The 1,153,433-nt window shown below is 42.1% G+C and overlaps 9 protein-coding genes and 1 pseudogene across 24 annotated transcripts in view; 4 read left to right on the forward strand and 6 right to left on the reverse strand.

Annotated features, from left to right (window-relative positions):
- Positions 1-18,558: 18,558 nt before the first annotated feature.
- THSD4 (thrombospondin type 1 domain containing 4) lies at positions 18,559-603,072 on the forward strand. Its single transcript, XM_082618510.1, has 18 exons — positions 18,559-18,802; positions 46,488-46,595; positions 58,708-58,777; positions 107,303-107,664; positions 141,128-141,575; positions 155,238-155,340; positions 291,703-291,839; positions 513,709-513,913; positions 569,943-570,118; positions 572,520-572,616; positions 577,234-577,509; positions 582,222-582,351; positions 583,318-583,522; positions 584,109-584,282; positions 585,929-586,102; positions 591,497-591,676; positions 596,292-596,436; positions 596,908-603,072. The coding sequence occupies exons 2-18, from the start codon at positions 46,567-46,569 to the stop codon at positions 597,048-597,050; spliced, it is 3,054 nt and encodes a 1,017-aa protein (XP_082474636.1). The 5' UTR covers positions 18,559-18,802; positions 46,488-46,566; the 3' UTR covers positions 597,051-603,072.
- A 1,039-nt stretch (positions 603,073-604,111) lies between these two features.
- On the forward strand, positions 604,112-604,454 carry LOC309802733 (protein transport protein Sec61 subunit beta-like; annotated as a pseudogene). Its single transcript has one exon. The product of its transcript is annotated as a protein transport protein Sec61 subunit beta-like (transcript).
- Positions 604,455-621,538: 17,084 nt separating this feature from the next.
- Positions 621,539-627,895, forward strand: NR2E3 (nuclear receptor subfamily 2 group E member 3; the record flags this gene model as incomplete). The annotated part of the gene is made up of 8 exons (XM_082617044.1): positions 621,539-621,620; positions 622,176-622,302; positions 622,462-622,565; positions 622,654-622,902; positions 623,021-623,196; positions 624,090-624,336; positions 624,588-624,693; positions 627,763-627,895. 8 exons carry the CDS (start codon positions 621,539-621,541, stop codon positions 627,893-627,895), a joined length of 1,224 nt encoding a protein of 407 aa, XP_082473170.1.
- A 7,245-nt stretch (positions 627,896-635,140) lies between these two features.
- MYO9A (myosin IXA) lies at positions 635,141-922,610 on the reverse strand. Of its 7 annotated transcripts, none has more exons than XM_082618504.1 (43): positions 922,222-922,610; positions 869,733-870,643; positions 863,810-863,904; positions 861,121-861,183; positions 849,493-849,592; positions 847,917-847,973; positions 842,083-842,180; positions 839,746-839,872; positions 830,542-830,631; positions 826,652-826,768; positions 824,522-824,656; positions 814,856-814,977; positions 808,629-808,770; positions 796,826-797,021; positions 781,548-781,667; positions 760,572-760,647; positions 746,892-747,035; positions 745,349-745,388; positions 738,994-739,116; positions 731,364-731,444; positions 729,491-729,601; positions 728,502-728,624; positions 726,186-726,335; positions 725,052-725,371; positions 723,166-724,770; positions 720,142-720,241; positions 719,414-719,629; positions 700,031-700,143; positions 696,281-696,423; positions 693,184-693,407; positions 692,580-692,696; positions 690,618-690,806; positions 683,251-683,298; positions 678,660-678,771; positions 676,660-676,721; positions 669,057-669,249; positions 667,452-667,580; positions 666,544-666,649; positions 665,648-665,779; positions 664,328-664,451; positions 640,785-640,987; positions 638,608-638,750; positions 635,141-637,929 (listed from the first exon to the last, which is right to left on the reverse strand). In XM_082618504.1, exons 2-43 carry the CDS (start codon positions 870,570-870,572, stop codon positions 637,466-637,468), a joined length of 7,893 nt encoding a protein of 2,630 aa, XP_082474630.1. In that variant the 5' UTR covers positions 870,573-870,643; positions 922,222-922,610; the 3' UTR covers positions 635,141-637,465. The 7 variants fall into 7 exon arrangements, with proteins under 7 accessions (XP_082474630.1, XP_082474631.1, XP_082474629.1 ...); XM_082618505.1 differs by having other exon boundaries at positions 719,414-719,626; positions 869,733-870,646; XM_082618503.1 differs by having other exon boundaries at positions 869,733-870,646.
- A 271-nt stretch (positions 922,611-922,881) lies between these two features.
- Positions 922,882-967,469, forward strand: SENP8 (SUMO peptidase family member, NEDD8 specific). Of its 2 annotated transcripts, none has more exons than XR_014293862.1 (2): positions 922,882-923,000; positions 963,659-967,469. XR_014293862.1 is itself a non-coding variant. In XM_082618522.1 (2 exons), exon 2 carries the CDS (start codon positions 939,339-939,341, stop codon positions 939,975-939,977), a length of 639 nt encoding a protein of 212 aa, XP_082474648.1. In that variant the 5' UTR covers positions 922,902-923,000; positions 939,303-939,338; the 3' UTR covers positions 939,978-940,449. The 2 variants fall into 2 exon arrangements, 1 of the variants encoding a protein (XP_082474648.1); XM_082618522.1 differs by lacking the exon at positions 963,659-967,469 and adding an exon at positions 939,303-940,449 and having other exon boundaries at positions 922,902-923,000.
- Positions 967,470-967,934: 465 nt separating this feature from the next.
- GRAMD2A (GRAM domain containing 2A) lies at positions 967,935-1,003,881 on the reverse strand. 4 transcript variants are annotated; one of them, XM_082618519.1, is made up of 13 exons: positions 993,711-993,797; positions 988,303-988,460; positions 976,202-976,282; positions 975,346-975,403; positions 974,912-974,987; positions 974,211-974,314; positions 973,509-973,607; positions 973,305-973,376; positions 972,759-972,821; positions 971,642-971,786; positions 971,307-971,406; positions 970,355-970,459; positions 967,935-970,103 (listed from the first exon to the last, which is right to left on the reverse strand). In XM_082618519.1, the coding sequence occupies exons 3-13, from the start codon at positions 976,270-976,272 to the stop codon at positions 970,100-970,102; spliced, it is 897 nt and encodes a 298-aa protein (XP_082474645.1). In that variant the 5' UTR covers positions 976,273-976,282; positions 988,303-988,460; positions 993,711-993,797; the 3' UTR covers positions 967,935-970,099. The 4 variants fall into 4 exon arrangements, with proteins under 4 accessions (XP_082474645.1, XP_082474644.1, XP_082474643.1 ...); XM_082618518.1 differs by lacking the exons at positions 988,303-988,460; positions 993,711-993,797 and adding an exon at positions 1,003,826-1,003,881; XM_082618517.1 differs by lacking the exon at positions 988,303-988,460 and having other exon boundaries at positions 993,711-993,847.
- A 1,149-nt stretch (positions 1,003,882-1,005,030) lies between these two features.
- Positions 1,005,031-1,030,604, reverse strand: PKM (pyruvate kinase M1/2). Of its 2 annotated transcripts, none has more exons than XM_082618514.1 (11): positions 1,030,477-1,030,604; positions 1,019,666-1,019,850; positions 1,018,728-1,018,819; positions 1,015,799-1,015,930; positions 1,015,145-1,015,331; positions 1,014,128-1,014,398; positions 1,012,644-1,012,794; positions 1,012,210-1,012,362; positions 1,008,415-1,008,581; positions 1,006,491-1,006,672; positions 1,005,031-1,005,780 (listed from the first exon to the last, which is right to left on the reverse strand). In XM_082618514.1, the coding sequence occupies exons 2-11, from the start codon at positions 1,019,820-1,019,822 to the stop codon at positions 1,005,674-1,005,676; spliced, it is 1,599 nt and encodes a 532-aa protein (XP_082474640.1). In that variant the 5' UTR covers positions 1,019,823-1,019,850; positions 1,030,477-1,030,604; the 3' UTR covers positions 1,005,031-1,005,673. The 2 variants fall into 2 exon arrangements, with proteins under 2 accessions (XP_082474640.1, XP_082474641.1); XM_082618515.1 differs by lacking the exon at positions 1,008,415-1,008,581 and adding an exon at positions 1,008,964-1,009,130.
- A 7,195-nt stretch (positions 1,030,605-1,037,799) lies between these two features.
- PARP6 (poly(ADP-ribose) polymerase family member 6) lies at positions 1,037,800-1,066,030 on the reverse strand. Of its 4 annotated transcripts, XM_082618074.1 has the most exons (23): positions 1,064,420-1,065,605; positions 1,062,315-1,062,516; positions 1,061,586-1,061,663; positions 1,060,510-1,060,604; positions 1,060,002-1,060,062; positions 1,059,680-1,059,770; positions 1,059,157-1,059,223; positions 1,056,448-1,056,597; positions 1,055,121-1,055,331; positions 1,054,538-1,054,591; positions 1,052,640-1,052,735; positions 1,052,249-1,052,341; positions 1,050,668-1,050,793; positions 1,049,339-1,049,404; positions 1,048,328-1,048,395; positions 1,046,996-1,047,044; positions 1,046,653-1,046,765; positions 1,045,817-1,045,889; positions 1,045,038-1,045,107; positions 1,039,225-1,039,304; positions 1,038,769-1,038,832; positions 1,038,513-1,038,597; positions 1,037,800-1,038,169 (listed from the first exon to the last, which is right to left on the reverse strand). In XM_082618074.1, the coding sequence occupies exons 2-23, from the start codon at positions 1,062,315-1,062,317 to the stop codon at positions 1,038,067-1,038,069; spliced, it is 1,896 nt and encodes a 631-aa protein (XP_082474200.1). In that variant the 5' UTR covers positions 1,062,318-1,062,516; positions 1,064,420-1,065,605; the 3' UTR covers positions 1,037,800-1,038,066. The 4 variants fall into 4 exon arrangements, 1 of the variants encoding a protein (XP_082474200.1); XR_014293806.1 differs by lacking the exons at positions 1,037,800-1,038,169; positions 1,045,038-1,045,107 and having other exon boundaries at positions 1,038,528-1,038,597; positions 1,064,420-1,064,622; positions 1,065,506-1,066,030; XR_014293807.1 differs by lacking the exons at positions 1,037,800-1,038,169; positions 1,045,038-1,045,107 and having other exon boundaries at positions 1,038,528-1,038,597; positions 1,046,653-1,046,762; positions 1,064,420-1,064,676; positions 1,065,506-1,066,030.
- Positions 1,066,031-1,077,317: 11,287 nt separating this feature from the next.
- On the reverse strand, positions 1,077,318-1,108,004 carry CELF6 (CUGBP Elav-like family member 6). Its single transcript, XM_082618077.1, has 13 exons — positions 1,107,659-1,108,004; positions 1,103,835-1,103,917; positions 1,094,740-1,094,788; positions 1,080,882-1,081,010; positions 1,080,701-1,080,780; positions 1,080,400-1,080,543; positions 1,080,150-1,080,282; positions 1,079,916-1,080,062; positions 1,079,633-1,079,695; positions 1,079,302-1,079,382; positions 1,079,072-1,079,215; positions 1,078,294-1,078,449; positions 1,077,318-1,077,428 (listed from the first exon to the last, which is right to left on the reverse strand). Exons 1-12 carry the CDS (start codon positions 1,107,918-1,107,920, stop codon positions 1,078,322-1,078,324), a joined length of 1,443 nt encoding a protein of 480 aa, XP_082474203.1. The 5' UTR covers positions 1,107,921-1,108,004; the 3' UTR covers positions 1,077,318-1,077,428; positions 1,078,294-1,078,321.
- Positions 1,108,005-1,128,547: 20,543 nt separating this feature from the next.
- HEXA (hexosaminidase subunit alpha) overlaps positions 1,128,548-1,153,433 on the reverse strand; it is a 38,287-nt gene continuing 13,401 nt past the window's right edge. The window contains exons 2-14 of the mRNA XM_082618072.1: positions 1,140,304-1,140,396; positions 1,138,532-1,138,597; positions 1,136,646-1,136,692; positions 1,136,022-1,136,132; positions 1,135,049-1,135,150; positions 1,134,427-1,134,559; positions 1,133,326-1,133,506; positions 1,132,083-1,132,169; positions 1,131,745-1,131,817; positions 1,130,910-1,131,093; positions 1,130,652-1,130,742; positions 1,129,858-1,129,962; positions 1,128,548-1,128,772 (exon numbers count right to left, since the gene is read on the reverse strand). Coding sequence (XP_082474198.1) covers positions 1,128,709-1,128,772; positions 1,129,858-1,129,962; positions 1,130,652-1,130,742; positions 1,130,910-1,131,093; positions 1,131,745-1,131,817; positions 1,132,083-1,132,169; positions 1,133,326-1,133,506; positions 1,134,427-1,134,559; positions 1,135,049-1,135,150; positions 1,136,022-1,136,132; positions 1,136,646-1,136,692; positions 1,138,532-1,138,597; positions 1,140,304-1,140,396 — 1,337 coding nt within the window. The 3' untranslated portion in view covers positions 1,128,548-1,128,708. The remainder of the gene's footprint in view (positions 1,128,773-1,129,857; positions 1,129,963-1,130,651; positions 1,130,743-1,130,909; positions 1,131,094-1,131,744; positions 1,131,818-1,132,082; positions 1,132,170-1,133,325; positions 1,133,507-1,134,426; positions 1,134,560-1,135,048; positions 1,135,151-1,136,021; positions 1,136,133-1,136,645; positions 1,136,693-1,138,531; positions 1,138,598-1,140,303; positions 1,140,397-1,153,433) is intronic.

A 1,153,433-nucleotide genomic window follows, 5' to 3' on the forward strand; every position in this document is an offset into this window, starting at 1 on the left:
GCAGTGGGACAGGCCACAGCAGTGAGAGGCCCACGTACCGCAAAAAACAAACAAACAAACCCATAAAAAACAAACACAAAAATAAAGAAAACATTTTTAATCTTACAGTACAGTACCTTGAAAAGTACAGTAGTACAGTACAGCACCTCGCATACAGGAGCTGACATCGAGTGAACAGGCAAGAAACGTTACTGACTGGAGGAGGGAGAGGAGGTGGGAGATGGTAGAGCTGAAGGATTATCAGCAATAGGAGACGGAGGGCAAGCTGCAGTTTCACTCACGCCTGACGCTGATGCCACAGGTTCTGGTTCCTTGCTGGATTCAATTCTATCTACCCTCTTGAAAAAACGATCCAGTGATGTCTGGGTAGTAGCTCTTTTCTCGTCATCAATGAATGACACCGTAGCACTGGATTGCATTCTGAACAGCTATTGCAACCTTCATGTAACATTCTATGTTCGGGTCCTGTGCCTCAAAAACTAACAGTGCCTCCTCCATTAAAGAAAATCCACGTGCATTTCCTGCATCATGAACCTCTTCAGTTCTTCAGTTATTTCTTCTTCCTCTTGGCTCTCTTCAGCCTTTCTCTGGGCCTCCAATTCCATCAGGTCTTCATTAGTAAGCTCCTCATGTTGCACAGCAAGGAGTTCAGTGACAGCGACTTCTTGCAGATCTAGCTCCATCTTCTTGCTGAGGGTCACTAAGTTGCCGAAGACCTCTTTGGACTCCTCATCCACCTTCCCAAATCCACGAAAATCATGAACAAACTGTGGGCACAGGTTCTTCCAAAGCACACTGAGGGTGAAGCCTGTAACACCACGCCAAGCAAAGTCAATGTTTTTTGTGGTCTTGTAGATGTTATAGTCCTTCCAAAATTGTCTCAAGGTTTTTCCTGATTCATCTTTTGCCTTTACTGCCTGATGAAAAGTGTAGCGTAAATAATATTTCTTGAAAGTCGTTATGACTCCATGGTCCATAAGCTGGATGAGCAACGTAGTATTTGGTGGCAGATGCACTACTTTGATGTTGGGATGAAAGTCATCCATGAATGAGGTGTGGCCCAGAGCATTGTTGAGCAGCAAAAGAATGTTGAATGGGACATCTTTCTCCAAGTAATATTTCTCTACCTCAGGGATAAAGTGGTGGACAAACCAGTCCTGGAAAATGGCCTGTGTAACCCAAGCTTTGGGGTTACTCTTCCACACAACAGGAAGAGAGCCCTTGGCTCTGTTTTTCTTTTTTCTTTATTAACATCTTTATTGGAGTATAATTGCTTTACAATGGTGTGTTAGTTTCTGCTGTATTACAGAGTGATTCAGCTATACATATACATATATCCCCATATCTCCTCCCTCTTGCGTCTCCCTCCCTCCCACCCTCCCTATCCCACCCCTCTAGGTGGTCACAAAGCACCGAGATGACCTCCCTGCACTATGTGGCTGCATCCCACTGGCTTTCTATTTTACATTTGGTAGTGTATATATAAGTCCATGCCACTCTCTCCCGTCGTCCCAGCTTACCCTTCCCCCTCCCTGTGACCTCAAGTCCATTCTCTATGTCTGCGTCTTTATTCCTGTCCTGCCCCTAGGTTCTTCAGAACCTGTTTTTTTTACTTTAGATTCCATATATATGTTTTAGCATACAGTATTTGTCTTTCTCTTTCTGACTTACTTCACTCTGTATGACAGACTCTAGGTCCATCCACCTCACTACAAATAACTCAATTTCGTTTCTTTTTATGGCTGAATAATATTCCACTGTATATATGTGCCACATCTTCTTTATCCATTCATCTGTCGATGGACACTTAGGTTGCTTCCATGTTCTGGCTATTGTAAATAGAGCTGCAATGAACATTGTGGTACATGACTCTTTTTGAATCATGCTTTCTCAGGGTATATGCCCAGTAGTGGGATTGCTGGCTCGTATGGTAGCTCTATTTTTAGTTTTTTAAGGAACCTCCATACTGTTCTCCATAGTGGCTGTATCAATTTACATTCCCACCAACAGTGCAAGAGGGTTCCCTTTTCTCAACACCCTCTCCAGCATTTATTGTTTGTAGATTTTTTGATGATGGCCATTCTGACCGGTGTGAGGTGATACCACATTGTACTTTTGATTTGCATTTCTCTAATGATTAGCGATGTTGAGCATTCTTTCATATGTTTGTTGGAAATCTGTATATCTTCTTTGGAGAAATGTCTATTTAGGTCTTCTGCCTATTTTTGGATTGGGTTGTGTGTTTGTTTTTTTGATATCGAGCTGTTGTAAATTTTGGAGACTAATCCTTTGTCAGTTGCTTCATTTGCAAATATTTTCTCCCATCCTGAGGATTGTCTTTTCATCCTGTTTATGGTTTCCTTTGCTGTGCAAAAGCTTTTAAGTTTCATTAGGTCTCATTTGTTATTTTTGTTTTACTTCCATTTCTCTAGGAGGTGGGTCAAAAAGGATCTTGCTGTGATTTATGCCATAGAATGTTCTGCCTATGTTTTCCTCTAAGAGTTTTACAGTGTCTGGCCTTAGATTTAGGTCTTTAATCCATTTTGAGTTTATTTTTGTGTACAGTGTTAGGGAATGTTCTAATTTCATTCTTTTACATGTAGCTGTCCAGTTTTCCCAGCACCACTTATTGAAGAGGCTGTCTTTTCTCCATTGTATATTCTTGCCTCCTTTATCAAAAACAAGGTGACCATGTGTATGTGGGTTTATCTCTGGGCTTTCTATCCTGTTCCATTGATCTATCTTTCTGTTTTTGTGCCAATACCATATTGTCTTGATTACTGTAGCTTTGTAGTCTAGTCTGAAGTCAGGGACCTTGATTCCTCCAGCTCCATTTTTCTTTCTCAAGATTGCTTTGGCTATTTGGAGTCTTTTGTGTTTCCATACAAATTGTGCAATTTCTTGTTCTAGTTCTGTGAGAAATGCCACTGGTAGTTTGATAGGGATTGCATTGAAACTGTAGATTGCTTTGGGTAGTATAGTCATTTTCACAATGTTGATCCTTCCAATCCAAGAACATGGTAAATCTCTCCATCTGTTTATATAATCATTAATTTCTTTTGTCAGTTTTCTGCATACAGGTCTTTTGTCTCCTTAGGTAGGTTTATTCCTAGGTATTTTATTCTTTTTGTTGCAATGGTAAACGGGAGTGTTTCCTTAATTTCTCTTTCAGATTTTTCTATCATTAGTGTATACGAATGCAAGAGATTTCTGTGCATTACTTTTGTATCCGGCTACTTTACCAAATTCATTGATTAGCTCTAGTAGTTTTCTGGTAGCATCTTTAGGATTCTTTATGTATAGTATCATGTCACCTGCAAACAGTGACAGCTTTACTCCTTCTTTTCTGATTTTGATTCCTTTTATTTCTTTTCCATCTCTGATTGCTCTGGCTAAAACTTCCAAAACTATGTTGAATAATAGTGGTGAGAGTGGACAACCTTGTCTTGTTCCTGATCTTAGAGGAAATGGTTTCAGTTTTTCACAACAGAGAATGATGTTTGCTGTGGGTTTGTCATATATGGCCTTTATCATGTTGAGGTAAGTTCCCTCTATACCTACTTTCTGGAGGTTTTTTTTTTTTTTAATCACAAATGGGTGTTGAATTTTGTCAAAAGCTTTTTCTGCATCTATTGAGATGATCATATGGTTTTTCTCCTTCAGTTTGTTAATGTGGTTTATCACACTGATTGATTTGAGTATATTGAAGAATCCTTGCTTTTCTGGGATATACCCCACTTGATCACCGTGTATAATCCTTTTAATGTGCTGTTGGATTCTGTTTGCTAGTATTTTGTTGAGGATTTTTGCATCTATGTTCATCAGTGAAATTGGCCTGTAGTTTTCTTTCTTTGTGACATCTTTGTGTGGTTTTGGTATCAGGGTGATGGTGGCCTCGTAGAATGAGTTTGGGAGTGTTTGTCCCTCTGCTGTATTTTGGAAGAGTTTGAGAAGGATGGGTGTTAGCTCTTCTCTAAATATTTGATATAATTCGCCTGTGAAGCCATCTGGGTCTGGGCTTTTGTTTGTTGCAAGATTTTTAATCACAGTCTCAATTTCAGTGCTTGTGATTGGTCTGTTTATATTTTCTATTTCTTCCTGGTTCAGTCTCAGAAGGATGTGCTTTTCTAAGAATGTGTCCATTTCTTCCAGGCTGTCCAATTTATTGGCATATTGTTGCTTGTAATAAACTCTCATGATCCTTTGTATTTCTGCAGTGTCAGTTGTTACTTCTGCTTTTTCCTTTCTAATTCTACTGATTTGAGTCTTCTCTCTTTTTTTCTTGATGAGGCTGACTAATGGTTTATCAATTTTGTTTATCTTCTCAAAGAACCCCCTTTTAGTTTTATTGATCTTTGCTATTGTTTCCTTCATTTCTTTTTCATTTATTTCTGATCTGATATTTATGATTTCTTTCCTTCTGCTAACTTTGGGTTTTTTTTTGTTTTTCTTTCTCTAATTGCTTTCAGTGTAAGTTTAGGTTGTTTATTTGAGATGTTTCTGGTTTCTTGAGGTAGGACTGTATTGCTATAAACTTCCCTCTTAGAACTGCTTTTGCTGCATCCCATAGGTTTTAGGTCATCGTGTTTTCATTGTCATTTGTTTCTAGGTATTTTTTGATTTCCTCTTTGATTTCTTCAGTGATCTCTTGGTTATTTAGTAGTGTATTGTTTAGCCTACATGTGTTTGTATTTTTTAGATTTTTTCCTGTAATTGATATCTACTCTTATAGTGTTGTGGTTGGAAAAGATACTTAATACGATTTCAATTTTCTTAAATTTCCCAAGGCTTGGTTTGTGACCCAAGATATGATCTATCCTGGAGAATGTTGCGTGAGCACTTGAGAAGAAAGTGTATTCTGTTGTTTTTGGATGGAATGTCCTATAAATATTGATTAAGTTCATCTTGTTTAATGTATCATTTAAAGCTGGTGTTTCCTTATTTATTTTCATTTTGGATGATCTGTCCATTGGTGAAAGTGGAGTGTTAAAGTCCCCTACTATGATTGTGTTACTGTCGATTTCTCCTTTTATGGCTGTTAGTATTTGCCTTATGTATTGAGGTGCTCCTATGTTTGGTGCATAAATATTTACAATTGTTATATCTTCTTCTTGGATCGATCCCTTGATCATTATGTAGTGTCCTTCTTTGTCTCTTCTAGTAGTCTTTATTTTAAAGTCTATTTTGTCTGATATGAGAATTGCTACTCCAGCTTTCTTTTCATTTCCATTTGCATGGAATATCTTTTTCCATCCCCTCACTTTCAGTCTGTATGTGTCCCTAGGTCTGAAGTGGGTCCCTTGTATACAGCATATATACAGGTATTGTTTTTGTATCCACTTAGCCAGTCTATGTCATTTGGTTGGAGCATTTAATCCATTTACATTTAAGGTAATTATCGATATGTATGTTCCTATTAACCATTTTCTTAATTGTTTTGGGTTTGTTATTGTAGGTCTTTTCCTTCTCTTGTGTTTCCTGCCTCGAGAAGTTCCTTTAGCATTTGTTGTAAAGCTGGTTTGGTGGTGCTGAATTCTCTTAGCTTTTGCTTGCCTATAAAGTTTTTAATTTCTCCGTCGAATCTGAATGTGATCCTTGCTGGGTAGAGTAATCTTGGTCGTAGGTTTTTCCCTTTCATCACTTTAAATATGTCCTGCCACTCCCTTCTGGCCTGCAGAGTTTCTGCTGAAAGATCAGCTGTTAACCTTATGGGGATTCCCTTGTATGTTATTTGTTGTTTTCCCTTGCTGCTTTTAATATTTTTTCTTTGTATTTAATTTTTGATAGTTTGGTTAATATGTGTCTTGATGTGTTTCTCCTTGGATTTATCCTGTATTGGACTCTCTGTGCTTCCTGGAGTTGGTTGACTATTTCCTTTCCCATATTAGGGAAGTTTTCAACTATAATCTCTTCAAATATTTTCTTAGTCCCTTTCTTTTTCTCTTCTTCTTCTGGGAGCCCTATAATTCGAATGTTGGTGTGTTTAATGTTGTCCCAGAGGTCTCTGAGACTGTCCTCAATTCTTTTCATTCTTTTTTCTTTATTCTGCTCTGCATTAGTTATTTCCACTATTTTATCTTCCAGGTCACTTTCCTGTCTTCTGCCTCAGTTATTCTGCTACTGATTCCTTCTAGAGAATGTTTAATTTCATTTTTTGTGTTGTTCTTCCTTGTCTGTTTGCTCTTTAGTTCTTTAGGTCCTTGTTAAACGTTCTTTGTATTTTCTCCATTCTGTTTCCAAGATTTTGGATCATCTTTACTATCATTACTCTGAATTCTTTTTCAGGTAGACTGCCTATTTCCTCTTCATTTGTTTGGTCTGGTGGGGTTTTGCCTTGCTCCTTCATCTGCTGTGTGTTTCTCTGTCTTCTCCTTTTGCTTAACTTACTGTGTTTGGGGTCTCCTTTTCGCAGCCTGCAGGTTTGTACTTCCCATTGTTTTTGGTGTCTGCCTCCAATGGCTAAGGTTGGTTCAGTGGGTTGTGTAGGCTTCCTGGTGGAGTGGACTGGTGCCTGTGTTCTGGTGGATGAGTCTGTATATTGTCTTTCTGGTTCAGCCCAATTTTTTAATGAAACAAACATGAACCCATGCATTTCGTGAAAATGTGGCTCCTTTCTTTTCCATATAATTGATGTAATGTGTGACTGAAGTTCACACTCTCAGTATAATTGGGAAGTAAACTGGTCCATTAACGTTACTCCTTTTCTTCTTGTTGTAATACACAATTCCAGGGTACCATGTTAACTTCTGGCTAAGCAAGGCCTCTTTGGGGTAATGGCAGATTGTTAAAGGCTTCTCTCCCCTCCTGTTCTCCCAGATGGTGATGCTGCAGGCCGCATCTCGCACGCTATCTCCAGGCCTGGGTCTCTGTCCTAGGGAATGTACTGAGGATATGCTGGGCTCACCCAGCATTTGTACCCCACCGGGGTCTCCCAGGAGTAAGGGGTAACTTCTAGGTTTCTTTTAACCCGTTGTGATGGCCCCGTACTCCTAGGCTCTGGTTTTAAGGGCTCTTGGGTTCTCTGAATGATAAACTAAGTGAGGCTTCACCTTCATATCACTGGAAGTATTGCCACCAAACAACAGAGTTAGCCTGTCCTCTGCTGCTTTATAGCCTGGCATCAACTTTTCCTCCTTACTGATGTAACTTCGGTCTGGCATCCTCTTCCAGTGCAGTCCTGTCTCATCCACATTAAAAACCTGCTCTGGTAAATACGTGCCTTCATCAATAATTTCTTGAAGCATTTCAGGAAATTCCCGGGCAGTTATGGTATCTGCACTCACTGCCTTGCCACTTACTTTTACGTTGTGATTGTTGGCTCTAGCCTTGAACTGATGAAACCAGCCACGGCTGGCATTAAACGATGCACCCTCTGATTCTTCGCCGTGTTTCTTCAAGTCTTCATAAAGGCTTTTAACTTTCTTTTGAATTGGCATTAAGCTGAGCAGGACTCGACGCTGATGCTGATTCTGCATCCACACACTGAGAATTTTCTCCATCTCCTCCATCACTTTTCCATGCTTCTTTGATATTATTGTTGACATCATTGACACAGCAGACTTCACATGTTCCATGATCTTGTCCGTGTTCTTCAGAATCGTGCTGATGGTTGAACAATTCATGTTATAAGAACAAGCGATGTCTACCATCTTTTTGCCTTGCTCCACTCTCTCAATTATTTTCACTTTTGTTTCCATTGTTATCTCTTGGCACTTCTTAGCAGTACCAGCTACATCACCACTGCTTTTACACTTGCTTCTGGATACCCTGGGCTTGAACTAAAGATACTGTACTACTGTACTCTATACAGTACTGTACAGTAAAGTACACAAAAGTACAGCCACTTGTAGAGGATGTACTCATGTAACAATGTACACCAGACACATGAACTAACTTACGTGACTGGACATGCAAATACCCGTTTGTATCTTTGAAAGCTCACAACTTGAAGGTTCATATGTATGGGACTTACTGTACTAAAGTCAACACTTTAATTATTGTACTTTTCAGTTCCAAAATTTCCATTTCATTTGTTTTTATATCTTCCTTTTTTCCCGGAGACCTTCTGTTTTTCTTTTGTTTCAGGAGTGCTTACCCTTCTTTGAGCATAGTTACAATCACTGCTTTAAAAATCTTTGATTATTCTAACATCTGCATCTTCTCAGGGTTGATATCTATTGATTTTCTCTTTCCTTGTTAGTTGAGACTTTCATGATTCTTCATATGCTGAGAAATTTTGGCCTATATCCTTGATATTTTGAAATATTATGAGACTCTGAGTCTGGTTTAAATCTGGTTTAAAGAAACATTGTGTTTTTTGTTTGCTTGTTTTTTTGAAGCAGGCAATTAACCACGTTATGTTCTGGCTGTAAATTCCAACCTGCCTCTGTGAGCTATGGTTCCAATACCAGTTCTGTTTTCAAAGTGCAGCATTATTCACATCAGTTCTGTGTGTGTGCCACCCAGTGGGCAGTCTTGGGGCAGAATCTTGGTCTAACCTGTAGTTCAGTTCTCAAAACCTGTGGTATGCTTTTTAAAGTCAGATCCATACATGTTCAGCTTGGAGGTGAACCCAGGAGTTAATACATTCAGTTCATGGATTTCTTTCTTAATATCCCTACTCTCCATGATCTTGCCAACACCTTTTGGCTCCTTGGAGCCTTCTTCCTAGTCCTTTAACCAGCAGGCTTGGTCTATAGTTTTCTAGCTCTGCCACATACTTCCTGTGACTGTTGTGTCTGGAGTCGAGTGGCAGGAGGACAGAGAGAGGAAAAAAAGGAATGGAGACGTGCTCACCTTCTTCTGATCACTGCTCCTCTGGTCAAACAGAATGGTTCTCCTTCCTCCCTCAGGGCTTTAGATACCTGCCCATCACCACTGCCACCACCCCTGCTCCCATCCCCACCACCACTGCTGCCTGTGGGAGAGGCTGAAAAGAAGGAAAAAAAGAAACAAAAACCAGAGGATTTCCCCTCTCTTTCTCTCTGACTCTTAGGAGTCCCCTTTCTTAGTTCTTGGACCAGAAACAGAGGACTCTCTTGGAGCTATTTCTGTCGGCCCCTGGGGCACACTTCTGAGTTTCTGGCTGCCTTTGAGTCCAGACTGGGCAACACTAGAGGAAAAAAATGGCAAACTCACTGCTGGCTTAGTGGAACTTTGAATCCTGGTCTCCTTCCCCAATCTGCCTGCTACAATTTATGTTTCAGGGCCCTCAGATACTCCCTCCATTCTGTCCAGGATTTATAGTTGCATTTAGTGTGCCCTTCCTTATTCCATCTTTTGTGGAATCAGCATCTCATTTAAGTCATTGGTCTTTTGTTATGTGGAAAATGGTATATATATATATATATATATATATATATGTGTGTGTGTGTGTGTGTGTGTGTATATATATATATACACACACACACATATATATATATAGCCCCCCAGAAGTTGCATTTTAAAATTTCATTGACCAGCAATAGCTCTTTATTATGGCCTGAAAGAATTAGGCAGTCCATGTCCTCTTTTCTGAATCTACAATTAGAGACATTCCCCCCAAACACAAATTCTCAAAGGAACAAATTCACATTAAGACTGAACCACACCTTACCTGGCCTGTACAGTACTTTCAGTTGTTTTTCTTGTTTACGTTCTCCCCTTTCACATTAACAGGAAGAAAAAGGAGTGTCCCAAGAGGCCATAAGAATTCTGAGATTTTCAGCCTAAGCGATTGGGAAGACAGCTGCCCTTCACCCAGATATGGAGGCTGGAGTAAGGAGACAGCGGTTTTGGTGGTGGGAGGTGATGGTTCCCTCCGTCACACACTGGCTTGAAGAGTCTGCTAGAATATCCAGGAAATGGAAGCCTGGAGTTGAGAAGTTATCACGGAAGATGTGAGGAAGAAAACTACTAAGGCAAGAAAGGAGAGACAGGGACCACATACCGAGGTGACCTTAAACTTCCCACTGCCAAGGATGTCCTCTCCCCTCACCACAGTGCAGGCCTCATTCTAAATTGCTGCTCTTCGAGACCCCTCCCACTACCATGTGTACTCCTCCCTGAGCATCACTCAATTCTCCAGAGCCTGTGAAATCTCCCTAGGCATCTCCCCTTTTAGGACATCGATTGACCCTTTATCTGGAGCTTATTCAAAGGTAGACGGGATATTTTGGTCACCAAGGCAGAACTACGGGGGGAGATTTTTTAGGATTTTCCTGATTCTGGCCCCTGGTGGAATCAAATAGTCTGGATTAAGTTGCAGCTTTCTGTGGCCTGCCTGACCCGTGCCCAGAATTTACCCCTGAACTTGGGCTAATCAATACAATTACCTCTGGATAGTGAAATAACAAGGCTTCTCGAGCACATTGCCACTGCCAACTTGTATCTACAAATACCATGATATTTTATTGTAACAACCACTGTCTCGGTCATGGTATACTAGGTTTTGCTGCATTAATAAACAAACCCAAATCTCAGTGGCTTAGCACAGCAGAAGATGCTACACATCCAACAGGGGTGGTGGCTACTCTGCTCGTCGGAGACCTCTGGGACCCAGGCTAACCAAGGCGACACCTTAACCGTAGCTTCTACAATCATGGCACCAGTGGGAAGGAAATGCGATTGGTACGCTGAGACTTAAAGCATCTGTTGGCTTTCCTCCCTCCCTCCTTCCCTCCCTCCTTCCCGCCCTCCCTCCATTCTTTCCTTCCATCCTTCTATTTTTCTTTCTTTCTTTCTTTCTATTTTTAAAAAGAGAAGTCATATTCCATCAGCCAAAGAAAATCACATGGCCACATTTAACTTCAAGGGGACAGTGAAGTTAAATCCTCTCTTGCCCCTAAAGGGGAAATAGTAATGACTGCCCAAACCGTGCCCTCAAGAATTGTTATCTTCTCTTTAGAGTTGAAAAACTCAGCCTCTATTAGGGCACTTTTCCAAAGTCACACCGTTAGTAAGTGAGCAGAGCAAGGACCCAGGTGCACACTTGTTTAGCTCAGATGTCTCCTCTTCAGGAAGTCATTTAATAGAAGGTGCTTCTTATTATCTTCAAGGGAACTTCAGATGCTGACAAGTAAAAAGCTTGACCCCCAATTTCACAAAGTTAATTTTTCTTTTTTGAAAAAGAATGAAAGAATGAAAAAAACAAAAGAACAAAAGAAAGAAAAAGAAAGAAATTGAAAAGAGAAGAAAAAATAAAAAGCAACCAGGGCTCTTGTCCACCTGCATCAATATCTGATTGCATGTCAGGGTGATTTGGTTTCTTTCCCTCTGTGTGGTATTTTCCATTTGTAGGACTGGGTCAGAAGTTTGTATATTAGTCTACATGCTTGTTCTTGCTTACGTTTGTTCTCTGCTTGATCCCATACCCTTCATTCATCCTTGGAGTATTCCAGTGACAATGGAAAAACAGCAATATAGCTAGTCAGACAGAAGGGACTGACCATGGACACAGCCCACCTTCTCTCAGAATTCTAAGAGGAAAGGTAGAGGGCATGAGAGTGTGCTCTACACATTTCCCCACTTGAGAGAAGTCAGCTGTGAGTATTTAGTCTCATTCTGCAGATGAGAAAACTGAGGCTCAGAGAGGTGAAGACAATGTTCAAGGTCACATGGCTAGAACCAGATTAAAACAAGCTGCTACTATTTTTCTGAATCATAGCTTCAGACCACCCCACTCTGCAGCCTTCCATCTACTCTCATACTCATGGTACACCTGCCCTGAAATATGTGATGCCAGCTGATGCAGGGGTAGCTCTGCCTTGTCTAAAGACTTCCACCTTCACACAGCTTGCTCTTTGAAGGGCACAAGAGCAGGTGCAATCCTTTACCTTGGAGAAGTAGAGGTGAGGCAGCGACCCCACTGCTCAGGCTGCCGGCTCTGGAGGTGGTAGTCCTCCCAAAACTTTAGAAGAAATGCTCCCTGCGCCTCCGGACTCTTCCTGAACAAACTTGAGATCCATAGATGAGTTCTAGAAAGAGGCAAGGCATGGGGAGTAGTAGAAATTTGTGTCCATACTGCAGGGCCGAGCCTCCAAACAAGCCCATGAGGGAGATCCAGCAGTGTTTTTGTTTTAACCCCAAAGAAGGAAAAACACCACTTGATTAGATTAAATATGCTTTGAGTAGGGCCCGAAGTCCTCAGCTTTAATGTGTATGAGATCTGAAACTCAAGATGTTTTTAGTGGCTTTGAGAGCTGTTTCTGACAGCATGAGACCCCAGTTGTCTCCATGCATGAACTTACAAGGGGAAGGACGGCTCCCTGAAATAGCTCAAGGCCTGGCCCCCGTGCGGTAATGGAAAGGGCACCAGCCCAGCACTTATCAGGGGTTCTTGTTCTCAATCAAACACACACATACTCATAGGATGAATGTTTGCCACTCGCTTATCTGCATAAGAAGAAATGCCCTCTTCAGCCTCTAGAACTTCATGATTTGAAATAGGGAAAGGTGACCTTAGGAAGAAGCTGGCCACGGACATGGATCCTATAGCCTTTGGACTGACAGCTACTTCAAGGGGAACATTGGAGCCATTCCAGGGCTCACACACACAGCAGGCCTTCTCTCATCCCTCCCAAACAAATGAGCACCGCAGCTAAGTCAGTGGGTCTTAAAGCCTCAAGACACAGGCTGTGGGGAGTTTTCTCTTGAAGCCATAATGTGGCACTAGAGTTGTGTGGTAATTCTCTACATTGCAGGAATAAAAGAAGGCATTTCAAATGCAGCTTGAAATTTTTACAAAAGAAGTCACATGCTTCTTTGTGTATGTCATCTTTTCCCAGATGGATCCAAAATGAGCCACAGAATTTCCCTGTGGCAGAGTTTCTGAGAGAATAATAGATCTGAGAGCTGGAAGGGGCTTCAGCAGTTGGTGTGAGCCCCTTTTCTTCCAACATGTATAAATATGTTCTTTCTATTTTCTAAATGAGGGGACTGCAGTTCTGAGGTTGGTGATTTTGATATTGACACGGCCAGCGAGTGATGCTGGCGTGGAGGTTGGGGGATACCTGCCTTCTTCTACTACGCTCAACTGCTTCTCACAAGGAGAAGATGCCACCATCACACAGAGAGTAGGAAACAGGAAACAGGAAAGAAAAAAGGAATGCAGGACCCATAGAAATCTTGGCAGCAAAGTCTGGCCAGATGTCACAAGTGGCACACAGTAGGTCTCTATATATTGACAATAGAGGCAAGACAAAGATGACTGGCAAAGTAGAGCAATGAACCTAGAGACTGTTTGACTTTGTGGTCTGTAGTGCCTGGGATTATGTACAAACCATATCTGGCCCGTGTTCATTGGATATGTGGTATCTCTGAGACTTTATAAAAATCAGTTCATTCAACAAGAAAGCCAGTTTGATAAAAGAGGGAAAATTGCCAATGAGGCTAAGGTGACAGCAATTTCAGGCACCGTGTAAGCTGATTAGCCTCAAACAGAGACACTGCTCTCTGTGCTGAGACCTCTAACCCTGCGGCCAGTCTTGGAGACATGTGGTGCCGGTCACGAGGGCAGCATGGGCAATGAGTGAAGGCCAAGATCTTATTAGGAGAGTCTCCCAGGAAGCAGGGTAAGGCAAACACAGGGCATTCCTTTAGAATGATGGATTTGTTTTATTTTGCATTTATTTTTGCATTACAAAAGAATTGTGAAATTATGTTTTTACATTACCTTTTTTTTTTCTTTCATTTTTTAATTAACCAAAGGATTTTTTTTTTTTTCTCTCTCCCTTTGGATAAACACAGATCTGGTCAGGTCAGCCCCTGCTTAAAACACTTCAGAGGCTTCCTCTTGCTCATTTGAAAATAACCCAGCTCACGAAAACGACGCTAAACATCACTGACCTTTAGCAGGTTTGCACAGGACAGCTTTCCCTATCGATCATGAAATGATATGTTTTTGGATTGATTGATTAATAGCCACTACACTTGAGCTGCCCCCAGCACTTCTTCCCCTCTGGGATCCCTGGACCTTCCCGAAATCCAGCATCTAGGGCAGCAGGGGGGCCCCAGGACCCTGCCCCAGCCTGTGGCTTGTGTCTGTTCTGATGGGACATGCCTGTGCCTTTGTGGTTGTCAAAGGCTCATTAACCCTTCCTGGAAGACTCAGCACAGTCAAACGTATCCCCCTGCCCCACTTCCCCCCTTTCTCTCCCTGAGCCCTGGCCACACAGCCCTTCTTTATGTTCCCCAGGTGCATCACGCTTCCCTCGGGGCCTTTGCAAGTGTGCTTCCTTCTGTCTAGAACAATCTCTCCCGCCCTGTCCCCTTTTGACTTTGGTTAACGTTTCTCATCCTCCCTTCGATCATTCATAGTCAGCTTCAATAAATATAGGCTAGATAGATGAATGAAAGAATGACCAATCGTGTGTGAGAGGAGCAGGCGCTAGCAAACGGACTTCTTCCATTGCTCTCCATTGTCTTTGCCTAGTTAATCATCGCCAGAAGGAGAAAGGGAGCCTGTGGATCCGGAGGCTGTGATGTCCGCCTTCTACTTTGCTCCGCATTGCTGCTCCTGGAGAGAAGTGGCTTCACCCTGGGTGATGCCTCTTAGCTGTGAGTATTACCGCTTGCAAAGAGGGAAAAGAGAAACATTCATAATCTGAATATTTGGGATTCCAAAAGTTGTCTTGTACCAGGTAACTTGAGGCTTCCTATCTCCTCTTTCTGGCCATGAGACAAGAAAGGGAATGAGAGTGAAGTAAGAGAGGTAAGGGGAATTAGATAACCTGAACACAGCCTGAAGACTCCCCGACACTTCATCGGAAACCGACGTTCCATTGAGAAGTCATTTTACTTCTGTCCTCTGAGCTTGTGGTACAGCTATTCTCTTACAGGCCAAGTGGGGGCCAGCCCCAGGCAGGCCCTCGGGAGGAACCCGGTTTTTAGGTCCATACCCCAGATGTCCTGGAGGAGGAAGAGAAAGAAGTAAGTTAAGGAGGCAAGCGGGGGTGGGGTGGGGAAGGCTTCTTAACACTCACCAAAAGGTTCTCAGAAGCAGCTTAAAACTACATGTTTACCAGCTCGCGAGGGACTGTGTTGTGTTGTGGTGTTCTGTTTTATTTTGTTTGGTTTAAATCACGCTTCCCTTATGTCCTTATTATTCACTGGGCACAAGCTTGCCTTGACTTTACAGTCTACAAACGTTCACAACCAAGAAAATGAAGAGGACAATTTTGCATTGTTCCCGGTACCTGGTGTCTCGCCGGAGCCTGAAATTAGGGGTTGGACTACATGTCTGCTTCCCTTCCACCTCCAAGTGTTAACAAAGAAGGGATAATGGAGGGGTTTTCTTCCCTGCTGGGACACAACCCCCAGAAATGCCATTAGGATGAAAACATTCGTGTTTGTAAAGAGTAGAGAGCAGTATTTTTTCAAAGCGTAACTTCTGGAACTCTAGCCCCAAGAAATATTCTGCTGGTAAAAGGATTCCTGGTCAGTACTTATTAGTGAAGTGCAGAAGCTGTGTTACTCATATGTCCCCCCCAAAAGGTCCGGTTGTCCCAAGCTGCCTTCCTGCAGTCTGTTCACACTTGGCTCTTATTCCAGTCCCTCATGCTCTGACATCCCAGGAAGCTGCTCTCAGCAGTATGCCATCCGTCCCCCAACATTAGGAAGGCCTCACCAGTGCCGATGTTATGCTCCAGGCTGGGGACCACCAGGAGGAATGGTGGGATGCTGGGCGTGTGGTGCTGGGCAGGGGGCAGGCTTAGTGGGGCGGGGTGGTGGCAGTCTTGTGCAGGATGACCAGGTCGTCTATCATAGCAACCTGGACAGTGGAGTGAAGGGAGCACTAATTATTCCTAATTATACATGGCAGCAGGTGGAAACTAGGGCTGCCCTATATATGTGGAGCTGACAGAGGGGTTATGATTTTTGTTTCTCATCTTAGGAGCCACTTCTAAGGCCAATGGGCAGTGGTCACAGGAAAAAGATTTCAGTTAACAATTAGAGGGGGCTTTGTAACAGAAAGCCTCCAACAACAGTACGGGCTATTTTATGAGTAGTGAGCATCTTGACACTGCAGATATGCACGAGGGTAACTGACAACCTGCCCTCCAAGATGTTGTGTACAGAAGACGCTGACATGCCAGGGAGCTGGACGACCGCGGGGTGGCCTGTGACTGTGATCTGAGGCACCCACTCTGCTTTGTCCTCTCTGCTAGAGAGGGTTAGTTGTTTATACATGAGGACCAAATTCTGCCAATCTGATGCATGCACACACATACGCTTGGGTAAAAGTAGAAATGGAACAGGACTGAAAGATTTAAAACTTGCTGATTTTGTATAATTAATATTCTCTTGTGTCTGTACATAATGTAAATATCTCGTTTAAAATGAGACTAGATTTCACAGTCTTGACTTTAAAAAAGAGAACACTCTGTGACATGTAAGCAAAATGCGGTCACAGCTATTTGAGCAAGTTTGAAGTGGATCAGAATCAGTTCTGAAAAGCCAGCTTAGGTCACTTGGATTAAGTTTGGTCAATAAAAATTGCACTCTGGTTATGTAAGATGTTCACATCAAGGGAAGAAGGGTGGGAATATAAGGGAATTCTTTGTACTATTTTTGAAACTTGTCTGTATGTCTAAAATTAGTTTTTAAAAAACTCCATATCCTTGGCTCCTAAGTCCTGCTCATACCATGGCCTGCCTGATGAACTTCCCTCATCCTTTAAGGCTCAGCTCAGGCAGAACATCCCAGATTTCCGATCCCCTCCCACAAGCTGGGGATCTGCAGATGCCCCAATTATACCTACCTCCTACCAGTATGATTTTCTATTCTGCACCTTTCTCGCCTTACTCTGAGCTTCTTTTGGACTGGAATGTTTTCTTCATTTTATCTTTACCTCTGAGTACCAAGGCCCTACTCAGCACTCTGTACATATCTCTTCAAAAAATTAATCAATCAATCAATTTTGAACAAGTTTTATTAGTTATTTTTTCTTTTTAAAAATTGTGGTTAAATATACACTACATAATTTTAATCATTTGAAGTGTCCAATTCATTGGGACATTAAGTATATCCCAATGTTTTATAATTTTTCTATCATTTTAAATGGTTTAAACTGGTCAGAGCTGTTCGAGCCACTTCATCTGGACCCAAGGGACTCATGACACTCAGAATTCATTTAATCCCACTGTGCCTCCAATCAAAATCTGTGTGAGCAAGTATGGAATTATTTCATCCTATTTGAACTAGCTTGAATCAGGGAGAACTGGCTCTGCCCAGGCTCCAGGCCAGTAGTCGGCACTCAAAGTTGGTGATTTTCTTTGGCCTAATCTCTTGCGTAGTCACTTTCTCTTTTGTTAAATTTTTTCCCTTGGAGCTATCTGCCCTGCTGCTCTCCTTTCTCCTCCCACATACCACACCCATCCCTGGTTCGCCTGGATCTGGGGCAGGGAGCTTACATTCTACGGCCACCTTCATTGTCCCACCCGTGCACCTGCACTTTCAAAACAACTCCTGCAGGCAGGCTTTGGAGGCAGTCATAATCAAACAGGCTGACTCATTTAGGGAGTCTACCTGTATCTGAACAACCTCTTCAAATATTTAAGGTCACCCTTACCCCCTCCTGGGAGAGGAGGGACATTTTCTCACAGTCATTCTATTTCCTACCTCACTAGCTCTAAACGCCTCCATTTGAATTGAAAGAATGTAGCACTGCATTGGGAACCAAGAAACTGGGCTTTAGTAATTTTCCGGCTATTAGCTAGCTGGGTAATTTTGGTCATGCCCTCTCTGGGACAATATTTGCCAGTTAGTAAGAAGAAGGGCTTGGATATACAGATCAAAGTTTGATTTTTATTATTACTGTTTTGCAGCAGGTTTTTTTCTGTGTGTGGGGATACAGTATTACCCTAAAACAAGAAAAATGCCGAATCCCTCTGGCTGTCAGAAGCGTGTTTTCTCTCTCCCCCATGCTGTCTAACTCTAGTTAGAATGTGGAGGGCTCTTGTCCTTTGTCCCTTGCCTTTAGAAGGAGCCCAGTGGGTCTTATCTTGTGTGTAAGTGTTCGCGTGTGACTGTGTGCCCTTTACGGGAGGGCTCTTCTTTCGCTGCCCTTATAGTCACTGCCTTCTTCTCCACTCTTGTTTACAGCAAAAATTTTCTTGCTGGCTCCCTGCTTCAGCCTCATCCTCATCCTCTTGTAGCCAGAATGGTTGTCACAAAACGCAAGGATGCCCCCATCCCTCCTGTGCCTCGGTCCTTCAATTGCCCCCACAAACCTCAGGATAAGATTAGCGCGGAATTCAAGGCCTTCCACCATCTGGCCCTAGTTTAATTACCTCCTGGTCTCACCCCCTTTTTCTCTTACTTGGCCAGCCCGGACCGCTCTTCCTTCCAATCTCGCCACCCTCCTCGCTCCTTTCCTCGGTCTAGACTGTCCTCCCCTCTACGGGATGATGTCTGTCCTCTCTCACCCAGGGATCCGTGGCGTTCGTCCTTGTTAAGGGGCCCCTCCGGGGAGTGAGGGTGGGTTGGGGGCCCGTGCTTCCCGAGACGGCCGCCAGGGGGCGTCAGGAGCGGATCCAGATGACAGCAGGAGGCCGAGAGTGGGGGAGGGAGGAGGGACCGAGGGAGCGCGGATCCCGGCTCTCAGGACCGCAAACTCAAGAGCAAGAGCTCTCCGCGCGCACCCGAGCCTCTGGCCGCCCGCGCAGCCCGACGCGGAACCCGGGCGCAGCGGGAGCCCGTGCAGGACGGGCGCGGGGCGGCGGCGGCGGCCGTCCATGCGGCGCGCTCGGGGCTGCCCGGCGCCGGGGACCACGCGGGGGCGAGGCGAGGCGGCCGCCGGCCGCTCCGGGACACGGACCGCCAGGTGAGCCGAGCTGCCCGCGCCGCGCGCCCCTGCGCCCAGCCCGCGGGGTCACGACCCGGCCCGGCCGCTGCCAGCCTCTCGGCCCCCCTCTGGACCGCCGGGCGGGCTGGCGCGGGTGGCGGGACGCAGTGGGTGTGTCGGGGGCGCCGGGGGGCTGCGTCCGAACCAGGCTGGGGGAGCCAGCGCGCGCCTAGCTCGTGCCGACGGCTGCGCCTCCTTCTGTCCTCTTCTTTTCCTGGGGTATTTGCTCTGTCCCAGCGCCAGCACTCACCCCTCCACCCTCCTACTTGGAAACTCTAGGGAGAGTCAACCTTGGCCGTCCTGGAGTCGGGGCCCCGAGCTCTCTTGGTTGCGGCAGCTGGGGACTGGCGAGTGAACACCCAGCCCGCGCGACCCCACGCTAGCCTCGCCAACCTCCTGCCGGGGGCCGGAGAGCTGGTCGAGTCTCGGTCGGCGCGCGTCGAGACCCAGCCTGGGGCCTCGGCCACATCGTTTTCTAGAAAGCCTCACATCTCTGTGTGTGTGTCTCAGCTAAACCTAGCGCCTCTGGGAGCCGGAGTGGATGGGCGGTTTCCGCCAACTCCGGACACTTCCTCAAGTGTAGCCCAAGTACCTGCAGTCCCTTGGCGCGCTTGTAGAATTAGCTTTTACAGAACTAGCCCACACTGGAGCTTTAGCGATCTGGAAGTTAATATTTTTTTCTTTGAAATAACATCAGCCCTAAGTTGGGAAGAGGCTTTCACGTCGTTCTCAGGCCCACTTAGCATCGGGAATTTGTGGGGTCTGGGGTCTCCTTAATCAGTCCACAGCCAGCCCCGCGCCCCACCCCACTGCCTGTGCCTCCACTACTGCCTGGCGAGTGTGCGTGCCTGCCTCTCTTCCTGTCTCCTCTGTGACCCCCACCACGCAGCCCTTTGTCCCTTGGCAGGCAGTAAGTGAATCTGAAATCTTGGTCCTGGGTAGCCAAAGCGATCATGGGATGCCTGTTGGAATTTGTTAAAAGAGACATAGAGACCTGAGAGAGGTCTACGGAATCATTTCCTCCAACTGCCCTTTCGCAGCTGAAGGCACCCAGGTACAAAAGAGTCTAAAGATTTTTCAAAGATCACACAGCTCTTAAAACCTGTATAACCTGCGTATGTCTTCTACTTCATTGATAACAGTGATGAAGTGGTTGGGCTTAATAGGACTTTACTGGGTCTCAAAATACAAAGAAGCAAACATTTTAAAAAGGTGATTTAAATACAGTGCTACTCAATTCCTATGGATTTTCGTTGGCACCATAGTTGAATTCCTTTAGAAAACAAAATCCTAGCCCTGAAATTAATGCAAGGAAGCAGACAGGAGCCCTGGGACTTTCCTATAAACCTCTGCAGGGCTGTAACAGGGATTTCCCAGAGGTCCCGGAAACAAGTTTGGGTGATCAGAATACTGGAGGCCCTAGTGAACAAGCAACTCGGGTGGCCTCTTGTGGGGAGGGCTGGCCAGATGAGCTTGTGTGGTCTCCTCCATGCCCAGCACCCAGCAGGGTGCCAGCTTGGTCTTATCTTCATTTCAGTCTTCCCTGCCATGTAGAAGTGGTTCCAGTTGGCTGTTAGGAAAAAATAAATAAAGTACAGCCTAGAGTTTGGGCATAAGATCAGGATTGGATATTTTGACTTGGAGGGTTGTTGTTGACCTAGAAATGCTTATTGTGATTGTAATCAGTTATCCTAAAGAGTGTCTGGGTACTGATTGCCTATCCTTTTCCATCCCCCAACGCTTCTCTCCATGGTACCACCTTTCTCCCAGTTGGCTGGGAGTCTCTATGTTTGAGGGCACCAGACTCCGCATCCCAGTCCCCTCATTTATAGCTAATTTGTTACCAAGTCCCATCCACGTTCTTTTGTGGTATCCAGGAAATTATTTTCCTGTCTCCATTCCCTCTGCTCCCTTCTTAAACCATGTCCCCGTTACAGTAAGAGTCTCCCCTCTTGACTTCTGGCCACGATTCCCTTTCTTCATTTTAATCCATCGTCTTTCATGCTGACAGATTAATATTCCTAAAATTCTGATTGCACCACATCACTTCTTTCAAAAAATCACAATGGCTCCCCAGTACTCACTTCTATTTAAATCTTCTCCAGCCAATATTTTTGGGGGTCTGCTGTGTCAGGGAATGTTACTACATGTTGAGGCTTAAACCAAGAACAAGACAATATCCTTGCCCTTGATTTGTTGACAGGCTAGCAGATGATGTATAGCCACCTGGGAGAGAAAGAGATGTAAAGAAAGAACCACAAAACAAAGCAAAACATTGGGAGTTGCAAAGCATCAAGGAGACACAGATGAGGGAGAAATATTTTCCTGCGTGGGAAGAGCTAGGAAAATTTCTGCTGGGTTTTGAAACATGGGGAGGAGTTCAAGGAGATGGGAAAGGCTGGAAGGGGGGGAAGCATGGCAGGCAAAAGGAAGAGCTTGAGCAAAGACCTAGAGATGTGAACGTGTTGGTATGGACATGGTGGCGTCAAGGCCATTCTTCATCTGGATGTTTCAAACTTGCCTTAATTTGAGTCTACTTTATTGATCCAAGAGCAGCCCAACTCTTCCCTGCCTGAAATCCTTCACTCCACTTACCTGTTCTTTTTATCATGGTCTTGTATGTCCCCTACCCCCAGCTCAGAAATGCAGATTTCCCCTCTGCTGGTCTAAATTTTGCCAGGAAGTGGATCCCAGCCCTTCTTGCACATGCCCATCCCTCTCTTCCATGAACCCATATTATGTGTCCCCCTGCATTCTTCGCACGGTCTCTGTATTCAGCCTGGACATGTCGTAGTGGGCAAGCTGCATCTCCCCAGCCACCCCAAAGTTTCTCCAGAGCAGCTTCTGGGTTTCTGTTCCTAGGGCCTCTCCCAGGCCGTGGGGCATAGTTCCAGCACGTTGCCAGCACCAGCGAACTTGAAAATGTGACTGGCTTTGACCTTCCATCCTACTTTTCCCTCCTTTCTCTTCTTCTCTCCACTTGTCCCACCTTTTATCTTTCTCTGTGTGTGTGTGCAGAATTGTGATATTTATTTACGTATGTGCAGATCTAAAGGTTGCACGTGTGTTTATTGACTGGCTTCTCTTTGAAGGTAATGGTTTAGAAATGCCGTGCCAATTGCTAACGCAGGGCCCAGGCTGCCACCGGGAGGGGAGCTTCAGTGCGAGGCTCTGCCTTGAGGCTGCTTTGCAGACTCTTGCCCTCTTTCAGGATCCCCCCTCTTCACTCCCCTCTGCTTGAGCTGTGTGCTGATGCTGGGCCACCCCTCATCTTGGGCCTGATTTGCCTTCTTTTCTTTCTCCAACCCATCAAAACTGACTTCTCCGGTTTCTGGAGCCTTGCTGGCCTGATGAACTCTTTCAGGTCATGTTTAATGAGCCCTGTGTGTGCTGGGCTTGATGCTTTCATCCTTCCAGCAACCTGTGACAGAGACAGTATCATCTGCATTTCATGAGGAAGGAAACTCTGCTTACTTGCCTGAGGTCAACAGCTCAGGTTTTGAATCTAAGTCTTAGAACCCAGCTTCCTAAGTCTGGTGCTCTTTCCACTATATCACTGTTTCCTGAAAGGGTTGTTTTCAGAACACCTGAATCAGAATTAGGATCTGGTGGGGGAAAAAAAAACAGATTCCAGGGTGGAGGCAGGGCCTGGGAATGAGCATTTTAAAGACAGCCTCAGGTAATTCTGCACGGCTCAGGTTTGAGGACCACTGCCCGAGGCTGCCTTTACAGTGAGGTTCTAATGACAGGTGGTGAGTTAATGAGCCACTGGATCCCAGGTAGCAGGGTCCTTTTTAACAGAGGCCTTGACCTTGACTCTTAAGGAGTGAGCCATGGAACAGAGCCCTCTTTTGGTCAAAAGGGTCTTCAGTTCAGTCCTGAAAGCATGCTTCCCACCTCTCCCCATCAGGCTCACTGTGAATGCATTTCTGGGCCTGAGCATGTGCTGAGGGAGAGGGACCAGGGTGGATTGGTTTGGAGACCCAAGTTGCCTGAGGTGACAGTGGACTGGGACTCCCCAAAGAGGGCTAAGCGTGTGGGCTTGGTGAGTCCCACCTCCTTCCCCAGAGTGGGGTCTGGTCATTGACACATCTCCTTCATTCTACAGGCCTTTATTTTGCACCTTCCCACCTCTAGGCTTGGTTTCCCCATCTGTAACAAAGGATGGCCACATCCTGGAGGGCTGGTGTAAGGACTGGTGCACAGGCACATGGGGCATTAAGCAAAGGCCTGGCACCTAGTGGGTGCCCGGTGTCAGTTTTCATCCCATTTAACTGCTCTGTACCCAGTCAGCACTTGGCAGGCAGTTGGTGCTCAATATATGAGCTCTAGAAAAAATATATCATCTCAGGTCCAGAAGGTTTGTGTCTGAAGGGCTGAATATTGCAACCTTATATTCAAACCCAGGAGATGAACACCCCCAGCTGTGCAGTAATAATAGTGATGATGATGATGATGATGAAGAATTATCCATTCAACATCCTCTTCCCTCTCCATTTCCTTCCTCCCATTTCCCTTTAGTTTCCTCCAAGAAGGACCTAAGAAACAGGTAGGCAGCAGTTTGCTTTTATTGATGGTTACCTGTCCCGGGAGAGTGGTCCCTTTCTGCTTATCTCTTTTTCTTTTCCCCTAATCCTTTCCCTGAACGTCCTGTGCATGCTGTCTTCTCCCATGAGCCTTACTCAAGCGGATCACTGGGCAGTACCCCGGCAGCGTTCTCCCTTAACCCCTCTCCTCTCGGGCATGGTCCGGAGAGCCTGCCTACCCTGCACTTGTCCCAGAAGGATGGCATCAGGCAGCCCACAACCTGGGCTGGGCAACCCTCCCAGACAGCTGGCCGTCTGCCCTAGGGCTGGCCAGGAGCAAGGACCCAAATAATGAGTGATTAATGGGCGCCCCATCTAATCTCCTGCCAGGGGAAATGAAGGGCCAGCCGTGGGCTGGGGCTCGTCATGACCTGCTCCAGGTGGGCTTGGAATGCACCCAGCTCAGGATGGGGATTAAGGCTTGAAAGATGAGAGGAAATGAGATGTTAACCCTTTAGGTTGTGGCCCTCTGAGCCCCAGCAGGGAAATCGCAAGGGAATTATCTGTAGGCATCTGATGAAAGGGGAGCTTGGCCTTTGATTTACGGCAGGGATGCAGTCACATGACTGAGGGGAGAGCAGCAGGGTGAGACAAGTGACATCTTGGACTTAACCATTTTTCTTGGAGGCTCAGGTTAATTTCTTATGCAAATGGATACGCGGACTGCAGGGAGGCTGCTCTACCTGCTTCCTTCTTGGAAACCTTCTGATCATATCAGCACGTTACAAATTTGTAGTTGCCAAACAGACTTTTCCTTCTGTAACACGGTGCCTCTGATCCCTTGTCATTTCGAGGAGGATGGAGAAGGGAGTCTGGCACTGGCTGGACACCATCTTCGGCATTGGGTCCACCTCCTTCCCCGGTTCAGGCAGCTGAGGGTGGGAGCCCTCCCGAGCCAGCTGCCTGAGTTCAGGCCTTGACTCAGCCATGCTGGGGAGCCCTGAACAGTTCCTTAACCTCTTGTGCTGTAAGTCTTCCCATCTGTAAAATGGGCATAATAATACATACATACATACTGTGGGTGAGAGTCATGAGAATGTAAAAAGCTTCAAACAGCCTCAGGCATGTGGATGTGCCATGTGAAGGTTAGCCATCACTTTTTTCTCGCTTCTCTGCAAAGGATGTAAGCAGCTTCTCTTCCACACCTCTCACATTTGCTTAGGGTGATTGATCTCGATTGTTTGACCTCTAACCCTCACATGCCTTGAATTCTGGTCCCTCTCGCCCCTCCCTTTGCTACTGGCTCCCTGGCCTTCAGCTGCCCTTTTGATTCCACTCCTTGCCTCCCACCCCTGCCTCCGTGCTTGGAGGCCAGAGCTGGTGGACTGGGAAGTGACACCTGCCTGGTCCTGTGGTGGCATGGCCCTTCCACACCAGCGCTGCCCACAGCCAGCCTTGCTGTGACCTGACAGCCCGGAGAAAAGTGGCTGAGAGTAGGGAGGGCAGCTGCCTTGAAAGCAAAATTAGGAGCCGTGGAGACAGTCTGACCTGCGTGCCGATCACAGCTCTGCCCCTCCTTCTGGTTTCTTTGAGCTCTGGTTGCTTCATCCTTGATTGGTGCTAAGAATAGCAACACTTATCTAATGGTCGAGAGGGTCCCACCCGACAGTGGACATGAGGCTCTTTGAGACTGTCGGTGGAGGCGGAGCGTTTATTGCTGGTTATAAGGTGAGCCTTGGGAGTGGAGCTGTGTGTCTTCGAGTTTTGAAGTCTTGTTACAGGGTATGCACTGACATCCTAGCCTCTAGCTCTATTTAGTGTCTTTTCCAGAACAGACAAGTACTCAGGTCCTGCTTGACTTTAGTGATGTTTTAGTCACGGCCCAGGGTTTCATTCTTTTTTTTTTTTTTTTTTTGATTAATTTTTATTGGGGTATAGTTGATTTCCAATGTTGTGTTAGTTTCTGCTGTACAGCAATGTGAATCAGTTATACACATACATATATCCACTCTTGTTTAGATTTTTTTCCCATATAGGTCATTACAGAGTATTGAGGAGAGTTCCTGTGCTATACAGTAGGTTCTTATTAGCCCAGGGTTTCATTCTGCTTGAAGTTCAAAGGATCTTCTGGCCAGCTAAGGGAGAGGGAACTGCTGTTTATGGAGCTCTGTGTCAGGTGCTGGGATTTACCTACATGAACTTATTTAATCCTATCAACAATCCATGTAAGCTAGACAATATTCTTCTTGTTGTACAGCCTAGAAAACTGAGGCTCAGAGAGGTTAAGGAAATTACGTGGGCTCACACAGCAAGTGGATGTCAGAGTGATATTTGAATTCCAAGTCATCTGCCTCCAAAGTATGTGCTCTGGGGGAACTACTGGGCCAGTTAGTGCCTCATTATAATTATAACCCGCTGAGAAGTCTAATTGTAACCACTTAAAAGTCTAATTGTAACCCACTTGAAAATTTTAAAAATTGAGATTCACCATTTTAAAGTACACAATTCAGTGGTTTTTACTTTATTCACAAAGTTGTGCCACCATCACCGTGATCTAATTCCAGAATATTTTCAGCACCCCTAAAAGAAATTCTGTACCCATTAGAAGTCGTTCCCCACTCCTTCCTCTCCCAGCCTGTGGAAACCATGACTCTACCTTCTGTCTCTATGGATTCTGGACATTTTATATAAATGGAATCATATAATACATGGTCTTTTGTGACTGACTTTTTTCACTAAGAATAACGTTTCCAGGGTTTGTCCATGTTGAAGCGTGTATCAGTGCTTCATTCCTTTTTATTGCTGTGTAACCCACTTAAACTAAAAAGTAAGGCTGACTATTTTGCTTAGAGAAGGGGTGGAATTACAATCGCAAAACCGATGTAGCACAAAGTGGGGCTCATTTTTTACTGTGGGCAGGTGTGACACAACCATGAATATGGGGGCAGGTGGAGTGAGTACGGCTGCCTGAATGTGTGGAGGCGGAGGCGGGAGGGAGGTTGGCTGGGTTCCCACGTCTCGGAGTAGCAGGGATGCCCAGCTTCTCTCCTCCAGGCACTCGTGCTGCCCTTGGCTTGTGCCACTGGCAAAGCCTATTGAGATGTGCCCTGGGTGCCATGGACCCCTGCCTGGGAGAGGTGGGCTGGAGGGTTTTGGAGCTGTCTTTGCCACAGTCTGCCTAGTTTCGGTACAGTATAGACAGTTTAGCCCCTGCACAGTTTGCTGCATAGGTTTTAACTCCACATGGACCCCGGTGTCAGATGCTGTGTGCTGATGACAGCCCTGATGATTTGCTTTTTAAGTTTCTAGATATAACACTTTATTTTTTTCTGATTACAAAGGTGAGATATATTTATTGCAGAAAACTTAGAAAATACAGAAAACACAAAGCAGAAAAATAAAAATCACCCATAATTTCCCAACCAATGATGACCATTATTTTCAATGTGTATCTTCCTGGTGTCTCTCTCTCTCTCTCTCACCCTGCCCACACACACGTTTATAAAATTGGTATTATGTTAAACATATTGTTTTGTTCACTACTTTTTTCACTTAATAATTCATCATAAACATTTTCCTTCTGTACTAAATATTCGATATTCTTCGAAGACATGATTTTTTCTTATTTTTTTCTTATTTTTTATTTTTTTACATCTTTATAGAAGTATAATTGCTTTACAATGGTGTGGTAGTTTCTGCTTTATAACAAAGTGAATCAGTTATACATATACATATGTTCCCATATCTCTTCCCTCTTGTGTCTCCCTCCCTCCCACCCTCCCTATCCTACCCCTCTAGGTGGTCACAAAGCACCGAGCTGATCTCCCTGTGCTATGCGGCTGCTTCCCACTAGCTATCTATCGAAGACATGATATTTTAAATGGCTGCAGTGTATTTTTTAAAAATATTAATGTTTGACTTATGATAGAAACCCTCTAGAAAGTAGGCATAGAGGGAACTTACCTCAACATAATAAAGGCCATATATGACAAACCCACAGCCAACATCATTCTCAGTGGTGAAAAACTGAAACCACTTCCACTAAGATCAGGAACAAGACAAGGTTGCCCACTCTCACCACTATTATTCAACATAGTTTTGGAAGTTTTAGCCACAGCAATCAGAAGAAAAAGAAATAAAAGGAATCCAAATTGGAAAAGAAGAAATAAAGCTATCACTCTTTGCAGATGACATGATACTATACACAGAGAATCCTAAAGATGCTACCAGAAAACTACTAGAGTTAATCAATGAATTTGGTAAAGTAGCAGGATACAAAAGTAACACACAGAAGTCTTTTGCCTTCCTATACGCTAATGATGAAAAATCTGATAGAGAAATTAAGGAAACACTCCCATTTACCATTGCAACAAAAAGACTAAAATACCTAGGAATAAACCTACCTAAGGAGACAAAAGACCTGTATGCAGAAAACTATAAGACACTGATGAAAGAAATTAAAGATGATACAAACAGATGGAGAGATATACCATGTTCTTGGATTGGAAGAATCAACATTGTGAAAATGACTATACTACCCAAAGCAATCTACAGATTCAATGCAATCCCTATCAAACTACGAATGGCATTTTTCACAGAACTAGAACAAGAAATTGCACAATTTGTATGGAAACACAAAAGACTCCGAGTAGCCAAAGCAATCTTGAGAAAGAAAAATGGAGCTGGAGGAATCAAGCTCCTGGACTTCAGACTATACTACAAAGCTACAGTAATCAAGACAGTATGGTGCTGGCACAAAAACAGAAATATAGATCAATGGAACAGGATAGAAAGCCCAGAGATAAACCCACATACACATGGTCACCTTGTTTTTGATAAAGGAGGCAAGAATATACAATGGAGAAAGGACAGCCTCTTCAATAAGTGGTGCTGGGAAAACTGGACAGCTACATGTAAAAGAATGAAATTAGAACACTCCCTAACACCGTACACAAAAATAAACTCAACATGGATTAAGGACCAAAATCTAAGGCCAGACACTGTAAAACTCTTAGAGGAAAACATAGGCAGAACATTCTATGACATAAATCACAGCAAGATCCTTTTTGACCCACCTCCTAGAGAAATGGAAGTAAAACAAAAATAACAAATGACACCTAATGAAACTTAAAAGCTTTTGCACAGCAAAGGAAACCATAAGCAAGATGAAAAGACAACCCTCAGAATGGGAGAAAATATTTGCAAATGAAGCAACTGACAAAGGACTAATCTCCAAAATTTACAAGCAGCTCATGCAGCTCAATATCAAAAAAACCAAACAACCCAATCCAAAAATGGGTGCAAGACCTAAATAGACATTTCTCCAAAGAAGTTATACAGATTGCCAACAACACATGAAAGGTTGCTCAACATCGCTAATCATTAGAGAAATGCAAATCAAAACTACAATGAGATATCACCTCACACCATTCAGACTGGCCACCATAAAAAAATCTACGAACAATAAATTCTGGAGAGGATGTGTAGGGAAGGGAACCCTCTTGCGCTGTTGGTGGGAATGTAAACTGATACAGCCACTATGGAGAACAGTATGGAGGTTCCTTAAAAAACTAAAAATAAAACTACCATATGACCCAGCAATCCCACTAGTGGGCATATACCCTGAGAAAACCATAATTCAAAAAGAGTCATGTACCCCAATGTTCATTGCAGCTCTATTTACAATAGCCAGGTCATGGAAGCAACCTAAGTGTCCATCGACAGATGAATGGATAAAGAAGATGTGACACATATATACAATGGAATATTACTCAGCCATAAAATGAAATGAAATTGAGTTATTTGTAGTGAGGTGGATGGACCTAGAGTCTGTCATACAGAGTGAAGTGAATGGACCTAGAGTCTGTCATACAGAGTGAGGTAAGTCAGAAAGAGAAAAACAAATACTGTATGGTAATACATATATATGGAATCTAAAGAAAAAAAACAGGTTCTGAAGAACCTAGGGGCAGGACAGGAATAAAGACGCAGACTCAGAGAATGGACTTGAGGACACGGGGAGGGGGAAGGGTAAGCTGGGACGAAGTGAGAGAGTGGCATGGGCATATATACACTACCAAATGTAAAATAGACAGCTAGTGGGAAGCAGCCCCATAGCACAGGGAGATCAGCTCAGTGCTTTGTGACCACCTAGAGGGGTGGGATAGGGAGGGTGGGAGGGAGACGCAAGAGGGAGGAGATATGGGGATATATGTATATGTATAGCTGATTCACTTTGTTATACAGCAGAAACTAACACACCATTGTAAAGCAATTATACTCCAATAAAGATGTTAAAAAAATATTAATGTTTGCTTAAACAGTCCCCTATTTTGGACATGTTGGTTTTTTTCAGTTTTTTGATATTATTTATAAATAAAACTGCTTCTTTTGTGCATTTTTTGTACATCTATTAATGCATAGCGCTCCTTCTGGGACAAAAGATATAAATACTCTTAAGGTATTTGATACATATTATCAAATTGGCCTTCCAGAAAACTATATAATTCCACAACTGTGCTATATTTTAACTTGAGTTTTACTGTATATGTTACTTTGCCGAAGTACTCGTCCATTCCCCTCTCCCTCCCTCCTTCCCTTCCTTCTCTGTACCCCCTGGCTCACCCCACATGTCAGCACAGTACCCTAATTGCTCATATTGTTTTCTCCTTGATATTTGCCTATATTTTAATTTAAGCATGTTTTTTTCACATAGTATGATTTTTATATTAAGATTTCTCTTGACATAGTCGGGGTTCCCATTTTTAAGCTTAATGACCATTTCCATCATTTTGCCCCATCATGGGTTCCTTAGCCATTCCCCATCCTCTGTTAGAGATCTAGGTGGTTTCTAGTTTCTTCCTCATCAAAAAGTTAGTACTACCAACTTGAATGTTCAGTTTGCTCTTTTGTTTTGTGTTTTTCTGATCTCATGTTCCACTTTGGAAATTCAGTTCCTGGTCATGTAATTACTAGGTCCAAAGCAGGAGCTGTTCTAATAACATCAATGCTGCTGAGGGGCCTTCAGAGAAAAGGTACCTGGGAGGCCCAGGTGAGAGAACCCAGAAACAGAATGGATTCTTGTTTTGGCCTCCCTTTTCCCTTCCTTATTAGGTACTGTTCTTTCCTCGGGGAAACATGGGAGGAACTCAACACCTCACTCCTACAAGGGATATAAGAGGTGCTGCGAGTTGGGGCTTACCAAGTTCCATGCAGAGACGTCATGTCAGTGTTTGTACGGTGTCCACATATAAATGGCATCATACGATAGGTGGTCTTTTGTGACTAGCTTCTTTCACTAAGCACAGTGAAGGGGAAGATCTTGGCGGCTTCTGAGATTGTGCAAATATGCTTTCGTGGTTCTGCATAGGCCTTGCCTTGCGTCCATTCACCCCGCTTCCAGTACTTTCTGAGCCCTGGCCACACATGGCAGCAGGACCCTCCATCGTAAATGGTGTGAATTCCAGTCCTGACTTTGTCACTTAGTGCCTGTGAATAGCTTAACCTGTTCCAGCTTCAGTTTCCTCATTTGTGAAAAGGACTAATGATCACTGTACCTGCCTTCAGAGTGAGAGGAGACAGCGTTTGTTCATTCCTCTCTTGAAACGAAGGGCCTTCATAGGTGCTGGGACATCTGTCCGCCTTCAAGAGAAAGGAGCTGGCATTCCTGCCTTGGGGGGCACTTACAGCCTCGGAGGGGCCAGGCGGGGAGATGATGCGTGTGATAAAGGGAAGGCAGGGGCCCAGGAGAAGAGCATCAGACGGACAGTGGTGGGAAGTCACAGCGACTTCAGAAGGGCTGCACGCTGACATGGAAAAGGGAGGGAGGACGCAGAAGCCTGTTTTACGGGAGGGTTGCGTTCTCGAAGACCTCACAGAATTCAGATCTCTCATCATTCAGACTGTGGTTTTCCCCAGAGGATAAATGTACAGAGCGTGCATGGGTGCGTGGCGCATTCTCAGAATGCATAAGTTTGCTCGAAGTTGGCTTTTCATGCTGTCACTGTTAGCACCAACACCGCACAAAGGGCTCACTCATAAACGGCCCACTTGGTATCTCAGGACGGTTGTTTGGCTTCCTCGATAGCCAAGTTGCCAATGGTGGTTGTCCCTGTGATCATCACAGTGTGTTTTCAATCCAGCACCACCATTTGACAGACCATCTAGATCAGAGGTCAGCAAAACTTCTTTGTAAAGGGCCAGTGAGTTAATATTTCAGCTTTGTAGGGTCTTTGTTGCAACTAATCAGCTCTGCCTTTTGAGCACGAAAGCAACCATAGACGCTACAGAAAAGAATGGGCAGTAAAAACCTTATTTACATGCGCTGCAATTTGTATTTCATATAATTGTCATGTCGTGAAATGGTATTCTTTCGGTATTTGTTCAGCCATTTGAAAATGTGACAAGAGCAGGCCATGGGACAGGTCTGGCCCACTGGCCAGGGTTTGCTGACCCCTGGTCTAGATTACTATAATATTTGAAAATTGTTTTCAATTGAGTGAATGTTAAAAAAGAAATAAAAAGAGTGAATGTTAAAATAGCCCTGCAGTCAACAAAATCACTCACAGGAGTTCCAGTGATCATAAGAGCATAGCTAAGTTCACAAGTTCTATCAAAAGATTGTGGATATTGGGCTTCCCTGGTGGTGCAGTGGTTGAGAGTCCGCCTGCCGATGCAGGGGACACGGGTTCGTGCCCCTGTCCAGGAAGATCCCACATGCCATGGAGCGGCTGGGCCCGTGAGCCATGGCCGCTGAGCCTGCGCGTCCGGAGCCTGTGCTCCACAATGGGAGAGGCCACAACAGTGAGAGGCCCGCGTACCGCCAAAAAAAAAAAAAAAAAAAAAGATTGTGGGTATTTATCTGGGTGATACCAATGTAGGCAAATTATTCTAACGAATTTTAAAATTTAAATCATATTGTTTTGAAATGTAGGCATCAAATGACTTTATTAATAGTTATATCATTCTATTGCGTGGTTCAAATTGTATCCCATAACTTTGTTCATTGCCGTGTACCATCCTGGAATCTAACAACTCTGCCTGCCTCTAGACAGTCTGATGGCCTATGGTAAGGGGTTTGGAGCTTAATTCTGGCTGGAATTGTTGTTGTAGAAGCATGGGAAGGAGCACCAAGGCGTATGTCTGGCACATGGTGAATGTGGGATAAACTTTGTTCTCTCTTTTCCCTTTCTTTTCCTCCCCACCCAAATGTTCTGTATATTTGGTCAGCTCCAAAGCATGTGGAGCCTCTTTGAAATTGTTGCTTTGGTTCTTTCCACATGCAGTAAAGTCACTAACCTTTTTAAATGGAAACAAAAACAAAGGCTGTTAGAAAGCAGTTTCCCCTCCCGGGTCACCAGCTTTCCCTTGTTGGAGAATAAGCAGTGCTGTGCTGAGACCACGGCCAGGGCCAGAAGAGAGGCCCCAGGTCCAAAGCAGGCGCCTCCAGCTGGGTGCAGACCCAGCTCTCCAGCCAGGAGGGGGGCGTCTCGTCTGCTGGCTGCTCTGAGGTCCACAGCTCCTGGGTGTATCTTGGTTTCAGAGATTCCAACGGTAGGAAAGCCAGGATCCTCTCCAGATGGGAGACCACCAGCCCCGAAGGTGACTGTGATGCTGTGGTTCTTGGCTCTCGAGTGTGCTTTTGCTGTGTGTGTTGGATGGAAGGCCCGTCTTGAGTAGACATGTGTTTGTGTTGTTCAGGGGGCTGATGTGCATAACCACATGTGCTTTCTGGCCTGGGGTCTGGCAGGACGGGAAGAGAGGCAGCCACCATCCTTTGGGTGGTGAGATTTTGCACTGTTATGTTGGGGAGGGGGCTGGCATTCTTCCTGTGCTTTTGGAGCTCTTTGGTTTATAGACGAGTGGTCTTGGAGCCGAGGGCATGGACGTTGAGTCCTGACTTTGCCACCGCTTTGCCATTTGATCTCCAGTAACCCATCCTGCTCTGTCTCTGGGGTCACTAATTCCTCACTCCTGAATGCATGATGATAGCCATTTCTGGGGGCCCATTTCTCAGCTGAGATGTGTGGGGAGCCTGGACTTTCACTCCCACCCACAGCAGTAAGGCGTCCTTGCCCCTCCCCGCTGGGTGGTCAGAGGAGGCCTAGTGGAGAGTCAGGACTCTTACCACCACCCAGTAGTAACAAGGCCATGCATCCCCTCCCACTCTCTGCCTTCCCCCAGTGGTGCCAGTGGAGGCCTTGTGAGGCACAGTGATGTGGCCCTCCTACCCCTCCCAGCCAGGGAAGTATCAGTGGAGACTTGTTGGGGAGCTGTAACCCCCTCCCCTGTCAGCAGTAATGATGAGTCCTCCTCCCCCCCTCAGGAGGCCAAGCGGGGAACCTGGACTTCTGTCCCCACCTGGCTGTGATGAGGTAGGATTCCCCTTCCTCAGCTGGGGCAGTGTCAGAGGAAGCCAGCTAAGATGGAAGGTTTAAGTAAGTTCTAGAGCCTCATAACGTAATACCTAAAATGTCCAGGTTTTAACTGAAAACCACTCGTCACACCAAGATGCATGGAGATCTCAAGCTTAATGAGAAGAGACAACACTGAGGTGATAGGGAAGTGGCAATTATCTGACGAAGATTTTGAAGCAGTCATCATAAACATGCTTCAGTGAGCAATTACGAACACGCTTGACACAAATGGGGAAAAAAATAGAAAGTCTCAGCAAAGAAACAAAAGGCATAAAGAAGAAGCAAATGAAAATTTTAGAATGGAAAAAGACAGTAGCCGAAACAAAATCACACTGGGTGGGCTCGACAGCAGAATGGAGATGACAGAGGAAAGAATCAGTGAATTTGAAGACATAACCATAAACATTCCCCAATCTGAACGACAGAGAGAAAATAGACGAGAGGAAGAGAAAAAAAAGAGCAGATCCTCAGGGGACCTGACATTGGGGTCTTTGAAATCCCAGTAGAGGGGAAAGAGGTTAAGACTGAAAAAGTTCTCAATAGACTAATTGCTGAAAACTTCACAAGGTTAGGATGAGACACAAGCCTCCAGGTTCAAGAGCTTAGTAAATTCCGAACAGGATAAACCCGAAGAAATCCATACTGAGATATGTCATGCTCAAACTTCCAAAAATAATTTTGAAAAAGAACAAAGTAGGAGGAGTCAGTCTCCCAGGTTTCAAGACTTATAGCCACAGTAATCAAGACTGTGTGGTGTTGGCACAGGGACAGAAGAGAGAACCTAGAGGTGTGCCCATCTGATTTTTGGCAAAGTTGCTTAGGGAAATCAGAGAAACACTTACTGCAGTGATCTGGATGGTGATTTGGAAGAGGCTGGTAGTAGCTGGAGAGGAGAGGGGAGGGTTTACCTGAGAGACAGTTACAAGCAAAGAATTGACAGCTAGCAAGAGATGAGGTCTAGGACTCATGGGAGGGGGAAATCACAGAAGCCCAGGCAGGCTTTGAGCTTTGTTCATTGGAAGAATAGTGATACCACCATCAAAGTAGGAAAGCTCAGCAGGAAGAGGACTTTGTGTGGAGCTGGTGACCAGGTCCTTTTATCATTCAGCATGTGTGGGCCATCAGCAGGAGGAAACCAGAAGTACAGGAAAACAGTCTGAATGAGAGGGTAGGCCTTGAGACGTTGGTTTTTTGTTTTGTTTTGTTTTTTGTTTTGCGGTGCGCGGGCCTCTCACTGTTGTGGCCTCTCCCGTTGCGGAGCACAGGCTCCAGATGCGCAGGCTCAGTGGCCATGGCTCACGGGCCCAGCCGCTCCACAGCATATGGGATCTTCCCGGACCGGGGCACGAACCCGCGTCCTCTGCATCGGCAGGTGGACTCTCAACCACTGTGCCACCAGGGAAGCACGAGACGTTGGGTTTTTGAGACCTCTGCATGAGATAATAATCAAAGAGGTCAGAGTGTAAGAGTGCTTCCCCAGTGTACAGAGCTCGTTAGCGGGGAATGGGTTGTGGTTGATATTTTTCTAGTCCTGGTTTGGGTTACAGGGGGAGCAGACAGAGGAGACCGGCAGGGAACAGATGCAAATGGCTGCTGACGATTGGGTTTAAGAAAAAGGGTACGGTAACGGTTTTATTCTTGCTAAACCCAATTGTCTTTTACTGTCCCCCTTGACCTTTGGGTGACCTTTGACTCCAGCGACTTGCCTCTCTTGGTTTCCTTGAAAATATTTCCTAATTCACAAGATGGCTGTCTGTTTTTCATTATCATAATCTTTTAATCATGGCACCCGATTTCAGCTTTACCTAATACCAGCCCATCACAGAGTTGTGTCAAGGAAATAAGACTAATTTGCCGGGGTTTTGCTTCCCTCTGTAAGGATATATGAGCCTTTCAGCCTACACTGCACAGCAGTGATTGCTACAAATCATTGACTAGATTTCTATCGCTTAAAAAAATAATGACATAACTCAAATGTCAATGCAGAAGCCCCAAGAGCTGAGCAGGGAAAGGCAAATCCTTCTCTCTGATGTTCAGAAGCGCCAAGGGCAGAGTGTGTGGCCGGCTGATTTATGGTGGCCGAGGCACACGGAGCCGGGATGTATTCTGGACGGGGAAGTGCATGGGGGCACTGAGACGATATGCTGGACTCAAGGCCAAAGCTGCCGTGGAGTGAACAGGGCAGAGCACAACCTCATACACAGCAGCTCCCCTGGCTGGGCCCAGGCTGCAGCCTGCATTGTGCACCGGTAAATGTGGACTCAAGCAGCTCTCCAGGAAATGTGTATCTGATGCAGTGTGTCAGGGGACCTGAGAGGCAGCTTAATGGAGTGCTGACACAAGCCAGGACTCGACAGCAGGTGGGCTCGGGTTCCATCCTGCTGCTGCCCTTTACTAGGGGCATATTGCTTCTGGTGACCTCGGACACAGTGCTTCACTGCTCGCGGCCTCAGTTTCCTTCTGTGTAAAATGGATATATCAGTAGCACCTACCTCGTAAAGTAATGTTTGAAAAGTGTTCAGCGCAGTCTGTCAGGTATTATACACTCAATAAAAATTAAACATCTGTAGTCTGATGTGGACATGGTGGGAGGAAGAGGAGGGTGGGACGAATTGGGAGATTAGGATTGACATATATACACTACCATGTATAAAATAGATAGCTAGTGGGAACCTGCTGTAAAGCACAGGGAGCTCAGCTCGGTGCTCTGTGATGACCTAGATGGGTGGGATGGGAGGGTGGGGTGGGAGGGAGGTCCAAGAGGGAGGGGATATATGTATACATATAGCTGATTCACTTCGTTGTACAGCAGAAACAAACACACCATTGTAAAGCAATTATACTGCAATAAAAAAAATCTCTAGTCAGAGCTTTGCCTCTAATTAGCTGCGATACTTTGCACCAGTCAGCTTATTTCATTGAGCAATCAGTTTATTCATCTGTGAATCATACTTACAAAATAATGGATTTGGAGAGTTGGGTTGGAATCTCCCAGTTTTTGTGTGCTTTGTGATTCTGTGATGAGATGTCAATCAGAAAAGTCACAAAGGAAATAACGGATAGATTTAAAGACAAAATGAAAACTTATTTGCATAAAAGTTGCAAGCAAAATTAAAAGACAAAAATCAAACTGAAAGAACTTGACAAAATAAGGGTCAATGTCCTTAATATAGAAACAGCTTCTTAAAAATCAACTGAAAACATTATGAGCTCTACTGAAAAACTGGTAAAAGAGGTAAAAAATGCACAGAAGAGATAGTACACATGACTAATAAAAATGAAAAACGATTCCAACTTTACTGGTAATTGAAGGAATACAGTTTAAATGATTTACTTTTTTTTTTTTTTTTTTTTGGCCTATTGTGACTAACACACTGAGTGCCCACCCTGTACCAAGCAAAGTTATTACTCAAAGGTTTCCTGGGAGTAAGGACAGACCACATTTTCCACACGCTCTTGCAGTTAGGTATGGCCATATGACTAATAGAATATGAGTGGCAGTGATTTGTTAACGGCTTCTCAAAGCTGTTAGCTCAATCCCCCATGCTTTCTCTTTTCCCTTGTTTGTTCACGGGCTGGGAAGTAGAAAAAAACCAGCTGAGGATTCTGAGGCTCTAGACAATGGTGGAGCCAAGCCGCTAGATGAAAAGAAACTGGGTCCCTGGATGCCTGCATGCCTGTGTGGAGCAGTGTGCCCCTTCCAAGCCACATCAGACAATGAATTGAGCAAAACCTTTTTGTTGTGTTAAGGCTTTGAGACTCTGGGATGGTTTGTTGCAGCTCTTAGCCCACCCTAACTAATTATGGATCAAATTTAAAAAGATTATAATGCTAACATTATTGGCACGTATGTTTATTTCATCCACTACAGTGGGATTTTAGGTGGGTATGCTCTTTTCGAAAACAACCCATATGTAAGGAGGACCTTAAATAGTCATACCTTTTGGCTTAGTGATTCTGGTTTTAGGAATCTACCATAAGGATCTAAGCAGAGAAACAGATAAAGAATTTCCTATAAAGATACTCATCACAGATTCCAACAATAAGGGAACTACTTAGATATGTTATCCAGCTTCCATGGGGTGAACTATTATACAGTGATTAAATGAGATGTTTATGATTTAAAGTCAAAAATAGAATGCAAAACTGTGTAAGTGATTTTGTATATGTAGCATAGACAGATAATATAGCTAAGCATTAAGCATAGAAAAAAGACCAGAAGGAAGAACACCAAAAGCATTCAGAGTGGTTAACCTGGAATGTGAGGCTCTGAGTAATTATAGCTTTCCTCTTTATGTTTTCCTGTAGTTTTCAATTTTTCCTCAATAAACATGTGCAATTGTATAGACAGTTTTTTTCTAAAAGACTGTATCATATTAGCTATGTTCCACCGAGCCTTGAAGTCTCACCTAGACCTATCTTGTGGATGAATTTGTTGCTTGCTGTCTGTGAGTTTGTCTTTTAGTGTTAGTGCACGTGGCATACCCACTTCCCCGACGTGTGTGTTTGTACGTGTGTGTGGTGCGTACACAGATGTACACAGATGTTTGCCAGAGTGCCAAGAGGCCATTTGTAGATGCCAGGACCTTATATCAAAAGGAGGGGAAGGTGGACCAGGAGGGGAGCTCAGCCTGAGCCGAAGCTCCCATTAGTCTTATGGCCACCTGCCTTTGACCAAAGGTGGCTGCAGAATATATTGCTTTTTGAAATGAGATGCATCATCACCTTGGAGAAGGCCTGGGTAGCACATCAGAAAATCTGTGTTTCCTGTGCAGAGCTCAGGCTGTGGAAGTCTGATCTTGTTTCCTTTGATGACTACAATCCAGGGATTAAAAATCACTCTTGGCAGAGGATGCTGGGGAGAGGTTGAGTCTGAGTAGGGAAGAAGGCTGGAGTGTGTCTCTAGGTATCTTCGATTCCTAGGTAGGGTGGCCTGCATCACATCACAGCTGTTTATTCGTGTGTCCAAGTAGGGCAGAGAAGGTCACTGATGGTGTTAATTTCAGAAACAATTAGCAGTCACTACAAAACAGGAAAGTCTCTATTCAGATTGTGGGCTGGGCATCAGTAGTTAGAAATGTAGTATGGTCATGCTTGAAGAGAATGTCCTCTGAGTGAGATTGAATGTTAAGTTCTCTCTGTCATCACAGAACACCTGTTGGGCCCCCAGCTGCTGTTCTAGGCACCAGGAATATAAAAAATAAGTCTTTGAGAAAAGTCTTTACTCTTCCGTAGTGTCCTGTTATGGGGAGGAAAGGAAAGCACAGATCATGATGATACACTGTGGCAGTTGCTAGGTTGGAGTTTTGCATATGCGACTTACACAGAAGTAAAGAAATTTAACCAAGTTGATCAAGTGCTGTAAATCAAGTGACTAAGTAATATTTGGAGAAGAGAAAGCGCTCTTACTCCAAATGCATTTCTCCCTTCGATCTGCAGTATCATGTCATCCGAAATAGAAAAAGCAACTCTATACAGAAGCAGGAACAAATGGCTCATTTATTGAAAATATCTTGCCCGCCTGATATTTCTACCCTTGACTGTTTTCCTTAGTTACCTGGGAAGCATTTTTTAGGACTGAAAACAAATATACACCACATCAATGTTGATGACCATGAAAATGATGTAGTTTGCACTGAAATCCTTGACTCATCTGTGCAGATTACCTAGTTTCTCCAGGGAAGAAAGGAGAAGTAAGGTGTTTCCTTTAATGAGTTAGCAAAACCCACTGTAATGTGTTTGCTTAATAGTATCCAGGGAGGTTTAAGATCTTCTTAACATTTTTACCTAATTCAGATTCTCTGGGTTTTCAGGAAGCTCTGGGAAGGCCAGTCAGTTTGCAGAATGGAGGTTCTAATGGGAAGAAATGAGTTCTGTGGCTGGGTTTGAATGTGATGGGAAAAAAGGATGGGCTTTGCAAGGGGTAGGAGAAAAGACCAAATATTGAGAGTAGAGGGAGTGTCAGGAGAACATGCCTCTGGCCTCAGGTCAGTAGGGGGAGACTGGAAAGGTGACCGGTGGGTTGGGGCTCCAAGGTCAGCTTTCCTGAATACCCTGCTGCCTGAGGCAGGATTTCCTGAAAGGGCTGTGGCGAGTGATGATGGCCAGCAGAGGGCTTGGGAGGGTCGGACCCTCTGCGGAGGCAGCACACATCTGCGGTGGGCCGGTGCCTTCGTTCTTTCTCTAGGGCAGTCTGTAGCCATTTACTGAGCACCAGCAATAGCACCTAGAGAGAAATCAGACATGGGCCCGCTTCCTAAGAAGTAAAAGTCTATTGGAGACACGTGCTGTTCATCCTTCATTCATTCATCAAACTTTTATTGCAGGGCCACTCTGTACCAGGCAAAGATGAGTAAAGATGAAAAGATGAATAACTTACCCCTGGCCTTGAGAAGCTCCCCAACCAGTGAGGGACAAGCGTAAACAGAACATAAGAGAGCATGCCTGGTATCTGTTAAAAGAGATGATAATCCCTTCTCTTTTAAGCTTCTAGACCCTGTCCTGTACCTCCCATTGTTGTCTGGCAAATTTGCCCACTGTATTGTTAACGGTGACTCTTTTGAGAAAGGATATTTCTTTCTCAAAAGAATAAAGTAACTGCTAATAATAAAAGTCCACTGTGCTGGGCTTCCCTGGTGGCACAGTGGTTGAGAGTCCGCCTGCCAATGCAGGGGACGTGGGTTCGTGCCCCAGTCCGGGAAGATCCCACATGCCGCAGAGCGGCTGGGCCCGTGAGCCATGGCCACTGAGCCTGCGCGTCCGGAGCCTGTGCTCCACAACGGGACAGGCCACAGCAGTGAGAGGCCCACATACCGCAAAAAAAAAAAAAAAAAAAAGTCCACTGTGCTATTTACTTCCTTGGACTGTTGGCATTCCTTTTGCCTGTACCAGCCATTGGGCACTCAGTCTATCGTTGTGAAAGAAATATTCATTTATGTATTTTTGTATTTATTCGTCTGCCTCAGTAAGAGTGTAAGCTTCTCAAGGGCAGGGGTCCCCCCCTTGTCATATGTAGTATCTGGCATGAAGCTTCCTAACTCAATAGGTATTGAAAGCTCATTAGCTGGTAACCTGATTGCCCCACATACAAATGTTCAAGGACTTCAGGATCACTGGTCCCAGCCCTATAAGAGACATGGGACCACTCTGATGTGTTGCGACTTGAGGAATCCATTCAACGTATCCATTGAGACCTAGAGTGTTCCTTTATCTCTAAACTAGTACTCGAGGTGACACCTGGGAAAAGATGTGGACCAGCAGCAGACACAGACTCTGTTTTGATCCTTTAAGCCAGCCCTGTTCGTGTGTGGGTAGAAGGCAGTATCAAATGATGGTTAAGTGCATAAACTCTGGGCTCAGGCTGCCTGGGTTTGCATTGTGACTTTCCCACCTACTAGCTGGGTGACTTTGGAAAAGTTATTTAACTTCTCTGTACCTCCATTTCTCAATGGTATCTCCTTCATGGGGTTGTTGTGAGAATAAAATGAGTTAATATAAAGCACTTAGAAAACCATCTGACACATGGTAAACACTCAGTAGATGTTTGCTCGAGTCCCCAGCTACATTATTATTATTCTTATCTGAAATAATAGGTTATTAAATTGCTCATCTTGGCTCACTTTGCTGTAGGTGATGTTCATGGCACAGTCAAGTCATGTCCTGAAATGTTTCATCTCCCAGCAAAGAGGTGAGGTACACCCAGTCCCCTTGGGGTAGCATCCATCCATCCATTCATTCATTTGTTGAGTGTCTAGCTATGATTCTCTACCAGGTGGGAGGTAGTGAGTCTAATAAAGTGAAAAGAGGAGAAGCCCTGTGGTTGGTGGTCTGTATTCAAGTCCAAGCCCTACCCTCCACCCGTCGTGTGGCCTAAGTTTTGCTATGAGAATTAAATAACATGCTTACATCGCATATCAGGTGTGTAGTGTAGTAAAAGTTGATTCCTGACTTTCTTGACTTTTCTTCCACTTTCCTGTTAATGGAAGACAAAGGTAGGTTGGACGCACTGATGTTGGGAGCTGACATCCTGGTACTTTGGTCCACAGACAACTGGACCAGTCAGGTGGGGACGCTGCACACAGTGGGCTGGGGTCCTGAGAGACGATATTTCTGGGGGAGAAGCCTGTGCGTGACGGTGGGGAGGGCAGGAGGGGGATCTGGGGTCTGTGGTTGGGATGTGGCCGCGAGGTGGTCTTTCTGAACCCAGACCTGAGAGGCTGATCAGACCCTTCTCTTTAGGGTGCACTGAAATCAGGGGGCGTCTTCCAGGGGTTCTGGCCGGGCCAAGAGGAGAAGGGGCAGGAAGGATACTCAGAGGTGGCCTGTGGGAAAGGGGCAGCACAACAGCGCCAATGTCCAGGGCACGGTGGCCTCTTTTGGGGTCAGGGAAGCCAGCTCCTGCCCTGGGTTACATCTGTTGTGGCCCCTCTTTCCGTCCCCTCCATCCCAAGCCTTCGTGCCTCCTGTCACATCCTTCCTGTTCCCCAGGTGTGTGGGGACTGTGACTTTGGCCTGAACCAAATCAGGTGACTTGTCCAGCCTTCCTGCAGGGTCTTTGTGGAAAGGAGAGCCGGTGGGGCCTCCATTGGCCAGGGAACATATGTTTTGACAGAAACTAGATCGTTCGATTTTTTTGTTCACTGTCAAGAAAGGTTATAAATCAACAGGAGCAACCCCCCAAAGGTGACTCGCTCCACAGATAGCATGTTTACTCAATCCCCGGCGCTGTTGCCAAATGGATTTTCGGGAAACCTCACTTTCATCAGGCCCCTCCCTTCTCCAGAACCTACAAGGGCTCTTTCTTCCCCATCTCGTCAAAATTCTCCTGGTGCTTGCCAGGGCTTGGATAACGTGTCTTCGCCACATCTTCACAGTTTTACTCCTTCATCACGATGAGAATCCTGCACTGCCTTCTGATCCTCCAGAACCAGGGCTTTTAAACTTTTCTGACCAGTAGCCACAGTGAGACATACTTACTTAGCCTTACTGTGTGTGATAAATGCTGGCATTTTCTTTTTTTGTTCTTTTCTATTTCATTATAAAAAGTGCAGGTCATGACTCACGCAGTTGATCTCATGACAGACTAATGAGTTGTGACCCACAGTTTGAAAAGCAGAGCTGATTTAGCACATAGTAATCATGTTAGCAAGTCCAAGCTCGTACTGTTCACTGCAGGACAGGCCAATCAATCGAGAGATGAGCTGTTGGGGCAAGGAATAGCGACTTTATTCCGAAAGCCAGCAGACGAGAAGATGGTGGACTCGTGTCCCAAAGAACCATCTTACCCAGGTTTGGATGCTAGTTCCTTTTACAGAATAAAGAAGGGGAGGTGAGGAGGTAAAGTAAAAAAGGTGATAAGTTGTTAGCAATATTTCCTGGTTCCGGCCAGAGTCCAGATGGGACGTGTTAATTTCTTTCTTCCTGCAGCCATTCACAGATAGCCTGGTCAGGAAGTTTCCTGTGAGCTAAACAAAGGTATTTTAACTTAACACTCAGGCATGGGAGGCAGGGTTCCTGGAGAATGGGCCGTTATGTATACTTTAAGCTCTAGGCAACATCCCTTGGGTGATTAATTTGTAGAAAAAGCAATAGAATACAAAAGTTAAAGAAACAGATCCAACATGGAGTCAGATTTGTTCTTCCCTATTACAATCATAGAGACCCAAGTGGATATCAGGAAATGGCAGAGCTGCTACCAGCTCTTCCAGGACATGCTCATCAACCATTTCATAAGATAAAAGTGACCAGTCAAATCTGACAAGAAGTTGGTCAAAAAAATATTCAAGAGTAATGGCCTCCACAAATTTTTTTGATTGCACACCCCATCAGTAAAAAATGTTTGAGCATACAATGCTAATCTATGTTTGGTTATTTTTTTAACCTATCAATGTATGATGTGACCACATAAAACATACACTCAAAATATAAATTGTAAAAGGGTGACATAAAGATGGAAGGAACCATATTTTAAAGCAACATGCTAATTGTGATGGCTTCATTCTATCATCAATAAATATCTGAAGGCAAAATACACAGAACGAGGTTCATGTTTATCAGCAGCGGTTGTAAATCTATTTTCAAACTGTTCTGATAATTTAAGATGTTTTTCTGGTTGACATCTTGTCAGATTTGGAAACCACTGCTTTATAGCACACCCTCTTCCCTCAGCGTTGCCCTTCCTTTCCTGACAAAACTAAAAAAGCTCAGTTAGCACCTCCTTTTGCCACCTCAGTCCACCAGAAATCTGGAGGGGGTGGAGGGGGTCCCCTTTGAGACCTCTTTCCCTTGCCCCCCTCACCCATTCATTTTCCACATTCTGGGGATTTTACCTCTCAGTAGGGGGTCAGCTCTTCCTGGGGTTTCCTTTGATTGCTACGTTCCCACCACACTACTTCCTTCCTTCTTCCTCCCAGTTCCTCACGTGCCTTTACATGTGCGATTCCCCCTCCCTGGGATGCCCCCCTCCCTCTTCACCTGCCTGACTCCTGCTCACCCCTCAAGGCCCAGCATAAAGGTCTTCCTCAGAGGGACCTTCTCTGACTACTGCCCAGTATACTTTCTGAGGCACCTTGCACTTTCTTCTTGGCTTCCATGGGTCTTACCACAATTTATTTTTATACTTATTTATGTTTCAGTTTCTTTAACATGTGTAGCCCTCTAGCATCTAGATTGTAGATTGTAATTTCCTTGAAGGCAGGGACCATGCCTGGCATGTGTGTGTGTGTGTGTGTGTGTGTGTGTGTGTGTGTGTATCTAGCACCTAGGTCCTGGAGTCTCAATAAATATCTGATATGCACAACAACCCTATGAGGTAGTTATAGACAGTATCCCCATTTTACAGATGAGGAAACTGAAAGCCAAAAGGGTTAATTGCCTAAGGTCACCTGCTTAATAAATGGAGGTATTAGTCTTAGATCCAGGTCTTTCAGATTACAATATGTACACTCTTACCAAACACTTTGGATTGTTCTTTTGTAACCCACATAGGCTAAGGGCTGATTTTCAGACCCATCTTCCTTGCTGATACCTGACCAGCCCTCTCTAGTGATTCTCCTTCTCTTGAACTAGCTTGATTTATGCTCAAGGTCTCTGTATAACACTATTTACCCTGTGTTGTTCTGGATAACACCAACCTTTCCCCACACAATTCCATGTCCCTAAATCTTATCCATGTAAGCTAGGTTGTAAAGCAAGACTCTGCATTGCCTCATCTCTTGAATTCCATAGCACCTTGGAGAGGACCTGAGCACCCCACATGAGTAAATAATTACTGATTAGTTGATCATTATCAGGAGCTTGGCAAAGATCTCATCTGACTCCCAAGTTAAATCCCGTCTTTGTGCATATCCGCTTCCCAGCCAAGAGCAAGAAGGCCGTGCCTCGGATTCAGAGGAGTTTTAACTGTTCCAATTTGCACTTGTTGGCCTTCTTCCTGGTGGATCTCAGTGTAACTTTTGGCTGAGACCCAAGAATTTAAGGGTCTTCAATACCATGAGTAATTTCATGAGTTGCTGATGGCTAATTAGGGGTGATTATATTCAAGAGGCTTGATTTTCTTAATAACCCCCAGAAAGGGCTGGTGGTAACTTGAAAAATCTTATTTCCCCCTGCAAATGGAATTTTCTGATTCTCCTGACTGTCTTTTCGTAAGTCCTTGTAATTTATCCCCCATCTCCCATTTCTAGTGAGAAGGAAATTTGCAGTCCTGAGAAGAATTTGGAAACCAATGATTTTGGAAAACTCTGGGGTTCAAGCCAGGGATTGAACCCGGGCCACTGCAGTGAAAGCGCGTAGTTCTAACCACGGACCACCAGGGAATTCTGCAGAGCTACTTTTAATTGAGTGTCCTCTGTTCCAGGCACTGAGCTAAGCATATGACATGTGTCCATTCATTTAATCTTCATAATCTGCCACAGTTCTTTAGGCCATATTTTTTGAACAGTTTTATTGAGATGTAATTCACATACCATACACTTCGCCAATTTAATATGTACAATTAAACTTTCTTTAGTGTATTCACAGGGTTGTGCAATCATCATCACAATCTAATTTTAGAACATTTTTGTCACCCCAGGAGGAAACCTCAGACCCTCGAATTAGCCCCTCCCCACCCTCCAGACCTTGGTAACCACTAATGTATTTTTTTGTCTCTATGGATTTGCCTATTCTGGACATTTCCTGTAAATGGAATCATATAATAAGTGGCCTTTTGTATCTGGCTTCTTTCACTTGTGTAATGTTTTCATGGTTCGTCTGTCTTGTAGCATGTATCCAGACATCATTTCTTTTTATTGTTAGGCTGTATTTTTACCCCTACTGTACAGTTGGAGAAACCAAGACATAGAGGTGAAATGACTTTCCTGTGGTCAAGTAGCCTTTAATGGATGGTGCAAGATTTCCAACGCGCATTTGCCTAATGCCAACTCTGCTCTTAGCTTAGAATCTGAGGTAGTCATACTGATGGGAGTTTATTAAACATTTTCTATGGGTCAGTCACTGTGCTGAATGTCCTGTAAATTTGTTACCTCATGTTCATACATAATCTGCTTTCATTTGGGCAATCTGGTAACCATAATTGGGCATAACTGGGCAATGGTATTTTTGTCCTAATGTCTTCCATTTGCTCACTTCCGGTTTAATTGGTCAACTTAAGCTGCAGAATCTTAGGCTCTAGAATCTTCCTAAGCAAACCATGCTAAAAATAGCATTGTTATTCTTCTGTAGGAGTTGAGTGCCACCCCCATCTGCAGAAAATTGGCAACATCTCTGAGGAGCCCTTGCTTTTCCTGGGATACCCAGCATCATGGTTTCCGGTTTCCTGGAGTCTCTCAGGTAAGTGGAGAACCTTTTAAAAAGAGAACAGGGAAATAAGAAATTTGATATTTGAATTTTACTATATATTTCTTATAATAACTAGCCTTGAGGGCCTGCATCTCACAGATATTTTTTATATGCTGTGTACATATGTGTAGTAAGTTTTTTATTCACAAAGGCTGCTGAGGCCTGGGGAACTGTGTGCTGTGGTGACAGGTATTTGGACTGAGATTCGAGTGACTTAAGTTCGATGCTGTGCTCTGCTATTTGCTAGGAAACATCTAGGACTCAGATTTTTGTTTGTTTGTTTGTTTGTTTGTTTTTGTTTTGCGGTACGCGGGCCTCTCACTGTTGTGGCCTCTCCCGTTGCGGAGCACAGGCTCCGGACGCGCAGGCTCAGTGGCCATGGCTCACGGGCCCAGCCGCTCCGCGGCATGTGGGATCCTCCCGGACTGGGGCACGAACCCGTGTCCCCTGCATCGGCAGGCGGACTCTCAATCACTGTGCCACCAGGGAAGCCCAGATTTTTTTTTTTTTTTTAAGTAAAGATGTCACTGGATTGGTGTGTATTTATCATGGTTGCACAATAGAATCACCTGAAAAACTTTAGAAAATATTGTCCTCTGGCTGTATCCCCACAGACTGTGACTTAATTGATCCAGTGTATTTAGAAGGTGACCTCTCTTGTCCCTTCTGTTCAAAACCTCTATGACACACCTGTATGTTATATTTGATACAGATATCAACCATGCAAAGTAAGTAGAACAAGTAGTATCGTCTCTATATGCAAATCAGAAAATCAGTGCTTAACTCCTGGTGCTCATTTCCCTCAGTGCAGAGTCAGGGAAAGGGCTTGGTGCTCTAGAATCGAGGCTGTTTTCAAACTTTCCTTAAGATGATAGACCCCTTTAAAAATTCTTCAATCAAAATCCTATGTAAAAATCTCAACATATAAATAGCCAACGGCAGCATTTTATTAAGAGAAATTTATTTTAGATGTTTGAGTTTGTAATATTTACACACTATGAGATTAATGAGTCTGTTTGGATAAACATCAAAATTTGAAATCAGATTTATGGATGATGGCTTGTACATTAGTCTCAGCATCTAGTTTATTTTGCGACTGGTTTTAGCTGCATAGTATTAAGAAAATCTTGATCCATACAGGTAAGTAATGGCAATTGGTAACAGTTCTTCAATGCAGCTCATTTTGCAATCTCAGGATACTCTTTAAAGAAATTGATTCAGAATCTAGAAAGGGAAAGGAAGAACTTTTTGTTTCAAAGTTGAGTCACTAAGGATATCTTGTAGTTGTTTTTCCCCCCTTAACTATATGTTAGTCCCAAATGCCCAGAACTTACACTGAAAAGTAAAATGGTCTGTAATATGTTATTATGACGGTGCCACATGTGATGGCCCAACCAGGGCTAGAGCATTTGCCAGGCAGATGCTCTTAGACCCATGCCTAGCATTTCACTGAGTGTAGTGTGTGTGTGGGTGAGCTTAGTCTGTAACTGCCTGTATAATTTTACATGAATTGACGTGTGCAGGCCTGCAGTCCAAAGACCCATGCAGAGCTATAAGCTTCTTCATCAATGACATAAACAAGTGTGTCAAAAAGAGTCAGAGAAGGCAGGAAAAGCTCCATCCTGAGGCTTCTGCAGAATCCAGCCATGAACAGAGCAGCCCAAGTCTCTTCAGGGTTAGTCTTTGGTATCTAATCTAAATTAGCATGGGTGCATTTTTTTTAGCCATAGTTTAAAACATAGTTTAAAAGATATTTCAAGACATAAAATATGTATCCAGTTTGTGGAAGCTCCAACATACTGCTGTAAAACCACAGGGGAATGAGAAATGCAGTTGGACCACTGGGTCACTTTAGGACCACAGCGTATTTGAACACCAGGACCCAATGGGAGACACAGAAGTGGAGGTCACAATCATATATTGAACTGGATTGAAAAGAGCAGCAGATAAAACCTAAGTTTCCCCATGTGGTAAGCAAGTGTAAATCTAGCTGCCATCAGAAAGGCCCCTACGAGTACTGAAGACCCTCAAAATTGTGGCCACCCAGGCTGTACAAGAAGGGCTTCATTTGAGAGAAGTCCCTTTTGCAAAGTTTTTTTTTCTTAATGTTTGGAATTTTAATTGATGCCCCTGCAGTTAATCTCTGTAATGATCTGTGATACGGAGGCCATCTCCCTTCAAGGGAGGCTTGGCGGGCTCACCTCCAAGCTGTGCATTATTTCAGAGAAATTGCCCACATATTAGAAATTAGCAGGGTGGGAGTCGTTGAAAGCTAGATGTGGCCTTGGTACCCTCCGGGCAGAACTCTGGAAGTCTTGACAGGCCTCCAGGATTATGGTCTTGCTGAAGGGATTGTTTGAACAGAGCTACTCAGCAGGACGTTTCTCCAACAGTCCTACTGTAAGGACTGGGGAAAGAAAACGTGAGTTATGAGGATGGGAGAGTCTTTGGGAGAGCTCAGCTGAAGATTTCCATCAAGTCTCCTTCTTCATAAGCCAGGTACTCATAAACCATTTTGCATTCTGTTTCTAGGGCCACGTAAAAACTAGAGTATCTTTTGTTTAAATGCTTTTTAAAATGTTCTGGGGGAAAGAGCTATGGTTACTTTAAGAGTGAGAGGTCTTTGATAAAATCGGTAGATGAGAAGCACACAGAGAAACACAAATATTAAGGGCTTTTTAATACTTATCAAGGCAACCAAATACATAAAGATCAACAGGAAAAGCTGGAGGATTTCTCTACCTATAGAGAAAACACCAGAGAAAAATTGGGAGTTAGCTGCCAAGAAAATCCCTGAGAGGAAAAAGCATTTAAGGGGATTCACAATTCTGATATGCAGAGATTTCGTTTAAAAATCCCTCCCCAGTTCTTGCCAAGCCACAGGGAAACAGAAAGCCAGCCTCCCCGTCATTGAAAGAGATGGAGAAGCCCTGAGTATTAACATAGCAAGTGTCTCTGCCCTGCTCAGAATCTGTAGTAATCAAAAGAACCACGGTTAAACCCAGTAGCAGAAGAGACACTAAGATTTTAACTCTAGGTGGAACTGGTTAGCGAGTTGCCATTGAACCTTGGACAAGACTTGGATGCCGTGCAAAACTCAGAGCAGGTGAAATCCATTTGGACCAAAGGATTGGTCAAGGTTAGATTAAGTTTTGTCACCTGTTACAAGTTAGAGAGGAAAAGGCACTAAGTAATACAGAAGTGTATATATTTCTTAAAGACTTGCTCCAAATTATTCACCTTTTTTTTTTGTATGCACAGTTACATCTGTGTGTGTTTTTTCAGTGCTTGAGTGGAAGGAAACTCAGTTTTCTCCCTAGAAGCAGTGTAATAAGTGAAGATGGCCACCTACCATGGCCAGCCAACAAAGTCTCTTTAGAGCCAGTCTGCTTGGTCAGGGGCTCTTTCTTTACCTCATGGAGTGCTTTTGTATAGTTGATACAAGTTATCTTTGAGATGAAAACACAGAGGAAAACAAAACTATTGAAAATGCCAAACAAGTGGTTAAAGTTGATTGGGGGGGGATTCTTATTTTGAATAGTAGTTTTTGAAGAAATGCAGATGTAATTAGAGGGATTATGGGGTTAGATGGTGATTTTTATGGCTCTTACGAAGGAGAGTTCTGGATCATTTTACAGGTTGGTGGCCCTAGGTCAAGTGTCTGGTTTTAGTCTTCTGAAAAGTAAGGCTTTTCTTTTCCTTGATACACACAGTAATATTACTGTAATGCCTGTCAGCTACTTTGCTGAGAAATACAACCAGAAGGGATTGAGGAAATGAGAAAGAGAAAGGCGGCTGTTTTGGGGGAACTGAAAAAGATCCTGAATACAAACAACAAGAAGGAAGGGGGTTGAGAAAGTTTACTTGTAAGTGTGAGAAAGAGAATGCCCAAAGTAGTGATAGCTGAGGAATGAAAACTGAGACTCCCCTCAGAGTAGAGAAATATGTGATAATTGGGAAGGGTCATGGGATCAATTAGAGTCCCTATGCCAGGGATCAAGAAATGGGATGAAGGAGAAGGAGAAATGTGGCCAGGAAGAAAACAGGAAAGAGGAGGGGTAGGAGTGGGAGTGGGAGGGGCAAGAGGAGGAGGGGCAGGAGTGGGAGTGGGAGGGGCAAGAGGAGGAAGGGCAGGAGTGGGAGTGGGAGGGGCAAGAGGAGGAGGGGCAGGAGTGGGAGTGGGAGGGGCAGGAGTGGGATGGGGAGGGGCAAGAGGAGGAGAGGGAAGAGAAGAGGCCAGGCTGGGATCCTAAGTATTGAACTTCAGGTGTCAATAAGGCAGGGCTGAGTTGGTGTAGCCCACATCTAAACCACTATCCAGTTGATGCTTAATAAATATTTGTTGAATATTGAATGAATAAGTTAATAATTATCCTTCATGTGAGAGAAAAAAAGGAGGAGATTCTTCTTTCCTGATTAGGATCTTCAGTTAACTATAAAAGTAGGTTAAAGCAGAAGATCATACAAATGATACAGACACAAACCTTTAACAGTTTATTTTTAACTTAAAACACATGTACATTCACTCACCAAGTTTTTGATATGGGGGCCAAGGACTTTTCTTTGAGCGTGAACCCCTGATTGTCTTTCTTGCACAAACCACACCCGTAAGCATTATCTGAGGTTTCCATCTGGGTTTCTTTAAAGTGGAATGGGAATCTAAAGACATTTGCAAAGCAATCTGAGTATAGAATGATTCTGGATTTTTATTATTTTTGCCCCTAATCATTTACAGTTGTCTCATCCACACCTAATTTGCCAGTTTTTTTTGGGTTTTTTTGGCAACTTGCCTTTATTGAGTCTTTCCAAAGCATTCAGCTTCATTTGTGTAGAAACAACTACCAACTATTTCTTTTTGCATTCTGCTTCATGGGCCTGTGTACTATTTGAATATTTTATGTAATTACAAAGCCCTGGCATCGTCAATTTTGGGACCATGGTTAAACTCCATATAAACACAACTCATCTGGTGGATGCAGAAGAGTACAAGTGTACCAAGGAAGAACCTGCTGGAATCTTTTGTGGGAAGCCCGGTAGGAGCCATCTGAATGGTAGGCATAGAGGCTAGCAGGAAATAAAACAGTTTTTTGGAGGACTGCCCTGGCAAACCCACCCCTATAAAATGATGGCAGGCTTTCAGACAGTATTGATTTTTCTTTATGCCTGGCACAGTCCTGCACCTGGCTCTCATCCTCATCACTCAGAACTTGACTGTGGGATTTGCTAGAACCTTCTGTACCAAAAAGCATTCAGTGGAGTCAAGGTGTGATCATTGAGCTGCCAACTACCTGTTCCTTGTATACTCAAGTGAATTTATATGACTCAGGTTAACATTGACACCCCTCCCACCCCGGGATCAGAATCAATGTCTCCAACTTGTAGAAACCCACCTTTTAGGATTGTCTTTTTCCTTCCCCAAGTTCTGTTTTTCCAACAGAGAATTCTGGGATGTACTTAGAAAACACTTTCCTGATGAAAGTGTCGGTCACAGCAGCACTTTGTATTTCTTGGTGACCGGCATTTCCTCTCTCTCATTTTTCTTTCTCCCCTCACTTCATTCTCTCCTTCCATTCTTTTATTCACTTGCTATTGATTAGCCCTGAGTTTGGACCAAGACGGCGCTGGTCATTCTGCTTGCTGCAAAGATGTATCAGAACTGTTTCCTCAAGAAGCCTACCATGGAGCAGGGGAATTTATCAAAGGGTCTTGTGTCTTAAAAAGCTGTGCTGTGGGGCTTCCCTGATGGTGCAGTGGTTGAGAATCTGCCTGCCATTGTAGGGGACATGGGTTCGAGCCCTGGTCTGGGAAGATCCCACATGCTGCGGAGCAACTAAGCCCATGTGCCACAACTACTGAGCCTGTGCATCTGGAGCCTGTGCCCCGCAACAAGAGAGGCCGTGATAGTGAAAGGCCCGCGCACCACGATGAAGAGTGGCCCCCGCTTGCCGCAACTAGAGAAAGCCCTTGCACAGAAACGAAGACCCAACACAGCCAAAAATAAATTAAAAAAAAAAAAAAAAAAGCTGTGCTGTGACAGAACACCTCACTTTTCCAGAGACCCCAGTCCAGAAAATGCAAATGGCTGTGAGAATTGAGAACCTGGAAATAAGCAATAAAAACCAATATGCAATTAGAATAGGTGTCCGTAAGTCCATGCTCTAAAATGGAAACATTTACTCCACGAAAGCCAGGCAGGCCTTTTCCCTGAGCCTGTTTGATCTTGGTTTGGCTGCAGCTTGGTTGTCTAACGGTTTCTGAGGCCAAGGTGGACCCGAAGGAAGCCGAGTTAAGAGGTGCAGGCTCATCTGTAGGAAGGTAAGCGAAACCTGCCTGACGGTAGAGAGGAGACGGCCAAGGGCCAACTGGATTCAGAAAGCCCCAGGCTTCCACGGTGCTCTCAGGCTGCTTTGCTCCAAGGCCGCCACCTTACACGCACAAATTGATTAATACTCACTCTGGGGACTCTGAGCCATCTAAACAAGGTTGCTTAAGCGCAGCATACTCTGTATGAGAAAGCAGGGCAAAGAAACAGAATGTATTTTTTTTTAAGTTTGGGATTTCAATGGTAAGCTTCAAGTATTTTAAAATTTAGACTGTTGTCTAGTGAGAGTGGATGCATGAAGTTTTACTGTATCCACTTATTTTCTGATTATTTTTTGTAAGCAGTGACAGAAAGTGAAACAGACGTGTGAAGCCACAGCCTTATACAGACTGCGGAAGAAAAGTGATGTAATAAAATGGCAAATGCTTGGTTTCAAGGTGTGTTGTGTCCTAGGAGGCCCCAGAGCACAGTGGTTAAGGGTCCAGGCCAAGAATCTGACTTCTGGCATTGAAATCAGGCTTTGTCACTCATCAGGTGTGTGTGCCCTTCAATAAGACTCTTAGCCTTTCTGTGCCTTTCTGTGCCTCAAATTCCTCACCTGAAAAATGGGTATAATCAAAGTGTCTGATAGGATGGTTTTGACAATTAAATGAAATAATATTTGTAAGCGTTGAGATCAGTGGTAACGACGTAGTCTTCTGGCTAATGTCATTTGTAACCCATCTCCTTCTCTTGCTGCCTTTTAACTCTTTAACTGCGGTCAGAGGAAGGCAGAGGGTTGAGTTGAACACAGTAAAATGCACACGTAGCAAAAATTTTTGATCCTCAGAATGCAGGTGGAGATTTCACTTCGATGCTAAGATTTTGGCTGTCTTTTGTGAAGGTCAGTATAATTTTATTCATGATCAGGTTGCTCCCCAAATATCTCTCGGGTTGTATTAACTGAAAAGGAAAAAAGTAAGGTTTTTTTTCTTTTTGCTCTTTTGCTTGTTTTGTGACTTGATATGCTCAAGTGGCATTGAGTTCATTGAGATAATCCGAGGTACACAGAGGCTGTGACATGATCCACCCTCACTGGAGTCAAGGATGATTGGGGGAGGTGGGTGGGAAGGGGTTGGCCCAGGCGAATACACAAGGGCAGAGTCCCAGTTCCGTGATGTCAATCTTGTACCAAATTTCAGCGGGCGTTATTTTCTACAGGAAATGAAATGTTGGAGTGTTTAAAATCTAGAACAGGGATGGGTAAACGGCATAACTTTTGTTGTTGTTTTTGTTCTGATTGGTGTGAAATGTTGGGCTGCTTCTCGTGCAAGGTGAATCGGAAAGTCTCGCTAGAAATGTGGCTTCCGGCACCGCTTGGAGGGGAGAGTGTGATTTGTTTGCCAAAGGCCCTGGTAGCCTTCAATCTGTCAAAACGTTGCAAGCTGGGAGCAGTTTGCCAAAGCAAACTATCAAAGTGGAATAACACACGAGTCACACACACACAGACACACACATGCTCTCCCATTCCCCAAACATTAATTTCAAATTGGGTCAGGAAGAACAAGACTTTGGGCCAGATTGTCAGTGTTTTAAAGAGGTGTGGGCACAGCTATGGACTAGCAATTAGACAGGTATGTGCGAGCAGGCTGAGGTGTCCTAAAACGGAGTCTACAGAGTAGGGGTGGGAACCTTACAGCCCTTGGCCAAGTTTCATCTGGCCCCTGGGGTTATATATTGCTCTGGCTGCTGTGATCGCAGCCCAAAGAATAATTTCCCCTCTGGGGGAATTTATTCTATTCCATTCAGAGCAGAGCCCATTTACTAACTAAGGTTTTATTCCAGCAAGAATTTTATTGGGTATCCCTATGCATTTTAGCCTCACTGGGGCCCAGCTTGATGAAGAGAAGAAGCATCTGAACATCTAAACATAACTTGCATAGTATTTTTGCAGCAAAAGCACCAACCGACATTCTGCTGCCAGACCTTGTGTAAATCCTATGAGAGTGAATTTTTGGAAAGTCACGTAGAGACTCAAAAGCACACTGATTTTTATAAATCCCTCATAAAAGAGCTTTGCAAAGCTCCCAAAGTTACTTTGGACATTTTGAAATCCATTAATCCACACTATTTCTACTTATCTTGAAATTTCACAGGTCATAAGAGGATGAAGCCTCATTCATTAATTCAGTGAATTAAGCTCTTCCTATATAGCAGACACTTTCCGAGGTGCTGGGAGATAAAGTAGTAACAAAACAGACTCCCTGATCTCATGGACCTTATATCCTAGTGGGCAGAGGAAGAAATTTAAGTGAATAAAGACATACTATGTGAAATGGAAAGTGCTATGGAGAAAGAGAGATAGGCTGGGCTGGGAGAGGGAGTCCTGTTTTATGTAGGGTCAGGGAAGCCTTATGGAGAAGAGACACCTTTGGGCAGACACCTGACGTGGTGAGGGAAGGAGCTGTAACCATATCTGGGAGTAGAGTTGACCAGGCAACCCTGGAATGCAGTCCCTCCAAGACAACAGGAAACCTAGAATTTTCCCTTCTCCCATCTTTCACTCCCTCTCTCACTCCAAGTCCCCCGACTGTTATGGAAGTGTAGCCTGGGATGAGTGGTTATGCAAAATGGCTCGTGATTGCATTACAAATATGTGGCTTAGGTGTGTGCCAAGAACTTTGAGGGGCTGAGGTGTAACGCATTTCTGGAGCTGCTGTTTGTTTTCTTAACAAAACCACACCAATCTGGTTTTCTTTTTAAATGAGTAAACAGTGCCAGAATGTGTTACAAATGATTCAGATTTGTAGGCACGGCCTCATAAGGTGCTTTCTTGCACGTGAACTCATTTGAGGTAGGCAGGGCAGGTTCTATTATTCCCATGTTACAGATGAAGAAACTGAGGTGCAGAGGTGCTTTGCCCAAGGTCATGTAACCAAGAAGCATAAGGTTGTATCCAGTAAGGAAACAACTAGAAAAATAACTGTTCTTTTCCCATCACTGTGTCCACACCCACTCCTTTAGATACCCCTGCCCCGTGCCTGGAAGACAGCTTAGGCAGTTTTCTGGTCCATTGCAGGCTTAATGAGCAGTCTCTCTTTCAAGTATCAAAAGGCCCCAAAAGATGTGTGTATGTGAGGGAGGGGGTAGCTTTAATGGTTGAATGCCCATCCTTCTAGAAGTTTTAGTTTTCCTTCAGTAGCTTTAGTTTTTGTTTTCCTTGAGTACTTTTTGGGTGAATCTAAGGCATCAGCAACTTCACCATCCAGGCGTGCACCCTTAGCCCCCTGGGTGCTGAGCAGCACAGGTCCATGTGCCTGTGCATTGGACAGTACAGAGAGAGAACATTTCCATTGTTGTAGAAAGTTCTCTTGGACAGCACTGGCCTAGAGCCTCAGCAAGTTATAAATCAACTCTTTGATTCTTTTCACCACTGATTTTATATTTTTCTGAATAGATTCCTTACTTGGAAGGATTTCATGTACCGATATGCTACATTAAAAGAAAGTCTAGTCAGATATAAAATTTTCAGTCTCTCATCCAATTTAAAGCTTCTTTCTTCCCCCCATCCTGGGCCTGGTCTGGCCTCAGACCCCTGTAGTGGGAAGAGAGGGCTTGGCTGTTTCTTCACACTCCTAGTTCCCCTCTGTGCCCCCCTCCCTCTGGTCCTCATTAGTTCCTCCAGGACAGAGCAGGGGAGGGGACAGATAGCTGGGCAAAGAGGATCTCAATAGCATCGGTGCCCGCTGTCACCTGGTGTTGCTGTCTGATGTCTATGTTGTGGATTCTCCTCTCAGGGCCCTTTGGTTGGTCCTTTGGAGAACCTCCCCCTCACTGGGATCTCCTGCTGTGCATCCCCTGGTTCAGGCTGTGCAAGTACTGGCTGCCTCTTTATCCCGCCTCCCCCAGCTCCCGGGCCCCATGGGTACGCACCACACATCACCTGTCTTTTGGTGAGCAATCTGCTTTGATGAGGTCCTTGCCAGAGGACCTAAGTCCTGCTTTCCACGGGAGAACCCCAGCTTTTCTTGCCCCTGTAAGCTCCAGGTACGTAGGCTGCTCCCACCCCAGCCCTCTCGCACCGCTCCGCCCTCCTAGACACTCCAGCCAGGTTTTGGCCTTTAACTACGTTTCAGGGGAAAATCAAGCACCGCTCCTTATACCCCAAACCCAGGGGGTCCAGATCAAGCTCTCGAATGGTAGCCCTCCTTGTTTGGCTGGGAGGAGCTCCAACTTTTCCTCCCCTAAGGGGGGTGGAGGGGCTGTGCTCAGCATTCCTGCATCCCTAGCAAACTTCTCTCATTCTCCAGCCCACACCCCACTCCTTGCTCAGCCTGAAGGTTTAGGGTGAGGGGCTGCGGGGCAGGATGGGTGGGGGCAGAGGGAGGCACCTCCGTTTCTGGTCCTGAGTACACGGTGCAGCCCTTCTCTTTGGAACGTGTGTGTATGTCATCCATTGGTTCTTAGCTTTGGGACCTCAGTGCAACTCTAAGACAGCAACAAAAAGGATGCGTGGAACACCTTGGTACATATCCCTTCCCCATGCTTCTTGTCCCACCACACGGCCTCTAACCAGTCCGGCCACATCCATTCTGTGTGGTCTGCTAGACCGGTCTCATTTTCAGGCACAGTGAGGGTTAGGGTGGAATTTAGGGTTCTCAGAGATGGTGGGAGCTTTTCTAGCTCCACAGACCTTACCCCCCAGATTCAGACAGGTAGTCCTCATGCCCGCCTCTACACAGTGAGTTTTCCTTGGACAAGGGCATGTTTCACATCTCTCAGTTATGTTAGAGGCCTCAAGAAGGTTGAGAAGCACTGGGTTACCTAACTGCCCTCAGGGCTAAACCCTTAAAAAAAGAATTCAAAAGACAACTAAGTAGGACCAGTGGCCTTTTTCCTGGGATGCTTCAAACAGTGCTGTTGATGATGTGACATCAGGAAACTTCAGGCATTTCATTAATTGGCAGTACTTGTTTCTCCTCTGACTAACTAGCTGTGCCGGGCGTGTCCAGCTCTGTTATCTTCAGTGATCCTTACAGAAGATGAAAACACTGAAGCTCAGAGACATTGGCTCACCCAGGCTCACCCAGATGGGAATGGCGGAGCTGGGATTCTGGCCTCGATGTGTTTGAATCCAAAGCTTCACGCTCTCCCAGCACACCCTGCTGTCTTGGGGCCAGCTGGCTCCTATTTCTACACCTTCTCTTTCTTTGATGACAAGCCCTAATCAGGGCTGGTGACAGTGGGGCTTAACACAGCTAATCTCACCCATGGAGAACATATGGGACACTAAAAGCCCAAGGATGGGCAGAGGAATGGTTCCGAGGAAAGCCTGGAATGTGGGAGAGGAACTTCCCTGGGAGAAGCAGCCCCCCTTCTGGCCTGACCTTACCACCTCCACGAGGACCAAGCATGCACGAGCGCTTACTCTGTGCCAGGCACGGTGTGTTATCTTATACAGGCCTCCCCAGACCTCCAGCCAGCTTCTGTGGTGTCCCCATCTTACAAGGGAGGAGACTGAGGCTCAAAGAGGTTAAAGTCCTGACTTGGAAACCTTGCTGGTAAGCAGTAAAGTGGGGTTTGATCCCAGGTTTGATCCCAGGTCTGCCTCATGCCACAGCCCTGCCCGCAGCTCTCTCCTCTCCTGTGGGGCCCTTTGCATCTTCACTGGGTCACATCCAGGGCCTGGGTTGGACTGTGTGTGCTCTCCCTTCCAGTGATGAGATGGGGATGCGCCTTCTGCTGGATGCTGCTGCCTGGAACATACTCACAGCCCTGCCTGTTGCTGTTTTTCTTTCTCAGTGTCCTGGGTTCCCTCCTGCTGCTTGGATTCCAGCTTGTCTGCCCACAGCCCTCCAATGAACACAGAAAGGTAAGCCATGGCCCTTCAGAGGCTTTCCTTCTCTGCCCAAGGGCCTGGGGTTGAACCAGTCATCACCACCTTGAGCTTTGTTCTATTTGGAGGTTGAGTCACTGCTGATTCTCAGAGGAAGCACCATTTATAGGATGTTCACCAGTCTTCCTATCCTTCCGAAGTTTCTGATCTTCAAAATGAAGCTGGTGCCCAGAGTCAGTCTCTGATCCGAAAGCAGTGCTGGCTTTGTGTCCTGTGTCCATTAGAGTGGGGTGGTTAAGGAGAGATGAGTGAGCAGACTCTACCTCCCCTAGGGGTGGAGGAGCACCAGCACGGAGCCTTTACCCCTGCTAGGGGCACCTTCAGGGGGATGCGTGTGGATGGTTAGAGAGAGAGCTGCAGCTAAAGCTGAGGCTGTAGCCATGTAAGAGCACCCCTCGGAGGGAGCCATCCATGATCTTCGGTTAGAAGGACACTGCAGCCAGCGGCCAGGCAGGGAGGGAGCAGGGAAATAAGGACCCGGCCCTCTTTTTCCTCCTCCCCTCCATCTCCTGCTGGTGACTCCCTAAACCTGAATCCAACCAAAGGACAGAAGACAGAAAAATCCCTTAATGCAGTGCTCAAAGGCCAGCCTCCTGGGCAACAGGGCTGGGTGGAGAAGGGTGGACAGAGCATCTGGAGGGACAAACGGACAGTAGCAAGCATGCTTCCCTTCAGGCTCTGTGTGTTTCATAGTAAAGGAATTATTCACTGTTGCCTAAACAAGCCCAATGCTGTCCTGCAACAGAGCAGTTGTGTGATTAATATTTCCTGAGAAACAGATGCATGATATGACTTTGGGAGGGTCCCTAAAATCCCTTTCTCCTATCTAGGAACTCCTTATGTCTACAAGTAATGAAATGCAGATACTTCTGAGAGGACTGATAGGTCAGTCATTTGTATCTAACTGTGACTGAGTTGGTTGGAACCTTTCCTAGAGGGGCTTTTCATAGGTGAAGTCCAAGAGAGAAGGGGGGCAAGAAAAGAGTATGTGTACAGGTTTGCCTAGATATGCACCTTCTTGGGAGAAGTTCTTTTTTTTTTTTTTTGCGGTACGCGGGCCTCTCAGTGTCGTGGCCTCTCCCGTTGCGGAGCACAGGATCCAGACGCACAGGCTCAGCAGCCATGGCTCACAGGCCCAGCCGCTCCACGGCATGTGAGATCTTCCTGGACTGGGGCACGAACCCGTGTCCCCTGCGTCGGCAGGCGGACTCTCAACCATTGCGCCACCAGGGAAGCCCTTGGGAGAAGTTCTTGATGTTCTTGTCTGATTAGTCTAATTTATCTTAGGTCTGTGGATTATGTTCTGACTTGGTCTTTCTGGGCCAGATGTGAACCTATATTGTGTTGTGTCCCCCTTTAGGGTGTCAGCTCCATGAAGGTGGCATCTTACCTGTCTTGTTCACTCCCCAATTTCCACCTCCTGGAATACAGCATGGCCTGTTGTAGGTGCTCAATAAAATGCTTGTTGAAAGACTGACTGAATGAATGGAAAACCTGGCCAAGATGTAAACATCATTTTGTTGGAGCCACTTGGCAATTTACAACCCTTTTACTCTACTACATCATCCCCATTCATGATTTCAAGAGTCAGAGAGGACAACTATGATAGACTGAATGTTTGTGTCCTCCCTGCCCTCCAGGTTGGTGTGTTGAAACCTAAACCCCTATGTGATGGTATTTGGAGGTGGGACCTTTGGGAGGTGATTAGGTGATGGAGTGGGGTCCTCATGAATAGGATTAGTGCCCTTGTAAGCGTTATGGGAGAGCTTGCTGCCCCACCATGTGAGGATACGAGGAGAATTCTGCACCCCAGAGGTCGGCACTGTGCTGGCACTCTGACCTTGGACGTCTAGCCTTCAGAACTGTGAGAAATCAATTTCTGTTGTTTTATAAGCCACTCAGTCTATGATATTCTGTTTTAGCAGCTCAAACGGACTAAGACAAAAATCGGCACTGAGAAGTGGTGGTGCTGCTATAACAAATACCTAAAACGTGGAAGTGGCATCGGAACTGGGTAATGGGTAGAGGCTGGAGGAGTTTTGAAGTGCATGCTAGAAAAAGCCTATGTTGCCATGAATGGACTTTTAAAGGCGATTCGGGTGAGAGCTGGGAAAGAAAAGAGGGGAGCTCAATCTTCCTAGGGAATACCTAAGTAATCCCGAATAAAATATTGGTAGAAATATGGAGGTTAAAGGCCATTCTGATGGGGTCTTAGATGGAAATGAGGAACATGTTATTGGAAACGGGAGGAAAGGCTGTGCTTGTTATAAAGTGGCAAAGAACTTGGCTTGTTCCTGTTCTGGTGTTTTGTGGCAGGTAGAACTTGCAAGCGATGAAATTAGATATTTAGCCAAAGCAATTTCTAAGCAAAGTGTTGAAGGAGTGGCCTGGTTTCTCTTGACTGCTCATAGTAAAAAGTGAGAAGAGAAAAATGACTTAAAGATGGAACTGTTAACTGGAAAGGAAGCAGAACACAGAACTTAAAGATTTTGGAAAATCTTCAGTGGATCCGTATTGAAAAGAATGAGAAAGTCTGTCCAGAAAAGGATACTACGGGTGTGGTCGAGAGACCGTTTGATAAGGCGATTAGTCAGTTATCTTGACAGACGCCAGGAGCTATTGTCCAGGACAGTGGAAGAATGCAAAGGGGGCTGTGGTGCCTTCCAGATCTGGCTCATCTCCGCATCACCTCTCTTGGCGGTTTCCACTCCCCACACTCACTCTGAGCTCCTCAGCTGCGTCAGGAGCTGCTCCAGTGGCCCAGGGAAGGGTGTGGGCTGTGCCCAGCAGAGCCTTGGGGGCATGACTGGCTCCACCCAGATTTCAAAGGACAAGGCTTGAGCCCAGGTCCCAGGACCCCAACCTTGGAGAACCAGAGTGGGGGCAGGGCAGCCTGGAGCTTTGAGGCCCCAACCTGTGCAGGTAGGACCATGGGCCCAGTGGGCCTGGAAGGCAGAGCATGGAGCCAAAGAGGATTATTCTTAAGCCTTTATGGAATTTCCCCAATTTGGACTTTCTTCTTGCCTCTTTCTCCCATTTGGAATGGGAATGTCTCTCCTGTGCCTGTCTTACCATTGTAGTTTGGAAGCACATAACATGTTTGATGTTAACATATTCACAGCTGGAGGGCCTCCCTGGTGGCGCAGTGGTTGAGAGTCCGCCTGCCGATGCAGGGGATGCGGGTTCGTGCCCCGGTCTGGGGGGATCCCATATGCCGCGGAGCGGAAGGGCCCGTGAGCCATGGCCGCTGGGCCTGCGCGTCCGGAGCCTGTGCTCCGCAACGGGGGAGGCCACAACAGTGAGAGGCCCGCATACCGCCAAAAGAAAAAAAAAAAAAAAAACATATTCACAGCTGGAGAGCAGTTTGCTTCAGGATGAATCATACCTTGAGTCTCACCTATATCTGATTTAGATGACATTTAGATGAGACTCTGGGCCTAGAGTTTAATAATGATGCTGGAACCAGTTAAGACTTTCAGGGTTATTGGGATGGAATGAATGTATTTTGCTTGCAAGAAGGGTGTGAATTATGGGGGCCCAGGGATGGAATGCTATAGACCAAATGTGTCCCCGCAAATTCATTTGTTGAAACTTAATCCCCAGTGTGATGATATTTGGAGGTGGAGCCTTTGGGAGGTGATTAGGTCATGAGGGGATAAATGCCCTTATAAAAAGGGTCCCAGAGGGATCTCTAACCTCCTCTGCTATGTGAGGACACAGGGAGAACATTGCTGTCGGTGAACCAGGAAACAGGTTCTCCCCAGACACCAAATCCACAGGCCCCTTAATCTTGGACATCCCAGACTCCAAAACTGTGGAAAATAAATTTAAGTTTTCCATAAACCACACAGTGTATAGTATTTTTGTTATAGCAGCTGGATCAGACTAAGACAACTGTCTATTTTCATTATTATGTTGTATTATTTATTAGTGTTCAGAGTTAATCAGGGTTGTTAATCCTAATAGTTGAATCAATCTACCAGTGTTCTTTTTTTTTTGCTGTTATTCAAATAGACCGTCATACCTGAAAATGTTTTATAAATGGTCAACTTACTTTGCTGTTTCTCTTAATTTTTCAAGTTAGCCTGAATGATATAAATATAGCCTGAACAAAAGGTTCACAAAAAGGTATTGCCTCCATATTTCTTTCTTTTTCTTTTTTTTTTTTTTTTAATGATGTTTATTCTCTTTACCAAGCTGTACCATAATGTGCTTGGTAAACCTCCATATTTCTTAAAGAAAGTATTTGTTCTGAGAAATTTTTAAAAATGATTTATGAATTACTTTAGAATGTTGAATTTAAAAATTGAGCAAAAAGTTTCACATCTTGGTGTATGGTTCCTCCTTGTCAAAATATGAAAAACTTTGCAGTAGAAAGTTAGATTTAAAAAATTATTTTTTCACAATAACGTATAGATTCCTTTACTTGGAAAACATGCATTTTAGGACAGTTCTTCAATATAATTATATACATTTTAGCTGCCAGGATCATTGTCATTGTCATTCACCCCAGAGAAGAAAAGACTCGGTGCTTTCTTGGGTGGTGAATTTCTTCTTGACGTTTTATTGGAGCTCTGTGGAGCTGTGACTGTCATCCTGCCTGGCTATATCCCCAAAATCCTGGAGCACAAGCAGTACTGGCAGTAGTAACATCCATTTATTTCTGCAACATAAGAAATAAGGAGATACTTATTAAAACAGGGGTTGGAAATGTTTTTCTATAAATGGCCAGTTGTGACTATTTTAGGCTCTCTGGGCTACAAAGTCTCTGTCACAACTAGTCAGCTCTGCTTTTGTAGCACAAAAGCAGCAATAGATAACATGTAAATAAATGTACATGGCTGTGTTCCAATGAAACTTTATTTACAAAAAACTGGATTTGCCCCATGGCCCGCCATTTGCTAGCCACTGCTCTAAAGTCGGGTAGAGAGAGGTTAACTGTAATTACTGTATATGTGTTTTGAAGTTGGGACTTTAAGGAACACAAAGGATTTGAGAAAAAAAGAGTATATTTTTTCATTAAAACATAAGAATTATGATTGCTATCCAATTGTTTTCATTACTTAGATAAATCATAATTGAATTCCTCCTGACTGTTTTGTGGCAAGATCCACTCTCAATCTGTAGTAGAGAGCAGCAGCAAGAATTAGAAAACCATTTATGGTAAATTCTTAAGGGACAGCATTACTGATTTGTGCATACTGTAGTTTAGTATGCGTATGAAAACTACCCTCTAAAAGACATCTCTTTTTCTTTCTCATTTATTATAGTGTGTCCAAATGTAGCATATGGAAGCATTTCTACAGTGTAAGTTATTCTGAGGAAAAGACATAATTTGTGAATGCTGTCAAGTAAACTATGCATTTCTAAATGCTGCTTGGGTGACTGGATACATCTCTGTAAAAACTGTCCCATAATAGTGCAGGAAAAGGGGACTCGGGTGCAGAGTATAAGTAGCTCGTTTGAGAGATTTCTATCCAGAAGTCTTTCTCTCACTTCTGCAACATGGATGGCATCAGAAAGGATTGCTCAACCTCTGTTCTTGGTAGTTATTTAATGACACGTGGCAAATGATTTCATTTTAAAAACTCCCTGTGGCTTCATTTGCTGATAAGGTAAGACCAAGAGCAAAAAAAAACTTGACCAAGGATTTAATAAAAACCATGTGTTATTAGTACGGGAAAATATGCAGATTTCAGAAAGCTTTTAACTTAATGAAAGTGTTCTGTCTGCTCCACAGACATTCACTGAGCAAGTTGCTTTATAAGTCATAATGTGTATGGTCAACATAATCTATTTAGGAAAGAATCGTGAAACATCGTATTTTATTCCTACATATGGAAAAACATACATATACTTTAATCACAACTGCTTAACTTGTTTTTTTTTTAAAGTTTACTTTTTAATTAAAAGTATGCATGTTTATTACAGAGAATTTAGAAAACAATGAAAAACAATGAAGAAGGAAATAAAAACTCACTCCTAGGGCTACCAGCCAAAGAGAAGTGCTCTTCAATCTGTTATTTATAGAAACTTTAAAACAAGCAAACAAACTAAAAAAACCCAGACACACTACAGAATGAAGAAAGGCTGAAGTAAAATATTTGTTTTTCTAACTGATTAGCAAGCCACAGTGTGAATAGCACGGGACCTTGTAATGGGTTTAGAGCCTACTATTACTGTGTGCAGCTATTGACTTCAAGTTGCCTCTTGACAATGTCCTACAACTGGATATTGAACAGAAAGCCTATAGAAGGACAAAAAGAAGTTTTAGGTAACATAAAATTGCTCATATTATTATTATTTATTTTTTTTTTTGCGGTACGCGGGCCTCTCACTGCTGTGGCCTCTCCCATTGCGGAGCACAGGCTCCGGACACGCAGGCTCAGTGGCCATGGCTCACGGGCCCAGCCGCTCCGCAGCATGCGGGATCCTCCCGGACCGGGGCACGAACCCGCGTCCCCTGCATTGGCAGGCGGACTCTCAACCACTGCGCCACCAGGGAAGCCCATAAAATTGCTCATATTATTGCTCCTGTATTCAAGAAGGGAGAAAACAGTAATGTTTCCAGAAGAAAATATATGAAAATATCCTAATGATTTGAGGTAGGCAAGGATTTCTTAAACAACACACCAAAAGAACTAACCATAAAAGAACTGGACTTCATTGGAATTGAGGACTTTTGTTTATCGAAATACACCATAAAGAGTGAAAAGATAAGCCATAGACAGGGTGAAGATATTCACAATTATATATTTGACAAAAGATTCATACTCAGATTGTATGAAGAAACTACTAATCATTAAGAAAAAGTTAAGCAATTCAATTTTAAAATGGGCAAAAGACTTGGAAAGACACTTCATGTAAGAGGGTATTCTAATGGTCAGTAAGCATGTGAAAAGATGCTCAATCAAAATCATTAAGTAAATCATTAGTCCCTAGGGAAATACAAGTTAAAATGAGACACCACCAGAATGGCTAAAATGAACAACACTGACAGTACCAAGTGCTGATGAAGATGTGGAGCAACAGGAACTTTCATATACTGCTGGTGGGAGGTTAAATAGTAAACCCCTTTGGCAGCATATCTTAAAACTGTTTGGCAGCATATCTTAAAGCTTTTTTTTTTAACAACCTGGCTATTCTACTCCTAAGTATTAATATTAACCCAAGAGTGATGAGTGCATGCCTCACCAAAAAATACACATTAAAAATGTTCATAGAAGTTTATTTATAATAACTTAAAATTGGAAATAATCCAAAAGTCTATCAGCAAGAGAATGGATAAATAAATTATAATATGTCCATACAAGATAACATTAAACAACAATTAAAAATTAGACATCTGTTTCCAGCCAAGATGGACCAACAGCGATCAGATTTACTCTCCCATCTAGAATAAGAGCAAAATGGCCAAGATAGAGCAACAGGGACCAGATTTCCCCTAATCCTCTGACCTGAAACAGCCAAAAGAAAATAAAACCAAACAACATATATAAAACAGTGTTTTTCAAAACACTGGACATCAGGCAACAAAAGACAGTGATCCCTCAGAGATGAGAAACAAATGAGTTGAATGTGAAAATTTCCCCAGCTAACTGCTGGGGAAATGGGAATACAGGCAGAAACTTTTGACCTCCTTGAGTTAAGGAGATGGACTTGACAGTCCAGCTAGATCAAGGTGGAGAGAGTCTGCAGGGCAGAGTACCAGAGAGGAGAGAACTACACAAAGGGAAGACTGCAAGAGATCTGCAGGACTTTCTCCTCAAGGATACAGTGCTGCACTGACCAACACATGTGTGAGGAAACAGCCTGAGGCCAGAAGAGAATTGTCAGACAGGATTAAAGGGAGCAATTTCTGGTACTCAGGCAGGAACAGGAACAGTGACTCTTCCCAGCAGCCAGGCTTTATAAACTCATAATCCAGGAGGCATTGGAGAGAATACTCAGGAAGCTCTTGCCTTGGTACTGCATTGCTCTGGACATGACAAACAAGTCATAAAAGCACTACTGAAAGGGTCAAACTGTTTCTAAATAACTAGCACAAGTCTCAAGAATATAGGAATATGAAAATATCCAGCACCCAACAAGGTAAAATTCAAGATGCCTGGCATTTAGTCAAAGATTACGAGGCATGCACAGAAGCAGAAAAACATTAGCATTATTCTCCATAATGAGAATAGTCAGTCAATTGAAACCAACTCAGAATGACACAGATGTTAGAATTTGAAAACAAGGATATTAAAAGTTATTAAAACTGTATTCCATATATTCAAAAAGTTAAGTAGAGGTTTGGAAAATATAAAAAACACCCATGTCAAACTTCTCGAGATGAAAATGAAAATTACACTGGATGGGATTAATGGAAAGTTAGACAGTGCAGAAGAAAAGAGAACTTGAAGATATAGCAATAGAACCTTTCCAAAAAGAATCTAAAAAAGATGAGGAGTATCAGTGACCTCCGGAACAACTTCAGGTGAGCTTTTATATGTACAATTGGAGTACCAAAAGGAGAAGAGGTGGGGGGGGTGACAGAAAAATATTTTTTAAAATATTAGGAAATGTTCCAAATTTGACTAAAAGACTATGAACCCAAGAATATCAATGAACTCCAAGCACTAGAAACATGAAGAAAATGGCACCCTTACACCATTATCAAACTGCTTAAAATTAATGATAAAGACAAAAATTTTAAAGCCCTTAGGGGGAAAAAACATTACATCCACAGAAACAAAGATAAAGATGATAACAGATTCCTTGTCTGCTGTCACTCATGCAAATGAAGCAATATCTTTAAAGTACTGAAAGAATACAACAGTCAACCTAGAATTCTATACCCAGAAAAAACAACTTTCAAAAAATGAAAGTAAAGATGTGTTCAAACATAAATGCTGTACCACACCTGTACCACAAAAATTGTTAAAGGAAATTCTTTAGGCAGAAGGATAATGATTTCAGAAAGAAATATAGACCTATACACACAATGAGATGAACCAGAAATAATAACTGCATGGATAAATATATAAGGTTTTGAAAAATTATTTAAATCTCTTTTAAAGATTGACTCCTTAAATGAAAACAATATAATGTGTTGTGGAGTTTATAACATATGTATAAGTAAAATGTATGGCAACAATAGTGTAAATGCCAGAAGAGGATAAATGGAAGTATAGTATTGTAACGTTCTTATAATATATGTAAAACTGTGTCATATTACTTGAAGGTAGACTGTGATAAGTTAATGACGTATACTATAAACCTTGAAGTAACAATTCAAGAAACACAACAAAGAATTTTAGCTCAGAAGGAAATAAAATAGCATCATAAAAATACCCCAATAATTCAAAAAAGGGCAGAAATAGAAGGAAAAGAGATGGGACAACTAGAAAACAAATAGCAAGATGTTAGACTTAAATATAATTATATTAATAATCACAGAAGCACCTCAACTAAAAGGCAGAGTTTGACAGGTTGGATATAAAAAAACAAGACACTCAACTGTATGCTGTTTACAGGAAACACACTTCAACATAAAGACACAAATTAGGTTAAAAGTAAAAGGATGGAAAAAGATATACCATGTTAACACTAGTCAAAAGAAAGCTGGAGAGACTCTATTAATATCAGATACAGTAGATTTCAGAGCAAAGAGTATTACCAAGGATAAAAAAAGTCATTTCATAGTGGTAAAGGAGTCAATTCATCAGAGGACATAACAATCCTAAACGTTTATGTACCTCATAATAGAGCTTCAAATTACTGAAGCAAAATCTGATATAGCTGCAAGGAGAAACAGAAAAGTCCACAATTACTGTCTGAGACTGTAATACCACTTTCCTAATACTGGTAGAGCACATAGACAGAAAAATCAGTAAGAATGGAGAAGATTTGACTATGACCATCAATCAACTTGACCAAATGGACGTTTGTAGGACATTCCCCCAGACAAAATCTGATATGTATTCTTTTCAGGTGCGTGAAGAACACTTACTAAGATAAATCATATTTGGGGCCATAAAGCAAGTCTAAATAGACAGGATTCAAGTCACTGACAGTTTATTCTCTGATCACTGTGGAATTAATTTAGCAATCAGTAAAAAAGATACCTGGAGAATTCCTAAATATTTGGAAATGAAATAAAACACTTCTAAATAATCCATGGGTCAAAGAAGAGATGAAAGAGAAATTAGAAAGTACTTTGACATGAATGAAATTGAAAACACAAAATATCAGAAACTGTGGGATGCTGCTAAAACAGCACGCAGGGGGAAATTTATATAACTAAATACCCATAAAGACAAAAAAGGTCTCTAATCAGTGACCTCAGCTTCCACTGAGGAAGCAACTAGAGAAAGAATGATTAAACTCAAAGTAAGAAGAAAGGAAATAATAAAGATCAAAGCAGAAATCTATAAGGTAGAAACAGAAAAACCATAAAGGAAACCATTTATTCCAAAAGTTGGTTCTTTGAAAAGATCAATAAAATGGATAAATCTTGAACCAGAATCATCAGGGATAAAAAAATGAAGACACAAATTGTCATTATCAGGAGACAGGCTGGTAGCATCACCATAGATTCTGTAGATATTAACAGGATAATAAGGGAATATTATTAATACTTTATTCTTATAAATTCAACAACTTAAATGAAAAAGACAAATCATTTGAAAGATACAGACTATCAAAGCTCACTCAAAAAGAAATAGATAACCTGAATATTCCTATATTTATAAAAGAAATGGAATTTGTAGTTTAAAATCTTCCTGCAAAGAAAACTCCAGGTCCTGATGGCTTTAATAATGAATTCTTACAAGCATTTAAGGAAGAAATAATACTAATTTTACAGAAGCTCTTCCAGAAAATGGAAGAGAAAGAAAACTTCCCAACTCATTCTATGAGAACAGCACTACATACCAAAGCCAAATAAAGATGTTACAAGGTAAGAAAACTATAGGCGATTATTCATCATGAACAGAGATACAAAAGCTCTAAATAAAATTTTAGCAAATTAAATCCAACATTATAAGAAATGATAATACATCATGAATAAGTGGGCTTCATTCCAGTCATAAGAGTTTGGTTCAACATTTAAAAATGAATTGATATATTTCATCATATTAACAAACTAAAAAAGAAAAACCATATGGCTACTTCATTAAATGCAGAAAAGTTCTGACAAAATCTGACATCCATTGCTGATAAAAGCTCTCAGCAAACTAGGAATAAAAAGAAACTTGCTATAACCCGATAAAGGACATCTACTAAAAACCTATAGCTAACCATACTTAATGATGAAAGACTGAATGCTTTCCTTCTAAGACGGAGAAAAAGACAGCAGTGTTTTCTCTCACCGCTTCTACATTGTACTGGAAGTTCTAACCAATGCTGTCAGGCAATGAAAAGAAATAAAATGTATCCGAATTGGAAAGGAAGAAGTAAAATTGTCTTTATTTTCAGACAACAAAATTGTCTGTAGAAAATCTGATGAAATCTAAAAAAGACTATTAGAATAAGTGAGTTTAAGTTATTGGATATAAGGTCAATAAGCAAAGAGTCAATTGTGTTTCTGTCAACTGCCAATGAGTAATAGAAAATTAAGTCAAAAACGATATCATTTACAACAGCATGAAAAATATGAAATACCTAGGGGTAAATTTGACAAAAGATGTGAAAGACCTATACACTTATAACTATAAAACATTATTGAGAGAAATTAAAGAAGACGTAAATAAATGGAGAAATATACTATGTTTATGAGTAAGAAACTCAATATTATTAAGATAACCATTCTCTCTAAATTGATATATAGATTTAACACAATACCAATAAAATTCCCAGCAGACTTTTTGCAAAAATTAACAAACTCATTAAAAAACCTTTATGAAATGCAGGGGACCTAGAATAGCCAAAAAAAATTTCAAAAAAAAGAACAAAATTCCAGGAGTTATACTACCTAATATTTGCATTATTATGAAACTACAGTAATAAAGATATCATGTTATTGGCATCAAGGTAGATAAATAGTGGAACAGAATATAGACCCACAAATATATGGACAACTGAATTGTGGAAAAAGTGCGATGGTAATTCAGTGGAAAAAGGGTAATCTTTCAATAAATAATCCTGGGACAGTTGGATATCCACATGCAAAATAGTGAACTTCAATCCATACCGTGTACAATATGCAAAAATTAACTTGAAATTGATCATAAATCTAAATGTAAAACCTAAATCCTTAAACCTTCTAGAAGGAAACAAAGGGGAAAATACTTGTGACTGGACTAGACAGAGATTTTATTTTTAGATACAACATCAAACTCATGACCTATAAAAGAAAGAGTTGATTGATTAAATTTTATCAAAACTCCTAACTTCTGTTTTAGAACACTCTTAAGAGAATGAAAAGGCAAGCCACAGACTGAGAGAAAATACTTACAAGTCATATATTGATAAAGGACTTGTATCCAGAATATATAAAGAACACTCAAAACCCAATAATAAGGAAAAACTGCCTGATACAAGAGTAAGCAAAAGATTTGAAATGATGCTTCACCAAAGGTACATGGTTGGCAAATAAGCTCAGAAAAAGCTTTCAACATCATTAGTCATTAGGGATATACAAATTAAAACTACGATGAGATATGGCTACACACCTACTAGAGTAGCTTAAATTTAAAAGACTGATTGAAAAAATAAAATAAAATAAAATAAAATAAAATAAAATAAAAGACTGATTGTACCAAGTGCTGATGGTGACGTTCAGGAGACTGCCTCCCTCGCAGGCTGTTGGTGGGACTATAAAAATGGTAAACTATTCTGGAAAACATTTTGGCAGTTAAAAAAATTACACATATACCTATCATATGATCCAGCATTTACCCAAGAGAAAAGGAAATATATATCCACACACAGACCTGTACATGAATATTCATAGCAGCTTTATTTGCCATAAACTGGAAACAACCCAAATGTCCATCAACAGGTGAATGGATGAACAAATTGTTGTCTATCCACACAAAGAAATACTACTCAGCAATAAAAAGAAAGGAACTATTGATACCTGCTACAACATGGATGAATCTCAAAATAATTATGCTGAGTGGAAGAATCTATACAAAAAAGTGGACTGTATTAATCCATTTATATAAACTTCTAGGAAATGTAAACTAATCTATAATGATGGAAAGAATATCTGTGTTTGTGGGGGATGGAGAAGGGGAGGAAGGGGAGATGACCAAGGGGTACAAAGACACCTTTGGGGCGATGGATATGTGCATTATCTTGATGATGGTGCTGGTTTCATGGGCGAATATGTATGAGCAATCTTATCCAATTGTACACTTCAAATATGTATAATTTATTTTGTGTCAGTTATACCTCAATAAAGTTGTTAAAGATAAACTACTCGTATAAGCAACAACTGAATAAATTTCACATGAATTCATTCAGTGAATTCACTGAATACATTTTTCTTATTGACTCTAAGAAACTAGACACAAAATACCTACAGTATGAGTCCATTTGTATTTAGTTCAAGAACAGACAAAGCTAATATGTGGTGAAAATAAAATCAGAATAATTGATACCTATGAGGGGTGGGGGTGGGATTGACTAGTAAGAGGCATGAGGAAACCTTCCAGGATGTTGGAAATACTCTTGATCTTGACCTAGGTGCTGTTTTTTTAGGTCTTAAAAGTGTAAGGAGTCATACATTTAGAATGAGAATACTTTATGCACTTCATGTGTGTTGTACCTCAGTAAAGAAAAGGAGAAAGAAGACCACGCAGTGCATTAAATGCCATTACTGAAATGGCAATGAAAGTCTTTGGAGCAGTGTGGGATTGTCCTTTCAGAGTTACCAGGAAACAAAGATGCTCTTCAAAGAACAGCATAAGGCGCATTCTCATTAGTGAATGTCCAGCCACAGAACCCTTGCAGAATTGGAAGCTGACTCTAAAGCAGGCACTGTGTCTTTTCCAGCTGGTATTTGTCAGACCTTCTGTTTCTAATGGCATAAATATAACTGAGTGCTTCTGAAAAATTAAGAGTATTTCTACTTATGAGAAATGAAGAAATTAAAGTAAAAGGACCTTATTAAGGACTGGGAAGAATGTTAATGTTCATTAATTCATGCTGTGCCTAATCTCTTGGTTTCAAATCCAGCAGCCGAGAAGTCAAATTTACTTCTGTTACTAATGGAGCAGCAAGCTTTGGACCGTATGTTTGGGAAAGCCCTTGACAATGTAGCAGAAAGAGAACACCTTCAGCTTTTATTTGGGACATAATGGGGAATTCCTGGCCTCTTAGCCTTTTTCTGGTTTAGGGCTAGGATTCCCTACCAGATCTCTAATTTTTTTCTGAGTGTGCTATTTGCCCATGGGTAGATGGCACAAAGTGTAACACAGAATAAACCACTTTGCCTGGAGCCCAGTTTTCACATTGGCCAGTGCTTGCTGACTTCCTCAACAGCAGACTGGGTCTGCCTTCCCAGCCCCTTAGGACTTCTTTGCCTTCTCCAACCTTGGCTGACTTAACTTGCATTGGGTTTTCATCCTCCCAGCCTTGTGGTATCTACCAGGTCTCTCCTGTGGAGAAGGAGTCTTGGTCCCATTTATGTTGATGTCCACTGCCCGTGGCCGGCGCCAGGAAAACAGGAAGGAAGTCACAGCCGTTCGCTTCCCAACATGGAGGCTCTGCCTTTGTTAATCCTCTGCTCTGCTTCAGATCCCTCCTTCTCTAGATTATGAAAGGAGTTCTTATCTTGTGGGAAAGCTCTAAATCAAGAAATGAAACATGAAAGACCTAGGTAAACTTGGGTCACATATTCTATTTGTAGAAGTCTGTGAAGATGCTGAGGGACCATCAGAGGAAGCAGACACTGGGGTAATGTAAGCTGGGAAAACTGAGGGAACCAGCCCACATTTTTAATGGCAAAAATGATATCCATTGAGTTTTTTTTTTTTAAGATTTACTTATTTATTTTATTTATTTTTGGCTGTGTCAGGTCTTAGTTGCGGCCCTCAAGATCTTTGTTGTGGTACATGGGCTTCTCTCTAGTTGTGGTGTGCTGGTTTTCTCTTCTCTAGTTGTGGCGTGCAGGCTACAGGGCCCGTGGGCTCTGTAGTTGTGGCGTGCGGGTTCCAGAGTGCGTGGGCTCTGTAGTTTGCGGCATGTGGGCTACAGTTGAGGCGCGCAAGCTCAGTAGTTGTGGCGCGCGAGCTCAGTAGTTGTAGCGTGCGGGCTTAGTTGCCCCGCGGCATGTGGGATCTTAGTTCCCTGACCAGTAATCGAACCTGCGTCCCCTGCATTGTAAGGTGGACTCTTTATCACTGGACCACCAGGGAAGTCCCTCCGTTGAGTTTTGAGTGTTCCTTCCCTATGACACCCTCTGCCCTGATTTCTTTAAAAAACTATTTTTGGTATTTAATTCGTACTAAGTTCAAGGGCAAAAAAAACCCTTTATTTTTCTACATCGTGAATATTTCTTTTGTTCTAAGTGATTTTCCTGCTTCACAGAAACACACACAACCCAGTTTATAAATTCCTTCCTTTGGAAGTTTGTAGTTCCATTTGTAACAGTATTTAAAAATAAATACATTGTAAATTTGTTATTATTGTCTGAACAAACTCAGCACCCGTATCTCACATGTGATCTTACTACAAACAAGCAGAGTCCTACAGAATAGATGTTTTGTGTGTGTTTTGACCCTAACAAAGTGACTTTGAGACTATAAATAGTTATAAGGAAAAAATGACTATTTTATGTACTTTAATTTTTTTCTTGAGATTTCCATTCCCTCCCACACTTATACACACAAAACTCAAACCATAAAAAGGTGTGTTTAAAATAACTTCTAAATTCCCCACTATGTTATGTTTCCAGGCCAGATTACAGTTAAAACAAACTTTTGACAGACAGAATAACTTATCACTTAGGCCACAAATCTTGGTCTTTGGAAAAGAAAATGAATAGTACAGTCTTAAGGCCACTGTCCTTGTGTGTATGTTAGTGGCCCCCCTTCTCCTCCAAATGATGATGTTACCCGATTCTTGATGATGGAGGAATTTGGCAAGTGGAGTCTTCACATGCCAGCCGGCTTCCATCCCCTCCACAGGATGCTCACTTCTTGGGTAGTTTGGAGAAGTAGAGAAGTCAATGTCCTTTTGTTCCTAATTTTATTCTGTTTGTATTGCTTCTCATATCTTTAATGCATGTTTTTACTTATGGCCGAGTTCATCTTTTTTCCATTAACTCATCATACACCTACCAAGTGCCTACGATGTGAATTTGGACTCTGAAGCCAGACTGCTGAGTTGATACCTGGCTCTGCTGCTTACTAACTCTGGACCTTGGGCAAGGTCCTGTGCCTCAGTTTTGTCATCTGTAAAATGCGGATGATAATAGTCCTTATCATATAGGTTGTTCTGAGGATTGCGTGAGTTGTATATAAAGGGTGTAGGATGTTGTTGGACCCAGTAAGTCGTATGTAAGTGTCGCTGTCATTGTTTGCTGTTGTTGTGATGGCAGATGCCAGCTTTGAGCTACATGCTGTGTACCCAAACAGGCTGCTTCTCAAGGAGCTTCCCTTCTAATGTCACAGGCAGGATTTCTACCCAAGCCTGATGTATCTAGACCAGAGTTTCTCAGCCTCGGCACTACTGGTATTTTGGGCTGGATAATTCTTTGCTGTGGGACTGTTCTGTGCACTGTTAAAAGTTTAGCAGCATCTCTGGTCTCTACTTACTAGATGCCAGTAAGACGCTCCTTCAGTTGTGACCATGAAAAATATCTCCAGACGTTGCCAGATGTTCCCTGGGAGACAAAATTGCCTGCAGTTGAGGACCGCCTATTTAGCTGGGTGAACCCACCTGCAGAGGCAGCACTGTGGTTCCCCCTTCTTTCTAGGGAGACCCCTGGTTACCTGTGGTCATCTTCCCTCTGAGCTTGTTGTTGAAGATCCATGTTACGTTTTACAGGTGTCTCTTAACCACATGTTTGGAACCATAGGGACATTTCTGCTGTGACCACTGTGGCCTCCTTAGTAGGAGGGACTCCTTTTTAAAACAGTCTCCTCCTTCTCAATTTCTTGGGCTTCTTTAGAAAGAGGAAGGAGAGGGACTTCCCTGGTGTCCAGTGGTTAAGACTCCATGCTTTCACTGCAGGGGGCACCGGTTCGATCCCTGGTCGGGGAACTAAGATCCCACATGCCATGCAGCCAAAAAATAAAAATAAAAAGAGGAAAGGGCTTCCGTGGTGGCGCAGTGGTTGAGAGTCCGCCTGCCGATACAGGGGACACGGGTTCGTGCCCCGGTCCGGGAAGATCCCACATGCCACGGAGCGGCTGGGCCCGTGAGCCATGGCTGCTGAGCCTGCGCATCTGGAGCCTGTGCTCCGCAACGGGAGAGGCCGCAACAGTGAGAGGCCCGCATACCGCAAAAAAAAAAAAAAAAAAAAAAAAAAAAGAGGAAAGAGAGAGACATAATCTTCCTAGCATTTCAGTTCAGGACTCCCCGTGAAAGCAAGCCCCCTGGCCCTTTATAGCTTAAGGAATTTACTGCTTACCAGTATGGGGAACAAGCAGGGATCGCAGGACCGCACATGGGGAATCTCACTTTGGGAGTTTGTGTGGCCATAGTCATTGGTCCTTGCTGATGGTTAACACTGAGAGAATGCTCACCATGCACCAGGCTCTGTGCTAAGCACATGATGAGGATTGTTCACATTTATCCTCGAAGGCAGATATTTTTATTCCCGTTTTATAGGTGGGGAAACCTCAGCTTAGAGATATTAAGACCGCAGCTGCCAAGTGGCAGAAGCAGGATTCAAACCCGGGCAACTGAATGCAAAGTGCTTAACCCCAGCGATGCTTATCCTCAGCAGCATCTCCCTCTGGTCTCTAGAAAGCAGCAACTCACTTCTTGGGATGCCCCTGTCTGTGCCCTAATTAGATTTCGTTTCTTAGAACCCATCCTGGTCGTATACAGCTGTCCATCAGTAACCTCAGGCTGACCTGAGATGTGATGAGAGTGATTTTATTTTGTTTTGTTGGCGTGGTGATAATGCACAGCTGAGAGCCCCCCCTCCCCGTCCCCTGCCCCTATTTCTTGGCTCTGCCTATGCTAAAAACCAGACCATTTTCTTCCCTGTGTTTAGGTTCACCGTGCGCTTTTGCTAAATGACAAGGGTTGCTGTGGTGTAAACCAACCTTGTAAATTAGATTAGAACTTTCGGTCACAGAACTTACCCTGTTGGCACCAGGTGTCCTAACATCTAAATTTCCCTAAGACGAACCTCTTTAAAACTGTCAATACTAATTCTATAAGCAAAAAGTGATCACTTTTAATATAACTCCAGTTCTGCCCCAGACACAGAACCTCATATAAGCCCCAAATAAGAACTTAGTATTGAAAGAGAGTTATACCTAATTTCAAGGGCCTTTACTAGAATTGTATTGTATTGAATATTGTTCAAAATATGTTGCCCATTGAAGGTATGGTGTTTTTTTCCCCCTAGTTTATGCTAACAGGTTATGGTTTGGACCATAAATCCATCTATTACCTGATTTCTCTTTGGCCTACCTTGGTTTCCTTTTGCTGAGGCCACGTGGATCTGCTTTACTTTTCCACTTTGTATTAAAACCCTTGGCTTTAAGATCACTGTCCTTATAGTTTTAGTAAAAGCATCAGCATCTGTAGAAAGCAGTCAGAGAAAATGAAGGTCATAAAATGTCAGAGTACAAAAGAATTATGTAGAATCTTTGCCTTAGAATAATTCTGAGGAGCAGCAAGAACATCTTGTTCTCTTTCTTTGTTCTCCTCCCACGCCTTTTACAGGGACACTCCATGTCCATGCACAGAACCACAGGAGGAGGGCATAGAGTTCAGTCTGGAATTAATCATCGATGCAAAAAAATGCAGGAGGTTTATTGAGCACTTGCTGTGTGTCAGGCACTATACAAGGTCCTGGGGATATGATGGTGAGGTACTGGCCTCTCCTTGGAGGAGCTCAGGGCCTAATGGAGGCGACAAAAATAAACGATCACGGTGCAGTTGGGGAGATGCTATGATGGTGTCTGACCATTGAGTTTGGGATCACAGAGGAGAATGGTGATGCTGATAGTGACACCTAACATTTACTGAGCACTTTTTACATGCTTGGCACTGTACTTTCTACACATTATCTATTTTTTTAATCCTCACAACAACTGTGTGAGGTAGAAGCTACTCTTATCCCCATTTTACAGATGGGGAAATTGAGGCTCAAAGAGAAATTCCCTAAGCTGAGTCTTAAAAGCCAAGTAGGAATTATCCAGGGGGAAGAAATGAGGAGGTGGAGATTCTGGAATGCAGGAAAAGCAAGTACAAAAACACAGAGACGAATGGATGGGATGACCTCTGTGTATCAAGAGAGCATTGGGAGCTGGGTACACCATGTGGTTCTGCCCATGGTTAAGTGATTTCAACCTTTTGACTTGTTTTTTCATTGAAGAGCAACCTACTCTTCCTCAAGTAATGGGCCGCTTAATTATGTAATGCACCCACATGATGGGGGTGAACTCCTCAACCTTGAAGTGGTTGTTCAAGTGACTCTGATTTTAGGCTTGGGGGAAATAACAGCTGGGCCTCTCTGGGAAAGTCGTAGGGCTGGCAGGATCCCCGGGGGTATTGGGTTCTCAGGCTCCCAAGCTGGACTTCAAGTGGACTTAGGCAACTCAACCTCTGTGACATTTGCTTTGTCCCTCAGATGCTCAAGTCTGTATCCCCAGAACCTACTGCAGCTGTATAATCCATAAAATGGGGATACCAGTGAAGGCAAGGCATTTCAGGTGATTAATTATAGCTCAGATGAAAGCCTTTAAACCATTTGGTGAAAGGTGAGGAATAAATAATCCCACTTCACAAGATTCCTTCATTAACTAGTCACCAGTGATCTGAGTCCTTATATGTAGAGCTGGCAGATGTTAGATGTACTAGGAAAACCGTCTTGGCCTCTGCTTCGTGCAATTTTAGTTCACAGCGGGTGGGTACAAATAAGAGCAAACCAGAGGTGGAATTTTTTTCCATACAAAGAGCATGCCTAGTGGAAAAGCAGCCTTTTCAGCAGGGGGAGGCAGGTCGAGCAGGACAGCCCCTGATTGTGCCTTGTCTCATGACTTCTCCTTTGCAAGGGCTGCTCCTTGACATTGAGTTGGGGGAGGGTGATGATCGCATTGAAATATCTGCTCATAGGCAAGGCCCTGCCTTCCTCCACACCCTCTCTCCTCCTCTAAAGACTTTCTGGAAAACAGAGCAAAAACAATGAAGCAACCCCAAGGCTTGATGAGAAGTGCATTCTCCGTGCAGCCCCGATTACCCTACGCCTTTGTCCCCGTGGACTCTGTGAAGGGTATGGCTGTCAGGTGTCGCTCCTCCCTGTGTAGGGTAATCTGCACTGATTGACTTGTCCATTGTCCTTCCCCTGGAGCTAAAAACAAAACAGGAAAGGCTGCTTGGTGGGGATAGAGGGGAGATTGGTGGCCAAATGCTGTTGCTTTCCCGGCGTTGGACACAGGCTCATTCTCTCTGAGAAACTTACATCCAAAGGCAGTGACTTTGAAAGGACCGTGGCTGTGGAATTAGAGACAGATGCTTAGCTGGCCATGAGTAGATATTAAATTGTATTAAACTATGCAAACCGCATTTCTCATGCAAGGCCTGTTTCAACCTTACATCAGCCCTTGGGCTGCATTTGCATCTCTATAGAGAAGGAAATAAAAGCAGCATGTCACTTACTCATTTCTATTCATAACTGTGAGCTGTTATTATTCTAGCTCATCTCCCCTACACAGCACGGGCCAGATTAATCTCTCTAAACCTCCATCAAGAGCTAGCTGCCAGCATTTCACTTTATCAACTCCTGTTTATAAGGCCCAGGAGCTGAGAAGGATATAAGGAGACGTAAGATGGGACTAATTTTAAGGTCACCAGACATCCTGCTTCATCTGGGACAGTCCTTGTTTATGCCTGTTATTCTGATATAATTAGTATTAAGACCCCCTTCCACTCTCAGAAGTGATCCAGTTTTAACGATGAATTACATGGTCACCCTACTCATGCCTTTCAAGTGCTCATAAGCTAGAAGGGGCAGAAAGTATGAAGCGAAATAATTGCAGAACAAGGTAGACACTGGAGGAAGAGGGTCAGAGGAGGAAGGGAGCCACCCCAGGCCTGAGATTGACAGGGCTGCCTACTCAAGCCTAGGCTTCAAAGGATGAGGAAGACCCAGACAAAGGGGGAAGGAGGCCTTGATGAAGATGGGGGAGCAGCATGGGGAACGGTACGTGTTCAGGGTTCTCAAGGGGCCACATAGATGGAGGTTTCTCCCGAGGAGAGGACAGAGTGGACCGGAGAGGTGGGAGGGATGCATCTGGAGGGCTTGAAAGGTAACGGGGATCTTGTGCTTTACCTTGGAGCTGCAGGAAGCCACAGGTAAGGGCATGAAAGACTCAAGGTGAACAGGAGGATTAAACTGCTCCCGGTCTAGGACTGGTCACCCAAGTACTAGCTGCAGACACAGGATTTGAATGGTGGAGGCTGTGCTCTCCGCCGTCATGCCATTCTGCCTACCTGTCTCCCATGTCCCTCACGATTAACTAGGCAAATTAAAATTTTCCACACATGACAGCGTGAGGCAAATGGATGTTCTGGTGTCTTTGGTTTCCTCTAAGCAGAAGTCTCCAGCCAAGAGTCGACATGAGCTTGCTGTTTTAACATCATTTAAAATAATGATTTTAGCATGATTTTTGACAGGAAAATGACCCAAAGCCTGCATTTACAGGAGCAGGCTGTGCAGTTAGGACAGGTAGGACCCTTCAGGGGGCCATCAGAGAATGACTGGCCGTGGGGTGTTTCTGTGTTCCGTGGCGGTAATCATCTTCGTAATTCTGCTTGACTGTAGTCAGAGGTAAGTTTCCACATGTGCAGCGAAGCAGTTTGTTTCATCTGTGTCACTTCTATCTCATCTCTTCATTCCTTTTTTTTTCTTTCTTTCAACTAAAACCATTTACCGGGTGCCCCAAACATGGCCAGACTCTAAGCTGGATGCCCTCGCTTCACTATCACAGCAACCATCCGATCCTCTGAGATCAGAGCCTGCCCATTTTACAGCTGAAGAAAGTGAGATTCGCAGAGGTTAAAAGAGCTCCTCACAAGCCAAACCTATTTTCGTTTGCTAAGCTAGAGAGCCTGTCACTTCCCAAATCAATAATTTAAAAAGTCTCTTTGTTTGTGGAACGTGTGCCCTATGTGTTCATTAGAGGAAACCCCTTGGGGAGTAAGTGATTAACCTTGGTTGCCCAGCAGAATCACCAAGGAAGTTAAAAAAAAATACCCCACAAAAACTACTGAGGCTGGGCTCCGTCCCCCACTCCTCAGCGTGTCTGGAGGTGGTTCCTGCTCTTGGTAGCTTTGTGAGCATTACCCCCGGTGCAGGCTGGGCGGGGAGAGGGTGGCCAGAGGCATCAGCGCTGTGCAGGCGCCTACTTAACCAGATGCCATGAGGGCTTCTGACACCTCTCTGCAGATTCCCTTGCAGGGCACCCCTTCTCTCCCTGCACCTCTTCCATGTACCTCTTTATTTTTCTGCCAAACAAAATAGAAGGGAAAGCAGTCAAAGGCCTGCTGACACCCATCACCATCCTGGAGGTTCCCTGACAGGAGGCTGAAACAGGTGACAGCTGGTGACACTGTCCCAGAACAGCAGGAAGGAGGCTGTGTTTCCGGAGCAGCGCCAAAGGATCTGAACTCTGGCAACAGAGTGTCTCTGCTGACTTTTGTGAATGTTGGGATGCACAGGGTGCCCCCAAGAGGAAACACGTCTGCGCGGGGACTCCCCAGCTCTCAGCCCTCTCCACTCAGTGCCAGGTTCCTAGTGCCACCTTCACCAAGACTTACTCCATCATAGCTGCCCGCTCATGCTTCACAAAAATTGCTTTTGCTTGAAGTCACCAGGGCCTCCTAAGCGGCACTTCTCATTCTCTCTGCTCTCCCTGAATCACCCGACACAGTTGGCCACCCTCTCCTCTCCCAGCATCCTAATAGTCCTGCCTCCTTTCTGTTCCTTCTCTATTTCCTTTACTGACGTCTTTGCCTTCTCTCACCCGTCAATGGGAGCCTTTCCCCAATGCCGCTGTCTTTGTCCCTCAGCACTTCTCCCCACACTTTCTTTCTCTTGGGATTCTTTCCCCAGATCCAAGGCACTGGCCTGACATACGCTGAGCCCCAGTCTCCCCATAGCATCTATTCATGGAACTTCCTCTCGTGTTCACCAAATTGGCCCTGTCTCTGGGACCCTCTATTTTTATTTCAGGCACCACTGTCTCTTCTGATTTCCCAGGCATGGGAGCCGAGCTGCGTTAAGCTCCGTTATCCGGTCAATACCCGTGTCTGGTCCACGTTTCCTTCCTGATGCCTCTCACGACGGCTGTTCTTGCCTGTGCCCCTGCTACCTTGCGCTGGGTTGTTGTGAGAACCTTCCAGGGAGCCAGCCACTTTCCAGTCTCACTCTACCCCCATCTACACGTCGCTCTCAGCGTCCTCCTTCTAATGTGCTTTTATTCCTCTCCCAGCAAACATCTGTGGATCTCGCGCCGAGTGCCTGGCATACTGCTAAGCGTGGTACATCTGTTTTCAACCCGACGACGAGCTTATGAATCAGTAAACACTCTTATTTTTCCTCTTTTACCTGTGAGGAGGCAGATTTGGAGATGGTTGGGAACCATCCATCCATCCAAGGCTCTTAACCAAGGACAGGTGGTGGAACAGAAATTCAGACTTGCTCTGGGCCTCTGAACCAGACTCCATTGCCTCTCCCTTTGCCCGCGGCCCTCAGCAGTTGCCCAGCGCATGTAGAATAAACACCAAGCTCCTAGGACTGGCACACAGGCTTCTCCAGATCTGCCCTCGCCCGCCTTTGCAATCTTCTCTTCTTTCATCCTTCCATGTAGGAGTTATAGCTCCACGGGAACCGGTTTACTCCTGGGTCCCCGAGTCTCATCAATCTGTCCCTCTTCTAGGTTTTTGCCCAAACCCAGGGGCAATGCCATTCCTGGAGCTTGGTCTTTTTGGCCTCTTCAAACCTTCTAAATTTCAAAAGCCTTTTTTTGGGGTACTCTCTTGTGTTTTACATTCCTTTTGTTCGTTTTCATGTGAAACTGCTGTGGACTCCTTTTTTCAGGTATTTCAGTGTTATTTTCCTGGATGGGTTATAAACCCTGGCGGATAGGACTGTGTCATAAACTTAGTTCCGTGTCCTGAGCTCCCAGCGCTGCCTCCTTGGATGCAGTGGTCCCTCAAGTCCGAGTTGATTATTTTGACTTCTGCTCTTGTCCATTGCAGCGTCTTGTGCTGCACCATGTAAATGAGTCTGTGAGAGGCCGTTCCACCTCCAGGAGCTGTTCTGCTGAGGTGCCCTGGTCCGCCACTGGTCCTCTGCACAGCCGGAATCGCTTGTTAGATTAGTTTTCCATCCTTCGTGGGAATCATTTTTCTTCATACGTTTTTGTCTTCAGAGTTTGAGTAAAATGGAGACTTGGCTGGACACCAGGGAAATTTAGGAGAGAAATGAGCAGTGGGACCTCCCCAGCCAAACCTGGCTGCAAACCGCTGACTGCACAGGAATACAAATGACTTCTAGCGGAATGGGCGGGACTTCTGGGGGACATACTGCCGGTCGTGCTTTTGATCAGGGGCTGGGCTGGTGTTGGGAATCTGAGCACAGTTGTCCCTTGGTATCTTCGGTATCTGGTATCCACGGGGGGTTGGTTCCAGAACCCCCTCGGATACCAAAACCCACGGATGCTCAAGTCCCTTATATAAAATGGCATAGTGCTTGCATATAACCTATGCACATCCTCCTGGATACTTTAAATCATCTCTAGATTACTTATAAATAATACAATGTAAATGCTATATAAATAGTTGTAAATACAATGTAAATGCTACGTAAATAGTTTCTGGCAGGTGGCAAGTTCAAGTTTTGCTTTTTGGAAATTTCTTGAATTTTTTTTCGGATATATATATTTTTTTTTTTTCGGTATGTGGGCCTCTCACTGTTGTGGCCTCTCCCGTTGCGGAGCACAGGCTCCGGACGTGCAGGCTCAGCGGCCATGGCTCACGGGCCCAGCTGCTCTGCGGCATGTGGGATCCTCCTGGACCGGGGCATGAACCCGTGTCCCCTGCATTGGCAGGCGGACTCTCAACCACTGCACCACCAGGGAAGCCCTTTTTCGGATATTTTTGATTCGAGGTTGGTTGAGGCTGTAGTTGAGCTCATGATACAGAGGGCTGGCTGTATTAGTGCAGCCCTCCAATGGCCTCCCTACTCTGTACCTTCTGGGGTGAACTGGGTGTCCACAGTCAGAAAGGGTCACTACTGCTTCGAATCTGCCTCTTGCCAACGGGCACAAGTCGGTGTTTGGGTCGGCAGCTCATGACATGCCTTATACAGCATTATGCGAATAATAGTAGCATGCTGTGAAACAGAATGACATATAGCACGACAGTGAAATAAACAACTAGGTACGATTGGTACAATTCTGATGATTCATAACTTCTAGAATTTCTAGGTTCTTCCGCCGCCTGGATTATGGTTCTAGGCCAGTGTCAGAAAGTCAGGGTTACCTAAAGGAATAGCTGCTGGTGTTGGTAAGAACCCTGAAGTACTATGAAGGTATCTATGAAAGACATATGAGGTCTATGTCCTGTTTCTTTCTTCCCTTTAATGGATGATGAAAAGTGATGCCCACATCCCTTTTCCACAAGCTCAAGTTGCTTTTCTTGCCGCTGAGTAGCAGTCGCCTCCTCTGGTTTAGCCCCAGCCAGCTTCCAGCAGTAGCAGCCACCTGCCACTGAGAAGCACAGCCCACCCATGGCCTCAGCACTAAGGACCACATGGAAGGGTCTGGAAACAGTCTGCTGCTTCCACACTCTGGGCCTGGGGGATAAATTTAGGGAACATAGGGTACAGTTTCCCTATGACTCCATCCCGGGTGGCCTGTTGCCTTACTGGGCCCCATTCCTGTTTGTCACTCATTTTCTCGCTGAAACCAAGGCTTGACCCTGAAGGTAGGCCCTGTTTGGAGAGGCCCCACAAACCCAGTTCGATCCTACCAGTCCAAGGCTGCATCTACTTTTTAGTATCCTTTAAGTGTCTCAAAACGTGTGCATGCCTCTGCTTCCTGGACACCAGCCATTCCTGGTCTTCTGTGGCATCCACTTCGGGGTGCTCACATTTGCACTGTGAGATCCTAAGACCCACCGCAGTGGCTTCACTGCAGAGGCATGGAAACCGTGGCTAGTCGTCGCCTGGTGGGCTGTTACACCTGGATTCCCAATTGGAGACGCTGCTCTGGGGAGAGCTAGAGGCTTCCAGGGGCTCAGGAAGAGGAACGAAACAGCCTGGCATGCAGGAGCCCAGGAGGGGGCTGGAACCCTGTCTATCCTCCTTCACCATGTGGGATGTGTCCTCCATGCTCTCACGGGGCACTGCTTTCTTCAATCAGTAAATATTTATTGACTGGTTTTATGTGCAAGGCATTGCATTAATTCATTGTAGAAGGTGGAAAAGCAATAATGTTTGTGAATGTACCTAACAGTACTCAGTCCATGGGAGATGCCAAGAAATGTTAAGATCTTTAGGTATGCATATTCTACTGCAAACGATAAAAAGACAGCTGAGCATTATTGAGTTCAGTGAAGGGCGGCGTCTCTGCTGGGATCCAGAGGGTTTGGGAAGGCAGAATTGGGAAGAGTTCAATAGATGGAGGCAGGTAGGGAGGACGTGTCTCTTGTCAACTGGAGTGTGTGTAGGGTGGAGGGGGATGGGGAGACACTGGTGGCGGGGAAACCATCTGGTGGTAATAATAATAATAACAACCAGTTATTGAGCATCCCCTAGGTACTAGGCTCTGTACACATATGATTTCTATCTTACTCAACAACCTGACAGAGTGAGTACACTTAACTAATGAGGGAACTAAGACTTATCCATGTTGAAGAGCCCACCCAGAGTCACAGAGTTTGTAAACGGCAGAACCAGCATTTGAACTCAGGACTGCCTTTCAAAGCCCAGGCTGGAGTAGGTGAGGCGCTTTTATTATGAATTTGGGTTTCAAATTAGGGGCGTTTTAATCAAATTGAAAAGAAGGGTCAGATGAAAGACATGACTGCAAGAATTAAGAAGACTTGATAACTGACCAGGTTTGAAGGGCAAAGGAGACTCAGGGAAAAAGAATGGCTCCATTTTGTAGCCTCGGATATTGGGACAGAGGCAGTACAGCCACCCGACACCAAGGGTCATGAGGAAGAGGCGATCTTGAGCAGGGGAGGCGAGAAGGTATTGTGATGAGTTTCAGAAATGTGACAATTGATGATATCACTTATATGTGGAATCTAAAATACAACGTAAATGAATGTATACGCAAAAAAGAAACAGACTCGCAGAGACATAGAAAACAAACTAGTGATTATGAAAGGGGAGAGGGAAGGGGGAGGGGCAAATCAGGAGTAGGATATATTGTATAACTATAGCCATTATCTTGTAATAACTTTTAAAGGAGTATAATCTGTGAAAATACGGAATCATAATGCTGTACACCTGAAATGAATATTGTAAATCAATTGTACTTTAATTTAAAAAAAAGAAGGAAAGAAATGTGACAATCAAGGTAGCGGCAGACATGCCAGGTAGCAAGTCAGTCATCTTCTCTGACTCATGTTGTAGACAAACTGGGAACATGAATGAATAGGAACATGGAAAGGAGAAAGCCTCCTATGTTAGGGGTAGATTCTGGAGGAAATTAGAATGAGGAATGGCAGTGGAAGTAGCTGTCAGAGAAGCAGGAAGAGGAACAAGGATGGCATCATGGTGTGCATGGCAGAAACCAGCTACAGAGGTGGTCCCAAGTAAGTTGTCAAGGTGTCATACATGTCCGAGAAGGCAAGATGCATGCTGCTGCCTGAACTCGGGAGGGCTCAGTTCAACTCACCATGCACTCAGTAAGTGGCTTCCATAGGCCTGGCCTTGTATTTGGTGCAGAGAATAGAAAAAGGCAAGACCCTGCTCTTGACCGGCTCAGGAAACCTTGAAACGGACCTGAGTTGCAGTGTGGCTCTTCCGCTTAGCAAGACTGCTATTCTCTGAACTTCTGCTTCCTTGTCTATAGAATGAGCATACCCCGAGCAAGTATTGCTGCTCTGGGAATTGTTCTGGGATTCAGAACTAATGCAGGTACAACACTCACCCAGTACCTGGAGCTTAATGGTGTGCTTGCTTGATCGTGCTTGGAACTCATAAGGACAAATAGGAGAATGAAGGGCCGTTTCTGAGGGTCTGCCTGCCAGACTCAGGGAAGCCTGCCTTCCTTGGGAAGACGTCCTCTCTTCAGGGGTTCGTGCTGTTCAGTCAATCAGGCCTGATTTCTGCTGCCTCATGTGGCTTTTCAGGACTGAAAAGAATCTCCTATTTCTAGAACTTCCCGTCCTTTAATGTGTTTTTTGGCCCAGATGTTCCAACAGAGCTCCCTTTCATTCTTCTTCCCCAAGTTCAGACAGAGACAGAGCCCCCTTCTGTTGGCTGGTGGTGTTCTCACTGTCCACGCCCCGGGAAACATATGGAGAGCTCCGTGGCAGATGAGAGGATCCCCAAGGGCTCTGAACGTTGACAGCACAGATGAGCTGGATGTACCATGGGCCCAGTGGACTGGCCCTTTGTTCTCTGGGGGCCTGAGGGCTGCAGGTCTCTGTGTTTATCTGCTTGAGGGCCTTGCTGCCCCCAGCACAGCCTCGCTGGGGACTGGGAAGTGGGGAGGGGGTTAGGGGAATGGCTCTACGTGTGTTTGGTACTGTTGGGACACTGGGGTGTAGAGGCTGGAGGCGGGGGATTGATGCCACAAAGATAAGTGCTCCCGGAGGAATCCATGTGTGACCTAGAAGTTGGAGGATGTTGAGGGAGGGGGAGATCGAAGAGGGACAGGAAAGGCCAACAAGGTGCCCTGTGAGGCTGGCACAGGAAGGCTGCACTGCCCAAACGCTGCTTCCTTCACCAGCTCTTCTGGTAGGCAGCTCTGTCCCATTTCTTTGCTGTCCGTCACCCCGGGCCTATATCCAGGGCATGGAGATTTTTGCGTGTCAGGCTGGGAGGGCCTTCGGGGGTCACCCATCCCTTCTCCTCCCTCCTCCCCTGCAGTTGACTGTTGCCTCAGTTTCCCAGATGGTTGGAGGAATGTAAGTCACAGGTGGCTCAGGGTCACAGCTGGAGCTTTGGGCCTGGAGGGCAGAATGGGTCAGAAGGTTGCTCACATCCAGGGTAAGAAACTTGCTAACCTTGCATAGTCTCCCTCTTCTACCTGGCCAGGTATGCCCGGCACCGGAGAAGGCCAGCTGGGATGTGTGGGCTCTAGGTTGAGTTAAATCTCTCGGCAATGCAGGTAGGGGCCCACCACCATCCACCGATACGGATGACCCAGGTGCCTTTAAGTAAAAATTCACTTAGCCCGATCGTTCCAAGGGCCCTGCCTCAACCATTTAATGAGTCAGAGCAGCATTCCTTTTCATTCCAATTGACCGATTCCAGTCTGGGTGTTTTCCCTATTTAACCTCAGTAGTATCAACTTTAATCAACTGGCATAAGCAGTTCCCCTATTAGTAGATTCACTGGAAATCCCCTGATGTGTCATTTTATTTGTGACCTTGTTTAAGGTTAGCGCATACCAACATCCACTTGCCAGGCACCAAGAACCAAACTGACCTACCCAGGCTCTTTGCACGGGTGCCACGAGATATTAGAGGCAGGGCCAGGGATACATCTCGGGGTCCCTCACATGTGCACTCCCACATCCCCATTCCCTTTGGACCTTTTCTTTTTGGACCTTTGCTCCCTCTCACTTTGTATCCCACCCCCTTCCTCCTCTCAGTCACGATGCTGATGCTCTGGGGTCCAGATTCTTTTGCTCTACACAGGCCAGAGATGGAACTCTGCAGAGAGGAAGGCTGAGTCGTGTCAGGGTATCCCTGGCTTACTCCAGAGCAGGGTTTTTCATCCTCAGCACCATTGACATTTTGGGCCAGATAACTGTGAAGGTGCCTGGGGAGCAGAGGGTGGTGATGACTGTCTCATGGATTGTAGCATGCTAGCAGCATCCCTGGCCTCCACCCACTAGATACAAGTAGTGTCCCCCACACCCTCAAAGGTGACAACCAAAAATGTGTCCAGGTACTCTCTAATGTCCCCCTGGTGGGCAGAATTGCCCCTGATTGAGAACCATTGTTCTAGAGACCACAGCAGCCGTGAGTATTTCAGAGGCCTCTGGAGCTTTCCCCACGTTTCTCCTTCAGTTGGGAATTTCAGAGGCATCTCGGGCTGCGGGGAACAAAGGGCATGTCCCAGCTCCCTCCACATTCCTGGGCCCAGCGCACTCCTCCTTCATTTCCGTGGCTGTTCTTTCAACCAGAACCCCATCACTCTTCACATTGGTCTGTGGTTTGCTGAGTCCCTGTTGTCCCAGACAGGCTGGTCTGCAGAGTCTCTGACCTTGCATGGCAGGTTGACTGGGGGCAGGGGTGGTGGAGAGAGCATGAGAAATCCTGGACTGGTGTCCTGGCTGTGCCTCTCGCTGGCCGTGTGACTTAGATCACCTTGTGTGGAATGTCAGCACTGGGTCCTGGCGAGCTTGTCATGTCATCCAACGGTATTATGGCCAGAGATGCTGAAAGGCCTGACTCCTGCCTGTGGGAGTTCCATGGGAGAGAGACCCCGACAACAGAGCATGGTGGGTCCTGTCCTGATGCCTTAGTTATCTCCCTGAGGGGTTTTGTGCTAAACATCAAGTCATCAAAGCCATGCTTCGAAGGAATAAAAGGGTTAAGTGTTTGAGAGTTTCATACTTGCAAGAATAATTTTTTTTCTGTAAGAATTAATAAAGGGTTATTAGTGGTTGCAGAGCATATTTTGGTAAAATGTGTAGGCCATTGTCATCATGATCCATTGTTATAATCAATAAAGTACAAAATTGAAATAAGATGTTGGGGGTAGGGGGCACCATATCCAAACACAGTGCAGCTCCCTTCACAGCCGACTCCCTCAGAGGGAGAAGACGCCGTGTTGTTGGCAAACCTCAAGCAGAGCTGTGCCCACCTGGGGTGGCGGTGGCTTCTCCCGCGCCCCTGGCTGGCTTGCCTCGGGAATCTCACATGGCCACCATCCTTGTGATGGTGGCTGTGCTCATTTTTAATCATCCCTGTTATATCCAATTTACAGTAAGAGTTATTTTGTGAGTAAAATGCCAGAAAACACTTTACCTGGGTCAGTGCCTAATGGCTCCCAGTGCAGAGTTCTGAGAAAGCATAAGTGGATTATATAGCTTAGATTTGAGGCCTGCACAGGACCTTCTGTGTCTGTGAGCCCAAAGCAGTGACAGCACTCTCAAGAGCTTGTAAAGAAAGAGGTGGAGGACCCCATGCTGTGGAAGAAAGAGCCAGAGGATGGAGGCTTTCAAAGTGGTACCTCTGCTTGCCAATAAATGTGGTCCAGGCAGCATAAGGGATTCTAACCAATTAGATTAATGACTCTCCTATGGATAAAAGGTTGATGCTGATCTCCCAGGATTGGGGTGTGGATTAAATGAATTTATACTAATGTAGTATTCTTACCATCAAACACGTCGGGTCTCAAGCCTCAGACAGCTTGACAATCCAAAGGTGCCTCTGATTTCCCCACACTGGAACTGCCCCGAACGTGGCAGGATCTGCCTGCCCTCCCAGCGCTTCCTACGGCACCTTTGGTCTCCCACATAATCGACTGTGAGCATTGTAAATAGCTGTGGCTTTTAATACAGTGATATTTCCTCTTCAGGGACTCTAGCCCCTGGTCTGATTTCAACAACAGCTAGCATGGTCCCAAAACGTGGTTCTTGTTTCTTCCTTGTCTAATGGAGAGAGTGTTTGCATTTGCACAGGGTTTTTAATGGGCTGTACGCTGTTGGCTCTGAGAGGGATTCTTGGTTCAGAGCCAGGGAGAGTTTAAATGTTTGGGGAAGCCTACACGAGTGCTGCAGAGGAGGCCCTTACGGGGCTGTCCACATGACCCACATCCACAGGGTCAAGGAGACATCCTGGTTCCCCCAGCACACGGGAGGAGCCCACCTCCGTGGGATGGGCACTGCTGGAGGGCTCTGTTCCTCACCCGAGCAAGGACTCTGCACCAGGTGACCTTTTCTATGAATGTCTGGGGCAGAAGTTTCAGATCAAGCCAGAGACTGTTAAGAGGGGCCCTTTTTTGTTGTTTTTTTTTTTTTTTTTTTTGCGGTATGCGGTATGCGGGCCTCTCACTGTTGTGGCCTCCCCCGTTGCGGAGCACAGGCTCCGGATGCGCAGGCCCAGCGGCCATGGCTCACGGGCCCAGCCGCTCCGCGGCATATGGGATCCTCCCAGACCGGGGCACGAACCCGTATCCCCTGCATCGGCAGGCGGACTCTCAACCACTGCGCCACCAGGGAGGCCCTGTTGTTTTTTTTTTACCATTCCAGAAACAGTGGTGGAAGCTTCCAATTTGACTGCCGCTGGTGGTCTAGACCATAGCGTTCTCGGGATGGAAATAATTTCCTGAGATTTTCTCTTTCAGGCAAGACCACACCTACGCCATCCCAGAAAGACAAGTCTGTTTTATTTTGAACTGCTCTGCGAAGGAGGCTTTGCAACCACCCTTGGACTCCCTTGGAGTCTCTTTTTGTCTCTTTTGTCTGTGCTTTTACCTTGTCACCTAAACCACTTTAGCTGAGGTCTGTTGACCCTTCTGTCTCTAGCACCATCCTTCGTGACCTTGAAGATCATTGTTTAGGACAGTTATCCCTCGGTTACTTTTCTCTTTGCTAAATCATTTCAACTCCAGTACATTTGGGTGGTGGCCAGTACAGTTTGGGGCTTCTCAAATGTCTCCCTCAAAATGTCCCAGTAGAAGAGTGTGAATATTTGCACACACACACACACACGCAGGTTCACAATCATGCACAATACAGCCTTTGGAGTAGCCCGAAGTAGCCTTCTAAAGGCTTAACATTTCCTTGAAGTCCACTTTTTTCTTTAAACATTCTTGGAAATGCGACATTATGTCCCAAAATACAACTGATTGTTTTAATTTTAAAGCAATCCTTTAAATTACTTAACATCAGGAAAAAATTTACATACACATACACCTGTTTTTTTTAAACTCTGAGAAAATTGGCTGTTGGGGAAGATGCCACATCTTTTTTTTCTGGGATGTCTGGGGCACGGCTAACAGGCCCAGTTAGAGAAGGTTGGGGAGTGGGCATCTTGGCTCCTGGAGCAGGTAGATCTGAGTTTCAATTCTGACTATATCACTTTCTAGAGCCTAAACTTAAGCAGAATATATTAGCTTCTCAGTTATAACAGACGGATGATATTTCCTACCTAGAAGGGTGTATTCATTCAGCAACCATTCAGCCCCTACTATGTATGAGGCTCTGCTCTAGGGCCTGGGAATAGAGGTGAAAAAGAGACACAAGATCCTCACATATAAGGAGGCATATCTATTCCAGATGGGAGCAACAGACAATAAACAAACAAGCAAATAATAGCATTTCAGACTGTATGAGGGAAGTGAAACAGGGCAATGTGATAGTGACTCTGTGTGTGTGTGTGTATGTGTGTGTGTGTGTGTGTACATGTGTGCCCATATACACTTGCTACTTTAGATGATGTGGCCAGGGAAACCTCTTTGAGGAGATGACATTTGAATTAAGATCTGATTGGTGAGGTGGAGCCAGCTTTGAGAATTCAGTGAAGTAAATTAGTAAAGTGCCTGGCACATGGTAGGGCCTTAGTAGACATTAATTGCCTCTCTTTCTAGAAGAATCAAAGAAATGCTATTTAAACACAAAGAAACAGATTTTTAAAAAAAATAATATTCTTTTTTTTTTTTTTAAACCCCACATTTGTTTATTTATCTTTGGCTGTGTTGTGTCTTCGTTTCTGTGCGAGGGCTTTCTCTAGTTGTGGCAAGTGGGGGCCACTCACTAGCATCATCGCAGTGCGCGGGCCTCTCACTATCGCGGCCTCTCTTGTTGTGGAGCACAGGCTCCAGACACGCAGGCTCAGTAGTTGTGGCTCACGGGCCCAGCCGCTCCGCGGCATGTGGGATCCTCCCAGACCAGGGCTCAAACCCGTGTCCCCTGCATTGGCAGGCAGACTCTCAACCACTGTGCCACCAGGGAAGCCTAAGAAACAGATTTTTACAGGTCATTGGATGTGATTGGAAGGATCTCAAAAGGGTAACCAAGGAATTCCACTGGACTTTGGAAATGATATGGTCAGAAAATTTGTTTGCGTCCCATATTATTGCACCTCTTTCAGGGATGGCTGCCCATGGGTGTTCCTGAGTAAACAGGAGTTTTCTAATTGCATTTGCACATGGGCCCCTGATAATCAGCATCTTTTCCTTTGTTGAGAGGTTCCGATTTTCTGCTCACCTGCTCCCATGGAGCATGTAATAATATCTTTCCCTCTTTAATCAAATAATATCAGGTTTGAGTTGTAACCTGTTAACTATATGGAGAGAACTGATATAAATATTATCTCCTTAAAGAGGCATTGTATTGTGCAAGATAGGACATTTCCTAAAATGTGCCAGTTCCTTCTCTAAAGTATTTTCCTTTGACCTATATAAATAAAAATAACCTAAACTAACCATTGTATAGGACTTTATGGCCTATAAAGCTCTTTGGTACCCAGTATTTGGGCCTCATAGCATTCTTGAGAATTAAGCAGCAGGGGCAGAGAGAGGAGTCTGAACTTTGGAATCAGCCCAGCCTGGGGTCAAATCCTGGCTCTAAGCGTCATCGTTTTTCTTTAAAATTAAAACAGTGTTTTATAAGCCAAGGACCCATAGCTCCTTGGAATCCTGGGTATATTCTTGGTGAACTGCAACTTAAATTAGATTTTTTTAGTTGAGAATTTTCATTTTGATGAGAACCTAAAAATATGTCTATTCTGGATAATCTGAATGACAGTTTATACCTACATTTTAGTGAGAAAAGATTTTTACATTTTTGAATCCATAAAAGGGTGGGGATATTGAGATACCATCTGGGGTGCCAATCTCCAAAGACCCTGTCCTGTAGAGATTCAGAACCATGTCCACCTTCAGCTGTATACACAAGTTCTGCCTTTTGTGACCCAGATCATACTAGCTCACTCATAGTAAATACAGTGGTAAATGATAGTGAATTTTTTTTGTTAAGCAGCATTTAAATTTTTTTTCAGCCTTATAGATTGGCCCTTCTAAATGATGGATTGGTGGTGTAAACAAGTTCATTTTTCAAAAGGAAAAAATAACAACTCAAATGATGGTCCATCCTGCTCAAATTTAAAAGAATCTAGTCAATAAATGAAACTTCAAAGACTTAAATATGTCCTACATCACACCCTACAATGTCTATTTAGTTTCATTAACTATCTATCACATTAAATTAATATTGTTAATTTGATTTTGTTGGTTGTTTTCAGTTTTGTACTTATTCCATTTGTAAGTAAGCATAAGAAATTTATACTTGGTTTTGTTTCACAACTTGGGGTATGAGACACATCAAAAAAGTTATAATGGAATATAGTGAAGTGTGCGCAAAGTTCTGTGGATGCCTAAAGGACAGAGCAGCTATCCTTGCCTGGAGAGTTGGGGTTGTCTCTAAAGAGGGTGTACTTCTTTCCAATAGGGTCTTGACGAATGAGCAGGACTTGATCAGGTGAAGTAAGGGTGGGAGGTGAGGGAGGGCTTTTTTTTTTTTTTTTTTTTTGCGGTACGCGGGCCTCTCACTGTTGTGGCCTCTCCCGTTGTGGAGCACAGGCTCCGGACGCGCAGGCTCAGCGGCCATGGCTCACGGGCCCAGCCGCTCCGCGGCACACGGGATCCTCCCGGACCGGGGCACGAACCCGTGTCCTCTGCATCGGCAAGCAGAATCTCAAGCACTGCGCCACCAGGGAAGCCCGAGGGAGGGTTTTTGAGCCCAGTGGCATGTCATATAGAGGCACAGAGTGGTGTAAAGACTTGGGGTGGTTGAGTCAGAAGTTAAGAATAGGGAAGTGCTGGCAGGGGAGGCTGCAGGTCCGGGGAGAGGCCAAAGAGTGAAGGGCCTTGTGAGCCAGGCTGGGGGGACTAGATGTAGTTCGGGGGGCAGAGGGGAGCTCCGGGAGGTCTGTAAACATGGGTCTTGGATGATGTGATTTTTAGGAATGTAATTCTGGAAGTGGGGGAAGGGGAGATTGAATGGATAGAGACAAGGTAAGAGCAAATGGGAGTGAGACCATGACCCAACCACAGGCCGTGGGGATGGAGGAAATGGGACAGAGTCCAGGGATATTTTTGAAGTCAGACTAGTAGGATTTTATGTCCAGTTGAATGGACAACTGAATGGACAATGGATGAATCAGAAGATGGAGCTGGCATTCAGGTCCTGGTTAGGTGACATATTGAGTATGAGAAGCCCATGCGTCATCCTGGCAACTATGTCGAGTTGGTGATTTGGAATGTAAATCTGGTACCTGGGAGAGAGTTTGGGGCTACCCATTAATAAGGGTGATATCAACATGAAAGATCATTACTGATGCTACAGTATTTCCCTGTAAGAAGGGCTGGATGAGATTGGAAAACCAAGAATGGAGCCCTAATATTTGAAGGGCAGGTAGAAGGGGAGAAGCCAGCAGATAGAAGAAGAACTACATAACAGAAGAGGAGAAGAGAGCTACAAACTTAGGAGGAAAACCAGGGCAATATGGTGTCCTGGAATCAAGGAGAGAGAAAGTTTCAACAGGCAGGAGAGAGCCAGGAGATCAAATACTGAGTGTATTACTTTCAAGAGATAGAACCGTCATTTAGGCACATGCAGCAAGGAAAACAATAGGGGCATCTTAGATGACCACCCAAGTGGCTGAACAGCTATGGCACATGCTGCTCTAGGGAGAGGAGGTGTTTGATGTTTCACAGAGCAAGAAACCAAGCAGTTGGTACATTCGTCATTCATTCATCCATGTGCTCATTCATCCATCCATCAAATACTCTCTGAGGGCCTTGCCAGGTGACAGACTCTGTAAGAGGTGCTGTTAGAGGAGATGGAAGGCAAACATAAATAAGCATAACCCCTGCCTTGGAGGGCTCACGGTGTTATTGGGGAGATGGTTGTGTACACAGATAATTATAGTGCCAGGTGGTGAGTGCTATGCAGAGAGATGGGGGTAATGGCCCTGCAACATGGGAGAGAGACCATTTGACCTGATTGGGAGAGGTCTTTGGAGCTGAGTAGGAGTTCCCAGGCAGAGGAAGAAGGGAGAGGTATTGGAAGCTATTTGAGCTTCAGCAGGGTGAAGGCAGGAGGGGAGAAAGGGCGTGTCCTGCTTCCCCACTTCATGCACGCTGTGAGCACTGGGGGTGGGGCAGAGGGCAGCGGAGGAGTTGAAGCTGGAAAGGAAGGGTGAGGCCAGTTTATGAAAGGCTTAGAATGTCATGGCATGGAATAAGTTTGGATCTCATCTTCTGGAGAGTGAGAACTCAAGAGACATTGGTAAGCAAGAGAGTAACACAATAGGGCTAGATTTCAAGAAAATAACTGTGGTGGCACCAGGAAGCCTGAGTGGACAAGGGAAAGACTGAAGATGGGAATCCAGGTAGGGTTCCATCTCAGCCCATCTGCAGGCTCCTTCATTCAGCAGAGTGTTTCCAGAGCATCTACTGTGTGTTCTGCTCTGCGCTGGATGCCGCCAAGTTTCAGGGAGTGCTTTCCAATTGCCTTCCTTATAGGGGCCTGCGGATCCCAGCTGCTTCCTGGGGAGTGTTGGATATTGACTCAGATGCAGTTGGCCAAATCACCAGGCAGAATTCTCTGCTGGAAGGTTGCTGTTCCCCAAGTCAACCTCTGGGTCCAGGAGCCGGCACTCTTTATTGTGTGAATTACTCACTATTTTGACTGTCCTGGTTGGCTTGGGTTGAAGGTAGGGGATTGCTGTTGAGAGCATGAGGCCAAATGGACTAGCCACTGAACAAAAGAACACACCCAGGCACTGTGCACAGAGACATCTGCTTCTGTTTCCTGAGTAACTGCGCAGCAACACAGGGCGGCCTCGGTACCCAGGCACATGCTCTGCGTTATTTTCTAGTTATAACCGAGGATGATTTCCATGTGGCTGGTGATGAAAGAGTCAGGTCCATTTCAGAAGGGGGAGTGTTTCCGATTATGTAGATCACATTCAAATATTTACCTCATTCCATCCTTTTGGCTGGGCCCTGCCTTTGAATATTGTGGAAAGGCATCCAGGCCTCCTTTGCACCGCCTTTACGGAAGATCTTCTGTGCTTAAAGCCTGCTCTTTGCTGGCAGTGGGGACCCCTGGGCACAACCTGTGGGATTGCCTCTCAGTTGTGGTACTTGAAGCGAATCAATACGTGGCAAGGAATGTCAGTGCTCTTCCAGGAAAAATCCGAGCCTGTTAGCACTGGAAGGGACCCCAGCCCTCATCAATCCCAACCGGCTAACTTTACTGATATGGAAACTGAGGTCCAGAGCCACAGACTGACTTGCCCCAAATCAGAAAGTGAGTAACAGCAGACTTGGGACCAGAACACAGGGGCCAGTCCAGGGTTTCCCACGAGCCTTCCCTTCCCTCTTCTTTCATCTTTCTACAGTTCCTATTGCTGTTATACTTCTTTTCTTAGAAGTACATTTCAAATGGAGTCTTCTTAGCATGGATCCCATGTTAGGTAGGTATCGTTCTGTGAATGTTTTCCTGTCTCATATGATAAGCTCCAGGTTGGCCTCAACTTGAATGGCAGAAGTGGCAGGGGTAGGCCAAAAAGCAGGGAATTCGAGGGTGATAAAATCATGTGGCTAGAGCATTTGGGGATTAAGGAAGTAGCAGTATATAGTAAAGGTCCAAAGTCCAGAGGGTAAGCTCAGTTGAGTGCTTTCCTCTGAGTTTCACCTAGAGGTATTCGGGGGCCAGTGATTCTCAAACCAGAGGATGCATTCAAATCACTGGGGAAGCTTGTTTAAAATACATATTCCTGGGCCCCACCCCAGAGCTTTTTATTCACTAGGTTTGGTGTGGGATCCAGGAACTGCGTGTCTCAAATAGACGTGAGGTTGATTATGTGGTGGGTACCTTGTGGGTCACACATGGAGAAACAACACAGGACTAGAACTAGGAGGACGAGGGTACCGCTGTGTTCGTCTCCAGTGTTTGGGTCAGAGTATATACTCAGTACCATAGTGAGCGGATAGAATAGAGTTTGATGTATTTGAGATGATTTACTGTCAGGGTTCACCAACTTGGAGGACACAGGTATTGAGAGAGGGCCTGAGGGCCTGGCAGACAGAGCTGGAATTGGCAGGGCAACCAGACTCACACTTGCTTAGCTTTTGGGTGACTGTATGTCAGTGGATTTTCCTCTATATGGCACATGCTTTAGCTCAGGCTTGATACTTCTCTTTCCACACATCTCTCTCTCTCTACCTTAACCTCCACTCACTCCTCCCCCTGTTATGGCTTTGTGCAAATGCATCCTTTTAACTGTTCCTGAAATGCATTGGTGAACTCCCTTATATGTAAACTACGTTGTGGGAGATTCTGACACAATGGTCAAGGCTGAGCATGTTTTACTCCAGTCCAGTCTCCCATATTTGTGAGATTCTCATATTCATTTTGCAGCTGCCGGCCTTGGCATTATGCTGAGAGGAAAGATTAGATACATGGTTAAGATGTAAGGTTGAATTTGTGTCTCTGAGAAACCATCGTGGAGGTCCTTAATTTAGATCTGGTTTGAGTTTGGAGCTTCTTTATCAAGATGTACCACCTCCCCATGTTCCTGTACAGGTAAAAAATGTCCTAGCTGAGCTGCCACTTCTATGTGCTTGCTTTCATGTGCTGTTGGAGTTCCAAAACTTTGCTCTCTGGGCTCAAACTCCAAGGAGTATTTTTGTAATGTTTGCTTTAGGGTGTTGACTTGTTATGTGGCTAAAACAAAACCTCCTTTTCCCATTCTCTTCTAGAATGAGACTTCAGAATGTCAGACTTTGCATGTGACTCGCTTTCTATGAAGAACAGATGGTGGGTTTAATTTTGTAGAAAGAAAATTAGAAATCAGTGAAATCTTACATGATTTCACATTAGTACCAAAACCAAATACATTGAAAACATTTAGAGCTGTTCCTAGCTAGTTACGGATTTACTGATGGCGATGAGAAATTCCCAGAGCTTTCTGTGAGGAGGACTACCACCAACTCTTGGTCTATTCTGTGCCTCCCCCAACCCCCAGCAGTCTGTTCTGAATCTTTCTCCACTTAATCTATTTATTTTTATTTATTGAGCAAGCAATATCGTAACCATGACTGAACTTTTTTAAATTACAAGAAAACTTACCCGGGGTCCAGCTTCAGTAACAGATCGTATGTTTTCATTTTTCCACGTTCCCTTCCAGGCTTTGTTCACATGCTACAGAATCTTTACATTATTATAATCATGGTATAGTTACAAGTTTGTATTTGGCATTTTTCACTTAGTATTATATTACAGGACTCTTTCCGCATTGCTCTGTATTATTCATGATTATGCTATTTCATTGAGTCATGAAGCTCCAGTTTATTTGACCACCCTTCTATTTTAGTCACATATGTTCATCTTCCTTAAAAAGATGCTGATGGAATAAAACACAGCCACAATAGCTCAGATTGTTGCTTTTCCAACTCCTCTAAGCCCATTTGCTGTCTGTCCCTGTGATCCTCCTATTCACTTAGCCCATCATGTTTCATGGAGACCTTGGTTCTCTCATTATGCTGACTGTGGTCAACTGTTGTCTCCATATGAATCCTCCAGCCCTGGACCCTCTTAATCCCAAGGCTTCTGCCAAGTCAGGACCACCTTTGGTCATTCCAGTCATTGCTTCCTCTCCAAGTCCTGTGCCAAAGGCAGACCCAGCTTATTTCACACTGTCTTTGTTACCACACTTTATCCATATATCGATATATTTTAATATTTGCACTCATTTAGATACCGTTTAGGGTTCTTTACTGCAAGCCACAGAAACTAACATAAGCAATGGGAAATTTATTGGAACCAGCCCAGGAAGCATGTGGGCATTGAGACACTCCAGAGAGCAGCAGGAATGGTCTCAGAGCATAAGCAGTGAGGTCAGAACGAAGGACCCAAAGCCATTTGCAGTCTCTCAGCCACTTTACTGGCGATTCAAATTCCAGGGAGTGTTCAGTTGGCTCACATTGCTTACCTTGGCTTCAGCTGACAGGGTCCCTGAATACATTCCTATCACACTTCATCCAGTGTGGAGGGGTGATTTCCTAGAGGACCCAGGGAAAGGGGAATGATTGCCAGGCTGCCCTACACACACATCCTACCATCAGTATACATTTACAAAAACATCCCTGCCTAACAGTAACTTCCATACAACAGGTCCCACAGTGTTGTTAGTTACAGCATCCCTCTCCAAACCCAAAATCTTAGGGGGATTTTAATCCCCCCTCCAGTTCTACTACAACCTCTTCTTTTGCATGGCCCGAGTTAAATAGGGATGTGACTAGCGTGATTCTCCTACTTCTTTGAATACCTTCCTTTTTTTCTGTTCCCTGACTCATGCCCCACAGTGACTATTTAGAAAAGCATAATATCAAGCAGTCATTTTTCTATGAGGAAGGGGGCTGTTAGAAGGTTTGGAGGGTTTTATCCAAAGTACACATTTCCCTTGATCCTAGGCAAGACATATTATAACATCTGGGGAAAAGGCATGGCATGGTATGTGTACTTTGAAAAGTCTTCTCTTTTAATTCTGTTATCTTGCCTCTACATCCACCCTGCCTCTGTTCTTTAAAACCTCCAGTGGAATGGAGAGAACACCAATTTTATTTGAGGGCTGGATCTGCTTCTTACACATTATAAAACTTTTGATGGGTGATGTAAGTTCTTCCAGTGAAGGGACAAAATTAGAGGTCTTCTATGCTCCTTCTCGGTGACTGGTAGTGTGTTTGACGCTTTACTTCATTATTTCATTTCATTTACCCAACAACACCATCAGAGCTGCATTACAGTCAGTCCTTGGATACGTGGGGGATTGGTTCCAGGACCCCTAGGGATACCAAAACCTGCAGATGCTCAAGTCCTTTATATAAAATGGCATGGTATTTGTGTATAACCTATGTGCATCCTCCCATATACTTTAAATCATGTCTGGATTACTCATAATACCTAATACAATGTAAATGCTATATAAATAGTTCTAAACACAATGTAAATGTTATGTAAATAGTTGCCAAGTCAAGGCAAAATCAAGTTTCGCTTTTTGAAACTCTGGTATTTTTTTTTCTTAATATTTTCAGTCCAAGGTTGGTTGAATCTACAGATGTGGAACCCGCAGATATGGAGGGCCAACTGTATTTTCTTTCTTATGTGTATTTTCAAAACCCATGCTTCATCCACTAGGGCACTCTGAACCTCAGTGACCATATCTGCAAAATGGAAGTAAAAATCCTTGAAATGAATCTTGTGAATATCAGATGTAGAGCTTACGTTAAACCAGTTCAGGCAAAGAAAGGAAATTTTTGCTCATCCTAATTACACCTTCTTTCTGTAATCTTCCAGTTTGTCTCTCTCCTTCTTTCAGTGGCAGATCTTACCTCTTTCCTAGAAGGCTGAAGCCATCCAATGTGAACTTCATCACCCACTCCTTTCCTTACAGCAGAATATTGCTTTTCATGACAGAAGATCAAATATCAATAATTATTTGTTTCAACCTAGTGATATCTGTAAATAGGTCTATTCTCTAATACTGTTCTACTTCTTGGTATTTTTTTCACTAATTAATATATTATGGAGAGTAGTCCAATTTAACAGGTATAAATCTATCAATACCTCATTCTAACAGGTAAGTTGTAATCCATTGCTTGGCTGGATTAGATTTGGGAGGATTGAACCAAGCTCCTATTCATGGACATTTAGGTTGTTTCCAGATATTTTTGGTTTTGTTCTTACAAAAAGTAATGCAATAAAAGTTGTTCTATATACAGCTTTATGCACCAGTTTTGAGTGTATCTATAGGGTGAACTACTGAAAGTAGAGCTGCTGGGCTAAAGGGTATGTACATTTCAAATTTGGTAGGTATTGCAAAGTTCCCTCCAAAGAAGTGCCCCAGTTTAGACTCCCATCAGCAGGGAACATTCTTGCCATATCAGTATTGTCAAACTTTATAATCTTTGCTAATCTAATAGAGATAAAATGGAACTCTGTTGTTTTAGTTTGCATTTATTTGATTATATGTGATGTTATACAGTTTTCATATATGTATTGTATTTATTTTCCTGCTGTACTAGTCAGCCTGGGCTGCTATAACAAAATACCATTGACGGGGTGGCTTAAACCACAGGAATTATTTCTCACCATTCTGGAGGCTGGGAAAAGTCCAAGATCCAGGTGCTGGCAGATTTGATTCCACAGTGGGGACTCTTTTCTTGGATTGAAGATGGCTGGCTTTTCACTATGTCCTCACATGGTGGAGAAAGAGAGAGAGAGTTCTGGTCTTTCTTCCTCTTCTTATAAGGATACGAATCCCATCAGGGGGTCCCATCCACCCGACATCATCTAAACCTAATTAACTCCCAAATGCCCTACCTCTAAATACTATCACATTGGCGTTAGGGCTTCAAGACGTGAACCTTGAGGGGACACAGACATTCAGTCCATAACAACTGTAAACTCCCCATTCAAAGTAGGTTCCCTTTGAACCTACTTCCATTGGGTTGTTTGTCTTTTTCTTACTGATTTGTTAGAACTCTTTAAAAATGAAAGAAATCAGCAGTTTGGGGGTCATTTGAGAAGCGCTTCGTGTTTTCTGCTTCAGTCTTTACGTGTCGTGTGTGTCTTGGGGAAGGGATAACAGGCTGGCAGTTGACACGGCTTTGAGTTTCTATTATTTGTTGGTTTTTGTCTCTCAGCATGATTTATTCTTTGGTTTTGCTGTTTGTCACTGACTAACTGAGGTCCTGTGAGTTAGTCCTAATTTTAGGAATATTATGTCCAGAACACTTGGAATTTTTCCCATCCTGCCGCCCAGAAAACTCCGTGACCATCAGAAAGGAAGGAGGGAGGAGGGTCATTAGGAGGACTGAGAAGGCATGGAGGGCGGATGGGAGGTTGGTGGAACTGGGAGGCTGACACGCAAAGCTGTCCTCCCTTTATTTTTTCTTTGATATTTCTTCCTTTCTTTCTCTGCATTTCCCTCCTTCCTTCCTTTCTGTTTCTCTTTTTTTCCCCTGGCTATGTACTATAAAAATACAATTCTGGAACATGGGGTTGGATTCCCACCATGGGGACTGATATGGAATTTCAAGTCACTCACCATAATTCAACTTTATAAATTAGAGAATTCTTATGAATAGAATAGGATGGAATGTGGTTTCATGTTTTCCTTCCCTAGGGACCCTGCCCAGTGTGGCAATAGGAAACTAAATTAAGGGTGGGATTAGTTCTAGGAAGTGGATTTTTAGTCTAGCTGCAGGTCTAAGCCAAATATTATAGACAGTGCCTTAGTTATCTATGTTCATGTGCAATCAGGAAGTCGTGGGTAACTGAAGTCCCCAAATGTGCCAGAAACATACTTCTGCCTTTGTTTGTTTATTCTGATTATCCTCCTACTAGACTAACAAAGTGGATTTATTACTACTCATTTTACTCTTCTGTTTTCCATCAACAACATAGGCAGGGAGGCAACATGCTGCATGAAAAAAAAAAATGCTAGAGTGGTGTTAGGAGACCTCAATTTTAGTCCTGTCGGTGCCCCTCACTAGACTGAGACATGGGCAAGTTATACAGCTTCTCAGGGCCCCAGTTTCTTCCTGTAAAAGGGACAAAATAACCAACCTCCCAGGGTGGCTCAGGGGCCCTGTAAAGTGTGACCTGGAGCTCGTGGTGCCTATGTCATAGAGCCCGTCCCCACGCATGTGAGCTGTTTGCACAGTACCCGGCACAGAGAAGGAGCCCAACAAATGCCTGTCTGCTTCTCTTCCTTGTCCTGGAAGTACCAACAGATTGTATTAGTTTCCTAGGACTGTCGTAACAAATTACCACAAACTTGGTGGCTTAAAGCAACAGAAATTTATTCCCTCACAATTCTGGAGGCCTGAAGTTCAAAATCATGGTGTTGGGCTTCCCTGGTGGCGCAGTGGTCGAGAGTCCGCCTGCCGACGCAGGGGACACGGGCTCGTGCCCCGGTCCAGGAAGATCCCACATGCCGCGGAGCGGCTGGGCCCGTGAGCCTGCGCGTCCGGAGCCTGTGCTCCGCAACGGGAGAGGCCACAACGGTGAGAGGCCCGCGTACCGCAAAAAAAAAAAAAAAGAAAAAATCACGGTATTGCCAGGGCTATGCTCCTTCCAGTAAGCAGGGGAGAATCCTCCTTGCTTCTTTCAGCTTGTGGTGGCTCCCAGCCTGTGGCTGCAGCACCCCCGTCTCTGCCTCTCTGGTCACATGGCCTTCTCCTCTGTGTCTTGTCATTGGATTTAAGGGCCACCCAGAAAAATGTTCTCATCTCAAGACGCTTAACCTAATTACATCGACATTGACTCTTTTTCCAAATAAGGCCACATTTACAAGTTCTGGGGGTTAGGGTGTGGACATATACCTTTTGGGGAAGGCGACCATTCAGCCCACCACACACACTCTAGGGATTACTTTATATATCAAGACTATGGCCTGATTCGGCACATTTTTTTTTACAGTCACCCAGCGAATCCACCATCGGTTTGATATTAATAAATCAGGGTATGTCAGGGAGGAGAAAAAAGAACAAAAGCTTGGTTTTTGTTTGCTGTGTTTTGTTTTATATTTATAACCCTTCTCTCCTGGGTTCCCAATTTAGCAGTGATGAGTGGAGTGTATTTGCTATTTGTGCGCCCATCTTCCTGCCTGCTGCTCACATACTGGTGGTCAGGAAACTGCAGCCCTCCTGTCACAGAACCTTCTGTCCTGCCCTCGCTCCACTGCATCTCCCGCTGGCTCCACTCACATGACCCCTGACCTCTCGCCGTGGCTCTCTGAACATGGCGCCCACAGACTGGCGGGCTGACATCCAGCTCTGGGTTTAAACCTCTGATTAGATGCTTGTTTGCTTCCTGGACTCCTCAGCTCTCTCACTCATCCTTCCAGTAGTCACTCCCTGAACCTTCAGGAACCCAGCTTAAGCTATCAAGGTCATGCAGAGACCCCTCTGTGCCCTGGAATGTATTGAAGGAAGGTGGCCCCAATTAAACAAGCCCCATGGCTTCAGGGTAACTGAGTACCTGGGGGCAAGGACTCTACCCTGGAGCTGAGCCTTGCAAGGCTTTTAGTGACTATAGTCACTAAAAGTCACCATTACAGTGGTGGCTTACTCTTTCTGAGCTCTCACCTCAGGTTCTTGGGGGGGGGGTCTCCTCATCCACACCACCCTCTGAAGTAATCTTAGCTCCATGTCTCATTCCCATGTGCTGTGAAGGAGTTCAGCCTTATTGGGTTTGTTCCACACAAAGGGGAAGACAATCCCTCTACCTTCTCACCTCTCAGGGGTATCGTGGGGACAGAGGAGTGTAACTGTGAAAGGTCTTCAAGCTCTTGGACCAAACAATGCGGATGAATCCCAATATCTAAAAAAAAAAAAAAAAAAGCCAAGGTAATCTGGAGGCAATTATGCATGTCAGATGGAAGCCTGAGGTTCACTGAAAAACCCACATTTTTTTTTTTGAATTTTATTTTATTTTTATACAGCAGGTTCTTATTAGTTATCTATTTTATACATATTGGTGTATATATGTCAATCTCAATCTCCCAATTCGTCCCATCACCACCCCCCCTCCACCCCCTGCCACTTTCCCCCCTTGGTGTCCGTACGTTTGTTCTCTACATCTCTGTCTCTATTTCTGCCTTGCAAACCGGTTCATCTGTACCATTTTTCTAGATTCCACATATATGCGTTAATATACGATATTTGGAAAAAGCCACATTTTTTAAGGAAAGTCATAGTGTTACTCGGTGTCCCAAGGGTAGGAAGGACATTCCAGGGGAAGATCCAAGAGCAGCTGTCTGCTGGGGGGAGAGCAGGCAGTGCTGGGGCTGCAGGTATTGGAGGCTGGGGAGACTTGAGTCCAAACTCTGCTGCAGCCACATGACTAGGGTAGGTCACAGGTCTGTGAATCTCAGGTGGGAAACCTCATCTCTGAAAGGTGAGAATGGTTGTAACCAGGGCTGCTGTGAGGACTAGAAATTACACGCGTTATCTGGCACCAAGTGGGTGCCTGAATAATTACAGCTCTTTTACCATGATTCCTTCTCTGAGGACTTCTCAAGCCCCACCCCACGGAGACAGGCAGCCAGTCCCCCCGGGGGAGCCTCCCTAGGCTTGTCCTAGCTACATAAAGCTCTTTGCTGCTGGGCCAGGCTATTCGTGCAACCTGGGGTGCTTTTCTCCTTGTCCTCAGGACCTAGCTCAACACTGGTATATACCTGGTGCTCAGAGCCTGTCTGCATCATGAAGGAACACAGTGTACCCACGCTTAGCAACCTGCTTGGCATGGTAGATCTCTGTGAAATGACCAGTTAAGTGAATGGGGGTGTAGAGTCACCCTCGAGATAGAACTTTAAAACTTTCTGACGTTTTTAATCGCCTGATTCATCTTGGAAGCAGGAAAGGTTATCATTATGGGTTTAACAAGTATGTGTTTAGTGCCAGCTGTCTGCTTTGCACGTGGACATCCTGACTTAAATCTCCTTACAGCCCTGTGAAATAGGTAGGTACCATCCCTCTTTAGAACACAGAGCGCTTCAGAAACCTCCCAGTCACACTAATAGAAGAGGTGGCAGGGGTGTGACTTGAGGCATCTGGCTCTAGAGCAGGGACTCTAAACCCTGGAGTTGTGTGTTGCCTTTACTGCATGGAGACACTGGGACATGGCCTCCTCAGAGGCTTAAGGGAAGCCCTGTCCTTCTAGCCTGGACCCTAAGGACCAGAGGGGTAAGCCTCAGTTAGGAGGTGAGGGCACCACACCGAGCTCTCCAAGGCCATGGCCCCCAAAGCCAGGACCACATACAATTTTGCTGAGCCCTATGCACTCCGGCCTTTGTGTGTCCCTTCCTTTATTAAAATATATGTATATGTGTGTATATATATATATATACACACACACGCGCACACATATATATGTATCTATATGTATACACATACGCTATATATACTCATTCATTCTATTTTATGACTGCGTCTGCGTCTGTATGAAGACGAGTATAACCCAGGCTGGATTCTATTTTGTTTCTCAGATTTTAACACAGGCCCTGTGCCAACTTGTGCCTAATGGATAAGCCTTTCGGGTTATCCAGAGCCTCTGCTAATGAAGCAGGAGCGGATATTGCGGTCCCCTAACCGGCCTCTTGTCTCCACAGGTCCCGCAGCGGATGGCGGTGGCCGAGGGCGCTCCCGAGGACGGCGGCGGCGGCGCCCCGGGCGTGTGGGGCGCCTGGGGCCCCTGGTCCGCCTGCTCGCGCAGCTGCAGCGGCGGCGTGATGGAGCAGACGCGACCCTGCCTGCCCGGCTCGTACCGCGCACGCGGCGCACCGCCGCCCGCAGCCCCCGCGCGCGCCTTCGCAGGCCACGTGGTGTCAGCCGTGCGTACGTCGGTGCCGCTGCACCGGAGCCGCGAGGAGCCACGCGGCCCCGCCAGCCTCAACTCCAGCCGCCAGGGTCCGGCGCAGCGAGGCAGCCGGCACCCGCAGGCCCGGGGCCGCGAACCCACAGCGGAGAGAAGGTACAGGCCCTCCCGGCCCCCGCGCGGCCGCCCGCCCGCCCGCTCGCCACCATCCCTGTCCCTGACCCTGCCCGGATGTGCCGCGCGCGCTGCTCTTCATCCTAGATTGCGCGGTTAATGCCTTGCTTCTGCCAGAGGGGGAGGAATTCTCGGCTCCACAGATCTCCTTCCATCCTTTGATTTATTTTGCAGCCGTTTAAAGCGTTGAGGCCACTCCCACCCCCTCTGTGATTCTGAATTGCCTTCAAAGTGAAGCTGAGTTTCAGAATGCCCTTAGGCTCAACCTTAGGGAGGCCCCGAGGAGGGTTGAAAGAAAGAGCTACCTGGAGCCGGGAGACATCTGTCCTTGTGCTCCCCTAGTGCTGGGGGACAGGGAGATTCCTGGCCGCAGGATGTGTGGATTTTGAGCTGAGGACACAAAACAAGGGGCCTTTTAACCCAAGAGCTGACATGAGTTTGGAATCCTTGAACAAGTTAAGTGTCTGGAGTCTAACTTGCTCCTAGGCTGTAGGTTTCAGGATTCTATGAACTTTTCTACAAAGTTTCTCCAAAGTATTTTGAGTGAACACACAACTTTGAGGATGTGTCTAATTAAAGACCTGGACATTTTTTGTAGTCTTAATAAAATATGAACTCCAGAAATGGCATACTGGCGTCAGAATAGTTGTTTAGCTCTCAAAAGCCTCGGGTGGCTAGGTTAGCATAAATATGCCAAAGTAGACAGTGCCCATGGAAAGGTAGGAATATAGAGGCTGGGAAGAGCTTGTCAGTGAATTAATCAACCAACATTGACAGATTATTCAGCATCCATTCAGCAGTATTTGTTGTGCGCCCGAAGTCCATGATAGATTCCGAGAGAATATTCATATGAAAGCAGTAACAATAACAACAGACATTTACAGGAAGAACAAAAAGTGTAAGCTGTGCTCGCTGTGCTTAAGAAATACATAATTTAGGGCTTCCCTGGTGGCGCAGTGGTTGAGAGTCCGCCTGCCGATGCAGGGGACGCGGGTTCGTGCCCCGGTCCGGGAAGATCCCACATGCCGCGGAGCGGCTGGGCCCGTGAGCCATGGCTGCTGGGCCTGCGCGTCCGGAGCCTGTGCTTCGCAACGGGAGAGACCACAGCAGTGAGAGGCCCACATACCGCAAAAAAAAAAAAAAAAAAAAAAAAAAAAAGAAATACATAATTTAGTGGCTAAGCCAAGTTAATGCCCATCCCAAGCAGGGCACGAACATATCAGGTGGGCGGCCTTGCAGTTCAGACATTAGCACCGATGGCCCCCCTTCCCCACTGTGGCTAACGCTGCCTGAATCCTTCTCAGCTGCCAGCCACCTGGAGGTGGAGAGGAGGTGCAACCCATCCACCCTTGCCAGCCACACACACTCTCTTGACCTGGTCATTGGGAGTTTGGAGAGAGAGGATCATTTCACAGAGAAAGTGCTTTGGCCGAATTCTGAATGATAAATCAAATCTGATTGGGAGTTTGGGAGTTTGGAGAGAGAGGATCATTTCACAGAGAAAGTGCTTTGGCCGAATTCTGAATGATAAATCAAATCTGAGTTGATAGAAGGGAGAGTTCTGAGGACTGGCATGGCACGTCAGTGGGAGAATAAAAGAGAGACCACCTGGGAGAGGATGGTTCCTTCTTTCTTCCTGCGTATAGACCCGAGGACCCCCCAATGTCACTCTGGGACTGAGGGGCTGCTACTTCTAAAGCCAAGGGTTTGACATGTGTTTTCTCTCTTCATCCTGACCACAACCCCATAATAACATAGCTCCCCAGTCCCTTATCTGAAATGCGTATGGCCAGTGCATTTTAGAATTCAGAACTGTTCAGAGTTTAGAAAGGTATTGTTAGGGCATATTTCACATGTTAATGACATTCCTTCCGTGGCATGGGCAGCATCCCATCATCAAACACATTATTACTGCTACAGTGAAACATACGAATGTTCACATCAGCTAGGATAAAATAAAAGACCATAAAAAGCTTTGTGTCTGTTAAGGTCAGGTTTGCTGCCCAATTAGTTTTGCCACCAAACTGAGAAAAATGTAACAAGAAAAGGAAAGACAAGGGACGTCCCCGGTGGTCCAGTGGTAAAGAATCCGCCTTCTAATGCAGGGGACGCGGGTTTGATCTCTGGTCGGGGCTCTAAGATCCCACATGCTGCGGGCAACTAAGCCCACGCGCCACAACTATTGAGCTCCTGCGCCTCAACTAGAGAGCCTGTGTGTTGCAAACTACAGAGCCCACACGCCCTGGAGCCGGTGCGCCACAACTAGAGAGAGAAAGCCTGCACGCTGCAACTAGAGAGAAGCCCGAATCTGCAACGAAGAGACCGCATGCTGTAAGGAAAGATCCTGCATGCCTCAACGAGGACCCCGTGTGCCGCAACTAAGACCTGACACAGCCAAAAAGATAAGGAAAATAAATAAATTTAAAAAAATAAATATTAAGGAAAGGAAAGACAAAAACTTGGTTTTCAAAACTTTTGGTTTCAGAACTGCAGATTTATAACAGCTAAAGTTTATTGAATGCCTGTTCTGTACCAGGCACTGTTCTTGTCCCTTTGCACTGACAACCCTGTGAGATAGATGCTAATATCATCCACATTTTAGAGGTGGGGAAACAGAGGCCCAGAGAAGGGGAATAACTTGCCCAAGGCCACACAGCTAGTCTGCGAAGAGTTAGGATTGGAACCCAGGCAGTCCTGGCTCTAAGGACCTAATGAAGTATTGTTACACATGAGGCTCTAAGGCCCTAAGAGGTTAAATGACTGCTCAGATTCCTAGAGCCATGGGAAAGCTGAGATTTGAAGGTGCTGCTGATTCCCAGATCCCTGGAGTACTAGGGACTTCTCTTCCAGCCTCTGTGGTTGAGAACCAACCTAGGAGAGCTGCCTAGGGAACAGGCTCAAGTTGGCTGCAGGCCTGGGCTGCAGACATTCCAGCCCATGTGTTTTGGCAGCAGGAATTTTTTTTTTCTTTTAACTTATTGACAAGGGGCCAGTTACTGTTTACTATGAAGTTCTTACAAGTTTCTATCATGCTCTTGTAATTTGACAGTTTTAGATGAAACACTGCAAATATTAGCCTGGAAGACCTGCACTGCTGACAAATGTCGAGCTCTTCCTGGCTGATGAAAATCACATTTGCTTATATTTATTAGTCATTAGGAACGTGCATAGTTTATGTGACCCCAGAAGAAATGTCAGTGTGTTCTCTGGATGGCTGTCTGCCCCACTGTCTGTTTCAGGTTTGAGATTTGAGGCGAAGGCTATCGGGAGCTTATATGTTTAAGAAACTGTTACGTTGTTATACTAGGCAACTGAAAACCTAATTGGAGCCAGATAACAAATAAAACAAAACAATTCAACCTTCTAACAAATATTTATTAAGCATCTACTATGTTGTAAGGCCCTGGACAGACACAAAGGTATAAAAACCAGGTGAGGGATCCTCCAGGCTCTTACTGACAGGCTAGAGCAACTGTTGGCAAACTTAACTATTTTTTGAAGCATAAGAGTCCTTTCTGCAAAATCACCTTAGGTAGAGGCTCAGTCTGTCACACAGACAAAAGCTGAGCTGCTCTGGTGGAAGCCTCAGAGGCATTGCTATGGAAACCCAGGATCTAGATCCAAATGCAGCAACGGTTTTCAACCTTGGTTGACCATCAGAATCCTTTGCCCATCTTTTAGAAGTCTTGACACCCTGGTCACATCCCAAGTGAACATCTGGTTCTCTAAGGGTTGTGCTTGAAGATTTATGTAATTCCAGTCCAGCCAAGGTTGGGAGCCATTGATCTGGAAGTATCTCTTTGGAACTTCAAGGTTCTGTGGAAAGTAATTTGGGAATCAGTCTTGTCCAGCAGAATTTTCCAAGTTTGGCAAGAATGTATCAGAATTACTTGCAGTGGGGTGGGGAGGCTTGTTAAAAGTAGAGCTGCCCAGTCTCCACTATCTCCCCTGCCTGATGGGGATTCTGTTCTGTAGATTTGTACTGTGACCTCGGTAGCTTTATTTTAAATGATTCTGATATGCTCCAGAGTTTGAGAACCACTGCTTTAGGAGGTTGGAAAAGGCATGTGTGTAAATGCCTTCCAGATAAGGCAGTGGGCTGAAATAGTAATCGTAATGATAATGGCTACCATTTTGGATCATTCTCATATACAGGCACTATGTCAAATGCACTGTAACATTTACAGTTCACACAGCCCTATGAGGCCGATGCGGATATTCACATTTTACAGATGAGGAAGCAGACTCGGAGGAATGAAGTGACTCACTCAAGATCACCCACTTCAGAAGCAACAGAACCAGGGTTCGAAGTAGGTCTGTCAGAGTCCAGCACTAAAGTTCTTTTCTCTGAAATGAGTATTTTTGAAGTGGGTATTTTGAAAGTGAGGCTGCTCGCTTCCAGCAGGTGTGGTCCAGAAAAGCTGCTCGGAGGTTGGATAGCTTGAGACACGTCTTGAAAAGTGTATGGGATTTGGTAGTCAAGGTTTAAAATGAGCTGCATCTCTTCCTTGCATTGTTCAGCTCTCTTACCCAGGGAAATCTTTGCATCTAGTCCTGGGTACCAGGGCAGTTCAAAAAAAATTGGAAGCCATGGTCCTTGTCCTTGACAATGAGGTAGTGGATAAGTGGCAAACTCACAAAACACTGCAAGGGCCAGAAAACAGTAGACATGTGGCCAGAGTTCAGGAAGATGGGAAATCTTTGTGGGATGGAACAGTCAGGGAATACTGCACAGAACAGGTAGGATTTGAACCTAACCTTGATGAATAAATAGAATTTACTTGGCTGGAATAGATCTGGAAACTTCTTGAGTCCACTTGCTCCCACATCAGACTTTTGTCTCATTAAAACACGCACATTCACACTCTAAAAAACCTTAGAAATCATGTCAGTACTGATTGGAGCTCTCCCAAGGATCCTAAAGTTATTTAAGCTCTCTGAACCTCAGGGGCTTCATCTTTCAAATAGGATAATAATACTATCTATCATATAGGAGTGTTGAGTAATTAAATGAAATAATATATTGTCTGGTCCATAGTAGGTGCTCAATAAATTGTAGCTTTAATGCCATTATAAATTTAGAGGCTGAGCGGTAGTGCGTTGGAGAGTTCCCGTTAGAACTCTTATTCTGCAGGGAGGATCAGGTGGAGAACTAGGACCACAGAGGAAGACAGGGAGTCGGGAACTGAAGACTAGTCCAGGAGGGCAGGACTCTGGGCAGCACAGCCTGGGTGCAGCCAGGATCCCAGGGCCTGGGCACCCTTCCCTGTGCCCTTTCCTGATGTAGCCTGCTCGGAAAAGGCCTCCACAACGGTGGCCTTCCCTGGGATTTCGTCAGAGCAGTGGCAGCCTGGGGAGGCTCAGGCCTGGGGGACTGCAGCCTGCAGGTCTTGGCCAGCAGATTCCAGAAAGATTGCACCAAGTCCTACCTCTCTCCATGTCCAAGGCTGTGTCCCTGGGATGGCTAAAGGGAGAGGGGTGGGCGGGGGAGGCATTTAGGTGAGTCGGGCAGCAGTGCAGCAACTCACACCTGTGATATTAAAGACACTCCTCAGTAGGAGAGGCTTCCCCCTCGATTTCTGGAAAAGGGTACCCGCAGACTGGAGGGAGGCCCAAGGAGCCCCTGCTATGGTAGGACTTTCCCTTTTGTAACAGCAAAACCAAACAGATTGCCCATTCCCGAAATGTCTAGTGACAGCGGCACCCAAAGAGAGGTCCTGCTGCCCGGAGTTCAAGTACATAAGCTTACAGAACCTGTTGTAAATACCTGCTGGCCAGTTTCATTCAGCTTCCACAAAGACAGGAGATGAGAGCAGCGTCCACTACTCTTTGAGGACCACTTCAGGTACCTTTGTCAGCGCTTTCATTGCCAAAGAGCCCGCTAACAGGCAGACATTCCTCCCCGTGGGCTTTCTCGTGAGCCAGTTTTCCTGATCATGATGCGTGTGAACCAGCTGGGGAATCTGGGGAATGGGATGTTTGATGGCTTTAATTCAGAGATGTTCCAGATGGGGAACGCCCTCCCCCAGTGGGCATTGCCAAGTCGAAAACTGTCATCTACTGGAGACCATTGTAGGAGCCTGGGGCTGAGAATTCACAGCTGTGAAAATCATGGTCATTGTTTCCATTGGGTGGAGTGTGTCATATCCCTCAGGTGTGAGAAAGAGGTTGTAGAGGATGGGCTTCCCAGAGCCTCCGAGCAAGTAGAGTGAAGTTTCCTTTGGGAGGTAGTCTGGCTGGATCAGCCATTCTGTTGCCCAGGCTGTGCAGACTGCGCTCAGCAGCAGTTTGTGGTCAGTTCTCAGTTATTTTTTTTTCTTTAAAATATTGGTCTTTATTTGTTGTCGGTCTTTTAACCAGACCTTCTGATGACAGGGGGCAACGGGAGCTAACCCATCCTGAGAGGCTGCAGATTGCATGCCGGTGAAGAGCTCAGCTCTGCTGTTGACGGGTCTGGGTTCTCTGCCCAGTTCTGCCCCTTGCTTGCTGTGTGTCCTGCTGACACCGCTTAACTTTTCCCTGATGATGATAATAACACACCTGCTTTGTTGGGTTGCTGTGAATTGGATAATTCATACAAAGTGTTTAGCATAGTGCAGGGGCTACTCATAAGCCCTCAGTAAAGGTGTCAGAATGCCTTCCACATGCCAGGCACATTGGCAGGCGTTTTATATGTGGCATTTTATCATATCTTCATCCCAGTTTTGTGTGGCAGACTTATATTGTTCCATTTGTGGTAGACAAACTCGAGGGTCGAAGAGAAAATGTCAAGTTCAGGGTCACACAGAAGGAAGGCAAGAGAATCAGGGTTTAAACCCATCTGTACTTACCATGTTCATCTCAGACTTGCCCTTCTAGAGAGCCGTTTTCAAAGTTAAAGGTAACACTCACGAATTAAGCTAAGTTCGGTAAACTAATACTTCTCTGAGATGAAAAACAAAAATTTTCTCCAATATTTACCCCATATATAACATGGACATAGATATAGATGATATAGATATAGATATAGATGTAGTAACACTGAAACCATCTTCACCATGAACTCCAAAGTCTGTGTGGGATCCCAGGAGAAATACCAACTAGGCACAGTCAACAGCTGGCCATGCAAAACTTTCACATGAAGGTATTTGCTTTTAAAGGCTGCCTCTGGATCCCAGGGCTTAATTAATAGAGATGACCTGGGCATTACGTTGTTGTGTTTAGTTTTCATTTTAATTCAGTCACCGTTCCTTGTGTATTTGCTGTGACCCAGGCCCTGTGCTAAACACAGAAGGGATAGACAGGTGAAGGAGGTGTGGTTTTCAAGGACCTCCACGCATAATAAGGAAACAGCTCAGGGGTAACCACCAGAATGCAGTGTAGTGAGTATTCTACCTGTGGGGTGAGCAGAGGGCTGTGGGAACACAGAGGTGGAGCTAATTCTTGGGGAATTCAGATGACTTGGTTGGTGGAAGTCCTTCCTTGCAGGGTGAGTTCGTATTACTCAGGGGGGAAAGAGCTGGGGAGTACTTGATATGGATGGGAGATGGCAGCGGTTCGGTGACACAAGAGGAACAAGAAAGTCCCCTTGTCCTCAAGGAGTGCATGCTGGCGGGGTGGGAGAGGAAGACAAGCAAACAGACATTTACAAGACCAAGTGCTCTCCTAAGAGAGATGCTCAGGGTGTGAGGAAGGAAGGGAGGGGAAGGAGGAGGGAGCCAGAGAAGGCTTCACAGAAGCAGTGATGACTGAGCTGAGCTCTGAAGAAGAAGGATTTTAGCAGAGAGGAGGGCATTCCCCCAAAAATCAAACTGCGAGGGCTGACCCCTGGAGGCATGGTGAGCCTGTCATGTTCTGGAAGTTCTAAATGGTCTGATGGGGCTGGAGCACAGGCTGTATATGAAAGCGTGTGCAAGCGAGACCAGGAAAGTCCACAGGCTCCTTTCCAAGGAGGGATTATCAAGCAGTCCTAAGGGGATTGAAATAGAATTTCTTCGAGAGAGGCAGACCCCGTAAACATGGATAACCAACACTTTTTCATCTTAAAGCAAGATGATGTCTCCATTGTATAGTTGGTCTAAATCTCTTCTTAACGCCCTTGTGATTTTACAAGTATTTGGCTCTGCTACCCTCCTCCCCCAGCCCCGTCTCAGTAAAGCTCATGAAGCTGGGGTTTACTGCCTGGGAGCTTGGACTTGATCCTCTAGAGTTTTGCAGTAGGTGTTTTAGTTTCCTATTGATGCTGTAACAGTGACCACAAATTTGGTGGCTTAAAACAGCCCAGATTTATTCTCTTACAGTCTGGAAGTCTAAAATCACAGTGTCGGTAGGGCTGTGTTCCTTCTCGGGGCTTCAGGGGAGGATTTGTTTCCTTCCCTTTTCCAGCTTGTGGAGTCGGCCTGCCTTCCCTGGCCCGAGGGCTTTTCCTCCCATCACTCCACCCTCGTGCCTCTGTCATCTCACCTTCTCTAACTCTTATCCACCCGATCTCCTCCTTATAAGGACCCTTGTGATTACATGGCACCCACTCAGATAATCCAGGATAATCTCCTCATTTCAAAATCCTTAATCACATCTGCAAAATCCCTTTGCTACTTAAGGTAACATTCACGGGGTTCCAGGGATTAGGATGTGGGCATCTTGGGGTTGGGGAGGGGGGAGCATTATCCAGCCTACCATAATGTACTTGCGTTTGGGGGGATCTTAAGAATACCATAGTAATAGGACAGTTTCTGTGCTAGCAGGACCACCAGCCATTTCCCCACATCATGTCTGGTAATCGTCTATGGGAAATTCAGCAGTGCCATTTCCCAGTAAAAAGAAGAGGGAAAACCACGCATTCCCCATTGCGCTCTTCTGTGCTCTGCTTTGGACATGCAGTGCTAATCAAGGACAGTGATAATGAAGTTAAAGATAATAGACGCCCAAGGCAGCTGGCGTAGAATAAAGAACTCTGTATTCCATTCCACAGTCCAGGGTCCAGTCCCCAGCTGTCACGAACACTTTGATCTTGGGGAAGTCACCTCATTTCTCTGAGCCTTAGTTTACATGTTTGTAAAACAAAGGGATTTTATCCATTCATTAAGGTCTCTTGCCTGATTTTTTTTTTTTTACATCTTTATTGGAGTATAATTGCTTTACAATGGTGTGTTAGTTTCTGCTTTATAGCAAAGTGAATCAATTATACATATACATATGTTCCCATATCTCTTCCCTCTTGCGTCTCCCTCCCTCCCACCCTCCCTATCCCACCCCTCTAGGTGGTCACAAAGCACCGAGCTGATCTCCCTGTGCTACGCGGCTACTTCCCACTAGCTATCTATTTTACGTTTGGTAGTGTATATATGTCCATGCCACTCTCTCACTTTGTCACAGCTTACCCTTCCCCCTCCCCATATCCTCAAGTCCATTCTCTAGTAGGTCTGTGCCTTTATTCCTGTCTTACCCCTAGGTTCTTTATGACATTTTTTTTTCTTAAATTCATATATATGTGTGAGCATACGGTATTTGTCTTTCTCTTTCTGACTTACTTCACTCTGTATGACAGACTCTAGGTCCATCCACCTCATTACAGATAGCTCAATTTCGTTTCTTTTTATGGCTGAGTAATATTCCATTGTATATATGTGCCACATCTTCTTTATCCATTCATCCGATGATGGACACTTAGGTTGTTTCCATCTCCTGGCTATTGTAAATAGAGCTGCAATGAACATTTTGGTACATGACTCTTTTTGAGTTATGGTTTTCTCAGGGTATATGCCCAGTAGTGGGATTGCTGGGTCATATGGTAGTTCTATTTGTAGTTTTTTAAGGAACCTCCATACCATTCTCCATAGTGGCTGTACCAATTCACATTCCCACCAGCAGAGCAAGAGTGTTCCCTTTTCTCCACACCCTCTCCAGCATTTATTGTTTCTAGATTTTTTGATGATGGCCATTCTGACTGGTGTGAGATGATATCTCATTGTAGTTTTGATTTGCATTTCTCTAATGATTAGTGATGTTGAGCATCCTTTCATGTGTTTGTTGGCAATCTGTATATCTTCTTTGGAGAAATGTCTATTTAGGTCTTCTGCCCATTTTTGGACTGGGTTGTTTGTTGCCTGATATTGATGTGTTAGTGAGGTCCAATTGCTCTTTTAAATAAATGCTCCCACCACCCTTCTGCCATCCCGAGTGATGGAAAGACGGTGGCTGGGAGACACAGCTCTCAGACCTGTTTTCCAACACGCTCTGGAATGCGACAGCTTTTTTCCTCTCTAGATGCATCCACATCGTAACCCTCTGTTCAGACTTCTGCCCCATCACATGAGCTTTTCTTAAAAGTGCTGTCCATATGTCTGACCTCCTCTTCTTGGTCTCCCCCTGGGCTTTGGCCCTTTTCTGTTGGAAGCACTGGCAGTTCTTACCTTGGAAAAGCCCTGGGCTGGGAGTCATTAGACCCCACTTCCTGTCTCATGGCCATGATTTGCTAGCTGGATGACCTTTGGGAATCAATATAATCTATAGAATCTGGATAATTATTTGTCCTCTGTCTTCCATAGAGGCCTGCTGAGAGGGTCAGATGAGGTAACAGCTGTAAAAGTACTTTTAAAATATAAGACACTGTTCAAAACCAACATGGCTTGATTATTTTATTATCATTGACCAGATCACCTTTGGGTTTTAGAGCCTTGAGTCTTTTTCTGTAATTTCTAGCCTATGCGTGTACATGCGTGTGTGTGTGTATGCATGTAGTGTATGTATGTGTGTGCGTGTGTGTGTTTTTGCTTGAAAGGTCCTTTCATTTTGAAACAGGACAGACAGGATCAGGCCTAGGTCACAGGCTGTCCCATCCTTCCCCACCTCCCCAGGGAACCGTCTCTGGCTTGTGGGTAAGAATCATTTGTTTTTTTAGCTCCTCCTTTCCTGCCCACTTTCTTGGAGGCCATTTCCATTTCATCATTAATAACTCTGGAGCAATATGTTATTTCTGTCCTGAGGGGCCCTGGAGCCAAGTGGACCCCTTCATGATGTTGGATAGCAAATTTTGCTGTTAATTAAACTTCACGAGGCCACATGCCATTTTCTTGACCCTCCGTCGAAACCTAGGGAGTCTTGTTACATACAGGCAAGAAACCACAGGGCAAGAGAAGGGAAAGCTTTGGCATTGTCTGTGTTTCTCCTTGGAAAACCTCCCTGGTGATCCTGGGCAGTTAGCAGAGAAAGCAGGTACATCTGTTTGAAATGCATACTCTGTGTTTTTGTTGTTTGTTTTCTGCCTGCAAGGAAAGTTTTGTTTCTTTACCTTCTTTTGAAGCAGGATTTCTACTTAGTCCCTGAATTGTTTGACAAGAAGTTACCTGGTGATGCTAACCAGATAAATGGTGATTTAATATGCTTCGGTTTCTAAATCTGAAACCTCAGCATTTGCAGCAGAGCCGGGCTCACTGGTGTGTACACTTCTGCCTATAGGTTAGGAAAGGTTGGAGCCAGATTTTAAGCTTGAGCGACTCTGCTTGCAGACAAGGCTCCAAAGAGCCCTTGTTCCTTTCTTGTGGCATTTCATGAAGTGTCAGAAGTGTTTCATTAGTTATCAGAACAAAGATCACATTTGCCATAAGAATGCTGCATTGAACCTCCTCCAAGTCATTCATAACTCCGGGTTCCAGAAGAGAGATGATGGGCTCTGGAAAAAGCCAGACAACAATATGTTGTGTCCCCAAAAGGGGATCTCCACCTTGCATCTCGGACCCCTAGGGCTTCTCCTTGGATGCATGCCTGGTGGCAGTCAGAGATGTCTTCGTGTAAGGATGGTGGGGGGACACATCCTGTATGTATGGGGTTACTGTCATTTCCTTTACTCACCCCCTCCCTGCACACGTTGCTAATTCAGTAGTAGTGAAGACAACCTTTTTTTTTTTTTTTTTGGTACATGGGCCTCTCACTGCCATGGCCTCTCCCGTTGCGGAGCACAGGCTCTGGACGCGCAGGCCCAGCGGCCATGGCTCACGGGCCCAGCCGCTCCATGGCATGTGGGATATTCCCGGACCAGGGCACGAACCCGTGTCCCCTGCATCGGCAGGCGGACCCTCAACCACTGCGCCACCAGGGAAGCCCAAGACAACCATTTTTATAGCACCTGCTATGTGCCACATCAGTCGCATGTGTATTTGAGCCTTAAGCAGCCCATCTTGCAGTTGAGAACACTGAGCTGAGGTAGAAAAATCCCCAGCATCCTGCTCCTGTAAGGGGCGGAGTGGATCTGAGTGCAGTGTCGCCTGACCCCAGCCTCCCCACTCTTCCTACTCTGAGCCTATAATGTGGATCCAGGTAATTTACCTGTGAGAGAGTTTGGGGTACAAAAGCTGTGGCCTCACTGTTGGTTTTCATGACAAAGTACTAACAGCACCTCAAGGGCTTTTTGAGTCCTCACTTTCTCATCCATCCATAGACCCTTTCCTGGGCATATCATTCTTTTAGCTCATCTCTGTTAATAGTAACAAGGGCAGCCACAACGGATGTTTATTGAGGGTTTACTGTGTGTAACAGGCTGAGTGACAACCCCCCCACCACCCACCCAAAGGTATCAAGTCCTGTTCCCTGGAGCCTGAAAATGTTAACTTACCTAAAAAAAAAAAAAAAAAAAAAAAAAAGACTTTGCAGATGTAATGAAGGATCTTGAGATGGGGAGATTATCCTACATTATACAGGTGTAGGCCCTAAATGCAACCATGAGTGTCATTATAAGAGACAGGCAGACGGCTTCCCTGGTGGCACAGTGGTTGAGAGTCCGCCTGCCGATGCAGGGGACACGGGTTCGTGCCCCGGTCTGGGAAGATCCCACATGCTGCGGAGCGGCTGGGCCCGTGAGCCATGGCCGCTGAGCCTGCGTGTCCGGAGCCTGTGCTCCGCAACGGGAGAGGCCACAACAGTGAGAGGCCTGTGTACCGCAAAAAAAAAAAAAAGAGACAGGCAGAGAGAGATTTGACATCCAGACACACAGAGGAGAAGGGGATATGAAGACAGAAGAGAGAGAGATTTGAAGGAGCTGTTCTTGAAAATTGGAGTGACGGGGCCACAAGCCAAGGAATTCTGGCAGCCACCAGAAGCTGGAAGAGGCAAGAAAATAAGAGTCTCCCCTAGAGCCTCCTGAGGGAGCACAGCCCTGACAACAACTTCATTTCAGTCCATTGATACTGATTTTGAACTTCTGGCCTTCAGAACTATGAGAGAATAAATTTCTGCTGTTTTAAGCCACCAAGTTGGTGGTAGTCTGTACGGCAGCTACAGGAAACTAATGCACCATGTTGAAGGCTTTGAGCTAAACCTCTAAGAACTCTTCACGCGTAAAGTAATCCATATTATCCTTTTTTTTTTTTTTTAAATACGAGAAGAACTCTGCACTTAGATGAAGTGATGAGCCTTGGGGCCCAGAGCTAGTAGGTTGTAGAACAGGGATTTGAACCAGAGTTTGGCTCTAAGCCTCTGCTTTTAAATACTGTGTTGTTCTCTCTTCCTGTCCCCTAGACTTATTTCTTGGCTTAATGCCTCCTACATCAGGCCTAGGTCAAGATCAGACCTTGCCCCAGGGACTTCCTTTTCCTCTTTACAGTCTGACTTCCAGGCATGTATTATTTTCTTTTTTCCCTCATGAATCTTTTTCCTAGAGAAGCATTTAGTCCTCCGTGGGCCTTGTGGATCCAGCAGCAGTTAGCTAAGATTTCCTTTTCCTTGGTGATTAGAACACATGGGCTAGTGCTGAAAATGTTTTCTTTCTGGATTTGGAGGGAAACAGTAATTTCCCCCACCCTGTTTTCCAATAAATGCTCATTCCAAACAGTCCTTCCCTGTAATCCTTTGTGAGTGGCATTTGTTATTTATAAGCTGTGCTCCACTGCAGCTGTTTAAGCTCCTTAAGAGCTTACCATTCATTCATTCAGTAATATTTGTTAATATCTCAGTTATATCCATTCACACAGACTTTCTAGCTTGGAAAGTTGTTTAATATTTTTTAGACTCAGTTTCCTTAGGTATAAAATAGGAATAATGACCCACTTCACTGTTTGCAGGGTTAAATGGATAACATGCATAAAACGTTTGGCAGGTGTTCAATAAATTACTGTGATCTGAATACTGAATTTATTTAAGTACACAGTGCCATTTTGGGGGATGGAGTAACATCTAGGACAAATCCCTTTTTCCTTGAATTAACTGAGGGTGACAGACTTGTACCTAAAAAACTTCCTCTAACACAAAGAAGAAAGTTATGCATCATTTTTCACACCCGACCGTTATAATTGAAATATTTCCTATTTATAATAAAGAAAAAATGAAGTGATGTATGGCAAGTGGGTACACAGAAAGTGGTATGTGTAAAAGCTCAGATTGGGGAGACATTCAGAATATGAGAGAAATACCATTGCTTCCTCCATGTGCCTTTCACATAAAAGATGCTCAAGAAATGTAAGTTGCATTATCATCATTATTACTGTTCCGTTAATAAATTCATCAGAACTTACAGAAAATAGTTCTTCAGTTTGCTTCAACCTGCTGGGGGGTCAGCCTCTGGGGCAGAGAGCACTGTTTGAGAGTTCCCAGGGGAGAGGGGTTAGGAGCTCACGTTTGCTTGGCACCTGCCTGGCCAGGCACCATGCCCCACTCCAATCTCATTTGGTTTCCCCTAAGCCCCTGAGTCACGCAGGGCCGCTCAGGTTCAGATCACAACACACACCAGCAACAGGTTTGATTCCCAAGAGGGCTCCTCTCAGTTACGCTGGAGAAATGAATGCATTTACTGTTCTTTCATGCAAAGCCAGCGCTGTACCTCTCCTTCCCCATTTGGCTGTCTGCCTCTGCAGTGACCTTCGTGTGTCAAGGTTGCAGGCTGTGTGTCTCTCTCCTTGGGGACAGTGCAGCTGTCATGGTAACCACAGTTTATGGAGCATCCACAAAGGCTAGACCCTTTACCTTCATTATTTCATCAACACCCCCTCAATGGCCCTTATTCCACCCCTTGGGGCCCACACTGCACAAGGCACCTGAAGATCAGTCCTGGAAACCCAGGATCACTCAGATGCACAGTGGCACCCGTGAGCACTGTGGTGACTTGTTCTCAGGGATACTTGGCTGACTCTCAAACTCCATCCTTTAGACAAGGGGAAGGAGCCTGATGGCAAGATCTACGTCAAAGTCTAATTCATCTCCTGGGATCCTTGCCCCAGAAGAACTGGGTCCGTTCTGAAGGTTGTTTTGTATTTGGGGGTGTGTGTGGGGACAGCGCTGTGGTCCTTGCCTTCTGGGAGGCCAGCAGTTGGGTTGGGTCACTGAGGATAGGGTCTTGAGGCTTGGCTTCCTGGTGCAAAGAGGGCCTTTTAAACTCAGAGTCTCTCCTTTCTGCTTTCTTTGCTAGATTGCTTGCCTCTTGAATCATTCGTCACTTGCCCCTGTGTCCTTCCTCCCTCTCTCCCTCCTGCCTCTCCCCCCCACCATAACCATGTATAAGCCTTTGAGATCCTTCTTCCCTGAAGGTTCAGAGCAAACCTATCAGCTGATTCTTACACTGGTCTTTAGATCCAGACCTTGAATACTTTCCGGGGAGCAGATGTGGTTAAACCAGCTAATGCGTGTTACAGTGTGTACTGCCCGGTAGACAGACAATCAGGAAAGCTTTTGTTTTCCTCATCTTAATTTTTATTTCCCTAAGTGGTCAGATTTTTGCCTCTTATCTTCTGGAGACACCAGAGAATTTATTGCCTGGAACAGCTCTGGCAGGACTTTCAGTCTTTTGAACTTCTAAGAAGACATATGCACTCAACCTAAACCATTTGCTCACAGCCTCTTTGAACTTAGCACATTCTATCCTTTCTCCCTTTGGCAGGTGATCACAATGGAACAGGGCGAGTTTTAGGAACACAGGGCTCTCTTTCCAGCTTTGAGCTGCAGACTCCTTTCCCTTCAGCTTGCCTTGGATCACGAGGCCCCCTGGTGAACGCATGTTTCTGCTCTTCAGCTGCCGTTCCCTTCCATTCTTCCTCCCCTCAAATTTGAGCATTAAGGTCTCTCTAGGTGGCCACTGGCTACTGATTTTTAATTTCACCAGCCCCCTTTACTTCCCACCCAGAAGTGTGGGGCTGCCTTGACTTCTTGCTTATTGGAACTTAGAGCCTTTATATCTCTACTAATTGATCCATAGAGGTAACCTTTACTGACCCACTGGTAAGAAATGCTGAGCAATTAAGCCATGGTCTCTAACAGGTGCTATTTCAACAAACATTCCCAGAGTGCCTCTGGGTCCCGCTGCTAGTTTCACGGATTACACACACAGGAATAAGAAGCTGACAGGCCTTGCCCCCAAAGACTAGAAGACTTGTGGGGAAGCCAGACCTTTTACTTAACAACGTTACCAAGATACAGTGTTAATGCCATGGCAGAGGGGTGTGCAGACAGCAGAGAGCACTAACTGTGTGGGGACCACTTGGGGGAAGCATACAGGCGCTGATGTTTATTTTGGGCCTGGAAGGCTGTACCAGTTCAGAAGTCGGTAGGTAGAGTAGAATTCCAGGCTGGCCCTTAGAGGCACAAGAGCTCAGTGTGTTTGGCAAATGATGAGTGATCCTTTATGCCTGGGAAATGTAGGGTTGGCGGCAGGAGACGGGGGAGAGGATGAAGACTGGGGTTGAATTTGGGAAGAGAGACTGAGACCAGATGATGAAGGACTTGACGTGGCATCAAACCAAATGTGCCTTAAAACCATCTATGTTTGAACTTTATTTTCTAGGCAGAGATGAGCCATGAGTGTTTTTTGAAACAGAGGGTAATGACCAAGGGCTGTGTTTATGAAAACAAATCTGGTGGAAAGAGAAGTCAAAAGTGCCTGAGGTTCCTGACCCTGACTTGGGTACCTCATGGATGGGATGCTGTAGACAACCTGGGAATATGCACTGGGTGTTTGTCATCACTATAAATACTGGATTGGATGTCACAGAGCCAGTGCTATTCCTTACCTAGGCTATGTTGCCCAAGCACAGCCAGACTCCAAAGAAGCTGGGCACAAGGCTGGTGATGGCCTTTGTTGATGTAAAATCTTCTGGGAGTATATGACTTTTCAGTTATTGACAGTGACATTTCAGAAGAAAATTTTCTCCCCTAACTATTTCTGTCCCTTCAGTCTTTGGGGATTACAGCTTCTTTATAAGTGGGTATTTTGTGTCCAATTGAAATGTCTGCGTATTTAAGTATTAAGTTTGCTGACTTGTATTCTCTTTGTGATGTTGTGTATACAGCAGACAAAACCTTTAAGGAGAGTTCTGACTGGGGATTTCTGCGTTTGTTTCTTATGATCTTCCCCACATCCGTAAACAGCTAAATCCGTAAATTTTTTAAAAATTCAGTGGAAAACAGTTTAGTGTTATTCTTTTTGACATCACTTTCATACATAGAAAATGTGCAGAAGACAAAAAATGCATATATATTTTTTTTACGATAGTAGGAAAGGATAAGAAATGACAAAAGAATCTGCTTCAACTCCACCCTGTTGAGTCTGCTTCCCAGAGGAAATCATTGCCTAAAATTTCATTTGTATCAGTTCAGAAATGTATCCAGCATACCTATGATATATTGTATACATTTTTTTCTCTTTTCTTTTTAAACACAAATGGGGAGCATGAATGCTTAGTGTCTTCTGTGTCTTGTTCTTTTTCATTTCCCTGTACTTTGGAGACCATCCTGCATCAGTATATAGGCATCTGCCTCATTCTTTTAAATAGCTTCATTGAACTCCAGTATGTACTCTGACATTTACCTTATTTGCCTAGCTCATTATTCTCCTGTTTAAGGATGTTTAGGTTGAGTGTCAGATTTACAGTCACAACTCAGATATGCAAAATGCAATTTATTTTTCTACAACTAGGTTTGGTTCATGAGTCTGTTTCTGCTGTTGCAGGAAAACTGCCAACTCCAGGACACTCAGATGATTTGACATGTAATGTTAAACATGATCAGTTTGGGAGTTTATACTCAGTTCATTCAGGATTCTCCCCCTTCCTCAAATGCTACCGTTTTCCCTGGGGGCGACCTGGGTCCCCAGATGAGAGACTTCTCTGCAGTCTTTGTTGCTGCTCCACTTCCCTGACTGCCTCCCATCCTCTGCAGTAACTGTTGCTGAGGTCTCCACATGTGCTGTAGTCAGTGAGGGCCATGTGCTCTGGGTCCTTCCTAGGACCACAAAGACCCCTCTGGGATGACCTACCAGTGCTCAGGTGGGCCCCTCCCTCCCAAGTTCTCCCACATCAGGCGCCATGTTGGACACCGGCTTCCCCACAAAACTTGCAGGTCCCTTCTGTTCTCGGGCTCCTAAACAAATCTGGAGCTTCTATTACTCCCCACACCAGGCAGAGTATTCTGGCCTAACCTTTGGTTACTGCCTCTCAGTTGCTCCTTCCTCTGTCTGCTAGCCAAACTCTTCATTTCCTTAGGTTTGAGAAGGTAATTCCAAAGTCATAGCATCTTCTTCATATTCTGTGGTATATACTACACCTCTGCTTTCTATGCCTCAGACTTTGGTTCTTGCCAGACAAAGTTCAGCTTTTCATATTCTAAAGAAACTTCTTTTCTCCTGCTGACCTTTAGGTCTTCTCTTCTCTGGTGCTGTAATCATCAGGGTCATTCTAGAAGCACTGAGAGGAGAGAGAAGGGACTGCTGAGAGGGAGAAATGTACTGGCGAATTTCTCAAAACGTTGTCCTGTGAGGGTGGTTTCAGGTGTCCTGCCAGTTCAAGAGGGCTGCACTGAGGACTCCTGAGCTCACATCTCTTTGTATCTCTATAACCACCTGAAAAGATAATTCCTAGTTATGATTGCTGCTACCCAGTATCTTTGAAAATGTCTATTAAAACCTCTTTAAAAATGCATTTGGGGATAAATTAGGAGTTTGGGATTAACAGATATGCACTACTATATATAAAACATATAAACAACAAGGGTCTTGTATAGCACAGGGAACTATATTCTATATTTTATAATAACCTATAGTGGAAAAGAATATATGTATACATATCTATCTATATCTATATCTATATCTATATCTGACTCACTTTGCTGCACACCAGAAACTAAGACAACATTGTAAATCAACTGTCCTTCAATAAAAAAAAAATGCTGGGACTTCCCTGGTGACGCAGTGGTTAAGAATCTGCCTGCCAACGCAGGGGACATGAGTTTGAGCCCTGGTCCGGGAAGATCCCACATGCTGCGGAGCAACTGAGCCCATGCACCACAACTACTGAGCCTGTGCCCTAGAGCCCACAAGTCATAACTACTGAGCCTGCGCGCCTAGAGCAACGAAGAGAGAGCCCCACTTGCCGCAACTAGAGAAAGCCCGCGTGCAGCAATGAAGACCCAATGCAGCCAAAAATAATAAATAAATAAATAAATAAACCTTAAAAAATGCTTTTGGTCATACTAATGGATTTTGGGAAATGCATTTCACTTGATAGTAATTGCAAATCACATCTTCCTCCCCTCTCTCCAAGCTTAGAGTGCTGAGTGGAAATGCCTTGTTTTCTCAGTGAGAAGAGAAAGGGAGGAAGAATGTGCACATTTTGGAGGCTGGTGTAGAGGCAACCCTCAGATGCAGCATCCCTGCATCTGTAACTAGGAAACTGTGATTTTAGCTTCTCATTTCCTAAGACCTGTCTTCGATGCTAAGACTGGCCAGGTAAATTTGCCCCCAAACATTGGCTTGGGAAGAGTTTAGTTTTGATATGTAAAAACAGTGCAAGGTGCAAATGTGGAGTAAAGGATCCCTTTAAATCATATGGAGATTTGTTTTCTACATCTGTGACTCTATTTCTGCTTTGCAAATAAGTTCATCTGTACCATTTTTCTAGATTCCACACATAAGCAATATTATACGATATTTGTCTTTCTCTTTCTGACTTACTTCACTCTGTATGACAATCTCTAGGCCCATCCATGTCTCTGCAAATGGCATTATTTCGTTCCTTTTTATGGCTGAGTAATATTCCACTGTATATATATAGAACATCTTTATCCATTCCTCTGTCGAAGGACATTTAGGTTGCTTCCATGTCCTGGCTATTGTAAATAGTGTGGATATATGTATATGTATAACTGATTCACTTTGCCCTACAGCAGAAACTAACACAACATTGTAAAGCAACTATACTCCAATAAAAATTAATAAAAAATAAATCATATGGGGATTATTCATTAGATATAGTAAGATTCAACAGGATCTTAGATTTTCTCAACAGCATCTAGTACAGGAACTTCCACCCACCCCTGGTTCTGTGAGCCTCTCCAGTAATCAGTAATATTCCATCTCGCAAACCTCCTTCCCATCTTCCCTATGGAAGGATTGACTTCTTTTTACCTAAAATTCAACTCAGGTAGCTCTAGCTTGCTGCAAGGGATGCGCCTCTCTAAATGCTGTAAAACCTGGAACCTCCGAGATAAAGCCATACAAGGAGACTTTCCACTTGAGCAGGGGCGCCTGACCTCACTGCCCAGCCCCTGGCTGTCAGGCTTAGGCTCCTAGGGGTCCTTGCAGGCTGGTCCCAGGGGCTGCTGCTCCATTGGGTGCTGGGGCCCATGTGTGGTTCATGTTAGCACAGCTGAGAGAGGCTGGACCTCTCACGGAGACCTGACTGAGCTTGAAGGGAAGACACAAGGGAAATCAACATAAAGAGTATAAAGAAATATAATCAGCCTGGCTTCCAGAGGCAGGGTTCTCTCTCTGCCCATTATACTCCGTACTGGAAACTAAGACAAGAGATGGGAAGCCATCCTGTAGTCGCAAGCAGCTGACAGACAGCCTTTCCTGGTGGCTGTCCAGCTCTGACAGGTATGCATGGAGCACCTTGACCTCTTAATTCTTCCCGCCTTTTGAGAATAAAGCTGAGTCCCAGCCTCTGTCGGATTCTCCTTTCTATTCCAAGGGCCCATGTCTTCTCCAGGTGTTTGATATCAGGAATGGTCTCACCCAATAGATGAGACTTTTATTGCTCATAGAGGGATAATTCATGTACCGGAAATTAAACACAGATAGTAAAGGGAAGGGGAGATTTTCCTTCCTTTGGCAATCATGGTTTGAGCCATTCCTTCATTTGTTATTTCAGTTTTTCAACAGTTATTGAACACCTACTCTATGCCGGCCGTTGTACTAGGTTCTAAGGATATAAGACAAAAAAGACATACTCCCTGCTCTGAAGGAGCCTACAGTCTGGTAAACTAAGGCAGACTAAAGAAATCGGCATAATAAAAGGTTATTGTGCTGTGACAATTACATGGGGTCCAGTGGAAGGACAAAAGAGAAGGACATTGATGCTATGGAGTGAAGGGTTGGGCTGGGGTTTGGACCAGGAAAGGCTTCATGGGGGAATTAATGCTTCAGCTAAGTCCTAAAGGGCGAACAGATTGTTGTTGTAGAAAATGGTGGGGAAGGCAGCCTGGAGGAGGAAACAGCATAGCCAGAGCATATGGAGAAATAAATTGGGTTGTTCTGTTGGGAAACTCCAAGAAGTGTAGTGTGGGTGGTCCACACAGTACCCAGGGTGTGACGAGCCATGTGGTGCAGGCTGGTTGACTGAGCCAAGAAATTTGAACTTAATATACAGGGGTGAGGAGAACAGAAGAGCCAGCCGACTTCAGGGTATGGTGTGGTGCTTGGGAGTGAAACAGAGCAGTGTGGCCCACAGACCAACAGCATGCCTTGGGATCTTGTAAGAAATGCAGATTCTCAGACCCTACCCCAAATCTCCTGAATCAGACTCTTTGCAGGTGGGGTTCAATGGTCTGTTTAGATAAGACTTCCGGGTGATTCTGATGCTTGTTCAAGCTTGAGAACTACTGAGAAGGAAAGTATAGGAAGAACTAGAAAGAGAACCCTTTTGTGTCATGGGGTGAAGATGATGAATTTGGGCTTGTTGAGCTTGAGATGTCTGGGGGGATGTCTAGGTAGAGCAATTAAAGTGTAGTCCGAGGACCCACAGCATCAGTGTCATCTGGGAAATGGTTACAAATGCAGAATCAGACCCCCACCCCCTGACCTCCTGAATCAGAAGCTGTAGTTTGACAAGATCCCCAAGTGACTTGCATGCACCTCACAGATGAGAAGCAGTGCTAGTCTACAGGTTAGTTGGATCTATGGGATTGATGCTCAAAAGAGGGGTCTGGGCAGGCAGTAGACATGTGGGTGTTGTCAGTTTCAGGTGGTAGTTGTAGGTGACACACTTCAGGGTTCGTGTATAGAGCTGGGATGAGGGAGGCTAGAGGCGGTGTCTTTGCTTGAATCGTCACACTGACTGGTCAGGATTAACATCACCAAGCTGCACAACATCACACATAATGAGCCCCTGGATGGTAGCCAGCCTGTTGTAAGAAAAGTGTTTTATGTGCTTATTACCCTTTCCAAAATGCTATTTGCAGCCATTTTCTCAAGAAACAATTTCCCCAGACATCCATAGTAGGTCATTGGAAGAACTGGGACCAGAACCTGCTGTCAGAACACTTACTGCCTTGTTCTTGTCATTGTGGGGGAGGGAGGCTCTGCACTTACTAATGTCGTCAGGCTTGGGAATGTGAACGAGCAGAAAAAAATATCACACATGATATGCTCATAGATCAATAAAAGTTTGTTAAAGGTTGTTGAAACAAATAATGGAAAATGAATGATTAAAACTGCTTTCAGATTTGAAAAATGCATTCCTGTTGGTAACCTCAATTTGACCTTTACAACATCACTATAAGTAGATAAGATGGGAATTATTCATGCTCCCATTTAAAAAAAATAAAAGCTTTATTGATATAATTAATGTACCATAAAATTCACCATCTAGAGTGTATAATTCAGTGGTTTTTAGCATATTCACAAGGTTGTGCAACCATCACCACTATCTAATTACAGAACATTTCCATCACCCCAAAAAGAAACCCGTACCCTTTAGCAGTCACTGCCTATTCTCCCCTCCCCCCCAGCCCCTGGTAAGCGCTAATCTGCTTTCTGTCTCTATGAATTTGCTGTTTCTGGACATTTCATATAAATGGAATCATGCAATACGTGGCCTTTTGTGTCTGGCTCTTTTCACTTAGAATAGTGTTGAGGTTCATCAGTATTGTAATATATATCAGTACTTCATCTCTTTTACGGCTGAGTAATAATCCAGTGTATGGATATGCTCTGTTTTGTTTATCCAATCATCAGGTGATAGGCATTTGGGTGGTTTCCATCTCGCGGCTATTATGAACAAAGCTGTTATGAACGTTCATGTACAAGTCTTTGCTTGGACATATGTTTCCACTTCTCTTGGGTATACACCTAGGATTGGAATTGCTGGGTCACACGGAAATACTGCATGTAACTTTTTGAGCAACTTCCAGATAGTTTTCCAAAGTGACTGCACTATTTTACGTTCCCACCAGGGATGCATGAGGGTTCCAGTTTCTCTGCATCCTCTCCCAACACTTGTTATTATTTGTTCCTTTTATTATAGCCATCCTAGTGGGTGTAACTCAGTTAATAGGTAAGAAAATTGAGGGTGCATTTTTTTTGCCAGAGTTTGTGGAGCTAGTAAATGGCCAAGCTTGAACTTTTTTTTAAAAGAGCAAATACGTATATGAAGTGTGCTCTGTGCAAGGCATTATTTAAGTCCTTTGCTCTTAAGTCGTTTATGTTTTACAACAACCTGGAAGGAAGGCACTATTATCATCTTTATTTATAAATGCATGCAGGGCCAGGACTGGACCTGAGATGCAACATTTAAGGAGACATCGCAACCCTGAGAGTGAGTGTCTCCTTAAATGTTGCATCCTAAGTGCTTCAAAAAGCCTAGTGACTGGGGCTTCCCTGGTGGTGCAGTGGTGGAGAGTCCACCTGCTGATGCAGGGGACGCGGGTTTGTGCTCTGGTCCGGGAGGATCCCACATGCCGCGGAGCGGCTGGGCCCGTGAGCCATGACCGCTGAGCCTGCGCGTCCGGAGCCTGTGCTCCGCAACGGGAGAGGCCACAACAGTGAGAGGCCCGCGTACCGCAAAAAAAAAAAAAAAAAAAAAAAAAAAAGCCTAGTGACTGACCCAAATTTCACAATTACCAGGTGGCAGAGCTGGGATTCAAACTTAGGAAACCTGGTTTCAGAGTCCAAGTCTAACCACTATGCTTTACTAACATCCATGTCCTTGACTTCCAACTCAGGCTTTTTCCATTTCTTCCTCAAGACCTAACTTTCCAAAATTAGCTAGAACTTTGACAAATGGGATATCCCAAGTAAAATCCCAGAGATGGGTTATGGGGAGACCAAGCAGAACTAATCAACCTAACAGCCTCCAGGGCACCTACCGCGAGCACCCCTGGAAGGGTTAACTGGCTACACAGATCCTCTCGGCCACATCTGTGCTTATAATCTCAACTCCGCATAAATCTACCCAGTTCATGTGGGCTCCCTTGCAAGTGGCCAGATGGACTCTGTCCTGGTGGGGAAGAGGCCATTCTGAACCATCAGGATGATTAGCTCTGACCAGCCGGCTGTAAGGAAAACACACATTCCCCTGGCCAAGTGGGGATGAATCTGCGGCTTATCCAAGTGTTCTGAGTCAAGGATTCAGAAATCATCTCTCTCTCAAGTACACCCTAACTGGCTGCTCCTCCTCTGTAGTCCGTTTATCAGAATTAACTGGCCGTTCGTTTCTGAATCATCCTCTTTCCGATGGTGCTGCTGTTTGGGTGGGTTTTGAATGGTTCTCTGGTTTAGGCAGAGCCTCCCACAAGGCAGTGTGAGTACGAAAACACACATGTGCACATGTATCCATTACCCCCTCAGGGGTGATGGGCAGCCTTTGGAAAGATGCTTATAGAAGTCATCAGCCAACTGTAGTAGGCTCTCACTCTGCCGCCTCTACTTTTCAAGAGCAAGGTCAAGTCAGACTGGGTTCAGCACCTCTCACTGAGCTATAGCAGTGCAGCCCGGCCCAGACCAGCAGATTTTTGTATATGTCACAAACTCAGAGGTTTTTAAAACAATTTTATAGCTGTCTTTCTTCATTAAGCATAATAACTTTTCTTGTTGAATTCTCACTCTTTTGTTTGGAATGTCAATTCTGTTCTTTGACTTCGTTCCTCAGGTCATGCTGGTGATGCTGGTCCAAAGTTGTTGGTCTATGGACCAGCATCACCAGTATCACCTGGGAGCTTGTTGGAAATGCAGAATCCTAAGCCCCACCCCAGACCTTCTGAATCAGAATCTGACACTCTCAACAAGATCCCTAGGCTATTCCTGTGCACATTCAAATTTGAGAAGCATCACTCCATGTGTGTTTATTTCTGTATTACCTTCAGCTGGGATCTCCACCCAGTACTTACTGTGAAGCTAGAATTCTTGTTAGGCTTTCAAATCTTTAAAAAAAAAAAAGACAAACACACACACAGAAATTCTTTCCTTCACTTTTTCATGATGTCATTCATTCATATTACCTGGCCTGCCACAAGAAGAAAAAAGCAAATTACATCCAACATATATATATCTCTATATATCTATATCTATAGATAGATAAATATTTGTTTCTTTTAAGACTAACTTCTTTTTTTGTTGTTGATTTTTAATCTAATTTATTTCGAGATTGTTATCTTTCTGCATGAATCTTTGCTAGCATTTCTTTTTTTTTGACATCTTTATTGAACTATAATTGCTTTACAATGGTGTGTTAGTTTCTGCTTTATAACAAAGTGAATCAGTTATACATATACATATATCCCCATATCTCTTCCAACTTGCATCTCCCTCCCACCCTCCCTATCCCACCCCTCCAGGCAGTCACAAAGCACCGAGCTGATCTCCCTGTGCTATGCGGCTGCTTCCCACTATCTATCTACCTTACGTTTGGTACTGTATATATGTCCATGCCTCTCTTTCGCTTTGTCACAGCTTACCCTTCCCCCTCCCCATATCCTCAAGTCTATTCTCAAGTAGGTCTGTGTCTTTATTCCTGTTTTACTCCTAGGTTCTTCATGACATTTTTTTTTTAATTCCATATATATGTGTTAGCATACGGTATTGTCTTTCTCTTTCTGACTTACTTCACTCTGTATGACAGACTCTAGGTCTATCCACCTCATTACAAGTAGCTCAGTTTCGTTTCTTTTTATGGCTGAGTAATATTCCATTGTATATATGTGCCACATCTTCTTTATCCATTCATCCGATGATGGACACTTAGGTTGTTTCCATCTCCGGGCTATTGTGAATAGAGCTGCAATGAACATTTTGGTACATGACTCTTTTTGAATTATGGTTTTCTCAGGGTATATGCTCAGTAGTGGGATTGCTGGGTCATATGGTAGTTCTATTTGTAGTTTTTTAAGGAACCTCCATACCGTTCTCCATAGCGGCTGTACCAATTCACATTCCCACCAGCAGTGCAAGAGTGTTCCCTTTTTTCCACACCCTCTCCAGCATTTATTGTTTCTAGATTTTTTGATGATGGCCATTCTGACTGGTGTGAGATGATATCTCATTGTAGTTTTGATTTGCATTTCTCTAATGATTAATGATGTTGAGCATTCTTTCATGTGTTTGTTGGCAGTCTGTATATCTTCTTTGGAGAAATGCCTATTTAAGTCTTCTGCCCATTTTTGGATTGGGTTGTTTGTTTTTTTGCTATTGACCTGCATGAGCTGCTTATAAATTTTGGAGATTAATCCTTTGTCAGTTGCTTCATTTGCAAATATTTTCTCCCATTCTGAGGGTTGTCTTTTGGTCTTGTTTATGGTTTCCTTTGCTGTGCAAAAGCTTTGAAGTTTCATTAGGTCCCATTTGTTTATCTTTGTTTTTATTTCCATTTCTCTAGGAGGTGGGTCCAAAAGGATCTTGCTGTGATTTATGTCATAGAGTGTTCTGCCTATGTTTTCCTCTAAGAGTTTGGTAGTTTCTGGCCTTACATTTAGGTCTTTAATCCATTTTGAGCTTATTTTTGTGTATGGTGTTAGGGAATGACGTAATCTCATACTTTTACATGTCCCTGTCCAGTTTTCCCAGCACCACTTATTGAAGAGGCTGTCCTTTCTCCACTGTACATTCCTGCCTCCTTTATCAAAGATAAGTTGACCACATGTGTGTGGGTTTATCTCTGGGATTTCTATCCTGTTCCATTGATCTATCTTTCTGTTTTTGTGCCAGTACCACACTGTGTTGATTACTGTAGCTTTGTATTATAGTCTGAAGTCAGGGAGCCTGATTCCTCCAGCTCCGTTTTTCGTTCTCAAGATTGCTTTGGCTATTCGGGGTCTATTGTTTTTCCAAACAAATTTTGAAATTTTTTGTTCTAGTTCTGTGAAAAATGCCAGTGGTAGTTTGATAGGGATTGCATTGAATCTGTAGATTGCTTTGGGTAGTAGAGTCATTTTCACAATGTTGACTCTTCCAATACAGGAGCATGGTATATCTCTCCATCTATTTGTATCATCTTTAATTTCTTTCATCAGTGTCTTATAATTTTCTGCATACAGGTCTTTTGTCTCCTTAGGTAGGTTTATTCCTAGATATTTTATTCTTTTTGTTGCAGTGGTAAATGGGAGTGTTTTCTTGATTTCACTTTCAGATTTTTCATCATTAGTGTACAGGAATGCCAGAGATTTCTGTGCATTAATTTTGTATCCTGCTTCTTTACCAAATTCACTGATTAGCTCTAGTAGTTTTCTGGTAACATCTTTAGGATTCTCTATGTATAGTATCATGTCATCTGCAAACAGTGATAGCTTTACTTCTCTTCCGATTTGGATTCCTTTTATTTCTTTTTCTTCTCTGATTGCTGTGGCTAAAACTCCCAAAACTATGTTAAATAATAGTGCTGAGAGTGGACAACCTTCTCTTGTTCCTGATCTTAGTGGAAATGGTTTCAATTTTTCACCATTGAGGACGATGTTGGCTGTGGGTTTGTCATATATGGACTTTATTATGTTGAGCTAAGTCCCCTCTATGCCTACTTTCTGGAGGGTTTTTTATCATAAATGGGTGTTGAATTTTGTCGAAAGCTTTCTCTGCATCTATTGAGATGATCATATGGTTTTTCCCCTTCAATTTGTTAATATGGTGTTTCACGTTGATTGATTTGCGTATATTGAAGAATCCTTGCATTTCTGGGATAAACCCCACTTGATCATGGTGTTTGATCCTTTTAATGTGCTGTTGGATTCTGTTTGCTAGTATTTTGTTGAGGATTTTTGCATCTATGTTCATCAGTGATATTGGCCTGTAGTTTTCTTTCTTTGTGACATCTTTGTCTGGTTTTGATATCAGGGTGATTGTGACCTCGTAGAATGAGTTTGTGAGTGTTCGTCCCTCTGCTATATTTTGGAAGAGTTTGAGAAGGATAGGTGTTAGCTCTTCTCTAAATGTTTCATAGAATTTGCCTGTGAAGCCATCTGGTCCTGGGCTTTTGTTTGTTGGAGATTTTTAATCACAGTTTCAATTTCAGTGCTTGGTCTGTTCATATTTTCTGTTTCTTTCTCATTCAGTCTCAGAAGGTTGTGCATTTCTAAGAATTGGTCTATTTCTTCCTGGTTGTCCATTTTATTGGCATAGAGTTGCTTATAGTAATCTCTCATGATCCTTTGTATTTCTGCAGTGTCAGTTGTTAGTTCTCCTTTTTCATTTCTAATTCTATTGATTTGAGTCTTTTCTCTTTTTTTCTTGATGAGTCTGGCTGGTGGTTTATCAATATTTTTTATCTTCTCAAAGAACGAGCTTTTAGTTTTATTGATCTTTGTTATTGTTTCCTTCATTTCTTTTTCATTTATTTCTTATCTGATCTTTACGATTTCTTTCCTTCTGCTAGCTTTGGGGTTTTTTTGTTCTTCTTTCTCTAATTGCTTTAGGTGTACGGTTATGTTGTTTATTTGAGATGTTTCTTGTTTCTTGAGGTAGGATTGTATTGCTATAAACTTCCCTCTTAGAACTGCTTTTGCTGCATCCCATAGGTTTTGGGTCATCGTGTGTTCATTGTCATTTGTTTCTAGGTATTTTTTGATTTCCTCTTTGATTTCTTCAGTGATCTCTTGGTTATTAAGTAGTGTATTGCTTAGCCTCCATGTGTCTGTATTTTTTACAGATTTTTTCATGTAATTGATATCTAGTCTCATAGTGTTGTGGTCAGAAAAGATACTTGATATGATTTCAATTTTCTTTAATTTACCAAGGCTTGGTTTGTGACCCAAGATGTGATCTCTCCTGTAGAATATTCCATGAGCACTTGAGAAGAAAGTGTATTCTGTTGTTTTTGGATGGAATGTCCTATAAATATCAATTAAGTCCATCTTGTTTAATTTATCATTTAAAGCTTGTGTTTCCTTATTTATTTTCATTTTGGATGATCTGTCCATTGGTGAAAGTGGGTTGTTAACGTCTCCTACTATGATTGTGTTACTGTTGATTTCCCCTTTTATGGCTGTTAGCATTTACCTTACGTATTGAGGTGCTCCTATGTTGGGTGCATAAATATTTACAATTGTTATATCTTCTTGGGTTGATCCCTTGATCATTATGTAGTGTCCTTCTTTGTCTCTTGTAATAGTCTTTATTTTAAAGTCTGTTTTGTCTGATATGACAATTGCTACTCCGTCTTTCTTTTGATTTCCACTTGCATGGAATATCTTTTTCCATCCCCTCACTTTCAGTCTGTATGTATCCCTAGGTCTGAAGTGGGTCTCTTGTAGGCAGGATAATATGGGTCTTGTTTTTGTATCCATTCAGCCAATCTGTGTCTTTTGGTTGGAGCATTTAATCCATTTACATTTAAGGTAATTATCGACATGTACGTTCCTATTACCATTTTCTTAATTTTGGGGGGTTTGTTATTGTAGGTCTTTTCCTTCTCTTGTGTTTCCTGTCTAGAGAAGCTCCTTTAGCCTTTGTTATAAAGCTGGTTTTGTGGTGCTGAATTCTCTTGGCTTTTGCTTGTCTGTAAAGGTTTTTGTTTCTCCTTCAAATCTGAATGAGATCCTTGCTGGGTAGAGTAATCTTGGTTGTAGGTTCTTCCCTTTCCTCACTTTAAATATGTCCTGCCACACCATCTGGCTTGCAGAGTTTCTGCTGAAAGATCAGCTGTTAACCTTATGGGGATTCCCTTGTATGTTATTTGTTGTTTTTCCCTTTCTGCTTTTAATATTTTTTCTTTGTATTTAATTTTTGATAGCTTGATTAATATGTGTCTGGCATGTTTCTTCTTGGATTTATCCTGTATGGCACTCTCTGTGCTTCCTGGACTTGTTTAACTATTTCCTTTCCCATATTAGGGAAGTTTTCAACTATAATCTCTTCAAATATTTTCTCAGTCCCTTTCTTTTTCTCTTCTTCTTCTGGGACCTCTATAATTCGAATATTGGTGCATTTAATGTTGTCCCAGAGGTCTCTGAGACTGTCCTCAATTCTTTTCATTCTTTTTTCTTTATTCTGCTCTGCAGTAGTTATTTCCACTATTTTATCTTCCAGGTCACTTATCCGTTCTTCTGCCTCTGTTATTCTGCTATTGATCCCTTTTAGAGAATTTTTAATTTCATTTATTGTTTTGTTCATCACTGTTTGTTTGCTCTTTAGTTCTTCTAGGTCCTTGTTAAACATTTCTGCTCTTTTCTCCATTCTATTTCCAAGATTTTGGATCATCTTTACTATCATTATTCTGAATTCTTCTTCAGGTAGACTGCCTATTTCCTCTTCATTTGTTAGGTCTGGTGGGTTTTTACCTTGCTCCTTCATCTGCTGTGTGTTTCTCTGTCTTCTTATTTTGCTTAACTTACTGTGTTTGGGGTCTCCTTTTCGCAGGCTGCAGGTTCGTAGTTCCCATTGTTTTTGGTGTCTGCCCCCAGTGCTAAGGTTGGTTCAGTGGGTTGTGTAAGCTTTCTGGTGGAGGGGACTAGTGCCTGTGTTCTGGTGGATGAGGCTGGATTTTGTCTTTCTGGTGGGCAGGTTCATGTTTGATGGTGTGTTTTGGGGTGTCTGTGACCTTATTATGATTTTAGGCAGCCTCTCTGCTAATGGGTGGGTTTGTGTTCCTGTCTTGCTACTTGTTTGGCATAGGGTGTCCAGCACTGTAGCTTGCTGGTCGTTGAGTGGAGCTGGGTCTTGGCATTGAGATGGAGATCTCTGGGAGATTTTTGCCGTTTGATATTATGTGGAGCTGGGAGGTCTCTGGTGGACCAATGTCCTGAACTTGGCTCTCCCATCTCAGAGGCACAGCCCTGACTCCTGGCTAGAGCACCAAGAGCCTTTTGGGACGTCTGAGGTCTTCTGTCAATGTTCAGTAGGTGTTCTGTAGGAGTTGTTCCACATGTAGATATATTTATGATGTATTTGTGTGGAGGCAGGTGATCTCCATGTCTTACTCTTCTGCCATCTTGAAGCTCCTCCTAAGACCAACTTCTTTTTTTTTTTTTTTTTTCGCAGTACGTGAGCCTCCCACTGCTGTGGCCTCCCCTGCTGCAGAGCACAGTCTCCGGATGCGCAGGCCCAGCAGCCATGGCTCATGGGCCCAGCTGCTCCGCAGCATGTGGTATCCCCCCGGACCGGGGCATAAATCCGCGTCGCCTGCATCAGCAGGCTGACCCCCAACCACTGCGCCACCAGGGCAGCCCGACCAACTTCTTAATTGCATCTCTCAAAGCAACATTCTGGATCCTCCCATCATTCATAGAGTCCTAAGTGTTGCCAAGATTAATTGAGAAATGCCTAAAGGAAAATAAACACTAGCACAGTTTAATTCAAAACTGTATCAGCTAAGAATGAAGGTGCCATTAGTGATAAAGATGTTAATAATTAGTTGTGGTCTGTTAGATGTTACGTTCAGTGGTTATGTAGAGTGAAGCAAGAATTTCCGCGTGAGGGCAGAAATTAATGTTTCACCTTGATTGCTATTTTAATGTGCTTATTTTTTTTTTTTCTTTTTGCGGTATGCGGGCCTCTCACTGTTGTGGCCTCTCCCGTTGCGGAGCACAGGCTCCGGACGCGCAGGCCCAGCGGCTGTGGCTCACGGGCCCAGCCGCTCCGCGGCATATGGGATCCTCCCAGACCGGGGCACGAACCCGTATCCCCTGCATCGGCAGGCGGACTCTCAACCACTGCGCCACCAGGGAGGCCCAATGTGCTTATTTTAATGGGGCCATCCTGTAGAAAGTCTTGGGCACATTTCCAATTTTACATAAATGTAGTATTAAATACTCTGGGAGCATAAAATTTTAGAGTTGGAATGACCTTCGTGGTCATTTAATCCAGTTCAGTCATTTTACAAATAAGTAAGAGTTACATGTCTTACTTAACTCGTTCCACAGTGTTGGAACCTTGCTTCCCAACTCTCAGACCAGTGATGGTGAAACCTTCTCAGATCCCCACAGACAGAAGGGGGAGGAATTCTGAGGCATTCTCTTGCCTCAGAATTCCTGACGCATTGCTTGTTGTATTGCTCCCAAGGCTGTTACCCCACCTTGTGTTATGTTCTAGTTACTTTCAGTTGTACGGTTGGGATCTTGGGAATCCTCTCTGATTCACTTTTATACTTGTTCATCATTCCTAACTCTGTATTTTGCAAACAGTATTTTCACAGTACATTTGTATGCAGTGTTATGCTGGAGTTTTTTTCCCTGCTTGTTAGAGATGATTGTGTCTTCACATTGATAGCTTGAAATTGGCCATGGTGGGAGTACTTACACCGTGGAAATGGACAAATGGCACAAATCAGGGCTTTTTTCCCCCTGGAAAGCCAGTTGTTGGAAATTTACATGCACACTTCTGTTTACATGATTGTCATAAGACCTCACAAGGCAGCTGGTCTTGACAAAACCTAAAGATCCATACCAATGTGAAGATGACCATTTACTCATTGTTCCGCATGGGTTCCGCATTGTTCAGCCTCCTCTCATTTCATCAGGGATTGAGTTTGACCCAGAGCAAGTCACGTCTCAGGACTGCATTAGTCTTTGGTTGCTTAGCTAAGTTCCATTTACCTGGAAAAGCTATTTGGGCATGAATGGTCAAGGAAACAGGGTCTGAAATATCAGGTACAATTAAGTGAGGAAAAAAAAAACCCCACAAACTATTATCTGAAAAAGAGTGAACAGGACGTTACTCTGGCTGAAATTACAATTCTATCTTTATTCTTCTCAAAAAACCTTCAGTGGCTCCCTACAACCTACAAAAGCACCCAAACTCCCTGACATAAATCACCTACTGGCCACAGCTTACCGTTCTAACCTCATTTTCCACCAGTCACATCACCCACTGTTGATTCCTACCTTCATTCTACATGGCAGCCTCTGTAGAGCCTCTGTTCCAGCCTCCAGAATCTTCCCTTCTCCTGGAAAGCCCTCTTTTGCCTCCTTGTTCTACTATAGGCTCTCTCCCAGGCTTCTGTTCCTACCCAGTTCCCTCTCCCATGGATCAGAGCTTCTGGGTTAACATGAAAATCCTCTCTTGTGTGCCTCTCTTTAGGAGCAGGACCCGAGGTCCCATCGGCCCTGGCATGTATGGCTATGGTAAGGCCCCATACATCTTACCACTGCAGACGGACTCCGCACACCTGCCACAGAGGCTTCGGAGGCAGAGGCCCTCATCCCGGAATTCCAGGTCCCAGGGGGCATCTGGTTCTAGCCATGGCTACAAGCTTCCAGCCCATCGGGCCCCCCGACATGGACCTCTGTACCAGAGTAACAGTAGCCCTCGTCCTGGACTGCAAGTCTCAGAGAGCTCCATCTACCAGCTGCCTTTGACCCAGGACCAAGGCTTCCCTGAAGCCTCACATCTCTTCCACAACCCAGAAACAAGCAGCAGCCCTGGCCTGGGGGCCCACAGGGCAGCTCAGAGCTTCTCCCAGCCTGCCCGATCTACAGCAATCTCCTGCATTGGGGCCTATCGGCAGTACAAGCTGTGCAACACAAATGTGAGTATACACCGCCTGAGACTGGCCCTGGAAACAGCTGCTACTCTTATCTTTCTGCTGGTTGGCAGTAAACATGGTGGAAGACAGAGAGGGCATGGTTTTTTAGGCCACGTGAATGCACCTTTTGGCTTCCCTCCCTTTCATTTCTCTTCATGTGTTCTTCCCATATACTTTTCTTTTTTATAAGGTTATTACTTTAGTAACTTATGGATAACTTCTTGAATCACTTATTGACAATCACTATTGCTGCATATAGCAAACAACCCTCACATTCTCAGTGGCTTTATATCAACAATATTTTTTCTTTGCTCGTGGGTCTGTGAGTCAAGTGCAGTTTGGCTAATTTAGGGCAACCAGTGGTGGTGTCAAAGATGTGGGAGTTTTGGGAGGTTTGACCAGCATGCGTATCATCCAGTAAGTTTCCTGGAGGCTCCCTGCTCTTCAAGGCATAAAGACTTTGGATATTGTACTGTGAAAAAGTCTGATAGTGAAAAATTGCTGAAGATTCTACAGCTAATAATTCCATAGCAAAGCGAATTATAAATGGAAACTACATAAGATGACCAAACGTGTTTTTAAGAATAAATATCAGTTGAAAGACTTTATATAAAAGAGAAAGGAATGAGAATGTTTAAAGGTTAAACTTCCAAGTTACTATATTTTTCATTAATAATTTAATCTGCCTTAATAGTCTGTTACTGGGTAACAGGACAGCTGTTATATATTAGCTTCAATTTCCTCATTAAAAATATATTTCCTGCTGTAGAGTCCATAGAAATGACTTAATTTGTGATTTTAATAATTCCTCTGAATGCCTGGATTGCTTTTCAGCTTGTTCTTCCACTGACAGACTTCAGGAATTATTGATTTTTGTAAAGCAGAAATTTTCCTAAAGCCTAAAGTAATTTTTCTAAAGCCATCAGTCAGCTAGTAAGTCTTAATTGAGCATCATTGCTTGTCTTGTAACGGACCAGGCTCCATGGAAGATAGAAGTCATATTATCTACCTCATGGAGTTGTTACGAGGGTCAAATGAGGTGATGTTAAGAAAGTGCTTTATAAATAAAAAAAAATATTTGTGTCCATGATAAGACACAGTCCCTGTTCTGCAATATCCATTGCAATTTTTAAAAAATGAAATGAATTCATTTCTAATGTAGAATATATTCTCCCATTGACTAGTATGTGTCAGTTTTAAGGACCAAGTAATCCATAAAGAGAAGGGAAAAGAGAGAAGGCATTTGACATATATGTGGACCTGATATCTACTTAGCGTTTCTTTCATTTAACCTATGTTTTTGAAGCATGCACTTTTTTCCAGACCTATGCTGCCAACAGCAGGGCTGTCTCTTCCCATATAAAAGCTGTGGCTTCTCTGGGTGCTGGATAACTCCACTACCGGGGAGATTGAATTGCAAAGAATATTTAAAAATTCTTGTGAATTCATGTCTGCATCATTTTGGACGTAGGTAAAACAATGTCTCACACATTTTCTTAGACAAAGAAGTAAATGTTGACAGAGGATTGTACAGGTTTAACTCCCTTCTTTTCACTGTAACGTTTTGCATGCCATCACCCCAAGTCACATCCTACTTACCCTTATTGAGAGATAGCTTTCCTTAAAGGTCCCATTACTACATATCTTCTTTTTATAAGCCCATGGCTTCTTGTGACTTGGGCCATGCCCCATGGACACTTTAAAACTCCCTGTGTTAGTGGTCCCCCAAACCACTCCTAGGTTTAATGATTTGCTAGGAAGACTCACAGGACTCAACATATAGTTGTATGCACAGTTACGATTTATTACAGTGAAAGGATACAGAGAAAAATCAGCACAAAGAAAGGTGCATGGGGCCAAGTCCAGAGGAAAGCAGGCACAGTCTTCCAAGAGTCCTGTCCCTGTGGAGTTGCACAGGATGTACTTTGTTCCCTCAGCAATGAGTTGTTACACATGTGAAGTGTTGTCTACCAGGGAAGCTCATTACAGATTCCATGGCCAAAGTTTATATCGGTGGCTAGTCACATAGGCACCCTTTGCCTGCTACATACTAAAGTTCCAGGTTCCCAAAAGGAAAGCAGGTGCTTAGCATAAAATATATTGCTTGTCCATTCATCCGAGGATGGACACTTAAGTTGTTTCCATCTCCTGGCTATTGTAAATAGAGCTGCAATGAACATTTTGGTACATGACTCTTTTTGAATTATGGTTTTCTCAGGGTATATGAATTGATATAGAAGATGTGGCACATATATACAATGGAATATTACTCAGCCATAAAAAGAAACGAAATTGAGCTATATGTAATGAGGTGGATGGACCTAGAGTGTGTCATACAGAGTGAAGTAAGTCAGAAAGAGAAAGACAAATACCATATGCTAACACATATATATGGAATTTAAGGGAAAAAAATGTCAAGAAGAACCTAGGGGTAAGACAGGAATAAAGACACAGACCTACTAGAGAACGGACTTGAGGATATGGGGAGGGGGAAGGGTAAGTTGGGACAAAGTGAGAGAGTGGCATGGACATATATACACTACCAAATGTAAAATAGATAGCTAGTGGGAAGCAGCCAAATAGCACAGGGAGATCAGCTCAGTGCTTTGTGACCGCCTAGAGGGGTGGGATAGGGAGGGTGGGTGGGAGGGAGAGGCAAGAGGGAAGAGATATGGGGATATATGTATATGTGTAGCTGATTCACTTTGTTATAAGCAGAAACTAACACACCATTGTAAAGCAATTATACTCCAATAAAGATGTAAAAAAAATATGTATATATATATTGCTTGTACATATAGTTGGAGCATAGTGAGTCACTCTTATCACTTAGGGAGTGGTGGGAACCCTTTTGAAATCCAAGTTCCCAGACATCAGCCAAGGACCAAGCTTGCAATCAGGCCTTTCTAAGGAGAGTAATCTCAGTCTTCTGTGTTGTCTTATTTGCACATCCTCCACCTGGACCCATGTGCTCCAGCATCTTAGCATCAGTGACCTTATGTAGACATGTACGTATCCTCCTCAATGTCCAAGTGAGGGGATGGCGTGAGTCCCCCAGTTATGTAAGTCTTCCTACTCAAAAAGGAAAGAGGTGAAGGGTAATACTGTGAACAAGGAATGAAAGTTATCACTTATGTCCTCTTCAAAAAATTAGAAAATAATGCATACATTTCGAGTTCTCACCCAGTTATTATCTGGGAGAAGAAAAAGAAGGGAAAGTAACCCAGGGTAGGTTGGAAATATCCACTGATTTCAGAACTTCATCCCTTTAACTAAGTGCCCAGTGTACCCCACCCTAGTTCTTGATGGAATGCCCCCTTTCTAAAACTACCCCACAGTAAAGGGCTCAGTTCTGAGCTGTGAGGTCATGCTTATGACAGGTGGTCTGAATTAGGGGAAATGTTTTTGCAGCCTTCCAAATCTCATCACTGGTCACAATCCCTCCCTCAACACAACAGAGAAGGTGCTAAATGCAGCTACTTGTAGGTCATAGCACTTGGTGCTGGAGCACTTAGTGAGGGGGAAGGAGCTCTGAGAGCACAGGGCAGGAGTCCACAGGGTTGGGGAAGGGAACAATTGAGCTGGGCTTTCAAGGATGGCCAGAAAAGGGATAAGAGCATTTGGGGCCAAGGAAGCAGCTTAGTCAAGGACAAAAAGGCAGGGTTGTTTCAGGATCTTGGGTGCTGCAGTGCCTGCCAGGTGGTAGGGACCCTCCTTCCTTTCCCTCCCGCCTCTTTCTATCTACTTTAAATAATCACGGTCTTAATGGGAAACTTATGCTTTAACATCTCAGAATACAGAATTATCACGTGGTCTTGCTGGACTTTCATACATGAGATTGATGGGTGAGAAACCTTTTAAACACAGTGAAAAATCAGAAAGCAATTCTAATCAACCGGTTTAATTGGATGTTAAGCTTGCAGGACAGTGTGGGACAGTGAGTTTGGGGGTTAAGTTGAGCTGGATACAAACCCCAGCTCCAACACCGGGAGCTGAGTTTCCTTGGACAAGTTACTTAACTCTTTGAGGATCATCTGTGAAGTGGGGAGAATAATAGTACCTGCTCCATAGGGTTGATGTGAGGTTCAGATAAGGTCATGTGTAAAAGGAGCTTGGCATGTGCTGACACATTGTTAGTAAATAAACCATTTGGACCTGGATAAGTGAATGTGGCTGAAAATAAGAATGGAGTAAGATGTCTGCATATCTGAACAGCTCTCAATTCCTAAGGGCTGAGTCATGGAACTGGGGATGAAATGGTCAGACTTGCTCAGAGTCCCCTTTTGTCCTTTGGGTTAGCTGTGGTTGAGAGTCCTTCCCCTTTGCCCAAGAATAAAACAAGATTGCTGAGAGACCCAGCATTTCGCTGTGATGTGGCTTTCAATGTAATCACCCTTGGGTCATGTTTAAAGTGATAGAAGTCAGCCTATAGATAACTTCATGCCAGTGAAGCCTTTATACCCTCAAATGTGCATATTTAATATTAAGCCCTACCTTGTGATGTCATCTGGGAATTTTAAGCATGTTAGTTTGTCTTTAGGATGTTCGGTTCATATAAGATGTCCTCTATGAAATAGTACTTCAGTATCAGTAATCAGTGCAGCACTAACTATCCCTGAATATAGACTTTAAAAATAAGGAAGGTTTTCTTTTTCCTTGCCTACAATGTATATGAGGAAGTGAAGGTGATACACTCCAGTAAAAATAAAGAATCTGTGGTCTTTTAGAGCAGGCGTCATCTTAGACGTCTACTAGTACAACAGTCCAGGTCACTCACTATTGCGGGTTTTTGCTTGGAGTCCATAAGCACGGCACTGACATTGACTGAGTGGAGTCAGGGACGCTGAAAGTAGAGCAAGCTCTGAGCCTAAGCTCAAAGTCCAGCGGGAGAGAGAGACTCATAAATAGGTAATAACAAGCGCAGGGCACAGGCACCACTCTACACACTGTGTAGGCACTTGGAAATCTCCAGGTAGTGGAAATGAACCTGGCTTGGGTGGAGGCAGCAAAGGCCTCCTGCAGGCGATCCAGTGGAAGGGAGAATTTTCTAGGAAGAGGGAGTGACAGGGATCCGAGAGCCCCTTTGCGCTCCTGTAGGGGCTGAGGATCAAGAAAGGGTGCTTGGAGGACCTCTCAGTGGAATGAGATGCTTTTGCCATGAGCGGTGGCTTCACCTGCAAGTATGTCTTCAGCAGTGAAGGGGCAACACAGGGGTGTCCATGGTTTATCCACAGCCCTGCACTTCCTCAGCTATGGCTAAAAATTATAAGTATTCAAGCAATCGAGGAAATAGATAAGTTTCTTCTTCATGGACTTTCACTGAAGGTTAAGACCTGGGAGCAAAAGAACTAGAGTCTTTATAAGGGTGACACAGGGGAAGGAGAAAACCAAACCACAATCCCTCCTGGTGCCCATGGAGATGTAGTAAAAATACAGTTCTTTTCTACTAGCTGTTTCTGGGGTTTTGTATTATTTTTTACAAAATACATGAACCAACCAAGACACCTTATGTATGCCCTTTGTCCTGGAGACGTAGGTGTCTCTTTCCCGCCTTCTTTTCTTAAGCACTGTGAGTTCAGTGCTTCCTCCCTGGAGAGGGGACTGACACACAGGCTCCTTCTGGATCAGGGAGGCTGGAGGGAGTCACCAGGTGCAAGGCGGGGGCAAGCTTTCGAGTTTTTAAAGGGCTTTGCTGCCAAAGGAAGAATGATCCTGAACTTCGACTGAGTGCACTTAACGTTTCAAGGGGAAAAACCTCTGGGGCTAAAAAGCAGCTTTTAGCAAACAATGGCTGTGATGAGTTCTGGTATCAATGACTCTCCAGTAAATTTCCCTGGGGTGGGACTGACTTCTGACAATGGAGATATCCATGGGGACTTGTTTCTGGCTCAAGGTAAGTGAAAATGAAGGGAAGATGTTGGACAAATCTCAAATATAGCTAAGGTCTCTTTAGGCAGATTCTAATTCTATCCCATTCCTAGTCTCATATGAAATGAGAGGAACTGACAAACAACTTCCTGCGTGCAGTTTAAGGAGAAGCCTAGCAAATGGACCACGTCAAGAAGCCAGTGCAGTTCTGTAAGGTGTAAAACATGACAGGAACTGTGGGACCAGTTAGCGGATGGACAGGTCATCTAACTAGAGGGCTCAGCGTGGGTTTCTCCTATCGTGAGCTTGTCACCAACCTCCTTATCTGGGAAATATAAGCTAGTGTCAGTGCTTTTTGCATTATTCTGCTTTCCATCTTCCCAGACCACTGGGAATTTTCCATACAAAGTTCTCTTATTGACTTTCATATGTATATGAAAAGTGGCCTTACATATATATATATGAAATATGTATATGAATATTTTGTGAACATATACATATTAAATATATTAAACATGTAAATATTATATATAAATATTCAAATAAATTTCACATAGATATATTTCATATGTATGAAATATAGATGTATGAATCGTACACATATATATGAATTGTTCACAACTGTCACTTTTCATGATTATAAAAAGTAGTACAAACAGGAAGAACTATCCCAGTGGTAGAGAGAGGTATATCCTAGTGCCTCTCCCAAGGTGTAATCACAGTCAATCATTTAAAAGTTTTACTCTTGGGCTTCCCTGGTGGCGCAGTGGTTGAGAGTCCGCCTGCTGATGCAGGGGACACGGGTTCGTGCCCCGGTCCGGGAAGATCCCACATGCTGCGGAGCGGCTGGGCCTGTGAGCCATGGCCGCTGAGCCTGCGCGTCCGGAGCCTGTGCTCCGCGACGGGAGAGGCCACAGCAGTGAGAGGCCCGCGTACCGCAAAAAAAAAAAAAAAAAAAAAAAAAGTTTTACTCTCATTCTCTCCATAAGTCTAAATAGTGTACGAACATCTCTGCTTCTTGATATATCAACTTCAAATTTTCTCTGACTGCTTACTCTGAAAGATGAAGAAATGATTCTCTTTCCTCCCACTCTGCTGATCTCTGCTAGCCACATTTTATTTTCAGTTATATTTTTATTATATATAGTATATTAACCATTTTTATTGTCTTGATTTATCAGTATTAGGAAGGATCAGTCCCCTCCTTATTTTGCAAGGTTAGAAATGTAGTGCCCAAAGAGTTCACCAAATTCTTCTCATTGCATTATGTGTTTTGGTTTATGTTTTATTTGTTGTTGGGCTTTTTCTTTTTCTTTTTTTTTCCCTTGGCCTGTGAAATCCCTGTGAGAGACTATATGAGGGATTTTTCTCTGTAGCCTCAATGCTTGCAACCCCTGACACATAGTAGGGGCACAGTGACTATTTGCCTTTGAAGGAATTTCACATCCTGTCTCAGCAGATAGCAGAGGGGAAGAAACCAGTCTTATTAATGTGATCCCCAAAGTAGCCACTGAGAAATGTATGCTCCCTGAGGGAGTAGGAGCTTTGAATTTAAGTTTACATTTTGCCACATACTTCCTGGTTAGTTAGAAAAAAAGATATTCTCTTTCAGACCTTCTTACAGGCATAGAGATACATTCATAATCTAAAGAGAGAGAAATAAACAAGCATTCCTGGGGTAAGCCTAGGTTTGTATAGACATGTGTACAGAGTACTTATTTATTTATTTTTTTATAAATTTATTTATTTTATTTATTTATTTTTGGCTGCTTTGGGTCTTCATTGCTGCACGTGGGCTTTCTCTGGTTGTGGTGAGCGGGGGCTACTCTTTGTTGCGGTGCATGGGCTTCTTATTGCGGTGGCTTCTCTTGTTGCCGAGCACAGGCTCTAGGCACACGGGCTTCAATAGTTGTGGCACGCGGGCTCCAGAGTGCAGGCTCGGTAGTTGTGGCGCACGGGCTTAGTTGCTCCGCGGCATGTGGGATCTTCCTGGACCAAGGCTCGAACCCCTGTCCCTGCACTGGCAGGCGGGTTCTTAACCACTGCGCCACCTGGGAAGCCCTGTACAGAGTATCTAAAAAATAGGGTTCTCGCGGGTGAACGGATGGGCTTAGTTATAGTAATATCCTTTGGGTTTTTGATGTATTTATTGAATAAGAGAGAAACTCCTTTCTCTAGGAGAACAGTATGAACTTGGATAGGAAAAAAAAGTGTTTGAGATAGGAAAAAAAAAAAGTGTTTGAGAACTAAGAAAACCTCAGTTATTTGTTTTTTGTTTTTTAAATCCAAAGCCTTTACCCAGCTCTTTTGGACAAACCAATTCACTGACTGTCTAGAGGGCCCTGGAAGTGGTAGGAGGTGGCAGAAGAGTTTTTGTGAGGTTGAGTTTGTTCCAAGTGACTTGAGAAAGCAGATATTAAACATATTTGAAAACTGTGCTGGATAACTTGTAAGAAATTTTGGTCCATGGTTATATGATTCTATATCATATAACAAGATGATGGGAAACAAAGCCCATCTTCCATCTGTAGAAGAGAAAAGAAGGGAATGTTTGCTCAGAACACCTACCTGTCGGGCACTTAACAGCTTCTGGAACTGCTGGATTCATCTTTGATGTCTTCTTAGATTCCAATTCAGCTAACATTTATTGAGCATTACTATGAGCTAGAAACTTTAATATATTACTAGTTTACTCCTCACAGAATTCCCGGGTTAGGGGGTGAGGGGAGTGGCGCAGGGCTTGTTATTGAAATGCAGTCATTTAGGTTTAGAAGAGCAAACTGCTTTGCCCAAGGTCACATAGCCACTTTCTCATAGCAGTTCAGGGACATTTTCTAGATTTTTTTCTTTAGATTTTTTTTTCACTGTGGTGATGTTAAATACATCATGTGTTGCTATGGTAGCCGGTCTTTTGATTGAATCCAGAGCAATGCAAAGGGTAAAAACAAAAATGCATATTGGACCCAGGCAGACCCCAAGGTCATGTTCCTTGGTGTCATCTTCATCGGGGATGATACTCTTCAGTCTCCTGGGGAACTGAAAGTAATTAATTACTGAAAGTTAATTGTGTGATCACTGACAGCGGCCTCTCGAGCAGTGAAGTTACGTATGGGCAGTTGTCATCTCAGATTAACCAGGGTCACTAGAAACATAGTCAGAGTTTCCATAATACTCTTTATGACTCATAGCAACTCCAGGCAATTGTCTAGATGGAACTTTGGATAGGGCCTGAAGTGCTTTATCAGGATTCAGCTCATTATATTAAAGTAAATCTTTATTCTTCTTCCCATAAGAGACCAGTGGGAATATCCCTCCCTCTTTGTGGTGGAAAGGAGTCATTTGAAGGGAGGTTATCTCCCAGGGCCATTCCTTGGCTATAAAGCTCCGGTCTTAGCTGGCCCCATCCTGAATGGGCCTGATCTCTATCTACATGGCTTTTCCCTTGTTTCTGTTTTCTGGTCTGAAGGTTATAAGAATCCGTGCCCATAGAAAGGATCAGCTGTCTGCAGGAAATCTGCCCAAAGCCAACTCACAGTGTAATATAGAGACAGTTACTGATAAGGTGAGGGTGACTCAGTCTATGGCATCAGGAAACAACCCACTTAAAGTATAACAAATGTAAAATGATCTGTAACCTGGAAGTTTTAACTTCAGAGAGTCTGTTAAAATGAGAGGAGATCTTATACTGATAATAGTATAAGTACAAACAGATGTAATCTACAAGAGAGACACACGAAACAGAAATTCCCCAGCCCTCCTTGGTTTTCATCCTCAATCCACGGCTCCCTGGTCCTTGTTGCTGGAGCCACTTCAGTAGGCCTCAGAGGCTGAATCTGAACTTGTTCTCCAGGACGTCTCCTGACAGTAGGCAAGAAGAAGTTTACGGCCCTCTTGTCTGAGGACCGATTGCAAATTAACTTTGCTATCCACACATTCTTGAGGGGCACTGTGGCATAGTGGTTACTGTCGTGGGTTCTAGGTTCAAATCCTGACTCCCCCGTGGCCTTGGGCAGCTCATTTAACTTTTCTTTGCCTTGGCTTCCTCATCTGTAAAATGGATATAACAGTGGCTGTGTGGATTAAATGAGCAAATATACATAAATCATATGGTGGAGTGGCTGACGTTTAGTAAGTGTCAATAAAAGTTAGCTATTCTTGGGGCTTCCCTGGTGGTGCAGTGGTTGAGAGTCCACCTGCCGATGCAGGGGACACGGGTTCGTGCCCCGGTCCGGGAAGATCCCACGTGCCGCGGAGCGGCTGGGCCAGTGAGCCATGGCCGCTGGGCCTGCGCGTCCGGAGCCTGTGCTCCGCAACGGGAGAGGCTACAACAGTGGGAGGCCCGCGTACCGCAAAAAAAAAAAAAAAAAAGTTAGCTATTCTTAACACCATCTTCATCATTATCACCCCAGGCATCTGTGTTCCTCACCTGTACCATAATTCTGTCTCAGTAACCCACTTCCATACCTGGACTCTGTGAGGCTTGCATTTCTCTGACCAGGTCTCTCTCCTCCCCAGGAAGTAGTGTCTTGCCTTTAACTGGCAGCTCACCTGGCGTCTTGTGGGGGTCCCTGCTCAGGGTCATGCACAGGGAGACCCCCACCTTCCAGAGCACCTTGTTACCTCCTGCTGCACCTTCCCATTCTAGGTGCTCACTGGATACCATAGTCAACCTCTGGGCTCAGCTGCCTCCTGGCAACTGTAGGTGGATTTGCTGCTTCAGCACCTGATCCCTCACTGTGGATCTGATGCCACGTTAAGCCCTCTGGCCTTAGGAGGTAACTGGGCCAGACTCAAATATAAAGAACTTGTTGATGACCAGGGACAGGGTATCCTGAATGACGCATCACAGGTGGCTAGTTGATTCGGCAGATGCTTATGGATATAATAAGAGCACCAGTCATTAGCATTAAAAACACTGATAAAAATGGTATCAGTGTTGAGCCCTTCCAGCTTTGCGTGGCTGTGTGTCTGGAAGGGCTCAATACGGATATATTTTTATTACATAAATGTCATATTTATTGTAGAGAAATTAGACAGTACAAATAAACCGAAAGTTAATTGTAAAAAGAAAACTTCTATAACCCACCTTCCAGAGATAACACTTTTAGTCTCTCTCTCTCCACACACACACCCCACACACATAATCACTTTTTTTCACTTAATGGATTGTGGACTGCTTTCCATGGCATGAAATATGCATTTATATCATCAAATATCAAGCGATTCAAAGTGATTCCGAAGGTGTGTTGTTTCGTGGTCCAGCCCATTGCCACTATGTTACTGATGGGTAGAAAGAGGTTAAACAGACTTGCTAAGTTTTTGTGGTCTACAGCTTCTAATTCTGGTAATTGCCGCTAGGTTAATTAGGGTGGCTTCTGGCTGGAGCCTCATTCAGAGCAGCTTGACTTTACGTAGTTATTTGAGGAAGGAGACATTTGGCCCACTGGTTCTGGTCTCTTTCCATTACAAAAACCTGCCACCCACCCAGCAGCGGATCTCGAGTTTCTAGTGATGGCGAGGGTGGGTGGTCAGCATTCTAGGCTCTGTCTCTATGTCACCGTGGGACCTCTGGTAAGGTGCCCCCCTTCGCCACACCTCTGTTTCCTCATCTTTAAATGAAAGGGGTTGGATTTGCTTTTCTTCTGCTCTCACACTGTGATTTCGTGTTAAGTAATTTGGCGTGTGACTGAGGCTTGGGAGTGGCTCTTAATTGCGGCTGCCTAGTCTGGTGCCAGGCTGGCTGCACTAGAGGGAGCACTTCGAGTGTATATTCCTGGCCCTCTTGCCCACCCTCCATTGGGGCGAAGCCCGAGAATCTGTATTTTTAACACACCCCTTAGTGATTCTTTCTCATCGCAAGGATGGTACTTACTCCCAGGCTGCCCAGCTGATCCCATCCTAGTAGAACTTTGGATCTGGCCAAAGGTTGTAACAAGCATCTTAACTGCAAATCCTTCATGGAGGCAGCTGGTATTGCTGGAAGCCTACATGGTTCCGGCTTCAGGACCACCAGCAGCGTGGCTTCCAGAGCCCTTGGAGACAGCCTTCCCCAGCCTGTCAGCTTCTCACCCATTGTCAGAGCCCAGCCGGCCCTGCTCATCCTGCCGGCCCTTTTCCCCCACCAGTTACCATCACGTTCTACTTCACATGGTTTCTTGCTCCATATGGTTTGGCTCAGGCCGCAGCAGGGTTATGACCACCCTGAGTGTTTGTCCCAGCAGCCTCCCCAAGTGCCCTTGATCAAGCAGGGGATGTTTTTCCTTCCACCTGTTTTCATTTCTCCCTCTGTTCCCTCATCTTCCACGAGACGTCATGTTTCTGATACATACAGTAGATTTCTTTCTAAATCCTTCAGGACTTGAGCTATCATATTAGCAGTTTATTCCAGAGACTTCTATACAGAGCTTTTAATATTTAAGGGGCCAGATGCCTTTCCCATCTGATTATTAAAACACCCCTTCACCACACACACACCTTACACTTAAGCAGTGTTGCTAGTTTTAAAAAGCTAGATCCTAGCTTTAAATGAGAGATTGTGATCTTATTTCACATTTATGTCACATTTTGCTCATATTTATCATTTATAAATGGGACTTCCCTGGTGGCGCAGTGGTTAAGAATCCACCTGCCAATGAAGGGGACACGGGTTCGAGCCCTGGTCCAGGAAGATCCCACATGCCTCAGAGCAACTAAGCCCGTGAGCCACATCTACTGAAGCCTGTGTGCCACAATTACTGAAGCCCGCGCGCCTAGAGCCCATGCTGTGCAACAAGAGAAGCCACTGCAGTGAGAAGCCCGTGCACCGCAAGGAAGAGTAGCGCCTACTCGCCGCAACTAGAGAAAGCCCACGCGCAGCAACGAAGACCTAACACAGCCAAAAATAAATGAATTAATTAAAAAAAAAGAGATATTTGTTAAAAAAAAAAAGAAAGAAAGAAAGAAAGAAAGAAACCAGAGGGAGCTGGTTGTTTTCTTTGAGTAGTCTAGTGTATCAGAATCATCTGGATAGTTTGACAAAATACAGATTATGGGGCCTCATGCCAGATTTACTGAATAATAATCCTTGGAGGAGGGATCCAGGAGTTTGCATCTCCCAGGAGCTCTCTGGGTGGTTCTTTTGCATGCCGAAGGCTAGGAGCTCTTGCTTTAGATGGTGGAGAGAATTTAGACCAGAATTTAGACAAGATGGGAGGACACTGAGAGAGAGCCTGGTGGGCACCAGACCTCTTGGGGTTCAGTGCAGCCTCTGTCCTCACTGGCTGTTTGGCTGCTTCATGCCTCAGTTTGCTCACCTGTAAAAAAAATCTAAAAATACCATATCAATCACATTGGTCATCGTGAAGATTAAGTTAGTTAATATGTGAAATATGCTTAAAATAGTGCCTGCACCTGGTAAGAGCGCTGTACATGTTTGCTGTGAATATTGTCCCACGCACAGGCATGGCATGAACAAAGTCAAACAGATGGAAATGGATGGCCTCTTTGAGGGAGGCGAGCAGACCTCTTTGTCAGGAGCAGGTTTGGGTCAGTGGTTCTCAAATTACGGTATGGAAAAACTTAACACGGGGAGCGTGTTAAAACTTTAGTGTCCTTCCAAAGTTTCTGATTTAGTAAACTTGGAATGAGGCCTTGGGATCTGCATTTAAAATTTTCGATATAGGTGATCAGCACATTTGTAGAACCCCAGGTTTCGGTGGAGGAGGACTGACATTTAACATTGGAGAGGTCTCCTGGGATTTGGCTGGGGCCATGAAGAGATATGGACGCTAATTGCATGTTTAATATCTGCTTTATTAGGTGTGTCCAGAAAGCAGTAGAAGTATCTGGGAGGTACAATGTGCATCCTACAACAACAAGCCATTCATGGGCCGGTTTTATGAATGGGAACCGTTTGCAGAAGGTAAGAATAGCCCTCGCCCTGTCCACAGCAATTATTTTCTGTCTGTTCTCCAACCCTGTTGCCCTTTGGTTATTGCTGGAGGAATTAGTGTGATCCTGGCTAGAGTGACAATGAGGGAGAAAGTGTGACCCCCAGGGCAAGGGGGAGCTGGTCTTTACCAGAGGTAGTGTAGCTCAGGTGACACCTGGACCATCAGTCAGATGGATGAGGCATTGACTGAAACAAGCAGTGTCTGAGGCTGGCAGGATGAGTGAGACAGGGTTTGAGGAATGGGTTAGAGTGAGAGTTTCAAACTAAGGTTGTGAGGAGTGAGCAGGGATGGAGTTTCCCTTTCCCTTGGTTCTTGCTGCAAGCGCTGGTGTGGTGGCTTAAGAGAGCATGTAGAGTTGTAGGGTTGACACTTGCTTGGCTTTTGTGTTGGGGGAGCCTTGAATGCTTTTTCCAAAGATGAAGTGTGGTAGGTAGCCATTGCCCTTGGGACCAAGGTTCCTGCCTTTTCAAAATGATGGAAGATCTGATATTGGTAGAGCTTGTCAGTGCTGTTCTAGATCTTGGAGTCACTTTCCTATGTTGAAACGCAGATGATGACATGGCTTTTGGGCTGAGAAGTGTTAAATTCTGAGATATATCTTCCCATCACAGAGAAAGTAGGCTCCAAAGTGGTGATGGGTCAAGCAAAACTTGTGGGGTTCAATACCGACAGCCATGCTGGCCAGAGGAGAGAGTGCAGCTGCCCTCAGTGTCCAGCTGAAGGGCTCTGCCCAACGTCAGCCCAAGGCAGTGACTGGGGCAGCTGGGCTGGGCCACAACCCAGTGTGTGGAGCACTGCCGTTATGTCCGAGCTCTGGAGAAATTGTCCTGGGGAGGGCTTGATAATGAGTTGTGCGGCTTCTATTACAGAATCAATGTCCAAATGTGGAAGGTTGTGCCTAGGTGTAAGCCCTTGAGGAGGAGAAGGCAGGATTGATGTCTGCTCTGAAATTGGATGCAGAATTATTCTTGTCTGTGCGTTTTTCTCAGAGAAGAGTCTGTAGCCTTGTTTGGATTCTCAAAGTGGTCTCATGACCACTGCCCACTAGGATCACTGAAGAGCCTTCTAGAAATACTGATGCCTGGGCACCACTCCCAGGGATTGTGATTTAATTGGTTTGGGGTGCAGCCTGGGCATGAGGATTTTTTAAAGATCCCAAGTAATTCTAATGAGCAGCTGGGGTGGAGAACCTCTAATCCAAGAGGAAGGCAGGATTTCAGAAGAGCTGGTGACTCTGGCTTAAATTAAAGGCACAGAATCATGGGTGTTTCATAACCTGTGAAATATATTCTTGTGTCAGAACAACAGTACTTGTCAGTGAGCATTTAGAGCATTTTGTCTGAGCTGCACCCTTGCTTTATTGCTGGCTGTGGATAATAATAGCTGCTTTGCCGTGATTCACTGGGAAGAAAGGCAAATTCCTCCAACTGTGCACTGTGCTCCCCATTGTTTCCCCTGGAGCTGGAGCCCCATTGCCCAACCCTCTATGCTTAGTTCAGGGAGGTCATCTGCCAGCCACCTGATCCTGTCAAGCCTGGTAGACTCAGATCTAATATCAAAAGCCCTTTGCATCCCGCAAAGAAAACTTGTGCTAATATTTTCACCTATTATCAATATTCCCTGTGGATGCCTGCTATTGTCTGGTTTATGTATGATTCTACCTTTTCTGTTCTTTTGTTTGCCCTGATTTGTGCCGGACTTTAATTGTGAGTCCTGGCAGGGGGAGGGGAGGAGGCTTTTTTAACATTTGATTTAACTTTTTATTTTGGAAAATTTCAAACGTACGTAAAAATAGAGAGAATAGTATAATCATATAATAATAACCTTCTATTTACCCGTCACTTAGTTTCAACAGTTAACAACTCATGGCTAATCTTTTTTCATATATAACCCACCTGCTCTTCCCCATCCAGATATGGGGAGCTATTTGGATTCACATTATATAGCATAATTCACTGGTGCATATATTAATTAGAACTCTCGGTTGTTAGTGACCGAAATCCAACCTACCTATATAAAAATAAGAAAGATATTTTGTTGATCATGTTACTGGGAAGTCCAAGAGGTGGGCTGGGATTCAGATATGGCTGCATTCCAGGGATTCAGTAATATTAGGACCCTGCTTTTCTCTATCTTTCTCCATCTCTTGGGTCTGTTTACTTACTTCTCAGGTGGATGGGCAGGTTTACATGGCTTTGAACTTGCAATCATAGTGAGAAAGACTCTGTCTTATCTAGTGCTGTGGATTGAATTGTGTCCCCCCAAAAAAGGTATGTTTAAGTCCTATCCCTGGTACCTATGAATTTGCTTATTTGGAAATAGGGTCTTTGCATGGTAATTAAGGTGCAAGTTAAGAAGAGGTCATACTGGATTAGGGTGGGCCCTTATCCAATATGACTGGTGCCCTTATAAAAAGAGAAGAGGCACAGAGACACACATACAGGGAACACTTGGGCACAGAGACAGAGGGAAGATGGCCACGTGACGACCAAGGTGGAGATAAGAATGATGCAGCTACAAGTCAAGGAACACCAAGGATTTCGGGAAAGCACCCGAAACCAGGAGAAGGCACAGAAAGGTTCTTCCCCAGAGATTGCAGAGGGAACATGGCCCTGCCAACACCTTGATTTTGAATTTTCAGCCTCCAGGACTATGAGAGAATAAATTTATGTTGTTTTAAACCACCCAGTTTGTGGTAATTTGCTACGGCAGCCTAGGAAACTAGCATGCCTAGTGATGGTTTCAATCTCAGAAAAACCACACTGTGATCTTCTTTGGATCATATCCCCATCCCTGGACCTGAGTTCAGGGCCTGAGGGGGTCGTTGGGCTAACTCAGGTCATGTGACCAACCCTCTGGTGGGAAACACACATCCCAGCAAGCGGAGGTGGGGAAGAGGGGATTGTGACAGACAGAAAAACAGAATCTTCTCCAGAAATTATTATCTACTTTTTGGCCATAAGCCCTGAAAGTTTGAAGAAGGCAATTTGAATCCTGGTATTTTACAAAGAAAAGAAAAATGCAGACTAGCAGCAGACTAAAGAAATCAGCTATCTTCTACACTGTGTTTGTTACTTTGCCTAGAAAATTCAGCATTCTTTAAAAATATTTATTGACGTTAATATGTCTCACATGCCTAGAAGAGGATCCCATAGTCACCGAAGCTGCATTTACTTTGGCTTTCTTTAAACAATTCTTCTTGCTGCTAAGATTGTTTTCTTGATTTTGTCCTCTTTCCTCTTAAATGACTCCCAGGCTGACCAGTGGGAGGAAGACGCTGTTAATGTTTCTGCAGGGTGTTCATACTTTACGGCTGGATTTTGCATTGGGCTCTTGGTTTTGTTTGGAAGTCTACTGCTACTTGCACATGCCTACTTAGGGAAACAGCTGCACTCATTCAGTCCAATGCCACACAGAATAGTAAAAGCAGAGTACACTCTCTGATAAACACATTAATTTCTCCACATGCTTCTTCTTAGGCTTTTAAATGCATTTCCTGGATATGGTGATCTGTCCTAAGATAATGCCTCTAGGAATTTTTCTCATAGACCTAATACCGTAAAGACGATAGAAGTAGAATTCCAGTGCCTCTGCGTCCCTGTTTACTCAGGATAGTGATAGTTCATGCCTGTCACCCTAGTCCCCCTCCATTCAAAACCACTTTGGACAATAACTTATATGGTCAACTTGGCTATAATGGGAAAGTCTTCTTTAATAGAAAGACTTTTTTTAGGTGCATTGGGGAAAATTGTACCTGTTTTCACGACTAGAGTGTTGGGGCTGGGCAGCACTAGAATCTAGAGTTTTTCTGGGTCGCTGTGGGCTCTTCAGCAGCAAGCATCAGTCTTAGTCCATAAACCAGGGACAGCTTTTTTTTTTTTTTTTTTTTTTTTGCAGTACGCGGGCCTCTCACTGTTGTGGCCTCTCCCATTGAGGAGCACAGGCTCCGGACGCACAGGCTCAGCGGCCATGGCTCACGGGCCCAGCCGCTCCGCGGCATGTGGGATCTTCCCGGACCAGGGCACGAACCCGTGTCCCCTGCATCGGCAGGCGGACTCTCAACCACTGCGCCACCAGGGAGGCCCCAGGGACAGCTTTTTATTGGAGCACCATAAGTGCACTGTGTGTCCTCGATAGCTGAACTAAATAGAGTGCAAATCTACAAGCCAAAAGTGAGGCTGAGTCAGAAATTGGAGGTTGCTAAGTGGTCATGTGACCAGGGCCACTGTATCTGTCAGGCCTTAGTAGCTTATGCTGCAGGAACAAAGAGCCCCCAAATCCTGATGAACAAAGAGCCTCCAAATCCCTGATGACATGAACAAAAGTTTGTCTTACGCTCATGCTACCTGTGTAATGTAGTAAGTATTCTGCTCATTCGGGGACCCAGGCTGATAGAAGCTGCACCTCAACTTCCGCTTCCACTGAGGCAGGGAAAGGGAGCAAGTGAATCACACATGGGTTCTTTAAGCTTCTACTGGAAGCGATCCCTGTTGTTTCTGCTCACATCTCATTGGCCACAGCAAGTTGCATGTCACACTTAACTTCAAGGGCAGCAGGGAGGTACCCATCCCACTGTGTGCTTGAAGGAGGAGAAATTGAATATCCGTGACCAGCCCTAATGACTAGCACAGGCAGGAAGCTCCAACAGTGCCTTCCTTCTAAGTCCAGGAGACTTTTATTAGGCTGCTTGCAAGGAGAGTAGATTTTGCTCCAGGAAATATTAAAGGTGCCACATAGTCTCTAATAGCCACAGAGCCCTGAGCCACTGAGACCATTTCTTCTCCTTGACTAAAGCTCTGAGGGGCAGAGGTGGAATGTTGGCACCCAGGTGCCCAGGTGTGCTGCTGAGTCCCCCACCAGTCTGCCCTGGCACAGATACTCCACTGGTGCGTGGGGCAAGGGCTGCCATAAACATGGACAGTATTATCCAAACTGTATGACGTGAGGAAGGAAGGCTTAGGACCAAGTGCTGGTGAACCTGGGATTAGGATGTTCATGTTTTAATGAAGCACCTTCATTCATTCCTAGGTACCTGCAATTCTCTATCCTCCAGCCCACCCCTCCTGCACAGACAGTTCATAGTCATCAGGGACCTTTCAGAGTGGACAGGGAAGGCCTAAGGGTAACGAGAGGAGTTTTCCAGTAATACCCACCTCAAGATCCATTCTCAAGCTCTCTTATCCATGCCTAGGAATACCTGGCAAGACTAGGCCATGGTTGCTTACGTATGAGTGTATTATTGAGGACAAAGCAAAATCCTGAGGGCAACCTCTTGTGAAAACAAAACGGTGATTTGGGTTTTATATATGTTGAGTTTGAATGAATGGTAGTGAGATGCCCAGCAGGAAGTTGGGGATGTTTAAGGGAGTTACCTTAGGGTTGTAGACCTGTATTTGAAGTCATTGGTTTTGGTGTGATAATTGAAGCCACTGTGATGGATACGACCTTCAAGAGAGCGTAGAATCATGAGGACAAGGGATCCAGGAAGGAGCTTTGGATTATGCCCACTTTAAAGAAGCAGGGGAAAGAGAGTCAACCATGAAAGGAGCCTGAGAAGAGGTGGCACCAAAGCATTATAATGCCTTATATCATCTCTTACAGTAATATAGTCTATTATGGTTTATAAAGTTCTCTTATTACATACACCACAGTGAGGAACAAATGAGATAATAGAAATTGCTTGTGTTTATTGAGCACTTACTACGTACCAGGCATAGCTCTAAATGCTACTCATTTACTCCTCACAACAACCCTGTGAGGTGGGTACTATTATCAGCCTCATTTTACAGAAGAAACAAAGTATATAATAGTTAACTAACTTGCCCAGGGTTATCCAGCTAGTAAGTGATAGAGCCAGGTTCTAAACTCAGAATCTGGCTACAGGATCTGTACTCTCAATGTGTATGGAAGCCAGGAGAAAGATGTGTACAGTTGTGAGCATTTAAGACTAGTCTTTGGGTACCTGTTTTCCTCGTAAAAACTGTCTGAGTAATTAACGTTTAAATTTTCTTAAAAAAGTGAAAGAAGGGGCTGTGGGAGAGAAGCAGTCATAACAGCTTAACACAGCAAGAGGTCAAGGAGAGAATGAGAACTGAGAAAATAAGACTAGGATAGACGGTTGGGAAAACCACTGGAAAGAAATTAAAGAGGGTAGCTGGTGAATAGAGCTAGCTCTTTCTTTTAAAAATTGCTGTGAAGAAGGCATATGGAGAGTGTTTGCTAGTTTAAGGGGAAAGAGAAAGGTTTGTTTGGAATGGTAGAGAAATGAGGATTCTGTGGATTGAGAGAATGAAACTTATAAAGAAGAATAAAGGGTTAATAGAATGGTGCCTATGAACCTACTCTATCCTAGAAGAAAAGGTGGAAAATAGGCACTTTTTTTCCTCTTGGAAAAGGTATGTTATTGTTTCTCTGCATTCTGTTATAGAAAGCTTTTTCACCATTAAATAAAAATGCATTTATTCAAGAGAAATGAAAGCAATCATAGGTCCATAAAAAATATTTGTTTAAGAATGTTCACAACAGCTTTTTTCATAAAAGCTCCAAACTGGAAACAACCCAACTATCCATAAAGAGGAGACAATAAACAAACTATGGTACCTTCATACAATGGAGTATTACTCAGCAATAAAATAGACTGCTCTACTGATGCATATAGCAATCTGGATGAACCTCAGAAATATTATGTTGAGCAAAATAAGCCAGATGTAAGAGTACATACTGTCTGATTCCTTTTATATTATGTTCTAAAGTAGGAGAAATTAGGCTATGGTGATGAACGTCAGAACAGTGTTTGCCTGTTTGGGTGTGGGGAAGGATTAGCTGGAAAGCGGCATGATAGAACTTTGTGGAGCAATGGTAATGATCCAAATCATGATTTGCATGGTTGTTACACAGGTGAATATAGTTGTCAAAACCCATCAACTGAATTCTTGTGATCTAGGCATTTTCTTGTATATAAATGATCCTTTAAAAAGTCCATTAGATTCTCTTTCCTCTTCTCTGTCTTCATCTCTGTGTTTCTAAAAGTGAAATTTAGAGCCAGTATAAATTTCACCATTATAGAACTATTCTAAGGCTTGCTAGTTTGCCTCTTTCTCTCTCATTCTATTTTAAATACTCTTTACTACTGACCATGGAGAAACAAGAGGATTTTAGGGAGAATGGACTCAGATGCAGAGTATCATTTTTGGAATCATTTAGGATCCATCATAGGGCTTTGTTGGGCCTGGAAATCCTCAGGTAGGTCCGGAATCTGAGGAAGCAAGCTGCACATCTGTATAAGTTAGCATTCTTTTTTTTTTTTTTTTTTTTCCTTGTAAGCAACAGACACCAATTTTGGCTAAGTCAAACACAAAAGGATTTTATTGGAAGGATATACAGTAGCTCTGAGAATCAACAGGAAGTGTGCAGGACCAAGCTGGGTGAAGGACAGAAACTGAGGAAGCTCTGGGGATCCAGGTGGACTAACTGACAGTCTTACTTGTCTGCTGCTGCTGCAGTGGATAAATTCCAACAGGTTTCTCCATCCAAGAGTCAAAGCCCTGGAAATAAGAGCCCTATTGGCTTGCTCCAGGCCACATGCCCACTCCTCGGCCGGGGGTAAAAGGGTGGGGGGAGTCCTGACTGACTCGGCCGGGGGTAAAAGGGTGGGGGGAGTCCTGACTGACAGTCCCAGCAAGACTACACACAGAGGGGGAGAATTAATTTCCAAAAAGGAAATCCTGGTGCTGAACCAAAAGAAGGAAGAATGGGTCTTGAAGGGCCCCAAACAACCCATGTCCATGACAGAAACTCACAGGTCAGGGTGCCCATCTGGTTTGTCAACTGTCCTTTCAGCAGTAGGCTCACAGGGCCTCTTGACACCTTGGAGGGATTACTGGAATTAGGATATTACGTTTGAGTATCACTCGTTTGTCCTCCTTGTGTTTCTGTTTCTGCAGATTTCTACAGATAGGCCTCCTTATGCATGTATGGCATGTGACTGTGTGGGTCCCCTTTGCTTCCACACATTATCAGGCATAATTCAGGTTGACCAGTGTGCATTTACACAGGGGCACGGGAGAGAGGCTGGTGTTCTGTGGTAACCTTTACCATCCCACTGCATCCTGTGTTGAGGGTGATGACCTCAGGGGGAAGGGAAGGGGGGTTAGTAATGGTTCTGTTCCTTCCCCCTGATTTCCGTAATCCTGGTCACCCTCCTGCTCCCCAGTGGGACTATCTATGTGAAGTACACCTAGAACACGTCTAGTTCTTGCATCCACACTGTGTTTCTCTCTGTATCTGAAGAGTATGAAAGATGTAGGGTGGAGCACACGGTGTCACATCTCTGTGAGTCTCTTTTCCCTGGGACATTTAGGATTTAGAAAGGGAAAGATTGTTTGAGGGAGAGTATCGCCCCTGCTCTAAAGTCTTCTGGAAGGTATAAATGATTCGTGTAAAAGCGATTTCTTTCCTGGTGCTTGAACCAGCGTCATTCTAAGTAATAGTAAAGAAAAGCCTCAGGGTACATTTCAACATCTAGTAAGCAGATTAGTCTAAATGTGAGTAATTTTGAGGATTGAAAACCAAGGGTAGAGCTTAAACCCATTGCAAAATATTAAATAATGAGACCCAATCCTGTCGTTTCTTTCTTCTAAGAAGCTCAGCTTTCTTCAAAGACTGCCTCATCTTCGTGGTGTCAGGATGGGCAAGGTCAGATGTCACTACAGTGTTCCTATTCTACAGACGCAGGAACTGAGACTTCAGGTTGGATGGTTTGCTCCAAGTCGCAGGATAAAATAGAAGGATCAGAGTAAACAAGAAGTTACATAACCACAGCCTGCTGATTTCAGAGCAGTCATTTGCCTCAGGGGCTACCAAAGAATTTCTCTCTCTGTGTAACCAAGCTGTGACCAATTCGGTACCTTTAAAAACAAACAAATGTGTGTTGTTTTTTTTTAACATCTTTATTGGAGTATAATTGCTTTACAGTGGTGTGGTAGTTTCTGCTTTATAACAAAGTGAATCAGTTATACATATACATATGTTCCCATATCTCTTCCCTCTTGCGTCTCCCTCCCTCCCACCCTCCCTATCCCACCCCTCTAGGTGGTCACAAAGCACCGAGCTGATCTCCCTGTGCTATGCGGCTGCTTCCCACTAGCTATCTATTTTACGTTTGGTAGTGTATATATGTCCATGCCACTCTCTCACTTTGTACATTGACTAAGACTTTTCCAGGAAATCCTGGGTCTCTGTCTTAATCCCTTGTAGCACAGCTCTGTCACCCTCTGAGCAGAGGCCTCTGACTGTAAATTGGTAGAGTTGGGTCCCAAAGGAGTGGTCAGGACATTTGGTTGCACCTTGCATGAACATCGAGACATTAGTATGGGGCCAACATCAAGAGGTTTTTAGAGTTAGAGGCCTTAGGGCTAGAAAGTAATCAATGAAAATGCAATTTCTGTTTAAACCGTAAATCCAGCCCATCCTTTTGCATATTTACCAAAGAGAGTCTCCCTCATCTGCATAGTCACTCCCCAAAAGCTATTAAATAGCAACCATACCTGTCTGTATCTGCTTCTTAGAAATTCCATGAGTGAGAACATTCCATGAGTCAGTGGAACTTGTTTACAAAGGATTAAAGGAAAAATCTGATGTGTATCTGTGGTTGGGTGGGAAGAAGGGAGAGAGCATGTTCAGCATTCCCAGGCAGTCTGCTTCACCTTCCTCCTCACATTGCCTACACTTTGCAATAATGGCATTCTTATAATGCCACTATAATTCACTCTGGGGTGATTATTTGTTGCCTGGCTACCCTTTGGAGCCACATTTAATGAAACCTCCAGGTTCCCCCTTCAGATACTTGAAAGCAGCCGTCTTGTCACCCTAAATCTTATTTCACCAGCCTGCTGAATGTTTATTTCCTTCAGTTGATTCCTTATGGATTGGAGCATGCAACTTGTTTATCATCTTGGCTATTCTCTTTAGAATCAATACATGAGTCATAACAAGCAGCTCTGGTTGAGCGTGGCTCTGATGTGCTGGGCTCAGGAGCAAGGAGTGTCACTGGGATTGATTAGTGATGTCTCGCGCAGGTATGGGAAGGGAAATGGCAGCACATACACTGCCTCTTTTCTGCCTTTACAGTTTTTTTATATATATTTTAATCTTATTGGAGTAGAGTTGATTTACAGTGTTGTGTTAGTTTCAGGTGTTCAGCAAAGTGATTCGGTTATACATATGCATATATTCATTCCTTTTTAGATTCCTTTCTCATATAGGTTATCACAGAGTATTGAATAGAGTTCCCAGTGCTATACAGTAGGTCCTTGTTGGTTACTCGTAGCATGTGTATGTTCACCCCAAGCTCCTGGTTTATCCACCCCCACCCCACCCTACCCCACCATGTTTCCCCTTTGCTAACCTTAAGTTTGCTTTTGATATCTGTAAGTCTGTTTTTGTCTTTCACATTGTGATGATATAGGTGCCAACTAACCCTGTTAGTTGTTTGAAAATTTGGGATGAGTTCCTATGTATTGAACAGAGATGAGACTCTTAAATGATTCACAAAGTTTGCCAAGCAGTACATAGGTCTTGCTTCAAATGCAAGTATAAAGCTTCTGATTTTAGAATACAGTAATCAAGGAAATGATGCAAATAAATATAATGAACACATCATTGTACTAGCTCTGTCTAAAATGTGTTCACATTTAGAATGTAAGTAAAAACCAAATAATGTATAACTGTTTGTAATTTTCCAAGAGAGGCCTTTTAGGATGGCTGAAATAGTCAGGGGAAGGCCTGCTTTCCCAGAGTGATCCTTTAAATTAAGGGTTCTTTCAGGGGCCCAGTGTATCTAGAGGTGGAGGGACTAACTCAAGGACAATTTCTAAAAACTGGATTGTCTGATACTGAAGTGTGCAATAGGTTTCTTTCTACCTTTGGAATTGTATTTCCTGTCTGCATCTGAGGCTGTGTCTACTGCAGCAAAACAAAATGAAGTAGTGGAGGGGACTTCCCCGGTGGTTCAGTGGGTAAGACTCCGTGCTCCCGATGCAGGGGGCCTGGGTTCGATCCCTGGTCAGGGAACTAGATCCTGCGTGCATGCTGCAGCTAAGAAATCCACATGCCGCAGCTAAATATCCTGCATGCTGCAACTAAAACCCGGTGCAGCCAAAAAAAAAAAGAGAAAAAAAAGAAAAAGAAAAAAAGTACAAGGCAAAATTTTTTAAAAATGAAGTAGTGGCAATGATTTATATTTGAATTATCCTGCTTCCAAACCCAGCTATTTTCAGCCTGAACTACGGAGAGCACTTGTCATCATGTCTTGAGTTCACATACATCATTATCACACCTCTTTCCTGCAAACCTAGGTGACATGAACAGCTAACTATTTGAGGTCCTTTGAACCCAAATACTTAGCAACTGAGTATATATTGAGATGTATGGTTTTCTTTAAGATTACTAATTGTGATACATAGCCTGATATATTAGGCTTTAGTTCCCAACCATTTCTGTTCATATGGGAGAAATTTCTGGATTGTTGCATTTCTCCTCTCTTTCTTGTTCTGTGACTGTCACTGCTCCATTCTCACCCATGATGGAAACTGGTGATCTTCGGATGGCCCACCAAAGGAGACGTACATTTCTGGCCCTTTCTGTGCTGGAACTAACATGGTACAGATTCTGTAGCTCCCCCGGGGCAAAGCAGAAGTACTCTATTATATGATTCGTACTGTTCAGCTCACCCTTCTCTGGTTAGTGCTTAGTGTTATTACTGGATTTTTCCATTCTCTCTTTTTGGGTTACCACATACACACATACACATACCACCACCACCACCAAAACCCCCTGTGAGGAAATCACTGTATAACTTTGTTGACCAACACGTGTGTGGATATGTTTAAATAGTTCAGAAGTAAAACAAGGAAAAGCCCCGTATAAATTCTACTTTTGAACTAAAGACTAGATAGTGGTTTTGCAAATGTAAGTGATCGATAATTGATTAGCAGCTTTGGAGCTGGTCAACAGACTTTACAACTCAGGATTGTTATTTAGTAATTAATGACAAGAAAAGTTTAGGAAAACAAAATTCTATGTTGTACTCAGTTAATATTTTTCTTTTCAACCTTGCTACAAACGGTTTTCATCGTGGAGGCATGGAGGAGAATGGTGAGTAGACCTCGTTTGGGAAGGGATTACAATTGGGAGAGGCTGAAATAGAGCAGGTTATGGGGGTGGAGAGCCAGGCATTTCATGGGTCAGAACCGCCAGGCAGACAAACCTTGTCATGAGCTTAGTGAGGCCAGAAGTCACCAATAGATAGGGCAAGAGACTGGCAGGGCAAACCATAGATTTCACATGGTTACCCAATTAATTTTTGCTTTAAGATTTTATCAAGTGAGCCATAGTTTATTGGGCTGAGTCAAGTTTCGTTCAGGGGAGCGATTGAAGTTTGGGTTAATCCCTGGAAACAGCTTTCGTCTAAAGTCATGTTCCAGCAAACGATGTTTTTTAAAAAAATATTGAGCAGCACATTAAAAATAGGTCAGATTTAAACAGGACAGTGGAGCTTTTGGTTTGGGGAAAAACTTGCAGTCATTATTAAGAGATGTGTCTGTTGTGAGCATTAGGCCTGCCGGTCTTTAGGAAAGGGAGAAAGTGGAGGGGAGGGCTGTGACCCTCCATTCAGTTCATGTAACCTCTTGATGCCAAAAATTAGAAAGGAGAAGCGTAGCTGATACATACAGCCCAAATTCCATTTGTACTTAAGGTTACGTAACTGCTCATCATGTAATAGCTTTGGCCCTCGCCCAACGAGCATGTAGATATTGGCAGCTTTGCATGCCTAATAGATCCCCATCAATCAGTCACGATGCCTTGTCCCACACCCAGTTGCCTTGTTTGTTTAAGCTGGCTTTGGAGGTTGTATAAATAGCTTTAGCAACCTGCTGTCCCACTCCCAGTGATCAGTGGCACCTTCAAAAAAAAATCCCTTGGCATGTTCTTAGGATTCGAAGGAGTAGAACTTGACCCACTGATATTTACCATGGTTATCAGTCTTCTTCCCTGTATGTTCTCGTGCATTACAGGCAGGGAGCATGGAGGGGCCCCTGGGGTAACTGCTCCCACCCTGGCTCGCTGGACCTGCCAGGCCTCTGCCTTTCAGAATCAGCTAGTGTACTGTCCCACCTGATGGAGCCTGGCAAGGGCTGCACAGGGACTGCCAAATGAAACTGTGCCTCAGGACTGGACAGGTGAGTTCAAGTTCACACAGAATAGAAAGGTGCACTTTTTCTCCTTAAGAAGTGAAGATAAAAAAAGATTGCTACAACATGTTGGCGTTGATTCAGGCAGCCACCTTGTGGTCTGTGTGAGGGATAGCCTTGGGGTAGCAGGAAGGACAGTGGACAGAGGACACAACCCCAGAGGTACCAGCCACAGCTTCCTTGGACCACAGTAAGAAATAGCTTCCTCCCGTTGCGAAGATCCAGTGAGATGATGTGTATGTAGCATGTGTATAAAGGTTGTAAGTTCCACTATTGATGACCAGGTGCCTGCATCCTCCAGGTGGAATCTGGAATGGTGAATAGTATGGGGCATATGCAGATGTCGGGAAAGGCATTCCAGGCAGAGGGAACAGCACAAGCCAAGGTGCAAGGGTGGAAAATACAGAATGTATTAGGAGAAATCAGGGAGTGTCCTTTGGTTGGAACAAAGGGTGTTTAAAGGGAAGAAATGCAGGATAAGGTTGGGCTGGAAGTTTGGGGCCAGATTATGGAGGGCCTCAAATAGGAGGCTAAGGAAATTGGACTTCATTTTACAGGCAGTGAAGAGGTATTGGGGTTTTTTAAAGCAGGGAAGTAACATGGTCAGAGCTGAGCTTCAGGAAAATTAATCTGGCAGCAAAATGCTGCAAAACCTCTTTGGAACAAGAAGGGATATAAATAAATAAATAATTCGAAAATTTGGCAGGAGTGTTTTCAAATACGTTCTGAAATGTACATGCTATATATTTTGAAATGATAATATCTTTCTTGTTCTTTTTTTTTCCCTCACAACAGCCAAATTCCTTTTTCATTCCCTCTCTTTTCTTTCTTTTCTGCGTTCCCTCCCTCTCTCCCTCTTCCTTTGTTTCTTTCTCTTGCTCATTCACTCTGTCACTCCTTCTCTCCTGTCTGCCTTTCATGGTGGGTGTTGCTTTGGCGGGGGTGAAAACCGAGCCAGAGGTTGAGGCTTCCAGCACAGTGCTTCCAGGAGGTCCAGCCTTCTGGGGCCTCTGCGCCTGCTGTGACGGGGTCCCACTACTGAAGGAAGCTCAAACATCCAACCTTGATTGTCACCAACCCTGACCATACAAAATCTAGGTATTTTGAATGAGCAGGCAAATTCCTGTAATTCATGTGGACAGTGTTTCTATAATCCAGTTTTCTGGACTCATCACCAAAAGGTTCAGTCGACTTCTGTAACGCTTGGGTTAGCAATAACAGTGGTATTTCTATGGGTTTTATCAGTATGGCCCTTGTCCTTTGCTCAAGCAAATTGGATAAATGTGTTTAGACCCTAGGTGTTTCTGCATTTCACTTGCAAGTTTGTGACACTGTGTGAGATCCCCTGACTGAGATAGGAATCTGAAAAGTCTGCTTTGCAAGATGTGTGTCCGGAAAAGAGTCACTTAGCTTTATTTTTCTTCACTTATTTGTGCATTTGCAACAATGCTCATTAATTAGTTAGAAAACTTTTGCTTGTTTCTGTGAAAAATGGCAATCAAGTGAGATGTAAACCTATCATGAGATGTGAAAGTATGGTTAACTTGTAGTGTGTAGTGTAAGGCTATAAACAGGAAACTCTCCATGGATATTTGATTCCTGAAAAAGCTGGGAGCCTCTATAAATATTTTTCTGTTTGTGAATCTGGGAACTCAAGAAGGTTCCAGATATGTGCCTCAGGAATGTTAAGAGTCTGCTGTAAATCCAAATTCACAAAACAGATAAATTATTGGATGACTATTCAGATTGCAAAACAAATTTTCATTTTATTAAATATTTACTCTGCATATTTACCCTAGAGAAGTTCTTTAAGGAAATATAGTTAGTATTTTATTTACAGACATTCAATATATACAACTGTTTCTTTTTTTTTTCTTTTTAGCATCTTTATTGGAGTATAATTGCTTTACAATGGTGTCTTAGTTTCTGCTTTATAACAAAGTGAATCAGCTATACGTATACATATATCCCCATATCTCCTCCCTCTTGCATCTCCCTCCCACTCTCCCTATCCCACCCCTCTAGGTGGTCACAAAGCACCGAGCTGATCTCCCTGTGCTATGTGGCTGCTTCCCACTAGTTATCTGTTTTACATTTCGTAATGTATATAAGTCCATGCCACTCTCTCACTTCGTCCCAGCTTACCCTTCCCCCTCCCCCTATCCTCGGTCAATTCTCTATGTCTGCGTCTTTATTCCTGTCCTGCCCCTAGGTTCTTCAGAACCTTTCTTTTTTAGATTCCATATATATATGTATTAGAATGTGGTATTTGTTTTTCTCTTTCTGACTTACTTCACTCTGTATGACAGACTCTAGGTCCATCCACCTCACTACAAATAACTCAATTTCATTTCTTTTTAAGGCTGAGTAATATTCCATTGTATATATGTGCCACATCTTCTTTATCCATTCATCTGTCGATAGACACCTAGGTTGATTCCATGTCCTGGCTATTGTAACTAGACCTGCAGTGAACATTGTGGTACATGACCCTTTTTGAATTATGGTTTTCTCAGGGTATATGCCCAGTAGTGGGATTGCAGGGTCGTATGGTAGTTCCATTTTTAGTTTTTTAAGGAACCTCCATACTGTTCTCCATAGTGGCTGTATCAATTTACATTCCCAGCAAGAGTGCAAGAGGGTTCCCTTTTCTTCACACCCTCTCCAGCATTTATTGTTTGTATATTTTTTGATGATGGCCATTTTGACTGGTGTGAAGTGATACCTCATTGTAGTTTTGATTTGTATTTCTCTAATGATTAGTGATGTTGAGCACCGTTCATGTGTTTGTTGGCAATCTGTATATCTTCTTGGGGAGAAATGTCTATTTAGATCTTCTGCCTATTTTTGGATTGGGTTGTTTTTTTTGACATTGAGTTGCTTGTAAATTTTGGAGATTAATCCTTTGTCAGTTGCTTCATTTGCAAATATTTTCTCCCATTCTGAGGGATATCTTTTCATCTTGTTTATGGTTTCCTTTACTGTGCAAAAGCTTTTACGTTTCATTAGGTCCCATTTGTTTATTTTTGCTCTTATTTCCATTGCTCTAGGAGGTGGGTCAAAAAGGATGTTGCTGTGACTTATGTCATAGAGTGTTCTGCCTATGTTTTCCTCTGAGGGTTTTACAGTGTCTGGCCTTACATTTAGGTCTTTAATCCATGTTGAGTTTATTTTTGTGTATGGAGCTAGGGAGTGTTCTAATTTCATTCTTTTACATGTAGCTGTCCAGTTTTCCCCGCACCACTTATTGAAGAGGCTGTCTTTTCTCCATTGTATCTTCTTGCCTCCTTTATCAAAAATAAGGTGACCATATGTGCATGGGTTTATCTCAGGGCTTTCTATCCTGTTCCATTGATCTATATTTCTGTTTTTGTGCCAGTACCATACTGTCTTGATTACTGTTGATTTGCAGTATAGTCTGAAGTCAGGAAGCCTGATTCCTCCATCTCTGTTTTTCTTTCTCAAGATTGATTTGGCTATTTGGGGTTTTTTTGTTGTTGTTGTTTCCATACAAATTGTGCAATTTCTTGGTCTAGTTCTGTGAAAAACTACCAATTGGTAGTTTGATAGGGATTGCACTGAATCTGTAGATTGCTTTGGGTAGTAGAGTCATTTTCACAATGTTGATTCTTCCAATCCATGAACATGGTATATCTCTCCATCTGTTTATATCATCTTTAATTTCTTTCATCAGTGTCTTACAGTTTTCTGCATACAGGTCTTTTGTCTCCTTAGGTAGGTTTATTCCTAGGTATTTTATTCTTTTTGTTGCAATGGTAAATGGGAGTGTTTCCTTAATTTCTCTTTCAGATTTTTCATCATTAGTGTATAGGAATGCAAGAGATTTCTGTGCATTACTTTTGTATCCTGCTACTTTACCAGATTCATTGATTAGCTCTAGTTATTTTCTGGTAGCATCTTTAGGATTCTCTATATATAGTATCATGTCATCTGCAAACAGTGACAGCTTAACTTTTTCTTTTCTGATTTAGATTCCTTTTCTTTTTCTTCTCTGATTGCTGTGGCTAAAGCTTCCAAAACTATGTTGAATAATAGTGGTGAGAGTGGACAACCTTGTCTTGTTTCTGATCTTAGAGGAAATGGTGTCAGTTTTTCACCACTGAGAATGATGTTTGCTGTGGGTTTGTCATATATGGCCATTATTATGTTGAGGTAAGTTCCCTCTATGCCTACTTTCTGGAGGGTTTTTATCATAAATGGGTGTTGAATTTTGTCAAAAGCATTTTCTGCATCTATTGAGATGATCATATGGTTTTTCTCCAATTTGTTAGTATGGTTTATCACATTGATTGATTTGCATATATTGAAGAATCCTTGCATTCCTGGGATAAACCCCACTTGATCATGGTGTATGATCCTTTTAATGTGCTGTTGGATGCTGTTTGCTAGTGTTTTGTTGAGGATTTTTGCATCTATGTTCATCAGTGATATTGACCTGTAGTTTTCTTTCTTTGTGACATCTTTGTCTGGTTTTGGTATTAGGGTGATGGTGGCCTCCTAGAATGAGTTTGGTAGTGTTCGCCCCTCTGCTATATTTTGGAAGAGTTTGAGAAGGATAGGTGTTAGCACTTCTCTAAATGTTTCATAGAATTCGCCTTTGAAGCCATCTGGTCCTGAGCTTTTGTTTGTTGGAAGATTTTTAATCACAGTTTCAATTTCAGTGCTTGTGATTGGTCTGTTTATATTTTTTGTTTCTTCCTGGTTCAGTCTCGGAAAGTTGTGCATTTCTAAGGATGTGTCCATTTCTTCCAGATTGTCCATTTTATTGGCATAGAGTTGCTTGTAGTAATCTCTCATGATCCTTTGTATTTCTGCAGTGTCAGTTGTTACTTCTCCGTTTTCATTTCTAATTCTATTGATTTGAGTCTTCTCCCTCTTTTTCTTGATGCGTCTGGCTAATGGTTTATCAATTTTATCTTCTCAAAGAACCAGCTTTAAGTTTTATTGATCTTTGCTATTGTTTCCTTCATTTCTTTTCATTTATTTCTGATCTGCTCTTTATGATTTCTTTCCTCTGCTAACTTTGGGGTTTTTTTGTTCTTTCTCTAATTGCTTTAGATGTAAGGTTAGGTTGTTTATTTGCGATGTTTCTTCTTTCTTGAGGAAGGATTGTATTGCTATAAACGTCCCTCTTAGAACTGCTTTTGCTGCATCCCATAGGTTTTGGGTCATCATGTTTTCATTGTCATTTGTTTCTAGGTATTTTTTGATTCCCTCTTTGATTTCTTCAGTGATCTCTTGGTTATTTAGTAGTGTATTGTTTAGCCTCCATGTGTTTGTATTTTTTACAATTTTTTTCCTGTAATTGATATCCAGTCTCATAGCGTTGTGGTCAGAAAAGATACTTGATATGATTTCAATTTTCTTTAATTTCCCAAGGCTTGATTTGTGACCCAAGATATGATCTATCCTGCAGAATGTTCCATGAGCACTTGAGAAGAAAGTGTATTCTGTTGTTTTTGGTTGCAATGTCCTGTAATATCAATTAAGTTCATCTTGTTTAATGTATTATTTAAAGCTTGTGTTTCCTTATTTATTTTCATTTTGGATGATCTGTCCATTGGTGAAAGTGGGGTGTTAACGTCCCCTACTATGATTGGGTTACTGTCGATTTCCCCTTTTATGGCTGTTAGCATTTACCTTATGTATTGAGGTGCTCCTATGTTGGGTGCATAAATATTTACAATTGTTATAGCTTCTTCTTGGATTGATCCCTTGATCATTATGTAGTGTCCTTCTTTGTCTCTTGTAATAATCTTTATTTTAAAGTCCATTTTGTCTGATACGAGAATTGCTATTCCATCTTTCTTTTTATTTCCGTTTGCATGGAATATCTTTTTCAATCCCCTCCCTTTCAGTCCGTATGTGTCCCTAGATCTGAAGTGGGTGTCTTGTAGACAGCATATATACTGGTCTTGTTTGTATCCATTCAGCCAGTCTGTGTCTTTTGGTTGTTGGATTTAATCCATTTACATTTAAGGTAGTTATCAATATGTATGTTCCTGTTACCATTTTCTTAATTGTTTTGGGTTATTGTAGGTCTTTTCCTTCCCTTGTGTTTCCTGCCTAGAGAAGTTCCTTTAGCATTTGTTGTAAAGCTGGTTTTGTGGTGCTGAATTCTCTTGGCTTTCTTGTCTGTAAAGGTTTTAATTCCTCTGCGGAATCTGAATGAGATCCTTGCTGGGTAGAGGAATCTTGGTTGTAGGTTTTTCCCTTTCATCACTTTACCTATGTGCTGCCATTCCTTTCTGGCTTGCAGAGTTTCTGCTGAAAGATCAGCTGTTAACCTTATGGGTTTTCCCTTGTATGTTATTTGTTGTTTTTCCCTTTCTGCTTTTAATATTTTTTCTTTGTATTTAATTTTTGATAGTTTGATTAATAAGTGTCTTGGCGTGTTTCTCCTTGGATTTGTCCTGTATGGGATTCTCTGAGTTTCCTGGACTTGATTGACTATTTCCTTTCCCATATTAGGGAAGTTTTCAACTATGAGCTGTTCAAATATTTTCTCAGTCGTTTTCTTTTTCTCTTCTTCTGCTGGGACTCCTATAATTCGAATGTTGGTGTGTTTAATGTTGTCCCAGAGGTCTCTGAGACTGTCCTCAATTCTTTTCATTCCTTTTTCTTTATTCTGCTCTGCGGTAGTTATTTCCACTATGTTATCTTCCAGGTCACTTATCCGTTCTTCTGCCTCAGTTATTCTGCTGTTGATTCCTTCTAGAGAATGTTTAATTTCATTTATTGTGTTGTTCATCATTTTTTGTTTGCTCTTTAGTTCTTCTAGGTCCTTGTTAAACGTTTCTTGTATTTTCTCCATTCTATTTCCAAGATTTTGGATTATCTTTACTATCATTACTCTGAATTCTTTTTCAGGTAGACTGCCTATTTCCTCTTCATTTGTTTGGTCTGGTGGGTTTTACCTTGCTCCTTCATCTGCTGCGTAGTTCTCTGTCTTCTCATTTTGCTTAACTTACTGTGTTTGGGGCCTCCTTTTTGCAGGCTGCAGGATCATAGTTCCTGTTGTTTTTGGTATCTGCCCCCAGTGGCTGATATTGGTTCAGTGTGTTGTGTAGACTTCCTGGTGGAGGGGACTGGTGCTTGTGTTCTGGTGGATGAGGCTGGATCTTCTCTTGCTGGTGGGGTGGACCACGTCTGGTGGTGTGTTTTTGGGGTGTCTTTGACCTTATGATTTGGGGCAGCCTCTCTGCTAATGGGTGGGGTTGTGTTCCTGTCTTGTTAGTTGTTTGGCATAGTGTTTCCAGCACAGTGTCTTGCTGGTTGTTGAGTGGAGCTGGGTCTTGGCATTGAGATGGAGATCTCTGGGAGATTTTTGCCATTTGATATTACGTGGAGCCAGGAGTTCTCTCATGGACGAATGTCCTGAATTCGGCTCTCCCACCTCAGAGGCGCAGGTCTGACATCTGGCCGGAGCACCAAGACCCTGTCAGCCACACGGCTCAGAGGAAAAGGGAGAAAAAAAGAAAGAAAGAAAAAAATAATGTTATTATTATTTTTTTTTTTTTTTTTTTTTTTTTTTTTTTTTTTCTTTTTGCGGTATGCGGGCCTCTCACTGTTGTGGCCTCTCCCGTTGCGGAGCACAGGCTCCGGACGCGCAGGCCCAGCGGCCATGGCTCACGGGCCCAGCCGCTCCGCGGTATATGGGATCCTCCCAGACCGGGACACGAACCCGTATCCCCTGCATCGGCAGGCGGACTCTCAACCACTGCGCCACCAGGGAGGCCCATGTTATTAAAATTAAAAATTATTAAAAATTAAATAGTAATTATAAAAAGAAAAAAAAAGAAAGAAAGGAGAGCAACCAAACCAAAAAAGAAAGCCACCAATGATAACAAGCACTAAAAACTGTACAAAGAAAAGAAAAATGGACAGACAGGACCCTAGGACAAATGGTAAAAGCAAAGCTTTACAGTCAAAATCACACAAAGAAGCATACACCTACACACCCACAGAAAGAGAAAAAGGAAAATAAATAAATAAATAAATAAATAAATATATATATATATATATATATATAAAAGGAAGAGAACAACGAAATCAATAAACAAATCTACCAATGATAATAATCTCTAAATATTAAACTAAGATAAACATAAAACCAGGAACAAATTAGATGTAGAAAGCAAACCCCAAGTTTACAGTTGCTCCCAAAGTCCACCACCTGAATTTTAGGATGATTTGTTGTCTATTCACGTATTCCACAGATGCAGGGTACATCAAGTTGATTGTGGAGGCTTAATCCACTGCTCCTGAGGCTGCTGGAAGAAATTTCCGTTTCTCTTCTTTGTTCACCCAACTCCCGGGGTTCAGCTTTGGATTGGCCCCACCTCTGCGTGTAGGTCGCCTGAGTGCGTCTGTTTTCGCTCAGACAGGACAGGGTTAAAGGAGTAGCTGATTAAGGGGCTCTGGCTTACTCAGGCCACGGGGAGGGAGGGGTACAGAATGCAGGGCGAGCCTGCGGCTGCAAAGGCCGGCGTGACATTGCACCAGCCTGAGGCGCGCCGCGTGTTCTCCCGGGGAAGTTGTCCCTGGATCACGTGACCCTGGCAGTGGCGGGCTGCAGAGGCTCCAGGGAGGGGAGGTGTGGATAGTGACCTGTGCTTGCACACAGGCTTCTTGGTGGCTGCAGCAGCAGCCTTAGCGTCTCATGCCCGTCTCTGGGGTCGGTGCTGGTAGCCGCTGGAACTCCTTTAGGCGGCGCTCTGAATCCCCTCTCCTCGTAACCTGAAACAGTGGTCTCTTACCTCTTAGGCAGGTCCAGACTTTTACCCGGACTCCCTCCCAGCTAGCTGTGGCGCACTAGCCCCCTTCAGGCTGTGTTCACACAGCCAACCCTAGTCCTCTCCCTGGGATCTGACCTCCGAAGCCCGAGCCTCAGCTCCTAGCCCCCACCTGTCCCAGTGGGTGAGCAGATGACCCTCTCGGGCTGGTGAGTGCTGGTCGGCACCGATCCTCTGTGTGGGAATCTCTGCTTTGCCCTCTGCACCCCTGTAGCTGTGCTCTCCTCCATGACTCTGAAGCTTCCCCCCCCCCGCCACCCCCCATCTCTGCCAGTGAAGGGGCTTCCTAGTGTGTGGAAACTTTTCCTCCTTCACGGCTCCCTCCCAGAGTCACAGGTCCCCTCCCTATTCTTTTGCCTCTGTTTTTTCTTTTGTTCTGCCCAGCTACGTGGGGAGTTTCTTGCCTTTTGGGGTCTGAGGTCTTCTGCCAGTGTTCAGTGGGTGTTCTGTAGGAGTTGTTCCATATGTAGATGTATTTCTGATGTATTTGTGGGGAGGAAGGTGATCTCCATGTCTTACTCCTCTGCCATCTTGAAGGTCTCTCCTATACAACTGTTTCTGAATACATGTATTATGTTAACTGGAATCCCCTTTTCATGGCATTAGGAAATTTTAAGATAATCATTTCTCCACTTGAAAAATTAATTTACATATATGAAAGGTACTCATTCAGTAATCATCAATTTGTTTTTTAACCCCAAAGAATTTTGCATTATGAATGATTCTAATTTTCAAAGCTGCTTCATAACAAAGATTCTTATTTGTTATGCTCAGTCATCATTGTATTCAATAACCTTTGGTTTACGCCCATATAAAATAGCCTTTAAAACTCTGATGTGTACCTGACTCTGCTGACCATAGGCCTCAGATTCTATATCAGTCAAATGGGGATAATAGTAGTATCCCCTCAAAGGTATTTGAAGAACATTAAATGAAGTAATTCATACACCTTGTGCCTAGTAAGTGCTCAATAAATGTAAGCTATTATGTTATTACTATTTTTCCAGTCCCAAAAACAAGATCAGTTAACTCCCGCTAAGCAGTATTTTATTTCCAAATGAATGTTTTTTATTCAACTTTTATTCAGTATCTAAACTGTTATACATTTTACAAAATGAGAAAATGTGGGCTTCCCTGGTGGCGCAGTGGCTGGGAGTCCACCTGCCGATGCAGGACACGTGGGTTCATGCCCTGGTCCGGGAGGATCCCACATGCCGCGGAGCGGCTGGGCCTGTGAGCCATGGCCGCTGAGCCTGCGTGTCTGGAGCCTGTGCTCCCTAACGAGGGAGTCCATAGCGGTGGGAGGCCCGCGTACCACAAAAAAAAAAAAAAAAAAAAAAAAAAAGAAGTTTGGCATCTAACTTAAACTACTGGTGTTTAGCAGTATCAGGAGACCCTACCTTATCTGGTGCTTGGATTAAAGTGTTTTAACAGTTCATCAATTTATGATATCCCTACCCAACTGTACCATAGCCTAAGAGAGAAGTGAAAGGGGTAAAAAGAGGAAGAGGGAAAAGGATGGGGGAGGGAGAGGGAGAGGTGTCACTTTTATGTGCATGTTTTGTTGATCCCAGTTATTGTCATGGTCTTATTTCTAGCACTATCCCCTTGCTTGTGCAGTGGTGCCTTGCTTCCAACATGGCCAATCTAATATCTGTGCCTTGGCTTGGAGGATCCACATAGTCAAACACCCACAGTAACCCACGTTTGCTTCCCTACCATTTCAGTTCACACACTTTCCATTCTAACCAGGCACATCCCCATGAACTTGCTCATGTATTGACTCTGCCTAGGATCTCCTCCACTTCCCTTTTGTTTATCCAAATCCCAGCTAGTCTCCAGGACCCACTCAGTGCTTATCGGATCCATGAAGGCTTCCATGACTGCCTTACTCGTCACTGATTTCGTCCTCATTCAACTTGTGTATCCTTTTCAGCCTTGACCCTATCCCATATCTGCGGTTCCACATCCAGATTCAACCAACCGCAGATCCTGTAGCACTGTAGTATTTACTCTTGAAAAAAAAAAAATCTCTGTATAAGTGGACCCGCCCAGTTCAAACCCATGTTGTTCAAGGGTCAACTGTAATGGAAATCACAGTAATAATTAAAAACCCTCGTAAAATTCTCTAGCCCCCAGAACTTTTTCACTTTCATTATTTCTGTAACTTTCCTAACACCCCTATGAGATAGGCAGATGGGATATTTTTAACCCTTACTGTACATGGTTACTTGGTCAAACTCATACAGCCAGTGAGACCAATAACTTGAACTCACTAAGTCTACCAGCCCTATTTCCCAAATATGGTTTTATACCACTTATTTCTTATATCATCTCCTTAACTAGTCTGTAAAATCTTGATGTTGGGAGGAAATGTCTTTTACTCCTGAGCTTCTCAATAGCACTTGGCACTGTATCCAGCACTTACTAAAGACTTGGTGCCTAATAACAGTCATATTTAGCAATTGCTTCCTGTGTGGTAGGCATTATGCTGAGCTTCTTTACAGGAAATATCTCACTTAATCCTCAGAATGCTTCTATAATATGGGTGCCATTATTACGTTTAGTTTCAATCTAGGTTCAGAGAGGTTTAGCAATTTGCTAAGATCCGATAGATCAAAAAAGTAGTAAATAGGGCTTCCCTGGTGGCGCAGTGGTTGAGAGTCCACCTGCCGATGCAGGGGACACAGGTTCGTGCCCCAGTCCGGGAAGATCCCACATGCCGCGGAGCGGCTGGGCCCGTGAGCCATGGCCGCTGAGCCTGCGCGTCCGGAGCCTGTGCTCCGCAACGGGAGAGGCCACAACAGTGAGAGGCCTGTGTACCGCAAAAAAAAAAAAAAAAAAAAAAAAAAAAAAAAAAAAGGAGTAAATAGCTTTAACTCATTACAAAGATTGCTGTTACCATGGGAGATTTTTTGTGTTGTTCTTTCTTTTTTTATGAATTTTTTTGGAGTATAGTTGCTTTACAATGTTGTGTTAGTTTCTGCTGTACAGCAAAGTGAATCAGCTATACGTATACATATATCCCCTCTTTTTTGGATTTCCTTCCCATTTAGGTCACCACAGAGCATTGAGTAGAGTTCCCTGTGCTATACAATAGGTTCTCATTAGTTATCTATTTTAGTGTTGTTTCTTTTTAAATTGAGACTTCTAAATGGAGACTTCAGGAGAAAAAGACCTTCCTGTCCTGTTCGGATCTTTTGTCTTAGAAAAGAGCAGCCCATTGGTCACTTACCAGAATTTCACATTTTAGTTGGATTGAATTATGTCAGTACCATAATATTCTACTTAAACCAGAGGTACAGTGCTTCTGATGCCTTTTCTCTCAAGTGCATTTAATCCCAGAGCAGATAAGTGAGAACCCTGGGTATGTGGCCTCAAGTAACACAAAGAAAGGCTAGGAATGTCTGTACATTCTTACAAATGCACGAGGTTTTTCGTTGTACCTTATAACATATACATATTTGTCTTAGTAGAAAAATTAATTTATATTGCTTACCATTGAGGGAAAATGTGAGATGCTGTTGTTTGGTTATTTTAAAAAATTGGGTTGGTAAAAGAGTACTAATGCAACATAATAATACGTTCTAGGTCCAGACAGCTTCTCCCTCTTTCCTGGTGTTATAATATTTTGAAAACATAAACTCATACAAATAAGTGTTGGGGCATTGTATGTGAGAAGATGCCCAGAATGTTGCCAAAGAAGTGGTTTCATGCTGTATTTTCAGGCTCCTGAAAATTTCCCTAAGTATTTCTTCCTCTGAGAGACCAAGTTACTCCTATAATATGATGGACCCAAAGCATTTTTGATTTCAGTAATGAAAAAAACTGGTGTTCTTTGTTTTGGCCATTAATATAAATAAACTGTCTCAAAGACATATAGTTCCTGGGGTCTGTGCTCTTCATATAAGTCAAACTTTTTTATTGCAGCAGTCAGTTCTGCCTTGCAGTGGTGGGTTGAGGGATTTCAACGGTGAAAAAAAAACCTTCCCAAGGAAGTCAACTTGTGAATATCAAAATAATTCAGTGTATCCAGGTCTTTACCCTTTATTTTGAGAACAGTTTCTCCTCCATTAATAAAAACAACAATTCAATAGTCAGTTTAAGAACATTAGCTGAGATCTAGTCTTTCCTCCAGCAACAGCCAGTATTCAAGGAGGTAATAGAGCAAGCTTTTGGAGGCACTTTTTATTACAATGTGTTTAAAGAGTTTAGTAGTCAGACACTGTCCTATCCTTTTAAGGTGTGTTCTCTGTTGAAGCTACAGCAGTTTTGAGTGCACTCACTAGCCTCCATCCAGGCTGTCATTCTCAATTTTAGCCACTGTCTGTACGTTTTCAGAGATGTGAGCACCATTATGATTATGAGTGGAATGGACTGGAATAATCATACCTTACTACAAATTACTTCATCAGACATTTCACAGCTAAACATTTGGCACATTAACAAGCCTTTACAACAATATTATAAACAGAAGCAGCAAAGACCATAAGTGGACTAATAGCTAATACTTCTCAACTTTCTGGAAAGTTCCTTAGATGCTCCTTTACTTGTGTCTGTTGAATAGTTTAAAGTGTGTTGTTTGGTAGTAGTATTGATTTTTTTAGCCTATCTCTTTTTGATCCAAACCAGAAAAATTCATGTATACATATCACGGCTTCACCAGATGTTCTCTTGACTGAACTTTATCTCCTAAGGTGTTTCTGAAACTAACCCTGAACAAACCTACAAGCAACTTAGGGCTTCACTAACTGTGTTTTCCAATGGATTGTTCCAAATCCCAACTTTTCTCGTACATTGAAAAAGGTCCTAGTGGTTTTTCTTCAAAAGTTTGCATAATTTATTAATAAATATCATTGCAGGAAACTTTTTTCATGCAGCTAATCCTCAGATTTTTTTTCCACCATAATAAAAAAAGTCAGGTTTAGGTTCATTTGTATATCTACAATGGTAAACTCTTTCTTTGATGTATACATAGAATGCATTTTTAAAAACTGACATTTACATATAAATGCATCCTATGCATTTTAGACAGATTGTGACCAGTTTGCTATAAGTTGGGTTTGGGGTAATCCTATTATTATTGTTGTTGTTTTGCTATTGTTATCATTACTTGTTGTCAGTTTTATAGTGAGGAAATTTCAAAACTTGGGCTGATTTCAAATTATTTTGACTTTTGCCTATTATTGTCCACATTTTTGATTGTTTAAAGTTTATACTTCAAACTTCCACTTTTTAACAAATGGTTACCATTCCTAGCAGTATGCTGACTCCCGTTTGGGAAGGATCATACTTGAGTTAAACTCATAGTCACAAATAAATTAACACTAAAAATTGTGTCTACCTGGAAAATATACCAGAGAAAATGAAATACTTAGGAAGCAAAGGGAAAGTACAAGAGTAGCCTTTTGGGTGGTTGAATACAGCAGTGTCAGATGCTTGTATTTACAGAAGGAAATGGAAGAAAGTTCATCATCTTACAGAATACTGTGTTAATATTTAATATTTAGAAAAGTGTAATAGCATCCAAGAAAAACTGAAAATAATATGCTTATTATCCCATAGTGTTTTTATATAAGCCTACAGACCTAGATTTTTACCCATTGCACTATCTGTAATAAGCATTATGGGATAATATTAATGTCCTTACATTCTTCTTTGATATGCATGAGAATATTTTTAAATTTATATGTTTTATATCCAGAGCAGTTCCAGACATTACCCGAAAAAACAATCAAACTTCACGTGGTGAAGAGAAATAGGAATATGTTCCTGGGAAACTGATAGATGTAGACTTTAAAAACAGCTTTGAGTGAGGCAACATAATATGTTCCACAAACATATTTTGTGGAAAATAATCTTGCACGATTTTGAAACTAAGACAAGCCTCCTGCCACACAGGAGTCAAGGACCACCATGGGGTCAAATGCCAAGAGGATGAACTTGCATATTTCACATGCTTCATATTTTGCTTTTGATATTCTGAGCCGCTGGAGTCGGGTACAGTTCTTCTTGGGTTGATAAACTGTGTTAGGAGACTTCAAGTTCAAGAAGGAATTTTTAACCCTTCTTCATTTAAAAATGAATGACTTCTGTGGCTAAGGGCTAATACAGTTCCTATGATACTTGGGGGAAAATTTGAGGAAGAAAACAATTCCTTTTCACATTTGTGCAATTTTATACACTATGTGCAGCGTGCCCTGTTAGTACAGAGAGGCAACCTGCAGAGGATTCTGGGTGATACTTCCTGCAGCAAATGCCCTAGTTTATGCCCAATGAGACATATAAAATGCTTAGAAAAAAATGAATCTTACAGTCCCACATAACTGTTTGCTTGTTATTTACTGAATTCAAGCCTGCGTTTAGATGGTAAAAAGGAAGCAGTCCTCAGTGAACATTTAATGTGAAAGGAGATAAAGACAAAACAAAAACTTTCTTACCCTGTCATTTTGATCTCTTTTTGAAAGAAGGCATTCTGACCTCAGCGAGGAAATATCAGCTTGGAATGAATACCTATTTGATTTGGCCGATGTGAATAACTATTCTTTCTGAGGCTCCAAGAAGTAAAAACATGGGACAGCCACTGAAATACACCTCAGAGTCATTCCCCCATTGTACAGATGGGGAAACTGAGGTCTGGAGGTGTCTAATGACCTTCTTGGGTCAAAGGGCAGGTGAGGGTTGGAATGGAGAGTCAAAATAAATACCTGGACTCCTCTCATCATCCCATCTCCTCCTGGTCAAGTCCAGTTGGAAGTCAAAGGGCAAGGACTCCCTCCTGAGACACAGAGCAGGTCAAAGAAAGGCAGAGAATGGGTCAAGGAAGGCAGGCAGAGAATGACACATTGATCACATCCATGATGAAGAATGTCCTTATGAATGCTGATTCAGCTCATTCAGTAAATCACAGTATCTTACTCATCACAACAGCATCCACATACATTTGAAATGACGCCTATGCACATGTGTGAGACTTATTATTTACACAATCTGCTGACAATACTTGGTGCAGTTTCTGTCTTCAGGCTCCCCTCACAGTTACACCAGGGCCTTCCAGGGATCTGTGGTCTTCTGCATGGGGGATTTCTGCATAAAGAAACATAGAAAACACTTCTGGTGGGCAAACCCCCAACTGGTGGAGTTTTCTATTTATTAGTACTGCTTTTTTTTTTTTTACATCTTTATTGGAGTATAATTGCTTTACAATGGTGTGTTAGTTTCTGCTTTATAACAAAGTGAATCAGTTATACATATACATATGTTCCCATATCTCCTCCCTCTTTTGTCTCCCTCCCTCCCACCCTCCCTATCCCACCCCTCTAGGTGGTCACAAAGCACCGAGCTGATCTCCCTGTGCTATGCGGCTGCTTCCCACAAGCTATCTATTTTACGTTTGGTATTGTATATATGTTCATGCCACTTTTTGAAAATGGGAGATGGGTCCTTCCCTGCCTCACGCCCCATACGGTTCCTCCTGAATAGAATAGTAGCTCTGCTTCTATTAGACTAAGATAGATACCAAGGCCGTGCCTTTGTGGGTTCCCTCTTGAGGTCCAATTTTCAAAGGAACTAGTTAGGCAACTGTTAAGTTAGTATGGAGGACATTAAGTGGACCAATCAGTAATCTAATTATTATGCATAGAGTGTTAAACTGCCTGATATTGCCTTAGCCTGACACCTTCTCAGCTCTTGTTTGGGGCTCATCATTTATCACAGGACATGGCTTTGGCTTCCTCCTGACAGGGGAGAAATGACTGGAATTCACTTTCCTATTTTCCTAGCTGGATGATCCCTCCCTGCTGAATAATCCAGAATGAAACGATGGTGCCAGAGCATTGGGGGAGCACCCACACATACTAAACACCTCCTCACCCACCTTTTCCTAAAGCAGATATGCATCAAACACCAAAGGATTTTTACCAGTTCTTTCTTTCCCGCAATAGATGGGATAGGGAGAAGGGTGTTGGAAGTTCTGCTCTGGCAATGCCTCGATCCCTGTACCACGTCCTCTTGGTAGCATTGATAGTGCAAGCTGTCGGTCACGGTGACCATGTGGTCTGTAGCCTTAGGGGCAGGTGCTGGTTCAGCATGTCCTCTGTTCCTGGCTGAGTAGCTTCCAAGCTGGCTCTCATGGAGACTGTGAGCTGCCTAATGTCCTTTAAATATATTTTCTGTTTAATCCAGCTAGGGTGGGTTTGGTGTTTGCGATAGCACAACAGAGCACTTTTAAAATCCATGAACGATGCTGTCATTGGAAATTTTATTCTAAATCCCAGCTTTCATTTGTATGTTGTTTAGATTTTCTTCCCTTTTGTCCTATTAGTGTCTCTTTGGGACCTCCACAACTATCCACTTACTAGGTTGCTTTCAAAAATGAGCTTGTTTACAATAACATCCAACACTTGGAAAAGTTCTTTGCTTCCAGGAAGCTGAATGCATGGTAATTAGATTTATTTCAGGCTTTGATTACTAAGAAGAGCAGAGATACATCATTCACTAGTACTTAATTTAAAAAATATTTGGATTGTATAGATATCTCTTTTGGTCATATTATATAAATTAGTTACCTTTGAATCTTGTTTATAAAAGCCATGAAACACTCAACTGCATAAAAAGCTGTTGTTAAAAATAAGTAACCTTGTCATCATGTGTTACAGGTGGCAGGAAGGTTTGTCTCTACTGCCAATTCCAATTAAGTTACTTTTAACATGTATAATCACACCCTAATTGATCTATCTTGAAAATCTGGTTTCCTTTCTTTTTCCTTTTTTAAATTAACTTTTATTTATGAACATATGCATATAATTTAAAAATCAGATAGTCCTTAAAGGCTTATAATGAAAAACAGTATTCCCCCCAAATCCTATCCATTCCCCAGAGGCAACTGTCTTCAACTTCTTGAGCTGTTTCTTTTGGCATTTACCTCCATTTTTCTAGACAATGTGAGTTATCCATTTTGAATATTCCTTCTTGACTTCTTGTAAGGTAACTGGATTTAGCATTCTTAAACCAATCACTCCCAGCCCTACTACCGCCCCCTCCCTCCGCCTCCCCCCGCTCCCCCCTCCTCCAGCCTTCCCCGTGTAGTTGTAACTGAACTTTTAAATGGTCATTGTTCATATGATTATGACCATGGAAATACTGTTCACTACAGTTCTTTCATATGTTACCATTATTTCTTTCTAAATAGTTCAATACATCTGTATTTGTCAGAATTCTCCAGAGAAACAGAAGCAATAGGATGTATGTATGTGTGTATATATGTATATATTTACTTATTTATTTGTTATAAGGAATTGGTTCATATGCTTTTTGGAGGCTGGCAAGTCCCAAGATCTGCAGTTGGCAAGCTGGAGACCCAGAAGAGCCAATGGTGTAGTTCCAGTCTGAAAGGCAATAGGCTTGAGGCCCAAGAAAAGCTGATATTTCCATTTGACTCCAAAGGCAGGAAAAACCTGATGTCCCAGCTTAAGGCAGTCAGACAGGAGGAATTCTTATCACGGGAGGGTTAGCCTTTTTGTTCTATTCAGGCCTTCAACTGGTTGGATGAGGCCCACCCGCATTAGGGAGGACAATCTGCTTTACTCAGTTTATTGATTCAAATGTTAGTCTCATCCAGAAACATCCTTACAGGTACACCCAGAATAACGTTTGACCAAATGTCTGGGCACCCTGTGACCCACTGAGCTGATGCATAAAATTAACTATAACAATATCTTTCTGACATCTCTCGATTTTTCCAAGTGCTCAAATACATAAAATAACCTACCATTTATATTTTGTTTTCTCTTGGAGATCTTCCCTCCTTATCTCTCCACCCTCCTGCTCTGTCCAATCTGGACTGGTTGGTTGTGTTCTAGGCTGAGGGCGTAGCTAGCATCCTCTCTTGTGTTGGCCCTTGTCTACTGTGTTCTGTATCTTCTGCTTTTTTGGTTTATTCTTTTGCTTGGCTGAAGCATATCCTCTAACAGCTTCCTAAGGAAGGGTGCAAGGGAAATATTTTAGTTTTAGTTTTTGCATATGTAAAAAAATGTGTTTATTCCACCCCATGCTTGACTTATAATTAAACTAGCTTTAGAAATCAATATTGGAAATCCTTTGTCTCTGAGAATTCTGAAGGTTTTTCACCATTGTCTTCCAGCATTCTGCTTGAGAGAAGACTTTCATGCCATTCTGATGCTCCTTGCTTTGCAAGGGGTGTGAATTTTGCCTCTGGAAGCTTTTAGGGTCTTCTCTTAATCTCTGGTGTCTCCATACTTCACAATGAGTTGCCTTGGGGAGGACCTTTGTGTGTGTCCATTGCATCATATGCATACCTTATGATGGACCTTTCAAGCTGGAAATGCATTCCTGGGTAGTTTCTTTTAATATTTCTTTGATAAGTTTTATTGTATTTTCTCTTAATTTCTGGAACTCCTTTTTGGGTTGAGTCTCAAATGTTCTTATCTTTCCTCTCCTATTTTCCATTGTTTTGCTTTTTTGGTTCTACTTTTTGGGGAGTTTGCTTGACTGTCTTCTAGATTCTCTGTTGAACTTTAAAATTTTATGACCATGTAATTTCTAAGAGCTCTTTCTTGTTTTCTGATTACTTCTTTAACATAGCATCCTGTTCTCGTTTCATGGATGTGATATCTTAATGTATTCACTTTCTAAGAATATAATAGGATTTTTCAAAGTTCTTTTTATTTGCTCTGCATCTCCCCTCACCTCCAAGTTATTTTTCTGTTTGTTTTGACTCTGCCTTTCCTGTTAGATCTGTTGACCTTTAGTGAGTTGTTGTTTTTTTTTTTTTTTTTTTTGCGGTACACCGGTCTCTCACTGTTGTGGCCTCTCCCGTTGTGCAGCACAGGCTCCAGACGCACAGGCTCAGTGGCCATGGCTCACAGGCCTAGCCGCTCCGCAGCATGTGGGATCTTCCCAGACCGGGGCACGAACCCGTGTCCCCTGCATCGGCAGGCGGACTCTCAACCACTGTGCCACCAGGGAAGCCCTTTAGTGAGTCTTTATATTTGACAGTAAGTCACTAAGAACTATGTGAAAGTTCTGCCTACACAGGTTGGGTAGTTGGCTGATGAGCTTTCTCTGGGGAGAACAGATTTTTGAGCTGGCCTTTTTGTTGGAACCTCACACACACATGTCAGTATATGGATGTCTTTCCTCTGAGGTTATTCATTTTCTCCAGGGAAGAATTCTTTAATCTCCTGCCCGGGGAGGTGGACGTGTGACTGGTGTTCTGCAAGTCCCTCATCCCTCTCTTCTGTTCTCCACCATGTCTGCTTCCTGAGTCTGCAGCCCCTCCTCAGTTTCTCCCGAGAATAAACCTCTTGCCTGCTCAGAGCAGGAGATGGAGAATACAAAGTGGTCTGGCCTCATAAAGTCACAGTAATGCTGTTTTTTTCATTTCCCTGATGCCCATCTTTCATGGAACTTATGCCTCCAAGGCCAGAGCTGCTGGGGTTGTCAGGCTGGTTGGCTTTGATCTCAGCAGATCCTTCACGGCGGATTCTGAGTTTAAAACGTGCACTCTATTACCAACTTTGCTGAAACCTTTGATTCGCTGATGTTTTCTTTCTGTTGCCTTTATCCTTGTGGGTTACAGTACTTTTAATTGCTTTACTGACACTTTAGTAGGATTTTGGGAGGGAGAGGAAGTGAAGGCTGATAGTCACTCCTCCATGTTTAACTGGATGTGAAAATCTTGGCTTTCTCTTCAGACCTGAGAAGTGCCCACGGAGCCCAGTTCCTCCCAGTGGCTGCCTGGGGACTGCATGGGGGATTCTGGGGCCACCATGCATCCTGGGGTGGGGGCATTTGCAGCCCCTGTGCTAAGTGTTTGCCATCCCCATTTTAGATGTTTGTCATCCTACCCTTTGCTTTTCTTCCTGTTTATCCTGCCTTAGTCCTCGCCCTCTTCTAGCCTCTCCTGTGCACGTTTATGTTCTGCTGCTACTGCTGCTTACATTTTCAACAAGTCTTTCACACCTCTGTGAGCTAAATGCTCTCAGGTTAGGCTTTCTTTCTCCCGGCCTGAGCCTGCTCTGCTGTGGTAAGTGGGGAGCTGCTGTTTCTTTTGTCTTCTTGTCTGTCCTGAATGACATTTTACAAAGAATGCCTGTTAATCTCTGTCTAGTTCAGTTACCAGGAGCCAACTAGTCAGTGACACAAGCAGTTTCCTCCAAGAAGTCAGATTCCTCTTAGAGCTAATAAAGCAAAGAAAATGTGGCCTAAGCAAGCCAAGTTGAAGGGGTCCCTTCTCACCTTCGCCTCTGCCACATCAGCGTTCCTGTCTGATTGTCTGATCTCATAGGCTGAGAGCTCAGAATCCACTGAGATGGGTTCAGTTCAGGAGGTACTAGGGTTTACATTTTTCCTTCTCAGAAAGCATCTTGACCTAAATGTTCCCCATCCTGACACAGGCTTCCCGTCTCTCCCTAAGTGTCAAAGCTGCCATGACCATCTCGGTCCCTTACTATTCTTGGTCTGCGATGTCTATATTCACATCAGGGCTCTATGATTATCCATAATGTAAACGGCTGGCCCCAAAACGTATGGCCTGAGTTTATCCAAGGCCCAAACAATTACCAAACATTCCTTTTAGATAGAAGACAGATTTCTTTCCCTTGGCAAAGATTTTCTACTGAGACATATTACAGGATGTTTTACATTCTCTTGGTCTTGTAATAACACCACACCCAATCCAGTATCGATGCATTGGTGGCCACTCGGAAGGTTGTTATTTTTTAAATATATATTGTTCTCAGTCTGGGGCTGTCATATCTGTAAAGAAATACAATCCTGTTTCCCCCTTTCCAGAGTTTTATGACACCTGGTGACTTGGATTAAGTCAGGATAAGACCAAGATCAGGGTGGGTTTGTGGTGCCTGCATCAGAGAACTTGAAAGGGCCTGTGAGTGCCCTATAGGCTGGAAGGGATGCTCTAGTTGTGGCATTTAGATAAGCAGATTGGGCTGGACATCTGTGGTTTCAGTTAGGCAGGAAAGGAAATCATCTGGAGTCATCTCTTTCCTGGATTATTCAATGTCTTCCCTACTGGGGTCATGGTGATCCTGGGAGCATGATGTTATCAGCTCCGTTTACAGATGGATGAACCCCATGAGACTCAGGGAGGCGGGATGACCTGCCCAGGGTCACCATTAACTCTCAGGGCCAGGATTTGAACTCAAGCCTCCTGACTCCAAGTCTATGCCCTCCAGCTGCTTCCTGAGCCCCTTTCCTGGATCATTCAAGCAAAACAAGCCAGCTTCCTGCTCTTTGAGGGGGAAAAGGGTTTAGTGGGGACTGAATCATTAAGGTTGTATGTTCCCTTTGGTTCATTTCACCAGGTCATCCCCGGCTCTCTGTTTCCTTTTCCGTAGTCACAGATCAGAGGCATTCTGACTCTGTATAAATTCACTTTGTGACACTGGGTGAATCATTTCCCTCTCTGGGTTTCAGTTTCCATCGTAAGATAAGTATATTGGAATTCAGTGGTTCTCAAATCTGCTGGTGCTTCAAAGTCATCCAGAGAGGGGTTTTTTTTGTTTTTGTTTTTTTTTAAGAAACAACTCTATTAAGGCATATTTTATGTATCATAAAATATAAAATTTACCTATTTCAAGTGTAAAAATTCAATGATTTTTAGTAAATTTACCTGATTGTACAACCATCACCATAAATCAGTCTTGGAACATAGAATACATGCACTTTCTATCTCTGTAGATTTATCTTTTCTGAACATTTCATATGAATAGAATCATGCAACATGTGGTCTCTTGCACTTGACCTCTTTTACTTAACATGTCTTTGCGGTTCATTAATGTATTATGTATCAACAGTTTGTTCCTTTTTGTTGTTCAATATTATTCCATTGTCCAGATATACCACATTTAGTCTATCTGTTCGTCAGTTTATGGACACTTGGTCCAGGTGATGGACTTAGCAGGTAGTGAATAATGCTGCTAAGAACATTCATGTAGAAGTTTTTGTGGGAATGTATGTTTTCATTTTTCTTGGGTACATACCTAGAAGTGGAATTGCTGGGTCATATGGTAATTCTGTTTAACTTTTTAGAAAACTGCCAAATTGTTTTCTAAAGTGACTGTTCCATTTTACATTCCCATCAACAATGTATAAGGGTTCCCCTGGGGAGTTTTTAAAAAATTCTAATTTCTGGGCCTAACTCCCAAGGGATCTGGAGTGGGGCCCAGGAATTTGCATTTAACAAGCTTCCCAGGTGATCTAGATACATCTGGTGAGTGGATGTGTGTTTGGACCCACTAAGACCAGCTGGTCTCCAAAGCCTCCCTGAGGCCAGTTGTTTCTATTAGTTTGTGCCTCTAGGGCAAGATGCATATTCCTGCCAACTATTTCTTGGTGTTTGTCTTTGGATCAGAGAAGCAGTTATGTAGGGCGGGGTTGAGGGAGTTGGCCAAGTTGTATTCATAAATCTGTGCAGCACCTGTCCTTCATTATCCTCAACACAGGCCAAGGCTTTGTGTCCCTGGCTTCATAGACATAAAATTTTATCACAGCTTTTCATGTGTTATCACACTGTAAAAGTGCCATAAAATCAAGGGTCCAGTTTTCAGTGCCTCTGAAAGCATCCTCTTTCTTTAAGTTATAATCTTGGTTGCTGCCATTTTAGTAACTTATTGAGAAGCTTCATCCCAACCTTGCCATTTATTAACTGTGACTGGTTTCTTAATGGCTCTGAGCCTCTGTTTCCTTGTCTGCAGAATGGGACTAATAATATTAACATCATGGAGTCTCTTGTGAGGATTAAATGAGATAATATGAAATGTAACTAGGATGGGCCTTAGTCCTCTTTTCTCCCTCTTTTTTGCCCTGTGCCCTGTTTCATTATTATACATATTTTCATGTGCTTGTTGGCCACTTGTATATCTCCCATTATTTCTTTAAACTTTTATTTTACTGTAGTCAAAACACAACATGAGATCTACCCTCTTAACAAAATTTTATGTATACAATATACTATTGTTAATTACAGAGACAGTGTTGTATAGCAGATCTCTAGGACTTATTCATCTTGCATAATTGAGACTTTATGCCCATTGATTAGTAACTCCCCATTTCCACTCTCCCAACCCCTGGAAACCACCATTCTACTCTCTGATTCTCTGAGTTTGACTAGTTTAGGTACCTCATATAAGCACAAACACTCAGTATTTGTCCTTCTGTGACTGGTTTATCTTACTTAGCATAATGTCCTCAACGTTCATCCATGTTACCGCATATTGCAGGATTCTTTTTTCTTTTTTTTTTTTTTTTGCGGTACACGGGCCCCTCACCGCCGTGGCCTCTCCCGTCGCGGAGCGCAGGCTCCGGACGCGCAGGCTCAGCGGCCATGGCTCACAGGCCCAGCCGCTCCACGGCATGTGGCATCTTCCTGGACAGGGGCACGAACCCACGTCCCCTGAGTCGGCAGGCGGACTCTCAACCACTGTGCCACCAGGGAAGCCCTCCTTCTTTTTTTAAAAGACTGAGTACGATTCCATGATTTACCACATTTTCTTTATCTGTTCGTCCATCGGTGGACATTAAGGTTGTTTCTACATTTTGGCTATTGTGAATGGTGCTCCAAGAACATGGGATTGCTAATATCTTTTCAAGATCCTGATCTCAGTTCTTTTGAATACATTCCTAGAAGTAGGATTGCTGGATCATATGGTAGTTCTATCTTAATTTTTGTGGAATCTCCATATTGTTTTCCATAGTGGCTACACTATTTTGCATTCACTCCAACAGCATGCAAGGGTTCCAGTTTCTTTACATTCTTGCCAACATTTGTTGTCTTTTGTTTTTTTTTGAAAATACCTATTCTAATTTTGTAATAACCTATAAGGGAAAATAATCTGGAAAAAAATAGATATATATGTATGTCTAACTGAATCACTTTGCTGTATACCTGAAACTAACACAACATTGTAAATCAATTATACTTCAATAAATTTTTTAAATTAATCAATTAATTTATTTATTTTTGGCTGTCTTGGGTCTTCGTTGCTGCATCTGGGCTTTCTCTAGTTGTGGTGAGCAGGTGCTACTCTTCGTTGCAGTGCATGGGCTTCTCATTGCAGTGGCTTCTCTTGTGGAGCATGGGCTCTAGGCACGTGGGCTTCAGTAGTTGCGGCACACAGGCTCAGTAGTTGTGGCTCGTGGGCTCTAGAGTGCAGGCTCAGTAGTTGTGGCGCATGGGCTTAGTTGCTCTGCAGCATGTGGGATCTTCCTGGATCAGGGCTCGAACCCGTGTCCCCTGCATTGGCAGGCGGATTCTTTTTTTTTTTTTTTTTTTTTTTTTTTTTGCGTTACGCGGGCCTCTCACTGTTGTGGCCTCTCCCCTTGTGGAGCGCAGGCTCCGGACGCACAGGCTCAGCAGCCATGGCTCACGGGCCTAGCCACTCCGCGGCATGTGGGATCCTCCCAGACCGGGGCACGAACCCGTGTCCCCTGCATCTGCAGGCGGACTCTCAACCACTGCGCCACCAGGGAAGCCCTGGCAGGCGGATTCTTAACCACTGCACCACCAGGGAAGTCCAAATACTTCAATAAAATTAAAAAAAAAAAAAGAAAAGAAAATGACTATTCTAACAGCTGTGAAGTGATATCTCATTGTGGTTTTAATTGCATTTCCCTGATGATTAGTGGTGTTAAGCATATTTTCATGTACCTGTTGGCTATCTGTATTGTCTTCTTTGTAGAAGTGTCAATTCATGTCTTTAGCCCATTTTTAAATTGGGTTATTAGGTTTTTTGCTATTGAGTTGTAAGAATTTCTTACATATTTTGGAAAGCAGTCCCTTATGTGGTACAAGACTAGTGAATATGTTTCTCCCATCCTGTAGGTTGCCTTTTCACTCTATTGTCTCCATTGCTGTACATAAGCTTTTTCATTCGATGTAGTCCCACTCTATTTTTGCTTTCATTGTCTGTGCTTTTGATATCATATCCATGAAATCATTGCCAGGACCAATGTCATGAAGCTTTCCTCCTGTTTTCTTCTAGGAGTTTTATAGTTTCAGTTCTTCCATTTAACTTTTTAACTCACTTTGAGTTGATTTTTGTGTATGGTGTAAGATTAGGGTCCAATTTCATTTTTTGAACGTGGATATTCAGTTTTCCCAATACTGTTGAAGAGACTATCTTTTCCCTACTATGTATTTTTGGCACCCTTGTTGAAGATCAGTTGACTATATATGTGTGGTTTGATTTCCAGATTCTCTATTTTGTTCCTTTAGTCTATATTTCTATCTTTAAGTCTGTATCCTACTATTTTGATTACAGTAGCTTTGTAATATATTTTGAAATCAGGAGTGTGATGCCTCCAGTTTGTTCTTTCTCAAAACCATTTTGGCTATTGAGGTCTTTTGTGGTTTCATATGAATTTTAGTACTTTTAAAAAATTCCTGTAAAAAATGCCGTTGGGATTTTCATAGGGATTGCATTGAATCTGTAGATTTCTTAGAGTAGTGTGGACATTTTAACGATATTAAGTGTTCTAACCCATGAACACAGAATTTCTCTCCATTTGTTTTCTTTAATTTATTTCATGAATGTTTTGTAGTTTTCAGTGTATAAGTTTTTCACTTCCTTAGTTAAGTTTATTCCTAAGTATTTTATTTATTTCTTTATTTATTGTGCACTTGTAAATGAGATTGTTTTCCAATTTCCTTTTCAGGTAGTTCGTTGTTAGTGTATGGAAATACAACTGATTTTTGTATATTGATTTTGTATCTTGAAATTTTATAAAATTTATTTATTAGTTCTAACAGTATTTTGTGGGATCTTTAGGGTTTTCTATATGTAAGATTATGTCATTTGCTAACAGAGACAATTTTACTTCTTCCTTTCCAATTAAGGTGCTTTTTATTTCTTTTTCTTGCCTAATTGCTCTGGCTAGGACTTCTAGCACTATGTTGAATAGAAGTGGTGAGAGTGAGCATCCTTACCTTGTTCCTGATCATAGAGGAAAAGCTTTCAGTTTTTTTACCATTGAGTATGATATTGGCTGTGCACTTTCCAAATATGGCCTTTATTATGTTGAGGTGAGTTCCTTCTATTACTAGTTTGTTAAGAGTTTTTATCATGAAAGGGTGTTGAATTTTGTCAAATGTTTTTTCTGCATCTATTGAGATGAACATGTGATTTTTATCCTTCATTTTGTTAATGTGGTATATCACATTATTTGATTTTCATATATTGAACCATCCTTGCATCCCAAGGATAAATCTCACTTGGTCATGGTGTATGATCCTTTTAATACTGCTACTATTTGGTGAGGATTTTTGCATCTATATTCATCAGAGTTATTGGCCTATAATTTTCTATTCTTGTAGTATCTTTTTCTGGATTTCAGGGTAATCTTGGCCTCATAAAATATTTGGACATGTTCTTTTCTCTTCAGGTTGTTGGAAGAGTTTGAGAAGGATTAGTGTTAATTCTTCCTTAAATGTTTGGTAGAATTCACCAGTGAAGCCATCTGGTCCTGGGCTTTTCTTTGTTGGAAGGTTTTTGATTCTGATTCAATCTCCTTGCTAGTTATAGGTCTATTAGGACTTTCTATTTCCTCATGACTCAATCTTGATTTATGATTTTGGTGTCATATCTAGGAATCCATTGCCAAATCCAGGGACATAAAGATTTACCCCTATGTTTTCTTTTAAGCGTTTTATAATTTGCTCTTAAATTTCAGGTCTTTGATCCATTTTGAATTAATTTTTGTATATAGTATGAGGTAGAGGTCAAACTTCATTTTCTTGTGTATGGCTATTCAGTTGTCCAAGCATCATTTATTCAGTCAGTCTATTCTTTCCTCTTTGAATGATCTTGGTACTCTTGTCCAAAAATCAATTGACAGTCGATCCATAAAGGTTTATTTTTGGACTCTCAATTTTAGTCCATTGATCTATATGTCAATAATACCACACTGTCTTTGTTATCGTAGCTTTATAGCAAGTTTTAAAATTGGGAAGTTTGAGTGCTCCAATTTTGTTCTTTTTCAAGACCCTCTTCCGTTATGAACTGGCCATCCTACTGTTCTGCACTACCCACTTAAAACACATTCATTATTTTGCTACTGGACCAGGGTATCAGCTAAGTATACTGTAAAATCACCTATACATGTCTGACCTCACTGTTTTTTTTCGCTTGATGAGGCTTCATTTCTTGTCTTCTAGGCTTACCTAGATATTCCCTCCTTCAATGTGGCTAGCACTACCTCTATCTTCAATCTGGAGTTTTATGGCTAATTTCTCTTTAAGCCCCTGGTCCAATGCTGACCTTTTATTTTAATCCCCTCCATGGTTGGAGAAGCAGAATTTTTGTTGTTGGGTCCCCCGGATGCCCTTCAGACCTCAGCTCTCTTCTTGTGACCATCCAGCTCAGCTCAGGAGCCCTCTTGGTGTGTCTGAGACCCAGCTTGGCAGCTTCTACCTTCCTCACCTGCCCTGATATTGGTGCTCTTTGCCCAGAGTGGGCACCTCTGCATCAGATCTCAATGAGCCTCTTGGGTTTTATTATAATAGGGATTGTCATTTTTACTGTCATCGCTCTTGCACCCTCCCATTTCATCAGCATGCATATCGTCTCCCCCAAAGAGATTAGGTGCCTTGTCCCAATTGGGAAGAGTTAAAACCCAGGATAGAACACTTGTCTCTTGATGTCAAGTCCAGTGACGCTGCCTTCTTCCTAGGTGGCTGTGTTTTCTGTCTGTCTCTTGAGGAGAGCATGGATATTGAATTCAGACAAATGTAGATTTGATTCTAGCTCAGGCCCTTGCTATAATGATGTGAAGTTGGGCACACTTCTTAAACCCTTTGAGCCTCAGCTTATTCATCTGTGAAGTGGGGATAGCAGTTCTGACTTTACAGAATTAGTACTCAGATCAAATGAAATAAGGAATGAAAACCACCTAGCACAGTACCTGACACAGGTGCTGGATATCTTTCGAAGCCTCCAATGTCCTTTACAATGATGTTTCCCATTGTGTGCAGTTTCCAAATTCCCACAGATTATTGCATTCCTTCTCAGATGGCTTTCAACTTGGGGACCACCCGGTCTGGTGCCAGACATCTCCATTGTCCCTTCCTTCTTCACCAGCCTGGTGCACTCAGATTCTGCCCTGGCTTTTGTGAGTCTCTGGTCTGAGTTGTACTTCATCCTGCTGAGCTGGACAGCGCAATTGAGAAACACAGAGCAGAACGATAATTAAAAAGAGGAGAGCTAGAGTTGGGTGACTTTTATGGAACTGTTTGAAATGTTTTACCATATTTTGAGGTTTTTAAAACTTAGGTCATCTTGTAGTTTTTGTTTTCAAATGCTTGGCTTCTTGATAGGGGCAAGCTAAGCATTGTGGATGCTTTGATATTCTTGAAATATTTGTTCCACTATTTAGAGAAGCTGTGCAGGGTGATGGGGAGAAGGAGGACCACTGGGGCAGCAGCTCCTTTGTTGTCCTGGGCATTTCACCTCTGGCCCCAAACTTGCATGCATCACTGAGCAAAATAAAAACAATGTGCTTAACAGGAATCACCTACCTGAGAAAGCATTTTGGTAACCGCCTACTGTCACTCAAGCATACATACCCCTTACGGTTGTCATGACTACCACAGGCCCCTTCATCAGAGGACTTTCAACCATTTACAGAGCCCTCTTTGAAAGGAGTTCTGGCAAATCCTATTTTCTTTCTCTAGTTAGGTTTTCCTTGTATTTTGGCATCTTGGCAGTTTCCCTGCTGGCCTGCCCCTTAATCTGGAACTGGAAGAGACCCTGACCTCTTAGAAAGCAAGTTCTGAAAAACACTGTAGCTGAGGACCCTGGGTAGGGGTGGGGGAATTGTATAGTAAGAGAAAATTGCTGAGCATACATACTCTCTAGACCCAGAAAGCCCTAAACTAATGGTCAACTCTCACACTACTAGGGATAAGGAATGGAATTTTCATAAATGTGCCTTTTGAAGGTTATTAAAACTTGTGTGGAATATATTCTTACACTGCCTCAGTCTGGAACATCCTCATAAATTAGCATCCCTATTGTAAAATGAGGGCCAAGCTTTCATATAAAGAACAGTTTTCTATCTACAGATGTGTTCCCTCCGAATACCTAAAAACAGCTTTTTCTCAAATATTATTTTTTTTACACTGTCCTCAAGGATACACCACTCCTATATGTTTTATTTATTTATTTTTTCAAAAACTACCTGAGTTAACAGAAGGACATAAACAGTACCTTTAACTGGGAATCAGAGGAGCATCTCTCCAAGATAGGGACCTTTGTCTAGAAGTGGCTTTCAGAGCTGCACAGGGATGGCTGGAAACTTGGGATGGTTTGATTAATGCTGATTATTAGGGATTGGTTTAGTTGTTATTTCTGGACCAGGTGCTGTATTCATAGAAGTTTCTTATCACTTTTCCTACTAAATCACTGAGTCCTATCCTAGGCAGAGTTTGACTTTTTAAAGCCCTAACACTTATCAATTTGCCAAAATTATCCATGAAGATACTAGTCTATGAGTTTAAAAGTACCAGTAAATATCTAGAGAGTATAATGTGTTCTTTTTGATTGCTTTGTCTGCTTTAAACTCTTCATGTAATGTCTGGCAGTAGAACAGTATATGAGAACTTAAGTTTCAAATTAAGAAATTACAAGCTATATAATAAAATAAACAGATTGTGTTGGCAAGTTCTAAGGGAGCATCAAAGTGCCTTGATAAACATCTTCTTCCTAAAGAACCAACTCCCAGCTTCTGAAACCACAGCCAGAGGACTCTTTTGCTCTGAGATTTTACCATTGTCCAAAATATTATCTGTTTAATTGGAAAAATCCCTTTTAGGACATAAGAATTTGCTAAAGGAGAAGATAAAATCTGGACAGTGCTTGTTTTATTTAAAATAATCTGTGCCTTTCCTGCAAGAAAAGGGAAACTTCTCTACCCGAAGGGCATTTTCCTCTAATTACCTAAAACTTGCTTCATTAAAGGCTGGGAGTTTTTGTTGTTTTTGTTTGTACATTCTTAAACAGAAATAAAGACCGAAGGCAAAAGAGAAAAACATCAGCTCTGATTCCATCACTCAGAAATAACTATTAATTTGTTCTATATGTTATTTAGCTTTTTAACAAAAACTGAGATCATACTGTACATAATATTGCTTAGCCTGTCTTTTCTGCACTTAAAAATGTATTGTAAACAGCTTTTTAGGCCAATAAAGAGAGGCTTAGATCATGATTTTTAGTGGCTTCAAGTATCCTATGTAATGGATGGATCATAATATATTATATTAACCACCTATTGATTGCCATCCAAGTTGTTTGTAGGATACTACTATTTGAAACAATGCTTTAGTAAATATCTTTGAACACATACCTTTGTGTATTGGGGATAATCATTCTTTTCCAGCTTTGCTGTTCTAAAAAAAATGATATCTCTTAAGTTCTTTCTGAGTACTTTTCCAGGTCTTCTGGCCATTTATATTTCTACTTTTATGAATTGTTTCTTGATGTTTTTTGCTAATGACAGCTTCTCTTTAGATTTCTAGAAAACTTTTATTTGCCCTCATTTATAGGGGATAAAAGAAAAGCCTGGTTCTCTTTGGACTCTTTTACCTGGCTCTGAACTCTAGACCAGAGGTTCCTAAACATGATGGAACACTGGAATCAATTTCCTGGGGATCTTTAAAAACTGTTGGAGCCTGGTTCCCAGTTCCAGACATAGATTTGGTTGGGATGGGGGGGGGGACCACTGCTCTAGCCTAGATCAGTCATCAAGCTTGCTTCCATAGATATATATTTCCTTCCAATTTGTCCCATATATATATTTATTTCACTCAGAGTGTCTGTACATCTTTTATTCTGCATTTTAAAAAGTTTCATATTACATCACAAGCAGTTTTCCAGACTCCTTCTTTATTTAATAACCATCATTTTAGGCCCACACAATACTATTTTGAGTTAATTGACAATAACCTATTTTAAATGTATCCTACAAAGAACATTTCAGTTGATTTTGCTAAAGAAGCCCCTGAGTATAATGGATGCAAACACTGACTCTGGTTTTAGACCGTCTGGATTTGACTTATTAACTCTATGACTGTATGACCTTGAGCAAGTTGCTTAACTTCTCTTGACCTCAGTTTCCCCATCTATAAATGGGGATGATAAAATAGTACCTACTGCATATGGTTGTTGTGATGATTAAATGAGTGACTGTATATAAATCATTTAGACAATATTTATCTGTTAGTAAGTAATCAATAAGGGCCATAAAATATCTCTGAGAATAGCTCTTACAGCACCTTATAAGATATGATATATATATATTTTTAATTTTATATTTATATTTTATAAGATATATTTTTAAGCTGTCTATTATATCCTACTAATATGATTCCATTTTAACTCCTTTGTAATATGTGTTCATATCCAGAAGGCCTGATTCCCCTTTATTTACTCTGCTTTTTTCCAAGATTCTCTTTGCTGTTCTGGGCTGTCCTTTTTCCAGATGAACATTAGAGTGATTCTTGTGCTTTCTTTTGAGAAGTAGTTTAGTATCTTTTTTATAATGATTTTCTCTGGGGTATCTGAAGATCTTCTCCAGTAATTTGAGTTTCAATTTACAACTCCGAGTTTCTAATTTGAGTGTGTGCATCAAGGTAGTTGAACTTGTGCTCTGCTTGGATACTTGCCAGGTAACTATCCTCTCTTCTACTAGCCAGTGGAACTTGTTGGGAGGGAAGGAAAAATCACTCAGTCTTTTCAGTACATGACATTAGAAAGATGGGGTGCTTTTCGATTCCTCCTGCCAGAGGATCTCGTTGGGGTCTGACCTCAGCTGCTTGATGCCCATGCTGGTGCCACAGCCAACTACAGGACATTTTGATTTTGTGCTCAGACAAGGACTGGAGGGTCTCTCCATGGGAGCAAGGTTAGGGTTGGTTTATTTGGGGACATATTTCTGAAGACCGAGGTTTAAAGTAATAGGTTCAAACCCAGAAAATCTTTCTGCATGTAAGAGGTGAGCTGCCAAGTATTGCTGTCGGAGTCTCCTTTCCCTGGCAGGGCTTTCAGTCCTTGTTTAGTGGGATTTCATGGGCCTGGGGCTACACAGAGATTCTCTTCCCCAGGTTGGAGAGAACACCAGAAGTGGCAGAGGGTGAGGGCTGGCAGAGCAGACCTGAGACCCAAATAGAGAAGCCAAACTCTGATGACCCCAAGAGGGAAGGCCAGTAGGTCACCAGAACCACAGGGGCCGCAAACAGGCACTGCAGCCAGAACACACAACTGGGAAGGCCATAGTCAGGGAGATGGGAAGAGCAGGGCCAGCAGATCCCATCCGACAGAGAGGCTCTGGTCTGCTCCAGAGAGCGGGTCCCATCTCCGGCATGGTGCACACCACCTGCAAAAGGGCCTGCTCACATCCAAGATCCAAGTGGGATGGTTTGGGGGTGTCCATGGGGAGTAAGTAAGGCAGCAGGTAATGAAGATTTGGGGCTCCTGTCTGCAAACACACTCCTACCCACACTTAGCCCAGTGGACACATCCCTTCTTTGGGCCAGCAGCAAGTCTGCTTGGCTGCTGCAGAGGGGCATGTAATGATGTCAGTCACTTCCCCTCATCTGGGGAGATAGTACCCGTTTTCACTCCTTCCAGCACCATGGCCCCTCAAGCTCTATGCCTTCTGGCTTCTCATTCAGCCCTTCTCCCCCTACCACTCTGCAGGGTGCAGGGGCTCAGGGGGCCTGCCCGTCCCTGTGAAGCCTTTGTTTGGCCCCTAGAAATGGCAGCCTGCATCCAGAGAACACTACATGCAGCTCTAGGTCGCCCAGCTTCTGATGTAACGTCTGCACTTGCGCATTGTGTGCCTCTCAAAACCCTTCGCCACTCATTCCAAAACTCCCTCGCCCAGGAGGAGACTCTGATTTGCCATGTCTGGGAGAAACCCCGGAATCTGTGTTTATAAAAGTTCCCCACGTGATTCTGGCAGTCAGTACATCTAGCTTCGGGTACCCATACGTTCCCTGTGCCAGCTGGGATGGTGGCCAAACCTCCAGGCAAGGCCCACATAGACTCCAGTTAGGGAGCTGTAGGGCAGGAAGCGGGCAGTCAGCATGGGCTGAGTTCTTACAGATCTCTGGCAGATGCTGACGTCTGCTCTGGCTGAAGAGGCAATGGGGAGACAAATGATAAATGGGCTCTAAAGTTGTAAAGGATAATGTGATATGTGTTTGCTTATAAATGTGGACCTCACACAAGCCACTTCTGTGAGTAAAGCAGTACATTTGAGATGAGGTTTCTGTTTATTTGTTTTTGACTTTGTAGGAAGAACCAAGGTGGTGGGCCTGATAGAAATGGGTAGTGGGTCTCAAATGTGTCGCCTCTTCCAGAATCTTCCCTTTCAGGTTTTCCCATATTACTAATTATACCCCTTCTCTGGAGTCTTGCATTTAGTGCCGTTCGTCTGGGTGATACTTCCTCCTAACTGGGTGCTGTGCTGGCCTTTGGGAGTCCTTGAGGAGGACGTTTTACTGGTGTTCTAGGTTAGTCCTAGCCTGACATTGTGCCTGGTGTGGTTACTCCAGGTAACGTTTACCTAGAGAACACCACCAGGCATACGTAGGTCCTTTAACTCTCTGGGTGTTAAAGACGCCTCTAAGTCGCTCCTCATGCCAGAAACCCCAGGCTGCTCCACTTTGGTTCACAAGGACCACTTTGCCTGGACCCAGAGCAGGCCCCTTTGGTTCCCTTTCCCTGGTTGGCCCTAGTTGTGACCTTCAGGATCAGAGGGCAAAAGTGGAGAAGGATATGTCCCCAAGGAAGGGCACTAAGGGTTGAAGAGCAGAGTGGGCCCAAGCTGCCCATTGGATTTATTCCAGCTGTGGGTAGGGGGCCTTCCAAGGTGGCGGCAGCCCGTCCCAGAAACCACCCAGGATGTTGCACTTGCCCTGGGAGGAAAACTGAAAGGACTGAATCATGCAAAGGCCGGGACCTCTCACTCTTCGTGAAATGTGAGAAAGCCCGTCCCATCTGGCTGCGACCTGCAAGGCCTTTGGTGGGGACTGTCCGGGTCTCCCCTCACCAGGTGAGCTGTGAAGGGGAAGTGGGGAGCCTTGTGCTTCCTTCAGAGGTTGAATGGTACTTTGACAGTTGTTACTTCAGACCCTAAATCCTCTGGTTGGAGTTCAGGGGAGACATCACTTATTCTGAAGTTTGCCACATAGAACATAGCACTTCTATTCCAGTGTATCCCAATTAATTATATTTCCAGTATAGTTACAATGTACAGTATTATCCTGCATATTTAAAAATATGTTTGACAGTAAAATTTTCAGTCGTATCACTAAAATTTTGGCCCAAGTTCTCTTTCCTCCTTTCTGTCTCTTGCCCAATCTGAGGATTCTATCAATGTTTCCCCTCGGGATAACAGAAGAGCATTACCTAAGAACCTTGAAATTATTTTCCAAGAACTCAGGTTCACCTAATTTGGAAGATGCCTAAAGGGCTTTCCAATGTTCTCCAACCTTGTCCATGGGAAAATGTATTCCATGTAAGAGATCCCTGCTAAAAAGAAGTAACCGAAATGCATATTTGCCCCATATCAGATAATTAATCTCCCTAACAGACTTGTCGATTTATGCAAAAAGAGTGGTAGAATATAAAAGATCATTAGTCATCCTGGCATCATGGTCTCATGTTGTTATGAAATAAATATGCTTACTAAATGGATCCAGATGCTATCAAATACATGCGTCCAGTAAAGACTATTTTCTCTCCTTGGCCTGGGCAATAAACGCACGAGGCTTGTTTGAAACACTTCTCTTCCATCAGTCACCAGTGGTCCTACACATATTCTTTTAACCTCTTTCCCTAACCGCTCTGCTGCTGGTGAAAGGTAGGCAAGTGTTTTCTGATAAGAATTCTTGGGGAAAACCCTAAGGTGCTAGTAGACTTTTCCCCATGACCCAGAGCTGATAGATGAAGGAAATGAAAATCATATAGCCAGTCATCTACCAATCCGGGACAAAACATTTTTCTCTATTCATCAAAGCACAAATTCCTCCCCAAGACTGTACCAGTCCCCAGAGGACAGACTTGAGTCTTCGAGGACCCCCTGCAATCTGCCGTGTCAGGACGGAATGACAGAAAGATGGAGACAAATTCAATTACCATTAAACACCAGGTTCTTGACATGGTGAGCTGTCTTCCCAAGACCACCCCCAGGGGTTGACTGCAAGGCTGGAAAGCAGAGGGGGCCCATCATTGTGAGAGAGGATGGTGTTCATAGTTGAGGGCAGTGGTTAACAGGGTTTTGGAGCCAGACACATATAGGTTCCAATCTTGTGACCCTCAAAGGTACTCTACCTCTCTGAGTTCATTTTCTTTATTTGTTAACTCTGAGTTGCTGGGAGGATTAATGAGGCTGTTATTATAAACTGCCCAGTAGCTAGGATGAGCCTAAGATGTGGTAGCTATCACGACCTTTATAACGACATTACCACGGATGGAGACTCTGGTCATCCAGAAGTATATGAGTATCAGAAAAGCTATTGACTCTAATAGCAGTGATGCTTATATGTGCTGCTAACCACAGGGCCTGTCCTGCTAGGAAAGACTTCTCCTCACAGCTTAGGCTTGAAAACTCCATGAGAGCCGTGACTTCCTCTGTCTTGCTCACTGTGTATCTCCACTTACTAGAACAGTGCCTGGTGCATAGTGGGGCTCAATAAATACTCACTAGAACGGATGAGTAGATGTAGGTTAAAATTAGTTTTAATATATGTATAATTTCAAAATTTAAAAAAATACTGCTTTAAGGGGAAGAGAGCATTTACCTTCTGGAGAAGTGTTTCTCAGGAGAAGCAAGTCGTTTTTGACTTTTGATTTATTGTGGTTACCCCTGCCCCCATGCAGCTGAGGTCTTGGCTGTCATCTGTCTACACAAGGCTCCCTTCATTTCAGAAGATTGGTACTGACACCAGGTCGCTGTGGCTTTCATGCCATTATTAGTATCATTTTTCTACATGATCATCTCTTTAGCCAAATTTTCTCTATTAGAACTAGGACTCAGGTTGTCAGAAAAAGCACAGTCCAGGCTTCTACTAACAAAAGCAAATGAAAGCTGTCCTTTAAATGAGCTCTTATGTCTTAATACGGATGACTAGATGTATGGAGGGTTTTCCTGCGGGATTCTTCTATCAGGAGGGGCTTTGAGTACAAAGCTGCTGAAAGTCCTACAGCTTTTCCCAGTCTTTAGAGAACATTGACCCTAAGAAAGTTTCTGGATGAGTTAGAAAGGATCATTTTAGTCATACGATCATTGCTCTTTTGAAAGGTTTGGTAAGAGTCAAGTTTATCGAGAAAAAGACTGAATGTCTGCCTTTGGGTAGGGAGCAAGGAGGAATTATTTGTGTGTTTATTTTCAGAAGGTGGGTTTAGCTTTAAATGTACTTAACTGGAAATAAAGTTAGGATATTAAGGGAGAGACATTCAGCAGAAGTTAGAAAAGTGAGAATGAAGAGCAAGATCGAGGCCAGGAATGGCAATAGAGATAAATCACTGCAGTAGGAGAATCAGGTGGTGTGTGACTTTAGTTATGGCCGGGGCCCTGTCTTGGAAGCAGATTCTCATACAGGCTGAATTTTAGACTTGAGAATTTTAGCAATGTACTGGTAAGATTTACCAATGAATACTTATGTTTGTTATTTTTTGCTGTGTACCACCAAGGGTGATTTCTGCCTGGTGTGGAAAACTGTTGGTTGTCCCCAGAGAGTTTTGTCCCCATTTCCAGACTATTCCCTGCTCGAAAATGGCCCGTGAGTCTGCAGAAAGAAACATGAACTCAACACAAAAGTTACGTTTTCACTGTTTTTTTGTTTTGTTTTTTTTTTTTTTAATTTATGGCTGCGTTAGGTCTTCATTGCTGCATGAGGGCTTTTCTCTAGTTGCGGCGAGCGGGGGCTGCTCTTCGTTGCCGTGCACGGGCTTCTCATTGTGATGGCTTCTCTTGTTGCGGAGCGCGGGCTCAGTCGTTGTGGCTCACGGGTTCAGTAGTTGTGGCTCGCAGGCTCTAGAGCACAGGTTCAGTAGTTGTGGCGCACGGGCTTAGTTGCTCTGCGGCATGTGGGATCTTCCCGGACCAGGGCTTGAACCCGTGTCCCTTGCACTGGCAGGCAGATTCTTAACCACTGCGCTACTTTAATCATGAGGTCTTGGAAGAGTCCTTCATGTTTTAAAAATGTTTGACAACACTTATGAACCTGGCTGTAGTTAAAGGAATCCAACCTTTATCCAGGGCTGAAACATTGTGGGATGTGTTCAAAACAACTTTCATTTCGAAAGTTCACTTCTAAGTTTCATTCTTAAGTTGGATTCCTCTCTACTTTCCCAGCACCACATTTCTGTTCTATGGGGGAATTTAGGCCACTGCATCCTTATGAAAAACGTTTAGAGCAGGAATTGTATGATACCTGTGCATTACCTTTTGCAATTTCAATGTGGCGCCATATTTTTGGTGATCATGTTGTAGCCCTTGTTATCTCTGAATGAGTTTTCCAAGAAAGGATTTTATTGAAATACATGATTAAATATTTCCATGATTGGCCCTGATTGATTGGCTGATATTTATATACTACAAAGCTTATAGGGCATCTTGGGACACATATTTACTTTGTTTTTTGAACATCTAGTGTTTAAAGATTCTCTTTTTTTGTAATAACCCCAGAGTTTGTATTATAGCTTTTAAATAGATTTTTAAGAATAAAGGGCCATAGGAAGGAGAGAGATTTTTGAGAGCCCACTGAAAATTTCTGGGCTTAATTATCTTTTTCTTATGGTACCAGGGTAAAGAATAAGTAGAAGTGAGCTCATGAAAAAGTCTTTGTTTAACACCTTGGCTGGTAGAAATTGCCTGTGTCAGAACTGGACCTTTCTACTTTTACTCTATCAATAGCTATCCTGTGAAGTTGTTGAAGGAGAAATAAGAGGTGCCTCTTAATACTTGTGCCAAATAATTTGTGCCAGCATCTCTTTGGTTTGCTGAGTCAGGCTTCTGCCAGGCTTGCAAGTGTAATCCAGAAGTGTTTAAGGGCGTGTCACATGCTTTACTGGGCTGAATAATAGTATTGTATAATGATCAGTCATACTCCCTCCTGAGACCAGCTTCTTCTGCGTAAACCGTGTTCTTTCTCCCGTTGCCTTAATTTTGTAATAAGTATGCTGAAATTGAACAGAGAAACAATAGCAATGTCAAAATAGGAGTGGAAACGGGTAGCCATTCTGGCAGCTCCCTTAAAGATGGGATGCTTGTCTGAACCCTACATTATAGTCTGGTTCTCCCCTGCAGAATCAGACATTAGGTGTTAGGGATTTGAATTACATGAGCTTCAAATTATTAAGAGTAATAAATGCAACTACCAGGTGATGTAGAGACATGTTAGCTGGTTCTCACATTCTTCTCCCTAGAGGAATATGTATAGGGGAAGCCATTTATTATTCCAGATGAAGAGCAGTTATCATGCTGTAACGTAATGAACATGAGCTGTTAGGCTGGACAAGGGTGACTTGAACATATGTTGCTAACTCAGCCCTCTGGCTTACAGTGTGTGACTTTGTGTAATCTTACTAAGTTCGTGGAACCCTAGTTTTCTTACTTGTGAAATAGAATAATAATCATTTATTCTACTGAATTGTGAGGATCACATGATGTAACGTGTAACTGCCAAGCACTGTGGTAATTACTGATATTACAGTATTTTTATTTAAAGATCACTTGACCATTGAATTTGAGCAGAGGAAGTCTAAGAGGGCTTAAAGTCTTGGAGTCTGATGCTTCCTTTTTCATGATCAGAAAGCATGTGTCCAAAAAATAAAACACTCATCTGATTTGTCCAGGCCAAGCTGTCCCTGGGATATAGCTGGAGATATTTCATGCTCCAGGGACTTACCCTCTTGAGAATCCAGACGGACAACCCCCTCTAATAAGTGGTCCTTCTTCATATTATGAATTGCTTTTCAGAGACCACCTTAAAAAATAAAGCTAGCCAAGTCTTTCTTACCTGTTTTGACAAACTTTCTGCCTTTTAAGGTGACTAATGATTAATGTGGATCTTACTTTTTGTATTGGTTCTACCAATTTATGCTCAGGACTGTACTTATAATAATAAAAATAGTACTGTACTATACTTATAATAATAAAAATAGTAATTATAATATCTATCATTTATTGAACAATTATGTGTTTGCATTGTGCAAAATGCTTTGCATGGATTATCTCATTTAATTCTTATAAAGAAATCTATGAGATAGATACTATCTTTATTCTTAGAGTGAGGAAAAGGAGACTCTTAGAGAGTCGAAATGACAGCTATTAACTGGCAGAGCTGGTGTTATTACAAAGTGGCACTGCCCCCAAGTTTTGGGGACACACCTGTTTTTGCCTTGTACTTTGGTAGCTATATTTAGAAGGCATACCCAGTAGTAGTAATCAGGAGCTTTTTATGCTTTTATTTTATATTATTGTTATTTAAATTAGAAAATTTCAAATGTAGAGAAAGATGTAGAAAGTAATAAAACATGGTGTATTCACTACTAGTATTGAATACATGCCACCATTTTGCCATATTTGATACAAATTTTTAAAGATACAGAAATAACTAAAACACATCTCATCATTTCTTCTTATTCCTTAATCTCCTTAGCAGAAGCTAATATACCGAAGGCAATGAATATCCTTCTCTGCGTGTTTTTATGATTTGTGACTTATGTACGAACCTAAACAAAATATGTAATATTTCTTCAGTGTGTTTTTAAAATGATACCATGTTGTATCTTACCTTTTGCAAGTTTTAGCTGAAATTTATTTTTGTTGATACATGCAGATCTAATTCACTCCTGCTGTATAATATTCTAGTGAGTAAGCGCTTCACAATTTTTAAATCTATTCTCACATCGACGGACATTTAGGCTGTTTTCATTTATTAACCCCTGCAGACAATGCCTCCTTATACACATGAGTGAAATGAGCGTGCGCTAATCTTTTGTCGGCTATGTGTATTGCAATTACTTTCTTCTAAGCCAGGTATCAGCAAACTCTTTCTGCATAGGGCCAGTTAGTAAATGCTTTAGTCGTTGTGGCCCACTGAGTCTCTGTGGCAACTACTCAACTCTGTCATTCCAGTGTGAAAGCAGCTGTAGACATAAACAAATGGGCAAGGCTGTATTCCAATAAAACTTTATTCACAAAAAAACAGGCAGAGGGCCAGATGATGGCCCATGGGTCATGGTTTGCTGACCCCTGTTCTAGATTATTGCAACTTTATGAAAGCTACTGAATTTTTATTTGAATACAGTCGGTTTTTCCCAATCTTTTCCTATTTGTTTCTGTTTTGGGGTTCTTTTCAAGATACTCTTCTCTTCTCTTTGTATTAAATACTTTGTCCTATTTGTACCTCTGAAAGCTTTAAAGTTTTGCATTTTATATTTAAGTTTTCAATTGGCCTGGAATTTATTTTCGTGTGATGTGAACGATAAATCTAATTTTAGTTTTCTTTCTATGGAGGGGTTGTCCTAGCCATTTGTTGAATAGGCCATCTTTCCTTCACTGATTTGTCAAGCTGCCTCTGTCATATACCAATTTGTTTAAAAATAACCCTTGTTAAATTCTGCAGAAGCAACAGTAAGCTGCTATGTATTGATTGCTACCCCTGTGAAGAATTAAGCTCAGCTTGAGACCTTCTAGTTGGGCAAAATTTAAATATTCCTGGGAGAAATACCTTCTTAGGATTCTTGCCAGAGAAACACGATGTAATTAGTCAATCTCATGCCTGAGTCTTGGTCAGGGTAGGCTCACTGCTATAGCAAGCAACCCCCAAATCTCAGTGACTTAACATAATTAGGATGTATTTCTCGCTCACATCACACACCAGTGTGAGTGGGTGGTGGGTAGATGGGAGTGCTTGGTTCCACAAAGTTATTTAGGGACTTTAGCTCCTTCCACCTTATGGATCAATGTCCCTTGTTGGCCTTGGGGACCTTCAGTGGGTCCTCTGCCACAGGATTGTGTGTAATGGAAGAGAGAAAGCATGTGGAGTTTTATGGGAGGTAGTGTACATGGCTTCTACCCATACTCCATTGGCCAGAGCTCAGTCAAGTCACGTGGCTGCATCTGACTACGAGAGGTCCTGGGAGATGCTGCCTAGCTATGTGTTTAGGAAGAAGAAGAAATAAATTAGGTGGACGTGGATAAATATAGGAGCCCGCCTTCATTCAGATCCAGAAATGATTCATTAAGAGAGCAGGACCATGTTTATTGCACTCCCCTGTCTCCCTAGCACCTAGCACAGTGCCTGGCTTATGGAAAGGGTTCAGTGAAAACAAGAAAGAAAGAAAGAGAGAAAGGGAGGAAGGGAGAAAGGAAGAAAGGAAGAAAGAAAGAAAGGAAGGAAGGGAGAAAGGAAGGAAGGGAGAAAGAAAGGGGACTGAAAGAAGGAGGAAGGGGAGGGAAGGAAGGAAGGAAGGAGGAATGGAAAAAAGGAGAGTAGGTTGACAAGAGAGTGAATGAATGAATGGGGAAACCCAAGGCGTTACTGAGGTGATTGTCCCAGGCCTTTGTGGAATCTATAGGTCAAACACAGGTCTACCTTTATTGAGGGTGAGTGATACAGAACTGTGACTCTGCAGCGACCTGGATATCATTTGGCTCTTTAAATGCAGTAGACCCCAATCTAAGCCCATTGCTGGTAGAGATGGGGACACAGCATGCTTCTGAGCTTGGCTCCTAGAGGCCAAAGGACTGAGTAGAACCAATTCTGCAGATGAACTTCTTCAGTGCAGCTGCTGAGCAGAGCAGGGCTCCCTGGGCCTAGGGCATGCGGGGCCCCCAGGGAGCAGTAGGAGATGGCTGGAAGATTTATGTTTCCAGCATCTCAGTGCAGTTCTCAGAAGACAGTGTAATGGGTGTCAGGGCCAAAATCTGGAGACCCTCATATAAGACTATTTTTCCTGCCTGTTCTGGGAAAGCCCATGTCGGAAAAGTACGCAAAGCATTGTACTTTGTAGTTATCAGTGAGACCTAATAAACCATTGCCAATTCTGACATTTATATTTTCATGCAACACAAAATGAGCCATGGGAACTGCCATCCAAGGTCCCTCAGAAAGTGTTGGCAGAACCCGAAGTTTAAAAAGGATTGGGTGAGATGTAAATGTTTAGACAGATTAGATTGCTTAAGTGTTTGCTTTGTGTAAGAATAGTCTGAAAAAAAATATATATATATGTATAGCTGATTCACTTTGTTATAAAGCAGAAACTAACACACCATTGTAAAGCAATTATACTCCAATAAAGATGTTAAAAAGAAAAGAAAAGAAAAGAATAGTTTGAATAAACTGCCGAGGGATTATTTTCAGGGTTGGATTTCGGTGTCTAAAATAGTAGATATGAAAGTGACTAACTCTCTATTCCCTTTACCTGTGAAACAGATTTGTGATTGAGAGAATTAAAAGTGAGGAGTAGCCACAAAAGGAAAAAGGGTGTTTGTCTCCCGTGAACCCATCTCTGTATACGTCAGGTGGAGTTCTTTGGAAGATGGTAAAGTGTTCCCATTGGGGAAATTTGTTTTTCCTTAAGATTCCCAGGGTGAGGTTGCCTGTGAAGGAGGGTAGCAGAATAGTTAAGGATTAGGGATGGCCTGGTTTCAAATCCTGGATCCACCACTTAAAACTGATATCTGGGGCTTCCCTGGTGGCGCAGTGGTTGAGAGTCCGCCTGCCAATGCAGGGGACACGAGTTCGTGCCCCGGTCCGGGAAGATTCCACATGCTGCGGAGTGGCTAGGCCCGTGAGCCATGGCCGCTGAGACTGCGCGTCCGGAGCCTGTGCTCCACAATGGGAGAGGCCACAACAGTGAGAGGCCCGCGTACCGCAAAAACAAAGCAAACAAACAAAAAAACTGATATCTGACAAATTACTCAACCTCTTTGAACTTTTCCTCATCAGACAGCATGAGGGTAACCACAGTACCTATCTTCATCGGGTTCTTATGGTGTTAGACGAGACAAGCCACCTAAAGTGCTTGATTAGCAAAATGCCTGGTATTTGGTCAGTGCTCAGTAGATGTTAGTGTCTCTCACTATTGTTATTTTCAAGAGAGGAAACAGTGGAGCTTAGAACATATATACCCAGGAGTAGGGTACTTCTTGCACCCACATGCACCTGCCAGTGGCTTTTAGGGGGGTGTAGAGGGAGGAAAGTTTCAGGAAGCGTGGAGTTATGTGTTCCTAATCTGCTTGGGCCTCCCATGGGGGAAGTTGTTACAGAGGCCCTTCACAGGAGGCATGCCATGAGCCAGAGACAAGGCAGTGAATTTGGAAAGGCAAGGACTTGAAACAGCCAAGCCTCCTGGTCAACATAGAGTAGGACAGTCACCGTGAATGGCCACCAGCATGAAGGCTGAGGAGATCAGGTGTGCAGACAGACGGGGGAGTCAGGGAGTGGTGGGAGGGATGGAGGCAGGGTGGTTGGAAGCAGGGCTAGTTCAGTGTCCTCTGCACCTGGGCCTTTTGTTCCTGAGCCACAATGAGAGATGGAATCTTAATAAAGAGTTGGAATCCTGGTCCAAGATGAAGGCTCTTGGAATAATCATCCTGATGGGAAAGGCCAAAGCTCTTGGGAGGCACTCAGGGTTTGGCCACAGAGTCACTGATGGGGCCAGAGTCGTTAAGGTCATTCAGACCAACACAAACACAGAGTCAAGGGCCCGTAGCTGAGGCTGGGGCTCAGCCCATCAGTATCAGAAGGACCCCAGAGACGGCAGAACCACACAGAATCATTTCATTCTGGGGTAGAAGCCACTAAGGTCAAGATACTAGGGGCAGTGAATCTAAGACTTAAGGCAGAAGGAAGACAGACATCCAGGTTAACTGGAAAAAGGTCAGATGATGTCAGGTGTGAACCTGGGAAGCAGGAGGCAGAGGGGCCTAAGTGTAGCCCATGGAGAGAGTGCTGACCTGGGAGCTGGTACCCTACATGCCAGTGGAATTATCCTAACTTGGTGTATGGCCTCGGACAAGCTGCTTTGTTTCTCAGCCTCAGTTTCCTCATCTGCAAAACGGGCGTGGCCACGCCCAGGGTCATAATGTCAGTTAGTGGCAGAATCCGAATTAGAGTCAGACCTTTGGGGGATCACAGTTAGCACTTGTGCCTGACTTTGGTGCTTGCAAAACCCTCTCTTAAGTGATCATATTTGTTGATATTTGGTCCAAGTCTGTTTTCAGCACACCATGGTCCTAACTGGTCTCTTTAGGACACTCTTGCTATGTCTGATCAAGGAAACAAGGAACACTAAAACACTGACATGAAACAAGGATTCCAAAATCTCTAAAATATCCCAAAGTCCTTAAAATTTCTGGGAAATACTCTTTTACATTAATTCCAGAGTGAAAACACTCTTCCTTAAAGCATTCAAGAAAACAGAACACTATTTCTTCCTCAACATTTTTCTTTGTCCTGGTCCCAGAGTGCCCTGTCGGTGGCACCCTGGTAGAAATCAGTTAGGGTGGCCCTGAACATGCATTCTGCTAAGCTAGTAATGAAAGCTTATTTGGCGAACAAGTAACAGACTTGTGCTTAAACAAAGGTAAGCAAATTATTATAGGACTTCTCAAAGCTTTGACTCTACTTATGGGAATTATAAATTTTCAGAAGGAAGTTGCAGTAACCAGGCTTTACCAAAGGGTAAAGGGTCACAGCAGTTTTTTTTTAATTGGGCTTTTTTTTTAAACAGAAATTTCTCGACACTAACATTCTTAAGAAAGTGCTTTGGGAAATGCTGACTTAAGGATTCATGTTTGCTGAGCTCAGAGTTTGCTGAGTCACCCCTAGTGAACCCCAGTTCCCCCAAGCTGGCCTTTTAATGAGTCACCGTCCCAAATCAGGGTAAACTGGGTGAGGTCATTCTGTTGTCACCCATAATAACCACATCACAGTCTAATGGGATAATTCCATAATGCCTTACATTTGGTATAAGACTGAAGTTCATAAAACACTTTTGTATATTTGGAAGGTACTGAGGACCACCAGCTAACCCAGACTGAAACAACCTCAAAATTGTTTGCTGAGTGTCTCTGTATTACAGCAACTCCCCTTCTCCCATGCTCTTTCCTTTACTTCTTTTCGTGGGGATACCGCCTTCTAGAAAAAGGGACTCTCCTTTATATCACAAATTATTCCCCTTCTCAAAGGTCCCTGATATTACTAAGATTTAAAATAGGTCAACTCACATTTCTGGCCTTTTAATACAATGCGATCCATCTTAGATTAGTAAAGAGACAGACAACACGTAAAAGAGAAGATCTGAATAGCCACGGAAACCTATTCCTGGAATACCATTGAATGTTTTGCTCCACCACGTATCTTTCGTCAGCTTTTCAGAAAGTGTGAGACTCACACTGGTGGTAGCACATCCCTTGACTTTAGGTGGAACCAAGAAACCCAATTACCTAACATTGAAGCATAGAATGAGAAAGTCATCCTTTTTTAGTTCTTTTTCAACCCCACGATACATCTTTTTTTTTTTTTTCTTTAACATTGAGAAAAATGTCTCAGTTGGGTGTTAGTTATCTCCAGCAATTCTCAAACTGAGCTAGGCTTTGACAGTATTCACCCAAAATTTAATAACATCTTTTGGCTTTCTTTTGTATTTATTTTCTTGCGACCTTTCATGGATGGAAATTGATGGGGATTTTCCACTTACAGGGTAAGATGAAATTTCTTTTGAAAATTAATTTTTAAAAATTTGAAATTTTAGTCCATGAGATGGCAAAAATTGTGAAGGAACTGCTGTCATAACAGTTGCCAGGCCACCTTCCGAAGTTGACCCCACTTGATGAATTGACCCTCATCATTTTACAGATGAGTAAACTGAGACTTGGAGAGGTGAGATGACTTTGACTCAGTTATTCGCCTGGACAGCCAGAGCTGGGACCAAGATCTTCGGTGGAACTCACCTCATCAGAACTTTTGTATCAGCTCTTTGTCTTAAAACATAAGGTTAAAATAGCCTCTTAAAATAATTTTTCCTCTCCCCACAATATTTTGAAATCATATTCCAAGAATAGGCTAGAACTAAATAAGGTCTTAAAATATTAAAAGTAGTTACGAATATAAAAGCACTGAAATAAATGTAATTGCATTCTTAAAATGCTGTAACATCAGATGATAATTTTAAGTTAAACTTTTTTTTTTTTTCCTGTACGTGGGCATCTCACTGTTGTGGCTTCTCCCGTTGCGGAGCACAGGCTCCGGACACGCAGGCTCAGCGGCCATGGGTCACGGGCCTAGCCGCTCCGCAGCATGTGGGATCCTCCTGGACCGGGGCACGAACCCGCGTCCCCTGCATCGGCAGGCAGACTCTCAACCACTGCGCCACCAGGGAAGCCCTAAGTTAAACTATTTAACCAAAAACAGCTGAAACAACTTAAGACCTGTTAAAACAACAAATGGGCTAATGTGAGCAAAGTTGAAAAGAATCTTAAAATATTATAGTCAATTTAATAGGGGCCCAAAAATATTTCTTAAAACCTTGAAAAGCAGCTAAAACAAGTAAAAGCCAGAGTCAACAATTGCAAATGTTAATAACAATCAAAATCCGTGAGAACTGAAGGGCAAATTTAGAACTGAGTAAAATGATAACATAGATTTCTTTTGGGGGTTTTAATATGGGTCAAATTAAGTTGAAATCAATCTCGGAGTATATTGAAATGCACCTACTAATAGTTTTAAAAAATTATTAATAGTTTTAAAAAATCCATTGCAGACCAAACATTGTTGTGGAATTCTGCCTGGAAGGGATAGGTGACTCTTTAGGAACTTTGAAGAAATGTTCCCCTAGTCTGCCTGATTTATACCTACTGGCTCACTTGCTGGAAAAGAGCATTTTCATGAGGTAAAGAGACTGGGAGGCTGAGATTATAGGTAAGCTGACTGGACAAACTCAGCCCTTGCTAGAGGATATTTGGTTATCAGAACCATCTGGGAAAAAGGGTCAGAAAAAAGTGAGGAAATTTAATCCAAGGAGAAGATCAGAATAACTTAATGAGTTTGTTGAATCATTCTGATTTCCTCCTATTTTAAAATTTTCAACCCTGTCTATTTCACACAGTATTGGCTGGGGGGGGGGAGGTGGTAGTAGAATTCTAAAAACACAAATGTATTAGCTGCCTATTGCTGCATAACAAAGTATCCCCAAACTGAGTGGCTTAAAAACAACGATAAATATTTATTATCTTAAAAAATTTCTGTGGGTCAGGGATTCAGAAGTGGCTTGGTTGGGTGGTTGTGTTTGGTTTGCTTATGAGGTGTCTGGGGCTAAAGTCATCTAAAGGCTTGACTGGGGCAGGAGCATAAATGTCCAAAGCAGCTCACTTGCAGGGCTAGCGATTTGGCCCTGGCTGTTGGCAGGAGGCCTCGGTTCCTCTCCACCTGGGCCTTTCCACAGGGATGCTGAGAATCTTCCTGACATGGTTGCTGGCTTTCTTCACAGCAGGCAATCAAAGAGGCAAAGTGTAAAGTACCACATCCTTAATGACCTAGTAATGGAAGTCATAGACTGTTTACCTTTGTCATCCTCGGTTGATTACACAGGCTAGTCCTGATCCACGTGTGGGGAGACTACACAGAGTGGTGAATCACAGAAGGCATTGATCATTTGGGGGCCCTTTTGGAGGCTGACTACCACAGCAAAGGATTAAAGATCATGAAGAGAGTAGAGAAACCCCTGTTGTTCTGTGACCAGCATTGCAGGAGCAGGAGGCCTAAGAGATGGACAGATGGTGGCAGCTTAAAAGGAGAAAGAGTCAGCTAAACCCCAGTGAGGCCCGTTGGAAAGAAGATGAGATTGTTCAGACAGCCAGTGAGGAATTGAGGGGGACCATAGCAGGAGAGGGGTGGGGAGTGGAGCCCATTCAATTTTCTCAGATTTCCTGAATACTGGCTATAGAGCTTCTGACTGGTTTGGGTTCCAAGAAGGTCATCCTGAGCTGAAAGCTTTAGGCGCTGTAGCAGTTCCTTACAGTTAAGTTGCATGAGTGTCCCAAGGTTGCAAGAGAAAAGTTGGTTGATAGGAAGAAAGATAAAAGATGAAGCAGCTGGACTTCCCCGGTGGCACAGTGTTTAAGAATCCACCTGCTAATGCAGGGGACACGGGTTCCATCCCTGGTCCAGGGAGATCCAACATGCCACAGAGCAACTAAGCCCACAAACCACAACTACTGAGACCACTTGCTGCAACTACTGAAGCCTGCGCACCTAGAGGCCGTGCTCCACAACAAGAGAAGCCACCAAAATGAGAAGCCCATGCACAGCAACGAAGAGTAGCCCCTGCTCGCCACAACTAGAGAAAGCCCACGCGCAGCAACAAAAACCCAATGCAGCCAAAAAAAAAAAAAAAAAAGAAAAAGGATGAAGTAGCAAAAATCAAGGGCTGCCTATGTGGCTCTGCTGCTCCCTTTGGTTTAGCAGAAGCTTAATACAAGAATCTGACTCTTAGAAACACACACACAGAGCCCTTTTCCTCATAAAGAATATATTGATGATAGGAACTTTAGAAAATGCAGGTAAGCAAGAAGAAAATTAAAATAATCTGTAACCCCACTACTCCAAGAATACTACTGAAATTATGACTTTTGTTTTTTCCAGTGATAGTGAATTTCTCACTCTATCAGTGAGTATATGTTTTACCAAAGCAGTGTCACGCCACTGTTACCTGCTTTTCTCATGTAGCATCTTTAGTGTCAACCGCTGTCGTGAATGATTCTTCTACAGCAGTGTTTCTTGGCCTTCTTTTCATTACTGCTTCACTGAGGAGCCCTTTTAATACCACCATGAAAATTTAATACCACAGATATACTGTATATCTGATTATATATTATGGTTCTTGGGAGGGCTGCAAATAATTGCAATATCTGAGTTTTTTTTTTTTACCTCCCAAGAACAAACGTTTGCCCCCTGTGACACTGCATGTACTATAGCAACATTTTATATAGCTTTATGTTATTTCATTATATGAGTGTACAACAATTTATATAACCATCCGCCATGACTGAAAATGTGGGGATTATTTCCAGGTTTTACTTGTTATACACAATGTTGTAACAAACTCCTCACACATGTCCAGGAATCGTTTCTCTCATCCATAGGAGTCAGACTCTTATCTGTAATCTCCAGGACGATTGCCTCCTTTCCCTTTGATTTCACGACCATGAATGTTCTCTCCATTCCTCAGGGCAATAGTCCCTGAGTACCAGGCTGTTGCCAGCCCATCCTGAGTCTGGTACTAGAGAGAGACAGATGACTGAGAACCCATTTCTGTATGTGAAAGGAAGGAGGCAAATGTGAGGATGAAAAGGTGGCAGGGAGCTTTGATACCAAAAGAGGCCCTCAGTATGGTCTAAGGGGGATCAAATGTAGGATATGTCATAGCCCCCATCTTCCTTGGTACTCAAGTCAGAGCACAAGATCACATGATTTGTGATTGTTGCAAACCTTGGTTTCCACATCTGTACAGTGAGCTAGCAACACTGACTGCGCAGGTATTTTTTTCCCCAAACCTGTGCATTTGGGGCTCAGCTTCTGAAATGCCAAGCCCAGATCAGAGAGGAGTCCAAGGAAGTGCTAAATTAGAGCCCATTTGACTTCTGAGTATGACGTAAATTAAACAAAAGAATCTCCCCTGGATAGTTTGTCCAGGGGGCCACTGTGGGTTTTTGATGACATCAAAGTCAGAAAGAAATAAAATTTTTTACTGGGAACTTTTTTCCTCTCACCCCTGAGTAATTCTAATGACATGCATGTAAAATACATTATGGCAAATCCTCTAACAATTTCCGCCTCAGTAATAAATGTTGCATTCTAGTAGAGCAAGAACATCTGCTTAATAATTTCATGGAACTGCTCTGCAAAGCTGCCGGGGTAGAATTTAGTCAGTTGGGTATAGCATGAAGCAGATGGCGTGGGAGAAAGGAAAGATGCATTTTGAACCCAGATTCAGCCACTGATGTGACCTGGGGCAGGTGATTTAACTTCTTCAAGCCTCAGTTTCCTCATCCACAAAGTGGAGATAATAGATGATATATACCATACAGGGTTGTTGTGAGGATTCTGTGAGTGAATGTGTGTCAAGGGCTTAATGTTAATACCCGATCCAGAGCCGATATCTGGTCCAGTGTGAACACTCAATAAATGGCAGGTGATGATAATGGTGGTGATGATAATGGTGATGGTCATGATGGTGATGATGGTGGTGGTGATGGTGATGGTGGTGGTGGTGATGATGGTGGTGGTGGTGACGATAGTGGTGATGGTGATGGTGATGGTGATGGTGGTGGTGGTGATGATGTTGATGGTGGTACTTTTGGTGATAGTGATAATGACAATGGTGATGGTGGTGGTGGTGGTGGTGATGGTGGTGGTGGTGATGATGGTGGTGGTGGTGACGATAGTGGTGATGGTGATGGTGATGGTGGTGGTGGTGATGATGTTGATGGTGGTACTTTTGGTGATAGTGATAATGACAATGGTGATGGTGGTGGTGGTGGTGGTGATGGTGGTGGTGGTGATGATGGTGGTGGTGGTGACGATAGTGGTGATGGTGATGGTGATGGTGATGGTGGTGGTGGTGATGATGTTGATGGTGGTACTTTTGGTGATAGTGATAATGACAATGGTGATGGTGGTGGTGGTGGTGGTGATGGTGGTGGTGGTGATGATGGTGGTGGTGGTGACGATAGTGGTGATGGTGATGGTGGTGGTGGTGATGATGTTGATGGTGGTACTTTTGGTGATAGTGATAATGACAATGGTGATGGTGGTGGTGGTGGTGGTGATGATGGGAAAGTGAAAAAATGTATTGCTAACATGAATCAGGAGTGATTTTCTGGTTGTATTGCAGCTATAGCTGAGGTGCAGAGTCAGGAAAAGAGAATAGTAATTTGGAGGAGGGGTGGGGTGGACAGAATGAAACTATTTCAGAAGAGAGAAAGAGGAGAAAGAACAGAGGTGTGGGAGGCCAACAGACCAAGCAGCATTTTACCTCTAATCTTCTATAGGCTCTGTGACATTCAGTCTCGGTAATTCTCGATTGTCCACCTGTGAAATGGGAACAGGACCTTCCCTTCAGGTTGTAGTGATGACCAAAGGAGACAGTATGTGTGAAAGCAGCTGGTGGTGGGCAGGCCCAGTAAATGGTAGTTGTGTTCATGAAAAGGATATTCAATTAACAATTCGAACTCTCCAATGGACCACACGTTTTATTCCATTTCCTCTTTTTAATTGTTTTATGGTTGCCTTTTTTCCTCCTATGAAATGCATAAATTCCCATGCTTGTGGAGGGGCTCACACTGTCCTGCCACCCACATTTGTTTCAAACAGCTCCTGCCAGTCTAAATCTTAGCCTCCATCTACCACATTGTTGTCACCTCCCTCAGGAAGCCCTCCCTAACTGACCTGACCCGCCTAGAGCTTCCTTTCTTGGGACTTCTGGATCATGCATTTTATAAAACAGTTCACTAATGCTTTACTATGCTAAGTATGTATATTTATTTTATATATGTGTTTGTTTTGTCTCCCTAACAAATTAAAACTCTATGAAGTCAGGAACTCTGTTATATTTATTTTTTGAATATCATCTGCTTTCTTTTATCCAGATTCCCTCCCCCTAAAAATTCATTATGATTCAGAGCTGAACAGATAATGGGCATTCGATAAATAAAGCTGTATTTGGATCTCTTTTTATAAATCCTGCTTCTTCTCTTGTCCTTTTTCTTCACTTCACTCTCCGTATCGTGTGCCTTCAAATATACACAAATGCAACCTTTTATGTTTATATATTTAGTGACCCGCTTGTGAAAATAAACCTGTTACCATGTGGGGCCTGGGACACCTGATACCATCTGAGCCTCAGAATATATTAATTAATTCAGTCGTGTTGGTGAGAGAATGGTAATTTCTTTTTTTTTTTTTTGCGGTACGCGGGCCTCTCACTGTTGTGGTCTCTCCCGTTGCGGAGCACAGGCTACGGACGCGCAGGCCCAGTGGCCATGGCTCACGGGCCCAGCCGCTCCGCGGCATGTGGGATCTTCCCAGACTGGGGCACGAACCCGTGTCCCCTGCATTGGCAGGCGGACTCTCAACCACTGTGCCACCAGGGAAGCCCGAGAATGGTAATTTCTTAATTTAAGTAAGTGTACTGTAGCAAAGGCCAGTATCTTTCCCCACAAAGATACTGAAGTGAGGAATAGGATGAAAAAGAAAGCTACTGTCTTCACTGCCTTGCTGATTGGGCTGTGTGTCCCCTGTTCCCAAACCCCGAGGTGATCTGACTCTAAAAGTATTAAAAACCCTGACTCAGAGGAGAGGCCTCTGGACTAATGTTGCATCCAGCTGTGGGATCCACTGTGACCCCTCTTATTAGCAGTCTGTGTCACTGTATTTTTGTCCTTGTCTTTATTTCTCTTCTTTCTATTTCTTTCTCTACTTTTTTAAAATTGAAGTATAGTTGATTTTCAAAATTGTGTTAGTTTCAGGAGTATAACAAAGTGATTCAGTGATATATATATATATGTATATGTATATATATATATTTTTTCAGATTTTCCATTACAAGATATTACAAGATATTGCTATAGTTTCCTGTGCTATATAGTAAATCCTTGTTGCTTATCTATTTTATATATAGTAGTATGTATCTGTTAATCCCATACTCCTAATTTATCCCTCCCCCCTTCCTTTCTCCTTTGGTAACCGTAAGTTTGTTTTCTATGTCTGTGAGTCTGTTTCCGTTTTGTAAATAAATTCATTTGTATTTTCTTTTTAGATTCCACATGTACGTGATATTATATGACATTTGTCTTTCTCTGTCTGACTTACTTCAGTTAGTATGATAATCTCTAGGTCCACCCATGTTGTTGCAAATGGCAATATTTCATTCTTTTTTATTGCCGAGTAATATTCCCTTGTATATATACATATACCACATCTTCTTTATCCTTTCACCTGTCAATGGACATTTAGGTTGCTTCCATGTCTTGGCTCTTGTGAATAGTGCTGCTATGAACATTGGGGTGCCTGTATCTTTTCGATGTAGGGTTTTCATCTTTTCCGGATATTTGCCCAGGAGTGGGATTGCTGGATCATATGGTAGCTCTATTTTTAGTTTTTTAAGGAACCTCCATACTGTTTATTTCTTTTTCTTCTTAATTCAATCTTCAATCATATAATCTAGCCAGCTGTGTGGATGATAGTGACCATTTGGGTGTTTCAATCTGCCTTTTATTGAAAGACGATGCAAGAACTTTTCATCTAATCCTCCTAAAAGTTATCAGTGGCTGTATACCTTGGTGGCAGGAAGGGAAAGGGGTAATTTCATGTTATTTCACTTGTGGCTTTGCTCTCCCCTTCCTACCAAGAGTCAGTTTGGCCTGATGATTCTCTTCCTTATATTTACTCATTTGTTCATTCATTCAGCCAGTCTGCCTTTTAATAAATATTTAACCTTTGTCCACCAAGTGCCAGGTGCTATTCTGGGCTTTGGAAGTAGAACAGTGAATTACACTGATAATGCCCTGCTCTCCAGAAGCCAGCATTTTAGCAAGGGAAAGAAAACAATGTGTGGCACGGACATTTTTTGATTGGAATTTTTTAGAAACCCTGACCCTTGGAAAAAGTCCACTTTCCATGGTCTCGTTAAATATGCTGAACCAGACAGTCAGTGCTGCTGACTAGAGATCAGGGTTCAACAGACTTCAGTTCCATGACACAGAGCATTTGATTTTATGATTTATAAAATAAAAAAGTATGGCCCTTGGGGATGTCACATCTGGTTTGTTCACTGTGTTCCCTAGAGGCAATGCACTGTCACAGAAAAAAAGCAAGACCAAGCTTTGTGGCTCTAGTCACTCAGGCTCACTGGGCCTCAGGTTCCCCATCTGTTAAAGGAGAGGGAGTGTTGGATAGTATCTATGGTTCCCTTCCCATCTGCAGTCTGATGACTCTAGTCCTACAAGATCAAGATCTTTTTCCTAAAGAGCCGTTTGCCATCTTTTAGCTTCAGGCCCAGCCAGGGCATCTGAGAAATACCGAGCCTTCGTTATGATGTGTCACCATGAAAACGCTGGCTGCCCTCTGGACCAAACTCTGCTGATGCTGTGGCCCAAAGTTAAATTTAGATAAAAATCAGTTAGGAGCTTAAAATATTCCCAGCTTTCCTGACAGGTCACATCCATCATCATGGGAGGAAAAACAAGGAGCTGGCTGCCTGGCGATAGGGAGGGGGCCAGACGAGTATGAGCTCAGGCCTCAGCTGGAATCTCGCTGACTTGAAAGGCCAGAGCCGTGTCCTGGGAAGTCAGAGGCAGACCTCGGAGGCTCGGGCCGGAGGAAAGTTCAATGGGAGAGAAAAGTGGCCAGTTGTCCAGGTGACCCACCCTGCCCATAACTTCTAGAAGGTTCTTTTAGGGTCAGGATGAAACCCCGAAACTTCCTTTGCTGATTCCTTAACAACTTGCTTTAAAGGGATTCTTCAGCCAAAAAGCATATTTTAACTCAGTGGAAAGGTGATGATTGCGTTGATGTGTCTCCTGGAAGACGCCATGCCGGCAGGCAGTATTGTGGGTCTGAGTTAGAACTGCAGCTCTGCTCCCAGCACTTGTGCAGCCCTGCCTGTCTGAGCGTCGGATTGTGAAATCGAGGTCCTGCCACTTACCTGGCAGGGCTGTGGTTACAATCACATGAAGTTAATATGTGCGAAGTCCTTGGTTTGGTAGTGAGCCCATTGTTAATGCTCAGTCAGTGTTCAGGATCATTGCTAGCGTAATACTGCCCTCCTGGGCCGTGTGAATAGTGGCTGTGGCTGCCCCTGGGTGCCCCTGGGAAGGACTTAGGGTGTATGGAGCCAGTCAGACTCAGTTCCAACCTGTGCCCCACCCCACCTATGTGACTATAGCTATATGACTTTTACTAAATTCATCTTTCTGAGTCTTTGTTCTCACTTCTCAGAAGTGGGTAAGACAAGGACTTTGTAAGGTTACTGTAAGGATTCCATGAGGTCGTGTAATTAAAACACTAGGTACACAGTAGGTATTCAGAAAACACAGGGAATCGTGCATTGTTTTGCGGGGTAGAGTAAGCTCCGACGATAGACTGACGTTAAAACCCAGGCCTGACCGATTATTAGCTGGGAGGCTTTGAGCACATTGCTTCACCACTCTGAACTTCAGTTTCTTCTTCTGTAAAGTAGAAATAATGATAGTACTGACTGTCTAGAGTTACTGTGAGGATTAGACGACATAATGCACGTAAATCGGTTAGCACAGTGTGTGGCACTCAGCAAAGCCCTCAATAACCGTTAACCCTTTCCTTCCTGCCCTAAGTTCTTCTGGGACCCAATTGAAGGTAGTGCTCAGGCACTGTGTTCCTTCTGACCTAACATACTGTTTTATAAACCTGCTCACTTTTTCTCACTTTTTCTCTCTGTCTCTGCTGTGGCTGACCCTGGTCCACTGCCCTGTTGGCTGCCAAGAGTAAGAGAGAGGCTAGTTCCGTGAGTAACTTAAAACAGACATCATCAGTTGACACATCAGGGGTGTGAATGGCATGGACACTAATTAGCCTGTTTACCAGCTGTCCCTGCAAGCTGGCCTTGGCGAGAGGGGAGGAGGGCCGTGCTCATTTGCTCTCCCACCTGTGAGTCTCCCGGGGCGTAGACAGAGAATTGAGCCCCCTTCTGCACTCCCCTCAGTGGCCTTTGGCTGGCAAAGCTGTTTGTCTCGCCTTCCAGTCTTCTGCTACAGTCATCGAGACAGCGTTGATTGGTTTTCCTGTGGTGGTGTTTGGGCGCCTCCCCCAGCCACCTAGGTGTTTGACCTGCAGTGGTGACGGAGAGGTGGCTGCCCTTCCTCAGGCTCCTCCTGGCGTTGGAGAAGCAGCTTTGAAACCTCCAACTGGGGCAGGCCGAGGATATTTGGATGCGGACACATGAGCCCCTGGTCTCATCTGAAGACGGTCAGGTCTCAGGTGGCCAGATCACTGGGACGAAATGTGGCTTTGCATCTGAACTCCATGTCTGGGGAGACTTGGAGTTATCAGTCTCAGCTGGCTCCGACTCAGAGCCGATCAACTTTTATGAAATGATTGTCTCCAAACACACTTACTAAATGCAAAAACCTGCTGTGGCTCCACGGGGCGGGGTGAACGGCAGAGGCGCGTTCTCTCTGGGATGGCTCTGATGCGGTCTGACTCTGGAGCACGGCGGGGCAGGAGGCGGGATCCCAGATTCAGATGCTGAAAACCTAGGCTTTGGTCTTGGCCCACCGCTACTCAGTTGTGGGACTTGGGGTAAAGGCATCCAGCTTTGCAGAAAGCACCTTAGACCCTGTCTCTGGGGCTCTTTGTGGAGGGTTGGGTGGTGTCTGTGTCATTTGGATTCCCAAATAGCTAATATCGAATTGCAGCTCTTTTCTCATCCCTTTTGTGACACTGGGCCAGTGCTTGTTTCTTGAACTTCAGCCTCCCCATCTGTAATACAGAGATAATGAGATTCTGTTTGTCAGGATCTTACAAGAAGCAGACACCAAGACAGGATTAAATGGGCAAAGGTTTTATTAGGGGAAACGTGTGGGCTAGGAGGATGGTCAGACAGCAATGCAAGTCTGTCCTCGATTGAAGGAGACAGGGAGGGAAGGTTGTGGGGAAGGATCCTAGATTTCCAAGGAAGACCATATCGGGGAGCCCTGGAGTCAAAGTTGGCTATCAGAGGATCCATGTCTCCCAGGAACAGACTTGCCTCTGTACCCCTGCTGGGTTCAGCCATTGCCTCTAGGAAGCACAGCTCCTTGCAGAGCCAGTGCTGCTGCAATGATGAATTTCAGAGCCCAGCATCTGGGGCCCTTGGTCTGTTACACTCCCTGTAGATGAAGGTCTGCAAAGGACATCGTTCTCAGAGGCGCCACAGATACCTACACTGCAGGTGGCTGGGAGGATAAGAGATCAAAGATGTAGAGAATGGGACATCTTATTTTAAGGATGATGTATCTGTATGCATGGGTCCATGTGTGTGTGGCAATTCTTGGCTGTAGGATATGGAGGGAAGAATGTCAGGCTTGGAATCAGGAGACCAGGGGCGGTGGGGAGGCAAGGACTCTACTTTAGGTCCTTCAAATTCCTGCCTTAATTTAATCATCCCCACAAACCCAGGGAAGCTGGGTGCCTGAGGTTGCAAAGGTAGAATGCAGCACGCCTGGGATTTGAACCCCAGTTCAAGTCTTGCGAGGTTAACATTTTATGACCCAGGGGCTGTCACAAGGTTAAGGCAGGGTTCGTTATCCCCGAAGGCAGCTATGTCTGTCTGTTTTGTCCATGCTGTGTAATCAATACCTGGAATCGTGCTTGGTACACAGAAGGCTCTCAAGTAAATATTTGAGTGATGAATCCATTGGTTGCAGACTGTTAGTTTGGTGTCCAATCTAGCTCATCCAGATTCCATTTGAGCACCCCACCCCCATTAGGCCTCCCTAACTGTGGTGCTTCTATGGGAAGACTGGGATGCTAGGCTGAGAAGGACATCTTCCCTCTTTGCTGGCTGCAAGGTCATGGTGGAGAGAGCCGCTGTGCATTGTGCTTTCTGTTTTCTGCTTGAAGAAGAGGGGTATAATGCAGTCTTTAACAACTCAACCCAAGAGAGTGGGCTTCCTTCCTTTGGAATCTCCAGGCTGAAATTGTGTCAGGAGGAGTTTACGAAGGTTCAGCTTTCAGATCAGGCATGCGTTCTATGGAGTGGGTCCCAGCCCACCTAAAGCCCCCTCGTTGCTGCCCTTGTGACTGTTAATGTATCGTGGAAGTGGAGAATTGCCCATCAGGACTCCAAACAGCTGCCTATTTTATTTCCCATTTCTGATGTGTGGGCCTCTCAGATTTGAGCTTTCTCACCCTCAACATGCTCTAATTAGGTTGAGCCTTTGTTTTTTCTTGGCCAGGAGCCTTGTTGTTTTGGCATCTACAATTTTGGACAGGAAAAGTATGGATTTGAGTGGCTGGCAACTGGTACACTGAGAAGGGCAGTGATATCAGAGGACAATCCCAGGCCATCAGGTGGGCCTTTTAATTCTCTCAAGAATCCACCAGACTAGGATACTAGGGGCTGTGCTTGTCATTAGAGACACATATGAAGTCTTTACTTAATACTTGACTTAATGCTATTTCCCTCTCATTAGAGGTAACATTTTTGGCAAACATCTGATCTTTAAGGCAGTACCAAGCATGAACAAACCTCTCTCTGTTGCAGGGCTTGGTAGATGCTTGTGGACAAAGTCTGAACTTTAGTTGACAAGATAATTCTACCGAAGGTTGTGGTTTCCTTCCCTCTCCTACCCTCCAGTCCTTTATCCTCAAGTCACATTTCTAGCCTGACTCTTTTTTTTTTTTTGAGGTACGCGGGCCTCTCACTGTTGTGGCCTCTCCCGTTGCGGAGCACAGGCTCCGGATGCGCAGGCTCAGCGGCCATGGCTCACGGGGCCAGCCGTTCCGCGGCCTGTGGGATCCTCCCGGACCGGGACACAAACCCGTGTCCCCTGCATCGGCAGGCGGACTCTCAACCACTGCGCCACCAGGGAAGCCCTAGCCTGACTCTTTTATGCCAGATATGTGGAACTCAGAGATGAGTAAGACACAATCTCTGCCCTCGAGAAACTCACAACCTCCCCCCCGCCTGCTGTTTTTGGTGCTGGTTTGGTTAATGAAAGTATTTAAAGAATGACCACTTTTAAGATTTAGAATTCACATTATGGAGGACTGTGTGATGAGATACATCCAGCAAACAGGGAGCCAGAGCAGTATATCAACAACCAGAACAGTCATAAACAGAGAACTTAGCTCCTTTCCACAAAATCATCCAAAGCATGTTCACGTGGATCATTTTTCTTCAGCATATATAATATGTGAAAAACAAAGAGAATTCTCTCCTTCTTGCAAATGGGCAGACAGAGTTAAAGGCCCTCTTCAAAATCCTAGCTTTGAAACCAATCCATGGTTTCTCTAGAACCGTTTCTCCAAGAGATAAACATTAGCAGCCTTTCTACGTGGATAGGTCATAGGAGAGAGTTGGGGCATTAAACATGAGAGTGTATATGTGAAGCATTTGGTACGTTGCAAGGGTGCTTACTGAACATCCAGTAAAATTGGTAGCTCTCATTTTTTACTATTACTTTCATCATCATTCTTATCTTCTCACTCTACAGCTCTGGGAGCAGCTGGTGCAAGGCTGTCACCCAGGATCCAAGTCTGTGGCCAAATGCCATCCTATCAGGGCAAATGACTCAGCAGGCCAGGGTCTGACCCAAGCCCAAGAGAAGAAACACAACAGCTTTCCTGTCTCCAGTTCTTTGAAATGAAGCCTTTGACATCATCTGATTGCTGGATAGGTTTGTCAGCCTCACAGCTCTCAGAAATGTCATCAGATATGGTAGGTGGAGGAAGGAAAATGTATGTTCTCCATGGAAGCTGTGCTGTTCATCTGGGGCAAAGGTGGACTGTGTTAGAAAGTGTGCTGCTTTCTGAAGCTGCTTATTCAGAAATATAATGTGACTAAGTGACAGACTGGAACAGATGTGCCAGGGCTGCGCTGGATTTTAGAAAGGCGCTCCTCCTTGAGCAGAATTAATGGAGCTTAGGTCCTGGGAGGCTGAGAGCACTCTTGGCATGCAGCTGTCCTGTGTGACTTGTGCTACACTCATCTGTGAAACATGTTGGATCTGAGAAATGAGTCTTGGATCCTGGGTCATGTTAGCGTCAGAATCATCTTTTATTAATTAAATGAGACAGTACATGTGAGGTGCTCAGCACACACATGCCTGGCACACAGCTCACGTTCAGTAAATGCAAACGCATCAGCACCAGCATCTTTTAGCTGAAGGCTCTTTGCTTAAATCAGCATTGTTGGGTTTGGAGATGGTACTTCAATGAAACAGAACAAATTGAACGAAGTTTAGGAATTGAACGAAGTACCCCCTTCCTCATGAGGATTTTTGTATAATCCTCACCCTTTCGAACCTAGACTCCAGGATGGCAAATAGAATTAATCTGGTACCGTGGATTCTGGCTGTACTCCGTTTTGAGAAGAATTCTGGGGTTGATTTCAGGTTCAGAGGAAAAGGATATAGGGATTGATTAGTGATGTCTGTCATGAGTGTGGGAGAGGGGTGGAAGGGCATATGTGCCATGCTTTTACCATCTCTAACCAAACAAAGGAACCTCAAGCCCTGACCTCCTCCATCAAGATGAGTATGAGGCTCATTTCTGAAGATGTTGCCATTCTGGCAAACAGCTGAGACCTGAACAGCTGTTTGTCTTCCCGGTCATGTTTCTGGTTTCTGGCTGTTTGTCTTTTAACAAGAGGTCAGTTATTGAGGGCTCCTCCACATCTGCAGGGAGTTTCCCGCAGAATTAGGATGTGTAAAATAAACCTACAAAATCAAAGCCCCAAGCAGATGCTGGAGACTGTTTCCCACTTGAGGTCATCCTTCTTCTTGGAAGGGCACGGGGGTGGGTTGTAAAGGAATGATGTGGAAGGCCAAACTTGAGGGGCTGGACTGCAGCAAAGCACAATGAATTTTAAAAAATTCTCAAACTGGGGAGAAATCACCTCAGTGGATGGCTTTTCAATTTTAATTCATTAGGGAGGGGCACTATAGTGACGGCTGCCATACCCCTATGTGTGAGACATGCAGGCACTCTCTCTTTCTCTCTCCCACAAATGCTCACACTTCTAGAACCTATTTAAACAGTTAAATGATTTAGGGCAATAGTTTTTCAACTTTTAATATTACAGCCTTGGTCTGAGTGGTGTATCTCTCCATGATGCATGGAAAGAAGAGGCCTCTAATAAATATATGAATACCCTTTTATTAGAAGTTTGTAATATTTTGTTGAATCTGAAATTCATTTAAACATAAAACAAATTCAAATTCAAGTTACCAAAAAGTTAAAATTTCTATTAGCAATATTTGAAGCAAGGAATTCTTTATTTCGTCATTTTAACATGTAAGGAAGAAAGTAAAGTGGTCATTCGGGTGTGATTGCTTTTCTTAAAGTTGATGATCAGTACGTGGAACAGTTGGTGTTACCACTAATCATTAATTAAATTCCACATAGAACCATGTCTCCATTTGTTTTAAAGTACCATATGTGCAAAGAAACAATAGATCTCACAGAATTAGACTTTTTTAAAAGGCATAAAGTATTAAATTTCTGTAAGACATGCGTTCAAAACCCTAATCTAGCAACTCATCATTTCTCTTCCTCAAAAGATTTTTTTAAATGCATAACAGGGCTTCCCTGGTGGCGCAGTGGTTGAGAGTCCACCTGCCGATGCAGGGGACACGGGTTCGTGCCCCGGTCCAGGAAGATCCCACATGCCGCGGAGTGGCTAGGCCCGTGAGCCATTGCTGCTGAGCCTGCGCGTCTGGAGCCCGTGCTGTGCAACGGGAGAGGCCACAACAGTGAGGGGCCCGTGTACCGCAAAAAAAAAAAAAAAAATTCATAACATATTTTCTCTTATTTGGTCATTCAGGTTCAGTTTCTGAAGCAGCAAACAGATTGAACCGCAATCTAATTTTTCTGTAGGAAGTGGGTGAAATTCTAAGAATGATGCACGAACCTGTCAAACCTGTCAAAATGAGCGAGGTGTTCACACCATCAGGGAAAATGCTATTTATTAAGGTCACCTGGAGGTGACTTTGGTCCTATTTAAGCATATGCCTTAGGGAAGCAAGGGTGTTATTTACATGGGTACCATTTGCTTGAGGGCCTTTTGTTATCTGCCCAGCCCTTCCAGATCTTAGGACAGATCAGATTGTGTGTGCATACGTGTCTGTCTGGTGGGGAGGGGAAAGAGGGGAAGAAGGAGAAGGGCTGGAATGACCACCTAGTCCTGGGCTAGGCAGAGGACATCTGTGGATATGGACGTGGCTCGACTGGATACAGCACTCAGTTGCTCTCTAGTTGCACCCATAAGAACTGCTCCAAAGCTGAGTGGCCATTTCCCAGCCCAAGAGAGAACTGTAGGGGGTGGTCGTCCCTGAAGCTACCAAGCCTGAGGAATGGACGGTGGACCCAGCCTGGAGGCCCAGAGAACCTGGCGGCTGTGTTAGGGTCCAGGTGGACGAGTAGAGCCAGGCCCCATGGCCCCTGGTGGCCCTAAGAGGGAGGAGCCGGCTGAGCCCAAGGGAGCTGGGAGGAAACCTGGCCCTGGAGGGCCTGGCCCCAGTTATTCAGTGTCTGTTGCCCCAGGAACAAAACCACAAATACTTGCCGTGTGAGCAAAACCTTACAAGAATCAACTAGTTAACGGGTAAAGAGTCATCCTAAATAGGAACTGGATAAACTGGTCTGGCCTGATAAATAGCAAAAGGGTCTCCCAGCCAGGAATGGGGTGAGAGAGCCCTCGGACATTCTGCCCAGGCAGGCCATCCATGCAGCAAGTCTCTGTTCAACCCTGGAGGTCTCGGAAGCCTGGGCCCCAGGCCAGAGAGGCCCCAGCCAGGCTGGAAGATAAGGCTGTGCGTGTTGGATGCCCCACATGGACCTGATGGAGGGCTGAGGCACCTGGAGACATGCCTGGAAGGCTTGAGGGTTAGTAAAGTGACTCCCGGATGTGGTGTGATGTAGGCAGAATGCTCATTTGAAGGTCAGACTGAGTTCTAATCTGGACTCTCATTCACTGACTGACTGTGGTCCAGTCTCTGTGCCTTTCTCAACCTCAGCTCCCTCCCTGGATAAATAAATGGGGGCACTGACGACCTCCTTGAAGGATTGTGAGGATTAACAGAACTGTGGTAAACACAGTTTATCACCCAGCGGTACCCAGCAAAGGCTGCTGTCCACATTTCCCTTCCCAGTGCTGCTCTTAAACTGCCCCATCCTCTCCTCCTCAAATGCTATCGCCTTATTTCCCCAAGAACTGGGTTCAAAATATGGTTTTTAACATTGAAGCATCAGAAGTTTGGGCTTTGAATCCTAGCTTCCCTCCTTGGCTGAGCAACCTTGAGACAGTCCTGCAATCTTGGTGTGCTTTGACATGTCAGGATTCCTTGGTGGTGGCTCCGGCCCTCCTGCCCTGACCTCTCCGAGCTCTCTGCAGTAGCGCGGGAGACTCCAAAAGTCGTCTGCTCACACGCTGCACGGTCAGTGTTCTTTGGACCTGTGTCTAAGCCAGACTTGCACATCAGGGAGCTTCATGCCGCTCCAGTTCCTACTCACACGTGGAACCTAGAATCAGGCCGTGAGGTAATGCCAAGAGTGTGCGGACTGTATAAATTAATATGCTGATCTCCTCCACAGTGAGGTTCTTTCGGCTCTGATTTCTCCTTTTGTGGTGTCTCTTTAGAGAAAGGCAGGGAGGTTAGGAGGCCGTTGACTGAGGAGTTACACAGGCACGTGCCTTTGGCTCGAAAGGGCTGGAGTTCAGCTTTTTGTTTCTGAGCAAATTCTATTGTTCGGGTTTGCTTAATCGGTGATGGAAAACTGAGATTATTAGAAGGAAAAGGCACTCATAACCAGCCTCTTGCAGTAACCGACACTTCTTGGGAGGTAAGAGAAGAGATAAATGGGACAAAATAGAAAAGTACGTCCAACCTGAACCACCAGAGTGGGCCTGGCGAAGACTGCAGTCTCCAGTTTGGTATGGCCAGAGCTGAGGCCAGAGTCCAGCAACTGTCTAGAAACCAGGATCAGGGTTCTGGGGCTACCCGTCTGTCCTAGGGGTCACCCCTAGGCCTGTGTGGCCAGTGTTTATAGGATAAGCTTCTTGCAGGGCGGTCACCCTGTGTCGCTCCAGCCGCTGGCCGTCTCTGAGGCTTGCCTCCTTCCAGGCCATCTTGTCCTGATGTCACCCTGGATCCTGGATCTTTTTGTCAGCCTTGTTTTCAGCCCTTGAGATGTCATTCCCTCTGTGCACTGTGCCCTGCTCTTCGTAGCATTTTAGCATTCTTAGCATGTTTCATCTCCTTAAACTTTTTCAGTGTTCTGTGCAGTTTCTTGCTTTTTTTTTCTTTTTTTCTTTTGTCTCTGCCTATCCAAACTCTTGCTTCTGCCTCCTTTTGATTTCTTTATTTTTTAACCCAGAAAATCTTCCATTCATCCTTCAAAACCCAGATTGAGTTTCATCACTCTTAGGAAATCTTCCTTGACCTTCTCAGATATTTTATTATTTCCCCCCTGGGTTAGCACACATGTCCTGTTAAACTGATCACGGTGCATTATTTTATATTTAAGTGCCTTGTCCCTATCTAAAAATGTAACCTCATTAAAAATGAGAGCCATATATTATTTATTATCATGTAGGCATAAGGTATAGTGTGTAAGAGATGGATTACTTAGATTAAAATCCCAGCACTACCGTTTGCAAGCTTTGTGACTTGAGACGCGTTCTTAACTTCCCTGTGCCTCAACTTCCTAACTTATAAAATGGGAACAATTAACGAACCCACCTCCTAGGCATGTTGTGAGGATTAAATGGCAAAGATGTATAAAGCACATAATTGCTCAGTGTTGTGGTTTCTCTGTTTATTATTGTTGACGTTGATCTGATCTCTAGGCTCCATTACAGCTGCGGAGCTTAGCATGGTCTCAGTAGATGTGTGCTGATCTGCTTTGTGTTATGAGTCCTGACCAGCCTGGGTTTGCTGAGGAAGGGCAGCGTGACCTGCCTGCTAAGGTACATGGTGGATTTGACCCTTTGCTAGGATGGGTCTCCTATCCCTGCTTCATAGATGAGGAACCTGAGGCTCCAAGAAGTTAAGGGACTTGTGGAAGGACACTTTGAAGTCCAAGATATGGTAGAAGTCCTGGAACCCTAAGTGAGAGCTTGAACCAGAGAGTCTAAAATGTCAGCCACCCTGAAGTTGAAAGGTTCTGGCCTCTCAAACTAAATCCTCAAGGGGATGAGCTAGAGGAACCAGGACGTGTGGCCCTTTCCACACGGCATGGGAAGCTCACCGTGCTGCCCGCCCTCTGGCTGGCCTTGGCTGTGGTGGCCTCCCGTTACCCTACCACCCAGTCTTTCCTTTGCAGGAGAGGTGGCCGGTGTTTGGGCCTTAATGAGCCTGCAGAGACTCTTCCATAAGCTTTCCAAGGGGGTTCACTTGTGAAAATGGGACAGGAGGGCCTACACTGGGACCCGGGTTTCTAAGGTGTGGGTATCTAGATAATGACGTCACCATTTCTTCTGAGTGGGTCTCATTCTGTCTCCAGTTTCTTTTCATTTCTTTTCTTTTTTCTTTCTTTCCTTTCTTTTTTTATCCTCTCTCCTCTTTCCTCTCCTTCCCTCCTTTCTTTCTTTCTATTTATTTCCACTTATGGGAATTTTATTATATTTCTTTTAAAATAATGACCTGAATGCCTTAATTTTTTTTTCTAAAAGTAACGTGTCCAATGTAAAGAATTCAAACAATACAGATGAAAGCCAAGAAGAAAGTAAACAAATCACTCCAGATTACACCACTGAGAATTAATTCTTGTTAACAGTAGATGAACATAACTCCAGGCATCACTGATGCATCACACACACACACAGAAGCATGGGTGAGTGGGTTGGTTGATGGATATCCTGATAGAGAAACCAATACATCGATTGACTGAAATGCTTTTTATAAAAATGGGACAGCAGATGTTATTTAGCAACATCTGCTCAGTTCCATTTTCTTCCTAGAGTTTAAAAATAACGCAGCTGATGATTTTTTTGTTTTTTATAAATTTAGTTAGTTAGTTAGTTGTTTGTTTATTTTTGGCTGCATTGAGTCTTCACTGCTGTGCTCAGGGGCTACCCTTTGTTGTAGTGTGCGGGCTTCTCATTGCAGTGGCTTCTCTTGTAGAGCAGCACGGGCTCTAGGCGCGCTGGCTTCAGTAGTTGTGGCACGTGGGCTCAGTAGTTGTGGCTCGCGGGCTTTAGAGCACAGGCTCAGTAGCTATGGTGCACAGGCTTAGTTGCTCCGCAGCATGTGGGATCTTCCCGGACCAGGGCATGAACCCGTGTCCCCTGCATTGGCAGGCGGATTCTTAACCACTGTGCCACCAGGGAAGTCCCTGATGCCTGATGAGGTTTTAAAGTATGCTTTGGGAAGTTGGAACGGAGAGGCCGTTTGTGTTACAGAGACTGTTGTAGGAAGGGTGAACTATGCATCATGTACACGATGAATCTGATAAAGAAGTGGGGGTGTGTCCTGGGCTCATGCCTGTGGTCCTCTCGCTGCAGACACTCTGGAGGACCCTGAGTCAGGGGGCGGCCTGAGAACAGGAGAGAAGAGACAACGGAAGTGCAGTCTCAGCATCAGTGTCTCTCCTTCTCCGACCTCCCATTGAACTGACCTCCACATGGTACAACCTCTTCCGCTCTCTAGACTCCCTCACCTGGCTCCCCGTGTCCCTTCTGCCCCTGACCTGAGATGCTGGCAGGGACAGACCCTGCAGGGCTGCAGAGTGACCCCTGGGTGCAGCCCACAGTTGCAGCCTCTTTGGCTGACTCTCACGTACTTTTCTCTGCTCTCAACACATGAGCGCTGTGCCAGGTCCTTGTGTTGGAGGGAGCTCAGCCCCAGTCATAAGCAGCACCTGAAGCGGCCTTCCCCACCCAGCATCACAGATGGGGGCCCAGGACACCAACTAGATGCCCCTTTCCTCATGGTGAATTTAACTCCTGGGATCTTTGATGTCAGGCCCACCTAGACCCTCTGAGAAAGTCTGGTGCTGAGTCTCAGAAGGTGTTTGCCATCCTAGTTTGTTTGAGGCTCTCTGCTATCTCACCATCTACTTCTGCACCCAAAAGAATCTTCAGAGAAGTAACCTTTGCCACACCCTAAAATGCTCCATTTCATTCGTATGCCAGAGCCTTTGTGCCTGCTGTTCTTATTTTACCATAACTAGGAGCGAAAATGATTTCTCCTCTGGACAGAGCCCACCCCTAAATGCCCTCCCCTAAATGCCCTGCCTTGCGCACTGTATGAGTGTCCTAGGGCTGCTATAACAAACGACCACAGACTTGATGGTTTGAAACAAGAGAAATTTATTCTCTCATGATTTCAGAGGGCAGAGTCTGAAATCAAGGTGTTGACAGGGTTGGTTCCTTCTGGAGGCCCTGCGGGAGAATTGTTCCATGCCCCTCTCCTAGCTTCTGGTGGCTGCTGATAATCCGTGGCTCTCCTTACCCTGTAGATGCATCCCTCTAATCTCTGCCTCTTTCTTCATATGGCATTCTTTTTGGTGTGTCTGTGACTCTGATCTACCTCTACCTCTCTCTTACAAGGACACCTGCCTTTGGATTTAGGGTTACCCTAAATCCAGGCTGGTCTTATTTCAGGATCCTTACTTTCATCTGTAACGACCCTTTTTCCAAATAAAATCACATTGACAATTTCCCGGGTTAGGATTTGGATCTATTTTGTGTGGGGGGGGGGCAGTCACTCTCTACTATTTAACACTGTACTCCCTCCTGATTATCAAGAAGCATTGGCTGTGTCTCCAAAACACGTGTGAGCTGCCTCTCCAAGCACACCTGCGAGGTGCTAGCTAGCTGGGTGTCTGCTTAAAAAACCTCACCTCCTTTATCCTTTGTGGTGTCCTCCTTGACACCTAGCATTGTGCTGTAAGCTTATCTTTAGTTTCTTGCCAGACATGATAATTTAGGAAAAATAGTAAACAGTGTGAAAGTTTCTCTGGGCTTAGGGTACAGGCATTATTTTCACAGTCAAAAAAAAAAAAAAAGAAAAAAAAGCCATGGAAATACTGGGTTGTATCGCAAGGATTCAACAGGATTTCTCATGCTTGCCTCTGTGGATTCTGTGTTCATATGTACGAGGTCAACCCAACAAATTGATCTTGCTCACCAGAATCTGCAGGGTCATGGGAAGGATTTGAAAATGGTGTGGTATCAACGTCTATTTCTTAGTTCCAACCAGTGAGAGCTACCCAGGTGGGAGATGCCCTTTAGGTGTGGTGGCAGGAAAGAGAGCCAAGAATTCTGAGTATGGATGTAGTCATAAGGGAAAAGTGTGGAAAGAGAGGTGCAGATTGCACTAGGCGAAATATTCAAGGGGGAGAGCATGAGGCTTAAGTCCAAAAGAAGACCGTTGTCAGGTTGCTTCATCTTTATTCTTGACCTTCCTTAGTCTAGGCGGGGTCTGTGACATTGGCTATAAATATATATGTGACTTCTCATTTCTGTAAGGTACATTTTTGTTCTGTTTCAGTGGGCCGTTTTATCTGTGTGTGTGTGTGTGTGTGTGTGTGTGTGTGTGTGTAGGGTGAAGGGAGGGACTGACTTCCAGTGAGGAGGAGTTGTACCCTAGCAACCTGCCAATAGGAAGCGTATTTCATATGTTAGCAACTCCAGTCTCAGGCCAGAGGAGGTGGAGGATGGGAAGCTGAAATACAGAAGGCAATAATGCAGGGCCAAAGGTAGCTGAGCGGCCTATAGAAGAAGAGAGTCCTGAACTCTTTGATGGACTGCTTTCTTCAAACAGGAGAGCTAATGCTACCTAATGGTAGATTTTTTTTAACTTAAACAATTTTGAATTTGATAATCACACATAAGAAATCTGGAAGTAGCTAGTTTGTGGGCTTGCTAATTTAGCAGCTCAACAGCATCAGTCTCTGGGATGGTTTCTCTGAGTTTCTAGTGGCTTTTCCCTATTTGCAGGGTGACTGCCACAGCTCCAGGCATCAGCATCAACACATAAATGTCTACCTTAGGTGGAAGGGAAGAGATTTCCTGCACACTGTTCTGTCTTTTTGCTAGAGAAGAACATCTTTCTGATGAGATGTCTCCAAAGAGTTCTCATTACAGTCCATGGACTCCAAATAGATAAACATGGTTTTTTTGTTTTTTTGTTTTTTTTGCGGTATGTGGGCCTCTCACTGTTGTGGCCTCTCCCGTTGCGGAGCACAGGCTCCGGACGCTCAGGCTCAATGGCCATGGCTCACGGGCCCAGCCGCTCCGCGGCACGTGGGATCCTCCCAGACGAGGGCACGAACCCGTGTCCCCTGCATCGGCAGGCGGACTCTCAACCACTGCGCCACCAGGGAAGCCCAACATGGTTTATTTTTATTTTTTATGTTGAAACAGTCTCAAATTTACAGAAAAGATGCAAATCCTGTACCCAGAATTATTTTTTTCCTGAACTATTTGAAAGTAAGTTGCCAGCGGGATGCACCATTACCCCTGCATGCTGTATTTCCTATAAACAGAGACATTCTCAGACATAATCACAGTAAATCCATCAAAATCAGCAAAGTGATATTGATATATTACTGCCATCAAACATCATTCACATTTCATCAGTTGTCCCAAGAATATTCTCATAGCGAAAGCATCTAGTTCAGAATCACGTGTTATATTTAGTTGTTTTATCTCTTTGGTCTCCTTCAATCTGGAATAATTTCTCAGTCTTCCTTGGACTTTCAGGGCCTTGACATATTTGAAGAGTGCAGGCCATTTATTATGTAGGATGGCCCTCGGTTTGGGTTCGTCTCATGATTAGATTAGATTAGATTTCTCATGATTAGATTCAGGCTGTACATTTTTAGCAGGAAAATCACAGAAGGGATGGTGTGTTCTTATTGTATCCTAGCAAGTGGTACATGATGTCCATTTGTTCCTTTATTCAGTCATTTATTTATATCAGTATGGACACATGGATTTCTCTAAAAGAGAAATAGTTTATGATTTGTTACTATCATTCCTTATTTTTAGGCTCAAATCGTCCTAAGTTAGCCAGTGGGAGTCCTGTCAACTTGTGTCTTTTTTGACATGCCCCCGTCATTCTTTGAGCACTTCCTCACTTTCTGGCACAGTAAGATATTCAAAGCTTATGCTGTGTTTTTCCAATCTAAGCCTGGGAATCAGCCATTTTTCCAAGGAGACTGTGGGGAATGGAAGTTAGAAGCCAAGATCTGGAAAATGGGTGCTCCTATTGCTACTGGGGCATTGCTGCTCCCAGGCCCTCAAGGTGGACAAAGCTAGGCAATATGTATGTATATACATACATATTTATATCCATATCAATCTATATTAACTTCTGTGTCCATATATATATATATATATATATATATATATATATAAAATTGTGAGTTCACACTCATATCTCAAGTTTCAATCCAACATAAGGTTCATTCCAGTTTTCTCTCTTTCCATATTTGTAACTGTTTTCTCTGATGATGAGAAATCCAGCTCCCATTATGCTTTATATGTTTATTTGCTCAAGCACCTTACATGTAATTAATTTTCCGTTGCTACCATTACCCCTGTCCTATGTAGATGTCCACTCAGTGCCAGACCACCCTCCCACATGAATGCCATCTTTCTCCCACTAGGGCTCTGGCACCTTGCTCAGGCCACCACCAGATGGACATCTCCCTTGCTCAGCCCCCTAAACACACACTTTTTTTTTTTTTTTTTTTAAAGAAGATGTTGGGAGTAAGAGTTTATTAATTAATTAATTTATTTTTGCTGTGTTGGGTCTTCATTTCTGTGCGAGGGCTTTCTCTAGTTGTGGCAAGAGGGGACCACTCTTCATCGCGGTACACGGGCCTCTCACTATCGCGGCCTCTCTTGTTGCGGAGCACAGGCTCCAGACGCACAGGCTTAGCAGTTGTGGCTCATGGGCCTAGTTGCTCTGCAGCATGTGGGATCTTCCCAGACCAGGGCTCGAACCCGTGTCCCCTGCATTAGCAGGCAGATTCTCAACCACTGCGCCACCAGGGAAGCCCTAAACACACACTTTTAAAGGCAAAGAGTTTGACTTTATCAGGATCTACATTTTCTGTATGTCTAAATCTACTCATTGAATCCTTTCTCCTTCCCTGATTAGTACCTTTCGTGCCCCACTAATGACCCTTCCCTAAGTGGGGATGCTGCTGGTCCTCCTTGGGCCCGAGGCAGGCCCAGGGGCTGGTTTCCTATCCATAGTGTTTAAATATACCTGTGCTGTCCAGTATGGTGGCCAATAGTCACATGTAACTTTTAAGTTTAAGTTAATTAAAATTAAATAAAATTTAAAATTCAGGCTTCTTAGTTGTGCTAGCTATTTTCTAAGTGATCAGTAGCCACATGTGACTAGCAGTTACCATATTGGACAGTGTCGATATAGAACATTGCCATTGTCACAGAAAGTTCTATCGGACAGCTCTGTTATATACTGCATAAACCCACTCTTTTTTCCTCCTAATTTGACATTGATCCTTCCCTGACTGCTCTTCATCCCAACTCCAGCTTAATTTTTCATTTTCAGATGATCAGGTTGATCATCCGAACACTTGGCAGTCCTCCACGCTAACTAGCCTGGCTCCATACCCACATGGTAACAGTTTCACTAATCTCACCCCTAAGTACTCATTCACAGTACCCATCAGTCCATCCATTGTCCCAGACTGTCCATAATATGTGGTCTGCAAATGGAACAGAGTATTTGAAACTGAGACTGTCTTGGAAACTCTTGGGCTTATAGTTACAGTAGTTATAAAATGAGTGGAATCAAATTCCTGCTTGTCTGAGCTTTTGAAAAGCATGCTTTTTAGGTTATCTGTGTTGTGGGAACCTTGATTCCATGTTGTTTTTTCAGTTCCTCAGTACCCAACCTTTGGCATAGGGTCTCCTCCTCCAGATCAGTGCTTCTCAAACTTTAATATGCAGCAGAACCACATGGAAATGTAAACATGCAGATGCTCTGATTCAGGAGGTCTGGAATGGGCCTGAGATTCTGCCTTTTAATGAGCCCCAGTGGGTGCTGGTGTTGCTGGCCTGAGGACCACAGCAGCAGGTCCTGGATGTCTGAGATGCTTCATCCCAGAAATGTTAACTCTCTTCTCTATTTTTCCTTTGTCTTCTCTCAGAACACCTGCTCAGCAAAACTTGATATCTAGGTGTGTTGTCTTTCAACAGAGATACCTCAAGAATCTACACCCCGGTGAGACCACCATTTCAGAAAACAGCTCAGAGCTTAGCTCTTGCTTGTGTTCAGAGACAGGCAGGGCCATAGAAGATGTAGTATCTCTGTTTTATAGTCACACCAATTTATAATGGCTGTTTTTGCCTTTAATTAAAATTTACACTTTCCCATGCAACCTTTTGCTTCAGATTTGTTTCCAAAAGATGAACACCTGTAACCACCAAGCTACTTAAAGGAATGCGCCACATGTTCTATAACTCCATGTAAATAAGGAGTCATATAAGCATTTTGAGTAACAGTATCATCTTTGGAATAAGTGCCAAGTCTCCAGGGTGAGTCCCTTGAAAAGGGGGCAGTGCTCTTATTTGGAGAGGTGGGTTTTCACCTTTTAATTATGAAATTCACTTTCCCTTACAAATGCATCATGTACTGCAATCTCTATAGCTATCCATTCTGGATTTCAGACATATATTCTCTTTTTCTGGATGATCCTCCTACCTGTGGCCTCAGATCTAGCTCATCCTCTAGGACTGTGCCGCATGGAGCATGGGGGAAACTGGGATAGCAAAGTCAAGCTAACCCGGGTTCAAATCCCATGTCAGTTCTTCTTAGCAGCAAGATCACAGACAAATTATTTAACTTCTCTGAATTTCAGTGTTTTAATTTAAAATGAGGCTTCTCTGACACTTGGGGGTTGAATTATACATAGTGTATATGGAAGATAAAATGGATACAGAAGTGCCCAGCCCAGAAAAGCACCCAAAAATGTTGTTTCCCTTTTTTAGTTGTTTCTCTCTTTTGTTTTGACCCCTCTCTTGCTCAGTTCTTTCCTTCTTCATGCAGTCGTGCACATGTCTGCTATCGGGAAAGCAGTGACATGAACCTGCTCCTTTCTCTACATGCTATTCCATGTCCTGTCCTCCCTCCACCAACAGGTTCCTTGAAGACATGGCCACTGGCTGTTCTCATCACTTCCCTGTCTGCCTGGCCCCGAGAGCACGTGGCCTCGGCCTGGACAGTCCTGTATGTTCTCTGACCCACTCCCTCTAGGAGCCAGCATCTCCATCTTTTCTTCACTTGATGGTACTTTCACAGGTAAAAGTGGTCCACACCCAGCACTGGTCAAAAATCACTGCGGCAAGAGGAGGATTGCTGAGTGATTAATCAAAGGATTCGTTTTTCTTTTTGTTTTGCTTTCACGTGTTTTGGAGAAACGGGATGAGGCTGTTGTGTGCGTACATTGGTGTTTGAAATAGGATGGGATCCTTACTCTTAGAGGTTTCGGGGGCTTTGTAATTGAGTGGGAGATGGAATGTGGGCCCAGCCAGGGTAGCTGATAAGCAGCTGGTCTCAGGAGGGAGGTTAGAGCAGGAAGGAGAGACGTGGTATGTTTCTCCAGGAGCAGAGGTTTACAGCCCATTAATTTTAACGTAATGCAAATCGGTTTATGGAAGTGCTGACACACTGTTATTTAAAAAGCGTGAGTAGCATGATAATTAAATCTCCATCTATATTTTATTCTAGCACATTTATAGTGTATCCTTGCCCAGCTGGTGTGATAGATTTCCAGTCTTATAACTGTATAAACTGCAAAGTACCAAAAAAAGAAAAAATGGTGGATTGCCATGCCAAAACCACGGAGGAGGGGTGTATTAACTTGAGCTTCATTATTTTAAGCTGAACTTTGTTTTGTTCCTGAGTTTGATGACATTTACTCACTAAAAATATCCCAGAGTTATGCTTTCCAGTGTCTAACATGAGGGGATATTGGGGTCTGTTCAGTGTTTCTTTTCGGCACCTTCATTTTGAAGCGTGCATTCTTGATGGGGAGCCGAGTGCCCCAGAATTCACACAGTCATTCCTGCCGAGTGGAGGAGTGGAACAGGAGCAAGTTCTTTGCTGGGAATCAAGAGCCCTGAGCTCTACTATGGGGCTGCCACTGACTCGTGAAATGACTACCCTTCTGGGAGCCGAGGTGCTGTAACTTCTAGAGCGAACATTTTGTGACTCGAATTTTTCTTTTTCCTTCTTCCTCTCTTAAAATAAAAATCTCCCAACACTGCCGTTAACACAACTCTGAAGTCAAATTTCTTCAGTTCCAAAATATCCAAGTAGAAAGAATGGCCAAAAAGCTTGAGATGTCTATGGACAATTAGGAGGAAGGTGGGGAGGAGAGCCGGGGAGATAAGCTGAGACCTTAGGGAAAGGGCAAACGGGAAAAAGAACAGAGTTGGTGACAAGGGTGTGCCACCCCCAGGTTTGGGAGTCTCCTCTTTATAAGTTGCAGGCAAAGCATGTAGACACACCTCTAACCTCTTCATTGCATGAAGCCTGTCAGTAATTCTAAGAAACACTGCTGGGAGGATGGGTGGGGTTTGTTTTTGTTTTTGTTTTTTTTTGCGGTACGCGGGCCTCTCACTGCTGTGGCCTCTGCCGTTGCAGAGCACAGGCTCCGGACGCGCAGGCTCAGCGGCCATGGCTCACGGGCCCAGCCGCTCCACGGCATGTGGGATCTTCCCGGACCGGGGCACGAACCCGTGTCCCCTGCATCGGCAGGCGGACTCTCAACCACTGCGCCGCCAGGGAAGCCCGGATGGGTGGTTTTTATTACCTTTAAGCTGAGCTGATACGTGAGGCCACTCGGGTCCCTGTGTTCAAGGAGCATAATCCAACAAGTCTGACCACAGGCTGCGGTTGGAGCAGCTTTGCTTGTGCTCCAGCTGGGGTACCAATTACCTCTGTTTGGGAAATGCTTTCCAGGGCCAGCTATGGTCCTGGGGTATCAGGTGAGTGGTTGGGGAGCCACTGGGGAGTAGTAGAAGTCCACGTATACTCTGTAGGAAAAAGGCCCTGCATCACAATTAAATGTTGCATGGTAAATCAATCATGGGACGTGAGCACTGCGAGAGGCATTAGAGAGCATCTGGCCCAAGCCTAGAGGCCCAGACTCAGCTAGTAAGGGGCAGGGCCAATCGGCTACCTGATGCTGAGCTGAGCTTTCTGCCTTTCCCACTGTAACACACTATATGTATGTCATTATTACAAAAAAAAAAAAACTTTCCTTACGAAAGGTATGCATAAGTAATACAGACACATACAATAATAGGTCCTTAAACTATATTGCTTCTGTTGATTGATTTTACCCTCTAAATACTGTTTCTTCTCCCAACTTACAGATTTCATGAGACTTCTAAGCTCGTTCCTTCTCCCAGCTGTTTGCTCTTAAATTCCTCCCTGGACCAAACCTAAACAACCTTTTATAACTTCAAAATAATATCTAAATGTTCTCACATGTGCTCTTGCTCTCGTTATCTGGCTCGAGACTGCAGGCTCTTGGCCACAGCTATTTCTAGGTTCTCACTGGAGAGTGGAGACAGCACTTGCCTGGTCCCTCTCCTGGGCTGGTGATGGTGTTCTCTGTGGCCAGGTTGGCCTGGAAACAACATGGAAACCCGTTTCCCTTCTGCACCATGTCTCCCAGCTTGGCCCACGCCTTTGCTGCTGTCTCCTTACTCCCTTCCAGGAGCCATATTGGTTAAGAAGTCAATTACCAACTCATGGTAACTTGCTGACTCTGGTCTGCATTTAGGAAACCCATTGCTTTCTGCCATTTAGCTTTTCCACCCACAGTTTGCCAGCCTTTGGTTCTTTTTAAAACTTCTCAGTACCTGTGTGCAGCTACCTGATAAAAGCCCCCTTTGAAGAATCATGACAGCCCTGTACTTCTCACTTTGGCATCCAAAGTGGGCCTATTACTTAAACAAAAGAAAAGATTACAGTGTTCCTTTATTTTTGGCAAGTTGGTGATTTGAATTCGTTGATACCTTCCTGGTCCTTTTTCTTTCTCTTTTTCTTTTTTTTTAAGCATCCTTTTCCAACCAGGAACATGTTGAATATTCATTTGGAAAGATAGAAACTTCCAGGATGGTCACTCCTGGTGTTACTGCTTCTATTACGTTCAGTCCTCAGCCAGGTTAAGGTTTGATGATCGGTCCACAAGGTAAACTTCTGACTGAAGACACATGGCCTGAGTTTATCCGAAGCCCTGATGGTTGCCAGCCATTCTTTCTGAGAAGCAGATGTGTTTCTTTCCCTTGGTGATGGCTTCCTATGGAGAAAAATTACAGGATGTTTCACATAGTCATGGCTCCATAACAGAGTAGCAGGCATTACTGTCTGCTGTGTCGGTTATTAATGGGGTTGAAAGGTATGGGTCTTTAAAAACCAGGTAAATTGGAACATACTTGAACTTTACTAAAGCTTCTAGACACCCTGGGACTTAGAAAGAGTTTGAGAGGATTTGCTAGTGTAGTTGAGGTCATTCCAAAGAGTATTTCTTGAGAACTTCTGTGGTCTGCTAGGGATACAAATGTTAAAGACATGGGTCCTGTCCTCAGGAGTTCGAGATACCAGGAGAAAGAAGAGAATACTTGTAACCCAGTATCTTATGTGCTATGATAGAAGCTTAGCAGCTATCGTAGCACTTTATGAGCCCCGCCCCCGAAAAGAAAAGGAATTCCAACCAGAGTTTGGGTGGGGGAGGGATGACGGCAAGCTTAACTTTTAAGCTGGATCTGTTTTAAACATTGAGATAGAATTGACATATAACATTATATAAGTTTCAGGTGTACAGCGTAATGATTTGATATTTGTGAATAGTGCAAAATGAGCACCACAGTAAGTCTAGTTCACATCCATCACCAGACATAGTTACAATTTTTTTTTTCCTTGTGATGAGAACTTTTAAGCTGGATCTTGGTGGAATTCTCCATGTGGACACATCGACGGAAGGGCAGTCTAGGAGGAGGGAACAGCATGAGTGAAGGTCCAGAAGCCTGAAAACTCTGGGAAATACTGTTTTCGTCTATGTGGCTTGTCTAGATGTGGAGGAGGTAGGAGATCAGGAGATGAGGCTATAAAGGCAGCTGTGGCCAGCTCTCCAAGGACCTTGCAGGCAGTAACTCCCATTTGTTCAATACCATCTCCTGTACCAGACACTTTGCTGAACACTCTGTGTTTGGTGCTTCATTTACTTATCACAGTATATCCATCAGACCCTTCTGATATCAACAGACACATGCCACATGAAGCAGAAGCAAGGTTTCTCTGTTTCCATCCAGGGATGTGACACCTAGAAGAGCAGTGGAGGATGAGGAAAACAAAATCTTCATGGGACACAACATCTTTAATTCGTTTGGGCCTGGTGCAATTTTTGACAATAAATAATCCATGTCAATAAAGTGTCCAATTATTCATTAGAAAGCACTTAATCTGTTTGCAAAACAATCCATGATGTCATACAGTTTTCAGTTTGCTTTCCAGAGGCAATTCAGAGCAGACGAGAAAGAACACCTAAACCATGGTTTTATTTAAAATACTTCAAAGATGTTTTCTCTGTCTTTACAGGATACATTTTTAAATTTGAGGTTTCTGACCCAGACGGAGTTACTGATGAGCTTCAGGGAGATCCAGGACACCCTTTAAATTGCATACAAACGTTTTCTCTACCAATACATAGCTATGTCCCATGGAGAAAGTCCATGCTTTTATACAATTCTAAAAAGGGTCTGTTAGTCCCCCAAATAATAGGAGCCGCTAATGTATAGGTTATCTACAGAATGCAATGTTCCCAACACTTCTTCAAAGCCTGGATGATAAAATCTCAGCTTCTTTGCATTGAAGGCATAGATTTGAGCATCAGACAGGCCTGAATTCAAATCCTGTCCCAATCCTTCGCTGCTGGTGTGACTCAGCTTTCATTTCCTCCTTTGTGGACATGGAAAGTTATATGGGAACAGATAATGAGATTCACACATGTGTAATAGGGAGAGCAAATGAGATTGCCAGGTGATTGAGGAGGGAAGGGGCTGAGGATGGAACCCTGGGGAGCACCAGGATCCAAGGGGCTGTTGAGAAAGGGGAGCCGATGAAGCAGGCTGAGAAAGAGAGGCCAGGGAGCCAGGACAGAAGTCAGAGAGGAAGAGGCTCCAGCAGGGAGGCATCAGAGTGGCCTTAGACTGATCCAGTTAGGTAAGGACTGAGGAGACACCTTTGTATTTTTTTTTTAAAGCTATCTTTTTAAAAAAATTATTTCCAATTTGTTTATTTATTTACTTTTGGCTGTGTTGGGTCTTCATTGCTGCTCGCGGGTTTTCTCTAGTTGTGGCGAGCGAGGGCTACTCTTTGTTGCGGTACACGGGCTTCTCATTGCAGTGACTTTTCTTGTTTTGGACCATGGGCTCTAGGCACCCGGGCTTCAGTAGTTGTGGCACGCGGCTCAGTAGTTGTGGCACACGGGCTCTAGAGCGCAGGCTTAGTAGTTGTGGCGCATGGGCTTAGTTGCCTTGCAGCGTGTGGGATCTTCCCGGACCAGGGCTCGAACCCATTGGCACCAGATTCTTAACCACTGCGCCACCAGGGAAGTCCCGAGAAGACACCTTTGGTTCTTCATTTTAATCCCAGATTATACTTCTCAAAAGTGTGGCTCACTCCCTGGTGGCGCAGTGGTTGAGAGTCCGCCTGCCGATGCAGGGGATACGGGTTCGTGCCCCGGTCTGGGAGGATCCCACATGCCGCGGAGCGGCTGGGCCCGTGAGCCATGGCCGCTGAGCCTGCGCGTCCGGAGCCTGTGCTCCGCAACGGGAGAGGCCACAACAGTGAGAGGCCCGCATACCGCAAAAAAGAAAAAAAAAAAAAAAAAGTGTGGCTCAGAGAGTACTTGATGAACTAAAGACTCCTCTATTATTAATGTAGCGTCAATTTACTGCATGCCTATTATGTGCTAATGGTGTCACGGAGCTTGCTTCATGCGGTCTCACCTTTAGAAACTTTAGGCTGACATGATTTCCACCCCTGCAGTTGCTAATGAGCATTGGATGAGATGACCAGACAACATATTGGTCCACTGAGTGGCCATGGGCAGGCCACAGGATCTCTCCAGGCCTAAGGGATGGGGACTAGATTATCTGTCAAGTGTCTCCAATCTACAGTGAATCCTATATCACTGCCCAGTCAAGATGGGAGCAGGAGGTGGTAATCCATGAATGCCTTTCACATATAGAACTCTGGTTATACCCAGAGCACGTCATCATGTAGGATGTCCCTCTGTCAACTTCATGGCCCTCTTGTTCTTCCTTGCAACTCCTGGGCCTGTGTGGTGTCTCTGCCCATGTTTGGTGGGTGGATAAAGTATTGCAGGTGAGGAGTTTTTCCTCCCAGGGAATCCTGTTGTTTTCACACGAAACCAGTACAGATGTTTTATAAAACAAAAATAACATTGCTGAATGCCAACCATGAGCTAGGCCCTGTGCTAGATTTTTTCATGTACATGACCTTGTTTGGCGTGAGAGTCCTCTTTATGGAGATTTCAATGCACTGCAGATCAATTAGTGTCTCAAATAAAGGTTTTCCTGGAGCAAAACCGCAAGCAATAAAAGAGTGATATAACGTGCTAACTGCATAAGGTGAGTGTTAATCCTGGCCTCCTTACACCCAACTCACCAAGGACCTCTTCTTTATTTGAAATTGCCTTCCAAACCTGATGACTTTCGGAGCAAGACATGCTTTCCTCCAGCTGGTTTGAAATTTGCCTCTTGTGTGTGTGCACACACGTGTACACACACAAAATAGAGGCTCTAAATGAGTGTCTCGCAGTTGATTGCCCTAACTTCCCAGAGGTTTGTTTCTTGTTTTTGTTGCAAGTGTGGACCGGAAGCTCAAGTACCAGATTGTGTTGTTCAGTGGTGCCCTGAGAGGAGAGGGGTATCACCAGGTGAAGGGGACTGTGCTGGGCTGGTTGGCAGTTGGGGGAGGAAGGAAGTTGCTGGCCCAGCCCCTGCCCAGCTGGGAATGTGCTCTTGGGCAACCAGGTCTGGGCCTCGGGGAGCTGAGCTAGTGGACGGCAGGGCCCATGGAGGATGCTGGTGCACGACTGAGTTTCCATCACTAGGACCCAGTGGCGACTAGTAAGGCATGATGTAGTATTTTCCTCATGTGTCAAAACGGAGTGTTCGCCTTTTCCAAGTTGTCTGTCAGCTTCTTCCACTTAGCTCTAATTAGCTTTTTCCCCAGAACATTCTGTTCAGTTTCTTCTTCCAATGAGGTTGATGACTAGTCTCCACACATGGTTATTTCTGGGGCCCCAAGACCTTCCGTGAGCACCCAGAGCAAAGTGGCCATGCAGTCAGTCCCTACCTGGTCCCCCACTCTGGTTCTCCCCATCACACTTTCAATCCAAAAAGGAGTTGGGGGAGCTCTTTGTTTGCTCATTTATTTATTGTCTCTCACCCCCTGGCCCCCACAGTAGAATGTAACTTGGTGAGAGTGGAGAGCTAGCAGCCTCATTGCCTGCTGTGTCCCCAGAAGCTAGAAAAAGTACTTGGTGCGTAGTAGGTGCTTAATGAAAATGTGTTGAATGAATGAACAGAAAGCAAAGGGAAGGAAAGGAAGAGAGGGAGGGAAGGAAGGAAAAAGGGATGGAGGAAAGAAGGAAGGAAACTTCAGCGGGGATACTAACTCTTCTTGTATTAAGCAAGCTGGGGTGGAGGAGGCCACGGTCATCAAAGCTCACGAGGGGTACCCTGCTCCCGGAGTGCGGCTCACCTACCCCCTTGGAGCTCACAGTGCTCGCTGTCTTAAGCCAGAGAGGAGTCTGCCGTGGCTATTCCAGCACCAAGGGGGCCTGGAATGCCCTCACAGCCCCTTTAAGGGGAGTTCTTTTCCCAGGACATTAGCAGCACTGTGCACCCAAAGACACCAAGGGACAGGGCCCAGGGAGGCAGTCAGGTCTAGCCTGGGGGAGAGCAGAGAGGGACAGGGGCTGCCCAGCTCAGCCTCTGCTTCTCCCCATCCTACAAGTGTGAAGGATATTTTCTCTGTGCATTTGAGGTAAGAAGGGAATATCCATGTCTGTGCTTCCAGAGCTTAGTAGGTGCACAGGCCATGATGGCTGCCCCATCTGTGTCCTGCAGCATCTGGGCCAAGGATCACTCCTTCCCAGATGCTCATGCTCATTACTGTGTAGCTGGTGGAGAGAAAGCAAAGGAATGTCCCCTCCTCCTCTCTTCCCACCTCCCACCCGAGCGCTTCCTGCTCTCAGTCCCTTGATTTGGTGGCTGCCATGCTTGGGACAGGCAGTGTGTGGTGGCACATCTTTGCTGCCCTGAGGACCCTGTTGCTGTCCCTGATATTCCTCAGCTGGGAGGCTTGCGTTTCCTTGGCTACCACTCCTGGCCCGGGTGGGAGACGACATGCTCTTCAGTGTGATTTTCAGCAAGTCGACCCCGTGGGACCCTGTGCAGGATGACTTCTCCGAGAGGGCGTGAGCTGTACTGCCAAGTGCGGTGAGGGCGGCAGCCAGGTTTTGAGAAAGTATTTGAGGCATGGAGGCCGTGCAGGGCCCCATGCCCTTGCTCCCTCTCCCCTCCTGGCTCTTGGCCTGCAGTTTTAACATGGGCGGGGGCTGGATTAAGTGTCTTGGCAGAATCTAGCAACCGGAGTCCTTTCTGGCCAAGGATGGAGAATGCACTTCAGGATCACATTCCAGATGCGGGGACGGAGATTTGGGAAGGATAAAGGAAAGAGAGTGACAAAATTAAATGTGGCGAGAAATGGATTTTCCCTTTCTGCCGCCTAAAAATAATTGAGTTATGTTATTTTGCAAAATTATCTATTTGGGGTTTTTTCCTGGTCCCCGTCATACTACCGATTGCCTTACTGATTTGAAGGGGGGAGAAAAAAGCATTCATTTTGGCCCTGTGCTGTGGTTCCTACCAAATGCCTCAAACTTGGGCCACATTCTAAGATGTGGCTCTGCTGTCTGTTAATACTGTGGAAACGAGAACCCAAGGCCTGGACTTTTAGGGGAGGGGTGGCCGGATCCCCTTTGACTTCTCCCACTTATCCAGACAAGTGCCCATAGCACGGACTTCCCCCGGGCCTTCCCCTTCTCTGGGCTTTGAAGGGCTTAGTCACCTTTGGCTGGAGACCCTTAAAGGTGTCTGTCTCACCTCATGACGTCCTGGCAGAGTATTCCTCCCCTCGTTCCTAGCTGTTCCTTGAATTCTGCTCCTTGCCTCTCTTGGTGGTGGCTTAAGGGAGAGTTCCCACATCAGGGTTGCCCTGACAGTGAAAGCTCTTCATTATCAGTCCAGGGAATATTTAGTAACTGTACTTTAATTGTAGAGTGTGATCAGGTGGAACTTCAGGAATCTCTCCGGCTGAAATCCCGTTAGATAGGTATCCATTTAGAAGCAGCCACACTGGGTGACAGGAACAGGCATGGGGCTTCCAAGAGCTTCAACTCTGGAGCCAGATTTCATAAATTCATATCCTTCCTTAGCCACTCATCAATGGGATGGCCTTGGACAAAGACGTAACTTCACCGTGCCTCAGTTTCCCCAGCTGTGAAATGGATGCAAAAATAGTATTTACCTCTGGTTGCTGGGAGGATTCAATGAAATCATGAACATAAAGTGCTGAGAACAGTGCCTGCTACTGCTCAGCTCATATTACTTAGTGTCAATGCCATTGTCATCATCATCTTTACTTACTCTCTGGTGGCCTTTTGTAAGTTACTTTGATTCTCTGAGCCTTGGCTTCCTTATGTGTAAAATGGCTATAACACTAATAGGATTGTCAAGAAGATTAAGAGAGAATGTATGTAAAGACATTAGCCCAGGGCTTCCCTGGTGGCGCAGTGGTTGAGAGTCCGCCTGTCCATGCAGGGGACGCAGGTTCGTGCCCCGGTCCGGGAAGATCCCACATGCGGCGGAGCGGCTGGGCCCGTGAGCCGTGGCCACTGAGCCTGCGCGTCCGGAGACTGTGCTCCGCAACAGGAGAGGCCACAACAGTGAGAGGCCCGCGTACCACAAAAAATAAAAAATAAAAAATAAATAAAGACATTAGCCCAGGGATTGACACCTAGTGAAAACTTGGCAAAAATGAGTTCCCTTGTCCCTCTCCAGCACAGCCTGCCTCTGTGTAGCCTGCCAGCTATTTGGATGGAAGGATCCATTTTATTATAGTGTGGCTGGCTGTGTATGGCAAGTATAGTCCTTGTCACTTGTTTTAATATGGTAGAAGTTAACATCATCTTCAGTCTAAAAGTCAACTCCTTTTCCCATCCTCCAGTTCTCTCCTTTGCATCTTCTCTTCTGCTGTGCATCAGTCAGGCAATTAGTTTTGAGGGCCTTGTACATATCTAGGATAGTGGCAGGAGGCCCAGAGCTCACTGAAGGTGTGGAAGGATTTCCCCTTGGATGTCAAACTCAACATGCCTAATACTCTTTCCTGACCCCCATTGCATCATTCATATCACCATTCTCCCATTAATCTTGAGTTACCTTTGATTCTTCCTCTGTTGTTATAATACCTTCCATTCAGTAAAGGCCTACAGTCACCGTACTATGTGTCTTTACTTTGTCATCTCATTGATTTTCACAGTAACCCTAGGTGGTAGGAGCTATAATCATCCCATTTTACAGATGAACAAACTGAGGCTTAGTGAGATTAAGAATTTTGCCAAAGGCCACTCAGTAGTAAATTAAGCTGGGATTGAAACCCAGGTAGGTATGTGAGAATCCATCTTCTGCATTTCCCACTCTGTTATTTTGTATCTGCTGGTTCCTTTATGTTTTGGCTATCTATTTCTACGTAACAAACCACTGGGCGGCTTAAAGCAACAGCTTATTATTTTTTATTATTACCTCTCATTATTCTGAGTGACTGCACTCGGCTGGGTGATTCTTGCTCGTTCTCTCCTGTACTTCCACTCAAATGGTGACCAAAGCAGGGGTCATCTAAATGTTCCTTTACTCAGATATTTGACACCTGGGCTGGGAAGAGCTAGGGGCTGATCAGGCATCTCTTTCTCCCTGTGTGATCCCTCCATGTGGCTAGCTTGCACCTTCTCACAGCATGGTGGTCTTAGAGCAGTCAGATTTCCTACATGGCAGCTGACTTTCCCTAGAGCAAGCATTCTAAAAAATCCACTGGAAGCTGCAAGGCTTCTTATGACCTAGCTTTAGAAGTCCCAGACCTTCACTGCCACCACATTTTATTGGTCAAGAAAGTTATAAGGCCAGTCCAGATTCAGTGGAATGAGTTATTAGGCTTGATCTCTTGTTATGAGAAGAGACATGTGTGTGTAGTGAAGGAAGGAATTGATGGTCACCATCTTTATCTGATCAGCCACCAAGACCCATCAATGTTTTTGCTTTAAAAAAGTCCCTCTTAGCTGTTCTATTCTTTAAACAAAAATTTTTTTTATTGGAGAATAGTTGCTTTACAATATTGTGTTTCAATTCACAGCAAAGTGAATCAGCTATACATATACACATATCCCCTCTTTTTTGGATTTTCTTCCCATTTAGGTCACCGCAGAGCATTGTTCGCAGAGAAGAGTTCCCTGTGCTATACAGTAGGTTCTCATTAGTTACCTATTTTATACATAGTATCGACAGTGTATATATGTCAATCCCCATCTCCCAGTTCATCCCAGCCCTCTTCCCCCCTTGGCGTCCATACATTTGTTCTGTACGTCTTTGTCTCTATTTCTAGAAAAATGGTATAGATGATCTTATTAGCTGTTCTATTCTACTGCTATCACCTTTGTAGAGTTCTGTTTTGTTGTGCTTCATTTTTGGTTCACTACAACCATCTCCTAGCTGGGTTTTGACACTCTCCCCAGCTCCTAATTGACTGTGTACTTCAATAGCATACAAATCCTCATGAGATGCCTCTTTCAACCATCGGTTCACATATTCATGGATCTAATGAGGACCTAGAGTCATCCAGTCTCACCCTCTCATTTTACAGAGGAAGAAACCAAGACCTCAACAGAGCATATTCAAAATCATATGGTTAATTTTTTATAGAGCTTCAGGTCGGTCAGCACTTACAAACTGTCCTCCTTAGGCTAGAAGAACAAAGAGGGAGAAGACCCAGTTCCTGCCCTTGAAGAGACTATAGTTTAATAGAGGTGATGGGTACCTTAGAGATAATTTTAATGGAAGTTGGCACATGGTCCCATATGAGTACAGAGGAGAGGCATGTAACACAGTTTGGGCTTCAGGGAAGATTTCTTCCCTGAAGAATTTCCTTGAACTGAATCTCCAAGTTTATAGAAAGAGTTATCTGAGCAAAGTAATGTGGGAGGATATTGGGACAGAGGGAATGGCCTGAGAGACAAAGGTAAGAGGTGGGAACTAGGGCAGGGTAGGTGGTAGCACAAGGTATTTGGTGTTTCTAGAGCATGAAGGGCCCTGGATGTCATACTAAGAGGCCTGGACTTGATTCTATAGGTAATGGGGAGCCACTGATGGGTAAGACCTACACGTGGTCCTTTAACATGTTCCACTTATCTGGAAAAGAGTTTAAAAGCTTACTTACTGCCTTACTTCTCTGTCCCCTGACTCCATCATGGCCATACTTGGATGGATTGTAAAGGGTCACTTCCCTCCCCCTTAAAAAGACCAATAGCCCAAAAGAAAATGAACCAAAAATATTTGAACATACAGTTCTTAGAGATGCAAATACAAATGACTTAACTATATGAAAAGATGCGCAGCTTCATTCATAATAAGGAAAGTGCAATTTTAAGCTACACTGAGATACTATTTGTCATGTCTTAGAGCAGCAAAGGTCAAAAAGACTAATAGCACCTGGTTTGGTAAGGATATGGGCTTCCTCATACCTTGCTGGTAGAAGTATAATTTTGGTCCCCTCTCCATGGAAAATGACTTGGTGATATCTATCAAAATTATAAATGCCTATATTATTTGACCTAGCAATTCTACTTCTCAATGTACAGTTATTCTTAGGTTTAGAGGAAGCAACAAATGCACATGATTATTGTAGCATTGTTTGTAATTGCAGAGGATTGGAAATAACCTAAATGTCATGGAAAGAAAACTGGTCACATAAATTATAATCCATCCATATGAAGGAATGCTATGAAATATTGAAAAAAGAGAATGAGAATTTCTGTATGTGCTGATCTGGATGGCTTGTCAAAACAAAGTATTGGGTGAAGAGAAAAAAATTGTAAAAAGAAAGTGGAAAAATAAATATACATACATATTTGCTCAAATATACATGAAATATCTCTGGAAGGAAACATAAGAAACTTTCGATATTGTTTATAATAATGAGTAACTGGGGAACAGAAGTAGAAGGAAAATATTTCATTGGTTACTTTTTTGTATCTGTTGAATTTTGAACCATATGAATCTCATTTTTTTTAATGGAAAGGAGACAAAAGAAAAGCAAGAATTTCAAACAAGTAAACCATTAATACTGGGACCTTCTTCAGATCTAGAGTAGACTAAATACTCCATGGATCTCCTTCATTATACGGTCAATTAATGAGAGAGGAAACTTGGCCTAATCTTCCCAACTTAAAGACTATGAAAATAAAATCTTAAGCAAAGCAAATATGACAAAATAGTAAAGTGAGTTGCGTTGAGCACACAAGTATTTCATACTGCCTTTCCTTATGCTTAGGGTTATTTTGCAGTAACAAAGAACAATTGTGACGAGTAAATAAGTAGACAAATTAATAATTTGCATGGCATGGTTTTGGTGTTCTACTGTGAGATTACTGAAGTTCGTTAGCCATTTTCAGCCATACTCAGCACTCCCGTCTATGTTTCATTTCTCCCCTAACCACTCCCATCCATGGAGACTCACTTTATTTTATTGTCATTTTTGTATTTTCATCTATGTATACTCATTACTTCCCTTCACGAGATTCTGAACTCTGTAGAGGGTAAAGATTGTATCTAATTGAGAAGTCGGCAAACTTTTTCTGTAAAAGGCCAGATAGTAACTATTTCAGGCTTTGCGGGCCAGATAGTCTCCATCGTAACTACTCAATGCTGCTGTTAGTTATATCACAAAAGCAGCCATAGTCAACGCACAAATGAATGCATTCCAATAAGATTTTATGTACAAAAGCAGGTGGTTAAGTCAGATTTAGCCTGAGGGCCATAGTTTGCTATTACCTAATTCCTAGTTTGCTATCATCGGATTTTGCTCTCTCCCTTTCCCTTGTCCCTCTGGCAAAGGGCTGAAATTCCTGGTCTGTGTGCATGTGTGTTTGTGTACATATATGTGTGCAGTTGTGGTCCCTGGGAGGGAGGAACTGAAAAAGAAAGGAGAAAACTTACTGTATTTCTAAATTAGTGAGGAATTCAGCCCAAGTATCTCAGGCAACAGTGTTAAGGAATAGTTTTTTAGGAAAAGGTACAATCATGACACGCTTTCAAATATAAAATGAACATGTGTCGAAGATTTTATTTAACTCATTAACTAATGAGGGAACCAGCACGATGTTACAGCTGGTTCGAAGGAGAGAGCAAGCACACATAAAGGCCAACCAGCGTGCTGAAAGGAATTGGCTGTAGATGAAAAACTAGCCTCTGGGGAAGCAAGGGGGCTTATAATTTGTGTCTCCACAAATGACAAAAATCATTTGCATTACGATCAGTTTTCTACCATTTATAGAGTTGTAAAAGAGCTCAGCTAAAGACTCTGAAAGGCACTGACCTATAAAATGAGGTCATCCAGAAAAGGTTATTAAACAATGCCTAATTTTACCGGAAAACATACTCAAAAATCTTTTTTTGTTCTTTCAAAGTTTTCCCCAGTTTTGTGTGATAGAAATAACATTCAGTAAAGTCATGGTACGCTAGATTATAGAAGATCTTGCAATCTAGGCATGCGGTTTTCAAACTCAGACAGTGATGGGCAGCTGCGGCAGATGCTTGAGCCTGTGGCATAGAAGGTACAGGAGGGAGATACATTTACCAGCAGTACTCTAGGTGAAGACTGATGTTTGACCAGTGAAAGTGAATGAAGTGGACAATCCCAGGGACCATTTCAGAAGAGGCAGCATGGTGACATGGAATTGCACAGTACTGGAGTTAGAAAACCCACATTTGAGTCCAAGCACTTCACACCCCTCTGACATGGAGCAAGACTGGGCCAGTTTGCTCATAGCTGGTTAGGGGGTAATAACAACTGCCTCACAGACCATTGTATCAAACGAGAAAGCACATACTTCATACTTAGCACTTTGCCTGGCCCCAGCAGTTTGGTATACTGTTATGGTATAATGTTAATTTCCTACCTTCCATCTGAGGTGCTTGCTAGATACTTAACTTGTGTGCCCTGGGCAAGTAGCTTCAGCAACCTGAGCTTTGGTTTCTTTATCTGTTCAAAGGCAGAAAATGATACCTACCTCTCAGATTCGCTAAAATAACTGGCAGGTAGTGGTTCCAGAAAATACTAGTTTCCCTTTGGGGGTTCAGGAGGTTCTAACAGAGATGACCACTAAGTCAAGTCTTGATGGATGAGTAGATGTTTTTGCATGTCAGCATTTCCAGATTTTGTAACATTTCCCAGAACAATAGTTAGTGTTTTTGCAACTCAGTTTTATTTATTTTCATCACATCATTTTGGACCATTTGTATTTTCTTTTTGGCCATCACATGGCACCACATTTTAAAGCGTGTTATGGTAGGGGCTTGTGTTTTGGTTGTAGCAAGTACAAAACAGTATGAAATTGCTTGCAGCTTATTTGGGGATGGATTATAAATGGAACATATATTGTACATGTGAATTAATGGTTATGTAAAGCCCTGTTAAATTGCACTTTGGGGGGACAGCCCTAATCACAAATATTTTCACCCATGGCTTCCACCTAAACAATAAAATATCTTAGGAATTCTGTTATTTTGGCACCTAAACTACATATCCTAGAAAAAAAACCCAAAAAATGTCAGATCGTTGGAAATGAAGCTCACTTAACTTCATTTGTAAAATTGTGTTTGTTTCTCTCCCTACCCGTGTGTGTGTCTGTGTGTGTGTGTAGGGGTCTGTGTGTGTGTGTGTGTGTGTGTGTGTAGAGAGAGAGAGAGAGAGAGAGAGAGAGAGCAAGCCCACCAGCCATGACCCACTTGATTGGGTGGGTGCTGCTTAAGGAATTTGCATGAGGATTTCCAGGGGAAGCAGAGAACGCTCTAGCTCTGACTTTCCCGGCTTGCCTTCTGGTTGTCAATCTTCTATACCTCACATCACTGTTGCTGATGTAACAGTAACAAAGGCCGCCAAAGTGGTGGTTCGGGCAGGACTCCAGAGGAGGAGCCTTAACCCCAAGGGCATTGTCTCCACTCCATCAAGCTCTCTTTCTGCCTGCCTGGGATTCCTACGCTATCTTCCTTGAGCTGTGGTTGCCCTAACTCTCCCCTTCTAGTAAAAAGCCTCCTTCCATCCTTTTCCTATCTCTCAGAATCCCTCTATCATGTATTTCCCTTTCTCAACGATAGCCTTCAACAGCACAATCTGCTGAAACTTTAGCGATATATGGGGGAGGGGGGGGACAAGGAAGAGATTTTATAAACTGAAAGGAGGTTTTGGGCTGCCTTTGGAGCCCTTGGTATCCCAGCATCCTGAATGGAGATGGGTGGAATGGAGATATAACTTGTAAGTGTAGCCAGTAAATTGAACAGGAAATTCATGGGATGTAATTACAAGCAACTTTTCTTTTTCTCTCACTGCCCTTTTAAAAGTATTTCAGTAGAAGTTCTTCCACTGCCGTTGATTGAAAACTCAGGGAGTCTCATGACTTTTCTCATCACTCTCAGGTAATATAAATTCCTTGGACCACTGGAAGTTGACAACACAGTCTCAATTTAGATTTTAAGTGACCAGTCTATGTAATAATTTCCAACTTGTTTTAAAGTTAGATCTGCTCCCCTTTCTAAATTAGAAGCTGATGCAGGTGAGAAGAGGATGAGTTGCCTTTTTGCTCTGCTTTCACACATCCTCGCTCATAACTGTGACCAGCATTGCTGGCTCTGCTGGGTATATGGACTGGGAAGAAGGAAAGGCAGGAAAGCTCTGAGTTGACAAGTCCTGCTGTAAGGTGTCCTCACTGGATGGGCCTGGAAGGTCTATGGAGCCTACTATTTCCCTCATGGATTTTTCTGTGGGCTCTTTTGAGACGCTTACTGGGAACATTGACCTATATGTTCCCTGACACACGTGTTGCATTTTCCTCCAGTTACTTCTCCTTTCCTCAGCTTTCAGACCCATTTGGTTGGGCTTCTGTCACTTTCCCATGGAATCCTCTTAGTGGGATTTAAATAGATCCAGACTCACTGTCTCCCCAGTATACCTTCTGGTCCACAAGAAGCTCTTACAGAGCATCTGCCCTGACGCTCTCTAGGAGAACAGTGCTCAACAGACACTTCTCCTTTGCTGGTACCAATAAAGCATCTAATCTTTTTGATTTTCCAGGCAGGAATTAGACCCACTGCTCTGTGTCCCAGTAATTGTAAGGAGACCAAATCAAACCCTCCAGTGATCTCACTGAAGTTCCTTTCTCTCAACCTGAAGAAGAGCCCCACCCTTTCCCCTGGGGAGGGAGAAATGCCGGCACAACTCTCTCCAAAGATATCCTCTCTTAAGCTCCATTTTCTCAAAACTATTCTATGCTCACTGTGAGTAAGGGATTCAAGTCATGTATTTGCCCTTCAACTTTGAAATTTTGTGTTGTGTTCCCTTCAAAATGTAGCATCCACTGTCTTCCTATTTTAGCTGAAAAGGGGACAGAACAGGCCCGTTTTAACATCCAGTTACACAAGCTTGGCCTTAGAGCCGGCATCGCATTTGTTGTCTGTGCTAGACCCCTTTTCATATTATCTCTTTTAATCCTTGTCACAAACTCTTTCTTGAGAGAAGGAAATTGAGTGATTATATGATTTGTCCAAGAGTGTTCAGATAGTGTTAGGGCTAGGCTTGGAAACAATTCTTCGAAATAGTTAATAATTTTGGTTTTGATTGCCTCTTTAATCAAAAGAGTTATTTCAAGGAATGTCCGTAACTTGCAAGTGGATAGACTAAAAATAAGTCTTCTAGAATAAGTTTCTAGTTTTATGCTTTGTTTCTTTTGGGAGCAGAAATATAGCCCTGAGTTCTAACTTTTAGACTGTAGTGAGGTTTGTATGGTAGTCTAATACATCAGCAGTTTTTGTAACTGTTCCATGGATGTTTGAAGATTATGTATTTGCTTTTTCGTTGCTGGATAGAGTTCTGTGGCTTTCTCTTAACTTGGCTTCTAGTTCAGGGTCTTACACACAGGAGATCCCAGAAGCCATTTGGAGTACTGATGACCAACACAGCAAATTTTCATTGAAAACATTAGCATACCCGAGACTCAACTACATTTTTGTTATCTCATTCTCAAGAAAGCAGGAGGTCTCTTCTAGGTCCATAAGATCTGGTGGGGAGGCGTTCTCCACTTCTAAAAGAACTTTGGATGGTGAGGTAGGACATGTGAGTTTTTGGCCTGACTCTGCCACTAACTTGCCCCTGGGTGAATTGCCTCCCCATGAAACATGGCGGTCAGGGAAGATGTTCTCATGGTCAATTCTGCTTCTCAAAGTCTCAGACCCTGCACAGTGGGCCTCTGGCTTTCCATCCTCAGGGTCATAGGCAGTTCATGAAGCAGGGTGTTCCCATCACAGATGAGTGTTTCTTGGAGAAAGCATTTTGCACAGGCAAGTGCTACACACTGGTCCCTGGGAATTGCAAAATCATTATTTAAAAAGTGCTGGAACTGCTGGTCTGCAATCAGTTGTAAAATCACTGGGGTAACTCTCCTCAGTTTGTTATATGAACGCTGGACCAAGTTCCATGACAAACTAGGTCAGAGGGCAGACCTGGAATGATGTGCACAATCCTGGCTTGTGTTTTCTTTGTCTAGAACAGCTGTACATGGCCTGGGTGATGTGTGTACTCCCTGAAGGGGATGCAAACACATGTTTCCAGTGCTCACTGCTGTACTGTTTCTTCCCGGATGCCCTTGACTGTGGGGTAGGTGAAGCTCTCAAAAGGGGGAAGTGGAGGGCGTGTAACTGTCTATGCAAAACACATGGGTCGTTTTCTTCATTTCAAATGTCCCCTTGAAACTGTATCTTAATTATTTCATTCATTTTCCATCTGTTGAGCATTTAATACGTGTCAGGTTGTGCTATCTGCTGCAGAGACAGAGATGGAGTAGAGACCAGAAGAGTTTAATGGATATCTGTCACTTCTTATCCCACCTAAAGTAAGACTTGAGCTAACCACATTCTAAATAAGAATAAACGGGAGTGGTGAGATAGGGGATGTGGTAAGAAAATATCCATCTAACTTTCCAAATCAGAAAGGGACAGTTTGGGGGAGAAGGTGGCAGCGTCTCCTCATTCAATGTCAGAAAAAGCTGCCTTGACCTCATCAGAGCACTGGGGCCTCCCTCCAGCTTCCTCAGAGGCTGCTTTGGGGAATGAAGCTTGCAGGTGAGCAATGGCCCTGACCCTCAAACTTTGAATTCTAATAATGAGGTTGTTTGCAGGAATGAGCTCAGCCTTATCACTTGAAATTAAGACAGCAGAGGAAAACGCCCCATCTCTGTTTATAAACGTGGAAAACAATTTTCGAGACAGCTATTACTCAAGCAAGAGACTGTTCACAGATGGTGGCTTGGGCTGGGAGTGGACACAAAGGCTAGGACGATGGGCCATTAATCACCGTCTGCAGATATGCTGCCAGTTGTAAGCGGCATACCGGGCTGAGGCAGGGTTTAGTAGGGCTTGGTGTTGAGGCCCCTGTCCTGCAGGTAATTAGAGAAATACTCACAGCCACAGAAAGCACCAAATTGCAGGGGGGATTTCAGCCAAACCCGCATGTCCTCACAGTCCCCGCTCCTCCTCTCCCGTGCCTTCCCAAATACAGAACAACTCCAGCCTGTTGCAAAAGTATGCATTCCATCAATGAATAAAAACGTCCATGTCTGCTAGAGCCCAGCATCCTAAGGAATGCCTGGGTGGATTAAAGATCAGCTCTTCATCCAGGTTGGCTACTGTCTAGACGTGGAGATAAGGTGGAGTGTGTGTGTATGTGTGTGTGTGTGCAAAAGGTAAACAACCCCAGGCAATACATAAGTTTCTTCCTCCCCTTCCAGTCTACCTTCTCATCCTTCAGGTCCAGCTCAGGTTCACGTTCCCCTGAGCAGCCTTCTCTGATCTTCTAAGACTGGGTGAGGTGCTCTGTGTGTTTCCACCACTGCCTGTGCTTTCCCTGTCACAGGACCTCTCACACTGAATTGTACTTGACTATAAAATCCTTTGTGACTTGTGGGAACAGGGACTTAGCCTGTCTCTGTTACTCCCAGCATGATACATGTTTGTCGATAGATCGTATACACAGTGTTGATAATGTTCTCTAAAAGTGGAGATGGACGAGGTCATTTTAAGCCCAGGAGAAAGGACTCCAGCTGGCCCCAAGAGATAAGAACAAGATGAGAGATGGTATGGTCTTACCTAGTGCAGTGGTTCTCAAGCTGAGGTCCCTGGACCAGCAACATTAGCATCATCTGGGAACTTGTTAGAAATGGAAATTTCTGTCCTCACCCCACACCTACAAAACTAGAGACCCCGGAGGTGGGACCTGGCAATCTGGGTTTTCATAAACCCTCCAGGTGATTATGATGCACATCAAAGTTAGACAACCACTGACCTAGCTCCCTGCAACTCTGTCTCCGTGTTATTTACAGCTGAGCCAGTGAACTCTCACATACACATTTGGCCCTACCTGTGACTTTGGGACCAGGCATGACAAATAGAATGTATCTCATGTGCTACTTTCGATTGATTGACAGTGGCTGTTTGGAGATCTTGTATGCAGGATTCTGAAGTTATTTCTGGGCCCAGAGGGAAAACGTGCCATGATCAGTTATTGACCTCTGCCACGTGTGCAGGAGTAAGGTGTACTCAGGTCCCTTGTGTCTGCCATTGTTGATCTGGAGACAGTCCTGAGTTTATGCAGGACAAGATGAAGACCATGCTTAGGGCTGACAGTCCGGCTGCAGGTTCTGTTGTGAGCTTCATGCTCTAGTATTCTAGGATGCACCCTCCTTTCTCGTGCCCCTGCTTGGGAGTCCTGCCCCTTGGCACTAGTCTTGCTGTAATTGGGTCTTCAGTACAGGCCACTGGACCTCCCCCATACTGATCACCACTCCTCTGGGTCTTGGTTGATGGCCTGCCCTGTCACTGTTTGACCAGCCTCTCAACCCCTTGTTCTGCATTGGGACCTTTCTCTAGCTGCCCTCATGACCTCCTTCTGTGGCTGGGTCAGATCATTTTGGATCTACCCTTGAACATACATAATTTTGATGTGCCCTGAGAAAAACAAATCTTTTCCTCCTTGTTCCCATTTGCAAACACTTCTCCCAATCAAGGCCAGCTAATCTTCACACACCCCTAGTCCTGGCTGTCTCCTCAGCCCGCCCCACTTATCAACAAAACAAATATCATGTATTAACGCATGCATGTGGAATCTAGAAAAATGGTACAGGTGAACAGGTTTACAAGGCATAAATAGAGACACAGATGTAGAGAACAAATGTATGGACGCCAAGGAAGGAAAGCGGGGTCGGGGTGGGGGGCAGTGGTGGTGTGATGAATTGGGAGATTGGGATTGACATGTATACACTAATATGTATAAAATGGATGACTAATAAGAACCTGCTGTATAAAAAAATTAAATTAAAAAAAAAAGAAAAAAAAAGAAAGGGATTCCAGGTGGTAGCACCAAGTACAAATAAAGGCACAGAGGTCAGAATGTGACAAATGATTGGATCCCTTAGAAGACCAGTCTGGCTTGGCTAAGAACCCATGTCAGAATTTGGGATTGACATAAACACACTATTATTATTATTATTTTTTTTTTTTTTTTTTTTGCGGTACACGAGCTTCTCACTGTTGTGGCCTCTCCCGTTGCGGAGCACAGGCTCCGGACGCACAAGCTCAGCGGCCATGGTTCACAGGCCCAGCCGCTCTGCGGCATGTGGGATCTTCCCGGACCGGGGCACGAACCTGTGTCCCCTGCATCGGCAGACGGACTCTCAACCACTGCGCCACCAGGGAAGCCCCACACTATTATATTTAAAATAGTTAACCAACAAGGACCTACTGTATAGCACAGGGAACTCTCCTCAATATTCTGTAATAACCTAAATGGTAAAATAATTTGAAAAAGAATAAATATATGTATATGTATAACTAAATCACTTTGCTCTACACCTGAAACTAACACAACATTGTAAATCAACTATAGTCCAACATAAAATAAAAATTAAAAAGTAAAAGAACCCATTCCAAGGCACATTGGGTTGAAACACTGGCAAACAATTGGTAAGATCAGATTATGGAAGGTCTTAATCCCCCAGCTCTGGAGTTTGGACTTTGCGCTGTAGGAGGGAGCCATCAGTGGCTCTGAGTTGGAAAAGGTGGTGACACTTGAAAGGGGTTCTGTAGAGTTGTGACGTAGCAAGTGTGCTCAGGGTGATGAGCAGGGCAGGGACCAAGAGGAGACTGCCACAGTTACCCAGGCTTGATGTGGCCCTGGGTGCAGGAGTGGAAAGAAACTGACATGTGAACGAAACACTGGAGACATTCCCAAGGGGGAATGAGTTAGGCTGGATGGGTGACTTCATGCAGGAGCTAAGGGCCAGAAAAGAGTCAAAGATGACACTGTTTTTTTTTTGTTTTTTTTTGTTTTTTTGGGGGGGTGTACACGGGCCTCTCACTGTTGTGGCCTCTCCCGTTGCGGAGCACAGGCTCCAAACGCGCAGCCTCAGCGACCATGGCTCACGGGCCTAGCTGCTCCGCAGCATGAGGGATCTTCCCGGACTGGGGCACGAACCCATGTCCCTGCATTGGCAGGTGGACTCTCAACCACTGCACCACCAGGGAAGCCCGATCACACTGTTTTGTAGCTATGTGACTGGAATAACGGCAACCCTGACACGAAACAGGCAGTCCAGTGGGGAAGAACAGAAGTGGGAGGAAGTTGAGAGCTTGAGTTTAGCTATGAAGTGAGTTTGCGGTGAAGTCAAGATGTCCCAGTGGGAATGCTGTACAGGCATATGGAGAACCAGGGCCACAGGTTGTGTGCAGATTGGGATGAACAGGCATGTGGGTGCTCTCCATCCCGGGAAACAGATGAAAAGGGGATAGTGGAGAAGGAGATTCAGACTCTGAGACATGACCTTCGGAGAATGCCTATCCGGGGTGGAGGAAGAAGAACCTTTGGAGGAACAGCCCAGGAGGAGGGCAACCTGGAGACTGCAGTGCTAGGGATGCAATGGGACAGGAGAGCACTGAGGGAGGGCTGCTGGTCTGCAGTGTAAATCTGCAGAGAGGACAAGGAAAGAGAGCAGACCTGATGAGTATACCTGTGGGTTGATGGACAACACCCAGAGTGCTGTGGGCCATTCCATGTCAGGACAGCTATTTGGTACCTAAACTAACAGTGTATTGCCAGGGAAATCCTTTTGTGGACAAGTTTACAGCTCAAACCTGCTGGCCCTGAGCACTTTGTAATGGAGAGAAGTCATTCTTTAGATTCCTTGTGATCACTGCTTGCCCCCTTCCCAATTCCCTAACACACACACAAACACACACAATCCCACCTCTTTCTGTCAGTGACTCTTCTGAAGCCAACATGAAAGTAGCAGAACATAAATAGTTCTACCATTTGCCACCACCTCATAGGCTCGGTTTTTCAAGGCTAGTCCCATAGATGCCTGAAAGAAATCATCTGCCTTGCACAGTTGTTCAGGCTGTACACTGAACAGGTTACTGTATCTCTAGGGTCAGTGTTTACATTGTAGGTATCTTTTCTTTTTGAATTTTATTTTATTTATTTTTTTATACAGCAGGTTCTTGTTAGTCAGCAATTTTATACACATCAGTGTATACATGTCAATCCCAATCTCCCAATTCATCACACCACCCCCCACCGACCCCCACTTTCCCCCCTTGGTGTCCATATGTTTGTTCTCTACATCTGTGTCTCAATTTCTGCTCTACAAACCAGTTCATCTGTACCACTTTTCTAGTTTCCACATATATGCGTTAATATAAGATATTTGTTTTTCTCTTTCTGATTTACTTCACTCTGTATGACAGTCTCTAGATCCATCCACGTCTCTACAAATGACCCAATTTTTTTCCTCTTTATGGATGAGTAATATTCCATTGTATATATGTACCACATCTTCTTTATCCATTCGTCTGTCCATGGGCATTTAGGTTACTTCCATGACCTGGCTATTGTAAATAGTGATGCAATGAACATTGGGGTGCATGTGTCTTTTTGAATTATGGTCTTCTCTGGGTATATGCCCAGTAGTGGGATTGCTGGATCATATGGTAATTCTATTTTTAGTTACTTAAGGAACCTCCATACTGATCTCCATAGTGGCTGTATCAATTTACATTCCCACCAACAGTGCAAGAGGGTTCCCTTTTCTCCACACCCTCTCCAGCATTTGTTGTTTGTAGATTTTCTGATGATGCCCATTCTAACTGGTGTGAGGTGATAACCTCATTGTAGTTTTGATTTGCATTTCTCTAATAATTAGTGATGTTGAGCAGCTTTTCATGTGCTTCTTGGCCATCTGTATGTCTTCTTTGGAGAAATGTCTATTTAGGTCTTCTCATTTTTGGATTGGGTTGTTTGTTTTTTTAATATTGAGCTGCATGAGCTGTTTATGTATTTTGGATATTAGTCCTTTGTCCGTTGATTCATTTGCAAATATTTTCTCCCATTCTGAGGCTTGTCTTTTCGTCTTGTTTGTAGTTTCCTTTGCTGTGCAAAAACTTTTAAGTTTCATTAGGTCCCATTTGTTTATTTTTGTTTTTATTTCCATTACTCTAGGAGGTGGATCAAAAAAGGTCTTGCTGTGATTTATGTCAAAGAGTGTTCTTCCTATGTTTTTCTTTAAGAGTTTTATAGTGTCAGGTCTCACATTTAGGTTTCTAATCCATTATGAGTTTATTTTTGTGTATGGTGTTAGGGAGTGTTCTAATTTCATGTAATTACATTACATGTAGCTGTCCAGTTTACCCTGCACCACTTATTGAAGAGACTTTCATTTCTCCATTGTATATCCTTGCCTCCTTTGTCACAGATTAGTTGACCATAGGTTAGTGGGTGTTCCACTGATCTATATTTCTGTTTTTGTGCCAGTACCATATTGTCTTGATTACTGTAGCTTTGTAGTATAGTCTGAAGTCCAGGAGTCTGATTCCTCCTGCTCCATTTTTTCCCCTCAAGACCGCTTTGGCTATTTGAGGTCTTTTGTGTCTTCATACAAATTTTAAGAGTTTTTGTTCTAGTTCTGTAAAAAATGCCATTGGTAATTTGCTAGGGATTGCACTGAATCTGTAGATTGCTTTGGGTAGTATAGTCATTTTCACAATATTGGTTCTTCCAATCCAAGAACATGGTGTATCTCTCCATCTGTTTGTATCATCTTTAATTTCTTTCATCAGTGTCTTATAGTTTTCTGCATACAGGTCTTTTGTTTCCCTAGGTAGGTTTATTCCTAGGTATTTTATTCTTTTTTTGCAGTGGCAAATGGGAGTGTTTCCTTAATTTCACTTTCAGATTTTTCATCATTAGTGTATAGGAATGCAAGAGATTTCTGTGCATTAATTTTGTATCCTGCAACTTTACCAAATTCATTGATTAGCTCTAGTAGTTCTCTGGTGGCATCTTTAGGATTCTCTATGTATAGTATCATGTCATCTGCAAACAGTGACAGTTTTAGTTCTTCTTTTCCAATTTGTATTCCTTTTATTTCTTTTTCTTCTCTGATTGCTGTGGCTAGGACTTCCAGAACTCTGTTGAATAATAGTGGTGAGAGTAGACATCCTTGTCTTGTTCCTGATCTTAGAGGAAATGCTTTCAGTTTTTCACCATTGAGGTCTGCTGTGGGTTTGTCGTATATGCCTTTATTATGTTGATGTAGGTTCCCTCTATGCCCACTTTCTGCAGAGTTTTTGTCATAAATGGGTGTTGAATTTGGTCAAAGGCTTTTTCTACATCTATTGAGATGATCATATGGTTCTTCTTCTTCAGTTTGTTAATATGGTGTATCACACTGATTGATTTGTGTATATTGAAGAATCCTTGAATCCCTGGGATAAATCCCACGTGATCATGGTGTATGATCCTTTTAATGTGTTGTTGGATTCTGTTTCCTAGTATTTTGTTGAGGATTTTTGCATCTATATTCATCAGTGATATTGGTCTGTAATTTTCTTTTTTTGTAGTATTGTTGTCTGGTTTTGGTATCAGGGTGATGGTGGCTTCATGGAATGAATTTGGGAGTGTTCCTTCCTCTGCAATTTTTTGGAAGAGTTTGAGAAGGATGGGTGTTAGCTCTTCTCTAAATGTTTGATAGAATTCACCTGTGAAGCCATCTGGCTTTGCACTTTTGTTTGTTGGAAGATTTATTTATTTATTTATTTATTTATTTATTTAATTTTTTTTTGGCTGCATTGGGTCTTCATTGCTGCACATGGGCTTTCTCTAGCTGCGGCGAGCGGGGGCTACTCTTCATTGCGGTGTGCAGGCTTCTCCTAGCGGTGGATTCTCTTGTTGCAGAGCACGGGCTCTAGGCACGTGGGCTTCAGTAGTTGTGGCACTCAGGCTCAGTAGTTGTGGCTCATGGGCTCTAGAGTGCAGGCTCAGTGGTTGTGGGCTTAGGTGCTCCGTGGCATGTGGGATCTTCCCGGACCAGGGCTCAAACCCGTGTCCCCTGCACTGGCAGGCGGATTCTTAACCATTGCACCACCAGGGAAGTCCCTGTTGGAAGATTTTTAATCACAGCTTCAATTTCATTACTTGTGAGTGGTTTGTTCATATTTTCTGTTTCTTCCTGGGTCAGTCTTGGAAACTTATACCTTTGTAAGAATTTGTCCGTTTCTTCCAGGTTGTCCATTTTATTGGCATAGAGTTGCTTGTAGTAGTCTCTTAGGATGCTTTGTATTTCTGCAGTGTCTGTTGTAACTACTCCTTTTTCATTTCGAATTTTAATGATTTGAGTCCTCTCCCTCTTTTTCTTGATGAGTCTGGCTAATGGTTTATCAATTTTGCTTATCTTCTCAAAGAACCAGCTTTTAGTTTTATTGATCTTTGCAATTGTTTTCTTTGTTTCTATTTCATTTATTTCTGCTCTGATCTTTATGGTTTCTTTCCTTCTACTAACTTTGGGTTTTGTTTGTTTTTCTTTCTCTAGTTCCTTTAGGTGTAAGGTTAGATTGTTAATTTGAGATGTTTGTTGTTTCTTGAGGTAGGCTTGTATAGCTATAAACTTCCCTCTTAGAACTGCTTTTGCTGCATCCCATAGGTTTTGGATCGTCGTGTTTTCATTGTCATTTGTCTTTAGGTATTTTTTTATTTCCTCTTTGATTTCTTCAGTGATCTCTTGGTTATTTAGCCTCCATGTGTTTGTGTTTTTTACTTTTTTTTCCCTGTAATTGATTTCAAATCTCATAGCATTGTGGTCAGAAAAGATGCTTGATATGATTTCAATTTTCCTAACTTTACTGAGGCTTGATTTGTGACCCAAGATGTGATCTATCCTGGAGAATGTACCATGTGCACTTTAGAAAAAAGTGTAATCTGCTGTTTTGGGATGGAATGTCCTATAAATATCAATTAAATCTATCTGGTGTATTGTGTCATTTAAAGCTTCTGTTTCCTTATTTATTTTCATTTTGGATGATCTGTCCATTGGGGTAAGTGAGGTGTTAAAGTCCCCCACTATTATTGTGTTACTGTCGATTTCCTTTTTTATAGCTGTTAGCAGTTGCCTTATGTATTGAAGTGCTCCTATGTTGGGTGCATATATATTTATAATGGTTCTACCTTCTTCTTGGATTGATCCCTTGATCATTATGTAGTGTCCTTCCTTGTCTCTTGTAACATTCTTTATTTTAAAGTCTATTTTATCTGATATGAGTATTGCAACTCCAGCTTTCTTTTGATTTCCATTTGCATGCAATATCTTTTTCCATCCCCTCACTTCCAGTCTGTATGGGTCGCTAGGTCTGAAGTGGGTCTCTTGTAGACAGCATATATATGTGATATGTGTCTTGGTTTTGTATCCATTCAGCGAGCCTGTGTCCTTTGGTTGGAGCATTTAATCCTTTCATGTTTAAGGTAGTTATCGATATGTATGTTCCTATTACCATTTTCTTAATTGTTTTGGGGGTTTTTTTGTAGGTCCTTTCTTTCTCTTATGTTTCCCACTTAGAGAAGTTCCTTTAGCATTTGTTATAGAGCTTGTTTGGTGGTGCTGAATTCTCTTAGCTTTTGCTTGTCTGTAAAGCTTTTGATTTCTCCATCAAATCTGAATGAGATCCTTGCCAGGTAGAGTAATCTTGGTTGTAGCTTCTTCCCTTTCATCACTTTAAATATGTCATGACACTCCCTTCTGGCTTGTAGCATTTCTGCTGAGAAATCAGCCATTAACCTTATGGGAGTTCCCTTGTATGTTATGTGTCATTTTTCCCTTGTTGCTTTCAATAATTTTTCTTTGCCTTTAATTTTTGTCAATTTGATTACTATGTGTCTCGGCATGTTTCTCCTTCGGTTTATCCTACCTCAGACTCTCTGCGCTTCCTGGACTTGGGTGGCTATTTCCTTTCCCAGGTTAGGGAAGTTTTCAACTATAACCTCTTCAAGTATTTTCTCGGGTCCTTTTTCTCTCTTTTCTCCTTCTGGGACCCCTATAATGTGAATGTTGTTGCGTTTAATGTTGTCCCAGAGGTCTCTTAGGCTGTCTTCATTTCTTTTCATTCTTTTTTCTTTACTCTGTTTCACAGCAGTGAATTCCACCATTCTGTCTTCCAGGTCACTTATCCGTTCTTCTGCCTCAGTTATTCTGCTATTGGTTCCTTCTAGTGTAGTTTTCATTTCAGTTATTGTATTGTTCCTCTCTGTTTGTTCTTTAATTCTTCTAGGTCTTTGTTAAACATTTCTTGCATCTTCTTGATCTTTGCCTCCATTCTTTTTCTGAGGTCCTGGATCATCTTCACTGTCATTATTCTGAATTCTTTTTCTGGAAGATTGCCTACCTCCACTTCATTTAGTTGTTTTTCTGGGGTTTTATCTTGTTCCTTCATCTGGTACATAGCCCTCTGCCCTTTCATCTTGTCTATCTTTCTGTGAATGTGGTTTTTGTTCCACAGGCTGCAGGATTGTAGTTCTTCTTGCTTCTGCTGTCTGCCCTCTGGTGGATGAGGCTATCTAAGAGGCTTGTGCAAGTTTCCTCTGTAGGTATCTTTATTGTTTTGATTTTCTTCATATTTTTATTATGACTCTGTTGACTCAAAAGATGCATGATTTGCATATTTACTGTGACAACTTTCCAGCAGATGGCAAAAAGTGGCTTTTTCTAATGGTATCAATACATTATGACAATTTTCTATCAGGAGGAAGTAAAGTGTGTTGAGGTAGGGACACATATTGTAATTCTTGTAAAGGCACCATGAAGGAGACCTGGAGAGCTCACATCAGATGAACAAGGGGCCAGCACTTTGGCAAGTAGATCATCAGCCATCTGCTCTCCATATGTGGAGGGACCATTAGAATGGGCTCTGGTTGGTCCATTTCAATTTGACAAGCATTTATTGAATACCTGTTGTGTGAGAGGACCTCTGTCTAGGCTACTAGGATGAGAAGACCAGGTTCCATCGTCCTCAAGGAACTCCTAATCCAAGTGCGGGCGTGAGTAGGAAAGCAACATAGTGCAATAATCATATGTATAAAGTGCTGGGGGCCGGAACTCAGTCCTGTCACATCCACTGTTCCACTCCATTATGCTCTTGCTTTTAATGGAATAAGCTTACATATTAGTTAATTAAAGCATCAGTTTTATGGATCTTTTATTGTTGCAAGTCACTGCTCAATAAACCTAATTCTTTTTTCTAGGCAAAGGAAGATAACATGTTTTTTTTGTTTGTTTTTTTTTTTGCGGTATGCGGGCCTCTCACTGTTGTGGCCTCTCCCGTTGCGGAGCACAGGCTCCGGATACGCAGGCCCAGCGGCCATGGCTCACGGGCCCAGCCGCTCCGCGGCATATGGGATCCTCCCAGACCGGGGCACGAACCCGTATCCCCTGCATCGGCAGGCGGACTCTCAACCACTGCGCCACCAGGGAGGCCCAAGATAACATGTTTTAAACCAGTTGTTGAGATAGAAATTATTTAGGCCCTCTACCCCCTGGATTAGGCAGCTGTGGAGAGAGAGACAGAGAAAGAGAGAGAAGGCGTTTTTCTTTAGCTTTTCTCATTTTCTCCTTCTCAGGTACATTTTAGCAGATGGTCTTGGAGGACAAGGAAAGGCCTGCCTTTCTGTTCAGCTCTACAGTTCTAAGTTCTCTTTAGGTAGACGGAGGAGGGTTGGGTCCTCTTGGGCTTATCTGACTCCTGTTTTTTTTATAATCAGGTATTCTCATAGCTACCTTGTCCTTCACCAGCTCTCCTAAGAGAAGGACAAGATCAGCCTAGCTTTTATTTCCTTGCCAACCTCTGACTCTCAAGTTTGTCGTCTTTGAGAGGCTACTGAAGCAGGTGGCTTCTTTACTTGCCGGGCCTCTTTTTCCTCTGACCATCATAAATAACATGGACTTAAGGGATCAGTCCCACTTCCTTACTGTACAAATAAAGAGATGGAAGCCCAGAAAGCTGCTCAGGTTCAGGCTGGGAGTTTAATACCAGGAAGCAATAATTTATAAATAGAATTCCACGTTGTTTACTTTAAAGAAAGGAATGGCAGAATGGAGACTAAACTAAAGGCATGGAGGAATTGATTCTGAAAAATGATGCTAATGATGAAACAGAAAGGACAGAGAAGTAGTCATGTACACAGGCAACGTGCACTTGTATTTCCTGGGGCTAATCACTGAGTGGGTGCCTGGCCAAGGTGGAATCCACACAAACGTACAGAAAAGCAAGAGACTTGAAGGCACCAGAAACAAGAGAGGGGCAACCACAGCCTTGTCCTCACGGCCCAAATGTTTGTGTGTTTATTTATTTTTAAAAATCAAAGACAAAACAGACAGTTATTGAACAGTTTTGCCCAGGCAAATAAAGGAGCTCATGCTGTGAAAAGCTAAGATCATAGTTCAAAGGAATGCCAGCCCGGGGCGGGGGTTGGGGGGGAGGGTTGTACGGGAACCACTGACCTCCAGGTAAACAATATCCAGCTTCAGAGAAGGGTTTCTGGACTAACCTAAGGATGTACAGTTCTAAAGAAAGACTGATGGGGACCTGCCCAAACCGTGGGGAGGGGAGTGAGCAGGGGTTAGGAGAGGTCCTGCAAATGCCACAGGGATGAAGACCATTGGGGGCCTCGGAAATAAGGGAAAAAAGCCAGATGTTTCAAATAAAATGGCAAGGCTTATGAACGAGAAAGTGGGAATGTAAATTTGACCTAGATTTATAGGACAGTAAAACTAACATTATCTGCCTTTAATGCAGACATCTAACTTTCCAGCAGATGGAGATGTTACCATGTGAAAGAGAAGTTTGACAGGTGGGCACGGCCCCAGCCTTTCTACTTTCCAGAACGGATGGCTTGTTTCTTAGCAGAGAGACACAGAGAGTCTGAAATATGTAGACTCCAGATCACTAAGTAAATAACACTTTTTAAGAGAAAAAGTGGGCATTACCTAGGTTCCAAATTCAGAGGTCAGCTTTTAAAATGACGAAAGTCTTCCCCAGCTATTTCCTTCTCTGTTTGGAAGAACTTGGAGAAAATCAATTGTCTTCCAAGCTTTGTGTTTGGAAACCATAGGCTGAAAAGGATTCTATTTGCCTTCTAATCAACATACATTTGCATTATAGTACTTGCTACTTTAGGAGTCAAGGTTTCAGGGTTTTCTGTTTTTGTTGTCTTTTCTTTTTTTCCTGGGCCCTGGAGATTCCCTTGCAGCCCTGGGCATGGGGGTCAAGTTGTTTTCACAGCTTGCTTGCGTTTTGTTTTAGGCTTCTGAGGACTTGGGCAGGATGCTTTTATCACCCGTTTGAAGAATTGAATAGCTGTGCACTGCAAGCTAGCTGCTAGGCATAACTCATTAACATTAAAAAAAAAAAAAACTGTCTGAGTGCCTATAGAATGGGATCTTTTTGACGGACAGTGTTGTCTGGGTGATCTCAGGTGTTACAGAAGCATTTTCAGATCTGCTCAGGATGGTGTGGTTGGTGATTGTCTCCAAATCAAGGAAGTGGTACTCATGAATCAGGGCTTATATAGGGGTTAATATGGCGTTAAGTGTAATGGGGAAAATGTTTTATCTCCCCCAAAGTCTTTTTCCTAGTGAGTTTTTAAAAAAGAACTCAAAATTCATTCAATTACATTTTCAGGAAAACGGTAATATGTTCTCTTCTTTTAGATTTTAGTCTTAGAATAAATTCCAGGAGGGGGATGAATAGATCAGCGGGTATGAATTATGTCACCTGATATCTGCCTTACTTTCCCAAAAGTATTGGACCAATTATACAAAGATACCACTTTCACCCGGAACTTGCTTTATGTGCCATCATTTTTAAAAAAAGAAAACAAGACATCTTTTTTGTTAATTATAAGTATATGCGGCCAAGGCTTAGAAGTAAATATTATGGTCAGGTCAGGGAATTTCAGGCATGTAGCTCAGAATTCTGGTCTGAACAGCTTAGGAGAAGCATCTTACAGATTTTCTTCTCAGCCCAGAACCCCTTTTCCACATTCCTCTAAGTTCAAGCAAAGGTTACCCTCCCTTGGCCAGGGGACCTCTTGCTGCCTGCCAGCCGGGAAGTCTGGATCTTCTTTTGATCTTCTATTTTTTTTCTCAACCCAGAGCTATTTAATCTCTCTGGGGAGAGGCAGAGACATTTGTTATTTGGCCATCAACAGTTAACTGCTTTTGTGGTTTACACACATAAACAGAAGACAAATCAAAACCGCGCTCAGGATATCACACATTCCCAGTAAAATCTGAGACTTTAACAAGAACCTACTTTACCTTGTTTCACATAAATCATCCCTTGGATTTGTCCACAAAGAGCAATCAATTTGTGTTTTTAACACTCTCGAGGGGTTCTTACAGTTCTGTCGTATAGCTGCTTGGTTCATTCCCCTTTAACCTTTTAGTGACTCATTAATTTGCTCACCAAACCCATATGGAGTACCCAGTATGTGCCAGGCCCTTTAAGGAGGAGAATGCGGGTGAAAGCGATGGAAATGTATCCCAAGTAATGGGGAATGAAGCAGCCTTCACCCATGCTTTGCTGGTTTGGAGTCAGTAATGTCATCTTTGTTTGCAAAGGACAGCTGATGCCCACTTCACTTGACGAGAGCAGACAGCAGATCTCTGTGGGGCAGCGTGGTCTGGGGGATCATCCCAGCTATTGGAATTTGACCACCAATTTTAAGTATTGTGTCATTAGAGTGTTGATTTGAGCCTTGGAATATAATGGAAGGAGGGGCAGACTCTTGAATGTAAAGACTCTAGTTCCATTTTTTCAAATTTGTAGCAAAATACACATAACAAAATTGACCATCTAAACTGTTTTTAAGTATACAGTTCAGTAGTGTTAAGTACATTCACACTGCTGTGCATCCAATCTCCAGAACTCTTTTATTCTTGCAGAACTGAAACTCTGTACCCATTAAATAATGGCTCCTCATTTTACCCTCCCCCTAACTCTGGCCACCACCATTTTACTTTCTGTCTCTAAGAATTTGACTACTCCAGGTGCCTCAGTAAGTGGTACCATACAGTGTCTTCCTGTAAGTGGCTTATTTCATGCAGCATAATGTCTGAAGATACATCCATGTTGTAGCATGTGTCAGAATTCCCTTCCTTTTTAGTGCCAAATAGTACTCCATTGTAAGTATATACCACATTTTGTTTGTTCATTCATCTGTCGATGGATACTTGGGTTACTTCCACTTTTTTGGCTCTTGTAAACATTGCTGTTATCACTGTAGGAAAAAAATGAGGTGTGAGAGGATGGGCCCAATGGAATCTAGGCCAAAGGTTTAAAAGAGCTTATATTACATTCCCTCTCTGTTTATGTTATCTAGTTTGATTTTCATGGGACTATCTGTTTTTGGTGAAATCTTTGTATGGCTTTAACTGGACAAGGAAAACAGTGGGGGAAGAGTAGAGAGCACTTGGAAATATGGTTAGAACTATTGGAAGATTTCTGGATTGCAGAGAGAGCTATGGAAACTTTGACTTTCATAGGTCTACAGGGTTGAATCCAGCTTTGCATCTCACATCTCCCTCTGTCTACTCTGTCACATAACCTTCCCCTGACCTCCAGCACTCTGAACCCACAGAAAGACCTTGCGTGTCCTTGATCTAAACATGTGCTTGCCCGTTTGTCACAGTGCCCTGCGTTTACTATGTTGGATGATCCAGGAAGTTTTCCTGGAGCCTGATCTGCCTAGTACAGTGAAGAGGAGAGTAGAGGATAAGCTGGATTACTCAGTCAAAAAGATCACATCCGGGCTTCCCTGGTGGCGCAGTTGTTGAGAGTCCGCCTGCCGATGCAGGGGAGACGGGTTCGTGCCCCGGTCTGGGAAGATCCCACATGCCGCGGAGCGGCTGGGCCCGTGAGCCATGGCCGCTGAGCCTGTGCGTCCGGAGCCTGTGCTCCACAACGGGAGAGGCCACAACAGTGAGAGGCCCGCATACCGGGAAAAAAAAAAAAAAAAAGATCACATCCTTTTATCTCAAATCTATCGGGCATTTAAAGAGAATTCTCTTTTTCTGGCCCCCTCCCCCAATTTTTTAGGTAATTATGGCTGGCTAAATCATTCCAAAGGAATCCAGAGCGTCGGGCTATGGCTACATAGTCCAGGTGAAGTAGGGGACTGGCCCTAGGAAAAGAACCAATAACCTCACAAAGGTATACTGGCTGTGACTAGGTACTGTTGGGAGTATGGGGAGAGGTGCCTTCTTTCCAGGCATCCCGGTCTTTCATTGAGGCAGGGTATGCTTGTCGATGGGAACTTCTGCTGAAGGAAAAGAATAGCGAGTCCCTCACTAAGACCTATATTTGTCAGTGGCTGAGGGTTGAACTGCAGGAGATGCTGGCCCTTCAGAACACAGCAGACTCTCAGAAGAAGGATTAAAACCGTTTCTCTTATACAGATCCAATAACGAAATGAAACTTGCAGGTGGCTATTTGCAAGAACCATAAAGAGAAAGAAAATAGAATAATGAGATCTTAAACAGCGTTCCCAAGGTTTGGCTACTGAGCAGCTGGAGTCCTGAAGTGCAGCCAGAACACCATGGGACCGCTCTCCCTACTCGTCTTCCAGGCTTATTTTAACTTGGCCACACTGCTTCGGCAATTATCAAAGAATATGCAAAGAACAGGCAGCTCCGCAGAGCTTTGAAGACAGCCTAATGTCAATTAACTACTTACTGACAAGGGAATACTTTTAATAAAATAAAGGCTTGAAACTAGCGGGGGGACTACCACCCAGCGCATCTTTTTACCTCCAGCCTCCAAGGGTTGCCACATTTCAATAAAGTCAGATATTTCCATGTCTGCAGTTCTTAATAAAGCTTCCAAACACTGACTTCATCACTTCCCTGGGCATCTAGTTTCAGGGGAGAAGAAAGGAAGTGAACAAACATTTGCACCTGTGCTTTTACAAGCATTCTCTTATTTGATTCTCAGACAAGACCGTGAGATAAGCATTAGCATACCCATTTTAACAGTTAAGGAAAGCAAGGTTCATAGACATAATTAGTCCAATGACACAAGCTTAGTTAAGTGGCAGAACTCAGATTCAAACCTAGGAAAGGACAGAACAGAGCCACGCTCTTTCTCTTTCCCTTTTATGCCTTTCAGTGGATTCATGAATGCTAGGTGGTTTGTCTAAAGGTCTAACCAGTATCTTTTCTGCTGCATTTCTTTAGATACAATTTTTTTTTTTTTCGGTACGCGGACCTCTCACTGTCTTGGCCTCTCCCGTTGTGGAGCACAGGCTCCGGACGTGCAGGCTCGGCGGCCACAGCTCACGGGCCCAGCCTCTCCGTGGCATGTGGAATCTTCCCGGACCGGGGCACGAACCCACGTCCCCTGCATTGGCAGGCGGACTCTCAACCACTGTGCCACCAGGGAAGCCCTAGATACAACTTTTAAATTGTACTTTGAAGGTGCTAATGGACCCTGAAGACCTTGGCTAGGGAGCCACAGTGCTGGCAGCAGCTAGTTCTGCAAAACGGCTTTGGGTCTCTGAGATTGAAAGGAAGGCTGCACCTCATTTAACTCAATGGCCACCATCCAAATCGTCCCAACAGTCAAGAAGTGGGCTGCTTTTCATGCCTCTTCTGTACACATCCTTTGTTTTTCCTTTTTGTCTTTGCCCATCCTTTCCCCCAGATATCACAAAACACTGTTTCAGCCTGAGGTTTCAATTAGGTTCTGGCGTGATGAGCTCATGCCACGCTTTGTGTGGCCACGGCAAGAACATCCTTCCCGGTGCTTTCTTAGAGAGGGAGCCGCTGGGGCTGCTGAATTCCCTTTTCATGCCTCCACAAGGGAGCCTCCGTTTCTCATTTGTCCAAATCCTTGTTTGTCTTTGGGAAGTGAAATGCTTGCATTTGATTGTGATTGGGATGGATTGACGTCTTTTCAAGTCCTGTGGAGGAATGAAAGCCAAGCTTGCTCAGAGGGATTATTCCCCTGCTTTCAGTCGGGTTGAATGTTGCATTCGTTTGGTAAATAGTGGTGGAGGGTCCCACCCCTGCCTTTTTCTCTGGGTGGTTGTGCATATTTGGACAGAACGTGCTCTGCCTGCAGAGAAGGCCCGAAAAAAAAGTCTCTTAGCAAATAACTAGGACCTGAAAGGGACAAACGAGGCTGGCTAGTGAGGCCTTTCAGTGTCACAGTTCCCATCTTAAGGTAAAAATGATCCCTTTCCACACTTGTCATGTCAATTCCATGGGCCACCATGCAAGAGTAAATTCACCAAGCCAGCAAGGAGGAGAGCCTTCTTGGTTCCTGGCTCTTATAGAGCCTCTGGAAAAAGGCAGGAGTCTAGCTGGTCAAAGCAGCCGCTGGCTGGGGTTCTTTGTGTCTGTCCCGTGTTTGTGCATGTGCAAGTGGCCTCTGCTCTGTCTGTCTGGCTGTTTATTTTGTTTGGAAAGCTCCTGGCTGTCTGGGATTGTATCTATTCATCCCCCTCTGCACAGAGGCATGTAAATGAGCTTGTTAATTCAATCAAACAATTGATTAGGCTGTTGTTTTAATGTGCTCAGCGCTGTCCTAGGCACAGCAGGAGGGCATGAAAGATGCCTCAGTGGGGTCTTTATCTGTGAACTTGAGCAGCTCCGGAGCGTTTCTGAGCCTCCTGTTCTTATCTGTGGAGCTAGAAGGTCAGACTACCTGATTTCTAGGACTCTTCCTGCTCTGAGGTTCTCTGATTGAGGTCCTGAGAGATGGAAAGAACTGAAGCCAGCTAAAAAATAAGACCTGTTGTGGTAGAGAATACAAATGAGTTATGTAGAAGAATATGTCCTTTGGTTGTATCCAGCGTAAGGTTGCTAGCAAATAAAAATAAAGAACGTCCAGTTAAATTTGAATTTCAGATAAACAAATAATTTTTAATGTATTTAGCCTAAGTATGTCCCATACAACATATCTTATACATCTGAAAATTTTAACTGGGCATTCTGCACTTTATCTGGCAACCCAGATCCAGAGAGATCATGAGAACTGTGGACTTAAAGAAGGATCACCTCTCCAGGCTCACTCCTCTCCAGGCTGTCTCTCCAGCCACACTGGCCTTCTTTCCACTCCTGCTACCACAGGGCCTTTGCACAGGCTGGTACCACTGCTTGAGATGGCTTCCTCTCCATCCCCTCTCTCATAAAACTAATTCATTCTTCAGATTTCAATTCAAAAGTCACTTCCTCGGTAAAGCCTTTCCTGATACCGTAGACACAGTGCATTTCTCTGTTCTATATTCCCTGGGAGACTCTGCCTTCACGGCACTTGTCACAGTTTTTATGTTTGTGTATTTCACAATCATATGCTAGAGGTAGGGTTTGTGTTGGTAAATTGGAATGTCAAGGACATTCTGGAGAGGTGAACAAAAGAAATAGAGCCACAGAGGTGAGAATGCCCATGGTGTGTTTCCAGAACAATGAAGAGAGTAGTTGAGTCGTTAGTTAGCGAAAGACCCACTTGTAGAGAATGATGTCCTCGAACCCCATCTTAGGGACTGGACATAGATGTTCTGAGGAGAGTGACGAACTCAGGATGGCTGCTAGAGGAGTGGTAATGCAATGAAAGTCATTCTTCAGCGGGTTTTATGAAGCCCCAGAAGGGAAAGCTGAGTCCAAGGTTAGCTGGGGCTCCTTGAAGTTCTCCCCTGAATTCTGAGAATTTGTCATACTAAGCCATCAAATGGCTTTTGATGGCCTGAAGCCATCAAAACTTTCTTCCTGCTGAAACCTTCTTTTTCTAGTGTCTTACCATGTCTGCTCTTAAATGTTTACAAGAGAGAGCCTTTGTTAGAACCACTGCTTGGTATGTGGATTTGCTACATCTGCCCACACATTCATGCAATTAGTTTTACTACCTTATGGATCAGCTCATATTGTGTTCTTATCACTGTTGATTGCTTTGGCCTGGCGCCAACAGACTCTGGAAGATACATGTGTGCATGCACACTTATTTACATGAACACACTTATACACATAATGCACACATAAATAAGTACACATATACACACAAATATATGCACACAGGCATTCCTACACCCAGATATATGCAACATATATACATACTACACACATGTAAACATACCCACATATACACACATATACATGCATACCTATACATATATATATTTTTTACTATGATAATGGCAGGAGATGGGAAGTCAAGCCACCCTCCTCTGGGTATTGCCTGCAGAGATGGTGTCATTTCCTCTGCCTCTGAGTTTCTCTGGCCTCTGAGACTTTTACATGGCAGTTTGTACCAGAGTTCCCTTCCCCAGCTTCCTTCTCGGAGCTCTCAACAGCCTCAGTCCTTAACAAGAAAAACCCCAGCCACATCGTTTTGCTGGAGGCTATTATATGCCGTATTTTAATATATCCACATCCACTCAGATAGATGTATATTTTTCCATAAGAAACTGGTATGACCTCCCACTTCTGTTGAAGCTGTCAAGCTGCTTTCCTGACAGTTGGCCAAACTGGCTTTCTACTGACAGAACCCCTTTCACACTTTCATTTTTTTATTAAATGTAACATTTTAAGATGTAGCACTACATGTCACACAGCTTGAAGAGTTTTGAACAGCGCGATATTTTTCCATAATGGTGCTTGTTTTCAGTCACTTTTTCCAGCTTTGGATTTACCATGACATGAGAGAAAAAGAACACATTTCAGAAAAAAGGTTGGGTAACTTGGACAAAGTTGGCTTAACCAATTCCTGTGAAATTACGTGTCTAGGAACTTTCTCCAAGTGGGAAGCTACTGCTGTTCCACGTTCTGCTATCTGGAAAAGTGCAAGGAATGCTAGCCGTGGTGCTTCGTAGAACTCAAGACAAGTGTGTTCATTCTTTCTACGAGAATGATGGTCTTGCATGCCCTGGGCTGCCGATCTGCCTCTGCAGCCTCATCTCAGCTCATCTTCCCTCACTCTCTACTTCCACCATGGAGGATGTCTCTCACCCCTCGAATGGGCCATGTGCGGTGATGAGCTTGCCTGAGCCTCAGGGCCCTCATCCTCCAGGGGCGAGGATTAGCTGAGTCAATGTACATAAAGAGTCTGGCACATAGTAGGTGCTCAGTAAGCAGTAGACATAAAAATTGTAAAAGGCAGGAAGAGGTTAGGCAGCCAGAGGCAAATGCAGATGCTAAAGAAAGAGAAGTCCCTTTTCCCTCTCCGTTTCCTGCATAGTATATGGACCGTACCTGCCAGCTCAGAAGGGAACTTCCTCCTTGAATGGCCTCTTGATTACAGTCTGGACTGGCTGGCTTGCATGTATAAAACTGTAACCTTTGATTTAGTTAGCTGAACATCATTTTATGTGTCAGCTTTGGCAGTGCATTCCCAAAGTGTCAACTAGTGGTCTGGTTGCTGGGTGGGTCTCCTTTCCCCATCCTGGTTCAATAGCACCAATTAGAACAATGGTTCTCAAAGTGTGGTTCCTGGGCCAGCCGCATTAGCATCACCTGGGAACCTGTTAGAAAGGCAGATGCTGGGTTTGCCAAGAATCAGAAACCTAATGAATCAGAAACTCTGGGGCTAGAGTCCATCAGTCTGTGTTTTAATGAAACCTCAAAGTGATTCTGAGTACACTAAAGTTTGAGAACCACCATGAAAGTGTTACCTACTAGAAGTGTGTGTAAGTGTGAGCAGTGCTAAGAGGAACTTAACATCTATGCAACATTGAGCCAGTGATTTTTCAGGATTTAAAAAAGGCATTTTGTGTACTGTTTTTCTTCCAGATCTCCAAGTCTGTTAAGACTGTCAATTAAATAAGATTCAAAGTTTAAATTATATAGTTGCAGTGTGGGATAGAAGGTTAGGGGTATTATTGTCCATAATTGATAAGCTGTATGCTTTTGTATTTAAGCTTTTATAATGGAATGCACGCCCAAACAATTTCCTTTTCAGAACAGGAAAAGCTAAGAATTAATCTTGCCCCTCTTCTCTACTTCTTCAAACAGTTTTCTAATTCCGGAGAAGAGTCTGGGCTCTTAGAAGCATTCTCCTCATCTTATTTTCCGTAACTTTGTACTGGAAAATACAGTCTGGGGGAAAGCAGTTTATGTAGTAATCATCTGCGTCTAGTGCAGAATTTGGAGTCCAAGGGCAGGCAGATCCTTCGTCATAAACAGGAGGATTAGCACGTAGATAATGTAGTTGGCAGAGGTCAAGCCCGGCATGGCTATGGCTATGGCTCTGGCTGCCCTGGATTGTTCACCCCCTAGCAAATGCTGCAAACTCCGTGCCCATTGCTAGGACTTTGGGCAAACACCTTTTTATTTTATATAAATGTTGCATACACAGTTAAGACAGTGTATCCACATGTTTCTAATTCGTTTACACTTCACTCATCAGCATGTGTTGGGTGAGCACCCTGCCACGTCTGAGTTTTATGAGCTGCATTTACGAGGCTGCTTTTCTTGAACAGGGATATCACATATTCTACCAAAAAAATGGAACTTGAGCCTGGGAAATGAGAGCTTCAGTGTTAAACTTGGAGTGAACTTGTGAAGTTTGAATGGATCTGAAACTAAGCACAGATGTTATTATCCATTCTCCAAGAATAGCCTCATGTATTTATTCACAGAATGTCTCTCCTCTTTTCTTACCTGAAATTTTCTCTCTAATTAAGGGAAGGCGAAAGAATGTGCATTTGTGGGGAAAGCTTGAACCTCATTTCCTGCCATTTTGAGGAGTCTCCCTCTTGCTTACTAAGAGATAATGCAAGCCTTGGTAGTAGCAAAGCTGGCTGAAAACTAGAACCTTCAGCAACGTGTTGCTTTCTTGGAAAGCAACATTTTTGCTCTCCCACTTATGCTGAGTTCCTAAAAAGACAGCAAGGAGTTTTATAGTTTTGTGTTAATTTTGAATAGAGAGGGAAGGGACCCACCACTGATAGAAACTGTACAGGATTCCATTTCTCAGAACCCAAATTGTTGGAGTTATTTTTTAAATTCTTTTTTAAATTAATTTTTATTGTTTAATCTAAGTTACCCATGCATGTATCTTACAGAGTCAAATAATTCTACAAACTTTGCCCCCTCCAGTATTTCTCCTCCCCAATAATTTTAGCTGTTCTTTTGATATTTACCTTCTTATCTCTGAATAATGCTTATATCATTACTTCTGGATTTCTCAGTTTCAGGTATTTTCTGTTGAAGGTGATGATGTCGCCCTCTTTCATCATCCTCTCCCTCCACCTCACCATACTTACACACTTCCCATCCCACACACTCTCAATGTAATTATGTTGTAATTTTGGTTAGATTAATAACCATTGCTTACAGTATGACTATGTGCATGCGCTTCACAGCTGAGCCATAATTGTGTACTAGGTCAGGTCTCCAGGATGCTAATCCTGAGGCAGAGATTTGTGCCCAGTGTTTATTAGGCAGTGATTCTGGAACTATGCCTGTGAGGGGTGTGAGATGCAGGAATGAACAGCTCTGAGCCGGGAATTACCCCAAACTGAGACGGGATGGGCCATTGTACAACCACATGGACCCGTCCTTGGACAGGGGCTATCCCCGGGAAGGAGGTTGGTGAGGCAGCTCCCTTAGGCTGGGGGCAAGTTCCAGAAAGACACAGCTGTGAGCTAACAGCAGGCAAAGCTCCCCGCTGCTGGGGGAATCCTGACTTGGATTGGGATGGTAATGGTAGATAATCTGAGCACCCTAACACCCTGGTCCTGGGCACCTGGTGGGCTCCTTCAATCTGGAAACAGAAATTTTCTTGTTATTTATGTGATGATTTCTTGGGGATCTAGGAAGCTAACTGCTGCTGCTGCTTTTTTTTTTTTTTTTTTTTTTTTGTGGTACGCGGGCCTCTCACTGTTGTGGCCTCTCCCGTTGTGGAGCACAGGCTCCGGACGCGCAGGCTCAGCGGCCATGGCTCACGGGCCCAGCTGCTCCGTGGCATGCGGGATCTTCCCGGACCGGGGCACGAACCCGTGTCCCCTGCATCGGCAGGCAGACTCTCAACCACTGCGCCACCAGGGAAGCCCTGCTGCTTCTTTTAAAAAAAATAACAGCTTTATTGAGATAAAATTCACATACCATAAAAGCCACCAATTTAAATAGTACAATTTAGCAGCTTTTAGTATAGAGTCATGCAACCATCACCATTATATAATTTCAGAACATTTTCATCACCCCAGGAAGAAAGTCCATACCCATTAGTAGTCACTCCACATTCTCGCCTCCCTCCAGCCCCTGGCAACCACTAATCTACTTTCTACCTCTATATGTTTGCCTATTCTGAATATTTGATATAAATGTAATTATACAATATGTGACTTTTTGTGATTGGCTTTTTTCTCTTAGCGTAGTGTTTTCAAGGTGCATCCATGTTGTAGCATATATCAGTGCTTCATTCCTTTCTTTTGTCACGTAATATTTCCTGTATGGATATACCACATTATGTTTATCCATTCATCACTTGGACACTTGGATTGTTTCTACTTTTTAGCTATTATGAATAATGCTGCTATGAATTTTCATATACAAGTTTTTGTGAAGATGTATGTTTTCATTTCTCATTGGTATATTCCTAGAAGTGGAATTGCTGGCTCGTATGGTAACTCTACATTTAACATTCTGAGGAACTGCCAAATGTATTCCAAGGAAGCTGTTCCATTTTACAATCCTATCAGCATTGTGAGAGGGTTCGGATCTCCCTACATCCTTGCCAGTGCTTCTTATTGTCTTTTTTTTTTTTTTTTTTTTTTTTGGGCCATCCTGTGTGTGAAGTGATATCTCATTGTGGTTTCAATTTGTATTTCCCTAATGACTAATGATATTGAGCATCTTTTCATGTGCTTATTAGCCATTTGTATATCTTCCTCAGAGAAATGTCTGTTTAAGTCCTTTGTCCATTTTTAATTGGAATCTCTTTTTATCTTTTAGTTATAAAAGTTCTTCATAGATTCTGGATACAAGTCCCTTATCTGGTATATGATGTGCAAAATTTTGTCTCATTCAATGGGTTGCCATTTCATTTTCTCAATAGACTTCTGTGATAAAGTCCAATTTATCTTGTTTTTTCTTTGTCACTTGTCCCTTTGATATCATATCATCTAAGAAACCATTGTTAATCCAAAATCATGAAGATTTGTGACTATGCTTCCTTCTAGAAATTTTATAGTTTTAGCTTTTACATTTAGGTTGATGATCCATTTTGAGTTAATTGTTATATATGGTGTGAGATAGGGGTCCAGCTTCATTCTTTTGCATGTAGATATGCAAAGTTGTCCCAACACCATTTGTTGCAAAGACTATTCTTTCCTCATTGAATTATCTTGGCACCCTTGTCAAAAATCAATTGACCATAAATATAAGGGCTTATTTCTGGACTCTCAGGTCTCTTCCATTGATCTATGATCTAGCCTGTGATAATATCACACTGTCTTCATTACTGTAGTTTTGTAGTAAGTTTCAAAATCAGGAAGTATGAGTCCTCCAACTTTGTTTTTCTTTTTCAAGGTTATTTTGGCTATTCTTGGTTCCTTGTATTTTCATATAAATTTTAGGATCAGCTTGTCAATTTCTGCAAAAAAGGCAGCTGATATTTTGATTAGGATTGCACTGAATCTGTAGATCAATTTTGGGGAGTATTGCCATCTTAACAATATTGTCTTTCGATCCATGAACATGGAATTTCTTTCCATTTATTTAGATCTTCCTTAATTTCTTTCAACAGTGTTTTGTATTTTTCAATGTGTAAGTCTTACACTTCTTTTGTTAAATTTGTTCCTAAGTGTTTTCTTCTTTTTGATGCTATTGTAAATGCTATTTTTACAATAAAAAATAATGCTATTATTTTAAGGTTGTTTTATTGATAGTGTATAGAAATATAATTGATTTTTGCATATTGATCTTATATCCTGTAACTTTGATGAACTTGTTTATTGGTGCACTTAAAATTTTTTCTGTACACAAGGTCATGTCATCTGTGAATACAGATAGATCTTCTTTCTTTTCAATCTGGATGCCTTTTCTTTTTCTTGTCTATTTTGCCCTGGCTAGAAGATTGTTTTGTTTTTTGTTTGTTTTTTGTTTCTCTAAAATCAGTAGTAATGTCGCCTCTCTGTTCCTAATTTTAGTATTTTGAGTCTTCTCTTTTTTATTCTTGGTTAGTCTGTCTAAAGTTTGTCAATTTTCTCCCTTTAAAAAAAGCCAACTTCAGTTTCATTGATTTTCTCTGTTGTCTCTCCCTTCTGTGTTTAATTTATTTCCAATCTAGGTTCCTTCTTCCTGTTGGCTTTGAGTTCAGTTTGTTCTTCTTTTTTCAGTACTTAAGGTGGGAGATTAAGTTATTGATTTGAGATCTTTTTTAACATAGGTGTTTATAGCTATAAATTTCCCTCTAAGCACAACTATAACTGCATCGCATAAGTTTTGGTATGATGTGTTTTAATTTTTATTAATCTCAAAGTTTTTTCTAATTTTCCCTGAGTTTTTTTTCTTAATCAGTTATTTAGAAGTATGTTGTTTAATTTCCAGATATTTTTGAAATTCCTAAATTTCTTTCTGCTATTGATGCCTAATTTCATTCCATTGTGATCAGTAAGCATGGTTTGTATGATTTCACTCCTCTTAAATTTATTAAAGCTTGTTTTGTGATCTAACATTTGTTCCCTTCTGGAGAATGTTTCATGTGTACCTGAGAGGAATGTGTATTCTGCTCTTCTTGGGTGGAAGGTTCTATAGATATCTACTGGCTCTAGTTGTTCTATCCATTACTGAAAGTGGAGTATCAACGTTTCAAACTATTATTGTTGAATTGTCTGTTTCTCCTTTCAATTCTGTCAGTTTTTGCCTCATGTATTTTGGGGCTTCATTGTTTGTCTTCCTGATGGATTTTATCATTGTAAAATGCTCTTATTTTTCTTTGGTAAAAATGTTTGTCTGAAAGTCTGTTTGGTCTGATATTAGTATAAGCCACTCCAGCTTTTTCCAATGTTCTCATTGCTTTTATGAAGGAGCTGATTTTCAAAGGCTTTTAGCTAACCATTCTGGAAAGTAGAACCTCTGACTAATTCTTAAATATGCTTATAGATAATTTTTCTGTTTTTAGGCCTGCTTTCTCCCCTATTTCCAAAGTTGCCTTCTGGAGATGGTACAATACTCGGTAGCTTCATTGCTTCAATTCCTGCTTAAGATCCATTTGCTTGGGTCTGTCTGCTAAGTCATTTCCATGGATCCTTCTGCTTCCCACCTTCCAAAATTTTATAACTGTTAGCTCTTTTTCTATATTCTTTGCCCTTTATCACTTAAAAATGTCTTCACTCTTAGATCAATGGATTTTCCAATTAAAGAGTTCAATGAGTGATTTAAACATTTAACCTGTATTTGAGGGTAAACCCTTTAGCTGTTAGTCACTTTATTCTAAGCAACCTGAATTTTCTTGTATATTCTCCAGAATTTTAAAAAATGATCAGAGGGCTGTTTTACTATCAGGGATCCAGGCAATATCCTAAATTAAAAATAGTGCTTGTATTAACTTTTAAATTTAGGCATGGAATTTGAACATCTTTGATTCAATGTAAGAATAATCAGCTGCTTCCAGGTCTATTCACTACTTGATTTTTCATAGAGCAGTTGTTCCCAAACTTGACCATGCACTAGAATCACCCAGAGGGCCTGTCAAAATACAGGTTTCCAGGCTCCATCCCCAGGGTTTCTGCTTTAGGAGTTGGAAGTGAGGCCCAAGAATTTGCATTTTCAGCAAGTTCCCAGGTGATGCTGATGCTTCTGGTCCTGGGACCACACTGAGAGTCACTACCTCTGTGGTGCGTGGAATGTAAAGGTATTCCCTGTGGGGTTGGGGAGGACTTTTAGGAAGCAGATGAGAGCAGAGAGGGAGAGCAGTAAGAGGGAGATAAGCACGGAGGAGAAGGATGTGCCCCCTTGCTCTTATCCTGTTGTTCTATCTTGTGCTCTCCTGTTTTGTCTCCTCTCTCTGCAAGGAGGAAACCATAACAAAATCTGCTTAGAGAAGAGGCTCTTGACATCAGAATTGTAATTCTATTCAAGGGGAGAAGAAAGGAGTGAAGTGACCATCCATGAAAAAACATTAAACTGTAGCCCTGCAGATGTATTTTTATGTGGCATTTTAAAGTGGTTGAGGAGTATGAGCAGGGTCTGGAGAAGTCAGGGCTAATGTAATTTTATGAGATGCTCTACATGCAATATTGCTAAGGCAGCAGGATTCTGGGCAATTTTGTCAGGTAGTCACTTGTCCCCAGGTTTCAGTTACCTCCTAGGATCCCCCTTTTTCTTGTTGCAAGTCTGAGAAGGCAGGGACACTGCCTAAGCCACATAGGCAGAGGGGCAGACCTAGTAGCTGGTTTGGGCCACAGGTAGGAGAAACCCAGACCTAAGGCCATTCCTCTGGGTTATTTTCATGTAGCCATTTGCTGTCATTGTCTCATGTTTAGCCATCTTTTTTTTGTTCTCAGAATGTTCTTCCATAGTATGATTGCAAATATTGAGGGTTAAAGCTGCGGCTGCCAAAGAAAGTATTCCAAAGGAGAGAGGTAATTGGGAGGAAGCCCAGAGAAGTGAGAACTCAAGACACTTGCCCTCTGTGAGGCTGCCTTTCAGACACTTTCATTACAAAATGCAATGCACCTGGATAGTTCCTGCTATTACTTCCCAAAGTAAGGAGCTGGGAGAGAGGAAACGGGGTCTGGATACATAGATGACATGAGAAAGCAGGTTGTAGGAGACTAGTTTTCCCTCTAACTTGTCACTTCCTTTCTTAGGCCTGGTGTGTGTGTGTGGAGTGTGTGTGTGTGTGTGTGTGTGTGTGTGTGTGTGTGTGTGTGTGTTTAATCCATAAAATGCCAGTTTGGTTTCAGACATTCCCAAAGGTGCTTCGTCTCTGGTAACCTTTGACTTTTCCAAGATCACCTCATATCTTTTGGGCAGCCAGCGTAGGAAATCAAGTCTCCTGACTTCTCCAGTAGAGCTCAGAGTACACAGAAGATTCAATCTTCCCTCAACCATGTGGTCCCAGAGGTTGCCTGTGATTTCCTGTTAGCGGTTTTCAATGGCTTTGGAGTAGAAGGAAGTTCGTTGCTATGACAGTCAGGCAGCCACGCTGGGGAAAGTATGATGTATTGTGTTGTGTAGGAAAAAGTTAGTATTATCCAATGCAGTAATCAGATTTTCAGACAAAGGCATGACCCTGGAACATGCTGTTTATGGCTGAACATAGCATTAGTCTTGTCTCCAAAAGCAGTTAAACAAAATCAGTGTGTACTTGGCATGTCTTTCTCCCTTGGATATGGAAATATATCTCACCTGAACATTTTTCTCATTCTTATTTTGGAGGCAACTAGATTGCTCTGAAAATATTAGTTGTAGCAGTAATTAATGTAGCATTTATTGAGCACCAGACTTTGGGCTGGTGAAGTACTTTTTGTGAATTAACAAAAATATAAAGAAACACCCCGAGGTAGGGGAATCTATCTAGTGGGGAGAGAGGAGAGAAAGGCAAAAACAAAAACAAAACAAAAAAACCCCAAAGGCCAATATTCATTTATCTATCCCTCCTTTTATTCCTCAGGGATTTATTGAGCATTTGCTATGTGCCCAGCTCTCTACTGAGTGTTGGGGATATAAAAGTGAATAAGATAGACACATCTCTGTGGTCCCTCAAAGCCATGCTTCAAATGAAGTTTGTTTAACCTTATAGTAGAGGAGGCTGGGTCAGCCTGCGATGGATGGACGTATAGAGTAGATCAGGATCTGTGGAGGGCTTCCCAGAGGGGGTGACCTGGGAAGTAAAGCAAAGTAGAAACAGGTGCTAGCCAGAGGAGCAGTGAAACAATGGCTGGACAGAGGAAGTGCTTAGTTGGGGATAGAATGCAGATTTTAGGAGGAACAGGAGGAAATGAAACTATAAACGTAGGCAAGGTACAGCTCCTGAAAGATGTTTTATCCCTTGCTGAGGACTTTGGACTCCACACTAAGGTGATAGGGAAACCACTTAAATATCTGGTAATGGAGGAATTATTACAGGAAATTCAGCCATTTAAAAGAACATAAAATGATATAATTGTATAGATTTTAAATAATAAAAAGTAGAACATAAACATTGTGTGCTCACTGTGATTGCTGATTTATACGATATAATTTTGACTATGTTAAAGCATGGGAGGATGTCTAAAAGTGGAGTCTATTATTTGCATTGTGAGATTCTTTAAGAATTCCTTTACAGTATTCACTCAGCATCGAATCTCTACTATGTGCCTGTAGATCAAGATACAACCCCTTCTCTCTACCATCAAATAGAGAGAGATCTAATAACTTTCACTCATTTTAAAAGGTGTGTGACTATGAGATGTCCAGAATAGGCAAATCCATAGAGACAAAAAATAGATTTGGTGGTTGCCAAGGTCTTGAAGGGAGGAGAGAATTGGGAGTGACAGCTAACAGGTCCAGTGTTTCCTTTTTGGGGTGATAGAAATGTTCTGGAATTAGTTCACGGGGATGGTTGTACAACACTGTGAATATGCTAAAAACCACTGAAATGCACACTTTGGTTAAAATGGTTAATTTTATGTTATGTGAATTTTATCTCAATAAAAAATATAGGCAAAAAAAGATGCTTATTGATTTTTGGGTTGTGCTTTTCTTTTTCGGTAGCCAAGGGCAATCGGAAGTGTGAGCTGAACTGCCAGGCAATGGGCTACCGCTTCTATGTACGACAGGCTGAGAAGGTCATTGATGGTACCCCCTGTGACCAGAACGGCACGGCCATCTGCGTATCTGGGCAGTGCAAGGTAAGTGCCCCTGGACTGGCGTATCTGGAGTGGGTCTCGGGTGTTTGATCTGTGCCTGCCGACTGCACTGTTTGCCAGGCTGTGGCGTGCTTCCTCCCCACAACTTTTGGTCCCCTCCACTCCAAACCATAAGCTCTGGGAGAAGTGCGTAAGACAGGGCAGCTTGTTTTGCTCCGTGTTTTCGATCTTTGAGAGTTGCCAAGTCTCACTCTGGCATTTCAGTTATTAAGTGACTTATGCACATTTATATCACATGCGTCGTAAGAAACTCAGCGATCTTTCCTTGTTGGATCCAAAGCTTCTTCCTTCCCTCTGCAGTGGAGGTTATGAAAAGGGCACTGCTGGATCAGTCAAGAAGCAGTTGAAGTCATCAGGGTGGCATTTTAAGGGCATGGCGTATTTTATCTTGCCTCCCACCAGCTGGGGCCAGCTTCCAAATGAAAGTTGTCTGGTGTCTTTATAGCTGAAGTTGTACTTTCAACAGGAAGTTTTTAGCCTCCTTGTATTTCTGAAGTCTGTTCCAGGAACTCCCTGCCCTGCATTCTGCAAACATTCTGGTCTGTAGAGAATCCCTGTGGGATGCTACCCTTTGACAGAAAGCACCATGTGGTTAAAAATAGGTGCCCCAAAGGAGATGGCACCAATTCCACAGCCACATTAATTGGAGCCTGGATGTCGACCCTCCTTTCATCTATAAATGTAAGAGTGGAGGTCTGACTCTAGCAGGTAAATGACTCTTTGGAGCCCAGACTAAGATTCTATCTTAATTAACAGTTGCTGGCAGGACTGAGTTTCATCAAAGGAAGAGCTCTTTGGCTATCATGTCTGAAAGTTCCTGTTCTACTTTGAACGTAAATTGCCACTGTGTTTAGTATTAGAGCTATTTGAGTATAATTTATACGCATCCCCCCTTCCCCTTCCAGCCTTTTTCTTAATGAGGTTTTAAATAGGATACAAAATAATTTATCAAAGCAGTATGGATATTCTCGGATTGTGAATAAAGGAAGGAAAAAGTGGTCATTTGATATCTGATGCATGTGAGGTTGTCTTCGGATGAGCAAGAAACCCCCAGAGCATTGATGCAGTACAAAAGAGGTAGGGAGTATGATGGGAAGCACGCTGAAGGCTGGGACCTATCTAGCCTCCAATTTCTTCTTGTTTGGAAAAAACTGGGTTTCACGCATCCCCTCTATCCTTACTGTCCTCAGATAATACCCAAAGGAGTTCCGTTAGTGTTTTGTGGTTTCCGGCTCAACTAGTCCCTGCTTCTAAATGCTACTGAACCTGAAATAATGCACCTTATAGCAGCCTAGGTTTTTCTTTCAGATCCTGAATCAGCTGTTCTATTTCCTGAATACAGGTGCACACTGCTGGGAGGTGGTGTAGTTTAGTGGTTAAAAACATGCCCTCTGAAGTCAGACTGCTTGGGTTCAAATCCTACCTCTTCCATGATTGACTGTGTGACCTTGTACAAGTTCTGTAAGCTCTCTGTGCCTGTACATCATTTACAACAGGAGGAGGATGGTACCTACTTCCTGCGTTGTAGTGAGGAGTCACGAGCCAATACACATAAGGTCCTCATAACAGGTCTGGCACTTAGTAAAGCATGCTGGCTTTTCTTAGTATTATGTTTGCTTATGCCCACATATGTCCTGTTGTGTATGAATTTTCTATGCGAAAGTATTTGCTTTTTTTTTTTGCAGATTGTAGATTTGTGAGATTCACATTACCTTTTGAGGCAGTGTTCTTACACTGTAGTGTGAATCACAGGTGGATGGCAGATTCTACATTGGTAGGTCTAGGGAAGGGCCTGAGTAGTCTATTTTTTTAAACGTTAATACTGTATCTTATTTGACCTAGTATATCCAAATTATTATCATTTCAACATGTAATCAATATAAAAATTATTAGTGACACATTTTTACATTCTTTTTCATATTAATTCTTCAAAATCTGGTGTGTATTTTATTCACTTCTTTCAGTGCAACTCAGACTAGCCACGTTTCAAATGCTCAGTAGGCACATGGGAAAAGGTGCTACACCTCACATGTAATCAGGGAAACTCACCATATTGCCCAAAATGTAAAGGTCTGACAATGACAAGTATTGGCAAGGATATGGAGGACTCTTTTTTTTTTAACTTTTTATTTTATTTTGGAGTAGAGTTGAGTAGTCTGTTTTTCCATCAGGCTCCCTTGTGATGCTTATACTGCTGGTCCATAGATCATACTTTGAATAGCAAAATCTTAAGAGACACAGTGATTAAAATATAGTTCACAAAGAACCAGAAGTGTAAATATACAGTAGTGAGATGTGTTGGAAGGAAGAGGAAATGTGGTCTCTTTCCACTGGGGGAGCTTGTTTTCTTAGTGTTGCATTAAGTGCCTCTAAGCTGATGATATGAAAGGAAAACAAACACTTATAAGGACATGGGTATGGATTCTTACTAATTGATGAAAACCAGTGGTGTAGACAACACAGTTTGAAGATGATAATTGCTGAAAGACTGAGACAGACATTCCCCAGGATGTGAGTAGATGAATAGGAATTTGATGTTACAAGGACAACTTTGATATTACTTCGTAGTTGTTCTCTGTGCTGTTTGCCTGAAATTCACTCACTGATGTTGTTGGAACCACTGACTGTCACCTCCTCTTTAGAACTTCAGTTTAAATAATCAGAAGTACATTTGCTTCCCAGGCTGAAGTTCTGTTTAGTTTGCAACTTTCAAAGGGTAAAGTGCCCTTTTCTGAATATTTGATCGGAAGCCCAGAATGCAAGTTGCTATCTCTGCCTCGCTGACCTGTGGCTGAGAGAGCTGTCACTCTCTGACAGGAGCGTCTACATCTGAAATAGCTCCAGAAAAACTCTGCTGGACACAGAGAGTTGAAAGCAAACCCGGGCCTGCCACAAAAGTTAATGAAAAGTGACAAGCATTAAATAAGAATACGAGCTAAACCTACGCAAGAGTAGCTGAGGGAGAAGGGCGTCCTCCTGACACCAAGCCACTTCCAAGGCACCCCAGGCCCACCCAGAGCAAGCTGGAATGCTCTGTTCCAGCTCCTGGCAGAGCGCTCCCTGGACAGCCTGTGTTTACCCTGTTGCTGGAGCTCCACTGGGGTTTTAGATCCAAGAGTTGGAAGAGAGGCTGTAAGAATGCAGAAACCCTTGAGCTCGGGGCTGGAGAACATGGGAATTCCTCGCCAGTCCCTCAGAACTGGGTAACACTTCCTTTCTTTTTTTTTTTTTTTTTTTTGGTACGCGGGCCTCTCACTGTTGTGGCCTCTCCCGTCGCGGAGCACAGGCTCCGGACACGCAGGCCCAGTGGCCATGGCTCACGGGCCCAGCCGCTCCGCGGCATGTGGGATCCTCCTGGACCGGGGCATGAACCCACGTCCCCTGCATCGGCAGGCGGACTCCCAACCACTGCGCCACCAAGGAAGCCCCAACACTTCCTTTTTTGACAGGGAATGAAGGATCTTAAATGTTGGCCTCAGACTAAGGACTGCATATCGATAGCCAGGCTTTGAAGGGAAAGAACTCTAGCCCTGACTTGTCCTAAATCAAGAGGGTGTATCTGAAGCCCACAGAGATTCGGCCTTCCTCACCTTAAACTCATCCCTCTAGACGTCAGATAGGAACATCTGGCCCGTCTTCAGAGAAGTCTCTGCCCTACCCAGTCATGATTGTCATTGATGGGAATGGAATAGCATTTATGTCTAATGAACAGAGAGCACAGTAACCATTTCTATCATTAAGCATCACATTAAGTGTGCTATGAGGCTTTTTTTCCTTGATCTCAGTTTCAAGCTCTGCAAAATTCTGGATTTTCATAGTTTGATCATGTACATATTATTTTTGCTGACAACTTAATGCAAATAGATGGAACTTTGCCTTCAAAGGTATAGCAGCCATTTGAAAGAACAGGGTCCCTTGGATAAAAACAAAACAAAAAAAAAGCACAAAAAACAACCTTAGCTCCCTGGAGACCAGCCTTTCAGAAACCTCAGGCTTTCAAACTTGAATGATCCTGAAAGAGTCAGACTCACTCTAAGACCTACCCTCCCTCCCACCAGAAAAAAATCCCTGATGGTGGAGAAACAGTCCCTGAGTAAGTGCCTTGAAATAATAGGCTGATGCAAAACCTCCATGCAGGAAGGTGTTGAAGCTAATGCACACAGCAAGGAGTTGCTTCTGAGTGTTTACCCTGTGCCAGACACTGTGATGTGTGCTGTTCATACAGAAGGATGCCTTAAGCCATTTATCTTCACAATAACTCAGTCAATATGCATTATTAGTCTCCATTTTACAGAGAACTGTTATGAAGACAAAATGAGTTGGATAATATTGGCTTTTTAGGGTGAATTGTTAATATTGGCTTTTTAGGGTGAATTGTTAATCAGAACAGAAAGAGTAATTTAAATGTGATAGGCGGAAACTCTTGTGCTTTAGGTGTCTCCCCTATTCTGATTTTATTTTCCTCACTGCGTCTTTCCAAAACAAACTGTCTTTCTAAAACACACATTAGGATATGCCTCTCTTTTGCTTAAACTCCACCTGTGGCTCCCCATTGCCTGTGGAATAAAGTCCAGGCCCTTCATCGTCTGTCTCCTGCCAGGCCTCCTGGGGCCCTGGTGCTGGCTGGGCTGGGATGTGCTGCTCCCTGAGCCAGGGGGCCTGCAGGGTTGTGCCTCCACAAGAATGAACGCACTGTCTGGCAGCCTGGAGAGCCGTTCCACGTCCACTCTTGGGCCACCCAGTGGACTCGGCTCAAAAGCCACTGGCTGACCCCATTGAGCACTGTTTCTGTTCTTCTGTTCCCACTTCTTGTGATTATTTGTTCCCATCACCACTGCCTACCACCCATCCAGGCCAGGAGCAATTCCAGGCACTTTGCTTTTGAATAGGTACTTAAAATAAATGTGTAAATGAATTGAGGTACTTGGTGACTCAGTCTGTTGGATTTCAGCAAATGAAATTAGTCTTGAATCCAACACAGAGCTTTCTCTTTTGGCTGGGACGGGTAGTTGAGGGCTGATAACACAAGGACATGAAGCCCCCTTGGCTAAATCCCCAGAACCCAAGGCTTTGAAGGTCAGGGAGAATTCCTGGCACCTCCCCAGGCTCCTGTCTTGTTTTTAATTTTATTCACACTGAATTTCTTGAGTCCGGACCGAGCTAATGACAGGAAGAAGCTAAGCAAGGGTGAGAGCGCAGTCTCCCATGGTGCCTTCTGTTGAGGGAAAAGACCCCCTTCTGCCACCCACCTGCCCTCTTCATCCCTGGTCAGCCAGCACCTTCCATGCGGGGCCCACCATCCGCACCCCTCCCCGCTCGACGGGGGCTTTCATACCTCCTCTCCCAGCTGGGTCACCGCTCAGCTTCGACCAGGACACATCAGCAGACATTTTCGTATCTATTCAGTAAATTAAAGCAAGGTAATTCTTTCCACATGTTCAGAGATAAGCTCTGGACCAGCATGTTGCCGTGACTGGGAAGGGTGACCTGATGGGCGTGTGCATCTATGTGCGCCTGTGAGTTCAGGCGCCAGATTTCCTCCATCCTCTATAAACTGCTCTTGTGCTCTCCTGAACCAAACAGCCCTGTTCATTTCTCTGCCCATTTGCCCTAAGTTGCTTTTTTTTTCTCTTTTGGTTACTGGCTTTATTGTGTGGGCTTTGCTCAGAGTTCTGTTGTTACTTGAATGAAACCAAGAGAATCATTGCTTTGAGTAAAGTGTTCTTGTCTGTGCCAGACATGTGCATGAGTCAAGCCTTGAAATAGGGTGGAGAGCTTTTACTTTGCTTGAATTCTGAGCTTATGTGACACTTGGTGGGCTCCCTGTTCCATCCCCACCCCAAGCAAACCGTGTTCTAAAAGTACTTTCTGCTTGTATTAAAATGCTTATCATGTTATGTTACAGTTATTTGGACATGTGTCTGAGCTCCTAAAGCAGAGGGAGTGTTATACATATTTGGATCCTCAGTGTTTAAGCTATTAAGATTATTCAATAAATTGAATCAGTTTTAAAAATGTGTAAATGAACGAACCGAAGAACAAGTTAGAAATTGGCTTTCCTAACCCCTTTTCCTAAAAATGATCAAGAATAGGATTAACCAAGCATTAAAATTTTAGAGCCCAAGCCCTGCCTGATCGTTCTCAGGGCCTCTTGAAATCTTAAACAGAAACCTAAAGTGAACTTGATGAAATTTGCCTGATTCTATGTACTTCTTTTCCATGATCTATGCTTTTTCTCATTTTCAAGCATTGGGACCACTACCTAACAAAACTCAGTTTGGATTTCTTAATATGTACTTATGAATTATTAACTAATCATTAATCAATAACCCAAGCAATACACATAATTAACTCAACAAATAGTCTTAACTGCTCCCAGCCATACACTGGGCTAGGCATTGGAGATAAAAAAATGGGAGAGATTAACAAGGTTCCTACCCACATTGAGCTTAATTTAATGGAGAAAGTAATAAAAAGTCCGTTAACAAACAAAAGAATGACAAATTTTGATGAGCACTTTGAAGTTAATGGGGAACTGAAATAGTGAACAGTGGTTAGAGCACATGTTAGATGGGGTGTCAGGGGAAGGTCTCCGAGGTGAGCAGGGGTCGGGAGAACAAGTGGAGCTGCACTACCGGCCATGCAGGTCCAGGGACTGGAGAAAATGTGTGCCAGGTCTCCAGGCAGGACCCAGTACATAAGCGGTACTCAGGAGCTGAGAGATACCAAGGTGATCATTTTGCGTTTTCTTCTGCTCTCTGCCCTTGGGTGAGTCTGGTCTCCCCCTGATGGTGCCATTCTTCTTTCCTCCAAGATACTCACACATCTTCCTGGGTGCATGCTGGCTTTAGCAGTAGAAAGCCCTCCATTGGGTCATTCTCTAAGCCGAGAAAGATTGCCCTGGAAACTGGATGATATAATGGGTCGAGAACAGGTTTGGGGGTCAGCCAGGATCTCTAATGTCAAAACAGATGAGAGAGGGTTTGCTTAGGTAAGATTGGGGTAGGATGTCCGGAACCTCCAACCTGCCCTTCCTGGTGGTCTGTCCTATACCACAGTGTCAGAAGAGAGAGAATTTTAGGGTTCCTTTCCCCTGGTCTTCTGAAGGAAGGGGCAGCCTTCCGCCAAAGGGGACTTAAAGAGCTATTCTATCCAAATTGGCAGGAGTGCTGACAGGCACTTGTAACTGAGAAATGAGAGGAAGCTTCAGCAAAGTCCCCTGGGCCAGACAAATAGTCCACCTTTGCCCCAGACCATCTCTATTCCTGCCCTGAACCAAACACAGGCTAGAAGCACTGCCTGAGTATGACCTGTTATGATACAGACGCTACAGAGTTATACAGCGCTCATTGTATATAAGCTCATCTGCAGATACTTTTCCACAAGGCACGTAATAAAAATTTTAGGGATGCAGAAAACTGTATTGCATATGGAAACCCCAAGGCAGTGTCTGTTCAGACTAACAAAGCCAAGGAAAGCAGTCCCCCCCGCCCCTTTCCCTTTGGCCCCTGTGCACATTCTTGCTGAGTCAGCTCATGTTCTTAACTGATGATATTGACAGAGGATCAGACTTAAAAAAAAAAAAAACGGGGCTTCCCTGGTGGCGCAGTGGTTGAGAGTCCGCCTGCCGATGCAGGGGACACGGGTTCGTGCCCCGGTCCGGGAAGATCCCACATGCCGCGGAGCGGCTGGGCCCGTGAGCCATGGCCGCTAAGCCTGCGTGTCCGGAGCCTGTGCTCCGCAACGAGAGAGGCCACAACAGTGAGAGGCCCGCGTACCGCAAAAAAAACCCCAAAAAACCAAAAAACCAAGTAGGCTGCTTAGCCTGACGATGACCTTGGTAGAGTCTGAAAGCCCACCACCCTGACACCAGGTTTGGGCATCTTTTTATAAGTCAGGTCAAACCAAGTAGTGAGTAGCACCGCTACTGTGTTAGAAAAGCTTCAGAAAAGTATCCCGAGGTGCATCAGGTAGAAATAGATATTTGAGGGCAACAGTGCCAGCGGAAACACATTTCTTATTTTGTATTTGTAATAGATAATGATATATTACATGACTCCAGTATCAAAAAATGTGATTCCCTGTCTCCATCCACCCAGTTTCCCATTCCCCAACAGGAAGTAACCACTCTCTGATAGTTCCTTTTTTAAGGAAGATGCTTTCATGCACTTACCAGCCCATTCGTATTATATTATTTTCCCTTCTTCTTGGCAAATACGGTCTGGACCTTGCTTTTCTTTTTTCTTTTAAAAATTATTTATTTATTTATTTGTTTGTTACTTTATTGAAGTATGGTTGATTTACAGTGTTGTGTTAGTTTCTACTGTACAGCAGAGCGATTCGGTTATACATATATATATTCTTTTTTAAATTGGAGTGTAATTGCTTTACAGTGCTGTGTTAGTTTCTGCTGTACAACAAAGTGAACCAGCTATATGTATACATATATCCCCTCCCTCTTGGACCTCCCTCCCACCCCACGCCCCCATCCCACCCATCTAGGTCATCACAGAGCACCGAGCTGAGCTCCCTGTGCTACACCGCGGGTTCCCACTAGCTATATCCGTTATGGTTTATCACAGGATATGAATATAATTCCCTGTGCTCTACAGTAGGACTTGTTGTTTATCCTTTCTCTATATAGTAGTTTGCATCTGCTAATCCCAAACTCCCAATCCATCCCTCCCTCACCCCCCTCCCCCTCGGCTACCACATGGACCTTGCTTTTCTTACTTAACATATGTTGGAGAACTTTCCGTTTTAATATCTAAAGCACAGCCCCCTTCATTCGACAGTGGCATGGTACTGCACTATATGAACTAACCGTAATTTATTTAACCGTGATGCATGTTCAGGTCGTATCCAATCTTTCACCGTTACCAGCTGCGCTGCAATGAATACTCCCGTGAGTGATTCATTTTATGTTTGCCTGTATCTGTAGGATAAAGTCTTAGAAGTGAGTCAAGAGTCCATATGTATTTGTGATTTTAATGCCCAGTGGGTGGCAAATTGCTCCCCAGAGTGGTTGAAACAACTAACCCTTGGACCAGCAATGTCTGAGGGTAGTGTGTTGTCCAACATTTGGATTTTTGCCAATCTGAGAAGTGAAAAATTGTATCTCGGGTAGTTTTCATTTGCTTCTATTTTGAGTGAGGTTGTGCATCTTTTCATATGTTTAAGATCCCTTCAGGGCTTGGAGTAGGATGCCTGAGGTGCCTTGGATGCAGAATTTAAGGAGGCGCTGAATAAAATGAAATTCTCAGGGTCTCCTTAAATGTTGTCCCTTAGGCACCTCACCTGTCCCACTCCAGTCCCAGCCCTGCACTGCACCTTGATCTCCTGACCTGGGAACCATTTATATTCCTCTCCTGTGATCGGTTTTTCTATTGGGTTATTGATCATTCTCTTCATTTGTAGGATCTTTTCATACATGAAAGAATTTTTTATGATGTAAATTACAAGGCTTTTTTCTTCAAATAGCCTTTTGACTTATGCCTTTGCTCATGCAGTTTTATTTATTTTTTTGCCAGGCAGAAGTTTTACATTTTTTAAATGGTGAATTTAGTAACTTTCTCTTGTCTGATTCTAGATTTTGTGTCATGGAAAGTCTTTCTACACTTTGAAGTTAAAAAATTTCTTCTGTGTCTTCTTTCAGTAATTTATAACTGTATGCTTTTACATTTTTACATTTCATATTAATCCATTTGGAATTTATTCTAGTGTATCATATGAGGTATGGATTCAATTTTACTTTGTTTCAGATGGCTACACAGTTATGCCTTTATCATGATTAAATAAATCTTTCCCCCACTATTTTGGAGTTCCCTCTTTATTACCGTATGTATGTATGCATGCATGCATGTATATATGTAGATACGTATTTTGGGCTTTCTGGTATATTCCATTAGTCTGTTATGTCTATTCATAAATGAATACCAGAATGTACACTTTGAAAGAGAAATAAAATGGACTGGCATTTAAACTTATGAAAGGTAAGTTTGCTGTTTGCTTGGAGCTAATGCACTTATGGCCTTCAAATGGAAACATTTGTTTATCACTTGGAAAAGCCATCTGCATTTAGGGGCCTCAGTAAGCCTTCATATTTACAATACATTTTTACTTGATTGAAAAACGTATGTTCCGTGACTTTTAGTACTGGAATAGCAGAAGTTACAATCATGAAAAGTACTCCAGATGGCAAAACCATGGCAAAAAAAAAAAAAAAAAAAGGAATTAGATTTATTAAGATTCATTGAAAAGCATAGAATAAAAGTTCTAGCAGCTACTTGCTTTTAAAATAAACTGGATTTGACAGGGAAAAAATGCTGTCCCTAAGAGCAACTCAGCCCTTGGGGTCCCGTCTTCTGTCATTCAATAAATAGGAATATCTTCTACAAATTTTATTTAATATGTTTATGGATCCTATCAATTTCTGAAAGTTTAACAACTCATCTCCTGATGGTTAGAAATTTACTATTTTTCCTGTGTTTTATTTTCAGCATAATGCTAGTAGTTGTAGCAATTAATACCTGGTCTCCTGACCAAATCCTGAGAGGGTGCCAGGAGAAAAGATTCTTTCTTGCCCTACCGCCAAAATCACTCAAATTGGACTAAGGAAGGAAGATTAGTAGTGGCCCATGATTGTCAAGGGACTGAATATAATCATGTGAGTTAAAAGACCTTGGATTCAAATTTTGGTTTCCAGATACCAGCCTTGTTTTCTCAAAACTGTACTTGACAAAACCTCAAAGTATGTTTGTCTCCCTTATGAGAGCTATGATGAGCTTTTCCTGGGTGAAAGATTTTTGTTTGCTTTGGGTTTCAAATCACTTTCTAAAAGCCCAATCTAAAGACCTCACACATGCAATGGGAGGTTTCAATTCCTGGTCTTCCAGTGGTGCCTGATATGATTTTATTATTATTTCTCACTTGGGGAAAAATAGGCTTTTTTTTTTAAGCCCCTCAAAGTGAGCCTAGAGAACATGCAGTATTGTTAATGAAAGTCTGTCTTATTGCTGTGTTCCAGTTTTTATAGATTAAGTAGCACAATACCACGTAAATGTGACTTTAATAATTCTTGGTGATGACTTTTTCCCTGGTACTACTTTATGAAGGGTGGTTGTGTAGAACCGGTTAACAGTGACATCTAGTGTCCGGTGTTGAAATTACATGTCTTTTTGGGAAGCGTGGAATTTGTAGCAACATGGATGGATTTAGAGATTAGCATGCTAAGTGAAGTAAATCAGAAAGAGAAAGACAAATACCATGTGATATCATTCATATGTGGAATCTAAAATATGACACAAATGAACCTATTTAGGAAACAGAAACAGACTCACAGACATAGAGAACAGACTTGTGGTTGGCAAGGCGGGGTGGGTGGGAGAGAGATGGATTGGGAGCTTGGGGTTAACAGATGCAAATTATTATGTATGGAAAGGATGGGCAACAAGGTACTACTATATAGCACACTGTATAGCATTCAGTGTCCTGCGATGCACCATAATGGAAAAGAATATAAAAAAGAATATATATATATATATATATATATATATATATATATATATATATGACTGAATCACTTTGCTGTGCAGTAGAAATTAACACAACATTGTAAATCAACTATACTTCAATAAAAAAAAGAAATTTTGGTGGAATTGATGAACAGGAGAGGGAGAGGAGAGAAGCGGAACACAGGGAGAACACAAGTGTAGCAACTTGGTCACTGAATCTAGGGGAAGGGCGTGTGGATGTTAATGGAACTCTTCTTGCAACTTTTTCTTTAGGTTTGTAATCCTTCAAAATACAAAATGGAGGAGGGAAAAATGAAAGATTTGCCCTGTTTTCATTTTTGCATTCAAAGCATTTCTTTTGGGGGAGACAGGACCCATCTGCTGTGTGTTTCCCCCTTCCTCACCTGGCCTCCCTGGGCTGCTCTGGCTGCTCATAAATACTTTTTGTGTCCAAAGGGAAAAGCTGTCCTCTGCCCACAAGTCTCTACCTGACTTGGCTCTGCTCAACTGGGGTTCCACCTGTAATTAAGAGAAAAACAGGTTCCTCTCTTTCTAGATATAAACACTTAATGTTGCTTGGAAGCCACAACATATTTCGGAATTGGGGATGAGGAGGAATAACGTTAAATTTTGCAAAGAGGAAGCGTTGAAACAACCCCCTAAAAATGCTTGTTCATTTCAGAAGCAAGCAAACAACAAAACTGTACGTTTTCACTTCTGGCTCCCCCTGCTGGGCATTTGCAGAACTGCGGCATCCCAGATCACTGGTAAATTCCTTGTGCCGTACTTTTGAAAGGCGTGAAAGGTGCCACGTTCAAAGCTATATCCCATCCCATTCCCTTCTGCAGCAAACATTGCTTGAATCTTTAAGCTCTGTACTGAATTAAAGCAGAATGGGCAAATCTCATTTCAAAACGAAAACCGCATAGCAAACGCTCAAGTGCTTTTTTTTTTAATATAAATTTATTTATTTATTTTTGGCTGCATTGGGTCTGTTGTTGGGTCTTCGTTGCTGCGCGCAGGCTTTCCCCAGTTGCGGCGAGTGGGGTCTACTCTTCATTGCAGTGTGCGGGCCTCTCATTGCGGTGGCCTCTCTTGTTGCAGAGCTTGGGCTCTAAGTGCGTGGGCTCCAGTAGTTGTGGCACTCAGGCTTAGTAGTTGTGGCTCACGGGCTCTAGAGCGCAGGTTCAGTAATTGTGGCGCACGGGCTTAGTTGCTCCGCAGCATGTGGGATCTTCCCGGACTAGGGCTCAAACCCATTTCCCCTGCATTGGCAGGCAGATTCTCAACCACTGCGCCACCAGGGAAGTCCCTCTTCAAGTGCTTCTATTTTATTTTTTAGAAGAAAGGGCCTGAGGCCAATCCTAGAAGTAAAGACTGTCACACATCCCTTCTGTTACGTGGGTTGCTTGAAGAAGATCAGATGCTTTTTCTTAATTGAAAATCTGCCTCTCCTAAGGCTGAGAGTACTTTCTGAGATAACAGACCTTTAGTCAACAATTTTTTAAAATTCCTAAGAAATAGAATTTTCCAGCAATGGCGTGGCCCTTTTCATGTGGTATACTGCCTTCCACATCAAAAATGGTGTGAATGCCTGTTAAATGTTTGGTAAACGGGGCAGGGGGGTGGGCAGGCAGGCACATAGAAAGATGCACAGGCAGAGCATGGACCAACTGATGCACTGGTGCTGGAGAACGGATGTCTAAATTGAGTGCAGACTTTCCATCTAAGATATTGCAAATCCACCATTCTAAAGTTTAAATGGAGAGTTTAAAGCACTGAATCAATCTGAAGTGTCTTAGACTGATACCACCTCTTCTGTGACCACAAGTGACGTTCCTAACTTGTCTAGTCTTACCAATTTAATTGTTGGTCAGAAGACAGAAATTTACCAAGAGAATCAATGTGTCCTCTGTAGCTAGGCCTCTTTTTGGAGCTCCAGACTCATACTAATTCACTATTAATGCATTTCCACCTGGAAATGTTCAACTTGATCAAATCTGAACTCATTATGTTTCCCTCCCTCCTTGTTCATGTTCATGTTTCTGATTTTGGCAAGTGGCGCCTCCATTCTACTGGTTTCCCAAGCCAGACCAGCTGGATGCCTTCCTCATTCTTGCCTCCCCACTTGGTCACCAAGTTCTGTCCATTCTACATCCTTGAAGTCTCCTGTGTCTGCCCCTTTCTTGCCTTCTTGAAGCCATTGCTTCATTTCAGGTCTTCAATCATTTGGACCATTGCAGGGGTCTCCGAACTGGTCTTCCTGCCTCTTTCTTGTTTTCTTTCATGGAAGTTGAGCTTTCACTTTGCTGCCAGAGGGATTTTAAAATGTAAATAAGAGTAAATTTACTCTCTTTCTTCTGTGCCCATGATCCCCACCCCTATTGTCCACAGACAAAGTCCAGACTCCTAGCATGGCATTCAGTATGCACCATGATGTAGTCCCCGCCTACCTCTCCACTCAGAAAGCACTTACCCCAGCCATACGAAACCAGGTACGTCTCTCTGAATAGGCCATGCCTCTGTTTTATGCTTTGCCCCTCCTTCTTCTGCCTGGAGTGTCTCTTCTTCCGCCTGGAGTGTCTCTTCTTCCCTATACAAATGGCAAATAGCCGTAGACCAGACGAGACTCAGTTTAAGAGTCATTACCTCTATAACACTGTTACTCTTGGTCCCAGGAGAGGATGGATGCCTCTCCCAGTTGTGCTCCAAATAGACTTCTATCAAGACACCTGTAATTCACTGTTGCCTTTTTGACTTACACATCTGCCTCTCCATGGATGCCCAGAAACACCTTGAACCAGCGACCAACCTTGTCTTTCTCATCTTTAATCCTCCATTGACTAGCACAGTGAGTCAGCACATGGTACTTACTTTGTTCAACCAGCCATGAGATTTTTCAACACTGTTCATTTAGAGATACTGGATTATATGATCTATGCATTCTTCACTGGGTCTTACCTGGGTATCTCCTGACCTCACAATCACATTTACAGCAGGACCTGCAGTGTCCATGTTCCACTTGATCAGCAGGGGGTTCTCTCTTTTCTCAGATGATCCTCCCAGTCATTTCAGTGGTGCTGTCCAGTAGGCAGCTGGATATCCAAGCCTGAGGTTCAAGGATTGGTCGGGATCCTTGTTCTGGCTGACTGGAAAGAAGTGATGGTTTAGTTTTCGGACTAAAAGCCTCAGAAAGTTCTTTTCAAGGTTACAGGATTCAAATGTTACCCATGAAAGTGCATGGGCTCTTTATGATTTTGTGCTTTTCTTGTACATAACAACATGAAGCATGGGGGAAGTTTGGCTGAGTTCAGTCTTGGAAACGAGTCCCTACTTTACCCCCTTTAGCAACTACATTCAGGATGGCTCCACCTAGATGCCCAACAAGGACCTCAAACCTCAGGATAATTAAAATGGAATGTTTCTTATCTTTCCCCCCAAAGGAAATAACCTTACCATCATAGATGCTCTCTCCTGTATCTCCATGAGTAGCATCCAACTAGTTATCCAGGCCAGAAATATGAATGTCATCCTCAATTCCTTTTTCCTTCCCCCCACCACGTCCAGTGGTGATTCAGGTCCCAAGAAAACTGCCCCAGTAAGTTTCTGTATTTTGCTCCCTTTCTTCAAGTCTTCATCATCGCTGGTGTAGGTAAGTGAAGCAACCACTGTCATGATCTTCCCGTCTCTGGCATTGCCTCTCCTTATACAGAATTACCAGTGTCATCTGCTGAAAAATTTCAGTAGTTCTTTCAGGGTCTTTAGGTCTCTGCTTAATTGTGCAGTGTCATTTCATCACACTACTCTTTCACCTTAGACGTGGGTAATACTAATACTTCTAGATCTTAAAACAGGTCATCTTCTGTCATATCTCTCATTTCTTTAGTACACGCTGCTGCTTCTGTCTAGAATGCCTTCGTAGCAGGATGTTTTTGGCTGCAGGTAGCAAAAAATCCAGTCCAAAAGACTTAAACACTAAGAGGATCTATTAACTCACATAGCATAGACCTGGGTACCTGGTGGTTCTAGGCTTGATTAAGATGGCTAGTCGGTGATGCCACTGAGAACAAGGTTCCCTTCATCTTTCCACTCTGCCAAACTCTGTGTGGCCTCCTCAGGGTTACTTCCCTCATTTTCAGGACATCTGCCATGCATCTAAGCATCACGGGCAGACATGAGGTCCAGCAGAAGAAAGAAGAGTCCATCCTTTCTTCTTCTTCGAAGAGTGAATAAAGCTTTTCTAGACACCCTCACAGCAGAATTTGCCTCCTGTCTCATTAGAACCGAGAGTGTCATGCCCCTCCTAAACCAATCACCAGCAAAGGGATTTAACAAAGTCACAAACGGGAGAGAAAGGGAGGGAGGGAGGGAGAGAGGGAGAGACGGAAAGACATTGGAATGAAAGCCAAGGCATGTCAGCGTGGAGGAAGGGAAAACACCTGTTGGGTTGGCAAACAACTGTGTCTGCTGTAGCCCTCTTTCCCCTTCTTTTAGCAGGTTAATTTTACCAGGCTAATTCTGAATACTCAACTAAGGAGTCTCCTTGCGGGGACGTTTCTCTGACCACCTCCCTTCCTTCCAGTGCCTTCTGATGAGCTACACTGCCATAGAACCTATCCCACCAGACCACAAGTGCCTCGTGGTTAATTAGTACCTGGCATAGTTACTGTTACGTGGTTACAGGCATGTGCTCTAATATTTGTTGAGTAAGAAAATGAATGGCAAAACCTGAGTTGTTGTGTCAGTTAGGAATGACTTTCTGCTTATAACAGAAATCCAACAATAGTGATTTAACCAAAGAAAGGTGTGTTTTTCCCACGGAACAACAACTCCAGAGGAAGAGGCCCTAGGCCAATGAAGATGCTCTTGTCAAGGACCGAGACACCTTCTGGCGCCTTAGCATGTGACCACATGCCCTCACGAGCACCAGGTGACCATTCTGCCCCACCGAGTTCCGCCTTCCAGGCAAGAAGAAGGGCTGAGGGTGCTTGTCAGCCAAGTCTGTGTCTTTTCCTCAAACAATAGCTTTCTCAGCAGCAACATCTAGTTGACTTCTGGTTACATCCCATTAGCTAAACCTGGATCTGGTCTTCCGGGGACGTTGCCAACATTGCCAACCCATTGTCAGGGGTCTGTTAGGAAGATGGGGAGGTGGGAGAATGTGCATGTGCTTAGGTAGTGCCTGCCTTAGTCACCTCCAAAGGGTCTCAAGATAATTTATTCTTTACTTATTGTCCCACCTGCCAGCTTGAAACAAAATAGCAGCCATTCAAAGCAGTCACACGGAAGTACTGTGTTATATCCTGGAACTGGGCCTTGTAAGAATGGTTTATATCACACTATTCAACAGCCTCATTGAGAATATTGAGAAGATAATGTGGAGAGAACCGAGGCCCAGAAAGATGTCGTTTGCCCAAGTTTGATGAGAAATTAGGTGGTAGAGGTTGTTTGGGAGTAACCTATCCTTATCTCCCTTAACGTGCTGGGCATGTAGTGATTTCAGCGCATATGATCCTGTGGTAATGGAAATTAAATTTATTAACTTCTTTTTCCAGTCTTACATGACAAAGTCTTCAAAAGCAGAAAGTGTATCTGTATGATTTTCTAGGTATCATGCCCAGTATTGAGTCATGTAATGAGGATCTTCATGTAGTCCTTGCTTCCTGCTCTCTCTGCAAGGGCTCCTAGAAAGATCTATGAAAGAACAGTGCAGGACCGACTGTGGCCTGCAGTTACCTCCATTCACACCTAGGTGGCACTCAGACATTGATCGGGAAACGGATGACTGCTAATAGTAACCGCCTGGTAGGAACTGACAGACTCTTGGATCAAGGTGGTGAAAAGTTAAATGTAGGTGGCTTTCAGGCACGGCTGGGTGAATGGATTGGTTAGAGGAGAGGTGGTGAAAACTGGGGCCTGGCTGTAAACACGTTTGATGATTACATAGAACTCTCCTTGCCTTCTGTTCATTCTCCTTCAAATCCCAGGTCCCTCCTGGGCCAGCCACAGCAGGCAAGCCCAGAAACTGGCTGACCAGTCTCACCTGTGTGTGCCTACCTGACCAGGGGCAGCCTCAGCACTGCCCCAGAGGACGCAAGGGAGCCTATTCACTTCGGTCACAGACTCTAAGGTGGTCATCACAGAGGAGACTAGGTGGCCAGGCCCTGTCTTCACTATTCAAATGGAGAAGGCTTATATGTTGGGTTGAGTTAGCAACTAGGTGATTGGCTTTTAAACTACTCTTGTAGACATAAACACACATGTCCTTATTCAGTACCACTGGTGTCAAACTCTTGTTCTACTGACTTAACTAAATTATCTGGAGGTATATTGGACACTGTTTCTATGTGGTAGCACAGTAGCATGGTGAAGAACATGGGCTTTAGAGTTAGAAGGAGCTGGGTGCTAGTCTAGGTTCTATCACCTACTACTCTATGGCCTTGGGTAAGATTAGTTAGCCTCTCCTCTCAGAGAAATGGAGGTAATACTAGAATCTACTTCCCAGAGTCATGGTGAGGATTGAGTGAGATAATTCTGTGTGCACCACCTAGCACGGTACCTGCTACACTGTGAGTGCTCAAAAAAATTAGCGGCTAGTGTTGCCATAATCCAAATTCATGGAAGTCACAAAGGACAGCGATGTCTATTCTGTTTTCCCATTCTATACAGGCATTTTATAATCAGTTTAACTTGAGTTGTAAAAGTGCTGAGAGCAAAATCAATAGTATTTGCCTGTAAAATCCATTACTAGGTTCAAGTTAAACTAGCATTTTAGAAATAAGTAGATTTAATTAGGGGGAAATTGATTTGCAACATAAATTCAGACCCCAAGCTACTAGAAAACAAAAAGCAGGTATAACCTATTTTTAACCAGTTTAACCCCAACTGGTATCTGTAAGATTTGCTGGCCAAAGTTAATGCCTAGTTCTCTGGGTAGCTTTCACTACAGATGTATAGTAGGGTTTGAGACACTTAGAAAAAAAAATTTCACTTTAAACGTAGGACAAGAAACTATTCTCCATATTAAAGCAACATGGCAATGCAAAGGGATGGATCAGGGCTCTGATGTAGAATGACCATCCAGGGTGGACACGGACGGCCCTAAGGGAGGTGTAAGGTGCAAATCTGGATGGAATCAAAAGAAGGGACAGAGGAAGGAAGGTGTTGGTGTTGGACAGATGTTTCAGTCCAGCGATGTGTGTTTGAACACTTGAAGGGGATGGCAGACCTGTCTCTAAACCAGGTCAGATCGGGTCCTTGTAGCTAATGACTTGGGTAGCTGCCTGTCCCTCTGGTCTCATATGTTCCACTAACTGGTTGGTGTTTCTGCCTGGAGGAGACATGGGCTCGGGAGAAAAGTGTAGACTCACCCCGTTGGTGCCCTGTGACTGTGGGCCAGAGTGAAGGTAATGCAGGCAGCTGAGGATCTCTTGTCTTGCCTTCTTGTCACCCAGGAGAGCTGAGCCTGCAAAGAGAGGGTTGGAAGAGGGAGAACAGGGAACCAACCCAAAGCACATTGAACTTAGGCTCAGAAAATTCAAGTTCACACGCAGCTTCCCTCTCTTACAAGCTGTGTGCCCATCGACAAGTTACTCCCACTCTCTGATCTTCCGTTTTCTCATCTGCAAAATGGAAATAGCAAAGCTTACAGCACCCAAGATAATGAGACACGTATAAAGTGAACAGCCACAAAGGGGAGCTTGTGGAGGTGTGACTTTGTTCATAACTGAGTTCAACTTGTTCACAAGGCCCCGTTTCCACTAAGTAGACAGAGTTGCCGGGGCTGGGGAGGGGGTGGCATTTAATCTTGTCAGTTAAAATCAGTCATTTCTGCTTTAGAAATCTCTTCTGGACTAACTCAGTGTCTTTGGGAAAAATCCTCTATCTCTCAGAGTTCCTCCCCCTTTCTTGAGGGTTCCTTCTCTAACCCTGTTCTCCTGGGGAGGGTCAAGGTGAAAGAGGACATGTACAAATCCTGGTGCTGCTGGGGGCCGAGGCTTTGGCTCCCTGTGGGCCTTCCTGCTAGCTCCTGCTGGCTGGTTGGCTGGAGTTCATATTGTCTGGTCTTCAGGTGTCCCCTCCATCCTTGCTGTATCTGCTCCAATAGCAGTGGATGGAACTGCAGCACAGTTGAGGGCTGGTGGACTCCAGTCCTCCCTCACGCCCATTTTGGCCACTGATGCTCCCAGGCCCCCCTGCCTGCCCCTGAGTCTCCCAGTTCTGGGCCGTCCACCTCATGCCTCAACTCCTCATGCAGCCACGTGCTGGCCTGGGTGAGGAGCGGGGTGCATCTCAGCTCCTTTCTCTGCCTAGACCCAGCACACCACTGTTTCTTCTCTCCTGCAGCTTTCCTGTGTTGCTGGGGACACAGGGAGGGGGGGGTCTCCCAGTTCCCACTTTCCCATGTGGGAAGGTCGACCCACATCCCCTTGGCTTTGGGTTCCCAACTATTTCTGGAGGTTTCTATTCCCACCTCCAGTGTTTCTACCCTGGGCTGGATGGGGGGGTGCTGCATGTGGTGAAGGAACAGGTCCCACACTTGAAACTTTAGCCCCCCCCCGCCACCCTTCTCCCAGCTTTCAAGGGCATTTATGCCTGTTCTAGACTGAATTTTTGTCCCCTTTCCCTAACATGCATATGTTGAAGCCCTAACCCTAATGCGATGGTATTTGGAGGTGGGTCCTTTGGGAGGTAATTAAGTTTAGGTGAGGTCATGAGGGTGGAGCCCCCATAGTGGGATTAGTGCCTTTATAAGACGAGACCCCAGAGAGCCCTCCCCCTCTCTCTCTCTTTCTCTCTTTCACTTTCCCCTTCTTCCTCTCTCTTTACGCAAACACATGGAGGAAAGGCCATGTGAGGTCATAGCAAGAAGTTGGCATCTGCAAGCCACGCAGAGTCCTCACCAGAAATCAACTCTGTGGGACCTTGATCTGGGATTTCTACCCTCCAGAACTGTGAGAAAATACATGTCTGTTGTTTAAGCCACCTGGTGTGTGGTGTTTTGCTGTGGTAGGGGGAGCTAAGACAGCCCCTGCCCCCCGCCCATGCAAGAGCTGGCCCTGTCATTTCCAGTCACAGCCTGTGCTCAGACCCAGCTTGAGGTGATCTTGCAGGCCAAGCCCTTTCAAAATTCAAAACTAAACTCTTCCGCACCGAAGCTTCTAGCTCTTGCAAGTCAAAGGCCTCCTGTCTGACATGGGCTTCAGGAACTGACCTATGGTCTCCATTGTGCCTCAATGGATGGAGGGCCGTGGAACAACTTGGTGTTACCGACCACAAGTGAGCAATACATTGGATAATGATTGTAAATATTGGGGGATATGAGCAGATGTGAAATTGTTTAGTACTATGCCTGGTAAACAGTTGGTGCCCAGTGAATGTTTTCTAAATTTTGACATTGAGTAACAGCTGTGAACTTGAGTATCCTAAAAAATAAAGCTGAACTACATTAAAACGATGGTTGTCTGCTTGTTAGCAGCTTTTCCCCCTGGAGGCATGATATTCAGACCTGGTGGGATGTGGTTGTGTGCAGTTGTGAAGATGCTCTGATGAGCATCTAATGGGTAGTACATCAGAAAATCCAATGTGGTGGTCATTGCCTTCTTGTGTCATGACCATCATGGCCACCTACTGGCAGCCCCCAGAGGTGAGGAACCCCAGGCTCGGGAGCGTGGTTTTATTTGTTGCAGATAAACCTTGATGTCCATGATGGGTGAAATGTACATTTAAAACCACTCTTCTGGGCTTCCCTGGTGGCACAGTGGTTGAGAGTCCACCTGCCGATGCACGGTACACAGGTTTGTGCCCCAGTGTGGGAAGATCCCACATGCCGCGGAGCGGCTGGGCCCGTGAGCCATGGCCGCTGGGCCTGCACGTCCAGAGCCTGTGCTGTGCAACAGGAGAGGCCACAACAGTGAGAAGCCCGCGTACCGCAAAAAAAATAAATAAATAAAAAATAAATAAAACCACTCTTCCCTCTCTTGCTCTTCTAGGAAAGAAATGGGGTGGGGGGAGGGAGGAATAAAACTTCATGTTTAAGTCAAACAAGGCTGTTCCTGTACATTGATGTAACTGGATAGCTTTGAAAAGGAGGGTGGGATCATCCCTGGCCTGGGTCTTGGAGCCTGGCTGCCAAAGAAAGAGGCAGCCTGGCCCCTCTCCCAGCTGTGGGGCTCCGGGGCTGTGGAGCCCAAGGCCCCATGTGTGACACCTCGTTCTTAAGATACTCTAATTTATAGTTAACGCCTTTTAAGCAAACAAGAGGGAGAAAAAAAATCTGGTTCATATTATGGCAACTTGCAATGAAGAGAAGTCTGGGAGTTCAAAGAAAAATGTCCCAGGAAAAGCACAGCCCGTTAAAATTCATTCTAAGTGGTCCAGACGGTAATTGGAAAGAAGCCTTTCTCAGTGCGAGGTTGGCAGCCTGGTCCCCCTCCCTCCAATCATTTCTCCCTGACACGAGGTCATTCCAAAGAGGAACAAAATTAACAAGGATCGGTTACTAAGACAGGCTAAATTGACTGAAGAAATAAAAACTCCAGAGCTCAGTTGAAAGGATCAGGACGGGAGGAGAAAGTACAATCTCCTTCCAAAGCCAGAATCCACTTTGGTTTGACTTGAGGGTCACAGAAGCTCCCTCTCCCTTCCCACACTCACCTTTGCCATCCAGAAAAATCCCTCTCACCTGCTGATCCTCTGGGACTTGATTTTCTACCAGCAGTAAGTTCCTAACTGGATTCTCTGAGCCAAGGCATCTTTTGTGGCTCTAAGTTCTTGTTGGAGGTCTGCGGGGCAGGAGGGATGAGAGCCAGAAGAAAGCAGAACTTTGCTTCACCCGCCTCTCCCCACATCTGCCCTACGTTGAAGCCTTGGGCCTCTCCAGGCTGGAAGGTTTTCATATTTGATGTAGCGGTGGCACCAGGACGACTAAATCAGAAGGGCTTGGGGTGGCAGAATGGCTGGAAGGCAGTGTTAGGGGGGGCTCATCTATAGCTGTGCTTACTGAGAAGCCTACCGTTTGGACTCGGACTATCTGCTGAGTTGGTGGTTTGGTGGGTGGGCGGGGTTTGAAGGAGAGCATGGCGGAGGTAACATCGTTCATCCCCGCCAGCTCTCCCATTGGCCCTGATACTTCATGAAAGGGGGCGGCCCACCTCTTAATAAACAGCCATCATTCAACCCTCCCGGGCAGCCTGTCCCTTCCGGCGAGTCCATATGCCGTCAGCCCCATGCCCAGCATTGGGTATTCGTCCCTTTGACCTCAGGAATTGGCCTGTAATCAAATGCTCTTATCCCTCCCCAGCCTGACACCCCTGCCTAGTGGGAAAGTGAATTGATGGATGTAATCCGTTCCAGATGAACCCCAATTTGGTTGAGAGGTAGGGGGCAGGAATTAGGAGCACTGGGGAAGGGGGCAGAAATTTGACACAGTCGATGCTGAAAGGGAGGTGGGAGGTGTCAGAGACAAAATTGCCCTTTTCACCTCGGGGTGGCCCTGGATTGCAGCAAGAAGGAGCACCCTTCTTTGTGCTTGACCCCACAGTTCTCATGGGTCCTACTGTTTTTCTTGAGCAACAGAGGCCACTGATGCCTGCCTGTTTCATCCAGGTCAGTTTCCTCTCTTTCTGAGCCTGCCGGAGAGTCAAGGGTCAAGCTCAGCCCAGTTTGACCCGCCGACTTTTTAGACTGAGCCCCTTTTGTAAACAAAGTCAGGCTTTTCTTCCCTTAATTAGAATCCCCTAGTATGAATGGCAGTGTTATTTGGTGGTATTTGGTTTGGGTATGAGGAAAGAACTTTTCCTTTCTTTTCCTCTTGTGGTTTGCTTTTAGATTACTTAAAAAATAGAAGAAAATGTCCCCAGGTAAGCATTCAAGGAGTGCCAAGGCAGCATGCCATGTTTATTCATATATTTTCCACCCTGTGTATTCCTCTTCACCTCGGATTCTAAGGCAATCTTATGCCTTTCTTTTTCCTGCGTAATTTCTTCCATTTCCAGAAAACATTTTTGCCAGTAGCTAAAAGGAGCTGCCTTTAAGTATCAGTGAGATAGTGGAAATGCTGACATGCTCGTGCTTGCTGAAATAAAAATAGCATTGTTTCATGCATTGTGGAGATGAGGGAAGCTCTCTGCTAAGCACAGTACCTGCCCATCTCAACCAATCCCCAAGCAATGTTACTAGGTAGGTTCTGTCACAATCCTCAGTTTACCCATGGAGACCTGATGCACACAACAGTGTGACCAAGGTCTTATACCCGGTTGGTGGCTGACTCAGGAGTCACCCCTCATCTGAGGGGCTTCTGAGTCCGAGAACCCCATCCGGGGGCTGCACTGCTTCCTTCTCAACAAGGCCTTGTTAGAATTTGAAAGAGTTGGGGCAGAATGGGGAGGTGAAGCAGATGAGGAGCTTCCATGAGCATCCTTTAGACAAGGATGAAGGCCCCATGGGTATAGAATTCCATCCCAGCCTGTGAAGGAGCTGGCCTCGGAATGATGGTGGTGCTGGAGTTTCCAACCTGTACATTCAGCCTGAGGTTAAGAAGCAGAGGTTCATCACCTGAAATAAAATCCATACTCCTTGCTGTGGACTACAGGTTCTCTATACTCTGGCCCCTTCCCACGGCTCTACTTTTCTCTCTGCTACTCTCACTTAGCATCTGCCACCTCACCCTTCTTGTTCTTGGGTCTTGCCAAACTCCTCCCAGCTCAGGGGCTTGACACTTGCCGTGACATCTGCCTGGAGCACTAGACCCTGGGATCTTTGCAGGGCTCATTCCTTTGCTTCTTTCACATTCCTCTGGAAGGATCCTCCTCTAGCCAGGCTAGCTCCACCCTGTCTCTACCACCATACTCTCCTCCCTTGAATGGCTTATTTTCTCCATAGCACCATTGCCGGAGACGACAGTATTTATTTAGTTATAGGTTCATGGCCTGCCATCCCCACCGGAATGTGAGCCCCACAAATGCAGGGTCTTTGTCCACCTTGCTCACCACTGGATTCCCTGCAGCATGACAGTGCCTGGCACATATGTGTTGAATGAGCAGATGAATTCACGGAGTCTGTGGCATCTGCCATTATCAGAATCTCTATCAGCTGATTTCTGGGCTTTTCCAGTTCTAGGATAAATTATTAAAAATGACACAATCCTGTGAAAATGTAATCTGGTTATAATAGATCTCTTTTACATATGCATTAGTTTAGTTCTTTAATGGCCATAGGTAAATTGTTCTAATTGATATCAATATTTCTGTTTCATGGATGGTAAAACTGAAGCTCAGAGAAATGCATTGACTTGCCAAAAAACATATAAGCTTTGAACAAGAATTTTATCATATAAATATATGTGGAAATTTGATTTGTGTATCTATTGTTTTAGAGTAGAAAGAGCCTAGGATTTGGAGTCAAAAGTTTTATATTTTATATTTTGTATTAGTTTGCATTTTAGCATGTTTATCACAATACTATCCCAGACAACAGACTTCCCTTTCTAAGCATCAGTGTTCTTATTGTAAATGAGGATAATAAATTTTTAAAAATACGACTTCATTCACAAGACTATCTGTGATAGCATATTTAGTATTTAGTAGAGTCCAGCATATCTGTTAGGCGCACAGTAAATGTTGGTTGACTTATACACACCTATTTCCTCACCTGTAAAATACTATGCCCACCTCCCGGGGTTGTTATTAAGCTCAAATAAAGTAAGGTGTCAAAAGTACTTCATGAACTATAAAAAGCATATTGCAAATGTTAACTGATTATATTATTGTCATGTTTCAAAACACTGGACATCCTAGAACTTTCTAAAAGAGAATTAAGTGTAATGAAAATATTCTTTTCATCCTTAGACATAATTGGAAAAACCATTCAAGGCATTTATGTTACCGAGAGAGAGTCCTTCTTATCCTGTGAGGTTTCCACAACTTTACGGTTTACTCTTTTTTAAAAAAACAATTTAATTAATTAATTTATTTTTGGCTGCATTGGCTCTTCGTTGCTGCACGCGGGCTTTCTCTAGTTGCGGCGAGCGGAGGCTACTCTCTTGCGGTGCGCGGGCTTCTCATTGCGGTGGCTTCCCTTGTTGCGGAGTACGGGCTCTAGGCGCATGGGCTTCAGTAGTTGTGGTGCACGGGCTTACTTGCTCCACGGCATGTGGGATCTTCCCGGACCAGGGCTTGAACCCGTGTCCCCTGCATTGGCAGGCGATTCTCTCTTTTTTTTTTAATTAATTAATTTTAATTATTTATTTTTGACTGTGTTGGGTTTTCGTTGCTGCGCGCAGGCTTCTCATTGTGGTGGCTTCTCTTGTTGCGGAGTACGAGCTCTAGGAGCACAGGCTTCAGTAGTTGTGGCACGTAGGCTCAGTAGTTGTGGCTTGCGGGCTCTAGAGCGCAGGCTCAGCGGTTGTGGCGCATGGGCTTAGTTGCTCCGCGGCATGTGGGATCTTCCTGGACCAGAGGACCAGGGCTTAAACCTGTGTCCCCTGCATTGACAGGCGGATTTTTAACCACTGTGCCACCAGGGAAGTCCCATTTATGGTTTACTCTTATGCACAGAATTTTTAAAAGAAGCTTCAAAAAACTTGACTCTGTTATTCCTTTACAGTGGTACTAAGTGTAGATAGTGCTTTCACAAGTTTTGTTATTTGCTGGACGCATGGGAACTTCTCTGCTTGAATCCTTGCCTATGCTGCCATTAATGTTTTACATGTTATTTGAAAAGAGTTGGAACTTATCTTTGAGGGAACCGGAAGGGGTACTTAAGACAGCTTTCTCATGAATCCCTAACTGTAACTTTGTCAATTCTCTTTGAGTCTTCAGTACTAGTCAGCCTTTACATTTCTTCTTGTTTTCTGTCTGTTTAACATGCTTCTGAGCTAGTCACTCAGCAAAGCACACCAGTGCTGTCACAGGTGGGAGTTTTAGTCTACTCACCTTGCTTGGTTCAAGGTAGATGGAAACATTTCTCCTGCAAGTTTTCTTCAAAAACTGTATCTCTGGGCTTCCCTGGTGGTGCAGTGGTTGAGAGTCCGCCTGTTGATGCAGGGGACACGGGTTCGTGTCCCGGTCCGGGAAGATCCCACATGCCGCGGAGCGGCTGGGCCCGTGAGCCATGGCCACTGAGCCTGCGCGTCCGGAGCCTGTGCTCCACAACAGGAGAGGCCGCAACAGTGAGAGGCCTGCGTACCGCAAAAAAAAAAAAAAAAAAAAAAAAAATGTGTATCTCTTACTGTAAAATAGAATATACGAAGCAAGGGTTATTTAGATTCCTTTTTAATTTGAAAATTTCAAAAAGATACACATATACCTTCCAAGTAACACTCACACATAATCCTTGAACTGCAGCAAAATATAAATAAAATAAGAAGTGAATACATGTAAACTGAGTTATATCATAACTAATGTTATTTCAGAATAACATTTCAACTTTGTGAAGGATTAGCCCATTGTGAGTAACTCTGAACTAGAGAGTAGCAAATGAATTGATAAATCCTAGGGAGGTATTATTAGGCCAGTAAGCCTTACACTTTTTAATCTTCTGCATTATGTTCCCTCTTACAGCCTCGATAGTGAGTCTTCCACAGACTGGGTCTACATCTTGTCCCCTGCCACACTCAGCAATACCTTTCGTGGCCTTGGAGGGACCAACACTCTTACCTCTGGCCCCATCTCCAAGTTTCTACCCATGAGAAGTGCCATGGCCCCTTTTCATGTTTCTCTGGAGCTGTCCCCTCTGTCCCCCTGATTCAATACTGATGGTAATTTTCTTTCTCAAGCACATTCCCAGAGGATCCCCTAGGGGAATGGCTAAGAGGTTGAAACCTAGGCCAGTTGTTCAGAGCCAATGCATGCTAATAAAAGAAGTAAATCACCTACCAGCATTCAAAAATATATAGGTAGATAAGCAAGAGGAGAAGAAATACAAGCCGCCTGTTTTTTTAAAGCATGCCTTTGGTCCCAGATAACTCCAGGAGTAGATTAAATGGTATATTAAAAGGCACCTACATATCATGCCTGCTCTCGCAGAATTAATGGATTGGAGTACATTCCACACGGAGTTTATTATGCCTGCCAGCAGGGCTGGATGGCATGTGGACATATTTGCACATTGTGGAAACAGTAGCTTGGTTTATGACAACTCAAGTCCTGAGTTCACATCAGAATCTGACAGTTATACCCGTGACTCTATGGGAGCTGATTTATCCTGGACCATTTAAAGTCAGCAGATACTTTTTGCTATCTGAGTCCTGCCCTTTCTGTCCCTGGGCTGGTGGCTGTCTCCTTAGCGAAAATAGAAAAGGGCTACCTTGTGACAATGATGAATGATCCCTGTTTGAACACAGTTCAGCCACCTTTAGTGTTTAAGGCCAAGGTCATTTTTTTTTCATGATGGTGTCTAGTCATTGCCACCCAGCTAGATGGGACTGGAAGTTACCAGATCACAGTTTGCTTAACTAATCATTCATTGCCCAGGGCAGTCAGTCCTGGGAAGACCAAATAAAATCTGTGTCTTCTCTATAGTTTCCTACATCCTCATTTTATACATGTTGGCCCCCTTAGTGAGGTCCCTACTATTTAACCACTAAAAAGAAAAATGGAGATTTACTAATTGTAGCTCACTGTTAACTCTCCTGTGTTAGTTATCTCTTGCTGTGTAACAAATTACTCCAAAACTTAGTGACCTAAAAATAATAATCCACTTTTATTTTCCCACAAAGTTTCTGTGGGTCAGGAATTCAGGAGCAGCTTAACTGGATGGTTCTGATTCAGGGGCTCTCATGAGGTGACAGTCAAGATGTTAGCTGGGTCGTCCTGATGCCATCTAAAGTCTTGACTTGGGCTAGAAGATCTGCTTCCAAGATGGCTTATGCACATGACTAGTAAGTTGGTACTGGCTATTGGTAGGAGGCCTCAGTTCCTCATGGATGAGTCTCTGCAGGGCTGCTTGAGTGTCTTTACAATATGGGGGCTGGCTTCCCCAGATGATCCAAGAAAGCACAAAGTAGAAGCCCCAGTGCATTTTATGACCTAGCCTCAGAAGCCACACTTCATCATTTCTCTAATATCTTATTGCTTACACAGATTAGCCTCATTCAATATGCAAGGGAACTACAAAAAGGCATGAATACCAGTTGGCCAGGATTATTGGAGGCCATCTTAATGGGGGCTACCACACTGTCTATAGCCCTTCAGAATTTGAATCCCCTCTAGTAGAAAATTCTAATAGTGTTATTTCAAATAAAGAACCAGAGGTGCTCTTGGGATCTGCAGGTTCCTTCAGTATTAAATATGGCTACTAAACAGTGTCAATATTATATGTAGTCCTGTTAAAAGAAAGATTCAATTCCAAACATCTGACTTGATGTTTGTTAAGAAACAAAACAGTCCAGAAAAGTCAGGGTTAGAGTCCACTTTTGATCACACTTTCCAAACAGGATTTTCTTCTACCATGATGAAGCCATATGGGCACTATCAGTTTTCTTTTCTTCCCCAGTGTTTGCATTGAGGAAAGTTAAACAAACAAATCAGAACTGAACCCTTTCACAAAGTTACCATTGTCATGGATTGCCATCCTGGAGTGCAGGCCAGTTTCTTTTGTTAGCTGCTGCTTTGAAATCCATAGCCAAGATTGCCTGGCACAAAGTTTTGCGTGTTGGCAAGCCATCCCCAGTGAATTGGAAGTGCATTCAGAGCTAAAGGAACAAGATCAGAGCTAAAGGAAGCCTTGTAGAATCATATCTCTGATAGCCTCATGGTTGGACAGAATCTACAAGACCCTTCAGGCCAAACTTCCAATGTATGCAGGTATATATTCTGAAATACTAAAGATGTGTAGATGATCATCCTGCTTCTGCTTTAATATCATAAGTAAGAAAAAGCTTAAGCTACCACTCCCTTTAATTGTCAAAGAGTTCTAATTTGCTGCTTAAGCCACATTTTTATCTCTGTGTATCTTCTGACCATTGACCTTCCCCCCCACCAACCCCCGGAACAAAACCAAATGTGAAATTACTTCAGATATTTAAAAACCACTCTCGTGTGGGTCTCCTTAGTCTTTTCCAGGTTCAATATTCCATGTTTGTTTAGCCTCCAAATCCCTTGCCATCTTAGTTTCAAGGTCCATCTGAAAACGTGGTGTCCATTCATTTGTGCGACCAAGAATTTGTTGAATGCTGTCTGTTGGCAAGGCACTGTGTCAGTCCAGATGTCTGAAAAAGACAGAGTTGAGTGGAGCTGTTTCTTCCAGTTAACTTAGATGTTATGTTTCTGTTGATGTCACCAAAGATTACATTAGTTTTTTTGTAGCCATGTCAAACTATTGGATTATTTTGGGCTGTGATCAACTAAAATGATCAGTTTTTGTTGAAGGGAACTCTTCTCAGTTCTTGTCTTCTCAACCCTGTAACTGATTTTTTAATTTTTTGAATCTAAATGAAAGACTTCACGTTTATCTCTATCCAATTACATCTCATTGGTCCAGCTCATCATTCCAGTCCATCAAAGTCGTGTTTATATTTGCTGACTCTTAGATCTTGACTTCATTGTATTAGTATTTCTTGCAGCTTTGTGTATTCATCTGCAGTTTTGATCAGCATTTCTTTTCTCTTTGCATTCAAGTCACTCCTAGTAATGGGGAGTAGAATAGGACCAGTGACAGAGTCATTTGGTGGGTCATTAGACCCCTCCCTTCCCCCTTCCATCCCCTCTTTGTGAACAGATTTTCAGCTAACTATGAGTTGCCCAAATTATACTGTCATCTGGTCTGCATTTCTCCATCTTGTCCACAAGAATTTCCTGAGAGACTTTGCCAAATGCCTTGATTAATCAACACATGCTGGGTCTCTGACATTCCCAGTTGTCAGTTGTAGTGACCTGCTTCTTGCTCCAGAGGCAGAAAGGGAATGGGGCAAGCTGGGAACGGTTCTGTCTTCTACTCCAACTCCCTAACCACCAAAGTCCTGGCTCAAGCTAGGGGACTGCCAACTTCATGAAGATGTATCTATTGACTGACCCCTTGACCTGACCCTCTAGAACCAAGACATACCTTGTTGCTTAAAAGTATTATAACCTTGATTAGAACCCAAGTCTCTTGATTCCTGATCAGCTGTTCTTTCTAGCTATCTTGGGTTCACGTCACTCTCCCCTTTTGACCTCATTTGTCTGTTCTCTACCTTGCTTTGATCCTCAGGTTCATGGGTTTTCATAATTCAAATCACCAAATATTATGAGTACTTAGTGTACGTCCCTGTACAAGATATGGCCATACCATGTCAATACTTTTTAATGCACCCTACACAACTTCCCAAACAACAGTCCATAACAAGCCACCCTGGTCAGCCCTGCTCCACCTTAGGAAGTCCTGCAGACTCACACCTGTCCCCACCATCCTAGGTGTCCAGCCTTATGTGTTAGGATCTGTGATTTCTCCATTATTTTTGGCTTCATGCCCTGCCATGCCCACTGTCTTTGGGTCTTAGATTTGGTAACTAGGTTCAGACAGTCTACTCTGGCTCAGACCTTGTTTCCCACCAGCGTATGACTTCTATTGGATCAAGCACTGTAGGTAGGATGCATATTGCCCTGCCCCACCCTGGAACCTCCATCACAGAACTTGCCCTTCTCCTGTCAGAAAGATTAGAAAGACAGTGGGCAGAAAAATAGATGGAAAGACTGGGTTCCAGTTCCCAGTCCAGTACCGATAATCCAGTACAGTTTATTGCCTGTTAATTTTAGATTAAGCATACTTTTGCAGGGGAGGGGTGCTGATTTGTAGTAATGAGACCCAACCATCATTCTTGGTGATAAGAATGAAAAGGTACCCGCCATCAAGGGTCACAATTCAAGTAACTGTGTTACCCACAGTCTGTCTCTTCTAAAGTCTGTAGGACCTTTAAGTTGTGAGCAACATACTCAATAAGTTTGCCCTAATTTTTTGATGGAAAATATAGAGCTTTGGTGCTTTTTTCTGGGACACACTCATTATCTTAGTATAGAGTCATAGTCTCATCTGGACATTTTCCTCTCTAAAGCTTAAGCTTTTAACCCTCTAGATCAGAAATTCCTCTGCCATCTTTTCTCCAGTTTGGGGAGATATACATTGTTGCTTTTTATTTCTTTATTTTAGAGTTTTTGTTTTTCCTAATTTTATTGAGATATAATTGACATTTAACATATTTTTAAGATGTACAATATGATTTGATATATGTATGTATTGTGAAATGATCACAATAAGTTAACATCCATCACATCACATACTTACAAATATTTTCCTTGTGATGTATATATTTTTAAGATATAATCCCTTAGAAACTTTCAAATATACAATACAGTATTGTTCATTATATTCAACATGCTGTACATTACATCCCCAGAACTTATTAATCTTATAACTGGAAGTTTGTACTTTCTGATCACCTTCACCCATTTCCCCCATCCCCTACCCCCTGCCTCTGCCAACTACCAATCTGTTCTCTGTTTCTATGAGTTCAGTGCTTTTTAGATTCCACATATAAGTGAGATCATACAGTATTTGTCTTTCTTTGTCTGGTTAATTTCATTTATCATAATGCCCTCAAGGTCTATCCATGTTGTCTCAGTGGCAGGATTTCCTTCTTTTTATAGCTGAATAATATTCCCTTTTATACATATGCCACATTTTCTTTGTCAATTCCTCCATCGATAGACACTTAGGTTGTTTCCATGTCTTGGCTATTGTAAGTAGTGCTGCAGTGAACATGGGGGTGCAGATATCTCTTTGAGGTAGTGATTTCATTTACTTCGGGGTTATACCCAGAAGTGGAATTGCTGGATCATATGGTACTTCTATTTTTAATTTTTTGAGGAACCTCTATACTGTTTTCCTTAGTTGCTGCACCAACCTACATTCCCACCAACAGTTCATAAGAGTTCTCTTTAATTTACATTCTCACCAAGACTTGTTTTCTCTTGTCTTTTGGATGTTAGCCATTCTAATAGGTGTGAGATGATATCTCACTGTGGTTTGGATTTGCATTTTCCTGATGACGAGTGATGTTGAACATCTGTTCACGTACCTGTTGGCCACTGGTATGTCTTCTTTGAAAAAATGTCTATTCAGTTTCTCTGCTTGTTTTTTAATTGGAGTGTTTGGTTTTTTTGCTATTGAGTTGTATTATTTCTTTTTATATTTTGGATATTAACCCATTATCAGATATATGATTTGAAAATATTTTCTCCCATTCTGTAGGTTCCCTTTTCATTTTGTTGATCGTTTGCTTTGCTGTGCAGAAGCTTTTTAGTTTGGTGTAGCCCCACTTGTTTAGCAAGCCCCAACTTGCTTTTGTTGCCTTTATTTTTGGGGTCAAATCTAAAAAATCATTACGAACATGGATGTTAAGGAGCTTACTCCCTATATTTTTTCCTAGGAGTGAGATGTACACTGTTTCTGCCCAAGAAGTCATAGAATCCCTATTTGTAAACCCTGCCTAGGTAGCCAGCTACCAATTTCCCATGTATTCCATGATCTTCCAAATCTATGGCCTTCAGTAGGAGTAAGAGATGAAAACATCACCTCTTTCCTTAAATCAGAGGTCCCCAACCTTTTTGGCACCAGGGACCCATTTAATGGAAGACAGTTTTCCCACGGATTCGGGGGCTGGGGGGGTGGGATGTGTCTCGGGTGGTAATGTGAGCGATGGGACGTGGCAGGCAGATGAAGCTTCGCTCACTGGCCCGCCGCTCACCTCCTGCTGTGTGACCCTGTTTCTAACAGGCTGCGGACTGGTACAGGTCCATGGCCCGGGGGTTGGGGACCCCTGCAAATCTTTAATTCCCTACTTAGGAAAGTGAATATATGCATTTTTAACATCAATTTTTATCCCCTAAATGATAAGTGAAAATGAATGTTTAAAACTTTCGAGATTAAGTAAAATTTGTACTTGTGTGTGGCCCTTACCTGGGTTATTTATTCCCTGGTGGGTGAGTGACAATAGAACTCAAGCCCCTGGCTCTCCCACTAAACACTAGGAAATCGGAGCTTTTAGCCTCTGAAATTCTTTAATAAATGAGCCTGTTTCTACTCATTTTCAAGCGTATTAATCTACTTTAACATTTCACTGTGAAGAAAACAAGGTTTTTATTAATTGAAGTGGGATCTCCCACCGGATGTTCGGTTTCATTGGCTGCATCATGGCATAATAGTAATAAAGGAATGAGCCCCCTTTGAACTCAGCAGTTCAGGCTCCTACTGTATCTTGGCTGTTGTTCCATAGTTTGACACTTGTGCTGCAGTTAATTAGGGTGACTGTTGAGAGGTAGACAGGGGCAGAGAAAACGCAGGATTTAAAAGCTGTTCCTGCTACCTTTTGGGGAGTTTTAAGTCCTTTCTACATTATAAAGCTAAATGATAGATTTATGCTTCATTTTCTCCCTGGCCTCCCTCTTTGGCTTCAGATTTAATGAGCCCAAAGGAAAGGGGATTCATTATTTAAAATCGGGGTGACGCATTTAAATTTAAGATTTGTATTTGCCTAGATTTTTTATTCCTGCAACCCAAGTTACCTACATATAAATCAAACTTCATCAGTTACATGGTCGGTATTCATCTCCCCAGTCGGGAAAAGCTTAATCTAATAGGTTATTTCCCAAAACTTGCTTTGTTGCTTTCTTATTTGTGATGCATATAGTATCAGCTGGAGGAGGGAGGAAACTGGAAAGAATGCTTCGGTCACTTTACATGAGTTTTTAAATAGAGGCAAATAAGGGAATGCCTATTCACAGTGCTTATTGGCAATTCCTTGGGGGGTCGGTGCTAATGTTTCCTGTGACAACAGAGTGAGAAGTCTAGAAAGCAGGGCCCAGGATGAAATTGATGCTGGGAAGAGGGCCTGACCTACCCTTCCTTGAGAATTCTGAAGGATATTTCTTCTTCCTCTTCCAGCTTTTCTGCTCCTTTTCTACTTTAAACACAGGGAATAGAGGCCTGAGGAGGAGAAGCTGGACCAGGGAAACAAGGTCAGACTGGGTATGCCGTAGACCCTCACTGCCCGCCTGCTCCCCAGGCCCCCCAGTCCGAGGCCCTATCATGCTTTAAAAGGTCCTTTCCTTTATCTGCCAGACCTCCTTCTCTGGCCCCGTGGAAGAAGCCTCTAGGTAGCCTCTCCCTAAGTTCCATTCTTCATCCTCAAGTGTTTGTTCCACTATCTGGATCTCTCTCAAATGCTGTTCTCCTCCCTCCCCTGGTAGAGGCCATCATTACCTCCTGCTTAGATTGCTACAGTGACTTGGAAATTGCTCCCCTGCATCATGCTGACTCGTCCCTGACCCTCTTTCTACGTTGCAGCCAGGACTGTCTTTCCAGAAGGCAATGCCAATCTCGAGCTCCTCTGGTTAAATCTGGAGGGACTTCATCCCTGTGGCCCTGAAGATGAAATCTCCACCCCCTAACAAATCTCCGAAGCGGTTCATGACCTGACCTCTGCTATCTCCCGTTCCTCCCCTCTTGCCCTGCTAAGCTCTATTCCAGCTACACTGGACTGGACCTGAGCTCTCGTGCCTCTGGGCCTAGTGCCTCAAGGTCCTCTGGTCTCAGCTGAGACAGACTTCCTTACCCAGACCCTTAATCAAGTGTCCCCTCTCAGGTATTGCTTCACATTTATAACCAGAGCCCCAAGTTTCCCCTCCAAGAAACCCTATTAAATTCTAGGAAAGGCCTAGAAGCTCCAAAGCATTTCCCATGATTTCCAGAGACTTCCCGGGCTTGCTTTTTCATGCTTCTCTCTGCCTCTTCACTTCAATATCTTCATGTGCTACCTTGGTTTCTGTCCTCATTAGTCAAGCCCCCAAATCCATTTCCTGCAGAAATCCACATGGTATGAGTTTACTTTCATGAATTGACTATCTTTGCTGAAGATTGAGGTGATCATGAGAGGTGACTTTAACAAGTGATTGGTCATATGTCCCTTCACTGGCTCAACCCTCATTCCACTGTCTTTTTCTTATTCCCCTTTACATTAAGTTCAACTCTAATAGAAATAATAATAATAATTGCAGTGATCTAAAGGAGTTTATTTCCATCTCACATTGAAGAAGTCGGAGAGTGGCAGGGCAATTTTTTTGTCCTCAGTATGAGTCCTTCTTTCATTTTATTTCTTCATACTTGGCTTCTATTCCTGAGGTCATCTCACTATCTAAAATGACTGCTGCAGCTCCAGCCATTACTCATACATTCCAGCCAGCAAGAAGGGCATGCACTCTCCCTTTAAGAATATTTCCCAGAAGTTGCACAGACCACTTCTGCCTCCACCCTATTGGCCAGAAGTTAGTCATATGGCCACACCTCATTACAAAGTAAGTTGGGAAATGTAGTCTTTATCTGGGCAGACATGTGCCCAGTTAAAACCTAGGGGTTCTATTACTATGGAAGAAAGGGAGAATAAATATTGTGGGGGCATTCCATAAACCTATAACACCTATAACAATAAACACCCACCCACTCTTCTTGCCTTGCCTAGTTTGATGTATGGTCAGGTTTCCTCCAAGCTTCACATTTGACCCAGGAACTTGTTTGGGTGTATTTCCCAAACACCTACAGCTTACTTCCAAAGAGGGTGCTGCTGAAAAAAAATTTTTCTCCATCTTATAAACCATGCTGACTTCTCTGTGTCCTGCATTGCTCAGACCCCCTGTGGTTGTCATGGGTCTATACCAGTGGGGTTCCTTGGGTTTCACACATAGGCCTGGTCTGCACACATACGTAACAGTTTCAGTCGACTCAGGTCACAGTTTCAGATTTACCAGTTCTCAGAATGCAACAGCAAATTCACAGGTCAACAGCCATGGTGAACAGTAAAAGAACAATGTGAGAATGTCCTTGGTATGGTTCCCTCATAGCCACCAGGCCCATGGACACACACTAATGTCTGGGTTCAAGGCTGAGAAGCTACCCACCAACTTCTTCTGATAGCTCACTTCTGGTGAGACGAGGCACAGGTGATATTTATCTACTAAACAGCACCCATATGAATACATTTAGCTGGATATGTATTCAACTTATGCTCAACACATCTGCATCAAATATATCTTTGGAAGACTGCCCTTTTTGGGGAGGAAAGCAGGAAATTCATAATCTGGTTATCTCCCTCCCCATGTTCTCCACTACACTGGTCTTGCTCACTCTTGACTCCTTTTTCAGTGTTTCACGTGGAGCCTGACATAGAATAGGCTTTCAATAAGTATTTGTTTAAAGAATAGATGAAAGAACACCATATGCTAAATGATGAAGATGCAAAGATAACTGAAACATGGTCTTTATCCTCAGAGCTCAAAATCTAGTGGGGGAAGCCAAACATAAGCAATCATATTATAGAGAAAAGTATACAGTATAAATACATGCACAGTGTTGAAGTAGCACAGAGGAGATGTCTGAGCTGGATTTCATTGTATGAATACGAGTTTGCTAGGCCCATGGAGGTAGAGAAACCAACTTGTACAAGGGTCTAAAGGGACAAAACAACCTTACATGTTCAGGCAATAAGTATAAGAGGTCCCCTAACTTAAAGACCTTATAGTTTTTAAAGTAGCTTTTTGCAAAACTAAACTTTTCCTCTTTTTTTCTAGAAGTGATTCATAATTACTAGTGATTTATCAAAGTTCAGAGCTTTGATTTAGAATGATGATTCGCATCCAAATGTTATAGAACAGGATCTGGTCATTCGTTAGAGTTCTATCCACTCCCCACCTGGGAGCACCAGTAAAACTGAAAATTTTGCTTTCTTTCCTAGATGTTGAGTACTTGGAGCCATGTGAATGCTACACTTCAGTAATTTCAATATAAAGGCCTTTTAAAACCCCATCAATAACCACAACTAGAAAACAGCAACAACAATTGCTAATATTTACATGGCAGAGTGCCAGGTGCCGTTCTGAGCATTTTATATGCATTGACTCCTTTAATTTTTATAATAACCTTATAAAGTAGGTGCTAGTATTATCCCCATTTCATTGATGAGGAAACCAAGTCACCAAGATTTAGTGACTTGCTCAAGGTCACAAAGCTCAAGGTCACTCAAGCGACTGAGTTAGGATGTGAAACTCTTACACAGTTCAAAAGTTTTACAGTGTATTTAAAGTTATCAGGCTGTTTCTTTTATTATTTTACTTTTTGAGCTTTTCTTCTAGGCAAATACGTTTTTTTTTTATGAGGAAAACCAGAAAGAACTTGCTGGGTTTTAGATAACCCCTTGGGCCCTGACATCTCGGGAGCATTCCCTCACCTCCCTGTGCTGTGGGCCCCTCTCCAGCATGGCTTCCCTCTCTGGCTACTCCCTCTGTGGCTGGTCCCCACCTCTGCTCCCCATACCAGCTACCCTGAACATGAGCACCGGCCCTCTGCATGGGAAGATTCAGAACTGATCACTAGAGCAAGCAGGTGGAGGTATCCAAAAATCAGATCCATGGAGCAGTTTCTAGAATGTTCTTCCAGGAGGCCCTGCCTCCCTCTGAGACTGTGAATGTACTTAATCCTTTCTGTTTCATCCCTTGAGAGCAGGGTATACCACTCTCACCTCTTCAGTGGCCCTTCTTGCACACCCAGGCAGTTCTGAGGTAGAACACCGGGTCTGCAGTGTGCAGTGTGCCCCTCTGAGGCCGTCTGGCCCACTGCCCCCCCATTCCCCACCTCTGGCCTGGCCCATGCCCCTTTGTATCACCTCAGTCAGATGTTTGCCTTTTGCAGCATAAGGGAGAAGTATAGTCAAGTGGCCAGGAGCAAGGATGGTCTGCTCAGACACGCCTGGGTTCAAATCCTGGCTCAGGCATCATACTAAGTATGTCACCTTAGGCAAGTCCCCCAAACTTGTTATTCCTCGATTTCCTAATCTATAAAATGAGAGTGATAATACCTTCCTGGCAGTGTTGTAATGAGGATTCAAGTAAGATGATCCCTAGTGCTCAGTAGCAACGGCTCTCAGAGGCTGTCCGTACAGTGTCAGAGCCTGGGCTCTGGAGTCCCACAGTGAGTTTGAATCCCAGCTTGGCCACTGTCTAACTGTGTGACCAGTGACTTTGTGACTTCTCCTCCTCTGTAACATGGGGCTAATAGTAGTATCCACTTTATTAGATTGTTGTAAAGATTTCATGCTTATCATATGGTGAAGTGCTCAGTGGGCTGTCTGGCACATATTGGGTGTTCAGTAAATACTAACTGGGGCTTCCCTGGTGGCGCAGTGGTTGAGAGTCCGTCTGCCAATGCAGGGGACACGGGTTCGTGCCCCGGTCCAGGAGGATCCCACATGCCGCGGAGCAGCTGGGCCCGTGAGCCATGGCCGCTGAGCCTGCACGTCCGGAGCCTGTGCTCCACAATGGGAGAGGCCACAACAGTGAGAGGCCCGTGTACTGCAAAAAAAAAAACCAAAAAACTAACTACTACTGTTTGCCATTTATCATCATCATTACCACCAGTTGAAGTTAACCCATTCTGGATGAATGATCCGTAGTGGCTGCGAAAAGGCTCATCTGAGTGGGGATCCTTTCCAGCACAGCTCAGACTGTCCCTGTAAGCCTTACTCCTGCTCTCCCTCCAAGTTCCCAGTTAGAATCTCCCCAGCTGAAGGTTTCTTTGCTTTTCTTAGTGGACAGCGGCTTGCCTACCCTAATGGGCAGGGTTCCACAGCAGACAAACTAGGAATTTCTCCCTGAGGAGTCTTCATTCCAAGATGAGTGTTCCAGTACACTCATCTTTCTCTCAATGCATCTTTGGAAGTCCCGCTCACTGACCTGCTTGGAAACTGGAATCTTGATTTTAAGAGAGGTTGATTTCACAGGAGGTTGGCTGTATGTTATTCTCATAAAGCACATGTCATCTTAATTGAAACTGTGTGAGTGGTAACGTTGCATTCTAAATTTAGAAAAATGGCATTGGAGGGAATGTAACCTTTGAAACAGTGGAGGAGACAGTGTGAGTTGTTTTATGTAACTCTGGTGGGAAGAATACCTGGGTCGTGCAGCCTGACAGCTGTTATTGGTGAGGTCTTTCTGAATAGCGCGTTTTTAGGGGTTTTTTTGTGGGGGGTGTTTCTGATGTTACCCAGTTTTTTTGCAATTTTTATTGACCATATGCAGCTTTGTGAATCTTAACCTGTTTTACTTCATTCAGTACTATTTTAAGAGCCACCACCTTTTTTCTGTGCCACTGCTCCTGGTGGGTGGGGGAGTGGTGTCAAGGACCCTGCCCCCTGTTTTGGGAGGCTGTTGCACCAAATTTTTTTTTTTTTTTTTTTTTTTTTTTGCGGTACGCGGGCCTTTCACTGTTGTGGCCTCTCCCGTTGCGGAGCACAGGCTCCGGACGCGCAGGCTCAGCAGCCATGGCTCATGGGCCCAGCCGCTCCGCGGCATGTGGGATCTTCCCAGACCGGGGCATCGGCAGGCGGATTCTCAACTACTGCGCCACCAGGGAAGCCCTGGGAGGCTGTTGACAGTGAGGGACTTGGAGCCTAGAGGAGGCTGAATGGGGCCAGCAAAATCCCCATGCATGTGCATGCTGCAGGATGCACAGAGATGTGCAGGTCGCCACCAGTGGAGGGCGCTCATCAGAAAGCAACCAACCCAGTGCAGCATCACCTGGGACTTTCTTACTTAGCAGCCCAGGCTCTTCCAGACTAGTTCCGTTGGAACTTCTAGGGCCGGGACCTGTGTGGTAGTTTTCAAAGCTTCCCAGGTGGTTCAGGTGTGCATCCAGGCTGAGACCCACCCCACCGAGGTCCCTCTGGTGATGCACCTTGCTGGGCAGTCTCTTGATGCTGACTCCTTCTCATGAGGTTCTCTGGTTAGGCTCACCCGCTGCCCCTCTGACCTCCTCTGGGGTCAGGCTTTGCCCACTCAAGGAATCCTCGTGCCCCAGGGGCAGAAGTAGCCACAGTTCATAGCCTCTTGTGCCCTTACGGAGATGTTCTGCAGTATTTGTACACAAAGGGCAGCATCACAGTACACACTGTTCGACACTGGCTGCTTTATTCTTGTTCCTGACAGCAGAGTTCTCCATGGCTTCATGCAACCAGTCTGCTGTTGTGCCAGATACTTTCCTCTTGCCCCTCCAGACCCTTTGGCTGCCCTTTCCATCCCACTGTCTGCCTGCAGGAGGCTCTATATGGATTGTATCATCAGGCCTCCCTCCTCCTGGTTTCCCATTGGGTTCAGCCAGGGGGAAACTCAACATGAGACAGGAAGGCGAGAGGAGAGTGAGGTTGGGGTATTTATTCCCTTGCCTCACTTCTTACCTCTTAGGTGCTTTTTCTACATGACCGTTTCCTTTCGGGTTTCAGCAATCTCTCCCTCCTCTTGTCCCGTTGGGCCAAGGGGCCTCTCCTTCACTCTTATGTCCTAAGTTAGTACACTACGCAAGTGATCCTCAAAGTGTGACTGCTCGACCAGCAGAATCAGCATCACCTGGAAACTTAGAAATGTAGACTCCCAGGCCAGCCCCAGACCTAGTGATTCAGAAACTCTGGGGATGGGGGTCCAACAGTGTGTGTTTTAACAAGTCCTCTGGGTGATTCTGATGCACAGTTAAGTTTGAGAACCACTGCCCTAAGTCTTCTTGTTTTGCCTTACCCACAACTTTGCTAATAATCCCTTTATTAAGCCCTCCTCAAATTGTCACAATTTGAACCTGCCATCTGTTTCCCTGCCTGATGTGCCTGTTGACACACATTTAGGTTTGCCGTTCCACACAATTGTGATCTTTATTTGTAGATCTCTGCATATATATATGAGCTTATAAGTAGAATAAATTCCTTCAAATAGCATACAATGTGTATTTTAAATTTCAATAGCTATTGCCAAATTTGTTCCCCAAAAAGGTTGTCCCAGTTGGCTATTTTCTAAACTGGTCTCTAGTTATTTCACATTGTAGTACCTCTTCCAGTGGCTATTCATTGACCAGATAGTGGCAGTGTGTCAGGGTCATACTTCTCAGACTTGGGTACACACAGATCACCTGCGGATCTCGTTAAATGCAGATTCTGATTTGGGAGGTCTGGGGTGGGGCCTGAGAGTCTGCATTTTTAGCAAGTTCCCAGGTGATCCAGGTCTGTACTGGTCCTGAATAACAAGGAGTTAGAGAGTAAGCATAAAGTAATGGCTAAGAAATAGGCTTTGGGTTTAAATCCCCAATCAACCACATACTGTGACTCTGGGCAAGTTTCTTAATCTCCTCGAGCCTCAGTTTCCTCATCAATAAAATGGGGATTGGATCATAGGTTTTATGATGATCAAATAAGGTAACACCTGTAGATAAAGTACTTAGCAAAGGGCTTGACGCATCACTGACATTCCACAAATGGGAGCTCAGATTCTTCTTTGCCCCACCCCTGCCTATTCCTGATGGTTATTTGCCCCACGTTCTGTCTGTTGCTGATACTTAGCTGCCCTTAACTCCCCTCAAACAGCTTCCAGTGTCCCAGACTGGCAGCTTCTCCAGAAGGTTCTGCTTATTTTCAAGTCAGCCTCCGGATCCTAAGCGATAGCTGGAACCCAATACTATTCTGCTTTAGCATCTTTAGAGGGGAGCTTGTGGCCAAGTCACTGCCAAGCCCTCTGCTGAGCCATTGTTCCACTAGTTCAAGAAACGTTGGAGACGTTCGCTTTTAGTAAAGTGAGCCTTAGCGAGCACCAGCTGCCCCAGCAGTCTCCCAGGCAGACATCTAATCCATCTTTTTCTTTAGAATGATCTTAATCCTAATGAAAACCTTTAAGAAAGTCTCTAATCCTTCTTTTCTTTTGGCTGAGCTTAAGGGAACCCCCCAGTGGCATCCTCCCATTTGGAGCAGAAGGTAGAGCCCCTGAATTACTCCCAGCGATATCTAAACGCAGCTTTCTAGGGAACTTGGCCATATGCAATCTTGCCTACAGATACCACTCATAGCCCGTGGGGATATATATGCAAATTGTCCCCTAAAATAGCGCAGTTCACCCAGCTAAACATGTAAATCATTTGTAATACAGATCCTGGTTTACAAACATTTCAAAAACCAGAGCCATGAGTTCGTGGCATTGAGAAGAGGGCTCAGACCTGCACAGGGCCAGCCAGAGCCAGCTGCCCGAGCGTGTGTCCCTGACGGGCTTGCCTCATTCTGTGTAATGTGGAGTTGGAGTAAGAGCATGAACAGACAGCCAGGAAAACTGTGAGCATGTGTGGAAATGGCTTTGAAGTTGCCCAGAGGAGTCCAGAAGTGGAGGAAGTGGATGTGCTGCACCACAGGCCCCGGGTCTTGAATTCATTTTCCCCACACTGCCCGCAGCTCTTGTGCCAGGAGGATGAACGGACAGGCGGATAGCAAGAGACACTTGAAAGTTCCGGGAGGGGTATGGAGGCCACATTGGGAGTCTCACGCTGCAAGTGACAGAAAAAGAAATAAAAGCTGCTGCTTCCGTTACTTCTTGAGCAGCTCTCTTATCTGTGGGTTCTCGGCCCCTTCCGTTTTCGCCCCCTTAGCTGGGTCCGCTCATCCTCCACTGTCATGCTGGTGATTCTCCAGTCTTCATCACTAGCCCAGATCTCCCTCCCAATCTCCTGCCCTGCGTCTCCAGCTGAACGTTCCTCCAGAGCCCCGCCATCAGCATCCCTAAGGCCGCTCTCCAAACCTGCCCCTCTTTCTCTGTTCCCCACTCCCAAGTAAGGCTTCATGGGAAGCCAGTGTTCTGCAGCTTAAAAAATGATTACAAACAGTCACTCTGCTTGCTTCCAAATCTGTCCCTGGATCAGGGGCAGTGCAGCAGAGTTGTGTGACCAGATCAAATTGCTCTGGTCCCCAAGGAAGAGGGCTTACACTCTCAGCCTGCTTTGAGGGCTGTTGTGAAAAACGGCCCCACGAAACTGCTAGCTGGCTTTATGCAGTGTTTTCTTGAAGATGTTCATCCCATTCCACAGCAGCCTCTTAATGAGGACCCAAGGAAGAGATTTCCCTCAGGTTTAGCTGAGTAGAATTAGCTGTCTTTGTACTGAGCAATCAGCCTACTCTGGTCCTGTGAATCCTGTGTCATATTGCTGATCACAGCAGAAAGTTCAGAGCTTACCCCTAGCAAGTACATGAGAATGTATATTGTGTGTTGTGTGCTAACTCCATTCCTGGCATTGTTATGTCTTCATCTACTCATTTTAATTTAGGTGATTTTGTATTATAACATATGTTTATTTAAGATTGGATATGAAATATAAAGGATTATACCTTACATTCTCATATTTTTATAAATGAACATGCACATATGGTGTCTATAGAGAGATATTTATTAAGTAGAAAGATGCAGCTTTTTTTAGTGGAGAACGTGATTTGGTGGATTCTTTCCAAACGATGTACTGAATAGTAACAAAATCAAAGTAACAGCATTTTTAGTAACCTGTTACAAAATAGTGCAGCATTGTGAGGAGAGATTTAGATCTTGGACTTCAGTTGGAGAGAATGTCAGTTGTAGGTAGCAACCAAAATTCAAGTCCCTTTTATGTGGCTTAAAGCACACACACTCACTCTAATTATGTAACATGTAACAAAAATATTGGGGACCATTTTCTGATAATGGGAGGTCCTTGGCAACCAAATGAGTGTTTGCAAGGGATATGAACCATATGGACTTTCTTCCAGACACTGGGCAGTGTGGCAAAGTGCTCCAAGACCTGTCCTTCCCGTGCTTCCCTAATGGGCCATTAGAGAAAGGGACTATTTACTGGTTAACAGAGATGAAAGTTTCTGTCATTTTCCTGCAAGTGAACAGGTCTTTAATATTTCCCGAAACCACAGGTCTGCGTCATGTCTTGTAACTGAAACAACTATAATCCTTAACACCAGAGAGCAGTGGGCCCCCAGTAGTACAATGGCAGTCCAAGGGAGCAGAAACACCTGCAGAAAAATTAGGCAGGACATTTTTTGCAAGCCATGTCTGGGATCTGTAAATGCTAGCTGATCTCTGGCAGGTTTTTTTGTTTTTTTCTTTTGTTTTAGTCAAATGTTTGCAATGACTCTGCTGTACCTGAGTGAGGTACTTGATGGAGATATTGCACACGAATTCCCAGGAGATTTAAATACCATTCTCCACATCCATTTGTCGGTGTTATTTATCATATTCACAGCTTCTGTTTCTGATGCCAAATCTTAGTCCTTTTAATTGGGTGAGCTTTCTTTTTCCCTGACACTAATGAACTTACTTTTATTAGAGTCTGCCCTTTCCCAATCATTGCTTCAGGATTTGGGGTTTTACGGACAGATCAAGGGCAAATCATCAAGTTAGAGGTGGAAGAGAAGGTCAACCTTACCTTTGGGAGACCGTACGAAGACTAATTTACAGATAAGCTACTCAGAATCTGAAGCAAATGCTTTTTATCAGTTGAGGTAGGAGATGGACAAATTTGAGGAACAACAGGTTGGGCTGTTTTTAGTACTTTGATGGGAATTTGGTTTAATTTTTGAAGCACATTTCAAACTTTAGTTGCCAGATTTTTAAAAAACATATAAAAACATTTTTTAAAAACATATATTTTTAAAAAACATAAAAAAGAAAACTTTTTTCCTCTGGAAGGCCAATAATAGCTGACAAATTATATCCAGAATTCTATACAAGCTTTAATTGATTTTCTAAACGAAATAACTTTATTGTTTTAATTCCGACTTAAAATTGCTAGAAGCTTATTTTTGATACAAAAAATCAGATGTTCATAAAAATGAAAGTGAAAATATTTATATTCTTACCACTCAGAGAGAAACACTGCTAACATTTGGTATATTTCTTTTCAGGCTCTTTCCTATACATGTAAACACATATATGTATATATATTTTGTATAAGAAAGGATTCATGCTATACATAAAATGTTTATAACTTGCTTTTTTCTTACTATGTTTTAGATACTTTCCATGTCAATATGTACATAGGTCACTATCATTAATAATAATGACTACCGGGACTTCCCTGGTGATCCAGTGGTTAAGACTCAAGGGGGCACGGGTTTGATCCCTGGTTGGGGAACTAAGATCCTTCATGCCGTGTGGCGCAGCCAAACAATAATAATAATAATAATAATCATGATAATAATAATAATGACTGTTGAATGCTCCATTATATGTGTCGCAATTTATTAAATTCCTTAGTTTTTGATATTTAGGTTGTGTATCAGTCACCTATGGTCATAATAATGTTGTGTAACAGACAACCACAAAATCTCAATGCCCTGTAGAAATAAGCATTACTTCTTACTCATGAGTTTACAGACTGCCTGCGGTGGTACTGGTGGTACATAATGAGGTAGATGGGGAGGCTCTGATCCATGAATCTGTCATTCCCCCTCCTGGGATCTTCTCACACTGATGCCAGCTAGTGTTGTATGTTTTCTCATAGTGATGACAAACGTGCAAGGGTGAAAACCCAATTGCACAAATGCTTGTCAACCCTTGGGCTGCATCCTGGTCATGAATATTTCATTCGCCAAAGAAAATCACTGGTCCAGCCTGAATTCAGGGGGCAGGAAGTACACTGGGTCCACAGAGAGGGACATAGGAAGAGTATGTATTTCCAAACATGAATCTAATATACCATATTACCTTCATTTTTCATTATTGGAAGCACTGCTGTGAACAGTCCTATGCTTACAGTTTGCACACATGATTGATTTTTTTTAGGATAAATTCATAGAAGTGAAAATTGGTCAGGGGTCAAAGTATATATAAAGTTTTGATTTTTATACATGTGACCAGACTGCCTTCATTAGACTTGTTTAAAAACAAAACTGTTGTCTAGGAATGATTTTTTTTACTGATGTTTGTGAGATTGTTTTGGGAGAGGAGAAAGGAGGATATTCACTAAGCCAAAAAACAAGAACAAAATACCTGTACACTGAGAGAAAAAAAGCTCCAATGATGACAAATTTAAATATAACCTTTAAATATAACCTTTAGACTTTGTGAAATAAGAAGCCCCAGTTAGATCCAGGACAAGGTAATCTGATGACTTCGGAATATCATATTGTTAAACTCATATAGAAAATACTGAAAGATATCTATAACTTCTAAGTGTATTATAGAATTTGAGTTATTCCTTTATATATATATATATATATATATATATATATATATATATATACTTTTTTTTTCTTGGCGTTTCTAGCGATTCTTTGAAAATGCATCCTTTTAGCTTTTAACACCAGAAAAGTGGCCCAGAACCATGGGTGCCCTTCCCAAAGTCCAACATTAACATGGGGTTTAAAGAAAATGATCCCATAGCCAGGAGATGGAAGCAACTTAAGTGTCCATCATTGGATGAATGGATAAAGAAGATGTGGCACATATATATAATGGAATATTACTCAGCCATAAAAAGAAACGAAATTGAGTTATTTGTAGTGAGGTGGATAGACCTAGAGTCTGTCATACAGAGTGAAGTAAGTCAGAAGGAGAAAGACAAATACCGTATGCTAACACATATATATGGAATCTAAGAAAAAAAAATGTCATGAAGAACCTAGGGGTAAGACAGGAATAAAGACACAGACCTACTAGAGAATGGACTTGAGGATATGGGGAGGGGGAAGGGTAAGCTGTGACAAACTGAGAGAGTGGCATGGACATGTATTACTACCAAACGTAAAATAGATAGCTAGTGGGAAGCAGCCACATAGCACAGGGAGTTCAGCTCGGTGCTTTGTGACCACCTAGAGGGGTGGGATAGGGAGTGTGGGAGGGAGGGAGACACAAGAGGGAAGGGATGTGGGGATATATGTATATGTATCACTGATTCACTTTGTTATAAAGCAGAGACTAACACACCACTGCAAAGCAGTTATACTCCAATAAAGATGTTAAAAAAAAAATGATCCCTACTCCTTCTGACCGTACTCTGATCACAAAAGGGCCTAAGATAACAGCCATATCAATTAGTAATGTGTTTGGCTTCACGTAATAGTAACAAACAGAGTCGCTTAAACCAAGAGGGATTTGTTTTCCTCTCATAACAAAAAGTCTAAAGTTAGGCACTAACCAAAGTTGTTGTCCAGTACTTTAACAGCCATATCATCTCTACTGATTCCCTTGGCCTTTCTCCCATGGTCAGGGATGGCCAACCGTCATCTCTGAGCTCAAGGCGGAAAGAAGGATAGAAAGGGCAGTGCTGTCACTTTTCATAGGAAAGCAAAACTCTCCCATTACCGCTGCCCCCAGCTAATCTCAACTTAGACGTCATTGGCCAGAACTCTTGGCATGCCCATCCCTAGCTAGGAGGGAGACTGGGAAAGTGAATATTTCTGATGAAGACATCAAAAAAAGAAGGGGGTTGAGAATAGGTATTGGATTGCCAATAAAAAATGTCTTACACAACAAGGAATACAAAATATTAAAGAGCTCTAAAAGCGCCATCCAGGGATAGAGAGGGAGCCAAGGGAGAAGGTACACGGGCCAAGTTGGGCTGACTGAAGTCTTGGGTCCTTCAGCCTTCTTCCAAGGTATCAGATACCTCAATTCTTCTTGAATACCTTCTTCTTAAACTTCCCCAAAACTTTATATGTTTGAATAAATGTAAATATATGGTTTATATCTTATTTGATATATTGGTATCAAAATGGATAAAAAATTACTAATTACTAATGCTAATTACTGATATTTGGCTTTTGACTGGACATTTAAGTGAGAGTAATGTTCTTAAACTTGGTCAAGTAGAGTGAGAGGCAGCGCCTGTGTCCTGAGAAGAGCATTTGATTGTTGGCAATTTGCTTAGGAAAGTAACTTGAACTTTCACAGCCTCAGTTTCTTCTTCTGGGGAATGGAGACTGCAGCCTCTTTGCCTACCTCATTGTGTTGTGAGCAAAATGTAACAAATGAGAAAGTTCACGGTAAACAATTATGGGCCCTTCCAGTGTGTCCCTGTCTATTTCTCAGTGGGCCCATCAAACAGCTCTTCCCTGAGCCTGGACTTCCTCAAGATCTGAAACTGTGACGGAGACCAGACTACTCCCCAAAGGGAGCTTTTGAAGTATTTTCCTGCAAAATTCCTAAAGCTCTGACCACCAGGGAAATCCTGCGGATCTCACTGGTCCCACCGGCATAGCTGAATTGTGAAGAGCATCCCTGGAGAATGGTTCTACTTTTCTAAATTAGCTCTCAGAAAGGCCCACATGCTCTTGTTTCCATGAGTAACATCAGAATAAACTGGCCGTGGATCTCTTCCTAAATTGTTTTTCCGATGAAATAGGTACTATTATTATTCCAAATTTAAATCCAAGGAAACCAAGGCTCAGAAAGATTATGTGTTTTGACCAAGATCTGGCTTTTAAGCCAGATGTGCCTTATCCGAAGGCAGAGCTCTTAGCCTCAGCTCCTATCAGGGGTCAGAGGTAACGTCATCAACATCAAAATTCTTCCTCCTCCTTCTCGTTATCCTTTAAGCACACCGCTTATCTTGATTACCCCCATTTCTCACCTCTGAGGCTGGTTGAACTGTGAGTTTATTAGCCCCAGTTTACAGGTGAGGAAACTGAGGCTTAGAGACATGAAGTGATCCATCTATGATGCTACAGGGAATTCATGATTGAGGGAGACCTTGCGATGGAGTAAGACCTGGAGTCAAGATTCTCCTTCCCAGACAGTTGGAAGCATTCTAATTTAAGAGAGGTCGTGGCGCAGAGAACAGACTGGTGGTTGCCAAGGGGGAGGGGGTTAGGGGAGGGATGGAGTGGGAGCTTGGGGTTAGCAGATATAAGCTTTTATATATAAAATGAATAAACAACAAGATACTACGGTATAGCACAGAGAACTCTATTCAATATCCTATTATAAACCATAATGGAAAAGAATATTAAAAGAAGAATGTATGTATATGTATAACTGAATCACTCTGCTGTACATAGGAATTAACACAACACTGTAAATCAACTATACTTCAATTTAAAAAATTGAATAAATAAATAAATAAAAGAGGTCATGGGTTTCTGACAAAAGGTTTGGTCTTGGTTGATAAAATATGCAATCTGTTTGAATTCACTTAAGATTTCCCATCTTCTCTGAAACGGATGTCTGGCCAGTGGCCTCTGCTCTCCTGACTCTTGCTGACCTGCTCAATGACATTCACCAAACGTTTAAAGCAACCTGTGCTTTCACGTATGCCATTTCTCCACTGTTTTCCTGAGCTCCACTAGAAGCTAGTGTTTCCAGATTTGGAAGAAAGAGGGCAGGGCTGGGGAAGGGTGTTTTATGAGTAACCACCGCTGCCCCTCCTGCTATTCTCATTAATGTTAATGGCTTTTTCTAGGCCTCATTGGCTCAACATATATATATTTTTTTTTTTCTGCCATTATTCAGCTGACCTGATTCTCATCAGCACAGTGTGGAGCCCTAGATGAGGAACCGGAAGACACAGGTTCTAGGCCAAGGTCTCCATCTCTGGACCTCAGATCCTTTTCCCTAAGCTGACATGGTTGAACTGGAAACCCTCTAAGGGATTTCTCTGTGAATCATTTCCCTCCTTGGGCAGAGTTACAGTTCACCATCGTTGACTATTTTTGGCTCAAAATTATTGTGGTTCAGTGGTAGGAGAGGAACTTATTGCAAATTCATCTTTAAACTGTTTTGAGATCATTAACAGAAAATTGAGTTCACCGTTGCTTCTAGAGCATTTGATTTTACCAACCTTGCCAGGCAGAGGGAGTCCTGAGTAAAGTGGAATTTGGAGTCAGAAGTGCCTGGACATCCCAGACTCCTCCTCTTCCCACCTTCTATGAAGGGGAGACCACAGCCCAGGTCCAAGGTCACCCCGCTTTTAAGAACAAAACAGAGCATACAACTGTGTTTTCTATATTATTTTATGATTACTTTCATAGAATGGCAAATCTTTATTACTATATATTTTAGTGTTATTCCTGTAAAATTAGTGACCATGTGTATCAGCAATGCATACCATTTTCTTTGTGGTCGAGCTCAGTTACTACTACAGTTCAGTGACAAGTTATTTTTTCAGCCTGTGGAAATAATTACGTTGTCAAATACCACTTCATGATTAAAAACTTTTCTAACCAGGAATAGCTTCCCTTTCACAGTAATTACTTGTGGCAAGTATCCTTTTTTTTAGAAAATAAACGCTGAACAAACTGAAGTCAGATCATTTTTTCCTCTCCTGCTAAAATAATTGCATGAGTAAGAGGTGATTCCAGTTTGGGGGATGTTTGTAGTTTTATATATTGCATGGCATTCAGTCTTCAGCATCCTTAGACACCCTCCTCTGCAGCTTGAAATGTTTCTCTTTCTCAGAGTCAGGGCTGAAATGGATACATCTTCCTTTAAAATCAGCTCTCTTTAATTCTTCCTTCCTGGGTGATATTAAGCCCTCGATTTTACACATTTTTCTTTAGCAGCTGTAGCTTCTCCCCCTTTACTATTTTGAGGTTCCAAATCCAGTTCCATTTATGCGACCTTGGGGAAGTTAAACTCAGGCTCAGTTTAAAAAACTGGGAATAATGATTTTACCCCACAGGCTAGTTGTGGGAATTATATGAGAAATTTACATTTTAGGAGAGTGGCTGGTACATAATTAGCTCAGTCAGTGTTCATTCTCCCACTTACCTATTGTTTTTCTATTTTGGCTTATGGCATACAGGTGGTGCTCACATCCTACCGTGAGCATTGGAGCCAGTTGCCTACCTCCCTGATACAAACCTTCCTTTCTAGTTTTTGTTTTTATTTTTTCCTATTCTTTCCTCTATTTCTATATTTAGAAAGAGTTTTTAAAAGTCTCTTTCAGACTGGCCTCTTATCCGCTTTTCCTGGGTGTGAATTCCCTTGTTTATTTTGAGTGCTAATGCCAGCTCATGGTTGGATATTTCTCCCATGCTTTGCAATTTTGGAGTCGAGCTGGTTCAGCAGGAATTGTTTTCCCTGAACAACCCATTTGTCCTGTGTTCAAGAGCAGTACCTATGGGAAGATTTTGAATTTACCTTTCTGGGGTGCTACAGGTTTCTCCATGGGCCATGTTTTATGTTAACTTCTGTTTTTCAAGACAACACCAATTGAGTGGTTCCCCACTGGTTCATAAAACTTCCAGTTTATGCTGAGAAAACCCCTCAGGTCCAGCTTCTTTTCTGCCTAGGAGGAGGTTGGCTATAGTCTCAATTGTGGACAGTTTTAAAATTGTATTCGTATCTCATCCCTGCAGGGTTTATTAGGGTCTGGTACCACTGCAAAACTTTCAGCTTTATGCCAGCATGACATCCTGACTTTGTGTTTCCTCTTTATTTCTTTTTTCTTTTTCTTTTTTACATCTTTATTGGAGTATAATTGCTTTACAATGGTGTGTTAGTTTCTGCTTTATAACAAAGTGAATCAGTTATACATATACACATGTTCCCATATCTCTTCCCTCTTGCGTCTCCCTCCCTCCCACCGTCCCTATCCCACCCCTCTAGGTGGTCACAGAGCACTGAGCTGATCTCCCTGAGTTATGAGGCTGCTTCCCACTAGCTATCTATTTTACGTTTGGTAGTGTATATATGTCCATGCCACTCTCTCACTTTGTCACAGCTTACCCTTCCCCCTCCCCATAACCTCAAGTCCATTCTCTACTAGGTCTGTGTCTTTATGCCCTTCTCACCCCTAGGTTCTTCATGACATTTTTTTTCTTAGATTCCATATATATGTGTTAGCATACGGTATTTGTCTTTCTCTTTCTGACTTACTTCACTCTGTATGACAGACTCTAGGTCCATCCACCTCACTACAAATAGCTCAGTTTCGTTTCTTTTTATGGCTGAGTAATATTCCATTGTATATATGTGCCACATCTACTTTATCCATTCATCCAATGATGGACACTTAGGTTGCTTCCATGTCCTGGCTATTGTAAATAGAGCTGCAATGAACATTTTGGTACATGACTCTTTTTGAATTATGGTTTTCTCAGGGTATATGCCCAGTAGTGGGGTGCAATCCTCTTTATTTCTGATGCCTCAGGATTCCCCTTTCTTATTCTGAATGTGACTGTGTGGGATTTTGTGTATATATGTATTTTATCCAATTTAACAGTGTGTTTGGAGCAGGAAGATCTGCTTTTTGCATCAGTTCAGCTCCCTGTAATCAGGTGAGAAGTTCTGTGCCTCTCTTTGGGCACTGAAATGAGTGGCTTTTGGTAACAGTTGCTAACTGGTTTTCAGACTCACTATTCTACGGAAACTTCTTTCTTGAAGGTCAGCAGTAACCTCTTTGTTGCTAAATCTACTTGCCTTTTCTGAGTCTCAGTATACGTAGATTTTGGGGAGTATTTTTATAGTAATTGCAAGAAATTGTCAACCAGAATATGAGGTCACAAGTAATGTGGCAAAGAACAATTCTTGTTTGACTTACGGTTGCAATCCTCCTGAAGCACAGAATCTTGTACGTAGATATTTGTCTAGTTCCAAGGAGGTAAAACCATTGATACTTATATTAAGATCATGTTAAATGTACACAACCCAAGAACACGGCATGACTTTACATTGTTCAAGTGTTCTCTTGGAACCTTCAGAAATATTTTAAATATTTTTATAAGTAACTTTTACACTTCTTAATTTATGTGTATTTTAATCTTTTTATTGCTGTTATAAATGAAAGCTTTTTTTCCCCATTATATCTTCAGTCTGGTTATTATTTATAAATATGAAAGTTATTTAATTCTGTATAATTTTTCTACTTTATTATCTTCCTAAATTATTTTATTATTTCAGTAGTTTTAATTTTTTTTCCTTTTGGTTGTTCAAAGTATGTAGCCGTATCACCTGCAAGTAGTGGTAATTTTGCCTCCTTCTAATCAATATTTTTAGCCCTAATTTTAGCCCTAATTTCTTTTTCTTGTCTAATTATATAGGCTACTACTTCTGGTACAGTTAAATAAGAGTTAAATCTTTGTGTCTTTGTCTTGTTCTTGACTTTACTGAAGATGCTTCTTGTATTTCTTTTTTTTTTTTTTTTTTTTTTTTTTGTGGTACGCAGGCCTCTCACTATTGTGGCTTCTCCGGTTGCGGAGCACAGGCTCCAGACGTGGAGGCTCAGCGGCCATGGCTTATGGGCCCAGCTGCTCCGCGGCATGTGGGATCTTCCCAGACCAGGGCACGAACCCGTGTCCCCTGCATTGGCAGGCGGACTCTCAACCACTGCGCCACCAGGGAAGCCCGCTTCTTGTATTTCTTTCTTTAGCATGATGCAGGCTCTTGGGCAGGGGTAGATTTACTGATAAGGGAGCATTCTTATACCATTGAGTATACCACTGAGTATATTATTCTTATACCATTGAGTAAATAGATGTTGAATTATGCTTTTTCTTCTTAAACGTATTAATATGTAAATTGTATTAACATGTCTCCTAATATTAACTTGTCTCTATTCCTGGCATAAACCCCACCTGGTTAGGATACATTGTTCTTTGAATATTCTGGATTCTGTTTGTGTTGTGACTTCTTTAAATTTGTTAAGTGGAGCACAGGGTGCTGGATGGTGAGCACCATTCAACAACAGATCACAAGAGAAATTGAAATAGAGAAGTTAATTACTCACAGGTCCTGGAGGAAGTACACAGCATACCTTGAGGGGCCACATGGGAAGGTCAATGCACAGTGCAGACAGTGAGAGGCAGGACCTGGGGCACATGCCTTTATTAGGATCTGTGGGTAGAGTGCTTTGGGGTTCCCAGGCTGGGGCCTGATTTGTTGATTCAGACCAGAGGAGTGGGTTTTTGGTAAGCCCCACAAGGGTCTTATCTAAGGGGCTCAAAAGGCATACAGGCCCTGGGAGATTGTTGATCACAGGGGCTATTGGGGAAGTCATATCAGGAACTTATATTTGTGTGTGACTGCAGCTGCTGTCTAGGGCATGTGCTTGCATTAGGGGGCTAGTGTCAGTTTAAGGTCCATGAAAGCTGCTTAGCAGAACAAAATAGATGCTGAAGCAGTAATATCACAGAGTAGCTTAGCTAACCTCTCAACACTTTGTTAACATTTTATTTAGGATTTATGCATCAGTATTCATAAGAGATGGTCTGTGACTTTATTTGTGAAATCTTTGTTGCATTTAGTTGTTGCTCACAGCAGAAAATTTGGAAGTATTCATTCTATTTCTGAATCGAATAGTTTAAATTACATTGGAACTATCTATTCTTTGAAATTTGGTGGAAATCCTATATGAAACCAGCTGGATCTGGTACTTTTTAGGAGATGAGGCTCTTTGTCAACTCTCCTCATTTTTTTCCCCCATGGAAACTTGTCTGTTTAGATTATCTCTTTTTCTGCAGTCAGTTTATGTAAATTATGTTATCTTCAAAAATTGTTCATTCATCTAGGTTTTCAAATGTATTTATTTTGAGTTTAGCAAACTAGTCTTTTATGGTTCTTTTAGTTTGCTTAGATTTTTTTTTTTTTTTTTTTGCGATACGCGGGCCTCTCACTGTTGTGGCCTCTCCAGTTGCGGAGCACAGGCTCTGGACACACAGGCTCAGCGGCCATGGCTCACAGGCCCAGCCGCCCCGCGGCATGTGGGATCTTCCCGGACTGGGGCACGAACCCGTGTCCCCTGCATCGGCAGGCGGACTCTCAACCACTGCACCACCAGGGAAGCCCTGCTTAGATTTTGTAGTTATTTCCTTCTGACATTTCTTACTTATATATTTACTATTTCCTCCCTTTTCCTGATTAAGTTTTAGCTAGCAGATTAACTGTCTTTCTCCCCCAAAAAGCTTTTAGTTCTATTTATTCTGCTATTTTCTATTTTCTAACTCACTAATATCTGCTTTTATTTCTATTAATCTCTTTCTTCTGCTTCTCTTCAGTTTATTTTCCCTTTTCTCACTTATAATGCTCAAATTTGTTGTTATCTTAGATGTATAGTTAAGTGTATTCAGAGTGCCCTACCAGTTCTTTTGCTGCAGTTTCCCCAGTCATCTTTTGGTGGGCTGTAGTGCATCTTCTAGAAATTTCCACAGAAAACTCATGGGGTCAGTGTTCCCTGAGTTCTTGCATATTAAAAATTATTGTCCTATGAAGAGGTGATCAAGGACTATGCAATCAAAAGATATAGGGAAAGAAGATATTTAGAGGTGGGGCATTATAGAAGAGGGGTTTTATAGAGGTGGATCAAGCAGATAGTTGCAGTTTTTAGAAACATTATTTTTCTGGATTTTGGTGGTGTGAGTGGAATTTATCAGCTTAAAAATTTACATGTATTACCCTATCTTTGCTCATTCTAAATAAATACGTTTGTGCATAATTCTGTATTTAAAACATATTGTTTATCTTTAAAAGGGGCCCCAAAATTGTATAAGCTTCAAGCCCACAGCACTGGATCTACTTCTGACTGCTGCCCAGCTCACCCCCATCTGCAAACCCTCTCTTACAGATGACGTCTCTGCCTTAGTCCCCTGAGTGTGTCCATCACCCTCCAGAAGTGCATTATTTTTAGGGCTCTGTGAGCTCTGCTGTGCCTAAACTGTCTCTCCTGCTCTTCTTTATACTTCCTCTGGAGCTCCAGCGAAAATTTGTTTGCCTTTTGTATCCCTTTAGAAAGTTGATGTATGTTTCTTGGTTCTGCCAGAAATGGAAGATGGTATGTTTTTTCCTTTTATCCTCATTTTTGGACTATTTCCACAAGCAGGAGGGGTAGAATGCTGACTTATGCAACTATATTCACACGAGAAGTCCATTTCTGTCATTTTAAACATTTCTTTCTATTTTAAAAATAAAATACATATATGTTATAGAAAATTCAGATCCTGAGAAGTATAAAAAAGAAAATTAAAACCATCACTGTTAAAATCCTTGTGTATTTCTTTCTAATCCTTTTTCCATGCTTACATATTTTCTTTCCCTTAAAAAACTGGGCTTATTCTAAACCTGCATGATAAAAAAATCTTGTTTTTTTCTTCACATAAGCATTTTCCCAAATCACTAAAAGGAAAAAAAGGGTTGTAAAAGCTGCATAAAATAAATTATATTATCATTTCCATGTTGTAAGCATTAGCTGATTCTATATTTTTTATTATTATAAATTGTACTATACAGGTTGGAAAACTATGGTTCATGGGCCAAATCCAGCCTGTGGCTACCTGTTTTTATAAATAAAGTTTTTCTGGAACACAGCCATGTCCATTCCACTATGTATTGTTTGTGACTGGTTTCTCCCTGCAGTGGTAGAGTTGAGTAGCCACAGAGACTGACTGGCCTGTGAAGCCTAAAATATATGCTATCTGACCCTTTATAGAAAGTTCCCTACCCTGTTGTACTGCAGTGAACATCTTGCCATGTTCATTTTTTATATACATGTCTATGTATATACATGTTTATTTTCTCAACATAAATTCCTAGAAAGGAAGCTATTTTGATCAAAGGGGTATGAACATCTTTATGACACTTGACAAATTGTCCACCAGAGAAGTTTCACTTTTCTGTAAGATCCACGCTTACATAACTAGAAGATGAAAGTTTGCCCTTATCCCCACACCCTTGAACAACACTGGGCATAATCATATTTTGTAACAAATTTTGTAAGTTGATGAAAGGTGTCTTATTTTCATTTGCCTACCTTTGGTTACTAGGGAGGTGGAACATTTCTTCATAACTGTCACTACCGTTTCATTTCTGAACTGCCTGTTCACCTCCTTTGCACATTTTCCTGTTGGAGTGTTTGCTCTTTCTTCGTGACCTGTTAGACGTATTTAAACGTTACTGATATTATACATGTGATGCTTTGGATGTTGGCAGCTTTGCTTTTTCTCAAAATAATGTGCTCTCAGTATCCATAGCAAGAATGGATGGTGTACCATGAGTCTGAAGTCATATGTCAGTTCTATCCAGCTTAAGTTTTGTTTAGAAGGAAAGTACATGTGTGTGGGAAAGCTAAGGACCTGGCTTCTTCTCCCTGAACCTAAGAGAAAGAAAGCTTCCAGAAAAGAAACCTAGCAGTTTAGGAAGCAAACACCTTTTTCCTCTCTTTTCTCAGGCCCGGAGTTAACCCAGGGTCTTCTTCAAAGCAGAAAAGCGCCCCCCTGCCATTATTCCTGTATAAGCCTCTAAATCAATTCCATACTCACGGAGCCTGGTAGAAGGAATGGATGTGTGTGTGGCAGTCATTACTGCTGAAGCATGCCACATTTAAACCCTTTGCCCTCCATGAAATATTTTTTTTATGTTTTTCAGAAACCGTTTAATGAACTGTTGAAAAAGGGTTAATCGCTGTAGTGTGGAAAGTAGCCCCTTGAAAAGCCACACCAGCCATCACACTTTCCAAATAAAATTTTGTGAATTCAGGTGGGCGTCTTGGCTGGGAGAAGGCAGCAAGAAGATACTTCAGAACCACATGGTTGTCCCTCATGTCTTAAAATAAACAAACCTGCTTGGGTTACTCAGAGTAAAATGGTTTGGGAAGACCTTCTCAGGTTGGCATGAAAGCACGCACACTGAGCCAGCTTGCCCCTCATTGCCCTCTCTGTGCTCTGGGATAAGGAGGTGATAGCAGGTTTTTTGAGCCAGCTGGAGGGTCTAATGTTTAACTGTGGGACTGCCTGTGGCCTCCTCTGAAGTTTGGCTGGCAAATCAGTGCTCCATCCCTGTACCTCTCACTCTTATATTTCTTTGATTGTTTATACTATTTTATAATTTCCCCTGAGTTAGGACTGGAGTCATCTCAAACTTAATAATAATGTATATTTTTGTATAGCACCCCACAGGTTCAATGAGCTTCCTTTGTGTGATCTTTATCATCTGTGAGGAAAATGTAGCTGACCATTCTCCCCATTTTACAGCTGAGTAAACTGAGGCTCCAAAACGCTTGATGGGTTCTTGTGTGTGAGTCAATCGACTAATGTGCATCAACATTCGTGTATGAACCTGGGCTTTATTATTACTCCAGGAACTCCATACACTTCAGTGTGGACAAAAAACACAATTGGATTGCCCTGAAAGTGCCGGCGCAAACTCTCTTTGTCTTGGGGATAGCAGCTTCTTTCACCCAGAAGGGAAATATTTATCCCGCTCACACTATGTACCGTCCGTTCTGGGTGGTGTTTTACATACAGTATATTGAATCGGCCATAGGTACCCTGTGAAGGAAGGGCTATTGCCATCGTCAGAGCTGGGGAAAGGAGGCTCAGAGTGGTTACCTTGCCCAAGAGCACATCAGAGGTTGCGCCGGGTGTGAACCCCGCCCCGTGCAGCCCGGCTACTTGGTGTTGTGCTGGCCTGCATGAGGCTCAGGTTGTGAGTGGTGGCGAGGGCACAGCTGTACCTGGCAGCCTCAACCCAGCCCTTCCTAGTTCCCAGCACTGCTCTTGGGTAGCATCTGAGTGATGGAACACCCAGGTGTAATCCAACTTTAATTTGATTCAAGACTGCAAAGGTCAATTTCATAAGGAAATTACGCATACCAGTATGGGGAGGGGTTTTGTGGGGGTTTTTTTTGTTGTTTTTTTTTTTTTTGCAGTACGCGGGCCTCTCACTGTTGTGGCCTCTCCCGCCGCGGAGCACAGGCTCCAGACACGCAGGCTCAGCGGCCATGGCTCACAGGCCCAGCCGCTCCGTGGCATGTGGGATCTTCCCAGACAGGAGCATGAACCCGTGTCCCCCGCATCAGCAGGCGGACTCTCAACCACTGCGCCACCAGGGAAGCCCCTTTGGTTTTTTTAATTTATTTATTTTATTTACTTATTTTTGGCTGTGTTGGGTCTTTGTTGCTGCGCGCGGGCTTTCTCTAGTTGCAGCGAGCAGGGGCCACTCTTCGCTGCGGTGCGCGGGCCTCTCATTGTGGTGGCTTCTGTTGTTGCGGAGCACGGGCTGTAGGCACTCAGGCTTCAGTAGTTGTAGCACATAGGCTCAGTAGTTGTGGCTCGTGGGCTCCGGAGTGCAGGCTCAGTAGTTGTGGCGCATGGGCTCAGCTGCTCCGCGGCATGTGGGATCCTCCTGGACCAGGGCTCGAACCTGTGTCCTCTGCATTGGCAGGCGGATTCCCAACCACTGCGCCACAGGGAAGCCCTATGGGGAGGTTTGTAAATTACACATGAACCTTTGTAAATGAAAAAATTTAGGTAAAACTGTTTTTTCAGTTTACACCTACTGTTTTTATTTGCAAACTAAACTTGTTGGGAGGAGGATTTTTTTTTTAATTACAGTGAAATAAATGAACACCAACATAAAAAGAAAGGATTGGGTTCCTCTCTGTCCTCATTTTTTCCTTTCTAACCCCACCTTCCAAGCTGGGAAACCTTGTGCCCTAAATGCGTCAGAGGGCCCAAGTCATGATCAGCCATAGAGTCTCGAGAATTCCAAAGGCTGGCACAAAGCACAGGCAGCTTCCAGATCCAACAGGACATGGATTTTTAATTAAATATTTTCAAAAGCTTTCAAGCAGGGCTTCCCTGGTGGCGCAGTGGTTGAGAGTCCGCCTGCCGATGCAGGGGACACGGGTTCGTGCCCCGGTCCAGGAAGATCCCACATGCCGCGGAGTGGCTAGGCCTGTGAGCCATGGCTGCTAAGCCTGCATGTCCGGAGCCTGTGCTCCACAACGGGAGAGGCCACAACAGTGAGAGGCCCACGTACCGCAAAAAAAAAAAAAAAAAAAAGCTTTCAAGCAGCCTAAGTATGTATTATACAAAGTTTCCTCTTTACTCTTCCATATTCTGACCCCCTCCCCCATCACCACCACATCATGGATCCCCAAAGAAATACTGTCTGGATCCTTGCCCATTAGAAAATTCACTATTTTTCTTTTAAGTTCTGTTTCAGTTCAGGAAGAAGAGTGGCTTTATAAACCATTACCAAATCAAAGCCCCATCAGAGGAGGACAGAAGCCCCCATACATTGGGATGAATTATTTTTGGTTCTTGATTTTATGCCAGTGCTAGTGAAATTTCACAGCTGGTTATTAAAAAATCCTGGGGTCCGGGTTTTGTGCTATTTATGTCACAAGAAGCAGGAGAAATAAAATACCCTAAAGATATGAAAATATTTTGTAAATTGACATATTTGGGGCATATGTTTCTCTTTCAGGGCCTAGGAAGTGATTTATGTGCTCTGATGAAGTGCTGGTAGAAAGACCTCCACTGAATCCCCGCTTAATGGTCCACGCACCTTCCAAACTATTGATACAGCTGACCTGACTAAGGCCCGTGGCGGGTGAGAGGAGGGAGACTGAGGAAATGGGGACGATTTATTGCCTTTCAGAAAGAAATGGTGCGAGTGACCTAAGTCACAGTTTCCTCTAAAGGTGGAAACTGCTAACAATTCAAGTTGACAACTGCCAATGGCAATCCAGCTCTGCTTTTCTCCCTACAAACTTGAATCGTTGGGTTATTTGAGAGAATGCAAAAATGGAGTGCCCCCCTCGTACTGCTTGGATCACTTCCAGCCCTACCCTCAAATGCAAAGATCCGGACACCAAAGTCCCTTTTCTAGACATGAAGATGGCCCACAAGCCAGCCCCTCCCAGAGCAGATGTATGCCTCCATAGAGGACTGGGCTTCACATGTCTTATTGTGATTACCTAATGGTTCTCAATATCCAGTCCTCTGAGAATAACACTCTAAACTAAACTAAAATACGAAAAGTGTAATTTCTCTTTGTCAGTTAGAAATATGCTATAGGAGAAAAGGAATCATTTTTTTCTTTGCTCAGGAGATCTGACACCCAACAAATCAAACAGGACATGCCCAAGCTGCTGGGTCAAGAAAACTGCAGACTGCAGAGGTTGGGAAGGATTAAAATGAGAGTCAATATTATTATCATTGTAATGAAAAGGATTTGGGTTTAGAAACTTCCCATGTGGGCTGTAAAGGAGGAAGTCTAAAGCTATATTTCACAGACACATCTCACTGCCCCCACCAGGGACACTCCCAAGCACCCAGTCCATCTTATTTTTAGCTTCTCCATGAGGCTTCATGTCAGGAAAAGAGTGTGCATCTCATTTAAGCCCGTGGTAGAGTCACTAGAGGGGCTGATTACAGCTTCAGGCTTTGGAAGCATTCAGGACAGGGCCTCCTCCGTTTGCCTCAGGACAGTCAGCTGAGGCTCACACTCATTTCTTTCCTATGCAGTAAAGCACCAGCTCAGGTGCTGGCCCACCTTGGAGCAGAGGCTTCTTTCTTGGAGGGAATGGTGGATCACAGCTAAGTACCATTCTTTGGTTTCTTAAGTTACAGATCAGTTTGGAACCTCACTTGTCCCGCATGAATCTATTCCTTGATTAAGCTGAACTGAGATCATTTAACGATGTTAGTGAGATCCATCTGTAACTTATATGAACTACAGCTTTTGCATCCTAATGTTACCTCATGGTATAAAAAAGATAAGTTTTTGATATTAAAATTGACTTAGTGTACAATAGAAAGCTGTCGGTTTGAAGCATTACATTAATTAGGATTAGAATCTGCTGCACAAACAGAAGACTCAGAATAACCATAGTAGAGTCCCAAAGGGGGTTTTCTTTTTCTTTCACTTGAAAGAAGTCTGTACGCAGGCAGTGAGGATCCTAAATTCCTCTGCTGTTTTGTTCTGTGCCCTCAGTATGCAGCTTTCATCCAGGTTGCCTCAGGGTCCAAGGGGCTGCAGGAGCTCCTGTCAAGAGAAACGCATTCCAGGCAACAAGATGAAGGAAGGAGAGAGAGACAAAAAGTGTACTACTGCTTGTTCCCGTTAGGGAACTTTTCCAGAAACTCACCCTACAACTTCCAGTGACATCTCATTGTACACCCCTGGCAACAAGAGAGGGTAGAAACTATAATCATTTAGTTGGGCTCCCTGATGCATGGACTAAAACCAGGGTCTGTCCTAAGGAAAAATGAGAGAACGAGTAAGTGACTCAGCGTCTCTGCCACAAGCAGTACTAGAGAAAGGAGAAGACTGTGGCACAGCCCCTGCCCCCTTTCCTCTTGGGGTGGCAGCAGCTGAAAATGAGAGAAGCCACTCTGGGAGCATTTTCTAGAAGCTTTGTGCCCTGAGCAAAGTGATGAATTAGTTACCAAACAGAGAAGGAAATACATGAGCACTGGGCATACTCTAGACTTTTCCATCCAAGAAATTTAAATGCCAGTACTGCCGTGGCTCTCTAGCCCCCAAAGAGTATTTTGCAAAAGGAAGGATGTTTTACAGATTCTGAAGTTGTTGTACCCCAAAGTAGATCTTTCTGCAGTAAAGATGTAATTATACAAATTTGAATATTTTTCAAATGCTCTGTTAATAAGGAGAAGAGAAAGGGAGTATGTCCATGTGTATGAAGGCATATATGTGCATGAGATAATATATATGCATATAAGAAATATATAAAAAATACATTTAATTAAATTCATCTTATAGTGCTTACTACATTGTGTTCTTGTTCAAGGGGTCTTGTCTACAGACGTAAAGTTTAATCTCTTAAGACTGAAATTCCCTGGGGAAAAACATTACTTGCCAAGCAATCCTCACTGGGTTATAAGGTCCCCAGGTTACTGCAGTCTTTGCAATTGTTTTTTCTCTGTTAATCAACATACGATTGTCCATCTTTGAATACAACTACAGAACTGTAAAGATTTCTCTTTGTGGAATAGGCAGAACGGGCTTTTAATGCCATGGTCTAATAAAAAAAAAATGGTTTCAGTGCCCTGAAAAGTAGAATATTGCTTCAGGATCATCAACGCAATGCACTTGGTGGATAGAATGTCTGGTACATGCCAATGGAATTTTCAAACGGAGGAATTAAACATGTTTGGGTTAAAATTATATTTAAAGGAAACTGAATTCTTTGCAAGGGAAGAGTCGAGTGTAGGTTGATTCTTCTAATGATTTAGGCACTTGTCCTAACTGGGGGTGGCATGAAGCCAACATGAGTTGGTGATAGAAATCTAACACTTGAATTTAATGATTGAGTAACTTTTAACTAATAGAAACCCTGCTGTTGGATTATGTTACTCAAAACAATATTAAGTTTTGTAACACTGTCTAATCAGAAAGAATCCATGGAAATAATCCATATAATATCGTCATTTATCATGCTTTATGGGGGAAACTACTCATTCTTCTGGAGAAAGCTGATTATTTCTCATCTAATTAAAACACTAACATTTTAGCGGCCACTGCAAGTTGACACCCACAAAACTTTCCTGCTGTGTGCAAGTACCTTAAATGTATTTTAAAATATTTAAAATTTTTTCACCCCAGTTGTGCTTGTTATTAATATCTTACTGATACATAAGAGTTGGCAGAAAGTATTTTATTGTTTCTCGTTCTCTCTTTTATTTTTAATCCCATGGCTGCCTCTCCTAACGTCCCTCATCCTTAGGGTTTCTGTAGAATCATTCCTTCCTCTCACTGCCATGACCACCTCCTCAGTCCAGGCTTCACTGCTGGTTTTCTAGATGTGGAAGTAGCCACCATGGCTGCTCCCTCTGCCTCTGTTTCTACCTTTTCCATTGATCCTGTACAGAGCAGCTGGATTCATCTTCTGATGACATGACTTAGGTCATCTAATCACCAAGCTCAAGAACATCTATTAGTATTGAGTTGATGCCAGATGAAGTGCTGTAGCTTGGCATTGATCAAGCGCATCCTACTTGTCCCACCCTGTCTTTCATTATTTTCAGACATAAACCCTTCACCTCGGTCTAATTGGTCCCATTCCTGGTGCTCAGAGTTGCTGTTCCCTCTTTGCAGTTTTGCTTCACACTATCTTCTCCACCGAGGATGTGTCTCTTTACTGAGTCTGATCCTTCCCTCAAGGCCCAGGAGGAAGCCCATCCTTTGCTTTGACTACCCGTGGGGCAGTGGTCTCTCCAACACCAAGTTTTCAAAGCACATATTGTCCCTGATACTATGTCACGTAAGATACCATGTACTATGTTTTCCTTAGATTTATGCTCTAAGCAACTTCAAAGCCAGGCTTATATATCTTAGAGGCTTAGCACAATTCTTTATGTATAATAATAAGATTGTTGTTGATGATGAAAGGGTATGAAAATATCACCAAAGCTAGGGGTTTTTCTTTCTTTCTTTTTTCTTTTGGAGGAGGCAGGAAGAATGAAAGAAAGCAATTAACACATATTTGGCACTTTCACTCTATCAAACGCTTTCTACATATGATTATTCTTAGTACGACCTCATGAGGTAAGTGTTGGTCTCCTTATTTTGCAAAGAAAGAAACTGAGACTCACATTTAATAACTTTGGTTATTAAAGGTTCATGCAGTGAGTCCATGGCAGAGTCTGGGTTTGCCCAGAGTGGACTTGTCTGACTTCCAAACCTGTGTTTTGTTTATTCTCATTCTCATCTTCAGTCTCTTCTCCATTTCTCCCCTCGCTTTGTCTCTCTTCCTCTCCATGATGGTGTTTTCCAACTCTGCTAATGTGAGCTGTTGACTGCCTTCATACCAGGGCTAGGTAATGCCAAGGTCAGTATTAGCCATCCTTTGGCAAGTGTATTTCGTTATGGCAAGGGAATTTCATGGCTGAACTGATGGAATAATTCAGTGTGCTCTGGCTTAATTCAGTAACCTTGTGAGTCTCTTTTGATCAGCTAACAGTTGAAGGGAGATATGAATTTAAAGATGCAAATAACTCTTTCCATTCTGACAACCTTGTGAAACTCCAGGACCATTTTCGTTTTGGTGTCATTGAGTTATCTTTGTGCCTTCCCTTTCCTATCCCTGCCTCCTCTGTTTAGTACATGTTACATAATTTCTGCCACCAAAAAGAGAGCAAATCACGCAGAGAACACACCTATTTAACTATGCTTAAGATCTGCCCAGGAATGTGGAACATGTTTAAATATAAAGCTGAGAATGAGGGCTTTGACATTGATTGATTTTAGAAATAAAGTAGGACTAATCCACAATACCGATCTCATAGAGAACTATTTTCACAAAATTCCAGAACATTTGTGGGAACTGGACCTTAATTAGAGCCCCATTGTACAGGGATAAATAGCATGATGCTTAGAGTTGATATCGCTACTGAAAGGAATGGCACATAATCAGGGCAAGCTGGTACATTTAGATATTACAGATGTTTAGAACTGCTTGTATATAATATATGGTCAGTCCAGAAAGCATTGAAAAATACATCTCAACACTTTTTATGGGCTATTGAAATTAACTAGGAGTACAAAAGTTCAGCAAAATTAGGGTGGGGAAGTGAATGAAAACAATGGGATATGCTTCTTTGTGAACTTCTGTGGAAAACAATTTAGAGTTCACCATGGATCACAGATGAACAGGAACACAATATGTTATCCAAAAGCAAGCACAAAGGATGTTTGAACAATTATAGAATCTATTAAAAATCTTCCAACTTAACATTAACTGTGTACAACAATAATGTATCAAGTTTTATGCTTCACAAGTTAGAGAAATGAAACTCAAAGGAGTTCAAATATGATTAAAGCAATGGAAAGTAAAATGTAAGAAGAGTTGAAACAGTTGACTTGAAAAATAATAGATTGGATCATCGTATATTACATATTATATACTGAATAGAGGCAAGGGGTTCTACAGAAGATAATTTCAGGCTCCTGTCCATCTTTAGATAGAAAAAGGCTAGAAAACGTTGTAAGTGAGAGTTGGAGAAAGAAAACAAATCATTTAAATGAGGTCTTTGTGGCGTATGGTCAAATATTGGATCCTCACTACTGACCCTACACATGCTGTTGCTTCAGTCCTCGTGTGTGCCAGGTGCCACATCAGAGGCTGTCATGTGACTCAGGGAATTTGCAGTCAAGTGTACTTACATACTGTGGAACTTGTATAGTATATACTGTATATCCATATATATCCATATGGGTATAGATATATACTATATATATATATATAAACATATACATATACACAGTATATATACTAACATGTATAGTATATATAAGTGAACTGATATAGTGTAAGAATAGCACAAGGTACCAAATACTATAGGAAATGTAAACAAAACCCCACCCAACCTGCTAGGGGAGAGTCTTCCAATAAGGGTGCTTTTCTTTTTCTTTTTTTCTAGTTTTTATTGCAGTATAGTTGATTTACAATGTTATGTTAGTTTCAGGTGTACAGCAAAGTGAATCAGTTATACATATTCATATATCCACTCTTTTTTAGATTCTTTTCCCATACAGGCCATTACAGAGTATTGAGTAGAGTTCCCTGTGCTATACAGCAGGTCCTTATTAGTTATCTATTTTATATATAGTACTGTGTATATGTCAATCCCAATCTTCCAATTTATCCCTCCCCACCTCTTTTCCTCCCTGGTAACCATAAGTTTGTTTTCTACATTCGTGACTCTATTTCTTTTTTGTAAATAAGTTCATTTGTACCATATTTTTAGATTCCACATATAAGCGATATCATATTTGTCTTTCTTTTCAAGTGTTACTGAAAATCAGGCAAAACAGAGCTCCAGAACCAGTTCTCTTGTAGGATCCACTGTTACAGCATTGGTGTGAACACACCAGGTTTATGGAGGGCCTGGCTTCTGTCTTTTCACATGAAACCTTATCCTTGAACCTGGCCTTTCCATGGAGCTGTTCTGCCTGGGGATCCTGAACCCACCCATTAGGAGCTTGTCTGGTCCATAAGTGAAAACAAAACAAGGCAAACCCCCAGCTTGGCTGGGACCCATACACTCTAGGAGCTGCTGCAGCAAAGGGGGTCTGGGCAACACCTCTCTGCTGACCTCCCGACTCCCCACCCCCCCGCCACCAGAGTGCCACCCTCCAGGGTCGTGGCCTAATTTGTTTGCTCTTGAGCCCTGAATTGAGAGTTTTGATGGACAGTCAGTACAGTAAAGCCAAAAGAAGCACCAATTTCACTCCTGGAGCCAACCCTCCCATCTTTTTCAATAGATGAAAATCATGCACAAAACAGGAAAATGGAACCATTGTCTGTGCTGTAATTTTCTAACTCAAGTGACCATGAAAAACCAGTTCATACTGGCACTTATTATGCAGACAGCCTTCGGAACCCAGTTACTCAGTAAATTATGACTTTAGAGGGTATATAGCATGGTGGGAGGAGAGAGGTGGAAAAGAATGGTGGAAAATTAAGGCTTTTCAAATAGCAGGGCAAATCATACCTTTCAGATTCAGCAAGGCCCCTGGGACATGCCCTTGTTCTATGATGAGCAAGTAATGAAGAATTTCATCTTTCTTTATCTTGATGACTTGAGGGCTGGGACTCTAAGTCAACAGGGAATCTTGAGGGGTAGCTCAGAGCCTGGCTTATTATAAGACCTTCAATATATGTGTGTTGAATGAATGCACAAGGGAATGAATGAATATATGCATGCAAGGTTATGGAAGTTGAGACAATTAAAGGTGAGGATGGTCACCTCTGTGATTTACACAGAAGAACTGATGAAAGATGAAAGGACTTCTTAATTAAATCAGATGACTTCAGAAGAAACAATTTTAGAAGCATTAAAAACTAAAGCCACATACTCCTCTCACAAAGTAGGCAAATAACTATAGAAGGTGGAAAAAAGAAAAGATATAAAATGGAGCCAGTGGCTAAAGCCCTAGCTACAAGGAATTTGAGAATAACATATTCTTTGGATTAATTTTTTTAATAAAGTTTTTATTTTGGAATAAATCTAAATTTACCTAAAAATTGCAAAGATAGTTCAGAGAATTCCTGTGTACTGCTTTAGCCAGTTTCATTTTTGCCTAATGTTAACATGATAAATTACCAAGGTACATTTGTCAAAACTAAGAAGCCAATGCTGTTCAGACACAGTGTCAGGAGTTGGTCCCTGCCCACTGGGACATCGCTATTAACTAAACTCTAGACTCTATTCAGATCACCAGTTTTTCCATTATCGTCCTTCTGTTCCAGGGTCCAAGCCAGGATCCCACATCACGTTAGATCATCACATCTCCTTAGTCTCCTTTGGTCTGTGACAATTTCTCAGTCCTTTCTGGTTTTCACGCGCTTGATATTTTTTGACAGTTTTGAGGTGTGTGGTCAGGTATGTTGTAGAACATCCCTCAAAAATGGGTTTGTCTGAGGTTTTCTCATGGTTAGACTGGGGTTACGGATTTGGGAATACCCCAGTAGTCCACAAGCTGACTACCACAAAGGTGAAGTGCCCTTCTGGACATGTCATATCAGGGGGCACATGACATCACTAGGGATATTAATCTTGATTAATTTTTTGGACCACAGTTCTTGCCTTTACCCCAACATGGTCCCATCCTATGGCCAACCTCCCACCCTTCCAGGCTCACATTAAGTAGCATGGAGTCTCCTTTCAGACATCCTCAGAATCCTGTTCCTTTGTACTGTAACTGAGACCCTGTTCCCACATATACTCTCTTTTGCTTTAGCAGCAATGAACTCTCCCTTTATGGATGTTTGTTGAGTATCTGTTTTAACATTATCAAAGAGAGTGAATGAAACAGACATGCACATAAAGACGTTCTTAGGGCTTGAGGAAGGAGATGAAAGCACTGAAATGCAAAATGAGATATAAACAAAGAACAAGACAGGAGAAAGATGGCAGCCAAAAGTAGACAGCCAAATCAAACAAGAGCAAAATTCGTGATGAAAATAGCAAATGCAAAATGGAATAGTGGTCAAAAGCAAAGTTAAAAAAAATCAAAAGCTACCAACTTTAAAATTTTGCAGGACTTCCTTGGTGGTCCAGTGGCTAAGACTCTGCGCTCCTGATGCAGGGGGCCCTGGTTCGATCCTTGGTCAGGGAACTAGATCCCACATGTGTGCTGCAACTAAGAAGTCTGCGTGCCGCAACTAAGAAATCTGCATGCCGCAGCTAAGACCCGGTGCAGCCTAAATAAATAAATAAATAAATATTTTTAAAATTTTGCAAAAGTAGAGGAAATTTAAGTCGTTCGGGTTTCTAGGGACCAAAACATAGACAAAAAATGTTTCAAATAGGTAAGGCAAATTTTAATGAAAAGCAAAATAATATAGTTATCTGATCTTACAAAAGGAAAATACTGCAATCTGGAGAGTGCAAGAACCTTTTGGCAACACTCAAGTGATAGTAGCTATCAGCTTGAGCTTAATGAAAGGGTCTGAGGAGGACAAAGGTTTAAATTTGGGCCTGTTTTCTTTGTATAAACAGAGTCATTTTGTTTTGAGAGGCAAACAACAAGGGAATTTTAAATCCTTTTTTAAAAATTTAGCTTGGTAAATAGTTTTTGTTTGTTTGTTTATTTTTGAGGAAAAAAATGCATGAACATGTTTTCTAAATGTGGCTCATGCCCATGATGTCATATTAAATGTTTTCTTTCACTCAGGGATTTATTGTGCATAGTCTCTGTTCAGACACAGTGTCAGGAGTTGGTTCCTGCTCCCAGGGACTTGTGGTCTAGTTAGTATATGCTCATTTTATTCCTTACCTCTCATTTGCATTTTTGCTGGTTTCGAGCTTAGGAGTCAAATCTCTTTTGCAGGCAGGGTTTTGGTTTTGCTTTTTCCTTCTGTAGCCCAGGCTATGCACCATGTCATTTAGGAAAGTGTATTACACATCAGGATGAGTGACCTGTTTCAGCACCTCTCTCCTACCCCCTGCCCAGGTTAAGTACTGGATTGTTGATGCTCTCACTCTCACTTCCCCATGTGCTTGCAAGAGGATCAACCCATGAACATGGTAGAGACAGTAAATTTGTCTCCATTGGTTGGCTCTACTTTGTATATTCCCTTGCCAACCAAGCCCAGGTTTTTTGCAAGTGACCTGCCTTGTCCAGCCTTTCGTATCATCGAGCACAAGTGCCACGCACCGGGCATTCCGTCCCAAATAAGAATGTCAACACACGGTTATGAAAATCCGTGTAATCCACACAAAACTATGTAACACATTAAACCTTCAGGTTGCATATAGGAAACAAAGATCCTACTATATTCCACAGGCCCAATTATTTTTTTAGTTTTTTCAATTGCATCCCTTATGGTTGCTTGAAAAGCAAGTTGTCTTTCTCAGCCTGAACTGGCCCAAGGCCTCTGCCATGGCTGGACCTTTCCGCCAGCTTTATAGGGTTTGTGTTCTAGGCTCATCTGTCAGGTGCTGTTCTGTTCTAACTTCTGTTCATGTCACATTGCTTAGTTCACAAATGCCTGGTAAAAGGAGGAATGCTATCCATATACCATGTAAGTTAAGTTGATTCATCTGTGATTTTCTAAGGTAGAATAACAGAAGTAGAATTACAAACTTCAACAGCTTCAACAGGACAACAAAACAAAGCAAAACAAAACAATACCTCAGTAGGGTGCTGCATAGACTAGAGCCTTCACAGATGTATCTTAAGCAAATTAAAAATGAGTGCTGTCAGGGAGATCAGCTCGGTGCTTTGTGACAACCTAGAGGGGTGGGATAGGGAGGGTGGGAGGGAGATGCAAGAGGGAGGAGATATGGGGATATATGTATATCTATAGCTGATTCACTTTGTTATAAAGCAGAAAACAACACACCATTGTAAAGCAATTACACTCCAATAAAGATGTTAAAAAAAAAAAAAACGAGTGCAGGAACTTCCCTGGTGGTCCCATGGTTAAAACTCTGTGCTTCCAATGCAGGGGGTGTGGGTTCGATCCCTGGTCGGGGAACTAAGATCCCACATGCTGCATGGAGTGGCCAAAAAGTTAAAAAAAAAAAAAAATGAGTGTCTACCGAGGGCTCCAGCCTCCAAACGAAGCACACCTCCTGCCTTTTGGGGCTGTAGGGCTGCAGTTAGTTGTGCTTCCTGCTGTGCCTTTAATGGCTACCCTGTGGATCGGAGCTCTGCTTCATCATCTTGACTCAGCACCTGCAAGCCAGTGCTGCCACTCTTTTGTCTTTGTACATTTTTAATATTCCCTGAGGTCGACTCCAGAACTCTAAACTTCCTGCTTGGGGTGTTAAATTATATCCCAGGAACCAATTATTGTTTTTGCCTGGCTTCTGGTTACAAAGTTGCACAGGTTTTAAATGGTTGGCCCTTAGTTTTCCTAAAACTCTACATTTTTAGGGCACTATTTTGCAGAACACAAGATTTTTCAGGGGTCCATATTGAAAGGCCTATACTCATCCTTGTTTTTCTTTCAACCACACTCAGATCTTTTCCCTTTGATATGTTCTTAGCTGGGGACACTGCTCCCTCCATAGTCCCAAAGTTTGAAAGGTGGGGACTGAGGAGAAGAGGGGCGGAGTCACATAGTTCGTAGGAGTTGCCTCAATGTATTGCCACTGCAAACTCCATTCCCTCTAGACCCCAAACTCCATGAAGACAAAAACCAAATCTTTGGTCTCCACATCCCCTCATGCCTGCAGAAAAGCCTAGACTCAGAGTTGGAATGTTAACTCGAATTGTCTGTAACAGGTGTCAGAAAGCCAGATGCCCTCCCCAAATACACTCCCCATGGAAGCAGGGCCAGAATTATACTGCAAGACTTTTAGGGATAAACCCCATGATGCTCCAAGGGGCCCACTCTAATTCAACTAAGCAAATTGACCAATACCTCAATTAGATCTTCTAATAATTTGTATTGAGCTTTTCTTCTGAAACAGGGAAGAGCAAAGTCATTGCTACCAAAAAGTAAAATAAAAAGTACAATGGTGCAATAATGTCATTCGAAAATAATAGTGGGAGAAGAGAGAGATAAGTGTATGACTGAGAAAGACGTGTTACATGAGTTGTGAACATGGCTAAGGGAGCGGGAGGACCCCTTAATTATCTAGTGAATTGGGAACTGTCTAGACAAGTAATTCAGATAGCTCAGGCTGAAGCCAACCCTTTAGGAGTTTGTGCCAAAGCCCAACCTCAGTCCTGCCTACTGGAGTCCCAGGGTTTTGTTTTGCCCTGGATTAAGCCGCATCGCAGTTGGCTGCCAACTATTAACAATGAGTGACTTACCATAAGAAGCTCATGCCTAAGGGAATTCTTCTCCCTCCTGTCCACTGTAGTAAGGGGCCGGTGAACTAAAATGCAAAGAACTACTTACCCCAAGTTCAGAGGGTCATGGTTACCTTGGCCAGACCCTCCATACCCAGCCTTGCCCTGCTACCCCTTGCAGATCCCTAGAGGAGAAGGCATAAGACATAACACTGGAAATCAGAGGGCTTGCATTCCAGCTCTGCCGAGGACCTGCTGGGAATCTGGGGGAGGTCATTTAACCTGTCTGCTTCTTAGTTCCTCATCTGTGAAGTGAAGGGGCTGAATGAGAACATTGTATTTTTTTCTAAGTAGAGAAGTGATAAAGCACATTTTCATTGTTGTAAAACATGGAAAAATATCATGCATATGTAAAGTATTTTAAGAGATTATAAATACAATTTGGGATCCTGTTTCTTCCCCTAATGTTATATGAAGCACTTCTCCATTCATTAAAATAATTGCGTCATTATTAAAATTTCACAACCGTTGGGTTTCCAAAATGCCTTGCAGCTCAACCATTTTAGGATTCTTTGAGTGATGATACAAAAAAAAAAAGATGAAACTTTATTTAAAAGAATGCCTTGGGAGGACATTCAAGATGGTAGAGAAGTAAGACATGGAGATCACCTTCCTCCCCACAGATACATCAAAAATACATCTACATGTGGAAAAACTCCTACAAAACAGCTACTGAATGCTGGCAGAAGACCTCAGACTTCCCAAAAGCCGTGTGGCTTACAGGGTCTTGGTGCTCCAGCCAGGTGTCCGGCCTGAGCCTCCAAGGTAAGAGAGTCAAGTTCAGGACTTTGGACCATCAGAGACCTCCCAGCCCCACGTAATATCAATTGGCGAGAGCTCTCCCAGAGATCTCCATCTCAACGCTAAGACCCAGCACCACTCAACAATCAGCAAGCTCCAGTGCTGAACACCCCATGCCAAACAACTACCAAGACAGGAACACAACTCCACCCATTAGCAGAGAGGCTGCCTAAAATCATAATAAGTTCACAGACACCCCAAAACACACCAATGTATGCGGTCCTGCCCACCAGAAAGACAAAATCCAGCCTCATCCACCAGAATACGTGCACCAGTCCCCTCCACCACGGAGCATGAAGAACCCACTGAACCAACCTTAGCCACTGGCGGCAGACACAAAAAACAACGGGAACCTGCAGCCTGCAAAAAGGAGACCCCAACAGAGTAAGTTAAGCAAAATGAGAAGACAGAGAACTACACAGCAGATGAATGAGCAAGGTAAAAACCCACCAGACCAAACAAATGAAGAGGAAATAGGCAGTCTACCTGAAAAAGAATTCAGAGTAATGATAGTAAACATGATCCAAAATCTTGGAAATAGGATGGAAAAAATACAAGAAACTTTTTTTTTTTTTTTTTTTTTTTTGCGGTATGCGACGCGCAGGCTCAGCGGCCATGGCTCACGGGCCCAGCCGCTCCGCGGCATGTGGGATCTTCCAGGACTGGGGCACGAACCTGTGTCCCCTGCATCGGAAAGCGGACTCTCAACCACTGCGCCACCAAGGAAGCCTACAAGAAACTTTTAACAAGGACCTAGAGAACTAAAGAGCAAACAGACAATGATGAACAACACAAAAAATGAAATTAAAAATTCTCTAGAAGGAATCAATAGCAGAATAACTGAGGCAGAAGAACAGATAAGTGACCTGGAAGACAAAATAGTGGAAATAACTACCGCACAGCAGAATAAAGAGAAAAGAATGAAAAGAATTGAGGACACTCTCAGAGACCTCTGGAACAACATTAAATGCACCAACATTCGAATTAAAGTGGTCCCAGAAGAAGAGAAAAAGAAAGGGACTGAGAAAATATTTGAAGAGATTATAGTTGAAAACTTCCATAATATGGGAAACGAAATAGTCAATCAAGTCCAGGAAGCACAGAGAGTCCCATACAGGATAAATCCAAGGAGAAACATGCCAAGACACATATTAATCAAACTATCAAAAATTAAATACAAAGAAAAAATATTAAAAGCAGAAAGGGAAAAACAACAAATAACATACAAGGGAATCCCCATAAGGTTAACAGCTGATCTTTCAGCAGAAACTCTGCAAGCCAGAAGGGAGCGACAAGACATATTTAAAGTGAGGAAAAGGAAAAACCTACAACCAAGATTCCTCTACCCAGCAAGGATCTCATTCAGATTCCGCAGAGAAATTAAAACCTTTACAGACAAGCAAAAGTTAAGAGAATTCAGCACCACCAAACCAGCTTTACAACAAATGCTAAAGGAACTTCTCTAGGCAGGAAACACAAGAGAAGGAAAAGACCTACAATAACAAACCCAAAACAATTAAGAAAGTGGTAATAGGAACATACATATCGATAACTACCTTAAATGTAAATGGATTAAATTCTCCAATCAAAACACATAGACTAGCTGAATGGATACAAAAACAAGACCCATATATATGCTGACTACAAGAGAACCACTTCAGACCTAAGGACACATACAGACTGAAAGTGAGGGGATGGAAAAAGATATTCCATGCAAATGGAAATCAAAAGAAAGCTGGAGTAGCAATTCTCATATCAGACAAAATAGACTTTAAAATAAAGACTATTATAAAAGACAAAGAAGGACACTACGTAATGATCAAGGGATCAATCCAAGAAGAAGATATAACAATTGTATATATTTATGCACCCATTATAGGAGCACCACAATAAGGCAAATGCTAACAGCCATAAAAGGAGAAATCGACAGTAACACAATCATAGTAGGGGACAACACCCCACTTTCACCAATGGACAGATCATCCAAAATGAAAATAAATAAGGAAACACAAGCTTTAAATGACACATTAAACAAGATGGACTTAATCGATATTTATAGGACATTCCATCCAAAAGCAACAGAATACACTTTCTTATCAAGTGCTCTTGGAACATTCTCCAGGATAGATCATATCTTGGGTCACAAATCAACCCTTGGTAAATTTAAGAAAATTGAAATCGTATCAAGTATCTTTCCAGACCACAATGCTATGAGACTAGATATCAGTTACAGGAAAAAAAAAAAACTGTAAAAAATTACAAACACATAGAGGCTAAACAATACACTACTAAATAACCAAGAGATCACTGAAGAAATCAAAGAGGAAATCAGAAAATACCTAGAAACAAATGACAATGAAAACACGATGACCCCAAACCTATGGGATGCAACAAAAGCAGTTCTAAGAGGGACGTTTATAGCAATACAATCCTACTGCAAGAAATAAGAAAAATCTCAAATAAACCTAACCTTACACCTAAAGCAATTAGAGAAAGAAGAACAAAATAACCCCAAATTTAGCAGAAGGAAAGAAATCATAAAGAACAGATGAGAAATAAGTGAAAAAGAAATGAAGGAAACGATAGCAAAGATAATAAAACTGAAAGCTCGTTCTTTGAGAAGATAAACAAAATTGATAAACCGTTAGCCAGACTCATCAAGAAAAAAGGGGAGAAGACTCAAATCAACAGAATTAGAAATGAAAAAGGAGAAATAACAACTGACACTGCAGAAATACAAAGGATCATGAGAGATTACTACAAGCAACTATATGCCGATAATATGGACAACCTGGAAGAAAAAGCAGGCATAGAGGGAACTTACCTCAACATAATAAAGACCATATATGACAAACCCACAGCCAACATCGTTCTCAATGTGAAAAACTGAAACCATTTCCACTAAGATCAGGAACAAGACAAGGTTGCCCATTCTCACCACTATTATTCAACATAGTTTTGGAAGTATTAGCTACAGCAATCAGTGAAGAAAAATAAAGTAAAGGAATCCAAATTGGAAAAGAAGAAGTAAAACTGTCACTCTTTGCAGTTGACATAATACTATACATAGAGAATCCTAAAGATGGTACCAGAAAACTACTAGCACTAATCAATGAATTTGGTAAAGTAGCAGGATACAAAATTAATGCACAGAAATCTCCTGCATTCCTATAGACTAATGATGAAATATCTGAAAGAGAAATTAAGGAAACACTCCCATTTACCATTGCAACAAAAAGAATAAAATACCTAGGAATAAACCTACCTAAGGAGACAAAAGTCTTCTGTATGCAGAAAACTATAAGACACTGATGAAAGAAATTATAGATGATACAAACAGATGGAGAGATATACCATGTTCTTGGATTGGAAGACTCAACATTGTGAAAATGACTATACTACCCAAAGCAATCTACAGATTCAATGCAGTCCCTATCCAACTACCAATGGCATTGTTCACAGAACTACAACAAAAAATTTCACAATTTGTATGGAAACACAAAAGACCCTGAATAGCCAAAGCAATCTTGAGAAAGAAAAACAGAGCAGGAGGAATCAGGCTCCCTGACTTCAGACTATACTACAAAGCTACAGTAATCAAGACAGTATGGTACTGGCACAGAAACAGAAATATAGATCAAGGGAGTAGGATAAAAAGCCCAGAGATAAACCCACGCACATATGGTCACCTTATCTTGGATAAAGGAGGCAAAAATAAACAATGGAGAAAAGACAGCCTGTTGAATAAGTGGTGCTGGGAAAACTGGACAGCTACATGTAAAAGAATGAAATTAGAACACTCCCTAACAACCATACACAAAAACAAACTCAAAATGGATTAAAGACCTAAAGGTAAGGCCAGACACTATAAGACTCTTAGAGGAAAACATAGGCAGAACACTCTATGACATAAATCACAGCAAGATCCTTTTTGAGCCACCTCCTAGAGAAATGGAAATAAAAACAAAAATAAACAAGTGGAACGTAATGAAACTTAAAAGCTTTTGCACAGCAAAGGAAACCATAAACAAGATGAAAAGACAACCCTTAGAGTGGGAGAAAATATTTGCAAACGAAGCAACTAACAAAGGATTAATCTCCAAAATATACAAGCAGCTCAAGCAGCTCAATATCAAAAAAACAAACAGCCCAATCCAAAAATGGGTGGAAGTCCTAAACAGACATTTCTCCAAAGAAGATATACAGATGGCCAACAAACACATGAAAGGATGTTCAACATCACTAATCATTAGAGAAATGCAAATCAAAACTACAATGACGTATCACCTCACACCAGTCAGAGTGGCCATCATCAAAAAATCTACAAGCAATAAATGCTGGAGAGGGTGTGGAGAAAACAGAACCCTCTTGTACAGTTGGTAGGAATGTAAAATGACACAGCCACTGTGGAGAACATCATGGAGGTTCCTTAAAAAACTAAAAATAGAACTACCATATGACCCAGCAATTCCACTACTGGGTATATCCCCTGAGAAAACCATAATTCAAAAAGAGACATGTACCACAATGTTCATTGCAGCACTATTTGCAATAGCCAGGACATGGAAGCAACCTAGGTGTCCATCGGCAGATGAATGGATAAAGAAGATCCATTGTATATATATGTGGCACATATATAGAATGGAATATTACTCAACCATAAAAAGAAACGAAATTGAGTTATTTGCAGTGAGGTGGATGGACCTAGAGTCTGTCATACAGAGTGAAGTAAGTCAGAAAGAGAAAAACAAATACTGTATGCTAACACATATATATGGAATCTAAAAAAAAAAGTGGTTCTGGAAAACCTAGGGGCAGTACAGGAATAAAGATGCAGACGTAGAGAATGGACTTGAGGACACGGGGAGGGAGAAGGGTAAACTGGGACGAAGAGAGAGAGTGGCATGGACATATATACACTGCCAAATGTAAAATAGATAGCTAGTGGGAAGCAGCCACACAGCACAGGGAGATCAGCTTGGTGCTTTGTGACCACCTAGAGGGGTGGGATAGGGAGGGTGGGAGGGAGACGCAAGAGGGAGGGGATATGGGGATATATGTATACATATAGCTGATTCACTTTGTGATACAGCAGAAACTAACACACCATTGTAAAGCAATTATACTGCAATTAAGATGTTAAAAATAAATAAATAAACAAATAAAAGAGTGCTTTCTAAGAGAGATCATATCATCTTTGGCTACCATGTTGTAGGCACTGTGGAGCATAATCTAATCACGTTACTCTTGGGACACAGTCCTCTATGGGTCTCTCGTGCTCTCACATGTCTTCCTGAGTATGCCAAGAATATGAGGCCATGACTGCTTTTTACCTCAGCCATTTTTCAGAGTTGTGTTTTCGGCAAGCAACCCTGAGAAATGAGCTAAGATCTACCTCCAGAACGAAGAGGAGGCTTGCTTATTCCTGGCTGTAAAAGCAGTGCATCCCCCAAGCTCAGTGTTCCTCAGCTGCAGTGCAAACCCACTACATGTGCAACATCTATCTGGACCCCTCTGCATTGGCCTCAAGGACTTGGGGGAAAAGGTAGCTGATCTAAATACTGATGTCCATGCTGCTTGCTATGCTGTGACTAATGAAGTCTTTAGTCTCTGACCCAGGGGGTCTCATATCTTCTGCCAGCAATAGATTAACTCATTAACTTATAAGTGGGGTTAAATCAACCCTCAGAGAAAACAATAATTACATGTTAGTTAAACGATGACAGTTGAGCAGCAAGGACATTTAGACTCCAAGAAGGAAGGCATCTTGCTTAACTTTACACAGCTGATGATGGCAGAGCTAGAAATCAAACCTGAGTCTATCGGATTCCAAACCCCATATATTTTATTGGTTGCTTTCACCATATCAGACACCATACTGAATCCTCTAGTCAGTAGAAACCATTTCATATGAAATTAACTGAGAACTTCAAATGGATTCTTCATTAAGAAAAATAGCTGATCCTACTTAGATGTTAAGTCTGAAGTGACTTTCCCTGGAAAAGCTTACCAAATGTTACCTCTTTGGAGGGTTCGTCTACCAAGCTACACCACTGGTTTATTTAGATTAAATGAAAGCATTTAAATCTGGTTGTTGTGGTGTTCTATTGGTTTTTAAAAGAATTTTTTATCCAGCAGGCTCCAGTTCATAAATATTATGGATATTCCTGCAAATGAAATAAACACAGTAGGAATCATTCTAATACCCATGTTGGCAGAAGTTATAAGCGTTCCATACTGGAGTGAAAAAAAGGTAATGAGTAACCCTAGTGACGTGTGTCACTGCTATGCTGGGGCAAGAGACCTGTTTTTTGGGGTTTTGGGGTTTTTTTTGATTAATTAATTAATTAATGGCTGCATTGGGTCTTAGTTGCTGCACGCAGGCTTTTCTCTAGTTGGGGCAAGTGGGGGCTACTCTTTGTTGCAGTGCACGGGCTTCTCATTGCAGTGGCTTCTCTTGTTGTGGAGCATGGGCTCTAGGTGCACGGACTTCAGTAGTTGTGGCACGCAAGCTCAGTAGTTGTGGCGCCCGGGCTTAGTTGCTCTGCAACATGTGGGATCTTCCCGGACCAGGGCTCAAACCCATGTCCCCTGCATTGGCAGGTGGATTCTCAACCACTGTGCCACCAGGGAAGCACCAAGAGACCTGTTTTTAAGACTTTTTTTTTTTTTTTTTGCGGTACGCAGGCCTCTCACTGTTGTGGCCTCTCCCGTTGCGGAGCACAGGCTCCGGACGCGCAGGCTCAGCGGCCATGGCTCACGGGCCCAGCGGCTCCGCGGCACGTGGGATCTTCCCAGACCAGGCCACGAACCCGTGTTCCCTGCATCGGCAGGCGGACTCTCAACCACTGCGCCACCAGGGAAGCCCAAGACTTATTTTTTTAAAAAGCAGATTTAGGCTCCCAGAAACATTGAGAGGAAGGAACAGAGATTTCTCACATCCCCCTGCCCCTACACATGCATGGCCTCCCCCTTTAACAACATCCCCTACCAAAGTAGTACGTTTGTCACAACTGATGAACCTACAATGACATGCCATTATCACCCAAAGTCCATAGTTTATGTTAGGGTTTGCTGCAAGAGACTTTTTATTGGGTTTGCTGCAAGAGACTTTTTATTGATTAAAAACAGAATATCGCCTATTGACAGAAAATCCTTATGTTGCTAGAACACCCAGTGAGCTTGCTGAAAGTACTCTCTGCAGTATCTGGTATCTAGGAAACACTCAGTAATTGGTAGATATTGTGATTAGATGCTTGGTAAATGCCTTCTCAATGAATGACAGTTATTTGTTCATCCATTCATGTGTTCCATAAGTGCACTGATGATACAGCAGTGAACAAGACAGATGTTCCTGCCCTCATGGAGCTTATGTTCTAGAGCAGGGGTCCCCAACCCCCAGACCACAGACCGGTAGCAGTCCGTGGCCTGTTAGGAACTGCACCACACAGCAGAAGGTGAGTGGCAGGTGAGCGAGCGAAGCTTCATCTGTATTTACAGCCGCTCCCCATCGCTCGAATTACTGCCTGAGCTCTGCCTACTGTGAACTGTGCATGCGAGGGATCTAGGTCACGTGCTCCTTATGAGAGTCTAATGCCCGATGATCTGAGGTGGAGCTGAGGCGGTGAGGCTAGTGCTGGGGAGCGGCTGCAGATACAGATGATCATGAGCAGACAGGTTTGACTGCACAGAGACCATAATAAGTCAATTGCTTGCAGACTCATTAAAACCCTATGAGTGAGTGGCAAGTGAAAACAAGCTCAGGACTCCTACTGATTCTGCATTATGGTGAGTTGTATAATTATTTCATTACATATTACAGTGTAATAATAGTAGAAATAAAGTGCACAATAAATGTAATGTGTTTGAATCATCCCGAGACCATCCCCTCCCCACCCCCCACCCCCAGTCCATGGAAAAATTGTCTTCCACGAAACCAGTCCCTGGTGCCAAAAAGGTTGGGGACTGCTATTCTAGAGGGAAGACTGATAATGAACAGATACACAAGTCTAGAATGTCAGTGATGATAACGGCTCTGAAAAACGTTAAATGGGAAGAAGAGGCTAGAGAGACATAGTGTGGATGGGGCTCTTTTAGATTATGTGGTCAGGGGAGGTCTTTGCACGGAGATGATATTTGAGTAGAAACCTGAGTAAGATATGGGAGCAACAGCAGGAAGATGTGGGTAATGCTACCTGGATTATGAATAGACATGAGAGTCACATAAAAAGGTTCCTTCACAGCCCAGCCTCATTTCCTGTTTTGGACTATGGCCTCTCTGTGGAACTCAACTCACCGGTAGCCTGTGGATAATCCTTATGCATAGAGACAGCAAACAGAGCCTTTGGCATTGTGAATGGATGATCAGAGTGCTCATCATTTACTGCAGGTGGCCATCATAGAAGTAGAAATTTTTATTTTTATTTAAACTTAACAAAAATTGGTGTTTCTCACAGGCCAGGCTCTGATCCCAGAGGCTGAGTGTGATTGTGCTTGGTGGTGTGACTGAGCTGTGTTTTGTTATCAGGATTGTGGGCAGAGCAGTGTGAATGGGGATAAGGAGAAATAAAAAACATGGCTTCTGTTTCCAGTGGAGCCAATCAGATGGATAAGATGCCAGTCCATGGGAAGCAGGGAAACAACGAGGAAAGGGAAAGAGAGTTGTTCTGGTTATGGGCTGTTTATGGACCTGGTGTCCAGGTTGGTCTCAGTGGACATTTTTGTGGACATTTGGTATTGGTCCAAGGCAGGGGTTGGAGACACCAGCCTCTTTCTCTCAGCTTTTGGCTTAAAAGGACTTAAAGAAGAAGAATAGATTCTCTTCCCTTCTTAGCTAAAGTGGGGCGTAAAGGTGGGAGGATTAAGAGACTTTTTGAAGACGTGGGTCTTCTCATTGAGTTGAATAACATAAATTTTATTGTCATTTTTTCTTCCTCCCCGGAAAAAGAAAAAAGATTTACTTCCATTGCAAATATTTAAGCATTTGTAGGGCTCATTTTCACAAAAGAGTTAAAACGTGGGAAAACCAAACATTCCCCCCTTCACTGCTTTCATTTTGGCTTTTGCTTAATTTTGTAACATTAATTCTTTGATCCTTCCAACCATAAATCATTTAAGTGACTTTGATTAAATAACTGCTTAACTTCCAAAATTCTTTGGATAATGACTGTGTTTCTTGTCATATTCCGTACAATTATAATGAGGTTTTCCATAGCAGGTTCAGATGCCAACGCACCTGGACTCCTCCTGGCGTGCCATGATTTAAGGCAAGTTATTTCACCTCTCAAAGCTTAGCTGTAGCATTGGTAAGAAAAGTTTGGTATTTAATGTACATCCCCCCATGGAGAAGGTGTCGGAAATTTTATTCAGTTAGTGTTTATAAAGGATCTTTATCGGAGACCCCAGGGAGGGCGATGCTTTAATATGCAATAGGAAATCTGCTCTTTGGGCCATCTAACCGATGTTATATAATGGCTTGCTTTTTGGCTCCACACTTCCTACTGAGACTTTCTTCTGGCTTCTCTGGAGACTGAGTTTTGCTGTTTTCCCAGTGGCTAAGAAATCAGGGATGTGGCTGCAAGTTGAACACATGCCCAGCATGGTCTTCCTTTGGTGTGGACGCCCTGATTATGTCTGCATAGGATCAGTAGCAACTGCCAGTGTCTCTAGAGGGTATATGCAGATCTGTGAAATGCAGGACCCCTAGCTCAGCTCACAAGGTTTTATCCAAAATTCTAGCAAATTACTCTTAATTTTGGTCACCTTACAGCTTTATGAACGATACTGGTTGACTCCCACTGACATTTATGGGTTGCTGTGTTACAAAGGTTGAGCCATTTCAGTCTGTTGAGGTTTTCCTGTGACCCCTGCGTTTACCATAAGTATTAAAGACGACAGTAAAACGTATATAATGGACATGGTTCAAATATTTCCCACTGCTTCTGCAATGATTCTCTCCAAGAACAGGAGACTAGTGAAATGTGGGCTTAAGGAGAGACAGCAACAAAAACCATGGGTTTTCAAGTTTAAGCTAATATTTAACATAGGATAAAGACTACTGGTAAATATTGATTTATCTTCCCTCCTATTCCCCTAGGGGCTTAATCTCACAGCACAGAACATTAAACAATTGTTTATTATTCCAGCAGTATTATAAAAACGATATTGGAATTCTTTTCCTTCTTTCTTTCATTCCTTTTTTTTTTTTTTTTTTTTTTTTAAGAAATAAAAAGCATCCAGTATCCCCACAGGGCAGAGCAACTGCATATGAGACAAACGACACACCCATATAGGCATAGACCTCGCTAGGCTCTGTCCTTCACAGGCCTCTGCTTTTCTTCCTGGCCTGGATTCTTACCCACAACAATACTTGAAAGAGTTCTTTTAACTCTAGGCTTTAAAGAGAGCAGAAAAGATTGGTGGTAAATGATTGACCCCCCGGGAGCCAGGTGAGTCATCCAGAGCAGCGCTGTCTGATAGGAACTCTTGGAGATGATGGATATGTTCTGTATCTGTCGTCACTGTGTGGTTACCATGGACCACACGTGGCTACTGAACACTTGAAATGGGACTGGTGCAACTGAGGAACTGAATTTTCAATTTTGTTTCTTTTTCAATAATTTCAGTAGCCACACGTGGCTAGTGACTACCACATTAAACAGCACAGATTTATAGGTTCTCAAGAGGTAACTTAATAGTACATATACTCCCGCATACATACAACAAAAGTGGAACTGAAATGCAGGAGTGGTTCAGATGTTACCTTGAACCCCACTTGACCTGGAGAATGGGACAGTCTGGCCCTCCCTTTGTGGTTGAACTTTGTCCCTGCCTCTCTTCTGTATTCCACCTTGCCTGCTCTTTTTTGAATATTTAACAACTTGATTGAGATATAAGTCACGTACCATATAACTCATGTTTTGAAAGTGTACAGTTCAGTAGTTTGTCCTATATTCACGAGGCTGTGCAACCATCACCCCTATCAATTTCATAACGTTTTCATTACCCCAAATAGAAAGCATGTACCCATTAGCAATCACTCCCCATTTCTCCCCAAACTCTCACCACCCAACCCCTGGAAACCACCCATCTACTTTCTGTCTCTATAGATTTTCCTACTTTGGAAATTTCCTATAAATAGCATACAATATATGCTCTTTTGTGTATGGCTTCTTTCACCTAGCATAATGTTTCCAAAGTTCATCCATGTTGTAGCATGTGTCAGTACTTCATCCCTTTTTGTTGCTGAAAAATATTCCATTGTGTGGATGTGCCAATTTGTTTATCCATTCACCAGTTGATGGCCATTGGGTTGTTTTTGCTTTTTGGTCATTATGAACATGGATGCTATGAATATTCGGGTATAGGTTTTTGTGTGAATGTATGTTTTCATTCCTCTTAGGTATATACCCACGAATGAAATTGCTGGTTTCACATGGTAACTCTATGTTTAGCCTTTCGTGGAACTGTCGGACTGTTTTCCAAAACAAGTGCACCATTTAACATTCCCATCAGCAATGTGTGAGTGTTCCAGTTTCTCTGCATCCTTGCTAACACTTGCTATTATCTGTCTTCTTTATTATAGCCATCCTAGCAGGTGTGTGAGGGTATCTCATTGGATTTTTATCTGCATTTCCTGATAGTCGGCAACTCTTTGCCCCCATCCATTCACAATTATGTAGGTCCTTGCCACAGGTAGGTTTGCCCTGGGAATGCAGGTTTGCAAGAAAAGAGCAAGTTCCATTGGTGTTTCTTTGGAAATAACAGAAGTTACTTCTGTGACACAGTTACAGACTGAAACCAGGGGTGATCGTGTCCAACCGTTTCATGCCCAACTAGATGTTGAATATATTTATACTTTTTTTTGGTCAGGTTCCTGGGCAAGACTTCTTCCCCTCAAAACAGTCTCTGTAAGTAAAAGTGACTTGAGCCAATCCTAGGGGAATGTTTTTTTAAATTTCCTATTACAAAAGAATTTCCCCAAAAGTCCTTTCTCAAACAGGCACAGAATATTCTAAGATCACTTTCAAATTGTCATGGTTTAAATGATGCAGAGCAAGAATCAAAATGCTGACACAGACTGGAAATGTAAAGATAGAAGTCCAGGTGTGGAAGGCCTTGACAGGCAGGGTGAGTGGTCTGCCTGCAGAAGCCACACTGCCCTCTGCTGCCTTGCATTCAGGGTGTCATGCATCCATTTCTTTACCAAATATTGAGTGCTTCCATGTGCCAGGCACAGCTCTTGGGAAGAAACAGTTAGCAGAATGGGCCTGGTCTTTGTTTTCACGAAGTCAGGCTGATATTAGTCAAACAGTCCAACCAGCCAGAGTTAGGAAGGCACAGTACAGGGCACTCTGTGACTGAGACCATCTATTGCTTGCTTGTTTGATTTCTTTCCATGTACTCAAGATAGTACCTCAGTGGGAGATTTGCCATCCAGGCATGACTTACCTAGGTGTCGTTTCTTTTTTTTATGGTTAAGTAGTTGATACTTTATTTCTTTCCATTCACTTTCTCTCTCTCTTTTTAAAACATTCTTTTTAGCTAATGTAATTTCTATAACTGAGTTTTTTAGCATCTTGAGAGGTTAAAAGTTTGGAGAAATAAGTTTCTGTTGATACTCTTCCCTGTCTTTCTGTCATATTTCTACTTATCCTTCAATGCACTGCTTGAATACTACCTTTTCTGTGAAATATCACCATCACTGTCAGTCCTGATGGCCTCCAGGGATAAGTATTCCATTTCTCCCCTGAACTTCTGTAGCACCTTGTACCTGCAGTATAACGCTTGCCATGTTGTGGAAGGAAAGTTCTTTACCTGTTGGCTTTCCTCACCACTCAGTGAGCATCTCAGAGTAAGGTTTTGTGTATGAGTCTTGTTTATATTTTCAGCTACAAGCACAGCAACTTACATCTAGCAGGTGATCTGTAAATGCTGAATAATGAATGAATGAATGAATGAACGAACATATAGAAGAGTCAAAGAATCACATGAATCTGGATTCTTTCTTCTAGCTAGGAATAATCTGTCACTGAAACAGCAAAGAATTGTCAAATCTTGTGATCCCTGCTTATTATTTTCTATTGATCTTTTAAATTAATAGGGAAAAATATAAGTACATTTTCATATTGGAAAATTTATTTTTAAAACAACAAAAATGGGGCTTCCCTGGTGGCGCAGTGGTTGGGAATCTGCCTGCTAATGCAGGGGACACGGGTTCGAACCCTGGTCTGGGAGGATCCCACATGCCGCAGAGCAACTAGGCCTGTGAGCCACAGCTACTGAGCCTGCGCATCTGGAGCCTGTGCTCCGCAACAAGAGAGGCCGTGATCGTGAGAGGCCCGCACACCGCGATGAAGAGTGGTCCCCGCTTGCCACAACTAGAGAAAGCCCTCGCACAGGAACGAAGACCCAACACAGCAAAAATAAATAAATTAATTAATAAACTCCTACCCCCACCATCTTCTTAAAAAAAAAAAACCAACAAAAACTGGATGGGGAAAGATGATAAGGAGTCAGCTGTTGAAGACTTTTAATGCTAAAGCGAATGCAAATATTTTATTCTGGGAAACAGAATCCACCTCTTACCACACAGAGCATCCTGGCAATATTATTTCTCGGGTAAGGAATGAGGAACCAAGTCTAGCAGACCATGGGCACACCCAGATATGCAGGGAATAAAGTAAGCTGGACCCAGGACAGAACCGAGGGCCTGAAGCCACATAAACAAGCCAGAGTACAAGCACCTTTTGACCCTTGGAATAAAAGCAAGACCACAAGTCAGAGCCAGGAGGGCAGGCAGGAAGTTGGGCTAGGGACAGGATTCAGGAAAAGCAACAAGTCACACAAGAAAATAAAAACATAAATCTTAGTTGCAGGAAGCTCAAAACCCCGTATTTCAGGAAAAAGAAAGGCAATTTGAGATCAGAGCAAATAAATTGATCCAAAATCTAAGCAGAGTCTAGGGAATAATAATGGTGACACAAGCTGATGCGGAAGCAGTGTGAAGGAAGACAGAGAATCAAGAGGAATGGGGGTAAAGTATACATCCTTCCAACACTGCCAGAGGCTTCCCAAGGTGGTGAGTCAGAGCTAAGAGCTTCCTGCCATCTCTGTACCTGAGGATGTACCATCCTCACAACGCTTTTAGCTCCAGTTATCCTGTTCCTTACAAAGAGAAGAATTGTGACTTTCATTAAGAAAGGCTATCCTTAATTATAGCCTGTCACAGCATTGTCTAATTTGCTCTTTACCTTGAATGTCTGAGGTAGGTAGGAATGTACTTTTTTTTTTTTTTTGCGGTACGCAGGCCTCTCACTGTTGTGGCCTCTCCCGTTGCGGAGCACAGGTTCCGACGCGCAGGCTCAGCGGCCATGGCTCACGGGCCCAGCCGCTCCGCGGCATGTGGGATCTTCCCGGACCGGGGCACAAACCCGTGTCCCCTGCAGCGGCAGGCGGACTCTCAACCACTGCGCCACCAGGGAAGCCCGGAACGTACTTTTAAAACCATTTTACATGACAATGGACTTGTATCCAGAATACATAAAGAACTCAATCCTAATAAGACTAACAACCTATTAAAATGGACAAAAGGTTTAAACTGACACTTAGCAAAAGACGATACATGCATGGCCAATAATTACATCAAGATGCTCAACATTATTAGTTGTTAGGAACTTGCAAGTTAAATCTCCCGTGCACTACCACGAATACCACTTCACTGGCAATACCTCATATTGGTGAGGATGAAAGACAAATCTTCATCCGTTGCTGAGGGGCACAGCCACTTGGGAGAACTGATCCAGCAATTCCATGCCTAGGTATTTACTAAAGAGAAATCAAAATGTGTGTACACACACGCACACACACACATACACACACCTGCACACACATAGGACTTGAATAGGAGTGTTAATATCACCTCTATTCATAACAGCCAGCCCAAACTGGAAACAACCCAAACATCCATCAATAAGTGAACGGATAGGGCTTCCCTGGTGGCGCAGTGGCTGAGAGTCCACCTGCCGATGCAGGGGAAACGGGTTCGTGCCCTGGTCTGGGAAGATCCCACATGCCGCGGAGCGGCTGGGCCCGTGAGCCATGGCCGCTGGGCCTGTGCGTCCGGAGCCTGTGCTCCGCAACGGGAGAGGCCACAACAGTGAGAGGCCCACATACCGCAAAAAAAAAAAAAAAAAAAAAAGTGAACGGATAAACAAATTGAGGTATATTCATGCAATGGATATATTACAATGGATATATTCAACAATAAAAAGAAACAAACTACGGATGCTCACACCAGATGGATGTATTTCAGAAACATTACGTTGATCAAAAGAAACCAGACACAATCTGCAAGATTCCATTCTATGTGGTTCCAGGACATGTGGGACTAGGCTGTGGTAATGGAAATCGGAAAGTAGATGCTTCAGTTTAGAGACGGGACAGGAAGGAACTTTCAGGGGTAATGGAAATGTTCTATATTTTGACTAAAGTGGTGGATACATGAGTGTAAATATCTGTACTATGTGTAAATGTTTGTCAAAACTCAGTGAACTGTACATCTAAGAGACATGCATTTTGTAATGTGTAAATTGTACCTTTACAAAAGAGGAAAGTCGGGTTCAGAGAGAAGATACTTGCTTAAAGAGGGGCAGCAAATAAATGGCAGAGTCAATACTTGAACTCAGGCTAAGTGATGTCAGAGTGAGGGCCCCTTTGGCTACATCATTCTCTCAGCCAAGAAGGAAGGTGAGGAAGAGCAGAAGGGAGGCTCCCTTGTACCAGGGGAAGGAGGAACAGTAGTCACAGAGGTCACATTTCTGTCTTAGGCATAAGGCTCATAATAGTGCCTGTGATGGAAAGAGGCAATTCCATCTGGCCACCTGCAAGAGTAATTAGGAGGGCTTGAAAGACATTGGCGCAGAGATAAGCATCATCATCTGATTCATGGAACCTGCCAGTAGAGAAAGTATTAAGGTTATTCTTTTGCTGGTATCCACCTTCAGTAGTAAATAATAAATGTGTTTCATTTTTAAGACCTTTCTAAAACTCTTCATGAATTAATCAATACATTTCCATTGCAAAAAGTAGAAAAATAGAAAAAATTAAAACTTCCTAGGGCCTGTTGTCCAATGATAGTCTCAGATATTTTTTTATTGTTTGCTAATAAATAAAAAGACTTCAGCTTAACAAAAACAGGATCATACTAAATGTGCTATTTTACAATGTGCTTTTTAAACAACATATCATGAACATTTCTCTCTGTTAGAGGATATAAATAGATATCCTTTCTGTTGAATACATAACATTCCATGGATGGCTATATCCAAATTTGTTTAACCAAGCCTTGCTGTTACATATTCAAGTTGTTTCCAGTTTTTTGCTACTACCTACTAACGTCCTGCAAGAGAAAATCTTGTAAGTGATGTTTGCTCACTTTCTTAGTTATTTCTTCAGGGAAACTTCCTAGAAGTGGAAATTCTGGGTCAAAATTGAGGTTTGGACATGTTTAAGACATTTAATTCATATTGTCCCTTTTTACTTTTATTTTTTTGGCTGCGTTGGGTCTTCACTGCACGCGGGCTTTCTCTAGTTACGGCGAGTGGAGGCTACTCTTCGTTGCAGTGGGCGGGCTTCTGACTACAGTGGCTTCTCTTGTTGCGGAGCACAGGCTCGAGGCATGCAGGCTTCAGTAGTTGCAGCATATGGGTTTAGTAGTTGTGACTTGTGGGCTCTAGAGTGCAGGCTCAGTAGTTGTGGCACCTGGGCTCAGTAGCTGTGGCTCGCAGGCTCTAGAGTGCAGGCTCAGTAGTTGTGGTGCACGGGCTTAGTTGCTCCGCGGCATGTGGGATCTTCCTGGACCAGGGATCGAACCTGCGTCCCCTGCATTGGCAGGTGGATTCTTAACCACTGTGCCACCAGGGATGTCCCCATTTTTTCTTCTTAGAATTCACCAGCAATGAATGAATGAGTCACCCTGTGTCACCCTAATGCATAGACTGTAACTTTGGTCCCCACCTTAGGTACCACCTCTTCATGGGTTAGAAATTAACCTTTGATGTTGTCTAGCTCCATATCCCAAGCAATGCCTGAATCCTCTTTTGGACTCTTCTAGTTTGAAATGAAAAATATTTCTTTTAAAATATTAATTTGAGAATATGATTGGTATTTCAATGTAGTAGAAAAATTGGGAGAGTTAGAAGGAGAAGTGATCCTGGGGTCAGAGTACCTTGGTTTCAGGGTTGGCTGTATCATCATCTGTTGCTGTGTGTTACATCTGGCACGTCACTTGCTTACTCTGCCTGGGCCTCAGTGGCCCCATCTCTAAGATACAGAGTTGAGGAGGATCCCATCTTTACTTTGCCTTCAGTTATGGCATTCTGTAAATCTTTGCCTATTTAAAGCATTCCTCTCTAAGGCTGGGCTTGTAAATTGAGAGTGTCAGGCCTTTAAAATGCAGCTAGTGTGGGAAAGGAAAAAGCCCAGCAGCTAGTTTGCTGCTGGATCAGAATTCTATGTTCTTTGTGAAGTAATAAATTGTGTCTTGGCTCCCGGATTATTCCGAGTTGCCTTGGGTTTTGCGGAAGTGGCTTTTTCAGGAATTGTTCCCATTGCCGGAGAGTGGGTGTTAATTTGTGCCTTGGCTGTTTTTCAGGGCACAGTCTGGCAAAACCCTGGCAGCTTTTCAGAGGATCAGCAGATGCCATGACCTGGTTGTTGCTCTTCCGGCAGGATGACACATACTCTACATGAATAACCCAAAACAGACACATATAAGAGACCTAGGCTTTATCATGGAGCACTTATCCTGGCCTCTGAAGTGTTTTCTAGACCAAGTGGAAACATTCTGATCAACATACCACAGGAAACAGGATAGCCAAAAGCATAGTATTGGTCAGGATTCCTTAATAAAGATCTGCATCTGTGATCCATGAAATGGGGTCCAGGTGGTGTCCTGGAAGAGGAGATGAAGCTAAGGATAGTGAGGAAGGAATAACATTGAGTAACATTTGTATTTGGTTCTCTACAGTTTGCAGCCTATGCTGACCAACTGTATTTTTTTAATGAAAATTTATTTTTTAATAGACTTTAAAAAAATAGTCTTATTGAGATATAATTCATATACCATACAATCCACCCAATTAAAGTATACAATTCAATGCTTTTTAGTGTATTCGCAGATCTGTATAACCACAGTCAATTTAAAAAAAAATTTTCATCACCTAAAAAAAAACCTTCTATACCCTTAGCTGTCATCTCCTTATCCTCCCCACCTACCCATCTCCCAGCCCTAAGCAACCACAAATCTATTTTCTCTATAGATTTCCATTCCCTGGGAATGGAATCATATAATATGTGGTCTTTTTTTTTAACATCTTTATTGGTGTATAATTGCTTTACAATGTTGTATTAGTTTCTGCTGTATAACAAAGTGAATCAGCTATATGTATACATATATCCCCATATCCCCTTCCTCTTGTGCCTCTCTCCCACCCTCCCTATCCCACCTCTCTAGGTGGTCACAAAACACCAAGCTGATCTCCCTGTGCTATGCAGCTGCATCCCACTAGCTATCTATTTTACATTTGGTAGTGTATATATGTCAAGGCTACTCTCTCACTTCGTCCCACCTTATCCTTACCCCTCCCCGTGTCCTCAAGTCTATTCTCTACATCTGCATCTTTATTCCTGTCCTGCCCCTAGGTTCATCAGAACCATTTTTTTTTAGATTCCATATATATGTGTTAGCATACGGTATTTGCTTTTCTCTTTCTGACTTGACACTGATGAAAGAAATTAAAGATGATACAAACAGATGGAGAGATATACCATGTTCTTGGATTGGAAAAATCAACATTGTGAAAATGACTGTACTACGCAAAGCAATCTACAGATTCAGTGCAATCCCTATCAAACTACCCATGGCATTGTTCACAGAACTAGAACAAAAAATTTCACAATTTGTATGGAAACACAAAAGACCCTGAATAGCCAAAGCAATCATGAGAAAGAAAAACAGAGCTGGAGGAATCAGGCTCCCTGACTTCAGACTATACTACAAAGCTAAAGTAATTAAGACAGTATGGTACTGGCACAAAGACAGAAATATAGATCAATGGAACAGGATAGAAGCCCAGAGATAAACCCAGGCACATATGGTCACCTTATCTTGGATAAAGGAGGCAAGAAAAGCAGTGGAGAAAAGACAGCCTGTTCAATAAGTGGTGCTGGGAAAACTGGACAGCTACATGTAAAAGAATGAAATTAGAACACTCCCTAACACCATACACAAAAATAAACTCAAAATGTATTAAAGACCTAAAGGTAAGGCCAGACACTATAAGACTCTTAGAGGAAAGCATAGGCAGAACACCCTATGACATAAATCACAGCAAGATCCTTTTTGACCCACATCCTAAAGAAGTGGAAATAAAAACAAAAATAAACAAATGGGACCTAATGAAACTTAAAAGCTTTTGCACAGCGAAGGAAACCATAAACAAGATGAAAAGACAACCCTCAGAATGGAAGAAGATATTTGCAAACAAAGCAACTGACAAAGGATTAATCTCCAAAATATACAAGCACCTCATGCAGCTCAATATCAAAAAAACAAACAACCCAATCCAAAAATGGGTGCAAGACCTAAATAGACATTTCTCCAAAGAAGATATACAGGTGGACAGCAAACACATGAAAGGATGCTCAACATCACTAATCATTAGAGAAATGCAAATCAAAACCACAATGAGGTATCACCTCACACCGGTCAGAATAGCCGTTATCAAAAAATCTGCAAACAATAAATGCTGGAGAGGGTGTGGAGAAAAGGGAACCCTCTTGTACAGTTGGTGGGAATGTAAATTGATACAGCCACTGTGGAGAACATTATGGAGGTTCCTTAAAAAACTAAAAATAGAATTACCATACAACCCAGAAATCTTACTACTGGGCATATGCCCTGAGAAAACCGTAATTCAAAAAGAGACATGTACCACAGTGTTCCTTGCAGCACTATTTACAATAGCCAGGACATGGAAGCAACCTAAGTGTCCATCGACAGATGAATGGATAAAGAAGATCCATTATATATATATATGGCACATATATACAATGGAATATTACTCAGCCATAAAAAGGAATGAAACTGAGTTATTTGTAGTGAGGTGGATTGACCTAGAGTCTGACCTACCTTATTTACTCCACATGGCGTCTCTGGTATCTCTTCATTGCCATTTTGCCCTGATTCACCCAGCAAGCAAATGCAAGAGCTGGTGTAGTGGTGGCCAGTGGCCCAATTGCTTCTACAAGCAGAGAGCTTGGCTTGAAGTCCCCCAAGTCTCTGCTTTCTTGGCAGATTTTTGAGGTCACACTCCTTCCTCTTCTATCTTACTCTTCCATGACAATAGCTGAAAAACAACTCTTCTTTCTTGCTCTGTGAGTCCACAGGAACAAATCGAAGTTGACTGCCCATCTTATTAGTATGATGTGCTTAGAAGACACTGTCTAGTCTACTATTTCCCAGACTTTAGTCATTTAGCCTTCATTTATGCCATGTTCATGTACCTCGTGTACTATTATTTACTTAATACTCGTCTTCAAATAAATACGCTATTTCATTTTTTCTTATTCTAAGCAATACGATATCTGTGAAATCATCATTTGGACATACCGGTTATAGTTTTCTAATATACCTTAAAAATTACATAGCTATTAAATATTTTAAATAGTCATTTGTGTACTGTGTAATGTATTTCACTTTTACCCCCTTTGTTATACACACCATACTCTGAGAAATTCATTAAAATTAAATAAAATTTAAAATTCATTTCCTTGGTTGAATTAGCCACATTTTAAATGCACAGTAGCCACTGTGGCTACCATGTTGAACAAGGCAGAGAGCAGCCCTATCATCCCAGAAAGTTTTACTAAATGGCTCTGCTTAAGGTTTGCCCAGGGCATGTTGACTGCTTTCATTGGCTAGAGCTAAACCAATATATGGTAAGATTACCAAAAGAATTGTGAATAATGATTAATTTAGGAAATGCTAGCAAAAATGTCCTCTCTCCCAGTCCGTCTCTCTCCCTTCCATGTGTGTCTGAGTGTGTCCTCTGCTTTCCTGCTTCTCTTTCTCTTGCTCCACCTCTGTTTGTCCTAGCTCACTTTCTTTTTTTTTAATTGAAGTCTAGTTAGTTTACAATGTTATGTCAGTTTCAAGTGTACAGCAGAGTGATTCAGTTATACATATTTTTTTCAGATTTTTTTCCATTATATGTATTACAAGGTATTGAATATAGTTCACTGTGCTATATAGTAAGACCTTGTTGCTTACCTATTTTATATATAGTAGTGTATATATATATTAATCCCAAACTCCTAATTTCCCTCTCCCCCACCCCTCCCTGCTCTCCTCTTTGGTAACCCTAAGTTTGTCTTCTATGTCTGTGAGTCTATCTCTGTTTTGTAAATAAGTTCATTTGTATCATTGTTTTAGATTACACATATAAGTGATGTCATATGATATTTGTCTTTGACTTACTTTGCTTAATATGATCATCTCTAGGTCCATCCATATTGCTGCAAATGGCATTATTTCATTCTTTTTTATAGCTGAGTAGTATTCCATCTTCTTTATCCATCTTCTTTATCCATTCATCTGTCAATGGACATTTACGTTGCTTCCATGTCTTGACTGTTATAAATAGTGTGGCTGTGAATATTCCTAGCTCACTTTCATTCTTGCCCTTAGTCCTTTCTCTCCCTTTCTAGCTATGTTCCTTTTACCTTCTCACCCAAAAATCTCCCTAATTCAAAATGCGAAGGTATTTGGATTCTGTTTTTTAAATTATTCTTCAACTACAATAATTTCAGGCCAGAGGACATTCTCAGTTGTAACTTGTGTAAGGGATACCTTCTAGCAGAATTCCTTAGGAACGTGGTCAGTGGCACACTGGACATCTCTACTTGGAAGTCCCCCTGACATCTCAAGGTCAGGATGCCTAAGACTGAGCCGTTTCCCACTCAAACCCTTGCCTGCCCCTCGCTGATGTAACCATACCAACCTACTTGCTTTACCTACTCCTCATCCTAAGCCACCTTTAAAAGAACAAGAGATTTTTTTTTTTTTTTTTGCGGTATGCGGGCCTCTCACTGTTGTGGCCTCTCCCATTGCGGAGCACAGGCTCTGGACGCGCAGGCTCAGCGGCCATGGCTCACGGAACCAGCCACTCTGTGGCTGGGATCTTCCCGGACCAGAGCACGAACTCGTGTCCCCTGCATCGGCAGGCAGACTCTCAACCACTGCGCCACGAGGGAAGCCCCCAGAACAAGAGAATTTTTGATCATGCTTCTCTTCAGGCCCATGGAAGAGGGGCCCAAAGCTCCCTCTTTGGCACTGGTTACCTTTATTGAGCAGGCAATAAACCAGGAATTGCCTAGAAGACTTGATGCAACTTCTTTTGAAATAAAAAATGACCCTGCTAGTGCTTAGAAAGCCTCTGGAGGATCCCCAGAGGGAGGAAACTGCTGTATAGACATATGTATGCTTTGTCTGTTGGCCATGAACGTTGAGGAGTAGAACAGACCAGACCAACCACTCTCTCCTTATTTTAATTAACCAGAGACCCCAGACAGGAAAGTAGAGGAGACGTTGGATCCAGGAGCTCTCCGAAGAGCAGGATGCACTAGGGAACATATATGCATTGTTTGCATGAACTAGACCCTTCCTTAGGAGAACAAAGTTGAAAGTTTCCCATACTCCTTGCAGGAAAATGTGTTCTTTTTTTTCCATTCTAAATGCATTCAATTAGGTTATGGAAAATTTAGTTCCTCTTGCTAATTTATACAAGGAGTTATGATACCTTGGGATCTTCATCTGTCAGCTTTAAAACCTTAAATATGGCATTGATTAGTCTCAGGAAAGTGATGTGATGCTCTGCTCTCTTTCTCAGACAAAGAGAGGCAGTTGTCCAAAATGGGAAGTCCCTACCTGGGTGGGAATGATAGAACCTTCCTTCTGGCTGGGTTCTGTTCTACTCCACTCTGAAAAAGAGGAACAGATCCAAGTTTAACTAACCTTAATCTTACTAAGGTTTAGGGTCTGTGTTGTCCTCTGGATAATAATAACTATAACAAATACTTGTTGAGTGCTTGGAATTTTCCCAGCAGTGTTAGGTGCTGTAGACGCAATCTCATTAATCCTCATCACAACCGTGATGGTGGGGACCACCACTACCATCCCCCCCATATTTTAGTTTGAGGAATTTGAGTTTGGGAGAGGTAAATAATTTGTCAAAGATCATACAGCCAATACGTGGCAGAGCTCAAATACAAGCCTGGGTCTGTCCAATGCCAGAGCTCTGTTTTCTTTGGACCCTGTAGTTTTGTGTCTGTTTTTTCGTGAAGTGTTTATTGATGGTTACTATGGGCCAGGCACTATTCTGGGCTCAAAGAGAGATCTCTGATCATATGCATCTTATATCCTAGAGAGAAAAGATAGGAAAAGAATAAGTTAAAAAAGAATCTAGATCATTTCAGATGCTGGTAATGCCATAAAAACAATAGATGGAGTAAAGTGATAGTGAATGTGGATTGAAGGATTTTCTGAGATGGCCTTTGAACTCAGACCTGAATAATATGAAGGATTAGGCAGGTATTGAGGGCAATGGAAACAGCAAGTGCAAAGGCCCAGGGGTGAGAGTGAGTGCCCTGTGTTTCAGGAACAACAAAAAAGCCCATTTTGGGGGCTTCCCTGGTGGCGCAGTGGTTGAGAGTCCGCCTGCCGATGCAGGGTACACGGGTTTGTGCCCCGGTCCGGGAAGATCCCACATGCCGCAGAGCGGCTAGGCCGGTGAGCCATGGCCGCTGAGCCTGCGCGTCCGCCTGTGCTCTGCAACGGGAGAGGCCACAACAGTGAGAGGCCCACGTACCGCAAAAAAAAAAAAAAAAGCCCATTTTTCTATGTGGCCATTGTGGGTGAGTGATACAAGGTCAGACATGTAGGCAGGTTTGGGGTTTTGTTCCAGGTATAACAGGAAGCCACAGAAGGGTTCTAAGCAGAAGAGGCATATGATCTGAATTAAGGTTTTGAAAGATCCCTCTGGTTTCTGTGTGGAGAATAGTAGGTACAGGAGTAAGACAGGGAGTAGGGGAAATGGTTAAAAGAACATGAACTTCAAGGGGGCTGGAGGTTTTTGAAGAAGATGCAGCCCTGGCTTTGGAAACTGCCAAGGGGGTGAGGGCAAGAGAGTACTTACCATCATCTAGGCCCTGAGATACTCGAGATGTGAGGAGGGAGCCTCAGGGGCCAGCCAGGTCCAGTTAGTGGGCAAAAGGGAAGTTTAGAAAAGAAAATGAAGGGAATTCCCTGGCGGTCCGGTCAGTAGGACTCCACACTTCTGCTGCAGGGGACATGGGTTTGATCCTTGGTTGGGGAACTAAGATCCTACAAGCCGCACAGAGTGTTCCAAAAAATAAATAAATAATTTTTTTTAAAATGGGAAAAAAAGATGAAGCTATAGGGAGTCTGCTTCAGTGTCAGTGCTGGCAAATCATAGTAATAACAGCTAGTTTTCTTGAGCATGGACTGTGTGTCTAGGGGTATTCTGAGTGCTTTTCTTGAAATAACTTCTTTAGTCCTCTCAATAATCTTAAACCCCAGGTGCTTTTTATTTATTTATTTATTTATTTTGTCTGCGTTGGGTCTTTGTTGCTGAGCGCGGGCTTTTCTCTAGTTGCCACGAGCCGGGGCTACTCTTCGTCACAGTGCGCGGGCTTCTCATTGCGGTGGCTTCCCTTGTTGCAGAGCACAGACAGGCTTTAGGCACGCGGGCTTCAGTAGTTTTGGCACGTGGGCTCAGTAGTTGTGGCGCACGGGCTCTAGAGCGCAGGCTTAGTAGTTGTGGCGCACGGGCTTATTTGCTCCGTGGCATGTGGTATCTTCCCGGACCAGGGCTCGAACCCGTGTCCCCTGCATTGGCAGGCGGATTCTTAACCACTCTGCTGCCACCAGGGAAGCCCCCCCCCCAGATGCTATTATTAGCCCCATTTTACACAGGAAACTGAGACACAGAATAGTTAAGAAACTTGTAGCTACTACGTGATATGAGTGCTACTAAGTAGGTTGACAGATTCTTAACTTTAGAAGTCAGAGTGGTAAGGTTTGGGACTGTCAGAGAGAGTTGGAAAGTGACCTAACTAAGGGTGGGGTCTGGAGATGAGACCCAGATGACAAAGGGGATCTGGGAGGGAGTGATGAAGCTAAACAAGTTTGTCCCATGATGCCACTCATCCTGACTGACTCTAGAAGGAGGTTCCTGATCAGAGCAAACTGGAAACGTGGAGCCCTGAGTGATGCTCTTTGCTGCAGCTTCCTGTGGGTGGGGTGAGCCAGGGCCCCCTCCCTGGGAATGCTTTCTTAGGCAGCTTGTGGGAGAAGAGCAGTGTCATCTAAACAAGACAATGTCTTGACTTCTTTTATCCCACTGCTCTTGGGTGGGAGAATGCTCACATTTACCCATTTCTGAGATGTTTTACGGTGACTCTCATTTGGAGATAATAATCACTTACTATGATTAATTAGGCACTTACTATGTTTTAAAGTTCTGTGCTAAGCACTTGATGTATATTATTCCTTCAGTAAACACAAGAATCTTGTGATATAGCTACTAGCCTTGCTCTCCTTTTTCTGATGGACTAACTGAGCTCTAGATGGGTTACATAACTTGCCCAAAGTCACAGTGAGTGATGGACCTGAGATTTGAACCCTAATGATCTGGTACCAGAGGTTAATCCTTAATCACTCTGGTACAAGTGAGGAACGTATGTATGCTGGGTTGAGGGGTAGTGCTTCCTGAGAAGTCTTTGTAAACCCCCCAAAAATGAGTGAATGTAGCAAAACAAAGTTGGAAGAGAGGTCTTGGGGGTGAACAGCCAAGGTGTTCCTTGACCACATTGATTTTGAAATGTCAGTAGACCAACTATCAAGATCAGGAAGCAACCTGAAGGTGGTGGACTTGAGGGAAACATGGGTTGGAAGGGGGAAATTGATATGCATAGAGAGAAAGAAATTATTGCTTTACTTACTTGTCTTCCACCACTAAGTATAAAAGTGACACTACTCAAATAGTACTTCCCCCCCCTTTTTTTAAATAAATTTATCTACTTTAATTTTTATTTATTTTTGGCTGCGTTGGGTCTTTGTTGCTGCACGCAGGCTTTCTCTAGTTGCAGTGAGCGGGGGCTACTCTTCGTTGCAGTGAGCGGGCTTCTCATTGCGGTGGCTTCTCTTGTTGCGGAGCATGGGCTCTAGGCACGCGGGCTTCAGTAGTTGTGGCTCCCAGGCTCTAGAGTGAAGGCTCAGTAGTTGTGGTGCACGGGCGTAGTTGCTCCACAGCATGTGGGATCTTCCCAGACCAAGGCTCGAACCCGTGTCCCCTGCATTGGCAGGTGGATTCTTAACCACTGAGCCACCAGGGAAGCCCTTTTTCCCCCTTTTAATTCCACTAAATGAACACCTAAAAAGCTGTCTACTTCCCCACCCTCCCCACAAGACAAGTGGTGGGATTATGAATACAGTTTGGTAAGGTATTTTAGTTTTCCATGATATTTTAAAGAAAATAAATATGCAGGGTATTTTAAGAGGAAATTATTTAAATAAATGAAATAAGATTCTTTAGGCATCATATGTAATTGATTCCATTTCATCATTTAAAAAAATATATTTTCTTTGACTTTCATCTATTCCTATCCAAAAACATGGGTGGATAATCTGATCTCAGTTTTCTTAGGCTCCGTGATCTTGGCAAAGTCATTTTTAGTCGTATGTCTGACTTTCTCTAACTTGAAAATACCTAGACTCACAGGACGACTGAACTTCTGTGGAAGGGCCATGAACTTCTCTGCCAAAAGGCCATGAGTAAGGAGATGGCCTCTTAGATAGATCTCAGTCCTTCATCTGTATTCTAAAAGAGTTTATTAACCTGTAAATCAATTTGTTTTCTTTTGATTCACCTGGTGGACAAGCAAACCCAGAATCTTTATTTCCTTTCTGTGTGCCTCCTGGAATATATAATTTAACAACTGTGTATCTCTGAGTGGAACCAAAAGGTTTGAGTGGCAGAGTTTATGGATGCCTCTCTTCAAATGCTGTTTAGTGAGAGAGCAGGCATTATGGTGGTAAAAAAAAAAAAGATCTAGTAAGTTCCAAAGCTGGAGATTTCAGAGCCAGCAACTTAATGAGACTCCTGTCTGTAACCTGGAGCAGGGGCAGCCAAGCCTTCAAGAAGGCTCCCTTGCACGGCAACCGCACACATGGAAGCACCACCACGGGACAACCACACTTTGTTGTCTGACCACGTGATGGGAACAGAAGAGTCAACACTTTGGGGTAAATTGGCTCAGGTTGCTTCGTTTTTGGAGATGAGTATAAAGATGTCATGACTATTCATTTCCTATGACTGCTATAACAAATTACCACACACTTCTTGGCTTAAACCAACAGAAATTTGATCTCTCACAGTTCTGGAGACCAGACATCCAAAATCAAGGTGTCATCAGGGCTGCACCCCTTTTTTTTTTTTTTTTTTTTTTTTTTGCTGTACGCGGGCCTCTCACTGCTGTGGCCTCTCCCGTTGCGGAGCACAGGCTCCGCAGCCATGGCTCGTGGGCCCAGCCGCTGTGCGGCATGTGGGATCTTCCGGGATAGGGGCACGAACCCGTGTCCCCTGCATCGGCAGGCGGACTCTCAACCACTGCGCCACCAGGGAAGCCCAAGGCTGCACCCCTTTTAAAGGCTCTAGGGGAGAATTAATCCTCCCCTCTTCCAGCCCCTGGTGATTCCTTGGCTTGTGGCTGCATCACTCCAATCTCTGCCTCTGTTTTCACATGGCCTTCTCCTCTTCTCTCTGCGTCTTTCCTCTGTGTGTCTCTTATAGGACACTTGTCATTGTATTTAGGGCCCACCCAGATAATCCAAAATGATTTCATCTTGAGATCCTTAATTTAATTACATCTGCAAAAACCTTTTTTCCAAATAACGTCATATGAGGGAGGAAAAATATCTTTTCCTTCTAAGTTCTTGGCTGGGATCCCATAACAAAAGACAGATTAACAAGAGAGAATCATTCACATTTATTTAATATAAGTTTTACATGACACGCAGCCTTTAATAAAACGAAGACCCAAAGAAACAGTTAAACCTGAGTGTCTGTATGCTAGGTTTAGTGACGAATGGAGAGTTGTGGGAAAATGTAATAGGACAAAAACGGGTCTGAGCTGAGAGTAGTAAACTGTGGGAAACTTAGCAGCCCTGTTCATTTAGATTCTTCTTGGCGTCTCTCCATCTTTAAGATAAAGGTGCATCTTACCTCCAGGTATAGGGAGGGCACCTCTCACACGAGGGTCTTGTGACCTGCCTCAGGGAAGATCAGAGAGTCCTTCCTGCACTTGCCATTTCTCAGATCCCTTTAGCCTAAAATATGCCAAGGTGCTATATTTAGGGGTAGCATGTCCTGAACTCCATTATCCGCAGTCACAGTTTCTGGGGATTAGGACGTGGACATGTCTGTTGGGGGAAACACAATTCAACCCATTACACAGACTTCGATGTATTAAGAAGATAGTCTGACAAGGAGAGTAGGAAGGTGAGGGTGGGTGAAACACTAGCCTCCCTGGCTGTTCTGGCCTTAGTCCAGGACTGAGGAAATGAGGAACTGGATGGGGGCGGGGGCACGGGAATAAAGCAGAGGAGGTGGAATCAGGAGACATTTGATTAAAGAGTTAGCCAGGACTAGGTCACTGCATGTGTGGTGAATAGGGAAAGGGAAAGCTTTAATTCGGCACTAAAGCATGTTTCCCAAAAACGTGCGCTGTAGAATATACTGGATCTTGGAATGTCAGTAGGTATTATGTGCGGGAAGTGGTTCTATAGACAGGCGCCTCTGGGAAACACTGGATCAAACAGGGTTGAACCGGCTTCTCTGCAGTGCTTCTCTAAGCCTTTGGCGTGCTTATGTGCACTGTGGTTCCCTACAGGGAGCTTCTGGGGGACAGCCTTTCCCAAACTTATTGACTGTGGACCTGTTTTACCTAGATTATCTTGAAGAACAAATGATCCACACACCTCTAGAAAGTATCGCTCTTAGGCTCCCCATCCACTGAGACAGGGATGAGGGAGAAAAGAAAATGTGAAGGTTAGGAGGATGGAATGAAGAAAAATTGAGTCAGGTAGTCTGTGGAGGGCCATGTTTGTTTCCCAAGACCCCTGCCAGCGATAAGAATAGCTACAGAGACTGACAGCAGTTGGCAGAAGCCAGTTGAAAGCTTGCACAGCCCTCTTTGACTTGAATAGTCTGTGGGACTGTCCTGTGGTTTGGGTTCTTCTTTGTCTGGTACCTTCTTCTCCATAGAAGAAGCTTTCACTTTAAGAGGAGGTGTGGCACATCAGTTTCAACCATTGTGACAACACTGATCCATTGGATGGCAATGCTCATGCTGCCTGGAGTAGGATGCCTGGAAGAGTGCTGCAAATGATTAGTGATGTCTGCCATGAGCACAGGAGGAGGGTGGGGATGAGATTTGAACCCCTCTTGCTTTATACCCTGAAGAACTGACTTTCCCACCCTCCCCCACCCTCCCTCTCTATGCGTGAAAGGGGCCATCCAAGAGCTCAACTGAAGCTCCCACCTCCACAGTAATCCTGGACCCTCCTATCTTTAGCACTCCCTGCCCCATGTAGAGAAGAATGGTTGGTACCAATGACAGAAATATAGACATCAATTTTGCAATGAATAGTAAAAAAAAAAAAAAGTGAATGTTTACTGAGCTCTTCATCAGAGCTCAGTGGTGCATCAGACACCACATTAAGTGTTTTACATGCAATATCTCATTTAATTCTCATGACAGCCCTAAGGGATAGGTACCATCAATGATCAGATTTTATATATGAGAACACGAGGCACATAGAAATTGTTACTTGCCCAAGGATGCGTAGCTGGTGTGTCGTACAGCCAGAATTTGACTCCAAGCAGTCTAATGTTAAAACTAACGTTCATAACCACTAGATTTGAATTTAATTGTAGATGTTTTAGAGTTCAAATGTTGGTAAGACTTGCAGATGGAAATATGCAGAAGGCAGTGGAGGATATAGAATTGGATAAAGTCAGGCCTGGGCTCAGAGCCATCCGGGCAGATGGTGGTTGAAAATTGCCCATGGATACATTTATTCAAACTATGAGGTCAAGAGTTGGTTATAAGATTTACAATGCAGAAGGAACTCCATGCAAAGATTTTATGTATTAAAATGTTTTTAATTTTCCCAAGCAATGAGTTAGAAATAACTGGCTACTGTTATCAAATCCATGGACAGAACGTTCCAACTGTGAGGAAACAGGACCCAGACACAGAAGTCTATATCCTAAATCATGCTGAAAAGTCAGAATCAGTTGGGAGTTTTGAGAAGCAGAGAAATCTCACTGGTCCCATAAGTGCAGTAGAAAACCATGGTCCTCAGTGAAAGCCAGTGAGGAGATCTGATAGACCACGGCTCTGCCTTGACATCTCACCACAGACTCAGTACCCTCCCCATTCCCTGGAGCCCCTGGGGCACGGGACTGCATCTCACTTGTCTAGAAGCTCCTAACACCAGGCACAATGCAGACACCCAGGATATAGTCGCTGAGCCGAGGAAATGAGAACCAACCCTGTTCGGCTACATTCTGCTCCTGGACACATTATCCAATATTAAAGTGTTTTCACTGATCCGTCACTACGCCATTGCAGATGCCTGAATTTGTCCACATATACTGGGGACAAAGCCGCGATAAATTGCTACCTACTTGCACTGAGTTTCATTTTGTTCTGATTCATTGCCTACTTCAGAGACCTGCTAAAATCACAGTTTATGGACTCTACATCCTGGTGGTTCCCAGAGAGAAATGAACCTAGATTCCAGGGAATGCAGATGTCTTCAAATTTGCAGCGAGCTTCCAGGCTCCCTGCAAAGGTCTCTTAAGCCCCCAAGTATTTCCTCTCTTAAATCACACATCACTGGCACAGGCAGAATATTTGTTAAGAGACAGTCGCTTAAAGGTCTACGGAGTAGACAGAAATGCTGTCATTCTTGGCAATTTTATTGTATTGTTCTTAGGTTTAATTTAGTGATTCTTTTTTTAAAGTTGTGTTTGGTTTTTTCTGTTCCTGAAAGAAACTTCTTCTTCAGTGCTGCATTTGAAACATGATGTTGAATCTCTCTTGGCATGTTTATGGGCTGGGTGAAGGACTGTATATGTGAAAGGGAGCTTAATATTTCACTTGTGCAAATGTCGTGACTTTTATTTGACACATTTCTAATTAGGTGATGTGAATCCCTACAGCCAGTGATATGGGTTACTGCATCGCTGTGGCATCCGGGGTACTGCCAAATTTTGATCTGGATGTAATGGATTTATTTTTGCTTCAACCTAGAATAGATTCTCTTATAGCGTCTGGCAGGTGGTGTGTTGAAGTGAACAGGTTATGGGATGTGGCGCAGAGTGAGGCACAGTTTTCTGTACCACATCAAGTTAGCACATACGGAAAATGGCCATTTATTGAAATATGCAAACGCGTCTCGTGAATATAAAAAAGCCTGTAGGGCTTCCCTGGTGGCGCAGTGGTTGACAGTCCGTCTGCCAGTGCAGGGGACACGGGTTTGTGCCCCAGTCCAGGAAGATCCCATATGCCGTGGAGCAGCTGGGCCCGTGAGCCATGGCCACTGAGCCTGCGCGTCCGGAGCCTGTGCTCCGCAACGGGAGAGGCCACAGCAGTGAGAGGCCCGCGTACCGCAAAAAAAAAAAAAAAAAAAGCATGTGGTCAGGGCAGCAAACAGTTTTTCTCAAATGGGGGGGCGACGAAAGTGAATAATGTTACACAACTGTGGGAAGTTTTTGGAACTTCCTGAAGGCTTTTTTTTTTTTATAACCATTGTTCACCTTTAAAGTCCTTCAAGTGTACAGCCCAAAATTTGAGTGTCTGAAATTGTGCTATAGGCACACACAAAAACGTTACAGACCACCGATCTATTCCCAATGACATCAGTTAGGCTCTGATACACACACTCACACTCACATACACACATACACACTTCAGTTCACATTTATGATTCTTCTTTTGAATGTTATTCAAACTTTGCTGTATTTCTGCATGGACATTATGCCGATTTTGTTGATTTCCACCCATGTTTCTGTGTATACTATCATATTTTGCCTGAGATATCCTAGATCCAAGCCTAGGAAAATTGCCTTAAGTAAGAATGAAGAATACCTTGAAATCTCTTGCTCTCAGATATTTACCCAACTTTCCAAAGTGATTATTACTGGAAACCACAAAAGTTGAAAATGGAGCACAGCTAACTTGGAAAATCCCCTCATCCCTCCACCTTTGCCATTGTCAGGGTCAGTGATTAGGATTCAAGGCAAGTGCTCTCGCCCATGTGTCGTGCGTGTCGTTGTGGTAGACAGGGCTCCTTGACTCTGAGAGTCGTGGCCCTTAAGAACGTCAGGAGCTGCCACAGAGAGTGATTGTCAGGAACTTCCCATTCCGGGCACCCCCTAGAGTCACCTAAGAGTGCTTGGCTCTGTGGGAAGCAGTGATATGAAGGAAAGTATTTGGACTCAGCACCCAAACTGGGGTCCACTTCTTACTACTACTGTGACCTTGGCAGAGCTGTCTACTCTTGTGAGCCTCAGCCTTCTCATCTGGAAAGTGGAAATAAAACTCCTTTCTCTAGACAAATACTTGTATGTTACCACTTATAACTGGAATCTAAAAAATAAACCAAACAAATGAACAGAACAGAACAGAAACAGACGACAGAGAACAAACTAGTGGTTACCAGCGGGGAGAGGGAAGAAGAGAAGGGCAAGATAGGGGTAGGGGATTAAGAGGTACAAACTACTATGTACAAAGACTATACAAGGATATATTGTACAGCACAGGGAATATAGCCAGTATTTTATTATGACTTTAAAGGGAGTATTATCTATAAAAATATTGACTCACTATGTTGTACACCTGAAACTAATATAATATTGTAAATCAACTATATTTCAACAAAAAAAGTCTTCTCCACAAATATTAGTAAAAAGCTTTAGCCATGTGAGTGGGTAACCTTAACTCGTTCTGTCTGCCAGGGACACAATTTGGATCAACTGCTATTTATAAACCAGTGAGTTTTGTATTATTGTACCTGATTCATGGCTAAAGTTTTGGAACAAAAGCTATAGGGTGTCTGTGTCTGTCTGTATGTTTATGCATGTCTATGGATATGTTATGTATATGTGATTTTTTTACTTCCACAGGGTATTGCCAAAATTATATGTAAAAGAGCTCTACCTAATTGGCTTGAAGAAAAATAAGCTTTAATATCAATAGTATATTTATGTAAAACTCAAACAATTCTCTTTCATCTGCTAAAATGAGAAGATGAAACTTCACCTTGGATTATTGGTCTGTCCTACATGAGATTGTGAAAGGTTTTTCTTTACCTTCTAAGTAATCAGCCAGGAAAGATTCTGTGTTTTATCAAAATGGTTTCCTGTGCCTCATGTCTTCTTTAAGAGGTCTTCGATTAATTAAGAAAACTGAGTCTCCACTATTAAAAGAGCGAAGATTTTCACAACTAAGTAGCTTTCAAAAAATTCCTTTATCCATTGTTATTAAAAGTAAATAACATCATGTCTGTCAAGTGCCAGCACAGAGTCGGCAATTGATAAATGTTCGTTTCCTCACCTCCCTGCACCTCATAATTTAAGCCATAACTCCCTCTGCAGCTTCTGTTTCTGAAACTGAAATATCTGAGCATTAACCCGTGGGATGATGAGACATGCTTCTTCAGTGAATTCCTCAGATTTCCGGGCTGGACTGAGATGAAGCAAAGGCAGGGGGAAATCTAGATATAAAACAGACATTTAGGCCTCATAGATAGCATGAAAGAAGTCTGGGCTATCCAGGGTCACTTTACTACAAATATACATCACACGTTTTTACAACACGGGTAACAGCGATGAACCCTCCCCTTCAGAAGATCCTGACTGCTATGCCAGACCTGTGATTCTTCTCTCCTGGGCCAACAGCCAGGTCATATTTCCTAGCCTTCCTGCAGTTGGATGTGGCCAGTGGAAGGTGAGAATCCTCCACTTTCTCCCCTCCTCGTCTGCCAGGTGGATGTCGATGTCCAGGGTGACCCTGAACAGCATGTGCTGAAGCAGGCAGAGCCTCGGGCAGCCTGGATCTCTTAAGTGGCCATGTAGAGCAGAGCGCCGCCTGCCCTACCATCTGTGCCACCATCTGGACTTTATCCAAATAAGAAATAAACTCTTAATGAAGCCATGAAAACCTCAAGGTTTATCTGTTACAGCAGCTACCACTACCTTAACTAATGAACTTGGTGAAACACGAGGTGAATTTTTAAAACTTTCTCCTTGTGATGGCACTTGACACTTTTCTGAATGTGACAGCGCCATTTTATATTTTGTTACTATGGGAAAACAAATTTCATAATTGCTTAAAAACTAACTATGTGGTCTATCTATTCAAAAATACGCTGTGTGTATTGATCATAAGAAGTATGGCACAGGGTTCTCTGTCAGCAAGAAGACCATTTGATTTTTTTGCCTAACAGTTTCCACTGAAAGCCAGGGTTAGTGATTAACTACTTTTATTGTGTTTTAAATTAGATTAAACATTCCTGATGCCAGGTGCTGGGCTGACAAGGGAGAGCTCAGTAAAACAGGAGAAATAGAAGTGATTATTAGAAATGCAGAAATTAGAAAACTAAAAGCATTTCTCAGGTATTCTATATACTTGTATGTTTTCTTAAACAAACTATACTGAAAATAATTTTACCTTTCCCAGTCTTCAGCTTCATCAACCATAAAATGAGGGATACTTAATCCATAGGATTTGAGGATTAAATGCGGCTCATGTCTACCTCCCCGCCTAATGCCTGGCACAATAAATATTAAATAATGCACACAATAACTGTTGAAACCTTGACCTCTTTCTTAATGATTTGGTTTATTGGATTTTGCTTTGGAATTATGCTTAAGAACATGAGTTACACCCTCAGAGGCTTGTAAACTATCTGGCTGCTTACCTCAACATCAGTTGGTGCTAAATAGCGGTGGTTTTAGTTACTGTATCTACTTTTACAATTTATATTGGCTTTTTACTGGTAGCTACAGCCTTGAAGTTATCTTCATCAAATCCTTTTTATGGGAAGAAGAAAATAAAACACCCCAGTAGAAATTATTACTAAAAAATGAACAAGCTCTATATCCAAGCTGGGGGAAATACCCCAGGCAGAGCCAATTACCAGCCTTCAGAGGGCTGTTTCAACGGCTTGGGGGTCCATTACATTCAATGCCAAGATTGTTGCTGTTTCCAGCAAGTTGAGGTTAACAGAAGTCAGAACTCCCTGCCTAGGTATGGCCTTGCTGCACTTTCAGCTTTTATGTCGGGAGGAAGGAGAGAGGAAAGAGAGGTAAAATGTAAAATAAGATTGGGGATTGAAGGTGGAAAGCTGGTTGAGGGTAAGAAGTAACTTTGGTTGCTCTTCTGTGTACACATCAAAAGTTTGAGAAACCCAGCTCTTAAAGCACCTGTTCTGATTTACATTCTCACCAGCCTTATGTCGGACTACTCGCTTTTCTGAACTCTTGCCAATAGTGGGTATTACCATTCACAAAAACTCTTTTCCGGTGTATCAGGTGAACATGGTATGATGTTATTTGGTTTTGTAATTCTTTGGTCACCATTGATGTTAAATTGCTTTTCATCTTCCATTTTCGTATTGCGTTTGTATATCTTCATTTGTGAATTTACTATTTCATGGTCTTTCCCATTTTTATTGTTATAGTCACCATTTTTTTTCCAAATGAAGATAATTTTGTTTTTCTTACTACATTTATTCCTCTGCTGCTCATTGTAGGAAAAAAATAACTAAAATTTTAAAAACAAGAATGTGATTCATCTTTTATGTTTGCCCCAAACAGAATTAAGGATGCCATATTATGGTCTACTTTTTAAAAACAGCTTTATTAACAGTAATGCACGTACACTAGTCACTCATTTAAAGTATATAATGCCATATTTTTAGTATATTCAGAGTTGTACAACCATCACCACAATCTAGTTTTTAGAAATTTTCATCACCCCAAAAAGAAATACTACCCATTTCTTCTCACCCTCCTCAGGCCTAAGAAACTACTAATATACTTTCTGTCTCTATAAATTTGCCTATCCTGAACATTTTATATTAATGGAATCAGTTAATAAGTGGACTTTTGTGACTGCGTTCTTTTACTTAACATAATATTTTCGAGGGCCATCATGTTGTAGCATGTATTAGCACTTCATCTCTTTATTGCCAGATACTATGATATTGTTTGGGTATTTTTATTCATTCATCAGGTGATAAACATTTGAGTTGTTTCCACACTTTGGCTATTATGAATAGTGCTGCTATGAGCATCCATCCAATGAAAGCATTGTGTGGACATATGTTTTCACTTTTCTTAGGTGTATAACTAGGATTGGAATTGCTGGATCATGTGGTAATTCTACATTTAACTTTATAGTGCAGCTGCCAGATTGTTTTCCAAAGCAGCTGCACCATTTTACATTTTACCTCCAGTAGTGTATGAGGGTTTTGATTTCTCCACATCCTCACCAACATTTGTCATTACCTGTATTTCTGATTGCCGGTAGGAAGTGGTGTCTTATTGTAGTTTTGATTTACATTTCCCTGATGACTAATGATGTTGACCATCTTTTCATGTGCTTATTGGCCATTTGTATATTTTGGGGGGGAAATGTCTGTGCAAGTCCTTTGCCTACTTTATAATTGGGTTTTTTTTTTTTTGTTATTAAGTTTAAGAATTTTTTATATATTCTGGATATACGTCCCTTATCAGATATATGATTTGTAACCATTTTCACCCAACCTGTGGCTTGTGTTTATCGTTAGCAGCACAAAAGTCTTTAATTTCAATGAAGTCCCACTTACTTCTTCCTTTGTCACTTGTGTTTTTGGTGTCTTATCTAAGAAACTGTCACCTAACCCAAGGTCCTGAAGTTACTCCTATGTTTCTTCTAGGAGTTTTACAGTTTTAGCTCTTACATTTAGATCTATGTGTTAGTGTCTGTGGCTGCTGTAAACTAACACAAACTGTAGCTTAAAGTAACACAAATTGAGTTCCATACGGTTCTGGAGGCCAGAAGTCTGAAATGGGTCTCACTAGGCTAAAATCAAGGTGTCAGCAGGCTGCATTCCTTGTGGAGGTGCTAGAGAAGAATTCCTATTTTGTTGCCTTTTCCAGCTTCTAGAGACTGTCCACATTCGTTGGCTCATGGCTCCCTTTTATCTTCAAAGCCAGCAATGGCAAGTTGAGTTCTTCTCACACCAAATTACAGTCAGCCCTCAGTATCCACTGGTTCTGCATCTGTGAATTCAACCAACTGAAGATAGAAAATATTTGGGAAAAAAAATTCCAGAAAGTTCCAAAAAAGCAAAACTTGAATTTGCCACGTGCCAGTAACTATTTACATAGCATTTACATTGTATTAGGTGTTATAAGTAATCTAGAGATGATTTAAAGTATACAGGAGGATGTGCATAGGTTATATGCAAATACTATGCCATTTTATATGAGGGACTTGTGCATCCACAGATTTTGGTATCCATGGGGTTCTGGAACCAATCCTCCCAGGATACCGAGGGAAGGACAACTGTACTCTTGATTTCCTCTTCTGCCTCACTTTTCCACATTTAAGGAACTTTATGATTACACTGGGCCCACCTGGATAGTCAAGATACTATTCCTATTTTAAAGTAATCTGATTAGCCACCTTAATTCCATTTGTTATCTTAATTACCCTCTGCCATGTAATGCAACGTATTCAAAGATTCTGAGGATTAGAGCATGGACATCTTTGAGGGACTATTATTCTGCCTGTCATAGACTGTAATCCATCTTGGGTAAATTTTTGTGTGTGGTGTGAGGTAGAGGTCCAGCTTCAATCTTCTGCCTGTGGACATCCAGTTATCCCAGCACTATTTGTTGAGAAGACTCTTCTTCCATTTAAGTGGCCTACTTTTGTCTTAAAACAATATAATATCAAAATATACCCATATCAATAAATATATGACATAGTCTCTTTAAATGATTGGATGGGATTTCACTTTTTGGATACACCATACTTTATTTAGCAACTTCACTATTGGACATTGCTTTTAGCCTTTCCCTATTAAAATAGACATTATCTGATTTATGGGTTTTTAAAAATATATTATGGACACAAACCCTTTTCCTTTATAGATGTTGTAAATTACCTTTGAAATTGGTCACTTCTTTTCACCATCCTGGTTTAAGCTCTTATCCCTTTCAGCTGGACTCCAGCCAGAATCTTCTCACTGGTCTCCCAGCCTCCACTGTTGCCTCTCTTCAGCCCTTTCTCTATAAACAGAGTAGCCTTTGCAAAATGCAATTCTAGTCATGTAACTGCTGCCTCTGCTTTTAAAACAGATTCTCATTAGGAAAAGGATGGAACTCTTTATCTTGGCTCCTCCCTTTGTCTTCAGCCTAATCTGATGCTGTGCTCCCACTCTCCCACTCTCTCTGCATCCACACCTGCTTCCTCTCAGGTCCTTGTGAAACCCATTGTTGCTCCTGTCACAAGCCAATCTCCCTAATGAGGACAAGCCTCTTATATCACCACATATCTTTTCTTTGCAGACCTTTTCATGTTGCAATTTTTAATTTACTTATTGGGTTTCATTAATGTTGGCCTCCTGCACCAGACAGCAAGCTCCACAAAGATAGGAATTGAGTCTCTTTTGCTGATCCCTGTCTCTCCAAGTCCCAGCACATGATAAGTATTGATATTTTAAGTTATTTACTAGTGAAATACATTTTCTACTGTGTATTTGACTTTAAATTATGTTAATGGTATGTACATTTTTGATTTACAAAATCTTAAAAGTACATATAAATCTTTCTTCTATGATTTCTGCCTTTGTTAGAACTATGCTTAAAAGTCCTCCCCCACTCCAAGAATACGGAAATATTGACCTTTTTTTTTTTTTTTACTGCTTTCACACTTCTATTGTTTGCATTAAAATCTTCAATCTACCTGCAGTTTATTTTTAGCATATGGTATAATTTATGGAAATAACTTTATTTACTTCCCAAATAGCCATTTTCCTAACACTCTTCCATCCTTTCCTTGCAGATCTGTAGTGATTCATTGCTTGCACCCTAAATCCTTTTCCATGTTTAGTTATGTAAATAATGTCTATTCTTACACTGGTAGTATTTGCCACTGTTTTCATTATTATAGCTTTATGCTATGTTTTAGTATCTGACAGTCAAATTTTCTAAGAAAATATGTTTTTAATAAAATAATACTTTCAAGTTATACAATTTGAATTCAGGTTACTAGACAGAGAACTGTTGGGTAGAGCAACACAAATCCTTGAGCCCACCCCCAGAGTTTCTGAGTCAGTAGGTCTGGAGTGGGGCCCAAGTATTTACATCTCTAGCAAGTTTCCTGATGATAGTGATGCTGCTGGTCCAGGGACCACAATTTGAGAACCTCTGCCTTAGGGTAAATAATTGAAATAAAGAATGTGGTCAACATGAGAATGGTCCTGATGTCTGCATTCATTCCCTGGTGTCCTCTCAGACGTAGGATGAGCCTACCTACCCCCTGTACTTTGTGTAAGCATCTCCCTGACCGTGTCTCTGGCCCTGCTCCTGGCTCAAATTCAAAGGCGAGCCAAGAAGCATAGCCCTCCTTTCAGTGACCCTGCAAGGTGCTCAGCCGAATAGCACAGGTGCCCTACTGGTTACAAGAGTCAGGCTTTGGCCCCTCATAAGCAGAAACTAGAGAAAGGGAAGGACATGTGACTCCCTTTGCTGGAGCTTCTCATGATTTTCCTTATGTTTAAGGGGAATAGAGCTGAGAACTCCCCTTTGCTTTCTGCATTCCCACTTCCTTGGCTATTTAATGGCTCCATGGTCCGCACAAAGGGAGAGTTAATTACTAACACCTGCTCCCAGACCAATAGCCAACTTCTTGACAAAGATTTTTTTTCCACCTATTCCATACAATGTAAGCATATTTAAGGAAATAAAAGTAGTTTGACCTGTTTAGCCATATAGTATATATCTCTGTGGAGAAAGTGGCATCTTACTTCTTCCTTCATAAAGGGATGGACATTCTTTGCAGGAAATAAAATGGCCTTAAAGGTGCTATTTGCATTTGTTTTCCCTGTTTTTTGTTACTCATATTTCTCCCACTCACTTATATTTTCTCTATCTAGGCCACACAAAAGTTAGGTTGGAAATTGTCTGCATTTCCTGGAGGGATTCAGTTTCTGGAAATTTCTCCTTTTCATTTTTCACTTCACAGTATCTAAAATATGCCATTAGAAGACCTCTCCTCCCATCACAAGCAGACGAGAGTTTCCTATAGGACGCTTTCTTGCATTCATTCCCTAATTCAGTGCACACTGAATGAGGCAACGTGTGGAGCCATGGGAACACAGAATGATACATCTCCTGTCATCAAGGCCTCACTCTCTACTGATGAAGGCAGATACATTAGCTAACAATTACAATAAATATTGCACTGGAGGAAATCAGAGGATGCCTGGGGACAAAGGCCAGGGGCAGTGCCCTCGGCTTGGTGGAGAGCCTGTCAAGGCATAACTCCCAGGAAGGGTGACATTTAAGTGAATCATTGATGGAGGGGGTTTGTGTATGTATTTATTTCTTTCTATTATTAACTGTTATTATTACCTCATTTTTATTTACTTTTGGAATAGCAATACACTCACATGTTTGACAATTCAGTTAATATGAAAGGGATATAGAAGTGCTGCCCCATAGAAATACGTGATTTAAAATTTTTCTAATAGCTGCATTTTAAAAAGTAAAACAAAACAAGTTGTGTAATACCATACTTTATTTAAACCAACATATATAAAATTATCATTCCAACATCTAATCAGCAAAAAAGCATACTAGTGAGATATTTTACATTCTTTTTTCATACCAGGTCTTCCCACTGGACAAAGTATATTTTACATTTATAACACATCACAATTTGGAAAAGCCACATTTCAAGGGCTCAATAACCACACGTGACTAAGTGGCTACATCGTCATAAGTTTCAACCCCATTTCTGCCCTGAAGCTACTGAGTTCCCCTCCCTAGAAGCAGGCAGTTGGTATCCTCAGGTGTGTTCTTCTGCAGATAGTTATGTATACCAGCAATTATAAACACATATTCACAAATAATAGGATAATAATTACACTGTTGTGCATCCTACTTTTTTTCACTGAATAAATCTTGAAGATGTTTCATTATATGGGAAGCAAGCTCAATCTTTACTGCTGCCGAGTATCCTATTTTGTGGATGTCACAAGTTGTTCATTTAATCCTTATCGATGGGCATGTAGGTGGTTTCCAGTATTTGGTGCTTATTTGAGCTGGATTTTCAAAGAGGCAGAGGGCAACAGGTGCTAACCCACTGAGGATGAGGGAATGATATTCTAGAGAGACTAGCATGAAGGGAGGCACGGGGCACAAGGACACATGGCATTTAGGGATAATTTCTTGTGGCACAAGATGTCTGGACAGTGGAGTGTGTGTGAACAGAAAAGAGGATGAGGAGGCTGGAAGGGCAGGAAGAGACCAGATTATAAACAGCCTCGCCAGTGTCACATTAAGGAGTTTGGACTTCATCCATAATGGAGAGTAATCAAAAGGTTTTCAGAAGCAGGGAAGAATTAATAGATGATTGAATTAATAAATAAATGGGGCAGGAGGGACAAATCTTCCATATGGATGAATTCTGATTAATAGATGTAGATGGGAAACAGAAAATAGCCATTTAGAGGACTACAGTAATAACTGCTGCAGGCAAGATCTACCTATGAATATTCAAATTAGTGGATGAAACTTTGAGAAACAGAATATTTGCATAACCTCAAAGTATCTCCCCCAAAATATGTATTAATTATTGTAATGGTTTTAACATATGTCCAAATATTCTTTGATACTCCCTCTCCAGGAAGTGGAGCTTAATTCCACTGGACTTGCTCACTCACTTCTAATGAATAAGGTATGGAAAAGGAAAAATAGTAACTTTACAGTGGACAAACCTGGCAGACACCACCTCAACCAAGTGATCAAGGTCCACATCACCAGGAATGTTGATATAGGGTGCCCCTGACAAATGTGTTGAGAAGGGCACTTCACCTCTGTGGTATACTTCCTCAAAACCCATAACCAGGTCTAATTATGAGAAAACATCAGATAAACCCAAATTGAGGGACATTCTACAAAAAAGCTAATCAATATTCTTCAAAAGTGTCAAGGTCATAAAAAAATCAAAGACTGAGAAACTGTCACACACCAGAAAAGACCAAAGAGATGTGGAATCCTGGGATGGGCTCCTGGAACAGTAAAAGGACATTGGGGGAAAACTGGGGAAATATGACTGAAGTCTTTATTTTAGTTAATATCATTGTACCAATGTTAATGTCTTAGTTTTCTTAAAGGTACCATAGCTATTTAAGATGTTAACGTTAGAAGGAGCTGGGTGAAGATATACCATGATACTCTGTGCTATCTTTGCAAACGTTCTGTAAATATAAAATTATTTCAAAATAAAAGTTTAAAAAAAAAGAATCAGGGGAGTGACATGATTAGATTCACATTTTAGAAGAATTCCAGTGGTTGCAGTAGGGAAAGAAGTTTGGAAGGGGAAAGACCAGAGTAGGGAGGTTACAAGGTCTTGCTACAAAAAGTCAGGAAGGGTTAGTGGAGGCCCAAATGGGGGCAGAGGCAGCAGGAATCTGGGGCAATGGACAGATTGGAGAGAGCTCTAGAAGGAAACTCAGTCAGATCTGGTGATGGTTTGGTAAGGAAGTACGAGAACTCAAGATAACACCTAATGGTTTTCAACCATTAGATGGGCAATGATGTCATTCGTTGAGATGGAGAAAACAGCAAGAACAGGTTTCAGGGAAACGTTAGTTCAGTTTTAGACCCGTTGAGTTTGGAGTACATTTAATATATCCAAGTGTCCATCAACAGATGAATGGATAAATAACATGTGGTATATCCAGCGGTCCCCAACCTTTCGGCATCAGGGACCGGTTTCGTGGAAGACAGTTTTTGCTTGGGCGGGGGTGGATTGTTCAGGCAGTAATGCGATGGGGAGCGATGGGGAGCAGCAGATGAAGCTTCTCCCGCTAGCCCGCTGCTCATCTCCTGCTGGGCGGCCCGGGTCCTAACAGGCCACGGACCACAACTGGTCCACGGCCTGGGGGTTGGGGACCCCTGATCTATACAGTGGAATATTATTATTTTTTATTTTATTTATTTATTTTTTTGCGGTACGCGGGCCTCTCACTGTTGTGGCCTCTCCGTTGCGGAGCACAGGCTCCGGACGCGCAGGCTCAGCAGCCATGGCTCACGGGCCCAGCCGCTCCGCGGCATGTGGGATCCTCCCAGACCGTGGCACGAACCCGTGTCCCCTGCATCGGCAGGCGGACTCTCAACCACTGCACCACCAGGGAAGCCCCAGTGGAATATTATTCAACCTTAAAAAGGAATGAAGTTCTGACGTATCCTACAACACGGATGAAACTTGAAAATATCATGCTAAGTAAAATGTCAGATACGAAAGGACAAATATATGATTCCACTTAGTTGAGCAACCGAGAGCAGGCCAATTCATAAAGACAGGAAGGTGAATAAAGGTTACCTGGAGTCGGGAGGAGGGGGAATTGAGGAGTTATTATTTAATGAATACAGAGTTTCTGTTTGGGATGATGAAAAAGTTCTGGAAATGGATAGTGGTGATGGTGGTACAACATTGTGAATATACTAAAATGCCTCTGAATTATACACTTAAAAATGGTTAGGGCTTCCCTGGTGGCGCAGTGGTTGAGGGTCCGCCTGCCGATGCAGGGGACACGGGTTCGTGCCCCGGTCCGGGAAGATCCCACATGCCGTGGAGCGGCTGGGCCCGTGAGCCATGGCCGCTGAGCCTGCACGTCCAGAGCCTGTGCTCCACAACGGGAGAGGCCACAACAGTGAGAGGCCCGCGTACCACAAAAAAAAAAAAAAATGGTTAAAGTGGTAAAATTTTATGCTGTGTATATTTTACCACAATATGAAAAAAAAAAAAAAAGGCCATGGTTAATGCTGCAAAGAAGCCAAATAAGATAAGCTCTGAAAAATTATCCTTTGCAGTCTGTGCCATGGAGGCCATTGGTGATACTTCCAGAGCCCTTGCAGTGGAGAAAAGGTGTTAAAAATCAGATTGCAGTGGGTTGAAGGACGATTGGGAAGCGTGTGGACCAGGCATTGGCAAACTCTGGCCGAATCTGGCCCGCGACCTGTTTCTGTAAATTAAGTTGTACCGGAACACAGCCCACCCCTTCCTGTATGTATTGCCTTCGGTTGCTCTTGTGCTACCCCAGCAGAGCTGAGTAGCTGCCACAGAACGCATGTGATCTGCAAAACTACAAATATTTATTATCTGGCCCCTTACAGAAAGTTCCCCAACCCCCGGACTAGACAAGACCCCTGGTCTTTCAAGAAGTTTGGTTTTCTTAGACAATTCCTGCGTTTCTGGTGAGGTTATTGAGTAGATGACAGTGCCCCTTCAGTCACCTAGCATAACAGACCCCATGCTAGGCAATAATAATAATGAATAAGAAAGAGAAAGCAGAAGAGGAAGGGGAAGAGAAGAAGTTCATTCCTTCCTTTCTCTAACGAGATATTATCTTCACCATTACCTTCTGTCTCTTACAGCCCTGGAAAAAGGGATTGAAAGTCCCTTCACCCAACCACCAAGAAAACTCCCACTAGTAAATTGTCACATGACTGGTGATAATAAACGTTCTGAAGTGGCTACAAACTGCAGTTTGGTTTAAAGTTTCCTCATTAATGCAAGAAAAGGCCCACAACCTGAGGCTTTTCAAGTGTTTATTAATTTACTTTCTGGGACTGAGTGCCAATACTTGTTCAGATCAAAGAGAAAGTCGATGCCTTTAGCACTTACTGTGTATCAGGAACTATGCCAAGTTTTGTGCCTAGGTGACCTCACTGATAATCACCAAAACCCAGCAGATGGCCTTTCCCCATTTGACCGGTGGAACGGCTGGGGCTCACTGTAGGCTTTAGCAAGACCTGCTCCCCAGCCTGCTCCTGTGCTCCCTCTGTCCATAAGCCCCACTTTGATGGTCAGTGTGATTCTGCCCAGAGGTATGGCTCTAAAACCATCCTGCTTTCATGCACTATGCCAGTGTCATCTAATACCTGGGTTTCACTTGTTCCCACCTTACCATTTATTTTTACATCGCCTGCAATAACTCCTCAAGCTCTTGGTTAGACACAGACCCCGTGAGGCAGCAGGAGGAGGTTATAGTGGCTTCCTCAGTTCCCGTCCATTCCTGTCCTGGTGATCGGCACATAAACGCATAGCAGTCAAACGCATAGTGTGACTTCTCTCCTCTTCGAGGCTGCCCTTGATAGCACAGCCTTTGACTGCCTAGATTTCTGCAGCCATCAAATCAGAACTAAAAGGGAGCTCAGAGGTCATCGACCCAACCCTTGCCTGTACCACTGAGAAAACCAGTCGAGGAGCAGAGAGGGTTGGCAACTTATCCAGGCACACACAGCTTGTCAGTAGCAGATCCTGGACTAGGAAGGCCCCAGTTGTTCCAGCTCCCAGCCTAGGGCTTATCCTGCTGCAGTTCACTGCCTCCTGCCTGCCTCAGTTGATGAAGCAGGGGCCGTCTGCCTGCCTGTGGAGTGCTTACCTTGGAGCCCTTTTCATGAATGAGACCAGATGCGGAACTCCACATTGATCATTTCTGTCCCTCCCCTTTCTGCTTTCGGTTAAAGGCAGCCCCCCAGCTCCCAGCTGGCTCCTGTCCCCTCCCCCAGCTGGGAGAAGTTATTACATGAAGAGATCAGCTTACCAGTTTTCTTCCGAGCAGAGGCTGAGCTCGGAGCTCCGGGTAGTACAGTGAGGGAGAGCCGAGGGAAGCAGCGCGGTGCCTAGCGGAACTCTGGGGCTGGAATCCCGAGACACAAGTGCATCTGCTAGCTGTTAGCACTTGGCAGACGGACTTCTCCTCTAGGGTAGTTCTAACGTTGGGTAATAATGTTTGTCAGCTACCTGATATTAACATTGCTCCACGTTCAAACAGCAGTGTTAGCAAGACCTGGGGGAGAGGTAAGCCAAATAAAATATCTTGTCAGAAGTTGTATTTTCGTCAGCATTATATTTCCTCTTCTATCTACCAAGAGGGATCAAGGAAGGGGTTTTTATGGTGTGTAAAGAGTCATGCTTGATTTTGCTTTTTTAGGCTTGCCTTGCCTTTTCTTACAGGAAGACTTCTTTTCTTCTTGAAAAATCCTGTAATTTCTAAAATCTTCTTCTGGTACAGCTGCCACACCAGGGCATTGGCATGGTCTTGGTGACAGATGCCTGGAGCATGTACGTTTCTAGTTCTGTTGTTGCAAAAAAAAAAAAATGTACATGTCAGATTCCAATAGAGACTATTACCTGTTGCGAATTTTTCTCCAGTATTGCATATGCATGCTAGAGGGTGCATACTAGAGGAATTGCTTTTCTTTGCTGCCTTTGCATTACATTTTCCTCCTTTTTTGCTTTGATGTGCTTGGAAAAAATCTGTGTTTAACTTTGTATCATAGGTTTGAAGAAGGGTAGTGATACATGACAGGGCTCAGAGTGTCCCAGCTCTACTGATCTACCATAGAAGGGAGGCATGTTTAAGACCCATGAGGATGATTTATTCTTATTGGTTTAGCTCATATGTTTGCTGGATACATTTTTGAACATCATAAATGCCTGTAGGAGCCAGTTTTTGACACAGCAATTGGAAGGGATGATCATATGGGCTGGAGAGGGAAGCACATAGGTGTATCCACCCTCACCTGCAAATAAGCCTGCAACAAATTTACCTCGTCCACTGCTTTTACTCCTTAGTCTGATGAAAAGTCTTGGAGACTGATGGCTGAGTAATGAAAGGACAGCCTTTTTTCCTGAATCCATCTTCCTCTTTGAAAAGCCAAGTGAAAAGTGTATCTCCTAGAAAGGCCACTGGGCCACTTCACAGCTCTGCCTTTTGTTAGCATTGTGGGGACGGAGCAGGCTCTGAAAGCCTCCTGTAATGACTTTCCCTTTTCTAAGAGGAGTGGAAGTGAGCTGCTCCCAAATCCACGCTGCAAGGCAAGCTATGGTTGCAGCAGGCTCTTTACTCTGTTCAAAGTAGACATGGTACAGAGGCGTGCAGCAATGGGTCATTTGTTCTAGGCTTTTAGCCTATTAGTTACCCATGTCTTCTGCTCTGCAGATATTTTCTGGGCCTGTGGGGTGGGGGGAGGCGGGGTCTTGAATGGGAGCTGGAGGAACTGAATGGGTTAGTGATGCGGAGGCGGAAAGCAGACCATTACCCTCTAGTTGCAGTTGAAGTTCGCAACTTCCCTGTTGATTTTTTAGTGGAGTAAATGACAAATGGGCCAGCCTGACTCAGCCTGGAGCACTTAAGCATGTGAGAGGAGAGCTCATATGGAAAATATTTCTATCACCGCTGCATACGCATATGGTCTGGGGAGACCCCCATACAGAGCAAATCACAGCGCTCCAACAGCCCCTCAGTGGCGTGCCAATTACTCTTATTAACAGCGGGGCCAAGGGCAGGCTCCAGTTACCTGCACACAGCTGGCTCCCGGGGAAGGCCACTCTGCAATGTGTGTGCTTCAAGCCTTGTGTCACATGCGGAGAGGCCAGTGGCTCTGTTTCACTTTACAGTCAGCACAGCAGATGAAAAATTCAAGGGGATTACACGGGCTCATCCAAATCTTGACTGTTCAGGCGGCACTTAGCACTCAGGAGAGGAAGGCAGAACTTCTGTCTTTTGAATTAAAGTGTGTGTGTGTGTGTGTGTGTGTGCTTAATACTCAGAAAAGCCAATCAGAGGTGATGAATGCCTGCTGTCTCTTCCTTTGTTCTACCCTGCTATGCTAAATAAAGACCCTCCTGTGCCTTTTCCTCTTTTCTTTCTAGTTTACCTTCCTTCCGTGTGTGTGCGCGCGCGCGCACGCGCGTGTGTGTGTGTGTGTGTGTGTGCCGCTGCAAAGCCTTGGCTCCATAACTACTGTGCTCCTAGAAAACTGTACAATTAAGATTCCTTTCCCCTTGTTGGAAATGAAACGATGAGGAAGAACATGAGTATGAACTGCTCCACCCCCGCTCCTTAAAAAGAATGTCGTTTATATGGAGCTTTGGGGAATGGGGCATTTCTTTATAAGAGCCTCTTTTCTTATAACCATGTTACTTACAAAACGCACCCGTAAACATGTGGTGTCATCCCCAAGTCACCCAGATTTTCAGTTTCTCGGCCAGCCGGTTTTCTTACAGGTTTTAATTACCTTCCCTTTCGATGTTTATAAAAACACATGAGGAAAACGAAGGAAGGGGGAGAGGGTGTCATACACCTCGTGGTGTTTGGCTGGCTGTGTTCTCAGTGTGCGTGGACGCCAAGCAGCAAACCCCGACCAGGAGCTCACAGACTCAGTTTTCTAGGGTGTGCGGTCCTTCCAGATAACCAGGGGCTGGCAGGTGGTGGGAAGAGGGGGTGAGACTCAAAGCAAGTCTTATTTGGCGTCCTGTTGCTAGCACTGTTGCGTTGGTGACTGTCAACCAAGGACAGTCAACTGACTGTCAACCCAGTATGGGGTCGGTGCATGGGTTGGAGAACAAACACAGAGAAGGACTGTTCCCTCTTTCATTTTCTGGTTGCAGGAGCATTAAACTAAGAACACTGAGGCCCCTAGAATGCTTTTGCCTTTGTCACAGTAGGACAGCATTGGTGTTCACTTGTACAGACTGTGTGCATCCCTTGAAAGAATGTAAAGGACCGTGAATCAGGCTGGACCTTGCGTGCATTTTTCAGTGTGGGAAGTGTGCCAGGATCCAGTTAATTTGCAGGATGCAAGAGAATGCTGTGTGGGGATGTGTGTGTACATTTCCTGAACTTGGACTTAACCTTCTCAGATAAGACCAATGCGATACAGTTATATATGCAGAGGGGGTGGCAGAGGCAACTGGAAACCTGTATAGTTGGTACACTGTGGTGAGACAGATTCCTAGAAGTGAGCCAAAAAGACGTTTATTTTAATTTTGATGAAGCAATTTGGCAAAACATATCAAAATTAAAAATAAATATCTCAGTTGCTAACAGGTACGGGCTATCTTTTGTGGTGATGAAAATGTTTCCTAGTTAGTGGTAATGGTTGCACAATCTTGTGATTGTACTGAATCGTACCTTTTAAAAGAGCAAATTTTATGGCATGTGACTAATATCTCAACGTATTTAATTAAAAATAAATAATAAGTATCTCTTTGACGCAACTTTTCCATTTCTAATACTTTATCAAATAGATCTACTCTGAATGTGCAAAATGCCCTTTAAACCATTTTCCACTATGTAGCTGTTACAACAACCTAAATGTCCGTCAGTAGGGGACAAATGCACCCAAAGTCCAGCCCGACTCACAGTCCTTTACATTCTTCCAGGGGATGCACACAGCCTGTGCAAGCGGACACCAATGCTGTCCTATTGGGACAAGGGCAAGGGCATTCTAGGGACCTAGAGTGGACCTAGCATTAAACCTCTTAGTTTAATGCTCCTGCAGCCAGAAAATGAAAGAAGGAATAGTCCTTCTCTGTTTGTTTTCAAACCCGTGCACCGACCCCATACTGGGTTGTTCTGTTCTTGGTTGACAATCATCACCAAGGTTTTCAGAAAGAATGGGGTAGCTCTACACGCACTGATACGAAATGACCACCAGGATATGTTGTTAGGTAAGAAAAGAGCAACGTGTATAAAATGGTAGCCTTTTTGTGAAATGTGTTAACGCATTTGTCCATCCTCTCTCTGGAAGGATATATGAGAAAATGAGGGAAAAAATAGAGTGGCTGGGGAAGGAGAGCCGGTGAGACTTATGATTTACTATATACCTTTGGTACCTTTTGAATTGTGTGCAGTGAGCATGTCTTTTCAGTTAAAAAAAATAATAATATGCATGATGTAATAATAAATCACTTAGTAATAAAATATGTGATAGATAACATCCTCAACAGTTGCTCGTAGCAGGTGTCAAGGTGAAGTGTTCACGACTTAATAGGCCTAACACAAGTTCAGCTCAATGAAGTGATTCCTTAAGGGCTAAAATGATGTTCTTTAGGTGGCTCATTCATTCAATGAACACCTACTTAAAACCCCTCTGTTTTCTCATTTTACAATGAGGATAACAACAGTAGCTATTTTAAGGGTGGTTGGAAGGATTACCACCAACCAACAGACTCACAGATATGGAGGACAGACTAGTGGTTACCAGTGGGGAGAAAGAACGGAGAGGGGCAAGATAGAGGCATAGGATTAAGAGGTACAAACTACTATGCCTAAAATGAATAAGCTATAGGGATATATTGTAGAGCACAGGGAATATAGCCTATAACTATAAATGGAGTATAACCTTAAAAAATTGTGAATTACTGTGTTGTACACCTGAAATTTATATAATATTGTAAATCAACTATACCTCAATTTAAAAAAAATATTTTTAAAATGTGATAAAATGTGTAGAGCTCTTAGCTTGGTGTGTCAGGCACAGAGTAAACAGCACTTATTGGCTATTACTACAATTACTATTGCAAATGCTACCAGAGTGTGCCACCTCAGTGCTGAAAAAAGGAAGGTAAAAAAATAAGGTCTTTGTCTTTGATGAGCTTATACTTTAAAAGGGGCACAGAGTGCAAACAATTAATGATTATGCAATAAGAAGCTCTCTTTAATTGCAAAAGCAGAGGCAAAGAAGCAGTGAAATCTGCCTAAGAAAGTGAAGAAAGATTGACAGACAATGTCAATTTGAAAAACTCAGTGTTTTGCGTTGGGGCTCTTCAAGACAACCCCCAGGTTCAGTGATTCACAGTGATTCTATACATCAGCATATAGTTGCACTTAACAGCTGTAAATTATCACAGTGACAGGATACAAGAAAACCAGCAAAGAAGAAGGTGCATGGGGTGAAGCTGGGGGGGAACCAGAGGAAAGTTCCAATGAAGTGGAGTCACACAGGGCCCACTTCATTCCCCCAGCAATGTGTTGTGACAACACGTGTGAAGTATTGCCAACCAGGGAAGCTGTAGACACTCAGCACCTCAGGTCTTTGTTGGGGGCTGGCCACGCAGGCACTCTCTGCCTGCCATGTACCAACATTACAGACTCCCAAAGGGAAACAGCTGTTCAGCATAAACCAAATTGTTCATACAGTACATGCAAGTGAGCCACTCTTACAGTTCTGGGAATGGTGAGCACCCTCCCAAAATCCAAGTTCCCAGACACCAGCCAATGGCCAACATCATAAGCAGGTGTTTTTTTTTTTTTTGGCTGTGTTGGGTCTTCGTTGCTGCGCACGGGCTTTCTCTAGCTGCGGTGAGCAGGGGCTACTCTTCAATGCGGTGTGCGGGCTTCTCACTGCGGTGGTTTCTCTTGTTGCGGAGCACGGGCTCTAGGCGCGTGGGCTTCAGTAGTTGTGGCACCTGGGCTCAGTAGTTGTGGCTCGTGGGCTCTAGAGCCCAGGCTCAGTAGTTGTGGTGCACGGGCTTAGTTGCTCCGTGGCACGTGACATCTTCCTGGACCAGGGCTCGAGCCCATGTCCCTTGCATTGGCAGGCGGATTCTTAACCACTGCACCACGAGGGAAGCCCCATAAGCAGGTATTTTTAAAGAAGAGTAGTCAGGTCTGCTATGTTAACTCCTCTGCACAGATGGGTAGGCAACTTAAGGGGAAAAATAGGGAGGACATTCCAGGCAGAAGGAAAAGATATGTAGAGACCCAGAAATAAGAAAGAACATGGCGTACTCTGGAAGCAGTTCAGATTACACAGTCATATTGTAAGGGATGTGTCAGGAGAAGGTTTGTCAGTCACCTGGATCCCGAGGGTTGGAGTTTTTTTCTGTGCCTTTGGAAGTTCCAGAAATTCTATATCTACAGTCTTAAGATTATATTTTTATGACATCATTTAGATTACCTTTGTGGAACATTTTCTTGGTCATAGATTATTGAAATTATTTCCTAAGGGTTAAAGTAAGTGAAATAGTGAAGGTAGGGTTGTTTTGTAAGCGGTGACAGACTTTATAAGTAGCTAGCCATCATTATTAGTCCCTGGAGTGTCATTTGTGGCAAATAGGAATGAAGGATCAGTGTAATGCCCTGAGTGACTGATTCTTTGTGCACAATTCTCAGTGGCTCCACCTTTCTTTCGCCTTCTTATGAATACAATTTTCAAAACCAACTGTGTGGAACTACCTTGATAATATAAGACCTGAGTTTGAGCCTTGGGTCTACCATGTTTAGCCATATGACTTTTGACATTTTTAATTGTTTTTTTCTTTAATTATGAAAGCTGTTGTTATTGTAAAACAAGTTCAAGCAATAAAGAAATGCAAAGAATAAAAAATTAAAGGTTCCTTTTTACCCTCACTTCCTACACTATCCCTCTTCCCTCCCTGGATGAAACTATCAGTAACAATTTGGCATTTGTCCTTCTAGAACCATTCCTATATATTTACAAGCATAAAGGTATGTGTATGTGTGGATGTGTGTGTCTATGAGTATATGTGTGTATATATGCCTAAGACTTGCAAATAATGACAGTTTTGCTTCTTTTCTGATACCTGGTGCCTCTTGTTTCTACCTCTTATCTAATGCAATTGCTAGGATTCCCAGGATACAATGTTGAATTAGCACAATGAAAATGAACATTCTTGTCTTCTTCTAGACTTAAATGGGAAAGCTTCTAATATTTCATCACTAAGTGTGATGCCTGCCAATTGTTTTAGGTAGATAAATTTTATCTAGTTACAATTTCCCTTCTATGTTTCTGTTGAATTTTATCAAACCCTGTTTGCCTTCATGAAATGCTGATATGGAATTCTCCTTTAATCTACTTAGATAAGGAACTCTATTAATAGATTTCTTAACGTTGGGTTCTCTTTGGATTCCTGGAACTTAACTTTCTTAATCATAGTGATTTATTCATTAAATTTGCTGATGGATTTGATTTGTGAATATTTTATTTTGAAATTTGTCTTTTTTTATAAAAATGAGTACTATTGGTTCATGGCTCTCTTTTATTGGGCTAGGCTGGGGTTTTGCTAGTTTTGTAAAGTAAATTCAAAAGTTTCTCATACTTTAGCGTGCTTTGAAATAGTTTAAACAACAGAGGAATTAGCCTTTTCTTGAAGGTCTGTTGAACTCAGTCATGAAACCAGCCCTTTTGTGGAGTGGTAGTCTCTGAGTACCTTTTTTACCTTCTCTTTTATTTCTAAAAAATGTGCAATATGTAATATATATGATAATATATATAATATATAAGCAAGTTATAAAGCAAAATAATAAAACAAACACCTATGAGCCCACCACCCAACAAAAGAAATAAAACATTTTCAATACTGTATGCTGCTCCTAGTTTTGTCCCCCTCACTTCTCTCCCTCAGAGAGAAACATCCTGAATTTTATGATTATCGTTTCTTTGCTTTTTTAAAAATAATTTTATCACATATGTATGTATCTTTAAAGAATATATTGTTTGAGTTTGTTTGGTTTTGAATTACATAGACATGGTATCTTGATTTTTTTTTATTCAACTTGATCTTTTATTCAACAGGCGGATGCATATAGCTATATTTCATTTATTTGCACTGATACGAAGCATCCTTCTATGTGAATATACCATATTTTTTACTGTTGATGGATATTTAGGTTCTTTCCATGTTTCTTTTTCTTTTTATTTTTTATTATAAATGATACTGATGTGAACATTTTGGAACATATCTCTTCACATGTATGTGCAAGGATTCCTTTAGGATGTATACCTAGGAGTTGAGTTACTGGGTCATAGAGTATGTGCTTGTTTAACTCTACAGTATAATGTCAAATTCATTTCTAAAGCGTTCCATCAATTTTCACTCTCACTAGCAGTGTTTAAGGGTTCTCAATTATCTATCTCCTTGTCAGTGTTTGGCACTATCAGACAGGCTAATTTTTGCTGATACATTAGGTATAAAACATTATTAGTATATGTTCATTGACACTTCTCTTTTCACTAACTCTTGCAATATAGTATAATTTTTACATGTGTACAAGTTATTCACATTTTGTCTTCCATGAAATGCCAGTTCATGACTATTTTCTTATTTTAAATTTGGTGCTTCTTTTTTTCACCACTGACATAAGAGTTCTTTATGTATTTTGAATATGAATCCTCTGCTTATTATTCCTTGCACTATTTCCTCCAGTTTGTGCCTTGTATTTTTTTTTAATTTTTTTTTTGGCTGCACCACTCGGCATGAGGGATCCTAGTTCCCCAATCAGGGATGGAACCCACACCCTCTGCACCGGGAGTGCAGAGTCTTAACCACTAGACCACCAGGGTAGTCCCTGTGCCTTGTATTTAAATGTTTATAGTCTTTTGATAAACAGAAGCCTTCAGTTTTAGTGTATTTGAATTTACCAGTTTTCTTTCTTTGTGTTAACACTTTCTATGTCTTGTTTAAGAAATTATTGAGCCCGAGGTTATGGAGTTATTATCCTATGTTCTTTTCTAAAATTGTTGAAGTTTTGCATTTCACATTTATGTCTTTAATACACTTAGAGTTGATTTGCCTGCTTAGTGTGAAGAAGGGATCTAATTTTTTTTTCTCATATTGGTAATCAATTGTTGCAGGACCATTTATTGAAATCTCTCTACCTTATTCTTACTTTGGGGGAGTCTCAGTTATACTTAGACATTCTTTATGAAATTTGAAGTTAGCTCATCAATTTTCCTTGAAAAATCCTTTAGAAAATTTTATCAGAACTGTATTGAATCTATAGATCAATATAAGAGCACTAACATCATCCCAATATTGAGCCCTTATATCCAGGAACATACTCTAAACCTTAAACCTTACATTTATTTAAGTCGTCTTTGACCTTTTTCAATAAGGTTTTATAATTTTCTACATAAAGGTCTGGTACACTTTTTTTTTTAAAATTAGTTTCTGCTTTATAACAAAGTGAATCAGTTATACATCTGTTCCCATATCCCTTCCCTCTTGCGTCTCCCTCCCTCTCACCCTCCCTATCCCACCCCATGGTCTGGTACACTTTTAATTTTAGATTTATTCCTACCTACCTTGTTATATTTTTGTTATTGTAAATTATGTTTATTTTTTAAATTATTTTTTAAATTTTGCTAATGCCTAGAAATGCAACCAGGCAACTTTCTAAACTCTCTTATTTATTTAAATCAATTGTCTGTAGGAACCTTTGTGATTTCTTTTTTTTTTTAACATCTTTATTGGAGTATAATTGCTTTACAATGGTGTGTTAGTTTCTGCTATATAACAAAGTGAATCAGCTATACATATACATACATCCCCATATCTTCTCCCTCTTGCGTCTCCCTCCCACCCTCCCTATCCCACCTCTCTAGGTGGACACAAAGCACTGAGCTGATGTCCCCATGCTATGCGGCTGCTTCCCACTAGCTATCTATTTTACGTTTGGTGGTGTATATATGTCCATGCCACTCTCTCACTTCGTCCCAACTTACCCTTCCCCCTCCCCGTGTCCTCAAGTCCATTCTCTATGTCTGCGTCTTTAACCTTTGTGATTTCTAAGTACATAATCATGTCATCTGTGAATAATGACTTTGAATAATGACCATTTGGGTTTTTTTTTTTCCTTTTTCAATTCTTTTACCTTTTGTTTCTTCTTATTTTTATTGCACTGGCTGGACCCTCCAATAAAATGTTGAATAGAGGCAGTGCTATTTTGTTTCTGATTTAAAGGGAATGCTTCTAACATTTTGCCATTAAAAATGAAGTTTGTTGAAAGTGTTTGGTTGCATTGGGTTGATAAATTCTACTGTATTTGTTAAGAGATTTATTCTTTAATCATGAATAGGTATTGAATTTTATCTAAGGCATTGCCTCTGTCTATTGAGATGATCATGTAGTTTTCTTTAATCTGTCTAATTGCAGAAATAGACATTATAATGTTAAACCATCCTTGCGTTCCAGGGGTAAATCTGACTTGGTTATGATATATTTTGATTTTTATTAAATTAATTCTACATGTGACTATTTTGTCTAGAGGATTTTTAAAAATCTGTATTCAAGAGTATTGAATTGTATTAAATGGTTGTAGGAAAATTAAACCTTCCTATTTCTTCTTGGATAATGTTTGAAAGTTATATATGTCTAGGAATTTGTCCATTTCATTTAAGTTATCCAGTTTTTTAACGTAAACATGTTCATTATGTCCTCTAATTATCTTTTCAGATGCTACAGATGTCCTTAGTTTTTTCCTAACATTGTTCCTTTATGACTTCTATTTTATTGACCATTCTCACCAGAGGTCTATCAATTTTATTAATCTTTACGAAAAAAAGCAACTTTTGGCTTTGTTGACCCTCTGTACTGAAGCTTTGTTTTCTATTCTTTTTAGTTCTGCTCTTCTTTTTACTTCTACTTTCTTTGAATTTATTCATTTGATTTTTTTCTTTATTTCTTTATCTCCTTAAATTTATGTTTAACTCATTAATTTTCAGCCTTTAATCTGTTCTAATATAAGCATTAAAGATGGTATTTTTTTCCTTGAAATATCACTTTTGTTGCATCCTTAAGTTTTGACATATAGTATTTTTATTATTCAGTTTTAGTGGTTTTTAAAATTGTCATTATGATATTTTTGACCCATGCCTTATTTAATTATATTTTCACAAGTATGACCCATGCTCATTTATAACTTGATTGCATGGTGGTCAGAGAATGTGGTATCTGTAATACTTATTCTTTTAAATTAGCTGAAACGTGCTTTATGGCCTCATATGTGGACAGTCTTTTTAAACATTCTAAGTGTGCTTGAGGAAAATGTTCATTCTTGATAACTGGGTACAGGGACTATTTATATATGTATTCAATCAAGATTGCAGATTGACTTTTTCAAGTCTGTATCTTTGCTAATGTTTGCCTGCTTCATCTATCAATATTTGAAAGAGACATGTTGAAATCTCTCACCAGCTGCTCTGTTGGCCTGTGGAGGGGATGGGGCATGACTGACCTCACTGTTCTTCAGGGAGTCCTGTCCTTGATATTAATGACCACTCTTGCTCAATGGCCCCTCCTGCTCATTGTACCTGTGGTTTCTGTGTTTAGAATTTTTCCAACTCAGCAATAGTCTGCTTTAGTAGTTTTTTTCTGCTGTGGTTTTTTGCCAACATAAACTTTCTAATACTCAGAAATTCCTCAAAAATTGTTTATCTGCTGATTGTATCCTTACTTCTTTTGTAGTTGTTTTTACAACATGTGTATCTTTTCTGCCATCTGAATGGAATTTTGGAAAGAAAATAGAAAAACAAATACTTTTGCTCAGTCTACCATCTTGACCTTTGTAAGATACATTTTTATCCTTTCTTCTTTTCTTCCTTTTCCTTTTTCTCCCAACATGTGTTTATTGGGCAAAAAATTTTTCTAGACCTCTGTTTCCTCATCTATAAAATGGGGATAATAGTAATATTCATCTCAATGCCATATAAGGAACATTAATAAGATAATGTCCATGTAGGTGCTTTGCAAACTGTAAAGATCTATACAAATGCAAACTATGACCTTTAGCACCTTTCCTTAACTTTCCTTTCCTTTTGTATAGCTAATGTTATAAAGCAGCTCAGCTACATTAGAGAAAAGTGATTCATTGTGGTTGGCATATCATGAGAGCCTCAAACAAAATTTTATTTGCCACTTTTTGAGAAAATTACTCACCAAGAAACTATTGGGTGCCTTAATAGAAAGTCACAAGTTTGATAAATGGAAGTATTTATTCAGTCTAAAAACGAATGCCATAGTGGGTGTCCTTTTCCCCTATTTTCTTGTACTGTGTTGTTGGCATGCATATTCAAATTAGACATTTCTTCTTTAAAAATATTTTTTTTTACTTAAAATACTTATTTGCTAATTCAACATAGTATATAAATTTATTTACTTTAGCTTAGAAAGTTAATATGAACTGACAGAAAGAATGCTAAAATTTCAGCCCAGGCATATTTAAAAGACAGAATAAGTAATTGATGTAAAAGACCAAGTGGTTTGTATTAGAATGTACTGAAATCTGCCTATCTACAATTATTTTTTTCCACATTCCTATGTTGCACCACGGCAAAAGTAAACAACTCTCAATTAAATTCAACAGCTCTGTATTGAGTGCTATTTCGTGTATGAGGTTTGTGCTAAGTGCTCTGGGATTCATAAGGAAGTGAGAACCACCTCTACCTCCACTGTCCTCTAAAGGTGGGCATGAAAAATTAGGTTAGTTAAAGCTAACATGCAAACTACTCTAATAAACATATTACACCCTATTGTGAGGATCAGGACCAGCCTTATGGAAAAAGTAGTATTTGAGATGAGATTGAAGAATGCTTAAGCATTCTATAGACAGATAGTGGAGGAAGCCATTCCCAGCCTCAGGAACGATATGAATAAAGAAAGGTCTTAAATTGGGACAGGTAAGGGCATATTTAGACAATGGCAAATAATTCTTTTTTTGGGGGGGGGGTTCCCTTTGGCTAGAATGTCAAGTACACGCACGTAGTGGGAGACAATGAATGCAAGACAGCCTGGGGACATATTGTACACAATACAATTCCAGCCTTAAAGAAAGGATTGAGGCTTTCTTTGTGGTCAAATATTACAATTTTTGTAAATGTTCCATGGCAGCTTGTAAAGATATACTTTACATTTTTATTATAAATATAGATGTATATAATATGTGTGCATTCTTCCATGTAATTATATCATTCCTTCCCTCTGTGTGGGTATGTTCTTATATTTCTTAAGTTCTACTAGAAGTAACTAAAACTAAATGATTTATTAAATATGTTCCAACTTTAAAATTCTCTGAATCTAGAAGTGACCACTAAACTACAAATGCATATTGTGAACCCCTGAATAGCATTACTGTCTTTAGTAGAATGGAGAAGACCCATGGGCTTTGAGGCACGTGAGCCTGAGCTTGAATCTCCAGTCTTGCACGTTCTTAACTGGGCAGGGTCAGTGACTTCCCTAAGCATCTTTTCTCTCATCTTTAAAACGGGGAGGATTGTGTCAACGTCATAGTTTTAGTGAAGATTAAGGAGGTAATTTCCATAGAGTGTTTGGTACACAGCCGATGCTTGATGGATAGCAGTTATCCTGGTTGTAAACATATTTGATCTCTCAAGCCTAATGGAAAAGGATTCTTCAGTAAAGCTTCAAGGAGATATTTGTCAAATTAAAGCAGAATATAAAGTGAGAGGAAGGAGAGGGAGTGAACGTGGATTTGGGGGGAGCGTCCATGGGAATAAAAAGAGAAGATCCTAGAGAGGGGAGGTTTATGGTCAAGACACCACAACGTGGCTCCAAATTTCTCAACCAAATATTATGGAGGCAAAGGCTCTGACTGAGAGAGAAAGGAGAAGAAAGTTTCTAGGATGCTTTAAGATGGGAAGGTAGAGATGGCCCATTGAAAGGCGAGAAAGAGCAAAACTAGGATTCTTAAAGCTGGAACAAGTCAGCCACACCTGCCCTGTGGGTGAAGGAGGGGGCTAGGAGGTCACTGTGGTTTTCCCAGCAAAAGGGTGGATAAAAAACACTCTGTCTTCCCTAGAGCCAAAAAGTGGTGTTAAACACCAAATTCCAATCTCTTAAATCATTATTTGAGAAGGAATCTTAGAGATAATCCAGTCCAACCCATTACTTTTGCATAGGAGGAAAATAAATCTTTTAGAGGTGATGTGGCTTTCCCAAGACCATACAGTTGCTCAGCCCAGAGCTGGAGGGTGAATGGTCTAGAAGCAACATAATCACTATGGGCCTAGTTGTAGCATCTGAAACCTTTGGGCGAGTAAAAGCTTGGGGGTAACTTGAAAGACAGTGGTTGTGGCTTTAAATCTTTTTGGCTGCACCAGTTAAACCAGATGCATTAAATGTGTTCAGAGCTATTTGTAAGAGACCTCAGCTGTATACAGTTTGTTCCCCAAGTATGCTGACCCGTGGGATGGTTAGATTTGTGCATCAACCATCTGAGTCTGTTGGAAGGTGGTGGGGAGGGAGGAGAAAGGGTGGAATCCAGGTCTCCACTGCATTCAGCAACACATTATTTTTGGAGGGCCTGCTATGTGCCAGGCACTGTTCTAAGTGGTTGGCATACATCAGTGAATCAACCAGACAAAGGTGCTGACCTCACATTCTAGCTTTCTCGCTCCGGAAGTGTAGCAGAAAACCAGGGCGTGGATATGGTGCAGCTTCCATTTCTTCACACCTCCCGTTCCCTGCTCACTCCCAGTCTCACACTTCCATGACACCCCTAGCATACCACCTCTGGTCCTAGAGCGCCCTCTGCTTTGACACATAACGTAACATCAAGCCTTGTATCTGGTTTGACCTCCATTGCTCTCTTACTAGTTTCCCCCATGAGCAGCTGGTCTCAGGGTGAGCCTGCAAGCACCGGAGGCTGGAAAACCACCCCTACCTCCCGCATCATCCTGTGGTACACAGTGCTGGACCCCAGGTGCATGCAGGTGGCATACATTTATAGAGCCTTCACGTAAGACTGGAGCAGAAAAGCTGTGTCATGACTGATGAGGACACCCTTCAAAGACGAGAAGTCAGCAGAGTCTTGCTGGGGGACCCACTCGCAAGACTACTCCAGGAATCTTCCCTGTGAGGTACAGGTAGTGAAGGCCCAGTTAGTGCCCTGGGAGCAGCTTCTTTGGAACCATATCCTCTAAATGCTCTGGAAAACCCATTCAAAGGGAATTGAAATCCCAAATGCCACTGAAAACATCTAAGAACTATGAGTAAGCACTGTGGGATTGTCAGATGAAGGGGGGCCTCTAATCATGAAGCATTTTGATGATTAACAGAATTCTAAGCCAAGACTTGAAGCCAGATACATACCATAATGGTTAAGCCAAATAACATTTTGGCTGTTATTCCTGAGAAACAAAGCACACTGAAATAGAAAGGTAGTACATTTTTTTAAAGGTCCACTTATTTTTACTGGGTTCAAATAACCTAATTCTAAGGACTTACATGGCCTCTGATTTCCATGTTTCATAGCATGTCTGTCAGTAACCTCAATAGAGGTGGCTTTGTCTGGCCTCAAAGAAGGTTGTTATCCAACCAGGACTCCCTACTTCCCGGTTACTGTTTCCATCTCCCATAAATGTATCCAGCTGATGAGTAAAGTCTTAAGCCCAAGTGGCAAATGTGTATCAAGGCCCCCACCATTCACCAGCTCCCAGGGCTGTAGTTTGACATGCAGGTCTAAGGCAGCCCTGACTTGTTAGTGATGGGCCGCGCTGGAAGTGATGGGAGAGATCTATCACTCTAGTTTCTGCTCCAGGACTCTCTTGCAAGTTTAATTGTAAACAAGCATTGAATTTGAAGCGGAAGCAACAGACAGATTTTCCTGGACCCGAATGAACCTCTGAGACCACAGGACATAAATTACTGGGGTACAGTAACAAGAGGGAAGACATCCTCCTGTAATTTATTGACAAGGGAAGAAAAGCAAAGGAGTCATTAAGGTTTAGATGTTCTCAGACAGCTTCTGAGGTACTCGGGACACAAGTGTGACGATGGCAGACAGAAGTAACTCTTTATGGCCACACAAAGGACTCAGTCCTCTGCTTTCCCAGGGGCCCTAGAATGGAAACAGACCAAAGACCCAAAAAGGCTCTTCAAGTGCATTTGGCCCAGTGCCCCTCGATTTTTAGTTATGGGAAATCTGAGGTTCAGGGAGCGGAATAACTTGATAAGGTCACAGCTAGTACTTAAAGAAAAGTAATGAGTAAACCATTTCATTTGGTTTTGTTTTAGACATTTTTTTGCTGAAATTTAATAGTGAATTCAAGTACCCTTCAGGCATTGTTATTCTGTAACAGTGCACCATTTGAATGTTGTGTGTGTTTTCTCTTTATACGAATTTAATCAAATAAAAATGCAAACTAGCTTTGAAATAGCCATGAGTAAAAGTACCCACTTTCTGAGTCAAAATGCCCACTTTCTGAGGGTTGAGAAGTTTGTGGTCAGAGGTGTCCATGCATTTCTTTAATTCAAGGTCGGCCAACGTTCCCACACCAGTATTTAGGGAGCATCTACTTCGTGCTCAGGTGCTCAGGCCAGCAGAGCTCTCTGTGATAGGGATTATTATCCCATTTTTAGATGAGAAAACTGAGCTAGACAGATAAGGAACACTCTGACTGTAACTTGTTAAAGGCTGTAGGACTTCTCTTAGTTCCTCAGCCATGCTGGGTGGTACACCCCACCCTGAGTTTCTGTAGTACAGACCCTGATCTCTCGGACCGTTTTGCCACATAATTCCCCATTCCTTCCCACACTGCAACCAGATTTTGTGGGTTATAATTGCCTCACTGTGCCTCCAGAGAGCCCTGTTATTTCCTCTCTTGGTCTCTAAACTGTCCTCTTAGCTCTTGGGCCTCCGTTTCTCCCTCCTCATGCCCTTCCCACTTCCTTGGTCATCACATGGACAGATGTGATGGCTGCTCCAGACACTAGCTCTTCTCTTCTCAGGGCCACCTCCCCATCTCCAACCCTGAAGGCTTCTGCTGAACAGACTGGGATGCTCTGAAAAACACCTCAGCAGAGAGCACTGTGATTTTCTTTCTCCCTAAAAGCTTAAACTCATGTAGGTATGGCATATTTTACGTCAAGGACTCTTAGAACCGGAGGGGACCAATAGACCAGCCCTTTCTTGTTAGAGATTAGGAATCTGCAGGCCAGATAAAGTTATTGGTTCCACTTTATTGGCTCCAATGCTAAAAGTTAGTTCTATCAAGTGGACCCCTCACCCCGAGCAGTGAGCAGGTGGCCATGGCATTGATTATGTGAAACTGTCCGTGGCTGTGCTGGACGTCCTTATACGAGGCAGCAAGTGGCAATCATCACTGTGTTTACTACGTTCCACTAGATCTCACAGCATCTAGGCCTTGGTTTGGGTTCCCCCAGACACAGACTCTGAGCCAGAGATCCTAGTGCACGTGGTTCATTTGGCAGGTGGTCACAGGATACCCCAGCAGAGAGTGGGGAGGTAAGGCACAGAGGGAGGCACTCAGTACAGGTGTGTTGTCAAGCCAGTGACCATGTGGACATCTGGGCCTCCATCTGGATGGGGGTCTCTGAGAGTCATTGTAGCACATACCTCAGAATTATTCAACAGAGGAGCAAGGAAGCTGGCATATTTGCCCACTTATTTGGCCTCATCTTTTTAAGGACCTACAAGAGGAAGTACATCAGCCATCAAAGCAGGAACACCAGGACACCTGATCTGTGTGTGTGTGTGTGTGCGTGCGTGTGTGTTTGACTTACAAACACTGATTTTGATGACTCATCATGCTTGCTTCTCAGTCTTTGCAATTTGGAAGCTCAGAACCAATTTATAACCCACCTCTAGCTATTGGATAAGACCTTATGGAAATACAACCCTTGTACCAACCTTACCTTTTTATTTCCCTTCTCTCATTTCTTTTCTTTCTGCCCCAGTTTCTTTGTATATTTATTCTTACCCTATTTGTGCATGCCTTTAAAAGGCTCCTGGAATTTCTGTGTTGGTATAAGTTGGGTACAAATAAATACAAAACCAGGTTATGCAGTTGAAAGAGACAAATCTGGGACTGCCAGGCTGCTGGCTGGTCTCTAGCTTTACCTAAAGATTTTTTATCTGGGGCTTCCTGGTCTTCACACAAAGGTCTTGACTGCATGGGGAACCACAGAATTCTTACACATGCATCAAGTTTGTAGTGAGTCACCAGAGAACTGCAGATAAAGGAAAATGCATGTGTTGTTCAAAGTGGCTGCAGAAACAGTGCTATAAAATAGGAGACTCCTGCATCACATGGGTAATATGACCAGGATTCCTGAAGACCAAATCAGAGCCCACGAGTCTCAGTTTTGCTGAATCAGGATTCAGGACCCTTTTGATAACATGGAAAATAGAAAAATAAATGAAGGCAAGTACTAGCAGAAGCGCCCTCCAGAACTTTAATAGCTGTGATCTTACCTCTCTTTTTTTAGGCTAATATTTAAAACATTTCCTCCCATGCATGATTTTTTGCTTAATATTTTTTACTACTTGTCTGTACGGTATACAACAAATTTCCTTTAATGAGTATGTATTACTCCTAAATGGAGAGAAGATGAAGAGATACTTCCTCTCATAAGAATCTATTTTAATCATGACATCCCCTTAAATATCTTGGTTTTCTAAAAATACATGTTTTGCTAAAAGCATCCAAGGCAAAATGTGGCCTGCTGGTCAGATATCCAAGGTTTGGGTTGTGTTCTTTGCTGGTCAGAAGCCCTGAAGAAATGAAGATTCTGCCCTCTGATATTCATGGATATGAGTACAGACCCATGCTAATCTTTCTTTGCCATTTGGTTTCACGTTTCAGGGAAAATATTAAGCCTGATGTCACAGTTAAAAGGAGCGGGGAAGAGGGACAGAGGGGAAGGAAGGAAGGGAGGGAGGGAGGGAGGGAGGTTGCAAACCTGGACTCCACTCTTGTTTCTTTCTCTTTCTTTTGTTCAGCAGTCAAGAATGTGAATTGAGCATCTCTCAAAAGTTATTTACTTATGACTCCTTTATTCTAAAAAGTGTTGAAAACAACCATAAAAAGTTTAGTGAATGTAACATACACGGTAACAAGTAAGGGAGGAAGATGGAGCAAAGGGAAAACTTAACATAAGAAAACTAAGAGAAGGATAAAAACTAGTGTCTGAAATCCATGCCATTAAGTCCTGCTGAGTATGGGTCAGAAATTTTACTCTGCGCTTCATAGTAGCCAAAGCAAAGATGGAAACACAATCAAATATGTGACTCATAGGTCGGGGGAGAAAAACGTAATTCATTTTGGATGGGGTACTGAACTAAGTATTTTGGAGAACATATACAAAGGAGATAAGAGGTATTAGCCCTTGGACTCAAGGAGTCAGTGCCACTACTTACGAGGACAAATAATAATACTAGCTACCATCAACTGAGTGCTTCTTATATGCCAAGCACAATCCCAGCCAAGGTACTCATGGCACAAGAATACCATGCATTAAGTACAGCTGCTTATATTTGTAAAAGTAGAATTTGTGGTTTATAAAAGGCTTTCCCATTTGTATTTACTTAATTACTCAAAATAACCCTTTGAGATATTGGCCAGGAAGACATTGTTTTTCCACAAGGAAGGCAAGGTCATATAGCTAATAATTGGTGGACCTGGCATGCAAATCCAGATTTTTCTGATAGACCGTTTCCACTACCTTGTGATCTAGGAGGCAAAACTGTGGTGATGGAAATAGGATAGTTGGCTCTAGGATCTTAAGCTGAGTTTGTGTGTCTACTCCCAGGCCCGCCATGAACAGGCTGTAGGGTATTGAGAAAGTCCCTTTTCTTCTGGGAGCAGCAGTGTCTTCAACTGGAAAATTAGAAGGTTGATGACTGTCCAGGCGGATTCATTCCAGCTACAACAGCCTGTTCATCTCTGGGTTTCTATGGCTCCAGGCGGTTTCCCAGACTACACTCCAGGGTGTTCCTAGTCATTTTCGCGTTAGCAGTTGCTCTGTGGTACAGCTTGGCTGTGCCTCTGTGGGCCGTTTAACCTTCATCATTGTCCCCGCCTGCTTGGGGGCCGAGCTGGGCTTGCAAGCTGCATGTTAAAGGCTGAGAGAAGCCAGAGCTCCCTTTAAGCCTGAGGTGTCCCACGGGGTGTTTCCACGGCATCACCAGGACAGGTTTTGTTGCTGCTGATTGATGCTTCATCTTCCATGCATCTTCTGGGAAGATTCAAGGTGGAAAGTTCCTGAAGTTGAATCCAGACCTAGTAAAGAACTCACTTCCCCCCCCCCCTTTCCTGTTTAAGCCTCTTCGGAGCCCAAAGATCCCATGTACACATCTTGGATTCTTACAAGTTAGCAGTGTCTCCATGGAGGGCTTCCCTGGGGGCTAGAATGTTGTGTGTTAGTTTCCTGTGCCCAAATAAATAAACCCTGTCCTAAGCTGTAGGCTCCAGGTTTGCTTCTGGCATCCCTTTGCCTCAAAGTTTCTGTATTGAATAAAACAGAAATGTTTAGCAAATCCCAAGAAATTCCTTGTTTAATGGAAAAAAGAGATCCCTGAGTTTATATTTCAAAATGTGATTTCCATGTTCCTACCATATTAAGGCAAGTTCACCTCACCAAATCCCCAGATGTCTGGTATGCTTTTCTAAAAATGCCTGTATTTAGCCCCTAGAATGCATTTCGAGTACCTATTGTGGACAGGATTCTCCTCTGAACCCTGTAGGAAATAGAGTCCCCAAGTGAGACTCAAACCCCAACATATAATTTAGTTGTAAAGATTGCATTAGAATCTATAGGAAGTGTCAGCTCTAGCCTGCAGACCAGCTTTCTCCCTACATGTTGATCGTCTATACTATGCAATATAGCATCTTCATGTGGCCACCGTCCTCCTTCCTGATGGTGGTAAGTTTAGCTCTGGGACTGGCCACAAATAGCTTATCTCACTAGCTAAGATGCCATCTAGCAACTGCCTTGGCAATTTCTCTATGAGTTGTATTTTCTTTCTTCCAGCCTCTTTGAAGAGTGGGTTTTTTTCATCTGCTTCTTGTTTCTGCCAACCCTAAACTGCCCTCCCTCCTAAAATGTTTGTCTTTTTTCCTAAAAGTAATTTATATTTATTGTTGAAAGAGAAAGAGAGACAGAAACAGAAAGAGACACCATGCAGAGAGAAACTTAGAAAAAGATAATAAAGAAAATATAATCCCACCATAGCAGATTTACTGCTGTTAATATTTTGGATTTCCAAAAGTATGGTTGCCTGTGGTTACTTATCCTCAACCCTTGCCAATTATGTGAATTTCGAGTTGGGGGATAATAACTATATTATATAGTGAGCAGTTTTCCTCTATCATTAAATCGTCTTCAAAACCTTATTTGTTAATAGCTGCACAACATTCAGTTGTACGGGTGAAGCTGTCATTTTACCCATTTCCTTTGTGCTGGACTTGTAGATGGTTTCCACCTTTTAACTTCAAACCCACCGATAAGGTGGTAGCTGTAGCTTGGTAGCCACTTACAGAGTGTATAGCTCACGTCTGACACTGGGCTAGCTCTGGGGATAAAGGAAGAAAAGGCACTGGCTTCGCCCCCAGGGAGAGGGGTTGTGAGCACTGTTTCTGGGCGTGTATCATGTCTACTAACATGATACTTAATATTGGGGCCCTCCCTTGTAGCATAGCAGAGTCTGAAAGGGCTTGCTGAGTCATCTAATGCTATGATATTCAGTATAATCTCAGAGTTATGTATATTTCATTATTTTCTAAGTCTGAAAAGTGATTTTCGGGGTGGCGGTGGGGAGAAAGCTCCCTAAGAGAAGTTGACCCTTGAGCTACTTCTTGAAGGACAAAGTGACAAGGAGGAAGGAGGGAAGGTTTGGGGGTGAGGGTGGGAGAGGTCATTCCAGGAAAGGCAAACAAGGCCAAGAAAGGGAGCTTGGGCAGGGTTGAATGTGTGCCAGGGCTTTGTTCTGGCCTGAATTTAGGATGCATGACAGGGGCTGCCACTGGCGAGGTTTGCAGGGGACATGTGCTGAGAGGCTTTTGATGCCCCACAAGGGGAGCACTTCAACCAAAAGCTTGGTGAACCGCTAAGGGTAACAGATAGAGGTCTGAGCTCGGCGGACGTGCAAGACGTACAGAATGTCTAGGAGAGTCACTGTAGCATCCGTAGCGGGGATAGGAGACATGGGGGTTTCTGGGGAGAGGTAGCAGGTGAGGACTCTGAGCCTCCTGGGCACAGGAATTGTGACTTTTCTTTACCGCTGCCTGGCACATGATGGGTGCTCAGTATTTGTTACATCTGAAAGAGGCCGTTACAAGATTCCAGGAGGAATGCTGAAGGTGGTGGCATTGAGAAGGGTAGGGTGGGGTCCCATTAGAAAGACATTTAGGAAGGGACGTGGATGAGATTTACTGACCGTAAAGCCAAGGATCCCAACAGACCTTATTTTTCAGCCCTGACCAAAAACTAGAATGTGGCTTTTGAAAAGGTATTTGACTTCAGGAACCAATAGGCCAATGGAATGTTTCTAGACCTTTTGAAACTCTAATCTCTGCTTTGTGAATTACATAGTTTGGTTCTATTCAGTGGGTCTCTTTTCCCCAAAAAATGCCACCTGTGAAATAAGTTAAACACCACAGTGTCTTAGTATAAAAATATTTCCTCAAACCCACCGTATACATTAATTACTCTTTAGGGAATAGAATAATCTAATTTTCCTTATACAAGGTACTCCATTCACACGTTCTACACTGCTGTTGGGGTAGGTGATGAATCAACTGTTTCTGAAGGATTGTGAGCGACAATAAATGTCAGTCGGAGCTCTGATTTCCTGCAGTCTCACTAGTTGTGACTTCATTTGGTAACTTAATACTAATTGTGCCACTTTGATTACCTTTGATTTTCACTGTATTCCCAGCACGTGCTAGAGTACCTGGAACAAGCAGGGTGCCTAGTAAATGTCTTCTGAGTGGAGGAGGACTCTGAGTCCTTTAAAAATGCTCCTCTGGGGCTTCCCTGGTGGCGCAGTGGTTGAGAGTCCACCTGCCGATGCGGGGGACACAGGTTCGTGCCCCAGTCCGGGAAGATCCCACATGCCGCGGAGCGGCTGGGCCCGTGAGCCACGGCCGCTGAGCCTGCATGTCCGGAGCCTGTGCTCCGCAACAGGAGAGGCCACAGCAGTGAGAGGCCCGCGTACCGCAAAAAAAAAAAAAAAAAAAAAAAAAAGCTCCTCTGGGGAATTTTAGAGACGTCAGAGAGAACTGCAGTTCAGGGGGAACTTAAGAGGTGAAACCAGAATTTGGTCCTTGATACAGTGACACAGACTTGCTCTAACCCCTTGATCCCACTACTTTGGAGGCACTCAGTGAATATTAGCTCCCTGATCAACACTGCCGGAGCAATGTCTGGTGCTGAGCCACAGCCATCAGTTCAAGCTTGTGCCTCAGGCAATAATGCAACTTTTCTTGCATGCATTCAGCTTTTATTGAGCACCTGCAGTGTGCCAACACAATAGCAGACATTCATGGTGTTCCTTGGATTCCAAAGAGGTTTCTCCTTTTGAACCTTGTGACCACCCTGGTAGATATTATCGTCCCCTTTTGCAGATAAGCAAAATGAGGTTGGAAACACTAAAGTTACTCATCCCAGGTGGTATAATCAAAGGGGAAGCTGGCTGTTTCACCTCCCTCTTCATGGTACCAGAAACTGGTTTCTGGCTCTCCTTTTACCAGCTAAGTAAGCAGTGGGGGCTATGAAGTAGGGTGTCAGGATGTCAGAGGGTTTGAAGGCTCCTTGCCTTTCTGCTTTGTGACCCTGAGCAGTTCCTTCCTCTCTCTGGCCCTCAGTTTATAGTGCCCAGGTGAGAGGTGATGAACTGAGGGGCACCAGAACAGATGGAGAGGAGCAGCTGGACACAAGAATGTTAACGGGAAAATCACCTGGACATGATGATCGATGCAATGTAAGGCAGGAAAGAGTGGCTTAAAATAACAGCCATTTATTATTGTTCCTGAGTCTGCAGGTCAGTTGGGGTGTTTCTGCCAATGCGGGCCATGCATGGCTGACCTTGGCTGGGCTGCATCTGTGGTTGGTCAGGAGCTGGCTGATCTAAGAGAGCCTCACACACATGTCTGACAGTTGCCTGGCTATCCACCACGGTGACAAGGGTGAATGGAGCATGCATCTCTCATTCTCTACAGGCTAAGCCAAGCTTGTTCATGTGTCAGTGTTGGAATTCCAAGAGTATGAGCAGAAACATGCAAGACCTTCAAGGGGATAAGGAGATAGACTCCATCTCTTCATGGGGAGGAGCTGCAAAATCACATTGCCACGGGCTTGGCTACAGAGAAGTGTGAACAAGTGCAGCCATAGTGATTGCCTGAAGCTGATATAATCGATCCCTTTCCCTAGAGGCTCCAGAATAGCTTCAGACTAAGCCAGACTGGCAGAAGCTGCATAGCTGAACCATAGTATTATAGCCCTCAGTAGAATTTACCTGTACTAACAGGGCTTTAGTGATGCATCGGTCTGTACACAAGGGAAGTTACAGGAAACTGGACTCTTCAGCTCATTGTCATATTTACTCCCAGTTTGTTGTTGAAGACATTGTGCATTTTAGTACACGGTGGAGAGGTTCCTGACTTGTCTCCATACTAGGCACGCCTGGGTTTCTCTAGAGCTGGGCTGTTTTTTAATCTTACAAATTTGTGACTCATGAAGTGAATGGATTTCTCTCTCCAACTGTCTACTAGAAAGTTTAGAGCTGAATAGTGACCCTACTAACAAACATGGAGACCCTGTGACATATATTTTGGTACTGATTTCACTTTCAGCTCCCTTATATTGTTCCTTTTAACAGGTCTCCTTCCTACTTACTTTAAATCTTATTTTGTTTGATTGCATTGTATATTTTTGTAAGTGGTTAAGTTTTGAATAAAGTAGACGATAAAAAAATGACTGAATGAATAAGCAAGCAGAATGCCTTCATATACCCAACAATGTACTGAAAATCAGTGTGTTTTTTATTATTTTTTGTTTATTTTCAATAAGTTGTTTTTGAAGTCCCACCTTGAGGACTGAAATTTCATACTTTGAAACTTTACAGCTTCTAAATTTTATTTTGGAAAGACTGCAGTTACCCTTCTCACCACTAGGTGACACTCTGTCATTATCTAGGTGGATAATAGTTGTACGGACTCTGCTGTAAGGACTGTGGGATATTTATGCGCGACCACTCTAAGGCATAAAACCTATGTCTCTTTTATATAGGGTTGGGTGTACAAATATTTGGCAATGGAATGGAAAAGGTTGAGGGCATGGTACCCTGGGTATGTGGGCTAGCCCCTGCCTGCAAGACGCTTACAATCAAGGCCAGAGTTTTCCTAACCCTCCTAAACACAGTTTTCAGTGGCCCTGAGCAAAATGTAAATGAAAAAGTAGTGTAGAGAACCTTACATGAAGCTAAATATATTCTTTTGTTTTTAATTTATTTATTTTTGGCTGTGTTGGGTCTTCGTTGCTGCATGCGGGCTTTCTCTAGTTACAGAGAGCGGGGTCTACTCTTCGTTGCGGTGTGCAGGCTTCTTATTGCGGTGGCTTCTCTTGTTGCGGAGCATGAGCTCTAGGCACGCAGGCTTCAGTAGTTGTGGCACACGGGCTCAGTAGTTGTGGTGCACGGGCTTAGTTGCTCCGCGGCATATGGGATCTTCCTGGACCAGGGCTCGAACCTGTGTCCCCTGTGTTGGCAGGCGGATTCTTAACCACTGTGCCACCAGGGAGTTCCTAAATATAATCATTTTTTAAAGTTCTCTTTTTCTCTGAAATTTTGCTTTTCTACTTTTTTGGTATTAAAATGTCTTTTCTTTTATGAAATGATAGTAAGAATAGATGGAAGACAGTTTTTTTTTTCTTTTTGTAAAAAACTTTCTACTTGACAATAAAAGGGGAACAAATCCATAGAGACCTCAGAGTTCTTTGGGGGAATTTAAAAATTTGGGCCCACAAAATCCAAAATTCCGGAAAATGTGCAGTTATATAAGAAAGGAAACCAATACCGAAATAGTTAATATAATCCTTCTCAATACATTTGTATATATCAGGCCCTTCACAGAAAATATGATCTCATATCACTTACAGTCCAGCTCCTATTATAAACCACGTTTTTTTAAAAAGGTGGTATTCTTCCCTGGTGGCGCAGTGGTTGAGAGTCCGCCTGCCGATGCAGGGGACACGGGTTCGTGCCCCGGTCTGGGAAGATCCCACATGCCGCAGAGCGGCTGGGCCCGTGAGCCATGGCCGCTGAGCCTGCGCGTCCGGAGCCTGTGCTCTGCAAGGGGAGAGGCCACAACAGTGAGAGGCCCGCCTACCGCAAAAAAAAAAAAAAAATAAAATAAAATAAAATAAAAAAAAATAAAAAGGTGGTATTTAGGAAACAGTCTAAGGAATATTCTCCTTCCTCCCCTCCAGCTGGGAATTCTAAATCTACCCTTTAAGCATGTTAGCATACTTGGCCTCAATAATTACATTCCACTGTCATGTTCTTAGCTTTTATAGAGATCAAAAGATGAAACAACCTATTAAAACTCTGTTTCTGCCTTTGTTTTATTTTAAAGCTATTATTAAGGACCCCTTCGCTTATATTACACAGTAGACTTTAAAGTTCCATATAAGGAAGTTTTAGGGTCCTTTCTAATGTTCTGTGGATCTATCTTTTCTTCTCCTTTCGATAACAAGATAGCATGTTACCTTTTTGCCTTCGCTGAGAGTGGCCCCGGTTCAGTTTTTATGCTCAACCAGAACAACTTTGTTTACCCTTAAGAGTGATAACATTTTCTGTTTCCTGGTTTCTTCTTCTATTTTTAACAACCTTGTAATGTCTTTTATTATAAACCCTCCAAAACCTATGTTGGAGTGATATACAAATACTTCCAAAATAGAAATAGATTTCTTTATATAATAAATGGTATATTTTGGAAAGTACTGAGTTCTTCAATATAAACTGTGAATGCCTCCAGAGTATGTTCCAGGACTGTCCTAACAAAAAACCTTTAGTATTCTCTTATTCAAAATCATTTCACATATTTAAACCTTCTTTCCTGGACTAGAATAGAATCCCTGTTGTGGGAAGGAACTTTGTTTTGAATCCCTCATAGTTTCTAGATCAATGCCACGACATAAGAAGTACTCAGTGAATACTTGCTGACTGACTAATCCACTGATCTGTGTGTTCTGGGAGAATCAGAAAAGCTTTCCTAGAAGGGGTGCAAGGAAATGCACAGAAGGCATGACATTCATCTCCCTAATCCTTGGCTACTGTAATGTTAAACGTGATGGCTAAGGTCTCTTTTTTTCTTTTTCTTTTTTTTAACATCTTTATTGGAGTATAATTGCTTTACAATGGTGTGTTAGTTTCTGCTTTATAACAAAGTGAATCAGTTATACATATACATATATCCCCATATCTCTTCCCTCTTGCATCTCCCTCCCTCCCACCCTCATGGCTAAGGTTTCTAACGTTCTGGGACTTTACAGTTGTTAAGTAGGACAGGAGACTGTGGAATGTGGTGAATGACAGTTTTCAGATTCATGGGGGCAGAAGTAAATGTGGTATTGTGGAGACACTTTCAGGATGGAGGAACGTTTTGTAAACTGTAAAGTGCGGTGAAATTACGCCTCTTTGGTTTACAACCATTTGGCTTTACTACAGCTTTCACTGCGTGCCCCTGATTTAGCTCTGAGAGGGCTGTCCTGGTATTCATGAAAACCGGTTTGGACTGGTGCCCCTTGTGAGCAGCAGGGTGGCCTCCAGGTGGCCATCTGGGCCGTGGTGCAGGTCACACCAACATCTGGCTGGGCGCGCTCCTTTCAGATGACTCGTGGTTTGCTGGTTGTAGCAGGGATGCTGTTTCATTAGGATGGCAACTTGTTGGATGAGTATGGTGTCGTCTGCACTGTGTTCATTGATTCTTTTTGACTTTACTATTTTTTTAAATTAAAGGTTGAATTATTTAAACTTTCAGTATCAAATACATGTTTTGTTTTTTTAGTATAAAGTATACAGGGGGTCATAGCCTAAGGAGAACAGGTAAACGGCTATTAGATAGACTAACTAATAAAGAGAAAACACTTGGTTGGGTTTTATCACCATACCGATGTTGTCTAGTAAAGTAGTTAAGACCATTTTAGTGATATTTGGTGTTGTCTTTACATACATTGATTTAATTTGGGGTTCTGGATTGCACTAACTTTTTTCTTATGAAATTAGTGGTAATTATATTTTCAGTTTAAGGTAATTTGCCTTCATAAAGTGGGGATAAACTGAATTAGGTAAGGGGATATTCTGTTATTCCTTTTGTATTCTCCTTCAGATCTGGTTCTTTGCAGATGTCCAATACCTGTTATTGTTAAGTTGCTAGAGGCTGGCTGGAATTTCAGAGAGTATTACCTAGAGCTAGCATGTCCTTCGGAAGAGGGACCCATGCCCGTTCTCATGATAATCTGACTATTGCAAATCTATGGAGTTTCTGATGAGGAAAGGAATTAGAAATACCTCTGGGTAAACAAGTCCCCAAAAGAAGGAAAGCACACATGTGAAAAGTAATAATAATTCAACTATCAGACTTGACATGGTTCAGGAGGTTTGTTATTTTAGCAAAGTAGCTTCACCCAGAAAAGATTGCTGCTACACTCTTAAAGGATGATTCCAATCTACTCTGCAGTAATTGGTAGATACCTCTCAAATTACTTCCTTTATCTCTCCCTACCCTCAACCTTGGTTTTTATTTTCCATTCATAACATTTAAAGGATCTGAGCCACCATAATTTGCAAGGTAAAACAACAGCAACAAGCGACACCAATTTCACAGACAGAGAAATAAATAGAAAACCTAGCTAGTAACTAAATCTGCCGAATTCTATGTATAACTAGTTTTCTATTGCTTTGTAACAAAATACCACAAACTTAGTGGCTTAAAACAACACAGATGTATTATTTCATAGTTTCTATATTATATACGGGATGCATACATTATATTAATTCATATATATCATCATCGTCATTTCTGTAGGTATGAAGTCTGGGCACAGCATGGCTAGGTTTTTTGTTCAGGGTCTCCCTGGGCTGAGATCAAGGTGTTCCCAGGTGTTCCTCACCTGGATGGAGTCTGGAGTGATGTTCCAAGCTCCCTGCTTGTTGGCAGAATTCATTCCTGAGGTCCCTGTTTCCTTGCAGCTATCAGCTGAGCTCTGGGAGGCTGCCTACTTTTCCTCGCCATGTGATCTCTCCATCTTCAAGCCAGAAACAGCACGACAAATACTTGTGTTTCAAATCTGCAACCAACCAGTTTAAAAACTTTCTGCCTTTAAAAGGCTCGTGTGATTAAGCCAGGCCACGCAGATAACCTCCCTATCTTAAGGTCAACTGTGCCATTTAACATAACGTAATCATGGGTGTGAATCCCATCACACTGGCAGTCCTGGAGAGCATCCAGAGCATGAGGCTCATCTCAGAATTCTGCTTAGCCCTGAGGAAAACTGCTTATCAGAACCAACAAGTATCATGCCTGCTGTGGAGGATATAAAATGCCTATAAGTCCTTTTCTGCCCCTTCACAGTTTGCAAAGTGCTTCCACAGCTGTGATCTCATTGCCTCTTAAAAAAAAAAAAAAGGAAGAAGAAGAAGCTCTACCACCTTTTCATTTTATATGCAAGGAAACTGGAGCTCAGAGAGGTTATAAGATTAGCCCAAGGTAAAAAACCCAGTGACTTGCAGCTGGGACTTCTGAGTCACGGATGAGATACTCTGCTCTAAGATGGGAACTTTCACTGTGACATATTTCCACCCTCAAGAATTTTGTCATTTGGAAGACGATGGGAGCCAATGCAGAAAGCAGTTGCAGATTAAGGAGTAAACATCCTAGTGGTGTTTTTAACACAGCTTAAGTTGAAGGGCAGTGTGAGACTGGGGTAGCTTTTGATACTTGATGGGGAGATGGGCACAGGTATGCAGAGGGCAGGAAGAAAGGGGCAGGCAGGGGGCACAGTCTGAGTAAAGGCAGGAACAAGCAGGGGGAGGGGGGAAACCTGTCAAAGTGTTAATGACCTGTCAGAGACCCAGGAATTTGCGGTAAGGCGCGTTAGATGTTAGGGAACTGTTGTGTTTGTTTAGCTGGAGAGTGATTTAAAAGAGCAGTCTTTTAATGGGGAGTTGAAGGTTCACATAGCCTTCCGTCCACTCAGCAATTCCACACCTGGGTATATACCCTAGACCCATATATGGATCATGAAATCAGTTTGGTGGGTTTTGAACAGCATTTAAAATATAGAATAGGGTGGAATGAAATATACTAAAGGACAGAGGATGCAATAAGGGTAATAAGTATTGTTTCTTGAAGCAGTTCCATTATATGTAAGTATGTGGACATATTTTGTGCTTTGTGTAGCATACTGTGATATAAAATATATTTCTTACTGTGGGTTGCTGTCAAAACAGTTCAAAAAAGACTGCCCAGAGAAACTCTTGCAGATGTGTACATAAGTACAATAATGTTGGTAGCAGCACTGTTTATAATCGCCAATAATAGGAAACCCCCTTGATGTTCATCCTCAGGAGAATAGATAAGTTGTGGATTATGCGTATAATGAGGTACAGAGTAACACTTAAAAAGAAAGAAACTAGAGACACATCATCATAGACAAAAACCATCAAAGCTGGGCTTCCCTGGTGGCACAGTGGTTGAGAGTCCGCCTGCTGATGCAGGGGACGTGGGTTCGTGCCCCGGTCCGGGAGGATCCCACATGCCGCGGAGCGGCTGGGCCCGTGAGCCATGGCCGCTGAGCCTGCGCGTCCGGAGCCTGTGCTCCGCAATGGGAGAGGCCACAACAGTGAGAGGCCCGCGTACCGCAAAAAAAAAAAAAAAAAAAAATCAAAGCTGAAAGAGAGAAAAAAGGTCTCTGAATTATAAATGTATTATATCATTATATAGACCTTAAAAACATACAAAACAATGAAATACATTATTTATGGAGGAGTAGAAACATGCCTGAGTATGATAACAGTAAATTTGAGGGTAGCGGTTATGGCTGATGAAGGAGAGAGAGGAATGGCATCAGAGAGACGGACTTTCCCCTGCATCTGTTTGTGTTAAATTGGGTGATGGGAACTCAAGTGTCTTTGATAACATTCCCTATGTCTGTCTGCAGGCTCGAATATTCTGTAGTACATTTGCTTAGAACAGAACCGTAGGATAATTCATGAGCCAGCGCTGGGCAGAGACTGACTTGGAGACTTGCAATAGTATAGCTTTAAAGGCAATGGTCCTGGACTAGGGCCATGACAAGAATAAGCTGTTCTCATACAGTAGTATGTGTGATAGCGGTGATAATAATACCCTATATTTTTGGATGGGCTTTCAAATAGAAAAACACTTCTACAGACATCTTCTCATGTTATGGTCACCAGATAGGCAGGTGACCTCAGAAAACTGAAATTTAGAGAAATGAAATGACTTGGCTGAGACAAGACAGTAAGGAGTAGTGAAGTGTGGAATTGAATCCAGTCTGCCCATGTTTTTTTGGTCTTTCAGGACATATATACACTAATATGTATAAAATAGATAACTAATAAGAACCTGCTGTATAAAAAATGAATAAAATTAAATTTTAAAAAAAGACTAGCATATTAGGTCCACCTTTGACTAAAGTCCAAGTGTTGTTCTTTAAGTCTCTGGTTTTCACTTATACGTGTCACAAACATATGATATAAAGACTGTGATTGTGGAGACATCGTCAGCTCTCATGAAGCAAGAGCATTGCTGTAACTCACTGACGTCTTCAAGATGCAGGAGCACATCCTCACCTGGGCTTCCCTGTTGGTCATGGGGCACATTCCCTGTGTGACACATGACACTGAAAGGGAGAATTCAAGGGCAAATACCTGGTAGATTCTTGCTGGCCGAGCTTCAGAGGATGTCAGAGGGCAGCTGATAGGGGAATGAGGCCTGGTACCACCTTCTGCAGGAATGTTTGCAACCAGCCTATGTGTGGCTAGAGATGCTTAGACTGGAGCCAGACATTCTCCCTAGCAAAAAAAGAGAAAAAAAAAAAAGGCAACAAACCGAGACATCTTCCATAGACTAGGAACTAACAAACAAAAACGTGGGTGTGTAACAAAGGCAGCAGGTAACTGTGAATAACATTGTTCAGATGTGGTTTCACTCCATAAATAACAGAAGAAAGGACAAAAACAAATGTTTCTGGGTCTAAAGTGTAGGTTCCATGTCAGGTTTTGATGAACACATTATTCTCATGTAATTTTCCCAACAACCCTCTGAGGCAGGTGATAATATCCTTCAATTTAAAGACTGGGAAACAAGAGCTAAGGCATTAGCTGGTCTGCCCAGGGTCACTGGCTAGTAAGTGATGTAGCCAGGATTTGAAGTCGGGTTTTGCCCCATAGCTCACAGTGTTTGCTCTATATCATGCAGTAATAAAATTGATAGGAAAAGAAAACACGTTTATAAGCCAACATGTGGTGACCATGGAAAGAAGTAGATTTGGGGGGTGGGGCTGGAATACTGGAAGAGGAAATTTAGACCTTTGGGCTGGGAAACTAGTCTAGGTTCTTGAGCAGATGACTGTCTAGGTGAATGCTCTGTTCTGGCATGTTCCATCCAGCAGTGAAGTGCACGGTGGGCAGGAGCTACAAGCAGGAGGGGCAGAGAGCAGAGGAGGGCTGCTGGCAGTCCCCCAGTGCCCCACTGGCCCCACTGAACAGCCACATGCCCTGCTATCCCAGGAGTTGAGCAGATACCTCCCTGTAGAGGTGCAGTGAGATGTCTGTCTGGGATCACAAGTCGGAATGCAGAACACATTTTCCCACGGAAAGCACGTCCTCCTTGGTATTGGGTTCTGGCCTGCAGAACAGTGACAGAATCCATTGTGGACTAGATTGGCTTTTACGGGCAGGTCTGGGAGCCCAGTTGCCACATATCACATACATTCGGTAGGAAAATGTGTTCGTAGTTCAGCTTTCAAATGGACATTTGGAACATAGCCTGCCTTAAGCTGAGGATGGCCTGCCTTGGAAGAATGCTGAGATTTGAGGTGTTAAGCGTCTGGGTTCCAGTGTTGCCTGAGAGAGGGGACGGGGAGTGACACTTAGTGGGCACTCACAGGTACCCAGGGCTGTGCTGGGGATTCTATGTAACCTCTTGTCTCGTTCCAACTCTAGTTCTGGGAAGTCAGTAGGAGCATCTTCATTTTTGTGCAGGGGATTGGACTCTCAGAAAGGTTAATTAACTTTTCCAAGGGTTTACAGCTAGGGAGAATTGTGAGGTCTATAGTTCAAGTTCTTTCCAGAAAGAGATCAAATCACTTAATTGGAGGTTCTCTTCCTGCCCCAGCTTTGCCCCTTACCATCATTGTGATAAAAAGAACCCATACAAAAGCCTCATGGGGGCCTTGTAAAAACACACTAAGTTGCTGGAGCCTGTGTGACGTGGGCAGGATGGTAACACCCCTCATAGCTGCTCCTGCCCTTTCCCGGACCCACTGTCTCATCTCCCTTTCTCTTCTCTGTGTCTGGCTGGAAATTCTTGCTGTCAAATCAGTGGCTGTTTATAGTCACTAAGAGAGGAGGCCAATGGGAAAGGGGACAGAGGGGAGGGCGCCCAAGGACAGGAGGGAGCTGGGGAGGTGGGAGGTGTCGGGGCAGAAGGATGTGAGTTCCATGGGGGGCTAAGCAAATAGTATGGGGTGTCTTTTCCTGCCAGGTGCCTCCCTCTGCACCTTTTGCCTCACAGCCCAGGCACCCACTGGATTGCTGGCACCATTTGCTCCAGTCCATTCCCAAACCTGCATGGATCTCTTTCAAGCTAGGACTTCTGCTTCGCTGTGAGCCAGCTTCTGCCCTAGCCCAGGAGGATCCAACCGGACTCAGGTGTGACCAGGTGATTCAGACTTCCCGAATCCAGAAGTTCCCCACACTGCCTTCGGTGGAGACCTTGGGCCTCCCCCTCGGCACTGAGAGCAGACGCGTGAAGGCAATGCTCCAGGTCACTCCTACTCTTGCCTCTATTTACACAGCAAGCATTAACTCACCGCCTACAATGTGTCAGGCTTCGTGATATGCTGGGGCATAAAGGAAAATAAGATATAGTCTTGGTCTGGAGGAATTAACAGTCGAGAGAGAGAGAAGTAAACGAAGTATGGTGTATGCCTGAAGAAGGCACAAAAAGCTTGGGAGCAGAGATAAGTTAGTATCTGAGTGTCCCTGGGATTAGGGAATTGGGGACGCCTTCTCTGAGATGGTGACATCTGAGCTGGGTATTCAAGAAGGAGGAAGCATTAACCAGGTATGTAGGGGGCTGGGCAGTCCCAATGGTGCGAATTGAGTGGCAGAGCATGGAGGCCAGGGAGGAGCTGAGTTTGGAAAGTCAAGTGATGTTGTTACTAAACTAAAAGTATGAGCTTCTTCTCTCTTTATTTTATTTATTATTTTTTTTTGCGGTATGCGGGCCTCTCACTGCCATGGCCTCTCCTGCTGCGGAGCACAGGCTCCGGACGCACAGGCTCAGCGGCCATGGCTCACGGGCCCAGCCGCTCCGCGGCATGTGGGATCTTCCCAGACCGGGGCACGAACCCGTGTCCCCTGCATCGGCAGGCGGACTCTCTACCACTGCGCCACCAGGGAAGCCCCCGCTTCTTCTCTCTTTAATCAGACTGGGATTGGAAGCTGTGCGGTGGTGCTTCTATGTAGATACTGGGTGATGCTGGAAAGCCACTATGGGCAGGAAGCCTTGGAAGTCAGACACTGTGAATACTAAAAATTTGTTTTAATAAGCAATTTAGTTAGAGCTTGGGAAATTCAACAGGCCTAAAATTGCATGTATGTATATGCCAGTCCAAAGGAAGAAGCTAACATCCTTTACCAGTTATTGTATTCCCAGAGCCCTGTTAATAATTAATTAAAGAACATCCTCCCCTGAATTATTAGAGCAGAAGAATCCCCTCACCCCATCATCGCAAGGTCTGCTAGTTCAACACCATCCATTTAAAGATGGTAGGTACTGTTATACCCATTCTACAGGTAAGGAAACCAAGACCCAAAGAGGCTAAGGTCATCCTGAGTGGCAGAGAAGGGTTTCTGTCTGTGTTTGCATAACTGCATATTTTGGTTTCACTGAGAGATGGCACAGCTTTCTGGCGTGACTGTTTCAGCATCTCCTAACCTTAATGTCAGGACGTGAGTCCTTCTGTGCAACCTCATCATTACTTTTCTTTCCCAGCAAAGGTTCTGTTTTGGTTTTTTTGTTTTTCAATCACAACCAGAATGTTCTTGAGGTATTCCTTGTTTGTATTTTTGTTTCTTATGAGTATTCATTCCATCCTTTATTAAAAACATGTCTTTAGAGAAATCACTGAGTAAAAGGCGACGTTCTATTTTGTCGACTGGTTTGAAGGGACAGTGGCCTTCCACAAATGACATGGTGTGTGCCACCCCTCTGTGGGTAGAGATGTAGTCAAAATCATGACATCATTGTGGCTTTCTCCCTTTCTCTTTTTTCCAAATACAAACACAAGGTAATTATCGAAAGACTCTTTTATGAAAAAAGGAACATCTTCTACCCAGTTCCAGAAGTAGCCATCTGTTTCTCTAACCCAATAAATTCAGCAAGCATCCACTTCCCAGGAGGTTCTGTAAAAGCTTATTGCTGAGAGTTTTGTATTTTGTGAACAGTGAGTTACCACTCAGATTGTCCTTAGCAACCCAAGACTGGTTCCATGGGAACAAACTAAGATACTTAGTTTTATTTAGTTACTCCAGATCAAGACACTTGTTGGGCCTCTTTGAATTCTAAAGTTTCCTGGTGTTGAAGAGGCCCAGGTTGATCCTTGCATGGACAGTGCTCTTCAGGCTCAATTTGGCCAACCTGTTCATGATGGGACCATTGTCTGCTTGTTTCCTGTTGTGCATGGTGGGGTGAGAACCCTGGAGACTTCCTACCTGGGGAATGATGTCCTGTTTTGGGAGCGCAGAAGCAGAGCGAGGTGGAAGGGTGATGGTGGTTTGCTAGGCCTTGGGTTGACCCTGGCCCTCCTGGCTTGGAATGCCATTGTTTAAGAGCTGCAGCCAGAGATGGGGTGGGGACGAAGGAAAGCAGCCAAGAGACACTGAAGCCGTAAGCTTTAGGGAACGAAGCTGGGTGAGGCAAAGAGGAACTATTGCTAAACCAAAATATTTGACTAGATTTCACTTTTTTCCTTCAGTCCAAATTCTTTGCTTGAAAGTTTAGCTTTGAAGTTGTTTCTTTTCTTAATGTTCCAACAATATTGTTCTTTTAATCTTGTTTTTTTGGGTGGAATGTAGACTCTTTAGATTATTTCTAAATCATAGCATCAGATTTCTCAAATTCCTGGGTATGCTTTCAGTCATAGGCCTTCTTTGGTGCGACCCAGAATCTTCTTTCTCAAACAGGCAAGAATGTGTAAAAACAGCCTGGCTAAAACTGACAGTGGATCTTTAGTGTCTGGTATTTTGCAGATTTTCAGAGAGATGCTAAATAGACTATATATTCTTATAATCTATGCAGCTCTTTCTGACGTCTTGATACAGAATACTTATGCCAGTTCTTACGATAGACAAAACACACTGTAAAGAGCATCATAATACAAGTCATTAGAATGATAATAAGATTTATAGAGAAAAAGTTTTTCACCAAAAAATACGTTTACAAGAGAACACAACCTTTTTATTTTACTTGGAAAAACAAGATGAGACGTTCCCTAGTCAAATCACTGAGCTTCGATGGATTCATTTCCCTTGCATACTGTACCCACTTCTCTTCCAAGTCACTGGATAGCACTTATGGGTTTTTAACAAGCTCAACATCCCATGTGAGAAAAGCCTCTTCCATCCACGGCCTCCTGGGATTGGAAAGTAGATCCCACCACCCAACCCCCAAGCACAGCTTCTGAGCCCCCAGGGTTGTACAGTGCATCTCATTAGGGTAGCGCCTGTGTCAGCCCCAAAGGAAGTGAGTTCAGGCACCCTCTTGAATTGCTTTTCATTTCTCCCTCATACATTTAGCGAGTGCCTGCTCTGAGCCAGATCCTGTGCTGGACCCCAGGATCACCCAGATGAATTAAGCATGATTCAAGGTGCTCCCAGGGGAGAGAGAAGTGCTCATTGGTACAGGCTAAGCTGAGTAAGGAGGACAGCAACAGAGAGAGAGATAAGAAGGGTTGTATCGGAGGGTAGAGTCACCAGGGTTGGCAAAGGTTCACAGAGCCAGTCACTTTTAGCTTAGACCTTGGAAGACTGGTGAGCATTGGTCAGGTAGATGAACGAGAGGGGCCTTCCAGGCCAGGGGAACAAGAACAAAAATCAAGGGCAGAAAGTATTCAACCCATGATATGTTTGGAAAATGCCAGTGTGGCTGATGTGGCTACATCAGGAGACTTGAGAAGTCAGCCAGGATAAACCCCAAAGCCAAGAGTTTGACCTTTAATCTGAAGGCATTGATGGGAATTCAGAAGAGGAGGGCCTGCATGTATACATGGTATCAAGTATAAACACACTAGAGGACTCCTTGGAAAGACCAGGATTTGACAGAAGGTTGGGGAGAAGGCTCATTATCTTGCTGAGTCTATTTTCCCCCTGCCCTACTGCACTCCTCCTCCTCTCCCCCAGGCTTTGTGCTGGAGTCTTCTACGCACAGCCAAGGACTCAGGGCTGTTAACAGTAACTAAGATCGTCTTTTTTTTTTTTTTTGCGGTACGTGGGCCTCTCACTGCTGTGGCCTCTCCCGTTGAGGAGCACAGGCTCCAGACGCGCAGGCTCAGCGGCCATGGCTCACAGGCCCAGCCGTGCCGCAGCATGTGGGATCTTCCCGGACTGGGCCACGAACCCGCGTCCCCTGCATCGGCAGGCGGACTCTCAACCACTGCGCCACCAGGAAAGCCCCTAAGATAGTCTTTTGAGGCAGAAACCAGCAGGCCTCACAGGTTTGTGTCTGAAAGAACCCCACCGCATGCCTGAGGAGCTCATGTTTTCCCACCAAGCCTTCTCTGTAATCCATGTCATTACTAATTGAATTGTTCATATTCTTCAAGGCAGTGGATGCCCCAGGCTAATGCCAAGAACAGCATTTCCATAATTAAACTCCCAGGTGGGAGAACGAATCTCCTTCCTAGGTTCTTAATTTAGTACCACTGCACAATAGATTAGTCCTATTGAAGGCTGCTTTTCATTCTCAGTACCCCCCAGCCACATAATGCATGCATGATCCAGAAAAACCATACTATTCTGAATATGCTTCTGAAAGAACTGTTTTATTTTATAATATTTAAAATTAGAAGAGGGCTTAGGCAAGTTCCACCATACTTGTGTTAGCTGTGGGAGGTTCAAGAACAGAGCTGGGTTCGAATCCCTCCCCACCTCTGACAAACCAGATAACCTCAGATGACAATTATCTCACAAGATTGCTTAGTATTTAAAGAGATCTAATAAAGAATGCTCTTTCAGTTTCTCTGAAAAGTTGTTTTCTACAGACTGATGAAGGTATGTGTCACCTATGTTAGGAGCAACCCAGGGAAAGTTCCACCTACTTTGTGACTCCTTTTTTAACTACTCATACTTGCTCTGACCTTTTTATATTCTCTGAACCCCACTTGCACTCACAGTCAATATTTACAGTTGGGACCACTTGAAAACTTAGTAAAACCCTAAATGATGTTGGGTACAAGTATTTATTTCATGTGGCTTAGTTTTGTCTCCCAAACTAAATGGTAAACCTTTGAGATCAGGGGGCATGTATTATATTTCTTTGAATCCAGCCCTCTGACTCTAGCATGGTGCAATGCTGGTTACACGATATGTATGAGGTAAATACTTGATTGATGGATTTGCTGTGGCTTTTCCCATCCAAGTGGAAATATGGATGTTTGTCGCCTGAGGAGGATCCAAGTCCTCTGAGCTGACGTCACACACGGAACTCACTTTCCATCAATATATTCATTCACACTGTCACATTCCAACCGGACACAGACTGAGCCCCTGCTATGCCAGACCCTTTCCATACACATTATAATGTCTTCTCTTAGTGCCAAAATTTGAGGCTCAGACTTACGCAAGCTGTTCACTGTTCTGACCAGAGCTTGGTCACCTGCGAGGTCATGGAAATGCTGTGGAGTATCTCGAGGGTGGAAAGGACCTAAAACCAGGAACCCTGCCCAACACAAGGTAATTAGACTCCATCAATCCGGTGGCATGCACCACCTCTCCCCGCCTGCTCAAGGTCCCGCTCCATTTGCTTCGTAAAACCTGATGAGGAGCACTTTTTTTTTTTAAAGTAAGAGCTCTTCCATTCTGCCACTCAGCTGCTATGGTGGCTGCTGGCTGCGGCCCTGAGGAATGTGTGTGCACTCAAGGGCAAATGTCATCTCCCTGCATTGTGTGGAGAGCTCGCTTTGTGCCTAAAGACCAGGAGCTGCATAAAGCCCCAATGTGTTCCCCACAATGCACCCCAGTATGCAAAGTTCCTTTTCAGCGGCAGAGCCACAGATCTCGCTGAGATGCACTTTGACTCTCTGTCTTCCTGTAAGCTCTCACGTCTCAAATTCTGAACCATCCAGGCTTGGTTAGTGTCATCTTTCTGTTATGACTCCATCTGGTGAAAACCTATTTAATTTCCCTTCCAAAGTGACTGATATGAGCACCAAAAGCTTTTTTTCTTCTTTAAAGCTTGAAACATCAATTAAGATTTTATAACAGTGTGACCTTGGGAAAATACCACTAATTAGCTACAGTCAATTCTGTGGATTCGAGAATATTCTGTGCAAGACTGCCACTCACACAGAAAGTTCTGTCTGGATTTCCCAGCCTTGTCCTCTTCCTGGAATGCCTGTCTCCTAGTCTTCCAATGGTCAAATCACTTCACTATCATCACTTCTCTAGCTCAGGTATCACCTCCTCCAGGAAGCCTTCCCTGATTTCACTCTTCTTCTGAATTCCCATAGGGCTTTGTTTCCTCTTCTCTTGAAACTCTTTTCATTTTTTTCTTTGTCTCATCTTAATAAGAGCATATGTTACTTGTATTCTTCTCTAAGATCCTTGAGGAAAGAATCTGTGTCTTCTTAATCATTATTCTTCCCATAATACTTAATAAAGTGCCTTACACATACATGACACTTTCTAAATATTTGGTGTGTGGGCATAGAAAAGGAATTATTGGAAATTATTTGAATGAATTGTAGTTAACCATTTTTTGTTTTGTGTTTTTACAGTTTTATTCAGATAAAATTGACATATAACATTGTATTAGTTGAAGATATACAGCATAAAGATTTGTTATGTGTGTGTACTGCAAAATGATTACCAGTCAGTTTAGTTAACATCCATCACAGTTTTTTTTTTTTTTCTTGTGATGAAGAACTTTTAGGATCTACTCTCTTAGCAACTTTCAAGTATACAATACAGTATTGTTAAGTGCCTGACATCCCCAGGACTTATTTATCTTATAACTGGAAGTTTGTTCCCATACTCAACCATTTTTAATGACCTCCACAATCAATTCCTAAGAATGTTGTCTGATGAGGATGATAGTGATGATGGTGATGATAACTAAAATAGTAAGAGTGGCCATCATACATTGAACAGTTGCTGCATTCTACATGCGACAAAGTAACAGCACTTTACATGTTACTATACTCATCTTAATAATGAGGAAATGTGGTTTTAGAGAGAGCAAATAACATGCCCAAAGCCAGGATGAATAAATGATAGAAGTGAGATTTGAAACCAGCTCCATTTGACAACAGAGCAGAGCCATGAACTGTTGTGTTATCCTAAAGAATATCATTAAACGGCGATTTCTGCTGCGTGTAACAGCAGTCTCTTTCCCTTTATTCCCTCAAGGCTTGGGCTAGGGCAGTGGGGAGAATTGATGCATTTGTGAAATCAAGCTAGAATGAAAGCATTTCGCAGCTTAGAAAGAGCATTACAGGTCATCTACGCTTATCCCAGCTCCAGCGATTGCCCCCCTGGTCTCCACAGTGCTTCCAGAACAAGGGAAAACTGGGTGAGAATCCCCAGGCGGCCAGACTTTGGGAGGCATTGTCACGGACCTGCCAAGCCTCTTTTCATGTTGGCTACTTTATAAATGACTATAATTGCACCAGGCTTTGGTGGAAGACTTTGAGCCTAATAAAAATGTCAAACTCATTAAGAAGGTTTCCAAGACCAAATAAACTCTGAAGAGGCTGTAATCTTTGATGGCTGTAAATTTGCAAATCACAAGAATGTGGAAAAATATAACTGCCATGTACAGAGCTACTGAAATGTCACTGTTTATTGCTTCAACATCATCTCGTAATGGCGATTTGGTTGCAAGATCAGAAATCTCTCCTGAAAAAACTGTAGCACTCTTTTTCTTTATTGTAACAAAGCAGCTGTGTGTATGAGCTGTCCTGGGTGTGTCACAAAGCAAAATCTAGAATAAACACAAGTTTGATTAGCCTGGAGTCATGGCCCAAATCTCATTATGTGGAAATGTTTAAAGTCAGGCCGAAGGGCTTTTTTTTCTGTCTTCAGGGTAGCTTAGGAAAACCATAGGAAAAACAGAAGTTACACCAGAGAAGGTTTCACAAGTAGGGGTAGAATTTCAGCTGGATCTTCAATGTTGGGTTTGGAGAGGCAGTGATCTAGGAGACAGACATGAGCTGAGGGGCAAGAACAGAGCGTAAGGTGAGGATGGTGATAAAGATGATGGGTTGACTGGAGCTAAGGGTTTCATACTGGGGACTCTGAAGGGTTTAGCAATTTATTAAAGTCCTCTTAGATGCCAACACTGAGCTAGAGGCTTAGCAATCCTCACATTAGTCCTATAAGGTAAATGTTATATTCAGCTTAGAGTTAATTAAAACTGAGGCTAATGCAAATCCATAGAGGGCAGAAAGCAGATTGGTGGTTGTCAGGGGCTGGGAGAGGGGAAAATAGGAAGTGATTGTTAATGGATACAGGGTTTCTTTTTGGGGTGATGAGTGTTCTGGAATTGGATCATTGTGATGTTTGTACAACTTTGTGAATATACTACTAAATTATCTACTTTAAAAAGGGTGAACTATATGGTATATGAACTGTATCTCAAAAATAATAATAATGAGGGGAAAAAAACTGAGGAACAGAGATCAAGTGACATTCCCAGGGTCATGAAGCTGGTGGTCAATCGGCAAACCGGGATTGAAGCCCGTGCTTCCTGGCTCCAAAGCTTGTGATCTTCCCCCTAGACCATGCTGTCTTCTGTCCTTTTAGGACCTGTGAAGGCTTAGCCATGAAGTTGGTCACAGAGTTTGATCAATGAGTAAAATGTATTTTTACAAATGCAGTGATGCTGTCTGACAGATACAATGTAAAACCTAGTGGGTCATGTGACACATAGTAACGTTTCTAGTAGGAAGTAACACACCAGATACTGCCTTTGAAGAGAGCAAGACCAATTCTGGACTCCACCTGAGGTCTGGACGGGGGATGCTGGGGTGCTGGCTCCCAGGGTTCATTGACCAACTGAGCCTCGTGATGGAATATTTTTGTGCACACATCTTGTGGGCTGTGACAGGTAAGGTCTGCAGGAGGGGATCATATTATGAAAGACTTGAAATGCCCTCCCCTCTGGTGGGGAAATTTTAATTCGGGGCAGTGGACAGTGGTACACTAGGGATATTATTGTTTTTGGAAGGTTCTTCTGGCACTGTACAAAGGGTGGGTTAGTGTGAAGACAGAGTGGGTCAGGGAGGCCAACTGTAATCATCCAGGCATGAGTTAAGGAGAGTTTAGTTCAAGGTTTTGGTAGTAGAAATGGAGAGGAGGAACGAATCGGGGTAAGATTTAGAAAAAATAAATAATAGCCTCAGCCACAGATGGAGAAGGAACAGTTATAGAACCATCCTAAGTTTCTCTTCTTTTTAACTCTAGGTTTTGCACCTGGAAGGCTGGAAACTTGAAGGTGCTAGGGATAGAAACGACATAGAAAGGAGGCTTAGCTTGAGGAGAAGATAATGAAGTAAGTTGGCAGCCTATTGAGTTTGGGGTAATGACACTGAAACATTGGCACCAGAGTTGTGCTAACTCCCTGCCCAGGCCCTCATCCCAGACAGATGCAGCCTTTTCCTTCCTTGCACTTTAGGAAAGTAAGGTCTGATTGATGTGCCAATGAGAAGTATGAAAGAGTAATAACACTGGCAATCCAGTGCATTTTCATAATGCTTTGTAATCTACAGACTATTTTGGCATCTTTTTTTCTACTTAATGTGACACAGTTCTATCGTAATTCTTCCACAATGGAGAATTTGCCCTGCACAAAACTACAGTTGGATTTATTATGGCCTTCCATTCAGCAGTTTGAGTGACAGAGGGAGTTCAAGAGGAAGAATCAGAAAGGCCCTGAATATTTGGATGCAAGACGAGACACTCCCACCAGTGCCTGGTGAAATGTGTGTTATCTGCATCAAATGAAACAAATAGCCCATTCAAACTTAGGGGAGCTCCAGGAAAGCAAGGAGCTCCAGGAGCTCCACTGCAAACAAGTGCTGGGAAAATGTATGTGTATTAACTGGTGTCAATTATTTACCGTTTCAAGGTATATAAATGTCCGTTGTAATAGAAAAAGACAGTGGAATGGTGTCTTCAAGTGCTGAAAAAAAAAACACTGTCAACCTAGAATTCTATGTCCAGTGAAAATATTCTGTAGAAATGATGGAAAAAAGAAATGCTATGGAGAAGAATAAAACAAGAAATGTCAGTAAGAAGTGCAGGAGTGGGGTCTTAGTTTTAAGTAGAATGGTCAAGGAGGACCTTTCTGGGAATGTGACAGTTGTTCAGAGACCAGAAGGTGAGGGGGTGACCCATGTAAACAAGTGGGAGAAGAAGTTATGACAAGCAGAAAGCCCCTGAGAAGATGCATGTCTGACATGTTTAAATAATAGCAAGGAGACCAGTGTGGCTGAGGAGATCAAGGAAGAAAAGAGAAGGGGATGACTTCACAAAGCTGACAGGGACCAGACTGTGTAGAGGATTATGGGAAGGATAAATATATATCTTGTTGGCCTGGGACAATCCAAATATATACTTATTGTCCTGATATTATTTTATTAAAAACATATCCTGGTTTGGATGAGAAACTTTATGGTAACCCTAAGTATAGGTCATTTAAAAACTTTGGCCTTTATGCATATTGAGATTGGAACCTCTGGAGGTTTTGACCAGTGATCTGGCTGTAACATGAGTGTCAGACTATCATGTGGAGAATAGATGCTAAGCGGGCAAAACTGAAAAGAGGACACCAATTAGTTAACTATTGAACAATCCCAGGTGAGAGGTGAGGGTGTCTTGGGTCACAGGGCGGTAGAGGTGATGAGAAGTGTCTGGATCCTGGAAGTATTTTGAAGGGAGAGTGGCATACCTCTTGCAGGGTGTGAGAGGAAAAGGGTAGTTAGAGGGTGACATCAAAGATTTTGGCCTAAACAATGGGAAGGATGGAGTAGCCCACAGCCGAGATGGGGAACAGATTTGGGAGAGGAGATCAGGAACTAGATTTTGGATTGTGAAGTTTGTGGTGCCTTTTGGACAGCTAAGTGGAGATGTTGGAGCCATGGGTATAAAAGTCAGAGGTTCGGGGAGAGCTTCAGACTGGAATGGAAATGTGATATTTAATACCAAGAGACTAGATGACCTTGGCAAGTATAGAGGAGAGAAGATGGTCAAAGAACTGAGCCCTAGAATGCTACAATGTTTGTAGTCTGTGAAATGGGGAGGACAGCAAATAAGACCGAGAAGCAGCAACCAGGAAGTTCGGAATAAAACTAGGAGAGAGTGCAGTGCCAGAAGCCAACTGAGGACAGCGTTCTAGGGAGGAAGGGGTAAATCATTTGGGTCCAACGTTCCTGTTGGGTACGGTAAGATGAGGACTCAGAATTAGTATCAGGGCAGTCACTGGTAACCTTGACGATGGAAATGTCTGTACCTAGTGAGGGCAGAAGCCTGACTGCAGCAAGTTCAAGAGAAAATGCTGTCTCTGTTTTTGTGGGTTTTTTTTTTTCCTTTCATTTTGTTTTTTGTTGTTTTCTTTTCCACACTCTCCTTGGTTGGTCTTTGTGAAAAGCAAAAGACAAAGGAAGTTTCTCCAAGAGACCTCTTCTAATATACTTTGCACAGTGGCTGGGCAGAGAGACCACAGAAGCTATATGGTTTTCTGTTGCCATCATCCGGCTCCTTTTGGGGTTGGGGGCATTTTGCAGCAGCACGTTAGCTCATTTTATGTTCCTTGTCACTTAAGCTTCTGCGGCAAAGGGAATGCAATTTGGGAGCTGCACACTCCAGCAAGGAGACGGGATCAACAGCTCAAAGGAACAAGACCTCCCAGAAATAACATATTTCTAGGGGCAATTGTAATGTGGTTGTCCTTAAAATTGGGAGATGAAATCTGAAAACATTTCTGAGGGGAAAAAAGGCAGGGCTGGATGACAGCTTGGCTTTGGGGGATGAATTAGGGGAGAAGAAAAAATTTGTCAAACCTTTTGGGTGAGCCAAAAGCTTAGCAGTGCTGAGCAGAAATGTGTTAGTAGGAAAAGAGGGGCCAGCTGGGGGCAACGCAGTACTTTCAATTTGGGACTTTGCAGGAGATACAAATGGAGATGATCTAGCACTGGCTAGAAACTGACACCAGAGAGTCAGAATGGCTAAATGTGGATCCAGGGGTCCCTGAATGGGAAGTGGCAGAGGAAGTCCTGTTTCATAGGAGAGTTGGGATTTAGGAGACATTGCAAAGGTTGGAGAAAGGCAGGTGGACCGTCTTGGGAAGAAGTGGTAATGGGGAAGGTCACAGGCAGATGGTCCAGCGGGCAAGATGGCTCAAAGGTGAGGAAGGATGGCATTTTGGCAGTTGTAAATGACAAGGACCTTGAGAGGTGACTTGTGAGTTAAGGTGCTGGAATAAGAGTCTCTCACTTCTGTGCTTGTTGACTCACTGCTAAGACCCAGGCATCATGCCCAGCACTGACAATTCAGAGGTGAGCAAGGTACAGTGTCTGTACTTGCTGTAGTCACCCTCTCTGTTGTGGTGAAACAGCAGTGTGTGCTCAACACAGCACAAAGCATAAGAGTTGTAATCAAGGCATGAGGAGGTGGAACCTTATGCACCCCGAGTCTCAGTGCAGGTGTGCAGATAGAGTCATACTGAATAGTGTTTAACTAGGTCTGGGGAGGAGAGACCTGTAACTTTTTCCAACACGGACAAACACTAGGGTGTGTGGAAAAGCATGAAAGGTCCTGGGAGGTACAGGGAGTTCAGAAGTATGGAAGGGCCTGGAATCCAGAGGAAAGCAGGAAATGAAGTAGGAAATTGACGAGGGCAGGTCAGCAGCCACTTAGTAAACATGCTAAGGGGCTGGAGGTGGGGAGGGGACTCACACTTAAGTACCTATTGTACAGCAGGCCCTTTGTTAAGGCTTTCATATTTTTAAGTTTGGTTGTGTTCTTTCAATTTTTTTAAAAAAATATGCTCGTTGTAGAAAAATTGTAAAACACAAAAAGAAAGAAGACAATAACCCATCCTGATATACTTCTTCCTGGCATTTTTATGTAATGTCTCTTCCATCCTTTTATCACTTAGCATTTTAAAGGGGATCTCCCACATTATTAAAAATTCTTTATAAAAATCATCTTAAGCAATATCTAATATTCCGTCCTGTGAATGCACAGTAATTTATTTAATCATTCTCCTAGCACTGTGTATTTGGGTTGTTTCCAGTTTTACATAAATATAAATAAAGCTGTGATCAGCATCCTTGTATGTCAGTCTTTGACCTTGTTTTTGATTATGCCTTCACAGTTAGTTCCCATAACTGGAATGATGGGGTCAAAGGGCATGAGCATTTTCAGCCTCTTGATCCCTGTTGCCAAATGGCTTTCCAAAAACTCCTTCCAATCTGTGTTTCAACTGGCAGCATTTCACTGCATACTCTCCAAAAATGAACACTGTAATTTAAAATTTGATATCACTTAATCCTTATGATATTCTCATGACATGAGTATTATCCCCAATTTACAGATAAGAAACTGAGGTCGACAGGTTACTTCACCAGCTCCGAGTCACATAGCTAGGAAGGCACAGAGACAGACCCAACCCGGGTTTTGGCTCAGAATTCGAGAGCTGCATTGCTGTCTCCCTGGACAGCTAAAGGATCCCACTGGAGGGTTTTAAATCCAGAGAGTGACATGAAGGACAAGGTCCTCTTGGCCTGCTCTTCTTAGCCCTGGCTTGTACATTGGTGATGGGTCTAAAGAAGATTAACTACCAGCTGACACGAGAGAACCCTTTCTTGTTCTTTGGGATTTATGAGCTGAAGACTGATTATATGGAGAGGGGCGAAAAAAACAGAAAATGTAATGTAGGTTATTAATGTTAATAGGTAACATATATATGAGTTCATACAAATTAGTTAACAAATGTGACCCACTGCAGTAATTTCTAAACAGTGTTGTCTAGTTAATAATTGTGGAAGGGGTCATTTCACTAGGAATTAAGTTGAGCTGTTCTCAGCTCAGCCATGTCTCTGAAAACTCCCACAACTCTTCAGCTTTTCAGACCTGAAGGTCAGAGGCATGACATCCAGGTCCAGGGTCACCTCAGGGTTTAACTCAGGCTCTGGCCAGATTAGCCACATGGGTTAGATTTGCTCTCTTGAAAGATCCAAATTGGCCAATAATCTCTCTTGGCCACACATAGGGAGTGTAAGAAAAATAACAATCAGAACTACCATTTATTGAGTGCTTACTGTATGCCAGACATATAGAGAAAATGAACTCCCTTGGGCACATTTGGGACCCAATAAGCAAACCAAATTAAAGACAGACTCCCTGGCATGGAATCCAAGACTGTCATCAGCAATAAAGAAGTGAAAACTGTTTGCAAAAGGGATTTAGATAATCTGTTTTAGAGCACATTGAATCATGCATATTCCTTCCCTAACTTAAAGAAGAATACACTGGTATTAAATAGGAGAAAGCGGGACTTCCCTGGTGGTCCAGTGCGTAAGACTCTGCGCTCCCAATGCAAGGGGCCCAGGTCCGATCCTGGTCTGGGAACTAGATCCTACATGCCGCAACTAAAAAAAAAAAGATCCTGCATGCTGCTACGAAGACCCAGTGCAGCCAAAACAAATAAATAAGTATTAAAAAAATATATAGGAGAAAGCATCAGATTGACAGGCAATCAATAGTGGCAGCCACTCACGTGTCCCGAAGGAAATGAATGCTGCAGAGAGGAAGGAACCGTGTGGCACTCTGCCTGTTGGGATGTGTCACCCCCGCTGCAGGGCCCCTCCATCCACTTTCTGCCCTGTCCTATCTTCCAGCCCTTCGTTTTCTGTCCATTGCTCCTGTTAGTAAGAGAAACACCACATTTCATAAGCATGTGTGAACTGCGGAGATCCACTATCATCCAGAAAATGGCACCTTTAGGAAGGCACTGGGTCAGACTGAAGGGAATGCTAATTTTTTCACAACAGAACTCCTGTGAGAACAGGGCTCAAATCAGCAAGGACTGCCCTTGTAGAAACAGTCTGTCTCGACACAAGAGGGAGATTACAGTGGGGGCGGGGTTCCACTTAGTAGGGACGGATGTGTGGGACATTCCTGGTTCCAGTCATTTACTCTCTGTGCTCAAGTGTAAACTCAGGTGATTTATATACATTCATTTACATATTTAATGGAAGATGGTCATGCATTAATACACTCTCTTTCCCCAGACTGAATAAAATGCGGTCTTTATACTTCTTTGCTTATGTAAGAGAGGGTAACACTCTGACAGTCATTCCTCAAATATAAGTTGGAGGCAAACAGAGCACAGAGCAGACAGGGCAGTCATATGATGGCAGTGGGGGACTAGAGGGGTGCCCCTCGGTGAGTTGACATGTACGTATACTTACATCCACATGTGTATGTATGTGTATGTATGTATGCATTTGTGTGTATGTGTGTGTGTAGAAGGAGAAAGACAGGCTGGGATGTGGAGAGGGTTACATGAATGAACACCATGCTGACCTCTATTCTTAGCATACAACTATTTGCGGAGGCCTTGGCAGTTTTTAATGTGCATTTAGATGCCTTAATAGAAAAAGCATTGCACTTACGGCTGCTTGGGCCCAAACCTCAGTTATGCCACCTTACCAGCTGCGCAATCAGTAAATATGAGAAGTGTCAGCGGTAGCCAGTTCCAGTCAGTAGATTACACATTTCCCTTCTGTATCCCTGACCCTTTCAGTGTCCTAATATTGCTGTACTGATCTCCTGTTTCCTGTATCTGGCATTTGGAGAGTCCTGGGGTTTTCATTGGAATATTAAAGTATCGCCGTTTCCTCCTAGACATAGATTGAGGGTGGTCCCAGGCTAGCCTTTTCCATTTCGTGCTGCCTGCTTCCCACTGCCAGTGTTTCCTATGGAAGCTACCTCCCCTCAGAAGCCCTGTGCCCATGCGCAGCGGAAGCTCAGCACGCCTCCTCTTTTCTCAGTGAGCACCCTGCGGACACCTGCTCTGTGCTGGGGACCCTCAGGAGGTCACAGTCTAGACATAGAAGAGACTATCAATAACAACTAACCATTGTATAATATGACAGGTGAGCAATTAATGTTATGTGCAGAGGAGAGAGAAGGAATAACCCAGCTTGGGGAGGTCAGAGAAGGCTTCAGAGGAAATGACGTTTCAGTTGGAACTTGAGGGATAATTTTTGTTTGGCAGGCCAATGAGGACAATTAAGGCAAGCCTACAGCATGATAGGATTAAGGGACAGGGAATAGTCTGGAATACCTGGATCGGGGCGTGGGGGGTGTGCTGGTTGAGCATGTATGTTGTGGAATGGGAAATGGCTATAAATAAGGTTGGAAAATTAGGCAGGGGTCAGGTCTTGCAAGCTTGGAGCTGAGCAGAATTTGAGTGAGTGCTTTTTGCCCCAAGAACTGCTGCTGTATAGAGGCATTTAAGTCAGTGCGTGTACCATTCGTAGCTAAGGCATGTGGGGGCCCAGAGTACTGGGTCACTTGAAAGACATCCCCTGTTAGCCAGTTCTGTGGAAATGGACAACCCTCAAAGACTAGGGAAACACTAGTTGTGTGGTCAGGGAGGGGCCAGGAGGCCTGGGAGACCTTTGGAATAGGGTCATGAATGACCAGTATCTTTGTGCTTTTGTCAGTTTAATCACTAAAGGGGAATTAAAGCCTTTTGTAGAAGAGGTAATGAGGCTTTCTAAGGTTGGATGAGCTCACGGTTTCAACTAATCACCCCTCAGTGGGGCTGATGCCAGACTTCTTCTGCAAACTTCTTTGTAAGATGGCTCCTTGAATTGAAGGATTTCTGAAAACAGATAATTCATAGAGGAAATGGTTTCACAGAGGTGGAGGATCTGAAATTCAAAGGGCAGACAGCAGGAAGGCAGAATGGCATCCCAGGCTCTGTGAGGTTACTTGGATTGTTAGTGTATGAACCATACAAGGTTGTCCATAGCTGTTTTCACCCGTGAAAAGGAGTAGGTTCCATGGCTGCAGCTGTTGACAGAGACAAGAGGGATATGCAGCTGCTCAAACTTTTGACACATTGCTGTGGGACTAGAATGGGAGGCCATTCAGCTTCCTCTCATGTCTTCTTTGCCTTCTGAATTCTGCAATTGAAAGGATCACACTCAGACGGGAGGCCCCAGCTGTGAAATTAATTCCCGACAGAGTCAATGCATTGCTAAGTTTCAAATGCTCAATCCAGGGTACTCCAATGAGCTTAGAGCAAGGTGGATGATTGTCAGTGCTTTCCTGAAATTTCTGATTGTTGCTAAATGTGACTGAAGTCAGAATGCTAGTGCCATCAGTAGGAAAGAGTTAGCAAATTCACAAATTGTGCTTTTGATAATAATTCTATCTTGAAGGGTATTGTTTATTTAATAAGAGCCTTTGTCACTTGGTCGCATGAATAACCAAGGTAAAGCCTTTGCGGAGTCTGCTTCCTTAATGAAAAAGCATCGTGAAATTCACCTTGACTTAAGGAAAAGCAGTCACAGGCATAGTGTTTGCATAAGCAGAGCTGATGAAGAACAACCTTTCCCAAAGTGTGTTCCAATACCTTTAGTCCTTTGAGAGTCCTGCGCAGGAAAGGGTTTATATGCGAGTAAATCCAAGAAATGCTGTGTGTTATATGCTCCTCTTGGAGATTCACAAGGCCCACTGGCATGGTAAAGACACTGAGGAAACCTAGTTGACTTTGTACAATTTAGCATTTCCCAAACTTGTTTTCCATGGAGCCATTGTTTTGCGGTGTTTTGGGTTTTTTTTTCCTTCTATTTTTAACATCCTTTAAAATCCTGCATATTCAGAACGACTTTAGGAAATTCTGCTTTGGATAACTAAGACATAAATAGGCGTAGGATTTATTGATTTATATTGTCTTTGCTCACTTTTGACAATGTTGAGCCTGTTAATCGTTAGCCTGGAGATATTTATCGAGCCACATATATAAAATGAGTCACAGTCTCTCTCTCCAACCCCTCTTCCTTATCTGGATCCTCTCATGTTCATAACTCCCCACATCCACCCAAGCAAAACTGGCCTGACCATGTCAATTTTCCTCTACACCCTGTTTATGAAGCTATATCCATACCAACTGTTGTGCTCGGAAGGGTTCTTCTATCCACATATGGAATCATATCCCATGTAAACCACTAAATCCATGCAGAACCTCTGTACTCTAATAAACCAGTCCTGCTTAGGTGGAATGTAGTATCACATTTGGGCCAAATTCCCAGCTGACCAATATGCCTCCTTTTTTGTGGAGTGTAAGTATAACTCATTTAAGCTTGGAGTATGTGTAACCGATATCCACCTATGGTCTGAAAGGAGATTTGCTGCCTATTGACCAGACTGTAAACTCACTGAATAAATAGACCCTTTTCCCTGTCCTCCCCTCACTACAGGGTATGTTTATTAATTCAACTTTTAACCGCAGAAGCCAGCTCTAGACATGGAGGCTTTATGGTTAGAGCTGGGTCATCAGAATGGTAGCAGAGCAACGCTCGCTCCCTAAAGGGCCATATTTTCTTTAAAAAACTCAGCTACTCTGTTTCGGCTAAATATTTATCTGTCTTCCCCAAATAAATATTTGCCAGTGTTTGAGACAACTCTACCCACTTCTTGCATTTCCTTGCCACCATTTACTTTTTGCTGTTGCCCATCCCAGTCTGGATTCAGCCACCTTTACTCCTGAGGACACTGGTAACTGCCTAATTATCATGTCCACTTGGCATTGTCACAGCTTTATTTTTTCCACCTCCTCAAAGTCTTCTTGAGGACCTATTCTCCTGACTTATAGGATGCTGAATTCTCCTTGTTCTCACATGCCCTTGAAGTCAGCCCTTCGAGTCTCTGTCTTCTGCACGGAATGCTTCCATCCATTTAACTCATTTATCTCCAACCACCTAAGGTTGCTGCCCCATCTCTGATTCTTTTGGAATACTGCAGGGAATAAACAAGTAAACTGTTGCTTCCTCCAAATATTTCTGTTTCTCTAAATGAAATCATAAATTTCCCAGGTCAATTGAATTTAAAACATCAGGATTATCTTTGACTTCCCTGTCTCCCTGACCTCCTGTGACATTTGTGACCGTGTCATAAATTTGGAGGCACGAGGGCAGGTCTGTGAAAGATATTTATTTATTCTGTTTCCTGCTCAAATAAACAGAATTTATTTAATCCATTTTATTTTATGCTGGGAAGTTGTCCTGCTCTCTAACTTCCTCATACATTAGTTCAAAATGCTCCCTGGCTTCGTTCCTATATATGTTATTGTCATCTAAAAGTTGTATGTGTTTTATCAGAGCCCTCTATTTATTTACAATTCTGGTGGCTGCCTTCTGGTGAATAGTCATGGCTGTTAATGATTTTGTAAGCCTAGATCAGAGGTTTTACTCACTGCCTGGCTCAACCTTGTATGGGATTTTTGGAAATAAGGGGAAGAGTGAAATTTCATTCCTTTTTCATAAAGCATCCTCTCACTGGACAGGAAAGCCATAAATCTGAAAGGTTTAAATAACAGTTTCTGAAAATATTTAATTAAACCAGAAATGCTTAGCTGGAAGACATACTTCAAGTATAGGAAGAGAGGGAGAGGTTTAGTGTTGGTGAGAGTCAGTGTGGAACATTTCAAAAAAAGATAAGACTTTGAGTGGAGATGAAGAATATGTAATATTTGAAGAGAGCAGTAACTGGAGACAAGGAACTCAGGGACTATTTCTTCCTCCTTTTAAAATGGAGAGAGACGGGCTTCCCTGGTGGCGCAGTGCTTGAGAGTCCGCCTGCCGATGCAGGGGACACGGGTTCGTGCCCCGGCCTGGGAAGATCCCACATGCCACGGAGCGGCAGGGCCCATGAGCCATGGCCACTGAGCCTGCGCGTCCGGAGCCTGTGCTCCACAATGGGAGAAGCCACAACAGTGAGAGGCCCGCATACCGCAAAAAAATAAATAAATAAAAAAAATAAAATAAAATGGAGAGAGACAACGAGCTAGACCTGGCAGGGGAAGAAGCAGGCCACGTGCGCATAGGTGAACCCCCTACCCCAGCAGGTCACATTTACTGAGACTGACTCTAGGCTGGGTGCTTTTACAACCAGAAGATGAGGCCTGCATGTGAGGAGTCTCCACCAGCTCGGGATGGGAAGATGCCACCCTTCCTACCAAACCACTGCCCTCAATTCAAAAACAGGACCCGAGAAAGGACTGGCCTTTGGAGCAATTCTTAGATTACACTACCTTCGATGTAAATCAACTTGTACAGATTTGCTTTTGCAAGTGAAAACAGTGGGCCGGTGTTTTATAGCTCTCTACTTCTGCCCTCAGCCTTGTTCACTTTTCCCTTTTAAATGTAAATGGAAAAATGGAAACGAGGTTTCCATGATGCACAGAATCTCTATTTTCAGAAAAGATAAACAGGTTCTCCTGGTCAGAGACTCCAAAGAGAAATGTGGCTCCCAAAGGGATGGAGGACAAAATAAATGAAAATGTTGCTACATAGGTAAGTGAATTAATAAAACGAGACAACCAAACAAAACCTCTAAACTCAGTTCACGTTACCATTGAAAGAAACACCACTGAAAGAAAATGAGCACCAGGGAAAGGAGGGAAACTTCCAAAGAAACCCATGAAGCTGTCTCTAGAGATCTCACGAGCCAGGGTTTCCAAATTTTGGTCATGTGGGCGGAAGGGGATCACGCACCCAGATGAACACACACAGCAGTGAAACGTAGGAAAACAGGGTCAGGAAGGCCAAGGCTGGAATCAACCAGGGCTCTTGAAAAAAGGGCCTCTAGATCATTTGGATGTCTTGTTGGCCTGTAGGTAAGCAAGGCCTCAGAAACAGTGGTCAGGGTAATATATGCATTTAAAGTACAGGAATCCTGGGTTTGGGGCCCAGCGAGCAGCCTCATTTTCACAGGGGTCCGGCCAGTAGTTCACTGCTGAGCTACTGACAGGTGCGCTCATTTCCTAATAATGTGACACCGGGCATGTTACTGGGCCTGTTTTCCCAGCTGTAAATGAGGATAAAAATACCTCATTAGATTGCTATGAGGGTTAGAAAGGACTGAAGGAGTGTATATGAGATATATATAACATGTACTTTATACCGAGTGAATGTTCAATAAAAACGGAAGCTGTTGGGGCTTCCCTGGTGGCACAGTGGTTGAGAGTCTGCCTGCTGATGCAGGGGATGCGGGTTCGTGCCCCAGTCCGGGAAGATCCCACATGCCGCGGAGCAGCTGGGCCCGTGAGCCATGGCCGCTGAGCCTGCGCATCCGGAGCCTGTGCTCCGCAACGGGAGAGGCCACAACAGTGAGAGGCCCGCATACCGCAAAAAAAAAAAAAAAAAAAAAAAAAAAAGGAAGCTGCTCCTTCTCTTTGTCATCATCACCATCCTTTAGAACAAGTAGGAACAGAGTGCAGGGTCAGGCCTACTCCTTAGGGTCCCAAGAATAATTTATTAAATAGCAAAGAGAAACAAGGGCTGTTCCTACGTGGATTCTGTGTTTTCCTGGGTGGACATTGCTCTTTATGTAAGAAAAGAGAAACAGGCTAAAGAGGCACCTGCAGCCCAGGGTAAGTAAGGAGGTAGGGCTCTTGAGATGAATTTGGGCTTCTGGCCAATCCTAATTGTTTGTGGATTGACCCCAGAACCCCAGGGAGAGATACTCCTTCAGTGTGGATGAATGTGTGTTCCCATGGCAACTTGCTCCTGGGCTATTGTAACCTTCTCATCACTTACGTGACTCTCCCCTCTGGATAGAGGCTCCGCAAGGGCAGAGATTGTGTCTCATTCACTGCCATTCCCAGCTCCCAGTACAGCATCTGGCCCAGCAGAGACACACAATACAAATGTGCCATTTAAATGTGCCAAGACTAGAGATAGACAAATGTCTGCATTTTCAAAATGAAGAAGGGTAAAATTTGGGAACTACAAATATCTAAGCTTGATGGTAGTTCCCCCACACACAAAAAATCTGGAAATAGCTGGTTTGAAAATCTGCAGTTCATCTAGAAATGATCTGGAAATTTGAGCTGACTTTCTTTAAAAACCACTAGTGCAATGAAAAGATGTTAAAAGCGAAATCTAATTATATATTGCATTACTAGAAATATAGGGTCCTGAGTAATCATAGTCCTCTTGTGAATTGCTGGTCAGACCACGTTATGTTCTGTTCCGAGCAGCTCACTTTCAGAAGGGCTCTGATAATCTCTAGATTATCAGAGGGAGGGTGTCCAGGACCAGTCGTTAGAGTCCCTATCAAATAAGTACAGTTGAGACAGCTGGCGTGGTTTAACCTGGAGAATATTGGTGGAGGTAAGCAGGAAGAGGCAGCAATGCCATCTTCAAAGCTCTGGAAAATAGGTGTAGATCTCCTTTGTTCTGCTTACAAAGGCAGAACTGGGACCAATGGGTAGAAGTAATAAGGGGCCTGTATTTAATCCACCATAAAGAAGAATTTCCTAGAAAATAGAATTGTGCTGCCCCCAGACACAAAGAGCAAATGTTCCACAGAAGTGCCTGGATAACCTGTTCAGGGAAGGTGTACATGGGATTCCTGCATTGAGCAAGAGGTTTGAACTGGGTGGTCTTCAACACCAGGAATTCATGATGGTGAATTAATCATGAATAGGATTGGCTCTCTACAAGGAACCTTTCCAGATGAGGGCCACTGTGCAGCAAAGCCCCTTGGAGGTTCCATTCACATTATTTTCCAGGTCAGCTGCTCACAGTAACCCATATCTGTCATACGGATTCAAAAGAGTTTAGCAATTAGTTTAAAGCAACTTCCTACCTGTCACCAGGGAGCGGCCAATCTATAATTAATTCTAGCTTTTAAAAGATAATTTGTAAGTTAGAACATTGATTCACATCACATCATGTGATATCATGGCAAATGTCAGCAGAAGTTTCTAGTGATAAATCAACTAACATGAACTCCAATCTGAGAGTTCTTGAATTCCTCAAATTCCCTATCTCAAATTCCTTTCCTCCAGTTGTTTTTAGAACATTTAATAGCAATCTTCTACTTTTAAAATAAAATCACATAAAAGCCAGAAATAAATTAATGGAAGTACATAAAATTAGACTATAATCTTCTTCTTAAATTATTTTAGTTTAAATTTTTTCCACCATCATTTAGGTTTCACTTCTACTTTTATTAGTAATTTCTTATTGTCTGCCCCTTTTCTTCTTCTTCCTGCCTTTCATTTCCTTTCATCTTCTTTTCCTCTAAAAATGTATATATATTTTTTTGAATTTTATTTTATTTTATTTTATTTGTTTATACAGCAGGTTCTTATTAGTCATCCATTTTATACACATCAGTGTATACATGTCAATCCCAATCACCCAATTCATCACACCACCACCCCCCAGCCACTTTCCCCCCTTGGTGTCCATAAGTTTGTTCTCTACATCTGTGTCTCAATTTCTGCCCTGCAAACTGGTTCATCTGTACCATTTTTCTAGGTTCCACATACATGTGTTAATATATGATATTTGTTTTTCTCTTTCTGACTCACTTCACTCTCTATGACAGTCTCTAGATCCATCCACATCTCAACAAATGACCCAATTTCTTTCCTTTTATGGCTGAGTAATATTCCATTGTATATATGTACCACCTCTTCTTTATCCATTTGTCTGCCCATGGACATTTAGGTTGCTTCCATGACCTGGCTATTGTAAATAGTGCTGCAATGAACATTGGGGTGCATGTGTCTTTTTGAATTATGGTTTTCTCTGGGTATATGCCCAGTAGTGGGATTGCTGGGTCATATGGTAGTTCTATTTTTAGTTTTTTAAGGAACCTCCATACTGTTCTCCATAGTGCCTGTATCAATTTACATTCCCACCAACAGTGCAAGACGGCTCCCTTTTCTCCACACCCTCTCCAGCATTTGTTGTTTGTAGATTTTCTGATGATGCCCATTCTAACTGGTGTGAGGTGATACCTCATTGTAGTTTTGATTTACATTTCTCTAATAATTAGTGATGTTGAGCAGCTTTTCATGTGCTTCTTGGCCATCTGTATGTATTCTTTGGAGAAATGTCTATTTAAGTCTTCTGCCCATTTTTGGATTGGGTTGTTTGTTTTTTTCATATTGAGCTGCATGAGCTGTTTATATATTTTGGAGATTAATCCTTTGTCCGTTGATTCGTTTGCAAATATTTTCTCCCATTTTGAGGGTTGTCTTTTCGTCTTGTTTATGGCTTCCTTTGCTGTGCAAAAGCTTTTAGGTTTCATTAGGTCCCATTTGTTTATTTTTGTCTTTATTTCCATTACTCTAAGAGGTGGATCAAAAAGGATCTTGCTGTGATTTATGTCAAAGAGTATTCTTCCTATGTTTTCCTCTAAGAGTTTTATAGTGTCCAGTCTTACATTTAGGTCTCTAATCCTTTTTTTTTTTTTTTTTTTTTTTTTTTTTGCGGTATGCGGGCCTCTCACTGTTGTGGCCTCCCCCGTTGCGGAGCACAGGCTCCGGATGCGCAGGCCCAGCGGCCATGGCTCACGGGCCCAGCCGCTCCGCGGCATATGGGATCCTCCCAGACCGGGGCACGAACCCGTATCCCCTGCATCGGCAGGCGGACTCTCAACCACTGCGCCACCAGGGAGGCCCTCTAATCCATTTTGAGTTTATTTTTGTGTATGGTGTTAGGGAGTGTTCTAATTTCATTCTTTTACATGTAGCTGTCCAGTTTTCCCAGCACTACTTATTGAAGAGACTGTCTTTTCGCCATTGTATATCCTTGCCTCCTTTGTCATGGATTAGTTGACCATAGGTGCATGGGTTTATCTCTGGGCTTTCTATCTTTTTCCATTGATCTATATTTCTGTTTTTGTGCCAGTACCATATTGTCTTGATTACTGTAGCTTTGTAGTACAGTTTGAAGTCAGAGAGTCTGATTCCTGCAGCTCCATTTTTCTTCCCTCAAGACTGCTTTGGCTATTCACAGTTTTTGTGTCTCCATACAAATTTTAAGATTTTTGTTCTAGTTCCATAAAAAATGCTATTGGTAACTTGATAGGGATTGCATTGAATCTGTAGATTGCTTTGGGTAGTATAGTCATTTTCACAATATTGATTCTTCCAGTCTAAGAACATGGTATATCTCTCCATCTGTTCGTATCATCCTTAGTTTCTTTCATCGGTGTCTTATAGTTTTCTGCATGCAGGTCTTTTGTCTCCCTTGGTAGGTTTATTCCTAGGTATTTTATTCTTTTTGTTGCAGGGGTGTATGAGAGTGTTTCCTTATTTTCTCTTTCAGATTTTTCATCATTAGTGTATAGGAATGCAAGAGATTTCTGTGCATTAATTTGTATCCTGCAACTTTACCAAATTCGTTGATTGCCTCTAGTAGTTTTCTGGTGGCATCTTTAGGATAATCTATGTATAGTATCATGTCATGTGCAAACAGTGACAGTTTTACTTCTTCTTTTCCAATTTGTATTCATTTTATTTCTTTTTCTTCTCTGATTGCCATGGCTAGGACTTCCAAAACTATGTTGAATAACAGTGGTGAGAATGGACATCCTTGTCTCATTCCTGATCTTAGAGGAAATGCTTTCAGTTTTCCACCGTTGAGAATGATGTTTGCTGTGGGTTTGTCGTATATGGCCTTTATTATGTTGAGGTAGGTTCCCTCTATGCCCACTTTATGGAGATTTTTTATCATAAATTGGTGTTGAACTTTGTCAAAAGCTTTTTCTGCATCTATTGAGATGATCATATGGTTTTTATTCTTCAATTTGTTAATATGGTGTATCACATTGATTGATTTGCATATATTGAAGATTCCTTGCATCCCTGGGATAATCCCACTTGATCATGGTGTATGATCCTTTTAATGTGTTGTTGGATTCTTTTTGATAGTATTTTGTTGAGGAATTTTGCATCTATATTCATTAGTGATATTGGTCTGTAATTTTCTTTTTTTTTTTTGTAGTATCTTTGTCTGGTTTTGGTATCGGTGATGGTGGCCTCATAGAATGAGTTTGGGAGTGTTCCTTCCTCTGCAATTTTTTGGAACAGTTTGAGAAGGATGGATGTTAGCTCTTTTCTAGACTTTTGATAAAATTCACCTGTGAAGCCATCTGGTCCTGGACTTTTGTTTGTTGGAAGATTTTTAACCACAGTTTCAATTTCATTACTTGTGATTGGTCTGTTCATATTTTCTATTTCTTCCTGGTTCAGTCTTGGAAGGTTATACCTTTCTAAGAATTTGTCCATTTCTTCCAGGTTGTCCATTTTATTGGCATAGAGTTGCTTGTAGTAGTCTCTTAGGATGCTTTGTATTTCTGTGGTGTCTGTCATAACTTCTCCTTTTTCATTTCTAATTTTATTGATTTGAGTCCTCTCCCTCTTTTTCTTGATGAGTCTGGCTAATGGTTTATCAATTTTGCTTATCTTCTGAAAGAAACAGCTTTTAGTTTTATTGATCTTTGCTATTGTTTTCTTTGTTTCTATTTCATTTATTTCTGCTCTGATCTTTATGATTTCTTTCCTTTTGCCTACTTTGGGTTTTGTTTTTTCTTCTTTCTCTAGTTCCTTTAGGTGTAAGTTTAGATTCTTTATTTGAGATTTTTCTTGTTTCTTGAGGTAGGCTCGTATAGCTATAAACTTGCCTCTTCGAACTGCTTTTGCCGCATCCCATAGGTTTTGGATCATAGTGTTTTCATTGTCATTTGTCTCTAGGTATTTTTTGATTTCCTCTTTGGTTTCTTCAGTGATCTCTTGGTTATTTAGTAATGTATTGTTTAGCCTCCATGTTTGTGTTTCTTACATTTTTTTCCCTGTAATTGATTTCTAATCTCATAGCATTGTGGTCAGAAAAGATGCTTGATATGATATCAGTTTTCTTAAATTTACTGAGGCTTGATTTGTGACCCAAGATGTGATACATCCTAGAGAATGTTCCGTGTGCACTTGAGAAGAAAGTGTAATCTGCTGTTTTGGGATGGAATGTCCTATAAACATCAATTAAATCTATCGGGTCTATTGTGTCTTTTATAGTTTGTGTTTCCTTATTAATTTTCTGTTTGTATGATCTGTCCACTGGTGTAAGTGAGGTGTTAAAGTCCCCCACTATGATTGTGTTACTGTTGATTTCCTCTTGTATAGCTGTTATCAGTTGCCTTATGTATTGAGGTGCTCCTATGTTGGGTGCATATATGTTTATAATTGTTATATCTTCTTCTTGGATTGACCCCTTGATCATTATGTAGTGTCCTTCGTTGTCTCTTGTAACATTCTTTATTTTAAAGTGTATTTTATCTGATATGAGTATTGCTACTCCAGTTTTCTTTTGATTTCCATTTGCATGGAATATCTTTTTCCATCCCCTTACTTTCAGTCTGTATGTGTCCCTAGGTCTGAAGTGGGTGTCTTGTAGACAGCATATATATGGGTCTTGTTTTTGTATCCATTCAGCGAGCCTGTGTCTTTTGGTTGGAACATTTAATCCATTCACGTTTAAGGTAATTATTGATATGTATGTTCTTATGACCATTTTCTTAATTGTTTTGGGTTTGTTTTTGTAGGTCCTTTTCTTCTCTTGTGTTTCCCACTTAGAGAAGTTCCTTTAGCATTTGTTGTAGAGCTGGTTTGGTGGTGCTGAATTCTCTTAGCTTTTACTCGTCTGTAAAGCTTTTGATTTCTCCATCGAATCTGAATGAGATCCTTGCCAGGTAGAGTAATCTTGGTTGTAGGTTCTTCCCTTTCATCACTTTAAGTATATCATGCCACTCCCTTCTGGCTTGTAGAGTTTCTGCTGAGAAATCAGCTGTTAACCTATGGGAGTTCCCTTGTGTGTTATTTGTCGTTTTTCCCTTGCTGCTTTCAATAATTTTTCTTTGTCTTTAATTTTTGCCAATTTGATTACTATGTGTCTCAGTGTGTCTCTCCTTGGGTTTATCCTGTATGGGACTCTCTGCGCTTCCTGGACTTGGGTGGCTATTTCTTTTCCCACATTAGGGAAGTTTTCGACTATAATCTCTTCAAATATTTTCTCGTGTCCTTTCTCTCTCTCTTCTCCTTCTGGGACCCCTATAATGCAAATGTTGTTGCGTTTAATGTTGTCCCAGAGGTCTCTTAGGCTGTCTTCATTTCTTTTCATTCTTTTTTCTTTATTCTGTTCCATAGCAGTGAATTCCACCATTCTGTCTTCCAGGTCACTTATCTGTTCTTCTGCCTCAGTTATTCTGCTATTGATTCCCTCAAGTGTATTTTTCATTTCAGTTATCTCTATTTTTTGTTCTTTAATTCTTCTAGATCTTTGTTAAACATTTCTTGCATCTTCTCAGTCTTTGCCTCCATTCTTTTTCCAATTTCCTGGATCATCTTCACTATCATTCTGAATTCTTTTTGTGGAAGGTTGCCTATCTCCATTTCATTTAGTTGTTTTTCTGGGGTTTTATCTTGTTCCTTGATTGGATATGTAGCCCTCTGCTTTTCATCTTGTCTATCTTTCTATGAATGTGGTGTTTGTGGAAGTGGGTTCTTTAAATACCAGAAAATCAGAGCTGCTCTGGAGCTGCTGGGAGAGCACTGCAGGAGCCTGAAGACCCTGGGGTTTGCAAAGGATCTTGCTGTTACCTTGTTTTACTTGTTCATCACTCTTGGAGATGTTGGCTGTATTACAGTAACTTTATTTCTTGGTTTATGACACCCACTTTTAAGACTATTTCCAACTGAGGGAGAGGACTCGTTTGGTCTGGTAATATCAAGCCAACTGGTGAATACAGCTCTCAGTCTGAATCAGACGGAATTTAGCATCTTTATCTTTTCTGTTTCTCTTGAGATGATTTGGAACAGCAACAGTTTCTTAATTAAATGATAAAGATCCTCAGAAAGATCAGGAGCAAGTCCTTTGGACTTAAGAATTCTCAAGATTTTATTGCCTGTCACAAAATGTACTTGTGCAACACCATGTGAGTCCCTCAGGATCACACTGATTTGCGAGGGAGTCAGGCCCTTCTTGGCCAGTTTGTAGATCTTCTCCTTCACGTCGTCAGATGTCAGCTTCAGCCAGGTGGGGACGCTGTGGCGGTAGGGCAGAGCTGACTGGGACAGGCCCTTCCCGGGAGCATTCATGCGACCAAATTTATATTTTTTAAACTTTCCCAGGACTCAATTAATATCACTTAAGAAAATTTTTGTGGGACCAGTGAAGTCTTGGGGCTGCTGCATTTAATACTCAGCCGAACCCTGGAAATCCAATCTGTAGCCAAACATTTGGCTTTGGTTTAGAGGCAGAAGTCGAAAAGGGGAATTGATATGCAGGTGTGGTACAAAGCTGGTCTTAAAAATACAGATGTTATTACCTCTGGGCCCTAAGGACCTGGAACAAAATGCAGCGAGCCACCCCCAGAGGTGAAACAATGGTCATAAAATGGTTTCTCAATTCATGAGTTTTGCTGAGCTGTCTCTTTGCAACATTTAGTGACTATTCAATAACACTAACAGCTCTTTGAGCTAAATTGCTAACATTTGGGGAGCAAGGTTATGTAAAACAAAATTGAATTATGAAAACAATTTTCCAGTTAGCTCTGGCATTTCTGTTTATCTTTGTCCTCAAAGGAGCCATTTACCAGTTCCTACCCGGCAGGCATGAGCTGATGTCCACAGACCCCAAACAATCAGCACACACCTCTGAACAACAAGCGTTCTTATTTTCCATCTCTGGTCCTAGCCCAAAGTTTGGAAGTACATTCAGTCATGGAAAGCTCTAAAACCAAAGAAGTACCCAAAATAGTCTTTTGAAGAAAATTACAATGCCTATTTAACTTCACTTAAATTTCCTAAGATTCTCTTAGCCTAGTACTGTTGGAGGTTGTCTTACTTAGATGTAGAAACGGTGTGTATTGATACCTGAAACTTAAAAACAGAGGCACTTTCTAGTAAAACTGAAAGCACGCACACCATAAAAGCAAGCAGTTCCACTTTTAGGTATATACTTCAGGGCAACTCTTCCACATGTGCCCTCTTAGCAGCAGTTAAAATGAATAAACCAGATGCACATGTGCCCACGTGGATAGCTCTCAAGAACACAGAGTGAAGAAAGCAAATTACTAAAGATACATTACCATTATGCAAATATTTGAATTAAAAACACAAAACAGACACTAAAGAGCATGGATGTACCCCAGCTTCAGAGACTGCCTCTGGGGAGAGGATGGAAGTAGGGAGGGATACCAAAGCCTCCTCAACATTATCAGTAATGTTGTGTTTCCCTAAGAAAGAAAATATCTAAAGCAAATTTAACACAAAATTAATTTACTGAGTACTTGGTATTATTTTCTATGCCTTTCTGCATCTTTACACATTTTTTTGATTTTTTTTAATTGAATGAACAATTCTTTACATTCTGTAGTGATTTACAGTTTTCAAGGGTTTCACACATGCATTGTTATACATTTTACAAATTAAACATAAAGCCCAAACCAGGATTTAAACAAAAAGAGTGGATGCACTATGTAGCACCCAGGAGGGTTTCTCTCCAAACCCAGCAAAGCAAGGACAGTTGGCATCTGGTAAAACAAGCTGAGGCCCCGATCTTCAGGAAGACAGAAGTACCAGCAAGTTGTGTTCAAACTAATTCATTCTTTCTCTTTCAGCAGCCTGCTCTTAAGACTCCATAAAAGCTTGTTGTTTAATGACTTAACTTCCTGGTCACATTCTTCTTGCCTGGCACAAATTTTTAATCCCACCTGGTGATACTATAAACCGAAATTTCCATTGCTGCTATTCATTCTATTCCTTTGTGGTTCAAGTTCCTCTTCTCTCTGTTCATTATATTCAAATGCGTACACCCAAACAGGACCTATAGATGGATGGCACAGCTTGCTCTCTATTCCACGTAGAACTTTATTTAATAAATGGAAATAAATATCTACAGGTGGAGGGAGGTCTGATTGACAGTAACCATTCATTTTTCCAACTAATTCAGTTAACACCTGATTGGAAATCCTGACCAAGGTTTGAAGTTCTTTCAATGTTACTTAATATCACTTCTGTTCAGCCAGTATCTATGCAACATCTTCTCTGTCAAGGGTGACCAGCCTATAAGACTGGAATTACGTGCAGCTCTTTAGAAAATCATTTGCAGTCCCAGAAGGCAGTTTGAAGGAAAATATGCAATGCACTGTCCGTTGCATTGATGCTGTGATTAAAGGCCTTTGAGAGTCCTGAGAGGGAGGCATGGAGGAACCAGTGCAGTGTTTGAGGTCAGATAAGTGGAGCTCTGGATGGCAGCTCTGCCATGATACCCCTGGTGAGCCCTTGGAAAGGTTACTTAACATCTCTGATCTTCTATTTTCTCATCCAAAACATGAGGTTAGTAATACCTACCTTCTGGGATGGCTAAGAACTGAGTGAGGACTTCCCTGGTGGCGTGGTGTTTAAGAAGCCACCTGCCAATGCAGGGGACATGGGTTCGAGCCCTGGTCTGGGAGGATCCCACATGCCATGGAGCAACAAAGCCCTTGCACCACAACTACTGAGCCTGTGTTCTAGAGCCCACGAGCCACAACTATTGAGCCCACGTGCCACAACTACTGAAGCCCACATGCCTAGAGTCTGTGCTCCGCAACAAGAGAAGCCACCACAATGAGAAGCCCGTGCACCACAATGAAGGGTAGCCCCCACTCACTGCAACTAGAGAAAGCCCATGTGCAGCAATGAAGACCCAATGCAGCCCCCAAAAATTAATTAAATAAATAAATAAAAAAGAACTGAGTGAGATAAGTAATGTACAATGCTTCATACAGTGCCTGACATATTGTAGGTATTTGAAAGCATAGTTGTAGTTTCCTCTTCCTTATTCCTGACGCAAGACACAGGGAGAGACATGTAAATGCTGCACATTATCTATGGAGATATGATTTGCATGTAACACATCAACATGGGAAAAATATTGGTCCAGCTTTGGTCAGATTGCCATAGCAAGGTTTTGCCTAGGGAATTGTAACCATCCATATGCCCTTTACCAAACAGAGGTCATCTTCTCACATGATAATTTGTCATCAGGAGGGCATCAGGATTAACTCATTGTGAAGCAACCCTACTGATAATTGTGGTATCAAATGATACAATTAGGTTTTTGAATTCTGTGTGTAACCTTGCATAAGCTTGAAGTGAAACCTTGGGTGGATAAAGGTGATGTAAATGAATGTTGCACGAACTGTGTTTGTGATACTTTTTGTATTACTTTAGAAACATGACACGTTCTCAGAAGCTCTTGATATCGCTCTAATTAGGAGGGAAAATGCTGTTAATGAGAACAGTCATACATTTTTAGCATATAATTACAAGAGCAGCCTATTGATATAATCACTTAAATAACTTTGTGGTGATTTGTGCCACTGCATTTTATTTTTAAAAATTTCATTAAAGTAAATGCATTTTTCTAAAAAAAATTTAAAGTGGCTGTGTATATCCCATGTCATCCCTCCAGCCTGGACTCACTGCCCTAGTGACCACTGTTACTGGGGTGAGGGTTGAAAAGGTTAACAACCAGCAGGTCAGTTTCAGGCTGAGAGTCCAACCTATTTTCCATTCTCCCTATCAGTTACCCCCTATTATGTCATCTTGAGCAAATAACTTCCTAGCTCTGAATCTCTTGGTCTTTAAAAATGGGGATGTAGGGCTTCCCTGGTGGCGCAGTGGTTGAGAGTCTGCCTGCCGATGCAGGGGACATGGGTTCGTGCCCCGGTCTGGGAAGATCCCACATGCCGCGGAGTGGCTGGGCCCATGAGCCATGGCTGCAGAGCCTGCGCGTCCGGAGCCTGTGCTCCGCAACGGGAGAGGCCACAACAGTGAGAGGCCTGCATACTGCAAAAAAAAAAAAAAAAAAAAAATGGTGATGTAGGATGTTAGATGAAATGATTTCTGGATTCCTTTGCTTCAGAATTCTGCATGTTCATGACTTCTTGTTCTTTGCATGTATGATTGCACACTAAAATGACCATGTGTTTTCAGTTGTAAAATGCACTTTTTTTTCACATTTTAACATCCAAAAAATTACAACTGATGGTAATTTAGATTGCTGTGAAATACAGTGTTAAATACAGGAGAAATACTCGTAATAAGTACTATTTTATCAAGAGTTTCTACAGGAAGATGGAAAATTACTGTCAAAATACTGACTGAAAATGAGAATGTACAATTCTTGTAACTTAATGGAGATTTTTAACATAAAAGCAACCCAGAAGCTGTAAGGACAATTGTCCCAGGGGAGGGATTGGTTTGGGTGTCCCTGAAGGTCCCTTTCAGCCCAGAGATGCTCTGACACACTAACTTTGTTTCACTTATTTGGTTATTTTGTGCACTCATTAAGTATAGAGCATTTTGGAAAAAATAGAAGATGGTTTATGGGAATGACATAGTAATATTGTACCTATTAAATAATTACATGTAAATTTCCATTGAAGTGTTAAATTACTGATATTCTGATCAGCTGGTTTTTCCTATAGCTGTCACACATTGATTATCTTCAAGTAAATATGTTTGGACACTGAAACTGCAGTGAAAATAATTTCATATTTGTTGATGGCTTCAAAGGTTCTTTGGATTCTTGTAGAAACTCAAGAGTTAATTGCTATGAGCACAGTGCTGTATAACAAAAAATATTTTTTACTTGTGCTCTAGATAAATGGAACTTCCATGTTAATTCTTACCCTAGTAATAGAGGAAATATTACTTTATTATAACTGCTAATGATTTTGGTTGCTGTTGAGCTTATATGTATAAAAGGAAGCGATTATTACTTATGGATGACTTGTTTCTTGATTTATCAGACTGTAATAATTACAATGCATGTTGTTATAGTCAGTCTCACTGTGGCTCTTAGCATGAATTCATGAGAATTGAAGCAATTTTGAACCTGACTATAGCAGGAACAAAGCCCAGAGCTGTGGTGCAGTTGATCTTGGAGGAGCTGCTTAGAAAGTGGTTCCAACGCCAAAATCTGGGATCAGTTATCCAAAGAGCCGTATTTGAGGGCTGGGTTTGATTTCTGGGTTTCCCTAATTGACAGTAGAAATCTCAATTTATCACATGTGCCATGAATTTGTTAGTCTGAAGGAATTAATCAAAATCCTGTTTCTGTAAACATTTTTATTGATTCATCATTTCTGAAATCATACAGTTTATGAGTTGGTCCTATTTTGGGTAATAGCAATTACTTATGAAAGCTTCTAGATAGTTTCTGTCAAGCTTAATTAAAACTTTTCTGCTGGGAGACAGACTTTTTAAAGAATTTGTGAACTGCCGACTGTTGATACCATGTCCCAAATATTACTAATAAAATGGAATCTCTACCAGTAAAAATAAGTTGGAGGCATCAAACCTCCAAATCTGGAAGCCACTTGACTTCTTTTAGACAAATTCCATATGTCTCATTACCTCATCGTGGCTCAGCATTTGGTCTTGTGTTATTTGTGGGTGGGAGTCACTTTTTTTTTAAACCTTTTTTTCTTTTTTGAGATGTCCACTCTATTTTTTAGTACTATCCTTTTGTAAATTTTAATGATGTAAAAAGCACCTAAGGACTGATGGAGATGCTCAGAATAGCAACCTTTGTAGTCTGTCCTGATGACAAGCTTATCAAGGGAGATTTTTTGACTCATTTATGAAATCGGAGGAAAATGTAGAACTTTAAGGCTGCCTTTGACTATACAGTATTAGAAACGTGGGAGGATGTTAGACTCAGGACAGAGGTAGCTATTGACTTAGATAGAGAGGAATTTTAATTGATAGGGTCCACTTTGATCTGGGCAGGTTTGGATTGATTTTTTAAAAAAAGGGAAAGTAATTCAGACTGAGCAATGGTTCAAAGACAATGAAGAAGAGTTTTCTCCATTGGAAAAATGGTTGGATGACTACAGAAGAGCCAGTTTTTAAAGGTCTTGGTAATCAGGAGTCCCTGAAGAATTTTGAGTGGAGAAGTGATATAATGAAAGCAATGTTAAAAGAAAGTAATTCAGTGGCATTGGATAAAATTGGAGGGAAGGAGTAAGGTGAAGGAAAACTAAGAGGCAGGAAGACCAGTTTCTATTATAACAATCAAGGAGTAAAGTGATGATTAAAGTAATAATAACTAAGGTCACCAGAGTGGTGCCAGTGTTATGCCATTCATAACAACAAAGCTACCATTAATTGCATGCTTATTATGTGCCAGGCATAGTGCTAAGTACTTTACATAGAGTATATCATTTAATCATCATCACAGCAACATTATGAGATAAGTACTATTATTAATCCCATTTTGCAGATGAAGAAACTGAGACTTAGAAAAGTTAAATGATTTCCCCTAATTGGTAGAGTGAAGATCTCAGCCTAAGTTATTTGACAGCTGAACCCATGTTATAAAAGAGAAACGTTAGAAGTATTTGAAAGGTAGAAATGAAAAATAGCCAATATATATTTTGCTTAGCACTGTACTTGATATTATAGCATCTTAAAGTAGTTAAGACCAAATATTTTATCATAAGCGTTTAAAATCTAACCAGAAAATCAAGTTGTAACATGAACCAAACAGATGTCATAGGTTGGATTCCCCAGGAAATAGACTTTGAGATTTGTGTGCAGAAGGTTTATCAGGGAGAGTGCTTGGGAAAAATATCCCATGAAAGGTGAGGGGTGCAGGAATGGGCAGATGCCACAGAGACCTCAACTGATCTTATAGGGAGTTCTGGAGCCGGAATGGCCCTTCAGAGTTGTCCCAATAAAGGCAAGGAGGCCAGGCCTTTGTACCCCTCCATCAAGCAATCAGTGGATGCTGGCTGCCCCCAGGAAGGGAGGGTAACCTTTGAACAAAGCAGCTTCCTTCTCCTGAAGACAGGTCCTGGGGAGGGACTCAGCTGTGTCCTCAGTCCTGAAGGGAATCTGGACAACATACTACAGCATCCACTACAACAAAATATAAGAACATACTTATATTTTTAAAACTATCTACTCTTTAATATAAATACCTTAAGTCACATTTGGGGGGAATACTTTCCTTTCAAAGTACTATTTTGGTGGGGAGGAGACACATAATAAATCTATCAGTGCATTTCTTTGCTATAGAGTGGTAGCTTTAGTTCTTTATGAAAATAATCAATATGGAAGGCATTTGCTGTGTGGCTTAATTGAAACACTGTGTTTTGGACCCATTTGGTGTTAATGTGTAAATCCAATACTGTTTTCACACCTGTCCTCGTTTTATGATTCCTTTTTCAAGTGGAAGTCTCGTATGGATTTCTTGCTTCAGACTAAGGAAAGGGCATGGACTGTCATCACTGTCCGGGAATCCAAATCATATGGTGTCATGAAGTCATCCTTCACGTCCATCAAAAAGACCCTGCCAGGCTTGCCTGCAGAGAGGAGCTGTGTGAATAATGTCTTGGGCCAAAGTCACCCAGGGGACACTCCATTATACCGCACCTGATCTTGACAAATATTAGGCACAAACACACAAAATACATACATACCTGGACTTCACCTCCCAGAGAATCTAATTCCTGGTGGCTGGAGTGGGATCCAGGAATACTTATTTTGTAACAGCCTCTAAGATTCACCAGAGTTCAAGAACCCCTTTCCAGTGAGCCAGTGGAGGCCTTTGATAAACAGTCTATTCTATGGGAGTCTTTGAGGATGATGTCACCAATTGGGTACGTTGGGGCTTTCCAAAAGGCTGAATCTCAGAAAGAAAGATCTTCTTAGAGGAAGTGGGGAGTACCACCTAGAAGAAAGAAAGAAGTTGAAAAACTCTGCACTCAAAAGAGCAAGAGAACACAGGACAGAATTGGGAACTAGAAAGTAGGGATAGGGATGAAGAAAAATCTCTAAGATTCATAGATCTTTTTGAAGTTCCTCTTGTTTATTTTTATTATCTTATCCATTGCTCTTAAATGAAGATGATCCTTGTGTTTATCTTGAGAGATAGCAAATAAGCGGGAGCATATAAGCAGGGATCTATCTTTTATTTATTCACGCAATAAACCTTAGTTGAGCAGTTACTATATTCCAAGCACTGTGCAAATGTCAGCAGTGCAAAGACAGGAAGATTCAACCTCTGCCTTCAGGAGCTCACAGCCTGAGGGAGCGGGCTGAGACCGACAGATAATAGAGCACAAACACAGAGAGGCACAGGAACTGGGAGAGCACAGACAGGTGGTCCCTAAACTCTCCTCTGAGAGTCAGGGAGAGCTCCCTGGAGGAGGTCTAGAGGACTCTCCAGGATTGGAAATGCATAAGTCAAATGTGATTTTTCCATCCATAATTGTGTCACATATTTCCACCTACTTAGATCTTCTTTTTTATCCTTTAAGAGGATTTTTATACATTTTCCATAAAGATCTTTTATTTGTCTTTCAACTTAATTCCTAAATAATTCATCATCTTTGATGCTATTGTGAAGAGTATGTTATTTTATATTCTTTTTTTGGTGGTTCATTGTTGGTTATAGAGAAGTACAGTTAACCTTGACATAGTATCTTGTATCATGCAACCTCACAGTACCCTGTGACTAATTCTAAGAGTGTTTGGATTTTCTTGGGTTTTCTATGTAGATAAACATACCATCTGCAGACAAAGGCAGTCTTGTCTCATCTTTTCCAGTCTTTATATTTCTTATTTCCTTTCTCTGTGTTACTGCACTGGCCAGGACATCCATAAAGAAAGAGCAGCAGTAATTTGGGCATCTCTGTCTTCTCCCAGACCCTAAAAGGAATATGTCTTACTTTTCTCCTTTGAGAGTGATGTTTTCTGTGGGTAGGTTTTGGTAGATACCATTTTCAGGTTTAGGAAGCACCCTTCTACTTCTAAGTTTTTCTAGGAATGCTTTATCTTAAATACGAATTGGACTTTAACAAATGCTTTATTTAAATAGCATCTTTTGAGATGCCCATATGATTTTTATTCTTTAGTACCAATGATGGAATGAATTACATTGGTATATTTATCAGATTGTACCATCCTTACATTCTGAGATAAAATCACTTGAATATAATTATTACCATTTTAATACACTACTGGATTACATTAGCTAACATTTAATTCAAGATTGTGGTATGTTAAAGTAGGGAACATTGGCTTATTGTTTTCTTTTCTTTCACCGTTCTTATCCAGCTTTGGAATCAAAGCTATTCTAATGTCATTAAATAAAATGGGAAGCTTTTCTTCTTTTTCTGTACTCAGGAACAACTTGTAAAGTGGGGATTATCTGTTCCTGGAACATTTGATAGAACTTACAAAATCATCTAGGCCCAGTGCTCTGGGGGAGGAAGGTGAAGCATAAGAAGATTCTTTATTACTATATCAATGACCATGAGGGCTGGCGGATGTGAAGGAGCCACCATGGGTCCCAGAACCAACCATTGCCAGTCACAGCAGGCTGGCTATCCTGGGAACCAGACGAACCAAACTCCTGTGAGCTGGGGCTGCAATCGACATATCTCGAAGGAGGAACGTGTACAGAAAGGCTGCTTGAGCAGCTGCCTACAGGATGGATTTTATTGGGGATGGGGACAGGGGACATAAATAAAGAGAAACTTCCAGGGAGGCTGATGCAACAGTCTAGGCGTGGGATGTGGGGTGGCATGGGGCCCGGATGAGGAAAAGGCAAGTCTATGAATATCGCAAAGGAATAACTGGGAAGCTCTAAGCATCTTCTTATGGATCATATCCTCTAGAGCTGAGCTTCTCAAACTGTCCTCACACACAAGTAAGAAATGATGGTACAACGAGGGAGGTGATAAGAGTTAAGAAGAAGTGAAAACATGGACATGTGATGGGGAGTGCTGGGGACATGCGATGGGGCGGATGCTTTCACTTAGATCGGGGGGGTGACAATAGCGTGGCCTGAACGACAGGTGTCATCCCTTGAGGACTATGGAGGGAGCACAGAGGCAGAGGGACATCCGGGGAAGGCCCTCAGGTCCCTCGCACCCTCTGTCTTGAAGCAGGACCTGTAACACTTCCAGCGCGTTCAACAGTGCTTGATGTGACGTGTTCAGGTCTCCTCCCCTGTCTGGCCACTCTCCCTGGACGAGGCCCCGTTTGTCACAGTTCCTGCTGAGACAGGGCCCAGAGATCTGAAGCCAGTTGTCCAGCTGCAGGCTGACTGGGCAGAGAGAGCTGGTTTAGGACACTTCTATTTATGCAGATGGAGCCTCCATTCGTTTTTTGGCAGTTCCACCACATTGTTTATTCATATCGAGCCAACCTGGTGACAGACTGGACATAGAGGCTGACAGAGCAAGAAAAGTCAGGGTATTTCAAGGGTTTGGGGCAGGAAAACTGTAAGTTAGACATGTAACCAAACCCCATGATAACTGTTTTGGTTTAGGCTCACTCCACCGGATTATAAAAGTGACTTGTTTATCTTTCCATCTCAAGTGCCTAGAACAGTCTCCAGGTCTCTGTGGGCACCCCATAAATATTAGTTGAACCACTGGATGACTAACCCTATTTCCCTCACTGCCATCCCCATTCTTGTTTCCCAGGGAAGCCTGTCTGATGCCTCAGTAGGACAAGCAGTGGCTGTGAGTCAAAGTAGAGACATCCCAAATGTGCATGGACATCAGGGGACATCTCTTTTTCTCAATTTTCTCATCTGAGAAATACAGTCATCAAATTCATTTATAATCAAGGACATCAGGATCATCTATCCTCTCAAAACAGGCAGACCTCATTTTATTGCACTTTGCTTTATTTTGCTTCACAGATATTGCTTGTTTCTTTGTTTATTTATTTTACAGATTGAAGGTTGTGGCAGCCCTGTGTTGTCAGGTGATGATTTTCAGTTTTTAGCAATCACGTATTTTTTTAAAAAACATAATGCTATTGCACACTTAATAGACTGCAGTACAGTGTAAATGTAACTTTTATATGCTCTGGAAAACCAAAAAATTAGTGTGACTCGCTTTATTGTGATATTTACTTTATTTCCGTGGTTGTGAACTAATCCCACTATATCTCCAAGGTATACCCACAGAGACCTGGAGACTGTTCTAGGCACTTGAAATGGAAGGATAAACAAGTCACTTTTATAATCCGGTGGAGTGAGCCTAAACCAAAACAGTTATCATGGGGTTTGGTTACGTGTCTAACTTACAGTTTTCCTGCCCCAAACCCTTGAAATACCCTGACTTTTCTTGCTCTGTCAGCCTCTATGTCCAGTCTGTCACCAGGTTGGCTCGATATGAATAAACAATGTGGTGGAACTGCCAGAAAACGAATGGAGGCTCCATCTGCATAAATAGAAGTGTCCTAAACCAGCTCTCTCTGCCCAGTCAGCCTGCAGCTGGACAACTGGCTTCAGATCTCCGGGCCCTGTCTCAGCAGGAACTGTGACAAACGGGGCCTCGTCCAGGGAGAGTGGCCAGACAGGGGAGGAGACCTGAACACGTCACATCAAGCACTGTTGAACGCGCTGGAAGTGTTACAGGTCCTGCTTCAAGACAGAGGGTGCGAGGGACCTGAGGGCCTTCCCCGGATGTCCCTCTGCCTCTGTGCTCCCTCCATAGTCCTCAAGGGATGACACCTGTCGTTCAGGCCACGCTATTGTCACCCCCCCGATCTAAGTGAAAGCATCCGCCCCGTCGCATGTCCCCAGCACTCCCCATCACATGTCCATGTTTTCACTTCTTCTTAACTCTTATCACCTCCCTCGTTGTACCATCATTTCTTACTTGTGTGTGAGGACAGTTTGAGAAGCTCAGCTCTAGAGGATATGATCCATAAGAAGATGATCAGAGCTTCCCAGTTATTCCTTTGCGATATTCATAGACTTGCCTTTTCCTCATCTGGGCCCCACGCCATCCTACATCCCACGCCTAGACTGTTGCATCAGCCTCCCTGGAAGTTTCTCTTTATTTATGTCCCCTGTCCCCATCCCCAATAAAATCCATCCTGTAGGCAGCTGCTCAAGCAGCCTTTCTGTACACGTTCCTCCTTCAAGATATGTCGATTGCAGCCCCAGCTCACAGGAGTTTGGTTCGTCTGGTTCCCAGGATAGCCAGCCTGCTGTGACTGGCGATGGCTGGTTCTGGGACCCATGGTTGCTCCTTCACACCCGCCAGCCCTCATGGTCATGCCCGCTGTTTGCTCCGAGAGGGGCCCTCATCCCTCTTAGCCAGCTTTCCTTCTTCTGCCTCAAGTTGAAATCGCTCAATAAAAAGGGAAACAGTTTCCAAGCATCAAGCTTATGTCCATGTAAGCTGGCTCTCGAGCACTTTCTTTTTTTTCTTAAAAGTTGTTCCTATCTAACCACGTTCTAAAATTCCTCCAATAAAAAAGAAAACAAACAGACAAAAAAAAAACACCCTCCTTTAATCAATGCTTGCTTAAATAGTGCTTCAGACAAGCACTTTTTAGGCGAATGGATGACCACAAGGATTTTCCAGGGAGGGGCGGGGAGATGTGAAATTGGCACAGAGCTCTGTTCTGTCTCCTTTGATCTTTAATTCGAGCCATTCCAGGCAGAGCTCAGTACACTCTGAAAACACACTTTGTGATTAAAAAATGGGTGGTACATCAGCCAAAACATTTGTTTATATTTTACCTCCCATTTCAGTGTTCTTGTTTCTTGTCTTGCTTTCCTTGAGAATTTTCTTCATGTAATTAAAGAGGTGTGAGCGTTCTGAGCATGACTGTGAATAGGATACAAAGTGCAGTTTCCTCCCCTGAAGACAGAGCAGGGTTTCTCCCCACCTTCTCAGGCACAACGTCCATAAGGATATGGCAAAAACAACCTTCGCTGTAACGTTTCCAGAACGGTAATAACAGGCAGGCTGTCCAGGAAAGAAGGAGCCTCACAAAGACTGAGGCCTTCCAAATAGGGCCTCTCACAGCCCCGGGGAGCCCCTCACAGGTGCGAGGGTGTTTGAATGCACCAGTGTGTGTCTCTAGTTCCGTTATAGAGGGGTTTCTCAACAGTGGCACTATTCACATTTTGGACCAATAATTATTGGCTGTGGGGCTGTCCTGTGCATTGTAGGATGTCTAGCAGCATCCCTGGCCTCCATCCACCAGGTGTCAGTAGCACATTCCCCCTGCCTCCATCGATTGTACAATCAAAAATGTCTCCAGGGCTTCCCTGGTGGTGCAGTGGTAGAGAATCTGCCTGCGGATGCAGGGGACATGGGTTCGTGCCTCGGTCCGGGAAGATCCCACATGCCGCGGAGCGGCTGGGCCCGTGAGCCATGGCCACTGAGCCTGCGCGTCCAGAGCCTGTGCTCCGCAACGGGAGAGGCCACAACAGTGAGAGGCCCGCGTACTGCAAAAAAAAAAAAAAAAAAAAAAAAAAAAAAAAAGTCTCCAGACATTGCTAAATGTTCCCTGAGGGAAGAAAAAACCTCTCCCAAACCCCCATTTGAGAACTGCTGCTTTGGATGGACTTGGAAAGGGATCCTTGTAAGAGGCAGCGTTTATGGGACCCAGAGTAGTGAGTCACCTGAGACAGTTCAACAAATGACCATGGCCAGGCCCGTGCCAGACCAAGTCAGAGTCTTGGGGGAAAGACCCAGGCATCAATGGCTTTAAAAGACCCCCAGGTGATTCTAGTATACACTCAGTGTTGAGAAAGAGAGAACTTTGAAAAGAGGGACTGTTTCATGACCTCCATCAAAGGACTAAGAAGAACATGGACCTTAGAACATCGCCATTTCATTAATAATGGGAGTCAGAAAGGAAAGACCAAGAAGGACAAATGACCAGCTGAAGCTCTTGTGTTTGCTCTTTTTTCTTCCTTAGTGGTTAGAAGAACCTTGAAATGAAGAAGCCCTGTGCTGGGAAGGGTCAGGGAGACCCAGTTACACCTCACAGCCAGGCTGTGAGAGAGGAGGAATCTTAAAGGGGTAGAATGTGTCTTGGAGATACTAAAAAGAAAAGTCAGCTGAGCCTCTGAGGCCTCAGGGAAAAGGGAAAGAGGGAGAGACAGACCAGGAGGGGAAGCAGCCCTGAGGCAGAGAAGTCATTCCTTCTTGGCCACTTGGTTCCAATTAACCTAGGGTTAGGAAATGGCTTCAGCAGTGTTGGCTTAGGGGTCTTGTGATGTTCCTCCATTTTCCTCTGTGGTAACATAAGTCCTATACTAAAGGGATAAGAAAAACAGTGGGATGCTTTAGTGTCAGACTTCTGGGTTTCAGTTCAGGATGCTACCATCCCATCTCATATCCTAAGCTAGAAATCCTCCTGTCGTTTTGCACTCAGATTTCTACTACGGCAGAGAGATTAAGAGCATGGAGTCACTAGAGTTGTGTTCAGTTCTTGAGTCCATGTCTTACTAGTGGAGAGATCTTAGAGAAGTAGGCTGCTTGACCTACCTGGGCCTCAGTTTTCCATCTGTAAAATGAGGATAATCATCATGCCTATCTCATAAAGCTGGTAGAAGAATTGAATGAGATAATCCATGAAAAGTATTAAGTACAGTGCTCGCTAAATATTAGCTACTATCATTATTTATTCTTTGGCCACAACATCCAGTGGGTCAAGAAGTTCTGTTACCTGTTCCATGGAAATGTCTTTTGAAAATATGGCCCCCAGCTTCCCATCTTTGTTGGTATTACCTGAGTTCTGTGTCACCAGTCACACCCCCTGTAAGTCTACCTTGCTGTGTCATGAAGCTGACATCTCTCCAGGTGTTACTAGGGTCATGTGACTCCTGATTAAAATTTCCAGAGGTTCTCTGGAACCAACAGGGTGAAATCCAGAAGCCATATGGCCAGAATCTACTTCTTTGGACCCCCTGTGGTCTCCCAGTGTGTCAGAATTGTTAGTTTTGGTTCCCACCACCAGAGAGCCTGGACTGGCTTACTTTGCTTGGGTTTTAAATGTCTGTATGTTTTCAAGTCACTCTAAATGTTGGTTGAATGAACTCCCCATCCACAGTTTATATGTCTTGGACTGAAGTGTTGCACACTTTTTTCCTGTTATGTTTTAAATATAAAGTTTTGTTTTCCCAGCAAGTGCTGTCAGTGATTTGGAAATACTGCCTGGTCCTGGTTAATTTCTTTTTTGCATCTCACGTAGGGTCTTGTTTACTTACATTAATAAAAAGACTATACAAACAGCTTACATGTGAAATTTTCTCCTGGGGGCACAGAGGCCAATGATAGGGGCTAATTCATGAGTGAGGAGAAGTTGAACTCTAGGTCCTTTCAGCTCTTGTCTGACCTATTGCTGCAACAAATCTCCTAATTACTACGACAGACTTTGTCTAAGGCAGTTATTTTATTACAGGTCTCCCCAGTTTGGCACCTTAGGTAACAATTTGTCCTTTTTTTCGGGGATCAAGGTGAGACAGGAAAGAAAAGAGTTCCTAAAGGAAAAAAGCAACTAAAAGACAAACTGCTCCAAAATCAAACTCTTTGGAATTCCTAGGCATTGGTTGACGCTCAACAGGAAAATTGCTTCCAGGAATATTTTGTCACATTGCCCCCAAATTTAGTTTCTTCAGATTCTTATTCTAGGTCAGCCCCCATCTATTGGGTGTACAAATAAGCATCCCCACTTGTGAGAATGACTCCACTGTGTGAAGACAGGGGTAACTGTGGAAAGATGGTGACTTGAAATCAAGAGCAGTATTTCTCTTGAAGGGATAAATTTTGATTCCTTGAAGATGCAGCTCCCCTGGGTGTTGGTATAGATTATTAATATGTCCTCCTATTAGTTCTTTTTCCTGCTGGGTTATAATTATCAATGATGTTATAATTATCAATGATCAGTGATTGTGAACTTCTTTGTCTATTTCCCTCCACTAGACTGGGAAGCAGATGACCAGAAAGGAAAGTCAACATAGCATAAGGGATTAGGGCATGAGATCTGACAACGGAAAGCCTATTCTAGTCCAAATTCTGCTGCTTACTGGCTCCCTAGCTTGGGGAAAGTTATCTGATTGCCCTCCCACTCAAAATTCAGTTTTGTCCTCTGTCAAATGAAATAATAATAGTAGCCACTTCACTGGGTTGTTCTGAGGGATACGTGAGATCGTGTAAGTGGAGCACCTGGCAGAGTGCTTGGTATACCCAGCCCATGTCAGTTGCTGCAGTGACAAGGAGGAGGGTTTTTATAAGTTCCTTGAGAACACGGAGTGTTCTGTGTGCATCGCCAGCTTCTAGATCTGTATCTGGAAATGCAAGTGTCTGAAATGAATGAATGAATGTCATACTCACATGTTCAGGTCTCTGCTGTCTTCAATATAAGTATTTAGGGAAGCGTGAGAACATCCACAACCCAATGACACACCCGGTACTTTGGCCACAGCTGGACAAGTGACATTTTTAAATCCTTATGTAATTTGGGAGGAGTCTCCCCCAGGGTGATCAGTCACATGGCAGATGTGGACAGAGAAGAAGAATTGTAGCTTGGGGACTAACTCATTGAGGAGATGGGAGGAGCAAGTTGGAGATAGGTTGATCTGAAAGGAGAGGAAAAAACTGGCCTCAGAGGTGAAGGAAGAGTTTCTTTTTTTTTTTTTTTTTTTTTTTTTTTTGCGGTACGCGGGCCTCTCACCGCTGTGGCCTCTCCCGTTGCGGAGCACAGGCTCCGGACGCGCAGGCTCAGCGGCCATGGCTCACGGGCCTAGCCGCTCTGCGGCATGTGGGATCTTCCCAGACCGGGGCACGAACCCGTGTCCCCTCTATCAGCAGGCGGACTCTCAACCACTGTGCCACCAGGGAAGCCCGGGAAGAGTTTCTTGAAGGCAGTGATGCTCCTCTGTGCCCAGGGTGGCAGCAAGGTCAAAGGGAAGCCCAGTCCACGTAAACTGTACTAACACTCATTTGGGCACCCAGTTTTGTTACAGTTGCATGACCCCACAATTTCATTGTTTTGTTCTGATGAGCAGTGAAGAGCCTTTCCACACTGCCACAAATGGAAGCTATTCTAATGGCTCTCAGCTGGGCTGTGGTTTTGCTCACCATTGTTTGCACACAAAAGCCTGATCCCATTAAGATGGTCAGATATTTCCTGCCATTGCATGGCCTCCTGCTCACAAACATTTGATGCTATTTAAAGCCTCTTCTCTGCAAATATGCTTTGGTCACATTTGTGTAGTGCCCATTAATTAAGGCCAGATTTGAAGCTCTCACAGCTGTCACTTCTATTAACTGGCTTCAGGGAATGTAGGACTTCATTTTTCCAGGAGATAATTTGGACATCAGAGAAAAGCCAAGAGATCCTCGAATCCCTGTGGCACTTACCTTAACTTCCAGGCTTCTAATGAAAAAGCTTCTTAGACAAAAAGGGACACAAAGACCCTTTCACAGAAACCATCAACACTCCCTGCCAAGTGGGAGATTTATTGGGTGGGAACACACACACACACACACATACACACACACACGCACACACACACAGGCTTTATTTGAGGCACCCTGGAAAATGAAAAGCTATCTGGCAAAAGTAATCATGTGAGAAGATGGTCTTGAAGATAGCAGTTGGGTTTTCTGTGAAAGTAAAAATGGACCAATTGACAACGGTGAGTCTGCTGGAAGGCTGAAAGAATGGTCTGTTTTCTCCTATATCTGTCTTTCTCTAAAGGAAACACATCGTGGATTGGTTGGAACACGTGATCTTCTGGTTACCAAATGCTTTAATTAATAGGGAGTCAAAAACATATTGTACAAAGATTGCCAATTATCAAAGAAAGAAAATACTATTCTTTCCCAGCAGCATGATTTGGAACAGGAACATGTGGCAGAGGTGATACTAAAAAAAAAAAAAAACCACAATCATAATAAAAAGGGAGTTTATGTTTATTAGGTCGTTAGTCTGTGGCACTTTCAATGTATGCATTTTCATGAATTATCTCATTTGACCCTTGAAAATCTATGAGGTAGGCACTATTATGCATCCGTTTCATAGATGAGGAAATTACAGTTTCACAAGCTTAAGAAACTTACCAAGGTCATCCAGCTGGGAAATGGCAGAGTCAGAACTCAGATCTCAGTGAGGTCTGTCTGTCTGTTCTGAAGCTCTTGCTCATCACCTTCTGTTATCCTGGTTCAGTGGAAAGTACGTGGGCTTTGGAGGCAGACCAGAGTTTTGTCCAGGTCTGTCATGTGATCATCAACAAATTGATTAACTTTTCTGAAACTGTCCTTCAACTCAGGTAAAATGGGAAAAAATAATAGCTGCCTCGTAGTTAGTATAAAAATTAAATGAAATAAGGATAAATGAAGTACAGAGATAGTCAACAGATGTCAGTATCTCCTCCTCCTCCTCCATTTTATTTCATTCCAGTTATTTCTTATTTCCATCCCTGGACTGAAGCTCCCACCATCTTCTGCTACATTGTCCCTGCATTCTTAGCTTCTTGGCTCTCTATCATGGGTGGGGACCAGCACAAAGAAATCTTTCTTTGCTTAGCTCTTCCTAGCAATCCTGCAGCTGTGCCTTCAACTCCCCTGACCCCCACCGGTCCCCCAGGAATCATAGGCTCCCACCTCTCTCCTCAATTCCCATGACATCCCAGAACCACAGGAGGACCTGTGAGGTGAGAGACCTGCAAGTTTGATTACTGGCCCAGCATTCCCTTCTATTCAGGAATTTCTCACATTTAAGCAGGTTCCTAAGAGAAGAGCTTTGAATGACATCTGTTTTCACCCTCAAAACTGCTTTCTAGATTCAGATTTTATTTCTTCGAGAAACTTGGGCATTCCTGCCTTAGTATCGTTTCTGAATTTCCTGGAGGATGAGTAAAAAAAGAGAAAAGACAATAATTAGCAGAATGCTTTTCAAATATAATCCATGGACTTTAGCTGGAAAACACAGACACCTAAAGAACTAGTTAAGATTGTGGTCTTTTGTATTAGGAATTCAGGTGAGAATAAGTAGATGAATTTACTGATGGCAACAGAATAAATAGAAAACAGAGAGTGAACAATTAGCTTGAGAGAACACCCACTGTTAGGAGGTAGTAGGGAATCAGTGATCAGTGCTAGTTTCAAGTCTGATTAACTCTTTTTAAGCATTGTTTACAAATCTTTAACTTCTTATTTACTTTCAGGACACTTGTTTTTGAAGTTTTAGATGAAAGTTCCTTTACTAACAAATTCTTTACAAGATTGGCTTTCACACTATGGAGCACAGTATGGAGGTTCCTTAAAAAACTAAAAATAGAATTACCATATGATCCAGCAATTCCACTACTGGGCATATACCCAGAGAAAACCACAATTCAAAAAGACACATGCACCCCAATGTTCATTGCAACACTATTTACAATAGCCAGGTCATGGAAGCAACCTAAATGCCCATCGACAGACGAATGGATAAAGATAATGTGGTACATATATACAGTGGAATATTACTCAGCCATAAAAAGGAACGAAATTGGGTCATTTGTTGAGATGTGGATGGATCTAGAGACTGTCATACAGAGTGAAGTAAGCCAGAAAGAGAAAAACAAATATTGTATATTAACGTGTGTATGTGGAACCTAGAAAAATGGTACAGATGAACCGGTTTGCAGGGCAGAAATTGAGATACAGATGTAGAGAACAAACGTATGGACACCAAGGGGGGAAAGCCGTGGGGGGGTGGGGATGGTGGTGTGATGAATTGGGCGATTGGGATTGACATGTATACACTGATGTGTATAAAATTGATGACTAATAAGAAAAAAAAAAAGAGATTGGCTTTCAGAAGACATCCTGGGCTGTATAGATTGAGAAAGTACAGTCAAGAACTGAGCCTTTGGCCCCTCTCCCTGCCATCCCATGTTAAATATTTGCAAACACGAATCTAAAGAGTATTAAGAATCGAACTGAGACTTTGGAAGCCCACAGTTAGGAAACAAGTAGAGGAAAGGAAGAAAGGAGAGCATGGAGGGCCAAGGTGGGTGCAAAGGCAGAGAACAATTCAGGAGGTGAGGCATGAGCAGTGCTCTTGGGAATTAATGAGAAGACCCCATTTGATACAGGGTAAAATGAAGTCATTAGCATCTTCAAGGGAGAAAATCTCAGTAACTAGCGAGGGTGGGAGTCCGTGGCTAAAGGTTAAGAGACATGATTGTTTGAAAGTTGGTGCTTCTTTGAGATATTTAGTAGTGAGAGGATAATAGCCAAAAGTGGAGGCAGCACCGTACTTGGGGCAGCAGTGAAGGTCAGGATTGTCAATGTGTAATTTCTAGTTTTTTGCAGGACATGGTTATTCTTGTGTCGTATCATGTTGAGCTGATAGTATGCAGTGGGGACAAATGATTGCAGGATTCTCCAGGTTGTATTTTTAGAAGGCTGAAGGCCATTTGGTTACTTGTGGACTTCTGTTTTACTCTGGCTTTGTGTGATACATAGAAGTTGTGATGAAATGTCTTGTAGGTTCCTTACAGGGACCTGCATGGAGCTTTCCAAACTATGTCTCATAACCCAGAAACGCGAAGTTAAAGTCTGAACCCTAGGAGACTAAAAGTATACATGAAAATCATGAACTGCACGTGGAATTGTCAAGCAGCATTCTGTGTCTATTAACAGTTTGTCTTTTCTATATAATAAAGAAAGAGTCTTTTTAAGCAATTTCAACTACTCCATTTCAAAATTTATTATTCTAATAGTCATAGTAATTTTAATTTATGATATAGCAATGCAATGGCACACTCTCTATCAGGCATTAGAAAGAAAGAATTCAGAACATAGTTTGACCTACCAGATATTAGAAATTAGTATGATCTAGTCTTTGTCACCTAGCATGAAATTCTACATAATTTTTTGGCTGTAGGTTTAAAAATTTAACCAGAAGTTCTGTATCAAGAAAAATAGTCTGTGTTATGCTTGAGTGACAAATAAGGACAAAATATCAGTGACTTAAAACAAAGATTTCTTTTTCATTCCAGTCCTTCAAGGACCAACAAGACCTCTGTTTATCATAGTCCTTCAGGGTCCCAGGTTGGTGGAGGCTCCACCACCTTAGGCAGCTGCCATCTCACCCAAAGTCTGCAAGATTTGCTCTGGCAGAGGAAGAAAAGTTTGGAGAGTTGAGCACCAGCAATTAAATCTTTCAACCTGGAAGTGATTCATGCCACTCCCACATACATCCCATTGGCCAGAACTAGGCACATGGTCACAGCTAACTTCAGAGGGGTGGGAAATTATAATCCACCATTTACCTAGAAGAACCACATACAGAGGAATGTCCGTAATGTTGAACAGAAGTTCATCCTACCATTCCCTTTGCCTAAGAAGAAAAGATGAGTACTTTCATCACCTTTGTAAACTGTAATTTTGAAGTAAATCCTGGTGACTTGCATGGGGGATGGGAGAGAGTTCCAGTAAGCCAGATATAACTCAGGAGTGACATCCACTGAAGCTAAGAAAGTATCTCTTTGACATAAACACCTCATTTGCAATACAGAAGCAAAAATGCACTAAACCACAAAATTTCACTCCATGTGGACCTAGGCTCTAATTTCTTCGATGTCCAAATGAGACATTCTGTAAACTGACAAGGAAGCCCAGTTGCAGCCATAAAATTTTACTTAATTCAAGAATTATTATCACTTAGTGTGTGCTAGTTCTGAAAGGCATACAGAGCTAAATTTTGTATGTTCTTTGCTCAAGACACTTAGATGTAACTTGAACACAAGGTCGATAATAATGTTGGGATTTAAATATTTTAAAAGACTTCCAGTTAAATTAAAATGTTAATCAACAAAGAATTATGATCTTTATCTTGTGGCTTTATGTAATCCTGACCTACTGCCAATATATCCCTGGGGATTCTCATCTGCTAATTCTTATAAGATGGTCTAGGTCAATTACAAGTAACCCATTTAGCAAAAAGAGCAAGCCAGAAAGCATTAAAATATATTCAGGTATATTTTTTCTTATTCAAAATAAAGTTTACTTTAGTGTCATGAAGAATAATACATCTCACAATGTATATTACTGGCCTTTTTCAGCAGAGACAGGTCAAGAAAAAAAATGGAACTCTTTTTTAGCCGCCAAATAGTAATATTTGGGGAAGATTTGAAAAGCAGTAAAAAAAAAAAGCAACTTTCTAGTCCAGGGACCAGTCATGTGATAGGTCTTTCTGTACAATCCCCCTGTTGGTCCCTGTCCAGCCTCTTGTGACCACGAAGAGGACATCTTTCTTCCATGTGACAAAGCCTCCAATATTTAGAGCCATCTAGCATGTCTGTCTTCTTTTCTTCCTGTTAAACACTCCAGATCTTTATACTGTAATTGTTAACAACAATCGCAAACTCTTATTCCAAGTACTGTGAGAAATGCTTTCCTCTTGTGGCTTAAATTACTATAATTTTTTTTAATTTAAGCACCTTACCTAAGGTCACACAGCCAGAGTGGCCAACAGGATTGGAACCCCAGGAGAGCATGATTCCAAAGACAGAGTTTCCAGTTATTACTCAGTGTCATTGCTATTTAATAGTAATTTTATCTTTTTTCACAGTATAAAATTTCTTATGTCATCTTTTTAATAGAAGAGTGAAAAAGGCAAATACTTTGTCATAGAAAGAAGATTCATGAAAGGGGTATTTTCAAGCCCCTGTTTTCTCTGGAAAACCAAATGCTAGAAAAGGTCCAATAGTGAAAATATATTTTTGATACTGTACATCAGTAAAGTTATTCTAGATCATTCATCTTTGGAGCTGGAAATCTAGGGCTTTCCTTGCACCAGAGTCTCATCCCATAGTCCTGACAAAGAGGGGATAATGTTGAGGAAAAGGACTGTTTTAGGCAAAAACGTCAAACCAAATGGAAAATATTAGAAAGGAAGTGGGACAGCCCAGTGTCCAAAGGTCTCCAGAGATCAGAGTTTGGAGCACTGGTGGAGGGTGGAGGGTACACAGAGAGTGGTTTCCAAAGGGAGGATTTGTTACAAGTCAGAGTCTTTCAGGGATGAATGGCCTCCTCAGCAGGTGGGGAGCTCCCTGACAGTGGAAGAGGGTCAAACAAACAGATAGACAGGGTTCTTGCCAAGAAGGGAAATGTCTTACAAAGTTAGGGTCACCAGGCACCCGTGAGGTCATCAGGAGATGTAGTGAGAGTTGGAGTTAACAGTCCATGTTCTGGGACCAGACTGCCCAGGTTACATTCTAGCTCAATAGCTTGCTAATCTAGGACAATTTTCTCAACCTCCCTGTGCCTCAGTTTTCTCATCTCTAAAATGGAATTAATATAATCTACCTCTTGGGGTGTTGGGAAAATTCAATGAGTTAATTTATGTAAGGCATTTTATTTTAAAAAGTGCTATGCTTGTGCTAAATTATCTAATCTTATCGTCTTCACTTTTTAGCAGCAATGCTCTTTTTTCCAAACAAAGTGGTATGAGAGATCCTAATCATAAAATAAATTTTTAAAAACTCGATGTGTTGTGTTAGTATTAATTAATTTTAATTAAAACATTAGCATCTAACTGTTATAATAGCAATTAGTAAGCACATGGCTATTTTGTTGAGTAGAAATTTTAGCGCATAAAATATGGAAAATGATTTTAGATGCCTGACCATCCAATTTATTTCTGAATATTATTTTAGCTTACAGTTCTTGAGGCGTTCCTGATTAAGACAGACAACAAATTGCAAATTGTAGACAGGCAATCTCATTGATTAAAAATGGGAGCAGTTTGTCCTGAGGACTGCATAAGAATGAGTTAATACAGCAGTGTCCAGTGTGTTATAATTAGGCATATACAATGGTTAAAAGGATGTTTATCAAGTTCTTCATATTTTACAAACATGTTTTAAAGATTATGAAAACATTAAAATAGAACCGTAGAATAGCTTGAAAGCCTATTTAGTCTAGCACACACATTTTATCAGTTTAATTAGCCCCAGTGACCTGTCCAGGGTCTCAGCAGGGAACAGTAGTTCCTAGGCTGACACCAGTATGGATCTTGGCCCCTTACGTTACCTCCTGTGACCTTGGTTAGACCAGATGACTTCTATGGTTTCTTCTGCTCTAAGTCTGTGATTCTAGCATTCTTTATTTAGTGGGAATACTTGGTAATAAGACTGATTTTACTATGATAAGCCTCCTCCTCCTCCTATGGGTTGGACCATTTCGTTCCTCTCTATATTACAAAAATCTGTTAGGAAAAGAAATTCAAGGTTGTATTTTTTGAAAAGGACATCCTTTGATGAAAATCCATTTTATTATTGTTCCTACCCACTTTAGTGATGTTTGTATAAAATAGAGAACTGTGGTTTTCTACAGCAAGGAGAGATAGTGGGGTATTTGCTAACACTCACTGGCAACTGCAAGGTCCAAATTTACAAAGAAATTCAAATTTGCTTTTCATGGCCAGCTAGGTCAATGCCCTATGCCACCCTTGTTTGTGTTCTGTTCCCTGACATTTTAGCTTTTATTAAAAAAAGAAAAAAAAAAAACCTGGTTCAATTTGTCCATGACTTTGAACGACAGCAGAGAGGTAGACAAACATCCTCGTCTACGCTGATGATATGGTTTTCCAGCCATCCTAAGAAGCAGATAAGTCATTCTGCTCGTTACCATCTGAATGGCTTTGTGTCAACAATGTCACTATTCCCAACTTATTTGAGGCAGAGATTTTTCCGGTGTTCAAGTAGACACTTCCAATAACTCTGGAGCACTCCAGTTCACTCCTCATCTCAGGGGTAAAATCTTAGTTAACAACTCAAAATCAATGTTCTACCAAAGCACCTATTAAGTTATAGGTTTATAGCCTTCCTCCGCTCAAGATCTCTAGAAGTTTCTGTACCTTAAAAAGAGCAGGCTGTTTCCTATCATTACTTAAAATACAAGCTGAGCAAATTGAATCTACAGGGATTTCTTTGTAGCCCTCAAACATAAAGAATACAGTCTCAAAGAGGGTGACCTTAGGTCTCAAAAGGGAAGCCCCAGAATTGCTAGGATGACTCAAATACACTCAGAGAAAAGGTGGTCTTGGAGAAATCCTGGTCTATAAGCTCGTGATGCCATGATTTTAGCTTCCCTTTCCACTCACTAGTCAAAAGAGAACATTCTGGAGGCTTGAGGCAGAGTGAGTCTAATAGGAAATAGAGGCTGTCCAAAAGATTTAAAGACCCTTGGGTCTGTACTGGAGAGAAAGCCTCCGTCAGATCCTTTTGTTACAATAGGAAAAAGTGGTTGGGAAAATTTTTCGTGCCAGGGCTTCAGGCAACACATGGAGACAATGGATAAGAGAGAACCCAAAGATTCTGAGAAATTGGAGCTTTCCCATGAGTATAAAAAGGAAGCCCAACACAATATTAAGAGACTCCCTTCCGTGAGCTATATCAGGGAAGAGCAGGCAGTCAGAAGCCATTTTTCTCTCCGTCACCGTCCACCCCAGGCTGCATGTCCTCATCCAGAGGACACTTGCCTTTGTGGGCACTGCATTCACCCATTTCCAGAGCTGTTCTCACTCCCTCTCTTGTAGCTCCTGCTTTTCCCCCTTAGTGTGTGCTGTTCACCACTGTGTTCACTGTCTCAGTCACTATTCACCTCGCCTGTTTGGCTTCCACCCTATCATTCTGTTTCTAAGAGTTTGAGCTAGATAGCTGTGTGTTCATAGCCTGACTCTTAGCTATGTGACCTCTTTCCTTCTCTATTAAAATGGTAGTAAATATTGTCACCTTACTAGATCCTCAACAAGTACCAGTTTCCTTTCTTTCTGTTGCTTTTCTTGGCATCCATCAGCACCTCTAGGGACTCCTTTGAATAATGAGAACCTGCCTTTCTTATAGGGTCCAGAGAGTCCATCAATTGTCAAAACTGAATTTTTGACTCTTTTTGCTTTGGCTCTGGCTCTCTTTTAACTAGGGTTTCTTTTACTCTGCCAGAGAAATGCTTTTCTTTTTACTTCCATATTTGCTGCCATTCCACATTCCTTGAAGTATACGCAGTCCGGCTGTTCTCTAGCTAAGTAACATTCCAAGGCAGCTATTGTTTAAGCTAGCAATGAATATCATTTGTTTGTATTTCTTTGAATTTGCCCTCTATGTTATCTTTAACTTGACTTTAAATAAAACATAATATGTATTGAGTTCCTCCCCTGTGTCAGATGCCTTTTACAAACTTTGTCTCCGTTTATTATCACAAAACCAACCCAACAAATTAGAGCAGAATTAGTAATTAGCATTGCTAATTAATAGGTACTGTCACTTTAACAAAGTATTTTTGCTGTCAAAGTGTAATGATGCTGGATCATTTTCAAAATTTCTACTTTCACTCAGTTATCACACCTGGGGTAAAGCTCACTCTTGAGATCCTGTAGCCCCAGGCACTCCTTTCCACCTGGAATCAGGAACTTAAATATAGGCATAATGCCTAGGAGACAATAATTAGCTTGTTTAAGTGACAACTGACATCAGGAAGCCTTTTGAGCCAGAGGACTGACATGATGACAGCAGTATTTGGGGAAGATAAATTTCACAGCCACATGCAGGATAGATTACCTGAAATCACAGCATTAGCCTTTCTTATGCTTATACATCTGGGGGGCATGACTGAAAAGCTCATAAATATGATCTGTTTAAAGAAGGGACTGGTGAAAATTAAGAATTTCAGGGTTCCACCAAAGATGGTGAAGAATCAATGTTTATCCAACTGGTTTGCATGTCCTAAATATGTATGTACACAAGTGCATATAGGTAATGCAGTCACTTGGAGGCCATGTGTGGGTATCCTATCTGCCATTGCCCTACCTTAAAGTTGGTTTAAAGTTGCAGACGAAGGTTTAAAGTTGCAGAAGAAGGGAAATTTTCTGCAAGCGTGAGAATTATTCATCTGGCTGCCACCTGAATTATTGTTATGGAACACATTGAGTTTGACAGATAACCCTGTTCTTAGACATCCTTCAAAAGAAGCGTGAAGGAGCCTTCGTGTTTAAATATTTCAGCCAAATTTCTTCCTTCTGAGCATGCATGCAACACAATGTCTTTCTTTTTTTTTTAATTTTATTTATTTATTTTGGGCTGTGTTGGGTCTTCCTTGCTGTGTGCAGGCTTTCTCTAGTTGCAGCGAGCGGGGACTACTCTTTGTTGTGGTGTGCGGGCTTCTCATTGTGGTGGCTTCTTTTGTTGTGGAGCACGGGCTCTAGGCGTGCGGGCTTCAGCAGTTGTGGCACGCGGGCTCTAGAGCACAGGCTCAGTAGTTATGGCGCATGGGCTTTGTTGCTCCATGGCATGTGGGATCTTCCCAGACCAGGGCTCGAACCTGTGTCCCCTGCATTGGCAAGCAGATTCTTAACCACTGCGCCACCAGGGAAGCCCCTTTATTTCTTAATGAAATAAATATTCACATTGGATGCACCTATGGTTAGGAGAGAGAATAAGAAGGAATTATCTTTATTTGATTTCTTGGTCAGTCTAGCCCTAAAGAGCAAGCTCTTGGATTGGGTAATGATATCTCTCGTGGAATGATGTTTTTCCTTGAGTCATAAATATTTCCCAGCTTGGTGCACCAACAGTTTCCATTCCCAGCAAGACAAATGAGAAAGCTCTAGTTACTATTTCAATAAATAAGTTTGGACCTATGAATTTGTTATGAAAGAAAAAGGATGGTGTTGTAGATGTCCCCTCCCTTAGGGGAATGAGCACTGCGTGAGGGGAAAGAGACAGCATGGGACTTTGGGGGGAACAAGAAACAAAGAGAAGCTATAGGAAGGAGATGCAGAAACAGTTCAGTCAGCCCTTGTGGGAGTCCTCAGACCATAAGTAGCACCCCGTGAAAGGGTCTTGGGAAAAGCCAGAGAGCAGCCCTAGAGATAGAACAATAAGAGGGAATTAGCCTTATTTTATTTCTTGGACATTCTAGCCCTCGGTATATGTAGCCCTTGGTCGGCCATCTACCAGGCTCTGTTCTTAAGGTAAAGAAAGATTTCCACTGGGCTAAGGGACTATGCCAGTAGCAAAGGAGAAAGAGCCAGAAGTCCCTTCATTCAAACCCACCATCACCACCTCTGTGTTACACATTACTTATCTTCTGTGAGCTTCGATAAAGTAGGGATAGTCAAGATAATTAAACAGGATAACATGTGAGGTGCCTAGCACGTGGCCAGTACTCTACCCAGGACAGCTATCAAATATATATGTGGGGCTTCCTACTGCCTGAATCCCTGGGAGTTGCTTGAATCCCTATTTGCATCTGTTTTCCACCTACAGTCCATCTAAGACAGCGCTTCAACATGCCTGAGCTGTGAGCTCCACCCACAGCTTCCCTTGCTCTGTTTCTGAAATGAACATAACCTCTTTACAACCTCTGAGGCTTTCCATAACTGGTCTCTAAGACAAACCAGGAAAGACTAACAAAACAAGCAAACCCACACTTTTTTAAAAAAAATAGAGAGGTAAAAAAGTTATAAGAAAATCTCTGGAATTCTTGATCCCCATTGTCCCAGAATGGTATTGAAATGCAAATAGATCATAGCAGTTTGCCATTACAACCCTGGCTTGGAACACCACTTGAGAATCGTGTGTAAATAGAAATGGGGTTTCTGTGGACAGTGCAAACAGAACAACCTCCTCTGTTAGAGTAGAAATGCGTGTGCCTGGTGTGAGAGTAAGGATTCCCATGGCCATGCCCAGGGACAGGTCATTGAAGGGAGGCAGGTGCAGCCTCAAGGAGAAGGAAAGCATGCCAACATTTTTCCAGCCCCAAGTCCAAGCCAGTTCTGAACTAGGTGCCTTCATCTGCATGTTTTCAATCTTCACAACAGATTTGAGAAACTATATTTTAATATCCTTGCTTTACACGGAAGGAAACTAAGGCTCAGAAAGATGATGTCACCTGCAGGAATACACTAGGGATGCTCTTAGGTGGGCATCCCTGTGTCTAGAAGAAAAACTTATGAAGATGTGGGAACATAGAAGAGAAATTTTTATTTCCGATTATGGAAATGAAGAGGGGTTAAAGGAACCTAAACCAGGAATTTTAAAGGCAGGAAAATAGGCATAACGTAGATGTTATGTTAAGTCTTCAGTGAAGACTTGGGAAGTCTGAGAACAAAGAGAGGTTTAAATCACAGCAAGCACACTTCAGATTCAAGGTCAGTGTTAACAGTGCTCCCAGCCACTCAGGGCTTCTCATTGACCCTCCACAATCTCATAACTTCTCTCCTCCTTCTCTTTTCTGTCCCTTAGTTCTGTCTCCAGCTCTGGAAGCAAAACCAGACTCTTCTCCTATTTAGCTATATCTCAGTTTAGCCATTATCTCTTGTTGCCTTGATTTTTGCTCACCCCCAGGCCTCAGGGTCCCACCTCCCAGCCCATGCAGTTTATCCAAGTATTTTCACAGAGACAGTTTGCTTTCCAAAAGGAGTCGCTATTCTAGCTGGTAGACAAAACCTTTTCCACATGGTTACAGGGACGTAAGAAGAAGAAAGAAAGGAACATAGACCATTTAAGTGAGGAAACATTAAAACCCTGCCTCAGAAGGAGCAGGGGGACATCATAGTATCATGAAAAGGAGTCTCTAGCCTGTAGTCTCTAGAGAGAGGAAGTCCTCTCTCTGCCACCCTGGAGAAATCACTTCCCCTCCTGAGACTTTGTTCTTCATCCCTGGAGCAAGGGGCTGGGTCTCCCAGAGCCCTTCCTGCTGTCCAGTACTGGGATTCTCAAGAGACTGTGTTTAGGAATGTGTGTCTTGCCTCCATCCCATCCCTATTAAAAATATCACAGAGAAAAGCTTCCCAAAGGCATTATTTCTTTTTAATTTTTAACCTAGAGGGTGATGGTGTTGTGTTGTCTGTTTTGACCGGGTGGGAGAATTGGTTGGGCAACTTGGGAAAAGTAGAAAGAACTTGGAGCAAACAAAAAGTGATCCAGAAAGTCAGATAATCTCAGATAGCACAGGAGTCACCTGAGGACGCTACTCAAATGTAGACTGCGATTCATTAAGCCTGCAGTGGGCCCCAGGGTTTCTAACGAGCTCTCAGATGATGCCTATGCTTCTGGTCCATGGACCACACTTTGGGTAGCAGTGAGGCTAGAGAAGGTCAAATAGTGCTTATTATTCTTGATTTTTAAAAACAAAAATCAAAACAGAGGAGTGAAAAATATAGTTTGGAAGGATTCCTATCCAAAAAGCTAAAATTAAAAAAATGTTTAGTGTTGTAGAGGAAAGTTCCAGTGAAAGAGGAAGAGAATTAATATGACTAAATTTAATGAATTAGTGATAATCAAGATGTACACTCAGACCCTCGCTCTAAGATGACTCCATCAAAGGCCTACTTCCCTAGGAAAGCTTCTGCCTGAAACAGGCAACACTACTAATCTTCCAGATTCCAAAGCCACGGACCTCCAGGTCTTCCTTACTTCACGTTCAATAGACCATCCTTCATCACTCTATTGGTCATTCCTCTAGCCTAACGTTGGTGTGCCCTTGCCCTCTGTTCTAATTCCATCTCTCTGGTCCAGGCCACCATCCCTCTGTGCCCATTTTAATGTAGTTGTCTGTGCGCTTCTCAATCTCTAGTCTCTTCCATCTCTGGAACCCACTGCCTGTGTCTGCCTAGCGTCTTGCGACAACAGCATTTCAGTGTGCCCTTCTCCCACTCAAGAGTCTTGGGATTCGAGCCCTCGTGCTTTGGTAGCCAGCTTTTCTTCTCACCTCCTGCCCCTCACCCACTAACCCACCCACCCAGCCAGCCTTCTCAACCATCCCTGAAGAGATCACCCAGTGACATCGAAAAAGCCCATGTAGCCCCCAAAGTTTAACTCACACAGCTTTTTAAGCACTTTCTTGAACATTCTGGAAATAAAAGGCCTGAATATCCCACCCACGTTTTGAAATGCTCCACAAAAACATTTTGAGAAATGAACATCACACCTTAACAACATGGCAGCAACTTGCACATAAGAGCACAATAAATATAGTCACCCTGAATTTCTGAGTCTACCCTTCTTATGTTTCTCGACTATCATTCCTTTTAATGTTTAACCACTGTTTCATGTCCCTAAACTAGTTCCTTATGTGAGTACCCTTTTACAAAGGCTTATAGGTGCCATCTTGTGGAGAAAAATGCAAACAGGCAGGTCTAGAGATAGGCTGTGAGGCAAGGAAATGTCAAGGACAAGCATGAGCCTCCCTCTTTGCTGGTCCCTGGATTCACCCACAGTCCTCCAAGGGCCTTTTGATTGGACCTGTGGATCCCGGCTGTCTGCACCCAGGAGGCCGTGTAAATTGGGCCAGTGTGCAAGCAGCCTCCATCCTAGAGCACAGTTCCTCCGCCCAACTCGCTATTGCCTTTTTGCTAGTAATCTGGCTTCCAGAACTTTGCCCTGTAGAGTGTAGACAAGTATCTCTCTGCTCCTTTCTGCAAGAAACTTCCTAATCCTGACCCCTTGGCTGCCCAGACCACAGCTCCTCACAGACCCATCCCTCCTGAGGCCCTACAGAGTGAAGATACAATCTGATCAAATACTTTAAACAGAATTCTGTTTAAACAGAGAATTTACCAGTCAGCCTTACATTTTAAAAGTAAAGTGGAAGTCCAGAGGTTTCTACTATTCTGTACAGAAATATGGACACCTTACTTTTATAATAGAGCAGTTGTCATTGTTGTAATTCATTCATGCCCCCCCCCCCCCGCCATTTCAGTCCATCAGGGAGGAAGATCATGAAAGTGAAGCACTGAAATTTTAGAGTTTGGAATACCCCTACTCTCCAGGGAAAGACAACCCTAGTGGGAATAGGGCTGGTAATTCTCTCACTGCATATCAAATGTTTCCCTCTCAGGACTACTTCCCTCAGACCTGTAAACACTCATGTAGTTGATTCTCACCCAATTTTATCCTAGGAGAGCACCAACATTTTCTTCCAGTGGAGTCACTTGATAAGGTGCTATTCTCTAATGAAATAAGATGAGGTACTGAAAAGGGACAGCCATAAGCTTGATTAAAACCAGATTGCCAGTTTACAATTACCTTCTTTAAGGAAGCCAAAATACCTTTTATCTCATGGACCATTTCTTCCCTCCAAATGAATGACATTGTCAGTTTGTTTCCCATTGATTCCTGTTTCCAATTTAATTTTGTCTACATGAAGCAAATTCCTCTGACTTTAGACATGGCAGGATTCTTCACATCAGGGCTGTATCTTTTTTTTTTCCCCAGAAACAATTTAGCACCAGAAGAGACTTAGAGATGATCCAGTTCAAGAAGCAAGTTGGTTCCTATAATTTTGATCTCTTGATTCCTCAACCAGCTGCTACTTCATTCAGCACTTACTATGCACCTACCATATGCCAGGCACTGTGCTCTTCCCAGTACATAACCCTGCTCATGTTGAAGTTCAGCCAAAAGGCAAGATTCAAGAGCTCTAGAAGGCTACTAGCTAGCCTGATAACAGTGGGGAAGTGTTTTTTAAAACTGGATAATTAAGTATTCTGTGCTCATTAGCTTCTGACACTTACAGATGACTGTTTTTGCACTCCTAGGAAATTGCCATTGTTTTAAAGCTTTTTTCCAGGAGATCTGTGCTCCTAGGTGTTCCGTGAGCTGTGGAATAAACTAGAGCAGTGCTTCTCAACCAGGGGTGGTTTTTTTCCCAAAGGGACATTTGGCAATGTCTGTAGACATTTCTGTTTGTCATACTGAGGAGGAGGGTTGCTACTGGCATCCAGTGGGTAGAAGCCAGGGGTGCTGCTAACCATCCTACAATGCAGAAGACAATCCCCACAACCAAGAACTATCTAGGCCAAATTGGCACTAGAGCCGCAGTTGAGAAACCATGGCCGTGAGGAAGAAGAGCCAGCAGGAAGGTGAGACGTGGGCTTCCAAACCCTGCCAGCCCCTCTTCAACCAGAACCGTTCTGCTTTTCTCATTTTACGTATTGGAGTTCTCTCTGTTTCTTCATGAGGTTTTGTTTGAAAAGTATGTGCTTTCTGCTTAAGGAAAAGAAGAAAACGACTGAGGTAGAAGGTAACTCTTTGCCTTCCATATTATAGTTGAGACACATTGGGACGAATCAAGTGGGCAGCGGGATGAGGGCCAGTCAGGGGCAGACTGGAGCCTTCAACCTGAGCCTCGGCGTTGTCTGTGCAGGGCTCTGCATGCCTCCCTCTGAACATATACATGCCATATTGAAAGATGGCATCGTGTCTGCCTTTTTTTTTTTTTTTTACATCTTTATTGGAGTATAATTGCTTTACGATGGTGTGTTCGTTTCTGCTTTATAACAAAGTGAATCAATTATACATATACATCTGTTCCCATATCTCTTCCCTCTTGCGTCTCCCTCCCTCCCACCCTCCCTATCCCACCCCTCTAGGTGGTCACAAAGCACTGAGCTGATCTCCCTGTGCTATGCGGCTGCTAGTGTCTGCCTTTTGATTTAAACCGGGGGTTGGCTTTTTTTTTTTTTTCTGTAAATCACCAAATCATAAGTATTTTAGGCTTTGTGGGCCATACTGTCTCTGTTGCAACTACTCAACTCCGCTGTTATAACACAAAAGCAGCTCTGGACAGTAAGTAAACTGTAAGTAATGGACATGTTTGTGTTCCAATAAATCTTTATTTATAAAAACAGGTGATGGGCCAGATATGGCCTGTGGGCAGTAGTTTGCTGACCCCTGATTTAGACCATAAGTAGGAACCGTGTTGGTTTTACCTTCAGGTCTCCCCTGCCTAACACCGTACTGGCACATAGTACAGGCTCCTCAGGAAACATCTACCAAACTATATTGAGGGTCAGTCGTGCTGACACAAGTGCTAGAAGATTCTCATGAGAAAAACAACTGGAAAAAGACCCCTCCAGTGTTTCCCAGAGGATTTCTGTATATTGTTTAACTATTTCCCTATGTTGGACATTTAGGATGTTTCCATTGTTCCATTAATAATAATACTGTGGGGGCTTCCCTTTGGGTGGCGCAGTGGTTGAGAGTCTGCCTGCCAATGCAGGGGACACGGGTTCGGGCCCTGGTCTGGGAAGACCCCACATGCCGCGGAGCAAGTAGGCCCGTGAGCCACAATTACTGAGCCTGCGTGTCTGGAGCCTGTGCTCCGCAGCAGGAGAGGCCGCGATAGTGAGAGGCCCCGCGCACCGCGATGAAGAGTGGCCCTCACTTGCCGCAACTGGAGAAAGCCCTTGCACAGAAACGAAGACCCAACACAGCTATAAATAGATAAATAAATAAATATTTAAAACATTAAAAATAATAATAATAATAATAATACTGTGATGAGCTCCTTCACAGAGAAATTGTTGGCCTCATTTCTTATAATTTCCTTAGTGTAAATTCCTAGAAGGATTCCTGGGTCAGACAGTATATATAGCTAAATAGCTTTCCAGGAAGGTGGTATTGATCTACATTCCTGACCGTAATAAGAGGGAGATATTTATCATAGGCAAAAGATTTCTTTCAACGGGGTGTCATGAATAAAAGTTTTGGCATCCATATGTATTTCCACGAATTAGCTCACCGTAAATGTAAGTAAATTGGTGTTAGCGACTGATCATTTTAATAATAACGTTCTCCCACACTGTTGGGAAAGCGTGGTTATTAAGGCACGTTGTTTTACCTGTCAGTGTCATCAAGCCAACCGGTTGAGTTTACCCTATCTGATGTGTTTACTGAGCACACACAGAAACATCTGCTTCCCATTAGGGAATCAGAAGCTCCACTATCTGCATGCCTGGCACCAGCCTACCCTGCCACGATGTACAGAGGTCTCCTCCCTGTGAACTTCACCACCAAATATGTCATCCAGCTTGCTCATTTCCCACAGGAAATTTCATTTAGGTTAATTCTGGCATACAATTGGAGGCAATTCTTGAGCAATTTCTCCTGTGATGGCTTACAACATATAAAATTTTCCTACAACATGTTGCAAAAATCACTGGAAGAGTATAAGAATATATGATAGTTGTCCAATTGCCTTTGTAACAACAAGAAATATCTCTTTTGAACGGCAGTACATGGTGAGCGAAAAAAAAAAGAGAGAGAGATGAAATATAGATCGGGGGCCAGGGACCAGATGTTTGTTCTGTCCTTTTTCACTCAATGCTATTGGAGCAGTCAGGGTGCAAAGGAGCCATGTCAGCTGTCTTACCTTTATGGAGAACTTGGCCTTTTCTTAGCCTTTCACACTTTTCTGAATTTCTCCAAATGAAGAAGAGAATATCTGCAACTGAGAAGTAATAGAAAGTGCTATAGAAATAAGAGTGAGTCTGAACACTTATATAAGGGTGGGATTTACTTTAAAATGGATAGATTCCAGCTGAAACCAAGTCTATGAAGACAATGATAAACCCAGAGTTGCCTGAGAAGCCACCCTATCCAGCATCCTGCTAAATGCCTTCCGTGTTTACCTCATCTGATGCTCCCAATAGTGCTATGAGGTACCGCCCCAGCCACAGATCAACTGAGGCTCAGAATGGCTGATTGACAGGTCCAAAGATGCAGCACTCCTAAGTGGCAGAGCCAGCACGTGACCCAGGTCCAGCAGTGCCACCTTAAGGACCCACTGATGGCACTTTGGTGGTGCCTCTGAAAGAGTTTAGAGACACAGACCAGCACTATTAAGTCAACTCCATCAGAGACCAATTGACCAGACTTCTGATATGCAAACCAGAATTCAGGTCAGATTCATTTCTGAGCACTGTCCCCTGAAAGATCTGGATGGTGGTGGAAATGTTTTCAGCACCAAGCCCAGAGAGAAGCAAGCCACCCAGCATCACACATAAGTCAGGGACTGAGCCAGGACTATGCTCCAGGTTTCCTGATTCCCAGCGCAACATTCTTTCCCTCATGCCGAACTGCTTTTCCTGCTAAATGACGTCAACTCCACTTATCAACTTATACCTCCATGTTTTAGAGGAGAATACCAGCTGCATTAAAGAAAGCAACAAAGCACATGAATCTATATATGTGATAAAATTGTGTAGACCTATACACCAAGAAAAAGTGCAGGTAAAAAATGGCAAAATCCAAATAAGGTTTATCCTTGAGTTAATATGTTATACTGATGTCCGTGATATGCATGGTTTTGACAACATGCTGTGCTAATGTGAGATACTGTCATTGGAGGAGCCTGGGTGATGGGTCACTGAAATGTTCTGTACTGTTTTTGTAACTTCTTGTGAGTCTTAAACTATCTCAAAATTAAAAGTTACAACAGTAAGAAAGTTATGTGACAGTAACGTGATGGGAAGATGAGCTAAAATATTTATTCACTTACTGTGTGTATAATGGTAAAACAGTCAACGTGAGAGAGATACAAAATGTGCTTGGTGCTTCATAATGCTGGAAAAGGAGAATGCCAGAGTCACTTCTGGACCAAGCTCTCACAGACACTATAGTCACAGTGCCTTGAACTTGCTCTTCTGCACCTAGGTCACAGCCACCATCCACTCCTTCGACAAAGCTAGAACCCTCAGTGTGACCTCTGATCCTTTGGAGGGGGGCAGTTTTTGCATAATGGTTACAAGCATGGGATTTGTGTTCAAATCCAGCCCCACCTCTTATTAGCAGCATAGCCTTGAGCCAGTTACCTAACCTCTCTCTTAAGTCTTAGTTTCCTAGTTTTTCAGCAATAGCACAGATCGCTTTTAAGATTAAATGAGAAAACTACATATTCAGAGGACCTGGAATATGACAAAGACTGTAAATGTTAGGTTTGATGATGCTGAGGCAGGGGAGGAGGAAGACAATGATTTGAGTTCCCTTCTACCTCACAAAGGCCTGTCCATTTTGCTTCCTAAGCATCTTTCAAGTCCTCTTCATGCCATCATCATTCCCCTAGTTCAGACTGGGATCTTGCCACATTCTCCAGACTTATGCACCCCATTGTCAATTATCAGCTTTCTAAAAGAGAATTGATCTGGCCCAGCATGACATAGGGAATGCAGGGACTCCTCGTTGCCTAATAGCAAGTGATTTTCTGCATGTGTGTCTAATCGCCCCACTTAGATTCAAATTCCCATAATCAGGACCCATGTCAGAGTCAGCCTGGGATTTCCCAGATTTCGCCCAGTGCAGTCACTCAACAACAGTAGTGATAAAATGTGTGTTTACATGTTTGGATCTTGCCGTGGTTGATCCTTCTTGTGCTTCAGATTCTAGCCCAAAGGTCACTTCCTTAGCCATGCCCTGCCTGGACTCCAAGTCCAGATTTTCCCTCATTATATCATCTGATCTTCATAATAGCCCCATGCAAGAGAAGGGACAGTTGTCAGATATGTAATTTACCTGTGCCCTCAGTGCTAAAAATAAAGGCCTTGAAAGCACGTCATCTGCCCAGTTCGCGTTATGGGGTTGTCCCTCCTGCTTTGCGAACTGCATGTGGGACATTTAGCAACTCCATAGCAACTGAGCCTCTCGAAGACCCTGGCTAGGCACTAGAACACTAGAAGGGTGCTCTGTTAGCCTCTTGTCACCCCTCAAGGAAGGTTCACACACTCCTCGTTCTGACTTCTCTCTTAAGGAGTGAACCCTGGGTACTCAGACTCCACAGAGATGGGCTTTGAGGAGGCAGGATGTTACCTTCAGTTCTTGGCATCACTTGTGCAGCCACATGCATCATTGAAGCCAACCTCCAAGCTCTTAGACATCTACCAGGAAAAACTGCTGCAGCCCTCCCTCCCCATTGTCTAGATTCATCCTGAGTGCAGGAAATCTGGTGTGGGATCCATTGGAATGTGCAGAGCATTTTAATATAGTGTCTACTTCCAAGATAAAATGGTGTTTTGTCTGCGTGTGTGGTTGTCTGAAGCAATCCACATCTGTGTAATTCCCTTGTGATCATCCCATACTAACTGGGCTGTGGGCTGAGGATTCATGCAAAGTCAGTCCCTGTCTTTGGAGGTTCTTCTTTTTTTTTTTTTTTTTACATCTTTATTGGAGTATAATTGCTTTACAGTGGTGTGTTAGTTTCTGCTTTATAACAAAGTGAATCAGTTATACATATACATATGTTCCCATATCTCTTCCCTCTTGCGTCTCCCTCACTCCCACCCTCCCTATCCCACCCCTCCAGGTGGTCACAAAGCACCGAGCTGATCTCCCTGTGCTATGCAGCTGCTTCCCACTAGCTATCTACCTTACGTTTGGTAGTGTATATATGTCCATGCCTCTCTCTCGCTTTGTCACAGCTTACCCTTCCCCCTCCCCATATCCTCAAGTCCATTCTCTAGTAGGTCATCCCATACACCCCATTAACAAGAGAAAGACTCACTGGACTGCCTGCTCTCCCCTCTCTAAGACCCACTCCTCACTGCAGCTAAAGTTATTACCTGAAAAACAAATCTGAGGATGGCCCCCACCTTCTTCAGTGGTTGTTGATATGATAGAATAAAATTCCGATTCTTCACCCTGGCAAACAAGATCCTTAATGGATTCAGCTAAATTCTCCAGCCTTCTTTCATCCTTAGCAACAAACCTATACTTCAACCATGTCTGGCTATGAGCATGCTCTCCTACTTCCTCAGTGTTCTTTCCTACTTCTGTGCCTCGGTACACATTGTTGCCTTTACCTGGAGTGCCCCAAGGGAATGAGCTCCATCTGGGTTAAGTTGAGGCCAGGGGTAGAAAGAATGGATTATGCAGCGGGGAAGGGAAGAAGTTAAGATTTTGCTAGACAGGCCAGTGTGTCAGTGCTGCCAGCTTTTCTGTTCATCTTCCCTTTCAGTGAGAATCAGAGGCATCTCCATTCAGTTAGAATCTTTCTTTAGCAACGTGGGATCTACTTTCCCAAACTTCTGCTGAGGGTGGCCTTTTTGTTTGTTTGTTTCAAAGCAAAGGAGAACCCGGAGCAGGGGTGAGGGCTAGAAACCATGCACAGAAAGCGTTTTCCTTATTTTTCTGCTAAAACGTGCACAGGGCAAGGGCAAGGGCAAGAAATATTTGAGGGAGGAGAAATTCATAGCAAACATGGCACTTTGAAAGGCTAATTGGATGTGGAGGAACATGTTGAGATGATGTTCTGTTATTGTCAGAAATAATGTTTTACAGAGAAGCTATTTGTGAAGAGAGACCAGTTATTGTTGATGGACTCATGTGCACTCAGGAATATGGAAATAATAATGCAGATGTACAGTGCCTGCAGAAAGATGTCAGTCAAACATGAAGTGGGAGGGGAAAGAATGAACACCTTTTGATCTGACTCTGCCTGTAGGATTTGGCCTGTAGGACCCACGTGAACAGACCCAGGATTGTTTAACACAATCAAAAGTGAACTTCGAATGGTTTGCTGAACACTTTGCCCCTGAGGTGGGGTCTGACGATTGCTCTTACAATTCCAGAACCAACACAAACCTCTGATTCAGCAGACATGTGTCTCAAGTTGTAAAACTGATTTCAAGTATCATTTCCTATCCCCGTAACCCAGTGAAATAATCCTGTCATCCCGATATTTCATTGTCCGAACTATAATCAGCTCACTTCTATCTGCCAACAGAAGTGGGACAGAATCTTCTCTGTTCAGACCATATGTCCCAACTTTAAATTCAGGATACACGAATGTGAGTCCTATGGACTCAGCTGCAGACGTGGAAAAGGATTCTGTGAAGACCATTCCATTCGGTCCTGAGGTTAAATTGCCTAAGAAACACATGAATAGGGAGGGGGAAGATAAAGCAAAAAGATCTTGGGATGAATAGTGAGAACATTCATTGGGGAGGAAACGCAGGAAGGTCAGAGTTCCTTTAAACTCTGATGTATCCCGTTATTTAGATGCATATCATCCAGTTTGCTGATGTTTCTGGTCCTTGCTTCCCTGTACCCTTCTGCCCTGGGAAAAATGCTTTAGACGAGCCAAGCAAAAGTCCCAACTGCTCAGCTTTTCAGAGTCACAGTGACCAGTGGGGACCCAGATCTCAACCAATTTGATTTAATTTCCTAAGAAACAGGGCCTGAGAACACTACTGTTGGGGGTACTTGGCTAAGTGTTTGTATCATCTGTCATTTAGGACAGAAGACTTGAAGACAAACCCCAGTTTTATGTCCCAAAAAACTTCCAACAGGGGGATGAATTTTCAGGACAACTTCACTGTCCAACCTGTTTAATAAATGTCCAGTCCCCACACCCTCCTTATGTATTTTCTCTGTGTTATTTTTCTCCTGATTACCAAATGTGCTTGTTTTACTTACTTGTTTACTGATGTGGCTTCCACCTCGCCCCTAGAACGTACATTTCACACCTAACCTAGGAAAGAAGTTCCTTGCCCAGAATAGGTGCTCAGTGGAAATCTGTTGAGCGAAGGGAAGAATGAACTTGCTTATCTACAGGATCTGGATGGGGACAGGAGGAAGTTCAGGTCGAGACCCACCAACGGATCTTCAGTCGTCCCCTCTCCCCTTCCTCCCTGGGATGCTCCTGACATATGCTACAAGAGTCTCTTGTTTTCCACCTCTTTGCAGAGCATTGGCTGTGATGACTACCTAGGCTCCGACAAAGTCGTGGACAAATGCGGGGTGTGCGGAGGCGATAACACGGGCTGTCAGGTTGTGTCGGGTGTGTTTAAGCATGCCCTCACCAGCCTGGGCTACCACCGAGTTGTTGAGATTCCTCAAGGAGCCACAAAAATCAACATCACCGAGATGTACAAGAGCAACAACTATTTGGGTAAGCTTGATCTTTTTCCAGAGGAAACCAGCTGTCCCTACAAGATGATTTATTCTTTCCACAACTGTGACACGGCAGTGTCCAGAGGTCCTTGGACCTGTAGAAGGTGCCACTGGGGAACGCCAAAGCACTACCTGGCCTCCCCTTGAAATGATATGGAGAAAGTAAAAAAGTCCTTCTTGCACGGAAATGTTTAATATCTACATATTTAAACCAGTCTTTCTTCCTCCCAAGAGAAACAAGGCTATGAAATCAGGAATGGCCTAAATGTTTCTCTGAAATAGGGGAGGCTCTTTGAAATGGCAAGAGATCTGCCAGTCTTTTTTCTGTTGGAATTTAAGGGGGACAGGGGCAGTTGATGATCCTGTCCGGACTCTCACTCTGCGGAGGTCTAAAGCAAAAGCCATTTTTCTCTTCTTTCTGCTTCATCAGCCTGGGGCAACAGTATGTGTGTGTCTTTGGAACAGCTGCAGAACCCGTCAGCGATCATTTTGGGCGATATCATTAATATTGGGAGACCATTTTTAACCCATTTTCCCACAAAAGGAGATCTTTGTTGATTCTTCCTTCTCTGTTTCTGGCTGATTTTATGCAAAGCAAATCAGGTCCTGCAAGTTAACTTTTAGCAGTTCTAATTCATGTAAACATGGACAAATCAGTTAACAAATAGCATAAGGAAAGCAATTTCTTAAAAACATTTAATGAACAGCAATATACATGTTTATTTTTTTGATCATTTATTTAACAGAAATTTAAATAGCATAGACTATATACTAGGCACTGTTCTTGGTGCTTTACAGGTATTAAATCATTGAACCCTCCCAACAACCCTAGGAGATGGGAGCTATTCCCCTCACCATTTCATACATAAGGAGACAGGCACAGGGCGATTATGTAACTTGACAAGGTCACACAGCAAGGAAGAGGTGGAGCTGGGATTCAAAGCCAGGCAGTCTATCTCCAAGCATGGTAGTCTACCAAGACATAACACCCATGAGCAGTTCTGGTACACCATTGGCCATGCAGCAGTCAATGGTTGCAGCAGCTGAAGAGATCATTAATTTTATAAATTCGAGTACCAGGATCATCCCAGAAGATAACCCAAGAACTCTAAATTCTGAAGCTCTTCCATCTTTGTCTGGGCAAATGCATCCAAAATTAGCTTCACTTGGTTTTACTGGTGGGAGGAGGAAGGGATGGCAGATGGGACTCTGAAACAAACCCAATTAAAGTGGAAAGCTATTACATTTGCTCTGGAAAACCCAGGAGCCACCAAAGTGGCAATAAGGCTAGTTTCCCCCCAGTTGTTTGTGTGTTATTTTTATTTGCATAAAAAAAGGTCTTTTCGCTTCCTTCCTTTTGTACTATTAAAAGAGCAAATCTTCATAAACATCCTGTTCCTAGAATGGAAAATGTTCTTTGAGGGATTGCTTTAAGTGTGATTGTGTTCAAATGCACCAGCAAACAATGCCACTTTTTGTGAGCTTTGCATAGTTTTTAGTAATTTCCCTGGCTCGAAATAGTTCTATTCAGTAAGTGGCTTTTAAGCTGTGCCTTCCGAAGGTAAAATAGATAATCTGGGTGATTACCCACCAGATGTCTGAGTGGAAACTGCTCTCAGAGCCTCAGTGTTTTCATCTAGAATATGGGAATAAGAATCTGGACCTTATAAGTATTCATGAGAATCCATAGGATAACAGATATTCAGGACCCCACCGAGCCCCTGGCACTTATTAGCAGTTGACAAATGTTCAGTCTCTTTCTTTTGTCTCAGAGAGCTTGTCAGTATTTCAAAGCTTCATGGAATACAAATTCCCTAATTCCCTGAAATTCCCTAAAAAAGATGAAGAGGAGGCAGAGGAGAATGGAAGTACCCAGAATCAATGGAAGGGTGATTCAGAAAATCATGTTCAACTTCTTATGCCCAGTGACCAGTGGGGTGCATGAGAAATCCAGAGTCCATGGCAGTATGACATGATGCCATGTGGCCAGAGTGGGGAGGGTAGAGATAGAAGAACAGGCGAGAGTGAAAGGAGTTTCCAGAGGTGATGAACAGGGCCTCCTGTTTAGGGCACTTAAGCATCACTTGGGATGTAGCATCACCCAGAAGGCTCTTTTTTTTTTCCTTCTTTCCTTCTATTATTGAGATTTAATTCGCCTACCATAAAATTCATTCTTTTAAAGCGCACGGTGGATGGGATGGTCTTTTTCTCATCACAGGTGTTCTCTTCCCCTATTCCACTTAATCCTATGAAATTTCCTGTTCTGGGAAGTCTATATATATGTTCAAAGTTAAACTGCATGCAATTGTTTGAGATTATGTGTAAGCTATTAGAGCACAGGTCTATCAAGCTATTTTTGAACTTTCCAATGACTGTATTTCACATTATACATTTTCAAACATTGAAACATTTTTCTTTCTTTTTTTTTCTTTTCTTGAAACATTTTTCAAAGAGGTATGTGATAGGGTTCTCCACAATCTTCCAGGTCATGATAAAAGTTTTGGTTTTCTTACCTTGTGATTTCTGGCTATGTAAACTGTATTTTGTACAAAAATTTGACTTGATGCACAAAACTGATTTGGCTGTCTGTGTACATTTGTTCTGCATAATACACAATGTAGAGGAAATGAATAGTTCAAATGTGTATCATTGCTTTTAAAAAATGCACACCTTTAACAAGTTTTTTCAGTTGCCCTATTGTTTTCCTGAATGGCCTGTGGGTTATTAGTAATAAAAATCAAATTTGTTGGGGCTTCCCTGGTGGCGCAGTGGTTGAGAGTCCGCCTGCCGATGCAGGGGACACGGGTTCGTGCCCCGGTCTGGGAAGATCCCACATGCCGCGGAGCGGCTGGGCCCGTGAGCCATGGCCGCTGGGCCTGTGCGTCTGGAGCCTGTGCTCCGCAACGGGAGAGGCCACAACAGTGAGAGGCCCACAAACCGCAAAAAAAAAAAAAAAAAAAAAAATCAAATTTGCCTTGTGAAATACTTGGAATTGTTAAAATGACTGACTCTCCAAACTTGATAGAGATAGAAAGTAGATTTCTATGAAAACAGAAGGACTTATATTATTAGTGCTGGAGAAGGTGGTTTAATCACCTCATTTTTAAAGGTTTTTTTAAAACCCACAATATTTAAATGACTTATTCTAGGCTATTCGCTTAGTTAATAATAATAGTCATGCTACATGTGTAGTACTTTAGTCTCCAAGTGTTTTTACATGCATGGTCTTCTGACTTTTAAAAATGGACATTCTTTACTTTGCTTGGTTCAAAAAAGATCTGGAGTTATTTACTAAAGATGCAATTATTTTTTTTAATTTTTATTTATTTTATTTTATTTTTATAATAGTGTTTTATTTTTACTTGTTGACAGTTTGCTTTATTTATTTATTTATTTTTGGCTGTGTTGGGTCTTCGTTTCTGTGCAAGGGCTTTCTCTAGTTGTGGAGAGCGGGGGCCACTCTTCATTGCGGTGCACAGGCCTCTCACTATCGCGGCCTCTCCCGTTGCGGAGCACAGGCTCCAGACGCACAGGCTCAGCAATTTTGGCTCACGGGCCCAGTTGCTCCGCGGCATGTGGGATCCTCCCAGACCAGGGCACGAACCCGTGTCCCCTGCATCGGCAGGCAGACTCTCAACCACTGCGCCACCAGGGAAGCCCCTAAAGATGCAATTATTGAGTTAGTATGTGAAAATTGAAATTTAAAAATCAAAAACTTTGGAAAAATATCTGTTCAGGCCTTTTGCCTATTTTTAATTGGGTTGTTTGGTTTTTCTGATATTGAGTTGTATGAGCTATTTATATATTTTGGATATTAACCCCTTACTGGTCATATCATTTGCAAATATTTTCTCCCCTTCAATAGGTTGTCATTTTGTTTTGTTGGTGGTTTCCTTTCCTGTGCAAAAACTTTTAAGTTTAATTAGGTCCCATTTGTTTATTTTTGCTTTTTTTTTCCTTTGCCTTAGGAGACAGATTCAAAAATATATTGCTACAATTTGTGTCAAAGAGTGTTCTGCCTATGTTTTCTTCTAGGAAACATTTAGGTCCTACATTTAGGTCTTTAATCCATTTTGACTTTACTTTTGTATATGGTGAGAAAATGTTCTAGTTTCATTCTTTTACATAGCTGCCCAGTTTTTCCAGCACCATTTATTGAAGAGACTATCTTTTTCCCATTGTATATTCTTGTCTCCTTTGTCATAGATTAATTGACCATAAGTGTATGGGTTTATTTCTCTGCTCTCTTTTCTGTTTCATTGATCTATGTGTCTGTTCTTGTGCCAGTACCATACTGTTTTGATGACTGTAGTTTTATAGTATAATCTGAAGTCAAAGAGTGTGATGCCTCCAGCTTTTTTTTTTTTTTCTCAAGATTGGTTTGGCTATTCTTGGTCTTTTGTGGTTCTACATAAATTTTAGGAGTATTTGTTCTAGTTCTGTGAAAAATGTCATGGAGAAGACATAGAGATGGCCAAAAGACACATGAAAAGATACTCAACATTACTAATCATCAGAGAAATGCAAATCAAAACCACAATGAGTTATCACCTCACACCTGTCAAAATGGTTATCATCAAAAAGACCACAAATAACAAATTTTTGCAAGGATATGAAGAAAAGGGAACCCTCCTACACTGTTGATGGGAATGTAAATTGATGCAGCCACTGTGGAAAACAGTATGGAGGGTCCTCAAAAAACTAAAAATAGAGTTACCATATGATCCAGCAATCCCACTCCTGGGTATACATCGGAAGAAGAGGAAAACACTAATACTGAAAGTTATATGCACCCTAATGTTCACAGCAGCATTACTTACAGTAGCCAAGATATGGAAGCAACCTAAATGTCCATCAGCAGATGAATGGATAAAGAAGATGTGGTACAAAAAATTAGATATTACTCAGCCATAAAAAAAAGAATAAAATCTTGCAATTTGCAACAACATGGAATGGGAGGGTATTATGCTTAGTGAAATAAGTCAGACAGAGAAAGACAAAGACTGTATGTTATCACTTATAGGTGGAACCTAAAAAATGAAACAAATATATGTGGAATCTAGAAAAGTGTTTCAGATGAACCTATTTGCAGGTCAGGAATAGAAACGCAGACATAGAGAACGGACATGTGGGCACAGGGGTGATGGGGAGGGTGGGATGAAATGGAAGATTAGGTTTGACATAAATACACTACCATGTGTAAAATAGATAGCTAGTGGGAACCTGCTATATAGCGCAGGGAGCTCAGTTTGATGTTCTGTGATTATCTAGATGGGTGGGATGGTGGGGGAGGGAGGTCCAAGAGGCAGGGGATATATGTATACATATAGCTGATTCACTTTATTGTACAACAGAAACTAATACAACATTGTAAAGCAATTATATGCCAATTTAAAAAAATGAATGAATGTAACAAAACAGAAACAGACTTACAGATATAGAGAACAAACTAGTGGTTACCAATGGGGAGAGGGAAGGGGGAGGGGCAAGATAGGGGTATGGGATCAAGAGATACAAACTACTATGTATAAAATAAAAAAGTAACGAAGATATATTGTACAGCACAGGGAATATAGCCAATATTTTATAATAACTTTAAATGGAGTATAATCTATAAAAATATTGAATCAGTATGTTGAACATGTGAAACATATAATATTATAAATCAACTATATTTCAATTTAAAAAAATCAAAACCTTCACAGAAGAAAGAGGCATATATACCAAAAGCCTTGGCTAATATGTAAATAGCGATGGAGCATTCGACCTGACTCTTGAGTTTATGGCTTTCTTGGGTTTGGCCATCAAGAACTGGACCTGCTGGACTCAGATTCTGAAAGCCTGAGTTCTGGCCCTGGCCCTGCCATAACTCACAAGGGGTTCTGGCCCATGTGTAGCTGGGAAGACAGGCCAGCTCAGCACTTCGTGATGCTTACTATTTCTCTGAGCAAAGCTGAAGAAATCACGACATTTAATGATACACAGATTTCAGGAGATAAGATGTTTATCTGTCTCATTTTAGGTTGGAAACCAATGAAGTTCTGCAGAAATGAGCTCCACTTTTCAGTGTTTATTTGAATTTTTCACATGCTCCAAAATATAGACTAGCTGGTAGATTATAGATTCCTAGATCTTTTTTTTTTTCATGGAAAATACTTCAGAACCAGTGTATCTATTGTAAACTATGTAGTCTCCTTTTCCACTTGAATTATTCTGAACCCTGCTCTTTGGAAATAAAAAGTTAAATCTAATTTTATTAAAATGATTGACATTTTATATTACTTGCCTCTTCCTTAATAAGATGTTGTGAAATTATTTTAGCTGAAATATCAAAGTTTGGCATAGTTCAGCCAGCTCAATTTACTAATGTCATTATGTAACAGTTAAGAAATCAGACATAAAAGCATACCAAGCAAAAATTGATTCTACAGGACATGTTCTACCTGCCAACATGTTTACACTGTCATAGAGCTTTAGACTTAGAAGGGATTTTTTTTTGTTTTTGAAGATTTATAAACTTTTAAAAATAAACTGGCAGGCTTCCCTAGTGGCGCAATGGTTAAGAATCCGCCTGCCAATGCAAGGGACATGGGTTCAAGCCCTGGTCCAGGAAGATCTCACGTGCTGCGGAGCAACTGAGCCCATGAGCCACAATTACTGAGCCTGCACTCTAGAGTCCGAGAGCCACAACTACCGACCCCGCGTGCCACAACTACTAAAGCCCGCGTGCTCAGAGCCCGTGCTCCACAACAGGAGAAGGCATCACAATGAGAAGCCCGCACACCGCAACGAAGAGTAGCCCCCGCTCGCCACAACTAGAGAAAGCCCACGCACAGCAACAAAGACCCAACACAGCCAAAAATAAATAAATAAATAATTTTTTAAAAAAAATTAAAATAAACTGGCAATACCTTTACTTTTAAGCACGTTTTCTTAAAAGTTTTAAACAATGAAAGTAGTGGTCAGCATTTTAAAAATCAAGTATCATGGATCATCTGTAATTTGCAAGCCTTTAATTTGTTAGTTGAGCAGCTTTCTATGTGGGAAAGACTAGAGTATTTAAATAATATGATGCCTCACATTTGTGTGATGATTAATTCCAAAGATTTAGTCACATGCATTGTAAAAAATTTGAACAATACAGGTGATATAGAGCAAAAGAGATGAAATTCTTTTTCCATGCCAACCTCACACTTGATCCACCGGTTTCAAGTGTAAAGATGGATATAAAGGACCGCTCTTAACACATCAGTGTATACCCTCCAGTCCTTTGTGGAAATAGAAATAAATATATATTTTCTAAAATCCATGTTACTATATACACTTCCTGCAATGTGCTCCTTTATTTTAATGTTATATCATGATAACTTTTCATAGCAATGCATGTAATAAGCTAACTCATTATTTTTGAGTAAAGAATATTCCATACAACAGATGTAACCTAATTTATTTAAGCATTTTCCTACTGAGGAATATTGAGACTGGCTCCAGTTTTCTAATATTGCAAATAATACTTTCGATTTGTCGTTCAAGATGGCAGACTGCATACATGAGTTTTTCTTCCCTTCCTCCCAAGGTTCCATCAAAATGACACTAAAGGAATAAGAGAAGGTATAACCTACAACCACTAAAAAAATGGGGGGGGCATCTATTACATGATTTTAACAAATTTCTGGAACAAATTCTCAAGAGTAGGTGAAAGAAATTTCACTAATAGAGCAAAGGAAATCACAGCCTAGGTAGCAGAGGGGACTGTGATAAAGGGGGGTTGACCTGCATGCAGAGCCCCATGAGCCTGTGAGTCTGGGGGACAGCAGGTAAAATGGAAGGTGGGAGGGGAGAATAGAGCTGAAAAACAGGGAAACAGTGAACAAACGTGTATGTGAGCAGGCAGCCCACACACACACGTTCAGAATGCTGGCACTGACTTCCTCATTCAAAAGGGCGTGGGTGAGAGGATTGGTGCTCCAAGACCTCAGTATTCATTCTGGAATTGGAAGAAGGAGCTGCTGAGTGACTGGTACCCCATCTCCTAGAACTTGGCCTGTTAATAAGCTCAGCCAATGTGTACGGGGTTCTCAAGCAGCCTTCCCACCACTTTTGTCTTAAGTATCAATGGATGATTGAAAATAAAATGAATGGACAACCAAGGATCACTAGATATTTTTTAAAAGACTGAAAGAGAAAACCCAAGATAAATAACTGAAAAAGATCTTTCTAGAAGAAACAGCAAATTCTTGGAGAAGAAAATTTGAAGAATGGTTCTTTAACAAGTAGTGCTTCCATGAATATCCTAATACGTGTATCCTTTCATACTTACATAAATATTTCTATAGGATAGACTCCTAGAAATAGAAGTTATAGGTCAAATGGAATGAACACTTAAAATTCTGAAAGATAAAGCAAAATTCCTCTCCACATTTGGTTGTACCCATTTATACCCCCACCAAAAGTTCATGAAAGAACCATTTCTCCACACCTTTACCAACACTAAATATTATGAATGTACCTAATTTTTAGTATAGCTTTTTAATTTACATTTCCCTGACCACTCATTTTTGTTATTTGTACTCCTTCTATGAATTTGCTATGAATTGTGTTTGTAGTTTTCTTGCTGATTTTAAGAACTCATATATGTTATGAATAATAACCGTTCTCTTTGTGTATGTTTATTCGTCTTTATCTTGTGTTTCAACTCTGCTTATGATATCTATTGTTCTGTGGAGAAAATTTTAGTCTTTTTTTAGTCAAATCTATCAATCATCTTTTTATGGCTAGTGGATTTTGTCTTACATAGGAAGAGCTACCCACCTCCAACATTATAAAATTATTCTCTAATATTTTCTCCTATTACTTTTATAATCTCTTTTATATTTAAACATTTAATCCATCTGGAATTAATTTTTGTGTGCAGTGTGAGGTAGGGATCTGTCTTTTTCCTAATAGATAGACATTATTGTCCCAATACTGCTTATTAAATTTCCCTCACTAATTTGAAATGACACCTCTACCATATATTAAATTTAAATATCTGTAGATATACCTGTGAATTCTCAGTTCAGGTCTGTTGATCTATCTGTCTCTTCCTCCTTTAGTACCATTTTTTCATTACTGTAATTTCATATGTTTTAAGTTTTTGTAGGTCAACTCTCTGACTCCTTCCAAATGCTTTGTTTTTCCTAAATTTTCTTGGGTCTTCTTGTACATTTGTTCTACATACACTTTACAAATCAATTTGTCAAAATCTATAAAACTTCTGTTGAGATTTTAATTGAAAGTGCAATAAACTTACGGACTAATTTGAAGAAGAAAAAATTGTCTTCACAATATTGACTTATTTGATTCCAGAGCATAGTATATCTCCTTGTTTTATGTTCTTTAATAAAATGTCTTTACCTAGACTTTGCTTATGTTTTATTAGGTTTATGCTATAGTTTTTCCTAATATGGGATAAGATTTTTATTCCATTATATTTCCAATTACTCGTGCTAATGCATATTAAATCAGTTTACTTATTTATTTTGTACCTGTACACCTTGCTAGACTCTTTTAACAATTCTAATAGAATTGTTTTTCAGTTATTTAACGTGGATTTTCTAGGTGGAAAATCATGATATCTGTAGATAATATTAATGTTATCTTCCCTTGAAGTATTCTACCTCCTATTTCTTTCATATGTTGTTGCACTTAAAGACTCAGACCTCTAAAATTTTTTGGAATAATCATACTGATAGTGGACTTCTTTATCATGTTTCTGACAATGGGAATGCTTCTAATAGATGTTTGCTGAAGATTCTGATAGATACCTCTTATCAAAGTAAGGAATTTTCTTTACATAACTAACTTTTAAGAATTTTTATTGTAATTTGCCCTTGTTTTTGTTTTTGCTCCAGTGACTGATTATCCTTAGTTGTCAATTTACATTTATAAAGTTAATGAATATTTGTTTATTATAGGTATATTAAGTGGTTTCCTTCAGTTACTACAGTAGACTGAATGCTCACATCCTTCCCAGATTCATTTGTTGAAACCTCCAAGGTGGTGGTATTGGGAGGTGAGGCCTTTGGGAGATGATTAGGTCATGAGGGCAGAACCTTCATGAATGGAATTAGTGCCCTTATAAAAGAGGCCCCAGAGAGATCCCTGACCCCTTTCTGCCATGTGAGGTTACAGGGAAAAGAGTCATCTAGGAAGTAGGCTCTCATCAGTCACTGAACCTACCAACACCTTTATCTTATACTTCCCAGCCCTCAAAACTGTGAGAAATAAATTTCTATTGTTTACAAGCCACCCAGTCAGTGATATATTGCTCTAGTGACCCAAACAGACTAAGACACTTACCTTTCCTTAAAATGGAACAAACCTCAGTATGCTGTCAGTCTGCTGTCTGAGAGGTTTCCTCTGAGTGTGTATGGGCAAGTGGCAACACAGAGTAGATACAAAACCACTACCTCCTAGAGGTATGCAAGGATTCAATAGGATAATAAACATAAAGCTTCTATCATGGCAAGGGCTTAATTCATAGTTTCCCTTTCTTATCTCAAGGTTCCAATATTTATCAATGACTGCTTAACAAAACTCTACTTTTCCTTGTAATGGCTAAACAGAAAACAGCCTTCTCTTCCACCCATTGCCAGAAGCCTCTAGGATTATGCTGGCTCAAGTGTAAAAATGTGTACCTTTCGGGCTTCCCTGGTGGCGCAGTGGTTGAGAGTCCGCCTGCCGATGCAGGGGACACGGGTTTGTGCCCCGGTCCAGGAAGATCCCACATGCCGCGGAGCGGCTGGGCCCGTGAGCCATGGCCGCTGGGCCTGCGCATCCGGAGCCTGTGCTCCGCCACGGGAGAGGCCACAACAGTGAGAGGCCCGTGTACCGCAAAAAAAAAAAAAAAAAAATTTGTACCTTTCTTCTTAGACATCAAAAGCCTACCTGATTTAACTTAATTGCTCTAGTTATGTGTCCTTATGCCCCACCACCCACCAACTGTCTCTCTAGGAGTAATTCCTTCTTCCCAGCAGAACAAAGAAAGAAACACAAGTGAACACATGTGTTCAGCATCTCCCCTGTGATGACCTCATTCTAATCAGAAAATGGTTTCTTTTAAACCCACAGACATAGAAAACAAACTTACGGTTACCAAAGGGGAAAGGTGGGGGGGAGGGATAAAGTAAGAGTTTGGGATTAACAGATACACACTACTGTATCTAAAATAGATAAACAACAAGGACTTATTGTTTAGCACAGAGAACTCTACTCAATATTCTGTGATAACCTATAAGGGAAAAGAATCTGAAAATGAATAGATACATACCTGAATCACTGTGCTGTACACCTGAAACTAACACGGCATTGTAAATCAGCTATACTCCAATAAAAAGAGAAGAAAATGGCTTCTTTGTGGTACACACTTATAATCACGTATTTACTCCTTCCACCTCCACCTCAGACTGCATCCAGTGCTTCGAGTGACATTTCTCTGCTCTTGTTCCTATGTCACCTCCACTTCTTGATTTGTCTTCCATTCAGTCCAGCATTGCCCATTGAAATTGCCCTTTGCAAAACTACCATTTCTGACTGGGATGCTTTTGGACAAGTTTGTTAATGTTTCTGAGATTCCGTTTCCTCATAGGTAAAAGAGAGAAATAGTTCTAATTTCATTGAGCCTTTGACTTCAAATGAGATGTATGTAAAATACCCAGCATCTTAGAGGTACTCAGTAACTGTTAGTTCCTTAATCTCCCTGGGTTACTGGTTCTCACCCTGGCTGCACAATGGAATCACAGGAGGTATAATATTTGAGGTCTATTTGAAATATGCCCATGCCTTCTCCCGCCTGCAGTTTTAATAGATCTGGGGCATGGTTTGGGTATCAGGATTTTTTAAGCTCCTAGGTGATTCCAGTGTCCTTTCAGGGTAAAAGACCATTTCCTTATACAGTGGGTCTCAACTGGGGACTATTTTGCCCCCCACCCTGATACCCATTCATGTGGCAATATCTGGAGACATCTTTGATTGTTACAACTTGGGTAAGGTTAGGGGTTGCTACTGACATCTGGTGAGTAGAGGCCAGGGCTGGTGCTAAGCATCCTACAGTGCACAGGATAGCCCCGCAGCAAAGAATTATCCAGCCCCAAGTGTCATTAGTGCTGAGATGAGAAACCCTGGCCAATGCAATCACTAAGATCTCTTTTGGTGCTAAAGTTTCATGGGTCACTTATTTCAGAGTGGTGTCTTAATGATAATAATAAATGTCTAAGGTGCTATTGGAATGACTGTTCTATCTACCATTAAGTTTGTGTTTGTCAGCTCACTCTGAATTCTTAGTTCCCAAATCCAAGCCCTCTCCTTCATTTTACCTTCAATCTTTCACTCGGTCTCTTGGTTGTGGGCCCCTGGGTTACAGCCCCGTCAACAGAAGTTCCAGCTTAGAACACCTTAATACACCTTACAACAGCTGCCTTTCTGGAATCTGTAGTCCTTGCTTGCTTTCTTAATACATGGCAGAACAATAAAAGACAGAAGATAAAAGGAAAAGCAAAGAGAGATTTTTCCTTTGGACTCCCATAGGACTTTGATCATATCTCCAGTTTGGCACTCACCATATTTTATTTTATTGTAATTTATCTATTGTAATTTGTCTGTGTACTCCTTGAAGACAAACAGTCCAGACTTAGACATTCCTTCCCTCGAGTACCCTCCAGGTGCCAGCAACTGGGATGAGTAGTGGGGATACAGAAATCAAGGCAGGCCTTGGCTCTCCTGAAGCCATTTTGGGGGTCTATGCTCAGGCATCCTTAGCCCACCTTGATCACGAGGCCTCACTTATGGTACTGGGGTCGTGTGTTACTTGTAGACTGTAGGAATCCTGGGTCTGCCTGCTTCGTGTAATGCAGCAGTCTCACAGTGGTTGTGGGCTGGTAGGGTCCTATCAGCATCTGCATTTAGAGCTGAGGATACTGAGCTCAGCCTGCTTGAGGGACCTGCTGAGGGGAACAATTCATGAGTGGTGGAGTCAGGTCTCAGATCCAGGCTCTGTCCTTGTTCATGACCTACGTATACGCCCGTGGCCATTGGCAGGAAAAACGTAGCTGGGGCGTGGAGGAGGACCTGTGCCTTCTCTGCCCCCCTCCCTACCGCCATGAGAAGAAAAATATGTTCTAATTCCTCACAGCCTTTTGTCCCCTCCACACTGTTCCATCCCTACCCCGACTATTACTTCAAACTTGCTGACAATCATTTGGCCTACCCTCATGTTGGAAATCCTTGGGCTAGCTTGCCAGAGTTATGTCTTAGTCACTAGACTTTCACCATCTGCCTCAACAGCGTTCTTCTGAAGCTAGCCTCTTAAAGAATGTTCAGCTCTTAAAAAGTGTGGAGCATTTTGGAGAAATGAAACACCATGTGGTTTTTTTTCTCCTTTTTAAAAAATTGTGGTAAAATATCTATAAACATAAAATTTATGGTTTTAACAGTTTTAACTGTATTCTTCAGTGGCATTAAGTACATTCATATGTTGTTCAACTACCACCACTATCGGACTTTTTTTATCATCCCCAAAACTGTACCTAATAAACAATAATTCTTCATTTTCCCCTATTTCAAACCCCTGGTAACCTCTATTGTCTCATGAATTTGCCTATTCTAGGTACCTCATACAAGTGGAATCACACAGTATTTGTCCTTTTGTGTCTGGATTATTTCACTTAGCATAATGTTGTCAAGACTCATCCATGTTGTAGCATGTGTCAGAAATTAATTCCTTTTTATATATCTACCACATTTTTGTATCCACTCATATGTTGATGGACATTTGGGTCGTTTCCACCTTTTGTCTATAGTGAATAATGCTGCTGTATAGATATCTGTTTAGTCCCTGCTTTCATCTCTTTTGGGTATATACCTAGGAGTGGAATTGCTGGGTCATGTGATAATTCTGTGTTTACCTTTCTGAGGAATTGCACAACTGTTTTCCACAGTGGCTGCACCATTTTCTATCCCCACTAGCTACGCATGAGGGTTCCAGGTTCTCCACATCCAACACTTCAAGCATGTTTTTAAAAGGGTATTTAAGCAGGTGATATGACATGGCCTGCTTTCAAGCATCAGGAAAGGCTGCTGAGATGGGCTTTGTGACCCTTCTCGGTTACCTGTTACAGGTAGTGGCAGCCCCAGGACACATCTCAGAGTGATATCCTGATTCGCGGCTGGAGGTTCCTCATCAATGCTGGCACATGAGAGAGGGTGATCCTTGAGCATTTGGTTTTTTACTTGGATTCAGTTCTTGCCTTCTCTTCAGCAAGAGGCTTTTATGATTCCTGTCTAAAACCAAATATTTGCCAAAGATCCCATGCCAGAGAGACAGTGGAAAGATGCTGTTATTTATTTGAGCACTCCTAGACTTAATTTTGCATTACATACTCTCCACCTGGTGTCTGACAGCACTCTTCCCTTTGATTTAGGAAAGCTCTGATGTCCTTGCGTCTGTTTACATGGGCTTTCTTTTTACTTTTACAGTCGCTCTGCCTTGAAGAGCTTTCAGAGACGCTGGAACCAATTCTGCCCCACCTGCTTATGCTCCTTGTGTTTTCACATTTTCTACTTTTTAGTTAGCGCCTAGTTGCCTGGAAATGTAAGACTGAGTTTTGCCTCTTTGTACTTGGATTTGCCTTTTGTTTTGTGGGGAGGAGTTAAGCTGAGATTTGCCTTTGTTTTTAATTATATCATCTGTCTCAGACATATGCAAAGCACCCACACCTGCTTTTTTTGCACCTAATGGGATGCTTTCCTCAAATGCAGGAAACAGCTGTCGGGCAGGCTGGGTCTTAGATTTTTATGGAAGTGGTTTGACAGCCTTGTCCCTTCAGGGAGAATAACATTATCTCCCAGCAGCACCTGCAGACAGCATCTTCAGCACGGCTGCTAATCGCTCCCAGGTCTCCTACCGGAATTAGGGTAATAGCTCAGAACCCATTATCTGTGCGTCCAGCATCGATAAAGCTGTCCTCAATACATCCACTCCCTAACCCACTTGGAAGTGCCTCTAAGCCTTCCCTCTTTGAAGCGAAGTTTGGCTTTTTGCGGTGTGTTAGATCACTGAGCTTCCACATTAGGGAATTAATACAAGTTAAGCCTCAAGAAGAGATCTCTAAGGTTTAAACGATATTTAGTAAATATAGTTGACTTACGGAAAGAAACAACAGCCGAGAAAAGCCATAACTTCCAGACTTTCTTAACCAGCAGCTGAGGTTGCCCATGCTTTGCTGCTCCATTGTCAGTGCTGTCTTCGGAAGGCCCCCTACTTTCTCTCAAGAGTTAAAGCTTCAGAAATGGGAAACCTGCATTCTAGGATGGTCCCCCTCTTCCCTCCAGGAGAAACTGAGCACGCTTTTCCCTTCTCGCATTAAGCAGAGCTCCAGTCAGATTCTGCTCTTCCTTTAAACATTTAATTCTTGCTAATAAATCCCTGAAGGGGTGAGCTTTGAAGATAAAGTTCTTTTCTGCTGCTAGTTGTGGGCTGCTAGTTGTTACTATTATACAAACTAGTCCAGAATTATATGGTTATATATTTGCGCTTTGAGATTTTTCTGGACAAGAAATACCCTTCCACAAGCAAAGACTTTTTTTCTAACCATACCAAACCAAGAGTGATGTCAAAGTTTTATGGCACATGCTTTTATAATTGACAGTGAACTAGATCTTAAGGGCTGTTTGGATTATATCCAGCCCATGTGATGTCCCTCATGGAGCTCATTGGCTTGAGGTGTTACTAAGATGTTCATAGATGCAATCAGAAGTTGATCAATACTTATATAGGCAGAACACTCTATGACATAAATCACAGCAAGATCCTTTTTGATCCACCTCCTAGAGAAATGGAAATAAAAACAAAAATAAACAAATGGGACCTAATGAAACTTAAAAGCTTTTGCACAGCAAAGGAAACCATAAACAAGATGAAAAGACAACCCTCAGAATGGGAGACAATATTTGCTAACAAATCAACAGACAAAGGATTAATCTCCAAAATATATAAACAGCTCATGTAGCTCAATAGCAAAAAAACAAACAACCCAATCCAAAAATGGGCAGAAGACCTAAATAGACGTTTCTCCAAAGAAGACATACAGATGGCCAAGAGGCACATGATAAGCTGCTCAACATCACTAATTATTAGCGAAATGCAAATCAAAACTACAATGAGGTATCACCTCACACCAGTTAGAATGACCATCATCAAAAAATCTACAAACAATAAATGCTGGAGAGGGTGTGGAGAAAAGGGAACCCTCTTGCTCTGCTGGTGGGAATGTGAATTGGTACAGCCACTATGGAGAACGGTATGGAGGTTCCTTAAAAAACTACAAATAGAACTACCATATGACCCAGCAATCCCACTACTGGGCATATACCCTGAGAAAACCATAATTCAAAAAGAGTCATGTACCAAAATGTTCATTGCAGCTCTATTTACAATAGCCCAGAGATGGAAACAACCTAAGTGTCCATCATCCAATGAATGGATAAAGAAGATGTGGCACGTATATACAATGGAATATTACTCAGCCATAAAAAGAAATGAAATTGAGCTATTTGTAATGAGGTGGATGGACCTAGAGTCTGTCATACAGAGTGAAGTAAGTCAGAAAGAGAAAGACAAATACCGTATGCTAACACATATATATGGAATTTAAGAAAAAAATGTCATGAAGAACCTAGGGGTAAGACAGGAATAAAGACACAGACCTACTAGAGAATGGACTTGAGGATATGGGGAGGGGAAAGGGTAAGCTGTGACAAACTGAGAGAGTGGCATGGACATATATACACTACCAAACGTAAAATAGATAGCTAGTGGGAAGCAGCCGCATAGCACGGGGAGATCAGCTCCGTGCTTTGTGACCACCTAGAGGGGTGGGATAGGGAGGGTGGGAGGGAGGGAGACGCAAGAGGGAAGAGATATGAGAACATATATGTAGGTATAACTGATTCACTTTGTTATAAAGCAGAAAGTAACACACCATTGTAAAGCAATTATACTCCAATAAAGATGTAAAAAAAATTATTTATTTATTTATTTATTATTTATTTTTGGCTGCATTGGGTCTTTGTTGCTGTACATGGGCTTTCCCTAGTTGTGGCGAGCGGGGGCTGCTCTTCCTTGCGGTGTGTGGGCTTCTCATTGCAGTGGCTTCTCGACGCGGAACACGGGCTCTAGGCGCGCGGGCTTCAGTAGCTGTGGAACGTGGGCTCAGTAGTTGTGGTGCACGGGCTTAGTTCCCGGACCAGGGCTCAAACCGTGTCCCCTGCATTGGCAGGCGGATTCTTAACCACTGTGCCAGCAGGGAAGTCCCAAGGATTGGGCTTTTAGATGTTCTGCTTTTAGTATGAATACTGACTTTCTATTTTGTTATGTGTTTTTTAAAATGTTCAACCATGTCTCAGAGACCCACAGAACATTGAAATGTCTGCTGTGAGCATAGGGAACTCTCATAGAAACATAAACCCTCAGTGCTGATCAGCATGGGGAATCTCAGAGCCGCTGTGACACAGATCCCTCGTGGAGGGATGCAGATGTGTTTCAACCCAAGGTCCTTATGGACCTGATTAATTGATTACAATGAAATAAGTTTAGCTTTTCACCACAGACCTTTATTCCCTCTTCTCAAACACAAATGGAGAAGAAATGCATGTTTAAGGATGGAAAGCCTGACCTCTGGCCAGAACCATCAGCTGGCCTAATACTTATTTTTTGTTAAATAAGCTTTTTATTGAAGTATGAAGTGTAAATATATAGGAAAAGTCCTCAGTTCAGATTTGTACAGCTTTGATGAATTTTCACAAAGTGAACACACACTCGTGTAACTAGTACCCAGATCAAGAAATAGAACTTTATTGGCGTCCCAGGAGCACCCTGCCCCCAGTCACCTCCAAAGGAACCACTACCTTTACTGTTATCACCATAGATTAGTTTTGTCTGTTTTTTTTTAAAGCCTTATATAAATATGGAATAATACAGCATATATATACTCTTTTATGTCTGGCTTGGGGGCATAGGGGTCTAAACAGTTTTACACTTAACTTGGAGAATAGTATAAAATGTGATTATAGATTTTTCCCCTAATATTTAGCCAATTTTCCAACCCAACATTTTGGATAATTTATTTATTTAAAATTGGAATGTTTAGAATGTGCTACATCCTCATATTTATCCTAGGTCTATTTCATGGCTGCTTGCTCTGTTACATTTATCTTTCAAATAAACTCCATACCACATTTTGACTGTTGCAGCTTTAAAATGTGTTTTAATATTTAGCATGGCAAGTCTCCCCTCTTTTGCTTCTTTTTTAACACCATTTAAGATAATCTGGGGTGTTTGTATTCCAGGTGAATTTTGGAACCATTTTGTCACATTAAAAAAAAATACTATTGGTGTTTTCTTGTGATTGTGTTAAATCCACTTGATAAACATGTATTGAGCACTTACTGTGTGCCAGGCTCTGTTCTAGGCGCTGGGAATACTGCAGAGAAAAAGGGCACACCCCTGCCCTGATGACAGTTACTTTCTAGTAGGGGAGTTGGGAGACAAAAAAGCAAAAAGATCATTTCAGATGGAGATATGAGCTATAAAAAAAGAAAACAGGGGAAGTGGAGAATGAGTGGCTGGCTAGAGGAGCAGGGTGCTCTCTGAGTTCAGTGGTCAGAAAAGATCTCTCAAAGGAGGTGACACTTGAATTGGAACCTGCATCCTGTCTAGAATGTACCAGATCTATACATCAATTTGAGAGTAATAGACATAATTAAAACATCCAGCCTAAGAACGTAGCATTTATTTCCATTTATTCCAATAGTTTACATCTGCCAGTAAAATTTTGATATTTCTCATGTAGATTCTCTGCATTTCTTGTGAAGATTGGTCTTAGGTGTTTAACTGTATTTTGCTGTGGTATGATGATGATGATGACGATGATGGAGAATGAAATCTGTCCCTATCTTATCTTCAAATTGTTATTATCAGTATATAGGAAAGCTATGGATTTCTTACATTTACTGGCCACTTTGTGAACTTCTATTAATTCTGAGTATTTTCAATTGGTCCTCATGATTTTCTAATGATATAATCATATAAGATAGAAATAATGATGATGTTGCCTTCTTCTTTCCAACAGTCATACCTCGATTTCTTTTTCATGATATATTACCAAAAGTTTACCAAAACTTCTAAAACAACTGTTAGTGAGTGATAGCAGACAGCCTTCACCTATCTCTGACTTTCATGCGAATGCCTCTAATTTTCACTATCATGAAAGATAAATGTATGCTCAATAAATATTTTAAATTAATATATGATTACATGCTTATTGTCAGGTTGAGAAAGTCTGTTTCTAATTTTATAAATGTTTTTTTACCAGGATGAGTTTTAGATGTCATTTTTGGCAGCTATTTAAATTATTTTTTCCTAAAAATTTCCTATATTAAATCATTCTTGCATTCCTGGCATACAACCTTCTTCATCTTGCTCAGGGATTCTTTTACTCTTCTGTTGAATTCAGTTTGCTGGTACCTTACTTAGGACTTTTAAAATCTATAATTCATCAGTGAGATTGGTCTATTGCTTTCATTTTGTGCCACTTCTCTGAAGCTTAGGTTAGGTTAGCTTTCCAATTTTTATATTCTCTGGAAAGGTTTATAACATTACCTAGTCCTTTAGGTTTTGATGGAAACGCACCAATAAAAAACATCTGGCTCTGGAATCTTTCTAAAAGAAATTATTTTTGGTAACCCTTAAACATTCGTTTACGGTTACTAGTCTGTCGTGAGTTTCTTTTGTTCATCTTAAGTCAATTTGGTAATTTTTTCATATAGCTTTTTCATGGAGAGCTTCGAATGTCGTAGTATAGAATTACATATAGAATTCACTCATTATTTAAATGTCCTCTGACGTATTGTCTATTTTTAGTTGTGATACAGTTTGAGTGGCTTTATGGCTTTTTTCTTTATCAAGGTTGCTTATTTAAAAACTACAAAGTCGTGAGGAGGTAATGTACAGCATGGTGGCTGTAATGCCTGGTACATCTGAAAAGTGGCTTACTCTTTACCCGCTGACCATGTTAAAGGAAAATTCTACCAGTACACAGATGAACAGTAATCAAGACAATGAATAGTCACATACTGTGCCTATTAACAGGTACCAAAGCTGGACTCATTCCTCATTCCAAAATTTAGTTGAGAAAAGTTTCATAGTCAATTATGAGCATAGTGCTAGATGGTGGCTAGTAAGCCCTAGGGAATAAAAATTAAGCTACCAACTTCTTACTAGGTGTTCATTTTCTGTAATTGCTTGTTCTTTAGAACTATTTAGTCCACCTCTTAATGTTTGTTATGGTCTGCTATTTTAAATAAGAATTTTATTTTATATGAAAATTTATGCTGATATGCTTTAATTTTTCAAGTTGTGGGATCTTGGCTGTTTGGGCCAGGAAGCCATAAGCAGGGCATCATTGCTTCCTTCTGAAAGCACTTTCTGTTTAGGAAAAGCCCATCAGAGGACAATGAGCTAGCAAACTAACCTTAAAAACTAACAAACATCTCAGAAACTGATCTGTGTCAACCATCAATCGGTGAAAAATATTGGAGTGCTTATATACAAGTTACACTTATTCATTCACTTTTCTTTCATTTATTCACCATTCAACAGACGTTTATTGAGAGTCTGTTACAAGCCAAGTCTGTTTTAGGCTACAGTTATGACTTCAGTTACAGCTTCTTGTAAATGTTTGTTTTGTTTCACATGTGCTCATAAGTATTCTATATAATTATTTCTTCTACCTTCCCTTTTGATAATAAAAGCTACTTGAGTGAAAATCTGGATTTTCCCTTTTCTTCATAATGCTCCACAGTTCCCAACTGGATACTCCACACGGAAAAAAGTGCTTAGCTCATGACTTTGATTTACTGACTGGTGGGAAGCCTTTATAATGCAGTCTTCTGTCTTAAGGCCTATCCAGAATTCCTCCCTTAATTTTCCTATCATTCCCGAAGGTTGCAAAGAACACTTTCCTTTCTGCCTTTAAGGGTTTGTGTAGAATTACCAGGACCAAGACTTCACCCTAAAGATGAGTGTATTTGCATACTCAAATGAAGTGATCCTGAGGTAATATTCTGAATTGTGTCCTAATTTTTAAAGAGGCTCCATATTGCATTTGATTCATAAAACTGAAAAGTAAAATGTTAATGTCTAAAAGTGTTATTCCAGGTAATAAAAGCTGTTCCCAGCCTTTCATAATCACTTCCAGCCCAGTCGACAAGCTTATTAGCAGAAATAATGGAGGGGAAAGGGAAATTAAAACTTTTATAATTAAAAAGAATAACGCTTTTATTAAGTTACCTGTTTATTACCCACAGTTGTTGGGGTTTTTTTTTTTCTTTTCGTGAGCTGCCTATAATTTTTAAAAACCTACTTTTGAGGGCAAAAAGTTAACATCTTGGAATAATCATTCCCCATCCGTTATTATTTATTTATTTTTAGTCATTCACTTTGACATTTCCATTCCCAGTTGTGATGTTCCAGAACCCCGTGCATCTGACTCTTCTTGGGAGCAGGACCGTTTACCTGCTTCCTATCCATCTCCACCCACGAGATAACGCACATGAGAGTCTTTTGTCCACCGTTGGGTGTCAGGCAAGTGCCAGGGATCCTCTGCTCTGAAGCTCTGCCCATTAGGACCTGCAGGGATCTTCAGTTTACTTCTTCCTCACTGAGATTCTGATAGATAAACAGTAGGTCTAAAATGTGACCCCAAAATAACAATCTTCCTGCTGGAAGTTTCTACAAAGTGTTTTTAACCCTCAAAAAGTGTTTTATCCTCTTGGTATCCTCATGTGGGTGTGTGTAGTCAGACCAAGGATGGATTTCGGAGCTGGTGTGCCCTTCCAGCTCTGGCAGCCACCACCTGGTTCCTCAGGGTGCTCGGCACCTCTGGGCTTCTAGAAGCAGCATCCAGGAAGGGGCAGTGGAGAGAGTCCCGGGCTCGGAGTCTCAGTCAATCTTTGAATTCCGTGCCCACCACTGGGCAACTCTGTGATCTTGGGCATATACTGTGAACTCTGTGAATCTCCTTCTCCTGACATATAAAGTAGGGATGACAGAAATGAGATAGTTGTATAAAGCTGCCTACAGATACGAAGTAAGCTTCGTTTTCTCGCCTCTGCTCTCAGAATTATCATAAAGTCACTGACTTCCTGAGCCAGGAAGGAGAGCCAAGAGCATCCAGGCTTCCCAATGAGAGAGTTACGTGGCCTGCGCACCAGGAGCCTGGGCTATCCTCCAACCCCTGCCTTGGGCAAGCTCTGTTACCTGGGGTGAGTCTCTGTGACTCACCTGTTTTCTGATCCATAAGGTGGAGCTAATACTGTCATCCTCGTTGAGGTTGTGAGTGTCTATAAAAGGACTAGCATCTCATCTGGACCAGGGAAGGGATTCTCCAGCTGTTATTTCCCTCCAGGTTGGGTTCAGAGTCCAGAATCCTATCTGGAGCTCTCTGGACCACTCTCCCCAGCTTCCCTGAACACAGACAGAGGCAGAGTGACTTCCTCGCGGGGCAGGCTCTTCCACCCCAAACAGTTCTGATTGCTCAAAAGTACTTTCTATTTAACCCAAATCTGCTTCTTCAAACTTCCCACCCGTAATCCATAAAATGGAATAAATGCCCCAAGCCTTTCTCCAATTAAGGTGTTTTTTTTTAATCCCAATGGAATCAGGTTCAATTAAACATCGAAGTCAATCTTAAAAGGAAAAAATTAAAAGCCAGCCAGAGGGATCTTTGCAGGAGACCATCCTTGCCCTTCATCTTGGCCCTGGTGGTGTAAATGGTTTTGTGATGGATGGGCAGTTACTTCTGTGTGTTCTCTGAGCCTCCCATTTTCAAGACTACTTGGTGGAACTGTCCTCTTCGGATTCCCTCTCTGGAATTGCTGAGCATCAGTTCAGAATCCTTGCTGAGAAGCTGAGGTCCCAGAGGAGCTGTAGCTCCCACTCCCCCTCTCTTAGGATGGTGCTAGAGTCTATATTTCTAGATTTTCACAAAGTTGCTTAGCAGGGTGGGAGCCAGGGGTCAGCACACATGTCAGAGGGGGACATGGGGACTTGAGTGCCACCATCAGCCAGCTTCAAGTAAAATTGCGAGGAGGCAGAGTGGTGTTGATACTCCCTGTGGTAAGCAGAATAATGCTCTCCCCCAAAGAATGTTCACATCCTATTCCCTGGAACCTGTAAACATGTTAAGTTACATGGCAAAGGAGAATTATGGTTGCAGATGGAATTAAAGTTTCTAATTAAAATCTTGTGATGGGGAGATTATCCAGGTAGGTCCGATGTAATCACAAGCGTTCTTGTAAGTGGAAGGGGAAGAAAGAAAAGTTGTAGTCAGAGAGAAATTTGAAGATGCTTCACGGCTGGTTTTGATGATGGAGGTAGAGCCACGAGCCAAGGAGTGCAATGAAGACAGCTCTAGGAAATGGCAAAGGAAAATGTAATCTCCCCTAGAATTTCTATAAAGGGACATCTGCCAACACCTTGGTTTTAGTCCAGTGAAACCCATTTCAGACTTCTGACCTCCAGAACTGCAAGAGAATAAATGTGTGATGCATTAAGCCACCAAGTTTATAGTAATTTGTTACAGCAGCAGTAGGGAACTAATACATCCCCCTTCTTTCATTATCCTGCTTCCTGCTGTGGGTGTATCGTTCTTCACTGTCGCCTGCCTGGAGACCGTGACTGCTAAGGTGTTAACTCATCATTAAGAGGCAACTTGCCTGGAGAGGAAAGAGCACAGACTTTGGATCCAGGCAGGACTGGATTGAGTTCCAGTGCCATCACTTCTTGGTTGCACAGCCTCAAATTGCTTCATGGCCTTTATTATCCTCATCTATGAAATGGGCATCACGAAAGGATTAAACTGCAGAAGGTTCTTGTGGAGTACCTGGCACCTAGTGGACTCTCAGCATGTGGCCTCTTTTACTAATGACTCTGGAAAGCATTTCTCTTTATTTAGAGTGTAGGAGATCAATGTTCTTTCCTCTGTACAGCACTGGGGAGCCTGGCTCCAGGGATTCCTAGTGACACCACTGGAGGTAGTTGGACTCTCACACCTGGACACTCTCTTCTCCAAGGACAGCTAATACGTGAAGACTTGGCACAGCACATCTCTTTGGATGTCAAAACCAACCAGCCATCAAGATTCCCAAAGATCACGCCAGCCAGGTGAAAGCCTTGAGTAACCAAAAACGGCAGTGTGGTTGGGCTAGAAAGTTTAACCTCTCCACGAGGGACCACAAAATTCCATCTGGGACGTTCACCAAAAGTAACAAGAAATCACACGGGCATGTTCTCTATTTGAGTGACCAGAGCCTCTGTAGGGCCAATTTCTCATATAATTTTAAGAGCGAAAAAGTACCAGGACATTGATATATACAAATGAGGGTTCCAGAACATTCAGGCACAAACTGATAAAAGACACACGGGGATAGATGCACATGGAAGAGAACATTTGAGTCTAATTTTGATTTTTCCATTATTCTAAACTGAATCACTGTTACAGGTTTCAAGAATTATAGAGATTATGAGGTCATCTTACTGGAATTTTACTCCCAGGCCATCCTTCAAGACAGTTCAGGACTATTTTTTTCCCCTTTTTACTTTGCTGGATGCCAAGGGGATTTAGCTAGACAAAAGCTGTATTTTATGTCAGAACACATATTCTTCCACTGGAGATTTTTTTTCATTCACTGGGTTGTAAAATTTAGCTCTGCAGTATGCTGGGAGCTACCAGTGAGCTGGAGGTCAGGAGCCGGCCATGGTGAACTCAGCTCAGCTATCAGAGCCAGTCTTTCCAGCTGGCCACCCCTCAGTCTCCTGGTCTCCTCTTCTGTGCTTGGGGGATTGGACAGGAACATCCCTGAGTTCACGTGTTGCTCTGACATCTGAGGGTGTCTTAGAGAAGCAGCAGGAGAAAGTGGGAAGGGGAGGAATGGCACCGAGGTGCCTGCAGGTAAGAGTCACCGGCTCTATTACTGGCAGTAAGAAATCCTGCTCCAACACCCTGGTATCCGGTGGGACTCACGTTCCAGTGAAGACAATTTGGCAAATGCTGACCTGGGTGATATTTAATATTTAAAAGGATCTTTGAAGTCATTGAGTCAACTTTATCTACAAGTCACTATCCTGGAATTACAATTCCATAAAACTTCCGACTGGGCCAAGAATATAAACGTCAGGAAGAGAGAGCAGTGTCCTAAACGGGTAATGAGAGTGAATCCAAAACTGGTTTTGAGGGCTTCCCTGGTGGCGCAGTGGTTGAGAGTCTGCCTGCCGATGCAGGGGACACGGGTTCGTGCCCCAGTCCGGGAAGATCCCACGTGCCACGGAGCAGCTGGGCCCGTGAGCCATGGCCGCTGGGCCTGGGCATCCGGAGCCTGGGCTCCACAATGGGAGAGGCCACAACAGTGAGACGCCTGTGTACCGCAAAAAACAAAACAAACAAACAAAAAAACTGGGGTTTTGAAGAGACACAAAAATATCTCAAATTTCTGGCTGTGGTTCTAGATGTTTAGGTTTGTTTGTAGACTGAATCAACCATGATGTTAACTCACTATTACTTTCAGGATATGAGGATGGTGGAGAGAAGTCCAGCCTATGGAAAAGGAAAATCAGGAAAACCTCTTAGTTGATAGATATTTCTCATTGCTACCAAAGGATTGGAAGGCGAAAAACATCCCTCAGCAGGAAGTATTTGTGGGGTGGTCCAGACGTGTCCTCTGGTGGGGCATCAGGGCAAGGAAATCCATCTTCCAAGATCTGTCTCCTTGTGTCCACTGGCAACAAAAGATCTTGAACTGGAGGGAGAGGTGGAGGAACAAAGCTTGGGTTGAATGTGGGACTCTGAGAAGAGGGCAATGGGAAGAGCTTTCAGATGAAGCTTGATCCTTGGTGAAGAATCTGAGAAGGACTCTTGAAAAGCCATCAGCCATTGAATGGATTTTCACTTATGTTCTAGTGACCCTATCCTTCTTGTATTATCACAAGCAATTCATCTCTGAATGTTTAGATCTCTCCTCTGTCTGTTTTTTCTTTGTATTTTATTTTTCCCCACAACAGAGATTTCCATCTGGTTAGCTTTTCATCAGTTGCCTCCAGATCACTGTTTCTGATGACTTTTAATAAAAGTCTGATGTCCTTTAAGCATGACTTCGGGTCATCACATTTTCTTCTTTTTTTTTTTTTTTTTGTGATACGCGGGCCTCTCACTGTTGTGGCCTCTCCCGTTGCGGAGCACAGGCTTTGGACGCACAGGCTCAGTGGCCATGGCTCACAGGCCCAGCCGTTCCGTGGCATGTGGGATCTTCCCGGACCGGGGCACGAACCCGTGTCCCCTGCATCGGCCGGCGGACTCTCAACCACTGCACCACCAGGGAAGCCCATCACATTTTCTTTTAACATGGTTAAGCTTTTCAAGAATTATGCGTTTTCCTTCAATTTGTTCAACATGTTTCCTAGTGGCTTATTTTTCCCTTCCTCTCTATGGTTTAACTGAAATTTTTATTGAAACAATTGTGGATTCACATGCAGTTGTAAGAAATAATACAAATATTATTTCAGGTTTTAACTAAGTGAAAACTTCTGCTCCCAAACAAAGGAGCCATTAAAAACTTTTTTAAAAGTCTAATGACTGCTGCCCATATTATTGTGTCCCAAGAAAAAGTGCAGATATCCTGAACTTAGGTTTTCAGGATGTGCTACCATAACTGTGTATAACTTCGTCAGGAGAAGCCTGAAGCACAAATCTGAGGACGTCCATAGCCCCGTCCTCGTGCCAAGGACCACCCCAGTAGACCCCCCAGGACCACAGCAAACCACACAGAGCACCCACGGCATCCACCTGGGGCCCAGGTGCACCTGGCAGCCAGGAAAGCCCATAAGTGGAGCCAGTCAAGAGAGGCAGAAAGATAAAATATAAAACAAGCATGTGCATAGAAATGGCCAGGTACCCTTGTCTCTTAATTTAAACTTTTCCTTTGGTGCCTCTTGAGTTCATATCCCATTCACTATCCTCATATCTCCCTTCTTCCAAAATCCCATGGAACACATGTATATCTTTTTTTTTTTAACATCTTTGTTGGAGTATAATTGCTTTACAGTGTTGTGTTAGTTTCTGCTGTATAGCAAAGTGAATCAGCTATATGCATATGTATATCCCTGTATCTTAATGAGTTATTACAAAGTAAAGAACTGGAAATCAGCCAGTCACTAGAAGCCCCTCCACACGCCCTGTCCCAAGCTCTGCTCCCTCCCTCCCCCTCCTAACTTGTAGAGAAATCACTTCCTTGCATTTATTTATAATTTTATTGCCCAAGTGGTCATCCTTGGACCTCATGGTTCAGTCTTGCCCACTTTCAATTAGGTCCTTTTAAACCTCTCTTCACCTACAGATTCTCTCTTCTCTTCTTTTCTTTATGAGTTACCTGTTGAGGATGCAGTGTCATTGATTGTCATGTAACCCGTGCTGGTGAGTTTTGCTGATTGCAGAGTCAGTGCAGTTTAGTAGGTTCCTCTGTCCTCTCTATTTTCTGCCAATTGGCCGTTGGATCAGAGGCTAGATGAGAGTCAGGTACAGTCCCCCAAGTGAGGCATTAGTCCATATGTTGATATCTCTAGAGTAGATCAAGGTCAGTAAAGAGGTTGGAAGACTGCAGCTTCTCGCCTTCAGAGACCCCCTCCAACCCAACTCCTGAGTCTGCTGTCCACCCTTGTCATTCCAGGAGAGGGGCCCGCCTAGACATGGAATGTCCTTGCCCCAAAAGAAGGCAGACCCACAGCTCTGTGAAGGCAGGGGACAATCTCACAAAAGGAAGATCGGGCCTCTGCTATCCCTCCTGCCATCCCGGGGCCCCCTCATGAAGGGAGAGGTAGTGGCAACCACAACAGAAGCAGTGAGAAGGTGGCCTGACCCCCACCCTGCCCTAGGGTCACAGCCCCAAGTCTGGGAACAGCTTCAGCCCCTCACACTCCAGAGCCAGCACACATGCTACCTTCCTCTTCCTTCACAAGGGAGAAGAATAGCTTTGGAACCAAGTTCGAATCCCTGCTTTGCACCTTGGTACCTCTGTGACCTTGGGCAAGTTACTTGGCCTGTCTGAGCCTCTGCTTCTTCATCTGTACAGTGCAGCTAATAATGCCTCCCTGGAGGCTTTATGAAGAGTATACATGATAATATGTGCATATTGTGCAAGTTACTTAACTTCTCTATAAAATCTGAGTAATACAGGTACCTACCTGATAAGGTGGTTATGGTAATTAAATGAGTCATTACAGATAGAGCATTTATCATACAAGGTGCATAGTAAGTCTGCAATAAATGTTAGCTCGTTTTACTGTTATTATGTAAGGTATAATATATGGTCTATTGAAAAGTTCTATTATGGTAGCAATGATCATTTAAAAGAAGGACACAGGGGCTTCCAGGTAGCTGAAAATAAGGACAGCAGCTGGGTGCCCATCTCCCAATATTTCTTCTACAAACAAGCTAGAACATCAAGAAAGGGGAAAAGAAAGTGCACAAAAATCACACCCTTGGCATAACTTGAGGCCAGAGAATGCCCAAACGTTAAAGTAACTGCAATTAAAAAGAAAAAGAACACCACGTCCCAGCACACAAAGGTGCACACGTCCTCCCACCTCACCTGCATCCCCACTGCATGGCCAGGGGAAGCAGAGACATACAGAGAATCTGGAGGGGAGAGAGAAGAAGGCTTCAGATTGATCTAAAACAGCTCCTGACAGAATTAAGTCTTCTCTAAGCCTGAAAATACTAACCCAGGTGTCCAGGGAGATCAGAGCACAGACTCTGGGGGAGTCACAAGTACAAGTGCCTTGAACGGGCAGTCTGTGCAACACACAGCTTCCAAGGGAGGAGAACAGGTGAGGAAGGGAGAAGTGTGATGGGGTGGAAAAGAGGGAGGGAAATAAAGGGGGAAAATAGGGTGGCCGCTGTTAAGGGCAAACAGATACCAATTATTATGTGGAAAGGGGATGTATGAGAAGAGCTGTGTCCAGGAGAATTCCAGAAGGAATCTTAAGTTGGAGAGCTTCAAAAGGGGAAATGGGAAAATAAAGTGGAGGAGCTGTCCCAGAGTGTGGGATGGTAGAGCAGAAGGGGGGTGTGGAGGACAGTGACATGAAATGAAGAAGAGGTGCATGACATCAGGAAGCCGGGAGCCAGCCAGTGGGAGGTGGAATGTGCTGGAATGCCAGCTTCGTTAAGCAAACTTGGAATTCATTTCAGGAAAATGAGGAGAAACACCTGCTCAAGGGAAGTGGGCACAGAGACACAAAGACATAAACACACCTGTTCTGCAAGCTGCCTGGGCCAGAGGATCCCAGGGTCCACAGGCAGGGGAAATGGGGGTGCAGAGCGCCTCCGAGGGCTCTGCCATAAAGAAAGAGTATGGTTTTGGACCCAGATGAAAGGAGAGAGGGAGAAAGTGATGATTCTGGCACCATAGACCAGGAATGCTGTAGAATTCAGGTCACCGAGTCTAAAATGTACCATATAAAGTGAAAAAAGGAAGATAGAACCACCTTCATAGCACCTGATTAACACTTAGGGTTTTGCAAATCATGGTGTTCGCAAAATCTGCATTTGTGTTCTGTGTGTGTTGGGGGAGATATTATTGGATATTTGTAAAACGTCACATCTTTCCGGTTACAAAATGTGAATTCATTTTTATGGCACAAGACGTGGGGGTCTCCTCTTTGAAGTTTTAAGAAAGCTAGATAGCTAGTATTTTCTCTAGAATATGTACAGAACAGGGCCTTGGGTGGAAATGTGAGTTTTTCTTATTTTTATGGCAGTGAAACTTTTATAGATGAAATTTTGCACAGAACCCCCAATTCAGTATGTGAATAAGACACAGGGCATTTCTCTCACAGAATAGGGGGTTGAGGACCTGTAGCTTCATCAGCTCAGCCCCTCCCTCACTCTGCAGAGTCCTTCATATTCGACTCAGGACCTTAGGGCTCTGTGACACACACTTTGAAAACTATCGGATGCAGCCACTTCCTGCATACACTGTGGTAGATATGGGAGACATACAGTTAAATAAGTATCGTACCCTGCCCTTGGAGAACTCAGAGTCTAGAGGGGAGACAGAAGATTAAACAGCTCTCTGGAACACAGTGCTGAGGTAGAATCAGAGAGAGAACAATCAACTCTTCCCAGAGGGTGTGCAGAGGAGAGAAAGAAGGCTTATAGAAGGCCTTCAGAGGAGCTGCCTCTGAGCTGGATCGTGAAGAATAAATCAGATTCTCCAGGTGAGACTAGAGAAAGAGCTTTGAAGGCAAAGAGAACAAACTGTAAATCTATGAAAGTATAAATGTGCATAGAATGTTCTGGAAATGTTATTCTAGAACACAGGATGATGTAAAGGGTAATGGGAAATGAGACTGGAAAGGCTGGGTAAAGTGAATTAGGAAGGACAGGAGCAAAAAGGGAGGAAGGGGACCTTGCCAACAAGATTTGCCAAATTGACTTGAATGATCCATGAGGTGGCAGGATTACAGACTGGTCATCCTCACAGGATTCAAGATGACATTTGGAATCATAATCTCTTGTGAGACCTTCCCTAAACTCCAGGGTTATGAAATGTTTCCTTTGGGAACAGCAAAGCTAGATACATAGATAGTTTTTGTAGCTAAGAATGTATATACTGTACCTTGTCTGTCTTCTGATCTGTTATTCTTCTCCAGCTTTCAAAGCAAAGTTTCTGCCAATATTTTATTCCAGTATTTAGTAATGTTATTAGCTGTTAGTGTCTATTATCTTCTCTCTTCTTGAAAATAACATTGTCATTCCCTTTGTTTCTCTGTTTTGGACATTTCACATTTCACTTGATAGGTTCAGCCTAGGGTTTGCCAAAATCACCTTCAAACTGGGTCTATGCCCAAGTCTTACAGCTAGACATACCGCACCTTCATCGGGGCCTTCCAGGCCTGAAAGCACCAAACAGATCAGGAATTGGTTAAGAGGTGGCAGGTCCAGCATTCTGGAGGGTTTTCCATGTTAATATAACAATCTTTGTTGTTTCTAATGGAAAATCCCATTAGAAAGGCATGTTGGGGAGGGGATTGTCACTTAATTTCAAAAACCCAAATAATTCTGGGAATAAAAAAGATAGCTAATATTAGGAAATCTGTTACTATACCAATATATTAAATGAAAAAGTATTTTAATAGATGCTAAAAAGTCACTTGATGACATTTGCCACCCAGTTTGTATTTGAATTCATTCATTCATTCCCTCTTAATAAGCTAGGGATCCCTTAATTTGATAAAGAATGTCTATTGGAATCCAATAGTATTCATTGTACTTAATGGTGAAACTTGAAAAGCAATCCTATTTCAGAGAATCACTGTGAAGATTCTAACCAATGAATTAAGATGAGAAAAATAAACAAGGTATAAATATTGGGGGAAAAGAGATAAAACTCTCCTTACTTGCATATTATATTACTTTTTACAAACTAAACTATTGACAATTCATGTAAAGTTCATTAGACCTAATTGTATGTTCATTACAGGTAAATTCAAAAATCACTAGCTTTTCTATACATAAGCAATAACCATAGAGAACATGTAATTTTTTTTTTTTTTTGGCACGTGGGCTCAGTAGTTGTGGCTCTCAGGCTCTAGAGCACAGGCTCAGTAGTTGTGGCACATGGGCTTAGTTGCTCTGCAGCATGTGGGATCCTCCCAGACCAGGGCTCGAACCCATGTCCCCTGCATTGGCAGGCAGACTCCCAACCACTGGGCCACCAGGGAAGTCCCGAGAACATGTAATTTTTAAAAGACGCCATTCAATAAAGCAACAAAAATTTTACATATTTAAGAATAAATGAAGCAATAACACACAAGAGACATATGAAGAAAACTGTGAAACTTTACTAAAGGATATGTAAGTAAACTTAAATAAATTTAAGAATATACCATATTTATGTCTGACAACTCCATATGAAAGTCATCAATTTCCCCCAAATGAATCCACAAATTCAATTTTTTAAAAACCTCAACATTCCAGTAGAATTTTAATGATCATCACCTAACTGATTCACCTGGAAGAACAAATGTGCAAGAATAACCAAAAATTTTTGAATAAAGATGAAGTGAGAACATGTCCTACCAGATATCAAAATACTGTAAGCCTACAACACTTAAAACAGTGTGGAACAGACACAGGGATACCAAAGAGATTGCAATGAAATGAAATAGTCTAGAAAAAGACTGTGTATATAAAAACATAGTACATGATAAAAGATGCATTTATTTTTTTTGAATTTTATTTTATTTATATTTTTATACAGCAGGTTCTTATTAGTCATCAGTTTTATACACATCAGTGTATACATGTCAATCCCAATCGCCCAATTCATCACACCACCAGCCCCAACTCCCCATGGCTTACCCCCCTTGGTGTCCATACATTTGTTCTCTACATCTGTGTCTCAACTTCTGCCCTGCAAGCCAGTTCCTCTGTACCATTTTTCTAGGTTCCACATACATGCATTAATATACAATATTTGTTTTTCTTGTTCTGACTTACTTCACTCTGTACGACAGTCTCTAGACCATCCACATCTCAACAAATGACCCAATTTCATTCCTTTTTATGGCTGAGTAATATTCCATTGTATATATGTACCACATCTTCTTTTTTTTTTTAAAGAAGATGTTGGGGGTAGGAGTTTATTAATTAATTAATTTATTTTTGCTGTGTTAGGTCTTCGTTTCTGTGCGAGGGCTTTCTCTAGTTGTGGCAAGCGGGGGCCACTCTTCATCACAGTGCGCGGGCCTCTCACTATCGCAGTCTCTCTTGTTGCGGAGCACAGGCTCCAGATGCGGAGGCTCAGTAGTTGTAGCTCACGGGCCTAGTTGCTCCGCGGCATGTGGGATCCTCCCAGACCAGGGCTCAAACCCATGTCCCCTGCATTAGCAGGCAGATTCTCATCCACTGTGCCACCAGGGAAGCCCGTACCACATCTTCTTTATCCATTCGTCTGTCCATGGGCATTTAGGTTACTTCCATGACCTGGCTATTGTGAATAGTGCTGCAATGAACATTGGGGTGCATGTGTCTTTTTGAATTATGCTTTCTCTGGGTATATGCCCAGTAGTGGGATTGCTGGATCATCTGGTAATTCTATTTTTAGTTTTTTAAGGAACCTCCATACTGTTCTCCATAGTGGCTGTATCAATTTACATTCCCACCAACAGTGCAAGAGGGTTCCCTTTTCTCCACACCCTCTCCGGCATTTCTTGTTTGTAGATTTTCTGATGACACCCATTGTAACTGGTGTGAGGTGATACCTCATTGTAGTTTTGATTTGCATTTCTCTAATAATTAGTGATGTTGAGCAGCTTTTCATGTGCTTCTTGGCCATCTGTATGTCTTCTTTGGAGAAATGTCTATTTAGGTTTTCTGCCCATTTTTGGATTGGGTTGTTTGTTTCTTTAATATTGAGCTGCATGAGCTGTTTATATATTTTGGAGATTAATCCTTTGTCCGTTGATTCATTTCCAAATATTTTCTCCCATTCTGAGGGTTGTCTTTTCGTCTTGTTTATGGTTTCCTTTGCTGTGCAAAAGCTTTTAAGTTTCATTAGGTCCCATTTGTTTATTTTTGTTTTTATTTCCATTACCCTAGGAGGTGGATCCAAAAAAATCTTGCTGTGATTTATGTCAAAGAGTGTTCTTCCTATGTTTTCCTCTAAGAGTTTTATAGTGTCCAGTCTTACATTTAGGTCTCTAGTCCATTTTGAGTTTATTTTTGTGTATGGTGTTAGGGAGTGTTCTAATTTCATTCTTTTACATGTAGCTGTCCAGTTTTCCCAGCACCACTTATTGAAGAGACTGTCTTTTCTCCATTGTATATCCTTGCCTCCTTTGTCATAGATTAGTTGACCATAGGTGTGTGGGTTTATCTCTGGGCTTTCTATCTTGTTCCATTGATCTATGTTTCTGTTTTTGTGCCAGTACCATATTTTCTTGATTACTGTAGCTTTGTAGTATCGTCTGAAGTCAGGGAGTCTGATTCCTCCAGCTCCGTTTTTTTCCATAAAGACTGCTTTGGCTATTCGGGGTCTTTTGTGTCTCCATACAAATTTTAAGTTTTTTTGGTTCTAGTTCCATAAAAAATGCCAATGGTAATTTGCTAGGGATTGCATTGAATCTGTAGATTGCTTTGGGTAGTATAGTCATTTTCACAATATTGATTCTTCCAATCCAAGAACATGGTATATCTCTCCATCTGTCCGTTTAATCCCTCATTGTGCATATGAGGACACAGACCAGGCTGGTAGGAGCAGGTCTGGAAACTGAGCCATTACAAATGCAGCGTCTGTCCACACAGTGCCCTCCTCACCCAGCACACAGTGCGGGCCAGTGCCTGGAGCCGTGGAAGTTCTGACTGGATGGTGGAATGGGGATCACAGTTTTCTTGGAAAATAGGATTTTATAACTGATTAGACACCAGGGGTAAAGAAAGAGCTGGGGAAGAGCAGAGGTTTCCAGCCCGATGACTGGGAGGACACCTGGGCCAGTGAACAGGCGAAGCAGGGCTGGGAGAGATCGTGGGGTGTTTGCTTTGGGACATGTTGAACTTGGGGGGCATGGGGCATATTTATGAAAGGTACAGAGTAAAGTTCTGGCAGACCTTGGAAACCTGGTGCTGGAAAGGAGACAGGACCAAAGATATAAATTGCAGGTCATCTCTTCAAAGTGGAGAACTGGAGTTGTCGCAGGGGTGGGAGGAAGGCAATAGAATGGAAGGGAAATAGAAGCCAACCAAAGAGGGCTCCCCTGGTGGTGCCGTGGTTAAGAATCCGCCTGCCAATGCATGGGACATGGGTTCGATCCCTGGTCCGGGAAGATCCCACATGCTGCAGAGCAGCTAAGCCCGTGCACCACAACTACTGAGCCTGAGCTCTAGAGCCCATGAGCCACAACTACTGAGCCCATGCACCACAACTACTGAAGCCCGCACGCCTAGAGCCCGTGCTCCGCAACAAGAGAAGCCACCACAGTGAGAAGCCTGCGCACCGCAATGAAGAGTAGCCTCCACTCACCGCAACTAGAGAAAGCCCACATGCAGCAATGAAGATCCAACTCAGCCAAAAATAAATAAATAAATAAATAAAATTTATTTTAAAAAAAAAGCCAACCAAAGACTGCAGCCACAGCTCCCTTTGGACAGGAGAAGGTAGAGGAGGAGCAGGGGTGCACAGAGATAGGCAGGAGTCAGGGAATGCAGCAGCCTGGAGGTGAGGGATGAGAGAGATGCACTGGGGAGCAGTCTACGTCCCAGTAAAAAAGGGTTAACATTCCATAGCAGGAGGCCTGAGCAGAGAGGCAGCTGAATCTAGCCACTAGACCGTTGCTCCTGACCTTTGCAGGTGCAAGTCAGCCAGAGTAAATGTTATTTAGGAAGTTTGACAGTGCAGAGGAGGAGGGAGATTAAGGGGTGCCAGGGCTGAGGCAAGATGTGGTGTTTCTTTTCTTCTTGAAGGCTAGGGTAGACTTAAACATGTTTCTTGGAAAATGGAGAGGAGCTGGCAGAGACAGAGGGAGATAAGAGTTGGAGGGGAGAAGGAATGCTTGCTGGCGGGTGATCTTGAAGGAGGCAGGAGGGATTAAGGTCAAGGACATGGCCCGTTGACAGTTGGAATGGAAGTCTCTGAGCTGAGGTGGGAGGGCCGGGCTGGGGTGAGCACTGAATCTCCCGGATGGAGTGAGTCACGCAGGAAGAAGAAAACCAAAGGGCCAAGGCTTGAACATTGGGAGAAACCCAAAGGTCAAGGTCAGATAGGCACCAAGAAGAGGACAGCTGGAAAACACAGTCATGATGTCCAGAGGCCCAGACAAGTCAGTCCATGGTACCCAGCCCCTAAGATGGGGCTAAAGGAAGAGGACCAACAAGGATAACGTTTGCTTTGGAGACAGGTTAGAATGATAAAGCTCAAGTCCATTAAGCCACATAAACACATGCAAGATTTCTCTGCTTGCACTGGACTTCAACTTCCAAATATTTTAATTAAACCAATATGTGAGTATTGAAGATATCAAAAGAACAAGGGCATTATTAATGTGAGAATCAGGCAACTAACCACTTGATCCTTTTAAGTCATTTCCTCATTTAGGTCTAATCTGAGTAACAAACATTCCTATAGCTCCACGATAATGTTCCTGGATTTAAAATCACAGCTTGGTTTTTTACCCCCTCAGGGACTTATTTCTTATCTCATGGGTCTTTTTGAAATAAGCAGTTATCAGATCAACCTTTAGCTCACTGACCTTGGGTTGAATAGGTAATTTTTCCCCTGAATCATAGGCTCGTAAGAATTCAAGCCAAAATTCCAAGCTGGCTTTAAGCAATAAATACTGTAATTAACTTCTAACCAGGCAAGCTAACATTTTGCTTGGAGAAAGCATCGTTTTTGCAAACAAATGCCTCTTAAATAAAAACAATTTCATGCCCTCTTTTTCCAGCGTGATACTCTACAGGGCTTGGGAATAACCAGTGCTTCAAGTGAGAGCATGTTCTTGGAGATTTTTAAAATCCAGCTTTCTCTGGTTATCTGTCCAGCCAAGGAAGATGCACTATCTTTTAGGGGTCTATTGTCCCTAACAGAGTTCTTTTCCATCTGAACTGTTGGGCAAGTTCTATGGAAGCCCTACCGAGCCTGGTCAGATGTGACCTCCATCCTGCCCAAAAGACAGGGCAGAAATGGAGCCCAGGGCTGTAGCAGGTTGGGATGGACATTTGTGACTGAATGTTACCAAGGGGAGGGGGAAGGGGGCAGTGGGAGGAGGATTTTATCATGGTGATAATAAAAAGCATCGACTGCTAGACAGTCATTACCATTTTTAAATCCTCTACAATGTACCTCCTTATTCCCTGCACTCAGGACAGACCTCGCCCACTGCCCAGACAATGAATATCACACTGTCTTTAGTTCAGTCAGTGAAATAGGTGAAATTAAGACCCAAAGTAGTGTCAGCAATGGGAGTCTGAAATCAGCAAGTCCCGAGAGTATTCCAAATGTGCATCCAGAAAACCAAAGCCCAGGGTCAGAGCTGAGCTGGAAACTAAAAGGGTATATAATTAAGGTGTCAGTTGTTAGAAGGGATTTTTTTAAGTCCTAGGGCAAACACAAGCCAGGAACCAAAAGGAGAATAAAGCATCCCATGTATGGGAATAAAGCATCCCATATATGCAGGAAGGGATCCATCGTGAGATGAATTATGAATTTTTGCCAAACAGGTTGCCACTGTCTGACCTGGTTTTTGTGATTTGGTTCAGCCATGCACATGGCGGCCTTTCTCCAAGGAGGTTTTAAAGTAACCACATAATTTCTGTCAGCATTCAGAGTGAGGGGCGTGTAATGTGGCCTGAAACCCGGCCTTATTTTCTCAACACTGTGGCAGAGACTCCTGTCCTGTGGTTATGGTGCTGCGCGCACACAGCGCAGAGAGCTTGGGTGGCCCTGGAACACCGCCACATAGAGCAGCAGCAACAACCAGAGGTCTGTATTCCATGAGGTCCTGTCCCCGGCCTGCCATGGACATTCAGTTATGTGGGAGGTGGTGTGACATAGTGTAGGAATTTAAATATGGAAGCAGGAGCCTTACATTCCACCCCCAGCTCTGCTACTTGCTAACCTCGTGGTTTGGGGCACAATTCTTTATTTTAAAACCAGCTTCCTCACCTAAATAATGTGATTGGAATAAGAACAGCTGAGGAGGAGGAGTAATTGAAATAAGGTGTGTGAATTTACTTTGCAAACTGTAAAATGTTAAGGGATGTAAGAGTGAATTGTCTCCAGGCTCTGCTGATTGGTTTTCTGGTTGTCATTAGGCCTTAGCCAGTAATTTTTAATTCGTATCCAAATTCAAGGGGGGAAAGGAATTGATGGAAATCATCAATTCCATCCCAGCACAGTGCACTCACTCCAGGGGAGGTACCTCACTTTCAGAGAAATACAGGCCAGCCCGATGACATGCTGCTGGAGGAGACATCCAGGGAGCGCTGGGATTTTCACTGGAAGGGGAAAACTCTGCGAGGAAAGTGAAAGCTGTCTCTGGATTGTAAACATAAAGGTACTTATGTGGAAGACAGATTTGGATTGTTATACGTGTCTTCAACAGGAGTAAGAGCACTAGGTAACACTTCTTAGGTACAGATTTCAGCTCATGTAAGGCTACGGTTCCCAAACTTTGCTGCAAATTAGAATCACTCGGGAAACTGTGAAATCACCCATAGCCCCGGCTGCACCCCAAACCCATTATATCAGAATCTCTAGGGGTGGGGCCCAGGCATCAGTATTTTTTAAACCTCTCCAGGTGATTTCAATGGGGAGCCAAGTTAGAGAAGCACTGATCTACAGAAAGGCTGATGGCATCAGAACTAAGCAAAAAAGTGAACTGCTAGAGACATGGAGATTCCCTGCCATTGAAGCTGCTCAGACCCAGTCTGGGTGTCACGTAGTTGTGATGAGTGCAAGCCTTCCGTGGACGGTTAGACTGAAGTTCACCGACCTCAAGTTCCCACCCATCCTGAGAGGCTGAGTCAATGCTCTGAGGTGGAGGTTTTCAAATTTCTTTAATAGTTCCAAGGAACTATTTGTTCAAATAAAATATCTAAAACAAAAGAAGAAGGAGTTGGCTTCCTCCCCACCTCACCCCTACACACACCAAGTCCATTCTACCCCCTTCTCCATGATGACCCGTGAGGACACTGTGGAAATCTGGAAAGTTAATGAAAAGCTCTAGGACTCCAGGGAACACAGTTTTTAAAACCACTAATTTAAGGGAAGGGAAATAGGATTTCCACAGAAATGAATTTTGTATTCAGCCATCTGTAGTTGGAATCCTGATTGTTTTGATGAATAGAAGTAGCAAATCCCAAATGGAGAAGGGCCAACATAAATGGCCATGGACTGAAACTATTTGTTAGTTGGGAACATGAACAGCATCAGCCAGTCTGTGGTTCATCCAGTGCCTTAAAAATGAGACCCAGGTCTATTTCTGCTTACTATCTTGGTGCCACATGTAGGATATAAGAGCCACTTCCTCCAGGTCACCATGGTGTTTCCAAAGGGAAGAATGCTTACATATTATTTATTGACACTTCCCTGGCTTTGCAGTCACATATTGAGTGTTCTCCCTGAATGAGCTCTGTCGTTATGTCCTGCAATATGCAAAGCATGTCTTGAACCCAGGTGTTGTCATTTCCAATATTTGTTTGCAATTTCATGGCACCTTCTGTGCCACACAGACTCTAGCTTCTGTACCAAAGCCATAACTTACATATATGGCAGCCTAGTAACAGAGAAAGGAATAGGAAGTGAGAACAAATAAGTCGAGTCCTAGTTCTGCTGTTAGCCAGCTGTGTGAATACAGACAAGTCACCTAACTTACCAGTTTTCTCTCCTCAAAAATGGAAATCATAATACCTGCTACCTATTTCATAGGATTATCGTGAGGTTAAAAAAAGCCAAGGTCATCCTCTTAAGTTATATGAACTATGCGTGATTATTGAAAGCAAAAATAACACTGGGAGGATTTCAATGTATGTAGATGTAATACATATGGCAAATATATCAATAATATAAATAGGGGAGTGTAAAAGGACCTATATGTTTTCAAGACTTTATGTTTTATTTGAAGTGGTAAATATTAACATTAAACTGTGACAAATGAGGTTTGTGTATTATAATCCTTAGGTAACAACTAAAAAAAGTACAAGAGCTATGAACAAAAAGCCAATAGATAAATTATATGGAATATTAAAAATTATTCAAATCCAAAAGAAGGAAGGGAAAGAGAGAACAGAGGAACAGAAGACAGAGGAGACAAACAGAACACTAAGAAAATGGTAGACCTAAATCTAATCAACAATTATGCTAAATGTAGATATTGTCCAGTTGGTTTTTTTTTTTAAGACCCAATGATATGCTCTCTGTGAGAAACCTACTCTAAATTTAACGATAAAAGTAGATTAAAACTAATAGGATAAAAAAAAGATATGCATGGAAATACTAAACAAAAGAAAGCTATGTTATAATTACACAAAGTAAACTTCAGAACAAGGAAAAATTACCAGGGACAAAGAGAGAACTTATATAATAATAAAGAGGAAATTAGCAAGAAAACATAGCAGTCATAAATGTGTATATATCTAAACAGCAAAGTCCCAAAATACATAAAGCTAAAACCGATAGCACTGAAAGGAAAAATAGACAAATCCACAATTATACTTGGAGACTTTAGTGTTACTGTCAAGATAATTAATTGAACAAGAAGACAACTTGATCTAATCAACATTTATACAACAGTCCACCCAGCAGCAGCAGAAATATACACTCTTTCCAAGTGCACATGGAACAGTCAGCCAGATAAACTGTATTCTGAGCCATAAGGTAGACCTTAACAAATTTAATATAGTGATAATCATATAAAATAAGCTTTTTATTCGACCATGATGGGAATTTAACTAGAAATCAGTAATCAAAGGAGATCTGGAAATTTCCCAAATATTTGAAGTTTAACAAAACATGGAAATAAAATGACAAAAATTTCATGTGAACTTAGAAAATATTTTGAACTGAATAAAGTGAAAATACAACATGTTGAAACTTGTGGGATGTAGCTAAAGCAATACTTAGAGGAAATTTATAGTGTTAAATGCTTATATTGGAAAAGAAGAAAGATTCCAAATCAGTAATTTAATCTTAAAACTTGAGAAAGTAGGAAAAGAAGAGCAAATGAAAGCCAAAGCAAGCAGAAGGGAGAAAATAATCAAGATAAGAGCAGAAATCAGTGAAATTGAAAATAGGAAAACAACTGAGGAAATCAATGTGCCACCCATTTCTGGGCCCCACTTCCACGGATTCAAGTTCAGGAGGTCTGATATGGGGCCTGAGAGTTTGCATTTCTAACCAGTTCTCCGATGCTGCTGCTGTTGACTCAGGATTCACACTTTGAGAACCATGGCTCTAGCTCTGTGCTGCCCTAACTGGACCCCATCATCACTTGGTGCTCAATACCCCAAGTGCAGGAACAGTGCCCAAATGGGGTTGATTCCATTCTGAGCTCCACCTTGCATTCCTTAACCCAATTTGGAAAGGGAATTAAATCAGAGAAGTAAAAAAAGATAAATCTGCTATATTCTTGAAATGTGAATTGAGTGAATACTTCCAGGGAAAAGAACAAGTCTATCTCCCCTAAGAAGGGGTTGAAAAGCAAAAAAGGTAAGGAAGCAATTAGAGAGGTATAATGAAGAATGGCTGAATGTTGATAATTCCTGAAGCTTGATGATAGGTACATGAGAATTTATTATACTGCTTTGTTTACTCTTAATATTATATGTTTGACATTTTCCATTTTTAAAAAAGTTCTTTTTAAGTAAACTGAGATTATAAAATAGAGGAGCCTAGCAGAAGATGGATGTGTGTTAGAGGAAATTTAAATGCTATTCTCAAATTCTCAAGATGATTTAGAGATAAATCCACTTCACCGGTGCTTCTTAGACTTTCCTTTAAGCCCCTAGTACTGAGGAAAGTTAATACTTACCTGACACTAACAAGGTAGCACCCAAAGTTGTTCTACTGCAAGTCCAAATTTCTTTAAAATTTTGTGTTTTCTCTCCCAAATGTGGTTTTGCATCCTAGTTAGTATCCATTTGGTTTCATCTAAAAATGTTTTAAATTATTATCATGGGAAAATGTTTCCTACCTGTTCACCTAATAGATGGACAAGCTGCCATCATTAGCTGTATAAACCTTATAACTCCAAAGACGTAAGTGGTTCAGTCTCAGGGGAGTATCAAGTGCAAGAACCATAGCTCAACAAAGTAATTCAATAGGAATTTCTTTCCTTGTGTTTGCTTTCAGAAGACATTGAAATTGATATGCATTTATCGCTCAGTGTTCTCATACTCAGACAACAAAAGGGTTTGGGTTCATTTGTGTCTCTGCAATAAAACTCTTACATTACATTACATCTAAGTACATCCTATGCTTTTTAGATTAACTTCTGCCATTACCAATTCACTAGTAAGGATTGAATTAGTACCATCATCTTGGAACCCTCAGCAAAAAAGTAGTGTGTATGTGTTAATCCCAAACTCCTAATTTATCTCTCCCCCCCACCGGAAGAATCTGAAAAAGAATGTGTCTGTATGTGTATATATATATATATTATATACACATAACTGTATCACTTTGCTGTACACTTGAAACTAACACAACATTGTTTTTTAGTTTTTTTGGTTTGGCCACACTGCGCAGCATGCAGAACTTCCCCAACCAGGGACCTAGCCGGTGCCCCCTGCAGTGGAAGCACAGAGTCTTAACCACTGGACTGCCATGGAAGTCCAACAACAATGTAAATTAACTATATTTCAGCAAAAAGGCTTTAAAAAAGAAAAGAATAAAAGGGGTGAAAATGCTATTAGACTGGTTGTTTGGAATTTCCCACAAGATCTTGCATCTTTTCATTGGATTCAAGTTTATGCTTGAATCTTAAAAACAGGTTTGTTGGAAAAAGAGTAACATATGTATTATACACACACATAAGTATCACATTAGTGTAGGTGCTGGTTAGGACAGGCAGGGGGAGATGTCAGTGAGAATCCAGTGTGAAGGGGAAAATAAAATAAGACAAGAGAGGTAGGCCTTGTAGAGCAAAAATGTCCTGAGCTGACGAGACTGATTAATTCAACTTTCTGCTCCTGAGGTTAAAAAAAATCTTGGGAGCTTAGATGCAACATTTAAAATAGTAAAACAGTCAAGACAGCCATTGATTGAGCCTCAAAAAAAAACAGGTCATGGACCCTAAGATTAGGGTTAAGAGGTTAGAAGCAAGAGAGAGCAGCTCTTGACTAGGACCCTCGGGATGAGAAGGGGATGCTAGCTTTATTCAGCAACGTCTACTGAGTGTCCTTTTGTCACATACTAAATAAGACAGGGCTCCTGCCCTATGAAAAATCACAGTAGGATTTTTTTTAATCTCAGGTACAAATTACCGACATTTTCCATACTTGATTGAAGAAGCCAAGGGGGCTGTGCAAGATGGTTGAAGGCAGGGTCAAATCACACAAGACACTGATTGTGAATCAGGGGAGGGTGGGCTTTATCCTTTAGGCATGGGGGTATTTTACAAAGATCAATCTAGGGTAGCATGCAAGGACATCCATGATCAAACTTCTGCCGTGGTCCAGGGGTGAGGCAAACCGAACTTGAATGTGGGGAGGGGACTAGGCAGGAGGAGAAAGGAGAGAGAAAAACAGGGAAAACCCAAAGATGATTGCCAAAACTTGAATCTGAGTAGTGGGAGAATAATTCTTTTTTAAAAGGAGGAGGAGTTAGGAAGCAAGTTCATTTAGGGTGAGAAAGATATCGGGTTTATCTCTAGAGGAACTGAGCTATAATGAGACCTGTTAGAGTAACTAGGCTCCTGGAATTCCTTCTAAAGGGCAGGGAGTTCCCCCCTGCTCGTGGGGAGCAGACAGTTCAGCCTAGAGAAGAGAGGTGGCCCCAGATGGCTGCAGTGGCAGAGCTGGCGCTGCCCATGAGGCATGGTGGACGCTCAGAAACTCTGGTGATCATGAACTTTGGGGCCCCTCCTATTCAGCAGCCAGTGTTCTCTCCTAAAACCAGATCTCAGCTGTCCCTCTCCTGATCAAAAACCTTTCATGGCTCCCCAGTGCCCACCATCCAGCCCTCACAGTCCGCCCACAACATTCACTTCCCACCTCACCTCCAGGGGCTCTCACTCCACACCCCCGCCCTGCTCTACACCAGCCCCCACCACCCTATGATGCCCCTCCTCTAACTGCACCAGACTGTCCCCCACCCCTCCAAGGTCAGGACTCTTCTGGCCTCTGCCTTTGTCCATGTCCTTCTCTGTTCTCCCCTGAATTCCTCCCGCTACCCCGCCATCCTCTGCCTGGTGAACTGCTTCTCACCCTGCAAACTCCTGCTCAGACACCACCAACACCCTCTGCTGTGATCCGCTGCACCCCATGGAAATTTTACCAGTCTCTCTATTCACGTCATATTAGTATGTGTCTAAGCTCCCAAAGTTGTGGGCTGTGTCTTACCTTGACAGCCCCGCAATACCTCTTTGCTTAGCTTATTGTCTTAAACCGTAGATGGGATCTATTTCATACAACATTGTTTGGGGCTTAAAAATACACAAACTTTCTTTATAGTTAGTAAGCACTCCAAAGGAAATTTGGAGTCAAAATAAATCAAATGTTAATATTGTGAAGAATGAGAATTAGCTGTACTTAGCCATAATTTAGCAATTAAATAACAGACTTGGCAGTTCCCTTTATTCAAACCCCTCACAACCTGTAATCACACAGTGCCAAAGAGAAAGCCAACCTTCTTTCTCTGTTACTCTGATTTTCAGTCCAAATGTGTTACATCATGTTGTAGAAAATCACACATGTTTAATTCTTTCCAAACTCAAAATGCCAAAGTAATCTGAACTGAAAAATCAGTGTGATATGTGTGTATATTTGTTTAACAGAAACCATAATCTGGACATTTTAACAGACTGGACCTGGATCTACCCAAAGAGAGATGTTGCTTTTTTTTTTTGTCATTTTTTTTTCAACAGAATTTTTAGGCATCACTGCATGCATTTACCATTTTGACCAGGAGGAATGGAGGACATTTTTGAGATTGAAATTCTTAAACAGGAGCATCTAGATAAAAGCAGGACTTTAAGGAGTTTTCAAGAGCCTCTTATCTGAACTCCAAAGTTAAAATAAGATAGATCGGAACAATACAAGGACTTCCCTGGTGGTCCAGTGGTTAAGAATCCGCCTTCCAATGCAGGGGATGCGGATTTGATCTCTGGTCGGGGAACTAAGATCCCACATGCCACAGGGCAGCTAAGCTCACGCACCACAACTACAGAGCTGGTGTGCCGCAACTACAGATCCAACATGCTCTGGAGCCCACGCGCCACAACTACAGAGGAGCCCGTGTGCCCCAACGAAGAGCCCGTGTGCCACAACGAAAGTTCCCACATGCCGCAACGAAAAGACCTGACGCAGCCAAAAAAAAAAAAAAAAAAAAAAAGGAACAATACACCTCATAATTTACTCTATTCAATAAGCATTTATTAAGTGCCAAGCAAGAGCTAAGTAGTGGGGCAAACATGTACATGTCACAGTATCTGCTTTTAAAGCACCCACCTTCTATCAAGGGAAGCAGGTATATACACATATAGTTCAGGGAAATAAAGTTAATAATAGTAACCAGCCATAACATATATTTATGTATAGATGCTACTTCTTTCAAAGTTGCATCGACATTGCACTCTAAGCCTTCTTCATACTCAGATCCTAAAACGTCTTTTGCACCACTTTTGGTCTTTGGCAGTTCTGTAGAGCATCACAGTGACAGAATGTTTTGTGTGATCTGTGCATATGGTCTCCATTCAGCATGTTTTTTTAATAATTTTTATTGGAGTATCATTGATTTACAATGTTGTGTTAGTTTCAGGTGTACAGCAAAGTGAATCAGTTATACATATACATATATCCACTCTTTTTTAGATTCTTTTCCCATATAGGTCATTACAGAGTATCAAGTAGAGTTCCCTGTGCTATACAGTAGGTCCTTATTAGTTATCTATTTTATATATAGTGGTGTGTACATGTCAATCCCAATCTCCCAGTTTATCCCTTTCCCCCCAGTAACCATAAGTTTGTTTTCTACTGATACATCTGTGACTCTATTTCTGTTTACTAAATAAGTGCATTTGTACCATTTTTTGAGATTCCACAGATAAGTGATATCATATGATATGTGTCTTCCTCTGTCTGATTTACTTCACTCAGTATGACAATTTCTTAGCTATCAGTAGATGTTCAAAGCACATTAGAGAATACCGGGGCTTTGTCTGAACTTCTTGTTTGATTATACACGTTGTTTTCCCCTCATCATATTATGTATTTCTAGAAGTTATCCACTGAAAGTTAGCTCAAAGCTTTAGAAAAATAGATGGGGAGCAACACACTTGTGATTCAGGATGCAGGAAACAGTGGCACCTACTTCTGCTTTGGAAATTCTGTTATCTAATCCAGTCCTGGCTGTACATTAGTATCACCTGGGAGCTTTATTTTTTTTTTTTCCTTTTTCTCTGCGGTACGTGGGCCTCTTACTGCTGTGGCCTCTCCCGTTGCGGAGCACAGGCTCCGGACACACAGGCTCAGCAGCCATGGCTCACGGGCCCAGCTGCTCCCCGGCATGTGGGATCCTCCCGGACCGGGACACGAACCCATGTCCCCTGCATCGGCAGGCAGACTCTCAACCACTGCGCCACCAGGGAAGCCCACCCGGGAGCTTGTAAATCACTCGCTGTGCAAGCTGTACCTCAACCAGTTAAATCCAAATCAATGGGGAGATGCAACCCAGGTGTGAGTATCTGGGGGAGAACACGTCATCTTGTGTTTTTAAAAGAAGTTTTTATGTGGAAATAATTTGAATTCAAATTATTGAATAAATGTTGAAAAAGTTAAAATAGTACAGAGAACCCCTGTATTTACTTATTCAGAGTCACCTATATTTTTTCCCTCTGAACCATTTGAGGGTAAGTTACGTGTACCACAGCCCTTTATCCACAAATACACCAGTTTCAGTGAGTATTTGCTAAGAATGGGAATACTCTCTTACGTAACCACGGGATAGCCTGCAACTTCACACATCTACATTGACACAACATTTACAAGTATTTAATTTACCGTCCATACTCCAGTTTTGTCAGTTGATCTAATAATGTCCTTTATAGCACTTTTCTTCCTCCAGTTCAGGAGCAAATCTAGGCTAGGTACTACATTCATTTGACATTTCTCCCTCTCCTCATTTAATCTCTAATGTTTCCACAGACTTTGTCTTTTTTTTTTTTTTTTTTTTTTTTTGCAGTACGTGGGCCTCTCACCCTTGCGGCCTCTCCCGCTGCCGAGCAACAGGCTCCGGACACGCAGGCCCAGCGGCCATGGCTCACAGGCCCAGTCGCTCCGCGGCATGTGGGATCCTCCCGGACCGGGGCACGAACCCGTGTTCCCTGCATCAGCAGGCGGACTCTCAACCACTGCGCCACCAGGGAAGCCCCACAGACTTTGTCTTTTATCATATTGACATTTTTTAAGAATACAGTCCCCCACCCTTAAAAAAACTAAAATGTTCCTCCCTGTCTGATGTTTCTCGTGACTAGATTAAAGTTATACACTCTCAGCTGAACTAAAATGTTCCTCCCTGTCTGATGTTTCTCGTGACTAGATTAAAGTTATACACTCTCAGCTGAACTAAAATGTTCCCCCCTGTCTGATGTTTCTCGTGACTAGATTAAAGTTATACACTCTCAGCTGAACCCTGGGTTAGGGGTGGTGCGCCCTTTGCAAGGTACCATGTCAGGAGATACACAGTGTCTACCTTTTCTCACTGGTGCTGTTAATTTTGATCACCTGGTAAAGTGTTGCCCAGTTTCTTCACTGGATAATTACTCTTTCTTTTTCTCCCTCGCAACTAATAAGCAGTCTGAGGGGCTGACAAGACCACTGGAATATATTGCTCCACATCAAAATTTCCCCCCAAGGTTTAGTGTGTGTTGATGATTTCTGGCTGCCAATCTTTACCATGACGATTGCAAAATGATTTTCCAACTCCAGCACTCTCTCTATATTTACCAGTCGGCCCTTGAAATTTTTCACAAGCAAGAGCCCTCCCTTCTCCCCCATGTATTTATTTATCTACTTATTATTGGTATGAGCTCATGAATTTCCTTTTCTTTCAGTAATTTGTAATTTGTTACCATACTTATTTGGGTGCTCAAACTGTCTCAGATGTGGCCAATAGGAGCTTCTTCAAGGTGACTCCTATGTCCTTGTGACATGTCCCCATCATCTTTGTGAACACTTCCTTACTCCCAGGCTTATCTTATACCTACCCTGCCCCATCCCTGGAACTAGTCATTTCTCCAAATAAGGGTGCCTTTTCATGGGGACTGGTATTAGAGACCAAGATTAAGGTGCAGGGTATGCTTATTGCTAGTGGGGTGTCTCTGCTTCTTAGCCCTCTTAGCAGACAGAGCTAGGAAATATATGCATGTATGTATACATATGCAAACACATAACAAAAATACACATACTCACATATGTATACATATATACGGTGTACATATAAACATGCACATATACCTACATATACATGATTTCAAAATTATGAATTCACATTGATATCTTAAATTTAAATCCATACCCCACAGTGTTCCCCCATTCCATATTTGTATGGCTCCTTTTCCACAGTGAGATCTCTGGCTCCCAACAACAAGTCCAGCCACTTTGGAAAAATGTTTGGCAGTGCCTACTGCAACTAAGCATACATATGCCTTTAACACAGCAATTCTACTTCTGGGTATATTCCCAACAGAAATGAGAACTTATGTCCACCAAAAACATACAAGAATGTTTTATAGCAGCTTTACCCAAAGGAGCCAAAAACTGGAAACACCCAAAAGTCAATCAACAATAGAAAAGTAAATCGTGGCATATTTACATGATACTAAATTGCTATGAAAAAGAATGAACTACTGATAACTGCAACAAAGTGGGTGAGTCTCATGGGCATCAAGTTAAGTAAAAGATGTCCAATGCAAAAGGATATGTATGTTATTATTCCATTTATATGAAATTCAAAAACAGGGAAACTGTGGCTCTAGACAGCAGAGTAGTGGCAACATTCGAGACTTGTGAGGATGGGGTAAGGACTCTGAGGGGACCAGAAGGAGCCTTTTGGGGGGCTGGAATGTTCTGTGTTTTTTCTAGGTAGTAGTAACACAGGCGTAATACAAATATAAAAAAATCATCAAGCTATAAACTTATCATTTAAATACTTTACTATATGAGTTATATCCTATTTTTTTATTTAATACAGCTATAAATTGGGCTGCCAATGCAATTAACTCAACTGAAATGACTTAATCGGACCAAATTCACATGTGTTCAGGAAATGACAACTCTATCAGAACTTAATCATCTGCCTGACAACTACTGCTTTTCTGTTGTAATACACATCCAGTGTCAGTAATGGGAAAATGGGAAAAAAACTGTGCATGGAGGGTCTAATAACTATTGTAATTCTAAAATAGTGATGAGTTATTTAACAATATTTCATAATATCTGTTAACATCCATAATGTCTTGTGAATAGATAAGTGATTTCTATTGGTGACAACGCCACAGTACTGCTAATACTGTTTTGGTTTGTTGCCTACATTTATAATAGAAGGAATGCTAAGTTTCACTTGGAAGCTAGTGAAAATAAAGATGTCATTGACAGACCCCTCCATGGTGGTAATATGAAGTGAATAGTTGTGTTCCATTTTCAGGGTATCTAGATTAGCTAAAATATTCTGAGACTCACTTGGGATCATGCCCATATGTGGGCTTCTGTGGAAGCTCAGAGACCAGACCAAAAATGGCATGACTACAAACCTTCAGCTACATCATGGCAGTGGCCAGTGACGTCTGACCCCTTCACCCTTAAGTTTGTTGTGCCGCTTCCCTAATAGCTTCTAAGAATGGATGAAACATTAAGAAGCTTGGTATTTTGTTAATAGGAGGAACTTAAGCTTCATTTCCAAGGGAAGAAACAGACATCTAGATCACAGCGATCTGTTTACTGTAAGGAAATCACCTTCTTTATTTGATTGTGGAAGCCAGTGTTTGGGTCATCAACAGTGGGCATTAAGATGGTAGGATAAGGCTTCCCTGGTGGCGCAGTGGTTAAGAATCTGCCTGCCAGTGGAGGGGACATGGGTTCGAGCCCTAGTCCGGGAAGATCCCATATGCCACGGAGCAACTAAGCCCATGCATCACAACTACTGAAGCCTGCGCGCCTAGAGCCCGCGAGCCACAACTACTGAAGCCCACGTGCCTAGAGCCCGTGCTCCGCAATAAGAGAAGCCACCACAATGAGAAGCCCGCGCACCGCAAGGAAGAGTAACCCCCGCTCACTGCAACTACAGAAAGCCCACCACGTGCAGCAACAAAGACCCAATGCAGCCAAAAATAAATAAATAAAAATAAAATAAGATGGTGGGATAAGGTATATGAAAAGCAGGGCTTGGACATATTAGCAATTCCTATATGAACCTTGGAGAAAGGCATTATTGGTGCAGATAGTTTAGGCCAAATGTATATGCTCAGCGTTGACAACTAAAACTGGAATAAAACCCAAATGTCTAACAAGAATGGAGATTTCCTCTCATTGACATAGTTGTGAAGTTGCCTTTCAAATAGGCTTTGCCAAAGCTTGACCTTCAGTGAACACACTCATTAGCAAGAACCATGAATCACCTGCACCTTTTTGTGGACTAGTTCTGGACACCATTAATAGCTCTGGAGCTGCTTACAGGCACAGAAATTGTAGATGCAGCTGTTTTCAATATACAAGGCCAGGCCAGATGGGGGCTAGTTTTGGAGCTATTTCAGAAGCTAACCCGTGGGCATATGGAATCAGGACCATGTTTACTAAAAATCTGATGTGGCTTTTTTTTTTCAATGCTTTGCTATTATATGATTAAAGATTCATCTAAACCTTTAGAGGGAATGTACAGGTAACAGTAGTGGATGGTAAAAAGATTCAGGATCCCAATGTTTTATTTCCTGGGGGGCCTTTGATGCTCTCTCCCACACAGTACTTCAAATGTTCTTTAATGGACTTTTTGGTTTCCAGATAATAACCTCTTCTACAATACTGCCATTAAAAGCAATAAAATCTTAGCCAGAACCTACCTTAATTCTGAGCTCTTGATGCTCTGAATGGTCTTTTAAGGAGAAGCTGTAAAAAAAGGGAAAATCTTTATATCCCTTAGTAGTATTTCTGTAGTACCTTGTCCTTTATATTAATTAAAAATTTTAAGCTTTAAAGAAAGTAAGAAAGCAATATATGCATATGGTAAAAAAAATTTTTAATGGTAGTAAAAAGATATAAAATGGGAAATAAATGTCTCCCTTCTAATCTCCCATCCCAACCTAAACCACAGCTCCTGTCCCCAAATGTTAACAGTTTTAGAACCATCTTTCCCTGAAATGTTTTCTGTGTGTGTCTACATGTTTTATGTATATATGTTTTTATTTAAAAGCATATCATAGGGACTTCCCTGGCGGTCCAGTGGTTAAGACTTTTCCACTGCAGGGGGCGTGGGGGTTCGATCCCTGATCAGGGAACTAAGATCCCGCATGCCCACTGTGCGGCCAAAATGAAAAAAAAAAGTATTCAAGTAAGAAAAACAAAAAAATTTTTTAATGTATCACAGAGTTCTTTTCATACCCATGTACACAGACCTGCCTCATCATTTTTAGGGTCACGTGATATTCCACTGCGTGATTATCCAGGGTGACAATTTACTTAAGCAATCCTCTACTAATGGATATTTAGGTTGGTCTTAGTTTTTCTCAAGTTAAAACTGTCTGCAGAGAATATCCTTATTAAAAACACTTTTGTGTACTTAGAAGGACAGCCCTCAAGTAGTTTCCTAGAAGTACAATGCTCAGGTCAAGAGGGTGGGCATTGAAACATCCTCTTGACCTGAGAACAGATTGTAACCAAACTGCCCTCCAAGGTTGAATCGGTTTACATTCCCACCAACAATGTCATGGGTGCTTGCTTGTTCACACACATGTCAATTCTGGCAGTATTAAATTTTTTAAACATTTACTGATCTGGTGGGTCAAGAATATTTCATTGTGGTTTTGACTTGCATTTCTTAAATTATAAGTAAGGTAGAGCATCTTTTCATTTGCTTATGGAATTTGTATTTGGTTTTCTGTGCATTGCCTATTTATCATTCTTTGCCTGTCTTTCTTTTGAGCTGTTGCCTTTTTCTACTAGATATTTTTGCATTCAGTAAGTATTAAGTTCCTACTACATGGTGAGCAGTATGCTGGGCTCACCACTGTTGGTGAGGAAACACCACTGTCTTTGCCCTTTGGGAGCTTACAGTACTGGGACACAAACATTAACCAAGTCATGCTCTGAATGGGTGTATGTACAGACTGAGTTAAGTGCCTTGAAGGAAAGGCTCTTGCATCTCTTAGAGCATGTGAGAAGAGAGAGACCTGGACTGAGGGGAGGAGAAAATTACCTGAAGGAGCTGACATCTAAAGAACAAATAGGATTTGTGGTTAGGGAAAGCATTTCTGGAAGAAGGAACAGCATTTTGGAGGGAATGTGATGTATCAGATGAGCTAAAAGAAGGCCAGGGATCAGAGCACAGAGAGAAGAATAACAGTGACACAAGATGAGGCTGGACTACATTACCTGGGCCCTGACCCCATTGATGATTGAGGGGTTCTTCTCCTAGAGAAATAGAAAGTATTGAAGGATTTTGAGCCACAGTTGGTTATCAAATCTGCATTCTGAAAAGATCACTCTGGCTGAAACGAAGGTAAGCAGGAAGACCAGTCAGAAGGTTTTTGAGTGAGTCCATATGAAATCTGATGGTACCTTGGCCCTGGATTATGGCAATGGACATGAAGAGAAGTAGATGAGTTCAAGAAATATGGAGAAGGGCTTCCCTGGTGGCGCAGTGGTTGAGAGTCGGCCTGCCGATGCAGGGGACGCGGGTTTGTGCCCCGGTCCAGGAAGATCCCACATACTGCGGAGCAGCTGGGCCCGTGAGCCATGGCCGCTGAGCCTGCGCGTCCGGAGCCTGTGCTCTGCAATGGGAGAGGCTACAACAGTGAGAGGCCCGCATACCACACACACAAAAAAAGAAATATGGAGAAGGTCAAAATTTGATGATGGATTGGATATAAGGGATAAGGAAGGGAGGAAGTGTCCAGGATGATTCCTAGGTTCCTAATTAGATGGATGGTGGTACCATTTACTGAAATAAGAACCACCATATGATCCAGCAGTTCTACTCCTGGGTAGACATAAAAAAAAAACTAAAACACTAATTCAAAAAGATGTTTGGACATGGCAGCACTATTAACAATAGCCAAGATATGGAAGCAAACCAAGTGCCCGTCAACACAGGAATGGATAAAGAAGATGTGATATATATATAGATATATATATATAGATATATATATATATATATATATATATATATATATATATATCTTCCATTACATATATATATATACATAATATTACTCAGCCATAAAAAGAATGAAATTCTTCCATTTGCAGCAACATGAATGGAGTTAGAGAATATTATGCTTAGTGTAATACGTCAGACAGTGAAAAACACTATATGATATCAGTTATATATGGAGTCTAAAAAAATAATGTAAATGAATGTATATGCAAAACAGAAATGGACTCAGAGACATAGAAAACAAACTAGAGATTACCAAAGCGGAGAGGAAAGAGAGTATAATATGTAAAAATACTGAATCATTATGCCGTAAACCTGAAATTAATATAATATTGTAAATAAACTATACTTCAATTAAAAAAAGAAATACTGGAAGAGGTCAAGGATGAATTCAGGCTTACACAACACATCTGAGTGAAGCTGTCAGATAGCTAATTAGATATAAAAGTCTGGGACCAGGGAATTCCCTCGTGGTACAGTAGTTAGGACTCCGCACTCTCACTGCTGAGGGCCTGGGTTCAATCCCTGGTCAGGGAACTAAAATCCCATAAGCCTGGGACCAGAGGAGAAGTCTGGATTGGAGACATAAATATGGAAGTCACTGGAATATAGTAATTAAAGCCATGGGCAAAGATGCAATCACCCATGAAAGGAGTACAGCACCCAAATCAGCTCTACTCTGAAGCCTTAAGGAACACTAACATTTAATGGCCGAGTAGAGAAAGATGAGACAACAAAGAAAGAACAGGTGAGCAGCCCGAGAGCAGGAGGAAAACCAGCTGAGTGAGGGGTCCCAGAAACCAGTGAAAGAAGGTTTCAAATAGAATGGAGCAGCCAGGAGTGCCAAATGCTGCTGAGACATCTAATAAGAGGAAGGCTGGAAAATGCCCATTGGAATGGGCAACATGGAGGTCCTGGTGACGTTCATTTGAATTGTTTCAGTGAAATAATGGGGGCAGGAGTCAGACTGGAGATGACTGAGAAATGAATGGGAAGTGAAAACACATAGACACCGTATGGACCACTCTCAAGAAGTGTGGTTTTGAGAGAAAACAGCCCCAAACCTATTCATCCTCAGTCTCTACTCTTGACCCTTCCTTGCCACTCAGTAAGCTGAAGTGATTTTCTAATTTGGTATTTGATGTTCCACAGCTGTGGTCTCCCAGGAGCCATGGCAACAAGCCAGACAGGGATAGAGTCTGCAGGGGAGGCCACCTCAACCTTGGGGGCTCTTCCACCTCTCAGAGCAGCTTCTGACTCTGCAGGCCTGGGAAGGCCCATTGTAGAAAACGCTGCTGAAACTGGCTTTAAGAAACAAAGAGTCCTTATATTTTAGAGACACCCACTGAAAAATGTAAGGATAAATAGTGTCTGGGATTTACAAAGTGAAAAAAGCTAAGCCAGGAGTTGATCATTTATTGAAGCTGGGTGATGGGATGGGTACATGGAGGTTTATTATACCATTCTCACTACTTTCGTTTATGTGTAAATTTTTTTCATAATACATTGTAAAAAAATTAAGTTTAGTAACTATGTAAATTGAAAGTACACAGAGCCAGTGACTGTCACAGGCCCACTATTGACCATGCCACTTAAAATGGGATCTCCTTTAAATACAATTTGCCATTCGCTTGTGGGTTTCAAGGTACCAAATGTCTAAGGGAGTCAAGTCTGCTCTCAGATGCTGTCCTTTCTTCTCTCAATAACCCTAACACCTTGTTCCTTGCCCCTCTTCTCTGTTCTTACCTCCCTCCTGAGTCCGCTGTTATTGGACTCCAAATAGCAGTTCTGTCACTTGTTCATGAACTTGAACAACTTCCTTCTCAGACTTGAACCATGTTCTGAAAGATGAGGATGCACATCCACTTAACAATGTTGTGAAGATGAATTCTGACAGTGTATGCGGGAGTAGGTACATAGCTACATCCTCAAAAGTCCACAGAAGTCAGGTAATACAAATGAATGAAGATGACCAAGTAGGAGAAAGTCCTGTGACCCTTTTAGCCTGTCTTTAGCTTTGCCACTTTTAGTAGACATACCAGTAGGAAAAATTGTAAGAAATTTTCTATTCTATAAGGAAAATATTAATTCAGCATGATCATAAATGGAATAAATAATCTATATTCATAAATAAATGGGTAATAAACTGAGACTTAGCCTCAGTGTTGGGGAGCATTAGGGAGCGGTGGGGAGTAGGGCAGGCCAGAGCACGCAGGCCCCGTCTAACAGAGGCAGTCCTCCTCAGCTCCATGACTGCTGCCATGAGAGAATGTGGAGCCAAGGTTAACATGTCTTCTTGTTTTACAAGAGAAGCTAGAACTCTAAAATTTTTATGTGAAATCTCCCAATTCTTAAATTTGGTTTCAATTATTTACAAAAAAAGAACACTACAATGGCTAAACTAATTCCATTTGTGGGCCAAAAGCAGCTCATGAGCTGCCAGTGTGCGACCTCTCACCTAGATAATGGGATAGAACACAGTTTCCCTTCCCCGCTCCCTTATCTTCCAACTCTAACTTTCTCCTTTCTCTCATTCTCTACATTCTTCTCTCCTAACCACTCCCACCCTTCCTTTCTAGACTAAGTCCAAGTGGTAGGAGGGATTGAAGTGGGTTGAAGAAGTGATGAAGCCCAAAGGGCTGTGATCTAGATGCCTCATCCTGTTCCGGGGCCTAGGCCAGTGCCCTGCACATAGTGGATCATAATGACAAACCTGATGAATGAATAAGCCAGCAAGTAGGGAGCAGTCAGTTTCTTGTGCACACCTAGGCTTACCTGAGGACTCTCATTTTTCTCAACAGCCTTGCGAAGTCGTTCTGGCCGCTCCATCATCAACGGGAACTGGGCAATTGACCGGCCTGGAAAATATGAAGGAGGAGGGACCATGTTCACATACAAGCGACCAAATGAGATTTCGAGCACTGCTGGAGAGTCCTTTTTGGCCGAAGGTCCCACTAATGAGATCTTGGATGTCTATGTGAGTTTGAACTCCTGCCTGGATTTTGTATCTTCTTGCTTCTCAGGACCACACTTAGAACAAATAAACAACAAATATTGCCCTTGCTCAATAAGACCATTTGAGCGGCACCTTTTGGGGTACCCTTACATGCTTGGCATTCATCTTTGCCCCTCACCTCCGAATGTACCTAGCTCATAGAAACCTTAAACTCTCCCAGATGCTTATTACCCTCAGCGTTTATTGAGCCAGTAAAACCAATTTTACTTGTTGAACCAAATCAGAGGCAAAACATATCCTTTATTTCATGAGCATTGGCTCTCCTCCAGGCACTTTCCTCCTGTGCTAATTTGGCGTGTTTTCTTTTTATGGCAAAAGAAAGCAAATGCCTAAAGCAAGACAAGACCACTCACAGTTCCCAGCCCTCTTCAAATTCTATTAAAGCAAGTGAAGAAACAAGAACTCCAGAGTACTCCAGACGACACAATAAAGCTTGGAGGAACAATATAGAGATTTACTAGTCGTTCCCTGCTTCACAGAAGACAGAACTTTGATTTCTTTGACAAGAAACTAAAGTATTAAGTTGCCCCAGAGTTAAAAATGGTCCTTATTTTTTAAAAGAAACCACTAGAATCCAATCTTCTTAAAAAGATCAGGAAATAAAAGGTGACCGGAAATAAAAGCTCAAAATCACGTTTTGATAAAAAAGAATGCGCTCACCCATAGATATATATTCTCTCACCATCTCCAAAGCCATGCTGGTCTACTTGATATTTGCCAAGTTCGAATTTTATAAATATTACTTGTCCATCTATACAGTTACATGTTCATTCCCTTTGGGCCTAGTGGCTCATGGACTAGAAACTACAAAGGAAGTCTTGTTATAGCTCATTCTGAATATTTTTTTATAGACTGTCCAGCTGGTGTTGGACTCCGGGTAAGTTTCAAATGGCATCAGGGGTAAAAACTCAGGTTGTTAAAGGCCCACTGTGGGTGGTCTGGGATGTGGTGGCCAGTAATAATTTCATAAATGGGACAAGGTTTGCACTGGCAGAATGTTCACACAGAAGAGGCACAGTAGCGGGGGAAAGGATTTCCGGCCCCAGAATGACTGTTGGCTTGTGTGAAAAGAGAAGTGAGGGGATTAGGAGTAGACAGCAGGGACCTGAGGTCACACCACCATGTCCCTCGGGGGCTCTCTGCTCCCCACCATGGTTCCTGGATGTAGGGGGCCCAGGGGTTCTCATGTCCGCCTTCTGTTGGGTGATTTCTAGACAGGAGGCCACATATCACATGTAAGGAAGGGGTAAAGGCTGATGGTGTAACTGGATGGAATAGACACCCTCAGGGACCAAACAGGACCCACCCATGCAGGAGTGACTCAGAGAATGCCTGTAGCTAACAGGACCTCAGAGATCAACTGGATTCTCACCTCCTGCTTCTCCAGATGAAGAGATCGAAAACCATGAGATTGAGGGACTTGCTCTAGGTGACCCAGCGGGTAAACAGGAGAACTCCTTCGTAAAGCAGTAGAGATAGAAATATCATAGCGTGACCTGTCTCCTTGCCTGGCTCTTATTTTAACTGCAGATTTGCATTCCGAGGCTCCATTTAGCCCACCACCCTGCTTCCCTCCAGGAAAGCCATGAGCACAAAGGATTTTGTGCTCCAAAGCCAATAGGGAGGGATTTATTCTGCTGAGCCATGCTGGTTTGTTTTGTGTTCTTGTCCCAGACAATGTTTAATTGCTGACTTCCACAGCCCTATGCAGCTTTTGTCATGGGTCCCTGAGAGAATAGGACCCAAGGAAACTTATTGCCCTTATACCTGTTTTCCTCACCTCATCTCTCTGTGGCTCTGGAACTTTCCATGGATGAGAGGGGATGGGACCCAGAGAGTCAATGAGGGAGAGGGTTGGGTCAGACCCTTCCTGAGCCAGCGTCCCAGGCCAGGTAGAGGACTTGGGAGGAACCTAGGGGATCTCGGGGCGACGCTGCCAGAGGTCTGGCCCTTCCTTACATGACTCTATCTCGCCACCTAGTGTTCAAACTTAAGTGTCTATTTTGGATATTTTGAGGGCCATGAGCAAAACCTAAGCAATGGTAGAAGATGGTTGGGAGCCGACAGAAAGGTTCCCTACCATTGCTCCCATCTTCCTGTTTAAAATTTATAAAATCTTGACTTTCAACCTAGTTTTCTTCTTATTCTCTCAAAGACTACGTTCTTCATTCTTCAAAAGCAGATAGCAAAAAGCCACCTGGAAATAGCTTTCGTTTAGTGTGTCACCAGTCCGCTAATATTATTAGATATAAATCAGTCCACTCATTTATAGTTAGTGCCACTTACACCATTGAGCCCAAAGCCAGCAGGAAGGGGGTATGCATGTGTGCCAGTGCAGTGACATTGACCTTTGTGTTGTCAGATGATACACCAGCAGCCTAACCCAGGCGTTCACTACGAGTACGTAATCATGGGGAACAATGCCATCAGCCCACAGGTGCTGCCTCACAGGAGACCAGGTAAAATTTCTGGTTTTGCTGCCGGTCACTCCGGATCATTTCCTTTTAACGCCCTTTCTCTATTCTTCTTGTGTATCTGCCCTCTGTCTCTTGGTCAACACAGAGAAAACCCATGGACACATATTTCAGAGTCAATGGGCATTGATATCAGAGGATGCTTCACCATTTGCCTGAGCCTTCACTGGCAAGACTGTTTCACTTGATTCAAAAATGAAGTGAACATTCTCAGTCTGTCTTTCCAGTTCAACATTTTGAAATGTCTTTTATATTAGTTTCCTATCACTGCTATAACAAATGACCTTAAACTCAGGAGCATAAAGCAACACAAATTTACTGTCTTATAGTTCCGGAGGTCAGAAGTCCAAAATTGGTTTTGCTGGGCAGGAATCAAGGTGTTGGCAGGCTGTGCTCCCTGTGCAGGCTCTGGGAAAGAATCAGTTTCCTTGCCTTTTTCAGCAGAGGCCACCTGCGTTTCTTGGTTCATGGCCCCTTCCTCCGTCTTCAAAGTCAGCTGAATAGCACCTTCAAATCTCTCTCTGCCTCTGACCCTCTTCTTCTGTCATCTCTCCTTCTCTGACTCTCGCCTCTTTCTTACAAGGACCCTTCCGATTACATTGAGCTCAGCCAAATAATTCAGGGTAATCTCTCCGTCTCAAAATCCAGGATAACTTAATCACATCTGCAAAGTCCCTTTTGCAGTATAAAATAACACATCCCAGGTTCCAGATATTAGGACACAGACATCTTCAGAGGGCCATTATTCTGTCTACCACATGCCTTTTTTCTTGGTCCCCTTCTGCTTCGGCTAACACAGCTTTCACCTATAAGAAAAGAATAATGAATTCACACCTAACAATCCACTTCTTGCCTGTGGGCTCTGCTGACAGAGCCAGCAGCTTTGTTTGCCTCTGCTGGGTATAGCACAGCCCCTGGCTGATATTTCTTTACCAGTGATGGAGCCCACCACCCAAATGGAGACTGTCTTTTTCATCTTTCAGACAGAAGGGTCTGCAGAAATATTAATAATAATTGCTAATAATCACTCACACGCAGAGTCCTCACTATGTGCCAGACACTGCTGAGCCCTTCACATAGACTAACTCATCAAATTCTCACAACTATGCTCAGAGGGAGGTACTGTTATTAGCCCCATTTTAAGAGTAAGGAGATGGAAGCTTAGAGAGATTGAGTTACTTGCCCAGGTCCCACAGTGACCTCAGGTCAGCCTGGGTCACTAGCCCCTGTGCTTATTACACTGCCTACAGGTGACCTGGTCCAACACCTGTCCTAGAAAGTGAGGGGACAGATGCGAGACCTGGCTGTACATCCTTCTCTGGGCTGCCGATTGGATAACCAGGTTATCTGATTGTTACAGGTTGGGGAGGAGCCACCTGGCACATGGGGTACATGTGTTGTCCAAACTCCAAGTCAGCACACCCAGCCTGAAAGATTTTTTTTTTTTTGCGGTGCGCGGGCCTCTCACTGTTGTGGCCTCTCCTGTTGTGGAGCACAGGCTCCGGACGTGCAGGCCCAGCGGCCATGGCTCATGGGCCCAGCCCCTCCACAGCATGTGGAATCCTCATGGACCGGGGCACGAACCCACGTCCCCTGCATTGGCAGGCGGTCTCTCAACCACTGCACCACCAGGGAAGCCCTGAAAGAATTTTTAAGCCATTTCCAGGAGCAATATACAGTCTGAGAAACCAAGTTCAGTTGGGGAAATATTGAGATTACTGATGCTGATTTATAAGGACAATTGGACAGACTATTTGAAATCATATAGGATGGTGATGAGTGATAACAAGCCTAATGGGTCTCAGCTAATGGGTAGCCTGTGGTTCTGGGATCAGCTACCTGGGACAGGGCAGGCCAGAAGGGGTCAGCTGTAAAAAGTTGGTGAGGAGAGGCAATCTGGACCAGGCTTCATCCACCATATCAGTGGAGTCAGGAGGCCAGAGCTTGAATTCAATTCTGCCACTTTCTTGCTGTGCATCCTCAGGCAAGTCAGTAACTTCTCTGAACACATTCCCAGTCTACAAAACAGAGAGGGAAAAACATACACTCAAAGGTTTTATTTGGGAGGGGGAAGGTATTGCATAAATTAGGTGTCCATCCTAGCACAGTGCCCAGTATATATAAGGTACATAAAAGATTTTAAAATGTTTTATCTGATAACATCTTGGACAGTTTCATTTATATTCGTATGCTGGCCTTGATTCTATTAGTTTAATTTGCATATAATATTTTAAACCATGAAGTATTATAAGTAGCCAACTAAATAAGAAAGTGCTGCTGAAAGGGTAGAGAAAGCTCTAAGTTTTAACTGCATTTTATAGTAACCTTAGAATTTGCCTCCTTATTTTATATTAAACTAATGAATGCTTGAACACTATTCAATCAAAATGGAAATATGTAAAGTAAAATGCAACTGCTCCATAACTGCCAAAACTTGGAAGCATCCAAGATGTCTTTCAGTAGGTAAATTTGGATAAAGGAACTGTGGTATATCCAGGCAATGGAATATTATCCAGTGTTAAAAAGAAATGAGCTATCAAGCCATGAAAGGACACGTAGGAATCTTAACTGCATATTACTAAGTGAAAGAAGCCAATCTGAAAAGTCTCCGTATTGTATGATTCCAAGTATGTATGTATGGTATTCTGGAGAAGACAAAACTATGGAGACATTAAACAGATCAGTGGTTACCAGGGATTAGAGGGGAGGGAGAGATGAACAGGCAGAGCATAGAGGATTTTAGGGCAGTGAAACTATTCTGTGTGATACTACAATGGTCGATAGATGTCATACATTTGTCAAAACCCACAGAATGTACAACACCAAGAGTGAACCCTAATGTAAAATATGGACTTTGGATGATAAGGATGTGTCAGTGTAGGCTCATCAGTTGTAACAGATGCACCACTCTGGTGTGGGATGTTGATGGTGGAGGCTGTGCATGTGTGGGGCAGGAGAGATACGGGAACTTTCTAGACTTGCCACTTGATTTTGCTGCTAACCTAAACTGCTCTAATTAATATACGTATTTTATATTATATATATGTCTATTTTTTTTTTTAATGCAGTATTCCCAACCTCAGCCCTCTCCCATCTTCCCAGAAGGAATCTCTCTTTACAATTTGGTGGGACCCTACCCAGCCCTTTCCGTGCATACACAAACATGTATGCGGCCAGTTTGAATATTTGTCTACAATCTAAGTGTGCCAGTCTTTTCCATAAGCCAACATAAATCTAACCTCAGTTTGAAACTTCTCTAAAACTGGTAGAATACTCAATCTCAGTCAATCTGGGGGCTCCCACACACACCCCAGATAGAGGAAAGATACCTGCCTGGCAGGTCTGTGGTGCTCAGGAAACCCAAGACCTCAAACACGTGCCTCTCCTCACTTTGGAGATCTCTCTCTCTCTGTCTCTCTCTCTCTGAGAAAGCGCTCTCTCCACTTTTCCCTCCTCCTTTCCCTGGGCTGGCCCCTCTGGGACCTGAGGCTTTCCCTGTGGGAAGGAAGAGCTGTTAACTTCCTGCACCTTTCACTTTCACCCCTGCAAAAATCTCAGACAAGAAAATCTAAGAACTTGGCCACTTGGACTGGGATAGGAGGAGGAACAGAGATAAAGAACAAAACACAAATTAATCTCTCAAGGACTTCCCTGGTGGTCCAGTGGTTAAAACTCTGCTCTTCTAATGCAGGGAGCATGGGTTTGATCCCCAGTCAGGGAACTAAGATCCCACATGCTGCACAATGTGGCCAAAAAAAAAAAAAAAAAATTAGTCTCTCAAAAAGTGTCCGGCCACATCTGTGTATGTGTATACAAACTGAATTCTGCTATGCTTTTTTCTTTCACTAAACAACCTATGGGTCATATCTCCATGTCACAACATGTATTTGCTTCATTCTTTTAAAAAATAGCATAATATTTCATTCTTGGTTGTAGTATAATTTATTTGAACCACTACCACTGGTAGACATTTAAGTTCATTTTACTGTTTTGCTGTTTCAAATTAGTAACCATACTTATACATACCGCTTTATATATAAGAATGAGAATATTTGTATGACTATTGTCCTGGAAACTGAATCCCTAGGTCAAAAGGTGTGTGCATTTAAAATTTAGAGAGATATTGCCAAGTCGCCCTCCAAAACTTTGCATGTATTTGCAGGCTCACCCAGTGTGCCAAAGTGTGTTTTCCTGCACCTTCAGCGAGGGGTTTAGGGACTTAAGGGTTTCCAGAGTTTCTCATCTTTATTGTTAGGTAAATAGAATTGCTGTTGTTAGTTGCTTTCTCATGTAGTTCTTTAATTAGGAAGGAAGTTGAGCGTTGTTGTGTGACTTTTGACTGTGTGTATTTCTTCTCATGTGAAAAGAAATTGCCTCTCCCTGTCCCTTGCCCACTTTCCCTACTGTGATGTTCATCTTCTTCTTATTCATTTTTAATAATGTTTTTAATATTAGGGAAATTAACATCTGCCTATTTTAAATTTATGTGCTATGCATTAGAAATGATCTCATGCTACCTATTTTCTAATGTTGGAGCCATTGCCTCTTTACAACTCACCGTCCAAACCCATCTCCTGTGGTGTGTGCACTTGCCTCTCCTAGGGGAGCCCTTCAACGGCCAGCTGGTAGCAGAAGGGGGGAGCCAGCAGGAGGGAGAAGGGAAAGAGGTGGACGAAGAGAAGGCAGACGTGCACGGCGGGGCATCTGAAATATTCGCCTCGGAATCAGCACAGACCTTCCCGGTCAGGCATCCTGATAGATTCTCTCCCCACCGGCCGGACAATGGGGTACCACCAGCACCACAGACCCCACGGCGGAGCCGGGATCACAACTGGAAACAGCTGGGGACGACGGAGTGCTCGACAACTTGCGGGAAAGGTGAGCTCATGTGCAGGCTAGGAGGGTCTCTGCAGATCCCCGAGCAGGAGTGGGGAACATGCAGGTAGGCCCCAGGCACGTGGCAAAGCTTCCCCTCCTTGAGCCTGACTGTGTGATTGCTCGTTAGTGTGAGGCTGTGTCGGGGGGTCCCCAAGACCACCCTCAGGCTCAGTGATCCACCGGAAGGACTTAGAAAACTCAGAAAACCTGCTGTGCTCATGGTTACAATTTGTAACAGTGAAAGGCTACAGATTGGCATCAGCAAAGGGAAAAGCACATGTGACAAAGTCCAGGAGACACCAGGCGCCAGCCTCCAGGTGTCCCCTCCCAGTAGAGTGGCACAGGGATGCACTTGGTTCTCTCAACAATATTGTATATGAGTCAAGTATTGCCAACCAGAGAAGCTCACCCCAGCTTTGGTGTCCAGGGGATTTATTGGGGTTCAACCACATAGGCATGTAGCTCCCACATTAGCTACTCAGCCTTTAGCACCCCAGAGGTCAAACTAATCCAACATGGCCTAAGGCCTCAGGTATGCAAAGACAGGCATTCACAGAAATCACATTGTTGGCATAAACTAGCTTGTCAAACTGACAGAGCGCAACCCAATATCTCTGGCATAGAAAAACTCTTATCAGCAGAATATTCCAAGGGCTCTGAGGTCATCTCCAGCCCTGGTCAAGGACCGGTCCTGAATACAGCTCTCTCTTTGGAATATGCAGGGTCTGAGCAACCCAGGCCTGCTGAGTTAACCCTTTCCTGCACAGTGTGTTCATTAATAATCAGAGAATACTCTCACCGAGTTCAAGGTTTACAAGCTGACGTACAAGTCAAGGTTGTGGAACACTTACACAAATGCCATTCAAAAGTCATTCTCAGGGCTTCCCTGGTGGTGCAGTGGTTGAGGGTCCGCCTGCTGATGCAGGGGACACAGGTTCGTGCCCCAGTCCGGGAAGATCCCACATGCCGCAGAGCGGCTGGGCCCACGAGCCATGGCCGCCGAGCCTACGCGTCCAGAGCCTGTGCTCCACAACGGGAGAGGCCACAACAGTGAGAGGCCCACATACCGCAAAAAATAAAAATAAAAATAAAGAGGCAGAAAGCTAGAGATAATTATGCATTAAGGCCAAAATCAGTTTAGTGAGGATCTGTCCATGACGCCATAGAGGTAAGCAGTGTGAAATGAAATGTACTTGACATAGGAGCCCAGGATCAAAAGGTATTTTGATAGTGCTGAAATAGTCTACCATTTAGGTAGTGGTGTGATGCCTGCTAACGGAAACAGATACACTCAGAACTAGGTGAAAACTAGGTGAAAGGATAAAGATTGTTGTCGTGTGGTTTGATATCAAGGGTGGCATGTGTAGAAGAGTCTCCTCCATTTCATGTCTTTAAAGACAGCCTGGCCCAGCCTTTCCAGTAGGACAAGATTTAGGCCTGTCTGGAGACCATAACGCATTGCATTGTGGACACAGTGGGACAAGGACAAGAGCATCTGCCATTTGCCACACACCCTGCGTGCTGCTCACCCAGCCTTGTGTTCACTGGACTCGTCCAGGTGGTCATTCAATGGTCTGTATCTGTTCTGTACCAGGCATGATGGAAGGACCCCTTTGTCCCTCTAAGGTTTGCTCCCAGCCAACAATGGCCTCAGAGACGTCAGGGCAGGGAGGCAGTGTGGATGCACAAAACATTTAGCTCATCTCATGGCTGTCAGTGGTAGTGACAAGTGTGATGTGACCAAGAAATTCTGAGCCTGCCACAGCTGTCCATCTCTTTTCTGCACAAGCCAAGTCCACTTGCCTCGTGATCTCATCATTTTCCCCACACAAACCCTCTCCCAAACTCTCCTCCAGTCCCTCCTGGCAACACTCACCAGACCGCACATTTCTGTGCCTCTCACATTAAAAATTCCAGCATCATGACAGCATGATCACAGGGGAGAGCCCTGTCACTGGTATACAAGAGAGGCCCATACTCTGTCCAGTCACTGCCCAGACCTCTGTTTATCTGGTCAAACTCCTGGCTTGGCCCAGTTGATCCCTGATGTTCCAAGACTAGAGTTATTTAATTTTGTCTTTCTTCTTATTTTGTCCATCTCTCCACAATGCCTCACTGACCTCTACACGGTCCCCTGAATTCACCAACTTACCTCATGTAATGTCCACTGATTACCTGTGGTACAGTCCCCCCTCCAACATAACACGCTTCTGTTTAGATCAACACGTTGAACATACAGCCCAACCAAACTGATCCCAGATTGTTCCTGCTCCCTGAAGCCCAGCCAGCACCTGACCTCCCCACCCCATTCTTGCTGGCCAGCACTTAGAGGGCTAATTGTGTGGCATGCTTGGACAATGAAGAGGTGGCCAGGTACCATTTTGAGTGATAGCCTCCCTTTCTTCAGAAATATAAACTGACCCAGAGAAAGAAACCTTTTCGGTCATTGGGGTCAAGAACTATAGATCTAGTGTTTTCTCACCATCGGAGACAGAAAGAGTACCTCTGAGTTTATTTCCTGGGCTAAACGCTGGAACTGGACCAGGCGGAAGGCAGGCAGTGGCCAAAGTGCACACAGCCCCAAACAGGACCCATCTTTCCAAGGCACAGAGCATTCCTAGGGTAACTTGTATCCTTTCAGCTAAAGATACTCAATTTCTCCCTCATTAGTGCCAAGCAGTCGGGGTAGTTACTTTTGCCTTCCAGTCCACAAACGTGTAAGTAGAGAAGTTAAACCCACATGGTCTGATGGGAAAGGGATGGGCTAAATAATAAAATTTTTACTTAATCCCTTAATAACTGCGTCCCAATGAGTATCCTGCAAGCTGTGAACTGAATCTTATTCATCTTTGTAACTCAGCACAATGTCCTTAATGTTCGTTGAATTTCATTAAAAATCTCTTCTTAATGGAAGCAGATATGTTACCGGACAAAATTTAATTCCACAAAAGTTTTTGCTTCCTATTAATTTTATAGCCAGTACTGCTTTTTTTTTTTAACATCTTTATTGGAGTATAATTGCTTTACAATGGTGTGTCAGTTTCTGCTGTATAACAAAGTGACTCAGCTATACATATACATACATCCCCATATCTCCTCCCTCTTGCGTCTCCCTCCCTCCCACCCTCCCTATGCCACCCCTCTAGGTCATCACAAAGCACCGAGCTGATCTCCCTGTGCTATGCATAGTACTGCTTTTTACTCAGCTAATAATTATGCTTAATTGGAACATTATTTTAAAATAATGGTCTCAATTTATAGCTGCATTGTAAATGTTTACGCCCGTAGTAGTTTAAACAAACGATTGTTTCTGATTCAAATCTGTCTTACAAACTGTCATGTTTTTTACAAGAACTACCTTCTGGCTCGGTGTGTCCCACAAAATCAGCTTAAAGAAGCATTGGAACACTTCGTGGCTGCTGAAATATTTAGAGACACATTCAAAGTTATCCCTTTAGTTACAATTAAAATTATAGCAAGTTGACGTTGAGAAACTCTAAATGCCTGGCCAACTAGCAACACAACTGAGACAAAGCTGTAGGCTAAATGCCAGTGTTCTGCCTAGCAGGACTCAGCTACTGACCTAGACTGGGGCCGGGGGTGGGTGGAGTGGGTGCACAGTCATTTATGAAAAAGCATCTTACTCTCCAGACGCTCGGGTTGCGCCTTCCCCCAGTTACGGTTCTTTGTAAACACACAGTAGTAATACTTCAGTGCTGCCACCAGGGGGTAGCAGAGAGCCAGAGAGGCAGGCCGAATTGAATCAGTTTTTGTTTTGTTTTTTCCAGTTGAGAGCTAGAAATTTCACTGAACAAACTTTGACTTTTTCTCCAAAATAGATTATGCCTTATTAAGTATGAAACATGAGGCTGTGCATTTAAAACAAAAAAACTTAGGCAGTCAGTATTTTTTTTAGCAAAGTAACAAAAGCAAATGTTAGACCTCTGATAAATATTCACTCAACAAACTTTTATGGAGCACTTACTCCCCTGCTGTACTGGGGTTACAGGGTTGAGCAAGCACTAGTCCTGTCCCCTAGAAACTCACCATCTCATAGGAGGCAGACATATACTCAAATAACTAAAATTCCACTGGATCAGTACTTTACTGGGGGAATGTGTAAAATGATTTAGAAAGGCAAAGCCAGCTGCTTTTCTAACCTCTCTTGAATCTTCTTACTTCTCTGCCCCAACCTGACTGTTGCTTCAACATACCTGGCGCTTGCAAGCCAGTTTGCCATGCACTTTTGTTCCAGTTCCACGGCCTGGACAGAGCCTCCCTCCAAGACGCACGTGTGCACAGCTCCCCAAAACCAACCCTCTCTCTGCAAAACCCTCTCTCTTTCATGTCTGCGGAAAACCTTCAAGAAGTTATTATTTGTGTTCATTTTATAATCATTCCCCTGCCTATCGATCTTTCTTGTTGTCTTGAACTCTTAGGGGAATTGTTTTTATCTGCCTCTGAACATGTTCAAACCATGTCCACAAATAGATTATAAGGCCTTTGAGGGCAGGAACTATTCCTGCTCTTCTTTGCCCCGGACAGTGCCTAGGAAAGCCCTTGTGCAGGAGCTGCGTGTAAACTCAGGAATGGAGGAGTGTGTGTGTGTGAATCGTTCTGTTTCTGAGGCTTTGCTTCATCAGCACCCGGATCTCTGCACATCTGCATTCATAGCCCAGCATTAGAGTGTGTTGTTCTTCTTGTCCCTGCAGGATCGCAGTACCCTATTTTTCGCTGTGTGAACAGAAACACTCACGAAGAGGTTCCTGAGAGCTACTGTGACTCGAGCATGAAGCCAACCCCGGAGGAGGAACCCTGCAACATCTTCCCTTGCCCAGCCTTGTAAGAGGGCCTCTCTGTTTCGGTTGCCTGTTTTCAGCTCACTTCTAGGTGCTTGTGCATAGGACCCTAGTAGTAGATGTAATCTAATTTTTAAGTCAGCCTACATCTGATTTAGAAACAGGAGACTTAGTCTATGCATAAAATGCAATCTGTTTAGCAAGCACACCTGTCTTTCAGGATTAACACAGGAGCTCATAGCCTTTAACTGGTCAGCACACTCCCAGGAAGCCTTTGGTGAACTGGAGAAATTAGGTTTTAGCTGGCAAGGAAAACAAAGAGGGAAGCGAAGAGTTACAATCCAGTTCAGTCAGTGCTCAAATGAGCTGTGTACAGAGAGAGACTAATGTAAGTCACAAATACATCTGCTTGGGGAGTGTCTCAGGAGAGGTCTTGGTTTAGTTATTGAATAATAAATAGGACACTTTTAGAAGAACAAGGAGGGAAAGCCCTAAAAGGGGTCAAAACATAATTCTCAAACTAATAAGAACATAATTCTCATCTGAAGACATAGTGCCCATGTGCCGATGTCTTATTTAAGGAAATGACAAAGCAGGATAACAGAGGAGAATATGTGAAACTGATGTGTAAATAGTTCATGAAAAATAACAAAGGTTGAAAGAAGATTTCTAAGTTAGTTCCAAAGTGGGTTAATGTTCTACAGGGTAATAAAACTCATCTTTGGAGTTATTTTTCTGACTAGATAAAAATCTTTTGTACCTTCTTGGTTTTCTATAATTTTACGGAATCTGGGCCCTAATCACTGGTAAAGAGAATATGGAACAGAGCCACATTCTTTATGGAGTCAGACGGCCTTAGGCAGACTGCCAGGCACTGCTCTGGGCTGGGGATCACCCATAACAATTCTGATGCTTCTTTGTAAGTTGGCTTGGCCAACTTCTGTGTAAGATGCTCTCTTCCTGTTGACTGAAGTGACCGGTCCCTCTCGATCTCTCGTTCCTGAGCTAGCTGGGACATCGGGGAGTGGTCTGAGTGCAGCAAAACCTGTGGCCTGGGCATGCAGCACCGCCAGGTTCTGTGTCGCCAGGTGTATGCCAACCGCAGCCTGACGGTGCAGCCCTACCGCTGCCAGCACCTGGAGAAGCCCGAGACCACCAGCACCTGCCAGCTCAAGATCTGCAGCGAGTGGCAGATCCGGACGGACTGGACCTCGGTACGCAGCAGGCCAGCCTGCTCTGGAGCTCCCCCTCCTAGACCTACCGCCAGCCTCCTGCCTCCCCCCTCCAAGACCTGACGTGGGAGAACCCTGTATTCTCCAGGAGGACCCATCCTGTGGGGTTCTGGAAGGACTATTCTGCAAACCATAAGATGTGCTAATAGGGCCATCCTATCATCCTGATAGACTTAAGGGCCAACTTTCAGGGTGAGCCCATGGGAGCCGTGTGCACACCGGTGTCCTCTCTCTCCTGTGTCACGGTGGAGTGAAGGCTGGCAAAGGCTGCTAGAGCCAACTCCTCCTTCCAATCGTGCGCTCCCATTTTATAGATGGCAAAACTGAGGCCCAGAGGATCAAAGTAGGCGAGACATCCAAGCAGATCTTAGAGAGAAGGCATGTGATGTTTTCAGGCTGGGATCCTCCCCAGGTAGCATCGCTTGAGAGGGGACCCGGCAACCCAGGAGTCTCGCCCCACCCCGTCCTCTGCTCAGGTGGCGGGTAACGAGGACGAGGGCACCCTGACCAGAGGGGCCCTCAGAGCGGGGACTGCCCGGTGCGCTGACGTGCGCTTGCTGTGTTTTAGTGCTCGGTGCCCTGCGGAGTGGGGCAGAGGACCCGCGATGTGAAGTGTGTGAGCAACATCGGGGACGTGGTCGATGACGAGGAATGCAACATGAAACTCCGGCCCAACGACATTGAGAACTGCGACATGGGACCCTGCGCCAAGAGCTGGTTCCTGACGGAGTGGAGCGAGAGGGTGAGCGTGCCGGACGGCGGGCGGGTGGGACCAAGTCTGCTGGTCTGATGGGCAGGAGCCGTGCATCACGAGGTGCCCCAAACCACACAGAGACGAATCACTAGCTTGGAATCCCAAAGGTGATTTCTGACTTTGGGGAAAAACCCAGAGGTGAACTACTGTAGGCTTTCTATCCTTCTATGAAGACTGAGGGCCTCCAAGATCGAGACGTGGGTATGAAAGAATTCATTTAATTCTCCTTAGCACGTCGCACAAATATTAAGTAATGAAATTCTAAGTAAAGCGAGGGATTACATCACCCCTTTCCTACATCTTGGGCGTGCCTGGCATAGAACAGGCACTCAGCAAATAGCAGGCCCCCTTCCCTGCTTCTTACAAACTCAAAACCAATCCCACCATTCCCCTCCCCAGTAGCGCAGCCGCCTTAGGGTCCCTGGTGTCAGGTGTCAAGGATGAACTCAAAGGCGTCTATAGTTCATCATTAGCCCACCAGTTACCTGTGTACAAGGGAAGCCGTTAAGAAATTGAATTCATCTATCAAAGACAAAAATAAGAGTTATAACAGAAGAGAGAGGGATTCTGGAGTTGGATGGTGGTGATGGTCGCACAACAATGTGAATGTACTTAATGCCACTGACTCTTAAAAAATGATTCATATGGTAAATTTTATGTTACGCGTATTTTACCACAATTAAAAAAAAAATGTTAGGGAAAAATACTAAGCAAAATTCAAGGATGTACGTTGGGGTGAAGGAGCGATCGGGGAAGGAGATAAGGAGTTTTGCCTGCGTTTTCTTGTGGAAGCTGTTGATTGGCTGCCAGTAGGCATATTCTGACCAGGGCAGCTGGACTGCTCATCAGATGAACAGTTTCTGGGTTTCTAGATTCTTCAGAAGACCTTGGAGGTTTAACCGGGATGGAGACATTAGTGGCTGCATCTGTCCTTAGTCCCTCCCTCCCAGTTAGGCCAGGTCTGCACCATTTCCCTTAGCAGAATTCCTCAGGGCGCTTCGAAACTGTAATGTGCCTACAAATCCCTGGAAACCTTGTTCCAGTGCAGACTCTGAGTCATCCTGCCAGGAATGTGTCCCTGTACCAGCTGTCCAGGTGAGCATGGGTCACACAGATAGCAGGGGTATTAACACTGATGTGTCCAGTTCCCAGGCCCAGCTCTCCCTTACTATCAGGCCACCTCCCGATACTCCCATAGCTGTGGCCCTCGGGGACTGGAACCATCTGCCTTAGTATCAGGCAGCAATGTCTTGTGACGGACTTCAGCCGTCCTTTCCCAGACCAGTCCAGACTCAGCTCCTAGCAGGCAGATGGTGTGCCTGAGTTTTCGCGCTCTCACTATTCTGCTGCTGAATAGATTTTCGAAATCGAAAGCCCAAACAACAGTCTGACAAGTGTAAGTGTATTAATCACAGCCGTGGGACAGGCTATTTGGAAAGAAGACTGTCCCTGAACATCTAGGACAGGGTGCCATACTGACATTCCGTAATGGAGGAAAGCGTGCCTGAGAAGTGGTCAGAGGTTTCCAGGGGAAAGAGCTGGTAGGGAAACGCGATGTCGTTCGCATCCTTTGAGAGTGGCTCCAGAACCGTCGGGGAGGCCTCCCCTCTAAGGCGCCCCTTGCTGTCTCGCAGTGCTCGGCAGAGTGTGGGGCTGGAGTGCGGACACGCTCGGTGGTGTGCATGACCAACCACGTCAGCAGCCTGCCGCTGGAGGGCTGCGGGAACAACCGGCCAGTGGAGGCCACCCCATGTGACAACGGGCCCTGCACGGGCGAGGTGGAGTGGTTTGCGGGAAGCTGGAGTCAGGTGAGTGGCCAGAACCGGGTGTGTCTGTCCGTCCCCTGACCTGTTTCTAGGTCAGGGAATAGGGCTCGGTGTATCCCGGGGGTGCCGGGTGGGTTTGAACCCAAGCTGTGCTACCCATGACCCTGGAGAAGCTACTTATGCTTTTAGAGCCTCATTCGGTCAACAGTAGTTATTCTTGATTAATTTGTGAAGACCCTCTCTCCAAACAAGGTCAGATGCTGAGGTACGGACGTTAGGATTTAAACATATGAACTCTTGGGGGACACAGTTCAACCCATAACTAGTATATAGTTCTATCATTATCGACAAACATTACTGTCATGTAACTACCACCACGATCAAGATATAGAACAGTTCCACTGCCCACCAAAATTCTCCTGTGCCTTTGTGGTCAACTTTTTCCTTCAAACCTGGCACCTGGCATCCACTCATCTGTTTCTGTCCTCATAATTTTTCATTTTCCAAAATTTCATATTACTGTATATAACAGTATGTAGCCTTTTGAGTCAGCTTCCTTTTGCTTATGTGTAATACACATGCATTTGAGATTTATCCATATTGTTCCATATATCAATAGTTCATTCTGTTTGTGGCTGAGTAGTGTTCCATTGTATGGGTATACTACACTTGTTGATTCCCAAGTTGAGGGACACTTCAGTGTTTGGTGATTTTGAATAAAGCCATTTTAACTTTCATGTACAGTTTTTTATGGGTGCATAAGTTTTCATTTCACCTGGGTCAATGCCTAGGAGTGGAATTGCTGAGTTGTGTAGTAAATGGTTTTTTAATTTAATACAGAGCTCCAAGCTCTTCCAGAGTGGCTGTACCCTTTTGTATTCCTGTGAGTAATGTCTAAAAGTTCTAGTTCCTCTGTATCATCAGATCATGGTATTGTCTGAGTTGTTTTTGTTTTTGTTTCTTTTTTGCCATTTTAACAGGTATTAGTGATATCTCAAAAAAAAAACCCAGTAGTTATTGGGCACCTACTACGTGCTCTTCTCTCTAAGCCCTTGGGATACATCACTGAGCAAAACAAATATCCCTGCCCTCAGGAAGCTTATAGTCCAGCATGGTTTCCTTGTCTATAAAATGCCAATAATGAAGCACATTATGAGGTTATTTTTAGAAGAAATGAAGTAATGTGTACAAAGTATGTAGTGCAGTGCCTGACATACAATAAACACACAGTAAATTGTAGCTTCTAGTGCTATTATTGTTAATAAAGTCAGTTTTGTCTGTATTTGAGTGTCAAAAGCAGAAATAGATATGATCCAGCAATCCCACTTCTGGGTATATATCCAAAGGAAAGAAAATCATTATCTGGGAGAGATATCTGCACTGCCCAGCCCCCCGCCATGTTCGTAGTATTGTTCACAATAGCCAAGGTATGGAAATAATCTAAGTGTCTGTTGACAGATGAATGGATAAAGAAAATGTGCTATTTGTTTATAATGGAATATTATTCAGCCTTTAAAAAGGAAGGAAATCCTGCCATTAGCAGCAACATGGATGGACTTGGAGGGCATTATGCTAAGTGAAATAAACCAGACACAGAAAGGCAAATACTGCATGGTATCACTTATATGTCAGATCTGAAAAAAAAAGTCAAACTCAGGAAAACAGAGTTGAATGATGGTTGCCAGGGGCTGGGGGTGGGGGATATAGGAAGAGGTTGGTAAAGGGTTCAAACTTTCAGTTATAAGATGAATACGTTCTGGGGATCTAATGTATAACATGGTGACTATAGTAGATAATACTGTATTGTATACTGAAATTTACTAAGAGAGTAGAACTTAAGTGTTGTCACGTATACACACAAAAAAGGTAAATATGTGAAGTGATGGATGTGTTAATTTGACTGTAAGAATCCTTTCGCAATGCACATGTATACCATATCATCATGTGCATACTTTCAATATGTTACAATTTTATTTGTCAATTATATCTCAACAAAGCTGGGGGAACGAAGCAGAAACAGAGAAAGTTAAGTTTGTTCATTATGGAGAACCAATAATACCAAATGCCTCAATAAAGTAACTTAATTGATTAATTAATTTTTCCTTAGGGTTCCAAAATTGAACATGAACCCCCTAAAATCATTCCCTCTTTGCCCTGTTATGATTACCATCGGTATTTTGAGTTCTTGGGCCATTTTGTATTTGGCTCCCCGGGCTGGCTGGTTCTCCAAAGGCTTTTTGGCTGATGATCATGATTTACACATTATCTGGACCTCTGGCTCCATATAGAATTTTACTTCTTTTAAGTAGCTTTAAACAGACCCTGAAAACAAATGGACTGCCTTGTCCTTGTAAATCAACACAACCCCTTTGGAAAGCAATTTGGCAATAAAAGTCAAGAACCATAAAAATGTTCATTTGCCTTCACCCAGTCACCCCACTCCTGGGGATTCATTTTAAGGAAATAATTAGCAGGAGAAAAAAAAGTTTTTTCAACAGAGATGTTCATGACAGCAGGATGGTTAGGGATATTATGGTATATCGTAACTCATTAAGATACGTAACAAGAACAATGATAATTAGGAAGATGTAGAAAGTACATATAATATAAAGGCAAGTGAAAAACAGAATATGAAAGTATATGAACCCTATCTCAACCGCTTCAAAGTATAGTTTTCTATATAAACAACATGGGTAAGTGTTTCCTTCTCAAATTTCCTTAATATTTTTATAATACAAAGTGTAAAATATTTAAAAATTCAGAAAAGAAAGAATTCAAGTACTTCCAATGCTACCCAAGTTGATATCAGAGTTAGACATACTTAATAACAGATCCCAGTTCAGCGTCGCCTTAGTTCTCTGAGATGGGGCAGGTAATTTAACCTCTCTGAGCCTGTTTCCTCATCCAAATATGAGGATAATGATACCAACTTTTTAGAGTTGCTCTTGGTTTTCATGAGACACTGTATATAAAAGGGTCATTGCTTAGGACGTGGGGAGTACTTTATAAGTATTAGTTCCCTTTCTCCATGTTTATTATTTTTTCTGCCAATGTTTCTATCTCATTGTTGGCAGCAAAACACCTAGGATCTAAACCCCAAAGATAATTCAGAAGTGGACTGTGTATGGGACACTAATTACACCAAGTATTCATGGAAACTGAGGCAATGGGAAGAGTCCTGTGTGGAATCTTAATACTGGATCATAACAGCCTTCACACAGAGAAGATAAGCAGTGCAGTTCGACTCACATGTCCACAAATGTCTGAGGAAGAAGAAAGGGGAGCAGGATTCAGGTCTTTTTTTTTTTTTCTTTCTTTTATTTGCGGTACGTGGGCCTCTCACTGTTGTGGCCTCTCCCGCTGCGGAGCACAGGCTCCGGACGCGCAGGCTCAGCGGCCATGGCTCACGGGCCCAGCCGCTCCGCAGCATGTGGGATCCTCCCAGACTGGGGCACGAACCCGTGTCCCCTGCATCGGCAGGCGGACTCTCAACCACTGCGCCACCAGGGAAGCCCGATTCAGGTCTTTTTTAACCTGTGGGCATCCTATTGACTCCAGACCTACTCAGAAAACTGAGAGTCGCGTGAATCCTGGTGAAGGCAGCATTTATCTCTGCTAAGATTAGAAACATGGAATTTATTGCCTGTCATCCAAAGGGTCAGGACATGATTGATTGTGGACAAGGTTTTTGTTCTGAATTTATAAGACTATCAGAGCCTGCTGGCACCTCCCTGCCCTGGGAATTTGATATTATCCCAAAAGAAAATGAAATAGAGCATGCTTATTTGTTGAAAGTAGGTCTTAAACATTAACTGACTTCAGGATATAAAAATAAATGTTCCTTCCAGACACGTGGTTTGAATGAGAGTTGGCTTCTTGAACACCCCACTGGCCCGGTCACAGTGATTAGTCCAGGATGGACATGTGACCCAAGCCGAGCCAAATGGAGTCCTTTCCTGGGACTTTTCATGTGGGCTTAGGGGAAGAGACTCCCTGGGAAGCTGTGAGCACAGGTGCTATAGCAGTGGCCCTGTTGAGGCTGATGGAGAAGCCAGCCCAAGAGAATGAGACCTGTCAGGCTTAGGGAGTCTTTTTCTACTCCGGAGACAAAGTAGCCCAACTCTTATTCATAAGATATTCCACCAGGTCTATTATTCATGCACAGATGCTTGCTTTCTTCCCTGTCAATTCTGGGTTTACTTCACCCTTAGATTGTCTTAGTTCTTGCGGGGGATTGGGGGGATGGTTCTTTCACAGTCTTTAGCTATTAACAGCAGCCTTCTTGTCTGCCCCTGTGTCTGGATCACATTTACCCTCTAACATCTGAGCAGACAGTCCCCAAACTAAGAAGCCTTGTAGTTTTCTGGATGTCTGTGAAGATGGCAGAAAAAAAGGCACAAAGTGGAAATTGCTGATGGAGATGTTTATTATGCTCTGTGTGAATAATCCATAGTCTGTTGCCTTGGGTTTGGGGTACTTTTGCTGGGTAGTGACGTGGGCTTTTCCACACTGTTTTTATTTCACCATGTGCCTGCATACAGAAGCAAGGATAATATTGAGTTTCAGCTGTAGACATTTTTACAGGCTATTCATAAAGGCAATAGCTTCTTTAAAGTCTTTAAAAGTATATAGATCACAGCTTGTAAAATTTTCTAATCAAAAGGTATTAAGAGTACACCAAACATGAACAAAAAACATTTTACAAAGTAATAGATACTAAACAGAATAACTTATAGGGGGTTACACGCATCGTATTTCCATAACCTAACACAACGAACCAAGATGTGTAATTATCTGACTGGCTTCTTCGTGGCCGCAACCCCAGCGAGCTTCAGCTCCAAATAAGAAGCCAGGGGATTGGACTCCGCGGACAAAGGCTTCCTGCTGGCTGCCCTGTTGGGAGCGGAGGGCTGGCCAGGGGACATTGTCCCAAGTCTGTGGTCTTCTCTGCTTTGTGTGTCCCAAAGAATTTTAATGTAGCCCTTCATCCAGAGGCATGCAGACTCTGGGAAATGAATTCATTCCCAGTTCCCTCCCCTAAAAGACCAGCAGATAAACTAGAATGTTAGTTCATTGTTTTACAGTGAGAGGTGTCAAGAGTCTACCAGACAAAACCAAATTGACTGGCTGGTATGTTCTGTGGGAAAGCCTACAGGACACCATCTCACTCATATTCACCGAGGGTGCCAGGGTCTCAGAAGCCAGCATCCTCAAGTTGTGAGAACTCAGGGTACCCACTCTCCATTCCAGACACAGACGTGTTAGGAAAATTGGAATCTGTGTGCAACTTTTCCTCCAGAAGTGTTTTCCGGGCACCCTCGGGCTCTTCCTCACTGAATCAGTGATGGTAAGCTCTGGTAAACATCGCTCAATTGATGGTAGTTCTCGTCCCCTTTCCGTCATATGACACCCATCTTTCTCTGCTTCTTTCTCCAGTGTTCCATCGAGTGTGGGAGTGGGACCCAACAGAGGGAGGTGATTTGTGTTAGGAAGAATGCTGACACCTTTGAAGTGCTGGACCCCTATGAATGTTCCTTCCTGGAGAGACCCCCCAGCCAGCAATCCTGCCACCTCAAGCCCTGCGGAGCCAAATGGTTTCACACAGAATGGAGCATGGTAAGTCCCGGTGCTTTGGGTAGAGGTCGTGTTAGTACATCATTATGCTTCCCCCCTCCCCCCTCACTGTTGGGCCATCTACTGGGTACCAGGCACTGGGCTCAGCCCTTGAGTAGATTCCCTGCAGCAATCAGCCCTACTTGGTCACAGCCAGGGTGCCCTGGACTCAGCCTGCTTGGCGGGGAGTGGGGAGCCTGAGACTGGGACGATCTTGATTTCTAAACTATAGAGGCCATAAAATAGTGACTCTCAAATTTTTGTGTGCATAAGAATCAGAGGGGATCTGTTTGAAACGGCCGATTCTGGGTCCAATGTGGCCAAGGAATTTGCTCCTTAGGTGAGTTGGCTACAGGTGTAACCAACATTTTGAGAAATACTGCTGCAGAGGATTGATGGCTGAAAGGATTCAGGGATGCTGTTGAGAATACAACATCATGAAGTGATCTCGTTATAAATCCCACTGGAGGAATTTCTGTCAGGCCTCCATACCTGTGTGTGTGTGTGTGTGTGTGTGTGTTGTACACTTTTTTAAAATCCTATAGACAATATGGATTATGGGACTGATCCTGTTTTTCTCTTTGAATTGGCTACTAGGAAACTCAAAGCCAAAACTGTGGCCCATCTCTAAGAGAGAGTTTATCAGAATACACAAAGTGACTTATAGGTGCTAATGTTCTCTGGCTTCTCTTTCTCTTTCCTACTTTTATCTTCTTTTTACCCCAGTTTCCTCACCTATTTTTTATCTTGTGGCCCTCTTATGTATCTATTAAGCCACCTCAAATCCTTTTTGTACGGAAGGAGGGTAAATGAAGAAAGACAGAGCTACAGAGAGACAGAGTGAATAGAGAACTAAGTTAGTAAGGAATGAAATGGAAAAGGATGGAAACAGTGATAAAATTCTTTTTTTTTCAAGTGAAAGAGTTTATTGTTAAGAAACTTCCTAGAACAGAAAAATTCCTCAGGTCATCATTCCCAATGACCATTTCATATGACTTGTACACAAGGGGACCAGTGTTCGTTCTGCTTTTTGTTAGGGAAGATCATCAAGCAGTAGCTGTAGGTGAGTCCAGAGTAGAGGCCAGAGCCTTCCTCAAAATCATTCAAAGGTGATCAAAGGGATTTTCTTATAAAATATGTGGATAAAAGCTGAGAATTCTGTTTTCAGACAGTGTATGACAGCCATTTGGGTATGTGGTGAACCACACCTTGGATGCAAATGGGAATAAAGGAGGTGTTGAGTTTCAAAGATGTTTTGCCAACTTCTGGGAAGTACCATTTTATTATTTTGATATTGGCCAAGGCCCTTGAGAAAGCAGGAACAGATCACTATTTTCTTCTGCCATTCTGCTTAGAGAGTCTAGAAAGGACCAAACTCACCAGGCCACGTCAAAGGCCACCAACTCCAAAGACACCTGCCTTACCTGGGAACAACCCAGACGTCCCTCAGCAGGTCAGTGGATAAACAAAATGCAGTGTGTCCAAACAATGAGGTACCACTCAGCAACAAGAACGAATGAACTGATACCTCCCACGACTTGGAGGAACTTCAGATGCATTTTGCTAATGAAAGAAAGAACCCCCCCCCAAAACTATATGTTGTATGATTACATTTACATAATATTCTGTAAAAGGAAAAACTATAGGCACAGAGACCAGATCAGTGATTGCCAGAGGATGGAGCAGGGTGAATCTCACTACAAAGGGACAACACAAGAGGATTTGTTGTGTGTGATGAAAGTTCTGTCTTGTTTGCAGTGGGAGATACATGACTCTCTGAATTTGTCAAAACTCAGAACTGTGCACCACAAAAAATGAATTTTTCTGCATGTAAATTTTTTTTTTTTTTTTTTTTTTTTTTTTTTTGCGGTATGTGGGCCTCTCACTGTTGTGGCCTCTCCCCTTGCGGAGCACAGGCTCCGGACGCGCAGGCTCAGCAGCCATGGCTCACGGGCCCAGCTGCTCCGCGGCATGTGGGATCTTCCCAGACCGGGGCATGAACCCGTGTCCCCTGCATCGGCAGGCGGACTCTCAACCACTGCGCCACCAGGGAAGCCCTGCATGTAAATTTTAAAATAAATAAGTGAACTGAAACTAATATGAAATATATAGTTACCATAGTAGCAAAGATGATGGAAGCAAGACACTTTTAAATTTACCTTGTTTTATAAATTTGAGTTTGGAACTAAGTAAATATTTTATATAATTATAAAACAGGGACTTCCCTGGTGGTGCAGTGGTTAAGAATCCTCCTGCCAATGCAGGGGACACAGGTTCGAGCCCTGGTCCAGAAGGATACCACATGCCGCAGAGCAGCTAAGCCCATGCACCATAACTACTCAGCCTGTGCTCTAGAGCCCACGTGCCACAACTACTGAAGCCCACGTGCCTAGAGCCCGTGCTCCGCAGCAAGAGAAGCCACCGCAATGAGAAGTCCATGCACCGTAACGAAGAGTAGCCCCTGCTCACCACAACTAAAGAAAGCCCACGCACAGCAACGAAGACCCAACGCAGCCACAAAAAAAAAATTTTTTTTAAACAAAATTATTCTGCTTAAAAAAGAAATCCCTAAAAATGGAAAATGCAATGAAACAAATTAACCTAAATATGTATGCAGTTGGTGGCATCAGCACTCTTGCATGTGGCTGTAAACCACAGTAATTTGACTGTCCATCCCTAAGGACAAAAAGGACTGCAGAAACACGTTTGTATTGTTTGCAATAATCACATTTTTAGTGACAGCTGGTGTCCTGTGTTCTGAGATGATTGGGTGTATAATGGGTGATAAAGTAAATGAATAATCTACTTTATGGTACTGTGATAATATATGTACCAGTAAATATGATAGTATGATAGTATAGCTCTATTATCCCCAGTATCCTTGAGAAATAGGATTCTCAACTTAGGAGAAAGAAGATACAGACCAAAAGTAGAAGAGATTTAAGTGAAAATCCTGTTGTCCTGAATTGGACTTAGAAATATCAGTATGAACTCACAAATTAATTTATCTTAAAAAATTTTTTTCCCTGTTTTATCCACTGAAAGAGCCTGGAAACAATGACCAACCCAGTAGCAAACGGCATGCCTATCAGCCAGAATATGGTTTCAACATACCACTCCCCACTAAAAGGAACCAAGAATTCTTAGAGAAATGGCTGATTCCAGGTCTGTGACTGTTATAAGTATAAATTAGATTGGGATGTCTTTTCATACAAGGTAGCAAGGAGGTTCTCAAAGACGAGTTCATGTCCAGAGGGCTCAAGAACCAACGTTTGGGCTCCTGATAGCCATTGATGGGGCATCAGTGAGCATCAGTAAAAATAATAACTACCATGGATTTAATGAAATACATCACATATGTTTAAATCCATCCATCTATAATAAGTTTGTAATGATAAAAAAAAAAACTAATTAGAGGTTCCACCATTGGAGGATGTTAGGGGAACCAACTCATTATTCTGAAAACTGATAAATAAAAGAAAATAGTCAAGAATTTACCCTGTCTCTCCTAAACAAGCCATACCACTGGGTAACCAGAGAGTAAATATATGTGAGGAAGGAGTGGGGATTCTTTACATTCTCTGCTTATAAAAGAAGAAGAGGGCTTCCCTGGTGGCGCAGTGGTTGAGAGTCCGCCTGCCGATGCAGGGGACACTCATTCGTGCCCCAGTCCAGGAGGATCCCACATGCCGTGGAGCGGCTGGGCCCGTGAGCCATGGCCGCTGAGCCTGCACGTCCGGAGCCTGTGCTCCGCAACGGGAGAGGCCACAACAGTGAGAGGCCCACGTACAAGAAAAAAAAAAAAAAAGAAGAAGAAGAGGTGTTAGGATATTATCACCATTTTTCAACCCCAAATGAACTAATGGATCTGCTCATCAGTGGTTGCTGGCCCCCTACAAAGAGAGACAAACATACACATCCTATGAAGCAGTCTCACCACAAAAAATCAAATCTGCACCTGTTAAGGCCTCTTCTGGATCCAATTTCCAATTTACAGGAAATGCAGAAGACAGAGGAACATGTCAAACTGTACCATGGGGATGCAGTCAGCAAAATCCTGACTATGGGAAACTCTACAGGACAAATGACTCAGTTCCTCCAACAAATAAAGTATAAGGGAGAAGAAACACAGGGGAGGGGAACCCATGGATTAAGAGTCGTAAAAGGCATGTCAACCAGCTGCAATATACAGACCTGATGTGGATCCTGATCCCCCCCAAAAAAAAGCACTATTAAAAAAATTGAGATTCACAAGGCAAATGGAAATAGGAGCACTGAATATATCTTTGAAGATAAGGAACTATTGTTGATTTCTAGGTGTAATAATGGTATCGTGGTAATTTTTTAAGAGTCTTTGTTGTTTAGAGCTACAGACAGAAATATTATGGAAGAACTGATATGATATCTAGATTTGCTTCAAAATAATGGACCTGGGTGGGTACAGACGAGACGCGGCTAGCCATGAGTGGATGCGTGTTGAAGCTGGTTGCTGGGTGCAGGGGAGTTTAATACTCTGTCTCCTTTGGTAGATGTCTGAAATTTTCCAATATCTGTCTTCTCCCATGTGCTGAGCTAATGGGCTGTCAAGAAATCTAACTTTCTTCCTTTCCCCGGGCAGTGTTCCAAGAGCTGCCAGGGCGGCTTCCGCGTCCGGGAAGTGCGCTGTCTGTCTGATGAGATGACCCTAAGTAATCTCTGTGACCCTCAGTTGAAACCAGAAGAGAAAGAATCTTGTAACCCTCAGGACTGCGTCCCTGAAGTTGGTAAGTAGGGAGTCCTATCTTGGAGTAAAATATTCATCTTTCTTAAGGTCCGTCCTGTTCTCTGGTATGAAAATGCCAGATTCATCTAGGTCTCTCTGTGACCTTGTGCCTAGTCAGGGAGTTGAAGGGGGTCAGCATCCTTTGGGTATATATTTCATAGTTTAAGGTGCCTGTTGATAACACAGATGGCGATCCAAGCCACCCATCAACAGATAAACTTACATGGGAATTGATTAAAATGGCAATGCACTCAGAGATTTGGTTCCAGCATCCTTATGGCCAAAGTAGATAGATTTCAACTGCATGTTTAAAGAAGAAGAAAAAAATAAAAGCTCTCAGCCCACACTCACACCTCCCATCAATAATAAACAGCAGGACCGGGATGAAGAGCCACACCGGCCGCCCTTTCTCCTTCCCTAAGTCCAGGCTGCCCCTCGTGCTCAGAGTCTTTTCTGTTCTCCTCTGCTACAGATGAAAACTGCAGGGACAGGTACTACAACTGCAACGTGGTGGTCCAGGCCAGGCTCTGCGTCTACAACTACTACAAGACCGCCTGCTGCGTCTCCTGCACGCGCGTGGCCAACAGGCACTCGGGCTTCCTGGGGAGCAGATAACACCCCGCTCCGCAACCGTGGGCAGGTCAGGGAGTCTGTGAGCAGTGGGACTGGCTGACTGCTGCCCCTCCTGGGGGCTCCCTGGCCTGTGGAGCTGCCAGCCAACTTAGCACCCCACCTTCATAAAGTGTACACACGGTGCCCAGGAGCAAGGCCACAGTTGTCCTTTGAGCATCACCGTGAACTGCTGACCCCTCCTTCAGAAACCTGGCACCTGCGCTCTCTGCAGACCGAGCGGTGGGGACTGCCTGCAGCTCTCGGCCGACTCCCGTCCTGGCACTTTCTAAGTCAGCAGTCAGGCCCTGTCTGGGCACTGCCTAGCCCCAGTGCTGCTGGCCTTTCTAATACCAGCGCCCCTTGGAGAATCAGAGGAGACAGTCCCCCCACCCCAGAGCCCCCTTAAGCCTTGCTAGGATGCCTGCATCCCTCTGTTACCTCAGCCCGGCTGTGCCTATTTTTACTCTCAAAGACATTAGGCTCTTTTTCAGCCTTGTGACACAAATATCTCATGCCAGTTTAGAGCTTTATTGTTTTGCAGGTGTATTCAGAGATATTAGCTCATTAGCGGCTGTGAGCACAGCGCCCCAGAATGGGAGTCAGGGAATGAATCACTGTCCCCATTTTACTGACAAGGAAACTGAGACTAAACTTAGGTAACCTACCTGCCACGTTATCAGGTAATTGACCCATTCAGTGACAGAGCTGAGTTCTGACCCCAGTCATCTGACCACAAAGCCCTCACCCCGAGGGCTGTCCAGAAGGCTTAGGTCTGCAGGATGTGGCTTCATTTCAGACCTAGAGGCTGAGAAGTTTCCCATTCAGCAAACAAAGCCCAGACCTTTGAATTCTTTCCTCGGGCCAAAAGTCGTCTTTATCTCCTGCCCTCAGTTGTTTCAGGAGTCTGTTTCTTTTTTCCCTTCCCCCACAAAGTCACAGGTCCTGGTGACAGGACACTGCACAGTTTCTTAAACCCCATCCTTAATGGAACTATGCCATGAGGTAAGAAAGCCACTGGGGTAGAAAGGTGATTGCCTGAAATTCTGATTCCTCTCCCCAGTGGTACATGCCGCCCATGGAGTCCTATATCGTGGATCCTTTGGCCTTTTGTCTCCCAGAGCAGATTTCCAGAGCACACAGCTCTGTCCCCTGGGCTCTCACCCCTTCCTCAGCCATCTCTCCTGGGTCCTTCCCTACACATCCCCCAGTGGAAAGTCTAACCAACCTGTCCCAGCAAAAGCCCTATATTTATATTAGAAAGAGTCTCCCTGAGGTCTTTCTGGTTTGATTTGCAGATGTCTCTCTGTGACTTTGCATCCCTCCCTTCCCCCATGACTCACAACCCATATCCCCCCTCCCAGATGTGAGCACTAAGATCTATATTAATGCAGCCAGCCTGGGAAAAGGGGCTGTGAACTCCTCCACGATGGCCGCAGCGGCAGGGTCTTCCCTGATTCACTTCACATAACTCTGTAGTTCCCGAGGCCTCTGGCTGGAAGGGGAATGCAGTGCATATGAAAGATAAACTATCTGAAAAATCAGTGAGGATAAAGAAGGGGGGCCGTATATATATATATATATATATATATATATATATATGTGTGTGTGTGTGTGTGTGTATATATATATATACATATATATATATATATATATATATATATATATATATTCTTACACCCACTAAGAAAAATAATCAGGCTGAGCAAATTGGAAGCGTGTAGAAAATTTATCTTATTTAGTACTATGGTCCTGGGCGTATTTCCCTTTCAAAGCAAGCATTTGCTTTGAAATTCATAGCAACTGAGTTTCTCCCGTGAGCCCTTTAACCCAAAAATCTGCTAATTTGGTGATGATTTGCAGCTTTTGGAAGCAGTATCACCAGCTCAGTCTTGCACACTCCATTAGGTTCCCACTACCCTTGAGCTTTCAGAAATTCTGTTTGGCCTTTTTATGTGACCTTCTCTTTCTGGAGAGCCCCAGCCATCATTTCCCCCAAAGCACCCTATCTCTCCTGATCCTTACGTAACTCATGCAATAAGCAGCAGGACAGAGGCCCAGATTCCTGTGTCCACCAAGCAAAAACAGACCAGAGAAGCCAAGCATATGGCTGGTTTCCATCCAGCACCCACTCTTTCCCTCTCGCCACTTGCCTTTGCTTCTTGTCCCAAGGGAGGGTTTCCTTTATGCAACTACTGTCAGATGTTGCTGTACAAGCCAGTCATTTGAAGGATTCTTTGGAGGAAGCTTTCTTTACCTGCTGGAGGACAGAGCAAGATCAATGGGTGGAAGAGCAGAAAGGCTGATTTCAGCTCAGATTGCGGGAAAACCTTCTAGCCATCCAGGCTGCCCAGCGCAACAGGGGTATGGTGTCCTAATGAGTGAGCTCTCCAGCCTAAAAGGGATTTCTCCACCAAGTGGCAGGTGAGCATCCTGGGTCCTTCCAACTCAGGATTCTCACGACTGGGCTGGGGCAGTGACGGCTTTGTCTCTTTGACATCCAGCAGTGTCCTGTGGCTCCTAAATGTCACCTAAAAGTTCTTTAAAGGGACAGTGGTCCTCTCATGAGAACGGCCATCCTGCCTGTTGTGGAATTGGATAGGAGCAAATAAATCAACCCCATGTCTTCAGGGGAAAGAAGTACTGAAATTAGGGGTCTTTTTTCTCTTGCAACAAATAGTTGAGTTAATCCTGGAATTCATTTATGTCTGGAAAGCTTATAAGTTGCTAGATGAGGGGTTTTATCAGCTTGACTTGGAAATCCAATTTTTACTAATCTCCTTGTTTCTTATATCAACGTCTAAATGCCTTTGTTCTTAGCACAACACACATGATAATGTCCTTTAGTATTTTCAGCGACAATGTTCCTTCCTCCCTCCAGAGATGCCTCTTTCTCATTTTCTTGTCCCCTTATCTCACCCTCTCCTTCCCATGACCCACCATCTCCTTTCAGTTCTCTGCTTCGTCCCTTAACTGACCATGATGCAAAAATGAAATTTACATTTTAATACAGCTTTTTTTTTCTGTGTACCAGATTGCTTCAGTCCCTGCTCTGAATTTTGAAATTAGATAAATTAAAGCTGTTCTGTGTTTTTCTCACAAAAAAATCAACAAAACTGCAAACAGAAATAGTTTGCTTTTTTTACTACCACCTATTAGAAAAGGAAAGTGTGCCCCTTGCAGCCTAGGCAAAAGCCATTCAGTGCAGCCCATCCTCCCCATCCTCACGTGGACTCGCCTTTCTCCCCTTAGAAAAGGAACAGCATAAGAAATAGGGCATTTAAAAAAAAAAAAAAAAAAAAAAAAGCTTGTAAACTCGGCCACTAGATGGCGTCAGTTCATTTCATTAAAGGCGTGTACAGTGCCCCCTGCTTGCGAGCTGGTGGGGAAGCCAGATGAGCAGGGCCAGTCTCCGCCCTAGAGGAGCTGCACTGTGACAGAAGCGCTCAGAACTGTCCCCATCTGTCCCGTTGCCTTACTTCTCTGGCCCAAGGCTCTTGGGGTGTGTATCATTTACTCACCCTCAAAGTGTTTTTCAACACTCTTTCCTTTAAAAAGAATGACTTTCCAGAGGGATGAAAATGAGGGACACTGGCTTCATTTCTTTTTGTCAAGCTGTGTGGCAGGGAGAGAAACCCAGATGTTACTAGTAACTTTCGAAACCAGTGGCTCTCTTTTTCTTTAATATAGCCACTTTAGAATTTGAATATCTGCTTTCTAATGTCAAAGACACAAATATAAGTGGTAAAAAGAAACATGACTTCTCTTGAAACAGGCTGAATAGTCAAACCTGAGGGAACCTCTATCAGCCTGGCAGGTGGAGGCCAACATTTGATCCTGCCACATGAAACACTTTTTCCGTGGCTTAGATGGGAAATTAGACACCTTCCTGATGAAATTGGTGGATGCCAAGAAGCTGGAGAGGTAACGCTTGAATGACATGTTCTAGTACCAAAAAAGTCTGGGAGACTAGAACAAAACCTGGGATCTTCAAAATTCACCAGGAAGCAACATAAAGTCCCACCTTTGTATTAAAAAAAGAAACACTATACAAGTACAAGGTGGGGGAGATGCGAGAGTTTCAGTGGATGAAGCTCAGTGTAAGTCCAGAAAGTGGGATGGAACTACCCCCAAACACACACACACGCACACACACAACACACGACATTGAGGCTACATAAGGAGAAAATGTTGGTGAACCGTATTTGTGATTGTTGGAAACTTTAAAAAGAATATTGGTAACGTATAACATTCAGATGAGCACACCCAATCCTGATGAGGGGCACAGACTCTGAGAAGCAGTGGAAAGGACTTCATGAGAATGTTTAGCCCGGAGGAGAGCCATCCTAGGACCAGAAGGTAAAAGCTGCAGGGAGACACATTTTACTTCTTGCAGAAGAACCACCTTTCTACAAGTGAGAGCCTTCAGAAGGTAGAGTGCTCTGTGGTTGGTGGTGACTGACCCATCCCTGGAGGTCTCAGCAGAGGCTTAATGGCCATTTGTCATGGATGCTGAAGGGAGGATTCGAGCACCCAGCTGGGGCAACAGGACTTTTAAGATTTTCTCCAATCTGGGTTTTGGTGACTCTGTAAGTAGAACAGCTTCAAGTGATTCACCTGGTCTGGGATGGCAAGTACACAGCACACGTACTTCCCATTTCTACCATTTTGAACCCAGGGGCGCACCCCTCTCCAGGGCTGAATGTGACCTCATACCTCGGAGAACCACTAGCCAATTGGTCAGAGCTGCCCTGTCTGGTCCTGCTTCATAGATGAGTAACCAGTTGTCCCGATGACTAGTTCCCTGCCCAGGGTCACACACCTTGATGGGGGCAGAACCTCGACTAGACTAGCACCCTTTGAATACCATCTCACTTTCTCAACTCACTTTGCTTTCTTGTGCCTTTGCTGGAGCTACGTCATTCTCTCCCCTCTCAACCACACTCCTGCTTCTTTCTATTCAGTGGGTAACAGTGGGAGACTGCCATCTTGCTGAGGAAAAGTGACCCCCACAGGGTGGGATTCTCTAGCCAGCTTTCTTAGCAGCTTCCAGACGTTGAGCCCCTTGCCTCAGTGAGAGGAAAGCCATTCTGTTACATAATTTCCACCTGCCTTGACCCCCAGATCCCCACCATTCAGTTTGATGGAAGGATATACTTTGTTATAACTTATTATTTTGTCCTTTGTAAATACAAGATGTTTATAGGAAATGTGTATTCTGAACTCTACCAGCAGAATGAGTCACTACACCAAAATAGTTCTATTATTTAGAATATGTTAATTATAAAGGGACCTAATAGGTATTTATTTACATATTCGATCCACATTTGTGTAAAATTATTTGATCCTACTAACCCAGCTTCCCGGAAGGTTGCTGCACGTGATGTCTTATTCCAAGTCCATAGTTACAATTTAGCATACTGATTAGCCAAATTCCTGGGTTTTAAGATCAAATATAAATGACTCGGCTTTTTGACTCATTCAGGGGTTTTTACCCCTCGGATTATACCTGAAACAGGTCTCTCTGGATTGCCACCTTTCCACCTTGAATATCATATTTGCTCATGTAATCTGCCATCTCCTCATCCTCAAACATTTGAAGAAGGAATTAGGAGGGTCTTTTTCATCCCTTCTCTTTGTCTTGCCTCGTTCCTTGGAATCACCAGCAGGAAGTTGTTGGGGAGGCTGGCTTAGAGCTGTGATGGAGGCAGGGTCCCCTGGCAAGGGCAGGGAGGGGTGTAAGAGAGGTGATGCATTCACTGCTCTGACCACGCCTCCAGGGCCCCCGCTGGACACTGCTGAGTGGGAGCTCTGGGTTGTCAACTGCACAGCCAGGAGCAAGGAACCCACAGAATACCCCATCCACCCCAGGTCACCCGTACGGTGTCAATTATTGCTTAAAGAGGCGGAGGCGCATTATATGAGTAAATAATCAGTTTTCTCTTCAGCAAAAATGACAACTATTTTTGTGTATGACTAATTTATTTTTATTATTGTAAAAATACAATAAACTGGTTTTAAAATGTCAGCTTTGTTAACACGTCTGTGCTTTCTCGGGCCTTATTCCATTTCTACTCACGTCGCTTCGCACAGCCCTCTAAAAAGAAGAGCTGAGCCCTTTAGAGATCGGTTGGTCTGTGGGACTTTGGCTCTGGGGGCGCCTGGACCCCTAAGAGGACAGGGAGTGCAGGACATCAGCCTGCTGGTACCCTGGTCCTCAACCTTGGCTGAGGAGCTTAAGACAAAACATTCAGGCATGTGCACTTCTACAGGATTTCATTTTTGTTTTGTTTTGTTTTACAGGATTGCACTTTTACAGGTATTTCTTTAAACCTCCCCCAGGAGGCAGAAAGTGTTGGGACCCACTGTGCTGATTCGTGCGGCTCCATCTCTCAACTGGAATACAACTTCTTCCAACTCTCCTCGGGCTGACTTTACCTTGGGCTTGAGCTTAGCATAGTGTTTGACAAAATCTTTCAGGTTATCTTGATGCCTAATAACGTGAAATATGACTTAGGTCATAAAGCCCATTGAAAGTCACCCTGGACGAGAGAGTCTCTAGTAGAGTGCCTACAGGCTCTGTCCTTGACACTGGCTGCCCTGCAGCAGCAGCATCAGTAACTCTCAGAAAATTATTATTGTGCCTCAGATGTGCTTCCCATCCCTCCCATCCACATTTTCTGCCTGAAAAATCTTCATTTACTCTTTTTTTTTTTTTTTTTTTGCGGTACGCGGGCCTCTTACTGCTGTGGCCTCTCCCGTTGCGGAGCACAGGCTCCGGACGCGCAGGCTCAGCGGCCATGGCTCACGGGCCCAGCCGCTCCGCGGCATGTGGGACCTTCCCGGACCGGGGCACGAACCTGTGTCCCCTGCATCAGCAGGCGGACTCTCAAACACTGCGCCACCAGGGAAGCCCTACTCTTTTTTTTATTGCGGTAAAATTCACTTAACAAAATTCACTGTTCTAATCATTTTAAAGTGTGAACCTGCATCAGTCTCTCCGGCTGCCGGGCTCCACCGCTTCTCCGCTGTCCACTTCAGCTTCCTGCTGCCCTCCTGTCTTCTGCATGCCCGGTCCGTCCCCCAGTGGCACTAACGTGGTCTCCTCAGGGCGCTCTGCCAGCAGAGCAGTGGCCGCCGGGGCGGCAAGATCCATGGTCTGGCAGAGGAAAACCACCAGCTGCGGAGAGGAGCGCAGGCCACACTACCCGAGCCGTCACCGGGGGGATGTGGTGATTCTAAACAGAGGATTCACCGGGGCTCAAAGTTGGCCCGGTTCCAGTATTGGTTATGAGTCTTCTGTTCGTCGCTTCTGTATTTATGTTGCACATTTGGGGCAAGTACACTCGTTCATAGATTCAGCTACATCCATCTATCTGTCATCTGAAGAAGAAAGGAAAAAACTCCAGCATATCTTGGACCAAAAACATGGTGATTTTCTGTTCATGAGAAAGAAAGTTTTCTGTAAGCTAAATGTTTTACAGGGAACTTAATGAGAATTGATTTTAAGGAATCAATTTTTTTTCTATGGCTCATAAACTTTTTAATTCATAAAAAAGTGTGAAATTCAGTGGTATTTAGTACACTGTTGTGCAACCATTGCCAGAACATTTTATTTATTCTGGCATTTATCCAAATTCCATTTATTCTTCAACACCCAAATCAGAAGTCTACCATGTGCCAGACACTGTGCTGAGAACCCTCACACATGCTGTCTTGAATCTTCACAGCAGACCTAGGGAGTTGGAATGTTGTCCCCTTCTAGAAATGAGAACATTGAGACTCAGAGAGGTTTCGTGTCCAGCTAACACTTGGTGACACTAGGATTCTACTGTCGGCTTCCCCTAGAGGCCGGCCTGTGTCTTTCCCATGTCCATCTCCCCAGGGCCTGGCGTGTCACATGGTCTCAGCGTATATTAGTTCCAGTCTCTCCACATTGATTCCAATCAATGACATTAATTGCCCAAGGACTGGATGGGTGCTTGGCTGTTGATAAGAAAGTGCAGTGCTGTTTAGTTTACCCATGCTCAGTATGACAGTGTGAGCAGAGGCTGCATTTGAAGATGTACAGCTGCCCCTGAGAGGGAGGTCAAAAGCCCCTGTTCAGGGGTCAGACCCAAGCTGGACCCCTCGGTCTCCAGTTCTGGGACCGACACGTTGTATTTAGTCAATTGGCCACCAGGAAAGAGCCCAGAGGATCAGGATGGTGACTGGGATGGGGACCGGGATGGGGGAGGGAGGATCTGGAGGGGTAACTGTCTTCAGCCATCTCCAGGCATCTCTAGGGACAGACAACAAGATCTACCTCCAGCAGATCAGAAAGAGAAGGGCCTGCGAGTCAGACTTGGTTCAAAATAACACGTTCCTGTAATAGACTCAGCGACAGTGACCCTCAAAAAAAGAGTGATCAACGATATTGCTTATATGCAGAATGTTTAAAAAAATGATACAAATGAACTTATTTACACAACAGAAACAGAGACTTAGAGAATGAATTTATGGTCACCAGGGGGGAAGGGTGGGGGGAGGGATAGTTAGGGAGTTTGGGATTGACATGTACACACTGCTATGTTTAAAATGGATAACCAACAAGGACCTATGTTAAAATTTTTTTAATTAAATAAATGAGTAAATAAATAAGAGTGATCAGGAACATTTGGGCAGAGAGAAAATTTGAACATGGCCTGTACTTAAGATGACACAACTGAATCCACATAAAACTTCTTGGATGTGAAGGTGGTGTTTGGTCGGGCAGGAGTACACACTGTGGCAGTCCTAGGGATGAAGGTCACAAGGTCTGCAATTTACTTTCACGTGGGTCATCAGTAAAATTGTGTGTGTGTGCACGTGTATGTGGAGAGAGAGAAAGAATATGTGCAAATAAGGTAAAATGCACTTTGCTGAATATTAGTGAAGGGTATGTAGTATTCGTTATATTATTCTTCTCTGAGGTTTGAGATTTTCTAAAGTAAAAAGTTGGAGAGAATAAAGTACAAAAAGAGGACAGGGGAAGGGAAACTAATATTTTTGGCAGCAGCCAGAGCCAGTCCTGGGTGAAGCTTATCGTCACTGAGGCTGGGAAACCCTAACTTATTGAGCACCTACTATGTGCCAGGTGTCCTCTAGGTCCTTTTACATCATTTAATCTTCAAGATAACACCTTCGAAGCAAACACTTCATCTTGTGGCCATTTTATGGATAAATAAATTGAGATGCAAAGAGAATATAGCTGGGAAAACCAGGTCTCAGCCAGATGAGGAAATAGTTTGATCACACAGGTCCTAAGTGGCTGAGGAAGTCGAACACATATCTGTCTGGTCTCAAAGAGTGTGCTTGTTCCTCTGCGTGGCACTGCCTCTCCCGAAGAATTGCATAAACCCATGTGCAAGACAAAAACTCCCTTGAAAACTAACTTAACCCAGAACTTACTCCTTGAGCACGTAATACACATTACAGCAGATGTTGTTGTTGATTATTGTGGCTTCACAAAGATTCTCATGCTCGGGGTGGAGTGCCCGACAACAGTGGGCAGCACACTTCTATGATATGTACACACACACAGACACACAGACACATACAGAAACACAGACACACACACAGACACACACAGAAAGACACACAAAGACACACACACAGACACACATACAGACAGACAAACAGAGACACACAAAGACACACAGACAGACACACACACAGACACACACATGCACACACACACACACCACTGCCTCCAGAGAAAATGCTTCAAGGAGACGCCTCTACTTCTCTGTCCTGTTTTCACATGTGGATTCCAAAAATGTGTTCTTCAGAGGCCAGAGTCAACCCTGTTTGGAGGCTGGCCAGGTGGGAGGGGGAACAAGAGCAGTGGGACCCAAAGGATCAAATGTGCTTGAACTTGATACCAGTATCAGCCTCTGCCTCGCTCTACCCGTCAAAGCCAATCACAGGGAAGGGAAATACGCAGATCCCTCCGCCCGCTCCTGCCCTCGGAGCTCTGTCTCCTCAGATCCCAGGCATTCTCCCTCGGGATTCACTGTGCATCATCACCAGGCTCTGAGCCTCCCCAGTTGTGACAACCGTTCACGCACTCGCTCCTGATGCTCGGCTAGCACTGCATACGCAGTAGCGCAGCCGGAAGGCTGCCCTCGGAGCTTACATTCTAAACAAGGGTGTAGACAACTCGTGTGTGCCCGGCACGTCAGGCGGTGGTGTGTGTTGGGGCAAACAGCCGAGCTGAGAAGGTGGAGGGGCAGCGGTGGAGACAGGCAGGGGTGCGACTTTAAATAGGATGGTTGGGGCGTGGGAGAAGCCGGCCACGTGGATAGCTGGGTAAGGGTGCGGGCGAGGAAGCTGCCGGAGTCGAGCCCCCATGGCGCACACAGGGTATTCAGGAACACTGGGGGAGCGGGGCAGCACGGGAGGAGATGAGGTCAGACCCTGGGAGCCAGGGACAGGCTGTGCTTTCACCGTGAGACAGAGGAGAGGCCAGCTGGGGATCTGGGCAGAGGGGTGACAGGATCCGAGTAAGGCCAGCAGCCGGACATGAGCTGCCATTTCTGCCCTTGCAGGAGCTGTGCCCCAGACACGTATTTTCCTGGGTTAAACCATGAACCTTGGAGGCAAGCTGAGAAATACCATCTCAATGAAAATGTTGATTTATGAAACTCCACTCAGTACAATGTAACAAGAGCCATAAAGCTCTTCAGCTTTCACTTAATAATTCCATGCCTGGGAATTCATCCTGAGGAGAGAATTTAATAAAACACTGTTTTCCCAGAGTGTCTTCAATAGCAAGTTTTTTCATTTTGTGCTTTCATGTTAATAATAATCTTTTTTTAAATTGGCATGAACATGTCATTGTAAGAGCTGTGTGACTGTAATGAGATTGGACATTCACCTATGCTTAGAAATTTTGCTTTATCTTCACCTTTTAAAAATTATAAATAGCACTGTCATTAAAATAATTGTGCATTAAAAATATATAGGCATGGAGCTTCCCTGGTGGTGCAGTGGTTAAGAATCTGCCTGCGAATGCAGGGGACACGGGTTCCAGCCCTGGTCCGGGAAGATCCCACATGCCGCAGAGCCACTAAGCCCGTGCGCCACAACTACTGAGCCTGAGCTCTAGAGCCCACGAGCCATAACTACTGAACCCACGCCCCACAACTACTGAAGCCCACGTGCCTACAGCCCATGCTCTGCAACAGAAGAAGCCACTGCAACGAGAAGCCCACACACTGCAGCGAAGAGTAGCCCCCGCTCGCCACAACTAGAGAAGGCCCGCGTGCAGCAAGAAAGACCCAACACAGACCAAAAAATATATATATATATAGATAGATAGATAGATATATCTATATATATATAGGCATGAACCTATACACCACGTCTAGTTGACCACCTTACGGCCCAACAAGGCCTTTGTTTCCAGCCCTGGAACCAGGTAGTGTTACATTAATTGTCATGGGCAAGCTAATACGTGGAGAATGGAGTTGAATTTAGCAGTAAAAGGTTTATTCATGCCAAGCAAAGGCCAAATTATGTCACAGGCTTGCGGTTTGAAGCAAGGATCCACAGTAGGGTGGGTAGACAAGAGTGGTGAGTTACTTGTCATTAATGCCAAACCCAAAAGAATTTCCACCATGCATTTCCACCATGCATCCATGTTGTGAGTGTCAATTGAGTTTCAACAAAGCATTATCTATCTTAGTGATGTTGCCTTTAATTCTGTTTGTTCTGAAAGAGTGTTTTTACTTAATTGGCAATTTCATTTTGATTATGTAGTTCTGTAAGAGTTATAATCCCTCTAGTTAGATTCATTTTTGTAACACTGTAATTAAGTATTATTTAATTCAGCATCCCATGTGAGTGAAACAATTATTTTCCTTTACAAGTTGTCTGAACATCACTCAGGCATGAGCAACACTGGAATAACCAGCAGCTTGAAGCATCAGACAAATGAAAACAGCTGTTCCAATGCTGATCCACTGATCACCTACTCAGGAAGGGCTGGCTGCTCCTTGGCTACAGGAAGGGCTTGGGAGAGCTATCAAGGTATCATTACCTGCCCCAGCCTATTCATGAAGGTCCCCAGGTCACCAGGGCTTCTCTACAAGCAGGCCCTGACAGATTGGTCCAGCAAGGATTCAGGAACATTCAGTTCATTTATGCTGGTGGGACCACACTCTGGGGGAAACAACAGGCAGGTCTGGGTCCAGAAAGTTCTCCAGCTTCCAGGCTCAGGGCACCCACCCTTTATCATCACTCAGGCTCTCTCCCAGGTGATCTCAGTCACCATCTTCTAGGCAACCTCCTCCCACCACCTTTCCATCTTCCCTGCTCTCCCAGCAGCAAGAAGTTAACATCCCAGTCTCTTTTGCTCCATCCTGCCTCCATGCCAAATGTCTGCTGAGTGAGACGTCCTCTGGGACCACATGTGTTTGCCTAAACCTGTTGCTTTCATACTTTCTTTTCCTACCCGTAAAGTATAATGTGACAAAGATTCTCAAGTCATAATTCAGTAAATGTCCTTCCAGCTCAATGCCCCCCAAACCCTGGTAATCTGGGGCTTGAGGCAATCACCTCTAAAATACAGAAAAGCTGAATTCTAGCCAAAAACTAGAGACCGCTCTAACCATTTTGATAAATCATGTCAACAGCCCTTACGGGAATAGGAAATCCTCCTCATAGAAGAACATATCTTTTAATGCCAACCTGGCATTCACCGATGCAATTCAACAAATTCAACATCCATTCCATTCAGCATCCATTTCCTGGATATTTATGATATGTCAGGAGCTCCAATATCTCAGAACAAAACCTTGCAGAGACTCTTGTCATGGGGCGAGGGAGACTCCAAAGAGCGATACTCTTTGATGTTTTGGTAGAAAAACAAAGCTATGAGTTAAACACTGGGTAACTTTGCCAGGATTCATCACTAAAATAGTTTAAATCTTCTGCTTGAATTTGCAAGTACTAATGGACATTTTTTCCTTTTCTGTAATTTCTAAGGAGAAATTCCCAAATCTCTTGTGCTAGAATTTGGGGAGTGAAACAGTCCCTGGCGTAGAAAAAGCTTTGCTCATGGAGTAACATCTCTATCTTGTGGCCATTCTGGGTATTGAGAGTAGATTAAGCTCCCTCTAATTTTGTGACTTCGTACAACCATGGATCTTAGACATGGGAGAGAACCTGAGAGGTCCTCTAATTCAGTCCCCTGCCTTCACACAGGTAAGGTTTCTTGGCTCCATTATTTCTTTACTGTAACAGCCCAGAGAGGTTACGAGGCTCAGCCAAGGTCACACAGCTATTAAGTACCTTACCTGATACTCCTGCAATCCTCTTGTCACTTTTTTGGAAGAGGAAATCTTTCTTCAAACAAAATCCTCCCAATTAGAAAACAGACAAACACAGAGGTGTTTTGGTTGGAGTGGAGATGGGCTACCCTTGCCAGCCCCTTTCCTCAGCAAACCTTGAAAACCATTTTCTTATATCAGGGGCTGCTCCCCTGGTAAATCAATGTGGAAACATTACTGTAGAAACCAGGGAAAGATCCCTAGGAAACTATCACTCCATCCTGAGGTAGTTTATTACTTGAACAGTTTTCTACTCTGGCCAGATAAAACCCTTTTATTAAAGCACATTCTCTTTCTATCACGATTATCCGCAACTCTTCATTTTTACTTCTCCCCAGAGAATCTCTAGGTTGACTTGTTTTCAACTGCAAGTAAATGGTTTAAACCTCCTATGACAGAATCACTGGCAACACTGGCCGTGGGTGTGAGGGCAGCAGGAATGCATGTGGGCTCGCTCCACACCAGGCCCTGGGCCAGGCTCTGGCACATGAGCAGAGCAGTCTGAAGCAGTGAGATGATTCTATTGGAGGCAAGAGCAGAGGGCAGGGCGAGAGGAAAGAGCAGCAAACTCTGCTGGGGAATGAGGGGAAGCTTTCATTTACCCATTCACGCTCCTTCTCTGTGTCAAGCCTTTCAACGAGATGGAGATTTCCGATCTCAGCCATCTCCTGGTTGTATTTGGAGACAGGCAATAACAATGAAACAAAGAGGTGAATAAGATAGCTTCTGATCATAACTGGGATGTGGGGAGAAATGATAGCGTTCTGACCTGAGGGGAGACATTGGGGCCTAGTCTTGAGGTGTGAGGAAGAGCTGGCTAGAGGAGGAGGATCCTGGGGCAATCCTGTCGGTAAGCCAACAGTGGGTATCCCAAGTGAGAGAAATCAGAGAAAGAAAGATACTGCCGGATATCACTTATACGTGGAATCTAAAAAAGCCAAACTTGTAGAAACAGAGAGTAAAATGGTGGTTTCCAGGGGCTTGGGGGTGGAGGAAAAGGGGAGATGTTAGTCAAAGGGTACAAACTTCCAGTTATATGATGAATAAGTTCTGGAGATCTAATGTATGACCTGGTGACTATAGTTAACAACACTGTAGTATATATTTATATGTTGTGATCTTAAATGTTCTCACCACAGAAAAGAAATGATAATTATGTGACATGGTGGAGGTGTCAGCTAATCATACTGGGATGCATAAGTGTATCAAATCAATGCATTGTACACCTTAAACTTGCACGATATCATACATCGACCACCTCTCAGTGAAGCTGGAAAAAATTTTAATAACAAATAAATAAATAGATAAATAAATCCTCAAGATAACACCATAAAAAAGAGAGAGAGAGAGAAGAAAGCAAGCCAGGCACTCTTATTCAGAGAGAAAGCTGCAGGGTGCCTCAGCCCCAGCTGTCTGCCTTTCTCTCCTTCCAGGAGGGGGCGCTGATGCACATAACAGCCAGCCTAATCCAAAGCCAGCCCCTGGAATTTTCCTCTCCGCTGCACTACCCTTTTCCCCTAAGCTCCTCAAAATTTACACAGCAAGCTAAAAACTGTCATGAAGGCAGATTGAGGGAGGGCTGCAAACAAAGGGAAAAACAAGAAAGACTTGAGAGTATGTCCAAAGTCACCGACAACATTTTTCTGTTTCATTTTTCACGTTGTCTGGTTGTATGAGCATATATTTTTAAATTAACCTTTTATTTAATAAAATTCCAATCATAAACAAAATTGTAGAGATAATCGTTCAGTGAAACCATCTTACCCACCTCCCACAAAAACAACCACCAACCTTAGTTGTTCTCAGTTCATATCCATTTGTTTACTTTTTTTTTTTTTTTGCTGGAATCTTTAAAAAGCAAATCCAAGACATTGAATCACTTCTCTGGTAAATGCCTCAGAATATGACTCTAACAGTTATAAAGATTGTCTTTTATTAAACATAACTACAATACCATTGTCAGAACAAACTAAATTAAAAACAATTACTTAATGTATTATAATTGTGTGTATTTGTCTGTAAACATTTTATTTTCAAAATAATTTCGGAATTCCAGAATACTTATTTTGAATTTCAATGTCTTAAGATTGTGTCTGGGAGTAAAATAATAGCTCAACAGACTTAAAAGTTACCATTGAATGGAGATTATTAAATAAATAAGTAAGTAACCAGGTAAATAAATAAATAAATAATTGACCATTCTTTATGCTGAAGAAACAGTAAAGAAACAGAGATCAGTAAAATCATAATGCTAATTTATTTTAAAGACTATTTTTCCATTAAATATATTAAATATATTTTAATAAAAAATTATAATTTAATAATTCTATTAAATAACATTATTTACTTTTATTAAATAAAAATAATTTCTACTAAATATATTAAATTTAATTTAATATATCAACCAGAATGCCTCTGACTTAACAGAATTAGTTTTGGTTTTGTATACAAATGCCATAGTGTAACAGAATTAGTTTTGGTTTTGTATACAAATGCCATAGTGTTTGTAGTATTTTGTACCTTGCTATTTCATCAGAACATTTTTCTACATAATCCCCTTTCCATGGCAGAAAAAATAGCCATCTGGGAAATGTGTCATAATTTATTAACTGAAAAAAATATATTTAGCTATTTCCAATGCCTGGAGACTGAAAACGACATCTCATATCATGGTGTAGTGTCTGTGTAAGAAACTCCATTAAAGAACAGGTCTTCCAAACCCCTTTGAAGATAATAGAGCAGGACCAGCATATGTGAAGCCCGTGTTTTGGAGAGGAGTTTGCTGTACTCAGGGATGCAGGAGACCTTTGTGGCCAGAGCATGGAGCCGGGGCAAGATTGCAGCCCAGGCTGAAAAGATGGGCAGCTGCCAGTCCACCCTGGGACCCTTCCTGTACCATTCACCTTAGGGAGAATTGCTTTGAGCATATGCATTTTCTAAAATGTCATCCTAAAAAACATATCCTCCATCACTGTGGAGAGGCACTGGATTTTTGCTGCCTCAATTTACTGTCTTCACCAAATTAATAAATGGAGCTAGTAAGGAATGTCATTAAACACAGCTAACTTCAATATCAGAAGTCAGGAAGGAAAATATGCTAAATGTGACATGTGGACATTGCTCATCTAAACAGTTCAATTTGGGCAATTTCTTTACACCCATGCAGTTGTCAGGATGTTGTCTGGATCTTCAAGAATAAACTGCAGTAGACACAGGCAGAGCTGGAGTCTTTGTGGTGACATCGCAGTTAGCCCTCCACAGTCACGAGACAGATTCTCACCACACACACACACTCACACCTACACACATGCACACCTACAGGTAATTCCCAGTCATACCTGGTGCAACCCCAGAGCCCTACCCTTAAAAGCAAACATAGAAAACAAAGCTTTCTACGAGTAATCTTTTCACTTTTCTCTATAAGTGATATTGTAGCTTGAGTCTAAGAATCTGCATTTTGTAGAAAAACTGAGAACAGAAGTGCCGACTCAAAGTCACTTTCCACAGCCTAGAATATCTGCTTTATCCTTTTAATCTACCTGGAGACAGAATGTGTCTGGAGGAGATTACCTTTATTAAATATATGAAGGTGATATTTTAATAAGATATTCCCATTTTTTTTTCTCCCTACCCTTGGGCAGATACATTCTCCTAAAATAACCAGCTTATCTGCCTGGGTTTGAATCCCAGCTCTGTCTCCTACTAGTTGTGTGACTTTGGGGAAGTCACCAAACCTCTCTGTGAAAGGAGGATAATAATGATAATGCCTATCTGATAGTGTTGTGAGGATTAAGAGAATTCACGCATATAAACACATAGAACTGTGTCTGGCATGTAACAGTTTCTTAAGTAAATATTTCCAATTATTATTATCATTCGAGGTCGTATTTATTTCAAATTAGCTAATCTTTTTTTAAAAGACACAAAAAAGCTTTATCTTAATTACAATTATGACACATGCTCATTATTAAACATTCAAACAACACACAAAAATATAAAGAAAATAAAATAGTAAAATTCTCCTTCAGAGAAAACTGCCGACTTTGAGCATCCTCGCAGACAGTTCCTGAGTCTGTATACACACGACACCGACACCGGAGATAATGTTACATGCCTGATGGCCTGGGGCGCCTCCGGGACATCTGTCATGGGAAGTGCTTCCTGCATCTGTGAAAACAGATTGGTGACCTGTCTCCAGGAAAGCAGGAAATAACATGGCTCAGGCCAGTGGTTCTTCACCAAGGGTGAGTCTGCCCCTCAAGGGGACATTTGTCAATGTCTGGAGACATTTTTGTTGTCACCATTGGAAAAAAGGGGATGCCACTGGCATCTAGTGGGTAGAGGCCAGGGAAGCTGCTAAACATCCTGCAGTGCACAGGACAGCCTCCATGACAAAGAATTATCTGGCTCAAAATGTCAGCTGTATCTGGGAACATATGTATATGTATAACTGATTCACTTTGTTATAAAGCAGAAACTAACACACCATTGTAAAGCAATTATACTCCAATAAAGATGTTAAAAAATAAATTAAAAAAAAATGTCAGCCGTGCCCAAGTTGAAAAACCCTGCTTTTTTTTTTAAACATATTTATTGGAGTATAATTGCTTTACAATGGTGTGTTAATTTCTGCTGTATAACAAAGTGGATCAGCTATATGTGTACATATATCCTCATATCCCCTCCCTCTTGCATCTCCCTCCCACCCTCCCTATCCCACCCCTCTAGGTGGTCACAGAGCACAGAGCTGATCTCCCTGTGCTATATGGCTGCTTCCCACTCGCTATCTATTTTGCATTTGATAGTGTATATATGTCCATGCCACTCTCTCACTTCGTCCCAGCTTCCCCTTCCCCCTCCCCGTGTCCTCAAGTCCATTCTCATACAGAGTGAAGTAAGTCAGAAAGAGGAAAACCCTGCTTTTAGGTTGTTTCATTTCTAGGACATAAATATTATAACCCGGAGGGTCAGCCAACTAGAATACACTGGTATGGTTGTGCCTGTAGTTGAACTTAACATACCTCATTACTAGTTTTCAAAGAGCTCCCACCCGACCCAGCCCTCACTGCCCCAGCCCCTCCCTGATCTGCAGAGCTTCACGGGGTCCAGCACTAAAGGGTTGACACCAGGCGCAGCAAAAGGGAGGGGCGTGTCCAAGACCAGGTCTCCATCTCTGCGGCTGCAGCTGTTCTGATTAGCCAAGGCTCGGCCTGAGCCGCTGCTAGAGATTTGGGCCTTCCCCATGGGTAACGTGGGAGAGAAACCCAGAACATGAGAAGCTTTTCATTCTCACACATTGAAACACTGAACCATTTCTTCATAAATATTTCCTCTGATTATTATTATTATTGGTAATAGTTACTTCAAATTAGCTCTTTTTTAAAAACTGAAAAGACCTTTGCTTTATCCTGACTATATGGTAACACATGTTCACTATTAAATATTCAAAGGAAACAAAATTTTCTGATTCTGAGTGTGGTGAGAATTTCTGCTGGTCGTAGCTCTGCTAAAGGGTGGAGAAGCCCACCTCTCCAAGCACCGGGGAGAAGGAGAGGTTAAAACAGACGTCGTGGGCTTCCCTGGTGGCGCACTGGTTGAGAGTCCGCCTGCTGATGCAGGGGACGCGGGTTCGTGCCCCGGTCCGGGAAGATCCCACATGCCGTGGAGCGGCTGGGCCCGTGAGCCGTGGCCGCTGAGACTGCGCGTCCGGAGCCTGTGCTCCGCAACGGGAGGGGCCACAGCGGTGAGAGGCCCGCGTACCGCAGAAAACAAAACAAAAAAAAAACAGACGTCGTTCACTGTCAGTCATCAGGACACGGAGGAGGGGAGTCTCCCCACAGGTCCCCAGCATGCAGCAGCAGATCGGATGTGTCCGGCACGGCCTGCCTTTTGCCTGCTTATCCTCGGATGGGGCTGGGAGCCTCTCCTGTTCCTCTCAGACCTTTGAAACGATTCTAGGAGAGAGACTTCAGCAGCCAAGAGCTGGGAAACTGCGCAGGGAATATCTGATTATTTCTAAGTGTTATCTTGAAGAGGAGATAAAGAGGCTTTGTTGAGCAACTTTCCTGCTAGTGTCGGCCCCTCGGAGTCCTGAACCTTCCGCTCACTGCTCTAGAAAAAGAAACTATTAATTAATTCAGGTCCTGCCGAGGAGAAAAAAGAGTCCCGTGATCTGTGGCCAGAAATTCCACTGAGACACATGAAATCAAACTATGCATGCTGTTTTGCAGCTGGATTGAGGTTGAAATACTGTGGTCGTATTTCCCTGGAAATGAACTTGGGAGCAATGGATGCATAGCATTCCACTGTAGGGATGGAGCATACTTTATTTACCCAGTTGTCTGCAGATGGATGTTTTACTAAAATCGTTACAGAGAACAGCCATATAATTAAATCTTTGTGAGAGAGTTTCCTAGAAGTGGAATTGCTGGGTCCTGAGCTCCAGAGCCCATGCCCTCGCCACTAGCTATCCTTTCTCAGAGATAGCAAAGACCCTCGGATGGGGGAAAAAGAGAGAATTTTAAAGAAATCCCAAAAGACATGTTCCCACATGCTGTGAATGAGGTTTGCCCCAAACCAGAAGCCCATGGCTGCCACAATGGCACCACCCAGCCTAAGCAGGCCGACCGGCAGCTGGGTCATCCCAAGAACCACTGTCTCCCCCCTGATGGTGGAGCCCAGTGCTTCTCTGAGGCCTGTGACCTGATGACACCGGGGATGACAGGCCCCAGACAGGCTGGAGCAGGCGGCTTTACCTGCTAGGGTCTTCAAGGTCCGGAGGGAAGTCAGTTCTGCAGCCTTCATCGTGAACCCATCTCCCCACCAGCCCAGCCCCCCAGCCCCCTTCCACCCAGTCCCAGACTTCCAGGGAGTCAGAAGGAAGTTGCTGACCTGTCCCCTGGGGGAATAATTGTATTAGTGATAAGGTGGCCTCTGGCGGCTTTGTCAGCAGTTTCAAGGCTTTGGGCTGAGTAATCCTTTGGTGTCTGCCCCAGCAGCTGGTGGTCACAGATCGGGAGAGACCCCCCCTGTCCCCCGGCCCGGCTGGGCTGTCATCTTTTCCCCCAGCACGGTCACAGCTCTGGCTGGGCCTGAACTGCCAGAGAACCGAGGGCCAGGATGAGAAAGGAGCTCAGCTGGAGAGCCAACAATGACATAGAGAGCCAATATAATAAAGTCAAAACCAACAGTGTAAGAACAAGCAGGTCAAACACTCCCGGTGTCTTTTATTCTAATGGATTTATTTATTTTTTATTCTATACCCACTCTAGAATACCAGGAAAAGAAGGACAAGTTAAAAATAGACTTCCGTCCGTTAAGTGTCTTGTGATCCACATGCCCAGCTGGCCTGAAACTCTGAACCTGACCCTTGGAATCTCCCATCGACTGAGGAGAGAAAGTTGACCTGGCATGAGGTCAACATTAAGGACAATATCTGGCCCTGGAGGTGCTTCTAGAAAGAGAGCAGTCGGGGCAGACTACCTGGAGGAGGTGAGCCCTGAACAGGCCTTGAAGGATGGGGTTAATTGGGCAGGGAGATCAGGAGGGGCAGGGCAGCTCAGATGGAGAACAGCAGAGAAAAGACCCGCCAGGGGAAAGAAGTCCCCTCCTTCTCCGTTTCCTCACTCAGCTCTCCCCTCGCCACCTCCTCCCCATGCCTTGAACTCCTTCCTCGCTGTCCTTCCCATGCACTTGCTCAGAGGAACCGAGCCTTGGAGCAATCCTGGTGTCCACCTCCTCCTCCCAGCCTCTGCCACCCTGCTGGGGGCTCCAAGGAAAATCCTATACCTGCCCAGACTGTCACCGTCTTTACTCACAGCTGGGACTCAGAGCTTCCCCCAAAGTCCCTCCCTGAGTCTCTTCCCCAGCGCGGCTGCTTCAGACCTCACCTGTGCAAGGTGTTCCCCCCAACCTCTGCCTTCTGCACCGGGCTCCCTTCCACATGCCTCCTCCCTCTCACCTTGGACTGTGCTAACGCCTGCGGTGTCACCTCCTCTGATCCCACCACAACCCGCCCCGGGGCACTAGCCTACCCAGTTTAGAAAGGGTGCGACAAAGAGAGAGGCAGAATCATTTGCTCGCACAGCCAGGAAGATGTAAAGCCAGGACCCTAGAGGAGGTCCACTGACCCGGAGCCTGCCCTAAGCCCTGGGTTCTCTCATTCCTTCCCGGCGACCCCTCTCCAGGCCAAAGCTGTCCCTCTACCTGTGCCCTGTACCCCCCAGGCTTGCTTCAGGGATCCGGTATTCGATTCACACCCCGTCTCCAGCTTTACTCTCTCTCCCCCTGCCTCTTCCTCCTCTGTGTCTCCCATTATAAAAGGAACTCTGGTTCTCAAACATTTTTCTTTTAATATCTCCCTCCACAGGAAAACAAAAAAAACTTTCTTCAGTGTCACCCTTCCTGCAAACCCCTTAGCTCTGTCTCCTTCTCCTCTCAGCCCAGGGCTCTGCTTCCAGGTCCTCCCCACCAGCACCACCCACCCAGGGCCATCTGCTGTCCCTTTGTGTGGAATGACTGTGGCCAAGGGCGCCAGCTACCTCCTGCTGCTAAAGCCTAGCAGAGCGACTGCTCAGACTCTTCTTGGAGAGCACCGTGGTACAAAGCGGGAGTCTGGGGATGAGACACAAGTTTGAAACCCCCATCTCCATCCCCAACCTCCTCCACCACTCTGTAGCTGTGTGGCCTGAAGGGAATTGCTTAACCTCTCTGAGACTCAATTTCCTGATCTGTGAGTTGAGGGTAATAATGATAACTCTTTATAGGGATGCTGTGAGGCTTGGATGTATTGCCAGCATTTGTGGAAGCACTCTTCTTGCTTACTTTCTCATCCTTATTATTGGGGATACAAACGACCTCAAAGGACACTTGACCTGGTGGCTGCCTCCATCCTTGAATCCTCCCCAGCCCTTGCTCCCATGACCCACGCCATCCTGATTTTCCCTATTAGCTCCTCTGCCAGCGGATCCCCCTTCTGCCCAGGCTTCCAGGACTAGAGGCTGTCAGCTCAGCCTTGGGCACTTTCCTACCGCACAGGGTGCCCCAGGCAGTCTCTCAATCCCGGGGCTTCAGGGACCATCTCTTTGCGGACAAGTTGGGGATGGGTTGGTTGGGGGCGTGTGGAGTTGGTCCAGGGGTATCTGTGGGTAGAAGCTCGGGGCAGAGACACAGGCAAAAATCTGATGTGAAGTGGTAGTGGAAGCCGCGAAGGTGTGCGAGATTACCCAAGCGGAGAGTGGAAAGGTCTGCTGGGGCCCTGGAGGTGCTCAGGAGTTCAGAGGGGGAGGAAGATAGTTAAGACAGTTCCAGAAGAAAGGAAGAGATGAGCTTAGGGAAGGAGGGATGGGTCAATCGAGTTCAAGGAGACGCCCTTGGCTTTGGAGGTTAGGTGGAGCAAGACACCTTGGCCGTGGAGGGTCTCGAGGGCCTGCCCATCAGCAGAGCAGTGAGGGCGAGGACAGAGACAGAGAAGCCCAGGTGAGGGGCCTCAGCTCAGTGGCCTCGATCTTCTGAGGCCCCAGAAAGCGGATTACCCTGCAAAGCCCCTCGAGCTGACTTTCCAAATCCCCAGTAGTGCTTCTCTGTCACAGGGAGGGTTAACCCCACTTACAGAAGGGCGCTGCACCGCTCCCTCTGCCCCCTTAACTCCATGATTCCTTCCAGAAGTTTCACACTGTCCCTCCTCTCCCTCAGGCTCTAAGGCTGGGCCAAGCCCTGCCCCAGGCTCACCCAGAGGTGAGCCCAGTTCCGCCCAGGATGCGTGGTCCCCTCCAGACCAACATGGGGCTTTCTGCTGCGGCCTGAGCGTGGGGCGGGAATGGGGATGGGGGCCAAGGAGCCAGGAAAGGAACGGCTGTTTGCCGAGGATTCCTCTGGGATCTTCTCCACAACCCTGAGAAGCAATCAGAATAACAGCCCCCATCATTTATTACATGCCTACTAAGTGCCAGGCCCTGGAAGGCTTTGAGAATCATCTGACTTAGCTTCCCCAGCTACCCTCCAAGGCAGGTACTTCTTCTGTCACCCCTTTTTACTGGAGACTGAAGCTCAGACAGGTTAAAGCACTTGCTCAGGGACGCGTGGCTGGCTGTGAGGGAGCAGGGATTTGAACTTGGGTCTGTCTCGGCTGTCTCCACCCACCCTTGGGGTCAAAGGAAACACAAACGCCTCCTCCCCACTCCCCACCTCAGAACCATCAATGGGTTCGAGCTGGGAAGACTGGATCTGGGGACGCTGAGGGACCAGCCTGACTGGGACTGTGAGGACAAGTCAGGGAAGGGCTGGGAGGCCGCCTGAGAGCCCGTAGCCAGGCTCAGGGGCTGCGTCCTCACCCCCTCCAGTCCTGCAGGAGACCCTCCACGTGGGGCCCAGACCCCACCTGCAAGGCAGCCTCAGACCCTACATTGGACCCATTTCCACATGCGATGGGAACTGCCTCTGTGCTGGGCGTCTGGGGGCTGCTAGCCTTCCAGGAGTGCCCAGACCTTCAAATCCTGGGCCCTAAGCCGTCCCTTATGAAGGGATTAGGTGAGAAGCGCTGGGACAGAGAGCAGTACCCGCAGTGAGCACCCTGTGTGTGGAGCCATGCCCAGACACACACACACCTCGGCCACACACTTGTACCCAGACCCCTACGGTCCTGGGGCCAGTGGAGTCCACACCTCCCTTCACGATTTGATCAGCTTGAGAGCACAGGGACTCGGAGACACTGAGCATCCTGGGGCCAGTGTGGGCACAGCAGGCCCGACCGGCTCCCGGGGGCACCTTGGTAATGCTGCAGGTGTGGCTGGTTGATCCCCTGTGGAGACAGTAAAGATTAAGAGGATCATAAGCTGCATCCAGCACTGCCCTGGGAGAAATCTCCCCAAGCCAGAGCCACTGCTCTGAGGGGAAGTTGGGGCAGCTCCTGAGTTTAGACAGAAGGGCCAGGAGGCAGGAGCACAGAGAGGAGAGACAAGGAGACAGGGACAGAGGGAGAAGTAGAGATAGACAAGAGACGGGGCCACAGACAGAGAGACAGGATCAAAGAGGGAGGCAGAGGCTGGGCCCGGCTCAGCGATCCTGAGGCCTCTCTTAGGCAGGAAGGCGGAGGCTGCCCTGGGACCAGCCAGGACCAGGCCGACAGTGCCCATGAACTCCAACATGGCTGCAGCGGCTCCGGCAGCTGTGCCTGCCTCCAGGAAGGAGTCTCCAGGCAGGTGGGGCCTGGGGGAGGAGCTGACAGGTATGGCTTTCCTGGACATAGTAGGGTCTGGACCCTTGGAGAGTGGAGTGTGGGTCAGAGGTTTGCAGGGACCGTGAAAGGAGCTGGAGTGACTCAGACCGAGCCCCAAGGACTGTGGGCAAGTGTGAGGGAACCTGCTGGCAAACCCAGAATCCTAGAAACAGGGGGATCAGACAGGACAGCCGAGTGGATGGGGGAGGAAAGGAGAGAGAAGGGCCCTCAGGGGGTGGGAGCAGAGGTCCGTAGCAGTGGTGCCAAGATTGCTTTTTTGCCTGAGGGAGCCTGAAGCCACCTGCAGAGAGAGGGAACGGGAGGTGGGGCAGAGAGTGTCCTCTTGTTGAGAACTGGCCATGGAGAGAGAAGAGGGAGGAGGAGGGCTGAGGGGGTGTGATAAGTGAGACACTCTTCCAGATGGGAGAGACACAGGCGGGTCTAAAGGCGGGTGGGCAGGAACCTGAGGATGAGGAAGCAAGGAGGGCGTAGGGGCCCCTGAGGAGGTGGGAGGGGGATTGACCAGCCCTGGGCCAGTCCCCACCCAGCCGGGCTGCCCCTCAGGTGCAGGGCCCTCGCTCCAGTGCCGCGTGTGTGGGGACAGCAGCAGCGGGAAGCACTACGGCATCTACGCCTGCAACGGCTGCAGCGGCTTCTTCAAGAGGAGCGTGAGGCGGCGGCTCATCTACAGGTGAGGCAGGCAGCGCCCCGCCGCCCTCCAGCCCCTGAAGGTGCCTGGGAGGGATGGAGGGTGTTCAGGGAAGAAGGAGCTGTGGCAAACATGTCCGAAACCCACGGCCCCGGGCCTGGGCGGGACCCTGACTCCCTGGGGGTTCCCCTCCGCCCACAGGTGCCAGGTGGGGGCAGGGATGTGCCCGGTGGACAAGGCCCACCGCAACCAGTGCCAGGCCTGCCGGCTGAAGAAGTGCTTGCAGGCGGGCATGAACCAGGACGGTGAGTCGGGAGACCACCCGGAGAGGTGTGGCAGAAGAGAAGGGGATGTGTGACCCGTGGGGCGTCCTGACCCTCCCTGTCTCCCCAGCCGTGCAGAATGAGCGCCAGCCACGAAGCACCGCCCAGGTCCGAATGGACCACGTGGAGTCAGACACGGAGCCCTGGCTGGAGCCCTTGGCGGCTCCCCCGACCCCAGCAGGGCCCAGCCTGCGGGGCCCTACACCGGTGTCTGCAGCCAGAGCCCTGGGGCCCCGGGCCCTCACACCTCCAGGCCACCACCATTTCATGGCCAGTCTGATAACGGCCGAAACCTGCACTAAGCTGGAGCCAGAGGATGGTAAGTGGGAGGATGGCTGAGCTCCCGGGTCCTGCCTTCATCCCACACCTGGGCCCCTGAGAAGCCCCTGCCGCCTACCTCGGAGCAGGGGCTGATGCACAGCCTCCTCCTCCAACAGCCGATGAGAATATTGATGTCACCAGCAATGACCCCGAGTTCCCCTCGTCCCCATACTCCTCCTCCTCCCCCTGTGGCCTGGACAGCATCCATGAGACGTCAGCTCGCCTCCTCTTCATGGCTGTCAAGTGGGCCAAGAACCTGCCCGTGTTCTCCAACCTGCCCTTCCGGGATCAGGTATACCCGTCAGGGGGCTCACAAGAGTCTGCCGGGCTGGGGGCGCATAGCTCCTTGTGCAGGTGATGATTGGTGGTGCACGCGGCTCGGGGATGGTGACGGCTGGGGACACCCATGCCTCAGAGTCAGTGATGGTCAGGGACACCAGTCTCAGGGATGTGACTGCTGGGGGTGCTACATCTCTGGGCAGCGATGATGGTCAGGGTCATCACCCAGGGGAAAGTGATGGCCAGGGACACACGGGGACCAGGGATTTGAAGACAGTGTCTGTGCCCCTCTGGGTCTTCTTTCCTCCTAGACAAGCCCTCAGGCCCTACAGATGCTCTGTTTGTCACAGGATGGTCTGCACACCCTAAACAGCATCAGTGGGCAAACCTGAGCTCCCTTGGAACACAAATGCCCCTGACTTCAGGGCTTGCATTTCAGCCCTGCCTCTTCTCTGCTAGGACACCCCTCTGGGCTTCTCATGAGCAAGGGGACCTGTCATGACAAATCCAGGAGAAGAGGCACACTGAGAGTCTGAGTCCTTAGCCAGTGGTTTGAATGAAGCAGCTCAGAAGCCAGGCTGAGTCGGCTGAGGATGCCTAACTTAGGATGCTGGAGGGGAGTCCCTGAGGCTGCCCAGCTTCTCACAGCTCCAGGATTTCCTATGTGTTCCACTTGCAGCTTTGGATGGAGCCCACAGAGTATCTTGCAGCTGAGGCATCTGGGCCAGATGGTGCCAAGTCCCAGAGCTCTGGACCCCTGGTTGATGTCAGGCAGAGGTCAGAATGTTCTGGGCACCCGGGACCAGCCCTTCGTTTCCTAGGACACCCGAGAAGGTGGCAGAGGTTCCAGGCTGAGCCAGAGGAGCTGTGTATCAGTCATAACACTCGCCCTCTCTCTGGGCACAGGTGATCCTGCTGGAAGAGGCATGGAGTGAACTCTTCCTCCTCGGAGCCATCCAGTGGTCTCTGCCCCTGGACAGGTGCCCACTGCTGGCCCCGCCTGAGGCCTCTGCTGGTGGCAGCTCTCAGGGCCGGCTGGCACTGGCCAGTGCAGAGACTCGAATCCTGCAGGAAACCATTTCAAGGTTCCGGGCACTGGCGGTGGACCCCACGGAGTTCGCCTGCATGAAGGCCCTGGTCCTCTTCAAACCAGGTAGCTGAGTCTTTGCCCAAGCCTTAGAGGAGAGTGGTTGGGGATGAGGAAGGGGAATTCTGGTGACTTCCTTCTGCCTCTCACTTTGCCTCCGTGGCCCCACATAGACGCAGATGTGTGCAGACTTCTCCCCTGGGGGCAGGAGGGAATGGATGGCTGCAGGGCGGGGCTCACCCCTCCTGAGGCCCTGGCTGACTGTGAGGGGGTCGGAGGGGCTGAGAGAGAAGCTCACTGCTGCTGCTTCTCTCCAGAAACGCGGGGCCTGAAGGATCCTGAGCATGTGGAGGCCTTGCAGGACCAGTCCCAGGTGATGCTGAGCCAGCACAGCAAGGCCCACCACCCCAGCCAGCCTGTGAGGTGACCCATGCACGTGCCTACCTGCCCATCTCTCCCTTCATCTCGCCATCCCCCTGCCCACCTCTCTGACACCATCTCAGGGCTGCACTGTTTAGATGGCAAAAGGGTCTCAGTACAACCAGTCTGTGGCTGACACCTACTGAGTGCCAGGCACAGCACCAGGCCCGGAAGTAGGGACCAAAATGTGCATAAGGCAAACTTGCTGTCTCCTAGGGGTGCCCAGCACAGTGACCACATTGCAGTTGAGGGCTGGTCTTGAGGGCTGCATGTCTCTGCAGGAGACAGAGACCCACTGGGAGATGGGGTGCCAGGCAGGGCTGGACTTGGAGGAAGGATAAGATCTACAAGGAGAGAAATCATCATTCACCAAGACGGGGAGAGAGAGAGAGGCGAATATGCATATGTTCTTAGGTCAGGAGCCCAGTTTGGAAGGTATAAGAGATCGCTGCCACTGAGGAGGTGGCAGACTAAGCCAGAATGGCTCTCTGGCATCAGCCTGTTCAGGCCAGCCAAAGGCCAAATCTGATTCGCTAGGCAGAGAGGAGCCACTGCAGGCTTTTGAGTAGGAGAGTGTTGTACACAGAGCTGGGCTTCATGCAGGGTCGTGGCAGTGAGTACAGAGCATCCAACCAGGGAGGGAAGCAGACATTGCCATCATCCAGGGGAGCCGTGGAGTTTCTGCTCTTTGGGAGTGGAAAGGCAATGAGAGTTGCGGGAGCCACTGGGAGTTGGGATGGGTCAGACTTGGCACTTGAGTAGATATAAGGAACGAGGGGAAGAAGCGCTATTTGGGAGACGAGGTAGTCAAGAAATAAAAAGGAAAGTCAGGAGGAAAAGAGTTTTGAGGGAACATGAGGCCTGTTGGAGGTGCAGCGGGACATCTGACAGGGATGCATTTGCACAAGCCATGTGCATGGACAATAGCCCTGCCCTGGCTGGGTTTGGAGGACAGTGGCTGCCAGCTGAGACTGTGGCTGCAGGGATAGTGGGGCAGGAGCCAGTGCTCTGGGACTGCCCGGCTTGCCCCGACACCAGCAGATCCAATGGAGCCTCAGCAAGATTGGACCACTTGGACTCCAGGCACCTATTGGCTATTTTAGACCATATTTTCTGCATTCTCTTGGGCCCCCAGCAGGTCTCTCTGAAGAAGTAAGCTAACACGGGCACCCCCGAAATCCCCTGTAATCTGAGAAATGATCAAAAGAAGAGGTAATTTTCTTTTAGAAAGAGTCAAAGGTATAAGGACTATACCCATCACACAGAAAGATTTCTGTTATTGGTGAGCATAGGTAGAATGTGTCCCTAAGGCTCAACACAGCACCCTAGGAACAGTCATCACAGACATTCAGGCACCAGCGGCCCTCCTTCACCAGGTTTCTGTTGGGCTCAGCTCCCAGAGATGTCTGGGCATATTGGTTTTGTGTCAAATTTCAAACTTCTGATTAACATTTCCTTTGCCACTCCTACTGGAGTTGGTTCAGTATCAACTACAGGCAGAAACTGAGTGATGAGGAAGTCATTTGGGGTTCTCTAAGCCAGCGTATTTCAGTTTTTAAAAACTGCAACACCCAGGAAGAAATGCAATTTCCATCATAACCCAATAACACACAGACCCTGAAACAAAATTCCCCCAAATAATACCTGCCCTTACTTTGAATGATTGACTCTGATATTTCTGTTTAAATTATTTAAATTGTTTATTGTTTAAAAAGGCTGGTTGTGACCCACTTCCGGCAGTTTGAAAAACAATTTCTCTACTTGGCTTTATAGTTACTTCTTCCTGACACTGCTTAGATCAGAAAAGCAGAAGAAGGGAGGGGTGCACGACTGCTCAGTGCCACCAGCTTGGCTCTTACAAGAGAAAGAAAGCCCTTGGTTTGGCAAAACAAGTTCAGTAGGTCATTGGGAGGTGGGAAGACTTCCCGTAGACCTCCGTGGTAGAAGCTGAGCGTGGAGTTGCCCCACTTTGATGTGGCCTCCTTGACATTGGGCACTGACCCCAGCTGTCAGTCCTCCCACCCAAGGAGGGTCTAATGCCCCTCCCCGTCTCTTGTGGCTTCACCATCCACCTTCTCTGCACTGGGGACCCCTGCCTTGGCAAATGGTTCTTATTTAAAACTACAATGACTCCTTTTCTGGATGAGTATCTCAGCCACAAAAATTAAGTTTCAATTGCAGAACATTTTCACTAATGGCTAGCTAGTCTGTCATCCTAGGTGGCTTACAGAGGGGAATTTATATATATATATATATATATATATATATATAGATATAGATATAGATATAGATATAGATATAGATATATAGATAGATAGATAGATAGATAGATAGATAGATAATTTTTTTTTTGGCCATGCCATGCGGCTTGTGGGATCTTGGTTCCCCAACCAGGGATTGAACCCATGCCCCATGAGTGAAAGCGCCAAGTCCTAACCACTTGACCACCAGGAAATTCCCAGGAATTTATATTCTTCACATATATGTGGTATTAATCATCATGTAATTATAATCATTATATTCAATTAATAATATATTCACATGTACTATTAATATAAATAACTTCTCGGGCTTCCCTGGTGGCGCAGTGGTTGAGAGTCTGCCTGCCGATGCGGGGGACACGGGTTCGTGCCCGGTCCGGGAGGATCCCACATGCCGTGGAGCCGTTGGGCCCGTGAGCCATGGCAGCTGAGCCTGCGCGTCCGGAGCCTGTGCTCTGCAACGGGAGAGGCCACAATAGTGAGAGACCCGCGTACCGCCAAAAAAAAAAAAAAATATATATATATATATATATATATATATATATATAACTTCTCACTTTATAATCTTAACACATAATAAACAATATTTATTCACTATTTTCATCACACTCCTCAACTAAAGATTGGAGGAGGGCCACAGTGGGTCAGGGGTAGGTGAATGGGGCCTTTCCTCTAAGCTCTTCCTTACTCGCCCTGGGCAACAGTCATCTCTCCTCTCCTTCCCCTTCTGCCTCTCCTGGGATGGCACTATCCCTAGGACTCAGGCTCAGAAGCTGATAACCAAACTGATGGCATCCTCTATCCTGTTCAGGTTTGGGAAACTGCTCCTGCTCCTACCGGCTTTGAGGTTTATCACTTCTGAACGTGTTGAGCTCCTCTTTTTCCGCAAGACCATAGGGAATACTCCAATGGAGAAGCTCCTTTGTGATATGTTCAAAAACTAGTGGAGGTGGAAATAAAATGGGTGCGACCACTTTGGAAAACAATCTACTGAAGCTAAACATCTGCCTGCCCTTTGATTCAGCAACTGTACCCGTAGGTATGTGTACCTAGCAGAAATGTCCACCAAAAGATAGGATCAGAATGTTCGTAGCAGCTTTTTTCATAATAGCTCCAAACTGTACATTGACAATAGGATGGATTAATAAATTGTGGTACATTCATATAATGGAAAACAGCAATAAAAAGGAATGAACCATCAATATTATGTGGCAACATGGATAAACTTCACAGATGTAAACGTTGAACAAAAGCATCCAGGCACCAGTTCTGCTTATACAAAGTTCAAGAACAGGCAAGACTAACCAATGGTGGTAGAAGTTGGAATAGTGGTTACCTCCGCGGCAGGGGGTGGGGTTGATTGGAAAGGGGCCTGAGGGAGCCTTCTGATGTGCTAGAAATGTTCTTTATTTTGATCCGGGTGGTGGTTTCATAAATTTATCCATTCATAAAAATTAATTGAGCCATGCACTTAAGATTTGTGCAATTTACTGTATTGTTAGACCTCAAAAAAAAAGTGAAAAAACAAAAACAGGAAGACAATGTGGCCAAGGTTCTCCCTTTGAAGACGCTGAAAGAGTGAGTACAGGGTCTCGAATTCCATCTGGTTGCCCCTCTGAGTCGTAGTCCAGGTGCCATGAAGCCAAGCCCAGTGAAAAATCTCCCAGAGGATTCAACAACCCAGCTTCTCTCTAGATGGCATCCCACCACCCCATGGCTTCTCCCCATCTTTCTCTTCCTCATCCTTCCTCACCTCTCCGTAAACAAAGGTGAGCTCCACGCAACACAACATAAGGCAGCCACAGGCACTTTTTGTGAAGGGGAATCTCCATCACTTCTTCTTTTTTTTAAAAAATAAATTTATTTATTTTATTTATTTAATTTTGGCTGTGTTGGGTCTTCATTGCTGTGCGAGGGCTTTCTCTAGTTGCGGCGAGCAGGGGCTACTATTCATTGCGGTGTGCAGGCATCTCATTGCGGTGGCTTCTCTGGTTATGGAACAGGGGCTCTAGGTGTGCGGGCTTCAGCTTCAGTAGTTGTGGCACGCAGGCTCAGTAGTTGTGGCTTGTGGGCTCTAGAGCGCAGGCTCAGTAGTTGTGGCGCAAGAGCTTAGTTGCCCCACGGCATGTGGGATCTTCCTGAACCAGGGATCGAACCCCTATCCCCTGCATTGGCAGGCGGATTCTTAACCACTGCGCCACCAGGGAAGTCCCTCCATCACTTTAAAAATATATAAATTTATTTATTTTATTTTTGGCTGTGTTGGTCTTCACTGCTGCGCTCCGGCTTTCTGTAGTTGCGGTGAGTGGGGGCTACTCTTCGTTGCGGTGCACGGGCTTCTCATTGCAGTGGCTTCTCTTGTTGCAGAGCACGGGCTCTAGGCGCGCTGGCACGCGGGCCCCGTAGTTGTGGCTCGCGGGCTCTAGAGCGCAGGCTCAGCAGTTGTGGCACACGGCCTTAGTTGTTCCGCAGCATGTGGGATCTTCCCGAACCAGGGCTTGAACCTGTGTCCCCTGCATTGGCAGGCGGATCCTTAACCACTGCACCACCAGGGAAGCCCCCCCCGCCCCGCCCCGCCCCGCGTCACTTCTTAATTCCTTATGGAAAGATGAAGTTCAGACAAACCTCTTCCTTTTCAAAGACAGATCCAGAAGACCTAGAAAATAATAATTTAAAAAATATTAACATATCTCAGGCACTTGATACACCAGGCAGTGAACTGAGCACTGAATGTGTATTGTTATTTAACCCTCAGATTAATCTGACAGGGGGACCAGTCATCCCATTTATAGTTGAGAAAAGCTGAGGCTCAGAGAGGACGCAAACCTTGGTATGACTCCGCTTAACCCTGGCACTGTCTCCCCACCTTGCCCCTCTGCCCCTGCAATCAGCACAACAATTCCGTTGCATTTTCTTTTTTTTTTTTTTTGCGTTACGCGAGCCTCTCACTATTGTGGCCTCTCCCGTTGCGGAGCACAGGCTCCGGACGCGCAGGCTCAGCGGCCATGGCTCACGGGCCCAGCCACTCCGCGGCATGTGGGATCTTCCCAGACCGGGGCACGAACCCGTGTCCCCTGCACCGGCAGGCGGACTCCCAACCACTGCGCCACCAGGGAAGCCCCCGTTGCATTTTCTGCCTTCAAAGAAGAAACGCTTAAAGCCGAGAAGAAAAAGGTCATGTGAGAAATCTGTGAAATCCTAGGGGTTCCCTGCCCTTTGGCCTGTATATGAATTCTCCTAGTTATCCAGAGATGTCTGGCCTTGATGGAGGAAGGATAGTTCAGAACACTCTGCTCTGGAAATGACAATAGCTTGACTGGTGCCCAGAGAAGAAAGAGTATGGCAAATACTGCCCAGCTTAAGCCCTTCCCACCTAAGCACTCAAACTATTCAAGACCCTTGATCTTCTTTTTTTTTTTGCGGTACGCGGGCCTCTCACTGTTGTGGCCTCTCCCGTTGAGGAGCACAGGCTCCGGACGCGCAGGCTCAGCGGCCATGGCTTACGGGCCCAGCCGCTCCGCGGCATGTGAGATCTTCCCGGACCGGGGCACGAACCCGTGTCCCCTTCTTCGGCAGGCGGACTCTCAACCACTGCGCCACCAGGGAAGCCCCGACCCTTGATCTTCTAAAAGCATCAGACTTGCCTCAGTTATTTGGGTCATTTAATGTCTATAATGCCATTATACTCTCCAATTCCCTATCCAAAGTTTTATCCATAAGGTTTAAAGGCCTGAAGTCTTTAAACGTATAGAAAGCCTGAGCAAAGGCATGCTAGCAAGAAACATGGTTGAAATTTGACCAAATAGGCCCTGAACATTATCCTGAAGTCTTGCTTTGGGGAACATAAGGCTGCAAAGACAGCCTGCTGAAGTTCACAGGCTAGTCTCTGGGAGGTGTGAGCACAGCAATTCTACATTGAGAAAGAGATTGGGATCTTCAGGAAGAAGTCTTGGAAAATTAGAGGAGGTACATAAGCTGAATTATCTGCTGCCAACCTGGCATCCATAGCCCCCCCTGCCCCGCCCCTCTTAAGGTCTTGTCTTCATTGCAGAGATGCCAGGAGGTACATTTCCCAGGATCCCCTTCCCCTATGGTTTGCTAATGGAAGGGAGGCACTCACGTGAGATTTGTAAAGGAAATGAGGAGCCATTATTCTCTGGAGGCAGTTGCAGCCATGTGTGTGGGAACACGGAGATTTCACAGCAGCCTTCTTTAGAGTTGCAGGAGCTTCCCGGCAAGCTCTTGAGAACTTCAGAACTTTTGGTTCAGATCTGCTGGCTTTCTGGACCATCTGTGGGAGCTTTCTCTCATCTGTTTTCCCAGTTCTTCCAAAGTTTATGTTAAGCCCCTAATACCTATATTAAGTCCTTCACACCTGAAATATACTAAGTGGCCTCTGTTTTCCTAATACAGCTCAGTTGATCCCAAGATTTATTCAACCTTTTGCTGTAAATTGGCCCCATGAAATTCAAATGGGTTACAGCTCTGTTTCACTGCACTTAGGGCTCTTGCTAGGGGAGGGGATACTACCAAAACTCTTTTCAGCCCTTAACGCCAGAAATGTCTCTGGCTATGAAACATATAGAGGAAGACCCTGTGGTACTATCTGGGCCTTTCTTTTCAACTGCAGTTTTCAGATTTGTGAGACACTTCTCCTCTGCCCTTAAGGGAGTATTTAAAGGTAGGAAGGGCAGAGAAAGACTCAAAGGTGCCAAGAAGCACCCATTCAAATTAATAAATATAATCTGATAGGGGAACCCAGATATTGTGGATGACTAGTCTCCATCTGGTGGACACCATTGGTTTTCCCCACTAGGATGCAAGCTCCACGGGGGCAGGAGCTTTGTTCACCAACGTACCTCCGCCACCTAGGACAGTGCCCGTGGGTGTGGGTGCTCAGTCAATACTTGCTGAATGAATGGCCACACAGAACTGAGAAGTGACGTACTCCTCGGAGTCCGAGATGCCTCACAAGATTCAACAGATGTTACAAGTGTCTTATCCATATTCATGGTTATGTCCCTGGCTCTAAGATGCTGTACTGCTATCCAATCTAGGAGACAGAACAAGTTTTTAAAAAGCAAAGCTCTAGTCTGCATCTCCTTACAGATTTCTGCTCTTTATAATCAGAAAGGTTTGTTGTGGATCCAGTAATCACAGGGGCAACTTTTAAAAGTGGCATTACTAGGTTTTATTTAGCCAATTAAGGAAATCTTAGTCCACTATTTTGTTGTAATGTGAATTTAATGCAAAATGTAAATGTAAACTTGATGTAAAAAGAAATGTGAAGGATGGTCTCAGAATTTAAAAAATTGAATAAATTTGACATTAGGGGAAAATTGATCACATTAATTTTTTTTTCAATTCCACCTTACACTTGGTTTGGCATTTGAAAACCCCTGATCTCATTCAGGCCTCTCATCCAAAAGGTAAGTGTGGGCACCTTTTGTTAGGTGCTGAGGATCTAAGAGTCAGCAAGATAGGCTCTTTTCTTGCCTTGGGAAGCTAACATCAAAGTTTTTTGATGCCACAAATACTGGGAGCTGTCGAGAACACAAGACATCTAAGCCAGTTCAAGGGGGAAGAGGACATTTCCAAGTAGAACTGCTTTTTACACTGAGACCTGAGAGTCAGTAAGAGTTATCCGGAGAAGTAAACCTGGGGGAGAGACCACATTCCAGACAGAGGGCAAATGACTTTCCCAAAGTCATGCAGTGCAGGGCAGAACAAAAAGGATACACTAGGGCCTTCTATTAGCAGCTATTGCTACTTCTTCATGGCCTTTTTGGTGAGGATCCTCAATGTAGATTTATTGCCTTTCCTGCCCGCCTACCTCTAAATTGATTAAATGAAGTCTTGACAGCTTAGCATCCATTACAGAAAACTCACAGCTTGAATCTCACCTTCACTTGAACTCTACTGAGTTCCAATAATTACCACCTCTGTACTTCGAAAATTTGGGGGCTCAGTCCTTTCCTTAAAAAAAAATCACTTTAACAAAAATCATTGCTCTTCCTTGGGTTCAGGTTGGAGTGAGTTGGGGTGGGAGCCAGGATGGCCAGAAAACAAACCACACGTATTGCTGCTTCTGGAAGCTTTGTTCTTTAATGAGCCATGGAGTGATCTGTTCATCAAGCTGCTCTTGTGTAGCCATACAGTGCATATTTTGAGTGACACAAACTCTACTTTATACAAATGATGTCCCCCTCCCTCCCGCCAAAAAAAGATGAAAAAAAAAAAAAGGAAATCACAAAGTGCCTGTTGATTGCATCAGGAATGTAATCAGTTCTGTGGGTGAGACAAATCATTCTTCGTATAGAATTATTCTGTTAAACAGTAAAATGATATTATATTTCACAGGATATGTCCTTTTACAATACATAGTCTTTTATAAATTTACACTCAGCATACTTATAAATTACTTTCAATCCATTAAAATAATATAATACTAATCTGTAGTCCACACCTTTCCCTTAGTAAATACAATTACTTTTTCAAAAGGTGCAACTTTTATATGACCTAACAGGGCTGATAAATAGGCATTAAGTATGGATGGAGAGCAAGGTAATAGACCCCTTGGTGGGGCTTTTGAAAAGTTTCAACCAAGAGACCAACAAGACCTAAAAGATCCACCTCCACAATCACTGTTTTGCCCTTTACCACCAAATCAAATGCGGGAGTGGTTCCAGAGAAAAGTGGTTAACAGTATTTTAGGGGCACAGAAAGACAGAGGACTCCCACAAATACCAAGGAATTTTACTACAAGGCTAGCGTGGTTTTGGGGGACAGTGCCAACTGTCACAAAATTATGGGTAGACAAACACATCTGTCAACACAGAATGATGTTGTCCAGCTCCCCACCAAGGGGGAGAAAATAGGGAGAGAGAAGGACGAGCAAAGCCGTCTGGACTTTGTTTCTTCTTAAAACTCTCTTAGCTTTAAACATGTCCTGAGAATACTTTCTTCTCTCTGGTTCACCAAAGTGCTTGTGAAAGGTACACATTCATTATAGTTAAAAAACCATGGCCCACAGGCACTAAAGTGGGCCTGCAGAACCTTGCTGGACCTCCTCTCTTCAGCATGCTTCTGGAACCCTCTGTCTTTGACAGTGAAAACAATCCTATTGTTGTCGTGATGGAAGACAGAAGTCTCCACTAACCCCCCAGCAAGGTAAGAGCTGTAGCTGGTTTCCAAAGCATGAGAAGGTGGGGCTCTTGTATCCCATCCCCTAACCTCAGCTCCCTCTGCCTCTGCAAGGTTCATACTGAGCTGTATCTCCTTTGTCTTTCAGAAGCCGAGAGTGGCAAAATAATTAAAATGGCAGGAAGTATAAAGCGCATTACAAACTCAGCATGTCACCTTCCTAAATCCTTCCTGTATTTGCTTCACTTTGTGATACACAAGGCACACTTCTCTGCTTCCATTACATTTTCCATGATAAGGGATACGTTGGCTTTAATTGGGAGAATTAAAAAGCTGGGAACGTGTGATAAGAAGAGAATGCTCTGCATTTTAGAGTATGGGCTTCAAATGAGGGGCTGTCCCACTGCTGCCATGCAGGGATTTCCTTTGAGGCATTTGAGATCAAAGAAAATGAGCAGAGAAGCAATAGGAAACACAAATTTGACACATATTAAGGTTAAATATCTCAATCATAAGTGATTGTAATGCAGCAGCGGTCCCCACCCTTTTTGGCACCAGGGACTGGTTTCGTGGGAGACAACTTTTCCACGGACAGGGGGCGGTGGGGAGGGGAGATGGTTCAGGCGGTGATGCGAGCGATGGGGAGCAGCTGTAAATACAGATGAAGCTTCACTCGCTCACCCAGCCACTCACCTCCTGCTGTGCAGCCCAGTTCCTAACAGGCCGCAAGACCGGTACCGGTCTGCAGCCCAGGGATTGGGGACCCCTGGTAATACAGCATCGCCTTGTGGTAACATAACTTTAACCACGGGGAGGACCAGTTAACATCAGAGGGAAGGAGATACAGCACTTGGTTCTGACAGTTTTTTAGAGTTATGGCTTCATCTCTTTCCCAGGCCAACAATGCCTGTTATGTTATGAGAACAACGGCTTGCTTTCCTTCAAAGGGAGGGTCCCACATTTGCTCTCCATTCTTATAATTGCGTGGATCTCCCTACCCCCACCCTCCATTCTGGCAGCTTGTTAAATGACTAGAAATCCACAAATCTAGCAACTGAAAAACAAATATTTATTAAATTTTATCCAATTTCAGGTTTTAGGTCCCTGAGAAAAATTATAAAGTCTCTTAACATCCATCGCCTGGTTCCTATAAAGTGACCTATATGAGTAGTTTTTTAACTGCCAAAAACTTACTTTGCAAAACAACAGCAACAAAACAAAAACTCCACAAAGATTCAGAGGGGAGGCCACGTGCCAAGATGTGTTTCCCAGGCCATTTCCGTGGGCCAAAGAAAACTATTCAACAGGGCTAATCTCTTTTTTTTTTGTATGCTATTTAAACAACGTTCTGGAGCAAGTGGAGAGTAGTAGTTAGTGCCAGCTGAAAACCACCCTCCCAAGAATAATGGGACAGACTGTGCCTGGCACGGGGACTGGGGCACCCACGATGACACACCATGCTGAGGGGTTGGGTTTTACTCTAGGAGACTCTCAAATTCAGATTTTTAAAGGCTTTATCTTTGTTACTCCTCAGGACAGCATGAACAAGGTGGCAGATGTTTGCAGGATATAAAATCTAACATTTACTTACTAACCATCATCATTCTGGAGATTTAAAAAGATTCCTTTCCCGGGGTCATTTCTGAACCCAAACCAGAGAGAGGTAAGCCTCCTGCTACCTGTAGCTGCCACTCAGAATGATGTTCCATGTCTGGCCTCTGGGGCTCAACAATAACCAAGGAGGCAGTGGCATGAGGTTCAGTGTTGTGTAACAGGAGAGACTCTGCCTTAACAAAAGTCTTAATATTTCTATAACTTCACATCAAATAAGTATGAAAAGGAAGAATAACCAAAATTCAGGTTACAGATGGTAAAGGCTCTATTTTAGAACAGTGCATGTGGTAGTTAGACAAGATGCGTTTAGTAACTTTAAAAAAACATTTTCACATACTTATCTCAAGAAAGGGTATCAGGTTTCATTTTCCATATATTATAAATAGGCAAAAACAGATTTCTAATCCCACAAATGCTAAGAAGCTTAAAATGCTTTCATAACTCAGGTATATGGAGACACCCAGTGGTGAGAAAAATGGTCTGACTTTTCCCTCAACCCAGGGGTGAGTGGCTCTCACCATCACGTCCAATGGCCCCTAATCTGTGGGAAGAAATTCCATGGGGAGCAAGGTAGCATAAGGTTAAAAAGAAATATGCATACTATACATATATATATTTACAGTAAACTTCAGTAACCAGAATATTAACAAAAATAGCTTCAAGTAGTCCTTGTTTTTTTTTTCTTTTCATCTATTTAATACTGATGGTCTGAGGAAAAGAAGATAAAAGTTAGATGGGTCATATTAAAAACTTTTCTCTTTTTTTTTTGGCAGCTTTCTGTAACACTTATTCATGCAGTGCTGTGTGTGAATGTTTGGGCAGAAGTGATTAAATGGTCACATTATTTGTCTGAGCTCGTGGTGGAAATCCACCAGCAGATAAATAGGTTCATAAACGATCTTCAGTTTAATCTATACAAAGAGAAAAGCCTGGATGAAACCCTCATGTTTAGGGTTCACCATGTCTCTGGGACATTTAAAAAATATTAGAGGAACCTGATCCTAGAATCAGGGGCTATAAGAACAGTATAGCTACTGAAATTTCGGGCCATGCAATATATTTGGCAGGAACTAACCAGGAGTTAAACCAGCATTGATTATTATGACATCAAACATCATCAAAAGCAAAACATGTATTCTCCTCTTCACTGTGTAACCACAGATGTCTGAGACATGCTCTGATGGCTTAATGGAGACAACTGCTTTTTCACTTTCCCCAGAATATAACATGGAGTGTTTTTCAAAAATCTTAAAATAGAGGGCTTAGGCTTTTTGTTTATAAATCCTTGGAAAAAAATTATATTCTACCCCAGCTCCTAACTATCCCAAAATAAACCCAAAGGATTTCACTTTAATGGTTAAGAAAGATTTATATGTTTTCTTCAAATGTCAGAAATCAGTGGGTCCCTCCAGCCCACAATGTCCCCCCAGTTCCACACTCACCTCTGGGAAGGGAAAAGAGGAGGGAGGAGAGGCAACTACAAAGACCTCCACAACTGACCCAAATCCCCAGGCCCTGGTTGCTTTATTTAGTCAAATCTCTAGTCAAATACAGCAGCCAAGGCACAACTGGCACCATCCCTAGCAGGCTTCAAAGAGGCCTTTCCGCTCCGGCAGGAGGACCAGGAATTCAGCACACAAGGTCTTGGTTGTATGCTTAGGCGAGAGGCAGGACCACAATTAGGATGAATATTGTGGACCAGGTGATGAGGCCCCAAAGATGAGATGTAGCCATGAAGGGACAACACATCTGCCAGTTCAGACCATAAACTCATTATTTCCAAAGAGAGCTAGCTGTTGGGTAGAGCTGCAGTCTGGGTCCACAGCTTTCCTGCGGCCAGACACAACTGTCCCCTCTGGGGTCTCTTTGGTTTTCTGAGGTGAGTTTTTCACATTCTTTAATTTTTGTTTGCCCTTTTCAGGGTTGAAGGTTCCTCTGCTGATGAATTGAGGCTTGTCTTCTAGGGACTTGGTCTGGCCCAATGGCCCTTCCATTCCCAGGGCCTCGCCAGCTGAGGAAGCTCGGTAGAATGGAGATTTGGAATAAATTTGAAATCGTCTTCTGGTCCCATGAGAAGATGCAGTGCTAGACGAACATAAAGAAGAGACTGAAGAGTCCACTGAATCCAGTGAGCCTTGCTGCTTTTTTAGCTGCTTCCGCAACTTGCCTGAAGGTTCAGACTTGCCAGCTGCCTTCAGGGAGATAAGGGCTAAGCTTCTCTCTAAAGCAAGAAACAGACCGAGGCTGTAAATGACAGTTCCCTCTGAAACAAATCATCGTGTGATGAAGAGGTGTCACTGTTCACATGTGAAAGTGGGTGGGCTAAGATCTGGAGGGTCCAGTTTGACCTCCTTTGTGCACAGACACAACTCGAGAAGAGCTCACCACCCATTTCTACACCACCCATATCGTTTCAGAATCAACCCCAAGGAAGTCTGGAGTTGGACTATGGCATCAGAAGAGGCCTACAACCGTCCCTATCATTTAAAAAACTGCCAGGATATGTAGTCAATTCCACATCTCGCTGAAACACGCCAGGCAGTTAAAGACCTTGTTTGGTACAGTCCCATCTCACAGCAGGGCTCAGCTCCTGCTACCCACCCTTAGAAAATGGATCATGGGTCAGTAAGACACAGAAGCTGTGACTGTTGCCTTTTCTCCGTGGTAAATATAGAGAAAACATTAAATTGCAAAAGTAATGCCTTACATTGAAGGCTTGGTCTGATGAACAATTTATATAGAAGCTTCACAAAATCGGTATATTTCAACTCTTTAGGACTTTGTCACTTTTTCATGTAAACTCAAGGCTTTCTTGGAAGGGACTTTGTCTTCACTTGGGAATCTTTATTCCTTCTTTGCAAAACAAATCTGGAGTCTTTGGTCTAACATGTTCATTTACCTGATTTCTCAGCGATGGCACCTTCAGACTCAATATTCAAATTTTCAGAGCTATCAGCAGTCCCTATGGAGGCCTCAGACTCAAGGGTTTCATCATCAGAGGCACGGGGTTCCAGTACAAGCATCTCAAAAGTTAGCTCTTCCCTGTAAGATACAATCAAGAAACACATTATCATTTGATAAGAAACGGAAGGAAGACAACAGGAAAAAAGACCTCCCGTGAAAATCAGGAATTGAGGTAGCAAAAACAGTCACATTTCTTACTGTTCCCTTCCAGGGTGGTGATAAGGACCTGAAAGCACAGTCACAGTGAAGGCTAAAGACAGCAAAGGCTGGGACCTATAACAGGGCTAAGCATGAGGTAGAGAAAGATGCTGAAGCTACAAGACCTTCTGGTAAAATGAACTCTGGGCTGGTAATCAGGAGATGATTCTAAACTCACTCTAAACTCATTCATAATATATCAGGAAAGTACTTTCCTCTCTCTGGACCTCAACTTTCTCATCCACAAAACAAAGAGATTAAACTAGATAGTCTCTAGGATTCCTTCCAGTGCCTAAACTATTTTCTACAAAATTTTATTCGCTGGTTACAGACTATATCCTCTACCTTGACCACGGAGAGACCTCTAGATCTCCTAGATGAAGTAAAACACTGATTGACCTTTTCTGTCCTTTGAAGCCTTTGCCATCTCCACTTAAGAGTATTCTCTACACCTCCTCATCAATCACCCACCTACCTCTCAGTCACGCCCCCTCATTCCCTGAAGTCTTTGGTATTTGGCTCCTAATCTCGCTTTCTCACTACCTCCTGACACCACCCTGATCTATTTCAATCCACATCTTTGTGAAAGCTCACATTAATACTCTAAAACCAAAGTTCCTTTACGTCTGCAACTCCTAACAACCTCTCCTCCACTTTATATAGGCAATTTTCTCCAATGGGCAGATCCCAGAGTTTGTCAATCCAATCCTCCACTCTGTCCACAATCTCCTTATCCTTCCAACTGTAACTCCGTTTTTCAAGTCTCCTCCCTTTCAGAGCCCTTGTAGCTTCTCTTCCACTCTACCTAGCTTTAAATTATTCATCCTTTAATACCTCCAACATCTAGCTTGAGATTCATGGACAATCTTTTCAAGGACAGTCTCACCAGCAACTCATTACTGCATTTACAACTGTCATAAGCAGTGTGCATTCACAACTCTAAGACTAGGCTCATACGTTTTCCTTTCTCTGGAAAGACTTTTCACCTTCCTAGCAAATTCCTATTCACCCTTCAATACTTCCAATGCCATTTTCATCAAAGCTGAATTAGGTCCTCTTTTCAGATCATTTTTATATCAAATAGCTAGCCCCTGGTCAAAGTAGACCACTTTTGCCTTACCATGTTCAGCACACCTGAGCCCTAGCTGCCTTTTTTAGCTTGCCCAAATTCTAGATTCAATCCTGACAGGCAAAAAGTACTTTAATAGACTCATAACCTCTCATGAATCAAGCTCTCAGACCTAGGATTCTGGGATCCTGGGAACTCAGGAACAAAAATCCCCTTAAAACATAAGAGTCATCATTGTCAACCAAAACCACTACACAGTACCTTCAGGGAGAACCATGGGATGTTCACATTATCCCCAAGATGTAGGGATACCCGCTCTTGCTCCAGTGATGGTAGAGGTCACAGAGTGGCTTATTTGTCACCTAAATTGCAACCCATTTCCCTACCTAGTATCCCAGCACCCACTAGAGTTGCTGCCTTACCCTAACCAGCCAGTTGCTGGCCCCATGGCTATATTGATCTTCAGATAATAACCTTCTTTTATGGAGTTCTGAATAATCTTAGCCTGGGAATCCTTATTCCTCCTTTTTAAGACAAATCTGTTCACCAAGGCTGGTGACCTGTTAGGGATCTTAGCTAAGACTGACATACCCTGTCCCAGTCAGCATCTCCAGAATCATCACTGTAGCAGCTTCAGTTTGGTCTCCCAGCTCACAGAGCATCCTTCCTTGAGGTGACAACTTTCACACTGCTACCTGAATACAGGCAACATGTCTTTGTCATCTCCACATGCCCTATATCACCTAACCTAGTGCTTGACTCACAATAAGGAAGAATAAAAAAAGGATAGAAGGAAGGAAATGAAAACAGATAACTAGTTGCTCCCTTTCCCCCTGGAAACTCACTTTTCTTTCTGCAGGTTCTCAATCTGCTCAGTCAGGACTCTCTCCTCCTGCTGCATAGCTGCTTGCTGCTGTTCTGTGATGTCAGCCTCCAGCGCTGCCTCACTAGTCAAGGTCTCTTCTGGGACATCAGACATGGAGGGCAACCGAACTACAACAGGAGAGGACGGGCATGGATAGTTTCCTCGACGAAGACGCCCCTTCCCCTGCAAAGAAAAATATATGTTAAAAGGTAAATTGAGTGACTGATCAGTTTTACCTGGCCCAGTTAGGATAACAAGTGTACTACTTCCATCACACCTGGTGAATGGTAGGAAGAAGCAGAAACATTCTGCAAGACCTAAGATATTTAGTGAGACACCATCCATCGAACACATTTAGGTTAAGCATTTTCTTGCAAGAGCACTGGAAAATGGGTATGTTGGTGGGTGGGAGTGTAAGAATACACTGTGTACTGAGACAAGATTCTTCTTTTAATCTAAGCTGCATCCCCTCCAAACTAAATATCCACACATGGCTATTTAAATTAATTAATTAAAATAAAACGGGGGGTAAGGGGGGGAGGGATAAATTGGGAGATTAGGATTGACACTACTATATATAAAATAGATAACTAATAAGGACCTCCTGTATAGCACAGGAAACTCTACTCAATACTCCGTAATGGCCTGCATGGGAAAAGAATCTAAAAATGTGGATATATGTATGTGTATAACTGACTCACTTTGTTGTATACCTGAAACTAACACAACATTGTAAATCAACTATACTCCAATAAAATTTTTTTAAAAATTAAATAGAAGTAAAAATTTAGTTCTGCGTTAACACTAGCCAGATTTCAAAAGCTCAACAGCCACAGGTGGTTAGTGACTACCATATTGAACAGTGCAGATGTAGAACATTTCCATCATCGAAGAAAGTTCTGATGGACAACACTGCTCTATAACTTTAACCTTGGAATATATAATCTGTCTAGGAAGACTATAGAAACAGGTCCTAAAACTCAGTTTTACTTTTTTAAAAAAGTCATTTATATATTACAGGGTGTTAGTGAGAGATATTCTCTAAGAACAACTCAAGAAACTTCTTTCTTGAGATCAGAGGGAGAAAAAAATCTCATTGTTTTAATTGGTTACCTTGCACAGAACTTTCACTTCTGATAATGGCAGACTAGGTATTTAAAATTAAACCTCCTGCTGAGAACAACTGGACCAAACATAAAAAACCCAACATATTCTTGAAGGCAACAGAGAGCTAACAAGGTAGACCAAGATGAGGCTAGCCCAGCATTCAGGACTAATTTAAATTTAAGAAGAGGTGGATGAGAGTCTGAGCAGAGCTTTTGACAGACTACAGCAGGAGTCAGCAAATTATGGCCCCTGGGTCAAATCTGTCCTTGTGCCTGATTTTGTAAATAAAGCTTTACTGAAATGCCCTCATGCTCATTAATTCATGCACTGTCTATGGCTCTTCTGCAGAATAATGGTAGCACTGATGGTTGCAAGAGATTGTATGGTCCACAACGCCTCAAGTATTTACTCTCTGGTCCTTTACAGAAAATGTTTGCCAACCCCTGGGGTAAAGAATAATAGTCCAGACCCAGGCAAGGGTGTGGGTTGCGGTCTGGTTTGAGTGTGGGCTCCATCCCCATCCATGCCTGATGCTGGGACCCCTAAGGTTTGCATCCTAGATATAGGTGTAAATTGAAATTATTACGGTCCTTGCAGATACTGCAGCCTAGCTTCAAGTCATTTGAATGGTTCAGAAAACTGTAATCCCTAAAACTGGATTAAAGTAACCCCAGTTTGCTAGTGCCCTAGGACCTGGCAGAAGAAATGAAAACACTATCTGGAGGAAAGTAACATCATCTCAGGTTTCAAAATATTTTTACAAATAATTTTTAAAAATACTATGTCTCACACACAATAAAAGGCAGACAAGACAATGTAAATGAAAACCAGTAAAAACAACAGAAACCTTCAATGACACCAGATATTGTTGCTCTCAGAACAGACTTAAAATAGCCATGCTGAAAGAGATAGAAAGACACAGTTGAATTAGTGGACCAGAAGTTAGGTCAGAAGAAAATACAAAGAATCAAGCAGAGAAAACAAAACAAAACAAAAAATTTTCTAGAAAAATTCAGAAAAGTTGATAGAAGAACACAATAAAAAGATCTACCATATATAAAAAGAGTACCAGGAGAGAAGAGAGATCCTGTAGAAGAAATAATAAAAAGATATTGGCAGAACATTTTTCAAAACTAATTAAAGATATCAACCTACTGACTAAAGAAAGCCTTTGACCTCTAGGAAAGATAAATAAAAAGAAGTCCATACCTAGAGACAGCTGCTAAAAATTAAAGGCAAAAGAAAATCTTAAAAGCAGTCAAAAAAAAAAAAAGTACCTGCAACAAAGAAGCAACTATTTGATTCAAAGCTTACTTTTTAACAGAAACAATTTAAGTCAGAAAACAATAAATGGTATTTTCAAAAGAGGAAAGGAAAAAGTAACTGCCAATCTAGAATTCTATACATCACAAAAACAAACTTCAAGAATGAAGTTGAAATAAAGATATTTTCAGACATACTAAGACAGGAAATCTGTCACCAGCATATCTGCACTAAAGGAAGGGCAGACAGAAAATGACCCAAGAAGAAAAGTCAGGGAGGAAGAAATGAAGAGCAATGAAAACGGTAAATATGTAAGTCTAAAAGAATTTGCATAAAACATAAGAATAATGTGTTGAATTTAAAATACACAGGTAATTAAAAACATAACAACAACATCAACTACATCATATAATAGCTAAAGCATATTAAAGTCCTTGCACTATCTGGGAAAAAAATAAAAGTATCAATTAACAAACTTTGATAAACCACAAATTTATGTTGTAATCTTTAGGTTGACTACTAAAAGAAGAGTAAAAAAGTATAAGACTTCAAAACTAACAAAGGAAAAAAATGGAATAATAGAAAGTAGCCAAAAGAAAAAGGCAAGAATGAACCAAAAAAGGAAAGAAAGAAAAGAAACATATGTCAGGTAAGAAAAATTAAAAGCACAAAATAAAATAGTAGATTTAAATCCAAATATATCAGTGATTACATTAAATTAAGTAGATTAAATGCTCTAGTTAAAATCTGAAGATTATCAGACTGTATTAAAAAAAGAAAACCCAACTATATTAAGTTTACAAAGCACGCATATAAAACATTCAGAATTCAGAAAGGCTGAAAGTAAAAAGATTGGTGTAAAAGACTTACCATGTCAGCACAGAGAAAACAAGTGTGTACACACCAATCAGTAAAGTCATAGAACTGAACAACTTAATAAACATAAGTGATATAACAGACATACATAGAATTCACGATCTAACTACAGAATACTCATTATTTTAAAGCACATACAGCAAGACAATACATTTCTAAGGGTTCAAATAGTTTATCTGACCTTTAAATTAATTTAAAATAAGTTTTCTGATAGTGCAGTTACAAAGAGAAAACTAAAAATCCCTATGTATGCAGAATTTAAGAAAGACTTCTATGAATAAAGACGATATGGTACATATATGAAATCATGCCATTTGCAGCAACATGGATAGACCTAGAGATGATCATACTAAGTGAAGTAAGTCAGAAAGAGAAAGACAAATACCGTATTATATCACTTATATGTGGAATCTAAAATATGACACAAATGAACTTATCTACGAAACAGAAACAGACTCACAGACACAGAGAACAGACTTGTGGTTGCCAAGGTGGAGGGAGGAAACAAGGTGGAGGGAGGAAAGGGAGAGATGGATTGGGAGTTTTGGATTAGCAGATGCAAACTATCAATATTATATATAAAATGGATAAACAATAAGGTCCTACTGTATAGCACAGGGAACTACATTCAATATCCTGTGATAAACCATAATGGAAAAGAATATGAAAATAATGTATATATATGTATAAATGAGTCACTTTGCTGTACAGCAGAAATTAACACAACATTGTAAATCAAATATACTTGAATAAAATTTAAAAAAGAAATAAGACTTCTAAAACACTCATAGCCCAGCCAACAAGGAAATCACAATGAAAATTTTAAAATTCTTTAAACAGTAATATCAAAATCTATGGGATACAGTTTAACTCTGCCTATATTAAAGTTATAGCCATATATGCATATATTAGAAAAAAAGAAAAGTTAAAAATTAAAGAGGTAAGTATCTATTTCAGGAAACTAGATAAAGAACAACAAAATAAACTCAAGGAGAAAAAAGAAAATAAACAGTAAATAAACATTAGAAAAAAGAGGACCAAAGCCAAAATGTTGCTCTTTGAAAAGACTAATAAAAGATTTTAAACTCTGGCAAAATTGGTAAGAGAAAAAGAATTTACAAATAACCAAAGGCGGGAATGAAAGGGGGATATCATTAAAAATCTAGTAGACATGAAAAGGATAAGAGGCTACTATGAACAACTTTATGTCAATAAATCTGAAATTTTATACAAAGTGGAGAAATTTCTACAAAAATCCAAGTAATTAATACTGTCAAAAAATTAAAAATGTGATTAATCTTATAAACTGAATCTATAAATAAAACCTTTACAGAGAGAAACCTGGAAGCCTACATGATTTCACTAGTAAATAAGAAGAAATAACACACAAATTCTTCCACAGAATTAAAAATAAGGGCTACTCTCCAACTCATTCTTAGAGGCCAGCATAAGCTTCATACCAAAACATAAGGACATTAAAAGGAAAGTCTATTATAGGACAATTTTAGTCATAAACAGGGGTGTAAAAATTCTAAACAACATACTATAAATCAAATCAAGCAATATATAAGGAGAATATTACATCATGACTAAGTTGGATTTATTGTACTAGTATAATGATTCAGAAATTCACTCATTGTAAAGTGTCAAAACAATAAAATTAAAAAGTCTCATGCACACCTCAATACATGCAGTAAAGGCATTTCATAAAATTCAATACTAAATCACAATTACAACTCTTAGAAAACCAGGAATAGAAGGATACATATTTAATCTCATCAAGCATCTATAAAAAATTCTATAGCAAACATCATACTTAGTGGTAAAAGGCTGAACACTTTCCCTTTGAGACTGGGAACATGCCAAGAATGATCCCTATCACCACTTCCTTTCAACATAGCATTGAAGGTTCTAGCTAGCATAAGAAAAAGAAATAAAAGGCTGAAGGATTATGAAAGAACAAATGAAACTATCATTATTCATGAACAATATGACTGTAGAGGTAGGAAATCCAAAGGAATGCACAGAAAAATTGTTAGAATAAGTGGAAAAATACCAAAATCAATTGTATTTTTATTTAACAAGCAACAAACAGAATACAAAAATTTTAAAATAACATTTATAATTGTATTAAAATGATTAAAATCCTAGTAACAATTCAAATAATTCAAAAGATGTGTAAGATATCTATATACAAAACTATAAAACAATTTTGAGAGGAATTAATGATCTACATGAATGGAGAGATATATCATGTTCACGGATGGGAACAATCAATATTGTAAAAATATCAATTCTCCCTAAAGTGATCTCTAAATTCAATGCAATCTCAATAAAAATCCCAAGACAATTTTTGTGAAGCTGATTCTATAATTTATATGGCAATACTGTATACAGAGCCAAGAATAGTCAAAACACTATTGAAGAAGGAGGTAGGATGACTTGTTCTAGCAGATATTTTTAGAAAGCTATAGTAATTAAAATAGTGGTGTTGGTACAAAGTCAAAATAGAGAGCCTAGAAAGAGAGCCACACATATATAGACTCTTGATTGATCACAAAAGGGGAACTTCAGAGCAGTATGGAAAGGATGCTTTTTTAAATAAACAGTGCTGGAAAAACTGGATACCCATGTGGAAACATAAAGACCACTCCCTACACTATACCACATACAAAAATTGTTTCCAGGTTGATTATATATCTAAATATGAAAGGCAAAACAATAAAGCTTTTAGAAGATAATAAAGATTATCTTCATAACTTCAGGTAGTAAAAAACTTAAACATGACCCTAAAAGTACTAGTCTAAAGGAAAAGACTGGTAAGTTAGCCTACATTACAATTAAGAACATCCTGTTCATCAAAAGACACCTTTAAGAGTGGAAGAAGAAAGCTGCAACAGAAGTAACCAATAAAGGTTATGTATCCAAAATTCATAAAGAACTCCTACAGATCAGAGAAAGACAGACAACCTAATTAGAAAATGGGCAAGAGTTCTGAACAGGTCCTTCACAAAAGAGCATATCCAAACTGCCAACATACTTACGAAAAGGTGCTTAAGCACATCAGAGTCACAACACAGAAATTTAAAATAAGACCCCAATGATACATCCACTAAAATGGTTAAAATTAAGGAATCTGGCAATATAAGTGCTAGGGAGGAAGTGGAGCAATTGGGAACTCTCATACACTGCTAGTAAAGTACAACCATTTTGGAAAAAGAGTTTGGCATTATGTACTCAGGTTGAAGATATATATATATCCTGTGACTCAGTAATTCTACTCCTATATAACCCCCACAAAAATACATCCATGTGTCCATCCAAACTACATGTATCAGAATGTTCATAGCAACATTATTCATAATTCCCCCAAACACAAGCCAAATGTCCATCAATACTAGAATGGATAAACTGTGGTATACGTATACACTGGAATACTATACAGTAACATATGTGAGCTACAATGAAATACAATAATATGGATAAGTCTTACACACATAAGGTTGAGTGAAATAAGTCAGATATAAAATAATACCTATTATATGATTCCATTTATATAAAGCTCAAAAACAGACAAAACTATAGTGCTCAGGGATACATACTATAGTGGGAAAACAACAAAGAAAACAGAGTAAGTGATTAACATAAAACTCAAGTTACTGCTTACCTTTGGGGGAGAGAAAGGATTGCGATTGGAAAGAGAAAGAGAAGAGCTTCTGGGGGTGCTGGCAATGTTCTATTTCTTGACCTGAGGTTGGTATGTGGATGTTTACTTCATAATTCATTAAGATGCAGATGTATGTTTCTGTGCTTTTTTTTTTTTTAATGTGTTGTATTTCTCAACAAGTAAGAGCTCCTCTTCAAAGCTAACTATTTATGCAAATATACTACTATCTTTGAATAGATGGGACAATAAATTGACAGATTTCTGAGTTGATTTTGGGAAGAAGAAAGGAAGACATGCTGTCTCAGAAACAGAAACTGCTGAGCTAGCCCAAATGGTAAGGTGAAAGTAGAAGGTAGTTCTAAGGACATTCAGACTGACTCTTCCAAGCTCATGCCCCCTAAAACATGCAACAGGATGAATAGTAGGAGGGTGAAAAGACTGCTGTTCCACTTTCAGTTCTGAGAGCAAGAAGTAAAGAATATGTTAAGAAAAAGGCCCTTAAAACAAAAGGTCAGTCTGCAAATTTAATGGAGGATGACTACGGAAAAGATAGCATTGTGGAATGGACACAGAGAACAGGGTTTGGAGTTGGTATCAACACAGTGTTAAAGTCCATTATGACTGGTCAGAATTACATTATAAGTTCCAAGACAGCTTCTCATTACATATCATTGTGACTATTTTAATGAAGCCAAATGAACAACTAAAACTTAATGTGGTATAAAAGCCTCGGGGAGCTGGAAAAATCTGAGCTTACTCCTAGTATTCACTTCCCAGTATTCGATAAAAGAGCTGCCTTTGTTCGGCATTCATACCATCACCTGGCCGCCTAAAGTACTTCACTACAGGTTAGCTAAGAATTACTTAACAGAACTGAAGAAAATCAAACTCCACAGGTCTAATCTCTCTTGAGATAGAATTAAATAAAGATTAAGGAAAAGCTGGAACCCCTACAGCCCAGAGTTCTCTTACAAGGTCAGAGAAAGTAAATTTTAAAGTTAATTACATAGAGCTTTTAGAAACATGGGAAAATGCTAATACTGTGTTAAAAACTGGACATAAACTGGTATACCATAGGTTCTTTTAAAATCTGCAAATATATAAAGGTATTTCCTGAGTGGAATAATATCCTTTATTCTCCATACTTTTCCATAGTAAGCATAATTTAGTTTTTTTAAATGGGATTTCTTTTTTTATAGCAACATTCACTATATATTCTCTTTCAGTGGTTTTATCCATAATTGTTTTTCTATCATCACTGCAAAAGTCAACAGAGTGAAAAAGGCAAATATTTTCTTCACATTATGGTAAAAATATTTGACCTTGTGGACTCCCTGAGTTAGCAGTTAACACTTTGAGAAGTGGTTTGTAGTACCCTTTGTTCATTTTCCACTAGGTCTTTCTCTTATTTATTTGTAGGGGCTTCTCCTCATTAACTAGAGAAAATCAGACTTTGTGATATGAGTTGTAAATATTTTCTTACCGTACATCATTTCCCTTTTGCCTTGCTTATGGTCATTTTTGTCATGCATTAATACTTGGTAACTATGCCAATGAACCTATGAACTTTTCTTTTAATGGTTTTATATAATAGAAAAACCTCCTCTACTCCAAGATCACAGTATATTTTTCTACCATAATAGGGATTTTATTGGTTTTGATTGATCACATAGTTTATGAACAATGTGTACCCAATTGTTAATATAAGTACTGAAAATCCTATAAAGCCATATTGTAATCCTTTTCTGAACAGTTATGCCAGTGACTTTCCAGCTTAAACTCTAGAGACAAATTATTCCTAAAATCAAGATTTCAACTATAATTATTTTCAAATGTTGATGAGTGTTAGGTCTAAAGTCCCATTTATCCACGATTTAATATCATACACAATATTCAAATTTCCATCCTCTCATTAACAAAGTTACTAGGAAAAGCTGGATTACCACTACCAAAGACATCACAGATAACACAGTTACGACAGAGAGCCAAGATCAAGAAGCAATTTAAGACATTACTATGCTTTTGGAGAGTTAACTATTTTCAGTTTGTAAAGAAAAATAAACTAGCACTGATTTCACCCTTTCAAAATGGGAGAAGGTGGAATTCCCTTCTTCTTAAAAAACATATTTGTAACTGAACTCATAGAAACAGAGAGTAGATCGGTGGTTGCCAGGGGCTGGGGTGTGGGGGAAATGGGTGATAGTGGTCAAAGGGTACAAATTTCCAGTTACAAGATGAATAAATTCTGGGGATGTAATGTACAGCATACTGACTGCAGTTAACAATACTGTATTATATGCTTAAAAGCTGCTAAGAGAGTAGATCTTAAATGTTGTTACCACCACCAAAAAAAAAGAAATAAGTAACTATATGAAGTAATGGATGTGTTTAGTAACCTTACTGTGGTAATCATTTCATTTTATATATATATATATATATATATATATATATATATATATATATATATATATATGTATAATCATCACATTGTACACCTTAAATTTACACAATGTTATATGTCAACTATACCTCAATGTATATAATCTCAATATATATACTAGGAGAAAAAGAAAAACCAAAACACATGACACATGTTTTTAGAGCTCTAAAAAAGTCACATTTAAAAAACTGATTGAAAAAGTTCTACTGTGTTGTACAAGAAGTACAATACAGGGCTCACCAACTTGATAAATTATATTAATTTAATCACACTTGGCTTCAGTTTCTCTGTTATCTTAAGGTGTTTTTAGTTTCTTTGTTAGCTACTTCAGTCTGTTTTCCTTTTGCTCCCCTTTCCCCTTTTGTTCCTATTTTTTTCCCTAAAGATTTATCCTTTTCTGCCTCCTGTTATGTATTGGTTTCAACTTTTGTAGGGAAGATGTATCTGGTAACCTTCTTCATCTCCTCTTGGGCTCTTCCATAACTGCCCTTTCAGCTGAATTGAACTTCTTCTTGGATGTTTTGGCAATGTGAAGGTGAAGAGGTGGAATGCTTTTGTGCCTGCAGGATACAGGGCAGTAAACAGCTCTGCAAAGCTAGGTTGCCTGAGCTGTAGGACATCCCTCTGTATCTGCAGGTTCTGCATTCTTGGATTCAACCAACTGCAGAATGAAAATATTTGAAAAAAATTTCCCTAAAATTCCAAAAAACAAAACTTGAATTTGCCACCATGCACTAACAACTATTTACATAGCATTACATAACAACTATTTACATTTACATTGAATTAGATACGGTAAGTAACCTAGGGATGATTTAAAGTATGCAGGACACCTATCCTTCTCAAACTATTCCCAAAAACTGAAGAGGAAGAAATGCTTCTGAACTCTTTCTATGAGGTCAGCATCACCCTGATGTCAAAACCAAAGACACCACAAAAAAAGACAATTACAGGCCAATGTCACTGATGAACACAGACATAAAAGTCCTTAACAAAACACTAGCAAACCAAATTCAACAATACATTATAAGGATCATACCATGATCAAGTAGGATTTATCCCAGGGATGCAAGGATGGTTCAATACCCACAAATCAATCAATGTGATACACCACATTAACAAACTGAAGAATAAAAATTATGATCATCTCAACAGATGCAGAAAAAGCTTTGACAAAATTCAACATCCATTTATGATAAAAACTGTCAACAAAGTGGGTATAGAGAGAACAAACCTCAACATAATAAAGGCCATATATGACAAACCTAACATCACATTCAATGGTGAAAAGCTGAAAGCATTTCCTCTAAGATCAGAAACAAGACAAAGATGCCCACTCTCATCACTTTTATTTAACACAGTATTGGAAGTCCTAGCCACAGTAATCAGACAAGAAAAATAAAAGGAATACAAATTGCAAAGGAGGAAGTAAAACTGTCACTGTTTGCAGATGACACGATACCATACATATTAAAAAATCCTAAAGATACCACTGAAAAAATATGAGAATAAATTAATTGACTAAAGTTTCAGGATACAAAATTAATATACAGAAATCTGATGCGTTTCTATACACTAACAATGAACTATCAGAAAGAGGAATTAAGAAAACAATTCCATTTACAACTGCATCAAAAAGAAGAAAATACCTAGGAATAAATCTAACCAAGGAGATAAAAGACCTGTACTTGGAAAACTAAAAGACACCAATGAAAGAAACTGAAGATGACACAAACAAATGGAAAGATATACCATGTTCATGGATTGGAAGAATTAATACTGTTAAAATCACAAATACTACACAAGGTAATCTACAGATTAAATGTAATCCCTGCCAAAACCACAGAACTAGAACAAATAATTCCAAAATGTGTATGGAAACACAGAAGACTCCAAATAGCCAAACCAATCTTGAAAAAGAACAACAAAACTAGAGGTATCACACTCCCTGATTTCAAAATATATTGCAAAGCTACAGTAATCAAAACAGTATGGTACTGGAACAAAAACAGACACATAGATCACTGGAACAGAAACCAGAGTGTCCAGAAATAAACCCATGCTTATATGGTTAATTAATCTACAACAAAGGAGGCAAGAATATACAAGGGGAAAAGACAGCTTCTTCAACAAATGGTGTTGGGACAACTGAACAGCTACATGCAAAAGAATCAAACTGGGTTACTTTCTCATACCATATATAAAATAAACACAAAATGCATTAAAGACTTAAATGTAAGACCTGAAACCATAAAACTCTTAGAAGAAAACACAGGCAGTATGCTCTTTGACATTGGTGTTAGCAATATTTTTTTTGGATATGTCTCCTTAGTCAAGTGAAAAAAAAGCAAAAATAAGCAAATGGGACTACATCAAACTAAAAAGCTTCTGCCCAGTGAAGGAAGTTATCAACAAAATGAAAAGGCAGCCTACTGAATAGGAAAAGATATTTGCAAATGATATATCTAACAAGAGGTTAATATCCAAAAATATCCAAAGAACTCATACAACTCAACTTCAAAATGACAAACAACCTAATTAAAAAATGAGCAGAGCACCTCAATAGACATTTTTCCAAAGACAACATACAGATGGCCAACAGACACATGAAAAGATGTTCAACATCACTATCATCAAGGAAATGCAAATCAAAACTACAATGAGATATCAACTCACACCTGTCAGAATGGCTATTATCAAAAAGATAGCATGTAGGGCTTCCCTGGTGGTGCAGTGGTTGAGTCCGCCTGCCGATGCAGGGGACACGGGTTCGTGCCCCGGTCCGGGAAGATCCCACATGCTGCGGAGCGGCTGGGCCTGTGAGCCATGGCCACTGAGCCTGCGCATCTGGAGCTTGTGCTCCGCAATGGGAGAGGCCACAACAGTGAGAGGCCCACGTACCGCAAAAAAAAAAAAAAAGATAGCAGGTAAGTGTTGGTGAGGATGTGCACTGTTGGTGGGAATGTAAATTGGTACATGGAAGATTGTATGAAGGATCCTCAGAAAATTAAAAATAGAACTATCATATGATCTAACAATTCCACTCCTGGATATTTATCGAGATAGAACAAAAACACTAATTCGAAAAGAGATATACACCCCATATGTTCACTGCAGCATTATTTACAATAGCCCACATATGAAAGCAACCTAAATATCCAATGACAGATGAATGGATAAAGAAGATGAAGTATATATATATATGCATGTGTGTGTATACACACATACATACACACACAATGGAATATTACTCAATCATAAAAAAAGAATGAAATCCTGTCATTAGCAACAACACAGATGGACCTAATTATGCTACGTGAAATAAGTCAAACACAGAAAGACAAGTAATGCATGATTTCACTTATATGTGGAATCTAAAAAAACAGACATAACAAGACAGAAACAGATTAATAGATACAAAGAACTTGTGGTGGCCAAAGAGGAGGGGGGTAGGGGGATGAGTTAAATAGGTGAGGGAGATTAAAAGGTACAAACTTCCAGTTATAAAGTAAATAAGTCATGTGGATGTAATGTACAGCATAGGGAATATAGTCAATAATATTGTAATAACTTTCTATGGTGACAGATGGTAACTAGACTTATCATGGTGATCATTTTGTAATGTATAAAAATATCAAATCAGTATACTGTACACTTGAATATTGTAAATCAATTATACTTCAAATAAAAAAGTATAATGGGAGAATGTGTGTAGGTTATATGCAAATACTATGCCATTTTTTTTAAAGCAGGAACTTTATTTTGTTTTTTTATTTTTGGCTGCGTTGGGTCTTCATTGCTGCGTGGGCTTTCTCTAGTTGCAACAATTGGGGCTACTCTTCGTTGTGGTGCTCAGGCTTCTCATTGCAGTGGCTTCTCTTGCTGTGGAGAACAGGCTCTAGGCATGCGGGCTTCAGTAGTTGTGGCATATGGGCTCAGTAGCGGTGGCTCATGGGCTCTAGAGCTCAGGCTCAGTAGTTGTGGCGCATGGGTTTAGTTGCTCCGCGGCATGTGGGATCTTCCCGGACCAGGGCTCGAATGTGTGTCCCCTGCACTAGCAAGCCGATTCTTAACCACTGCGCCACCAGGGAAGCCCTTTGCCATTTTACACAATGAACTTGAGCATCCTAGAAATTTGGTATCTGTGGGGGCGGGGGTTCTGAAGCCCCTATCGCAGTATTCCCTGTGGATACTGAGAGATGACTATACTCCTAGCACTTTTATTTTAAAATTTTTAGTCTTTGATTTAGATCAACATTTTAATTTTTCTTGTTTTTTCTCCACGACTATCCTTTTTTCCTTCACCATTTATTGACTAGTATTACCTCTGAAATGCCACTCACTTTAATGTTTATGATTCTTTCTTTCTCTTTTTTAAGGATTTTCTTAGTTTTCCTGCTTCCTTATTTTCTTATTATGAATTTTAGTAGCATCTTGTCAAGGTCCCCCCAAATATTCTTTTGTTGTTTTTATTGACATCACATCTGTAGGTAAAATGTTACAAAACTCTTTCCTTGTCTATGAGAATTTGATCTTTGGTCCATGTTCTAGCTCAGGACCCTGGAAACCTGATAAAGGTAGCATGTAAATGATGTTACTAGACAACACTGCCTCTGGCAAAAATTACCCTGATTGGCATCTGAAGAAGGAATGATAAATTATAAATATCTGGTTGGAACCTATATATTTAGACTCTTTGAGTGTGGAGGCTGCTGGAATTAGACATATCCCTTGCAGGGACCCTGGAAACTATGTCTGGAATTTTATGAGAGATACTGACTCCTGTGGAGGCATGAAACTTCTAAGGTAGAACAGATCTGCAACTACTAAATGTGGACCTCTTTTTCCTTGCACTTGAGCTGTGACTTGAGAGACTAAGGATATAGCTAACACCCTGATGGTGGTGTGGCAGCACAGCTTGCTACGACGACTCTGGCATAAAAGGAAGACCTTATGTTGTCTGCTGGCATGCTATGCTTCCTGTCCCATATTCTTCTAAGTGATTCTGATGCCAAGTGTAGCTCACGGTAGTCTTATGAGTCTGAAAGTTTAGGTGAGTCTCAACAGATCCTCTCTCCATCCTATTGGGTGTTAGAACAATAAATGAATAGATGAATTTAGGAAGAACTGACATCTTTATATATTCAGTCTTCCTTTCCAAATGCATTTATTTGTTCAAATCTTCTTTTGTAGTTCTTGGGGTTTAAGACTCTCTCTGTATAAATCTTCCACATTTCTTAAGTATATTCTTTGGTATTTTATGTTGCTGTTTTGAGTGCATGTGTGTGCTAATAAAAATGGGCATTTTTCTTCCATTATATCATCCAATGGGTAGTACATATCAAAGTTATCAATTGTACTCATACCCTATAATTTTAATTATTTTTTAGTTGATTTTCTTGAGTTTTGCATATATACAATCATAATGAAAATAGTGATAATTCTACCTCTTCTTCTAAATTTTATACCTCTGATTCCTTTTTATTACCTAATTGCATTAGATAGTACCTCCAGATCAAGGGCAAATAACAGTGAGGATAATGGACATTCTTGCCTTTTCCCAGTTTTAATTAGAAAGCTTCCAATGTTTCTCCATTAAGCAAGATACTGGTTTGGGGAATATAATAGATATATTTTATCATGCTAAGGAATTATAGATATATCCCTATTTTAATAAGAATTAAAAAAATAATACCTATATAATTATATCAAATGCCTCTTAAATATCTATGAGGATAATATGATTTTTTTCCTACAGATCAATTAACATGGTGAATTATGCTAATTGAATCATTCTTGCATTCCTGGGTTAAATCACACGTAGTCAAAGTTTATGTTTATGGGCCACTGACTATGCTTGCTAATATTTTAACTTGGGATTTTGGGATTAATATTCACAGATGAGGCAGTTCTGAATTTATATATCAAGTGTTTTATTGATATACACATATGTGTATATATATGTGTGTAAATATATATATATCTCAGTGTATCAAGTCCTGTTCTATGGCTTTACAATTATAAACTCATTTAATCCTGTGAGTCTGGTACTATTAACTCCAGTTTACACATGAGAAAACTGAGGCATGGAGATTAAATGACTTGCCCATGTCACAATAGCTAGTAATCTGGTGCTGGGATTTAAACACAAACGTTTAGTCCAGAGCCCATCCTGTACTCTGCTGCCTTTAATACTTTTGTGTAAAATTTTTGTTAGTTTTTCTTTTTTGGGCAGGGTGTTAAAAAGTACCAATGTTACACTCTTTTCATAAAAAAAGACCTTTTCCCTCTTAGCTCTGGAACAGATTAAATTGTATTGTTATGTTTTTAAAGGGTTGGTAAAATTCCTCTGTGAAACTTTATGTCCAGTGTTTTTAAAAGAGGAAACTCTTAAGACAACCTTTGATGGCCTCTGAAGCCCTGAAAAGATCAAATCCAAACTACTAATCCTGGAATTTAAGAACCCAAAAACTTATTTGCTAATTCATTATATCTTATCACTCTTCCCTTCCTTCATTCTTACCAAGAAATCTTACATTCTAGCTATTGAAGTTTATTCAGTGTTCTCAGGTATTAAGTCACCTAGCTCTCTATGCTTCCCTACAGCTTTCTGAACAGACAAGATGAGATTTAGTAAACTTAACTACAATTATTTATATCTTTGCTTACTAGACTGTTAATTTATCTAAAGAAGAGATCTTGTCATTTCTATACCTCCAGCACCTAGCACAAGTGCCTAAAACACAACAGAACTGTAATATTTTTGTTGAAAAAATGAGTGAGAATAAATGAAAATGAATCAATGAGTGGGGCTAGGAAGACAGGTCTCATCTGCAGAAGAGAACGGGAAGGAAAAAAAGATGTGTCTAAAGTGTAGTCTAAAATGAGAAGTACCTCTGAAGAAACATAGATGGAAGGTAGTCTCATTTTTATTTAGTAAAACTGTAAGTTTAAAAATATTAAATGGATTTACAATACTGAATTGAATTCATGTTTTAGCTCTACAAAAATCTTCCTAAAATAATAAAAGAAACATAAAACTATGAATACCATAGGACTGTCATAACTTCACTACATATACATAAGGAAAAAGTTCAAGGGAAATATAAGTATTCTAAAATATTAATAGAAAATTGTGATTTTCTTCCTGCTTTTTGCACTTTACCCTACTGTTCAAATTTTTCCACAATGAGCATGAAACAAGTATGTAAATGTGTCTTTTATGTAGAAACACAAGATCTTAGATTTATCAAATGCCTAATTTTATAAGATATTATATACTATAAGAGGAAGAAATAATTCCAGTCATTTGAAAATATAAAATAGTTTATCTTTCAAGTTCTGTGAGAAAACAGCCTCTTTAAAAGCACTGAGTACATCATTATACAAAAAGAGCTAGTATTAAGTTTCAAATCTGAATTTTTTTAAAAAGGAGATATAAGAGTAAAATGAAAATATTTAACAATCGATTTTTAGGGTACAACTGGTAGACCTAGCAGCAAAAATTGCATAGGGAGCCACCATCATTTATTCTTGTCTAGTATTCTGTACTTTTTACTCTCTAAATACTCAACCCACCTGGCTCACTCACTCTGCTGTTTGTAAATCTTCACCTTCTCTTCTCTCACATATAATCCTATCATCCCAAGATCACAGAATCCTTATATTTCCTTACTTCCTAACTTCTGCCTTTTATTCCCCCCAACCTAATTTTCAGGCCTCTTGAAAAGCGTCACGTTCCCTTGCCAGATATTACTATATAGTTCTTCCACTCCTATGGAATTCTATCTAGAAGAATTCCCTACATAACTTTTCTTCCCGTTTGTCCACATCTGAGAGAGATGATTTCAAGGCTTCAAAAGAGATGCTTCTTTCACAATTCACAAAAAAGAGCACAAATACTGTTCTCCTTTTGCCTACTCTCCCAAAGAGGTCCTGTGCCTAATCCTCCTCACCACTGGCACTGCATGTTTCCTGCATGTGGATCTTCAAGTAATGCCTCTTGCTTACCATCATGATCTCTGAAAGAGGGTTCCGGAGGAATAGAAAAAGCAAGGGTCTTCTGGTTGTGGTGTTATCAAAGACAACACTACACGTTCTTATTACAAGAAAAAATTATTAACTGTATGTGGTGATGAATGTTAGCTAAGCTTATTATGATAATCACTTCACAATATATATATGTATCAAATCATTGTGCTATACCTAAAACTAAGAATGTTATATGTCAATTATATCTTTAAAAAAAAGATTAATACTACAAAAATACCTTCTGGTCAGTACCAGAAACAGTAAGAACACTTCTATATTCTCAGAAAATCTTCATTCTCTGGGTCTGATTCTTATTATGTCAAGTCACCTGAATGTGAACAGTAGACTTAGACAGCATGCATTAACATAAGGAAATGACAGGACCCTTTGCTAGAATCAAGTCCACACTTAGAATATCTTTTTCCTTTGGAGCTCTTCAAAGCTGTCACACTTCAATTGATTCTTAACTTTCCAATTATTAATACTTAACTTCTGGAAGGGCATTTCTTGCTTCTTTTGGTGTTGTCAGTTTCATAGCTTACCCCCACAGATCCACAATGATACAGAATTGCAGGTATGCAAATTTCTAACAGAGACATGCAGGTAAGTTCTTCAATAAGCCTAGATGACGCAAAATTTATAAGTACTGCCAATCACTATGAGCGCCGCAAGAAAATCCTGAAAAAACTTAGAGCAATTTTAAAACTCCAAACTAAGTGAATAAAATAGCAACTGATACTATTTTTAAAAATTAGAATGTTGTTTTTAAAATGCTTTTTTTAGAACCCCTGTTCAACTAGACTCATTATGAAGAAAGCACTCCACAGTTAAAGTTTTGGAAGTACTGCACATTATATCCTAAACTTTGTTTGGCTATGAAAACCTTTGTGTGTAACATTTTTCAAGAGGATAATTTGTGAGCGTTTTATAGATTAGTAAACTTTATTTCAAATTATATTCTTCATATTATATTATCTTAAATAATATTAAATCAATACTTATGCTTAGAACTATAACAAAAATAAGTTACAAAAAAACCCATTTATTATAGAAGAGGCATAACTGGATGGACTGTGAGCATATCATATTCCAAAATCCTACTCTGGGAATAGCCTAGTCAAAGATTATGCTCCATAAATCTAATTCTGTGGAAAGTACATGGTAGCAGAAACATATTTTCAAAATGACATGATCAGGATTCAACCTATTATAGTGATGGCAAATATGATTACTTACAAGTCAAGAGTCTCCTAACTGACATATGGCTGCCAGTCTTGCCCATCTCTAATCCATTCTTCTTTAGAATGCTACCAGCTATTTTTCTAAAAGAAATGATGGTGACATTCCCATACTTCAAAACCTTTCCATAGCTCCCAAGTGCTTCAAAAAGGGAAAATTCAAAATTCTTTTTTTTTTTTTTTTTTGCAGTACGCAGGCCTCTCACTGCTGTGGCCTCTCCCGTTGTGGAGCACAGGCTCCGGACGCGCAAGCTCAGCGGCCATGGCTCACGGGCCTAGACGCTCTGCGGCATGTGGGATCTTCCCGGACCGGGGCACGAACCCATGTCCCTTGCATTGGCAGGCGGACTCTCAACCACTGCGCCACCAGGGAAGCCCCAAAATTCTTAATGCTGCACATCTGGTTCCAGTTTACCTTTCCAAACTCTTCTGCCACTTCCACACCACCTGCCCAGCTCCAGCTACACAAGGCAGTCATTATTCACAGATATCTGTTTCGTGCTTCTTTGCCTCTGCAATTGTCGTTCCCCTGTCTTTTCACCATTTGTTAAATTACTACTCATCTTTCAACACCCAACCCAAATGACTTTTCGCATTGGCAATAATATAACATACTTTTCGAAAATTCATTTCACTCTTCATTTCAGCAAAGTCACCATTGTATTTAATTACAGAATAGCAATTTTTTTCATCTATAAAGACCTGAATACTATTGACTTTGATTAGTTTATTTGTAGTGAATATCCTAAAACTAACTGCTCTCTCCTAGATTCAATTCTTAGATTCAATCCCTTAGATGCTGAATGAATACCAAATACGTCCTAGACACGGTCTTGTTCTTAAGACTGGGACTAACACCTTTTCTACAGCTAGATGCATATGCAATAGGATATTAAGTGGGATTTTTCCTCTTGTTCCAAAATTGTGGCTAAGATCTAAAGCTGAGGGTAATTAAGTAGCCCTTCTTCTAGCTTTAAGGAGCCAAGAGTAGTTGGTACCAGCTTCTCCTCTCAGGGCTTACTGAGAGTTTCATTTTTTTGAACCAATACTGTAATCAATATTCTAACACCTTTCCCTCAATGTAAATCTAAAAAGGCTAAAAAGAAAGGTGGGGTATTGGAATTTCAGGGAAACATAGAGTTTATGAAAAGAGGATATTCCCTCCCCTCTTACAGGAAAACGGCAGTGTCATCACTGAATCCAGAAGGTAAGAATCAAGGTTTGAGTTCATCTAAAAGAAAGGGAGACTGGTATTTCATTCCGTTTGGTTGTCTGTATAGGCAAAAGACTTACTGATTTGCAACTCTGTTATATGCACAGGGGAAAAGAGAAGTGGGGAAAGAGTGTGGTGGGAAGAGTCAGATAGAGAGGTAGGCAAGACTTATCCACCTTGAGTTCTTGGGAACCAAGAGGAATAAAAAATGTAACCTTCCGCCCAGTGTGCTTGTAGGCCCTAGAACTGGCCATGGGAGGTAGATCTGATTGGGTAAAGTGTTGAGGCAAAAAAAAGACATACATATCAGAGTCACACGGTATGAATGCCATCCGTCAGGTTTAGCCAGAAGGTGTAACCAAAGCAAGGGACTGCCAATGCCTATAGCCTTCTGCTCACTGTCAGCAGGGTCAATTAGAGATACCACTTATCTTCATTAAGCCTATTGACAATGAGCTTGAATAGTAGTGCTGAACAACCAAGAAGACTGTCACCTCAATACTGGCATATCACATAGAATTCTGCCTCTCCTATATCACTCCTCTCAGTTTCAACACCAGAGGAAGAAACAGCACAAGAAGGAGAGTGGGCAGGGACTTCCTTGGTGGTGCAGTGGTTAAGAATCTGCCTGCCAAGGCAGGGGACACAGGTTCGAGCCCTGGTCCTGGAAGATCCCACATGCCATGGAGCAACTAAGCCTGTGCGCCACAACTACTGAGCCTGCGCTCTAGAGCCCGCGAGCCACAACTACTGAACCTGCGCTCTGGAGCCTGCGAGCCACAACTACTGAGCCCATGTGCCACAACTACTGAAGCCTGCATGCCTAGAGCCCGTACTCTGCAACAAAGACAAGCCACCACAATGAGAAGCCCGTGCACCGCAACAAAGAGTAGTCCCCACTCGCCACAGCTTGAGAAAGCCCAAGCACAGCAACGAAGACCCAACGTAGCCAAAATATAAATAAATAAATAAATAATTTTAAAAGAACAAAAACAAAAAAACCAACTCTTGGAGCCAGGTAGGTTCTGGAATTTAGAAATTGAAAAAAAAAAAAAAAAAAAAAAAAGGAAAGAAAGAGGGAGGGCAGAAGTGTGTGACAAAAAGAACCTACTCACTCACCCCCAAAGTTTTCAGCCCCAGATTAAGGTCTAGTCTATCCTGGAAGAAAGTGATGAGTACTGATTAAGCCTGTGGCTGATGTTATAATACGAAGATATAATATGAAGAGAACTAAGTCTTAAATACTGGACTAAGACTAGAGCATTTAAAAATTATGGAATAGTCACAAGATGCTGTTAAGGTAGTTGATATCCAGTAGGAAAGGGGATTTTGACAAGGTAGAGTTGGAAGGCAATTACTAGATAAAAAGCAAAACTGACTGACACTTACATCCTAGCAAATTGACATCCTTAATGAACTGGTTACACACAGATGGATAGTCTTTGCAATTAGTTTCCATATATATTGGTGTTCCATCTCTCCATTCTTTTTTTTGTATGAAATCCTGGTATGAGATCTATTATACTATTATTATTTAAGTCTAGAACCAGTCCATCAATTTGCTCACTACTACTTGCAGCACTGTCTAAAAAATGCTGAGTAGATAACAGTCATACTTCTACGTCTAGGAAGACACCATCAAAGTCACAGATAGGAATGGGCAAATAAGCATTTCTAATGATGGAGGATGCTAAAAACAGTAATAGGTTTTTATGTAATAAAGGAAGAGACTGATGAGAACAAAGCTCACTGAGCAGAAATTTACTTGATACCCCAATGCTTTCAATGTTCACCTTTCAATGATCCAACCAAAGAAGAAATCCACAAAGAGGCTTATTTGACAAAGAGGAAAAACCAGTATATTATAAATGGACATTGTTCAACTGCATGACACAGAGGAAAGAAAATAAAGGTTCTAAAGAAAGAGAGCAAGAGAAAAGCAAGTGAAGGTTGATCAGGAAGTGGGACCTGAATTGGGGCTGCACATGGAGGGTAGACAGGCATGGATGATAGACAGAGCAGAACAACTCCTGGATGGATGAGAGACAATAATGTAAAGTGGCTGTGACACATTGCAATATTAATACATACCGAGACTGAATTGCGGGTAATGCTCATAAATCTAACTGCAATTAGTACAGGTTTCTGGATTAGGAAGGACATGAAAAGGAAAGCAGAAGGTTAGAATGTACATGTCATTGCCCCATTAAAGAGGTTTAATCTTTCAATGGAATGAATATATCTGTCTTCTGCAGCATCAGCAAAAAAGCGCAGCTTGTCTACCTGCTTTGAAAAGTAGCTTTAGAGTAAAAGGTCTCTTCCTATCTTCCCTGGATGGGCACTGCTAACTTGGGCCTCTCAGAACTGAGTTCATAAAAATTCATACTACAGAAAGGGTTTCTTTTTTTTTTTTTTTTTTTTTTCGATACGCGGGCCTCTCACTGTTGTGGCCTCTCCCGTTGCAGAGCACAGGCTCTGGACGCGCAGGCCCAGCGGCCATGGCTCACGGGCCCAGCCACTCTGCGGCATGTGGGATCTTCCCAGACCGGGGCACGAACCCGTGTCCCCTGCATTGGCAGGCGGACTCTCAAGCACTGCGCCACCAGGGAAGCCCAGGGTTTCACTTTTAAATGGGGTTTCTGTTTTCATTTCCTGGAGAAAAGATTCAGAATGTGTTCTGTGATGAGCTTTACTTAATACCTTTACCAACTGGAGAAATTCTGTGTTTATGTTTGTTTTTAGAGAACACCCTTCATTAACTTAATCTACAGACATTTGTTGTGCACTTGTCCTGTGCCAGGCAGTTTAACAGTAAAAGAAGAAACGGAGTTACTTTAATGCTAACCTGAGTATAAACTACCAAGCATAGAGGAAGTATTGCTGGGCCTCTGCAAAAACATGGGCACAATGATGGGGAAGCCTGCTTCTCTTTAGAGATTTCCTGGGGATCTGATTGGGTGTTCACTAATACAATTTTGTTTTACAATTCAGGGGAAGGGTAGTAAATGGGCAATAATTAAACTTTAATGCAGCAATAGGTTTCCAGTTATCTAGACCCTATTGATTATTGGTCAGTGTGAAATGGAGTTGTTTATATATAGGTCACCAATTACAAAGGAAGATATTAAACAGACAAATGGGTAAATGGAAGAAATAAATTATCATTTTTGTAAGGCTTTTTTCAAAACCTAGCAATAAGCCCTCAAAGAAATATTTATTTGATAATAGTAGACTCATAGTGGAGTTCTATATCCTATGACTCACATTCTTACAAGTGATTAAGTTCTCTACATCCCAGAACTATTGGTGGGACCACCAAAAGTGACATGGTTGAGGTTGGGAACAGACGGTGGAAGAAAGTAGACTCAGAAGTTAGGGTGGGTTACATTTTCAGAGAAAGGACAGGAAAAGAAAACAGGGCAAATTATTAAACCACCAACATTTTACCCAAATACTTGATTTTAAAAATTCTTCATAGTTAACTGTATCCTGTGTATATAACTAAAGACAGCTCAAAGAACAAACATGAGGCATACATAGTACCCTGAGATAAGGTGACTTTTTTTTTTTTCACTTGTTCCATGTGAAAAAGATTCAGAGAATAATCTCTCTCTACACATCATAATGTGTACTTAAAATCTGAGGAAGGCTCCCATTTCCCCCTGTGATTCCATGTCCTGCATCTTACCATTGATCTACGAATCAGTGACAGCCTGGTCTTTGCCTTATTCTCAGCAAATTCCAGGCTACTGATGTCTTTGAGACGAGCCTTGTATTTATTCATTTGTTCCACAACAATCAGCTCCACACAGCTGAAACAGGAAAAGAGAAAACTGTTAAGTGCTGAAGTCAATCAAATAAATTGTAGCACCCACAGACTATTTTTCAGCTAAGTGTGGTAGATAGTTGGAGGATAAAAGAAAAATCAACATCCCTTATTTTATGAGCTCAGAGACAGGGTTTATAATGGTGGTTCACAACTTTGGCTGCACTTTAGTATCCATCTGAGAAGCAGTTATAAGTCCCAATGCCTAGGCCACACCCCCGACCAATTAAATCACTCTCTGGGAATGGGACACAAACACTAGGCTTTTTTTGAGGAAAACTCCTTTTGCAGAAAAGGTTAAAAATCACCACTCTAGAAGGAAATCAGAGGTCCATGAAAAAAGGGCAAGGTGAAATACAAGAATATTGAAATATTAAGACCAAAGGGATTCAGAGCCATAAGACTACAGTTAGACTAGATTACAGGAAAACACAAAGTATATGTAATTTGGTAAAACGGTATTTTAAAATACATTTGGAAACTATAATCATTCCTAAAGAAAAGCCAAATTTAAAAAATAAGGCCCTTCAAAACAAATGATGATTAGTTGAACAGAACCTAAAGGAATTTTTCATCTTCAGCATAAAAAAGCCCAGTGGCACCTAGCAATCTTATTAAAAACATATGAACTTAGGACTTCCCGGTGGCGCAGTGGTTGAGAATCTGCCTGCCAATGCAGAGGACATGGGTTCGAGCCCTGGTCTGGGAAGATCCCACATGCCGCGGAGCAACTGGGCCCGTGAGCCACAATTACTGAGCCTGCGCGTCTGGAGCCTGTGCTCCGCAACAAGAGGGGCCAAAATAGTGAGAGGCCCGTGCACCGCAATGAAGAGTGGCCCCCGCTTGCCACAACTAGAGAAAGCCCTCGCACAGAAACAAAGACCCAACACAGCAATAAATAAATAAATTTATATTAAAAAAAAACAAAAAAAAAACATATGAACTTAAAAAAAAAAAATCATTTGCTAGGGGAATTCCCTGGCGGTCCAGTGGTTAGGACTCTGCACTTCCACTGCAGGGGGCCCGGATTCGATCCCTGGTCAGGGAATTAAGATCCCTGCAAGACACGCAGCATGGTCAAAAAAAAGAGAAATCATTCACTATGTTTGATATCTGTATAAAGTGACTACACTGACTCAGAAATCCCTGGGGTCTTGCAGAGGTGATGGTGACTGGCCTTACGTGGTAGTCTTACTGATGTCCTGCACACTTTGTAGTGGGTCGATGGTGTCAGGGCAGCGGAGAATGCAGGGTGCAAATACAATGGCCAAAGCATTAGCAGACATTCGATTAGTGTCTTCCTGTAGAGCAATCCTAAGAAACAAAAAAACCAAGTGAAACTAGGATGAAAAAGGAAAATTGCAGGGAGGTAGGCAGAAGAGATGAGAGAAAGAAGATCAATGACATCAACTGCATAGTACTGGAAAGATATTCCTATCAGTTGAAGGAAGATACTGCAGACTTTTCCCAAAGCTGTTCCTTTGCCTCTGGAAAGTGTACTTTTACTCTGTTCCTTGAAGCAATTCAGGCAAGCAGATAGCTGATCAAGGAAAAATTTGTGACTCACTGCCCCAGGTCACCGTTACTAGATGAACATGTCTACAGAATGTAGACACTTGAAGGCATTTTCAAACAGTCATATAAGATACTTATCCAAAGAGAAAGATGGCTTTCTTCCCAACTATTGCTAATATTTACACTCAGAAGAAGAGAAACTACCCCTGAATTCTCTTTGGTCAGTCAATTCCTGAGCTCCGTCTGAACCCTCCTCCTATGAATTAGGTTATGTCAACAGACACACAGCCTTTCTAGCTCAGGAGTTAGGTAACAGGCTAGGCTACACAGTGCCACCATGAGACTGAGGTGTTACATGGCTCAAATAGGGCAGAGAAGCACCTGCCATGCAATCTAACTCAGCTGAGGATTTCTGCTCCAAGGAACCATAACCACCTGTTTGAGGCATTGACTTTATCAACAGGAAAAAAAAGATCTGTCAGTTTTTCATACGAAGAAGCTCTTCATTTATTTAAAAGAATCCAAGAGAAACTGTTAAGTGTTCCTTTGTTTCTTGAAGTTACCTGACTAGATGAAAGATGAGGCGTTCCAGTGTATTGAGATGAGTTCGGGAGAGCTGGTCAATCACAGAGTATACACCACGGATTGTCTCTTTCCTCTCCTGAAGGCCTGAAAGCAGTAAGAGCAGCAAATAAGAATGAATATCCTCTCTTATACATTACATATTCCTTCTGGACAGACACTAGGTAGCAAGGGAGACTGGCTCTAGGGTTGATTTTTAGGAGTTTTAGCTATACCTGTATAGCAGAAGAAACACTCACAGTTACCACTAATCTCCCTTTGCTTGAGTTCTATACTCTCTAAGCAGTCTCATGAGTTTTAATCTATAGCCCAGTAATTCTTGATTACAGCAAGGGGCAAGAGATGCCCTAGCTTTTCAGGCATTTTGTGGCAAACCAATTCCCCATTAAAATTAATCAATTGTTATATAAGTTATAAATCAGTCTTATGGGAATTGACGAGTCAGGCCTCAGGGCCTAAACACTTCTAGGTAGGCCTTAATCAATATCCTACACATCTGTAGCACTGAAAAACTAAACCAACATGTTAGGCATGGCTTAAAATAGATAGCCAACTTTACACTGAGTTCTCGCCTAGACTCACAATTTAAATGAACATAAATCTCCTATTTAATTTTTAAATTTGTTTATAACCTTAGTCTTTCAATCTCTTTGTAAGAAGCAACTAGGTGACCTGCTCAGAAAGTTTTTAGGACACTGACCTTTTAATGAGTTTCTAAAAAAGTTAACATTTGAATAGGTGAGAGTTCACTGGCAGTTTTGTACTGACTGTATTACTTTTGTATCTATATGAACTAAACCAACTGAGAGGATGGCTAAATAATCTAATATGAAGATGGCATTCTTTCCCAAGTGCAGGCCTTCCCTGAACCCAGGAAGCCTGTGCTTACCCATAGCTCGAAGAAATTCCTCATAGAGTTCAAAGGTCATGAGTGGATTGGGCAAATCACGAAGCCATTGTTTGAATACACTTGCAATGACATGTATGTTATAGTCATCTAGGTTTACATTCTCAGCATCTATTCAGAGACAAGAGTTAGATAAGAAAGCCAAAACATGCAGAGAGTCAAATAATTCACTTTAGAAACTACCATGACCGAAAAATGCCTTCATGTTCTTAATCAAACTATCTTCTACAATCTAATTCCATGCTTTGGAACAGTGCTCCTACTGTGGTTAAAGGAACAGTTGTTGTTTGTTGGTTGTTTTTCAAATGTCATGGACTGATAGATGTGTAAAATAAAAGATCACAAGTTTTCATGTCAAGGCACTGTTAAATTGCTATAAGCGTTTCTAAATGCTTTTTCTCAATTTCTGTACTTCTCTCGTGGATTGGTCTGTGAACGATACTTCTAGTAGTGATGCTTCAGATGACAAACATAAAAAAGGCCCAAAGGACAGTTTCTAAAAGTCAGACTGATTTTAAGTCATTCTCAGAGATGAAATGACAGTGATAATTGAGCTTAGGAAATGTGAAGAAAATCTTTACTCTGCTTCACTTATAAACTCCCTAGGGTTATACATGAGATGATTGGGATGATATAGGATGAATGATGCTTGTGGGTAGATTCTTGGTGACACAGAGACAAACTTTGCACCTATATGTGATTCAAAAAGATCTATTCCTGGGAATTCCCTGGTGGTCCAGTGGTTAGAACTCCGTGCTTTCACTGCCGAGGGCCCAGGCTCAATCCCTGGACGGGGAACTAAGATCCCACAAGCCGTGCAGTGTGACAAAAAAAAAAAAAAAAAAAAAAAAATCTATTCCTTTCCAATAGTGGTGAAGAGCAGAAGTCGAACATAATGCCAAAGCCAAACCTCTGCATACATTCCAGGACTGAGGCTAGAGCTCTACACAGATACATGTTCAGTTCACTACTTATCCATTTAAATAACTATGTCATCAATGTAGGAAGGCAAGAATATGCATCAGAAAGAGCACCACTTGGAGTCAGAATAACAGAGACTAACAGGCAATAGTTTAGATTATGGGTTAAATGCCAGCTTTGCCACTTATTGGTGGTGAGTCTTTGGGCAAGATCCTCTGTAAGCCTCAGTTTCTTCATCTGTAAACAGGGATAATAATCACTGTTTGGGAAGATTAGTACAAAGATCTGTTGTGAAAATTAATACAAAAACATCAGCACAGTGCCCTGCATCTCATCAACAGCTCATTATTCAATTTCCCTGAACCTAAATTTTCTTCTTTGTAAATTAAAGACATGATCTTACCAGACTGTTAAAAAAAGATTAAATGAGATCTGTCTGAAGTACCTAATAATGCCTGTACAAATGATATGCAATGTATGTTTGCTGAATTGACCACATAAAAACAAAGACTCTTTTGAAAGCTACAAATGATAAAACAAGCACCACAGAAAAGACCACACTTTTCTGGCTGCAAGAAAATGATCAACATGTAATGAAAACTAAGAGCATAAGATGACCTATTTAAATAAAATTATTTGGTCTTGATTTAGAGGGCACTATCTTACCTGTATCTAGACCTTGTCGAAGCTCCTTGATTTTATTAGTTGAACCAGACTTTCGGTAAATACCTTCTGTGTATAATCCATGCATTTCAATGTAGTTTATGAGTTTTTCCACCACCAAAGGAACAGTTCGGTCTTCACTGGTCAAACGGGATAATTCAACCCCAAACTGTCGAGATGATAGCTCTGGATCATACTAAATGGAAAATAATTTTTGTTTCCAAATACATTCAAACATTGTTAAATATGTTTATCCAATTCTTTAAGAGTAACTACTTTTTATTTTCCTCCAGTTTCACAAGCATAATTATGAGAGCTGGGAGGAAAGGGAATTATGATAAATGCTGAGAGTATAAATATATGAGCTGTTAGTTTTAATCCTCTTCCACTAGGAATCCTCCCGACCCCTGCCAAATAATGGGGCAGAATGGAGGCAGTGGGAACAGATTACTGTTTTCCTTTCTGTTAAAAAAATCCCCTCATGTAAAGACGGGATGTGGGCAAAGGAGAAAGGGGATAGACTTTGTATGTTAAACATTCCCCAAGTACCATTTGAAAATCTGTTGATTTAAAATGAATTAGTTGTCACTAATTTCTGAAGCATAAGAATGCTTCGGTGTTTATGTAAACTTTAGGGAAGTTTAACTGACTATTGATGTCATAGCTAAAGGCAGAGGCATATATTGTCACTATATGAATTAGGTTATTTCATATTTGCAACTAGATTATAGCTGGGAATAGGAATATCACCTTTCTATCTCAGAGGGTTATTGTAAAAATTAAGTTACAGGTGAACATACAAAGCACAGTATCTGGTATATGGCAAATGCTTAATATATTGTTAAAAGAAATAAAATAATGTTTGCTGCAATAATTAAAACAAAATAAACTTTAGCCAATCTTCTTCCTATTACTATGACACACACATGCACACGTATAACCTATTTATTTAAATGTTATGGCTACCCCTAGGGCATTGGGAATGTTAATAGTAAGACTTGTGAAAGCAAAAAAATAAAATACTTGAAGGTATTAAACAAAAATTTCAAAATAGTTTTATTTGAAACCAACTAATCTAAAGCAAACATGCTAAAAATTTCTATTTCTTGAAATTAAGGGAAAAATTAATTTTACTATTCTCAACTGAGAAAAAGTGAACTCTGAGTTCTTATTGTAAAATCAATATATGTTTTTAGTTATTTTCTTTTTTTCTTCTGCGGGAAGGGGTGGCAGGATGTCTTTAGTTATTTTCTGTCCGAAGTAATTTCCTTGTATATTTTAAATAAAGTTTTATTGAAGTATGACACATATATAGAAAAGTATATAAATTGTTCAGTGTACAGCTTGACAGACTTAGACAAAGTGAATGCACACTTCTTACCAGAACCCAAATCAAGAAATAGAATATAACCAGCAGTTATCTCCCTCTCAAGAGCCTCCCAACTACTATGCATTTCACCTTTCACAAATAACCAGTATCTGTATTTCTATCACTATAAATTAGTCTTAACTGCTTTTGAACATCATATCAATGGTAACATACAATATGCATTCCATGAGGTGAGTTTCATTTATTTTTGAACTTTATTTATTTTTGAATAATACAGTATGTATTCTTGTTTCTGGCTTCTTTCACTCAACATTATGTTTGTGAGTACCAACAGTTTAATCTCACTGCCATACGGTATTCCATTATACAACTATACCACAATTTATTTATTCATTCTACTGCTGATGGACATTCAGGTTTCTATCAGTTTGGGGATATTTCAAATGGTGCTGATATAAATGTCCTTTTGTCTTTTGGCACAGATACCTGTATATATCTGTTGGGTACATATCTTGGAGTGGCACTGCTAAGTCATGAGAAATGCTTATGTTCAGGTTTGATAGGTACTGCCAAATAATTTCAAGAGTTGTTAGGTTAACTCAAACTCCTACCAGTAATGTATGAAAGTTCCAATTGCTTTATATCCTTGTTAAGATGTTTTTCATTTTAGCTATTCTAGTGGGTATATACCTCACTATGATTGCAATTTGCATTTCCCTGATGAAGTGAAGCCGGTCACCTTTTCATGTTTATTGGTCATTTGGAAATCCTCTCTTGTGAGGTGCTTGCTTAAATTATGTGCTCATTTTTCCACAGAGTTGACCATCTCTTTCTTACTGACTTGTAGATGCTTTTTAGATATTGTACATCCAAGCTGCAAATATCTTCTTCCACTCTGTGGTTGATTTTTTTTTCTTTGAACAGTGAGTGGTTTTTGAAATTTATCTAAAACTTTTTTTGTATTTATTGAGATGACCATATTTTTTCTTTATTAGTTCAATGTGGTGAATTACATCAACTGATTTTTGAATGATTTTTTTTAAAAAACGGATTTTTTTCCATAAACCAACTTTGCATTTATGGATTAAAAACCAACTTTATCATGAAGTCTTTTTTTTTCATCTGTCATTAGCACAGATTCAATGTACTAACATTTTGGTTAAGGCTTTTACATCTAAGCTTATGATACAGCCTGAACTGAAATTTTCCTTTATCCTTTTCATGACTGACTTCAAGGTTTCACTATCTTCATTCGTCAATTTGGGAAAAAAAGTACTGAAGTATTTACTCTTTACCATTCTCTGGCAGAGTCTGTAAAAGACTGGTGTTGTTTCTTCCTTAAACACTGGGAAATATTCAATGGCAAAACCATCTGGGCCTGAAGATGTCTTTGTGAGAAGCTTTTTCAATTACAGATTCTATTTTAATAGATATAACTCTTTAGATTTTCTAGTTTTCCTTGACTTAGTTTAACTTAGTTGTGTTTTTGTGGGAATTTGCCCAATTAATCTAAAATGTCAAATTTATTAGCATCAAGGTGTTCATAATGGCCTTTTATTTTCCTTTTAATGTTTGTAGTATCTGCGGTGTATGTTTTTCTTCATGTGAATGATTTGGTTTTTTTAAAATTCTCTTTATTGATCACTCTTGCTAAGAGTTTATGCATTGTCTTTTCAAAGAACTAAAATTTAGCTTTGTAGCTTTTTATCTTTTGTATACATGTTTTTCATTTCATTTATTTCTCTTTATTATCTTCTTTCTATTGCCTTTGGGTTTAATTTGCTGGGTTTTCTCTTCCTAGCTTCGAGAGATGGAAGTTTACATAATTTCTATTCTTTTATCCTTTCTAATGTGTATTATAATGTATTGTACATTAATATATTATTAATGTATATTAATATATACTTAAAGCTATAAATATTCCTCTAATAACAAATTTAGCTATACCCACACTTTTGTTGTGTCATACTTTCCTCATCATTTCTTTCAAAATATTTTTCCATTTTCATTTGAGGATTATCTAGTTATCTTTATTTTGATTTATAGCTTAATTTTATTCTGGTCAAAGAATATACTCTCAAAATATTCAATCCTCTGAAATTTGTAGGGACTTACTTAATGGCCCAACATATGATCAATTTTGTCAAATGTTCCATGTGCAGTTGAAAAGACTGTGTATTCAGGCAGTTGTAAGATGCAGGGTTCAATACACATCAAGTAGATAAGATTTTTAAGCGTGTTTTTTAAATCAGTTGCATCCTTACTGAATTTCTGTCTTCCAGGTATTGAAGCTATAATAATAGACTCTTCTAAAGTTAGAATTTTTATAGCTCCCTAATGGCTTGACCATTTCATCATTATGAAACACCTTTACCTGAAGTAATGTTTGTTGTCCTAAAGTACATTTTAGTATTATTACAGCTACACCACTTTTCTATTGGTTAGTCTCTGCATGCTATATCTATCTATCCTTTTGCTTTCAACCTTCTGTATTTTTTAAAACATATTTAAGTATGTTTCTTGTAAATAGCATATCATTGAGATTTTTCAGTTGGTTTTATCCTAGTCTTTTTTTAAATTTATTTATTTATTCTGGCTGCACCAGGTCTTAGTTGCAGCACATGGGATCTTCGTTGTGGAATGTGGGATCTTTAGTTGCGCCATGTGGACTTCTTAGTTGTGGCATATGGACTCTTAGTTGTGACATGAGGACTTCTTAGTTGCGGCATGAGGACTCTTAGTTGCAGCATGCGGGCTTCTTAGTTGTGGCATGCGGACTTCTTAGTTGCAGCATGCATGTGGGATCTAGTTCCCTGACCAGGGATCGAACCCAGTCCCCCTGCATTGGGAGCATAGAGTGTTACCCACTGGACATCCAGGGAAGTCCCTATCCTAGTCTTTTTTTGTTTTTAATATATATATATTTTGGCTGCATCGGGTCATTGAGGCATGGGGGATCTTTCGTTGCAGCATGCGGTCTCTTCGTTGTGGAGCTTGGGCTACTCTCTAGTTGTGGTGTGTGGATTTTCTCTCTCTAGTTGTGATGTGTGGGCTTAGCTGCCCCGCAGCATGTGGGAACTTAGTTCCCTGACCAGGGATCGAACCCGTGTCCCCTGCATTGGAAGGCGGATTCTTTAACACTGGACCACCAGGGAAGTCCCTATCCTAGTCTTTTAATTGGAAGTATTTGGTCTATTAACATTTAATGTAATCACCAATATATTTGGACTTATATCTATCAATCCACTATTTATTTTCTTTGACTGATTTATGATTCTGTTTCTCTCATTTCTCGTCTTCTCTTAGATTAGTCAAGTATTTTTTGTTTTTCCATTTTCCCACCTTTATTAGCTTTTTAGCTATATATTCATTTGCTATTCTTTTAGTGGCTACTTTAAAGACTACAACAAATACTTATAACATATTTAAGTCAAATATATTTATTTTTGGCTGCGTTGGGTCTTCGTTGCTGTGCGCGGGCTTTCTCTAGTTGCAACAAGCAGGGGCTACTCTTTCCTTGCAGTGCGCAGGCTTCTCATTGCAGTGGCTTCTCTTGTTGAGGAGCATGGGCTCTAGGCACACAGGCTTCAGTAGTTGTGGCATGTGGGCTCAGTAGTTGTGGCTCGTGGGCTCTAGAGCACAGGCTCAGTAGTTGTGGCACACAGGCTTAGTTGCTCCGCAGCATGTGGGGTCTTCCTGGACCAGGGCTTGAACCTGTGTCCCCTGCATTGGCAGGTGGATTCTTAACCACTGCGCCACCACATCTCAGATAATCCAGGGACCTTGGAATAGTTTAACTTCATTTTCCCAACCACCTTGGTGGTGTTGTTGTCACATAATTTAATTCTCTTTATATTTTAAGCCACAAGACATTATTATTGTCTTTAGTCAACATTCATTTATATTTACACATATTATTTACTCTTTCCATAGCTCTTCACTCCTTCCTGTACTTCTGTTTCTATCTGAGATCAATTTCCTTCTGCCTGGAGAATCTTTAGTATTTCTTGTATTGCAGGTCTGCTGATGACAAATTCTGAGTTTTTGTCTGGAGTGTTTTCATGTCATTTTCACTTTGGAAGGCTACTGTCACCAAGTACAGAATTCTGAGTTAGCTTTATTTTCTTATAACACTTAAAATATGCCAAGCCACTGTCTTTTTGGCTTCCATCATTTCTATTGATAAGTCAGTTGTCAGTCTTTTCACTGCTCCTTTAGCAGCGGTTATTTTTTTCCCTCCTCTGAATGCTTTTAAGAAATTTTCCTTTTCTTCCATTTGGAGGACTGTTCATCTGGTACGATTTTCTTTGTATTTATCCCACTTTAGGTTGAAAGTGGTTGACGTGTTTGTTGACCATTAGCTCTTAAAATGCTGCTTCTCCCTTGTTCTCTTTTCTTCCTGGACTCCAACTGCACACATTTAAGAAACTTCCATCCTTTCCCATATGTCTCTATGTTTATTTCTGTATTTCCCCATTCTTTTTACGCTCCATGCTTGGATGTCTCTACTTATCTATTTTTCAGCTCATCAATCTTCTCTTCTCCTATGGCCAATACACTGTTAAACCTATCTTTTGAGTTTACAATTTCAATTGCATTTTTTATTTTTATAATTTCCATTTGGCTCTTTTTTATATATATATTTCAATTTTGTGATAAAAAGACATTTTAAATCTTTTTATCCAGCATCTAAACATATTAATTAAAAAATTTTTAAGTACATGTCTGAATTCAGTAATGGGTCATCTATGAGTCTACAGATATTGTCTGTTTATTTCTTAGTCTCATTTCTTAATGTCTAATTTCATATATGAACAAATTGTAAAGGCTCTCAACAATGTTATCTCTCTTTAGAGAGAATTCATGCTATTCTCTGTAGGTGGGTAGCTAGAAAAAGGAAGAGATCATCTTAATCCAATCAAGGACTGCCTTGCAGTTTTTATAAAACTCAGTTAATCAATGCTATCAATGCTTCATCCTCCTTCCTGGGGTATAGCTCTTCACAGGTCTCACTGAAGAGTCTAGAGTATTGACTAGGGTCCTTTTTCAAAGGTGGGTCATTCAAGTCCGATTTTTCTCTCTTTGACACTGTGAGACTGCAAAATACTCTAATCTGCTTTCCTGTTTAGCTTCTTAGCCTCTTGCCCTGTGCAGCTTAAGAATTCAGAAAACGCCTTGAGGGAAAAACCTCTGAGTTTCAGGCTCACTTCTCTATATGTTTGGATCATGGTCCCTCAAGTTCTGGCAATCTCAAACTCCAACTTTTGTCTCTATAACTCTATCAGATTTCTAAGAGCATTGCTGGCTTCTCTGACTCTTAAGTGTGGCCCTCTGCCCAGAATCCTGGTTTCCTGCCCTACAACAAAAATTGACAAACTCCCAGTAGGAGAGAAACATCTCATAGATATAGATTCACCAATCTGTAATTCTCTTCTCTGTAGGATCTAGGCCCCTAAATTCAATCTGCCTGGGCAGCTTTCTAATGCTAGGCAATAGACTTTTTTCAGCTGTTCTCAGCATGAATATTAGTCTGCCAGAAGCTACTTCGTCTTAGCTGGAAGAGGATGCCCCACCTTCATTGTATTTTAAGCCCTGAGTCAAATTTCTCTTTGTACTTTGCCATGTTTGTCTACTAATTTGGAACAGATGCAAACTATATACATGGGCTGTAAACATGCACACACATTTTATTATAGTTCAGATTTGCATAGTATTGTTAAAATTATATGTGACTAATAAATAAGAAAATGTGATTATACACCAATAAAAGCCTGAAATATTTCCAAAATTGTTGCTTCATTGAAGCATAAAGGTAGCAGAGTACATGTTCAGTATCTTTTAGATCTGTCTGTGTATCCAAGTAGAAATATGTAAAAACACCAACTATGCTGGTGAATTTTACCATTCATGTTAAAATCTTTAATTGTAGCCTACCGCTTTCAAGACAATTTCTAGAAACACTTATGAGTGTTTAAAGAAGTAGGAAACCTTTAAAAGAAGTGTTTTAATAAGTTGTCAGCTGTGAAATCAGTTTAGTAGTTCCCATGTAGTAAAGGTAAATATAGTTCCAGGAAAATCAATTCAGTTATATATACACATCCCTCTATATGTGTATGCTGGATTATGATATAAAACGTATTTCTTACTGTGATTTGTGGCCAAAAAGTTTGAAAACTGCTACTCTATAAAATCATCAAAGAGGCCTTGATTTCTTTCTACAAGGCACGAAAAACCAACAGACCTGTTATTTATTACTCATAGATGATAGCTTCTTACCTTTTTAGAGCACTTGGCTGTGGTTTTCAGACAGCACCTCTTATGACAAGCATACTTGCATACTGAAAAATAGGTTAAGAATGTAGCATTTTCAGAAGTCTGTTCATGAGTGACAAGAACTTAATAAGTTTACTGCTTTATTTTGAGCATAAATTTTTTCCTTTAAATCTGAGACTGCTATAGTATCACATACATATACTTTGTATGGTATTAGAATGAAAAATTGTCTTAATTCATTCAATTCAGAAAAATGAAGTTGAAAAACATAACCTAAAATTTCTAACCACTGTCTATGAAAAAGCTTTTTATTCTTTCAAGATTGCCCACCCCTCCTCCCCTGTCCCCACCATATTCCAGCAGAATATATATCTCTGTGGTCTGATTCACAAACTAGTGCTCATGTTCCCCTCTTAAATTTGTTCTACGATCTGCTAAAATGAAAGAAGTACCTATTAAGAATTATTCCAATGGGTTAGAAAAGCATTACTGTTAAAGACCTTTAATAAAATAAAAACAAATTTGGTACCATACTAAGATATAAGAAAGGCCTTATTTACTATCCTAGAAGGTCCAGAATAGAGCTCTGAGGAACCAGAACATAAAGAATATCAGTAGTGATTGGGAAAATGAGATAAAGTTCAGAGCAGAAATAATTTCTCGGAGCAGGAGATGACAGGATGGCTAGGCAGCAGTAGGTGCGAAGGGCACACTGAGAGGAGGATACTGAGAAAATACTTGGCCTACGTCATTTTGGTACACCAGCTCTGGCTCCTGCACATCAACACCTGAATATCCTTCTTGAGCTTCTAAAACATGACTTGAGGGGTTTTCAAAGCCAAGATCAAGGAGGGGAGACCATACCGTTGTACTGGTGAAACCACCAGTATAAGCACAAAAAAAGTTAGTTAATGCTGTTAAGAAATCAAACCAAACCCACCCAAGTCATAAAAAAAAAAAAGCAGATTCTTTATATTTTCAGTTTCAGATCACAGAGAAAATCATACCAAACCTACAGGAATCAGACTAACATTAAACAGTCAAGTACATGGCAAACTACTCCCAATTTCACTTTCACTGCAATTTTTTTAGACTACTGATAATAAAGCAAAAAGAAAACCACTTTTGAACCATAGAACAAGTGAACATATCCAGCAATATCCAAATGCTGATTTCACTATGGTGAACATGATTTCCATCCTTGTTGTCATACTGGACCCAACTCTTCCTAATATTTCTTTCATTCAGTTCTGGCCCACTAGTAAACAAAGCCTCACAAAATTATTAAAAGCACCAGAATAGACGTATGGAATGAAAGGAGTAGAAGCTAAAGACCCTCTGTAAGCCAGAACCAAGCTGACCCACAAAAAATCTCCACTCACATTCTAGGGTTTAAAGGTTCTGATAAAGGATTATAGTAGAAAAAAGTACCTTTCTGGTTATAATCTAAGAATTTGTTCATTAATTCATCCAACCATCTATAGGTCCATCTACCCAATAAATATTTATTAAAACTTATAATGTGCCAGAACTGTTCTGTATACTTCTAGGTATAAAGAAGAGACAGATAAGTTTCCTGACCTTACAGAGAACACATTCTAGTGGGACAGACAAACAAGAAAACAAATGAAGACTTAACATCATCTTGGGTGGTGATAAGTACTATAAAGACTAGAAAAGCTGAGTAAAGGGATAGAGAATTGGGGGACAGGGTGGCATTTTAGATAGGAGGGTGGAGACATGAATCAACTGAAGTAGTAAGTCATACTAACATCTGAGAGAAGAGCATTTCAGATGGAGTGAGCTGCAAGTACAGTGACCAAAGAACACCAAAATATCTTATTTGCCAACAAAGAGCAGGTAAAGGGAACTATAATGAGAGATGAAGTTAAAGAATTAGGGAGTGTGAATTATTCCTTAATGTTAAAGAAGATATAAGAAAACTCATGGAAACAGAAATAACAAGTGGTTAAAAAAATTCCTCAAAGAACTCTCATACTTACATTTGCAAACAGAGGCTCGGTCCATTATCCATATCAAAGAAGAACAGTACTCACAGTATGTAGGGATGCTATACTGGGTGGCTTTAAAGATGTGACCATTGTGCTCTTCTACCTGAAGGAAAAAATATAGCTATCTATGTTAAAGCCAACACAGTAAATCCTGCCCTAACATGTTGGGCAATGGGAAATCCTTCAATTCCCTGTTGTCTTCATTGGGTACTTATTTCCAGGAGGACAATTATGATCTGAGAAATAAAATAAAGGTAAAATATATGATCCTTGCTTTCAAAAAGTGAACAATCTAGTAGAGACAAAACTAACTTATATGAAAATCAGAAAACAATGCTATAAAGATATAAGAGCTGTCTTATGCAACTCTGAATCAGCATGTTAAATTAAAAGCAGCGGTTCTCAAATTTTTATTTTTAACCTCAAGAATCTTTCACACTTCTGAAAATTACTGATGATCTCAAGATACTTCTGTTCATATGAGTTAGAAATTAAAACTAAAAAAATGTAACTATCCAATTCACTTAAAGTTATGTTAACATGGAATATGTTTAATGATAAGTAACATTTTAATGAAAAACAACTGTATCTTTAAAACACACAGGGCTTCCCTGGTGGTGCAGTGGTTGAGAGTCTGCCTGCCGATGCAGGGGACGCAGGTTCATGCCCCGGTCTGGGAGGATCCCATATGCCACAGAGCGGCTGGGCCCGTGAGCCATGGCTGCTGAGCCTGCGCGTCCGGAGCCTGTGCTCCGCAACAGGAGAGGCCACACAGTGAGAGGCCCGCGTACCGCAAAAAATAAATAAATAAATAAATAAAACACACAAAAAAAGTACTGACAAGAGAGGTACTGTTTTACATTTTTGTAAACCTCTTTGATGTCTGGCTTAATAAAAGACAACTGGATTCTCATATCCACTTCTGTATGCAATCTGGTGGCAGTATGCAATTAAGTTTGAAAAATATGAAGAAAATTCAGCTTCATACAGATATGAAATTCGAAAATGGAAAAATAATTTGTCCTTTCAGAAAATGACACAATATTAAAACTCTGCAAATGGTAACGTAAAGGTTAATTGAAATATGGAATCTAAAACCACACCAATCAACTCTTCATATTCTGTAACGTTAAAATCCATTGTTCTGGGCTTCACTAAAATTTACAACTTTTACTTCAAAGTACCATTAAGAAAATAAAAAGATAAACCACAGACTCAGAGAAAATATTTGAAAATCGTATATCTGATAAAGGACTACTACCTAGAATACAGGAAGAACTGTATTAATAAGAAGACAACTCAATTTTTTAAATGGGCAAAATATTGAATAGACAGCTCATCAAAGAAGTATAAATGGCCAAGAGGCACATGAAAAGATGCTCAAATCATTAGTTATCAGAGAAATGCAAATCAGAACCATGATGGGAAACTACTTCATATCCTCTAGAATAGCTATAACTATCAGACAAAACTAACTATTGGTGAGGATGTGGAGAGACTGGAACCTCAGATATTTCAGGTGGGATTGTAAAATGGTACTGTTACCATTTTGGTAACTATATGGTATAGTTCAAATACTGAATCATTATGCTGTATACCTAAAAGTAGTATAATGTTATATGTCAATTATATCTCAATTTTTTTAAATAAATAAATACATATATACACACATTTACACATACATACATACATGTAGGGGAGTATTAGTAGTCATTTTTGTCTTAATTAATCAAATAACCAACTAACTAAATGAAAAAGATCTAACTCACAGTTCATCCACCCCACAGCTTTATAATATGACCTTGGCTCTGTGATGTCTCAAATATTTCCAGATATTGACATTTTATCACACAGATATCCTTCTATTTAATGAAACTGTAAATCACACACGTGCACATTGTTTTCCTCTACTGCAACTCTTAATATTAAGTTAGTTTCATTAAAAAATTACTTTATTCTAAATGGATCAAAAGGTACAAAATAGAATACAATGAAAACCTTTCTTTCACCTCTGAATTCCAACTGTTTAGTTCCTCTTATAGAAATAATCACTGATACCAGTTTCCTGTGTATACTTTCAGGTATTTTGTGTGTGTGTGTGTACAGTTATAAATGTATTTTGGTTTTTTAAAAATATACGAATAGTAGCTTTCTATATAGTGTTTGGCTCTTTGCTCTTTTTAATTAATAAAACACCTTGGAGAATGGTTTCTCTTACTTTAGTGCCAATCAGTATTATATTATATAGATGTATCTAATTTATTTAACCATTTCCTTACTGATTTAGGTTGTTTTCAAAACGTTTATTTATTACAAATTCCTCTTCAATAAAAAGCCTGTACATGTCAGTGTGAACAAATTGATATATCCACTGGATAAATTCCTGTATGTGGAATTGCTGCATCAAAGGTTTTTTGGTTTTGTTTTTAATATTTTTAAGGCTTTTAATACACCATTATTAAAGTACCTTCTCCAAGAAGGTTATGCAAATAACCCCATTTGCAGTATTGAAAAAAATCTATATATTTATTTATCTTTCCAAACTAGGTAACTAATTTAGCTTTGCTCATAGATGGACAAAGTAGAAAATCACTGTTGTTTCATTTTAATTTGAATACTCTTAAGTATAAACATTTATTCATATATTTCTTAACATTTCTTTGTATGACCTGCACTTATCACAGGCCCTGAAATATAACAGCAGTTGAATTAATGAATTTTCTTTTTTTTTTAATGTCATATGCTTTACTCATTTTTATCTTGAGGTATTGTTCTTTCCCTCATCAATATGAAAAAGACTATTCTTATAAGGCTTAAAATGTATAAAAGGCCTAAACACTACCTGTTAAATAACAGGTGCCTTCCCGTTACTCCTCCACCTTCCCTACACTTTACTTCATACACAATCTCAAAAATCCTCAGTGGTGGGTGACACTACACCTGTTTTATGTAATCCTATTTTACTCTTATTTTATATAATATATATTCCTATTATATACATGAGGACATTGAGACTCAAAGATTAAGCTGTCTACAGTTTCTCCATTGGTGAACAAAAGTAAGCCAGGCTAAGGGCTTAAATATCCTACTTTCAGGATTCCGTTTCTTTCCATGAAAAGGAAGAAACTCTTTAACAGGTAAGATCATGCTAAAATAGAGTCAGATCATGCTTCTAACACACACAGTGGAAAAGTGACAAGCAATGATCTAAAAAACCTTAGAATTTGGTTTACAAGTGATAGGGGATGATTTATAATCCTGATTTATTAATAAGGTTAACAATAAATATCCTAGGATTAGAATTTACCATTGGCAGGGGTGAATCCAGGTTCTGTAGGCCCTAAAGCTTAACATTTTCAGGGGAAAGGGAGGAAGACAGGATGGGCAGGGGAAAGAACTTGGGAAGAAAGAGGAGAAGGTGGTGGCAGCAAATGCAACTGAAGCAGAGGGAACAGGGGGAGAGTGGGAAGAAATGAAGCTTAGAGATGTCAAGGTCAAGATCATGTCGAGTCTTGTAGGCATGGTAAGAACTCTGAATTTTACTCTGAGTAACACTGGAAGTCACTAGAGAGTTCTGAGTAGAGGAGGAACATGACCTGATTTTTGTTTTTAAATGTTCATTATGGCTATTATGTAGAAAACTGTAAGGGGAGAAGAATATAAGAAGGCAGATCAATTATGAGACAACACATAGTATTACTGGACCACTGTAACAGCAGTGGAGGTGGTGTGAAATGGTCAGATATTAGATGCATTTTGGAGGTAGAGTGCTGGCCAGAGTTCTACCTACTTCTCCAGCCACCCCCACATAAACATGCAATACTTGAGCCTATTAAAGCTACTGGCTCAACATGCCAGGTTTTTCACTCATGTGTCTCTGGACATACTCTTTCCCTCTGGCTAGATACTGCCTCTCTAAACTACTACTCACTTGATAAGAAGTAGCAAAAACATCTTTTCTTCTGTAAAGTATTCCTTCATTCTCTCTTTCTGTATTTCCATAGCACTTTGTACTAGTTCTACTATAATACTTATCACATCTAAAAGTAGTAATTTTTTAAATGCCTGCCTTCACTAGCAGATTATGAGCTCCTCTAGGGCTTAACTCATCCTTGTAATTACAGAGATTATGGTAAAGTATGCAATAGAGACATACAATACAAAAGATAAAAACATGAACAATGGTAAAATATGCTCAAATGCCTTTGGGAATGTCTCTTGAATTAGGACTTACATTTGTAAAATCCTAAATAGTCCTCATATTCTTCAGAAGGGAGGGACAGCGCCTTAAAAATCTCCTTCCCTACCCCTACTTCTGAAAAGGGATCATATTTGTACTTTTCATGAGTAAACATTTCAGTTTTCTACCATTTTACGAAGCCATCATTAATAACAAGTCAAGCCAAAGAATTCAAGACACATTTGTCATTCTAAATTTTTGTAAAGACGTAAATGATTACCCCCTAGGCATCTGATAAACTTATTCTTTAAATATTTCCGCAGAAATACTGTATGATACAGCTCAGACTGGTGGTCTAAAAAATTACTTTTTAGTAACATAAAAATATAGATTACAACTTACTAAATCAGTTTCTTTTTTCCTTCTTTTCTTTCTCTCTGTTTTTGGCACCTGGTTGGGGAGAAATACAGAAAATGTGATATAACAAAGACTAACATAATTTCTTACTTCTTTGCAAATGCTGAGATTTTTGCTCAACAGGTAATAAAATAAGCAGCTCTTTATTCTTCAAGAGGAAACGTGCAGTGCTAGTAAGCATATGTGAGAAAAAAAATTTATGTTTAGTAAAACACAGTGCTCATAAAAGCAACAGAATGGAAGGATACTTTAGAAATTATCTTTTTAAACCTCAGTTATGCTCAGAAGCCACACCATTATTAATTTAAATGATTATTTTATTTTAAACATTAATTACCTGATTATTAATTTTAAAGATTGTACTTTGTATATTTTGGCTCTAGAAAACTCTCCATCCTAGAGCTAAATATAAAAAGGTATTGGAGATTGGTTCAAGATGGCAGAGTAGGACACGCACTCACTCCTCTTGTGAGAGCACCAGAATAACAACTAACTGCTGAACAATCATCGACAGCAAGACACTGGAACTCACCAAAAAAGATACCCCACATCCAAAGACAAAGGAGAAGCCACAATGAGACGGTAGGAGGGGCGCAAACACAGTAAAATCAAATCCCATAGCTGCTGGGTGGATGACTCACAAACTGGAGAACACTTATACCACAGAAGTCCACCCACTGGAGTGAAGGTTCTGAGCCCCACGTCAGGCTTCCCAACCTGGAGGTCCAGCAACGGGAGGAGGAATTCCTAGAGAATCAGACTTTGAAGCCTAGTGGGAACTGACTGCAGGACTTTGACAGGACTGGGGAAAACAGAGACTCCACTCTCAGAGGGCACACACAAAGTAGTGTGCGAGTCGGGACCCAGGGGAAGGAGCAGTGACCCCAGGGGATGCTGAACCAGACCTACCTGCTAGTGTTGGAGCCCCACCCATCAACAATCAAGTAGATTAAAGTTTTGCTGAGCTCTGCCCACCAGAGCAACAGTCAGCTCTACCCACCACCAGTCCCTCCCATCAAGCCTCTTAGATAGCCTCATCCACCAGAGGGCAGACAGCAGAAGCAAGAAGAACTAGAACCCTGCAGTCTGTGGCACAAAAACCACATTCACAGAAAGACAGACAAATGAAAAGGCAGAGGGCTATGTACCAGAGGAAGGGACAAGATAAAACCCCAGAAAAACAACTAAATGAAGTGGAGATAAGCAACCTTCCAGAAAAAGAATTCAGAATAATGATAGTGAAGATGATCCAGGACCTCGGAAAAATAATGGACGCAAAGATCGAGAAGATGCAAGAAATGTTTAACAAAGACCTAGAAGAATTAAAGAACAAACAAACAGGGATGAACAATACAATAACTGAAATGAAAACTACACTAGAAGGAATCAATAGCAGAATAACTGAGGCAGAAGAACAGATAAGTGACCTGGAAGGCAGAATGGTGGAATTCACTGCTGCGGAACAGAATAAAGAAATAAGAAATGAAGACAGCCTAAGAGACCTCTGGGACATTAAACAACAACATTCGCATTATAGGGGTCCCAGAAGGAGAAGAGAGAGAGAAAGGAACAGAGAAAATATTTGAAGAGATTATAGTCGAAAACTTCCCTAACATGGGAAAGGAAATAGCCACCCAAGTCTAGGAAGCGCAGAGAGTCCCATACAGGATAAACCCAAGAAGGAACACTCGGAGACACATAGCAATCAATTTTACAAAAATAAAGACAAAGAAAAATTACTGAAAGCAACAAGGGAAAAACGAAAAATAACATACAAGGGAACTCCCATAACGTTAACAGCTCATTTCTCAGCAGAAGCTCTACAAGCCAGAAGGGAGTGGCATGATATACTTAAAGTGATGAAAGGGAAGAACCTACAACCAAGATTATTCTACCCAGCAAGGATCTCATAGAGATTCGATGGAGAAATCAAAAGCTTTACAGACAAGCGTAAGCTAAGAGAATTCAGCACCACCAAACCAGCTCTACAACAAGTGATAAACAACTTCTCTAAGTGGGAAACATAAGAGAAGAAAAGAACCTACAAAAACAAACCCATAACAATTAAGAAAATGGTCACAGGAACATACATATAGATAATTACCTTAAACGTGAATGGATTAAATGCTCTAACCAAAAGACACAGGCCTGCTGAATGGATACAAAAACAGGACCCATATATATGCTGTCTACAAGAGACCCACTTCAGACCTAGGGACACATACAGACTGAAAGTGAGGGGATGGAAAAGATGTTACATGCAAATGGAACTCAAAAGAAAGCTGGAGTAGCAATAGTCATATCAGATAAAATACACTTTAAAATAAAGAATGTTACAAGAGACAGGGAAGGACACTATATAATGATCAAGAGACCAATCCAAGAAGAAGATATAAAAATTATAAATATATATGCACCCAACATAGGAGCACCTCAATACCTAAGGCAACTGCTAACAGCTATAAAAGAGGAAATCGACAGTAACACAATAATAGTGGGGGACTTTTAACACCTCACTTATACCAATGGACACATCATCCAAACAGAAAATTAATATGGAAACATAAGCTTTACATGACACAAAAGACCAGATAGATTTAATTGATATTTATAGGACATTTTATCCAAAAACAGCAGATTACATTTTCTTCTCAAGTGCACATGGAACATGCTCCAGGATACATCACATCTTGGGTCACAAATCAAGCCTCAGTAAATTTAAGAAAACTGAAATCATATCAAGTATCTTTTCTGACCACAACACTATGAGATTAGAAATCAATTACAGGGAAAAAAACGTAAAAAACACAAACACATGGAGGCTAAACAACACGTTACTAAATAACCAAGAGATCTCTGAAGAAATCAAAGAGGAAATCAAAAAATACCTAGAAACAAATTACAATGAAAACACGACGATTCAAAAGCTAGGGATGCAGCAAAAGCAGTTCTAAGAGGGAAGTTTATAGCAATACAATTCTAGCTCAAGAAACAAGAAAAATCTCAAATAAACAATCTAACCTTACACCTAAAGGAACCGAGAAAGAAGAACAAACAAAACCCAAAGTTAGCAGAAGGAAAGAAATCATAAATATCAGAGCATAAATAAATGAAATAGAAACAAAGAAAACAATAGCAAAGATCAATAAAACTAAAAGCTGGTTCTTTGAGAAGATAAACAAAATTGATAAACCATTAGGCAGACACATCAAGAAAAAGAGGGGGAGGACTCAAATCAATAAAATTAGAAATGAAAAAGGGGAAATGACAACAGACACCGCAGAAATACAAAGCATCCTAAGAGAATACTACAAGCAACTCTATGCCAATAAAATGGACAACCTGGAAGAAATGGACAAATTCTTAGAAAGGTATAACCTTCCAAGACTGAACCAGGAAGACATAGAAAATATGAACAGACCAATCACAAGTAATGAAATTGAAACTGTGATTAAAAATCTCCCAACAAACAAAAGTCCAGGACCAGATGGCTTTACAGGTGAATTCTATCAAACATTTAGAGAAGAGCTAACACCCATCCTTCTCAAACTCTTCCAAAAAATTACAGAGGAAGGAACACTCCCAAGGTCATTCTATGAGGCCACCATCACCCTGATACCAAAACCAGACAAAGATACAACAAAAAAAGAAAATTATAGACCAATATCACTGATGAATATAGATGCAAAAATCCTCAACAAAATACTAGCAAACAGAATCCAACAGCACATTAAAAGGATCATACACCAAGATCAACTGGGATTTATCCCAGGGATGCAAGGATTCTTCAATATATGCAAATCAAGCAATGTGATACACCATATTAACAAATTGAAGAATAAAAACCATATGATCATCTCAATAAATGCAGAAAAAGCTTTTGACAAAATTCAACACCCATTTATGATAAAAACTCTCCAGAAAGTGGGCATAGAGGGAACCTACCTCAACATAATAAAGGCTATATATGACAAACCCACAGCAAACACCATTCTCAATGGTGGAAAACTGAAAGCATTTCCTCTAAGATCAGGAACAAGACAAGGATGCCCACTCTCACCACTATTATTCAACATAGTTTTGAAAGTCCTAGCCATGGCAATCAGAGAAGAAAAAGAAATAAAAGGAATACAAATTAGAAGAAAAGAAGTAAAACTGTCACTGTTTGCAGATGACATGATACTATACATAGAGAATCCTAAAGATGCCACCAGTAAACTACTAGAGCTAATCAATGAATTTGGTAAAGTTGCAGGATACAAAATTAATGCACAGAAATCTCTTGCATTCCTATATACTAATGATGAAAAATCTGAAAGAGAAATTAAGGAAACACTCCCATTTACCACTGCAACAAAAAGAATAAAATACCTAGGAATAAACCTACCTAGGGAGACAAAAGACCTGTATGCAGAAAACTATAAGACACTGATGAAAGAAATTAAAGATGATACCAACAGATGGAAAGATATACCATGTTCTTGGATTGGAAGAATCAATATTGTGAAAATGACTACACTACCCAAAGCAATCTACAGATTCAATGCAATCCCTATCAAATTACCAATGGCATTTTTTACAGAACTAGAACAAAAATCTTAAAATTTGTATGGAGACATAAAAGACCCCGAATAGCCAAAGCAGTCTTGAGGGAAAAAAACAGAGCTGGAGGAATAAGACTCCCTGACTTCAGACGATACTACAAAGCTACAGTCATCAAGACAATATGGTACTGGCACAAAAACAGAAATATAGATCAATGGAACAAGATAGAAAGCCCAGAGATAAACCCATGCACCTATGGTCAACTAATCTATGACAAAAGAGACAAGGATATACAATGGAGAAAAGACAGCCTCTTCAATAAGTGGTGCTGGGAAAACTGGACAGCTACATGTAAAAGAATGAAATTAGAACACTCCCTAACACCATACACAAAAATAAACTCAAAATGGATTAGAGACCTAAATGTAAGACCAGATACTATAAAACTCTTAGAGGAAAACATAGGGAGAACACTCTTTGACATAAATCACAGCAAGATCATTTCTGATCCACCTCCTAGAGTAATGGAAATAAAAACAAAAATAAACAAATGGGGCCTAATGAAACTTCAAAGCTTTTGCACAGCAAAGGAAACCATAAACAAGATGAAAAGACAACCCTCAGAATGGGAGACAATATTTGCTAACAAATCAACAGACAAAGGATTAATCTCCAAAATATATAAACAGCTCATGTAGCTCAATAGCAAAAAAACAAACAACCCAATCCAAAAATGGGCAGAAGACCTAAATAGACATTTCTCCAAAGAAGACATACAGATGGCCAAGAAGCACATGAAAAGCTGTTCAACATCATTAATTATTAGAGAAATGCAAATCAAAACTACAATGAGGTATCACCTCTCACCAGTTAGAATGGGCATCATCAGAAAATCTACAAACAACAAATGCTGGAGAGGGTGTGGAGAAAAGGGAACCCTCTTGCACTGCTGGTGGGAATGTAAATTGATACAGCCACTAATGAGAACAGTATGGAGGTTCCTTAAAAAGCTAGAAATAGAATTACCAGATGATCCAGCAATCCCACTACTGGGCATATACCCAGAGAAAACCATAATTCAAAAAGACACCCCAATGTTCACTGCAGCACTATTTACAATAGCCAGGTCATGGAAGCAACCTAAATGCCCATCGATAGACGAATGGATAAAGAAGATGTGGTACATATATACTATGGAATATTACTCAGCCATAAAATGGAACGAAATTGGGTCATTTGTAGAAACGTGGATGGATCTAGAGACTGTCATACAGAGTGAAGTAAGTCAGAAAGAGAAAAACAAGTAGTGTATATTAACGCATATATGTGGAACCTAGAAAAATGGTACAGATGAACCATTTGCAGGGCAGAAATTGAGACACAGATGTAGAGAACAAACGTATGGACACCAAGGGGGGAAAGTGGCGGCGGGGCTGGTAGCGGGATGAATTGGGAGATTGGGATTGACATATATACACTAATATGTATAAAATGGGTAACTAATAAGAACCTGCTGTATAAAAATAAAATTAAATTAAATTAAAAAACAAAAGGCATCATCTGGAGGACTTTCCTGGTGGCGCCGTGGTTAAGAATCCACCTGCCAACACAGAGGACATGGGTTCGAGCCCTGCTCTGGGAAGATACCCATATGCCGCGGAGCAACTAAGCTTGTGCGCCACAACTCCTGAGCCTGTGCTCTAGAGCCTGCAAGCCACAACTACTGAAGCCTGCGCGCCTAGGGCCTGTGCTCTGCAAGAAGAGAAGCCAGTGCAATGAGAAGCCCATGCACCACAACAAAGAGTAGCCCCAGCTCGCCGCAACTAGAGAAAAGCCCGCACGCAGCAACGAAGACCCAGTGCAGCCAAAAATAAATAAATAAATAAATAAATAAATAAATATTTTTTAAAAAGGTATCATCTGGGACATGGAAAAGTTCTTTTACATATGACGTTTCCTGTTAGCCATAGTAGAGAACAATCTCAATCTAATCTTTTAAAATTACAAAAGAAAGCAGTATAAGCCTAGTAAGAATCTTCTTCTGCATAACATAAGACCCCAATTTAGATGTAGAATAGAAGAATTTTCAAGGATTTATTTATATCTGATTACTTCAAAATGATTTCAAATGTTTTATAAATCTAAATATACATAAATCAGAATAACTGAAAATAAAATGGGAGACAATAAGAAGGATTAATAGTATTCCTGCTACCTAATAATCAGATACCTAATTATTTCAGCTGGGGTACTAAAAGGAAACACACTGACAACCTTCTCTAAGCCTACTATCTCTTCTGTAATAAGAATTTCATAATAATTATTTAATAGGGCTGAAGCAAGAAGTAAATAAAATATCAAACACCTAGTATAATTCCTGGTACTCAATAAATAAAGTTTATTATTACTATTATATAGATTTTCAGAAACATACATTTTCCTAAAACCTAATTCAAGGAGAAATATAATTCGTGGGTCCTTACATAAAGGCCACTAGATGATACAACGAATCACGTCTTTAACCTCTGTTTTTCAAAAGGAAATTTATGTACTGACCTCTATCAAAGCTGAGGGTATAATCTTAATGGCACAACATTATATTTTAACTCAGTGAAGAATATATTAATGGCAGAAGGCTTTGATAATACAGTCTGATGAACTTTTAGGACAGAATGGAGTTTGCTGGATCTAAAGTAGTGCTAAAGTAGCTGACATGTTCACTGTAATGTTTTTCTCAAATACCAGATGTCCCAGACTCTTAAGAAGAATTCATAACTGAATCCTTTTAGAAATCAAAATATATTTACCTTTGTGGGTATATATTCCAGAGTCTTGAATTCATTCATATATTCATCTAAAAACACTTTAAAAGTGTTGACCCAAACTCTGACTGGAGATTCACTCCAATCACGCTGCTCAAGCCTCATGGTCTTTTCCAAAATCTGTTCAAATAGTGCGTAGAGGTCTTTATACCGTATACTTTTCCCATCATCTATCTAATAAGCAATAAGAGAAGAAATGTAAGGTTTTATGAAGAAATGCTTTATATATAGAAGACTGATTCAATTTTTATTGGGTAGTTATTTTGAATAAAAATTAGGATCCTGATACACTTTCTAATGGACATGTCCATGAGGTCATGTGGTATTTGTAAATTTCCACTCTACTATGGAATGTCTGCAGAATAAAACCTGCTAAATTTTAGTAAAATACCTAACAGTTTAAACAATGTAATAATTGGAGAAGGCCCTGGGAATTTTTAACTATATTTAGCTATAAAGATTATTTGTATCCCTCTTAATTACCTATCCCCAGAAATGAACCTTGTTTAGATAGTTCCACTCTAAAACTGAAAAAGTGAATACCTGAATTCTTGCCTAGTGAAACATCAGGCAACCTTTACTTTGATTCATTTTTCCAAAGAAGAATGACATGCTTAGAATAACACCATATTTCTTGCAAAGGAATCTACATGGAATTCCTTTTAACTTATTTAAATGAGGTGTGGAGTCTTCATGAGAAAGAAAAAAAACAGCATTTAAATGACCAAAATGTATTATATACATTTAAAATGTATTTCTCTTTCACCTCCTCAGAATTAGAAGTTGAACCTCTTTGATCCAGGGTTAGAAAACCACTATTAAGCTCTATTTCATAACGTTGGCTCTTCCTATGTGATACAAAGTATATTGGTCCCTAACCTAGAAAATAAAGGTATGAAGCATGACAAGCAGTTAGCAGGATTAGAAAAATATGGCCAACATTGTCTCTACCCAAACCTAGTCATTTGCCGTAGCCTGATTACTACTTTATTATGGTCTTGAAATTATTGCTCTCTAAGACTGCATGGTTCCTATTTTTAAAAGGCAAAAAAATCTTATACTGAGTAGAATATACATAGGAAAGTTCTCCTGATTTCTCTTTACACATTAAATTACAGGTTGAACAAAGAAAAACCAATTAAATACAAATTATTTTTATAGAATAAATATGACAATTCAGATACCAATAAAGATTCTATAGATCAAAAGTATTAATTATTATATACTTTAGCACCAATAATAAATTTTCTAAACCATGACCAACATCATATGAAAGTATAGGTAAATCTGAAAGTGATACAAACTCATATATAGAAATCGGTGAACATAAACTGCTCTAATTCTACTGAATAAAAAAGCATAATAATTCCAACACAAATGAGAATTAGAAGCTGGAGCCAGAGCTAAAAGGATCATGAGAAGTCAAAATAGTCAAGAGCCGGGCTTCCCTGGTGGCGCAGTGGTTGGGAGTCCGCCTGCCGATGCAGGGGACACGGGTTCGTGCCCCGATCCCGGAAGATCCCACATGCCGCGGAGCGGCTGGGCCCGCGAGCCATGGCCGCGGAGCCTGTGTGTCCGGAGCCTGTGCTCCGCAACGGGAGAGGCCACAGCAGTGAGAGGCCCGCGTACAGCAAAAAAAAAAAAAAAAAAAAAAAAAAAAATAGTCAAGAGCCACTGGATGAAAAAGAATCATACCTAGAATATCTGAATTCAATACCTTAAGATGAAAATATACCTATAACGGGGGAAAAAAAAACTGCTCAAGGAAATTTGAGAATGCTATTAATCTGAGATCAGTCAGTATGCTTTTCCCTATCTATCCCTAAAACAAAAAGAAGACACTGGAGAAATCTCTAGTTGAACACGGCCCCTGTATTATTTTTTATGGCATTGTCAAATTTTTCATATGTTAAACTTCTGAATATCTCCTGACACAGTTTAACTTACCGCCAATGCAGATGAATAAAAGCTGAAGATATTCTGCCGAAATTCTTTCAGAGCTTTTTTAAATACAACATCCACTAGTGTGTCTTTCTTGCTGTCTTCATTATCTAGGTCATTCATCTGGGGACCACAGAAAGAGATTTCGTACACAATCAACTAAACTGAAAAGAAGTGAATGCCACTCTGGACACATACTGTTTCTTCAACAATGACCGTCCTGAAAGGGCAAACTATCATGGAACCCAGATAAAAGCATGACCAGATAGCCAAAGTTTTATTACTACTAGATGATTTCTAAAGTCCCTTCTAACATTGTATGATTCCACAGTTCTGCTACCAAAAAGACAACTGAAAGTGTGCAATGACAAGCCTCACCTTCCCATACAGAATGCAACATGACAGTTATGGTAAAACTGAAGTCAACAGTAAAGCCTAAAACTTTAAATCCTGTCTACGCAGTCTAACTCATACAAATCCTATTATTTGCACCTTTCTGGTAAAGTAACAGACGCTCTAACTTACTGAAGCATATATCCTTTAGGGGGCATATCCTGATATACAAGCATTCCACAGTCAAAGCTGCTCAGGGGCCTGAGGCAAAGGGTACCTTTTTCAGAAGAAATTCATCCATGCTTTTTAAATCACTGGCACTTGCTATGATCTGGACAGAGTCATTTTGCCAATGCATAGACTCCAAAGCCACGCTGCTGATCTTCACATTTCGCTTGCGCCTTGCCTTTGGAGAAGGCTCTTTGTTCTCTTTGAACTCCTTCCGGCAACTCCCAGGCAATTCTGGACTCAAAGGAGGTGTTGGCTGATTCTGAGATAATTCTATAAATCAAGATAGAGTGTCCAAAAAAAATTTCTTTTAGTAAAAATACTGAAACCTCTACATCCTCCTTTTTAAGTTCCTTTAGTAAGTCACTGAAGGAAACATGTAAATATCTGAAAAGTAAAGTAACATTAATGTTTAAGTTCAGGCAGTTAGGCAGTAAATCCAGATTGTACATTTGTACAGAAAATGTATTTAAGAATTATCACTTTTCAATGGGAAATTCTATCGCGTCTCCCAAAGAGATGAGGTCTGATACTGAAAAACTGGATGGAAGTGTCTTGTAGAACTGAAGCCTGGATCCCAAAGACCTCAGTCCCAAAGAAAAGAAAGAAGAGTACCCAATCGCACTAGCATGTTAAATGCTGACTATTAACCCAGTCATTGCTTTACTATATCTGTTTGAAAGAACATCCAGCTATATACAAATCCAATAAACCAGTGAAGTTTGATAATTATTACTATTTGTTTACTAGGGTCTAAAGCCATAAATGCTCCCGCGACAATAACTGGTGTTAGGCTGGCAACCTCTATTTAGGGAACCAGGTAACTCAATTGGTTCACTTCTGCCTGTGTCTCTTTGCTATTTAGGATTTTCACACATATTTCTCAAATAACTCTATGAATTTCTCAGATAATTCCTGGAATTAACTAGCTCTGTATATAATATTGGAAAACACAAGAAATTTTCTCTGCAATTGTTTACACCAGAGAAATTGGGTTCCATGTACTCCATTATAATCTAGAACTACACTGGATTTGCCAACACCTACCTGGGGCTTGATGAGAAAGCTGGCCCCATTTCACATATGTTTTCCCCACATATATTTACCTTACCTTCTGTCCAATGGTATATCCTCATTCCATCTAAAAGCTAATTCTGACAATAAAGGAAAAAAAATAGCCTCCTACTTGCTAAATGCCACCTTAGGCAGGAAGTGAAACAAACTTGAGATATGACACCAGAATAAAAATTATAAAGATATAGGATATAAGTATATTCAAATTGGTGTCAACTAATATTAATTCCATTATATAACCTAGATATACAAGTATCTAATTATTTCATTTAGCAAAGTCAATATCGTTCTTTATACTAAAAGAAATAATACTTACTAAATAAACTGTCCATAATCCAATTTCAGCATTAAAAACAAGGGCTACCTTAATAAATTTCTACCCAAAGATAAATAAAAAGGCTACAATCAATTTTTATACATGTATCCTTATGAAGCAAACACACAATGAAGTCTGCTAATAATATATACTTCAACCAAAGAGCTTCCTAATTCCTTCTTGGAAATCAGCAGTGGAGAATATAACTGTGAAATATGAAAAATTTAGAATGACTACTATAAACCAGATAAGATAAAACGAATTGATCCTCTTAGGAATTCCAAATTTTCCAAACTGAACCTGTAGTATTCACTTCATTTACTACTGGTTTTATCCATATCAGTTTGCAAAGTGATAGGAGCAAAGCCACAAGACAGAAAAACAGGGTTCTAATTAAATTTCTACCAGTTTTTCCTTTTTTTTTTTTTTTTTTTCTTTTTTGCTGTACGCGGGCCTCTCACTGTTGTGGCCTCTCCCTTTGCGGAGCACAGGCTCTGGACGCGCAGGCTCAGCGGCCATGGCTCACGGGCCCAGCCGCTCCACAGCATGTGGGATCTTCCCGGACCGGGGCACGAGCCCATGTCCCCTGCATCAGCAGGCAGACTCTCAACCACTGCGCCACCAGGGAAGCCCCCAGTTTTTCCTTTGACACACAGATGCCTCCGCTCTGGCTGATCCATTCCCATGTGAAACTTGATCTTTCCTCCCTTTATCTTATCCTTTGTCCCTTTATTTTTATCTCATTCTAGATGTGAGAAGTTTTGTTTACTTATTTTAACTGGGCCTGTTCTATCTCTTCTTAGAGATAATAACTTTCTTCCTAGGGCCTCTTTCTATTTTATTCAATACTGATATTTCGTCCACCCACCGGTATTTTACCCACTCATTACTACACATCCACCTCTGATGTATATCCCTGTTTAAGATAGCTGGCATCCTTACATGGTAATTAAAAACGTTCATACATACTTGAGCAAAGGGCTTGGGAAGAATGGGCTAATCTTCTAATACTGGGACTATTGGAATCCTTGGAGAGTTAATAATTCTAGCATTTAGAAAGGCCATATCTCAACAGATGAACTAACTGTTGGGTATTTTCTAATGTGCTATGATTGATGCCCCAAAAGTTAAAATAACAGCTACCACTATAAAGTCCCAGGAACATATAATAGGTACTTTAGCACAATGGTTATGAATACGGACTCTGGAGCTGGACTGCCTGAATTCAAATCTCAGCTCTGCCAATTGCTATACGTGTATAAGCAAATAACTCTCTGTGCCTCAGCTTTCTTATCTATAAACTGGGAATAATAATCATACCAACCTCAAAAAATTGTTGTGAGGATCAATGGAGTTAATACATACAATATGCTTAGTACAGTGCCTTGAATGTAGTAAGCACTCAAAAATTAGCTGCTGTCGTTAATTTTTACTAGGAATATACATTTGTTAAGTGAATGAATGATGGTTAGATTTTTACACTTTAGAAAACTGAGGCTAATCGAAGATTCACAATCATTCTTGAAGTTGTTGTTACTTCACTGTTTTGTGCCACATTTCCCTGAAACTTCTTTTATAGGTAAAATTTAATTTTATAATTATCTGTTTGTTAAGGAGGGACTTAACAATCTTGGTCCTGTCTCATTAGAATATCTCACCAACAGGATTACCATTACAAATACTAGAGGGATAGTAAACTTTCAGAAAGAGTAAACAGAAATTATGAAGACAATCTCCACCCTTTGTCCATTTTTACCATCTGGAAACTGATGAGCTGGAATCATATCTGAGCCAGCAAAGAGTGCCGAAACCTCCGAATGGGTGGCAGGTTTCACTCTGGTAGTCTTCTTCTCCCCTTGTTTCCCTTTGGCCCAGAATCTCATCTTAGCTCTCTGAGGTCTGTTTACAAAAAAAAAAAAAAAAAAGTAACAATGGAAATTAGCATGTCCTATTGACAATATCTGTACGTCACTTTAAGTTATATAAACACCTTTCGTGTGAATTAATTCATTTAACCTTCACAGTTAAGTTTAGTCATATTTAATCTTCAATTGTACATTTAAACTTCATCTGGAGGGTAAATGATAGTTTCCTCATCTTGAATACAGAAATAATGAGACTCAGGGATGTTAACAAAAACCACCATTTGAGTTGTTATCATGCTCCAGGTACAAGTGCTTATATAGAATTACCTTAATTAACTATAACAACAAGTTTACATTCAAACCATAACCGTTTTTCAGGTGAAAAACTGGTAGCTTAAACATTAGGTAACTTTCCCAAGGTTATACAGCCAGTGAGTAACAAAGTTGAGAATCACACCTACTATGCTCTATATTGCCTCATTCTTAGTGCTTATATACTCTCTCCCATCATATAAATCAAGGAAACATCCTGAGATAATAACAGTTCACATTTACTGACCATATAGTATGTATCCTAACCTTGTATTAGGAGGCTTACTTGTACATTAATTTGTTGGTTCCTTTTTTTTTGAGCATCGACTAGGAGCCAGGCACTATGCCTTACTTATGATGGCTTCTTTTCACAACTACCATGATAAATAGGTATTTTTATCCTAACTTTACACATGAGCAACCTGAGGCTCAGAGGGCTGATGGAGATGGAAGTTAAAATCAGGTCTGGGGCTTCCCTGGTGGCGCAGTGGTTGAGAGTCCACCTGCCGATGCAGGGGACACGGGTTCGTGCCCCGGTCCAGGAGGATCCCACATGCCGCGGAGCGGCTGGGCCCATGAGCCATGGCCGCTGAGCCTGCGTGTCCGGAGCCTGTTCTCCGCAACGGGAGAGGCCACAACAGTGAGAAGCCCGCGTATCACAAAAAAAAAAAAAAAAAAAAAAATCAGGTCTGTCTGCTTTTGAAGCCCATGTTCTTTTATCCATGCTTCCTTCTTTTTCTAATAGCTTATTACTAATCCTATACATCCATATAGTATAAAGGGAAATTATTCTACAAGACTTATTACAAATGATAGCATTCTCCTGCCATTCTCATTCCTTTTCTGCTCCCTAGAGCAACCCTTTTGAATTTATTTAACTGATTCTTTTAATATTTACCATACTTATAATGCTATCATATTTGTGACCACAAATAATAATTAAGCATATTCCAACACTCCAGTTCTATACTCTCCACAAATACAGACATCCCCGCAACAGAATATCATAATTTTAGTTAGATCAATATACAGTATTTTCTTTCAGTAGTATTCACTATTTTTTTTACTCTGTAAATAATATTCACAACTGGGACACACAGTACCCTCCATAACCAATATTTTTCTAGAGTTAGTGTTTTGTTTTACATTTGCTCACTTTCCTACATCCAATTCACCTCCAAGTGTCTCCCCATTTGTAAGTATCTCCTCTCAACATGTTGAAACATAGTAGGTACAACATCAGTTCCATGTTCTTGAAGAAATCTTTCCCAGAGCCATCTAACCTGCTCTAATCTGGCATGGTTCCCTCAGTGATTGCTGTACAACCATCACTTGAAAAGCTACTTTCACCATCATTCATTATGTTGGGCCCTCAGGGGGTCCTTTCAATCTGTAGAAACTCAAGTCCTTCAGTTCCATGAAATTTATTTGAATTACTTTATTTTTACTTTGTCCTATCTTTCCAGAGCTCCTATCAGTGGGTCACTGGATGTCCTGAACTGATCCTCTAATTTTCCTATTTTTTCTTGTCTCTTCTATCCCTTTGTCTTTTGGCTCAACTTTCTGACAGATGTCCTCAACTTTCTTTCTAACTCTTCTGACTTCTTCATGCTAAAAAATACTTTTTATTATGAATGTTTCCCTTTAAAGTATTCTGTTTGGTTTCATGAATGTAGTTATATTTATTTATGCAGAAGGTCTATTGATAGTTGTATTTGTCTGTCTTGAAGTTTTCTTTCCCCTGTATAGTTTATTGCTTCCAAGTTGTATTTTATCCATTAGTTTTAGATTCTTTCACTTCCGATGTCTCCTCAAATGTGTGGTGATCAAAAGTAGGGTATAGGGGCCTCCCTGGTGGCGCAGTGGTTGAGAGTCCACCTGCCGATGCAGGGGATACGGGTTCGTGCCCCGGCCTGGGAGGATCCCATATGCCGTGGAGCGGCTGGGCCCGTGAGCCATGGCCGCTGAGCCTGCGCATCCGGAGCCTGTGCTCCGCAACGGGAGAGGCCACAATGGTGAGAGGCCCGCGTACCGCAAAAAAAAAAAAAAAAAAAAAAAAAAGTAGGGTATAAACAAGCTTCTTGGAAGGTCTAGTGTGCATTGGTGGGGCTTCCAAACTGTGGTCGTCCTTGTAGGGTTATCTGGCTGGTCCAATTTGTAGGGAGAGCCCCTGATAGCAATATCTTTAGGTCTTTCCATGAGGGTTGGATGGAAGTCCCAAAGACTCTTTGAATCATCTGCTTAGAGGGTATGTGAAATGTGGAAGCTGAATACAGAAAAAAATCTGGGGGATCTTAACATTCAGTATGTAAACATTCATTAAATCTCCCTGTTCCAAATATGTACCCCAATCCTCAACTGTATCTGGTTACCTCCAAGTGCAGAAATCTTCTGTCTTATCCTTTCCAGAAAATAGATCTCCTGTTTTCTGCTAGGATTGGGGAAGACCAGTCAGCCAGATGCTTCTTTCTCAGTTTTACCCAGTTGGTTTAGGATTCAACTTTCTCCTATCTATAAAGACATTTAAAATTTGTCTATCTACTTTTTGGATTCCACGTTTGTATTATTGCTGTCTCCTGTTTTATTATTGCTGTCTCCTGTTGTTTTTGGCCTGTATAGGTTTTGTTATTTTAGGAGGATGTAGAAATTAAATTTATATAGTTAATCTGCTATCTCCACCTTGATGTTTTCTCTATGTTACATTTTGTTTCCCAAAATTTGATCTCCAGCATAATCTGCTCTAGATTTGGGTTACCTTGGATTATGCCTCTACAGTCATTGAGAAAGTGATCTTTAATAGGGTTATGAACCAGATAGATTTCAATGAGATATTGAAGTGTTCATTGAGGGCCCAATTGCCTTATATAACACAGTAAGGGACAAAGACATATTCTTGATAAATAAAAACTTCATATACTCTCCTAAAGAGAACAGAGTTCTTTCCTGAAAGTCTTTTCCAGTTCCATTTGTAAAACACTTAACTCAGAACAGAGTCCAAGTCCAAAACTGGAAAATATTTTCAATCTAACCTGGTCTAATCTCTTTTCTTTTACAACCAGAAATCCTAAGTCATATAATGATGTAAAGACTTTGCCCAAATCACAGTGTTAAACATATAAAATGACAAAGCTCATTATATATATCTGAATTATTTCTGCTACTGTCACACAGTAGGCACTTAGTATTTGTTGAAAAATAAATTTCAAAACTTTCAAAATTGATAGCTATTCTATCAATTATGGTTTTAAAAAGATGCTCAGTATTTAACTATGGTCTATTAGTAAATAAAATTATATTACCCCTATTAACAGTCAGTGTATGCTTTATACCTTATATCTGAATCTGAAGCCTTTTGTCTCACTGCCAACTTCGTAATCTCTCCTTGAGACATGGTCTTATGAAGCTTCGCTTCTTCAACAACTGAGGAAAAACGCTGTGATGTCTGTAATAATTACATATGTAAAGAAGACCTTAAAACCAAGTAATTATATCATAGCACTGTAATTAAAACTCAGGTTATAGAATTATTTGAGAATTACCCCTATTAAAAACATTCAAAAATACATTCATATTACTCAGAGATGCATTCAAATAAAAAAACCCACTAAAAACTCCATTAACTTCATACAGTAATCTGAAGTAAAGAGAACTTGGGTCAATGAAAACGCTAAACAGGAACTACCAGCTCATGTTTCCCAACAATTTAACAAAGAATATCAAGTAGGGTGAAAGAAAAAAAAGAACATCAAGTGGAAAAGTAAGAAAAAAATCAAAACCATCTAAAGATAGAGACAAAAGATCCAGGACCTGATAAATCTAGAATACTAAGCATAGTTTTTCATACCTTCTTTTATTTGTCCCTAAAAAGATGATAATTATTTTTATGGCTAACTTGCTATTATAGATTTTTATATCCAGTTAAGGGTTTAAAAGAGCTAGAACACAGGAAGATACGAAAAACCAAAAGACCAAAGAATAAAATATCATTATACTCACTAATGGTTTAAATTATGAACAACTTACATAGCTATAAAAAGGACCTGAATTTCAATTGATAACTCTTGCTCCATTTGTTTACAATGTGCCCCTTTAAAGACAATACCAGTTGGAGGACAGAATTTCTTGTTACCTATTCAAGTCATTTTTCTAATATTTCATTTTTCTACAGTTATAATCTTTTCTTTAACCTTTTGGTCTGCATGACTATGGCCTTATCAACAGCAATAGCAAATATCCTGAACTGTTAAATTTAAAGAACAGATCTGCTTCTGGCCAAGATGGAGTAACAAGAACCTGTTCTATACTCTTGCCTGAAACAACCAAAGACAAAAACAAAATAAAAGGAAAACTTAGACAAAATAATATGAAACAGGGACTTCACTGGTGGTGCAGTGGTTAAGAATCCACCTGCCAACAATCGGCTGCTGAGGGTCCTGTCTTCATCGGTGGGGTGACTCCAACAAAAGGCTAGAGGTGTGAACCTCAACACCAGCAGAAGTGGAGACCAGCCATGTGGCTGACAGGGTCTTCCTGCTCTGGCCGGGTGTCAGGCCTGTGCCTCTGAGGTGGGAAAGCCAAGTTCAGGACATTGATCAACCAGAGACCTCCCCAGCTCCACGTAATATCAAACGGTGAAAGCTCTCCCAGAGACCTCCATCACAATGCTAAGACCCAGCTCCACGCAACAACCAGCAAGCTACAGTGCTGGACACCCTATGCCAAACAACGACCAAGACAGGAACAAAACTCCACCCATTAGCAGAGAGGCTGCCTAAAATCATACTAAGGTCGCAGCCACCCCAGAACACACCACCAGACATGGTCCTGCCCTCCAGAAAGACAAGATCCAGCCTCATCCAGAAGAACACAGGCACCAGTCCCCTCCACCAGGAAGCCTACACAACCCACTGAACCAACCTTAGCCACTGGGGGCAGACACCAAAAACAACAGGAACTACTAACCTGCAGCCAGCGAAAACGAGACCCCAAACACAGTAAGTTAAGCAAAATGAGAAGACAGAGACACAAACAGCAGATGAAGGAGCAAGGTAAAAGCCCACGAGACCAAATACATGAAGAGGAAATAGGCAGTCTACCTGCAAAAGAATTCAGAGTAATGATAGTAAAGATGATCCAAAATCTTGGAAATAGAATGGAAAAAATACAAGAAACATTTAACAAGAAACTAAAAGGACTAAAGAGCAAACAAACAATGATGAACAACACAATAAATGAAATTAACAATTCTAGAGATGGACTCAATAGCAGAATAACTGAGGCAGAAGAACGTATAAGTGACCTGGAAGATAAAAATAGAGGAAATCACGACTGCAGAGCAGAATAAAGAAAAAAGAATGAAAAGAATTGAGCACAGTCTTAGAGATCTCTGGGACAACATTAAACGCACCAACATTCGAATTATAGGGGTCCCAGAAGAAGAAGAGTAAAAGAAATGGACTAAGAAAGTACTTGAAGACATTATAGTTGAAAACTTCCCTAATATGGGAAAGGAAATAGTCAATCAACTTCAGGAAGCACAGACACTCCCATACAGGATAAATCCAAGGAGAAACACACCAAGACACGTATTAATAAAACTATCAAAAATTAAACACAAAGAAAAAATATTAAAAGCAGCAATGGAAAAACAACAAATAACATACAAGGGAAACACCATAAGGTTAACAGCTGATCTTTCAACAGAAACTCTGCAAGTCAGAAGGGAGCGACAGGACATATTTAAAGTGAGGAAAGGGAAAAACCTACAGCCAAGATTACTCTACCCAGCAAGGATCTCATTCAGATTCGACAGAGAAATTAAAACCTTTATAGACAAGCAAAAGTTAAGAGAATTCAGCGCCACCAAACCAGCTTTACAACAAATGCTAAAGGAACTTCTAGGCAGGAAACACAAAAGAAGGAACAGATTTACAATAACAAACCCAAAACAATTAAGAAAATGGTAATAGGAACATACATATCGATAATTACCTTAAATGTAAATGGATTAAATGCTCCCGCCAAAAGACACAGACTGGCTGAATGGATACAAAAACAAGACCCACATATATGCTGTCTACAAGAGACCCACTTCAGACCTAGGGACACATACAGACTGAAAGTGACGGGATGGAAAAAGATATTCCATGCAAATGAAAATCAAAAGAAAGCTGGAGTAGCAATACTCATATTAGACAAAATAGACTTTAAAATAAAGACTATTAGAGAGACAAAGAAGGACACTACATAATGACCAAGGGATCGATCCAAGAAGAAGATATAACAACTGTAAATATTTTTGCACCCAACATAGCAGCACCTCAATACATAAGGCAAATGCTAACATCCATAAAAGGGGAAATCAACAGTAACACAAACATAGTAGGGGACTTTAACACCCCATTTTCACCAAAGGACATATCATCCAAAATGAAAATAAGTAAGGAAACACAAGCTTTAGATGACACATTTAACAAGATGGACTTAATTGATATTTATAGGACATTCCATTCAAAACTAACAGAATACACTTGCTTCTCAAGTGCTCATGGAACATTCTCCAGGATAGATCATATCTTGGGTCATAAATCAAGCCTTGGTAAACTTGAGAAAATTGAAATCATATCAAGTACCTTTTGCAACCACAACGCTATGAAACTAGATATCGATTACAGGAAAAATATCTGTGAAAAATACAAACACAAGGAGGCTAAACAATGCACTACTAAATAACCAAGAGATCACTGAAGAAATCAAAGAGGAAATCAAAGAATACCTAGAAACAAACGACAATGAAAACACAATGACCCAAAACCTATGGGATGAGGAGAGGAACCAAGATGGCAGAGTAGAAGGACGTGCTCTCAATCCCTCTTCCGAGAACACCAGAATCACAACTAGCTGCTGGACAATCATTGACAGGAAGACACTGGAACTCACCAAAGAAGATACCCCACATCCAAAGACAAAAGAGAAGCCACAATGAGACGGTAGGAGGGGCGCAATCACAGTAAAATCAAACCCTGTAACTGCTAGGTGGATGACTCACAAACTGGAGAACACTTATACCACAGAAGTCCACCCACTGGAGTGAAGGTTCTGAGCCCCACGTCAGGCTTCCCAACCTGGAGGTCCAGCAACGGGAGGAAGAATTCCTAGAGAATCAGACTTTGAAGCCTAGTGGGAACTGACTGCAGGACTTTGACAGGACTGGGGGAAACAGAGACTCCACTCTCAGAGGGCACACACAAAGTAGTGTGCGAGTCGGGACCCAGGGGAAGGAGCAGTGACCCCAGGGGATGCTGAACCAGACCTACCTGCTAGTGTTGGAGCCCCACCCATCAACAATCAAGTAGATTAAAGTTTTGCTGAGCTCTGCCCACCAGAGCAACAGTCAGCTCTACCCACCACCAGTCCCTCCCATCAAGCCTCTTAGATAGCCTCATCCACCAGAGGGCAGACAGCAGAAGCAAGAAGAACTAGAACCCTGCAGTCTGTGGCACAAAAACCACATTCACAGAAAGACAGACAAATGAAAAGGCAGAGGGCTATGTACCAGAGGAAGGGACAAGATAAAACCCCAGAAAAACAACTAAATGAAGTGGAGATAAGCAACCTTCCAGAAAAAGAATTCAGAATAATGATAGTGAAGATGATCCAGGACCTCGGAAAAATAATGGACACAAAGATCGAGAAGATGCAAGAAATGTTTAACAAAGACCTAGAAGAATTAAAGAACAAACAAACAGGGATGAACAATACAATAACTGAAATGAAAACTACACTAGAAGGAATCAATAGCAGAATAACTGAGGCAGAAGAACAGATAAGTGACCTGGAAGGCAGAATGGTGGAATTCACTGTTGTGGAACAGAATAAAGAAATAAGAAATGAAGATAGCCTAAGAGACCCCTGGGACATTAAACACAACAACATTCGCATTATAGGGGTCCCAGAAGGAGAAGAGAGAGAGAAAGGAACAGAGAAAATATTTGAAGAGATTATAGTCGAAAACTTCCCTAACATGGGAAAGGAAATAGCCACCCAAGTCCAGTAAGCGTTGAGTCCCATAAAGGATAAACACAAGGAGATACACGCCGAGACACATAGTAATCAAATTGGCAAAAATTAAAGACAAAGAAAAATTATTGAAAGCAGAAAGGGAAAAACGAAAAATAACATACAAGGGAACTCCTATAAGGTTAACAGCTGATTTCTCAGCAGAAACTCTACAAGCCAGAAGGGAGTGGTATGATATACTTAAAGTGATGGAAGGGAAGAATCTACAACCAAGATTACACTACCTGGCAAGGATCTCATAGAGATTCAATGGAGAAATCAAAAGCTTTACAGACAAGAAAAAGCTAAGAGAATTCAGCACCACCAAACCAGCTCTACAACAAATGCTAAAGGATATTCTTTAAGTGGGAAACACAAGAGAAGAAAAGGATCTACAAAAACAAACCCAAAACAATTAAGAAAATGATCATAGGAACATACATATAGATAATTACCTTAAACGTGAATGGATTAAATGTTCCAACCAAAAGACACAGGCTTGCTGAATAGATACAAAAACAAGACCCATCTATATGCTGTCTGCAAGAGACCCACTTCAGACCTAGGGACACATACAGACTGAAAGTGAGGGGATGGAAAAAGATACTCCATGCAAATGGAAATCAAAAGAAAGCTGGAGTAGCTACACTCATATCAGATAAAATAGACATTAAAATAAAGATTGTTACAAGAGCAAGGAAGGCCACTACATAATGATCAAGGGATCAATCCAAGAAGGTGACAGAACAATTATAAATATACATGCACCCAACATAGGAGCACCTCAATACATAAGGCAACGGCTAACAGCTATAAAAGAGGAAATCGACAGTAACACAATAATAGTGGGGGCCTTTAACGCCTCACTTACACCAATGGACAGGTCATCCAAAATGAAAATAAATAAGGAAACAGAAGCTTTAAATGATACATTAAACAAGATGGACTTAATTGGTATTTATAGGACATTCCATCCAAAAACAACAGAATACACATTCTTCTCAAGTGCTCATGGAACATTCTCCAGGATAGATCATATCTTGGGTCACAAATCAAGCCTTCGTAAATTTAAGAAAATTGAAATCGTATCAAGCATCTTCTCTGACCACAACGCTATGAGACTAGATATCAATTACAGAAAAAGATCTGTAAAAATTACAAACACATGAAGGCTAAACAATACACTACTTAATAACCAAGTGATCACTGAAGAAGTCAAAGAGGAAATCAAAAAATACCTAGAAACAAATGACAATGGAGACACGACGACTCAAAACCTATGGGAGGCACCAAAAGCAGTTCTAAGAGGGAAGTTTATAGCAATACAATCCTACCTCGAGAAACAAGAAACATCTCAAATAAACAACCTAACTTTGCACCTAAAGCAATTAGAGAAAGAAGAACAAAAAAACCCCAAAGTTAGCAGAGTAAAGAAATCATAAAGATCAGATCAGAAATATATGAAAAAGAAATGAAGGAAATGATAGCAAAGATCAATAAAAATAAAAGCTGGTTCTTTGAGAAGATAAACAAAATTGATAAACCATTAGCCAGACTCATCAAGAAAAAAAGGGAGAAGACTCAAATCAATAGAATTAGAAATGAAAAAGGAGAAGTAACAACTGACACTGCAGAAATTCAAAGGATCATGCGAGATTACTAGAAGCAACTCTATGCCAATAAAATGGACAACCTGGAAGAAATGGACAAATTCTTAGAAATGCACAACGTGCCAAGAGTGAACCAGGAAGAAATATAAAATACGAACAGACCAATCACAAGAACTGAAATTGAAACTATGATAAAAAATCTTCCAACAGGGGCTTCCCTGGTGGCGCAGTGGTTGAGAGTCCGCTTGCCAGTGCAGGGCACGTGGGTTCGTGCCCCGGTCCGGGAAGATCCCACATGCCGTGGAGCGGCTGGGCCCGTGAGCCATGGCCGCTGAGCCTGCGCATCCAGAGCCTGTGCTCCGCAGCAGGAGAGGCCACAACAGTGAGAGGCCCGCGTACAGCAAAAAAAAAAAAAAGAAAAAAATCTTCCAACAGACAAAAGCCCAGGCCCAGATGGCTTCACAGGAGAATTCTATCAAACATGTAGAGAAGAGCTAACACCCATCCTTCTCAAACTCTTCCAAAATACAGCAGAGGGACAAACACTCCCAAACTCATTCTAGGAGGCCACCATCACCTTGATACCAAAACCAGATAAAGATGTCACAAAGAAAGAAAACTACAGGCCAATATCACTGATTAACATAGATGCAAAAATCCTCAACAAAATACTAGCAAATAAAATCCAACAGCACATTAAAAGGATCATACACCATGATCAAGTGGGGTTTATCCCAGGAACGCAAGGATTCTTCAATATATGCAAATCAATCAATGTGATAAACCATATTAACAAACTGAAGGAGGAAAACCATATGATCATCTCAGCAGATGCAGAAAAAGCTTTCGACAAAATTCAACACCCATTTATGATAAAAAAACCCTCTAGAAATCAGGCAAAGAGGGAAGCTACCTCAACATAATAAAGGCATATATGACAAACCTACAGCCAACATCATTCTCAATGGTGAAAAACTGAAACCACTTCCACTAAGATAGGAACAAGACAAGGTTGCCCACTCTCACCACTATTATTCAACATAGTTTTGGAAGTTTTAGCCCCGGCAATCAGAGAAGGAAAAGAAAGAAAAGGAATCCAAATCGGAAAACAAGTAAAACTGTCACTGTTTGCAGCTGACCGGATGCTATACATACATAATCCTAAAGATGCTACCAGAAAACTACTAGAGCTAATCAATGAATTAGGTAAAGTAGCGGGATACAAAATTAATGCACAGAAACCTTTGCACTCCTATACACTAATGATGAAAATTCTGAAGGAGAAATTAAGGAAACACTCCCATTTACCACTGCAACAAAAAGAATAAAATACCTAGGAATAAACCTACCTAAGGAGACACAACACCTGTATGGAGAAAACTACAAGACACTGATGAAAGAAACTGAAGATGATACAAACAGATGGAGAGATATACCATGTTCTTGGATTGGAAGAATTAACATTGTGAAAATGACTCTACTACCCAAAGCAATCTACAGATTCAATGCAATCCCTATCAAACCACCACTGGCGTTTTTCACAGAACTAGAACAAAAAATGTCACAATTTGTAGGGAAACACAAAAGACCCCGAATAGCCAAAGCGATCTTGAGAAAGAAAAACAGAGCTGGAGGAATCAGGCTCCCTACTTTAGACTATACTACAAAGCTAAAGTAATCAAGACAGTATGGTACTGGCACAAAAACAGAAATATAGATCAATGGAACAAGATAGAAAGTCCAGAGGTAAACCCATGCACATGTGGTGACCTTATTTTTGGTAACAGAGGAAAGGATATACAATGGAGAAAAGACAGCCTCTTCTCTAAGTGGTGCTGGGAAAACTGGGCAGCTACATGTGAAAGAATGAAATTAGAACACTTCCTAACACCATACACAAAAATAAACTCAAAATGGATTAAAGACCTAAATGTAAGGCCAGACACTATAAAACTGTCAGAGGAAAACATAAGCAGAAAACTCTATGACATAAATCACAGCAAGATCTTTTTTGATCCACCTCCTAGTGTAATGGAAGTAAAAACAAAAATAAACAAATGGGACCTAATGGAACTTAAAAGCTTTTGCACAGCAAAGGAAACCATAAACAAGACGAAAAGACAACCCTCAGAATGGGAGAAAACATTTACAAATGAAGCAATTGACAAAGGATTAATCTCCAAAATTTACAAGCAGCTCATGCAGTTTAATATCAAGAAAACAAACAACCCAATCTAAAAATGGGCAGAAGACCTAAACAGACATTTCTCCAAAGAAGATACACAGTTTTCCAACAAACACATGAAAGGATGCTCAACATCACTAATCATTAGAGAAATGCAAATCAAAACTACAATGAGGTATCACCCCACACCAGTCAGAATGGCCATCATCAAAAAACCTACGAACAATAAATGCTGGAGAGGGTGTGGAGAAAAGGGAAGCCTCTTGCAGTATTGGTGGGAATGTAAATTGATACAGCCACTATGGAGAACAGTATGGAGGTTCCTTAAAAAACTAAAAATAGAACTACCATATGACCCAGATATCACATTACTGGGCTTATACCCTGAGAAAACCATAATTCAAAAAGAGTCATGTACCACAGTGTTCACTGCAGCTCTATTTACAATAGCTAGGACATGGAAGCAACCTAAGTGTCCATCGACAGATGAATGGATAAAGAAGGTGTGGCACATATATACAATGGAATATTGGAATAACTCATGGAATAATAATGAGTATTATGAGTATTATTGGAATAATGAGTATTATTGGAATAATAATTCCAATAATTATTGGAATAATGAGTATTATTCCATGAGAATAACTCACGGAATAATAATAATAATAATGGAATAATTCAGCCATAAAATGAAACGAAATTGAGTTATTTGTAGTGAGGTGGATGGACCTAGAGTCTGTCATACAGAGTGAAGTAAGTCAGAAAGAGAAAAACAAATAGCGTATGCTAACACATATATACGGAATCTAAAAAAAAAAGAGAAAAGGTCATGAAGAACCTAGGGGCAAGACGGGAATAAAGATGCAGACCTACTAGAGAAAGGACTTGGAGTCATGGGGAGGGGGAAAGGTAAGCTGGGATAAAGTGAGAGAGTGGTAGTGTATATATGGACATATATACACTACCAAATGTAAAATAGATAGCTAGTGGGAAGCAGTCGCATAGCACAGGGAGATCAGCTCGGTGTTTTGTGACCAGCTAGAAGGGTGGGATAGGGAGGATGGGAGGGAGGGAGATGCAAGAGGGAAGAGATATGGGGATATATGTATATGTATAACTGATTCATTTTGTTATAAAGCAGAAACTAACACACCACTGCCAAGCAATTATACTCCAATAAAAATGGTAAAAAAAAAGATGTGACACGTATATACAATGGAATATTACTCAGCCATAAAAAGAAACGAAATTCAGTTATTTGTAGTGAGGTGGATGGACCTAGAGACTGTCATACAGAGCGAAGTAAGTCAGAAAGAGAAAAATAAATACCATATGCTAACACATATATATGGAATCTAAAAAAAAACCCATGGATCTGAAGAACCTAGGGGCAGGACAGGAATAAAGACGCAGACGCAGAGAATGGACTTGAGGACACAAGGAGGGGAAGGGTAAGCTGGGACGAAGTGAGAGAGTGACATGGACTTATATACTATCAAATGTAAAATAGCTAGCTAGTGGGAAGCAGCCGCATAGCACAGGGAGATCAGCTCAGTGTTTTGTGACCACCTAGAGGGGTGGGATAGGTAGGGTGGTGGGAGACGCAAGAGGGAGGAGATATGTGGATATATGTATATGTATAGCTGATTCACTTTGTTATAAAGCAGAAACTAACACACCACTGTAAAGCAATTATACTGCAATAGAGATGTTAAAAAAAAAGAAAAAAAAGAATCCACCTGCCAATGCAGGTGACATGGGTTCAACCCCTGGTCCAGGAAGATCCCACTTGCCACAGAGCAACTAAGCTCGTGCGCCACAACTACCGAGCCTGCACTCTAGAGCCCGTGAGCCACAACTACTGAGCCCGTGTGCTGCAACTACGGAAGCCCACGTGCCTAGAGCCTGTGCCCTGCAGCAAGAGAAGCCACCATTACGAGAAGCCCATGCACTGCAACAAGGAGTAGCCCCCACTCGCCACAACTAGAGAAAGCCCAAGTGCAGCAATGAAGACCCAATGCAGCCAAAAAAAAAGAAACAGCAGCTATCAAGATAATGAACAGTTAACCCTGAGAGAGCAAAAACTGGGTAGAAATGAAAGTAGAGTTGAATGAACTCATGAAAGAAATAAAAAGACAGTAAAGGTCTTTGGTGGTGCAGTGGTTGGGAGTCCGCCTGCCAGTGCAGGGTATGCGGGTTCAGTCCCTGGTCTGGGAGGATCCCACGTGCCGTGGAGCAGCGGTGTCCGTGCAGCACAACTGTTGAGGCTGCGCTCTGGAGCCCGTGAGCCACAGCTGCCGAGCCCACGGGCCACAACTGCTGAGGCCAGTGCGGCTGGAGCCTGTGCTCCGCGGCTGGAGAGGCCACTGTGGTGAGAGGCCCCTACTTGCTGTGACTGGAGAAGGCCTGTGCACAGCAGCTAGGACACAGTAATCAATCAATCAATCAATCAATCAATAAGAAAGTGAAATGAAGATTAACTTATGAGATGCCTAAGGGAGAAAAAGCACAAATGGAAAATTTAAAGGGGACAAAAGCAGGAAGATAATAAAAAAATATAAAATGATATAAAGAAACAAGCAAAAAGGGTCAGAGAGAAGGTAGTTGAAATGGATGATAGGAAAAGAAAAATACTTGTTTGTAATTGCAGTCCCTAAACAAGAAAAACAAAACAACAGAACACAATATTTAAAACTATCATCCAGTAAAACTTTTCAAAAATAAGGCAAGACCAGAATTTACACATTGACAGAGTCCTGCAGATATACAGGATAATTAATCTGTAATGATCGATTTAAAGACATATCTTAAACTTTAAATATAAAGAAGAAACTCTGAAGGCATGCAAGTAAAAACATCAAATAACTTATAAGGGCAAGAGATTTAGACTGGTAAGAGACTTACCAACAGTAACAAATAAAGTAAGACAACAATAAAATAGCACTTTCAAAAAACTCAGAGAAAGAAAATATGAACCAAGGACTTTGTATGTAGCCAAGATGTCCCTTCAAACATCAAGGCTATAGAAAGATCTTGGGGAATTCCATATTGATGGCCCTTCGTAAGTAATCTACTAAGGGGGAGAGCTTCATCCAACCAAGAGATAAACAGGGAAACTTCTGCAAAATACTTGAAGTGATAATTTAATACATTTAATAATAGATCTAAGACAAAAACAAAGGTAGGGACTACAGTGAAAGAATCATACATAAAATTACATGTTCTGACAAAGTAGAAATAAAAGCCTAAAAAATAGGAGTAGAAGGGAATAGAGACTAGAATAATTCATCAACAGTTGTGTCACAATAGGTGAGAATATTATTTATTTTAAAATGACTAATTAGGGTATAATTGGTTAAATTAAAAAATATTAAAGGCATTTAAAAAAGTTATATATAAAGGTAAACAATCAACAGAACAAGAACACAACCTCTCCTAAACATCAAAATAAATTAAAAAAAAGATCAAAGAAAAGTAACATAAACACAGCAAATTTAACATAATAATAACAAAATTATAAGAAAGAGTGGAGAATTAATCTATCAGTTACATCAATAAATATGGATAGATTTAACTCACCTATTAAGGAAAATTTTTTTAATTTGGCTCACAAAGCAGGGCCCAACTATACTGTGCAAAAAAACACACCTCTAAACAAAAGGATCCAGAAAAGCTAAAACTAAAGGGGTGAGCAAAAGTATTCTAGGCAAGTGGAAATAATAGGAAAACAGAGGCTGTGATATTATTATTTATGTAGGATTCAAGCAAAAAACATGGAATCTGACAAAGGACACTTCTTAATACTAAAAAGCCACAATTCACAATGAATAACAGGAGATGTTAACACATTCTGTATAAGACAGATCAAAAATAATAAGGATGTAGAAGGCAAACAACATAATTAATAAGGTAGAGCTTACAGATATATATTGAAATTTTATACTCTGAATAGAGAATATACCTTCTTATCAAATACACATTCAACAAATAACAAGTGTTGGCAAGGATGTGGATAAAAGGGAACCCTCATTCACTGTTGGTGGGAATGTAAATTGGTATGGCCACTATGGAAAACAATATGGAGGTTCCTCAAAAAATTAAAAATAGAACTATGATATGATCCAGCAATTCCACTTCTGGGTATTTATCCAAAGGAAAAAACCCCACTAATATAAGATATATGCACTCCAGTGTCCATTGAAGTATTATTTACAATAGACAAGCTATAGAAGCAACCTAAGTGCCCATCAATAGATGACTGGATAAAAAAGATGTGGTATATATATAAACAATGGAATATTACTAAGCCATTAAAAAAATTAATTCTTGTCATTTGAGACAACATGTACAGATCTAGAGGGTATTATGCTAACTGAAATAAGTCAGTCAAAGACAAAAACTACACGATCTCACTCATATGCAGAATCGAAAAAACAAAACAAACAAACTGAACAAAATGAAAACAGACTCACAGATACAGAGAACAAATGGGTGGTTGCCAGAAGGGAGCGGGGTAGCAGAGGTGGGTGAAATACATGTAGGGGATTAAGGGGTACAAACCTCCAGTTTAATAGTAAGCAAGTCATGGGGATGTATATACAGCATAAGGAATATGGTCAGTAATATTATAACAACTTTGTATGGGGACAGATGGTTACGAGACTTATCATGGTGATCAATTCATAATGTATGCAAATGTCATTACATAGTATATCCAAAAGTAACATAATATTGTACGTCAACTATATTTCAATTTAAAAAATGCACATGGGGCTTCCCTGGTGGCGCAGTGGTTGAGAGTCTGCCTGCCGATGCAGGGGACATGGGTTCGTGCCCCGGTCTGGGAAGATCCCACATGCCGTGGAGCGGCTGCCCGTGAGCCATGGCCACTGAGCCTGCGCGTCTGGAGCCTGTGCTCCGCAATGGGAGAGGCCACAGCAGTGAGAGGCCCGCGTACCGGAAAAAAAAAAAAAAAAAATTAAAAAAAAAAAAAAAATGCACATGGTACATTCACAAAAACTGATCATATACTAAGTAACAAAGAAAATACCAGTAAATCTGATCAAATAGAAGCATCATAAAGTCTTTCAACAGAATACAATAAAACTAGAAACTAACAAAAATTAAAAAACAAAAAAGCCTCTTCATCTGAAAACACAAAAATTTTTATTAAACAAGTTTTGGGTAAAAAAAGAAACTAAAATTACAGATTTTCTTAAAAAATAATAAATCCTTTACATTTTAGAATAAACAAGATACATCTGAAGTGTGACCAGAGGAAAAACCATAGCCTTACAAACCTGTATCGATAAAAATAAATAAATGAATTAAATTAACCACTCAAAAGCTAGAAAAATAAGAAAGTAAACCAAAAAAAGCATAATAAAATAAATAATAAAGGTAAAAGCAGAAATCAGTGGAGAATGAAAAAAAAAGTAGGTATGATAAATAAACCAAACCCTGTTACTTTGGAAAAAATTAACAAAATAGACAAACAACTAGGTAAGGGAAAAAAATCTACAAAATAAGAAATGACAAAAGGGAAATAACCATTGAAACAGAGAATTTTTTAAAATCATGAGACTACTTTCCAGACCTCTAGGCAAATAAATATGAAAGTTAGCTGAAATGGAAAAAACTAGTTGCCAAAATTGCCCCCATTAGACAGAAAGCTTTAAAGACTAACTCTCCTAGAAGAAATAGAGGAACTTATAATAAAAGAATTATGTCACAAAAAAGTATCAACCCCAGATGGTTTCATAGGGAAATTCTACCAAGTCAAACAGTGGAGAGTCGCAATGCTATGAACTGTCCCTGACTTTTGGGGGAAATAAAATACACATATTAATACTAAGTGTATGGAGTTCCCTGGTGACCTAGTGGTTAGGATTCTGCGCTTTCACTGCTGTGGCCGGGGTTCAATTCCTATTCGGGGAACTGAGATCCTACAAGCCGTGCAGTGCAGCCAAAAAAAAAAAAAAAAAAATCAGTAAAAAACCGAGAACAAAACTGAAAACCAGAAAGACCTAACAGGCTTGAAGAAATTAAACAAAATCAAATAGAAAACAGTATATTAAAAAATAAATAAATACCAAGTATATTCAATAGTGTGGCTGCTGTCCTGGGGCCACCAATCTAAACTTTTTATGTCATAAACTTTGTTCAATTCAGCTGGTTTTCAAACTTGTAAGACCCTCAAAATCACCAGCCTAGGCCCTAAAATCCTATAAATATCCTTTCCTGACTTCCCCCTTCTGAGAAATTACTAAGACTTAGTCAAGGTGGATTTTCCCTTACTGTAAAATAAGCTAATAAATTTAGCCTTGATAAATGGGTTTTTTCTGGCAGTTTTTTGTGGAGTGGACAGTAGAGAGAAGGAAAATTCAACACAGATAAGGATTGAAGAGAATCTCAGAGAAAAACAAACAGAAATAGGAATATAAGAAGTATAGGAGTTTTGGGGGGAAATGAAAAACTTGGTTTTAGCATACTGTAGATAAAGTCAACAAATTCTGGAGAGCTATTTGGGAGTCATACCCATGGAGATGATTGCTTTAAGTTTAGCGAACGGTAGAAGAAACTATACAGAGAAAACTGTTACCTATACCAATCCTACAAATAAGGGATAGAAATGATTTTATTAACTCATTCACCATCCAGATGATTCAGAGACTAAAAAATGATATGAAAGCCACCTTAAGAATATTGCTTAACAGTAATATTCCATTGTATATATGTGCCACATCTTCTTTATCCATTCATCTGTTGATGGACACTTAGGTTGCTTCCATGTCCTGGCTATTGTAAATAGTGCTGCAATGAACACTGTGGTACATGACTCTTTTTGAATTATGGTTTTCTCAGGGTATATGCTCAGTAATGCGATATCTGGGTCATATGGTAGTTCTGTTTTTAGTTTTTTAAGGAACCTCCATACTATTCTCCATAGTGGCTGTATCAATTTACATTCCCACCAATAGTGCAGGAGGGTTCCCTTTTCTCCACACCCTCTCCAGCACTTATTGTTTGTAGATTTTTTGATGATGGCCATTCTAAACAGTGTGAGGTAATACCTCATTGTGGTTTTGATTTGCATTTCTCTAATTAGTGATGTTGACATTCTTTTCATGTATTTGTTGGCCATCGGTATGTCTTCTTTGAAGAAATGTCTATTTAGGTCTTCTGTCCATTTTTGGATTGGGTTGTTTTTGTGATATTGAGCTGCATGAGCTGCTTGTATATTCTGGAGATACATGTACCACAGCGTTCACTGCAGCACTATTTACAATAGCCAGGAGATGGACGCAACCTAAGTGTCCATCATCAGATGAATGGATAAAGAAGATGTGGCACATATATACAATGGAATATTACTCAGCCATAAAAAGAAATGAAATTGAGGTATTTGTAGTGAGGTGGATGGACCTAGAGTCTGTCATACAGAGTGAAGTCAGAAAGAGAAAAACAAATATCGTATGCTAACACATATATATGGAATCTAAAAAAAAAAAAAAGGTTCTGAAGAAACTAGGGGCAGGACAGGAATAAAGATGCAGATGTAGAGAATGGACTTGAGGGCATGGGGAGAGGTAAGGGTAAGCTGGGACAAAGCGAGAGAGTGGCATGGACATATATACAGTACCAAATGTAAAACAGATAGCTAGTGGGAAGCAGCCGCATGGCACAGGGAGATCAGCTCGGTGCTTTGTGTCTACCTAGTGGGGTGGGATAGGGAGGTTGGGAGGGAGATGTGAGAGGGAGGAGAAATGGGAATATGTGTATATGTATAGCTGATTCACTTTGTTATACAGCAGAAACTAACACACCATTGTAAAGCAATTATACTCCAATAAAGATGTTAAAATAAAATAAAATAAAATAAAACATGGTAGGTATAAAAACTAAGTGAAAGCAGCATACAGAGACTAAACAGTTATTCAAATGGCAGAGTTAAAAGTAGGAAGTTTAAAAAAAACAGTAAAGTCATAAGGAGGGAAAACCTCAACTCCTCTACAGCAGGTAACAACTAATTAACAATTCACCAGCTCAGGAGGTAATGCTTATCAAATCCCCTTCAGGTAATTCATTTCTAACTGTCTTTATCTCATTAGATCAGTTATTTCACAACTGGAAAGGTCAGTGGATGGCTTCCTCGAAGACAGACACACTTCTTAGCAAATGTCAGTTATTAAAATCACTTTGTCCAGAGAAAAAACAAAAACTATCCAGTTTTTTAAAAAAGCATGTGCCCAGAAAATCAAGCCCATTTAAAATCCTGAAGATATGTGGATTTTGAGAATTCAGTAGATTCCATTTAGAAACAAGTAGACTTCATTTTTCACAATATCAGATAACATTAGAACATGGCATATTTTCAAGATAAACAAACAGAAACACACTTTAAAACTGTCCCTACCCTTCCCACCCCCAACCCCAGTAAGTATCTATCAGCATATTCTAAAAAGCAAAGCTTCTTCATGCAAGTGTTCACCAGAAACAACCACCACCAACTATTCCTAAAATAGCTAGTGATGAAACAGAAGGACAGTGAGAAAGCTGGAGAGGTGACTAACACACTGTGCAGGAGGGTGCTCTACAACTACTGGCATGCAGTGACTGTCAAGCAGGTGAACAGAATCACAGGCAGAGACTACCAGCTAGAACCCTTAAAGGGGCTGAATGCTCCAAGCAGAAAGCCCAACTTCCTGGTTCATCTCAGTAATTCTCAGTGAGAAAGAATTCTACCACCAAAAGGACTAAGGTTTGTAACAAAGGAAACTCTCAGGAACGAAACAGCAATTATAAATGCTAAATTCTTCAACAAATGAAAAATCTATGTACACTTTGGAGAATAATTTAAGCATGTTCCCTATTTACACTAAAAATGTATAGCAGTGCTTTTCATTAAAATGAGTTTGCTCCATTACATAATTTCATCTTTAACAACTAAGCATATGATAGAGTATATTTCATTATTTATAACTCAAAAAGAGGGCACCTCCAAAGTGGAGTTATTTTATCCTACACTGAAGAGAACGTTTTGGTTCTAATTATATATATCAATGGATATACAGGCTGCAATTTTACAGTCCTACAGTTTGGCTCAGGGTAATGACTCATTTGTCTAATTAGAGAACTGGTCATGCATTTTTCTGTTTTTGTTGTTGTTTTTATTTTTTCTTTCTTAGACTATCAATATTATCATTTAAAAACTGGGTCCAGGGCTTCCTTGGTGGCGCAGTGGTTGAGAGTCCGCCTGCTGATGCAGGGGACACGGGTTTGTGCCCCAGTCCGGGAAGATCCCACATGCCGCAGAGCAGCTGGGCCCATGAGCCATGGCCGCTGAGCCTGCGCGTCCGGAGCCTGCGCTCCGCAACGGGAGAGGCCACAGCAGTGAGAGGCCCGCGTACTGAAAAAATAAATAAATAAATAAATAAATAAAAACTGGGTCCATCTCCAATAAAAGATAAAGACAATGAGAATATTCTGGAACTTAGAAAAAATTTTAATTAACTAGGTCTTTGGAACAATCAAACAGCTTTTAAAACAGTTCAAAGATAAAATATTTAATGAGTCAAAAAGAGGCCATCCTAAAATGTTTCTCCCATAATGAACAGATACTAAAGAAAAACATTAGAGACCCAACTTAATTAAGGATATGCACGGAAATAAAATGCATATCATTCCACCTTCTCAGTGATAATGTTTTAGTACATAATAGACATACAGGGTACTCATATTGTATTTTCCAGGACAATTCCAAAATCAAACACTTTATACCTATAAATACATTTGTACTTATCAAACTATATATGCCTAATTTGGGTTGAGATATGATAATAGTTATTTTCTTTCTTTTTTTTTTTTTTTTGTGGTACGCGGGCCTCTGACTGTTGTGGCCTCTCCCGTTGCGGAGCACAGGCTCCGGATGCGCAGGCCCATCAGCCATGGCTCACGGGCCCAGCCGCTCCACGGCATGTGGGATCTTCCCGGACCGGGGCACGAACCCGCGTCCCCTGCATCAGCAGGCGGACTCTCAACCACTGCGCCACCAGGGAAGCCCCAATAGTTATTTTCTTAATGCAGCTTTATTCAAACATAACTCCAATGTTGTAATTTGTGATTAAGACAAATTCACATTATCTATAGCCTTTTAGTTGGCTCGGTTGGCCCAAGGAGACATTTTTGGCATTGCTTATTAAATTTTTAAAAATTCATGTTTATTTTCTATTACTAAAAAATGCAGAGGGGAAGCAAGTTTAAAGCCAAAAAGAAAAGAAAAGAAGAGAGAATACCATTTCAGTTAAAAGCTACTGGATTATTTTTTATATACCCTATTCACTAGACCACGGAGGGATCAAGAAACTATGACCAGCAGGTCAAATACAGCCCATTGCCTGTTTTTGTAAATAGTTTTATTGGAACACAGCCATGTGCCTTTGTTTACTTATTGCCTATGGCTGTTTCCACTCTACAGTAACAGAGTTAAGCAGTTGCAACAGAGACTGTATAACCCATAAAGTCTAAAACATTTACTATCTGGCCCTTTACAAAAAAAAAATTTGAGGCTCCCTGCTCTAGACCTTTTAAGATATAACACAGAAAAGTCCCACATTAGTGCTAAGTTAAATAACTTTAATATTTTTTGCCTAATTTATGATTTGACATATACTGTTAAAGTGCCCTTTATCCAAGTCCTACTAAATTAAGGTTTAGCTTTAGTTGCTTTGTTCACTGAGGTTTCCCATGTACAAACCGTTATAAGGAGAAGAAGCTGTGAAGGTTAGCTTTAGATTAGCAAAGACTATTCCCATCAGATTTGCTTGTTGCCTATTTTTCTTATATTGCTGTAAAATTACCATTTCGGAGTCACTGTGAGAGGCCTGACCCAGGCCGGGTACAGGCCCTAGCTCAGAGTGAGAAGCTTGGTCAAGGGAGAGAAGGGGCTCAATAATGTCATCGTAATCATCTTCCTCTGTATCCCCCTCCCCATCGGCAAAAGTACCTCTAGTCAAGAAATCGGAGCGCGTCCGCGCCATTCGAGCTTTCTTTTTATGGGCCGGTCTGGCAACCTGCTTGACCAAATGATAAAACAAATAACACAAAAATGTTTTGTTTTGGTTTTTGGGAGACGATGCCAATGAAAGACATCAGAGAGCTCATGAATTTCTTGAAACATCCCCTCCACCCCTGTGCCCTTTCCACTAGAAGTGACAGCGATAACCAAAAGCAATCCATATTCATTACTCTGGACAAAGAATAAGAATGGAAGCTAAATCTATACTGTTCTTCTCCATAGCCAAGGAAGTCATCTTTCACTGCCATGAGTCACCAAAGTCACTTGCATAAATTGCCTTCTTTTCCTCAGCAACTTCTTTTTTGTAAATATAATCTGGATTTTTAGGCACCCTTCCCTACCTGAAGTACTCCTCTCTAAGTGTAACAGACTTAACTCATGGCTTCTCTCTCTGTAAACACTCGGGAGTAAATGAGTAGATGAGGTGCTCTACCTACAAGAATAATAATTTCCAAAACAGCGTGCACCTATTTTGCAGAGAAGATAAATAAAACAAAAGTCAATACTTACCTCTCCTTGGCCCGGCCCAGTTAACTTCACAGATTTCCAAGCTGGTTCATCTTGTTTATGGAGTTGAGGATTTCCACTGTTTAAGGCTTCCTTGGTGACACTTAGGATAAAACAACAGGATTACATTTCAATTCCTAGCAGGTATCTCATGGCAGCAGTCTTAAAAGTATAGCATGAAATATAGTCTAACAAGTCAGGTCAAAGAAATGGATTTGATAATGAGAAAGGGAAAATACCAAATCCCCAAATCTTTAGAATCAGTCTCAGAAGAAGGGGCCTTTACTCTATCATTATAAAATACCTGATAAGTAGCCACCCAGTGATGAGGACCTCATTACTTTGTTTTATACTGAGATGGTCCTTTGTTTTATACTGAGATGGTCCTATTGATAAGCAAATTTTCATTCTGAAATCTCTCTGTAGCTTTCATCTGTGGTCTTAGTTTAAAATTTTTAGAATAAAATCAACACTGGCAGAATAAGAAATTGTTATCAAGCTAAAAGTATGCCCCAAACCATAAAGATGGTATAGTGTTAGTCTGTGAAAATTTAATTCTGCTTGAATAACCACATGATATGACTGCTTTATCATTAAATTCTCTGTAGAAATGAATGTCTGTGTCTGATGAAAATCTGAACAGAACCTGTACTTTTATGGCCCCAATTATCTATATTAACTCAGAACCATGAGTCTTAAAATTTATCAATAACAGGACTGTAAACTCACTGAAAATCATATCTTACCTTCTAGCATACTGCTGGGTTTAAAGTAGACACTAACTTATAATACCATTTGGCAGAGTAATTGCCCTTGCATTCAAAATCTTCCACTTAATTTTATAAATGAAGGCCTAGGTTATCTTGTCCTTTGCCCTATGCAATAATCCCTAAACAAAGCTAATTAGATGTCAATCTTTCTGATAGCTAAAAGCTTCTCAGAGATCTCCCTTCTGACCAGTGTACAATCAAGTCCAGCAATCCTAGGTTGTCCTGAATAACCCTTTTGGTTATTAAAAATCTCTCTTGCCACAGTTGAGCCATTTACCTTCGATTTTTTTCCTCCAAAAGAGAAACAATTAATAGGACCTTTGATAGCACCTGACCACCCTAACTAACTTTTAAACTCACAGCATTTTCTCTTAGTTTCTCCGTGATTTCTTTTTTGTTCTCCCTTACTAACCAGCTGAAGACTAAGATGCACTTATCACCACTATGGCATAGAAAGGACACTAATGTTACTTCTTAATCATGACATCCAATGCTGATTTCTAAACAGGAAACTCAAATTCTGGTCTCAGCTGTTTCTCTAAATATGTGACCTTATACAAGTCGTTTCACCTCCATGGGCACCAGTGACCTCATCTATAATATGTGGGAACTGGACTAGATATTATAACTTAGAAACACTAACATTTATGAGTCTATAAAATGCTAATGTTTCTAGTATTACTTATAGAGCAAGAGAAGATGTGAAGTATGAATTTTACTTAACCTTTCACACAAACAATCTAATATATAATCATTTTGAAGATACATAGATATTAATAAGGTAAAGCAAACTAGGTCAAGTAGCTATAAGACTTTATCTTGGCAAAATGATAAAAGGCATAATTCACAAGGATGATTAATGTTTTTGAAATCTGTAAGTCTTCTACAAAACAGATTCATGGATGTAACAACTACGCACATACACACACACACACATGCACACCCCTCACATAACTAAAATTAATCAGAATGACAGAAATAATAATAATAATAATATGGTGGGCTTATATGCTACACAGAGTCTGAACTTCTGGGCAATCTCTAGGTTAATGTGCAGCACTAGGATCTCAAGTTGTTATGTAGTCCAACTGCATTTCATACTCCTCTATAAAAATTCTTAGTGGAAAAATAAAATATAAATGATCTCTTGCCCATATTTACAAAGAGTTTCTATAAAATCTGTAATTTTAAAGACTGACAGAGTTAAAAGTTAGGTTATGATGAGAAAAAGTTATTTTCAGAGTTAACATGAAATTTAACTTTTTTAGCCCTAAGATATAGCCCTCCTTTCATTTAAAGTGATATTCTCCCACAAGAACAGAAAGAATTCACTGTATACATAGCCTTAATATAAATATTTTAAATTTTATCAAATTTGTTTTTATGTACCACTTAAGAAATGCTTTCTCACAGCTACCACTACTTAAGACAACTTAAAAGAATAAAGAACTTCCACTTATGTGAGGTATTTAAAGTAGTCACAGGGAATTCCCTGGCGGTCCAGTGATTAGGACTCCCCGCTTTCACTGCCAAGGGCCCAGGTTCAATCCCTGGTTGGGGAACTAAGATCTCACAAGACAAAAAAAAAAAAAAAAAAAAAAAAAAACCATACAGTAGTCATATTTTTAGAAACAGAAAGTAGAATGGTGGTTGCCAGGGGCTGGGGGTAAGGGGAAAAGGGGAGCTGCTTTCAATGGGTAATTGAGTTTGTTTTGCAAGATGAAAAAGCTCTAGAGATCTGCTGCACAACAGTGTGCATATAGTTAACACAACTGAAATATACACTTTAAAATGGTTAAGATGGTAAATTTTATGTGGTTTTTATCCCCCCCTCAAAAAAGTACAAAGAACTTAATGCAGACCATAAATAGGCCAACAGCTTTGACAAAGCACATTAACTTTAAAGCCTGATACTAACAGGCTTGGACTGCTACACCTAACAGCTCTAGGGCAACCAGCAATTGCTGACTGCCTACTAAGTTTCCAGGCACTGTACAGCCCTTCACAAATGTTTTCTCACTTAATGGGGAGGAACCAAAAACCGTGCTATCTGTGCTTAGTCAAAGACTCCTAGGGTATAATTATATCCAATTTCAGGTGGCTGGTGGAGTCAACAATTAGGAAATTTTTTTACACACAGAAAATGGTTAATTTGAGTAGCACCCATACAAATAGTTGAGGCACATCAAGGCACCCTAATGAAAATTTCCAAAAAGTTTCCCATTTATACATAAAAATAAATAAAGACTTCACTTACAGGGAACTACTCATATTTTCCTTTGGCGTGAAGAAAATGGCCCTAGTAGTTCCATCTCTGAAAGGGTCATCAGATTTGTAGCTACAAGGTTGAGTTGGCCTAAGGTGTTCTCTTTTTGAAATGCGATTATTAGAGAGTTTACAGGCTACATTCAGTTGAGTGGACATTCTGTCTGTCTTGGATAATTCCTTAACAGCACTAGATTGGCATGGGCCTCCTTTTCTTTCAAAGAACAGAGTGACAGGTCGGTCCTTCAAGGGTAAGTGAGCAGAGGGACTGTCTTTTGGGGCAAGAGCAGCATCTTTAACAGTTACTGATGGAGTCCCAGCTACACTGGGTTCGTCCTTATTTAGGGTATTCAGGATGAGGAGAGAGGATGGCCTCTCTATTCTTTGCTTTGACTGATGGAAAGATGGTACCAGAAAAGTCTCCCCAGTTCTTGGCTTTTCAATTGTCTTAAAGGCTTTACGCTCCTTTTCTAAAATATCTGTTTGCTGGCGAATCTGTTCCATCATCTCTTTTTCATTCTGCTGCTGCAATTGCTTTTGCCTTTCTTCCTTCTCAGTGTTTAGCTTTTCTAACTTCTTAAGAACAATACTGGAAGAATCTGTATTCAAAGAAGCAACAACTTGATTTTCCCCTGGAAAGTGGTACTTTCTGGCTTCCCTGTTGATATCCAAAGTAAGAGATGGAAGTGTTTCTTCACTTTCCAATAGTTTGTTTCTCTGGACACTTGTGTCTAGCTGAGAACTTGTTTTCAGTGGGTCTTGTTGGGGAATATAAAAAAATGTAGGCAGACTATTTAAAATAAAAGAGTCTCTCAGCTGTGGTTTACAGGTAATAGATTCAGAACTGCAAACCAGTTTTTCCTTCATAGCCTCATTCTTTAAATGCACTGAGTCAGAAGGTGCCCTCTTTTGAATCAATGTATAGTTAGTCTCACTTGAGGTACTGAGGGCATTGTCCTGTGAATCAAAATTTGGACTGCTAGATATCTTAGGTGACAGAAACGGCACATCTCCTTCATCTAGAATTATGGGCTCTGGTTTGCTCTTTTGGCTTTCCTCACAGCTCAGAAGTTCCAAGCTTCCTTGAGAGCTTTCACTATCAGGTGTACCCTGTAAAGACTGAAGGCCCTCAGGCATCAGTTCTGTAGACCACCTACGTTCTTCTGAAGGAGACACACCACCAAGAGAACGGACTTTCAGCAATTCTAAACTAAATATAGCTTGCTCTAGTTCTCTCATTCTCCGACTTTCTCTTTTGGCCCGACCCACTTTTTTCTGGTGGAGATCTTCCAAGGACTTGGGTCTCTCTCTTACAGTCACATCTGCCTGCAAGTCCATACCACTTTGACTTCTGGCTCTCTCCTGTCGCTTGTCTGGGGACTCGTTCAAGCAGTCCTTTGAACTTTCATGACTAATTCGATTACTCTCTATCACAGATTTACATTCCTCTATGGCTTTTACTCTGTTGTCAAATGAACAATCCTCCCATTCTGAAGGGTCTGAACCGTGAATTTCCAGAGTTCCATATGGCTTGATATTTGCCAATCCAAGTTTTAGTTTTGTTTTTTTTAGTCTTTGTTCTTTTAAAGCTTTAAATCTATATCAAAACAGGAAAAAAAATAGGCTAGAGATATCTCTTGGTTACCACTGCAGAGAATACATTTATTGAGAATTTTTTAAAAAGTGGAAAGTCTCAAAATTTTTCTTTTTATAATATTAAGTGTTTCTTTAACTTGGATGCACATTTCACAATTCTATTTCTAGTGGAGAAGACAAACTGAGATAACCAATTCTAACTCAAGTTAGGCAAATGTTAGAGCAGACATATAAGAAGTATTTGACAACTGAGGAATTTATTATTATAGCAAAAAAGATTACCTTTGTCTTGCTCTGAATCCTCTACATAGTGATTGCAAAAGGATAATTTTGTTCCTTTGTTCTTGATACCTCTTACTTTCCCTGTAGCCTTTCCATCTCGCCTGTATGCAGATAGCAGCCATGTGCCTCCGCCTATAGTGCTCCCTCCATTTCTGCTGGATGACAATGGCTGCAGTCCGGAGCTCCAAATACCGCTGCCTCTCTAAGTGGGCACGCCAGGAAGCTTGAAGAAGAGTGGCCGCACTAGCCATAACTAAAGCATCCTGCTGCACAGCTGCATCTCTGACTTGCTTCTGATTTAGGTAATTCCTCCAGAATCGCTGTGGGGAAGACAAAATAATAAAAACTGTTGTCATATCTTATAACACATTCTCACAGAAATTTCTTATGTCATAACTAGAGGTTAAGTGGCTAAACAGCTAAACTGTGGTTGGTTAAAGTAAAAAAAGTTTCCTTTTCCAGATATGCCTGGCTAAAATAACTATTTTAGATAATATAACCTCAATGAAGTTAATTATACAACTTAAAGTAATTTAAAACTTTTTGATGCTTTCATGCCCTACAAATTAATTTTAACAAATTACATTATATTCTCACCTACAATTTGCCAATATTCATGGGTTTAACGTCAACGTGTATACATTGCAAAGATTAAGATATTAAAGATTTTCTTGTACAAACAGTAAAGATCCTGTGGAAAACAGCCATCATATAAATCAAAGAGGGAGAAAATAAAAGATAAATGTAAAATATGATACCTTTCATCCAAAATGAATACATAACAACAACAATGTACATATAATTCTCAAACATCACTCAGAAAACTAAAAATAACTTGCCAACAAAAATTAAGGCACATAATTCCTTTGCCCCTAATCATACCTCGCAAGACATTATAACTATAAATTCAATTTAATTTCAATTTAACTCCATTAATATTTATTAAAAGTCTATTATTATATGCCAGGTAATCTGTTGGATGCTGTGAACATTTAACAAATGAGTAGGACATATTCTCACCACTGAAGAAATTTACATTCTTACTTAAATGTTTCACAGTAAAACAGTTCTAGTTACTAAAACACTGGCTAAATAAACTAGCCAATCTCATGCAAAGAATCTTTTGTTTCCTACCTGGATGATAACGGATGCCTGTCTCAGATGGAGGAAATGCTGCCTACACAGCAAGACCCTGAACCATCGCTGCAACAATATGATTCTGCGGAGCACCTCTTGGTGAAGCAGATCTTGTAGGTGTTGTCGTTCCTGCTCCTTTAGGAACACCTACCAGAAGGAAAAAAGATGAAGCATACAGCTTAAGAAGAAATGAGAAATTTATTTCATGCATCATCATTCCTATGATAAGCTTTTTTAGAGAAGAACAGACATAGTGGCAGACAGGTACAAGCAGTACTGATAGATATTTCCATCAACTCAGCCAAAGCAGTCATTCTCAAACTGGAAAGGAGGCATTAGAATATAGAAGGGGAACTGGAAAGGTGAACATCACTACAAAAATCCCAGTGCCAGAGACTGTGATACATTATTCCCTTGGGAACTTCACCATTAGAAGCCAATGCAGTACTGGTAATATTAATATGTCATATTTTTCAAAGATGTTGGAGTGGGGAAAAAAAAGATGACAACCACAGATTTTAAAGTTTGATCATAATATGAATAAACCAATAATGATAGTCTTTTTGAAACCCAGCATGCGTCAAAGGCTTCTTGCTGCCCAAAGCTATTCATCAGTTTACTTAGTTACTCCTTCATTCTATTATAAATCTTTAGGAATTTAGGGGGATACAAAGATAACTTAGACATAGTCCCTTTGGAAACAGGATTTACACTTCAACATTAAGAGCAGGTAGATATTAAAAACTGTATATATTTAAGGTGTACAATGTGATGTTTTGATGTATGTATAAACGTTTTGAAATGATTACCACAATCTAATTAACATATCCATCACTTCCCATTTTTATCAACAATTAAAAAATATTCTTAGAAAGTACAGATAGATATTAGATACCCAAAGAGGAAAACAGTAAGCTATTCAGGGCAAGAGACAGAGCAAAACAAGGAGTTGGAAATAAGAACAAAGGTACAGGGACTCCCCTGGTGGTCCAGTGGTTAAGAATCCACCTTCCAAGGCAGGGGATGTAGGTTCGATCCCTGGTCAGGGAACTAAGATCCCACATGTCACGGCACAACTAAGCCCACATGCCGCAGCTACTGAGCCCACGTGCCACAACCAGAGAGAAGCCTGTTCGCCGCAACGAAGATCCCGCCTGCCGCAACTAAGACCCAACACAGCCAAATAAATAAATAAATAAATTTCTAAAAATGTAAAAAAAAAAAATTATAAAAAAAGGAAGAAAGATACATACTGGGACAATGGAACAATTAATAGCTTGAAGTGGGGCTTCCCTGGTGGTGCAGTGGTTAAGAATCCACCTGCCAATGCAGGGACACGGGTTCGAGCCCTGGTCTGGGAAGATCCCACATGCCACGGAGCAACTAAGCCTGTGTGCCACAACTACTGAGCCTGCGCTCTAGAGTCCGCGAGCCACAACTACTGAGCCCACATGCCACAACTACTGAAGCACGCGCACCTAGAGCCCGTGCTCCGCAACAAAGAGTAGCCCCTGCTCGCCAACAACTAGAGAAAGCCCACACGCAACACCAAAGACCCACTGCAGCCAAAAATAAATAAATAAATAAATTTATTAAAAAGGAAAAAAACAGTGTGAAGTCACAACATGGAGGTTCTTGAAAAAGAGAAAGATGTTTTGATTTAATGAGGAGGTTATAAGGGGATTATTATTGAGCAGGAGGCTGACATAAAGTATATTAAGATGATGATTTTGACACTATGGGTAGAGTGAGTTAAATGGAATAAAAAATAGACTGGCATTAGATGATGGATCTGTTTACTATAAGAGAAATGTGTGAGAGCTACAAAACAGAACTAAAATGGAAACAGTAAGAATGGAGAAAAAGGGAGAGATGTGAGACACATTTATAAGGAAAATAACAGAAACAGAACTTTGTAAAATGGTTAAAGTGAAGGGTAAGCCAAAATATGATTATGGTTTCTAGCCTAAGAAACTAGAAGAAAGGTGACAGAGAAAAAGACTAGTTGATTAGTTAAAGACAGTAGGGGAATCTGGATAAGGTCACTTTAGGCAAATTGAGTTGATAATTACAGTGCAATACCTAGGAAGAAATGCTTTTTAAGCAGTTAAAATTACAGGCAGTACTAGAGCATTGGCCATAAGCTCTTTGATTAATACTGACTATATTATTAAGTAAAAATCTTGGCCTAATCGATTTCCCTATGATATCTGGTACACTTTCTTATAAACATTCTCCTCAGCAAAGACTGCCATTATTACTTATATACAAAAATGCACTCAATCTGGCAAAAGCTGTATATATTATATTTACCATGGATTTTCCAACTTGATAATTATCTGGATTAAGATTTATTTTCCTGAAGAAATCCTGAATGTTAAATTTGGATGGAATAATATTTCGGGGAAGAAGTACATGGAAATGGCTCACAAAATCCTGAAAAGTGAAAAGAAAATGTTGTAAAATCACAAAAGAATTATATGTAAACAAAATCCTAAACTAGCTAATTGTCCTTTTATTGACCTTTTTCTCATTATTTTAAACAGGGTGAAACCAAGAATTTACTTGTTAGTTTAAAATATTTCAAAAGGTTAATTAGTAAAATGGTAGGGGGAGATAGTGATTCCTACATATTTTGTTATCAAAGGGGAATGAAAGAAGAAGGGCAGAAGCTAATTCTCCCTTTGAGAAAGCTGTACTAAAGACCAAAGAAAAGGTTATTTAACAAAAATCTGAATTTTTTAGCAGAAAAATAAGCAAAGGTGACAGCTATTTCAGGGTACAACTGAGAATAAAGCTTTCCCTCAACAGTAAAGACCTGCTCAGCTGCTGAAAAGCTTCAAAATAATTTCTATATCCATAGCAGCAGTAGCTGATGAGAACAGTTGTGAGCCTTGCTGGCAGCCTCCTATGTAAGAAAATCCTGCTGAGAAGACTTTAGGAAAAATCAAATGGGATCTTTTCTTTTGAACTAGATAGTTCTGATTGAAGTAGTTCAATTACTGGCGTAATCAGTGTGAAGAACTGCCATGTTATGGGTAAACTTATATTAACAAACATTCAGGTCAAATGAGAAGAGCCAAGTAGTGGATTCTATTACAACATAAGCTTAATGAGATTGCTGTCATTCAATGGAAATGAGTATTCTCTATCCCTCTTCAATTCTGTATACAAAAGATAGAATGTAAAGGAAGAATCAGGAGAAATAAACAACAAGTGAAACCCAAATAAAAAATAAGCAAGGCATAGGAATAATTTACTTGATGTACAAATATATTTAAATATCACTATAAAAGCATAACCTGGAAAGAATATTTGCAGCTGTATCCTGATTGGCGAATTCGAACTGTCTCCAGCATCCCAGTGTACCGAAGCTGTCTAAGTACCAAGGCATCACTGAACCTTAATGGCAACTAAAACAAAGCAAATGGAAAAAAGATTAACCCAGGAGAATAGATCTCCAAATTAATGTTTGTCTTATAAGTGTAGTTAAGTTTTGAATATCTAGGAATTGACTGGAGGCCGTCTGGTTAAGATACAGCAGAGGTGGTGGGACAATCTCACCTCCCCAGCTGGTAGCTTCAGAAAAGTTCTAACTGCCTGACCAAAAGGAAAAAAGAGACACCAAGCTTCCAGGCTTCTCTACTTGCAGAAGAAGAGGGCCTTCAAAGCTCAAAAGGAATGTAGTTGCCCACAGGCCACATAGTCTAGTCACTATAAAATTTGTAACAAGGTTAATCTACTTATACATAGTCAAAACTGTCTATATTTTTATTAAGTAAGATTTTATCTACAACCTCACTCAGAAATGACTTACCCCACACTCTTCCAGTTGCCTTGGTTAACTTGAGAGCTGACATATTTCTTCTTGTATGACTAGTACAAGGTTAAAAGTTTACTTCCCTAGTTTTTGCTGATGATACTGGTATGACACATTGAAAAACAAAAAATTCCTATAATCCCTGAGAATTGATCTCTCATTGTATAAGCATCAATAGGGAAGAGGCTAAAGGGAGGCATTTGATCATCACCAGTCATGACACTTTGTCACTCCTAGGTATCTCATAGGCATATTTTTAGACATTCAAAAGAGGCTGTATTTGGAGCTTCTGGTATTTCTCCCTATTCTCTAAATACTATTTTCAGTGATCCACTAAGGCAATCCCAAATATTTTCCTGCAGAAAGATGGGGCATACCAGCTGTCAAAAAAAAAAAAAAAGTCAAGTGGGCAACTTATGTTAAATAATAATAGCAGTTAATATTTATTTTGTACTTATTCTGTGCCCTTAAATACTTCATTAATTGAACGCTTTGCATAGCAAGAATAACAAGGACTCAAACTTCTATTTAACTGTAAATAAAATGGTTTCCTCTTTTGTCACTATAAAAGAATGGCTAACATTTACTAAGTGCTTAGTATGGGCCAGGAACATTCTAAGTACTTTATAGGTATTGACTCATATGTATTCACAAAACACTATGAGGTTGGTCCTACAATTCCATTATATTGTTACACAGATGAAAATATTTAAGGCATAGAAAGGTTAAGTAACTCATCTAAGATCACAAAGCTTATAACTAGCAGAGCTAGAGACTGCTTATTAAGAATTAAGAAAGCTGAACCTAATTCCTAAGACATTTTAGCAGTTTGGGCTAGAACTATTTTTTTCCTATGATGGACATAAAAATGACAACTGTTTACACTTAACAGATATATTTTGCAAAGCTCTAATAAGGGGGACTGTCATATAAAACAAGAAGAAATCAAGAATGTTGAGTATCTTCCCTATTTTAAAGAGACAAGAATCTCTAAACATGAAAAATGCCATGCAAGTTCTGTAAGAATAATTGATACCTTATATCTAAACAAGAGAGATTAACCTTGGTACGGGTAACAAAAGTTGCATAAAATTCTTTTATATGATGGAATTTCAAGAGATTTTTGCTTCTGTAGGAGATGCTAAATTCTAGGAGATGCTAAATTGAGCCCATATAAATACTTTTCAGGCAGGTAAGTGAGGAAATAAGAAGGATATTCATAGAAAATACAGAACACCGTTTTCCTTACAAAGATTATAGATAGCTCTTCCCCGCCACTTATTCTCCTTAGAAAGAATTTAAAGCTTGGTTTGAAGTAAGCTGAGCTAGAAGCTCTTATTTACAGACATTTTTACCTTTTCGGCATTGGAGCGAATGCATTTTACAAAATATGGTTCTGCTTGACCAAGTGTTTCCATCAGCTTGCTTAATGAGGCCTGCAATACAAAGGAATATAATTAGCACTTACTCTCATTCCAAACTGGCAACGAATGGTTTATAAATATAAACAACAATGTTGGCAAAATATGCAAAAAAAAGTGGTATACATAGAAATAGGTTTGTTTCTGAAAAGCACATTGTGTACACTGCCATACTGATTAAACTGAGGCCAGTTAAGGACGAGGATGGCAGTTTAGCCTTAAAGCTGACAGACTGGCAATAGTAAATACTGCAGATATCTTTTATAGTAATCTAAGTCTATAATAAATTTTTTACCTTTCTTCACATTTCATGAAACAACTTTATTCAAACTCATGCAGTCTCAGAGTAACTTTGGGAAAAATATCCAGTAGGGTATCCAGGAAGGTAGTAATCCTCTGCTTCAGTTTTAATGTTTGAGTATGTAGTGATGTTCCCTCTTTCATTCCTGATGCTGATAATTTGTGCTTTGCCTCTTTTTTCCAGATTAGTCTGACTGGAGGTTTATAAATTTTCTGACATTTTTCAACGAACCAGCTTTTTTTTTTTTTTTTTTTTTGTGCTACGTGGGCCTCTCATTGTTGTGGCCTCTCCCGTTGCGGAGCACAGGCTCCGGACGCACAGGCTCCGCGGCCATGGCTCATGAGCCCAGCCGCTCCGCGGCATGTGGGATCTTCCCGGACTGGGGCACGAACCCGTATCAGCTGCATCGGCAGGCGGACTCTCAACCAGTGCGCCACCAGGGAAGCCCCAAACCAGCTTTTTTATTTCATTGGTTTTTCTCTATTATTTTTCTGTTTTCGATCTCACTGATGATTTCTACTTTATCATTTCACTCCTGCTTGCTTTGGGTTTAATGTTTTTCTTTTTCTAGTTTCTTAGGGTAGAAGCTTAGATTAGTGACTTAAGGCCTTTCTCCTTTTCTAATAAGAGCATTTAATGTTATAAATTAACCTTGGAGTACTGATTTAGCTGCACTGCACAAACTGTGATATTTTATTTTCATTCCATTTAAAATATTTTTAAAATTGTCCTTCCTCTTTGACTCATGTTTTATTTAGATGTCTTTTTAATTTGCCAAATATTTGGGGATTGTTATCTTTATTTTATTGAGTTCTAGTTTAATTACAGTCAGATAACATATTTTGTTTATTAGTGTTCTATTTATCTATTGGCTTTTCAGCTACATCTCTTTGTATTGTTTTGTGTGTGTGTGTCTGCTCTATGGATAACAATATACTAACCTAACCGCACAGTATACTTAGAGTCAATATTTTATGATTTCAAGTAAAACTTAGAAGTCTTACAATCACATAGACTCCTGTTATTGCTGTCATATATATTACATCAACATACACATTTTTTTACTTTTAGGTGTTCTTTTCGTGTGTGTTACTGTAATATAATACACATAATATAAAAGGCGAATCATAAATACACAGTATGATGAATTTTCACAAAGGGAATACACTCTTGAAACCAGAGCCCAAATCAATGAATAAAATATTATTAGAACCTTAGAAGTCCCTCTGTGCTCCATCCCACTGAACTTAGCAAGATCACTGTACATAGGCTACCTGCCTCCACCCTCCACACCTCAACCAAGGGTAACCATTATCCTTACTTCCAAGATGGTAAGTCAGTTTACCTACTATTAAACTTTATATAAAGAGAAAGATACACTATGTACTATCTTGTATTTGTTGCATACAATTGTATCTTGTACATTTTCAGCACTATATAGTAGTGATTCATTATATGACTATACCACAGTTAGGTTATCTGTTTAGGATGGATATTTGGTTGCTCAAGTTTGGGCTGTTAGGAATAAAGTTGCTATGAACAATCTTCTACATGTCTTTCAACTGTTTTCCAAAATCCCTGCATCAATTTATATTTCAATAGCAGTGCATAAAAATTCTGGTTGCTCTACATCCTTGCCAATACTTTGCATAATCAATCTTTTTTATTTCAGCCATGCTGGAAAGTGTGTAGTATTATTGCCTTATAGGCAGTTTTAATTTTCATTTCCCTGATGAATAATAAATAATATTGAGGATGTATTTGATAGGCTTATTGGCCTTTTGGATAACATTTTTTTTTTTTTTTTTGCGGTACGCGGGCCTCTCACTCTTGTGGCCTCTCCCGTTGTGGAGCACAGGCTCAGTGGCCATGGCTCACGGGCCTAGCCGCTCCGCGGCATGTGGGATCTTCCCGGACTGGGGCACGAACCTGTGTCCCCTGCATCGGCAGGCAGACTCTCAACCAGTGCGCCACCAGGGAAGCCCTGGATAACATCTTTTGATATAAGAGAGTTTTGCTTGTTCAAGACCTTTGCCCATTTCTATTAGGTTGTCTTTTCAAGAACTGATTTGTGGTTTTTCATATATTCCACATATAAGGTCTTTTTTCAGTTGTATTGCAAGTATATGTATATACCCTGTAGCTTGCCATTTCATTCTCTTAGTAGTGAGTTTGTTTTTAACAGTTTTATTGAATTACAGTTTACATACTATAAAAATGTATCCATTGTAGTGCATAGATCAATGATTTTTTTAGTAAATTTATACAATTGTGCAACCATCATTACAATCCAGATTTAGAAATCTTCCACCCAACCCCTCAAAAGGTCCCCTCCTGCCCATCTGCAGTCAATAACTGCCCCCGCCCAGTGTCCCAGGCAACCACTGGTTCACTTTCTGCTGCTATAAATAAACCACCTTTGAAAAAAATAATCCTCTTTAGACATCTTTTCCTCTCACTATAAAACCAATATGTATCTACTGTAGAAAACAGAATACACAGATACATATTCGAGAATAAAAATCAGTTTGGTTGAGTTTGTGTAATGACTTAATTCTTAGTTCCAGAGGTAGAACTAGAAGTAGATTATTTTCTTCAAACCGGGCCTTTATGCAGAGAACCCAGATTTCTGCCAAAAACCCCAAAGTTAGAAAAACTCTTAGCCAAGGAACAGAAACACTTAGAATTTCCACCACTACAAGCAAAGGACTACACGGACTAATGATGTAGTGGTGGATATATTTCCCAGCAATCTGTGGGTCTCTGAGCAGCCAAGCATGCGTGTCTTGTCAGGCCAAGAGAGGGGCAGTAGTTTTATCCGCATGTTTCAGCAGATATAACAGCAACAGCATGTGCATGACCTATTATCCTAAGTGAAAGCCACAAAACTCCTTTTAAAGCATTAACTGAGCAGACACATGGTGCCTATGAAGTGGTCTCCTTTCATATACAGCTCTATGCATAAACAATGCATAGTTTTTGCCTTATGATCAAGTTGCATCATCTCGCTCATAACTTAAGACTTTAGCTACTTTATTTGACAGTCTGGTGGCTAAAAGGATACTAACATTTGCTGGCAGTAGAAAAAGTCTCAAAAGAGAATAATCCAGAGTAGGGTGAGGGTGGCTATTTATCTAACCACTGAAATAAGAAAAATATACATATGGTCTACCACCTTGTTATTTGTTTCTATTTGTTTAATCTGCTCTTTCTTTTATCCTGCCTTTTTTAAACTGAGTATACAGTTGATGCTTGAACAACACAGGGGTTAGGGGTACTGACCCTCTGTGCTGTTGAAAACCCACATGTAACTTTAAAGTTGGCCCCCGGCATACTTGGTTCCACCCTATCTGGAGTTCGAATCCTGAGATTCAACCAACTACTGATCGTGTAAACCTGTAGTGTAACTATTGAAAAGAATCCATGTGTAAGTGGACCCATGCAGTTCCGTCAAGGATCACCTGCACTTTATGATTCCGTTTTAGTTCTGCTATTAGCTCATTCCCTATGATAAGCTTTTATGTTTTTAAGGAGTTCTCAAGACTGTACATCTTTAACATATCACAATCTGCCTTCAAACAATGCTACACCATTACCTGTACAGTGTACACTATACAGGTAATGCTGTAACTTTACAAGAGTATAAACTTTACAACAGTATAAACTTACATTTAGCCCCTCCCTTTTGTGCTACTTTTGTCATACATTTTATTTCTACCTCACAATATATTATTATATTTTCTTCTACAGTCAATTATCTTTCTAAAAAATTAAAAGAAGAGAAAAAGTGTTTATTATAGTTAATTACACTTCTATCATTCTGGCAATTTAGTGTTTTGTATAGATCCAAAATCTATGGTTTTCTCATCATTTTTATCCCAAATTTAACATTCTTATAATGTAGATTTCCTGGCAATGCATTCTCTCAACTTTTGTTTGTCTGAATAAGTATCTATATAACCTTCAATACTCATGTGCATAGAATTTTAGAGTGACAATTTTTTTTCCCCTTTCAGTTTTTTAAAAATACTATTCTTGAATTCTGCCTTTCATAGTTTCTGATGAGAAACCTACTGTTATTCTTATCTTCATTTCATGGCACATAAATGTTGTCTTTTTTCTCTGGCTGTATTTAAAATTTCTCTTTTTAACTGGCTTTAGCAATTTGATGTGATGTGTATTGGTGTGTTTAGGTTTGTTCTGCTTGGGATTTGTTGAGATTCTTTGATCTTTGAGCTTATATTATTAATAAAAATAAGGAAATATTTTGGTCATTATTTCTTCAAATTTTTTTCTGTATCCCCCTCTCTTGACTTTCCTTCGTAGATGCCAATTACACCTATGTTCAATGATCTAATATTTTCCCACAAGTGACTAATGCTTTTTTTCGTTTTTTCCATCTTTGTTATTTCTCTCTGCACTTTATTTTAAAGTAAATGTAACTTCTAATTCACTACCTCGGCAAATAGGTGTTAATCCCATCTAGCTTATTTTTATTTTCAAATATTACATTTTTAATCTTTGAAAGTTCCATTTGAGTCTTTTTCATATCTTCTATTTTTTTCTCATCATTATTCATGTTTTTCTTTGGACATATTTATATGATTTATAATAGCTATTTTGAGATCCTCATCTAAATGCTATTTCCATAATCTCTGTCATTTTTAGATCTATTTCTTTTTCATTTTTCAATATTTATTTATTTATTTGGTTGCACCGGGTCTTAGTTGCAGCAGGCAGGCTCCTTAGTTGCAGCTCACAGGCTCCTTAGTTGTAGCATGCAAACTTTTAGTTGCGGCATGAATGTGGACCTAGTTCCCTGACCAGGGATAGAACACCAGCCCCCTGCATTGGGAGCATGGAGTCTTCACCACTGCGCCACCAGGGAAGTCCCTAGATCTGTTTCCAATGATTGATTTTTTTCCTCCCTTGCTATGGGTTGTTTTTTCCCTGATTCTTTGCATGCCTAATAATTTCAGATTGGATGCTAGTGTGATTTTACATTGTTGGCTTTTGTTATATTCCTTTAAAGAGCAACAGACATTTTCCCCTGGGGCTGTTAAGTTATAAAGGATCACTTTGATTCTTTCAAGACTTGCTTTTATTAAGCTTTGTGAGGGCAGGTCCAGAGCAAAACCTTGGCATTTGTTTGGACTCCCTCTCCCTGGGCTATAGCAAACTGCCTTTATGCAGTAACCTGGGACTTGCCTCATTTATTTCCCTCTTCTCAGGGATCATAATCCTGCAATGCTTACTGTCTAATATCTAAAAACATTCTATTCTTATCTTTTGTCCAGTTTTCTAGTTGTTTAGAGCAGAAGAGCAATTCCTGTATCAGTTAATCCTTCATGAGTTCTATGATTTCATTTTGATGAAAGTAAATATTCATTCACAAGAAGTGTATGAAGTCAAAGACAGCTGTGTGCCATCTATCTTCATCACTTCTAATTTCCTCACCTGTACAATAAGAATGACAGTATTTATCTCACAGAATTGGAGGAAAAATAATGTGTATGTATAAATATTTAGTAAAGGATCTGGAAAATATAGTACTCATTACTTTTATAATACTTAACAATGTATTAGAAACATTAAAGATGACCCTTTTTGCAAATGTTAAATACAATACATGAATTTAATTTGAAAATATCCATAATTCCTGAATTTGGGGGATTTTAAGGGACATTATAGGATTGTAATTATAACTAAGTTTTATTGTAGTAGCTATAAGGTGTACTCTTCAGATTAAAGTCTGAGTTTGGTATACAGGAACCTGTAAAAGATCCAAGGTAACAAAATAAAGGACACAACAGCTTAATGGTTCTACCCTTCATAATTATGAGATTAATGCTTCCTTTTCAGATGCCAAGCTCACCACATTACCTTTTGATCAGAATTTGGCTTCCTACCTTGATCTGCTAATCAGGAGGAAATGCGATCATGAACTAACAATTATAACAAGTCTGCCTATGACTCTTATTTCTCATTGTATATTAATAAACTTTGATACTGTTTTACAGCAGTGTTTATAGTTTATCAGTCAGCATGATATTTTTTTCCCTATAAATTCACCTTTCCATTTCTAAATCCATAAAGTGAAAACCCAAACTCTGGGATGTGAAGACATCACCGAGGTACAGACAGACCTGTCTGGTCAAGCAACATCTCTCTCTTTTTTTAAATAATCAAATACCATTAACCCATAGGATTGTGATTTAAGAAGGATTTTTTTTAGTTCATGGCAGAGCTTCCATTATATATTCAATTGTCTTTCCTTTAACTTTATTAGCACCTAATAAGCTGTTTGGCTCTTCGATCTTGTTTTTTTGTTTTTGTTTTTTTTTAAAGAGCACTTTGACCAAGTAGCTTTTATAGAATCAAATTTTTCTCTAGGCCTATGGTGAAAATTGTCTAAAATAAAATGACATTTCTAGCCTACAGTTTGAAGAACTGTGCTTATAAATCAAACTAGATCATATCCAGTGATATGTTAGTAGATAATTTACATTCAGGTCTCCTGGATTAAACAGAAGCATTGAAAAATGTGATAACATAGAAGTATAGCTATCGGCAGATAAAGAAATTTTTAGTTAACAGTGAACGACGCTTCTGTGATAAAAGCATGAGGTAGAGTAAAATTATGTAAAGCACTCTTTCCTTTAAGATTTTCAGCTCTTTTTCATAAATATCTAGCAAATGAATAGAATGTTAGAGATGATTAGAGAAGAATGGGAAGAATTCAAAGAGAATTTTGTAAAGTTATTCTGGAGGTTATTTGGTTAATTTATGATGATCATATTTATTCCTAAATGCCCAGTTACAATGAAAGGAACTGGATTCCTGTATACACAAAACTAAAATAAACAATCAAGAAACAACTTACAATTCCATTGAGTTAAATGTTGATGGCAGTAGCATGAGGTTTACATATATAGGGAGAAATACACATCATTAAGTTAACCGTGACCATATCTGGGCAGTCAGTTTTCTGATGCTTTTCTCCTCACACTGAAAATAATAAATTACTCTTTGGGATATGCACTATCCAGAGATACAAGGATGAAAAACAAAAGCACTTGACTTTTTTTCCCCATCTTTGGTACTTCCATCCAAAATGACCATTATAGTATAGCTTTTTAGTCACATGAATCATATCCCATTCAGGTATCTTGCAGATCACTTTGACCTTACAATGCCAATCTGAACAAAACAGATTCCTCTTTGTTAAAAATAAAAGGAAAAAAAGGTAAAACAGGAAACAACCTGAAACTGGGCACTGATGCTGGGAGGTTTCTTCTTCTTGTGCAAATGAAGAAGAGACTTGGTAATGCGATCCTGTAGGGTCAGTCTTGTCAGGTGCTTTAAAGACTTTACTTCTAGCAAGTGCTGAAAAGCAGGGGAAAAAAATCAAATTCTTCATGTAAATTAATCTAAGAATAGGAAAAACAAAATTGTAAGCTAGTTTTCATTATTCCTGCGTATAATGACTGTGGTGAATATGAGCGATTAATATTCAACATCCATTTTTACCCTCCTTCTGCTTTCTTACAGAAGCTTACCAGCTAAAAAGAAACTACATTTCCCAAACTCTCTTACATCTCAGGTTCTGGATGTGATTTAAGTTCACCAATTCCCACACGTGAAACTGGGAAGGTCTAACTGAGGCAGAGGCTTTGTCTACTAGCTTGTTTCTGCTGGCAAACGTGTACACAAAAGTACTTTAGTTTTCGGTGGTCCCAGTGCCCAGGCACTACTTTTTAAAGTGTTGTGAGGCAGAGTGCAGGGCATTTGTGTTGTCACTGCAACTCTAGTAAAAGCACCTTAGCCCTGAAGCCAACAGTTGTAGCAGCTTCTTCTTGATGCCTGGATTACACCACAGGTGGTATGAGCCTGGAAGCAGCACCAGTGATAGTGGCTTCCTCATTTCCTAGCTTTCTGAGTACAGCTGAGGTCAGTTCTGCTCTGTTGTTTTAATACTTCTGATGATTTCTGTAAGCACCTCTTTGAATTAAGTCCCTTTCTACTTAAAAATATCTATGGTGGTTAGTTATCTGCAACTGAATTCCGATCACACAGATAATAAATTAAATTCAATCCCTGGGCTATATAATAGGTAAGCCAGGAACACATACACAGAAAAAAAGAAAATGTAGTCCCTATCAACCCGCATCCTGAGGTCCTAATTATTAATCTTAAAAATAAGATATAAGTTACACATAAAGCAACTAAAGAATACAAAACAGGACACTGATAAAGTATTTTGGAGCTTTTTTTAGCTAATCATTAATCAATTTTTAAAATCCTACTAATTTATGGCTGTGAGTTTGTCAATGGAAAAAATGTATCTACACAGATGTGCAACTGCATATGTTATTTAAAAAGTAGTAAAAGTTTTATTGTATGAGAAGCACAGAATTGAGTTAAAAGTATGACAAATTAAAAGACTAAAAAATATTAATTTTGACAAGATAAACATTAAAAAATAAAAACTTCCAAGTGGCATTAAGTACAATATACATTTAAACAATTCCACCTAAGAAAAAATATTTTCAATAATGACAAAGACTTATTATCCATACATGAGAACTGTAAAAAAAATTCTTTAAAAAATACATCCAGTGATAACAAATGAGCAGAAGACTTCAACAGGCAATTCTCAAAATATAAATGACAAGTAACATAATGACAATCAATCTCACTTTTTTTTTTTTTTTTTTTTTTTTCCTTTTTGCGGTATGCGGGCCTCTCACTGCCGTGGCCTCTCCCGTTGCGGAGCACAGGCTCCGGACGCGCAGGCCCAGCGGCCATGGCTCACGGGCCCAGCCGCTCCGCGGCATATGGGATCCTCCCAGACCGGGGCACGAACCCGTATCCCCTGCATCGGCAGGCGGACTCTCAACCACTGCGCCACCAGGGAGGCCCCAATCTCACTTTTAATCAAAGAAACACATTTTCTTTTAAGGAGATTTTCTGCACGTCAGATTGGCAAACATAGTAAAGGCTGATAAAACCCAGTATACATGAAATAGGCATATTTATGCACTGTTCTTAGGAATGCAAATCATTATAATCTTTCTGATAAACCATTTCACGTCTACGTATTTATCTAAGGAGAGCTCTGAATGTTGTTTCTGACAGTGTACTTCAAAAAAATAGTGAAAAATTCTAAACAAAAGCAATAAGGAACTATACAGAATTTTTTTCATAAAGTAAGCTTCATTCACACAACTGAATACTATACAGCTCCTAAAAATACTGCAACCTATATTTACTGACATGGAAAAATATCTGCAAATACTCTTGACCAAAAAAACCCCACACAAAACAATAATATATATGTAAATATATATAGTACATGTGTATACTGAATTTTGAGAGTTTAGACTTTATTTTTATTAGCATTTTTGAATTCTTACAAAAAGATTCATTGTATATTAAGAAAAAAATAATTTTACATACTGGTCAGGACTCAATTAGAAGAGTTTTGTTGTTTATCCATAAGTAAAAAGAAATTAGCACTGAAGCCTAAAATTATTTCCCCAAACGTTTAAGATACTTCGGATAAAAAGACCTTGGAAATGGTTTCATTTTATAAACCATATCTAAGGCAATGGTAAAATTAATTACTAAATGTCACTATGTGAAAAAGGGTCAGATGAACTGTGAAAAATACAAGTAACTATTTTTTTTAAACTATTAAAAAGTCCTTCCCATCAAGGAATGATTAGAAAGGTAAAAAAAAAAAAAAAATCCACATTCATTCTTATCTCAAGGTCTGTCCAATCTTTTCATTTGCTTGGAATACTCTATAGCTAGACCTTTACATTGCTTGATTTTTCGTAGCATTCAACTTATAGCTTAAATACCCAAACTTTCTCATAAAGCTATTTTCTTAAATACCCCAAAGGTAGCCCACCTCTAAATCAATAATATGTCATTTCATTTTCCTCTTTGCACATAATATCATCTAAATCATCTTTTGTTTACTTGTATATTTTTTTTCTCTTTCTCTAAAAGAATCACTATGAGAGAGCAAGGATTCTCTGACTGGACTGTTTATCTCAGCACCTCCAATGCCTAAAACAGTGTCTGGTACTGCAAACTCAATAAATATTAGTTTGGATAAATGAATGAATGGTTAGCAAGTAATGATTTTTGAACAATGTTTCCCCAGCAACTGGAGACCAGTCTCTTGTCCACAAAACTCACCATGATTAGATCCATCAACAAATATTCAGTGATTACTACAGATTCTGTTCTAAGTGCTAGGAATACATTGCATTCAAGTACAGGGAAACAGACTATAAGGAAATTAAAAAATAAATGATAATCTGAGGGTTATTAAGATTTATGAAGAAGATAAAACAGGGCAAGGAAGAAAGGAGAGACAAGGCGGAGCAGAACAATGTGGAAGACAAGAGGCTAAGGAGGCAAGAGAGAGATAAATCCAGTCAAGGGACAGCTTCAGTAGTCCAGTATGATGTGACAAAAACCAAGAACTGAACTGTGGGCTCAAGATCTAGCAGAAAACAGATACAGAGTTAATTCTTTTCTTAGGTCTTCTGTTCATTATCTACTTTATTCCTTTCTTAATTCCATCTTCATTGTTTAGTTTATTAAGATTAGTCAGTTCATTCTTTTTTAAACAATTATTTACTGCTTGCTGTGCAAGGTGCTATAGCCACAAAGATTAAGAAGATATTGCTCATGTTGTTAAAGCCAACTAAAATGGACAATAAACTTACCTTCAACGTTTGAGCCTGAGTGACTACAAAAATTCAGTAGGGGAGTGACAAACAAAAATCGCTTTGGGGATCAAGTCTGAGAGATGAGCAGGGTGTCAAAGTAGAAATGTACAACAAGGGAACTGTCAGTAAAAAAATGAAAATTTAAAGGTAGATCATATTAGAAAGGTATATTTAATAGAAGTGATGGTTTCAAGGTATGAGAGGGAAAGTACTCTCTAGGAGAGAAAGGGAAAGAACTATCAAAACAGAACTATATTAACAGAAGGCTAAGGGCTGCTGGAGGTTATATGTGTTGAACATTTGCCCGTGTTTATTCAGAACTGTAATAAAAATAAAGCATTCTAAATCCTACCTATATCAATAAAATGATGTGCCCTTAATACAGGTGACTGAATCTTATTTCCAGTAGCGATAAAAGTTGTAGGGATGCGTACAATAATGATTCATACTCAAGGTAAGAAAGTGGCTGCAGATTTCACAAAAGGGCAAAAGGGAAAAGAAGTTCAGGTTATCTACACTTCTGTTGCTTCCTTCCACATCACATAAAACTAACTTAATGCAACCAAAATATCTTAATCAGCAAATGACCATAGTCAATGAGGATACAGGATCTGCTACTTTAATTTTATTTATACTTGTTTTGCCTTGGTTTGAAATGGACTGAAAGAAACAAGCAAAACACAAACACTCATTAAGCATAATTAGAAAAAAATGAGGCATATTTAAAGAAGGGTAGGAAAGTAAGATGAAGAGTGAGGTTACTAAACAAAGCACACATCATGCCTACATGCATGTACACAGATAAGCCACAACTTCAGCTCTAACATTCTGGTAGCAAATATGGAGAAAATACTTATTATTTATTGAATACCAATCATGCACATACCAAATATATATCTCTCATCCTAACATATATTATCCCCCACATTACAAATGAAGAGACAGAGGTTAAGACAAGTTCGAGAACTTACTCCAAAAATCAAAGAGCAGGGACTTCCCTGGTGGCGCAGTGGTTAAGAATCTGCCTGCCAATGCAGGGAACACAGGTTCGTGCTCTGGTCCAGGAAGATCCCACATGCCGCAGAGCAACTAAGCCCAAGTGCCACAACTACTGAGCCCGCATGCCACGACTACTGAGGCCTGCGTGCCTAGAGCCCGTGCTCCGCAAGAGGAGCCACCTCAATGAGGAGCCCACGCACCACCGCAACGAAGAGTAGCCCCCACTTGCTGCAACTAGAGAAAGCCCACACACAGCAGCAAAGACCCAATGCAGCCCCCCCAAAAATTAATTAATTAATTTAAAAAATAATCAAAGAGCAAGTAACAGATCCATCATTTGAACGTAGGTCAGTTTGACTCCAAGGTCTATATTCTCACAGACTATGTTGCCTCTCTAATATTAAATATATGTACTTGAATACACAAGACACACTAAAATAAACAAAAAATTAGCCATATTTAATTTTTAAAGATTGAGAAATAGATGGGATTCCCATGACTGATGATTGAATGGAATCATTCAGATGTATCCAACATATTCTTGTTGGCTATCATGTAAAGTTTAAGAAGTTATAAAAGAATGTATATATATGTATAACTGAGTCACTTTGCTGTAGAGCAGAAATTAACACAACATTGTAAATCAACTATACAATTAAAAAGAAATAATTTATCCATTTGAGGAGAGGGAAAAGAACAGCACAAACACTAGGCCCAGAGGTGGCATTCAAAATATTAAAAGGCTAGAGAGACAGTGAAGGAAAAAAGAAAGACAAATGAACGATAATGAATATTTGACAATGAATGTAGTCTCCTCTCTTTCTCTCTACATAAAATTGTTTCATGTAAGACCATAATCACAAACCACTTAGGTAAATTTTCTTTGTGGCTTAAAACATATTTGTCACTACCACAAACCACATCAGCAGTACATTAAATTTTCTTTGGAAATATAAGGTGACTTAAGTAGAAGGAAAAATTAAAGACAGATTCATTTTCTTCTTTCTTGAACTTGAGAACCATGACAATAAATAGCTCTTTTTCAGTTCTTTTAAAATTTTGAAATTATGCTCATTAACAAAGTTACAAACGACAGGACTCCTTCTTTGGGAGAGCACAAGAGAGAAAGACTCAGTAAGATTTTTCTTTCTTTAGTAAATTTAATAAATATTTTGGAATGTACATTAGAGTAGGCAAATTACAACCCCTGGGTCAAATCCTGCCCACTGTTTTTATAAGATTTATATGGTTGCAAAAAGAATTAAATAATATATGATGGCATGTGAAAATTAAATGAAATTCAAATTTCAGTGTCCATAAGTAAAGTTTTATTGGAATACAGTCACTCTCACTCAGTTACATATTGTCTACAGCTGCATTTGTGCTATGATAGCAGAGCTAAGTAATTATAACACAGACTAGACGAGATAAGCCTGCAAGCCTAACTGGACCTTTACAGAAAAACCTGGCTAACTAACGCTAATGATGATGAGAGTTAGGTAAGCATTACTTAGAAATTATTTTTAAATCAGATAAAATTCAGAATTTTATCTTAAACTGACTCAAAGAGAAATGAAAAGATCTTATGCAAAGATGCAATTACTCAACAAAAATTTACATTTATATTCAGAAGCTCTTCAAACACTAGAAAATGGGACATATCACAAGTATTTACCTGAACCATTAAACTTGGCCATTTCATAACATCCAGCATTATTTCTAAAATGGTTTCAACTGAATATACACAATTAACCTCTATTTTGGGTACAAATAACATATTTCTTTTTTGTTTATGAAGATCGTTTGATGAATAATAAAAAAATAATTATGAAATGGGGCACTAACAGAAAAAAATTTTTTGTAATACTCACCTTTGGAAGGCCAGGCTTGGATTTGAAATTTTTGTTTCTCCTATAGAGATAAATCATACATTAGGAAAAAAAAAAAACCACAGTAGAGACGAATGATTTCAAGGTCTCTACTAAAACAACAGACTATATACCCATTTCCAAGTTATAGGTCGCCTAAATGAAAACACTGTCTAATTCAACTAAGCAGTCATCTTTGGGAAGGAAGGTTAAGCGAAGAAAAGAGATGCCTGCTCTGTAATACAGGTACAAACACATTTAAGCCCGATGATAAGTAACATAATGTACATTCAAAGCTGAAGTTTCATTTTCTTTTGGATGTTAATAGGGCTCTGCATTCTTAAACCTATAGAGGCATTGTTTCTGTCATTTTAAACTTAAATAGATAGCTAATTTCATGAATTTTTAAAATGTACTTTTCACTAAGACTCATGATCTTCCATTTTTAGAAATTAAAAATTCTCTTTTGCCCTTTTTTCCCTTATTCATAATTCAGTATCACACTTATATCAAATCTTTTTTTTTTTAATGGCTACATACAGGGAATAAAGCCCAATGCTTATGAACATGGGCTGGGGTGTCAGGAAGACCTGGGCTTGAATCTAAGCTCTTTCACCTACTAATTCTGGAATATAGCAAGACTTATACAAATTGAGCCTATTAACACTGTTAAATGATGATTTAGGGATTAAGGAATCCAATTCAGTCACACTTCTAGCTAGTGGTCAAAAAATATGCTTCGGAAGTTTTTGAAATATGTTGATATAGGTAGCTAAGAACTTTTTACTTGTCTACCATGCATGGTTATATCTATGTCCTCAAACCAGTTCTAAATCAGGTAAGGAGGAATGGCAGGCTTGGGTTAAGTGTTATATATCACCATACAGGCGCCCCTTGAACAACACAGGTTTTGACTGTGCAGTTCCACTTATAAGTGGAATTTTTTTCAACAGTTTTTTAAAAACTGCATGCTTCTTCTCCTGTTAATTGTCTTTCAAGTTACTGTACTTGATCTGAGGTTGGTTGAATCTGTGGATGTGGAATAACAAATACCGAGGAGCAGTGGATATGGAGGGCTGACTACAGGAAACACACAAATTTTTGACTGTACAGAGGGTTGGCACCTCTAACCCATGCAGTGTTGAGGGGTAAACTGTATATGGCCCCATTCACCACTTCATAAGGGATTTTCCTGCCCAATTTGTTAGGATTGCCAGAATTAAAGGACAACGGCAGTTAAAGACTAGGAATCCTAAAAAGAGCTATCAGTTTTTGCTCTCTCTGGATGTAGGGTCTGTTAAAGAGCAATAAAGAGTCATCTCCATAATAAGTATATTCAGTCTGATTCTCCTGGTGAGATGAAAACAAACACCAGCTTTATAATACAGGAGACTGTCACAGCTCTAAATTCTGACTACTTTTGAGTCTTGTTTCACTCAAAATTCTACTCATGAAAATAATGCTTCATGATCACCTCTCTTCTTTTTTAGCCAGAAATTTTAAATCAGTCATAAAAAAGCAATCCACATTATTGATCAATACTAACGTGAGAATTCCATGGGCTCTCTCCAAGAGTTTGCTGCTAGCTGAATTAGCGAATATCCCATCTTTATCAAGCAAGGAGGTGTTACTGGATAGTCTGCTCTGGCGAATCCCAGTTCTGCCATTCCAGGCAAAATCAAATGTTTCACTGTAAAAATTAAATAGAGTACAATTTGCTTTGTTAATTGAGACATCCCTAAAACTCCATACATTTCTTTAAAAAGTAAAATGAAACTATAAACACTAAAGTTAAAATTTAGAAAAAATGCTAAACCAGCAGAAAATGGTTTTATCAGAGAGATTACTGATTAATTTGGCTTATCTTTTACTCTTTCAGAACAAAATATTTCTACAGATTCTAGCATATTCACATTCAAATGTGCATCAAGGTGAGCACATCATGTAGCTAATACCTTTAAATATACCACTTAAAAAGCAGTAAATAATATAATGTATTAAAATATAATGTCATGGCTTTTGTCTGTGTTTGAAGCCCAAACCCTCTTTCCTTTTTAAAAAGGATATATTAGCCACTGAGTGTAACCACTTCTTTGAGTTTCACTTATTTTTGGAGAATACTCATGTATGTAAAATACTAATAAAAACTGTATGCTTCTTCTCCTGTTAATTGTCTTTCATTAGTTTAACTTACAGGTCCGCAGCCACTGAACCTAAGAAGGCAAACGAAAAGTTTTTTCTCCCTGACAGTTTCATACCATATAATTTGATTTATATAACATTCACAAAATAACAAAACTACAGAAATGAAGAACAGATTAGTGGTTGCTAGAGGACAGGAAAGAGACATGGAAGAAGAAGGATAATACAAATAAGCAGCATGAATAAATTCTTTTATGATGATGAAAGAGTTCGGTATCCTGATTGTGGTGTTGGTTACACAAATCCATACATGGGATAAAACTGCAAAAAACTACCCATACACACAGATTTTTTTTTCAGAGATTTTTTTAAATGGTGAGAACTGTAGTCTAGTTAATATTAATGTAACAATGTAACTTTCCTGGTTTTGATAATATACTACCAGTATATAAGATGTCATTTAAGGAAAACTGAGTGAAGGGTACATAGGACTCTATGAACTATTTTTTTCCTTTGTACTATTTTTGAAACTTCCTGCTTTTGAAAAATGGAATATAACCTTAAAATATTTATTTTCCAATTAGTTCTTTACTTAAACTATACTACTTTTTAGATAGCCAGGACAATATCTTTAAAATCTTGTAATAACTTTGTTCTGTCCTCCTGGTCAAGCTTCTTACTAAGAACAACAGAAGATAAAAAAATAATCAAACATGCAAAACTTTACAAAAATTTTCATCAATATCAAGAAAATCAGAAACAACCTAAATAACCAACAATTGGAAATAAATGAAAGAAGTTATATTATAACCACCCCCATGGAAGTCTATAAGGTCATTAAAAATCATGTGGGAGGAGCAAAGGAAACCATAAACAAGACCAAAAGACAACCCTCAGAATGGGAGAAAATATTTGCAAATGAAGCAACTGACAAAGCATTAATCTCCAAAATTTATAAGCAGCTCATGCAGCTCAATAACAAAAAAACAACCCAATCCAAAAATGGGCAGAAGACCTAAATAGACGTTTCTCCAAAGAAGATATACAGACTGCCAACAAATACATGAAAGAATGCTCAACATCATTAATCATTAGAGAAATGCAAATCAAAACTACAATGAGATATCATCTCACACAGGTCAAAATGGCCATCATCAAAAAATCTAGAAACAATAAATGCTGGAGAGGGTGTGGAGAAAAGGGAACACTCTTGCACTGCTGGTGGGAATGTGAATTGGTGCAGCCACTATGGAGAACAGTATGGAGGTTCCTTAAAAAACTACAAATAGAACTACCATATGACCCAGCAATCCCACTACTAGGCATATACCCTGAGAAAACCATAATTCAAAAAGAGACATGTACCAAAATGTCCATTGCAGCTCTATTTACAATAGCCAGGAGATGGAAGCAACCTAAGTGTCCATCATCGGATGAATGTATAAAGAAGATGTGGCACATATATACAATGGTATATTACTCAGCCATAAAAAGAAACGAAATTGAGTTATTTGTAGTGAGGTGGATGGACCTAGAGTCTGTCATACAGACTGAAGTAAGTCAGAAAGAGAAAGACAAATACCGTATGCTAACACATATATATGGAATCTAAGGGGAAAAAAATGTCATGAAGAACCTAGGGGTAAGATGGGAATAAAGACACAGACCTACTAGAGAAGGGACTCGAGGATATAGGGAGGGGGAAGGGGAAGTTGTGACAAACTGAGAGAGTGGCATGGACATATATACACTACCAAACGTAAAATAGGTAGCTAGTGGGAAGCAGCCGCATACCCATATCAGTGTATAACTGATTCACTTTGTTATAAAGCAGAAACTAACACACCATTGTAAAGCAATTATACTCCAATAAAGATGTAAAAAATAAATAAATAAATAAATAAAGTAGAGAGAACTCAGGGACAGAAAAAAAAAAGGCTCATAATATACAGTTTGAGACACAGAGAAATGAGAAATACTCCTAAATGGTATTAAAATTTACATTTCCATGTCAATTTGTCTTAGTCCACTTTCTAAGAAAATTGTTTCAAGTCTAGGCTTGTTGAGCTTTGCTGAGATCTCAACTAGGCAAGTCACTTTCCATATCTAGTATTTCTTAAAACAATATCTTATTGACTGCTGAGGGGCTTCATATTAAATGTCTTAAAGTTGAAAATGATACTGAACTTTAAGAACCTTAAAACTTTGTATTTGTATGCATGAATGTTGCCAGTCTTTGTCTTATCTTCCCAACCAAATCATAGGGAAAGGTGTTTTGTTTAACTTTATATCCCCGCAGTGTCTAACATAGTGTTACCCACACATAGTAGGTGCTGAAAAAAATGTTGGTTTTTTAAATTGACCCCACCTGTTTTGAGCAAGGTCTTCATATTACCCATCCCAGTGCTTCATACAAATGCTGCCCCTCGTCTCATTTATCCCCTTACTTTGATCTCCTTATGATTTCCATAATGTCTCCTTCATTTTTTTCTTGAATCTCTCTCTGCCACCCCTCTGCCCTGCTCCTTCCAGCCCTAAGTGGGACATGAGACCTTATGCAGCATCCTCATCTTAGCATGTGCTGGCCTCTGTGTTTGGTGCTGGGGGAATGAAGAAGACTAAGCCGTGGTCCCACTCACAGGCTAGTAGGGGACAGAGATGAGTCTGAGATGAACAGACTAGTAGAATAGGGGACAGAGACTGTCATATATCAACAGTGATAATAAATGTGATAAATCCTGTAACTGAGACATGTACAAAGTGATATGATAGAAAGGAAGGTGAAGTAAACCAGTTCTGGCTGGGGTGGGCTGAGGAAAGTTTCTCAGCAGCAATGATGGATACAGTGTCAACAGCCCAGGAAAGAAGGGAAAGGGTTACAGGGTAGAGTAAATATATCTGCTCCAAGCTACCACAGTGTGAAAGGAAGAGCAAGAAGTTCAGTGTGTCCAGAATGAGGAGTCATGGGGTGAATGTTTAAAACTAGGCTGAGGACATAAGTGAGGTTTGCTTGTGCGGGGTACAGTGTGCCCTGCTAAGAGCTGGGACTATACTCTTTGCCAAGAGGGAGCCAGTGAAGGGACTTTTTAGAAAGAAAACCCTGGTAGAATTTATTCCTCTGCTCATTCACTAGCTCTCTCCTCTTTCTCCATCTCTCTGTCTCTCTCTGTCACACACACACACACACACACACACACACACACACACTCATTTAATAGATTCACTATTTCCTAACACATAAGTTTAATGTAAATTCCTATATCTGATTTCAAGGGCCTCACAATCTGGCCCTACTGTATTTATTCAACTTTGTTTCCTACTGCTCCCCTAAACCCATTTCCCCTCTGAGCTAACAGTGAGCCCTTGTATATGTCATTTCCCTTGCCTGAGAGGAGACCACAGCCCGTGTCTTCCCACAGAGACCTCACAGTGTATTCCATAGCTTTTGGAAATTTATATGGTCTTGTACAATTTTCTAATTGTTTTGTGTCCCCCTTCTCTCCCGTAGTAAACATAAACCCTCTGGGAGCTGGAGAGTAAGCTCCATAAGACCAAGAATCACAAAATTTTTACTCATCACTGTCGTCCAGTTCTTAGCTTATAGTAGATGTCCAATGAAGGTTGGTCCACTAAACACACATAATTGTAGTTAAGAACATTTTTGTTAAAGCCACTATGGAGAGCAGTATGGAGGTTCCTTTAAAAACTAAAAATAGAACTACCATACGACCCAGCAATCCCACTAATGGGCATATACCCTGAGAAAACCATAACTCAAAAAGAGTCATGTACCACAATGTTCATTGCAGCTCTATGTACAATAGCCAGGACATGGAAGCAACCTAAGTGTCCATCAACAGATGAATGGATAAAGAAGATGTGGCACATATATACAATGGAATATTACTCAGCCATAAAAAGAAACGAAATTGAGCTATTTGTAATGAGGTGGATGGACCTAGAGTCTGTCATACAGAGTGAAGTAAGTCAGAAAGAGAAAGACAAATACCGTATGCTAACACATATATATGGAATTTAAGAAAAAAAATGTCATGAAGAACCTAGGGGTAAGACAGGAATAAAGACACAGACCTACTAGAGAATGGACTTGAGGATATGGGGAGGGGGAAGGGTAAGCTGTGACAAACTGAGAGAGTGGCATGGACATATATACACTACCAAACGTAAAATAGATAGCTAGTGGGAAGCAGCCACATAGCACAGGGAGATCAGCTCGGTGCTTTGTGACCACCTAGAGGGGTGGGATAGGGAGGGTGGGAGGGAGACACAAGAGGGAGGGGATATGGGGATATAAATATACATATAGCTGATTCACTTTGCTATAACAGCAGAAACTAACACAACAGTGTAAAGCAACTATACTCCAATAAAGTTGTTAAAAAAAAAATCATGTGGGAGAACAGTATTTAATGGCATAAAGAGCTGTCTGCATATATTATCAAATCTAAATATTGTTGCATGATACAGTTTTGTTTAAGACAATTATATTTACATACACGGAAAGAAGAATATTTACCAAAAAAATTTTAATGGACAAAATAGACATTTATTCAAAGAAGATATACAAATCATCAAAAAACATATACAAATCACTAATAAGTACATAAAAAGATGCTGAACATCATTATTTAGGGAAATACAAATCAAAACTACAATGAGATACTACTTCATTCCCTCTAAGACAGGCAATAACACAATGACAAGAATGTGGAGAAACTGGAACCCTTATCCATTACTACTGGGAATGTAAAATGTCCGAGCCACTCTGGAAGATAGTTTGGCAAACTCTCAAAATGTTAAACAAAACAGACAGTGACCATGTAACACAGCAATTTCATTCCTAGGCATGTACTGAAAAGCACTGAAAACACGTCCACAAGAGAACTTGTATATGAATGTTCACAGCAGCATTATTCATTAATAGCCAAAAAGCAGAACCCAAGTGTTCATTAACTGATAAATGTGTAGCCAAAATATCCATAACATGAGATGTTATTCAGCCATAAAAATGAATGAAGTACTGGTATATGTTACAACCTAGATTACTGAAAACATTATGCTAAGCAAAAGAAGTCTCACACAAAAGGCCACATATTGTAGATTCCATTTATATAAAATTTCCCAAAAAAATATTTTTTTTCCAGAATAGGCAAATCTACAAAGACAAAAAGTAGATCATGTTTACCTACAGTGAGTGAGAGTACGAGAAAAGGAAACATTCTAGTAAACAGGAAATTTCCTTTTGAACTGACTAAAATGTTCCAAATTAGATTTTGGAATAGTTGGCCAACTCTTAAATGAATTGTATACTTTTAAGTGGGTAAAATTTTGTGGTATGTAAATTATATCTCAATAAAGCTATTTAAAACAAGGCCTCAGAAATCAGCAATGCTGGAACTAAAAGGCAATGTGGCGGTGTCTTCAAAATTCTGAAAGAAGTATTTCCAACCAAGAGTCTATACACACTCAAATTACCAATCAAGTGTGAGGGCAGAATAAATGTATGCTTAGTTATACAAGGAATCAAAAACATGTTCCTCCTATATATACTTTCTCATGGAGCTTCTAGAGAATATGCTCTGTAAAAGTTTAAAAAGTAGATCTATAAAAGGAAAAAATGGTAGAAAAAACTGTTGATACAAAACAGAAGAATAACATAAGGAATGACCAATACAAGGGTAAAGAAGATACCACTGTGACAGCTATGTGATAGATCTAGAGAACAAACCCTTCTGATCAAAAAAATGCCAGGAGAGATTTCTATAAGAAGATGAAATTAATTCAAGATGCATCTGTACATGATCAGAGGAAATTAAAACAATTGTCAAAAAAGCTTAGGGTTGAAATGGATATAAGCACCACCAAAGTTTAGAAGAAAATCTGGCTGAATAGATGACTTTGGACTGAGGAAACAATTCTTTAAATAAGTTATTAAAAGGACAAATAATAGAGAAAAAAATAATACATTTAACTACATTTACCATTTTAACCATTTTTAAGTGTACAATACAGTGGCACTAAGTACATTTATTGTTGTGCAACCATCACTACTATCTATCTCCAGAACTTTCAGCCAAACTGAAACTTTGTACCCATTCAACAATAACTCCCCATGCCCTCCAATACTATATAATATTATATAGCAACTAAAAAGAACAAATTACATGCCACAAGATGGATGAATCTTAGATAGATATTACTGAGGAGAAGAGTCACAGCAACCACATACTATATATTAGTATTTCTAAAACTCAAAAACTAGCCAAGCCAAACAACTCTTTGCTTAAAAAAACATACGTTTAATGTAAAACTATTTTTTAGAGCATAGTAATGGTATACATAAAATTCTGGATAGCAGTTACCTGTGGCGTGAGAGGGAGAATGATCAGAAAATATATGATAAAAAAGTGGCTGCAGCAATACTAATAATCTTCTGGTTCTGAACTTGGGTGGTATTCATTTTATTGATATGCTTCCTAATGTATATGTGTGTTTTGTATATTCTCTTGTATCAAATGCTACCTTAATGTATAAAGACTGAATCAAAGCTTCCTATTAAACTTGTATACTGCACACTTCTTATGTTCCATTTCAAATCCCCTAAGTCTTACCTCTTACTCTAGCTGCTGCTGTTGCAAATAGTAACTAGTCATACACACAAATTTTGTCCAGTGTCAAACAGATGCTGCTGGCAGCACTTAGTTTTAGATTCCAGACACTTGCCTCTTGTCTGATGTAGGCTTCTGCTCTGCACTTACACAAGCAGAACTCTCTGTGGGGCTAGCAACCCCTGGAGCAATGGATGAGTCCCTCCTCTTTTCTTCCTCAAGGCAAATAGATGGTCCTGAGACACAAATCATTAAGCTTCTCAGTTGGTCCCACAGGATTGAGCAACCAGTGGCCAACTCATTCACTGATTCTTGTATGGATTCTCTATCCTTCCCTTTTTTATTCCCATATCCCCACTCCTGCTCCCTAGGATAACATTCTTAAATAAGCTACATTTGTAAATACACTATTTGGTGGTTGCATAAGGGAAACCCATAATGAGCTGCCATAGCATACTCCATAGCAATTGTTTATGTCAGCCCCCAGATGAAATACCACGAATCTGACAAAGTCATAAATTCACAAGGACAAAGAGTGAGAAGGAAGACTATGCAAGGGACAAGGAACAGTAAAAGTTTAAAGTTGACAGACATGTAATAAGAGATGTAGTAGACTAGAAAAAATTAAAACCTAGGTTTATATGTACGTCGGAATCATAGAAAAGGGGAGTCTATAGGGGTAGGCATGATTGAGAATACACATATGCTCGTGTGTGTGTCTGTGTGTGTGTGTAGAGGCTGGGGTTTGGAGTGGGAGAGAGGCTAAAACAACAAAATGCAAGTGTGTTCTCATTCAGAACTCTGGAAAGGTTCAGATATTAGAGATAACTGGTACCACTGCAAGGGTGATGCTGAATGGGGCTAAAAATAGGAAGTTAGTTTGAAAGTCTTTAAAAATGAGCTAGATCCTTACTCTTACCCTATATAGTGAAGTAACATTCCCTTCCTCAAACCTTTCAAAGATTTTACTTTATAGAAAAGTTGGAAACACAGAATCTCAGGAGAAGTCAGAGACATTAGGCATAGCTAAAGGTAGGGGTGGGTGAGGTACACTGAAAATAGGAGGAATTAAGTGGAAGTATGCATATGGAATCATGAGAAGCCCAGCTACATACCTAGAACATCAGTAGCCAGATTTAAAAGCTATAGGCAGGGAAAACTGACTGACCCAAGAGAAACAATCTAGAGATAGCAGACATTTGGAAGTCACCAACTAAACACCGAGATCCCCGATTAATAACAAAATACATCTTCTAGTCCAAGAATCAACTGAGTGCATCTGTAAATCCGATGATTTATTCTCTCTCTCTAGATGAAGGTCTCTCAGGAATCTCAAAGTAACATGTGCAGGCTGAAACTATCACTCCCTCTTCAAAACTGTTGCCTCTTAAGTACTTAAGTACTAGGTCAGAAATAATCCTTAATTACTCTGTCTCCTCACCCAATATATTCCACAAGTTTTATATAAGACATAGATTCCCCCACCCTCTCTTTTCAGGAAACGAAGGCTACAAGAGTCACAATCTCAGAATACGAAGATAAGCTGAGCCAAGAACAAATTTTTGGTGACTCCCAAACCTGTGCTCTTTCTCCTATGTGTTATGTAAAGGCTTAAAATATAGCAAAAAGGTTTTACTGGTATTTTACACATTGAGTAACAGGAAGAGTCCTAGCATTAGAATGGCAGGCTCAATGGTGAAGTAGAATGTTGGAAGTGAAAGAAAGCAAAAATAGGCTGAGCCTATTTTTAAGAGAGGACAATCAATGGGATGCTGGGGAGAAAGAAAAAGCTCTGTGTGTACTTAAAAATCTTTCTGCCAGGGCTTCCCTGGTGGCGCAGTGGTTGAGAGTCCACCTGCCGATGCAGGGGACACGGGTTCATGACCCGGTCCAGGAAGATCCCACATGCCGCGGAGCGGATGGGCCCGTGAGCCATGGCCGCTAAGCCTGCGTGTCCGGAGCCTGTGCTCCGCAGCGGGAGAGGCTACAGCAGTGAGAGGCCCGCGTACGGAAAAAAAAAAAAAAAAAAAAAAAAAAATCTTTGTGCCACTTGGTTATTTCAATGAAATGACTTGACGTAGGTATCTGTCTCAGTTTTTCTAGAGGCTTCCCTTAGCTTAGCACATTGCTATTAAGATTGATGGCGTACACAACGTCTTTGTTCTCTATATACAATGTACTCCTTATATATACATTAGATCACTGTCATATATTTGTTGCATACATATAAAAATTATTTGCACAAAGCATAGAAAATCCAATACAGACTTCTCATAAACACTGAATCCTCATAAAATCAGATGAGAGACATATAGATTTTCAATTTTCCTCCTTAATACAGGTTCACATCAATGTGTACCCACAACCACCTACTGCAAGCCATCATCTCTTGCCAGAACTGTTAGTCTTCCTGTATCCAATCCAGTGCCTCTCCAAATCATTCTCCATAAAGCAACCATAGAGATTCTTCTGAAATATCAGTCAGTCCCCTGCTTAAAAGCATTAAATAACTTCTCATTACCCTTAAGAGGAAGTCCAGCATCTCCAATATGGCTAACAAAGCCCCACATGAATTAGCCTATGTCTATTTGTCTTTCTAGAGTCGACTCTCATCATTTCTCTCTTCTTACATTCTTTTAATTCTTTATTCGTGCCATGCTCTCTAGAGAGAGCTCTCTTTTTGCTCCTGGACCATCATACAGATTGCTCCTCTGCCTGTAAAACATCACCCTCCTCTTCAAAGGGTTCACCCTTACTCTTCACGCAGATAACAGTTTAAAAGATTCTTTTTCTGAAAAACATTTCTGATGCATCTGGCCCCATATCCAATTCTTTAAATACAGTATTATCATAAAAAATTTAAAAGTCCTCCTCTATGTTTCCATGGTATCTTATATTTCTCCAATCATATCATTTATCACATTCATCTCACAAAGTAATGAATCTCCAGTTTCCGCCACACGACCTGGCACAAAGTACTTGTTAAATAAACAAATGATCTGGCAGAACTAGAAGTTGTATCTTCTTAATTTATTTCTTTATTTTTCTCTCAAGAATGATCTGACCTTCAGGAATGGAGTTACATGCAAATAATGCTCCAGTAAAAAAGCCACTAATTTTTAAAACAAAGGACAAACTACGTAAAAACACACAAATATTATTTAGGATAACCAACATAGTATATATTAAAGTGAAAAAATTTGGAAGAGACTTTTGAAATAACTATATAATACTTTTTTTTTTTGCGGTACGCGGGTCTCTCACTGTTGTGGCCTCTCCTGTTGTGGAGCACAGGCTCCGGACATGCAGGCTCAGCGGCCATGGCTCACAGGCCCAGCCACCCCGAGGCATGTGGGATCCTCCTAGACCATGGCACGAACCCGTGTCCCCTGCATCGGCAGGCGGACTCTCAACCACTGCACCACCAGGGAAGCCCTATAATACTTAATGTTTTAAATTTATACTAAAATATGAGTATTATTTCATACTACTAATTTGCTATTATTATATGAACTGCTAATCACATATAACTGCTTACATTAATAACCAAGTTCTGTATTTTTTCATTAGGGTAAACAAAATACATTCTAAGACATGATCAAATTCCATGAGATTTATCTGGCTGTAACATATGAGAAATTACTCCAAGCTGTTTTATGTGACACCAAGTCATATTGGTTCTAAGAGAACCTTGAAATCCATTCACCTTTATAAATCATGTTAAATATGATAATTACTTAAAAAACCCTAGTAATAAATTATTTGACTTATCCTTCAAAAAAAGTATTTATTTTTTGTTCTCATTGTTGCATTTTATAATACAATGTCTCAGATGGTAAGCAGTCATTTGCCCAGATCAAGAGGAAAAGTTGAATTTAAACAAAAATAACACTTTAGACAGTGAGTTTTCAGTTGCATTAAGAATAGAAATCAGGATACACATGCTACATAGTCAACTCTTAGAGGATAGGTTTATCCCAGTACTCAAATATGTGGTTATCAATATAGCCAAAGTCCTAAAAACTGGTGTCATAACCCATGAGTTTTAATGAGACTTATTCTAGTTCCTTAATGCCCTGGGATTAGCATGATAGTACAGCAGACCCCATTTAATTATAAAACGTACCATATACCTGGACAATGTGCAAATTCATTATGTACTCGTCGACAATAAATTCTGATAATACTCTTTTTGCCCCCTAAATAACAAGTTTCCAAAGGCATATTTTCCCAATATAGGGTGGTATATTTTATTCTTCAAACAATCTTCTCTACAACTATTCAGAGAGCTTTTTCCATCTAGGAACGAATGTATCTTTGAAACCAGGGTAGTCTTTTTAGTTATTCACATTAAGTGTCACTTCAGCAGCCTCTATTTACCATCTCTGCTTCATGATATGTAATTATAGGCTCTGTACTTTTTTCAAATCATATTTTGATACAAAGACATCTGTTTCCAGTTTATACCCTCTTACCAAAAAGCAACTGCCCACTCAACATTGATGAAAGTTTTATCTCTCACTTGAGGAATATTTGCACTGGCTAAAAATAGTTTTATATTTGCGTTTCCTTGTTTTTATACAGACTACGTCAATTCTTAGTCCTATATCACCAGCAAATTGGATGTTCCACTCTTTCATTTAAGAGTCACTTATTAGGAGTGTTCCATAGGGAAGGTCCAAAAGACTCCACTTAGTAGATACAAGCTAATGATTTCATGACTGATTTGATTTTCTGAGTATCTATTGTTCTATCCTCTCTATCTTCTCACCAATTTTCTCTAAAATATGTCTAAAATAAACTCACCAATACAACAAACACAAGCTGGGAGGCTCTCTTGTTAAGACTGCTAGCTGGCCTTTTCCTGATAACATTACTTCAATGCCACATATCTTTCTTTATTGTACACAAAGGAAAAGAATCAAGTTGATGTGATCAATTTCTCTGTGAGGAAGGGTCTCAAAAATGAGCTTATACATACATCTTTACAAAATTAGTTTGTCATTCCATGAGTGCCTAAAATCACCTTAACTGCTTGAGCCCAGACCAATCTTAAACCAATATATCAGACTATTCCAACTGATATATAAAAAACAGAAGCCCATATAGATCTCTTCAGGCATCCAAAATTGAAAGCAGTACAAAGAAACATAACTGGGAATTCCCTAGCAGTCCAGTGGGTAGGACATGGCACTTTCACTGCGGTGGCCCAAGTTCAATCCTTGGTCGGGGAACTAAGATCCTGCAAGCTGCGCGAGTGGCCAAGAAAAAAACAAAAACAAAAACTAGGAATTAGGAAAGTTATAACCATTAAATTGCTTCGGGAAATGCAACAAGTACAGTTCCTTTTTTTACCCAAATCAAGAAAATGAGTTCCTTAAGTTAGGGATCTCTAATGACCAGGGTGAGAATACTGCCAATAGATTGAAATAAAAAAGGTACACAGGTCACCAGATTAATGATCTAAATTTGTTCTTGGGTAAAATCTAACATGCACATATAATGGTGATTTTCATCGTCAGCCAACTGTCACTGTTAAGAAAACAAAATGCATGCACTATAAAGACAGCCAGTAGTTCAATTTGCTGGCGTTAAAGATAAGTACAGTTGAGGTTGGATACTTGGGCTGTGACGGCTCTTGCACGTTAAAATAGTGAACCTAGACTTCTGGTAATAAGCAATAAAGAGTTATAAAAAAAAGTTATGGAGCAGAGAAGTGACAATATATATTAGAAAGACATAGTAACTCAAAATGGAAAACCTGATCAATGAAGTTATACTTTAATTTTAAATGACTGATCATCCTAATCTTATATCTTACCAGGACACTAAGAAGCTCAATTCTCTTGATGTTTAAAATGTACACAGCAGACTCTAGACACTAAACAATGCTCGTTTGCTCATTTAAAGTACAATCTTTATAAAACAGTATGTGTAAAGGAAAAGGAGCTTTATTTACAAACCCCCAAAATTACTTATATTTGTTACTTTCAAATTTTACTTAAGAATTCTTCATTGAAAATGGTAAAAGATAAGCTTTGGGTATCACACTCATCAAGAAAAGGTATCGGACAGTTTGATGTAAATCAAACTACTCAATTATTACTTACCAATAAGACTTCTCCATGGAAAGAAGCAGAATACCCATTACTTTTGCAAAAGACATTTAAAATGCAAGAAGGGTCTCAGAAATTAAAACATAAGCACTCATTTTTAATTATCCTGGGGAAACTTTTTTTACACTGTACAACCACTTTACTAGAGGCAATCTTAGATAATTTACTGTACTGTTAACTCAAACCTTTTTAACTTATTACACCATTTACAAAAACTTTAAGAAATTTAAAGAGAAAAAGGCCCGATTTACGGCATACTTTTAAAGCCACAGAAGTATTAATAAGAATTCTAGTTATTTCTTCTTTACGTCCTTGAAAACTTAAACCAAACATACTTACTGTTGGTTTTTTTCATTTAGAGTGTTCATTCCCTGGAGATCAGAAAGAGGTGTTCTGGGATTTTTCCGAGTTATACCTAGCATAGAGAAATCAAAAATTTTCAATCAATGCTAAGATAAATTAAACATCAAATAATTTTTCTAGGAACAAGTGAAATTAATATACTTCAATAGTAAATATTTGCTAGACACCCAGGTGGCTAACAGGCACATAAAAAGATGCTCAACATCGCTAATCACTGGGGAAATGCAAATCAAAACCAAAATGAGATATCACCTCACACCGGTCAGAATGGCCATCATCAAAAAACACAAATAACAAATGCTGGCGAGGATGTGGAGAAAAGGGAGTGCTCATACACTATTGGTGGGAATGTAAATTGGTACAGCCACTGTGGAAAACAGTATGGAAGTTTCTCAAAAAACTAAAAATGGAACTACCATATGATCCAGCAATTCCACTCCTGGGTACACATCTGGAAAAAATGAAAACACTAATTTGAAAAGATACGTGCACTCCAATGTTCATAGCAGCCCTGTTTATAATAGCTAAGACATGGAAGCAACCCACATGCCCATCAGCCAACACTTGCCTTAAGAAGATGTGATATATATATACAATGGCATATTACTCAGACATAAAAAAAAAAAGAAATACTGCCATTTGCAGCAATGTGGAAGGACCTAGAGAATATTATGCTTAGTGAAGTAAGTCAGACAGAGAAAGACAAATACTATATATGACTTATATGTGGAATCTAAAAAAAATACAAATGAATGTATATGCAAAACAGCAACAGGCTCACAGATACAGAAAACCAACATGTGGTTACCAAAGAGGAGAGGGAAGCAGGGAGGAACAAAATAGGGGTATGGGATTAACAGATAGACACTACTATATTTAAAATAGTAAAAATATCTTTATTTGAGATAACAATCTTGTATGTGGAAAATCCTAAGTAATTCACAAAAAATTAGGACTATTAAACAAGTTTAGCAGAATTATAAGATATAAGATCAATATTCAAAAATCAACTTAGCAATAAACAATTGGAAAATGAAATTAAGAAAACAATTCCATTAATAATAGCAATAAAATAATATAAAAGGAATAAATTGAACAAAAAATATAAAATGTCTACTGAAAAACTATAAAGCATCATAAAAAGCAATTAAAGAAAACCTAAATAAATGGAAAGCCATCCATGCTCATGGACTGGAAAACTTAATATTGTTAAGATGGCAGTGTTCCCCAAATTCATCTACAGATCAATGCAATCTCTATTACAATTCCAGCTGCCTTTTTTTTTTTTTTACTGAAATAAATAAGCTGATCCTAAAATTAATATGGAAATGCAAAGGAACCAGAATAGCCATGTTGAAAAAAGAGAACATGGTTGGAAGACTCATACTTCCTGAATTAAAAACTTACTACAAAGATAAAGTAACTGAGACAGTATGGCACCAGCATAAAGATAGACAAATAGATCAATGGAAAGGAACTGAAAGTACAGAAATACATTTATGATCAACTAAATTTTGACAAAGGTGCCAAGACAATTCAGTGGGAAAAGAATAAGCTTTTCAACAAAAACTGGGAAAACTATATGTCCACATGGAAAAGAATGAAGTTGGATCAAAGACCAAAATACAAATGCTAAAAGTATAAAACTCTTAAAACATAGGAGTAAATATTCCTGACATTGGATTAGGCAATGGTTACTTAGAGATGAAACCAAAGGCACAAGCAACCAGAGAGAAAGACTGATAAACTAGACATCACCAAAATCTAATACTTTTGTGCTTCAAAGGACACTATATCAAGAAAGTGAAAAGACAACCCACAAAATGGTATCAACAGAAAATGGCCAATCAAATATCTGATAATAAGCTTGAATCCAGAGTATAAAAAGAACTTTTGCAACTGAATAATACAAAAGATAACCCAATTTTAAAATGAACAGAGTATGAATAGATATTTTTCCAAAGACAACACACAAATGGCTAATAAGCACATAAAAAGATGCTCAACATCATTAGTCATCAGAGAAATGAAATCAAAACTACAATGAGATTGCACTTCACACCCCCTAGCATGACTATAATAAAAAAGGAAGATAGTAAGTGTTGGCAAGGACATGTAAAAATTGGAAACTTGCATACACTGCTGAATGTGAAATGATAGTCACTTTGCGAAACAGTCTAGCAGTTCAAGAAAAAATTAAACAGAGTTACCATATGACCCAGAAATTCCACTACTAAGTGTATACCCAACAGAACTTAAGACATACATCTATACCCACATAAAAACTGTTACTGGAAAATATATGTCTTGGGATCAACAAATTCAGTTAGAACTTTGAACAACTTTATTTTCTTACATATTTGAATGCATTTTTTTTTTTTTTTTTTTTTTTTGCGGTATGCGGGCCTCTCACTGTTGTGGCCTCCCCCGTTGCGGAGCACAGGCTCCGGACGCGCAGGCCCAGCGGCCATGGCTCACGGGCCCAGCCGCTCCGCGGCATATGGGATCCTCCCAGACCGGGGCACGAACCCGTATCCCCTGCATCGGCAGGCGGACTCTCAACCACTGCGCCACCAGGGAGGCCCCGAATGCATTGTTTTTGTTTCAATTATTCAGTTCCTAAGTCATAGACACCAAATATCCTTATGACAAATTATCATTTTCTATTCTCCATATGAATTCTTTTCTTCTGCATATTGAAATATAATCACTTCAGGCCTTTCCTTAATATTAGTAATGCAATTTTCAGATATGTTTCCTCTATTGAGATCACATAGGTGTTGATTTATGCCTCTACTTGTTTTAGTAGTTCAAAATCTATTTCAACATCATTCTGATATTTCATAGTCTTAAATTTGTGCTACTGCTTTATTGGATTCATGTTCTTAAATTCTTCTTAAACTGTAAAGTGCCCACCGGGAATTTTCTTCTCGTTTTTGGAGTATCTTCCTTGCCAACACAACAGGGTGTTTCTTTTATGCATGTTATTTCCCTTTGTGTAATGATTTTTTAAACATTAATTATTAAATATTTTAAAGGAATAATATACTGAACACTTGCAACTGACCATTGAGATTAGAAAATGAGGTCCTGTGCACCTTTCTTCTTGATCCCATTTCAACAGCATCAGATCCTAACATTGCCCACTTGTTGGAATTAGCATAAAAGGACTTTAAAATTGCTATCATAATGTTCAATGACTTAAAGTATAAGACAGTCTTATGACCTAACAGAAAAATCTCAGGAGAGAAATGGAAACTGTAAAAAGAATCCAAATGGATATTCTGGAACTGAAAACTCAAATTTTCTGAAATGAAAAATTCATTCTATGGTTTTACAAGGTGACTTGAAACAGCATAATGAACTTGATATCAGATAAATAAAAATTATCCAATATGAAGAACAGGAAGAACAAAGATAGAAGAAAAATCCACAGAATATGAGGAATCTGAGACAATATCAAATATTCTAAGAGCATGTAATTGGGGTCTCAGAAGAAAAAGAGAAATTGCAGCAGAAAAAGATTTCTGAAAAAATACTGACCAAAAATTTCCTAAGTTTGATGAAAAATAATGAAGCACAGATCCAAAAGGTATAGCAAATACCAAACAGCATAAATATAAATATAAATGATATCTAGGGACATCACAGTCAAACTGCTGAAAATGAAACAATAAAGAGAAAATCTTGAAGCAGCCAGATGAAAAAAGGTACATTAGATATGAAAGAATGACAACAGAATGACATCTGAGTTTAACATCACAAATAATGTAGGACAAAAGAAAATGGAACATCTTTAAAGCACCAAAAGTTTGATAGTTCCTAAGGATGTTAAACATATGTCTACTTTATGACACAGTAAACTCCATCATAACTTTTACCCAAGGAATGAAAATTTATATACACAAAATGAATTGAACAAGAATGTTTATAGCAGGGTTCCTCACAATTGCTCAAGACAGTACAAACCTTATATCCATCAAGAAATAAATGATAAACACAAAGTTGTATACACAATTGTATATACATATACAATGGAATACAACTCAGCAACAAATTACTGATATAGGGAACAACATAAATGAATACATATATAATTACGTTACATAACAGAATCAGAACACAAAAGAATACTGTATGATTCCATTTCTGTTTTAGAAAAGGCAAAATTAATTTATAGTAACAGACATCTTAAGAGGAATTGTCTAAAGGGGGTGCGAAAATGTACGAGAGTAAGAATAAACTTTCTGATACAACTTTATTCGAATATTTTATATTTTTGTGGTCATATCTTTTTGTGTTTATATGCTTTAGGTTTGTCTCTTATAAACATCTTACAGCTGAATTTTATTTTAATTGCATAATCTTTTTAAAAACTGTTTAGTTGGGTTTGTTTTAATTTATTGGTATTACTGATATATCTGGAATTTTTTCTGCCTTATTTTATGTTTTGTATCTACCCTAATTATTGTATGCTTTTACCCAGACTTCTACTGAACTATTTTCTTTATATTCTGATTTCTTCGCTTTGTTTTGGAAGTTATATACACTCTCCTCTTTGATTATTCTTGAATTTTTAACATATTCATGAATTCTAAACTAAATTAATTCTCTAGTCTCTTTTTCTAAAGAGTACGAGAACCTTTAAATCTCTGATACAAGTCATCCCCTTCCTATCACAGCTATTGTTACCCAGTATTTATTTTCACCTTATTTTCTTCCCATTAATCAAGCAAATTAGGCATTAAGTTTTATAAAATAATAACTTGTATTTACAAGTTTCTCAAAACGTCCTAGTGAGTTCAGCTTCTGTCTTTCTCAACTAAATCTTTTTATAAATTCTATTGATGAAGATCTGCTCAAATTACTATCTAGTTTTATTTACTGCTATTGTTCACCTTTGCCTGACATAGCTTACTCCATCCATTTTTTATCATTTTAAGAATCTAGATATCATTTAATTAAACTTTTTGAAAAATTCATTTTGAGATTTGAATTGGTGACGTTAATCTATTTTTATTAATTTAAATCATAGTACTTGTTTCTTGTATTTTGTTTCACTTTTATTTCACTCTTCAAATCCATATTCCCCCTTGTTAGTTTTCATTTGATAGATAAAGGTTTCTCGTGCTACTTTAGAAGACAGAGAGATTCAGGGAATTCCCTGGTGATCCAGTGGTTAGGACTCTGTGCTTTCGCTGCCGAACACATGGGTTCAATCCCTCATTGGGGAATAAAGTCCCACAAGCCACTTGCAGCAGACAAAAAAAAAAAAAAAGAATCAATTTTTGTTATTGTGGTTGTCTGTAAGGCAGACATTCATGTTTGTTTATCCACATTGATTTCCTAAATTTGATAAATAGCCTTATTCTATCAACTCAATAGAAATAGCTCCCTGACTTTCCTGCAGGCTTCCCCAAAATACACATTGGCATATCCTGTATTTGTTTCTGTCTGCCATTTTCAAACAAGAATTCTGATCACGTGACATTTTTTTAAGAATATTTTAAATTATTTTAATGCAAATCTCTGCAGTGGGTAGTAGATAAGGGCTTTAGCATTCATTATTACATTTGAGCCTTGCATTGCCCCTGTGCAGTGGGGACTACGTTTCAGAGAAGGAAACTGAGGCTCTGAGAAACAACATCTTCCACACACAGGAATACAGGGGCTAAGTAGCAGAGCCAGAATTTGTACCTGGCACTGCCTGACTCCAAATGCCAGGCTGTTTCTCCTCTCTCTTTTGAGAGTAACATGGAGGTCCCCACGTCAGAATCTTTGTGCCCTGCCACAGCCCTGGCAAAAAGCAAAAGATGGTCAGGTCTTCCTGGCACTGAAGCCTTCCCCAAGATCAGGCAAGCTGGCTAGTTCCCACTCTGGTCCCGAGGAGGCCCTGATGAGTAAGGTGTGGACACTTCCTGGGGTTCCCATAACGTATTTTTATTTTTGGTATGCTTAATTCCATGAAAAATAGTCTCTTCTAGATATCTATCTATGACTTATGTCAGGCTTCATGATATGCAATTAATTTTTTAAATTGAGGTAAAATTTACATATTGTAGAACATACTCATTATAAGCATATAGTTAGTTAAGTTTAGACAAAACTGCCACCAAAAGAAGATATAGAATATTTCCGGGGACTTCCCTGGCGGTCCAGTGGTTAAGACTCTGCACTTCCACTGCAGAGGGCATGGGTTCGATCCCTGGTGGGGGAACTAAGATCCGGCATGCCGTGTGGCATGGCCAAAAAAGGAAAAGAAAAATTTCCATCATCTCCCAAAGTTCCCTCACACCCTTTCTTCGACAATCCCCCACACACCCTCCTGGGCCAAGGCAACCACTAACCTGCTGTCCATATCGACTGGTTTGCATTTTCTGGAACTTGATATAAGTGGAATAAAACAGTATGTTCTCTTTTGTGTAAGGTTTCACTCAACATTACATTTTAGAGTTTGATCTATAAAAAGTCTTCATGTGAACATATGTGTTCACTTCTTACGTGGAGAGAACATATGGAAAGCATATGCTTACCTTTATAAAAAACTGACACTGTTTTCCAAAATAACTGCACTATATTTTACATTGCCAGCAGAGTGTATAAGCATTCCAGCTGCCCCACTCATCATCAGTACTGTCAACTTCTTAAATTTTAGCCATGACACAGAGTGTTAATGTGACTTCACTGTGATTATAATTTGCATTCCCTAATGACTTATAAAGCTGGTAATCTTTAATGCGTCTATAGATGATTCATATATCTTCTTTTCTAAGTGTATGCTTAAACCTCTTGACCATTTTTTTTTTAACCAGAAAGTAACATTTTTTTTTTTTTTGGCTGCACCGCGTGGCATGTGGGATCTTCCCCAAACAGGGATCAAACCTGCGCCCCCTGCAGTGGAAGCACAGAGTCTTAACCACTGGACTGCCAGGGAAGTCCCCTCTTGACCATTTTTAACTCAACTGTTTCTCTTATTATTGCAGGAGGTTTTTTTAAAATATTTTATTTTGAAGTCCATTATCGGTTATGTATCATAAATTATTATGAATATTGTTTCCCAGGCTGTGATATGTTTTCTGTTTTTTTTAACAATATCTTTTTTAAAGTAGAAGTTTTCAATTTTGGTGAACTCTAATTTCTTAATTTTTTCCTTTTATAGTTCATGCTCTTATGTCCCATCTAATAAATTTTGTCCCAAGACTGCAAAGATTTTCTCTCAGGTTTTCTTCTATCAATTTAATAGTTTTGTTCTTTGCAAAGAGCTGTATGACCCATTTCAAGTTAATTTTTATGTATAATATAAGGTCAGGGTCAAAGTTCTCTTGTAAATATGGATATCCAGGTTGTTCCAGTGCTGTTTTTTTTTTTTAAAAAAACTATATATACCCCCACTGAATTATCTGAGGGCCTTTGGGGAAAATCAATTGACAATATATGTATAGATCTTTTCCTGGACTCTGTTTTTTGTTTTTTTCTACAGAAAAGGATTTTATTCAATTTTTCTAAAATTATTAAAATTTTTTTATTGGAGTATAGTAGCTTTACAATGTTGTGTTAGCTTCTACTGTACAGCAAAGTGAATCAGCTATACATACACATACTTGCTCTCTTTTTTGGATTTCCTTCCCATTTAGGTCACCACAGAGCATTGAGTACAGTTCCCTGTGCTATACAGTAGGTTTCTATTGCTCTCTTGCTTACACTAAGAGAACAATGTCATGATTATTTTAATCTTAAAATCATATAGTGTAAGATCTCCAGCTTCATTATTCTTCTTCACAATTGTTTTGGTCATTCTAGATATTCTACATTTCTATATAAATTTTAGTTATCAGCATATGCATTGCTACCCCAAAATCTGCTTCGATATTCACTGGGACTTCATTCAATCCACAGATCCATCTGGGGGAGAACTGACATCTTAGAAATACAAAAATATGTATCTCTCTTCACTTATTTAGGCATTTTTCAATTTCTCTCAGTTGTATACTGGTCTAACAGTATTTTGTTAAATTTATCCCTAAATATTTCATGTTTTGGTATGCTATATTATAATCCATTGCATATCAAATCACTCCAAAACCTAGCACTTTAAAATAACACGTAATATCACAGACTTTGTAGAGGAACAGGTTTCAAGAGCTGCTTAGCTGGGTGGTTCTGACAGGGTCTCTCATGAGTTGTATTCAAGCTGTCAGCCAACGCTGTGGTCATTTCAAAGCTAGAATTGAACTGAAGGATCTGTCTCTAAGGCCACTCATGTGACCTTAGAGGCAAGCCTCAAAGTTCTCCACTGCCTTTGACTAGAGGTTTCAGTGGGATTCTCAGTAGGGCTACTCACAACAGCAGCTTGATCCTCCAAGAGACAGTGATCCGAGAGAGAGTTAGCAAGTGAGAAAGTACCTAAGATGGAAACTAGTCTTTTTTAACAATTTTGGTAGTGATGTACTATTACTTCTGCTATGTCCTATAGGTCACATAGACCAACACTGGTAAAATGTGGGAGGAGACTACACAAGGTTGTAAATACCAGAAGATGGGGATAAATGGGGAATAACTACTGTAGCTGACTGCCACAGATATATAAATGGACTTTATAAGTTTCATTTTCCAAGTGTTCATGGCTAGAATATTACAATTTAATTTTCTATATTTAGCTGGTATACTGTGAGACTGTTAAATTCACTTTTAATATTAAAGAAGCATTTTTTAAACCCATTAGTACTTTCTATATAGATGATCATGTTGTCTACATCTTCCTTTTCAATCTATGTACCTATTTCTTTTTGCTGCCTTATTGCACAATGACCTTTAGTACAATGTTAAATCTGAGAGGCAAAATCAGATATCTTTCCCTTGTTCTTAATGTCAGGGAAGAAGTACTCAGTCTTTCACCATTACATATGAAGTCTGCTGTAGAATTTTCATGTGTATTCTTTATAAAGTTGAGGAAGTTGCCTTCTATTCCTAGGCTGCTAAAAGTTTTAAAATAGGAATGGGCATAGAATTATGACAAATTCTTTATATCCATCTACTAAGACGATATATGGTTTTTCTTTTTTAGATGATTAATATCTATATTATAAATTATGACTCTATATATACATATATATAATACATTATATTGATTGATTTTCTATATCAAACTAATCTTTCATTCCTGAATTTCCACTTGGTCTTCATGTATTATTCTTTAAATATACTGCTGAATTCAGGCTGCTCTTATTTTGTTAAGGACTTTTACATCTCTCACTGTGAGGAACATTAGACTGTAATTATCTTGTAATGCTATCTAATTTTGGTTTTAGAGTAATAATACTGGTTTAATGATATGATTTGTATAGTACTACTTGCTCCTCTGTTTTCTGAAAGAGTTGAGGAGAACTGGTATAATTGCTTTCTTAAACATTCCTTAAGGACTTCCCTGGTGGTGCAGTGGTTAAGAATCCGCCTGCCAATGCAGGGGACACGGGTTCAATCCCTGATACGGGAAAATCCCACATGCCATGGAGCAACTAAGCCCATGAGCCACAACTACTGAGGCCACAAACCACAACTACTGAAGCACGTGCACTCTAGGGCCCGCGTGGAACAACTACTGACCCCACGTGCTACAGCGACTGAAGCCTGTGCGCCTAGAGCCCAGGTTCCGCAACAAGAGAAGCCACCACAATGAGAGGCCCATGCACCATAACAAAGAGTAGCCCCCACTTGCCGAAACTAGAGAAAGCCTGCGCACAGTAGCCAAAAATTAAAAAAACAAAAATGAAAACATTTCTTAAATAAAATTGACTACTGAAGCTATATACGCCTGGACTTTTTTGTTTTCATATGTGGGAAGATTTTACTTATGAATCCAATCATTGATACAGGACTAAACAGATAAAGAGATTCTTTATTTTTCCTTGGGTCAATTTTGATAACTGTTGACATTCAAGGAACCTGTCCATTTCATCTAAGTTGTTGAATATATTGGCATAAATGTTCACAATCTTTCCTCAAACTTTTGATGTCTATACCATATGTAACTGTGTCCACCTGTTCATTTCAGATAACAGTATTTGTGTCTTCTCTCATATTTCTTGATCAGAATGGCCAGAACTACACTATCCAATACAGTAGCCACTAGCTATAATTGGCCATTCAAATTTAAACTGATTTAATTAAAACTTCAGTTTTAAAATTTTTAAAAAATTTCAGGTGTTTAACAACCACCTGTGGCTAGTGGCTACAGTTTTGAACAGCATAGTTGGAGAACATTTCCATACTCACAGAAAGTTCTACTGAATGGTGCTGGACTCAAGCTTTATTAATTTCATTGCTTTTTTCAAAATACCAGCTTTTGGATGCCGCGCTCTTCTCAGCTGGCGACACGCTGCAGAAGCGGCTGTGGGGCGGGCCTGCCACTGGTGGCAGATGCAGCCCATGGCCACCATGGCCATGGCCTTCCACACAAACTTCAACTATGTGTGGCTGTGCGTGTGTTGCCAGGGCGCGCACCGCGCACCATCCTGACCAAGGTGCTGTGCGACCAGGAGCTCAGCGGGCCGGTGTACATCTCTGCCTTCTACTTCGGTAAGAGTATTCTCCAGGAAAAGGATGACATATTTTTGAAACTGAGACAGAAATTCTGGAATACATATAAGAGTAGTCTGATGTACTGGCCTTTTGTACAGCACCAGAGTGCAGACAGCAAGAGCAAGAAGAACTACAATCCTGCAGCCTGCGGAACAAAACCACATTCACAGAAAGACACACAAGATGGAAAGGCAGAGGGCTATGTACCAGATGAAGGAACAAGATAAAACCCCAGAAAAACAACTAAATGACATGGAGATAGGCAACCTTCCAGAAAAAGAATTCAGAATAATGATAGTGAAGATGATCCAGGACCTCAGAAAAATAATGGACGCAAAGATCCAGAAGATGCAAGACATGTTTAACAAAGACCTAGAAGAATTAAAGAACAAAGAGAGATGAACAATACAATAACTGAAATGAAAACTACACTAGAAGGAATCAATAGCAGAAAAATTGAGGCAGAAGAACGGATAAGTGACCTGGAAGACAGAATGGTGGAATTCACTGCTGTGGAACAGAATAAAGAAAAAAGAATGAAAAGAAATGAAGACAGCCTAAGAGACCTCTGGGACAACATCAAACGCAACAACATTCACATTACAGGGGTCCCAGAAGGAGAAGAGAGAGAGAAAGGACCCGAGAAAATATTTGAAGAGATTATAGTCGAAAACTTCCCTAACCTGGGAAAGTAAAGAGCCAACCAAGTCCAGGAAGCACAGAGAGTCCCAGGAAGGATAAACCCAAGGAGAAACATGCTGAGACACATAGTAATCAAATTGGCAAAAATTAAAGACAAAGAAAAATTATTGAAAGCAACAAGGGAAAAAAGACAAATAACATACAAGGGAACTCCTATAAGGTTAACAGCTGAGTTCTCAGCAGAAACTCTACAAGCCAGAAGGGAGTGGCATGACATATTTAAAGTGATGAAAGGGAAGAACCTACGACCAAGATTACTCTACCCGGAAAGGGTCTCATTCAGATTCAGTGGAGAAATCAAAAGCTTTACAGACAAGCAAAAGCTAAGAGAATTCAGCACCACCAAACCAGCTCTACAACAAATGCTAAAGGAACTTCTCTAAGTAGGAAGCACAAGAGAAGAAAAGGACCTACAAAAATAAACCCAAAACAATTAAGAAAATGGTCATAGGAACATACATATCGATAATTACCTTAAACGTGAATGGATTAAATGCTCCAACCAAAAGACACAGGCTTGCTGAATGGATACAAAAATAAGACCCATCTATATGCTGTCTACAAGAGACCCACTTCTGACCTAGGGACACATACAGACTGAAAGTGAGGGAATGGAAAAAGATATTCCATGAAAATGGAAATCAAAAGAAAGCTGGACTGGCAATACTCATATCAGATAAAATAGACTTTAAAATAAAGAATGTTACAAGAGACAAGGAAGGACACTACATAATGATCAAGGGATCAATCCAAGAAGAAGATATAACAATTATAAATATATATGTACCCAATATAGGAGCACCTCAATACATAAGGCAACTGCTAACAGCTATAAAAGAGGAAATCGACAGTAACACAATAACAGTGGGGGCCTTTAACGCCTCACTTACACCAATGGACAGATCATCCAAAATGAAAATAAATAAGGAAACAGAAGCTTTAAATGACACAGTAAACCAGAGAGATTTAATTGATATTTATAGGACATTCCATCCAAAAACAGCAGATTACACATTCTTCTCAAGTGCGCACGGAACATTCTCCAGGATAGATCACATCTTGGATCACAAATCAAGAATCAGTAAATTTAAGAAAACTAAAATTATATCAAGCATCTTTTCTGACCACAACACTTTGAGATCAGAAATCAATTAATCACAGGGAAAAAAACGTAAAAAACACAAACACATGGAGGCTAAACAATACGTTACTAAATAATCGAGACATCACTGAAGAAATCAAAGAGGAAATCAAAAAATACCTAGAGACAAATGACAATGAAAACACGATGATCCAAAACCTATGGGATAGGGCTTCCCTGGTGGCGTGGTGGTTGAGTCCACCTGCCGATGCGGGGGGTGCGGGTTCGTGCCCTGGCCCGGGAGGATCCCGCGTGCCGCGGGGCGGCTGGGCCTGTGAGCCGTGACCGTTGGGCCTGCGCGTCCAGAGCCTGTGCTCTGCAGCGGGAGAGGCCACAGCAGTGAGAGGCCCCTGTACCGCAAAAAAAAAAAAAAACAAAACCAAAACCTATGGGATACAGCAAAAGCAGTTCGAAGAGGCAAGTTTCTAGCTATACAAGCCTACCTCAAGAAACAAGAAAAACCTCAAATAAACAATCTAACCTTACACCAAAGGAACTAGAGAAAGAAGAACAAACAAAACCCAAAGTTAGCAAAAAGAAAGAAATCATAAAGATCAGAGCAGAAATAAATGAAATAGAAACAAAGAAAACAATAGCAAAGATCAATAAAACTAAAAGCTGGTTCTTTGAGAAGATAAAGAAAATTGATAAACCATTAGCCAGACTCATCAAGAAAAAGGAGAGGACTCAAATCAATAAAATTAGAAATGAAAAAGAAGTTACAACAGACACTGCAGAAATACAAAGCATCCTAAGAGATTACTACAAGCAACTCTATGCCAATAAAGTGGACAACCTGGAAGAAATGGACAAATTCTTAGAAAGGTATAACCTTCCAAGACTGAACCAGGAAGAAATAGAAAATATGAACAGGCCAATCACAAGTAATAAAATTGAAACTGTGATTAAAAATCTTCCAACAAACAAAAGTCCAGGACCAGATGGCTTCACAGGTGAATTCTATCAAACATTTAGAGAAGAGCTAACACTCATCCTTCTCAAACTCTTCCAAAAAATTTCAGAGGAAGGAACACTCCCAAACTCATTCTATGAGGCCACCATCACCCTGATACCAAAACCAGACAAAGATACTACAAAAAAAGAAAATTACAGGCCAATATCACTGATGAATATAGATGTAAAAATCCTCAACAAAATACTACCAAACAGAATCCAACAACACATTAAAAGGATCATACACCACGATCAAGTGGGATTTATCCCAGGGATGCAAGGATTCTTCAACATACACAAATCAATCAGTGTGATACACCATATAATAAATTGAAGGAGAAAAACCATATGATCATCTCAATAGATGCAGAAATAGCTTCTGACAAAATGTAACACCCATTTATGATAAAAACTCTCCAGAAAGTGGGCATAGAGGGAACCTACCTCAACATAATAAAGGCCATATACAACAAACCCACAGCAAACATCATTCTCAATGGTGAAAAACTGAAACCATTTCCTCTAAGATCAGGAACAAGACAAGGATGTCCACTCTCACCACTATTACTCAACATAGTTTTGGAAGTCCTAGCTACAGCAATCAGAGAAGAAAAAGAAATAAAAGAACCCTAAAGAGGCTACCAGAAAACTACTAGGGCTAATCAATGAGTTTGGTAAAGTTGCAGGATACAAAATCAATGCACAGATATCTCTTTCATTCCTATATACTAATGAAAAATCTGAAAGAGAAATTAAGGAAACACTGCCATTTACCACTGCAACAAAAACAATAAAATACCTAGGAATAAACCTACCTAGGGAGACAAAAGACCTGTATGCAGAAAACTATAAGACACTGATGAAAGAAATTAAAGATGATACCAACAGATGGAGAGATATACCATGTTCTTGGGTTGGAAGAATCAATATTGTGAAAATGACTATACTACCGAAAGCAATCTACAGATTCAATACAATCCCTACCAAATTACCAATGGCATTTTTTACAGAACTGGAAAAAAAATCTTAAAATTTGTATGGAGACACAAAAGACCTTGAATAGCCAAAGCAGTCTTGAGGGAATCAAGCGGAGCTGGAGGAATCAGACTCCCTGACTTCAGACTATACTACAAAGCTACAGTAATCAAGACAATATGGTACTGGTACAAGAACAGAAATATAGATCAATGGAACAAGACAGAAAGCCCAGAGATAAACCCACGCACCTATGGTCAGGTAATCTATGACAAAGGAGGCAAGGATTTACCATGGAGAAAAGGCAGTCTCTTCAATAAGTGGTGCTGGGAAAACTGGACAGCTACATGTGAAAGAATGCAATTAGAACACTCCCTAACACCATGCACAAAAATAAACTCAAAATGGATTAGAGACCTAAAAGAAAGACTGGACACTATAAAACTCTTAGAGGAAAACATAGGAAGAACACTCTTTGACATAAATCACAGCAAGATCTTTTTTGATCCACCTCCTAGAGTAATGGAAATAAAAACAAAAATAAACAAATGGGACCTAATGAAACTTCAAAGCTTTTGCACAGGAAAGGAAACCATAAACAAGAGAAAAAGACAACCCTCAGGATGGGAGAAATTATTTGCAAACAAATCAACGGACAAAGGATTAATCTCCAAAATATAAAAACAGCTCATGCAGCTCAATATTAAAAAAACAAACAACCCAATCCAAAAATGGGCAGGAAACCTCAATAGACATTTCTCCAAAGAAGACATACAGATGGCCAAGAAGCACATGAAAAGCTGCTCAACATCACTAATTATTAGAGAAATGCAAATCAAAACTACAATGAGGTATCACCACACACCAGGTAGAATGGGCATCCTCAGAAAACCTACAAACAACAAATGCTGGAGTGGGTGTGGAGAAAAGGGAACCCTCTTGCCCTGCTGGTGGGAATGTAAACTGATACAGCCACTATGGAGAACACTATGGAGGTTCCTTAAAAACCTAAAAATAGAATTACCATATGATCCAGCAATCCCACTACTGGGCATATACCCAGAGAAAACCATAATTCAAAAAGACACATGCACCCCAGTGTTCAGTGCAGCACTATTTACAATAGCCCGGTCATGGAAGCAACCTAAATGTCCATCAACAGATGAATGGATAAAGAAGATGTGGTACATATATACAATGGAATATTACTCAGCCATAAAAAGGAATGAAATTGGGTCATTTGTTGAGACGTGGATGGATCCAGAGACTGTCATACAGAGTGAAGTTAAGTCAGAAAGAGAAAAACAAATATCGTATATTAACGCATATATGTGGAACCTAGAAAAATGGTACAGGTGAACCAGTTTGCAGGGCAGAAATTGAGACACAGATGTAGAGAACCAACGTATGGACACCAGTGGGGGAAAGCAGCGGGGGTGTGTGTGTGGTGGTGTGATGAATTGGGCCATTGGGATTGAAATGTATACACTGATGTGTATAAAATTGATGACTAGTAAGTGCCTGCTGTATTAAAAAAAATAAATAAAAGAAAACAAAAAAAAAACACTAAAAAACCCAAAATACCAGCTTTTGGTTTCCAATGATTTTCTCTACTGTTGGTCAGCTTCCTATTCAGTAATTTTAGCTCTAATAGGCCCTTCTTGTTGTAGCTTCATAAAGTAAAAGCTCAGATCATTGATTTTTTACCTCATTTCTTTTCTTATATAAGGGTTTAAAGCTACTGGTTTTCTTTTAAGCACTTCTTTAGCTGCATTCCACAACTTTTAATATGCTGTGTTTCCATTATCATTCAGACCAAAATATTTTCAAGTTGCCCTTATAAATTTTTCTTTAACTTATAAGTTACTTATACATGTTATTTTCCAAATATGTGAGGATTTCTCCGATGTCTTTCTGTTACTGATTTCTATTTTAATTCCATTTTGGTCAGACAACATACTTTAAATTTTCAATCATTTGTGTGACCACACTGATGTCTGAGGTCATGGACATTAAGGCAGGCACATCAGGACGGTGACAAGCCCTTCTCTGACAATTGCTGGTCCTTCATCTTGTTCAGGAACATCACAGTCTCCATTGTCCCAAGAAGGTCAAAAGTATGGGTTTAAATTAAATTGACATTCTACTATTCTACCCTCTCTCTCTCTCTTCCCCCAGCATCTTATTCCTTCCCTTTTCCAGGGCTCCTGACCTTTGTGGAAGTGGGGCTTCAGCTCATGCTCCCAAGAACCATAATTTCTCCCCACTCTTCTAATTTCCTCCCTGCAAATCTCAGAGAATAATCACTATAGAGAGAAGGTGGCAGCACCGAAAATGACATGGAGGAGGAAAAGCCACAATACCTTTTATGTCTTAATCTCAAAGGTCACACACTGTCAGTTCTGCCACATTACATTTTAGAAGCAAATTACTAAGTACAGCACATGCCTTTTGAAGGGAGGAGTATCAAAAAATTTGTGGACACATTTTCAACCACCAGAACAATGTCATAATTTTTACCCTAAATAATCATATATCTTTTAAAAGAACTAAGAGAGAGAAAGAAAATATGTATAGTCATTTATTTTTATACATATGTATTACCTCTGGTTTCCTTATTCCTTCCAATAACTCATGGATCAGCAAACTAGAGTCCATGGGCCAAATCAAACCCACTGCCTATTTTTGCATGGCCTGAGAGCCAAGAATGGTTTTATATTTTTTTAATGGTTGAGGAAAAAAATCAATGGAAGAATATTTTTGTGACATGTGAAAATTATATGGAATTTAAATTTCAGTGTCTATAATAAAATTTATTGGAATGTAGCCATGATCATTTATTTATGTATTGTCTCTATAGCTCCTTTCACAGCAGAATTGAGTTGTTTCAACAGACCATATGACCCACAAAGCCTAAAATATTTACCATCTGATCCTTTGCAGAAAACGTTTATCAGCCTCTACTATACATTCAAATTACCATCTGGTGTCATTTGCTTTTAACCTAAAGAATTTCCATTATCTTTTTCATAGAACACATTACGGTGACAAATTCCCTCAGATTATCTGTTTATCTGAAAATATCTTTATTCCAGCTTCATTTTTGAAAGATACTTTTCCTAACTGATGATTGGACATTGTGGAGAATACATTGTAACAACAATGAATTGTTATGTTTTCCTGCAGCCTTGATTTTTCTTCTAACAGACAATTAACTTGTCTGGACCCAAACTATAAATTAACTGAACTGCCTGAACATTGCTTTTGTTTTGGGGTCTTGAATTGTTTTGTTGGATTTTAATTATGATTTTTGGATATCTTTCAGCCTCCATTGCTTTTAATGAGAAGACAAGTGTTAACCATATCATTATAGGCAAACCTCATTTTATTGTACTTCACTTTATTGTGCTTTGCAGATATTGCGTTTTTTACAAATTGAAGATTTGTGGCAACCATGTGTTGAGCACGTCTGTCAGCACCATTTTTCCAACAGCATTTGCTCACATAGTGACTCTGTGTCACATTTAGCTAATGCCTGCAGTATTTCAAAGTTTTCATTATTATAATATTTGTTATGGTGATCTGTGATCAGTGATCTTTGATGTAATTACTACTCCCTGAAGGCTCGGACTATGGTTAGCATTTTTTAACAATAAAGTTTTTTTGTTTGTTTGTTTGTTTGTTTTTGTGGTACACGGGCCTCTCACTGTTGCAGTCTCTCCTGTTGCGGAGCACAGGCTCCGGACGTGCAGGCTCAGCGGCCATGTCTCACGGGCCTAGCCGCTCCGCGGCATGTGGGATCTTCCCGGACTGGGGCACGAACCCGTGTTCCCTGCATGGACTGCAGGGTGGACTCTCAACCACTGCGCCACCAGGGAAGCCCAGCAATAAAGTATTTTTTAATTAAGGTATGTACATTGTTTTTTTTTTTTGACATAATGCTACTGCACACTTAACAGACTACAGTATAGTGTAAACATAACTTTTATATGAACCAGGAAACCAAAAAAATTCATGTGACTCCCTTTATTGTAATATTTGCTTTATTGCAGTGATCTGGAACTGATTCTGAAATTGCTCTGAGGTATGCCTGTATTCCCCTGTATTTAATGTACCATATTTTCTCTGGGCTGCTTTCAAGATTTTCTTTCTATCTTTGGCATTTAGCAATTTGCCTATAACGTGTCTAGTTGTGGTTTTCTTTTGTATTGATTCTAGTTGGAGGTCACAGATTGTCTTGAATCTCCAAGCTAGTTTTTCTCAAACATGAGAAGTTTTCAGCCACTATTTCTTCCAATATTTTTCTGCTTCTTTCTCTCTCACCTCTACCTATGGGATTCCAACTAAAGGCAGTAAGAATTCAGCTATCCCCCAAGAGGAGCTATGCAGAGATACAAAAAGCCCTCAGTTAAAAAAAATCAGTAAACTTGCAAATCTCACCTACTGCAGTTGTGTCTTTCCAAAGTTATCTCCTATTTGGTTTGCATTGCTCTTTGACAGAGCTCCTATGGTCTCCCCTGAATACTCACAACAGTCAGCCAGGTATGGATGGCAGAATTCGTACCCTTTGAGTTTTAGCCTTTGGCAGCTCTCTCCATTCCAGGATTTTCCTCCTAAATTTCAAGCTTCTTTGCTACTCCTCAACTTTATCCTCTGACACTTCAAGCCAGTATGGTTGTGGTTTTCTGTCTCTGAAGCTATGGCAGTTAGGGAGAACCTTATGCAAAAAGCCACAAATTCACAATTCTTACCCACTACTTAGTTATTTTAAAGAATAAACTCCCCACTAGTTTCTGTGCTTATTTTTGGTCTTTTGGGGTCTGTTAGTATTTTTTTATCTCTTTTCCAGTGCTTTCAAATAATGTTACCTTAATTTTTTTCCAGGGTTTATCATTGTTACCTGTGGCAGGGTTCATTCACCTCATCAATTCACCACTACTATTACCTAAGGCTAGTAGTCCCCCGGTTTTTTAAAAACAATCTCCCAAACTTGAATTTATCATTTTATATATTATAAAATTTTAATTATTGGTAGTACTATAATGGAAAATAAACTACCTAAAGTAATGGAAAAGCCCAGCTTCCACAAATGTAGAAATAAATGTGCATGTGTACAATGTACAATATCCTCATGCAGCTGCTGCTGAAACTCTTGCCTTCCTATTCTACACCCATATATACCTAACTGGAATACAATTAGGCCTGGGGTTGTCAGGCTGAGAGTCATGAAAATCAACAAAGCAAATAAACTACTTCCAACTATTTAAAAGCTAAAAAGAATTAAGTTCCCTCCAAAAGATTTGTAGACTGTTTTCAATCATGTCCCATGAATTAAAAGATTAAGAAAAGGAAGATGGATATTTGGAATAAGTACTTGTATACCTTTCAGAAACCATAGCAATAATTAAGAGCAACATTTGAAGATGTCTTTTTTAAACACAATACTTACCTTCATTCTTCTAAAATGAGAAAATATTTTAACATTTTTCGAAATGCATTACACATTTTCTTATATCAAGACAGCATAAGTAAGAACTGAAGAAAGAACCCACAGCATTTGCTCTTAGGAATTCTACTTATATTCTCCTTTCACTGATAATTAAATACTAATATTCCATGGAATTTCAGTCACAGAACTGTGAAGTTAGCAAAGTAAATCTGTGATTTGTAAAAAGCTCAGAACAGACTACACAAGTAATTTAGTCCATTATATGCAAATTGCTGAGTTAGGCTTTGAGTATTCTGAAGGATCCTTTTATTCTCACTATAGCAATAGCAGTAGCCAAACAACTGTTTTCCCACAACAAGCAAAAGAACCATTTTCATGCAGAATGAGTACAACAAATAGAAAAGGAGAAAATGGAGACCAAGGGCATCATTTTACACCAATTTTATAAAAAACAAACAAACAAACAAAACAAGAGAACACCCTCTATGACTCTGTCATTCTTCCTTAGACAAAACATTAACTGGTGGCTTTGCTCTAAATCAGACATGATAAAATCTGATAGGAGAACTATAGTCAAACTAAGTGAATTTGCCAGTGAAAGCAATATTGCTGATGTTAAAATTCAAGTGTAAATTAGCATAAAAATCAGCAGGAATTCTCAAGAGACAGAGGAAACTGTTGGCAGTGTTAGATATGTTAATTATCTTGATTGTGATGAGTTCATATATGTCAAAACTTACCAAACTGTATGCTTTGGCATGCAGTTTACACTACCTCAATTAGATTTCAATAAAGTTGAAAAAAAAACCAACAGGAAAAAATCGTTATTCATTTTTACCCATCACTTGGATACTTTAAAGTCAAAAGCAGAAACCAATTCAAAGTCTGTAACCAAGTATAATTAACAGCTCAAGGATCACAAATAGTCATCCAAGTTAAAAGTCATCCAAGTTAAAAGAACAGGTATATCAACTTTTTCAAAAAAAACAATGAAAGTCTCAATGGAAGTATCCTGAGACTCACTGGTCAAAGGATTATAGAGGTCACATTGCCTAAGCTATTTACGTCCCACCCAGGTGTAGAATGCTCCTGGTTTCCATTTCCAAATGGATGTGATGACACAGAGTTTATTTATCAGGATTTGCAGCCTTACTGTACTTCTCTTCCTTGCACCTCTGCAGAATCTCTAAGCTCCTCTGGTGGACTGGGTGTTGGAGAAAGCTAATACTATCCATACTTTTCAAAACTGCACATGGCGCTGTATCATCATGTCCTTAGGAAGCAAAAGAAAAACAAAAAATGGAGAAAAGAAAAAGACATTATATAAGCCCAAACCAATAGAGAATCAAGGACAATGCTGCCAACTATCTTAATAGTAAATAAAAATGTATCAAATAATTGGGGTTAAATATGAATAATTTTTCCAATTAATTTGAGGAAATTACACAAAAACAATAGGAAAAAATAAAGGTCCTGTCCAGGTATTCAAAAGTATCCTTTTTCAGTACTCAAAAGTGTTGTGAGTTAACATCATACTAAAAAATTTTAATTTAAAATACCAGGGAAATTTCGAAAACAGTTGTATGGTGTCTTTTTTTTAATGGACTCATTTTTTATCAGGTCTGAAATATAATTAGCATAGAGTTGGCAACAATGCAAGAAACATTGTTTCTGATGAAACCCCAAAGAGAAATATACCCAAAATAATTTACCAAAAGTTAAAGGTTCACAAATCTCGCAATTAACCACACTTGTAGGAATTCCAAGTGTGTCAATGTTGAAAGAGTAGGAAGAAAAGCACTAGAGAGCAGGAAAACCCAGCAGCACTTCTGTACTTATAAATCTGAAAACAAAGCTGGAAAATCTGTCAGAATCAATTATTGGGAGGAAAGGAACCAGAGTACATTCAAGTAAGGAACAAAGCCCCAGATTAGTGCTACTGAAACAGTGAGACACTTGAGCAGTAAAGAGGGAAGGAAGATTGTACCACAAATATTAGGAATAAATGTATTTAAAAGAGAATTCAGGTTTTCCAGGTTTGGGAGGAGCCAAGTATCATTTACACAAGAACATCTCTAGAGTTAGGACATGAAGTTCAAATGTATGTAGGTTTGCCTTTAAAAAATAAAAGTGAGGGCTTCCCTGGTGGCGCGGTGGTTGAGAGGCCGCCTGCCGATGCAGGGGACGCGGGTTCATGCCCCGGTCCGGGAAGATCCCACATGCCGCGGAGCGGCTGGGCCCGTGAGCCATGGCCACTGAGCCTGCGGGTCCAGAGCCTGTGCTCCGCAATGGGAGAGGCCACAACACTGAGAGGCCCGGATACCGCAAAAAATAAATAAATAAATAAAAATAAAATAAAATAAAAGTGAATAGTTTAACAATAGATGGAGGCAAATAAAGCAACACATAATTATGAACTAAAGTTCCATTAGTACATATTTACTGTATAATTAGGAATAAGATACTATCTATGAATAGATCTCAAGGCAGAATCATTTAAAAAGTTAAACAGAAGCAGAGTAATTCAAAGAGGTTTGCATGGTTTAACCAAACTATAATTCCATAAACTGAATATCTACATCCAGAGAATAGGGATCCACGTTTTAGTTAAAGAGACAGAATCTCATGATACCATAACATCAGATTATAGATAGACAGATAGATACAGAAACAGATATCTGATATAGATATAGATATAGATAGATATATCAGGCTTTTGTAAAGTTAAAAAAAACATTTCATATCCTATAATTAAAAAGTAAGCTAATAAAACACTATCTCATTTATCCAGTACAGAGAGTCCATAGCTGTACACGTTCAATGTTTCAAGAAGAGACAAGTATTACCAAGTTACCATCATTTCTTAGTCAAAAGATATCTCAATAAAAATATTCTATTCTCAATAATCCCCTCCTTCATAGGACTCTTGTGGGGGGGAAGGAATGCTTAGGCTCAGATGAGGCTGCACTTGGTTAGTAACAGGGTGGGGACTAGGGGTTAGGGTAAGCCATCAGTTGAGGGGGACCATTTGAGGAAAAAACCACCTGGTGAGTTCTACTCATACTCCATCCAAATTGTAATTTTTGAAAGTTATCAACAGACTTTCAGGCCCTTCAATAGCTAATGATATATTGTTAGTCAAAAATAATTTAAGAAGATTATGGTATTAAAGTATTTTATATGAGTTCAGAATATTAAATATAGTAAATTATTATGTAATCTTAAATTAAAACTCGCTCAACTTGACTACAGCCTCTGTACTCAATTTTCTATTTTATCTAAATAAATTGTGGCAATGCCATTTGGATATGGGTAATTTTATATCTGTGACTGTTTTGTGTCTCACCGACTGTTTTGTATCTCATCATCATACCTATAACTTAGGGTTTTGTTATTTTTTTTTTTTTTTTTTTTCTTTTTGCGGTATGCGGGCCTCTCACTGTTGTGGCCTCTCCCGCTGCGGAGCACAGGCTCCGGATGCGCAGGCCCAGCGGCCATGGCTCACGGGCCCAGCCGCTCCGCGGCATATGGGATCCTCCCAGACCGGGGCACGAACCCGTATCCCCTGCATCGGCAGGCGGACTCTCAACCACTGCGCCACCAGGGAGGCCCAGGGTTTTGTTATTTTTTTAACTTCTGTTCTTTCATTCTGCTTTCTATGCGTTCCTTTAACTCTTTAACAATTTTAAACACTGCTTTACAGACTATAATACTATTTCCAAACCTTAAAGTGATACTCCTTTGTGTGTGTACTAACTCCCTGTCAAGGTGGTTTGGTTTCCTAGGATGATTTTATAAGTACGTTTTCAGTGGAGTCTCAAACTCTTAAAAGAGGTTTATTTAGTGTTTGCTTATGCTAAGTTCCTAGCCTAGTTTTGATAATTTCTTAGTTTGAGATTATGCACCAAACAAACAGTATAAATTCTCTCACATGGTGAAGAAGATATGGGGCACTAATTTTTTTAGGCAACTTTTTTTTCAAACTTTATCTAAGGACTAACATATACTGATATGATTCTTCTTGTTCTTCTAGTCAAGGCCAACAGACAGAGTTTTACAATTATCTTTTCAGTGACAGAAGAGTTCAAGCTCTTTGAAGCTCCTACACCATATAAAACAGGGGCTCAATCCCAGGTCCACTGTATCATTGAAACCTGAAGCCATGTCTCTGATCCTATAATAGTTTCTGTAATGCCAGCTCCCAGGCCTTAGGGCCATTTTTTAAAGGTATATTTCACATACAGTAAACTCCACTAATCTCAAGTATACAGTTTGATGAGCTTAAACAAATAGTTATATCATATAATCCTCAATCAAGATACAGGACATTTCCATCACCTCAGCAAGTTATTTCATTCCCTTCTGGTAAATACCACCCCTACCCCTCCCAAAGTCAATCAAGTAATGATCCCAGGAGTGGGACTGCTGGATCACATGGTAATTCTATTTTTAGTTTTATGAGGAACCTCCATATTGTTTTCCATAGTGGCTGTACCAACTTACATCCCCACCAACAGTGTAGGAGGGTTTCCTTTTCTCCACACTCTCTCCAACACTGTTATTTGTAGACGTTTTAATGATGACCATTCTGACCGGCATGAGGTGGTACCTCATTGTAGTTTTGATTTGCATTTCTCTAATAATTAGTGATGCTGAGCATCTTTTCATGTGCCTACTGGCTATCTGTATGTCTTCTTTGGAGAAATGTCTATTAAGGTCTTCTGCCTTTTTTTTTTTTTTTTTTTTTTTTTTTGGCGGTACACAGGCCTCTCACTGTTGTGGCCTCTCCCACTGCGGAGCACAGGCTCCGGACATGCAGGCTCAGCGGCCATGGCTCACGGGCCCAGCCACTCCACAGCATGTGGGATCTTCCCAGACCGGGGCACAAACCCATGTCCCCTGCATCAGCAGGCGGACTCTCAACCACTGCGCCACCAGGGAAGCCCTTCTGCCCATTTTTCAATTGGGTTGTTGTTTTGTTGTTGTTGAGCTGTATGAGCTGTTTGTATACTTTGGAGATTAAGCCTTTGTCTGTTGCATCATTTGCAAATATTTTCTCCCATTCCATTGGTCGTCTTTTTGTTTTTTTATGGTTTCCTTTGCTGTGCAAAAGCTTGTAAGTTTGATTAGGTTCCATTTGTTTATTTTTGTTTTTATTTCTATTGCCTTGGGAGACTGACCTAAGAAAACATTGGTATGATTTATGTCAGAGAATGTTATGCCTTTGCTCTCTTCTAGGAGTTTTATACTGTCATGTCTTATGTTTAAGTCTTTAAGACATTTTGAGTTTATTTTTGTGCATGGTGTGAGGGTGTGTTCTAACTTCACTGATTTACATGCAGCTGTCCAACTCTCCCAGCACCACTTGATGAAGAGACTGTCTTTTTCCCATTTTATATTCTTGCCTCCTTTGTTGAAGATTAATTGACCATAGGTGTATGGGTTTATTTCTGGGCTCTCTATTCTGTACCATTGATCCATATGCCTGTTTTTGTACCAATACCACATTGTTTTGATTACTGTAACTTTGTAGTATTGTCTGAAGTCTGGAAGAGTTATGCTTCCTGCTTTGTTTTAAAAATTAATTAATTAATTAATATTTATTTTTGTCTGCATTGTGTCTTCATTGCTGCGCATGGGCTTTCTCTAGTTGCATTGAATGGGGGCCACCCTTTGCTGAAGTGCGCGGGCCTCTCATTGCGGTGGCTTGTCTTTGTTGCAGAGCACAGGCTCGAGGCACACGGGCCCCAGTATTGTGGCATGTGGGCTCAGCAGCTGTGGCTCATGGGCTCTAGAGTGCAGGATCAGTAGTTGTGGCACACGGGCTTAGTTGCTCGGCAGCATATGGGATCTTCCCAGACCAGGTCTTGAACCTGTGTCCCCTGCACTGGCAGATGGATTCTTAATCACTATGCCACCAGGGAAGTCCTCCTGCTTTGTTTTTTTTCCTCAGGATTGCTCTAGCAATTCTGGGTCTTTCATGATTCCATATAAATTTTTGGATATTTGTTCTAGTTCTGTGAAAAATGTCATGGATAATTTGACAGGATCTCATTGTATCTGTAGATTGTTTTGGGTAGTATTGCCATTTTAACTGTATTAATTCTTCTAATCCAAGAGCATGGGATATCTTTCCATTTCTTTGAATCCTCTTTTATTTCCTTTATTAATGTTTTATAGTTCTCAGTATATAAGTCTTTCACCTCCTTGGTCAGGTTTATTCCTAGATACTTTTCTTTTGGTGCAATTTTAAAAGGTTTTTGGGGCTTTTTAAAATAAATTTATTTATTTATTTATTTATTTTTGGTTGCATTGGGTCTTCGTTGTTGCACACGGGCTTCCTCCAGTTGTGGAGAGGGGAGATACTCTTTGTTGTGGTGTGCAGGCTTCTCACTGCAGTGGCTTCTCTTGTTGTGGAGCACGGGCTCTAGGCATGTGGACTTCAGTCATTGTGGCACAAGGGCTCAGCAGTTGTGGCTCACGGGCTCTAGAGCACAAGCTCAGTAGTTGTGGCACATGGCCTTAGTTGCTCCGCGGCATGCTGGATCTCCCCAGACCAGGGCTTAAACCCGTGTCCCCTGCAATGGCAGGTGGATTCTTAACCACTGCACCACCAGGGAGGTCCCAGTTTTTTGGGGTTTTTTTTTACATTCCCTTTCTGATATTTCATTGTTAGTGTAAAGAAATACAACTGATGGGGCTTCCCTGGTGGTGCAGTGGTTGAGAATCTGCCTGCCAATGCAGGGGACACAGGTTCGAGCCCTGGTCTGGGAAGATCCCACATGCCGCGGAGCAACTGGGCCCGTGCGCCACAAGTGCTGAGGCTGCACGTCGGCTACTTTGCTGAATTCATTTATTAGATCTAGTAGTTTTTTTGTGGAGTCCTTAGGGAGAAACTCTGTACTTTAAACTATCACTCCCCTTTTTATCTCCCTGTCTGCCCTGAGCAAACACTAATCTACATTCTCTCTCAGCAGATTTGCCTATTCTAGAAAATTCACATAAATGAACTCATACAGTACGTGGCCTTTTGTGTCTTATGCTTTCACGTAACAAAAGGCTTTCACGGTTCACCCATGTTATGGCATGGACTAGTACCTCACTCATTTATGTGACAGAATAGCATTCCACTGTATGGATATACCACAGTTTGTTTATCCAGTCATCTGCTGATGAACAGTTGAGTCGTTTCTACCTTTTGGCTATTATGAACATGTTGCGAAGATCATCAAGTACAAGTTTTTGTTCGAACACCTGCTGTCAATTCTTTTAAGTATCTACCTAAGAGTGGAACTGCTGGGTGAAGTGTAACTACCAAGGCTGTTTTACAAAGTGGCTGCACCATTTTAAATGTTCACCAGCAGCATGTGAGGCTTCCAATTTCTCCACATCCTTATTACCAACATCTGTTATTACCTGTCTATTTTATTGTAACCATCTTAGTAGATGTGAAGTTGTATCTTACTGTGGTTTCAATTTGCATTTCCCTAATGACAAATTATATTGACCATCTTTTCATGTTTTTTATTGACCATTTGCATATCTTCTTTGGAGAAATGTCTTTTCACATCCTTTGCCCATTTTTTAATTGGGTTATTAGTTTTTTACTACTGAATTGCAAGAATTGTATATATTCTAGATACCAGTTCCTTATTAGATACATAATTTATAAATATCTTCTATCATTCTGTGAGTTGTCATTTCACTTTTTAAAAAATATATTTATTTATTTGGTTGCACTGGGTCTTAGTTGCAGCAGGCAGGCTCCTTAGTTGCAGCTTGTGGGCTCCTTAGTTGCGGCTCGCCAGCTCCTTAGTTGCAGCACGTGGGCTCCTCAGTTGCAGCTCACAGGCTCCTTAGTTGTGGCTCTCCAGCTCTTTAGTTGTGGCATGCATGTGGGATCTAGTTCCCTGAACAGGGATCAAACCCGGGCCCCCTGCATTGGAAGCGTGGAGTCTTATCCACTGCGCCACCAGGGAAGTCCCTTCACTCTCTTAATAGTATCCTTTGAGGGCTTCCCTGGTGGCACAGTGGTTGGGAATCCGCCTGCCGGTGCAGGGGACAGGGGTTCGAGCCCTGGTCCGGGAAGATCCCACATGCCGTGGAGCAACTGGGTCCGTGTGCCACAACTACTGAGCCTGCGCTCTGGAGCCCATGAGCCACAACTACTGAGCCCTTGCGCCGCAACTACTAAAGCCCGTGAGCCCTAGAGCCTTTGCTCTGCAACAAGAGAAGCCACTGCATTGAGAGGCCTGCTCACTGCAACAAAGAGTAGCCCCCACTTGCCGCAACTAGAGAAAGCCCGCGCACAGCAACGAAGACCCAACACAGCCAAAAATAAATAAATTTTTAAAAAAATAGTATCCTTTGAGGCACAAAAGTTTTTAATTTTGATGAAGTCTAATTTATCCATTTTTTTCTTTGGTTGCTTGTGCTTTATACCTAATCCTGTCATACCTAAGAATCCACTGCCTAATCCAAACTGGGAAATGTGAATCCTCCAATTTTTGTCCTTCTTGCATTTCTGGATTCCTTTACGTATCAATTTTAGGATTAGCTTATCAATATCTGCATAAAGGTAGCTGTGGTTTTGACAGGACTATGCTGAATCTGTAGATCCAGTATTGCCATCTTAACTATGCCTTCCAATACATAAACATGGAATATCTTTCCATTTATTGCAGTATTAAGTTTTTTCAATAATATTTTATACTTTCAGTGAACAAGTCTTGCAATTCTTTTGTTAAATTTATTAGTAAGAATTTTATACTTGTTGGTGCTCTTGTAACTGAAGCACCAACTTAGTTTTGTTTTCAGGTTGTTTACTGTTAATGTCTAGAAATACAACCAATTTTGCATGTTGACATTGTGTCTTGCAACTCAAGCTCATTTTTTATCTCTAGTAGATTTTTTTGTGGATTCCTTAGGAAGTTTTACACAAAATATGTCATCTACAAACAAAATGGTTTCTTCCTTTCCAATTTGGATATCTTTTCTTTTTCTTGCCTGATTACTCTTACCAGGATTTCTAGGACAATGTTAAATAAAAGAGGTGAAAACAGATATCCTGTCTTGTTTCTGATCTTAAGGGAAAAGTATTCAGTCATTCACCATCAAGAATGATATAACCTTTGGGTTTTTCACAGGTCCCCTTATCAGATTGAGGAAGTCCCCTTCTATTGCTAATTTGTTCAGCATTTTTATGATGAAAAATATGAAAAGGTATTCGTGTCTGTCAAGTGCCTCTTCTGTGTCTATTGAGGTGATGATCTGATTTTTGCCCTTTAGTCTATCAATGTGGTGTATTACATTGATTTGAGTTTTCTAAGGTGAACAAACCTTGCATTCCTGGGTAAATTCCACTAGATAATGGTGTAAAATACTTTTTACATATTGCTGGACTCAGTCTGCAAGGATTTTGTTGAGGATTTTTGTTGAGGGATATTGGTTTGTGGTTTTCATTTTTGTGATGTCTTATCTGGTATGCTGGTAATACTGGCCTCACAGATTGAGAATGAAAGTATTCCCTTATCGTCTGTTTTTGGAAGAGTTTATAAAGGATTGGTGTTAATTCTTCATTAAGTATTTGATAAAATTTATCAGTGAATTCACTGTTCCTTGGTTTGTGGGAAGATTTTTTTTCATAACTAATTCAACCTCTTTTCTTGTAACGGGCCTTTTCAGACTTTCTATTTCTTCTGGAGTCAGTATAGGCTGTTAGCATATTTCTAGGAATTTTTCCATTTCCACTAGGTTCTAATTTGTTGACATACAACTGTTAATAGTATTATAATCCTTTTTATTTCCATCAGTTCAGCAGCAACACCCTCCTTTCTTTCCCCAAATTAGTAATTTGAGTCTCCTCTCTCCTCTTCTTGGTCTGTCTACCTCAAGGTTTGTCAATTTCGTTTACCTTTTTAAAGAAGTACCTTTCAGTTTTATTTGTTTTCTTTATTGTTTTCTACTCTATTTTATTTATTTCAGATCTACTCTTTATATGTCCTTCTTACTGCTTGCTTTGGGTTTAGTTTTCCCTTTTTCCCTAGAATCTTAAGGTGGGGCATTAAGTTATTGATTTGAGATATTCTTTTTTTTTTTAATAGAGATAAATTTCTCTAAGGGAGAAATAAATTTCCCTCTAAGCACTGTTTTAGCTGTAGCCCATAAGATATGCGTGTATATTTTGTTCTATTCATTTCAAACTATTTTCTAATTTCCCTTATGATTTCTTCTTTGTCCCATTGGTTATTAAGAAATGTGTTATTTAGTTTCCACATATACTGTAAGACATATTATTTTTGTTCCTCTTTTCTTTCATTACTCTCTTCTTTTGTGTTGAAAAGATGTTTTCTAGTATACTATTTTAATATTCTGGTCATTTCTTTTACTATATTATTTTTTAGTTATTTTCTTAACAGGTGCCAAGGGAATTAAAATTAGCATCTTAATTTACAACAATCTAATCTAGATTAAAAGCTACTTAATTTCAATAGTATATAAAAACTTTCCTCATATAGCTTCATTCCCTTCCTCCTTCTTTATGCTGTTATTGTCATGCAAATTACATCTTTAAAATGGCATGCCCTCCAAGAGAGATTTATAATTATTGCTTTTTCACAGTTGTCTTTTAAATCACATCGGAGGAAAAAAAAGTTACAAAATGTAAAAAATACATTTTTACTATCTTTTATATTTAACTCTATAGCTGCCTTTAATGGTGCTCTTTATTATTTCATGTGCTTTCGAGCTACTGTCTAGTGACCTTTCATTTCAGCCAGAAGAACTCCCTTTAATATTTCTTGTGGGGCAGCTAGTAACAGTCACTCAGGATCTGTTTATCTGGGAATGTCATAATTTCATTTTGAAGGACAGTTTTAGTGAATACAGAATTCTTGATTGACAATGTTTTTTTCTTTCAGCACTTTGAATATGCCAAGTTGCTGTCCTCTAGCCTCAGTGCTTTCTAATGATGAATCAACTTTTAATCTTACTGAGTATACTTTGTGCATGATGAATCATTTTTCTCTTGCTGCTTTCAATATTCTCTCTTTACCTCTAGACAGTTTAATTATGATATATCTAAGTTTGAATCTCTTTGAATTCACCCACCTTGTAGTTTGTTGAGCTTGCTAGATGTGTAGATTAATTTTCTCAGCAAATTTGAGGAGGTGTTAGCCATTATTTCTTGAAATATTCTTTCTTTCCCTTTCCCTCCTTTCCTTCTGGAATCTCTGAAGTTTATATGCCTCATGGTGTCCCATAAGTCTAGAAGCTCTGTTTATTTTTCTTCATTCTGTATTATTCCTGTTCCTTAGCCAGATCATCTCAACTGATCTGTCTTCACGTTCACCCGATTCTGGCTTCTGCTTATTCAAACCTGCTGCTGAACTCTTCTACTGAATTTCTCATTTCAGTTATTGTACATTTTTTTCCACTTCAAAATTGATGTGTGTGTGTGTGTGTGTGTGTGTGTGTATAAAATTGATATTCTCCATTTGGTGAGACACTGTTCTCATACTCTCCTTTTGTTCTTTAGATATAGTTACCTTTAAGTCTTTAAATATATTTAAAATAGTTTAAAGACTTTGTCTAGTAATATCAATGTCTGGATTTTTTCAGGGGTAGTTACAAAACATGGCAACTCTGAAAATTCTCTTCCCAGGATTTGCTGTTGTTGCTGTTTTTTACAGTTGCTACTATTTGTTTAGGACTTTCCTGAACTAATTCTGTAAAGTTTGTCACAGTTGACCATGGAAATCTCTGCTCAGTTAGCTTAAATGTCAGCTATTGATTGAAGGCAGATATCTTTACATGCCTGAAACCACTAATTCTCCCAGTTTTTGTCAAGGGTCACTGAGTGTGTATGTTGGTGCATACCTTCAACACTCAGCTAGGCAGTTTACAACTTAGCCTTGCCCTGCTTGCACAGAATCTGAAGGTTATCCTGACGTAAGAAATCAGGATATCCTCAGGTCTTTACTGAGCATATGCATAGCCCTGGGCACGTATACAGTCCTATGCATGTGCATAGCTATCTAGATTCCCATGAATATATGGGAACTTTTCATAGCCGTTATGGAAACTTCATTCTCCAGCTTTTCCTTTCAAATGTTTTGGTTAGTTTTTGCCCCAGCTGTTATCTACTGTATCAGAGAGTTGCAATGTTCAACAACTGCTTCTGATTGTTTTGGACAAAACCCCTAGGTAAAAGGTTATTCATACTGGGCAAGCTCCAAGTCAGGATAAAAGATAGCCTTGTAAGTGGGGTCTTCCAGGGAACTATCAAATAAGTTGAATATTCTCTGGGAATGGGGCTTTGAAGGAGCGCCAGCCCCGCTCTGTTCCCTCCAGGGGTTGTCACACTGCTGATTTTCATTGTGCTTCCAGGCTATTGATTTTCAAGGCTACCGTAGAGCTTGGGAGGGAGGGAGGTGAGTAGTGCAAGTTAAAACACTACAAAGTGCACTGTCATTATCAATATTCAGCCTTTTTTCTTGTATATGTACTTCCCAGATTACTGAAGGCCTTTGATGAATTCACGGAGCTCCAGCAAAGTTATTCTGACAATTTTTGCAAGTGTTCTTGTTGCTTTTATGGAAGAGAGAACTTTCAGAGGTCCTTACTCTACCGTTTCATTGACATTTAATCTAAAACCCTTACTCTTATTCACCACACCATAGTGCCTGATACAGAATTGATTTATAAATAATGGTCAGGGTTTTGTTTGTTAACAAAAATGCTCTTAATTGTCTTAAGTACTGGGTAGAATTATGGATAGAGTACTGCATAGAGCTCCTAGACCCTGTTTAGGTGATATCTAAATTAGTTTTAGTACCTGGTCATTTCTGGAAATAGATGGTCACTGGAATCCTTCTCCCACTTGCAAAAACAAATGGGAGCACATTAGACTTATGGAGTCCATTGTGTGGGATGGGGAAGAGGAACAGTTTATGTGGGAACCATTAAAGCTCTCTATCTGCAGACACTATATGAATGGCTTCAGCTTTTCTCCCTGTAGATTAAGGAACCGAATGACACTTTGGACTCTCGTTCCTGCCTTTTTTTATTATTATTATTATTTACTTATTTATTTATTTATTTATTTTTGACTGCGTTGGGTCTTCGTTGCTTCGTGCAGGCTTTCTCTAGTTGCGGTGAGTGGGGCCTACTCTTCATTGTGGTGCGCAGGCTTCTCATTGTAGTGGCTTCTCTTGTTGCAGAGCACGGGCTCTAGGTGCGTGGGCTTCAGTAGTTGCGGCTCGCAGGCTCAGTAGTTGTGTTGCACAGGCTTAGCTGCTCTGCAGTATGTGGGATCTTCCCGGACTAGGGATCGAACCCACGTCCCCTGCATTGGCAGGTGGATTCTTAACCACTGCACCACCAGGGAAGCCCCTCGTTCTTGCCTCTTACGCCAATGCCACAGCTGAATTCGCTGTCTCTGCCTAGCCTTTTTAGATGGATTAAAATTCCTCTTTGGCTATACTTTTATGTAACTCCAAAAGAACAAAATAAGCATCACTCCACTCACATCTGCATACTGTATAATTTATGGTCAAGTTATGATCTCCCCTGTACTTTCTAGTCCAGGCTCTTTCTTATTCAGGAGGAGTAAATCAGAGGCAAGGTGGATGCTACCACTGGAATACCTGTACTCCAATACCTCACTGCTGACCAGAAAAATCATTACCATTTTTAATTCCACCTCCCAGCAGGGCCAACATGTAGCTTCACTCAGAATGCCTATTTATATGACTCTACTAAGAACATTTTATGGTTTCCTGATAACCTGCCCCAGCTATAACATATCACAACTATAACAAATTTATTCTTAAAAGGAATAAGTTGAATTAATTTTTATTTAAAGACCTTAAAATGGCACTGTGCCCTCTAATTTGAAAGTCTATAAAAAAGAAAAAATAACAGTCAAAAGTAGATTTAAATTTGATATTCTCATTTGGGCTCAGTTGGCTTGATGAAGAAAAAGAATGTTAGGGAATTCCTTAAGAAAATCCAGGATTTTTTTGGTTCACCATCAAGGTATTTGTTGACAATCAGCTAAGAGTCCAGTGAAATATCTTATTTCTTAAAGGAAGTGAAAATATATTGCACTTCTGCAGTCTACATCTTCTTTCTTCATTAGAAATATTATCTTTGACCTCTTCTTACTCTCATTCAAGATCTGAACTGGGTTACCTTCTGCCTTTCATATATTCTACTTCTGCTTAAATAATCTCCAATTCCTGTTTCACATTGATATGTTTGCATACTACTTATGGTCATTATAAGAGTTCTGCATCTACTACTTAGTTCATTTTCACAGTTACTCTGTTAGTTTTTGTATTGCAATACTACAGTGTTCTAATTTTATAATAGCCGTTTATCCTAAACCCACCAGAAAACAGCAGGTGGTAAGTGGTGCAGAGGGAGGAAAAATGCTAAATTTTGGCACTGACACTAATATGCTGTAATACAATTATTCTCTGTAACAAACCTGCTCAGTCACTGCCTCAAAATGCAAATGAACTATTGTTTTTTTTTTCTTGATAAAAAGTGAAATTTTAAAAGTTTATGCAAGGGGGACTTCTAGCATGTTGGTAATATTCTCTTTCCTAACCTAGAAGATAGTTCCAGGGGTGTTTTCACTTTGTGATAATTCACTGAGCTATATGTTTTGTTTTGTGCACTTTTCTGTATACATGTTATATCCCAGTATAAAAGAGTTTTCAAAAAGAGTTTATTATGTGGAAGCTCTATGCTGGCCAGAAGGCAAAACTAGATTAGAAAACAAGAAGAATCTAGAAATTATCAAAGATAATTTCAGTTGTTGATCATTAGTAGCACTGCATGTCTTTGTACTAATACTAATACACATAGAACCAGCTTTCACAAATAATATTTTAAATGCCAAAGTAACATTCAATGTGAATAACTTTTACAGAAAGCAATGTATTCAATAGTAAATATAAGAAAAGTTTCTTATCTTAGTCAGTTATGTCTTAGCAGGATATGTATCAATTTTCAAAATTTTCATAATTGATAAGACCACTGTAATAAATAAGAATGTATCTTAAAAGAAAAAACTTTTCCTTAAAGCTTTTTGCTGGTAACTGTAGTCAATAATATTGCAGTACTGTACATATTTGAAAGTTGCCAAGAGGTTAAATTGTAAAAGTTCTCATCACAAGAAAAAAAGTTTTGTAACTTTATATAGTAATGGATGGTACCATTTTGCAGTACACACAAATATTGAATCATTATGTTATATACCTGAAACTAATATAATGTTATATGTCCATTATACCTCAATTTAAAATTTTTTCAAGCTTTTTGCAAAGATAGCCTCTTAGAAATAATTTTTGGCAAAGGCAAAGCAGTTTTAAGATACTCCTTTTATTTAAAAAAAAAACAACTATAGTTCTATCTGCAAAGGCCAGTTTGCACACATTATAATCTGAAGTACAGAAATGAAATTCAATTAGTTTTGCCTCTCATTTTAGAAATACAATCTTTAAAATATTTTATTCATTTAAAATACATAAAAGCTGAATTTAAAGTTTTACTGCTAGTGCACATGCCCAAAAGCCCTATGAGTAAGTCTAGGAGTTCTGAAAGCACAAAGTGTGTCCTCCTGCACTTCTGCTGAAGCTTCTTGGCAAAAAAAATTCTTTTAAATAATTACATATGTATTAGAATATCCTCACTATGCAGCAGTGGTCTATCTAAGGCTAGAGCTACAGCAAGCAACAGTGTCATTTCAAGTAGGTAGCAAGTGCTTTAGAGATGCTCCTCCTACAGAATGTGAAATGAGAATATTTTATGATTTAAGGAGGAGACACACAAAAAAAAGTATCCTGTTTTATCCATTCCCAACTTTTAAAGTAAAATCCAGCTAACTGACTTAAGTGTAAGAGGAAAAGAAAATTAACACCTCATAAACAGATACTTTACATGTATTATCTGATTTTACCCTCATAATATTGAAGGCGGTATTACACTCCAAGAAAAACAGCTAATAGTCACAAAATCAGTCAAGAGAAGAGATGACAACTGATTACTGAAGTTGGGTTACCCCACTATACTATACTACCTCCATCTTAATTTTTCTGCCTCCTGATTTATGCTTCCACATTATGTTTCATTTGTAGTAAAAACTATGACTTAAGAAGAAAACAGAAAAATATCAATATTAAATTCTATATAATTAAATAATAATTTCACTTTTTGTTTAAAAATCATACCAATGTCTGAATGCCTAATAAATACCAGGTGCTTTACACTCATTATTCCTATCAGTATTTATTAATAAAAATGTACCAACATATATATACACACACATACACTCACCAGAACTCATTAGATCTGAAACATGATGTTAGGGCATGGTAAGTAAACAAACAGAAGCATGGTAGAATACTGATGTCTACTGCTTACCAGTTTTTCTCTGAATGTGTCTTTTCCCAGCTTCCCTGAAAGCAATAACAGCTCTGAAAAAAGCTCGGAGAACTGCCCAACGGAAAACAGCTACAGGATCAATTCCAATCATCCCAGAGATAAATGCATTCTTGCTACTTCTCAGAAGAGCTACAATGTCAGGGCGCATATGATCTGTATTTTTTTCCCGGAAATCCTACATGAAAAAAGTACCAGTGTTACTTTTGAAAAAATTATTAAACCAAGAAGATAATGGGTGACATATATGAACAGTGGTTGAATAAGGCTATAGAAGTGACTTCTGTTTTAGGCAGCTAAATGGACCAGATAGATATCCTCTACAAAGTCCCATCTGACCCTAAAACTATTTAATTCAATAATTAATTTAAATTAGAATGAGCATTCCACAATCTTATTGCAGCTTGTTAAACACTGGTCAGGGAGAGACTCTCTACAGGACTATCACATAAAATGATAAGAGAGTTGAATAACAAAAAGGAGCCAGAAATGAGAAGACCAGGAACAGCATTTCAAAGGGAACACCTACTACCTATAGGTGGCAATGAGTTGAACAAGTTAGGACAAAACCAGTAAGACCAGGGGCTGGAGCATTCTTGGCAAGGGTGAGAGTGGTAGAAGAATAAGCAAATAAATAGGCTATGTAGGCTATGTAAGCCTGAACTGGGAGTTTGGGTTTTATTCAAGTGTAAAGAAAAGCCACTGGAAGGATAATGACATGAGCTAACTGGTGTTTTATAAACATCACTGGTTGCTGCAGAGGGAATGAACTGTACAAAGATGGAAAAGGTAGGCCAGCTACTGCAGTATTCCAGAAGAAGAACTGACAGTGACTTGGACTACAGTGATGGTACTAGTGGAAAGGGAAAATGGTTATCATATTTGGGATATGTTTTAGAGGTAAGGACAAAGGACTTGCTGGTGGATTAGGGCATGGTGAGTGAATGAGGAAATTAGGTTAACACCTATATTTTGGGTTTGAGCAACAAAGTGGGTAGAGGTACCATATACTGATATGGAGAAGACTAGAGAAAAGAGAAGGTATAGGGATAGAAAATGAGGATTAAGAGGTAAGTTTTGTCCAAGTGAAGCTTGAGATGCTGAGAATAATGATAATAGCAAGTAACATTTATTGAGAGGTTTCTAAGTGTATGGCACACTTCTAAGCATTTTACATGTGTTGTCTCATTGAAGTTCATTTCATCACCTTAACAACTCCTTGAGGTAGATGATATTATTATTCCTATTTTATACATGAGGAAAGTGAGTCATAGAAAGGTTAACTATCTTGGCTCCTATCACACAGTAACTGGAAGAACAGAGGTTCAAACTCAGCCACTTATAACCAGTATACTATGTCTGCATACAGACATCAAGTAGGCAGATGGATATATTTGTCTAGATTCTTACAGAGATTTCAGAAAATGCATTTGGATATCATCAGCATACAGATTTTTAAAGCTGGATAAGATTACTTAAGAACTGTAAATAGACAGTTAAAACCACCTGTCAATGGGGGTTGGCGATGACAGAACACAAGAAAATGGGTTTAAATACCCACAGAAATACAGGGAGGGCAAGAAGCTTAACACTCCTGGAAGAAGGTCCCAGACTGATACGTGTAGTCTAGGCATTTGACTATAACCACACCCAGATGGAAGGATTAAAACTTGGTGAGTAAAACACTCCATGTCGTTGCAGCTTCACAGAACAGCTCTAACTCAGAATTCTGTGAGAATCATGCCTAGTAAGACGTCATCTACCCTCATGTCCAGAAGGCAGCTTGAACTTGTCCTATTACCTTTAGGGCTTTCCTTTCCTAGTAATTCTTGGTTCTCCTGAGAACAGGGGAAACAAGCCAAAAGTCTTGGTGCTAAGTTGGTCCCTAAGTACCCTTTGAGCAAACGTATATATTATAAACGTTAGTAAAACTGAGTAAGAATTTTCAAATCAAATCACCAGCAGAAGTAAACACCTACTGAGGGAAGACAAATGTCAGGCATTAAGCTAAGCACTATACATAACTTATTTAATTCTAACGATTACTCAATAAAGTGGAATCAATTATAAACCACACTTTACTGGTGAGTAAACAGAGGTAGAGAATTTCATCAGAGGTCAAACATAAGTACCAGTAATAGGACCTAAAATATCAGTCTGCCCTACTCCGAAGATCATCCTGTCCTATTAATAACTATACCATAAAACCTAAAATTCAAGATTTCTTTTCCATGAGGACTGTCAAATGTTGACAAGACACCTTCCTTTTTCAAATGTAATGGTCTTGTCTCTCTGTCTTCATATTTCTAGATTTCTAAGTATATTTCATAAACTAATCACATCATCCTTTAAACTCTTTTCTATTGGCTTCCATAACAACACACTGTGATTTACTACTTAGTTCTTGTGCAGTCCATTCTCAGTCCCCACTGTTGGTTCTGTATTGAAAATTCTTAGGGTTTCATCTTGTGTACTCATATTTTTTCCTCGATCATCTTGTATCAGTTGATCTGGACCATAATTATGACTTGAAACACTATCTAAATGATGAAGCCCAAATCTGTATTTCCAGCTCACATATTTCTTGTTATGTCTGAGATCCATTTATACATCTTAAAGGTATCTCAAACTCGAAAGAAAATGCATGACTAGTATTGCTTATATGTTTGAAAGCATTCACCGGTGAAACCATGTGGGCCTGGAATTTCCTTTGTGTAAAGTTTTAAACTACTGATTCAAATTATTTAACAGACATAGGGTTTTCAGGTTTTCCTATATTTCCAGTGTCAATTTTGGCAATGTATTTTTCATGGAATTTTCCATTTTATCTATGCTGTCAAATTTACTGGCAAAATAAGTTCGTATCTTTTTAGTATCTGTAGAGTATGTAGTTAAATCCCCTTATTCATTTCTGCTATCTGTAATCTGTGAATTTCTTTTTTCTTTCATTAGTTATTTTCTATTACCTTTTACTTATACAGTTTACCCTTGAACAACATGGGGGTTAGGGAGGCCAACCCACCCGTACAGTTAAAAAACCTGTGTAACTTTATAGTCAGCCCTTTATAGTATCCACGGTGCTGTATCCATGGATTCAACCAATCGTGGATCAGGTAGCACTACAGTACCTATTTATTGAAAAACACTTGTGTATAAGTGGACCCCCACGTTCAAACCAATGTTGTTCAAGGGTCAACTGTATTATTTTCTGTTATCCTTTCAAGGTACTCACTTTTGGCTTTGTTAATTTCTCTCCTGTATGTCTGCTTTCTATAATATTGATTTCTGGTCTGCTCTTTATTATTTCCCTCTTCTACTTTTGGGGGTTTAATTTGCTGTTCTTTCCCTAGTGTATTTTCAACCAGTCTTCCTTAAAGTTATCGCTTTAAATGCATCCTACAAATTTTGATATGTTGTTATCTTCATTACTGTTCAGTTTAAAATATTATCATTTTAATTGTGATTTGTTTTTTAACTCAGGCGTTATCTAGAAGAATTTTACTTAATTTCTAAACACGCAAAGAATATCTAGTTATGATATGCCACTTAGGTCAGTTGTTTAGTACTGCTGTTCAATTGTTCTGTTTTTATTGATTTTGTGTCTGCATATTCTGTTGTTACTGAGAGATACGCATTAAAATCTACAACTTTGACGGTAAACTTGTCTAGTTCTACTTTTGCTCCCCTTTTGGCTTATATAATTGAACTGAAGTCATTAGGTACATATAACTTTTGATATGTCTTCTGTTGAACTGGTCCCTTTTATTGTTATGAAATGTGCTTCTTTATCTCTAATAATAATTCTTGTCTTAAAGTCTATCTTGTCTGATAATAATGTAATTATACCAGCTTTCTTTTAGTTAGGGTTTGCCTGGTGTGTCTTCTTCCCATCCTTTTATTTACTTTCAACCTATCTGATAATATGAATGAACATTTTTTTGTTTTTGTTTTAGACTGTATTTTTAAATTGAGATATAACTGACACAACATTGGTTAAGGTGTACAAAATATTGATGTGATACATTTATATACTGCAATATGATTACCACTTTAGAGTTAGCAAACACCTCCATTATGTCATATAATCATCATTCTTTTGTTTTGTGTGAAGAACATTTAAGATCTGGTCTCTTAAAAACTTTGAAGACAATGCTATAATCACAATGTTAACTATAAATACAATGTTTACTATAATTACAATGTAGCACATTAGATCTCCAGAATTTAATTGCAGGTCTGTATCCTTTGCCAGCATCTCCTCAATTCCCCCACCCGCTAGTAACCACCATTCTACTCTGTTATTCTTTTTTTTTTTTTTTTTTTTTTTTGCGGTACGCAGGCCTCTCACTGTTGTGGCCTCTCCTGTTGCAGAGCACAGGCTCCAGACGCGCAGGCTCAGCGGCCATGGCTCATGAGCCTAGCCACTCCACGGCACATGGGATCTTCCCGGACTGGGGCACAAACCTGTGTCCCCGGCATCGGCAGGCGGACTCTCAACCACTGCGCCACCAGGGAAGCCCTCTACTCTGTTATTCTTAATGTTTGTTCTAAAATCTGTTCCTTCCCATCTTTTCCACCTCAGGAAATAGCACCTCAAACTCACCCATCAGCTATAGCCAGAGATCACTTACTTGGAATGCATCAATAAGGTTTACTGACTGTACCTCCAAAAACTATCTCATAATCATCTAGATCTCCTCCATCTCTACTGACATCTCAGTGGTCCAGTTTACCTTAACATTTCACCTCAACTATTTTAAAAAGCTACATAATTCATCTCCCAGCTCCCAATCTCTCCCTCTGCTATTCCTTCTCCTCCAAGAAATCAATCTTTTAAAAACAAATATCATGTCCTCTGCTTAAAAATCTTTTCATAGCTCCTCATAATAATATCAACAAAAACCAAACTCCTTTAACTTGGTCTAGAAGGCCTGAAGAACTAACTTGCTGTCCATTCTCTGAATTCACTTCATGCCACTATTTTCCTTGATCACTATAATCTAGTAACACTGACCTGTTTTCAATTATTTTAACATATTAAATTCTGTCCTATCTCATGGCCTATAATATTCACCATCCCAACCCCTCCCCAAGGTAACATCTACTTCAGGTCATCTCTCAAATTTTGAGTTTCTCAAAGAGGTGTTTATGGATCCACAAATTCAAAATCCACTATTTCACTACTTTCTCTCACAAAACCCATTACTTTATTTATACACATAACCCCATTTATCTATATTAAACACACACACGCATATATGTATATGTGTGTATATGTGTATACAGAGCCAGGAACATGTCTGCTAATTTCTCACTAGATATTCTGAACACCAAGCACAAGGTCTGACATGTGTTTTGTGTTTAATAAATATCAGTACTTCCTGAATAAATCAATCAGTGATGAATGAACGAGTGATCTTAACTCTGACTCTCACGTCAAGATCCATGAGAAAACGTATTGCTCCACCGTTCTCCATATCGTCACTGCATTACTTAGAACCTCTCTTAAACGGCAGGCTTAAACATCAACTGGTTGAAGGGTAATGGGCTCATCAATTACAAACAAAAAGTGGGCAAGGGCTTCCCTGGTAGTGCAGTGGTTAAGAATCCACCAGCCAACGCAGAAGACACCGGTTTGATCCCGGGCCCGGGAAGATCCCACATGCCGCGGAGCAACTAACCCCATGCGCCACAACAACTGAGCATGCGCTCTAGAGCCCACGTGCCACAACTACTGAAGGCCGCGCACCTAGAGCCTGGGCTCCACAACAAGAAATGCCATGACAATGAGAAGCCTGTGCACCAAAATGAAGAGTAGCCCTAGCTGGCCGCGACCAAAGAAAGCCCACGCACAGCAATGAAGACCCAACATGGCCAAAAATAAAAACAAATAAATAATTAAATTTATAAAAATAAAAAAAAAAAAGAAATGGGCAAAATTATGAAGATTCCCTTCCACGGGAGTTAAGAGTTTCAACATCCAGAGGGCAGACAGCAGAAGCAAGAAGAACTACAATCCTGCAGCCTGCAGAACAAAAACCACATTCACAGAAAGACACACAAGATGAAAAGGCAGAGGGCTATGTACCAGATGAAGGAACAAGATAAAACTCCAGAAAAACAACTAAATGGAGTGGAGATAGGTAACCTTCCAAAAAAAGAATTCAGAATAATGATAGTGACGATGATCCAGGACCTCGGGAAAAAAATGGATGCAAAGATCGAGAAGATGCAAGAAATGTTTAACAAAGACTTAGAAGAATTAAAGAACAAACAAACACAGACGAACAATACAATTACTGAAATGAAAACTACATTAGAAGGAATCAATAGGAGAATAACTGAGGCAGAAGAACGGATAAGTGACCTGAAAGACAGAATGGTGGAATTCACTGCTGCGGAACAGAATAAAGAAAAAAGAATGAAAAGAAATGAAGACAGCCTAAGTGACCTATGGGACAATATTAAATGCAACAACGTTCGCATTATAGGGGTCCCAGAAGTAGAAGACAGAGAGAAAGGACCAGAGAAAATATTTGAAGAGATTATAATCGAAAACTTCCCTAACATGGGAAAGGAAATAGCCATCCAAGTCCAGGAAGTGCAGAGAGTCCCATACAGGATAAACCCAAGGAGAAACACGCCAAGACACATAGTAATCAACTGGCAAAAATTAAACACAAAGAAAAAATACTGAAAGCAGCAAGGGAAAAATGACAAATAACATACAAGGGAACTCCTATAAGGTTAACAGCTGAGTTCTCAGCAGAAACTCTACAAGCCAGAAGGGAGTGGCATGATATACTTAAAGTGATGAAAGGGAAGAACCTACAACCAAGATTACTCTACCCAGCAAGGATCTCATTCAGAATCAGTGGAGAAGTCAAAAGCTTTACAGACAAGCAAAAGCTAAGAGAATTCAACACCACCAAACCAGCTCTACAACAAATGCTAAAGGAACTTCTCTAAGTGGGAAACACAAGAGGAGAAAAGGACCTACAAAAACAAATCCAAAACAATTAACAAAATGGTCATAGGAACATACATATCGATAACTACCTTAAACGTGAATGGATTAAATGCCCCAACCAAAAGACACAGGCTTGCTGAATGGATACCAAAACAAGACCCATATCTATGCTGTCTACAAAAGACCCACTTCAGACCTAGGGACACATACAGACTGAAAGTGAGGGGAAGGAAAAAGATACTCCATGCAAATGGAAATCAAAAGAAAGCTGGAGTAGCAATACTCATATCAGATAAAAGAGACTTTAAAATAAAGAATGTTACAAGAGACAAGGAAGGACACTACATAATGATCAAGGGATCAATCCAAGAAGAAGATATAACAATTATAAGTACATATGCACCCAATATAGGAGCACCTCAATACATAAGGAAACTGGTAACAGCTGTGAAAGAGGAAATCGACAGTTACACAATAATAGTGGGGGACTTTAACACCTCACTTACCAATGGACAGATCATCCAAAATGAAAATAAACAAGGAAACAGAAGCTTTAATGACACAATAGACCAGATACATTTAATTGATATTTATAGGACATTCCATCCAAAAACAGCAGATTACACTTTCTTCTCAAGTGTGCACAAAACATTCTCCAGGATAGATCACATCTTGGGTCACAAATCAAGCCTCAGTAAATTTAAGAAAATTGAAAACATATGAAGCATCTTTTCTGACCACAACGCTATGAGATTAGAAATCAATTACAGGGGAAAAAACAAACAGATGGAGGCGAAACAATACGTTACTAAATAACCAAGATATCACTGAAGAAATCAAAGAGGAAATCAAAAAGTACCTAGAGACAAATGACAATGAAAACACGACTATCCAAAACCTATGGGATGCAGAAATATCAGTTCTAAGAGGGAAGTTTATAGCTATACAAGCCTGCCTCAAGAAACAAGAAAAATCTCAAATAAACAATCTAACCTTACACCTAAGGGAACAAGAGAAAGAAGAATAAACAAAACCCAAAGTTAGCAGAAGGAAAGAAATCATAAAGATCAGAGCAGAAATAAATGAAATAGAAACAAAGAATAGCAAAGATCAATAAAACTAAAAGCTGTTTTTTTGAGAAGATAAACAAAATTGATAAACCATTAGCCAGACTCATCAAGAAAGAGAGAGGACTCAAATCAATAAAATTAGAAATGAAAAAGGAGAAGTTACAACACACACCTCAGAAATACAAAGCATCCTAAGAGACTACTACAAGCAACTCTATGCCAATAAAATGGACAACCTGGAAGAAATAGACAAATTCTCAGAAAGGTATAACCTTCCAAGACTGAACCAGGAAGAAAGAGAAAATATGAACAGACCAATCACAAGTAATGAAATTGAAACTGTGATTAAAAATCTTCCAACAAACAAAAGTCCAGGACCAGATGGCTTCACAGGTGAATTTTATCAAACATTTACAGAAGAGCTAACACCCATCCTTCTCAAACTCTTCCAAAAAATTGCAGAGGAAGGAACACTCCCAAACTCATTCTGTGAGGCCATCATCACCCTGATACCAAAACCAGACAAAGATACTACAAAAATATAAAATTACAGACCAATATCACTGATGAATATAGATGCAAAAATCCTCAACAAAATACTTATAATAGAATCCAACAACACAGTAAAAGGATCATACACCCTGATCAAGTGGGATTTATCCCAGGTATGCAAGGATTCTTCACTATACGCAAATCAATCAATGTGATACACCATATAACAAACTGAAGAATAAAAACCATATGATCATCTCAATAGATGCAGAAAAAGCTTCTGACAAAATGCAACACCCATTTATGATAAAAATTCTCCAGAAAGTGGGCATAGAGGGAACCTACCTCAACATAATAAAGGCCAAGTATGACAAACCCACAGCAAACATCATTCTCAATGGTGAAAACTGAAAGCATTTCCTCTAAGATCAGGAAAAAGACAAGGATTGTCCACTCTCACCACTATTATTCAACATAGTTTTGGAAGTCCTAGCCACAGCAATCAGAGAAGAAATAGAAATAAAAGGACTACAAATTGGAAAAGAAGAAGTAAAACTGTCACTGTTTGCAGGTGAAATGATACTATACATAGAGAATCCTAAAGATGCCACCAGAAAACTGCTACAGCTAATCAATGAATTTGGTAAAGTTGCAGGATACAAAATTAATGCACAGAAATCTCTTGCATTCCTATACACTAATGATGAAAAATCTGAAGAAAACACTCCCATTTACCACTGCAACAGAAAGAATAAAATACCTAGGAATAAACCTACCTAGGGAGACAAAAGACCTGTATGAAGAAAACTATAAGACACTGATGAAAGAAATTAAAGATGATACCAACAGATGGAGAGATATACCATGTTCTTTGATTGGAAGAATCAATATTGTGGAAATGACTATACTACCAAAAGCAATCTACAGATTCAATGCAATCCCTATCAAATTACCAATGGCATTTTTTAGAGAACCAGAACAAAAAATTTCACAACTTGTATGGAAACACAAAAGACCCCGAATAGCCAAAGCAGTCTTGAGGGAAAAAAACGGAGCTGGAGGAGTCAGACTCCCTGACTTCAGACTATACTACAAAGCTACAGTAATCAAGAAAATATGGTACTGGCACAAAAACAGAAACACAGATCAATGGAACAAGATAGAAAGCCCAGAGATAAACCCACGCACCTATGGTCAAGTGACCTATGACAAAGGAGGCAAGGATATACAATGGAGAAAAGACAGTCTCTTCAAAAAGTGGTGTTGGGAAAACTGGACAGCTGCATTTTAAAGAATGAAATTAGAACACTCCCTAACACCATGCACAAAAATAAACTCAAAATGGATTAGACCTAAAAGAAAGACTGGACACTATGAAACTCTTAGAGGAAAACATAGGAAGAACACTCTTTGACATAAACCACAGCAAGATCTTTTTTGATCCACCTCCTAGAGTAATGGAAATAAAAACAAAAGTAAATAAATGGGACATAGTGAAACTTCAATGCTTTTGCACTGCAAAAGAAACCATAAACAAGACGAAAAGACAACCCTCAGAATGGGAGAAAATATTTGCAAATGAATCAACAGACAAAGGATTAATCTCGAAAATATATAAACAGCTCATGCAGCTCAATATTTAAAAAACAAACAACCCAATCCAAAAATGGGCAGAAGACCTAAATACACGTTTCTCCAAAGAAGACATACAGATGGCCAAGAAGCACATGAAAAGCTGCTCAACATCACTAATTATTAGAGAAATGCAAATCAAAACTACAATGAGGTATCACCTCACACCAGTTAGAATGGGCATCATCAGAAAATCTACAAACAACAAATGCTGGAGAGGGTGTGGAGAAAAGGGAACCCTCTTGCACTGTTGGTGGGAATGTAAACTGATACAGCCACTATGGAGAACAGTATGGAGGTTCCTTAAAAAACTAAAAATAGAATTACCAGATGATCCAGCAATCCCACTACTGGGCATACACCCAGAGAAAACCACAATTCAAAAAGACACATGCAGGCTTCCCTGGTGGCGCAGTGGTTGAGAGTCCGCCTGCCGATGCAGGGGACACAGGTTCATGCCCTGGTCAGCGAGGATCCCACATGCTGCGGAGCGGCTGGGCCCATGAGCCATGGCCGCAGAGCCTGTGCGTCCGGAGCCTCTGCTCCACAGCGGGACAGGCCACAGCAGTGAGAGGCCCGCGTACCGCAAAAAAAAAAAAAAAAAAAGACACATGCACCCCAATGTTCACTGCAGCACTATTTACAATAGCCAGGTCATGGAAGCAACCGAAACGCCCATCAACAGACGAACGGATAAGAAGATGTGGTACATATATACCATGGAATATCAGTTTGTTGAGATGTGGATGGATCAAGAGACTGTCATACAGAGTGGAGTAAGTCAGAAAGAGAAAAACAAATATCATATATTAACACATGTATGTGGAAGCTAGAAAAATGGTACAGATGAACCAGTTTTCAGGGCAGAAATTGAGACACAGATGTAGAGAACAAACGTCTGGACACCAAGGGGCGAAAGTCGTGGAGGGGTGATGGTGGTGGTGTGATGAATTGGGCGATTGGGATTGACATGTATACACTTATGTGTATAAAATGGATGACTATTAAGAACCTGCTGTATAAAAAAAAAAAGAGTTTCAACATATTCATTAGGAGTACAAGCTCACAAATACCCAATGGTACATGATGACATGAAGTCTGTCAGGCCTAATGGATGTAGAGAAGATAAAAATTCAACCAACTACATAGATAAACTAGTGGATTTAAGACTTACTGATGGTAACTATTCTTTCAGATCTAAAAAGGCTATTATGATTATGTAATAACCTATATGGGAACCATTTTGCTGTACACTTGTACACCTGCTGTACAACTGAAACTAACACAACATTGTAAATCAACTATACCCCAGTATAAAACAGAAATTAAATTTAAAATAAAAATTAATTTAAAAAATTAGAAAATAAAAAATAGAATATAAATAAATAGACTATTACATACAGAATGGGCTGACAGCAATTTTAGCTGCAGGAGGAAACAAACAAAACCATCTTCTAATGACAGTAGAATACTGTAAAGCAGAGTATGAATTTTAGTAGTATCCTTAAACTATCTCCCACTTTTATTGAACAGCTACAAAGAGGGTGGTGTGACAGGGATGGTGATATAGTTAAGAACACTCCTCTGCCCGAAAGGCATATTCAGTGAGAAATTTACTGACCTTTATCCCGTATTTCACTTTCCCGGCATAATGCTTTATGATAAAAGCAGGCTCCATAACAGCTGGAAATTCAATGTAAGAATTCTCTTCATGTTGATGCTTAAATTTGTCCAGCAGTGTTTGATTTGTAGCCTGTGGAAAGCTGAATTAAAAATAAAAACAAAAACACTAAAGATGCAGCAGTTAATACAGTAGTTTTTCTAAATACATTTTAATTACATTTCCATCTAACACATTTAGCAAATTACAGAGAGTTTTCACTTAAATAAATTCTCATAACAAGCTGAAAAATTAGTAAAACAAGAATTGGTATTTCTATTTTGCAGATGAGAGCTCAAAAGTCGTGATTTGCCTAACTCACACTTTGCAAGTGGCAGAAGTGAGAAATTAACTCAGGTCTTTGGATATTTAGCTTAGGTCACAGTGTGCTGCACTACCATAAAACCCAAAGAATAATAAAAACTAAATCGTATGTTGTTTTGGGTCAAGAACTTGCAGTAAGGGAATGATCTCTCAATTTGGACAGGTCCTTTAAATCACTGTCATATTTTGTTTTTTCTTCATGTATGAATTAAGTAGTAATTTTCTTACCCACACCAGTTACTGTATAGCTTTATATTATATCTATTATTATTTCAAATATACATCAATAGGTTTATACTCACGGATGAGCATTTCATATCTGAGAATCATTCAAATAATATTAAGAAGTAACTACATAATAGTACAGGCATATAAAACTTCAGAAGAGAAAGAAATCTCTAGTTGGGAACAATGGAAAGGTTCACAGAGGATAAAGGAGGCAATTAATTACGAGCTAGATGTTAAAGGTTGGGTAGGAGTTTCAAATACAGAAAATAATCACTGACAAATAAAAAGGACATGGCAAGTATCTTTCAGAGAATAGTTTTATTTAACAGTAGCTGAAATAATGAAAAATAATGTGACATGAGATTGTAAAGATGCTGAATATGATATCTAATGTGTGAAAATGATTCTAAAATTAAAACGAAAATGGTTAATTACATAGTATGTATTGGAATCAGGAAGGAGAATGATTTTTTTTTTTTACATCTTTATTGGAGTATAATTGCTTTACAATGGTGTGTTAGTTTCTGCTTTATAACAAAGTGAATCAGTTATACATATACATATGTTCCCATATCTCTTCCCTCGTGTCTCCCTCCCTCCCACCCTCCCCATCCCACCCCTCTAGGTGGTCACAAACCACCTAGCTGATCTCCCTGTGCTATGCGGCTGCTTCCCACTAGCTATCTATTTTACGTTTGGTAGTGTATATATGTCCATGCCACTCTCTCACCCCGTCACGGCTCACCCCTCCCCCTCCCCATATCCCCAAGTCCATTCTCTAGTAGGTCTGTGTCTTTATTCCCATCTTAGCCCTAGGTTCCTCATGACATTTTTTTCTTAGATTCCGTATATATGTGTTAGCATACGGTATTTGTTTTTCTCTTTCTGACTTACTTCACTCTGTATGACAGACTCTAGGTCCATCCACCTCACTACAAATAGCTCAGTTTCGTTTCTTTTTATGGCTGAGTAATATTCCATTGTATATATGTGCCACATTTCCTTTATCCATTCATCCGATGATGGACACTTAGGTTGTCTCCATCTCCTGAGAATGATCTTTGATGTCAGACAGTCATTGCTTAGATTACCAATTCTGTCTGTGACCTTGGGCAAGCTAGGTACAACCTTCTTTAAGAACTGGTTTTTTAATACATAAAATGAGTAAAATGAGGTAACACAGTGCTAGTAGGTAAAAACACCTAACACTAGCTGACATCCTATAGGGATGATATAAATGTTACCTACTTTTTTATGTTGCCAAGACTGCCATTTTCCTAGTCAACTAGGCCTGCTTTTGCATTCAAATACTATCCCATCCTCAAAATATCTCGACTATCTAGGCTCTTCCTCTCCTATCCAGAACTCTCAGCCATTCTAGAATGGATTACAACTCTTAAACAATTTCAGAGAGTACCGCAACAGCCTCTACAGTAGCCTCAGCGATTCTAATTTTACTTTGTTTCATGTCACCAAACGGAACTATCAAAATAAATCTTCCTACAATAGTGCTTTAATTGTGTGCCTCTCCTACTCTGGAAAACTGGAATCCAAGCTCCTAAGCCTAGACCAACCCAACCTCTGCAAACTTACCCCTCACTACTCCACAGCAGAATGCTTCTTTTCAGGAAGGATGCTCACCTCATTGTCTCTAGGTAAAGGTTTATTTACCTTCTAATCCTCTGAGTAATCAAAAAGCTTATGATTTGTTTTTCTCTTACTTTTGAATGGAGAAAATAAATTTTGAAAGGAAGGAGGACAGATATGAGAACAATTTTTATTCCAAACAAGGAAAGATGGAAAGAAAAACTCTCCACATATCCTGCATTCAACAAACATTTGTGGATACATACTACATAACCAAGCAAAAGGGCTTGGAACAGAGTCAGAGTGGATATTGTGCATTTCAAAGCTCTTCAGCTAGTGTTCCCCAAAGGCTACCTGCAGGGGCAGCCTTAGAGTAGTGTTTCTTTGCATATAAGAAGTACCTCTGGGAGCTTTCAAAAATACCAATGCCTGTACACCATCTCCAGCGATTCTACTGAACTGATGCTAGGCTGGTGTAACTGATGTAATAGTGCATCAGTCCTATTTAGAAGTTTCCCCAGGTAATTCTTATGAACAGGTAAGATTGATAAAATGCTGTCCTAAATGAATGCTCTGATCTTAACTTCAGTTTGTTAAAATGAAGATTCTGATTCAAGAAATCTGGAGTGTAGGACTTCCTTAGCGGTCCAGTGGTTAACACTCTGCACTTCCAGTGCAGGGGACACGGGTTTGATCCCTGGTCAGGGAACTAAGATCCTGCATGCCGTGCGGACGTAAAAAGAAAAAAGCAAAAGAAATCTGGGATGGAAGTATGAGATTCTGTACTTCTAACAACCGTCAAGGTGCAGCCAGTGCTGCTGTCAGCAGATCACACTAAGTACTATAGAAAAGACTGATAACACTCTTAACTTTGCTTACACCGTTCCTCATTTCTAAATTCCACACTGCATCCTTTAGAATCTAGTTTATAAAATTTGAACAGCCAGTAGATAGCAAAGACAAGATTAAATAAGACTTCTAACTTCCAACCCATGCATCTAAAGCACTACAAACACACTGAATGAAGCAGGAACACCACTAAGGATATATTTCATGTAATGTATTCCCTACAGAAGAAAATATTTTTAGAGGAAAAATACTCAAAGTGATTCCCAAAACAGCTCTTCCTAAATGAGACTAATTTATTTTCAACCTCTCTTTGTAGGTACATGACAGAGAGAAAATATTTCATGCCTTTGCATCTTCTGGAGTGTTAAAGCATAGAGACAAAGCTGGTCCATTTACAAGGGGAGGTAATAATAGGACTGACAGACTGACTTATAAAGAAAGGAAAGTAATACTATGGTTTATTAAAAAATTTTATGGAGAACTAATATAAAAGCATAATTGAAGCGATAATTAAGAGATTATTCAGTCCAATCTCCTACCTACAATAATACCCTGACAGATGATGCAAAATAATTACTGTAATGGGAAATTTTATTACTTTATGAAGCAGCTGCTAATCAGCTCTAATGATTAGAAAGTTCTTCCTTATATTGAGCCAAAGTCTGTCTCCCTGTAATTTCTGGCCACGTGGCTTAACCCCAGAAGCTTTTGGGTAACAGCAAAGAAGTGCCATTCTCTTCATGGGGTAATATTTACATTTATGTGAGGTACCAACTGACCAGGTAAAGATGGTCTTTATAAAATAAGATGTGCACTCAATGAAATTTTGCTTAAAGAATAACAGACCAGACAAAACCCCTTTGCTCTATTCATGTTTTAATTATATATCCACTAGCTCATTTGCTGCTCACAACACCATAAGATATACAGCACACAGCATTATAATTTATCATCATCATTTCCTTTTTGCATGCAAGAAAACTGAGGACCAAGGATATTAAGAGATTTGTTAAGGGGAGTTGGAATACAACCCTGAACTTCTGACTCTACAGCCTAAGTATTATGGTGAAGCAATACAGGACAATACTTCAAAGCACACGCTTATTACTCTGCTCTCTGTATCTACGTGTTTGTTTTTGTTTGGTTTATTCATTTAGTTTGTTTTCATTTGTTCATTAGTTTTTTATATACCAGAGGGGATGGGGCAGGGGGGAAGGCAAAATTGGTAAAAGGGATCAACTCTATGGTGACAGAAAATAAATTTTTGGTGGTGAGTACACTGTAGGGTATACAGAAGTAGAAATATGATGTTGTAAACATGAAACTTACATAATGTTATAAACCAATGCTACCTCAATAAAAAAGGAAAACAAAAGCTCAGGTTAAAAAAAAAAAAAAGCTTAGTTAGAAATACCTGGAGTCCAGGTATTTGAATTTGAATATTTGAGTTTGAATCTTGAGTCCATCATTTACTACATATATGATCTTTTTCTGGATTGCTTAAACTTTCTTGTTCTTTTACCATAATATAGCTCAAACAAAAAGAACTGCTTATCATTTCAATATCTACCATAATGGGTCTCAACACTAAATATCAAAAATCACCTATGACACTTTCCAAAATAAAATACACCAGAAGTAAGGTATGCAGGCTGAGTTAAGAACTAATAACCTTACAATTTTATAAGAGACAATATATGTTTCAGGACATATAGAGCAATACAAGAAACCTTCACGACTTTGGACATAAAATTAAAATTTTTTTGTGTTGGTTGCATTTTAATTCATTTAGATTAATGGAAATAAATGTGATAGACTGGTGATAGAGTGGGTAGATGTAACTGTTAGCAGTCTCCTTTCCATTATATTTTGCCTTCTGCCATATTACTTTATAATTCTATGTAGCAATTCTGTGTTTATGGCATATTAACAGGGTGACATATAACTTACCATACATACCAGGATATTCTGAGAGTAGAAGTAGGCACCTTTAATAACTAAAGTGAACAACAGGCATAAACTTTAGATTGTCCCACACAAACCTGGTATATAGTCATCCTATGATAGTAAATGCTTAATATTTTATATTGTAGTTTAATGAGTATAATATTAAGCTAAGAATCAGGTGAACTAATTCAATTTCTAAATATTTTACTAAAGAGTCACAGAAAACCAACACATACTTCACCACTTTGGCTTCTCCAATTCTAGATTTGCCATCTCTTAGGATAATTAAACTATAAATAATACTTTATAGAGCACTGAGAATGCTCTGGAGGATGCTATAGGAAGCTTTATTTCTGAAGCATACATATAAGTTTAGTATATTGAACAGTGTTATCAAGGGGTGGCAAATATCTAGCATATGCTGCTACTTAAAACCTGCAGAGCCATGGCAGATATCACGAATCTATTATTATCTTCTCTTCTGCAAAACAGGAAAACTGCAAACACATCTCATATATAAAACTTTTTTTTAAGAGCACTGAATAGTCAAAATATTAAATTGAGCTGGTAAGTTAATGGGCTTTATGTGAGTTATACAGTCTTAATTTGGTACTTGTAAATAGCACTAAGTAGGCCTTCTACCTAAAATACTCCAAGAGTTAAGACAGCAGAAGGATTTAGAAAGACCTTTTTTTTTTTTTACAATCAGTTAATTTACCACGTAAAATTGCTGTAAATGATAATGTGTACAGATTTTCTGTTCAAATATTCAATTGTAAACTTTTGTTAAGACTGTTATCTTTCTATTGCTTTTGTATGGAATGACACTGCAAAAATAAAAAGGACCTTCTTTAACTGGGGGAAAAAACCCTTTTTTTTAAGTTAATTTTTATTGGCATCTAGTTGGCAACTAGATGCCAATAAAAATTAAAAATAAACCCATTCTTAAAACACACATACACAAACTTAATTCAAGAAGAGAGGAACACAAAACAAAAACAAAAAATAAATATAAACCAACAAATCTAAAATCAAAGTGACTCTGTAGAAGAAATCTGGAAAAACTCAAGGAAAAAATGAGTTCTATAGTGAAGTCCATCCAATTTTCTTAGAAACACACAAACACACACAAAAAAGGCATATATGGGAAACTTTGGCTCTTTACTTAATAATGTTAAGAAGAAAATGTAGGGCTTAAGAAGACATGAAAAGCCCAAATGGCCAATAACAAAACTGAAAAGAATCATACTCACTTGCTTTCTTCATCCAAAAGATGGAGCAGGCCTGTTGGTTTCTTGCTAATAAGATTTATGCAACAGGTATTATCAATATAATCTATATTGTGCCAGCTGATACCTTCAGCTCTATATTCCTCCTAGGAAATAACATATTAACAATATATTCATCTTGCAGAAAATAACAGGAATGTGAGAATAAGGACTAAAAAGCTTTTACCAGGATTAAAAGAATAGTTTAAACTTTTCTCTTTTAAATCACTAATCCACACAATGGAAGAATGTATAAATTTCACTTGTATAAAATCTTGATATAGGGTATGTCTGTTTTCTTTTAAAAGTACATGCAACCAAATTTTCTGGTTAGAATCCTATTTGTGATTCCACTCAGATGAGAATTTAGGGCTGTATTTGTTTTAGCCACACTATCTGATGACTGCACTAAGGAAAAATATAAAATGAAAAAGCCTAATTTCTCCCACACGACTCTAAGCCATCAAAAAGAACTGCTGGATCGTCAACAATGAATTTAATGAAACAATGTCTGGGAAAAGTGGAAAACTATCACCTCCAGTGATCACTGATATAAATCATATGGAATTCATACACACTGAACTTCGGCAAAATAAAACTCTTACAACACCTTTCAAAAGGTGGGGGCAGGGTAGTTTCCCAAATTTCAAGACTAAATAACTCAAAGCTCACATACTAGCAACTATTCATAACTCTCTTATGAAGCCCCCATTGGTCCTTCCTCAATTTCTATACTAGGAAATCTTCTTTTATTCATCTCTGTGATGCTTTTACTTTTAAACTGTCAGAAAGATGCCCCTAAGAACAAAGAAGTTACGTTTCTACATTGCACTGATATTTAGGCACCAAATAAATATCCTGTTCATCTGATGGTTTTAGTATTCACTGATTACACTTGCATACTTCTCTACAAATATGGTGGTTTTGTGAAATAGTGATTTTGTAATTTTATCATTCTTTCCGTATTATCATTATCCTGTAAAGAAAAAGTGGACCCTACTATAGACAACAGTCATTCTAATTGGGAAAAGTAAATGCATAATTCTTTCCTCGTAATTAACAATTTCACAAGTAAGTAATGCTATACAAAGGTCACCCCCAAGCAGTGGTAAGGAAGTTTTTTCCCTATTCTTTTTCATAGCATGGATAAAAAGCGTACTAAATAGTACAAGCATATGGATTTTTATAGACATTACTAGCAGTCCAAAATCCCTTCTCATCCCCTTTTCCCAATGATGATTCAGACCCTCTTGCCCAAAGTTAACTATTATCCTAATTTCTAATACCATTGATAAGATTCACCTGTGTATAAATATTATATAAATAGAATCATAGAATACATATTCTTTTCATCTGGCTTTTTTTCTTTTACTCAACATTATGTTGTAGGATGCACCTAAAGTTCATTCATTTTAATTGCTGTAGGGCTGGGGTTGTGGAGTACAACATTTGCTCATTTATGCATTGTCTAGGCTGCTTTCTCAATGTAACAGCAGAGCTGAGACCATACGGCCCCCCAAACCTAGAAAACTGATTTATCTGGTCCCTTTACAGAAAAAGTATGCCAAAATTGGCCACGGAGATTAAGTCTCAAACTTTAATATACAACAGAATCATGTGGAGAGCTTGTTAAAAACAGAAGCCACAAACCCAGAATTTGTGAATAAGTAGGTATAGGGTGGGATCCTATATTTACATTTCTAAGGAGTGCCCAGGTGATGTCAATGGTACCAGTAGGGGTAGGAGAAGAACAACTCTTTGAGAACCAATACTGTAGAGTATTTATATACAATGTATTCACCTATTTATATACTATTGATAGACATTACACTTATTTCCGATTTTTGGCCATTAAAAATAATGAAATTATGAACATTTCTATATAAAACTCTTGTTGAACATTTATACACATTTTGAGAGTGAAACCACAGGCTTATAAACTACACATGTATAACCTCAGAAGATACTGCCAAACAGCTTTCTAAAGTGGTTGTACCAATTTATGCACCTACCACCAGTGTATGGGACTTTCCGGTGCACAGTATTTCTCTAATACTTGTATTGTCAGTCTTTTCCATTTTAGTCATTCTGGTGAATGCTTAGGAATATTTAATTATGTTTTTAATTTTATTTTCCCTAATGACTAATAAGTGAAAAATCTTGTCCTATGTTTACTTCCCATTTGGATGTCCTCACATGCCTGTGTTCCTGATAAAAATTCTTAGGAAACAACCTTCCCTTGTTCTCAGTCTTAGGAGGAAATCATTCAGTCTATTTCCATTAAGCTTGACATTAACTGTTGGTTTTTTTGTAAATGCCCTTTATCAGGAAGTTCCCTTCTATATGTACCTAGTTTGCTAAGGGTTTCGTTTTGTTTTTAACAAGAATGAATATGTAAATTTATCAAATGCTTTTTACATTTCTATTGAGAACACCATGAATTTTTCTTTTGTTAATAGATGAATTAAATTGATAGGTGGTTAGATGTAACACGCCACAGGAAAAACACCATTTGGTTCTGATGTATTATCCTTTTATGTATCTTGCTGGATATATATTTGTTTAGAATTTTTAAATCTACATTTATGAGTGAAATTGACAATTTCCACTTCTAAGAAAATCCTTCACAGATTTAAAAAGCAATGTTATCCTGGCCCCCAAAAATGTGTTGAGAATTGTCCCCTTTTTTTTCTATTCCACGTAAGAATTTATGTCAAACTAAAAATAATTCTTTCAAAGTCAGCAGAATTCATCAGTGTTGCCATTTTGGCTTACAATGTTCTTTATGGAAAGGTTTTTAATTACATATTCAATTTCTTTAATAGTTATAAACTTTGTATTTCATCTATATCAGTTTTGAAAAGTTTTTTCTCTTATCATTTAATAAGGCTTACAGACATGAAGTTGTTTAGTGTATCCTACTATCTTTTTAACATGTGTAGGATACACAATAATGTGGTCTTTATCATTGGAATTCTGGCTATTTATATCCCTCTCTGTCTCTCTCTCACACCAATTACTTAAGGGTTATATCAATGTTATTAATCATTTCAAAGTATTACTTTTCACTCTGTTGATCCTCTCCCATAATATATTTGTTTTCGCTTTTATTTAATCTTTTTTTTTCTTTATTATTTCCCTCTTTCCACTTTCCTTTGGCTTAGTTTGCTGATCTTTTTCCAATTTGTTAATCGTTGCTCTTCAACCTTAAAATCTTCTAACAGCTATAAAATTTTCCTCTAAGTAAATCATTAGTCACACTTCTTAGTGACTCAAGTGCACCTTTAGTCACAAGTTTTAATACGTAATATATTAAGTTCAATATATTTTCTAATTTTTTTCAACTTCTAGGCTATCTAGAAATTCATTACTTAATTTTTAATCATAAAGTATTTTCCAGTTATCTTCTTGTTGTTGGTTTCTGATATAAATTCATTATGGTACTGAGATCTGTGTGATTTCAAAACTGTGAAATTTGACCCTTGTTTTATGGTCCAGTATATAAGCAAATTTTGTAAATTTGCAGTTATCTATATATGTCAGATAAGTATTTGCCTTAAAAATCTTCTATATCCTTATTTGATATAGGCCTCAGACCCAGGGAAACTGGCATTCTGACACCAAGGGCAGGCAGGACTAGGTACCCTCAAAAGCACCCACCCGGGCTTCCCTGATGGCGCAGTGGTTGAGAGTCTGCCTGCCGATGCAGGGGACATGGGTTCGTGCCCCGGTCTGGGAAGATCCCACATGCCGCAGAGCAGCTAGGCCCATGAGCCATGGCCGCTGAGCCTGCGCATCCGGAGCCTGTGCTCCACAATGGGAGAGGCCATAACAGTGAGAGGCCCGCGTACCGCAAAAAAAAAAAAAGCACCCACCCAATTCTCTGGGTGCTTTACATCTTCTGTATCCTTATCAATTTTTTGTCTGCTTGTTCTATCAGCTATTCAGCAAGGTATGTTAAAATATTCCACTAAAATTGCAAATATATGTTTGTTTTTAGCTTTATCAATTTCTTGTTTTATATACTTTGAGGCCGTATTATGAGGTACCTATAAATCTGGAATTGTATACTTTCTGATGAACTGATCTGTTTAGTATTATCAAATATTCCTTTTTTATCTCTAGCAATGCTTAAAGTGTGATACTAATACAGTTATATCAGTTCTTTTGTTTTTGTTAAGGCTTGCTAAATCTTTTTCCATCCTTTTACTTTTAACCTTCCTGTATGCTTATATTTAAAGAGTCTCTCTTAGAAGGAGCAATTTAGTCTTATTTTATATTCAGCCTGACAATCTTTGGCTTCTAGTTGGAGTAATTAGTCCATTTATATTTAATGCAATTACTGGTATTTGTGGGATTAAATCAACCATCTTACCATTTGTTATTTGTCCTGCTTTCTTGTTATTGCTTTTATTCCTCTTTCTTGCTTTCTTTTGTATTACTAGAGTTGTTTTTACTTCACTTGCTTCCTATATTAACTTGAGAGTTTTATATTCTTTTATTACTTGGTGGTTATCCTAAAATCATAAGACATTCTTAACTTACCAATGTCTAACAGAGAAAAAAATCTTCTACCACTTGGCATTTAATACAAAGACATTACAATACCTTAAATTCTGTATCGCTTCCTGAATTAAATGCTATTGTACTCACAAGTTTTAGTTCCACACAGACACTAAACCACAAAAGATATTTTTTTCTTCTTTTTTTTTCTGCGGTACACGGGCCTCTCACTGCTGTGGCCTCTCCCATTGTGGAGCACAGGCTCCGGATGCGCAGGCTCAGTGGCCATGGCTCACGGGCCTAGCCGCTCCGTGGCATGTGGGATCTTCCCAGACCGGGGCACGAACCCGTGTCCCCTGCATCGGCAGGCGGGCTCTCAACCACTGCGCCACCAGGGAAGCCCCACAAAAGATATTTTTATCTTTGTCTAATTTTGTTAAAATTCATTTAGATTCACCCACTTTTTTACATTGTTCATTGCTTTTCATTCATTCCTGAAACTCTGAGTGACAATGGGAATAATTTAGTTACTGACCAAATAACATACTTCAGTTTTAAGGAAAATACCCCACTGTCTTCTGGCATCCACTGTCTCCCCTGAAAGACTGACTTTCAATCTCATTGTTGCTTCTTTTTTTTTTTTTTTTTGCGGTATGTGGGCCTCTCACTGTTGTGGGCTCTCCTGTTGCAGAGCACAGGCTCCGGACGCACAGGCTCAGCGGCCATGGCTCACGGGCCCAGCCACTCCGCGGCATGTGGGATCTTCCCGGACCGGGGCACAAACCTGTGTCCCCTGCATCGGGAGGCGGACTCTCAACCACTGTGCCACCAGGGAAGCCCTACTGTTGCTTCTTTAAAGGTACTGTTTCCCCCATCTCTGGCTGCTTCTCAGATATTGTTTTCATTGGGGTTTTATTTTTTTGGCCGCATTGGGTCTTTGTTGCCGTGCGCAGGCTTCTCATTGCAGTGGTTTCTCTTGTTGTGGAGCACGGGCTCTAGGCATGCTGGCTTCTGTAGTTGTGAGACAAGGGCTCAGTAGTTGTGGCTCACAGGCTCTAGATCGCAGGCTCAGTAGCTGTGGTGCATGGGCTTAGTTGCCCCATGGTATGTGGGATCTTCCCAGACTAGGGCTCGAACCCGTGTCCCCTGCACTGGCAGGCGGATTCTTAACCACTGTGCCACCAGGAAAGTCCCTGTCTTTGTCTTACTGTATGGCTGCCTTTGTTCTTATCATGTTTTGTATTCTTAGGGCTTCTCAAATGTGTGCCTGTTGAAATTTTTTTGTTTTGTGTTTTAAGTTTTGGAAAATTCTCAGCCATCACTTTTTTCAAATACAGCTTCTATCCTATTCTCTCTCTTTCACATACATCTTTCCAGAATTCCTGTTACACATATGTTAGACTTTTTTACTATGCGCCATGTCTCTTACACTATTTGTATTTTCCTCTTTTAGCTTTATTCATCAGGCTGTTATTTCTTCTGGCCTATCTTCCACATCACTAATTTTCTCTTAAGCTATATCTAATGAACTGTGAAAAACTAATGTTTTTAATTTCACTCTACATTTTAGTTCTAAATTTTTAAAATTTTCCTTTAGTTCTAAATTAGTTTTAAATTTTCCTAAATTTAGGATTTTTTAAAAAGTTTGTAGTTCTTTAATAAAATTATCACTTAAAAAATTTCTTGAAACCACTGTTACTTTAAAGTTCATATCTGATAAAATCATTATCTGGATCCCCTATGGTATAGCCTATTATCTCACTTGGTTCTTATTCATGTTGGTTTCCTTCCTTGTATGTCTTAAAAAACAAACAAACTTCTCAGTTAAAAACTGAATGCTTGTATATGAAAAAGTATAGAGATAACTTTAGCACTAGAATGATTTCTTCCTCCACTGGGGACTGAATTTGCTCTTAGCACGTGGCTAAGAATGCCGGAAATTCTACGCTATTTTAACCCAATCAAGAACTGAGATTATTTTAAACTGGTCTTCAGCCTCTATGATGCCTTCTCTATTTCTGCTTTACCTTTACTGTAAGATATAGCCCATTGAGGTCTTCAACCTAAAGCCTGTGGGAGTTGCCAGGGGGCTCCTCCTTGTTCTTTAATCTGGAGAAAACCCTTTTAGGCTTCTCAGATTCTCAAGCCTGACTCTTTCAGAATCTGGCAGCCCTCTACCAGAACAGAAACGTCTCTAGGAACAAAGCAGTCCCCGAATGCTGGGCTCAACTCCCTGGGTTTCGTGCTTAAATATCTAAGCCCTGTAAAACTTCACTTATTTGAAGGTACTCCAATGCTTTCAAATATATTTTGTTCAGTTTTTTTTAGGTGTTCTGCACGCAAGTTTCGTCAAAATTTCCTAGTCTGACATCCCCAGAAGTGGGATAGACAAAAGAACAACTCATTAGATTATGAACTCCACAGTAAGATCCCTGAACTCTAAAATGTCTATCTTCAATGCCTAACAGTGCCTGATACATAATTGTTATTCGATTTACTGATGAATCAATGACCTAAGGAATAATTCTGAGCAAGTAAAGGATATAAGAGCAGTATTACAAATGATAACAGGAAACAGATTTTCAAATCACAGAAACCTCTTTTTGTCTGTCTCTTATTCCACATTATCTCTACAAATACCTTGATTCAGGACTCAGAATCACTCTCCCATACTACTTCAACTGGCTCATGGATTATGTCCTTCTCTCCAGTTCACCTCTCTTCAATCCATCTTCCACAGTTCCAATTCAAATCCTCTGCTAAATATACTTCAAATAGCTCCTCATTCTCTAAAAGAAAAATTCTAATCTTCTCTGCACAACTCTCTCTGACCCCAGGCTATTTCATCAAACTTATCTCCCTTCCTGCCTCCATCCTTATATCCTATATTTTAGCTATATTGAATCATTTCCAATTCATCAAAACTGCTGTGCTATTCTATGCCTCACAGTTTTAAAGATATTGTTACCTTTGTTTAAAATATCTTTTCCCCACTGACAGTCCGGTGAGCTCAACTTTCTATTCAAAACTCTATTCCAGGATCACCCCTGGGAAATCTTTGCAGACTTTCAGTAAGTTCTAATCAATTTCATCCTTTATATCACTACTTTACCTTATATCTGATTACCTTATACCTATCATCCTGCATGGCACCTATTACATCTCTCTCCCATCCTATGTGCATATGTACTAATTCTGGGCAAAATTTAGAAGTAAACTTCAGTAATCAAGATTTTCAAGATGTTTCCTCCCAAAGCATCTTTGGTACATTTTTATTTCTGTGTTTTATTTTTTCAAAAAATTTAATCTACTTAACTGATTCTGTATTCAACTGAATTTAACAAATAGTCCCTGAGTACCCATCTCATAACAGGTACCAGACCAGTGATACACAAATAAATAAAACACTCAATATTTAAACTGACTTAAATCTCTTATTTCCAGAAAATCCATTTCAAGTAGAAAAACATGCGGAGGGAGAGAAAGGAAGAATAAAATAGATGGGGTGGCAAAAAGTATAAATTTTCTCTAAGCTTTCCATAAATTATATCAAAAGCTTACCCATTACATCACAAATAACAGAAGAAAATACTGAGACTTAAAAGAAAGAAAAAAAAAGCTATACCTTAGTATCTATGTCTTGTGATCCATAATTCCACCACATTGCCCACAACTATGATATGCAGGGTAGCAAATAAATGAGGATCACCCACCCACCAAGTAGTTTTGAACACATTTTCCATCAACTGTAAGGTTTTATTTTTATACATGTTTTTAGGTAAGGCATTTCTCGTGGCTCCTCCATGGCTAATCTAGACTTCTAAATAAGGTAAGAATAATTTCAGTTCACAATAAGAGAACACCTTTCTTCTTCAAAAGCAATTTAACCAGTCTTCTGTTTAATGATCCACAGAGCAATTGATGCTTTTCTTTGAAAAATACAAAACGCTGTCAACAAAATGCATTCCTCCACCCCTCCAACACACACAGCCATTTTAGGAGATAAAAATACTGATTTAGCATAATCTAGTAAAAAGAACACTGGATTGAGTAAAGAAACCAATCCCAGCTCAACTTTTGATTAAACGCAAGAATTATGAAGCCAGAGTGTTTTGAATACGGGCTTTAGGCATCATTTGCAACACCAGAATAAAAAGAGTACCCACTTAAGAGTAAGCACTACATATATGTTAGGTGATATTATAACAAATAATACTATCTTTTAACAGCTCTAAAAAACAGTCTAGCTAAAAGGTCATGTGTTAAAAACTTTAAGGAATCATCAAAATGGCCAAGACTAAGGCTGCTCGTGCGAATATTAATCAGTCCTTATAACTCTTTAAGTAAAATAGCAGTGCTTAAAGCCAGGACAGAGGATGGCAAGCCTCAGTGACAGGAAAGACCTGTTGTGGTTTTCTGTTCATTTATTTTCTTCACTATTTCCTTTGAGGTGAATGTGAACCCTGCTTCTTTTTATACAAACTGAAATTCTGGGCTACAATCTCAACTTGTTACTGAATTCAAACTTGACTTGGAGAAAGAGCCCACATTTCCTTCAACCCTGCATTTACCCTAAGAACTCTCATGGAAACTGATGGCTTGCTCTTTCTACACTAATTCAGTCAATTTGAACTTCTCACAAGAAATATCTAGTTACTCATTTTGGTCTCTCTACACTGCCCTATTTCTTTGTATCCACATTCTGAGCTGATTTGAGATTCTGTTAATAAGCTCCTCTATCCCATCCTCAAACTAAGAGATCAAAGGAATCCAACAACCATACTTAACATTACACACAGTGACCAAGCCCATGGCGGCAATTAAAAATCAAAAACATCAACAAAAATTCAAAACAAACCCATGTATTTTTTCATTCAAAGGTGCAGTCAAACAAGCACATATTATTGATTCTAATACTTGAGGCCTATTAAACAAAAAAGAAAACCCTGTGTGATAAGGCCCCCAAACTATGCTCTGATCTGTAATTTGCTTACACTAATATGAAGTCAATAATATCTGTATTGAAATACAACACTTAAAATACTTATCACGACTATGACTCAAAAATTTATGTGTGTGTATGTGAAGGTGGGGGTTAGGGTTTAGGGAGCCGGAAGGGGGCAAGCGTACACACATTCAGGTACTCACCTGCTCCAATTTAAAGATATGCTGATTAAAGTAGTGTTGTAAGCGTTCATTAGCAAAATTAATACAGAACTGTTCAAAGCTGTTATTTTCATAATCTTCAAACCCAAAAATATCAAGAACACCAATGGACAAAGTCTGTGAAACAGGAAAAAAATTATGGTTAAAAAAGGATGCTCAAATTTATTTCATGAATAATATTCACAATATAAGTAACAAAATGTTCTTCAACAGCAGTAGAGAGGAAAACTTGGGGGGCCAGTGTTCAGTCAAAATATACTACAAATGAAAAGCATGTTAGTTCTCTTTTTCTTCATCTTTTTCTTTTTATCTTAATTATAAAAATAGATCCAAAGTTTTAACACATGTAATACATTGATTACAGAAATGTACAAAGCAGAGTTAATGACCTGTTACCTCAATATCACAAATCTCTAAAACCCAAGAGACAGGGAAGGGAAAAACAGGCTATTGGAAAGTCAGAAGGTTACTAAAGTAAAGCTAGGTTATTCCTAGCTATGCCTGGTTATGCCAAAAGGATCATGCAATTTTTCCTAGTTTGACTTCTCTATCCCAATAAAATTCTGCATTAAGAATTGGGCTTCCCCGGTGGCGCAGTGGTTTAGAGTCTGCCTGCCGATGCAGGGGACATGGTTTCGTGCCCCGGTCCGGGAAGATCCCACATGCTGCAGAGCGGCTGGGCCCGTGAGCCATGGCCGCTGAGCCTGCGTGTCCGGAGCCTGTGCTCCGCAACAGGGGAAGCCACAACAGTGAGAGGCCCACCTACCACAAAAAAAAAAAAAAAAAAAGAATCAAGCTAACAGGTATGTTTAAATAGTCTTACACAGGCTAGAAATGAAACGGGATATCAGAATATGTGGTTTCTTGAAGTTAAAACTTTAAAAATTTTTATCAAAAAAAGAAACACACAAGATTTATGACATTAAACAGTTCTAAAAGGATTATAACAAAAACAACAATCCCTTCTCCACCCTCAATTTCTGCTCCGTAAAGTCAACAACACTCAAATCTTTTTACTTGTTTGGTAAAGAATAGTATAATATAGTAAAAAATGTTTATTCCTCTATTTCTTGATATTTTACCTCCAAAAATTACCTTCTAACTTCTTACTATGGATGATAAATATTTAGTTCTAATATCCCAAACCACCATTCTTCTCACCACCCCACCTTATTCTTAAAATACAGTTGTATGACAATTTTGATTAAATGAAAAAAATTTTTCTCCACTGGTGCTAAGAGAGATACTGGGCAAACTGATGTAATGAGTGATAAATAGTAAGAGACTTTTAAAAGTCTCCATTAAGAGTATTTTGTGTGATTAATACTGCTGACTAATTCTAAGCCCTTACAAAAAACAGTGAAAATAATGATCTTCAAAAATAAGTCAACTTGGGACTTCCCTGGTGCCACAGTGGTTAAGAATCCGCCTATCAATGCAGGGGACATGGGTTCGAGCCCTGGTCCAGGAAGATCCCCCATGACACGGAGCAACTAAGCCCATGCGCCATAACTACTGAGCCTGTGCTCTAGAGCCCGCAAGCCACAACTACTGAAGCCCACACGCCTAGAGCCTGTGCTCCACAACAAGAGAAGCCACTGCAATGAGAAGCCCATGCACTGCAGTGAAGACCCAACGCGGCAAAAAATAAAATTAATTAATTAATTTTAAAAAATAAGTCAACTTGGTATATTAGATTAGAATTATGAAAAGGTCATGTAAGAGTAATTTTACATTTAAATATTTAAGTTTTACATTTAAATATTAAAAATAATGAGGTCTAGATATATTTCAAGACATAACCAGGTTAAAAAAAATACAAATTAGAAACAATACAGATAGCATGATCCTATTTTTATGTTTAAAAGCAACTCTGTACATGTACATCTATAGGAATGTAAGTACATAGGAAAAAAGCTCTGGAAAGACACACAGAACAGTTTCACTGAATAGGATCATAGAAGCAGAAATAAGGAGAGAAATAGCAGGGAATACAGATAAAAAGTGATACTTATTACTCTATATAATTCTATGTTATAAAATTTTATGCATTACCCATTTTATTAAAACAGTTTTTCAGGAAAAATATATTATAATCCAATATATGTCTACCTTGGTATTTTGCTCCAAATCTTTACTATTCACAAGTGCATGATTAATCCGAAAAACTATCCAGTCAAACAGGGCACTATATAAAGACTTAGCCATGGAGTTCCTCACTGTCACAGCCTGCAAAAAAAAAAGTTAGGAGTCTAAGTGAAATTGGCAACAATCTGACTAAGATACTATAACAAAGTGTTTTGCTCTCATTCAAGAAAAAAAGCTTATTATCCTGAATTAGAAATTAATTTTTCTTTCAATATAAATAACCTACAATTGAAGTTTTTTATATATACTCATTAATTTAATCCAACTCAGGGAATCCAGGCTAAAACTGCCATGAAAGATAAAGGAAACAAAACATGAGTCCACACATTTCAAAACACTTTTACTGAAAACTGGGGTATATATTTCACCTAGTAAAGAAGGTAGAATAGGAACTTTATAAATAAATGAACTTTGCCAGCTAAAGGGGGGAAGAGTATTCCAGGCATAGGAATCAATTATCAAAAAGGCATCAGTTATCTGTGGAATCCTAGTCATACACCACAATTACACTCCTGGCTGTCTTCAGCTTGTCATCCACAGTAACCTCCAGAATTTCTCCATCCCCAAACAGTAACAATTCTTTCATTATGGAGTTATGTGATTTACTTTTTCCCCTCACCTCAAGCTTTCCCCAGTTTATGGAAACTCTCTGTACTATCCGCTCAATTTTTGTGTAAATCTGAAATTAGTCTAAAAAATGAAGTCTATTACTTAAAGAAAATCCAACATTTAGAAAGTACCTCAACCTAAAAAGAGGGTTGTGGGGCATGTATCTTAGACAGCTGAGTCCTAGAACTTAAAAGAATACAAATCCTAATAATTTATATACTTCTCATCTAGGGACTTATTTTGAAGCTTGTATATTCAGGTACATATTTATATCTATGTTCTTAATTTTAGAGGAAGTAGAGAGTGTTGATTAAGAGCTAGACTATCTCCCAGTCCCGGTTTCTCTACTTATTCCATCTATTTGACCTTGGTCAAGTTACTTAAACTCTTAGGCTACAGCTTTTTTACATTTGTAAAATGGAGACAATACTATAACTGACCACACATAGATGATGAATGAATTTCTGAATTTCAGTGAAAAAAAAAAAACCCCTCAAGTTTCCAGAACAAAAACTACCTACCTAAACTATCACCTACATAGGAAAGAGAAGACAGGTATTAAATTCTCTATCTTCAACACTAGACACTTGAAAGTAATTGGAAAACGTTTAGAAATTCTGAGAGAAAAAAGGATGTGGCCCTAAAATTCTATTCTTAGGCAAGTTATCAACCAAGTATCTTTAAAATAAAAAGAAAATCAATAGTAGAATATATAGAGAGAATAACCATTCTATTTTCCCCAGAGGAGGGGAAAAAGAATAAAGATGATCTGATTAAATTCAGCAAAAGCAAAATATTTTAAAACACACAGTAAGAAAACATGTTCGTTATTACAATGAATATAAATGAGTTGAATTTGGTAGTTAAAAGACAAACCTCCATATCAAATTAAAATATTTAGAGAATCCAAATATAACAAATATACAAATATAATGCCTATGTATACCATAACTCCCAATATTATACTTTTAGCCTGTTTTCTCTGAAATGCAGTCTTGCCTATCACAGCTTAACCTCAATAAGCCCAAATACCAATTAATTATTTTCTCACTCAAACAAGATCTCGTTCAGTGTTTCATTTCTCACTGAATGGTACCAGTATTCTACAGTTGTGTGTACCAGAAAACCAGGATTCATCCTTGACATCTCCTTCTTCCTCCCTGCTTCCCACTAAGCAAATCATTGCCCAATCTTGTTGATTTTACCATCTAAATTTCTTTCTTTTTAAATACATTCATTTCTCCCTATCAGTAGGTCACCATTCTAGACATAGCAGCAAGCATCTTTCTCCTCAGGAGTACTAACTACTATAGCCTCCAAACTCATCTTTCCACATTCACTCTTGCCCTCTGTGTTAGAATGATTCCCATCACCAGGTGTACATGTTCTCTATATCCTCTCCCAGTAAGTGTGAACAGGACTGTAAATGATGGATTTCACTCCCATAACTATCTTATGTTATATGACAAGGGTGAAGGGATTTTAAAGATATAATTGTGGCCCAAAATCAGGTGAATTTTTTAGTTAACCCAAGAGATACTGTCTTGGGTAGAGCTGACTTACTAGGGACTGAGCCCATCCATCAGAGATTCCCCCGCTGGCCTTGAAGAAGCAAACTGCCATGTTGTGTACAGGACCACATGGCAGGAAATGGCAAGTAGACTCTAGGTGCTGAGAATGGCCCCTAACAGCCAACAAGAAATTATGGATCTCAGTCCTACAACTGCAAGGAAGTGAATCCTGTCAACAACCTGTGAACTTAGAAGAGGATGTTGAGTCTCAGATAAGATCACAGCCATTATGAATATCTTGACATCAGCCTGGTGAAACCCTGAGCAGAGGACCCAGCTAACCTGTGCCCAGACTGATGATCCAAGGAAACTGTCAGTTAATAAATCTGTATTATATTAAGTCACTAAGTTTGTTATACAGCTACAGAAAACTAACACGCTCTCCTCCAACTGATTTTTTCACACTGCTGCCAGATTGTCCTTAAAAAAATATCTAAGGCAACTTTTTTGCTTAAAACACTTCTTTCCATTGCTCTTCAGACAAAATACTAAAATCCTTACGGACTGCTCTTCATTTTACTCATAATGCCTAGCACAATTCCAGACACAAAAAGTGTTTTCAAATATTTACTAAACAAATAAATATACCAAACAAACATAAACAAAAATAAAGCAGGGGCTACAAAAATAATCTCAAAATGTTGAAGTTAAAGTTAAACATGTAAATAAACATAAAGAAATATTTAATAATGAAAAAAGTTGAGAAAGAAAATATAAAAGCATTGAACTTTTATGTAAAAGATGAACAAAACTCTTAAAACGATTTGGCTTTTGCTCTTGTCTAGAAAGGAGCTCTCAAAGTTGGCAACTATAAAATACGATATAAGATACCTGATATAATGAAGAAATGTGGACCTGTAGGTACAATTAGGAGAGACCCCAAAAATGGGATAAATGGATCAATGGGATAAATTAATCAATGTCTGCCTAGAAAGCATTCTCTACAGTTAAATCACTGTTTCCCCATCTCTCTGACTTCCAATCTCATATTCCTGTCCTATCTTTATAATTGTCAGTTTGATTTCTCAACACTTTCATAAAATTTCACCATAAAATAGTAGGCTTTTCAATAACTTTCCTACTCCTATACACCTGAGTGGTATAATAGTAATATTGGCACACTATAGCAATAAAACTTACCTGGAAGCCTTACTATACAGATGATATTTAAAGCCATGGGGCTAAGTGAGAAAATCTAGATAAAGAGTATAGAGAAGAAAAGACAAAGACTGTCCTAGGGCACCCAATCTTTAAGAAGTCAGGAAGAAAAGAAAAAACAAACAAAAAGAACTGCAAAGGAGTGGCCAACAATGAAAAAGTAAACCAAAAGAGTATGATGTGCTGGAAGATATGATGTGCTCAACAAGGAATAATCATTTGGGTTAAAGACTGCTTATTTATAATTCTACCTACCATCTACTTATCCCATAGTAATACTATGAAACTTAAAAACCGTGATCAGATTGAGATCATTGGAGAAAAATGTAAGTGTATTGTTTAAAATTACATTCAACTTTAAGTTTCCAAGTTGACAGAAAGTTCATGATAAATTTCAAGAGCCCAGAAAATATTTCAATCCATACTGCTATTTTCACTCTATTAACAGAAAGAATATAAACCTAAACTTCTAAAAATGTTCAGAGTTCCTTGATTTCAAAGAAAATCTATTCATACCTCTGCCAGTTTGTATGGTAAAATAAGCTTTTCTCCCACTGTCACGGTCTTCCTTGTAACTAGTGCTTCAAATAGCATCTCTTCTTTAACCTATACAGTGGAAAAGTAAATTCAATATAAAAGATTTATGACTATGGTTGAATTATTTATTGAAAAGTCAAATAGAGAAAAGAAATTACTGAGATTAGTAAATATGCAACAGAGAAAAAACAAAAAGACAATTCACTGGGCAATTTAAATATTGGCCAAAGTGGAATTTAAGTGTCCCACTCACCATACTTCACCATAAAAAAGACACAAAGGGTAAATAAGACAGATGGGGCTTTTTAAATTAAAGTTTTCTTTCTGATCATAATAGAGAAACATGTTTCATCGTGCAGAATATGAAAAATACAGAATGGCACAAAAAATATTTTAAGACAATCAACCATAATCCCACAACCTGGAGACAAGGACTAAAAAGTGACAATACTTGTTGAATTCCAGGGACATTATAATGGATACTTATTGATGTTTCAGATGTTTATTTTCACTTACAGATGTTAAACTTTTAAGATAAAGTTGATGCTTCCTTTGTTCTTACTCTCTCTCTAGAGGCCAGTACAATCATGAATTTCACATGTATCATTTCAGTTCATGTTTTTATACACACACACACACACACACATACATATATATGTATAATTTCAGTTCATGTTTTTTTTTTTTTTTTCCGAATACGTCATTTGTGTTCACAAATGAAGAAGGAAGGAAGGAAGGAAGAAAGAGAGAAAAGAAACAAGCTCGGGCTTTCAACCCGGACACAGCGCCCGTTTCATGCCAAGTGTTCTTCTAAACCCTTAACCTCTACCTGCCCCTTTAATACCCACTACATCCTCTGAGCGGGGACGTGTTACCCTGCTGCACGTGAGGAAGGGGCAGCGGTGGGTCCCCAGCTCGGCTCGCTCATGCGGTGTCAACCACGCTGCTATTTTACAGGAGTCTGGGTGCACTTCCGAGGGCCGAGGGCCGAGGCTCCAGGTGGGTAGAGATGGTGCTGGAATCCAGGCACACCATGCTCCTCGGAGGAACCTGCCATCGTTGGAACGCCGCACTTGCGCCCGCGCCGACAGCTTCCCAGAATCTCTCAGTTCATGTTTTTATATTACAAACATGTTTTTGAGATCTATGTTGGTAATTTAGATCAAGCTTATTCGTTTTAACTGCTATATAGCATCTCACTATATAAATTACCACCATGCACAATCCATTCTCCTACTTGTAGACATTTATGCTATTCACAATTTTGCACCACCAGAAAGTAAACTGCAGTGAATATTTTTGCATGTGAGTTCAAGAGTTTCTCTGAAGTACATACCTGAACGTGGAATTACCAGGTTGTAGTGTACCTATTTTCAGCTTTATAGGATATTGCCAAACTCCTGTACGTGGGTTTTACCCATTTGCTCTCTCTAGCAGAAGCACTGACAGTTCTTATTTCTTCAAACCTTGACTATACTTGGTATCATCAGACTTTTGGTTTTTGCCATGCTGATGGGCATGAAATGGTAAACAAGACCATTTTATAAAAGCATCCATACATAATAAAGCTTTGACATTCATAAAATTTTATGTAAACAATATGATATAAAATATATCAAGCAAAAAGACGAGTACAAGGAGAAACTGAGTTTTAAAACAAGAGAGTGAGGCATTACCCTGTCACCAGCAAATTCATGACAGGTCGACCATTTTTAAAATATGATTACACAACAAAGAAAATACACCTTCTTCTGGAGCATCCATTGCTCAATCTTCAAATTCCAAAAGATGGAAACAATTTGAGGCACATTAACTTCACAAAATGAACAGCCAAAGTTTAAATGTAAAACCTCAACCTTTCAGATATATTTAAAATATTTCACGGAACAACAACAACAAAAAATATTAATACCAGATTACACAAAATGACAAAACTAAGAAAACAAAGAAAAAACATATGTGATAAAAACCACTGTGGGGCTTCCCTGGTGGCGCAGTGGTTAAGAATCCACCTGCCAATGCAGGGGACACGGGTTCGAGCCCTGGTCTGGGAAGATCCCACATGCCGTGGAGCAACTAAGCCCGCACACCACAACTACTGAGCCTGCACTCTAGAGCCCGCGAGCCATAACTACTGAGCCCATGTGCCACAATTACTGGAGCCCACGTGCCTAGAGCCTGTGCTCCGCAACAAGAGAAGCCACTGCAGTGAGAAGCCAGCGCACCACAACAAAGAGTGGCCCCTGCTCATCGCAACTAGAGAAAGCCCACGCACAGCAATGAAGACCCAATGCAGCCAAAAATAAGTAAATTAAATAAATAAAATTTTTAAAAAACCACTGTAGTATTATTGTGAGGTATATTTGTTCATGTAAGCAATTATTTTTAAAATATTTAAAAATAAATGACCTATGTAGTAGACTCAAGAAATTTTTTTTAAAGGAACAAACAAATGTAAGCTGGCTACAACATGGAGCATAGGTTACTTCCATACACTTGCATAAATTGGTACAACCATGTAGAGAGTAATTTGCCAGTGTCAGTAAAGTTCAATATGTGTATATACCATAACCCAAGAATTCTACTCCTTGGACCATACCCTAGAATAATTCTCACACATGTTAACAAGGAGACCTGTACAAGAATGCCTGTCATAGTACTATCTATAAATGGAAAATCACAAACAACTTCACTCCCCACTAAAAAAGATACATTGTTTTATTCATATAACAGAATTTTATACAACAGCTAAAAATAAGAATCTAGAATATATAAACCAGCACTGAAAAATCTCAAAAACAAAATATGAAGTGAAAAAGTCAAGTTTTAGAATGATACATATAGTATAACATTTATATAAAGTCTGAAAACATTCAGAACAACTAAACTATATATTCTTTATGAAAAGAAACACCTACCTATTCTGAAAGTGTAAAAACAAGAATAGGAATGACAAAAACTAAATTCAAGTCAAAACAGTACAAACTTCCAGTTATAAAATAAATGTCACATGTCATGGAGATGTAATGTACAGCATGGTGACAACAGTTAATAAAAACTGTAATCCATATTTGAAACTTGCTAAGAGAGTTGATCTTAAAAGTCCTAATCACAGGAAAATAAATTTTTTGTAACTATGTATGCTGAAAGATGACCAGACTTACTGTGATCATTTTGAAATATATACAAATATTGAAATGTTATGCTTTATACTTGAAACTAATGTTGTATGTTATTTATAACTCAATGAAAACTAAGAAACTGTACAGAAATCATAAACGAAAAAGAAAATCTGAACACTGACTATATGTCTGAGACTAAAAAACAACTGTTAATTTTTTTAGGTTTTTTAATAATATTGTTTAGTTTTTTTAAATTTTTGTTAGAGTATAGTTGATTTGCAGTGTTGTGTTAGTTTCAAGTGTGCGGCAAGGTGAATCAGTTAATCATATACATATATCCGCTCTTTTTTTAGATTCTCTTCCCATATAGGTCATTACACAGTATTGAGTAGGGTTCCCTGTGCTATACAGTAGGTTCTTAATTATTGTGAATATTTTTAAAACATCTAAATTATCTTTTAGATATTTGGGATTTTGTTTTGGAATTTGTTTTAAAAAAATTGGGAAGGAACAGGTGAAGATACAGATAAAAAGAGAGAGGCCACATTAATAAGTGATGAAGCTTAACAATGGGTACTTGGGTTATGTTCATTATATGAGGGGTACTTGGGGTTCTCTCTGTTTTCGACTGCATTTAAAATTTCAATTAATAAAAACTGAAAAAAAACTAAATTCATAGTAGTATTTACTTCTGCTGGGGGCAGAGTAACACAGTGGACTTCAAATACATGCAATATTTTATTACTTGGATGAGGTTTCAAGTACACAGGTATTTATCATGCTGTTTTCCACATATATTGTATGCTGAAAACATTTCATAATTTAATAGAAAAAAAGAAGAAAATATATTAAAATAGAAATCAATACATAATAAGTAAATAAGAAATGAAAGACAAATCTCACATATCAAAAGAAAAAATTAAGAAACACAAATAGAGAGCTGAAAGCTAATACCATAGAAAAAAAAATTTTAAACATCAACAAAATATTTAAAAAGAATGCAAAAGTAATAAGTTTTAAACATTTAATCAACAAATTATTTCCTAGAACAACATAAATTATCAAAATCAACTCAAGCAAGATTTGAAAATTCTGAGAAATCAGTCAACACAAAACTAACTGGAAGAACATCAAATACAATTGGTCACAGGATTGATATTGTTCAAATCTTTAAGGAACATAAGATTTTCTGCTAATGATTCCTCTTTTATTTTTTTATTTTTATTTTTTTTTTATTTATTTTTTTTTTTTTGCGGTACGCGGGCCTCTCACTGTTGTGGCCTCTCCCGTTGCGGAGCACAGGCTCCGGATGCGCAGGCTCAGCGGCCATGGCTCACGGGCCCAGCCGCTCCGCGGCATATGGGATCCTCCCAGACCGGGGCACGAACCCGTATCCCCTGCATCGGCAGGCGGACTCTCAACCACTGCGCCACCAGGGAGGCCCTGATTCCTCTTTTAGATGCAGAAAAAAATTTTTAAAGAATGAAAAACCACCCAATTCATTTTAAGGAGCTGATTTAATGCTGACACTAAAACCTGACAGTGGTCATACACAGATCTACACACATACACACAAAATCACACAAAACACACTAATCTTGCTTGTATTTTGATAAACATCCTAAAAAAATTACTGAATTCATATTTTAATCAGCTACCTCTATAATTTTCTGAATAGTCTTAATCGTGCAAATATGACTTTAAATTTTTAAAATAAACTTTATTGAGGGAATTCCCTGGCAGCCCAGTGGTTAGGACTTGGCACTTTCACTGCTGGGGCCAAGGTATGATCCCTGGTCGGGGATTAAGATCCTGCAAGGTGCGTGTTGAGGCCAGTAAATAAATAAATAAATAAATAAACTTTATTAATACAAAATATTAATAATTAGCAATGGGCTCAATATCCAATCTACAATGTTTCTCATATTCACTTAATTGAGAAACTGATATGTATATTAAAAATTCATTCTTTAATAGTTTCAATAGATGTTAAATATACTCAAAACACACAAATCTACTAAAAATTGAACAATTTATGGTAATGATGATGGTTCTAATATTGCACAACAAAAACATGCTCCACAATTAAATACAACTAATCTATTGGAGCTTGTTTGCTTTTAATAATTTTACAAGCATCTACCCCAGATAGGATTTAGTACACAGAAGACGCAAACCGTTCACTACTGCCTGAGGTAACTACAAAAAATAATTGGAAAAAATAAATAAAATTAAACCATTATTTGTTCTTAAAAGCTAAATCTATATTTATTATTGAATTGAATCACTTTGGGAAGGAGGGAAATTAAATTAAACCTTTACTAAAGAGTTTACATTTTAATTAAACCAGTTATTGTGCCTATCTTTCAATCTTATTTCAATGAAAGCCTTAAGGTTCCAATTATCATTATCAATGTTAATCAATTAGAGAAAACCATATTTAAAAATAAGATCTAACTATGGGAATTCCCTGGCAGTCCAGTGGTTAGGACTCTGCGCTCTCACTGCCAAGGGCCCAGGTTCGATCCCCAGTCGGGGAACTAATATCTCACAAGCCGCACAGCCAAAAAAAAATTTTTAATTAAAAAATAATAATAATAAATTAAAATAAGATCTAACTATAGGCAGGATACCCTGGTAGGTCTTTTCAGACCTTCTCTAGCTCATTGACTTTGAAGATTATCATCTTTCTACTTACTAAACCTCCATTCCTAGAACCAGTCCAAACTATATATAACAAGAAGGAATTTGAGAAGCTTGAGTTCAAAAGTGAGATTTGCCATCAAATCACATTTAGTTGTTACTCTAACTTTGACACTGGTAAGTCCAATTCTCAGAATTGGATTTTTCCTTTTTTTACCAATACCTCTTTAAATTGCCTGAATTCCTCTTACTAGTCTCTCACCAAAAAAAGTAATACTGCACTAGGACTAGAAGCCTTGGTACTTGCTGAATGCCTGAACTTATAAGAAAGACCACTAGTCACAATACCAAATGTTTGACTAAAAAATCACCTGAAATGCCTGCCTGAAATACATCTGTTTTCTGACCCTCATGACCTTCAAAATTACAGCTTTCAGATACCACACTCCACACCCTGGAACTTCTTTCCAATGAGTGAATCTAGTTCCAATTCAAGGTACTCCCTCCTGACCCTTCTTCCAGGCTAACTCATTCCATTAAAGTTAATAAGCAACAGCAAGGCATGTACAAAATAATAAACACTGTAAGGTTAGATCAATAAGAGGCATCCATTGCTCTCAAAGAACATTGCTGCCACCTTATAATGGACACAAACTGGTAAACAATTAACTTTATGCTACAAAGCCAATACTGAACTATGCTAAGGAGAAGCAAATGTTCTATGCTGATAGAGTCAGTTTAGACCCTTTAATATGGTTAAGTCCCATGAAGTAGTATATGAACCAAGATTTGAAAGATAAGTGACATTTTAACAGAAAAAAAGGTTATTCATAATTGCAAAAAACTGGAAACGATCAACATGCTCTTCAACAGATGAATGGATAAATCAACTGTGGTATAATACATCCACACCATGGAATATTACCCAGCAATAATGAGAAATGAGCTATCAAGCCAGGAAAAGCCACAGATGAATCTTAAATGTATATTGCTAAGTGAAACAAATCAGTCTGAAAAGGCTACATACTATATGACTCTAATTATGTTATATTCTGGAAAAGGCAAACCTACAGAGCTAGTAAAAAGATCAGTAGTTTGCTACAATGGATTGAATAGGTGAAGCACAGGGAATTTTTTGGACTGTGAAACTATTCTGTATGATAATGTAGTGGAGGATACATGACATTATGCATCTGTCACAACCTAAATAGCAAAAAGAGTGAATCTTAATGTGTACAAATTTTTAGAAAATTATTTAAGATGTTGTGGGAATCTTACAGACCATGACATGAAAACTGTATGACAAATATAACAACCTCAGTGAAGGGGGTGGGAGGAAAAGGTGCTGACCTAAGTAATTCTGGAAATAAATGGAGTCTATAAAACTAGGGGTAACACGACACCATAAAGTCATTTCCCACAGATATATGGCTTAAAAATTCTAATACTGCTTTACAGGTATACTAGAATTGAATACCTAAATGAATGGCAGATTGATGGGAGACACCTTCCTCACTGTTAGAGTGTGAGTTTACAGATAAGCAAGGGGAGGAGGCTAGAATGATACATGTGCTAATGGATTAGTTAGAAACAACAGTATAATCTCATGTTTATCTTTTTTTTAATTTTTATTTTTCTACTGAAGTATAGTTAACTTACAATGTTGCAGGTGTACAGCAAAGTGATTCAGTTTTATTTATATAGATATACAATAAATATAAATATGTATTCTTTTTCAGATTCTTTTCCATTGCAGGTTATTATAAGATACTGTATACAGTTCCCTGTGCTATGCAGTAGGTCCTTGTTGTTTACCTATTTTATATATAGCAGTATGTATCGGTTAATCCCAAATTCCTAATTTATCCCTCCCTCCCACTTTCCCTTTTGGTAACCATAAATGTGTTTTCTATGTCTGTGAGTCTATTTCTGTTTGTAAATAAGTTCATTTGTATCATATTTTTAGATTCCACATATAAGTGATATCATACAATATTTGTCTTTCTCTGTTTGACTTACTTCACTAAGTATGATAATCTCAAGGTACATCCATGTTGCTGCAAACGGCATTATTTCATTCTTTTTTATGGCTGAGTAGTATCCCATTGTGTGTGTACGTATCTGTATGTGTGTGTGTGTGTGTGTATACACACACCACATCTTTACCCATTCATCTGTCAATGGACATTTATGTTGCTTCCATGTCTTGGCTATTGTAAATAGTGCTGCTATGAACACTGGGGTGCATGTGTCTTTTCGAGTTAGAGTTTTCACTGGATACATGCCCAGCAGTGGGATTGCTGGATCATATTATAGCTCTATTTTTCTTTTAGTTTTTTAAGGAACCTCCATACTGTTCTCCATCGCAGCTGCACCAATTTACATTCCCACCAACAGTGCAAGAGGGTTCCCCTTTCTCCACACCCTCTCCAGCATTTACTATTTGTAGACTTTTTGATGACAGCCATTCTGATGGATATGAGATGATACCTCATTGTGGTTTTGATTTGCATTTCTCTAATAATTAGCAACGTTGAGCATCTTTTCATGTGCCTGTTGGCCATCTGTATGTCTTCTCTGGAGAAATATCTATTTAGGTCTTCTGCCCATTTTTTTGACTGGGTTGTTTTGTTTTTTTGATATTGAGCTGTATGAACTGTTTGCATATTCTGGAAATTAATCCCTCATCAATTACATTGTTTGGAAATATTTTCTCCCATTCTGTAGGTTGTCTTTTCACTTTGTTTATGGTTTCCCTTGCTGTGCAGATCATGTTTATATAGATATAGATGGTTACATAAAAATATTTGTAGATATGTGAATATACTCAGGGGAGTATACACACATATATTTCCTGTCAGAGGAGAGGGCCTACAAAAATCATATCCCTTTTAAGATGAGTAGTTAGCTCAGAAAACATGAGAAATCATCACTCCAGGAAGAAAGAATAAGGTAATAATAAAGACCCTGATGTGGGAAGAAATGTCATAGGAGATGAAGACCTTTGGCTCCCATTCAGCCATGAAGAAAGAAAAAGTAGTACCCTTTTCTCCACCCATCCAGATACCCCATCTTCAAATAAAATAATCTAACCAACATCCTACTATGAGAGGAAATATCAAATATAGAAGGAGAAAAATTACAAAGGCCTATCCTAGAACATGATACAGTATAGAGTGAAATACTCATCCTATTCAGCAAATTGAGGAATCATGGATATCTGGGGCAAAGGCAGGCAGGGGAGAAAACCCAAATCTTCTAAAGATTCTGGCACACACAACAGCAAAAATTCCAACTTTTGGAGTAACACTATTAATAAAAAGTATTAACCCATTTATACCTACAAACTAGTTACACAAAATAAAAACTGAAAAGTTACCCAGTATTTGAAATGACAACTGAGAATGTAATCACTTACTTCTAATAATTCTGAGACAACAGGCAGAACTTCAGGATTACATATATCTATGGAGTCATCCCGGTATGTCTTCTTTTTATAACAGATATTACCCAAATGTAGTATTGCTGAGAGAAGAGAGAAAATCCTGTGAAAATAAAACCATAAATTACAGCTTGCTTATGTGCATTCTCTAAGCTTATTTCATTCCAAAATTCTACTCAAGCAAATTAACCAGTACAAAGCATTTAGTCTTCAGAAAAATAAGAAATAGGATAATAATAACTATAATAACTAAAATTTATCGAGTGTTCACTATGTCGGGCACTGTGCAAAGCGCTTTACATAACCCTTTCAGAATTATATCACCTGTCAGATATAGCTATTTGAAGGGGACTTCCTACTATTGTCTGAATCTGCCGTAGTGTTTCAAAAGTCCATGGACTTTCTAAACGCTTTTCATCCTGCCTGGAATGTCCTTTCCTTACACTGTCTATTTCAGATCTACTGCATCAGAATCTTTAAAAGAAAGGTCTTAGAATCTGTATTTTAACAAAGTAACCTAGGTGATTTTTTATTATTAGTTATACTTTTTAAATGCTTTCCTACGTCATATTATACTTCCCATCATATTATAAATGCTTTTTAAAAAACAGTATGAGGCCACTGGGATATATTATCTAATATCAGGCCCTTAACGTGAAACATCTGCATCTGGACTGTCCTTTCCTCCTGTCTCAGAAGAACACATGCTCCTCCTCCAGACAACAACTAATCCCTACACTTGTGCTATACATCTCAGGAACTCAGTTTACTCTGGAACATTATTATACCAATTTTCTAGCTCTCGCCTGAACCTGACAAGAACTTTCTATCAAAATAATCTCACTTCTCTTTTACTTTAAACAACCCATCCTAGATCCCACATCTTCACTTCACAAACAAGCTTACTGAAATGTTAACTTACACTCCTTGCTTTCACTTTGTCATTCCCTATTTGCTAACACATTCTGGCATCTGCCTCCCAGTAAAATGTCTCATAGAAGTTACCAAGAACCTCCATGTAACTTAGAAAAATATATTATGTCCTTAACTTACATGATATCTCAAAGGCATTTAACACAGTTGAATACTCCATCTAAAAGCCCTTCCTAGAAATCTATATATACACACATCTTTGTGCCTTCTCCAGTTATTTCCTCAGAATAAATCTGTTCTACTTATGAAATTTTAACTATGTGTCTTCCTAAAATTAGGAAGCATTTTAAATAAAACAAAGATATTGCGTTAGGAACCTAATAGCTGTACTTTCAGAGGTCCGAAGCAACATCTAATTCATAGGTGTAATTTTTCAAATAATTCAAAATTTTTAAATGATTGAGTCATTAACACGACTCAAACAAAATACAAGTCAATTCTAAAGGAATATTTCATAAAAACATTCTGAGTTAGAGAGGAAACTCAGTATCAACTGAAATATAAAAACTACTGAAAGCCAAAAACATAAAAAAACAAACTTATGAGCCATTTTTTAAAAAATTACTTTTAGTAGTAGTTTATATAGTTACACATTACACTATTTCAGAATTTTGGATTCAATAATCAGCACAATAATGTTTCTCACCCACAAATATGTGATGCATAGTCTCCAGCAATAATAAATGTCTTATAAACAATTGAATAAACTATAATTCAATATTAAAAGATTTATAAATATGAATTAAGAATCCCTGCTCTCAAAAAGCTTATAAGGTTAAGGTTATTTGCATCTTTAGAGTAGTCTGTTTTATTTTAAATATAATTTACTTCTTTATTTTAAGCATAATTTACTCCATCCTTATCTCAACCTTTTTACAGTTCTACTTTTTTTACAATGAAAAATATACATTTAGCACAATGCTACAGACGTAAATTTACAGTTGAAATACATAGAAAACTATGTTATACTGAAATGTATGCATGTCTTAATAAGATTAAAGATCAATGATATAGAAAACAAGGAGTTATAAAATAGTGTTACAAAGCAACGGTTTTTAGGTAAGGTACATGGAGAGGTTTGGGGGGCACCATGAGCCCTTGCAATAATATGCAAATGTTTATGTATTACATTTTACAGGAAGAAGAGCTCCAACTTTCAACACACTCTCAAAGATTTATGACAAAAGAAAGCAATTCAAAACAAGTCTTTTAGAAAAATAAATTTTCTAATTCTAAGTAACGGTTAAGATGGAACTGGATCAGGCACTGGATCAGGAATATCAGAAAATTGTTTCAAAGGATCAAAGAAGAGGAATTTTTGAAACACACATCATGATCTATTCTCTACCAAGGGTATAAGAATACAATAAATAAACTTACTGTCTTCGTGTCTTGGGAAGAAATCCTACCATTTCCATGGCTAGTTGTAAGCGTTCAAAGTCATGCCTCAAATCTTCCCCTTCCACTGTGAAGCAATCCTGGTTTTTTTAAGAAAAAAGGGGGAGAAAAATCAAGACTACCTATTGAAAAGTAACCTAAGCCACGTGGAAATATAGTAATTTTAGATAAATATACCTATTATAAAAATTAGAGCTGGTGAAATATTTAGACACTGCCAAATTCATTAGCCTTCTTATCTTACTACAAGTATGCACACTAAACACACACCTACCAAAATACCAGTAGGTTATCTTTTCTCCCTCTTTCACAATCACCCAAGCAAGGATCTCAAAAGTAACTTAAGAGCTAGCAATATGTATAAAATGTTCTGATACATAGTTTGATTTTGAGTGGTTCTGAAGAGCCTTGGAGATCCAAAGCATTTAAGAGAGCTCAATTCCACAAACAAATGTTATTTATTCAACAAATATTTAATAAGTGTCTACCCATATGCAAGGTGAACTAGATCCTGGGACACAAAAATAAATTTTAGAACAGGCAACAATTTAGTTGAGAAGTGGCGACTAGACTTTTATAATACAAAGATGTTTATATTATATCAATATTAGAAATAACAAATATTATATTCCTAATAATATAAACAACATGGTAATCAGTGAGCAAAATAAAAAAGTATATGTGAAAGTATAAAAACCTGCAAATAACATACATGATATGAGTCAGTAAAAATAGTTATGTACTACCAAATAAAAAAATACTACTCTTCTAGAGCAACTCTTGCATTTCACTTCCCCCAAAAGTCAAACGGTGACGCTGTACACATAATCTAAATCTTTAAAACAATAAATAAGTCTTTAAATCCCTTTACTATATGTTCTCACAGTCCCTTACACTTAACATTTTCAAAAACCTCCTCACATGTATTTACTTTTTTAATGCCTATCTTCCTATGAAATACTGTATTAAATACTCAATGAACACATGAACTATTACTTGTCTCATTTACTGCAGTTCTCCAATATCAAATCAGTGCCAAGAAGAAAGTGGGAAATTATTAAAGTAGATATACAATGAATGATTTATTTAACTGAATGAGATATTCTTTTTTGAGAAGTAAACAAAGTGCTCATTTATTTTTTAAAAAGTATTTATCAAGTATCTACCATGTACAACTTGCTTTAGGCACTGTAAGAATGAGTTAATGAATATATATGTAAATAATAAAATTTAAAATTAAATATTAAGTCTTAGAATGCTATTAAAATATTTTTATTCTCTACGGAAAGGTATACATGGATAGTTTAAATTTTTAAATTCAAGAAACGTTCTTTCTGAGAACCCATGTACTTAATTTTCTGACTATAAAATTTTAGTAAGCAATTTTAAGACATACTTCTACAGACATGCCAACATCCTACCTACTAAAAAATTTTAAGTTAACACATTTTTCTTTTACCTATAGTAAAGCTTTTTAAAAGCTCTTGCTTTTCTTCCCCCCAAAACCACAAATAGCTCACTCATTTTATGATTTAGTAAAAAGTTTTCTATAATAAATCAGTGGGGAAAAAGAGAACTATGCTTCTACTTGTGTAAACTCAATGATACAGTAATGATTCTCATAACTGACGGTTGTTCTTATCTACCACAAGAATGAATAAAACAATGTGTATAAAATATTGAGAACATAAATTGAATAAAGAACTAAAATATAAATACATTTATACTTGCTGTTATCTATAATCAAATTGTTCTTTGGAAATACAAAATGGTCTCAGTGAAGACCAAAATCATAATTAACTTTTAAATGCTTGTACTTAATGTGTATTTCCCTGATGACAATGGTATTAGAAAAACTAAGGATGGACTAAACTACCAGACCAGAAATATCTTTATCTTAATCTGAGTTCCTATGGAAGCAGACCTTGAGACAGTACAAGTACTAGCGGAATGTAGGGAAGGCAATGTAGCCTAAATAGGGTACAATATTAAAGTAGCTACCACAGTGGGTAACTGGACTTTAATCCCAAAGTAATCTCTGGGAAACAGTATAAAAAATAGACCAGGTGGGGCTTCCCTGGTGGCACAGTGGTTGAGAGTCCGCCTGCCGATGCAGGGGACACGGGTTCGTGCCCAGGTCTGGGAAGATCTCACATGCCGCGGAGCGGCTAGGCCCGTGAGCCATGGCCGCTGAGCCTGCGCGTCCGGAGCCTGTGCTCCGCAGCGGGAGAGGCCACAACAGTGAGAGGCCCGCGTACCGCCAAAAAAAAAAAAAAAAAAAAAAAAGACAGGTGAAGGAGCGGGAACACTTATATACCACCTCCCATGAGTTATTGGTTGAGGACTTCTAGAGATAAGCTGTTAACTCCTAGGAACTTCTAGAGGGTCATGCAAGAGCACAAGGGTTCTGAGAAAAGCCTTCAAGCACCAAGATACAAATACTAGCTGTTGGAGGTCATTTAGAAAACAATGAAATGGTAAGGGTCAAAGAATAAGGCAGGGAACTAACCAACAACTGTTAGGACCCTTTCCACTGAAAGAAAATAGTTGATTCCTCTTGTCAAACTTAGCTCAGGCTCTAGTCTTACTTGATAACACGCCACTGCACACTCCCCACAAACACACCAAAATGTTCTTTCATGCTATCAGCCTTTTTTCCCTTTGTATGAGATGATGAGAATGCTTTCTCATTTATAAGCACCTACAATAAGCCTGGCATATAGTAAACATTTATGAAGGAGAGAAAGTGAAGAGCAGAGTCAAATTACACATTTTTCTCCTACGCTGTATATATTTCTTAGAATGGTGCTTATAAAAATCATACTTTTTTATAGCTACCAGTTGATAATATAGGACATAAATAGGAATAATTGACTTTGAGAATTAGTAAAGATGCTGAAGATCATTTAAGAAAAAAGAATATAAAGAACATAGCCTGATTTGAATCCCAATTACACTATTAACTTGCTTCATCACCATGGGGGAAGTCACTTAAATTCTGAGCCACTGTTGCTTCTGGTGTGAAAGGTAATCATACTAACTACAACCAGGGGTTTTATAATGATCAAACATAATACGGATGTTAAAGTGGTTTTTAAATGAAAAAATATATGCAAAGGAAGTTGTGCAGCATGCAGAGACCTTCATATTGGACTGGCATAAAGCCAAAAAGGCAGTATTTAAGGGAGTGACCACAAATTTATAAACTGTTGGACAGTGAATAGCAGTAAGAGTGCTATGTTGTAGAAATACTTAAAATAGGGAGAATGGAAACATTATGAATTCAAAGATTCCTGCCCAAGTTGCATCAGGATTCCTGCAGAAGGTCTACCTCATGGGAAAATGGGAGGCCAGGTACTATACAAATGGTTGGGTTCCTATAAAGGCAGTAATGACCAGGATGGAAGCTTGGCCTCACTGAGATATGAGTTCTAATCCTCTGCAGCATCGTGGAATGTCAATATCCTAAGAACTATTCTGGCAATTCTCACTAAACTCGCCTGATAGTTGGACCCTAAAATCATTCAAAGCTTGGTTCAGAAAAATTTAAAAATTAGGTGACACTAACTGTTTCCATTGAAGTTATTCAGAACTGACTTTAAGGTAAAACTGTTTGAATAGATTATTACCATTTAAAGAAGGGAAATTAGCATTTACTAAATATCTTCTACATATCAGTCATTATGAGAGTCACTTACCGTTTATAATCTCTAAATCCTCAAAACACAAGGAGTTAATTATGCATATGTATATTTAATTGTATGTACATTTATAGTGAAGAAAATAGACTCAGAGGTTAAATAAGTCACCTAAATAACAGGGGTGGTCAAACCAAAATCTATCCAGTTCTAAATCCTCTATCTCCCATGAAACACTAGTTGCTTGAGCTTGTATTAATAGGATAACCCTTAAAACGAATTAAATCACTGTACAATGGGCAACAACAGGTCCCTTGTCAAAAGCAATTTTCTCACCATAGCTCCTCTTGGGATCATTTATACAATTCCAAATAATGTATGTTAAAAAATACAACACAAATTGCAGAACCCTCCTTAATCCTCTCTTCCTATAATGCTAGTCACATAAGTTCTAATAACCCAGAGTAAAATAAGTTTAGTTTGCCCCCAAATATACTATGAGGAGGAGCTAAGAGGAAAGAATAAAACAAAAGATCCTCAAATAGACTGCTTGTTTGCATTAATTACCTTGCGGATAAAAAGCAACAGAAATTAATCAAAGTTCTAACTATAATAGATTTGAAAACGTAATAAATGGGAGGGTAGTGATGAAAGTAATGTTAAGGGAGCAGGAGAGTATGGTTACAAAGTTCTTCTAAGAGGAAAAGATGGAGAGTGATGTTTTCAGTGGTGGCAGCGATGGGGGAAACATTTACTTTGCGCTTACACAGTATTAAGCAATCTATCAAACTCTTTAGATGCACTAATTTAATACTCATGAAAGTTAAAGACCATTATTATTCCCTAAATAGGTGATGGAAACAAAAGAATAAGTGACCTGCTTGGGTTCTCAAAACTAGTAAGTAGATGGAGCCACTATTCAAGTCAGGTCTATCTACTTCAGAGCCCAAAAATTCTTAAGCATTACTTACACTGTCTAAACAATAGCAGACCAGTTCACAATTTCACTATAAGCTCTGTAAAGGCAATCAAGTCTTATATTCACCATATGAGTTTCCCAGTCTCCTACCTACTTCCCAATGAGGCACACACAGTCACTTGGTGTACTAGGCGAAAGATGGTAGCTTCTCAAGAGTGACAAAACAGCATAAAATTTTTCTATTAAAAGTTATCAGTATCTATAAATTTAAGTGTCTAAAATTTATTTTCCAAAATATTAAATCTGAAACTGCAAATTACTTGATTTATTATGAAATGGTAATGCAATTAAACTGAAGGAAAAAATTAATGTCATAATTACTAATACTTCTCAACTCTGATAGTTTTCCAATTAGAGGAGTTTGTAATCACATGCAGTAAGAATTAAAGTGATGGTTATTTAAAGCAAGGAATAAGACATGTTATGTTTACAGGAGGAACAGTTAATAAATTAGTTCATTAGTTAATGAATATAGATGAGTGCATGTTTTCAGCCTCTCACATCTGACCTAATTGCAAACTGAAGTAAAGGAAAAAGACTTTTTGTGTTCTTTTTACAATTACAAACTTGTTCGTACAAAATATAACAAATAAAGCTAAATTTACCTACTCATTTTATATTACATCATATATGCCCTTAAATCATTCTCAATTTAAAACATAAAATAATCTTATTTATAGGAATTTTTGGAAAATTACATAAAGGCTATAGCCTCTCTTGCTATTTAAAAAAAAAGTATGCATTCATTATGTGAAAAAACTGTTACCTGACATATAAAACAGGAAGGATGTAACTTTTTAAAATAAACAATAAATATTACTCATAATATGTGGGTAACTAAACTACTGAAAAAGAATTGAAACAAACAAATCTCAAGGAAAAAAATCCTATAGTTCATAAGGATCCGTAACAATGTTGAAATCAGGAATGCAATGTATTTATTAATGGTCAAAATAAATATTGAATACAGTCTAAACAGCAAAAACAATCCAAAAATGGTAAATTGACTGGTTTTTAATCAATAAACCATACACATACAAATAAATCAATTCAAATAAATTAAACATTGATTTATCTTCTTTCTTAGACTCTTTGTTTGTATTTTAGCTAATTTTCTTCCTAAGTCACAAGACAGATGCAAATAAGCAAGGTGAGGGTCCTTTAACAGGAACACAGAATATTTAGGCACTTGTACTGACCGGCTCAGAGTCATAGCAATAATCATCCCAGCTCTGTCTGAGGGGTTTCTTTGTTATCTGAAAGTAAGGCAGATTAGTTAGGTAGAAGTAATGATTATTACACTTCTCTAATTACCTCTTAGATGTAGTGCTCACGTAGCACAGCTGTTACCAGAGAAAGTTGTTTTGTATACCAGCACAAAACAAGAAACAACTAAGTATAAACATTCAGATTCTGGCAGATCATATATTATCATAACCAATCCATATTTGTTATTATTCAGTTACTCTGAAATATAGTAACTGCTGGGTCCCATAGTCTCTGAATACTGACCTTATGACAAGAATATGTATGGTATGGACACTGATTACAAAAAATATCTGGAAGAGATGCAATAAACTCTGGATTTCTCTAATACTAACAACTATCAGCTCATTTATGGGCAATTATTACTTTTTAAAAAGGAAAATATTTAATCACCTATATATAAGGCAAATAGTTTAAACAGGAAAGGAAAGGAAAATACTCAGAAGCTAAATCAATGATTTTTTTTAATATACTTAAATTCAATACAGTAAAAATGCCTAGTGTCATACTGGGAAGTGATATATAACATAATTTTGAAATTCTCAATATAGTAATACAGAGTTATATTAGCTTATATAAATATGTAGTTTCAAAATTAGGAAATATCAGTTATACAGCATGCTCTATATCTTGCAAAAAGTCTGAGATGTTACTTTCATAACCCTAAATACATACTACAATCACCGAGCCATATCAAAGTGTCAGTTTCCTTACAAAACCCTCATAAGAATTTTTTAAATTACCCAAAAGGAATTTCTTTCCATAGACATTACATCTTGCCTCAAACAAAAAAATGACGGGAAACAATCTGTTATTTAAATGATCTACTATCAGACCAATTCCATTATTACCAGTTCTAGAATTTTTGCTAATATGGGGAATAAAATTGGAGAAACCAATGCAATGAAAAGTTGTGAGAATTACTACTTATTATGGAAGTTTAGGGGTGAATTCTGAGTTACAAGGTAAGTTACAAATTCTCTAAGTCATTTCCTTCAGTGAATTTTCATACTGAATGTTTAAGAGGATAATCACTGAGTTATAAAAATAATCATACTCTAAGTCAGTATCATAATATCATGCAAAGAGGTATATGTATTAGACTTCAAACATGCAAATAAAGTTTCAGTATTCCTTTGACAAGGGCAAGCATGAATCATTAGTAACATTTAACATGCTGTGGTCTGTAAAAGGTAAATCACTTTGGAAAGAGTAAAGCATTTTTCTAAGTAGGAAGTATCTATAAACAGTTTATTATTCTCTTAAAGAGTCTCACAAAAAGCAAAAGGTTCACATATAACTAATCTTTTCCAATTCATATAAGAATAATAATAATTTTAAAATTTAAGAACTGCATCACATAGATTTTTAGATTGCATACATGAAAATGCTAGTTAATATTCACTATCAACCAGGTTTCAGAAACAAAGTACTAGGAAAATTAACTTTCCTCAAGAGCTAAAATTTAATAATGCCCTACATTTCAAAATGCTTTTCATGAACTCTCACCTGATTGAGATAATGATATTCTTCCGGTTGTTTAAGATGGAATGCTAATCTCTCTTCTTCACTTGCTCCTGCCAGGAGGTAATAAAAAACATGATAGTTCCTGTTGGAAACAAAAAAGTATGGCTTTATAATGAACATGGTCTAATGGTTATTATTCAACAAGAAAAAGAAAACATTAATTAGTAAACTGTTTCAGCTTTGCTTCATTTTTTTAATACAAAGGTGATAAATTCAATATTTAAGTACTACAGGGGAATTCAAGTGGCAGTCAAGTGGTTAGGACTCAGAGCTTTCACTGCCGTGGCCCAGGTTCAATCCCTGGTCGGGGAACTAAGATGCAGCAAGCCGCACAGTGTGACCCAAATAAAAAATAAGTACTACAAAATAAAATAATGTTTTGTATGCTGAATACAAAAGAGAAAGGTGAAGGCAGCAATACAGTAAACTTGAGACCTCTAAAAATTCTCTCCACAGAACCAATTAGAAAACTGGAAAATTTGTCAGAATCAACTCTAGAAATTAACCAAAAGAAAACAGCAATCCAGAGAGTTTTTACACAAGAAAAACAGCTGAATCTCAGTAAAAACAGAAGCTCGATGGCCTTTTAACTTGCCCTATTCCACCTCCTGCTTACCAGATCCATGGTAGCTTTCAATACCAACAGCTTACAACTGAGGTGGACACCCTAAGCCTGGCAGCCTCCAAAAGAGGGCAGAACGGGGTTGGGGCTCATTCAGAGTCTCATTCCCTGAGAAATATGATTATCTGATCTGTCTGGTAGTTCCTTGGAAAGAGCCATTTTCAAAACTATCCTTACTTGACCTGACTCAGTGTTAGCCCAGTAAGAAAATCTTTGCCCCAGAGACGTTTGTAGGAAACAATTATAGGCAATTTTTGAACATATCAGCCTCCTGCAGCGATGAATAAAAGTTGGGGCACACAGTAGGCTAACCAAAAAACTTAAAGGGAAAAGGTGGGAAATGAGACATCCACAGAGGCTTTGAAAAGCCCCAATACGTTCCTGGGAATCTAAAAGGCCATGTGCATGCATAAGGCTGTGCCCATGCCCAGGGTTGCATGTCCACTCAGCAAAGACAAGAGGAGATACTAACCTCTCACCTATCACTAACCCAGAAGGTCTGCACAAGGAGGAAGTAAAGGCTAAGGCAGAATTACAAAATGCCTACCTAGGTGTTAATAAACGTCATGGCCCAATACCCATAGAGAGCCCTGAGGCAAAGTCTGGGAGACTTACTGTTTCCAACCATTTAAGGAACACACTGCTCAATCATTAAATCTAACCAAGCAGATACTTCAATAGCTACACTTGAAAAAGAATACTTTTCAAAGACTTCAAATTAGCTCAGAAAATTCACAAAACAAACAGCAGAAACAAAAGTAACAACCACAAACCCTGGAAGGGGAGGAACTCATTTCTAGAGCTGCCACATGATTATTTTAAATGTCCAATTATTACTTAAAACGTCCAATTTTCAACAAAAATTTACAAGTCACGCAAGGAAATCAGAAAGTATAGCACATACAGGCTTCCCTGGTGGCGCAGTGGTTAGACATCCACCTGCTAATGCAGGGGACACAGGTTCAAACCCTGGGCCGGAAAGATCCCACATGCCGTGGAGAAACTAAGCCCAGGCGCCACAACTACTGAGCCTGCACTCTAGAGCCCACGAGCCACAACTACTGAAGCCCATGTGCCAAAACTACTGAAGCCCGGGTACCTAGAGCCCATGCTCCACAACAAGAGAAGCCACTGCAATGAGAAGCCCGCACACTGCAACGAAGAGTAGCCCCCGCTGGCCGCAACTAGAGAAAGCCCGCACGCAGCAATTAAGACCCAATGCAGCCAGAAATAAATAAATAAATAAATTTTAAATTAAACAAACAAACAAACAAACAAAGTATACCACATACAAAGGAGAAAAAACATTCAATAATAACTGTTCCTGGGGAGGTCCTGACATTAGACTTACTAGATAAGGCTTTTAATCAGCTGTTTTAAATACATTCAAAGAACTGAAGGAAACCATGTTTAAAGAACTAAAGTATGAGAATGCTGTCTCATCAAATAGAAGCTCTCAATAAGTATACAGAACTTATAAAAATAATCAAAAAAGAAATTTTGGAGTTGAAAAGTATAATAACTAAAATGAAAAACTCTCTAGAGGAGCTCAAAAGCAGATTTGCAAGGAGAAGAAGGAATCAGTGGACTTGAAGAAAGGTCAGTTAAGGCTAGTTAGTCTGAGGAAGAGAAAGAACCATGAATGAAGAAAAATGATCAGTCTCAGAGATTGTGGGACACTATTAAGCAGACACCAACACATGCACAATACAGAACACCAAAATATGCACAATGGGAACCCCAAAAAGAGAAGAAAGAAAAAAGCAGAAAGAATATTTGAAAAACATGACCAGAAACTCCCCAAATTTGATGAAAATATCAATCTGTACATCCAAGAAACTCAATGAACTCCAGGAGGGAAAAACTCAAAGAGATCCACAGCTAGACAAATTAAAACTGTTGAAAGACAACGACAAAATTTTCAAAGGACCATGAGAGAAATGCCTCATCAAGGGATCGTAATATAAGATTACCAACTGATTTCTCATCAGGAACCATGGAAAGGAAACAGATTCAAAGTACTAAAAGAAAAAAAATCAAGAATTATATACTCAGCAAAACTATCCTTCAAAAATAAAGGAGAAATTAGGATATTCCCAGATAAACAAAAATTAATATACTTCAGAGCTAACAGATGGGCCCCATAAAAAATGCTACAGGGAGTTTTTCTGGCTGAAATGAAAGGAAACTAGACAAGATTCAATTAAGCATTAAGAAATAAATAGCAGGGCTTCCCTAGTGGCGAAGTGGTTGAGAGTTTGCCCGCCGATGCAGGGGACACGGGTTCGTGCCCCATTCTGGGAAGATCCCACATGCCACGGAGCAGCTAGGCCCGTGAGCCATGGCCGCTGAGCCTGCGCGTCCAGAGCCTGTGCTCCGCAACGGGAGAGACCACAACAGTGAGAGGCCCACGTACCGCAAAAAAAAAAAAAGAAAGAAAGAAATAGCAGAGAGAACCTTCAAGATGGCGGTAAGATGTGGAGATCACCTTCCTCCCCACAAATACATCAAAAATACATCTACATGTGGAACAACTCCTACAGAACACCTACTGAATGCTGGCAGAAGAACTCAGACTTCCCAAAAGGCAAGAAACCCCCCACGTACTTGGGTAGGGCAAAAGAAAAAAGAGAAAACAGAGACAAAAGAATAGGGACGGGACCTGTGCCTCTGGGAGGGAGTCGTGAAGGAGGAAAAGTTTTCACACACGAGGAAGCCCCTTCACTGGTGGAAACAGTGGGTGGGGAGGGGGAAGCTTCGGAGCCAAGGAGGAGAGCACAGCAATAGGGGTGCAGAGGTCAAAGCGGAGAGATTCCCACACAGAAGATCGGTGCCGACCAGCACTCACCAGCCTGAGAGGCTTGTCTGCTCACTCACCAGGGCGGGTGGGGGCTGGGAGTTGAGGCTCGGGCTTCAGAGGTCAGATGCCAGGGAGAGGACTGGGGTTGCCTGCATGAACACAGCCTGAAGGGGGCTAGTGCACCACAGCTAGCCGGGAGGGAGTCCGGCAAAAACTCTGGACCTGACTAAGAGGCGAGAGACCACTGTTTCGGGGTGTGAGAGGAGAGGGGATTCAGAGCACCACCTAAACGAGCTTCAGAGACAGGCACAAGCCGTGGCTATCAGTGCGGACCCCAGAGAAGGGCATGAAACGCTAAGGCTGCTGCTGCAGCCACCAACAAGCCTGTGTGCAAGTACAGGTCACTGTCCACACCTCCCCTCCTGGGAGCCTGTGCAGCCCACCACTGCCAGGGTCCTGTGATCCAAGGACAACTTATCCAGGAGAACACACGGCATGCCTCAGGCTGTTGCAACGTCACGCTGGCCTCTGCCACCTCAACCTCACCCAACATTCCGTACCCCTCCCTCCCCCCGGCCTGAGTGAGCCACAGCCCCGTAATCAGTCGCTACTTTAACCGCCCCTCATCTGGATGAAGAACAGACGTCAGAGGGCAACCTACATGCAGAGGCAGGGCCAAATCCAAAGCTGAACCCCGGGAGCTGTGCAAACAAAGAGAAAGGGAAATCTCTCCCAGCAGCCCCAAGAGCAGCAGATTAAATCTCCACAATCAACCTGATGTACCCTGCATCTGTGGAATACCTGAATAGACAACGAATCATTCCAAAATTCAGGCGGTGGACTTTGGGAGCAACTGTAGACCTGGGGTTTGCTGTACACAACTGACTAGTTTCTGATTTACATGTTTATCTTAGTTTAGCTTTTAGCGCTTGTTATCATAGGTGGATTTGTTTACTGGTTTGGTTGCTCTCTGCTTTTCTTTTTTTTATTATTTTATTTTTTATTTTAATAATTTAATTTTTTTTTAATTTTAAAAACTTTATTTTATTTGATTTTTTCTTTCTTTCCTTCTGAGCCGTGTGGCTGACAGGGTCTTGGTGCTCCAGCTGGGTGTCAGGCCTGAACCTCAGAGGTGGGAGAGCCAAGTTCCGAGTTCAGGACATTGGTCCACCAGAGACCTCTCGGCCCCACATAATATCAATCGGCAAGAGTTCTCCCAGAGATCTCCATCTCAATGCTAAGACCCAGCTCCACTCAACGACCAGCAAGCTACAGTGCAGGACACCCTATGCCAAACAACTAGCAAGACAGGTACACAACCCCACCCACTAGCTGAAAGGCTGCCTAAAATCAAAATAAGGTCACAGACACCACAAAACACACCACCAGATGCGGACCTGCCCACCAGAAAGACAAGATCCAGCCTCATCCACCAGAACACAGGCACTAGTCCCGTCCACCAGGAAGCCTACACAACCCACTGAACCAACCTTTGCCACTGGAGACAGACACCAAAAACAACAGGAACTACGAAACTGCAGCTTGCGAAAAGGAAACCCAAAACACAGTAAGTTAAGCAAAATGAGAAGACAGAGAAACACAACAGCAGATGAAGAAGCAAGGTAAAAATCCACCAGACCAAACAAATGAAGCGGAAATAGGCAGTCTACCTGAAAAAGAATTCAGAATAATGATAGTAAAGATGATCCAAAATCTTGTAAACAGAAGAACTGAAGAGCAAACAAACAATGATGAACACCACAATAAATGAAATTAAAAATTCTCTAGAAGGAATCAATAGCAGAATAACTGAGGCAGAATAATGGATAAGTGACCTGGAAGATAAAATAGTGGAAATAACTACCACAGAGCAGAATAAAGAAAAAAGAATGATATGAATTGAGGACCGGTTCAGAGACCTCTGGAACAACATTAAACAAACCAACGTTCAAATTACTGGGGTCCCAGAAGAAGAAGAGAAAAAGAAAGGGACTGAGAAAATATCTGAAGAGCTTATAGTTCAAAACTTCCATAATATGGGAAAGGACATAATCAAGTCCAGGAAGCACAGAGAGTCCCATACAGGATAAATCCAAGGAGAAAGATGCCAAGACACATATTAATCACACTATCAAAAATTAAACACAAAGAAAAGTTATTAAAAGCAGCAAGGGAAAAGCAACAAATAACATACAAGGGAATTCCCATAAGTTTAACAGCTGATCTTTCAGCAGAAGCTCTGCAAGTCAGAAGGGACTGGCAGGACACATTTAAAGTAATGAAAGGGAAAAACATACAACCAAGATTACTCTACCCATCAAGGATCTCATTCAGATTTGACGGAGAAATTAAAACCTTTACAGACAAGCAAAAGCTAAGAGAATTCAGCACCACCAAACCAGCTTTACAACAAATGCTAAAGGAACTTCTTTAGGCAGGAAACACAAGACAAGGAAAACACCTACAATAACAAATCCAAAACCATTAAGAAAATGGTAATAGGAACATACATATCGATAACTACCCTAAATGTAAATGGATTAAATGGTCCAACCAAAAGACATACACTGGCTGAATGGATACAAAAACAAGACCCGTATATATGCTGTCTACAACAGACCTACTTCAGACCTAGGGACACATACAGACTGAAAGTGAGGGGATGGAAAAAGACATTCCATGCAAATGGAAATCAAAAGAAAGCTGGAGGGGGCTTCCCTGGTGGCGCAGTGGTTGAGAGTCCGCCTGCCGATGCAGGGGACACGGGTTCGTGCCCCGGTCCGGGAAGATCCCACATGCCACGGAGTGGCTGGGCCCGTGAGCCATGGCCGCTGAGACTGCGCGTCCGGAGCTTGTGCTCTGCAACGGGAGAGGCCACAACAGCGAGAGGCCCACATACCGCAAAAAAAAAAAAAAAAAAAAAAAAAAAAAGAAAGCTGGAGTAGCAATTCTCATATCAGACAAATTAGACTTTAAAGTAAAGACTATTACAAGAGACAAAGAAGGACACTACATAATGATCAATGGATCAATCCAAGAAGAAGATATAAAAATTGTAAATATTTATGCACCCAAAATAGGAGAGCCTCAATACTTAAGGCAAATGCTAACAGCCACAAAAGGGGAAACTGATGGTAACACAATCATAGTAGGGGACTTTACCACCCCACTTTCACCAATGGACAGATCAACCAAAATGAAAATAAATAAGGAAATACAAGCTTGAAATGACACATTAAACAAGATGGACTTAATTGATATTTATAGGACATTCCAACCAAAAACAACAGAATATACTTTCTTCTCAAGGGCTCATGGAATATTCTTGAGAATAGATCATATCTTGGGTCAAAAATCAAGCCTTGGTAAATTTAGGAAAATTGAAATCATATCAAGTATCTTCTCCGACCACAACGCTATGAGACTAGGTATCAATTACAGGGAAAAAACTGTAAAAAATACAAACCCATGGAGGCTAAACAATATACTACTAAATAACCAATGGATCACTGAAGAAATCAAAGAGGAAATCAAAAAATATCTAGAAACAAATGACAAGGAAAATGCAACGGCCGAAAACCTACGGGATGCAGCAAAAGCAGTTCTAAGAGGGAAGTTTATAGCAATACAATCCTACCTCAAGAAACAAGAAAAATCTCAAATAAACAACCTAACCTTACATCTAAAGCAATTAGAGAAAGAAGAACAAAAAATCCCCAAAGTTAGCAGAAGGAAAGAAATCATAAAGATCAGATCAGAAATATATGAAAAATAAATGAAGGAAACGATAGCAAAGATCAATAAAACTAAAAGCTGGTTCTTTGAGAAGATAAACAAAATTGATAAACCATTAGCCAGATTCATCAACAAAAAAAGGGAGAAGACTCAAATCAATAGAATTAGAAATGAAAAAGGAGAAGTAACAACTGACACTACAGAAATACAAACAATCATGAGAGATTACTACAAGCAACCATATGCCAATAAAATGGACAACCTGGAAGAAATGGACAAATTCTTAGAAATGCACAGCCTTCTGAGACTGAACCAGAAAGAAGTAGAAAATATAAACAGACCAATCACAAGCACTGAAATTGAAACTGTGATTAAAAATCTTCCAACAGGGCTTCCCTGGTGGCGCAGTGGTTGAGAGTCCGCCTGCCGATGCAGGGGACAAGGGTTCGTGCCCCGGTCCGGGAAGATCCCACATGCCGCGGAGCAGCTGGGCCCATGAGCCATGGCCACTGAGCCTGCGTGTCTGGAGCCTGTGCTCCGCAACGGGAGAGGCCACAGCAGTGAGAGGCCCGCGTAGCGCAAAAAAAAAAAAAAAATCTTCCAACAAACAAAAGCCCAGGACCAGATGGCTTCACAAGAGAATTCTATCAAACATTTAGAGAAGAACTAACACCTATCCTTCTCAAACTCTTCCAAAATATAGGAGAGGGAGGAACACTCCCAAACTCATTCTGTGAGGTCACCATCACCCTGATACCAAAACCAGACAAAAATGTCACAAAAAAAGAAAACTAGAGACCAATATCACTGATGAACACAGATGCAAAAATCCTCAACAAAATACAAGCAAACAGAATCCAACAGCACATTAAAAGGATCATACACTATGATCAAGTGGGGTTTATCCCAGGAATGCAAGGATTCTTCAATATATGCAAATCAATCAATGTGATACACCATATTAACAAACTGAAGGAGAAAAATCACACGATCATCTCAATAGATGCAGAGAAAGCTTTCAACAAATTCAACACCCATTTATGATAAAAACCCTCCAGAAAGTAGGCATAGAGGGACCTTACCTCAACATAATAAAGGCTATGTATGACAAACCCACAGCCAACATCATCCTCAATGGTGAAAAACTAAAACCATTTCCACTAAGATCAGGAACAAGACAAGGAACAAGAACAAAACAACTCTCACCACTATTATTCAACATAGTTTTAGAAGTTTTAGCCACAGCAATCAGAAGAAAAAGGAATCCAAATCGGAAAAGAAGAAGTAAAGCGTCACTGTTTGCAGATGACATGATACTATACATACAGAATCCTAGAGATGCTACCAGAAAACTACTAGAGCTAATCAATGAATCTGGTAAAGTAGCTGGATACAAAATTAATGAACAGAAATCTCTTGCATTCCTATTCACTAAGGATGAAAAATCTGAAAGTGAAATTAAGAAAACACTCCCATTTACCACTGCAACAGGAAGAATAAAATATCTAGGAATAAACCTACCTAAGGAGACAAAAGACCTGTATGCAGAAAATTATAAGACACTGATGAAAGAAATTAAAGATGATACAAATAGATGGAGAGATATACCATGTTCTTGGATTGGAAGAATCAACACTGTGAAAATGACTCTACTACGCAAAGCAATCTACAGATTCAATGCAATCCCTATCAAACTACCACTGGCATTTTTCACAGAACTAGAACCAAAAATTTCACAACTTGTATGGAAACACAAAAAACCCCGAATAGCCAAAGCAGTCTTGAGGGAAAAAACGGAGCTGGAGGAATCAGACTCCCTGACTTCAGACTATACTACAAAGCTACAGTAATCAAGACAATATGGTACTGGCACAAAAACAGAAACATAGATCAATGGAACAAGATAGAAAGCCCAGAGATAAACCCACACACCTATGGTCAACTAATCTATGACAAAGGAGGCAAGGATATACAATGGAGAAAAGACAGTCTCTTCAATAAGTGGTGCTGGGAAAACTGGACAGCTACATGTAAAAGAATGAAATTAGAACACTCCCTAACACCATACACAAAAATAAACTCAAAATGGATTAAAGACCTAAATGTAAGGCCAGACACTATCAACTCTTACAGGAAAACATAGGCAGAACACTCTATGACATAAATCACAGCAAGATCCTTTTTGACCCACCTCCTAGAGAAATGGAAATAAAAACAAAAATAAACAAATGGGACCTAATGAAACTCAAAAGCTTTTGCACAGCAAAGGAAAGCATAAACAAGACGAAAAGACAACCCTCAGAATGGGAGAAAATATTTGCAAATGAAGCAACTGACAAAGCATTAATCTCCAAAATATACAAGCAGCTCATGCAGATCAATATCACAAAAACAAACAACCCAATCCAAAAATGGGCAGAAGGCCTAAATAGACATTTCTCCAAAGAAGATATACAGATTGCCAAAAAACACATGAAAGAATGCTCAACATTATTAATCATTAGAGAAATACAAATCAAAACTACAATGCAATATCATCTCACACTGGTCAGACTGGCCATCATCAAAAAATCTACAAACAATAAATGCTGGAGAGGGTATGGAGAAAAGGGAACCCTCATAAACTGTTGGTGGGAATGTAAATTGATACAGCCACTATGGAGAACAGTATGGAGGTTCCTTAAAAAACTAAAAATAGAACTACCATATGACACAGCAATCCCACTACTGGGCATATACGCTGAGAAAACCATAATTCAAAAAGAGTCATGTAGCACAATGTTCGTTGCAGCTGTATTTACAATAGCCAGGACATGGAAGCAACCTAAGTGTTCATCGACAGATGAATGGATAAAGATGTGGCACATATATACAATGGAACATTACTCAGCCATAAAAAGAAATGAAATTGAGTTATTTGTAGTGAGGTGGATGGACCTAGAGTCTGTCATATAAAGTGAAGTAAGTCAGAAAGAGAAAAACAAATACCGTATGCTAACACATATATATGGAATCTAAAAAAAAAAAAAGGGTCATGAAGAACCTAGGGACAAGACGGGAATAAAGACGCAGACCTACTAGAGAATGGACTTGAGGACACGGTGGTGGGTAGGGTAAGCTGGGACAAAGTAAGAGAGTGGTAGCGTATATATGGACATATATACACTACCAAATGTAAAATAGATAGTTAGTGGGAAGCAGTCGCATAGCACAGGGAGATCAGCTCGGTGCTTTGTGACTAGCTAGAAGGGTGGGATAGGGAGGGTGGGAGGGAGGCAGACACAAGAGGGAAGAGATATGGGGATATATGTATATGTATAACTGATTCACTTTGTTATATAGCAGAAGCTAACACACCATTGTGAAGCAATTATACTCCAATAAAAATGTTAAAAAAATACTAGCAAGCCAAATCCAGCAACATGTAATAAGGATTATACATACATCTACAAATCAAATCTAGCAAGATAATAGAGAATCAGTTTATATAAGCTCTGGATCTTCTCCTGCCATTGATTCTTCAAAACCAAGGAAACCAGGCTTCTATCACTACCACTCTATTAAAATGTGTTAGAAAAAGTTACTAATAACCTTCTAATAGCCGTATCTGTTACCTCTACATGTCTTCAGGAGGCTATTCTCTTCCCCAAACTCTGTTCCCTTCATTCCGAAACATCTCTAATTCAGATTTCCTCATCAGCTAGCCACAAAAAAATTAACAGAAAAGTCTGAGTTCTAGTCCTAAGCTTACAGGTAATTAATTATGATTAATGTTTAATGAAATTTTATTATATATAAGGACTACACTGAGCATTTTGTAAACGTTATTTCATTTAATCCTCTAAATAACTTCAGGATAGTGTTCCATCTGCAAAATGAGAAAAAGTATCTAAGAAGCAGAGAAGTTAGGTGATATGCCAAAAGCATATCCAATATTTGAATATAGGTTTGTTTAACTTCAAACTCCGGCTCTTCATTTTGTCTCATTATAACATGAAGCAAATCATTTACCTCTCTGATATTTGGCTTCCTCATCTAAAAAACATTACATATATGTCAGCTCTGAAATTCCATATACCTCAAAGATTACAGAGAAATTAAGAGCTTTATTAAAAACTTTTCTCAAATTAGGGAAAGAACACCAAGACGTGACACAAGGTCCAAAGGCAAAATGCTCACAAAACGATACCACCTGAGATACCACTATTTTCCTGTTCTGATAGTTTGCCTAGAATTTAGAAAGGACAACATTTCTATATACCCATTAAAAAAAAAGACCTCCTAGCAGCTTCTTAAAAAGTACAGTATTCTGCCCATGAGAGAAATAGCAATTATATATAAAATTATACATGGTATAAACTGAATTAAAGGTCATAATATACAAAGATCTGAAAAGTCAATCTACATGATACAAATGTTAACTTGATCTAATTACACATATTAAAATATGTACCGTTCATTATGCTCTTGATAAACGAGTCTGGACTTCTCCAGCAGATACTTTTCAACATAGGCACTAGAAGAAAAATAAAATTTACTGATATAAGTAATAAAGCTTAATATAAAGTAGACAAATATTTTATTAGAGAAGATGCAAAAGTATAAAGAATACTATCCAGAGTACACGTACCACCGGTGCTGGTGGTATAGTGGTGAGCACAGCTGCCTTCCAGAGTACATGTACCACTATAATTGTGTTATGGACACTGTTGGTGTCATCCACATTAAGTTCATAAACTCCTAAGTCTTTTTTTTCTTTCAATAAAGCAAAATAAAGTCAGAAGTTCAAAACATGGCACATAAGACCCTCCCGTGACAAAGACTTTACTTTCTTTCCCGGCTCAATACCACTGTACATTCTTTGTCACCCTCCCGTGACAAAGACTTTACTTTCTTTCTAGGCTCAATACCACTGGACATCCTTTCAGATATTACAGTTTGACCAGACTACTAAATAATGCTCAAAGATATACTTTTTTTATATATCCATGCTGTTGCCACATTCTGGAATAAATTCTGGTAAATAAGTTTCTTATTTACCAATTTACTCAGTAAGTATTCATTAACTGGGCACTGTGCTAAGCACTGTTCAAATACAGAAATAAGTGATACACTACCTGTCCTCAAGGGGCTTACAAACTAGTGGAGAAAATAGGTAAACTAGCAGCTATCATGCTGAGTTGATAGGGTTTATTTTACAGCAATGACCAGAATATTATGGATGTACCAAGAGAGACACATACGATTCAATCCAAGAAGGAAAAAGGACGTAAGGAAGAACTCGCATAGAGGGTGAGTATATAGCACTAATATGGATACAAAAATCATAAATAAAAACTAGCAAGCAGAACACAACAACCAGTTTACATATATATGTATGTGTATAAATATGTCTGTGCGTGTACGTCTGTGGGTGTTTGTGTCTTTGTATTGACCAAGTGAGATATTTTTTCCCCAGGAATGCAAAATAATGGTAATATTAATAGATCCCAAAATGAAGATCAAGCTAATATCCATAGATGCCAAAAAGGCCTTTGATAAAATACAATAGCCATTACTGACAAAAACACTCAAAGAAAATTAAAATCAATGTTTAATTCATTAACACAATAAAATGTCCTAAAGCCAGTATTTTACTTAGTGAAGAAAATTAAAGGCATTCACACAAAGGTCTAAAACAATATTATCACAGTACAGGAGGTATGTAATCAGACAAAATAGAAAATAATCAGAGATACAAGGAACAGGAAAAAAATTTAAAGTATTTATTTAGGCAGATATGATAATACACCTAGAAATGTTAAGAGAAACAACAGTAAAACTAATATAAACAATAAAATAATTCAGTAAGATAACAAGATATAAAATTAATATAAAAATCAGTAGCCTTCACATATACAAATAATGTGCAATTTTAGAAGATATAATGCAAGAGAAAAATCACACTTTAATAAAAACATTAAAAATAAAATAAGATACTTAGGAATAAACTCAACAAGAAACATAAAAAAACTAAAAACACTTCTAAAAAGCATAAAGATGTCAATTATCCAAAAATTTATTAGTCCAATAAAACCAAGCCATGAAAGACATGAAAGATCCTTCAATACCTATTGCTAAGGAGCAAAGAATTCAATCTGTAAAGGCTATATACTATATAATTCCAACCATGTGACATTCTGAAAAATGCAAACCTATTAAGACAGTGAAAAGATCAGTGGTTGCCAAAGGTTAGTGGGTGGGAAGGGATGAACAGGTGGAGCACAGGGATTTTTAGGGCAGTGAAACTATTCCATATAATATTGTCATGGTGAATACATACCTTTATACATCTGTCAAAGCCCATTCAAGGTACAACACAAATGGAACACACTAATGCAAGATATTATTAAGAGGGGAAACTGGGGGATAGGGTGAAGAGGTATATGGGAACTCTCTGTACTTCCTATTCATTTTAGGTCATAAACCTAAAACTTTCTATTCATTTTAGGTCATAAACCTAAAACTGTTTTAAAAAGTCTATTAATTTTTTAAAAGTTATAAAGAATATTGCTGGCACAACCAGAGAGGACTCTGATCACAGACTGTATAATAAGAATTATTATTATGACAAAATTAAATATCTTAAGTATAAAATAGTATTAGGGCTCAAGAGGGAGGGGATATGGGGATATATGTATACATATAGCTGATTTAGTTTGTTGTACAGCAGAAACTAACACAACACTGTAAAGCAATTATACTCCAATTAAGATATTTTTTTAAAAAATAGTATTAAGTAGGAAAATGTCATTGTGGTTGCTTTAGGAAATACAGTAATTAGGGGGTCAAGTTACCTGCCCAACTTACTCAAAAACAATTTTTTAAAAATGAATGTAGAAATAATATAGAAAGATAAAGCAAATGCATATAATTGTTAAAAACTTATAAATCTAAGTTAAGGGTATATGGGGGTTACACTATTCTTAGAACTTTTCTCAGGTTTGAACTCTTCCAAAAGAAAGAAATAATTGAGAAGAAAAAAATTTAATATAAACACTAATGTCACTATTCTCATTAAAAAGCAAATGAACAACCTATGGTTTATGAAGGGGCAATGGAAAAAATATAAACATGCTCCAAAGCCTGCTACTGCTACTTACCCAAGTACAGTGCCTGTTTCTTGGTAATTTACTTGAATAAACTTGCCAAAACGACTTGAATTGTTATTATGAGCTGTCTTTGCATTTCCAAAGGCCTGTCAAAATAAAGAGTTCTCATTAATTTTATTTTTTAAAAATGGAAAATCCTGCTTAGATCAGCTCAAAGAGAAAATAATGTTAAAGAGATAGTAGAAAAGCAATTCACTTTTATAGTTAAGGTAAAGTAAAAGAAAGCAACTAATATTTGAAATGAAACCAAGTAGACAGCATTTTATGCTATTCAGTAAAATAAATCTTAATTTTAAAAACTTATTGCTCATTACAAATCAGATTTCACTTTCACATTCCAGAGCCAGCAAATATTCTTGATATATTTATACATATATATTTTTTAAATCTTGCTTAAGTGAAATAGCAATAAGCTAGGAAAAGAATAATTACATCAAAAGAATTAAAATTCTAGAACAGTATAAAGGAAATAAAGTTTCATTACATAATGTACGCTTTATCATATCTACTTAAAACAAAATGACAGTGCTATTTTAGAAAGAATGAAAAATATATGTTTCCTAAGTTATAATCAAAAGTATACACCATGCAATGAAATATCACCTAGCAATAAAGAAGGAACTACTGGTACAGACATCAACACTGACAAATATTAAACATTATGTTAAGTGGAAGAAACCATACACAAGAGTACATATTGTAATATGAAATTCTAGAAAAGTCAAAACAAGAGTAACAAGAAGCAGATTAGAAGCTGTCTGGGAATGGGGATGGGGGTGGGAAATGTCTACAAAGGGACACAAGGGGTAATGAAAATATTCTATGCTTGATTGTATGATGGTGGTTACAGGGTATATGCATTTATCAAAATTCACTAAACCATACATTTTAAATGGCTATATTTTATTTCAAGTTATATCTCAATAAAATTTAAAAGAAAGAACCCACTGTTGAACTCACATATTCAACAGCTTAAATGAAATCTTCAAGACATAATGCTGAATAGAAGAAGCCAGTCTCCAAACACTACATACTGTATGATTCCATTTATATGACATTTTGAAAAAAAACAACAACAACCAGCAATGAAGAACAAACAAGTAGTTCCCACAAGTTATGGGAGTATGGGAGGGCAGAGGGTATGAAGATAAGGAATAGCATGAGGGAGTTTCATGGGGTAGTGGAACTACTCTGTACCTACACCCATAAATGGTTACACAAATTAATATGTTTACAATTCATAGAATTTTACTGTAAAGTTATTTCTTTTAATTTTAATATCTACTTTTTAAAGTAAATCATTAAAAAATAAAGGCAAATAAAAGACAATTTCAGATATACAAATCTGAAAATATTCATCACAAGTGAACCCACACTAAAAGAACTAAGGAAGTCCTTCATGCAAAAGGAAAATGCTATCATGTTCAAACATGGATCAATGTAAGGAATAGAGAACAGTAGAAATAGTAACCACATGAGTAAATATATAAAATACATTTTATTACTTAGACCTCTTGAAAAGATTACTGAGAACGAGATCAGAGAAAATGGTAAAGATCTCTGAAATTCATCTCCCCTTCATAAAACAAATAAGACTAACAAAAATTGTTATTTGTCAAAAGTAACATCAACTTTTTGATGATTCTAGAAATTAATGAGGGCTTGGAATAATCCTTTGTAGAAGAACATTTAATCAAGGAAAACAGCTGGATCTCAGTAAGAAAAGCAGGTATTGATGGCATTTTAACTTACCTGATTACCAATTCCCTCTCCCTAGCTCCACACTGAAGAGAAAACTGACACCCTACAATTACAGGGTTTTTTTAAAAAAGCAGTCTAGCCTAGAAGCCACTGCAAATATCAGACTAGGGTTAGAGTTAAAGCCTTGTCCCAAAGATAACTCACAATTTGACCTATTAGGCATTTTCCTAGAAAACCTCATTCAAAGGGCTATCTTTCTGTGACCTGACTTGAAGATCACTCACTGAGAACAACCTTTTCCCACAGGTGTGTTTGTTAAAAAAAAACTAAAAAATAGAGTTGCCATGTGATCCACCAATCCCACTCCTGGGCATATGTCTGGAGAAAACTCTAATTCGAAAAGATACATGCACCCTTATATTCATAGTGGCACCACTTAAAATAGCCAAGACATGGAAACAACCTAAATGTCCATGGACAGAAGAATGGATAAAGATGTGGTATATATACACAATGGAATACTACTCAGCCATAAAAAAGAATGAAATAATGCCATTTGCAACAACATGGATGGACCTAGAGATTATCATACTAAGTGAAGTCAGAAAGAGAAAGATAGCAATATCATGTGATACCACTTGTATGTAGAATCTAAAATATGACACAAATAAACTTCCAAAACAGAAACAGACTCACAGGCATGGAGAACAAATTTGTGGTTACCAAAGAGGAAAGGGGGTGGGAGAGGGATAAATTTGGAATTTGAGATTAGCAGATACACACTACTACATATAAAATAAATAAACAACAAGGATCTATTGTATAGCACAGGGAACTAACTATATTCATATCTTGTAATAACCTATGATGGAAAAGAATATGAAAAAGAATATGTATATATATGTATAAGTGAATCACTGTTGCACACCAGAAACTAACACAACATTGTAAATCAACTATATTTCAGTACCAAAAAAGAGAGCAAGAAAGGGAAAAAAGGGCTTCCCTGGTGGTGCAGTGGTTGAGAGTCTACCTGCCGATGCAGGGGACTTGGGTTCGTGCCCCGGTCTGGGAAGATCCCACATGCCACGGAGCAGTTGGGCCCGTGAGTCATGGCCGCTGAGCCTGCGCGTCCGGAGCCTGTGCTCCGCAACGGGAGAGGCCACAACAGTGAGAGGCCCGCGTACCGCAAAAAAAAAAAAAAAAAAGAAAGGGAAAAAAAAACATGGTGATGCAGTGGTTAAGACTCTACGCTACAATGAAGGGTGCCCAGGTTCGACCCCTGGTTAGGGAGCTAGATCCCACGTGCATGTCACAACTAAGAGTTCACATGCCACAACTAAGGAACCGGTGAGCTGCAACTAAGGAGTCCACGCGCCGCAACTAAGGAGCCCACCTGCTGCAACTAAGAAGTCCACGTGCCACAACTAAGTAGCCCACATGCCACAACCAGAGTCAGAGAGCTGCAACTAAGGAGTTGGAGAGCCGCAACTAAGGAGTCCGCGAGCCACAACTAAGACCCAGTGCACCCAAATAAAAAAAAAAAAAAAGAAATGGTGAGAGCAGACATCTGTGTCTTCTTTCTGATCAAAGGGAGAAAGCTTTCAGTCTTTCACCATTAAGTATGTTGTTAACCTATAATTTTTAATAGGTGTTTTGTTTGTTTGTTTGTTTGTTTTGCGGTACATGGGCCTCTCACTGTTGTGGCCTCTCTCGTTGCGGAGCACAGGCTCTGGATGCGCAGGCTCAGCAGCCATGGCTCACGGGTCCAGCCGCTCCGCGGCATGTGGGATCCTCCTGGACCAGGGCACGAACCCGTGTCCCCTGTATCGGCAGGCGGACTCTCAACCACTGTGCCACCAGGGAAGCCCCAATAGGTGTTTTTAATCAGATTGAGAAAGTTCCTTCCTATTCCTAGTTTGTTGAGAGTGTGTTTTTGTTTGTTTGTTTGTTTTGGTTTTTTAATCATGAAAGAGTGTTGTTTTTGTCAAATGCTTTTTCTGTATCTATTCTGATGATGGTGTGGCTTTTGTCCTTTAGTCTATTAATATTGTATAATACATTTATTTTTGTATTGTTTAACCAAACTTTCATTCCCTAATATAAATCCTACTTTACCATGGTGTATACTTCTTTTTATATTTTGCTGAATTAAGTTTGCCAGTATTTCTTTAAGAATGTTTGTGTTTCAAGGGATATCAGTCTGTAATTTTCTTTTGTTGTGGTGTCTTTGTTTAATTTTGGTATCAGTGAAATATTTGGGGCCTTATAAAATTAGAAAGTGTTCCTCCCTCCTGTTCTATTTCTTGGAAGAATTTTTGAAGGATTTGTGTTAATTCTTCTTTAAATGTTTAGTAGAATTCGTCAGTGAAGTCATCTGGTCCTGGGCAATTTTTTTTTTTTTTTGGAAGTTTCTGACTACTAAGAAACAGACTTGTAGACGTAGAAAACAAACTTATGGTTACCAAAGGGGAAAGGGAGTGGAAGAGGGATAAATTAGGACTTTGGGATTAGCAGATACAAACTATATACTATATATAAAATAGATAAACAACAAGGTCTTACTGTATAGCACAGGAAACTATATTTAATATCCTATAATAAACCATATGGAAAAGAATGTGAAAAAGAATATGTATGTATATGTATAACTGAATCACTTTGCTGTACATCCGAAACTAACATAACATTGTAAATCAACTATACTTCAATAAAAAAGTTAAAAAATAAAAAAATTTTAATTTAAATTTTAAAAAAGAGGGTTAAACCTGGGGAAAATGTATATTATTTTCAAAACATGTCTAATAAAGGATCTGCACCCAGCATACACAAAGAACTCTCAAAACACAACAATAACAAGTTGGGCAATAGATTTTGACAGGCACTTCACTAAGGAACATATATAGGTTGCAAATAAACACATGAAAAGGTGCTCACATCATTAGTTATTATAGAATGCAAATTAAAATCATGAGATACCATTGTATACCTATTTGAATGGCTAAAATTAGAAAGAATGACTATATCAAGGGTTAGCAAAGATATGGAATAACTGAAACTGTATATACTGTTTGGTGGGAATATAAAATGGTATGTAAAATTTATATGTAAGTTTGGCAGTTTCTTTAAAAGTTAAACAGATACCTACCATATGACCCAGTCATTCCACTCCTAGCTATTTACCCAAGAGAAAAGACAATGTATGTCCACACAAAAAACTTGAATACTTTATGCGTTATAGCCCAAAACTGGAAACAACGTATATGTCCATCAAAAGATGAACGAATAAACAAAGTGTGGTATATCCATACAATGGAGTACTGTCTTAGCAAAAGGAATCAATTATTGACACTCACACAAAATAATTAAACCAAGTAAGAGAAGTCAAACATAAAATAGTACATACTACATGATTCCATTTATATAAAATTATAGAATGTACAGACTAACCTACAGTGACAGAAAGCACATAAGTGGTTTCTTATAGATGAGTGGGCTAGAAAGGGTGAGAAAGAGGCATTAAAAAGGTATATGCGAACACTTTAGGGATAATGGATATGTTCAGTATCTTGACTGTGGTGGTGGTTTAATGGGTATATATCAATACATATGTCAAATTTATCCAACTGTACACTTTAAATATGTGCAATTATACCTCACAAAAATCTCTTTCAAAAAACAAGTAATATTACCTTTCCTTTCAGCTCTAAAACAAAAATAGTGTATTCTCTTTCCTTTCTACCCTTGATGGTATTACTTCTAAAACACAGAACTAAAATTTTTTTCCCATATTCTCTGCATTTTCAAAAATGAACCCTTAGAATTTCAATCCTAGGCACAGATTTTAAGGCTGCACAGATAAAAATATATTGACAAGACTATATTCCCCAACGACCTATTTCCACAATCCAATACAGGCAGAAGTCCTGCGCCTGCTGTCTCCCTTTACAGGGGGATATATCTGACTCCAATCAACTTTCCTTTGCATCCTTTGAAATGGCCCAAAGACATCCTTTGAAAAAAATATTGCCACTGTCACACCTTTCAATTTTCCACACTGCCTTTTTCTGCTTTCCTATCTTCCAGTTTTCCTTGGTAACTAAAAATGATGTCTATACTTCTATTTAGTTTCATTTCATTTTCTCACATCTAACAAACTTTAATTTTTTTTAAGATATGTTTAAGAGTAAGAAAAGTATTTCTACACACTTACCTCAAGTACTGGTCCAGCTCCAAGAATAATTTGTTCCACTCCACTGGCAAATCCTTTCTGACTGAGGGCAGTAAGGTGATGAATAAGAAAGTTTGTGCTTTGAGTCTTCCCAGAACCACTCTCTCCTGAAATCACGATGCACTGATTCCTTTTGTGCTGAAGCATGGCATGATAAGCTACATCAGCCACAGCATAAATGTGAGGCTCAAGTTTTCCCAATTGGTGGTTATCATACATTTTGACATATTTGGGGTTATAAATAGGAAGAAACTTGAATGGGTTAATAGCTATTAGAATACTGCCAACGTAGGTGTAAATTTTTTCATGCTTAAAGCGATTTCGTAGGTTTTCTAAGAGAGTTTTCTCATTCAAATCAGGTAAGCTACATAAATCATCAAAGTCTTTTTGTTGAGGCTGTGGAAGAAAACCCCGTTCCATCATCCTGCGACGTTCTTCTGTTACCCGTAGCCATGACTGAAGACTACCATAATGGATTGATCCATCAAGGTTTTTTTCTCTCAGAAGAAAACGGTAGTCCTCTCCACTCAGGCGATTTTCCAGAGCCATTCGGGGCCACAACATCATTCGCTGAACTGGACAGTCTGTTGGATTGAGTATCCATTCTTCTCCACCAAATTCTTTTACCTCTGCTAGAACATAACATTTTGTTTTGTCAAGATGAAGTCTGTTTATAAGAGAGTCAATCACCTCAGCAGCCGTGGAGTTTTTTCTGGCAGGAATTGGACAGTAGATTGTCCCTTCTGAAATTGTCCCAGGATATATACGTAATGTATGTTCATTATCCTCAAAGCGTCGTCTTCCTCCATCATTTATATTCATATTGGATCCTGTCCCATCAGCATGGATAGTATGTGTTCAAGACTGCACAAATCATTTTCGTGGCAAAAGAACTGCTGCAACATAAAAGATGTGAAACATTAAGAAGTCACATCACATAGCCACTGCTTTCTGAAGCTCAAAAAAAAGAGGCTTAACAATCAAGTTGATTACACCTTTTAGGACAAAAAATCCTAACTCTTCTCAGTATAAGAACGGTTCTTGAAGACAGTCTCGTTGAGATCACATAATATTTCATATTATTGTCCAAATCTGCACACTTCCTAAAACAGCCAAAATTTTTTCAGTCTTTTGTTACATTAATAATTCAAAACCCAAAGAGTAAAAATAAAAATTAATTTGTCCTCTACTATCTTGAATGTTTCTAAGGTACCTGGCAATAGAATCAAGTTCTTTCTTTATATATGAAAAGAGCCTCATTGAAGACTGGCTTAAGATGGACAGAACAGTCACACAAATCTAATCACCCAAAAGCTCTTAAGGTTAAAGCAAAACCGAGAAAGAGTGCATCAATAGAGCAAAAACTTGTGAAATTAAAAACAGTAAGAAGATGAGATCAGATAAACAGAAATTAAACTAGATGAAGTTATAACCAAGAAAACAATGAGAGAAACCTGCTACAGAATAGACATATTTTCAAGGACTTCTGGACTCTGTCTCCCTTAAGGTGAAGATGTAAAGGGAGCAACAAAATTGATCCTGCCCCTGGCTTGCTGAACAAAGCTGACAAAATTATACAACTAGGCACCATTACAAATTTTATTCAACCTTCCCTTTTCCTTCAATGCTGCCTTTTTATCTAACTTTATTTCATTTCTTACAAGTATTCTGCATACCCTCCAATTTTCTCAAACCCCACATATATCACACCTCTAAAAGAATGATTTCAACTTTTATACCTAACTGAGAAAACAGTGATTTCTTTTAAATGACTTCAACTCAAAATGTATTCCTATTTTCATCTCATCTCTGTTCTTCCATTTCTGTCTACAGAGAAAATGTTCCAGATACTTCCCATTTCTTAGCATCTCCATCAGTATCTTGCCCCATCAAAAAACAGCTCCCGGGCTTCCCTGGTGGCGCAGTGGTTGAGAGTCCGCCTGCCGATGCAGGGGACACGGGTTCGTGCCCCGGTCCGGGAAGATCCCACATGCCGCGGAGCGGCTGGGCCCGTGAGCCATGGCCGCTGAGCCTGCGCGTCCGGAGCCTGTGCTCCGCAACGGGAGAGGCCACAACAGTGAGAGGCCTGCGTACAGCAAAAAAAAAAACAAACAAAAAAAAAAAAAACAGCTCCCATATGCTATCCATCTTTCCCTTTTCACTTATTGCATCCTTTAACATATAGATGCTGTTATTTTTTTAAAAAAGAAAAATACCTTCAGTTGCTTCTCTCAGACTACTACACTACTTTTGTCAAAGTCCTCTCTAATGAAGATACTCTGTTTACCTTTTTCCTAGATGATCTTTCAAAAGCATAGAATACTATAGAAAATACAGAAAGCAGCCATAAATCTACTACCCAAATTCACCGTTTGAAAACTGCTGTAATCACTCCAGATTATTTTTATAAACAAAATATTAGAGAGATAATTAAAGCTCCTTCCTTTGCTCTGCAGAGGTAACCATTATCCTGAGGTTGGTATTATTCCCATACATGCTTTTATATTTTTACTACATATGTGGGTCCCCATAAATTATAGATAGTATTGTTTCCAATTTTTAAGCTTTAAAAAAAATGCTATACCAAACAGTCTGCATCTCACTATAACTTAACATTGTCTTTTCTATTTATAAACTGCTGATACATGTAACATTCATTAATTGCCAAGCAATATGACATGGTATGTTGGCTCATTAATTGTGACAAATGTACCAGTCTAGTGGGAGATGCTGATAATGGGTGAGGCTATGCATATGTGGGGGCAGGCAGGGGATGTACGGGAAATCTCTGTACTTTCCACTCAGTTTTGCTGTGAACCTAAAACTGTCCTAAAAAATAAAGTCTATTTTTCAAAAACTCCCATTGTATGCTTATACTACAATTTATCAATCTACTATTAATTAAACCACAATTTATCAATCTACTACACTAAATCCTTCCACTGAACGCTTAAAATGTTTCCAGTATTACACTATTAAAGCAATGCTGCAATTCTCATACATGTCTCTTCATATACCTTTGCTAGAATTTCTCTGGACTGTAGACCTAAGAGTGAAATTGCTGGGTTTTAAGCACCTTCAACTTTACTAGATATTAACAAAATGCTCTCCAAAGCAGTTGTACCAACTGACTATTTCACAGCCGGTGTAGGAAGAGCTCATGTTTCTCTGCCTCCTTACCAAAAGTCAGTATTGTCAGACTTGAGTTTGTGCCAATATAAGAAATGTAAAAAGGTATTTCATTACTTCAATTTGTATTTCCTTCATGACTAGTAAGGAGGGGCAACACTTATCCTATCATTTGCCATTGGGCTATGATTGTTCATTCATTTTCCCCTTTTGACTTGTCTTTTCCTTATTAATTTGAATGATTCTTCATATATCCTGGATATTAATCAATTTCAGCTGAATGAGTGACAAATATCTCCTACCATTCTGTAGCTTATCTTTCTATTTTGTTCATGTTGCCTTTTGTTGTAGAGAAGTTGTATTTTTAATAAATTTATCAATATTTTACAGGTTATTATTTCTTTTTTAAGAAGCAACATTAACAACAATTGCAGTTAACTCTTACTATGTGCTTATTTGTACTAGTCATGTTTCTAAGCATTGCACATGGATTATTTAATCCTCACAATTCCTCCCTCAGGGTTGTTTTTATCATCATCATCCTCATTTTACAAATGAGAAAACACAGAAATTTTACAGAACTTGACCAAATGTAATAAAGTTGAGATTTGAAGCAGGCAGTCTGGCTCTAAAACCTACATACTATTATCTCCTGGTATCATTTTTTAAAATCCTCCTTTATCCTAAGGATATAAAGTTATTATCTTATATTTTCTTCTAAAAGGCCTAAATTTTGCTTTTCTTATGTAGGTCTTTTAACACATACAGAACTTATTTTCATGTATGCTGTGAGATAGGGCTTGTAATTATTTTCAAGTCAATTCAGATTAGCAAATGAACCAGCATCACAATGAAGAGTCTAATCTTTCCCCACTGACTTATAATACCACTTCTGTCCTGTGGCAAATTCCAGATAAGTCTCAATCTGTTCTGGGTTCTGTACTGTTTTCCACTAGTCTATTTATCCATCAATAAGCCTGTCTTACCTATTACTGCTCTATTATAAGTTTTGATATCTGGAGGGCATACCACCTCAGTTTGTTCCTCTTTGATGTTACTTCGGTTATGTTCTATAAAAATTTTAAGATCAGCATATCAACTACAATGAAAAAACCTTTTGGCATTTTGATGGACATTGCAATGATTTTGAAGATTAATACTGGAAAAAACTGACATCCTACTGACTTCCGATTCATCAACACCATCTGTTTTTTTGTTTTTTTGTTTTTTGTGGTACGCGGGCCTCTCACTGTTGTGGCCTCTCCTGTTAAGGAGCACAGGCTCCGGACGCGCAGGCTCAGCGGCCATGGCTCACGGGCCCAGCCGCTCCGTGGCACGTGGGATCTTCCCAGACCGGGGCACGAACCCATGTCCCTGCATCGGCAGGCGGACTCTCAACCACTGCGCCACCAGGGAAGCCCCATCTGTTGTTTTTAATCACACTTTTCACTTCTAAGGTTTCTGTCATTTTCATAGTGTTTTTTTTAAATATCTTTTTTGGAGTATAATTGCTTTACAATGGTGTGTTAGTTTCTGCTTTATAACAAAGTGAATCAGTTATACATATACATATGTTCCCATATCTCTTCCCTCTTGCATCTCCCTCCCACCCTCCCCATCCCACCCCTCTAGGTGGTGACAAACCACCAAGCTGATCTCCCTGTGCTATGCGGCTGCTTCCCACTAGCTATCTATTTTACGTTTGGTAGTGTATATATGTCCATGCCACTCTCTCACTTTGTCACAGCTTACCCTTCCCCCTCCCCATATCCTCAAGTCCATTCTCTAGCAGGTCTGCGTCCTTATTCCCGTCTTACCCCTAGGTTCTTCATGACCTTTTTTTTTTTTTCTTAGATTCCATATATATGTGTTAGCATACAGTATTTGTTTTTCTCTTTCTGACTTACTTCACTCTGTATGTCATATAGTTTTAAGAGATACTACTCACTTACTTACCTCCCTGAAAATCCTAAATAATATATAATCTGATATTTTTCAGACTCATATTTTAATGTCATCAGCGTGAACTGCTCTTCTGATTGTTGATTTTATTTCGTATGCTTCTCAGCATTAGATGACTTAATTTGTTTGAGAACTTAGCTTTAGAAGTGAACTTTTTAATGGAAGACTTTTGTTTTTCATACCAGCATTTACTAAGAACCCACTATTTACTACTTTTTTTAAACAAAGCCACAATACCATTAATCACACCTTTTAAAATTAATATTTTTAATACAACTGGTCAGTGTGTGATTTCCCCAGTTATCTCATAAATATTTTTCTTACAGTTGGCCTATTCAAATCAGGAGATCTGTCCTGCAGTAACAGTAAGAATATGCTTTAAGATAGGAGGTTTCTAGCTGTAAAGCTATGTTTGTGTTCTCCTGAGTCCGTAGGTATAAGGCCTCGTATAAACTGTGGCTTCCGGCAATAGAAAGCAGCAAAGCTACTCCTTACAGTCATGCAGGCTGTGCTGTGTACTATTTCAGGAGATGCACTGCATAACTGTAGTCTGATCTATAAAGGTGAATAATATGGCAGCCCCAGGGGACTTCCCTGGCAGTCCAGTGGTTAAGAATCTGTGCTCTCAATGCAGGGGACACAGGTTCGATACCTGGTCGGGGAATTAAGATCTTGCGTGCCGCACGGCACAGCCAAAAAAAAAAAAAAAAAAAAGCAGCCCCAGAGCTAAACTCAGAAATACCTTTTTCAATAGAGGAGCCCTACCTACCCTGGCCCATGGTTACCAACAATGAGCCCAATTCTAATGACACTTCCACATTATCTCAGAGGCCAAAACCTCAGATGCTTTCCCTGCAAGCTCCCAGACATAAGCCCCAGTCACTGCTTTCTGTTCTATTCTCTTTCCAAAATAGAAATGTTTACCTTTTTGAGCCCCATTTATGTCAATTCAGTTTTCTCTTTTTGTTACTTTATCAGTCTTGCTTTGTGTTTAGAAAGAAGGGGTTGCCTCAAAATATCACTCGCAGGGAATTCCCTGGCAGTCCAGTGGTTAGGACTCCGAGTTCCCACTGCAGGGGGCCCCAGTTCGATCCCTGGTTGGGGAACTAAGATCCCGCAAGCTGCGCAGCATGGCCACAAAAAAAAAAAAAAAAAATTAGAAAAAAAATCACTCTTAAATACATCTTGACAGCAATCTGTGAGTGTTTATCAGAATCATCTAGGGAAATTTTAAAAATATACATTTCTAGGCCCAATAATGGTTCTGAGGTTGAGGCAACTAGGCAATTCTTTTGTTGCTGGTCCAGAGAATAGCATTCAGGAATCAGTGGTCTATATATCCACTTTCCACTCCCTTACCACTCTTTCCACATAGCAAGCTACTGCCAATGTTCTTTAAAAATGTCACCAATTACCATAAGGTTGCCAAATCCAAAGGTCTCTTCTCAAGCCTCATCTTAACACACCACACTGTAGCATTTGACTATGTGGCCATCTTCTCATTCTTAAAACAGCCCTCACATGACAATTCTTTTTCTTGTTATCTTCCTGATAGGTTGATTCTTTTTCTGAATCAATCTTACAGTTCCTCTTCCACTACCTCACTTTAAAGATAAAAATATTCTCCCAGTTTCTGGTCTCAACCCAGTGCTCATCTATCTGGATGATAACATCTAGTCCTCTATAATTTATACTGTTTCCTATTACCTATGGATGCTTTTGCACTATGGCAGAACTGAGCAGTTAGGACAGAGACCATATAGCCCACAAAGCCAAAAATGTCTATTATGTGGCCCTTAAAAGAAAACATTTGCCAACTCCTATTCTAGGATAACCACTGAAAGAAAAAGGGAAAAAGTATAACTTTACAACTAGTAGAATGAAAATACGGCATGATAAAAACTAATCAATATAAAAGAGGGCAAGGGGGCATTTAGAACAGATGGAACAAATGGAAAGCATACTAAATATATAAGTACCTGTATTAAGTGTGAATGCTCCACTTAAAAGGCAAAGATTGCCAGAGCAGATTTTTAAAATCCACCTCTGTGCTGTTTTCAATAGACACACATGTATAATATGAGGATACAGAACCTGAAAGTTAAAAAAAAAAAAAAAAGAAGATATACCATGTAAATTCTAGCCAAAAGAAAGCTGGTATAATCAAAATAACTTCAAGCAAAATGGAAAAAGAAAGTTGAGTTAAATATCTCTAAGGCCCTTTTTAGCCCTTATATACTGTAATACTAGGTTTACACCTGAGACAAAGGTCTCAGGATATCACTGGTGACCCTGAAAAGTAGAAAATAGTAAAGGACTGTAAGAAGTTAAACAGGAAGTGACAGATTGGCAAGTAGACTAGCAGGTGTTGCTCATATCTGCTATAAAAGAAAGGAGAAGAAGTATGAGTGAAATGTTTATTAGTTAGGGGGCTTGGCAGCACACCTTTATGGTTATAAATAGAATCAAGCAGAGAAAAAGGAACTGAAAACTTAAAAAATGAAGGTCTGGGGCTTCCCTGGTGGCACAGTGGTTGAGAGTCCGCCTGCTGATGCAGGGGACACGGGTTCGTGCCCCGGTCCGGGAAGATCCCACATGCCGCGGAGCGGATGGGCCCGTGAGCCATGGCCGCTGAGCCTGCGCGTCCGGAGCCTGTGCTCTGCAACGGGAGAGGCCACAACAGTGAGAGGCCCACGTACCGCCAAAAAAAAAAAAAAAAAAAATGAAGGTCTGATGAGCCAAGGTTCTTTGGTAAGCAAGACAAAATAAGATTTAAGTCAAAGGTAGACTGGTAACTCTCACAAAAAGAAAAAACACTTTTTCTGAAAGAATTAAAAAAAAAAAAAAAGGATGGGTTGAGGAACAGCTTCTCAGGTAAGATGTGACTAGAGTGCATGTTAGGGACTTCCCTGGCAGTCCAGTGGTTAAGACTTCACCTTCCAAAGCAGGGGGTGGGGGTTTGATCCCTGGTTGGGGAGCTAAGATCCCACATGCCTCACGGCCAAAATACCAAAACGTAAAACAGAAGCAATATTGTAACAAATTCAGTATAAAGACTTAAAAAAAAAAGTGCACGTTAGCTGATCTTTATCACTAGATAGGCTACAGGAGCCCAATTTTTTTTAATATTTATTTTTTTATTTTATTTATTTGGTTGTGCCAGGGTCTTGGTTGCAGCAGGCATGCTCCTTAGTTGTAGCAGGTGTGCTCCTTAGTTGCAGCTTGCAGGCTCCTTAGTTGCGGCATGCATGTGGGATCTAGTTCCCTGACCAGGGATCGAACCCAGGCCCCCTGCATTGGGAGCGTGGAGTCTTAACCACTGCTCCACCAGAGAAGTCCCAGTCCAATTTTAACCTATAGTACATCAATACCAACTAAAAGCCAAATTTGGTGCTGAAAGAAAAAACATCTTGTAGTATTTCAACTAAAGAAAGGGTGATGGAAAAAATGAGTCATCGTATGACACACTATAGCATAGGTATACGGACATCTATCAGTTTAGTCCGCCCCGTAAGTAATCTATACCTTCTTCTGGTGAAAGTACTGTGTTTTCCTTTGAAGAACTACTCCTCCTCCCTTGTCATATGACACAGTTTGAATGGACTGACCTCACCCCCCACTTAGTTGTGACCCAGGCCCAGCCAATCAGTTTATTCCATTCCCCCTAGTGACAGTGGCTGCTCACTGAGATTCCCTACTGGAAATTTGCAGTAACTATTAGGAAAGAAGCTTTTTTTTTTTTTTTTTGATACTAGGGCTGCTAGTCTAGAAAAATGTAAATCTAGAGCTATTGGCAGTCGTCTTCTCTGAATGCACAGAAGAAGCCTCTCTGCAGTAAAAGAAATGAACTAACTCAACACACAGCAAAACCTTATCAACACTGAGCCACTGAATCCAGCTGTGCCTCAGATAAACTCAACCACTGAACCTCTTGTTAAGTGTGCCAATCAATTGCTTTTTATTCCGTGAGCCACTCTGAGTTGGGTTTTTCTGTTCTCTGTCAACAAAAGAACCCACTACAACAGGTTTAGCATAATATCCTTTGATAATATTGGCCTCCCTTGTTATACAAATTCCTCATATCCAAAATCTAACAATCTAAACTCAGGAACCAAATATATTTGAATACACTTTTGGATACTTCCTTCACTATCATGCAATTTGCTATCCACTTGCATAACCAAATAAATTCAAATAAGGCAGTACCTCCCCGGGCATCCAAATCCACTATCAAAACTGAAGAATTAAACAGATTTAGATAGTGAAGGATACTTGCAATGCCAACCATGCAGAAATATGGCAAGGGATGTACAATATAACGTCAAATGAAAAAACATAAACTACAAAATTGTATATAAAAGTATACATATATAAAACACGAACCACAATATTAGGCTTTGGGGAAATCGTCAAATTTTCCTTTTATAGTGTTCACCAAAATTAAGTTTGACATGCATTACTTCATTTGAGTTGAACAGCAATTCTCTGAGACAGGAAACAAAATATTACCTTTCAAAATAGAAAATTAAGGCTTAAAGAGCAAAAAAAAAGATCTATAAAATTGATGATAAATATTTCAAATCAGCAGAGAAAAATGGATTACTCAATAATGATGTGGGGATAAATGACTAATTTTAAAAATAAAATAAAACTATGCATATTAGGAATTACTGGTACTTATATAAAGAAAATTATTTAATATTCTTTTTATGCCCTATCCCAAAGTAGTTATTTCAAAAGTACATGCTAACAGAGAAAAACAATGTGGTGAGACAGTTGCTGTGGTCAGTGGGGTGTGGTTCAGAATAGGCTAGCTTATGACATTCACTGGACTGAGTTAGAAGAGACTAATTATAGAGGAAAACTATGGTGAAGGAAACAGTTCGGAATAGTTTCCTTTAAATCAGAAGTTCAGTAAAAAAAGATAAAAAGAAATAACTAAATATTTTTAATGCAGTGTTCTGTCTTTGTGCTAATAAAACTTAATTTTCAAAAAATATGCATTGTTGCTTTTACTTTTTTATCAAGTTCTCAAAGTTATTTTTCAAGAAGAAAAAAGAAGTGTCCTTTCTCTTTATACTTGCTTTATCATAGGGATCTATTTATGAACGTTAGCAAGCAGGATCATGTATTATCACTCAGTGACAAGAGGATTGGAAGGACAGAATCAGGCAAACGTATATCTGAAAAATAAAAATCCAGCTTTGTTACAGCTTCACTCAAAGCAAGAGCCTCACCAGTACATTTTGAAAGAAGAACATTCTACTATCAAGGTAGGGTCCATTTGAGAAAACATTACTGACTTGGGTACTGCTATAAATTTCATGGTGAGAGAGCTATTAAACATTTTGAACTTATTTTAGAAAAATGACTCTGGGAAAGTGGTACTCAAGAGCTAATATTCATGTTTCTTCATTTTTTAGTACTTACAACTGAAATGTTCTACAAATAAATATATCTATTACCATACTAATGTATAATCACATACGGACACACCTTGGACATATTGCAGTTTTCAGTTCCAGACCACCACAATAAAGTGAATATCACAATAAAGCAAGTCACAAAGATTTTTTTGGTTTCCCGTTGCCATAAAAGTTATGTTTACGCTATACTATAGTCTATTAAGTGTGCAATAGCATTATGTCTAAAAAATGTACAGACCTCAATTAAAAACTACTTTATTGCTAAAAAAATGTGCTAACCATCACTGAAGCTTTCAGCGAGTTGTAATCCTTTTGCTGGTGGAGGGTCTTCCCTCAATGCTGATGGTTGCTGACCGATCACAGTAGTTTCTGAAGGTTGGGGTGACTATGGCAACTTCTTAAAATAAGACAACAATGAGGTTTGCTGCATCGATTGACTTCCTTTCATGAACGATTTCTCTGTAGCATGCAATGCTGTTTGATAGCATTTTACCCACAGAACTTCTTTCAAAATTGGAGTCAATCCTCTCAAATCCTGCTGCTGCTCTATCAATTAAGTTTATGTAATATTCTGAATCCTCTGTTGTCATTTCAATAATCTTCACAGCATCTTCACCAGGAGTAGATTCCACCTCAAGAAACCACTTTCTTTTTGCTCATCCATAAGAAACAACTCCTCAGCCAATCAAGCTTCACCATGAAATCGCAGCAATTCAGTCCCATCTTCAGATTCCACTTCTAATTCTAATTCTCTTGCTATTTCTACCACATCTGCAATTACTTCCTCTGTTGAAGTGCTGAACCCCTCAAAGTCATCCATGAGGGTTGGAATCTGATTCTTCCAAACTTCTGTGTTGACATCTTCTCATGAATCACAAATGGTCTCAATAGCATCTAGAATGCTGAATCATTTCCAGAAGGTTTTCAAATGACTTTTCCCAGAACCATCAGAGGAAATCACTGTCTATGACAGCTAGAGTCTTATGAAATGTTTTTCTTAAATAATAAGACTTGAAAGTCACAATTACACCTTGATCTGCAGAATGGACGTTGTGTAGGGGGCATGAAAACAACATTAATCTCATACATCCCTATCAGAGCTCTTAGATGACCAGGTGCATTGTCAGTGAGCAGTAATATTTTGAAAAGAATCTCTTTTTCTGAGCAGGTCTCAACAGTGGGCTTAAAATATTCAGTAAACCATGTTATAAACAGATGTGACGGCATCCAGCCTTTGTTGTTCCATTTTAGAGAACAGGCAGAGTAGATTTAGCATAATTCTCAAAGGCCCCAGGATTTCTGGAATGGTAAATAAGCACTGGGCTTCAACTTCAAGTCACCAGCTGCATTAACCCTTAACAAGAGTCAGCCTGTCCTTTGAAAACAGGCATTGACTTCTCCTCTCTAGGTATGAAAGTTCTAGATGGCATCTTCTTCCAATAGAAGACTATTTCATCTACATTGAAAATCTGTTGTTTAGCATAGCGACCTTCATTAATTACCTTAGCTAGATTTTCTGGATAACTTGGTGCAAATTCTACATGAGCACTTGCTGCTTTGCCTTGCACTTTTATGTTATGGAGACAGCTTTTCTTAAACCTCATGAACCAACCTCTGCTGGCTTCAAACTTTTCTTCTGCTGCTTCCTCACCTCTCTTGGCCTTCACAGAATTGAAAAGAGTTAGGGCCTTGCTCTGGATTGGCCTTTGGCTTAAAGGAATTGTAACTGGTTTGATCTTCTATCCATACCACTAAAACTTTCTCCATATCAGCAATAAGGCTATTTTGCTTTCTTATTCGTGATGTTTACTGGAGTAGCACTTTTAATTTCCTTCAAGAACTTTTCCTTTGCAATCACAACTTGGTTAACTGGCACAGGAGGCTTAGCTTTCAGCCTATCTCAGCTTTTCGACATGCATTCCTCGCTTAGCTTAGTCATTTCTAGCTCTTGATTTAAAGTGAGAGACATGCGACCCTGCCTTTCACTTGAACACTTAATTTCTAGCTCTTGATTTAAAGTGAGAGACATGCGACCCTACCTTTCACTTGAACACTTAGAAGCTACTGTAGGGTTATTAATTGGCGTAATTTCAATATTTTTATATCTCAGGGAATCAGGAGGCCTGAGGACAGGAAAAGAGACAGGGGGAATGTCCAATCGGTGAAGCAGCCAGAACACATACAACATATGCCGATTAGTTCATCGTCTTGCGTGGGCGTGGCTGTGGCGCCCCAAAACAATTACAATAGTGACATCAAAGGTCACTGATCGCAGAGCACTATAACAAATACAGTAATAATGAAAGTTTGAAATATTGAGAGAATTACCAAAATGTGGCTCAGAAACACAAAGTGAGCACATGCTGTTGGAAAATGGTGCCAATAAACTTGCTTGAATGCAGTGGCCACTTCAATTTGTAAAAAATTCAGTATCTGTGAAGCACAATAAAGCAAAGTGCCATAAAATTTGGTACATATGTATATAGACATACATGTAACTTATTTAGATATGCAAATATTTGTATTTTTAAACTATGCAAACTATGTGTTTTGTAATGATTTTTTCTTCCAAAGGTCCCCAAATACTCTTTTTACAAACCCATTTCTTCCTCTTCCTGGGCACTCAGCTAGACTTTATTTCCCAACCTTCCTTGCAGTTAGTTACATGTGACCATGTGATCAAGTCCCATGCCAATGATGTGTGAGCAGGGGTAATGTATATCACCTCCAAGCTGAGCCAATAAAAGCCCCTAAAAAAAAGGTCTGCCTTTCCTTGTCTGGAGAGGATCCAGGATAAAGCTCTAAGATCCTAAGGGACACAGAGCCAGTAGATGGAAGGACCCTGGGTCCCCTATGACCACGTAGAAAAGAGTACCCACCATCACCCCAACCCCATTCACCTACATTGGATTGTGAAGTAAACAATAAATAAAATTTTATTGCATAGAGCCACAGATATTTGGAGGTTGTTTAGTTACAGTAGTTAGCCTACCCTAACTAATGCATTACCTTTAAATTTTTCCAACCCCTTCCCTGTAAGGAATTCTGTAAGGAAATCCCTCTTAGATTCAATCCGTCAATAATTACTATTGGTCTGCCTTTCAAATATATCCTGAATCTAACCAGTTTTTACCATTTCTATCTCTATCACCTAGTTCAAACCCATTATCATTCTCTCATCTGAGTTACTTGAAGTGTGACATCCTTGCTTCTATCATTGCTCCACTACATTCCGTTTTATACACAACAGAACAGGCAGTCACCCTTTTTAAAGGTAAATCAGATCTTGCCACTCTCCTATTCAAAACCTTGAATGACTCTCCATAACACAATTAAATAAAACTGAAACTTCTATCTTTCCCTCACTCCACTTCAATCTACCCTCACTGGTCTTTTTTCTGTGTTTAAGCTTATACCTGCTTCAGGACCTCTACGCTTCTTTCTGGTTCTCTCTGCCTGGACCTTCTTTCATATCACCGAAGTCTCTGCTCAAATGCCAGCTCCTCAGAGAGGCTTTTCTTTACTACCTTATCTAAAATAACCCTCTTTCCCCACTCTATTGTCCTTGCCCTGATTTATTTTTAATCAGAGGACTTGATGCACTACCTAGAATTATATTATTTATTTGTATTTTTGTTTACTGTCTGATTTCCCCATTAAAGGGAAAAGACTTGCCTTTTTCATCATAGGTATCCACAACTCAAAAATATATTTGTTAAAGGAATAAACGAATTCAAATCCACATTAATCCATGTACTTTACCAATCATCTTTAATGCTTAAGGTAGTTATTTTATTAAACTTCACTGTAGCTTTTTCCTACTGACTTTCTCATCTGTTTTCATGTATATACACCACTTTGACTTCTTTGAGAGTTATTTTCAACAACAATTTGACAGGTGTGGCTTTAAAAATGAGCAAGTAATCAAAGTCCTTTCCTAAGGAGGTAATTAATGTTGCTGATACAGTAAGCATAGCCAGCAACAATATATATAGAAGAGTGGCTCTTATGAAAGTATCCAAATGGCCAATAAAGAACTCAACATCTGTGGTAGATTACTGTTCAAAATATCAATATTTTTTGAACAAAATATTGTTCAAAAATATTCACTACCTACCTTCACTGTCCTCTGGAGAAGTATACCTCCTATCCCCTGAATTTAGGCTAAGACACATGACAATTTAGATGTCAACAGACACGATATAAATGAGATCTGGAAACATATGGTAAGCTAGATGAGCCTTTGTGCCCTTTGTACCACCACGAGAACATGCCTCAACTAGCCTATTAGTCCCAGTAAGAAGATGGGATACACAGAGCAAAGTCTATCCCAGCTGACCCACAAAATCATGACCAACAAATAAATACTTATTGTTGTACATCACTGGCAAATTTCAGGTTGTTTATTAAGCAGTAATAGTTGACTAATACAGTATCATTAGTCATCAGAGAAATTCAAATCAAAATCACAATGGAATACTCCAAACGTCATCAAAATGGATTATGTCCACTAAAAGATCTGTACAAGAATGTTCATTGCCACTTCATTCATAAAATTGCCCCCAAAATGAAAACAATCAAAATGTTCATCAACAATAAAATAAATGGAATACAATACAGCATTAAAAAAGAACAAATTGCTGATATAACATGAACTCACAGACATAATGTTGAGTGAAAAAAAGCCAGATACAAAAAGATACATACTAAATTATCCCATTTATATGAAGTTCACAAACAGACAAAATAAATCTATGGTTATAAACTTCAGAAGCATGATTCTCTTTAGGGGAGAAGGAGTTTTGGAGGAAGGGCACGAAAGGAAGCCTTATGGAGTTTTATAAACATTCTATATCTTGATTTAGATGGTACATAAGCAGGTATATACATATAATTTTTAAACTGTGATCACTGAATACTTGTGCACTTGCTATATGCTACATCTCAATAAAAAAAGAGAAAAGGGACTTCCCTGGTGGCGCAGTGGTTAAGAACCCGCCTGCCAATGCAGGGGACATGGGTTCGAGCCCTGGTCCGTGAAGATCCCAGATGCCGCAGAGCAACTAAGCCCATGCGCCACAACTACTGAGCCTACGCTCTAGAGCCGGCAAGCCACAACTACTAAGCCCACGTGCCACAACTACTGAAGCCCGCATGCCTAGAGCCCATGCTCCACAACAAGAGAAGCCACCACAATGAGAAGCCCACGCACCGCAATGAAGAGTAGCCCCCGCTCACTGCAACTAGAGAAAGCCCATGCGCAGCAACCAAGACCCAACACAGCCAAAAATAAATAAAATTTTTTTTAAAAAAGAGGAAAAACTTTAGCATAACTAATGAGATTGGTTATTTGAAGTTAAAATGGTAGAGATTGGTTATTTGAAGTTAAAATGGTATTCCATGTAATATCAGTCTGATATTGCAGTTATTCCTACTAAGTTAATAATGTCTCAAAATTACACTTACCATAATCTCTAAATACCTTGAGGAAGTGGAAAATTAGCATCTAAATATTATTACGAAGATTTATTATTGAAGTATACTTGATTTAAAATATTATATTAGTTTCAGACATATAACATAGTGATTCAACATTTTTATAGTTAAAATTATATAATAATAGCTATATGTCCCTGTGCTGTACAATATATCCTTGTCGCTTGTTTATTTTTTTATTTTGCCACACCACACGGCATGCAGGATCTTAGCTCCCTCTGGCCAGGGATCAAACCCGTGCCCCTGCATTGGAAGTGCAGATTCTTAACCACTGGACTGCCAGGGAAGTCCCATTGTTTATTTATTTTATACACAGTGGTTTGTATCTCTTAATCCCATACCTCTATCTTCCTCCCATCCATCATGGTAACCGCTAGTAGTTCTCTATATCTGTGAGTCTGTTACTGTTTTGTTATATACATCCGTTTGTTTTACTTTTTAGATCCCACATATAAGTGATAACAGAAAGTACTGTCTTTCTCTGTCTGACTTATTTCACTAAGCATAATACCCTCTAGGTCCATCCACATTGTTGCTAATGCCAGTATTTCATTCTCTTTCATGACTAATATTCCATCATATATATAAACCACATCTTCTTTAGCCATTCATCTGTTGATAGACACTTAGGTTGCTTCCACAACTTGGCTATTGTAAATAATACTGCTATGAACATTGGGATGTATGTACCTTTTCAAATTAGTGTTTTCATTTTCTTTGTATATATACCCAGGGGTGAAACTGCTGGATCATAAGGCAGTTACTTTTTTAGTTTTTTGAGAATCCATACTGTTTTCCATAGTGGCTGCACCAATTTACAGTCCCACCACAGTGCACTAGGGTTCCCTTTACTCCACATCCTTGCTAACATTTACAGACTTTATTATTTTTTTTTTTTTTAGCTGCGTTGGGTCTTTGTTGCTGTATGCAGGCTTTCTCTAGTTGCGGTGAGTGGGGACTACTCTTCCTTGCGGTGCGCGGGCTTCTCATTGCAGTGGCTTCTCTTGTTGTGGAGCACAGGCTCTAGGCATGCGGGCTTCAGTAGTTGTGGCACACAGGCTCAGTAGTTGTGGCTCGCGAGCTCTGGGGCACAGGCTCAGTCGTTGTGGCGCACGGGCTTAGTTACGCCATAGCATGTGGGATCTTACCAGACCAGGGCTCGAACCTGTTTCCCCTGCATTGGCAGGTGGATTCTTAACCACTGCGCCACCAGGGAAGCCCTATAGACTTTTTGATCATAGTTATTTTCACAGGTAGGAGGTGGCAACTTATTGTCTTTTTTAAATTTTTTAATTAATTTTTTTGGAGTACAGTTGCTTTACAGTGTTGTTAGTTTCTGCTGTACAGCAAAGTGAATCAGTTACACATATCTCATTGTGGTTTTGATTTGCATTTCTCTAATGATTAGCAATGTTGAGCATTTTTTCATTTGCCTCTTGGACATCTGTATATCTTCTTCAGAAAAATGTCTATTCAGGTCTTCTGCCCATTTTTTAATCGAGTTGTTTGTTTTTGGTATTGAGTTATATGAGCTGTTTATACATTTTGGTTATTAACCCCTTATCAGTCATATCATCTGCAAACATTTTGTCCCATTCAGTAGGTTGTCTTTTCATTTTATCAATGATTTCCTTTGCTATGCAAAAGCTTTTAAGTTTAATTAGGTTCCATTTGTTTGTTTTCGCTTTTGTTTCTTTTGCCTTAGGCGACAAATCCAAAACAATATTGCTATGATTCATGTCAAAGAGTGTTCTGCTTATGTTCTCTTTTAGGAGTTTTATGGTTTCAGGTCTTCAACCCATTTTGAGTTCATTTTTGTATATGGTGTAAGGGAATGTTCTAATTTCATTCTTTTACATGTAGCTGCCCTGCCTTCCCAGCACCACTTACTGAAGAGTCTGTCTTTTCTCCATTGTATATTCTTGGCTCCTTTGTCGTAGATTAATTGACCATAGTGTGTGGGTTTATTTCTGGGCTCTCTGTTCTGTTCCACTGATCTATGAGTCTGTTTCTGTGCCAGTACCATGTTGTTTTGATTGCTGTAGCTTTGTAATATAGTCTGAAGTCTGGGCACGTGATAACTCCAGATTTATTCTTTTTTCTCGAGATTGTTTCAGCAATTGGGCATCTCTTGTGGTTCCCAAAGATTTATTTTTTTAAATGTTCCATTACACTTGATGTTGAAAAAATACGGGTTTGAACCGTGCAGATCCACTTACATGCAGACATTTTTTCAACAGTAAATACTACAGTACTATATAACCCAAAGTTGGTTGAATCCACAGAAGTGGAACCACAGATATGGAGGAATCACAGATATGGAGGGTGAACTATACCCTAGGACACGAATTTTCAACTGCACAGAGGGTCAGTACCCCTAAGCCCCATGTTATTCAAGGGTCAACTGTATTTTAAGAGTTTCAAAATAATGGACCTTTTGCCATTCTACAGGGACACCATGTGAAGACTAGACTATAACCAAAACATGAATCTTAAACAACTTAAAATCTCTCCCTCTACAAGATAAATTTCCATTCTTTGTAAAATTACATTTTTTTCTTAATACACCAACATAATATGGAGTACTTACTTATGAAGCTCCTGTGCTTTATATATTTAATTAATAAAATTTCAGAAACTTCTAAATGTCTATTTATTCCAATACAAATCTTTTAAAGCTATAAAAAATTATATTGTTTTACTCAGCAAATTTTCTACTCTATAGAAACTCCCTCAAATTTACTCATAGTTACAAAACAATGCATAGTTTGACAGAAAAACTAGGAATCCTACAATTTTTTAGAATTCTTAATGAAAACACAAAAATTCTATTTGTATATAGAAAAGAAAACTGTAAGTGACTTTTTCTAGGTCATTTATGTTTAAGTTTCCTTTTACTAGGTCAATGATATTTGCCTACAAGATTATCAAATCATCTTTCCATGCTCCTCATGGAAAGAAACCTGTATTTCAAACAGCTTTCCCCCTAGGCTCCCATTCTCTAAATAAATGTATTAAGTGAACATGCATTTAGTGACTCCTATGAGCTCAGGAATGTTATACATCTCAACAGTACTTCACTTCTCTGAAGTGAAATTCCATAACATTTCCTTTATTTCATTCACAGCTTTAAGAAAAATATCTCCTCTTTATTGAGAATATATAGTTAGATACTGTTCTGTGTGTTTTATATGTATTACCTCATTTAAAAAGAAATGTATGCTATTACTCTCATTTACAGATGAAGAAACCAATTCCAGAGAGGTTATGTGATGTTCCCAAGATAATATAATCAGTACATGGATGATCTGGAGTTAGGAGCCAGGCCCCAATTTCTCAAACAATTTGCTTACAACTTAGCACAAAAAAGAAACATGATAATAATAATAATAGCAATAAACACTCATATAGCATTTACTATGTGCTTAAATCACTTAATCCTCATAACAATCCTAATTAAATGTATACTATTATTATCCCTGTTTTACAAATCAAGAAATTGAAGCACATGGAGGTTGCCACTTGTCTAAGGTTATAGGTTAGTAAATGGCAGAGCCAAGATTTGGACCTCAGTGGTCTAACCATAGAATTTGGGTTCTTAACTACTATGCTACTTTGCCTGTCATAAACTGCCTTATATTATAGCTGATAAGGGACATATCATATTTTCTCTATGAAATCATAAGCTTTTAGAGAACAGAGATCAAGTCTCAGCATTAGGTTTTCTCTGACATAAGGACTGGGGTCCTAAGGACGGCTTCTTTGCAATAGTGATGTTTGAGCTTAGCTTTGCCAATGAACTCCAAATGGTATATCTAATTGCTCAGTTCATATTTGGTAGTCTCCCCTACTAGTCTATAGGCTTGTTAAGGGCAGAGTATTTCTGTCTTTATATCTGCTACACAACTAGTTTAGTATCTAGTAAAAACTCAAAAAATGTTTGCTGAATAAATACGTGAAACAAAAGGCTGTACCTCATGATGCCCCCATCAACAGAATCAATAATATGATAGAGGTTCATAAGCAATTATATAATTTGTGATAAACCACTATCCGGCTGTTGAAGTAAACAGAAGAGTAGGAAAAGAATGTAATAAAGAGTAGAAACAGGGGCTTCCCTGGTGGCGCAGTGGTTGAGAGTCCGCCTGCCGATGCAAGGGACACCGGTTCGTGCCCCGGTCTGGGAAGATCCCACATGCCATGGAGCGGCTAGGCCCGTGAGCCATGGCTGCTGAGGCTGTGCGTCCGGAGCTTGTGCTCCACAACGGGAGAGGCCACAACAGTGAGAGGCCCGCATACCGCAAAAAAAAAAAAAGAGTAGAAACATGTATTACTTACAGCCAGCAGTAAGTATGGGAATAAGCAAAACAAAGAGAGACTTTGTCTTTTTCTTAATTTACATATTTACAAATTTTTATTTCTTTCAAGATATCCTTCATTTGAGCACCTCTCCCTCTGACTTTCATGAAAATCAGATACTAGGGAAGTTCATCTACAGGTTGATCCACTTAGGAGCTCCACAGATGTCTGCATATTTTGGAGGTCTTGTTGACAAGATATACTCAATCACTACAAAATGCACATCAAAATACTGAGACTCAGCATCACTTTCCACATGCTTAAGTTTGTGCAACCAGAATTCAGCACTTATTTTGGCCTTGGAATCTTTCAACTCTACTATACTTTGTCTATGGAACACATCCTTTTGTAATACGATATCCTCCAGGTACTTAGTGGCCTTTCAGATGTGCATACTCTCAAGCACTTGAATAGTTTCACAGGTATACCTTAAACTCAGATTTGAGTCCTCCATATTCCGAGGAGCTTTCAGAAGCAGTAGATCCTTTGAACAGACTATCTCTTCTTGTCCACTTTGAAAGAAGTCCACAGACTCTTCAGTCTTTGTCCCTACTACATTTTTTATCTGTCCTACTTTTCTATCCTTTTAACAATGATTCTAATGTTCCTTTTATTAACTATTGTTGCTCAATTCCTTCATTCCAGACAACTTAGCCAACTTGCCAAAACTCTTCAACAATTAAACACTCTGAGAACAAAAAAAAAATTACCAAGGAAACAATGAACAAAGTAATTTTTTATAGCTAGAAGTTCTTTTCCTGTGAAGGGCCAGACAGTAAATATTTTATGCTTTGTGGATCACATATAGCCTTTGTCACATACTCAGGTTTTTTGTGGGTTTTCTTTCACTCTTTTAAAGGTTCAAAAATGTAAAAACCATTTTTAGCTTTCAGACAATACAAAAACAGGCCACCTGCCGGATTTGGCCTGTGGGCAGTAGTTTGTCTATCATTATACTAGAGGGCGTGAGTGTGCTATTTTAGTTATCAGTAGCCCTCAAGGAGCTTCTGGGAGGTGGTAAGAAGCCTATAGGACAATGAAGGAGCCAACTATTCTAACATACGGGAGAAATACTCCAAGCTAAGAGGAATAGGTAGTGCAAAATCAGAAACAAATTTGGCATGGTTGAGGAACAGAAAAGAGCTTAGTGTGGCTGAAGCAAAGCATTCAAAGAGGAAAATGATCAGAGATGAGGTCAGAGGTAGAAAGGGACTGGACTGTACAGTACCTTGCAGTCTGGGATTTTATTCTAAACGTAATAGAAAGCCTAGGGTATTGTATTGTTTTGTTTTGTTTTGTTTTGTTTTTATATACAGGGAATGATACAACCTGATTTATGTTTTTAAAAGATTATTCCACTTGCTTGAAAGAAAGTGGATTAGAGGACAGCGGGAGGAAGGGGCAGAAGCAGGAGACCAGTTAGGAGGTTGTCGTAGTAGCCCAGGCAAAAGAAATGGTTGATGGATAGAGTAGTAGCAATGGAGATAGAAAGGCGTAGACAGATTGGGTATGCATTCTGGACTCACTGATGGATTAGATGTGGGAACAAAGACAACACCCTGGTTTATCTGACTGAAAGTAACCAGGTAAACAGTGGTTCTATCTATCTACTAAAATGGGGAAAAGGGAGTAGAACAGGTTTGTTTACATTCATTTGTTGATGCTGTTTTGTTGTTCTTTGGGAGGGAGGGGGGAATATGGCTTAGATTGTCTTTGGCCATATTAACTCTAAAATACCTAGAGGATAGGCAAGTGGAAATATCATGTAAGCAATTGGATATACAAGTCTGTAAAAGAAATGAGAATAGGACTAGAGATCTGGTACCTATTAGCATATGGATGGCATGTGAAGCAATCAGACTAGATGAACTCACACACACAGGCTGCAGATAGAGAAAAAAAACTATGACCAAGCCCTTTGGTCACCACTGTTTAGTGGTCCAGCAGAGAAAAAATGAGAGTCAAAAATAGAGCAGCTAGGGCTTCCCTGGTGGTGCAGTGGTTGAGAGTCTGCCTGCCGATGCAAAGGACACGGGTTCGTGCCCCGGTCTGGGAAGATCCCACATGCCGTGGAGCGGCTGGGCCCGTGAGCCATGGCCACTGAGCCTGCGCGTCCAGAGCCTGTGCTCCGCAACGGGAGAGGCCACAACAGTGAGAGGCCCGCGTACCGCAAAAAAAAAAAAAAATAGAGCAGCTAATGACTCAAAAACACAGAGTAGTAACAGTAGTAGTAATAATAGTAATAATGGTTAACACTTAGAATACTTATTATGTGCCAAACTATTCATTTGAGTCATTAAATCTTAGAACAACTTTGTGAAGTAAGCCCTATTATCTCCATCTTCCAATGAGGAAACTGAAGAACATAGGATAAACAGCCTCCTCTAGATGATACATCTAAGTAGAGGAAAACCACCAGACAAATGAAGGGTCATGAAAAGAGAAGTATTTCAAGAAGCAGCACATGAAGTCAGATAAAGATAAGAGAAATGACCTATGGATATGAAACCACAGAAATCATTTGTGACCATTTCTATGTTTGATTCATAATTGTAGCTGGTTGAGTCTGGGAATGTACCTCAATTTCCTCATAGGGTTAGTGTGACAGATAAATAAGTTAACATATGAAAAGAATTTAAAACAATATCTGGCACATAATAACAGCATATAAGTTTTGGCAGGTATTATTATTATTATTGAGCATCCCATTTCATACCTGTTACCTAAAGCAGGCATCTTATCTTTCCTATTATAAATCATTCATGGTTAGTAACCTATTTTTATAGTATCATCCTCTAATAATATGAATATTTAAGACATTGTGGATATATAGGAACCACTTATTCCCAGAAGTTAAAGCTAAACCACTGTTAACCACCTGTCGGGTATGACCTTGCATTAAATCAGCATTTACCTCTAAAGACCATAAGACCTATAACAGATCAACAACTTGCAACATTTGCCTCAGATACTTTAAAGTTATTTAAGTGGCTCCTGTAACTAGGATGAATCAGAAAGTGTACCTGACTCAACCAATTGACCACTGCAATTATCAGGATTTATGGAACATCGAAAAATCATAACCAAGTAATGCATTTGGCAACAGCCATTAGAACTAGGCATACCCCCTGCTCTAGTAAATTTATTCCATAGAGCCAACGTAGTGCTTTGAGATATACATCTCAAGGGAATCTAAATTAAAATATCAATGACAATCTCAGAAGAACTGAAAGAAGAAATTTGGATTAGGAAGAGCCACACTTTGAGATAAACAAATACATAAACTATAGCTGGGATTAACTGTTTAGCAATGGTTCACCATGGCAATGATTTTATAGGAAAAGCCCCCTGGAGAGTTAAAGACAGCTAATGCAAAGTAGCTGTGTGACCTGGGACAAGCTATTTAATTGGCAGTATTATTCACTGCCATTTAATCATGGCAGGGGTTCGCAAACTTTTTGCATAAACGGATAGACAGTAAATAATATGTTAAACTTTGCACGTCATAAGGTCTCTTTCCCAAATACTCAACTCTGTCCTTCTAGCACAAAAACAGACATAAACAAAATTTTATCCTCATAACTCGGCTTTTACTCATAAAAGCTGAAATCCAGAAAAAAAATGAACTGATGGAAAGTTAGATTTGACTAGCCATTCCTGTCCAATTATAATAAAAAATAAACATGCTCCATATAGTTTATATCACCTTCAATGGAAACAAAAAGGAAAACAAAGCTTAAGTCACTTGGACATGCCAGCAAATTTGTTGATACTACTAAGGAATTAATAGAACACCACTTTTTCAAACTGTGCAAATGAAGAAACTAATAAAATTTCTAACGAATTTTTAACTCAACTAATAAAATAACATCATGCTTAGGCTTCCTCTTCTAGTTAGAATATATAAGGTCATAAGAGAGAGTCATCCCCACCATAAATTAAAGGAAAAAATCTGGACAAACTACTAAAAGTTAGACAAAATTAATTTTTTAAACCCATCAGAAAGCTGAGAACACAAAGAAGTCTAAAAAAACTCAAATCCATAGAGGGACAAGCCATTTTTAGGTAAAGAAACAAGTGACCAGTTTCAACTCTAATGCCATGGTGAGCAAAGGGGCAAACCACCCTATCAACCAATATGATGGACTGAAATCCAGAGGAGTCCCACAAGCAGAACAAATCAACACAACCTAAAAATTCTTCCCCAGGAAGGTTTCAGAGAGTATGGAGCAGCATGCATAAACTTAGGGGTGGACTAGGAGGGCAGAGTGGGATCTTCTGGAGAGTGGTAAGCCAAGTGTAGGGCTATAAAGAGATCTCTAGAATCTGCCGTACTTAAATTCCAAGCTCTGTTGTAGGGTGGAGATTGAATCCATCCTCAAAACACTGGAAACCAAAATTAACTATAATCCAGCCCAGTTATAATTCAATTCTATGTCAGAATGAAGATACTAGCCCTTAACCCTTTTGGTCTATCTGAGGAGTTAGCATGTTTTATTCCAGGAGGAAGCAGTTATAAACTTCATTCTAACTGTTCTTTTTATATATAATATTCACATGCAATACAAATTAATGGATATTCAAAGAATCATGAAAATGTGACCAACAGGCAAGAGAAAAAATTCAAAACAAACCTACACATGACCCAGATGTGGGAGTCAGCAAAGACTTTAAAATAAATCTTATAAATACATGTTTGAGAAAAATATGGATTTAATATATTATGGCAGAAAAATGAAAACACTGGGGAAAAAGAGCCAAATGGAAATTCTCAAACTAAAAAAAATAAATAAATTCAATATCTGAAACAAAAAGTTAACTGAATAGGCTTGACAATAAACAAGATATAGAAAAGATCACTGAATGTAAGAAATCAATAGAAATTATCCAAACTAAAGCATAGAGAAAAAAGAATTAAACAAAAAAGTACAGGATTAGAGTCAGATATCTGTTAAGTAATATCAAACAGTCTGGAAAGAGGTGAAAAAGAGAATGGGGTAGACGACATATTTGAAAAGAAAATGGCAGAATTTTTTCAAAATTGATGTAAAAATAAGTCCACAGGTCCAAAAAACTCAGCAAACCCCAAGCAAAATAAATACAAAGAAAACTGCACTTAGGTACATCATAGTAAAACTGCTTAAAATCAAAAATAGGGACCTCACTGGTGGTCCAGTGGGTAGGACTCCACACTCCCAATGCAGGGGGCCTGGCTTCAATCCCTAGTCGGGGAACTAGATCCCGCATGAATGCCGCAACTAAGAAGTCTGCATGCTGCAACCAGAAGATCGCTTGTGCTGCAGCTAAGACCCAGCGCAGCCAAAATTAATTAATTAATTAATTAATTAAAATAAATCTTTAAAAAAATCAAAAATAAAGAAAAAATCTTTAAAGTATCCAAAGAAAGCACAATTTACATTCAGGCTAACAACAAGAATGACAGCTGACTTTTCATCAAAAACAATAAAAGCTAGAAGATAACAGATAATGTATTTCAACTGCTGAAAGAAAACTGTCAATCTAGAATTCTAAACCTTGCAAGAAATATCCTTTAAAGATGAAGGTTAAAATAAAGATATTTTCAGACAAACAAAAGCTGAAAGAACTCATCACCAGCAGATATACAAGAAAAACTAAAGGAATTTCTTCAGACTCAAAAGAAAATAATCTCAAATGGAAGTCTGGATCTGCAGGAAAAAATGAAGAGTACCAGAAAATATTGGGAACAAAAAAGGTATGTCCACTCTCACCACTTCTATTCAGTGCTGTACTGGAGGCAGTAGCCAGTGCCATGAAGCAAGAAAAAGAACTGAAGGCATAAAGATTGAGAAGGAAGTAAAACTATCTTTATTCTCAGATAACATGACCATACACAGAGAATCCAATTTAATTTACCAAGTTCAAATGACACAAAGTCAATATATACAAATCAAGTAAACTCTAACTACTAATACAACAAAATTGGAAAAATGAAATTAAAAAATACCATTTACGGGCTTCCCTGGTGGCGCAGTGGTTGAGAGTCCGCCTGCCGATGCAGGGGACATGGGTTCGTGCCCCGGTCCGGGAAGATCCCACATGCCGCGGAGCGGCTGGGCCCGTGAGCCATGGCCGCTGAGCCTGTGCGTCCGGAGCCTGTGCTCCGCAAGGGGAGAGGCCACAACAGTGAGAGGCCCGCGTAACGCAAAAAAAAAAAAAAAAAAAAAAAATACCATTTACAACAGAATCAAAAAACAACAAACACTTAGCAGTGAAGTTAGCAATAAGGTGTGAAAGACGTCTAAAATGAAAACTATGAAACTTCGCTCAAATAAATTAAAGACAATCTCAATAAACATAGAGCTATACCATGTTCAAGAAAAGGAAGACTCAATATTAAGAAGCAAACCTTCCCCAGATTAATCTATAGATTCAACACAATCCCACTCAAAATCCCAGCAAGTTATTTTGTGGATATTGACATACTGATTAGAAAGTTTAAATGGAAAGCAAAAGACCCAGAAGAGCCAACATAATATCAAAGGAGAAAAACAAGGTTGTAGAATCAAACTACAGGACTTCAAGACTTACTATAAAGCTACAGTAATCAAGACAGTTGGTATTGCTAAAAGAATGGACAAATAGATCAATGGAACACAAAAGCCCAGAAATAGACAAATATAGTCGACAGATCTTTAACAAAGGAGCAAAGGCAATTCAATGGAGAAAGGATAGTCGTTTCAACAAATGGTGTTGGAATACACTATTTACAATAGCTAGGACATGGAAGCAACCTAAATGTCCATCAACAGAGGAATGGATAAAGAAGATGTGGTACATATATACAATGGAGTATTGCTCAACCATAAGAAAGAATGAAATAATGCCATTTGCAGCAACATGGATGGACCTAGAGATTGTCATACTGAGTGAATTAAGTCAGACAGAGAAAGAGAAATATCATATGACATCGCTTATCTGTGGAATCTAAAAAAATGGTACAAATAAACTTATTTACAAAACAGAGTCACAGATGTAGAAAACAAACTTATGGTTACCAAGGGGGAAAGGAGAGGAGGGATAAATTGGGAGATCGGGATTGACATATATACACTACTATATATAAAATTGATAACTAATAAGAACTTACTGTATAGCACAGGGAACTCTACTCAATATTCTGTAATGACCTATATGGGAAAAGAATCTAAAACAGAGTGGATATATGTATAGTATAAATGATTCACTTTGCTGTACAGCAGAAACTAACACAACATTGTAAATCAACTATACTTCAATAAAAATCAATTTTTAAAAAATGGTGCTGAAATAAATGGACATCTACATGCAAAAAAAAAAGAGTGTAGATATAAACCTCATGCCTTGAACAAAAATTAACTCAAAATGGGTCACAGACCTAACTATAAAACAAAAACTATAAAATTCCTAGAAGACAGCATAGGGGGAAACCTAGATAACCTTGAGTTTGGTAATGACTTTTTTAAAATTTATTTATTTTTATTTATTTATTTTTGGCTGCATTGGGTATTTGTTGCTGCGCACAGGCTTTCTCTAGTTGCAGCAGGCGGGGGCTACTCTTCATTGCGGTGCGCGGGCTTCTCATTGCAATGGCTTGTCTTGTTGCAGAGCACAGGCTATAGGCGCGTGGGCTTTGGTAGTTGTGGCATGCAGGCTCAGTAGTTGTGGCGCACGGGCTTAGTTGTTCTATGGCATGTGAGATCTTCTTGGACCAGGGCTCGAACCCGTGTCCCCTGCATTGGCAGGTGGATTCTTAACCACTGAACCACCAGGGAAGTCCTGGTAATGACTTTTTAAATACAATATCAAGTCACAGAAAAAAAAAAAAAGACAGTTGGACTTCATTAAAATCAAATATTGCTCTGCAAAAGACACTTAAGAAAATGAAAAGACAAGCCACAGACCAGGAAAAAAAATCTTTGCAAAACACATATTTGATAAAGGACTGGTATTCAAACTACATAAAGTACTCTTAGAAACCTAACAACAAGGACACAAACAATCCAATTAAGGTGGAAAAACAGGTAAAAGATCTATACACTCACCAAAGAAGATAAACAGATGGCAAATAGGCATCTGAAAAGATGCTCAACATCATATGTTATTAGAGAATTGAAAATCAAAACAATGAGATAGTATTACACATCTATTAGAATGGCAAAAAAACAAAACAATGTCAACACCAAATGCTAGTGAGAATGTAGAGCAACAGGAATTCTCATTCACTGCTGGCGGAAATGCAAAACAGTATAGTTTTGCAGTTTTCTTACAGACTAAACATACTCTTACCATACAATCCAGCAATCATACTCCTTCGTATTTACCCAAATGAGTTGAAAACTTATGTCCACACAAAAAACTGTACACCAATGTGCATGGCAGCTTTATTCAAAACTGCCAAAACTTGGAAGTAATCGAGATGTTCTTCAAAAGGTGAATGGGTAAACAAACTATGGTACCTATACAATGTATTACTAGTCAGTAATAAAGAGAAATGAGCTATCAAGCCATGAAAATACACAGAGGAACCTTAAATGTATATTACTAAGTGAAAGAATCCAATCTGAAAAGGCTTCATACTATATGATTTCAATTATATGACATTCTGGAAAAGGCAAAAATATAAAGACAGTAAAAATATCAGTGGTTGCCAGGGGTTCAGAGGAGGGATGGAGGAATGAATAGATGAATGAAGCCCAGGAGATTTTAGGACAGTGAAATTATTTGGTATACTATAATGTGGGGAAACCCCACAGAATGTACAACAAAAAGAATGAAACTTAATGTAAACTATGGACTCCAATCAATAATAATGTACCAATACTGGCTTATCATTTGTAACTAACAGACCACACTAATGCAAGATGTTAATAATAGAGGAAACTGGAGGGATAGGGTGAAGAGATGTATGGGAATTCTGTACTTTCTGCTTAATTTTTCTGTAAACCTAAAACTGCTTTTAAAAATAAAGTCTAAAAAAATAAAAAATAAAATAAAATAAAAATAGTCTATTAATTAAAAATAAATTTGTAACAAATTTATATAAAGTCATCAACCTGTAAACTCTAAGATTCAGTCATTTTAATCCATGTAAATTATACCTTAATTTTCAAAAATGAAATAAATGGTTCTTTAGACCTCTTATTTGAAAATGCATATAGAACAGAGGACATATACAGTTATGTGTTTTACAACAAGATGATATATGTTCTACAAGTGCATATATATGCATGTAAGTAAATGCATAGATAACTATCTGAAAAAACATGTACCAAACTGAAAGAGCAGCGCTAGGGAGCTATCATATGGGAAAACAGCACTGCTGTGAAGGGAACAGGATGGAAGGATGGGGGTGGGGGTACACCTAAATCTGTGTCTCTTAATCTCTATTCGGAAAATCTACATTAATTTTTTAAATTGGCTATTTCTAGGTTTTAAATGCAGGCTTCAGAATTTGAAGAAAAAATTTCAAAATGTTTTCTAAATCTTTAAGAATAAACAGCCTTGGAGTAAATTAACATTGGACATAGATCTTTATTTTTAAATATTTCCACACCTATAAGGAATTTTAATTCACTCAACTGTGACTGACCACACTAGGAACAAGTGCTATTGGCTGATTCCTAGTTTATCAATAATTCCATCCCTACAATGACTACAGTACTTCCACTGCACCCTCCTCTTTCACTACTTAGCTGACTCCTAGACCCCTCCCCCCTCAAAAAAAAACCCACAAAAAACTTAATGTACAGTCTGACACCCTGCTGGACATCAGTGAAGTTCTAACACAACATTAAACATCATCCATTATTTCAGATTGCAAAGGACTGATCTGAGATACGCTATTATAGCATTGATAAACTAACAATGTACCAATGCCTCAAAACTATCCCATGCTTGTCTTTCTTATATTCTTTTCCACTATGCCTTTCTCTAGACAAAATTTGGCTTCTATTCTGTTCTGTTGTCTGGGTACTACTTCTGTGATGGACTAAATTGTGTCCCCCAAAAATTCATATGTTGAAACCCTAACCACACCCCCCAACAATGTGACTATATTTGGAGATAAAACCTTTAAAGAGATAAGTATGGTTAAATGAGGTCATCAGGGTGGGACCCTAATCCAATAGGACTGGTGTCCGTATAGAAAGAGGAAAAGACAGCAGGGATGCACACACACAGAGAACAGGCCATGTGAGGACACAGCAAAAAAGGTGGCCATCTACAAGCCAAGGAAAGGCCTCAGGAGAAACCAAACCTGCCAAAACCTTGACCTTGGGCTTTCAACGTTCAGAGCTGTAAGAAAATAAATTTTTGTTGAGTAAGCCACAGAAATTTTGTTTATGGTATTTTGTTATGGCAGCCCTAGCAAACTAATACAACCATACAGCAATCTTTGGTACACAATTACTAATAAATCTTAACTTGACACCATATTATAATGAATTCTACAGGATACTAACTAGTTTTTTTCCATCATCTAATAAGTACAATGTCTTCTGTGCCTAGTGTCATATATGTATGGCTTTCTTTTACCAACAGAGCTTCAAATATTATACTCAAGGTCCTTTCTGTTCCATCCCCTCAACTGTGATCATCTCTGATCTCTACTCTTAGTATCTACAATTGCCAGAGGTCTATTTGCCAATACACTATCAAATTTGTAATCTGACATATTTGCCACCTGCCAGGCACTCTTGACACCTTCCCCCCTCCTCCCAACTCACTCCTTTCCCAACTGCTTCATGTATACTTCTCAGCCTTGGTACTACTGACGTTAGGCATTTAGAAGCATCACCAACCAATGAGAGAGTACTTCTGGTCACTGAATAAACCAATAACATGCTGGTTTCTGTCGATTATTTATCTTACTGCTCACACCAACAGATTATTTTTTTTCTGACAGTTGCACCTATGCTTGAGTTGAGAAAATTCAAATGTTAACTCTATGTAGCTTATCACAGTGAAAAATGACTGCTCTTCACATACTATCTAAAGAGAGTCCATCTTTGCTGGTTCCCATCAACAAAACATGTGCTAAGAGTTCTTTCTATTTACACTGATATGTCTCTGCTCACTCATCCAGCCTCCCTTCTCTGACCAGTGACGTGCATTTTTGCAAAAGCAACAGTCTTCCAAAGGTAGAAGTATGATCAGAGAACAGAGTACCCCTTACTCAATAAACTTACTCAATAAAGCCTAAAATTTTGTTCTCGTTAAAATGGTACACTGAACAACTAAGTTAACACTTCAAAATAACTGCCTCAAGACTCAAAACATTATTGAAAAATTGATCATTTTTATTCCTTCAAGACCTTGATATTATCAACAGCAGAGTTGCCAGACCATTTACAAAAAACTTCAATCTTAAGTTTTCTTTGGTTTTGGTCTTTTTAAAAAGGTGCCATCACTATGTGTCAAAAAACTATATTATGTGAATGACTTCAAGTGGGATTCTAAACAATCTTACCTCTCTTTTGTTAAGCTGTGAGATAACAATGCTAAATTAATAACTTACGAAGACTGAATATTTATGAAAAATTACTAGTTTTATGTAAAGTAAGAGTGCAAGTTAATCATTATTTTACTGTAGAGTAATTAGAATCAGATAGATAGCAAATACAAATTACTTATTAGCACAAGAGACAATTGTCAGCTATTCTGAACTTCTAGAGAAGTCATTCTAGAGACCCAAGTTTCCCAATAAACTGGAATTTCAGCTCTTTAAGCATCAGAAGTTGCTGTTTTCAAATTCTCTGGATGAAATTATTTCTACAACGTATTTCTAACTTTATTATCCTTTTAAGCAGAATACAGTCGGCCCTCAGTATCCACGCATGCAAAATCTACAGATACAAAAGGCCAACTGTAAGGAACTTGAGCATCCTCAGCTTTTGGTGTCCACGGTCACGTGTCTGGAACCAGTCCCCCGTGGATACCAAGGGACAACAGTATACTGAATATAATTTATGTGTTTCTTAAGACTTTGGACTCCTGGGAATTCCCTGTTAGTCCAGTAGTAAAGAAATCACCTTCCAATGCAGGGGACGCAGGTTCAATCCCTGGTCAGGGAACTAAGATCTCACATGCCGCAGGGCAACTAAGCCCGCGTGCCACAACTACTGAGCTCGCGTGCCTCAACGAGAGAGCCTGCGTGCCGCAAACTACAGAGTCCACGCACCCTGGGGCCCCCGAAACTGCAATGAAGACCTGATGCAGCCAAAAATAAATTAAATAAATATTAAAAAAAAAAAAAGAATTTGGACTCCTGCAATAAATGTTAATTTTTATGATAGTGATATTCATAGAAACTACTGATATATAAAAGATGTATACGTATAGCTGATTCACTGTTATACAGCAGAAACTAACAAAACAATGTAAAGCAATTATACTCCAATAAAGATGTTAAAAAAAAAAAAAAATGGCCATACCGTAAAAAAAAAGAAAAGTAAGGCTGTCTGTCCCCATCCTCAGTATCACCAGATTGACTTTTAGTTTATAGAAAAAATTTCACCCTGTCAGCATAAAAACCTACAAATGCCCCTTTTTCTCATTGCTGCTTCTAATCCATGTGACCTTAGAAACCAAATACTACTTATTTGAATTGTCTAAAATAAGACTAACCTCTAAATGAAAGCCTGAGGAATTCTCATGTAAGTATAGAAATGTTAACCACATATTTTCATACACTCTCCATTAACCATTTAGAGACTGTTTTTTTTTTTACAATCTAATTGTATAGAAAAAACATGGGCTTTATAGTCACAGAGGGGTTCAGATCCTACTTTTAGCACTTACTAGCTGCATAATCCTGGATAAATTAATGATAAACTACCTTCTCTAAATGTTTGCATACTTGTTAAATCAACATTATCACCTAACTCACAGTTGCTATGAAGTTAAATGTGATACTATATATAAAAATGACTGCTACAAAGTAGGTGCAAAATTAAAAGACCTATTTTCTTCTTTGATTCATACAGTTAATACGGCAAATTTACTAAATTTTACTGTCTTTTATACAATCAAAATAATTTTCCATTTCTTTCTCAACATTTTTTTATTTCTCTGGCTTCTACATATGGTGTTTGTTTTCCCTGCCAAAGAGCTTATGAGTATTTTTGCCTTTCTTGTCCTCTGTAACTAAGACATTTCTCCTGCATGGCCCAAGTAGCAGAAATCCTAATTATATTAGGAACATGGGAAATGATGTACAATCCTAACTTCTCACACTCCTAGATGGTAAATAAGCTTCCTAAAGTCAAAGTCTCTGTTGGCTATTTGCCAGTAGTATAACTTTTGGGCTATTTCTGAGCCTTAATTTCTTTCTTTTGTTTTTTTTTTTTGAGCCTTAATTTCTTAATATTCAAAAAGAATATCAATCTCCAATAATATGGCCAATTATTTAGAACACCCACTGAAATTGTTTAAATTAATAAAATAGAAAATATATGTTCTAAAAAGTATCAAAGAGTTAACAAGATGGTAAGGAATTATAAGGACAAAACATAAGAATTATAAGGCCAAAACAGAGAGGTAAGCAGAATGCTGAAGCCAAGTTAGCCCCTGACTGAAGCCAAGATTGGGCTTTGGTTTTCAAAGTCTCATAAAGACAGAAGCCAAACCCAGGACCCACGCTAGGAAGTGAGTCTGATACGAGACCCTATACAATAAAACTCAAACTCATAAAATAAACCAAAATAAACCTGTCCCATTCTACCCTATCCCCCAAGAACTGCAAGGAAAGTTGTGTTGGCACTGAGCTAGCTGTAAATGAGAGTTCCTGACAAGTTGTAATTTTTTCTGTAAAGGGCCCGATATAAATACTTTAGGCTTTGGAGGTCATACTGACCTCTGTTGTAACCACTCAATTCTGTGGTTGTAGCACGCAAACAACCACAGACAATACAGAAATAAATAAGCACAGCTGTGTTCCAATAAAACTTTATTTATGGACACTGAAATTTGAGTTTCATAAAATTTTCACATGTTGCAAAATATTATTCCTTTTTTCCAATCATTTAAAAATGTAGAGGACTTCCCTGGTGGCACAGTGGTTAAAAATACACCCGCCGGGCCTCCCTGGTGGCGCAGTGGTTGAGAGTCCGCCTGCCGATGCAGGGGATACGGGTTCGTGCCCCGGTCTGGGAGGATCCCATGTGCCGCGGAGCGGCTGGGCCCGTGAGCCATGGCTGCTAAGCCTGTGCGTCCGGAGCCTGTGCTCCGCAACGGGAGAGGCCACAACAGTGAGAGGCCCGCGTACAGCAAAAAAAAAAAAAAAAAAAAAAAAAAAAAAAAAAAAAAATACACCCGCCAATGCAGGGGACACGGGTTCGAGCTCTGGTCTGGGAAGATCGCACATGCCACGGAGCAAATAAGCCCATGTGCCACAACTACTGAGTCTACACTCTAGAGCCCATGTGCCACAACTGCTGAAGCTCATGCGCCTAGAGCCCGTGATCTGCAAAAAGAGAAGCCACTGCAATGAAAAGCCCACGCACCGCAACGAAGAGCAGCTCCTGTTCGCCGCAACTAGAGAAAGCTGGCACCCAGCAACAAGGTCCCAACGCAGCCAAAAATAAAAATAAAGAAAATTTTAAAATAATAATAAATAAAAATAAAAATGTAAAAAACATTCTTAGCTTGCAACCTTACAAAAACAGGTAGCATAGGCCACAGTATGCTTTGAATTGTAACCACTAGACACAAGACCACCTCAGCTACTATTACCCTACACACACACATACATACAACACTCACACAACTTTGTCGCCTTAATTCATATTACCTGAATGACACACAAAAAAACCCAGGTTACAGGCATCGAGAAGACACGTGTGCAAGCATCACAAATAATGTCCCAAGAAAACACATTATTTAGACCAAGCAAGAAGGAAACAAAGCACCATGAATAAGAAGAAGCAAGGAATGGAAACAGATCTGCAAAAATTTCAGATATTGGATATGATCACACAGAAAATATAATTGCTTACTAATGTTTCAAGTGATAAATAAGACTGAAAATATCTGAAAGGGACAAGAACCATAAAAAATGACTTTGAAGATTTTAAAAGCTAAAAAGAACTTGTAAAATTTTAAAACACAACTGGCATTTAAAATGGAATAGTAGACATGAATGAACTAAAAGACCTACCTGAAGAAACTGCCCACAATGAAAGAAGAAAAATACAGAAAAAAAGGTTAAGAAACATGTGAGAGGGACTTCCCTGGTGGCGCAGTGGTTAAGAATCCACCTGCCAATGCAGGGAACATGGGTTCAATCTCTCGTCTGGGAAGATCCCACATGCTACGGAGCAACTAAGCCTGTGCGCCACAGCTACTGAGCCTGTGCTGTAGAGCCCAAGAGCCACAACTACTGAGCCCACGTGCCACAACTACTGAAGTCCGAGCACCTGCAGCTGGTGCTCCACAATAAGAGAAGCCACTGAAACGAAGAGTAGCCCCCGCTCGCTCCAACTAAAGCCTGCAGCAAAGAAGACCCAATGCAGCCAAAAATAAATAAATAAATTTATTAAAGAAAAAAAAACTTCAGGGGCTTCCCTGGTGGCACAGTGGTTGAGAGTCCGCCTGCTGATGCAGGGGACACAGGTTCGTGCCCCGGTCTGGGAAGATCCCACATGCCGCAGAGCAGCTGGGCCCGTGAGCCATGGCCGCTGAGCCTGCACGTCCGGAGCCTGTGCTCTGCAACAGGAGAGACCACAACAGTGAGAGGCCCACATACCGCAAAAAAAAAAAAAAAGAAAAAAAACTTCAAAAAAAAAAGAAACGTGAGAAAGAGAGAAAATCTAATATATGTAAATTGGAGATTCAGAAAAAGAAAAGAAACAGCACTGAAATCATAACATCATGTTCTTTCAAACAAATAGAAATCAGTAACAAAAAAATGACTAGGAGTAACAAATAGTATCTTTCACACCAACATCTATCCCATCCCACATACCCTTTTACAATGTGATGTTGACACTTTTCCCTATGTTCTCTGCCCCTTGAAGTTGGATGGACCTTTGCAACTGTCTTGACCAGAAGAATGCAGTGAAGTGAGGCTGAGTGACTTCTGAGGCTAGATCATAAACAGCAACATGCTTCTACCTAGCACTTTCTCCCTCAGGAATTCTAGCAGTCATACCTTAACAACTAAACTTAAAAAGCTCCACGGGGGCTTCCCTGGTGGCGCAGTGGTTGAGAGTCCGCCTGCCAGTGCAGGGGACACGGGTTCATGCCCCGGTCCGGGAAGATCCCACATGCCGCAGAGCGGCTGGGCCCATGAGCCATGGCCGCTGAGCCTGCGCGTCCGGAGCCTGTGCTCCGCAACGGGAGAGGCCACAACAGTGAGAGGCCTGTGTACCGCAAAAAAAAAAAAAAAAAGCTCCACAGAAAAACCCATATGGCAAGGAACTGAGTCAGGCAAAACTGCCAAGCTGAACCACTCCTGAATTCCTGACCCACAAAAACTGTAAACAATAATAAGCTACAAAGTTTGGGGCTTAACTTGTTATGCTGCAATAGATAACTAATATAGCAGGAAATCCTCACACAGCTGTAAACTTAAAAATCTAGTCCTAAATAATCCATGTGAAAATAAGTAAACAGAAATTATTTTGAATAAACCATAACAAAAATATTACATTTCAAAACTTGTAAGATGCAGCTAACGCAATACTTTATAGGGAAATTTATAACTCTAAATAGGTATAATAGAAAAAAGTGAAAATTTGGGAACTGTCTTTTTAAGAAGATAGAAAAAACAGGAAAGTAAAACTAGGACAAGTAAAAGAAAAGAATAGAAATGAGAAATAAAAAAATATAAAATAAAAAGGGCCAACAAAGCCAGAAGTGGGTCTTTGAAAAAACTGTAAATTGGCAAAACTCTCACAAAAGTAACGAGGTAAAAAAGAGAAAGTGATCAGGAATGGAAAAAAGGGGAAAAATGTCAATGCCGAAAACGTTACAATGGTAAAAGGATTTTTTAATTTAGATGAAATTGAAAATATCCTAAAAATATGTATAACAGCACAATTTACTCACAAAAACTGACTGGTCCCATTAAAAAAAAAAAAACTTAGTGACCCTAATAAAAAAATCTTTCCAACAAAGAAAACGCCAGAGCCACACTGCTTTACCAGCAAATTCCCCCCAAAACTCAAGAAGTAAATAATACAATCTTAAATAAATTCTTCCCGATTCTTTTTTTTTTTTTTTTTTTTTTTTGGCAGTACGCGGGCCTCTCACTGTTGTGGCCTCTCCCGTTGCGGAGCACAGGCTCCGGACGTGCAGGCTCAACGGCCATGGCTCACGGGCCTAGCCGCTCCGCAGCATGTGGGCTCTTCCCGGACTAGGGCACGAACCCGCGTCCCCTGCATCGGCAGGCGGACTCTCAACCACTGCGCCACCAGGGAAGCCCCTTCCCGATTCTTTTTATGAGGCTGGTATAATATTGAAACCAAAAAATCTGGCAAAGACCAGACAAGAAAGCAAAACCATAAGCCAATCGTACTCCAGAACTTGCATGCAAAACTCCCAAACAAGTATTAGCAAACAAAATCCAACAATGTAAGTACAGTATACTATGATCAAGTTAGGTAACCCAGGAAAGCAAAGATAAATCTGATACTTATATCAGAAAGCCAATTAATATAATCAACCATATTTTAAGATCCATAAATATTCAATTATTTATTTACATCTCAAAAGGAGTCTTTGCAAACTAGGAATAGAACAAAACTTCATTTGATAAAAGGTATCTACAAAAATCTACAGCATACTTAGTGTGGAAAGGCTGAATTTTTCCTTTGAGATCAGAAACAAGAAAAGGATGGCCCCCATCTACTTCTAACAACATTATACTGGAGATAGCTGTATACTGTAGGCAGCATAAGAAAGCAAGAAAAAAATAAAAGGTATAAGGATTAGAAACAAGAAACAAATTGTTATTATTTGCATATGACATAACTGCGCATATAGAAAATTTGAAAGAATCTACAGATAATCTCATTAATTCTCTAATTTAACAGACACAAGTTTGATATTAGTTTTATAGCTCTATATACCAGCAGCAAACAATTAGAAAATAATCTTTTAAAGATATCACTACTTACAATTGCATCAGAAAATATGAAGTGCTCAGTGACAAATCTAACAAATAATGTATAAAACCTCTACTTAAAAAATAAGACCTTATCATGATTCATTACAGAAATGGAAGGATATCTACGTTCTTAGTTTGGAAGACTCAATGTTGGAAAAATGCCAGTTCTCCCCAAATAAATCTACAGAACCAGTTCAATCTCAATAAAAATCTCAAATGCTGTTTTTATGTTGAATTACTTGTTAGGAGGTTTTTTGTGGAATTTGACACAGTGATTCTAAAATATATATGAAAGTGTAATGGGCCAAAAACAGCCAAGACTCTCCTGAAAAACAACAGCGAAGTGGGGAGACGTGCCTTACCAGGTATCAGAACTTCTAAAGCTATAAGTAGTTAAGACGGTGTGTCACTTGTACAGGAATAGACAAACAGACCAATAGAACAGAGAAGAAAGTCCAGAAACAGAAGTATGCAAATATGGATACTGGACATATGTGAGATGTGGCACTGCAGATCAGTAAAGATGAATTTTTCCGGCTTCCCTGGTGGCGCAGTGGTTGAGAATCTGCCTGCTAATGCACGGGACACGGGTTCAAGCCCTGGTCTGGGAAGATCCCACATGCCGCGGAGTAACTAGGCCTGTGAGCCACAACTACTGAGCCTGCGCGTCTCGAGCCTGTGCTCCGCAACGGGAGAGGCCGCAACAGTGAGAGGCCCGCGCACCACGATGAAGAGTGGCCCCCGCTTGCCACAACTAGAGAAAGCCCTCGTACAGACACAAAGACCCAACATAGCCAAAAATAAATAAGTAAATTTATAAAAAAATAACTGCCTTTAAAAAAAAAAAGGTGAATTTTTCAAAATCAGTGCTGGAACAATTAAGTGTCCATTTGGGGTGGGAGAGAATAAGATTGGACCTCATACTATCCATAAAAATCTATTCCAGGTAAAGAACAAATTTGTGAAAGGTTAAAACTTAAAAGCTCTTAGAAGATGATATAGAAGAACTACTTTACCTCAGACTACAAAAGGGTTTCTTTAAAAGGATTCAAATAGCACTAGCCAAAGCTGATAAATTCAACTACATTAAAACTGAGAACTTCTATTGATCAACAAGCACCATAGAAAGTGAAATAACACACCAAAAACAGGTGTTATTATCCAAAACACATATAGGGAATTCCCTGGCAGTCCAGTGGTTAGGACTCCACGCTTTCACTGCCATGGGCCTGGGTTCAATCCTTGGTCAGGGAACTAAGATCCAGCGAGCTGCACAACATGGCCAAAACACACACACATACACACACACACACACACACACACACAGAGGATTTCTAAACATCAGTAAGAAAACCACAGATCACCTAACAGAAAAAAACTGGGCAAACAACTTGAACAGGTACGTCATAAGAAGAAGACTCAAATGATGATGAAAAGATGCTCAACTTCATTAGTAATCATGGAAATGCAAATTAAAATCATGAGACACCATCACACCTTTCAGATTGGTAAAACTTAGAGTCTGACAATACCAAGTACTGAGAATGTAAAACAAAGGGAACTCTCATTGTGTTGGAATTATAAATTGAAATAATTTTGAAAAACACTTTGTCATTATCAAAGTTGAATGTGTGCATACCTCGCAACCCAGCAATTCCATTCCTAGGAATTCTACAGAAATATCTGTGCACTTGCGTACATGAAACAGGTACAAGAGCACTCACCACTGAATTATTTGTATAACAGCAAGAAATTGGAATCAACTCAAATGTCTATCAAAACTAGAATGATTAAATTGTAGTATACATTGGAATACATTACCACAATGAAATCTAACGAACGACAGCCAACAACTTGCAATTAATTTCACAAATGCTGAACTAAATTTTTTAAATCACATAAAGTACTCATATGAAGTTCAAAAACAAGGAAAACTATACTACATTGTTTAAGGATATATGACCTGGGATTTAAGATTATGAAGCAAATCAAGAAAATGACAGTCACAAAAGGTCGGGATAATAGCCACCTCCACAGAGTGGGATATGTTGACAAGGGCAAGGGGAGAGTGAGGTAATGGGGAGGTAATTCTTGTTTGTTGGCCTGGGCAATGACAACACAAATATTTACTTTATAATTTTCTTTAAACTGCATATGTTTTATTCACTCTCCCGTATGTTCGAATAAAAAGGAAAAGTAACAACTGCTTATGACTGCTATAGTAATTTTTTTTTAGATGTTTTCTAAAACATCTGCCATGCCACGCAGCATGCGGAATCTTACTTCCCTGACCAGGGATGGAACCTGTGCCCCCTGCAGTGGAAGAATGGAGTCTTAACCACTGGACCGCCAGGGAAGTCCCTGCTATAGTAACTTAATATGATAAAGCAATTTATGTAAGCCCGAGAGCTTGAATTCCTTATATCCTAGCAGGTACCCTTCCCTCTGTCTTTAGTATTCCTGTACCCTTCCCTCTGTCTTTAGTATTCCTATCTCTGTCTTTAGTATTCCCTCTGTCTTTAGTATTCCTATCTCTTACTCTTTACACTCATAGTATACATTTTATCTGCCTTACTAGACGCTAAGTATCTGTCCAATGAATGCTTGGATAATCTGAAAGATTTAAGGCAAAAAGAAGAAGAAGAAAGGTTAAGGAGAGGGGAAGTTGTGGGAAAAAACAGTAAGGAAAGAACCTGACTTATGCTTACATGAAAACACCCAGGACGTCAGATTTTTAGTTCCAATGCTTCAAGGAGCCAGGAAGCACAGGGAGAGGAAGTAGGTAAATCACCTCTGTCCCTTCTGACCAGGTGCCATAAAACAAAGCAGATTAACATCATTGATATCATCACCTAATATTTAGGTGCAAGAAAGTGTACCTAAATATATCTACTTCTCCTGAAATCCTCTTAACAACAACAAAACACAATAACAAAGCCCCCTCAGGGACTTCCTTGGTGGTCCAGTGGGTAAGACTCCGCACTCCCAATGCAGGGGGCTGGGATTCGATCCCTGGTCGGGGACAATCCCACATGCATGCTGCACCTAAGAAGTCTGCATGCTGCAACGGAGATCCCGTGTGCCGCAACTAAGACCTAGCGCTGCATAAATAAATAAATAAATAAATAAATAAATATTTTTAAAAAACAAAAACAAAAAACTAAAGCCCCCTCAGACTATAGGGCTCTCCGGAACAAATCAACTCCTCTTAATTACCTGGGGAAGAAACTTTATTTTTCAGTTAATCTATTCAGTATGTATTACCTATTCATAGTTCAAAAGATTAAACACAAATATCTATCAGATACAGACTCGTTAATAAAATTATAGTATATCAACACAATAGAATACTATGCCTCCATAAAAAAGAATAAGATCTGTATGTACCAATATGGAGTATTCTCCCAAATATATTGTTAAATGGAAAAAAAAAAAAAGAAGAAATACAGAATAGTACATATGGTATGAAAGGAGAGTACACACATGCACATACACCTAACTTCAAAGGAAAAAGAAAAAACTGGAATGATTGATCAGAAACTTATAAAAATGATTATCTATAGGAGAGCAAGAAGGAAACAGAAGGGATGAGGATGAAAATAAGATTTCTACATATACCTTTACATTTGGTTTCTCCTTTTGAACTATGTATCTTACATATTCAAAGGGTAACAGTAAATTTAAAAAAACAGAGGAAGCAAACCCTAAAATGAAAAACAAATGGACCTAAATACATACCAAACTGGTAACAATCACATTGAGAAAATAATGATTTCAAGTGACTTTTAAACACAGTACTAACAATAAGTATAACCTTGGTGGGATACGTTCTAAGACAAAATGAGATGCAAAGAAATCTTAAAATTTACTGGTAGTGTTATTTATTTTAAAACTACATTAGTTATACTTAGGAAAAAAATCAATGTTAATAAAAATTAAGATTTTCAATATAAAAGAGATTAAAACTGAAGTACTTTTTTTAAAAAAAGATGAAGAAACATGCAATGTTAAATTTGAATAAGAATTATCAATATGACCTCATGCTTTTTTTTCTCTCCTGAGAAGACCTAGAAGTGATGACAGTTCCATAAAAGGGAGCATACCAACATCCAGATGTTGTTTTCTAAATATCATCCTCCACTAAAAGGAGACAGATCTCCTTGGAGAAACTGCTGATTCCTGTCTAAAGCAGAAGTCCTTGGTGAGCTAAGATGTCTTATACCCGAAAGTAAGGAATCACTCAAAGACTAATAATAGGCTTATGCAAAAAGAATCACTCAAAGACTAATAATAGGCTTATGCAAAAAGAACTCAGGTGTCTGTTTGAAGGGACTCCCAATATCCTTATTTGAGACAACCTTAGCATCAAAAAAGAACAATGGGAGGGAAGGAATGGGAGTTTGAAATTAGCAGAAGCAAACTATTACATATAGGATGGATAAACAATAAGGTCCTACTGTATAGCACAGGAAACTATATTCAATATCCTGTGACAAACCATAATGGAAAAGAATATGAAAAAGAATATATATATATGTATAACTGAGTCACTTTGCTATACAGAAGAAATTAACACAACATTGTAAGTCAACTCTACTTCAATAAAATCTGAAAAAAAAGAACAACTGTAACTAATTGTAATAAATAAAAATCCAAGAGACCATTAATAAACTCATCTGTCACCACTGTACATGACTATTAGACCAACCCCTCACTCTGAAAATTAGACAAGAAAAAATTAAGCATTTACTTATTCTGCCCTTTTAGGAAGTACAGTTCACTCCCAGGTGATGAAGGTTATAAACCTTTTGTTAGCAGAAGAATGACAGCTAATAAATACTAAAAAATTACAGAATTAGAAAAAATCACCATTTTCCAACCTTCAATCAAATAACTCATTTGCCCAAGGCTCACAAAAAATGCTAAAATTGCTAGGTATAGAATATTCTGAAGGATGGAAAATTTGTATGATACCAAAGTATTGCCCCCAAAGATTATTGTACTTGATGATCATAAGAGGAAAGAATATACTTTTACAATGGAAAGATACAGCAAACACCACTTTATTTATTTTTTAAATTTATTTATTTATTTTTGGCTGCGTTGGGTCTTCCTTGCTGCACGTGGGCTTTCTCTAGTTGTGGTGAGCAGGGGCTACTCTTCGTTATGGTGCACATGCTTCTCATTGCGGTGGCTTCTCTTGCTGCGAAGCACAGGCCCCAGAGCACAGGGGCTTCAGTAGTTGTGGCGTGCAGGCTCAGTGGTTGTGGCCCACTGGCTCTAGAGCACAGGCTCAGTAGTTGTGGCACACGGGCTTAGCTGCTCCGCGGCATGTGGGATCTTCCTGGACCAGGGCTCGAACCCATGTCCCCTGCAATTGGCAGGCGAATTCATAACCACTGCACCACCAGGGAAGTCTGCAAACGTCACTTTAAACTTCATAAAACTTAGATCACTAATAGTGACGTCATATATCTCCCACAGTATGCAACATGAAATATAATATCACCTATAAAGTATTCTTGCCAAAACTTTTTAACATGCATAATCAAGCCTTTAAATTATAACTTCCACTGTACAAGATATACACGGAACAGAGGAACAAGTTAAGCAAAAGCACAAAGAAATAATTAGATAACTAGAAAACAGGCCATTCTGATAAAGAAGATGTGGCACATATATACAATGGAATATTACTCAGCCATAAAAAAAATGAAATTGAGTTATTTGTAGAGAGGTGGATGGACCTAGAGTCTGTCATACAGAGTGAAGTAAGTCAAAAAGAGAAAAACAAATTCCGTATGCTAACACATATATATGGAATCTAAAAAAAAAAAAAATGGTCCTGAAGAACCTAGGGGCAGGACAGGAATAAAGAAGCAGACATAGAGAATGGACTTGAGAATGGGAAGGGTAAGCTGGGACGAAGTGAGAGAGTGGCATGGACACATACCCTACCAAACGTAAAATAGACAGTGAGTGGGAAGCAGCCGCATAGCACAGGGAGATCAGCTTGGTGCTCTGTGACCACCTAGAGGGGTGGCATAGGGAGGGTGGGAGGGAGGGAGATGCAAGAGGGAGGAAATATAGGGATATATGTATATGTATAGCTGATTCACTTTGTTATAAAGCAGAAACTAACACACCATTGTAAAGCAATTATACTCCAATAAAGATGTTAAAAAAAAAAAGGCCATTCTATAAGATGATCTAGTCTTGTCAAAGAAATTTCAATATCATAAGAAAAAGGAGTGGGATAAGAAACTTTTCTAGATTAAAAGAAACTAAAGATAATCAAATGCATGCAAAAATCTTGCCTGAATTCTGGTTTGAAAAACTGAAAATTTAACTGTAGTCTGAATATTAAATGTTATTAGGAAATTACTGTTATTTTTCTTAGGTGTTGGTAATGGCACTGTGGTGATAAGGAGAATATTTTCTTAGGAGATATATGCTCAAGCGTTATGAGGTAAAAGTCAAAATAGTCTCAATTTCCAAAAGGTTCAGTTAAAGTATATACACACACATACACATAGAAAACAATACAGCAAATATGGATGGCATATTGTTAACTTTTTTTTTAATTTTTAAATTTTATTTATTTTTTTATACAGCAGGTTCTTATGGTGGCTGACTTATCAATGTTCTTTGTTCTATTCTTTCAACTTTTCAACACTTTTTTTTTTTGGCCGCACCGTGCAGCGTGCGGGACCTCAGTTCCCCAACCAGCTATTGAACCCATGGGAGCACGGAGTCTTAACCACTGGATGGCCAGGGATGTCCCTCAACATTTTCTAAGTATTTTCATTATTAAAAAAATAGTGTGTGTGGGGGGGGATTTCCCTGGTGGCGCGGTGGATAAGACTTCACGCTCCCAATGCAGGGGGCCCAGGTTTGATCCCTAGTCAGCGAACTAGATCCCACATGCCTACCGCAACTAAGAGTTCACATGCCACAACTAAGGAGCCTGCCTGCTGCAACTAAAGGAGCCCACGTGCCACAACTAAGGAGCTGGTGAGCCACAACTAAGGAGCCCGCCTGTCACAACTAAGACCCACTGCAACCAAATAAATAATTTTTTTCTTTTTTTAAAGAAGGAGGGGGAAGGCAGGAAGAGAACTAAAATAAGGTAGAGTTGCAAAAGAAGGTAAGGAAAAAATATGATCTCAAGATCATTTATAAACTCATATCCACACAGTTATCTGAAGAACTTTCTCCCTTATAGTAAAATAAATAAATAAATAAAAATTTCGGGAATTCCCTGGCAGTCCAGTGGTTAAGACTCCACGATTCCACTGCTGGAGACCTAGGTTCAATCCCTGGTCGGGGAACCAACATCCCGCCAGCCACGCGGCAAAGGCCAAAAAAATAAAATAAAGTTACTGTCTTAAAAAAAAAAAAAAAATCCAGACTACTCAGCCCACTATCATCTGATCAATATAAGTAAACAGATCTCAAATACTTACACACTACAGACAGCAATAGTACTACAATCTGTCAATGATTTAAGGAATGTTTGTCATTGGCAAACAGAACATTTTGTTGTACCTCACACTGAATCAAAATACATTCTAACATCCATTAACCTGATATACTAAGACATCAAGAGAAGCATTTCTTTCGAGCCTTTTTGAATTGAAAACTATGATCACACTTGAAAGACAGCTAGCAGACTATCCTTCTAAGATTGACTTCTACTGGCAACAAACTTTTGATGGCCATTTATTTATGCCACACAATGAAATTCTTTAAATTCCTGATCTCATATTTAAACATAACAAGAAATAGACATATTCAAGGAGGAAAATGAAGACTTATTGAGTACCTACTATGTGCTTGGTGCTTTACATAAACTGTTTTAACTCATGATAATCTTGTGAGATGAACATTCTTGAAGCTCAGAAATGTTAAGTGACTTGCCCACAAATGACAGCTCATAAGGGATGAGGCTGGAAATTGAATCGAGGTCTGTTGAAAATCCAGGTTTAAAAGTCTATAGTATTCTTTCCACTTAATTGGCCTTAACAAATTTAATATTTACAGACAGAAAAGTCCATCTAAGGAAAAAGTATGTTTAATAGCATTCCTTCATACTCAAAGAGCCACATAATCTTAAAGTTTAAGAAAAATCAAAACTGAGAAAAAAAATAAGTATGCTCTAAAATTATTGCTAGTTGCAAAAAAAACTCAATTCTTAGCAAGCCAGCTGTCTATGACACAGGACAGCTAGTCCTTTCCTCACTGTACATGTAAAATTATACTCCAGTTGCCCGTTGGATGACCCCATTGCCAAAATATGCTAGCAACATAATTCACATTAAAACCCAGAGGCCAAACACCATTTGGAAAGTGCTTTACATGTTTACTATACCCATCTCAAGCATGATCCCCACTCAAAACAGGCTATTTTAAGCAAATATTCTTTGGTCTGTCATATTCTTTTCCACGACTCTAAAATATTAAACTTAAAAACAAGAAAATCTACCTAAATACAAACATCCCATAACTGAATATTAAAATATGATGTGATTTTGAATTTATCTATTGCACAAAAATATGCCAAAATTGCACTAATATAAATCACGTATGTTCTTTCCATAGGTTCAAAATTCTAATATCTATGTCTCTTGTATGCCTAAGGATACACAAAAAATATGTAGAGAAATCTACGTTAAAGAGTTTTCCCATTTAAAATTAAATCCTCTTTGAACTGGACTAGCGACCAGAAGAGGGCATAAGGTGGCGTGTGTGGTTGTATTGACAGTAATATCCTGTATCATGCTTGAGGTAGGTGTTGGTTACATTTGTGTATTCACTCTGAAAATTTATTGAGCTGCACATTTATGATCTGTGTACTTTTTTATATACATTATAATTTATAATAAGCATATTCTTTTTAAAAATTCTTCAATCTAAAAACGTGCCTTACTATATTGTACTGATACCAAAGAAGCTACAGCCCAGTGAAGAAAATAGACAAGCTATTAGGAATTTCATTAGAGAGCTGTGACAAAGCAAGCACTACACACTATAGGAGTGGCACCTAACTTAACCTGGAGGAAGTAAAGGAAAGCTTCCCAAAGATACACCTGGTCTGAGTCCTGAAGATCAGTTAGCAGATTGCTAAGCAGAGAAAGGTGGAAGAGAAAGACGGGAAAGGGAACAGAGAGTGCAAAGACCTAAGTTCAATGAGTGGATCAAAGAATTTAAGGAAGAGAGCAAGGAAGGAAAGCCTAAAGAAGAGTCAGATCACGAAGGATCTCACACACATGCCAAGCTACAGTTTAAGCTTTATCCTGAAAGCAATGGGAAAGCACTGAAGATCTTTCAATAGGAAAGGATATGATTAGATTTTTATTTGTACCATGTCAATCATGGTGCCTGCCATGTTTGCAACCCCATTTTGTGGGAAAGTTAGCCTGCACACTGCCCCATGTTTTTCACCATTATGATCCTGCCCCACACCCACATGCACAAATAAACACACAGCCAACACTAAATGGCCAGAAGTAGTCACATGACCCAAGTACACAGGCTTGCTAGCAGCCCATGATTACAGAGCTGAGCCAAAGAGATTGCTTCTTGGGAATTCAAACCAGAAAATCTTAGGAAAAAGTCAGCAACAGAAGCTCAAGTTAAAAAGACAGTAGCCAATATACACTACCAAATGTAAAATTGCTAGTGGGAAGCAGCCGCATAGCACAGGGAGATCAGCTTGGTGCTGTGTGACCACCTAGAAGGGTGGGATAGGGAGCGCGGGAGGGAGGGAGACGCAAGAGGGAAGAGATATGGGGATATATGTATATGTACAGCTGATTCACTTTGTTATACAGCAGAAACTAGCACACCATTGTAAAGCAATTATACTCCAATAAAGATGTTAAAAAAGAAAAAAGACAGTAGCCGGGAGGCAAGATGTTGGCATGGGAGTGACACGGTAGTTATAAGGAAGCAGAAATTAGGAATAAATGGAAGCCATGAGATTGGGTGGGGGAGGGGATTAGAGAGAAAAAATAATACAAAACGAAATAGAAAAAGTAGCTAAGACAAGTTAACAGTAGAGCACTAGAGTGAAATCTGTCTTTTCCTGCTTCTAGTTTTATTTATTTATTTACTTATTTTAAAAATTTATTTATTTTTGGCTGTGTTGGGTCTTCATTGCTGTGCGCAGGCCTTCTCTAGCTGCAGTGAGTGGGGGCTACTCTTTGTTGCGGTGCATGGGCTTCTCATCGCGGTGGCTTCTCTTGTTGCAGAGCACGGGCTCTAGGCACACGGGCTTCAGTAGTTGTGGCACACGGGCTCTGCAGTGCAGGCTCAGTAGTCATGGCGCATGGGCTTAGTTGCTCCGCGGCATGTGGGATCCTCCTGGACCAGGGATCGAACCTGTGTCCCTTGCATTGGCAGGCAGATTCTTATCCACTGCCCCACCAGGGAAGCCCTCTAGTTTTATTTTTAAGCTCCTGTTCTTCCTGAGACCAAGCTGTTTAACTTTTCCTGGGTTCCCTTGTGCATGTTTTCTTTCAATAAGCACTCCACTACTTAAGGTAACTTGAGTCTCTTCATTGCAACTGAAAGAGCCTAACTAAAAGAGCATTTTAGAACACTTACTCTGGCAAAAGTGGAGAGAATGAACTAGAGGGTACGGCAAAACAAGAGGCAGATGAGAAGACAAGAAGACCAACAGACATTCGGGGTTAAAGAGACAACAAAAATAGCAATCAGGAATGATCTGAAATATCATGAGGGAAAACGTGCCGGACTTTGTGATGTTGGTAGTTTGGTACAGAGTGCAGTGGAGGATGATTCCCAGATTCCTAAAGGCTTCATGAGGAGGAGAGAGTAGTACCGTTCATCAAGACAGGCAATCAAAAGAAAAAATTTTGTTGCAGTTTGTCTCCTTCTACCCCCACCTTTTTGGAGGGAAGTGAGGCAGAGAAGAGTTTTATTTTGTACATGTGTGAAGTGCTTGTGAAATATGAATCCCAGTGGAGATGTCCATTAGAAGTGATTTACAGGGGTCCAGAGTAAAGGCAAGAGCTCTACATTGCAGCTCTGGACTTAGTAATAATTACATTAAGTCATGCTATGTTTTAAAAACGTGACTGAAAAATCTTTGACTAATCTTTATTACTAATATAACTAGAAATCATACAAACCAAAAAACTTAATATTCTTGGCAAACCACATATTCCTAGCTCCTATACTTCTCTGTAAACAATGAAGATTGAACAAACTTTTACAATAGTATAATCTAAATGATTAGGAAAAAATTGGATTTATGTTGCTAATTTCTACTGAGGTTTTACCTTTTTAATAATCTAAGTTTACTCCATTTCCCTCAGTACTATATACCACTCAGAGAAAACACTGTTAAAAAGTCTTGTCAGACAGTGAACCTACTGATGTTTAAACTATAACAAGACTTTTTAGAGAACTTAATCACATAATTTACTAGCTTAGACATTCAACTCTACCTATACTGTAAATGTTAGATTTCTATCCTACAATCTCTTCTCCTCTCAGTACACCTTTTGCACGCAAATCTATTACTATCAACCCAGAACTTGATAATGAGCTTAAGCCACAAATCCAGTTGCCTCCTGGCCATCTACATCCGATAGAAGTATAATCACCCAAACTCAACATGCCACAAATTGAATTCCCCTTTCTTGACAAAAATAAAAATTCCACTCCTCCCTCACATGGGTCCCCACCTCAGTGAAAGGTACAAGCTAGAAACCTAGATCTTATCTTCTATGAACCCTCACCCTAATCCTAAATCCAATGAAATCACCAAATCCCGTCTACTCTCAAAACCCAAATGAAGACTGCACCATCATCATTTACCCTCCTGACACATTTAGTCTACCTTTCAATCCACCCTCCTCAAAGCAGACAGAGTGATCTTTTAAAAATGCAAATATTATCATTTCAGTCCCCTTCTTTAAATCCTTCAGTAACTTACTTGACAAACATTATAATCTCTATCAAAGCCAGTCACTCCATGGAAGCTCAGAGGTTCAATGAGAAATCTACTTTAGTTATATGCTTTTTTGTAGGTTCACAAAAGAATCATCATGAAATTTTTCAAATCCTGAAAATTACTTAAAACATACAAAACATATGATACATTTAAAAGAAAAGCATGCAGCACTGTTTATAAGAACAAAGACTGAAAATAACCTCAAGATCACCAGAACGGAATACTATCCACCCAGTAAATGAGGCACTTCCAAATGTACTATTGTTGAATGAACTCTAGGATCTATTATTAAAGGGGGGGGTGGTATATCCATAGTATACAGTATGCAAGGATTTGTCTGTGGAGTGTTTTAAAAATATAAATGTATAGATTGTATGCTAGAAATATCACAGGAAGGACACACACAAAGATGGAAACAGTGGTTGCGTCTAAGGAGGGAAAATGGGTGGTTAGAGGATAAAAAGGGGGAAAAGAAACTTTTTACTGCATACTCTTTTGAACCTTTTGACTTTTATACTATGTCTAGTTATGACCTATAATTTTAATATGATTTTCTCCCTCCTCAGTTCCATACACACAAAATAAAAAAATTTTAAGTACTGACTACAAAAACCTCTCTATACTTCATCCCTATACCAAGGTTAAAATTATGCACTGATCATCTGGTGTAAAATTACCTTTCCTTCTTGACAGCTCAGGAGTTCAACAAACTACATTTTATTCAATATTTTACTACTGAGAAGACTGTTGGTAATGACATCGGTGAACACTGCATGATAATTGTACTTGCTCCTTGGAAAAGCAAGACAGTAGCACCAGGTAGCAGAATTTTATTATTAAACTGACATTAAAGTCTTCAGGGATTAAGGAAAGCTACAAATCTTACTTTTCCAGCAAATTCGCAAACAGCAAATCAAAAAAAAAAAAAGCACCCTGGTATCCTTCAAAAACAGTGCAAAAGATCTGTAAAAATCTAGGAAAGTGAAGCAAATGATACCAAATGGAGATACAGTTATATTCATTAGTGTTGTGTGCTTTGATCCTTACAGAAGTCCCTAAAATGTCACGATCTGGACTACCTCATACGTTCTACAGAAGAGACAAGATGAGAAGCAGGCTGTGAGACCTTACAACAGCACACACCCCCTGCCCGGGGCTTCCATGCTCTTCCCTCTTCCTCTATAGCCACCAGACTAAACCCTCCAAACAAGGGTGTCAGTTGGTCCCCTTAAGCCCCACCGGAGTGAATACACTAGGCTACGCAAACACCCCTTCAGGATTTCATGGCAAAGCCCTTCCAACCAAAGAAAGGATCGCGAGCGGGGAGAAAGATAATCAGGTCTGCCTAAGGAAAAGAGGTCTGGGGGAGAGGCTACAGTAGGAGTCGAGGGGAGAGGCCGCTGTTGATGGTGTCTAAAGAGGGGCTGACACCAGATCTCTTGGGAGGTAAGAGCATCACGAAGCAGACTATCTGAAAGCCGAGTTGGGTAGGGCAAAAGCTAGTCGGCTAGGCGGTGAGCGAGCTGGGGGGGGGGGGGCGGGGGAGGAGAGAAGAGGGGTGGGCATGATGGATCTGCCCTGGAACTGGGGGTAGCAATGGGTTAGGGGGTGGCAGTAACTGGGTCTGAGGAACAGTGACAAACCCGGGTCAGCTCATGGGAGGATGTGACAGAGTCTCGAGGCCCCATTAAGCGTCCGAAAAGAGTCTGAAGGAGGTTCCCGTAGGGTGTGCTGGGGTGGGGGGCCCGTGACAGAACCCCTAGAGAGGCTGGAGGGCCGGAATGGTGTCTGGTCAATGGAAGATACGATGGGTGGGGTCTACGGGGGACCCGGGGCAGCGATCGGATGTCAGGGAAGCTGCGGGGGCAGACCCGCGCGCGGGGCGTCTCCGCCGGGGCGGGGCGGAGCGGCCCCGCAAAAGCTAAAGAGAGACTGAGACGTGGGCCGGGCCGGGCCGCAGGGCCGCTGGGCGGCTTGGGCGGGTCTTACCTCGGGCTCCGCCGCGGTGGCCACCGCAGCCCCCTCCTCTTCGGCGGAAGCCGCCTGCCAGCCTCAGCCGCAGGGTCAGGCCGGAGGAGACAGCAGAGGCCGAGACCACCGAGGGTCGGAGGGTTTTGAGAGGGTGGGCCCAGCTGCCTTAGGGTCCGGGCGAGCGGCCGCCGCGCATCCCCCGCCCTGTCAGAGAGACTCCGCCCGGCCTGGGCAGGCACATCCCCCGCCGCACCCGCCCAGAGAGCACGCGTTGGACCGCCGCCTCAACCGCTGTCGCCCCCTATGCCGGTGCCGCCGGTGCCTCCTCCGCCGCCTCTCGGCGTCCTGGCTGGACTCTCAGCAGCCACAGCCAACCACCGCCCCGATCCCGTCCGCTCCGGCCCGCGCGCCCCCGACCCCGCGCACAAGGCCCCGCCCCGCGCGACTCCTCGGCTGCAAACGGGCAGGCGCGCGCACTTACCTCCCACGCCCCCTACCGCCTGCCGGAGCTGGCCGGTCCGCCTGGCCCCGCCCCCGCCCCCGCACGTGACGCCGCCAGAGAGTCAAGCATGCGCTTGCGCGGACACGCCCCATTTCATCCGTCCCAGGCGGCCCCGCCCAAGCTTTTTTTCCTCACCTTACGGCAGAGCTGGGAACTCTGCCTTAGATTTTCTCTCTAATGAAGAGGAATGTCGCAATGTTGGGGTAGAAAACTCTGGGTTTGCGACCGTAGCTTTCGTTTTCCGGCCAATAGAGAGCCGCCTGAAGTCTGGTTGGGTTGGTGAGGCCCGAGGCAGGTAAGAAGCCTGCTCCCCACTTGGGTTTGCTGGTCGGTGTGTCTGGGCCGGGGACCGCTTTACCGCCCACGCAGATCTAGGGTATCCTTGCCCCCTCCCCAGTTTTGGCGCAGGGTTCTCAGCTCCACCCCGTCAGCCCTCCCCACCCCGTTTCCACACACACGCCCTCCCCCTCATTTCCCCGCCCCAGACCTCCGTTTCCTAGCCTTTCTTTCCATTCATTACTCAGACTTTTTTCACTGAGTGCTTTCCAGGAGTTAGGCTCCAGAAAGCCAGAAGCAAATGAAACAGTCTCAGCTTTCTGAAGCGCTCTGTTATGTCGAGACGATGAGAGAATCCGCAGTGGTAGTAAAGTAAATTTATAATAGAAAAAAAAAAAACACACACACACACAGGATACTCTGAGCATGATTGTATAGAAGGACTTGAGGAAACCCTTTCCAAGGTGACCTTTAGGTCACTCAATTTGTGTTAAAAGGCTAGTGAGCAGTAGCTGGTCAAAGAAATATGAGAGGAGATAGAAGCAGAGGGAATGACGGGTACAAAATCATATGCCAGTACTGGCTGGAAGAGTAAAAAGTCGTGGAACATAACTGGTAAAAACCATACAGGTGTAGGCTACCCTTTAAAGAAACATCGTTGTAAAGTGATGAGATGAGGGGTAAGCGTGTGGGCCGCAACAGTGTGTTCTTTTAAGATGGGAAACTCTTAGGCATAGAAGTGTACCATGGAACCAAGAAGTAGACAATTTATGGATGAGAATAGCTAATTTACAGAACCAAGAACACTAGTGGAACTCAATCTTGTATGCACATTAGAGTCACCTGGGAAGCTTTTTAAAAAATAAAACCAATGCAGTTGCTCCATCTGAGGCCAATTAAACAAACTCAGGAATCAGTGTTTCTTTTTAAAAAACTCCTGAGGTGACTAATGCTGTGGGTTGAGAACCACTAAACTAGAGCAAAGGAAAGGATGGGAAGTAGGGGAAGGCAGAAGGTTAATAGAGTTGGCTCTGTAACATTAAGATGGGAGTCATTTGATGAGAGAGAGTTGGGGATGGAATGGGACGCTTGGTCAGAGTGATGATAGTTTTGAATAATTGCTCTGGTAAATGGGAGAAGTCACTCCTGCCTTTCCCTTCAGCACATTTCCATCCTTCAGTCTTAATCAGATCCACCTCAGTTACTGCTCTCTTTCCCCTCCCTTTCCCCTCCATCCAAGATTTATCAGCTGGGGATCCAGCCTTAGAGCTCAAGGGCCTCCTCATTTCTATCCCCAAAAAGGTCAGAGCTTGGCGAATTTATGAGATTCAGAGACTAACTTCACTCCCCTAGAGATTATTACCACACACAGTGCCTTGCCAATTTAGAATCTGTCTTTTATATTCATTTCATTGATCATTTACATTAGGAATGATAAAGATTTAAGATTCAGCCCTATTAGGACCTCGTAGTATTAGGGAAAACAGACCTTTAAAGGAATTCACTTGGCAGGCAGAGAAGGTCTGGGTAAGGCAAAGCCCAAGCCAGTGCATGGCTACTGTCTATTAACTAGGGTTAATTCAAAAACCTATCTGCCACCAGATAAGAGAGAGTCACTATTGTCTGGTATGACTAGAGTTTAGTATGAAAAGCAGGGGTGGGACAGAGATAAAGATGATAAAGTGGGTGTGAACAGTTAATGAGGAGCCTTGAATTCCATGCTAAAGTGTTTAGATTATATACAATAAGCAATTAATAAGTATAACAAAGGTAAAAGTAAAATAACCTCTTTTATGTCATGGACCACTTTGGCAGCCTGGCCTGTGGACCTTATCTCAGAATAATGTTTTTAAATGTTTAAAGTAAATACATAGAAATGTAAATGAAATTATTTTATTGAAAGTTTTAAAAATATTAAAACAAATGTGTGATGTAGTTATGTATGTGCTTCCTTACATATTAAATATACATCTGGCAGCAGGTCTAATTATGTAATTTCAAAATAGTGATGAGTATAAATTATATTTTGAGGTAACTGCAACAACTTTAATGTGATATGAAAATATATTTCTAATGGTGACAAAGACATAGGGACTGTTAATACCACTGAGGATTATTGCCTACAATTAGTAAAGAAAATGCTAAATTTCAGCTAGAGTTTATTGAAAAGATGCAGTTTTTTTCCCCAATCCAAGTTCATGGAACCATTAATTCTAGCTACCTCCTGGCCCATGGATTCTAGATTTGTAAAAAGCTTACTGTAATGGTTTTAAGCAAGAGCATGACAGATCAAGTCTGTGTTTCGGAAAGGTACTTGAGCAGTGTTCACTTCTTAACCTCTCAGTTGGAGTGGGAGTGGGGAACTGGCTCTTCCCTTTTTCCTGTACCTTAGTTGCAGTAACCACTACTACTCCACTGTTGCCTAATAATTGGGGCCTGCAGGAGAACTGAGCTTGTGGCTGTGTATGTGGGAGAAGTACAAGAAGTAAATTGGGAAAGATAGGTTGCGGCTATTTTTGTGGAAATAATTTAATGCCATGCTGTAGTTTGTACTTAATTTTGGTAGACGATGGAGAAATGTTTAAAAATTTGGAGAAGAATAATGAAACTAGAGTTCTGTTTGAAAAATAATGTAGCAGTAATGTATAGGTTAGATCATCAAAAGATAGGAATGAAGAGACTAGACCAATAAATAATTAAATTTTTTAAAAAATAAATTTTATCATAAAGTGATCTCCAAAGAGTCTGCTAAGTTCCTTTATTTTCCCAATGTGACCAATCTAAAGAACAAGATTGGACTGAATTACATACCTTTCAACAAGGACACGCACACCTGTATAGAGATCAGTTAGCATTTTACGTTGTCAAGAGGCTAGCCCATTCTTTTATGTTATAAATTATAATGTTAGAACTTCTGATAAGCAGTGGCTTTACTGCTTATCTAGGTTCCTGGATATTGCTAAGGCCTTTCTTGGTTAAATTCCATCTACATCTGTAAGTCCTAAATTTCTGACTGTTTAAGGTCCAGACTCCTCTCCTTGCCAATTCCTTAAATCTCTTGGATGAGTAAAATGCATTAGTAAACAAAAAGGAAGTCCTCAAGGCCCAGGTAACCCATCTCTTTGGAACCTGACCATTGCCAGACTATATAAAACTTACTGCTCAAATCCCAGCTACTCTCCAAATAATGTGCTTTTTTAACCATATTATTGAAAAAATTGAATTTGATGTCCAAGTATTAGTAATCCAAATGAGTAAGGTTACTTTTCTGAACCAGATTATCTGAGAGGCTACCTTCTTCAGCATAACTAGCTTATATTCACTTTGTCCATCTACCTACTGGAGACCGTTTGGGTAATGATATGGTTCAACACAGATAGAAAATCAAGTTTATGTAGACTCTGAGTTTCATCTGTCTGTCTCCTTTTTTAGGGAAGGGAGGAATAGGTCTCTCTTAAAGCAGAGAGAATACTTGAAACATATGAGAGATTTTAAGCATTTTTATTACTTACAGAAAATCTCTGGAAGTTCCTTTCTCTGGCTTCCAATTAGATGACTACACTTTCGCACATTCATCTGTTATAAAAGCACTAGAACACAGTCATGATACTGAAAAAAATTGTCCTGGTTACAGTTATTATTTTTGAGCATCTATATTGTAGGTTTAAAAATCGTTCTAGGCCTGCCTTCCCTCAGGGCCAAAAAATAAATAAATGCTCTCTCAGAGTAGTGTGATAGGTTAAATTCCTTCAAAACAATAGCTTGTGGATTTCTGGCCTTAGCTGGCTGTAATTTTCCCACTACTGTTTGTTGCAGCAACTTGGCACTTTATATTAGCAGCTAAAATATATAGTTGCTGGAAATGTTTAGTCCTACTTAATAATATATAATTCAGACCTGGTCAGATGACTCACAAGTATTCGTATTAATTAACATTTAAAGACAAATTGCTAAGAATTCTATATGTCATAATCGGGTCCCATCAGACACTGTTTTCCTGTCAGCACAGTGCAGTAAAACAAATTCATTATTTCTTCCATTTGTTCATTAAATATTTATTGAGCACCTGCTATACACCAAGCACATTTTTGAAACCCATTAAATAGGAGTTTGTAATAACAATTTACCTCTTAACTATCTATGAAAAAAATAACTTACCAGGCTTTGAAATCTAGAAGACAAATAAGAATAAAAGATGATGGCTTTTTTATACTCTTTCAAACAAAATGCTTGCGTATAGCTACTGTGGGCTAAACACAGTGATTATTTACGAAACCAGGCAGATTATAACTTTAGCTTGACCACGTCTTATCAACTAGGATATATTAGCTATATACTAAATAAAATTCTGTCTACTCTTTTGTAAAATATCTTAGACCTCTCATTAAATCTGGTGTCCTCCCCAAACACTATTTACAGCCCTAGTCATTTCAAATTTTGCAATTGTGTTAAGTCATTTCTCAGAAAATTTAAGCAAAACAAAATCATTTTAAGAAAAGGCTGGTGTTTACACCAAGTAAAGGAAAATACATAGTGACACAGTTATAGATGGAACCTTTGAAGTAGAAATGGTAGACTAAGAATAAAGTTCTTTTTCTGGTCAATGACCCCTTAGCCATTGATAGCCATTCCTAATAAGTAACAGAACAATAAATGGAGAGCCTCAGTGCTAGAAGAAATTCTAAAAGGTTACTTAGTCTATCTCCTTGGCCCAAGGTAGGGCCAAATGGAATTTATGGCTGTAGAGTTACCAGGCATCATCATCATACCAAATGGTTTTTCTGCTTTGAGAGCTGAATTCCTCTATTTGTAAAATATTCATTAGAGGAATATTGTTCAAATTTTATAAATAATTTATAAAATTGAGAAATCTTCCTATGTTTATAACAATTTTGTGTTTTCAACCACTGAAGATAGCAGGGTTGAGTAAAATCTAATCTCTGTCTTTAACAGGGATGTAAAATCTTGATGGTAATTTTTAACATGCCACTTTATACAAATCTCTGGATGGTTTAGGCTGGCATTAGAAGGAAACGTTTAATTAGGGGAAATTGAAACCAAAAAATAAGGCTTCAGCTTCCTTCCTGAAAATTTTTCTGCTTATGCTGCCATGAAAAGCACATTTGGTCTTGGATGTGATTCTTTTTGTGAAATTGCAAAGGGAATCATTCATTAGAAGTTGGACGTAATCTAATTTTAATGAACATCAGATTATATTTATATTTAAATCTTTGTGTTCGAAGTTTTGTAGAAGAGAGATTAGACTTACTGTTTTTTTCCAGAGGACAAAAGTGAGACCAGTGAGTTGGAGAAACAGACATTTTTAGGTCAGTGTAAGAGTGGGAGGTGGTACATTTTTTTTTTCTTGAATGAAAATAGCTGTATTTACTGGTATGTGCTCATTATAAAAAGAAAGGGGAAAAAATTAAGCAGTCAATATCAAAAGAAAAAAGTTTAAAAGTATTAAAATTCCATTCTTAAAGAAAGCTGTATATAACTTTAGATGGCTATCATTCTTGACTATTTTTGTGTATGTTTGTGTACAGATTTTTATATAACCTTTCTTTCCATAACATATTATGAACATTTCTCTGTGTCAATAAATTTATTTCTATAACTTCATTTTTTAATGGCTGCAAAGTATTCCATTGAATGGAAATCCTATTATTTAAATTTACCGGTCCTCTTTTAAACTTTGAGATTGTTTCCAATTTTTCTGTTATAAATATTGCTGTGGTAAACATCCCTGTTAAATTTTTGCACATATCCTAATGTTTCCCTTCAGATAAATTTCTGAAAGTGTAATACCTACCTATAGACATTTCTTAAATATTAAAATATAATGGCAATTTATCCTTCAAAAAGCTTGCATTTGTTTACATTTCTGTTAACAATAAGAATGCCCATTTTCCCATAGTTACTCAGCAATGCTGGTTATTATCAGTTTTCCACATCTTTGCTAATTTGTCAGGTAAAAAATGAAATCTTCAACTTACATTTCTTTGATTACTAGTAAGGTGTTGAGTATCTTTTCATGTGTTTATTGACCAGTTGTATAAGTGTTTTTAAGCTCTATTTTCTTTTAATATTTTTGTTTCACTTTTTAACATTTAAATTTCACTCCATCTGAAATATAATTCGATATGAGGTCTGAAGTAGGGATCTAACTTCATTTTTTAATCGAATGATTAACAACTTGTTCCAGTGCCATTTATTAAATTACCCAGTTAGCATATCCCAAACTTCACTGCACAGACAATAAGGTGTTAATAGATAATACACCAAAACAAACACCAAAAGGATTTCATTGGTCAAATGAGTTGGGCAAAAAATCAGACCAAGAAAAGTTAATTTTCTTTATTGCAGAACCTCTCGTAGCCTCTAATATGCTTGTGTGCATTATGAATCAATAATACAGAGTTTTAGGATGCAGCATTTCCCTAACTTACTTAACCATATAATCTTTTTTCTTTCCAGAAATACCTATGAAATCCTATGGAACTATGCTGTCCAAAATAGTAGCCACTACCCACATGTAGCTATTTCAATTTAAGTTTAAATTAATTAAAATAAATAAAATCAGTCCCTCAGTCTCACTAGCCATTTTCAAGTGCTCAATAGCCACATGTGGCTAGTGGCTACTATATTGGACATTGCAGATAAAGAACATTTATTTCCATCATCACGGAAAGTCCTACTGGACAGCACTGCTATAGAACATAGTGTTCATTGAAAATGGAATAATCCATAAATTTCTCCCATTGATTTATAATGTCTTCATCATCATATTTAAAGTTTCTAAAATGCATGGATTTGTTTTTGTACTGTTGCATTGATTTATCTGTTTCTGCTCCAGTATTACACAGCAGTTGTAAGTCAGGCTCCTGCACATTTTTCCCTGAGAGCAGAAATGAAAAATTCCTGCATGGAGTAGGAAGTTAGACTAGAAGGGATAGTAAAGGCCTTTACACTTCTAAGACTCTCTAAAGGTAAGAATTTCTCTGCAGAACATGATATATATCATGTGAAGATCCATACTCCATTATTCATTCATTTATTCTACAATTATTATTTATTGTCTGCCCGACAAGTTTTGTTTTAGGCCCAGGGGGCCAAGGTGGTAAACAAGTTTAGGCAGACAAGGTCCTTTATTCTCTGTGCTCATGGAGCTTACATTTTTGGCCTGGGGAGGGGGAGTGTTAATCAATAAACAAATAAATGAAAAAGAAAACTGTCAGACAGCCACAAGTGCTATGCAAGGAATTGAAATTAGAGGACAAGAAAGTGACCAGTGGCCTCTTATTTTGACTGATCATGGGAGATCTCTGTGAATAAGTGACATTTAAACTGAAATCTACCCAACACATGGAGCCAACCACTAGAAGGTTCAGGCACGGCACAGCTAGTACCCCAGCCCTCAGGAGAAAAAAAGCATGGCGTGTTTGAAGAATAAAAAGAAAGGTGGTGTGGCTGGAGCTTAGTGGGCAAGGGGGAGAGTGATGGAAATGAGATTGGAGCAGTAGCTGGGACCATGTGATCATGCAGGGTGTTTGTAAGCAGCTAGGGCAGGGCATTCACTTTTTTTTCTGAGTGTAATAGTGTGCTACCAAAGGGTTTTAAACAGGACAGGTGTGACCTGACAAATTTTTAAACAATTACTCTGACAGCTGTATGGAGAATTTACTGGAGGGGTCAATAGTAGAAGTAAGGAGACCTGTTAGGCTATATCAAGGTAAGAAATGTTGATGCACTTGACTGTGATGGAAGTAAAGATGAAAACCATTGGACAGGTTCAGAACATTTTGGCTGTAGAATCAGTAGGACTTATCAATTGGAGAGGAGGTATGAAGAAAATAGAAAGTTCAGGGATGATGTCTATATTTTCATTATATAAGGTTCAATTTCTAGTCATTATTATAGGCAAAATTGGCACACAGAAAACACCAATAAATGTATTTTGACCGAATGAATAAATTTGCTTGAATAATTGTCTTGCTCCTATACACATTTAAACTGCTAAAGCGTAAGGTTTTGCTCATGTCTTTATTAATTTTTAGGGAATCTGGTTCCTAAGAATTAGGGGTTTATGTTACAGGCCTATCAAGTATGGAGAGTAACTAAACTGTTCCACTGAAGTATCCAAGCCAGCAGAGTAGGGTGAATGAAGCAGAGAAAATCGCCTTTCTCAGGTGCAAAAGTTCTCTGGAAATTTCTTATTTTAAAAATCTATGCTGCTTTTGCATTTTATGCTTTATCATGTCCATGTTTATGTTAATTAAGATGTTGTAAGTTACTGATTTAAATGTTTTAAGTATTTAAGATATAAAAATATCAATATTTAAGATTAAATTGCTTAGCTCTTTTCCCCCAAAATTAGTGAAATTGAAGCTCTAGGAAGATGCACTGGGATTATTAGCCTATGTTTGATTTTCGGTGTGTGGGTGTGTTTGTTTGCTTTTGTCTGTCAATACCTGCTGGCACATAGCCATGTATCTAGTTAGAGGAGCACAGACCATATCTGTGAGCGTTTGCAGTTTGATACAATTTAAAACAAAAACTGAAAGGAGTGAGGAGGGGAAAGGAGAACTGCATTTCAAAACTACTAACTGTTATAATCTTCACTTAAAATGAGTAAATAGCTGCGCTTTGCCCTTTGTAGTGTTTAAAAACATAACTAAATGAAGCTGTTCCTTTTTTTTTTTTTTAAGGAACCCTTTCTGAATAATTAGGGGGAAAAAAATGAATAAAAGTCACAGTTCTGGGATAGTGTTTTCTTTGGGGCTTTACAGTAAAACTTATCTGGCTCACTACTGTGGTTTTAACCACAACAGGCATATTTTCCCAGAAGTTATGAGAATTGATGCATACCTTATGAAATGCTTGTTAATTAAAAATTTCATGTATATTTTTGATCTTATGAATATTTATGCATCTCTAATGTAGGCAATTCTTATATCCACTGTAATTAGTATTTTTAAGTATTTGCTCATCAAAAATTCCAACTGAATCAGCAGTAACACCTCTAGTTAAAGGTTAATCTACTTGGAAACTGCCTTTGAGATATTTTAACAAATAGCTCCAATGCTTTATTAGATCTCTAAAAGCTCTTAAAATTAATTCAGCCTAGACATTTATAATCGGTTACATTATAGTGGTCTAAAACAGGGATTGGCAAGGTTTTTCTCTAAGAGGGCAAACAGTAAATATATTAGACTTTGCAGGCTACTCAGCTCTTATAGCTCAAAAGCAGCCATAAAGAATATGTAAACAAATGAGCATGATTTTGTTCCAGTAAGACTTTAAAGAGGAAGGGAAGATTTTTTTAAATTTTATTTTATTTAACATTTTTATTGGAGTATAATTGCTTTACAATGGTATGTTAGTTTCTGCTGTATAACAAAGTGAATCAGCTATACATATACATACATCCCCATATCTCCTCCCTCTTGAGGTCTCCCTCCCACCCTCCCTATCCCACCCCTCTAGGTGGACACAAAGCACTGAGCTGATCTCCCTGTGCTATGTGGCTACTTCCCACAAGGGAAGATTTTTAAATTTGCAAAGATGAGAGCTTAGAATTGTACAACCCTAGAGCTAGAGGAGTCTTTTAGAAATCATAGAATCACTTGGAAACATCCTAAAAATACAGGTGCCCAGACCCTCCCCCCAGAGACAGATCATATGTGTTCTTTAAAATCTCCATAGATGATTCAAATGTGCATCCCTGGTTAGAACCGCTATTTATCTAGTCCAAACCTCACTTTACAGATGATGAAGCTGAGACCCAGAAGTTTAAAATGTCTTCTCCAGAGTCAAACAACTGGTTGATTGCAGATCTGAACTGAATCCCAAGTCTCCTGACTCCCAGCCTAGTGTTTTTTCTACTGAACCTGCAGCTTCTTGCCTTACTTATATCAGCAGGAAATCAGAATAGTTCCTATTGAATTATAAACTTTCCCTTTAAATTAATTTTTATTTTAATTTAATTTCCCTGTTTTTATAACAGAAATATTCAAGTAGTATGCATTTTAAGGATTTTAAGATTAATATGAAAAATAGTCTCTTCCTTTTGTTAAAATTAAATATTTGGGAAGTGTTCTATACTATGAATTCAGTATTCATTTAGCTACAGAAGTTGGAAGAATATAATAAACTAAACCCTGTAACCACAAGGTTTTTTGTATGCTGACAACACATTAACAGCATGCTTCACTCAAGTTGAGAGACTGCTTTTCTCTGGAGTTAGCATTCACTCTGCTTATGCCAAAGGTAAAGTACAAGAGTGCAGAGTCATGCCCTGGCTAGATCTATCCTTGGTGACTTTGTAGCTTTATATAAAGAGACAAACAGATGCTTTATTTTCAAGAAATCTTTAAGATTCATTATTACCACCCCAAATATATAGAGAACAGGGAAGGAAACAATTTTTTTTTGAGAGCTTGCTATCTACCAGACAATGTGCTGAGTCTTTTCATTTGTGTTTTTAATTCACAAAGCAACTCTTGAAAGACAGGTTTTATTATTACCTCCTTTTACAGATGAAGAAAATGAGGCCAGGAAAGAGGATGAATAACTTGTCCAGAGTCACACAGATAGCAAGTGGCAAAGTCAGATCCTGAACTCAAAGCCCCCTGGCTCCAAAATATAGAACTATACTATATATTTTTTTAACATCTTTATTGGAGTATAATTGCTTTACAGTGTTTTGTTAGTTTCTGCTGTATAACAAATTGAATCAGCTGTATGCATATGTATATCCCCATATCCCCTCCCTCTTGTGTCTCCCTCCCACCCTCCTTATCCCACCCCTCTAGGTGGTTGCAGAACACCGAGCTGCTCTCCCTGTGCCATGCAGCTGCTTCCCACTAGCTATTGGTTTTATATTTGGTAGTGTATATATGTCAGTGCTACTCTCACTTCATCCCAGCATACCCTTCCCCCTCCCCGTGTCCTCAAGCCCATTCTCTACGTCTGTGTCTTTATTCCTGTCCTGCCCCTAGGTTCATCAGAACCATGTTTTTTTTTTAGATTCCATATATATGTGTTAGTATACGGTATTTGTTTTTCTCTTTCTGACTTACTTCACTCTGTATGACAGACTCTAGGTCCATCCACCTCACTGCAAATAACTCAATTTCGTTTCTTTTTATGGCTGAGTAATATTCCATTGTGTATATGTGCCACATCTTTATCCATTCATCTGTTGATGGACACTTAGGTTGCTTCCATGTCCTGGCTATTGTAAATAGAGCTGCAGTGAACATTGTGCTACATGACTCTTTTTGAATTATGGTTTTCTCAGGGTATATGCCCAGTAGTGGGATTGCTGGGTCATATGGTTGTTCTATTTTTAGTTTTTTAAGGAACCTCCATACTGTTCTCCATAGTGGCTGTATCAATTTATATTCCCACCAACAGTGCAAGAGGGTTCCCTTTTCTCCACACCCTCTCCAGCATTTATTGTTTGTAGATATTTTGATGATGGCCATTCTGACTGGTGTGAGGTGATACCTCATTGTAGTTTTGACTTGCATTTCTCTAATGATTAGTGATGTTGAGCATCTTTTCATTTGTTTGTTGGCAATCTGTATGTCTTCTTTGGAGAAATGTCTATTTAGGTCTTCTGCTCATTTTTGGATTGGGTTGTTTGTTTTTTTGATATTGAGCTGCATGAGCTGCTTGTATATTTTGGAGGTTAATGCTTTGTCAGTTGCTTCATTTGCAAATACTTTCTCCCATTCTGAGGGTTGTCTTTTCGTCTTGTTTATGCTTTCCTTTGCTGTGCAAAAGCTTTTGAGTTTCATTAGGTCCCATTTGTTTATTTTTGTTTTTATTTCCATTACTCCAGGAGGTGGGTCAAAAAGGATCTTGCTGTGATTTATGTCAAAGAGTGTTCTGCCTATGTTTTCCTCTAAGTTTGATAGTGTCTGGCCTTACATTTAGGTCTTTAATCAATCCATTTTGAGTTTATTTTTGTGTATGGTGTTAGGGAGTGTTCTAATTTCATTGAAACAGATGGGGAGATATACTGTGTTCTTGGATTGGAATAATCAGCATTGTGAAAATGACTATACTATATTTTGTAGGATTTTACAAATAGAACTATGAGGAGGTCATTGTCTCCCCAATATTCCTTACCATCCACCAAGACCAGATACATAGGTCTCTTAATTCTGAAGGAATTTACTACTAATCAACAGAGAAAAACAGACAAAACACAAAACCAAAGCAAAAATGGGGATGTTACAGACAATACAAAAATCTTAAAATGCCTTATTTCCCTTTTTTTCCTAATCTGTATTTTCTGACTCCCTTTTTAAAAAGGTTCATTCATCTGACAAACATTTATTGTACCTCAGATATGCTAAGCACAGTGCTCACTGTATAGAAAGGATATAACCCTAGGATGGTTCCAAATGGCTCCTGGTTCTTCTGCTAGGTCCCCTTCCATCTCCTTTTCCCTTACTCCATTAATGATGGGATCATTGTTCTTCCAGTCACTCCAATGAAAGCTTCCAGACCATTTCTTAATTCTTCTCTCTTATCTACCCTCCTCTGATCCCTTATGGATACTCTGTCTATAATATCTTTTCCTCCTTGCCTCTCTCCTACTACCATTTCACCTGGTTTAGGTCATGTCCTCCTACCTTTACTTTCAATGAAAATCTAGTTGATCTCCACCTCCAATTTCTCTCCCTACCAGTTAATCCTGTATACTATGCCTGAATCATTAATCTTCCTAAAGCCATTAATGGCTCCACATTTTCTCCAGTATAAGTTCTACACTTTACACCTGGAAATCAGTCTATCAACACTTAGCTTCTGATAATCATCCTCCAACCTTCACCTACATCCCTACTCCCACTTCATTCCAGACAAACTGGACTACACACTTAAAGGCACTTTCCTTGCCTCTCTGCCTTCTTAATGCCCTTCTACATGCATGCAACTCTACCTGCCTTTCAAGAGCCCACTTTTATGCCACTTTCTCCTTGAAGTCTTTCCTGATCTGAGCTCTCCATCCATTTCCGTCTTTTGAATTCCCATTCATTTTATTTGTGGCTTATGGGTTTCCTCTTTGAGTGTAAGCTACCTTACACATCTTTGTATCTCCCATGACACCTAATATTAGGTACTCAATAGGTGCTTATTGACTAAAAGAGATGTATATATTCATTATGTATTCATTATAACATAATAGGCTTAAGCTCAGTGAGGGTAGGAACTATGACTGTCTTATCCCCATTCTGATTTTCTAGCCCCTAGCACATAGGAAACACTCAATAAACATTTGTTCAGTTACCAGTTGTCAGGATATAAATTTCCTGGTGACCCAGTAGATATCTGGAAATACTACTTTATGTTATATTTTTTTAAAGTATTAGTTACTTACGTTTATTCATTTAATACTGACAAATACCCGTTGGTAAAGGTCATGTATTAATATTCTCACTTTACAGAAAAGGAAACTGTGTCTTAAAGAAATGAAGTAGTTTGTTTATGATCATATAGCCAATGAGTTAACAGAATGGAGTCTAAAATTCAAGTCTTCCGATATGAAGTTTAGCATCCATTTTCTTGGCCAAGGTGGTTTGCCCAAAGACCAGTCTGGTTCCATCTGCTTTAGAATTGTTGAGGTTAAACTATTGCAATCATGCTGTATGGAATAGAATTAAGTCCTGATTGACCCAATGTCTGTATGTTGGATGTTTTCAAAATCAAACAAACAAAACACAAAAACAGTTTTCTGAAGAAAATCTTGGCCCTGCCTGTGGACACTCCCTCCAAGGTGAGATGCCTGTCTGTTCAGGCACTCTTCTTGTGGGCTTCTACCCCTAGTTGGATTTGCTGTTAAGGTGTGGGTCTGATTTCAGCTGGCAGCATAGAGAGCAGGTCTCCAGGTATTTACCAGGCAGTACAGTCTGGCCCTTACCACTCCTCTTAGTCATTGAAGACATGAGGGGGAGAGTCAGGGAGCCTTGCTTGATGCACATGCAGTCATTCCCTTTTCATACTCATATATTCTTAAATCCAGTCACATCAGCAGCCAGCTGAGCACCTAGCCTCCCACAGCTGCTTTTACTAGATTGCTGTTTGCTCATTCCCATCAGGCTGGGTATTAAGGATCATTGTAAGAAACAAGTCCTCTGAAACTGTTTCATCTTTTATGAGGATATTATGGGACATTCATTATAATACACCATGTCTTTTATGAAAATTTCTTGAGAGAAATCTGTCTGACCTTAATACAGAGAATGCTTTTACCTCTCCAGAGCAATTGCTTTGTTTTTACCTTATGGACATTGTGAATGTTTAACTTAACACTCTCTGGTTAGCTGCCAAAAAGCAAGAGCCAAATTTGTGGCCCACCCATAACAAATGTACTCTATGCCTCGTTAACTTCGTTCCTGGCTCCAGTTTATGTCTGTGCTCAAGTTATTCTTTCTTCTTAAGAAAATCTTAATTCATGCCATCTTATTTTATACAGATTGATATACACACTCATCAACAGACTTGTATTACTTCTGAAATAGTTCATATACTGTATGCACAAAAAAACCATCTTTGGTGCTTCCTAGCTACCTCATTACTTGAGGTTTTTTTCTTCAGGGGTATATTTATTTTTCTGTATGGGTTTTTGTAGGGTTTTGATTACATGAAAATGGTTATGTCACAAAATTTTATTGTTTTAATAGTGTAACCAAGTGGTAAAATAACTGGTCTAATGGCCAGAATTGATTAAATTGATGTCACTATTCTAGCCCAGTCTTTCATAGCAGTGTTATTTTCTTACAATATGCTTTGCTTTGTACTCTCAATCTGCATGTGACAGTTTATTGCTTTATGATTTTTAGAAATATTGTTATGCTGCCAAGTGAGTGCATAGCAGTGACCTCTGTTAGGTTCAAATATTATATTACCACACTTATCATGTTTCTTGTCTCTTAGCACCCTACCTCAGGTGATCATGAGCATATTAATCTTACTATATGACTTGTCTTGCTCCCACTCTAAGTTAGTCGTGCCTTTGTTTGAACAAGATAATATGAATGGATATTTGTTTCCAAACCTCATTTCCTTTGATTAGTTTGGAGCTCTATCCAGATTGTCCAATCATCTTACTAATATCATCAAATTAATAACATAAATACTATTTGTACAACATTTTATACTCTTTTAATACCTTCGAGTAACATTATTTGGCCTTTTCTACAACTTTCTGGGGCCTTTTTACAGATGACCAAAAACAAGGACAAAATCAAAGTCAATTAAATGACTTAATCAGGATGATACTAGCAAATCAGTGGTAGAACTAGGGCTAGACCCAGGTCTCATGATTCCTGTGCCACACTACCTTTCAGTGTCAGAAGAATTTCTGTAGTCTCTGTCTTACCCCTTGAGGTTAAAGATGGGAAAGACTGTCACTCATGTTCATAACTGGGCAGAATCAGGAATGAATTTCATTTGTATTACTCTCATGATTTTCTGTTCTTGAAATTACAGTTCCTTTTAACTACTCTAATCACTGTCACTTTCCATTATGGAATGAGGAAGCAATATTTTATCTTATCTCTTGAAAATTAATTTTGAAATGGAAGCTGTTTCCCTTAGTAATTAGTAACATTTAAATTGGACTCTGAAAATTCATCTTTTTTTTAAAATTAATTTATTTATTTATTCTTGGCTGAGTTGGGTCTTCGTTGTGGTGCGTGGGCCTCTCATTGCGGCGGCCTCTTGTTGCGGAGCACGGGCTCTAGGCGTGCAGGCTTCAGCAGTTGTGGCTCACAGGCTCTAGAGCGCAGGCTCAGCAGTTGTGGCGCACGGTCCCAGTTGCTCCGCGGCATGTGGGATCTTCCTGGACCAGGGCTCGAACCCATGTCCCCTGTATTGGTAGGCAGATTCTTAACCACTGCACCACCAGGGAAGCCTTGAAAATTCATCTTTAATATAAAAACAATTTGCCATTCTTATCATGCATATTCATTAAAGGGCCAAATATATGGTTAATGCTATAGAGTTTGGTAAAACATTAGTTATAATTTTAACCAATCTCTGCATTTAAAGAGGAGATTTTAAATCCATGCTTACTATTTCAGAGGCAGAATTTCCAAAGGTTTCATTCTAACTAATTGTTAACATAAAGCACGTAAGCTAGAGTTTTTTTGAGTGTTTACTCTTAGCCAGACATTGTTGCTAAACACTTTACAATTATATTTAATCCTTACCCAAAACCTTGTAAGAGTAGTTGCTATTTATGATCCCCATTTTACAGCCAAGTATCATATTCAACAGTAAATATTGTCTTCTGCCTCTCCTTCAGCTTCTGGAATTTCTGAGCAGCCCTGGTCAGTACAAGATGGACCCAGTAGTCTTGAGTTACATGGACAGTCTACTGCGGCAATCAGATGTCTCACTATTGGATCCTCCAAGCTGGCTCAATGACCATATTATTGGGTTTGCCTTTGAGTACTTTGCCAACAGTCAGTTTCATGACTGCTCTGACCATGTCTGCTTCATCAGCCCTGAAGTCACCCAGTTCATCAAGTGCACTGGCAACCCAGCAGAGATCGCCATGTTCCTTGAACCCTTGGACCTCCCTCACAAGAGAGTTGTATTTTTAGCCATCAATGATAATTCCAACCAGGCAGCTGGGGGAACCCATTGGAGTTTGTTGGTTTATCTCCAAGATAAAAATAGCTTTTTTCATTATGATTCTCATAGTAGGAGCAACTTAGTCCATGCAAAGCAGGTAGCAGAGAAACTAGAGGCTTTCTTAGGCAGGAAAGGAGACAAATTGGCCTTTGTGGAAGAGAAAGCCCCTGCTCAACAAAACAGCTATGACTGTGGGATGTACGTGATATGTAACACTGAGGCCTTGTGTCAGAACTACTTCAGGCAACAGCCAGAATCACTACTGCAGCTACTCACTCCTACGTACATCACAAAGAAGAGAGGAGAATGGAAAGATCTCATTGCCACACTTGCTAAAAATTAGCTGTTGAAATATATTTGTGACTTTTGAAGTCTCCTCTTTCTGCCTCTCCCCATGTATTGGATGGCTACAACCTCAGTGCCTGAGGGAAGATACCTGGTAGAGGAAAGTTTAGAATTCTTACTTTTTCCTGAGAGAATGTTATCCTCTGTATTATCCTAATGGAAAGTTTCACTTTAACCCTAACTTGAGAGCAATATGTTCTGTGAAAATGTCTTGAAAATATGCACCAAAACCTTAAAACCAAGCTATCTTAACACTTATTAATTCCCTTTTGGTCTCCCTTATCCACATTGGCTTATTCCAAAGGAAAAGCAGTGATCGGTAAAACAAATTAAGACTGTGAAGTCCAGAATGCAAGAAGAAAATTATAGCAGAACCAAAACCTTATTGCACAGCCCACATATTTTCTTTTTTGTCAAAAATGATTTGACATAACATGACCTATAACTAAATAAACAATTTAAAAGCCGTATGCCAACTCACTGTGCTATTCTGTTGATTATTAGTTAGTGCCTAGCGACATGTAAAAGGATTATTTTATTTTTTTGAATTTTATTTTTTTATACAGCAGGTTATTAGTCATCAATTTTATACACATCAGTGTATGCATTTCAATCCCAATCACCCAATTCATCACACTAGCACCCCCCATCCCCCTGCCGCTTTCCCCCCTTGGTGTCCATACATTTGTTCTCTACATCTCTGTCTCAGTTTCCGACCTGCAAGCTGGTTCATCTGTACCATTTTTCTAAGTTCCACATATATGTGTTAATATACGATATTTGTTTTTCTCTTTCTGACTTACTTCACTCTGTATGACAGTCTCTAGATCCATCCACGTCTCAACAAATGACCCAATTTCGCTCCTTTTTATGGCTGAGTAATATTCCATTGTATATATGTACCACATCTTCTTTATCCATTCGTCTGTCGATGGGCATTTAGGTTGCTTCCATGACCTGGCTATTGTAAATAGTGTTGCAATGAACATTGGGGTGCATGTGTCTTTTTGAATTATGGTTTTCTCTGGGTGTATGCCCAGTAGTGGGATTGCTGGATCATATGGTAATTCTATTTCTGTTTTTTTAAGGAACCTCCATACTGTTCTCTATAGTGGCTGTATCAATTTACATTCCCACCAACAGTGCAAGAGGGTTCCCTTTCCTCCACACCCTCTCCAGCATTTGTTGTTTGTAGATTTTCTGATCATGCCCGTTCTAACTGGTGTGAGGTGATACCTCATTATAGTTTTGATTTGCATTTCTCTAATAATTAGTGATGTTGAGCAGCTTTTCATGTGCTTCTTGGCCACCTGTATGTCTTCTTTGGAGAAACGTGTATTTAGGTCTTCTGCCCATTTTTAGATTGGGTTGTTTTTTAAATATTGAGCTGCATGAGCTGTTTATATATTTTGGAGATTAATCCATTGTCCATTGACTCATTTGCAAATATTTTCTCCCATTCTGAGGGTTGTCTTCTAGTCTTGTTTATGGTTTCCTTTCCTGTGCAAAAGCTTTGAAGTTTCATTAGGTCCCATTTGTTTATTTTTGTTTTTATTTCCATTACTCTAGGAGGTGAATCAAAAAAGACCTTGCTGTGATTTATGTCAAAGAGGATTCTTCCTATGTTTTCCTCGAAGAGTTTTATAGTGTTCGGTCTTACGTTTAGGTCTCTAATCCATTTTGAGTTTATTTTTGTGTATGGTGTTAGGGAGTGCTCTAATTTCATTCTTTTACATGTAGCTGTCCAGCTATCCCAGCACCACTGATTGAAGAGGCTGTCTTTTCTCCATCGTGTATCCTTGCCTCCTTTGTCATACATTAGTTGACCATAGGTGTGTGGGTTTATCTCTGGGCTTTCTATCTCGTTCCATTGATCTATATTTCTATTTTTGTGCCAGTACCATATTTTCTTGATTACTGTAGCTTTGTAGTATAGTCTGAAGTCAGGGAGTCTGATTCCTCCAGCTCCGTTTTTTGCCCTCAAGACTGCTTTGGCTATTTGGGATCTTTTGTGTCTCCATACAAATTTTAATACTTTTTGTTCTAGTTCTGTAAAAAATGCCATTGGTAATTTGATAGGGATTGCATTGAATCTGTAGATTGCTTTGGGTAGTATAGTCATTTTCACAATGTTGATCCTGCCAATCCAAGAACATGGTATATCTCTCCATCTGTTGGTATCATCTTTAATTTCTTTCATCAGTGTCTTATAGTTTTCTGCATATAGGTCTTTTGTCCCCCTAGGTAGGTTTATTCCTAGGTATTTTATTCTTTTTGTTACAGTAGTAAATGGGAGTGTTTCCTTAATTTCTCTTTCAGATTTTTCATCATTAGCGTATAGTAATGCAGAAAGTTTCTATGCATTAAAGTTTGTATCCTGCAACTTTACCAAATTCATTGATTAGCTGTAGTAGTTTTCTGGTGGCATCTTTACGATTCTCTATGTGTAGTATCATGTCACCTGGAAACAGTGACAGTTTTACTTCTTCTTTTCCAATTTGTATTCCTTTTATTTCTTTTTCTTCTCTGATTGCCATGGCTAGGACTTCCAAAACTATGTTGAATAATAGTTTCAACTATTATTGGTGAGAGTGGACATCCTTGTCTTGTTCCTGATCTTAGAGGAAATGGTTTCAGTTTTTCACCATTGAGAATGATGTTTGCTGTGGGTTTGTCGTATATGGCCTTTATTATGTTGAGGTAGGTTCCCTCTATGCCCACTTTCTGGAGAGTTTTTATCATAAATGGGTGTTGAATTTTGTCAAAAGCTTTTTCTGCATCTACTGAGATGATCATATCGTTTTTATTCTTCAATTTGTTAATATGGTGTATCACATTGATTTGCATATATTGAAGAATCCTTGCATCCCTGGGATAAATCCCACTTGATCGTGGTGTATGATCCTTTTAATGTGTTGTTGGATTCTGTTTGCTAGTATTTTGTTGAGGATTTTTGCATCTATATTCATCAGTGATATTGGTCTATAATTTTCTTTTTTTGTAGTATCTTTGTCTGGTTTTGGTATCAGGGTGATGGTGGCCTCATAGAATGAGTGTGGGGAGTGTTCCTTCCTCTGCAACTTCTTGGAAGAGTTTGAGAAGGATGGGTGTTAGCTCTTCTCTAAATGTTAGATAGAATTCACCTGTGAAGCCATCTGGTCCTGGACTTTTCCTTTTTGGAAGATTTTTAGTCACAGTTTCAATTTCATTACTTGTGATTGGTCTGTTCATATTTTTTATTTCTTCCTGGTTCAGTCTTGGAAGGTTATACCCTTGTAAGAATTTGTCCATTTCTTCCAGGTTGTCCATTTTATTGGCATAGAGTGGCTTGTAGTAGTCTCTTAGGATGCTTTGTATTTCTGCAGTGTCTGTTGTAACGTCTCCTTTTTCATGTCTGATTTTATTGATTTGGGTCGTCTCCCTCTTTTTCTTGATCTGGCTAATGGTTTATCAATTTTGTTTATCTTCTCAAAGAACCAGCTTTTAGTTTTATTGATCTTTGCTATTGTTTTCTTTGTTTCTATTTCATTTATTTCTGCTCTGATCTTTATGATTTCTTTCCTTCTGCTAACTTTGGGTTTTGTTTGTTCTTCTTTTTCTAGTTCCTTTGGGTGTAAGGTTAGATTCTTTGAGATTTTTCTTGTTTCTTGAGGTAGGCTTGTATAGCTATAAATTTCCCTCTTAGAACTACTTTTGCTGCATCCCATAGGTTTTGGATCGCCGTGTTTTCATTGTCATTTGTCTCTAGGTATTTTTTGATTTCCTCTTTGATTTCTTCAGTGATGTCTCAGTTATTTAGTAACGTATTGTTCAGCTTCCATGTGTTTGAGTTTTTTACGTTTTTTTCCCTGTAATTGATTTCTAACCTCATAGCGTTGTGGTCAGAAAAGATGCTTGATATGATTTCAGTTTTCTTAAATTTACTGAGGCTTGATTTGTGATTTGTGACCCAAGATGTGATCTATCCTAGAGAATGTTCCATGCTCACTTGAGAAGAAAGTGTAATCTGCTGTTTTTGGATGGAATGTCCTATAAATATCAATTAAATCTATCTGGTCTATTGTGTCATTTAAAGCTTCTGTTCCCGTATTTATTTTCACTTTCAATGATCTGTCCATTGGTGTAAGTGAGATGTTAAAGTCCCACACTATTATTGTGTTACTGTTGATTTCCTCTTTTATAGCTGTTAGCAGTTGCCTTATGTATTGAGGTGCTCCTATGTTGGGTGCATATATATTTATGATTGTTATATCTTCTTCTTGGATTGATCCCTTGATCATTATGTAGTGTCTTTCCTTGTCTCTTGTAACATTCTTTATTTTAAAGTCTTATTTGATATGAGTATTGCTACTCCAGCTTTCTTTTGATTTTCATTTGCATGGAATATCTTTTTCCATCCCCTCACTTTCAGTCTGTATGTGTCCCTAGGTCTGAAGTGGGTTTCTTGTAGACAGCATATGTATGGGTCTTGTTTTTGTATCCTTTCAGCAAGCCTGTGTCTTTTGGTTGGAGCATTTAATCCATTCACGTTTAAGGTAATTATCGATATTTATGTTCCTGTGGCCATTTTCTTAATTGTTTTGGGTTTGTTTTTGTAGGTCCTTTCCTTCTCTTGTGTTTCCCACTTAGAGAAGTTCCTTTAGCATTTGTTGTAGAGCTGGTTTTGTGGTGTTGAATTCTCATAGCTTTTGCTTGTCTGTAAAGCTTTTGATTTCTCCATCGAATCTGAATGAGGTCCTTGCTGGGTAGAGTAATCTTGATTGTAAGTTCTTCCCTTTCATCACTAAGTATATCATGCCACTCCCTTCTGGCTTGTAGAGTTTCTGCTGAGAAATCAGCTCTTAACCTTATGGGAGTTCCCTTGTATGTTATTTGTCATTTTTCCCTTTCTGCTTTCAATAATTTTTCTTTGTCTTTAATTTTTGTCAATTTGATTACTATGTGTCTCGGTGTGTTTCTCCTTGGGTTTATCCTGTATGGGACTCTCTGCGCTTCCTAGACGTGGGTGGCTATTTCCTTTCCCATGTTAGGGAAGTTTTCGAGTATAATCTCTTCAAGTATTTTCTCATGTCCTTTCTCTCTCTCTTCTTCTGGGACCCCTATAATGCGAACGTTGTTGCGTTTAATGTTGTCCCAGAGGTCTCTTAGGCTGTCTTCATTTCTTTTCATTCTTTTTTCTTTATTCTGTTCCACGGCAGTGAATTCCACCATTCTGTTTTCCAGGTCACTTATCCGTTCTTCTGCCTCAGTTATTCTGCTATTGATTCCTTCTAGTGTAGTTTTCATTTCAGTTATTGTATTGTTCATCTCTCTCTGTTTGTTCTTTAATTCTTCTAGGTCTTCGTTAAACATTTCTTGCATCTTCTCAATCTTTGCCTCCATTCTTTTTCTAAGGTCCTGGATCATCTTCACTATCATTATTCTGAATTCTTTTTCTGGAAAGTTGCCTATCTCCACTTAATTTAGTTGTTTTTCTGGGCTTTTGTCTTGTTCCTTCATCTGGTACATAGCCCTCTGCCTTTTCATCTTGTCTATCTTACTTTGAATGTCAGTCAACACATTTGAAGAGATCAACTGGCTAGAAGCAGATCAAGACCTAACCTAATTCAACATCTAAATATTAAGAGAATTGGTTACTCAGTTCTGTGAGATCTCTTCCATTCATCATGCAAAGGCTTTCCCAGCTATAATTTTTGCCAATACTTGATAAAGATGGTGTTAGCCCATCTTCCCCCATCTGATTCCCGGAGTGCTTTAAGAAAGGGGGAATATTAAATAACTTCATTAAAATAAATGTCTTGGTGGACCTCTTAGATTGCTCAGTGAGTGAGCTGCCTTGCTACTCTGGACTGATAACAAGCTTTCCTTCACCTTGTCTATTAGCCATGCACACACTCTTTCCTTATATCCAAAGCTCTATGGTTTTAAAACTTATAGCTGATAACTTCCCAAGATTACCTGGTTTTTCAGATAAATATTTCTGCTTTCTTTTTTTTTTTTTTTTTTTTTTTTTTTGCGGTACGTGGGCCTCTCACTGTTGTGGCCTCTCCCGTTGCGGAGCACAGGCTCCGGACGCGCAGGCTCAGCGGCCATGGCTCACGGGCCCAGCCGCTCCGCGGCATGTGGGATCTTCCCGGACCGGGGCACGAACCGGCATCCCCTGCATCGGCAGGCAGACTCTCAACCACTGCGCCACCAGGGAAGCCCTATTTCTGCTTTCTGGTAGTCATTTTTCCTCTCCTCTCTATCCTTAATCTGACATAATTGTTTTCAGTTAGTCATGGTGATTTGAGGACTATTATTGTATCTGAAACTTACAGACTGAAAGTTGGTTTATTTTTTAGATATAAAGGAGAAAAAGAGACCTTTCTCAGCCCTTTCACTTAATTCAAAATGCAGACAATGTAACTTTTAAAATGTGGAGCTAAGAGTAAAAAAGAAAAGCTATCCCTCCTAAATCATGGATATGTTTTTTCGGAGTTATTTCAGATAATTAATAATTTAAATGATATGTTAGATGCACATATTCTATTTCTAATGAGAATTAGATTGCAATGTGTATGAGACTTGAAAGCCAAAGATTAGCTTCAGCCATGAAACTTATTTCAGCTACCTCCCCAGCCTAACCCTGCCCCCAGCCCAACCCTGCCCCCAGCCCACATGGCCCAAAGTAACCTCACCACTCAGTGACCACAGAGGCAGTAACCCAGTTCCTTTTAGTCGGGAAGGGAAAACCCAGTAAGTGTAAATAAGTACAGGTCACATAGCAGGCCTCAGTGAACACAAGTTGAAACTAAAAGTCAAAGAGAAAGCTACCAAAAAAGTTTCCATTTCAAGTCAGTATATTTGGGATAAAAAAGGATACCCAATGGAAGCTGGGAGCAGGAAAAAAAGATTAGGAACTGGCAATCAGCCATAGAGGTGAAATAGGGAGGGAGGGACAACAAAAGGACACAGGTTGCTGAGGCCAGGAGTGTAGATATGATAAGAAAGCAATATTGTTTAAATAACTGTTGACTTAGGCATCTAGTCTAGACTGCGAAAGGGTCAAATTCTCTCTGGGAAAAGTTGTTGTCTTTCTGATAATGAATAGTGCAAAGTATGTCTGTTTAAATGTCAGATTGTCTCCCTCTTAAAGATAGTACATATGGTAGCAATCTTTCCTGACTCCCTAAGATTCGTGCCAGAAATAAATTATTTTTTGAACTAAACTAGTAAAGTCTAAAAAAAAAGAAAAAGACTAAATCTAAGGTCTCCTTTTCCAGATACATAACATGATTGGATTGTACCACAAGTTAGTCTACTTCTGTAAAACTTTTGAGTATGCCATTTGTAAGTGTTAGCATTGTAAATGACAGGAGAACTTGAGTCTACTTGTAATACTTCACTAGATACTGTAACAGCCTGTAAGTTATACACCTGCTTGACCATATACCATTGATATTACATGATATACAATAGGAAAAAGATCTTTCGCTGGTACAGTGCTCCCTTCTTTTAGAGTCAAAAGGATCTAGTGTGCAGAATTCAATTTAAAAATATTCAGTGGGTAAGCAGTTTATTCAAAAGTGGATTGAGAGGCTTCCCTGGTGGCGCAGTGGTTGGGAGTCCGCCTGCCGATGCAGGGGACACAGGTTTGTGCCCCAGTCCGGGAAGATCCCACATGCCGTGGAGCTGCTGGGCCCGTGAGCCATGGCCGCTGAGCCTGCACGTCCGAAGCCTGTGCTCCGCAATGGGAAAGGCCACAGCAGTGAGAGGCCCGCATACCGCAAAAAACAAACAAACAAAAAAAAGTGGGTTGAGCAGTTATTACACTGAACCACCCTGCTTTCAAATATCCTGTTGTATTGATCCATAAGTAACTCACACTCGTCCAACCTGTGTCTCATATGGAATTGAAAGGTCACCATATATAAACCCAGCTTCAGATGGTGGTCAGAAATATCATTGAGTTTTATATTTAACACTGTCCAGATCAAAATATTTCTGCCCTTTGGCTAGATAGCTGTTGAAGTTCCTAAGCACTAGTCCTAATTGGATCAGAATAATTTAAAAACAAGTGGATTATATTTCTGATATGTCTTATTATTTTTATCTATAGTTTTTACTATATCCATATTGACTATATGTTTTAGTAATAGGTATTCCATTGAAATGGCAAACTCATATGGTTATTTACTGATACTGAAATGTTTTTCTTCCATCACTTAGAAAAGGGGAAAATAGTTACAGAAATTTACATGCTATGGTGTGGGAAAGAGCATGAATATTGCAAATCCAAGCACTGTCAGTTATACACTTATAGTCTTGGGCAAGTTTCAGATTCAGTAGCCTCATCTGCAAAATGAAGTTGCAGTCTGTTTAAGCAGGTACAATGAGGATTCAGTATGGTGTGTAAAGCATATAGTACACACAAAAATAAACCTATTTCTCTGTCCTACTACCAGTCCATTTTAAGACTAGCAGCAAGTTTGAAAACTTAGTTTTATAGTGCACCCATTGAGCTGTGTGAAAAATGGCCTGATAAATACTGTTATGTCAAAAGAGAAAACTTACTCAAGGGTGGTAAATGACAACTAATCTTTGTATCATTCTATAACATGCAAAGTACTTTATATACGTTATTATATATAATTATAATCTCATTTAATTGTCAAGTTTTTTCCAGGTATTATTTTTGTATTGAATTATGGTTGATTTACAGTGTTTCAGGTGTATAGCAAAGTGACTCAGTTATACATGTATATATTCTTTTTCAGATTTTTTTCCATTTTCTATTATAGGTTATTACAAGATATTAAATATAGTTCCCTGTGCTATACAGTAGGTCCTTGTTGTTTACCAGTTTTATATATAGTAGTGTGTATCTGTTAATCCCAGATTCCTAATTTATCCCTCACCCCCACTTTCCCCTTTGGTAAACATAAGTTTGTTTTCTGTCTTGTGAGTCTTTTTCTGTTTTGTAAATTAGTTCATTGTGTCATGTTTTGAAATTCTGCATATAAGTGATATGTGATATTTATCTTTGACTTCACTTAATATGATAATCTCTAGGCTCATCTATGTTGCTTCCATATATATATATATGAATATACCATGTCTTCTTTATCCATTCATCTGTCGATGGACATTTAGGTTGCTCCCATGTCTCGGCTGTTGTAAATAATGCTGCTGTGAATATTGGGGTGCGTGTATCTTTTCAAATTAGAGTGTTCTCCCTATGTATGCCCAGGATTGGGATTGCTGTATCATATGGTAACTCTATTTTTAGTTTTTTAACGAACTCCACACTGTTCTCCATAGTGGCTGCACCAGTTTCCATTCCCACCAACAATGTAGGAGGGTTCCCTTTTCTCCACACCCTTTGTTGACTTTTTAATGATGGCCATCTGACTAGTGACCAGTGAGGTGTAACCTCATTGTAGTTTTGATTTGCATTTCTCTAATAATTAGCGGTGATAAGCATCTTTTCATGTGCCTGTTAGCCATCTGTATGTCTTCTTTGGGGAAATGTCTCTTTAGGTCTTTTGCCCATTTTTTGATTGGATTGTTTGTTTTGTTGTTTTGATATTGAGCTGTATGGCTGTATGAGCTGTTTGTATATTTTGGAAATTAATCTCTTGTCAGTTGCATTATTTGCAAATATTTTCTCCCATTCTGTAGGTTGTCTTTTTGTTTTGTTTATGGTTTCCTTTGCTGTGCAAAAGCTTGTAAGTTTAATTAGGTCCCATTTGTTTATTTTTGCTTTTGTTTCCATTACTCTAGGAGACAGTTCCAGAAAAATACTGTTGTGATTTAGGCCTGTGTTTCTGTTTAGGAGGTTTATAGTATCCAGTCTTATGTTTAGGTCTTTAATCCATTTTGAGTTTATTTTTTTTATGGTGTTAGAGAATGTTCTAATTTAATTCTTTTCCATGTAGCTGTCCAGTTTTCCCAGCACCACTTATTGAAGAGACTGTCTTTTCTCCATTGTATATTCTTGCCTCCTTTGTTGTACATTAACTGATCATAAGTTCGTGGGTTTATTTCTGGGCTTTCTGTCCTGTTCCATTGATCTATGTGTTTGTTTTTGTGCCAGTACCATACTGTTTTGATTACTGTAGCTTTGTTGTATAGTCTGAAGTCAAGGAGCCTGATTCCTCCAGCTCCATTCTTAAGATTGTTTTAGCTATTCAGGGTCTTCTGTGTTTCTGTACAAGTTTAAAATTTTTTTGTTCTAGTTCTTTGAAAAATGCCATTGGTAATTTGGTAGGGATTGCATTGAATCTGTAGATTGCCTTAGATAGTATGGTCATTTTAATATTGATTCTTCCAATCCAAGAACATGGTATATCTTTCCACCTGTTTGTGTCAACTTCAGTTCTTTCATCAGCGTCTTACAGTTTTCAGAGTACAGGGTTTTTTTTTGCCTCATTAGGTAGGTTTATTCCTAAGTATTTTATTCTTTTTGATGTGATGGTAAATGGGGTTGTTGCCTTAATTTCTCTTTCTGATATTTCATTGTTAGTGAATAGAAACTGTATATTAATTTTGTATCCTGCAACTTTACTGAATTCATTGATGAACTCTAATAGTTTTCTGGTGGCACCTTTAGGATTTTCTATGTATAGTATCATGTCATCTGCAAACAGTGACAGTTTTACTTCTTCTTTTCCAGTTTGGATTCCTTTTATTTCTTTTTCTTCTCTGATTGTTGTGGCTAGGACTTCCAAAACCATGTTGAATAAAAGTGGCAAGAGCGAGCATCCTTGTCTAATTCCTGATCTTAGCGGAAATGCTTTCAGCTTTTCACCATTGAGCATGATGTTAGCTGTGGGTTTGTCATATGTGACCTTTATTATGTTCAGGTAGGTTCCCTCTGTGCCTACTTTCTGGAGAGTTTTTTTCATAACTGAATGTTGAATTTTATCAAAAGCTTTTTCCACATCTGTTGAGATGATCATATGGTTTTTATTCTTCAGTTTGTTAATGTGGTGTATCACATTGACTGAATTGCAGATATTGAAAAATCCTTGCATCCCTGGGATAAATCCCACTTGATCATGGTGTATGATACTTTTAATGTATTGTTGGAGTTGGTTTGCTAGTATTTTGTTGAGAATTTTTGCATCTATGTACATCAGTGATATTGGCCTGTAATTTTCTTTTTTGTGTGATATCTTTATCTGATTTTGGTCTCAAGATGATGATGGTGGCCTCATAGAATGAGTTTGGAAGTGTTTCTTCCTTTGCAATTTTTGGAATAGTTTCAGAAGGATAGGTGTTAACTCTTCTCTAAATGTTTAGTAGAATTCACCTGTGAAGCCATCTGGTCCTGGACATTTGTTTGTTGGGATTTTTAAATTACTGATTCAGTTTCAGTACTGCTAATTGGTCTATTCATATTTTCTATTTCCTCCTAGTTTGGTCTTGTGAGATTGTACCTTTCTAAGAATTTGGCTATTTCTTCTAGGTTTCACATTTTATTGGTATATAATTGTTCATAGTAGTCTCTTATCATCCTTTGTACTTCTGTGATGTCGGTTGTAAATTCTTTTTCATTTCTGATTTTATTGATTTGGGTCCTCTCCCTTTTTTTCTCGATGAGTCTGGCTAAATGTTCATCAATTTTGTTTATCTTTTCAAAGAACTAGCTTTTCGTCTCATTGATTTTTTTCTTTGCCTCTATTTCATTTATTTCTGCTCTGATATTTGTGATTTATTGCCTTCTACTGACTTTGGGTTTTGTTTGTTCTTCTTTTTCTAGTTGCTTTAGGTGTAAGATTAGGTTGTTTATTTGAGATTTTTCTCATTTCCTGAGATAAGCTTGTATCGCTATAAACTTCCCTCTTAGAACTGCTTTTGCTGAGTCCCATAGGTTTTGGATCATCGTATTTTTGTTTTCATTTGTCTCTAGGTATTTTTTGATTTCTTCTTTGATTTCTTCAGTGATCCATTGATTTTTTAGTAGCATATTGTTTAGCCTATGACATGTTTGTGTCTTTTGCAGTTTTTTTTTTCTTGTAGCTGATTTCTAGTCTCATAGTGTTGTGGTTGGGGGAAAAAATAAAAGATGCTTGATACGATTTCGATTTTGTTAAATTTACCAAGGCTTGTTTTGTGGCCTAGCATGTGATCTATCCTGGAGAATGTTCCATGTGTACTTGAAAAGAATGTGTATTCTGCTGCTTTCGAATATAATGCTCTATAAATATCATCTGGCCTAATGTGTTATTTAAGGTCTGTATTTCTTTATTGATTTTCTGTCTGGATGATTTGTCCATTGATATAAGTGGGGTGTTAAAAAGCCCCCTACTGGGCTTCCCTAGTGCCACAGTGGTTGAGAGTCCGCCTGCCAATGCAGGGGACACGGGTTCGTGCCCTGGTCTGGGAACATCCCACATGCCGCAGAGCGGCTGGGCCCATGAGCCATGGCTGCTGAGCCTGCGCGTCTGGAGCCTGTGCTCTGCAACGGGAGAGGCCACAACAGTGAGAGGCCCGTGTACCACCAAAAGAAAAAAAAAAAAGCCCCCTACTATTCTGTTACTGTTGATTTCTCCTTTTATTTCTGTTAATATTTGCCTTATATATTGAGGTGTTCCTGTGTTGGGTGTATGTATATATATATATTTACAATTGTTATATCTTTTTCTTGGATTGATCCCTTGATCATTATGTAGTATCCTTCTTTGTTTCTTTTAACAGTCTTTATTTTAAAGTCTATTTCGGCTGATATAAGCATTGCTACTCTGGCTTTCTTTGATTTCCATTTGTGTGGAATACCTTTTTCCTTTCAGTCTGTATGTGTCTCTAGATATCTGAGTCTTTTGTAAGCAGCATATATACGGGTCTTGTTTTTGTATCCATTCAGCCAGTCTATCTTTTGGTTGGAGCATTTAGTCTGTTTATATTTAAGATAATTATCAGTATGGTTTTGTTTTTTGTTTTTTGGCTACATTTGGGTCTTTTGTTGCTGTGCATAGGCTTTCTCTAGTTGCTATGAGCAGGGGCTACTCTTTGTTGTGCCCGGGTTTCTCATTGTGGTGGCTTCTCTTGTTGTGGAGCATGGGCTCTAGGTGCGCGGGCTTCAGTAGTTGTAGCACACAGGTTCAGTAGTTGTGGCTCGCGGGCTCTAGAGCGCAGGCTCAGTAGTTGTGGCGCACGGGCTTAGTTGCTCCGCAGCATGTGGGATCTTCTCAGACCAGGGCTCGAATCCATGTCTCCTGCATTGGCAGGTGGATTCTTTTTTTTTTTTTTTTTTTTTTTTTTTTTGCGGTACACGTGCCTCTCACTGTTGTGGCCTCTCCCGTTGCGGAGCACAGGCTCCAGACACACAGGCTCAGCGGCCATGGCTCACGGGCCCAGCCGCTCCGCGGCATGTAGGATCCTCCCAGACCGGGGCACAAACCCGTGTCCCCCACATCGGCAGACAGACTCTCAACCACTGCGCCACCAGGGAAACCCGATATGTATGTTCTTAATGCCATTTTATTAATTGTTTTGAATTTGTTTTTATAGGTCTTTCCCACCCCCCGCTTTCTTCTTTTGTTTTCTTTTTTGTGACTTGATGGCTATCTTTAGTGTTATATTTGGATTCCTTTTTCTTTTTGGGGTGTATATCTAGTATAGATTTTTGGTTTGCCGTTACCATGAGGTTTTTTATAGCAGTGTATTATATACATGATTGTTTTAAGTTGCTGATCTCTTCATTTCAAGTGCATTTAAAATACCCTGCATTTGTATTCTCCCCTCACGATTACTGTTTTTGATATCATATTTTACATCTAATTGTTTTGTGTATCCCTTAAATGCTTATTGTGGATACAGATGATTTTACTACTTTTGTCTTTTAACCTCCATACTACCTTTGTGTGTGGATGATTTTCTGCCTTTATTATATGTTTGCCTTTACCAGTGAGCTTTTTCATTCCATAATTTTCTTGTCCCTAAATGTAGCCTTTTATTTTTCGCCTAAATAGGTTCCTTTAACGTGTTGTAAAGCTGGTTTGGTGGTGCTGAATTCTTTTAGCTTTTGCTTGTCTGTAAAGCTTTTGATTTCTCCATCATATCTGAATGAGAGCCTTGCTGGGTAGAGTATTTTTGGTTGTAGGTTTTTTCCTTTCATCACTTTAAGTATATCGTGCCACTCCCTCCTTGCCTGCAGAATTTTTGCTGAAAAATCAGCTTATAGCCTTACGGGAGTTCCCTCGTATATTGTTTGTTGCTTTTCCCTTGCTGCTTTTGTATTTTCTTTTTATCTTTAATTTTTGTAATGTTGATTAAAATGTGTCATGGTTGTTCTCTTTGGGTTAATCCTGTATGGGACTCTGTGCTTCCTGGACTTGGGTGACTGTTTCCTTTCCCAGGTTAGGGAGGTTCTCCTTCTGAGACCCCTATAATGCAAATATTAGTGTGCCTGATGTTGTCCCAGAGGTCTCTTAAACTGTCCTCATTTCTTTTCATTCTTTTCTCTTTTTTCTGTTTAACGGCAGTGATTTCCACTCCTCTGTCTTCCAGCTCACTAATCTGTTCTTCTGAATCCTTTAGTCTACTGTTGATTGCTTCTAGTGTATTTTTCATTCCAGTTATTGTATTGTTCATCTCTGTTTGATTGTTCTTTATATTTTCTAACTCTTTGTTAAAAACTTCTGACTTCTTGCTCTGTGCATCCATTCTCCTCCCGAGTTCTTTGATCATCTTTAAGATCATTACTCTGAACTCTTTCTCAGGTAGATTGCCTATCTCCACTTCACTTAGTAGTTGTTCTGCAGTTTTATCTTGTTCCTTCACCTGGAACATATTTTTCTGCTATGTAATTTTGTCTAAGTTGCTGTTTGTATTTTATGTATGTCATAGGTTACCTACGTTTCTCAACCTTGGAGACGTGACCCTCTGTAGGAGGCAGCCTATGCATCCCCGCAGTGCACTCCTCTCTCATCACCCAAGCTATATGCTCTAGGGGCTCCCCCTAAGAGGGCTGCATGGGTCCTTCTGTTTAGTGGGCTGACTGTATGGGCTGTCTGGTAGGCTTGGTTAGCCTCTAGTCTGGTTGGTTAACGGGCCCTACCTTGCGTGGATTCTGCTACATGTTGTTTAGCAGGGCCTGGTCCTAAGGTGGCTGGTTACGGAATCCTAGGGGTCCCCAGGGCTAGTGCTGTCTCACCGGTAGGTAGAGTCAGGGTCCTGAAGACTCTGGGGCTGTTGCCCACCTACTGGCAGGTGAAACCAGATCCTGGGGTTGGCGCTGGGCTTCTGGAAGGCAGAGCTGGTTCCTGAAGTCTGGCTGCAGGGCCCAGGGATCCCAGATCTTGTTTCAGATCATTGGTGGGAGAGGGCCAGTTCCTGACACAGTTGGGTATGGGGTCGGGAGTGTCCTGAAGGTTGCGTTGCCCTGCTAGTGGGCAAAGGCAGGGCCCAGCCGGTCCCAGGGTAGGGTCTGGCCTGTGTTGCAGGATCATAATTTTCTTGCTTCCAGTGTCTGCTCCCTGGTAGGTGAAACTGGTCTAGAGGCTTGTGCAAGCTTTCCTGGTGGGAGGTGCTGGTGCCTGTCCACTGGTTTGTGGAGCTGGGTCTTGGCCCTCTGGTGGGCTAGGCCATGTCTAGGGGAGTGTCTAGAGGTGGCTGTGATCTCTTTAGTCTTTAGGCCACCTGTCTGCCAATGGGTGGGGCTGTGTCCCCACCCAGTTAGTTGTTTGGCCTGAGTCATCCTAGCACTAGAGCCTACAGGCGAGGCTATTGAGTGGGGCCAGGGCTTGGCACTAATGAGCCAATATGGCAGCTGCTGGGAGTGTTCTTGAGGTTGAATGTTCCCCAGTACGTCTGCCACAAGTGTCTGTGTCCCCAGGGTGAGCCACAGCCACCCTCCCACCTCTCCAGGAGACTCTAAGACCAACAGGTAGGTCTGGCCCAGGCTCCTATCAACTTACTGCTTTTGCCTTGGGTCCCAGTATGCATGAGATTTTGCATGCACCCTTTAAAAGTGAAGTCTCTGTTTCCCCTAGTACTGTGGGGCTCCTGTAATTAAGCCCCACTGGCCTTCAAAGCCAAATGCTCTGGGGGCTCATCTTCCCGGTGCCAGACTCCCAGGCTGAGCAGCCTGATGTGGGGCTCAGAATTCTCACTCCTGTAGGAGAACCTCTGCAGTATAATTATTCTCCAGTTTGTGGGTCTTCTACCCACAAACAAAAGGGGGTATGGGATTTAATTATATCACAAGTCCACACCTCCTCCCCTACTCGTTGTGGCTCCTTCTTTATGTCTTTAGTTGTAGAAAATCTTTTCTGGTAGGTTCCAGTATTTTTTCATCAATGGTTGTTCTGTAGATAGTTGTGATTTTGTTGTGCTTGTGAGAGGAGGTGAGCTCAGGGTCTTTCTACTCCACCATCTTGGTTGTTTTCCTTATTATTCTGATTTTATAGATAAGAAACAAACTTGGTGGAGCTCAGTCACATGATTTCAAGTGACAGGACCAAGACTCAAGGGCAGGGCCTCCATCTCCTCTTCTCACACTCTTTCCACTTGTACCTTTCTCCCTCTTCCAGAAAATCATAGCAAAAACTCCTTGCTTGAACATTGTAAATGTAATCTTGCCTCACTTTATAAATTTCCTAAATTCAGCAAGTATATTACAGAAACCAGTAGTGAGAAACTGTCATCTCAATTAACTGCTAGGTAACAAAATGTATATACTAACTAGCTTTGTTTTATATATTAGATCATATTTGGATCAGCTCCTGACATCGATGTACTGACCTAAAAGCATTTTAAAAGCCCTACATTGTACTTCCTTTCAGATTTTATGTATATGAAAGATGGGAAGTAGAACAAGAGCAGCAGCCTGGGGAAAACTCATACAAAAGAAAGGACTTAAAGGAATTGAGTCAAATAAATGGTACTAGGCAGAGGTGGCACACTGTACAAAACTGGGGAGATTGGTCACTGCATTCCAAAATGAAGCAAGTGAAACTCCACCAAGGAAAAAATCAAGTGCCAGATGCATTTAAATGAAGTTTTCTTGTGTAAGGAAAACATTCATGTCAGAGTATCAAAGGAAGAGGTAACATACATGTCAGAGTGTCAAAGGAAGAGGTAGCCAACTAAAGTGTTAGTACTAGGGAAGAGTTACCATTACTCAGGAAAAAATTAATCTTGGATCCTGCAGTTTGGGTTAAAAGCCAGAAGAAGAATTACTGCCTGGCTCTTTTCCCTCCGTGTACCAAAACAGAGCAACCTCTACTTAGAAGAAAACCTGTCCCCCACGACACAGGCTAGGACAAGTTTCTCTGCCCTTGGCCATGCTTCCCTTGCCAGCTCACACTCTAGCTCTCCACAGCTGCTGCCTCGGTCTTCATTCCACAAACCTGGGAAGCCCTCACCTCCTCCCACACTCTGCAGCTTCAGAGAGAAAATAGGAACTGTCATGAACTTCAACTTTCCTGACACCAAATCTACACATCTAACTATATCTGTACACACCTTTGAGCCTTCCTCACTCCTATTGCAGTGACCCTCATAGCTGTGGCTAATGCCTTCACCTGTGCACAGGGATCTTGTGCAGACAGTTCCTTCACACAGCAGCAGCAGCAGCAGGAGCCTCTCTCTACTGGCTCTTTTCCATCAGCATTTAGATGTACATATGTATTAAATCTCCCCATCTTTAAAAATAAATAAAAGCATGCCCTCATGTCTCCCTCTAGATATTGACCTGTTGCTTTCTTCCTCTTTACAGCCAGATCTAAAGTGTCAGTTTCTCACCTCCTGCCCACTTCTCAACCCACGGTAATCTAGACTCTGTGCCCACCACTCTACAAAAAATTTTAAACAAGAGCACTAATGGTTCTCATTTTACTAGTCCTCCTAGCAACATTAAACCCTCCTTTTCAAACAACTCTTCCTTTAATTGATGTGATACCTAGTTTTTTAGTACTTCCTTGACCACTCTTTCTTATTTGCCAGTTTCTTGTCTATCTGCTGTAGATTCTCAGGTTTTTGTTCCCAAATCCCTTTTCTCATTCTGTACATACTTCCTAGGCTCTCCCATCTTTCCCCAGGCCAGTGATAGATTTGGGCACATCAGACCTATACTTCTCTCCTGACCTCTGCCAAACTTCTACCTGAATATCCATTTACCAGCCTACCAGACATCTTCCCTTGGATATTTCACAGGCAACTCAAACCCAACAAATCCCAAAGCTCAACTTCCCCCATCAAATCTGCTCTATCAGTATTTCCTACCTCAGGAAATGGCACCACTGCCCCACCCAGTTCTAGCCAGAGATCTAGGAGTCATCCTTTACTTGTCTCTCACACACTTCACATTTACCAATCTCCTAGTCGTGTTGATTCTACATCTTGAATATCCTTTAACTCCATGGATTTCTCTCACCAATGCCACCGCTGTCATCCGGGCAACCATCATCTCTCATCTGGACTGCCACAATAGCTTGTAAAGTAGTCTTCCAGTATTCACACATATTGTCCATCCCCCAGTCTGTTTCATATCCTGCCAGTATCTTTAATAAAGCTCTGCACAATCTGGCCTCTTCTGGCTTCTCTTGCCTCTCTGTGAGCTAGATCCCTCTTGCCCTAGTTTATTGTTCCCCAACTCTGCAGACCTTCTTTTAGTTCCTCCAGCAGAGCACGTTCTTTTCTCCCCTTAAAGCCTTCCTACTTGCTCTTCTCTCCCCCTCTAACTCTCCAGCACTCTTCATCAGGGAAATTCCTATGGAATCTCTTCCTCAGGGAAATCTTCCCTGATGCACCAGACTCATTTGCTTTCCTTGTTAAACAATACGCTAGAATCATGAACCCTTTCAGTGTGCCCAAATCACCTGTAATTTTTGGTGGTGTAAAATTATAGGTGATTGGGCTTCCCTGGTGGCGCAGTGGTTGAGAGTCCGCCTGCCGATGCAGGGGACCCAGGTTCGTGCCCTGGTCCGGGAGGATCCCACATGCCACGGAGCAGCTGGGCCCGTGAGCCATGGCCGCTGAGCCTGCGCGTCCGGAGCCTGTGCTCCGCAACAGGAGAGGCCACAACAGTGAGAGGCCCACGTACTGCAAAAAAAAAAAAAAAAAAAAATTATAGGTGATTTATAGTGGCAAGATTTTCCAGTCTTGCCACTAAACTGGAAGCCCTGGAGTCCAGGGACGATGTCTCATCACCACTGAATCCATGCTGCTTAGTATAGTGCCTGGCACATAGACACTGGTTATTATTCATTGAATAATAAAATAAATACAAATACAGAAGCAATTTATCAAAAAACAGCCCATCATCTTTCCATGGTATTAAAGCAGAAATCAAAATGCCCTGTTAATCGACATAACTTTTCATGCTTGCATAATACCAAGCTATTGTTGGGGGAGGGTTTGACAAACTTAAGCAACCTGACAGAAAACAAGGAACTCGCTAAACATGTAACTCTAACCATGGACATCTCTTCAACTTATCTGCTGATTTTTTAGAGATTTTCACATTTTACATAGTTATAATCCATGCATAAGCACTATTTTAATTCTGCTTTTTACACATTTCCTCCCTTAATCATTGTCTACTTGTTATGTTTAATGGTAACCTGGGGTTACAACAGGTTAATAGGTCATAACTTTCTTAGTCGTTTCCTCTCCAAAGTTAGGGGTTGTTTTTGGTTAGTTCTGATGTTGTTATGAATAGCATTGCTGCAAACACTCTTCATAAACAACTTTTTCATTCCAAATTATCTCCTTGAGGAATACAGAAGTGGAGTTGAGACATCAAAGCATATGAGCAATTTATTTCCCTTCATATAGATATCCAGAGAGTTCTCAAAAGAGAATCAATGTGCGGTACCATTAATAATGTATAATAAAAACCTATGTTTAGGGCCTCCCTGGTGGCGCAGTGGTTGAGAGTCCACCTGCCGATGCAGGGGATACGGGTTCGTGCCCCGGTCTGGGAGGATCCCATATGCCGCGGAGCGGCTGGGCCCGTGAGCCATGGCCGCTGGGCCTGCGCATCCAGAGCCTGTGCTCCGCAACGGGAGAGGCCACAACAGTGAGAGGCCCGCATACCGCAAAAAAAAAAAAAAAAACAAACAAACAAAAAAAAAACTATGTTTAATTCTGTGTAGCCATACCAACACTGGGTTTTATACTTATTTAAGTTTAAATTTTCTTGAAGTTTAATAGATAATAACTAACATTTATTGAGCTCTTTCTATGTGTCAGGGACTTCTAAGGATTTGATGTAAATTTCCAATTTAATAATAACCATAAAGCTCTAAGGTAGATGCTACTACTGTCCCCCTTTTAGAGATGAGAAGACCAAAGCTTAGAGTTGCCCAAGTGAATTAATGAGGTTTAAATGTAGATGTGCTGGGCTTCCCTGGTGATGCAGTGGTTGAGAGTCCGCCTGCCAATGCAGGGGACATGGGTTCGTGCCCCAGTCCGGGAGGATCCCACATGCCGCGGAGCGGCTGGGCCCGTGAGCCATGGCCGCTGAGCCTGCGCGTCCGGAGCCTGTGCTCCGCAATGGGAGAGGCCACAACAGTGAGAGGCCCGCGTACCGCAAAAAAAAAAAAAAAAAAAAAATGTAGATGTGCTGATTCCAGAACCTCTACTCTTAACCACTGTGATACACTGCTGTATGGTTTGTTAGTGGTAATGCTTTTTTTTCTGTTTTATTTACCCAAAAGGAAAAACTTTCTATTAAAAACAAAAACTGAATGTAGCTTTTCTGACTTCAGGAGTGTCGCATAATTTATTGCTAGAGAGCTTGTTGTTTTGTTGAGGTAAATATCTTGATGGACCTTTTTGGTTGAGAAAGGTCAACTCTCTGGGTTTAGCCTAAGTGGGCCAGGAGGATACAAAGAGAGATCAGTTACTCCAAATAATAAGATGAAAGAAATCTGAATTTTCATTGGATGCCCTAGAAAAAGAGAATGAGGCCTAGGAAAGAAAGTAGAGGGAGGTTGGTGAAAAGAACTGAGATGGGATACATGCCAGAAACACGGCAGGAGTCAGGGGCCTACTGGAGGACATGGCTGGTGAGAAGTTTCCTGAGAGAGAGAATGGCTGTCAGATTGCTATAAGCAGTCACGTGTGCACTGAATTTGAAGTTGTTTTCAGCTTTGTGCCATAGCCTTCCATTAACTCTAAATCTTTCATGCAATTTGGATACATCTGATTATCTTGGTGGTGGATCATTTGGAGGAATGAAGGATGAGGAGTGGCACGTCATGGGCAAGAAGGCAGTAGCTAAAGGAACAGTAGACAGTAGACAAGCAGACTGCATCATGGTCTAACCCAGGAGACACAGAAGCAACTTTGGAAACTCTTGCAGAAATTGAGTCTCAGGACTGACCACGGTGGTTGGAAATGGGGCTCGGGCCATTTTTGTACTGAAAGAATAACCCTAAACATTAAATTGTTTGGAGTTGTCCAGGTTGGAAACTTCTGGGTTATATTCAAGTGGAAAAGAAATTTTGTTGAGCCACAGTAAAAGAAATTTGGTTTATTAGCAGCATTTGTCAGTCTCCTCCTTGCCGTATGGTAATTACCTTCCAGAACACCAGACTCTTCTGGGTTTCCTTGTGCTTTATCAGGCACTCATCAGTTTCCTTTGCTAGTTCCTCCTTTTCTTCCTGATCTCTTGATCACAGTGTGCCACAGGGCTCAGTCGTCCATACTTTCCTCTATCAACGGACACTCAGTCCTTGGTGATCTCATCCAGTCTCCTACTACTAAATACCATCCATATGTTGACAGTTCCCAGATTTGTATTTCCCAGACTTCTCTCCTGAACTCCAGACACATATATCTATTGCACACTTGAAATCTCCACTTATATGTCTAAAACTCATCTCAAACTTTACATGTTCAGTGGTACACTTCTGATCTTCCTCCCAAAAAATGCACCACTCATGGCTTTCTTCATCTCAGCTGATGGCAACTCTGTCCATCCTCTTCAAGCCATAAAACATGAGTCATCCTTTATGACTCTTTTTCTGTTATCCTCCATCTCTAATTTGACAGGAAATTCTGTTGTTTTTACCATCAGAATATATCCAGAATCTGCCCATTTCCACCATCTCTGCTTCTACCACCTGAGTCAGAGCCTCTGTCATCTCTCAACACAATCACCCCAAAGTCTCCTAACTGACCTTCCTGCTTCCACCTTTCCCTGCCTCACAGCCAACAAAGATCCTTTTAAAGCCTATATGATTAAAGTGTATTCACTCCTTTGCCTCTCATTTCATTCAGAGTAAAAGCCAAAGTTCTTACAGTGGTCTTATCTGATCTTCACTGATTCCTGCTTTAGACAAAGATACATCTTGGTAAATCATAGTTCTTCATTGCAGGCCAGGCTCTATCCATGCACTCTACCAATTGCCAAAAACAAAATGTTAAAAAGGTGAATGCAAGCCTAGCAAAGTTACAGATCAGTAGCTTTTCTGCCTGTGGACAGATTGGACATTCCTTATTCAAAGCAGTGGTTGAGTAAGATGTGACTTGGGGGTGAGGGGGTAGAGAGAGAAATCCTGATATCAGCCACTTTCTTGCTAATGAGCACATTATCTGTAGTTTTGGTGTATCCTCTAGAGGTTTCTAATATGCAGAATGATCTACTTCTGAGCCTCTTTAGGCCATTAAGTTCTTTGGCATTGATGACGAATTTCCTGTGGCAGGGAACTCATTTTTACTTTTGTCAGCTGTTCTAAAAGTCAGTAGATTGATGCAGTTGGTTATGAAAATACCTGCCAACATTCTGAGGTCCATGCCCTTACCTCCTGCCTTCTAGACTAATGATTCTCAATCAGGGGCCACTTTGTCCCCCAGGGGACATTTGGCAATGTCTGGAGATGTTTCTGGTTGTCACAGCTAAGGGTGGGAGGTGCTACTGGCATCAGGTGGGCCAAGGATGTGGCCAAGCACCCACCAATGCACAGGACAAACCCCCCATAACAAAGGATTATGCAGCCCAAAATGGCAGTAGTGCTGAGGTTGAGAAACAGCCATCTAGACTATTCTGGCGGACTTCTAATCTACCTTGTGCCCCATTGCCAAACCAGCATTCTTAAACCATCACGTTTATCCATCACTCCTAAGTTCCAGTAGCCCCCATAGCTCTTCATTGCCTGAAAGATCAAGTCTCTCCTTCTCATCCTGGCGTTTAGATCCTGAGGTGTTTTGCACGTTTAACGTATCCATTCCCCAGCAGGAACTCTGCTGCTCCTAAGCTTTCATTGGCACCATCCTTCGCACCACCATCCTTTTACTGACGTTACCCCCCCAAACACACAACCGGTGAGGACCCTCCCCACAGCTCTCCTCTGATCCAACTCTTAGCCTCTGAAGTTCACACGTGTGGCACACCCCTTGCCACTGAGTCAATCTATGCCACTCCCTTCTGTACATATCAGGGCTCACATGTCTACACTGTTATACAGCTATTCCCTCTATCTTGTCTCCTCCATAAACTCTTTGAAGGGGTCCATATTGTATTTCTGGCCTATCGATCTCAGTTTCCACAGCGTAAGGTGTGAAAACCATATTGTTGTATTGAGAGTTCCTTGTTGTGAGAGTCAAATGAGCATAAAAAGTACCTTGCATAGGGCCTGGTACCCAGTTTGTTGCTCAGAAAATTACAGAATCATAATATCTATTGAATACACTCAGGAGTCCATAGCAAGTGCTTAATAAATCTTTTAAATGTAATTACAGACTGGAGAGAGCATGCATTCAGACCAGCCTGCTATTTGGAACTAACAGCAAAGAAAAACTTCCATCAGAAATCCTACACCAATTAACACTCCTTCATGCTAGAGTGAATCCAGGAGCAGTGGGTGTCACATTTTCCCCAAGTGGAGTCTAAGCCAACCTTTCCGCATTTAACAAGTTAATGAACAGCTTGTGAGTAACACTTTGCCCACTCTGGCCCAATTTAGAAGGCTGCCAAAAGGATAAGATGTCAATATGCCACTCTCTGCTTTGCCGGGGTGCCAGCTGCATCCTGCCTAAGTGCTCCTGCCCTCAGCCACTGGAGAGAGCATGATGTCCTTAGCGAAGTCGGCACCAGCAGGATGAGGCTGCAGCGCGGGCCTGGCCTTTCCCCAAGCGGAAGAGAGCCTTGTCTCGGATCCTGTGAGAGAAGTGAGTGGGGCTTGGTATTCTGAGCAGCCCAGGTTTGGCTTTGGGCCAGGCACTGAGTGGCAAACAAGAAGGAACACATTCCGGGAAGGCAAGGAGCCCTGCCAACGCGAAGGAGGACCAGCCAGCAGGGCCTGCTGGGCGCCAGGTGCTCCTTGGCTCTGTGGAGGTCAGGCCCGCGGAGGATAAACTCGGGTTTCTCTGGATTATCGTTTCAGAGGCTTAAACGCCTCCCTCCCCCTCACTTTCAGTGGGCAACGCGTATGTAGCCATGTAACCGTTAAATTTGAATCCTCTCTGCTCTGGGGTCCAGCCCCTTATCTCTAAATGAAGATAGGAGGAGAAAGAGTGAAATCACACCTTGCAGAATCCAGGTTTCTGTAATTCTGTGCCCTGGGTAAGAGAAGATGCTACTGACAACAAGGGCAGAGCCGGGGAAAGCCTGGGGTTTCTGTGCCCCTGTTGGAAGCTGAGCTCCCCACTCACCCCCAGAGCCCACACCACACACACACACACACACCCCACACACACCCCCCACACATACCCCACACACACCACACACACCACACACCACACACACACACCACACACACCACACCCCACACCACACACACCACACTCACACCACACACCACACCCCACACCACACACACCACACCACACACCACACACACACCACACTTGTTCTTCACACCAGCCACTTCTGCCTTCTGACTGACCAGACCTCAGGAGATGTGCAGAGTCCTTGGGAACGCTTTCCTCTCATAATCACCTCAGGCCTTTCCCCCGGGGTATGATAGAAGAGGGGAGAGGAGAGAAAGGACCAAAGGGCACCGGGGAGAAATGGCCCTGGGAGCCTGCCCAGCTTCCCTTCTGCCACTGCCAGGGCCTGGGGACAGCATGTGGTGGTGGGGGGCCCTTTCTTTGAGAAAGAAGAGCGAAGTCTGTCCCTCACTGCCTTGGCTCCAGTTCCTGCTGGACTTTGCTGCCACCTAGTGGCCCAGTGGCATCTCACCTCCCCCCCACCCCCCCACCCCCCCAGAGTGAGATCAGCCTAGGGATCTGGCCTGTCCCAGCCTGAGGCTGACAGGAGAGCCTTCTCTGAAAAGCTCCTCTGCCCTAGGATGCCCTGATTCTGCAGTGCAGCTGCTAGGAGAGAGGAGCAGCACAGGGTCACCACCTCACCTAGCTCGATAGGTGTCCTAATGGCATGGCCACCAGGTGAGAGGGCCAGGGCTGGCTGGGTGGGCACCTGGGAGTGGGGGCAGTTTCTTACTCCCAGGATGTCTCTGGTGGGATGCAGTTCTCCCAGAGTCCCCCTCACTCCTGAATGCCTTTTTCACGAGAACTTCTGCCCACTCTCACGACTCTTCCTTATCTGGCTAAAGCCCATGTTGCAAACTGAGGCTCCCGCATAAAACATATATATATATCCCTCCGTTTCTCCAAGTTTAGGGCTGCTGTTTCTCCCTTATAAAGTTAGCTGAACTTAAAAAATATGACATGCCCTCACTGTGGTGCTGCTGCTATGAACCCCTCCCTGGGAATAGTGAAAAGGAGGTGTGTGATAGTATGTAGAAATTCAGCCATATTTTTCTGCATATTACATCCACGTGTTTATTTACTTTAGCAAAAGAAAGCACTTGGTTTCAGTAACCACTGATTCTGCCAGCTCCAAACTTTCAGACCTGAGCTGCAGTACCCAGGGAATGTATAAAATCCAAATTCCCTTCTCCTGCCTACCTCTCCAACCTCTTATTTTTTTTATTGTGGCAAAATACATATAAAATTTATCATCTTAATCTTTTTTAAATTAATTTATTTTTGGCTGTGTTGGGTCTTCATTGCTGTGCGCGGGCTTTCTCTATAGTTGCGGCGAGCAGGGGCTACTCTTCGTTGCGGTGCGTGGACTTCTCACCGCGGTGGCTTCTCTTGTGGAACATGGGCTCTAGGCGCTTGGGCTCAGTAGTTGTGGCTCACGGGCTCTAGTTGTGGCACGTGGGCTCAGTAGTTGTGGCACGTGGGCTTTAGAGCGCAGGCTCAGTAGTTGTGGCACACGGGCTTAGTTGCTCCGTGGCATGTGGGATCTTCCTGGACCAGGGCTCGAACCCGTGTCCCCTTCATTGGCAGGTGGATTCTTAACCACTGCGCCACCACGGAAGCCTTATCATCTTAATCATTTTTAAGTGTATAGTTCCACAGTGTGAGGTACATTCACATTATTGTCCAACAATCATCACCATCTCCAGAACTCTGTTTATCTTGCAAAACTGAAACTCTGTACACATTAAACAATAACTCCCATTTCCCTTCCCCACAGCTCCTGGCAACCACCATTCTGCTTTGTGTTTCTATGAATCTGACTACCATAGTTACCTCATATATGTAGAGTCATACAGCATTTGTCTTTTCGTGACTGGCTTACTTCACTTAGCATAATGTCTTCAAGGTTTATGCATGTTGTAGCATATGTCAAGACTTTCTTCCTTTTGAAGGATAAATAATATTCCATTGCATGTATACACCATATTTTGTTTATCCATTCACCTGTCGATAGATACTTGGGTTGCTTCCACCTTTTGGCTGATTGTGACTGACACTGCTATGAACATGGGTGTACAGATAGCCCTTCAAGCCCCTATTTTCAATTCTTGTGGGTGTATACTCAGAATTGGAATTACTGGATCATATGGTAATTGTTTTTAATTTTTTGAAGAACTGCCATACTGTTTTCCACAGTGGCTGCACCATTTTACATTCCTACCAATAGTGCATAAGGGTTCCAATTTCTCCACATCCTCAGTGACACTTTTGTTTTCCATTTCTTTGATAGTAGCCATCCTAATGGATATGAAGTGGTATCTAATTGTGGTTTTGATTTGCATTTCCCTAATGACTAGTGATGTTGAAATGTCTATTCAAGTCCTTTACCGACTTTTAAATAGGTTTTGTTGTTGCTGAGTTGCCCTTTCCAACCTCTTTTCATGTCACTCTCCCGCTGACTAGTATTCTAGACTTATGCAGATGGTCTCTCTGTTCCTCAGAGACATTTAGGGTTCTTTCCTACCTTTCACAGTTGCCGACCCTTTTCCCAGCTCCTTCCATGACTGGCTCCTCATCCTTTAAGCACCAGCTTAAACCTCACTTCAGAGAATATTTCTTGACCACCCATCCAAAGCCACCTCCCTGTTTACTGTATCTCGTATCACTGTTTCTTTCCTTCATGGAACTTAATCACAATCTGGAATTACTTTGTTCACGATTTACTTGGAATTTATGTTTACGTGGAATGCAAGTGCCATGGGGGTTGCAGAGATATTGCCTGACATGTTCACTGCTCTATCGTCAGTGCCTAGCTTAGTACCAGCTCATAGTCTGGGCTCAGCATTTACTGAACGAATGAATCACTACTAGAGGGGGCCTCCCAGAGAGAAAGTGAGGTGACGTGGCCCAAATTGGAATTTAACCTCCATAATCTAGGCTTGATGTCATAGAAGAGGACACAGGGGTTTTCTAGCTCTGAGTTTCAGACTTTAATTCCTGAGTCAGGAGCACAGTACTAGTCGAACCAGGGACATTGCTTTGGAGTTGCCCAGGAGAAACAGGGAAGCATTCTCAGTGTCCATCCAACAGAGGGAGGAGGCTATGGTGGTGTGCTGTGGCCATCCTTACCATTCCCCATATGCCTGAAGTACAAGTCACCTCAGCTAAAGTCCTGTGAGATGTGCAAAGTACTTGGGATTCTGGGAATGACTTTGGCTCCGTTAGTCTCCTTCGTGCCAAATATGTCAGTAAAGAGCACTTTTAATGAGTAGTCAAAAGATAAAAGTGAACTTCCCATACCACGGGACACTAGAAAAATCGGATTTTTTATTTAAAAATATTTTCAAAGGCTAACGCCATAGTGGAACAACTGAAGGATAGTTGAACCAAATTCTCAGGGCATTAGAGGAGCATCCGCCAACGCAAGCAGGTCTGTATAAATACACATGGTTTATAAATGAGCACAACAGAAGGTACGCTGGCCAGAGGGCCAGGCTGGGGGACAGAAGGGAGAAACAGAGGGCCCTCCAAGAGGGACAGGCGCACACTCCTATCACTCAAAGCCCTGGACCCCAAGAGGGCCTCCAAAGCCACCTACTCTACTGCACGCCTCTTGCCGTCTCTGAGCCTGGGGCATGGAGACTGGAGACTTGGCACCTCTCATGGCCTCTGGCTCAACCCAGCAAGTCTCAGAGAATGGACCTGTTCTCCCTGCCCTTCAGCAAGGACCAGGGAGGGGAGGCGCTGGGGCAAGTAGGATTATTTCCCTGAAAATCTGATAGAAAGGAGTGATTAAGGGGGCTGGTTCCCAAAAAAGGACGGGCATTCATCCGGTGTGGCAATGTGGGGAGAATGGAGCAGTGAGTTTCACCTGAGACATACAGATTTAGTGCAGGTATCCCAGAAGGCCAGGCTCTAAGCCAAATCCTAGAACCTGGGATGGGGAGAGAATGAAGAGACCTCCAGTCTGAGTTTGGGTTTGTCATAAATAGGACAGACAGTCACAGCTCCACAGTAAATAACTTCCACCTGGATTTCTCCCTAGTTAACCTCTCAAGTGTCTGAAGAGGGAAAAAGTGGCTCTTTCTGACACCACCCACCCCATCGCCAGTGACTTTTCCTGATAAGTCTGGCCTCCCCACTAAGCCCTTTCCAGAACCTACAAAGGCACTCTCTTAGCATTTCGGAGTCCCAGAGAGAACAGGCCAGAGTTTTAAGGCACAGAGAAGCTTTTAGAATTGAGGAGACCTTGACAGAGAAGGAAGAATCTCTAAGGCAAAGCCACTACCATGTCCACTCTTCCTATCCTCTACCTCTCTTGTCCCCAAAGGTATCAGACAGACCCCCTTGGCCTGGTCCCTGCACTGTCCCAGGCCCACCTTGGACACCTCCATTATACTCATGGAGAACAAAGCCCGTGGAATGGAGGACCCTCCTGCATGGCCTGCAGGTGACATGGTGAGCTCTGCCCTGTGGTGGCCCAGCACCATCGTGCCCGGTGCCCAGCCAAGCCCGACAGGCTGCCATTGGCCACACCCAAAATCCAGGCAGTCAGGCAGAGAGTACAAAGCAAGACCTCAGATCACAGCCACTGACCCTCCTATCCCTCACTTCCCACCTGGGGCACCTTGGAAATGTGTGAGCACACCAGGGAAAGATCCAGTACCTGGTCTGCGACCACAGTGACCAAAAGGCCCTGCTCCACCTGTCTCACCAGGAAATAGCAGCTGAGGACACAGAATGCTGGACCTCTATTCTCCTTCACAGCCGCTGCCACAGTCCCCTGCTGCAGGCAGTGTCCTCTCAGATTCAGCCAGCCTCCTCATGAGGGGCCAGAGCAGAGCCTCTGCACAGAGTGTGAACACTCCTCTTGCTGGATTCCTGGCCACAGGCCCTCCTCTCCTCATTCATAGCTTACCTCACTCCCTCCAGTCTGCCCTGCATGGGTCCCTGGCTGACTGCAGAGAAGTCCTTTGGGCCCCCAAACAGGGACTCTCAGGCGTCCAAGTGAGAGCACAGTATGCTGGGAGAGAGCGGAGCCCACACTGGTGGTTTGGGTTCTGGCCTCTGTCCCACCACTGGAGTGAGCCAAGTGACAGGTACCAAAGCATGGCCTCTGTCCCTTGCAGTGGCCCCAAGTGCTCTTCCTGTGTGTCAGAGCTGTTTCCAAGGAACAAGTTAAAATTTTTTTCATTTAAGTGGCTGCTGAGGCTTAGTGTACAGAATTCCTCAGCTAGATCCAAAAATCTGTCTTTTTGTCCGAGTCCCAAAATTGTAGGAGCTTTGTAAACAGGTACTAAAGATCACTCATTAAAAGAGGGAGAAGAGTTGGGGGGAGGAGAAGGGATCTGGAATATTTTCTTTCAGACTCAGTCTCAGCACAGCAGCAGCATAAACCAAGCGGATTGTTGGTGGCGCCTTAGCACCCAGAGCATTCTTCTTGGAGGAGTGGGGACAAAGGCCAAGTGGCTGTTACCTGCACACAGGAGAGATGACCAGGTCAGACAAAGGGCCTAGAAGGCAGACATGAGTCAGTGCAGACTTTGTCCACCCATGAGAGGGGGTCCAGGTGGGATCTGTGTACCCTGCCCAACCTTGCTAAGGGCCATCAAGCCAGCTCAAGGGCAAGGCCAGGACCAGCCAGACTAACAAGCAGCCTGGCCATAGGCTTTGGCTGCTGTCCTTAACCCTCAATCCCAGAAACATGAGAAAGAGAAAGGGCATCACCTGTGCCCAGGGACTGAGTCGCCCCAACTCAGGGAGCATAACTGCTGTTCTAGCCGGGAGATGCGGAACGCCAGGTACGATGAAGACATGACCAAGAAGCAGATCCTGGAGAAAGAGGGGTAAGGAGGAGTTGAATCTCTCTTCTAGAAACGGGGCATTTTTACAGAATCACCAAAAATAGGAGTGGGACTAAGCTAGTTCCTGCAGTTGGAAGAATTAAAGAACCCTTTGCCTGCAGTTACGTTCTAGACCTAGGCATCTTTTTCCCAGAGGGCACATGGGGGTCCTGAGACTCATCCCCATGGAGGTGTCCTTGAAGCCCAGCAGGAGTTCTGGGTCCTTCAGCTGGGCCCACCTTCCCTCTGACCAGCCGCCTTGGTCCTACACCCCCTGTGCGAGGCCACTAGGATTACCCCCTAAGGTGGTAGCCCTTCCCCCAGCAAGTGCTGAGGCTGACAGTCAAAACCCAGCCAGCAGAGCCGGAGGAAGGTGATGAGGTAAGGTGAGGGAATCCAGAGGTTGGCTCTTCATAAAGCATCCCACCATGCTCACTGCTCTACTTAGGCAGAATTACAGACAAGCCTGGGCTTCCAGAAAACACCCCAATGGTGGGCAGTGGGAAGGCCATGGCTCTCCCTTAGTCTATCTGATGGGCCTCTCAGATTTTCCCAACCCTCCTCCTCCCCAATCCTGTGCAACTTTTTCTTTCTTCAACAAGTTTCATGTCTTGCCCCTCTCCACAGCCTTAACCCTAAATTACAGGGTTGTAGGGATGAAAACTGGAGATACTTTATCTTGCTCTAGAAGAGCCTGCTGCACGGCTGCCAGACGCCACCCGGGAGCTTGCAGTTGACTCAGAACCTTCCCCTCGCTCTGGACACTGACCTCCCCACACACCAAGGCCCCGGCTCTAAACACTTAGACACCCACCACCCTCCATGCAGCCACCTACAGCACGAGGAAGACCTGCAGGAGCCCGTGATCCCAGAGCCTCTGCTCCCCGTTGCTCTCGGGCTCATCCTCCAGCCTCTCCTCCTCAGAGTCAGCGTTCTCTGCAACAGGACGGCGTTAGGCAGCTTCCTGGGCAGAAGGCAGGACCCCAGCCCACTCCCCCGCCCGTGTTCTCTGGAGCCGCTTGGGCTCTTGGCTTTCCCTTATGGATTTGGAGAAAGAAAGAAACAGCTCTCAGAAGGCCTGCTGGCTGTGATGACCTCTTTTTGCAGCAGTGGGAGGCAGGAAAGCCTGGTCTTTGCAAGCAGTTGCCATGGACAAGCACGCTGAACTCACCAGACCCCGGAGGCTTCCTGGAGGGGAAGAAGTCATCCGTGGAGTCCATGGATGCCCGAGGGATACAAGGGATGTTGTCTGGGAGGGACAGGGACCTGGAGGCAGGGCACACTTTTCTCCACTTCATCTCAGGGATGAGGACTTCCTGCAGAGAAGGCAGGAGAAGCTGTCTCACCGTGGCGCCCTTGGGACCCCACTTGCCCTAAGGGGTTCACGCTAGATTTGTCAAAGCCTTTCCAGATAGTATCAATATGCCCAGCAAGCATGAAAGCAGGTGTCCAGAAGCGGGGAAGCCACCGCCGTAGCAGTCACCCGTCTCATCTGCTCCCTTGCTGTGACCAGCCACTCTTCCAGGGAATGGTGTCTTTGAAGACTGCTAGTGTAGAACCACAGTGGAATCAGACATGAGCCATCCCAGGTACATGTTCAGATCGGCTGAGTCCAAGACAGCTTGGCACTATATACCTTAGGTGGAATAAGTTGTGACTCCTGCTAATCTGGGCTCTAACCCTATGTCACTGACCTTGATTTAAGGTCCCCATCAATAAAAAGGGGAACATCGCCTTCCATCCCCTGCATGGTATTGTGCGTATTGTATGCTTGGCTAAACGCTCAATAGTTACTGAAGTAGACTTCAAACACCCTGGGATCATTTCCACCCCCCACCCCTGCTCAAGAAACTCTGCTTACCCAGGATCCCAGGAGCAAAAGAAACAGCTGGGACCTTGGCCAATCTAAAAGGAGCCTGCCTCGGTTCTGACTGCCTTCAGCGCTCTTCCCCAGGGACATCTCCAGCCCCTTGAAGGCCCTCCTGACTGCTAAAGGAAAGAGGGGTTGCTGGCTCTGTACCCGTGAAGGTATAGGGTCCAACCTGGGCAGTGTTCCGGGGGCTGGGCATCTGTTCTGCTCAGGAAGTTAGCACATCTGCCCAGGACATAGTGGCTCTGCATGGTATGGAGCGTGGTGGGTCTAGGGGACCCCCGACACAGCATGGCCACTGGCTCTTGAGCCTGCTGCCCCAGTTCTGCACTGTGGGCTCCTGCCTGGGAGGCCCTGAAGCCTTAGAGCCACAGGCAATCTCAGGCCAGCCACTTTTGCTCCCAGCCTCAGCTCTCACCAGAGACTCGCACTCAGGTTCCTCTAGAAATTCTCTTGCACTCAGACTCTTCTTGCTGGAAGGCTGAGGAGGGAAGGGAACAGGGATCACTTGTCCATCTGGAACAGCCAGAGTCAGGCATGGGGAGGTATTAACACTCTCCAAGAGAGCTTTACCTCCAAATAAGCCACTTTGGGTCAGATAGAGCCTAAAGCTCCTAGAGTTTGCAGGGGGATCCCTAGTTAATGCTGGAGCAGAAGGCAAATCCAAGGCAACATACTCCCCCAAGCTGCTGCCCTCCCCGTTCCTCACCATAGGCAAGAGAGAGCTGTAGGCATATTGGGAAGCAGCCACATGCTCCTGTCCGTCTGTGCACCGAGGAAGCACAAGTGAGGGTTATACGTGGGGACACACAAGGGCCCAGTGGCCTCAAAGAGGCTCACAAGCATAGACGCATGGTCCAAGGACTGCCTCTAATTCACTGAGCCTGTGCCTGTTACTCCCCGTTTCCTGTGCCGGGGAGATGGGCCAGCCCCGCCGCGACAGCCCTGGCCCCAAGCTTCATACCTGTAGGTGGGTGCAGACCCTCCTCAGCATGTCATATACACTGTCCCGGGAGAGCAGTGACACAAAGACATACTAGAACATAGGAAGAAAACAGAAAGGGGCAAGGTACGTAAAGACTTGGGAGAGTGCCAGGGTCAAGCTGTGGACTCCTAGAGCTGGGATGGGGAGAAGGACAAGGGAGCGCTGGCCCAGTATCTCACTGACCTTCTGGCTGGTGGTGGTGGTGATGGCCAGGCCATTGGGAAGGAGCCGCGCCATCTTGTGTTTTTTGATCATTTGCACAGACACCACGGGAATGACCACCTGACAGGGAGAGAGGCATTCTTCTCTCAGGACTCACCCGCCAAGGACACAGTCCCTTTGCTTCCTGCTTAGGGCGCCAGCCACAGCTGGCAGTGACCCAAGCACGAGCACCATGGAGATGTCTGGTCCCACGTGGGAGAGTATTTGAGCCTCCACTGTCTCACGCAGGCTCCCTTCAGTTATCCCCCACCCCTTGGCCGCACGCGCTGCTCCAGCCTCTCACCCCATCATCCAGGAGGCAAGGACGGTTGCCCTGGTGAATCCCATACTCCAGTAACAGAGTTCCCTGAGCCACCATGGCCACTTTTGGGCCCCCATAAGTGTGACATCCCACTCTGATTCTGAAGGCATTTTGGAGGTACCCATAGGCAGAATAATTTGGCAGTGAACTGTTCAGGCCGCTCAGGCCAGATGTGGAGTCTAGATTGGGGCCCCTGTTTGGAAGGGGTGGGGCTAACTGCCCTGGACACCAGGTGGGATGCCCCACAGTGAGAGGCCTCACCAAGTGTCAGCGTGTGGAGGGACAGGCCTGACTTGAGGTGTGCCCGCAGGGCAGGGGCTTCTCTTCCCTGGGCTGTGGCAGCCCTTACCACTTATTACTACCTTGATATCCTTGCCAAAGAGGCTGGCATGGAAGCAGAGCCAGTTGGGGGAGATGTAGAGCCGGCCCTGGAGAAGGAGGTCCCTCTGGAGGGCGCAGGAGCACACTGGGGAGTCACAGGAGACTGCCGTGAGCAAGGCCAGCCCGGGAGCCCCAGGGCCTGGGTCCTCCCACGCAGGAGTCCAGAGTGCAGCCTCGGGGACTGTCCTCCTAAGTACCCTTCCCAATCCCAGGCCCCAGCAACCCATTCCCCCAGCACCCTAGCATCCTTTCCCGCGACTCCTGACCACTCCCACCCCTCCATCCATGCCCCAAAAGATCCGGCAGGTTTCTGCCCTGGTCCCCTAAGCCTGGATGTTCACCTCCACAGGCAGAATTCCTTGCCCTGCCCTGCCAGGGAGAGAGGGCCTTGATTGTGCAAATGCTCCCACACACTCCCTGGCAGGCCTGAGCAGGAGAGAATAGTCACTGATAAGAGCAGGACAGAAGTAAGATTTGGAAGCCCCGACATTGCCTCAAGAAAATTTTTGTAAGTTCAACTTCATATCTCAAATCAGCCCAGTCTTCTCACACTTTTGAAGAAAAGGCACGTTCAAAGGGCAGCCAGTTCCCATATCTGATTTGTGCCTGGAAGCTCTGGGGGAGAGGACCTGGGCCTTGGGCACTGCAGGCGCCTGTCCAGCCACCCGGGGAGACAGCTCACCTTTGAGAACCACCTCCTCCAAGGGGATGTCCTTAAACAGCTTGTGATATTGCTGGTTGTATTTTCTCAGTAGTGTCTGCAAACACACGAGCTGGGTCTGAGAAGTCCCAGGAGATCGGACCACCAGAGGGCCCTGCTCCAGCCACCAGGAAATAAGGCCACAGGGGTGGGGGGCCTGCGGTGACTTAGCATGAAGTAGTGGGTAAGCAGCCAGTGGGTGTGGAGGGCTGACCTCCAAGCACAGCTTGTCTCCTGGTGACGCGAGGTCCTGACAGGCAGCCTAGGACTGGAAGAGGACACAACTCCCACCCAGAAGGGGACACCCACTAGGTTTCCTGGTGACAGGCCTGTGGCCAAGGAGCCAACAGTCACCAAGTTCAGGCAGCCCGGGACCCCTCTCTCAGTGGGCAGTGAAGTGGCCTCCCCACACTTACCCCTTCTCGGCCGCACTTCTTTATGTCTTCACCCTTCAAGCCTTCTGGCCAGTGCAGACTGCAAAGGAGACGTGCCATTCCAGGGACAAGGAGCCCTCAAAGTCCTACCCACGCATCCTTAGTGCCAATTCTGTCCTGGCCTCAAGCCACGAGCTTGGGGCAGAGATTGGAGGCTGGGGCCCTTCACAGCGAGCGCATAGCTCGCCCTGGGGAGGGGCACTCTTGAGGCAGGGAGGGGTCACTGAGAGCCCTCTTCCCTGACAGCTGTGAGCAGCCGCTCCCAGGAGGTATGCTCGGCCTGAGCCTTGATGTCCCAGAGCTGCCCACCCCTGAGTGTCAAAAGCCCTCTCCCATTTTTCTGGCCTAGGTGCAAGCAGAGGAGCGGACCGCAGAGTGAATGAGCAGGAGACACAGGGATGGGGACCAGTCTGGGGAGCAGGTGGGGTGGGGGTGTCAGCCTTACAGCTCTGGGGCCTGGCCATGGGCCCTGATCCCAGCAGGACTGCCCTCCCCCGGGCCTGCAGCTCTGCAATGAGGAGCTGGGCAGACTCACCTGACCTGACGGATGCTACCAGGGCTGGCGGAGAGGGGGTGGTGCTGAAACGCAAACTTTTGCCCGGGCCAGGTTGGCCTGAGGACAGGTGGGCAGGGAGGAGGCTGGTAACCCAAGAAGCCTGGACTCTGCTAGGTCCCAGTGTGCTGGGACAGGCCTGGGAGTGGGAGGAAGAGGCCCCGGGCAGCCTATGCCCAACCTAACCCCCTGACACAGCCTTAAGGCCCCCTTTCGAACAGGTCACCACCAGAGGGCTTCCCGCCCCCAACCAGTTTGTATATCTGATCGGGAGAGGGGCCTCACCTGGAGCCTCGGGGTCTCTGGACCCTGCCTAGTTTCTCCGTGCTCTTCAAAGAAGCCGTCTTTCCGTGCATCTGTTGAATACTGAGGAGAAACAGGCCCTCATCAGGAAGGGGGGCTCTCTGGGGACACCTTTCCCAGCCAGCTCCACCATGTCCAGGGCAGCTGCCTCTGCACCCTACCCAAGACCGGCCCTGCTATTCAAGGTGAGCTGAAGATGTCACAGTCCAGAGGCAGCAGCCCAGGCAGGGCTTCAGGGCAGCTGACAGAGAGAGGAGACTCACTCACTGTCTTTCCTGGAAGTGTGAAGTCCAGTTTATGCCTGGGTATGAAGGAAAATCAATCTCCCAGGCAGCTCTTAGGCCTCCAGCCCCACCCTTGAGAAGGCAACTGGGAGGGAGGACCCTGTGACTTGCCCCGACCGAAAGCAAAAGTTTCAAGTTTCGGAGGAGCCCAGGCAGTATTACCATAAGCCATCAGCTTCTGGGAAAGGATTCTGAGCACAGGAGGCCTTATCAAGGCTGAGCAGTTGATGATACTATGCAGATGTGGATGTGAACGTCAGCCCACAGCTGAGTGTGGGCTTAGGGGGCGGGGCTGCCCCACACCAGGAAGTGGCCTCAATGCCTTCAGACCATCAGGGTGGCTCGGACCTGAGAGCCAAACCATCACAAAAATGTCCCATAGAGAGGGCCCGAGAGGGGGGAGACACCCTCTCCATAGGCAGGTGGGGGTCCCCAAAGGCTTTTGAACTCCTGCCTCCACTAAACAGCTCCAAAGCCTAGGGTCCTCCCCTTCCTGCTCCTCCAGAGCAAAAAGACTAAAGCTTGAGCAGGCAAACTAGCCGCAGCTGAGTGGGCCCAGGGGTGATGGGAAGAGAGGGTGGCCAAGAAGCAGGGCCAAGGCAGGACAGTGTGGTGGTCATGAATAGGTAACGGGGTCTGTGCACTGGTCTCTCAGCAGGTAACGAGCTGGAACCTTGAACCTGCAGATCCCAGCGCTCCGTCCCTCTCAGCAGTGTCACCAGGCAAAGTCAAATTCTCTTCTTCAATAACAGAGTTACCGGGACTTCCCCGGTGATCCAGTGGGTAAGACTCCACGCTCCCAATGCAGGGGGCCAGGGTTCGATCCCTGGTCGGGGAACTTGATCCCACATGCGTGCAGCAGCTAAAAGTGCACACGCCACAACTAAAGATCCCACGTGCCACAACAAAGATCCTGACGCGGTGCAGCCAAAATAAATAAATAAATAATTTTAAAAATAAAATAAATACATAAATTAAATAAATAAATAAATAAAAGAACAGAGTTACTGCCTAGCCAAGACCTGCCAAGCCCCTCCAGGATTATTAATCTGACCCTCCCACCCTACCATTGTAAAGATAGGAAACTGAGACCTGCCAGGGGCAGGCTGTACCCAGTGTCACACAGCAAAGAGCCAGGTGATCTCACCCACCAAATGAGCCCAACCACAGCCATGTGGCCTGGTGACCTCTGTCCTCAACCTCACGGCAAGTTTTGGTGCACATATCATGTATGTCCTGAATCTTTCAAAGTGACAGGTTGTGCTAGTGATGTGACCCTTTGACTCCTAAAGTTAATTTCTGAATTTATTTGGGTCCATCATAACACATTTCACAGAGACTTCTCCCCCTTGATTTTTTAATGCTTATTATAGAAAATATGAGAAATATAAAATATATAAAGTATGATGATCAAAAATCACCCATAAGAAAAACATTCCCCCAAAATCACCCAAAGAAAACATTTATGTATAAATATATAATTTACATAAGTGGAATTATATATCATATAATTTGTATGCCCTATTTTTGCTTAACATAATTTCGTGAGAAATTCCCCATGTCACTATTGATTCCTTGGATAGATTCTCAGAAGTGAAATTCGTGGATGGAGAATGAGCATTTCTCAGGATCTTTTTTTTTTTTTTTTTTTTTTTTTTTTTGTGGTACGCGGGCCTCTCACTGCTGTGGCCTCTCCCATTGCGGAGCACAGGCTCCGGAAGCACAGGCTCAGCGGCCATGGCTCACAGGCCCAGCCGCTCCGCGGCATGTGGGATCTTCCCGGACCGGGGCACGAACCTGTGTTCCCTGCATCGGCAGGTGGACTCTCAACCACTGCGCCACCAGGGAAGCCCTCTCAGAATCTTTAGACCCACTTCCAGAATGCTTTCCAGGCGCTATACCAACAAGCATAGCCATCAGCACTATATGAGGGTGCCCGTTGCCCTACATCCAGGCCGTACACTGGGTATTATCTTTTTCTCACCTTTGCAAATTTGATAGGTGAAAATATATTGTTTTCATTTCTATTTCTGCTTATTGACAGGTTGAACATTTTTGCCAAATACATATTAACCATTGGGATTTCATCTGTGAATTGTCTATAAGGATCTTCATGTCTTTCTTACTGATTTGTATACCTTCTTTGTTGAGAAGATTAATCCTTAGTTTATCATTTTTGCAAACACTTCCCCCATTTGCCTTTCAGTTCTGTGGTATTGTTGCTGTACTTGTGTTTAATTTTTGTGCAGCAGATCCCATCCCTCTCTTTCATCTCTCTGTTTCTTTCTTGCTTTGAGGAGAGGAGAGGCCCCTGAGGCAGAGTGTGTACAAGTCAAACCACCGAGCCTTAGAGAGCTTGAACCCTGCAGCCCAGGAGCCCACGGGGCCACCAGGGAGGAGATGGGTGTGGGCGCCGCTCTAAGGAACACACTCCAGCCCTGGGGACCAAGGATACAACAAGACCCCAAGAGGAAGAAGGAGGAACTTGATCATGGTTTCAGAGGCAGGGAGCCTGTCACTCAGGCCCTGGAAAGTGTGATCCGAGTTGTCAGGGCTGCAGGAGCTCAGAGGACACACAGAGTGAAAGAGTTACAGCAGGACTCCCAGAGAAAAGGAAGCTGAGCCTTACCAGCTGGTGGGACTATAATCCTGCTTGGCTTCCATCACCTAACCCTGCGTGATAATCACGCCTTTGTATGGATTCTAAACCCAACCCATCCTTAAGTTCAAATGTGACCTCAGGGAGGGGCACCTTCCATCAGTCCTCCCCCAGCCTAGTGATAAGCCCTACTGCAGGCTCTCAGCCCCGAACCCCAGGCTCCCTCTCAGGCACCTGTGTGTGAGCTCTAACTGCCCACCTCCAGGGGCTCCAGGATGCCTCCTGCAACATCGCAGCCCCTGAGCCTGGGGCACCGCCAGCGTGACATGTCTGAGGAAGGACTGTGTGGACAGTGTAAGTGAGATCAAGAACAGAGGTTGGAGGAGAGATGGGCCATGAGAATAACAAAAAAAAAGGCTGCCACGATTCCCATAGCATCTCCATGAAAAAATAACGGTAAGAAAACAGGAGTCCCTTGGGGTAAATGACTCAAATATGTTCAAACTCAAAGCAACCCCTTTTCATGTGATGAACATGATGGTCACAAGTCAATCCTTCATGTCCATCAATTAAAATCAGCCCCTCCGGGCAGTCCTGATAATACTATTGATACAGAGACCCTGGCTATGGCCGAAATGCACTGCTTTCAAAATCACCTTCAAGTCAGACTTTCTACTGATTCGTCTTCTTTCCCATAGTATTTGTTTAGATGAGTAAAAATAAAGAGATGGGAGCAAACTCAGAGGGAAAGCTAGGTCTGGGGTGATAGTCATTGAGAATTCACCAACGGAACCAGGCAGGTGGGGTCCACCCAAGGACCAACAGGGCCCTGACGCAGAGGAAGGAGGTGGCAAGAGCAGGGCGCTGGAGAGTGAGGGGCCAGCCTGGGTCCCCGCACACTGCCGGCAGTCCACTCCCACAGAGGCTTCCTCGACCCGGTTGCTCTTGCTCTGTGGGTTGTGAACTATACCCGCTGCCCATCCATCCCCATCGCACCTCCACGTGCAGACTACGGAGTTAATATCAAGGGTCTTCAAAACTGTATCTATTTTTTCAATCAAAGCCACAAAAAAAATGTCATTATTGTCATGAGGGTGATGGAGCACGGGAGGCTCAGTATGCTGGACATTAAAGGGGGTAGAAAAGGTTTGAAAATTCCTCAGATGAGGCCCTTTCATTCTGCTGAGCCTGGTCCAAAGGCAAGATGCTGATCCAGAGGACACAACGTGTGCTTGCCCTGCGCTCAGGCCTTGCTGGCCCGAGTGGGAACTCAGGCTAACTGCCCATTCCTTCATTCCTTCCACAAATACTTACTGAGCTTATCACCCCATGAGCCCAGTACGAGCCTGCCCAGCCCAGGGGGCTGCTGAGAGGGAGGGGATGGGCAGCTAGCACTGAGAGATGTCGGGAGAGGGGCCAGGCCCATCAGGAAAGGGGAGACACGGAATTCCCTGGCAGTCCAGTGGTAGGACACCGCACTTTCACAGCCAAGGGCCCGGGTTCAATCCCTGGTCGGAGAACTAAGATCCTGTAAGCCAAGCGGCACAGCCAAAAAAAAAGAAGGAAAGGGGAGACACAGAGAGGTTAGGAGAGGGAGAGAGAGGCAGTGCAGAGAAGACCCAGAGAGGCTCAGTCTAGCTGCTTCCTAGGGACCTCACAGACGAAGCTTCATGGGACACTTGACACATGCACTCCGCTCTGGATGCCTCCCCCAGGCTCAAAATATTCACACCAGGTAGATACTCCCCCACCTAAATCCCTAACCTTGACACCTCATCCCTCCAGAGTGGCAGAGCCTGCCATCTAGACGAATCCATCAAAGTGAGCTCAGCATCATCCCCCCAAATCTGCTTCCCCTTGAAAGGCCCCATCCTCCACAGTTACCCAAGCCAGAATCCTCAACTCACGCTTCTTCCCCACCGCCGCAACCAGTCAACCACCAAGGCCCCGAGAGCCTGGCACCACCCGACCCACCGTACCATCTACTGTCTCCACTTCTGCTATACCAGGCAAGCCTAGGCCACCATCATCCTCTTCCTGGATGCTGGCAACAGCTTCCTAACTACACCTGCCTCCAGCCTTGCCCTTCCACACCTGGCACTCTCCCGCACCCACACTGCCAACAGAGCCACCTGGGGCCCAGATCTGAGCCTGCCCCCCTCCTGCTGACTTTCCTCCTGTAGCTCCTTCTTGCCTCCTACCTGGCCTTCCTGACATTCCTGCTTCCTTTCCAGACTCACCCATGCAGCTCAGCGGTGGCCCTTCACCCCTGCATGTTTGCTCTTCCTGGAATTCCTTGCCTTGCTTATCTACCTGGGGAATTCCCTGGTCATCTTTCAAAGCCCAGATCAGGCATCACCTTCTCTGTGAAGCCTTCCCAGCTTTCCCCCATGCAGAGCTGGTCATCCTTCCTCAATAGTCCCTGGTCCCTTCTTTCACGCTGCTGCTCCAGCCCTTACCACCCCAGACTGTGCTTGTCTGTTTAGACATCTGAGCTCCACCAGGGGTGTGTCTTCTACATCTCTGTACCTGCAGCACACAGCAGGCGCCCAGTGTTTGCTAAATGAATGAGTGAAGGAGAGACAGAGAAAGGGACACGATGACACTTCAAGAAGGAGGAGGGGAGAAAAAAAGCCAGGCAGCAGGGACTTCCCTGGTGGCACAGTGGTTAAGAATCCGCCTACCAGTGCAGGGGACATGGGTTCGAGCCCTGGTCCGGGAAGATCCCACATGCTGCAGAGCAACTAAGCTCATGTGCCACAACTACCCAGCCTGTGCCCTAGAGCCCTCGAGCCACAACTACTGAGCCCGCGTGCCACAACTACTGAAGCCTGTGCGACTAGAGCCCGTGCTCGGCAACAAGAGAAGCCACCGCAATGAGAATCCTGCACACCGCAACGAATTGTAGCCCCCGCTCGCCGCAACTAGAGAAAGCTGGTGCACAGCAACGAAGATCCAACGCAGCCATAAATAAATAAATAAATAAAAATTTAAAAAGCCAGGCAGTAAGAGTGAAGGAGGCATGGAGAACGATGGATGTCCAGCAGTAAGGGGAGGGGTGGTGGACAGCAGCGGAGGGGGGTCACCCACAGATGGGCCCTCCCCTCCGGGAGCCCCGGCCTGTGGAGCAGGCAGACAGCCCGGCCCGGCAGCGCCAGGCACTCAGTCCGCGCCGGCTGACTGATCAAAGAGGAGCCCGGGTGGGAGACAGAGGACATACGGCAAAGGGTAAAGTGGCTCGGAAGGGATGGGAATGGGTGTTTGGGGAAAAGCACAGGCTGGGCCCCTCCCAGCCCCACAGCAGTGCTCACTGGCTGCACCCCGCTGGGCTGTAGCCACGTTGGCAACGCTCCGCCCGCTACCCAGCCCCTCCGCCAGAACCCTCCCTAACCACAGGGCAACCCCTCCCCTCGCTCCTCAAGCCTCGGGCAGCAGCAGTGCCCGCGGCTGGTGCTGAAGCAGAAAACTCGGCCAGGCCTGGCAGCCGGAGCCAGCTGGGCCTTTGTTGTAACGGGCGGGTCCCCTCGGGTGTCTCCTCCCCCAGGGGGATGTCCACACTCTCCCAAGTTGTCTTCTAGTGGACACCTGAGATGCTAGAGCGTCCTGTGGGTCCTGTCAGCTCTTCTCAAGGCCAGGGCCAGCTCCACCCACTCCTGCAGGACGTGGGTCCCAATCAGCTCCAAGGAGAGACCTTTTCCAAACATAAAACACATCTTAGGGAATTCCCAGGCGGTCCAGTGGTTAGGACTCGGCGCTGCCACTGCCCAGGGCCGGGGTTCAATCCCTGCTTGGGGAACTAAGATCCCGCAAGCCACGTGGAGCAGCCAAAAAAAAAAGAAAGAAAACCCATCTTCGCAGCAGGCCCCTGAGAGTGCAAAGCCAGAGACTACGAATAGAGCCATCTAGGGACACGGAGCTGAGGGCGCGCGTCCTGGAAGGAACATCAACCACTGGGGCTCAGCGGCCTAGACCTTGGGACGCCTCCAAATTCCCCCAGGCTCCCTCACCCCACCCCACCTCTACGTCTCAGCACACAGCTCACCACCTACTTCACAGAGAAAAGAGACCATCCTGTTAACTCGGAAGGGTAGCCTGCCGGGTACACACTAGAATCACCTGTAGAGCTTTTCAAAAAACCAACCAAAGAAAAATGATCCCTGAGCTCTGTTCTCAAACCAGTTAAATCAGAACCTCTGGGGGTAGCAATTAGGTAACTATATATTTTTAACTTGTTACTGATGTATAATTTACATATTGAAAAGTGCACACAAAGTAAGTGAACCGTGCAATGCATTTCACAAACGGTGCATACCGGAGAACCTGCCCTCCAGAAGCCCCTCCCACGACTTCTAGTCTCACCGCCCACTCCCAACCCCCCACCCCCGGTCAAAGAGAACCACCGGCGCGACTTCCAACAACACAGATTGTCTTTGCCTCTTCGGGGACTTTCTGTGGATGGAATCACGTGGTACGTGTTCTTCTTTTACTCGGCAACACACTGGTGAGATTCATCCACAGTACTGTGTGTGGCTGCAAACTGTGCATTTTCACTGATGTTTAGAGTTCCATTATATGGACATGTTGCAACTCATTTATTAATCTTACTGTTGAGGGGCATTTTACTATTGAGTTTCCAGTTTTTGCCTATTACAAAACTGTTGCTATAAACATTTCAGCACCTTGTGTCTTGTGCACCCAAGTATTCGTTTCTATGAGTAAACACTTAGGGCTGGTATTGCTGGGTCATGAGGTTCCGCTTCAGGCTTTTAAAAGCTCTCGGGTGATTTTAAACCCCTCCTTTGTTTGGGACTCAGAGGGAGACGCATACCTCCTGGTCTCCGAGGCCAGTCCTCCCACCTGGGCTCCGGACCTGGGGCCCTGACCCTCCTGTGCCTTCACCCGGCCCTCTGGAGTTCCAAGAACATCCTTGGCAAAACAGGGAATCACGCTTTTAATAGGGATTTCCTTCATCTGTTAAGGTCGCAGAGTTCATTTCCTGAGTTTTGTCAAGGAAGTAAGGCCAGCCCTCCCGTGTGGCAGCATCCAGCCCTGAACCACACTGTGTCCTGCCCTAAAGCCTCCCTATCTTTCTCTCAGGGCCACTGGGCCGCAGTACAGCCCAGAAAATGGCTGACAAGACCTCTCCCCAAGGGAAACTGGAATAACATGGACAGAGTCAGGCTCGTCGTCAATACACTGAAACTTGAAGAGGAAAGGCAATCTCCTTTTGCAAAAAAATAACTCTATTATTTCTTACATAGAGGCTGCACCTCACTTTTTATTTTTCTAAGCTGATAATCCATATCCAGGACAAGGACAAGTTTCACCTTTTCCACCCATTAGGGAAGGGGAGAGAATCCCATAACTGAATTCCAGACTGAGTGTTAAGGGAGTGTGGCTCTGCGTTGGGGGCCACATGCTGGGCCCCAATCCGTCTGTCCTGCTCAGCAACCCTGGCAAAGGACTCAGGGTGGGGCAGGTGCTCAGCCTAGTCACAATCCCTACTTCCCAGGAGCTGGTCTGAGAACCCCTGGGCCAGGAATACGGTTCGTTTCCCTTTACTACCTGTGGCAGCTTTGAAATGCGGGGGGGTGTGGAGGCCCAGTTTGTACAGATGACCCAGGCTACAGGACAGAACCACGGGGGTGCTCCAGACCCGAGCAAAGCCACCCGCAAGCTGACCAGTGCCCTCTTTAGAATGAAAAGCTGAGGGACTTCCCTGGCGGTCCAGTGGTTAAGCCTTTGCCTTCCAATGCGGGGGTGCGGGTTCGATCCCTGGTCAGAGAGCTAAGATCCCACATGCCTTGCAGCCAAAAAAACCAAAACATAAAAAAAAAAAAAACCAATATTATAACAAATTCAATAAAGACTTTAAAGATGGTTCACATTAAAATAAAAATTAAAAAAAAAAAAGAATGAAAAGCTGAGCTGGCCCATCAGGATCCCTTTCTGATGAATCCTAACTGGGAAATACGGGAGGTGGAGGAGGGGGGCCAAAGGCTGAGAACAGGCAGGAGAGAACCGCAGGTGTGCTGGGCCAGAGTGACTGGGTGCACCTGGAGATTGGGTCTAGGATGAGGAAGAGAGTGAAGAGAGAAGCAGGTGGGCTGTGGGCCAAGCCCCACCCTGGGAGACAGCAAAGAGGGTCCGCTCCCCTCGGCTGCTCCTTGACTTTCCATCTGCTTCCAATGCCCCGGCCCTTGCAGCCAAGACCAAAAACCCCCATACCTGGTTTGCCCGAAGACCACAAACGAGGGCACACATGTGATGTCCTTTAAGACACGATGGGACTTCCCTGGTGGCGCAGTGGTTAAGAATCTGCCTGCCAATGCAGGGGACAGGGGTTCAAGCCCTGGTCCGGGAAGATCCCACATGCCGCGGAGCAACTAAGGCCGTGCGCCACAACTACTGAGCCTGCGCTCTAGAGCCCGCGAGCCACAACTACTGAGCCCAAGTGCTGCAACTACTGAAGCCCGCCCGCCTAGAGCCCATGCTCTGCAACAAGAGAAGCCACCGCAATGAGAAGCCCGCGCACCGCGACGAAGAGTGGCCCCCGCTCGCCGCAGCTAGTGGGGCAGGTAGTACAACTTAACACTTCACGGGTGAAGAAGGGAGGCTCAGCTGGGTTCACTGGCAGGGCCAAGACTCCATAGACGGCTGATACCCACACCTGGGGGTACCATACCTGCAATGAGCCTTCAGGACCAGGAAAGGGAAGAAGCCTCTGAAGAAAGTTCAGACCAAGTCTGGCCCCATTAACGAGGGAGCCCCCAGGGGGAAGGAGGTGAACAGATCTGGCTCATGATCTCCTCTAATCTCAGTCCAGTTTTAGTCATGCAAGAGAGATGCACCATTCCCATTGCACAGATGAGGAAACTGAGGCCCAAAGAGGTAAAGCACCTTGCTCCTGACCACATAACTGGAAAGCAGTGGAGTTCGAATTCAAAATCCAGTCTGGCTGAAAGTGTGCACTCTTTCTACCGTGCCTGGAGGGCTCGAGGGACCCAAATTCTGCCCTTTCCTAGAGCTTTCCCTGCTGCAGGGCCAGGCCCCCGCTCTCCCCACAGGCCCAGTACAGGGGGACTAGGGGAGAAGGAGGGGGGTGTCTATTGGGCTGAGATGATCATGTGGGAGCCCTTCTGGGAAGTGGAGTTCCCTAGATCAGAACCCCCCAGCCTTTATCTCCCTTACTCCAAGAACCAAACACACTGGGTGAGCTAGTTGCTAGGAAGATGTGGGCTGGCCCAGCCCTCTGGGGGCGGCTGGATCCAGCCTGAACAAGGACCCCTTTGAGCGCTGGTGCTAACAAGAACTCCTTCTACCTACAGGGATCTCAGAAACCCTGGGTCCTCCCATCCAATGAGAGCTGGGAGGGCCAGGGGCAAGGCTGGCCCCATCTCCCACTCTCGGCAGCCAAGCTGCCTGGTTGACTGGACCAGCCCTGGTTAAAGGGCCCCAACCCCTTTTCCCTTCTCCCTGACCTCCCACCCAGGCCTGGGCTCTCAGCACACCAGAAAGGTCCTGCTCCTCATGGGGACAGGATTTGGGAGCAAAGTGCTCAGGCTGACGCTTCTCCTGCCCTCGGGAGCTGCACTAATGAGCACCCCCTCCCAGCTCTGCCTGGGCCCTGCTCAGCTAAGCTGCTGCTGCCCGAGGTAGGGTCCCCCTCTTTCTCACCCCCCAGGACCTCTCCTCCCTGAAGCCTGGCCGGCCTGTACCTCCAGGGAGAGCAGAGCCGTCCCGCCCTGTGCCCACTTATGCTCAGATAGCCTCCTTTGCTGCATCACCTGTTGATGAGGCTGTCTCCCTCCCCAGACTGTCTTATTCATCTCTTACCCCAGGGCCTCGCACAACCTCAGGCATACAGTAAGTACTCCATAACTGTTTACCGAAGAGACAAATGCTCCCTGTGGAAAACCCCTCTGTGTAGTTTGTTTAGCAGTAGTGGGGCCTCAGGATGCCAACATAAGACCTGGAGTAAGGGAATTCCCTGGAGGTCCAGAGGTTGGGACTCTGCCTTCTCACTGCCAAGGGCCTGGGTTCGGTCCCCGGCCAGGGAACTAGAGTCCCACAAAACAGTGGCGCGGCCTGGAGTGAGAACAACTCACTCAAGTTTGCCTCTGGCTCCCCTGACCCTCCGGGTGGCCTCCAGGGATCTCTGAGTCTCCTCCCTCCTCTCTAAAATGGGGAGAATCCCTTCCCTGGCCTGCAGATGGTCAGGGCCCCTGTGAGGATCTGAGAGAGGTCACGGCCCAGCCCTGGGGAAGGGGGCCGGTTCTCACAGCCTTGCCCGCTGGGCCTCCCACCCCTGCCTGCACCACTGAGAGCTGAGTTGCCCCCCTACCCTCCCATCATGTCCCTTGAAGGATGCCCAGAGGTGAGCTCCCCATGGGAAGTAGAGATGGGGACACCACCAGGCCCCCCACTGCACCCACAAAGCTCCATACATGTCCTGCGTGACTGAACCTTTCCCCTGGGACAGTGGCAGCGGGCAGGGCCCTCTTTACACCTGGGTGGCATCCATGGACTGCATCCCATCCCCTGGGGCCCAGAGGTCCTCCCACAGCTCAGGCCCAACCATACTCAGGATCCCACCCTCTCTTCTCCCTCCACCAGAGGTACGAGGCCAGCAGCTGCTGCCCCCTTCCTGGCCAGAGCTCAAAGACCTGCAGAGTGAGAACAGTCACCAGGGAGACAGATGGACACATGGCTGAAACCTGGAAGCTTTGCTCCTGGGGATACGCAGGATTTCCTACAAAGCCCCGGCTACGATGGAGCAGGGAATTGGTTCTGCAGAGAGTGACCTGCCTGTTGCTGGCCTCCTCCCACAATGCCCACCGCTGGAGCAGCATCTGTGAGAGCTGGCACCCCTGGACCTGGTCACAGACCACTTTTTCTTGGCAGGCCACTTGGGGCCTGGCTGTTTCCAGACAAGAAGCTGGTCATTCAGGTCGAAACACAGACTTGCATTCATGAAGAAACAGAACACCCCTGTGCTCCTGGGGGCCACCCTCTGCCGGGCCGGCTGAGTGGAGGGCCCACAGACGCCCTCAGATGCTCACCCCCACTCAAGGCTGCCCGGAGGTGTGGCGACTCCCGGGACAAGTCAGCTCTGTCCATCCATGGGTAGCATCCAGCATACCCAACTCCAACCACCCTGGGACACCCACCTCAGAATCACTGTGGCTTTGGGGACCCACCTGGCTCTTGTCAGGGCACAGGCAGTCTCGAGCAGGCTCAGTGTCCTGGAAGAGCCTGGGCGTGGGGACAGGAAGACAGGATGCAGGCCTAGAAGTACCTCTCACTGCTGTGGGTCCTTGGAGAAGCCACTCTCTCCTTCTGGGCCTCAGTTACTCCCCTGCAAAGGGGCAAGAAAGTCTCAAGCCAGGAGGGAAAGCAAATGTTGTCTGAGGGAATAACAAAGCCTAGCCAGGAACTGGGTGAGGGGCAGATGGCCACTGGCTCTCTGTGGTCAGAAAAACCCCAATCCCAGGACAGGCTGGCAGAAGCACAGCCCTCAGAGGGCTGCCGGCCCCTCTGCCTCCATCCTACAAATGCCATTTGGACGCCTGTATTCGCTCAGTTCTGTGTAAGTGCTGTGTATACGAAGAGGGATAAGGCACGCTACTATCCCCAAAATGCCCGGTGGGAGAGGCAGACATGAAACAAATATTTATAGAGACCGATACAGAATTATAACTGTGTAATGTACGTTACGAAGGCAAAGCACAGCGTCCTAGGAGGACCTCTGTCAAGGAGTCCTGAGCCACCCATGGAGAGTGGAGAAGACCTCCCAAAGCAGCAGCAGCAGCATTTGCACTGATATCCAATGGAGGCTAATCAGACTGAGGGGCTGGCAGGGTCGGGTGGGGAGGATTGGAGGGTGTTGGGAAGGAGTCCTTGTAGAGGGTTTATTAGAGGGTTTATGATGTGCAAAAGCCCTGAGGCCAGGTGTGTGTGGCACGTATGAGAAACATAAACAGAGCCTTTGTGTCTGGAGGGTAGAGGTGAGTAGTGAAGTGATGAGCAATGAGGCAGGAGAGGTTGGCAGGGTTAGATCATGCGGGGTCTTGTGGGCCCCAGTAAGGGTTTTTGTCATTCTCTTAAAAACTATGGGGGGGGTCTTTTGCGCTGCAGAAATGGAGTCGGAGACATTAGATATAGCTGCTTACCCCCACAACTGGTTTCTTCTGGGGACTTTGGGCCCTCAGATTTTCAGTATATACAGGAATTGGCTTTTTCTGGAAAATGTATGTGAAAGTGTGATTTTAATATCTATCACTTTTATACTTATATGAAAGTCCATGAATGAAGTTGTTTATAGTAAAAAAAAAAAAAAGAAAAGAAAAGAAGAAAAGCTATGAGGAACCAATGAAGGGATTTAAAAGGGGAAATACACCCTCAACTTTGTACGTTAAAGAGTATGGAGCAGCATCTGTTTGAGCTGGCACCCCTAGGCGTGGTCACAGATCACTCTAATACATAGATTTATTTCAAAGTAATCCAAAGGGTGTGGGGCAGGGGGAGCACAGGATGAGTACTGATGAAATAGGGACAACCTGATGTTGGTGGTTATTGTAGTTGGTGGTGATGAATACATGGGGGTCCCTCCTACAACTCTCCTCCTCTTTCGTATATATTTAGAATTTTCCATGGAGACAGACCAGTTAGGAGACTGTATTCCAGCAGAGATATGAGGTCTCAGACTTGGTGGCAGTGGTGGTGATGGAGGTTGAGGGATAGATTCACAATATATATTTCCAAGTAGAACCAACCTGGACTTGGTGATCAACTGGATGTGGGGCATAAGGTAAGAAGTGTCAAACCTGACTCTAGATTTCTGGCTTAAGCAAGCAGGATACTGCTGTGTTTTGCTGAGGCAAAACAGGGGAAAATATACTGGAAAAAGAACATATTTGAAGGAAACAATCATGAGTTCAGTCTTAAACATGTGTGAGAAACATTTAAGTGGAGATATCAAGTTACATATGAGTAAGGAGCTCAGAAGAAAGGTCCAGGCTGAAGGGATACACTTCTGAGTTATTGGCCCATGGATGGGTACAGGAGCTAGGAAGATCCCCCAGGGAAAGTGGGTACATAAAGAAGAGAAGCTATCGGGAAGGGTGCCAAGACCAATTCAACGGGGGACAGAATAGTCTTTTCAACAAATGGTGCAGGGACAACTAGATATCCACATGCAAAAGAATTAAGTTGGATCCCTATCTCACACCATGTACCAAAAATAACTCAAAAATGTGAGAGCTAAGACTCTTAGAAGAAATCATATGTGTAAATCTTTGTTTGATTAGGCAATGGTCTCTTAAGCTATGACACCAAAAGCACAAGAAACAGAAGAAAAAATAGATAAATCGAACTTCATCAAAATTAGAAACGTTTGTGCTGCTAATGATATTGAGAAGGTGAAAAGGAAACTCAGAATGAGAGAAAATATTTGTAAATCATGCATCTGATAAGGGACTAGTATCTAGAATATATTAAAAACTCTTATGACCTTGCAGATGTCATACTAAGTGAAAAAAGCCAGTCACAAAAATATAAATGCTGTATGACTCCACCTATGTGAAGTACCTGGAGTAGTCAGATTCATAGAAACAGAAAGTAGAATGGTGGTTGCCAGGGGCTGGAGGAGGGGGGTGGAATGGAGAGTTATTTAACGGGTATAGAGTTTCAGTTTTGCAAGGTGAAAAAGTTCTGGAGACTGGTTGCACAACAATATGAATACGTATATTTAACATTAGTGAATTGTACAAATGAACTTAGAAATGGTTAAGATGGTAAATTTCATGTTATGTTTTTCTTAACCACAATTAAAATCTTTTTAAAGAACTCAAAACTGAAAAATAAAAAGACAAATAATCCAACTAAAAATGGGCAAATGTTTAAATAAACATTTTTCCAATGAAGATATCAGATGACCAATAAGTACACAAAAAGATGCTCAACATCATTAGTCATCAGGGAAATACAAATCAAAACCACAATGTGATACCACTTCACACCCCTGAGAGACTGTAATTCATATCAGGTGTTGGTGAGGATAAGGAGAAACTGCAGCCCTCACACATTGCTGGTGGGATTGTAAATTGGTGCAACTGCTTTGGAAAACAGTTTTGTGGTTACTCAAATGGTAAAATGTTTACTATATGACCCAGCAATTCTACTCCTAGGTACATATACCCAAGAAAACTGAAAATATATGTACACACAAAATCTTGTACAAGAATGCTCATAGCAAAGGGAACCCTCCTACACTGTTGATGGGAATGTAAACTGGTACAGCCACTATGAAAAACAGTATGGAGGTTCCTCAAAAAACTAAAAATAGAATTCCCATATGATCCAGCAATCCCACTCCTGGGCATATATTCAGACAAAACTACAATTCAAAAAGACACATGCGGGGGCTTCCCTGGTGGCTCAGTGGTTAAGAATCTGCCTGCCAATGCAAGGGACATGGGTTCAAGCCCTGGCCTGGGAAGATCCCACATGCCGTGAAGCAACTAAGCCCGTGTGCCACAACTACTGAGCCTGAGCTCTAGAGCCCGCAAGCCACAACTACTGAGCCCATGTGCCACAACTACTGAAGCCTGCGCATGTAGAGCCCGTGCTCCACAACGAGAAGCCACGCAACGAAGAGTAGCCCCCACTCACCACAACTAAAGAAAGCTTGTACACAGCAACGAAGACCCAACACAGCCAAAATTAAATAAATAAATTTATTTTTTAAAAAGACACATGCGCCCCTATGTTCATAGCAGCACTATTTATAATAGCCAAGACATGGAAACAAGCTAAATGTCCATCAACAGATGAATGGGTAAAGATGTGGTACATATACACAATGGAATATTACTCAGCCATAAAAAAGAATGAAATAATACCATTTGCAGTAATGTGGATGGACCTAGAGATTATCATACTAAGTGAAATCAGAAATAGAAAGACAAGTACCGTATGATATCACTCATATGTGCAGTCTAAAATATGACACAAATGAACTTCTCTGTGAGACAGACTCACAGACACAGAGAATAGACCTGTGATTGCTAAGGGGGAGGGGGGTGGAGGAGGGATGGATTGGGAGTTTGGGATTAGCAGATGCAAACTATTATATATAGAATGGATAAACAACAAGGTCCTACTGTAGAGCACAGGGAGCTATATTCAATATCCTGTGACAAAACATAACGGAAAAGAATATTAAAAAGAATGTATATGTATGTATAACTGAACCACTTTGCTGTACAGCAGAAATTAACACAACATTGTAAATCAACTATACTTCAATTTTTTTAAGTTTTTTTAAAAAGGAATGCTCATAGCATTATGATCATTATTACCATAATAGCCAGAAAATGGAAACAACCCAAATGCCCAACTGATGAATGGATAAGCAAAATGTGGTATACCCATACAGTGGAACATAATTCAGCCATACAAAGGAATGAAGTACTGATACATATTACAACATGAATGGACCTTAAAAACATTATGCTAAATGAAAAGCCAGTTACAAAAGACCACATATCGTATGATTCCACGTACAGGAAATGTCCAGTACTGGCAAATCCACAGAGACAGAAAGTAGATTAGTAGTTGCCAGGGGTTGGAGGGAAGGGGAAATGGGAAGTGACTAATGCACATAGGGTTTCTTTTGAAGGTGATGAAACTGTTCCAGAATTAGTGATGATGGTTGCACAACTTTGTGAATACAGTAAAAGCCACTGAACGGCACACTTTAAAAGGATGAATTTTATGGTGTGTGAATTATATCTCCACTAGGAGGATGGGGAAGAGGGAGGGGAAGGAGAGTAGCCTGGGACCTCAAGAACTACAGCACCTAAAGACTGTGTGGGGCTTCCCTGGTGGCGCAGTGGTTGAGAGTCCGCCTGCCGATGCAGGGGACACGGGTTCGTGCCCCGGTCCGGGAAGATCCCACATGCCGCAGAGCAGCTGGGCCCATGAGCCATGGCCGCTGAGCCTGCGCGTCCGGAGCCTGTGCTCCGCAATGGGAGAGGCCACAACAGTGAGAGGCCCGCATACCGCAAAAAAAAAAAAAAAAAAAAAGAAACAACCAGGTGTATAGGTTGTCATGGAAGCCGAAAGAGTATTTCAAAAAGGAAGAATGGGAGAGCAGTGAAGTTTGCTGAGAGACCAAACAGCGGGAGGACTGAAAGGCAGTCTAAGTAACTTTAGCAACAAGGAGGGGATCTGCAGCTTTAGCCAGGACCGTTTTGGTGCCCTAGTGGGGGTCTAAATCCAGACTCGGGTGCTAAAGGCCTGTCCCTCCTCCCTCTCTCCCACGCTGCTGACTGCATCCCAGGGACGGACAGTGAGGACAGTCCTCTGAGCACAAGTGAGGATGCTGCTCAGCACAGCCGGCAGCCCAGGCCACCGGCCAGCTCAGCGCCCCACCAACCTCGGATCCTGCCTTCCTCCCAGTGAAAGACCAAGGAGATTCTGGGGGATGGGACTGTACCTCCCTCTCCTGATTCCCTGAGCGGGATGTCCACAGTCGGGAAGGGAGTGGGTGCTGCCCTTGCCCGCAGCTTCCCCGCCTGGTCCAGCCTTCCCCAGCCATCCTCACCTGACGTTCCTCACCCCTGGCGCATCTCTGCCGCAGCCCGCGAACCACAAGTCCATTTTCTGCGCCAGCCCTTGGAAGGGCTGGAGAGCCCAGCGCCACCCGGCGCCGAGAAGGCAGCCACACCCAGAATTCCAGCACCGCAGGGCCCCGCGCCAGCCCGCCCGGCCCTGCCCTGCTCACCCCTTGGCGGGGGCCGATGGGTCTGTAGGCGGAAGAGCAAAAGCTTGCGTAGACTGGAGCGCTATTGGAAAAACAGCAACCATGCCGGCACCTCTGCTTCCTGGAAAGGGAGCCCGCACCCCTTCTGGGACCCAAACCTGGTAGTTGGCCCGGATTTGGGACGTCCCAGGAGGGTCCAGCTCCGCGCCCTGCCACAGGCTTCTGCTAACCGGGCTCCCCCAAGCCGTGCTCGTCTAAAGGTTCTGATTCCCGGGTGATGACCTACTCTTAAAGAGCTTACTGGGTCCTGGTACCTCTCCCTCCAGGGAGAACCCCAGATTGTCCAACTGGTGGAAACCCCCTAGGAATGCCTGCTCTCGCCACTGTTATTCAACATTGTTCTGGAAGTTCTAGCCACTGCACAAAAGAACGAAAAAGAAATCCAAGGTTCATACATTACTGGGGCTGGCCAAATAGTTCGTTCGGGTTTCCTACCATCCTACCAAAAAACCTGAACTTTTTGGCCACCCCAATAAAAAGCAATGATTATTGTTTGAAAGATGGTAACATAAACTAACTAGAGGATATGTCATCAACTGGAAAAATCATAAGAAAGTGGCCCAGATATTCTTATATTTGGGCCATGGGCTAGGCAGAGCTGTGATAAGGATAGACACACAATACACTCTCATGGAGTTAATTGTTATTCTAGTGGTTACAAGATCAATATAAAAATCAATCGTTCCTCAGTAGACCTGCAATAAACAGTTATAAAATATATTTGGGGAAATGATTCTATTCATATGGCAATACATATAAGTTACCCAAGAATAAACTTTTAAAATGTAGAGAAATTTATGAGAAGAAAATCACAGACATTTTTAAAATGACACGAAAGAACACTTGAATAAATGGAGAGATAAACTCTGCTCCTGAGTGGGAAGATTGAAAGTTTTAAAGAAGCGAATTTATCCCAAATTTCATGCAAGGGCTTTGCCCTACCAGATGTCAGAATAAACTACAAAGCTGGAGCAATTAAAATACTTACTAGTTTAGGAAAAAAATGAATAGATCAATAGAACATAAGGGGAGTCCAGAAGATGATCTATGGGTATCTGAGAATTTAGTATATAAGAAAGAAGCTGTTTCAAATAAGTAAGGAAAGAACAGATTGTCCAATAAATGTTCTTGGGGCAACTGGCTACCTCACACCATTCACAAAAATAAATCCCAGGTAGATTAAACATCCAAATATTTTCTAAATCAATAAAAAACTAAAATAAAATAGAAGAGAATATTAACATAACAAGAAAGGTCTTCCTAAGCAAGATATAAAACCCAGAACACATAAAAGATTTAATTGCATAAAAATTAAAACCCTTTGTACATCAAAATTTAAACTGGCAGGGGGCTTCCCTGGTGGTCCAGTGGTTAAGACTCTGCACTTCCACTGCAGGGGCATAGGTTCCATCCCTGGTCAGGGAACTAAGATCCCACATACCGCAATTTGGTCTAAATAAATAAATAAATAAATAATTTAAAGGTGATGTAAACAACAAAGGATTGGTGTTTTTAAATGATAATGACTCATCCAAGTCAGAAAGAAAAAGGTAAACAATCTAATAGAAAAGTGGGTAAAGGGGCTTCCCTGGTGGCGCAGTGGTTGTGAGTCTGCCTGCCGATGCAGGGGACACGGGTTCGTGCCCGATGCAGGGGACACGGGTTCGTGCCCCGGTCTGGGAGGATCCCACATGCCGCGGAGCGGCTGGGCCCGTGAGCCATGGCTGCTGAGCGGGCGCGTCCGGAGCCTGTGCTCCGCAGTGGGAGAGGCCACAACAGTGAGAGGCCCGCATATCACAAAAAAAAAAAAAAAAAAAAAAAGTGGGTAAAGAATATGAAAAGGCAAGTCACAAAAAAAGAAATATCTCTATTACCTATCTTACTGGTAAACACTAAAAAAATTATAGTGCTCAATATTACAGGATGTGGAAAGGATGTGGAAAATAAGCATTCTTATTTTCCATGAGACTTAAAACTTAGTTAACCTTTCTAACATATATCAAATTATTTAAGAAATGTAAATCCTTTGATCCTACAACTCCATTTCATGGAACTTGGTACAAGGAAATAAATGGACAAGTAGGCAAAAATTTACATTCCTTTAGTTAACAAGTATGAAGGAAAAGGTGGAAATACCAAAATAATATTTTATCAATATAACAGAGTCTTATGCAATTGACTAAAAGACTAGAGTATAGCTGCATGTGCTAATATGGAAAAAAGTCCAAAATATGTTGTTTAGTGAAAAGTACATATAAGTAACCAAGATATAACCCATTTATAAAATTAAAAGTTCTATATCAAACAACAGTGATTATATCTCAGAGAAGAATTCACTCTCAGTAGTTTCTGTTTTGTTTGAACTTATTATAACAGGGTGTAATACTTTTAAAATCAACAAAAATAATAAAGATATTTAAAAATAAAATAGAAGGGATATCTTTTTTTACTTATTAAATTTCAAAGGCTTAAAAGTTTAATAACATCTACTGTTGATCAACATGTTGCTGAATGGTCAGTCTCACACACTCCTGTGTGAGAGGGCAGTGTGTGAAAATGTACATACATTTGTATGTAGATACTCAACAGATCCACAAATTCCACTTCTAACAATTTATTCTTTGGAAATAACTGAACACAAATTTAAGTGTATAAGAATGTGCACTGTGAGGATATGGGGAGGGGGAAGGGTAAGCTGTGACAAAGTGAAAGAGCGGCATGGACATATATACACTACCAAACGTAAGGTAGATAGCTAGTGGGAAGCAGCCGCATAGCACAGGGAGATCAGCTCGGTGCTTTGTGACCGCCTGGAGGGGTGGGATAGGGAGGGTGGGAGGGAGACGCAAAAGGGAGGGGATATGGAAACATATGTATATGTATAACTGATTAAATTTGTTATAAAGCAAAAAAATAAAAAAATAAAAAAATAAAAATTAAAAAAAAAAAGATGCTTAACAGTGTTAGTCATCATGCTCAGCATAAAAAAAAAAAAAAAAAAAAAGAATGCACTGAAGTGTAGTTCACTACACTTGTAAAAGAGGGAAAAAAACAATAGGGCATGAACAAATTATGGTTTATTCAAAGAATGAAAGGCTATGTAACTATTAAAATGATATTTATCATTAATTATTAAAACTTATTAAAAATAAGTCTACCACAAAGGATAGCATTATAGAACATTGGAAAAAACATTATATAGAACAGCATATATTATAAAATATATTGGGAAGGATGCTCACCAAAATTCTAACATTATTTTCCTCCTTGAGTTGGGATTGTAGGTGTTTCTTTTCTTCTTTATAATTTACTGTAGTATACTTTGCCTAATTTTTTTTTTTTTTTTTCCTTTTTGCAGTACGCAGCCCTCTCACCGCTGTGGCCTCTCCCGTTGCAGAGCACAGGCTCTGGACGTGCAGGCTCAGTGGCCATGGCTCACGGGCCCAGCCGCTCCGCAGCATGTGGGATCTGCCCAGACGGGGGCACGAACCCATGTCCCCTGCATCGGCAGGCAGACTCTCAACCACTGCGCCACCAGGGAAGCCCTACTTGGCCTAAATTTTATGATCACAATAAACTATCTTCATTTGGTGAAAGAATGAAAAAAAAAGGAGAAAAACACAGAAAGAAAAAAACTTGTTCCAAAGGCACAGCAATGTTAATAGACACTTCTTAAATTCCAAATTTCTAAAACATGCTTCTTACATGAAAACCCTCAGAATCCAACAGAAAAAGAAACCTTGATTTTAAAAATGAACTTTGCCAAATTCCCACATGTGATAAAACTGTACAAAAAACACACACACACACAAATGAATGCATGTAAACCTGGTGAAAGCTGAATAAGGTCAAAGGGATTATATCAATGTCAATTTTCTGGTTGTGCCATTGTTGTGCAGGATATTACCACTGGGGAAAATGTACACGAGATCTTTGTATTATTTCACACAATTGCATGTGAATCTACAATTATCTAAAGATTAAAAAGTTTATTTTTAAAAAATGAACTTTGCACCTTGAATAGTAAAAAAAAAAAAGACCAAGCTTTTCTTACAGCTGGGTCTGAATCATCAGAGACCTGGTCTCAGATTCTCAAAGCTGGAGGAACTGCAGGGAAACTCATCTTTGGTGAGCATCTACTGTGTACCAGGCCATTACACAGCCTGAGAATCTTCGAAGTAGGCCAGATGCAACTCTGTTTTATAGAGAAGAGAGGGAGGCTCAGAGCCAGTAGTAACTCAGCAGTAACTTGTGGAGTAGGGATTTGAATCCAGGTCTTTCTGAAAGCTCAGGCTCTTCCTATTATTATATCACAGTAACTACGTAACCGAGAATGACTTAAAAGGGGGGAAGAAAACAACCTTACTCAGTGTTATCCACATCAAGGAACTTAGTGTAAGGAAGTAAATATTCAAGTGGGTGAAAAAAGGGAAAAGTTGCAATTAGGCACAAGACATTTCAAAACGTGCGCCTACATGTAACTGTGATCTATAAGGTATGGCACTGAAGTTCTGATTATTAGAAAGTTCTTTCCAACACCCAAATGGACCTCTCTCTATCTACTGATCCTTCACCAAAGAACAAACTTTTGACATCATGTTCCTTTCTTGATAAAACCAGATCTTCACTGCTGGTGTGACCAGTGCAGAGTCTCTGCAATGACTACTCCTAACCTCTCTTCTCCTGGGCCTGATACTGCAAGACCCATTAGCTTTCCCATTTGCTGCTCTTACATGGGGCCAACAGGTTATTTCCAGTCCTCCCAAGTCTTCCTCCATCATTATGGACCCCAGGTGACAGTCTAATGGACCGTGGAATCCAGGCAAGGGTTGCAGGGAAGGTCTGTGAACTCCTGGAATTTTGGGCAAAACTGTTGTGTCTGAACAAAGGAACATGTCTCTGGAAAGAGAATATTTCACTTTCATTAGATTTTTTTTTTTTTAATGGGCATGACTGTAAGACTTTATTTACAAAAACAGACAATGGGCAGGATTTGGCCTGCTGACCATAGTTTGCCAATTCCTGCGGGCTTCAATTCTCATAATGTAAAATGAAAGAGAGAGAGAGAGAGAGATTATTAAAACAACTGCCAAGTATAATTTAAAGTTTCTTCATGGATACATGTATATGTATGGCTGAGTCACTTTGCTGTGCTATATTTTTAATATAGCCTATGACTCCCAAAATGATAGGAAATACAACTTTAATTTGATCAGCAATCAAGTGGGTTTAAAAGATAAACTTCAAAACTGATTACTTTAAAAAAAATAAATACTCAGCTAACAATGAACACCCCTGGTGCTTAGATTATGGTCATGCAATTTCCCAAAAGGGAACCAGTGTTCCTTAGAGAAATGGCTGATTCCAGATTTTGGGGCAGGAAATACACAAATGGGCCTAAAATATCTAATCATACCAAAAAGCAAGGAAGCCATCAAAGACTGTGGTGATGGCACAAGTATTCAGGAGCCAACCTGAAGATAGGGCCAGATGGGACAATTTGAGCATCAATAAGAATAATCTCTACAATGAGCTAAAACACATCAAATATGTTTAAATCCATGAGATCATAATAATACCAAAATGACTCATTGGTCACCTTTGGTGATTACTAGGGACCCATCTCATTATTTTGAAAACCTGTAAATAAAAGGAAAGAGCGGGCTTCCCTGGTGGCGCAGTGGTTGAGAGTCCGCCTGCCGATGCAGGGGACACGGGTTCGTGCCCCAGTCCGGGAAGATCCCACATGCCGCGGAGCGGCTGGGCCCGTGAGCCATGGCCGCTGAGCCTGCGCGTCCAGAGCCTGTGCTCCGCAACAGGAGAGGCCACAACAGTGAGAGGCCCGCGTATGGCAAAAAAACAAACAAACAAATAAAACTAGTAAAAGGAAAGAGCTGAGGATTTATTCTGCCTTTCTAGTATTTGGGTAACCAAATAGTTGAAGAAGGGACATTTCTCTTATAGAAATATTCAAGCTAATAAATAATGAAAGAGTGATAGAATTGGAGTAATACCATTTTGCAATCCCTAATGAAATAATGGGTTTACATGAAATAATCATCAATGGCTGTTAACATGCCCCAAAGAGAAATAACCAGACCTTACGTGTTTCCTCAAGTGTTCAGTACCTCCTGAATCTGATCAATGTCTAGATCCAACTGCCAATTTATAGGAAATACAGGAGACAGAGGAATATTTTTAAACAGCACCAGCAAACTGGGCAATGGTATAGGAAAAAAAATGATTTTTTCCAACAAATAAGTTGCAAGGAAAAAAGAAGAAATGGAAGGGGAATTTATACATTACAAGAGACTACTAGAGACACAGATATATAGATTCAATGTTTCAGCCAGTTGTATAAACCTCATTTGAATCCTTATAAAAGTTTTTAAAATGGCACAAAAACATTTACTAGATGATGTGGGAACTTTGCCGACTAGCTATCTGATGATTTTAAGAAGTTATTGTTATTTTTCAGGTGTGAAAATGGTATTGTAGTTATATTTTTAAAAGACCTTATCTTTTATAGGTATACACTGAAATAGAAGTGGATGAAATAATATATCTTAGATTTGCTTCAAAATAATCCAGGAGGGAGGGAGAAGGGAGGCTCATGACTTGACAATTGTTGAAGCTGGGTGATGGGCACACGCTGCTTATTATACTACTCTTCTTGTGTGTGTGTTTGAAATTCTCCACAACGAAAAGATTTAACAATTAAATATATAAACATTTTCAACTTGTTTGGTAATCAAAGAAGCCCAGTATGAATATGAATATCGATTCTGAGGTATTGTCACTAGGTTATTTCAAAATAAAATTGTTGAATAGTCCTTCAAAATTCAAAAATTATTTAAAAAATAACATTTTGTGTGGCCCTGGTGATTATGGGCAAATTTCAAATAATTTGATTAATGTTAACATAAATTAGAAATATTTAATTTTTTTTCTTTACACGAGGGAGTGAGAAAAACATTCTTACAATCAGTCACAGCTGTTTGCTCAGGCATCCCACCCATGTTGCTGTTCTGACCCTAAGCCACCAATGACCCCAAGACACCAGTGAAATGAAATAGCAGTATGAATTTGACAATTATTTAATATACCATGAGGTGCCAGGTCAACACGTCAGAAGGAAAAGCAATTTGTGTTTGATTTAAACTAATTCTTTATATGCTTTTTAGTCCATATTTTTTTGACGGTGAAATAGATCAGGATAGCTTTATTACTTTGCCAGGCAAAGGGGGACACAGCAGGCTCCTGCCTCAAAAAACTACGTTTTCCCCTTTAGTTCATATTTTTAAAGAATAGTCCCAGCTAAAACCAACGTCCTATTTAAAAATTAACAATGTAATTTTCTAGTGGTTTTAAACATCATCTGAGGAAACTCTAACTTAGGACAAGGACTTAAAGATTGGCTCAACCTCCACAGGTTATTAAAACACTCCAGTCCTAACTTATGACCAGGCACTTGTAAACTAATGAAAATGTGTAGTTGTAGTGGGGAGAAGGGAGACACCAGCCTGCCCCGCGGAGGCTTATATTCATGGGAACAGTGCCTTCCTTCATGCTGTAGCTGGCAGGGACTCCCCGGGGAGGCAGGTACTTCTTAATTACAAAGGAAGATCCGTTCCGGGGGGCTTCTGCCCTCCCCCTCCTCCTTCCTTTCCTACGTTAGTAAACAGCAGGAGAATTAATCAAAGCTTCAAAGGTTGGTGATAACATGTGGTGACAGACTGGTGCCCTGTGGCCCAGGTGAATAGCAGCACAGTGGCCAAGACTGACTTCTTGCCAAACTTACCCTTGCATAAGAGATGGCTGCAGAATTGGGGGGAATTATTTTCACGTCTCAGGAAAGGAGAAAAGCAAATTATTTTCTGGTGTCCGGACTCAGACACTTGACACCAAAGTGGAATGCTGCATGGGTCTCGACTTCATGGGCTTTCCATAGGTAGTCATAGCAACGAAGTAATTATGTAAAGAGATAAAATACCTTCAGAAATCAAGGGGGAAACAGGCTAGTTAGCAGAGCCACTGAATGGCTGCATGGAGAAGGCCTTTAAGGAGCCTACAATCCAATCTCCTTACCTTATGATGGCAAAGCAGGCCCAGAGAGGGGACTTGTCCCAGGTCACAGCAAAATAGGAACTTCTGATGAGACAGGCTCTTCATGCTGGTCTGATAAGTATGGTATGTGGGATTCAAGGGCCAAAGCCACGACTTAACCAGGTTAAGGACTAGGGGGGGCTACCCAAGCACAGGCACCATGGAGGAGGTTGAGGGAGGCTGGCTGGCATAGCACATCTTGAGTACTGCTGACCTCAGCTTCAGGGGGTCATCCTAGGTGGATGGGTTGGCACACAGATCCTTCTGGTCTGCACTAAGGCTTTGAAGACTCGCCTAAGCTCAGAAATTTCAAAGCAACCAGTAACATCAAGGCATGGATAGGATCTGGGCTGTCCCCTCTAGGCTATTCAGAAAATTCTCCCAAAGGCAAGTCAGGAAGGAGAACTTGGATTTGGCCCCAGCAGAAATGCTCCTGGAAACTCAGGAGCAGCTTCTGTCAGCTTCTGTGCTGACATGATGCGCTCTAGATCTGCCCATTTGCCCCAGAGATGTGCACTGCTTAACTGGTCCTGTCAAACCATAACCTCAGACCTGAGAGTGTCTGTCAGCGTGGTAAGAGGACTGCGGAAGGAGCATACTGGCCCCCTCACTGCAGGATGGGAAGGACACCCTCTATGCCACCTCTCCCTGCAACCCCGTAAGTCTTCGCTCTGAAAGGAACTGGACTTCAGAGTCAGCTAGGGGGTGTACACTGGGGCAAAGGCATCACGGATTGTCAGGACATTCTCTCATTCCTTAGGAGCCGGATTCCTGCAAGGATAAGTGGGGCAAGCAAAGCAAAGAAGGGCAAATGCCAGTGGGGTAGGGCCTCACCAGCCTCTTTGAAGACAGGACAGAGGGAGCCCTTAAATATTCCACCAGTTCCATGTACTTGTGTGGACTGAGCACTGGGCTCACACCACATTCACCCTATCTGTCCCCGTGCTAGATGGCCAGCCTTCAGAGCTCAGGCTGTGGGGTTTGGGACTGGGGCAAGGGCAGGAACTTACAGCTTCATCCACTGACTCTGTCTTCCCCAAATAATCCTACCTGCAGGGCCCCAAGACTTCATGGGGCAGAGGCCACAATTCTTGGTGTCACCTGAAACATCACCTCCTGCCTGCCCTGCCTCCCTGCCCCTTGCCCAGCTGCAAGAACTTTCCTTCCTCCGAGGGTGTCTGTGGAACAGATCTCGAGGCTGAGAGACGCCCCAGCCTGCCCGACGGGCGAAGGGCCTGACGGATGGGTGCGGCCGAGTCGCCCTGGGGCAGCTCCACGCTGCCTCCCAGGCAACCGAACGCCGCTACAATTGCAGACCCGTTTGGAAGAGAGAGGCTGACCCTTTCGGGGGCCGGAAGGGAAGCGCCAGCCCTCGTGTGGGGGGCAGTCAGGATTGGGGGTCGATATGGCTGGGGAATGAATGAATGAATGAATGCCCAGCGACGGCGGCGGAGGAGAGTGATGATGGACCACGGGAGGTATCTCGAGGGGAGGAGCCCTCCACCTCCCTGATACCGCCTGGATGTCCCTCATCCTACAGGTTCGAACCCCTCGCGCGAAGCGCCTACAGCCTGACATCCTGCCCCAGCGCGAACACCTCTTAGCTCGGGAAGCGCCAGGGCCCGCGCGGCGCAGGTCTGGAGTGAAGCCCGCATTCCGGCGGGCCAGGAAGCGCCTGCCCCGCGGGTAGAACGCGCCGAGGCGCAGCGGCCTCCGGGTCCCGCCGGGCAGCGTCCCTTCGAGGTGGCCTCTGGGCCCTGGAGCCCGGTCCGCGGGTCGTAGCTCCTTACCTGCCCACCTTGGCGGCCTCGCCCGGGCTCAGAGCAGTCATCGCGGAGCCTCCAGCGAGCGCCAGGGACCGCGCCGCAGGACCGAATGCCCACTCCCGACCGCCTCGGATGACACACCCCCGACCGCCTATTGGCTGCTCGCGCGGGACGGGCACAGCCCATTGGTTGTTCCTCCCTCTCTCCAGATCCAGGTGGGGCCCCAAGCTCTGTTCGGATCCTACCCCGGAGGACGGCCTGGGTCTGCACCCTCTGCTCTTCCCAGCGAGGGGCTTCGGTGCCTGCTCCAGGTTCTCCCTCTTTAGCCATTTAGTCTCGGAGCCCGAAGCCCTTTGCAGAAACCCATTCCTCCCAAAACCTCCCAACGCTAAGCTTCAAGGCAGTTTCAATTTCTATCCACACCAGAGAAGTGAGGACACAAGTAGGGAACACTAGTGGGGATTTTGAACAACTCCGGCGCTGGAATGATTTCATGTGCTTTCCCCAGAGTTGGGGACTTTTCAGTGCCTCCCCAGGCAAAAATCTTTTGGAGGTGTCTGGAAAGGGACTGCAGATGGCCAGAAATCGAGTAGGAAAGCACAGGCAGAAGAGCTCAGTGTGACAATGAACCTGGGCTGTGGGCTCCTTCCCTCTTATCCCCACCAGGAAAGGCTTGGTCCTTCAGAGTGGTCAGGAGAGAGGCAAGGTGCCAGATTTAGTTCCCTTCCCAACCCTCCCCCCCTTCCTTGAGCCTGCTGTATCATAGCGGGAGGGCATTGGAAAACAGAAGGGGCACAAAGGGAGCCCAGGGTTCCACAAATATTCTGGAAACTGGGAGCAGAACTTGGTCTCATATCAAGGGCCTCTACTGCAGGAAGACCTAAGGCGGAGGGACAGGACAAGGGCCACTTTACTCCTGGTTTACCCATGAGCAGGAGGGAAGGGGCCTTGTTGCTGCCTTCTCCAATCTTTGGTCCAAATAAGCTGTTAAAATTTCCCCAGCTGCAGGAGCTTTTAGACCCCAGGGTGCTGAAAAGGGTAACCTATATTCTTAAGACAGTCAGCGACTGCTTCCCCAGCACGTCTGCACCCCAGGGGACAGGATGGCAGGTGGCCTGAGTTGTTACACAGGAATACTCACCAGGAGCCACAGGGCTCTTACCATTTTCACCCTACTCAGAGGGCAGGGTTCAACCACCCGCCCCCCATCAGAAAAGAGAGGAAACAGGTGCTTCAGCTGTTGTTTATTGACATACAGGTAGGCTCTATAGCAACAGGCCTGGAGGCAGCTGCAGTAGTGAGGGAAATGGAAGGTGGAGGGTGGAGTGTTTGTCTGCAGCAACAGTCGAGTGAAGGAACAGAAGTGCACAGTGCACAACAAGGTGGGAGTGAGGGAGGCTGAGGGGGCTGGAGAAGCAAGTAAGGGCCAGGGCCGGAGTCTGCTTAAACTGGAACCTCTGCCCCATTCCCTAAGGCCCCTACTCTTAGCCGACTATCTCCTGATCCCACGCCAGGGCTGGGAGTTCTCTGGGTATCCATTTTCTACAAGAACTGAATCGAGTACACAAAGGAAGAGAAGCAGGAGCTGTTGCCCTCTATGTGAAGCTCTGGGGCCTCCAGACCTGCCTGCACCCCTCCTTCGTCCCTTGCTCAGATGGGGCCACATGATGGGTGGCCCAGCTCTGAACTACCCCACCCAAGCAGGGTCTTAAAAACAGCCGTGTTTCACAGAGGCATTAATCTTCTTCCCTGGCGTCCCAGCCCACCAGTGCCACACCACAGCCCCAAGTGAGCACTACAAGCATTGCTGGCCTAATGGATGGGTTGGGGAAGGGGGATGGGACAGGGGCTGGAGGAGGGGCTCTGGGCCCATCACGGCACAGGAACTACACGCATGGTGTTGGTGAAGCCAGAACCAGGGCGCCACCCGGTCAGCACAATGACCACATCTCCCTTCTTGAAGAAGCCTCGGGCCTTGCCTGGAGGAAGAGAAGAGGGGCTGGTGAGTGAAGAATCAAGCCAAGAAGGAATGCACCTGGGAGACTGCCCCACAGTCAGAGGAAGCTAAGCAGGGCTGACGGGCCTTTACTCCCTTACACCACAAGGTGGCGCCAGGCTCACAGCCCAGGCAAAGGGGATGAGGGAAGCCTTGATATAGCCTTATGGCTCAGATGGCAGAGTCGGCAGGGACCTTTGGACATCATTCATTTTCTACTCTAGAGGGTGGAGAGCCCAGCCCAAGGTCACAGCTAGCTGCTTCCTCTCATCACATGATATCCTACTCTTATACTGGGACAAAGGCCATATGAATACATAATTTGTACGTGTGCTGGCCCCAAGTGCAGGAGCTCTGGCTAATTTTATGAAAAACCTCAATAATGAGCAGATGCCAAAGAATGGACAACCCCGATTATCGAGGGTCCTTTGCTTTGGATCCCAGACTGGAAGAGAGTGAGGAGAGAACCTGGGGTGCTCAGCCCCACAACTCAAAGGCCCCTCTTCCCTCCTGGGCTCAGCCCAGGACTCCAGGGAATGGGATGAAGGATTCAGAGAATATTCCCAGTGAGGACAGCTAGGGCTCTTGCACCCAAAGGCCAACATGTTCCCCCTTCTATAGGGTCTCAGAGAGACCAGTACTCAGGCACCTTCTCCACCCCTCCACCTCTAGCCCTTGCTCCCAGCCACGCACCAACATTCATGGCAAAGTTCACCCGGAGGTCCACATCCTCAGCCCAGGCCTCCTGCACTGGGTCCTTACACACCACAGGGAAGATGCCGCGGTACAGGTGGGCCTGGCGAGCTGTCTGGTGATTCCGGGTCACAGCAATGATGGGGGCCCGGGGGCGATATCTGGACACCAGATGTGCAGACCTGAGATGGGGGACAAGCAGACGAGAACTGTTAAACAGTGTCCCAGGAAGCTCCTCAGGGCCTTCAGCAACAACTCACCCTCTAATCCAACTCCCTATGCCAGCCTGAGGCTCTCTGGCCATTTCAACATCTGCTGCCAAGACTGGGACGGCTCATCATCCTGTATCGTCCACAGCACATAATTCTTCATAGCTATGCTACCCATCTGCCCTACCCACCTCCCAACAGGCCAGGGCCCCAGGATCATGCTGACCCAGCAAGGTCAGTTTCCCCCACTTACCCCACATGGCCCGTACTTGGCAGCAGCTACAAGCCAAGCAACATGGGAATAGCACCTGACTCTTGACATTTGCAAGAAAACAGGAGCAGGGCCCACCAGTCCCCCTTGGAATCTACAACGCAAGTCTTCCCTATTGCCATGCCCTCTCCTGACTGACTCCACGTGACCCCCTGGGTCCCTGAAACAGTCCCAGCAACTGGGCTGTAGAGCCCCACAGTCAAACCTGAATATCTAAGTGAGACTTAGAAATATAGGTGCTACCCAGGAGGCAAGACCAGGGGATGGGAGTGTCAGTGGGGGAGGCTCTGCCTGTGAAGGTCCCTCTGGAGGGGAGAGGACCCCTGTACAGCCCCAGAGCCAGGTGCTTCCTTCAGCACTGACACTGTACACGTGTGGCTGCAGATGTGCCTCGGGAGGTAGAGGAGCCTGCAGGGGTAACTTGGGCCTGGAAGCTGTGAGGACACTCAACAGGTGTCAGGGAAACTTAAGCCATGTCACAGCAGAGGGTGCCCTGCGTTAAGGCCTGGCCTCCATACAAGGCTTTCAGAGGGCAGCAAATGCTAAAGTCAGGACTTGCTGAGTGAAATCCCAGAAGCCTGGAGCTAAAAATAGCCAAGTAGCAAAGGCTGGACTTTTTCACAAAGGTCAACCCAAATGGTGGGAGCTTTTCATCCCGAGCCCTCTACTGAGGGCATCTGCACACATCGTGTGTCCTGGTCCTAAAGGCAATCCCATCTGCTGCTCCTTTGTGCGTGGGGCTGCCTGTCTGCTCCTCTCCACCCGCCTCCTCCAGGAAACCCTAGCTGCCCTGTGGAGGAGGAGCACACCCCAGACCCAGGGAGGGAAGCACGACAGCCCAGTGATCTGGAAGGGGCCCCGAGCCTGAGGCCGAGCAGAGGCCTCTCAGCCTGGCTGCACGGCCCAAGTGCCAGTAACACACCACGGTGACCTCTCCTGGGCAGCACCCACTTGTCTTTGGGACTCAAAGACCGATGGGACGGGTGCACCAACCAAACAGCATGTCAGCAAACAGCAGTAATTTTCCACACTGAACTTTTTAAAGAGCACATAGCAACTAGAATAATTAAAACTGGTTATCCTTTACTTTTTGAGAAAAACAGCTTTCAAATATCAACCATTTGTCATCAGTCTATCTGTCTATGTAATTAAGTCTCTAGTTCATTGTGAGGGTATAAACTTGCTTTGGACCCAAATGGTCTGACACGCCTGTGAGTGCTGCCTGGGATCCTGTCCTTCAGGCCCAGGGCAGGGGTTCTGCTCGCTCCCAGAGCCTGGCCAGGGGGCCAGGGGAGCTCTGTCCCTGCAGGGTCCCGGGCACAGGCTGAGGGGTCTTACCTTGGCTAGGTGCCATCTGAGCACCGTTTAGTGCACTGCTCCCAGGACCCCCAAGGAAAGGTGCCGCCGAGCTGGGTGTTCCCAGGGAGCCGCTGCCACCTCCTACCTGCCAGACTTGGTGAGGACGATTATGGCCCCACTGCAGCACTTGAAGGACGCCTCCACGGCACCCACGGCGGCGGCTTCGGTGGGGTCACTGGTAATGGGCGACAGGCGGCGGAGTTCCTCAAATAATTGCAAATGGTAGATGGCAGCCTCTGCCTCACGGGCAATCTAGGGAGAGGCAACACCGGTCCAGAGGGACGAGAGGGGGACAGAGCTTTGTCAGAGCCGTGTCACACGGGAGAGGGAGGGGAAGAGTCGCACAGACAGCTGGTGAGGAGCGTGTCCCTGGGTGCAGAGGCCAAGAAGAGCCCAATCGCTGGAGGTTCTGAGCTAAGCGAGATCAAGACTCGCAGGAAACAGCCCTTCACCAGGCGCCTGTGACGTCGCTGTGCCTGCCGAGCTGAAGGACCCTGCGGTCCTGGCCTGCCCTGACTCCCTGGCTAGCTTCCTGCAGGTGAGAGGAGAGGTCCTGAGTGCGAGCCCCAGGTGCAGGGTTGGGCCCTGGCTGTCTTCTAGAGCGGCTGGAAGTTACCTGCCCTCGGGGCCCTACCTGCCAGACTCCGTCAGAACTATCAAAGCTGCCGCTAAACACTTATAAGAAGCCTCCACGCTGCCCATGGCCATGGCTTCCATGAGGTCTGTGGAGTGACTTGAGGCTCGCGCAAGTTCTTCAAACAGCTTGAGGTGGAACATGGCTGCCTCAGCCTCACGAGCTATCTGTAAGGTTTAGGGGGAGGGGAGGGGAGGCAAGGAAGAGGGGAAGGTACCTTAGGTTAATTGGCTAAGTCTGTCCTTCAGGCAGATGCAAAGAGGCAGGGTGATGAAAGCCCGCTTAGGGATGTGTGGAGGATTTCAAATATCAACTGCTACTGCTTCCCCTCCAACCGAGGGGAAATTGATTCTTCCGTTCTGGAAGGATCTATTGATTTTGGAAGGACTTTTTGATTGGCGGTGGAGGTGGAGGGAGACAGTATGGTGGCAGGCTCTAGTGCCTGGGCATGGAAACATGCAGAGGCTGGGCCCCCGGGCCTACACAGCTCCCTGGCAGGACTTGACCACACTGCCTCATGAACACAGCTCACAGGAAGGAACAGGCCTCCCTCCTCACATGGCTGTCTGGTGGTTACTACCAGGGTTCATGCCTGGCCTCCACGCACACATGGAGTGCTTGCTTGGCTTCGGACACAGGGATGCTACCAGCCTGTCCAATGGCATGCCGTGCAAGCACACTGAGCAGTGCTGGAAAACTGAGGTCAGACAAAGCCAACGTCACGCGGCTTGACGCGTTCTAAGCAGGCGGGTGGAAAATTGGCGAGCTTTGAGGTCAGGAGGAACAGCCATGTGAAGAGACAAGTGCCTGTAGAAACACGCAGGTAAGTTTAACAAGACATTTGATTAATTCAAATGATTAAAAGACCCATGAGAAAGCCACTGAGTTATTTACAGACCACCTGGCTCAGATAACACCAAGAGTTAGGAAGAAAATTTAAGCTTTAGAGGGTTATAATGCAATTACCAGCATCTTAGAAAATGATGGGTGAGGGAAGAATCAGGAATACCACCTCATTAATTTGACAGGATAAGAAGATGAGTGGCAGAATTTGCTAGGTTAAAGGTTTTCTTCCTGCAAGAATGGAATGCATGCAGCCCAAAAGGACAGGAAACATGAACAGGAAAGAGAACCATACCTGGTACTGTCTAGCCCTTAGTTAAGGGATATCAACTGCATCAGTGAGATAAAGGAGAAAGCAGTGGACAGGTAAGAGGGGAAGCTGTTGGCCAGTGTTAACTGGTGACATGGACAGGAGAGGCCTGTACCAACTGGCCCAGACCCCATAACTTATCTCCTGAGCAATGCCATGCAATCCCAATCTTGCAGTTCTAAGGTGTCTGTCTGTTCAAAGGAAAGACTGGGGTATGGAAAAACAGACATGGGTTCAGAGCCCAGAGTCTGGTTCTTAGACTGTGACCCCAGTACAGGCCCCACATGGATACCTGTCTTGATCTCCTGCTAGATGAAGTACCATGTTGCAGGAGAGAACACTGGCTTCTGAGTCAGCAGATCTGGGTCCAAACTCAAGCCCTATTACCATGTACCCTCATCTATAATATGGGGTGACATCTATCTCACTGAGGTTATGGAGATTACGTCAATCTACACAAGGACTTAACAGACATTTAACAATAGTAGTGAAATTTAACGCTAAGGCTATAATTAAACATATCCCATCGAATTCATTTCATAAATAAGGCCTTGAGAGGTTAAATTTGGTAGAGACATGAAAGTCCCTACAGTCTATGTGGTTTCATGGTTCCATAAATCAGGTCAAGGTCACTCTCGCATCTCAGAGGCAATGGGGCCACACAACTAAGCAAGGCAGTTATAGAGAAGGGATGATGTGTGGAGACCCATAAACACAATGGCAGCCACTCTAGAGGGGAGAGGTTCAAGGTCCACTGTCCCCCAGGAGAGAGGAAGCATTCACCACTGGGGCAGTTGTGAGAATGACCATGAGCCCAGAGTGCATGAGCATCTGTGACAGCAATCATGTCACACACACAGAGGGTGGTATATCAGCCAGGAAACACAGCTGTCCCAGGGACAGGGATTGGTCTCTACCAATTTCATTATGGGCAAATCCACCCAGGGTGCCAAGGACAGACCAGAAGACATCTGTAGTCAAGATGTCTTGTTTCATGCCTGAAAAAGTATTTAATATAACTCTCATGTCTTCTCTGGAAGCCATCTAAGCCTAATAATCACATAGAAAATGAAGGAAGGACGATTATCTAGTCCAGACGTTCTTTTGGGGGGATTGTTTTAAATCTGGGGGAATGCAGGGGAGGGGGTGTCACACAAAGGGCTTGGGGTCCTTTGTTGGCTGGAAAGCGAATAGGAAGGTCAAAGAAACACCGTTTCAGGGTAAGAGGCAAGTTCACTGAGCTATACATTATCAACAGCGACCTAGGGCTGTTGTGAAAGTTCATTTGCAACACTCGTTTTCCCAGGCCTGATGACCCATCTTGTGTTAACTCTTCAGTAAGCTCTAGAGCAGGAGCAGCCAGGCTGTGGGACATGGCAGAGCGGGAGACCCTTGAAAAGCTAGCTCCCACAGGAGAAAGAGGAGTGGCCTCCAGGGCTCCTCCAGATGCTCTCACCCCAGGGCCAGGTGGGATCAGCCAGCCTTCCACCTGTTTCTATTTGTGGGCCTGTCACCCATCACTTAAACCCCAGTTTTTAGTCTAGGGCGAGTGCAACAGCTCAGCAAAGCAGGCGCTGCTGCAGGCACCATGCAAGGCCAGCCTGCAGCCAAGTCAGTGCAGGCAACAGCCTCCAGTGCAGGCCCAGAGGCCCCCGTCAGGGAGGCACCTGGCTGGGGACAGGTGGGGAATCAAAATGGAAGCCAAACAGGACAGCTGCGAGCAGGAGCTCTTGGCCTTTTCCAGAACAGGGCAGAGGTACTCAGGTCCTCTAGGCTGTCCAGAGGAAGAGGTACAGATATCCCAGTACTTGAGCCAAGGGAAGGATTCACAGTCCTGCAGACAGGAGTGACTGTGCTATGGCTGATGGAGGCCGCCTCCAGAACAGAAGAAACTAGGAGACGGGTGTGGGCAGGCAGGCAGAACAGAAAAAAGACAAGACACCTCCACGCCCCCAGCACACACCTCCTCACTCTGCTTGTGACTTGGAGAATAAAAGATTGTGGGCGCAGAAGCCTAAAAGGTGTCGCTCTGTGCCAGAGCTCGCCTCCATCCCAGCCCCAGCCAGGGTGATAGGCGGGCCCCAAGAACTCACCAGGTGTTGCATGCGCACAGCTTCCAGCGGGTAGTCCCCTTTGGCCGTCTCTCCAGACAGCATGATGCAGTCGGCTCCATCCAAGACTGCATTGGCCACGTCACTGCCCTCAGCCCGGGTGGGGCGAGGCTTCTTGATCATGCTCTCCAGCATCTGGCAGGGGACAGGGTATTCGTGAGACGTGGCCTGGGCTGTCTTCAGACACAAACTGACCCCCTGGATCATGTGTATGTGCAGAGTACAGCTCTGTGTAGGTGCACGGGGCAGGGGAGGGGTGGTGGGATAGGGTGTGTGTGTGTGTGTGTGTGTGTGTGGCCTCCAAAGCTTCCCTGTGGTGTGTGTGTCTGTGTGTATGTCCTCCAAAGCTTCCGTGTGTGTGTGTGGCCTCCAAAGCTTCCCTGTGCAAGGATGCAAACTCGGGAAGAGGCACATACCTGCGTGGCACAGATGACAGGCTTCCCAGCTCGGTTGCACCGCCCAATCACCATCTTCTGAGCAAGAAAGACCTTCTCTGCAGGAATCTCAATGCCTAGATCACCACGCGCCACCATGATCCCATCACTGGCTTCCAGGATCTCATCAAACCTGACAGGGAAGTTGGAAAAAGAGAGAGGTTATATGGAACAGGGGCCACAAGTAAGGTGACGCAAAGGAAGTTTTCCTGGGATTCTCTGACTTAGCCATCCTTGCACCAGGACAACTACCCACGACATCATGATGGATGCATGGAGGTGGTGGGGTGTTCCAGCTACTTCAGTCCCCCAAAGGGGGCCAGCAGTTCTGCTTGTTGGGCTTCTTTAGCACCAGTATGGACACATCACTGGGGGAAAGGGGAGGGGACGAGGTATCCTCCAAAGTCCCATAGGCTCATTTCCTCTCCATCTGCATCTTATGAGGCCCCTCTTAAGGTGTCTCTCTACCATCTTCATTCCAGTTGGCACTTCCAGGGCAGAAAGGGAACCCAAGGCGGCTGACTGCTCCAGACACAAAGGTCCGTGGCCTCTCCCAGCCAAGGACACTTGAGGGCTGCTCCTTCAGGGGGCCCCCTCCAACTTGCTGAAGGCATGAGAATATGGCCTTGCCTGACCTGGAGCCAAGGTCAGCAAGCACCCATGGCTTGGAGGACCCATGGCACAGGGAGGACCCCAAATTTCCCGGTACAAAAGACATCGACACAAAGCTGAGGATGGAAAAGTCACAACAGGATGACTGCTCCCCCCACTCTTCCCAAGCACACACCTAATCCCCACAAGTAGGTGTGGGGTGTCAGCAGCGCTGGGTTCTAGTAGGGAACCAAAGAGGAACAGATGTCACCCAGCTGGCCTTACTCATAAGGCCCTACCTGGTGAGCACTAGGGAGGTGGTGGACCTGTGCTGGGACAATGTGGACCTGGAGGAGGACGGCATGCTTTCCCCTCAGAAGCAGATACCATGCCAGAGCTGGCCCAATCACCAAGCCGGCTGCTTTCTAAGGCAAGACAAGGAGGCCCATGCTTCAGTGTCAACACCAGGCCCCGAGCTTCCACAGGGCTCCCAAGGGAGGGAGTCCCTTCCTGAGAGCCTGCTGTCTTCCCCCTTGGTGGTCCCCAATTCCAGCAAACAAAGGCAGTGTCAGGAGTGCAGCACAATGGCTCCTGAGCCTGGAAGCAGTGACCCTGTCCTCTCCAATGCTGGTCTCTGGGCTCACGGAACAACATCAAGATGCTCGCACCCCAATCACCTGGGAAGCTTTTGTTTTTTCCTTGAAATACCAACGCCTTCCACTCCCCCTCGTAGGATATTCTGATTCAGTGGGTCTGAGATAAGCTTGAGAGTCTCATTCTGATGGGCAGGTAGCCAAGTATTCACAGGATATATCGTGCTCTTCAGAAAGCTGGGCTGGGGCTGAAGGAGGCAAGGGACAGTCGGGTGGACTTACCTCCGAACTCCCTCGTGATTCTCAATTTTGCTGATTATCTTGATGTTCTTTCCTTTCTCTCCCAGGACATTCCTGACTGCATGGACATCGGATGCCTTGCGGATGAAAGACGCAAACACCATATCCACATCCTGCTCTACCCCAAACTTCAGATCCTGGATGTCCTTTTCTGAGACGGCAGGCAGGTCCACAGCAGCCCCGGGTAGGTTCACACCCTTCTTGCTGCCCAAGGAGCCACCATTCTCCACCTCCGTCACCAGGAAGTCAGGACCTGTGTGAAATGGAGTAGGTAAGAGAGGCAGAGCCACAGGGGCAAAATTGTCCTAACCAGGAAGCAGGCTCTCCCCAGTACAGAGAACTGGGAAATAGCACATGGTGGGTGCTGGAGCCACACTGCCAGGGTTCACATCCCAGCTCCACTAACTGTGTAACCGTGGGCAAGTCAATTAACCGCTCTGTGCCTCAGGTAAATAGGGATAATAATATCTACTCATAAGATGGTTTTAAAATTCAAACAAATTATCATGTAAGATGCTCAGAATAGTGCCTGGCACTTAAATGTTAGCTCTCATTCCCAGGCACACTGGAGTCCTCTACGTACCCTACTGAGGGGATGGAGGAGGGAAGCAGAAACCCTAAAGTAGTGAAGATGAGTAAAGAAATCTCGGGAATTCTCTGGCGGTCCAGTGGTTAGGACTCCACGCTTTCGTGGCACAAAGCCCAGGTTCAATCCCTGGTTGGGGAACTAAGATCCCACAAGCTGCACCGCAAAGCCAAAAAAAAAAAAAAAAAAAAAAAAAAAAAGAAAGAAAAAAAGAAACCTTCTCATCTCCTCCCCAAGAGTTCAGTTAAGTTGGAGTGAAATCTGTTTTTGAGGATAGGAGTTTATTATAAAAGGAATTTCTGAGAATATAGAGACCCAATCTCACTGCCAGCCAAATAAGCTATCTTCTACCAGAGAAACTTAGAGACGGGAGCTGGTTTTAGGCAATTAGACCCTGACTCTCGCGTACGTACCTTTCTGCTTCACCAGCAGGGAAATAAGGCCGTCATCCACGTAGATCTTGCTGCCCACATCCACCACCTTGCAGATGTTCTTGTAGTCCAGCCACAGGATGTTCTCGTCACACTTTTCCATGTAGGCGTTATCCAGGGTGATCTTGAGTGTAGCTCCCTTCTTCAGCTCCACCTCGGCGGTGCCGCTCTGCAGACAAGACAGTAAACCACAAGTCCAAAGAAACCGGGCCCTCCTAGCGGGAGAAAACAAGCTCTTTCCTCCAGGGAACAGGAGCAAATCTCAGCTGCAAATAACAATAAAGCCTTTTCCTTTGGAAAGAAATAATCAGACTGTCTAACTTAGTATATTTCAAGGAAATAACCCAAGAGAAACCTAGAATGTTTTAGTTATACTATTTAATGATAGGGGAAAAGAGACAAATAAATTGCTCCCCCAAGTTAGAGACCTGGAAATAGGTTTGGAGTGTAAAAGAGGTTCCTTTCTGGTATTGTTTCTTAGCGAAGTAGATCAAATCAAGACTTCTTACAGTGATGGATAAAACTCTCATTTATAGACCTAAACTCTGAGAAACGTGGCTTCCAGCCGGGACAGACTGCTGAGGATGTTTCTAGGGTCCCCTGCACCTTTCTCCAGCTTCTCCCCAGGATACTCACGCCCTTGATGAGCCCGGTTCGGATCTCAGGTCCTTTAGTGTCCAGGGCCACAGCCACTGGCCGGTACAGAATGGGGTCGGAAGCAAAGCTTTCCGTGGCTTCACGCACGTTCTTGATGGTCTCTTTGTGGTACTGGGGGAAAGGAGGGGAGATGATAAGCGTCCTCCCACACACTAGGATCTAGGACCGGCACTGAAGCTGATCACTCAGGAAAGAGCTGTGGCTGTTCTAGACCTCCACCTCCAGCGTATACACTCACGCTGCCCACTCCCCGAGCATCCTCTACTGGCTTACGTCAACCCCCTTGGCCTCTACCCACTTGTACCACAGCCCTCACCCACTCTAAGGGCAAATCTTAGGAACTTTGGAATATTTACATTTTGGTGGCAAGGCATGTCAACATAAAAGAGGCTTGTCTCCCTTTTCCCCCTCTAAGATTCATCAAATACCCTCAGCAAATAAAGCAGACGACTGGGGTAAAGAACCTAGGACTTCTATCTGGATAATACTGATCTGGCCATCAATGTCAGACTGATAGATCTGGTAATTCTGAGCTTTTCCTCTACTGATTACAACTGCAATTCAAACTCAGTTATTTACTTAAGCTAACAGTGGCCCAAGCTAAATAATTCACTGCTAAGGTCATGCAGGCCTAGTTCTGACAATCACACTTCCTGCAGTCTGATCAGAAACGGAAGTGGAACAGAAAGAGATGGGAATACGCCTTTCTCCGAACTAACTGACCTTTGCCATTTCTCACTTGCAACAAATCCTGGCTTCACTCTCGCCTCTGAAGCCCTTTCTCTTTTTCCATTTGCCATTCCTGTTTGACTAAAAAGGGACTCAGAGCCAAGATGTCAAAAGTTCTTCGTGGGGGCTTCCCTGGTGGCGCAGTGGTTGGGAGTCCGCCTGCCGATGCAGGGGACACGGGTTCGTGCCCCGGTCCGGGAAGATCCCACATGCCGCGGAGCGGCTGGGCCCGTGAGCCATGGCCGCTAAGCCTGAGCATCCGGAGCCTGTGCTCCGCAACGGGAGAGGCCATTAACAGTGAGAGGCCCACGTACCGCAAAAAAATAAAATACAAAAGATCAGATGCAACAACAACAAAACCAATAGATCAGACGTAGACATGTGCACGTCCCTCTGTCAGAGTGAGAGAGAAAAAGCAATTCCAACGCTCTGCTTAGAAGAGTCTTTAAAATTGTCAAGAGCTGGAAAAGCACGTCCCAGCCACTCATCAGACTAACACTGTTTACATTATATAAGTAACATCAGAACAATTTCCGACCAGTTTCCAAAACCCTGATCCCAGGGACCACACAGTTTTATCCTGGTCAAAAACCTCAAATTAAACCCACAAGAGGGACTTGGGTGTTTTGTTTTGTTTTGTTTTTTAATCCCAACTCTAATCTGGGAAGATGAGTTAAAGCACAGATAATCTCCAAATGCCTCTTGTAGTTTAAAAAAAACAAAATCTCTGAGCCAGCCCCGCTCCAGCAGGGGCAGATACCACTCGCTCTTGCCATTTCCGAGCTGTGTGGTATTATTTTACTGGATGGAAGAGGCCATAAAGCCTAGTTAAAGGTCAACTTCTTAAAATCTATTTCTGCTACTCCCCCTGCACACAGGAGACCCTGGCACAGGCCAGCAGTAGGGATCAGTTGTGAACTGACATTCAATCATGTCTTTAGTTCTCTCTTCGGACTAAGCTAACACTTGCAGGAATGCCTAGTGACTCTTGCCGAGGACGCCCTGCCTTTGGAAAATTACAGAATGCCATCCATGGATGTCTTAACCTGCCCAGGGTGCCTGCTGAGCACAGTTCATCTAAACTTGGTCAGGCCCCCATGATATTTGGAGGCCGGACACCTGCCAGGCCATAAACTTTATGGAACATGGGTTAGAAAACCTACAATGACGATTCTCATGTTTCCAGAAAGGAGGAATTCACCTCTCAGACTGCACTTCCTGAGGCTTTATTTTTAGCTGAAACTGAACACCAACTTCCAAATGCCAGAGGGCAACCCCTCACCTCCTGACCTCACAGAGTAGCATTTTCTTTATCCTGAACAGGAAATACAGAGGTCAAGAGGAGGGAAAGTTTGCCTCCCCCATTCCTCCTCTGTTAATACCATGATGAAATCCCATGGCCTGTGGTTGAACCTGAAGGTTAGGCACTGTCCCTCAGGCTGGTCCCACACTCCTCAAAATGAGTTTGTTCTGATCTTGGGAACAGAAGCACGAATGGAGCACTTCCCAGTAGCTGCCACCTGGTCCCTGGGTAAGGTCCAACGAGTCAGGTCAGCTCATCAACAGCCCCAGCACTAAGACACTCCTACCAGACTGCTGGGGAAGTATGCTGACTTGACTTTATTTTAATGTACCAAAACCCCCGGGAAGGGACAGGCTGGGAACACAATGCTGATTAGGTAGGGTATTATATGCCAGATGGTGTTAGTGCATTAGACCCAGTCTTCACTTGCAATAATGGAAACCCTTCTCCTGGACCTGCCCAGTTTATCTTGGGTCTAAACTAGGCCAGAATAACCTGCAAGGTAACTTACTGGTTCGTCACTGCAGTTATGAGCTGTTACAGAAACCCTGGGGCAGGAGTGTCAAGCTCCATGGGTTAGAGGAGTTTCCAGGGGAACCCTTGCACACTTTCCTTGCTGAGGGCTAATGGAGCACAGGTGTTGGGGAGAACCAGGGCCAATTACAAAGGAGGTCTTCTTTGCTTGAGGAGACCTGGCCACTTGAGATGGCAGGAGACGGGGAAGAGAAAGTAGGGATGGGCTGGTGAAGACAATCTTCCCACTGGCTGTAAAACCCACACTTTCTTGCCCAGTCCACCCTGGCTAAATGAACAGGACATCCCCGCCCCGTTTCCTACAAGCTGCCCCAGTGGCCAAACTAGCCAGCCGAGGCGCACCTCATGAGTTCCATGAGAAAAGTTCAAACGAGCCACGTTCATTCCAGACTTAATCATCTCCTTCAGCGTCTCCACTGATCGGGAAGCTGGGCCTAGTAGAAAAAAAAAAAAAAAGTTTTAAAGTCATTAAGTGTTAATTATCCAAAGGAGGAATAACACTTTAAGTTTGCTTCAATTTAAAGAACTCTTGATAATTTTTACCCCCAAATAACTCAAAATTCTTTCAAAAACATACATATGACTATTATTGTGCTAGCCTACTTTCTTTTTTTTTTTTTTTTTTAAAGTAAGCCCTTTTATTATTTTTTTATTTTTTATTTATTTTTGTTTGTTTGTTTTGCAGTACGCGGGCCTCTCACTGTTGTGGCCTCTCCCGCTGCGGAGCACAGGCTCCGGACGCGCAGGCTCAGCAGCCATGGCTCACGGGCCCAGCCGCTCCACGGCATGTGGGATCTTCCCGGACCGGGGCACGAACCCGTGTCCCCTGCATTAGCAGGCGGACTCTCAACCACTGCGCCACCAGGGAAGTCCCTACTTTCTTGATTTAGAAGGACATCTCCCATTTCCTTCAAATTCTACAGGCTCCATCTAATTAGGAAAGCCTAGGTAAGTCTTGGCCAGCCCTTTATGCTCTCCCTGAAACCCAGCCAGATGTCCAACTACAGAATTCTGGTTGTACAGAGCATGTCAAAAAGATCCTTCCCTAGATCTCTGAGATGCTCTACTAAGGAAGATACCCTCTAAATTTTACCTTTAGCAGAACGCAGAAAGCATAAAGAATTCTTTACTGCAAACTCCTCTGACCAGTTCTCATAAGAATCTCTGTAGCATCTTGCTCAGTACCCAGGTCTGCCACATTTATTTAGTCTTTTCAGGAGAGGAAAGGTCACTGTCTCAGGAAGCCCATGTTTCGGGGGGAGGGGGCACCCCCCACTCACCAATGGTGCAGATGATGCCGGTGTTCCGGGCCGTGATGGGCGGCGAGTCAATGTCCAGGCGGCACATGTGCTCCAGGAATGTGTCAGCCATGGCCGCGTGCAGCTGCTGGGTCTGAATGAAGGCAGTCCCGGCATCACTATGGTGGGGCTTCGACATGGCTTCTGAGGTCTTGGGTCCAGGGGAGCTGAAGAGAGTGATCAGTTTGAGAAGCCTGAGGCGGCTATAATATACAGCTTGACACAGGAAGCTGCTTCCTGCTTACACATTAACTCAACAAGCATGCTTTGTTCAGAAGCCACAGGGAGCCCCGCCACACTCTGGCTGTGTGGGTGCTCCTCAAGTCAGGCCACGGGCTCACGTTATTGTGAGCAAGTGGAAAAGGCCTCAAAGAACAAGTTAAAACCATGTACCCAACACGTGTACGTCCCAGGCATCCACTGTAAGCATGCCTCCCTTACACTGGGCTAATATCTACCTCAACAGCATCCCTGCTAATCCTATAAAAATAACATCAATTTACATGCACTGCAGGAGCTTCCTCAAAAGGAAGTTGCAACCAATCTTCCAGGGATATAAAAACTCACCCCTAGTTTAGTACCTTGGTGAATCTAGAACTTTGTATGAAAAGCTGTCTCAAAGCTACAAACATCTGCTATGGGGAGGGGCACCCACACTTCCTCTTAACAATCCCCAACCAAACCCAGAGTGACTTTCCTGGTCATAGAGACAACCAATATCCAGGCAGTCCTCCTAGTTCTGGAGTCCTAGGTTTTCACTAACCCACAGGACCACGTAAGTCCATTACTCAATTCATCCTAGGCTGGAGAGTAGGTCACAGCCCATTGACAAGCAATAAAAACCATTCCCTGGACAGGAAGCAAAGTTCAGCCAGAACCCTGAATGCAAAAATCTTTCATCCCAGGAATCTGTACCTAAAAATTACATATGGTACTTTTGGTCAGAAGGACTTTAGGACGTGCAAAGCAATTTGCATCAAACCAAGGATAACCATAATGGTACTAGTCTGGTTCTAAAATTATTACAATTACATTAACAGGAGAGTTGCACTATGAAGAAATTAACGCTTGTCAAATCCTTCCCCCAGCTAATCTTCTAATGCACCACCCAGATTCCCTTTCTAAGACTGACAAGTACGCCACTCGCAGTGACAAAGACCATCTGTTCCAGGTAATTAATCAGCCCAGGTCACAATCCTGAACAGGGGCACAACTGCCTTTGCTTTTCTTCATTACTGACTTTACAACTAAACTCACTCAGCTGGTTAGTTAGCTGATTACAGACAGAGACTTGAGAAGCTTCCAGGCAGTGTTTCAAGAACCATCAGGGAAGGATGTGAGCCAGAAGCCTGACATGCCTCATCAGAATGCCATTCCTTTCCTCAAGTTTTCAGACCAAGGGTTACTCCTTCTCAAATCCTTTGCCTAAGTGCTTCAGCCCAGGCTCAGGAACAAGCCCTTCTTTCGCCCTGTCCCACCACCTCCTAAATCTCAGGGCTCCAAATCAAGGCACCCCATACATGTAACCCTTACTCTGTCTCCTCCTCCATCCCCGACTCTGTGGCCTCTCTGGGTGGCTCGAACAAAGCATCCATCTAAACCCATCTCTGCCACCCTCGAGAAGTCCAGAAAAGCCCAAGAAGCTTTGCGACCAGTTGTGAGTGAATTTCCTGTAAGCTGTTGAAAACTGATGGCTACAAGTCCCCAGCTACAGAAACTAAATCTTTAAAAACCAGTAAATAAGATACCAGCTAACTATTCCACATGGCATATATACTGTTCCTTTCAATATGTGTTTCCTAACTCCCTACAACATACCAGGTACCAAAATGAAAACAACATCCTCTCCTCGGTGACCTATTTGGTTTTGTATCCCTTAGCACCAAGTACTTGGGGGTATTCCAGTTGTTTACTGAATGATGTTTCAGAGTATCTTAATGCCTCTTTGTCAAAATCAAAGTTATACCTATGTCCCTTTCCCCACCAAATCCGAGGAACTTTTGAATTCCTGACAGCACGGCCTGGGCAGCCAGGGTCCCTTTACCTGCACTCACGGTTGAAGTAGGGTGTATATAGCTCCAGAGCACCTGGGCTTAGGTGAGTCTGGCTGTTAAGGGAACATTACTGAAGAGATGGTGCCCGGTGGCACACCAAGGCAACTGGAACACACAGGCCTTGCTGTGGCCTCCAGGCGAAGGGAGTCATCCAGTCCGAGGACTGTATTGTGATCTCAATGAGTGGGTTGAAGTAACTAACCCGACTCTTCTTAAAAATCATCAGTTGGATCTTCTCTAGACCTGAGACGTTAGGGTCTCCTTGCAAAGACCCGGCTGGGGCCACTGATTGTGTCACACCTTGTGTTCTCTGGGCTTGGGCTTCCGGTGACAAAATGCTCTTTTTTTGGCTCAGGGTGGCTCCTTGGTCCCACCTGCAAAGACTGCTCGGAGCTGAGAAAGGCTTGCCCTGAAGAACTGTATAAGGATTAAGGTAAAAGCTGAGTGCACCTAAAGCTCTTTGGGGTAATGGAGAAACTACCTTAAGAACCAGGTATCCAGGTAGTAGTAGGTAGTAGCTGTTCCTAGAGATTCAGCTATGTTATAAATGAAAACACAGAAGCCACCCAAGAAAATACCAAGAAACTGGTAACAGAAAATTCGCAGGTAAGACAGTTCTTAATGGCTCCTTTGCAATGCTTTATCCCCTCCCCTAACACCCCAAAGATTGCCTTCCTTTAAAGTCTCCTTAAACCTTGGTTTACTAACATTTCACTATTCAAGAACCTGGTCCCTCTCCCTTTTCTTTGGGGGGGGTCGGGAAGGGGCAATAAATTAAACATACATAACAGGACTGGAAGGATATCTAACAAAATATTATCAACATGTTATCTGGGTGGTAGGATTACAGCAAATTGCAAATTTCTTTCTTCTCCTTACTAAAAAATTTACTGATACTAAACATTTTCATAATAAGAAAAATTACAAATGTACCTCTTCTAACATGATATATTTAAAAGCATTCTGGTAAAAGTGTTGGGATTAAAACAAATGTGAAGCTCCCCGTTCCATTATTCAACTGCTGCTCTAGGTACTTCAGGAATATTCTAAACACAGTAGAGGTGGGATAATGCATCTTAGGCCCTAGATCACAAAGGCACTGCAGGATAGTTTCACTGACCTAAGAAGGTCAACCTTGGGAATTCCCTGGTGGTCCAGTGGTTACGACTTGGCACTTTCACTGCTGGGGCCTGGGTTCAATCCTGGTTGGGGAACTAAGATCCTGCAAGCCACACAGCACAGCCAAAAAAATAAAAAAATAAAAAGTCAACCTTGATCTATTCAGAATCTCAAAGTGCAAAAAAAAAAAAAAAAAGTTAATATGGTCCATAGGACAACTCTGTGCCAAAAAACCTGTTAGTCACATGCCCAAATCCAACAAAATTCTTTTCCTGTTTAGTCTGTCCTCAAGCATCAGAGCAAAATCTCTGTGACAAGGATATTCTGGTACAGAAGGGCTGCCTCAAGGACAGGAGATGCTATTAACAGATACAATTATACTGGGCTCAAACACTAACCCTATTTCACCATCTCAAATTAAATCTGAGGTCTGCAAGCTCTGATCTTTTGCTTACCCAGGTTACTAGGTACAAAAATAACAAGTGAAATTTTGTTTGAGTGCATTTGCACACCAGCAATCCAAAAGAGCTGGCTTATCAGCAAGTCCATCCACATTCCTACAAGATCTCACGACGTCCTTAAAGACCTCTACCAAACTAGGGACTTCATGTCTCATGCCCAGGTCACCAACTGGTTTTCTATCCCCTCAGGCTCTGCCCCAGAGCCTCCCTTGCAGGGAGGGTCAGGGCTCTCCTGCCCAATGAGCCTCTTCTCCGGAGCACAAGCTGCCCATCCTACCTAAAACACACTCTGGACTCTCCCCCAGCCCCTGGACAGCAGCCTCAGCGGTGGTTTCTCAGGGCAGGCCTCTGGGAAGAGCTGCCCTCCCTCAGGCTGGCTGTCTGCACAGTGCCTGCCAGCAGACGCGGCCAGCTCATGCCAGTCTGACTCACTACAGCATCCTCCTCTGCAGGAGGCACAGACATGCAGAGGCAACCTCCAGCCAGCCGTGGAAGCCCAGCATAGCCACTGATGGCGGGCAAATGCTGTGCCCAGGTATGGGAGCCTTATTCTTGAGCCTGAGCTCCTGCTGTAGGACCTTCCTCAGAGCCATTTCTCCTCTGTGAGAAACGAGACACCATCAGAGGCCTCAGTGTGTGTGGGCCGAAAGGACGGAGCAGGCACAGTCACAGCTCAGCTCCAGGGGCCCATACTCCCACCTTGCCTTTCTCAAGTGGCTCCTGGCTCTTTAAAGCTATAGTTTTGTTTATGCCAGACACAATTCTTTGGTCACTCTTCAGAAACCTGAGGGTGAAAATCATAAAAGAAAAAATACCCACCACCACTTAGTGTCAGTACTGTTGGCAGGTTGTTCTGGGAAAGAATCACGCTTCACTCCACCAATTCTAGCTTTCACAAAAGCCCACATCATTCTGCCCTAGTAAACCAGCCTGGCCTATGAGCCCGCACCTGCATAAAATCTTTATTTAACCAGCCAGAGCTCCCTGCACCAATTTTTGCTCTGATGCCAAGCTCACCATACAGACTAACTCAATAATGATGGCACCTGGTACCTATGATTGTGTTTCTCACTCTGACATCCATTTGCTACCTACACCTCTTAAGTCTACAAGCCAGCATCAAGGTGGGATTCCCAAATCTTCAGAACACCAACATCCATTAGAAAGTTTGCACCACAACGTGTTGGACAAGGCATTCAGGCCAGCCTGCTCTCTAGGAGCTCTGTTCCTAGACGATGGAGCAGAAAAATGTAATTCCCAAGACTGGCCCTAATCTGACTGTGGTAGCAAGAAGATCAAAATGGGTGCTTGGCAAGCCACAGAACCTAATAAGGTCTGAAGTGAATGGCTGTTCATCCTCATATACAGTTAGAGTAATGACAACAGTATTTGCATATGGAGTAGGGCAAGGACAAGCAGTTTTTAGCTAAGAGATGGGAGTTATATTAAGTCCATTCTACCCTCAGCAGGCCCCGTAACAGAAAGCAAAGTCTGGTGTCACCAGGTTACACAAAACAAAATGAACCCACCTGTAGGTTCAAGTAAAATTCCCTTCTCTTTTATTCAGGGCTAGAACTAAGTGACAAACATTATAAGCAGGAGCCCAAGGTCCTATTTCAAATCCGAGTGTGCAATAGTGCACAAAAGCTGATACTAAATGAGCCTACCCACAAAAGGACCACTCAACTCCAGGGCAGGAAGTCCCGACAGAGAAACCTCTACCATCTCAGATGCCGAGGATTTGATGGCAGATGCTCGGAGAAGAGAACTGGTTCAGTCTGAAGGAGGAAGTTTAGATGAACCTTTTGCTGAGTTGTGGTCCTTACTAGGCTTAAAATTATGAAGCAATGCTTCAGGGCATGATATTTACACTCTGGAAGCAGCAAGGAACCTGGGACACTGATTTAGGGCCTTTGCAAGTCAGGTACAACACCAGGATGGGTGATGGCCTCAGCAAAGGGAGGCACTGACTCAGCATTTAAAGGAGGAGCTGCCCTGCATCGCAGCTGCAGGGAGAAGAAGGGGGCAATGAAAGGAGAAGGGCAGTGCCAGCTCTCCCAGAGCACTGACCTAGTTACTATACCTGGTCTTCCTGCAGTAACCATCATAGGTTTGCTTCTATTTTGTTTTGTTTTGAACTAAAGAAAGAAATATTAACATCTGGATTTTTACCACCCAGAACTGACCATTAATATTTATCCAGGGAATTCCCTGGCAGTCCGGTGGTTAGCACTCTGCACCTTCACTGCCAAGGGCCTGGGTTCAATCCCTAGTTGGGGAACAAAGATCCCGCAGGCTGTGCAGTGTAGCCAAACAAGCTGTGAAGTGCAGCCAAAAGTTAAAAAAAAAAAAAAAATCCAGATTTTCTTTAGACTTAAAACAAAAATTTAGGGCTTCCCTGGTGGCGCAGTGGTTGAGAGTCCGCCTGCCGATGCAGGGGACACGGGTTCGTGCCCCGGTCCGGGAAGATCCCACATGCCGCGGAGCGGCTGGGCCCGTGAGCCATGGCCGCTGGGCCTGCACATCCGGAGCCTGTGCTCCGCAACAGGAGAGGCCACAACAGTGAGAGGCCCGCACCGAAGAAGAAAAAAAAAAAAAAAAAAGTTTGCCCATCTGTTGGGTGACATGTGTTAATCTGCTCTCTAATGTAATAACAAAAGAGGGATATCAGGTATCAGGATAGTTTTGTTTACCAAGTCTTTTATTTCCCTGCCTCAACTAGATCAAAACTCCAGCACTCCCCCAAAATGTGTACAACTTTGTCTCATATACCATGACTGACTCAGCTGACCGAGTAATTATTTTGCACTCATCACCTGAGATAGGAGTGATACCAGTTGTCTAAAGTTAAATGTTATCTGTTGGTTGATTAAATGTTTGGAAGGGCTAGGACTCCTTTCAGAGAATTTTTTTTTTTTAAAAACTGCATCAGCTGAGCTGGTCCATACTCTGAAATGCTATGACCAGCAACCTTTCTGCCCTATCATATCTGGTCTTGGCATCTCCCCGACTAAAGCCCTTATCTGACCTCCAAACACAGCTTGCTGGCGTCAGGAAAGAGAGGCTTACAGTTCCCCAGGAGTTTTGCCTATAGAAAGAACTGGGGGAGGTGAGTCACAGAGGCCACCAGAAGTACTGCAGGCTGGCTCTCCCTCCTACGTGCAGACCAGCACAAACCAATGAAGGAAAAACGGCCGCAAGGGCGGGGCTGCACCACTTGGTGGCCGTGCCAACCTCCCCTCCTAAGCTGAGCAGTAATAGCAGGAGGCTAAAAGGTAGAGCAGAGGCTGCCTGACCACCCACGCTGGCTCACCTTCCCAAAACAGCTTCTTTAACAAAGCCCCAAATAATCAGCCTATTCATTTATCTAGTCTAAGGCTGGCTTGTGGTTAAAGAAAAAGAAAAAGAAAAAAAAAAAAAAGGAAGTTCCCAGAAGTATGGTAGTATTACGAATGGTCTTCACTGGGAATTCCCTGGCGGTCCAGCGGTTAAGACTCGGCAGTGAGGGCGCAAAGCCCCACACCCACCCCTACAAAAAAAAAAAAAAAGAAAGAATGGTCTTCATTTAGTTCTATTCCTATCTGTATCAGAATTGATGCTTAAAGTGATGACTCAAGGTCCTATAAGACCACTGACGAAATAAATCACATATTTCACAAGATCCTCAACAAGGTTGCAAGAAAACTCTGCTCCCACGGACAACTCAGTCTTGCGGTGTACCAGTTAACTGGGGTTTGACTGTGGATATTTTGAATAATTCAGAAATAAAGATAATGTCAAATGAGTCATTTCCCCCTACCTTCACCTCAGTCTTGGCTCTTATCCAAAATAACACACCCTGGTGTGCCTTCATAAAAGCTGAAGAAAAATAAAAACCCCTGTAGTGCAAGTTTGTAATCAAGAGTTGCATTTTTTTTCTACCTTCCTGCTCTCAACCATTTCCTTATTACTTCCACTGCCTCAACATTAATAAACAGCTTTAAGAAATAATATGGCTTTTCCTGTGACCCCACATTAATGTCACAATATTCAAAGCACAGAAGCACCTCCCATAAGGTGCTAGCTCTGTCTAGAGTAACAACTACCAAACTTGCCAAATCACTGGGGCTGCAATTCTTAAAGACCCAATAATGCTCTTGGCTAAACTGTGAATTCAACACTTAAATTATTTACTTCTAATGCAGTGCTTAAAGTGAGAGCAGCTACCCTAGACAGAAGACTAATGTCCATATATTTAGGCTCAAGTCCAGTAACTCAGAAATGAGTTCAAGGACATTCTTTAAGTCATCGTTATTCAAGTCCACTACAACCCGTATTCCCAAAATGGCTGCCATGCCCACTGCACAAGGCTCAGAGATACAGGTGTGCAGACTGTATCACCTGGGCATGAGGCTCTGCCATGCTGCACCTAAGCGCAGGACAGAGAGCCTGGGGACCTCCACCAACCATTTGTCACTTAGTTGAGACACTTTTAACTGGGGGAAATGCATGCTTCATTATTTGACTCACTGAAAGGGGAGAGGGGACTTTTTAAGCCAGCAAAGACCACAATGCAGTTTCCCCACTCACCCAATCAAGAGAGTTCTCTTAAAAGCAGATAAATTCAAAGGTTGAGTCATCTTCCCCAAAGCCTCCCCCACCTACACACACAGACCCGGTGATGGGTTACATACTCTTCCCCTCAGAACAGCCCACTGCATTCCCAACAGCATCCTCAGGCAACCTGAGGGCGAATTATTTGCTAACAAAGCTGCAGAGTCCTGACCTAGGCCCTCCTCTCTACCCCAGGGAGTGGCCACACCCTCATTACGGCTAACAAGGAGCTACTGTCCTTTGCCTCTAATCCTAACCTCACACTTAACCAGCTGGCTGAGCAAATCCCAGAACCCTACCAGGAGTGGGTGGGAATGGAACAGGTGAAGATTTCAGTCTTGGGGTTCCAAGTTTGTTTCTACTCTTGTAGCCAAACACCAAAGGCTGCAAATCATCCCCCTCCTGCCTTCCTTTGTCTAGAGGACCAAAGAGCCCCTGTAAGCAAGTGGAGAGTTGAAGAGTAACATTATTAGTTACTCTGTAAACATTGTACCAGGATCCCGGAGGGGACTGGTTTCCAGGAGACGTCTGCTATTTAGAGAGCCTAATTCCCAAAGATTAACTATGAGTATGTGTTTGGGGATGGCAGACAGAAGAGGAGCCTTTGCGTTCAATTACGGTTTAAGTCACTGCGCTCAGTGACCAAAAGAATACATTTGGAGGCATCTCACCTGAGATTAGACACTGCACTGAGTATTCAACATATATCCATGTAGGTGTGTATATATCAACCAATCCTTTCAACAATCAAGAGGAAAAATGTTACAAGTTACACATGGGAAACTGAGGTCCAGAGGCTGAACTCCCACCATTACTCAAGTCAGTATGTTAATGAGTTAAACCTGATCTATAAAAAGCCCGTTTCCACCTTCCCAATGCCTCTGTCAATCATGCCCGGACCTCAACTATCAGGATGATTTGTGCAGAGGAGGATCAGTGTCCTGGGCTTCAAGGACACAGATAAGAAGCCAAGGGATGCCTCTCCATTACTGGGTCTTTAAATAACCTTCAGACTGGAAGGTGCTTTCCTGCTTCTTCAAACCCAGTGTGAGGCCTCCTCCCCTCAACCCCCAGCAGGAAGTGTGTACCTTCCTCACAGCACTTACCACTGATAACTTTCATGTTCTTTCCCTAATTAGACGGTGAGTTCCGTGGGCTATAACCATTTTAACCATCCTGTGTCCACGCCGCTCCCCAAAACAGCTCTTTATACACGAGTTTTTATTGAGTGAATGCAGGCACGTGGCACCAAGCTCTTGACGTATTTCTACTCTCCCCATAACCTGCTCCCACCCCAACCCGTGGCCTCTGCGCTCTACAATCGGCCGCATCTGTTAAGTAACAAGAAGCAGAGGCGGGGAGCCAGGTGAGTGGCTCGAACGCAAGGAGGCCTCTGAGCAGCATGCGGAGGCTTGTCGGGCCAGAGATGTGCTTGGCCGGTAACGGGCCCGAAGGTCGGTGGTCCGCGATCCCGCGGGGCGGGGCGATGCAGGGCGGGTCCCGGGCCGCTACGTGCAGCCCCGCCTTGGCGGGATGGAGCCCAGTAACCTCCTAGGAGCAAGAGCAGCCCTGCGGCCGCCCCATCGTATTCAAAGCGGCACAAAACAGGAACGCGCCACCACAGGGCAACCATCCTTTCTTCCTCTGCAGCAGGGAAGACCAAGAGTTACGTAACCCTCTAGCTGCGCCCCGGGCCGCCGCTGCATCTCCCGGCCGCACGCGAGCCAGCCCGCCCAGCCGCAGACCACAGCACTTCGGGCGGTGACGCCGGGACGTGGGCCCGGGGCTGCAGGAGAGCCCGAGACTGGGGAACTCTGATGGAGAAGGGGACAGGACTGAGATGGGAGACCGAGGGGCGGGGGCGAGAGAGCAGGCGGACGTGACCAGAACAGAGGGGGAGGGGCGAGGACGCGGGTGGCGAGGAGGAGGCTGCAAAGAAGAGGGATGCGGTGGAGCGAACGTGACCAGAGAGGAGGGGGAGGGGCGGGAGCCAGGGCATGAATGGGGGAAGGTACGAGGAGGGGACAGAATCCGAATGGAGGAGGGACGGGGGAGCGGAGCTAAAGAAGGAGTTTCAAGGAGAGGTTACAAAGAAAGCATCAGAATGAGGGAGACACGGACAGGATGAAGACGAAACGCGAGTATTAAGGGTGAAGGGGAGGAGGCGAGCGTGGGAGCAAAGTGGGGAGGGAGGAGGGAGACTGAGGGAGGAAAGGATCAGATTAGGGGAGAATAAGGGGAGGAAGACGAGGATGGGACCAGACAGAAGAGGGAGGTAAAGGGAGGGGAGGATGGGACCAGACTGGGGGTGGGGGAAGGTCAGGGACTGGGGCAGAAAAGGGGTTGGCTGACCCATCTGCCTTCGGAAGAAGCAGGAGCTGGGGGCTCTGAAGAGGAGGCCCTAGGCGCGGGCAGCCTTTCTCGTCTCTCCAGACCCCAACCGAGTGAATCTAATATGCCACGGATCCTGCGCCACACTGAGTGCGCAGGCGGGCCAGGATTCCGCACTGGCAGGGGGGACGGAGCCCCGGTAGGGACGGATGGCCCAATCTCTCCCCAAACTCACCTCCGACGTCGTCCGGCTCGGGATGCGCTGCTACCGCAGAAAGGTCTGAAAGCTCGCAACGCGTCGCTCCAGTGCGGGGATCAGCTACCTCAGCCTCAAGGTTATCCCAGCTAAAGGGCCGCCGCAATCCCTCCGCCGCCCCGCCCCCCACCCAATCCTGGCTCCCAGCTCGCGGGGCCCCGCCCTTCTGCATCCTCGCCGGGCACAGTCACCTTCAGTAGGAGTGCTGCGGAGGCGGAATGGGCGGGCAGGTTGCCCTTTGGAGGAGAACTACATTCCGTGGCGGAAGGACACGTTACAGAAAAATCGCAGCACTGACGTCCTCAGCGCCCAATGGGGAAGCTGCGAGGCAGCAGGACCCGCCCCCGGAGCTCCGGGGACCTCACCCCGCCCCCAGGCCCCCCGGCGCCCGGGCCACCTGTTGCCGCCAATTTGGAAAGCTGGACCAGGGCTCTTCTCTTGACCCTTGGCCCAGGCCGCCCCAGCTGAGCTGCCCTGGCCTACCCAGATGATGCTTAGATTTATGGGTCCCAGGCAGCATTCCCCCAGCCCTGCCCTGCGACTCCCCGCCTCCCCCCGCCCGGGTGCCCGCCCCACTGCACACCCCGGAGACTGAGCCGAACCCGAGGTTCGCGAGCCCGAGATAGGATCAGAGGTGGAGAAGGATGGTGACTCGTGGGATGGTTGGAGGTCTGGGCCGTCTTCGGAGGGGCTCCGACACTGGAACGGGGTTAGGGAGAACCAGGGAGGGCGGAGTGTGCATGGAGCGGGAGCACGAGGCCCTTTTGTTCTTGGGGCTAGAACAAAGAAGGAAGTTGGAACCATGTGAATACTTAAGTAGGGGCTAGAGTCCTGCAGAGCGAGTGCCTGAGAGTAGAAAGTGAATAGAAGGTATTAGTATTTTTTGTATTTCCATCAGGAAATGTCACAACGTGAGAGCCCGTAATCTCTGCCGAAGTAAGCACTTCTGTTTCCAAGCCTGTGTATTTAAATCAATTATTGTTGCTTTTCCTACATTCTTCTCTAAGACATTTTCTGATTTCCCAGTAACTAGCCAATAACAAGTGATGACAGCGGTTATCAACGAAACAGCTGTTAACTCTTGCCATCTTTCAAGAGAGCAAGTTTTGAGAGCAGATACAATGTTGCCTCGTTAAAAATCGTGAATACGATTATCTTAGGTTCTTTCCTTTTCCTGGAAAATGAGACCAAAGGGTGTGACCTGCTCAGGCAGACACCCTGCCTGCAGCTGAATCACAGGCCTTCATTATGCTTTCCTGTTAGCTCAGATAAGCTGACAAGGAAAAAGTGACCACCTAAATTTGTCTGAGATAAAATATTTTAATTTCTTCTGTAAGTCCTTTCTGGTCCCCTTAGTTGTAGATAGGAAGTAAAAGCTTGGTTATTGAGGTGGTAAGAGCACATGAAGTTGCTGAGAGGAAAAAAAGCCATGCCTCACCAGGGAGAATCAGATTCCTCCCTATTCAGAGAAAGAGGGATGGCATAAATGGCCACCTCTGGCCCCTGAGCTAAACATGAACTAAGTACAGTGGTGAACAACACTGGAGGGGCAATATCTGGCCAATGCTGGACTATGTTGCATTTTAAAGATCTAAATCTATATATATTCCCATGATTGAAAAGCAACGTGTATTAAACTGAAGAGCTGATAGCAAACTACTGCTCTTCAGTTACAGATATTGATCATCCAATAGTTATAAAAATGCTGTCCATGAAACTTTGGCAGAGACTAATCCACCATATTTTTGCTCACATTAGATGTATAGTGAAAATTTGTCACAGAGTTTAAGGTGGTTGTCATTACTTTGCTGAGAAGCAGCATAGTACAGAAGCAAGTGTAGGTTCCATCATATTTAATTCCAATTCCACTCACTAGCCCTATGACCATATCCTGTAATTTAATGAGTCCATTTCCTTAAAAGTAAACTGAAGACAATTCTTGCTCCATAGGGTGAGGTTTGATCAGATGATGCTTGTGAATGAGTATAGCACACGGCCCAATAGGGGTCCTCTTTGAGAACTGACTAGTCCTGGAGGTGTTTCCTTATGACGAGTGCCAGAACATATTTCTCAATTCAAGTAACTGTTTGCCCTTCTCTGAGCCATCCTCCTGAATCAAATCTTCATTCCTCTGACCCAGCAACAAGTAACCCCAGGGCTACAGGAAACAGGGGAGGCTGAGGGAGGACACAGACTCCCCTGGAAGCTAGCTCCTCCTCCACGAGCCAGTCCTTTCACTGTGCTCATAGACCTGGCAGGATAGGAGAGGGGGCTGCTAGATTCACTGGACCGAGGTGTGAGTGAGGGTGTAGATTGCTGTGTTACCTGTTTGGATTTTCGACCACGGAATCACAGAATCTGGAGTTTAATGATTTAACTCTTGATGGTCATTTGGAGTCCCTGGAGAGGTAGGTTTGTCAGCAAACAATACCCCCGACCAAACCCTGCAGCCTAAAGACAAGCCTTGGCCCTGGCGAACAGGGTAAGGTTACAGGTTTTACCATTACGTGACCTCTTGGCTTCTGCCTGAAATAGCACTGTTACTTCTCTCAGGCCAATACAGTTTCCAGGGCAGCCCACTGGCCTGAATGTCAGATTTAGAAGTGCTTATCACTTTGGACTTCATATGCCCTTTCCAGAGCCAGACCAAGTAGACTGTAATTTCTTCTATGCCTTCCTTCAGATTCCCAAGGTCTCTTCAGGCCCACCAGAGTGGCAGAAAATCTTAATTCCAGAGTATCCCCCAGACAAATTGTGGAAGGAAGAGAAAGTTGGCCTTTTGGAGTTAGGGATAAAGAGAGAACAGGTTGTCTGTCGGGGAAAGGGAAAAATTCATGGAGGGGGAGACTTGGAGGGGTGGTTACCACAGAGATGGGTATGAGAAGCCCATTCCAGGGTAAAGGAACAGTAAAAAAATGTTTTCTGAATGCAGCTGTGAGGAAATGCCTCATCAGCACTTAGAAGGAGGGGAGATCTTGAGGAGTCCTTGTTCATTCCAGTGCAGGAAGTACTGCCTCAGCCAACATGGCCTCCAACAATTTTTCTCTAGCCCAGAATTGCTAGGGCTCACAGGACAAAGCCTCCTTAGGGTGGGTTAGTCCTATCCACCAAGCCACTCCTGTGGAGGCCTGTGCTCTCTCCTTTTTCCCTACAAGTGTAGCCAGAGCTCAGGCTCCCTAAGATGCAAGTGGAACTGTAAGCAGACCCTATTCCCCCAAAGTAATCCAGATTTAGAAGACCAAGAAAGGCATCAGCGGGAATTCCCTGGCGGTCCAGTGGTTAAGACCGCCCTTCCGCTGCACGGGGCACAGGTTCGATCCCTGGCCGGGGAACTAAAGATCCCGCATGCTGTAGCCAAAAAATAAAATGAGAAGTTTTACAAAAAAAAAAGGAAAGAAAGGCATCAGCAAACAATAGATCAAATGCCCCCTTCCCCAGGAAGTCTTCCTACTACAGTTCAATCATAATCCGCATTTTCCTTGGCACCATACTTCTAGTCCCCACCTTCATGCTCACTGGCTACAAGTTAACCTGACCCACTTATCCTAGGAAGGACAGCTAGGCCAAAGGAGACTTTGGTCTCCTACATAAAATAATTTTTGTAGGCAATACTTTAACTTAAAGGGTGACATCTTTGGGCTCCTTGCAGGGTGCCTCTGAAATATTTGTGGAAAAATCTATACAGTACTCCCAGAGACCGATGCCCCTTCAAATGAACTACTTTATTCCCCCCCGCCTTCTGGGGGAGAAGGACCCTGAAGGAATTAGGTGACCCCTGAAGCTTCCTCCCCGCCATTCCCAAATTGATCCCAGAAGCTGAGACATCATCCACCCAAACCTCCATCTCAGAATCCATCCTGTGAGAAGCTGGTAAGTAACCCAGTTATGACTCAGCATCAGACTCTTCCCTTCCTCTCCCCATTGGCCAGAATGAAAGGCAGAATCTAGCAGAAGGCTCCTCCCCTATGGATGGCCACATCCTCACCACAAACTGAGTCATGGCCACACCCTGCCTGGATGGAAAATTACCATGAGAGGTAAGGGGAAGGTTTAACTCCAGGAGTTTTAAGTTCTCAATCCAGAAATCACAGCCATCTACTCTCCACCTGGAACTAATTGAGGAAAACATTTTCCAGGCCCTATTTGCCCTAACAAAGCATGGCCAGGTCTAAATGAGTAAGGCTGCTTGAGCCCAGGACTATGTGAAAGGTACGAGGCCACTGTCAACCACTGTGTGTAGTATTTGTTGTCCTGGCTTCGGTGAAGGATGATGTCTTGCTCAGATCTGGCTTTCACAGGCTCCACCTCCCCACCTCCAAGGCAGCCAGGCCTGGGTGGGAGAAAGGGGCAATCCTCCTTCAACTCCCACTAGAGGCTGTAGGAGGATTCCCCTCCAGAAACTCAGGGCCCAGTACAATTTTCCTTGCAATGAAAGCATTCTTGTTATAGGAATGCTGCGGGTTTTATTAGATTTGTTTTACACAATACATGTTTTGAATTTTTTCAAATATGGTTATGTATGGCTTTCAAACTTCTCAGATTCGAAAAGTTCTGATGCTGTTATGTAGAACACTATAAAATGGTATATTTGATTTCATTACGATTTTATTAGCATTAAAAGACTACTATGCATATGCTATTTAAAAAAGTGATTCCTGGGGGCTTCCCTGGTGGCGCAGTGGTTGAGAGTCCGCCTGCCGATGAAGGGGACGCGGGTTCGTGCCCCGGTCCGGGAAGATCCCACATGCCGTGGAGCGGCTGGGCCCGTGAGCCATGGCCACTGAGCCTGTGCGTCCGGAGCCTATGCTCCGCAACAGGAGAGGCCACAACAGTGAGAGGCCCGCGTACCGCAAAAAAAAAAAAAAAAAAAAAAAGTGATTCCCATGAGGCAAGCTCAAGTTTTTTGAGTTTTTCTGGTAACACACACCATCTGTTCATCACTTCTCATTCCATCATTTGCTAGTACTTGCTATGTCAGATGCCACTGATAAAGAAAAACTGTAAGAAATGGTTAAAAATGAGAAAAGTCTATTACCAATTTCAGAAAATTGAGCAAAAACGTCATTATAACATCTGAGTAGCCAAGCACCTAGGTTCAATTCCTGGAACACCAGTGGGAGCAGTTTGAGAACCCCTGGGGAAGTAAAAGAGTTAAGAGCTCAGGCCCTGGAGTACAGCAACTCTGGTTAAAAACCCAGGATGGCCACTAACCAGTTGTGAGACCTTACCCACATTATTTAAGATCTCTTAAAAAAAACCACCATCTTCCATCTTTGTTGTCAGGATTAAATGAAAAAATATTTGTAAAGTTTGAAAGGCTATATAGCATAGAACCAGAATGGCAGCTCTGGAGTCTGGTTGCCTGTCAGTCACTAGCTGTGGAATATGGACAAATAACTTATCCTTTGTGCCTGTTTTCTCATCTACAAAATGGGAATAATGGCATCTATTTCATAGGCTTGTTTTGAGAATTATATTAGTCAATACAGGTAGAGAGCTTACAACAATACCAAGCACACAGTAAGTAAGCCAAGGTATTAGCAAATTATTAAGGTGCTTAGCATAATGCCCAGCACCTACCTAATAAGAACTAAAAAATGTTAGCTATCTCTGATACTGTACAGGTGAGCTGCAAGGGTCCTCCCACGAGGCAGGAATTTCAGTTAGGGTGGACGCCCTGATGGGTTCATTTACTTAGAGAAATTTCTCCTAGACCTGAAACCAGAATGGGAGAAGAGACTTGTAGAGTCAGAATGTAGCAGTCTTTATCAAGAAGGGGTAAAGGGGGCTTCCCTGGTGGTGCAGTGGTTAAGAATCCGCCTGCCAGTGCAGGGGATGCGGGTTCGAGCCCTGGTCCAGGAAGATCCCACATGCTGCAGAGCAACTAAGCTCGTGCGCCACAACTACCAAGCCTGCGCTCTAGAGCCCGCGTGCCTAGAGCCCGTACTCTGCAACAAGAGAAGCCACTGCAATGAGAAGCCCACACACCATAATGAAGAGTAGCCCCCGCTCACGGCAACTAGAGAAAGCCCACGTGCAGCAACGAAGACCCAACGCAGCCAAAAATAAACAAATAAAATAATAAGTTAAAAAAAAGGGGGGTAAAGAAGTTTAAGAAACAGCTCCTAGGGGGATGGACCGTTAAGAATGGTACTTCCATGTTAAGTTCAGGCTTTGTAGTCTTAACTACAAAGCAGGTAAGATACCCAGGCAAAGAAGGTTACCTCCAAGGTAGGATGAAGGTAATGAAAGACAACAGGTAGTCTAGCACAGGCTTTATAAATCAAGAAGCTGTAACAATTTTAAAAACCCTATACTTGGGCTTCCCTCGTGCTGCAGTGGTTGAGGGTCCGCCTTCCAATGCAGGGGACACGGGTTCGTGCCCCAGTCCAGAAAGATCCCACATGCCACGGAGCAGCTGGGCCCCTGAGCCATGGCCACTGAGCCTGCGCGTCCGGAGCCTGTGCTCTGCACTGGGAGAGGCCACAACAGTGAGAGGCCCGCGTACGGCAAAAACAAAAAACAAAACAAAAAAACCCTATACGTAAAAGCCAGGCTTGTTTAATGCTTTTTGTAGTCTCTGTGCTTATATTCCTGTTTTCTTCATTAATAGTTCATAAAATATTTGGCAATATCCAACCTGTCTCTTAGAACTAACTTAGGGTTTTAGGTACACAGAGCACAGCCTAAAGGCCAGCAGAAGGTTGGCAGTGGGAATTTCAACAGGGAGATATGGCTTTCACTGAAACAGTTAGGTCTCCTCGAAACAGCTGTCTTCCCTCACACTGCTATCCTTGGAGAATCTGGATTTTGTTTCATTAAGGGAGGCTTTATTTCCTTAGGATCTCTTTATAGATTTCAACCTGCTTCCTGCACCTGCCAACTCTCCCCCCCACCTCCCTTATCCCGAAGAAATAGCTGCAAGGAGGAGGAGAGTAGGGCCCAGCCCCCAAGACACAGAGCAAGGGAGAGCGGATAGGTTTTGTGCAAAAAGTAGAGGTCCTAAGGAAAGGAGATCTGAGCTGCTTTGGCCTCAGTGGTCCTTTTAAACCTTGAAGAAGAGTCACCAGTGGTATTCCATATCCTTCTCAGTTTGTGTCCTCTGCATAAGTTTCCTTTATCTAATCCGTTGATTAAAATGTTGACAGATCCGTAGTATACTAGATGGACTTAGCTTTGACTCCATCCAAGATAAATAGTCCCAACCCTCATGATATTCCACTCTCCCCACCCCCACCCCCATATGGGGGCTTGGGGCAGGTGCTGGGCCAAGGTTAGTCAGACCACAGTGATCATATCCAATCCACAGCACCTTCCATTTTATTGTTTTATTTACAAACAGGGTGAAGTCAACTGGGAAAATCGGGTAAGGAGTCAGTCTGGGCCATCCAAATGTGGAGTGGTTCTTGGGTCAGTCTCCACCATGAAGGCCGTCTCTTCTATCCTTTTCCTGCCCCTTGGTAATGGCCTCTTGATTCCTCAGGGCAGCCTCGGCTGCTGCTCCTGAGCCCTTTTATGAGGGCAGATGGATCCTGGGGGAACGGGGGTGGTACGAGGGCTGGGGCCCCCTCAGTTTGTGTAAACCTGAGTTCCGATCACACGCATGATTTCCTTCTGTATCTTGGGGTCCTGAGTATTAATGTTGGCATCGCCCACCTGACCATCCTCATATCTGCCAAAGATAGGGCAAGTGTGAGCATAAGAGGGAGAACAATACCAGAATAATGTCAACCAGTGGAACTGCATTTGGAGGTGTGGCCATCCCATCCAAGAAGTCAAAACCCTTTCTTGATACTCTTTAGGGTGGAAGAGATTCAGCTTATCTGGTTTCCTCTAAACAGACCTTTATCTATACCCATCCCTATCCTCCAAGGGGAAAGTCCCAGTGCCAGCTCCACTCAGGTAGCCAGGGACAAGTCTCTGATAACAGAAACAGACTTTCCCAGTAGTCACATATCATTATGCTCCCACCCTCATTCCTCCAAGTAATTCCCAAGGAACCCTCCTAGACTTACACAAAGAAGAACCGTGTGCAGACATGGTCGGACACAGGGCACACCCAGATGTTCCCATGCTTCTGGAGGTCCTTAGATGTAATCACTGGGAAAAGAAGGGCCAGAAGTTACACATATAATGCTTGGGTCAGAGGGTCCAGGCAGGGAAGGGAAGATATGATGCTTCAACATCACCCTTAGCTGGATCATGTGCCAAAGTTGCACCAGAAATAAAGGTTGGGGACCCAGAAAAACAGGGACTGGGTGAGATACCTACCTTCACAAAGTGCTATACAGTTTAGATTCCGACTCTGCAGGAACCTTGACTGAATGGATCGGGTCTGGAAGAGGAGAGCAGAGCCAGGTAGATGGTTATAGCTTTCCCTAGAGAGGCTAGTTAGCTGGTAATGGTTGGGGATGGAGATTGGGATATCCAGCCACCCCCCTGAAATTTTCGCTTTCCATAATCAATCTGGATGAGTCCAGGCTTCCATCTTTACGTTTTCATGTCACTGGATTTAAACTCAGTCTCTGCTTTCATACTTATGACTGAGGCCACAGATGACTCTAGAAATGTGTTCATCTTAGAACATATCTGATTCCTTCAAATGATCTTTAAACCACCACCCGCCACCACCTCCACCACCACCATTGTTTCCCCATCCATCTCTGTAGCCAAACTTATCCCAGAGGAAGGGTCCTGCCTCAGTGGAGCAATGGCAACTAATAATACCTGGGGGATGGTATTCATTCTGTTATATCTCTGGACCAGCTCGTCCTTGGAGGGCATCCTGTGCTGTCCTTTTCCCATTCCTGTCACAGAAAAACACACCAGTTCATTCACACATTCCTTAATCAAGTATTTAACGAGTGCCTACTATGTGCCAGGCACTGAGCTAGAGACGCTTGGTGATACAGCAGTGAATAAAGCAAACAGTGTATCTGCCGTCACAGAATTTCGTCTGATGGAGATTACAGGGAAGGAACAAATAATTACAACAGAGCATGGTAAGGGTTATGATGGGGAGAATATAGAGCACTGTGTGAGCCAGAGGAGGAGAACTAGCCTAGCCTCGGGGTTTGAAGAAGGCTTCCTGGTGATAGCTATGCTGAGAACTACAGGATTAGGAAGAGTTAGCTAAATGAAGAGGGAAGAAGTATTCTAGGCAGAGATAATAGGATATAAAAGGCCTGGAGGAAAAACAAAGCAGTGTGCCTTAGTTTGTAGCAGCTTAGTTGATGGCAGAGAAGTGGTGAGAGATGATGTGGAAGAGATAAGCTAGGATAAGATCAAGCAGGTCTAATAGGCCATGTTAAAGCAAATGGAGTTTATCCTGAGAACATCCGGGAATCACTGAAGGGTTCTAAGACAGGGAGTAACACAAGAAATGAGTCAGGAATGAGGGGCCTAGGAGAGTGGTGACATCAACACCTCGGGTCAAATGCCAGGCTGAGTGAAGTGACTGGAGAGGAAGCAAGCAGAGCAAGTCAGATCTGCTCTAGTTCAAAGTTACATAAAAAGCTCTGACCAGGGTCATTCAGAGAAAAGGGAGAAAGCACAGCAGTTAAGTGATGAATAATTTTCCACAGGTAACCACAACGGCAGCTACCTTGAAGAGTCCTGCTTCCTTCAGAAAGTCCTCCCAGACTTGAGGAAGAGGTGCCAATTCACTCATTTTCACCCTATCTGAATCCATAAATCCTCCACCATCTTTGCCCCTCACTGAATAGCCCTGTTTATGACATTTATAGATTCATTCTGGATTCTTCCTACTTAGATGTGCACAGTGCTTGTGTGCCCCTATTCCCAACTCTTTCTGGCCTATGATTAGGACTTCAGTCTCCGTATTCAGCTTTATCACAGGCCCAGCCTTATCACAGTCAGGGATGAGTCTGTGTATGAGACCATGAGACCCAGGAGGGAGACGGATGAAGATGGGGAATGATGCTATCACTGCAGGCCATAAGCAGGGCACTTATCTCACCAGTCCACCCTGGAACTTTCTATTATTACTAACTCCACGCTGCTGCAAGTCTTGGTTTTGTGATAGCCATGGTATAGAAGTAGGGATGATAACCACTGGACTGACATTCTTCACTGCTCAGGCTGTCAATTCATCATGCACTCACACTGAAGCCCCATGACAGATATATTGCCTGAAAAAAATTTAGGGCAATGAGAGCCTCAAGACTTGAATTGCCAATTTCTTTCTCCTACAGGACACCCACCACCCCTCTGTTTACAACTTCTCCATTAGCCTTAACTAGGTTTAGCTCTGCATCCAAACATGATGATTTTCTCAGCCTGGGTATTTCAGTGCATGGTTCTGAGTGAAATTCCCATTTAGGTTCTATCCCAGATGTTAAGAGAGAACAATCTGATTTCTATGGCTGGTCTTAGAGCTGGCCCTTATGATATAATCCAAATCTTGTCCCATCCCAATCCTGTTGCACACTGTCCTGACCGTAATGACCCAATCATCTTCTGTCAGTTTCCCTGAGACCAGACACCCTGAGAACCTGGAGGCCAGAATAATCCGTGGATGCTTTGTGTCCAGGGTATACACTTGTGAGAAGCTTCTAAGCACAACTAAACACATAGATGGAGTTTACCATCTCCTTTCCCACTGTCCCTCATTTTAACCTGCTCACTATGGCCAAGTCATTAGAGGCTCCGCTAGTCAAATGAATGCTCTCTATTTACACTGACCCCCAGAGGGCACCCAATGTCACTAGGCTACAGATACCCTGAGGAAAAATAGAGAAAACCAGAGCAGAAAGGGGTGGAAGGAAACAAACAAAGACAGAGTTGGCCAAATGCTGGAGTTAACTAAAATAACTCGGACATTTACACACATCTCACCCAGCATCAGAGACTCTCACATATCTATGGGGCCCTCAGACTCAGTCATTCAAGCAAACTCTACCCTGTGAGTCCAATATAATGATAAGAACACTGGCCTAGAAGTTAGGAAAACTGGATTCCAGTCCTAACTCTGCTACTTAGATCTGTGTGACCCTAAGAAAGTCATTTAACTTTTCTGTGTATCTATTTTCTTACCTGTAAAGTAATAAGAGATTGGACAAGATAACCTATAACTCCAGTAGTAAAAGCATAAGGTATTTTGTATCTATAATCAAATCGACCTTCAGAGGGAGAAAGATGGTGCCGTATGATGTTTTTATGTTATCAGTACATGAAAAAGAAAGTTATGAAGTCAATAGAGGATTTCCCTGGTGGCACAGTGGTTGAGAGTCCACCTGCCGCTGCAGGGGACACGGGTTCATGCCCCGGTCCGGGAAGATCCCACATGCCGTGGAGCAGCTAGGCTCGTGAGCCATGCCCGCTGGGCCTGCGCGTCCAGAGCCTGTACTCCACAACGGGAGACGCCACAACAGTGAGAGGACCACGTACAGCAAAAAAAAAAAAAAAAAAAAAAAAAAAAAGAAGAAGAAAGAAAGAAGTCAATAGAGATTCCTGGCTCCATCTAATAACTAAAGGTATTCAGGCACTCAGTAATAAACAAAGGCCAATGGGAGAGGAGAGAGGGAGAGAACAGGGAGAAAACAGACAAGAAGAAAGAATTTTGTGGGCACTAAAAGCCAGGAGGATCTCACTACTTAGAATAAGAGCTTAATTAGAGGGAGGCTCAGGCTGGGACAAAGATAAAAATTGTGGAACCTAGACAAAGCCAAAAGACTACCCTGAACCCACCCTGACTGTGGACCCCAGGCACACAGAGTAAGATTCATTCACACATTCAATAAATATATATTCACTGGGCCCTTACCCTTCTTGGATTAATCATAACCTTTGGTTCACAACACACTATCATTTATTTAATAGGACAATGAATACCTACAGACCTAAGAATGAAATCCAAGAACTAAAACATTACCAGTGACTTACATCTAAGTGCTTCTAACTGTATCCCAACTATCTGCCTCCATTTGGGAGGTATCCACTATCCCAAAATTTGAGTTATGTTTTTCTTTAGTTTTATCACGCACACACTAAATAATTTTAATGTTTCAAATTATTTATTTATTTATTTATTTATTTTTTGCCTGCGTTGGGTCTTCGTTGCCGTGTGTGGGCTTCTCATTGCAGTGGCTTCCTTGTTGCAGAGCACAAGCTCTAAACGCACAGTCTTCAGTAGTTGTGGCTCATGGGCTCAGTAGTTGTGGCTTGTGGGCTCTAGAGTGCAGGCTCAGTAGCTGTAGTGCATGGGCTTAGCTGCTCTGCGGCATGCAGGATCTTCCTGGACCAGGGCTCGAACCCGTGTCCCCTGCATTGGCAGGCAGATTCTTAACCACTGCACCACCAGGTAAGTCCTAATTTTAATTTTTGAGCAACATAAAAAAGGCATTATACAGTAGTCCTCTGGGCTTGCCTTTTTTTTTTTCACTCAACTATTATTTACTCAACATTTTTTCCATGTTGCTGAATGCCACTGTTGGTTCATTTTCATTGATAATAATCCATTGTGAGAATATATTAAAATTTATCCATTCTCCTGATGATGAGCACTTGGGTTGTTTCTAAGATTTGCTGTTGCAAACAATATTACTCTGAACATTCATGTACACACCTTTGGGTGCACATATGCAGAAATGAAAATGCTGGGTCACAGGGATAAAATTTCTCAGCTTTATGAAACTTAACACCAAATGTTTTCCAAAGTGGTTGTACCAATTTATATTCCCGTGATAAAACAGATCCTGCTTATCTGCAACCTCTGGTACAATCAGAGGTATTATCAGATTTTTAAATTTTTGCCAATCCACATAGATGCTACATGGTAAGTCATATGGTCCTGCTTTTACTTCCTTGATTAACAGAGGATGAGCAGCTGCTTATATTTTTTGGTCATTTCTTCAGTGAGATGCCTATTCATGTTGTTTGCCCTTTTTTGGGGGGGGGGTTGTCTTTTCGTTATTTGTAAGAATTTTTAAAATGCATCTTTATTACTAATCTTTTATAGTTGTGTTACAAATGTCCTCTGGTTTGTAACTTGCGTTTTCACTTTCTTAAGGTGTCTTCTGATGAACAGAAGCTTTTCGTTTTAATAAAGTCAAATTTACCAATCTTTTGTGATTTGTAATTCCATCTTTTTCTATTCTCTGGGTGATTTTGTTTAAGATTGGGATAATTTGTTCTTTGAAAGTGTGACTTAAGACTCACTTGTAAAATTATCTGGGTTTAGCAGAAACTAACACACCATTGTAAAGCAATTATACTCCAATAAAGATGTTTAAAAAAAATTTATCTGGGTTTGGTAAGTTTTTTGTTTTGTTTTGTTGTGGCAAATTTGAAACTACTATTTCAATGTCTTTTACAATTTTAGAGCTATTCAGGCTTTCTATTTCTTCTTGAATCAGTTTTGTTAAGTTATATTTTTCTAGGGATTTATCAGTTTTGACAGTCTTCAAATCACTGGCATAAAGTTGACAGAATTCTCCTATTAGCTTTTAAAATTTTACTATATCTATAGTTATGTTCCCTTTTTCATTCATAATATTATTTAATTGTGCTCTTTTTCTTCTTAATCAATCTAGACAGGTTTATCTGTTTTGTTAGTTCTTTAAAAGAATCATCTTTTGGCTTTTTTGAGCCTATCTATTGTACCTGTTTTTATTTCACTGATTTTGGTTCTTACCTATATTAACTTCTTTCTTCTACTTTGTTTGGTTTATTCTGTCATTAGAGACTTTTCTAGTTCTGTTATTCTGGAACTAAGTGTTATCTTTATAAGTTACAATTAATGGAGAATACTAAATAGTAATTTATAAAAATCTAGCACTGGCCCCTTCATATGGTAGACATGCAACTATATGGTGGCTCACTTTTATATAGAGACTATACAGAACAAGAACAAAAGACTGAAAAGGAACTCAGACATAAACTTGAAACAATGAGAGAGCTAAGTCAGATTCATTTTCTGAGCTGGACAAAGCTGAACTCATCTCCTGACTAGAATCTGGACATTGTTTATGCCTTACCTTTGGAATAAAATGCTTCCTCTTGCATTCAACGTGACTAATATAATAGTGTATAATTATACATAGTTTAAACTTTAAAAGGTGGTTGACAAGGAGGAGAACAATGTCTCCAAAAATGTAAGCCAGTGGAAGGGGCTCAAGCCTTCATGTGCATTCATATATAAACTTGCATGCACGTGTGGTGTGCACATACACAATCTATAATGACAGGCTAATGCCAACACCAAAAATGTGTTCTCCAAAGAGCCTAGTTTCATTTCCCAGTTATTCCTTAACCCACTCCCAGGACCAAGGCCCCACAATGAATAAAACCATCCCCATGGAGAAGAGGATACCTAAGAGAAAGGGAGATAGTTGGCCTCAACTTGCAAAGAATCTAAATTCCTAATGAGAGAGAATAGAGAAAGATTATGTATCCATGATTGGGAAGAGAGCTGACACAGACCAAGTATCCATGATGAAAGAGGAGACAGCATAGGATTATGTATTCACAAAACGGATGCAATGTAAATAGAGTCATTGTGACCAAAGATTATTTCTTACCTGAGTATCCAAAGGAAATACTGGAGATGGGGCTCAGGTAGATGCCTTTGCCATAGGCTGCTCCATGCAGCTTGCAGGGAAACACCAGGATGAGCAATATGAGCCTGGGCCCACCCATGGCTGTGTATTAGGCAGCCACAAGGCTTATCCAGCCCCCTGTCCCTCCATTTAATCTTCTCACTCGCTCAGATAACTTTAGGCACCTACTCTTGAAAAGCTGATTGGCTGAAAAGTGGATGCAAGTTAACCCCTTTGCCTGTGAAATAGTAGATATTGATGCCTTGGAGAGTGAGGAGTGCATTGAGTCTGTCCCTCAGAAGCCATGCTCCTGTCCCTAGGCCTTGGTATATATGCAGATCCCCACCCTCCAAAAAAGGAATACAGAACAGGCAGTCAGGAGGAGGAACAATAACTATTCCTTGGAGTCTTGCAGGGCAAAGAAATAAGTCTCCTATATCAACTCTCTGAATGAACAGTCACATATATTGAAAAGTTCTAACAAGTTAATTTATCACAGTGGCTGCAATCAGCAATTTATTATTTCTGCCTACAGCTACATTCCCATTCCTAAAAACATCAAAAAACACAGCCTAGGGTCAAAATACAACAGCCACATTCATTCTATACGTATAGTTTCAACTTCCTCCCTAGGGAAGCCTCACGGGAGACTAGGTTTGAGGACACTGAGGCAAAAACAGTTAAGTACTCTAGAGTAGACTTCAAAACTGAGTGGGGCAGGGAGGGGGGTGGAGAGAAAGGGAAAAGGGGCACAGCCTCACCTGCAGCTTGGTGTAGGATGCATTGACCAGCCCATTGCGCAGGATCGAATGCCAGTTCTCAATGTGGGACCCACTGTAAGGCAGGGTAGAATATATGTCTCCTCATGGAATGAGGTTCCCAGGAGCACTTCCAAGACTGCCACTCCCACCCATTCTCACACTCACAGGACATGAAGATGGACACAAATAAACCTAGCAATGGATGTGCACATGGATATAGTCATAGGCATGCAAGATGTGTGTGTGTGTGGCTAACCCTTACATCTTAATATCCAGTCTCCTCTTCTCTTCCACACTTCAAACAGTCCCATCCTAAATCCTCAACTGCTGGTTCAATATTTTCATTTGCCTATTATCCTGCTATCTCAAATTAAACAAATTCATCTCAAACTCAACAAGATTATCACTGATCCCAAATATGGCTTCCAGTAATGACTTCACATCTCTTTTAAGGAAAGGGTACCACCAATCCCTTTAAGTTACCTTTAATCTCTCTTTTTCTCTCTCTCCTCTCACAACTGGGCATAAATTGCTCATTTCCTTCAAAGTAGCTTTCAAATCTATCCCTGCTAATCTGTTCCTTCAACCACATCTTTTTATATGTAAATGTCATTTCTCCTCAATTACATCACGAGTAGCTTGAGAGTAAAGACTGTATCTTATGTATCTTTATCCTCTACAGCACCTACCACAATAGCATGTAGTATCTGTTGACTGATTGGTTGATGGACATAGATAACACAAACTCATATGCCTCAAGTGAACTTGCCTTCCCATCCCTCTACATTATTTCTGCCTTATCCAGCACCCATCCCCAGCCCCGCCCCACTCCTCACTGGAAGGCAAAGGTGCTGCCATAGAGCTTCTTGGCGGTCCGGAACCGAGCCTCCTTGGCGGGAGGGCTGCTCAGCAGGAGGAACTGGTGTGAGGTGTGCATGAACTTCAGCTGCTGCCCAGGGTGGGGGTGGGGTCAGGAAAACAGAGCAGAAATGGAGATCAGGGAGGGAAGGGAGCAAATTAGGCTTGCACTGACCCCAAAGAAAGGAAATATGCGTAGGCCCAAAGACTACTGAGACAAGCCCAACCAGGCAGGTCTAGGACCAATTCAGTTAGCTGGTTTGGAGCCCCTCCCTGCCCCTCACCAGAAATTTAGTGTTTAGAGGGAGAATGGTCACTTACCCTGCTGAGAGGTAGTTTGACAATGTGTGACCTGTTACTAGAGATGATCCTAGGACAAAACAGAGAAAAAAAAAGGATAGAATAAGTGTGTGGTTAGGCCGTCCTGAACAAAGTAGCAGCCTTGCTCTGCCCCTGGGAGAACAAGCAAGGATTCCAGAGCTGTTTGAGTCCATGACACTATCTGGATATTCCTGTGGGTGGTAATGTTTGCGTATAAAAATGTAAAAGCGAAGTTACTGACCAGGGACCAGCAAGTTACTGGGTAGTTAAACACAATGGATGAAAGAAAGAGAGGGGTGGGAGGTGGGCTGCTACATCTAGGGAGAGAAAAGGATAGAACAAAAGGTCAGCACAAGAGGTCAGCTACCAAAAAAAGTTAGAAAGGTGGGGTCTGTGTTAGGATGTTGACAACTTACACTTGGGATTTAGAAACTTAGAACTGGGGCTCAGGAGCCATCCTGCCTGAGCTCAAAGGAAGGCTGAAGGCTCTCAGAGATGAAGGGAATGGAAAGTTATTGTTTGAGCTGCAGAAAAAAAAACAGAAGAAACTAGAACAAACTTCCTGAGGGTTTGGGGACAGACTGGGCCATATGTAGGCTGAACTTAGAGGACAGGAGAGAACAAAGGCATAAACTGTTGAGGGCTCAGCAAGGGAGTATTATCTCTTATAGGGGACATGGTTTTTTCCTTCTGTGCTTCACTCATGTACCTGTGATGCCATCCTGGATGGTCTATGCCTGGTCATTCCTCATACTAAGAGGGAGCATGTTGAATTGAGAACGTACTAATGTCAAAGGCTGACTAGACAGAGGGAAGTAAGCTAGAAGGGGAAAGCTATGTCAGGAAAAGAGAAGAGAAATCAAGATCAGGGAGGGAGGGCAAGGGGTGGAGGGAAATAGACAAAGGTCAGAACCCTTGCTAGGAAAAGGGAGTAATAATAGTGCTTCAAGGCTCTGGACAGTCAACATCAACAGGGAAGGGCCTGAGATATGGAAAGGGCGTAGAAGAGGGAGACAGACTTCTCTGCATGCATAGAAACCCTAACTGAAATGAAGTGTTAATTCCTACATGCAAGCAGCACTCAAAAACCTATTGGGAAACAAGAAACACCTAAAGAGAACTTGAGACATCACATTAGAATTTGTGGGCTCTTTGTAGGATCTGAGTTCCTGTCAAGGGCCGATGTATCAGTAAAACCCAAGAAAGAGCAGCCATAATATCTATAACCTTGGGAAGGATGCTGAAACCACCTCTAAGAGAAGGTGTAGGCTCAATGTCTGATACTATGCCCCATTCCCCCACCCACCAAAGGATGAACCATTCTACTCATACCACTGCAGAAGAGGATGGGCCAGGGGATCCAGCTTGTCCATCTGCTTCTTGATTTCCAGATATGAGCCCTGTAAGACAATGGCCATAAGGTTATCTCCCAGGAGAGATAGGAGCCCTCCCACTTTCCACAGACTATTAGGACCCAGGGCAAGGTAGGCACTGAAGACCACACCAAACCAAGAGGAGATGGGGTTCCCACCCTCAAGGACCCCAGTCAGGTTGGGAAGACTCATAAATAAATATGAAAATGACCGAAAATGCTTACAAAACAACATGCAGGTGGGTCTCCCTCATTTTATGCAATTCCTACAGCCCTAAAAAGTTGATTATAAATCAAAATAAATAAATAAATAAAATCAATGTCCCAGAAAGATTAGGCTAAGGAATCCTGTGATAAAACTTTACATAAAACATAAGAGTCCCTCTGACAAGTAAATCATCCCTCCTGGGTGTATGTTATGTGTTAATCTGAACTGTGATATATAGGATTTGCTGAGAAGAGGCCCACCTGTAAATGTGAGTACAAATGAATGTCTATTCATGCAGAGATTGCAGACGAGGGGTGGGGAAGTCTGGTGAGAGACAGCCTTGAGTCAAAGGATGGTCACTGCTCCATGTGGCTGCCCCACCCCTAGAAGGATAGAAGATGTAGGCCCCTGGGTCTAGTCCCTTACCTCCAAGCCCCCCTCCTCACCCTCCCAACTCTGGACAGAGGTCTTTCCCTCACTTCTCTAATGCCCTAAGAATTATGGAAAAAACATTAAATAGGAACAACTTGTGAAGGAATTAGCAGCAAAGGTAAAGGTTGAGAGAGACGTAAGGAGTGAGAAACAGGAGTAACAGAGCTAACAAAACAGAGGACAAAGACTGGGAAGGCTAAAGAGGGAAAACTAAAGAGAATACAGTGAGGGACTTGAGTAGCATCTCTACATCTTCACTCCACTTGCATGAATTTCAAACAGAACAGGGCATTTGAATGGGCAGGCAGGGGAAAGGCAGAGGGCAGAATACCTGGGTCATCTCCCGGATGGACATCACACTATCCAGAGCTTTCTGAAGTCGCTCATAATTCTTCTTCTGTGGGGAATCAATGGGAAGAGAAGAACCAGATGAACAAAAGTGGAGGAGATATGATAAAAAGGAGGGCCAGACGTACACAAGAATTCTAGGCCTCAGGGAAACAGCATAGTATGTCATGTTAAGAACACAGATTTAATGTCAAAAAGTTCTAGAACCACATGCTAGTTCTTTTTTTTTACCAGCTGAGAATAATAGGGTAAGTTACTTAACCTCTTAGAACCTCAGTATCCCTGTATGTAAGTGATGATAAAAATTCCCACTACCCTCAGAGAGATGACCTGAAGATTAAATAATGTAGGTAAAGAACCTGGTATAGTGCCTGATACATAGCAATGAAAGTAATAGTGAAGCACTGTGCTGGGTACTTGTGACGGTTAATTTTGTCAATCATCAACTGTGTTAATTTGGGCCATGGGTGTGTCTGGGTGTGGCTGTGAATGTGTTTCTAGAGGAGATTAACCTTTGAATAGCAGACTGAGTAAAGGAGACTGCCATCCCTATTCAGGTGGGACTCATCTAATCAGCTGAAGGCCTGAATAGAACAAAACAGCTGGGTAAGAGGGAACTTCTCCAGCCTGACTGCCTGGAGCTGGGACACTGGTCTTTTCCTACTTTCAGACTGGAACTGAAAAATCAGCTCTTCTTGGATCTCGAGCCTGCTGGATTTTGGATTGGAACTTACACCATCAGTTCTCCTGAATCTCCAGCTTGCCCACTACAGATCCTGGTACTTCTCAGCCTTCATAATCACATGAGCCAATTCCTTACAATAAATTTCTTTCTCTGAACATCTCCTATTGGTTCTGTTTCTCTAGAGAAACCTAACTTATACAATATTTTATATATATTATCTCCCATTTTTATAACAGTAGATATTATCTCCTTTTTATAGATAAGGAAATTGAGGTTCAGAAAGGTTAAGTGATTTGCTTAACACCATTCAGCTAGGGAGTAGCAGAACCTCAAATGGAATCAAGGTCTGTCTGGCTCCAAAGTCTGTATTATTCCCTATCATAACATAACTAATATTAATCATTCTCCCCTTCTTCTGAGAAACTCAGAAGTTATTATTTATCTTATATTATTAGTTATGTTTAGTTATTTATTCACTAAAATGGCTAAAGCAAGAGTTCCCAAGAAACAAGTGCTCCATTTCTTCTGTCCCCTTATTCCAAGCTATTGGAATGACAGCCCAAAGTCTTCCACTGTCTTTTACCACCTCTGTTCCTGAGTCCTGATTTTTTTCCCAAGCAACTATACCTTAGGATTAAAGGCCAGAGTCTTGGGATCAGTGGGGTCCACCACAGAGGGATAAGGCTCAAAGATGATGCTCTTTCTAGGGGACTCCAAAGCTGCCCTACACATGGCCACCAGCAGATCCACCACCTTAAGAGAAAGGAGACAAAGGGGGCAAAAGCTAAATGATTTCCCAGTGCTGGGAGTCACACAGTACCCAGCATAGGTCTACCTTCTGGAGGTTCTCAGCATTTCTCTCTCTTTTTTTTTTTTTTTTTTGTGGTACACGGGTCTCTCACTGTTGTGGCCTCTCCCATTGCGGAGCACAGGCTCCGGACATGTAGGCCCAGCGTCCATGGCTCACGGGCCTAGCCGCTCCGCAGCATGTGGGATCTTCCCGGACCGGGGCATGAGCCCATGTCCCCTGCATCGGCAGGCGGACTCCCAACCACTGCGCCACCAGGGAAGCCCAGCATTTCTCTTTTTTTTTTTTTTTTTTTTTGCGGTATGCGGGCCTCTCACTGTTGTGGCCTCTCCCGTTGCGGAGCACAGGCTCCGGATGCGCAGGCCCAGCGGCCATGGCTCACGGGCCCAGCCGCTCCGCGGTATATGGGATCCTCCCAGACCGGGGCACGAACCCGTATCCCCTGCATCGGCAGGCGGACTCTCAACCACTGCGCCACCAGGGAGGCCCAGCATTTCTCTTTTTAAAAGCAAATATGAGGGGTGGAAGAGGGATGGATTTGGAGTTTGGGATTAGCAGATGTGAACTATTATATATGGAATGAATAAACAACAAGGTCCTACTGTATAGCACAGGGAACTATATTCAATATCCTCTGATAAACCATAATGGAAAAGAATTATGAAAATGGATGTATATATATGTATAACTGAATCACTTTGCTCTAAAGCAGAAATTAACACATTATAAATCAACTATATTTTAATAAAATTTTAAAAAGACAAATGTTTATGATTCTTCCATTAGAAAATATAACCTCATTATAAAAATTCAAGAACAATGTTTAAAAGGGTGATTAAAAAAAAGAGAAAAATCATCCCCTTGCCCCCAAATCTCACTCCTCACAAGTAACTACTGCTAAGTTTGATGTATATTCTTCCAGATATTTTCCCTACAGAAACTGTTATTTTATTATATAGGCAATAAAAAAAAGCATTGTATTATACATACTGTTTTCTTTTTTATATATGCTATAATTTTCTATCCAAAAATATCTACTGCAAAGGACATACCATCATTCTTTAACTGGACCCTGTACAGAGGGGCTTGTATCCATTTTTTTTTTTTTTTAACTATTATGAACAATACTAGGGAATTCCCTGGAGGTCCAGTGGTTAGGACTCTGCGCTTTCACTGCCCAGGGCACAGGTTCAAATCCTGGTCGGGGAACTAAGATCCTGTAAGCCACGTGGCACAGCCAAAAAATAAATAAGTAAAATATTTTAAAAAACCCACAATACTATAGTGAACATCCTTTCATAGGAAAGCATTTCTGGAGATTAAATTCCAAGCACTGAAACTGCTGTGTTCCCCAGCCTTTCTTGATCCCAATTCCCCAGCAGCTTTTCCCTCCCCCATACCTCTGCTCCAGTGGCCACCTCCTCTGCAGCTCCGGACATGACTCCCAAGGTGTAGAAGGAGAAAACGCACAGTTCACGAGTACAGACGGCTGGCTGAATGGACATATTAAAGAGATGGTGGTGGCAGGAGGTGTCCAATAAGAAGGTATCATGGTGCAAGAGGGGTGCCTGACCTCAGACAACTCTAGATTGATATTCACATATCCTCATCTTTCCAAACAGGACTGCTGAGATTTGCTGAGAAAAACAATTATTTCTAGAGTCTCAAGGAGTGTGGACAGAATTCTACTTTTACCATAGATCCAGGAAGAAAGGAAAAATGGAGAGATGAGGAATTAAGGGGCCTCAGCTAAGGGTGCAAGAAAGAGGGTCACGAAGTAGAGGCATATACCTTGAGCATGGACCCATTCTGGAAGACATGCTGCTCATCACACACCACGCAGTACTCATTCAATGTTGGAATCCTCTGCTCTGCATATTTCATGATCTGAGGAGAGAAGAGACTCTACTTATCTTTTGGAAGCACAAACCCAGATGTAGGAAATAATCTGAACTTCTTTTCCAGTTACTCTCCTACCTCCCAGCCCTGTGCCTAAGGTAGAATCTGTTCTTGGATCCTGCACTTAGTTAAACTGATAGCCTAACTCTAGAGCTAAGACTATATAGTATAATAAAAATAAGACCAGCCATGGTAGAAGACCTGGGTTAAGATTCCCCCCTCTACTACTTAATACCATATATAACTTTGGGCAAGTCAATTAACCTGAGCCTTGGTTTCTTCATTTACAAAATGGACATTATTCACCTCACAAAGGTACTGAGAGTAAAAAGATGATTTCTGTGAAAGTATTTTATAAACAAGTACTAATCAAACTATTAACATTAGTTGTAGTAATTACCGATCGCCCCCATGTGACAAGTGAGTATTCAGTCCATGATCAGATGCCTGAGAAGCCATTTTAACTAGCTAGAACAATCAGCCTGTAAACTGATCAAGACGATAGATAAAACTCTGTGCTGGGAAGACAGCACAAATCCAGAGCTCATGCAGCAATATCCTAAAGTATTTTTTATACACTCTGTCTTAACATGGCTTTTGCGACCATGTACACTTTGTGTATAAATCAAATTGTTCCCATTTCACAAACTTTTGGGATGGTAAATGGACATGCAAGGGCTTTTATCCATTCATTTAATGCAGATTTATTGAATGCCTACTATGCACCTAGCTCAGTGAAAGGTCTCCTTGATTATTCAATAATATAAAAGACTGTCTTCTCAGACCCCATACTCCAACAGAGAAGATGTGGTATGTACACAAATTAATTACAATTCAAGGCAGCATATGGTTCCTGACACATCAGTGCCATATAAAACAAAAAGCATCAAAAGAGTTCAATGAGAGGAGACAGACACACTTCCAGCTAATACATTTCAAGTAACAGAGAAGATTTTATGGAAAAGCTGGCATCTGAGACTTGACTGCAATAGGCAGATATAGTGAGAAAGGTCAGTGGAGGGAATGACATGAACAAAGATAATGGAGATGCAAAAGTGAAACCATGGGGCATCCCTGGTGGCACAGTGGTTAAGAACCCACCTGCCAATGCAGAGGACATGGGTTCGAGCCCTGCTCCAGGAAGACCCCACATGCCGCGAAGCAACTAAGCCCATGCGCCACAACTACTGAGTCTGTGCTCTAGAGCCCACGAGCCATAACTACTGAGCCCGAGTGCCACAACTACTGAAGCCGGCACACCACAACGAAGAGTAGCCCCTGCTCGCTGCAACTAGAGAAAAGCCCATGAACAGAAACAAAGACCCAAGGCAGCCAAAAATAAAAATAAATAATTTTTTTAAAAAAAAAGTGAAACCATGTCTGGAAAATAAAGAGGGTTTAAAAAGAAGCAAATGACCAGAAGCAGCTAAGCAGTGAAAGTTTGTGAGGAAAAGTGAAGCCCACTTGAGCAAGGAGGTGCGGGATCATAAGAAACTCAGTGTCAATCTTTCTCTCATCTTGGCACCAGCGCACTTAAAATCTGCAATGTCTCATTTGGCACTTGATCGTAAGTGGTCTATAAACATTGTCTTCCCAATAATGCTATAAGCTTCTTGACGGTGGGAACTATGCCTTCTTTTCTCCTATCCACACAACACTCAGTATAGTTCTGGAAGCAGAACAATTCAGGAAATGTTTGCTAACTGACTGAAGAGCTGGGAGATGTTAGGGGATCAGATGGGTCAGAAAACAGGGGAAAGGATTTGGAATGAACCTTTGGACTTGATTACCTGGACAAGGAATCCATATTCCAGAGTGGGGATGTTTTTGCAGTGACCACTGACCTGATGAGAGGAAAAAGATAGACTCCGTGAACCTCCTATGAAGCTGGTGACTAGAAAGACCTCACTCACACCCACTACCTAAAATTCTCCTAAAGTAGCTAAGCCCTAACGCTGATCAGTCTAAGTAATCCCCAAGCTGCAGAGAAGACCTTCAGACATTTTTGCCAAGGTTCTTAAAAAAGACTCACCTGTCCTTAAACCCCTTCAAGGTAGGTGGAATAGGTCTGTAAAGTAGCTGACTACCAAGTCCTAACCACAACCTAACAAAATCATACATGACATCTCCGTGGGATGCCCAACCCCAGACTCTCTGCTTCATGACATACTATCAGAGAAGCCTGCCAGACTGTTCAGATATAAGTTCACAACTATTAAAAAATGTGTTCCATTCTACTCACTCATGATTCATGCCCAGGTTTGGTTTATGATGCCTAGACAACCAGACCCCCACCCCACTTTGAGAAGCTGTATTCCCACATTTCCTCTCCCACCCTCTAACACCCAAGTCAAACCCTCCTCAGCCATGTACCAAAGGAGAGGTCCATGCTGGGGAAGGGAGGCCCACGTGCTGGGGGCACTGGAGACCTGCCTGGGGGCTGGGAGGGTAGCCAAACACCTCTACTTTGGGGTTCTTCATGGTGCAGGAGATGGAACGGTTCATGAGGCGTCCAACTCGAAGCTCTGGTACACCCAGTTTGCCTTTCAGCATGGAGTCCTGTATGATAGGGAAACTCGGAGACCTGACACAGAGCAAAGAGAAGTGATGAGACTGAGGATTCAGTATGAGCCCTAGAAGAGGCCTGGAGGGACTTCCCTGGGGGTCCAGTGTTTAAGACTCCGCACTTCCAATGTAGGGGGTGCGGGTTTGATCTCTGGTCAGGAAACTAAGATCTCTCATGTCACATGGCATGACCAGAAAGAAAAAGAAAAAAAAAAAAAAAGAAGAGGTCTGGAGATAAAAATAGATGAAATGACCTAAGCCAAAGAGCAACTCATATCTGAGGAAAGTTCCACTGGATCAAACTGTCAAAGCAAGTAGATCACTACACAACTGGTTTGATTTTTATGTCATTATCTATGTGTTCTTCAGATTGGAACATGAGGGCAGGCAAAGGCAAAGCCTAGGTCGTTCTGTGCAGCATCTAGGCCAGGTAAGGAATGATACCCTGGAGAGGATGCCCGTTTCACTTGGGGTGGGTGGGGAGGGAGAGAGGGAGGGAGAGGGAGGGAGGGGGGGAGAGAGAGAGAGAGAGAGAGAGAGAGAGAGAGAGAGAGAGAGAGAGTGTGTGTGTGTGTGTGTAAACTACTAGGCAATAGTTGGACCCCAAAGAGCCTAATGTCTGTGGGTCTGTCAATAATGGCACCTGGAAAACTACAAATCTGGGTTTGTATTTGCCTTTCGGAAGATCAGAAGGCACCAGGGGGGGATAAATGTAGGCCTAGGATCAAAGAATTGAGCAATATTTATTTCCAGAACCTAGGTAGTAAATCAATGTGCCCTTCCGTAAGAGCAAGGACTTGGGGCCTATTAGCTCTGACTCTGCCTCCTTAGGATAGGGAATAAGGATAAGTGTCCAAGAAAGTAAAGATGGAGAGATTAGCATACATTTCTCCAAACACGTACCATGCGCTAGGTACTGTCTTTTACATAAAGGATGAGATATGACTACTGGGTCAGGAGTAGAAGGGTAAAGACACATAAGGGACAGGACCATGTGGATGGTATTAGTAGTTAAAGGTACAGAATTTAGAGGACCTAGGAAGAGGATAGAATAATTTACATAATCAAGAAAGTGGGGTGGAGGCTTAGATGAGATTACAGTGATTAGAGATAATCAGCTCATGGAGAAACTTACTTGGGGATGGGTGAGAAGATGCTGAGGCCAGCTCGGAACTTCTTGATGGTACCACTTGCCTTGAACCAGCTGTGCCTCTTCTCCTGCTGGGTCTTTAAGAAATCGTTGCTGAGATGTTTCCATTGTTGGGATGTAAACATACCCAGGATCCTAAAGAATTAAAGAGGAACAGGCTTAGAGAAGCTCAGGCAGGGGAAGCCCAGGTCAAGAAATAGGACTATGAAAGGCAACTAATCTAAAATTCAGACCCAGTGACTGCAAAGCTAGTTGTTGTAGGGGAAGGTGTGTCTCAAGACCCCACTGATATAATCTTAGCACGTGGAAATGTACTGTCCTAAAGTACCTCTTTACCTTCGTGGGTAAATTCCCACTCCCTTACCTAGTCTAATGGTCCAGAAAAATTCTTAGATGCTTTGCCTTTAGAGGGAGATCTCAAAGGTGAGTCTGCAAAAGCTGTGAACCTGGCAATTTATTGCCAAGAAGAGCTATACTGAAAGTGGAACAGAAGTGGTGAGTACCACCCTCTGCCTTGTGAATAGTGAAGAAAAGGACAAGGGACACGAAGGGTATGACATTGTTAGGCAAAACATTACATCCCCAAATTTATGGTTTCCAACTTGGGCTGGGCCCTCAGCTAGTCTTGTCAGTCCTTTCACTTGTCCTTGATCAGTTCTCTCTAGTATCACTCTACCTTCTTATTCTAAATCCTTATCACCTTCTTTAAGCTCCTAACTTCACCTACAACTGATAGTCTCTCTTCTCAATAGAGAAAACTGAAGGCATGAGATATCATCTTCCATAATTTTGCAACCCTACTACAGAATCTACTTCCATTTCTACCCTTACTTGATCCCTCCATTCTCTGGAGACAAGGTGACCTTCCTATTAAGGATCAATTGCTCTATTTGTCCTCTAGATCTCAGCCCCTCATGGGACCTTGATCTGTCAATCATCCCCCCTCTCCTGTCAGTTCCTTTACTGAAGTCTACAAAAAGTTTCAAGTTTCTTTACCTCAGCCTAGCTACCTCTCCCTCTTCCCCTTATATCCTCATCCAAATTTCTTAATCCACACTTATTGTTTCTATTTTGTTGCCAATCACTCACTTCTCCAGAATACTTACTGTATTCTGGTTTCTACCTTCACCACTCCACAACTGCTCTCACCTTGATGCTAAATCTAACAGAAACTCCTAGGTTCTCCTCTTACTCATCCTCTCTGGCATCTGGCCCTCCTTGTAGAAATGCTCCTCCTTGCCTTCTCTGACTCTATTCTCTTCCCATTCTTCTCCAATTTCTCTGACCTACCTTCAGTGTTTCTTCTTCCTCTACCTACTCCTGGTATTTTGTCTGGGTTAAAGGGTGTTCTGCCCTTGATTTTATTTTCTTCTCATTCTATCATGCTCTCCTTTAGCAATCTCATATTCTACACTGGGTGCAAGTCTCACCCATACACTGCTATATAACTTCAACCTGAACCTCTCCTGTAAGTATCAAATCTACATATCTAACTCTGTATTGAGCATCTCCACTGGAATATCTTGAAGTTAACTTTAAACAACATGTTTAAAATGGAACTATCTGTCCTCGTCTCACAAACGTGCTCCTCTTCTAAATCCCTATATAAATGAGTGGTATTAAAATTTACCCAGACATCGAGGCTGGAAACCTAAGAGTAATATTACACTATTCCTTGGCTCTTATCATATACAACATACCCAAATCATTCTTCAAGTCTTATTGATTTTAAACGCTGCAAATTTCTCTAGTCTATCTCTCATCTCTAATCTTACCTACAGTTGTACTTTGGTTCAGGCTTTCATCATCTCATGTATGGACTTCTACAAATGCCTCCTATTAAAACAGTCCTGGTCTCTTATCTCACCCCTCCTACCTATTTTGCACAGTGCTACCAGAATGGTTTTTTTAAAACTAAATCTGACCACATCCTTTCTCTGCCTAAAACCTTTCAATGCTACCAAAAGCCCAAGATCCTCTCTGATTTGGACTCCTTCCTGCTTCTCTGGCTTTAACTTTAGTTCCTACCATTCTCCCCTTGCATTTTACTAGCAATACATAACTACTTGAAGCTTCCTACACACATGCTGCTTCACATGACTGTGCCCTTGCAAATGTTATTTACTCCACTGTCTACATGGGCAACTCTTATCCATCCTTGAAGACCAGTAATCATCTCCCTTTCATCTTTCATTCATCCACCTGCCACCAGACTAAGTTACACCTACACCTTCCTCTGTGTTCTTTCTAAATCTTACATATTCACTTGTATTAGAACATGTATCCACTGGACTCTGTTTGGAACTTAACTGAGTTCACTTCTCAGTATTGTATACCAAATACTTAGCAAGGTGCTCAACACATTCAATAAATTAAAACTGTCTGAAATCCTAGAGCCCCACTCTGAGGAAATGTGATGAGCATGACTCTAATGCCAGGGTTGCGCTTTTCCTTAAATGCTAAGTACTGATGAGTTTCACCTCTCACCTCCAGGAAGCCCCAAGGCCAGATACCCCAGAAACACAAGCTCCCTTACCTAACCATAAATTTGGCTCCCCAAATTTATTTTAGTCTTTCTTGGGCATATCTCAGAAATACACTTTTGGAAGGAAACATTCAAGAGTCTGCCTGTCCATCCACATGTCCATCTCTCTTTCCCTCAATGTTCATAACCAGAAAGATCAAAGTTCTTACTTTTTCAACTGAAGACCCAGCCCAAATCCTTCCTTATTTGATGGCTGGAAAACCTCAATTGATGGTTCTGCAAAGAGAAGAGAAAGCTCCTACTATGTATCCATGTCTATCCTCCTGGGAGTCCAAAGCCCCATTTCAGTGGATTAGCTTCCTCAGATTCTAAGGGTACTCTAAACAATAATGATGGACAAGGGAAATATCTGAGGCAGAGGGTAGATTCTGGGAACTGTCTGACCAATTTCAAATATCCTCAACTTATACTGGAAGTTGAGGGGAAGGGGAGGAATAAGTAATATCTGGGAACTGGAGAATACAATTTCATTAACCAGGAAGGCCTTTAAGGCATGACTATCAGGCAATAGGGTATGAAGACACCAATGAGAAGAGACTGAAAAGCTCCTACCAATGGCCTACAGATTACACCAACAGGCCTTGTTCCTAGTTTTTCTCTACCTCAGTTAATTTAGGACTTTGGATGAGACCACACACAGAGCACCCACATGCCCAAAGTCACTGCCTTTACCCGGTCCATCAAGGTACTGGGAGAGCGAAAATCGCAGCCTCAACACAATAGGTTCTGTCCGGAGGACCTTCCAGGCTGTAGAAACTTCCTCCTAAAAGAGTAAGGTCAATAGTTTCTAGTTTAGCAACAGAGAGGAATGGACTTGAAGTTTTCACTATATGATACACACATGCACACAGCACTGTCTGCTGATGATCTAGGAAAGACAGGCATGAATAATACGTGCTTCAAATACAGCAGTCAGGAACAAGACTCCAGGCCTACATGGCAAAATCCACAAGCCCAACGAGACATGTTGTTGGCAGGCACCAGCACCACTTACATCGAGGAAGCTGATGTTGATGTGGAGGTCAATGTCCACGTCATCAATAGTTCCATATTCTCTATAGAGATACAGGCAACCACAAGTGAGATTCATTAAGGGAGAAAGAAGGGAACAGAGACTGAGGGAGAACAGAGCCTGGGGATAAGGGAGAGGGAAGGGTGGAAGCCAGCTCTGTATTTAGGTTCTTAGCTACAGCCTGAAGCCACTTTTATGATCTGGGCCTTTGCCAGGCCAGAAGCCCTTCTTACCTCAAAGGTGAAACTATCAGCCTAGAGGAGTCTAGGATAAGAGGGAACTTCTAAGAAAAGTGGCTATACTTTCCTACTTACTCCTGTCAGCCAACCTCAAGTATTCTAAACAACCCCCACCATCATTAAGCTCAAAACTTATCAAGGTCCACAGACCACCTGCGCCCCCATCATACCATAAAGAAAAAACCTCTACCCTTTTAACAACTCAGAAAGAAGTGGCTGAGTCCCCTGCCATCCCTGAAGTAGAGTCCCACCTGATGGATACAGAGTTTTCACTGTAGATCTCCTTCACTGCTTCAATGTCTGCATCGAGCTGTGGGTGTCGATATAAGTCAGCTGCACAGCTCCCCTAGGTCAGCAGCAAAAATGGTGGAGGGGAAAGACAGAGGGGAAGAGAGATGAAAAACAGAACATGAAGAAACATCCAGAATAGGGATATCAAACTACAGCAATACATACAAGCAAAAGCTGCTTATATGAAGGGGCTTTTGGTGGTGGCCCTAGCTGGGCCACCAGACAAGTCTCACTGACAGACAAGTCTCCCTCCATCACCACTCTAGGAAGTTTTAGTAGACCAACTGCAGGCTTTGCTTAAGGAGTTCACATCCTTAAGCCTCAGCTTTTTCTCTCAACCCTGACCAGGACACTTAGGGATCCCTTCTGTAAGAACTCAGAACAGACTGAAGAGTACAGAATTTAACTCAGATTGGTTCTGTCTAGAGTCCAACATTCCTGCTCAGGATCATACCCTAGGCAGTGATAGCATTAAACAATCATTGGTAGAATAATCTTTTAAAAATTTGACCCTATGAATGAAACGACCCCTGCTGGCTAGTGAGGGAATAGCCAGAAAATAATGTTTTAAAACTAAGAACATATAGGTCAGCGGTCCCCAACCTTTCTGGCACCATGGACCGGTTTCCTGGAAGACAATTTTTCCACAGACCACGGTAGCGGGGGTGGAGGGTGGGGGTGGGAATAGAGATGGTTCGGGCAGTAATGCGGGCAATGGGGAGCGATGGGGAGCGGCAGATGAAGCTTCGCTGGCCTGCCGCTCACCTCCTGCTGTGCAGCCCGGTTCCTAACAGGCCTCGGACCAGGGACCCCTGATATGGGTAACCTCCATGTACAGAGGGTGTAGTTTACACTGGGAAAGATATGAGTTCCAGGCAAGAGCAAAGATAGGAAATCAGCTCTGACAAGATAATCCTCAGATTACACTGACGTTCTATCTTCATCTCTACTCAAAATAATCTTTCACTCTTGATGTATCCAGAGAAAAGCACACGTTTAGACCATCCAACATGGGTTTTGGGGGCTGTAATCTCACCTGAACTCCATAGAGAAATTCCTCTGATTCATTATCTCCCTCCGAATCATCATCATTCCAGAACTGGCCTTTGATGTCCTAATGATGAGAAATAAGGATACAACCCTTTGTTGGGTCCCTGTTATCCCACGGAACAGAGTGGGGTTAGGATGGGAAACAGGTTTCCACAAAGAATGGGAGGTCCCTTGGGATAGAATAACTGAGGCCCTAATCCCTTTGCTCCCTTCCCCTCACCCTTTGGGAGCGTCTCACTCTCTTCCTGAATCTGGTCATATCCATGGTCTAGCACTGACTTGGTGTCATGGAGGAAAGCAGTAGGGAATTTTAGCCTTCTTAGGTATGGGGTATGATGACTGAGGCTCTGGTAGCCAGTGGGGGAGGCATGAGGAAGAGTTCAATGTCAAGGTTGATTCCTAGGCATATCTAAGTTTTAGTACAAGCTGGCCTCTTCTGGATCATTACCCAAGGTGGCTCTCAAGCATACCTAGCTCTTTTGTCTCATAACTCCTTTTCTAACCCTTATTTAACTCTCCCCTTCCTTCCCAAGAAAACTCCCTATACACACACCAAGTAAGACTGTTTCCATGCCCCTTCTCCCTCCTTTAACTTCAAATAGCCACTCTATTTACCAAAAGGGTGGGAGGGAAAACACCGGGAAAAGGTGAGGTCTGCACTTTGTTCCATCTACCCCTGGATGATCAGTTGGAGAGTTGGGCAGTCAGTTCTCACCATTGGGTCAGTGGGTCACACACACTCCCAGGTCAGTGCTAGGCAGCACCCCTCCATACCACCAGTTGAACCCAGGCCAACGAGATGGGCATTTAGGAGGCCACAAAGGGAGACAAGGGAGGGAGGGGGAGATGTCAGGGGCTGACTGGAGATCTGCTGAGGAAGGAAGGCTCTGCTGTTGTGGTGGTAACAAGTCACTGTCCTGTAGAAAGTAGACAACAATTGATCTCATCACCACTTAATAACTGGGTGGCAAATACACAAGCACACATTTATGGGTACACTTTTATTATACATATGTACAGACACTTGCACACAGAGACATACCTGCATGCATGTACACACACTTGTACACACAGTTCTTTAAAAATAATGAATCATGAAAGCACTATACAAACGTAAGACATTATTGTTCTCCAGCTGGGGAGTTGTGATTGAAGCAAGTTCTTGCTCTAGTTCATAATGCTATATCAACCCCTGAAGCCAAAAATGATGGCAGGACCGGATGCTTATGCTACTCAGTCTAGTCAGTTCATTTTAGAATATTCTTCATAGCGCCAACCACCATCAGAAGCAGACTCTTTTTTTGGACTCTTTACCTCTAGTTACTTCTCCAAATTGAGTCATTATCTCTTATTTAACACCAGTATCTATAAAAGCCTTTATATAACAATCATAGCTAAGTTTAAAAGTCCTCAACAACACTGATCATTCTCTGGTAGACACAGTCTGAGTTGTCACAGCCAAAATAATGCCCTGGATTCCTCCTGGAACCTACTCCCCAAATAATGTAATAATGATCCTAAGAAATGCTCAGAAAAACACTAACCCCTACTCCTTTCACAAGATTAAAAACCACTGTCCTAGGCCTTCTTGGCTCTGCACTTATCTCAGTTTCATCCACTCCAACCTTACACAGAGGTGTTCTTGGTCTTTAATATGGTTCTATTTAACCTTACGTTTCTAGATCAGTAGTTCCCAAGTAAGGTCTGTGGATGTGCAGCATCAATATCACCTGGGAACTTGTTAAAAATGCAAAGTCTCAGACCCCCTACTGAGACCTACTAATTAGAAACTCCAGAGGTCTAGTAATCTGTTTTAACAAGCCCTCCAAGTTATTCTGAGAACCACGGTTCTAAATCCTTGCGTGTTTCAACGGCCTATGGTCTGTTCCTCAGATACCAACTTAAACCTGGTAACTGACGCAGAATGGAGTTATAAAGCACAATGCCAGGGCAAACAGCACAGCAGTCCTCCAGCTGGCAGTGCTGACTGACCCATCAAAAACCATATGCAGAAAAAAAAAATGCAAAGGGAAGCTGCAACTGAAGTTCTTAGAGGTGAAATGGCGTGATATCTGAGATTTGCTTTAAAATACAACTCCAGCACAAAAAGTGGGGGGGGGGAGATGAAATAAACATGACAAAATGTTGATTACTGATGAAGCTGAATGACGAGTACATAACGGTTTCTTACACTCTCTACTTCTGTGTATAGTTGGAAATTTTCATAAAAAGAAAAACAAAATCAGAGTCTACTCTTGTAAGGGCTCTCTCTAAAAAGTTAACTCTAAATGTGAACAGGAAGATTATCACTAAGACTCCATAAATGTCTCCTTGCTGTTCTTCAAACATATCAAGCATATTCCCACCACAGAGCCTTTGCCCCTGCTGGCCACCCTTCTTGGAATGCTTTTCAACCAGATACCCACATGGCTTACTCCTTTACCCTTTCAGATCTCTGCTTGAAGGTCACCTTGACTATCCTATATAAAACAGCAAAACCCCAACACACAACATACTAGCACTCTCCATCCCCCTTCCTTGCTTTTTTTCCACAGCAGCTACCACGCTCTGACGTACAAAATGTTTATTGCATTTACCTCCCACCAGAATATAAGCTCTATGGTGGTAGAGGCTTCGACTCTTTTGTCTATAATGTCAGCCCCTCAACACACATTTATTGAATGAGTGAATGAATGAATGAACTGTCTGCTGGAGACGTAAGCCAAAGGGGAGAGACATACAAGAACTTAAACACATCTACGTAGACAAAAATGACAAAAATCATACAAAAATGATTTTAAAAAGCAAGACTCCATTCACCTTCAAGAGCAGCCGAGAACCAGAATATGAAGATCTGGCGGCTGTGTTTGTGAGATTTGAAAATAAACAGTCAGGTGCTGATCTGGATGATCACAGAGGAATAAAGAGGGAGGCACTAATGTCCAGCCTGGGCTGTCTTGGGCTGGGTGGTAGGATGATGGCAGCGTAGGCCAGAAGTACCAACTTTCACAAGCTCTCTGTCACTGTGGAAGTCAAGAAAACTTAGTCTCGCTCCAAGGGCTGTTGCTGCTTGTTTTCTGTTGTTATCACAAGGAGAAAAAGGTAGTTCAGAGGAAATTTTTCCTGTCCAGGGAAAAGACAATTCAGAAACTACCACCTTTTTCAAACCAGGCTGTTTCAGTGAAAGGGACTCCCACCTTCTAATCTCAAGGCTCATTTCTCTGGAGAGATGGAGAATGGGTTTAAATGGTGAAGAGTGCGAAAAGGGGAATGGTGGGTAGTTATGGAATTCATGGAATCACAGACATTTTAAAGAGGAATAAGCCTGAAATGGTCTATTTCAAAGCTTTCATGTTATATATAGAATAATCAGGTGTAGGGAGGTCAAGCTACTTGCTTAGGGTCAGGAGTAAAGTGGAATTGGGACTTACGGACATCTGACAGGTTCTAATTACAGCCACTTTTCCTGTGATTTGGGTACAACCACTTAAGGGAGTTGTTAATGACTTAAGCAAGAGAGACCTATCTAACTTATCCAAATGAGGTAAAGCAGGGAACCTTTCAAGAAAAGCCAGGCCAAATACAGACTGTGTGAAGAATGCCCAGAGAAGGGTGTCTGTTTTTCAGTGCTTTGGATGATGGCAGCTAACGGAGAATTTGCACGGGGACAGGCCAAATGCAAATAAGCCTCATGTCCGGATGACAAAGGTCCTGGCCTAGGCCCAAGGAGGTTCTCCGGTGTGACAACTTTACATCTAGTCAAAGCCTCCGATCTCATCGTTTATACTCTGGGTTTGACTCCCAGCTTTATGGTACTGGGCAAGCAGGTTACTCCGCTCTACAGCGAGCGCTCCTCTCAGAAAGCCTAGGCCACAGAACAAAGAGTGCGGGGGAGAAGCCACAGACCTGCGATTCCCGCTATCCAGGATACCCGGCGGAGGCAGAGGCCGGCGTGAGCCCCTGAACACTGGCTGCCACCGCGCTCTCAGGACAGGCCCTGAGGCCTCCTTTAGGGGAGCAATTAAAAGCTCTTCTCCGGTTTCCTCCGGAGACCCCAAAGACACCCAACACCTGCCTCCCGGGGAAGAAGCTCTGTGCCCGATCTGTGTCGCCAGCCGCCCAGCCTTCAGCGAAGCCTGTCAAGGCCAGGAGGGCCCTTCAGAGCCACCCGGCGCAAGCCCCTCACTTTATCCACCCCGGCCGAGGCGGGGCGGGCCCCGAACCCTTCCCGCGGCCCGGCCGCCCCGCCCCGTCCCGTCCCCGTGGCGGCCGCCTCACAGGCTGGCCTCGTGAGTACTCACGGCGACCCCGGGCCGCGCGCGGCCGCCGCCGAGGGAACTAGCGGCCCGGGACGCCCCGCGGGGGCGGAGCGGCAAGCCAAGGGGCGGGGGCCGGGCCGGGCGGACGAGGTCGCGCAACTCCACGCCTCGTCGTTCCGTCACGGCCGCGCTGAGCCACTCTGCGCACGCTCGCGCGGCGGCACCGTGACCACGTGGCCCGCTCCGGACCAACTGCCACGCGGCCTGCCCCTGGGCCCACCACCTCCCCCGACGCCTGGTTGGGGCGCCTGCGCAGTGATCGATGGTTGGAAGCAGGGTGCGGAGCGGAGGGTGGCGCCTGCGCCGTGGGGCTGGGCGGGTGCGTGGAGAAACAAAGAGAGCCCTGGCGGGTGCGCGGAGGGCCCTCTGAGCAAAGCTGTTGGCGTTTGGCGCCCCTTGTGGTTGGGAGGAAGGAGCGGGGAAGGCAGTTCCGGCTACCTCTCTACTTTAGAACCCGGGTGGCGGATAAAGATTGAGACGGTCCCCCTGAGACCTTGGTGACTCCAAGAATCTCTAGTCTGTAACACCTTAGGGTCTTTTAATTCTTCTTTTGTTTTTAATTTTTTTTCTTTTTTGGCTGCACCACGCAGCATGTGGTATCTTAGTTCCCCTACCAGGGGTTGAACCTGAGTCCCCTGCACTGGGAGAACAGTCTTAACCATCGGACCGCCAGGGAAGTTCCAGCGTCTTTTAATTCTTAAGTTTAACTCTTTTGCTCCCGTGGTAGCTGTGGTGTGCTGGAAAGCACTCTGGCCTTCTATTGGGACAACGTGGGTTCAAAGCTTGGTTTCAGCACTTACTGATTGTTCAGCCTTAAACCAAGGCTTTCACTTTCTGAGTCTTGGTTTTCTCATCTGTAAAGTGGGGACAGTGATATCTGTTTAATGGGGCTGTTGTGGTGAGGATGAAATGAGATGGTATGTCGAACCGTATGAATGTGCAGGTATTTGACTCTTTGTATTTTACAAAACAGAAATTTCATATGGTTCAACCTAACGCATATAAAGTAACCAGCAGAAAACCTGGGACTAGGAAGTCGTCCATAAATGGAAGCTGTTAACCGTGGTTATTATGGTTATTCCCCTGAGACGTGGCCAGACCTCCCTTCATCCTTATCAGAATTGGGTGTCTTGGAGCTCCCATGTGCCTCTCTTTTCCATCAGCACTAATGGGGAAAAGCTTATCTTATAACTACTTACCTTCCTCATTCCCTCTTTTTAGCTAGACACAGTGTACACAAGGAAGGCTTTGGCTCTGAGTGATGTAAACATGTAACATATCTATCCCTCTGGAGCTGGCCTCAGTCAGAATTTTTGCAGTGAGGGACTTCCCTGGTGGCGCAGTGGATAAGACTCCGTGCTCCCAATGCAGGGGGCCTGGGTTCTATCCCTGGTCCGGGAACTAGATCCTACATGCATGCCACAACTAAGAGTTCACATGCCACAACTAAGGAGCCCACATGCTGTAACTAAGGAGCCCACCTGCCACAACTAAGACCCGGCACAACCAAATAAATAAATATTTTAAAAAATTATATATATATATATAAATTTTCGCAGTGATTTTTTTTACATTTGGATAACCTCAGCATCTCCCTTCTCACTATCCCTTTTGATATCCCTGCTCTTCTCACCTGGCCTCTGAGCCTGGGCTTCAACACTGTCTTAATATTAGTTTGTTACACGCATTGTGTATAATAACTGAAAAAAGTGAGGTATATAAAATAACAGGACTTGGAGCCTTAGTGGCAGAACGTAGAAGTTCAGAGTCGTTGGGGAAGGAGGTGGCTCTGCTCCCTCAAACAACTCACCAGCAAGGGCCCCATAGCAGCTTTGGAGAGCCAAGCATGTGTGGAAGTGTTTGAACAGCAGCACTTTGGGTAAGCATGGGAGGTCTGTCCCCATGAGTGAAATGTCAAAATCCAGTATTCCATAACCTTCCAGGATTTCCCTTCCTCACTTCCCCCCAACTCACACCACCAGCTCTTCTACTCATTATGAATCTCAACTGCCTCGTAGTTGATCAGTATTCTCCTGGCTTCACTTTTTCCATCCGGTCTAGATCCTATGGTCAGTTACTTTAACCACATTTTTGCTAATATGCTTGCCCTTAAAATCATAGCCACAGATATTCCAGCCATCTATCTTCTCTATTCTCCTATCCTAAACCAGGATAAAGGAAATCACCCAGTCCCACAGAATTGAGCTTGTGAGTGGACACTGTTTTATGTTAGTCCAGCCCACGAGCCCTATTCTTTGGGAATTAAATTTTCCACACTCACTCTCCAGATCTATAGGCTCCAGGGCCATGTTTGTCTTCTGTGACCCCTGGCATTCTGGCTGCAGTTTATCAAACTGTGAGTGGATTCCTAATCTGAGCTGAGCTAAGCAAATGTTCTCTCCTGGGAATCTTGGATTAGGGCTGAGAGATTATGATTCTAACTGGACTGGTTTCTTGAGCAGAAGAGATATAAACTCAGGAGCTATGGTGTATCCACCTCCCAGATACTATGAGGAATGAGGAATGGAGAAAGTTTATCTGCAGAGAGAGAATGAAGCCTGGACAGGCAGAGACCAGAAATCATAAGACTGCTGTCTGGTTCCTGAAAGTTTCCCAGACCATTTCTGAGGCCCTCTGACCTTAGAATCTATGAGTCACCCTTATCTAGAATAAATCGTTAAGAAAACTTACCCTAGACCCAATATAGAGCTACAACAAATTCACAGTCTCCTCAGCTAGGCCCTGAGTGTACCCAGCAATCCTTCTACACATCAGCTTCCGCCACCATCCCCCTTTCTGCTTCACAGAGAAAATAAAGGCAACGGTGAGGAAACTGCCTTAATGTTCAGCCCCCTCCAAACATTTGAATCTCTCCCTCCCTTACTTTCTCAGAGGTAGTGAGGTCTCCCTTCAAATCCAAGCTTAATCGTTTCACTGCAATTTGTTTTTCACTCCTTTTGTCTCTTCAGGAAATTTGATCCTTTATTTTCATCTCTCTTTCATGGATAGTCAACTTTTTCCTCTCTCTTACTCTTTGATCTCAGCATATAAACTTGATCAACAAGCCCAACCTAAAAAAAAATCCAATTTTAATCCCACACATTACTGATTATTACACACTTTTTCTTGCCTTCAACCAAGCTTCTAGGGAGTGGTTTCCACTCTCCATCCCTACTTCCTTACCTCCCATGTGCTCAGTAAATCTAGTGCCATCTTACCTCTCCCCCAAATCTCTACTGAAAATACTTTCACCAAAGTAACAGATGACTTCTGAGCTGCCGAACCCACTGGAAAATTCCAGGCTCAACTGATTTGACCATTGATGTCAGTTGGCATCGTTGATCAGCAGTCCCTGCATCCCTTTCCTCTGTTGGCTCCTATGGGCTATGTTCTTCCAGTTTCTTCCTAAACCTCACGTGGCTCCTTCACAACTTCCTTAATAGACTCCTTTTCTGTCATTCATCATTTAAATAATAATAATTTGTAAAAAACAGTTCAGTCAACACCCATTTCTCATTTCATCATTCTTTGCAGTGACTTCCCAGAATCTGATTCACCTTCCTGTGTTACAAGTCTTGGAGGTAAGCAAAGCCCACCTTCCATGACAGATATTGAAAAGGTTGGGTCTTTGCTTTCCCAGCTTTTTGGCATCTAAGACAGAGGTATGTGACCTAAGCTTGGCCAAGTAGCCCCCAGAAAAGTAGATTCTGGAGTAAATGATTCAGAGAAATAGAACCATGGAGAATTCATCCTGGTGGCAGTGGCCACAGTCCAATCAGCTCTATCCTGTGCTTGGGGGCTGTAGTGGTATGGGTACTGATGGTGGTGACATCCAGTGTCCAATGGTGATGACAGTGGCAATATTCTCACTGTGCTAGTCTGACATCTGATTTTGGCTTTTGCTCCGGTGGACTGGCCTCCCATTGTTCCCAGTTGTTTTTCAAGCTTGCATGTCCTGCTTGGCAATCCCATGACCCACCCAGTGCCATTACAAGACACGGCTTTTCTAGAATTTGAAGAATAGATACATGTATATGTTACAAAACAAAAACAAAAACTAATAAGCCTGGGAAATCTTTTTCTTAGAATGAGAGAGGGGTAAGTGAGAACACTTACACAGTAAAAAGTGTTTCTAGTTCTTTGCTAGCACTAAAAGAAAAAAGTGGCTTTTCTGTTTAAATCGTCCCGTGTGACACACTGACTGCAGGTGACTGGGACTCCCGAATATACATCTCCATCCTTTACCTCTTGCATTTCAAGTTGCCTTTTAGACAACTCCACTTGTATGTCTCACAGGCAAACTCTTCTTCTTCCTCTCAATCTGCATTTTTTTCATGACCCTAGTTTAGTAAATAGCACCTATGACTTGTTCAGTTGGAACCCTGAGAGGAAAACATCTTAGACTTCTCCCACCCTCGTGTGAACAGAACAAATTTTACCTCTTATTACATCTTAAATCAATCCCTCTTTTATAGTCCTACTCTTCCTCACCAGAACCATTGTACTAGCCTCCTAACTAGCCCAGTATCAACTCTTCTGATCTCTTCTCCACTTAGCTGCCTAGGGGAATCTTTCTAAAACCCAAAGCTGATCATGTCATTCCTCTGTTAAAATTCTTCAATGGCTCCTTACCACCTCCAGGATAAAATATGTACCCCTTCTATGGCTGTGGCTCCTATTTGACTCTCAGCACTCCCTCACCTGCATCCTACACTCCAGCCAGGTCAAACTACATGTTTTTACAGACCATGCAGGACATGTCTTTACATTCTATGACTACTTAGTGGGGCTGACAGTCACAGTGCCACCTCTGCTCCCTCCCGTTTTCCACCACACAGAGGTGGATACACGACCCATCAGGCTAGGCAGGGGACTCCATCCCTCTGGCCAAAGTGATTAGTTCAGGTAAGGGTTTGTCACCTAAGCAGAGCCAATCATAACCTTCCCCTTAAACTCTCTTGCTTTTGAGGCCATGGTGCCAGGAGCATATGAGATTGAAGCTGCTGGCACCCAGCTCTCTATCACAGGGAGAAAGTATATTTATGGCAGGAAAGAGAAGGGTACAAGGAACGAAGAGAAGCAGAGCCCTGAGAGATGAAGTGAGAGAGGTCTGATGACATTTGTTTGAGCCCTTGAATTCAGCCCTGCCTGGTTGGTAATAGCACTACACTTCTCAGCTCCCTTCTTGCATAAGCTGGTTTGGGTTGGTTCCTGTCGCTTGTAAGTAAACCAGACCTAATACACAAATGGAATGGTGTGTGCAATCAACAGACTCTAGAATGTGTATCTGGTGGAACTGAAGTGAAGTGGAGGAAGTGTGGGGATCTGCCCATCCTTGAGTGGGAAGTTAGAAATCCCTGTTATGTGGTATCAGGTCAGCTGGTTACGTGATCTTCTATTTTATCTGGAGCTTTGGGTCAGGCATCCATCCTAGATGGAGACTCCAGGGACACACTGGACAAATGTCTGGACGTTGGAGTATGCTGGCCTCTCGCAAGATTTCTAGCAAGGAACGGCAGTTCAGCTTGCTTCCATGCTGGCAGAACCAGACCATATGCAGCTTTGTTTAGAGTTGCCTTTTTTGCCTTTGGCCTACTAGCTAGACTGCCAAGGGTCAGATAATCATGTGTCTTACAGATTATAAAAGCCAGATCCCCTACCCCAAACTAAAATGAGTGAGAACAAAGGCAGAGAGGTGGGACATCAAGCAGGAGATACTGGAGCTTAGGGCCTGGGAAGTTCTAGAGAAAAAGCCTGATGCTCCGAGCCACACCTGAATGCATCTTCTTTCTCCAAAATTAAATAATGTTTATTTTACTTAAAATTCAGACAGTCCTGGCAGTTCTGGTGCCTGGGGACCTTGGCTGTGAATCCTGTGGGAGAGAGTGAAATGTATTGGTCACAACCCTCATGCACCTTTCTGGGCTCCCTGGGCTACCTCTGTCTTTCTCTCTCTTGGTTGGCACCCCACTCATGCCAAGTAGGCCCTCCACTTCCACATTTGTGATAGAAATGCCACATGGCAAGCATGGGATCTGACTTCCCAAGCAGCCACCCAGAGGGTGATGCAACTCAGAAATGCAGTGGGTTAGCTCTCCGTGAGGTGCACCTTGGCCAGTAGAAAACAGGAGATGAGAGGGGAACAGATGGGAAAATTCCCTCTCATTTCTCCTCCTGGTGAACGGTTCTAAGGTGCCGTTTCTCCCTGCAAACACCATGTGCTTTAGCAAACAGTCCTGTCAAGTCACCTGCTCTCTCCTCACAGCTCATGTGAAACAGTCGCCACCACAGTAATACGTTGTCTTGCATTGCTTCACATCTTTCTCCCCTGCCACATGTCTCTTCTCCCCTCTCATCATCCTGGGCTTCCATCTCCCCAAAGAGTGTGAGCATTTTAATCCTTGCCTCAGAGTCTGCTTTCTAGAGCACTTGCGTTAAGATATGGAGCCGCAGTCAAAGCCCCCATCCCAACACTGAGTCCCATCAGTGGGGTAGCAGGAAGGTCCTGAGGGCACAACCGATTTTTCCTGCTCACATGCAGGAAATCCAGCCCAGACTGCTGGATTCCTGTCAGAGGCCCGGTGGCAAGGGTGCAGGGTCAGCCCATTTCTGGCATACTCCCTAGAAGAAGCTGAGGCTAATTTTCTCAGGCTCTTTCTGTGGTTCCCTGCATTTTCTCCTGGGTACCTAAGACTTACCTTTGGAAGAGTCAAACCCAGGCTTGCAGCTTGCTCTGCCTTCTGGGTCTCTGTGCTCTTAGGCCACTAGAGGGCAGAAGGCTAAAGCATGGAAGTTTAAATTCCCCTCTACAGATGGCCAATCAAAGGATCTGATCAGCCCAGGCTACCATACTGTGATGGCAGTGTCTGAAGCGGGGTTGGGGAGAAAAAGAGTAGCTCTCCACCCTTTCTGAGTTTGCACTTGGCACAGATTTGGTCAACTCTTTGTGGACCTCACATGGCTCAAGCTCGAAGGGCAGCTACAGAATCCGCTTTGGCTCCGAGCTTCCTGAGCCAATGAGGTTTATTCCTTCATTGGTTCTCCCAAAGAACACAGGACTGTGTAACATGCTTGAGCAAATATACTGGCTGAGGGAGGCACACAGGCCCAAAACAGCCTCTGAATCCCTGCTGGATTTGGCTGTGTCCCAGTAAAGGCAGGTACAGTGAGGACAGTGGATGCCAAAGATTGCAAACAAAGCTGGAAAAGATAAAGAGAGATTCTGTGACCTCCCTGACCTTAGTACCCTCTTTTGGAAGGTATTACATGCATGTTCTGTTCCACTGAGGCAGAGGTGAGACCCCAGGTCTGGTCAGAGCACACAGTAGATCCAGAGCTGCTCTGAGATCAGAGGTTGTCAGTCCCATCTCAGACCAAAGGTCTTCTCTCTCTGTATCCAAGACACCCAGGTTGCATCCAGAGAGACAGAGGGAAATTCCGGGGGCCCTCCTGAAGGCTGAAGACTCTGCCCACAGTCCCCAAGTTAAACAAGTTCTCAGAGGGCCCCCCCAATTCAACGTCCACTGACAGACTCTTCTCAGGAGTGCTTTGGTGATGTGGCCTTAGTGTAATAATGGACCATAGCCAGAGGGCGAGGAGTGGAGCAAGCTGCAGATTGTCCAGAATGAGTGCTTGTGTGGTTGCCTCACTCCTGTCCTAAGCATTGCCTTGGATCTGAGCCCTAGGGGCCAGTACCACTTAGGGATTTTGACTATCTAGTCAGGGTCACTGGAGTGTGAGCCAGCCAAGTGTTATATAGGTAATCTCTCTCTGAGGGCACTGAGCAGATTAAGTTTGACTTATTATCACAGACAGGCTATTGTGGAAACCATGAAGCTGAGGGGAGGGGAATGGGCCAAGTGTGACCTGTTGCTAAGAGACAGAAACCACAAGGGCCAGATCCAGACTCAAGGACAAGAACTCAGCAAGATTCTTGACGATGGTTACTAGCTCACAGAGAGCCCAGGAATCAAATCATTTGGTTTGTAAGGAATTGTCCAGAGAATCCTCACCAGGCAATCGGGGATCTGGGAAGGCATAATCTCTAAGGCAATCTTTGGATCCAAACCCATGTCTAAAGGGAGGGTGGGTGATTCAATTCCAGAAGAGGTATCTTCTCAGGGCTGTCCGTAAAGGAGGGAGATATTTCCCAGTGGAAAGGACCAAGAGCGATCAGTTTTGTTGACGAAGAAACTTGCTCCACTGTCCAGAAGGATGTGTTATATGCTATAGATTAGTGACCATTGTTTTCTCTTCTCCCCTATTCCAAATGGAAGGGTTTTTTTTTTTTAAATGGTTACCCTATTTCTCTCCATATTGGTTATGTAGGGGTAGCTAAATTTATCTTTAAGCCAGAGATTGCAAAATCACAAGAAGGTATATCCAGACCTGTCAAGAATTGCACATCACAAAGGGACTCTGGACTGAGGGCTCAATAAAGCAACTGGGCATGATTCTGTTTTGTCTCCTATTCAAAAGTGGGTGACTGTGTTTTTTGTTGGGCCTAGGAACATTGCATTGTTAGGCAGGCACATTTTTGAAAGTGTATGCTTGTCAAGAAAAGTATAGGTGGAAGGTGAACAATAAAGGGAAGGAATACTGTGGATGCAAATTGCTTATCTGCCCATCATCCCTTCTTTTGAAGACCCAGTTCTCCCCTCCACACAGTCCTTGTGAAGTTGTCAATTACGGTGGCCTACTCTTCCACCCTAGAGGTAGCCACATGTCCATTCTGGCCAAAGTCCTCCCAAGGTCTTTAGAGTTGGAACTAGTGAGGCCACCAAATAGAAGCAGAGCCCAGAGATGGAGACATCATCATTTGAACCCCCAGATCAAGCCATGCCTAAAGGTAGACACATCCTTTGATTTATCAATTATGTAAGCCAACTAATTTCCTATTGGCTTAAACATGTTTGAGTTGGGTTTTTGACACTTGCAGCTGAAAGGATTTGGACTAACACATGCACACACAACAGAGACACAAACACCATTGTTGCTTAAACTCACTAGACATTATACACGTCTTCCGTGAGCTTATAGGGATCAGCAAACTTTTTAATCTAAAGGACCAGATAAATCTTTTAGGCTTTGTGGGCCACATATGGTCTCTGTCTCATATTCTTTTTTGTTTTATCTTTACAGCCCTTTAAAAACGTAAAAAAAACATTATTATTTGTAGGCCATACAAAAGCAGGCTGTAGGCCAGACTTGCCCACAGGCCATAGTTTGCCGACCCCTTATCTAGATCCTGCCAACCTCTGTAGCATTTATACATGGTCTGCCAGCCCCTAACCATGAAACAAGATACTTCAAATGCCATTTTGGCTTGTGTCTTGACGTGACTTGATGAGTTAAGGTTCAGGGCAGAGTTAGAAATGGGAAAGGGTCTTATCTTGGTGCCCACTGTCTGCCCCATAATTGGCACTGAATAAATGGTTATCATTATGATTTCTTGTTAATAATTTATCAGCATGATGCGGCTGTCCAAATGGCTTTGTGCAAATGTGCCAGTTCATTCTCGAAGACCCTTCCCCTCCTTCATCTTCTTCAGTAAACCTTTCTCTGACCTGCCTTACCAGTCAAGTCTGAATTAGGTACTCTTCTTGCTATCACAGACTCTCTGGGGCCCTCCATTATAACTACACTGTCTGACTGTCCTTCCCCCTAAGTGCTCAGCACCTAGCAGTGAGGGGTCTCTATGCCTCCATGTGAACAGCTGTTTGAATGTGCAGGTGCTAACATTCCCATCTGTGTCCAGGGTGGTCAGTCTACATGTCAGCCCTGTGCACTACCACACCTTACCTGGCAATGTTATTTTTCATCCCATTCCCTCCAAAAACGAGTCAAAGACAGAGGAACAGGTGGGAACAAATTTTCTTAGAAACTCTTATTAAGGAGGAACCTGCCGCCCCCGCCCCCACATGCTTTATTGTCTGATGTGATATCAGATCAGAGGCCTCCAGTCTCAGCAACATCTAGGGACCAGAGTGCCCACCACACAGCTGGGGCCCCAGACTAGTTTGATCCAGGTCTGTGGGGTAGAGGGAAAATTATTCTCCTAGGAAAAGTTATGTGCAAGGCCCTGCAGGCCCAGGAAAGGCTGACCAAGGCAAGTGAGTCATGGTGCTCTAAGCTGAATCTTTTGCCCATCTCACAGAAGCAGGCAGGAAGCACCACCATTAATCAGCTTTATATGGCACCCACTGTATACAACAGACAGACAAAGACAGACAGACAGAGCACACACCACTTCTAAGCTGAACACTGCTCACCATCTAGAAGCACCTTGGATAAGCACATTGAGACACTCTTGCATAGGAAAGATGTAGTTTTTAAAGGAATGATGAAGTATTTTGGCAAAACATCTACTTCCCTCCCAGGTCCTGGGTAAAGAGGGACCTCTAAATTCTGAAGCTTCTACATATTGAAAATTATCCCCTTCTCAATGGCAGTATATACAGTAGCGAACCTTCCAAGTCTGTTGTCACAGCCCTCTACATATATCCTGAATCTACTTTACCGGTGGGCAAACTTAGACTTAGAGACAGAAGGTGGTCTGGAGCAAGGGGACACTGGGGCTGGCTCAAGGTGAGGGGAAACAGGAGGTGTCTCGGCTCAGCCAAAGGCAGGGCCTCTGTCTAACTGGATGGGGAAGGGAAACGCTGGGGCAGTCCAAACTCCCTTTTTTCCTGCCTGAGGAAGCAGTGGTTCCGCGGAAAAGGCTGTCAAGAAGGAAAGGCAGGTTCCCACCCCTGCTGGCTTAAGGGGTTTTTCGGGGTGGCAAAGAGCAGGGCAGGCCAGAGCTCCTCCTTGAGGCCTCTTCATGGATGCGCTCTGAGTTTGGGGATTGTGGGTTCACTGCTTCAATAACTCTCTTGTTACCTGCATATAAGCCCAGACCTCAAGTCCTTCATTATTTTTAAAAGGTGGTGGGGTGGAGGTGGGGGTGTTAAGAGGGAATGAGACACAGAACAATCTTTCCACAGCCTTCCTCTGCCTAGGCTGGGGTCTTCAAGGGTCTCCTTCACCCTGCCTCCTAGGGATATTTAAAGGCAGCTTTTATTAGACTCTATACTGTCCTTTTTGTTTCTCTTGTGATTTTTTTGTTTCTTTGTTTTAATTTATATATATATATATATATATATATATATATATATATATATATATACATAATTCTATAATTCTTTAAAAAGCAATAGTCCTTTGGTCCCTAAACTCTAAGGAATGATATGATTTTGAAAGAAGTAAATCTGGGCTTCCTTCGTGGAGAAGCCCTTGGCACCCCCCAAGGCCCTCTGCTGGTTCCCCTAGACAGTCACTCCTCAGCCAGCCCCAGCTGCCTTGCCAGCCTGAGCTCTACATCACAGGCACAGAACAACCCACTTGGTGAAAACAATCCTTAAAGTGGCTTGAGCCCAGGCACTGGCCTTGGGTCCACCTCCATCTGTGGCTGCTCCTTCAGGAAGGGCTGCTCAAGCATTTCTGTGCTTTTCTTTTCCTTTCTTCTCACTCTTCAGTTTCCAATGTTGGGTATTAATTGATAAGGAGAGAGAAAGGGAAAAAAAGGAAAAAATCACTCTGGAGGGCAAGACAAGAAGAGCAGCTTGCCCTATCCGTGACAGGTGAGTGGCTGGACCTCAGGCTCAGGTGAGTGGCTGGACCTCAGGCTTCCATTGAAGCCTGACCCTGGGTCCTGGGCAGATGACCTCAGCCCAGCCCCCGCTCCAGAGGGCTCCCTGGGGGTAGTTCAAGTGAGGCAGGGTCCTGTGGATCTTCTGAGACAGCAATCTCTAAAAGTCGCAGGCAGCCGGCCCTGCCAGAAACCTGAGAGCTTGTCATAGCCCTCCCCATCACCACCACGCCCTGTAGATCCTGCATCTTCAGTGTATTTGCTTCTCCCCTCATCTCCATATTCACTGCCATTATCCCAGCCCTTACATCCTGTCCCTTCTTTGCTTAAACTCCTCAGTGGTCCTCTACCATCTTCAGGATAAAGTCCAAACTCATGGCCTTTAAGACCCTTCACAAGCTAGCACAAACCTACTTTTCTAGTCTCGTTCTCCACCCCCCTGCCCTTCCCACACAGGAATTCTCTACTATGGTCCCCTGTGGCTATCTCTGGAGTGGAACGAACTGGTTGGATCTTACTGTAATTGTCTCTCCCAGACTGTGGGGGCAGGAATGTTGTCTAATTTATCTCAGTCCTTAGATTGAAGGAAAAACACAGCCTCAGACTGAGGATTCCTTCTAACTCCTGGCTCTTCTCTCCCAGACTTTTTCAGAGGTTGGTGCCCCCAGCATCCCAAAAGGAATATCAAAGCTGAGAGCGCCTCCATCACTCAGGCCCCATCTGCCAGGGGTCCACTAAGGACTCACCTTTCTGTAGCTGGTCAGTGAGAGTAGATCAGTAAGGCCGGTTGGCATCCTTGGGCCTCTTTAGCTGGACCTTGAGCCTCTTCATGCCAATCTGAAAGCCATTCATGGCCTGAATAGCTGTCTGGGCACTGGTTGGATTGTCAAAGCTAACAAACCCTGGAGGGTGTGTGCAGAGAGGTTAGCTGGGAACTCTACGTGGCAGGGCCTCCTTTCTCTATGACCAGCCCCTTCTCCTTGCCCCCTCAGGCCAGTTCCATCAATCAGTACTCCTCCACCTTCCAGTGTTTGCACGTGTGCATACACACGGACACATGCTCGTACTTACACAGACAAGTGGCCTGAGTTTCCTAAACGTGTGATTCTTGGAAGGACAGGAGGTAATTCTGAGTGTGTGTATTGGGGAGGCAGGTAGTGTGTTGGTGGGGTGTTTCCCTGTCTTTCCCTGGCGTGGGAGAACTCTCTCCACAGCCCCCATTCTGGTCCTCTGAATTGCAGTTGGAGGGGATCTCTGGTCCCAGACCCAGACTCCACCTGCCCTGGCTAGACTCTAAAGCTTAACCTGGTTGAAGATCTACCAGACACCTGACCTTCCCAGGTGAACCTGAAATAGACTTGTTCCTGGTCTGGGCTTAGCCTCATCACTGGTCTGTGACCCTGCTGAGCGCTATACACTCAGTTTCTAGGAAGGAATCATTGACTTCCAGAGGTACAGTCTTAGGGTCTGTAAGGAATCTCGAAGTTGGGAGTGGGAGAGGCCTAGGGATGGGGCTCAGCTCACCGAAACACTTGCTCTGGTTGGTGGCTCGATCCACAAAGACTTTGGCAGAGACAACAGCTCCAAAGGGCAGGAATGTCTGGATGAGTTCTGCATCACCAAACTCCTGAGGCAGGTGATAGATGAAGAGGTTACAGCCTTCGGGGCCTGCAGGAACAGGAGCAGGCTGGTTCAGGGGAGGAATCCTGAGTCCAGCCCCACCAGGCCCTGATCTCCAGACCCCTGTCCCTCACCTTCTCTTTGCTGCTGGGGCAGGCCTGAAGGCTGCTGGGGAAAAGTTGTGCTCACTGGGGCATAGGCCGACGGATAGGCTGCTGGAGACAGAGGTGGGAGTGGGCAGTGACCCCCAGGAGCCACCCCCAATCAGGGCCCCATCTGCCTGGCCACCTTTGACCAACTCAGCCAGGGCACAGTAACCCTCACCCCTAGAAAGGTCGTTCTGGGTCCAAGGGTGGGCGAAAGGAGGGTCGGACTCCTCAGCACAGAGCCTAACCCCCCCCCAAATCTCCCTATTACTTTCAGGGGCCCTTCAAACCCCCCAGGCCGCGTAGCGCCAAGTGAAACCTGCGTAGTGGTGCATCCCAGCGTAGGCCTGCTGCAGAGGGTCAGCCACGCCGGGACTCTGGGCTGGGGAGAGAGGGGCCCAAGGCCCACAGTGAAGGTGGGCTGGCGGGCGGGCAGGGTAAGGTGAGAACGCAGGGAGTGTGGAGGGAGGCTGTGAGAGGCAGCAGGGAAGGAGGAGGAGTCCCTTCTCAAGGAGGCCAGGCCCTGCCACCCGCCCCCCCAGACCCCCGCTCCCCACTCCATTTTGGGGGACATTTGGGCGGAGCGGGTGGGGGGGGCCCACCTGGGTAAGGAGAGAGCCCGTTATTGTAGAGACTGTCCGAGCCAGGTTGCCCGTTGGTCTGGGGGGTCAGGGGGCCGAATCCATTGACCCCGATGGGCGCCGGGAGACCCGGAAGCGTGCTGGGGCCGCCGCCCTGCGGGGAGTTGGCTGCAGGTGGCGAGGAGGTGGGAGAGTCAGGCCGCAGCCCCGCCCCGCCCCGCTCCCGCCGCGGGCCCCGCCCCCCGCGCGCAGTACCTGCAGCCGGCAAGAGCGGCGCGGCTACCAGGCTGAAGGCCGCCACGTGCTGCATCTGTGCCGCCACTGCGGCCACCGGGCCGAGGCCCGGGCCCTGCGCTGCCGCCAGTAGCGCCGCCTGGTGCTGCAGGATCTTTGGGAGGGAAGAAGGGCGGGTGTGGAGGGCCCAGCGGCGGGCATCTGCCCCGGCGCCCCACCCCACGCCTGGCTCACCCGCTGCCCGCCCGCGCCCGCCGGGCCAGGCACTTACAGCGGTGGTGTAGGCTCCGCAGGCCCCCAGCGGCAGCGGCGCCGGCTGCAAGGCACCCAGCTGGCCCGCCATCTGCTGCATCCGCCTCAGCGCGCGCTCGCGGTCCGTGTCAGCCAGCTTGACCACGAGGCTGGACGAGGCGCCCTGGGTAAGGCAGGGGAGGCTGCAAGGACGGGTCTAGACCTCAGCCCCGGCCCTGGGCCGAGGGCCTTGCTCCTCAGGCCCTTTCCCCGGCATGTGGGGAGGAGGAGCCAGTCCCCAGACCCCTGGCCTCACCCCGGGCCCCAGCGCCCGCCCTCACCGCCATGGTCCGGCTGCCGTGCAGACTCTGGATGGCCGCCTGAGCTTCCCCTTGACTCCCGAACTTCACAAAGGCACAGCCTGGGGCAGGATAGAGGTGGCTCAGGTCACAGAGGCCAAAGGGTCATGTGGTCCGGAGTGAGGCGGGGTCATCAGGAAATCCAGGGGTCAGCTCAAGTCACCTTTACTGGTGCCATCGGGGCTCCGCAAGACGGTGCACTCCTCGATGTGGCCAAAGGGCTGGAACAGGCGTCTGACGTCCTCCTCACCCTGCTGCTTGCCCAGCATACCCACAAACAGTTTTCGGTCCTCTGGGGACAAATCCAGGAGTCACCTGGGAACCCTAAGACCTCTTGGACTCCCCAGAGTAACAGGAGGAGCCTAGGAAGGTAGTTAACCACGGTCTAGCTCTGGGAAGAGGTGAGTGAACAGGCCCTACTCACTTGGGGCCACAAGATTGGGTTTCTTTGAGGGGCAGGATGACCTACAGACAGATCTGGAGGAAAGAAACTCCAGATTTCCATCAGGAAAACCTGGTCCTGAAACTCATTGTTGCTCTTGTGGGAAGTGATTCAGTCCATATTTTTGGTTGGATAGAGCCCTACATGCATCATTTTATATGTTTGACCTTTCTGTTCTTAGAGTCTGGGAAATGCTATTTTGGACCATTTCAGCCCTATTAAGGGAGGGGAGTCCTTGTATTCATACTGGGTCTGGAGAAGATAAGTACACCCTCCTGATAAGCCTGATGGCAGTGGCTAGAGTCCAGGATTCTGGGTCAAAAAAAAAACAGCACAGAAAGCAGTTGTCTCATTGCACTGCCTCAACCCCAGACCATGAGCACTGGAATGATGAATCCCCAACTCCAGCACCCAACTCAACCTGTGTGCCCCTCCCAAAGGCCTAAAGAGAACAGGAAGCTTGGGTTCCCGATCCTCCAACGTTGGCGTTTTGCCCACTATGTTTACTGAACTCATGACCCCTTTCCTTTCCTCCCTTATTCCTTCACTGAGCTTCCAGGGCCCTCACTGAGCCCTGCTGCTTCCTCTCTGACTTCCCCTGTTTTTCTGCCTTGATCTCTCCCCAGGTGTTCATGCTATGGGAGAACAAGTTCTGCCTATAGACCTGGATAGCCACCTGAGGATCCTTCCCTGTGTCCACCCTTCCTATGGGAATGGTAGAGATGCCCAGAAAGGGGCCATAAGCTGGGCCCTGCAACCTTGGAGAAAACTGGAGAGCTGGGGCTGGAAACCAGGGTTTAGCTGCACATCCAGCAAGTCGGGCCTCAGGAGCACTATCCAGGAGTGTGTGGTAGAGGAGCCCAGCCCACAGGTCCTGCTGTCAAAGCCCCTCTCATCTGCACCAAGGTAAGTCTCTGATTTTGAGATGGGGCTTCATCAGCGTAATACAAGTTGGGAGAGAAAGAGTGGGTGGGAATCTGGCTTCAGGCTTCACCTCTGAGATCCTGAAGCCCAAGAAAACCCATCCCAAACTCCTTCACTCTTTGACAAGCTTGGCCAGGCTGATGGGGGTCCTTGGATCCTGGACAAGCTTGGCCAGGCTGATGGGGGTCCTTGGATCCTGAGTGCAAAGGAAACAAGGCTGGTGAAGGTCATAGACTGAAGCCTGGGTGACAGTGAAAAGGAAGAACAGACTGGCCGAAATTAGCAGTGGAGGTAATCTCCAACAAGGCTATGTGTGTGTGTCCATATTTCACCTGGATGGTGTGGGGTTCAGCCTAGGCTGCCCTGGGTACCTTGGTATCTGTCGCCTGCCTGTTAATGCTGTGTCTGTATGGAGGGCAGGGGCTGTGGCTTATATGGGACAGACGGAGTGTGTTTCAGCAGAATCCTGTCCTCTGTCCAGAGGATTACTGCCCAGAAATCCTGACGGGGAAAGGATAGATAATGTACTTGTGGCCAGAATTCCAGTAGAGGTACCAACCTTCTGTGGTGAGAGTACAAACCAGTGGGTATACTTCACTCCTGGCAGGGTTAGCCACAGAATAGTGCCCTTGGAATGGATCACTGGTTTCCTAACCTTTTAAAACAGCTGTGAAATCCATTGCTCTAACAAAAATATTAGGATGAAGCTCAAAATGTAAGAGAAAAGTAGAACTGCTTGGAAAAGCCAGAAAAGTAGGAGGAAGGCTGGAGTTCCTCTTGCTTCATCTTCCCCTGGTACTCCCTAGAGGGGGCTCCAAGGAAAGTCCTTTGTAAACCACTGACCTAAAAGATAGAAAATAGAATTCCACATGGTGTATGAAGAGGGATCTGAGATCATTCTCTTCAGGAACCTGAGAAGTCAGGAAAGATCTTTCATGATTCTCTTGACTAATCTGATGGTGGCTTTGCCTTGACATTGGAAGACAGGCCCTATTTGGTCAGGGAATCAAACTCTCTGAGATTGTTATTGTTCTGAGCTATGAAACTAAATTATGCCCATGTGTCTACAAGAGGCCCAGGAGGGGCTGGAGAAGATCCTAGGGTCTCCAGAGTCTCAGGGCTTCATGATGCCCTAATTTATAGTGCAGCTGTGACATTGGGTAGGGTCTGCAAGATGATGACAGCACCTAGGTAAGCTGTCATGCCACATGGAACAGCATCCAGGTAGCCCTAGGTAGGAAGAGAGAGGTCATGGCTGAGATGGAGCCCCCAGGACAGAAAAGAGGTTTGTGTGAACAGTGGTCCGATCCTTCACCTGCTCTGCTTCTTTCTGCTCTTTTCTGATGATGGTGGTCAGTCACAGCTCATATCACAGACCATGAAATCTCTGATCCTTCTGTTCCAGTGAGAGTCTCCCAAATTAAGAATTTCCTTTTCCATGATAGGGCACTGACTCTATGGTTCTAGACTACTGGGCTGTACAGAATTTGAAACTGAAATGAGGTTGGGCTATGGGCTAATCTCTATGCTGCCCACTTCACAGATATCACCTTGAATCCTGGTGTCCTCTTTGCCACTTTACAGGGACCTTGATGGTGTTTGACAGGAGGATGATCTGGGTCACAGTGAATATAAGCATCAGATGATCCTGAAATGGTGGGATAAGTTTCTTAAGAGACCTGGTCAAAGAGAATTACAGGCTAGACTCCTGAGAGTAGCCCGCAAATCCACAGCCCTGAAGATTTTGAGGGCTGATGCATGCTCCCAGAGAGATGGAGATGATGGGATTTAGCCCAGAAAATGCAATATCCTCTAGGTCAAACTATACCAGTTTGGTAGAAAGAGGATTCTGTAAGAGGTAGGTTGGAAATGTCTGAATAAAATCATTCCATGAGTGGTGGGTGAGTCCCTAGAAAGATGGAAATTCAAACTGGGAGGCTCAACTTTCCTGGAGTGGATGGAATTGGAAGATAGCATCAGTGTGGAGTTGAGACATAGTTGGAAAGACACACAGTTGAATGGTGTAACTGCATTTTCATCATGGCCACCTATGTGTACTCCTTGCTCTTCTACCAAATGCTTTTTTGAACCCAAACCAAGTTGTTTGGACCCTAGAGGTTCATCTCCATATAGCTGTCTTGTGCAGCTGGTCATACAGGGATTCTAATGTAGGAAATGATGGGGTTGGAAGCCCAGAGTCAGAGTCAGTCCACTCCATCTTCCTCAGGAAAGGTATCAAAATGCTGTTCTAGAAAGAAGGCTCTGCCCAAGTTGTCCCAAAGGAGTCCCAAGTTTCTGGCTTCTAAGACCCCCACAACCACTCACTTCCATGTTGGTGGGATATCATGATTGTAGAAACACTGCAGGGACAAGAAATCAGCATTGGGGTACCAACCATCAGACACATCCTAAAATTACCAGTCCACCTTTCCATCCAAATACCAACCCAGGAGATCCTATTGATGGCAGCATTTGATACTCTGACGTTCTCAGTGATGATTGCAGCATAAGGAGCCAAGGAAGACTAGGAAATGAGTGAAGGAAATATCCAGGGGAAACAAAGTCTCCTTATCAGATCTGATGAGTATCAAGGAGGGCTTTTTTTTTTTTTAATTTATTTATTTATTTATTTATGGCTGTGTTGGGTCTTCGTTTCTGTGTGAGGGTTTTTCTCTAGTTGCGGCAAGTGGGGGCCACTCTTCATCGCAGTGCGCGGGCCTCTCACTATCGCGGCCTCTCTTGTTGCGGAGCACAGGCTCCAGACACGCAGGCTCAGTAGTTGTGGCTCATGGGCCTAGTTGCTCCGCGGCATGTGGGATCTTCCCAGACCAGGGCTCGAACCCATGTGCCCTGCCTTGGCAGGCAGATTCTCAATCACTGCGCCACGAGGGAAGCCCCAAGGAGGGCTTTAATTCCAAAAGAAAACTATTAGAACTAAGAAAGAAATTCAGCAAAGTTCTCCTATTAAAAAAATCAACTGGGACTTCCCTGGTGGAGCAGTGGTTAAGAATCCGCCTGCTGGACTTCCCTGGTGGTGCAGTGGTTAAGAATCCGCCTGCCAGTGCAGGGGACACAGGTTCGAGCCCTGGCCCGGGAAGATTCCACATGCCGCAGAGCAACTAAGCCTGTGTGCCACAACTACTGAGCTTGCACTCTAGAGCTCACGAGCCACAACTGCTGAAGTCCATGCATGTAGAGCCCATGCTCCTCAACAAGAGAAGCCACCGCAATGAGAAACCCGCGCACCACAACAAAGAGTAGTCCCCACTCGCCGCGACTAGAAAAGCCTGCACGCAGCAACGAAGACCCAATGCAGCCAAAAATTAAAAATATAAATAAATAAATAAATTAATTAAAAAAAAAAAAAAAGAATCCGCCTGCTAATGCAGGGGACATGGGTTCGAGCCCTGGTCTGGGAAGATCCCACATGCCGTGGAGCAGCTAAGCCCGTGCGCCAAAACTACTGAGCCTGTACTCTAGAGCCCGCGAGCCACAACTACTGAGCCTGCATGCCAGAACTACTGAAGCCCGCGGGCCTAGAGCCGTGCTCCGCAGCAAGAGAAGCCACTGTAATGAGAAGCCCACGCACCATAACAAAGAGTAGTCCCCTCTCACTGCAACTAGAGAAAGCCCACACACAGCAACAGAGACCCAATGCAGCCAAAAATAAATAAATAAATAAATAAATAAATAAATAAATAAAATTTAAAAAATCAACAAGAAAATCAGTTGTGTTTCTATAGACTAGCAATGAACAATCTGAAAATGAAATTAAGAAAACTATTCCACATAGCATCAAAAAGAATAAAATACTTAGGAATAAATTTAAACAAGGCTGCAAAAGACTTGTATCCTGAAAACTACAAAATATTGCTGAAGAAAACTGAAGAAGACGCAAATAAATGGAAGACATCCTATGTTCATGAATTGAAAGACTTAATGTTGTTAGATGTCAGTACTACCCAAAGCAATCTACAGATTTAATGCAATACCTATCAAAATTTCAGTGGCATTTTCTTAAGAAACAGAAAAATCGATCCTAAAATTCATACGGGATCTCAAGAGATCCTGAATAGCCAAATAATTTGGGGGAGAAAAAGAATTTTGGAGGTCTCAGTCTATCTGACTTCAAAACTTATTACAAAGCTACAGTAATCAAAGTGTGGTACTGGCATAAAGAGAGACATTTAGACCAATGGAGTAGAATAGAAAGGCCAGAAATAAGCCCTCACATGTATGGTCAAATGATTTTCGACAACAGTGCCAGTCTTTTAAACAAATGTTGCTAAGAAAGCTGGACATCTACATACAAAAGAATGAAGTTGGACCCTTACATTGTACTGTATACAAAAATGAAATGAAAACGGATCAAAGATAAACATAAATGCTAAAACTATAAAACTCCTAGAAGAAACAGGGGGAAAGCTTCATGACCTTGCATTTAGCAGTGATTCCTTGGATATGACACCAAAAGCACAGGCAACAAAAGTAAGAATAGAAATTTTGGACTACATCAAATTTTAAAACTACTGTGCATCAAAGGACACAACCAGAGTGAAAAGGCAACCTACAGAATGGGAGAAAATATTTGCAAACCACAGATCTGATAAAAATTTAATATCCAGAATATATAAAGAGCTCCTATGACTCAACAACAGCAAAAATAATTCAGTTTTTAAAAATGAGCAAAAGATCTGAATAGTTCTCCAAAGAAGATATACAATGACCAACAAATATATGAAAAGATGCTCAAAATCACTAATAATTAAGAAAGTGCAAATCAGAGCTACGAGATATCAAGTGACACCCATTAGGATGACTGCTATTTAAAAAAAGGGGGGGGAGGAGGAAATAAATGTTGGCAAGGATGTGGAGAAATTATGTATGTATGTGCACTAATGTAGAATGGTACAAGCCGCTATGGAAAACAGTACGGCGGTTCCTCAAAAAATTAAAAATAGAATTAACATATTATCCAGCAATACCAGTTCTGGGTATATATCCAAAAGAATTGAAAGCAGAGTCTCAAAGAGATATTTGTACACTCATGTTCACCTTAGTATTATCCACAATAGTCAAAAGGTAGAAGCAACCTAAATGTCTATCAACCAATGAATGGATAAACAAAATATGGTATATATGTACAATGGAATATCATTCGGCTTTTAAAAGGAAGGAGAAATCTAAAAAAAAAAAAAAAGTTCTGAAGAACCTAGGGGTAGGACAGGGATAAAGACGCAGACGTGAGAACACGGGGAGGGGGAAGGGCAAGCTGGGATGAAGTGAGAGAGTGGCATGGACATATATACACTACCAAATGTAAAATAGCTAGTGGGAAGCAGCCACATAGCACAGGGAGATCAGCTCGGTGCTTTGTGACGACCTAGAGGGGTGGGATAGGGAGGGTGAGAGGGAGACGAAAGAGGGAGGAGATATGGGGATATATGTATATGTATAGCTGATTCACTTTGTTGTAAAGCAGAAACTAACACACCATTGTAAAGCAATTATACTCCCATAAAGATGTTAAAAAAAAAAAAAAGGAAGGAGATTCTGACACATGCTGCAACGTGGATGAAACTTGAGGACATTATGCTAAGTAATATAAGCCAGTCACAAAAAGACGGTTGCCAGGGGCTGGAGGGAGGGAGAAATGGAGAGTTGTTGGTTAATGGGTACAGACTTTGAGTTTTGTAAGATGAAAAAGTTCTGGAGGTTGCACAGCAATGTGAGTATTGCTAACAGTATTGAACTGTACTCTTAAAAATGGTAAAGATAGTAAAGATTATGTTATGTCTGTTTTACCCCAATTAAAATAAAATACAGTGAAGGAGGAGGCCTGAAAAATAGGGACTTAGATTAAGAAAGAACAGAGACTCCACTGTTCCTTCATCCTGATCCAGGAGAGCCAGGAGGCGAGTAAGAAAGGTAGACCAAGCCTGGGCTTTCAGGTTCCCTTAAGAGAGAAGATCTCAGCCTCCGGAGATGCATTTTTCTTTTGTGGGCTATACACTTGTATCTGAAGGGTTTGTCAGAGGTTCAGCCACAGCCATGGCTTAAAACTGTTACAACAATTAGCTTTGGGTGATTCACTCTGAGTCAAACTGAAGGAAAGCACCACTCTTTTCCTTCGGAGGTAGAATGCATTTCAGGAAGTGAAACATTAACTTGACATTACCAGGTCTTATGCAGTACTGTGAGCCTTATCCAGTCAGGTTTCAGTTTGAAGAATACTTTTTAGAATTAAATCAGTGTGAGGATCAAAGACAGATATGAGTGTCAACTGACTAACAGAACAGTTGTTGCTAAGATCCGTGTCTGATTTAGGCCAGAGAATATGTCCCAGTATTAAGAACTTCTGAAAATTCTAGCTCAAAATTTAACTTTAACTTAAAGTTTGGTTGTTAAACACTGAATAGAATAGAATCCTAGAAAAAAAAATGGAAAAGATGGCTTACTTAGTTAGATAGTAATATATGTTTATTACTCAAAATCCAGGCTGATATTTAAACAAACCCTTGCAAATTCAGGGTTATATTCAATTATAATTCAATTATAGGATGGTTATAGGAGGGTTGATGTGATGACCGATAATTGGCTTTTGAGTTAAACCAAATGTGAAGATTAAAAAACAGAGGCATTACCTCAGAGAAAGTTTTAAATTTTAAAGTAAAAAAAAAAAAACCCTCAAAGTGAAAAGATTGCATGGATTTATTACTTAAACTATTTCTGTACCATAGGCATCTTGGATCTGTAAATATTTGCTAAGTAAAAAATACAGCCAAGTTGGGGAAAGAGCAATCACAATTGTGACTTATGAATTTATTGATTTTATGTTATAAAATTTGAAGGATAGGAAAGAAAATACAGGAGTTCAGTGATTTTGAAGATTTTGCCTTAGAACTAAAAAATACTTTCCCTATATGATTGGTACTTACAGTTCAACTTATTTTTAGTGTTTCCATAGTAGAGATAATCTAAGTTGGGAAAAATCAACCACAGTCTCCATTATGAAGAGCAGATAAAATAGATCTATTTAGTTACCATTGTCTGAGGGATTTAGGGATCCCTAGCTCTGACCTCATGTAATTTGAGGTTAATTTAACATTTTGAAATACATGAACTTTGAATTTTCATTCAGGCAAACATTTTAATGTTCACATTCAATTAAACTCAAATGCTGAGGGAAAAGTTTTTGGCACTATGTATATTTAATTAGAAATGGGCGCCTTGGGCTTCCCTGGTGGCGCAGTGGTTAAGGATCCACCTGCCAATGCAGGGGACAAGGGTTCAAGCCCTGGTCCAGGAAGATGCCACGTGCCATGGAGCAACTAAGCCCGTGAGCCACAACTACTGAAGCCCGCATGCCTAGAGCCCGTGCTCCGCAACAAGAGAAGCCACCACAGTGAAAAGCCCGCGCACCGCAACAAAGAGTAGCCCCCGCTCACCACAACCAGAGAAAGCCCACACACAGCAACAGAGACCCAATGCAGCCAAAAATAAATAAATAAAATAAATAAATTTATTTTAAAAGAAAGAAATGGGTGCCTTTAGTATATTATGAGATAATTTCACTTTGGAAAATTAGATTAATTTTCCTTTAAGAGTGTACTGTTCAAAGGACTTCCCCTGGTGGCACGGTGGTTAAGAATCCGCCTGCCAATGCAGGGGACACGGGTTCGAGCCCTGGTCGGGGAAGATACCACATGCCACGGAGCAACTAAGCCCGTGCGCCACAACTACTGAGCCTGAGCTCTAGAGCCCACGAGCCACAACTACTGAAGCCTGCGTGCCTAAAGCCCATGCTCCGCAACAAGAGAAGCCACCACAGTGAGAAGCCCGCGCACTGCAACGAAGAGTAGCCCCCACTCGCCACGACTAGAGAAAGCCCGCGCTCAGCAACGAAGACACAACACAGCCAAGAATAAATAAATAAATAAATAAATAAATAAATCTATTGGGGAAAAAAAAAAAAGAGTGTACTGTTCCATGCCACAGGATGTAAAATATAGGCACAGAGCATGGAGTATATGAACAGTGTGGGACTTGACTGCAGAATTTATGGGAACTGGGATACATTAAACATATGTATAAATATATATGTATAAACATACACATAGGGCTGGCATACATTAAAAGGCTACTATAATATAGTCCATGAAGACTTGGATGCACTCTGAGTGCCACCAAGGCTGCGAGGGATGACCATGAAAGAAGAGGACCCCGAACCTTCTATCGGGCAGATCTTGTGTCGCTACTATTATTTCATTGTAAGCATTGAATGTGCAAGTGTTACCAGTAACTTCTAAAAGTAATGCAACATACAGTGTGTTTAAAATATAGGTTATTTCGAAGTGCCTACGAAGGGACTCCAAGTCAGATGGGGAAAGTCAGAGATGGCTTTGCCCTCAGAGCCTCTGTTTCCTTCTTTGGAAGCTTGGAGGAAATAGCTCTTCCTGCCCTACCTATTTTAGAGGCTTGTGGGGGGAATCAAGTTCACGAGACTATCTGTGACCTGTAGAGCATGGTTTACAGAGAGTCTTATGATCTTTCAGATTTAGGAGGAGCTGTTTGGTCTCCTCCTAGGAACAAATGGGTGGTTTTAAGAACAGTGATGTTGTAGGTAATGTTGTAGCGGGAAGAAGACAGGATGTCTCTGTATCTTTCCAAGGTGTTATGAAAAATGTTTTTATAAATTTGTTTAAACATTTTTTTCAATGAAAACAATTTTACTTCTATTCAGGCACTCCCCTGCTGTGCTAACACTTTGGTTTCTACAACATTGGTTGGAAGTGAAAATAAAACAGACCTATAATAGAAGTTATAAGAAAATAAAAAAATACATAGGTTATTTCAACCACGAACCTCATGTCTAGTGATTAAAAATAAGAGTATTACTACTCTGTTGCATTGGCATGAAAATTCAAGAGACAGAATGTAAAGTAACTATTTTTGTCAAAAAGCTCATGCATGTGTACATAATAGAATACTCCTGTATGGCAGATGGGAAAGAAAATGGCAGTCTTTGGACCGAAGAAGCAAACCTGATAGGTTTAGTTAGGCTGTCACAATGCTGGCCCACTTTTAAAAATTGAATTAGTTGCCAACATTTAATATAATTAAAACAGGAAACTTTCATTATGTCATGACAGTCTCACCCATTTAGGGTTACTTACCTGGCTCCTATAGCATTTGAGTTAGTGATCCCTGTTTTATGGGAAGAAAAATCTAATAATCCCTTCCAGAAAAAAATGGCAAAATTTTGGAAGATTACATTTGCCTTGATACCCCCTTGATTATGTCTGCATTGATACCAGTATTTTTGTCAGATGTAAAAATCATTATTAATCAACTGTAAACAAAGGATTTAATTTCAGGAATAATTTTAAAATATGCAAGCTCAAAGGCTTAACTGTATCAGGGCAGGTGTGACCTTTAACTCTGAAGGTTTATAGAATGTTTGGGATAACAGAGATAAGACTTGAATGGGACAAGCTGTCCTACATTGGTGTCAAATGTTACATTTCAAAACCAAATTCAATACCATTTTAAAAGTTGGGTTTCTAAAGTATTAATTTGTGTCAAAATTCAGCAGAGAGCTGAACTCACTTTTGAAGAGATATATAATAGCATTGAAGAGAAGAAACACCTTTTGATTAGTATCTAACACAGATCAGTTGGTAGTAAAATACTTGTAAATTGTAAAGACCCAACTGTTTTGCAAGACTTAGTACATATGCCTCCTCTCTCCCAAATGTGTATCAGGGAACATTTGGTGACTTTGAGTGGGAACACGAAAGAATTGAGAGATCTGGTCATCCAAAACTGCAAGAAGGATTATCCATAGATGCCTGTGGAGTATATGCTCTTTAAAAGCCATCACTTAAGCAATGTAAAGCAATTATACTCCAATAAAGATGTTAAAAAAAAAGCCATCACTTGTCAAGAAATAGCTATGTTATACATAACTACTAAAATTATGAATTCTACTGCCAGGCAGACCTCTTTTCAGCTAGATTTTCTTTTCCTGCTCTCTTGAGCTGCTCAGAATCTGAACAGGTGTAGAGGTGAAATGCCATATGTACAGAATATGTCAATGATATTACACCTGAAAAACCTGTACAAAAACGGGGAGGCAAGTGATAAAACTCATGCTGATGCCACTGCTGGGAGCCCAGATGACCAAGACATCTGGACTAGGCTAAGCAGAAGCATAATCAGCATGGAGGCCTCCTTTGGGCAGTGGCCCTCACCCTGGCAAGAGGTGTTGGACTCCAAGCAGCAAGTGTGCCCCCAGGATCCTGGATTTAGTTCCTGAACCAGACTCCAAGTTGCATTATGTTCTTCTGAGCTCTGTACATGCTCTTCCCTCTGCCTGAAATACTTGCTCCTCCTTTTTCTATTTGACTACTTCTTGTTCATCCTTGAGATCTCAGCTTAAATATTACCACCTCTGGGAGCCCACCTTGACCTCCCAGACTAAGGTGCCCCATGTTTTCCCCAATGCTTTTCAATCCCCCAGGACTTGAAAAGTATTGATCACACTGGATGATAGCTTTGTTTTACTGTTTATATCCCCTTATAGCTCCAGAGCTCCATGAGACCAGGTGCCAGGTCTGCCTTGCATTCCTAATGTGGAGTAAGTTATTCAAAAGATATTGGTTGGATGGTTGAACAAGTTACAGCCCAACCTGTCTGCTTCTTAGCTCACTCAAGTACTCTTAGGTGACCTCTCAGCTGTCTAGTGTTTGTGGGCAGGGCTGAGAAGTTGGCCAACATTGGCCCTGATGCCTAACAGTTTCCCAAGAAGCAGAAATTCTTGGACAAGTGAACCAGAGGTTTTGTTTGCAGCCTGGAACTTCTCAAAAACCAGTCTGGAAAGAATGAGATGGAAAAGGAGGATGTGTGTTTGGAGGAGAGGGAGGAAGCTTGGAAATATCTCCTCAAGACAAAGTGGGATGATAACATCTTGACCAGAAGCGGAGAATCAAAGACCAAAGATCAGAAAATCTAAAAGGAGGAAGAATGGATTTCTTGGAGGAAAGAACTCCACAATGGGACTATGAAGCTACTAGAGTCCCTTGTAGGTGTGGACACTGAGCCTGAAGTCTGAGAGGATGTGCAGAATTATTAGGAGTCAATAAATGTCTGTCAATTGGGTTCCATTCTCTCCCTGATCTTGGGCAGCTTCTTTTACCTAATAAAAAGCCATGGCTGCTCTTCCCTGGTAGTGTGGTGGTTGGGGGTCCGCCTGCCGATGCAGGGGGCATGGGTTCGTGCCCCGGTCCGGGAAGATCCCACATGCCGCGGAGCGGCTGGGTCCGTGAGCCATGGCCTCTGGGCCTGCGCGTCTGGAGCCTGTGCTCCGCAATGGGAGAGGCCACAACAGTGAGAGGCCCGCGTACCGCAAAAAAAAAAAAAAAAAGCCATGGCTGACCTCCCTAAGGTGGGGAGAAAGTCTTAAGAGAGAGTCAGCAAATGTCAGGGAGTGCTCCAGGCAGATTTCTTGGAATGATTTAACACCCAAGGACAAGAAAGACACCAAGAACTGACACCAGAAGCTGGTATTGCTTTTCCAGCATGGAAGCCAGCCAGAACTCGGCTGGGTGTCAAAAAGCACAGGCTCGGATGGACCTAGAGTCTGTCATACAGAGTGAAGTAAGTCAGAAAGAGAAAAACAAATACCGTATGCTAACGCATATATATGGAATCTAAAAAGATTGTACTGATGAACCTAGTGGCAGGGCAGGAATAAAGATGCAGACCTAGAGAACGGACTTGAGGACACGGGGAGGGGGAAGGGTAATCTGGGACGAAGTGAGAGAGTGGCATGGAAATATATACACTACCAAATGTAAAACTGATAGCTAGTGGGAAGCAGCCGCATAGCACAGGGAGATCAGCTCGGTGCTTTGTGACGACCTAGAGGGGGGGGATAGGGAGGGTGGGAGGGAGACGCAAGAGGGAGGGGATATGGGGATATAGGGATACATATAGCTGATTCACTTTGTTGTACAGCAGAAACTAACACAACATTGTAAAGCAATTATACTCTAATAAAGATTAAAAAAAAAAAGCACAGGCTCTCAAACCCTCCTGTTCTTAAGGAGTATTAGTCTTTCTGCACTAGGAAACAGTGCAGCTAAAAAAAAACTTCTGAAGACTTTCCATGGTCCTCAGCATAGAGTTCAGTTCCTTAATATGGCCTACAAAATCTGTCTTACGAGCCTTTTTCCCAAGGCAACTGAAATGAAGGAATAAGTGGCTCCAACCCAGACTGGACTGAATTCTCTGTAATCAGAAGATCTGGAAAAGGAGAATAACTCTAACCTGGTTCTTCAAACAAACCTGGAAGTTCCACCTGTTAAAACAGGAATGAGCTCCCTCCAGGGGCAAGGTGGCAAGAACTCCCTTCCTCTATGCCCAGCCTCTATCTCCTGCCTCTTCTGGGTCTGGGGATGCTGGGACCCCATGCCTCCTCAGTCTGACCTGGGATGGCTCAGCTGTCTGGTGCTAAGTAATCTGATCCCTCCCTGCTTGCCCCTCTTACCCAGGGAGGCTCTAGTAATAAACCCTAGATAGGCCTGACTCCAGAAGTGGGCCCACCATCCCCGACATGGATGATACCCTGAGATTCGGCAAGCAAGCAAGTTACCTCCTCGGCCCTCACTGGCAGCCGGCTTCACTTGGATGGGACGATTCATCTGAAAGACATCGGACCAACACACCCAGTCAGTGTGACTGCCTGGCCCTGCCCCAGCTTCTCCACCCCTGGACTCCTCAGGATCTAATCCCTCACCCCTTTGAACTCTACACCCCACCACTCTCACACAGGGATTATAGATTTTCTCCAAGATTCCTCCCTTAAAGGCAGGAGTTTAGAAGGTGCTGAAGCCTGAAGAATTAGGCGATAGGAAGCTCAGGGGCAAGCAGAGGAGGGACTGTGGAGGTCAGAAAGATTCTCCTGCCTTGGCTCTGTGTAGGGACCATGTGCGGCCTGTCCCTCTGGCTCCTGGACTTCCTTAAAGGCTTTGGGTGCGAGGAATTGGGTAGGAGGGCAGATGTGTGTTCTGTGTCTAAAACTGAGAATATACTTCTATGTGTCACTTAGATTAAACAATCTGGGAATCAGATTTAGGGCCATCTACCCCCAACTCTGCCATTTAATGGTTGTATGACTTCGAGTAAGCCATCCTCTCTCAGATTCAACTTGTCAAATGAGAAAAACCTTCCCCAAGCTTCTATGTCACCATAGTTTCTACCCTCACCCTCTCAGTCCCCTCCCTGGGACCCCTTCCCCTGAGGATGCTGGAGCTCTCCAGGGCACCATCCTTGGCCCTACTCATCCCACTCTTCCCTTTTTTCCTGGCTAATCTCATCCACACCCACAGCCTCAGCTCCTGTCCCCACAGTGATGACTCAGAGCTCTGCGTCTCCAGCCTGTACCTCCCTCCTGAGCTTCAGACCCATGTGCCCAGCTTCTTGCCAGACACCCTGCCTAGAAAGTCCACTGGCACCTTCCACTCAACACACCCAAACCAGAGCTCATCTTTTGGCCCAAACCTGATCCTTCCAGTCATCCAGGCTATAAACCTGGAAAGCAGCTTGACTCCTCCCTCCATACCCTCCCCCACCAACCAATTTCACCTTCTAATTCAGGGGTTCCCTGATCAGGGGTAGATAAGAATCACCTGGGAACCACATCGGACTCTTAAGTTGGGGGATTGTATAATTTATAAACGCTCCTAGGTGATTTTGATATATACCCCACCCACTCCCATCCCCCAACCACCCTGAGAGAATTCACGATTGAATCCCCATCTCACCTTCCTCTCATGGGTGTTGTGGGGATCACATGACATAATGGGGACGCAAAAGGTCTTTGTAAACAGCCAAGAGCTGGGTGCGTAGGATGTGAGGAATTATTGTTGGGGGGCAGACAGCTGAGTGCCGGAAGGAAAGAAGAGCAGCCTTCCTGTTCGTGGAGGAAGGGGAACTGATGGCCATCTGGCCTGAGAAGGTGATGATCTGACCCCCTCCCCTCAGGAAATGCAATGCTTCTGCACCAATCAGGGGCCACTCCATCCTCTACCAGTGTGCTCGTTGCCGAGACAACAGGCAGCTTCCTGTTACCATAGCCACAAGTGCTACCTAGTAACCATAGTAACGCCCTGGCAGTCACAGTTGAGCAATTTCCTTTGGATCAAATTTGGGGGAGGGGGAGGGGGGAGGGCTTAAAAAAAAAGGAAAGGAAAGGAAAACAGGCCAAGCCTGAACCAGCGCAATCCCCCTCCCACCCAGGGCTCAGGTTCTTATGCGTTCTTACACACCCACCCGCTGGTGGTGGAGCACCTGCAGTGTACCAGGCTGTGGGTGAGGGCCGAGACACCGACAGGACTCGGGCTGCAGTCTAGAGGGGTGACAGATCAATCCAAGGAGATCAGGGCGAGCTGGACAGGTCTGGATGGCCTGGACCAGGGACCAGGAGGACAGGACCCATCCCTAGGCATGGCCACCTGTGACTGTGGAGGAGAGACCAAGAGGCAGAGCCGGGCTTCCCTGGTGGCGCAGTGGTTGAGAGTCCGCCTGCCGATGCAGGGGACACGGGTTTGTGCCCCAGTCCGGGAGGATCCCACATGCCACGGAGCGGCTGGGCCCGTGAGCCATGGCCGCTGAGCCTGCGCGTCTGGAGCCTGTGCTCCGCAACGGGAGAGGCCACAACAGTGAGAGGCCCGCGTACCGCAAAAAAAAAAAAAAAAAAAAAAAGGAGACAGAGCCATGGAGAGCAGAGACACAGGGAGAGATGAAGAGACATAGGAAGACAGAAATCATGAGAGAGTAAGACAGACCTACACAGGGGCAAGGAAAGAGAGAAATACTGGGGGAGATGGAAGGAAATGAGGGGATAAGGGGTCAGGAAGGGGGCGGTGCAGGAAAGGTAGGGAGGAGTGTGGCAGAAGGGTAGAAGCCTGGGGTGGGGGGCAGTGAGGGCGAGCAAGACCATCCTTATTTTATTAGTTCTTAAATAGATCCTAAGAATTTCTCGCTGGAGCCTAGAGTGATGAGCACATGTAACAGCAGTGGTTTCCATGGCAGCTGCCTCCCCGGCTAGGTTTCTGGGGAGATGGAGCTCATCGGTGCTCTGGAGGATATCCCTTTTCCCCCCTCCCCCTCTCCACCACTGTTTGATGGAGAGTGGGCATTAGGTGGTACATACATGTCCCACGTGGACCTGGCAGAGTCCAGGTCTCGGAGGCTGGGCACCTAGACTTTCCACCACTTGGGCATGTTGCCAGTATGTCCAGAACTCTGTGAAGAGCCCTGGGCTGGGCCCTTCAGGGGAGACAGCGATGACCCTAGGACCTTGTCCTCAAAGGCGTATAGAGGGGAAGATAATGCCACCATTTCCAGAGAGCCCACTATGTGCCAGGCCCTTCCTGGGGCACTTTACATACATTGTCTCTAAATTCCTTCCAACTACTCTACAAGATAGTGCTGTTGTTTGCACAGTATAGGTGAGAAAGCTGAGGCTGAGGGGGGTTAAATCACTTGTCCAAGATCACATGGTGGGTAAGTGGTTGAGCTGGGATTTGCCTCCAGGTCTGCCTGACACTGAAGTCCATGATTTTTGCATTGTGTCACTCAGCTCCGTTCTTAAGACATGAACACAAATAACGAGGCACAGAGGGACCAGGACCTTGGGAGGCGTGCAAGGTAAAGTGCTGTGGGAGAGGCTGACTCCAGCTGGAGAGGCTGGCTCAGGGAAAGTTTCATGGGGGAGGCAGGGTTTGAGCTGGGTCTTGCAGCACTGGGGTCATTTGGGCCATGTGGAGATCGTGGGAGAGGTGGGGCTGGAGGCTGAACACTCCAGGTGGCTGGGGTACGGAGAGGGAGATGCAAGTCTGAAGGAGCAAGGGTTTTCTGGTGGGCACCTGACACCGAGGGAGCTAGGGTAGTACAGATTGCTGCCAAGTCAGATAGACATATGTTTAAATCCTGGCTCCATCACTGACAACTTCCTTAAGGTCTCTGAGCCTCAGTATCCACACTAGTAAAAGGGGACTCAGGATTCCACCTTGAAGGGGTGTGGTGAAAATGACAAAGGCAAGATCTTAGTAGGTGCACCAGATGTAATACATTTTTTGTTTGTTTGTTTTTGCTTGTGTGGGTTTTAAATGGAAGGATATGAAATTGAAGGGTAGGCAGGGGCCAGATCAGGGCAGGTTGTGAAAACCATGACAAGGAACATTGACTTTGTTGTATTTCAAAGGCAATAGAGATCCAGGGAAGGATATTAAGTAGCGGAGGGGTCTGTCTTATGAAGGATCCCAGGAGCTGTCATTATGCAGAGAAAGGATTGGAAAGGGAAAGATTAGAGGCAGGAGGATCAGTGATACAGGTGAGGGTGAGGGTGACCTGGACTAGGGCAGAAGGAAATGGACAGATTCAGGAGATGTTCAGGAAGAATTAACTGGACTAAAGTTCTCTTGGATGTGGGGACTGAGGGAGAGGAGGGAATTTTGGCTGACTCTCAGGTTTATGGCTTAGGTGTTGGGGAAGTTGGTAGTTTGGGAGTCAGGAGGTGCAGGGGAAGTCCTCAGGGGAGGAGCCCAAGATGGTGATGACAGAGTTGGGAAGAGTAATGCTCCCCAGGCTCTGGGCCTTCAGTCTCCACTGGGAAGTGGTTAGGGAGGACACCTGGTTTTTAGGTATGTTCTGTGTGGCTAAAGGAGAAAGAGAGCTGCCCACATGAGCTACCTGGGCAACCCTACCCTGCCTCGTTCCTGCCACAGCCAGGGGAGGGATGTGGAAGCGGGGTCAAGTAATCACTGTTCCCCTTTGAAGAAAAGAGGGCATTGCCTCCTTGGCCAAGAACTTGTCATGGGACCTCACAGGAGCTGTTGCCCTTGGCTGAGCATCTATTCCCCTGAGACTTTCCTGAGTCCAGGCATATTTCTGCTTCAGGGCTCAGCCCTGGAGGGGAAATCAAGGGAGAGTATGTCAGAAAGAGGAGAGGACAACCTGCTCCAAGCAGTGGAGTGGAGAAGGTCAGAGGCAGGACAGACACATACGGCGTCCTAGTCCTTCTGCCCTGTAAGCAGCAGGGAAGGCAAGACCTTACCCCTTCTCCCTGCTTGACTTGCCAAAAATTCCTGCCTTTAGGCTCCACATTGCCCTCTTCACACTCTTCTGTCCTGATCACAATTCTTCCCTCCACTCAGCACTCATGTCCTCAGCCCCTTCCCCCCACCATGGGAAGAATGCTTATTGGAACCTCCCCAAAGAAGGGACTACTGATGGGTCTAAGAGAGGTGTCATGGGTGCAAGAAAGAGTGGAGCCGATAAAAAGGAAACCACCATTTTCAGTACTTTGTTCTACCTCACCCCCTTCCTCTAATTCAACCCACTGCCAAGTCCCACTCGTTCTAGAATCTATATGGATTTCCTAAATAGTTCTCAAGTCCATCCTCTCCTCTCCGTTCCTACCCTAACCCCAGCTCCAGGCCAGTATCATCACTCACATGCCCTCAGCAAGCGTTTCCAGAGGGTCATCTGCCTCCAGCATTGCGTCCTCTCCACCCCAGCATTCACGCTGTAGCCAAAGTGATCTTTCAGTACCAGTCCCTCACTCTTCCCTGCTCAAAATCTACCCACAGTTCCCCATTGCAAGCCGCCCAGTAAAGCCCGAGATCCTAAGACTGGGAGCCAAAACCTGTTAGTCCTGCCTCCCGTGCTGCCCAGCATGCATGATACTCTCCATTCACTTGGAGCCTTAGACATCTTTGCTGGGCACTTTCCCTGACTGTCCCCAGAATTCCAGAAGACACTTTTTTCTTTTAGGTTTCTAGGCCTTCAAACATGATGAAGTATGATCATGATTCAGCTCAGACAGCATCTCCCCTGTGAAGCATCTCCTCCTTCTCCACCCCTGATGCTTCTTCTACGTGCCCAGAGGTTAAACCCCACTGAGGTGCAACAAGTTATTTCTGGGCTGGAAGCTCCTTGAGGGCAAAGGTGCCAGCTCATGCACTGGGCAGCTGCTAGCACATACGGTGCCTTTGTGTGAGTTACAAAGAGGCAACCCTGTGGGCAAATTAGGAAAAATGTCCCCCTTCCTCTGGGCTGACATAGTCCTGTGATAATGTGCATGGCTTGGTCAATAGAGCATGGCTGGATTTCGGGCCCTGTTTGCCTTTTCCACGCAAGCTGTTTTGTGCAGGGCACAACCTGCCAAAGCAAATGTACTCAGTTATGTCTGTCTCCTTCATGGTGTTTGAAGGGATGGATGCCCAGGGGAAAGGAAAGCATGAACATGGAGGGAGACAAGTGCGGGGGCAGGAGAGAGCCTTCTGAATCCCAGAAGGTGGGGCTGAGGTTGGGCCTCACTTTCTTCAGGTGGATTCTGGAGCCTAAAGTGAGGCTGAAAGAAGTAACTCTAGCTTCATGGGGACGAAGCTGTAGAAGATGGGACGGACCACTGAGGTTTGAAGGGAGTCCTGAGTAGGGAGTCAAGCTTTGATAGGTGACAGAAATTAGCAGGGAGCTCATGGAGGGGGGCCGAGGGGAGGTCCCAGTCCAGCAGATAACATGAAATTTCTCCTAGCGGTTCAGGCTTACTCTTTAGGTTTGACCCAGCCTTTCCTAGTCCCACAGCGACAGTCCTGCCTGCCTCCAGTCAGAGTCCAGATTGAAGTCTTGTCCCTGCTTCTCCAGTAGATGGCAGGTGTGCCCAGGACCCAGTGCCTACAGAGAGCTGGGCACCCTCCTCTCCATGCTGGTGGGCCTGAGGCCAGGTGACTAAAGCTACTGCTGCCCCTGGCAGGCCCAGAGGAAAGATTGATGACTCGGCCACTGCTGGGGCTGGCCAACAGGGCCATCGATTTTCATTTAGGAGAATAATTAAATATTAATTTTCACTTTGTTAAGCTGAGGAGGGTGAATAAGCCAATCCTGGCAGTACAAGAGGAAGTCAGGCCATGTTGGAAGCCTGTAGATGAAAGGGTGAGAGGGGGCAGATGTACCCAGTCACCATCCCCTCCAGAACTTTAGACCCCTATCTGCCACCAGCTTGGCTCAGGTAACAGTGCAGTGGTTAAGTGAATGAGTTCTGCAGCCAGACTACTTGCACTCAAAACCCACATCTTCCCATTAGTAGCTACATGACCTTGGGCAAGTCACTTGTTTTCTATGACTCAGTTTCCTTATCTATAAAATGGGAATGTCAATAACAATACCTTCTTCATAGAGGATTAGATGAATTTGAACCTGTAAAGTGCTAGGAACACTGTCTGGTATCAATATATGTTAGTTATTATTAGTTCTATTTTCTCTCCCAGAAATTGTCCCACTAGTATAGGGCTTCACTGTCCTTATCTCAGGTGCTCTCAGCCTCATAGAGTACCCCAGTTACCCCGTCTCTTGTGGAACCCTGTGGCTGGTTGAGGAGGGGATTTTTTTTTTTTTAACATTTATTTATTTATTTATTTATTTATTTATCGGCTGCATCAAGTCTTAGTTGCGGCACACAGGATCTTTCGTTGCAGTGCGCAGGCTCTTCGTTCTGGTGCACGGGCTTCTCTCTAGCTGTGGCATGCAGGCTTAGTTGCCCCGCGGCATGTGGGATCTTAGTTCCCCAACCAGGCATTGAACTGGCATCCCCTGCATTGCAAGACGAATTCTTAACCACTGGACCAACAGGGAAGTCCCTGAGGAGGGGACTTGTCCTCCCAAAGTTCATCTTAATTTTTTCAGTGCCTTTCATTTGCTTTCAGGATAAAGTCCAAACCCCTCAGCCTGGAGTTCAAAGTTTCCTCTTCAGCCACTGCCCTCTGTGGATCTTCTCTCTGGTCTGGCCCCTGCTCACATGGGGGGCCCCTCCCCTCCTCTACACTCCCAGCCTCATTTCACACCCATCTGTTCCTCTTGTCTCTGCACCTTTACTGTGATGTTTCCCACATGGAGTGTTACCGTTTGTATCATTGACTCAGTTCTAGTGACAGAAGTCACTTACTCCCAAGGTTGGATGAGTAATGACTTCTACTATTACTCCTAGTAATGCTGCTGTTACTACTAACTACTACCACCACCAGCTCACCTGTATCGAGTACTTATTGTCTGCCAAGATCTGTGTTAAGCACTTTACATGACTTAGTTCATTTAATTATTATAACAACCCTACAAGTTCAATTTCACAGATGAGGACGCTTAGGCTTAGAGAGGTAAAGACTTGCTCAAGGTCATAGAATTAGTGAGTGGTAGGGCCTGGATTGACACCCAGGTCTGTCTGACTCCAGAGCCTGCATACAGAGGATTGGCGAGGGTGATAAGTTAGTGTTACTTGACAGTGAGTCTTCAAGAGCGAGGCTCAAGTTCCTTCAATTACAAGGATTGGTTCTAGGATCTGACGCGCCAATAACAGCCTGATCAGCTCTAAGTAAAGCCTGTCTTATTGCTGGAGAGCTCCAATTCAGAGAAGTGACTTGTTTACACGGAGCTGAAATTAGTGCATCTGTTCTTTATACCCCACTGATCCTGCTCCTGCTCTGTGAGGCCACCCATAGGAAACCAAATCCCTCTTCAGGACCTGAAAGCGGTTACCCACCCCAACAGTAATATGTATCAAGATCTTACTCTGTGTCAGGCACTTGCTAAGCCTCAGTTAATCCTCACAATAGCCCAGTGAGCTAAGTGTTAGTATAACCCACTCGTTATAGATGAGGAAATTTTCTAGTAATGTATCTGAAGACACAGAAGTGGTAAATGGCAGAGCTGGGATTCAAATCCAGTCTGTGAGTCTCAAAAAACTAGTATTCTTAATTATTATGTTATGATGCCTCCCTATTGCAGCCCCCACTAAACCCTATATTCTCCAGCTAAATATCCCCAATTCTTCAAATTATCATTCCATAATATATTTATGTCCCCATCCCATCCTAGTCTCTTTCTGGTAGGCTAATGACCCTCTTAAATCTGAGGCCTGGAAGTGGATATGAGTCCCATGTTTGGCCTGCCTGGGACACTTGAATAGCGTTCTTGTTCTAGACATATCACTCCTTGGACAAGAAAGAATGAGCAAGAATGACTTGCTCTTGGTGAACCCACACTAGTTCCTAACAATCACCACTTTCTTCCTTCCACAGTAGGTCCCACTTTGCCTTTTGTCCAGTGATTAGCCATTAGCCATTAGCCAAGGCCATATCAAGTGCCACTGATACACAGTAGCCTAGCTGCCTGTGGAATCAGATCTCTCTTAACTTTAGCTAAGTGTTTGGGGTGTGGAGGGAAAGCAATCTTGGTGAGTCAAGACACCCCAAAAAACATTACAGGAAGAGGACCAGAGGGAAGTGCCATCAAGGACCCTAGAACTGGAGGAAGTGGGATACCAGACCAGCAGAGCCTCTCCTCCATGTATCTGCATATATGCTCACACCAGTGACAAATGACACCTAAAATCATGATTTTAGCCAACATGGACAAACTCTAGCATAGCTCACAACAGTAATGCTTTTCCTAAATATGGGCATGGTACACTTAGCTCAAGAGTCTTGAGCCCATTTCTTTGGACCAGAAGACTGAACATAACACATAACCTGTAGCTGTTAAGGGTACAGGTAAGTCCTCTCCTGGAAAGATGACTCTTCTTCTAGTTCCTGGTCCCAGCCCAGCCCCTATCTGCTGCTTTGGCATGCACATAGGGCATGTCCCCAGCCTGAGGTGATTTCCCCCCGCCCCCAACCCTGGTGGACTTACCCCTGGCAGGGTCTTCTGCTCGTGCAGTGCACTCTGGGCCTTGAGAGCAGAGTCCCGGGCGCAGTAGGTGAGGAAGGCACAGCCTGGGGAGGAAGAGGCTGGCTCAGGGGGTTTCCTGAAACCCCCAGATACTCTTCCTGGAAAGACCCCATTAAGTTGACAAACTCCAGGCCACTCTCCTTTAAACAAGGACACTACTTCTGAGAAGGCTTCTCTGCCTCCCACCTTCTCTGAAGGGAGGGGCTTCGTGTGCCTGTGTCCCAGGCTCTGGCTCCTTCTCAATTGCTCGTGGCCTCTTGCCTACGGAACATGTGTACCCACACCCAGTCACATGCTAATACAATCCCACATCTCCCCTCCCCACTCCAGCCATAAATCCTGTTAGGGTTAGACCTCCCTAAGCAGCTTTGCCTTCAGCTTTAACCCCAGCCTCCCCTTTCCTTTTTGGATTCATACTCCCAAAGTCTCTCAGAATCGGCCTCAATTCCTTCCCAACTCAGTTTCAGATGGGAGGAGACAGCAGAGGAGGAGAAAGGTTGGGACCCCAGGACCCCAGAACTCCTTCCTAACACCTCCTCCTAGTTTGAGTCTGAGGAAGGGATAATTTTGAGGCTTGGAAGATGGGACTGGTTTAAGGGTGTCCTATGGGTAGGAGCTTCTAGGGACTTCCAATCCTATCCAAGGAACTTGATCTGTCAGCTCTCCCAGGACTTCAAGATAGGGCCTCTTAAATAGTTATTGTGCCCCAAATTTGACTTCTCTAAAACAACCAGTAGATACAGGGGAGAGAAGGAGTCGGGGCTGAGCCAAAGGATCAGTCCTACCCTCTCTTTGTCCAGCCTCAGAACCTGTAGCCTGCTAGGAAGCACAGGGTCAAGATTCCTTCCTTTCCAAAAGTCGTTGAGCACTCACTCATTCCGAAAAGATTTATTGAATACTTATTTTTGGTGGGACATTATGACAGCTTGAAGGTAAAGTGGCAACAAGACAGATACATTTCCTGCCCTCAAGGGGATCACGTAAAGGATTATGAGGGGGATGTATCTAACTCCACAAGGTTGAGGAATGTCTCAAAGAACACACTGAATTCTCAAAACAAACGGGTGTTAATGAGGTAACAAAAAGTGTGGCCATTATTTCAAGCAGAGAGAATAGTACATGTGATGACTGAGTGAAGAATTCAGTGTGTTGGGGAAATGGATGGAAGGCTAGTATGGTTGGAGATTGGTAACTTAGGGGTAGAGTGGCCAGTGAGGTATGCAGGGATCAGCTCATCTATAACCTCAGTCTGGATTTTGAACTTTTTCCTAAGAACAGTGGAGAGCCACTAAAGGGTTGTGACATTAGGTCTGTGTTTTCAAAAACAACCTTCTGAGTGTAGGAAGGAGAAAGACTGAAGGAAGATAAAGTGGATGTGGGAAGCCATTAGGAGCTTGGTGCAGTTTTCCACTTAGACCTCAGCAGACTTCAAAGGCAAATGGGAACATTTTCTCCAATGTCTCCTATGTGGTTGCCCTCTTAAGGTGGGCGGATATCTGCCATTCATTGGGTTAAAGTGACCTTAGAGAACTCCTGGGACAAACTCTTATCATATCAATAGGGAAACTGAAGCCCAGAGAGTATATAAGTGGCAGGATAGGGTTTGGAATCTCCAAACTCCTAGGCTGAGCTTGTTTTCAAAGCACTGTGGCTGCCCGCCGTGGTACTCAGCCATCAAAAAGAAAACGAGTCACTCTGGCTTTTGGACATCACTGTTGCTGGGGAGAAGGTGGAGAATATGTTGACTTGGAGACCCTCCCCAGTGATCTTGCAAGGCAACCCCGCCTTCAAGAGCTGTGGGTTGGTTTGGGGATAAATCACCAAACGCCTGATTCCGCTTACATCTCTGCTCCATCTACTGCCACCAAGCCATAGTAGCTGACATCAGAACTGGGCAGGGCTGGGGCCCTCTCAGAAAGGCTCGAGGGCCTAGTTGCTGCCTAAAGGAGCCCTGTGTGACTACCTGGGAAAGGGAGTGGAAAAATGGAGGGATAAAAAGAGAAGCATGGCTTGAAGGACAGATGAATGAAAAAAAAAAAACAGGAAGAATTAGAACTAAGTGTAGAGAGAAAGAGAGAAAGGATGAGGGAACAGTTCAGAGACTCTGATGGTGTTTGAGTGAGAATTAAAGGTATTCTATACACTTCCCTTACTGTACAGATGGCTCAGAAAGATTAGCTTGTACTTACATACTGAAATAAATGTCTAGAAAATAAGAAAATAAATTGCCATGGATGGATGTACAGCTGGGCAGCTGGACTGTGTTAGAAGGAATCTGGATGGTATGGTCTTGTCATTTCATGCCCCTCTAAAAATGACCCCACACAGGAGGGTGGAAGATGCACTGCTTCACAGCTGCTCCCGGATCTTCTATGGGCATTTTCCTGGAGCCTCTATGTTAGTGTGCCTAGGAACTCTCCAAAGCCTCTGAGTTGAAAAGGTGGCAGCCTGATTCCAGCTCTTAGCCCTTAGGAAAGTACGTTTAGCTGTTACCCAGGACCCACCACTTCTCTCCTGGAAAGATCATGGAGGATACTTGGGGACCCTCCCCCACTCCCCAAACCCTGAAACTGCAGCATGGTGAAGGTGGGGAGAGGAAAAGGTGTTTCTTCTCAAATAATTTCCTTCCCCTGCCCATGTATGAATGTGTCTCTGGCTCTCTTACTCCAGCCCAGCCTGGACAGACTTTTCTGCATGTAAACAAGCCTCCTCCCTATTCCTACAGGAGGAAAGGGGTGTGGCTGGACAGGACCGTGGTGCGTCTCTCTCTAGCAAGGGCAGGGAGAAGACCCCTTTCTGCCTCTTCAACCTGACCGACCCTGAGGCTCTGGTCCACAGGCTCTGGTCCAGGACCACCCTGTGAGGGAGGGAGAGCAGGAGGCCATAAAGAGGATTGGGAAGGGACAAATATGTGTCACAGGAGTGGGAAGATTAGAGGGTAAAAGAAGTGTAGATTCAGCTGAGAAGAAACCTGAGATGAGGGGGCACAAGGTGGCTGGAGTTCCCAGCTGAGATCAGAGTTCTGGACTCAGATCAGAAAAGGAAGACAGTGTTAGGATTCTGGATGGGAGTAGGAGAGATTGGGGCTATTGTTAAGCATGAAGGCAGAATTTGGTGCTGAGAGCCTCCTGGGAGGGGAATTGGATTTTGTGACTTAGACAGGCGTGGGTTCTGAAGAAGGGGAGAGTTTGGGTCTGTGAGATTTTAGGTTGGCAGTGTGAATCAAAAGAAGGTTCTGGGGGTTGACTGGTCTTGGAGGCCAGAATGAGGGGTGCAAGCCCAAAATGTGTGTGAAGGTGGTTAGGCCTGAGTGGGGTGGCACCAGATTGGGGTGGAGGGATGGTGGTTCAGGAATGATTGGGTCCAGGGTTTGGGAGATTGAAGGTGTCAGAGACCTAGAAGGTGGAATAAGTTTCCAAATTCCAGGATTTGAGATGTCTGATGGGAGGGACAGAGGGAAGTCCAGCTGAAAGGCGAGGAGTGTTGGGCTGTGAGACGTGAAGGGTAGGGAGTTGGAGGTTAGAGTGGAGTACATGTCGGGACCAGAGTGATGATCAGAGGGAGGATGTCAGAGAGAAAATTCTGGGTTTGGGGTTCTGTGATCTGGGAAGAAGACTGGGCTGAAGTGGGCTGGTATTAGACTGGTGTTGGACTGGCTCTAGGTAGGGCTAGGGTTGGGGCTGGGGTTGAGGCTGGGATTTGGGCTGGGCCGCACTCTAATCGGAATGGGGCTGGGCAGGGCTGGGCAGGCTGGGCTAGGCTGGGCTGGGCTGACCCCCGCGCACCTTTGTGGAGGCCGGTGAGCCGGTCCTTCAGCACCGTCAGCTCGTAGATGCGGCCGAACTCCTCGAACAGCGGCTTGAGGTCCTGCTCGTCCAAGCCCCTCGGGATCTGCCCCACGAAGAGCTTGATGGCGTCGTGGTCCTTCATGGGCACGGCAGGACCCGGGTTTAGCCCGCTCATGCCGACGCCGCTGTCCGCGGTGCTGAAACCCAGGCGCGGGCCGGGGCCGGCGGGCGGCGCAGACCCTCCGGGCGCTGCGGCCATATTCCCGCCCGGTCCGCCCTCCCGCCGGTCCCGCCTGTCCCGCCGTCCCCTCCCTGGACCGGTGGCGAGGGCCAGGGGGGGAGGGGGCGGGACACGGGCAGCGAGGGCGGGGGGCTGCACCGGGGGCGGGGTCCGGATGGAGGGGCGTAGAAAGGGTGGGGCGGGCTGGAAAAGGGCGGGGCAGGGGGCGGGGCAGGCCCGGGCCGAAGCGGCGGGATGCTGGGGTCTGGCTTCAGGTCCCCGCGCCTCGCTCACTGGGCTCCCGCCCGAGCTCTCCCGGAGCTGAGCCCCGAGCCCCAGCCCCCGTGTTTGATGACGTAAGGCAGCTGGCCGCCGGGTCTACGCAAATGATTTGCATAATGAGGAAGCAGCGGCCAATCAGAGATGGAGTTGACCGGGCTCGGCCGGGGGCGGGCGGGGCGGCAGGGCTCTCGCGCTCCTGCTCGCCATGGCAACCGGACCTTCGGTTACCCTGTGTGTGTGTCGAGTGTGTGCAGGCGTGGCCGTGGATCGCGCGTGTGCGCCTTGGACCGCGTGAGGGGAAGTAGCTTCGTCATGCGTGGTGATGTCTGCGGGAGTCAGAGATAACCCCCTCCTCACACACCGGCACACACAAGCACACACACCTCCAAAATCATTGGAGCGTTTCCTGCGGGGGCGGATGGGGATTCCTCTTCTCCATTCCCACTACCAAAGCCAGTTCCTCGGAGCCGATCCCACCCCGCCCTATCACACAACTCTCCCTTCGGTGTTTTCAACCACTTCCTTACCCACGAGACTCCCGTGCATAAACACATTCGTCTCCCGTGCACACCCCAAAAAATAAAAATAAAATTTTAAAGAAAGAAAAACAAAACAAAATCTCCAAAACACTCCTAGAACACGAATTCCTCATCAGGAGAGTGAGGGAACTTATATTAACCATATTTGCTCAGGTGCCTAGTTCATCCGAATTCGTGAGCTCGGGAGTGTTATCCTCCTTTTCCAGAAGAAGAAGCTGAGAGTCTGAGGGTCAAGGAGGTTAGGATCAGGCCCACCCCTAACATCTGCTGGGCCCAGGGCAAGAGAAGTAATGAAAAACAGACATAATGTGTATCTAAATATTTAAAAGATATAAATCAAGTTACAATTTGTTAAATAAAATATGTTCACTTCTTATTTCCACAAATACACTTTCATAATAAAAATGAAAAATATGTGTAAAGCTGTTTTTATATGACTGAAAGTTGGCAAAATATCAGACCTGATAGAATTTTATTACTCTTGCTCATGTCTGAGTATTCTCTTGATGGGTCAGTGATGTTCGGAGAAGTAATATAATAAATTATATGTTTATTTCATTAATTTTTTCTTACCTTCTTTCAGTAAAATTGCTAACCTGTCAATTCCATTGACTATTCTAAGAAACTGCTCAAGAGCAGCAGTAGCAGCTGGAATCAATAAAATGTTCTTACAACAATATTCAAATTCAGAAATAAACTGTGATTTTTTAAAATTCTTTTTTGACTTTTAATAGAAGTTACTCCTTATAATTACCTGATTATGGAATGGGTTGCCAGAACATTTCATTTTCGCTGAGCCTGATGTATTTTTAAAAATTTCTTTGAAACGTCCTCTTTTTATTTATAAGTGTATTGTTTAGTTTCCAAGTGTTTGGAGATTTTCCTGTTATCTTTCTGTTACTGATTTCTAGTTTGAGTCCATTGTGGTCAGAGAACATACTCTGTATGATTTCAATTTTTTTAACATTTGTTGAGGTTTTGTGATCCTCAGAATATGATCTATCTTGGTAAATGTGAGTTTTTTTGTGATTGAAAAGAATGTATTTTCTGCTGTTGCTGGGTGGATTGTTCTGTAAATGCTGATTAGACCCTGTTGGTTGATGGTGTTGTGGAGTTCTGTATCTTTGCTGACTTTGTGGCTACTTGTTTTATCACCTGTTGAGAGATGGGTATTGAAGTCTACAACTGTAATTATTAATTTATCTATTTCCCCTTTCAGTTCTATTAGTTTTGCTTCACATATTTTGCAACTCTGTTGATTGGTGCATATACATTTAGGATTGACTCTTTTATCATTATGTAATATCATTCTCTGTTCTTGACAAATTTCTTGCTCTAAGATCTACTTTATCTGATATTAATATAGCCACTCCTGATTTCTTTTGGTTAATGTTTGCATAGTATATCTTTTTCCATCCTTTTATTTTCAACCTACCTATACTGTTATATTTGAAGTGACAAGATATAGTTGGGTCACTTTTTAAATTCAGGCCATCAATCTTTGTCTTTTAATTGTTGTATTTAGACCATTTACATTTAATGTAATTATCAATAATGTTAGGGCTTAAATCTGCCACTTAATCTTCTGTCTTCTTTTTGTTCCCTCTGTCCTTCATATCTCTGGTTTTTGTTTTTTTTTTTTACTATCTTCCTAAGGATTACTTGTTCCTTATTCTAGGTACATTATACATACACATCAAAGTTTACTGGTGTTGACATTTTACCAGTTCAAGTGAAGTATAGAAAGTGTACCTACCTTAAGTCCCTTTATCTTCCCTCATTTATAATATAATTGTCTTAACTATGTCTTCTACATACTTTGAGAACCACATCAATATTATTCAAAAACAACTTGGAAAACTCAAGAAGAGCCATAAAGCCTATTATATTTACCCATATTTTCATCTTTTTTTAAAATCTTATTTTATTAAAAAAATTTTTTTTGGCTGCGCTGTGCAGCATGCAGGATCTTAGTTCCCTGATCAGGGACTGAACCCATGCCCCCTGCATGTGGAATCCACTCCCCCTGGGAGTGTGGAATCTTAACCACTGGACCACCAAGGAAGTCCCCCCATATTTTCATCTTTCCATTGTTTTTTCCTCCTTCCAGATAGTCTAAAATTTCTTCTTTTATCATTTCCTTTACATTTTAATAACTTCTTTAGCCATCCTTTTAATGTAGTTGTTCTGGTGACAAATTCCCTAAGTTTTCCTTCATCTGAAAATATTGGTATCTTGATTTCCCCTTCATTCCTGAAGGTTATTTTTGCTGAATATAGGATTCCGGCTTTTTAAAAAAATATGTTTACTTATTTGGCTGCACTGGGTCTTAGTTGTGACACACGGAACCTTTGTTGCAGCATGCAGGATCTTTAGTTGCAGCATGCGGGCTCTTTTAGTTGTGGTATGCGAACTCTTTTTTAAAATTTTTATTTATTTATTTATTTTGGGCTGCATTGGGTTTTTGCTGTTGAACACGGGCTTTCTCTAGTCGTGGAGAGCAGGAGCCACTCTTCGTTGTGGTGCGCGGGCTTCTCACTGTGGTGGCTTCTCTTGTTGCAGACCACGGGCTCTAGGCGTGCGGGCTTCAGTAGTTGCGGCACACGGGCTCAGTAGTTGTGGCTTGTGGGCTCTAGAGCACAGGCTCAGTAGTTGTGGTGCATGGGCTTAGTTGCTCCATGGCATGTGGGATCTTCCTGGACCAGGGCTCGAACCGGTGTCTCCTGCATTGGCAGACAGATTCTTAACCACTGCACCACCAGGGAAGTCTCGCGGGCTCTTTTAATTGCATCATGTGGGCTCTTTTAGTTGCAGCATGTGAACTTTTAGTTGCGGCATGTGGGATCTAGTTCCCTGACCAGGGATCAAAACCAGGCCCCCTGCATTGGGAGAGTGGCACCTTAGCCACTGGACCACCAGGGAAGTCCCAGGATTCTGGCTTGACAGTTATTTTCTTTCAGCACATAAAAAAATGTGCCATTTCTTTATGGCTTCCACAGTTTCTGATGAGAAATCTATTATCATTCAAGTTGTTTTTCTCTGATAGGTAAGGTGTCATTTCTTTCTCACTGCTTTTGCAATTCTACTCTTTGTCTTTAGTTTCAGAAGTTTGATTATGTGGTGTCTTGAAGTGGATTTCTTTGCCTTTATCCTGTTTGGGGTTTGCTAAATTTGGGTAGTGTTCAGCCATTCAAGTACTTTTTCATCTTTTTTACCTTTTTCTCCAGGACTATGATGACAAGAATGTTAGATCTTTTCTTAGAATCCCATAGGTCCCTGAGGCTCTGTTAAATTTTTTTTTTTAGATTTTTATTCATTTATTTATTTTTTTGGATGAATTGGGTCTTTGTTGCTGCGTGCAGGCTTTCTCTAGTTGCAGAGAGTGGGGGCTACTCTTTGTTGCAGAGCACAGGCTTCTCACTGCAGTGGCTTCTCTTGTTGCAGAGCATGGGCTCTAGGAACGCGGGCTTCAGTAGTCATGGTGTGGGCTCAGTAGTTGTGGCTTGTGGGCTCTAGAACGCAGGCTCAGTAGTTGTGGCACACGGGCTCAGTTGTTCCACAGTATGTGGGATCTTCCTGGACCAGGGATTGAACCCATGTCCCCCACATTGACAGGTAGATTCCTAACCACTGCGCCACCAGGGAAGCCCCCATTCTAGTTTACTTTTCATTTCAGAAATAACTTTGTTTATTCTTTTTCCTGAGTTTTGTAAGCTTACTTTTTAAAATCTTAATTTTTTCCAATTATCACATTTCTGAATTTTTCTAATTCTTACTTATACTGATTTTTAATAGCTTCTTTTATTTTCTTAATGGTTTTCTTCTGTTTTTTTATTTTATATAATTTTAAAAAAAATTTTGTCTCTGGTGGGTCTTCATTGTTGTGCTCAGGCTTTCTCTAGTTGTGGAGAGCAGGTGCTACTCTTCGTTGTGGTGCGTGGGCTTCTCATTGTGGTGGCTTCTGTTGCGGAGCACGGGCTCTAGGTGTGCAGGCTTCAGTAGTTGTGGCACACAGGCTCAGTAGTTGTGGCTTGTGGGCTCTAGAGCACAGGCTTAGTAGTTGTGGCTCATGGGATTAGTTGTTCTGCAGCATGTGGGATGTTCCCGGACCAGGGCTTGAACCCATGTCCCCTGCATTGGCAGGCGGATTCTTAACCACTGCACAACCAGGGAAGTCCTGGAAATTCTTTAGATATTGTAGTTCCAAGTTCTTTGTCAGTTATACTCTGCAAAGACTTTTCTCCCAGTCTGTGGCTTGTATTTTCATTTTCTTAGCAGTGACTTTTCAATAGCAGTTTTTAGTTTTAATTTTTATGATGACCAAGTTAGCAATTTGTTATTTAATGGGTTTGGTAGCATAACTAAAAAACTGTTGCCTAAACCAAGGACACAAGGAGTTTTCCCTTATGTTTTCTTCTAGAAGTTTTTATAGCATCAGGTTTTACATTTAGTTTTAAGAATCATTTTAGTTAAATAATTTTTTGTATGGTGTGAGGTATGGATCAAGTTAACTAAGAAAAAATTTTTTACATATGGATATCCATTTGTTCCAGCAGCATTTGTTGAGAAAGGCTACCCTTTCTTTACTGAACTGCCTTTGTCAAAAATTAATTGTATGTTTATGTTACGTGATTACTTCCAGACTCTATTTCATTCCATTGACCCATTTCTTTCTTCTCTCTTTCTTTCTAATTTTATTTTTTTATACAGCAGGTTCATATTAGTTATCTATTTTATACATATTAGTGTATATATGTCAATCCCAATCTCCCAATTCATCCCACCACAACCACCACCCATCCCCCCACCATTTTCCCCCATTGGTGTCCATATGTTTGTTCTCTACATCTGTGTCTCTATTTCTGCCCCGCAAACCGGTTCATCTGTACCATTTTTCTAAGTTCCACATATACGTGTTAATATACAATATTTGTTTTTCTTTTTCTGACTTACTTCACTCTGTATGACAGTCTCTACATCCATCCACGTGTCTACAAATGACCCAATTTTGTTCCTTTTTATGGCTGAGTAATATTCCATTGTATATACGTACCACATCTTCTTTATCCATTCGTCTGTCGATGGGCATTTAGGTCACTTCCATGACCTGGTTATTGTAAATAGTGCTGCAATGAACATTGGAGTGCATGTGTCTTTTTTTTTTTTTTTTTTTTAGTTTCTGCTTTATAACAAAGTGAATCAGTCATACATATACATCTGTTCCCACATCCCTTCCCTCATGCATCTCCCTCCCTCCCACCCTCCCCATCCCACCCCTCCAGGTGGTCACAAAGCACCGAGCTGATCTCCCTGTGCTCTGCGGCTGCTTCCCACTATCTATCTACCTTACGTTTGGTAGTGTATATATGTCCATGCCTCTCTTTCGCTTTGTCACAGCTTACCCTTCCCCCTCCCCATATCCTCAAGTCCATTCTCAAGTAGGTCTGTGTCTTTATTCCCGTTTTACCCCTAGGTTCTTCATGACCTTTTTTTTTTTTTTTTTTTTTTTAAATTCCGTATATATGTGTTAGCATACGGTATTTGTCTTTCTCTTTCTGACTTACTTCACTCTGTATGACAGACTCTAGGTCTATCCACCTCATTACAAATAGCTCAGTTTCGTTTCTTTTTATGGCTGAGTAATATTCCATTGTATATATGTGCCACATCTTCTTTATCCATTCATCCGATGATGGACACTTAGGTTGTTTCCAGCTCCGGGCTATTGTGAACAGAGCTGCAATGAACATTTTGGTACATGTCTCTTTTGGAATTATGGTTTTCTCAGGGTATATGCCTAGTAGTGGGATTGCTGGGTCATATGGTAGTTCTATTTGTAGTTTTTTAAGGAACCTCCATACTGTTCTCCATAGTGGCTGTACCAATTCACATTCCCACCAACAGTGCAAGAGGGTTCCCTTTTCTCCACACCCTCTCCAGCATTTGTTGTTTGTAGATTTTCTGATGATGCCCATTCTAACTGGTGTGAGGTAATACCACATTGTAGTTTTGATTTCCATTTCTCTAATAATTAGTGATGTTGAGCAGCTTTTCATGTGCTTCTTGGCCATCCATATGTCTTCTTTGGAGAAATGTCTGTTTAGGTCTTCTGCCCGTTTTTGGATTGGGTTGTTTGTTTTTTTAATATTGAGCTGCATGAGCTGTTTATACATTTTGGGGATTAATCCTTTGTCCAATGATTCGTTTGCAAATATTTTCTCCCATTCTAAGGGCTGTCTTTTCATCTTGTTTGTAGTTTGCTTTGCTTTGCAAAAGCTTTTAAGTTTCCTTAGGTCCCATTTGTTTATTTTTGTTTTTATTTCCATTACTCTACGAGGTGGATCAAAAAAGATTTTTCTGTGATTTATGTCAAAGAGTGTTCTTCCTATGTTTTCCTCTAAGGTTTTATAGTGTCTGGTCTTACATTTAGGTCTCTAATCCATTTTTAGTTTATTTTTGTGTATGGCGTTAGGGAGTGTTCTAATTTCATTCTTTTACATGTAGCTGTCCAGTTTTCCCAGCACCACTTATTGAAGAGACTGTCTTTTCTCCATTGTTTATCCTTGCCTCCTTTGTCATACATCAGTCGACCATAGGTGCATGGGTTTATCTCTGGGCTTTCTATCCTGTTCCATTGATCTATATTTCTGTTTTTGTGCCAGTACCATATTGTCTTGATTACTGTAGCTTTGTAGTATAGTCTGAAGTCAGGGAGTCTGATTCCTCCAACTCCGTTTCTTTTCCCTCAGGACTGTTTTGGCTATTCAGGGTCTTTTGTGTCTCCATATAAACTTTAAGATTTTTTGTTCTAGTTCTATAAAAATTGCCACTGGTAATTTGATAGGGATTGCATTGAATCTGTAGATTGCATTGGGTAATATAGTCATTTTCACAATGTTGATTCTTCCAATCCAAGAACACGGTATATCTCTCCATCTGTTTGTGTCATCATTGATTTCTTTCATCAGTGTCTTATAGTTTTCTGAGTACAGGTCTTTTACCTCCTTAGGTAGGTTTATTCCTAGGTATTTTATTCTTTTTGTTGCAATGGTGAATGGGATTACTTCCTTAATTTCTCTTTCTGATCTTTCATTGTTAGTGTATAGTAATGCAAGAGGTTTCTGTGCATTAATTTTGTATCCTGCAACTTTACCAAATTCATTGATTAGCTCTAGTAGTTTTCTGGTGGCATCTTTAGGATTCTCTATGTATAGTATCATGTCATCTGCAAACAGTGACAGTTTTACTTCTTCTTTTCCAATTTGTATTCCCTTTATTTCTTTTTCTTCTCTGATTGCCATGGCTAGGACTTCCAAAACTATGTTGAATAATAGTGGCGAGAGTGGACATCCTTGTCTTGTTCCTGATCTTTGAGGAAATGCTTTCAATTTTTTACCATTGACAATGATGTTTGCTGTGGGTTTGTCATATATGGTGTTTATTATGTTGAGGTAGGTTCCCTCTATACCTACTTTCTGGCGAGTTTTTATCATAAATTGGTGTTCAATTTTGTCAAAAGCTTTTTCTGCATCTATTGAGATGACCATATGGTTTTTATTCTCCAATTTGTTAATATAGTGTATCACATTGATTGATTTGCGCATATTGAAGAATCCTTGCATCCCTGGGATAAATCCTACTTGATCATGGTGTATGCTCCTTTTAATGTGTTGTTGGATTCTGTTTGCTAGTATTTTGTTGAGGATTTCTACATCTATATTCATCAGTGATATTGGTCTGTAATTTTCTTTTTTGTGTGGTATCTTTGTCTGGTTTTGGTATCAGGGTGATGGTGGCCTCAAAGAATGAATTTGGGAGTGTTCCTTCCTCTGCAATTTTTTGGAAGAGTTTGAGAAGGATGGGTGTTAGCTGTTCTCTAAATGTTTGATAGAATTCACCTGTGAAGCCATCTGGTCCTGGACTTTTGTTTGTTGGAAGACTTTTAATCACAGTTTCAATTTCATTACTTGTCATTGGTCTGTTCGTATTTTCTTTCTTCCTGGTTCAGTCTTGGAAGGTTATCCCTTTCTAAGAATTTGTCCATTTCTTTCAGGTTGTCCATTTTATTGGCATAGAGTTGCTTGTAGTAGTCTCTTACGATGCTTTGTATTTCTGCGGTGTCCATTGTAACTTCTCCTTTTTCATTTCTAACTCTATTGATTTGAGTCTTCTCCCTCTTTTTCTTGATGAGTCTGGCTAAAGGTTTATCAATTTCATTTATCTTCTCAAAGAACCAGCTTTTAGTTTCATTGATCTTTGCTATTGTTTTCTGTGCTTCTATTTCATTTATTTCTGCTCTGATATTTATTATTTCTTTCCTTCTACTAAATTTGGGTTTGTTTGTTCTTCTTTCTCTAGTTCTTTTAGGTGTAAGCTTACATTGTTTATTTGAGATTTTTCTTGTTTCTTGAGGTAGGCTTGTATTGCCGTAAACTTCCCTGTTAGAACTGCTTTTGCTGCATCCCATAGGTTTTAGGTCGTCGTGTTTTCATTGTCATTTGTCTCTAGGTATTTTCAATTTCCTCTTTGGTTTCTTTAATAATCTCTTGGTTATTTAGTAATGTATTGCTTAGCCTCCATGTGTTTGTGTTTTTTACATGTTTTTCCCTGTAACCGATTTCTAATCTCATAGCATTGTGGTCAGAAAAGATGCTTGATATGATTTCAGTTTTCTTAAATTTACTGAGGATTGATTTGTTACCCAAGATGTCATCTATCCCAGAGAATGTTCTGTGTGCACTTGAGAAGAAAGTGTAATCTACTGTGTGTGGATGGAATGTCCTATAAATATCAATTAAATCTATCTGGTCTAGTGTGTCATTTAAAGCTTGTTTCCTTATTAATTTTCTGTCTGGATGATCTGTCCATTGGTGTGAGGTGTTAAAGTCCCCCACTATTATTGTGTTACTGTCGATTTCCTCTTTTATAGCTGTTAGCAGTTGCCTTATGTATTGAGGTGCTCCTGTGTTGGGTGCATATATATTTATGATTGTTAGATCTTCTTCTCGGATTGATCCCTTGATCATTACATAGTGTCTTTCCTTTTCTCTTGTAACATTCTTTATTTTAAAGTCTATGTTATATGATATGAGTATTGCTACTCCATCTTTCTTTTGATTTCCATTTGCATGGAATATCTTTTTCCATCCCCTCACTTTCAGTCTGTATGTGTCCCTAGGTCTGAAGTGGGTCTCTGTAGACAGCATATATGTGGGTCTTGTTTTTGTATCCATTCAGCCAGCCTGTGTCTTTTGGTTGGAGCATTTAATCCATTCACATTTAAGGTAATTATCAATATGTATGTTCCTATTACCATTTTCTTAATTGTTATGGGTTTGTTTTTGTAGGTCCTTTTCTTCTCCTGTGTTTCCCACTTAGAGAAGGTCCTTTAGCATTTGTTGTAGAGCTGGTTTTGTGGTGCTGAATTCTCTTAGCTTTTGCTTGTTTGTAAGGCTTTTGATTTCTCCATCGAATGTGAATGGGGTCCTTGCTGGGTAGAGTAATCTTGGTTGTAGCTTCTTCCCTTTCATCACTTTAAATATATTGTGCCACTCCCTTCTGGCTTGTAGAGTTTCTGCTGAGAAATCAGCTGTTAACCTTATGGGAGTTCCTCTGTATGTTGTCATTTTTCCCTTGTTGCTTTCAATAATTTTTCTTTGCCTTTAATTTTTGTCACTTTGATTACTATGTGTCTCAACGTGTTTCTCCTGCCTGGGACTCTGCGCTTCCTGGACTTGGGTGGCTATTTCCTTTCCCATGTTAGGGAAGTTTTTGACTATAATCTCTTCAAATATTTTCTTGGGTCCTTTCTCTCTCTCTTCTCCTTCTGGGACCCCTATAATGCAAATGTTGTTGCGTTTAATGTTGTTCCAGAGGTCTCTTAGGCTGTCTTCATTTCTTTTCATTTTTTTTTCTTTATTCTGTTCTGCTGCAGTGAATTCCACCATTCTGTCTTCCAGGTCACTTATCTGTTCTTCTGCCTCACTTATTCTGCTATTGATTCCTTCCAGTATATTTTTCATTTCAGTTATTGTATTGTTCATCTCTGTTTATTTTTTAATTCTTCTAGGTGTTTGTTCTTTAATTCTTCTAGGTCTTTATTAAACATTTCTTGCATCTTCTTGATCTTTGCCTCCATTCTTTTTCCGAGGTCCTGGATCATCTTCTCTATCATTATTGTGAATTCTTTTTCTGGAAGGTTGCCTATCTCCACTTCATTTAGTTGTTTTTCTGGGGCTTTATCTTGTTCCTTCATCTGGTACAAAGTCCTCTGACTTTTCATTTTGTCTGTCTTTCTGTGAATGTTGTTTTGCTTCCACAGGCTGCAGAATTGTAGCTCTTCTTGTTTCTGCTGTCTGCCCTCTGGTGGATGCGGCTATCCGATTTCTTTATTTTTATGCCAATATCACACTGCCTTGATTACTATAGCTTTACCATAATTCTTGAAATCAGTTAGTGCTGGACCTCTAAGTTTTGTTCTTTTTCAGTGTTGTTTTGGCTATCCTAGGACCTCTGCATTTTATATAAATTTTAGAATCAATTTGTCAATTTCTTAAACAAAAATAGCCTGCTGAGATTTTTCCTGGGATTGTATTGAATCTGTAGACCAATTTGGAAGAGAACTGACATCTTAACAAAACTGAGATATCTACCCCTTGAACAAAGTATATGTTTACATTTATTTAGACTTTTACTTTCTCTCAAAATATTTTTTGTCTTTCACATCTTTTGTCAAAGTTCAAAATTTTGATATTATTATAAATTGTATGTTTTTTTTTTTTTTTTTGCCACACAATGCAGCTTGTGGGTTCTTAGTTCCCTGACCAAGGATTGAGCCTGGGCCCTTGGCAGTGAGAATGTGGAGTGCTAACCACTGGACTGCCAGGGAATTCCCAAATTATATCTTTTTAAAAATTGCAATTTATAGTAGTTTCCTGCTTGTATATAAAAGTATAATTCAGTTGGATTTTCTCCATAAAGAATCATGTCATCTGCAAATTAAGACAGTTTTACTGCCTCCTGTTTAATCTGTACTTTTTTCCTGCCTGATTGCACTGACTAGAATTTCCAGTACAATATATTTTTTAAGTGTTTTGATATTTCTTTTTACTTATATTTTTTAAATAATCAAGGAAATAATCACAGTTACAGGGCCCAACAAAGTGTAGCTACATCTAGTCCAGTTTTCTCTTTATATATATATATAAAAAATAAGACATTGATGGAATCCAGATTTCTGATCAGAGTTCTTTCCCCTACATAGTGGCAACACTCATAATGATCATGTATAATATAAAAGCTCTTCCTTAGGCACTTTAATTTGTTTTAGCATATGCTGTTTGTTTTTGTTGTTGTTCTTGCTTGTTCTTGTTGTTTTGCCATGCTGCGCAGCTTGTGGGATTTTAGTTTCCCAACCAGGGATTGATTGAACCCGGCTGCTTGGCAGTGAGAGCACGAAGTGCTAACAATTGGACCGCCAGGGAATTCCCACATATGCTGTATTATTAATTTATGCAAATGTCTAAAGTACACAACCTCAGTAAGCAGTACCAAAGTTAAATTCATAAAACTCAGAAAACTAGGACATGTGATTCTCCTCCAGTAAAATCTTGAATATAAGAGGTGAAAATGGAAATCCTTGATTTGTTCCCCCTATGGCAACTCTATTTTTAGTTTTTTAAGGGACTTCCGTACTGTTTTCTGTAGTGACTGTACCAATTTACATTCCCACCAACAGTGTAGGAAGGTTCCCTTTTCTCTACACCCTCTCCAGCATTTGTTATTTGTAGACATTTTAATGATGGCCATTCTGACTGGTGTGAGGTGATACCTGATTTTAGTTTTGATTTGCATTTCTCTAATAATTAGTGATGTTGAGCAGCTTTTCATGTGCCTATTGGCCATCTGTATGTCTTCTTTAGAGAAATGTCTATTTAGGTCTTTTGCCCATTTTTTGATTGGGTTGTCTTTTTAAATTTTATTTATTTTTGGCTGTGTTGGGTCTTCGTTGCTGTGTGCAGGCTTTCTCTAGCTGTGGAGAGCGGGGGCTACTCTTTGTTGCAGTGCACGGGCTTCTCATTGTCGTGGCTTCTCTTGTTGCGGAGCATGGGCTCTAGGCGCGCAGGCTTCAGTAGTTGTGGCACGTGGGCTCAGTAGTTGTGGCTTGCGGGCTCTAGAGTACAGGCTCAGTAGTTGTGGTGCACAAGTTTAGTTGCTCCATAGCAAGTGGGATCTTCCCAGGTCAGGGCTTGAACCCACGACTCTTGCATTGGCAGGCAGATTCTTAACCACTGCGCCACCAGGGAAGCCCAGGTTGTTTGTCTTTTTTGTTATTGAGTTGTATGAGCTGTTTATAAAATATATTTTGGAAATAAGCCTTTGCTGGTCACATAATTTGCAAATATTTTCTCCCATTTCATAGGTTGTCTTTTCAGTTTGTTTATGGTTTTCTTTGCTGTGCAAAAGCTTCTGAGTTTGATTAGGTCCCATTTGTTTATTTTTGCTTTTATTTCTATTGCTTTAGGAGACTGACCTAAGGAAACATTGCTACAATTTATGTGAGAAAGTTTTGCCTATTTTCTCTTCTAGTTTTATGGTGTCACGCCTTTTATTTACATCTTTAAGCCATTTTGAGTTTATTTTTGTGTATGGTGTGAGGGAGTGTTCTAACTTCATTTATTTACATGTGGCTTTCCAGCTTTCCCAACACCACTTGCTGAAGAGACTGTCTTTTCTGCATTGTATATTCTTGCCTATTCTGTCAAAGATTAATTGACCATAGGTGTGTGGGTTTATCTCTGGGCTCTCTATTCAGTTCCATTGATCTATATGTCTGTTTTTGTGCCAATACCACGTTGTTTTGATTGGTATTGTCTTTGTAGTATTGTCTGAAGTTTGGGAGGGTTATGCCTCCAGCTTTGTCCTTTTTCCTCAGGATTGCTTTGGCAATTCTGGATCTTTTATGGGCCATATCAATTTTAGGATTATTTGTTCTAGTCATGCATAACTTGATGGGGATCACATTAAATCTGTAGATTGCTTTGGGTAGTATGTGTAATGTCCCTTTTTTTCCCTTGACAATTTTCCTTGAAGTTGGCTCTATCGGAAATATAGCTATGCCAGCTTTCTTTTGATTAGTGTAACATGAAACATCTTTCTCCATCCCTTTACTTGTAATCCCTCTGTGTCTTTATGTTTAAAGTGGGTTTCTTGTAGACATGTAGTTGGGTCTTGCTTTTTTATCCACTCTGACAATCTCTGTCTTTCAATTGTTTTATTGAGACCATTCATGTTTAAAGTGATTATTGATAAAGCTGATTATCTAACATATCTGTTACTCTTTTCCATTTGTTGCCCTTGTTTGTTGTTTCCATTTTTGTCTTCTAGTCTTTTTTTGCCTTTTATGGTTCAATTGAGCTTTTTTTTTTTTTTATGGTACGCGGGCCTCCCACTGTTGTGGCCCCTCCCGTTGTGGAGCACAGGCTCCGGACGCGCAGGCTCAGCGGCCATGGCTCACGGGCCCAGCCGCTCCGCGGTATGTGGGATCCTCCCAGACCGGGGCACGAACCTGTATCCCCTGCATCGGCAGGCAGACTCTCAACCACTGCGCCACCAGGGAAGCCCCAACTGAGGATTTTTAATGATTCCATCTTCTTTCCTTTCTTATCATATCAGTTATACTTCTTTTTTCACTTTAGTGGTTGCCCTAAGGTTTGTAAAATACATTTACAACTTATCCAAGTCCACTTTCAAATAACACTGTACTGCTTCATGAGTAGTACAAGAGCCTTATAATAGAGTATTCCCAATTTCCCCCTCCCATACTTCACAACATTGCTGTCATTTATTTCACTTATCCATAAGGTATCATAATCAATAACATTGCTGTTATTATTTTGAACAAACTGTTATTCATTAGATTAAGAATAAAAATAAATTTCGGTTTTAACTGGAATCCCAGTGAATCTACAGATAATTTAAAAATCTTTACAATATTGGGTCATCTCATTTTTGAACATGTTACATATCTATATTTGGGTCTTCTTTCCGAAGACATCTGTGTGTTTTTGAAAATTTTAATAATTTACCCTATAAAGTTCTTATATGTCTTTCATTAGATTTATTCCTAGGATCATATAATTGTTGACTCTTGTTACATGAGGCAATGTTATTTTTTATTTGTTCATATATTTTTGCTTAAGCCAATTTGAGTTGTTTCCCTGCGACTAAAGAAGTCTTGACTAATGCAGATAGAGTCAGGAAATGATGATGGAGAGCTCAAGAAACACATCATCTTGAAGTCGGAGACTAACATACCCTGCTAAGTGAATTAGACAAGGGGGCAATTTGGAAAAATTAAAAGCAAGAAATTGACATAACCTGACTTGCAGCTTAAAAAGATGACTTGAGGGGCTTCCCTGGTGGCGCAGCGGTTGAGAGTCCGCCTGCCGATGCAGGGGATGCAGGTTCGTGCCCCGGTCTGGGAAGATCCCACATGCCGCGGAGCGGCTAGGCCCGTGAGCCATGGCTGCTGAGCCTGCGCATCTGGAGCCTGTGCTCCGCAATGGGAGAGGCCACAACAGTGAGAGACCCGCGTACCGCAAAAAAAAAAAAAAAAGACTTGAGGCAGGTGCATCAGGATCCTCTTCCAAGTTCAGGGTAGATGTTATGTGCTTATAAAAAGATGGTGGCAGTGCAGATGGAGGGGAGTAAATGGCTCTAAGATTTATTGATACAGAGTGGGCGTGACTTGGTGACAGATTAGAAGGCAATTGTGACAGATAGGGAGCAATTAAGGATGATTCCCAGATTTTGGCTCAAATGAGTGGCAGAAGAGTGGTATAGGAGTAGAGTAGGGAGCTATGAAGAAAGGTGATGAATTCTGTCTGGCACATGAGCTTCGGGTGATATGAAGTGGATGAATTTGGGGCTCAGAGGATATAGATATAGATATATACATATAGTTAAAGATTTGGTTGTATGTAAACGAGATCACTGAGAAGAAAGTATAGAAGAGGAAAGAGGACAGACCCTTAAAAACATGATTGGTTGTGGGATGGGAGTTTGCTGGAAGAGTCAGTGATGCAGGCTGAGAAACAATCATGAAAGATGTAGGAGAAAACTCAGGGAAGGATGGTGTCAAAGAAGTCTGGGAAGAATGAATATCAAAGGAGTGATCAAAATCTCAAAATACAAGGAAAGGTCAAGTAATGTTTTCATTATTATTGAGAAATGTCCCTTGACTCGGCAACATGTAGGTTATTGTTGGCCTCAGTGAGAGCAGCCTTCATGAGGACTGAATGAGAAGTGGAGAAATGGAGCCAAACTTGCAGTTGGTTCCGGCAACCTGACTGAGAAAAAGCAGGCCGGAGAGTTTTTGTTTAAAGACAAGGGAGATGGGGCTTCCCTGGTGACACAGTGGTTAAGAACCTGCCTGCCAATGCAGGGGGACACGGGTTCAAGCCCTGGTCCGGGAAGATCCCACATGCTGTGGAGCAACTAAGCCCATGTGCCACTACTGAGCCTGCGCTCTAGAGCCTGCAAGCCACAACTACTGAGCCTGTGTGCCACAACTACTGACGCCCACGTGCCTAGAGCCTGTGCTCCACAACAAGAGAAGCCACTACAATGAGAAGCCCGCACACCGCAACCAAGAGTAGCCCCCTCTCACCACAACTAGAGAAAGTCTGCGTGCAGCAACGAAGACCCAACGCAGCCAAAAAAAATTAAAATTTAAAAAAAAAAGGGAGATTGTGCATGTGTGTGTGCTGAAAGGAACCATTTGTAAGGAAGAGTTTGAAAAGTGGGAGGAAATTGAGCCCAGACATAGTTGAGTACCCAGCTTTATCTGTGTGTCTGTCTGAACGTGGAGCTCAAGAGCAGGAAGATGTCTGGTTCAGTTTGGGGCTGTGGCTGATGGCGGGGTGCAGGACAGGCTAGAATTAACTAGGCGAGCTTGGATCCATAGTCCCTGAGCACAAATCCTGACTCAGCCTAGCTATCTAACCATGAACAAATCATTTAAACTGTCTATGTCTGTTTCCTTATCTGTCAGGTGAGGATAATATTGATACCTACCTCACTGGTTGGGATGAGGATTAAATAAACTAACATCCAATCGAGTGCTTATAACAGCGCCTGACACAGCAAGCACATAAAAATGACAAAGCAGGGACTTCCCTGGTGGTCCAGTGGGTAAGACTCTGCACTCTCAATGCAGGGGGCCCGGGTTCGATCCCTGGTCTGAGAACTAGATCCCGCATGCATGCCACGACTAAGAGTCGGCATGCCACAACGAAAAGATCCCGTGTGCTGCAACGAAGACCAGGCACAGCCAAAATAAATAAATAAATAATACATTAAAAAAAAATGACAAAGCATTTTTGTTCCCCTGGATGGATTTCCCCAAATATCTTCACTCAAATTTCTGACTTATGTGAGTATAGACAAACGTTTGCATAGTTTTCTCCGAATATTTTCTTCTTAAATAAATATCTTTTATAATAAATAATTATCCAGGTGCCCCCAACATCCTCTCTTAAGTCCAGCAGCACATCAGCACAGCACAGATGTCCCTCTTCCCATGTCTGCCTGCCAGCTGTCTGTCTATACACACACACACACACACACACACCCCTTTTCTGAGTGGCTTCCCAAAACATCCCTTCCTCATTTGCTATGAAGTGAGCCATAAAGAATTTATTAACAATGAAGAAAAATCATAGCTAAGTATCAGATATTCCAGAGGAAGTAAGATTTGAAATAAAAGCTAGAAAGTGGTTATTTTGAGAAGCAAGAGAATGGAACTGGGAAGGGGGACATATATAATGTTTCATCTCTTAAAAAGAAAACAAATCTGAAGCAAATACAACTACTAAGATGTGATAAAGCTAAGTGGTGGTTATACTGTGTGTATTATTTTATTCTCTACAGTATTGTTTGAAACATTTGAAATCATTAAATAAAAGTTCTTACTGTGGCAGGGAAGACCTAACATGGATGTGGTTAGAATATGGTTATTACTGTGAAGATAAGCAAGGTTCATGGACATTTCCATTTTTAAAAACCTCACTGAAAAATGCAGTAAAATACACACACACACACACACACACACACACAGGGCTACTTCAAAAAGGATTTTAAAAAACAAATGTGAAGATTTATATATAGTTAGAGTGAAGAGTATCGAAAAAAAATCAACAAGTAAATGCTTCACTGAAGGTAGTTAATATGTATTTATATTATTTATATATTTATTAACAGTATAAAGGGACACTGATTTTCAAACTTTCAGTGTTTATTTATAAAGGAAAACATACAGAATGATTTTAAGACAAAGACAATTCCTACTTATTTTCTTTCTTAGTGAAAAAAAGCACATGATACACAATTGTCACAGCCTGTACTGATTAATCTTACAAGTGATATTGACAAAAACTATAAAAATCTCAACTTTAGAGTGCTAGCAATGTTGCCACTAGGCGTGTACATCTACATTGATATCAGTTAAATTCAATCTATATCATAGAATCCTTTTCTCACCTTTCCCTTGGAGAGCCAAGTATCATTTGGCTTTCCTCACCCCTTGCTGTGTCCCCCATCACTAGTGCTATGGAGCACCTGTGCTCCCAAGTCCTCTGCTATCCTATCCCTATGCTAATCCACGGAGGTGCACCTCAAAACATCAGGTTTCCAAGAAGGGAGGGGTACCTGGCTCACTGCCTCAACTCCTACCAAGGAGGTGAATGTCCTCCCAGCCTCCATTCACTCCTTTACTTATATTCCCATTAAGGCTGCTTTGCATCCTTAAGAGATTCAGAGGAGAGCAGGGGCAGACCCTTTGTGCCCAAAGATAACTAGAGCCAGGAAATCAGTCCAGGCACTTCCCCGCCCCCTGGTGGTGAACAGAGAACACAAGCAGGCCAGAGGAGTCTGGCCCAGCACAGGGTGGGACAGGTTAAAGGAGATGAGGTGGGGAAGCAGTGATTCTGTGCATCGGAACCGACTGGGCGGTTGCTACGGGCACTGTCTCTGACCTGTCAGCAGTTCAAGGTCTGATGATGACCTTCAGGTAAATGCTGTCATGATCAGTGGGCCCAGAGATTCAGTGGTGGAGGCTGGGGATCAGCACATCCCACCACTTGATCAGGCCACACTGATTTTTTTTTTTTTTGCGTTATGCGGGCCTCTCACTGCTGTGGCCTCTCCCGTTGCGGAGCACAGGCTCCAGACGCGCAGGCTCAGCGGCCATGGCTCACGGGCCCAGCCGCTCCGTGGCATGTGGGATCTTCCCGGACCGGAGCACGAACCCGTGTCCCCTGCATCGGCAGGTGGACTCTCAACCACTGCGCCACAAGGGAAGCCCCACACTGATTTTTTTAATTGTAAAAATAACAACATTAAAGAAAATGTTTACGAGACGAGTAAGAAATCATAGACCTTTACTGCTTTAATACAGGTGTTTTCATGGTCTCTTCCTTCATTGACTTGAGACTTACAATTTAGTGTCTGATCTTTTTTATTTAACGTTATCCCAAACAAAAGCAATATTCCAGTTATGATCAGGAAGGAAGCAGGGGCACTTGAAGTATAGCAGCATTTCTGCAGGGTCCTTGCCTGGGACTACCCCAAAGGCTTCTCCGGGTAATAGAGAGTAAGGGTGCTGCTTTGGTGGGTACAGATGGTAGAGCCTTAACTCGTGTCTCTCCAGGCCAGAGCCCTGGGCTCGGCTTATCTGGGCTGTGTGAATACCCTTTCCCTAGAGGATTCTGCAGGTAGAAGGTGCCCAACCTGCCCCTATGGTAACAGTGCAAGAAGGCCAGGCTGGTGTACGTCCAACCAAGTCCCCAAAGGAGCATGATGAAGGGCTGAAGGATGCTATTTAAGGACCAAATTTTACTGAGATCCCTTCTCAGGCCTGCTTTCCCCAAGTTTCTGTATCCACTAGATTGGAAACTTTCTGAAAGAAATGCCTGGGACCTCTCCTTTGTCCTTCCAGCCCAGGGCCAGGTAAAAGAAAAAAAATGGTCAAAGAAATCCTCATCTAAAACTGCTGCTGTCCACTACCGCCCAGCCTCTGGGCTGCACTGTCACTTGTGAAAATGAAACCACTAGGGGGCAGTCTGGGTTCACGATGAGCCAGTTCCTCCTAGGGAAAACTGGTCAACTTGTGCAAAGACACTCTTCCAGAGCCACATGCCCACCTCTTGGTCCCCCAGGGGCTTCCCTGTCATGGTCTCAGCTGTGCCATCAATTCTCTGAGAAGATGCTATTGGACTGAAAATGGGTGGGAGGAGGGGTGGAAGTTGCTGCCATTTGGGGGAGTTGAACAGGGCCTCTGGGGACTAAGTTCTACCACAGTGCCAAGACCATAGTATGTGTTCAATATTTAATAATGGTTGCATGCAATTGAAGTAACAAGAAACCCAAAGCAGAAGAAAAGCTCTAGGGGAGGGAAGTTTGTGAGTATGCATGGGGGAGGAGCTATTCTGTGACCAGGTTGGGGCTGGAGCCCCTGCTGCTTCCCAGAACTTGTTTGATCCCCTATGGTGTCTTCTGTATACAGAAGCCTTGGAGGTCTAAGTGATGAGTCTAAGGATGGGGTATGTGTCTGGACTATGTGTGGGCTTGGAGAGGCATCATAACTCAGGCGGAGCAGGACAGCACAAAGGCTACAGGTTTCATTCCCAGCCCTCAACTTATAAGATCCCTCCAGGGGCAGATACTGAGCCCAACCTGGCTGGGCCCCGCTGAGCCCTATCACCCTCAGGGGCAGAAGGCCAGTTCTGGCAGCTCCCTTACCCTAGGGCCACTCACATTTTTTTCCACACAGGTAATCCACATTCCTTGTAGGAAAACGCCACATCACTCTTTATTGGACACCAGCACCAACACCAGCCCCCGTGCCTCCAGGCGCACAGGCCCCTCCCCTGGGTGGGGTACAGTGGGAGCCTGTCCGCTACCGCTCTCCTAGGGCCAGCACCCTCCTCGGTGCCTGGGGTACTTGCTCAGGTTTGTTCAAACTCCACGTCACAGTAGCCTACGCTGAGGGGCTGGGCCTGGACACCCCGCCTGCGAGAAGACGTAAAGAAACAGAGCGAGATGAGCCCCTCGGAAGGAGCACGGTCTTGGGCCCCAGCAACACCTTCTCCACCACAACCAATGGTCTCCCCTTCCCCCAGTTCAGTGGGTTTCAAACTGCCACTAGACACCCAAATTCCTTGGGGGGGTCTCACTTCCAGAGATTCTTGCTTGGGGTGGGGCTGTGTGTTGGCAAGAATCTGCGATCTGAACAGGTGCCCCAGGTGATTTTGATACAGGGACACCCCGGAACCTTGAGGAACACCTCCGTATTTCTGACTTGCCTGTTTCTGTGCCCCAGCCCCAAATAACTCAGTACCTTTAGAAAAAAGGTGGATGCCTAAGGGGTGCCCAGTGCTCCTGGCCCACTGAGCCCCCATTAACGGCTCTAAAACTCTGTAAATGTGGTGGTGGTGGGGGAACCGAGGCACTGTCCAGCCCATGCACAGGGTGTGGACATGAAATCCCATCCTTAGGTCTCAGCCTCACAAGTTCCAGGACCTGACCAATCTCCTTAGGGTACCTCTAGGCATGCCTCCTTTATTACCCAAATAAGTTATGTGCTCAGAGATGGTAAGGAACTAGCTTAAAGTCGCCCAGTAAATTACAGACAGTTGAGGCTTAGACCCCACCATGCTTGGCTCTCAGCCTGGGACTCCCCTCTCTACTAGGCTGTTTCCCCTAGGGCCTCAAGACCTAGTAAGTGAATGAATCAGGGAAATGACCATCTTACGCAGGTCCATCCTAACAGGGGCACAGGTGTCATGAGAACCCATAAAAGCATGGCCATGGCTACGAGCGCAGACTCTGAAGTCAGCCTGGTTCATATCCTGGTTCTGAGCAACTTTGGGCAAGTTACTTAAGTGCTCTGTGCGTCAGCTGCCTACCTCTGAAATGGGGATAAAACTACATCCCCCTTATAGGGTTATGGTAAAGAGTCAATGAAGCAATGCTGGCAGAGGGCTGAGCGCAGGGCTTGCCACACACAGTAGGCCCCTGCAAGTGTCAGCTGTTATCAGTATTCTTTTCCTGTCAGTAGGGGTCCTCAGCCCCCAACCTGCCCATGGCCTGCGTACCTCAGCAGCTCACAGCGGAAGTGTGCCAAACGTTTATAGGCAAAGTCCAGGTTGGTCACCATCTTGTTGCTCCACAGCCTCTCGGCAACAGCCCCTGCTCTAGGCCTGCAGGAAAGGGGACACGCACCAGGTTGGGCCCTGGATTCCTGGCAAGGGTGCTGGACACCCACAGCCTCTTGTTTAGGCACCCTGGACTAGCTTGGGGACAAGGGACGTGATCGACACCTTAATCAGAGTGACAGCCGGCTGGAGGGCTCACAGGGACTTCAAGGGCCCAGCTCCATCTTCAGTAAAATGGGGATCGGGATCCCATCTCCTCCTCTCCCAAACACATGGGAACCAGATTACATCTTAAAGGCGTCGTGAACAGTTACTGACAGCGGCCGCAGCAGCTGTTCTCAAAATGTAAACTCTACGCACCCAACCAGACTTGGTGAGGGGCTGCAGCCTGAGGATACAGCATAGAGGAGCCTTATCACATGCACTTCAGGGCTGGATCCTGAGTAAGCCATCCCGAAGGGAACATTCTTTCAACGTGTTCTCCAGGACTCCTTATCTCTATCTGTGAAATGGGGACAACAGTCTCCATCCGACACACCTAATGGGCTGGAGGAGTAAATATGCAAGTCAGGTGGGAGGTGACTTACATACAAACAGGGGCAACACTGCGATGCCCCTTCTCTCCCAGGCCTGAAAGGAGGGTGCTCGGCTGGGGGAGGCTGGACGGGATTGAGCCTGTGAGGGAGAACCCACGCCCACAGGCCCAACCCTCCACATCCCCCGGAAGCCCTTACCAGAGCCTGGGGACCAGGTTTGTGCTGTCCACATACTCTCCCCACATACAGGCCTCTCCGCCGATCACCAGAGCCTTCTGCTCAGGGCTACCTGAGGGAAAACAAGCAACCACAGGCCTCTACCGCCTTCCCAGCGTGGCCCTCTCCTCAGATAGGTCATTTCGTCTGTTGACCTGCAATGTCCAGCCCAGAATCTCCTGGCTTCCGCCCTGTACCCCACTCAGCCGCCTTCGGCAGCAAGGAGAGCTCCCTGTTTACCTTCAAACGCCAGTGGCTCCACCATGTAGATATTCTTCCAGTCAGGGCCATAAGTTATGTGGTTCAGGTACCAGGGGGCAGAAAGCAGGGCCCGGAAGCCAGCACTGGTGACCAGTTCCATCTCCTTCATGTACCTTACAGGCATCTCTTCTCGCCAGACCTGGATGACTGTGTCTGGCTGAACCTGTCAGGAAAGGTCAAAGGGCAGTAGGAGATTCCCGGGCCACAGTGTTATGCAAGCAACCCAGGCCAGGGGGTGTGTGTTCCCTCTGCTCCCCAGCAGCAAAGCATTTCTCTGTGACTCCTAAGCACTGAGCTTCTAGCCCAGTGCAGAGGCCGAGGGCCCCATAGGCCCTAGGGGAGCTCCCTTCTGCCTCTCCCCCAGTCCTTCTGCAGCTTCCCTGTCTACACTGAGATAGTAACACCGGCTGTGAGCTAAGGGAGACAAGCAGTGGGGCCCAGGAGACTCATCAGATCAGGAGCTACCATGTCCAAGCATCTCCAGATGCTTCTGAGGATGGGACGAGGTTCCTGCAGAGCCCCTGACGTGGCGGGAAGCTGGGATCTTACTGCTCAACAATGAAGGAGAAGGTAGCCCTGGAAGATCCTAGTCTATGACACAGGCAGGAAAACTCAACCCATCATGCCAGTCTCAGGAATCCCAAGTAACCTAGCAGCAGAAATAACTTGATCCGTTCATAGTGAGGGAAGACAGATGGAGGCTCTGACACCCACACCCAGGGCTCAAACCTCTGTACCTGCACAGGAGCAGGGAAGGGATGGGAGACCACGGGGAGGCACCGAGGGTGGCCCCTTCTCTCTGCCCCTGGCTCACCTTTACTTTATTATCAAACACCTCCTGCCACACCACATAGCCCTTGCCGTAGGCAGAGACGATGTCCAGCAGCCTTAGAGAGTAAAGAGAACGTCTGCTTAGTTCAGACAGGCTCTGCGCTACAGGCGCCAGTGCCCTGGGGGCTGAGCCTGGTTAGGGGCCCATTCCTGACTGACCAGTTGGGAATCAACCACTCCAATGAAAGGACATGACAAAGGACCCCTTCAGGGGCCCAGAGAGTGGTCCAGCAGGTCCTGGTCCTGCTATGGAAAGTGAGGACTCCACAGGAGTTGACCCCCAGGGACCAGGGACCCTGCCCACCCTCCCTCCTTCCTCACGTCTGGATGTAGAAGGACTCCAGCTGCTTGAAGTCCTCACCAAAGCCTTTCTTCTTCATAAAGGCCTGGATATCTGGGTTGGACTTCCTAAATCCCAAAAGAAAATGAAAATTAATTCTTTTGACATCCTCAAAGCCCAGAGCTTGGGGATGTATCACCTGGCCTCCCACAACTCCTTTTTTTCACCTGAAAAACCAATCGACTGAGGATCTCAAGAGGCCACAAATTTGGGAGGTGTGGCTAAACAAAGCTAAATGAAGGGGGCCACTGACATAGGCTGAGAAAGGCTGTCTGGATCTGAAGAGCTTCAAGTTCACCCTCAAAGAGAACACATATCAGTCTCTCTGGGCTATGACACGTGGCTCTGAGGTCTTGGCTTGGGGCTCCAGCACACTGGATTCTGGCTTCTGTCTCTTACCTCCCATACCCTGGGCATAGTCTGCTTTTCCCTTAATATTTATTCTTTTTTTTTTTTTTTTTTTTTCAGTACGCGGGCGTCTCACTGCTGTGGCCTCTCCCGTTGCGGAGCACAGGCTCCGAACGCGCCGGCTCAGCAGCCATGGCTCACGGGCCTAGCCGCTCCACGGCATGTGGGATCTTCCCGGACCGGGACACGAACCCGTGTCCCCTGCATCGGCAGGCGGACTCTCAACCACTGCGCCACCAGGGAAGCCCAATATTTATTCTTTATTCCAGTTGGATACAAGCATTGCTGTCACCCATTGCAGCTCCCTTATCCCACAAGGTCTACATTTTGTTTTTTCCCTCCTCCCCTCTTTCCTCAGATCCAGCGCTAGTGCCCACTTCGCCAAGAAGCCCCTGAGCCTCTTTTGAGCTAAGCAGATCTGAGGGTGGGAAGCTTACAATATAATACTAACTAGACACTCATATATTAGCCTCGAATTCATATGTGTCCTGTCTCTTCAACCAGACTATTTTAAGCTGTCAAAAGTAGGGATTGTTTTTCTCTATCCTGATTTTTCCAAGACAGTTCTGTGCCCAGAGCTGGTTTTTCTGTAAATATCTCAAGGCTATGACAAGAGGAAAGGAGAGTTTCACCTTCACAGCCTTGCCAAAATCAGGTAGGGCCTCTCTGTAGGTGGAGAGAGAAAAGGCCGAAGACCTGAGCCATCAGGATGGAGACAGATGAGGAACACCTGAGACAGGTAGCTTCTCGGGGGCTAACCTCTACTCTGAGTAGGCAGTTCATCAGGCCAGGATGGGAAGGTCACAGGGCTCATACCAGCAGGTGAAATCAACCTCATCTCCTCCAAGGTGAAGATAAAAATCTGGGAAGACAGAGCTGATCTCCAAGAAGAATGTGCTCATGAACTCATAGGTATTGTTGAGAGCGGGATTCACTGGCCCAAAGGTGCCAGAAGGGTGGGACCCAGAGTAGCAAGGAGTTAATAATCCAGGGACACCTAAGGCAATAGAGAACCTCACACTAGTGTCACAAATACACAGACCCCACATACAGTCATATACATGATGACAATTGCATTCAGATATTACATGCACACAGACAGGAACACTCAGGCATTCACAGACACTGGTAATTATGAGCATTTAGTGACGATCAAAGAAATACAAATATGTCCACAATCATACACAGACAACTGTCACACACATACTCCTGCCTTGACACACTCTTCCAGCAGGGGTCACCCTCGGTCCCAAAGTCTGCCCTCACGTAGCCTATGGGCAGAAAAGCAGACAGCCTGATCCAGCAAAACTGGCAAAATCTTTCTTCCACTCTAGGGCACAACAACGTACAAGGGCATCATGAGGCAAGGACGTCTGAGAAGAATTTGCCCTTTTAATTTATTTATTTATTTGGCTGCATTGGGTCTTTGTTGCTGTGCACAGGCTTTCTCTAGTTGCAGAGAACAGGGGCTACTCTTCGTTGAGGTACATGGGCTTCTCACTGTTGCAGAGCACAGGCTCTAGGTGCACGGGCTTCAGTAGCTGTGGCTCGCAGGCTCAGTAGTTGTGGCTCGCGGGCTCTAGGGCACAGGCTCAGTAGTTGTGGCACACGGGCTTAGCTGCTCCGCGGCATGTGGGATCTTCCTGGACCAGGGCTCGAACCCGTGTCCCCTGCATTGGCAGGCGGATTCTTAACCACTGCGCCACCAGGGAAGTCCCTGCCCATATTTTAATAGTAAGAAGTGGGCTCCTTCGCCCAAAGTAAATTCTGCCTATCTAAATTCCCAGTGGAAAAAGTTGATGGAAAACATTCTTCCAGAGACCAAGGCTGAGGCATGCTACATCCAAGAGCCAATATCCTAAAGTCCCATTGAGGGGAATCAGTAGACTCCCTTCCACCTCCAGACATTATTCTTACCTGGTCCCCATGACAGAGTGTGGCCAGGAGTGTCGAACTCTGCCAACACACGGATACCCCGAAGCCGCGCATATTCAATCACCTCCTTCACATCCTGTGCTGTGTAGATGTGGGTGGCAGGGTTGTAGGACCCCTGAAAGGCACAAAACGCCATTCAGGATCTCATTTCCTGAAGGCTAGCAGAGGAAAGGATACTCAAAATGCCTTCTGGACCCCCCTGGATATCAGAAAATCTACCAACAGCCCTTTGGTATCAGGGGTTGTCTTCAAGGAACTTCTTCATAATTTCCCACAAGCTATCACATCTACTGTCTTATCTCAGTGCCATGATGCCAGTGAGATGAACAAGGTAGTTATTATGCCCAGCTAACCAAATATAGATAAATAAAAAGAAGATGGGACCAGGAGAGATTCTCTCCTGAAGGTCACAGAGCAAATGAATGGTGTAGTTTGGACCTGAACTCAGGTCTCCTGACTCCAAATCCAGTGCCCACCCCCTATATGTCAGTGTGTACCTAAAACTGGCTGGTTAGGAGGAGAGCTGGTGTCCTTGCCAGCAGGGAGCCATAGCCAGGTTCAGACTTCAAGCCATCAACTTGGTCTGGGCGAAATTAAGGCATACCTTTTTGGTGAGGTCTGGAAAAGTGAAGCTCTCATATGGGAAGGAAGAGTCATCAACCAGATGCCAGTGGAACACGTTGAATTTGTTGTACGCCATGACATCCTATAGGTCAGAGCACGCACTGTTAACTCAGCACTTCTCCAGCTTCAGCCCCAAGCTTGGCAGGCTGCTCCACACACTTTAACAGGCTCGACCTGCCCAGCTTCCTGCTAAGTGTTCACAGGTTCTCCCTATCAAACCTTCCCATCGGGTTGTGCCTGGCGTGGAGGGAAGGGGAAGACCCTGCACATGCAGAGATGGCTGACAGAAGTAGTATCTCCTCTTTGGGGGATGAGTTACGGTCATATCGAGAGGAGCGCTGCAGCTCCGTGGTAACCTGCGGTCTTCAGAAAGCCCCACAATACCCTGAAAACTAATATTTCCTCCTGCCATTTGTTTTGGGTTGTCTGACTAGTGTTTATCCAAACTGTGAGGTCTGTTGTGAATTTAGTAGCCCCATAGTCCATAAATCTCAGATGCCCAAACTGGTGGATGTGTCCACTTCTTTGGTTCCATCAGGAGAGCAAAGGAAAAGTTAGACACATGAGCTAGATCAGCAGCTGTCAGGTAAGACTGCCCATCAAATTCAAGACAGTTAGGAACATCCCCAGCTAAGGCTTTTGAACATCTCTTTCCTATGACTTTGTACTAACTAAAGTTAGCTCTGCTCAGTCAAAGAAGTCAATTCCCCAAACCACTTCCTGCATCGCTGGAGACAGCCCGGACATTGGTCCTCAGTAGCCAGTGGGGTAGGTTTAAATCACTCTTGTTATTTTTTTGAATCTTGGAGCAGGTCATTTTTTACATTTTTCCCGGGAGCTCATAAAGTTATGCACATTCTCTCTGTAACTCTTTAAGAATATGGCACCTGATCTATCTGTTGTCCCATTACCCCAGAACCCTGAGGGCAAAGAAGGCCTTAAGGCCTGGGTACCAGAGTGTCCAGGATGCTAGCCAGTGGCAGGTAATGGCGAGACGTATCCAACAACAAGCCCCGGTGAGGGAAGCGGGGGAAGTCCTCAATCTCCGTCTTGTTGATATAGAACTGTGTGGACCAAACACCGAACATGTTAAGATTCAAAGGAAATTCACCAGTGGGGTGGAGGGGGATGAGAAAAGTCTTCCAAGATTCCTGAAAAGCCAACCTGTGACTGTTCTGCAGGGTAACTGTCTCCACAAACACCGCACACCTCTACCTCAATGACCATAAGCAGGTACCTGTCCAGAGAGCAACTGTCCTGTGCCAGCCAAATACAGCTGTCCCACATACCACTCAGCCCACACATTCCAGATTTTCACTGACTGTTAATATTTTCTTCAAAGCAGTGTGGTCTCAAGGTCATTGCTAAACAATGACCCAGGGTGAACTAAGTTATACCCCAACTGGCAAAATCTACCAAACCAGTTTCCACCCATATCTCCTTGAATACTCTTTTTTGGGGCCATATCAAGCCACCAGGACTCTGTTTAAGGTAAAATAAGATATTTCCAGGACTCTCAACATTGGGAGCAAACCCCAGAGATTTAAAAGGAGCCCTTTTTGAGGGCCCACACTCACCGTGCCCTCAGGAGATCTCCAAACAAGTTGGCTAAAAGTCTCCAGACCTGCAGGGAAGTAGAGAGGCAGATGGTAAAGACTTAGGGAGGTGGGTAAAGACTTGGAACCATTTGGAAGGTTCCCATGTGGCACAGCACAGTGCTTGGGCACACAGTGAGAGGGGATCTAGAGTAGGCTTGATGGTTCTCAACAGTTACGAAAAGGGGATAGTAGGAAGCCAGTATCTATTTTTACTCTGTATTTTATTTGGGGAGGTGGCAGCGTAAGGGGCTTTTGTGCCCCTCCTAGCAATACACTAACCCACATGCCTCTTATCTATACTTCCTAAGCCTTGAATTTACAAAGATATTAAGAAGAGAGGCCAAGGGGCTTCCCTGGTGGCGCAGTGGTTGAGAGTCCGCCTGCCGATGCAGGGGACACAGGTTCGTGCCCCAGTCCGGGAAGATCCCACATGCCGTGGAGCGGCTGGGCCCGTGAGCCATGGCCGCTGAACCTGCGCGTCCAGAGCCTGTGTTCTGCAACGGGAGAGGCCACAACAGTGAGAGGCCTGTGTACCGCAAAAAAAAAAAAAAAAGAAGAGAGGCCAAGATGTGTGCCCATGAGGACAGACACAGGGACAAGCCAGCTCACAAGGGGTTAAAGCTTTCCATGGATAATACCCAACAGGAGCTAAGGGAGCTGAGAAAAAGGGGCCCCCAATCTGTTGCCCCTTCACTTCTCCCAGACTGAATTGTGAGAATGTGATCATTGACTTGAGTTTCATAAACTCAATCAGAAACTTCTGGGTCCACAGCTGGACTTAGAAGACAAAGAAGCCTCCACTTTTCCTCTTCAGAGCCTAAGAGGAGAACCAGCTATAGGGAGCTGAGGTGTGGCAGGCAGCAACTGCCCAGAAGACTGGACACAGACTCCTAGATTCCAGCAAAGCCCAAGGGCAGACATGCTGAGTCCAGAGCACTAGATGTTCTCAACAGCTGGGGGGCCTCACTTCTGAAAATCCAGCACAAGCCCTGTGAAGGATTCCCAGAATCCTAAATTTGCAGAATTTAAGAATCTGTGAGACTTTCATGGTCACTCAGCAGCTCATTTGAGGCAGACTTCCAGTGTACCACCATCTGGGCTTCTCTCCAGTCTGACTCTGACGCCTAGCACTCGGGGTCCCAGATCTCCCCTACCTTAACCTGCCTAATAGTTAACACCCACACAAAAGCTACAAGAGGTAGAAAGGGGAGTTGGCATGCTGTTTCTCCAAAACACAGGGGAGGGGAGGAGAAGCTAGGGAACAAAGACAAACCAAAACAAGGTTTGGAGTTCAGTGAGAATTTCTCTCATCATTCACCAGCAGACCTTTTACCAAAAGTGGTAGAGCTGTTTGGCTAAGTCTGTATCTAGGGACCGAATACCTTTTCAGTGAGCCAAGAAGAAGGGCAGGGGGGCCTATCACCCGTTAGCTAGCAAAGTCCTCAGTTTCTCCCCAAATAATAGAGTTCTACATATTTTACCACTCCTTACCTCTTTTGTGACATTTATCTATTCCTTTTGATCTAGTTTTTAAAGAACCTTTCCAATCATGTGTCTGAAAGGAGAGCTGAACAAGCAGTGCTTGCGGCAGAGTGGGCCCCTCTCCCCAGCTGCCTGCCCGCTGCTTCCCCAGAGCACCTGCCCAGGGGAGTGGCTGCCCCTGCACAGGCTGACACCTGTCAACTTCTGGAGACAGCTGTAAGAATACTCCCTTCAGGGAGCTGGGGAAATACTCTTAACTGGACCATAAAGCAAGCTTCCTAAGGTGGGGGTGTTCACTGGGCCCCCAGTCCTGCCCCCTACCCCACCAGGGCTGACCTTCCCACATCCTTCTCTCTCTCCCAGCGTCAGCCCCATCTTGTTACCTCGGAGGGCGCCCCAGACAGTCTCTGAGAGGAGGAAACACTGCTCATCATTTACAGTCAGGGTGTCTGAAATGACAGAAACGACCCCATTTGGTTAAGGATTTCTACCCTCAGATTACAATCACATGTTCTGTGTAAATCCTTGGATTAGAAAATAACAACAAGAGAACAGTATGGAGGTTCCTTAAAAAACTAAAAATAGAATTACCATATGATCCAGCAATCCCACTACCGGGCATATACCCAGAGAAAACCATAATTCAAAAAGACACATGCACCCCAGTGTTCACTGCAGCACTATTTACAATAGCCAGGTCATGGAAGCAACCTAAGTGTCCATTGACAGATGAATGGATAAAGAAGATGTGGTATATATATACTGTGGAATGTTACTCAGCCATAAAAAGAACGAAATTGGGTCATTTGTAGAGACATGAATGGACCTAGAGACTGTCATACAGAGTGAAGTAAGTCAGAAAGAGAAAAAACAAATATCGTATATTAACGCATATATGTGGAATCTAGAAAAATGGTACAGATAAACCAGTTTGCAAGGCAGAAATAGAGACACAGATATAGAGAACAAACGTATGGACACCAAGGGGGGAAAGCAGGGAGTGGGGGTGGTGGTGGGATGTACTGAGAGATTGGGATTGACATATATACACTAATATGTATAATAAAATAGATGAATAAGGACTTGCTGTATAAAAAAATAAAATAAAATTCAAAAAAAAAAAGATAAGCTGTCACCCATGTGGATTTTTCCCTGTTATATATGGATAGTTCTCTTTCATTTAGGAATAAAAATGCAATATATTATAAAACAAAAAATAACAACAAGGGACTTCCCTGGTGGTCCAGTGGTTAAGATTCCGCACTTCCACTGCAGGGGGCGCGGGTCTGATCCCCAGTCGGGGAACTAAGATTCCTTATGCCGCATGGTGCAGCCAAAAAAAAAAAAAAAAAAGATAACATTTTTTTTTTCTTTCAAAGAGGAGGCGTTCCCTGAGCAAGCAAGGCTGCACTCAGGCCTGGGGCCAAAGTGGGAGGGTGGTCACCCAGTGGCTCCGAGGCCCTGGAAGACAGTGTGTGAGGAGGGGCAGGCTGATACAGATTCCTCTATAAAGCACCACCCACCCTGTGGGTCAGTTTCCCCACCGGAAACATAATTCCTGCCAGGCTTTAGCTCCAAGTATGAAGGGGAGAGGGATGCTCGGAGGAGTGAGTCCAGGTTACGACGTTCCCAGAGCCTTTGAAATCACCCTCCTGTCCCTTTGTCTCCAAGCTTCAGCTACTCCATCAGGAACGTAAGGAAGAAGCCAAGACCTGAATGTTCGCTTTGCAGACGGAGATGTCCCCAAATGCTGCTGCTCAGGGAAGACGGGTGGCAGCCACAGAACCAACGCCTTGACTTCCTCTCGGTTCAAACGGCCGTAAACTCCTTCTCTTCCCAGGGTAGGGTCTCTTAGAGAAAATCAGCAAAGTGTACAAGTTCCTAAAATGCCAGTGGGATTATATTCAGTCCAGAAGGCAGGTGTCCTGTGGGACTCAGTGAATAGCCAGTGTGATGTTCACAGCCAACTGTCAGATGCTGGTTAGACTGCATAGGAAAAATTCACCTTTGACAGCTCTAGGCACTTGGTGAGCCCTGGTCCCCACACTCATGGAGGGCTCCAGGCGTAGCATCCGCAACTTAGGCCAGGCCATCCGGAGTTACAGCTCCAGACAAGTGCTTTCTCTTCTCGAACAGGGAACAAGGTGGTACTTACAATTCTCCACAGACTCCAAAGAAGGAAACTGGTCACATCCAGGAGTGACAACAAGGATAACCAACGAATTCTTCTCTGACGTATGCCATTTTCCTGCAAGGACAGGATGAACTCAGTGAGGCTGACCTGCCACCAGAAACAACAGGCAAAACTAAGGCCCTGCAGAAGGGTTGCTGGCTCTGGTCCCTTCAGCCTGTGTGCCCGTGGTAAGGGGGAGGGGACGGATCTGCCCTTGGCACTGCCTAGTCATCTGTTCAACTTGGTCACTTCGGTCGTGCTCTGCTCTCCCCAGTAACCCGCCTGGCCCGTGTATGACTGGCCTGGCAGCAGCCCTCTGTAACCGGGCTCTCTGTTTCTGACTTGTAGAGGCCAAGCACATGATTCCAAGACCTCAACAACTGCTTCTGAACTAAAGATGGCTCTAGAGTACTGCTAGTCAAAGTGTGGTCTGCAGATTAGCTGCTGATTTGCAAACGGTGTTACTGGTGGGTTACCAGATAGGAAGCTTATATGACTCCAGAATGTGAGGCAACTATGTCAGAGCAAACACACTGTTTAGGTCTAACAATTTTTCATAACAAGGTTTTCTTGTTGAAGGGAACCGTTTTACGTTCTGGTGCGTACGCTTCTCATCTCATTGCAGGGTGGCACTTGAAGTAGCACTGCTCTGGAGGGCTCCAGATGAAAGCTTCCAACTTTGTAAAAGCTCAGGAGCTAATGTGAGCAGATGAAGCAGATGACAGGAGGATCTTCTATGCAAAGGAGGCCTGAGATGACCTAGCGGGCGCTCCAGCAAAGGCACGTGGCCACCAGCCCATCCTGCTTCCTTCCTTCCTCTTCCTAAACAGGTTCTCTGTCTAAGGCAGACTTCTTCCCAACAGTGGAAAGCCACCCAGTAGGAGACAACATACTATCTAATAGAGTTTAACAGATCCCAGTCTACGCAGAAAAAAAAAAAAAAAAAGCCCAAATCAAAACACTAATGTACTGTCTCTTCCCACCCTCCCACTGGTTCTTCTCCGTGACCTTCAGGGTGGTTCTGATTGTACCACTCCAAGCCTGAACCTCAGTGAACTCCCACTCTCTTATTCTTTTTCTGGAGCCACATTCATCCCCACTGGCACCACAACATCCATGACTTCCTATGGAACTATAAAGTCAGGGGTAGGATGGTCTGGCAAAACGCAGGGAGAGAGGATTCAGAACCAAACTGGAATCCCAAATGTTATCTAACTCTAGGCAGAAGGAACCCAGGAGCCTTGAACCATCTCAAGGAAGCCTGCTCAAATCTCCTGATCACTACACCACATGGCTGCATCTTGGCTTTCAGGCCGGCCAGGAAGCAAGCCAATCAGGGGCCCTTTCTCACCATAATGAGCAAACATATTCTTTCCCCTGCCTGTAAATATCCTGTTGCCCCACACTAATACCTGCTTAAACCCTGGAGGCAGAAGAGAATTTGAGGCTATTCTGGGACAGGCCAACTCACAACTCCATTCTAAACCCTGAAGATTCATCCCCACAACATAGGAGGACAACCAGACTTTCAGGGCAGAGAGCACACTCAAAGCAGAATGTGCAGGGCCATTCCAAGCTCTCTAAACAGACAGGCCATCTCTACAAACCCCAAAGACCAAGGAGGACTTCACTGAGAGGCAGGCGTGAAGAAAACTATAAAAGAATATCCTTCCTTAAACCACGGCCTCATCCCTTGTCTCCTTATCCCCACCTGACCCCACACATTGTGGAGCCCCAATATCACTGTGTGGAGAGCTCATGTGCACATCTACCCAGGCGGGCATGCAAAAGAGGACAGAAGTCCTGAGCTGTAGTCTTAATCCTCTGGACCTCAGTCTACCAAACTGAGGAGAAATCACAACTATTCATATGCAACTGCCATGGTCACTGTCCTGATGAGGAGAAAGGCTGCACAAACACCAGGTTTATCTGAACTTACTTAGAAGACAAGAAAACATCTAATTGCTGTTGTTATTATATTTTTGTTTTTCTAAAACACACCTATACTCCATTCTCTAAATCCATGGTCTTTTAGTGGGGAAGGTCCCAGACTCCTTTGAAGATCTGACAAAAATGAAAGGATTTTTCCCCTAGAACAGTGCCCTTAATTTAAGGGCTCATCCCTCCACCCCTGACCACCAATCTCATGGTGAAGAAGCCCCGTCCTAAGTGCTCTCAGTGACTCATGTGGGTTTGGGCTGATAAAGAAGACACAGAGTCATGGCTGCTGCTTAAACAAGCTCTGAGGAGGAAGGACCAGGGGAGGCAGTGATGTGAGAGCTGGCAAAACAGGAGGGACACTGGGTCATTTAAAGGATGTAAACAGAGACCATCATTGTGGTTTTCCGCCTCCAAGTTGCCACTCTGAAGAGAACAGGAAATAGGCAGGGGATAAGCCAGCCGCCTCTACAAACACCCACACACCCTGCGCTAGGAAGAACTGAGGTGTGGGAAGCAGGGTCTGGCAAACAGCCTGCTCACCAGCAATCGCACGGGAACACTCGCAATGAGCCCGGGCGGGACAGCAGGAAATTCTGAAGCCTCAAGTGCTCAGGAAGCAGCATGGAAAACAGAGCACTGAGCTGGGAGATCAGGAAGGGTTAGTTCTGGTTCTGGCCCTGCTGCTGCCAAGCAGAGCGAGTCTCGGGGCTCCCACTTCCTCCCTGATAAACAATGGCAGGGTAGGACCAGGTCCCAGCTGCTCCTCCTCAGAGCCAGTACTTCGTGATTCCGCAGACAAATCACATACTGCGGGGTCCCATTCTAGACCACTGCTCCCATCTCCACAGCTCCCTCATCCCCCTGCTTTCGTGGAAGCCTGCTCTTTTCTTTGGGTTCACTGAAAAGTTTGTATTTTTTTAAATTTAAGAAGTTAAAAAAATGCAAACAGCCCAGAAGTGTTTACAGCAAAAAGAAAAAAGAAGTTATCTTTGGCACCCCTCTTCTTCTCTGAAGAGATAACCACGGTTAGTCTTCTACCCTTGTGCCCCCTTTTTTAGCACAATTTAGCTTTATTCATCCCAGGTCAGCTCTGGATGTGGAACTCGAGAACAAGGGAATCCTAGACCCTTTTACTACCCAATTCCTGCTGTTGGACTTTGTCCAGATGCCAGTACTATGATCCTTCCATTCCCTTTCTGTTCTCAATCCTCTCCCATCCTCACCTCCTTCACTGCTGCCCTAGTTGTGGTGACCCATCACCTCAAACACAATCTAGCCAACACTCTCAACAGCCTGTCGCTGTCTTCGGTTGCACACAGTGGGCAAAACCCTCAACCTGGATCAATCTAACATCTGCCTTCCGTGCACCTATCCTGGTCTCTCATCTTGGATGGGCCCTTGATGCCAATTGTGAAAATCTGCTTCTCCGCCACTGCTTTCTTCTATTCTCTGCAACAGCTATTTCAGACTGGTACCACTTTCTTCAAGTCCATAACTGGATCACAACCTCCTTTACTCTCAGCTGACAATCAGCAATCATCCACCTCTACCTTCCCTGCTCCTCCCTGACAAAAATACCTGCAACACACACCTGGTCTTTACCTTCTCCTTTTCCTACCTTGGTGGAAGGGGCTTCCCTTCACCTGTGCTCTGCAACTCTACTCAGGCTCCTCTTGTATAAGTTATCTCTCTTTCCCCTCAAATCTTCAGATTATTTCTTTCCGCTGATTCTCTCCCATCAGCATTAAAATATTTGCAAGTCTTCCTAGTCTTGACTCCAGGTCATCTCAAACAGTCACTCTTTCTCTCTCCTTCCAGTTACAAAAGAAACTCTAGAGGAAATGTAGCCTGAGCAGTTCAGTGCTGAATTTCAAAGTCAGACAGATCTGGGTTCAAATCTGGGTTCTAACACTTCCTAGCTGTGGGACCCTGAGCAAGTTATTTTCCCTCTAAGCTGGAGGTTCCTCATCTGGTGATCATGACAGTACCTACCCCATTGGGCTGTTGAGAAGATTAAATGAGTTAAAGTGTGTGAAGTGCTTAGCTCAGTGCCCAGCACATGAGAGGTGCTCATGGAGTTGGCCATCCTTAGTCCTCTCTTTGTAGCCACTGCCTGACCTCCTTTCTACTCCTCAGTCCACTATAATCTGGCTTCCTTCACCATCGCTCCTTTGAAAATGCCTTCACCAAGGGCCTGTAGTTCTGCAACTAAATTCAAGGGATCCTTTTCAACAAATTCATTCATTCATTCAACAGTTATTTACTGAGCGCTTACTATGAGCCAGGCTATTCTGTGCTGGGGATACAACAGTGATCAAAACAGACAAAAATCCCTGCTGTACAGAGGGAGCATGCTACTAACACTTTCAGGACCTCTTGGCAGCATCAGACAGCAGACAGCCCTGACCTTCCTGAAACTAAACTCCCTTAGCTTAAGGGACACTGCTCTGTCTTGGTTTTCCTTCTCACTCCTTGAACATGCTTCCTCATTCTCCTTTTCCTTCACCCACCCCTACATGCTGGTTACCCCAGGGTTCCAGACTTCTCTTTTTCTCCTCACTTTATACTCTCTCCGGACAATGTCATCCACTTCCATGGTAGACTGATGATTCTCAGATCTACCTTTCCATGCCAACTCTTCTGGAGCTCTAGAGTCATACAGTACCTCCACTCAAATGTCTCAAAAGCACTTCAAATCTTAAATACAGAATTGAACTAACTCTTCATTCCTCTTCCCGGCTGACCTTCTCCCTCAGTTTGATAACAGCACCATCTACTGATTTACCCAGACCAGAAACCTCTTCCTTCTCCCATCCTTCTGAGTAGAGCGCAAGTTTATTCACTCATACTTATTGACTGTCTATGTGCCAAACCCTGTGCTAAGCACTGAGATTACAGCAGTTAAAAAGAAAGACCCAACTAAGTGTTATAACTACAAAATCCTTCCTGGCTCTTGACATCACCACCATCTTCCCACCCCCACTGGGTCAATGCCTTAATTTAGCCTCTTGTGAATTTTCATCTGGACTGTAAAAAGTCTCCCAGTTGCTCTCCCTGCCTCCACATATATCCCATTTCAATCTCTTATCCTTTGTGATCTTTTAATACGAAAATCAGATTATGAAAATCTCTGCCCAAAAGCCTACAACGGTTCCCCACAGCTCTCAGGTTAAAGTGCAGAATCTGCTGGATGATTACACGAACTCGAGCCTCATCTTTCTCTGCTCCTGTGGGGGAACTCTCACAGGAGCACGATGAACTCTTTACAGAACCCTGAAAATGCCACATTTTCTCCCTCTTTTTCTCTGCATGTATTGCTTCCTCCAAGCAATACATGCAGAGAAAAAGAGGCTTAACCTTGGAAGGGGACCTACGAGCAGGACCTTGAACCTTGAGTTGGTGTCTGCCAGCTACCAAGAGAGGAAAAGGTATTGCAAGCCTGGGAAGCAGCTGATACACAAGAGCATCGGTGTGTCTAGGGGAAGAGGCAAGACCACCCCTGTCAGACTTCTTCTCCCAGTAGAGTGGGAGTCTAAGAATCCAACTGCCCTGAGCCTGGAGCCCCTCCATAGTGCTGCTGGATTCAGTCTGGACCGTGGTGCCTCTTCCCACAAGTCCTAAGATTCTTCACCCACCAGAGACTACTAATACCTACTCAGAAATATTGATACAATCCATCTAGCCCATAGGTGAATCCTGAATATTCTCCTTTCTGTCTTCTTTTGTAAAAGTTGTAAGTAAAAGTTTTCTTTTTTCCTCTACTTTTAAAACTTAATCTGGGGGACTTCCCCGGTGGCGCAGCAGTTAAGAATCTGCCTGCCAATGCAGGGAACATGGGTTCGAGCCCTGGCCCGGGAAGATCCCACATGCTGCAGAGCAACTAAGCCCGTGCACCACAACTACTAAGCCTGCGCTCTAGAGTCTTCGAGCCACAACTACTGAAGCCTGTGCTCTAGAGCCTTCAAGCCACAACTACTGAAGCCCACATGCCCTAGAGCCTGCGCACCACAATTACTGAGACCACGCGTTACTACTGCTGAAGCCCACGTGCCTAGAGCCTGTGCTCCGCAACAAGAGAAGCCACCACAATGAGAAGCCCGCACACCACAAGGAAGAGTAGCCCCCACTCACTGCAACTAGAGAAAGCCCGTGCGCAGCAACGAAGACCCAATGCAGCCAAAAATAAAAATTAATTAATTAATTAATTTTTTTTAAAAAAGGTGAAACTCCTAACTTCTCTCCTCTTTGTGGGCATTTGGGAATGCTTCTAAGTTTTCAATATTATAAACAATGCTCTAGTAAATATTCATATATATATTCTTTGTTAAAGCAGTTGTGAGAGATTTTGGTAGGAAAATTCCTAGAGGTGGAAATGCTAGGCCAAAAATATTAAAGTTTTTAGTTTTGATGCTGCCAATTACTCTTCCAAATTACTGTACTAGTTTATCTGAGCCAAAATATATGGGCCCATCTTTTCGTCCTTCCAAAACTAGACTATGTCACTTCTTTTTCATCTGTGCCAGCCTGATTGATAAAGAAATACAGCATTGTTTTAATTTGTATTTCTTTAATAATGATTGAATTTGAGATTGCTTTGTATTTACTGGTCATATTCTTTGCACTTTTTTTCCCAAGAAAAACATTTTTTTATTGAAGTACAGTTGATTTACAATGTGCTAATTTCTGCTGTACATCAAAATGACTCCGTTATACACATATACATACATTCTTTTTTTTACATTCTTCCCCATTATGGTTTATCCCAAGAGACTGGATATAGTTCCCTGTGCTATACAGTAGAACCTTGTTTATCCATTCCATATGTAATATCCAAACATATGTAATAGTTTGCATCTACCAATCCCAAACTCCCAGTCCATCCCTCTCTCCACCCACCCCACTTGGCAACCACAAGTCTGTTCTCTATGTCTATGAGTCTGCTTCTGTTTTGTAGATAAGTTCATTTGTCCTTGCACTTTTTTTAAAGGTAATTTTCTTTTATTGATTTGCGGAGCTCTTTCTAGATTTTAACCTTCTCTTTTAAGGTTGCAAATATTTGCCTCATTTTGTCCTTTAACCTATGGGTTCTTTTGCTTTAATTTGTAGGTAGTCAAATCTGTTAGTTTTCTCCTTTATGGTTTCCTTTATTGGCTTGCTTAGAAAGACCTCCTCTACCCTGGGACTACGTGAATCCTTCCTTTGATTCCCTCTAATAGTTTTACGGCATATCCTTAGATATTTAATACACCTGGAATTTACTTTTGTGCTTGACATGAGGTAAAGATTTTAAAATTTTCCAAATGGATAACCAGTCATCCCTACATATTTATTGACTAATACATCTTTTCACTTTTGATTGGAAATGCTTCGTCATATAGTAAATTCTCATGTATATATATACACATACATACACACACATACGTGAACTTTTGCTTGCCTCTGGAACTTGTTTCCTTGGCATGGTTTTATAGTCATGGAAGTCTACTGTGTCATACTGCTATCATCCTTTGTCACTCTGCCCAATACATAAACACCTCTGCTCATTTCTGGGCCCACACTCCCATCTCTCTAAGGGTTGTTTCCTCTTCCCCACCAAGCCACCTGTACTACACATCATCCATCCCTGCCAACCCTCTGGAGCCTTACTCCATGGTTATTCAATTACCAAGACCCACAGCCTTTTCTACTTCCTCCTTAACTGAAGCCTGGCTCTCCCCAGGATACTGCTGCCCCTACCACTTGCTCTGAGTGGCAGCTCCTCCTCACATTCTGGGGCTGAGCCATGGGGCTGCTTCCAGGCCATCCACCCTCTACCATCAAGTGCAGCAACAACAACAACCTCTCTTCTGTGGCTCATGACATTCAGCTGTAAAATCTTGAGCCTCTCCTTGTCACGACACTCTGCAACTTCCTGTCACTTCTTTATTTACCCAAGCCTTTGGATTCCGGTCTCCAGTCTTTCTCTCCATCCGGAGGCTAGCTATCATCCTAGGTGACTTTTGGACTCGGAAATGTCCCAACTCATTCTCTCAAGCTTCAGTACCATACAGCTAACCTCACACTCAACAGGTCCAAAATCAAACTGACTTTTTTTTGTGTGTGGTACGTGGGCCTCTCACTGTTGTGGCCTCTCCCGTTGCGGAGCACAGGCTCCGGATGCGCAGGCTCAGCGGCCATGGCTCACGGGCCCAGACGCTCTGCGGCACGTGGGATCTTCCCGGACTGGGGCACGAACCCGTGTCCCCTGCATCGGCAGGCGGACTCTCAACCACTGCACCACCAGGGAAGCCCCAAACTGACTTTTAGTCATTCCCATCTGCCTCTAAAACTCTTAATCAATCTCTCTGTCTCTCTTTTCACTCTTTCCCTCCTTCCCTTGCTCTCCTACTGTTTTCCCTATCCTTGTGAATGGCAGCTGAACACATTCAAATTACTAAATCACAAATCTGGAGCCATGCTCACACCCCCCTCTCCATCATAACTGCCACCTTCAAGCATTCCACTTCCAAAATGTTTTTTCTTTTTAAAAATGTTTTTATTTTATATTGGAATATAGTTGATTTACAATGTTGTGTTAGTTTCAGGTGTACAACAAAGTGATTCAGTTATACATATACATGTTTCTTTTTCAGATTCTTTTCCTTTATAGGTTATTACAGAGTATCGAATAGAGTTCCCTGTGCTATACAGCAGGTCCATGTTGATTATCAATTTTATATGTAGTAGTGTGTATATGTTAATCCCAACCTCCTAATTTATCCCTCCCCCCACCTTTCCCCTTTGGTAACCATAAGTTTGTTTTCTATGTCTGTGAGTCTGTTTCTGTCTTATAAATAAGTTCATTTGTATAATTTCTTAAGATTCCACATATAAGTGATATCATATATGATATTTGTCTTTCTCTGTCTGATTTACTTCACTTCGTATGATAATCTCTAGGTCCATCCATGTTGCTGCAAATGGCATTATTTCATTCTTTTTTGTGCCTGAGTAATATTCCATTGTGTATATATACCACATCTTCTTTATCCATTTATCTGTCAATGGACATCCACTTGCTAAGTTTTTCTTCAGTCCTTCTAGTTTTCTTTGTCCGTACAGCCATCAACCCACTTCAGCCACTTTTATCTCTTATCTAGACCACTATAAGAGCCTTTTAACTGGGTTTCCTGCCTCTAGTCCCATTCCCCACCAATCCCCAATGCAGCCAGAGTTTAGTCACATCACTTATCCTGATTAATGGCTTTTATTGGCCTTCCTTGACCTTAGGGTAAAGTTCATGTTCTTTATCAGGGCTCACCAGGTCATTTCATGACCTTGCATCTACCACATCACTAGCTTCAGAACTTGCTGACCCACCATACAGCTGCATGCTTCACACTGACCACACTGACCTTGAGTGTCTTGAATATGTCACGGAAGCTTCTTTCCTAAAGGCCTTTCCTACATGCATTTCTTTCTGTGTGGATTAATAACTCCACCTCCATTAACTCCTTTCAGATCTCATTAGACAGCTCTTACTGGAAGTCTTCTCAAAATGTACCCCCTGCACGCACACATGTCAGGTGTTCCCAAAGCACCTGTACCTCAGTTATCAGCAAAAATCACACTTTACCATATGTCTGTGTTTCCACTTCCAGAGACTGTAAATTCTTTTAAGTCTTTAAAAATATTAATTTAGGGCTTCCCTGGTGGCGCAGTGGTTGAGAGTCCGCCTGCCGAAGCAGGGAACGCGGGTTCGTGCCCCGGTCCGGGAAGATCCCACATGCTGTGGAGCAGCTGGGCCCGTGAGCCATGGCCGCTGAGCCTGTGCGTGTGGAGCCTGTGCTCCGCAACGGGAGAGGCCACAACAGTGAGAGGCCTGCGTACCGCAAAAAAAAAAAAAAAAAAAATTAATTAAAAAAAGTTATACAACTTTTAAAGGTTACTTTCCATTTAAGGTTATTACAGAATAATAATGTAACCTGGCTACATTCCCTGTGTTGTACAATACACCCTTGAGCCTATCTTATACCCAATAGTTTGTACCTCCCACTCTCCAACCCCTATACTGCCCCTCCCCCTTCCCCACTGCTAACCACTAGTTTGTTCTCTATATCTGAGTCTGCTTCTTTTTTGTTGTATTCACTAGTTCATTGTATTTTTTAGATTCTGCATATAAGTGATATCATACAGTACTTGTCTTTCTCTGTCTGACTTACTTCACTTAGCATAATGCCCTCCAAGTCCATCTATGTTGCTACAAATCACAAAATTTCATTCTTTTGTATGGCTGAGTAGTATTCCACTGTGCGTGTGTGTGTGTGTGTGTGTGTGTGTGTGTATGTACACACACACACACACACACCATCTTCTTTAGCCATTCATCTGTTGATGGACACTTAGGTTGCTTTCATATCTTGGCAATTGCAAATGATGCCGCTATGAACACTGGGTTGCATGTATCTTTTCTAATTAGTGTTTTTGTTTTTTTTCAGATGTATACCCAGGAGTGGAACTGCTGGGTCATAGGGTAGCTCTATTTTTAGTTTTTTGAGAAACCTCCACACTGTTTTTCACAGTGGCTGCACCAATTTACATTCCCACCAACAGTGTAGAAGGGTTCCCTTTTCTCCACATCCTTGCCAACATTTGTTATTTGTGTTCTTTTTGATGACAGCCATTCTGACAGGTGTGAGGTAATACTTCATTATGGTTTTGACTTGCATTTCCTTGATGACTAGCAATATTGAGCATCTTTTCACGTGTCTGTTGGCTATCTGCATTTCCTCTTTGGAACAATGTCTATTCATTTCTTTTTTTTTTTTTTTTCAGTACGTAGGCCTCTCACTGTCATGGCCTCTCCCGTTGCAGAGCACAGGCTCCGGACGCGCAGGCTCAGCGGCCATGGCTCACGGGCCCAGCCACTCCGCGGCATGTGGGATCCTCCCGGACCGGGGCACAGCCCGCGTCCCCTGCATCGGCAGGCGGACTCCCAATCACTGCGCCACCAGGGAAGCCCTGCCCATTTTTTTTATTGGGTTGTTTTTTGATGTTGAGTTGTATGAGCTGTTTACGTATGTTGGGTATTAATCCCTTATCGGTCATTATCATTTGCAAATATTTTCTCCCATTCAATAGTATCCAGTCTTACATTTAGGTCTTTAATTCCTTTCTGAGTTTATTTTTGTGTATGGTGTTAGAGAATGTTGTAATTTCATTTTTTTACATGGAGCTGTCCAGTTTTCCCAGCACCACTTTTTGAAAAGACTGTCTTTTCTCCATTGTATATTCTTGCCTCCTTTGTCATAGATTAATTGACCATAAGTGCGCCTGTTTATTTCTGGGCTCTCTATCCTGTTCCACTGAAATATGTGTTTGTTTTTGTACCAGTACCATACTGTTTCGATTACTGTAGCTTTCTGGTATGAAACTATAAATTCTTTAAGGACAGGGGCAGCTCATTAATATTCCTTGGACGAGTGCTACTGACAAATTATTGTTGCTTAATAAAAACTGCTTGTACTAAGGATGAATGGAAGGGAGGGAGCCAGCTAGAAATACTACTGGAATCTGAAAACAATGGGCCAGGGATCAAAATATTTAGAATCTGAGTGCTAATGATTAAAGCAATTAGATGTCAGAAGTTACTGATCAGGGCTTAATCCTACCAGAGGCCAGCAGTCTTCCAAATCGCTAATTGGTATAACGCTTGGTAAAGGTATTTATGAGTAGAGTGCCCTAAAATTGCACAGTGAAAAGAGAAACATCTTGGTAGACAAAGTGACCAGACTGGGATTTCTGCTCCACCACTACTAGCTGTGTAACCCTGGACATGTTCCTTAACCTCTCTGAGTCTCAGTTCTGAAAGATGAGTATAACACCATCTCACAGAGCTGTTATGAAGATTAGATAGCATAACATACAGCAAGTGCCAGATACTCAATAAATGCTAGTTTCCTTCCGTTTTCTACTTCCCTTTTCTTTTTCTTTATTTCTAAAATTTTATTTATTTATTTATTTATTTATTTATTTATTTATTTATTTATTTATTTATTTATTGGCTGCGTTGGGTGTGCGTTGCTGCGCACGGGCTTTCTCTAGTTGCGGCGAGCGGGGGCTATTCTTTGTTGCAGCGTGCGGGCTTCTCATTGCGGTGGTTTCTCTTGTTGCAAAGCACGGGCTCTAGGTGCATGGGCTCAGTAGTTGTGGCTTGCAGGCTCTAGAGCGCAGACTCAGTAGTTGTGGCGTGTGGGCTTAGTTGCTCCGTGGCATGTGGGATCTTCCCGGACCAGGGCTCAAACCTGTGTCCCCTGCTTTGGCAGGCGGATTCTTAACCACTGCGCCACCAGGGAAGTCCTACTTCCCTTTTCTTAAAAAGTCACTTTTGCCACTTGGCTGGAGGAGCCCAGGGGCAGGGTGCCTTGTGGGATAACCACACCATAAGAGCAGCTTCCCTGAGGGCTTTTCATGAGCTTCTTACAGAAGCCTAAGGGCTCCACTACTGTGTGGTGCCACCCTGTACGGCAAACAGGCTGACACTCCAACATATAAAAGGGACATGGGCTTGGAACTCTGAATCTTCCTCAAACTAGGATTGTGGCCCTAGTCAAAAGACCAAAGCCACAAATGTGGGTACCTAATTACTACTTACTACCAGGACAAAGTTGAATAGGACAGCAGTTAAACTTTTCATCCAGGACACAGTGTACCTGGTGAGCCATCTCCCTTGCTCCCAACCCAAAGCTTTACAAAAGAAAGGGAGGCTACTTACTGACACCCAAGTTGACAAGCACCAAAACTTCCTGCATCTGAGCATACACTTCCAGAGAAGAGAGCTCCACACCAGACCCAAGCCGCAGCCAACCTCAAGATGTGGACACAGCGATAGCACCCCACTGCTGGCTAGAGATCAGGGTGGAGTGCATGGCCAGAGAGCTTAAGCAATAACAGCAGCTTAAAACGGATGCAGGGGAAATAAAAGAGAGAAGTTCCTGACCCAGTAATAGGTCTTATTCACTACAACCAGGGGTAGAGAAGAAAAGCGAACCCATTTCTCTATTACAACAGATTACAGAACCATAAGCCTTGAGGCAGATCATAGAAAATCCTTCACATATACACCTCTCACCTCTACAGACCCAACCTCCTCCTTTTCCCAGAGCACAGAATGCCTCATTCCAGATCTCTGC

Source organism: Mesoplodon mirus (genome assembly GCF_964341445.2).
Source record: "Mesoplodon mirus genome assembly, chromosome: 4".
Taxonomy (NCBI): Eukaryota; Metazoa; Chordata; class Mammalia; order Artiodactyla; family Ziphiidae; genus Mesoplodon; species Mesoplodon mirus.

Bases quoted from the DNA above. Each gene is read 5' to 3' on its own strand.
- SENP8 (XM_082618522.1), top strand. From the start codon at position 939,339: ATGGACCCAGTAGTCTTGAGTTACATGGACAGTCTACTGCGGCAATCA.
- MYO9A (XM_082618504.1), bottom strand. From the start codon at position 870,572: ATGAATATAAATGATGGAGGAAGACGACGCTTTGAGGATAATGAACAT. The intron at 830,632-839,745 runs GTAAGTGATTAC...TCCACTGTATAG, and splicing joins TTGTCTCAGAATTATTAGAA to GTTAAAGAAGAGATGCTATT. The intron at 700,144-719,413 runs GTAATTTTACAG...TAATTATTACAG, and splicing joins CTCACAGTGACTCCGAAATG to ACATCACAGCGTTTTTCCTC.
- PKM (XM_082618514.1), bottom strand. From the start codon at position 1,019,822: ATGTCGAAGCCCCACCATAGTGATGCCGGGACTGCCTTCATTCAGACC. The intron at 1,015,332-1,015,798 runs GTGAGTATCCTG...TCTTGTCTGCAG, and splicing joins GAACCGGGCTCATCAAGGGC to AGCGGCACCGCCGAGGTGGA. The intron at 1,012,795-1,014,127 runs GTAAGTCCACCC...CTTCCCTGTCAG, and splicing joins AATCACGAGGGAGTTCGGAG to GTTTGATGAGATCCTGGAAG.
- GRAMD2A (XM_082618517.1), bottom strand. From the start codon at position 993,766: ATGGACTTGTGGTTCGCGGGCTGCGGCAGAGATGCGCCAGGGGTGAGG. The intron at 976,283-993,710 runs GTGAGGATGGCT...GTTTCTCCTCAG, and splicing joins CCAGGGGTGAGGAACGTCAG to TATTCAACAGATGCACGGAA. The intron at 974,988-975,345 runs GTAAGTGTGGGG...GTGTGTTTGCAG, and splicing joins AGAAGTGCGGCCGAGAAGGG to ACACTACTGAGAAAATACAA.
- THSD4 (XM_082618510.1), top strand. From the start codon at position 46,567: ATGGTTTCCGGTTTCCTGGAGTCTCTCAG. The intron at 155,341-291,702 runs GTAAGAATAGCC...CTTTTTCGGTAG, and splicing joins ATGGGAACCGTTTGCAGAAG to CCAAGGGCAATCGGAAGTGT. The intron at 584,283-585,928 runs GTGAGCGTGCCG...GCTGTCTCGCAG, and splicing joins TGACGGAGTGGAGCGAGAGG to TGCTCGGCAGAGTGTGGGGC.
- CELF6 (XM_082618077.1), bottom strand. From the start codon at position 1,107,920: ATGGCCGCAGCGCCCGGAGGGTCTGCGCCGCCCGCCGGCCCCGGCCCG. The intron at 1,103,918-1,107,658 runs GTGCGCGGGGGT...CTTCCTCCCCAG, and splicing joins GCTCACCGGCCTCCACAAAG to GCTGTGCCTTCCTCACCTAC. The intron at 1,080,544-1,080,700 runs GTGAGGGCGGGC...TGCCTTACCCAG, and splicing joins ACGGCAGCCGGACCATGGCG to GGCGCCTCGTCCAGCCTCGT.
- PARP6 (XM_082618074.1), bottom strand. The intron at 1,045,108-1,045,816 runs GTGAGGCTGTGC...TTTCCCTGCAAG, and splicing joins CATCCTACACCAAGCTGCAG to CTGCATGGAGCAGCCTATGG. The intron at 1,038,833-1,039,224 runs GTATTATTAGTT...CTCCTCTTCCAG, and splicing joins GAATGAATACCATCCCCCAG to ACCCGATCCATTCAGTCAAG.